This window comes from Nipponia nippon, unplaced genomic scaffold, assembly GCF_047370975.1.
Source record: "Nipponia nippon isolate SJK-2023a ecotype South Korea unplaced genomic scaffold, ASM4737097v1 scaffold_1, whole genome shotgun sequence".
In the NCBI taxonomy this organism is placed as follows: domain Eukaryota; kingdom Metazoa; phylum Chordata; class Aves; order Pelecaniformes; family Threskiornithidae; genus Nipponia; species Nipponia nippon.
In genome coordinates, this window is record NW_028262290.1 from 84,870,163 (window position 1) to 86,023,595 (window position 1,153,433).

The 1,153,433-nt window shown below is 38.4% G+C and overlaps 1 protein-coding gene and 2 long non-coding RNA genes across 8 annotated transcripts in view; all 3 read right to left on the minus strand.

The window, feature by feature from the left end:
- Nucleotides 1-140,851: 140,851 nt before the first annotated feature.
- LOC104015341 (cadherin-12) lies at nucleotides 140,852-730,598 on the minus strand. 6 transcript variants are annotated; one of them, XM_087761238.1, is made up of 14 exons: nucleotides 730,483-730,598; nucleotides 547,114-547,215; nucleotides 387,035-387,177; nucleotides 311,061-311,476; nucleotides 274,568-274,862; nucleotides 218,181-218,300; nucleotides 212,286-212,453; nucleotides 193,808-193,995; nucleotides 184,348-184,601; nucleotides 163,179-163,315; nucleotides 155,690-155,811; nucleotides 154,020-154,137; nucleotides 148,774-149,025; nucleotides 140,852-143,888 (listed from the first exon to the last, which is right to left on the minus strand). In XM_087761238.1, the coding sequence occupies exons 4-14, from the start codon at nucleotides 311,289-311,291 to the stop codon at nucleotides 143,389-143,391; spliced, it is 2,385 nt and encodes a 794-aa protein (XP_087617364.1). In that variant the 5' UTR covers nucleotides 311,292-311,476; nucleotides 387,035-387,177; nucleotides 547,114-547,215; nucleotides 730,483-730,598; the 3' UTR covers nucleotides 140,852-143,388. The 6 variants fall into 6 exon arrangements, with proteins under 6 accessions (XP_087617364.1, XP_087617358.1, XP_087617373.1 ...); XM_087761232.1 differs by lacking the exon at nucleotides 730,483-730,598 and adding an exon at nucleotides 620,090-620,150; XM_087761247.1 differs by lacking the exon at nucleotides 730,483-730,598 and adding an exon at nucleotides 618,392-618,448.
- A 92,902-nt stretch (nucleotides 730,599-823,500) lies between these two features.
- On the minus strand, nucleotides 823,501-845,894 carry LOC148057447 (uncharacterized). The gene is made up of 4 exons (XR_015702845.1): nucleotides 845,864-845,894; nucleotides 829,279-829,370; nucleotides 827,983-828,078; nucleotides 823,501-823,629 (listed from the first exon to the last, which is right to left on the minus strand). It is a non-coding gene; the product is annotated as an uncharacterized LOC148057447 (long non-coding RNA).
- A 296,036-nt stretch (nucleotides 845,895-1,141,930) lies between these two features.
- LOC148057448 (uncharacterized) overlaps nucleotides 1,141,931-1,153,433 on the minus strand; it is a 15,844-nt gene continuing 4,341 nt past the window's right edge. The window contains exon 3 of the long non-coding RNA XR_015707165.1: nucleotides 1,141,931-1,141,992. This is a non-coding gene — a long non-coding RNA (uncharacterized LOC148057448). The remainder of the gene's footprint in view (nucleotides 1,141,993-1,153,433) is intronic.

Genomic DNA, 1,153,433 nt, shown 5'->3' on the forward strand with positions numbered 1-1,153,433 from the left:
ATTCTGTGTAAATTTGTGCCACAACTGGCAAAAACTTCACATTTAGAAAAGCAGTACAGCCTACATGGATGAATTATTAACTTTGTTTTTAAATATTTCTGAATGGAAGTGCTAGAATAGGTGAGATGAATTTACTTCTTTTATATCCTATTCAATGAACTTTTACTGGCATGACGAGTTTTAAGATGTGGCAGACTGGGTGTAATATGTAATATGACTCTCCTTTGAATGGAATTTTTAATCATGCTTAGAGTTATCCTCAAGGGTAACAGAAGCAACTTGCCATATAATTAATAGTAGCTCATCTGTAGCATGTATCTTCAGTATTTTTGATTCATGTTTTAATGACTAGACCAGATCTCTATTCAGTATGCAACAATGATTTTGCCTCAGTCTTCACTGGCAGCCTCTCTTCCTACACCTCTTGAGTGGATGGACTGCAAGACAGGGATTGGGGGAGCAAAGTCCCTCCTACTGTAAGAGAAGATCAGGTTCATGACCACCTGAGGAACCTGAACATACATAAGCCTATGGGACCTGATGAGATGTATCCCAGAGTCATGAGGGAATTATCTGATGTAGTTGCCAAGCCAGACTCCCCATGACATTTGAAAAGTCATGGCAGTCAGGTGAAGTCCTCGGTGACTAAAAATGGGTGCAATGTATCCCTTTTTCCAAAAAGGGTAAAAAGGAGGGCCCTGGGAACTACCGACCTGTCAGCCTCACCTCTGTGTCTGGGAAGATCATGGAACAGATCCTTCTGGAATCTATGCTAAGGCACATGGAGGACAGGGAGGTGATTCGGGGCAGTCAGCACGGCTTCACCAAGGGCAAGTCCTGCCTGACCAACCTAGTGGTCTTCTGTGATGGAGTGACTACATCAGTGGATAAGGGAAGAGCTACGGATGTCATCTATCTGGACTTCTGTAAGGCCTTTGACACAGTCCCCCACAACACCCTTCTCTCTAAATTGGAAGGATATGGGTTTGATGGATGGACTGTTCAGTGGATGAGGAATTGGCTGGATGGTCACATCCAGAGAGTGGTGGTCAATGGCTCAATGTCCAGATAAGATCGGTGACAAGTGGTGTCCCTCAGGGGTCCATTCTGGGGCCAGTGCTGTTTAATGTCTTCATCAATGACATAGACAGTGTGATTGAGTGCACCCTCAGCAAGTTTGCAGATGACACCAAGCTGAGTGGTGCAGTTAACATGCCTGAGGGATGGGATGCCATCCAGAGGGACCTGGACAAACTGGAGTAGTGGGCCTGTGAGAACCTCATGAGGTTCAACAAGGCCAAGTGCAAGGTCCTGCAATCCCTGGTATCAGTACAGGCTGTGGGATGAAGGGATGGAGAGCAGCCCTGCAGAGAAGGACGTGGAGGTACTGGTGGATGAAAAGCTGGACATGAGCCAGCAATATGCTCTCACAGCCCAGAAAGCCAACCGTATCCTGGGCTGCATCAAGAGAAGCGTGGCCAGCAGGTCGAGGGAGGTGATTCTGCCCCTCTACTCTGCTCTGGTGAGACCGCACCTGGAGTACTGTGTCCAGCTCTGGAGTCCTCAGCACAGGAAGGACATGGACCTGTTGGACTGGGTCCAGAGGAGGGCTACCAAAATAATCAGAGGGATAGAACACCTCTCCTATGAGGACAGGCTGAGAGAGTTCGGGCTATTCAGCCTGGAGAAGAAAAGACTCTGGGGAGACCTTATTGCGGCCTTTCAATACTTCAAGGGGGCTTATAAGAAAGACGGGGACAAACGTTTTAGCAGGGCCTGTTTCAATAGGACAAGGGGTAATGGCTTTAAACTAAAGGAGGGTAGATTCAGACTAGATAAAAGGAAGAAATTTTTTACGATGAGGGTGGTGAGACACTGGAACAGGTTGCCCAGAGAGGTGGTAGATGTCCCATCCCTGGAAACATTCAAGGTCAGGTTGGATGGGGCTCTGAGCAACCTGATCTAGTTGAATATGTCCCTGCTCATTACAGGGGTGTTGGACTAGATGACCTTTAAAGGTCCCTTCCAACACAAACTAGTCCATAATTCTATAGGCCAATCCAGCTTTCCCCTCCCCCGCCCCCTTCTTTTTTTTCTTCAGTGGAAACTGCTCTTAGAGCAGCTTTGATCTGCCAGCCTGTGGAGGCTTTCACCCAGTGGCAAATCCTGGCACTCAGATATGTCATTGACTGTAGGCTGAATGCTTTGCAAGTGTGTGGCATTTAAAAGGAAAATCAGGAAAGCAGACATTCAGTAAAAGATGTGTAGCACAGTTACTATAGCTATAGGAAACATTCTGCATTTCCTGACTATATATTTTCTGCTGAAACCATGAACTGGATTATCAGGGCAATTTTATATAACTCTAACAAACCTCAACACACAAAGCATTTGATTTTGGCCTCCCTCACAGGATTCCTTGGGAAAAAAAAAAAACCAACCAAACAAACCTTCTGTCATAAATGTAGATAAAAAAAGCTTTTGTTGTCAGAGAATCAGGTTTTCACTGCATAGCATTAGGTGCTGAGGCCCCACTCACCCTTATGGTGTAATGCATGTTAAATGACTCTTCCCCTTCATCCTCTAAATTTTTATGTGTGTTGAACACTGTTAATAGCTCTCCAAAGAAAGCATGTCAGGCTAATCATGGACCTCATTCCCAGAGACTATTGAGGTCACTGAAAAGATGTTCACTTACCTCTGCAGGCATTAGGCTGGGCCCAGTAGGTACTTTCTTGAGCCCGTAATGGGTATGTCAGATCTTTGTGAGGAAATAATTTTCCACTGAAGTGTCCTCAAAGTATTCTAGTTTTTACTATTGAGAACTGTGATATCTGTGAAATGCCTGTCATCAGGGAATGACATCCTCAGTATCAACTGGAGGGAGAAAACTGTTTTCACTTCAGAAACATTTCAAGTCAACAGAAAGCCTAGATTACACAAAAGCAGATAGAAGATAATCGTCACATTTGTGTATCACACAAAAGGCGAATAAGATACATCAATGAACACTCCTCTTAAATAAATTTGTTGCAGTGTTTCAGCTACAGTGAACCAGTAATGCAAAACAGTAGGAAATACAATCATATGTGTTGCTGTGAATATATGCTTTATTATCGGCCTTACGTTACACCCTTGGGCTTATTTTATGTTCAGAAGTTTTCAATAAAGGTATTACTTAAATTTCAACTCTTAAGCTATACTGTCACTTACCTTCTATTCAATAAATCTGAGTTAATCATGGGATGAATCTGCATCTCTTGCCTGGGATTACTAATAATAGATCTTCCTTAAAGTGATGCTGGAGTGGTTAAAGAATCTAAGGTGATTGAATTATTCTGCACATGAACTGCTGCAAGAATGGAAGTTGCTGTTTTTCAAGCATTTGTGTTCTCAAACAGATAATGGGATAGCTTCTCGAAACTAGGGATTACAAAGCACAGAAGAGTCAGCAATCATTAACTGGTAGTGAGTTTATTTTCTCCAACTGAAGAAAATTAAAACAGGTACTCTCTCTCGCTTATGCATCATGAAATTGACCTCTAGGGGGCGTATGGCACTGGTGGATATTTTTTGAAGTGTTCTTGTTGTAAACGAAACTTGTTCTAGCATACATATTATTGGTCTATATCTCTCTTTGCCTCTTATGATTTCTATTTTTCTATCCCTTTGATATGGGAATATTTTGCTGTAATGTAGGTTGCAGTAGTGAGGAGACAAAGAAAGGAAGTTTGGTGAAGAAGAGTTCCTAAGAAAATTAAGTCATTATCTTTACAAGTAATCCATGTGCAAGAACATAAAGAATCATACAAATGTTTTAAATAGTGATTTTTTTTTTTTTTGAAAGGAAACCATTTTAAGATTTCTATTTGGATTAATCTTTATGACATGAGGATAAGGGCAAGCAGTAAAGTAATTCTGGAGAGAAAGTAAAGTAAAAAGGGAATGAAAGAAGTGTATTTGAATGCCACAGCTCAGAACTCAATCATCATAGTTTTTTTCACTGATTTTAGGGGATTTTTTTAGGTTAGGGAGGTTTAGTCAGGCATTCTAGTGTAAATTGGTATCAATATTCCCTTGCTAAATCTATCATCTCATATTCTGACTGTGAGGGTGGTTGAACACTGGCATAGGATTCCCAGAGGGTTGTGGAGTCTCCATCATTGGAGGTATTCAAAACCTGACTGGACATGGTCCTGCGAAAACTCCTCTAGCTGCGCATGCTTGAGCAGTTCAGTTGGAGTAGATGATCTCAAGAGGTCCCTTCTGATCTCAACTATTCTGTAATTCTGCAACTTTAAAACAGACTAGTGTTGCCACTATTAAAGTGGTTAGGGGCTGTTGATGAATATGGAACATCCACAGATTCAATTGAATGCTTGTGAATGGGTGGATGAGCTGTATGAAGTGAAATAAACGTGTCAAATGAGCATTATGGCAGATAGGGTCCTTTTTGGTTTTTGTTTATGGTGTCTCCCCCTGCTCAATTCCCTTCCCCTGCTGCTAACCATGTGATTTGTTTAAACCTGTCATGGGGCAAAAGGGAGTTTTCCTATTTCCTACAGTGTCCAAGGTCAGGTAGAACCCTTTGGAGGAAAGGGGAAATGCAGCCACCTTGGGAGGCCCATTCAGTCCAAGGATGCTTCTGTTAGCTTCCTGCCCTGCCGTGGAAGGACACAATAAGCAGTGGAGAGTGTTGTTTCTACATCTTTTGTTTTTAATCTGTCCCAGCAGATTTGAGTTTTTCCCTCTGGAAAACTAATCTTGTTCTAATAGCATTTTAATGTTGTGCTGCTTTAACAGCTGGAAATCCTCCTGGTTTGCCTGTCTTAAGGAAAAGCTGGAGATAATTTCACCTTCATAATCTTTCTGACTGAGATTTCCTCCACAAGGATAGTGAGTAGGGATGCCAAAAGAGAGCCCAGGTCCTAAAACAAAGAGGATATATTTTCCTTTAATATCTCACACTAGTAGGAGAAACTATTTATTACTTCTCTGTGAAATATGTTACCACATGAAGAGGAACAATATGCTGGTGTTCTCAACTAATCTGGCCTTGTTGGGATTTTAACGAACAAGATCTACTAGTGTTCAGTCCGTAAGATTAATTTAGACTAAATCATAACGCTCAAGGAACTTTGATTTCTTAAGTGATGCATAATTGACTTTTATGATGATTACTCTTAAATGGATGCATTTATGCCAATTTTCTCTCTAATTTTGAGGTTGACTGAGTTGTTGCAACATCTGGATTCTGTGATAAATGAAGGAAATTTTCATTTGTTATGATAATGTGCAATTATGTCAAGGAGCTCCCACATGGCATCATTTGTTTTTTTTTTTTCTTGTATTTCTTTATTGCCATCTGTGTGTAATTTTTTCCTATATTCCTTTCATATACCTCTGAGTAGCTTATCCTTGTCAAACATAAGTCCCTAGCACTATCTGTGTGCTCTTTGATTGAAGCAAAGTTTCATAGAATAGAATCACAGAATCATAGAATTGTTTAGGTTGGAAAAGACCTTTAAGATCATCAAGTCCAACCGTTAATCTAGCACTGCCAAGTCCACCACTAAACCATGTCCTTAAGCACCACATCTACCCGTCTTTTAAATACCTCCAGGAATGAGGACTCAACCACTTCCCTGGGGTGCCTGTTCCAATGCCTGACTACCCTTTCAGTGAAGAAAATTCTCCTAATATCCAGCCTAAACCTCCTCTGGCTCAACGTGAGGCCATTTCCTCTCATCCTATCGCTCGCTACTTGCGAGAAGAGACCGACCCCCACCTCGCTACAACCTCCTTTCAGGTAGTTGTAGAGAGCAATAAGGTCTCCCCTCAGCCTCCTCTTCTCCAGCCTAAACAACCCCAGCTCCCTCAGCTGCTCCTCATAAGACTTGTGCTCTAGACCCTTCACCAACTTCATTGCCCTTCTTTGGACACGCTCCAGCACCTCAATGTCTTTCTTGAAGTGAGGGGCCCAAAACTGAACACAGGATTTGAGGTGCAGCCTCACCAGTGCCGAGTACAGGGGGATGATCACTTCCCTAGTCCTGCTGGCCACACTATTCCTGATACAAGCCAGGATGCTATTGGCCTCCTTGGCCACCTGGGCACACTGCTGGCTCATATTTAGCTGGCTGTTAACCAACACCCCCAGGTTGTTTTCCACCAGGCAGCTCTCCAGTCACTCTTCCCCAAGCCTGCAGTGTTGCATGGGGTTGTTGTGACCCAAGTGCAGGACCCGGCACTTAGCCTTGTTGAACCTCATACAATTGGCCTCAGCCCATGGGTCCAGCCTGTCCAGGTCCCTCTATAGGGCCTTCCTACCCTCCAGCAGATCAACACTTCCACCCAACTTGGTGTCGCCTGCAAACTTACTCAGGGTGGACATGATCCCCTTGTCCAGATCATTGACAAAATTATTAAACAGAACTGGCCCCAAGACTGAGCCCTGGGGAACAGCACTTGAGACTGGCTGCCAACTGGATTTAACTCCATTCACCACAGCTCTTTGGGCCTTGTCATCCAGCTGGTTTTTTACCCAGTGAACAGTATACCCGTCCAAGCCATGAGCAGCCAGTTTCTCCAGGAGAATGAAATGAGACAGGACATTTTCATTTCAAAAATCCACTGAAGTTCCCCAAGTTGAAGTATTTGAATTTAGGAATTGAGAAGGAAGTTGCACAAAATGCATGGAGAATACATAGAGTACTGTAAAAGTTTTCATGTTGTTTCAGATGACAGAAACATTAATTGTTCTTTTAAATGTAACATCATCAGTGTCCCACTTGACCACCAATTAGTTACATTAATAAATTGAGGTAAAAATGAGATTTTTTTCTTGCTTATCCTGTGATATAGGACATAAAAACTTACTCACTTTAGATGTTGATATTGTGTTACCATTTCAGCCATATCTTCAACACTTTCCAAAATCTTGTTAACAAACTCTCGTTCCTGCCATGCACACCTTAGTCTCATTACATTATCTGCCTTCTAAATCTTCCATTTTTTTCCATATACATTTGCCTCTGCAGTCCCTCAGAACACAGGATACACAACAAAAACCTTCCTATATATTTGTTACTTAATTTATTGGGAATCATTTTCTTCTGTTTTCTAAACTCCAGTTTTAAGACAGAGTGGAAAATGCAAGTCATATTAGTTATCAGTCCTTGGTAGGAATAAGGAGACAAATAGGGGTTTGTTTTGTTTTGTTTTTCCTACCTCATAGAAAGGTTACGAAGAATGGCATAAAAAACTGAATCACAGAGTCACAGAAGGGCTGAGCCAGTCATCCGGTCCAAACCTCCTGCTTGAACAGGATCACCTACAGCCAGTTGCCCAAGACCATGTCCAGATGGTTTTTGAATACCCCTCTGGGCAACCTGTGTGAGTGCTCGGTCACCCTCACAGTGAAAAAGTTTTTCCTGATGTTCAGGCGGAATCTCCTCTGTTGCAGTTTGTGCCCATTGCCTCTGGTCCTGTCATTGTGCACCACTGAAAAGATCCTGGCTCCATCCTCTTTACTTCCTCCTGTCAGATATTTATAGACATTCATAAGATCCATACCCAGCATTCTCTTCTGTAAGCTAAAGTGTCCCAGCTGTTTAAACCTCTCCTCATGGGAAAGATGCTCTAGAACTGGACCCAGTTCTCTAGATGTGGCCTCACCAGTGCTGAGCAGAGAGGAAAGATCACCAACTTTGACCTGGTGGCAATACTCTTTCTAATGAAGCAAAGGATACTGTTGGCCTTTTTTGCTGTGAGGGTGCACTGCTGGCTCGTGTTCAACTTGGTGTCCAACAGGACCACCAAGTCCTTTTCTGCACATCTGCTTTCCAGCCAGTCAGCCTGTAGTGTACACTGGTGCATGGGATTATTTTTTTCCCAAGTGCAGGACTTAGCTTTTCCCCTTTCTGAACTTCACAAGGTTCCTGTCAGCCCATTTCTTCAGCTTCAAGGTCCCCCTGGATGGCAGCACAACCCTCTGGTGTATCAGCCATTCCTCCCAGTTTTGTGTCATCTGCAAACTTGCTGAGTGTACTCTCTGTCCCATCATCTAGATCATGAATGAAGGTGTTGAACAGAATTGGACCCAGTATTTACCCCTGGGGTACACCTCTAGCTTCTGGTGACTTACAAATGTGTGATTCTTGCTGTCTGTTGTGATGTTATTCCAGGTTTATGCAGCCAGTTTGCGTGTGGCAAGTAAAATGAACTGCTTGGTACTTCCATATTCAGATGGACAAATTTCACCTAGATCCCTTGTACCAAGACTGCTTGTTCCAAGATGTCTCAAACAGTGTCTCTACTGCCACCTTCGTAGCAACAGGAGCTGGCTGAATTATGTGATACCACCCTTGGACTAACACTTGCACTTTAATAAGAAGATACCTCTCACCATGAGTGGCTTTCATGTTGGTCACAACATGTTAAAGGCTGTTCCAACACACAAATTTTATGTGTTGTGGAAATATTTCACTAAGTGTATGCATCTCCTTAAGATTACATAACATACCAATAATACAGAAAACAGATTTGGTTACTTATTTACACATTTTCTAAATGACTTCTCTATTCACCTTTTGTAAGTCATGAGTCTTTGCAGTATTAAAGAGTTAGCTTTATCAGTTTACTGTGGTAGATTGATTTTACTGCCTGTAGGAGTAAATCATTTAGTATGAACCAGGTCCTCTTTCGCCTAGTCTCTGAAGGCTTTTGACCATGCAAAAAGTGCTAGCTTTTAACTATAATTTTGATAGCAGTTACTGATAACTCCTAAGTGCTCATTATACATGTTTTTCAGTTGATATTTTGGCAGGCCTTGGAGAGAAATTCTCAGAGAAGACAGTCGCCTTTTTTATGCTCCACCTGAACTCCAGTTCTTTAATATTCAAACTTGCTGTTAAGATGTCTGTTTCTGTGGATGGCCAAATGTGATAAAATGTGCAGACATGTGGCTAGAATATATATACTTCATGAATAACTAGAGAAAAACAAGAATCATTTAGCAGTCTGTCTTTGATACATGTTACCATTTAGTTACTCTGCATATGTCACAGATTTGGTTAAAAGTGTACTATCATAGCAGTATTCTGACAAAAAGTCATGTTCCCACTGAAGTGAAAACACTTTGAAAACATGTCAGTTTTGATTACATATTGTTATCAACCCATATATTGCTAATCTAAAATATACTTTTAAAATGGAATGTTTATTTGACTTTTGATATGAGAACAATAACATTCAAAAGCTGAGAATGAATTTATTTTATTTAATCGCAGTGACTGTTCAAAAACTGAGAAATTTCATTTTTAAATTATATGTTAGAATAGGGTAGAACCTGTAGAAATTCTTAAGCTGTTAGATTTTGTTCTCATCTACCTCTAGTAAACAAGGTTTTTTTATACTTTTGGAACTCTCTGTGCATGCTAACATTGCCTTGTGATTAGGTTTATTGCCTTAGGGAAAATGATTGAGTATTGGGTTCAGTAGCTGTAATCAAATGTGTTCTCTTTTTTTTTTTTTTTCGTGTGATAAAGTTGGTTAGTGTATGGACCTAGGGAGAATAATTTCAGGTTTTGTGCATTGTAACATTTCCTTCCTTTTAATTCCAACTCCCTTGAAGTCTGCTGAAAAGTGCTGCTGCAGGAATTTCAAGTGACAAAAAATAAGGATTTTTTTTCCCAAAAACTAGTAGTATATTTATCAAATTAAAGGAGATTACCATTTATGCAAGTGACAAGGTACTAAATGCTAAGCTAAGAAAACACCTTCTTCTCCAGAGCTTTTCAATAAAGAAAATCTATACTCCCCTACTTCCCCCTCCCAAATTAGTCTGTAACCATTACCTATTACAAAATGTTGTACCTTGTCTTAATCTCCGAGTAGAAAAAATAATGTAATTCTTAATGCAGAAGTGTCTGGTACACTGAAGCAAGATTTTGTCAAAATATATATGCCCTTGAGTAAAATCCTGGCAGTCACTCCAATAAAGATAAACTCTGTTTTTTCATCAACCATGTCAGGCTGGAGTATAACCTTTCATGAGGCTATGGAATTCATTCACTAAATGACATTTTACATTGAGAGGAACCTGAGGGATCGAATGGATTATGCAGTTGTAAGGGATTTTCTTTTTATTCTAGATTAGTGCTAAGCAGACTGCTTCAAAAATGTGGAGTACCTCCAAACTGCGGGTATTTGGAAACCCACTAGAGACTTGGAGGGATGCTGGCTACTCTTGGGCTGCTTGAACTTACATTATTGGCCCAGGCTGCTGGAAGTGTACAAGCTATATAAGAGTTGCACAGAAAGAATTCTACTTTTTTTTTAAAATGAAAACAGCCCATTTGCCTGCTCTTACTTCTGCATTAGCTGCTTTTGTATTGCAATTTCTTCATTAATTCTAAGTGGTATCTGTTCATTTTGACTGTAAGAAGGCAATTTGTAGCCTTAACCATTGAAGTTCTGGCCACAAAAAGACAAAGAAGCTTCTGCTTATCTGGTCCTTACTACAGCAGAGCGTCCAAAGGATTTACAAATAGAAAAACATATGGTTATATTTTTTTTTCCTTCCTGTAGGAAGAAAGGGCAACTTAGCTTACATGCCTATGCCTTCTAGTGTTACAAGGAAAAGCTGACCAAAGTGCAGTTGGGCATTGAACCTGTCTCATTCTCTAGGTTTAATAAACATTTGTGCTCTTGGTATCTTCATGTTGAGGATAGCTTTTCCATACCCTGCATTTTCTATTTATACCTTTAAAGAATGGGATATTAATTAATTTCAGAAATAGCTTAAGTTCAACCACACACTGTTCTTCCCATTCTTTTGTTGTTGTTGTTGTTAAGTACTTGACTTTTCTGTAAAGGCAGTAATGTGTTCTGCTTAAATTCTACTACAAGTCCTAGAACAAGCCCTTTTTTGTAAGTGCAAAAGCTATTGCTTTCTTTTTGTAAAGGGACGAGTTCTCTTCAGCACATACATTTTATAGGCATGAAAGGAGACAAGTAGAGCAATGACTGTTGGCTTTATGAATACTTTTTCAGAACAGTGGTTCCATTAAACTATTACCAGAGCAGGGGAGAATGATTTTTTTTTAATTTTTTTTCCACTGCAGCTCTTAAATTAATTTGCTAAATCCTACATAAAACACAAAGAACTTCCGTAATCTTCAGTGTGAAGTTCTTCAGAGGTATGGTAATAGCTTACTCACTAGAGCATTCACGTAAGATATGAAAGCCCAACATCATGTCCTTGGTTTGCTTGACCTGCATCAAAATTTAGCTTAGTCTTTGTACATGCCTAGTGGTTAGACAAGCCTCTCTGTATTGGTTCTTCTATACTTTATTGTGCTTGGAGGCCTTGATAGGTATTTTTAAATCTTATACTGGTGCATTTGGACATGTCTGGCTACATTACAGTCCCTCCTCCCTTTTTATGTTTGTTACACTTACCAGTTGGTGAGTGAATTTTGATATACTTCTTCACTGTCCTTGGAGAAAGATATTGGATGTGTCTCAGTCTGGTTGTATTTAATTTAGATATGTGGCCTCCTAAATAGTCAACATTAATCTTGTCAGCATGGTGAAAGTCTTCCCTGCTATATGATATAACTGACAGATCTTCAGCCCCACACATTCTCATCTAGCATGTGTCATCTTTTTTCAGAACATTGGAATGTGCTAAGCATCATATAGGACAACAACAACAACAAAGTGTCATTTATTTTTTTCCAAATGGCAAGTATTTGCTTACTCCGTGTTTTCTCTAATCTTGGAACAGTATGTTAACAAATTTTTATTTCTGTGAGTCACTTCAAAAGTCCTAGCAAAAGTCAGGAAGTTTAAGACACTCATCATTATAACTTTATAAATCATTAAATTTAATTTTATCCAGTGGAATTACAGATTTGCATGTACTGAAGGTCTTTGCCCGACATTATATATAATAATGTTCCTCTGTATACTTTCCTCTTCTTCCAGATTTTATAATTTAGACAACTGCAAATCCTTAAGAGGAAAAAATTACATTTACTAGAGATGAGTCACTGGGAGATCAACGAATTTAAGTAATTTGCTCATAACTACACAGTGTAATGAAAACTTATTTAGAGTACTTCTTCCTCGACTCATTGTCAGTCTCTAATCACTGTGAGAACTTCCAGTGGAAATCAAAGGGCTTGGCTTTTGTAATACATGAGAACATTGATTTTTAACATTAGTATTAATCATGTCAGCAAAGGTTACAGACAGAATACATGATGTAAAAGAATAAACAAGGCAAGGGAATTTTGGAATATACATCCTGACATAACTTAGAAGGATGTCAGTGTGAAACAGCTTTCCGTTCTATTAACAACTAACAAAGTTAATCCCAACTGTGTATTTCCAGCTGCCTGTTCACCCTATGCCAGCTATTTTAATAGATCAGCTATGTAGTAAGGGTGTCGTGGTTTAACCCCAGCCAGCAACTAAGCACCACACAGCCGCTTGCTCACTCCCCCCTGGTGGGATGGGGGAGAGAATCGGAAGAGTAAAAGTGAGAAAACTCATGGGTTGAGATAAAGACAGTTTAATAGGTAAAGCAAAAGCCACGCGCACAAGCAAAGCAAAGCAAGGAATTCATTCACCACCTCCCATCGGCAGGCAGGTGTTCAGCCATCCCCAGGAAAGCAGGGCTCCATCACGCGTAACGGTTACTTGGGAAGACAAATGCCATCACTCCAACCGTCCCCCCCTTCCTTCTTCTTCCCCCAGTTTATATACTGAGCATGACGTCATACGGTATGGAATAGCCCTTTGGCCAGGCTGGGTCAGCCCCCCTGGCTGTGCTCCCTCCCAGCTTCTTGTGCACCTGGCAGAGCACAAGAAGCTGAAAAGTCCTTGACTAGTGTAAACTCTGCTCAGCAAGAACCAAAACATCAGTGTGTTATCAACATTATTCTCATCCTAAATCCAAAATCCAAAACACAGCACTCTACCAGCTACTAAGAAGAAAATTAATCAATGATTGATTTCAGAGCTTTCAGATTGCTCTTTCCTATTCTTTTGTGTATGCAGTATTGTGTCCTCATGCTAATGAGACTAGGAAAAAAACTCATGGTTATAAGAAGTGCATTTTTATGCACCAAAGCTGGAAGAGGCCTGCTGAGAATAATTAATAAATATACAAATACCTTGTTTACAAAGAAAACAAATGTGTATTTCCATTTGTGGATTTCCACGGAAACTGCCTGGAAAATCATCATTATTATACCCAGAATCAGAAACAGCTCTTTTAGAAAAAAGAAATCTGTACCAGTTTTTCAGACTCATTAATGCAGTCATGACCCTTTCTATGTCAGGCTGATATGCACCTAAATATAATCAGTTTTACATGTTTCAGTCTGATGTTGGAATGCTTTATGACCGTTGAAATGTCTTTGTGACATGCAGAATGCATCCAACTGTGAGATAAGTGCCATAATAAAGAGCCAGTCAAGGGACATAAACGCTTGCTTCTTTCCTAGAAGACCAAACTGCCATTGATAAAAGATGCTAGTAAGCAGGGTTGGCTTTTTTTGTGTATTGTTGTTGTGGGTTTTTTTTAATTTTCTTGTTTAGTTATAGTTCAGGTATAGTGTTGGCCTTGGGAATACAATCAGAAATAGTTTAATCTTTCTAAAATATATTCTGTAATGTAATACAGCTCAGTTACACTTTCCTGAATGATAAATTAAAACCACAGTGGAGTTCTACACATACTGAAAGCTCCCCCTGCTGTTGAAGATCCATTAAGAGATGAGTCATCCCTTTGGATTTTGTGTTTAAAAGAAAAGCCACGATCAAATGCTTGTAAACGAGCTAATGGTCAAAACTTGTTTATTTCAGTGATGACATTTTCAGCTGATTAAAGAAAGAAGCTAATATGTTTGCATTAGGGTCGAATTACTGTAAGAATCATGACATCAGAGAATCCATGGTAAGAAAGAAGCTATTTCAGTTAAACCAAACGAGGAAAAAAAGTTAACCATAAAATCCCTTTTTTAAACTGCACCACTATTTTACACGGGGAGGAATATTAAAGGTATTTATTTGAGTGATATATGGTTAAGGTTATAAATTTATTCTGTTTAAGATCAATTAGCAACCTCTCAAGCTTGAACTTTTGAGAATTTCAGGTAGTTTATTGTAGCAATGCTGTATTGTGTAAGTAAGGTACAGTGAAATTGCTTAAATTGAAATGATGCTTGGACATAGCCTGAGTTAAGGTAACTGTCTTCACTATTGTATTGAAGAAAAACACATATATACAGGATAGATGCCTTTATACCATTCTGCATATGAACAATGTGCTCCTGTTATCCATAAAAAGCAAAAATCAGTTGATTGGAGGGATACATGCAACTAAATAACATACTTTGGGGGATTGAATTAAGGAGAATATAAAGAAATATATTATGCAAAGAGCACACTGTGCTCAGATCAGATTGCAAGTTACACTAGTGCAATAGGACATGAACCAGTGAAATTACATTAATGGGAATGAAAGGAAAGCATCTGAACAGCATCCAGATAGAAAAAACAAACTGGATCTTTAATTATTTTATTTTTTCATTTTCTGTATTGGGCTTCTGCTGTCTTTGACAGGGGGAGGAGCATCACAATTCTCACTTTTCTTGTGTTTTATTCTCCTTGGAGTGCTGGTCACCCATCAGTGTCTTGATGTATATCAGCCAAACATGTAACAAGATATTCAGGCCTACTTTGTTCTCAAATTTCATAATCTGTGTTTGCCTTTGTGGTGGGCTGATGATGGCCAGCCGCCACCCGGCCGCTCCCTCACTCCCCCTCCTCAACAGAACAGGGGGAGAAAACAAGATGGAAAAGCTCATGGGTCAAGACAAAGACAGGCAGATCGCTGACTAGTTACTGTCACAGGCAAAACAGATGACTTCGGCAAAATTAATTTAATTTATTGCCCATTAAAAACATAGTAGGATGGTGAGAAACAATGACAAAATAACGAAATCACCTTCCCTTCATCCCCCCTTCTTCCCAGGCTCAGCTTCACCCTTTGAACCCCCAACTCCTGTGCGTCCTTCCCCCCCAAGCAGCGCAAGAGCACGGGGAACTGGGGGCTGCGGTCAGTCCACAGCAGCTCCTCCCTGCCGCTCCTTCCTCCTCACACTTTCCCCTGCCCCAGCCCGGGGCCTGCCCAGGGGCTGCAGGGAAACACCTGCCCCAGCGGGGTCCCTCCCGGGGCCGCAGGGGAATCTCTGCCGGGGCGCCTGGAGCCCCTCCTCCCCTCCTCCCGCTCCCCCCTCGGGGCTCGCAGGGCTGTTTCTCACCCTGCTGCCCTCAGCCCCGGCTGCCGGGCAGCGTTTCGCCCTTCCTCACCCAGGCTTTCCCCGAGGCGCCCGCCCGTGGCTGAGGGGCTCAGCTGGGCCCTGCGCTGGGGCCGCTGGAGCCGGCTGGAACCGGCTGTGTCCGGCGCGGGGCAGAGCCTGACATTGCGTTGTGTGGACCACTGCTTTGGTCAGCCGGAGTCAGGCATCAGGGGGTCTCCCCTCCCAGCCTCCTGTACACCCCCGGCCTACTTGCTTTGAGCAGGTAGGGAAGAGGGAGAGAAAGCCTTGGCGCTGTGCAAACACTGCTCAGCAATAGCCGAAACACTGCTGTGTTATCAGCACGGTTTTAGCCACAAATGCAGAGCACAGCACCATGCAGGGGCTGCTTTGAGGAAAGCTAGCTCCGTAACTCCATCCCAGCCAGGCCCAGTCTTACTTATGGTGAGACCTCTCAAGCTCCAAGTGTTTGGTTGCTTATTTTCCTCTCTTGATTCTGGATTATGAAATCTTACCTATTGTGACACTTTATCAGATTTCACGGGAAAAGTGTGAAAGGTTTAGAGTTTCTAATACCTGTCTCTAGTTTTCCTGTATTTAGAAATTTTTTTTTTTTTTAGTCCTGATCTGACGTTCCATTCCCAGGCTTCATCTACATTGTGACAGAAATCTTGTTTAATTAAATGTCAGGATTATTTTAAATAGGTCTTTGGTTTTCAGTTCCCTTTTTTGTAACTGTCTCCTGTTACAAAGTCAAGGCGTTGTCAAGTGCTTACCTCTCCTCGCCTTGATCCTGAGTGTTCACCGTGTCAGAGGTGCTGCCCAGTACCTTTCGTAGCATTGAATAATAAATTGGTAACACCTTGCTAATGCAAGAAAAGTACTTATAAGTCCCCGTTCGGCACGTTGCATTTGATTTCAACATTTTATTTGGTGACAGCTGTCACCTTAATACATTATTTTAATGTATGTAGAGTAAAATGTCTTTTTAAAATTTTGCTGCTTGTACTAAAAATATTCTCCATTGTTTTGAGAAGGTAAAATATTTCTAAATGAGTCATCCTAGAAATCATCACTTTGGAATCTTGCATGCAACAAAATTTAATTGAGCTCAGTTGACTTAGCTAATAAAGCTGTTTCATTTTTATGCTTGTCTAATACTCAAAACAAGATTCAGTGATGAATAATATAGCCCAACCCTTTGTCTCCCTGAGGCACAGTCCTTTCTTGAGAATGTTTTGGTACAATGCTTTTCTAGTTTTTCTCTAGTCCAAAGGAGCCAGTTGCAGTGAAAACAGATACAGAATTTCAAGTTACTGTTTTTCCTCTGCTGCCTGAGATCTCTGCTTATGCTCCTTAACTGTAGTCTGTGGTTGCGTAGTATGGCAGGTCTATATTAAGGGGTTTTACTGCTGCTGCTATGTATAACAGTGTTGGGTAAAAGGTTTATTTTACATGAGGATTTATGAAAATGTGTTAGCAAGTATGCATTATCCCAAATATAGGCTGTACAATCCATCCCCTTTATTTATGTATTAACATTACCCTCATCATCAGTGCATCTGACCACTTCATGCTTATCACATTACTGTATTTTAACAAAAATTACAAAGAGGGCAACTGTTACCATGAAATTATTATAGGGAGGAATGGAGTCATGTTTCAGGGAGAAGTTTTCAAGGGAATAATTGAAAATATAGTCATATATATAATGAATGGAGATAAGCAGCTCATTATTGTTTCAGAAGGTCATGAGAAGACACCTTTTGATTTGGTTCTGTTTCTATATGAACACTGGCTAGTGGGTTGTTCTTTCTCCCTTCTGCCTATGAGGACTTTCTATTTGTCTCAAGCAAAAATCAGCTGAAAACATTTAAAAATATATATCTAAGCTAAAACTGATAGCTTTTACCTGGAGCCAGTTAGGAAGTGTTCTTAGAAGCTGACACTGTATGGTACTAGCTGGATTAAGAGCGAGCCATCGACAGGTGACTTAACAGGAAAACTGATTGAGCCAAGACTGAGATCTATCTGCCAGCTCAGGATATGGAAAAATAAGAACATGTTAGTATAGCTAAAAATTGAATTATGCAGATATCAAATTGTTAGTTATTTTCATTTAAAAATTATTGCTGTCAGAATACAAGCCCTATACATTCTCTGACGAAACCTCATAAAATATTATTTTCAGTAGGACTTCTGCAAGAGCTTAGCCGAACATACAGTTCTGTTCCATATACAGTAGAAGATAGAGGAGAAGAGAAATTATTTCTGGTTCTCATTTATTTTTAACACAATTTTAGGTTAGATTCACCGTGGCAACTTAAACCTTTAATCAGTTTGGGTTTTTTTCTGTCATCAGCTAACCTTTTTATTCTCGCAGTTTTTGAAGTTATATGTGAACAAAGATGAACAAAGGGAAAATTATGGGTAGCTTTTTGACGGATATGCAAGGGAAGAAGAAGGAAACACTCTACCTTCCATCTTAAACCAGGAGCAAGTGTAGCCCTTTTTCTTCTCCACAGAGTTTCTTTTTAGTCCCTCATTCCAGACCTACAAGGAGTAGAGGGAAAGAACATGACCACCCATTTCATAGGAGGAAGCATATTCTTTAGCACCTGAATAAAAGTTTCAGCAGGCATTTTTTCCCACATGGTAATCTTTCACATCTGAGTGGTGTAGAGTTGAATAACCCTCATTATATGACCATAGATGAAAAGCTTCTAGATCTCCTAGAAATGCAAATAAGTGGTTTCAGATCAGTATTATGTGGAAACTGAATATCATGTAATGAATTAGCTTTGAATTACCAAAGGCAAAATCAGTAAGGAAGGATTCAAATAGTTAGACAATATAGAGAAATATAAAATTACATCAAATGGTAACAAAGTGACATGACAAATACTTCACATACAAATTATTTAAATATACCATTTAAAGCTGCATGCACAGTGCTCCTGTCTTTGACTTGTTGATCAAAATGGTGAGGTACAAAAAAAATCAATCATCACATTACCATTAGTTCTGTTTCAGAACTAATCAGTGCTTAGTGTACCATCTTAAAGGTAAACAGGACAAATACTGACTAGTAGGCAGCTCATAAAAATCGTTTAATGCCTATGGACTTCACAAAATCCATGAGGAACTGTCAAGAAAATGATGCAAATGTCTCAGGTTTCAGCTGATGAAAATCAACATTCAGTCTAACTGACTATATGAAGATATCTCAAGTTTCAGTGTTTGGGGGTGAATACCTACAAACATGAGAAAATAATCATTGTTTAATAAGGGTTGCCCAGTGTAATTTCAGACATAGCAGATCAAACCCTTTTTTTTTTTTTTTTAAATATCCTTTTCCTGATTTCTATAGCTTAATTTGAATTAGGCATTAGGCTTTTGGGGAAGGTCTGGCTCTGTTTGTATTTGTGCATAAAAATGGAACACGCACTGTGCAACAACATTGTTAGAGATGCAACTTGGTCTGAAGGGTGATAAAATAACAGTGTTTTAGAATCTATCTGCCACTGAATTACTTTGGATGATTTTTTTGCTAAGAGTGTGGACAATGTCACTATGTCACTGTCATAATTGACATTACATTAGAAAAATACTTGTTTCCTTTTTCAGAATATTAAACTGCTATGCACCATTTCAACACATAATGAGAATCAGTATGTTCCTATTGATAACATATTATGTTAGGATTCAGGAGGCCTAGGTTTTATTGCTGACTGCTGGTGGTTTTACAGAGTATAATTCAATGTTCTAGTTTCTGGGGTGTTAGTAAACATTATAAATAATGAAGTATTACTATAATTCTGTTTCCGTGGATTAAAACTGAGTTGCTTGCTCAGTCATTACTTTTCTTGTTCCATTTTTAAATGCTTAAAGTGTGCCTGTACAAGTCTTTGTACTAATTCCCCGAAGTATCCTTAAGTGATTCTAAAAACCCCTGATATGGCAGTATGTCCTTGGAAATAAAAAAAATAACTTTTTTTAGGGCTTCTGAACTCATAACAATAGCAAACTTTTGAATGGTTCCAGTGACCCTCATATTTCAGGATGTTTTCACTTATCTTTTCTGGATATATTGGAAGATGGAGAAAAACACCCTTAACTAGAAGATTTATTGGCAATGTCTGGATATGGACAGAAGGGCTGTGGGCTATGACAGAAGTGATTATTAAGACAGTGTCTGTGTTAATAAAAACAATACTTTCTCAGAGGAAGAGATACAATTAATGACTGTATTTTCTAAATTGTTTATTACTAGAGTGAGGATCATTGATATAGTACTGCTGGAGGAATTTTTACCATCATTCACTGATGTGGAACTGCAGTATTTCCCAAGGCCCTAGGTGAGCTCCCCACTAACTCAGTGCATGCAAAAATGTTTTTTCTAGTAATCAGTGGCAGTCGAAAGGTATCTTCCTCCTTTTCTGGCCCCTGTGACATCAACTCTTAATCTAGCTGACATATATCTTCTAAGGAAGCGTACCCTGTTAATTACACTTTAGATACGTTGAAATAATATGATAGGGAATACCTGTGTTTATTGAAGCTTTTCAGTGGTCAGTATTTAGATGTGGTGGGTTGGTGTGGGACGCTAGGTGCCCACCAAGCCACTTTATCACTTCCCCTCCTCAACTGGACAGGGGGAGAAGAATATGATGAAAGGCTCATGGGTCGAGGTAAGGACAGGGAGATCACTCAGCAGTTACCATCACAGGCAAAACAGACTCAACTTGGGGAAAATGAATTTAATTTGTTTTATTTATTTAGAATTCACCCACAGTCTAGGTGAGTGAGCTTAGCAGGAATTGGTTGTATCACTAATGAAGATTTGAAGAGAAAGTATTTTTTTTAACACTTTTTTACAGTCCCAAACTGCACTTCCTAATCAGCTTTATTTAGGCTTTGGAAGGCTGAATGTTTTAGCTGTGATTGAGTGTTTCGCATTCCCCTTCCTCCCCAAGGTTCTTTCATTACCACTTTTATAGTATACATTAATTAACACATTCCCATCTTCAAGATTCTCATAACAATTAGAGCAATCTGAAGATAAACTTGGAGATAAATACTTAGTTCAGTCTCTTTTTCCTATCTTAATAAATGGTCTTTGGTTACAAAAAGGCTGAATATAATACCATGGATAGTGGCTCTGGGAATAGGTACTTGATTTGAGAAATGGCATTAGCATTTCTCCCCTGCATTCTTGATTTTACTGGGTCTCTTCTGGGATTACCCATCACGGCATTCTTGAAAGCTGGGGCAGGGGAAGCCGGCTAAATCTTTCATTATATTGTCATTTGTTACTGTGCTGCTGCATAACTGAATTGTATAACCTTTAAGGCTTTGATTTAAAGCTAAATATACAGTTAAACTCTAAACAATAGAATTGTTGGTTAATGTTCAGTATGTTCATAAGCTTATAAGGAACAGGGCCTGCTTGTTTTATTCTGGTGTATCTCAATGACACAAGTTCTGTGGACGCAAGCAATGTCTACATACGAGTACAGACACACACGGACTAAGTACAATTCCTTTGAACCTGTCTATATTCAGGCTACCCTTCTTGTAAGCTGAAGTTTTAGCTCTAAATAACAACCCTGTTTTAGTAAACAGCTGTAATTATCCTCCACCAGGGAGTAAACATTCAAATGAAGATCGTGAAGTCTACATGTGTGTACTTGAAGTTTTTCAAGTTGTTGCCTGCTTTGAACTCTTAGTATTTTAAGGGCGATAAAATCTTCATTTCTATTTACATTAGCTTCTCAGGGCTACAAAAAGCTGCATTTTGGATGCAGCAAAATTTATCAGCTTTGGAAACCAAGCAGAAGATAACTGCAGTCTTGCAACACGGAGACCGTGAATTTTTAAATATGTCTGTTCTTCTAAATTTATATCAAATTTATATCATAAATTTATATCACCATAGACATTTGTTTTCATCATCTTGCTAGTGCAATCCTAGTGCAAAAAAGAGGTATTTTGCTGAAAGACCTATCTGATTATATGAAAAATCTATAAGAAACACAGGTTCTATATGAAATTAGTTGGTCAATTTTCTTTGCCAACATCTAAACCAAAATATTGTTTTGACTAAAATTAACATTTCTAGAAATTTTCATCCATGTTGGAAACATAGTTTTTCCTCCTTCTTTCTACTTTTATTTTTCTATACTTCAAATATTTTTTCTTCAGTGCAAAGTTCTGGCAGTGATCAAATTGCTGTTTGCCCAGTCAGCCTTTGGGAAACTTTCTCTTAAAACTGGGACATTCTCCACAGATTCCCATCTGTTAAAAGTCGATGGAGAAATGGATAACTGGGCATCTCTAGAGTTTTATCTGCATGGTGTGGAACTTGATCTTTTCCAGTGTAAGTTTGAGTCTGTGCCATATGTTAGGAATGGCAACTGAGTGTGATGGCTATTTGGTTGAATGCTTTCTTTAGATCTGATAGTTTATTCAGATATAACATGTTGTGTTCAGTTAACTGCATGTTCTGATATGGATGAGTGGGACTGATAGCCTGTATAGCTCTGCTAATTTTTCATGGTTGTGTTTTAGGGAGAGGTAGTGAATAACAGTCTTCTAACACACAAAATCAGTTCAATAATCATTGCTTTTAGATATGTATATAAAATCACTTGGAGAGCTGGCAGTGAGATTCATAAGATCAAAGTACCTAAAACTAATTCACCTAAAGCTTATTTATGTCTCGCTACTGACTTGCTGCTTTTTCAAAAAAGCAGTGAAGTAGTGAAACATTCAAAGCTCTATGTGGGTTGTAGATATTTGTGTGAAGGTGGAAAAGAGTTTAAAGCATATGCGCATGCATTGGAGGACTCAGAGTTTCTCAGATGGATTCATTAAAGTTTAATGGTTTGGTGGGATGTGAGCAGGAAAAAAGAAAAGGGTCATTCAGGCCCTAGAATTAAATACAGAAGGTTGTGTTTTAGCAGTGGTCAAGGATAGCTATGTTAATCACTGAAATATTTAGAGCATGAAACCTCTTACTCCATCTTTTATTCACCTTCCTAATAAGTGATCCTTGTTCTTCATCTTTAGGCTGTCCTAACAGTTATGCACTTTTTATTGCAGCCACGTTCCAAAAGTGTTCTTGGCTTTTAGCAAGCACTCATGAGAAGATATTTTATTTGATAAAATACCTGTGGTAGCTGGGAAAAAAACACTCACTGCAACTGCAGCTGTGGAACTGATAATGCACTTCCATAATACAGTACCTAATTTATTTTATACACGGAGCTTTCAGGATAGCGTCTATGAGTCCTTGCATTAGTCACCTGAAACTCCATCAACTGTTTGTGTCTTAAAGACCAATACTATGCTGGAGTTTTTTTTCTAAATACTCCATCTTTGCACTCACCTTAGTTGCAAAGCTGGGGTATGTAGCTTCTCTTATACTTAATGAACATATTGATTTCTTGTTCTTGCCTTCCTTCTGGCTTCACGAGACAAGCAAGAAGTGACATGATTTTTCTCTTTCCATGATCATATAACTTGCTCCTCTGACGCAACATTTCCATTATGGTGAACTGCTGTCTCTAATAATGTGTTTTCATTTCTTGAGTGATAGCAGAGATGTTATGCTGTGTAGTGGAATGATAACACTTCTCTTACAAAATTTTACCATTAAGCTTTGTAGCTTTTATGATTTTTTAAATGTAACAGAGGGATTGTTTATGATGCTAAACTATGGATTTGTATATTTATTCTAGGAATAATTGAATATTGCCTAATGAAGTCAAGAACTGTTGCTGTTGCTTGCATGATCTGAATTTGGTTCTGGATGATATAAATGAGCTTATTTCTGCAACAGAGTCTGTTCAATGAAAATGTGTAGCTAGAAATTCTGTAAGCTAGGGCACTGTAATGAAAAGTCTTCACAGTTCCAAAATACTGGATTTTAATTTTTTGAATGTGCCAGCAGCTCTGAATAAGCATACACAAAATTAAAACATGCACAGCTTAGCTCATTATTTTTTAAAATCTAGTTCTTTTGCCTGTAGCTTACCTGTTTACATCTATGTAAATTCTACATGTACTGAAATTCTTTGTCAATTTCTATACACATTGCACAGTGTTGCAATGCAAACCTCCACATTCAGTGATGAATTAAAAGAATTTGGTGTTGATAGCATTAGCATAATTTAGGAATTATTCAAGAGAGAGAGATTAATGTTCTGTAAGATATAGGGGAAACAGTTAACTTGGTTTTGTGCTGTAGAGTGAGTATCTGTCCTGGTTTTGGCTGGGATAGAGTTAATTTTCTTCCTAGTATCTGGTATAGTGCTGTGTGTTGGATTTAGGATGAGAATAAATGTTGATAACACACTGATGTTTTGGTTCTTGCTGAGTGGTGCTTACACTAGTCAAGGACTTTTTCAGCTTCCCGTGCTCTACCTACTGAGAAGGCTGGAGATACACAAGAAGCTGGGAGGAAGCACAGCCAGGACAGCTGACCCAAACTGGCCAAAGGAATGTTCCATACCATATGACGTCATGCTCAGTACATAACTAGGGGAAAGCTGGCTGGGGGGCTGCTGCTTGGGAACTGGCTGGGCATTGGTTGGCGGGCGGTGAGCAATTGCATTGTGCATCACTTGCTTTGTATGTTCTATTATTATTATTATATTATTTTATTTCAATTATTAAACTGTTTTTATCTCAACCCATGAGTTTTCTCACTTTTACTCTTCCAATTCTCTCCCCCTCCCCACCGGGAGGGGGGAGTGAGCAAGCGGCTGTGTGGTGCTCAGTTGCTAGCTGGGGTTAAACCATGACAATATCATATGTACAATGGCATTGAAATTGCTGTATGTCAATAGCTGGTGGGTCACTGTGAATAAGGTATATGCCACTGCTAATTTTTGGAAAAAACAACTGCAGTTTTTCTTAAACATGTAAATTTAGCATCGATTTGCAATTTCCTGCAGTACATTTTATTTAAATGTATTTTCTACCTCTGTGGCTTGTTTTGCATTTTGGAAGCTTTTTGTTTGTGTCCCCTGTTAGAAGAAAATGGTCACCTCATCATCTTTTGTTTGTTGTCTGCTTTTCCAGTGGCTCTCCTGCCAAGATCATGCTTTGCGTTTTGTACCTCATCTGTATTAGACTGACGCTTGTGTTGTGCAGCTCATTTTAAAATCCAGGTATTGCAGTCATCCAGATTGACATTTGCAGGGCAGGGCCATGGCATTGAAAGCTTATTCTTGAGATTGGAGATGATGCATATTTGGTTTGAGATTTGGCACTGCTTATCTGTTTAGGCATCTAGTGCTAGCATTTGCAAAAGTAGGGAACAGTTAAACTATTGAAAGCAAATGTTCAAGCCCAAGGTGTATTTTAACCATATATCATTTTCTGTTTCCTTGAAATGATGTTGTGAGACAAAACTCGTAGGCCTTTGCCATTTACCTTGAACACTGAGCAGTTTGACCACTCACCAAGAATTTCCTTCTTTGCCTGAGAGGAGTTGAACTCAACTCTAGAGCTGTGATGGTTGCATCAGAACATAGGTCTTAACATCCATGAAGTTTTATAACAGGAAAGTTGAACACAAAAGTCAGACTGAATGTGATCTCAGTTTGTAGGAAGCTTAAGGAGATTGAAATGCTGCATTTGGCCCAACTGTATTGTATTCATGGACTGAGCTGTGGTTATCTGAACTAATCATACTGGAAGGAAATATCTGGGAGGAGAGCAAAGCTGAATTTGTGTTGCACAACTCAATTAAATTGAGCAAAAATGAAAAATAGCTACTTTGAGCTTCATGAACAACTGGGAAAAGAGGAAGAGGTTCTTAAAAATGCATTGATTTGAAAGGTGCTTACAAACAGACTAATATTTATAGGAAAAGTCACTTTGAAAGAGAATTTTAATATGCTTATTGGATTTTTTTCTAACTATTTTTCATATGTAGAAGGAAAAGTAGATGCTGAGCAAACAAAAAGTCCATTCTGGAATTTGAGATATTTTCTTTGATCTTATGTTTTGCTGATTACCATCTGTTCCACTTTATTTCTGTGCTCTGCTTCCTCAACTTTCATGAAGGTGTAAGCCCAAATTATGCACCTGCTCATCTGAGTTCATAATCTTACAATTGTTCATATTTTCTTCATGACAGATGTGGTCTTACAATTTCTAGACAAATACTTTCCCATGTGAAGTAAAGTAATCTTTCATGAAGTTTGGACAGTTAACTAAAAAAAGAAAAAGGAAAAGGAAAAAAAAGAATTTACCATGTATTTGCCTTTTCCTTCCTGAAATAATGGACTTACTTTCCATAATGGACTACTAAAACATATATTCTGACATCTTTTATAAGTCTCTTATAGCCAGAAGTGGGTCAAAATAATGCAATAATATTCTTGGGAATGATACTTCTGATCTTACATTGAGCAGCTCTGTCTGTACTGTACAGTTCAGTGACATCAGCAACCACCCCCTTACTTCATTTATGACTTTTTAAAGAGAAAAATCTACTTGATTTTATTTCCTTCAAGGGAAGCATGGAGAAACTAGGGGAAAAAGACATTTTTTTTTTTTTCTTCAAATGAGTTTTGAGGGCTATGAACCATTTATCATTCAAAGAAGCGGTAGTAATGGAATTTGCCACAGCATTTGGAATATTAGAAATAGAATGGAGAAGAACAATACCATGGTGTCAGTGAGACATAATGTTGGTCATTACACCTGAAGTCATGCTCCTGCATTTACTGTCTTAGTTAACATAATATTATTTAAAGAAGAGACATAAGGAACCCAGAATTGATGAAAAGGTGCAAAAGTTGTATATTTAATGATATGCAACCTAAAACAGTCTGTACAATGCAGGTAAATATCTTAATTTCTCTCAATGACATACATATCAATAAGGTTATTATGAAATATTTTGTCATTATTAGGATTTTAATGGCTTCCCATTCATTCTTTTCAAACACGTAATGAATTTGAAAGCAGAAAGAACTTTTTTGGTGGTATTCTCCCTAAATAAAGCTCACATAAAATCTCTTTCAACATTTATAAAAAGAGATCTGGTTTCTTGCAGACCAGTGATTCATACAATGAAAATGCTTAATTTTGCTGGCTTTCACTAAATCAAACTATCCTATCCTGTGTTCTAGAGTGCAGTCTTCTAGAGAATCAAAAAAGAAAGCAGGAGTGTTTGTTTGTAGCTGTAATGTGAGCTCCTAACACCACTCATTTTATTAGCTAGCTGACTCTAGCTAATAAATAATAATAAGTTCTGTGGAAGACAATCTTCTTGTAATCGTTTTAGATTGAGGTTCAAGGATGACACAAAACAGATCAAATTAAATCTATGCAGAAACTAGTATCGCCATTTTGATGAACTGGTGGTGGTCTATCTGAAAGCAAATACAATATATACTTAATTACATTTATATCATAGCTACAGCCATAAAACCACAGCATTTTTCCCCCTTTCTAAAATAAATTGGGATGTTATAGATTGAATATTTCTGTGTATTTAAACATAGGCTATTCTTTCTATTTTAATTATCCTATATTTTAGACTTCATTGTTGACAATATTTATTTCTTCTGGAATACAGAAACCCCATTTATTTTCTATTAGCAGAATGAATTTCATAATAAGCAATATATCAAATAAACATTAACATAATGTCTGGGTTGTTTTTTAATAGCTGGTTAATATTTTTTTCATTCTTGTCTGAGTTTAAAAGTATCTAAGTATTAAACCAGAACCTTTATTAAGTACAGCTGATATTTTACTAACTTGTAAGAAATCATAAGCCCACAAGCACTCAGCTTACACTAGCAATATGGTTTGGGTTTTTTTTCAAGTTATTTTTGTTTGGAAATCAAACTAAAGATACTTTCATACTAGTTCTAGCTATGAAGAGCACTTACTTAAAGTAGTATCCATATCAACACTTACTACTATTTTTTTTTTCCTTAAAATATTCTAGAATTATATATGTACTTCTCTTCTGCCTTCCTCTGCAGGCATCCTTATGGACCTGTGTGATTTCCAAACATGCGATAAAAAAGACCCTGTGAAAGAACATTCTTAACCTTAATAATCTTGTGTTCTAGAAAAACAGAATATTATACATCATTTGAACCATCCATTTGATATAAGTAACAACAACTTGAAGACTGCATTAATTTATGCTCAAAAGATTATGAAAGCTGTAGACAAATAGTTAACATTTATTTAGTCAGAACAAATGTAGATAGTGATACATTAACCCCTATAACACTGGCATCCTTTGGAAATAATTTGAATGACCCATTTTCCATATCAAAACATGAAGCAGTGTATGAATTTATCATTGTGAAGACCATTTCCTTTTAATAGCAGCTAAAGCATGTTATCTGAAGGGATTTTTATAATGGGGAACCTATGAATGTTTCTGAGAAGTCAAATCCTTTTAAATAAGCAGCATGATTCGGGGGGGGGACGACCACTAAGAAGGGGAAGAATGTTTTAGAAAATTATTTCTTCTTTTATTTTCCCCAGGAGAATTTGTTTCAGAGGACGTTGGTCTTCTTTTTCTTTTTTTTTTTCTTTTTTTTAATTCCCCAGAGAAATTGAAATTCAAAACACTGAACTAGAGGAGTCTTGCCAAAACATTATTGGGCCTTAAATATATGTAACATAAATACTGATTTATCATTTTGGTGAAACAATCATAAGACATTGCAAACTTTTAAAGCTTCTATAGATCATTAAAAAAACACCCGATATGTCTCTCTTATGGGAAAGTCTAATATATCTTTACAAATAAAAGCCTTCTTTAGAAGTATTTTACATTGGGCCAACTGGAAATGAAGTTTATAGCTGTGCACAATAATGTGTTAAATGTGAAATGCCACACTTCCTTAAAGTCTGAGCTGTAAAAACCTGAATTGTTTTAATGGCTAAGAAAGCTGACATATATACTATGAGGTTTTTATTGTGTTAAAATGAGACATTATTTTGGCAGTAGATTTCCCCTTGATATCTGTTTCCAAACCCAAGCATATGTTTGTCTCAACTAAGCTGTGGATAGCAATTATGAGCTGAAAACTGGTCTGATATTCATAAAAAAGTTCTGAAAAGAGTTGGCTATTTCACTGAAGCTGTATATAGGCTTTATATTTTTATACTAGAATTTCAGTGAAAATACTAGTCATTTTTCTTTCATGAATAGTTCCTTGATCTTTTGTCTTCCTTGTGTCATTTGGCACTTTATGTTAATTTTTCTCTATGTTCTGAGAAAACTTAATTTCGCCAAGAGCGCCTATGTCACATATACAGCATGGCAGTTAGTACTTATAGCTGCCTCTCTACATCCTTTTGAAAGTGTGAAATTTAACTACTTTGATTTTGATCAATCAAAAAAGCATCTTCTTAACTCTAAGTATATAGATGCTATCATGAAACATCCTTAGGCCTGAAGCAAAGCTGGTGTTTTAAATGCCATTCTGGGTCAAGATTAGAGAGATCAACTTGAGGGATTAAAATAATGCTCTCTCAACATTTTATTTAAACAGAAACAGCCAAAAAAACCCTCATCCCAAATGCTAGAATCTTCTTTTCAATTATGCTGTGAACTCTAGTCTCAAGTAGAGTTAGATACCAAATTCAGTTAATTGGGCTAAGGAAGGCTTTTCACAGGGTTGTACTGCTTTGAACAGAATTTAACCTAAGAGAGATTCCTGGGATTCAAAGGAGAATAGTTAATTAGAACCACAAAAGACAAAAAGCCCTTTTGTAGGATAGTCAAGGAATAGTTAAGTACTAAAGTGTATACTTCAGATACTTAATATTTAAGTTTAAGTCCTTGTTCTGGTATTTTATCATTACCTTACCATTAGGTTCTTCAGCCATCTCTGTCGTCTCTGTTGGATTCAGTGAATAATTTTAATATAAAGTAGACACATATCTGGGAGAGACTAAGCTAATAATCTAGAAATTCCAGTTGGGCATTCAGGTAGGCATGAGAGCTTGCATTTCAAAGCCTGGCTTTCTGTGTGACAGAATAGTTGTATAAGTTAATGGGCCTTTTAGATGAGCATTCTAACTACTGGACCATCAATTTTCGGAGTGTGAGAAAATGTATAAATGCTTTCTTTTATTTTTTTTTTCCTCTCTGCAAAGTTGAAAAACCTTTGTCCGAGTGTATGTTGACATCTCAGTTATATAGAGAAGGTGCAAAAATGCTGGGGGGAGAGAAAAACCGTGAAATGCCAAAAGGCCCAAACCACTGTTGAGAGTATAATTTTCTGGAAAGCTTCAGTTCTGCAGTTGGATCATTCTAAGGGATGCGATTCTACTATTTGTCTTTCTCCTTTCTTTCAGGGCTTTAAGTTCTTTGTCACTGCTGTTGACATTTGCTACTGGCTTTCACATCTTTGACCAGTTCTTCTTCTTTTGGGATTATCCAGTCCAGAAGAGTATCTCCTGTCCTTGGTTTATAGATCACATATGCTGAGAAACTGTCTTCAGGACACTCCATGTATCTCCTGCATGTATGTGCCCAACCCCTGCCCTCGTTGAACATCCTGGCTCTGTGTGACTCATGGATAACACGATCTGTTTCAAAAAACTTTCATAGAAATCAATTAAGGTTTCCCACAATTCTCTCTTTGCAGCTATTAGATATCTATTAGGCTATCAAAGGACATTTTTCTACTCCTTCTCTTTAATAGATACATAGTCTAGTAACTGTGGTCTAAATGATCTTTGACCACAATTAATATCCTGCATAAAGGAACTAATGATAGCTGTTTAATTATTCATTCAGTTTGGTTTATTAAGAATCATTCTAAAATCTTAGCAAGACCTGCAAACTTTCAACTGAATGAATGCTAACTGGTTATAACTGTCAGACCATTGAGTTTAAACAACAAACATTATAAAAGATAAATAGTAATTATTTGATCTTTTAGCTATTTTGAGTCTGAGCGACCTATACTTTTTTCAGTATAGGTTTCCATCTGCTAATTTAAAAAAAAATAATTGTGGATCAAATGACAAAGAAAACTAAGGTTTTCTTTGGTTTATGTCAGGTTATTTGATCGTTTGGATTGAGTTTTCTATGACATTCTGTTGTACAACTTTTAAGATCAGAAGAAACTATATGTATTTCTACTTTGATAATCCATAGGAGGTGGTCCCCAATAAAAAAGTAATTTTGCATCACATCTGTAACTTCCAAAAAGCATTGTTTCATTTTGGCAATAATTTAAAGTGATGCAGACACTATCAAAATATTTCAGCGATAAGATGTTTTTGTCCCTGTTTCTAGTCTGGAAATGAGCTGATTTCAAATTTTCGTGTGGGTCTCATATTTAGTCTGTCTTTAAAATATATATTATCTTTCTGAAGACTCATCCTTGGTTAGGTACTACTATTAGCTCTTTTCTTAACCTTTGCTTGGATGAACTAAACTGATTGAATTGTTTAGCTCTCTGACTGCAGTGTCAGCTAGATTGCAAATCAGTTTTGCACCTCTTCTGTAAAGGAATCAATACTCTACATCTGCACTTTGTACATTTTATTCACTGTTTTCATGGGAAATTTTTTAAAAAGTCCCGAGAAGTGTGTTATCATCAACTGCAGAAACAACAAGCAGTACAAGTGAAGTATGTTCCATATTGTAAGAGGTTATATTCACATGCATTTCAACTGTTTAGGGCTCAATGTTTTCAACAATTCTTCTGCTGTAGGTAAAAAAGATAATCTAATTTATGTACAGGATTAAAGACTAGATAAACAAAATTAGGCTGTAAAGTACTGTATTCAGTAACAAACCGAGCTTATTTGCAGGTAAGTTTCACCATGTATTCAACATACCCCAGTATTCTCTGGAGAGAGTTAGGTGATATATGAGAAATGTCTACTGTGAACGAAGACTCAGCTCCCACCTTAAAGCTTGTTGTTGTTTGTGATATATTATTCCACTATCACATAAGTAGTAATTGCATTTACTAACTTACGGCATCATGGGGAATCTCTTATGAGCTCTTATACTGAAATTACTATCTGTGTTCATACAACAGGTTTGTTTTCAGCTTAACCATTTGTCAGACACATATACCTGTTTGCCTGCCTTCTATTGCTTTCTGCTTTGAGTGATGAGGAAGCATAAGCAAATTAAGTGACTTCTTAAGTCACACACTTACGAAGTAGTCAAAAGATAAGCTTTCTGTTTTTACATGTACATGTACTGATACATACATACATACATACATACGTGTGTGTGTTTGTTACCCACTAAATTTGATCAATTTTCTGACTGAAGTGATAATTTATAAAGTGTTCTTTGGCTTGTTAGAAGTGAGTTGTAGCCATAGCTGGGAATTTTCTCCTTTGGTACTTTTGAAATTTAGCTCTCAGCCATGCCAGTTCTTAAATAAACATACTTAAGTTGACTCCAAGTTACTCCAGTTATACCTGCAGTGTAACAAAGTCAGTGGCTGGGTTATACCACACTACTACTTTATGCTAAAGAATCTCTGAGAGATTACAGGGGGTCTGTTTTAGATTGATACCATTGTAGTTTGGAAATTTTTTCAGGTTTTAATTTTTATTATGGTTTATTATTTTATGGAAAAGATTACATAAGCTATGAAATAATCATTATATCTATGACTTATGAAGAGTACTGAACTACTTTGTACGACAGATATGAAGTCAAAATATTCCTAATATTTTTCAGGGTTGTAATTTAATTTACTCATGTTACCTAACTTGAAATCTCTACCTTCAGTTCTTCCAGTCAATCTTTATATCATATTCACATTCATAATTACAGCCACTGTACAGGGGTAGTACAGGGGTTGATGAACCATCATATAATCTGAAGGGTGGGGAAAAAAATCAATGATCTGTTTCATCATTTCTGATCAGAGCAAAATTAAACTATATGTTAAATTTATGCCCGTTCTTTAGTAGATGAAAGGAAGTAGCAGTCACACACAAGAATATGCATTATTTTACTCAATTATAACAAACTCAGTAAAGCATGGCATACTGCAAATCATATTGTCATATATTAATGACCTTTTTGTGAAAAAGTACCATAACTGTAACTTAAGGTACTTGAGTATTGAAATATTTCTCTTGTTCCTAGAAAAATCACAGAATCATAGAAAAAAAATCATCTTTTCCTTTGATCTTTCTAAAGCTGCCATTAAAAAGACTTTTATAATAGATATATATCTGGAAAGAGCATGCTTAGACCTATTGTCTGCTTCAAAATTCTAGAAATCAATATATTATTTAACATCAATAATATTCTGTCCTTTTCATGCAAGCATAAGAGAGATGTGAACAGCAGTGCATTATTCCCCACATAATGCACTTCATCAGGGAGACAGTAAAGACATAATTTACTAAGAACAGCATGAGCAAACCCATGGCAGAGCTGGAAACAAAGCTTACACCTCTGCATGCTCTGCGTGCATGGTTCTACAAACCTGTGGAAGTTCTGCTGTTGATTTCTATAATTCCCGAGTCAGGAACGTCACCTCTAAAATCCCAGGCCTGTATTTAGTAATAAAATATTTTACCCCTTCATACTGTAATGTATGGTGAGGATCCTGTTCTATACTCAGTACTTCTCCTTTCATATGGTCCAAACACATTTTATTTATACCAGAAATGTCTTTAAGAATTGTGGAGTAATCAGTATGCAGGAATCTTTCTACAGTGACCTGTAACATCAGTGAAGGTAGCATCAGTGCAGAGATGCATAGCTGTACCATGCTATTCTTTGCTAGTGTGCTTTCACTGTTTTTTCCTACCTTATACTTATACTCTCCCATGTCAGCTGAAAGGACTCTTCAGGGTTTTTCCACAATTCTTATGCTATAGTGACACTACTACGGACCTGGAATCTGGTGTTATATCTTAGTTGAGCAGGATGCTAATTCAGTATTTTGTGCATATAAAACAGTCTTCCAATAAATGTAGTTAATAACAGGTAGAATCTGACTGATTCAGTGTTTCATGAGCAACAGAAAACATCTAAAGCAATTAGACACCCCCAAAAGCAGTAATGCTCAAAAAATGTCTTTGCACAAATTCCTTTATTTCTCCAGCATATAATGGTTAGCCTTTGGTCCTTTGGTCATGTGGTGCAATGCAGCCAAGTTTATGTGGGTTATCTGCTATGATAAAATACATTGTTGTTGTTGCTTTTATAATAGAACTACAGATTCTTACAGTCAGCATTGACAGATCAGTATTACAATATTAACAACTTACTGATATGCATTAGTAACTTAGTGCAATCTGGACAGTGGATTTACTGTGTAATCACAGTCATGTAAAACCAAAGCTAACTCCAAAATGCATGCTGTATAACAACACAAAAACTATCAACCCTTAGAGGAAGTATATCTAAAGTGCTGGTGTAGTAGAAGTTTTGTCTTGGTGGATACTATAAGGTATGACCCTTGGAAGTCTTTTTTTTTAAAAAAAATTAACAAGATTGCTCCATCTACTTCTGTAGTATTTGGGGCTAAAACTGTTGCCAGTCCTGTACTGCCATACAAGGGCAAAAATAATTTCTTACTACCATTTATGCTACATGTGGAAGGGAAGAAGGCTCCTTGCGCTCATTCTATCTTTTCTAGGCTAGTAGGAGGAAGATGAACTGAGGCCAGACTGGAATAGAGTCTTCCAGTGAGTAATATGTGGCTCACTGCAGGCAATAAATTAGAACAAAATACACTTTGCATTCTCCTTTTTGAAGCAGATGTGACTGAGGTGTGACGCTCTTTGTGTAAAATACAGTAAAAAGAGTGCAGTCCTGTGAATTCATGAAAGGAGGTTATCTATTCGTAGTGATTACAACATAAAATGTTCATATTTCCTTTGTTTGGCAGAAGTAAAACTATTTTCTTTATAATTGGTTCAAATTGCTTTACAGAGATTTCTGTCTGTATGCTGGTTGTTATCTATCAAAAATGGTGACAGGTTGGTTTTCTGCCATCTTTTATATTGAAAGATTTTCATGGAAATTTAGATTCAATGCCTTTTCCTGAAGACAGAGAAGCGTGTGAATTGAGTGATCTATCCAAGGTATACAAGTTTACCCATGAGTTTAATCCTGGAAAAGATGCTGTTTTGGCAGTGTGTTGTATAGGAGTTTCCTTTCAGCTCTAGGCTATAAAATGCAGTCTGCTGCTCTTGTGGAAAGCAGTTACATACCAATTCACAAATTTATCAATCTGCTTCTTACAAATTCCCTCCCAGTCCTCACCCCATAATTCCATGGGGAGAATCTTTTGGAATCTCTCACTTTGGATTTCTGAGCTAAATATGTATATTGAGAGTTTGTATGCATTGTGCCTGTGCCACCCCTACCACTTTTTGTCCCATCATTTATGTATTCACAAGAGATGGACAAGGTTTCCAGGGAGAAGGAATGGCTTTTACTAGACCAGTTGAGGTATTGGAATAAAAAATAGGAAAATTCTGTGTATGCATTCATTCTTCAGGTTTTCAGAGGATTATATTTACTCTGTAAACAGATACCTGGCAGTTCTGTATCCTTAGTCATCCATATCCAGGACTTGGCTGAAATATATTGTGGCATTCTTCCGGCCATGTGCTTTTTCCCTTCCTCTTAAAACCAGAGAAGAAAGAGAGACAGAGTGGTATATGCCAATGTATGATTTGCAGATTGAGTCAGGGTGCAGCTGAGAGGTGGTGGTTGTTTTTGTTAAGCCCAGTTGGCAGCTAAGTACCACACAGCCACTCACTCACTCTCTCCCCTACTGCCTGCTGGGTCAGGGGAAAGAATAAGAAAAGCAAAAGCAAGACAACTCGTGGATCAAGATAAAGGTAGTTTAATAAGCAAAGGAAAGAGGAAGAAGAAAGACACACACACCCCCCAAACCCCACAAAAAAAGCAATGCAAAGGCAATGACTCACCACCTCCCACAAGCAGACCAATGTCTCTGAGCAATGGCCACCTTCCAAAAAAAAACATCCTCTCTGTTTTTATTGCTGAACATGACATTATATGGTACGGAATATCCCTTTCGTCAGTTGGGGTCAGCTGTCCAGGTTGTAACCCCTCCCAACCTCCTTCCCACCATGTGGTGGTGCATTCCCCCCTCCCCCCTTTTCTTCTTGTGCACCTGGCAGAGCATGGGAAGCGAAGCTGCTTTACAATCTCAGTAACTCCCACCAAAACTTGGCCTTTGTGTAATGAGTTTGGCGGTCAAGCATCCCTTGACTGTATCAAAACCCTTACGTGGCTGAGGTGGGAACAGCACTGTCTGTACTAGGGAGGCAGCCCTGACAACCTTGAAACTATATTTTTCATCTGTACTAGTCACCTCCTGACAGCCTTGGGGCCTATCTTATCTAGGCTGTAACTCAGGAGGATCTGTAACTTTGGTAATCTTCAACACGGGCTGTGAAAGGAGAAGGGAAATTTACTGATGCCTAAAGTCAATCATCTCATGACCCTATAAAGAGCGGTGCCAAGTTGAAACCCTATGAGCTCTCCTGGACCGCAGCGGGCTGCACCAGAATCTCCCTCTGAGTGTGACGCCTCTCAGAGCAGCAAACTCAAGCTGATCTCTGGCGCTCCTTGCTCCTTGAGATTCAACCCTCACCTGTTGAGACAGTCATTTAAAGTGAGTATTTTGCTAAACCTGGGGGAATTTTTATTGGTACCTTTAACTGCACATATAATGAGTACTTAGGCCTATCATGTGTGTTTGATGTAAGTATTGTAGTAAACCTCATTTAATCACTTTGTAGATGCTAGATTAATTAATGATTAGTTATTGCTAAATTTTTGTGATTCTCTCCTTGCTGCAAACGGACCTTAAATTGCTGCTAGATATATAATCATAGAATCACAGAATCATAGAATACCAGGTTGGAAGGGACCTCAAGGATCATCTGGTCCAACCTTTCTAGCACAATCTAGACGAGAAGGCCCAGCACCATGTCCAGCTGAGTCTTAAACATGTCCATTGTAGCGGAGTCAACCACTTCCCTGGGGAGATTATTCCAATGGTTGACTGTTCTCATTGTGAAAAATTTACCTCTCGTGTCCAATTGGAATCTCCCTGGGAGTAACTTGTACCCGTTACCCCTTGTCCTCACCATGTGACTCCTTGTAAAAAGGGAGTGTCCATGTTCTTTGTAGCTCCCCTTTAAGTACTGGTACATGGTGATGAGATCACCTCTAAGCCTCCTTTTCTCAAGCCTGAGCAAACCCAGCTCTCTCAGCCTATCCTCATACGGCAGGCTTCCCAGACCTTTGATCATTTTGGTGGCCCTTCTCGGGACCCCCTCCAGCCTGTCCGCATCTTTTTTGTATAATGGGGACCAGAACTGTACACGGTATTCCAGGTGTGGCCTGACAAGCGCTTAGTAGAGTGGCATAATGACTTCTTTATCTCTGATGATGATGCCCTTTTGGATGCAACCCAGCATCCTATTGGCCTTCTTGGCCGCAGCAGCACACTGTTCACTCATGTTGAGTTTCCTGTCCGCCAGGACCCCCAGGTCCCTTTCCACGGAGCTGCTCTCTAGCCAGGTGGATCCCAGTCTGTGCTGCACTCCTGGATTACGTTTTCCCAGGTGCAAGACCTTACACTTGTCCTTGTTAAACTTCATAAGGTTTATGTCCTTAGACATAAACCTTTGACCAAGTCTGAGACTGGGATTGGATCCAGCTGTGCCTAGGCTCCTCTCTGAGAAGGAGTTTAGAAAGCAAGGGGGTCCATTCTGAACCTCGTGACTCAATGGGAGGGTTCCCCTTTTCCTCCGTGTATCTTCTTCAGGCTCAATTTCCTTTCTTTCTCTTTATATGTATATATAAATTCCATTCATTTAATAAGTAATAAAGTGAACCTTGCCATCGAACTCTGTTAAATCACACTTTTATACATCTCTATTAAAATCACTATTTGCAAATATCTTTGACAGTGATTTTTTTTAAGCAGCTTAACCACTCATCCGTGACACGGCACCAGCCTACTCACTTGAGAGGCAGAGCTGGAAAAAGAGAAAGCTGTGACTCTGGGCAAGCACTGCTCAGCAATAGCCAGAACACTGGTGTGTTATCAACACCATTTTAGTCACAAATCCAAACCCAAACACAATACGGGCTGTTATGAAGAAAGTTAACTCCATCCCAACCAGACCCAGGACAGAGGTATAGTGGACATAATAGCTGGTGACGGTCTTGGGCCCTTTAATATTTCTTTCTGTCTCCATTGTGAAATGCATATCCCAGCTGGGCCTTCATTTTGCTCTTCTGTTCTCTTGCCTCAGTAAAGGCTTTGCACTGAGATATCTAAATGGCTCTTCACTCCACTGGTCTAGTTGGGATTCTTTTATTTTCACCATGAGTGCCAGAGCAATTTAGATGAGGTGTCGCTAGCGTCTTTTTAAAATAATGCTATCACCTATCTTTCTGTACTGTAAAAGTATTGATTCATACATCTTAGAGATCAAGTTGCCTTTTTTCACATGTCCATTTCAGTGGCAATTGTCTGTCACTTAGTGTCCTTTCCCTCAGTATTTCTGAATAGAATCATAGAATGACAGAATTGTTTAGGTTGGAAAAGACCTTTAAGATCATCAAGTCCAATTGTTAACCTGGCACTGCCAAGTCCACCACTAAACCATGTCCCTAAGCACCACATCTATCTGCCATTTAAATACCTCAAGGGATGGTGACTCAATTGCTTCCCTGGGCAGCCTGTTCCAGTGCTTCACAACCCTTTCAGTGAAGAAATTTTTCCTAATGTCCAGTCTAAACCTCCTCTGGTATAACTTGAGGCCATTTCCTCTCATCCTGTCACTTGTTACTTGACAGAAGAGACTGACCCCCACGTCACTACAACCTCCTTTCTGGCCAACCTTGTTGACACATCCAACCTAGATGAACCATCCTCGTAATTGTTCGGTTCCACTTGCAGAGCCTCATACCTGTTATGCAAAGGCACCTGGGAAGGTGGGGTAGCCATGGAGGAGACATGCCTGCTGCACTGGGCAGGAACTTGTTGCTGTTGCCCCCTATCCATTAAGTCACCACATTCAGCCAGGTGGAGAGAGGATAGCGAATCCTCCGTATCGTGTCCTGTCTGCCCCTGGGGCCTGTCCCAGGGAAGGTAGGGTGCAATTCCAGTAGTCTCTCTCTCTTGCACTCCCTGATACTCCTCAACCTACTCACCTCCTCTCAGAGCTCTGTCACTAAGCAGAGGAGCTCCTCTACCTGGGTGCACCTCCCACAGGTGTGCTCACTGCTGCCATCCAGTACTGGCGTAAGAGTAGGGCACACCCTGCAGCCTGACACCTGGGTGGCAACGTGTTCCTACTGGAGTTCTGTCTGCAAAGCTGCGTCAGTCACGGCGGGTGCAGAGTTTAGCGAGGTCATTGCTTTTTGCTGGGTGGAAACCTTTGCTCCCTGGTCGAGCTGGCAGAGCTACAACGCCCTTCCTGCACGCCCTTCTGAGCCAACTGACGCACCATGCCCTATTTGCCCACCCCAGTTGCTAGCACTCCCAGGGTCTTCTTTTATATGTGTGGGGGCTTGGCTGCCATTGCTTCTGGCCCCGTCCAAGTCTCATCAGCCACGTCACATGAGCTGCAGGCTTCTGGCGACTCTCTCTGCTCCCCCTGAGGTTCTCCTGGTTTGGGAAACCCCCCTGTGCACCGTGCTGGAGCGCTCTGCTGTGCATTGTGTCGGCACTGGAGCTGCTCACCTTGGCAACTACTCAAGTTCCCAGTGAAGGGTCAGTATTCACATTAGTCCTTAATCTATTTCTCCTGTTACACATCTCATTTCTGAGACATACCAGTCTGCCAGTGTTTTTCAGTGTTACAGTCCTTTTCTGCACTTCTGATGCTTCACAACTTTATGGGGTCCTATTCAGGTATCAGGATATTTGGGCTTTTGTTAGTAAGACATGCTTTCATGTAAAGCCAGGATGCTAACAGGTCATACAGGTACTGGTGTATGAACGGTTGGTTCTCTTTGGTCTTTCTGGTATCACAGTTACTTTCTCTGTGCTGAAAAGAGAAAATATAATGTTTACGCAGCATTACAAAGATGCCGTGTCTACATGGTGCTGAGCCTGAACTAATTACTCTTGAGACAGACTAAATATCCCAGGCCCCATGCCAGGCTAATGTGTATGTTCTGTATTCTGGGTTCAAAGCAGTATTGTGATCTTTTGTGCTATGTGAATATACTAGCTCTCTGGGATGCAACTTCAGGCTTCTTGTGGTATGCTTCAGTGGTCCACATAGACAGGGGTCCATAGTCAATCTTGAGGAGACATGATCTGGAAATAAATATGGAGATAATTCTGGTTATTGAACAGTCCTAAAATATGTATTATATCTTAAGTGTCATAAGATAAATGAAGCCACTTCCTGACACCAGCATTGCTTGCATTTCTAGAAGCAGTACATCTGTGAACAGTCTGAGATTAAACTAAAGAGGGGCAAAGACAGCACAGTGGTAAAACCAACATTTTTGAGAGGCTGTCAGGTTATTTTCCTCTCTGGGAGTATGTAGTCTACATCAATTTATGCTAGAACCTGCTACTTTTTTGTCAGTGTTTTACAGCACAGGTTTCATTTCATTGATACTAGGTTGCTCATGTTCTCTTAGAAACAGCTATCTAGATGACAGTATGATACTGGCCTACACAGTTGTGTTTTTTTTTTTTTTTTTTTAAGTTTCTAACTTAAATAGCACAGTTTTCCAACTTAAAGTAGCATATTTCTAATCATACTTACATAGTTATGTAAGCATGTGTTTACTCCCAAATGGAAACTTAGGAATTCTTTGTCATTCAGAGTGGATACATGCATTGTGATTTTTGTTTTAGCTTGCAAACTTCTTTCTGTTGCTAGAATTTAGCTGACCAGGGAGTTTTTGTGTGAATATATTTTTTTTTTTCCTCAAGTGTCCAAGCCAGATCAGAAAAGACAGAGAACAAATTAGAAATGGCAAAATCACATTAAAATACATATTACTTTGTATATTTTGTTTTTCATTTTCTGATGATTGAAAGTTGCTGTTCAAGTTAACGTTTTGGCAGTGTTTGTTTGTTTGTTTGTTCCTCTGTTTCTTTCAGAATTTCAACTATCTTTTTATTCCAAAACTATGTATCAGACAGATCTGTGGTGTAAATCCATTGACTTCAACAGTTATTCTGCAGGGCAGTGTTTGGAGGAAAATGCAGACGGCTATTTGTAACTATTCTAACTGGTTGTGCAGTGAATTAGAAAGTGAATTACATGCATTTTAGATCTTGGTAAATTCTTTCATTAACAGGTACAATTTCATTTTTTTATTTCCTTGCACACACAGCAACACACCCGCTCTCAGGGAGGAAAAAAAAAAAGAAACAACAAAAACCCAACAGATCTGGGAATGCTCTAACCTTTTTTTGTTCTCTCAGAATACAGAGAAAGCCTTATAGAGAATCACAGTTGACTATGTTCCTCCTTCATCTATTTTGATAAACCAAATGTACTGCACGAAGAAAAGAATTATCTTGGATTTACTCTAAAATGCCAGAGAATAGAATTTAATTGAAGCTGATACTTAGAAATGAAATGGAATGTTGATCCATTTCATATGAGATAAATATAGTCAATGTTCATCAAACAAATGCCTTCTAATCACTTAAATAAGGTGTTCTAACAACTCTATAGCAGTCCAAATAGAATTTTTTCAGTTATTTGAATAGCTCTCCTTGAGAATAATTGCTAAATTATTCACCATATATTGTCTTTCAATTATTCAATAAAATCTAATGATCAGGAAACCACTGGAAACTGTTCTTATTTTTTTTCCTTAATCAGAGAGGAAATGAGAGCTTTAAAAATTAGAGTTTTTACTTTTTGTGTATGAGGGGGCTACTGTTTAGCCTTTTATCATTATTAGGCTTCCATCTTTTCTTCCTTTTAGCATTGGAGAAGTTCTGAAACACAGTAGAAAATATTAGCAGCACAGAAAAACAATAGTTTTGTTGCTTTCTCTTGAAAATATGGGGAGCCTAGTATGAAGAGTACAACAAAAAGTAAAAATCCAAAAGTTAATTTTGAGGCATTCGAAACTGGAGAGGAAAAAAGATGACACCCTGAATTCCCTAACAGGTTTCTTTCATTTCATTTCATTTTTCCACCAGCTTTCCTGGGTCTAATCAGTTTCTTGGCATAAACACTCTTTCTGTTTTAATGTCATAAGTATAGCAGAAGCAAAATCTGAGGGAAAAATTAGAGATACCTTATCTGGCTTTTTTTTTTTATGTCTGTTCTTACTTAACTCTCTTGTGCTGTGGACAGACACAGATAGGATTAAAACCCTTTCAGATTTTTAGCAAGGAATTAGGGACAGACATGTTAGAATGTAATATCTTTTCTTACCTGTATTACAGTAGAGAGTTTGAACAATTATTGCTCACCTTTTGCAGTACTTTGTCCTTCTGCATTACAGTAAGAACCAATTCCTACCTTAGATGCAGTATAAAGACATAAGATTGGATAAAACATGGGAACAGTGAAATTCCAGAGATCTGAAAAGTACGAAAACAACTTCACAGAAATTAAGACTTTGATCTAAAAACTGAGCATAATTCATTCTCTACAGAAGTCAGAAGACCTCATGATCAATCTGTCAATGCGCTTAAGCTTATACAGGGAATTTGTTCCAGTACCAGGCACTGAGAGTTGATCTTCTGTCCTCGTCCAACAGTTGCAAGAAAAACAATTCATCCTGGAGCCTAAATGATGGAGATTATTAGGAGTCAATATGATTCACAACATCAGTAATACTTGTGGGAGACAGAACATTTTGGTCTTTCTCTTCTCTCCTTTCCCTTTTCTACCAGCTACAGCTGGCCAACTCTCCGCTGCTTTTCAAAGCAATAGTGAGCATTCCTTTCTTATTCTTCTTTCCAGTATCTCCACATTTTCCTATCTTTTAAAAAGAAAGTTTCCACATGAAATTAAGATGATGTAGTCATGTCAGAAATTTCATTTAAGAGCTCTGATATACTGTGTAGGATTGGGATGAGCATAATTATTTTTTCTTCAAAACATTAGTTATTTGCTGCTGGCCCGTGCCAGCAATCTGTTGCCCCAGTCTTTTTCACTGTTGGTTGTACTGTGGGGATGTATTTTGAAGAGATGAAACCAAATCTATATGAGGTATTTTAGCATTCAGCTTTTCTCAGGAGGCCCTTGTAAAACCTTTGTATGAGACTTGGTAGTCCGTTCTTATGTATAAGAGTCTAGGAGGTTTCGAGATATTAATGCAAACAGAGCTTTATTCAAAGAGGTAATGGCATATTGGCATTTGCCTGTTCTTGCATATGCAAATTATCCATGCAAAGCAAAGTCTTTTATGGTTCATAACACCAATGTATGGTTTCCCTGAGGAAAAAAATATAAAACAAAACATCCTGCTGTCCACTCAGTAATTTTTTAAGTACTCATTTCCCACTTAACCCAATCAATTTCTTAAAAAGTATAAAAAAAAAAAAAAAGTGTCAAAGGAGAACTGGTTTTTTTTTTTCTTTAAATTGAAACATTTTTACTTTGATGAAAGGAAATCAGAAGATAAGGACACATGAATAATTGCATTGCTCTTTAAAAGAAACATTGAGTCTAATATCCTGCTAAGACTTCCTTATACTTTGTTCTTTGTAAAACCTTGTTAAGAGGTGCTGGAAGGGAAATAAAAAGTGGGAAAGGTCTAATGCCTCCTTTGATGTGGGTAGTTAAAAATAAGAAGCTGTTTCAGTGGTTTTAAAAGGTCATATTTTACAACTGTTACTAAAACATAGTTATTTATGCTAAAGTGATTCTTATGGAGACCCCCAGAGTGATAATTTTGGACACAAGAATAAAGACATTTAAGTTCCTCTAACACCTTTAATCCTTTAATTTGATTTGCAACTATTAAACTTTCAAAGTCTCTTTAAGCCTCACTGTTGCAGGATCATATTGTTGATTTCTACTTTCTGTTCAGTGGGCAAATCATTGTAACTCGATGAAGTGTTAAGATTTCCACGACTCCTAGGCTTGAAAGTAACTATATAGCAATTTGTTGCCTCTCCTTAGAGAAACAAATGTGATGACACTGGAGTGGCAAATTTCAGTCATTTACTTTTTGAAGATTTTAAGGTTAGGATTTTAAGATTTACATTAACTTTGCTCAGGCAACAGTAGTTTTCGAAGGTATAATCAGTGTGGTCCTGAGCTGTACTGCAGTTTTGCTCCACATGTATTTTTCTTCGGATTTTAATTACAGAGACATGTTATTAAGTTCATTGCCCTAGTGATTGGTGTAGCATACTATTTAAATTATTGTTAACAGTTTGGTAATGCAGTCATGGGAAGAATACAGTCTGACAGGAAAAAAAAATCCTTAAACTTATCATGATGATGTGGTTAGAAAAAGTTCATGGAGAAATGGAGAGAATAACTGAAAGCAGCTAAGGTACAAAGGTACATGCTTCATTGTCTAGGACTCTGAACTACTTGATTAATTAGTAGGTTTTATTTTACATTTTGTGTTTTATGTCTTTAATTGGTGGGTATAGATTAGCATGGCATTGGTATCTTCCAGGACTTACAGATTTTCTGTATAAATTGCATCATTCTTTTCAATATTATTTCAATATATCTTTTTCGATATTATTGCATACACACCAACAGTTCATTGCTGACAAGTAGCAGAAGTCTCTGATAGACTAGGCAAAGCCAGTGTAGTCAGGGGGATTAGATTTACCTGCTTCCCAGTATCCTTGGTGACTATTCATTGCTTGTTGAAACATACATATATATATCAAAATACTGACCTATTCATATTATATTGATGAATTGGCAACCAGCTGGACTACCTGATACTCACTTGTAGCTTCTCTTGGAAACTGAGGAATTTTCTTGTTTGAGTGGGAGGAATTTGCTGAGGCTATTTTGGGGTTTAACACATTCTGGTATTGCACCATGGATCAACTCAATTACAATTTGTATGAATTGAAGAATGAAAGCCAAATTTATATAATGATAAACTCTGCTAATAAGGCACTTGGAAAATTAAGGTACCTTCTCATCAAACTTTGTGATCCTTATAATTTTTAAGGGAATTGCTACACTCAGCATTTGGAGAAGGTTCATTAATGCTGACATTTCCTCTGAAGATTTTTTAAATCAGTTTGTAAATATTAATATTCTTTAAAATTAATTTGGAGCCAGCAGTTTTAAATGTATAAAAGATATCCACATTAGGTTGCAGACTTATCAGAAGCTCTAAAAATGGGGCAGCAGGGTCTGCTCCCATGCAAGCAGTGTAGAGCCTTAGCTGCCACTTGAAATGCCCACACAAATCATGACTTGACCCTTACAAATCACATTCACGCCTTCCTTTTCATAACCATAATTGCCATTTTGTAGTTAACTTCACACTTAACCTCTGGTATTTCCTGTCACTTCTTTTGCTGGGAAGGTGGAATGCAAATTTTGAAATATGAATCAGCATAATGGAAAGTTGCTCAAAGTATTGCATTTATACTCTGCAATTGCATTCTGAAAGGAGAGTTTTACTGACCTTGGGGAATGCAAGTGAAAAATCATTTCCACAGAAATAGAACTTGTATTTTCTAGGAAACTTTAAACCTTATGAGCCTTTGAGAAGTTATTAGATGGGCACAGCTTTCTCATTTTTGAGCTTTAGCATCTAGCTGAAGCATTTTGAAGTAGTCCTACAGATTTGTGTGTCAGGGAAAAGTCAATTACAGTCTTGAATTATTAGCAGTTAGAAACCGATACATTGTCAGATAAATTCAGAGACCTCCAAATTAGTAACTCTTGCAGAGCCAGAAATGCTAGGCAAATACATGTGTCTATACCATTAGAAGCTCACATTGGTTTTTACATGATTATGTCCAAGTTATGAAGATTGAAAAATAGATATTAATTAAACACAGCTCAAATATACATTGTAGTAGGAAAACTACTCAGTTTTCCATAAGTAGCTGAATATACTTTTAATATCTTGGTAAGCGTATGCTGGAGAACTGATAAACTGATTTGGACAGAGTCCTGGGACATACTTGCATGGTACACTGACGCTCAACCTAGCTTCAGACAAGATGTTATGTCTGCACAAAACAGTGCAGTGCAGTTCTGCACAGATCTATTGCTTTGGATTGCAGAGTCCCAGCAGACCAAAGGTCTAATAGTGTCTCCTTGCTTCATTGGACCTGACATAAAGCTGAAAATTGTATGGCACTACTGCTTTGAGTCCCAGAGCAAGCTTAGCTGCAAACAAGGTTGATTTTCTTTCTAAAATGGGGTACATGGTGAGGTGGACACTGCTCTGTTCTGCCCTATCATGTGATCAGGAGCAAGCCCTTTAGTGGAGGATACTTCATCTTCCTTAGCATGCCTGTAAATTGATATAATACAGTTAATGCACCTTTCTTGATTAGAAGGGTTTTGCATCTCCTGCTTTTTGTAAGAAGTTACTTTTGTTGGCATATTCTTAGTGTTGTTACTACTAAGAGAGAACAAATAATCTTGTGATCGATCATTATAGAAGATGTTTCTTCTGAAAGTTAATCATGAACCACATTTCTAGCCAGAGTGAATTACTATAGCTTTATTCAGAGGAACTGCATCCCTACAAGTTAAAATAGAATACAGAAATAAATGCTCAGGAAACCACCAAATTACAGAATTATAGAATCATAGAATCATTTAGGTTGCAAAAGACCTTTAAGATCATCAAGTCCAACTGTAAACCTAACACTGCCAAGTCCACCACTAAACCATGTCCCTAAGCACCACGTCTACCTGTCTTTTAAGTACCTCCAGGGATGGTGACTCAAATTAGGTACCATAGTTGTTGCGGTAGTATAAAGCTTTTTCACTTTCCAAAAAGCTTAAGCAATTTGAAATGGTTCATGTGAAAATTCAGTTTTGTAGTTGTATTTTCTAAATTAGGAGTCATTCCATTTATTTCTCTGAGTTGCTCAAGATTATACATGGAACAAGCAGGAAAAATTTTGACTCATATTTTATGCTGGGTTGAACATTGCTGTATGCCTTCAAGTAATTTACTTTTAATTTAAGATTATAACTACATATTTATGTAAATTTATAAAAAAAATATTATAGGGTACTTGAAAACTAGTTCCCATCAGACATCCATGGGAATAAAGATGGGCTTCGGTATGCATTTCTTCTGAGATTCAGCCAGAATTTCTTTTCACAAGAGGAAAGTCTGACTTTCAGAAATATAGCTATATCAAATCATGCTTTATCTCCATTCTTTTTTCATTTTCCTACAGATTTTATCCTTACAGTTCTTCCCACAAATTTAAAAGTTCTTAATTCTGAAATGGCAGTATGCATTTTGTAATGATATAGCAATGCCATTTCAAACGCATTTTGTCATGGTTTAACCCCAGCCAGCAGCTGAGCACCACACAGCCACTCACTCACTCCTGCCCGGTGGGATGTGGGAGAGAATCGGAAGAATAAAATTGAGAAAACTCACAGGTTGAGGTAAAGACAATTCAATAGGTAAAGCAAAAGCCACACATGCAAGCAAAGCAAAGCATTCACTACTTCCCATCGGCAGGCAGGTGTTCAGCCATCCCCAGGAAAGCAGGGCTCCATCACGTGTAATGGTTACTTGGGAAGACAAACGCCATCACTCTGAATGTCCCCCCCTTCCTTCTTCTTCCCCCAGCTTTATTAGCAGAGCATGATGTCATATGGTACGGAATATCCCTTTGGTCAGTTGGGGTCAGCTGTGCCAGCTGTGTCCCCTACCAACTTCTTGTGCACCCCCAGCCTACTCGCTGGTGGGGCGGTGAGAAGAGCAGAAAAGGCCTTGACTCTGTGTAAGCACTGCTCAGCAATAGCTAAAACATCCCTGTATTATCAACACTGTTTCCAGCACAAATCCAAAACATAGCCCCATACTAGCTACTGTGAAGAAAATTAACTCTATCCCAGCCAAACCCAGCACAGCAGTGTATTTTATGTCACGCAATACTTGAAAATTTGTGTTTATTCCTGTCCCTTCATGTGATGGAGAGTGTCACATATACACAGGATGAACTATACCAGCATCCATTATTATGCTGTATTGCTTGGAGAGCTGTTACACTTGGCTGGACCAATGAGAATTTTGGTTTTGCTGGTCACTGCATAAATAATATGTCAGAGCCAGTCTCTGCCCTGAAAAGTCCACAGCCCACATAACAGTATACAACAAGAATAACAGGGTCCTATTATGTAGCCATATACTTAACAATGAGTAAACTTTGCATCATCTTGTAATCAAATGTGTGAACATATTAAAAAAAAAATTAGTAGTAATTTCTGAATTTATATTTTTTCTTGTTGAGAATGAAAAGAAGTTAGGTCCCATAAAAGCTGGCTTCTGGTGCATTTATAAAGTTTTGTCTTTGTGCTCCAAAAACAGTCAGTGTCAGTCAAAGGTATGGATCTAGCTTCATAGCTGTGGAGCCTGTATGAAGGATGGTGTCAGCTGAATCACAGCAGCCTCTTCTAGGTACAGCAGTGTCAGCACTTCTCTCCACTCCATTTCTAGCCCTGTCTCCTGCACGGGCCTTGGATGTTCGCTGTACATTGCCCTCTGCAGGCCCCTCTCCTGCGGGACCCTGGCTCTGACTTATCCTCTTATCCACCTGGGACTGTCACAGGCCCTGTCACCGTCCCTAGCCCAGCCCTGCGTGTGTGCTGTAGGGCTGCACACTGGCGGTGATGGCCTTGCTCATCCTCCCTTGTGGAGCAGCCCCGCCCTTGCTGCTCCCTAGCACAGCCCAGTGGGGCTGATTTACTGTTACTGGGTAATGTCCCTTTTCCTCCTGGTGTCTGCCAGGTGATGGGCATACACATACCCTGTTTAGAGTGCACTTGCTCTTCCAGCGTGTAGTTGAACTTCATGTTTGCTTCCTTTTCTCTGTTTTTCATTCTGTCAGAGAATCAAGTATCACTTCTGATACTTTCTATCAGAGGTTTCCTCAAATACCACTTCTGAGATGTGTGTCATCATTGTTTGCCACTGGAAAGAGCCACTTTCTGATGGTGGCTAGTCCCCTAATTTTGTGAATATACGTGGTGCATCAGAGGTAGCACTGAGACACCACAGAGTTGTCAGTCTCCGTAAGTAGGAAGCCTGAACCTTCAGAGAATACATTAGTCTGTAATCTTGCACTGTACTGCTGGCAGTAGGGCAGTCCTTCCCTAGCTAGCTGCAACAAGTTATAAGGGGAAAGAGATGACTTGCAATGCCTGAAGCTTGTGTAGGGCCTTCCCTACCTTTGGTTATATTTATAAGCTATAGCTTTGGAGCTCGCCCTTATATTTTCTAAGAAAAAAAGCTTTGCATATCAGGGACTTTTGGCCCTTAAAAAAAATAATCCAACCTTCATATCCTGTTTTACTGCCGTTTATCTAGTGAAAGGCGCAATGTTTTTCTCTTACAAAACCCATGCCTAAACATTTTTTTCAAAAAAATCATTCCCGTAATGAGTCTGCAAGGCCCCTGTGTCCCTTTTCTTAACTGCACATACAAACCATACACTCCTCTTCCACCCGTCAGCCACAAAGCCACCTATTCTAGTTGACAGGGATGATTTACGTAAGCCTTTAAGGGATCAAGTTCTCTTTCCCATGCCGTCCTCAAAAAACACCAGTCTCATTGCCCTCAGTGCTTTTCTTTATGGGAAATGACAGAAGAAAATTCTAATGAGAAAAGTGGAGAACTGAAGGTTTGGACATTTGTCAGCTTTTCATTTTACCCTTTTCTAAGACAAGAAAAAGAAGTGGTTGTGGAAGACACTGAAGAATTATCTTTATCTGATAAAGAGAATCTTTTATCAGATGCTGTGAAACTATGGAAGAAAAAAAATCATGTATGTGGTATGAACAGAACCAGGGTAATGATCTAAGAAAACAGTATTTATAGTAGTGTTTAGTGCAGAGAGAGTTAAAAGTTCTCCATGTGAGATTTTTAGCTATATGAAGAGCATAAAGCCAATGTAAAATATTTAGAGGAATATTTTAGCTTTACAGCCATGTGAAGTAATTAGCAGTAATGTACCCAATTTGCTGTCCAGTTTTTAGTGAAGGGGAGTGTGTGCATTTACATGTATGTGCATGTGTCTGTATAGGAGGAATATTTTCCTTTTCATGCTAAATTTCTGGCTAGGAAAATTCTACCTGCATTTGCAGAGGCAATTCTGTGCTGTGCTCTGTGTCACTCACGGGGAGAAGCTTTGTGGTAGCAGAGAGGTACACTCACCTACCACATCCAAGATACTTCTTCCTTTCACTCTTACTGCCTAAATTCTGAGACAAGAGGAAATAAAATATTTTTGTAACTGTACAGTAAAATCTTATGCTGAGAAATGAGATGTTATGTCTTTCTTAATTTGCTATGCCTAGTTACAAATACCAACGTTCCAAAAAAAAAAAAGGGGGGTGGGGAGGGGCATGGTAGTTTTTGGAAAGTCCAAATAAAGGGTTTCTAGTGGAACCTTTTCTGAACTTTGACCAGACTTTAAAATGTGGTTTTGCAACAGAATGTCAATTCAACTTTGAATTTGTAAGTATATTGAAATTATACTCCTCTGAATAATATAAAAAACCTGCTGTATTGACAATACTGTACTTCTTTCATCAGGAGACTCCTTATGTCATCAGTTAAAGGGTGGAGACAAGTTCAGTTTTATAGCCGGCTTGTTCTCATTTGCTTTTGAAGTCTCAAGTTGCTAATAAGCAGTGCACAGCATGCTTCCGTATACAGCAACTGAGACAAGGACCTCCCCATCCACAAAAGAGAATCTGTATTTTATATTCCTTCTCCACTGAAACTATTTACACTTTATTTCATGTTACTGAGCATGAAAGATTAATTAGTTTTTAAAAAAATTTTCTAAATTGTACCTTCCATTATGATTCATTATCTTCCCAAGGAAATAAACGCAAACAATAATTTCCACTCAATAATTTCACAGAGTGAGAAAATGGTGGCTTCTTCAGAGTTAGGGAAATATTCTATTTAAGTTAAGGCTGGTACACGTTTAAATGCAGGATGAATAATATGAGGTAGCTCTTCATAGGTGGAGAAGTACAATGAAGTTTAAAACAAACAGAACCCAACCTTATGGTATATTACAGTGCCAGATTCTGCTGTGGAATAAGAAGGTGTAAATGCAGAACAACTCCAGCTGTTTAAACAGGTAAATTTCAGATTTACTCTGTCAATACTGTCAGCTGGATCTGACTCTAGGTTCCTTCATAATAATGAATGTGTCCTTGGTGACAAGATTTTCTAAAACGCTCTGGTAAGAGCCTTTGGCTCAGCATGTACTGTGCATGTTTAAGGAACGTATAATTACATTTCTAAAAATGCAGTCTTCACAATTCAGTACTATGATGTCTGTTTCTTCAGTGAATTTCACCTGGCAGCTTTCTGGCAAAAATGAAAAATAAGAAATCACATTTGAGATATAACTGAAGAGAACCAGATTCTGTAGTGGATTAACATTTGTAGTATATATAAATGTAAATTATTTTTTAAATGGTCAACACTTTCATAATCTTCATGCTTAAATGGTGGAAGGAGCATTAACTGGTTCAAGTCCTTTCCACTCATGGTTTATGAACATTTCCAGGTAGGATACAGCAGAAATGTCTCCTGACACGTCCTAGAATCCCCTTAGAGAGTCACATCTCCTGGTTGTGATCCACAACTCATCCATCATAACCTCAAAAATTTTGCTCTTTTAAATTTTTTTTATTATGTTAACAATGCTAGCAACCTGCATAGCAACTATAAACAACCTAGCAAAAGCTATAAAAGCTGTCTTCCTTTCACACTTTAACCCACAGGACTATATTCACAGAAAAATCCCAGCTAGAATCAGAGGCCTCAGAAAAAAATAACCAGAGAGCAATCAGAGACGCAGCATCCTTCTTACCAGTTGTTACTGTAGACCAAAGGAGCGGAAAGAGAAATCATAAACCCAGAAACAAATGAAGGCATATGGATGAGAGGACAAGTGTGAGTTTAGTGTTGTAGTTAAAAGCATTCAAGGATTCTTGCTGTATTAGCTATGAGAAAATAGTGTGGAAAATAGCGGGATGGAACATCTGGAGAGCTCAGTTGTTAATGTAAGGCTCTGCAACATCAGCACTTTCTTTCAAAGTAGTTCATCAAAGGTTATAGCCATTACACCAGATTAAAACTTTATTTGATACCCCTACACTGCACAAGATAAGCACATTTTTTTTCCTTGAAAAAGACTACCTGATGAAAGGGAATGTCACTGGCCACAATTGCACTGGAAGACATCCCTTTACTAGTAAATTACTGAAAAACTTGCTTGCATCATTTCCTCCTTCTGTGCCTTACAAAGAATGGGTAAGTTTGTAATGGCTTTTCTTAATACTGGAAGCATTGCCTCTTGATCTTCTTTTTGTGTGCTTCAGAAGGCAGAAGAGAATCATGAGACTTAGGTTGCATGTCAGCATATTATCCTCTTCCTGCCTCTTTTCCTTTTTTCTTTCTTACGGAAGGTTGGCAAAGCTGTGCAGTATTGTTTCCATTGACTCTCATGTTTTCAGTAGGCAAGAATTCAAATTTAAACAAAAGGAAGCACAAAGTAAATGGAAAATCACTTATAATACCTTGATGAGAAAGCACTGAGTGCCTTTATACCATGCCATAACAATTACCTGACAGAACAGCAGCTGTAGCATTCAGAATTACTAGCTTAGACATTTGAAATGGTTACACTTGTTTAAAGATATCAATTGTACAGCTGCCTGCACTACAGAATGCAACTTATGTGTCAGCCTCTTTTGATTTCATTGTTCGATTCTTCTGCAGAATCTAGCAATAATAAAAATGAACAATAATAAATCAGTAAGTAAAAATGTGTTGTTTAATGGAAGAAACAAAGGGTTGGAAGAGAGAAAATGCATTATTATAGAAAATTAGATAAAGAGGGAATTTACTACTCAGGGGTAGCTTTCACAAGCTGCATGCCCTCAGGAGCAACCTCTCTTCAGGAAGTTTGTATGTGAAGAATTTCAGTGATGGATAGAGTTTGTCCTGACCTACAAGAAAAATATAAAATTGTCATGAGCGCAATTAGAGTTCCAATGGTTTCCATGAGTGCAATGAAAGCTACAATGGTTTCCTCCCCACCTTCCACCCCCATTTTCTGTGTATTTTTACAAATAATGCAGTAGGAAATACTGTAAAAATTATATTTATACTGTTCAGTCACAATTTGCTTATGGTGTGGCTGGATTCTTTCAAACTGTTTGAGAATTTTTTGCAGCATATATAAACCAATGTAGACTACAAGTGTGTTACTGATATTCATTGATGGTAGAAACATTATGTTTTTGTGGATACTGATGGTGGAACAAAGTTAAATAAAGATTGTTACGTATGTTGAGTCTGGGAAGGCAGCAAGAAAACAAGATGTACATAGCTGGGTATCAGAAATAGGTCAAAGTGACAGATATCACTGGATCCTGTTGCCCAGGGTGGTTGTGGAGTCTCTGTCTGTGGAGATATTAAAAACCTGACTGGACACAAACCTGGACAACCTGCTAGCTGACCCTGCTTGAGTAGCAGGGTTTGACTAGATTACCTCAAGAAGTCCCTTCCACTCTAAATGGTTCTGTGATATTTTGTAAATAAACACAGAATACAAATATGTATTAATTAATTTTATACATTTGTTATATGAAGTACGGCATTGATTTGTACTGTAAGAACTGTAAGCAGTCCTTTAAAAAATAAATAGAAAAAAAATTGCTACCAGGAATAATTGAAAGATATTAAATCATTTGACTCAACTACCTGCAGCAAAAGTATTCCAAAAAGATGTTTTTTTCCGTCTCTAACAGTGTGCTACTAGATTTTTCTTATTAGAAATTTGTAACTATATAATCTTTTATTGTCATTTGCATAGTTTACTTCAGTCTATTCTGTGGAGCAAGACCTTTCTATGGTGTTGCCAATCAATCTTTGCCCACAGTCACACATGATCAATAGGACTGTGATATTTCCCATCATCAGCTCTGCTTATGTATTTTTCCTGCAGGGTCTTATGCTCTGGTGTTATTCAGTTTTGGTAACATTGACCTTTTTTTCTCCTGATAGTTGCATACTTGGATGCTCATTGTATAGCTGGGCATTTGCTACTGTCTAGAAAAATGAAGTCGTTCACTAAAAAAAAAACCTGTAGTTTTCCTCCGGAAGTCTTCCTTCTGTGGCATGCTTGAACATACTATCTATATTATTTAGTAAGAAACTATGTTGACAATTCTATCCTTGCAATGGCACACACTTATTTTTTCTTTTTCTTTTACAGTACTGATTTTCCTGCTAGGACAAATAAAGGGAAATGGATACTGGGAAAGATTAATCTATAAATATTGCTTGCTGCATTCTGACTCCACTACCACAGAAAATAAGCTGAATCACAAGTACAGTGTACACTGCAGGAAAAGAACATACATGTTTTATACTTTAGTTTTATTGTATTATAATTTGGAAGTGGTAAGGTTTTTTCATATTACAAATATATTTTTATTAAGATAAATCTTACAAAGACAGTCTCTAGCTGCACGAGCAGAAGACTACTAAAAGAAACTTCTTTTATATAGCTTGTATTTACTTCTGAGCAAATGCAGACAATGCATTTCAGGCAACGAGTAATTCCAGGTGCAATTCTATAAAGTTAATTCAAGGAAACTTCATTCTCGAACAACAAATTTTGGATGCCTGGTTGCTGGCAGGATTACGTTTATGTGATGACTGACAAGAAAAAGATGGGAGTTGAATTCCTGTCAAGAAGCAAATGCAGGTTGCAAACATTTAATAGGGTATTTTTAATGATCGGAGTGAGGAGGATATGTAGAAGTGAATTCCTGCCTGCGCAAATCCTGTATGGTGCCAGACAGAACAACTGTCCTCATGGCAGGACTGAACTAGAACATTTATTATGCGGGATGACATAATCAAAGATTGTATTTTGTATGAGAAAACAAAGGTAAAGATTGATAACTGTCATTTGTAAGTACAAGAGGATTTATTGTTTTTAATATAAGCTAACATTACATGAAAAAAGAAGGGAGAAACTGTGTAGTCTGAATTATGATGTTAAACAGGTGTAATGTAATTTCAAAGTTGTGTGCTTATTGTAAATAGCATCATATTTTTATTGTGATAGGATAATTTGGCTTTACATAGCTAAGAGGTAAAGGATTTCAGTGCTTTTCACCCCATTAGTAGTCTCCATTCCTTTTATTTTTATTTCTGTTACTGAGAGCTGTTTTCATGTGGAGTGAAACTACTGTTGTCATGAAACAACATTGTACTTTTAATAACAGTCATTTAGACAGATTCATACTTCTTGCTGTGCGCAAATGGCTCAGCAGTGTCACTTCAGGACAGTGTATACTAAGGGCTGTGTGGAATCACATCATTCCTTATGGAGCAGAAAAGACTTTATGGCTGCAAGCATCTACTACGCTGTAGGGATTAGTTTAGTGTCATTACTCAATTCACAGAGAGGAGGTAGAGCCTGGTCCCAGTATCCTGCTGGTACATAATTTTGGAATTACTGGGAAAACTGAAAAAGGATTATTTGTGCAATGGTGTCATTTATTGAAAATAAGGCTGGGAGAGATTCTTTTCAGGCCAGTTTGGGAGATAAGCACAATTTAGTCTAAAGAAGGGGTTTTTGATGACCTGAAGAAAGAAACAATGATTCTGAGCAGAGAATTTGGCCAGGTGATCAGGTCAGTATTAAAGTGTGCTCTAAGATCCTATCTAGCCATGCATTTCACCCACATCATGTTCGCAAGGGCTAAGCTGAGGATGGTGCCTATCCATTTAAATCAGAGGTTCAAATCCTAAGACAATGGGAGAGGCTGAAACTAGATTTCTCAGCTATCAGTATAGAAGTGAAAGCTAAAGTAAAGAGAAAAAGTCAAATGTCTAAAACACTTGTATGAGGAATAAGTATATCGTTAGTTTAAAGGACTGTGGTTTGATTGTCTTTCAAAGACGCATTGAATTAATAACAAAAATATTCAACTAAGATTCCTTATGAAACTCATTACAGCCATTCTCCAGATCAGAGTGTATCACTGTTTTTCAAAACAGCGTGTCTAGAAATGCATGCAAGTTTTTAACGTTTTGAATCTGGGGGCCTCTTTGGACTGCTTTCATACTGTGAGATGGAGCAAAATGTACATGTGCAAAACCTCTAGTTCTTCTGAAAAAATGCTGCCTGCAGTTTTCACCAGATGTATCAAACCGAGCACTGTGCTACAGGACAATGCTAAAACACCTTTACTCAGAGATACAGGATGGCAAACATAAATAACATTAGATGATAGTATGCAGTATTGAATAACTCAGTGACAATTTTAAACACAGAAGAAATGTTAAAGTATATTAGACGAAGTTCACCCAGATGGACTTTCCACTTTTGCCACTCACAGTATTCCTTCACTTCTGTCTGGCTGAGTTTCTAATGATTTAAGTAGATTTATTTTAGTGTTTATCTTCCTGAAGTAGTTTGATCCTTATCAGGTGCACTTTGTGAAAAGCCGATGGAATTGGAAAAGTTCATGGCAAAGCAAAACAAGTTGTTTTGTTTCTGCTCAAAATTTAGAAATTAAATTTGCAAGGAACTTATAAGTGTCCTGACAGGAAATTCTCTTCTCAGTGATTTATGGAAAAGACTCACAAGGCAATAAGCTCTCGCTGCAATGTGCAGTAACGAGGAAAGATGACTGAAGACATATTTGGTTAACCAAAATAGAGAAAACAAATATGTTGTGTGCCCAGAAGGCTTGAGAGAGAACACTTACAGAAAAAAAAATAAAATAACCCCACAACATTTAAAGATTCAAAGCGGCAGTGGCTTTAATGTCACAGCTGTAAAACAAAGGGTAAAAACAAATGGTCATGTTGGGGAAGAAGCCTCTTTTGCTTTGTCCTCTGTGTTGTTTGACCCGACTTAGAGCTGTGGGTTAAGTTCTGCCTTGCTTCTAGTACAGACAGAGGTACGCAGTTTCCCCCACACTTGTCTGCTACAGTTTGAAAGAAAGACATGATGTGCAGGGAATCACAGGTGCTACTTTTTGTTGCTTCCTGGAAGGGCAAAGTGTATGGAATATGCAAAGCACAAGAAGAGCCTGAGCTGTCTGACTTCCTGGATAGCAAGTCTTACGTTACACTTTAGAAGTCAGCACTGCAAATGAAACTACTGCAAATATTGGTGTATGTTATACAAGACAAAGTGCTAAGACCTCCAGAATGTTTCTTGCTGGGGTGTGATTTCTACACTGCCCTTTATCTTATGCTTTAAACATATACACAGCAAGATGAGTGTTTCATTGCAGCACAGGCAAAAGTAGCCATCTACATTTGACCTTGGTGTCATAGCCAATTATGTGAACAGGGTTCAGGATTCAGCACAGGCCAGTAGCTAGAGTACGAATACATTAGGGACTTTTTAAAGTACAATTTTTGATAACTTAATAGGAAAGACTCTAGATAATGCTTATCACCCCTTCAGTTCTCAGTACTTGGTTTAGTCCAATGATAACAATACCTTTAAGTATTTCCAAGCCATGTTCTCCTTTTGCTCTGTATACTTTATAGAAAAACTTTAATGATCCAACAGTTGTTAATGTCGCATTCCTAGTGTGCAACAAACATTAATGCCTATATTAAACTCTTGTACTCAGAGCACTTAAATTGTTACACACTCAAATGTGCCTTGGGGAAAGGAAACAAGGGTTGAGAGCTGATGGAAGAAAACAGAGGAAGTTATAAACTGGCTGCATTTGAAACAGAATCTATATGGCATAATTTCACAAAGTAACGTTCATCTAGAATTTTGCTTCCCTACTCTTATTTTACGAGTAAATTCTTTTTTCTCTTCTTTTTCTTCCAAAATCCTTTGTCTTTTGGCCTTTGCATTGTCATACACATACTATATACAGACCTTCTTCTTCATTGTCTTTCTGGTTGTGGATTTTGTGCACTGATAGAACAATGACTTTTCAGAAAGCTTCCTTTAACAGGATGACTGAGGAAGGGTGAGCTGCACTGACTGCTGTGGTACAAATTTATGTGGCAATTTTAATGGGAATGATTGTGGAGTAACATACCAGTGCTCAGCCTGAAAAAAGATGAAGACTGTGGACTTATTTGTTTTACTTGCCTTTATAGCCTGAGAATTTGATCTGGGACAAAGCTCACCCCTTGAGTTCTGGCCAGGTTCATTGCACAGTCTGTGGTGAGGAGTGGGAGAAGGGTGGGAAAGAGGCTGAGAACGTGGTATGTGTGTGTCGGGAAGAAAACCCAAAATGCTTCATTTTGACATTTCAACTTGCTGCTTCAAAATGAAGACTCGACCCCAAATTTGGTTAAATTAAAAAAAAAAACCAAACACAAACCAAAACCCAAAACAAAACAGCCAACAACATGAAGACAAAACAAAGAAATTTTAATTTTTTAGTTCCAGTAGAGAATGTTTACTTTGACTAAGAATTATGTTTTGAGGGCATAGAGAGAATGCCATTTCTGTAAGTAAACAGAAATTCTTTATTTTTGTATCTGCCCTAAATACTAATATTTTTTCATTGTTTTTTGGTGCAGCAGACAGATCAACACAATCAGTTATTTGCACAGCTCTACCTGCAAATTAATTTTGTAATCCTAATGCTAAAAACCTGTTTCTTCCCTAAATAACACAGTTTAGTTATTCTTAGTAAATTGAATAATTTACTGTAAATGTAAATTGATGTAGCTACATTGCTTAGTCTTGCAGAAATTTATTGCAATTAAAGGTATCATCTGGTGAAAGTGTCTTGAGTACTGTGGCCTTCAGATGAGATGCAGAGTGTGAAGTGCAAAGGTCCTGGCTTTTGGTCAGAAGCAGCATTTTATTACATTATCCTTAATAAGACTGTAGAAAACAAAACTGGTCTGGGTAGAAAAGTTAAAAATAAAAGGTGGTGTCTGGAATTTAGCTTGATCAAGTCCTTTATATGATTAAGGATACAGAGTATTCTTTGGCTTGGTTATGAAGTACAGGACAAAGCTAACCAGCTAGCTATATTTATCATTGTTCTGGTGACAAAATTAATTGAGAATGAGGGTGTGCCATAAACTCTTTCCTGCTAAATTATCTATAAAACAGTATTAAACATGATTTTTTTGTAGTGCCAGAACAGTAGTTTTTATAGCAAGTTATGTCTACATAAATGAACTATTCAGCTTGAAGTCTGAGGCACAAGGGAAAGCCTTGCTTGGCTTCAGGCTCTCACCACTGTAATTGTTGAAACTACAGATTTCTATGAAAATGTATAAATTCTTATGGACATAAACCCTAGGCATTTTGAGCTGGCAGTTTTACCCGCCTGAGAAATGCTATTGAAGATTGTTGCCTTAAGACAATTTCTTCATGGAGTCACCTCATCATGCCAACTCCTACTGCTTTAATGTTTTTGGATGGGGATAGAAAAAAAAAAAATCATTTTCACAGAGGGAATCTAGAAAGCAGCTTATACCATTGATAGTTGATGTGACTGCATAGTTCATTCATTGGACCATTGCTAGGAATACAGTCTAATGCTGAATTAGCAGTAGTGGGGAACAACTGGCTCTGATTTTCCCAAGCTGGCTGCCTCTGGACCTTTCCAAGTATCCAGGGGCAGCCTGCCTACTGCTGCCTCCCCATACATGCTCTCTCAAGAAATTAGGATAATGCCCCAAAGGGAATGAGGCAGTGACCCAGCCCTTCCCTTTCTCCTGTACTTGATGTTGTGTCCTGGGAGAACAGGGAAGAACCAGTTTCTTTCTTGCACTTTTCTAATTCTAAATACCCTTTTCCAGACACCGTCTGTCTCCACAACAAAATGATGACAGGACCCCTAATGTGACACATGCTGCACCGAAGTATTGTCAAAACTGAGTTTTTGTTTTGTGGTTTTTAGTTGCATTAAAACAGGTACTGTGATTAGTTGTCACAAGGTGTCTTGTGAATTTTCTAGTTAAGGAGAAGATTTCCTGCAAAGGAGAGTAGAAAACAGAATGTCCTGTTCTATCCAGTCATCGTACAGTCTTTTTCATTTCCCTGGTTTACCAAAGGAAATGAATGCAGGGTGTCATTTCCCACAGTAGCTGGTGCAAGACCCACCACTTACTGTGGAACTCCTGTTGAGATGGTTGTTCTCCTCCACAATTCCCACACTGTCTTGAAGAAGCAATTTGCTATGCAGCTAAGTTCCTATTCCACAATGTTTTAGATAACTTTGGCGTTTTTATCTGTTTAATAACTCCCAGTTGGATCTATTTGAGGTATTGTGGGAGAGGGTCCCTCTGCCCTCCACCACCAACATGCCTGTAATTGTTTTGGTTTTCTTGGAAATATATCTGCTGAAACAAAATTGTTGAGCAAAATTGCCAGTTCAGGTTTTTTTATTGGAAACAGGTGTTTTCATATGTTGCCTTTTGACATTTTTAAAAAAAGAAAAAATTTGTTGGAAACAAATTCTTGTTTAGAAAACGTAATTTATCTGTAATATCTTGTTGAAACTAATGTCAGTAATCTAAACAAAACATAGGAAACTTTTCAGGTTTCTTTACTGAATTAATTAATGTTGACATCAAGGAGCACTTGGAAAATTTTTTAACTTCTCCCACCAATTTAAGATGAGAATAATTTCAGAATTGTCACAGAATGGAGAAATATTCTTTCCTTTTTTTTTTTTACACTCCATTAAAAATCAGTGCCAAGTTCTGTCTTTGGAATAAATCATGTGAAATGATGAAAACTAAACCAAATAGTAAATGCTAAGATAACTACCTTGTAAAAAAATTCTTCCCTTTTTAAATTAATTGTTGTTTAGATTAACATTCTGTAAGTGTGAAAGTCATGTTGAGTTTATGTTTTTCTCTCTCCAGATTTGCTGAATGTTTTGATTTCATCTTCATTATTCAGCAATTTTTCAAGTGGAGTTGACCAGGTTAATGCTGGGACAAGGCTGTTTAATCCCTGAAGCAACAACACAGTGCATCACAGCAGTCAAATCAATAACTACAGACTGAAGATAAGTTGGTAAATGGGATTAGGTCTTCTGTTACGAGGATGTAGAACTACATACCTCTAAGATGTTAGTTTTCTCAGCATCTTTACCTTAGAAAGCCTATTCATTTTAGCAGAGGTGAATGAGTCCTGCTTGTTCTATCAAGAATAATTGAGTGCTACATTCTTAACTTTAAGTATGTGGCCCTAGGATATTAGTTAAGCAAACATCCAATTATGTTCATCTAAAGTGTTAATAGCAAAATGAACAATGATTGGTTTAAATGTAGACTAGAATTGAATGAAAACTTTGTGGATAGAAGCTTCCATCTACACAAAGCAAATACCAATATTTTTATCTTCTGCTTTGTCAAATAACTACAGATCTTCCTTAAAGGTCAATTCTTTGAAATACTGGGTTCCTTTACATGGAACTATCACCTCTCATAGTGTTTTATTAGAAGCAGGACACTATATTCACTTCGGAGGTTATACCATTGTATGATATCATGCTTCCCTCAACGGTATGTTTGAAAAACAATAACAGGAACCTGGGGGACAGAGAGAAAAAAATGGCTGTAATTCCTGAGGCTTAACTTCAAGTGACACAGTCCCTATTCTAAGTTAGAAAAAAAGAAAAGAAGAACGAAGAAGGAAGAACGAAGAAAGAAAATAAAGTTAGCAATAGAAGTAGTTTAGGATCTCAAAAAGATTTTTGCAAGCTCCTGAGGGACACAGTAAGCAAACCACTAAATGATTCTTCCAAACCAACAGCTCCAGGGACACTGGCGCTGCAAAAGGCACGCCAAGGGGAGCACAGCACTGCACCAACAGTGCTCCCTCCACACCTTTACCATCCACGCCCACCATGCACCTGCGGACCGCAGCCGAAAATCTAAGCACCCATTAGAATTAGGGTTATGGTTCAGAGAGCCACAAAGCCTATAGCTGCAGGGACACTGGCGCTGCAAAAGGCATGCCATGGGGAGCACGGCACTGCACCAACAGTGCTCCCTCCACGCATTTCTCATCCGCCTCACCAAAGCACATGAGGACCTCAGCCAAAAAACTAAGCTCCCCTTACAATTAGGGTTAGGGTTATGGTTCAGAGAGCCACAAAGCCTACAGCTGCAGGGACACTGGCGCTGCAAAAGGCACGCCAAGCGGAGCAAGGCGCTGCAAAAACATGGATACATCCACACATTTCTCATCCATGACACCCAGGTACGTGAAGACCTCAGCCAAAAATCTAAGCTCCCATTACCATTAGGGTTAGGGATATGGATCAAAAAGCCACAAAGCCTACAGCTGCAGGGACACCGGCGCTGCAAAAGGCACGCCAAAGGGAGCACAGCGCTGCACCTGCAGTGCTCCCTACACACCTTTCTCAACTACGACACCCAGGTACGTGAGGACCTCACCGAAAAAATAAGCTCCCATTACAATTAGGCTTATGGTTCAAAAAGCCACAAAGCCTACAGCTGCAGGGACACTGGCGCTGCAAAAGGCACGCCATGGGGAGCACGGCACTGCATCAACAGTGCTCCCTCCACACCTTTCCCATCCACACCCAGCATGCACCTGTGGACGTCAGCCAAAAACCTAAGCTCACATTAGGGTTAGGGTTAGGGTAAGGTTTCAGAGAGCCACAAAGCCTACAGCTGCAGGGACACTGGCGCTACAAAATACACACCAAGGGGAGCACGGCACTGCACCAACAGTGCTCCCTCGACTCATCTCTCATCCGCGCCACCAATGCACATGAGGACCTCAGCCAAAAATCTAAGCTCCCATTAGAATTAGGGTTAGGGTTAGGGTTCAGAGAGCCACAAAGCCTACAGCTGCAGGGACACTGGCGCTGCAAAAGGCACGCGAAGGGGAGCACGGCACTGCACCACCAGTGCTCCCTCCACACCTTTCCCATCCTCTCCAACCTTGCACCTGCGGACCTCAGCCAAAAATCTAAGCTCCCATTAGAATTAGGGTTAGGGTTAGGGTTCAGAGAGCCACAAAGCTGACAGCTGCAGGGACACTGGCGCTGCAAAAGGCACGCCATGGGGAGCACGGCACTGCACCAACCGTGCTCCCTCCACACATTTCTCATGCGCGCCACCAATGCACATGAGGACCTCACCGAAAATCTAAGCTCCCATTAGAATTAGGGTTAGGGTTATGGTTCAGAGAGCCACAAAGCCTACAGCTGCAGGGACACTGGCGCTGCAAAAGGCATGCCATGGGGAGCACGGCAGTGCACCAACAGTGCTCCCACCACACCTTTCCCATCCATGTCACCAATGCACATGAGGACCTCAGCCAAAAATCTAAGCTCCCCTTACAATTAGGGTTAGGGTTAGGGTTCAGAGAGCCACAAAGCCTACAGCTGCAGGGACACTGGCGCTGCAAAAGGCACGCGAAGGGGAGCACGGCACTGCACCAACAGTGCTCCCTCCACACCTGTCCCATCCTCTCCAACCTTGCATATGAGGACCTCAGCCAAAAATCTAAGCTCCCATTAGAATTAGGGTTAGGGTTAGGGTTCAGAGAGCCACAAAGCCTACAGCTGCAGGGACACTGGCGCTGCAAAAGGCACGCGAAGGGGAGCACGGCACTGCACCAACAGTGCTCCCTCCACACCTTTCCCATCCTCTCCAACCTTGCACATGCGGACTTCAGCCAAAAATCTAAGCTCCCCTTACAATTAGGGTTAGGGTTCGGGTTCAGAGAGCCACAAAGCCTACAGCTGCAGGGACACTGGCGCTGCAAAAGGCATGCCATGGGGAGCACGGCACTGCACCAACAGTGCTCCCTCCATACCTGTCCCATCCTCTCCAACCTTGCATATGAGGACCTCAGCCAAAAATCTAAGCTCCCATTAGAATTAGGGTTAGGGTTAGGGTTCAGAGAGCCACAAAGCCTAAAGCTGCAGGGACACTGGCGCTGCAAAAGGCACGCCAAGGGGAGCACGGCACTGCACCAACAGTGCTCCCTCCACACCTTTCCCATCCTCTCCAACCTTGCATATGAGGACCTCAGCCAAAAATCTAAGCTCCCCTTACAATTAGGGTTAGGGTTAGGGTTCAGAGAGCCACAAAGCCGACAGCTGCAGGAACACTGGCGCTGCAAAAGGCACGCGAAGGGGAGCACGGCACTGCACCAACAGTGCTCCCTCCACACCTGTCCCATCTACACCCAGCATGCACCTGTGGATTTCAGCCAAAAATCTAAGCTCCCCTTACAATTAGGGTTAGGGTTCGGGTTCAGAGAGCCACAAAGCCTACAGCTGCAGGGACACTGGCGCTACAAAATACACGCCAAGGGGAGCACGGCACTGCACCAACAGTGCTCCCTCCAAACTTTTCTCATGCGCGCCACCAATGCACCTGCGGACCTCAGCCAAAAATCTAAGCTCCCCTTACAATTAGGGTTAGGGTTAGGGTTCAGAGAGCCACAAAGCCGACAGCTGCAGGGACACTGGCGCTGCAAAAGGCATGCCATGGGGAGCACGGCATTGCACCAACAGTGCTCCCTCCAAACATTTCTCATGCGCGCCACCAATGCACATGAGAACCTCACCGAAAATCTAAGCTCCCATTACAATTAGGGTTAGGGTTCGGGTTCAGAGAGCCACAAAGCCGACAGCTGCAGGGACACTGGCGCTGCAAAAGGCATGCCATGGGTAGCACGGCGCTACACCAACAGTGATCCCACCACACCTTTCCCATCCACACCTAGCATGCACCTGCGGACCTCAGCGAATATCTAAGCTCCCATTAGAATTAGGGTTAGGGTTAGGGTTCAGAGAGCCACAAAGCCGACAGCTGCAGGGACACTGGCGCTACAAAATACACACCAAGGGGAGCACGGCACTGCACCAACAGTGCTCCCTCCACACCTGTCCCATCCTCTCCAACCTTGCACATGCGGACTTCAGCCAAAAATCTAAGCTCCCATTACAATTAGGGTTAGGATTAGGGTTCAGAGAGCCACAAAGGCGACAGCTGCAGGGACACTGGTGCTGCAAAAGGCACGCGAAGGGGAGCACGGCACTGCACCAACAGTGCTCCCTCCACATTTTTCCCATCCTCTCCAACCTTGCACCTGCGGACCCCAGCCAAAAATCTGAGCTCCCCTTACAATTAGGATTAGGGTTCGGGTTCAGAGAGCCACAAAGCCGACAGCTGCAGGGACACTGGTGCTGCAAAAGGCACGCGAAGGGGAGCACGGCACTGCACCAACAGTGGTCCCACCACACCTTTCCCATCCGCGCCACCAATGCACATGAGGACCTCAGCCAAAAATCTAAGCTCCCATTAGAATTAGGGTTAGGGTTAGTGTTCAGAGAGCCACAAAGCCTACAGCTGCAGGGACACTGGCGCTGCAAAAGGCACGCGAAGGGGAGCACGGCACTGCACCACCAGTGCTCCCTCCACACCTTTCCCATCCTCTCCAACCTTGCATATGAGGACCTCATCCAAAAATCTAAGCTCCCCTTACAATTAGGGTTAGGGTTAGCGTTCAGTGAGCCACAAAGCCTACAGCTGCAGGGACACTGGCGCTGCAAAAGGCATGCCATGGGGAGCACGGCACTGCACCAACAGTGCTCCCTCCACAACTTTCCCGTCCGCGCCACCAATGCACATGAGGACCTCAGGCAAAAATCTAAGCTCCCCTTACAATTAGGGTTAGGGTTAGGGTTCAGAGAGCCACAAAGCTGACAGCTGCAGGGACACTGGTGCTGCAAAAGGCACGCCATGGGGAGCACGGCACTGCACCAACCGTGCTCCCTCCACACATTTCTCATGCACGCCACCAATGCACATGAGGACCTCACCTAAAATCTAAGCTCCCCTTACAATTAGGGTTAGGGTTAGGGTTCAGAGAGCCACAAAGCCTACAGCTGCAGGGACACTGGTGCTGCAAAAGGCACGCGAAGGGGAGCACGGCACTGCACCAACAGTGGTCCCACCACACCTTTCCCATCCGCGCCACCAATGCACATGAGGACCTCAGCCAAAAATCTAAGCTCCCATTAGAATTAGGGTTAGGGTTAGTGTTCAGAGAGCCACAAAGCCTACAGCTGCAGGGACACTGGCGCTGCAAAAGGCACGCGAAGGGGAGCACGGCACTGCACCACCAGTGCTCCCTGCACACCTTTCCCATCCTCTCCAACCTTGCATATGAGGACCTCATCCAAAAATCTAAGCTCCCCTTACAATTAGGGTTAGGGTCAGCGTTCAGTGAGCCACTAAGCCTACAGCTGCAGGGACACTGGCGCTGCAAAAGGCATGCCATGGGGAGCACGGCACTGCACCAACAGTGCTCCCTCCACAACTTTCCCGTCCGCGCCACCAATGCACATGAGGACCTCAGGCAAAAATCTAAGCTCCCCTTACAATTAGGGTTAGGGTTAGGGTTCAGAGAGCCACAAAGCCGACAGCTGCAGGGACACTGGCGCTGCAAAAGGCATGCCATGGGGAGCACGGCACTGCACCAACCGTGCTCCCTCCACACCTTTCTCATGCGCGCCACCAATGTACCTGCGGACCTCAGCGAAAAATCTAAGCTCCCATTACTATTAGGGTTAGGGTTAGGGTTCAGAGAGCCACAAAGCCTACAGCTGCAGGGACACTGGCACTGCAAAAGGCACGCCATGGGGAGCACGGCACTGCACCAACAGTGCTCCCTCCATACCTGTCCCATCCTCTCCAACCTTGCATATGAGGACCTCAGCCAAAAATCTAAGCTCCCATTAGAATTAGGGTTAGGGTTAGGGTTCAGAGAGCCACAAAGCCTACAGCTGCAGGGACACTGGCGCTGCAAAAGGCACGCCAAGGGGAGCACGGCACTGCACCAACAGTGCTCCCTCCACACCTTTCCCATCCTCTCCAACCTTGCATATGAGGACCTCAGCCAAAAATCTAAGCTCCCATTACAATTAGGGTTAGGGTTAGGGTTCAGAGAGCCACAAAGCCGACAGCTGCAGGAACACTGGCGCTGCAAAAGGCACGCGAAGGGGAGCACGGCACTGCACCAACAGTGCTCCCTCCACACCTGTCCCATCTACACCCAGCATGCACCTGTGGATTTCAGCCAAAAATCTAAGCTCCCCTTACAATTAGGGTTAGGGTTCGGGTTCAGAGAGCCACAAAGCCTACAGCTGCAGGGACACTGGCGCTACAAAATACACGCGAAGGGGAGCACGGCACTGCACCACCAGTGCTCCCTCCACACCTGTCCCATCCTCTCCAACCTTGCATATGAGGACCTCATCCAAAAATCTAAGCTCCCCTTACAATTAGGGTTAGGGTTAGCGTTCAGTGAGCCACAAAGCCTACAGCTGCAGGGACACTGGCGCTGCAAAATACATGCGAAGGGGAGCACGGCACTGCACCAACAGTGCTCCCTCCACAACTTTCCCGTCCGCGCCGCCAATGCACATGAGGACCTCACCGAAAATCTAAGCTCCCCTTACAATTAGGGTTAGGGTTCGGGTTCAGAGATCCACAAAGCCTACAGCTGCAGGGACACTGGCGCTGCAAAAGGCACGCGAAGGGGAGCACAGCACTGCACCAACCGTGCTCCCACCACACCTTTCCCATCCTCTCCAACCTTGCACCTGCGGACCTCAGCCAAAAATCTAAGCTCCCCTTACAATTAGGGTTAGGGTTAGCGTTCAGTGAGCCACAAAGCCTACAGCTGCAGGGACACTGGCGCTGCAAAAGGCATGCCATGGGGAGCACGGCACTGCACCAACAGTGCTCCCTCCACAACTTTCCCGTCCGCGCCACCAATGCACATGAGGACCTCACCGAAAATCTAAGCTCCCCTTACAATTAGGGTTAGGGTTCGGGTTCAGAGATCCACAAAGCCTACAGCTGCAGGGACACTGGCGCTGCAAAAGGCACGCGAAGGGGAGCACAGCACTGCACCAACCGTGCTCCCACCACACCTTTCCCATCCTCTCCAACCTTGCACCTGCGGACCTCAGCCAAAAATCTAAGCTCCCCTTACAATTAGGGTTAGGGTTCGGGTTCAGAGATCCACAAAGCCGACAGCTGCAGGGACACTGGTGCTGCAAAAGGCACGCGAAGGGGAGCACGGCACTGCACCAACAGTGCTCCCTCCACAACTTTCCCGTCCGCGCCACCAATGCACATGAGGACACCAGCCAAAAATCTAAGCTCCCATTAGAATTAGGGTTAGGGTTAGGGTTCAGAGAGCCACAAAGCCGACAGCTGCAGGTACACTGGCGCTGCAAAAGGCACGCGAAGGGGAGCACGGCAGTGCACCAACAGTGCTCCCTCCACACCTGTCCCATCCTCTCCAACCTTGCACATGCGGACTTCAGCCAAAAATCTGAGCTCCCCTTACAATTAGGGTTAGGGTTAGGGTTCAGAGAGCCACAAAGCCTACAGCTGCAGGGACACTGGCGCTGCAAAAGGCACGAGAAGGGGAGCACGGCACTGCACCAACAGTGCTCCCACCACACCTTTCCCATCCTCTCCAAACTTGCACATGCGGACCTCAGCGAAAAATCTAAGCTCCCATTAGAATTAGGGTTAGGGTTAGGGTTCAGAGAGCCACAAAGCCGACAGCTGCAGGGACACTGGCGCTGCAAAAGGCATGCCATGGGGAGCACGGCACTGCACCAACAGTGCTCCCTCCAAACATTTCTCATGCGCGCCACCAATGCACATGCGGACCTCACGGAAAATCTAAGCTCCCATTAGAATTAGGGTTAGGGTTCAGAGAGCCACAAAGCCTACAGCTGCAGGGACACTGGCGCTGCAAAAGGCATGCCATGGGGAGCACGGCACTGCACCAACAGTGCTCCCTCCCAGCATTTCTCATGCGCGCCATCAATGCACATGCGGACCTCACCGAAAATCTAAGCTCCCATTTGAATTAGGGTTAGGGTTCAGAGAGCCACAAAGCCTACAGCTGCAGGGACACTGGCGCTGCAAAAGGCACGCCATGGGGAGCACGGCACTGTACCAACAGTGCTCCCTCCACACCTGTCCCATCCTCTCTAACCTTGCACCTGCGGACCTCAGCCAAAAATCTAAGCTCCCTTTAGAATTAGGGTTAGCGTTAGGATTCAGAGAGCAACAAAGCCTAAAGCTGCAGGGACACTGGCGCTGCAAAAGGCACGCCATGGGGAGCACGGCACTGCACCAACCGTGCTCCCTCCACACATTTCTCATGCGCGCCACCAATGCACATGAGGACCTCAGCCAAAAATCTAAGCTCCCATTACAATTAGGGTTAGGGTTAGGGTTCAGAGAGCCACAAAGCCGACAGCTGCAGGGACACTGGCGCTGCAAAAGGCATGCGAAGGGGAGCACGGCACTGCACCAACAGTGCTCCCACCACACCTGTCCCATCCTCTCCAACCTTGCACATGCGGACTTCAGCCAAAAATCTAAGCTCCCCTTACAATTAGGGTTAGGGTTCGGGTTCAGAGATCCACAAAGCCTACAGCTGCAGGGACACTGGCGCTGCAAAAGGCACGCGAAGGGGAGCACGGCACTGCACCAACAGTGCTCCCTCCACACCTTTCCCATCCTCTCCAACCTTGCACCTGCGGACCTCATCCAAAAATCTAAGCTCCCATTAGAATTAGGGTTAGGGTTAGGGTTCAGAGAGCCACAAAGCCTACAGCTGCAGGGACACTGGCGCTACAAAATACACGCCATGGGGAGCACGGCACTGCACCAACAGTGCTCCCACCACACCTGTCCCATCCTCTCTAACCTTGCACCTGCGGACACCAGCCACAAATCTAAGCTCCCCTACAATTAAGGTTAGGGTTAGGGTTCAGAGAGCCACAAAGCCTACAGCTGCAGGGACACTGGCGCTGCAAAAGGCACGCCAAGGGGAGAACGGCACTGCACCAACAGTGCTCCCTCCACACCTTTCCCATCCACGTCACCAATGCACATGAGGACCTCAGCCAAAAATCTAAGCTCCCATTAGAATTAGGGTTAGGGTTCAGAGAGCCACAAAGCCGACAGCTGCGGGGACACTGGCGCTGCAAAAGGCACGCGAAGGGGAGCACGGCACTGCACCAACAGTGCTCCCACCACACCTTTCCCATCCTCTCCAACTTTGCACCTGCGGACCTCAGCCAAAAATCTAAGCTCCCATTAGAATTAGGGTTAGGGTTAGGGTTCAGAGAGCCACAAAGCCTAAAGCTGCAGGGATACTGGCACTGCAAAAGGCATGCCATGGGGAGCACGGCACTGCACCAACAGTGCTCCCTCCACACCTGTCCCATCCTCTCCAACCTTGCATATGAGGACCTAAGCGAAAAATCTAAGCTCCCCTTACAATTAGGGTTAGGGTTAGGGTTCAGAGAGCCACAAAGCCTACAGCTGCAGGGACACTGGCGCTGCAAAAGGCACACCATGGGGAGCACGGCACTGCACCAACAGTGCTCCCTCCACACCTTTCCCATCCTCTCCAACCTTGCACCTGCGGACACCAGCCAAAAATCTAAGCTCCCATTAGAATTAGGGTTAGGGTTAGGGTTCAGAGAGCCACAAAGCCTAAAGCTGCAGGGACACTGGCACTGCAAAAGGCATGCCATGGGGAGCACGGCACTGCACCAACAGTGCTCCCTCCACACCTTTCCCATCCACGTCACCAATGCGCATGAGGACCTCAGCCAAAAATCTAAGCTCCCATTAGAATTAGGGTTAGGGTTAGGGTTCAGAGAGCCACAAAGCCGACAGCTGCAGGGACACTGGCGCTGCAAAAGGCACGCGAAGGGGAGCACGGCACTGCACCAACAGTGCTCCCTCCACACCTGTCCCATCCTCTCCAACCTTGCACATGCGGACTTCAGCCAAAAATCTAAGCTCCCCTTACAATTAAGGTTAGGGTTAGGGTTCAGAGAGCCACAAAGCCGACAGCTGCAGGGACACTGGCGCTGCAAAAGGCATGCCATGGGGAGCACGGCACTGCACCAACAGTGCTCCCTCCACACCTTTCCCATCCTCTCCAACCTTGCACATGCGGACTTCAGCCAAAAATCTAAGCTCCCCTTACAATTAGGGTTAGGGTTAGGGTACAGAGAGCCACAAAGCCGACAGCTGCAGGGACACTGGCGCTGCAAAAGGCATGCCATGGGGAGCACGGCACTGCACCAACAGTGCTCCCTCCCAGCATTTCTCATGCGCGCCATCAATGCACATGCGGACCTCACCGAAAATCTAAGCTCCCATTAGAATTAGGGTTAGGGTTAGGTTACAGAAAGCCACAAAGCCTACAGCTGCAGGGACACTGGCGCTGCAAAAGGCACGCAAAGGGGAGCACGGCACTGCACCAACAGTGCTCCCTCCACACCTTTCCCATCCTCTCCAACCTTGCACCTGCGGACACCAGCCAAAAATCTAAGCTCCCCTTACGATTAGGGTTAGGGTTCGGGTTCAGAGATCCACAAAGTCTACAGCTGCAGGGACACTGGCGCTGCAAAAGGCATGCCATGGGGAGCACGGCACTGCACCAACAGTGCTCCCTCCACACCTTTCCCATCCACGTCACCAATGCGCATGAGGACCTCACCGAAAATCTAAGCTCCCCTTACAATTAGGGTTAGGGTTCGGGTTCAGAGATCCACAAAGCCTACAGCTGCAGGGACACTGGCGCTGCAAAAGGCACGCGAAGGGGAGCACAGCACTGCACCAACCGTGCTCCCACCACACCTTTCCCATCCTCTCCAACCTTGCACCTGCGGACCTCAGCCAAAAATCTAAGCTCCCCTTACAATTAGGGTTAGGGTTAGGGTTCAGAGAGCCACAAAGCCGACAGCTGCAGGGACACTGGCGCTGCAAAAGGCACGCGAAGGGGAGCACGGCACTGCACCAACAGTGCTCCCTCCACAACTTTCCCGTCCGCGCCACCAATGCACATGAGGACACCAGCCAAAAATCTAAGCTCCCATTAGAATTAGGGTTAGGGTTAGGGTTCAGAGAGCCACAAAGCCGACAGCTGCAGGTACACTGGCGCTGCAAAAGGCACGCGAAGGGGAGCACGGCAGTGCACCAACAGTGCTCCCTCCACACCTGTCCCATCCTCTCCAACCTTGCACATGCGGACTTCAGCCAAAAATCTGAGCTCCCCTTACAATTAGGGTTGGGGTTAGGGTTCAGAGAGCCACAAAGCCGACAGCTGCAGGGACACTGGCGCTGCAAAAGGCACGAGAAGGGGAGCACGGCACTGCACCAACAGTGCTCCCACCACACCTTTCCCATCCTCTCCAAACTTGCACATGCGGACCTCAGCGAAAAATCTAAGCTCCCATTAGAATTAGGGTTAGGGTTCGGGTTCAGAGAGCCACAAAGCCGACAGCTGCAGGGACACTGGCGCTGCAAAAGGCATGCCATGGGGAGCACGGCACTGCACCAACAGTGCTCCCTCCAAACATTTCTCATGCGCGCCACCAATGCACATGCGGACCTCACGGAAAATCTAAGCTCCCATTAGAATTAGGGTTAGGGTTAGGGTTCAGAGAGCCACAAAGCCTACAGCTGCAGGGACACTGGCGCTGCAAAAGGCATGCCATGGGGAGCACGGCACTGCACCAACAGTGCTCCCTCCCAGCATTTCTCATGCGCGCCATCAATGCACATGCGGACCTCACCGAAAATCTAAGCTCCCATTTGAATTAGGGTTAGGGTTCAGAGAGCCACAAAGCCTACAGCTGCAGGGACACTGGCGCTGCAAAAGGCACGCCATGGGGAGCACGGCACTGTACCAACAGTGCTCCCTCCACACCTGTCCCATCCTCTCTAACCTTGCACCTGCGGACCTCAGCCAAAAATCTAAGCTCCCTTTAGAATTAGGGTTAGCGTTAGGATTCAGAGAGCAACAAAGCCTAAAGCTGCAGGGACACTGGCGCTGCAAAAGGCATGCCATGGGGAGTACGGCACTGCACCAACAGTGCTCCCTCCACACCTGTCCCATCCTCTCCAACCTTGCACATGCGGACTTCAGCCAAAAATCTAAGCTCCCATTACAATTAGGGTTAGGGTTAGGGTTCAGAGAGCCACAAAGCCGACAGCTGCAGGGACACTGGCGCTGCAAAATACACGCGAAGGGGAGCACGGCACTGCACCAACAGTGCTCCCTCCACACCTTTCCCATCCTCTCCAACCTTGCACCTGCGGACGTCAGCCAAAAATCTAAGCTCCCCTTACAATTAGGGTTAGGGTTCGGGTTCAGAGAGCCACAAAGCCTACAGCTGCAGGGACACGGGCGCTGCAAAAGGCACGCGAAGGGGAGCACGGCACTGCACCAACAGTGCTCCCACCACACCTTTCCCATCCTCTCCAACCTTGCACCTGCGGACCTCATCCAAAAATCTAAGCTCCCATTAGAATTAGGGTTAGGGTTAGGGTTCAGAGAGCCACAAAGCCTACAGCTGCAGGGACACTGGCGCTACAAAATACACGCCATGGGGAGCACGGCACTGCACCAACAGTGCTCCCACCACACCTGTCCCATCCTCTCTAACCTTGCACCTGCGGACACCAGCCACAAATCTAAGCTCCCCTACAATTAAGGTTAGGGTTAGGGTTCAGAGAGCCACAAAGCCTACAGCTGCAGGGACACTGGCGCTGCAAAAGGCACGCCAAGGGGAGAACGGCACTGCACCAACAGTGCTCCCTCCACACCTTTCCCATCCACGTCACCAATGCACATGAGGACCTCAGCCAAAAATCTAAGCTCCCATTAGAATTAGGGTTAGGGTTCAGAGAGCCACAAAGCCGACAGCTGCGGGGACACTGGCGCTGCAAAAGGCACGCGAAGGGGAGCACGGCACTGCACCAACAGTGCTCCCACCACACCTTTCCCATCCTCTCCAACTTTGCACCTGCGGACCTCAGCCAAAAATCTAAGCTCCCATTAGAATTAGGGTTAGGGTTAGGGTTCAGAGAGCCACAAAGCCGACAGCTGCAGGGACACTGGCACTGCAAAAGGCATGCCATGGGGAGCACGGCACTGCACCAACAGTGCTCCCTCCACACCTGTCCCATCCTCTCCAACCTTGCATATGAGGACCTCAGCCAAAAATCTAAGCTCCCTTTAGAATTAGGGTTAGGGTTAGGGTTCAGAGATCCACAAAGCCTAAAGCTGCAGGGACACTGGCGCTGCAAAATACACGTGAAGGGGAGCACGGCACTGCACCAACCGTGCTCCCTCCACACATTTCTCATGCGCGCCACCAATGCACATGCGGACCTAAGCGAAAAATCTAAGCTCCCCTTACAATTAGGGTTAGGGTTAGGGTTCAGAGAGCCACAAAGCCTACAGCTGCAGGGACACTGGCGCTGCAAAAGGCACACCATGGGGAGCACGGCACTGCACCAACAGTGCTCCCTCCACACCTTTCCCATCCTCTCCAACCTTGCACCTGCGGACACCAGCCAAAAATCTAAGCTCCCATTAGAATTAGGGTTAGGGTTAGGGTTCAGAGAGCCACAAAGCCTAAAGCTGCAGGGACACTGGCACTGCAAAAGGCATGCCATGGGGAGCACGGCACTGCACCAACAGTGCTCCCTCCACACCTTTCCCATCCACGTCACCAATGCGCATGAGGACCTCAGCCAAAAATCTCAGCTCCCATTAAAATTAGGGTTAGGGTTAGGGTTCAGAGAGCCACAAAGGCGACAGCTGCAGGGACACTGGCGCTGCAAAAGGCACGCGAAGGGGAGCACGGCACTGCACCACCAGTGCTCCCTCCACACCTGTCCCATCCTCTCCAACCTTGCACATGCGGACTTCAGCCAAAAATCTAAGCTCCCCTTACAATTAGAGTTAGGGTTAGGGTTCAGAGAGCCACAAAGCCGACAGCTGCAGGGACACTGGCGCTGCAAAAGGCATGCCATGGGGAGCACGGCACTGCACCAACAGTGCTCCCTCCACACCTTTCCCATCCTCTCCAACCTTGCACATGCGGACTTCAGCCAAAAATCTAAGCTCCCCTTACAATTAGGGTTAGGGTTAGGGTTCAGAGAGCCACAAAGCCGACAGCTGCAGGGACACTGGCGCTGCAAAAGGCATGCCATGGGGAGCACGGCACTGCACCAACAGTGCTCCCTCCCAACATTTCTCATGCGCGCCATCAATGCACATGCGGACCTCACCGAAAATCTAAGCTCCCATTAGAATTAGGGTTAGGGTTAGGTTACAGAAAGCCACAAAGCCTACAGCTGCAGGGACACTGGCGCTGCAAAAGGCACGCGAAGGGGAGCACGGCACTGCACCAACAGTGCTCCCTCCACACCTTTCCCATCCTCTCCAACCTTGCACCTGCGGACACCAGCCAAAAATCTAAGCTCCCCTTACGATTAGGGTTAGGGTTCGGGTTCAGAGATCCACAAAGTCTACAGCTGCAGGGACACTGGCGCTGCAAAAGGCATGCCATGGGGAGCACGGCACTGCACCAACAGTGCTCCCTCCACACCTTTCCCATCCACGTCACCAATGCGCATGAGGACCTCAGCCAAAAATCTCAGCTCCCATTAGAATTAGGGTTAGGGTTAGGGTTCAGAGAGCCACAAAGCCTACAGCTGCAGGGACACTGGCGCTGCAAAAGGCACGCGAAGGGGAGCACGGCACTGCACCAACAGTGCTCCCTCCACACCTTTCCCATCCTCTCCAACCTTGCACCTGCGGACACCAGCCAAAAATCTAAGCTCCCATTAGAATTATGGTTAGGGTTAGGGTTCAGAGAGCCACAAAGCCTAAAGCTGCAGGGACACTGGCACTGCAAAAGGCATGCCATGGGGAGCACGGCACTGCACCAACAGTGCTCCCTCCACACCTTTCCCATCCACGTCACCAATGCGCATGAGGACCTCAGCCAAAAATCTCAGCTCCCATTAAAATTAGGGTTAGGGTTAGGGTTCAGAGAGCCACAAAGGCGACAACTGCAGGGACACTGGCGCTGCAAAAGGCACGCGAAGGGGAGCACGGCACTGCACCACCAGTGCTCCCTCCACACCTGTCCCATCCTCTCCAACCTTGCACATGCGGACTTCAGCCAAAAATCTAAGCTCCCATTACAATTAGGGTTAGGGTTAGGGTTCAGAGAGCCACAAAGCCGACAGCTGCAGGGACACTGGCGCTGCAAAATACACGCGAAGGGGAGCACGGCACTGCACCAACAGTGCTCCCTCCACACCTTTCCCATCCTCTCCAACCTTGCACCTGCGGACGTCAGCCAAAAATCTAAGCTCCCCTTACAATTAGGGTTAGGGTTCGGGTTCAGAGAGCCACAAAGCCTACAGCTGCAGGGACACGGGCGCTGCAAAAGGCACGCGAAGGGGAGCACGGCACTGCACCACCAGTGCTCCCACCACACCTTTCCCATCCTCTCCAACCTTGCACCTGCGGACCTCATCCAAAAATCTAAGCTCCCATTAGAATTAGGGTTAGGGTTAGGGTTCAGAGAGCCACAAAGCCTACAGCTGCAGGGACACTGGCGCTACAAAATACACGCGATGGGGAGCACGGCACTGCACCAACAGTGCTCCCACCACACCTGTCCCATCCTCTCTAACCTTGCACCTGCGGACACCAGCCACAAATCTAAGCTCCCCTACAATTAAGGTTAGGGTTAGGGTTCAGAGAGCCACAAAGCCTACAGCTGCAGGGACACTGGCGCTGCAAAAGGCACGCCAAGGGGAGAACGGCACTGCACCAACAGTGCTCCCTCCACACCTTTCCCATCCACGTCACCAATGCACATGAGGACCTCAGCCAAAAATCTAAGCTCCCATTAGAATTAGGGTTAGGGTTCAGAGAGCCACAAAGCCGACAGCTGCGGGGACACTGGCGCTGCAAAAGGCACGCGAAGGGGAGCACGGCACTGCACCAACAGTGCTCCCACCACACCTTTCCCATCCTCTCCAACTTTGCACCTGCGGACCTCAGCCAAAAATCTAAGCTCCCATTAGAATTAGGGTTAGGGTTAGGGTTCAGAGAGCCACAAAGCCTAAAGCTGCAGGGATACTGGCACTGCAAAAGGCATGCCATGGGGAGCACGGCACTGCACCAACAGTGCTCCCTCCACACCTGTCCCATCCTCTCCAACCTTGCATATGAGGACCTCAGCCAAAAATCTAAGCTCCCTTTAGAATTAGGGTTAGGGTTAGGGTTCAGAGATCCACAAAGCCTAAAGCTGCAGGGACACTGGCGCTGCAAAATACACGTGAAGGGGAGCACGGCACTGCACCAACCGTGCTCCCTCCACACATTTCTCATGCGCGCCACCAATGCACATGCGGACCTAAGCGAAAAATCTAAGCTCCCCTTACAATTAGGGTTAGGGTTAGGGTTCAGAGAGCCACAAAGCCTACAGCTGCAGGGACACTGGCGCTGCAAAAGGCACACCATGGGGAGCACGGCACTGCACCAACAGTGCTCCCTCCACACCTTTCCCATCCTCTCCAACCTTGCACCTGCGGACACCAGCCAAAAATCTAAGCTCCCATTAGAATTAGGGTTAGGGTTAGGGTTCAGAGAGCCACAAAGCCTAAAGCTGCAGGGACACTGGCACTGCAAAAGGCATGCCATGGGGAGCACGGCACTGCACCAACAGTGCTCCCTCCACACCTTTCCCATCCACGTCACCAATGCGCATGAGGACCTCAGCCAAAAATCTCAGCTCCCATTAAAATTAGGGTTAGGGTTAGGGTTCAGAGAGCCACAAAGGCGACAGCTGCAGGGACACTGGCGCTGCAAAAGGCACGCGAAGGGGAGCACGGCACTGCACCACCAGTGCTCCCTCCACACCTGTCCCATCCTCTCCAACCTTGCACATGCGGACTTCAGCCAAAAATCTAAGCTCCCCTTACAATTAAGGTTAGGGTTAGGGTTCAGAGAGCCACAAAGCCGACAGCTGCAGGGACACTGGCGCTGCAAAAGGCATGCCATGGGGAGCACGGCACTGCACCAACAGTGCTCCCTCCACACCTTTCCCATCCTCTCCAACCTTGCACATGCGGACTTCAGCCAAAAATCTAAGCTCCCCTTACAATTAGGGTTAGGGTTAGGGTACAGAGAGCCACAAAGCCGACAGCTGCAGGGACACTGGCGCTGCAAAAGGCATGCCATGGGGAGCACGGCACTGCACCAACAGTGCTCCCTCCCAACATTTCTCATGCGCGCCATCAATGCACATGCGGACCTCACCGAAAATCTAAGCTCCCATTAGAATTAGGGTTAGGGTTAGGTTACAGAAAGCCACAAAGCCTACAGCTGCAGGGACACTGGCGCTGCAAAAGGCACGCGAAGGGGAGCACGGCACTGCACCAACAGTGCTCCCTCCACACCTTTCCCATCCTCTCCAACCTTGCACCTGCGGACACCAGCCAAAAATCTAAGCTCCCCTTACGATTAGGGTTAGGGTTCGGGTTCAGAGATCCACAAAGTCTACAGCTGCAGGGACACTGGCGCTGCAAAAGGCATGCCATGGGGAGCACGGCACTGCACCAACAGTGCTCCCTCCACACCTTTCCCATCCACGTCACCAATGCGCATGAGGACCTCAGCCAAAAATCTCAGCTCCCATTAGAATTAGGGTTAGGGTTAGGGTTCAGAGAGCCACAAAGCCTACAGCTGCAGGGACACTGGCGCTGCAAAAGGCACGCGAAGGGGAGCACGGCACTGCACCAACAGTGCTCCCTCCACACCTTTCCCATCCTCTCCAACCTTGCACCTGCGGACACCAGCCAAAAATCTAAGCTCCCATTAGAATTATGGTTAGGGTTAGGGTTCAGAGAGCCACAAAGCCTAAAGCTGCAGGGACACTGGCACTGCAAAAGGCATGCCATGGGGAGCACGGCACTGCACCAACAGTGCTCCCTCCACACCTTTCCCATCCACGTCACCAATGCGCATGAGGACCTCAGCCAAAAATCTCAGCTCCCATTAAAATTAGGGTTAGGGTTAGGGTTCAGAGAGCCACAAAGGCGACAGCTGCAGGGACACTGGCGCTGCAAAAGGCACGCGAAGGGGAGCACGGCACTGCACCACCAGTGCTCCCTCCACACCTGTCCCATCCTCTCCAACCTTGCACCTGCGGACCTCATCCAAAAATCTAAGCTCCCATTAGAATTAGGGTTAGGGTTAGGGTTCAGAGAGCCACAAAGCCTACAGCTGCAGGGACACTGGCGCTACAAAATACACGCCATGGGGAGCACGGCACTGCACCAACAGTGCTCCCACCACACCTGTCCCATCCTCTCTAACCTTGCACCTGCGGACACCAGCCACAAATCTAAGCTCCCCTACAATTAAGGTTAGGGTTAGGGTTCAGAGAGCCACAAAGCCTACAGCTGCAGGGACACTGGCGCTGCAAAAGGCACGCCAAGGGGAGAACGGCACTGCACCAACAGTGCTCCCTCCACACCTTTCCCATCCACGTCACCAATGCACATGAGGACCTCAGCCAAAAATCTAAGCTCCCATTAGAATTAGGGTTAGGGTTCAGAGAGCCACAAAGCCGACAGCTGCGGGGACACTGGCGCTGCAAAAGGCACGCGAAGGGGAGCACGGCACTGCACCAACAGTGCTCCCACCACACCTTTCCCATCCTCTCCAACTTTGCACCTGCGGACCTCAGCCAAAAATCTAAGCTCCCATTAGAATTAGGGTTAGGGTTAGGGTTCAGAGAGCCACAAAGCCTAAAGCTGCAGGGACACTGGCACTGCAAAAGGCATGCCATGGGGAGCACGGCACTGCACCAACAGTGCTCCCTCCACACCTGTCCCATCCTCTCCAACCTTGCATATGAGGACCTCAGCCAAAAATCTAAGCTCCCTTTAGAATTAGGGTTAGGGTTAGGGTTCAGAGATCCACAAAGCCTAAAGCTGCAGGGACACTGGCGCTGCAAAATACACGTGAAGGGGAGCACGGCACTGCACCAACCGTGCTCCCTCCACACATTTCTCATGCGCGCCACCAATGCACATGCGGACCTAAGCGAAAAATCTAAGCTCCCCTTACAATTAGGGTTAGGGTTAGGGTTCAGAGAGCCACAAAGCCTACAGCTGCAGGGACACTGGCGCTGCAAAAGGCACACCATGGGGAGCACGGCACTGCACCAACAGTGCTCCCTCCACACCTTTCCCATCCTCTCCAACCTTGCACCTGCGGACACCAGCCAAAAATCTAAGCTCCCATTAGAATTAGGGTTAGGGTTAGGGTTCAGAGAGCCACAAAGCCTAAAGCTGCAGGGACACTGGCACTGCAAAAGGCATGCCATGGGGAGCACGGCACTGCACCAACAGTGCTCCCTCCACACCTTTCCCATCCACGTCACCAATGCGCATGAGGACCTCAGCCAAAAATCTCAGCTCCCATTAAAATTAGGGTTAGGGTTAGGGTTCAGAGAGCCACAAAGGCGACAGCTGCAGGGACACTGGCGCTGCAAAAGGCACGCGAAGGGGAGCACGGCACTGCACCACCAGTGCTCCCTCCACACCTGTCCCATCCTCTCCAACCTTGCACATGCGGACTTCAGCCAAAAATCTAAGCTCCCCTTACAATTAAGGTTAGGGTTAGGGTTCAGAGAGCCACAAAGCCGACAGCTGCAGGGACACTGGCGCTGCAAAAGGCATGCCATGGGGAGCACGGCACTGCACCAACAGTGCTCCCTCCACACCTTTCCCATCCTCTCCAACCTTGCACATGCGGACTTCAGCCAAAAATCTAAGCTCCCCTTACAATTAGGGTTAGGGTTAGGGTTCAGAGAGCCACAAAGCCGACAGCTGCAGGGACACTGGCGCTGCAAAAGGCATGCCATGGGGAGCACGGCACTGCACCAACAGTGCTCCCTCCCAACATTTCTCATGCGCGCCATCAATGCACATGCGGACCTCACCGAAAATCTAAGCTCCCATTAGAATTAGGGTTAGGGTTAGGTTACAGAAAGCCACAAAGCCTACAGCTGCAGGGACACTGGCGCTGCAAAAGGCACGCGAAGGGGAGCACGGCACTGCACCAACAGTGCTCCCTCCACACCTTTCCCATCCTCTCCAACCTTGCACCTGCGGACACCAGCCAAAAATCTAAGCTCCCCTTACGATTAGGGTTAGGGTTCGGGTTCAGAGATCCACAAAGTCTACAGCTGCAGGGACACTGGCGCTGCAAAAGGCATGCCATGGGGAGCACGGCACTGCACCAACAGTGCTCCCTCCACACCTTTCCCATCCACGTCACCAATGCGCATGAGGACCTCAGCCAAAAATCTCAGCTCCCATTAGAATTAGGGTTAGGGTTAGGGTTCAGAGAGCCACAAAGCCTACAGCTGCAGGGACACTGGCGCTGCAAAAGGCACGCGAAGGGGAGCACGGCACTGCACCAACAGTGCTCCCTCCACACCTTTCCCATCCTCTCCAACCTTGCACATGCGGACTTCAGCCAAAAATCTAAGCTCCCCTTACAATTAGGGTTAGGGTTAGGGTTCAGAGAGCCACAAAGGCGACAGCTGCAGGGACACTGGCGCTGCAAAAGGCACGCGAAGGGGAGCACGGCACTGCACCAACAGTGCTCCCACCACACCTTTCCCATCCTCTCCAACCTTGCACCTGCGGACCTCAGCGAAAAATCTAAGCTCCCATTAGAATTAGGGTTAGGGTTAGGGTTCAGAGATCCACAAAGCCGACAGCTGCAGGGACACTGGCGCTGCAAAAGGCATGCCATGGGGAGCACGGCAGTGCACCAACAGTGCTCCCTCCAAACATTTCTCATGCGCACCACCAATGCACATGCGGACCTCAGCGAAAATCTAAGCTCCCATTAGAATTAGGGTTAGGGTTAGGGTTCAGAGAGCCACAAAGCCTACAGCTGCAGGGACACTGGCGCTGCAAAAGGCACGCCAAGGGGAGCACGGCACTGCACCAACAGTGCTCCCACCACACCTGTCCCATCCTCTCCAACCTTGCACATGCGGACTTCAGCCAAAAATCTAAGCTCCCCTTACAATTAGGGTTAGGGTTCGGGTTCAGAGATCCACAAAGCCTACAGCTGCAGGGACACTGGCGCTGCAAAAGGCACGCGAAGGGGAGCACGGCACTGCACAAACCGTGCTCCCTCCACACATTTCTCATGCGCGCCACCAATGCACATGCGGACCTCAGCGAAAAATCTAAGCTCCCATTAGAATTAGGGTTAGGGTTAGGGTTCAGAGAGCCACAAAGCCTACAGCTGCAGGGACACTGGCGCTGCAAAAGGCACACCATGGGGAGCACGGCACTGCACCAACAGTGCTCCCTCCACAACTTTCCCGTCCGCGCCACCAATGCACATGAGGACCTCAGCCAAAAATCTAAGCTCCCATTAGAATTAGGGTTAGGGTTAGGGTTCAGAGAGCCACAAAGCCGACAGCTGCAGGGACACTGGCGCTGCAAAAGGCACGCGAAGGGGAGCACGGCACTGCACCAACAGTGCTCCCTCCACACCTGTCCCATCCTCTCCAACCTTGCACCTGCGGACCTCAGCCAAAAATCTCAGCTCCCATTAGAATTAGGGTTAGGGTTAGGGTTCAGAGAGCCACAAAGGCGACAGCTGCAGGGACACTGGTGCTGCAAAAGGCATGCGAAGGGGAGCACGGCAGTGCACCAACAGTGCTCCCTCCAAACATTTCTCATGCGCGCCACCAATGCACATGCGGACCTCACGGAAAATCTAAGCTCCCATTAGGGTTAGGGTTCGGGTTCAGAGAGCCACAAAGCCTACAGCTGCAGGGACACTGGCGCTGCAAAAGGCATGCCATGGGGAGCACGGCACTGCACCAACAGTGCTCCCTCCCAACTTTTCTCATGCGCGCCACCAATGCACATGCGGACCTCACCGAAAATCTAAGCTCCCATTAGAATTAGGGTTAGGGTTAGGGTTCAGAGAGCCACAAAGCCTACAGCTGCAGGGACACTGGCGCTGCAAAAGGCACGCAAAGGGGAGCACGGCACTGCACCAACAGTGCTCCCGCCACACCTTTCCCATCCACGTCACCAATGCGCATGAGGACCTCATCCAAAAATCTAAGCTCCCATTAGAATTAGGGTTAGGGTTCAGAGAGCCACAAAGCCGACAGCTGCAGGGACACTGGCGCTGCAAAAGGCACGCGAAGGGGAGCACGGCACTTCACCACCAGTGCTCCCTCCACACCTGTCCCATCCTCTCCAACCTTGCACTTGCGGACTTCAGCCAAAAATCTAAGCTCCCCTTACAATTAGAGTTAGGGTTAGGGTTCAGAGAGCCACAAAGCCTACAGCTGCAGGGACACTGGCGCTGCAAAAGGCATGCCATGGGGAGCACGGCACTGCACCAACAGTGCTCCCTCCACACCTTTCCCATCCTCTCCAACCTTGCACCTGCGGACACCAGCCAAAAATCTAAGCTCCCATTAGAATTAGGGTTAGGGTTAGGGTTCAGAGAGCCACAAAGCCTACAGCTGCAGGGACACTGGCACTGCAAAAGGCATGCCATGGGGAACACGGCACTGCACCAACAGTGCTCCCTCCACACCTTTCCCATCCACGTCACCAATGCGCATGAGGACCTCAGCCAAAAATCTAAGCTCCCATTAGAATTAGGGTTAGGGTTAGGGTTCAGAGAGCCACAAAGCCGACAGCTGCAGGGACACTGGCGCTGCAAAAGGCATGCCATGGGGAGCACGGCACTGCACCAACAGTGCTCCCTCCCAACATTTCTCATGCGCGCCATCAATGCACATGCGGACCTCAGCGAAAATCTAAGCTCCCATTAGAATTAGGGTTAGGGTTAGGTTACAGAAAGCCACAAAGCCTACAGCTGCAGGGACACTGGCGCTGCAAAAGGCACGCGAAGGGGAGCACGGCACTGCACCAACAGTGCTCCCACGAAACATTTCTCATGAGCGCCACCAATGCACATGCGGACCTCACCGAAAATCTAAGCTCCCATTAGAATTAGGGTTAGGGTTAGGGTTCAGAGAGCCACAAAGCCGACAGCTGCAGGGACACTGGCGCTGCAAAAGGCACGCAAAGGGGAGCACGGCACTGCACCAACAGTGCTCCCACCACACCTTTCCCATCCTCTCTAACCTTGCACCTGCGGACACCAGCCAAAAATCTAAGCTCCCCTACAATTAAGGTTAGGGTTAGGGTTCAGAGATCCACAAAGCCGACAGCTGCAGGGACACTGGCGCTGCAAAAGGCACGCCAAGGGGAGCACGGCAGTGCACCAACAGTGCTCCCTCCACACCTGTCCCATCCTCTCCAACCTTGCACCTGCGGACCTCAGCCAAAAATCTAAGCTCCCCTTACAATTAGGGTTAGGGTTCGGGTTCAGAGATCCACAAAGTCTACAGCTGCAGGGACACTGGCGCTGCAAAAGGCACGCGAAGGGGAGTACGGCACTGCACCAACAGTGCTCCCACGAAACATTTCTCATGAGCGCCACCAATGCACATGCGGACCTCACCGAAAATCTAAGCTCCCCTTACAATTAGGGTTAGGGTTAGGGTTCAGAGAGCCACAAAGGCGACAGCTGCAGGGACACTGGCGCTGCAAAAGGCACGCGAAGGGGAGCACGGCACTGCACCAACAGTGCTCCCACCACACCTTTCCCATCCTCTCCAACCTTGCACCTGCGGACCTCAGCCAAATATCTAAGCTCCCATTAAAATTAGGGTTAGGGTTAGGGTTCAGAGATCCACAAAGCCGACAGCTGCAGGGACACTGGCGCTGCAAAAGGCATGCCATGGGGAGCACGGCAGTGCACCAACAGTGCTCCCTCCAAACATTTCTCATGCGCACCACCAATGCACCTGCGGACCTCAGCGAAAATCTAAGCTCCCATTAGAATTAGGGTTAGGGTTAGGGTTCAGAGAGCCACAAAGCCTACAGCTGCAGGGACACTGGCGCTGCAAAAGGCACGCGAAGGGGAGCACGGCACTGCACCACCAGTGCTCCCTCCACACCTTTCCCATCCTCTCCAACCTTGCACATGCGGACTTCAGCCAAAAATCTAAGCTCCCATTAGAATTAGGGTTAGGGTTTGGGTTCAGAGAGCCACAAAGCCTACAGCTGCAGGGACACTGGCGCTGCAAAATACATGCGAAGGGGAGCACGGCACTGCACCAACAGTGCTCCCACCACACCTTTCCCATCCTCTCCAACCTTGCACCTGCGGACCTCAGCCAAAAATCTAAGCTCCCCTTACAATTAGGGTTAGGGTTCGGGTTCAGAGATCCACAAAGCCTACAGCTGCAGGGACACTGGCGCTGCAAAAGGCACGCGAAGGGGAGCACGGCACTGCACAAACCGTGCTCCCTCCACACATTTCTCATGCGCGCCACCAATGCACATGCGGACCTCAGCGAAAAATCTAAGCTCCCCTTACAATTAGGGTTAGGGTTCGGGTTCAGAGAGCCACAAAGCCGACAGCTGCAGGGACACTGGCGCTGCAAAAGGCACGCGAAGGGGAGCACGGCACTGCACCAACAGTGCTCCCACCACACCTTTCCCATCCTCTCCAACCTTGCACCTGCGGACCTCAGCCAAAAATCTAAGCTCCCATTAGAATTAGGGTTAGGGTTAGGGTTCAGAGAGCCACAAAGCCGACAGCTGCAGGGACACTGGCGCTGCAAAAGGCATGCGAAGGGGAGCACGGCACTGCACCAACAGTGCTCCCACCACACCTGTCCCATCCTCTCCAACCTTGCACATGCGGACTTCAGCCAAAAATCTAAGCTCCCCTTACAATTAGGGTTAGGGTTCGGGTTCAGAGATCCACAAAGCCTACAGCTGCAGGGACACTGGCGCTGCAAAAGGCACGCGAAGGGGAGCACGGCACTGCACAAACCGTGCTCCCTCCACACATTTCTCATGCGCGCCACCAATGCACATGCGGACCTCAGCGAAAAATCTAAGCTCCCATTAGAATTAGGGTTAGGGTTAGGGTTCAGAGAGCCACAAAGCCTACAGCTGCAGGGACACTGGCGCTGCAAAAGGCATGCCATGGGGAGCACGGCACTGCACCAACAGTGCTCCCTCCACAACTTTCCCGTCCGCGCCACCAATGCACATGAGGACCTCAGCCAAAAATCTAAGCTCCCATTAGAATTAGGGTTAGGGTTAGGGTTCAGAGAGCCACAAAGCCGACAGCTGCAGGGACACTGGCGCTGCAAAAGGCACGCGAAGGGGAGCACGGCACTGCACCAACAGTGCTCCCTCCACACCTGTCCCATCCTCTCCAACCTTGCACCTGCGGACCTCAGCCAAAAATCTCAGCTCCCATTAGAATTAGGGTTAGGGTTAGGGTTCAGAGAGCCACAAAGGCGACAGCTGCAGGGACACTGGTGCTGCAAAAGGCATGCGAAGGGGAGCACGGCAGTGCACCAACAGTGCTCCCTCCAAACATTTCTCATGCGCGCCACCAATGCACATGCGGACCTCACGGAAAATCTAAGCTCCCATTAGGGTTAGGGTTAGGGTTCAGAGAGCCACAAAGCCGACAGCTGCAGGGACACTGGCGCTGCAAAAGGCACGCGAAGGGGAGCACGGCACTGCACCAACAGTGCTCCCTCCACACCTGTCCCATCCTCTCCAACCTTGCACCTGCGGACCTCAGCCAAAAATCTCAGCTCCCATTAGAATTAGGGTTAGGGTTAGGGTTCAGAGAGCCACAAAGGCGACAGCTGCAGGGACACTGGTGCTGCAAAAGGCATGCGAAGGGGAGCACGGCAGTGCACCAACAGTGCTCCCTCCAAACATTTCTCATGCGCGCCACCAATGCACATGCGGACCTCACGGAAAATCTAAGCTCCCATTAGGGTTAGGGTTCGGGTTCAGAGAGCCACAAAGCCTACAGCTGCAGGGACACTGGCGCTGCAAAAGGCATGCCATGGGGAGCACGGCACTGCACCAACAGTGCTCCCTCCCAACTTTTCTCATGCGCGCCACCAATGCACATGCGGACCTCACCGAAAATCTAAGCTCCCATTAGAATTAGGGTTAGGGTTAGGGTTCAGAGAGCCACAAAGCCTACAGCTGCAGGGACACTGGCGCTGCAAAAGGCACGCAAAGGGGAGCACGGCACTGCACCAACAATGCTCCCTCCACACCTTTCCCATCCTCTCTAACCTTGCACCTGCGGACCTCAGCCAAAAATCTAAGCTCCCTTTAGAATTAGGGTTAGGGTTAGGGTTCAGAGAGCCACAAAGCCGACAGCTGCAGGGACACTGGCGCTGCAAAAGGCATGCCATGGGGAGCACGGCACTGCACCAACAGTGCTCCCTCCAAACATTTCTCATGCGCGCCACCAATGCACATGCGGACCTCACGGAAAATCTAAGCTCCCATTAGAATTAGGGTTAGGGTTAGGGTTCAGAGAGCGACAAAGCCTACAGCTGCATGGACACTGGCACTGCAAAAGGCACGCGAAGGGGAGCACGGCACTGCACCAACAATGCTCCCTCCAAACTTTTCTCATGCGCGCCACCAATGCACATGAGGACCTCACCGAAAATCTAAGCTCCCATTAGAATTAGGGTTAGGGTTAGGGTTCAGAGAGCCACAAAGCCTACAGCTGCAGGGACACTGGCGCTACAAAATACACGCGAAGGGGAGCACGGCACTGTAACAATAGTGCTCCCTCCACACCTTTCCCATCCACGTCACCAATGCGCATGAGGACCTCAGCCAAAAATCTAAGCTCCCATTAGAATTAGGGTTAGGGTTAGGGTTCAGAGAGCCACAAAGCCGACAGCTGCAGGGACACTGGCACTGCAAAAGGCATGCCATGGGGAGCACGGCACTGCACCAACAGTGCTCCCTCCCAACATTTCTCATGCGCGCCATCAATGCACATGCGGACCTCACCGAAAATCTAAGCTCCCATTTGAATTAGGGTTAGGGTTCAGAGAGCCACAAAGCCGACAGCTGCAGGGACACTGGCGCTGCAAAATACACGCGAAGGGGAGCACGGCACTGCACCAACAGTGCTCCCTCCAAACATTTCTCATGCGCGCCACCAATGCACCTGCGGACCCCAGCCAAAAATCTAAGCTCCCCTTACAATTAGGGTTAGGGTTCGGGTTCAGAGATCCACAAAGCCTACAGCTGCAGGGACACTGGCGCTGCAAAAGGCACGCCATGGGGAGCACGGCACTGCACCAACAGTGCTCCCTCCACACCTTTCCCATCCTCTCCAACCTTGCACCTGCGGACACCAGCCAAAAATCTAAGCTCCCATTAGAATTAGGGTTAGGGTTAGGGTTCAGAGAGCCACAAAGCCTACAGCTGCAGGGACACTGGCGCTGCAAAATACATGCGAAGGGGAGCACGGCACTGCACCAACAGTGCTCCCTCCAAACATTTCCCATCCGCGCCATCAATGCACATGCGGACCTCACGGAAAATCTAAGCTCCCATTAGGGTTAGGGTTCGGGTTCAGAGAGCCACAAAGCCTACAGCTGCAGGGACACGGGCGCTGCAAAATGCATGCCATGGGGAGCACGGCACTGCACCAACAGTGCTCCCTCCCAACATTTCTCATGCGCGCCACCAATGCACATGCGGACCTCACCGAAAATCTAAGCTCCCATTAGAATTAGGGTTAGGGTTAGGGTTCAGAGAGCCACAAAGCCTACAGCTGCAGGGACACTGGCGCTGCAAAAGGCACGCAAAGGGGAGCACGGCACTGCACCAACAGTGCTCCCTCCACACCTTTCCCATCCTCTCTAACCTTGCACCTGCGGACCTCAGCCAAAAATCTAAGCTCCCTTTAGAATTAGGGTTAGGGTTAGGGTTCAGAGAGCCACAAAGCCTAAAGCTGCAGGGACACTGGCGCTGCAAAATACATGCGAAGGGGAGCACGGCACTGCACCAACAGTGCTCCCTCCAAACATTTCTCATGCGCGCCACCAATGCACATGCGGACCTCACGGAAAATCTAAGCTCCCATTAGAATTAGGGTTAGGGTTAGGGTTCAGAGAGCGACAAAGCCTACAGCTGCATGGACACTGGCACTGCAAAAGGCACGCGAAGGGGAGCACGGCACTGCACCAACAATGCTCCCTCCAAACTTTTCTCATGCGCGCCACCAATGCACATGAGGACCTCACCAAAAATCTAAGCTGCCCTTACAATTAGGGTTAGGGTTCGGGTTCAGAGAGCCACAAAGCCTACAGCTGCAGGGACACTGGCGCTACAAAATACACGCCATGGGGAGCACGGCACTGCAACAACAGTGCTCCCTCCACACATTTCTCATGCGCGCCACCAATGCACCTGCGGACCTCAGCGAAAAATCTAAGCTCCCCTTACAATTAGGGTTAGGGTTCGGGTTCAGAGAGCCACAAAGCCGACAGCTGCAGGGACACTGGCGCTGCAAAAGGCACGCGAAGGGGAGCACGGCACTGTACCAATAGTGCTCCCTCCACACCTTTCCCATCCACGTCACCAATGCGCATGAGGACCTCAGCCAAAAATCTCAGCTCCCATTAGAATTAGGGTTAGGGTTAGGGTACAGAGAGCCACAAAGCCGACAGCTGCAGGGACACTGGCACTGCAAAAGGCATGCCATGGGGAGCACGGCACTGCACCAACAGTGCTCCCTCCCAACATTTCTCATGCGCGCCATCAATGCACATGCGGACCTCACCGAAAATCTAAGCTCCCATTTGAATTAGGGTTAGGGTTCAGAGAGCCACAAAGCCGACAGCTGCAGGGACACTGGCGCTGCAAAATACATGCGAAGGGGAGCACGGCACTGCACCAACAGTGCTCCCACCACACCTTTCCCATCATCTCCAACCTTGCACCTGCGGACCTCAGCCAAAAATCTAAGCTCCCCTTACAATTATGGTTAGGGTTCGGGTTCAGAGAGCCACAAAGCTTACAGCTGCAGGGGCACTGGCGCTGCAAAAGGCATGCCATGGGGAGCACGGCACTGCACCAACAGTGCTCCCTCCACAACTTTCCCATCCGCGCCACCAATGCACATGAGGACCTCAGCCAAAAATCTAAGCTCCCATTAGAATTAGGGTTAGGGTTAGGGTTCAGAGAGCCACAAAGCCTACAGCTGCAGGGACACTGGCGCTGCAAAATACACGCGAGGGGGAGCACGGCACTGCACCAACCGTGCTCCCTCCACACATTTCTCATGCGCGCCACCAATGCACATGCGGACCTCAGCGAAAAATCTAAGCTCCCCTTACAATTAGGGTTAGGGTTAGGGTTCAGAGAGCCACAAAGCCTACAGCTGCAGGGACACTGGCGCTGCAAAAGGCATGCCATGGGGAGCACGGCACTGCACCAACAGTGCTCCCTCCACAACTTTCCCGTCCGCGCCACCAATGGACATGAGGACCTCAGCCAAAAATCTAAGCTCCCATTAGAATTAGGGTTAGGGTTATGGTTCAGAGAGCCACAAAGCCGACAGCTGCAGGGACACTGGCGCTGCAAAAGGCACGCGAAGGGGAGCACGGCACTGCACCAACAGTGCTCCCTCCACACCTGTCCCATCCTCTCCAACCTTGCACATGCGGACTTCAGCCAAAAATCTAAGCTCCCCTTACAATTAGGGTTAGGGTTAGGGTTCAGAGAGCCACAAAGCCTACAGCTGCATGGACACTGGCGCTACAAAATACACGCCATGGGGAGCACGGCACTGCACCAACAGTGCTCCCTCCACACATTTCTCATGCGCGCCACCAATGCACCTGCGGACCTCAGCGAAAAATCTAAGCTCCCATTAGAATTAGGGTTAGGGTTCGGGTTCAGAGAGCCACAAAGCCGACAGCTGCAGGGACACTGGCGCTGCAAAAGGCACGCGAAGGGGAGCACGGCACTGCACCAACAGTGCTCCCTCCACACCTGTCCCATCCTCTCCAACCTTGCACCTGCGGACCTCAGCCAAAAATCTCAGCTCCCATTAGAATTAGGGTTAGGGTTAGGGTTCAGAGAGCCACAAAGCCGACAGCTGCAGGGACACTGGCGCTGCAAAAGGCATGCCATGGGGAGCACGGCACTGCACCAATAGTGCTCCCTCCACACCTTTCCCATCCACGTCACCAATGCGCATGAGGACCTCAGCCAAAAATCTAAGCTCCCATTAGAATTAGGGTTAGGGTTAGGGTTCAGAGAGCCACAAAGCCGACAGCTGCAGGTACACTGGCACTGCAAAAGGCATGCCATGGGGAGCACGGCACTGCACCAACAGTGCTCCCTCCCAACATTTCTCATGCGCGCCATCAATGCACATGCGGACCTCACCGAAAATCTAAGCTCCCATTTGAATTAGGGTTCGGGTTCAGAGAGCCACAAAGCCGACAGCTGCAGGGACACTGGCGCTGCAAAAGGCACGCCATGGGGAGCACGGCACTGCACCAACAGTGCTCCCTCCAAACATTTCTCATGCGCACCACCAATGCACCTGCGGACCTCAGCGAATATCTAAGCTCCCATTAGAATTAGGGTTAGGGTTAGGGTTCAGAGAGCCACAAAGCCTACAGCTGCAGGGACACTGGCGCTGCAAAATACATGCGAAGGGGAGCACGGCACTGCACCAACAGTGCTCCCTCCACACCTTTCCCATCCTCTCCAACCTTGCACCTGCGGACCTCAGCCAAAAATCTAAGCTCCCCTTACAATTAGGGTTAGGGTTCGGGTTCAGAGATCCACAAAGCCTACAGCTGCAGGGACACTGGCGCTGCAAAAGGCACGCGAAGGGGAGCACGGCACTGCACAAACCGTGCTCCCTCCACACATTTCTCATGCGCGCCACCAATGCACATGCGGACCTCAGCGAAAAATCTAAGCTCCCATTAGAATTAGGGTTAGGGTTAGGGTTCAGAGAGCCACAAAGCCTACAGCTGCAGGGACACTGGCGCTGCAAAAGGCATGCCATGGGGAGTACGGCACTGCACCAACAGTGCTCCCTCCACACCTGTCCCATCCTCTCCAACCTTGCACCTGCGGACACCAGCCAAAAATCTAAGCTCCCATTACAATTAGGGTTAGGGTTCGGGTTCAGAGAGCCACAAAGCCTACAGCTGCAGGGACACTGGCGCTGCAAAATACACGCGAAGTGGAGCACGGCACTGCACCAACAGTGCTCCCACCACACCTTTCCCATCCTCTCTAACCTTGCACCTGCGGACACCATCCAAAAATCTAAGCTCCCATTAGAATTAGGGTTAGGGTTAGGGTTCAGAGAGCCACAAAGCCGACAGCTGCAGGGACACTGGCGCTGCAAAAGGCACGCGAAGGGGAGCACGGCACTGCACCAACAGTGCTCCCACCACACATTTCTCATGCGCGCCACCAATGCACATGCGGACCTCAGCGAAAAATCTAAGCTCCCCTTACAATTAGGGTTAGGGTTAGGGTTCAGAGAGCCACAAAGCCTACAGCTGCAGGGACACTGGCGCTGCAAAAGGCACGCGAAGGGGAGCACGGCACTGCACCAACAGTGCTCCCTCCACACCTTTCCCATCCTCTCTAACCTTGCACCTGCGGACACCAGCCAAAAATCTAAGCTCCCATTACAATTAGGGTTAGGGTTAGGGTTCAGTGAGCCACAAAGCCTACAGCTGCAGGGACACTGGCGCGGCAAAAGGCATGCCATGGGGAGCACGGCACTGCACCAACAGTGCTCCCTCCACACCTTTCCCATCCACGTCACCAATGCGCATGAGGACCTCATCCAAAAATCTAAGCTCCCATTAGAATTAGGGTTAGGGTTCAGAGAGCCACAAAGCCGACAGCTGCAGGGACACTGGCGCTGCAAAAGGCACGCGAAGGGGAGCACGGCACTTCACCACCAGTGCTCCCTCCACACCTGTCCCATCCTCTCCAACCTTGCACATGCGGACTTCAGCCAAAAATCTAAGCTCCCCTTACAATTAGAGTTAGGGTTAGGGTTCAGAGAGCCACAAAGGCGACAGCTGCAGGGACACTGGCGCTGCAAAAGGCACGCGAAGGGGAGCACGGCACTGCACCAACAGTGCTCCCACCACACCTTTCCCATCCTCTCCAACCTTGCACCTGCGGACACCAGCCAAAAATCTAAGCTCCCATTAGAATTAGGGTTAGGGTTCGGGTTCAGAGAGCCACAAAGCCTACAGCTGCAGGGACACTGGCGCTGCAAAAGGCATGCCATGGGTAGCACGGCACTGCACCAACAGTGCTCCCTCCACACATTTCTCATGCGCACCACCAATGCACCTGCGGACCTCAGCGAAAATCTAAGCTCCCATTAGAATTAGGGTTAGGGTTAGGGTTCAGAGAGCCACAAAGCCTACAGCTGCAGGGACACTGGCGCTGCAAAAGGCACGCGAAGGGGAGCACGGCACTGCACCAACAGTGCTCCCTCCACACCTTTCCCATCCTCTCCAACCTTGCACCTGCGGACCTCAGCCAAAAATCTAAGCTCCCATTACAATTAGGGTTAGGGTTAGGGTTCAGAGAGCCACAAAGCCTACAGCTGCAGGGACACTGGCGCGGCAAAAGGCATGCCATGGGGAGCACGGCAGTGCACCAACAGTGCTCCCTCCAAACATTTCCCATCCGCGCCATCAATGCACATGCGGACCTCACGGAAAATCTAAGCTCCCATTAGGGTTAGGGTTCGGGTTCAGAGAGCCACAAAGCCGACAGCTGCAGGGACACTGGTGCTGCAAAAGGCATGCCATGGAGAGCACGGCACTGCACCAACAGTGCTCCCTCCACACCTGTCCCATCCTCTCCAACCTTGCACATGCGGACTTCAGCCAAAAATCTAAGCTCCCATTAGAATTAGGGTTAGGGTTCGGGTTCAGAGAGCCACAAAGGCGACAGCTGCAGGGACACTGGCGCTGCAAAATACATGCGAAGGGGAGCACGGCACTGCACCAACAGTGCTCCCACCACACCTTTCCCATCCTCTCCAACCTTGCACCTGCGGACGTCAGCCAAAAATCTAAGCTCCCCTTACAATTAGGGTTAGGGTTCGGGTTCAGAGATCCACAAAGCCTACAGCTGCAGGGACACTGGCGCTGCAAAAGGCACGCGAAGGGGAGCACGGCACTGCACAAACCGTGCTCCCTCCACACATTTCTCATGCGCGCCACCAATGCACATGCGGACCTCAGCGAAAAATCTAAGCTCCCATTAGAATTAGGGTTAGGGTTAGGGTTCAGAGAGCCACAAAGCCGACAGCTGCAGGGACACTGGCACTGCAAAAGGCATGCCATGGGGAGCACGGCACTGCACCAACAGTGCTCCCTCCACAACTTTCCCGTCCGCGCCACCAATGGACATGAGGACCTCAGCCAAAAATCTAAGCTCCCATTAGAATTAGGGTTAGGGTTATGGTTCAGAGAGCCACAAAGCCGACAGCTGCAGGGACACTGGCGCTGCAAAAGGCACGCGAAGGGGAGCACGGCACTGCACCAACAGTGCTCCCTCCACACCTGTCCCATCCTCTCCAACCTTGCACATGCGGACTTCAGCCAAAAATCTAAGCTCCCCTTACAATTAGGGTTAGGGTTAGGGTTCAGAGAGCCACAAAGCCTACAGCTGCATGGACACTGGCGCTACAAAATACACGCCATGGGGAGCACGGCACTGCACCAACAGTGCTCCCTCCACACATTTCTCATGCGCGCCACCAATGCACCTGCGGACCTCAGCGAAAAATCTAAGCTCCCATTAGAATTAGGGTTAGGGTTCGGGTTCAGAGAGCCACAAAGCCGACAGCTGCAGGGACACTGGCGCTGCAAAAGGCACGCGAAGGGGAGCACGGCACTGCACCAACAGTGCTCTCTCCACACCTGTCCCATCCGCGCCACCAATGCACCTGCGGACCTCAGCGAAAAATCTAAGCTCCCATTAGAATTAGGGTTAGGGTTAGGGTTCAGAGAGCCACAAAGCCGACAGCTGCAGGGACACTGGCGCTGCAAAAGGCATGCCATGGGGAGCACGGCACTGCACCAATAGTGCTCCCTCCACACCTTTCCCATCCACGTCACCAATGCGCATGAGGACCTCAGCCAAAAATCTAAGCTCCCATTAGAATTAGGGTTAGGGTTAGGGTTCAGAGAGCCACAAAGCCGACAGCTGCAGGTACACTGGCACTGCAAAAGGCATGCCATGGGGAGCACGGCACTGCACCAACAGTGCTCCCTCCCAACATTTCTCATGCGCGCAATCAATGCACATGCGGACCTCACCGAAAATCTAAGCTCCCATTTGAATTAGGGTTCGGGTTCAGAGAGCCACAAAGCCGACAGCTGCAGGGACACTGGCGCTGCAAAAGGCACGCCATGGGGAGCACGGCACTGCACCAACAGTGCTCCCTCCAAACATTTCTCATGCGCACCACCAATGCACCTGCGGACCTCAGCGAATATCTAAGCTCCCATTAGAATTAGGGTTAGGGTTAGGGTTCAGAGAGCCACAAAGCCTACAGCTGCAGGGACACTGGCGCTGCAAAATACATGCGAAGGGGAGCACGGCACTGCACCAACAGTGCTCCCACCACACCTTTCCCATCCTCTCCAACCTTGCACCTGCGGACCTCAGCCAAAAATCTAAGCTCCCCTTACAATTAGGGTTAGGGTTCGGGTTCAGAGATCCACAAAGCCTACAGCTGCAGGGACACTGGCGCTGCAAAAGGCACGCGAAGGGGAGCACGGCACTGCACAAACCGTGCTCCCTCCACACATTTCTCATGCGCGCCACCAATGCACATGCGGACCTCAGCGAAAAATCTAAGCTCCCATTAGAATTAGGGTTAGGGTTAGGGTTCAGAGAGCCACAAAGCCTACAGCTGCAGGGACACTGGCGCTGCAAAAGGCATGCCATGGGGAGTACGGCACTGCACCAACAGTGCTCCCTCCACACCTGTCCCATCCTCTCCAACCTTGCACCTGCGGACACCAGCCAAAAATCTAAGCTCCCATTACAATTAGGGTTAGGGTTCGGGTTCAGAGAGCCACAAAGCCTACAGCTGCAGGGACACTGGCGCTGCAAAATACACGCGAAGTGGAGCACGGCACTGCACCAACAGTGCTCCCACCACACCTTTCCCATCCTCTCTAACCTTGCACCTGCGGACACCATCCAAAAATCTAAGCTCCCATTAGAATTAGGGTTAGGGTTAGGGTTCAGAGAGCCACAAAGCCGACAGCTGCAGGGACACTGGCGCTGCAAAAGGCACGCGAAGGGGAGCACGGCACTGCACCAACAGTGCTCCCACCACACATTTCTCATGCGCGCCACCAATGCACATGCGGACCTCAGCGAAAAATCTAAGCTCCCCTTACAATTAGGGTTAGGGTTAGGGTTCAGAGAGCCACAAAGCCTACAGCTGCAGGGACACTGGCGCTGCAAAAGGCACGCGAAGGGGAGCACGGCACTGCACCAACAGTGCTCCCTCCACACCTTTCCCATCCTCTCCAACCTTGCACCTGCGGACACCAGCCAAAAATCTAAGCTCCCATTACAATTAGGGTTAGGGTTAGGGTTCAGTGAGCCACAAAGCCTACAGCTGCAGGGACACTGGCGCGGCAAAAGGCATGCCATGGGGAGCACGGCACTGCACCAACAGTGCTCCCTCCAAACATTTCTCATGCGCACCACCAATGCACCTGCGGACCTCAGCGAAAATCTAAGCTCCCATTAGAATTAGGGTTAGGGTTAGGGTTCAGAGAGCCACAAAGCCTACAGCTGCAGGGACACTGGCGCTGCAAAAGGCACGCGAAGGGGAGCACGGCACTGCACCAACAGTGCTCCCTCCACACCTTTCCCATCCTCTCCAACCTTGCACCTGCGGACCTCAGCCAAAAATCTAAGCTCCCATTACAATTAGGGTTAGGGTTAGGGTTCAGAGAGCCACAAAGCCTACAGCTGCAGGGACACTGGCGCGGCAAAAGGCATGCCATGGGGAGCACGGCACTGCACCAACAGTGCTCCCTCCAAACATTTCCCATCCGCGCCATCAATGCACATGCGGACCTCACGGAAAATCTAAGCTCCCATTAGGGTTAGGGTTCGGGTTCAGAGAGCCACAAAGCCGACAGCTGCAGGGACACTGGTGCTGCAAAAGGCATGCCATGGAGAGCACGGCACTGCACCAACAGTGCTCCCTCCACACCTGTCCCATCCTCTCCAACCTTGCACATGCGGACTTCAGCCAAAAATCTAAGCTCCCATTAGAATTAGGGTTAGGGTTCGGGTTCAGAGAGCCACAAAGGCGACAGCTGCAGGGACACTGGCGCTGCAAAATACATGCGAAGGGGAGCACGGCACTGCACCAACAGTGCTCCCACCACACCTTTCCCATCCTCTCCAACCTTGCACCTGCGGACGTCAGCCAAAAATCTAAGCTCCCCTTACAATTAGGGTTAGGGTTCGGGTTCAGAGATCCACAAAGCCTACAGCTGCAGGGACACTGGCGCTGCAAAAGGCACGCGAAGGGGAGCACGGCACTGCACAAACCGTGCTCCCTCCACACATTTCTCATGCGCGCCACCAATGCACATGCGGACCTCAGCGAAAAATCTAAGCTCCCATTAGAATTAGGGTTAGGGTTAGGGTTCAGAGAGCCACAAAGCCGACAGCTGCAGGGACACTGGCACTGCAAAAGGCATGCCATGGGGAGCACGGCACTGCACCAACAGTGCTCCCTCCACAACTTTCCCGTCCGCGCCACCAATGGACATGAGGACCTCAGCCAAAAATCTAAGCTCCCATTAGAATTAGGGTTAGGGTTAGGGTTCAGAGAGCCACAAAGCCGACAGCTGCAGGGACACTGGCGCTGCAAAAGGCACGCGAAGGGGAGCACGGCACTGCACCAACAGTGCTCCCTCCACACCTGTCCCATCCTCTCCAACCTTGCACATGCGGACTTCAGCCAAAAATCTAAGCTCCCCTTACAATTAGGGTTAGGGTTAGGGTTCAGAGAGCCACAAAGCCTACAGCTGCATGGACACTGGCGCTACAAAATACACGCCATGGGGAGCACGGCACTGCACCAACAGTGCTCCCTCCACACATTTCTCATGCGCGCCACCAATGCACCTGCGGACCTCAGCGAAAAATCTAAGCTCCCATTAGAATTAGGGTTAGGGTTCGGGTTCAGAGAGCCACAAAGCCGACAGCTGCAGGGACACTGGCGCTGCAAAAGGCACGCGAAGGGGAGCACGGCACTGCACCAACAGTGCTCCCTCCACACCTGTCCCATCCTCTCCAACCTTGCACCTGCGGACCTCAGCCAAAAATCTCAGCTCCCATTAGAATTAGGGTTAGGGTTAGGGTTCAGAGAGCCACAAAGCCGACAGCTGCAGGGACACTGGCGCTGCAAAAGGCATGCCATGGGGAGCACGGCACTGCACCAATAGTGCTCCCTCCACACCTTTCCCATCCACGTCACCAATGCGCATGAGGACCTCAGCCAAAAATCTAAGCTCCCATTAGAATTAGGGTTAGGGTTAGGGTTCAGAGAGCCACAAAGCCGACAGCTGCAGGTACACTGGCACTGCAAAAGGCATGCCATGGGGAGCACGGCACTGCACCAACAGTGCTCCCTCCCAACATTTCTCATGCGCGCCATCAATGCACATGCGGACCTCACCGAAAATCTAAGCTCCCATTTGAATTAGGGTTCGGGTTCAGAGAGCCACAAAGCCGACAGCTGCAGGGACACTGGCGCTGCAAAAGGCACGCCATGGGGAGCACGGCACTGCACCAACAGTGCTCCCTCCAAACATTTCTCATGCGCACCACCAATGCACCTGCGGACCTCAGCGAATATCTAAGCTCCCATTAGAATTAGGGTTAGGGTTAGGGTTCAGAGAGCCACAAAGCCTACAGCTGCAGGGACACTGGCGCTGCAAAATACATGCGAAGGGGAGCACGGCACTGCACCAACAGTGCTCCCTCCACACCTTTCCCATCCTCTCCAACCTTGCACCTGCGGACCTCAGCCAAAAATCTAAGCTCCCCTTACAATTAGGGTTAGGGTTCGGGTTCAGAGATCCACAAAGCCTACAGCTGCAGGGACACTGGCGCTGCAAAAGGCACGCGAAGGGGAGCACGGCACTGCACAAACCGTGCTCCCTCCACACATTTCTCATGCGCGCCACCAATGCACATGCGGACCTCAGCGAAAAATCTAAGCTCCCATTAGAATTAGGGTTAGGGTTAGGGTTCAGAGAGCCACAAAGCCTACAGCTGCAGGGACACTGGCGCTGCAAAAGGCATGCCATGGGGAGTACGGCACTGCACCAACAGTGCTCCCTCCACACCTGTCCCATCCTCTCCAACCTTGCACCTGCGGACACCAGCCAAAAATCTAAGCTCCCATTACAATTAGGGTTAGGGTTCGGGTTCAGAGAGCCACAAAGCCTACAGCTGCAGGGACACTGGCGCTGCAAAATACACGCGAAGTGGAGCACGGCACTGCACCAACAGTGCTCCCACCACACCTTTCCCATCCTCTCCAACCTTGCACCTGCGGACACCATCCAAAAATCTAAGCTCCCATTAGAATTAGGGTTAGGGTTAGGGTTCAGAGAGCCACAAAGCCGACAGCTGCAGGGACACTGGCGCTGCAAAAGGCACGCGAAGGGGAGCACGGCACTGCACCAACAGTGCTCCCACCACACATTTCTCATGCGCGCCACCAATGCACATGCGGACCTCAGCGAAAAATCTAAGCTCCCCTTACAATTAGGGTTAGGGTTAGGGTTCAGAGAGCCACAAAGCCTACAGCTGCAGGGACACTGGCGCTGCAAAAGGCACGCGAAGGGGAGCACGGCACTGCACCAACAGTGCTCCCTCCACACCTTTCCCATCCTCTCTAACCTTGCACCTGCGGACACCAGCCAAAAATCTAAGCTCCCATTACAATTAGGGTTAGGGTTAGGGTTCAGTGAGCCACAAAGCCTACAGCTGCAGGGACACTGGCGCGGCAAAAGGCATGCCATGGGGAGCACGGCACTGCACCAACAGTGCTCCCTCCACACCTTTCCCATCCACGTCACCAATGCGCATGAGGACCTCATCCAAAAATCTAAGCTCCCATTAGAATTAGGGTTAGGGTTCAGAGAGCCACAAAGCCGACAGCTGCAGGGACACTGGCGCTGCAAAAGGCACGCGAAGGGGAGCACGGCACTTCACCACCAGTGCTCCCTCCACACCTGTCCCATCCTCTCCAACCTTGCACATGCGGACTTCAGCCAAAAATCTAAGCTCCCCTTACAATTAGAGTTAGGGTTAGGGTTCAGAGAGCCACAAAGGCGACAGCTGCAGGGACACTGGCGCTGCAAAAGGCACGCGAAGGGGAGCACGGCACTGCACCAACAGTGCTCCCACCACACCTTTCCCATCCTCTCCAACCTTGCACCTGCGGACACCAGCCAAAAATCTAAGCTCCCATTAGAATTAGGGTTAGGGTTCGGGTTCAGAGAGCCACAAAGCCTACAGCTGCAGGGACACTGGCGCTGCAAAAGGCATGCCATGGGTAGCACGGCACTGCACCAACAGTGCTCCCTCCACACATTTCTCATGCGCACCACCAATGCACCTGCGGACCTCAGCGAAAATCTAAGCTCCCATTAGAATTAGGGTTAGGGTTAGGGTTCAGAGAGCCACAAAGCCTACAGCTGCAGGGACACTGGCGCTGCAAAAGGCACGCGAAGGGGAGCACGGCACTGCACCAACAGTGCTCCCTCCACACCTTTCCCATCCTCTCCAACCTTGCACCTGCGGACCTCAGCCAAAAATCTAAGCTCCCATTACAATTAGGGTTAGGGTTAGGGTTCAGAGAGCCACAAAGCCTACAGCTGCAGGGACACTGGCGCGGCAAAAGGCATGCCATGGGGAGCACGGCAGTGCACCAACAGTGCTCCCTCCAAACATTTCCCATCCGCGCCATCAATGCACATGCGGACCTCACGGAAAATCTAAGCTCCCATTAGGGTTAGGGTTCGGGTTCAGAGAGCCACAAAGCCGACAGCTGCAGGGACACTGGTGCTGCAAAAGGCATGCCATGGAGAGCACGGCACTGCACCAACAGTGCTCCCTCCACACCTGTCCCATCCTCTCCAACCTTGCACATGCGGACTTCAGCCAAAAATCTAAGCTCCCATTAGAATTAGGGTTAGGGTTCGGGTTCAGAGAGCCACAAAGGCGACAGCTGCAGGGACACTGGCGCTGCAAAATACATGCGAAGGGGAGCACGGCACTGCACCAACAGTGCTCCCACCACACCTTTCCCATCCTCTCCAACCTTGCACCTGCGGACGTCAGCCAAAAATCTAAGCTCCCCTTACAATTAGGGTTAGGGTTCGGGTTCAGAGATCCACAAAGCCTACAGCTGCAGGGACACTGGCGCTGCAAAAGGCACGCGAAGGGGAGCACGGCACTGCACAAACCGTGCTCCCTCCACACATTTCTCATGCGCGCCACCAATGCACATGCGGACCTCAGCGAAAAATCTAAGCTCCCATTAGAATTAGGGTTAGGGTTAGGGTTCAGAGAGCCACAAAGCCGACAGCTGCAGGGACACTGGCACTGCAAAAGGCATGCCATGGGGAGCACGGCACTGCACCAACAGTGCTCCCTCCACAACTTTCCCGTCCGCGCCACCAATGGACATGAGGACCTCAGCCAAAAATCTAAGCTCCCATTAGAATTAGGGTTAGGGTTATGGTTCAGAGAGCCACAAAGCCGACAGCTGCAGGGACACTGGCGCTGCAAAAGGCACGCGAAGGGGAGCACGGCACTGCACCAACAGTGCTCCCTCCACACCTGTCCCATCCTCTCCAACCTTGCACATGCGGACTTCAGCCAAAAATCTAAGCTCCCCTTACAATTAGGGTTAGGGTTAGGGTTCAGAGAGCCACAAAGCCTACAGCTGCATGGACACTGGCGCTACAAAATACACGCCATGGGGAGCACGGCACTGCACCAACAGTGCTCCCTCCACACATTTCTCATGCGCGCCACCAATGCACCTGCGGACCTCAGCGAAAAATCTAAGCTCCCATTAGAATTAGGGTTAGGGTTCGGGTTCAGAGAGCCACAAAGCCGACAGCTGCAGGGACACTGGCGCTGCAAAAGGCACGCGAAGGGGAGCACGGCACTGCACCAACAGTGCTCTCTCCACACCTGTCCCATCCGCGCCACCAATGCACCTGCGGACCTCAGCGAAAAATCTAAGCTCCCATTAGAATTAGGGTTAGGGTTAGGGTTCAGAGAGCCACAAAGCCGACAGCTGCAGGGACACTGGCGCTGCAAAAGGCATGCCATGGGGAGCACGGCACTGCACCAATAGTGCTCCCTCCACACCTTTCCCATCCACGTCACCAATGCGCATGAGGACCTCAGCCAAAAATCTAAGCTCCCATTAGAATTAGGGTTAGGGTTAGGGTTCAGAGAGCCACAAAGCCGACAGCTGCAGGTACACTGGCACTGCAAAAGGCATGCCATGGGGAGCACGGCACTGCACCAACAGTGCTCCCTCCCAACATTTCTCATGCGCGCAATCAATGCACATGCGGACCTCACCGAAAATCTAAGCTCCCATTTGAATTAGGGTTCGGGTTCAGAGAGCCACAAAGCCGACAGCTGCAGGGACACTGGCGCTGCAAAAGGCACGCCATGGGGAGCACGGCACTGCACCAACAGTGCTCCCTCCAAACATTTCTCATGCGCACCACCAATGCACCTGCGGACCTCAGCGAATATCTAAGCTCCCATTAGAATTAGGGTTAGGGTTAGGGTTCAGAGAGCCACAAAGCCTACAGCTGCAGGGACACTGGCGCTGCAAAATACATGCGAAGGGGAGCACGGCACTGCACCAACAGTGCTCCCACCACACCTTTCCCATCCTCTCCAACCTTGCACCTGCGGACCTCAGCCAAAAATCTAAGCTCCCCTTACAATTAGGGTTAGGGTTCGGGTTCAGAGATCCACAAAGCCTACAGCTGCAGGGACACTGGCGCTGCAAAAGGCACGCGAAGGGGAGCACGGCACTGCACAAACCGTGCTCCCTCCACACATTTCTCATGCGCGCCACCAATGCACATGCGGACCTCAGCGAAAAATCTAAGCTCCCATTAGAATTAGGGTTAGGGTTAGGGTTCAGAGAGCCACAAAGCCTACAGCTGCAGGGACACTGGCGCTGCAAAAGGCATGCCATGGGGAGTACGGCACTGCACCAACAGTGCTCCCTCCACACCTGTCCCATCCTCTCCAACCTTGCACCTGCGGACACCAGCCAAAAATCTAAGCTCCCATTACAATTAGGGTTAGGGTTCGGGTTCAGAGAGCCACAAAGCCTACAGCTGCAGGGACACTGGCGCTGCAAAATACACGCGAAGTGGAGCACGGCACTGCACCAACAGTGCTCCCACCACACCTTTCCCATCCTCTCTAACCTTGCACCTGCGGACACCATCCAAAAATCTAAGCTCCCATTAGAATTAGGGTTAGGGTTAGGGTTCAGAGAGCCACAAAGCCGACAGCTGCAGGGACACTGGCGCTGCAAAAGGCACGCGAAGGGGAGCACGGCACTGCACCAACAGTGCTCCCACCACACATTTCTCATGCGCGCCACCAATGCACATGCGGACCTCAGCGAAAAATCTAAGCTCCCCTTACAATTAGGGTTAGGGTTAGGGTTCAGAGAGCCACAAAGCCTACAGCTGCAGGGACACTGGCGCTGCAAAAGGCACGCGAAGGGGAGCACGGCACTGCACCAACAGTGCTCCCTCCACACCTTTCCCATCCTCTCCAACCTTGCACCTGCGGACACCAGCCAAAAATCTAAGCTCCCATTACAATTAGGGTTAGGGTTAGGGTTCAGTGAGCCACAAAGCCTACAGCTGCAGGGACACTGGCGCGGCAAAAGGCATGCCATGGGGAGCACGGCACTGCACCAACAGTGCTCCCTCCAAACATTTCTCATGCGCACCACCAATGCACCTGCGGACCTCAGCGAAAATCTAAGCTCCCATTAGAATTAGGGTTAGGGTTAGGGTTCAGAGAGCCACAAAGCCTACAGCTGCAGGGACACTGGCGCTGCAAAAGGCACGCGAAGGGGAGCACGGCACTGCACCAACAGTGCTCCCTCCACACCTTTCCCATCCTCTCCAACCTTGCACCTGCGGACCTCAGCCAAAAATCTAAGCTCCCATTACAATTAGGGTTAGGGTTAGGGTTCAGAGAGCCACAAAGCCTACAGCTGCAGGGACACTGGCGCGGCAAAAGGCATGCCATGGGGAGCACGGCACTGCACCAACAGTGCTCCCTCCAAACATTTCCCATCCGCGCCATCAATGCACATGCGGACCTCACGGAAAATCTAAGCTCCCATTAGGGTTAGGGTTCGGGTTCAGAGAGCCACAAAGCCGACAGCTGCAGGGACACTGGTGCTGCAAAAGGCATGCCATGGAGAGCACGGCACTGCACCAACAGTGCTCCCTCCACACCTGTCCCATCCTCTCCAACCTTGCACATGCGGACTTCAGCCAAAAATCTAAGCTCCCATTAGAATTAGGGTTAGGGTTCGGGTTCAGAGAGCCACAAAGGCGACAGCTGCAGGGACACTGGCGCTGCAAAATACATGCGAAGGGGAGCACGGCACTGCACCAACAGTGCTCCCACCACACCTTTCCCATCCTCTCCAACCTTGCACCTGCGGACGTCAGCCAAAAATCTAAGCTCCCCTTACAATTAGGGTTAGGGTTCGGGTTCAGAGATCCACAAAGCCTACAGCTGCAGGGACACTGGCGCTGCAAAAGGCACGCGAAGGGGAGCACGGCACTGCACAAACCGTGCTCCCTCCACACATTTCTCATGCGCGCCACCAATGCACATGCGGACCTCAGCGAAAAATCTAAGCTCCCATTAGAATTAGGGTTAGGGTTAGGGTTCAGAGAGCCACAAAGCCGACAGCTGCAGGGACACTGGCACTGCAAAAGGCATGCCATGGGGAGCACGGCACTGCACCAACAGTGCTCCCTCCACAACTTTCCCGTCCGCGCCACCAATGGACATGAGGACCTCAGCCAAAAATCTAAGCTCCCATTAGAATTAGGGTTAGGGTTATGGTTCAGAGAGCCACAAAGCCGACAGCTGCAGGGACACTGGCGCTGCAAAAGGCACGCGAAGGGGAGCACGGCACTGCACCAACAGTGCTCCCTCCACACCTGTCCCATCCTCTCCAACCTTGCACATGCGGACTTCAGCCAAAAATCTAAGCTCCCCTTACAATTAGGGTTAGGGTTAGGGTTCAGAGAGCCACAAAGCCTACAGCTGCATGGACACTGGCGCTACAAAATACACGCCATGGGGAGCACGGCACTGCACCAACAGTGCTCCCTCCACACATTTCTCATGCGCGCCACCAATGCACCTGCGGACCTCAGCGAAAAATCTAAGCTCCCATTAGAATTAGGGTTAGGGTTCGGGTTCAGAGAGCCACAAAGCCGACAGCTGCAGGGACACTGGCGCTGCAAAAGGCACGCGAAGGGGAGCACGGCACTGCACCAACAGTGCTCTCTCCACACCTGTCCCATCCGCGCCACCAATGCACCTGCGGACCTCAGCGAAAAATCTAAGCTCCCATTAGAATTAGGGTTAGGGTTAGGGTTCAGAGAGCCACAAAGCCGACAGCTGCAGGGACACTGGCGCTGCAAAAGGCATGCCATGGGGAGCACGGCACTGCACCAATAGTGCTCCCTCCACACCTTTCCCATCCACGTCACCAATGCGCATGAGGACCTCAGCCAAAAATCTAAGCTCCCATTAGAATTAGGGTTAGGGTTAGGGTTCAGAGAGCCACAAAGCCGACAGCTGCAGGTACACTGGCACTGCAAAAGGCATGCCATGGGGAGCACGGCACTGCACCAACAGTGCTCCCTCCCAACATTTCTCATGCGCGCCATCAATGCACATGCGGACCTCACCGAAAATCTAAGCTCCCATTTGAATTAGGGTTCGGGTTCAGAGAGCCACAAAGCCGACAGCTGCAGGGACACTGGCGCTGCAAAAGGCACGCCATGGGGAGCACGGCACTGCACCAACAGTGCTCCCTCCAAACATTTCTCATGCGCACCACCAATGCACCTGCGGACCTCAGCGAATATCTAAGCTCCCATTAGAATTAGGGTTAGGGTTAGGGTTCAGAGAGCCACAAAGCCTACAGCTGCAGGGACACTGGCGCTGCAAAATACATGCGAAGGGGAGCACGGCACTGCACCAACAGTGCTCCCACCACACCTTTCCCATCCTCTCCAACCTTGCACCTGCGGACCTCAGCCAAAAATCTAAGCTCCCCTTACAATTAGGGTTAGGGTTCGGGTTCAGAGATCCACAAAGCCTACAGCTGCAGGGACACTGGCGCTGCAAAAGGCACGCGAAGGGGAGCACGGCACTGCACAAACCGTGCTCCCTCCACACATTTCTCATGCGCGCCACCAATGCACATGCGGACCTCAGCGAAAAATCTAAGCTCCCATTAGAATTAGGGTTAGGGTTAGGGTTCAGAGAGCCACAAAGCCTACAGCTGCAGGGACACTGGCGCTGCAAAAGGCATGCCATGGGGAGTACGGCACTGCACCAACAGTGCTCCCTCCACACCTGTCCCATCCTCTCCAACCTTGCACCTGCGGACACCAGCCAAAAATCTAAGCTCCCATTACAATTAGGGTTAGGGTTCGGGTTCAGAGAGCCACAAAGCCTACAGCTGCAGGGACACTGGCGCTGCAAAATACACGCGAAGTGGAGCACGGCACTGCACCAACAGTGCTCCCACCACACCTTTCCCATCCTCTCTAACCTTGCACCTGCGGACACCATCCAAAAATCTAAGCTCCCATTAGAATTAGGGTTAGGGTTAGGGTTCAGAGAGCCACAAAGCCGACAGCTGCAGGGACACTGGCGCTGCAAAAGGCACGCGAAGGGGAGCACGGCACTGCACCAACAGTGCTCCCACCACACCTTTCCCATCCTCTCCAACTTTGCACCTGCGGACCTCAGCGAAAAATCTAAGCTCCCATTAGAATTAGGGTTAGGGTTAGGGTTCAGAGAGCCACAAAGCCGACAGCTGCAGGGACACTGGCACTGCAAAAGGCATGCCATGGGGAGCACGGCACTGCACCAACAGTGCTCCCACCACACCTTTCCCATCCTCTCCAACCTTGCACCTGCGGACACCAGCCAAAAATCTAAGCTCCCCTACAATTAAGGTTAGGGTTAGGGTTCAGAGAGCCACAAAGCCGACAGCTGCAGGGACACTGGCGCTGCAAAAGGCATGCCATGGGGAGCACGGCACTGCACCAACAGTGCTCCCTCCACACCTTTCCCATCCACGTCACCAATGCGCAGGAGGACCTCAGCAAAAATCTAAGCTCCCTTTAGAATTAGGGTTAGGGTTCAGAGAGCCACAAAGCCGACAGCTGCAGGGACACTGGCAGTGCAAAAGGCATGCCATGGGGAGCACGGCACTGCACCAACAGTGCTCCCTCCACACCTTTCCCATCCTCTCCAACCTTGCATATGAGGACCTCAGCCAAAAATCTAAGCTCCCATTAGAATTAGGGTTAGGGTTAGGGTTCAGAGAGCCACAAAGCCTACAGCTGCAGGGACACTGGCGCTGCAAAAGGCATGCCATGGGGAGCACGGCACTGCACCAACAGTGCTCCCTCCAAACATTTCTGATGCGCACCACTAATGCACCTGCGGACCTCAGCGAGAAATCTCAGCTCCCATTAAAATTAGGGTTACGGTTAGGGTTCAGAGAGCCACAAAGCCTACAGCTGCATGGACACTGGCGCTGCAAAAGGCATGCCATGGGGAGCACAGCACTGCACCAACAGTGCTCCCTCCACACCTTTCCCATCCACGTCACCAATGCCCATGAGGTCCTCAGCCAAAAATCTAAGCTCCCATTAGAATTAGGGTTAGGGTTAGGGTTCAGAGAGCCACAAAGCCTACAGCTGCAAGGACACTGGCTCTACAAAATACACGCCAAGGGGAGCACGGCACTGCACCAACAGTGCTCCCTCCACACCTGTCCCATCCTCTCCAACCTTGCACCTGCGGACCTCAGCCAAAAATCTAAGCTCCCCTTACAATTAGGGTTAGGGTTAGGGTTCAGAGAGCCACAAAGCCTACAGCTGCAGGGACACTGGCGCTGCAAAAGGCATGCGAAGGGGAGCACGGCACTGCACCAACAGTGCTCCCTCCACACCTTCCCCATCCTCTCCAACCTTGCACCTGCGGACCTCAGCCAAAAATCTAAGCTCCCCTTACAATTAGGGTTAGGGTTCGGGTTCAGAGATCCACAAAGCCTACAGCTGCAGGGACACTGGCGCTGCAAAAGGCACGCGAAGGGGAGTACGGCACTGCACCAACAGTGCTCCCACGAAACATTTCTCATGCGCGCCATCAATGCACATGCGGACCTCACGGAAAATCTGAGCTCCCATTAGAATTAGAGTTAGGGTTAGGGTTCAGAGAGCCACAAAGCCGACAGCTGCAGGGACACTGGCGCTACAAAATACACGCCATGGGGAGCACGGCACTGCACCAACAGTGCTCCCACCACACCTGTCCCATCCTCTCCAACTTTGCACCTGCGGACACCAGCCAAAAATCTAAGCTCCCCTACAATTAAGGTTAGGGTTAGGGTTCAGAGATCCACAAAGCTGACAGCTGCAGGGACACTGGCGCTGCAAAAGGCACGCCAAGGGGAGCACGGCACTGCACCAACAGTGCTCCCACCACACCTTTCCCATCCTCTCCAACTTTGCACCTGCGGACCTCAGCCAAAAATCTAAGCTCCCATTAGAATTAGGGTTAGGGTTAGGGTTCAGAGAGCCACAAAGCCTAAAGGTGCAGGGATACTGGCACTGCAAAAGGCATGCCATGGGGAGCACGGCACTGCACCAACAGTGCTCCCTCCACACCTGTCCCATCCTCTCCAACCTTGCATATGCGGAATTCAGCCAAAAATCTAAGCTCCCATTAGAATTAGGGTTAGGGTTCAGAGATCCACAAAGCCTACAGCTGCAGGGACACTGGCACTGCAAAATAAACGCGAAGGGGAGCACGGCACTGCAACAACAGTGCTCCCTCCACACATTTCTCATGCGCGCCACCAATGCACATGCGGACCTCAGCGAAAAATCTAAGCTCCCATTAGAATTAGGGTTAGGGTTAGGGTTCAGAGAGCCACAAAGCCTACAGCTGCAGGGACACTGGCGCTGCAAAAGGCACGCCATGGGGAGCACGGCACTGCACCAACAGTGCTCCCTCCACACCTTTCCCATCCTCTCCAACCTTGCACCTGCGGACACCAGCCAAAAATCTAAGCTCCCATTAGAATTATGGTTAGGGTTAGGGTTCAGAGAGCCACAAAGCCTACAGCTGCAGGGACACTGGCACTGCAAAAGGCATGCCATGGGGAGCACGGCACTGCACCAACAGTGCTCCCTCCACACATTTATCATGCGCACCACCAATGCACCTGTGGACCTCAGCGAAAAATCTCAGCTCCCATTAAAATTAGGGTTAGGGTTAGGGTTCAGAGAGCCACAAAGCCGACAGCTGCAGGGACACTGGCGCTGCAAAAGGCACGCGAAGGGGAGCACGGCACTGCACCACCAGTGCTCCCTCCACACCTGTCCCATCCTCTCCAACCTTGCACATGCGGACTTCAGCCAAAAATCTAAGCTCCCCTTACAATTAAGGTTAGGGTTAGGGTTCAGAGAGCCACAAAGCCGACAGCTGCAGGGACACTGGCGCTGCAAAAGGCATGCCATGGGGAGCACGGCACTGCACCAACAGTGCTCCCTCCACACCTTTCCCATCCACGTCACCAATGCGCAGGAGGACCTCAGCAAAAATCTAAGCTCCCTTTAGAATTAGGGTTAGGGTTCAGAGAGCCACAAAGCCGACAGCTGCAGGGACACTGGCGCTGCAAAAGGCACGCGAAGGGGAGCACGGCACTGCACCAACAGTGCTCCCTCCACACCTTTCCCATCCTCTCCAACTTTGCACCTGCGGACCTCAGCCAAAAATCTAAGCTCCCATTAGAATTAGGGTTAGGGTTAGGGTTCAGAGAGCCACAAAGCCTAAAGCTGCAGGGATACTGGCACTGCAAAAGGCATGCCATGGGGAGCACGGCACTGCACCAACAGTGCTCCCTCCACACCTTTCCCATCCTCTCCAACCTTGCATATGAGGACCTCAGCCAAAAATCTAAGCTCCCATTAGAATTAGGGTTAGGGTTAGGGTTCAGAGAGCCACAAAGCCTACAGCTGCAGGGACACTGGCGCTGCAAAAGGCACGCGAAGGGGAGTACGGCACTGCACCAACAGTGCTCCCACGAAACATTTCTCATGCGCGCCATCAATGCACATGCGGACCTCACGGAAAATCTGAGCTCCCATTAGAATTAGAGTTAGGGTTAGGGTTCAGAGAGCCACAAAGCCGACAGCTGCAGGGACACTGGCGCTACAAAATACACGCCATGGGGAGCACGGCACTGCACCAACAGTGCTCCCACCACACCTGTCCCATCCTCTCCAACTTTGCACCTGCGGACACCAGCCAAAAATCTAAGCTCCCCTACAATTAAGGTTAGGGTTAGGGTTCAGAGATCCACAAAGCCGACAGCTGCAGGGACACTGGCGCTGCAAAAGGCACGCCAAGGGGAGCACGGCACTGCACCAACAGTGCTCCCACCACACCTTTCCCATCCTCTCCAACTTTGCACCTGCGGACCTCAGCCAAAAATCTAAGCTCCCATTAGAATTAGGGTTAGGGTTCGGGTTCAGAGAGCCACAAAGCCTAAAGGTGCAGGGATACTGGCACTGCAAAAGGCATGCCATGGGGAGCACGGCACTGCACCAACAGTGCTCCCTCCACACCTGTCCCATCCTCTCCAACCTTGCATATGCGGAATTCAGCCAAAAATCTAAGCTCCCATTAGAATTAGGGTTAGGGTTCAGAGATCCACAAAGCCTACAGCTGCAGGGACACTGGCACTGCAAAATACACGCGAAGGGGAGCACGGCACTGCAACAACAGTGCTCCCTCCACACATTTCTCATGCACGCCACCAATGCACATGCGGACCTCAGCGAAAAATCTAAGCTCCCATTAGAATTAGGGTTAGGGTTAGGGTTCAGAGAGCCACAAAGCCTACAGCTGCAGGGACACTGGCGCTGCAAAAGGCACGCCATGGGGAGCACGGCACTGCACCAACAGTGCTCCCTCCACACCTTTCCCATCCTCTCCAACCTTGCACCTGCGGACCTCAGCCAAAAATCTAAGCTCCCATTAGAATTATGGTTAGGGTTAGGGTTCAGAGAGCCACAAAGCCTACAGCTGCAGGGACACTGGCACTGCAAAAGGCATGCCATGGGGAGCACGGCACTGCACCAACAGTGCTCCCTCCACACATTTATCATGCGCACCACCAATGCACCTGTGGACCTCAGCGAAAAATCTCAGCTCCCATTAAAATTAGGGTTAGGGTTAGGGTTCAGAGAGCCACAAAGCCGACAGCTGCAGGGACACTGGCGCTGCAAAAGGCACGCGAAGGGGAGCACGGCACTGCACCACCAGTGCTCCCTCCACACCTGTCCCATCCTCTCCAACCTTGCACATGCGGACTTCAGCCAAAAATCTAAGCTCCCCTTACAATTAAGGTTAGGGTTAGGGTTCAGAGAGCCACAAAGCCGACAGCTGCAGGGACACTGGCGCTGCAAAAGGCACGCGAAGGGGAGCACGGCACTGCACCAACAGTGCTCCCTCCACACCTTTCCCATCCTCTCCAACTTTGCACCTGCGGACCTCAGCCAAAAATCTAAGCTCCCATTAGAATTAGGGTTAGGGTTAGGGTTCAGAGAGCCACAAAGCCTAAAGCTGCAGGGATACTGGCACTGCAAAAGGCATGCCATGGGGAGCACGGCACTGCACCAACAGTGCTCCCTCCACACCTTTCCCATCCTCTCCAACCTTGCATATGAGGACCTCAGCCAAAAATCTAAGCTCCCATTAGAATTAGGGTTAGGGTTAGGGTTCAGAGATCCACAAAGCCTACAGCTGCAGGGACACTGGCGCTGCAAAAGGCACGCGAAGGGGAGTACGGCACTGCACCAACAGTGCTCCCACGAAACATTTCTCATGCGCGCCATCAATGCACATGCGGACCTCACGGAAAATCTGAGCTCCCATTAGAATTAGAGTTAGGGTTAGGGTTCAGAGAGCCACAAAGCCGACAGCTGCAGGGACACTGGCGCTACAAAATACACGCCATGGGGAGCACGGCACTGCACCAACAGTGCTCCCACCACACCTGTCCCATCCTCTCCAACTTTGCACCTGCGGACACCAGCCAAAAATCTAAGCTCCCCTACAATTAAGGTTAGGGTTAGGGTTCAGAGATCCACAAAGCCGACAGCTGCAGGGACACTGGCGCTGCAAAAGGCACGCCAAGGGGAGCACGGCACTGCACCAACAGTGCTCCCACCACACCTTTCCCATCCTCTCCAACTTTGCACCTGCGGACCTCAGCCAAAAATCTAAGCTCCCATTAGAATTAGGGTTAGGGTTCGGGTTCAGAGAGCCACAAAGCCTAAAGGTGCAGGGATACTGGCACTGCAAAAGGCATGCCATGGGGAGCACGGCACTGCACCAACAGTGCTCCCTCCACACCTGTCCCATCCTCTCCAACCTTGCATATGCGGAATTCAGCCAAAAATCTAAGCTCCCATTAGAATTAGGGTTAGGGTTCAGAGATCCACAAAGCCTACAGCTGCAGGGACACTGGCACTGCAAAATACACGCGAAGGGGAGCACGGCACTGCAACAACAGTGCTCCCTCCACACATTTCTCATGCGCGCCACCAATGCACATGCGGACCTCAGCGAAAAATCTAAGCTCCCCTTACAATTAGGGTTAGGGTTAGGGTTCAGAGAGCCACAAAGCCTACAGCTGCAGGGACACTGGCGCTGCAAAAGGCACACCATGGGGAGCACGGCACTGCACCAACAGTGCTCCCTCCACACCTTTCCCATCCTCTCCAACCTTGCACCTGCGGACACCAGCCAAAAATCTAAGCTCCCATTAGAATTATGGTTAGGGTTAGGGTTCAGAGAGCCACAAAGCCTACAGCTGCAGGGACACTGGCACTGCAAAAGGCATGCCATGGGGAGCACGGCACTGCACCAACAGTGCTCCCTCCACACATTTATCATGCGCACCACCAATGCACCTGTGGACCTCAGCGAAAAATCTCAGCTCCCCTTACAATTAGGGTTAGGGTTAGGGTTCAGAGAGCCACAAAGCCGACAGCTGCAGGGACACTGGCGCTGCAAAAGGCACGCGAAGGGGAGCACGGCACTGCACCACCAGTGCTCCCTCCACACCTGTCCCATCCTCTCCAACCTTGCACATGCGGACTTCAGCCAAAAATCTAAGCTCCCCTTACAATTAAGGTTAGGGTTAGGGTTCAGAGAGCCACAAAGCCGACAGCTGCAGGGACACTGGCGCTGCAAAAGGCATGCCATGGGGAGCACGGCACTGCACCAACAGTGCTCCCTCCACACCTTTCCCATCCACGTCACCAATGCGCAGGAGGACCTCAGCAAAAATCTAAGCTCCCTTTAGAATTAGGGTTATGGTTCAGAGAGCCACAAAGCCGACAGCTGCAGGGACACTGGCGCTGCAAAAGGCACGCGAAGGGGAGCACGGCACTGCACCAACAGTGCTCCCTCCACACCTTTCCCATCCTCTCCAACTTTGCACCTGCGGACCTCAGCCAAAAATCTAAGCTCCCTTTAGAATTAGGGTTAGGGTTAGGGTTCAGAGAGCCACAAAGCCTAAAGCTGCAGGGACACTGGCGCTGCAAAAGGCATGCCATGGGGAGCACGGCACTGCACCAACAGTGCTCCCTCCACACCTTTCCCATCCTCTCCAACCTTGCATATGAGGACCTCAGCCAAAAATCTAAGCTCCCATTAGAATTAGGGTTAGGGTTAGGGTTCAGAGAGCCACAAAGCCTACAGCTGCAGGGACACTGGCGCTGCAAAAGGCATGCCATGGGGAGCACGGCACTGCACCAACAGTGCTCCCTCCAAACATTTCTGATGCGCACCACCAATGCACCTGCGGACCTCAGCGAGAAATCTCAGCTCCCATTAAAATTAGGGTTACGGTTAGGGTTCAGAGAGCCACAAAGCCTACAGCTGCATGGACACTGGCGCTGCAAAAGGCATGCCATGGGGAGCACAGCACTGCACCAACAGTGCTCCCTCCACACCTTTCCCATCCACGTCACCAATGCCCATGAGGTCCTCAGCCAAAAATCTAAGCTCCCATTAGAATTAGGGTTAGGGTTAGGGTTCAGAGAGCCACAAAGCCTACAGCTGCAAGGACACTGGCTCTACAAAATACACGCCAAGGGGAGCACGGCACTGCACCAACACTGCTCCCTCCACACCTTTCCCATCCTCTCCAACCTTGCACCTGCGGACGTCAGCCAAAAATCTAAGCTCCCCTTACAATTAGGGTTAGGGTTAGGGTTCAGAGAGCCACAAAGCCTACAGCTGCAGGGACACTGGCGCTGCAAAAGGCATGCGAAGGGGAGCACGGCACTGCACCAACAGTGCTCCCTCCACACCTTCCCCATCCTCTCCAACCTTGCACCTGCGGACCTCAGCCAAAAATCTAAGCTCCCCTTACAATTAGGGTTAGGGTTCGGGTTCAGAGATCCACAAAGCCTACAGCTGCAGGGACACTGGCGCTGCAAAAGGCACGCGAAGGGGAGTACGGCACTGCACCAACAGTGCTCCCACGAAACATTTCTCATGCGCGCCATCAATGCACATGCGGACCTCACGGAAAATCTGAGCTCCCATTAGAATTAGAGTTAGGGTTAGGGTTCAGAGAGCCACAAAGCCGACAGCTGCAGGGACACTGGCGCTACAAAATACACGCCATGGGGAGCACGGCACTGCACCAACAGTGCTCCCACCACACCTGTCCCATCCTCTCCAACTTTGCACCTGCGGACACCAGCCAAAAATCTAAGCTCCCCTACAATTAAGGTTAGGGTTAGGGTTCAGAGATCCACAAAGCTGACAGCTGCAGGGACACTGGCGCTGCAAAAGGCACGCCAAGGGGAGCACGGCACTGCACCAACAGTGCTCCCACCACACCTTTCCCATCCTCTCCAACTTTGCACCTGCGGACCTCAGCCAAAAATCTAAGCTCCCATTAGAATTAGGGTTAGGGTTAGGGTTCAGAGAGCCACAAAGCCTAAAGGTGCAGGGATACTGGCACTGCAAAAGGCATGCCATGGGGAGCACGGCACTGCACCAACAGTGCTCCCTCCACACCTGTCCCATCCTCTCCAACCTTGCATATGCGGAATTCAGCCAAAAATCTAAGCTCCCATTAGAATTAGGGTTAGGGTTCAGAGATCCACAAAGCCTACAGCTGCAGGGACACTGGCACTGCAAAATACACGCGAAGGGGAGCACGGCACTGCAACAACAGTGCTCCCTCCACACATTTCTCATGCGCGCCACCAATGCACATGCGGACCTCAGCGAAAAATCTAAGCTCCCCTTACAATTAGGGTTAGGGTTAGGGTTCAGAGAGCCACAAAGCCTACAGCTGCAGGGACACTGGCGCTGCAAAAGGCACGCCATGGGGAGCACGGCACTGCACCAACAGTGCTCCCTCCACACCTTTCCCATCCTCTCCAACCTTGCACCTGCGGACACCAGCCAAAAATCTAAGCTCCCATTAGAATTATGGTTAGGGTTAGGGTTCAGAGAGCCACAAAGCCTACAGCTGCAGGGACACTGGCACTGCAAAAGGCATGCCATGGGGAGCACGGCACTGCACCAACAGTGCTCCCTCCACACATTTATCATGCGCACCACCAATGCACCTGTGGACCTCAGCGAAAAATCTCAGCTCCCATTAAAATTAGGGTTAGGGTTAGGGTTCAGAGAGCCACAAAGCCGACAGCTGCAGGGACACTGGCGCTGCAAAAGGCACGCGAAGGGGAGCACGGCACTGCACCACCAGTGCTCCCTCCACACCTGTCCCATCCTCTCCAACCTTGCACATGCGGACTTCAGCCAAAAATCTAAGCTCCCCTTACAATTAAGGTTAGGGTTCGGGTTCAGAGAGCCACAAAGGCGACAGCTGCAGGGACACTGGCGCTGCAAAAGGCATGCCATGGGGAGCACGGCACTGCAACAACAGTGCTCCCTCCACACATTTCTCATGCGCGCCAACAATGCACATGCGGACCTCAGCCAAAAATCTCAGCTCCCATTAGAATTAGGGTTAGGGTTCGGGTTCAGAGAGCCACAAAGCCTACAGCTGCAGGGACACTGGCGCTGCAAAAGGCATGCCATGGGGAGCACGGCACTGCACCAACAGTGCTCCCTCCACACCTTTCCCATCCTCTCCAACCTTGCACCTGCGGACACCAGCCAAAAATCTAAGCTCCCTTTAGAATTAGGGTTAGGGTTAGGGTTCAGAGAGCCACAAAGCCGACAGCTGCAGGGACACTGGCGCTGCAAAAGGCATGCCATGGGGAGCACGGCAGTGCACCAACAGTGCTCCCTCCACACCTGTCCCATCCACTCCAACCTTGCACATGCGGACTTCAGCCAAAAATCTAAGCTCCCATTAGAATTAGGGTTAGGGTTAGGGTTCAGAGAGCCACAAAGCCTACAGCTGCAGGGACACTGGCGCTGCAAAAGGCACGCCAAGGGGAGCACGGCACTGCACCAACAGTGCTCCCTCCACAACTTTCTCATGCGCGCCACCAATGCACCTGCGGACCTCAGCGAAAAATCTAAGCTCCCATTAAAATTAGGGTTAGGGTTCGGGTTCAGAGAGCCACAAAGCCTACAGCTGCAGGGACACTGGCGCTGCAAAAGGCATGCCATGGGGAGTACGGCACTGCACCAACAGTGCTCCCTCCACACCTGTCCCATCCTCTCCAACCTTGCATATGAGGAGTTCAGCCAAAAATCTAAGCTCCCATTACAATTAGTGTTAGGGTTAGGGTTCAGAGAGCCACAAAGCCTACAGCTGCAGGGACACTGGCGCTGCAAAAGGCATGCCATGGGGAGCACGGCACTGCACCAACAGTGCTCTCTCCATACCTTTCCATCCGCGCCACCAATGCACATGAGGACCTCAGCCAAAAATCTAAGCTCCCATTAGAATTAGGGTTAGGGTTAGGGTTCAGAGAGCCACAAAGCCTAGAGCTGCAGGGACACTGGCGCTACAAAATACACGCGAAGGGGAGCACGGCACTGCACCAACCGTGCTCCCTCCACACATTTCTCATGCGCGCCACCAATGTACATGCGGACCTCACCGAAAATCTAAGCTCCCATTACAATTAGGGTTAGGGTTCAGAGAGCCACAAAGCCTGCAGCTGCAGGGACACTGGCGCTGCAAAAGGCATGCCATGGGGAGCACGGCACTGCACCAACAGTGCTCCCTCCACACCTTTCCCATTCGCGCCCAGCATGCACCTGTGGACCTCACCCAAAAATCTAAGCTCCCATTACAATTAGGGTTAGGGTTAGGGTTCAGAGAGCCACAAAGCCGACAGCTGCAGGGACACTGGTGCTGCAAAACGTACGCCATGGGGAGAACGGTACTGCAACAACAGTGCTCCCTCCAAACATTTCTCATCCGCGTCTCCAATGCACATGAGGACCCCAGCCAAAAATCTAAGCTCCCCTTACAATTAGGGTTAGGGTTAGGGTTCAGAGAGCCACAAAGCCTACAGCTGCAGGGACACTGGCACTGCCAAAGCATGCCAAGGGGATCACGGCACTGCACCAACAGTGCTCCCTGCACATGTTTCCCATCCTCTCCAACCTTGCACCTGCAGACCCCAGCCAAAAATCTAAGCTCCCATTACAATGAGGGTTAGGGTTAGGGTTCAGAGAGCCACAAAGCCTACAGCTGCAGGGACACTGGTGCTGCAAAAGGCACGCGAAGGGGAGCACGGCACTGCACCAACAGTACTTCCTCTGTATCTTTCTCATCGGCGTCCTCCATTCACGTGCGGACGTCAGCTGAAAACCTAAGGTCCCAGTACTATTATGGCTAGGGTTAGGGTTCAGAGAGCCACAAAGCTTACAGCTGCAGGGACACTTGCGCTGCAAAATGTACGCCAAGGGGCACTGCACCAACAGTGCTCCCTCCACAGCTTTCTCATCGGCGCCACCCATGCACCTGCGGACCTTAGCCGAAAATTAAGCTCCCACTACATTTAGGGTTAGGGTTTAGAAAGCCGCAAAGCCTGCAGCTCTAGGGACACTGGCGCTGCAAAAGGCACACCAAGGTGAGCATGGTTTCAGGACTGCTGATTTTTGCAATTATTTTGATTATGATGATTATTTCATTACATCATCAAAGAGTTAACATTGCTCCTACTGTGTATATGCTATACAACAATATGTGGGAGAAATTAATTTGACCCCTTCTGACGTTTCATAGCTGTGCATTAGCTAAGGATGAGATTATGTTTCCACCTTGCATCTTGTTGGCCCATAACTATCAGCCTTCTGATTGCTAGACACTTATTAATTTTATTTTCAGCACGATTTTCAAGTATTGTGGTTTCCAAATAAGTATTTCATAGTTATTAGTGGCTGCTATTAATTGGACTTATTTACCTCTTTTGCTTTTAAGACTTAACATGCTAGGAGAAAGAGCACAATTTAAAAGAGAACAAAACCATCCAGAAAATTACTTTGTGCATGCATCTGCATATAGGCAATTATTTGTGTTGAGCTCATAAACCACACCTGTCTCCCCATAGAGATCTAGTATTGACAAAGGTTTTAATAGAGGATTGCATCCAGAATCTCCTCCTGGGCATGTTGTCTAGCCAACTTTTTCACTTTGCCTGTTAGGAAAGCACCACATAATATCAAAACAAACAGTCTCCCGCAAAAAAACAACCAACAACCCATACAGAATGAAATCTAATTATACTGTGGGCAGAGAGATTTTACACTCTGAAGACTGTGTTATTGCATCTATAACGTACGTGTAATAGTAATGCTAACTGGGGAAGAAGAGGACTAATAAATATATACCTGCTTAAATGTGGTAGGTACATTGATGGAATTTCTTGAATTAAAAAAATATTTACAACCCTGCCTTATGAAAATGCATTTTTAAAAAATTATGACACACGATGCTTTATTTAAGACCTGTTATCACTGAGGTCAGAAACTGAAATACAGGATGGGATTTAGAATCACCATATAAGAGTTTAGGGACCTAAAGTGGCAATATTAACATTTTCTGAAAAGTTGGTTCTTAATGCCTACCTAACTGAGGTCTGCATGATTAGTGAGCTTTCGAAGCAGTATTACATCTTTGACATTATTACTTCAGTTTGCAAGAACTAATACCATTAACAGTGCCTGAAATAGATCCTTTCTTTTTCAGTTAGCAAAATAGAAAATGAAATTATCTTCTGCAACCATTGAAAAAGAAATAACTCTTCAAAAATTGATGCAGTTCTAATGTTCTGTATGTTAATGTTAATGTAGGTATGGATTTAAAATAAAGTAAATCATGTCAAACCATTCTTTAAATGAAGACACTTCATATGCATGTATGAGAAAAGAACATGAGCCACAATTTTAAATGTGATAGCTTTCTCTAACTTGAAAAAAGAAAAATAGTCATTGCTGTAATATATGTTTATGTACCTCTGGGCATTTTTAATAAGTTCTTCTGTCTGATCGTTCCTTTCATGTTTGAAAGAACCCACTATAGTGATTTAGGTCTGATTCCACAGAACATGGCACCTTTTGAAGACTGTTGGAGTTAATTTTGCTAAATGGAAATCAGTTCAAGCAAGGAAAAAAGTTGATATTTACTGAACTGTCTGTTTAGTTTTATAGCAACTTAATCATGGAATTTCATTTTAGTATTCATCGTGGTGGTCAGATATATCTAAAGGTGTGCTACACCATGGGAATTGATTACCCAACTGCACCCATAAATATTATTATTTGTCATATGTGCAAGTTTTCAAGTACAAAACTAGATAATGAAAATAGAGACAGAATGCCTCTTTCAAAGTGTATGGTAGTTTTTTGTAAATTTCTATTAGTATTGAACATAAACCAGTTCATAAAAAAGTACTACATCTTTTGGCAGCCTAAAACTGATATAGTAAACTATAACAAAATAGTCAAAGCGTGAGAGGATAGGTGTGAGAGTGGGGACAAAGAAATAACCAGTGTATAGGAGCTGAATATTATAGTGGGACTTGGCACTGAGAGTAGACCAAGCCACCTAAAGAAAAGGTATAGAAGAAATGAGATATGGTATTTTAAACTTATCACTTTTACAAATAACAGTATAACAGTAAGATAATATAATACCAGTAGTATACTACAGTATAATAGTGACAGAATGGAGAAGGAAGACTGAAAGTGATGAGAGATATAAAGAAAGATAAGTGAGAAGAGTATCATGAAACCTTGAGTGAATAAGATACCAAAGATGAGAGACTGATTACTTTTTCTCAGAGGCTGGTTATTTTCCAGTGAATGTATCTTATTAACTAAGAAAATTTTCTGTAAAAAAAGGGAAAATATTAAGTAAACATCCATCTACTTTGTTTTCTAACTCACAAGCAGAGAGTGGTGTTGTAGTTTATTTTGTGTACCCCCTCAACACCCCACCCCAACACTACTGCTGATTACATACCTTTTTAAAAGTTATTGAGTTGTTTTTGTCAAAATGGAAGAAATTCTTAATGATCCTAAAAGATAATTTGACACAGGGACAAAAATGACATTTTTCACACAGCTAAAGGGAACAAGAACTAAAGCAAAAAAGAGCATGAGTGTATTGCCTTTAACTAGTTTGGTGAATAAATCTATTAGTGTTGAGTAAAAGAGATGGGATAGCAGTTTGAGAAAAAAACATGGATAAAATGTCACTTGAAGACAGAAAAAATAGAATATGCTAGACTTCGAAATGGAGAGCAAACACTTAAGGGGAAAGGGATGAATAAAAAGGGGAGGCATGGGACATAAGTCGTTTGATAGATACGAAGATAAATTGAAAGACATAGTAGTTAGAATACAAGGAAAGCCTTTGTCAGGCAGGCTCTATTTGTGGAGTATAATTCTGTCAGTGTAGAAACTCTGGACTCTTACGTTTGGTGCACAGAATTTCATGTAAATGTATCCATTACTTTGTTACGTTTTATCTAACAGCTTGGAAAATTTTGTTCCCTGAGTAGTGGATATGTGTTCAGGTCATTGAAGATAACTGTGTGTGTGAATCCTTGGGTTAGATAGCTGAATGGTCCATATGAGTAATGCATAAAGATTATTTCATTTATTCTGAGTGTTACTGATTTGCTTGATTAAGACTATGGTTCTACATTATTAAAATTGCATGGATACTTACCACTGATGTCAGTATGTGTGGCTTCAAGTTCCTGAGGTAGACTCATCAGTATTGGCTGTGCAGAAATATAAGTACCTAAATGAAACTGTACTATAAAATGTACGTAGGCCAGTCTTCACCACTTGCAGGAAGAAACGGTTTTATATCTAAAATATACAGGGAATTTCCATATACAGCTTGAACTAACAAATAATCCTTAAACTCAGTTAAAGGAACTATTTGCCTTCCACATATACCTTAAACATTTCTCCTCAAAGATATCGTGTCTGTGAGGACCCGCTGCTGAATAGTTTCTGAAATGTGAAATATTTTCACCTTGGACTCTATTGGCCTTCACACTTTAAATTCATAAACCTTGTTAAAAGCATGTTAAAGGAGTTGACAATAATGCAGATGCAAGATTTTGCTATCTATTTCTCACTGCTAACATTTTCCTATTAAAGATGTACACATTTAAGTGAGTCATGGTATAGACAAAAACGATTGAATTAACACTTAGTGAAGAGAAAACAAATTTGTCTAATTAAAGAGCTTAGAAAAATTAAATGCAAACTGCAACCAGAGCCATGTGCTCTTTCTCATTCTTTTAGAAATAATAAAAGCCAAAGTGTTCTTTCTTAGAGAAACTGCAGGGTAAGAAGAACACTTTGTAATTGTGGCCTTGTGTCTTTCTTCAGGAGAACATTTAAAATCACTTTGTAAACTGTTTTTAAAAATGTTTAAGTTTTTTGGCAGTAGGCTGAAATCTGAGATTTTGAAAGTTGTTCTAGACTGATGTATTTTGGTATAGCCACACACTAACTTATGCCAGACGAGACTAAACCCGTAAAACTTGTGTGATATTGCTTCCTGGATTCATCAAAAGAAGTATTGTATGGTTTTTGCATGTGTGTCTACACATGTACATTTTGCTTTCATGCAGAGATAAATAGGCTGTGTATGTTGTAGGAACCCTACTTTAAAAATATAAGTATTTCAGTTGCTTTAAAATGGAATTTTGTGCTTGTTTGCCTAAAAGTTTTATCTGAAAATTCTTAAAAAAGAAAAGCTTGTTTATATGAATCATGGGAGTGGGTGGGAAAGGCAGAGACTAATTACATTTTTAATTGAACAATTCCTAATGAATAATTTGAAAAATTGTAGTATTCCTCTGAAACTGGACAAGACCTGTTTTCAGTTAAATTTTTTTCTGTGTTTGCAGAATTGAATCTATAATTCACAGTAAATATAAGGATTGCTGATCAGGAAAAACTAAAGACAAATAGATTTGAAAAGTATACTTCCACTGATGAGTAGCGCAGTTTCATTTTGTTTATGTTCTTTTATATTCTCACTCACTTCAGAAGTTAAGTGCTTCCTAAAAATTAATACATTTTCCCTCCTTCCTCTGAGGTAGGAAGGTATTATTTTTCTCAGCTTGAAATGGGAATCAGTCTCAGAGAGATTTGTGTTATTCGACAACTAACAAAGGAAGGGATTGTCTGAATTTCATGGTTATTGCTGTAGGGCCAAGGCTGGCAGATTGATACGTACAATAGGGGGCACTATGGATACTCATAGTCAAATTTAAAAATAAATAAATAAATAAAGAAAGAAAGAAAGAAAGAAAACAAATGGAGAAAACTGAGAGGCAAAATAATAGTGGGATTATTTGTGTTATACTGATGGGGGAATTGCAACAGATAGAGAATTTTAAGAGGGATTAAGGCAGTTGGGCATTTCTTTTGGGTGGTGTTAAGCAGCAGCTAATGAACCTTTGAAAATATCCCCAGAAATCTAGAATTATTCTGTTTAACTTTAAACACTGAACTGTGACACCTAACCTAGCTGCCTACTTGCTCCAGATTCTGTCTATAATCAATGAAGACAGCTGGCCTAAGATGAGGCTGCATTACTCACTGGAGGATCCTGTCTTATTTCAGAGTAGAGAAGGAGGCTGAATCATCCTGAGAAACTGGAACCAAAGGGGAAAGCAATATGTGTAATTAAATACCCTTTTTTTAAAAAAACAAACAAACAAACAAACAGCTTCTCTTATATACTTTTAAAGTCTGCAGGTCATTATTCTTTTAGACACTCATTTTGGCATATTGATGAGCTTGTTTTCCACTGAGAAACAGCTTTCTCAGAGGTTCATTAATTTTTGAGGTAGAGAATGAAAGTGTTGTTGCTAAAGAAGGAAAAAAAGATAGAAATACTTATATGAATATAGTTTTATAACATATCCATAACAGTTCTATTATAATTTTGAAGTATGTAGTAGTGCAGCAAATAAAATAGTCTTGTTTCGTCACACACAGTCATATCTGATGCAGAAGATATAGACTCATTTATAATCGCATGTACAATGGTGGTAACTCCAGTTGGTTTATGTAACTGGATTCTTTCTTCCTAGAGCGCTCAAAAAAATCTTTGTATTTCAATTCAGGCTGTTAATCCTTATAGGTCCCTGTCCTTCATGTTAAATCAGGCAGCAGGAGAAATTTTCTAACATACTAAAACATGTCAAAAGCTTGTCTTCCTCATATGTAACCAGTGATTGTCGGTCCATTGTGCATAGTCTCACAGTAGCCAGTGAGACTTCTAAAATGGAGTAGTTTCATGGCCCAACTTATTAGTAGGGTAAATGGAAAACAGTTAAGTTTTGTGAGAGTGTGAGAAAGCTCATTCTCATCCGGTGTTTGCCATCCATTCATGGCCTCAGTTCCATATGAACAAATTCCTACCTGTTAGCAACATGATTTTGACCTGGAAAATTGAAGAGATTATGGATATGCCCAAATGTTCATGTGAAAGCACTTTACAAAATCAAGCCAAAATGAAAGTTTTGCAAAAGCTTTTCTTCTTTGTTCTTACAAATTATTATTTACAGATACTATTATAGTAGTGGGGACCAGCAACAGCCGTCTCTGCCTTTGTCACTGCAGGCTATTGATACATATTATTAGCAGCTACATAAAACAACCCTGCTGGAAATCAGAGCTGGAGAAGGATATGCCTGCTTAGTAACCTGAGCTCCTTTTAGAAAGTACGTAAAACCTGTGCACTGATACCTGCACTGATTTCTCATTGGTTTCCAGATAAATTCTTAGACAACATTTTTAAGCTCAGATCCATAATGAGCCAAAACAAATTACATTCTCGTGGCTTTTGGCCAGTGCAGAGAACACTCAAACCAACTTCATGCACATCTACAAAATCCCATATGTACAGCTGATGCCATGTTGATGTGATTTGTTACATTTACAAAAATTGTTGGGTAATAATTGTGGGGTTTTATTTTAGACAGTTTAAAATGCATCAAAACTGCTTTGGCTAGATCCTTCTTTTGTTCACAGCAATAAAAATTTCAGGGCAAGTTACAGGAGTTATCATCCTGACTTTCAAAATCTGAAATGAGTACTCTGCAGTTACTTTTGCCAAATGAGGGTTCCAGAGAATGAATGGGGTTTTTTTAATGTCTAGCATAGAAAATAAGTTACATAGTAACTAACCTTCAAGGACTGTGTGGTTGAACTTAGCAAATGTGTAACTAGCATGTTTGCACCTGGTGGGATTTCTCAGAAAGTTTTATGGGAATAGGTTTTGTCTCTTAGTGTGGTGTTTCCTTGAGCTCTGTTTTACTTAGCTGTTTTTGTTTATTTTCCTGTATTTCCTAATGGATAGCACAGAACTAAAAAAAAAAAGAAAAACATTTTAAAAAGACAGGAATGGAATTACTTAGTCCTTTTGCATGCTTGACAATTACATAGTATGAATGAGAATGAAGCAGGTTAAGAAAACCACATGAAAATCGTAATTGAGATTAAGGAAATTCTGGAGTTAAATGTATTTTGAGTTATTCACCAAAAAACCCCATTTATCTCTTAGTATTAATAATAGTGAAGATAAAGTGCGGTGCTGAGGATCTTTGAAAGGTCATAGGTAAAATTTAAATTGCATCCATAATGTAAAATTTAACATATTGATTGCTGAAATTTTGGCATAAATGTCTTCAGAACAGATGGGTCTACAATATCAGCCTTAAATTAAAAGGAAAAAGTACATTTGCACTGCTTCAGTAGTATTTGCCATGTAATTGCTCACCGATATGAAAAACGGCTTACCGATTTTGCCATAATTCTTTGAATATTCACCGGCCAGCCATAGTAAATCAGTTCAAAATCCAGATTTGTGTAACTTCTGAGATCCAGATAGGAACAAAAATCATCTATCTAAACAACATCCTGACAATGGGTTCTGAACCCTATGGCCTTTTCTTCAGTTCACCAGGTTCCTAGCAAAACCTCTCTATCCACTGAAACTACTGAAAACCTCAGCCCATCTCGCTTTTCCATATATTTGTGAAAAAGATAAATGATATAGTTTCAGTGGCTTTGCAATGAATTTTGAAAGTAGTTGTCAGCATTCTCTGTATTAAAATTTCTGCTTATAGTAAAAATCAATGGACAGCTTTTCCTTGTTGCTTTTGAAGCAACAGTGAAAAAATATTCTGCAGTGACACACTGCTGTTCAGATTCTTTTATAAAATACAAAGCTTTAAGATGCAAGTTAAATGACATAAAGTTGCTCATTAAAAAAATTATTATCATATACTGGCAATATTACTAATGTAAGTATTTTAATTATTTCTCTTGGAACATCTTCATATTTCTTTAGTAGGAGTTATGATGCAATTCAGTTTTCCTGTGTTAACGCACTAAAGAACACACAGAGTTTTAACAGTATCTATGTCCATTCCACAGAACTCAATAAATGCCATTATTTCAGCGTAACAAAATAATGATTTAAGGACATTTTAAATGCCTTCACATATTGATTCATTAATCTTATGAAATATTCTTGAGGAAACTGCCACCAGAAAACCCCCTCAAAACAACAAAAATGTGAAAGAGGGGGTAGGGGGAGAGAGAGAGGCTGTGTTTGGATTTGCTGTATAGAGGATATATCTGTAAAATACCCTCTTGCTCTTTTTTTTCCCCCTTCCAAGAAAATCAAATGTTTTACCCTTTTCCAAATTAATAAAAGTTTCCCTTAGGACTCCTAATATAACCCTGGAAAGCTCCTTCTACTCAGAATAAAGTATTATGAGGGCTGTCCATCAATTGCATTATAGTTTATAACTAAAAGTCTCTGTTCTTGATGTCTGAATAGGAAATCTATTCTAACTCAAAGTGCTCTTGTCATTGGAACTCTAAATTAGATCATGTGTCATGAGTAGTAAAAGCAAAAAAATTAGACACATAAACAATTGTATTTTCTATCATTGTTAAATAATAATGAATCATGTTTAATTAAAAATTCATAAAAAACCCTAAAAATATTTCTGTGCATTATTACTGGAATAAACTGATGTCAGAGAGGGTTGTCTCAACATTTTGAAAAGCAGTTTTGGTGTAAAGAAGTGCTAGTCAAAGCTTACAGTTTCTGTTCTGTGAGAAATGTTTATATTTGAACGTCTGGTTTCATTTTATGAAACAAATTTATGCAACTATTCTGAAAACATCATGGTGTGCTCTGTTTCCAAAAATGAATATGTACCCAAGGATACCAGAAACTCCTAAATTCCTGGATCTTTTGGGCTGCCTAATTCCAACCATATTGGGATCTAGGTGCAGCAAGTTCTTGTCCAGAGGCTGTCAAGTGGGAAGTGAGAAGAGCTGCTATTAGAAGTTGAAGTGCTTCTTGCCCGCTTCATGTATGTGCACAATTGCATAAGACTCTTCTAAGAGACTGGTCCCACTGTGCACATTAAGTTTTACCCTAACAAGAAATCAGTACTAGAGGCAAGTTTGGAAACTCGACACTTCTGTAAAACGATGTGCAAGTGTTGCCTGATGTACAACAGGCTTGCAGGATCCATACCCTGCCTCCTGCATTGCTATAGAGGATTCTTCTTTTATCATGATTAAGAAATTTCTTCCTTGTTGAGGCCTCTCTGATAATCGTACAGTTAAATTCAGCTCTTAAGTAAGCTGTCACAACTCTTGCTGACTTGGAGGGATCAGCATGTTTGTCATAGCTGAATTCAGTCCATTGCTCTAAATAAAGTTGTGAGCACTTAGCAGGAGAAGCATACAGGATATGATAAATACAGGAACTATGGAGAGCCATTGTCGGGTGCTTGCTATTAATTTATGTTTGTGAAGTGCACAGAGCCCTCCATAGTGTTAATGTGCATTGCACAGTGTTGTTTAGTAGGACTCAAGCCTCTCTTTGCAGTCAGTGATACTGCTGAAAAGAGCTCTGAGCCTGTTGATTTCTCGTTAGCTAGTATTTGATTGCCAAACCATTCTACTCTCGTTTCTGTCAAGTTCTGGCCAGGCTGAAGGGACTTTATTACAGAAAGAATCATTATCTCTGATGCTAGTATATCACTATAGATTATACAACTAGGCTAAACCCCATACACCTTGATATCATGCTTTTTATCATAGCCCTTCCTCATAACAGTATTTGAAAAGCTCAAGGCAAGTAAGTAAATGACTGCTTACAACAAGAACTAATGCTGCCAAACCTTTGCTTTGTTGAGAAGAACACAGGGAACAACTGGTGTGAGTCAGTGGATTGTTGTTGCAGGCTGTATAGCAAGTACTTGATGAAATATGAGTGGGCTGCAGAATTAACAGGTTAAGAAATTGTACTTATATGGAATTTAGCATTGGCTGTATTCATTCTTTCTAAATTTCAGTCTGAATTAAAATGACAACTTGACTCTTCTAGAGTTCATGGGAATTTCACTGTTGACAGTAAGATAATCTGGATTTCAGCCTTTGTTTCTGTGATCTATTAACAGATTAAAAAAAAAAAAGAAATATGGTTATAGTTACAGTCCCATTTTTAGATCTCATTTCTTAATATACATAAGGCATTTTTGTTACTGGTAGTAGCAATTAACCTTACTACTTCTGGATTAATTTACAACATCCAAGATTATTTCTATGACACATGAAAAAATAAGCAAGCATGCATATTATATCAAGGAAATAGTTATCTTAAAAAATAGAAATTAGAAGTCAAATAGAAATCCCTAATACTACCTGCTATGATTTGTTTCTTAAGGAGTACTTACTGTTTCAAAGTATAATTAAACTCTATCTGACACTGTGAAGTTTGAATGTACTGTAACAACAGTATACCTGTCCAGTGTTTGAACACACCAAGGCCCCTTTTCTACCTTGAGAGGACTCTTTTCTACGAGCCACATGAGGGCAGCAAAGACCCAATCTCTAAGAGAGGGTGGCATGTGCCATTGACAAAACTAAACATGCCAGAGTGACTTTTTAATGCTTCCATTTCTCTTTTCCTTTTCCCAGATAAATTTTAGGAAGGTCATATCAGTGATGGTGGAAAGTCTGTCACCGCAGTCTTTTAGAAATAACTGGACAAGCCTCTGATGGTACATACTTGATGGCACTCTATTGCCATGAGGAAGGTTAAATGGCTTTCAATAGGCATTTCCAACATTAATTTGTAATCCCAAAACAGATTGGTAAAGCCTGTTTTCTCCACACTATGGATGAGAGGAACTGAATCATAGCGTAAAAAACAAAACTTTTCTCCTTTGTTCCTGAGATGCAGAATATGGAAAGTTTTCCTGTGGTGCACTGCTTTAGTAGTATTTCTTCTTTTGAGTAGTACACTTTGCTGTTCACATTCACACCTGCTTTTTCTGTCACATTGATTGCAAAGCATCTGAATACTATGATCTTTATTATTAAGTTTCAATTCTTTATAAATTCCACAAATGGAAACTTTATGTAATCTGAGCCAAGAGAACCCCCAGCTATCTAATGCCTTTTCAATAGAAACTTGTCTTAAATGGCAAGAGTATACATTTCAGGTTTCTATACCTTTACTTTCTAGTGTTCATACTTGTCAGAGAATAAACTTAAAAAGAAATAGAAATGCATAAAATTTAGATGAATATGCATGAATGACCTGCAGCCCTCTTGGCTTGTACTAAACAGAAAATTTCACAATTAAACACAGTGAAATGAGTGAAAATTTATGTCCAAATTGAGTCAAGTTCCTCTGAAATGTAAAGCATTTGTTGTAAATCAAAATTCTAAAATCTGCAAGCTGTATGGTGATTGATGAAATTCCCGTGCTTCTTCAGTCAGGAGTTGTCAACCAGTATAGTGCCATTTTCTGAAACCTTATTATTGACAAATATGAACATTAGCTGAGCCATTAAATATTTGTAGTAGGGGAATCTGAGCTTTTCCAGAAATGAAACTTGGTCATATATCACATAGAACAAGAAACTGATCGTGGTGGTCACCTTCTTAATCTTCCATTGTTGTTCTGGTAGACATAAGAAATTGGGCATTGTTACTTTTATTATTCTTATTAATGCTGATATAAACTTTTTTACCAAGTGACTGTAATGCTGATGCTCAAATAGAGCAAATAAAGTTGAATGGTAGACATCTCTCTTCCATAGTACCCTTGCCCTACCCATTAACTCCCAGTCCCCATTAATCATAACCAGAACTCAGTCTGTCAAGTAGATAGCAATGTGGGTTTTTGCTTACACTAGTGTTGCCTTGCAAATGCTGGGAGACTATGAGTTCTCCTTAGCTGCTCTTTTGAGGGAGGATATCAAGTCCTTGCAGCAAAAAACTCCTTTTGTGTTTACTATATGTAAGGGCCATATACCATCTCCCAAACTGCATTCCACACTTTTTTTGTATGGGAAAGGACTGCATTCCTATCATACCTCATTTGAGGCATAAGCATATGTGACCTGTCTCAAAGACAAAAGATAGATTGCTTATCAGCAGCTGGTGTTTTTCAGATGTGTAGTCAGTGTGTTCTGCTAGCCTTTCTTCCCTCTAGCAAAGTCATCTTCAGCTGTTTCTCAGAACAAATGAAATAGCTACAAACATTCTTCCTCTAATATAGAGCATATCAAGCAAGAGGAGGGAGGCAAGAGCTAGACCGTACCTGGTACAGTTAGAGCAAAAGAGGATCTCAATGCCTGTGAGTAGTAGCGTAAGTGTACTACACCACAAAAGAGATATGATAAGGAGCATGTCAATTGTGCATCAAGATTTGTAATGTTTGCAGGTCTATTGTGAGTGCTTCAGCAGACTGTTGCAAAAATGTGAGTTAGTGGACATACAAGAAATTAATTGCATGTTTTGGGGTACAGAGGCTATATACGAGACAGAATGATTTCATGATCCCCTTAAAGTGATCAAGAGTACCAGCACATAAGTAATCCTACTTACGCTTCAGAACAGACCAATCTAATAGTAATTCAAGATACTAGTGGGCATCTCCTATAGAAATGATGACATATCACTGCCCATAGATCAAAAGAAGCCTTGGTACTTAAATTATCCATTGTCTGAATTGCTGTAATAGTGGAATTTATTCTAGAGAGGACATTTTAAACACGTTAGTGAAATAGACTGAACCTTAGGTCTGGAAGGTGAAACTAACTCTAGCTATACATTAGTCCTGGATTTGTATTTAATTTCCAATCCATTTGCATGCCATTACCATAATTTCTTAGTGGTATAACATTTTTCAGTCAGTCATGCTGACTCAGCCAGTCATGCATTGTAGGCTGTAAAAGCCTGACTTGTGTGAAAATACATGGTGATAGATTTCTTTGTGGTGCTAACAGAGGCTTTAAACCAGCAAAGGCTTTGAAGTCTTTCCAAATTCTTTCTTATTCCTTTTCACCTCATTTTCACAGGGCAGCATAGTTATGCTTTGGACAGAGGTTGTCTCCACCACAGAATCGTTGATTCTGCACCATTTTAGCAAACTAAGCAATGTCAATCTGACTCTTTATACTGGAATGTTTCATCCTAATAAAATTGTCAGATTAATGATGAAATAATTTCCTTAAGATCTTTTAGATGCGTAGTATTTCAATGTATTGAAATGTATTGATAAGTTAAAAAAATCACTTCAGCCAATTTTTAATATATATTCAAAATGCTCAACATTTGGTTTTAAAACTTAATAATTTAGAATTAAAACGTTACCAAATTTTATTAAATACATTTTTAATACATTTGATGACTGGGGGAAAGAAAAATCAACAGTTTAAATACAATGTGATAAAGGAAATTAGACACCCCTACATCCATATGAGTACAGTTATTTCCCGTGTATTCCTAAACCAAAGCATCATAGAATCATAGAATCATTAAGGTTGGATAAGACCCTTAAGATCATTGAGTCCAATCATTAACCTAGCACTGCCAAGTCCACCAATAAACCACGTCCTCAAGCACCACATCTACCTGTCTTTTAAATACCTCCAGGAATGGAGACTCAACCACTTCCCTGGGCAGCCTGTTCCAATGCCTGACTACCCTTTCGGTGAAGAAGTTTTTCCTAATATCCAACCTAAACTTCCCCTGGCGCAGCTTGAGGCTGTTTCCTCTCGTCCTATCGCTTGTTACTAGGGAGAAGAGACTGATCCCCACCTTGCTACAACCTCCTTTCAGGTAGCTGTAGAGAGCAATAAGGTCTCCCCTCAGCCTCCTCTTCTCCAGGCTAAACAACCCCAGCTCCCTCAGGCACTCCTCGTAAGACTTGTTCTCTAGACCCTTCACCAACTTCGTTGCCCTTCTTTTGACACTCTCCAGCACCAGCCTGACTGCAAAGTGAAAAAACCCTAGCTTTAATGTAAGAAACCTGGGGTTAGAAGAAGAGATTTTACTGTCTAGGTGGGCAATATTCTTTAAAATTTTCATTAGCTTTTTCTGTTTTTAATGGGATTTAATTTGAAAGATGTTGAGTGGTACTAAAAAAAATTACTGTCAGTTTTTCCTAGTACGCTGTACCTCAGTTATTTCAGTGGCTTCTCTTTACTTCTGTTTGTGAATCATGTGTATCATACTAAAACTTTCTGAAATGCTTTAAAGCCATGCTTGAGTAAGTTAATGTATTTGTTTTAAACACATTTCCTGTTGAAAGTATATTTCCTGTTCCAGTGCCTAGAGATGCCAGACTGCTGTACTTTTGTATCATTTGTAAATGAAATCTCATAAATAATAATTAACAACATAAAATATGCATGTTTTCAGTGAAAACTTGTTCTGTACCCCCAGAACAGACTTTGCAACTCAAAATAACTATTATTTGCATATACAAGGTTTGTGTCAGTGTAAATCACAGGTGTCTCTACTAGAGTTCATGGTGTTACATTACTGTAAACATGTATGACATCCATAGTCAAGCATTCAAAAAACATCATATGAGAAAATGATGTAAGTAAAAAAAAAAAGATTGTTAAGTTTTACTGTTCAAAAATATTTGTATCTGTTAACTAGTTAACTAGCATATCCAGATGCCCTGTCACACACACGTAAAACAGTGTTCTGATACCTCAATAAAAATTGCTTACTGTTTTCCCATGGATTTTTCATAAAGATATTTTTTTTTCTCCTAAATTTTATTTCTCAGGCCCTTGGTGTCTAAGCATTGCAGGAGGAACACAGAAAACAGACAACTCTGCATATTTTTGAAAATTATTACCTGCAGTAGGCTCTTTTACAAGTGCTTTTCATGCTATAAATAGAAAATAGGACAAATTCTTCAGTTATGTTAAATGTTGCTGATTCAGCATGTGCAAGCACAGACAAAATGAACAGCTGTTGAGCACTTAGAAAAAAGCTTTTTGACTTTCTTTTATTGGATGGTTACAGAAACTAATGTTAGGCCAGAAAAAAGTCAAAATGGTACTTCAAGGTTAGCTGTTGGACTAGTTATCTGGGTTTTCTCTATGCTTCAGAAAGGTGAGTCACAGCAGCCAATTTATTAACCAAACACTGAGAGGGAATCAGAATCTACCTGACTAGATCTAGTTGGAGCATCTTCAGTCCCAGTCTTAAGAAGCATTTAAAGACCAGCCTGCATTGATTCTTGATTGGTACATCTTGTAAAATAGGTCTTTCAGTCTTGCTGTTGAAGGAAGAGAAGTTCCTGGAAGAAATACATGAACAAAGGTTCATTCTTCCTTAAGGCAGAGAGGAGGAGTTTGGTAGGGACTTCTTAGAACCTGTAAAAGGCACAGGATTAGCAGTGGGAGAAGAACCAAGATAACAGAGTGCCTTGCTTGCAAGCCTAACCTTTCCTATGGAGGGTGTTGATTATGTTTTCTGGGTTTGGCTTAATAAATCATGTACTCTTTTGCACACAATTTTTACACAGCTTCAGCAGGTGGTGTGAGGACCACAATAGTGGCATCAATATGCTCCTGGAAGAAGCAAGATCCTTGTTTACTGTAACCTTTGGAGGGCATTAAAACTGGGGCTTTTGAATTCAGACAAATCCCTGTCTCTGTATCTGCCGTTGAACATCCCTGGTCAGCAGATAGTTTCATTAAATTGCTTTTTGAGTTTACTTACCATGCTCTCTTGACTACATATGGTATTAGGTACTTTCAGTCACATCATCTGGATCAAACTCAACAACTAAAGTATGTGATCTGAAATAATTTGATTTAAGTCACTACCATTGCAATTATAAAAATTAGCCCTAGAAAGTAAAGTAAAGGACTTACCAATTGTGGAACAGCATTACTAAGAGCAATAATCATTCATTGGTGAGGTAAATTCAGCAAACCTGAGAAAATATAAACTGAATTTCTGTCCTCAAATTTCTCCTTTTAAGAATTGAAGAGTAATATCCCACTGTACTCCATTTGAAACATTTGTATGTATTTCATTTGTCATTGCCAAATGTCCTTAGTTTCATAGTATATATTTTTCATAATTTAAGACTAAGAAATAAAATCGAGCTAAGAAATGTTAGATTGCTATTTATATATGCAAAGGAATGCTAAATAAAAATAGCAGAAAAAAGACGGCATAACAACTCCAGGATCCTTCACCCCCTTCTCTTTATATCTCCTTCCCTTCATAGAAAGTAGGTATGTGAGTTACATACTGTAGAAGAATGGGTGAAAATATACTAAAAGTTCTGATATTGTGATTAGTTTTTTCCTTATTAAGTTCATAGTCTGATTTCTGCTGATGTCAGTTTGCAGAACATTAAGTTGATGTTTGTTCATTCTGAAACATCTTATGCAAACCCAAACTACAATTCTGCACCTGTACTGCTGTGTCATGAACTTTTTGGTCAGATGTTTCTACCATGAAAGTTCAGCTGTAATCACATATGCAGCAAGACCCATAAGTGGAAGAGTAATGAATGCACAGGGGGATAAAGATCAAACTTCAAAGTAATCTGAAGAGGCTAAAGCAGCAGGGGGTGAAGGCAACAGGAACATTCTGAATAATATTGAATGTATTGCCCTGACTTCACTGACTACAGATAGAAAATGAAATCCAAGGACAAAATTAAAAATTTAAGTATTTACTGTAGGCATGTGACCAAATAATATAAGACATTCTGTTAAGGAATATTTATTTTTGATCTCTCCTAATATGATTCCATTTCCTCCCCATACACCTTGATAGCTTCAGAGAAAAATGTGATTAATTTGTGCTTCTTGAATTATCCTTTCTGACAGAGGCATACAGTAGAAAAGCATGCATTTGACTAGTAAATGCACAATATTCAACATGTGAGAACAATAAATCACCTCTAACGTTACAACACATAGCAGGAGAGCAGTAGGCTGCGCTCCTGAATACTGGACTAACACTGGCCACTCATCCAGCCAGTCACTACATTCCCCCTTCTCTTTTTTCATGTGTTCTCAGGACACAGGAAAGTAACCAGGACAGCTAAGGAAGTGAAATGCATGCAAAACATTACATGTATTGTAGAGGTTATCATCTTTCTGCAGTAATGAAATAATTTTTTTTAAATATAGACTAAACCAAACTGTGTTATCATCACTGACAGCAATCAGTGTTAGTGTCCCTGTTAAAATGCATAAGTACTATATAAGGGTATGCAGAATTGAAGGAAATATGGTAATTACAATAGTTAAAATCTGAGGGAAATCATTAAAAAAATCATAAAACAAGGAGGGGCTGGTGGGGAATGTAAAGCTCAAGGGCAGCTTTGGCTGCAGTGACCATGAAATGGTGGAGTTCAAAATCCTTAGGGCGCTCAGGAGGGGACACAGCAAGCTCGCTACTCTGGACTTCAGGAGAGCAGACTTTGACCTCTTCAGAGATCTGCTCAGTAGAGTACCATGGGATAAAGCCCTGGAGGGAAGAGGGACCCAAGAAAGCTGGTTAATATTCAAGGATCACCTCCTCCAAGCTCAGGAGCAATGCATCCCAACAAAGAGGAAGTCAGACAAAAACACCAGGAGGCCTGCATGGATGAAAAAGGAGCTCCTGGACAAACTCAGACTCAGAAAGGAAGCCTACAGAGGGTGGAAGCAAGGACAGGTAGCCCGGGAGGAATATAAAGAAATTGTCTGAGCAGCCAGGGATCAAGTTAGGAAAGCTAAAGCCCTGATCGAATTAAATCTGGCCAGGGATGTCAAGGGCAATAAAAAGAAGGTTCTGTAGGTACATCAGTGATAAAAGGAAGACTAGGGAAAATGTGGTCCCTCTCCAGAAGGAAATGGGAGACCTGGTTACCTGGGATATGGAGAAGGCTGAGGTAGTCAATGACTTTTTTGCCTCAGTCTTCACCCTCAAGTGCTCACGCCACACCGCCCAAGTCGCAGAAGGCAAAGGCAGGGACTAGGAGAATGAAGAACTAACCACTGTAGCAGAAGATCAGGTTTGAGACCATCTAAGGAAGCTGAAGGTGCACAAGTCCATGGGACCTGATGAGATGCATCCATGGGTCCTGAGGGAATTGGTGGATGAAGTTGCTAAGCCACTACCCATCATATTTGAGAAGTCGTGGCAGTCCAGTGGAGTTCCCGCTGACTGGAAAAGGGGAAACATAACCCCTATTTTTAAAGAGGGAAAAAAGGAAGACCTGGGGAACTACGGGCCAGTCAGTCTTACCTCTGTGCCCGTCAAGATCATGGAGCACACACTCCTGGAAACTATGCTATGGTGCATGAAAAATAAGGAGGTGATTGGTGACAGCCAACATGGCTTCACTAAGGGCAAATCGTGCCTGGTAAATTTGATGGCCTTCTATCATGGGATTACAGCATTGGTGGATAAAGGAAGAGCAACTGATGTCGTCTACCTGGACTTGTGCAAAGCATTTGACACTGTCGTGCATGACATCCTTGTCTCTACATTGGAGAGACGTGGATTTGACAAATGGACCACTTGGTTGATAAAGAATTGGCTGGATGGTCACACCCAAAGCGTTGCGGTCAACAGGTCGATGTCCAAGTGGAGATCAGTGATGAGTGGCATTCCTCAGGGATCAGATTTGGGGCCAGCACTGTTTAACATCTTTGTCAGCGACACGGACAGCAGGATTGAGTGCACCCTCAGCAAGTTTGCTGATGACACCAAGCTGTGTGGTGTGGTTGATACTCTAGCGGAAAGGGATGCCATCCAGAGGGACCTGGACAGGCTTGAGAGATGGGCCCATGCAAACTTCATAAAGTTCAACAAGGCCAAGTGCAAGGTCCTGCACCTGGGTCAGGGCAATCACAAACATGGATACAGGCTGGGTAATGAGCAGATTGAGAGCAGCCCTGAGGAGAAGGACTTTGGGGTGTGGGTTGATGAGAAGATCAACATGGCCTGGCAATGCACGCTTGCAGCCCAGAAAGCCAACCGTATCCTGGGCTGCATCAAAAGAAGCATAGCCAGCAGGTCGAGGGAGGTGATTCTGCCCCTCTGCTCTGCTCTAATGAGAGTACTGCGTTCTGTACCTGGAGTACTGTGTTCTACTCCGGGGCCCCCAAAGTAAGAAGGACATGGAGCTGTTGGAGTGAGTCCAGAGGAGGGCTACAAAGATGATCAGAGGGCTGGAGCACCTCTCCTATGAGGACAGGCTGAGACGGTTGGGGTTGTTCAGCCTGGAGAAGAGAAGGCTCCAGGGACACAATATAGCAGCCTTCCAGTACTTAAAGGGGGCCTACAGGAAAGACAGGGAGGGACTCTTTATCAGGGAGTATAGTGATAGGACAAGGGGTAATGGTTTTAAACTGAAAGAGGGTAGATTTAGATTAGATATAAGTAAGAAATTCTTTACTGTGAGGGTGGTGAGACACTGGAACAGGTTGCCCAGAGAAGCTGTGGATGCCCCATTACTGGAAGTATTCAAGGCCAGGTTGGATGGGGCTTTGAGCAACCTGGTCTAGTGGAAGGTGTCCCTGCCCATGGCAGGGGTTTGGAACCAGATGATCTTTAAGGTCCCTTCCAACTCAAAGCATTCTATGATTCTATGATTCTATGAAAATATGCATGCACATATGCATGTGATATGTAATAAAAAAGGATGAACTGGCTTTATCTATGCTATTTGGAAAATTAGAATTGAGGGAATGGTGATTTGAGGATCAATTAAAATTACAATAAAATCATAATAAGAAAATAAAATTGGTCAAACTGGGGTAGTAACCTTTTCCAGCATCGGCATAAGCTGATATCCTAGCAAAACCTATAGGAACAGACCAGGTTATGTGACTCCCCCAGATGCTAATCAAGCAGTATTCAGGGACTCCTTGAGCCAGATGTGATTCCTCTGTATTAAGCAGCCCACAAATTATTAGGTTTTCATTAATTTGTCCAACCTCTTTTTCAACCTGTGTAAACTCTGAGCCTCCATGCCTATCTCAGCTACCCATTGTATGAAGAACCACCTCTGGTTTTGTACTTTCATCCTCACTCCTGCTAGTTTCATGTGATGCCCCTTACTTATTGTACTGAAAGTGACAGTAAATCATAGAATCATACAATCATAGAATCATAGAATCATTAAGGTTGGATAAGACCCTTAAGATCATTGAGTCCAACCGTTAACATAGCACTGCCAAGTCCACCAATAAACCATGTCCCTAAGCACCACGTCTACCCTTCTTTTAAATACCTCCAGGGATGGAGACTCAACCACTTCCCTGGGCAGCCTGTTCCAATGCCTGACTACCCTTTCAGTGCAGAAGTTTTTCCTAATATCCAACCTAAACTTCCCCTGGCGCAGCTTGAGGCTGTTTCCTCTCGTCCTATCGCTTGTTACTAGGGAGAAGAGACTGATCCCCACCTTGCTACAACCTCCTTTCAGGTAGTTGTAGAGAGCAATAAGGTCTCCCCTCAGCCTCCTCTTCTTCAGACTAAACAACCCCAGCTCCCTCAGGCGCTCCTCGTAAGACTTGTTCTCTAGACCCTTCACCAACTTCGTTGCCCTTCCTTCGACACGCTCCAGCACCTCGTTAAATAATTTATCCCTCTCCAGTATCCACATTGCCAGTAATTTTATAGATTAATATCCTATTCCCCCACTCCTACCTGAGCTGTCTCTCTGAAACAAGTCATAGTTACTATGCATATGTAGTTAGGTCTCTAATGCCACTGAGTTTACTAGAGGTTAGGAGCCGAAGTACACAGGATGGTTTTAATATAAGTCAGAGAATAGATGAGGTTGGAAGGCACCTCTGAAGATCATCTAGTCCAACCTCCCTGCTTACAGCAGAGTCAGTTAAAGCAAGTTGCGCAGGGACAAATCCAGTTGAGTTTTGAATATGTCTAAGGATGGACACAACACAACTTCTCTGGGCAACATGATCCAATGCTTGACCATTCTGACAGTCAAGAAGCTTTTGCCTTACGTTTTAATGGAATTTCCTGCATTTCAATATGTGCCCATTGCCTCTTGTCCTGTCACTGGGCAGCACTGAGAAAAGCCTGGCTCCATCTTCTTTAGTTCCATCCATCAGGTATTTATACACGTTGATAAGATCCCCTTGAGCCCTGGGAATTATTTTGACTGGGACCACAGTGATGAAAGTAAGATAGAAAAAAATCATCTGGGGATTTTAGTTGCAAACTAAAGTTGAATAAAGGAAGTTTATCAATTAAATTAAGAGAACATAAAAAAAACCCAAACAAACAGGAACTTACCTTACTTTTGCTCAAAAGAGCAACTGTTTCTCATGTTCTGATAACTTATCTGGCTCTTGATTTAAATAAGAAGAGAAAAGGAATCAGGTTAGTATAGATTTGCCATTAAGAGAAGGTTGTGAAGGGGTGTAATATAAACTTTGATTTTCATTTACACTTAAATGTCACCTCAGTAGGGTTATTATTAGGGGTCATTTCATTATTTTTTTTCATGAAGGTTTATAAAGTTCAAAAATATTCCTGTACACACAGGATTTGAATCTCTGTGTTAATAATAGTTATAAAACTAATAAAATAACTGCAAAGAATTTACAACCCCAAATCTCAGCAAGTAAAATCCAGTCACTACTCTCATATGAAATGCCCGTAGCCCAGAGGATTATTATATTTTCTTCCTGTATTCATTTAATAAAGATTTGTTATTTCATAGCAACACAGTATTAAGAACTCTTTCATAACAATAATGGAGGTAAATCTAAAATGAATATAGCATCTGCAGAACCACATTTTTTACTAGTGTGAAGGATCAGTTGTGTTTATGTGGATTTGGACATCTTATTCTTAAGGCAAGAATATTTTCAAGTCTCTAGAATAATATTGTCAGTAATCTGTTGAGTCATTTACTGCTCTTTGCTCCATAATGAACTCTGCTTCCATAACCTAGAGTAATTCCTTAGTAACTGTGATTTTATTTTGAACCACAAAATTTAAAGAAAATTTAGAAAATAAATAAAAATCAAGAAAGTATAAAATATTCAAACATATCTTTGTGCAAGAGACATCATCTACTGACATTGCTTTCCAAATTTTTGCTATTTGATTCACTGACAATATTGCAAATCTGCATTTCAAGAATAACAGCCTTTTCAGATTTGTGTGGTAGCATTCTTAAATCCAAATATTAGCAGTTTTTTATGTACTGATCCCACAGAGAAATTGTCTGAACTTTCCTAAATAGTGGCATTTTCAGCTTTCTTGGGAGGGCAGGGAAGACTTTTTCCTTCTTCCCTGAAATTCCTTTCAAATATTCTGTCACATATTTCTCTTCAGTTCTGTATGTCCACAATGGAAGCTTATCAGCTAGATTTCCTTAGATACGTCCCTTGTTAGCTGAATGCTTTACATTTAGACTTTTATTTCAGGACCACTAGTCCATGTCATAACTACTTAACTTAAAACATGGATTTTTTTGTGCCAGTGAAGTGTTTCAGTGCCCTCATGTGCAGAAGGCATTTTATGGAATGTCTTGTGATTGGCAGGGGGGGCACTGTCAAGACATTTAAGATTATGCTAGATGTTTGTGCACCAGTATCTTACGTTTGGAAATTTAAACAAAAGTAGTTCTCTCAATTCTATCCCTTCTGTGCCTTTCAAGCATTATCTTAGCTTCCTGTCACTCTGATAGAATTGGAGGTTTATGGCTCTTTCCATTGTCGAAAGACAGACATCCACTTTAATATCTTGATTGTGCAAGGGTTTGTAGAGGTTTTTTTTAAGATGTAGTGCTTAAAAACTGAAGTAGTTATCCGATACAATTTACAAATGCACTGAGGTTCCTTAATCCCATTGGCTTCATGTCATCTGTGATGCCTTGACATATTTTAAATCTTGTAAATTTCATATTTGTCTAATTATCTTTTAAAAAATAACGTGTTAAAAACCTGACAAGCATCTTTTAAAAAAAGAGTGAGACAACATGGAATTAAACACAAATTTCCTGGATCCCAGGTTATGTATAAATGAAAAGCAATTCTTTTCATTAGTTCTATAGAGCTGTTTACAAAAAATACCCATGTCAATTTAAAATTGTTTAATCACTCTTTAAAAAAGGTCTTAAAAGATTTTAATTATGATTTTATTGGACAATTGCATTAGTAATTACATACCAATTTTTTTTTTTTCAAATCTTCCTGGAGGTTTATTAATTATGTGATAGAAACTCAGTTACAAACCTCTTAAATGTCAAAAATATGCATTTCGTATTCAACTTGGTATTAATTTAACATACAACAACTCACTCTCAAATATGGATTGTATGTAGCAGCATGTTTAAGACCACATTTTCTGTCTACCCATTTTGGAAGTCAGGCTTTCATACAGATTGTCCTGCTTAGAGCAAATGCCAACCTATCTGAGAGACCTAATGTTCACCCAGTATCCACTGCAAATATAACTTTCCCAGGAGCAAGCATGCCACGTGATGTCAAAAAGTCAAACACTGCTCTCACTTCTGTTGACTTTACTAGTGAAATGTAAAGGACTAATACAGTTACTAAGAGCAGAGTTTGGCTACAGGATTGCAGATCTGTAAATGAGCAGTGTCAGACGCTTATTTTACCTGTTGCAGCAGAGTAGGAAGCATTGCTATGCATATGTTACATGAGGAAGCGTTGCTAATTACCTCCATAAGTGTGAATTTTGTAAGAATCAAACCTGTGTTGTAACTAGTAGCAATTTTTTTTCTTTTTCTTTTTAGAGCTCTGGTTTAGGCCCATTCTGCAGTTATCAAGTTGCCTTTGCTATGCTGTCAAGATGTGTGAAAATTAAAAACATCACCTTCCACAATAAAATTGCTACACTGGCAAATGGGCCCCACCACTCCATCTGCTTCTCTGTCCTGTGAGAAGAGAGCTTTTGTTGGCTTAGTTTGTCTTTCAGGGAACATAGGATACCTTTGCTGATAATGAAAAAATCCGCCAACTTTTCTTGTTACCATATGCTGTGTCTCTTCCTCAGCACTCTGCTGGTAGAAGCTACGCCAATCATGCTTTTAATGCAGCCCTGTCCAATTGTACTGAACAATTCAAAACTCGTTTAAACTATGCCCCTTTTTAAGTCTCTTTGGGAGTTTAATTTATACAACTTTGAAATACCTTTACATTTCCCCAAGAGAGTAAAGGGAACTTTGTGTATGTAAATATCAGATTTGTCAGATAACTATATCTGATAGCTAATTCTTCAGCAGTACAAGAAGTAAGCTGTAGACCTGAGGTGAACAGAAGACTTCTAACTCATGAAAGACTCTGGCTGACCTTGCCAGTGCCATTAATCATGAGTAGAGCTCAAGCAAATTGTATAGCACTGCAGAGATTTTAGAAGGAGAATATAAGGATATATGCACTTAGGGGGCCATAAACCATTGTCTTACAAAATGTCTGTGCCTTAGATCATCAGAAAAAGTCAGATGAAATAGTTTTACAGATCTTCCGTGGCATAATGCCTTGCGCATATCTGTACTTCTGTTACCTGCACAGCTACGTTTATGCATGACTATGTACATAAAGTGTGGGCAAACATACTGTTTTATATTTTTATTCTGCCTCTGTTAACATCTTGGCAAGAACAAAATTAATAAGGTTTCCATCCTGAAAAGGCTTTCTAAAATGTTTGATGTGGGTCTGACAGTGAAATACAATGATATGCTGAACTATAGCAGATGGTCAGTTGAAAAATAACTACTTCTATAATATGTATGCCTATAGTACCTACAGAGTAACAATCTAATTGCAAAGAAAAGTGATGTGGAGTTCTTTACATATACTTCTTTAGTGACACTTACAAGGGAAAAAATGTCTTGGTACTAAAAATACAATAACACTCCTAAAAAACCCTCTCCATTTAATATTTTACTAATAGTATAATTTTGAAAGAAGCGGGGGAGCCAAGGGAAATTTCCTTCACATAAAGGAATAGCTGCTTTCATCTTTTTATTATTTTGGAAAAATGTAATATTTGCATGAACATTTTAAATATTCATTGATGTATGCTAAGATCTTTTCCTTTTTAATTTGGGCTTTACATCTTCGGAGTGAGCAACAGCATTTTAAATTTAAATTTTAAGTGAAATTTTGGAAGAAGAAATATGATGTCTTGACATACTGTTTTCTTCTTTTAAGAAAACAAACATAACCCCCAAACACAACATACATCCCCCTTAGTTTTAGATATACTCCAGGAAGTGATCTCCATCCTTGTTCTAAAAGAAGTCAGCATGTTGCTATTGCTTCTTGTCTTAAAGTTCTTGTCCAATTTACCATTCAGTTTTGTAACACCATCACAGCAGACTCTTTACCACTTAAATGATAAAAGTTTCAATAGGCACTTTAGTGGAATTACGAAAAAGCTACCACTCTTCCACTGTGATGCCAGAAAGCTATCTTCTTTCTAAGTTGGGTCAGTAAACTGTACCTTGTAGGCCTGAGCTTGTCTCAGTGTAATTCCAGAGTAACAAAATGACAACAACAAAAAACTGTGTATATTACAGGATTTATCTTTCCTTCGCAGATCAAACCAAAACTGACAGTATGATAAATGTAGTAACTTGCTGGAAACAGTTGCTGTCTTTTATAATCAAAGGAATCCTGTCCTATTATAAAGCTTAGGTTTATCTTTTAAATTTGTTGTGGGTTTACTTTTCTTTTTATTTCACGGTTGTAGTTGTACTTAAGTGACTTTGTCAGGGTTATAACTTTCTTCTTCTCCAAACATGTCTGCCAAGATCTTAAAGCGAGGTCCCCAGTCACTCAGATAGTCATAATCCTGGTCTGCCTCTGTAGTAAGGGAGTCTATAGAGCTGAGAGACTCTGCAACAGATCCATTTCCTTCATAAGCATAGGTTGCCAAGGAATCGTAAGGGGGTGCAGTTGGATCTACATCATTTTCCTGCAGCCTTTGATTAATGAAATCTCTTATGTCTGTGTTATCTTCCACTGGTGGTCTCTGACGTGGAAAACGCAAGGTGTCTGGTTTTATGTCCCTGCGTATTTTGTTATCTTCAATCACTTTAGGATTCCTCAGGGCACCTATGTCGAAAGCCTGGGTGTCCTCTTCTCCGCCTCCTTCATCATCATAATGGATTACATTATCTCTGATGTCTTCTTTAGAGGTCATCAGGGTGTCTTTTTTCTTCTGCCTCCGAAGTGCTACATACAGTACCACAATGACTGTAACAAGAGAAAACTGAAGTTAAGACATGCACAGAAATAATTTGGTACTCTGATGATATATCATTATATCTTCCTTTGAAAGCTGCAAGCAATCAAAGGGACTTTTTCCTTAGAAGATATGCTCCTACTATTCTTTTAAAAATAGCAGTGCTCTAGCCAAAAGTCATTTGTTGTCTGATGTATGAGTCTAACTCCTTAGTGCTTGCTGTGCTGCTGAAGGAAGTAACAAATAATTTTCCTATTGGCTTACTTTGTGAACAAATAGAATTGGACAGGACTTCAGCTTTTTAGTTCAGAGAGACAGACAGATGGGATTTTTTTAAAATGTCTTCCATAGCAAAATAGAGAACAATTTCCAAATTTCTACATTGCAGATAAAAAACCCCACAGTATTAAAGAGGGAAAAAAAAAAAAAAAAAAAGGAATCTTTAAGATGGAGAAAAAATAATCCTACTTCAGCTTTTTATATAGTACACTTCGGCCTTCTGGGATCTGCTTTGAAAAATCTTCAGGTATCTGCTTTGAAAAATCCCATGTGATATGGTTCTGGAGAGAAAAGGGGTACAAGAGAGCTGGTTGATTTTCAAGCATCACTTCCTCCAGGGTCAACAGTGGTCCATCCTGATGAGCAGGAAATCAAGCAAAAGCAGCAGGAGGCCTGCATGGATGAATAAGGATCTCCTGACTAAACTCAGAGATAAAAAGAGAGGCATATAAGAGATGAAAACAGACAGGTGAGCCAGGAGGAATATACAGTGACTGTCTGAATATGCAGGGATGCGGTTAGGAAAGTCAAAGGCCATCTGGCGTTGAATCTCATGACGGACATGAATGGCAACAAGAAGGGCTTGTACAAGTATGACAGCAGCAAAAGAAGAAGTAGGAAAAATGTGGGCCCACTGCTGAATGGGACAGGGGACCTGTTGACAAAGGACACAGAAAAGGCCAGCCTACTCAATGGCTTCTTTGCCTCTGTCTTTATTGGTAAGGTTGTCCTTCAGGAATCCCAAGTCCCTGAGACCAGCGGGAAAGTCTGGAACAAGAAAGACTTATCCTTGGTGGAAGAGGGTCAGGTTAGAGAACACTTGAACAAATTGGACACACGCAAGGACATGGGATCTGAGGGGATGCACAGATGAGTGGTGAGGGAGATGACTGATGTCATTGTGAGGCCATTTGTGATAATTTTTGAAAGGTCATGGGGACTGGAAGAAGTTTCTGAGGACTGGAGCAAATGTCACCCCTATCTTCAAGAAAGGCAAGAATAAGCTAGGGAACCTACAAGCCAGTCAGCCTCACTTTGATCCTGAGGAAAGTGATGGAGCAAATAATTCTGGAAACCATTTTCAAACCTATGAAGAACTGGAAGGGGATCAGGAGTAGCCAGCATGGATTCATGAAGGTGAAATTTTGCTTAACCCACATGATAGCCTTCCCCAATGAGGTGACTGGTGGATGAAGGGAGAAAAGTGCATTATTTTCATCCTAACTTTAGCAAAAACTTTCGATGCTGTCTCCCATAACAACCTTCTCAGAAAAACTGAGAAAGACTAGACAAGTAGATAGTGAGGTGAATTGCAAAGCTAGCAAAACTGCCAGGCTGTAAGGGTTGTGATCAACAGCCCAAAGACCAGATGGAGGCCAGTCACTAATGATGTAATCCAGGGGTCAATACTGGGACCAGTTTTGTTTAACATCTTCATAAATGACCTGGATCATGGGACTGAGTGCATCTTCAGCAAGTTGGCAGGTGATACAAAACAGAGGTTGTGCCACCAGTCAAAGGGACCTCACCAGGCTGGGGGAATGGGCCAACAGGAACCCCATGAAGTTCAACAAAGGGAAATGCCAAGTTCTGCACAAAGAGAGGAATAACCGCATACTGTAGGTGCTGTTGGCTGACTGCCTGGAAAGCAGCTTGACAGAGAAGGATCTAGGGTCCTGGTGGACAACTAGTTCACCATGACTCAGCAGTGTGCCCTTGTGGTAAAGAAGGCCAACAGCATCTGGGGCTGCATTAGGAAGAGCATTGTCAGCAGGTCTAGGGAGGTGATCATTCCCCTCTGTTCAGCCCTGGTCAGACACACTTGGAGTTCTGGGTCCAGTTCTGGGCTCCTCAGTACAGACATGGACTTCCTGAATTGAGTTCAGTGCAGAGCTACAAAGATGATTAAGGGATTGGAACATCTGCCATATGAGGAGAGGCTGAGAGAGCTGGGACTGTTCACCCTGGAGAAGAGAAGTCTCAGGGGGATCTTATCAACGTGTATAAATACCTGATGGATGGAACTAAAGAAGATGGAGCCAGGCTTTTCTCAGTGCTGCCCAGTGACAGGACAAGAGGCAATGGGCACATATTGAAATGCAGGAAATTCCATTAAAACGTAAGGCAAAAGCTTCTTGACTGTCAGAATGGTCAAGCATTGGATCATGTTGCCCAGAGAAGTTGTGTTGTGTCCATCCTTAGACATATTCAAAACTCAACTGGATTTGTCCCTGCGCAACTTGCTTTAACTGACTCTGCTGTAAGCAGGGAGGTTGGACTAGATGATCTTCAGAGGTGCCTTCCAACTGTGATTTTGTGATTCTATATAATATAAAATGTGACAAACTGTTTTTATTCCAAATGACAACTCAATGGCAATCAGATTGTGGGGGGGGAGGTTTCAATAGTTTGTCTTTGGAGATATATTTCATTGAATGCAAAATCTGCTCGTAGTAAACTGGCCTTTTTGTTATTTCTAATTCCCTAACTGCCTTTGGTAGAAATGACAGTGTTCTAAGTGCTGTTGTTGAAGTTACACAATAATGAATACAGGAGTTGCAATGGTTATAAATTCATGGTCAGGCTTGTGTGGCCTAAAATAACTCCTGATTCTGGTAACATGTTGACTGTCTTTTGTGTAGAAATGAGTTCTACAAGAATGACTTCAACTAAAATTTTAATGACTCTGTGTCAGGCCAGGTTCACAGCAAGAAATGAAAATCCAAAAGCAGTTTTTGAATTGATCATTGCTATAGTAAGGAGAAAGTCTGGATATAAGATAAATGCCATTCTCTTAGGTTACACACAGCACTGGAGATCTCATTATTTATATATTAGTTTTTCTGGGTAATATTGCCAGTCTGATTGGAACAAAAGGAGTTATTAAAGGACCAAAACCTCTTTTCCAAACATAATCTGAGTAATTCTATCTAGCATTCTGTACAAGGCAGGAATTAAAATATCTTCATTAGTTTTGTATATGCTAAGAGCATCAATCAGCAGCAGACAGCAGCAGATCTGGTAAAGAGTTCTTTGACATAATTATTTTTGATTGAATATGCTGGGTTTTTTTAAATAAAAATTGTATTCATTTCAACAAACCATTAGGAAACATAAACACAGTTCTGTTTAAGGCCTCCATGATCACCTAGCAAATCTGGGGGAAATTCAGACTTCAGGTACTCCTGCTTCCCCAGATACTCTGCCATTGTAAATGATCTCTGTACCAAGAGCACCAAGCTCTCTGCTGCATAGTTCACACTATCCAGATTACTGGACACAAAGGTGGCAACTTGAAAGGCTTTGCTACAGCTATGTGTTTAGGGCTTCTAGGCACTTTGCTCTGTAACAGAGAGGTTAGATATCCTGGGAATCCTGCCTTAAGACAGAACACTAATTGACTTATCTCTTTGTGTGAAAATAAGTTAAAGCTTTTTTCATAATGGAATTTCTTTGATGCTGAGGCTCACCCCTGACTGCTTTTAACCAGGAAACCCCTAAATGTAAAAAAGTAGTCCCAAGAAATTGTGGTAAAGGAGACAGCATTCTTCTTGCTTTCGAAAATCTGACCTAACGTTGTTTTGTTTTGTTTTTAAATTCTTCAGAATGGGTGTATTTGTTATTAATTCCTATTCCATTTGCCATTCTCATTCTGATTTGAAACAACATTTTTCTCACAACATGAAATTTTTACACAGGGCAGATATCCTGACTTTTAACCACTGCTACTCAGAAGTTATTTAGGTAACCCTGAGCCTGTAGTAAGTTACTTAAGTGGTAAATTACTATAATATCCAAATGCAAAGAGGTATCCATATCTTATATTCTGTGTCTGCAGCTATTTTTGCCTATGCAGTAGACCTACATAAGCGTGAGATCTAGGAAACCCACTAGTATCAAAAAGAGACATAGGCTAGCATCTGTAAGAATCTGCTTTCTGCAGTCCATATTGTGCCTGTGTAAGATACAAAGTTGTTTTTCTTTCATTGTCAGTTCATTAAGGCTATATTATAAGTAGGATGCACATGAGTATTGACTACTTTGGGCATGCCATAAATAAGGCAATATTTAAATATAATGTAGATCAAATGATGATGCCACCTTATGGAATCAATGCCTGCCTGAAATTAAAATATTCCTGTAAAGGTTTAGATAGATCAAGCCAGTCAGAGTCTACATTACAATTATTTTCTCCTCTCTCATTTCTTTGTTCTCCTTTTGCTCAAATTGCCATGAAGAATTAAATAAAGGCCCTTACTAAGTCCTTACTGCTGTTACTATCAGTAGGACTTGTCTACGTTAGTAATAATCTAAAACTATTAATTTTTCAAGAAAAGTACTTAAACAAAATTTTTTCAGAGAAAATATTATGTTTTGGATTCCACTGAAACTGGTTCTCTTCATGCAATAAGAAATATGTAGGTGTTAGCAGAGTCACGGTCATGGTCAGTGCTTTGGGATGCTTTTCTAGAAACGTAGAAGCATAAAAGTTCTCATAAACAGCCACACATTTTCAATGGCTTTTGTTAAACAGTAGATGAAGCTAATAGCAATGTAAATTAATTCACAGGTGAATAAGCAGAGTAATGTACTTCACATGGTTTCATGAGAACTAACCTAGAAGTATAACAATACACAACAAGATTGCAATCAGCGCTCCTGTGCTGAGGCCTACTGGTAAGAAGATTGCTTCCACGTTGCAGGACAGTATGGTACCATCAGAATCACATCTGCAAACACGGATAGTCATTGTGTTTGTGCTGCTCTGGACAGGGTAACTGCTATCTTCTATTACTACTGGAAGAAAGTACAGCTCTTGTTGCCTTCTGCTGTAACCATTTCTCCTGGTTTCAATCCCAGCAGTGTTGTCTGTAAAACATGACACAGTCATTACAGGATTTTTATTTTGTGCTTCAGTTCACTGTTGTAGTTTGTATCACCTTTAGTAATAGGCAGCTATTCCATTTTTGAAACTCAGTGAATGACATCCTTCATGTAATTGCCTTGGTTTATCATTACAGAAGGTATTGTATTCTGACTGGTACAGCTATTTTTTGCAGAGCATTAAATAATATTCCATTTATTGTAAACTGGTTAGCTTGACAGCTAAAATTTCAAAGAAGGCATAAATAATAATTTAAAAAAGCATTACAGGTATTAGATCAGGAAGGCTTTTCAGTTTTTCTTTTCTCCTTATCTCCTTATATTCCAAGCCTGTGGTCCAAAGGACTTTGATTGCCCATGGATTTAGAATCAAGTCTCTATTAATTAATTAATTTCCCTTAAAACTGAAAGTAATATACCTAGACAAAATGCAAAACCCCTTCAACTTTCCTGCCCCATTAAAAATAAATACAGAAATGAACTGAGTACTTTATAATCAGTACATTTCCCATCAATTAATCATGAATGTGTTCAGAAGCCCTAGAAGTTACATTTTGTAATTTCTTGCCAGTAGATATCCAGTAATCACTGCTTTTCTTGAATCAAACAGAGTAGCAAGGAAATGATGTGCAATTTAAAAGAATTACATTGAAAGCAGAACCAAAATGAAATTAGCAGGGAATTAATTAGCTGACAGATCTGAAGGAAGGTAGCCTGCAGCAGTCACCCTTTTGCCATCTCACCCATGTGCTTTACTATATCTTTAGAAGAGGTCACTTGCTGTCTATGTTATGACTTTCATCCCTTCCTGGAGTTTTGTCACTAGGTAGGATTAAGGGCTCTGAATTCAACACTCAGATACTTGTGTGCAGCTCTTATTAAAGACAATAAGAAGGAACCCTAAATATCAAAAAACAGATATGTTATGATCAAACACCATTGAGAAAGATCTTGACTGACAAAATGTTTATTTCAGAAGCCCCCTTTTTATCAAACTCAAACGTGGCATATGGACATGTCAAGTTCAGTGACATTTAGTTTTGAAAAAGAAAAATGTCTCAAAATTGTTTGAATCAAACCGACCCATATTCAGCTTGTTCTTTCTATGATTAATCATCTGCACTGTATAAAGAGTTTTAGATCTGATTTGGAGTCATCCAGCTTATTCTTATTTCTATTCTTATTTCTATTTCTATTAATAGAATTATTTCTATTCTTTTAATTTTCTTCTAATTGCAATGTTGAAGATTACATTACTACATGTTACAATGCCACCAAATGACTTTCCATTCTCCTTTGAGAAAAATCAAACAGATCAAGCTCTTAAGTCTTTGACTTTGAACAATTTTTGTTGCTCTTCTATGACGCCTTTCAATTGGTCAGGGTCCTTTTGAAAATATGGACACAGGCATGTGTTTGAACTCTACACAGAGCAGCCTGGAGCTGCAGTCTGAAGCTGAGACAGCTTCTGGTTCTTCAGTCTGTTGACAATAGATTCATTTTCAGGATGTGTGTGACAGTCTGGAGAGAAGGAAAATTCTCTCCCTTACATGAGCCAACTGAGTGTGCTTGGCAGGGAAGCAGCCTGCTAGGGAGCAGAGTGAGGCCAGCAAAGTGGAAAGAGGAAGGTGGGCAGTTCAGCTGGAAGCACACCAGCTCTGTCAGGGCCTCTCACTTCTATTCACAGCTGGTGGATTGTCTCAGCGCTGCTGAAGGCATAGTCTAGAAACATAACATTTCCCTGTGTTTATATATATAAAGACTCCAAATGGCCACCTTGAGCTTCCATCTTGCTTCTGTCCTCATTAAGTTATATTCTAAGGAAGTATGGAACCTAGAAAAGTTTGTTCTCTTGGGTGCTCTACAAACATGTTAAACCTGCTGTAATATCACACCACCCATGACTTTTAGCTGTATAGAATAGCACTGGTTATTGGGCTTCTTGATGTGTTTGAAAACGTTAAATGACACCTTTACTGGTAAAAGCGTTAATTGTACGACAGTGAACAAGATTTTTTCCTAAAAAAAAAATCAAAATTCCTTCCACAAAGTACCTTTCGGTACTAACATAATTGCTAACTCAAAGGATAATAGTATTTATGTTTTTTAAACGTTTCTGTAGTGAAAATAAGGTTGTGTTATTATAACTCTAAATTGTGCACAGAGCAGACCTTCCACCTTTTTGGCAAACAAAAGGCAGAAGATATTAAAAATATTGCATGGAGTTCCTGTTTGGACAGATTTTTCTAATAGCTCTGTAAAATCATCAAAAGTTAAAAGGATTTTTATGGTTGGAAAATATTCCGCAAAACCTTTTTTTCTGTCTTCCTTATGTTTCAATAAACAGTGTACTTCTTTCTTCTTTTTTAGTGACTATTTAGAAATGCTTTTAAGAGTGTATATATAGGTACATATATACATAAACATTTATCCATGAAAAATTGTGTGTCTTGGTGGTTTCTAATCCCATTTTTTATGGGAATATTGCATTTGTTTTTATACAGTAGAGAAAGTTTGTTAACAGACTACTGAGATCCAAAGTCATCTTGGTGTCAACATTACTGGTTTAAAAAGGGAAATTTAATTATCTAATAATATTTGAGAAATTTTCTCACCGAACTTATAGGCTAAGCACACTTCACAAAAGCTGTAAATGAGCAAGGTCATTGAGTTTATTTAACTGTATAGCCTTTCTAAGTTTAAAGATTCTTTTGAGAAATTAAATACATTAAAATGACCAGAGAAGAATTGAAAGACTTATATTTAAAACAATACTTTGAAATTATTTGAAAAAAAATAAATCTTGGTGAAATTAAAGGGTATTTTAGTAAATGGGCAGAAAGAAAGAAATAAAAGCTCTTACTTTAAAGAAATCTTGACCAAAAGAGAAAAGGTATTTAGAAATACACAGTATTCATGTTATAAGACTACATAACTATGAAGATACTACCCACATGGTCCTTCAAATGTGTTAAGTGAAAAGATGAAAGTAATTCATGTAAAATATGAGGAAGATCTAAAGAGGTATATTTTCCTTCTTCTGTTAAGATATAGAGAAGTTTTTGTTTTCTTTTTAATTGTAATCACTAGCAAAGTTCATCATGCTGAGATTTCCAAGGAAATGCTACCAACAGCTAAGTAGGGAACAGAAAATAACAGAAACTACAGTGCAGAATTAAGGGGAAGCAAACTCAAGCATTATCCAAAATTTTAAGTCCAGTGGGACACAGCTGAAAATCATTTAAATCTTGCCTGGCATAATTCTAGTTAGATATTGAAATGCCACAAGATTTTTAAATACTAGTAGCTTTTAAAACCAAACTGTTTAAACTAAGCACTTCTGGAGAACAGTGATGACCTAATCTTCCAAGAATAGAAGTAAGGTGACTTGAATCCATTATAAGGTTGTCCTTCATATTCATTGAGCTGTCTGTCTCAAGAAAACTATTTGAATGGCCTCTGATATAATGCTGATCTGCATATTTTTTGTTTCATAAGTTACTATTATTCATGTCTGCAATACTATGAATTATTATGGTTTCATTATATACTGTATTTACAAATAATTAAGTGAAATTCTTTGCTCATCTATAAAATGTTTTTAGCTATCTATAATCTACTAAGATAAAAGTCACTAATAAGTTTGGGAGCAAACCATTTTTGTCTTGTCATCTTCACAGAGAAGCTATATAAAATGAGATAATAAGAATAGTTTATTTTTCTGCAGTTTAAAATTTATTTCTTCCTGAACTTTCTTAATGATAAAGGTCTTCATGATCAATAGTTGTGCTTATTTTGCTGGCTTTAATTTTGTATCACCTAACATTGACAAAAGTGTATGGCTTCAAAAATAATGTAAGTCATATACGTAAATGGTTGTAAAAAAGGCTAAATAAGTAGCCTCTGCAATTTTTTTCATTCTGTGTATTATCCATGTCTAACACTTTTTAAGCTTTGGGTTACTTAATTCTCAAGAAAGGAACCTTTATATCATACTCAGTATCATCTCAAATTTAAATTAAAATAATAATAAATATAATTAATAAATTTTTTAAAAATTAAGAATTACATCCTTTTTCTTAAAAGTAATACTTATAACCTACATAGTTTAATAGGCGAAGGAATGTTACTGAACTTTATTGGATGGCTTTAGGTGTTCTTTCTTTGCAGAGTAATGTAAATCCTTTTTTATGAAAAGCTTATCATATCACAATTCTTTAAAGATCACCTAATAGCTGATAAACTCATTGTTAATTTTTTTTCCTTATTTGATCAAAGTAATTAGTGGTGAAAATTTACTACAGTTTATTATGATGTTTTAGCTGTGTCTGTTCACAAGACTACATGCTTGAAGATGTTTATGATAGGAAAAAAGATCAATTTTTTCATCTTGGGTTGTCCTTTGCCATTTATCAAACGCATTCAAGTGAAAATGAAAAAAAGACGATCGGCTATGACAAAAATTGAGGGAAAAATCGGAGATGTTAATTATATAAGTCTAGAAATTATTGAGTGTTGTGGAATGTTATACTACAGCAGCACTGTCCATATTTAGAACTAATTCTTCTGCAGAACTATGCATCCTCCAGAAAGCACAATAGCTGAGTACTTTGAGAACAGTTAGCAAAGTAATAGTATTTAAACAAGGCAGCAATAGTACCTTGTTTAAAGGTATACCTGCATTGGCATGTGTTCTTCCTGAGATACTGAATGATAAAAGGAAGAAAATAAAACAGGTAGCAGTGCTTTTGCAGGCCTGTAGGGAAATCTCAGCCTTTGATGTTCTGACAATTCCTGTCCCCTAAAAATGAGAAAAGGTGCAAGACCTGAATTTATATTAATGTATGTCCTAGATAGTTCAACAGTTAGAAATGTCAAATAAAAAAGTCTGTAGACACGACTGTAATACAAAGTAATCATATTTGTCATTATAATCACAGCCTGCTGCTCTGAAAGAGAGATATGGGTAAGCAACTTACTTCTGTAGTCATGGACTGTGAAATTTGGTTTGTTGGAAGCCTCAGCTGACAGTCTGAAGGAAAACCTTTGCCCAGCTGGTGACAAATCTCTGTCTGCTGCAGTGACAGTCTGTATCACCTGAAACCAGATTAAGATTAATTCTGAAGTCAGTTCACTCTTCTAAAAGAGGCAGTTTTGTAGGAGTGCAAAGCGAACATCAAATGAAACAATGAAAGTGAAATCCTGCTGGATTACTCTCATTCCCCTAATATATTGGACAGTAGAGGCAGGAAGACTGAATACTATAGCCTCCAGATGACTCATGGTGTCTCCAAAGGTCTCACTTTGACATATCTGAAGGAAATCAGAAAGATTTACCCTATATTCATAGCAGAAGTATTTACTGTTTGGTTTTTCTATCAAAATACTAGTGACTATTTTCAGGTGAGTGATTACTTAAAGACAGTTCACTTTATCTACTACTACTACTATCACTGTTACAACTGGTACCTGTTGTAGTACTTCTACAACAAAAGCTGCACCCTAATTTTACAGCTTGAAATGAAGCAGAGAGGGTTGAAAGGTCTGCACCATATAGGCGTGAAGGAACTTTTGGGTCCCAGAGTCCTATCAACTAGATTTCAGGTAAGCATAGAGCAGTTAAAATGTTTCATAGTAGGATTGCCACTGATCTTTTAAAAGGAAGGCGGTTTTTTTATGTAACAAAGGTCTAAATATTTATATTTTTTGACAGCTCAGTGCTTATCTCAGCCTTCCCTGTAGAAGGTTCCCCTTTCTATTGTTAGTGCCTGGATAAGGTACTAGCTAAAGGTATCTGACAAACTAGAGGTTAAATTAGGTTGTATGGTAGTTAGTTGAAACATATAAAAAAAAAAAAAAGAAAAGATGAGGTACAAATATCATGTGAGGTCATGGACAAATCTGTAATAAAGGCAATAAAAATCACATGGACTGATTACATATTACATACATATAAAGAGAAGTCACTGATTACACAGCAGGCTGAATATGTTCCTTCCATGGTTGGCAACTCTCAAAGCTGAACAGCTGAAGTTACAAGTCTTGTCTTGGAAACAGTATTAGCTGTTAATATGTATGACAGTTGGCCTTGGTGCTTTGCAGCACTGTATTTAATTGCACAAATTTTGTGCAGAAGGAGCACATGCCAACAGCTTCTGGGGCCAGCTCTATTAATACTGGCATCACTTATGGTATAAGGTGATATTCTGAATCTGAAATAGGTTTTGCAGTATATATTTGAAACTGCTTATAAAACCAACCTTTCAGGGGGATTGTCTTTGGGGTTGTGGATTCTTTTTCTCAGAAGAGGACACAGAAATGCGTGTAATCCATCCTACTCCATTTATTCACTGCAGTTTTACCCTTATCTTTAAGTGGTTTTAAGGAAGGGATTCTTTCTCCTGTCCTAGCTATTAAATGCGCAGTAAAGGGTGGCTCAGGCCCATATAATCAGGGACAATAAAAAAAAATAGACCATAAATAGACCATAAAGGTCAACAAACAGAATTTCAAAAGGTATTTCCAACACAGACATTTTATTTGTAAAAGAATTCTAACCATGATGTCATTTTCAAACCCCAAAATTTCTATTGCTGTAAATAATAAGGAAAGAAAAAGCAAAATAGCAAGCATTACAAATTTGAAATACCTGTCCTGGTTTGGCATTTTCGCATACAGATGTCTCATATGGAACTGAAATTTCAGGAGGAAACTCGTTGACATCCAGGACATTTATTATAACGTTGACTTTGCTGGTTAATAGTGGGTTACCTATAAATGATTTTGAGGAGAAAAGCATTAAGGAATACTATTTATGTTTGTTGTCATCACTAGTACCCATGAGTTGTCATAAACTGTTTTGATCCCAGTACTGTGACTTCTAAAAGCCCTTGACTTTCATTTATTTCTGATTTGTACTAAGGAAAAATTGGAACAAACTTCTTATCGTCTTGTACCAGACTTTGATCCATTACTCTTCATGGAATAAGGAATCAATCAACATGATTACGTTTATCAGAGTATAAATTAAAGAATTTGAAGTTGTACCTGTAATTAAAGATGCAAACTTTTCTCAGGTCACTTTTCATGGAGTCTGTGGAAAATGCTTCCAATGATTAAAACTGAATTCTGTTTTCCACAATGGAATGCAGAAAATCAGTATTTATTACTTAGCCACCGTTTACATCTTCAAGATGTTAAGGAGGTAAGTAAGTGGAGCATACCCATTTAGAAGATGGAGAAAAGTAAGAGAGAAACATATAAAGAAAAATATTGCGGAAAGCCAGGGTCAGTGGAAAATTTAGCAGCGAAACATATAGAGCTAGCATTCAACTTGTGGTTAAACCATTAGGCTACGTTGTAACAGTTATTTCTTTAACTGCATAAGTATTTTCAAGCAGCAAATACTTTTGTGCAAAAGCAATGGTAAAAAACAGTATACGTTATGCTTCTTTTCATTGTCCTGCCAATGCAGACGATCTTCATCAGTCACTAGACACATTTTATAAACAAGTTTACCTATAAATGCAATGTCTGACAGAAAGGAGACACAAATTCAATACAAAGCAGACAATATTCTCTTTTACTTTATGCTGAGACCCCTTGCAAGATAGCAGATACATAAAAACAATTTAGCTGGTAAGTCAAAAGGATAATTGTTTTATCCTTTTGCATTTAAGAAGAGTGGCAGCCACTATACAGACACAGTCAACTATTCAAGAAATCTATGCTATGAATCAGGGTGGTGTAGGAGTGACAGCATGGGGTCATGGTTAAGTACAGGAACAGTTTTCCTGAATCTTCAGACATAAATGGACCCTCCCAGTTATTTGCATTAGCTGCTTTGTTCATAGTTTGTATAAACCTTTGCATTTCTGTTGTTTATAACTAACACAGCAAAGGGCAAAGTCTTTTCATGGTGGCACTGTAGAAATTTTACATTATTTCTTTCTTTTTCTTAGGAACTACTAAATGAAGTGTTTTCAAGAGGCCTCTGTCAAAGCCAAAAGTTATTCCTCAATGATTTCCTAGTTAAGTAGGACCAGCTGCAAGTAGAAGTGTGCTTTATCTGTTTACGAGTAGTGGATAAACTGACCAGCCTACAAACTCAGCTTGGAATCTAATAAAAACCCCCACAAAAAAACACTATCCAAATCACACAATATTTGTAGTTCCTTCTTCTGAACATATTTAATAGTGACCATATCTAATAATATCTTTTTTAATCCTCATTCATTTCCAGTTCAGCATCATCCTTACATTCTGTAAGGATGTCTCTGTGGAGAAAGGCATTGTGCAGTATGAAAGAAGACAGTTTGGTCTAGCAGCAGGGAATTAGGCAGTGGTTCTTTAGATGCCCAAAGAACCAGACGAAATCTAGATCGCTTGTCACAGTTGAATTAGTTCCTTTGTATAATAGGAAACAAAAAAGTACTAAGAAGTTATTTTAATCTGTAGAGGACAGGACACCAACTCTGAATATATACAGAGATCAGAAAAGCCCTGAGTAGGTCAAGTTCACACAGTTACTGGCAGAAGCAACCTAACTTAAAACTTCCCTTCTAGTGGGACCTGCTGCAAAGAATACAGCAACTCACACAGTGTAACTCAGGTTTTACTTTAGTTTCTGTGTCTTTATTTTAAGGTACTGAACAATACTGAACAACAGGAGTTCAGGGTACGGTCTTCAAACACATTAGAGTTTAATGCATTGCCATGAAAGTACAGGCATAGATGTTAGTTCATTTCCTCTTAGAAATATGTTAACAATGTCTTTCCAGTAAAAGAATGAATGTATTCAAAATTTATGCATCATGTACATGGGAGATATTAGCTAACTGTGATAATTTCTATTAAACTTATCAGTTTGTATAAGAAGTCTTTTTAGGCTATATTTTTTGAAGTATTTTACGTAAATTATTTTTTCAGCTTATTGGAACAGTGTACTTAATATGGGACTGTATATTTTTGAAATGAACAAAGGGATTTGACATTTTGCCTTTCCCTAAAATCACAATAGGGTAGCATGTTTTGGAAATATACATGAATATGAGCATACTTCTTACATTTATTTCTCACTGATGGCCTGTGATTTATTTTCTACGATTCTTTGAAAGATATATTAGAGGCCAAAATCTTTTATTGCTAAGTATTTTAGCAAGGTAGAATTTTACCTTGCATGAATGGTCAGCAACAATCAAACATGAAAGTAAACAGAATTACTACAGCACAAGGTGAACCTACTTCTGGGTTTCACTATCTATGTGATTAATTTTCTTTCTGGTTTGCACTGATATCAGTTTGACTACTCATGTATATAAAAGAAGACTGCAAGAAGATTGTGTACAGTTTTGAATTCATATATAATTGCAAAGACCTGTAATACTTGATCTGAACAAGGCTGAAGAATTGCATTTCAAATACCACTTTGCAGACTTGACCTTCATTTTCTCTGTTTTTGTTTTGTTTGCTGTTTGTCTCAGAATCAAATGTTTTTGAGCCCTGTGAGCACACCAGTGACATGTATGCTGGTATCAGTGAGTGAGTCACTGAAAACATCTGCTCATGCCTTTTAGACCCAGATTACACAGATGAGAAGACAAGTTGGTGAAATCATTAGCCTAGCAATTAAGAAACAGATTTCAGGTTTCAATTCTGTCTGTAAGATACAGGCAAGTAATTAGCCTCTTCCTTCCTCAGTTTTCCTGTCTGTAAGACACTGACAACCCTGCTTCCTTCTTTGGCTTGAGTACCATCACCTGTTAACATCTTTATGGTTCAAGGATATTACAGGAGTAGAAAATATGTAGAATACTTTGACTAATGAACTTGTGAAAATCCAAGATATCTGAGAAAATAGATACTGACCATTGAGAAGTGGCGATTCCTTAATCCCAGTTATGGTATGGAGGAGAAGATAAACCCCATCTTGAGATTTAAGCTGAGGTTTCTTTAGCATTCATAAAATTGGGGCCTAGAGTTAGAGGAGTTGGGAAGATGGTTTGGACAGGAAGGATTGTGGTTACTTTACATCGATTTTCAACCTTAACTAGCACCTTGAGGACAGGAAAGCCGAAATAAGATCTTATGCATCTTATCTATTTCCCCTTTTGTAAATCTATTTCCTCTTTTGTAAGATGCAAAAACCATTTCCATACTAGGTAAATGAGCAGTACACTGGGCAACTTTTTGAGCACTGGACTGTGATTTTTTATACCGTTATGTTATAACAGGACCCCTTGGCACAGTTTTGGCCTGGGGCAACTAGTGGTCTTGCAGACAATTCACATGCATGTTCTGGGAGTTAGTATGGGTAAGGGACCACTCTCAAAACATCAATTTACATGTGGGCAACCTGTTTGGAAGGTAAGATTGTTTAATGTCATAGAAATAGGCTACTCAGTACCAGCTGGCCTTTGTGCTTGAAACAAATGCAAGCCATGTTTAATTTATTAGTTTGGACAGAGTCTGTGGGATCAAAAATGTTCAGAAACAGCAAGCATGAAGGCTACTAGGGTGTTTACTCTAAGAAGAAAAAAAAACCTAAAATGAAATATAGTCAGGGAGCGAAAAGAAGTACGGAGAAATTGGGAAGTTAAATGGGGGAAAAATGTGAGTCTGAAATATCCCCTCCCTGTTCATGCACTTTGTTCTATACAAAGGTTGATTTTTTTATTTCTACGGATGCGTAAGGGACCTTCTGCCTTCAGCTGCCTTCAGTTCTGTGTCATCATCTGTGTGTCAGCAGAACAATCATCCATCTCCCACTTAAAAACATTTCTACTTTGGGACAGGCTTCGTTAACAAGAGTGAGAATAAAGTTATGGTGTCTTGTGTTAAACATGACAGTAGGCTATCCATCAGTCCACACTGGGTACAGCTCTGAGATGTTCTCAAGAGTCAGTTGCACTGCTATTTGGAGACAGATTCCCAGACAGTGTTTAGATCAGATGTTTGGAATTTTTTCAGGGTTAGAAATAAACATCAGAGTATAATGATACATGGTCAGAGCTTGTCATTGCATAACTTGGGTAGAATAACTTCCCTTATCCCAGTTCCCTATGTGGAACCAGCAGCTACTGCCCATATGCAAGATATACTGTGTTATTCCTGGGTAACCAGGACTTCCCTGGCTGTGAGTGTTCAAGTTGACACAAGCAAGCCTAGGACAAGCAGATTTCATAATTAACTGTTTGCTAAGGGTCCAAGTTCTACCTCTCTTTAAGCTGCCAACCTGAACCATGACTGGTGTAGGCAGGGATGAAGGGGCAGGATCTGGAGTTTAGGGAAGAATAATCTCGGTACGTATATAAATATGAATAATATGTCATATAAATGCAGAATGAGGGCACTGGACATGAAAACGTTTACAAATTCCCAAACAACCAGGCTTTTGAACAAGACTTTTTTTTTTCTCCACAACAGGCGATATCAGCAAAGGTTACTTTAATAAACACAAGGTAATTCTCTTCTGCCTTATTTTTTAAATGTATTCCTTTAAAAATTGTAACTTCTGGTGCTTTAGTGCTAATAATAGACTTATCAGCTTGTAAGAAAAGTCTAAATGGTACATCCATATCTACATTTACATTTATCAATTGCCTGCTGCTATGTTTAGATATCTAAACTGCATGCCATTTGTGCCATTGTTTGAAAGGTAATGCGATTGCTCAAAAGTCATAATATTACTTTAAGGCTTTACTGGCTGTGAGAAAAAATGTAACACAAACATCATCTGTGATTTGTACAGGGTTTCATTTTGAGGCTACAGAAGAACAAAGGGGAACAATCACTTAGAAGGCCCCAGGGCTAAGGCACAGGCAGGGAGTCCATGCAAGCCTGCTCATGACCTTGGCATCATTTTCCACATATAGGGGAATGATGTCAAAGCCAGTTTAATTTATTTTTCTCTCTGACTTGATGGGGATAGAGCTGGTGGTCTTTGTTTATAATTGGCCTGTTCAAGAAAAGATAATTTGCAGAATGACCATTAGGATGTGTCTAAAAGGTGGGATTTTTTTTGTTGTTTTTCTCTCACAGTGAGAAGGCAAAAATTTTAGCAATAAAGTATTTTAAGTAACAGAACTTAATATGCCTATTACTAGTTTGGAGTCTGTTTATTTTAAAGAGACAAGGTCATGGAGAACTGAAAATACTTAGGTAGCAATAGTGTCCATTCCTGAGGCAAGTTTATGCAACTGATTGCAATACCGGATCACTTTCTTTAGGTAATCATGTCAAGGCACTGTTCAGTGCACTTTTTCACTAATAAGAGATGGCAGTTTCAGTGTTTCTACGTCAGCACTGAATGAGTGGCAATTTTTTGATAGCAGAAATTCTTCAATTATAGTAATTTTTTTCCCCCTCGTTTTCTTCTCTTCTCTCTAACCTTTTTTGGTTATGTGCAGTGTGTCATCCCTCAAACCTCAGCCTTTATTTCTGTGCTAGCTCTTAGTCAGACAACTGCATATAAAGTTTTGACAGTTAGTATACCTCAAATCCTCCAAAATATTGCCAATTACTGGTGTAGTACTGGTATGACAATTGTTTTTAATGCTATGGATAATGGTCAATGTATAAATATTTTGACGTATACTGAAATGAATCATAAATATGTCTTAGGTGTAGATTCTTATCTAAGCAGTTGTTAAAATTGGGAATTCCATAATATAGCCTACATGATACAGCTCTACATAAACATGATATTACTATATATGTGCCAGGAAGGTGCACAGACAAGTAGACTTGAAGGTTTTTGCTAGCTTTAATTACTCTTGGGAATAATAAACAGATTCACACCAAGTTTACTAAAACTGCCTTACTGCAGAAAAAATTTACAAATCTCAAATGTTCTTTGTCCACCAATAAATCTAAATAATTAAGCTTTACTGAAACATAGACCATTATGAGACCTCCCCTTTGCATCTACCTGCCTTTCAGTTTCTCTGGAAACAAATTACAGTTCTGCTGGACTTTCTGTCAATATACACATGCACATGTGTCTCCATATATTCAGTTACTTGTGATAGATTAATTTCCTCTGTTAGTGTATTCCTTTTCCAAGCTACGGATAAAATTCAAGTTTTGATTTGGCTGGTGTCCTCATTATATTTTCAGGCTCCAGGGAGTGAGCTTATGGTTCTTTTTGAGATAACTAGAACTGAGAATTTATTTTTTCATTTTAAATAATGTCCACCTTCTCTGCTTCCAAAATCTCCCTCTTCCTGTTAGTAGCATGTATTATTTTTTGAAGACTCACTGCCAAGCAATACATTGAGAAAAACATGTCCTTTGCTTTAGAAACTTGCATTTCTGGACACGTAAACAGTACAGAATGAATAGGAAATATAGCAGGGTTCCTCTTCTACAGTCTGTTGATGTCCACAGAAAGACTTCTGTGGCCTTTACCCAACTGCTAACTGACCAAAAGACTTGTATTCAAAGGTTGGTATACACTATGAGAGTTTCAGTTTGACAGGATCACGAAGGAGGAACACTACACAGACGGATGACAATGAAGAAAGCTGCAGCTACATAATACAGTGGAAGAAGGGAGTTCTTATTAAAAAAAAAGCTATGTAGGAGAAGACACAAAAACAAGAAACAAAAAAAAACCCCACCACAAATCATATAGAAAAAGAAAACAAGTGGTTAGGCATAAAGTCTCGCGCAGAGAGAAAACACAAGAGCAAAGATGCAGCACACTGGTTCATTTAGGGCCTTAAAGCTTGACTCAATTTTAGTGTACTTTTTGTCTGAGAATCAAATGAGTCTTTAAATTTTTCTACCTTCAAAAAGCAGATTGACAGACCTGTTATTTCATTAACCTAATTTCATATGGAGTGAATTGCAAAATCAGAAATAAGATTGGAAAGTCTCCATACAGCTCCTCGTACTCTTCATGCTGATGGAATGTTTTTCAGCTTCTGAGGGAGCTGTGCCTACATGAGGGCTACTAGAAAAACCTTGTTATACAGGGCTGTTTGAACATCATACAGCCTCACAGTGTCTGGCAAAATGATATCTATTGGGCCTTCTTAATCTCTTGGCAATACTCTTCACAGCATATTTATGCCTGAGCACTATATTCTGAAAAAAATACCACATTAGCATATTAATTCAGTTTGTGCCATACTTACTAACTTTACTTGCAATTATAGAGAAATTGTACTGTGCTGTGCTTTCTCTGTCCAGTAATTCATTAGTAGCAATGGTTCCTTCAGTAGCATCTATTGTAAAGTAGCTGTCCACATCATTCTTCCAATCGATGAAATATCTGTATGTGAAAAATATTAAACAAAGTAGACACAAGTGTGCAAAGATTACTCATTTATAACAACAGCAGTCTAGCTAGCTCAAGTTTTGTTATTTTTCTCTTCCCAGTTATTACCACCCTTGCAGGAAGAAGACAATAAAGAATGATTTGTTTATTTATTTCTTGCAGAGTTGGAATGCTCAGGGGAAAATGGGATATAATAAAACATTCAGTACTTCTGTTGTTCAGATTATTTTAAATCTTTTAGCTCCTATGAAGTTGATGCACAGCTTCTGTGACCCTGATCACTTATACCAGTCCCTTTGGAACACACTAGACAGGCTTAGAGGGAAAAAGAGAAGAGGTATGTGAAATAGTGCTTAAGGTATGAATAGCGATGAAGAGTGCATCAGATCTAGTCTCTTTACATCCATTTGTAGCTGCAATAGGCTGGAAGTAGCCTCACTGGGCTTGCAGAGAGGTGTCCTAGTGGATGTATACAGGCTGTTGGCACAGTCTGCTCAAAGATCCCTCACCTAAGGGATGTTGGAAGAGTCACAGTATGGGACATGGAGAAGAGGGTGGTTATTCCCCCACATACATAGGAGCAATAAAAGACTCTGCCTTTGGGAAGGATAGGCAACTTCCACTTTCACTGGAGCTGTGAGGAACAGGGGAATACCATTGTTTTTTTATTCTGCTGAGCCTTTGTTTGTAAAAAGCTATGAATGTAGAAGAGATTCAAACGTATACTTATTTGTTATTTTTCCCTAGCAAGGACTTAATAGAAAGCAGAGATGTGCTTGTAAACATAGCTGCTTAAAAGCAATCTGATAATTATTCCAAACCCATTTCCCTTAAATGTTAATTAACTTGAAAGTCTATTTTCACATTTGATGCTACTGTTTGTAATCATAACAGAATAATAATTTTTCTGATGCAGTGCTGCCAGCTACTAATTTCCTTTTCATTGTTAGTCTCTTCATAACTTGATGATATTTCTCAAAAGCTAGGCAGGATGAAATTGAGAAAACCATTGGTGAGCAGTAGGCAATAAGAACAAAATGGCACTCAACATCAAGTACATTTAGAAGATCATAAAGTCCAGAGGACTGTGCCTACGACACCTTATTGCATGTAAACCAGTGAGAATAAGGATAAAAGCTAGTATTTTCTTCTCTGATTAGTGTGATTTATGGAAAGGATATATAAGAAATATAATGATAAACACTATGTTTACTGCTGTAGAAATAAACAATTGTAGAAAGGGGTATATGGCATATTCCTGAAGAAAACATCTCCGATTGGGACTCAAGAATGCCAATAGCTCAGGAAGACTTGAATAGTAAAAAAAATTGCAAATAAGGTACCGTGCTTCTTTGGAGACATTTTATTTACTCACAATCACAAGAAAATCCTATCTGTAGGTGAAATAGGTTATTTCATCAATTGACAGGCACCATTACCAGTTCACCGCTTTATTTGAAAAGCCTCAGAAATTATTTGCTAAAGACAGCATGTATCCTTTTACACAGCTGAGCAGGCACATTTTCTTCAATATGATAATATTGTCTACTCACATTTGTAATTTTAATATCATTGTTCAAAATTTGGTTGACATAAAAATTATGAAAAATATATAAGCCATGTATTAGGAATATCATTACAGTGAGATACTCTTTCAGGAACAGTAAATTTACTTTTTCAGGTTTTGCATGTTTAATAATTATAATTTCTTCCAAAATTCAATATGCAACCACACACAAATAAATGGGATTGAAGCATGAGAAAGTAACTTTGCTTATCTTTCCCCTTAGGAAGCTGAACTTTGTCTAAGGACCCTACACACCACAGTAGGAGCCAGTGAAGAAAGTAGAGGACCTAATTCAAAGCACAGTGTAGGTGATAGCCTCCTTCACCAGGAGGCTTTGAAACTACAGAAAACGTATTCAGTTTGAACACTGTTATGCTTGAAGTAGAGTTCAAGCATGAATATTTGTAGGATCAGAATCTAATAGTCTATCTACAAGCATTCACAGAGGTGATTAACTTCATGCACAAGCCCAGTATGCCTACTCCTAAACATACGCATCAGCAGAATCGAAGTCCACAATAAGCCTGGCAAGATTAGCACTACTGCTGCTGAAACTAACGGCAGAATTCCTCTTGGCTTCAGTGGAAGTAGGATCTGTGGGAATTGAACAGTTTGGTAAAAACACAACTGTAACAGTTCTTCAAAATTCATTGTCTTTGCCTGTGTTGACACTGTGGAAACTATTATGCCAGCATTGTTAGCATTGTGAGTCTTCTTTGTTTGTTTGTTTGTTTTTTATTTTGGCATTATCTGTACAGACATCCCTTCCTTCTCTCTCCGTGTACTGCACATATGGTAAAATTAGAGGTGGAACAGCCAGTCATTTCAGTTCCTCTCATCCTAAGAATCTATATATTCAATTAGACTACAGAGAGGAGTAAGAGGAAATATTGGAGATGTATTGTCTAAAATAGATATATTTACAGGAAAAACTGCAAAAAAGCAGCCATTCTTCCTCCTTTCATTGGTTGTCCATACACAGCACCCCTGAAAACATATCTGGCAGAAGATCCTCTTACAGACAGCTCCTCTGGACATAGTACTACCTCCAGATGCTTCAGTAGGCCTGTAAGGCTTAGTAAAAGAGTGAATGGGACCCCATTTGACTGCCTTTCAAATGGGAATTTTTGGAACATCCCAAAGAGAGGTCAGTTTTGGGGGATGCCCTTAAAGAATTGTAGGTTCCTTTCACAGCTCAAAAGCACTCTTTCATACATTCTGACACTCAGTGAGTGTGAGATTCTTTGTAAGCTGCACAGCAGGAGTTAGTCTTTTTCTAAGGACAACAGTATTGCCTGAGCTCTGTCTTTTACTTGGAAAAAATGCTTTCAAGAAGAGAAGAAATGAGAAAAGGGTCTCCAATGAGAAAAATCAATAACTTTCCAGAGATAAACCCGGGTATCTGGGACATAAAGCCTGACATTTGATATTAGATTGTGACACAAAGAGGAACAGTGTTGAAATACTGGTACTAGGACAGCTGTCTAGATCTTCTAGTCATGGTCTAGCAGTTTGAAGCAACTGAAGATGGTTTGTTTGACTGCTCAGACTCCCTGCAAGACAGATCATGGATAACTGCACTAATCCCAAGAGGCATCTCTTTCCTTGAAAAGTTAGGGAGAACTGGTACAGCCTTACTTGTTGACATAGGACACAGCAGCATTCTTTTTCAAAAGCACCTGAACAGGCCTGCCTGGCAGCTCTGAGTACCAGGACATGGATATGTTGTTCATATTCACTGTCAGGGAAGAAACTTTGAACTATATTTCTTTCTGAATATACTTCCCAGCAGAGGACTGTATTCTAGATTATATTATTGAAGTGTGGGGAGGATAAGTGTGGAAGGATACGCCTTTGCTAACATTGTTTGGGTCTTCACAAGAATAGCTATATTTGTACATCAAGTAGGATAGAGACAGAATGGAAATATTTGGTTTATAAAATAATGAGTCAAGTCTGAAGGACTCTCATCCAGGGTGTTCACAAAGACACACACTGTCCTCTTAGAAGCTCCAAGAAAAATTTGCATTCATCTTGGCTAAATGGTGAGGCTGTGTGTAGCTCATGGGGTCTGGCAGAGCACTCCCCCGAAGGAGGGCTCATCTTCTTTTGAGGAGTGGACAATGGGGAAGACTGTGTCGACTCTAGCTGCAGCACAGAAGATAGCAGAGTGCTTGATGGAGCGCTGTTGAATGCATGAGTGACAGCAGATCACCCTTGTGAGTATAACAGGAACTCTGATCTGTCAAGACGACAACTGTACTCGCCTCAGACTGTTATACCATGAATAAAAGAACTGGACAGCTGTCCTGCTGCTGCTATGGAAACATGTGTGAAAACATGCTCATGAGGGATGGGAGGTGGCAGGAGGCTAAGGAGGCTGTGAAGCTCAGGACTTGGGTTGCGTTTTTTGGTCTTAAAAGTGTGGAGGGGAAGACTCCACCTGCCTAGCAGGGATGGCCTTGGGAACAATGGGGTCCATCCTCACCCAAAGTTTGTAAACCTTGCCAAAGTCTGTCTTTGTTGTCCTGTCTTGATAGTGACAGCAGTGGTGACACAGTGCAACAGAGGAATCATATAACAAGTTACAGCGTGCAACAACTTACAACATATTACTATCTGTTTTCTTTTTTTTTTTTTAATTGATGCTTAAACATAATACAGAGCATGTATTTGTATGCCCATGAATTGGTCCTTAGTGGGGATTTCACCAGCTGTTCCCAAATTTTCAGAGGAAAGCATATTGTGGATTGGACTAAGCTCAAAAAGAGGAGCTTAGGAGAAAGTTACAAGGTCCCTTACAAGGTAATCATTTTTTTCTGTTTTCCAAAGTTCAGCTGAGTATTCTAGTCTTGCTACTATTACCTATGAACAACCTATACTGTTACAGTTTCATACTCAAATCTCCCTTGCATTCCATATACACACAGATACATATAAAATTTTCTGTTGATATTTCCACCAGCTAAAAAATATTACAGCCACCCTCGGTGCTCAGTATCATTTTGTCTTCTCAGCTCTCTTTTGACAGGGATTTATTGCCTCCAAAGAAGGACAGTTGCAAAGTACTGGCCTAAGTATTTTGTTCTAGGCTTTTCAGGAACGTAGGGATTCCTTCTTACGAGGTGGTTGTGGTTGCTGGGATTGTTCTAGTGATGGAAGTACTCTTGGGTCTTCTTTTGAAGAGGATGTCATAAATGTAGAGAAAGTAAAAGTAACAGAGAATCAAGAAGTGCCAGAAAAATTTACCAGGTGCACAATGATGAAAGTTGGGTCATATCAAGGTCTAAGTGCTCTCTCGTGCATTCCTAGCCCAGAGGCACCCCAATGTATTTATCCTTGCTTGTGTTCACGTGTAGCTGACAGCTACATCCATCCATACTGAAAAGCAGCATCCAGGTCTCAGACAAGCTGCTTTGACATAATTTTAGACTGGAAGGTCTCAGAGACTAATTAAAGCAGCAGACTTGCAATACCTTGCCCATATACACCCATACCTCCTAAAAAGTAAGAGCATAAGCAGGAACAGTCTTGTGTAGCTCTGCCATATCACTGCCTATGAGATGCATGAGGGGACTTATAGAATCATAGAATCATTAAGGTTGGAAAAGACCCTTAAGATCATCAAGTCCAACCGTTAACCTAACACTGCCAAGTTCACCACTAAATCATGTCCCTAAAGTGTTTGTTTCCAGGAGCTTTTCTTTCTGATACTGGATCTGAAAGATGAATAGATGGAGCACTTGGTAACATGGCTAAACTCTGACTGTCTGAAACAGAATATGCAGTTCTTAAAACTTGTTCATTATATTACAGACATACAATTCAAGCCGGGAAAAGAGCAAGGTAAGACATGTAAGTGGGTGTATTTTAGATGAAGAGAAGATTGCTTTAAAGCTAGACTAGGAAGATTAAGGCCAAATGCCACAGAAGTAAAACTTTAAAGGAGTTTTAGTTAAAGAGTGATAAACCACAGACAATAGGTATGGTGCAGTGACAGTGAATGTGAGGAGAACAGCTCTGACCTGCCCAAGCTGCTGAAAGGAACAGTGAAGAAAAGATGCTGTATACACCCTTTTTCACTGTTTGTATAGTAAGCAGGGGAGGGAAGCATGGATCATGCTCCTAGAGATGCTGTTAAGCTGAAGGCACTCGGACCAAACTTGCTCCTGCTGCAACAGCATGCATACAGAAAATCATCTGAAGGAGTAAAATGCATTATTCAATTGGAATTGGCATGAAAATGGAAAGGAGTCATCCAATTCAGTGAGCAGTAACGCATTTAACATTTAATTACTGGCTTTGTCCTTTATTTTACTGTTCCATAAGTAGGGTACAGTAATTGCAACCAGCCTTCTAAAAGAAGAAAAAGAAAAAAAAAAGGTGAGGGGGGACATTCCTTTAATTTTTATGTTTGATGCAGAGCTGTCCTTCATCATCTGTGCCACTCATCAGCATAAATATTCTTGTCTGCATTTCAGTTTCTATTGTGAAATTGTACCTTAAGCAGATCTAGATGGTTAATCAAAGAAAACTCAAACCACAAATTTTCTGTGTATGCTGTGAATAATTTGCCTGCCAACCCCAGTTTAGAAAGCATCTTATTACTCCAACTACAGCTTGTCAAACCCAAGCACTGGAATGAAGTATTTTAGATGTAAGAAAATTCCTGATGCCATGGGATAAAAAGAAGTATCATTTCTAAGAGAAACTACGCTTTCAACTATGCTTTTCCAACCCTCAATTTTTTCCAACTTCAAGTATGTACTTAATGCCTTTCCCTGTAACTGAACCATATTAGAAAGAGGAAAGAACCTTCTTTTCACTTTCTGTAGTTTCTTGACTTGCTGGGCTCTTTTTAAGTTTAATTTCACTGAAGGTGCTCTTCTGTTGGGTCACCAGTCCCTTCTGACCTTCCCCAAGCACTGCATCCTTGCCCAGCCACTCTGGAAAGCCCCTATGGCTGGTCAGTGGTGGGAGGAGGAGGTGCCTGCAGCAATCAGATGGACTAAGGCACCTCTGAGAGTGCTTGTCTCACCCTGCAGACACCTGTGGAGCTGGTTTTGATGCAGGTCTTGATTTAGGCAGCTCAGTCAACTGAGGTAAAGGCGACTTTCTCAGTCTAGGCTGAATCGGTGTATATTTCACTGCTTGAAACTGGTTTGTTTAGTATTACCCACTTGAGAGGTTTCAGTTTGACCACTTTAAGAGAATTGTTACTGGAAGTAGTTCTGTTGATAAGGAGCAAATGAGCAATATGTATGAAATGTTAGTATATGGAAATTAGCTACTCTGGACTACGAATCTTAAATGATTAAGGAAATGAAAGAATTTACAGAAACACAGACTTTTCCTTCTTTGAGGGAGAAAGATCATGAGAAGAAATGGGAACAACAAAAACAATAAGACAAAGTTAACGCTGATCTTCAAAGGGGTAAAGGATAACTGTCCTGGTATTTTCTCTCCTGTAACTGAAGGCTACCTTTTGTATCAGTAAAATACCAGATCTGTAGGCCAAGATCCTCAGAGGTAGCTAAGTGACTGACTTCAGAAGACAGTGACTTCAGTGATTCCTCTTTTTCTTATTAAGTTACTTGGTGCCTCATTGCAAGGAGTATCCTCAAGTTAAAAAAGGCAGTAGCAATATGAGCTCAACACAACTGGAAATTAGGCACTTGAAGGTTAATGGCTTCTGATCATTGTGCCTTAGTGCAGAATAGACATTTCTTCAAAAATTCCTGTTGATTTTTTTTTAGTTTGAGAGAGACAAATAACCTGGTTGACAGAGGTGCTTTATAAAAATATCTCAACTTGTCTCAATAACACTTCGCTGATGCAAAGCACATTCCTTACTCTGGTACCTAGTGAGACAGAACACAGATTTTTGGGAGAAAAATGTTGCAAAGAAAGGTGAGGGATGAAATAACAATTTGCTGTAATGTGACAGATCACTATATGTGTATGTGACCTTAAATTGTTTAACCTGTGTTCACTTTAAGTTTTATTTAAATATTGAACTGCAGGTAAATGAAATTCAGAATTTATGCCAACTTGGGACAGTTAAATACCACCCATCATATAAGAAATAATAGAAGGGAACCTAAAAAAATTAGAAACATAAATGAAAGTTAATAAGATTCATTTGGGAATTGTTATCAGTTAGGGATTTTTGTAATTCCAATACATATATAATTAAATAGATGAAAGAAACATGTAAAGTTGGAGTGGCAAAAGGGGTGAGGGACTAGAACAATACAAATGAGACTTTAGGTGTGATTTGACTACCTGAAAGTCCAAAGGAATTTTCATGAGTAGAATAATCATGTGCTGTGGCTGGAAATTGATAGATTACTGCATATAACCAGGTGTTGAAAAAATGACACCTCTAATACAGAATTTTGTCCTGGTCATCACTTCACTAAATAGATATCAACAAATCAGAGGGAGTTCACAGAAGAACAAGGAAAACTGTCTTGGTCTAGCATTGTGAGTTACAAGGAAAGATTAAAAGAACCAAAATATGTTTAGCTTGGGTAAGAGATGACAAAAGGGAAACATGATAATGGTCTACAGATAGCTGAAGGGCTTAAACACTGAGAAAGGAAAGGTATTATTTTGTTCAGCGTAGAGATGCAGAGGGGCAAAATTAAGAAAGGGAAAATTTATGTTATATACAAAATCTTTCTGGAAGTGATGTATATTATGCTGCACACAAGAGGAATGATACGAGTTCTGTCACTTGGTACTGCAAAGCTAAGCTGGGTAAAGTAACGGAGACTGTGCAGTAAGGGAAATTTCTAGAAAGATGGACAGAATAATCCTATTAGTCCCTGTAATGCTGAACTCTGATACATAACAGGAAACAGTATCTTCATGCTAATCGTACTCCGTTACAAATCTGCTCTAAGGTGCAGTTTCAAATATTTTAAAATACAACCATATTTTTTTTAAGATGGCAGTTATTAAAAAGTAGAGAAACAGAAAAATCACTACTACAATGAGAAACAGGAAATTCAGTCTTCAAGTAAGCCTGAAAGAGATTAATATGTTAGAGAATGTAATGTGTTGAAGCATGCAAACCACTTTGTGTCCTCCAAAATTCCATCCTGCCACTGAAATTTCCTTCCTGCAATTCCTAAGATGATCCATTCCCTGAGTTATCATTGTGTAAAACTCAAAAAAATCATATCACCATATGTACACACATACATATTTGAAACACTAAAACAGTTCTTTATTGCTCTTCTCAAATGTAAGTGCTGAACTCCAGCTAATTACTGGAAGTATCTTCCATTCCAGTTAAGACTGAGGAGTGATTGCCATGATTTTGCTAAAGGTGCAATCAAGAATTTTTAAAGCAAGTCCTTTGTGGACTATGCATCCTTAGAAAACCCATGAAGGTCAAACAAGTATGATTAGATGTAACATAACATATTATTTTCTTCTGCTAAATGACACAGACATCTGAGTTATCTGCTTTTAGGACTAAATAGGATACTTAGATTTCCAAAGTCTTCCCTGGGGCCGTGGCACTTGAATCAGTATTAAGTTACCTTAGTTTCTTTTTCATACCTTTGATTTAAAGATTACCCTTGATTCTGAGTCTTGTGGTTTTCTATTAACTTAAAAATGCTGTCTCATGAGATTTTACAAGAGCAGCAATGGTAAATATATTTTTTTTCTCTTCTGTGCAGCATAATACAAAATAGGTGTAATGCACTACTTCCCAATAAATTTCTTAATATAATGAAAAGAAATAGGACCTCTCTTGTGCAGAACTCCTGGTTTTAATACCCTGGGTTTAATACTGTGATATTCTGCTTAGAGGAATTAAATCCAGTCAAACTTATCTACTGTCACATAAAAACATAATCTGATATATTCATAATAAGAGTTATTAGAAAAATCTAATGCTAATAACAGCAAAATAACATTTTAAGTTTTGCTGTAAAATTTTCCTGTCATTAACCAAAAAATGTAAGGGACATGGTAATGTTCCAAAGAGGCAGATGCTGTTCTGCTAGGTTGCCTTTTTTTGTTTATATGTTTAAATAATTTATTAAGCCATCTCCCTTAACAGGAGCAGAAGCTTTCTGTACCTTTGCTGAATATCTTCAGAACACTGCTGAGGCGTTAGAGGTCAAACCAAAGGAAACCTTGACTGGTTTGCTGTCACATCTTATCCTTTGGGTAATCCCATGGATACCAGCTGGATCCCAGAAGAGCCCTACCCATGCAGTTACATAATCATCTCAGTGCTTAATTTTTATTTTTTTTTTCCAGGGGCAGTACTAGGCATGAAGAAAAAAACTGCAACAAACAAACAAACAAACAAACAAACAAAAATCCCCAACAAACAAAAAACACACCCCAGCTGAAATGTGAAAAGGAACCAGCAGTACCATTCAGTACTATATAACTATTGCCATTAAATCTTAACATAACATCTCTTCTACCTGCCCAGTCAGACATAATCACAGAAGCGCTTCTGCTGCTGTTCCAGGTTAAGTGGTTATCTCCTGCCCTCACCTTGCTCCCTGCTTCCAGTCAGTATTAGTCCTACAGTTCTCCCAAACGCGATTTCCTTTTAAAATGAAATGGCCCAGTTTGTAAAGAAGTAGTTTGGTTTCAGCTTGTTTCTAACCTAACCTGTTTCACAAATTGGGTTAATGGGCAGTTGCACTTGCAGAACTGATGCTGATAATCCTCTCATGGGTGATGCTCTGAAATGAGCATCTCAAGGTTGCATATTCAGATGCAACCAAAAAATGAGCGGCCAATGTAGTTGGTCTAACTTGCTCTAAGTGCCTTTACTGCCATATAATAACAGAAAAACAATGAGGTGAGCATAGGTAGAAAGGTCTTAGTGGCATTGCTTTGCTCACAGGTAGCAAAAACTAGAGATGTCTGTGTGGGTGATGCTACATAAGTGGCAGAATTGTCTTTTATATTATACCACATCACACCTGCCATGCTTAAAAATAAATACACCCCCTAGTTTACTGATATATTAAAATATTTCTGACAGTTTTACCATGACTTTTCTTTGATTGTTCCACTCAAAATGCCATATTTCTTTATGATTTTGTAGGTATTTTTGAAGGTGCTTAGCACTGATGTAAAGCTATTATAATCATCCAAGCTGAGTGTGATTGAACATCCCACTGAAGTAATGTACCTAGTCTTTTAGTGCAAGGATAGCTTTGTATTTGTTAAAATATTTTGGCTTAAAAATCAGAGAATTTTTGGATTATTTTGATAGAAGCCCAAATAAATTGGGCTTACACTGGACTCCAAAGGAGTTCAGCAGTGTAATTTCTCAGACTGATAGTCTGTGAGGTATACTCCAGCCTTCCCAGAATGAATCTTGTCTATACTGCTCATCAGGTAGCGATGCTTTAGAAAAGGACAGACGGAATTGCTACACTTTGGGAGAAGGAGCAAACAATTCTTGTCAGAATGTCCAGTGCCTATCATCTTCACGCCTTTCATATAGAACATGATCTTCCACATAAAAAAAATAACACAGTTTGAGTTTTCTGCATACTACATGACTGGGTTCACAGTCCTTCATACATGGCTGTGTAATTCTGCATTTTTAATCAGGAGGGTGAAGGATTAGTGATTTTAGCAGGCAGTAGCTTAGCTCATCTGGAATGAGTAATATCAGTGCAAACAAATTAGACTTTGCTCCTTTGGAGAAAATTGACCGTTATGCAGAATTAATTGATAGGGAAGCAGTGGCTGCAGACAGCCAGACTCTAACGATGGGTCAGAGTCAAGTGAGGGAAGCTGTTAAACTTTTCATAAGCCTAATAAATCTTACATAAGAATTTTAGTAAAACACGCTAGGCAATATAAGAAATAAAATGTGCTGCAGTTCAGTTATCAGCCCTTCCAAACTGCCAGTTCTGCCTGTCTACAAATTCTTGTGCTTCCTCCCCCCCTCTCCCTTTAAAGGTTTTGTTCATTTACTTATCAAACCCTTCAGTCAGTAGACGCTCTGCATTTCTCATTACCAGCTGAGTATCTTATCAAAAGCCGTTGTCATTTGGAAAATGCATTGTTTTTATTCAGTTTTAACATCATTTTTCCTGCCTCATTGAGCAGGCAGAACTGCAAGACAGCCAGGCAGAGGGAAAGCCTTGTCCTGTAGTTTAATTAAGTCTCAGTTGTTTGGACTGTGAGCAGCAGAAGGCGGCATGTTGGACTTAACCGCCTCACTCCAGGCTTAGCAGTAAATGTTCCTATGGTGGGAAAGCAGTAGAGCACTTTCTCTACCAGCACCACAAATTATAGGTCCTGAACACCATTTCACCCCGATTTTGAAAGGTGCACATTTGCCCTCTGCGCTGCTGCCCATGGTCTGTTCTTTCCACCTTCCTCCTGCCCTTAGCATGAAGGACCTGCCACCTGCATTCACCGAGGCACCCAGGCACTGGAGGGTGCATCTCACATTTGGTGAAGAGGAGAGCAGAGTTCCTGCTTTGCTGGGTTTAGGTGAGGAAAGGGTATGCTGGATGTGTATCAGTATCTCTATCATGGGCAGAGTGAGTATAGAAAGACAGGGAGCAAATGAGTCTGAGTGGAACCCCCCAGCCCTTAAGAAAGCTGAGAGGGGGAAAACAGATGCGATGACTCCATTGGATATTCAGCCTCAGTAAAAGTTGAAACTTTATTTTGTACTTGGGTGCATGTGACCTAAACACCATGGGAAAAGACAGAGATGCTTCCTGGGCCTCTCTTCCCATGCCTGGCCTGAAATGCTTTGTCTTGTGATAAAGTGCTAAGGCAATAAGTAGCATAGCTGCTATAAAGGAGAGCAGGCCTACTGGCATAAATTCAACAGGAATAATCTTTGATTGCTTTGCTTTTGCATCATGTAAATATTAGCTCTGTTCTATATATTTGGATACTAAAATCTGAACAAATCTCTCATATTTTTCCCCAGAAAAAAGCTGAAGTAAAATGCTGATGCCGAGACAATCAAAGAAAAAGCAAATAACAGCAATCATGCTGCCTCTAGAGAAAGCCGCTGCACAGAGTAGAGGATTTATAGCTTGCTTAGATCCTCAGCTGGGACTCACTTGGATTGTCAGCTGGATCTGCAAGAGGAAACACTCAGTGAAGTCAGGAATTGGAGGCTGCATTGTTGCTTTGAAGCTGGACAGGTGAAGCGCTCATAAAGTAAGAGATTATTCAGGACAGCTCTGACACTGCAGGAGCTGCTGCATTTTCCTTTTTCATTTCTCCTCCCCAATCCTCTGCATGTATAACGGAACCCAGAATCTGCAGAGATCAATATAAGTACGGAGTCACCTTGTCAAAGGTTTTATGAATTTCATGAGGGCCCCAGGCAAAAGTTGCTTGATAAGCACCTTACTCCCTCTGACCTGAGGCAAGTCAGGTCCCATCATTTGCCTCTAAAATCGTTTTTTTCCTCCTCCTGCCTGAGCTGGAATTTCTGTGCTGTGTTTCCTTCACATTGTTTTCAGATTTACTGCCTAAATTAATGTTGTTATAAATCTGTAGACTTATTATTTACATGAATGCTGACAGCAGTCCTTTTAATTATTTTCTTTAGTGTTTGCATATACTGACCCTCAGCATTGTATTTAGATTATCTTTGCTCCTTTTTCACATCCAGCCATCTTAGATGATCCTGTGCCTGTGTCACAGAAGGGTTGAGGTTGGAAGGGACCTCTAGAGGTCATCTGGTCCAAACTCCCTGCTCAAGCAGGGCCACTTAGACCCAGTTGCCCAGGACCATGTCTAGACGTTTTTTTAATATCTCCATGGAGGGAGACTCTACCACCTCCCTGGGCAACCTGTGCCAGTCCTCAGTCCCCCTCACATTTAACACAGGGTTTTCTGATGTTCAGAGGGAACCTCCTATGTTTCAGTTTGTGCCCATTGCCTCTAGTCCTGCCACTGGGCGCCACTGGGCACCACTGAAAAGAGCCTGGCTCTGTCCTCTTTGCACCCTCCCTTCAGGTATTTATATGCATTGTTAAGACCCCTCTGAACCTTCCCTTCTCTAGGCTGAACAGTCCCAGCTCTCTCAGCCTTTCCTCATAGAAGAGATACTCCAGTCCTTTCGTCATGTTCCTGGCCCTTTGCTGGACTCTCTCTAGTATGTCCATGTCTCTCTTGTACTGAGGAGCCTGGAACTGGACACAGTAACAGTAGAAGTATCTGAGATCTGTCTGAATCTACAGTCAGGATGTGACTGAAACGTCCAAACACATAGATACCAAAAAGTGTATAACTCTCAAAACCCCTGTTGTTTAAACTTCATTAACAAGCATGCAAGCAAAAGAAAATTACCAAATATATAAGAAACTCTATGCAATAATTATTTAAACATAATAATAAACTTGAGCATTTTAGGACAGGAAAGTAAAGTCAATGTTTACAAACACATCTAAAGGAGAAACTCAGATTGAAAGGAGTTGGAATCTGACTAGGTTGTGATGATTAAAATAGTTATTCTTCTGGAAAGGGACATACTATCTTTAATTAAAAATGTTGGGAAGCTCAATTTTATACTAGGAAGATGGTTTCAGGTTTGACTTTGTGTACCACTGTGCAGAATAACTGACTAACATGCTTCCCTGTAGGCACATAAATTTTTCTTAGGTGTTGATTTAAGTCCTGACCCTTCATAATTCTCTTAGTATCAAGCCCTGAGAAGTTCACAGCTTGAGGTCCTATGGCTGCAGCCATTAAACCTCTGTTTTAATCTCACAATTGCTTTCTAGAATGCTTGAGAAATCCATTGCTGGAGAAATTTGGAATAAGAGGCCTTGATCAAAAATCAGGGAGACTATTGTTTGAGCTAAAGTAAAATTAATGTTTGCCTCTGGAATGCGAACTAGCTTTGTAAAATCACATCACCAGGCGGGACAAGTGCTGTGAAATAAACCAGAGCTATTATTGTCATATTATTCCTTTCCCCTCACTTTGGCTTCTTAGCTATTCTCAATTAATTTAAAAGCTTTCCCTGCCAAGTTGTTCTTTTCTGCCTTGGAGCTGAATGCACACTTCTTGATTTTCAGCATCCACTTCCCTCACAAACAGGTCATTCACTGAAAGCAGTAGCCCATAAACTTCTTGGATCTACACATACTTTTAGTTCTAAACTCCTGACTGACATTTTATAGCTTAATATGATTGCATATGCCAACTGAAGATCATTTGCTCTTTTTCACAAGCTTCAGTAAGTTGATTAATTACTGACTGTAAATAAAGGTTACTGGCTTCTCTCAGTTTTAAATTTTGTTTTCAGTTGCTTTTGACTTGCTGGACTTAAGAAAAAATATTTCGTGCTGCAAGTGCTTCCAGGAGTTGATTTAGGAAAATTTATGCATGTTAAATGAATCCTAGTAATCTTTTATTTGCGAATGTCTGACTTTCCTCTAGTGCAGGCTTTCTGGCTTGTGCCAGAAAGTACTCACCTTTGCTCCATGTTCCTGCCAGTTCTGTGAAAACCCACACAGATCAAAAAGTCAGTCTGCATGTGCTCCAAAATGGGAAAGAAGAGTTTTCAGCTGAAGTCCCTGGCTGTTCCCAGTGAACATGCTGCAGCATCACAGAGGGCTAATGAGTGACAGTACATTTACCTTCCCCACCAAAGAATGGTGTGTGATCCTTTCAGCCTTAAGTCTATGGATTTAAGACTAAGTTTAAAACAAATCTGCACTTTTTTTTGTAGTGGCTACTTTTAATAGCTCCAAGCTGATCACTGGAACTGAGGTACCAGAGTCCCTGAATTAATACAACTGAGTCACTTGTCAACTGAGCTGTGGTAACTGTCTGCTTGTGTGCACCTAATCCATTGTGAATGTGAAATAAAACATACTAATTTAACTACTGTGAAGGGGATTACCATAACAATTTGTTATACACATCTTGCTTCACAGTAAAGGTAAAGCAGAGAGATACAGTCAGTTGTGACTCTGCTAAAGGGCAGGAATTCATTAAGCTGCAAGAAAACAGTTCCTTTTGAGAGACAGTTTATACCGAGAAGAGGAAGATTTTTCTGCCTTGTGTTTGAAGAGAAGTCACCTTTCTGTGCAGTCCCTTAAAATGACCCAGTTGCTGAGGAGGAAGCCAGCTCATTCAAACCTAGAGAACGGCAGAGTGGTACATGGGATCATATGGGGAGGAACTTACAGGAAAAGGACGATGAAGTGGAGGATGTAGTTGCCTGAGGTCATGAAGACAAAGTCTAGGAGCCAGAGAAAAAAACAGAGGAAGAGTCAGAAAGTCAGGGAGAAAGAGGAGGAGGAAGTAGGAGTTTGTTGCCCTATATAATTCCTGGCGTTGCTGGAAGGCAGGTAGATGGGGATGTTGTTGCATATACAGTAGCTGAGTGCTCACTGAACCAAATCAGATTGGAAATTAGTAAGACTGGTGGGGAAAGAGCAGATGTGTCGGCCAAATATACCTCTTGGGATTCAGAGAAAATGTTGGGATAGAAACCCAGTTTCTGTAGTTCTAGAAAGAAGATCAAAGTAACTGGAACAAAGAGAAAAAAATACATCAAGCCACTGAGATCAAAAAGACGTCTGTCATCAGCAGACAAAAGGAAGGCAGTAGAGCAGGACACCAATGAAGATAATGGGATGTGGTTCAGGATGAAAAAGGCAGAAACCAGCTGTGGGAGAAAGAAAGATGGACTGTGAAACAGGAGACTGGTATTAGATTGCCAGAGCATAGGAGATCTAAGAAAACAGTGGGCTAGTAGGAGGACTGAAAAAGATAGCAAGGGATCTGTAGCAGGAACTGAGAGGTACTGATGCAGGGATTTGAATTGGTTAGCCTGGATAAATTAGAACTTGGAACAGAGGTCTTAAAAGTGGTTGGGGAGACTGGGTCTTCAGTAAAAGGCAAGGGATGGAGTAGAGCTAAAATTGTGACAGAAAGAGACAGGAGGTAACAGAGCAAGAAGTGTGCAAAACTCACGGGAGCAGCTAAAAAGGAACCAAAATTCCTGAGTCTGACCATCTTTTATCTGTGCAAAACCAACTGGCAAAGCATCTTGTTCCCCTCCAGCATGATACCATGCACAGAAAAATAGCTAGCACTTAATCTGTTATTAAATGAAAAGGCTTGAGGTGCTGGAACTAGATGTCCCAGTCTTTCTATGTATGTATGCAATTATAAGATACATTTTAATGTCACAGTATGGGATTTCCATTTTTGAAGAAAAAGCAAATTCAAAAAGTGTACGCACAAAAAAAGTCAAGAGAATTATGGGATTGGAAGGTCAAGCACTTTCCTGTTAAATATGTAACTTTAATTCATCTTATTTGTGCTTGTACATTAAGATAAAGTGTTTAAGGATTCAGGAAGGAACCTACTATTTGTATTTTCTTGATCTTTACACGATAAAGTATTGCAAGGGGAAAACAGAACCTATCCATAAAAGTTTCTGGACTACTGTGAACTAGTTCAGAAAATAAATATGGCTTTTCCTTTGGAAGCACATGCAGTGAGTACAATCTTGTCCCCAGGATACTGAGGGCAGGATTGACCTGTGACTAGTACACATGACTTTGTTCTTTCTTTAATATCACAGTTTCATGACTCTGGATTTGGCCAGGAAAATGCACAGTCCCCACAGCTTTCCTGCTTTGAGTGGTTTTTGTGGTTCATAAGGCAAAACTCCTCAGTCAAGCAGAGAAGAACTGAAGGGCAGTGTTGTGGCATGGAATATGGAACTCATTGGAATTGGAGTGATATCTGGGGTTCACATCAGGGGCAAAAATCCTTTCATGCTTTATGCCAGAAGATCATCTCCAAGGAAATCTGACAGCTTCAAAGGTGTCAGTGCAAAGTTGTTGAACTTCACACACACTGTTAGATAAAGCTCACTATTCTAGAAAGTATTGCAGATAACTCAGTCTTGCCATCCATTTGCACTTTCTTGTTATTTAGACAGCTCTGTCTATAACATTCACGCTGTATGGACACATATAAAAGTAATTTTTAGAAAGTCCTAAAATTCCTTGTACTAGAAGTACAAGGATCTTTACTAAAAGCATTTGCATATTTACAAAACACATACATTGTCATACGCTACAACACAAGTGCCTTTTTTTTTTTTTTCCCCCCAGACAGCTTGTAATGATTGTAAACTAGAGTAGTCTGAGAAGAACATGAGGTTATTGCTCTTTGCCGAAGTGCTCTGGGATTTTTAATGGCCAGAAAGTACATGTTCATCTTAACATTTATGCTGAGCATTTCTTGCAGCACTATGGATAAAATGGGAATAGACAAAATAGGTCTCCTGAGACATGTAAACTCCAGATTTAACACAGTCTGAAAATCAGGTGCACTGGGGTAATGTTCCAAAACAGCTTCAAAGCCAGTCACCCTTGCAGGTGTTGAATGCTTGCAGCTCCTTTTCTCCTTGTGCTTAATTTCCTGTTTCTTACTGAATGTGCACTCTGTGCCATTTCATTTCAACATCTCTAACAAATATTATCCCACAAAACAACCTTTTAAATCTCCTGACTTGTCCAAAAACTTGATTCCAGTAACAAGAGAAAAAAGAAAAATAGTATAGACCTCAACATTTTCAGTGGCTTCCAGCAAAATATTTTTCTTTTTCTACCAGCCAAATCCAGTCTTCATTCTTAGCTGTTATCTCCCCCTTCCTGATGTGTCTAGCATAACAGAGCTAAAGTTTTTGTCTGATAACATGGATTTAGTTGCTGTGACTAGTGCTGCTTCCATTCATGTGAGCAGTTCTAGCCTGCTTTGTTCTCCAGAGTTTTGCCTTCTGTTGCATACAGTGCAGATTGGTCTTTTATCCCAGTCTCTATTGTTTGGCAGATTGTTGATATTGTTGTTGTTGTAATGGGCATCTTAATAGCCAAACTGCTCTAGGAAAACCTTTCAGAGGAAATGAATGAATTTGTAGAGAAACTGTGCCACCCAGCAAATTGTAGGGGTTGTTGCCTCAAAGAACATTACTTGCTTTTCCATGTTTGTTCAGAGAGCACATTTACTCATAAGACGCTCGGACTCCTTCTCTAAAATGTGATGAAGTTGATGGAACCATTCTTTACATCTGTGAGACAATCTAGATTTTAAACAACTGAAAGAGCATAATTGGTTAAGATACATTAGGAAGTTGTAATCACATGTGACTCTTCTAAACTACTGGTCATGTACTTTTTTTTTTCAGTTAGAGGATATAAAACTTATGGAATATTGAACACTAATACATCAGTAACTAACAATTGCATATAATTTCTTTTTCTGCTTGGACTAGTTAGCATCTGGATACAGGTAGGTTCTTCCAGAGCATAAGACCATGGTCAGGTTGCCGATAAATTAGTAAGAATCTTATCATTAAATTAAAAGAGCTGGAGATCAAGCTGAATACAGAGAATCAAATATATCCTCAGGTAAATGAGAGTTAAGGAAGAGATTTCAGGACTGAAACATTAAAACTGATAGAAATAAGTGATCTTACAATGCCATAAGAGAGCTGTGCGGAGAGGTTTCCAGCTTAATCTTCTCAGCATGTCAACTGGCTTACTGGAACACATCCATCTCCTTAAAGCAAAGTATCTCTCCCCAAAGTCTACCAAATTCAATGTGTGGCTTACTTCTGGGTAGGAACAGGTGCCTCTGAGAAATTGGTAATCCTGGGACATAGTTCATGGTTTTCCCTGGGCATGGACCAGCTGAATCGGTTCATAAAAAGTGACCCTGGAAGCACTTCCGTAGTTTATTGGTGTAAGTGGTCAGCAAGTAGAGCAGTGAGACTAAAATGCAAGGGTATTTTACAATATTCCTGATTTTTTAAGTGTAGATGGGCATTTGGACACACAAGTAATGATTTCAGGGTTAAAAAGGTAGACTTGGACACTTTAAAATGACTTAGGATTCAATATTACAGTGAGCGCAGTGCATGGAGAAACAATCATGAGGCGATGATTTTTCCTGTGTAGTTGCAAATGTAGGATCAGTAACTAAAGCACTTGAGTCTCCTAGGAGGGTTTGTAAAATAAAAAACTTTCACTGAGGAGTGGTTATACATTCAAATGATTCTGCTGTCATATGAAAAAGTGCTCAACAATATGATTAAAGCCTTGCCATCTGGTTGCAAGAGAATATGGTTTTCAACAGAATATTGACTTCAGTGGGGCTATTTTCATAGGCTACCACCAGGGAAAAAGGTTCCCATGTCAGTCTTTGTTAGTGAAGGTATTGATCCTTTGTCAGGGAAGGAATGTATCACAGGTTCATGAACAAATTAATTTCTATATTAGAAAAGAATGAAGAATGTATTTAAAAAAAAGTAGTGAAACAAACAACATCAGTAATAGTTTTAAGAATTAATTAACTGAATTGACAAAGCAAGAGTTAGACAGTCACTGTTGCATGATAAATTTTTGCATATGATTACAACATATCATCTAGCATGTTTATTGTACATTTTGAGAATATAAGCATTGAGTCAAAATACACAGTTAATAAACATGGATTAAAAAGCCCAAATTAAATTTGTAGTCAAATATGCATGAATGTGTATGCACTTGGTAGACACTAGTGACATTTCCCTGTTCCATCATAGTCCCATTTGGTAAACATTAATATTTAAAGACTGATGACTTCCATTATGTCTGCAATATTGCTCATGAAAGTCTGGGAATAAAAATATTTCCTGAAGTCAGGTAGGTCCAGCATGAATTGGTATTGGAAGTACGTGTAATGACTGCCCACATCTGAGACCATGTCTGCACAGGAGCTTCCTTATTGATACATGAGCCTGGTTCACTTCATGGTTTCTAATGTGGCTGGAAATACATCAGCCAAATTGATCTATTACCTTTAACAGCTCCCCTCTCTCTTTTATTTCAGGAAATTAAGCTGTATCAGTAAATGAGAGCTTTTGCTGGCAGGGGTTTACTTGTGGTGAAGTCTTCCATGTTGGTCAGCAATCACGTCCCCACAGCCTTAGCCAAGACAGATGTAGCAATTATTTATCAAAGCATTTGTTCTTTGCCAGATGTAGAGAGCCAGTGGTTCTTGTGAAAGGGGAGGTGCTCACTGTCACCCGTTGAGGTATAATACAGATGTAGCATGTACAACCTCCTTTTTCACTACTGTACTTCAGAGCCACTGAGGAAGCCCCAGACACCAGGCAAAACAATGTTTTTATTTCCTTAGTCTGAGCACACCATCTCTGAAGTCATGTCAGTGCATGGTAACTTATATGATCTGTATGATAAGAAGCTGTCAGCACTTAAGGTATTTTTCCAGATAGCCCACGCAAACTAGCATCTCTTTTCAATATTTTTCAGAGCAGCAGTTATCTGTTACAGTGACAGACTTGGAACATTTTGTATCTTCTTACTAAGCTCTTTGCCACTGAGTCTGACTGTCAGCAACACTTTGGGTTGTCTGAGAGTTATTGAAGGAGGAAAAGCTTTCTTACCTAACCGAGCTGCTGCCAGCATCGAGGTCTTGTGCTGTCACTGCACCTATAATGGTCCCCACAGGCGTATCCTCATAAACCTCCATTGTGTACATAGGCTTGCTGAAAACTGGAGGTTCATCCATGTCCAACACATTTATCTTCACAGTGGCAGTATCTTTGAATGGACCCACCGAGTGAAATCGATGGTCAAGATGGAGATTGGAGGCCTCAACTTTAAAGGTGTATGCCTTTTTTGTTTCAAAGTCTAATGGCTGTAGAAAGAACAAAAGCAAAACATCAGATTTGACTAAAAATTAAACACTGAAAAATCACTTTGGTAGGATTAATCTAATATAACTTAAGATGCCTTCAGTGTAAACTTCAGCTCCTGAGCTGATCGTCTAAGCTTGTTTTGCCTTTCATCTCATGCTGAGGTGGTTTCTGAAATAGGCTAGATGAATCATACCAAGGAAATGACTGTTTCTCCACATCAAAAAAATCAGGATGACTGGCATGGATGTAAACAGTTACACTGTAGATGCCTGAAGTTAAATGAAGGAGATTCATCTCTTGCAAATGAGTTGTGTGCAGATTAGCCAGAGATTTGTATTCACAACTCCCATGCACAGGCAATCAGCTGTCTCTAGCTGATCCAGTTACTTAAACAGAAGATTTCCATTTCTTTTAGTAGGGAAAGCTCTCAGAGGACCATGACAATAATGGAAATGAGCCCAAATGAAAACTCTGATATATACCAATGGGTCAAACCAAACGTCAGGTATGGCTTGGAATGTGAATTCAAACTTGATTTGAACCAAGTTTTTCCTGTAAAATGTCTATCTTAGCAGTGAACTGTTATTCACGCCGTATATTTGAGCTGCATGTATCTTGAAAAATGTAGACTTTGACTCTGCCCTATGATCCTAGGTGTAATCCATAAGGTCTTGAAGGCAGCATAGCAGCTTTTGTATACCTATCGGGGTTTTTGATGGAAATGCATCCTGCAGTCAGATTGTTTTGGTGTGGGTTTCTGTCAATGTACATCAATTTAGCGCCTTTGGTTTTAGAAAAGTAATCATCTCAAAAACCTTAATGCAGTCTTATTTAGTTGAAAAGACACAGAAGCTTTATTTTCAGTTAAATGGTTTAGCTGTATCGGCGTTCATGTTGTTTTTATTACTGACAGTGTCTTTTCCTGATGTCTGGATAACACTGGCACCTAGTGGTTTCTACCTGTAACTGTCAAGTTGGAAATTCTCTACAAGAAAGGATATGCTATCTGGAAAAGAGAGCAGGACCACAAGTGCATGAGCAAGAATATTTCAATGTCTGTCATTTTTTTTCCCCAGTCATCATTACCGCAGTGTTTCCAGTCATTTGTCACAGCTAGGATAGATTTAAATTCTGCCATTTTCTGTCCTTATCACAACAGGACATAATTAGCCAGATGACTGGCTGGTGTAAATTGAAGTAGCTTCATTAAAATCAATTGAGTTACCTTGACTTACATTAGCTGAAGAGCGAGTATAATGATTTTAAATCCTTATGAAAGACTTTATAATTTTAATAGACCAGATGGTCAGTCTTTTCCGAGCTGGGCACTTAAAATTAGCCATCCAAAACTATATACCATAGAAATAATCAGGCTTGAAAGCCAAGTACTACTAACGAATCCACTACCACATGCAACCATCTTCCTACATACAAAATTCCCAGTAAAAGCCCATATGAGTTGCACCTTCGTGACTGGACTGACAGAAAGAAGAAGAAACTAAGGCTAAGAAGAAACAGACAAAATTAAGTGTGGAAGATCTTGTGCCCTAGTGGTGAAACCCTAAGCTGTTGCCTTCACTACAAATGGACATGCTGCTTCATTATCCAAACTGTTGTCACACTGTCTTTTCAGTTTCTCTGCTACTTATGTTCACTGTTATGCATTGACAAAAAAAAATCCCCCCCCAACAAACACCCCCCCCCCCCAAATCTTCTCCAGCTGATTGTATAAATTGTAAACACGTTTTCAAAAAATATATTAAGGGGAGAAAACCTGGAGTTTAAAGAACCAGTCTGGACTGGAAAAAGTCTAAGTATGAAGGGTTAAGCTAGAGATAAATTATGAGTATATTTGCAGATAGATGTGCTAATGGAAAAAGCTGTAATCCATGCAGTCCTTGCAGGCTGTTTTTCACTGAGTTACTCTTCAAGGCAGCAGTACCAGATTACAGTCCTTGGCCAGTGCCCAGACACAAGGGGGAACAGAGTCCTTGTTTGGGGATGGACAGAAAGAAATAAGATTTCAAGTAATTCTGTGTATTGGTGTGCCCAGGCTGGCATATTTTACTGCCCAGCTACCCAGAAGCTGGATAAAGTGGCAGCATTACTTCTCTCCCCCCAGCATTATGGGGCAATGCTATGGTATATTTTTTAAAAAGACAGTTTAACCCCAAAAAAGGAAATTGTTTTCCCACTGTAACCTCAGAGTAACCCTTTCTGTCTTTCTGTCCTTCTATGGGTCTGATAAATATAGTTAGAGGTTAAACAATATGTGTCCAATTCAAAGCACAGATGACACTCAAAATAAGAAAAGACAGGCTGAAAATGCTGAGCCATTGTCAGATAAAGAAATTAGTGACAGACTCCCACAAAATAGCAGAATTTAGCCTTTTAGTATAAGTGAGGCTAAACTGCAGCTGAAACATCTGTGGGAAGATGGGAAATGTTGCAAATGGCAAACCTAGGATTTAATTTGAAAAATAAAAAGATTTTATAAAACATATATCATGCAGCAAAAGAGTATGGTTTCAATGTATTGTGTTTATGAGGAGTCCATGCTACAATCTCCTGATCAGTTCTGGTTTCCCAGTTTTGAACAGTTGTGCCATATAGATAGCTATTGACATTTTTTTTTTTTTTGCATTTTTGCATTTTTGCATTTGTTTGGTATGGCTGGAGTCTGCCTGAAAACAGAAGAATTGAATGTTTGCCTAGCTCTCAGGCAACACCTTTTGGATTTTCAGTTTTAAAGATGTTAAAATAACATTTCTTTGTATTTCTTTTTTAGTAGATACCACTAAAATTTGTGAAGGACTTGAGTGGTCCACACAACATTTTTTTTTTTTAACATATTTTGCTGTTACATAATAAACATCTGACAGTGCTCAGTCCTATTTTCATTTAAAATCTGAAATGCTGGTAAAGGTACAAACATAGCAGAATATTTGAATTTTACAGAAAAAAAATGTAAGATTATTGAAACATCTTTCAATTAATCAGATTTTAATGGAATGACTTCATAGAGGCAGGGTTTTTTTAAATAACCGATAGAAATATTTATTCCTTCTGTAAAACTAATTATATTCAGAAAGCTAGGTTTGAATAAGACTTTTATTTTACAGAAGTTACTAGTTTTTCCACAGTAAAAACTGTGGAAATAGTTTTTGCTATTATTAGTTTGCTATTATTTGCTATTACAGTTTTTGCTAATATTAAGGCAATGTCTTGTTAACTATGAACTATTCAACAATTGGAGGAGTATTTCTAATTGATATTCTAAGCACCAGTGACAGAATAGATGTATTTGCCCCCCCTGCTAGTTCTTACCTGCGTTTTCCTATGTTGTGGTTACAAGCTGTTCTATATAGTTGCATAGTAAAGCACTATCAGCATATACACAGCTGTGTGCAGCAAAGGCGTTCTACAAATCCCCAAATCAAATAACAAATACTGACAAATCACTTTATCTTGCAACTCCGGAAGTACCATGACTGGACTTATTTGGTATGACTAGGAAAGCACATAAACAGCTCTGTGTTAGAAATAAATATATTTTGAAATATTACTGTTTACCGTATTCAAGGTAGAAGCTAAGAAATGCTACTATATAGATGTATCTGTATCTAGATGTATATATTAGATAGATAGATGGATAGATGCAGAGAATTAAAGAACTGAAAGAAAAAAAATGGGTTGAAAGATATAATGAATTCTGATGAGAAGCACGGCGAGGGTGGGAAAAGAGCTATCCTACCAGTTTACTCTGCTTCACAAAGAGGCAGAACCAGAAATTCCAGAAAATTCTGCTTTTTATCCACACATAAGAGATACAACAGCATTGTTTGTGATACAGGCTTTCATGATCCACACCTACAATGATGGAAAAGCCATATTTTGGGATGAAACTGTGAGTACAAGGACATATGGATAGTACAGACAGCAGCACTGGCTTGACATGAAGCTCATATTAACTTAGGTTTGTCTTCATACTAGTGTTGTGCAATTGTAGAACAACTCTGTGTCATGAGTGCCTGTCTCAAAACCTGACAATACTTTTCCCTTGAAGATGGACTGAACATCTGTATATTTTGTGAAAGACTGCCATCAGCCTATTTGCTGTGCATTGACATGTTTCAGTAATTGCACTTCTACACTGGATTTTAAATAGCATGAGGAAATAATTGGTATTATAGAGCAGGTTGGTTTATTAAAGCAAGCTTCAGATCAACCAGGAACATTCATTAATTACAGAGATGAGAATGCACAGTAAAAAATGAGATCTGTAGGCCAAACCTACAGCAAGTGCTGTAGATTTGACCAAATCTGAAGTGAGTGTTTCAAGATTTGATAGGAAGTGGGCAAAATATATGCATGTTCTGTATCTGGAGAAGGGAATAAGCTGACCAATGTCAGGGGTTCAGTTGTTTGCTGCTCTCAAACATTTTACCCATTTCTGCAGGTGCCTTTCACTATTCCAGGAAAAAGCAAACCCAACAGCTGTATCATCTGCAAACTGGAGAGACTTAACATCTCCCCTTCCTCATCCTCCTGTCATTCTTCTCTGTGGCTGCCACGGTCTTTATGATTGTGTCTGCACCTGGGTCACCACTTTCTGCCTGTATTGAAGAACTTATTATCACTTGCTCTTCCTCCCCAAAATGTAAAACCACAATTCCCACTTACACAAGTTCATGAGTTATGATTATAGGCAGACAGTGCCTATGCACACACATGCAGAGAGTATTCCCTGCCTCTGGAGAACGAAGGGGTGGGGTGGGGTGAGCAGTCTGTACAGTCTTGCTACTAAAGCAAGTAATATCAGTAATGCAATTCTGGCTGAGGAATGTCAGGAGTCTGCCTTATGCTCACCATTATGGTGTACAGATGCTATCAGACTGCTCTTACATTATATAAATGATGTCCTAGCACTACATACATTGGCTGTCCCACGAGCAAGGCAACTCAGCTTAGTCAACAGTCAAACTTCTACTTGCTGCCTCCAATGAAAGGCTTTTTAAAAGTGACCCCTGAGGCTACAAGGAACCATACACTCTAAACACCTCCTTGCAGCTACAGGGTCTGTTCATCGTCCTCCCAGTTTCTGTTATTTTATCATCACTAAAGATACTGTTTCTTATCATGCAGTGCTATGTCCTCCCTGACATGCTGTGATTTCATGGATATAGCTTTGTCACCTGATCAGTTAGCAGGGGTACATGGCTTACAAAAACTAAGATGAGGATGTTCCCTGAGCTTCCACTGACCCACATGGAGAAGCCCACCCAGTAGAGCGCAGCAGTGTAGGATCATACCAGGTGAAGTCTAGAAACAGCTTTTTCCTGGGTTTTAATGACACTCTGCACAAGTTAGTAAAGCAATGTCTGAGCCAGACTCAGTGCTTGAACCCTGCTCAATTTCTGGATTAGCTCATGTGGAGCCAATTAAGAGACTTCTGCACACAATGGACTTATCCTATAAACTCACACTTAGTTTAATAAATTTAGTGCCAACTGTTCAGTGAAGCTTGGATCCTTCTGTTTTCCTTTACTGTTGGGTGTGGTCATTAAAGATGACTTATCGGTTTCAATAAAATTAGGAGCTTGCCTGGGACTGATACATTTTCCCTCCATACCTGGGAGCACTACTTCGTGCCTCACCTGAGGTCACCACCCTCCAGTATGAAGGAGATGGTGCCTTCTGTCACCCTGCTTCTTGTAACTTACACTCACTGTAGTTTGCTGAAGCATTCAGGTAGGATGAGAGATACTACATAAATATAAACCCCAGTACGTATTAAATAGCACCAGACAAGGGAAGAAATTAGTCATTCTATTCCTAATATAGTAATATTTCTTACTTTCATAGACAAGAGTATGCAGCACTATCCTAAATCCAGACATTTCCCCCTCTTTTTACTGATACTATTTTCCCTTTTTCTTGAGAGAGGAAGCTATTACAGTTCTAACCACACAGTGGCGCTAAATGGCATTTCGATCATTTCTTTAGCAGAATATAAGAAAAGCTATTCCATTTTTAATATATGTAAATAGCACATGAGTAGTAGTAATCAAGCTTATATTGGATCATAGCATGAAAATAAATTAGGAGCCAAAACAGATTATTTAAGATGTGCACCTTTTCCAGCTGTAGCTCTTTATGTGCATTTATCGTCCGAGAAGCAGAGAATGACCTTTTGCTTCTGCTAATGTACGTAGCATGCTGAAAAGAACAATTTAGCTTGTGCAATTTTTTATCATCAAATATATTTTCCACCAAAAATAAATGTAGTCCAGGAAGGCTTCATTTTTCTCAATTTTGATATAGAAATGTGTCCATTTTTTTTTGCATAACAACAGAACAAAAAGCATCTATGCAGTGACTGACAGTTTCTGCCTGCAAGAAATTTTTCAGGAAAAATAAGGCAAACTTTATAAATGGTTTTGAAATGCCTCAGCACTGAATTACTGCAGCACTTACAGCATCAGAATATGCTATGATACAGAAAAAAGTGCAAACCTGTTTTTAAAGCACATGGCACTTTTTATTAGTGGCTTTGTTTATTATTTATATTTCATAATTGAAAGTGTTGGTCTTATTCATTCACTAGCTTTGATTTAAAGAAGGATTTAAATACATACCTAACTTAAATATTTCTGTAAACCCACAAGGTCAAATCAGTGTTTTGAACACCATGCAATGTGAAATTGCTTCTCTGCAGGCAAACGAATAGTGCTGTTGCAGGCTTGTACAGTATGGGTAGCATGCATTTTAATAGGTGTCTACAGAATTGTGTATGTCCAGCACTTCTGAAAATCTGAAAACAGCAACCCATGAAAACACATTTGTATTATTACAAGTGCAGAGGATATGAAAAGACAACTGAGTTAACAGTATCTTTAAGAATCCAGATTGTTCCTTTTTAACCTGGGATCGAGCAAGGAACTTAAGTGGATAGATATGGATAATTCCAAAACATCTTAAAACACTTGAATCATTTAAAGCTCAGTGAATGGGACATTTTTCCTGAGAAAATGTTTGTGAAGGGCAATGTGTAGGGTCTGTATAAAGGCATTCTTTGCTGGAGGACCTGCATGTTGGGTTTATCTTCTTTCCACACTCTTGCATAGAACAAAGCTGGCATTCCCTGACCTTCATAGCCTGTCACTGTCCCCAGGCTCACTGCAATGAAGAAGATTAAGAAGGAATTAGGATTATATTTTTCCCCTCCTGCTCAGTGACAGAGATCTATCATTTACATTAAGCAACACCAACCAATGTTCTGCTGTTGTAAAAGTGCCCTAAAATTTCAGATATGCCTTATCTTGTTACTGGAAAGACTAAATAAATGCAGCCAAATACAATGACCAGTTCTAAAGTATCTGGATATAGAATTAGTTGTGCCAAATTTTTTTTTTTTTAAATTAGTGGTTCAATTAGATATTCTATAATTCCCCATATAGGAGTCTCAAAAGTGGCCAGGCATTTTGTTTGTGCTGGTTCTAAGATAATTGTATCAGGCAAATTCATATGTGGATGCTCTTCATCAGTAACAAATATTATATGCACTCTGTTTGAATCTGCATTGCCAATTTGAATGTTTTGCCTATACAATCTATATATATATATATACACTTAACTGTAAGTACGGAAAAATTCCATTGCTGTGTATAAAAACAAGCAGCACAGCTGCTTAGGACTAATCCAGGAAGAACTGAATCCTATCAAAAATCTATTCTTGATGCTCAAACATTCATTTTTCAATGGTTCCCACTCAATGCCATTTCCGACTGCCAGTGCATGTGGAGGGGCATGCAGCTGCTCAGCCTGACAGTTCCAGATGGAGCTAATTTTGAGTCATCTGCATAGAGGGAAAAAGGTGAACAGAACATTTTTAAAGATGAAACAAAGTTTACAAATTCACATAAGGAGGAAGCAGTACATTCAAACTTTTAGTCAGAAAAGAAGGAGGTGTGTGAAGAGTGCAAAGAGATTGTGTCTCCTTGACAAATTACTTCCTGTGGGTATCAGAGATTCTATTTTGTGTCACTAAAACTAGCAGAAGAGTAAGTGACTTGACATCATCTGGTCCTTTAATGCACTCATGGATAATCTGCTGTTTCCTGGGTCAAGAGGCTGAAGCCAGGAATTTCATTGTTAGAGTAAGTATAATGCAAATATAGATCCATGGTCAGAGCTGGGGGGAATTTAAGCACCTAAATTCTAAATTTTACTGGAACTAAAGCTTCTCTTTTCCTAAAGCTTGTCTTAATAGACATGTCCAGAAGTCTTTCCTTCCCAGACCCTTGTGAAGTGTTCAGCTCACAGATGTGTATACTTTACAAAAATTACACCTACAAGCATGAGCTGTCTATAAAACATAACCTGGCCTTTCAAAATGAGCTGGTGGTTCAGATTTCTTTCTACTAAACAAGCTGATCATTGGTGTACATGTACATGCCTGGAATCAGAAGACAACCATTGGTTAAAAAGTGTCTGTCCCTGTTTTGGATCTCTCCTACAGAGTGCTTTAATCACTAAATTCTAAATAACACCTATCCTTTCCATCTTTGAAATTCATAAATTCAGTAATCTTGAACTTTTTCTAGTACACTAAAGCAACATCAACAGCTGAGATGCAGTGTGCTCTCTTGCATGAATATCTAATAACCAGATATTTTGGACACTATTAGGAGACTAGAAGTAGGATATGTCAATCTGCAACCATTTGGTACTCCTCCACCCTGAGTAAAAACTCTGTTCACCACAGCAATGTACAACAGTTTCATTATTAAAATAACAAACATAAAATCAAAGTTTTCAAAATAAAATGTTTACAAGTGAAAATGAAATACACTATCTCAAACATAAAATATAGCTCTTTCATTCCATGCTCTGAACTGGAGCATTTTTCATATGGTTTTAGGTGGAAAACTTCCCATAAAAGAGAAATTATACCTCCTAGAAAGAGACAAGAATTACTTTGCTGCCATTAAAATTGACATTATTTGTGAAATTCATACCTGATTTTACATGAAATGAAACACTAAACTCCAATTTCTTTTAAGACTAAGATCACAACCACAGATTCTAATAAAGATACACACTACTGTGTGTTACTTCTGAGGTATAATTGCACAACATTTAATTCTCTTACCTAGTTTCTTGCTTGAGCCATAGGTACATACACTCCATCAGTGCCACATACCTTTTTCAATTTGATGACTCCTTCTTGGGTATTCTCATCTGTTGTGATGTCAAACAAGTTTCCTCCATCTCCTGGAACTATGTTGTACTCAATTTCTGCATTTTTCCCAAAATCAGGGTCCACAGCTCTGATCCTCCCAATAGCAGAACCGACGTGAGAGGACTCAGGAACTTTTAAATGGAAGATACCTGTGACAAAGTGGTAAACAGTCATTCTTGGGATTTCTTGATAATTAACATAGTATGTCTGATTAAAACCATGGAGCTTGTGCAAAATAAACAGATTTAAATCATCCAATTAAAATGATGATATCAAAACAACAAAGGATTAGAAAAAGATATGCATGTTTTAGCTACTGAACATGTTAATTTCCCCTAGTTTCTAGATTTTGTCCAGTGCAACTGTAAGGGCCTTAACATCTCTCTCTCTTGAGATATCTATCTATATTTCAATCTTTAATTTTGCCCATATGGTTGACTCTTTTGAATTAAATTCTACTCATAGACAGTACATGTTTATAAGCATTTTCCTCCTTCTATGTTTAACAGTTTTTAGTATCTGAATTATTATTGTGTTTGAGAAAATATATCTATGCATTTCACAGCAGTTGAAAGGAAAACTTCAGTGGAAAAAGGATGTCCACCCATTTCTGTAATATTCAGTATTATAATTACATGTACGAGTCCTTGTGGGGAGGAAGATATAAAGAGTATTGTTTATACATTAGCCACGAGAGGATGTTCTTACTAAAATTTCAGTGCTAAACATAATTTTTTAGCTGGTTATAAGAGTAAAAAAAAAAAAATACAAAAATTACACACATTTAAAATAAGCATTACTACTGATATGTGAAGACAAAATGGTTTCACTCAGGGAAACAGCTATGTTGAAAAAAATGTCAGAAATAATAGTTAAAATAGCTAAAAGAAAAGGTCCAAAATACTTTGCTACAGCCTTTACTTTAACGACATCAGTAGCAGCAGGCCTTATTTTATACCACTGTGCCCTGGTTTATTACACCGCTGCTGAAGCGCCTGACTTTCCTGTCCAGCTGCAGCTCTCGCTGGAGTTGTTATTTTGCACAGCTGGTAGTGAACATCACCATGATGAGTATTTCTAGTGGGCAGGTAGCGCTCGCCTTTCTTCACACAGCAGCCTTCGCTGTCAAAACGGCCAGCAGCTTTTGGAGCTGATTTCAGTGGGCCCGAGTTGTTTGATTCGCTTCATCCTGGCTCTCAACAAAGCTGGCATTTGCTTGCCCCATCAGCTGCACATTTCATTTTCCTGAGTCATCCTCCAACAGCCCTCACAGAGCAGTTGCTTCAGCACAGGAAAACATTGGCAATGGCCATCTCTGTTCCTCTACATATGAATACATAGGAGGAAATTTACACCTCTTTTTCAATAATATAGCAGAACAGGCATCTGTGAATAGTGGGAGGCATATTAGGGGGATGTCTGGGAGATTTTCTCCTGGTACTGGTTCAGTCACACTTCACAAAATAAGGCTCTGAGAATTTGTATATCATATAACAGCAGGATAGACGACTTTCGCATCCAGTCACTGAATTAAACAGCAGACGCTGCTCCCTGTCGCTATCTCCTTACAATGCATGCTGTGTCAGCTTTTTCAGCTTTACAATACTTCCAGGTGAGGAAAAAAATTACATTAGCACTGCTAGATTTGGAGTAAACCTACACTTTTGTGAGCTAATAGTTTGGGCTATGGTACCTATAGAATTGTCTACTTGATTGCCTCTGAAAAAACGAGCTTTGTCTGCTTCCTCCCTTTGTCCATCCGTATGCAAAGTATATCTGAAGGCAAAATTTGCTTCATTTGTTTGAGAGAATCCCTGTAAGGAAAGTCCACTTGTGTCAGCATCCACATTTGGACATTACCATGTGTGGCTCTTGTAGTACTTATTGACTGAGCTACTAAGGTTTGTGCAATTATCATTTCATTATTTTTCCCAAGGGAACATACTAAAGGAACCTTTCCTTCTTCTTTCTCCAAGGGAATGTACTGAAGGAAGCTTTACTTTTTCTTCTTCTCCTTCTTGTTTTAACAGCTGGAAAGAAGCACTACAATGGAAAATGTTATCAAGACAGAGGAGGCTCAGCTATTTCTTAGTTGTACTTCAATGACTGAGTAAAGGATAACATTTTAACATGGTATGCAGGAGACAATCACAAATCCTCCTGTTATCTAACGTCACTTACAAATATGCCTATTACTGAGTCTCTGCTATGCAAGTTGTTCAGAAGAGATGGAAGAAAAGAGAGCTAAAAGGGCTCTGCCTATACTTGAATTTTATGTTACATTTCCACAACATAGTTCTAGCCATCATGCCTAGTTCTTTTACGAACACTTACATTGTGCCACAGAAATAATTGCTGCAGTGTTTGCTCTTTACAGCCACAGTTCTGGTGAACATAAAATGTAAGAGCATATGTTAACAGATTTTTCCTTCTTTGCCGAGTTGATCTATTAGTGAACTGAAGAGCACTCAGACTCATTAAATCAAACATTTCTCTATAAAATACTGTACCTGGCTGTAAAGCATATGGGACTGAGATTAAGTCAAAGAAACACTACATTACTCATTTCAAAATGTTTAGGCTTTTATCAGTTATTTTCAACGACTTGGCATTTCATCACTTCCAGAAATTCAACAGCAATAAAGATGGGGTCATTCAGATTAATTTGAAACTCTGAAGTAATCTTCAACTCTGTCAGAGTCAGATCTCTGAAGATGTAGTATGTAATTACACTGCCATCGTCCTCCTGTAATAGTATCTTCACAGCATATGGACGCTGTTAATGGTGCTACTGTGACAACATACTTTCAGAATAAAATAAATGAAAACAAATAATGTATATTGTTGCCAGCTCATGGAAAAAACTTCAGGAGAATATAATGTATAGCATGAAAACCCTTTTTTTCCCCCCAAGAAAATAGTCTTTGTATAGAGGACATTTGAAATGATCAATACATATTGCACGTGAAATGTAACAGAAAGACAGTTTTGTAGATTTTTATTTTTCTGTTTCTAGGAGACATTACTTCTTGCTGTGGACTTGCTGTGACAGTTTGGCGTTATTCAATTTTTATTGTCCATTTTGCCTGTATACACTACTACCTCCATTTGCTATAGAGGTATATTGAAATAGGCCTAAGTAATAACCTTTTACCCCCAAAGGTCCTGAAAACCTTGTTCTCTGCAGCTTCTAGGAATGATGGAACAAGCAGCTCAGGCAAACTTATGCAGCAGCTGGTTACGCTGCTCAAACAGTTCTATCAAATTTTGTAGATTGTCTCATGTGACTACTCTGCCTACAAAAATCTTTCCTTCTACTTGCATAAATCTCTTTCAAACATATTTTCTAAGTTTGCTGCTGGCTTTTATAAAGGATGAGTGATATGGGATGCACCAAAGGATCAAGCCCTTACTTCCGTCAGACTGCACTATGAAACTGGACTTTGCAACTAGCTACCCTTTTGCTGATTTCAGTCGTGTATATTGCATGCATGTCGGAGTATTTTCACATATAGGAAAGCTAGTAGCAATGTATATTGCCCGATCAAGATTTTTCATTCTGTTGTAAATGGAATTTTAAGAAAAAAAAAAGTTAACTGTTATTTTTAAGGCCAAAAGTCATGTGCCAGATGACATGCTTAACTTATGCAACACTTCGCACTTAAATTACACTTAAACTTCAGCCCAGAATCCAAAACTAGGGAAAGCCCAATGATTATGTAGCTTAACATAAGCATTCAGGCATTCCCTTATAAAGCCTGTGTAGTGTCTGTGTGACTGAAGGTATGAAACTTCCTCAGAGTTTCAGGTTAAGCAGCATCAATAAAGATGATAAAAATAAATGAGTGATGATCCTGTTTAAGGTTTTAGGCTGAAATGACTGATAGGGCTTATTACTCAGCCCCAAAAACATTCAGGAAACCGAGGTGGAGGTAAGCTAACAACTCATACATGCTGCCTCCAAGTTTCTAAAACAAAGATGGTTCCAAAGCATATAGCAGGAAGAAATCAGAGCTGAGTAAGTGACAGGTAATCAGTCATACTGACTGAAATTCAGCACGCTTTTACAGTTATTTTGACATGATTAGATTAGTTTTACTTTTTAAGGCTCAAAAGCTGTTCTGGGGTTTGATTTTTATTTACAAAGGGTTTTTTTGTTTTGTTTTGTTTCTCCACACCTGCAGTTTATAGGTACACCATCATTTACCAAAAAGGTTTTCAATTCTGATGAGAATAAGAAATGAAAACTATCATTACATCTCATCAGCAAAACAACCATTAAGAAATAACCCAGGTTAGCATCTAAGGACTTAAGCTAAATGCATAATGGCCTTCAACCAAACAGCTATAAATCCTGTTAGAGCTTTTTTCTAATCTGTCACCATACATGTACTGTGTGGATGCAAGTTTATCCTCTCCTGCTTTTTCTTTGTCTATATTTTTTTCATTTCTCTTTGGCAGCTGCCAAAGTATTGTATTGCAGTTAATCATGATAGCATGAATGTTACAGGTAACAACACTGAAATAAAATAATTTATTTCCCTTTGATCTAAATCTTTAATGCTTTCTCATTAAAAAAAAACAAACAGATTATGTGTATTATAATATTCTTGTTAGCTTAAATTACCAAGGCATTTCATTTTTTATCTTGGCCAGGTTATAAGGGCACTGATTTCTGTCTGTTTAGGAAGAATCCAAAGACAACGGTTCATATTTACTTGCTGGTGTTTTAACAATAGTGCAATAGCAAAAGAAAGGATACTGTAAATACAAGCAGATAGTCAGTATTCTAAACCTGTTACATCAGCTACAGCTAATCAGCCTAATAATTAGCAGCATCTGATATACATGTTCCTAAAACTGGGAAGATGTGATTTAGCACAGCAGTGAGATATATTCATGCCTCTCCTAGCTGCAGCTCTGTGCCCCGCAGGGGGCTGGGACTCTCTGTAGGGAAGAGAAGGGACGGGCTTTGTCACCCTGTGCTCTGAAGCAGGTCACACATGACCTGGTATAGGCTGGTAGAACTTTGGTTATAGCAAGGCTTCTTCCATCCTCAAACCCACTGCTCTGAGTTAGGGTTTATGGCCTCATTAGATATAGCATAACCATTCTTAAAAATTCCTGGTTCTCTGCTGTGGATCCCAAAGTCCACACCGAGCAAGAGCTACATCTCCCCAGACTGCAGAGATCCTGGATGTCCAAAGGTCCCCAGTTCTTCAAGGGAAAATGAGTAGAGACAAAACCCCTTTTGAGTTTGATCCTGCTGAAGTTTAGGGTAATCCACATGATGGAGCTCCCCCAGAGCTGGCAGCTGCTGAGCCAGGACTCTATCAGCCCCTCAGGTGAGCTAGCAGACTGAGTTTTTGAGGCTGTCCCCTTTCTTCCTTCCCTTAAGGAAAAAAAAATTCATCATACCTGGTATAATTTTTGTATAATGAAAAATTTCAGTTTAACCATTTGCTGTTTTTTCCACTGATAAGATGTTGTCAGAAGGCTTTGTAAAAATAAACCTCCCCATTGCATGTCAGGGTCTAATTCCACAGAGCATAATATCCCCCTTGTTGGAGCAAGTGTTCAGGAAATGGGAAATGCCAGTTCATTTTCTCAGCTAAAGATATTCAGACCCACAGCTTCTGTCTCCAAAGAGTCCTGGGTGTAGCAAAGACAACAGAGAATATTCTGTTTAACAGCATAATGTAGAAATAATTCTAGAAGAAGTTGTTTGGAGCCACAGACACTAAGAAGTGTGTGTCCTAATACCTAGGCAAGAATAGTACTTCATCTTCTTTGAAGAATCTTAAATTTTCTTTTGTATGGTGGCACAGTTTTACTAGGAGGGGAAGAAAATGCTCATTTCTAGAACTTCCTCACATTTATAGTTAAGAGTTTCTCCTAGATGATATGGAGTTGAACTCTAACAAGCTGAGGAAACCAAATCAAGTTCCCGAGCAACTGCTTTAATCATGCTGTTATTACTGTATAGGAAAGATCCCACCATTATCACTTCCCCTTCCATTGGTCTTGCTATACAGAAAAGTGGTGGCTAAATGGTCATCTGTGCAAAGTCTGACTTTGTCAATGTGTTCATGCGTTAGACAACATGCTTCCTGGATGCCTGAGGGTTTATGTGGAAAACCAGTTGTAGATGATCAGCTTCATTAAGTATCATGACCAATAAAGAGCTGTTCTGCTAATATCTAGTCTACTGATTAAGAAATTATTACCAAACCAAAAAAGTCACTAAAAAAAGTCCAAAATACAATGAGAAAAATAATTTTTGGAGAGTATAGTCTAAAAGCTTGAATCAAGTGTTTCTATGTAAGTTATATAGTGGTTATGAAGAATTATCAAGGTGTAGCATGCCTTACGAATAGAAAAAGGATAGTTTTCAGGAGAAAATGTCTTTCCTTTTTCAGAATCTCAGGCAGCATGTAATTGGCATTTATCAGGTAGGTCTATTGGTAATATTCTGGTGATCACACTGTCACCATGAAATAAATCAATACACTTATTCCCTCTATAAAATTTAAATTGCATGATAAATATGAAATGTTAACATGATAAAAAGTATATTGCCAAGGATGGGACATAAAGTTTGTAATGCTCTGCTTAACATCTCTGCTTCTTAAATATCTTGCAGGAGCTTTTTCATATTTTCTTTATTACTCTGGCACAAAATATGATAACACAATTTTACTACAATTCATTCACTCTTAAGAATGTGGTCAAACTATTTACATTAGGATCTAAGCCAAATGCTCTAAATCATCTGTATTGGAAGAATCATTTTTCTCTCCATCAACTAAGGAAATTAGGTCCCTGCCTTTAGTCCTCCAAGTCACACCTGAGTTGCATGCCTAAAATCACCTAACCAAAACAAGCTCGACATATGTAGTACTCAGAAGACTACCTGTGAAGCTTTGATTTTCACATGCTTATTGGGTACATTTTACGTAAATGGTTTTCTGTAAAATATACATTACTTTTCTTTACCATGTTGGCACAGTCTGAAGCAAAAATTATTATTTTTAAAGATAAAAATGTGAAATCATCAAGTACAAGTGCATAATAGTTTACTGTTTTTTGTTTTAAGTATTGGTTTACTGTATGCAGTTTCCTTAAATACTTGCGATTTAGTGTGTGATATAGATCAAAAAATAATGATACAGTAGGATGGCAATTGGCCTCACATTTGTAGTCTCTTATACTTTACAGCAAGTATAATCAACTTATCAAAAGTGATGTTTATGTCTTCCAATTTAAGTGTTTAAAGGTGAGACCTCTATATAAATATCGCTCCTTTTGCAATGAAATCTGTTGGTAGTGAGTGCTTAATTATAGATCCTTCTCTTGAGACCATTGGCAATCACATTTATAAGATCGACAAATTTGCTGTGGAAGCCACTGAGAAAAAAATAATTATCATGAATTCGAGAGAAAACTTGAAAGAGTTCCTCTAGAATGTGTCTGTTATTTTGTTTTTATTTTTATAACTTACTTTATGTAAAAATTCAACTAAACACATATTTTGGACTCAGAGAAGACAGTTTCAAAACTGCTTGTTATCTGCAGTTCCTATTACTGTCAGTAGGAATCTTTGGATTGTTGCAAGCACTTTTTGGGCATCCCATTTAATGTTTTTACAAGGAGTGGAGCACTCCTGAAAATCTGACTACAATTGTGGTTGTTAGGTATTTCTGAAAATCATGAGCCTAAACTGTTGTGATTATAATTAGAAAATTATATATGGTCTGTTTCACTTCATGTTGCACTGTAGCCTCTAAATTTTCAGAAAGTAAGCCCACCACAGTCAGAAGCAGAAAGGCTGTGTTGATTTCTTACTTGGACAGAATGCCTCGGGGAAAAAGGCAGATGTTGCCAGAAATTGTAGTGATGCAGTAAGTGACACTGTAGTCTGTGAGTCACTTTGCAACCAGTTCTCAAGGCATTGCAAGGCAACCCCATGCTGTTAAATCTGTAGCTCTACCTACTCTTCAGTATCAGAGAGTAGGTGAAGATGCATGGTGCTTTTAAGCCATCCCAAGGTTACTGTGGATAATTTCATCCATCCAATATAAATACTCTCTGTGTTTTGAATGAATAATTTCTTCACCTCTCCCCACAGAAAACACATTGGGGTGGAATGAATGTCATGATTCCTGCCAAGGGCTGCTGAATTTCTATGAACCGTACTTGTTTACACCTTCTATACAGAAGGTAGCAGATGTAAAATACAATTATTAATTATAATAATCTACTGTGATGATAATGATGTGTTTAAAAATAATTGACCTATAAATCTTGCTCTTAATGATCAGTTACCACTTAAACCTAATAATAGGGGGAAAATGAATTGGATAAGTGCAGACTAACAACAGGAATTTATGACCAATAGATAATATTTAACTTCTAACCACTATTGTGCTCATTTGTACTTCTTGGACTATTGCTTACTGTGCAATCAGAACATTACATTTTACCTAGTGACAAATTACCTATCTTTTTTGTTGGTTATGGTATAGTACCAAGAAATAGCTATATTTGTTTTCATGCTCTGCTTTGCAGCTGTAGGTTCAGTCTCTCTCAGTTTAGAGCTTTAAAGAGGTGGGTTTTTTTTATTCAATCAGTACCCCAAACAGTTCTCTAAGAATAGCCTTTGCTAGTTATGCATTCTTGAGAAAGTTAAAAAACAATATAAGTGTAGCAGACATAAAATTTACGAAACATTTAGTGTTTTGGGAATCTATGGTAGATGAATATTTCTCCCTCCAGTTTATTTCTTTTTTTTTTTTCTTTTTTCAATATTATGCTTTAGTTGGGTTTTGTGTCATTGTTCAGTCTGAAGCAAATGTTTCACTCTTCAAGATGCTTTATGATCAAGATCATGCAACAGTCACAGCTACCAAAAAGAAAAAGAAGTTCTAGGGAGCTTTTACTAAGACTGCATCCACTTTTGGGGGCAAATCAGCTCCTGCTGAAAGTGCTTGAAGAATTCTGATATGGAAAAGAATAAGGAAAAAGTAAGAGAAATTTGGCATAAGTGTAAACAGAAATCTGTATAGATGTGGAATTTTATGTTAACTCCTTTATGTATGTTGCACACACACCAATAGTAAATGAAGCCTACTTAACTGTAAGGTGCTGTGACCCAAGGTGGGCTGCATGGCCTGGATTGCAAAGCATAGGCTCAAAAGAGCTACAACTCTACAAAGACGTTTCATGTACCGGCTGTACTCTGCAGTCCGGAAGCTAGCCAGTATCGAATGGCCTATTTCCATGTTATTAAATTCTTTTACCCACACCAAAATAGGTCAGCTTCATGGAAAGCGACTGCAGAGAGTAGCTCCTGATCTGTACTAATTTCCCCAAATGCCTTGAATTTGTCTGAGAAAGCTTTACTTGGTGTTGGTCAAAACTGTGTCCAGTGACTCTGCTAAGGCTAACAGTACGGATGATTTAAATGTCCAGGAACTTTCCCTGACACTCTCATGTCCTTCTTTAAGTCTTCAAAGCAAAATGAAATAAGCCTTTGTATGCATTCTTTCAGTCTGTGTAAAAATGTCTATAATCACACTGATTAAGTGGTAATGTAGGAAAAAAAAAAGTACAGAGGCTTTTTTATGACTAGCTGTCAAACGTGTAGCTAACTCAGGTGGGTCAAACAGAAACAATAGGCAAGGGTCACTGAGCTGACAGTGTAGTGGCCAAACCAACAAAGATGGAGATGTAAAAAGCTTATCTGGGGTGGTGAAGACTCATGATCTCAGTATAGCAAAATGTGGAGAGACTCAGAGCTGGAAGTGAACCAACAAACGATAAATTATTTTAACGGTGTTATTACTGGGGAGAAAAAAAAACACTTGGGGAGGAGAAGAAGGAGATGGCCACACTTTCATAAGATGAAAATGAGATCAAGAATAAATTTGTGTCTCCTTTAGGAGAAGGGAGACAAGAGTGCATGTTGAATGTAAGGATAGACAGGGTGAGGAGGAAAGAGAAGGCCAGAGGAGGGGGAGGCAGAGATGCAGAGAGTATAGAGGTATGAGACTTGGAAGGAACCTGGATTGAAGAGGAGTTACCCTAAGTCCTCCTCTGATTCCTGTAAGCGCACTGTGCAAATACTGGTCTGCCGGTATTTATTCACATATTGATTTGACTATTGTTTTTCTGGTGTTAAAGCTGTAGTTAAGTAAGTGAGTCACTGGTATTATAATTATATTATAATTATGGCTGCTGGTTTCATGCTTGGCTTACAATTGCATGGGCCCGTTTCTGGAGTCTTTGAATTCCTGTCTTCCATCACTCCTTCAAATGGTTGGTTAAAATATATGTTCAACTCAAAATACAGTTTTAATTTACTCAGAACCCACTGGTGAATGGAAATCAGACTTGCTTAAGATTTTCTGACATTAAAAGATATAAGCTTGATTTACAAAACCAAGCTGGTACTTTTTTCCCTTTATGTCTTATGGCATAATGGTTAGAAAATTAACAAAGACAGAGTAGACCAGGATTCAACCTTCCCTTCCTTTCTCATTCCAAGCAAGCTCTGACTTGGTCTCCCACCTAACCACTGCCTGCAGGCTAGCCTGCAATGAATCTGTCCACCTGTCCTATGCAAGTATCTCCCATTTGGTATAAAATAAGTAATCAGTTGCTGGAACTGAGTTAGAGCATCTTGTCTGCCAGGCAAATTCTTTAATCAATGAAAGATAGTCTCATTTTGATTCTGAGAGCCAATGAAGATACAACTGCTGTATACAAAGCACAGCAACTTTTAACAGGAGTATCAAGAGAAAGCCATACTTCCCTATCTAAATTGCAGTAGAATAGCTTCCCAGAAAGTAGGGCAGACTTGTTAAAATACTTAATTAGGCAGATCGGAGCTCTGAACCTTAATCCCAAGTAAGTTTTCTAGCAAATTGTCCAAGTAGGGAGGGAACGAATCTTCCTTGTTTTTTTAATAATCAAAACCTCTGCTTTCATTATTTTAATTTTTTAGGTTAGTGAACAGAATAATTTCTTAATCATGCAGTCCTTTTCTGTAAATGTCTAATTTACTACTGGGTAGGATCTGCGTTGTATTCTTCTGCAATTTTTAAAAGCAGATACCATTATCTGAGGAACTTCTCTCTCATAGGTCACTCATCCAAAGCAGTGGGTTAAAAGATTTTTCCTTCTATTGCATGTAGACTGGAAGACCTTTTACTTGCATTCTGCAGCTGAACCCAATTGTGCAATAAAATCTGAGCAAGACCGGTTCAAAGCCACATGAATGGAATCAGCCACATTTAGTTTACTGAGTGAACAAAATTGACCTGCTTTTAGTGTGTGTGCAATTTCTGTGATGTACTAAGCTTCCCAGAATATATAACTAAATAACTATGATAAGAGTTTTCAATCCACAGAATGTGTATGCATATGTATGTATAAGCAGGCTATTCCAAGTTCAGCACTTGATTGTCATTTCTTTCAAAATATTTCTACAGATTTCAGTACTTGAAAGTAAATATATTAAAATATGCTATGAATCAATAAATAACCACTGAAAATAGATGCTCTCTAAAGGGTAATAATATGCAAACTTGATTCCTAATATCATAATTGTGAAATAGATAATAGATCTATATAATACATCATCCAGATAATAGATCTTTCAAGTAGCATGCAAAGGTTATATAATTAAGAGAAAAAAAAAGGCTAGCTCTCTTTTATAAAGGTCTTTTTTACATGCACTGAAATTACTGAAATTGTATCAAAGAAAGATATTTTTTCCAGTTTCTGAATCGTCCGTTTTGTTGACTTTTCTATTTAAGATTGCTGTTTCCTCTGCTATTTCCAATGAAGGATTTAATACAGTCTTTGAAATACATTGTACTGGCTACTCTTGAAATGCAAATCCAATTAGCTGCAAACTTCTGCAGTATGGACAGGCAGATAATATGCAAGGTCCTAGGAATGATCCTTCAATCTTGCCTTATTTAAGGTGTCATTACCAGAAAGATGAATAGTTGCCTTTCTGTTTCCAAGCATGTTAGCATTTCAGTAAATTTGCCATGCTCTTTTATGCAAAATAACTTCATGGCTTTCACTGGGATGCTTCTGGAAAGACCAGCTTCTGGAATGACAGCAAAAAACTGGCCCTTGTGATGTCTAGGCATTGCTCTACAGCCATCTGAACATTTGAAGTGTGGCTATGAGACAGCCCTGAGATAATGGTTTCTGACCATCGGAGAGCTGCTTTACTTGAAGCCAAGACGTGCACAAGTAGACAAAATTCAATTATTGGGTCCAAACCTTAATTCATTTTTCTTCTATTAAAAACAGTTTTCAATCATTCCCCTACACTATTGACTATTCCTGTGAGTTGGAAATGATATGATAAAACATAGCTTTAGCCAAATAGTTCTTTTGAATAAAAAAAAGCAGATTAAGGGAGTGTCATCTTAAAAATACACGCCTTAAAAATAAATCCAACTTATTGCTGACTTCATAAGACAATTGAGAATGGTCTTTTATTTGCTAATATCAGAATAAAAACTATAAATTTTAAAATTAAATTGCGCTTCCTCTATCTCAGGGCCTTATCCTCTAAAAGTATATTAATGTCATATTAAAATAAAAAGACATACTATTTCTTTGACTAAAATGATTCACATGTGCTTTCATTGCTCAGCATATAAGGGTTTATTTCTCTAAATTGCTTTCACAGTCACTTTGTCATCAGTGAACAAGAGAAAGAGACAGGAAAACTGAAGCACAATAACCTTACAAAATATGAATCAACCACTTCACTTAATTGGTTTGATTCCATAAAGTATAATTTATACCAACTAATTATACAGTTTTTGTCATTTAAATGTTGAAGTAGATACAACCCATCCATCCTCTCTTGAAGCTTATTTTAAGAGTTGGAAACAAGCCACAGCTGTCCTCGCAGCTAGCTCAGACTGGTCTAATGCCTGATGCATTAAGGGTTAGCCCATTATCTTCTAGGAAGGATGTACTGAACTGTCTTTTTATTTAATCAGCTGTCATGTACGTGAGTAGCTGAGAGAGAAAGGCCATGAGTTCCCTTCTGGACCAGGATGCATGCCTACAGATAAACAGCTTTTATCCACTCTTCTGTGTTCAAAGGCAATGCTGTGTTATACCAAAATTTGATTTAATTGCTTGAACATCGTTGCTATGATAGGAAAAGTACTTTCCGTTTCAGTCTTTGCCTTATTTTTTTCTGGTTTTGGCAAGAATCAAAATTTGCTATGAAACATTTATTTTAATATTTACCAAAAATTTCCGTCTTTAACAATGAAACATGCAGAGTAATGCAGAAAGTCAATGTACCAAGGAAGAGTCAGGCAAGACATATATAAAAAACTTCTGGAAATAAATTTCTACTAATAAAATCATTCAGATTCATTTTTCCTTCTAGTTATAAAGAAAATAACAGTTTTCTGAAGTGTCTCAGTTTTCTGAAATGTGGGCCAATAGATACCTGCAGGTCAAACAACTCTGACAGAAATATAAAATGTTTAGAGGTTTCCCCTTTGTTACACTCCTCATTACTGTGAGACATACAAGGTGGAAGTTCCCTACTGAATATGTTCAAAAGCACGGGTTCTAAATAAAAAATTCCATGTTCAGCAGGGCAGTCAGTGGTTTTTCATCACTGGATACTGATATCCCATCCGAACCCGTTGGTCTCCTTAAAGGACCCTCGATGAGATGAAGGTGTTCTGTGATACTTTTTTTTGGGAAGCTTGTAATGTATTATTTATCAATGTAGCTTCTTCCAAGTATTAATAATATATGTTCTCCCACTTCTACTGTGAAATATATTTTTTTTTCAGCTTAACTGAGTTCAGAAAATAAATTTAAACTTTATTCTGTGATAATTAATATCTTCTTATTTGATAAGGTAATCTATAGCATGACATCTTTGGTATAAGCCCTTTGGGAAACTGTCGTCATGATTATGTGATGTAAAAACATTTACCCTGCAGCAGTTAGTGTTAAAGGACCTTCAGTCCCTTTTCTCAGTCTATACTTGCGCTTCCTGGCTTTGTTGACCAATGATAAGTAATGTGATACTGGAGCTCTCAACTCCCAGCAACAGTGAGGGTTCTTTGGGTCTTGCCAGACCTGAACTTGGGACCCACCTGGACCTGATTTTGAAGGCTTATTTTTCACAGATAAACTAATATTCCGCACAAGTATCCTTTTAGCTATGGTAGACAAGCAAATCACAGACTCCATTTCCTGGCAGGTAGTTACTCTGAATCAATGCAACATTTTCAAAGAGCAAAACTGAAAAATACAGTTATTATACTAGAAATAAAATTCATACTCAACTTTTTTTTCTATCAATTATTTTTGTTTAGCTGTAATTAGGCTTGTGAATTTCAGGAACACTAGACATCATCTCACATACCAGTTAAGCAAGTGGGACTGGTTAAGTAAATCCCCATTAATCAGGATTTTTGTGTTGACTATTTTGATTAAGCAGAAGTCCTTAGTTTATGAGAATATAAATATGTTGCCTGTAACACATCCCAAAAGAAAAGAATGTTTCAGGTAACTGCCTGCCTTGATCAAGCTTGTTCCAATACACTGGAGTCCACATACTGACAATTTGTCCTGTAAGCCATGCTAAAAATTTATTATTTTCAATATCAACACAAACCTCCAATATTATTCTCTTCTGTTTTGTTGAGAGTCACTGCTATAATTCGGCTTCTGCAACATTTGATAAAATAGAAAGAAAAGGTTTTCAACCCTATTAGCATGCAAAGCACAGGGCAAGGTTGATCTCTTGTGATTTTTTTTGCTCCTTCATAGCAACAATTGGGCAAAGACATCATAACTACAGTGCATGCATTAAATGAGTCCTCAAGGCTATATCTTCTTCAAAGAGATGATATATTCCCTGATTTCTGTGTGTCATGAAAACTGTCTGACATTAGGTGAGACTTGAATATTTTTTGCAACACCATAGTAAATGAAGGCATACAATAAAACAGAAAATTACTAAGGTCCCTAATAGCAAAGAGAGTAAAATATACAACTGAAAATCAGACACGGGAAAGAGCATTGGGCCCAAGGAACTTGCCAATGCACTGAGTTTTTCACTTTCCAAGCAGGCACATTATTTCCTCTTGCACCTGTGGTACCCTTCCAGCAGCAGGGGTTCCAGCTGAAAGGAAGGAAAAGACTGCAGTGGTGGGCAGTTTACAAAGAATTGAGGATGCGAACAGTGGGAATGTTGGTTCAAATAGACCCTCTGGGATGATTTGCTTGTTGACCAGACTTGGAGCATCTCACAAGTGTTTTGACAGGATGTCAGGAAACACAAGGAGGCGCCAGTGACTGCAGTTCATGTGAGCTCTGAAAAAATAAGGTAAGATTGGATGGAGGTCTTAGGGGTGGAATTTAGGCTGGTAAGCAAAAGCTGAAGTTAAGGACATTCATAGTAGCGTAGTCTGAAATTGTCTCACTATACACAATCGGGGAGAGAAAGATGGGAAGGCAAAGCTTTAAATGCCTGGCTGAGAAAAAGGTGTAAGGAGAAGGGATTCACATTATTGGAAAGCAGAGGCACTTGCTAAAGAATGGGTGCCCAGAGAGAAGATGCAAAATTCATTTTGTCCATAGGAAAAACAGACTTCAGAAAGTTTAAAAACTTTCGTATGACCATTGTGATTCTAGCTGAAAAGTTCAGGAAAATTTGCAGGTGTTAGAAAGCACACAATTCAAAAAATAAGAAAGTACACAGTTCAGATAAAGGGTGCAGTCACCAGAATTCTGCATTCTTCACTGAAGAATACTACAAAAAGTGATGGCAGTCCAGTAGGAAATGCAGAAATGGTAGATCACACAGAATCAAACTAGGGTCCAATAAAGAGAAGAAAGCAAGCCATAATATAAAGTCAAGGGTTAAAATGGGAACTAGTATGGGTAGCTTTAATGCCTAATGCTAAACAACAATATCAGCATAACAGGCATGTTCAAAATCTGCAGGAAAGAAGAAAATCAGTCAGGCAGTGCACTGCCAAGGAGCAAAATACACAGGAAAGGCAAAGTAGACCTTATCAGTGGAGGAATAATGATGGTTGTTAAAGGAAGCTCTAAGTGAAATAACACTTAAAGAAAAGAACATTGTTAACACTAGCTAGTCAGGAAAACTTCTTTAGTTCTTCTAAATTTTACAGCAACTATAAGGAGTTTAAATGCAATATCCGTGCAGGAGCAATAAGAGACAAAATTACATGATGGTTGTACTCAGCTAAATAAAAAAAAAAAAAAGTGGAAATAAATAAAACTGAGGGATATTCCTATAAAAAATCTGAATGGGATAGCTGAGACAGTTACATCACTGTGGGTGGTGTGGATGCTATCTAGGGACACCATTTTGAAGACGCACAGCAAATGCACAGCACCCATTAAAAAGCAAGTCAGTAAGGGTAAACAACATAGCTAATAAAAACAAGAACATATCTTTCAAAGAAATGAAGTTGTGTCTCAGGGAGGACAATAGAAAGAACCATAAAATCTGCTTTATCTATAAAACCACGATAAAGATGACAAAAACCAAGTTTGAATAAATCTCTGGCAAACAAGCTACTAATAATTGTCTTTTAAAGACTTGTGGAGGCAAAAGCCTGAGAGGAACTGTGTAAAGACAACCCAAAACTGAGATACAGAAATGCTCAGAGAAGATAAGATCACAAATATAAAACTTAATACATTTTTGTTTCTTTGTGTTCAGCGTAGAATACCTGGGGAATTTTTCTATCCTGGAACCTTTCTTTATGAGGGGACTCATGAGAAGGTTAAATCAGCTATAGAAGCAGTGGTGGAACGAACAGACACCACAGTAACAAATCATTGGGATTAGCTGTTGCATGCCCAAGAGCCTGAAGGATGAAATAAGTGAACTATTACGATGTGTAATATTTTGCTTCAAACCACTGTGGCACATGAAGGCTTGGAGGTGCTAATATAACACTGATTTTTTTCCCCAAGGATTTCCAGGGAGTTCAGGGGAGCTAAGGTTGGATATGACCAACATGCACAGGGCAAAACCGTAGGAGCTGGATTAATGGACTCATGGAGAATATCCCATGCTGAAAAAAATTCAACACAGCTTTTCTAAATAAAGGTTATATTTTGGAACACTTTCTGAATTCTTTAAAGAGGTCAATATGCAGGTAAATATGTAGGGATGGATTCAAAACAAATGAGGGGTAGCTGTTTGCTGTGCGATATATGGTTAATCTGTGCACCTCAATAACACAGGATGTTGCAATCTCTGAAATTTTACATAACGTTTCAAAGCAATGGGGCAACTTGCTGTAAGAAAAATACATTGAGAGTTGTTAAATAGAAAGACACCATCTGGGCTAATAATCATTCAAAACTGAGGAAATGTTCTGGAGTATTGTTTGGCCTGTTCTTATGTATACCCTCTGGATGTCAGTGTAAGAGACAGAAGGCAGGGACAAATGGATCTTTGTCTTAACATGGTCATTCTTACATGCCTGCAGCAATGCAGTATATTTTCATACTGAGGAAAAGAAGAAGAATACTTATATGAAAGAAAACTGTGAAGTTTCAGGTGTGGTTTAGTACCTAAGGAGCATTTATAATACATAAATTGGGATTACAATTCATGTGCAAGAAAAGAGATACAAAGTAAAAAGCTGCCATGATCACATGAATGTTCTAATATGAATTTGCCTTATTAACAATGTTTAACAGCTGATTCTTTTGTCATAGTTATCAAGTTTTATGCTTGATTAGTGTCTGCATTTCAAAGGTATGGAACATACAAAACTTCAGTAAATTTGAGGAGAGCAGTAAGTGACAATCCTGCTAATCATACACAGACTATGAAACACTTTACATTAGCATACTTCTGAAAAGCCTCATTTAAACTAATTGATATGAAATGTTATAAATTGTCAGTGGATGATCACTATTTTGAGGCTCTAAGTGTTTTCAAGGACAGATATAATCTTCTGGGCCAAGACGTGTAAAAAAATATGTTCCTGATTATCATAACAACAATACTTAGCATGAGCCAGCTTTGTCTTTGGCACCTGGAAGTCTCAGGTTATAACCTTCTGTAATTTGAAGGGGATCATCCAGTTTCCCTTGACAAAATAGTATTTTCCAAATAATTTTTAAAGTGTAAATGAAATGAACTCTCAGGCTCAGGCTGGTCCTTTGGAATGATGATATATTTCCACTTAAACATTCAAAAGTCATACTTTCAAATTGAGCTTTATATTATTTAAAAAAACAACAGTATATTCTAATTTTTTTCATAATATACTGTATTTCTTCCTGAATCTCAATTCTTTATCTAAAGAATTTTTCACATCAATACTTTCAGCCATGCCTGTTTGAAAATTAGTGCATTTGGAATACAACATACTCTTAGGAAATCTGGGTGGGTTGTCATTGACATCCGTGAGAGTGATGTTTACGGTGGTAGTACCAGCTAGTCCTCCCAGCTGTCCGCCCATGTCCTTGGCTTGGATTAGAACTTGATATTGTTCTTTCACTTCTCTGTCCATATTTGGCAAAGCTGTTCTTATTACACCTATGAGAAGAAATGGGAAAGAGAAAGAATAAGTAAACAAAGGGCTGTGATTGTCTCCTATTACATTTTAATACTGGATCTCTTGGACCAGGAATGGAACTCTTCCTAAAGGACTGATAAGAGAGGAGTTCACACAGAAACATGCAAATCACTCGGGCTTTTCAAAAGTGTGCTCATCAGCTATTCAACCATTCAAAATGACTGCTGTGTCTTTTCAATCAGGATATGAATGGCTGAAAGGGAATGGTGCATTTTCACTAGGGATGTGAATGGCGTGAGCACAGGTTTGCCACATCAGGACTGAAGAACACTGCATTGTGCTGAGTAGGGCAATGTAGGAAGAGGTGGCAATGCATTTCAGAGACTGCATCTTCAATTGTTTCCAATCAGTCACTTGCCGTCACAGGTAAGCTACTGTAGGCCAAGACAATATTCTTTTTGTACAAAAGGAGGTTTTTATTAGAAGACCTTCCTTTACTTGAGAAAGTTTTCTTATATAGCACATAAATGCAGTGAAAACTTTAGAAGTTTCCTTAAAGAAATGTAATTAAAATATCATGGTAAGACATTACACAAATGACTCTTAATCGTCAGTGATTTTGGATAGATGACATCTAAATAGGTATGCCATAATGTCCCTTCTGATATGCTAAGAATATATATGATAAAAGGAAGACTTGGAGAGAGAGAGAGGTACTACTGATCAAAGGATTAGCTGATGAGGTTGTAAAAAGCTATAAGGTTTTGGGCACTCAAGCCTTTCGCTTGAAACAAAATGTATAGGAGAAAATGCATTTGTTAACATTTTACAAGTGCATATTACATTGCAAAATACTATATATTCAGCAATAGTTTTCAGAAAATGGTTAGGTGCAGATTGGTGCAGGTAGCACGCACAATTGAAAAATAAACCAACTGGAAGCATGCTTCTCCTATAAGCTATTATTGTTTTATAAAATATTGTTTTCTAGTACTAAACCATTTGGGTTTAAAAGTAGTCTTTTTCCCTTCATCTTATAATGGGTCTGGAATGATAAGAAACAAACTTTAAGGGTCATTTTTACCTTTATAGCAACTAACCGCTGCTGTGTTAAGAAGTAGAAATAGGAACTGTTATCTTACTGTACTTGTTCAGAGTCTAGAAATAACTTTGACCTAAATCTGCTATTTCTGGAACCTATTAAAAATTCCTGTTGAACTGAATTGTATAACAAATTCCTTTCTCTCCACTTATAAAACTGATGATGATAATGACAACATTAATAATAACTATTTTCCACCGCAGCATGGCATATAATGTACTGCATAGATCTGGAATATGACTAGCAAATACTTAAGAACATTTAGATACTGCAACACTACCCTTTTGAGCTTTTGGAAATGATCATTGTTCAATGTTTTGTTTGTTTCAGACAGAAATCTTGAATTGTAAAACTGTAAAAATTTGTTCATATTCATGTGGTATTCATGAAAAAAAATCTTTTTGTAAACAAGATGAACATTACTAGGTTTTCTCTTGAAGCTCTTAATCCATATTTTTGCATTTGGAGACTATATGTTCCACAGTATTTTACAATATCCTTGGTATGCTTATTCTGGGGAGAAAAGAGTTATGAGAATTAAAGACTTCCCTTGTTATACTAGCAAAACAAAATAACAGTAAGTAGAAAAAACTGAAAATGGGCAGATAGTAGGTTGTGAGCAGGAGATGCAGTTTATCTGATTGTTATACCTCTTTTAGGTACAATTGAGTGGCTTTCTCGGTTAGATATATTCCAGATGGTCTGCAGAAAATGAAGAATTGGCTCTCACTCTTGTAGTAAAGTTCCAAGTCACACACTGTTTATTCCTATTTGGAAGTATAAGGGCATTCTATATATTTTTCTGTAAAAAACCTTTGTCTCCAGCAAAAATAAATCAGTGAGAATAATTTTCATGTCTAGCAGTTCATAGGCAATTTTCCCTTTTCTACCTACTCTATTTCAAAAGCATAGAAAAAAACCCTGAAAAATACTATTTCTACCAAAATCATCAGTTCATATGGACAGGATAAAGGTGATGTAAAGTAATCTAACCATCAAAATAGAAAAATAAAATGGAGGTAAAAATCCATGGGAAAGAAAGAACTACAAATTTTCATATTCTAGCTTCAGCTCCACAAAGAATATCCAAACTTTAAATCAAACGCTTATTATGATGTAGAGGCCTTCCGTGCATGTAAAGGTGGTCTGAGCATTTTTAAATCCTTCTGACTTAAGATTTTACAATAAAGATTGTTCAGCTCCAGAACTGAATAACTGATTTTTTTTTCTTTGCAACTGTCAATATCGAATGTGCAGAAAACTATGGTCTCAATGAGGCTACCGAAAATTGAAAATAGCATGTATGGGACCTGGACCAGAAGATATACTCTGCAAAGTTATTGAGCCATAATTCAAGAGGAGATGATCCACTTATGTGGAAGAAAAAATCGGGTGCCATGAAAAACCTTCTGAATAAATATTAACATCAATACTCCTGCTAACACCAATTTTCATTTCAAGAACATAACTGAGATCAGAATATGGACTAGAATACCGAGTCTAAGAAAAAATTGGAGACATCTAGCCATAAATAAGAATACTGACATCATAAACACATCAGAAAATTGGGTAGAAAGAAGTTTGTCAAAAGGTCATTTTAGTAACAGAACAGAATGTACGGAGAAAAGATAAGGGAGGTTATCTTTCTGAAGAGAAGTGCTCTATGTTAAAGAAAATTCACATTAAAATCAGAAGAGCAATTTCATAGCATCAAAAAGTAACCCCCACATATAAGATCTGAGGTCTTAAAATGTGCCAGTCCAACAGCTGCTTTCCAGCAGGGACTGTAATGCATTTAACCTTCCTGCAAGAGCAATAAAGGCTAACTCTCCTGTTTCCACATAGTTTGCTTACCTCCAGCAAAGCACTGCAAAAAATTAGGTCAGTAAAGAAGACGAGTAAAGGGGCAGCTGTGACATTCAACCCATAAGGGTTAAAAACTATTTAAGTGTACTAGACTCATATCAGAGTAAATGTTTTTCACCTTTCAGGAATGATTTGAGAAAAGAGTATGTGTAAAATCATGTGCATGGCAAACACAATCCTTATTTCACATATAAAGTTACTCTTAGTCGTTTCATCATTACCGCTTTGCGATGGGATCTTGAGGTAGTAATACAAATTTCCACAAACATATCAGCTTTTGTGTGGTAGAAGCTAAAAAGTAAACAGAATGTTTGGAACTGTTTGGAAAGGAATAAAGAAGTGTTATGATTAAATAATTTTATACATCCATATGAGCTGCCTTCTTGAATACTGTGTGCACTTTCTCGTCCTGAGAAGGAGGAGAAGGATGATCAGTGCTATGGAATGGCTTCTCTTTAAAGAAGTCTTCAATTTAGAAAAGAGGCAACTGAGGGAGAATATGGGTCTCTAAGCTCATGGGGAACTAATAAATAGGAATTAACTGTTCACTGTCTCATGCGATGTAAATGTGAGGTATGAAATAAGTTAAGAGGCGTTGCATATCAAAGAAGCAAGAGGAGCTGGTTCTTCACCCAAAAAAAACTTTTGCTGTGGAATTTCTAGTCACTGGGTGTGCAGATACTGTGCTCCTGGACAAGTCAACTCTGCTGGGAAGTGGACAAGTTACGGTGGAGAAATTCTTTCAGAGTTTTAGTTACATGAACACTGCTCATCACTCAGGAAGTTTGTAAGAAACTGTTGTTGAAGACTAGAAGAGTATTCCGGGGTGCATCATTAAACACGTCTTTTATCCTTCACTAGAGCTGAGCAGGCCATCACTTCTGGAAACATGATACAGGGCAGCATGGACTTTTGGTCTGGCCTAGTATGGATGTTCTTAAGTTCTTAAAATAACTACAAGAGAGTGTCTCAAAATTGTTACTAGAATGCAAGAGATGGCCAAAAAAGCCAAAAACAGCAATCCAAAAAATGCTTATCCATCTGCCAGCAGTTCTGAGTTTGTCTGTCATTTTGTACCCAAATGGCTTTCTTCCCCTTTCCTGTCAAAAACACTCAAGATGTGTCTGGCAGTAAAACTCTTCAGTGAAAAACCACTCTATCATCTCCTCAGTTATAAAATAAAGAACTGGAAATGCCAGAAGATCTGTAGTCCCGCCCAAGACCTGGATTTTAGAGAAAAACATTAAGCAGCATCCTGTGCATTATTATTCACATACTGTTTGTCTCTACAGTCATCGTTAGACCCACAGGTAACTCTCATATTGTGACCTTTCTCGTGTAAGACAGGTTACAGCCGATTATTGTTGCTCATAGAAGCATGAATCTATATGCTTTTTTCTGGTATAGGATTTTAAGCTATGCTGGGCTAGCTGTTTCATGAATCTTCCTTTACAGCTGTGTCCTTTCTTTTACCACCAAGGTCCACCTGAGTAACTCATTAAAGATATTAATAGACAGATGTGGAAACACTGGTTTGTATTATTTTCCAGGGTTAGCAGGATGCAGGCCATCACCTATGGTCCACTCAATACTCACTACTGAGTAATAGACGAGTGCATATGACACAGCAATTCAAAGTGCCATGGGAAAAAAATTTGTTCTTCAAGTACTAATAACTATTAATATTTTCTTGGGAAACTTGTACTAGAACTCAAATCATAGCTTCAGTAAAGTTTTTTCTTGCCATTGAATTCCTCCTCATTCTCTACAAGACTGAAATAATAATTAAAAAAAAGTATAAAGGTAAACACTTTTTTCCCCCCAGCCACTTGAAGAAGTCCCGTTTCAATTTGAAAAGTAAAGTTGCTCACTGCAAATTGCAATACATCTCCTGCTCAGTGGAGCATGTGACAAAGGAATGTGCCCATTGGTGATAGTGCACTAACAGCCCTATGAGGCTCTCACCACCAAACTAATGATTGATCAGGGATAAAGGCTCTTTAACACACAGTCTGACTTTCAAGTACAGCTTCACTGGAAGGAGAAACTATTTGCTGAAAGGGGCATATGGACAACTATACCTGTAACATTCAGAGTAACACAATGCATGGCATTCACCATGTAGGTTATTGTCTGCTTAACTGAATTACTAAATATAGAAATAAGAATGACATTTAGAAATATAGGACAAGATACCTAATTAACATGTCTACCAACTTCCAAATACTTCAGTCTCTTTAAACATATTATGCTTTTCTGCTCACACATCCAGGAACCCCAGACGAACATACTGTGCCCCAGGAAAAGAGGAAGGCAGGAGATGATTAGCTGTTCCACAGTCTCAAATTAGCTCTATATAGCAAAACAATCATTGCTAGAGAATTTCTGACCATAAGTTCAGCAAATAAAAATGTTGAGAAAAAAGAATGTAGACCCAAGATATGAAACTGAATCATCAGGAAAAAACAAAAAATAGAAAGCATGTAAGCAGATAAAGCTTTAGCTATAGAGAAATTGTAAAGCATGAAAAAAAAAAAAATTGTTCAATGTATACATATTTTAGCTATTCCAGGACTGACTGGAAGAGCATGTTTCTTTTGTTTCTACAACAGATTGTAATTCATTCAAAAACTAGTCAATACTCAAAACTGAATCATGTGCAAAGTTACTCTATTGGCTTTTGGCCATATCAGCCCAGTCCATATTTATTCATTGATAACGCCCACATGAATCAAAATCCAAAGTTTAAATCTTCCACTGTTGCAGATAAACTATTTACCCGTCTTCGGATCAATGGAGAAATATGGTTGCCCCTGAAGAATGCTGTAAACCACTCTAGCACTGTTTCCGTAAGTGGGATCATCAGCATCTGTCGCCTTTACTTGAAGCACATATGCACCTGCAAAGAAACACAGGTAATCACATTTTCAGTATAGAGCAGTGATCAGGCATATTTCAGACACATTAGTTCTGTTGCTAGTGGATTCTGTTGTAATTCTTGTTCTACTGGAAACAAGGTGAGAATAAAACAGTCAATTCTTCAACTCCATGCTAGCAATCATCTAGGTAAGAGCTGAGGCATAATGGGAAGCAGCCCACCATCAGAAGATATTTATAAACACTTTATGATGAATGCATTATTTACAAAAACTTTTTACCCCACACATATAGGATGGAGGCCTGGGGAAGTGCAATACTGGATTTTGAAAAAGGAGTATGTCCTATAGTTTTGTGAAAAGGTTGACAACTGTGGAAGTAAAATATGTGAGTTGCCTTCAAAACAAGTGTTTGGTCAAGCAGCTCCTGAATCTGCCAGTGAACCAATCTCTAACTACCTTAAAAAACTATACCACAGTCTCCTGAAGATGGAATTCACATTCCCATTGTAGAATGAAATTAGGTGTTTCGTTCAGCCAGTTGTCTTCAAAATCCAGACTTGAGTCTTCTTCCCTTTCCAATACAGTGCAGTAGGAAACAAAAGTACCATGGAGGAAGAACCTCCCCTTGATATTCTGTTTTCAGCCATGGTTATAGACCAGACCTAGTGCAGTTTGCTTTATATTCTGACTTAAAGGGGACCCACGCCATGGAGCAGAAGAAATGCACAAGAAGACAGAAAACTCACTGTAAATGGCAATAGTCTTGCAGAAATGTCTTGTTCCTCCTGCTGGTCACTAAGCAATTTACCTGCATTTCCCCACTGCCCCATAATGAAAATAATGTTCAAACTATAGTCTTCAGCAAAACAGACGGCCACATATTTAGGCTTTCCCATCAGCTTTGAATAGTTAATAGTTTCCTATGATCTTCTGTGGAAAGGAGTGTTGGGATTTGCAATGTTGATTTGGAGTCAGTGAGCCTATATGAGAAACAGCACAGGGAGGAGGGTTATCCCCCTGTTTTTGTTTTAAGAAATGTTCTGCATTTGGAGGTCATCTGACATTTTTTCAAGAATATCTACTGCAAGTGCTTCAAGACTGCTACTTTACTGTAATGAAAACTGGCAAGTTTCAAAGGATGTTCACAATCTAAAATTAACCTTAATGGACTTGTCGAAGTTTATTTCTGGGAGTGCCTCACTGAGAGATGGTCCACGTGAAAGGTCCCATGACTTAGACAGGAAAGTAACTCATTGCAAAGGTAGCTGTTTGGAGGATTTTTTTTTCAGTCCCCACCATCCCCCCATCTCTCCGTATGAGGACTGACAGTGGTGCTGAAGCGTTTGGAATTAACATTGTAAAAATACTTGCTGCATGATGGCTGGTCATACAAGACTGCTCCTGTTACAGTTGTTTATCAAACAATAGAGAATGAAAAGCTATTCCAAGAGATATTCTTTCTATCTCCTGAAGAAGACACAGATATATGTTATTTGACTAATAATCACTTTTTAAAGTCAATAGGTTGATTATGTTTTTAAGCTGAGGGCAAGTTTCATTAAAATCAACTTCTAAAAGAAATAAAAGATTAGCAATGAATAAGTGAATGAAAATAAACTATTGAGATGGATTCAGTTAACTAAAAGCCTGAGGTTACTCTCTTGATTTTCTGGATGTGAAAGGTGAGGAATGATACGTGTTAGAGAAGACCAAAGTCCAGGTTCAGTATAACAACTGTGGAAGCAGTGCCTACCCAAACTCTTGCACCTTTCTTTACATAACACATTACCATAACCGACTATACATTAAATAGCTTAGACAAGCCCAGCTGGAGGAATACATTTTCCTACTGGAATGACAGACAGAAGCAATCTAATATCTGTACAGCATTTAATGGTTTTCATCTGTTCCTGGCCACAAGGAGTATCTTTGTAATAGGATCTCCCACTTTCAGCCCTGTCTTCTGGTCCAGAAATTCAGGGAGCCACAGCAATAACTTAGTTCTACTCCAGTGACCAAGATGGAGAAGGAAATTGTAGCTTTCAAATTTTTTCTCCTCTTCCCTTGAAAAACAGAAGTTCACTGTACGTGTCACTTTTGGACGCTTACTGTTGTGGAAGAAAAAGGGAGATCTGTTCCTTCTGGAGCAACTACACTGACAAAACATGTCATGTTCACTCACTGTACAGTACAAATTCCCTTCCTGGTATACACACAACTGTCTGCCTTCATTGCTACAGTATCTTACTACCTTTCCAACCTAAAAAATTCAGTCTACTTTTTCCACTGAAAAGTAATGTTAGCTTTTAACATACTTGCCGCCTTCTTTCCTCCCTACCAAAATGTTCAGTCTTTCACTGTGTTCTGACCTTAGGCTGGTGAGTTTTGCTTCCCTCTGAAGATTCTGAGATGCGTAGGTCTGAGCTGGAACTGGGTGACTGAGCACTCTGGCTGACAAGTGTGTTGCTTCAGGACTGGTTTAAGACAATAGCCTGCACTTCTACCAAAAAAAAGCAATGCTGTCACACATTCCCAAGTCTCCCCTTGGGGCAGGACTCATGTTTCTGATGCCACACTGGTTGCTACTTCAGGGAGCTGATTATAGTTTGTCTTCTGAGTATGAATTGACAAAATTTTGTCATCATGTTACTCAGACCTTTGCTTTGCACCTTGAAGGGAGCAACATTCTCCATAAGAGGGCAGGACAGGCAAGACCATGATTTACAAACGCAAAAGCAGAAAGTAAAGTTTCTTTGTATGTGCACATATTTTCTGAAGTGCTGAGCACTGAGAAGACCTACCAAAGGTCAGGATTTAAAAATCTGATGTTTCTGGAAAGCTAGCCACAACACCCGCCTTTCTCACAGATTATCAACAGAGAACTTGCAAACACCATAATGAAGATCGCTCCAACACTTGAGTCTATCTATCTGATAGAAACAGCAGACCTGTCACACAGAGCACTGGCCGTCACCTCAAGAGGGCGAATCACTTATTTTACTACTGGGTGTTCACATCGACTAACTTTGGACAACAAATGTAGACAGTTAAAAGGCTCCTAAAGTCAGGCAGTGAGGAAAATCTCATGTTACCTAATCAATACTTTTGCAGCACTTTTGGACTTCAGAATATATCATCTTTATGAATTTTGCTTCACTGCATCTCACTTGCAAATTGAAAACAACACATAAGTCTATATGCCAGCTCTTTTAAAAAAGAATTCTTAAACCTAATATTGTACTGATCTTGAGATTTGAAATCAATATTAACTGATACATTGAAGCTACAATGAGATAAAATAAATCATAAATGTGATTCGATTTTAAGAAAATTATTTAAAAAGAAAGCATTGCTCCTCTTAAGTACTTAAGCTGTTAGTTAAATAGTAATGTTTATTTTCTATCCATTTCAGTTACAATTCTGCACCTGTATTTATCACTGTCAGAGCTTTTCCTTTAATCCTTAGAAGCTCAGTTCAGGAAAAAATAATTACAGTGTACTTTGAAGAGGACTGTAAGATATGCTAGTTTTCTATGCTAGTTTGCTATGCTAGGTCATATTCAGAAGGCAGATCTAGCTCTGGTAAAGTTTGTGCAAAAAATGCTGCAGTCCTATGGAAAACTTTAAGAACTTTTTACCTTCATATGAACAGTGTGATTTATTCATTTATTTGTATAATCATAGATAAAATAACAACTCATTTATTTACTATTTTACTCTATCAAATCAATACTTAGAATAAATCTGATTTTGTCTCCTTATGGTTAAATGACATTTCATTATTATTATAAAAGAGATCAAGAAGGAAAGATGATCTGTATTTAATAGATAAAAAACTATTTATGTTTTATCTCATTATGCCTACTTTTTTGTGCACATGGTAGAGTATTTAAGTTCTATTCAGATCTGCAATAAAAGATAACCCACAACAAAAAGTCATATGCAATGAATAAGATATATCAGCATGACACTGAATTAGTGGAATTCATAAATGTATTTCGGCCAGGTGAAATAAAACAGAAAAAAAATCCCAAATCCAACAATTGTAATTGATTTTGATACTGTCCCGCAAAACATCCTTATCTCTAAAATGCAGAGACATGGATTTGACATGGCCCACTCGATGGATAAGGAATTGGCTGGATGGTCACACTAAAGTAGTTGCAGTCAGTCCCGGTGGAGACCAGCGACGAGTGGTGCCCTCAGGGGTCTGTATTGGGACCAGTATTATTTAACATCTTTGTCAGGGACATGGACAGGGGGATTGAGCGCACCCTCAGCAAGTCTGCAGATGACACCAAGCTGAGTGGCATGGCTGATACTCTAGTGGAAAGGGATGCCATCCAGAGGGACCTGGACAGGCTTGTGAGGTGAGCCCATTCGAATCTCATGAAGTTCAACAAGGCCAAGTGCAAGGTCCTGCACCTGGGTCAGGGCAATCCCAAACACAGATACAGGCTGGGTAATGAGTGGATTGAGAGCAGCCCTGAGGAGAAGGACTTTGAGGTATTGGTGGATGAAAAACTGAATATGAGCTGGCAATCTGCGCTCGCAGCCCAGAGAGTCAATTGCATCCTGGGCTGCATCAAAAGAAGTGTGGCTAGCAGGTCGAGGGAGGTGATTCTTCCCTTCTACTCCACTCTCGTGAGAGCCCACGTGGAGTACTGTGTTCAGCTCTGGGGCCCCCAGCATAAGAAAGACATGGACCTGTTGGAGCAGGTCCAGAGAAGGGCCACAAACATGATCAGGGAGCTGGAGCACCTCCCATATTAAGACAGGCTGAGAGTTGGGGTTGTTTAGCCCAGAGAAGAGAAGGTTCCAGAGTGACCTTCCAGTGACCTTCCAGTACATAAAGGGGGCCTACAGGAAAGATGGGGAGGGCCTCTTTATCAGGGAGTGTAGCGATAGGACAAGGGGTAATGGTTTTAAACTGAAAGAGGGTAGATTTAAATTAGATATAAGTAAGAAATTCTTTACTGTGAGGGTGGTGAGACACTGGAACAGGTTGCCCAGAGAAGTTGTGGATGTCTCTTCCCTGGAAATGTTCAAGGTCAGGTTGGATGGGGCTTTGAGCAACCTGATCTAGTGGAAGATGTCCCTGTCCATGGCAGGAGTGTTGGAACCAGATGATTTTTAACATCCCTTCCAACCCAAACCATTCTATGATTCACAACTGAATGCATGGATTGGTAACACTTCAGAATAAGAGAAACTTTACAAAGTATACTAAATTAACACAAATCAAGAACTACTGACTCTCTATATTCATCAGCTTCTCTTAAGTTCTAACAGGTTTAGGTAAGAAATGCTCAATTAAGATATTCAAGCAACATTAATTTTCCTTATTATGATGTAAGTAATCACACATGTTTAAGATGTTGGTATGTGAGGTATTGAATGTGTTAGTGGGGGGGATTTTTAATAAGCAAAGTTGGTCATTTTTCATAAATGTAATCCATACAGTGTCTCAGGAGACTGAAACAACAGATACAGCAGTAAACATGTTTATGTCTTTTTGCATATTCAAAGCAAAGTTACTGTGGCTGAGAATGGATTTTGGAGCTCACCCCCTATTTCATCATTTGTTTCCTAAGCCCTAGCAACAGCAGCTTAAAACTAATCCATATCCTTTTTACAAAGCAGTTACCATTTCCCTTTCTTTTCAAAACCGCTATGACCAGCAAGTGGCTTCTGCTATATACCACCAGCAGCAGCTTCCTCCAAACCAGAAATTATTTACCAAAACAAAGATTTGCTGAAAGAGTGTGAGCCAGAATGAGTGTTTTCATGGCGATACTTACAGTGGAGTTCATGTCACCTATTATTAGACTTCTACCGTGTAGGCGTCTACACTCAGGCCAAGCACCTGCAGCTCACTTTGCAGCCAGGGGCTGGGTGCAGGGAGCCTGGTAGCACTGGTCTGCACGTGCCAGTGATGCACAGGTAGGCATGTAAAACACTACAGCTGAATCCATGTCTATGTCTAAGTTCTCATGCAAAAATGTGACGTTTCAGAGTCAAGGAAGCAGACAGCAGCCATCAGCATGCCTGAAAATTCTGCCATCGACTTAGGTGCCTGACAATTCCTGCACAGACTAATTCTTAGCTGTCTAAAAATATTAGTTTAGATATTCTTAGGTACATGCTCCAGGTAATTCAACCTTATTACACAAAAGAAAGAAGAAATGTTGATTTATAAACTAAGTTTTATTAAGGCAGACATTCAAAGTCATATTTTAGCCTGATAAATAGCAGGCACTGAATATGAAAAATAATCCATTTCACAGTGATAGCAGTTTCAACTGTATTAATTCATTTGTCAGATCTTTTACAACAAACAGATAATATGTAAAGCTTATATTTTTATGAGAGGTCAGGCATGTTTTTTAATGTGCCTCCAGTCATTTACTAACTTAAATATATACCTAATGTTCTGAACAGGTTTTCTGAAATTGGTTTCTCATCCTCTCAGTATTATCAAGCATTGCCCATTGTATCTAACAAGCTTTTTATTTTATTGCAAAGCATAAAACCAATATACATTTAAAAGTAAAGACTAAAATGTAATTATTTTTTTCCAGGCAATAATACAGTACACTACAGCTGTAAATCTTTAATGCACAAAGGTAGTGATGGAGGATCATATTTACTATAGCTCCTGACATTTTAATTAAAATACATACTTACATTACTACATAAAGTAACCAAATGAACAAAAAATACAATATTTTTGTTGTTTGAAAATACCTTATATGATAGATAGCATTTTAAAAGGCTTATATTTTTTATTTTTGATGTGCAATCATCAAATATTTGATGTAAGGCATTATAAAATGCAGAGGAATGGAATGATGTGCTTACGTAGTTATTTATGTTTTAGAAAGAAAAGAAAAATAATGCTAAACCATTCACATGGCTCAAGGAAATTGTATGGAATTTTAATGAAGATTATATTTTCATTAAAATAATACAGACAATATTGAGGACTAACATGTTGTAAATATTTGTTTTAATCACAGCAAGCATACTGGCCTGAATTTTAATCTGGCTAAAGTCCAAAGACAATCCAGCAATAACTGCAAATAGAATGGGGCCCAAGATCTCTAACTCATTGGCCAAACTGACTAAAATAGCACTAAAAAAGCCTTGTAGTTCATATTAGAATGACTGGAGGGAACTATAGGAAGCCTGAGTTTATACCATAATGAGAATGTTTATGAAATAAGGATTTGACTTCTAGAACTATTACCATTTTTTCTGACAGTCTTTCATGAGTAAAAATGCTACTTTGCCAAAATCAAAAGAATCTCTGAAAGAAAAGCAGTATTGATTAAATATTTTCCCATCCTAAATGGACAGGAGGAAAGAGCGGCATACCTGCTGGCATAGAAACTCACTACTTTGCACAATATTCTTCCTCAACAATTCCCAGAATACCACCATGGCAGTCCAAACAACATCCATCCTCTTCAGAATTCAAGTTAAAACCTAATCAATATATACTTTTTTATGTTTTCTTTTTTTGGGGGGGGGCGGGGGGGGGAAAGGAAAAGTGAACTGATGACTCATTGCAGCACTACATTGCAATTCAGATCAGGAGATCCCCTGTCTCAATAAATATTCCCCTGACCTGCCACTGGCAGTTTTAACAAAGCTCTAGTACTGGGAGAACATGTGCATCTGTAAAGAGAGATGCTGACATTGCTCTTTTGGGGATTATCTTTTATAGAAGAAATTACCAATAATGTGTTTTGAAGATATATACCTGAAGCTGACTTCCACTAAAGTAATGTGAGGAAGGCATATTTTACTTGGAAAAGCTGGTTTCCAGTTTATGTATTCATGGCTGTGCAGCCCTGATAATAGCACAAGCTTGCTGGCTCCATCAATATCTTGAACACTAGACACAATCATGGAAGCACACTTTTCTCCTGTTTTGCATTCCAGACATCACACTGAATATATATATTTTTTTCTCTCAGCTGTCAGAAGCAGCCATGTCCCCAAAAGCAATGCTGCCATTCCCTGTTGTAATTGATGAAGAATGGCAGCTTTTTGCTAATACTTTTGCTGTGCTGTTAGCTAAAAGCAGTGGTTGCAAGTCTCAGCATTCAGTGCGTAATCAAACATATTTCTAGTATCTCCAGAATAACATTTGATTTACAGTGTCAGCAATCCAGGAAGTATGGAAGCTGGCTTTGCTAAGCTGAACCACATACACTGATTTCACCTGGAAAACAGTACTTTAAGTGTTGAGGTTTTTTCCTGGCAAACTGGAAGACATGGCATTGTGAAGAACAAATATTTTTTTTGTTTCTTCTTCCTTATGTCATTAATGGTTTTATAAAAAGCAAAGTAGAACTAAGGTTTTAGAAAGAGTCAGCACATTTTATTGCCCACAATGTTTTTGTCTCAAAGTCTTTCTTGCTAATTAATTAATAAGTCCCTTTCTCCTGGCTATCCCTGTCTCCCTCATGGACGATGAGGGTAAACAGGGGAAACCTACAGCTGTAGGTTTTTTAGATAATTATTTAGCTTGGAAAACAGCAAAGTAATTATTTTCTTTCCCCTTTTTTTTCCTACCCTCATCTGTTGAGGTCAGCCAGAGTTAAGTCACTAAGGGCACACAATCTGGCTAAGCTAATAATGACTCTGTTAGCAGTGAATGTTTATTTAATTTATTTATTTTTATTAATTTAGGCTATTTATTTATTTATAAAGACATCCAGCTGTTTACACAGTCCCAAGGCTGTGATAATATTTACAGAGGTTGCACTTCTGAAGAAAACAAGGAGCTTGAAATAGCAGCTAATAGTCTATACCCAATACGCACATAAACAAGTAGCCTAGTAAAGTAACTGCTGGAAATAATGTGCAAGGAGAGCAGCACAAGAACCAATTAGCAAATACTAAGCTTAATATCCATCTGTTTGAGAAATACATTTCTTGAGAGTAATTTTTCCTTTCTGCTTTCAAGTCTGTGGATTGTTTTCCTCTTACCAATGTGACACAAGATCCTCTCACATATATGAAATTTAGCAAATAGAAAGACTTAGCTTTGACTTTTGCTCTTGTAATCTTGACAACTTGATAACTTTTTAGGCAATGGCTCAACAGGGACTTAATTTTGCCAGTATACCCATCATGGCTACCATGTGGGAGATGAGAATAAAAAAAAACAGTATACCCTTTAATCATGATAGTTGTGCTGGCAAAATCCCTACTGTAGATGTCTCTGTGCTGATAAAAGCATGCTTTTATTGGTTTAGTTCATGTTTTGCAGGGCGGTGCTGTAAGCCATATTAGAAGAAAGAACCTTTCTGATATCAAATGCTATGTCTGAACTAGAGGACTTTGCCAAAAACACTGTATGAAATTAGATGTGCCCTGGAAAATAAATATGTTTTTCAATGGAATTGTGAAATAATAGATGTTAGCCATACCTGATGCACTGAAATCTTAAGGGTTTGAAGAAAAAAGAATCAACTCCAGAATAATAGCACAAAGAGTTGATATTCATTTATTAATCCATAAAGTGTTTCAGTGTGATCAAAATATTTTTCAGATGCAAATGTTCGAAGAAAAGGCTAAGTATTAAGCTCAATTTGAGTGAGGAAAGTGATATACTGGAATGGATTCCTAGCTTTTGAATGCTAATGCAACTTGATGGTTGTCACGATGTTTAGCTGTTCAGCACTTGTTAAAATCAGCTGCATGCCTTTCAACACCATACCATCCTTCTAGTGCCAGATGAAGGAGTACCAGGAAAAGAAGTATTTTTAAGCAATCCAGGAAACTACATTCACTTTTCTCATGGAAAAGCTCCTGGAGATTCTTAAGATGAGGCAAAAGTCTTGAAACTATGACTTTCCACACACACACACCACACACACCCCCAAAAATGTATGCCAAAAATGGTGGACGTTACACAAAGAATTCAGGAGAAAGCACGTCATAGTGTACTTCCATTATTTACTCTTTGAAGCTTTCATGAGCTGGAGTTTCACACATCAGTTCTTCAAATGTCAAATGATTTATTCAGAATGTAGTAATAAGAAAACTTGAGCTTTACACAGGACACAAGAAAAAATTTGTGTGAAATAAATGTCATTCATACTGAATGTCAGTTAAAGGGACTTCGGTTTGATTCTCAGTAGGTGTTCGGATGGTATATGGAGGCTGGTTTGTTTCATTTATTTTTACCAGATGTTGGACCTGGTTAGAAATAATTTAATTCTATGCTCACCCACCTGAATAAAGTTCATTTCTACACCAGAATTTGGTGAAAAAATATTTTAGTTTTGAATGACAGAAAGAAGTTTATCATGACCTTTTGGCCAGTTATATTTTAATAGCGGCATGCACTTAGGATCAAATTTTAGTAACCAAATTTCATATTAATCTGATGACATTGCAAGGAAAAGAGACTTGGAGAAGCTGATGATTGAGCACTTTTAAAGTTTGTTTTGACTGCATCACATCTCCTTCTACCTACTTGAAGTGTTGTGGCTAAATCTCTCAAGAAGGATGCAGAGCAGTCTTCATGAACATTTTTTTCCTTCATGTTTCTTTGTATTTACCTTTAGACCTTTTCTCCTACTTAAAATTGACAAATCTCCTAAGGGAAAACTTGGATTAGGCAGAGGCACGATAACATGCAAAAGTAACCTCAGAACACAACAGTGACTTCTACACGATCTAGTATGCAATGTGATATTCTGTGAAAGGTGCAGATTTTTCTTTAATTATTTAATCAGAATATTGCTTTGAAGACATTCCTACTACTTCAGGATCAAAGCACTGAAGAATCCATCAAATTTTCCTCTATACATTTGCATTAAAATTTAAAATGTCATCTGATCCATTCAGTGACTTAATTCATAATTTCTATACTATTCTACATAGCTTCCTACATCAACATCCAACTACACTAACCTTCAGCAGTGATAGGGGACAGTAACCCCACATACCCATGATAGGGGTCTGACTATAGGGGCTTCACAACTTAGAATGGCATGGATGTCCTCAGGTCCCACAAAAGGTTTCCCTCATGTAAACTCATTTGCAAGAATAAGAAAAATGGTAAAAGAGGCATTGCTACTCCAAGTGACATCAGACTCAGCCTCCGTCACAAACAGTATTTCAGAAAAAAAGGTGGAAGAAATCCATAATTTGAAAACATTAGGATAACACGGTCCTATGTAAGTCCTGGTCTGATTCCTAGCAGTGGTTGGTTTAAACCCTGAAACACAAGCCATCATATCTCTTCCAAACATCTCTTACCTTTTACCACAATAGTTGGACCTTCCTCAAACAAAGCTAATGAACTAATTTCCCTTTCTACAAGAACAGGGTAAGGAGTAATGAACTGAACATACAGCAAAACAGACAGAGGGTTTTGATGGATGAACAAACACACTTTGCACAGGGCTGACTGTGGTGACTCTTCTCCTCATCTGGGCATTTTATTCCCTCTCAGAAACCCCATCCCTGTTGTAGGAATGACCCAGCCACTTGTAAAGGTACAAACCGAGGTCAACTTCAGATTTCCTTGATAATTCATAGCAGTTTAGTGGACTTTGTACAAGCAGCTGAATCATCCTTGCAGCAGAAACTCCTGAGAGAGAGGTGGAACAAACAGCTGGCAACAGAAAACAGTGCAGGCATTCAGGTTAAGAGTAGTCAGTCTTCAAACAGAGCTCTAATTTTATATATTAGTATTATATATTAGTATTTATATACTGAGGCCCCGCCCCCCCTTTTTTTTGACTAGAGTAATTATAGTGTCACCACCTTTGGAAGTTCTTGAGAACAGATTAGACATTCATTAGGAATGACATATATGTGATTGATCCTCATGGAAATGCAGTAAGTAAATATGAGATCCCTTCTCCCTGGGGTTGTTCAGCCTGGAGAAGGCTGCAGGGAGACCTTATTGCAGCCTTTCAATACTCAAAGGGGGCTTATGAAAAAGATGGGGACAAAGTTTTTAGTATGGCCTGTTGCAATAGGACAAAGGGTAATCATTTTAAACAAAAAGAGGGCAGACTCAGACTAGATATAAGGAAGAAATTTTTCACAATGAGGGTGGTGAAACACTGGAACAGGTTGCCTAGACAGGTGGTAGATGCCCCATCCTTGGAAACATTCAAGGACAGGCTAGATAGGGCTCTAAGCAACCTGATCTAGTTGAAGATGCCCCTGCCCATTGCAAGGGGGTTGGACTAGATGACCTTTAAAGGTCCCTTCCATCCCAAAGCATTCTATGATTCTAACCCTAGCTTTGTGATTCTGTGCACTGTATAAACAGACATCCGTCCCCTCAGGGTATTATTATGTCCTTTCCCTTGTAGCTACAATAGAAATGCCCCTGCATTAGCATTTTCATTTGGTTCAGGACTGCACTTTTGAAGCAAATCTTTCAATTGTCTCCACTTACTATGCTCTGGTTAATATGTGAAACAGTCTTTAAGTGTGCAAACTGGATTATTTTGGAGTGAAGCTAAGATGGAAGATATGTTGTAGGTATGCACCTGATGCAAGGCAGCTGTTAATAGGTAGGTGTTCAGTCCAAGGGGCCAGATGAGAGTTTATTTGAAACCATGAGAGGAGATATACTCTGGATGCCAAGTTCTCAGCATTCACTGTTTCATCACACAAATCTGTTTCTGTTGCATCATATAGCTGTCTAGTATGATGTAGGTAGCCCTCTTTCTTTTGTACAGTATCAGGAGTAACACTTCTCCAATCCTTTTCAGAGCCTTTAGATACTACCATAACAATGCATAGGTATAATTATTATTTCACATACAGGACATTTGCAAATTGATTAGTAAAAATCTATAAAGTTTTAACTGAAGAGAGAAAATGTTATAGTAACACTACTATGCATATTTAGCCAATTTAGCACTGAAAATATAATAATTTAGTGATTAGGAGAGAGAAGAAATTCAAGCTACAAGGTCATATTAAACATATGGAAGGTTAAATATACTCATTTAAAATAATCTGTAAGCATGACTTTCCTGTCTCAAGTATCTTATATTAGTGTGATAATTCCCTTCTTTTCATGTGGCTGCATACTGCTTTTTTTCTAAAATCATGTTACAACTCTCTAGTGTACCAGTCTGATTTGTTATTGATCTGAACAGTAAATCCAATTTTGTATGTACTTCATAATTTGGATCAGTATAATGCCTTGACAATACAGTATTATTGAACAAAACCTCAAGAATCCTTCGCAGCAGGCAAATTTCTGGACTGTGTGCTGCAAGACTAGGGACTTAAAACCAGTTTTCTTAAGAAAAGCCCAGCGAACCAAAGAAAATGTCAGCGTTTCACTGGAGGAACGCACGTCCCAGGCATAACTAGGAGGATGTTCTTTGCCAAAAGGTCACAGAAACATGCTTTTCACTCTTTTCTGTCTTACTAAGCATGTCTCTGTTTCAAGATACTGCAGGCAGAATTTTTCTCAGCATCAGGAAAGACAGTGACTGGAACAGGGAGATCTTGTCCTGTACTTAACTTCTATACCAGACTGTTGGTCAACAAAGTATTTCACTATTTCTTAGATTCTTCACGATAAAATGGAACCATGAGCCTTCACACTCACACTGGTAGGTATTGTTCTAAGACAGTTCAATGCACGGTAATTTTTGGTGCTCTAATGTGGTGATAATAGAGAGGTCTTCTATTATATCACTGGTCATGTGTCGTGGTTTAACCCCAGCCACCAACTAAGCACCACACAGCCACTCGCTCACTCCCCCGCAGTGGGATGGGGGAGAGAATCAGAAGAGTAAAAGTGAGACAACTCGTGGGTTGAGATAACAACAGTTTAATAACTGAAATAAAATATAATAATAATAATAATAATAATAATAATAATAATAATAATAATGACGACAACAGCCACAATAAAAATAATAATAAATTGTAATGAAAAGGAAAAAAAAAACAAACAAAAAAGAGAGAAACAAAAGACAAGTGATGCAAATGAAAAACAATTGCTCACCACCAACCGACCAATGCCCAGCCTGCCCCCGAGCAGTGGCCCCCGCAGCCAGCTTTCCCCTAGTTTATATACTGAGCATGATGTCATATGGTATGGAATATTCCTTTGGCCAGTTTGGGTCAGCTGTCCTGGCTGTGCCCCCTCCCAGCTTCTTGTGTATCTCCAGCCTTCTCAGTCGGTAGAGCATAAGAAGCTGAAAAGTCCTTGACTGGTGTAAGCACTACTTAGCAACAACTAAAACATGGGTGTGTTATCAACATTATTATCGTCCTAAATCCAAAACACAGCACTATACCAGCTACTAGGAAGAATATTAACCCTATCCCAGCTGAAACCAGTACCTCATGCCATAATAATATATATAATTTGGAAATGCAGCATTAGGCAGAACACCAGACTATCCCAATCTGAGACACACAAAGCAGTATATCACATTCTTCAAATTCCTTAAAGTCATGCCTTTGAAAGAATTATGGACTACAGTCAAGAAGCAGTCAAACAACAATCTCAAGAGCCGACAGAATTACAAAATATTGCTTATTTGGGACAATATGATATTTTAGAAGGCATCTTGTAACTTAAGGCTGTGCAAATACCTGGGTTTTTTTTTGTTTGTTTGTCATGTTAAAAACTGAAAGATAAAGTGTGGCTTTTGGAATAAAGAAAAAAAAACCTCGAGCAAAACTATGATTTTAAGTTAATTTCAAGCATTCCAATACCTGCAAAACATTTCAGTTTTGAGCATGGTAAACAGGCAACAGCAAGAAAGCTTTTGTTTCCAGGATGGCATGAGGAGTGGAAGAGACACTCACGTATGCTGTGGGAGTTCACAATTCAGACGCCTTTTTTTGCCTGAGGAAGTTTAGATTCATACTGCCCACATTTCTGGAAAATTTCGTACATGTGACTGCTTATAAACTTTTACATTTCATTTATTTAATTATTCACAAAGTTACATGCTTTTTTTCTAAGACAGCTTCCTGACTCTCATGCAATGTCACTCCTTCTTTCATTTTCTCCTTCTCAGTTTCTTCTGTATGAGCACTCCTGATCAATGAAAATCTAAGTCTTTTCAGCAACATGAAATCATATTAACACCTTTTACCTAAAATAGGTGGAATAAGACCACTGCTAGCAGTGAAACAGAAAGAAGGTGGGTCTTCTACATAAATTGGACTATTGTTGTGTTAAAACCTTTCCTAAAATGTTTTTGTGTGTATAATCAGCTAACTCGCAAACAGTGAATGAACTTTTCACTAACATAAAAAAGCCTTCAGTAACACTCCTGTCCTTTGTGATTCAGTTTTAATCTCTTAAGAGAGATCCAAGGCAGTGCTGTGATTCCAGCATAAACTAATACCATAGCAAGTAAGAAATGTGATGGAGCACATGCGGGGAGGGGGGTTTGAAGTACTGGACAAAACCCCCCTCCTCTGCTTAGAGAAGACTATTATTCTAAGATTACTCTATTTTAAAATTAGTATTGTTTTCATCAGTGTGTCCTAATTGTGGGTGCTGAAGTTTCACAATTCAGCTTCAGGCACTCAAGATTTCAAGCTCAATACTCTAAAAGTTAATGTACCTGCCCACCCCAAAATGCAGATAGTGTTCATTTATCAACTAAATCTTCATTTATCCTGTATCTAAAAATAAATGCCTGAATCCTCATGGGCAGTCTGTGTTATTGACTGAGCGGGTTGTGGGTGCAAAACTTCAAACTGGAATTACACCAGATCTGGTGCTGTTAGCCATTGGGCCTGGGGTCATTCTGGGTGATACTAAAGGCTGTATTCACGTATGTGCCACTCTTCCCTCTGTGTCAAAGGTAAATTAAAAGCCCAGACCACCACTCTCAAAAATCCTTCTTTTAGCCATGACTGGTAAACAAAGCTGTTCTCATAGCTAGTTGAAGAGTGTATCTTCTGGCAAAATGTAATTATACTCCTTATCTTTTCCCAATTAAGAATATTTCAGCTGATGTTATTCAGCACTTCCCATTGTAAAGCCCTGTTTGGGAAGGGTGAGATCCTGTTCATCCTAAAATTAGCAATAAAGTTCTCATTACCTTAGATAGTGAAGGACCATACATTTAGATATCACCCTAGATAAAACCCGGTGTTTCCTGACATGTTGATACTTATTCAGAGAAATTGGATTAAAATTAAAATTTTCAAACTTGATTTCATGAGCTATTGACTGATTTTGAGAAGCCTTTCTTGTGGAAATATTGACTCAAAACATTGCTTGCATGATTCTGCAACCATTCTTTTCTTCAAATCATTAACTATGCAGACAATGCATTCTGTGTCCAAAACACATGATTGAACTCTCCAGGAACTCTTAAAATATCAAACCTCCTGTCATCGATAAATCTCATTATTAATGCATACAAGAAATCCAATTTCAAAATATTTTGGTCCCTTTTGCAAAGTGGTATGCCTTTCAGAAGTAACATTAAACTTTAAACATCTTATTAAAAAAACCTGTTTAGATTCTGAAGCATTTAAGAGGATTTTATGTGTGTTTTCTTTTTACAGGAATCATTTCTCTAACTTACTAGATCAGCTTGTACATTTTTAGCACTTCCAAAAACATGATAGTCAGGGTTCTTTTACTAAATTCAGTTGAAACACACTCAGACCACTATTAAATGTTTTTAGAAATGTACCCCAACCTGTAAGAGTATCACAGATGCTAGAGGAGACAAAAAAATAACCCCTTTAATAAATTATTATTTATGTCCTAAATCTAAACATTTTTAACATCATTTTCTTCCCCAAGAGCCACAATCACATTTGTCAACTTAACTGGTCCCTGAAATGAGATCCAAATTATTCAACAGTGTGATAAAATTAGTAACAACCCTCAGGCATAAGACAGCAGTTGTTTTTAGCATTCATTTTTGTTTTATTAACTATTAGAGACCTATAGCAAATGAGATCATTCTGTATATTACATAAGATCATACTATAGTTCAGGGGAACAGTCCCTTATTCCTGCAGCAGAATAACTTTTTTGTTTGTTTGTTTTTTAACAACTCTGTAACCCTTTAGATGAAGTAGAGCACGTGCATTTCCAAGTACACATTGCAGCTGTGGGAAATGATGTTAAAACTTCCAGTATCTGAATGCAGTAAGTTCTCAATTTTCCTCAAACTTATTAAGGCTTCTGGTCATAGGACAAAGTACCAAAAGCAAAACCAAACCCAAAACAATAAAAATGCCAAGTCAACAGTGATACCTTACCTAGACTGATTGCAGGTCGTCTTGGCTGCTGAGAAGACTCATACCTTTTGCAATTTCCAGAAGCCGAAATCTTCAACTGCCATATTCCCATTCCCATAGACTCCAGCTCATGAGTCACATCATAGAGAAAAGTGGGTTTGTGCTCCAAATTCAGCCAATTTAATCTGCACTCTCCCATGTTTACTTACTACATTCTTTTATCCTCCTCCTTTCTCCTGCCACGTGCTCTACTGTGCCTGTTCTTCTGCAACCATTTCCCTTTTCCACCTGCCTCTTTTTCCTCTGGGACTTCCACTCTCAAACCTTGCCCAAGCCCTGCTTGATAAAATGCCCTGAAGCAGCTCTTGCTTTCTCTAGACTTGTCTCTACAGAAAAAAAGCTCTTTTCTAGTCTGTCTCCTTCCCAGAAAGCAATGTTTCTGGATGCAGCTGACATTCAGCTGCTCAGTCATTTTTCATCCTATGACTCTAATCAGCCTACTTCTCTTGTTTTCATCTTCTTTTTATTTTTATTTTATAGTGAAATTAGAAATAACCCTTTTTGAGACATTTCAATCTTCTTAATCAATTATGGGATGAATAAAAGTGAGATTGTGTTTTCTGGAAATGCATTACATATCAAATAATTGACACTGCTCCACAACTAGTTTTTTTCCTGGTCCGATTGCATCTAGTGCCAACAACAGGCTTCATGTCAAGAGGCTGGCAAAAGTGAGTGTATGTCACAACTAACGAACAATATGGAATTTTAATAAAAAATCTAAGCAGTGTCAGGCCACTTCTAATTGTCTGGGTTTTAATTTATTCATTTCACTTTCTCTGTGGGCCTCTATGCTTTTTTTTTTATCATCGATAGTAAAAAAAAAAAGGAAATTAATAGTAATTCATGTGAATGGGGTGTAGCTGAGGACAAATTTACAGGAGGACAGTGGAGAAAACAGGCTTATTCATTTCTTTGTTATTGCAGCTAAATATAATGCAGAATACAGTCTGGCTTTCTTAAAATTCAGTAGGCATGTGAAGGCTACATTGAATGAGGGAATGCACTCTTTGACCATTATGTAAAAATGTCTAATTAATTTTCCTTTGTTGCTTTCAATGTGTTTCTATTACTTGCTTGGGACTATTGGGGTTCCCACCAGTGACTGAATTTTGCAGCTGCAAATTGCTGTCCTTAAGGAATTCTAAGTATTTTCTCACTTAAAACTCATAAGGACACATCAGTTGCTAGTTGTGGTCACACAAACAAAAAACTGCTTGGCTATACTTATTCTTTTACATTGCCTACAATACCGTTTGTTTATTTAGGATAAACACAAATTCTTTTAAAAATTTTCTGGAATATTTTCCTCTACAGTATTGTGCAGATGATATGAATGTTAATTTTCATAAAGTAATGGTTCCTCAAATTTCTTCTCATGGACTACCATGCAGTAGCAAGGTATCATATGGACTTCATGTTGTCTAGGCAGAAATGAGCTCTGGGAATATATCCAATTCATCCAGTTACCTGACAAGTTACAGGTACTGCAATGTAGCAGGGCAAGTATGATGGGCAGAAGGTGCCAGAATATGCTGATTTCAAAGACCACCGTGGATATGGTCACCTGTGTTATCTGCAAGGGAGCTACTGACTGATTACTTGAGACTTCCAGGACACTGGTAACCTACAGAATGCATTTAACAATGACTGTCATCACATTTGAAAATCAAAAATGACTACTACAGAATTCCCAAGATCAACTGGGCTGTGCTGTAATGAAACAGCAAATGAGGGCACTTGTATAAAAAAAAAATTCAAATTTGTCTTGGTTTTGGCTGGGACAGAGTTAGTTTTCTTCCTAGTAGCTGGTATAGTGCTGTGTTTTGGATTTAGGATGATAATAATGTTGATAACACACCCATGTTTTAGTTGTTGCTAAGTAGTGCTTACGCTAGTCAAGGACTTTTCAGCTTCTCATGCCCTGCCAACGAGAAGCTGGGAGGGGGCACAGCCAGGACAGCTGACCCAAACTGGCCAAAGGGCTATGCCATACTGTATGACATCATGCTCAGTATATGAACTCGGGGGAGTTGGCCAGGGGTCAGCGACCACTGCTTGGGAAGTGGCTGGGCATCAGTCAGCATGTGGTGAGCAATGGCATTGTGCGTCAATTATTTTGCATATTCTTTATTATTATTATTATTATTATTATTATTATTATTATTATTATTATTACTATTACTATTACTATTACTATTATTATTGCTATTATTATTATCATCATCATCATCATCATCATTATTATACCTTCCTTTTCTGTCCTATGAAACTCTCTTTAACTCAATCCAGGAATTTTACTTTTTTTTTCTCCTGATTCTTTCCCCCATCCCACTGCAGGGGGGAGTGAGTGAATGGTTGTGTGGTGTTTAGCTGTCTGCCGGGTTAAACCACAACAGTCCTTTTGGTGCTCAGCATGGGGCACGAAGGGCTACGATAAGATAGGTCTGACCAGAGCATGTTAAGGCAAATTTGTTATAAGCATTCATTATATTGATTTAATCATCATCGGTCACAATGTTAATTTATTTTCTCTCAAAGTTGTCATGCTTGCTCTCAAAGTTGTGTTATGTAATACCTTACTTGCAGTATATGTTCCCTGTTGTGCTGTTTATCACTGCTGGGAGCTGGGTCAAGGTTATCATTTTGCTGCACTGTGTAACATTGGCTTATGGGTATGATAAAGTTATTGGTCATGACACCAATCTGGTATTTGTACTTGGCATTGCCGTCATCTGTGTACCTCGGGAGACACCTCTCAGAAACTACTTAATAATTATACTCTTTACCTTTTCTCCTTGGAGAACCAATCTATGGGGGAGTCAGGGGGGGACATTTTCACCCACTCCTTCACCTTCCCTTTCTCCTTCAGGCTAGTTACAACAGCTCTTGAGAATTTTGAATAACCTTGGGATGTTCAAACCAGCATGGTCCTATTGCTATGTCTCCTGAATGTGGTTCAGGTCTTGCTTAGGGTTAAATAACTATTTAAGGATACCATCCAGAGATCTACCCCTGTGACGGGCACTGCGGTTACTCAAATCTCGGCAACAGGCACTGTGCTACTCAAACCCCTGCGACAGGCACTGTGGCTGAACCAGAGAACCAACCCATTCTGGTATCAGTCACCCCTATACACAGAAAGAAATATTGGAAGCAGAAGTCGGCTTGTTTAGAAAGGGATGAAGAAGCTCCTCCTAAGAGTGAGCAGGAGGAAGAAGCATACTGTCTGGCTAGCAAGGAAGCAGACTACTCTACAGCATGGCCATCATGAGAACAGGAGAAGGAAGAGGAAGAATTCCATGCTTCCCCCAAGGAAGAACTCGGTGGGAGAGTTTATCCTCTTCCTTGGAGGGAGAGGAAGAACTCATAAACGAGATGGAAACCACCCAATCCCTATCCCTGAGTGAGCTGTGAGATATGCGAAAAGATTTCAGTCATCATCCAGGCAAGCACATTGTCACCTGGCTGCTCCAATGCTGGGATAATGTGGCCAGTAGCCTGGAATTAGAGGGTAGGGAAGCCAAGCAGCTGGGATCTGTTTCCAGGGAAGGGGGCATTGACAAAGAGATTGGAAAAGGGGCACAAGCCCTCAGCCTCTGGAGGCGACTCCTGTCAAGCGTGAAGGAAAGGTATCCCTTCAAAGAAGATGTTATATGTCACCTAGGCAAGTGGACCACCATGGAGAGAGGTATCCAGTACCTGAGGGAATTAGCCCTGCTGGAAGTGATTTATAATGACCTGGACAATGAGCCATTATCCAAAGATCCAGATGAAGTCAGGTGCACGCCACCCATGTGGCAGAAGTTTGTACAGAGCACACCATTGTCATATGCCAAGTCATTGGCAGTAATGACCTGGAAGGATGGAGAGGGACAAACAGTGGATGAATTGGCTGGCCAACTCTGGCAATATGAAAAAAGCCTCTCTTCCTCCCTCATCTCAGCAATGGAGAAACTGATCCAGCAACTCAAAGAGGATATGTCCTACTCCCCACCTGTACGGACCAGTACCTCAGCCATTAGGAGTAAGCGTTCCTTTGCTCAAGAGAGAGGATATAGTGGGTACACACCACAGGCCATCCTGTGGTTTTACGTGCATGACCATGGAGAGGACATGAGGAAGTGGGATGGAAAATCTACCTTGACCCTAGAGGCACGGGTATGTGAGTTGCAAGGAAAAACAATCGCACAAGGGCGTTCTTCTAGGAAAATTGCTGCTCCAGTTTGCAGTGAGCAGTTCCCCAGACAGAGTAGAAGGGCTGATCTTACTGTTGATTTTAATGAAAGAACTCCTGACCCATGTTTACAAGAAGTGAGTAATGAATACTATGACCAGGACTAGAGGGGCCCTGCCTCCAGCCAGGTGGAGGAAGGGGACAACCGGGTTTACTGGACTGTGTGGATTCAGTGGCCTGGCACATCAGACCCACAGGAGTATAAGGCTCTAGTGGACACTGGTGCACAGCATACCCTAATGCCATCAAGCTATAAAGGGTCAGAACCCCTTTGTATTTCTGGAGTGACAGGGAGATCCCAACAGCTGTGACTGTATTGGAGGCTGAAGTGAGCCTAATGGGAAATGAGTGGCAGAAGCACCCCATTGTGATTGGGGACTCCATGCATCCTTGGGATAGGCTACCTCGGGAAAGGATTTTTCAAGGACCCAAAAGGGTACTGGTGAGCTTTTGGTAGAGCTGCCTTGGAGAGGGAGGAAATTAAACAGCTGTCCACCTTGCCCGGTCTCTCGGAGGTCCCTTCTGTTGTGGGGTTGCTGAGGGTCAAAGAACAACAGGTACAGATTGCTACCACAATGGTGCACCAGCGGCAATATCGCACCAGCAGAGACTCCCTGATTCCCATGCATAAGTTGATTTGTTGACTGGAGAGCCAAGGAGTGATCAGCAAGACTCACTCACCCTTTAACAGCCCATATTGCCAGTGCGAAAGTCTAATGGAGAGTGGAGACTAACAGTAGAGTATCGCGTCCTGAATGAAGTCATGCCGCCACTGAGCGCTGACGTGCCAGACATGCTAGAAGTTCAATGCGAATTGGAGTCAAAGGCAGCCAAGTGGTATGCCACAATTGATGACACTAATGCATTTTTCTCAATCGCTTTGGCAGCAGAGTGCAGGCCACAGTTTGCTTTCACTTGGAGGGGCATCCAGTATGCCTGGAATCGACTGCCCCAGGGATGGAAACAAAGTCCCACCATTTGCTGTGCACTGATCCAGACTGGAATGGGGTGAAGCTCCAGAACACCTGCAATACATTGATGGCATCGTTATATGGGGCAACACAGCAGAAGAAGTTTTTAACATAGTCCAAATCCTTCTGAAGACTGGTTTTGCCATAAAACAAAGAAAGGTCAAGGGGCCTGCACAGGAGATCCAGTTTTTAAGAATGAAATGCCAAGATGGATGTCATCAGATCCCAACGAATGTGATCAACAAGATAGCAGCTATGTCCCTACCAACTACCAAAAAGGAAACAGAAGCTTTCTTAGGCATTGTAGGTTTTTGGAGAGTGCATATTCCAAATTACAGTCTGACTGCAAGGCTTCTCTATCAAGTGACCCAGAAAAAGAACGATTTCAAATGGGGCCCTGAGCAACGACAAGCCTTTGAACAAATTAAACAGGAAACAGTTCATGCAGTAGCCCTTGGGCCAGGGCAGGCAGGACAAGATGTAAGAAATGTGCTTTACACCACAGCTGGGGACAATGGCCCTACCTGGAGCCTCTGGCAGAAAGCACCAGGGGAGACTCGAGGTCGACCCCTAGGGTTTTGGAGTCAGGGATACAGAGGATGAGAGGCCTGCTATATTCCAACTGAAAAAGAGATACTGGCAGCATATGAAGGGGTTCAAGCCGCTTCAGAAGTGATTGGTACTGAAGCACAGCTCCTCCTGGCACCCCGACTGATGGTGCTGGGCTGGATGTTCAAAGGGAGGATCCCCTGTACACATCATGCAACTGATGCTACATGGAGTAAGTGGGTCGCACTGATCACACAATGGGCTCCAACAGGAAACCCCAGTCACCCAGGAATCTTGGAAGTGATCACGGGCTGGCCAGAAGGCAAAGATTTTGGAATATCGCCAGAGGAGGAGGTGACATGTGCTGAAGAGGCCCTACTGTATAATAAATTACCGGAAAATGAGAGGCAATATGCCCTTTTCACTGATGGGTCCTGTTGTCTTGTGGGAAAGCATCGGAGGTGGAAGGCTGCTGTATGGAGCCCTACACAACAAGTCACAGAAACTGCTGAAGGAGATGGGGAATCAAGTCAGTTTGCAGAGGTGAAAGCCATCCAGCTAGCTTTAGATACTGCTGAACGAGAAAAGTGGCCAGTACTTAATCTCTATACTGACTCATGGATGGTGGCAGATGCCTTGTGGGGGTGGTTGTAGCAATGGAAGCAGAGCAACTGGCAGCACAGAGGTAAACCCATCTGGGCTGCTGAATTATGGCAAGATATTGCTGCTCGAGTAGAGAACCTGGCTGTAAAAGTTTGTCACATAGATGCTCATGTACCCAAGATTTGGGCCACTGAAGAACATCAAAACAACCAGCAGGTGGATCAGGCTGCTAAGATTGAAGTGGCTCAGGTGGACTGGCAACATAAAGGTAAATTATTTCTAGCTTGGTAGGCCCATGACACCTCTGGCCTTCATGGAAGAGATGCAACATATAGATGGGCTCGTGATTGAGGGGTGGACTTGGCCATGGACACTATTGCACAGGTTATCCATGAATGTGAAATATGTGCTGCAATCAAACAAGCCAAGCGGTTCAAGCCTCTCTGGTATGGAGGGCAATGGCTGAAATATAAATATGGGGAGGCCTGGCAGATGGATTATATCACACTCCTACAAACCCACCAAGGCAAGTGCCCTGTACTTACAATGGTGGAAGCAACCACCGGCTGGCTGGAAATATCCCGTGCCCCATGCCACCACCCGGAACACTATCCTGGGCCTTGAAAAACAAGTCTTATGGTGACACGGCATCCCAGAAAGAATTGAGTCAGACAATGGGACTCATTTCCAAAACAACCTCATAGACACCTGGGCCAAAAAGCATGGCATTGAGTGGTATATGACATCCCCTGTCATGCACCAGCCTCTGGGAAAATCAAACGATACAATGGACTGTTAAAGACTACACTGTGAGCAATGGGTGCTGGGACGTTCAAACATTGGGCTACACATTTTGCAAAAGCCAAAAAGATCAAATCAAAGAGATATTCCATACCATATGACATCATGCTCAGTATATAAACTCAGGGGAGCTGGCCAGGGGGTGGCGACTGCTGCTCGGGAACTGGGTGGGCATCGGTCAGCGTGTGGTGAGCAATTGCATTGTGCATCACTTATTTTGTATATTCTTTATTATTATTATTATTATTATTATTATTATTATTATTATTATTATTATTATTATTATTATTATTATTTTATTATTATTATTATCCCTTCCTTTTCTGTCCTATGAAACTGTCTTAATTTCAGTGCAGGAATTTTAATTTTTTTCTCGATTCTCTCCCCCATCCCACTGCAGGGGGGAGTGAGCAAATGGCTGTGTGGTGTTTAGCTGCCTGCTGGGTTAAACCACAACATACATTATTTTGATTTCCTGTACTCCATTACTGTGTTCAGAAAACTTTATTTCATAGGATTATAGAATCATTTCTTTACTAAGTGCTCAGAGCTCTGAACAGATAGTTCAAGTAAACACTTAATAAGCTGTTTTATTTTCTGAGTAATTTTCTTTGTTCTCTTAAATATTCACATGGCATTTATTGTGCAAGAAATAAGTGTAAGCTTCCACAATAGACAATTGTGACAATTATATTGTTAGTCACTATTACCTTTTTTCTCCTCTTATTTAATTTTTAGTACTTCTTAAAAAATATTCAGTTTTGTGGTAGAAGAACAGCCTCTAAATTATGATTGCAATTTCCATTAGAAATTTTCCAAAGAGAAGATCCACCAGATGGTGCCATTCTCCTAGCAGGAAACAGAATTTGGTCCATGAAACCTTTCAAATTCTTATTCATGCATATTGTTTAATAACTGATATCTTCTTGTTCACCATTTTATCTATGTCCTATGCATTTATGAATGCTATATTGACTTTTATTTAAAGACCTAAACTTTTCAGAGCATCTCTTTCTCAAGGAAGGGTAGATGGGCAGAGATGACCCAGGATGTTGCTCAGTAGTACAGTTGTCTGCTGTCATCATTTGCTCATAACTTCCTCCCTTTTATTTGCTGAGGAAAATGTTCTGTTGTAAAACCTGCATGCAATCAAGCAAAAAAGGTAAAAAGAAAAGCAAAACCTTATACCTCAGTCCCCTACTTTTTCCCTTGGTATCACTACCTAAGTTTGTCTTACATAATTGCTCAGAATGTCTTATGCTAATATATGCTAATGTATTTCTATTTCTTTTTTTTTTAAATTCTGATCTTAGATTGACACAAGCTTGGGCTGGATCTATCCACTAAATAAAAAAAAATCACAGGCTTATTCTGATTTACTTTAAATGATCATTTCAAATTAGTTATACTTCTTTTCAGAAAAGAGTCATTTTACATCTACTGTTCCATTATCAGTCCCTTAGGACTAAAATAGCAAATACAAGTCCAGATTCTCATTTTAGCAAGAACTTTACTCTCTTTTTATCTTCATACAATATCTTAATGTGACTTCAAGTAGTATCCACAGTTTTGCCTGATCCTTCTTTTGAATACACCAGAAGACCATTGCACAGGGTCCTACACCCTTACCTGCTCTTGGTTTAATGCAAGCACATGATTTCATTCCTCAGCCTTAATGTGGCATTTGTCAGAGAGGGAGGTCTTCATCTGCCTCTATTCCCCAGAAGAGAATCCCACAACCCATCTGCCACAGGCCATGTGTCCTTACCATTCCCAGCCCACGAGTGTCAGTAGACGAAATGTACCTGGAGTTGACAGCAAAAAAGTCTGAGGTGCCTGAAGAGCAAGGCACAACATAGGCATAAACACTGCACTTACCGAGAAAGCACAGGCAAAACAGATTAAACAGAAAACTCAGACTAAATGGTTTGGTGCTAATTCTGGACACTCTCCTATATGGCTATGAGCCATCACAGGGCTGAAAGCCACATAGGCATTATAGTGCTAATCTATCCACCTGAGATACAGGACATGTTAGTCTCTGCACAAACGTGTGCTAATGAGCACAAACAGCCTTTGGAGCAAAGCTGCCTCTCAAGCTACGTGCACAGGGAAAGGTGGCGACTTTGCACTACTACTACATGCACACAGTCTCTGAGTAGATCCAAACCAAATGTTTCTCTACTTAATGCAATAAATATATATACTGAGACAAAAAATAAAGCATCTTTATATAATGCCTGGTTTCAGTTTCTTCACAACCCTGGAACATTCTGTAAGCAGAGTCCTCCAATGAACTGAACTCCTTTCTCAGAATGACTTTCCCGTTTAAACTTGGAGTCTCTCACACTTCACTCAGGACAACGCTAATGGATTTTGGCAGGACTCTCATCTTTGTAAGAGTGCTTTCTGCTTGATGTATTCTCAGAACACCTTAGCTTTTACTTTCTCACAACCAGTTCTCAGTTTATTTGGTTTTCTCCAGATTTTTCTGTAAACTAAATATCCTTTCTACAGATAAATGTAGTCAAACTTGTTTCCAGACTTAGATATCCTACTTTTGCAGATATAAACGCATACAAATTGGGTTTGTGTCATGAATATAGTATATATGTGTGTGTGTGTATACATATATCTGTCATCTGTTACTGACCTGAGAAAGTTAAATCTTGTCACATTTATAATTTGTAGGATTTTATACCATATCAAGTTTCTTGGGGTTTTGGGGTTTGTTTTTTTTTTTAAACTGATGGTGGTAGTAATGGGCTTTCATATGCAAACTACACAGTGTCAAGATGGTATATGATTAATTACACAATTGCTAGAAAAGCATTCTGTAACAGTTTCTCAGCTTTTTTAAGCTAATGATTCCCTAGTCAGAAAATGGAATTTGATCATCACTTTAAATTTTAAATTTTAAATTTTAAAAAGTAAAACTAGTAAGAAATAGAAGTCATGCTAGTTCTTAGGTATATGGGGATCAAGCCAAATCTGCTGAACCTGACTAATTTTTTTTCAGCCCATTACTGGTTTCTACAATGTATTAGTCTAGAGCAACTCTTGTCTTCTGAAATCGAACTAAAATGACAGGAGCCACAACGATGTTAAAAAATTGATATAGGTATTATGGCACTAATGCAAAATTTGACAGAATCTGATTTCTACCTCCAACATGTTTGTTCTTATTGACTGTGGTTCTTTTCCATATCTCAGATTGTCAGAAGTATGAATGCATTCAAACCCTTTTTTTTTTTTTTTTTCATTTGCCTTCAATGGAATTAGTTGCTGCTCCTAGACTGTGATGCAAAGGCTGACTTATGCATTCCGTATTCCTCCTTTTCACTGGGGAAACACATTTAATTAAAGAACAGTGGCAGTGCAAGAAAGGTTAAGCAGGAGCACCCTTGAAGTAAGTCCTTTATCAACACAGAAGGAATAAAAGATGTCAGATAGCTTGACTTAAAACATTACGGTCATTATGATATTCTGAACCAAGATACTCTGTAACTTTGGGAAATCCTTTGTTTTATGTATACTGATGCCCTTGTGTCAAGATAACTGCCTCTTTCAGAGTTCCTTAAACAAACAAAAGAAAATTCTGTGGTATAGATCAAATTAAAGCCATTAAAGTTACCTATTTTTGCCTTTTTTCAACTGTGTGACTGTTATCAGCTATGATTAATGAGTGAGGTTTATAAGGATCGTGGCACAAATGACAGCAAGCCATGCACACTAAGGACTCCACACAGACGTTACTGATGATCTGGGGCAGGACTCACTTAAAGGGATACATCCTTCAGCGATATTGCAAGTAGATATCTGAAATTGCATGTTTATTTAAACTCTTTTTTTTCCAGTATTTATACGCTTTATGTTCTTACTTGGCTTCAACAATGCATGGCCATTAGAACGACATCATTCTAATGATGTCTCATTTTTCATCCCTTTCACTTCCTGATTATAATGCACTAAAAGAAGCATTTGTATTCCCATCATTACAAGGAAATACTGAAACAAATATGGAATAATTTCTCCTTTTTGTTCTCTCATATCCTTGTAATACGAAATTTGTGCCCTCCTGTATAAGAAGCTATAGAATAGATTAAATTATCCCTTTTTTGGTATAGCAAGCAAGAAAGCTAAGTCACAGTAGGACAGACTTCCTTATGTGCAAGATCATAAAAGGAAAAAACTGAAAATTATAGGTGTGTTCTCGTTATTACTATGTAAGTCATATGCTAGCTGGAAAAACAGTTCTAATCAGAACTGAGCCTTAGTTTGAAAACAGAAGCATGAAATGATGAGCTTTCAAAATCCCTGGTCCCTTATATATGAAACATAGGAACTGAACACACTGTACTGCTATTTATTAAACCACATAAGGCTGTTCACCATTAGTTTTTTGCAAGATAAAAAATTACAAATATCACTGCTCAGAGGCAGCAGCACTAAGGAAACAAGTTCTTGCTCCGACATAAATCCTGTAAAGCACACTGTCACCTTTATAAATGCTGTGCACTTCATCCATATTTGCACAGAGGTAATTTAATTGTATGTTGGTAAAACAAGTAACTTAAATATTTCTTCCTTTTGATACAATGAAGTTTTTTCTACAGAAGCAATCCTTCTTCACCCAATATGAAGTCAGAGGTTCTGTTCTAGTTAATTTATTGTGGTTTCTCTGGGCTTAGGGTTTGGTAAAGCCAAAGCTCATGCAGTTGTCTTCACGCTTGATTGTTGGCACACTTGCTTTATTTTGCTTGGTGCACAGAAGACAAAAATATTGGTTTATCTTTGGCAAACTACAGGTATGCCACCGTATGGCATATGAGAAAGACTTACCAAATCACACCTTCATGTAAGTATATTTAACAACACACTTCCAATTCTTTTTGCCACAGGAAGAAGAAAAGCCTCTGTAAGAAATATCAGGACTGCAGAAAGGCTGGGAAGCCTTTTGACCTTCCTTTTCAGTATGTACCTAGATCTAATTCCCAATTACTCCCATTCACTTCCCAGGGATAAAGCTTTGGGACTGCTGACAGGTCAGCACCTTATTACGGAGCCACTCTGGGAACAGAAAAATAGGCAGCTGCTCAGGACAACAGAGCACAAGGAGTGACAAATAGTCATAGCTTGCAACTTGCTGCACCTGCTGCCCATTTGGTCTGTTTCTGTGTGTGCTTTATTGGGTGACACCTGCACTGGCCTTCCAGGCAATACAGGAATTCAACTTGCAGGACGTATAAAGCAACTGTTTACCTGCAAAACAGCTAACTAAATAAAGCCTCCTCAGATGTTATCCAGGAACTAAATGGGCAGGTCTTTTCTTCCTTCCCAGCCCTCTGCAGTCATTAACCAATAAAATAAGTACTGTACAACTTAAACGTTGCATTAAAAATAGTTATATGATGAATATGTTTTAAGGTTTAATTTAAAGAGAACAAAGCAATCATAGGAGTCTGAGTCTAATTTTATATTAAGTTTAAAGATACTTCACTCCTGCACTTGACTTTGTTTTTATTTTCTCATTAATCTATTCATATCTGAATTTTATCAAATTAAAAGTAAATATGAAAGGACAATCTACAAAACGTGACATGTGTTTACTTCATGTGCTGAGAAAGAATTTTGTTCCAGAAAGCTTGCTTTCAATTCCTTACATTTTGAGGTCATTATATTAAAACCCACACACCACTTCAGTTTCCTTTTATTATTACACATTTGATTTTAAAAATTCTTTAGGCAAAATTCTGTTCTCAGATACACACATGCAGCCCCACTGAAGTCACTAATTACCATTTAATCAGATAAATAGCTTATTCTTAGGGAAAGAAGATAAGAATGAGAGCAAGGGTAGGAAAAGAAAGGACTCAGAGCACAAAATAATAGGCAGACTAGCAGAGATAATTTAATAATATAGACATAACTGAGGCTGAATGTGAACATTCTCTTCTCCCTCTGATTTTGTGAGTTAACATTCATTTAAGATCAGTGACATGTACATGTTTTGTCAGTTTCATTTAAATGACAAAGGGAAAATTATGTTTAGTTATAATTACATTTATAAAGACCATACTGGTTGTTAAGTTTTCACTATTGTTATTTGTGGAAAGTACTAAATACTCTCAGAGCAGAGGGATGGAAGGTCAGTCAAAACACTAAAAAGGCCAAAACCCCAAACCCTAGGAGTATAATCCCCACCAACAGTAGAAGTAACAGTGGAAGCAGTGATGCAGACAGGTTACATGCATTGCTACCATGACCTCCTCTATCCCTGAACTAAGCTATCTAAAATTACCTATTTAGGTCTACACAGCTTAACATCATGCTGCGTTGAGATGAACGAGAGCTTGGTTAGGTTGTAAAAGCAATACCAACATAAACTACCTCAGGCAGAGAGCACGCTGCTTTGGTTAAAACTACTTTTAATGTCCATACTAGTTTCTTAATGTTGTCTTATACCAGCCAAACAACCACTGCAGCACCCTGCAGCCGTTTGCTAGCAGGGTTAACAGCAGGTACAACATGAACAGCATAGGCTGCACAGCTGCATATCTACTCTTGCACCCTGTAATCAAGAGATGTAGCACCTTTATCTGCTCCCACCCGTGTACTTCCATACTCACATTTATCACCTTCTCTAGGTCAGACCTTGCACAGCCGAGTTGCCAGAACATTGGCTGGGAGCTCTCTGCACCTGAACCCAGTACAATGTTCTCCAGCCTAGCTTGAACAGCCTTCAGCAGCAGCAGCTCAAGCCAAGACAGATGATTTGCCCCTAAAACAGATGAGGAGTGTTCATGTGATTCTTTCTGCTTGCTCAAATGTGGGCGTGGTACTTGTGAGGCATAGTAACATTTTAAATCACGGTATTTATTTTTGCAGCAATTGCCTGATTATGGCCTTAAAACAAACATTAAAAAATGCTGTCAGAAGCACAACTGCATTGGCTGACCAGAATATATTAAAACACTGACAATTTACACAAAGTTTACTAAGCCGTATTTTCAGTGGTTAGCATCATGCGCCTGATTTCAGTGTACATTAAGATTAAAAATTTTAAAAGCTTTTTGCCATTTTCACTAGTCATGGGTGAATATCGAGAATTTCAGAGTTCTCATTTCAATCAGACAAAGACTTGGGAGTCTGAAAGGTAATCACAATTTTTTTCTAGATCTGTTGAGTCTGTAAAATTGAATTTGAAAACCCATGAGAGGAGACTCTTTCAAGTAGGTTTCTGATACTCTGCATGCAATTGGCCAGGAAAAACTGCAAAACACTTTTGCTTATGATTTCTCAGACTTTTTGCCACCACTCTCCATTAGAAAATGAGGTGAAGATACATATGAAAATGATCAAATAATGGGAAATAAAGATTAATTGCAGAGCATCTTGGAATTTTCAAAGTTGGATTGATTATAGAAATATTTTAGAAGAATGCTTATTTTTCACTGAATAGGTCTGTCCTAATCTAATTTTAAAGTATATCTAAATACAACATAGTTATTAATAAAATTGCTTTTAAGGTGGCTGCATGTATCTTGTCAAATGGGCTCAACAACTCCATAATGGTAAAATGATGAAAAAGTAGAAAAGGTTCTCCTGGTTTAGCTTCTAAAATCTAATACTTGCAAATGATTTTGTGGTTTGGGGATTTTTTTTCGTTGGTTGTTTTTTTCTTCTTTCTTCTTTAAAACATGAGATATAAATAGCATTTCACTGCCATATTTCCTTGCTTTTCAGCTGGCTGCAGCATGAGTAAGCAGCAGCTTAGTGGGCATGCTACATATTCACCAGTTAACAATCAGTGTAATTCTCTCTCATACAAGATATTAAAAGATAATACAGTCTGAAAGACTTCTTTCCAGGGAATGCCAAAGCAGAGAGCAATGTACTGGAAGCAACACAGTCAGCCTCACATGGATTGTGAAAATTATTATTCAAGCATCACACAAATAATGACTTAATCATGTTTTAGTTATGTTTCTTGACAGTTAGGTTGTAAAGCTATGTTCAAAAATGCCTCAAAAAAAGCATTCTGATTCATAAAAGCTGCCTCCAGGGTTTCAAGTTTATCTTCAGTTCCCAAGTTATATACTTTACAAATTCTTACATCATACACAACTAAGTTTGGTGCGTAGCCATTTTGTGAACACTGCCTTCAAATAAATTAAATCATTGTATTCAAAAAATGACAATACAGTGGAAATATGATACCTGAAGATCAACTTTGTTAAAACTGTTGAAACATAGGTGGTTACAGGACACTGTACTGCAAATCCAAGAGGTTTCACATGAGCTGTGATTATATTTTTTTTATTCTTTGTGAGATCAGGCTTAGAAAGGTGGAGAAATAATACAGGAACTTTTTAATTAAAATCATCATTGTCTCAAATGCTGTGAGAAATACATCAACATTTATAGAAAATGAAGCATGCAACACAGTACTGTGAACATGATGGTCGAATTGCTGGGTACATAAGTATTCTGCCTCGAAATCTTTTCAATGTCAGATGTAGCAAAACACTTAAAGTATGGTTCTACTGTGAAAAGAATGTGTCAGAAAATAAGTGTTTCTCACTCTGGAGATCTGCTTCTTATGTTTACTCATGTGACTGAAAACATCAGACTCTATTCCAGCTAGTTACATTCATTTGATCTGCAAGCCTGGCTACATAGACATGATTGAGTGTGCTTACTTATGTCTCTGGCAGCATGAACATAATTGTTAATTAGTTTCCAAGAACAAAATCTTAATTGCTGATAAAGATTCTGTATCAAAGCACAAGTGAGCAGTTCTGTACATGACAGTATTTGTGTAACATGAGTTCAATGTGTCTAGGCTTCTCACTATACCAGGCACTATGAATGTTTAGTACCTTAGATTAGAGCTGCAATAAAAATTAGAGTGCTTGAGTTTGCATCATATTTTACAAATTGTGAAAAAACATTTCAAAAGCTCACTGTGAAGAAAAATCGAGAAGAACCATTAGAAAGACAAACTATGGGGAGCCAAAAGAAAACTTTCTTCCATATCCACCCCAAGCTGGCAGTACATCTGCTCAGTGCCCACCATCTGGGTGTGTCTAATTAGAGACTACCTGCAAAAGGCTCTCTGAGAGCTATTACAGAAACAGCTCCGCAGCAGATGCAGCTTCAGTCCCTAAGGGCTGAAAGATAAGGCTGCAAGAACAAGGGGACCACTGAGCAATGGGAATATCGTATTGCCTCATGTGGTAGTTCCGTACAGCAAAACGCTTCCAGAAGAGCTAAGTATTGCTGCACTTGGAATTTACATGAAACCCAACAGGGAGTGATGATTACACAGACCAGCAAGTACAAAGACAGTGAAACAACACACTGAGACGTAATAAACACATGCAGTCCCATACTGATATTTCTGATGCATCACAGTTTAGACTGATGTGCTATGGATTTCTTGCCTGTTCTTTTCTTTTTTCTTTTTCTGGAGGAGGGCTTTTTTTTTGCATTTTTAAACTATTATTTTCAGGTTTTAATATCACCTCCATTTCAAATCATATTCAGCTGAAATTTAACACAGAACTTATCTGTTTAGTTTCCCACACTGGCCAAAAAATCCTCTTAAAGATAATCTTCAGAAGTTAAACAAATTACAGCACAGCATCAGGGGGAAAAAATGTTATTTTTCTCTTTTTCTAGCTTTTTTTTCCCGCAAAATTATCACACTTGCCTAGCACAGCACTTAGTGGTTTCCACAGACTGAAAGACAACACTCAGCATCTTTAGATAACTTATACTGGTGAAAACCAGATGCAACTTCAGTTTTATTGGAGATGAAGTGATGTAAAACCGCTGTATGTCAGAGAGCTCAATTTCTTTTTTACCTGTTGATAGTGATCATAAAACTCCTTCACTTTGCAAGAAGGAAGAGCTGGGGTCTGGTGGAGCCCCATTTGGGCCAGCCATGTACATAGCATGGGTTGGCTCACGGCTCATGCACAGCGCCAACTGCAGAGCTGTTTCATTACCTTCACTGCTGTCCTCAAAGAGCCACCTCAGCCCTGCCATCTTGTTAAAATACAGCCATGCCTTTAAAAACGCAAACCGCTACAGGTATAACATATTATCACAAAGTTTACACCTTCTCTCTGAGCTATTTTGGTTATGTTTTGCTTTCAAAATACCTGCCATTGCTTGGGTCTTTCAGGTTATGTCATGTGTCTCAGGTTCCTCACTCCAGCTTGCCTCCAGTTTGCACAGCAAAGGGAACAACGCCTGAAGGGAGCTGACTGTGAGGTGCTTCACAGCCTGGCTCCTAAACACTCCTGCTCTTCGGCCTCCACAACAGCCTGTCTAGTGCCTGGAGCCTGCTGTGAACAGACAGTTCCATATACTCACCTTTTGGGCTGATGCCAGATGTGGACAGCTAAACAGGTCCACTGTAAATATCTGGAGGAGCTGTGGCCAATTCAGCCCCCTTGGCCAGGGAATCGCTCACTTCATTTTACTTGAATCTTCTGCATTCGAGCATTATAATTTTCCTGCGCAAGAGCTGATCCGAACACAGTGTAATATAATCCATTATGGAATGTAAATATTAATGATGTTTTTACCTACAGCAGTGGCAATATTAACTATATTCTTAGGAAGAAAAATACATTCCTCCTTCAGGTTAGGCTAATTTCAATTAGAATTCAATGTAGCTTCTCAGTATTATCACCTGCCTTTTACAGGCTCAGTGGGGTTTTCAGGCATGGAAAGGTGATTTGTCAGGTTCTTACTGGTAGCTTAATAAAACTGTGAATTACTGAAAGCCACAGTAGTGAGTAAATTTGAAGACAGTTGGACATCAGTAGCCTCAGCTTTGACCATACAGTGCATCCATCCAATGTCATGAAGGGGATCAGAGCTCAGCAATCTAGTGACAAACATGGGAACGCATTAAGCTGGTTGGGACCAGAGACACATAGATGAAATAGTGAGTGGCTTGCAAACAACTTAGTTATGCTTGTACCTTTAAAATACTCAAGGCACATGGGAAAAAGGGTGCAATTCTATGCCTCTTCCAGAGGAAAAGAAACCCTGTTTTCTCTGATAATTGTCATGTGAGAGAGGCTAAAAATACTGGGAAATGTCTATTAAAAAAAACCCAAATCCTAGAAATATTTAATATTTACAAACATTTTAGCTATGTTTATAGATCTGCAATTACATACCTCTTGCACACTGACATCTGGGATAAAAGGTTGTTTACACTTCTGCTGGGAACTCTACTGTTAAAAGAAGTTTGCAATAGCCATGTCACAAAAAAGAATCTATCTTCAGCTAAGATTGTTATTATAAACATTTCAAATGTTAAAAAGTCTTTAAAAGGCTTTGCAATGGGTTTTGGCCTTGGGAACACAATCCTAAACACTATTTGAATTTTGGAGAGCAGACAAATCACTGAACAAATGGAGGTTCACCTTAATCAAAGATATTTCAAAATTTGCACTGAATAGCTTCACCACAAACTTCTCTGAAATAATACTTAGAAAGGTGAAATAATTTTGTTTTGAAACTTTCATGCTTTGATTCCAAAACGAATAATTTTTTTAGGTCACCCTGATGTTCCAGATCAGTGAACTAAGAAAAAACAGTTGCTTGTGCAGACATATTTGTATGTCATAACTCTTTTTATTTGCATGGTACAAAAAGAAATATTGAAAGGAAGGTAAATAGTTTTTACATACATCTCTCACTCCCCAATAAGATTAAGTCCTGATGACTCTTCAGAGCATCAGCATACATTTTTCAAAATATGAGAATTGTGAAACAAGAAAATACAATGTCAGAGTGTGGTCCCCAGATGAAAAATGGACAAGACAGGAAAATGAAATTTCTGCTCACAAGTTAAAGATCTGCTTTAGGAAAGGGACCAGTGGGAAAAGCAAATATATTGTATGTTACCAAGGTGTGACATGCCATTTCTTATTGTACAAATGTAAAGAAAGGCACAGTGAGCATCTTCTTAAAAAAATAAAATCGTTAAAGGTCATTAGTCTTTCATATGGCCTGTGGCCAAAAAAAAAAGAACAACACTAAATGTTGTATGTCACCATATAGCGTAATTTAAAATTGCATTGTACTAAAATACAGGTGAGAAAATATCCCTTAAGACAAAGAGCTCTGACAGCAAATGTCTGAAATGCTTATATTATTTCCCTCTTATCTTAAATACTAGTAGCAGAATTTTCCTCAGTATTCTTAGTTTAATAAGCATGTAATCAGTATGGATCATCTGCTATTCTACATATAGTATGGATATTTAGACAAGCAGTAGTTTAAAATTAAAAGCTGCATGCCTTAAATTTGTTTTAAAAAAGTATTTCAATATGCTTGAAATTAATGCTAAGATTTAATGATACATTGCTTGGAGGAATTGGGGCGTAAGATCTGTAGGAATACTCGGGAATTTGCTGAAATGTAGAACTAATTTACAAAGACAGTGGAAAAATGTTCAGAACTGATGTGAACATCTGTAACAATAAAAGTTCATGGGAATTCATCAGCCTAAGGAAAGATACGATGATATGATCTTGGTAACTTTTCCAACTGTACTTTCAGAATATACTGCTACATGCAGTACTCTTCTTGGTTTTACAACTAGTCTCACAAAATTCGCTGGATTGGAAGAAACCTGTTCCTTCTAAAAATATGGTGAGCTTTTTTGGAAAATGGGATTTTTTTTTTCCCGTAGGTAAACAACAAAAAAAAGTATATTTACACAGATAAGATCATATTTCTCACATGGAATTGGAGAAACAAAATATGGGACAGCAAACAAAATAAATAAACAAAATTAATATGGGCCTGGGAGTTCTGGCTAGACTCCATTTCTCATATTGCAGTACTACTTCATTGTCAGAAGGGAGTCCCTAAATACAGATGGGAGATTAGGGAGAAAAACAGCCAAGGAGAAGAATGAGGTTCTGAGTTGCCCAGATTCATAAATCTATCCAAGAGCTTGAGTTTATCTATTTCTGCATGTGGCAATACGGTTGCATTTCTGTAATTCTGACATTGTTTTACCTTAAAACTGAAATCCTGTCAGATTCTGTTTTGAATGAAAAATTTGAAAATTGCCATGGAAAATATTAGTTCATCACAGCAGACTTTCAGTAGATAATATCTGGTGTTCTGCAAATTGGAATACAGTGTCAGACCCTTTATCTGCTAAGCTGTAAAAATACAGCGTAACTCAGGTACCTATGAAAAAGTAAAAAAAAAAATCGAACAACTGGGACCCCTGTTTTTTTTCCCCAGGTGTTAGAAAGCAAACACATATCCAGGTATCAAACAGTTGAGATTAAATATTGGTACCAAGAGAAATAATTCAATATGGTATTTTATTTGTCTAGTTTGGATGAGACAGAGTACAGTATAGATGAATATACACAACAGATCAGATTTTAAAGGCTGTGGTTTATCTTCCTGATGATAAAAATGAAGGTATTTCTAACAGTGAAAACAGTATTTGTTATTTTCTATCAGATAAATTTTATGACAGGGATTAAGTATTTGCTAGCACAATGTGTGAAGGGAAAAAACGAGTGTGCGTGACCTGTGAAACTTATGCTAGTCACCAAGGAGGGCTGCCATGCTCCTGTACGTACATCAGCCTGTTACCAGTTGAGGTAGCTGAAATGTGCCAAGACAGATGTGTTTGCAATATCAGAAACATAGAGGCACATCAGCTGTAGGTTATGCGAAAGAAAACACTCAAATTTGTGAATTTCTGCCTATTATCTGCGTATTTAAAAGCTAATGTTGAAAAATACCTCTCAGAAGCCTACGTGATATTCTCACCTCACATCTACATGGTTCTCATGAGTGCAGTATCCCAGCCATTCAAGTATAGAAATGATATATATCCAAAACATCTCATTTCCCCAGATGTTTTCTCAGAGGACTTCTGAGTAGTTTCAGTAGGAGCTCTGCACTGAATCTCACCTGCATGAGGGCTTCAGGGTGTCTTTTTTTGGGACTTCCTTCCATCTTCTTCCTCTGTCCTGAGTTCCTCCTGCCACCCAGTGTGGCTTTCCCTCCTCCCTTTCCTGCTGCTCAAGTGCTGTCAAAAGCTTACACTGATCAAACAGCAGCAGTAGAAGTTATACCCTCTTCATGGAGGGTTATCTCAGGGTAAAATGATGAACAACAGGCCAGGTCAGCATTGCCACTCATGGATTCTATTACATTGCTCCACGGTCCAAATATTTTGGGTAAGCACCACCTTGGAGCCATCTCAACTATGAATGAAAGCCTGGCTTCAAGAAAAACCTTTAAGAACATAACTATTCAGCAAATCACTTAGGCATATGGTTAATTTAAAGAACCCTTTTAAAAGTACTGAAGCCAATGAGACCAAATTATACACAAAAAAGGGTAACTGGGATTTATTATTGGAGTGACTGAAGGATATATGGTAATATAGTAGGTAGTTTCATTCCCTTAATGCATGGTCATTCCTTCATCATGCTCTTCTGTTCCTTATCTGTAGTCAAAAATTTAGGGGCATAATTGGTAGCCAGAAAGCTCTGAGGAAAAATCTAAGATGTAACACAGTAACTTTCCTTACCTGCTCATTTTTCCAGCTGCAATGTAAATGTAAATGTAAACAGAAAACATTTATTTGCCTTCCCCTGATATCACTGCACTATGGACACACAAATCTTTATTGCAACATTTAAAACAATTCTTTGTTGAGAAGAATTTCTCTTAGTTGAGAATTCTGTGGCATCATTCCACTTAGTAAGTTAACACCTTGCAAACACCAGTGATTACAATATAGCCTTCTCCTGATGTCAGTCAAGGCGTACGTGGCTATATACATACATTTTCCAAATATTTCACTTGTAATCTGGTTTTTAAAAAGAAACACATTGAAAAATGATTATTTCCTTATTTCAAATACCTGAACTTTGAAAAAAAAGAGTGAAATCAGACACTGATTCAAATTCAGTTGCTTTAAAAATCTAAACAAATAAGCCACTGCTGCCTCAGTGTGCTCTTTCTTTCTCTAGCAAGGCTGCAGCATTCTTTTTTAATTTTAATTTTAAGCTCTTGTAGCTTATTTGAGGGCTTCTTTAATATCTCTTTTTTTTTTTTTTTTGCAATGCACTATGTTCTTTAAACAAAACAGAAGACAAAAAAAGACCAGTACAACATGCAAATGAATTGTGACCACACATACATGCATAACTACAGGCATTTCAGTATTTGTATGGCACAGCTATGATACAGAAAATTCTAGTCAAGGATGATACAAAATGCCTAACTGTATACTTCATGCTGTTGAAATGACCAAGGTAGAAACTCCACAATTCTTACCAGATCAGAGTTTGAATCATTTACTTGATAGAGTTATTCTCAGCCTGCTCTGGGATTTTTTTTTCCCCTGATTTGCATTTCTCTCTCTATTTTGCTGATCAAAATCACTTGTCTCTGGAGACCAGATAAAAAGCAATGCCTAAGCTGACATCACTGGCCAAAACAAAAAAAAAAAAAACAAAAAAAAAAGAAAAAAGAAAAAAGGAAAAAGGAGAACAAGAAACAGACTAAGGGAAGATAAAATTCAAATGGTAAAGACAGACCATATTTGACTGTTGTCCAGGCTGAAGTGCAGTTACACCCTTCTTCGACTGTAATGAGGATTCTGTTCTAGAAATTTGGCTTTCTATGACAGCCCCCCCAACTTCTTTATATTTATTCATAAATTCTAAAACCTGTGAGATAAGCAAGCCTTGATATACATAAAATTCTGAACTTGTGAAAAATCAAAGCTAAAATTAAATGCACCTAAATATGGCCTAGATATCTTGCAACTTATTGCTTAGCTCATAAAAAAAGGAGTTTTACATTTCTTAGGAAAATATTTGCTTAACATTTGTTGTGTTATTGTTTTACAGATGAATCTATGTCTGTTAAAAACCAAATCCAGGCCTACATATCAACTGTGTAAAATCTGAATGTATTCAGTATTCAGGGATTCTTGTCTTCCCCCTGAAATTTCTAAATAATTTACAAGCCAAGATATTGATTTTGCTCAAAGATCAAGAGTGGTAAGATCTGCAAAAAAAATTTCTATCCTAATCCCAAATAAAATAAAATAAATAAAAAAAGGAAAAAAAAAGAAAGATGCGGGTTATAAATTCATTATCAGACAGCTGGACCTTCCTTTTAACCGCTGAAATGAACTAGAGTATTTTTAGAGCTGGAAGTTGAATCACACCACTAGAATTCTACCTTTAGTTGCTCAAACTATTCCATTTTCAACCCCATTTCAAAATTAAAATAAAACAAAATACTGGAATATATTATGTTGTTGACTTTCTATAACTTGATTATTTCCTGACTGGTTGCTCAGAACAAAGTTACAGGAAACAAGTATGTCATTCTTCCTGCAAAATGTCAATAAGAAAATATTGCTACTACTAATAAATATGAACATAATAAAAACCCAGGCCCTAAATGGCACTTCTTTTGACACCCATACACACACTTAACAGTAGGAGGAGATTTTCCAACTATCACAGCCCATCAGTCTTTCAGTACTACCTCAGTTGGAGGCTGGATACAGATCACTACTTACAGGATGAAAATGAGGCACTTTTCAGCCATTGGAATTTAGGTCTGAGAGTCAGACAGTGAATAACCACACAACTACGAAGGTTTGTTGAAAAAGCTATCAAGTGGATTTTCATAATCCACACATGTTCCTTCCCACATACATAAAGACAGATGACATGGTTATCATCTTAACTCACTAATCATGCTCGGATTTTTTAATGAGCATTAAACTCATCCTGTTATTCACCTATGAGCTACTTTCTATATTTTTATTCCATATTTTTTCTATTCCTCAACTTATATTTTTTCCTGACTCCTTCACAAACATATTAAAAAAGACATACTATTTTTTAAGGTGAATTTCCCCCAGTTCCCTTGCACATACACCCTTGTCTATGGTTTATTAGTTCTGGTAACATATATACATTAAGAAAAAAGCTCTGCAAGGAATATTCCTTCTCAGTTTTCACCATCTTCAAGACTACACATATAAAACAGAGAAGCAACATTACACAGTGCTTTTATACACAACAACTACAGTACAGAGATACTGAGGGCATGAATCATAAAAAGAGCCACTGCAAAATGCAATAAGCCCAGATGCAGTTTTTTTTCTACCTGGTGTTATTTAGATGACTAACAATAAGATCCATACAAGTGAGCTTATTAGTGAAAAGGTGCTGTAGCCTGTAAGAAACACCAATGAGAAAAGTTGCATCCTAAATACCTTCTTTCTCAGAAATTATTTACTGGGCAAAAGCAATTTTGAACCCCTTTCTGTGTTAACAGCTTAAACAAACCTTATTCTGACAAAATGTGGAAGCAGATGATGGTGCCTCCTGAATGCCCAGTGGATGCATGAGGTACAGATTAAGTCAATCTTCTGTTATATGGTGGTTGAATGCTTATCTCCTACCCATCACTCTCTTGAAGTGGGAGGAAGGTGATCTGTTTTATATAGGATCATTAAATATTCATCAGGCCAAAAAAAGGGAGCAGGGAGAAAGACTAAGAAAGGCTCTCTGGCCTTGTGGTTAAAACACGAGAAGAGGATTTTCAAAAAAGGAAAGGATTAAAGCTGCATCTGCAGCATCTTGTGTGAGTTTTCTACCTGCATCGCTGCAAAATCAAAACCATGTAACCTCTCTTCCAGCCACATTTTGCATGGCATGTAACTCTGATCTCTGAAAATGTCACTGACTGTCTTCTGAAAAAGAATTAAGTCTATCTACTTTATGATTTCTGACAGTGCTTAGGCATTAATTGGCATCTAGCTGCTCAGCAGTGTAAAGTTCAGATGCTTCTGTGTGCCAGCAGATTGGGGACAGGCTTAGGTGACATTTTAGGCACCCATGAAACAACTTTATAGAAATTTACTTTTTTCCAGGTTCAGGCAGGTACTAAGATACTTCGTTTGGAATTATACATATAAATCCATGTGGACATCTAACCCTGCATGGCATACCCCAAATCACCTACTGTAGTAGTGCTGAATTTGATCTGTGTCTGATCTGGTTGGGATCTGGAGATATTGCTTGGACCACCTGGCCAAATTTCCAGAACATTTTGGTTCACTTTTATAATGTATGCCAGCAAAATTTAGGTGCCTATACATTAGGGATGCTCAGCATTGCTTCAGGAACTTGGTGGTACAACTCAAGCTATTAAATGCTATTTGGGAGTCTAAAGACTGACCAGGGTTTTCAAAACCATTTATGTGCCCTGCACTTAGTTATATCAAGAAAAAAACCAAACCCACAAGATGCCTATAAAACTCTTTCAGTGCCAAGTTACCTTTACAAACCTGGCATGAGAATGTGCTGATGAAAAGCATTGACTAACAAGATCTTACTAACAAGTCTAAAACCTCTGCTGTTGATGACAGCAGTACTGACATGATGCACACTGTGTCCACAAGTAAGTCAACACTCAAATCATAAAACACATATGCAACATGGGCAGGGAGGTTCATGTGGGCTTTAATATAACCAGTCTGGGTAACAGTAGCACTGGAAATGAACCATTAGGACATCCCTGCAAGGTAGCTGGTGAGTTAGTATACCAAAGTCTCTTGCACTATGCTGCCATAAAACCTATCCTGTCGTCACTGTTACTGTCCCCTTGTGCTACCCAAAGCAAATTGATAAAGGTGGTTAAAATATAAAGCATCCAATTGCAGCATAGGTATTACTGAACTGCCACAACTTCAGCTCCACAGTAAATCAATAGGATGTGCTGGTTCAGTTCTTATCCCATATCTTTCCTTTAAATCAGCAGTTCAGAGATCTCTTATTGCTGTGCAGTGGCCCAAAGAAAGGATTCCTTCTTTACAACTTGCCAGTTCAATTATCAGCTTCACATGGATTTTGGAATTTAAGGAGCTGATGCCTTGCTGCCATCTTTTGATTCAGGCAGGCAGTCTGACATCTTGGCACTTTTCAAACCATTTATGAAAGATTTTCTTCAGAAGGAAAGGGTAGAATTTGATTTTCTGTATTTGTTACAAAGAAAAGTTGATGTAGGAAGTGATTATCCCTTATTTTTATGTTGGAGCAATTCCTAGTACACCAGTGTTTGAATCTGGGTTGTGGCAAATAAAAGCAGCGATTTACATGTGTTCAGCCACTGCCTCCCCTCCACAAATGTTAACAGTTCCTTTCCTTATTCTCTCACCAGTACTGCAAATAAAATTATCAAATACAGTTCTTTAATGTATCATAGTAAAGCTATTTTTTCTACTCAACCAGGGGAAGATTCCCCCCCACCCTGCTGTTTTAGCAACTGGATGATCTTTCGAAGGCACATGGGATCATTTGCTGTTTGAACAGCAAGGTGCTATGTCTCACTGGATTATGCTCAGTGATTAATATTGGTTTAGGACTTAAAATCTGTGAACAGAGGATTCATTCAGAATCACATGCAAGAGCCATGAAAGAATCCCAGGACTATCAAACATCTGCTGAAAACTGCGTGACGGGATTTGGTTTGTGTTCAGGCATGAGGTGATATGGAGTGAAAGCAACAAGAAAAAGTGGGTGAATTTGGAGCTACTGAACCAGAGAAGTAGCAAGTGGGGCTGATAATTTGAGCATCTGTGTCTGTATCATCTCTTGCAAGACCATAAATTGCAGGCTTGAGCACCTGAACCTGCCCTTCAAGCATCTTTCTCATCTGAATTCTCTCAAGACTGTTGAAAATACTGATTACCATTGCTAAAAGGACAGCAAAAATAAAGGGGGCTTAGATGCAAGCAGTGAAAGTGATTGAGACACGAAAAGTTTTCCACATAGAACTTTAAAGATTTCGTCTGTTGATGAATACATAGAGATGTATGTATACATAGAGATGTATACAGTAGTTAGGACTATACCAAAGCCAAGTTATTTGTTCCCATTCATCTTTTATCTTCCAGACTGACAGTCAAAAAATGTTAAAAATAGGAAAAGGAAATGCTTTATAGAATGACATGATCAGTTTAGAGAATGTACAGTCTCTAGACCTAACAAAATAGGGATTAGAGAAGTATTTGACATAGTTGTGAACAACAGAGTTAAAAAATAAATAAGTAAGGTGTGCTTGGATAAAACCTACCCCCAAATAGACTGTGACATGATAATCTACCTAAATGTGTGTTTAACCTTCTCCTAGCCTCTGCTTCTGGCCACTTACAGAGACAGGAGGATATATAGGCTTCTAAGGTGATGCTCCTACAACACGGGAAACCTAGCTACGTAATTATCTTATATCTCAAATAAGTTAGGATACTCCTTTAGATCAGAACAAACAGTAAAATTGATGTTTGCTGTACTAACAGCAATAAACACAGATGGAAAACAAAGGATATGATTGAGGAGATACTCTCTGGCTGTGGATATCCAGACCTAGTTATTACTGGATTGGCTGTTGGGTTTCACATTATCCTTTACCAGTTAGAATCTCTATCCCCAAAACATTATGCCAGCCTCAGTGGGATGACTAGCAGTCAACCAGTTATTTCCAATGAAAATCATCAGTTGCAAACAATTGTGTAGCAAGATGCAAATGGCTAGTTGAAATTATACCTCTGAGGGCATCTGCAACATTCTCCATCGATGACTGGTGCAGACTGGTGCGTCAGGCAGTCCTTGCTGGAAGACCCTTTCCTGCTTCATGCTGTTTCCCTGTTCCCTCAAGACTGCTCCATAGTCTCACTCACACCTTGAGTGTCATTTATTTATGAATTAATATCCTTTAAGCTTCTTATGAAAATAAAAGGATGGTTTTAAGGTCGGTTAACAGAAACCATAGAAGTGTCTGTAGGAGTGCCAGTCTGAATCAAGTCCAAGGCAGTATTAAAAAAGTTACATTTCTCTCCAGTAGCTCCTGAAATGAAATCTGTACAGTTTGTAAAGCTTTTCCTCTTCCTCTGCTATCATTCTTTACTTTCACACCTGCCTGAAAACAGCACCCATCTCTATTTCTAGTCTTCTCTCTAACCCTCAATGATTTCACTTTTACTGCTGGCTTCTGCACAAAAGGTCCCCAGACATAACTGGCAAGTAAGGATGTCTGGACAGTGGAATACTGCTTTACTGGGATATTTCAGATCATTTTGGCCTTTCACTTCATTCTGCTTCACTCCAGAAAATTACTTGCGCACTCCATAAAACAATATCGGCACTGCTGAGTTTTTAGCAGAGGACAGTTTGTTTCATTTCCATTGATCTTCCTACATAGTTATGACCTGTTCAGCTTGCAGGCTGACTAGCTTGTTTGGGAAGCATGGCAACCTGCCTTGTCGTCAACTGTGCGGCAGAGAAATCAGGGAACAGACAAATCAGCCAGGTTCCCAGCTCCAGAGAAGACTGCCTGGCCTATGGGTTCCCAGCCAGCTAGTGCTTGGCTTTTCAGGTTTATATAAAGAATGCTTCTCTACTAATTTGGGAACGACCTGTTTAATTTGCCAGTCACCAGCTAACCTGGCGGATGACTCACCAGGCAGCCATCTGGTTTTTCATAAAAAGTTTTGACAGAATTACATGTTTGCATCTTTCAGTTCTACAGAAACTTAGCAAAAATGGCTCTTGCAGAAAGGTTTCAACCAGCTCTGCCAGGACCCTTGTTGATCACAGGCTGGAAGGACATCAGGCTCATGTTCCCATAAGATCTTCAATTGTTTCTTAGTTAGGAAATATCTGCTGTGTATGGGATAGACATTGGGCTGGATTGACCATCTATGCTGTTCTTTACTACAAAGAAGGAGAAACATTAAGTATCTAGGATTCATTAAATCCAAGGTCGACAGACAGATACACTTATAATTGGTTGACATGCCACTTGAAGATACTTTAGTACGTGCTGTTCCTCATTCTGCAGGTATTTTTAGACTTCTGTTTTACATATTTTTTTTTCCTAAGGTATTATTTTTATGTGCAGTGTCTTTGCTGTAGACTTTAAGCCTTATGGGCTTCTCTAAACAGAGAATTATTTGTCCTTAACAGAATATTTGTGATCAGTGATGTTTTTTCTCTTAGCTTTTGTTAAGCCAGATTCTCACGGATGCTTTTCTTATCACTTCAGGCCTTCCTAGGATTACAGCTAATTTGCCACATGGAGTTATTTCTGCACACAGAATTAAAGCCCTTAATCATATTTGGTTTAGTGACTCCCATTTGCTTAGCAATCTTGAGACTATTTTGCCGTCTGTTTTGTCCTCCTCTAGGGCTGACGATGACTTGATTGACTCACACAATCCATCAGTGACTGATTTCTTAGACCAGTTATGTTAGTAAAAAATATCACTCATGTCTGCTTTTATTAGTTTGGTTTACTGCAGAGTTATACACAAAAAGTGGAGGAGAAGAACACTAGATATGTACAAACTGTCCATGCAAAATATCCATAAAAATCCATTTTAATTTTGGCCTGTTCTCATCACCTGCAGTGTCTTTATGAAGAGCCTCCTTGTACCAGTGAAACTTTGCATTTTTTTCTTCTGTGAAAAATTATAAATAGAACGGAGCTTATAAGAAAAAAGTAGCCCAGTGGCTGGAAAGCAACTTTAAAGAAAAATGATGTTCATAGCCATGCAGGCAGTGGCTTGAAAAGCAGCTTTTATAAAACATATTTAATGTTTACAGTCACTCAGTGGCTGAGAACAGTAATACTTTTAAAATATGTTTAAGGTTTAAAACCGCTTGGTGGCCAAAAGAACAGCTCTTGCTGAAAAGATATTTAATGTTCAGAGTCATTTTGTGGTAAGAAAAAAGCAACTTCTTGTTAATTTTTAACATTTATAGCTGATCAGTGACTACTAAAATAAGTATCAATACATGTTTTATGTTTAGAGATGCTATGTGCCTGTATAAAAACAACCCCTACATCTCTCAATACTACACTAAAACATGCCAATACCTTTCCCTCAGCAATAGTATCATTGACAAAAAAATAACACGTAATCCAAACAACTCTAATACAACATATCTTGAACCTAAAGATGATTATACAAACCACAAGACAGTACCAATAATTACAAAGCTTCTCCTTTTATACTAAAAGAATTAATACTCAGCACCATTAAAATGACCAAAATATAAATTTAGGGGAAAACCAAATAGCTTAATTTTAATAATGAAAGCATTGGTTGGTTAACGTAACAGAGGGGTCTGCATCAAGAGACTTGGGTGTGATGAAATATAAAATGTTACTTAATTTGTGCTACTGAGTTGGAGTAAAGTCAGTGTAACATCAGTGTGTGGATAGGAACATAATGGCTTTACTTGCTGTGACATGAGTTGCCCACTTCCAGTTAAACATAACAAAGTAGGCTTAGATATACATGAAGAAAGACTCAAATGCTTTGCATGAATTTGGCACTGACACTGACATTTTGGGACTGTGAAACCAGCTAGCAGAAAACATTTATCCAGTGTCTCACCTTTTTAATAGCAAAAGCTTCTCAGACATTTTGCTGTGTGCATGTTTATAGGGTCCTGTCTGTCACAGCTTTCATTTTACATAGATTCTCCTAGCTAACAGTATTTGCCAAATTTCCTTGTTTTCCTGACAATTTCCAACAGCCAGGGTGTATGAAATGAAACTTGCAGTGAGTATGACAATAGCCACAATCCTTTAACGAAGCAAGCCTTGATTCTCTGCATTGTTTTCTTCCTCCCTTTTGATCTAAAAGGGTTTTGTCAGTAAGGTTTTTCACAGTAGTTGAAACTGCCTAGGTTGCCTAGTGATCTATCATAATGTCAAGAAACACTTTTTTTCCAAAAACATTTACTGCCTACTTGTAATTTTCTCTCAACATCTCAGTGGTGTTCTTTTATTTTTATTTCGTTTTGTTTTGTATTTTTGTGCAATGCCCCTTATACAGGGGGAAAAAATTTTTGACAAAAGGCTAAGCAGCCAAAACCTGCCTTTCCTTTTGCTCCTTCCTTAAAACTCACCTTTCTCTAGTGGTTATAAAACTTAGTCTGATGATCTGTGCAGTAGTGATGGGACATGAATTTTTCTGAAAGTGGTCTGTATGACCTAGGGCACCAGGTCTGACCTAGGCGATGGACAAATTTGTACATTCTGTAATAGAGTACCAAATTAGAGGACATGTGGATGTGACCCTGTAAGGGGAGAGTCAGTACAGTTTTGTGAAGGGAAGCGGCTCTTCACAAAACCTGTTAAAACTATTGGGTGAATCAGTGAGTATAGAGCTCTAGGTTACTTGCATAGATAAACAGTATCTAAATTTCCAAAAATCTTTCAGCAAGGTTCCTAAGCAAAGGCTTTTTTTTTAAAAAAAAAAGATAGATTAAGAGAGAACAGCCTTTTCTAAGATAACAGATAAATAAAAGTAGAAATCAAATGGTTGGAAGAAGTTGCCAGTCTTTATATGAGAGGTGGGTTGCCACTGGCATCTCACTTGGATCTGAACTCACAGGTTGCCAGTAAAAGCGAATATATAAGCAGATGACAGCTTGACAAAATGAAAGCTTGACTGCAAAGTGTTACAGGGGAATCTTAACATAACAAGTAACTGGGGATAGGGGATTTCACACTGAGAAATACAAAGGAAAAAAATACCCTATCAGTACTTTCACAGAGGCGGGCTGTAGCTCAGTTACCCGTTAACTCTTGATCCTGAGATCACTATGGAAAATCCTCCAAAGTTTTCATCTCAATCATCAACAGAGGACAAAAAAGGGAAAATGATTGATGGGAATTATTAGATAAGGGAAAGAGAATAAACAAGAGAATAAACAAGAGAATAAACAAGAATATCCAAGATATTTGTATCTTGAATATGACATCCAATTCCCATCATTGTCTCTAAGGACTCCATAACATGAGAAAAAAGCCTGGACACCAGGGTAGAGATGGAGGGGCTGCAGACAGGGGCTGACAGATATATTGCCAGTTATCTCTCCATGAGTGTATGTAATACCATCCAAAAATCTCTCTGGCCTCTACAGATTCCCAAAGTAATATCTTCCGCAACAGCCTGGGTATGCTTTTGGAAGTCCTTAAAAGATATCGCCAGAAGCTAGGAATCTATATGAAGGAAAGGATTGCTTAGTATTTGCTCCAATGCTTTATAGTCCTTCCTTCCCCAGCCTCTGCTCAGTGTAAGCTTCAGGCTAAACTCAGGCACACGGTACTAAGCTATGCCCAACCAGAATGCAGGTCCCTACCCACCAGTTCATCAGGTTAGTTTTCTGCACATCGTAATCCTTTCACATGAAACTACATAGATGGATACGTCAGCCTCACCAGTCAGCCTCACCTCCATCCCTGGAAAGGTGATGGAACAGCTCATTCTGGATGTCATCTCTAAGCATGTGGAGGAGAAGAAGGTTATCAGGAGTAGTCAACATGGATTCACCAAGGAGAAATCATGCTTGAGCAATCTGATAGCCTTCTATGATGGCATTACTGGCATGACTGGCTGGGTAGATGAGGGGAGAGCAGTGGATGTTGTCTACCTTGACTTCAGCAAGGCTTTTGACACTGTCTCCCATAACACCCTCATAGGTAAGCTCAGGACGTGTGGGTTAGATGAGTGAACAGTGAGATGGATTGAGAAATGGCTGAATGGCAGAGCTCAGAGGGTTGTGATCAGCAGCACAGAGTCTAGTTGGAGGCCTGTAGCTAGCGGTGTTCCCCAGGCATCAGTACTAGGTACGGTCTCGTTCAACTTATTCATCAGTGACCTGGATGAAGGGACAGAGTGTACCCTCAGCAAGTTTGCTGATGATACAAAACTGGGAGGAGCGGCTGATACACCAGAAGGCTGTGCTGCCATTCAGTGAGACCTGGACAGGCTACAGAGTTGGGTGGAGAGGAACCTAATGAGGTTCCACAAAGGCAAGTGTGGGGTCCTGCCCCTAGGGAGAAATAACCCCATGCACCACTACAGGTTAGGGGTTGACCTGCTGGAAAGCAGCTCTGTGGAGAAGGACCTGGGAGTCCTGGTGGACAACAGGTTAACCATGAGCCAGCAATGTGGCCTTGCAGCCAAGAAGGCCAATGGTATCCTGGGGTGCATTAGGAAGAGTGTGGCCAGCAGGTCGAGGGAGGTTATCGTCCCCCTCTACTCTGCCCTGGTGAGGCCACATCTGGAGTGATGTGTCCTGTTCTGCGCTCCCCAGTTCAAGAAAGACAAGGAACTACTGGAGAGAGTCCAGCGGAGGGCTACAAAGTTGATTAGGGGACGGAGGCATCTCTCTTATGAGGAAAGGCTGAGAGAGCTGGGTCTGTTTAGCCTGGAGAAGAGGAAACTGAGAGGGGATCTTATCCATGCTTACAAATATCTTAAGGGTGTGTGTCAGGAGGATGAGGCCAGACACTTCTCAGTGGTGGCCAGCGACAGGATAAGGAGCAACGGGCACAAACTGAAAGACAGGAAGTTCCATCTGAATATGAGGAAAAACTTCTTTACTTTGAGGGTGACAGAGCACTGGAACAGGCTGCCCAGGGAGGTTGTAGCTTCTTTTTCTCTGGAGATATTCAAAACCCGCCTGGATGCAATCCTATGCAACCTGCTCTAGGTGAACCTGCTTTAGCAGAGGGCTTGGACTAGATGATCTCCAGAGGTTCCTTCCAACACCAACCATTCTGTGACTCTGTGGTTCTGTGATTCTGTCATGTATTAGATGTATGTTCCATTTGTGAATGTACATATAAGCCTTTGTCAATGTTTAAATATAAGCCAATGTTTAAATATAAGCCAATTAAGTATTCACTTCAGAAGGAAAACTGCCAGAAAACTTATAGAGACTATTTTTAGGCTGCCAGTACCATGGGAAGCAAATCCATACCACTCTTCAAGCAGCTGCCTTGCACTAGGGAGGATATGCAGTAAAAATAACCTGATGTCTACTTTCTAGTATCATTGACCATTTCAGTGTTACAACATAGTGTTATAATTGAGGCAGTTTCAAATAGAATATTGAAGTCTAATCAGTAATACAGCTATTTACTGTGAACATATTCCATTACTTATTAATAAATAACCAAAAAGGCAGAATAATTGCCAAGGTGATCTGGAGTTTGTAGAGCCCCCCTAAGCAATAAAGAGTTAATCTAGTGGAAAGGTATGAAATGAAATTGCCTAGGAAAGAACATATGGAATCTATATGTTATGGAATTGATAGGTTTAGTACAGCCCTAGCTGGTCTGTGTATAAGCATAGAGGAATAATGGAAATACCTTAGAAAACAATTAGTAGACTGTGACAGTAGAAGTTATAAATTTGTCACATGTGATAGATATGATCAATTAAAATCAGCATAGTCAGTGAAAGAAATGCATGAGAAATGCAGATGTATTTCTGTGCACATTTTTATGTATAAATGTATAAAAATATATCTTCCCTTGAATGTGTGTTTAATGCTGGTATGCTCCTATTCGCAGTCATCTGGACTGATAGTTTTAATAAGGGGATAACCTTGGTTTAAACTCACCATATATTTGCATGCTTACGTGAGCTATATTGCAACAAAAACTGGCACAGCTGCCAGAAGCAACAACACAGTTGATTAAATTATACTTAAGGACAACATATTTTGCTAATACTAACTTACAAATGGGGAAATTACAGCCCCCTTTTCAGTCTTTATGCATAAATTTCCATTTCTGGTTTGTTCTACATTTTGGAACTCTTATTAAATCATGAAAATATTTTCAAATAAAGATATTGATAAAACTAATCCAATATAAAAAAAAAAATATTAGGAGTCTAGCCCTTAAGCTTTTATAAGTCACTTATCAGGCATAGGATAACAGCATAGCAATCTCTGTTCTTAAAATATTAGTTCTGCGTTGTAATCTGACTCCATCTGCTGAGTTTCTCTGCAGAGAATTTCATGTCATTGTCTTTTCCAAAAGAAATTCTTCACTATAAAGTATTCTGCACCCAATTTATTATGTGAGCCATACACTGTCAGCTTTGGAGGTATCAATATCCTTCCACAACAATACGGAAACTATGCACACTTAGAAAGTATCAGAAATAATGGAAGTCATAGATGGGTACAGTAGCCTGCATGTTACACTCGTCGGTAAGCAAGGGGCTTTTCAAGAGAACATCTTTTCTGTTTGAATCTGTGATTGACTATCCTGTCCATCATACATGAGCAGATTACAGTGCATATGTGGAAGGAGCGAGGCTAGCTGGCTATTCAAGCCTCTGGCATGAAACAGGTAGGTGTCTTAGTTTGTAGTGGGCTTAAATTAGAGTTTTAGAACACACTAAACATCCTGCTAACATTTTTTTCTTAGTAAAAGGCATATGAAGGAATCTGGCTACCAGTAAAGAACGCACCACCAAGTAAAAATGGCAAACCTAAAATTATCTCTTCTTTAGTAAAAGCTAAAAGGTATGCATTACCATAATCTTTTTTAAGGAGTGGTATTGATGAGAGGGAAAAACAAATAAACTCCCATGTACAGAAACTGCAGAATAAATTTTAATAGGTTCTCAAAGTGAATTTGAAGGGAAAAAATAAATTTCCACCTAAAACATGCATGGAAAATAACACAACAAAGTTCTTACAAAATCTACCATGAAAAACTTGGATATGACAGATATGTCTAAATCATATCTATGTGCAGAAAACCAGATATTGAGGATCCTACGAATTTCCATCTTTTTGTACCTTTTCCAGTAAAAAATCACCAAGGTCCAACTTTATCATTGACATGCAATTTTATTCTAACTCTGTGACTGGAACTCTGAATCAGGGGATGAATACTACAACATCTTCTCAGCCATGAAAGCTTCAGTGACAGCAATTAGTACGAAGGTCAGAGATGTCACAAAACTGAGAACAGTGCGGCCATGAAAATTTCTAAAATGTGTGCAAGGGGTCGGAAGGAAATTTTTCTTCCCGAGACTTCCCACCCCCATGCAATCCTCTCCTATGGCTTACTTCTCTACCCCTCTATTCCCCTTTCAACATGAACTCTGGCATCCATATTTTTCTCCTTATTATCAATAACCTTAGGATAAACTACCAAACTGGGTAAACCTTTGCATGTGTATGTCATGCGACAATAAAAGACATCAAGTCTTTAGTCACAAAAGCTTGTCAGGCTCATAGACATGACTAGTAAGGAGGAAAAAAGTCATGTTGTAGTGCATTTCCTACAATGGAAACAGTGTCCATGAGTACAGTTCGTAATAAATGCTGTTGCAAAAATATAATAAGTGAAGTTTAGGACATTTGGGAATTGAAAACTGGCAACTAGAAAATGAAAGTGTAAAAAAAATAGATAAGAGGAAGAGTTTATCAGGGTTTTTGCCTAAGCCAAGGCAACCATATGCTGCACCAGCTAAAAAATCAAAGTGATTTTCAATGTCAGCCTCAGGCAGTGAGTGGTAGGTCTAGGCAACTCTATAGGTGCAACTAAATGGTACTGATGATAGGGAGCAGCAGTTTTAGATCCTCTGAGAAATTATGCTTGCATAACGTAGCAAAAGCATGGGTAAGACAGAGCAAGAGAGTAGGAGACGTACATCAGAGAAGGCACAATCTCCTGGCATATCACAGGTGACAGAAGGCATTTCTGGGTATTTTTGCTGCAAGATAACCCAATAGCAAAAATTGTTATCTGTTTTAGTAACCACTAATCGGAGTTAGGCCTCCATTTGGGCACTACTTCCTTGCCTTGTCTTTTCTGATCAATTTTCCTCCATCTTTTATTTTTCTTATAGAGGAAAATAAAAACTGTTACGAATAAATCTTCTAGAAGTATTGAATGTGACTGAATAAAGTGAAGATCAAGAGCATGCATTTTTGCCATGGCATCAATTACTGTTTTTCCAAAGGAGAATAAATTGAAAAGCATTTCTTTTAAACTGCTGTATGCATGACATAGCATACTCAGTTGCATCTCATTTAGTCATGCAACTCCCAGTCAATGTAAAAGCCACAATGCATTGCATGCCTTGAAGAGTTTCCCATGAAATAAAACCACTGTTAGCATTTTGTCTGCTACTGCACACATATATTTATGAAAATAAGAAAGGAAGATGGAGGGAGAGCAACAGAGGAGGGAAAGAATGCATGCACTGCATTCCAATATTTTACATATTTCTCTCTGATCAAGTATTAAAACCAATTTAACAACTAACCATACATTCACTGGTGAAAAAATTTTATTCTGAACTTGCCACAGAAATAGACTTGAAAATATAACAAATGTTTTCCATCTATAAGTAATATAACCGTAAGTAATATTACTAGGCATCTCAATAGGGGCAACAGCAATAGTGCATCTGTATAATGAATCTATAGATGTGCCTCTATGGGTGAGTATAGTGAACTCGTCTCTACACGTGTATGACATCAACATGATCATCTCTACATGTCTACTCATATCACATTTTATCACATTCTACCACTCTTTATCACAAAATTTAAAATACTACCTCATTAATTCCATATAGTACCTTGTGTAGATAGCTAGTTGCCTCCTGGATTGTCTTTCAAAACATCACCATCTGAGCTGCATTGCTGAAAGAGCAACAGGGTGCCTCTGCACATTTCAGAGTCACAAAACTTCCAAAACTGTTAGCAACTACAGCAAGTATTAAATGACTAGTACTGGCTTCTGAAGTACTGGGAAAAGACAGCTTAGGAGAGAAAATGGCAATAAGCTGAAACTAGCACTGGGAAGTTAAAGGCCTCCCAGCCCAGAACGAATTAATTTCTGGTGCCCACAGGGAAGCCCAAATTGCCATCTGGCAGCAGGACACAAGGAGTGTGCTTGTGTTGCAAACACATTGCTCAGGACCACTGCAGAATTAGCCATCAGGCAGAGACCCGAAGGGACCATTTAGTCTATTCTCCTGCTCCAAAGAAGGATCAATGCTTTTTATGTCTTTCCCGGCAAATGTCTATCGTGTTGTGAAAATTCTTCAAACAAAAACCTATTCCAGTACTTCAGTATCCTTACTACAGTCCACCTTTCTTTGGAGAGAAAATTATTCTCTCCCCTGTACACTAGCTTTTTGAAAACTTACGATGTTTTCAGTCACTCCCCTATTTTTTTTGACTTAAGAATCCAATGCACTCAATATTTTCTTGGACATTAGGTTTTTGAGACATTGAGCCAGTCTTGCTGAGCCTCTCTGACTCCCATTCTTGCATTGTGGAGAGCCAGGTGATGGCAATCATTACTTTCAGCACCCACAGTGTAGCAGGACTTCAATAAAGAATTGTCCCCTAATTCATAATTAGGGGATCGTGCAAATGCTGTAGGAGTTTAACAGCCACAGACACAAGAGCGGTAAATGGTAAGATGCCATACAGAATTAGATACCATCTAATTCTAAATTCATCTACTAAATTCATCTACTAAATTAGATACCATCTAATTCTGTACAGCAAACAGTCAATGTAAATTAGGAAGAGAGGTGAACGCACTTAATCATGTGAAATAACAGGTTTGGGGGTACACAGAACCCCTGGACCTGCCTTGAATATCTTTTTTTTTTCCTCCTCTTGTCCTCAGAGACTTAAAGTCACAAGCACTCATTTTGCAGGAGAATGAGTTTCTAATTAAGCAAATAAAGCTAAAACAAAACTGTAATTTGTATATTTCTACACACAGAGCGAGACATTTCTAGTAATAAGTTTTAGAAGTTATATTTTCATTTCAGTCTTCTCTTTCTTTCCTCAGCAGGAAATGCACATTGAGACAATTAAGTAATACACAATTAGTTATCAAGTGTTTAAGGCTTCTTACTCACCCACTGGAGACATTTCTGGGACACTGGCGACATAAGGCCCATCCAGGAACTTTGGTTCATTATCATTAATGTCCTGCACTTTGATGATGAACTCTGATTCAGGCTCTAGCGGTTTCTTGGTGTCAACATCCACAGCCTGAGCCCGGAGTGTGTAGAAAGGTTTTTCTTCTCGATCTAGGCTCCTTATGGCATGAATGTCTCCTGTGGTCTCATCAATGGTAAAAACTGTGCCAGCACCATCTCCTGAAAGTGTATATTTAACAGTGCCCACTCCCTTGTCCAAGTCAGAATGAAGCTTGAGAATAAAAAGGAAAAAAAAAAAAGAGGAAAAGAACATTAATAGCTTTTTCTAGTCTGGAAGGCAATTATTGATTTTATTTTTTTCTTTTATGTAATAAAAGGCATTAGAGGAACCAATTTCATAAGTCCTTAACTGCCTCTAACTGCATGGAAAAAATGTACGTAGCATGTTATCCAATATTTTTACCCCCATCTAGTACCCAGCACAGAGAGCATTTCAGAATTCTATCTGCTTTCTCCCATGAATACTGTTCACTACTAAAACTGCTATGAAGCAGGGCTTAGGTTTTGTTATAAACTGAAATTTAAGGCCAAGGATGGAAAACCACCAATAACCACATCAAACAAACATGAGATGACACGAGAGAGTGTCAAAAGCTTTCACAGGGATTTGGCTTCCAGAGAAGTAGAAGGGAACTATTTAATTTTCATTTCACACACAAGAGCTTGATGGAATCCTAAACTCAAACTCAAAGTCAAACCTGGTTTAAAAAAGATGATACACACCTCTTAATTACAGTAAATGCTAAACAGAACTAAAAATACTACCTTTTTTACACAAATATTTGGCCATTTGTTTCTGTCCTTTCTGAGATAGTCACATTGTGGATAGTGTGAATGTCGTGGTTTAACCTGAGCTGGCAACCAAGCACCACACAGTCGCTCGCTTACCCACCTCCCTGGTGGGATGGGGGAGAGCATTGGAAGGGCAAAAGTGAGAAAACTCATGGATTGAGGTAAGAACAGTTTAATAATTGAAATAAAATAAAATATTGACAATAATGATAATAATGATAATAATAATAGTGAAAAGGAAAAAAAAACAAACACACAAACCAAACCAAAACCCAGGAAAAAAAAAGTGATACAATTGCTCACCATCTGCCAACCAACGCCCAGCTCATGCCTGAGCAGTGATTACCACCCCCAGCCAACTCCCCCAAGCTTATATACTGAGCATGACATCCTATGGTATGGCATAGCCCTTTGGCCAGTCTGGGACAGCTGTCCTGGCTGTGCCCCCTCCCAGCTTCTTGTGCACCTGGCAGAGCATGGGAAGCTGAAAAGCCCTTGACCAGTGTAAGCACTACTTAGCAACAACTAAAACATCAGTGTTATCAGAATTTTTCTCATCCTAAATCCAAAACACAGCACTACACCAGCTACTAGGAAGAAAATTAACTCTATCCCAGCCAAAACCAGGACAGAGAAGCTAGGAGTCCTCTTGCTCATTGGAAGAATACAGAACTCAATCATTCCTGCCTTAACTCAATTATTTCTGCCTTAAATACCAATATACACATTTTCCAGGCTGTTAGTATGTTAAATCTCTATTTCTAATTTGAAAAATACTTGAGTACAAGTTCTTGGACATTTTTGTCCATTTGATCAGTGTCTATACTTCTATAATATGGCCTTAAAAACTATTTCAAATGCCAAAATTTTTGAAATCAAAATACAGTATGATGAACTTCTTTCTCAAATGCCTTTATTTATTTCATGCTCATTCTTTAAATACATCTAAAAGTTTTAAATAGACACTCAAGGTTACATCACTGATGCTGAAATATCTTTTAAAATATTCTCCCGCTTGTCCCATCTAATGAGGACTAAAAAGATCTACTACAATGGACACAGGTTGGAATGAAGTTTTCAAGAGTGAATTCCCTTAAGCAGTATAGTAAAGCGATTATGGATATAAGCTTTATTTACATGATGTACTGCCCAAGGTGAAACACAATAGAGGGAACATGGGACATGAAAGGAGATTATGTAGAAAATGAATTACTGAGAAACTAAATGGTTTTGGTAATGGGGCAAGAAGCTAAGCTACAGAGAAAGAGGTAAAGGCAATTATTAACATTTATAGCTATTGCCTTGAAATTGAAAATAGGTCCTTGTGACTGTGGAAGAGGTCATGGTTTGTGGGACAGAGCGAACATGAACATATTCTCTTCTTTATCTACTTTTTCACCTCATCATTTCTGCTCAGTGAATATACTAGATTCTGATCTTTCATCTAGATGCTCCCTGCATGTGATTTAAAATTATCTCTCCAGTCCAAAGTAAAGCATTTTGCTTCTTGAGCACTGGTTCACTGTGGAAAGATTCAAAGGAAGTTAATTCTTTTCCTCCTGGGGTGTTAAATATTTCCTTGCTTGCAAAATGAAAAGATAATGCAGCCTAAGATAATTAATGTCTATTTCTTCCTCATCATTTTAATTTAAGTAAGTGGCTCGCAAGCTTCCTGCTGTTCCATTATACCTTGCTCAGTTAAAACCTAGTATTCTACTTCCATTATCATATAGAGGCTTATAGACACACATGGAGTGAAAAAAAAAATCAAAATTATGATGAGAAAGCTCAAAGAAAAATGTTATAACTTTACAGAGGGAACCACACTATTTTATTACTTGTGTGCCTGTATTAAATAAAATATATTTGGGCTTTATTATGAAGTCTACCTTGTTCCATACTCCTGGAAGCAAGAATATCGCAGAGCAAAAGAATGTGGTTTCGAAGCAGTGATTTGTAAACAGGGAACCGTGCCAAGAATATTGTCTGTACTCCCATCTCCTGTCATCAGATTTGGCACTAAAGTTGAGATGGTTGAGTGTCTTTCTGATCACCAGCTGAAGGGTTTATGTTCAACTATTAACAAATCAGCCTGCATTGCATGAGCTATCTGAGCACTTGGATTATACTAGAGAGAAATAATTATAGTTGCTTCCCCTAGCTGGGGAAAAAGTTAAAAAATACAACAAGAAAAAAGCAAAAGAAAGGAAGAGTGAAATACAAAGACAGGCATAAGCATAGCTTTTTTCAAATGTACTGGAGCAAAAAAAAAGCTTTATAACTGGCAGCATTAGCAATTCTACAGCTATAGATGTGTTTACTGTGCTTCACAAATATCACTCAGCTAGTATAACCTAGGAACCATTCTATTGATTTAAGCAGAGTTGTATTGCTTCGCATTAGCTGGGATCTGTCACGTTGTATTTATTCATCAAATCATGCTAATCTGCTGATTTTGATATAGGCTTCTTAAATGTCATCGGTGGACAATGGGCAAATGCATGCTTAGTTGTAACCCACATTGAGCTATACAATTTGTGGGGCAATTCAACATTACAAAGTGTCTAATTAATGTAGGGAAATAGCTGATTGATTTAGTTTAAAATGAACTAAATTCTCCAACAATAAAAGGCACGCAATACTGAGATTCAGATGCAAGGACAGAGAGAGAGGAACTAGCATTGGTTGGACTTGCACAACCCTAGAAAATAATCCTGACTTTCAATGCCTGAAATTTTCCAGAAAGCAGTTTAAGCTAAAGTGCTTGCTAGTGTGTCTCTGATTTATATGTTACAAGCTGTATTTCACTGGAAGAAAATACATTTATTTTTTTGTGCTGAAAAACATACAGAAGATTTGTGAGAGACTAGTTTTTCTGACACTGTATCCAGCAGTAGTTTTGGTTTTGTATCCCGTTTCTCCTTTTTGCTTGCACTTATTTTCTAATTCTTGCTCTTCTGCTATTTGAGCAAAACTACAGGGCACGAGAACAAGTGCTCAAATCTTACCTGAATTCCTCCAGTATGTTTACATTTGAGAATTACTTGAGTTTACTGCAACAGGGTGGTACAAATGATTGTATTCACATGGATTTTTCTTACTGTTGTTTTTTCTGTAAATCCTGAATATTAAAAATGCCACAAAGGTTTGGAAATGTTTGGGATTCATTTCTACTTTTGCTCAAATCTGTGCTGTTATTCTCACTAGCTAAGTAACAGCGAGTTTACTGTCAGATCTTTGGGCAAATCTATCCCAAGTGTAAAATTAATGATTTCTTGCAGCAAACTCTGTTAGTGCAGAAAATCATGAATATTTTTCTGTGATGGCAGATAAAGACACATCATCGTGTAATTCTTGCTAATGTGTGCAAACAATAACACATATGGCAGAGGAAATGACTGATAAAAAAATCAAATATGAATAACAAGATGGAGACTATTGTGAAATACATTGCGTAAATCTATGCAGAAACTTTAACAGTGTTCTTGAATCATATCCAATACCAGATGCCAGACAGAGTCAGTCTACAAGTCCATGTGATCTAGCAATCTGCTTCAGCTTGTAACTAGCTGAAAGCTAGTTTGCTTCAGAGAGGATGAAAAAGTTGACAACAACTCACTACAAGCACATCTGGGAGAAATTATTTATTCAGTTCGATAGGCAGTTATGTCCCATTCCTAACAAGCAGTATGATAATTCATATTTTAGCAATAAATTAAGACCTTACTGCTTCAGTAACTCAGTGTTATTAACTCCGTGACACTTCAAGAATTCATACACTTGCACAAATTATGTGATATTACATATGAAACCACATGAAAGATCAAGAAATGCATTAGCTCATGTACTGCAAGAACTGCTGTATACTCCTAGCTAAATTCAACATGGCAGTATGGATCAGAAGTATTTGTTCCTTGGTGCTGATTTGCTCCTCAGTATCCTATGCATCTGAGCCTCAACTGTACATCTTCTCTTTTCTTAAAACACTTCAATAGCTTGCATTAATGAACTTACAATGATTTGGAAAGTTATATTTGTAAATTCACAGACATAGGTAAAGAAATCAGAAGCAAAAGAAGCTTAACAAATTGCAAGATAGTCTAGCCTTAAAATGAAGTAATTGCTATCTCCTCACAGAGCATGCAAGAACAAGGGCTATCCATTCACTAGGACTGCTGTGATCTTAATTTCACAGCAATACAGACATTGAAAAGTTGTTTTCTGAAGTGACTGGTTCCCTTTCTTAATTTCCCATCCATATACAATAAAAAAAAAGGTAGAGAAAGAAAAGAGAAGGAAGTAAAAAAGTTTTAAATGTCAAGGAATGTTTAACATCCCTAAATTGATATATTCACCCTGTGATATACTTTGAGATTCTAAGTCTTATTCCATAGTCAATTTCACAGGCTGAAAAAAATTTACTGTTCAATTTATTTATTGCTAGTAGATCAATTTAAATGCTATATTGCAGTGCATATCTGGACGGAAAACATTGCTAAATGTTCCAAGATAGTAACCCTTCCTTGCATGCACAACGGTATAGTTATCCATCCTATATCTTTATCTTCACATAATTTTTCATTATGCAATATATTTTAGGACCTTGTTTCATTATTTCCTCTGCCTGTATCTACTTCTAATTATCTCCATTTGCTCTGTAGCCACCAGCTCCTCCCCCAGCTCTTTCTTGGGTAAGATGTGCAATGAAAACTGTTCAAGAAGTCAAAATAGCTGGTAAACTCCAGTATTACCTAAGACTGTAAACATGGAATGACGTCCTAAACTGAGGAAAGGAAAAAAGGTCATTGCTGTTTGGAAAAGATAGATGCAAGCAGAGCTATTTTGGCAATCCTCTACTGCAAAAGTCTGTGTGTTGGAACAGGGATGCCCACTACAGAAAGGAGGGTGTAAATGAGCCTGGAGAAACCTTTGATACTAACCATCTAAGAAGACTTTCTACTTGGAACATTGCCCTTTTAAAATATACTTATTCTACACCTATTTTCTATTGGCAAGAACTCTATACTCTACACAGATTGCATAGTCCCTTTTAAAAACCAATCACTAGATTCTAATGTACTTTTATACAAATGCATTTCTTTCTTCCCTCTAAAAATACATAGAAGTTGAAAATTTTCCTGAGATAAAAGGGGGAGGGTGGTGTCAGAGACTTTAATTTAGGAAATTGAGTAATAAAAACAAGAATGCAATTGATGGTGATCAAATCCAATCAAATATTTTTTCTTTCCTCCCCTCTCCATCTCACACGCACACACACACCCAGACACCCCATGCATACCCCCACACCCCCCCTCCAGAGGACATTTAAGGACAAGGCAAAACCTGCACACAACATAGTGCAAATGTTTCTTGATCCTAAAAATTTTGATTACCTAGGGCATCTTCTGAATACTCAGTTAACATGCATGAATCAGGCAAGACTGCAGACTAAAGCTTGTGTTGGGAGGGAGTTAGAACACTACTACAGAATGGGTCAGATGAACAACAATCTGCAAAACAGGCCTATGGAAAGAAGTAGCAACTAAAATCACAGAATCATAGAATCATGCAGGTTGTAAAAGACCTTTAAGGTCATTGAGTCCAACCACAAAATGATGAGGTAAAAGACATGATCAACAAAAAAAGAAAAGAATGATGTTTTTTAAAGGTCATTTGGAAAAGATGGTTTTGTTGCCTTTTAAGACTCAATATTATTTGTAATAGGAAGAGGTGTCTTTGTACTAGCTTTGTACAGGGCTTTTACAAGAGATCCCCATCCATGACTAGGCTTAGTTAGTGCTATGAAAATTTTAAACAATAATTAAAAATATCAATTAAAGGATGTATATAAATATATGCAAAAATATTTATAAAAAATATACCAAGGATAACAAAATAATTATTTGAATTAGCAAGCTGTTCATATCATATCACCATGACTAATTTTCCAAGGGATGTATTGCTACGGCTTCTTTTCCTATCTTTAGTAAAATATCTACTTCCAAGAATTGGCATTCTTCTGTCTAATTTTTTAAAAATGGTAATAGACAATGGTTCTGCATTTTGAAGTATCTTTTGTACACTATCCAAATTAGATTAGAATACTTTCTTATTCAAGAGGAATTAAATAAAAAGGTTTTCTACTCTTTTTCTAATGATTTCTGTTTGGCAAATAAAGCTGAGCTTTATCTAAATTAAAACACCAACTATCCAATTAAATGAAACATTATCTCCTTCTGTCATGAGGATTTAGCTTAAGCATACCAAGTCAGATCAGACTTTTCCAATAATGACTATGGTTGCCAGATAGTAATATGATGGCAAATAAGTTATTAGCTAGGAATAAAGACAGTACCTGACCTGGTCAGTTCAAATGAATCCTCATCCCTGTCAAGATCACTGATTTGAGGGGTTCGGAATTGTTATTTTTCTAATTCTGCTGTACAAGAATATTTTTCTTGCATTATGCAGAATTCAAGAATAACATTTGCAAAAGTACATTCCAAAATAATATTTTTTTCTTTCATGAAATGCAATTGTCCATAGACAGAAAAAAATATTGCTAAATGAAAAAAATTATGCACTCATAAAATATTGAAAGAATAAAAATCTATCAGTAATATCTCATTATAACTTGATTATACAAATAATTATGTATGTAAATTAAAAGTTGCATATATTTCTGACAATGACTGTTACATCACCATTTCAACTGGAGTGATGCACACAGAAACAGTGTGTCCTGGTCCTTTCTCTTAAACTTTAATTTAAGAATCAATATAATTTGAAGTCTTTTTTTTTATTAAATTTTTCTTAGTGAACTCATATAACTCCATGTTACAATGTGTTCTGTATATGAATGTTGATAGGTTTAAGCCCACAGTTATGTTGAATTCCATTTGAGAGAAATGTTCTGCAGCATGGTGACAGCTGATGGGACCATGAATCTGCTGAGGCCTCTAGGTATTACCACGGTAAAATAACAACAAAATCACAGGTTCCAACAACAAATTCCAGTATTGGCCATTAGACAGCAATAGAAGACAAAATTTGAGGAAACTTATCAACTTCTAATTTCTTCTTTCTCCAGTGCTGGTCTACTGGGGGCTGATGGGGTGCATCTGTCAGAAAAGGGGAAGAGCATCTTTGGTCATAGGCTTGCCAAGCTGGTGAAGAGGGCTTTAAACTAAAGTTGTTGGCGGAGGGGAACCTCAATCTATCCCACTCCTACCAGTTTGACGCCAGTGCCAGCAATAGATGCACAGAGCCTGGAGAAGGATCACAGGCCAGCAGGAGAACACCTGAAAAGCAGCACAAAGGAATTCAAGACACTCCAGCCAGTAAGACAGCTTCATTGGGGGCCCAACTTAAATGCCTCTATGCAAACACACATAGCATGGGGAATAAACAAGAGGAGTTAGCGATGTGCGCACGCCTGCAGGGCTATGATCTTATTGGCATCACAGAGGTGTGATGGGATGGCTCCTATGACTGGAGTGTTGGAATGGAAGGATACAGGCTCTTTAGGAAAGACAGGCAGGGGAGACGAGGATGGGGTGTCGCCCTCTATGTAAATAACCAGATGGAGTGCATGGAGGTCCATCTGAGAATGGATGAAGAGCTGACCATAAGCTTATGCATCAGGATTAAAGGGAGGGCAAAGGACAGGTGACATTATAGTGGGGTTCTGCTACAGGCCACCTGACCAGGAAGACCGAGTGGATGAGGCCCTCTATAGACATATAGGAGCAGCCTCACATTCACAAGCCCTGGTCCTCATGGGGCACTTCAACCAGCCTCATATCTGTTGGAGAAACAACACAGCAGGGCATAAGCAATCCAGGAGGTTCCTGAAGTACACTGAAGATAACTTCTTTCTCCAAGAGATAGAGGAGCCAATGAGGAGAGATGCTATACTGGACCTCGTTCTCACCAACAAGGAGGGGCTGGTGGGGAATGTGAAGGTCAAGAGCAGCCTTGGCTGCGGTGACCATGACATGCTGGAGTTCAAGATCTTTAGGGCACTGAGGAGGCTGCACAGCACACTCACTACCCTGGACTTCAGGAGAGCAGACGTTGACCTCTTCAGAGATCTGCTTGGTAGATTACTGTGGGATAAAGCCCTGGAGGGAAGAGGGACCCAAGAAAGCTGGTTAATATTCAAGGATCACCTCCTCCAAGCTCAGGAGCAATGCATCCTAACAAAGAGGAAGTCAGGCAAAAACACCAGGAGGCCTGCATGGATGAAAAAGGAGCTCCTGGACAAACTCAGACTCAGAAAGGAAGCCTACAGAGGGTGGAAGCAAGGACAGGTAGCCTGGGAGGAATACAGAGAAATTGTTCAAGCAGCCAGGGATCAGGTTAGGAAAGCTAAAGCCCCGATAGAATTAAATCTGGCCAGGGATGTCAAGGGCAACAAGAAAAGCTTCTATAGCTACATCGGTGATAAAAGGAAGACTAGGCAAGTTGTGGTCCCTCTCCGGAAGGAAATGGGAGACCTGGTTACCTGGGATATTGAGAAGGCTGAGGTACTCAATGACTTTTTTTCCTTAATGTTCACCAGCAAGTGCTCAAGCCACACCACCCAAGTCGCAGAAGGCAAAGGCAGGGACTGGGAGAATGAAGAACTAACCACTGTAGCAGAAGATCAGGTTTGAGACCATCTAAGGAAGCTGAAGGTGCACAAGTCCATGGGACCTGATGAGATGCATCCATGGGTCCTGAGGAAATTGGTGGATGAAGTTGCTAAGCCACTACCCATCATATTTGAGAAGTCGTGGCAGTCCAGTGAAGTTCCCACTGACTGGAAAAGGGGAAACATAACCCCTATTTTTAAAGAGGGAAAAAAGGAAGACCTGGGGAACTACGGGCCAGTCAGTCTTACCTCTGTGCCCGTCAAGATCATGGAGCACACACTCCTGGAAACTATGCTAAGGCGCATGGAAAATAAGGTGATTGGTGACAGCCACCATGGCTTCACTAAGGGCAAATCGTGCCTGCAGATTTGGTGGCCTTCTATGATGGGATTACAGTGTTGGTGGATAAGGGAAGAGCAACTGATGTCATCTACGTGGACTCGTGCAAAGCATTTGACACTGTCCTGCATGACATCCTTGTCTCTACATTGGAGAGACATGGATTTGATGGATGGACCACTCGGTAGATAGGGAATTGGCTGGATGGTCGCACTCAAAGCATTGTGGTCAATGGCTCGATATTAAAGGGGAGATCAGTGACGAGCGGCATTCCTCAGGGGTCAGTATTGGGACTGGCGCTGTTTTAACACCTTTGTCGGCGACACGGACAGTGAGATTGAGTGCACCCTCAGCAAGTTTGTGGATGACACCAAGCTGTGTGGTGTGGCCGACACACTGGAGGAAAGGGAAGCCATCCAGAGGGACCTGGACAGGCTTGAGAGGTGGGCCCATGCGAACTTCATAAAGTTCAACAAGGCCAAGTGCAAGGTCCTGCACCTGGGTCGGGGCAATCCCAAGCACAAATACAGACTGGGCGGAGAATGGATTGAGAGCAGACTTGAGGAGAAGGACTTGAGGGTGTGGATTGATAAGCTCAACATGACCCAGCAATGTGCATTTGCAGCCCAGAAAGCCAACCGTATCCTGGGCTGCATCAGAAGAAGCATGGCCAGCAGGTTGAGGGAGGTGATTCTTCCCCTCTACTCCACTCTCATGAGACCCCACCTGGAGTACTGCGTTCAGCTCTGGGGCCCCCAACATATGAAGGACATGGACCTGTTGGAGCGAGTCCAGAGGAGGGCCACGAAGATGATCAGAAGGCTGGAGCACCTCTCCTATGAAGAAAGGCTGACAGAGCTGGGGTTTAGCCCAGAGAAGAGAAGGCTGCGGGGAGACCTTCTAGGAGCCTTCCAGTACTTGAAGGGGGCCTACAAGAAAGCTGGAGAGGGACTTTTTACAAGGCCATGTAGTGATAGGGCAAGGGGTAATGGCTTTAACTGAAAGAGGGTAGATGTAGATTAGATACAAGGAAGAAATTCTTCACTGTGAGGGTGGTGAGACACTGGAACAGGTTGCCCAGAGAAGTTGTGGATGCCCCATCCCTGGAAGTTTTCAAGGCCAGGTTGGATGGGGCTTTGAGCAACCTGGTCTGGTGGAAGGTGTCCCTGCCCATGGCAGGGGGATTGGAACTAGATGGTCTTTAAGGTCCCTCCAGCCCAAACCATTCTGATTCTATGAATGCAATTTTATACATCCTGCTGAAGTAATATCAGCTACAATGAAGCATGTAGCTGCTGATGACAGCTCCGTGGAAAATGTTTTCATCATCTCATTAAATTTTTATAATTTCAGAGTTATTCAAAGTATTTAAGAGGAACAGAACGGGGGATTGAATCTGAAACCCTCGCAGTCCAAAGACCTTAATGAATCAGATGGGAAAGGTGAGGTTGTGCCATATATCCTCACGCATAGATTTGGCATTTACCTTTCTTTTCACTACTGTGCACTTGAAATCTGTGATAAAGTCTTCTGGTTCAAAGGAGTCTGTGAAAGACATCACTTGTTAACAAATGAACTCATTTCAGTTGGCACCTGTGTAGCTGGTTTGATTTACACCTGTGAAAGCACTGGCGCTTCCTCTGTACCAGTGCCTGGCTGGAGTTTCAGTGGCTAAGTGGGAGCATAATGCTGATGTCTGAAACAGAGAAATGAGGGAAGGGATTGAGGCACAAACAGGGGTCTGGGGAAAAATTATCACAGCTTTCAGCAGCAGATACTTGTATTCCTTTTCAAGGCAATACTTATTTTTTAATTCTGAAAACGAAATGAAGAGATAACATTACAATGAAATTCTACATTCTTGCTATTTAATTGTGCAAGATCTGCAAAACACCCAATGGCATCGCTATAATTAATGAAAATTGTAATTGTAGAAGGGTGGTGCTCTTTTTAGGCAATATATAAGATTGTAGTATTTCCTTTTAGAAACAGGAATCACTGTAAGAATATCAAAAGACCTGCATATCTCTGGATGCCACACACTGACAGTAATATATTATTTTGCATTATGTTCCCTGCTGTATTCTTTCTACAACATATATAAAAGATCAATGCATGAAAATATGAATTATGCTGTATGAATAAATAGAACAAAAATAGATACTAGAGACTTAGGAAGCCTTTACATGAAACATGCTATATCTATATGAAATTTGTAAGACACCTATTAGAGGAGAGTTCATAATTTCTAATGACTGCTAATTATATTTATGAAGATAGTCTCTCTGAAGATCACCAGATAACCACTGTTCAAAAAGTTGAGAACAAACAGGAACTTTATATTGCAAAGTATCACTGAAATTAAGCCGTTGGCAAAGTTAGATATTTTCAGTCCAAAATGAGGTGTTTATGCTTGTGAGGTGACAAAATCTATTTTCTTTCAAGGGTGTGTGAATGTGATCCATTTGCTGTAGAATTATACTCTAGAGACATCTTAAGCTACAAGGTATAAAATCATATTTTATTTTCCTTATTCCTTATATATTAACTATTTGGGCTTCACACAGAAAATACCATTAGTGTCAGAGGATACATGCTTGAATACCAAATCCAACATGATCCATATATGAGATTCCTCATCTCATCTTATAATGGTTCATGACATTATGGACATTTTTTTTCTTGAGATTTAATTTCCCATGGAAGCTATAGCTACAGCTGCTCAGTTGCATGATTTTTTTTTTTTTTTCTCTCATAGGAATTGCCCTACTGATGCCAGTGGGAATACCTTTGTGTAGGCTGTAGGATTAGCTATGAATATGTCATAGGGAAGACAGTGTACTGTATGCCATTCTGCTTCTGAAGTGACAGACAAAAATACAGCTGCCTGCTGACGGCCACCATGGCAAATAGTGGCTATGGAATGACATCCACTGCTGGAAGAGATCATGGCTCTGAGCAGCTTCCCACTCCTTCCCTTGGTGGCATTCACTTCTCCCCCCCCAAATATCTGCAGGTAATTGAATTCCCTTGAACTTCTTTATATCACGCTGTTCCATTTAGTTAAGGAAGTTGAATAGCTGGCCTTTGTAAGCCTGGCTCATCTGAAATTAATTATGGAAAACTCAAACTTCCTGCTGGAGCTGCTCTTCTTAGGAGGCAGCAACCTGTATGAGGGACAATAGCTGTGGAGCAGCATACATTTTCACACTACAACTGCAACTAGAGAAGAAATAGATCTCCAGTTATGTAGTCATGAACATCTAAAGGCATAGTAGTCATGAAGCCAGTTATCTTCTACTGCTAATCAGTCTCTAACACAGAGAACTGGGTTAGGGGTTAGCTGACCTCCACAGTCTTAGAAATGGTGCACCTGACCACACACAAAGTGAACCCCAAGCCTGACTCTGCCTCCCTGACTCAGCTCTGCAAAATATCCAGAGATAGCTTCTCCAGAAAGTCAAAGGCTCAGTATAGGTCCTAGAAGCATACCCTCCATAACTCCCTAAACTATGTTTATCCTATTTTAGGAAGCCACAATTCTCTGACATGCAGAGACATGAAAGGATACAGATCACCATACAGGCTCCTGTTGTGTTAACCAGTGGTCTACCTAGGCTGAAATCTTTTCTGTGTGTATATCCCAAAGATGATTCATTATTATTATTATTATTATTATTATTATTATTATTATTATTATTATTATTATTATTATTATAAAAGATCACTGATAAATACACAAATTTTAAGTACTTTTAATGGGAGCTCTGTCATAAATCAAAAAGAACAGGTTCCTGTAGTTAGAACATGAAAAGAAAGACTGGAGCTTTAGGGTCTCCTCCTTTTTGAGTAAACACATTGCTAGAAACATATGCTGAAAGAGTATCAGTTTAAGTCCATTGCATTTGGAGAGGTCAAAGATTTTAAACCGATTATAAAAGCTTATGCTTAATTTGACATTGATTGGAACTTTAAGCAGCAAATAAATCTTCGGCTGTTTCATTTTTTATTTATATCAGTATGCTCTTCAATTGCAGTCTGACCTTGGGCGGTTTTAGAGCAAAGGCCTATTAAATTCTGTTGGTGCTGATTAAACTTTCTTCTTTTTGATCTTTCCCTTAGTACATTTTTTTTGTTATTTCAAATATTTTTCTTCACTGACTGTACTGCAAATGAATATAAAAACTCTCTTCCTCATGTATTTAAATTTAATGTTATGTTAAATACAAAAAACTTGTTCTGTAAATCACACTTGCTGTAAAGCACTGTCAGTTAAGGTGTCTCTTTTTGTTTGATAATGACACACTAGAACAGGTAGGGAATGACAGAGTAGAAAGATTCTGCCTCAACCTGTCTATCACTGTGACAAGGCATGCTATTATAAACTATTTGACCACTTCTCTTTTCTAAGTAGAAAAAACCAAAATTCTTATTTTTTATCACAGAACTGAAAAATATTAATTTTAACCCATATGTTAGAGGGATAATTTTAAGGCACTTACAGGCACAGAATTTTATGAGTGAAGATATTCATCTTCTGAATTTTTAATCCTTGTCTTAACTTAAGTTGGCCCCAAAATTCCAGGCAAACAAGCACACAACAACACAAAAAATGCAAAATAATCCATCAGTCATGAATCAATAATGCTTAATGTGTATGAGGTATAGGAATGGAAGGTACAGCAGAGAAGCTGAAAGACTTCTTCTGTGTCCAAATTTCTCAGTTCCAAGAAAGAGTAATCACGTGAATCATGCTCCAGTTGCAAGATTTCCTCAGAACAATATTTTTAAAGGCTGCATTAATGAAATCACCTTTTCACATACAACTGTTGATTTTCCTCAGGTTTCAGAAGCAGCATAGGAAAGGATTATGTTGTACATTTGTCTTTCATTTTGCTAAAACATTCAAAATGGTTTCAGGTTAAATATTCTTTGGGCATGAAACTGTAACTTGCTGTGCATTTGCTACAGTGTTGAGGCAAACTTCCTGCAACACTGATTGAGATCTAGGTATAATTCAAACAATAATGCAATGAACAGCAGTCCCTCCGCTTTTTAAACCTACTTGTTGAAGCTCGTTTCTGGTCTGATCAACTTATGTTCTTTGTCTCATGGACCAATGAGAAACTGGTAAAATACAAGCAGTGATTACGTAACAGCAGAGTAGCACTTATGAAATTTTGTGGCCTCAATGTAAGTACGTTCTACAAATTAAAAGGAGAATGAGACTAATGAAGAGCTACTACAGAAAAAGGAGCAGAAACATGTTTTTGAGGTGGCTGAGTTAATGTGGTCACTCTTGAGGAAGAGGAATGAAAGTGCTTAAGGAGCATATGCCTTGCAGGCCTGCTTGCACGTCACCTCCTGCATCATGATGTCCATACTGCAACATGACACCATTTCATATTCAGAATGACAACTAAAATCAGTGGTGAAAGCCAGGGCATACTGGCAGAGGGAGAAGGCCTAATTGAGAAAAAGATTGTATTACTTTCAAGCTCACTTAGAAACAGAAAAACTTTATAGATATAGCTGGCAGGGATATGAACTTTATTTCCAATTTCAGAGTTTTAAAAATAATAACAGAGGGGTCATATCTACAATTTTTTACTCAATTGAATATAGTTAGGGTCTTCAGGAATAGTACCAGTCATTCAATAGAATGTATACGAGGTGGTATTCATGATATTAAAACTTAATAAATTAGAGAATAGAATAAATAAAACAAGTAAATTTGTACAATACAGGTAAGTGACACACTGCATACTTTGCATTTTATTCTAGCTTGACTTAAAGAAATTTTTTTTGGCAGTTTTGCAAACATAAGAAAATTTCTCTTTCAGTGAGGTCTTTTAATTAATCGACCTTTGGATGGAATAAAAGTAGGTTCTTAAGTTACAGGTTAAGTGTCAGATAGAATTTGTTCTTCAGGCTTCGATTATTTAAAACAAGCAGCATTTATATGACACTATGCAGAACTGAATCAAATAACAGAAATCCTGTATATATTGCAAGTTATGGATACATTCATATTTCACATATCATTAAGCTGCACTGTGTAAAAATATTGGTATGCCTTCATTTTAATAAAAATGTCACACCTATGTACTAACAAGCAAAAGAAAAATATCTTCCACAGCTCAAGCCTAAATCATTTCTGCTCAAATGGAGCAGTTTAATTATAAATCTGAACAGTGATTGTCTCTGCTGGATTGTCCCAATGCAATTTTTTTAAAAATGTGTTGTGTTTACATGAAGTTATATTCTTGCTACGGCATTTAATTGCAAGATTTACTCATGGTTTTAATGGACAAAGAAAAAGGTTCCAAGAATCAGCAGAGAATACAGTATAATAGATACATTAAAGAGCTTTATAATTTGGAACAGAAGTGATTGTATGGCTGTGGTAATATCTTTGTTTTCTACAGCTGTAGCTGTACTTATGTTTTATGCTGACGAGATGAAAGAACAGCCACCTCTGCTGCTGCTATTGGGAACAGAGAAGGAAGTGAAGAGCATAGAGTCATTTTACCCAAGAGACAGAGGGTGGCAAGGTTATTGCTACAGAGACCTTGGAAGAAGGAATAAGCAGGAAGTGAAGTAGAAGAGCTGTGTCTGGGTGAGCTTATATTCCATCCCTTTTCTGATAGAGCTGATCAATGAAACAACAGAGGTGTTAATTTGTTCCTAATCCTTCTGCATATGGTTCTTCCAGAAGTCCTGGGGAAAATAATTTACAAGGGCAAAATCTCTCCAGGCTCCAGGGAAGCCTAATTGTGTCCATAAAGCTTAAAACTTGGCCTTGAGAAAGTCAATGGCAAAACTCCCATTGTCTCCAATTTTATTCAATAATAATTAGGGCCTTGCAAATACTAGCAGAGTACTCTCCTGCAGAGTGACAGTAAACATTTTCTTTTGTTTCAATTCACACACTTAAGTAAATTTTCTTTCCAGTTGTAAGTTCTAACAAACCGAAGATCTCAAAATGGAAACAACAAAAGTATTTCCTTTTCTTGTGTAGAAATCATTCATGATCTCTCTCTCTCCCTCCCTCTGATTTTCCAGAGTCTCAAATAATACTATTCGATTGCTTCAAGATCCAAGAGATGGGACAAACTTGATCAAATAATGCTTTTTGCAATTTTAAGAATAAACCTTCAGTTAGACAGAAATTACTGTGAAATCCTTCCACTGGTGCAGAAGTTACTTGTTATGTGACAGGGGTTTTATCTGTTTAATAATGTTCACAGAAATAAGGCTTCTTTCACTGACAAATGTTGCAACTATTGATAGCTAAATTCACCTGGATTTGCAGTAGCTGCTAATTATGATCAAGGAAGTAATATTCACAAAAGGAAGCGTTTTTTAGGAAGTTTCCTAAAAAATATTCCTTTGGTGTGATTGATGATTTGTACATGCCCTTTTTGAATGTAAGAATAGACTTATCTATTAAATAATAATAAATTAATTGGCTGGAGACCTTCTAAGTGTCAAACATCATCTATTTCATTTGCTGTCTGCCTTTAAGTTTTCATGGATTTGCAACATAGTTCTCAGGTTCATCATCTTATGACACTTGCTCCAAATATAGAAACCAGGATTGAGAAACATGTTTATGCCTCTCTAAAAAGACAATGGAAACACAACTTATGATAAACAACAAATTTCTACTTTGTTCTGACAAATATTTTTACTCACTGAATAATAGAGAATCTCTACTGTGAATAAGGCACTTTAAGAAAACATACGATCTAGTGACAGATTAATTTTAACTATACCTGAAAGACATATGTATAGAAACTACATATTTGTTATGAGATCACAGAACACTGGTACCTATTTAGAATTAGACCAGTTAATCCTAAACTAATTAGCATCTGTTTGTTAATGAAACTCTTACTCTAGCAATATTTGCACCATAAATTGAACTGAATTTAACAATAAAGGGTAGTCTAATTTACATAGGACAATATGTCAATTACTGCAAGAATCCAATTAATTCAGGAAGGTAAGAGTGCTTTTGCTTAAAGCAAATCAAAGAATTAACAGGTAATTACACTTATTGACTAATGAGTTTGCCAAAAATGAGTAAGCCAGAAAACAGTAGTTTTTTCTGTAGCTCATCTTTTTTGAGGGGAAAATAGATATACAAATTATTGAATCTGTGGAAAGCTAGTGTTTCTAATTCTATTAACAAATTGATTATTAAAATATTTCTTTTTGGTGCAAAGTTATTTGTTAGAAAATCTCATTTCTTTCAAGGATATCTGATGGTGATTTATCTTCTGCAGAATTTTATTGTACAGATTCAATGCCATGAAAACTGCCTTAAAAGAGTATTCTCTTGTAAGTATCGCTTACAGTAATTTAAGAATATTGCTCTCTAGCATTGAAGCAAGCTATATTTTCCTATCTCATTCAGGAGGCAAGATCTACCTCCTGGACAATGATCATAGTGTGTGACTATATGAACAGAGAAGGTGCAGCCTCTGAAAACACAGTGTGCAAGCTACCCGTGGAAAGATATGCAAGGCTGTACTTTGTCGTATTGCACTTTATTTACATATATGGGATAACATGTAGCTGCGAAAACCACAGCAGGGCACAGGTCTATTTGCACCAGCCATGTGCCCCATAGAGATTCTTCTATTAAAGAAACAATGGGGAGTTTGACTCAATAAGAACAGAAAAAGAAAAAGGCTTTACACACAGAGCTTCCCACTCCTGCCCTCACCTTCCACACTTGCCCGGGGAAACAGCAATTTCTGTTCAGCTGCTATGAGATCCAATTTAGAGCTATATCCTTTACTCTAAAACTAAGTTTTTTGAGAGGTTGGCTTAAGGGTATGAAAAGAATACAGCATTCACTTATAGTGAGCCATTTTAAGCTTTCAGAATAGATTCATCCCTCGCTGGCATCCAGCTGGCCTTGTTTTGAGTGCTGCAAAATATGCTTTGAAAAATCATCTAGCATAGGCAAAAGAAAATATTTAAGCAAAAACAAGCTTTTGATTTACTATATGTGTGCCCTAAAAGTGCATATTTTTCATTTTAATGATACATTTACAGGAAGCATGAATTGGTGTTGTGGGATGCCAAACACCTGTCACAATGAAATTTCATGCTATGAAATCATGAATAAACTATGTCCCAGCACACTTACAGCCTTATCAGGATGATGTTCTTGTGTAAGGATTCAACTGAATACTACATTTTCTATAAATATTCTTTTAAAATTGATAAAATTAGTGAGACAACCCTGCTAAAGATTTTGAAATTCATAAATGCATTAAAATTTCTTTTCTAATTTGTTCATTAACTTAATGACCTAGTTAGACTAGGCTTAGCCGGCATGATTAACAAGCCATTATAACACTGATCTCCCATAAGATAATCTTAAAATTAGTTTGTTTTAAACAGTACTTCTAAGTAGTGGAGTTTCCATTACTGGAACAGCTGTTACCTGAAGCAACAGTAATTTACTTTCTTCCTAATTTGATATACCAGCTGCAGCTAGTAGCAGTGTAGCATTTCTGACCTCCTGAAGCATCTATTTTGTAGTCAGCTGCGTTAGTACTGTGGACCCCTGGTGACAATTTTGGGGCTTGTGTGACTCCTTTATTATCAGCACCATGGAACTGACCATGGAATAAAGGATTCCCTGGGATTTTTCTTTTTCAGTAAAAACTCTAATATTTACCCTTGTAAAGGTAAACCTACACAAATTCATTCTTAAGTGTGAGATGAATGTGAAATGGAATCTGTATTTTAGAAGAGAAAACAATGGGAGAATCTGAAGACCTCTCTTCATTCCACAAATAAAAAATTGTTTTGTTTATACACATGAAAGAACCTCCGAAATGCTGATTAACTTGCCCCTCAGAAAAGTTCTGATACAAGCCCTCTCTGCTGAGGCAAGTTTGCCCTCGAAAGGCACGGTTTTAATTTTTAAGAAAGAGCAACAAGAAACATTTTCAGAAGACAAAAAAATTATATAGAGTGGCTCTCCAACTTGCCCGTGATCTGTGAATGTCATTACTTTGATCAGCAGATGAACAGATGTTTCAGCCAGGCTGAGCTGTACAAAGCACAGCTAAGAAGAGATACATGTCCATCTATAAAGAGGTTATAAAGGAGCGGTTACATATCTCAGCTGGAGGATATTTCTCCCCATGGCCGCAGTGCAGCATTCTAACACACATCCCTCTTCAGCACAGCAACACAGACGCACCAGAACCACTGAGGGAAGGTTGTAAGGCGCTTCCAGATGACTTCGCAAAAGTGCAAATAGACCTTTGTTCTCCTACTATTACTGACTATGTTTTGTGGGCTGATCCTGCTGCTACAGCTACCTCTCTCCCACAGGAGAAGTATCTGTACAGTGCTACACCAGGGTAGCAGATACCAGCTCTTTCTCTATTTTGTCCACAAGAACTCCTACGTTTCCTTGCTGAGCAGTACTGCCTGCTGTGAAAAGGATGGAAAAGCACTTTTCCCTGTGGATGGGCAAAGTAATAAACTAGTCATGTCAACAGCAAATTAGCAGCACATATCAGCACTGCAGGGTGTATATAGGATTTGAGTAGCAACGGACTGTCAAAGTCCTGGAGGTATTGTGGACTTTGACACACGGAAGTTAATGATGTTCAGGTTCTACAACCCATTTTCATATAAAAGCTACAGATGATAACTGTACATCAATTTACAGAGGGCATTATCAACACAACTCAGAGGAAGGGAAACAGACAAAGAAATAACAGGATACAAAGTAGCTCAATCGTACAATTTGTAAACAGAATGCACTGAAAATGTAGTGACTTTAATGGCAGTACTCTATCTTTTAGCTGCCTTCCAGCACAATAGCAGCTGTAGATGAGCATTAAGTTTGCTTTTCATTCAAGCCACAGAACCCCAAACGAAGATCAGAGAAGTGAAGGAAAATAATCTAACTTCATACAACTTCAGCTGGGAACACATAAGAAATGATCAATCCCAGTAACTCCAGCTGATTCTGAAGAAGAGCAGAGATGATGATCTCGACAGAGAACACCAATTAAAGCAAACTTGTCCTCCTTCCATATGAAACTGGGTCAGTTCAATGAATGGTAAAGGATGGAAACACTAAAGGTCAAGACAGTGGAACCTGAGGGCCTATGAGAAGAAAACTTGCATCATTTATCAGCACAAAAGTAAATCATCAAATGAAGTTTCCCAAGCTGCTGGTTTTACACAAAGAAACTTACACCCACATGTTTTCCATATGCTTGTTTTAGAATAGTTCTTCTCCTGGTAAGTCATGGAAGAGAAAAAAGAAAAAAGAGAAAAGAAGAAAAAAGGAAAAGAATACAATCAAACATGTGTACATCTTATACATTGCTAATGGATGTTGCAAAACAGCTAGCAAATGTTTCCAAAAGAAAGGGCAAATGAATTTTACATAGCCAAGTATTTTAAAAATACACATTAAATGAGAAACTTAAAGGAAAATACAGATGACTTTTTAGACTGCATTCTACATACAAGATTTCTCTATCACAGATTGTGAATAATGTATGCATCCTTTCTCATCTCTTTCATATATAAAAAAGTTTTGAAATATTAATTTTTGTAGTTTAGAAAAAACTACAGTGAATATTTTCTTGAGCATGTATTCAGGAGAAAGTACTGGCCTTCACAGGAATAAAGGTACTGACAAGAGCATAAACCAATATTCAGAAAATGACTTCTGTTCTTCATAACTCTTTTTACCCTTTTTTCACAACAAAATTTTTCTCTTGAAAAATTCACTTTTGAGTTGGACTATTCTAATTTTCTTTCTATTTTTTAAAAAATTAACTAGACTTCATGCTATCTTTCATATTGCAGTGAAAAAATATATTTAAATAGACCATATTTCCTAAACTAAATACATCAACAAATTTTTAATTTTTAATTTCTCTGTCATGATTCTTACAACTTTGCATTGCCTGTTTCATGCTTTGTCTTATCAATCAATTAGGATCAAGTCAGAATTTATTAAAATGGAAATCTCTCAGTGACTTCAACATAAATTTGATCTGTCTCATCATTTTTATTGTTCTTTGTATGTTTTTTTTTTTTCACATTGCAAAAAGTAATAGCCAAAAAGTAACCAAAAAAGAAGGCGCATGAGCAAATGCAACTTTTAGTGAGGCTTTATTTTGTACTTGTAGTCCACCTGTAGACCCCACATGCAGATCATAGAGATTTTTGTAAATATATACATGTATACATACATATGCGTGCACGCGCACACACACACTCTACACTCCATGAATATAATTGGGAGTTATTTGCTTAAAAAGTGATTCAACAGCACAGCAGGATATATACATGAGGAAGCAATGGAAATTTTTTTTCCTCTTGCCTCTCTTGCCTCTGTACCTTGGAAGTTCATTTCTTCTAACTCAATAGCCTGTATCTGCTCTGATTTTGTGCAAACCACGTAAAGACTTCTTTTCTAGTACCTAGACTTTTTTCAAGCATTGTAGACTATGAGAGGTGTATATTACAAGCATAAAAATATGACATATTTATGCATATAAATGGTATAAATAGAAATCTTAATACAAATATCCCAAAGAGCTACTACAAAACCGAGATCATATTCTTCTACTTTATACCAGTATTCTGCAAAATTTCTTCCTCGCCTTCGGACACTTGACTGTATAAATCACTTCTGCTCAGCAGCTCTTCCTAAAAGGACTGGAAAATTTAACTAAAATTTAGGGAAAGAGGGCTGACTAAACATGCCAGCACTCATCTAGCCTTGGGTAGTTTCTCCATATCTATTTTTTATTAGACACAAGCTGTACCTATGTTAGCAAGTAACGTGAACCAGTAAGAGTGGATCTGTAGAATGAAGCAGCTGATGCTGAGGAATGATGCCTACAATAAATGTACCTCAAGTTTTTTTCACTGCGGACAAGATCTCATCTGATTCAATGGACTAAGTGCCAATTCATGTAGTGCATTGTCTTGGCTTATTTTTATCCAGAAGTGATCTAGTTTGTACCCTCCAAGACCTCTCCTGATGTGAACAAAAGTACAATAAGTCTGAACGATCAAGAGGTTTGCCTCAAAAGTGCACTTTAGATTGGAATGAAAATGCTCATGGAGATTTGCCAGCTATCAGGTAATGCACAACAAATGCCACAATTCTGAAACGCAGTCAGGACTTCAGTATTTAAAAAGGATAACATCCACTTCTTTATTTTGAGAGAATGAAAAAGAATTTTTTAGGAAAGGTCCAGTTTAGGTTTTGGATGCAGCTCAACATGGAAGTGGGCTTTAGTTTGTGTTTATATTGTAAACAAAGGCAATTTCTCTTGAAGTAAAGATATACAGCTCTCATCAGCTGCTTATAAAATTAGAGGTGGCATAATGTGAATTGAACTGGAATTTAACAGGAAAAAATGAAAATTTACTTTAAAATCCCTGAATCTGTAGATCAATTTTCTGAAAAGGATTTGTGTTAATAAAGTCTGTCAAAATATGTGGGGTATTGGCAGCATTTAGACAAATGCCACCACTATCTTTCTTTGTAGGCATTGTTTTAGGCCCTTGTTTGTCTTGTCCTTTAGTTTATAACACCCATGAATATTAAGATTATAAATGACTTTCAGCTATTTAAATACATGATCATGATACAATGTCAATGGCTTTGCAAAGTCCTTGCATAATTTTACCCATATTTACCTTTCTGACTTACTTTTTTCCTGCAGTTTGAGCTACGTTACTGGTAACACTGGAGATAAGCTACTGCAGCAAATAACTTCTGCATGTTTATGTAACTCATAGCATGCCAACAGTCCATCATTAACAAACATGGCAATAGAAGCCACGCAAACACACAGAACGAAAGAATATTTGGTTCCTGTCTTGTGGATATTGGGCAGAGGGGTTGCAGCCTTTTTTTCCCCCAAATAATACCATTTTATATTTTCCCCAACAATGCAAAATTATCTGTATATTGTATAAAATGTGATCAAATTCAGTACACATTTCTTATTATCTTGTACGGCCTATAGGAAAAGTAATGCCAACAGGCTAATTACTTATACCATTATTTTTTACAAATTTTTAACTACTGATACTTGGAGATAATTAAAGAAAATGAGCAGCCTGCCAGAATTATTTAATACACTGAGGAAGCCATTACTTCAGAATCAGTCTCTGGGGCTGGGCTCGCCAAAAAAACAAGTTAACAATCTATTCCAAGGAATACAAGTGAAGAAGCATAAAGCATAATACAGATAGATTATTAGGAGTTTAACAGCACAATATTTTTGATTGCCTGTTTTCTCTGTTATTTTAATAATTTTGATGTCTGATGATCCATGAGTACAGTAGGCTAGTGAGGAATTGACAGCATCGCCCTTTTCCCCCCTTCCCTCTTTCCCTGAGCTTACTTCACCCTGAAGTTATAAATTTGACATTATTAATGTCAAGACTAGGAATGGACTTGGAAGCTAACTATTTAATCTAAAGAGCATTGCAGTGGTTGGATGTAGAGAAATTTAATCAGTAATCCTTTATTTCATTTCCAGGTAGGCAGATCTGCCCAGCTCTCTCAGTTATGGTGTTGTTCAGCATAGACAGAACTCCCTACTTATCAATTCAGAAAATATCAAACAGTCGACCATTATTTATATAAAAAACCCCACATGTAAAAATAATTAAAAAAATCAGAAGGATGAACTTTCTAGTCTCTAGGGCTTCAATATAATTTTGATAATTACTCTGACAAGTAATTCAGTCTTTCCTGTGCTTCAACTCCCTACTTATGGAAGAGAGATAATACTTTCCTGCCTCACAGAGCCACTGCAAGGATAATCATTGCAATGTACAAATGCCTTAGTGATGAGGCCCATAAAAGCACCTCTCTGAATCACAGTACTTTAAAGAGATGGTAATAAGTGTAGAGGACAGAACAATTCATTTTGTGTAGGATCAATTACAAATTCTTAAAAAAAAAAAGTTTCACCAAACCAAAAGAATAGATTACACATTAATTTATTTTTTAATTGACAATATATCTAATTTTACTACCCTGGGTAATAAAAGTATGCTATAGTTGTTACCAAGCTCATCTGGCAGAATTTTACACTCAGCTTGCCGAAGAAGGAATGATGCAGTAAGTGCAATTCAGAACCAGGCTTTACAATAGCTTTCAGACATGGCAAATGAAGCATTGCAATGAACGTGTCAAAATGGTAAATAAAATAAACCAATCTTGTTTGGATCCCACATGAAAGAAGAACTTATTTTTGGTTCTGTCTTTTTTTATACAAAAAAGCCAGAATTATTGTTTCTAATGTAGATAAGTGTGTTATTGCCCTTTAACTTTTTGTTAATGCCAAATTAGTCTATCAGCATAGAAATTACTCAAAAGAAGTAAATACTGTACTTTTTAAAAATGCCACAGTAACACATACCTTTACTGAAAAGAAATTCTCAGTAAAACTGGTCAGTGTTCAAGTTTTCAGCATCTTTATTACAGTTCTTAAACTGCACAAATGTTGTCTGCCAGAGTTCATTAGGCTTACGTGGGAATCTCCTGATTCTGCAAACACTCATCGATTTTTTTTCTTGGACTCTACTATTGGCATCAATTAGGGTTAAACTAGAAGCGGTTACCTGCTGTTGGGCTGATACGGCTAGATTTGACAAACAGGAGCTATTAACTGGCTTATATGATAGTGCTGAAAAAGTGCTCTCAGATTCTAGAAGATATACGTTGCATTAATAACTTCAATGAGATTTTTTTTTCTTGGCTTGCTCTTTGACAGTTTATGCTTAATTTCTCACAATAAGAAAAAACATATTGTTAGAGCATTTGTGGTGTTCTGCATTTTAATTGTAAGCCTTAATTCACATAAGCCATAATACATAAATGTCTAGAGACTGATATTGTTTGACACAATAACTCTTGTTAACCAAATCTGTATTTTGACACACCAAAGGAAATGTCTTTTGTTTCTCTGTTACGAAAGACCAAAAAACTGTACTCTCTTCAACAGAGTAATTCTACATCAACACCAAGACACAAGAAGAAAATAAAGACTCATAATCAGCTGTGATCAATGGCTTACTCAGACATCATTGCTGAAAAGCAACGACATCAGAAAAAAGTGAATAGAACAATCTCTGCTGAATGGCACAGTGTCATCACCAGGGACTATGGTTTACTCACTTCCATAGTCACAGGGAGAAGAGGTTTTACTAATTAAAACAGATTTATTGACATTATTCTCTAACATATTGGAACAGAAAACTCTTTCTCATCTTGTTTCACCTTAAGCTTCTTTAAAGGGCAAGTGGAACTGAGTGCCAGAAAACCACTTTCAAAGACCCAGAGAAGTAAAGGAAAATCAAAAGACTGGTGTACACACTCCTGACAGGCCTAAATTCTTATTCAACCTGCACAAAAAACATTTACTCCCCTTCAATTTATGTGGTATTCATTTTGTATATAAAGACTGTATGCAAACACATAAAGAAATCGGGAGGTTTTTCAGTTTGCAAGACAAGCAAGGACTTCTTCCACAGAAGTAAAGCAGAAGGTATAACAAAAGCTTCCTTTCATTTATTTTTTGTTTTTCAGCTTATCAGGCAGTCAGACTAACATGACATGATTTCAACTTTTATCTACTTTAACAGGTCACTTTAGTTTCATGAAGCAGATTGCAAAGTATTATTTGAATGACCTATTGCATTTTCTAAGAATGGCATAAGTTTTGTGCAAAAAGATAAAAACATCACAGCAAGAAGACATATGGAAATATTTGTGCTTCATATCTGTCTTTTGCAGCTGTGTTTGAGTTTGGGCTTGCAGGTACCACTGCAGTTAAAGGGTTGTCACATTTGTGTTACATGTAGATGACAAGCTCACTTGGGTGGTTTCATTGCACCTTATCGAGTCCCCTCCCATGCTCGAGTTGGCCTGAGCACAGATTGAGCTGGTTCTCTCTCACCTGAAGGCAGAGAGAGAATCACACAGGCAGCATGGAAAACTGGGTGTGCCGGCTGCAACACAAGCTCAGTCCCTCAGCTAACAGGACAGTAAGTACAGTCGCAGCCACGCATAGCGTCGGCATTCAGTGCTTAGGCCAACTTCAGAGTTAAGGGATCCTCTGAGGGGCTTGTAGGGAGCCTGAGCAGACTCAGCTCTTTTTAAGGATCTTTTAAAGGAAGATCCTCTGCCAGCCACATGGACTAGAAAACTAATGAAATAATGTGAAATGGTAGGTAGTCAGAGAGCTTGCAAGGCGTGAATATTTGCAACAATATCACACAACTCTTGCTAACTGGATGTTTTTCTCAACATCCCATTAGGATGCTGATCTGCACTGCAGTCTTAAAGCTTTCTAAACTAATATTACTAATACAGCCACATTCACCAAAGAATTAGTACATTGCTCCATGAAGTACTGCAGATATTTGCGTTTTACATATAAGCAGTAACGTTTTTATTTTCACTAGAAAAAATAATATTTAAGTAAATATATTTTTTTACTTAGAACTGAATTGTTTGATCATATTCCTGCCCATCAAACTGTCCAAATTACTTTCAATAAAGTTAAATGAGTCACTTTTGGGGACAAGACCAAAATAAACACTTCTCACTTATGGTCTCTCATTTACATTTTTTCCCAGGTGGAGGAGAGTGTCTGTTATTACCAATGATCCCCACAGAAGAACATGCTGCGCTGTGTGCAAGTGGCCTCCAAGCCAGAACTCTGTCTCTGGCAAAGGCCAAAAATGGATACCTGGCGAAAAGCATAAGGTTAGAGAAAGCACAGTTCACCACATAATTTCCAAGCCTCTAGTAATTTGTGAAGACATTAGTGCTGACTCTGTAGTTATTAGCCTTCAGCAGATTGATTTTTCATTAACTTCCTTATGCTCTTCTCACACACATGAAAAATTTTAATATCCACTGCACCCTGTGGCAGGGAGCTACCTATTTTGGATTTATACATTTTGTGAAGAATCACTTCCTTTTCTTTACTTTGAATGTGCCACCTGTTGGCTTCACTTGATGCCCCCCATCTTGCATTGGAGAAGGAGGGATTCCTCCCCCTTTAGCCTCACTGCTTGGTTCTAGACGTTATGGAGACCTATCACATCTCCTCCTCTTTGTCTTTTTTCCAGGCTAAAGAATCCCGTCTTACTCAGTAGTTCCTTACTGAGGAGTCAGACCAAAGGTACTGATTCCCTTTGTATCCTTCACTGCAATTTTCAGAGTTCTTTGGAACACACATCCTCTTTGAGACCAGAGATAAATAATTCACACAGTGTTGAAGACACGGGCTCTCCAGAAATTTAGATACAAATCTGTATTAATGACATTTATTTTCTTCTTCTGCTGCTAATCATTTTTAACACCACATTTGCTTTTTTGGCACTCACCGCACGCTGAGCAAAATGTGCATACAACTATAATAAAACAAGATCTCATTTGAGAGAGGTTATGGTTGCCTCAGAGCACAACATTTTATTAATGAAGTTAGAATCATTCCCTCCTCCCCCCAGTATGTACCACTTCATATAAAATTTTGTCCATTATTTTAATCCTGTTTCATAAGGTCCTTTTCCCATTCTTCCCATTCAGCCTTTGTCTTTACTAACTCAGATAGCTTTATATGAACAGTAAACACTGTCACCTGGATACTCACACCCTTTCCCAGATCATTTATGATCATGTTAAACAACATAGGCCCCAGCCTAAATCCTTACTGATACTGAAGACAGTACAGGAGTGTCCAGGATGAAACACACTAATATTTTTTTCAGTTATCAGTTAACTGTTTTCATGACAGTAGGAGTGAATAATCCATCTGTCAATGAAAATCTATTTTTTTTTCCAAGCAGTAGCAAGGTCATAATGGCACTGGTTCAACAGTATCTATAATAACTCTAGCTTACATGTTCAGGGACTGACAGTTAAAATAAATACAATGTACACAAGAAAATAATATCTGTAATTAAAGGTGGTGCTAGAAGACAGGAGTTTTTTTCCAAGTTTGGCTTTGTTCTCTACACACACTTTTTTCTCTTGTTGTAAATACAAGAACAACTACTGCAAACAGCTGTTCAGAGAAAACCTATTTTACTTCTGAAGCATTTTTTACTATTTAAGCTAAGACTGCCATGGATCAATCCATAACATTTTGGCTACCATCACTGGAGCCAATAATTTCAGAATACAATGAGGTACAGGTATGTGAACCTAGAGGAAGAAAAATGTCATTGTTTAACTAGCTGATGGAAAATGTTAGTGCAGTGAGAGAACAGCTTGTGTACTGTGATGTCATGCACGGGGCGTCCTTTGCAATCCAGCTTTCCTGCTACAGCAGCAGGAGTCCTGCCAGCTCTAAAAGGACCAAGATCTCAACTGCCTCCATTACTGTCTATCTACATCCTTATTGCCACAACTTCTGAATTCGTATAAAATTGCTCTCTCTTGCCATCTTACTTCTTGAGTATTTCTTTAAATCTTATTTCATCTATTACATTTTAAACTGTTTTTCTTCTACCCTTTTTATATTTTTGTCATGCAGCAAGAATCAACAGGGTGGATTTTTTTCTCACCTGTATTTATGAAACAAAACCTTCCCCAGAAGAAAATTAAATTTAAGCTAGTAAGTAGTAATTAAAACTATATTAGGTTTACTTTCAGCCTTTGTCAATGCTGGTGGATGTTTTCTTCACTCATTGTTATGTCTTTCAGCTTTTCTCCTCCCTTTGTAACCCTCCTTGAGATATCAGCCCCCAGGCTGGGTGGGGGAGGGAAATGCCATCCAGCAGTGTCAACTTAAGTGCCTTTCCTCTCTTGCCTATATAGCACTATAGGGCTTTTCCTTAGCAGTTTAATTTCTACAATATCATTTGTATTTCTCCATCTGTGTTGACAACATAAACTTCAGACACATTCTAGCACCATTAGCAGCATCCACTCAGCTGTGTTCACAGTTCTTGTGAGAGCTGGTGACTTCATACTAACAAGACTATCTCTGCAGGCTTTCAGTCTCCTACATTAGTCACTGAATTCTCGGCCAATGCAGCCTGCTGAGTTTTAGAGTTTTAACTATTTCTATTTGTGACCTCCTTAACAGTCCAGAACAATGACCACAACCTTTTACATTCCCTAAAATGTGGGTTACAGTTCAAGAAGTTGATCCTTCCTTTTTATTTTGATCTCTCTTAGTCCTGAACTCACTCTTTCTCCCCTCTCAAGCAATTAATGAAAACATAGTTCTCATCTTTGTTTCATCTCCAAATACCTCATATAATTTTCATGAATGCAAGGACCACAGGCAAAAGGTGTTGCTACTATCAGTATTTTGCTTCTAATTTTCCCACTATGAGCTACCTAAGTAAATCAATAAATAAGTGAAGCCACTAGATCGATGAGAAATGTTCTGTTGTCTACCACACGTGACAGTAAAACTAGCTCTTTATGCATCTTGTAAAAAGATAAGCTTGCAAAAGTAAACATTAAATGCAAGTCCAACTTGCTCATGGGAGTTTTGTGTTTCCATGGTTCTACTTCCTTCTCATGCTTTCACGTGCAGCTGTCAAAATTGCTTTGGGTCTCACATACTTTATGCAATATACAGGATGCAAAGCTTTTAAAGTCATCACTTTTTTCACCAGCCAGAAATAAGTGAGAGAGACAAAGGTCTCAGCTCAACACAGCAAGATGAGAAGTCCAGAGTTCTGGACCCCATTCTGATTCCTCTTACACTTATTTTACTGTTTCATTTCTCCTCATCAATTTTCTTATCTGTAATAAATTGTGATGATGCTTTTACTTGAAAATGTGCATGTTATAAACTCAGTCAGTCAGTTTAGTAAGCCAGGCTAATGTGATCATTCCTGATCATGCTTTAAATTGTTATTAAGGACCACTAAGGCCCAACAAGAATTTCACTGTGATGTCTGCAGACAGAGGTGGGTATATGAATTCACGTGGGTTAAAGATGAACTGAACAAGCTCATTCTTATAAATACTATTTGGAAGATCTTTCATATTAAAATAATCCAGAAATGAGTAACTGTGATGTCCTGCATCATGGGATTCAATTAACACATTACTAGCAGCGGTCCCTGAAACAACTCTCATCTCCTTGAAGATGGCACTGTGCACATGTCTAATGCAAATAACATACAGGTCTCTCTCTAGTTTTGTTACTTCGGTTGTGGGCACAGAGTCTGATAAGCTAGGAAAAACCCTTATGATGGCTTTAAATGAAATATTACTGTGACCATCTTAGCAGAAATCTAGTAGAAATATAATTTTTTAAAAAAAGCAGATTAATCAGGGTACAGTTATCAACAGAGGCTTAAGGTTTTTTTTTTTTTTTCTTCAAAGGGCAGTAGCTTTCAAATTCACTGCATGTATTTCTTTTCCTTTAATTCTATTTTTCTTTCAACTTAACTCAGTGCTTGTGAATAACACCAAACTGATAGCTACGGCACTGTAAATTTGTTTGTCAGAGAACAGATTCTGCACAAGCAGTGCAAAATTTCCTTCACAGACTGCCCTGTCATCGAGACGCTCACTGCAAGAGGGAAAATAACTGTAAAATCTTAGTGTCCATTCAGAAAGAGGCGTTGATTTCAGGAAGGTGGTCAACATGAATTTCATTACATTAAAAACTATCAACTATAAAATGCATAAATGAGTTCTATGCTCATATTTCAGATGCAGAGGATAAATTATTAGATTTCAGAAAAACACTTTGTTCTGGTCACAGATATAGAGCTCTGCTTCCTCCAAATCAGCACTGTTTCTGCCTTGATATATGGTGAAACCTCTGAAGATGATGAGGCTTTCTCAGGACTGAGTCAGATGAAAAATACCGTATTGTTACGTGCACCCTGTACTGCCATAGGCAGTCGTGACTATTACATTTTTCAGTTGGTGGGGATCATAACAAAAAAAAAAAATCTGTAGTAGTTTGTACGTGAGCATATATAATGTAATGGAGGTTTAAAGAACAACATGTTGCAAAACATATAGGTTATTCATTAGCAAGATAGTATCTGGTAAGTTGAGAATATTTGGTTGTTGCACACTGGAAAACAGAAGAAAAATGACCATTACCTCGAAGAGGACTTCACAATCTTTTGCTATGCACCCAGTCTGTGTTCAGTACAAGTTGCCACATGCCTGTCCCTGCAAGCTTGAGGACAGCCAGCAAAAATCCTTACTAAGAACAACTATGCAGGTATACAACATGAGAAAGATGTAATGCATTTCCACACTAGGAACACAAAGACATATATAGATGGAAGCATGAGACATGTATAACAACTAAAATCTTTTGTTAGTATTATCTTGATAATGAAGAACCTATACTGTTCTTGTCTATTTTGAACTTTCATTTTATTATGCTGCCTCTGCATGTCACTATTGAAACACAACAATAAAGAAAGGTTACAGCAAGATTTATAATATTCTGGTGCGGCTGCAGCCCCTTGAGCTACCCCTTCATAAGTGCAATTAAAACTGCTGCCTTCTTCGTGGTTAGAAACTGTGTTGGGACATGGCCATGCTTGAGGATCTGATACTCTGATGATTTCTGTCACCATTCAGTGAGGACTGAGCTTTGCCACAAAAAAAAAGAATAATTAATTTTTATCTTAATCCACACATGTGATGTTTTGCATGGCCTTCTGGAGCTTTATAGTACCAGGAAACCACATAAAGCACAGCAAAGAAAGCACCTGAGCAAGCCTTTTTTTACAGGAAGCCTTCCAGCATCCCTTTAATTTTTATGGGTCACATGGCAACACCATATTCCAATTTTGCTTTTTAGCCTGGGTTTGCTTACATAGATTCATAGAATGATGGAATTATAGAATCATAGAATGCTTTGGGATGGAAGGGACCTTTAAAGGTCATCTAGCCCAACTCCTCTGTAATGAGCAGGGGCCTCTTCAACTAGATCAGGTTGCTCAGAGTCCTGTCCAACCTCACCTCGAATGTTTCCATGGATGGGGCATCTACCACCTCTCTGGGCAACCTGTTCCAGTGTTTCACCACTCTCATCATAAAAAATTTCTCCCTTATATCTAGTCTGAATCTACTCTCCTTTAGTTTAAAACCATTACCCCTTGTCCTATTGAAACAGGCCCTGCTAAAATGTCTGTCGCCATCTTTCTTATAAGCCCCCTTTAAGTTTTGAAAGGCCACAATAAGGTCTCCCCACAGCTTTCGGTTCTCCAGGCTGAACAAGCCCAGTTCTTTCAGCCTTTCCTCATAGCAGAGGTGTTCCATCCCTCTGATCATTTTTGCGGCCCTCCTCTGGACCCACTCCAACAGGTCCATGTCCTTCCTGTGTTGAGGACTCCAGAGCTGGATGCAGTACTCCAGGTGGGGTCTCACCAGAGCAGAACAAAGGGGCAGAGTCACCTCCCTCGACCTGCTGGCCATGCTTCTTTTGATGCAGCCCAGGATACGGTTGGCTTTCTGGGCTGCAAGCACACATTGCTGGCTCATGACCAGCTTTTCATCCACCAGTACCCACAAGTTCTTCTCCACAGGGCTGCTCTCAATCCACTCATCCCACTTATCTCTGCTAAAGGGGGATATCTTTTGTTTGATAATTTGATGGATTTTTATGGCTTTTCTGTACTATGCAAGCAGACTAATTTCCAAACTTTGATTTAATATTCAGGTTAAATGGCTTTTAATGTGTCAACATGAAGCACTATTTCAAGATCTCTAACTATGAGCTAGACTAATCCCCATCAGTTTCTAAACTATATTTTGATTTGCAACCTGACACTTCTTGAGATAGTCTTCTAAAAACAGACATAAAAGGAATTAAGTGCGTTGGCTGATAACAGCTGACATTATTGCTGTAAATCTGTATTCTCTTACAGGTGGCTTCCAAAATTAACTAGTAACCCCTAACTCTTTAGTGAAATCATCAGCTGATTTAATAGACACATTGAATTCTTACTTATAAATTACTGTGACATTATTAGTGCAACAGTTCTATAATAAGTAATATAAACGCCAATGCACATATCACTATATTGTGTCTGGCTATGATGGCTGGAAGAAGAAGATAAAAACACTGTGTTTTCAGGTCACGTGAAATATCCTGCATTTTATCATATACTTATTATCACTTTAAAATATAGCACAGTAGTATTATAAAAATAGATTACTTTGAAAATATATGATTTTGGAATAAAGCTAAGTTATAGTAAATACAAACAAAATTTATTTCTGCAATCAATCAAGAATTCAATTGCAGTTCATACTTTAAAAATTTTCTTTGATTTTAAAACATTACATAAGATCTAAAGATATTGATTAGCCACTGTTGAGTGTATTTCAGTATGTTGACAATGGTTTGAACTTATACTAAGCACGGCTTTCACTATCTGGATTTAAAAGCACAATTTCTCTAAAGAATTTCTCCCATTCTGTGCTCTATCTTCTTTGAGAGCTTTGTGGAAAACAAAGAAAAAACACTAACATCTCCATCTTGTTGTTTGGGTTTTTTTGGTTTTTATTTTTTTAAAGAGATTAGGCAAAGACGACTTATGCAAACACTGGCAGGTTGTTTTTTCAGGTATATTGAAGCAAATAGTTAATATAGATTAAATAAGTTATAATAAACATCAAAAGGATCCTTGCGAGGTAATAAACATTGTTGAAAAAAATTATCATCTGGAATGAATTGCATTATTCTGGAAGCAGATTTTTTGACTTATTGTTACTGATGTACTAATTAAACATTCTAATTTGTTTTGTGTTTCACCATCAAGATCCTTCCATATTTTATTTTATTTATTAGGTAACAGTGGTATATGATATCCTGTCAAGAAACATCACTATTGTGTGGGCTAAACTGCAATTAGATCTTTCCTCATATTTGAAAAGACTTTTCCGCAACCTGTAAGAGTTCAAAAAAATCTTGAGTTAAAAACATGACAGATAAATCTGTGATGTGATAAGTCTTACTCTTAATGAAAATATTCCATTAGTTTTGAAGCTGCTTATAAGCTCAAATTCAAATGTATTGATACTAGTAAATTTTGTGCAAAATTAATATTATTTTGGCAGCTAAGAACTGACCCTAACTGACTACCCAGACTATCGTACATAAAGGAATAAAGACTAATGAATTACAGTGGTGCAGCAATAATATCTCTGTCTTCTGAGGTAAAAAGCACTGCAATCATGCTGCCTGTACTACAGCACAGAATGTGATTAGAGTCCTCGTTTGCATTTTTAGCAAGTGGCTAGAACAAAGATATGTGTTAGAGAAACTGTATTTTTTATCAGCCAGACATCACAAAGATGGAGTTTTTCATTATGTGATCCCCCTATCTTCAGACTGTAAAACAAACTGATTATATTGTCTTTGTGATATAAACATACTGCTTTGTAAATTGTTTTGACTAACATGTTTTAGTGCTTTCACTAATGCCTACATGCGTAATGTCCAAGTACATTTTTGGCTGGTTTGTCAAATCATCTAGTGAACCACATGTAGTCTTTTGCTGTTTTATTTATACATCCTCTACTCAGAATAGTTTCCTGGAAGGGTAGAAGGGAAAATTAATTTTCTGTGAATTTTATTTATATTTAGAACCCCCAGACACATTCCCAGCTTTTACATTAAAAAAAGTTAAAATACGGTATTAAAGTAAAAACTGAAGCATGATCCCTCATTTTTATGGTAGGTGAATTTGAATCTCACTGTCTAGAGATCTGGCATTTGAGGATGCAGGAAATTAATCCTTGACCTCTTATTTTCATTGACTAAGGGCCTTTACTTAAACTGAAAATTACACATAGTATGCAATTATATACTGTGCTACTATTTTTTTCAGGTCTTGTTTTCAGCTTTCCTTTCTGAAAACTCTGTTATCTAAATTCACCCCCGACCCCCCTCGAACAGTTGGCTATTAAATTACTTATGCCCTATTACAGAAACAGTGGTCATATAATGAGAGAGAGAATTGCATAAATTCTCTGCATGTGTGTGTGTATGTCTGCATACAGAGTATAAAAGCTATAATGCAAGAGTTTGAATTATGAAGCAATAAAACACATTGAAATACTTGAAAACAATCTGAACAATCAGAAATAAAAGCAAATGATACTGAGGCATAAGATAACAGCAAAAAGCAGGTATCTTCATTAGCTGAAAACTGGCTTGGAGTAATCATATAATCATAGAAATGACTGTGCATTCTGGGCTAGAGATTTCTGGTTTAAATCTTATCTCTGATATCAGTCTGACATTTATTGCTAAAAATCAAGTATGCCATGACAATAGATTCAATTAAAGTTAATTGTGCACCAAAACTTAGCTCAGAACGCCCATTTTTTGTTTTATTCCAAAACCAATGATAAGGAATTAAGACAAACATATGAAGGTAGAAAGTAAATGTTATAAACTTGTGCACTAAAAATAATAATAATGTCTATAGTGGCTATATTAAAGGCTGAATGCTGAAGGGGATGAACAGAAGGAACTACTGTCAGTTGAAGAGGATTTGCCCCACCAGAAACAGGCACACATTTATAGCACATTTTACTATTTATCTGTGTCATTTCAACTTTTAAAGAAAGAGTAAAAAATTACCTTTCCCACATACTGAGGTTCAGAGCCCATGTACTCCTCCAGCACAAAAAATTGATTCCACACCCAGCCTCGTTTGACTCGCTGGGCAGATGACCTCCTCCCTGGCACTGGGACAACATTTTCTCTTGGCTCTGCTTCTAAAGTCTGCTGTGGTTGTGGATGCAGTGGCGTTAGGAGACCTCCATCAAACAGGACCCAGAGAAGCAGGGATAAGCAGTTCCTTGTAAGCATTGGCAATGGCTTCCCTACAGCAAGTAATAAAAACTCCAGCACTTAATGCAGAGCAGAGGAATCCAGGTTTGAGGTGTCTGTGGCCTCCACCATTTAGCTTCTGATTTTATTGCGGAAATGCTAATGCAGGCATTAATCCTTCTGATGACAAGGTTTTTGCCGCATTAAATTCCATCTAAAGGGACCTATAAAAGAGATTTACATGGCAACATCAAATTACATAAAATTACATTGAAGCGTTCATCAAAATTCTCACACCTAGTTAGTTTCTAGAGACAGAGAAAAAGATTAGGAATCACAGTTTTAAAAGAGATTGCTATTTTGATTATAGCACTGAGCTGCTCTAGAACATTGTACAGTTATTACAGGAATAGCTCATTCTTGCTCTGCTTAGCTTTACCCTTGCATCTGTCTGAGGACAGGCCCGTAGCCTTTGCTTTATGACCCAGTTATCAGACAAAACTGTTATCCATCAGTGATGTCGAAAATATTTACTCTGGATTTACACAGAAAATACTGGGGAAGAGGGGACTCTCTCTTCCATCCTACTGTCCAGAGCAGGAATGCTTTGCTTGTTGTCTCTGCCAGAAAAGCATCTTGGAAGCATCCCCTTCTGTCTGTGGGTGGATTTGGACAAAGTTTATGCTGAACCTTGGACTCCTGAGGATAGATTTGTATGAATTCCATAGGAAATAAAAAATGGGAAATAGTGCCCATACTACTAAATACCACAAAGCTGCCAACACAATATGAAGTCTATGACTGGCATTCTCTTCTCACAACAAGCCTTGTATCAAAATGATAGCTGTGTTGTTCTTCAGGACTACTGTAAAGTACATTAAAAAATGTAGTCCTGATATATGGAGAAAATGATAGAACTGCAGTCAGTGTAGAAAATGAAACAACACAGAAGCCAGTAAGATAAGACAGTGATACTCATTTATACTGACAAATGCCAGGTACACAGATTAAAAATAAATCAGTACTAACTAACTACAGGGCTGAGACAGAACTATCACATCAAGGTGACAATTAAAACTGTGGTGATCCTTGTAGCAGCCAAATGCCATCAGCAAAGAAGAAAAAAAAACCAAACAATATTGAAGGAATTGTTATGCTCTCACATTGCTCTGTTTATAGCAGCACAGACCATTTTAACAGAAAGACAGACAGGAAAATATACTGTGTTTTCTAGCCACAGTATAATTAACAGAGGTGCTTTCTTTCTATATTTATGAAATGTTCTGTTTCATTAACCGCAGTTAATAAAATGACAGTGCTAAAGGATGTAAATGTTTAAATATTAGGGATATAAATATTTAAATATTATGGAGTATGAAACAAGTTCAATAAAATGTAGCTCTAGCTGCCATTTGCAACTTTGCACCCAATTCAGCAGCAACAAAAACTGGTGAAAATGAGCACTCACACCATCTAAAAATGCTGTGACCCAGGCCCCAAAAAAGACATGGTGAAGATTGCTAAATCTATGGAATCCATGCTGAAACAAATTGAGCTATTCTAGAATTTAGAATTACGCAATAAACAATAACACAACATCTACATTCATTTTCATGTGGTCAGCAGTAAGTACTGAGGCAACATGAAGACTTTAGTGTTTATTTTTCCCCACTCTTCCAAGGTATTGATCTTTCTTTTAATAGAGTTAATGGCTTAATAGCTTTCTGGAAGCTATCCTTGCCTGTGCTGGCCCCAATACAGGTGTTAAAACTGAACCCTCACACTTTCATAAGGCCCAGGACATCTGTTAAACAAATACACTGTCCCTTCCATGGCTAATCTTCATTAGGGGTGGATGATTGGCAGGCTGCATGCTGCACTAACTTGAATAGAAGGGGATCGAAGCTGTTTTCTGACAACTAACATTTCCATAAAACACAGTTCTATGCTAACAAATTTTAAGTCCCACTGTGGATTGAAGACTTAAGAATAAATTAATAATCCTGTCTCATTAAGACCTACAACCTAGGAATGAAGTGCCAGCCTACTCTGCGGTCTGCTGGTTGTCAGGTACAAGAAATACTGCTTGTAGGATTTAAGATGGATGCATTTTACATTTTAAAATCAAAAATAAAATTTATATCACTATGGAATTCACCACTTTGTTAGGGCCATATTGCGTCATTGATTTTTAAGCAGAAGTTTCTACCAAATCAATAAAGAGTTCTGCTTAAAAATCAATGACACAATATGGACCTCAGAAAAGAAGAAACAGTAAAGTACCTAACCATATATATTTTTCATTTTCAAACACTGTGAAAGGTTATATTTTTCTTATGAATAATATTATTACTATCCATAACAATGAATAACATAGCAATTCTTATTTGTTAGGTACATGCTGAAGTATGTAAATAGAAAGGATTTATAATTGGGAGCCTAGAAAACCTAACAAGTTTTGAAGAAGAAAAAAAGCATCCTAGAAAATAGCTGCACTTCCTATTCTAAATTTAGGACAAGATTTCCTGTTCTGATTAGAAAGGCTATGGTTTAGGTTTTAATAAAAAAGAAAGCAAAAAATGTGCTGAAAAGGTACCTAGTGCAAGGAGTGTTTTAATTCTACCTTCAGAAAGGATTAAAAATGAGGGAAGAACTCCTATCTACTCATGATCCTTTAAAAAAAAAAAAAAAGTTTTTCTAAGTTGTGCTCAAGACATTTCAATGTCTTTAATTTGGAGCAAAATATTCTTAGGTACAATGGGTACAAACTTCCCACTTGCATTATCATTTGTATTCTATGAATTTTATTCCAGCAAAGAAACTTTAAGACAGGACACTACCACACTAGAGACCTGCACTCAATATTAATTTATTTGGTATGTATTTCTATTAGCAGCTTTTTTTATTTAACAGTTCACATGACTTTTTGTGCTTCTCTCTTCAGTGCATTCAATGGTATATAACATCAGGTTCAGACTGTGTTCATCCATAATTCAGTTTCAAGACTTCCAAACTCCTGTGCCTCTCTTGATCCATGGTTGCAGGGTGCATGCCTAGTTTTTATGGCAAAATCATAGTAACCATGAAACATAGCAAAAAAAATAAAACCAAACAAAGAACTCAAAATATCCTTTTGAATTGCCCAGCCATAGATGGGAGCTGGAAATAACATAAAAAAAGTGGTGGGATAGTCTGAACTGCTTCACAAACCCCCAAATCACACTGTATTCAATTTAACTGCTATACCACTGCTCTTTGCTGAGGAGGCTCTGTACATTACAGTTCTCCCAGCAGAGCTCTGCCCCCGGCCATGTCTGTCAGTCAGGGAGCTTTTAAAGTGTTATACAGCACCAAAAGTAATGCAAAGAGATTGAAGGACTTCAATGAAAGGAGAACAATTCCCCCTTGGCTGGAAGGTTAGTAACCAAGTGCAAAACACGGAGCACTTTAACCCTTTCTCTGTCGGTCTCCTGGACTGCCTTCCAGAACGCGTGCTGCAAAGTCAGGAAAGAGCAATGCCAGCACTTGCTTCATTTCCTACAGCTTCAAAAAGCTGACGAATGGGATGGTCAGAGAAAAATGGATGGCCAATAGGTGTTGCAGTACAGGACTGCACCACAGATGCCCTCATCAGCTGCAAAAGAGTTCACCATGAAGAATTTTCTTTTTTTTTTTTTTAATTTAAAGCTCAGCTGTTAGAAGGCCAATAATTGAGAATCCAGTACTTTGGCACTCAAGAGAACCACTCCAGATTGCTGCTGTGTAACACCTGAGCAGTAGGAAACTGAGGCAGAGGGTCTCCCCCTGCTGCTGCTTCTTCCCCAGCATTTCATTTCTGGCTTTGGAGGAAACCTGGTGGAAGTGACCTGATAGAATATATTTAAGAACACAGCTGGAACTTGTACAGCAATTCAGCAATTTAGTCTGTGTTTACTGTTTTGCATTTTCTTTTTAAGCTGTGTGTTAGTCTTCCAGCGAGGATGCCTAAACCTGTCTTGGTGCTTTTATGTTGTCATATGCTCATTAGACATTTAAATCTAGCACCCTCATATACCTATGCCCAGAAAACTGCTATGAGAGCTAGGAGATAAGGATTTAGAAATCCAATCAGAACATTTAGCCATAAGGAAGGTACCATATCTCCTAAATTTTTTAAGGAACTATTTCCTCTGATGCTCATAAAGAGATACTTCTCTAGTAAGAGAGTTGTGCACAGACATGCACTCTCAATGCATCTCTTCCCCATACAATATGAAAGTACAGAAGGCCAGATCTTTCTTATATCATGCTTTTTTCCAAGATTAGCTGTTGCTAGTAATTTCTTCAGACTATCTTATATGGATTTAAGTACCATTATGCATGACTTAATTAACTCATAAAGAGAGCTACAGAGGGAGAGCCTGCATGAACTTACCCCCACACATGCTTTTATACACTGGGATTACCTTTATTCATTTCCCCAGTTTGAAATAGTGACGTGACCCAGCCACAAGCATGGACAATCTATTAAAACATGATAATTAAGAAATCTTGATCCTATTTGTCCCCAAAACTGCAGGCTCATGAAATACAAATTAAATATCACTGCTAAGATTATTTATTGAGAACAACAAAATACAGTATAAATGGTGCTCCTGCAAGACTTTTGATACTGACCTGGATTATACTGTCATTAATCTAAACGTCCTGAGCAAAGGAATGTTTTCGGAATAGCAAAACTGATGCATGCCATTACTGCTGCAATAACCCTTAATCAAAGAGACCCATGGCACTGCAGACACAAATCACCTCATCAAGCTTGGCAAAGGTTATCCCTTCTAGAGAGGACAGCCATACATCCTCTGCAGTCACTAGTATGCACATAAGGCCTGATTTAGAGAAGTCTTTGAAAGGAAACACAAAATGATCTTTTAATATCTTGTGGTTTAATCCCAGCAGGCAGCTCAGCCCCACCAGAATCAGAAGGGTAAAAGTGAGAAAACTCGTGGGTTGAGATAAAGACAATTTAATAGGCAAAGCAAAAGCCATGCAGGCAAGCAAAGCAAAACAAGGAATTCATTCACTACTTCCCATGGGCAGGCAGGCGTTCAGCCATCTCCAGGAAAGCAGGGCTCCATCACGCGTAACGGTTACTTGGGAAGACAAACGCCACAACTCCAAACATTCCTCCTTTCCTCCTTCTTTCCCCAGAGTTTTATTGCTGAGCATGACATCATATGGTATGTGATAACCCTTTGGTCAGCTGGGGTCAGCTGTCCCAGCTGTGTCCCCTCCCAACTTCTTGTGCACCCCCAGCCTACTCACTGGTGGGGCGGTGTGAGGAGCAGAAAAGGCCTTAACGCTGTGGAAGCACTGCTCAGCAATAACTAAAACATTCTTGTGTTATCAACACTGTTTCCAGCACAAATCCAAAACACAGCACCATACAAGCTACTATGAAGAAAATTAACTCTATCCCAGACAAAACCAGTGCAGATCTGTATGAAGTATCTACTTGGATCAGACCACAGATGCACTACTATCAGATGCACACAAGCAAGAAACACTAAAGCTCCATGAAGCACTCAAAACTGTCTTCAGTCCAGCAAAGCTGATAATTGCTGTGGGAATAAATGAGATAGTGTTTTACTTTGACGAGATGCAGCTGTGCCCTTGAGGCTTGTTACAAACAGGTTCACAGGAATGCAGCTGTGGCCTTGAGGCTTGTTACAAACAAGTTTGTGAAACTTAGAGGCAGAAAAATAAGCATGAGATGAGATACATCCCTGAAAGAGGAATTCGCGTGCACCAACTTGAAGAACCAATGGGTAATGCTGAGGGGACGCGTGGACACGACAGTAGCCAATGAGATGGGTTTTGCTTGCTAGTGAACACTAGATCATATTATAAAAGGGATAGATTGTAAAAATAAAGTGTCATTATCGTCGTCATCTTCGCTTGTCTTCACTTGTCTTCTTCGCTTGTCTTCGCCTGGACTCATACGCGGAGTCCATGATTAATTGCCACAAATTGCACCTCTGTGAATGGAGGCAAATTGTTTACTGACAAAGGATCCATTACGCACTGATGGTGGGAACATTTCTGCAGCCACCTTAATCATAAATCTATCAGCACAGAGAATGCTTTTGCCTATGTGAAACAACAGCTAATGTAGAGCAACGATCTTCCTACCTGTAAAGAGGTTTGAAAAAACTTGGCAGTACTGTAAAAGGGTTGATCCATGCCAGATGAAAGCCAGCTAAGATCTATAACTGTGGATATGCTGTAATAGCTGACCATCTAACCTCGCTTCCCTGCAATATCTTGAAAAAAGAAAATACAACAGAAAGAAAAAAGTCTGTGCTGTCAGTGTCTATTAAAATGAACTGCTAAAGCATTTGAGATGATATATCTTGTGGTTAAAGGAACAGTAAAAAAATATGGAAAACCTCAGTTCATCTCTCACCTTGATAATCGTTTTCTTTTTCTGACCTTAGGCACATCAGCTAGGCTGATATTCTGAAAGGTATTTAGTTAAAGAATTCCCATTTGATTAGACTCTAGATGTCCATATATCTTTGTGAGTTTGACTTTCTTGAGCTTTGCAACCTATCTGGACACCTTGGAAATAACAGTAATTCTTCCTTTTTTCCACATTTTTTCCACCTTGCCTGTTTTAGTTAGGGTAGGAACTACTTGGTAACATCAAAATGGCAGTTAGGAGGGAGATTAGAAGCGAACAGATTAGAAACCTCAAACTACCAAGGACAGTAATTCTCAATCTCTCCATCCTACAAGTCAGAAGGGTTTCAACAGAGTGATTGAGCAAGTCCCACCTCTGCAGCCACAAAATCCATTTGGCAAGTCTAACATCTGGAATCCCTGCCAGGTAACTCTCATGGAGTGGAAAAAAAAAAATCAGTGTTTCTACCTGCTAAGAAAACATCTGAGTTACTGGGGTCTTAACATGATCCAAACCAGTTACTCCTTTATCTTCTTTTGTGTGGGACACAATAAGCTGTAGAAACCTAGAATGGCTCTCCAGCTATATAGATTGACCCCTCATGAAGCTGAACACCTGAATCTCATTCCCTACTTCAGTAGTTGTTTATATGAAGATGATGATGAACAGGAGGAAAGAAAGCCAAAACCCTATGCCAACCCCAAATATTCTGTAGCTTAGTGATGAGAGCACTCTGACAAAATGTGAGAAATACAGGTAGAAAATACCCAAATGGAAAATGAATCTTGGTATTTCTGGAAGATACATGTCATCATCTGGAGGAGAACTGTACTGATCGAACTACTGAACAACAAGCAGATGACGGCCTTTCTCCTGCAATAAGGTGGCTTTAGCTCTCCTTTTGTTAAATTCTATTATGAACCCCCCCAAATCCTAATATTTCATGTCAATTGTTTTGCTTGATATAAAATTACTAATTATTCAACCTGGTAAGAAAAATATGAGTTTGATTAGGGCTATGATTTTTGGATTTGACTACCAAATTTGACCACCCCCTCTCTCTATTCAATGCTTATTTGCAGAGTTGTATTTTCTATACTGAATTAAGAGTTCAATTCTAACGTCAGTTATGCCTATAGATATCAGGAGTGATACTAATATGAATCTGGAATACTCTATTGAGTTTTTACTGGCATAAAACCAAAGTGAGATGAGAATGATGTCCCTGATCTTCAAGTATGACTGTCCTTGTAGCACATTCATAGGAAGGTTGCCACAAAGATATATTAGAGCACAAAAAACATGTGATATACTACACCAGTATCCAATAAATGTATTTATGAAGTGCCTAACATTGGAGAGGAGTCTCATTATGTTTGGCATTTCTAAGCACTACAATAATAAAAGTATTATAGCTCCACTGACATGCTTTAATAATTGGCCTTCTGGCGTATAAAAAAGTGATTACTTAAGAGAGTTTGGTAACATAACAAAATCAGATGATACATACTTCCAAAAAAACTGTAGCTGTACAATGCTGAGGGTTATAGAAAATGTAGTGAAAAAAGCAATATAAAAATATTCCATATGAGTGCAAAACAATAATCTGATTCTATATACAACTATTTATAAATATTGTGTCAGCTTTGTCATCATTAGCAATACTTACAGGAGATCATTTATGACTTAAATATAAGCCACTGAGCCATCATCCTCTACATGGGAAATTATAATGTCTATCACAAACATACATAAGAATATCAGGGAGATAATTGTTAAAAAAGACTGAAACTTTCAATATAGAAATGAAAATACATCAGTGAATGCACAAGGCTCCACAGCTCATTGAACTCTTGTTAACTCAGGTAAAATGAAATTTCCAGTGCTGGTTAAAAATGAACGTTTATTTCAGTGAGATTCAAATCCAGGCCAGCACTACTCTGTAAATATATAATGCAGCTCTACAGTTTAGTCACCAGTTAAAATTAAGAAACAAAATGCCTCAGAATAGCACAAAGTTTTCTTTATTTTAGGAAGATGGTCAGATGATGAAGTAACATCATCAATATTATTTTTATTCTGCCATGTATCATGTTATGTTGGTCTTGTCTCAGAAAAGTACTATTGTGAATCTATGCCTACTTCATCAATGATCCAGAATCTTTATTTTTGATAAATTGTAAACATTTTCATTTCTGATAGGAATCTGTGAATGTCAAAGCATGGACAATCAGGAAACCATCCTTCATTCTACTGTCCTATGTTTTTTGAATGAATACATGAGATGAGGGAAAGGAGAGAAAAGCAAACAAATCAAAATCTTTCAACACATTAGCAATATATGTAAGGGAAGGACTGATAAATCTCAGGCTGCAACTCAAATATATTTATAATTTTCTAGGTAACATGGGATACTGAAATGAATGTGAGCATATTTTAATGTGCTCTGTCACATACCATTTTGTTATTCCTTAGGGTATTTCTGTTTTTCCCAACCTGTCAATAATTCTACCAATTACTTCAGATTGCAAACGTACTTTAGTTAAGATCCCATTATTAAAAGACTTTCTGCTGTTGGTCAGACTCTGATTATAATGAATTTGATACAATCCACTATATTTTCTTGTGTTAGAAGGACTACACAAATATACTAAATTACATAACTAAAGTATAGATATTTTAAAATGAGTCCTTGCAGGCATTTGTTTGTGTATTGTGTATATAATGGCACAATTATTGCTTAATACAAACTTGGTATATAACCTTAGACACTTAAAATTGAAAGTATGGGTCTCCTATTGTCAATTATTGAAATTTGGATAAAATAGACTTAAATGTGTCTGTCTCCCTCACCATAGTATTAAGAAGTATTTAATCCTTAATATTCCTTTCCATAATAGATTATGGAAATCCATAGCTTGACTTGTACTTTCAGCCCAACTCTTACATTTTTGGTCTTCTGAAAGGTTGACAGATTTGTGCTAACAGTACTGAATGATGAAATTTCAGAGCATGGTACCCTCCTCAGGAAAAAATGACAGACAGCAGTTTTGCCTAACAAGTTTCAAGCCAATAATCTTGTGAATATTAACAGGTAGTCCCAGAGACAACAGGACTGAGAGACAACCCATCAATTTTCTTAACTGTGAGAACATTCAACTCAGGCCACTCAATATGCTGGAACCACCTAGTTTATGCTGGACTTACTCCAATGCTCAATAATAAATAACTTATACTTAGTAATTTATCTCTTCACAACTCATTTTGACTTGTTCTCACCCTACCTACATATGCTCTCTAGGACTGGCAGTTGTAATGAGCCTATGACTCTTTTCTGATCGTTGATGAACTAACAAAAAGGTCCTTCATGAGCTTTAAAACATCAGAAATTGTAACTCTAGGGCTTCTTTTTCTATTCTTTAAAACAGTTTTCTATGTTTTGCCCACCATTACAGCATGGGAATATAAGGTCATCACAGCACCTGAGGCAGGCTCTGGTTAGACTGACAACAGCTAGTCTAACTAGATTGTACAGTCATCTATAAATAACTTCAGCCAAAGTAACACTCATTTGGTTTTTGTTGTTCAGAACCAGATGTGTTTCATGAAAACTCACCAAATATCAGAGCTGTCTGTGAATAGCTAGTCTCTCCTCAAGAAACCTTTCACTCAAGAAAAACCTTCCACTCTCCAGTCAGTGTGGAAGTGTTCCCAACACTTTAAACTCGGATGTTAAAAGCAACCACGAGGCATTTTGTGTACAGACTTGAGAAAAGATAAAACAATATTCTTGCCTGACTTTCATCTTTATAAATCCTCATGTCTCTCATGTGCGACTGTTCATTTCCCAAATTCAAGTCTAATGAATTGAGTAATTTTATAAGAGATGCCTGCTGTGAATTTCAGCAATTAAGGCCGAACACAGACAACAGATGAGGTGGTGCAGGAGAAAATAGAGGGCTTGTTTTGGTGACACTTACTACTGCAGCTTTATCTGTCTGGTCCAGAGAAACAAATGCAAATCTTATTTATGAAAATAATTTTACTTTCAAATTCTTTCCTACCCTTCTGAAACTTAAATTAAAAGGACAAGAAAATAATACATTAGAAGAGAGACAGGTCTTGTCATCTGTATAACCCTCACACTCAGTAACATAAATTATTGGAGGCTTCATCTCACTGACCCCTTTTTTCCCCACAGGGTATATAAGTGGACCTCTATTAACTGGTGTGGATATATTTTCATAATTTCAGTCACACAAGTATCTATTTTAATTTAATAAATTAAAGGCAAGTATTCTTTTGTCTCTATTTTGTTGTTCATACATACATGCCCATCTCCCAGCATTACAAAAAATACAGGAAATAGACAACTTTAAATGTGAAATGCAAAATCTTATCAATCTCTGGAAGCTTATTTACCATTTTAAAAAAACTTCTTTTGGAAACAAAAGTGTCCATAAAGAGTCACAAGCCATTTTCATTTAGCACTGATTTAATTTAGAATAGAAACCATGTCATCTTATTACGCTTTTCCCCTAACATTCTGCTTTGAATTATTTTAATAGTTAGAAAAAACAGTATTAATTAAAAGAAAGCACATACATAATTTCAAAAGCTATTACACCCTATATCCTCAGTCTTCATAAAAGGCAGTGGTTTGTTTTTATTTTGTGTTTGCAATTTAAGCAAAGCTTTTCCCTTACTTTTGTCTGAGCTCCCTCCATGCTACAGTAAAAATGCAAAGGTACAGTGGATAGGTGGTTTATGATTTATATAACTTAGTTCAAGACATGTAAAGAGCAGCTTGTTTATTGCATATATTTCTTTTATTTTTTATAAGCATAAATTTTTCTAGTTACTGCAGTTTGCAAAACTGTGGTTTACACAGGAAATCAATAATGCCTTTTTAAGATTAAGCTCAGTGAAACAAAGTGCTGAAATAGTCCCTGATGAAATTGCACCTCAGCTGAACTCACAAAGAACAGCATTATGGAAAGAGGATAATGTCATACCTGCAGTATTATAGATTGCAGCCAATCAATCAATCAGATATATTATAATCTCTAAGGGCACAGTCCTATTGTACTAAAAAAATACCTTCAGACCTCAAGGAAGAAAGATTGACACATTTATTCTGGAGCAACCTAAATCAAATACTTCCCTAAAATGAGTGAATTAACCTTACTAGAGGACACAGCCCAAAGAGATACACACATTTTGTCCAGGTAGAAATGGAGTACTGGGCCAAAGACTAAGCTAGAAGAAAGGCTAATACTCTGCACTGAAAAATCAGAGAGGTAGCTATTGCTTCAGTGGAAATAAACATGTATTTCCTCCAATGTAACTTCTGATGTGTGGTCAAGTGTGACCCACTGTGTGGTTCTGCTCATCACAGAATCACAGAAACACAGAATGGTTGAAGTTGGAAGGGACTTCTTGAGTCCATCTAGTCCAGCCCCCCCAGCTCAATCAGGGTCAGCTACACCAGGTTGCCCAGGACCATGTCCAGTCGGGTTTTGAATTTCTCCACAGACAGAGACTCTACAACCTCTCTGGGCAATCTATTCCAGTGGCCTGGCCATTCTGCAAGTTTTTGATCTACCTCACTGCTTATCTAGTCAGTACTTCAACAGCTTCTCTATGAGTATGTTTGCCACAGAGTGTGAAAAGCCATTTTAAAGTCAAGGTAAACAACATCCACCACTCTCCCCTCATCCACCAAGCTAGTCACCTCATTACAGAAGGTTACCAGGTTGGTTAAGCATGATCTCTCCTTTGTAAATCCACACTAACTACTCTCAGCCACTTTCTTGTCCTTCATGTGTTTGGAAATGGTTTCCAAGTTTCCAGGGCTCCATTACTTTCCCAGGGACTTAGGTGAGACTGACTGGCCTGTAGTTCCCCAGATCTTCCTTCTTGCCTTTCTTGAAGATACAGGTAACATTTGCTGTCTTCCAGCCCTCGGGAACCTCTCCTGATTGTCATGACCTTTCAAAGACAACTGAGAGTGGCCTTGCAATGACATCAGCCAGCTCCCACAACATTCATAGATGCAACCCATCAGGCTCCGTGGACTTATGTATGTCCATATTGTTAAAGTGCTCCCAACCTGGTCCTCCTCCACTGAGGGTAAATCTTCCTTGCTCTATTTATTAGCAGCAGGTACTTCCTGGTTTTCTGGAGTTTCAAAGCCTCACCCACAAGCACTATGACCAAGTCTCTTCATGAAGATAGCTTTTGTTGTTCACACCAAGCCAGTAGGTGAGCCAAAGCAAACTCTCTCATTTGTCAAGCCCTCTTCTCTTCTTCCTAGGAAAGGAGTCTTTGAAAGTCCCAAGGAATTCTAGAGATGTTTATAGTTTGCTTTTCAATTAATATTCCAACTTCTTCTTTATAAATGTATTAGCCTCTATTTATTATTACTAGTAACTGCATTTGCTAACATGGGAAACCAAAATATAGGTGTATGTTCTATGCTTCTGAATAAAAGTAGTTTGATTTTTCAGAGCCACTACGGCCTTCAAGTTCCTGGTGAAATCCTTAGAATGCTTTCAAGGAACAAGATATGCTCTGTACTCTAAAGACTTACAAATTAATAGCAATAAACATGCAGATACTTAACAGATATTAAATGCACCAAATAAATACTGTTTGGAAGACAGCATTTTAATCTAGTGAACAAAAAGATTAGCTCACCTATGATACCTAAAATATTTACATGAAAAATATTTTTTTTCATATGAAGATCTAAATTTTAATGCTTTTGCGCCATACTTTATCATAAACGTAATAATCAAACTTTGTTTGGTGACACAATTGTTATCTGGGTAATCTTCATATGTAAGTAAAGAAAGCTCAGTTTGCACACTGAGCTTTACAAAATATACCTGTAAATTAATACATTTATATCTCTAATATTCTTTAAAAAGGCACTCAGCTTCCTACCTTTCTCTAACAGACAGTAAAATTATTTCTCATCATTTTATGACAGATTATTCAGAAATATAAAGTGAACAATTAATTCACCATAAAATCAAGTATTTCCTCTGCTAAGTGTTAGTAAGGTGTTAAAAGCAATTGATGATATGAAAGACAGTAAAGGCTTATCGCTTAGAGAAATTCCAGCTGAACTGCTTTTATGACTTCACCTCACTTTAGCTAAAATTTTCTCTGATGTTAGAGCTTTTGAAATTCCTGGGAGGGTTTTATCCCCAGGAAGAATCTTATTTTCCATTTCAAAAAGAACTAAAACAATTCTTTGTTTTTACCCCTTTTGATTCACATACACATTTTTATATGGTTTGTGTCATTAAAGAGCTTTAAAACCCAAACCTTGCAACTTAGAAATTGAATAAAGTTTTACTTTTGAGATGATGTCGACCATTATTGGCTTTACTACTCCTTTGGTTTTGCAGACAAAACATAATGCAACAAACTCATGTAATCAACAAGAATTTTTCATTGATTCACCACTTGCAACCCTGTACACCTCAGCATCTGCTAAACTGTCAGATGAGTTTCCACCTATTTACCTGCTAGCTTCATTCAGAGACAGAAAGGAATTTCTGGTGAAGACCAAAGGAAGAGAGATACCGGACAGGAGCCCAGCAGACACACATTTTCCCTGACATGTGTGAAACAGAATCCATCTTGAGCAGTTCAAAACCTGATGAAGGTCACCCACTTGAGAGACCTAATTATATTTTGATAATACTGGGGAAGGAGGCTATCCCTATTGTTTCCTGTCTGTTTTGCCAAACATTTGGAAAGTCCCGTTTTCCACCTCAGAATGACTGAAATCTCATATGTTTATGTATAAGTATTTAACATGTTTCTGCTATACTTGTTTGCATAATGATGAAAAGTTCAGAAGAAAATCTATTGTCACCAAAGGAAACAAAAAGAAAAAACAAGGTGCCAAGATTTGGGTTTGCCATTAGTATGGAATAAGCAATTCATCCTCTAGGATGCTTACCTCCCAAATACAGAAAGTACTATGCCTTCTAAAGGCCCTTCCCAGCTCAGTAAAAAAGGCTCTACTTCTCTGTTACCTGTGTTAGCCATCGTTATGGTATTCAAGCATCACTAATGATAATTAAATATTTAACTAGTTAGCATTTGGGGCAATAGTTGGCAGCCTGGCTGGGCAGTAGCTCTGGTGAGCAGCAGACAATCAGAGCAGAAAGAATTATTGTGATTATTTCTTAATGAGGTGACTAAAATGGCTCTCAGCTAATCAATGAAAAAGACTTACCTGCTCAGCCCTTGTTCAGAAACAACCTGAATAATAGTTACGCAAATAAGAGCTTTCAGCCAGATTACAGAGACTTTCATATTTTACTGTTACTGAGAAATAACCAAACCACAATTATGTAAGTGAACCTGCAGACAAGGTGCAGGGAATTGCTAATTGCCCCATAAATACACAGATGAGTGCCAGCAACTGTGCAGCATCCCAGTTGTCTAACTGGCTCAAGCTACATAAATTAAGAACAAAATACAGCACCAACATTCCAGCTTGTCAATACATTGATCAGCTCACCCTTTTACTACTTATTTAATTGCCTTCCCTATCTCCCTTTCTTATCTGCTGTGGCAAATTTTAGAACTGGTATTTAGAAGAGGGCAAAGGGAAGAAAGAGGGAATGGGACGGTCTTATATCTTTTCATGATCAGTTTGTATAGCAGGCTGGAGTATATGTCATGTTAAAACTTAGGGTTTGTTTACTTGTGCGAGTACTGGAAAAATTTACACTATCCTCAATGATGCTTTAGTTCACATGCTTGCTGTCTGAAGGGATCATTGAAATATAGAAACTAAACTGTGACCAATCTGATTCTGAAGAACACTAGAGTCTTTTTGAGTATTTGCAGCAAAACTAAGACTTTTTTTTCTTAATTGACTTTCAGAGTTGATGTCCCTTTCAGCCTAAGGGAGGTAGGAAAGTTTCACCTCCTAGATGTCCCTTTTGTTCTGCAAAGATTAAGCATTCCATCTCCCAAAGAAAAAAAAAAAAAAAAGAAAATGTTTATTTTTCTCAGAGCAAAGCCAAAACCAAGTATTACAAATTCTCCTACCAAGCTCTTATTGATATTATTTTTTTTTTTATATACTTCTAGGAAATCAAGGCAAACCCCTCCAGATGCTAATTTTCTTCACCTTATTTCAAAAATCAAGTAATTCTCAGTCATTCCTATGATACAATCTCCTCATTAAGCAGAACAAAGTTTTCATGACAACTACATTTGCTTTGGTCTTTAGGCCAGAAATTTCAGGACAACAAATTTTCCTTTATTTTATGTTGTTTCTATGTGTATATTTATACATAAATACTAACACATACACATATATACACAAACATTTGTATATATGCCTCATAAGAAAAATGAAAGTGTATTCCTTACAGGCATGCCTGAAAGTGGTAAATCGTCAGAAAACCCACCAAATATTTTGACTGCTGACTAACATAAATTAACCTTCCCAATACAGTGTACAAATCCTGTCCAATTCCAAATTGATATAAAAAGTAAGCATTTCTGAAGGACACCACCGATGATATGGCTTCCTCAGATTTTTTTAAGGTACAAGTTTCCCTTTCCATACCATATATACTCCAAAAAAGACTCTCAACAATAGAGCTGCTGTTCTCCCGTGCGAAAAAACCCAAAGTAGCCACTTAGTACATCTTCCACTTTCCACAAAGTGCAGTGGTCCAGTGCCTAGATGTGGAAATAAGAAAATGAAGTGTATTTTTCCACTGAAAAAAACCCTGGATATAATGCTTTATCCTAAAGAGTAAAATCTCCCTGTACAAAACTCACGTGCACTTTCTATTATCTTGAATGTGTGCCAGTAACATTTATATTGAAATTTAAAGGACTTACTGTAGCACTTTCACATTCATAGAATCATAGAATCGTTAAGGTTGGAAAAGACCTTTAAGATCATTGAGTCCAACCATTAACATAGCACTGCCAAGTCCACCAATAAACCATGTCTTCAAGCACCATGTCTACCCATCTTTTAAATACCTCCAAGGATGAGGACTCAACCACCTCCCTGGGCAGCCTGTTCCAATGCTTGACCACCCTTTCGGTGAAGAAGTTTCTCCTAATATCCAACCTAAACTTCCCCTGGCACAGCTTGAGGCTGTTTCCTCTCCTCCTATGGCTTGTTACTAGGGAGAAGAGACTGACCCCCACCTCGCTACAACCTCCTTTCAGGTAGTTGTAGAGAGCAATAAGGTCTCCCCTCAGCCTCCTCTTCTCCAGACTAAACAACCCCAGCTCCCTCAGCCGCTCCTCATAAGACTTGTGCTCTAGACGCTTCACCAGCTTCGTTGCCCTTCTTTGGACATGCTCTAGTACCTCAATGTCCTTCCTGTAGTAAGGGGCCCAAAAATGAACAGAGTATTTGAGGTCCAGCCTCACCAGTGCCGAGTACAGGGGCACTATCACCTCCCTGGTTCTGCTGGCCACACTATTCCTGATACAAGCCAGGATGCCATTGGCCCTCTTGGCCACCTGAGCACACTGCTGGCTCATGTTCAGGTGGCTGTCAACCAACACCCCCAGGTCCTTTTCAGCCAGGCAGCTCTCCAGCCACTCCTCCCCCAGCCTGTAGTGTCGCATGGGGTTGTTGTGACCGAAGTGCAGGACCCAGCACTTAGCCTTGTTGAATCTCATACAGTTGAATCTCATACAGTATTCCATGCTTCATTTTTATATTTTCTCTTGTCAAAACTAGAACTATAAATTTAATTTTGACACAGAAAAGAAATAAAGTGAATCGTAATGTGGACCAGAAGATTCTTGAGGTTATAGAGGGTGGTGCAGGAGGAATAACATGACAAAAATTTAAGACTGAATGGATAAATGGCAAACATTCACAATAGATGCTAATACACATTTTGCATTCTTGCAAAGTAAGCTATTAATGGAAGAAATAGTCCTTGCTTATGAAATTCTTACTGCAGTACTCAATAAGCACAGCACAACTAAGAAGGTCAGAAAAATTTAAAGCTGTGAAAAACAGAATTGGATGCTTACTGAGATTTAAAGAAGATGAGAAATTTCAAAAGAAAATATGACAGAAGTAGAAAAGAAGAGTAACAATTTTAAATGGCCAATCTTTTCATATGCTCTTCCATGATATTTTCTCTTTTCTTCTGATACTGCTTTAGTAAGTTTATTTTATTACTCCAATGAGAAATAAAATAAAAAATCTACCATTTTTAAAGGCATGCATGGTATATCTCCTTCATTCTACAGGAACAAGATGAAATTTGTCTTTTAACACCCCAGCGGTGATGTAGCATTCAGTGGTGAGGCAGTAGACAATATTACTTTTGTTAGCCATATGGATGTGTTAGATAGTTGCTGCTGCTGCATTCAAGGAGATGCATGTCTGCTGTTTCCACAAACAAGAAGTGGCTGGAAAGCCCAAGAGCTGTAACAAGCTCAGGCATTGGAACAGGCTGCTCAGGGAAGTGGCTGAGTCCTCATCCCTGGAGATATTTAAAAGAAGGGTAGACATGGTGCTTGAGGACATGGTTTATTGGTGGACTTGGCAGTGCTAGGTTAACGGTTGGACTTGATGATCTTAAGGGTCTTTTCCAACCTTAATGATTCTATGATTCTATGATTCTAAGCTGATGTGCCTCCTGGAGTCAGAAACTTCCTACCCATAAAAAAATCTCAGCCCTGAAAACAACCCATCAGCAGCTATGGTGGTGTCAGCCTGGATTTCTGAAGACAGTTATTCCCAGGGAAATTTTAGCAGTAGAATTACTGCTTTGATTTTTGGTCACAGCAGAGAAGCTTAAGGCTAACCACTGTGATGGACTCTCAATTAACACAATGGAAGTCCTCTTACATGTAAAATTTAATCACTAACATCAGATTTTCGGGCGTGGGGTGGGGTGGAATGTAGCTCCCACATGACACTGCATCTTTTTGATAGTGTAAGGTGGAGAGGCTATGTCCATACTGTGGGATTCCGGGACTCACTGGAACAATTAATCTAACAAGTCTTCACAGGAAAATCCCCAAATGTAACTTTTTAAAGTTCTTCCTTTTTGGTTTGTAGAAAATAGAGGCAAAGAAAGGAGGCATGCATACAGTAGCAAAAATAATGAAATTAGATTTAATGTAAAATATACTCTACTAAGATTATATGAAGTAGGAAACTTCGTAAGGTGGAAAGCTCTCTCTTTTTGACCTTCTAGAACTGAACTGTCCTTCAATTGTTTGTTGAAAAGTTAATATGACTGACAATTTACGTGAAGCTTCCTATCAGAACTAATACTATTGGTTAAACTAAGTTAAACTACATAAAACTAAAGAAAAATTGTTTTAGAAACAAAATGAGAAAGTATTTTTAAAAATGCCATTCCCTTTCAGAGTTTTTCAAAATAGATTTTTTTTCAGATATAAAATACCTTTTAAAACCAAAACATTTTGAAATTAAAATAGTCAACATTGAAAAAATGTCTATTGACTTCAAAACTCAAAAACTAAAAAAAAAAAAATTACATTTTCTTTTCATATAGTATTTTGAAACTTCATCGTTTTTTGTAAATTGTGCTTTATTCCTAAAAAAAAGAAAAATTCCTTCACTTCTAGCATTATCAGCTTTTTAGATTAACCCTAAGTTGAAATCAAGAACATTTGTAAAACAAGGTTTGTTTCCAAAGAGATTTTTAAACAGAAAAGAGAAAAAAAACCCTATTTTTTAATACAATAAAGCATTCTAGGATAAGGTGTCTCATAAAAATACGATGCAGTGTTATGTAATGATTGTTTTCCATTCTCTTAATAGCTGAAACTCTGAAAACCTTTATGAACAAAAACACCAGCAAAAAAAAAGAAATAAAACCAAGTACACCAGTAGCCCTGTATCCTGGTGTCACTGCTATCATAAATTAAATGGAGTATAGTCCAATTGGAGTTATTAGTTGTGGGAGGTAAAAGCAAAAGAGGAAGAGAGAATATTATGAGATGCAACAAAGCAAAGACAAAAAATGATAAAAGTAATTTGCAATATAGAACACAAGCCAGAAGTCTGCCCAGATGGTTTAACATGTCATATTAGCAGAGAGGTAAAATCTGTGTCCCCATGACGGGCAATGGCCTTATGAGTTGGAGACTCCAGAAATTCAGCAGCTACATGCATAAATGTCTCAGCAGCAGAAGGAGTTACGCAAAGGAGCCTACAGCATTCCTGGAACCCGGCAGGAAGAGCAAGGACTTGGAGGGAAAGATTTTGAAGCCAGCCTGTAGTTATGTTCACATGATTCAACACTATAACACAGCAGCTCTAAATATTTCTCTGCGTAAAATGACAGTTTAATTTTATAAAATCAGCATAATTTTCATGTACAAAACGCTGAGTTGTGACATAAACACTTATTTGCATGAATTTCCATCATGCTGTCAACACAAAGTTTTTTGGCAAACCTGTACGCTCGCACCTGCTCTAGCTATCGAGGCTAACAAATCAGCCTTCATGGGGCCCATAAGCTTAGGTTTGCTTTCTTCATCCCCTTTTGCTACTTGTGTTCTCCTCTCATCTTTCCCCATTAAATACAGTAACAGAAAGTCCTTGCTTTGAATCAAAGGCCACTAAATCAATTAAGATTTCTGTCTTACAGAATCACTGCCACCCAAAACCTGGTGCTTCTGATTTAAGAAAGGGAAACAATAAAGATAATTGGGTTAAACAGATTACACTTCATCCCATACTAAAAAATAGTGAAAAATGCTTAACAGAATTTAATCTTTATTGCATTTGACCTTGTTTGTTTGAAAAATAAGTATTTTACCCATATGCTTTATTTTTTTCCATTGTCTGAATTAGGAATATCATTCTATATTTCATTCTTTTTCCACCAATGTAATAAGTGATTATATTAATTAAAAAATGTAAAGAGCTGAAAAGTGTCATTTCCAATGTCAGTTTTGTGATGCAAGAAAAATCAGCCATGTTATTCTGCATTTAATATAGCCTTAGTGGAGATGAGAAACCGGCTCTATATTCTTATTCTATATTTTAATTATATTCTGTAGTCATTCACAAAACTTTTGAAATCTAAATAATACCTCCACGGTCCCACAGCTACTAACCAACAACTCTGAAGAATAATGAATAAAGTACCAACTTCATATACCGAAACTATTGAGTTCAAGTACTTGTGGAGTTGTACAAAATGACTTTGTCTTTTTATAATGTTAAATGAACTCTGAATTTGGCCCCAAATGTTTATTTACCAACTATCAATTTGATAATGAACTAGATCCTTGTGAAGAAAACTATTAATAGTTATGAAAGAAAAAGCGAAGAGAGATTTTGTATATAAATTATCAACTCAGATGGCTGAAAAGATTTTAAAGTCCATTCATATGCCTATTCATGTAATTTTGTAATTGTTCTTTACAATATGGTGATGCAGTCAAGTTTTAAATATTAACTGAGATAGCAGATTGCTTTCCACTTCCATCAAGAGACAATCCACAAGTTCACAGAACCCATTATATCCCTTAATTTTCCTTTTTATTCAATTAAACAATATCTGTTTGCAGATATGGTATCTCTTAAGGATCTGGTTGCCTATTTCAGACTTAAAGGTTTTACATTGGAATGGATAAAAGAGACTGTTGCAGAACACAGTACATGCACATAGTATAGGGATGATTTTGATCCTAAACTTCATTTTTTGTTCCTGACAGACTTACATGACCAAATAATTGTGGTGGAGGGTTTTTTTGTAGTTTGTTTTTTTTAAAAACAAAAAATAAATAAATCACAGAAGTAGTAACATCCCTATAAGTAGATTCAGTGTTTCAGGGCTGCATAAATTACAGATTCCTTAGCAAGGTCTGCTCTTGGCCTCACTCAGATTCCACAAACTGAAGCTTCACAGGATACTTGCACATCATCTTTATTCAATAGAGAAAGACAGGCTTACTGAGAACTGTCTAGGATGAAAAGCATGATCACTTACCCTGCAGTTGCTTACACGCCACTCATTCCTATTGTAACAATAGAGCAGATTTACCCTGTTGAATAGAAACTGCTGAAATAAGTTCTTCCCTCTACTTCAGTCTCACTTATCCAATGGTGTCTAAAGTTAAAGCTGTGATTTGACATTATTGTATTGAGACTAATAATTTTTTGCTGTCTACATAAACATGCATGAGAATTATGGTACCTATTCATGCCTTCAAGTACTCATACATAAACATTTTATCAATTTAATATAAAATAAGTATTGCTCTGTAATACTGCTGGTACTCTGAATCATTTAAGTCAGTCAGAAAAGTATTAAAAAGTAATTTTTTCACCATGTGTCATCCATGCTTTATTTCATTCTGAGAGAATCCTTTTGCATCTGTATGCCTACTGGGATTCAGAAATCTTCTGTAAGATCATTTTACTACAAAAAAGGCTCACTTGGATATAAACAGCCTGCCACCGAGCTGACAGCAGGCTTTTCATCAGTCACAATTCTCTCTACCTCTATCTCCAACTTTTTCAGAAGTGAAAATTCAACTATTTAATGGGTTGTGTGAGAACAAGCTCTACATTATTATTTTGAGACTCCATATGAGATAGCCAGCCCTTTCCCTTAGGAGGAATGGTACCTGCGATTATCATGTGTCACTCCAGAGAGCTGGTCTGAAAGGGCTGACCTTGTGCCTCTTTCCGATTCCGTGAGCAGAAGCCTGACAGGACACTTACCCATCACCATTAATAATCACAGAAGGCTGGGCTCCTGGAGCACTGGCTTGGATGAAGAACAAGATTAAAGATGGTTACAGAGTTCCACATGAGTTATTAGCTGTTAGCCTGATGTAAACATGACTAACAGATAATGGAATTAGTTTGGCTGAGCAGAAATCACTTGGAGGAGCCTAACACTTCTCTTCCATCATGAAATATTTCATAGAGCAGGGAGAAGGGTAAGGAGTCTTGCATGTCACTTTGAGAGCCTGGGTGGGTTATGACATTGCTTGAAACAGAATCCTCTCAAGGAAGCAGATGTGCTTTTTGTCACTGCACGGACACTTTGGAGCTCAGAGGAAAATAAAATGAACGTGGGGAATGGGAAAAACTGATAGAAAATGTTTCTGATCTCAAATCACTTTCTTATAGTCCCACCTTCTTCAGTAAATATATTTCAGTAAACTACTGAGTATTTTTGTCATTATGGAATTTTTTCTCTGAATTTATGTATTTATTTTGTTACTAAATTTGTAGCCATTTAAAAGTCAATAATGTGGGGTTTTTTGTTTTGCTGGGGTTTTTTTCTTCCTTTTTTTTCTTTTTTTTTTTTTTTCATAACATCATTTATCTCAATAAACAGCAACAGACCTGACACTTCATTGTTAAGCAGACACTAAGCAAACTGAATTTGGGATCTAGCAAACTTTCCTGCAGGGGTCAACAAGCGATTTTCTCCTGAGCAATCAGTGATCAGACCTTAAAAATAAAAGATACAAGATTTTCTGGATTTCAGGTACACAGATAGATATCTAGACAAGCACAAAGGACAAACAAGTTATTGTTACAGCTTTTTATCAATGTAACTGACACAAAAATCTGCTTAGGCTTATTAAAGAGACTAGAAACACACAGTTGAAAGGTATAGCATTCACACAGCCTGCAACAACAACAGGAAAAAAAGAGAAAAAAAAAAAAAAGAAAGAAAGAAGAAGAATCACAGGCTAAACTGTAACCTCACCTTCCACCCCCATTTTTCCTTATGAAGAGCAAAGAAAGAGGATGGGCAAGCATCAGGAAAAAGAAGCACAGGGAGGACTGGGTGCTAGTGAAAAATCTTAATTTTTTTTGCATCCACATAATTCATGAAGTCAGTGGCATGCCAGTCATTTATAATTCGTCTCTGCAAGTTCATTAGCTCTCTTTTGTCTTGCTAAAGTTAATCAGGAAAAAAGAAAAGGAGAAGAGAGGGGAAACACTTGTGAAAATGATGCTGAAAAAAGCTCAACAAATAATTTACCCCTTTTCTTACCACTTTTGTCAAATGCATTTTAGAGCAATGATATGAATGACAAAACAAACCTTTGTGATCACAGGATCTGGAGACATTTTTAAAATGGCAGTTCAGAAGAAGAAAAAGTAGCTTGCCGGGAAAAAAAAAAAAGAATCAGTATACACCAGTTTCACCTGAAATAAACTCCTCAAGTCCCTAATATCCTGAAAAACTGATACTTGAGTTTTCTTATACTTATACTAGAAAGATTGAAAAACATTATACGCACTCAGTGCTGCAATTTTCAGTAACCTAATCAAGGATTTTGGACAAGTTTGCTTCAAGGATGTAGTACAACTGCAATTCTGTGAATGTTTCTTATAAAGCCTATACATTTCCCACGGCTCCTTTTTCTGCATATGGTCACTGCAGATAACACGTTCTAGGACATCCACTACTACTTCTATTCAGAACAGCTGCAAAGCACGGTGGGATGTGAGTATGCAGTGCCCTGAGTAAACAACATGACATTCCTTTGGTCACTACAGACCATTTTTCCTGATGGTGCTTTTGGTTCTGCTCATTTCTCTGTTCAAAAGCATGTGCTCGCTCATTCCACAAACTTGTTTCTCAGCTCCGAAGCTGAAACACTGGAAACAGTCTCTTCCAGAGTTAACCAGGGGAAAAGACAAATAAAAATGGGAAGAGAAGAAAAAAAAACGTAAAAATATTCTTCTTTTAAAAAATCTGTAAATCACAAGGCAACTACAACTTCATTCTTTGACCTTCATACTATAGTCTTTTGCATCCACTACAAATAGTAATACATTAAAGGAGAATTTTTCTGCTACCTTTTCAGTGGAGGAAACAAAAATGGATAATACTCCATTCAGTTCTGCACTGGAAGAAGATGTAAATAGATTTTTTTCATGTTCCATGTACGAAGGTAGTTAAAATTTCTTTTCTGTGTGGGAAAAAAAATCTGACACAGCATGGTAACTGTAATGCAGGCAAACCAAGAAATTGTACATTACAACAAAACAAAAAATGGTTTTCAGTTTTTTCTGTCCTGTTTAGGAAGCAAAAAATAGCCAATCCCACAAACAATAACAAACATTTTTGTGGAAGTAATAACTAACATAAAGAAAACACAAATGAAAGAGGTTTATAATATAGCAGTATAGTTATTTACAGCACAGTTTGATGGTGGTGAACATGAAGCACATCAAACTTTTTAAAGATTAAAGAAAATATATATTTACTACATAAAAAGTTGCTTTCAAAATCTTCCAAAGACCAAAAAACTACATAGTGATACAAATAATACTAAGCAGTGTATATAGTAGGACTGTTCATTTATATGCCCATATAGACCATATTAATAAACGCTTCAGAGTGTAGCACACATGACTTTCTAAGCATTAATGAATAAAACATCTTGACAGATCCTCACAGAATATGAATAACAGCAACTATATTTCACAAAGAGAAAGTCGAAGGTAGAGAAAAATGATCTGAAAAAATCCATCGGGGCAAGCAACAGAATATACCAGAGCTAGGATTGGAACTAAATCCAACCCTGTATCTTCAACATTTACTTGGTCCTTCTTGGCTTTAAGTGATAGATTAAAAAACCACAAGGTTCATATCTAAAACGTTATGCCATTTTTAAAAACTGCATCCCAAGAATACAAAATTGGATTAATAGTTGACAGTGTTACTTAAAAACTACATGGCACAGCAAGTGCTTTAGTCAGGTTCTGAGATTTCACTTCTAAGTTTGTCTTGTTGATGTCTTCATGTTGCAGGAAGTCACATGCACAGAGCATGCAACATGCATTTGGTTTTATGATCTATCATGCATGTAACCTTGAAACTTAATCAAAAAGAAAGCATCTGAAAGACCACCAGTTTCTTTAATAGCTTAGAAACTCCATGAGAGCACAAACCAATTAGTTCTTGGTGAAGGAAAGCCATCCAGAGGAAAAAAAAAGAAAAAAAAAAAGCAAAAAAAAGCAAAGCTATACTTTATTTCAATTTTCCAGGCCGATTTATAGAAATTGCACAGCAATTTATTTGTTAAGTTATAATTTGTGGCTATTCTAAATGGCGTACTGTGTTCAAGAGGAAGTTATTTTGTGTAGAAAAGAAGAAGAAACTTGATTATTCAGGTGCACTATGTGATGGATACTATTGAACTCTTCTTCCCCCTAAAGAGCGGATGATTATCCTCTATAAAACCTCTGTTTATAACAATTAGATTTTAATGGCACTGTGTGTAACTGCTGCTTTTGTTTAATATATGGGTCTCTTTTGTATCCTACAGAAGCTTGCTGAAATGCAGCGTTATTTTCAAGATGAATTGGTTATATTTTTTTAGTATTACTTATTCATGATAGTACAGCATTATCTTGAATTTGATTTCTACACATTGATCAAAAATTGGTGTTCTTATTCAATTCACAAACTATCTACCCCTTTAAGGTGCTTAAGCTAATCTTAAACTCTGCATATTTTAACTACTGATAACATGATAATCACTAGGAAGTATATACAGCTGAAAGAACAAACAAATGGTTTCGCAGCATCAAAGTAAATTTCTCGTATAAGTTCACACTTGATGAAAAAACCCCTCTGATTAAACATCATCTAATTTGTTCCATGCTTCTCTTACACAATAAGCTCTTCTTATTGAACAGGCCTTACTTGACCTTTTTACCCTGACGAGTGAAAGTAGCTGTTTCCCATCCTCTTTCTGTTTGTTCCCACTCCAGCTTCCTGCTTAGAAAACTAGCTGATTATGTCTGACCATCACTTCCTCCCTTCCCCCAACTCATGGAGCAAAAAGATTTCATTCTCCTTTAATAAAACACAGAAACAAAAATGTTTCTGTAGTCCAAACAATCAAAGCTGCTTGTATCGCACAGAAGCAGAAAAACAGAAACAAGTTTGGGATTTTCTGGGATGGAGGAGTTGTCTAGGCAGCCAACCCCCTCCATCACAACCACTCATGTTAAGAAAAAAAGAAGGGTAGTTGTGATAGGTGACTCTCTTCTGAGGGGAACAGAGGGTCCCATATGCCGACGAAACCCAACCCACAGGGAAGTCTGCTGCCTCCCTGGGGCCAGGATAAGAGATATCACTAGAAAAGTCCCTAGTCTGGTAAGGTCCTTAGACTATTACGTGCTCTTAGTTCTTCATGTCGGCAGCAAAGCGATAACAAAGAGAAGTCCTAAGTCAATCAAAAGGGATTTCAGAGCCTTGGGGCAGCTGATTGAAGGATCAGGTGTTCAGGTGGTGTTCTCTTCGATCCTTTCAGTAACAGGGAAGAATATTGAAAGGAACAGGCAGACGCAGCTGATCAACACGTGGCTCTGAGGCTGGTGTCACTGGTGGAACTTTGGGTTTTTCGATCATGGGATGGTCTATTCATCACCAGGTCTACTGACGTCTGATGGGATGTACCTTTCTCAGAAGGGGAAATGAGTTTTTGCTCAGGAGCTAGCAGGGCTGATTGATAGAGCTTTAAACTAGATTGGAAGGGGGAAAGGGACAATACCTGGCTAGTTAGCAATAAGCAACGGGATGGCATGCCAAAGTTTGAGAAGCCGCATGCTAGTGAGATTCCTCAGGCTGCTCCATGAGGCAACGGGCACAGTGAACCACACTTGAAGTGTTTCTACATAAATGTGCGCAGCATGAGGAACAAGCAAGCGGAGCTAGATGCCTTGGCCTAATCCCAGAGATATGACATCATAGGCACAAGTGAAACCTGGTGGGAAGAGTCCTGTGACTGGTGTGCCATGACGGATGGTTACAGGCTCTTCAGCAGGGTTGGGCAGGGCAGGTGAGGCGCGGGGGTGGCATTGTATGTAGTGGAGGGGCTGGAATGCATGGAGCTAGCAGTTGGCGATGGCACAGTTGAGAGCCTCTGGGTAAGGATTAAGGGACAGACAAATAACACGGATGTCATTGTGGGAGTCTACTATAGGCCACCCAGCCAGGATGACGACACGGATGAGTTACTCTTTAAGGAACTAAGGGATGCTTCCAAGTCCTCTGCCCTTGTCCTTATGGGGGACTTCAACTTGCCAGATGTCAACTGGGAATACCACACGGCTGGTACAAGCAGGTCCAGAAGATTCCTAAACCATCTGCATGATAAATTCTCGGTACAAATACTAAGAGAACCAACCAGGAAAGGCACCTTCCTCGACTTGCTGCTTATTAACAGAGAGGGTCTCATGGGTGAAGTGCTGATTGGTGGCTGCCTTGGCCACAGCGACCATGAAGCAGTCAAGTTTAAAATCTATGGTAACAGGAGGAAAACTGCCAGCAAGACCTCAGCTCTGGATATGAGGAGAGCTGAATTCAGGCTGCTCAGGAAACTACTTAGTAAGGTCCCCTGGGAAAAAGCTTTTGAAGGTGCTGGGGTCCATCAGTGCTGGTCACTTTTTAAGCACCACCTCCTAAGAGCACAGGAGCAGGCAATTCCAAAATGTCGGAAGTCAAGCAGGCGAGGTAGAAGGCCGGCTTGGCTGGGTAGGGATCTTATGCTAGAACTAAGATGAAAAAAGAAAATGTATGGCCAGTGAAAGCAAGGTCAGGCGACATGGGAGGACTACAGAGATGGTGTTCGCCACTGTAGGGAGGAAATAGGCACGGCCAAAGCTCAGCGAGAGCTGAAGCTGGCCAGTACTGTGAAGGACAATAAAAAGGGCTTTTTTAGATACATAAATAGCAAAAGGCAGGCAAGAAATAACATTAGCCCATTACTTGACAAGCATGGTCACCTCACAAACAGGGACACAGACAAAGCAGAGACGTTTAATGCTTTCTTCACTTTGGTCTTCAATACTGCTGATGGGCTCTGGGACCCCCAGAGCGCTGGGGGAGGTTTAGGTTGGATATTAGGAAAAGGTTCTTCACCCAGAGGGTGGTGAAGCACTGGAACAGGTTCCCCAAGGAGGCAGTCATGATGCCAAGCCTGACAACATTCAAGAAGCGTTTAGACAACACCCTCAGACATACGGTGTGAATTTTGGGGTTGTCCTATGCAGGGACAGGAGTTGGACTTGATGATCCTTGTGTGTCCCTTCCAACTCAGGATATTCTATGATTGTATGATTCTAAGTGGTTACCTGAATTGTAGGTGATTTATTACTTTGGTTCATTTATAGACGATGTGGATTCATTTTCTCCTAGAGGTGGTGACATGCATTTACAAAAGACCATAGTAGGACTCTGAATAACTTGGATGGAATTTTTTAGCTTTTGCAAGCCCAAAATTCCACTGAATTTTAAAAGCAGCAAATATCTCATTAACTATTTTACATCTTTCTTCATCAAACATACTTGAAGAAAAACAAATGGATTCAGGGAATCTCAATTTCCCTAAAGCAGGTAAAGGAAACTAACAGTAAAATCACATAGGAACCAAAGTCCACTGGTGAGTGGGAACATATTACATTGTTCGCACTCCAAACCCTGTGATATTTCTGTCTTTCTGTGCTGCAAATTCAGGTTCTCTTTTTAAGTGACCAAAGAGTATTTAAAGAGTGATCACAAACAGATACATTTTTTAAAATTCAGTACATTTGCACCTTTCTCTACCCTTTCAGTTTTCAATTGTCCTTATAACCAAAGAGGTGACTGTATTAATCTTTGCAGAGTGTAACTGTTGTGCTCATGTCAGAGCTCAAAGGCTTAGATGGGATCAAGAACAAAGGGCCAGAATTTTATTTCAGCTCTCCTGACCTGTAGCTCAAGAAGCCATTGCACAAACTACCTCCTGGAACTCTCAAAGAGAAAACCAGCTCTTAAGGTATTTATCATTCTGAAAACCTGCACTGGCTTGCAGAAGATGAGAAAACTTCCACATATTCATACAAAGTCTACTCATCCAAACCAACCTCCCAAATTGGATGTTAATGGTTTCACGTAAGATGATGAAGGCTTATTTGTCAAGGTTTCCGCTGTCAAGTATTTTGGTATGATGTGTTGTTTGATTTATAAAATATGAACATGTAAAATAGTATGTCATACTTCACAATTAATCTCATAACTAGTGTATTTAAAGCCTGTTTCATCCTAGAGGAATCATAAGTGGTCTTCTATGAGATATAAATGTCTGCTTTTGACAGCTGATTAAGAAGAAACAAAAATGAGTTAATGAAGCTTTCTGTATGGCACATGTTAGGGGACTAAAAAATTGAAACTGTCATAAAACAGTGATTTCAAGCAATGTCTTATACAGCATATTTCTATTCCCCTTTGGACAGTAATTTCTAGAAACATTATTGACATTGATTAAATGAACTCACTGATTGGTTTTGGTAATCTGAAAAAGTATGTAGCAATTTAAGGAATTGTTATTTTGTAATAACTACACTGTTATTAAAATAAGGATGATTTTTTTTTTTTAATATATACAATTTCCACAGTTCAGATAAGAACCTACATTGACTATGAAAATCTATCATCTGCCCTACCACTCAGTCACTTATACTTAGTTGCATCACACTCCATGGGGACCCCTGCAGTTCATATACTTATTCTAAAACCTCAAGGCTTATCAGAGAGACTATCTGTTACTACCAGACCATTCAGCCTCTTTTTACCCAAGTGATGCCAACTCTCCAAAAATGACTTCTGCTTTAGTACTTGTATTTTCACTTTCCCTAATTTATATTTCTTGAACAAACAGAACAAAACGAAACCCATAACACTGCATGTGCCTGGTATGATGGATAAACCATTATTTAGTTCATAGGAGAACAGACACAAATCCTATTTACTTTGCAAAAATGACATGCTCCCTGAGAATCCTCAGCATTCACACATGCATCCCAGTAGTGTGTTACGTACAGTGTGTTGCAGGCTACCATGAATAACTGGAAAACCTTTCTGACTCTTCTGATCTTTATGGTGCCTGATCTATGCAGAGGAAATGGGAACTTGCTCTATTATCTTTTGGATGCCCCAAACACTGTGTTGGACAGGTGTTTATAGAATCATAGAATCACATAAATCTAAATCTACCCTCTTTCAGTTTAAAGCCATTACCCCTTGTCCTATCACTACATGGCCTTGTAAAAAGTCCCTCTCCAGCTTTCTTGTAGGCCCCCTTCAAGTACTGGAAGGCTCCTAGAAGGTCTCCCCGCAGCCTTCTCTTCTCCAGGCTGAACAGCCCCAACTCTCTCAGCCTGTCTTCATAGGAGAGGTGTTCCAGCCTTCTGATCATCTTCGTGGCCCTCCTCTGGACTCGCTCCAACAGGTCCATGTCCTTCTTATGTTGGGGGCCCCAGAGCTGAACGCAGTACTCCAGGTGGGGTCTCATGAGAGTGGAGTAGAGGGGAAGAATCACCTCCCTCGACCTGCTGGCCATGCTTCTTTTGATGCAGCCCAGGATACGGTTGGCTTTCTGGGCTGCAAATGCACATTGCCAGGTCATGCTGAGCTTCTCATCAACCCACACCCCCAAGTCCTCCTCAGGTCTGCTCTCAATCCATTCTCCGCCCAGTCTGTATTTGTGCTTGGGATTGCCCCAGCCCAGGTGCAGGACCTTGCAACTTGGCCTTGTTGAACTTCATGAGGTTCGCACGAGCCCACCTCTCAAGTGTGTCAAGGTCCCTCCAGATGGCATCCTTTCCCTCCAGTGTGTCAACCACACCATACAGTGGTTTAAGTTCATCCCATCCTTATGTTCATATTATCTTAGTGGTAAGCACTTACCAACACATTTAAAAATCACTTTAGCGGAATCCAAGTTAAAGTAAAATGCATATTTCCCCCCAGCTTTCAAAATAACACTTTTTTTTTCCTCCATCTCTACTACTTATAAATGTGTTTGAAAGAGAGACTTGGTCTAGTCAGCTAAGGTTAAACGAGAATGTTCTTTCTCCCCCTCAAAAACGAGATATAGCTGCTATCCTCTCACAGGGAAGATGACAGTAAGGCATTCACAATCTTTTCCTTACTTTATACCCCAGACAGTGCTCTTGGAGAGAACCTCTGCTTTACTGCCTCCATCAAAAATCATTACCTTTTGGTGAAATGTTTCATTCCTATAGCCATGCTCCCCCATCAAGTCTCCCAAAACACCCAAGCAGATTCAGTCTTGCTCCTGGAAAATTACTATATTTCCTACCTATACAGGAAATCAGCTGACCGTGCTTTTTGAATAAAATAAGTACTTTTCTGCTTCCTTAGATATGTGTGTTTTATATCCTGTGCTTGACTGACCAGTTAACAACTTTTTACTCGGTCAGAGAGAAATTTCATCTCCTCTCTTCCTTTGGTAAACCAATGGTACATTTCATTTAGATACACAATCAATAAACACTACTGATTTTGTATCTTTTTTCTTCTATATTAACAAACATACCTGACAAATATTTCAATGTTATACAGATATGTAGCTCATTATTATTAAGATAAAATATGGTAGCAATTCTCAGGTGACTGATCTTCAATGTCTTTTTCTAAGCCACTGTCAACTTCTTCTCATGACTCAACCTTGCTTTTACCTTTACAATGATAAGCAGACCTGGATCTTTTGCCTTCATTAGTGCATGCTGAAGATCACTGCCACTTTATTTTTTGCTTGAATTATGCAGATTACCAACTCCCACAGAAGTCTACTGACAATTTTTACTTTTTTACACAAGGCCTTCAGTACTTTACCGCATGAAATATCAAACTGAAGTGTCAAAATAATTTTGTCATTCCTGTATTAATAAATGGAAAAAAACATAGCAATATAGGAGCATTAGAGTAATTTTTTTGGATGAAGGTGGTGGTGATTAAAATCCTACATTTTCAGCATTACTTTTCTTATCTGCTTTCCATCGGCCTTTCAAAGGACTTAGGTTTGTATAATGTATTCTTAGCTAAGCGGGCATGCCCAGCACAGATGCTAAATTAAGGTCACATCATCATAAAATGTAACTAGCTAGCTTTTTTTTTCTTAATTAGGAGTCAGCTAGCTACACATTTTCCATTACCAGCAGAAGACACAGCCCAACAAATGGATTACATCTTTCCTCATATTGCTCATGCTGTCCTAGAATGTGATTATTTCAGTTTTATTGGCAATCTGTCATTTTGCTAATTCAGTATGACAGTACAGGACAGCAGCTGAAAACTATGCATGACTCTCCTTCCTTGCAGGTTGCTGGATTTCTTTTTACACCTCTGTGATTCCCTGCTTGTGAATGGGATAAAGCAAAAAAAATGTATCTTGTCTTTTATGAGATCTCATTTCAGAGTTATTCTTCTGTACTCTGAATGAAAGTGAAAAGGTCTCTAGCAAGCTGGCAAGAAAAGTTTTTTAGAAATTTAAGACAGTCACTGTTCCTTTGGAAGCAAGGAGTGTTACAATTGCTGAGTAAGAGGTACTATCTGGTTTACTAACCACCAGTTTAGGCTCTGTAATCTACAGCTTGCACTTTTGGCCTATGCAACGGGCTTTCACAGCTTGTTCTATTTCCTTGTGCACCTGAGGTTCATATAAATAGGTCAAACTTTTTTTATTTTTTTTGTGATTCAAATAACCTTCATGCACTGTTACAAAAATATGTTTTTCCGCAGTGACACAGAGTCAGAAGTCTGCTGTCTTTGTTTAAAATCCTAGTTTGTAGTAACAGCAACATATGGGGTAAATTTGAAAGGGAATATATATAAAGTCCGAAGCTCTAATGACTTAACTACAACCTGCATTATCTCATGCTCAGTTTCTGCTGGACAGCATTGTACTGAATGACAGGTCTGTAATCAAGCTCCTGTCTTTGCTCCATGAGCATCTAAAATGTAAAGAGTGGTCTCTATGATTTGTGCAAAATCTCACACTCTGAAAGATCTTTTCACCAAGCTGCTAGTGGAAAGATCAATAAAAATCAGCTTCACCAATCCTTAATATCCTTTCATAAAAAAAATATATTTATTTATACATTCTCATGGACCATGGCTGAAATCCCTTTCTCATTTTGAACAGTTTCTTTTCAGCTTTTGTTGACATTTTAATTACCAAAGCAGAGGTTTCTCTTTGATGTTATCACTGCAAAATACCAGACACAATATCTATGACAATATCCTACGTGGAAGAATCAGCAGACAACCTGAATGTTTGCTTCCCATAAAATATTTCAGAACTTGACTCCTCTGATAGAAACTCCTTCAGTCAAAATCCTTACTGAAATTTACATTTTATGTCCCATGTATCTTCCAGAATAAAAAAAAAAAAAAGTTTTTTTCCCTGCATTTACCAATCCATGGATGTGTTGTACCCATATATTGCTAAAGCAGGTATTCCAGAGATGGACTTAAATATCTTGACATATATTTGTACATTTTGTTTTATTTTCTATTTTCATTATTACTTTTCCCTCTACTTTCACTACTTACTATTTCCCTGTTTATTATTTTCCCTATTTTCCCTGTTTGTGTTTCATATGGTCTAAATTTTTAGCTCTTCCCAGTGCTGTTCAGAATCTCTGGTCATTCTCCTCCATTTGTTCCTTCCCCTCAGATTAAACGTCCAATATGTTCTCTATTATATTAAAAAAGTGTATTTTTCCCAGAAGATATCCTAGATGCCAAAGGCAGCCCAAAAAGTAATCTGAGGATTTTCTTTTTAAATAAAAGCATTGAAAAAACATGTCTCCTAGAATTTCTTCTTTCTTAGTAGCAAAAAATCTTCCGTTTTCACATTTCTTTAATTATGTGGCTCTACATATATGGAAATAATTCCATCATAATTTTGTTTTGGAGGTACAGGTGATTTGGTGGTTGGTTTTGTTTGTTGTTTGTTTGTTTGTTTTTTTCCCTATAACAGGTTAAAAATATATACTTACTACATGTCATCTGCTCATTATTCAAAAATCTTAATTATGGAATCTCACTTTTCCCCAAGGAAAGGGGAACCTCCTAGTTACATGAATCATGGGTAGGGTTGGAGTCTTGCTTTGACTCTGGACTCTGAAGTACTTCTCATCTCCTAAAATGTAATAAAAACAGTCTCTTGACAATTCCAGGTCTTCTACCAAGACATTATTACAAGCTGTCACTCTTTCTCCAGTTTATTAACTTACACATGTAGTTCAGATACTTTAATAATATGGGTAAAATTGCCACTATATACGATTAATTTTACCTTCTTACTCCCTTGTCACCTGCTTGGTAATTATTTCTGTCTTTCTGATGTAGAAGTGCCTAATCTGAAATTAATGTGTTTTCCCTATGCAGACAATCTATTCTTTTTAGCTGTAATATTGATCAGTTGCAGCTCAGGAGAATTTTTCTCTTGTTGAAGTATTCCCCTTTTTCCAGCCTCTAAACACCATTACCCCTTGCAAAGGAGCAGTCTTTTACAATGCTTCCATCTTTTTCCAGATAGACTTGTATTTGCTCATATCTGTAGACCAAATGCTAGGGTTTTATGGTTTCCAGTTCTCAACTATGTGTGCACTTCTGCCTCAAGTATTTTCTCTGGGGTTGTTGGTAGTGTTCTGAATTCTGTTTGCTGGTTTCCTAGACAGCATTTTCACCTTTTGAGAAAAATATAACAAATCTCATGGCCAGGTGCATATAACGTGATTATGTGCAAAATAGCCTGTAGGAACAAGCAAGGAACAAGTGATAGGAATGTTTTTGAAATCCAAGCAGAGCACTCTGGCACATGTATGTAATAAGTCTAGATAGTGTCTCAAAGTGTCTTGCTTTTTCTTTTGTGCCTTTTCCATACACTTATGGATTCATTTAAATTGGCATTAATCCTTCCCAACCCCTTAGGCCTTGAAGTCATATGCCTGAGGACAGAACTAAACATGGCATTTTTCAAGTTCTGCAGTAGATCTGGTCACATCTGACCAACACAAGGACACTTAAAAGCAACTTCAGGTAAGAGTGCTTTTCTACCTCAGAAAAGCTCAGGCCATTAATGCTTCTAGCTACGTTTAGTGTATCGAGATGCAGCAATGACACAGATTCAAAGAATTGATCATAGGTAGTTTCTACTTTTTATTCTGTTTTAAATTTCTAGTTAAAGCTACCAGCCCAAAGTCAGATGCAGATGGAGCAGAATACAGATTTCCACATGTTCCTTTTTTTATCTCATTTCTCAGTAGTAAGAATCTACTTTGTGGTTTTTGAGCAGTCAGTATCATAAAGCGACATCTCTCTCAAACTCTATTCTTTCGGTTTTGCATGCAATACTATACATATTGAAAAGTGACCTAGTTTTGTATCAGTCCATAAAGTCACAGATCATAAATCAGATGATTTATAACTAGCTAGACTGTGCCTGAAAATGTTTGTGAGTGCACATTGATAGGAAGGTGGCATTAAAACAAAAAGAAGCAGCTCTGGATTTAACTACACATGGATGAAATAAGAAGGTTGAAATTTCAATTCAAGGTGTATGATTTCTTTGATATACACTACTGAACTATACAGTCATGAGCTGGTTATTCTTTCAGACATTTTTTTAATGTCTTCTGATGTTTTCCCCATCATCCATGTTAGATTCATCTGCAAAATTCCTCATACACAGACTTTTATATGGCTCAGGAAGCCACACAGCCCCTTATGCTAATATTCAAGGAAATATTTCCTGACCTTTCACTTGACCAGAAGACTAGCTTCATAAGACCAAAAATCAGGTTGCTCTGTCCCTCACGTGATGGATATACAGATGATGTGTATTCTTATGTGACTGGATGCACAGAATTGCACAATACGACACGATGTAATTACATCTATCACCTGATGCCATCGCACAACTGAACGTGATCCTGCCATGACAGACATGCTGCTAGTCATATGAGAGGCAAGAGGCAAAAGAAGGCAAAAGAAGGCAAAAGAAGAAATGGGAGAAAAGGCCATAAGGAGCAGACCACCATGACAATGAAATCAACGCTGCTCGTGTCTAAGGGGCCATTGAATAAAGAGGGCCACAGACAACACCTGTTGGACAGGTATTATTGCTTTGCTTTATAGCTTTAATAAATATATGGGATAATAAATATATGGGACTTCCCATTATATATGATAATGTAGAGAAAAGCTAGCAAGAAGGAGAGGTAAGCATAAAGCAGAAACACCTCAGAATCCATTGGTTGAAAAAAAAATGTTATGTTATGACTTACATTTTGTGGAGTATGTAAGTGGTAAGGACATTAAAATATATATGTGAATGAGAGTCTTAACATCAGAAGTAGCTAGGAAGTGGTCTGTATGTTTTTCCAGAGATTTGTAGTTAAATTTTGAAGGTTAACCGATAGTTAAGGAAAACAACTGGGGCTGTAGGCTGTAAATTCTAAACTGTGCCCAGTATTACACAAAAAGATAACTGCCAACAACTGGTGTACATCAACAGCTCAGTCTTGACTGTTTCCTCTCATGCTCACAAAAGGATTTAAAATCTGTTCTAACAAATAATCTCTTTTGACAGCAATGTTAAATGAATGTACATATGCATGTACAGCACAGTTGTCCTATTAAGACACTAAAGATAAAACTCTAGCAGTCCACCTCTGATATCACCAAGTCACAGTAGGTAGCTAATTTCTAGTGAATTAAATATGCAACAAGTAGCTAATACAGTGCATAAAACTCTTATCCTCTTTGAACTGCACACCTCCTTAAGACCTGAAATTTCCCTCTAAAGCGAATACAACAAAAAGGAAACATTGAAAAGGGATGAGAAGGACAGAAAGCTACTGAATAGCTGAGCCTGGACCTACGTATTTTTTTATATATTCATGGTGTTTTATTCCTTTTACCTTCAGAGACAGATCTTATTAAATTAAATCTAAAAATGTGCAATACTTCATTTAGTCAGCGTTACTACATTTCCAGTGTTCTGTTAATCAGTCATCACAGTGCTATGCATCTCCAGCCTTCTACACTTTGCACCCTGGCTGTGTGATGGAAACTGAGCTCAGATTAGGAAGAATATGAAAATTAGTTAAATATCCATTTAAAATGTTTGTGAATCTGTGTTTATTTTACAAGATTTCATAAAAACACCATTGAAATCTCCATCCCTGGAGGTATTTAAAAGAAGGGTAGATGTGGTGCTCGAGGACATGGTTTAGTGATGGACTTGGCAGTGATAGGTTAACGGTTGAACTCAGTGATCTTAAGGGTCTTTTCCAACCTTAACGATTCTATGATTCTATGATTCTATGAAGTGAAAATAAGAATCTTCTAGGATTTTTTGCTTACTCAGCTGTAATTACCAGAATCGTGCTATTTCATGTTTTAATTTTTCGAAAGGAGTACTAGCGGCTTCTGATGTTCTCTCAACACATCCCTTTTGCTGATAAATGAAATAGACAATAGAAAATAACCAAACTATGTGACCGAACATTTTAGTGACTGAGAAGGGAATCACAGTTTACACACAACTTTCTTCACCTCTTCTGTAAGAAGCTTCAAAAATTTACGTTTAGCTCTTGAAATATAGTGAGTTTCCATCAAACTCGTTGCATTTTGGAGGGGCAGTGTGGGGGCACATTCAGAGCACTTCAAAGCAGCCTGGATCTGCTGCACTATAACTGCTCTGCTTCACAGATATGGGGTACCTTATTTTGCAATGCTGTCAAGTTCATCTGAACCACAATCTAAACCTCATTTTGAAGACTGTGTACATATTTAATGATGTAGACATATATATGTATTGTTATGTTATATAAATACATTCAATAATAATGAAAACCAAATGCACCTAAGATATGTAGCCTAATGGTTAGCTTCACTCAGGTGAGACCTGTAACTTCAAAAGAAGCAAAGAGAAAATGTCCTGGTGGAGTTGAATTGTTGACAGCAGTGTCTTTAATTAGGCTTCACTCTGGTTCATGTCATCACTACTGCGCTTTTTGGCTGTACACAGCTCTCTCAGAAGAACTATAGAGAACTGTCTGGCCAGTCTTAAAACCTAAAGTCAACTGTCATTCATTCTTCCCAGAGCCATGGATCTCTGGATTGCATCTGACATATATTTCTCTATCGAGGCTGTCATTATTGATAAGAAAAGTGCTGATAACTTCTTCTTTCATAAGAAAATGCTACCCTGGTGGAACACCCACTCTTCAGCATATCATAAAAGAACATTCTGAGAAAGAGAAAAGACTTCATTATCAGAGACTGAAAAAGACTCAACACACAAAACAATTCATCCAGCACTAACCAATGGAGCAATATGGAAATTAGTATTAAGAATTCAAATTTATCACCCTAGCATCAATAAAAATTGATCTAAACTCATGAGACTGCCTATTCACCTTCAAATCATGCATACTACAACAGTCTCTCCCTGAAAAAGTGCAAAAGTATTTTGATAATTTTCTGATTTTTTTTTTCCTGCTCTATGGTGGGTTTTTTTTTCCTTTACAGCTGATTTTCTTTGCACATTGTTGTATCAAACAAACCTCAATCCCTTCTGTAGTTATATGTTTTATAACTGTTGTTAACTTGATATTTTCATGATATTTTAACTTTCATGATTAATTTTATTGTGCACATTGGAGTAGTCCAACACTATTATCTAGGGCTAATTAAAAACCAATGCTCATTTTAAAAGGTTTCAGGAAACTAGGATTTATTTTTTCTGTAACAGAATGTACCGTTCAAATACTCTACCTCCCCTTGTTACTAAGCTTTGATGGCAAAACAGACCTTGATTTTAACCAAACGTTTGTGTGCTTTTTCTATTGTTTCTTTTAAAAAAAAAAAATCTTCTGTCTTAAACTTCTGAAATCTAAATGAATTAAAAACAACAACAACAACAAAAACTTTTCCAGGGATTAGATTTGTGCTCTTGTATTATGCAATCATTTGACTGTATGAAAGTTGGAACAGTCTAACTTGAAATCCTACTGGAGTATTTGGAGTTGAAAACAGAGCCATAAGTCATTCAAAATTTAATTTCCCCTAGATTTACAGTGAAAGCTCAGCTTTGATCTATGATATCTATGTCCCAACAAACTGGCCATTCTTAATGTTATCACGCTTCAGACACATGCTTCCATCACTGAAATATAAAGTATAAGGGATATTTGGACCACTGGTACAGGACTACAATAATGAAATAATAAACCGAAAGTGACAGAGAATGCTTTAAAGAATGCACGTATGATGAACAGACATCAATCAGCGTTCTAAGCCTCTGATTCAGCATAGTGCTTCTGTCCCAGCCCTAACTTCAAGTATGCGAGCAGTCCCATTGATCTGAGCCAGCTTCAGACCTGGCACAGTAGGGTGCACTGGGGCAGCAGAGCGCTGCTCCAAAAGTACAAGCCTGCCACAGCTTTGTTGCCATTATGGACAAGTCAGACTTGTGTGGTGGCAGTAGCAGCAGCAGATGACCAGGGCACAGCTGGCCTGGAGAGTGGGGGCTTGCATGGGGGCAATCACTGAGTTTCCTGATGCTTTCAAACCCACAAAGACCTTGCCCTTGTGAACATCCTATGGAACCAAATGGCCACCCTCTGCCACCACCCTTCCTTATTCAAATCTCACAGGGTTTTGTTTGGTTGGTTTTGTTGTTGTTGTTGTTTTTGCTGTGCCCATAAAAGGCAACTGTAGAAATGCACAGGTACATTGATGAATCCATCATGTGCATAACCAACACATCTGCTGCTCAGCTAACAGTTGCTCTTATATTAAATCCTACAAAGACTATGAAATCTCCCTGTCCTGAACAAGTTGCTAGGGTAGCTGGAGTTATAAAACAGAAAACAAAGAAACAAAAGTTTTATGTGGCAATATCTAATTCTGGGGCATTGAAATCAAGGTTCCTGTATTTTAGATATACCAAAATTAGGAAAGATGCAGCAAAAAAAGGAATCAAAATTAAGCCTCAGCATATGAATAAGGGAGTGGGGTACAGGGAATTATGTTACAAAACCAGAAAAAAAGTAGGAGAAAGAGGGGGAAAAAGAGGAAGAGAGCAAAAGAGAGAGAGGGAAAGAAGGGAGAAAGGAAAGGAAGGAAAGATCCCCCCCAGAAGCAATGGAGTTTGAAGCTCCCATCAGAATGGGAAATGCCATTTTGTGTCATGGTTGGCAAGACCATATCTATAAAGAAGACTGAACTTAGAGTTTCTACTGCCCTGACTACAAGCCCGGTCTTGGACCAGGAGTTGTGACAAGACAGGGCTTTTGCCAGGGCTTTTTCTTCCAGTCCAAAGGGTGGCACTTAGCTTACCAACGAAACCACTCACTTCAGGCAAATTCCAGCTATCTCCCTCAACTAAGGCCTGCAGCAAAAATTTGAGAGAATTTTATGTACTCCTAGTCCTTCAAAAACGCCCCATGAAGTCTTCACCAAAATTACTAGACTTCCACTGCTTCCAACCCAATATTATTTTAGAATAAAGCAGCCTGCTTTAATTTACTTTTATTTTCTTTTCAAATGTCTGGTCTCCATCCCTGCCTGATATATGTAAGACCATAACTCACTAAACCACTGGAAGACTCCTGACTTCTCCTACAACAAAAAAATTTAGCTTAGCCCATGAAGAATCATAAAAAAAAAATCTTTCAAGCATCACGGTACTTCAAATAAGTCATAAAATCTATTAAATCAAAACAACGCCAATAAATTTGAAAAGCTAAAGTGTAAGTTTTTTCTTTTACTCAGAAACCAAAGCAATCCAAAAGAACAGTTGGTAAGAACTAAAAACATTTCTCTTATTTTCTCTCTCTTTCTGAAACCAGGGAAAACACTCAAGAAAATTCCCATATAAGTAGAAATTTTCAGACATTGACACCAATTGCTCAATTTTTCTGATCACCCATCTTAGCAAGTGAAATCAGTGCAAGAATTTAGCCTTTTGAACCACAGAGTCAATTATAAGCCTAGTTTCAAGTTAAGAAATTACTCATATTATTGTGAAGGTTCTGTATTACCTCTTTCATAAATTCGTGTTCATTGTATCCTAATATAGGTTTGAACTCTGTCTAAAGACTTCACATTTCCTTTCAAACTTTATATAACTTTGTGGTATACAAAAGTTGTCTTGTCCACCTTTTTCAAATGGCATACCAAAGAATAAAATTATTAAGTACCTCATTTATAAACACTTAAGTACCTAAATGTAGGCAGTCCAAATTATATCACTCAAAGAGAACTGGGTATTAAAAATGACATCCTCACAATGAAGTACTTTTTTGACTGAAGAAGAGAAAGATATATTGGCTCCCAGATTGTGTGCCAATCACAGGCTGAATTATCCTGTTCAGTGTTATTTTTATTGAATTTTTTTAATATATAAAGAGCTAAAGGAATAATGATGAATGAAAAATAGCACTACCATTTAAAAAGCTCGCCCTATTGCCATCACTGAAACAGCAGGAAATTCAGCTGCTAATGAACACCTCTAACCTTAACTACATCTATGAAAAAATTTGCTTTGCCTGACTAAGTATAACTGAGAGGAAAAAGCAGGCTTGCAGTGTAAGAAAAATGACGTCTTCAAAAATACTATACCAAATGATCTAATTCCACAAAATAAGTTTGTATTAACATAGTTTTTGTACTACCTATAAGAAGACTGAAGCTTATCTGCTTCTATGTGAGCAGAAGGGATTCATGGATCTGCTTGCAGAATGGTAATTAAAGCATTAGTGTAAGACTAGGAAATGATAAAATTTCCATTGAATCTAAACCAGTATATACTATATACTCCAGGAAAAAAAAAATTCCAAAAACCCTCTCTCCTGGCTTTCTAAGGGCTTACTCTTATTTGAAAGTATAACCAATTATTAAACCTGTCACAAGTTTTCATATTGATCTAAATATCCATCTTCATTTTAACACAACCAACCATAAATGTTGTATTCTTGAATTTTTCATATTCTTCGATGACATCTCAAATTACTATGGACGCATAAGAATGACTACAAAACATTCTGCAACTGATCTTGTTAGCATGTTCCTCTTGTACCAGCACAAATACTCAAATGAGCCAGCACTGAACAGAAATACAACCCTCATATTCTATCTCAAAAAAAATCAATTTACAATCTCCCACATGAACGTCTATCATTCTGTTTTTATTTGTCCTTGTTTTCTCTTTATTAAAGGAAAATTGCAAAAGCTACATTTTTGCCACTGATTTATTTTGGTCAATTAATGAAGCATGAATATTTGTTTTAAGAGATAAGACTAAAGGATGTAGTTTTAATAAATTATATGACTAGCTGGCTAGGAATTGTATTTCTCTAGAATCTACAGCATGTTCATAGCTTTGACTGACTTAAATTCCTGGAAGAAGACAGGTTTCCACAGTATGTAGACTATTGTTTGAGAAGAGAATTAGAATATGAGAAACAGACTATATAATCAAAAGGAAAAATAAAACGTTGTACTCTAAATACATGGAGAGTGGTTTTGTTTTCGTTTGGGGTTGGTTTTTTTTTCAGCAAGGCAGCAGAAAAAGGACTTGTGTCTTTACACTCTAGCTTAGCTTTAACTCTCTTCTGCCCTGTAATCCCCAGACAAAACCATGTCCACCATAGCCTTTCTGTAATCACAAATGGAAATCTGCAGAAGCTGGCTACAGGCAGCCTTCAGGAATACAATAGCACAGAGTTGGAACTACTTAAAACCAGTCCAAAAGTAGGAAGTGTGGGAAGATGGTGGCATCCCACCAGCCCAGCATGTATATTTAATCACAGGAAATGCTCCTGAGATGTCCTTGAGGCATATCCCATGCCTGGGGGTTCAGCAGCACAGAACATGTCTCATTCACAAAGCAAATGGAAGTATATGTCTTCTTCATCTTATATAATTCCTCTTCTTTTTAATTGTGATGTCTTAATTACTTTGGCAACCTCCTTCCTCTGCTCCAAAAGCCAGGGACTGGCTGACCTTGTATTTATACAATGAAACTCTGTCACTCCTCTTTCTCTGTGTTATTCTAGTTCTTGGTAAACTTGAATTGCTTTAAAGATCTATGCTCTAACCCACAACCAGGTCTGACACTTTTGCAGGAAATGCACACTACAAAACCTGCAATTCCAGTCAGTGTATTTTTCTAACTAAAGACAAATTCCCCAACATGGTATTCACATCCCATCATGTGAGCACTTTCCAAAACACTGAACTTCTTAAGGAGCTCCACTTTTCTTACGTTTGTACATACAGAGTTGTCTTCTAATACACCACTAGAAGTAACTGGCTAAAAGCTTTTTTATTCATTTTAGTTAGCCAGTAGAATATTTTCTGTTACGTGTGTGTTTAAATAAAAATTATTCAAATGAAAAGTAATTTCTGTATGGGACTTATTTGTCAATATTTATTGTTGAATGTCATTTGCATAGTGTGATACCATGTTAACTTTTCTGATGCTTTACTACATAGGTTTGATTAAAAAAAAAAAAGGAAACACTTGCTTATGCCACACATCTCTTCTGCTTGTACTTTTACAAATGTAAAAAAAGCCCTTGTCTTCTTCTATTTTAAGCCTGTTTTATACAAGGGTTCCATTTTTTTATCTTTTGTTTGGCAGAATATATTCTACATTGCTGTAGAAAAGTAACTGATTCATTTTTGGGCCATGCACTATCGAAGCAATTACTGACTATGTTTCAAATCCATAACATTCACCTCTTACTGCACAAAGGTGTTAACTTCATTTTTTAAAGTGATTAAGATTGACAGGGACCTCCTCGAGTGATCATGAAGCGCTGTACAGACCAGAACTCTGTTTCAAAGGCTCCGTTGCCACTCAAAAACATTGTTATTACTTTTGTTAATTTGTGGGAGTTGGTACCTTTTGTATACTAATGCAAGACAAACAAAATAACTCTGTCCTTAACCTTCACTCTAATGAGGAACTCAAGATCGCAAACCTTTCAAAAATTGTCTAGATGACTCTGGTGATGCTGTATAACAAATTATATCTTTTCAAGTTACAAGCTGGGCTAAGTTAAAAGAAGCAGGGATCTGAAGAAGCATTGCTGCATCGTACATCTTTCTAATCAGAAACACATGAAAGGCCTCACTCCCTCACTGGCAAGTTCAGAGTATGTTCCCAAGTATGGTAATTGCCAAAGGGTAAAGCCTACCTGAAAGCACCAGTAAAGTAATTGAGACCTTGACTGCATTTGCACAGTGCCCAGCCTGAACTTTTACAGGACTGTGGTAAGTGCTATGAAAACAAACCAAGCACAGATAATTGTTATGTAGGGTCTTACCCAAAAACTCTGCCCTACACCTGACCTGCTCTAATGATGAGTTATGCACAGAAAAGAAACAGAGAAGCACAGATGAACTTTTAACAACTTTTTCCCAGGTAACACATTTGGAGCAGGAAGCCAGCAGGCAATAGTAACCCAGGTAACAATAGCCAGATGGCTTCAACTATGGAGAAAGTAGAAGAGATTGGCCTGGGGTAATGGTATAAGACACCAACAAAGCCATTGGTGGCTTATACAAACCAGCTGTGTTAGAAAGCAATAAACAGCAAAAACAATAACCCCTCATGGAAAACATCCTTGCACAGAGATCCCATCCTACTTATATATACATTTTACAGTATATGCCATTGATCAGTGTGGTTCTGTCCTTGTGACTACCTCACCCATGACAACTAATCTAAAATAGTCAACTCTGTAAGCCCCCATCATATCCTGTGGTTTAATTTTCCACTAGGATCCTAGGCTTAGGTGGCCAGGAGCATACCCAGAGATCCCTCACGTTGTGCCTAGGAGAACAAAAATGCACATGGTCATGTTTTGCAGCCTTCCACCAAGGAACATCCAGCCCAGAACAGACCCTGAGCTTTCCAAGATTTCCCCTGTACCTAGAGCAGCCACCTAGGTATCAGCATTGCCAAAAATCTGTGATTGGTGTGTCTCAGTACTCATGAATGAATCAATTCTTACTTTGCAATTCCTACAATTCAAACAATCCAGACCAGCTTCTCCCACTGTGGCTTGGTTTAAAGACCTTGTACCTGGAGAACAAACTCCCTTGAGGCATCAGCCCTTGTACTGTGCACCTCTTTCCCTATTCCAGTGTAGCTCAGGCTGTTAAGAATGCTAATTAAGCTCCTACTGTCTGATAACATATGCACAACACAATTTTTACAGTATTATACAAATATTTAAAATGTTTTGACAGGCTATGTTCTGAGAACACTTAACTGAATATCAAATGACTAAATCACAGGAGTTCTTTAGATGACACTAAAGCTGATATGCTGTATGTAGCACAGGCACATGCTCAAATACAGTAAATGGTATTTATAGTTTTTAAAATTATGAAGATGGCATTAAGAGATTCAATATAAATCAATGTTTCACTGTTTTGGAAGGATGAAACTCTGTAGCATTATTGCTTTTGGTATTTTCCTTATTTCTGTCTGAAAACAGAAGCATATAAATCTGAATTTGTTAGTAGATACTATAAAAAGCCAGTAGCAGGTAAAAAATACTACTTGCCTCCCAGCTTACAAGAGATAGGATATATTGTTTTATCTATTTACCACAGTGAGGTACAAGAAAAGGTACATTATTGAGCTTTCTCCCCTTTGATCTTTCTCTAAATTATTGAAACACTTAACACTGAATGTTTTGTTGCCATTGTAGAAAATAAACCAAACTGAAACTGAACAGTCAGCCTCAGAGGTCTGTTCTCCCATCCATGTATGCACATACCCTCTATTAGCATTAATGAGAATTATCCATGCATATGGATGAGAGATCAGACCCCTTAATTTGTTTAGATGAGACCAATTTTAATCAGTGTGAGCTAATGCATAATTTTGTAGCATGCTTGTGTGGTTGGTGAGGCAACACGTTTGAGGTTTTCACTTTACACTCCAGGAGTGCCCGTGTAGGCTGAGAATTTTGAAACAGAAGAATGTCAAAATATTAGTCAGGAATATCATTCTCAGAGTACTTGTTCCCTGGTGAGGAGAAGAGTAGCCATAGTGACACTGAGGGACCTTGCAAAAGCAAACCAGGACAGAGAGCAACTGTTGACTGCCAGAAGCATGGTTTTGCATTGAATCCCTATCATTAAAAAAAGTCCTACAGCCATCACTGAGGTCTGTTGTAGTAAATCGTTGCTCTTGTTTATTAAACACAGGTCAGTAAACCTATATTCCTAGTGATGCTTCAAAATTTTCATTACCTCCTAACCTCACAGCAACCTTACACTAAGCTCAGTAAACATGTTTATTCAAACAAAACAAGCATCAAGAAAAATTCTTTAAATACATTACACAAATAACACCAAAACACACCGTATAAGATGAGACCAAAGACCTGCTCAGGGAAAAACTTATGTTACTCTAACCTCCATTTAAAAATGAGTTTCAGTCTCGAAAACAAAACCTCACTTTTATGTCAGATATACTATCTTTGCACTGCTTCATTTTTTACTGGTAATCATTTTCCTAACTCACTTCCATCAATCCCGCCCCATAGACATCAGACTTGTTTTTGAGATGCATAACTGTGAAGACATTGCCTGTTTCCACAAATAAAAAGAATGTGTAAACAGATAGATGTAGAAACCTTTTTCTTCAGAGGAAATACTCAAGACATCTCCCAAAATTAAAGACACGTATCTGTGGGTAAAGGACGAGAATTTGCATCAATAACACCAGTAATGCAGACTCATTTCGAAGATGATGATCCATAGCTGCTATTAGGCCTTTTTCTTAATCTTTCTTTCAAGATTTCACATTATTGGATGTTCAAAACACCTATTTGACAAATGTAACTTTTAGTTTTTAAAACAGCTTTCAGCTATTCTCTTGTGCTTTCCAAAGTTCTGCGTGAAGCCATGAGTAAGTTGTACGGATCATCTTAAATAAAGATCTGTGTAACCTTGTATGACAGCTGACAATTAGCCAGTCTGAAACATAACACACGCAACTAACAATGTATTAAAAGTTTAGAGAGTTCTAAAAATACCTTCGTCTTACAGTTTTTCTGCCTTGTTCCCACAAGGCACAGAGAGCTTTTCCTACTGAATTCTCCACGAGGCCAGCAGGATCTAACCAGTAACTGGCACAGATAAACAATGCTTCAGTTTCAAGAGATGATATTTTTAGCCCATTGAGTGATGCAAAAATGAGCTGTCCACCCAGAAAGCTGGATTCTTCCATTCCACTGTGTTGCATCATTCTCAGTATCTCAGTGGGGAAGGCGAGAGAAATGGTATAAACACACACGTAAGCATACACTCTATGCTGTGTATGTATAAAATGTTACACACTTGGAGATTTGCAATTTAAGATGCATTCTTAGGAGAATTTATGAAAGGAATCATGAGCATGTGAAAAAAGGCACATTTTAAAGGCAGTTTATCACACGGATTTCACAGAAGGGTGCATTTTCTTCTCATATACACACACCTTTATTTATTTATTCCACATGTACTATTCCATTAAAATCATAATAAGTGAGATGAGAAAAAGAGGTACAGTATTGAGGTGTCTTTTTCACCCTCGTACAGACTGAATGTTTTTTTAAGGCAGACAAAACATTGCACTGCTAATTTCTTCACGTGAAAATATTGTACATAAAGTCAATACTGAGATTCACTTTAAAGCTTAAATACAAGTAATAAGAGAAATGTGTCTGAGATATCTGTTTGGGCTAACGTGTTTAAAAATATATTGCAGAGTGTGGATAGAGAACAACTGGATAGTGGAGTTAAGTATTTGCACCAGAGATGGCACTTGGTAAATTATTACCACATTATTATTATTACAGATGTTTTCCACAATTTACAAAAGTATTAAAATAAAAGATTGTTATAGGAGTTTCATAAGTGAATCATATTTTACTGCTACCTAAATTAATGTAATATTCATAAGATAAGAACGTATTTACATGAGTCTGAGAGACAAACAAGCTGTAGTGTGTAGTTACTAAAAGGATTCCATAGCTTATCTTAACTGGAGATAAGGAACTCAGATTGTCAAATCTTAACAAACTGATCCCAGCTGGATATCATGTTATATATTTGGGAAGTTAAATAAACTCTACCTCTGATAATCACCAAATAAAATCTATGCACAAATAAATTAATCTCATGATCTCAAAGTAATTTCTAATACAGTATTATTTCCTTCCAAAGGCCAGTCTGTGTTCCAGATCCAGTCCAGCACATCTGTGCATTATTGCAGCAACCTTCCCGACCTAGAAGTGTAGTATCCAAGATACACTGTTGTATCCAAGCTGTATCTTCAAATTGTATCTATTTACATAGTACCTCTAGACTCAACGAGAGGAATCTCATCATGTTCAGTTCTCTGGACAACTAAAACAGAGCTTCAATAAAACATATAAAGATTAAACTTCTTTGGAGTGAAAAGCTCACTACCAGCAACAGCTCCTAAATTAAATAACCTAATCTTTCTAGTACGTCAGTAATTCACAGGGCTGGACTTCATCATCTTTTAGTTAAGTTACTGGAGGATTTAGCACTACTGAAAGGTAAAAACTAAGTTCCCATTCTGTTCTGTAGAATTAGAGGCAGAGAAAAACAACCAAAAGAACTTTCAATATTTACTGACCACGTGTCTAAGCGCAGACCTATTAAGCAGAAAATTCTACACATAGATCTGTGTATTATATTTCCAGTGTACTCCTGTATTATGTAGAACTGTTAAGAGAGACGTCTCTAAAACTCCCTTCCCCAGCATTGTATATTTGCTACAGAATAAATCTAAAAGATGGTGCTCTATTGTAAAGAGGGCAATTCAAATGGAGTCCAATAGTTATTGCTACCAAAACCAAAACAAAACAAAATTATCTGTTTCTGAACAAGTTGGTTTGGATTGTACTCTATTGCTTCAAACAAAGCACAAAGTATTATTCCTTTTTATACCTTTAAAAAGTTACTGTCAAGGTGGTCTTCATCTGGTTAGTAAATTATTTTTTCTAAATCTTTAAGAAACTTTTCAGGGTGCATTCACTTTTTAGTGAATTCCTATTGTTGCAAAGACTTTAAAAAATATTTTTATAAAAATACCCGTTGGTAATAATTCATGGAATTTTACTTATAATTTTGTTTCCATGTTTTCTTTACACTACTCCGTAAATGATTTAGGGTTGTGACCATCCCTCTGCACTTTAATTTAGCCATAATTGCATAAAAATTATTAAGACAATAAAAGTAGCAGAGTTACCTGATGAAAATAAAAATAAAAAAAAAAAAATCAAAAAAGTGAAAAAAGTTATTTTGGTTACAATCCGAGTGTACAGATACATCTAAAAACTAACAAACAATCCAATGGCAGAAATTTAATAAGACAAAAATATTCACTGAGCGGAAAACATAAAACACCAAAAAAGATCATAAACATTGCAGCCTCTCCACAGAGAATTCACATCAGGGCAAAACTAATGATTACACTTTTGTAAATTTTGTGAAGAGACTTACTCCTTTCCCATCAATTTCTATAAATGCCTTAATCGCCATGGCTTGACTAGATCAATTAAATATTCTCACACACAGAAGCAATCAACTGAGCAGCTTTCATACTTGATGCAAAGGAAACGTCCCACACAACTAACTTTCTTTCTTTCTTCTTTCTTTTCTTTTCTTTTCTTTTCTTTTCTTTTCTTTTCTTTTCTTTTCTTTTCTTTTCTTTTCTTTTCTTTTCTTTTCTTTTCTTTTCTTTTCTTTTCTTTTCTTTTTTCTTTTCTTTTCTTTCTCTTTCTTTCTTTCTTTCCATCTATGTATCTATCTATCTATCACCATTTGAAAAACTTTATCTGTACTTGAAAACTAAGTTAAAATTAAGGACTTTACCTTCAGGAAGCTGGAAGCACCTCTACAAAATCAACATCTAATAAAGGAGGACATGAGGGCCTGGGAAAGACTTTGGGGTCACAGAGCAGTTATCACATAGCATAGAGCCACAACAGCACCTGTCAATGCTAATAGAAAAAAAGAGGTTAAAACCTTCTGAGTTCTGGATCCTTTTCCACCCTCTCCAGAAACCTATTACCAAGTAACTAATATGCCCCTAAAAAAATTATAGATATATGAATTCATGCCCCAAGTGTACAGTGAAGATCAGAATTGCTCACACAGACTAGAAATGCAACTAGGTACATAGATTTACAGTGGTGTTAAGTAAATTGAGTTAAATTCAGTCAGACTGGCAAAAAACAACTGTCTGAATTCTTAGCCAAAATTTTGCCTCGATATTCTGCATATTCGTTGTCTTTTCCAGCTGCTCTTTTCTATAACAAATAATGTAAAATATCAGAAATGAGAGAGCCCTCTAATTTTACAACTTTGGTCATTTTTGTCTTGAATTTTACAGCTATTTTATACAGGCTTATTTCTTTATAACTTTTGTGAAGAAAAAGACAAAAACAGCCAATAAAGTGCTGATGCAAAGAGGCATTTATTGGTTAGAGTTATGAAACAGACTTTAGAGAAAGGTGAAGCTGCTCACCACCTGTTGGAATCACACTGTGATGGCACAAGACGTAAAAAGGTTTAGACCTTTTCTTTCTCTTTCAACAGAGGACATGCTTTTTTGAGAGCTGCTTCAATTTGAAATATTGAACCAGAAAACTATCCAGTTCCATACTCTTCTGTGACTTCTTACTAGCAACTAACTTATGTGTGGCTTTAAATTATGCATAGCAGTAGTCTTACTGAACTCATCACGATTAGTCACATGCTTAAATATGTTTGGAAATTGTTTTGGTTAAAGATCTTAACTATCTCACACCAACAGCAAAAGTAGTTTATGAACAATTATATAGCTATTAACCATGAAGCTGTGGAATGTACCTGCTAATCTATACACCACTAGATCTTCTGAATTGTATTTGCTATTCAAGCACAGTTGCACACACACAATCATACCCGCACAAAGACCTGTTGGTATTAATTGAAAAAAAAATCAGAATCTTCCATCACAACATAATAAAGCCTGGTAGTGAACTGTAACTTAATTGCTACAAATACCTATCACATGTCTGATAGAAACTGCTGATTGCCAGGAAACGGCTTAGCATGGCTCTTGATTAACTCTGCATGAATGCGTAGAATTTGTAGGGTTATGACCTTTGGAAGAAGGCGCAGGCAACTCAGGAGGACTATAAAGATGTTGTGAGGTTATGCAGGGAGAAAATTAGAAGGGCCAAAGACCAACTAGAATTTAATCTGGCTACTACTGTAAAATGCAATTAAAAATGTTCCTATAAATACATTAGCAACAAAAGGAGGGCTAAGGAGAATCTCCATCCTTTATTGGATGTGGGGGAAACATAGTGATAGAGGACAAGGAAAAGGCTGAGGCACTTAATGCCTTCTTTGCCTCAGTCTTTAATAGTCAGATCAATTGTTCTCTGGGTATCAAGTCCCCTGAGCTAGAAGAGAGGGATAGGGAGCAGAACGAAGTCCCCATAATCCAAGGGGAAATGGTTAGCGACCTGCTACACTACTCAGGCATACACAGGTCTATGGGGCCAGATGGGATCCACCCAAGGGTACTGAGGGAGCTGGCAGAAGTGCTCACCAAGCCACTTTCTGTTATTTATCAGCAGTCCTGCCTGACTGGGATGATCCCAGTTGACTGGAGGTTAGCACATGTGACACCCATCTACAAGAAGGGCAAGAAGAAGGATCTGGAGAACTACAGGCCTGTCAGCCTGACCGCGGTGCCAGGCAAGGTTATGGAGCAGATCATCCTGAGTGCCATCACACGGCACGTACAGGACAACCAGGGGATCAGGCCCAGTCAGCATGGGTTTATGAAAGGCCGGTCCTGCTTGATTAACCTGATCTCACAGAATCATAGAATCATAGAATCGTTAAGGTTAGAAAGGACCTCCGAGATCATTGACTCCAACCTGTTAACCTAACTGCCTGGTCCCGCTAAACCATGTCCGTAAGCACCACATCCACATGTTTTTTGAATACTTCCAGGGACTGTGGTTGTACCATTTCCCTGGGCAGTTTGTTCCAATGCCTAACCACTCTCTCCATGAAGAAATTTTTCCTAATATCTAATCTAAATCTCCCCTGGCACAACTTGAGGCCACTTCCTCTCGTCCTATCACTTGTTACTTGGGAGAACAGACTGACTCCCACCTCGCTACAACCTCCTTTCAGGTAGTTGGAGAGAGCAATAAGGTCTCCCCTCAGTCTCCTCTTCTCCAGACTAAACAACCCCAGCTTTCTCAGCCACTCCTCAAAAGACTTGTGCTCTAGACCCTTCACCAGCTTCATTGCCTTTCTTTGGACACACTCCAGCACCTCGATGTCTTTCTTCTAATGAGGAGCCCAAAACTGAACACAGTATTCGAGGTGCAGTCTCACCAGTGCCGAAATCTCCTTCTATAACAAGGTGACCTGCTTGGTGGATGAGGGAAAGGCAGTGGATTCTTTTTACCTGGACTTTAGTAAAGCCTTTGACACTGTTTCCCACAGCATTCTCCTGGAGAAGCTGGCTGCACACGGCTTGGATGGGCATACTCTTTGCTGGGTAAAAAACCGGTTGGATGGCCAGGCCCAAAGAGTTGTGGTGAATGGAGTTAAATCCAGTTGGCAGGCAGTCACAAGTGGTGTTCCCCAGGGCTCAGTATTGGGGTGAGTTCTGTTTAGTGTCTTTATCAATGATCTGGATGAGGGGATTGAGTGCACCCTCAGTAAGTTTGCAGACGACACCAAGTTGGGTGGGAGTATTGATCTACAGGAGGGTAGGGAGGCTCTACAGAGGGACCTGGAGAAGCTGGATCGATGGGCTGAGGCCAACTGCATGAGATTCAACAAGGCTAAGTGTCAGGTCCTGCACTTTGGGTCACAACAACCCCATGCAATGCTACAGGCTTGGGGAAGAGTGGCTGGAAAGCTGCCTGGCTGAAAAGGACCTGGGGGTGTTGGTTGACAGCCACCTGAACATGAGCCAGCAGTGTGCTCAGGTGGCCAAAAAGGCCCATAGCACCCTGGTTTGTATTGGGAATAGTGTGGTTAGCAGGACGAGGGAAGTGATTGTCCCTTTGTACTTGGCACTGGTGAGGCCGCACCTCGAGTACTGTGTTCAGTTTTGGGCCCCTCACTACAAGAAGGACATCGAGGTGCTGGAGCATGTCCAAAGAAGAGCAACGAAACTGGTGAAAGGTCTAGAGAACATGTCTTACGAGGAGTGGCTGAGGGAACTGGGGTTGTTTAGCCTGGAGAAGAGGAGGCTGAGGGGACACCTTATTGCTCTCTACAACTACCTGAAAGGAGGTTGTAGCGAGGTGGGGGTCGGTCTCTTCTCCCTAGTAACAAGTGATAGGACGAGAGGAAACGGCCTCAAGTTGCACTGGGGAGCTTTAGATTGGATATTAGGAAAAACTTCTTCACCGAAAGGGTAGTCAGGCATTGGAACAGACTGCCCAGGGAAATGGTTGAGTCTCCATCCCTGGAAGTATTCAAAAAACATGTGGATGTGGTGCTTAGGGAAATGGTTTAGTGGTGAACTTGGTGGTGTTCACGGTTGTACTCGATGATCTTAAAGGTCTTTTCCAACCTAAATGATTCTATGATTCTATGATTCTATGATTTCCAGTGGCTTCGGTTCTTGTTGCCTACCAGATGATGGATAGCATCAGAGTTCTGCTACTTATTTTCACCACAGTTTTGGAAAAAATCTCCTTAGGAGTCTCAATTCTATAGTTTTCACCATGATAGTTTAATGTTTTTAAAGCCTGAAATGCAATTAAGTGCAAAATGAAACTCAGAGGAAATATTTTATTCAAACTGAAATTAAATAATTGTTGGTCTTTTTTATGAATGCTTTCATTCAACATTTTGTCTACTCAATTATATTTTGTTCCTTGACATAAATCTTTGGACACAATGCCTTGGACAATCATAATTTTAAAATTATGTTAGAGTTGATGATGTGCAGACAATCCATAGATATTCAAAAGCTCACAAAACTAATTGTAATAGCAGCAATCTTTTTGTTCGTTAGTTGTGTCAACTTATTTCAGAAAGCCCTGTATTTTGTGAATTTCCTTGCATGCTTCAAAGAAGAAAAATGAATCTCATTTAGGGTACATATGCAAATGTTGTTCCTTTTCTTACAAGCTCATGCGTTTTGTCTTGCTTTGAAAAGGCATGGGTATGTTCTTGGCTAGCTCTTTTATGCTGCTTCAGTTCTATAAAAAAAAAAATTTCCAAATTCAGGAATCAGAAAAGTCAAACATAAAATTCTGAAACATTTGGCCAGCCTAAAAATTTGGCTTCTATTTAGAGTTGGTCTCAGAGACCCTGCTTGGACTCCAAGTGCTTAACATTATTATCAGGGAGAGGCAGCAGTGCAGTCCCTACTTTTCACAGCAGCACATCCTCTCTTGACATCTCAGCTGTCCTGCCTTTCCCATTTTGAGATATCTCTAGCAGAAACTCCCTATTAAGCTCTGGAAAGCTCTAAGTTCCTGAATTCTCAATCCAAAAGGCAGTTGGAAGAAATAATATGGCATTTCTCATGCAGAACAAACTTTTTCTTTCCTTTCTAGTCTCTTTTTCAGATGAAGTGTTCCAAAACTATATGGGCAATTGGTACAACAGGTTTCAGAAAGAGCCCTAATTTTGTCTCTGAAACTAAAAGAGGGTAGATTCAGACTAGATAGAAGGAAGAAATTTTTTACAATGAGGGTGGTGAAACACTGGAACAGGTTGCCCAGAGAGGCAGTAGATGCCCCATCCCTGGAAATATTCAAGGTCAGGTTGGACGGGGCTCTGAGCAACCTGATCTAGTTGAAGAAGTCCCTGCTCATTGCAGGGGGCTTGTACTAGGTGACCTTTAGAGGTCCCTTCCAACCCAAACTGTTCTATGATTCTATGATTCTACTGCTAAAAACAACAACCGGCCTATTATCCTACTCTTTCAATTTTTTTCTTTTCAACTACATATTTCTCACAGGATTCTGCTCTTGTGGTTAAGTGGGAATAATTTTCTGGCTATCTGCAAGACAGAGTGTGAGCAGTATGCATGGAAGTGACATATACCGTCATTTCATTAAGAACCTTACTAGTCTCTTTCTCTCCTTCTCAGTCCCATCAAGGAGAAAGAATGTCAGTACTGACAGGAATTATTAGGATGACAGAAAGTTTCTGTAACATCAAAATAAGGGAACATTGTGGGATTTCAAGTTTAGCAGGTCTAAAATTCAGAAAAAGACTTAAAGGTGGGTAGTATAAAGGAGAATGGATTTGTGTCTTGATTACTTCAATTTATCTATTATGATGACTGGTAATTTCATTTATAGAATTTCATATAAAATTAGCGGAGGAATAATGCTAGATTATTTGCCAGTTTTATTCCTACAAAATCTGTTTCTTTTTGTTATGAAAGGGGGAACTATGAGCTGCAATTACTATCTTCTCCCTCTTCGATGATACATTTTCAGTTACTCCCACTCTGTGTTGTTTAAGTGGTTAATAACTGAGCTATGCTTCAGTTCTTCCTAGTTGCAGCATTAGCAGTTAGAGAATCAGAGTTAGAAGGACTGCCTAAGGGCTCAAACCACCTCACAGGTAAGTCAATAATAAAACTCTGATTAATATCACTGGGACTTGAATTAGTTCTAAATACATAGAAGAAAACCCAGCTGGTAGTATGGTTCCTATGTTCAGCTTACAATTCAAACAGAATCCTTATGAGCATGGGCAAGTTAGAACTAGCAATAGGAATTCTCTGAAATTTATTCTGAAGTTAAAGTTACTCTAAGCAAGTAGGAGGAGAAGCCAGAAACTGAAAGGATACTATGAATAATGAGGACTTTTATTAATAACAACACAGAGAAAGTTATGGCCAGCTATTACCACAAGCATTACATACACCATTTGAGTTGCAATATCAGTCAATTATTTCTTTAAATTAAGTTACAAAAATGAATGTTTATAGGAACTGTCGGATAAACAGATTTATGTCCAGTATGTTATTTGTATAAGAGCCCTTGAAAGAAGGTAAAAAAGGTCTCTTGCAATAACAGCTTCACATAATGAAATCAAATCAAGTTACTAAAGTTAGTGCAGATATAGTAGTGCAGGTAGGAGGAAGAGTCCTCACTTCATGTATAGAAAGTTATAGGAGTATAAAAAGAACCATCAGTATCCCTCATACTATCTTCAGAACAACTGTTCTCCTTGATTTTTGTACTGGCAAGAATAGTGCCTACTTCCTCCTGTCTTCTGGAATATAATGTGTCTCAGAGAGAATAAGCACCGTAATTTTCTTCCTCTGTGAAACTGAATTGATACTATCTCACGTCTGGCTTGTTCCTGTCCTGAAGGAGACTAGAGAAAAAATTCAACTCACCAAAGCAAAACTCCAAAGAGAAGTTGGTGGAGTATGGCATACAGGGTGACTGGTCTGCACTGTCTTCATCCTAGCCTACTGAGTAAATTACTACCTGACCTCTCCTCTAAGTTTTCTGTTCACCTTCTATGTTTCAATACAAATTACATAAGAATTACATGGCTACTGAACTTTAGTGCAGGACACTACAAAATCAATTCCTTCTTAGTGATCACACATTGTAGAAGTTGAAGTTAATTGACATAAAAGAGTCTACACTGATTAACATGCCAGCATATTGCTCTGCCATGGCTAGCATCATTTTTTTTTTCCCTGGAAAATGATATTTTACATTAAAAGCTTCATGCTGTCTTTAACACTCTATGCTTTCTGCATCAGTGTGCTGATGACTCAAGGTCATTAGTGGAAAAATTCAACTACAGAGCAATACAAGACAATTGTCATAAACAAAGAGCACACACAGCCTCCTGATACCTTTACATTTTCAAGAATCCATAGCTGTTTTCTTATGATTGCTTTTGCTTCAAAGGAGTGATTGTGACATCGATAAACATAATATTGAGTGAGATGCTGTCAAGATACACTACAAAGACAGCTCCTCCTCTGTTTTTAAGATTTGGTGCTGTTTTCTTTCCCTTTTGAAAAACAGAGTATCAGATCTTGATCCAGTACCACTGAAATCAGAATGACAGATGTTTCACTGGATCAAGATCTGATATTCTTTTTTTCGGTATAATGTAAAATTGAATAGTTGCTCTAAAGTCAGTACAGTTGATAAAACTTATTTAAGGACTTGTCCCAGCAAGTGTGTCATTGACCTCAGCGTGAACAGCTTTTAGTGATGAGATATAAACAACAGTGTGTCTAGACACTTACGCATATGACTTTTTATAATTTCGTTCATTTACATGACAACAGCAATTCAACCTGAAGTAGCAGAAAATGCCGATGTCATTCTATCAGACAGATACTGCCAGTATCTGATCTTATGGAAACTAATAACATGCTGGAATAATCTCACTGAAGTCACTTGATTTAGTTGGTATGTTTGAGACATGATATACTGTACTAACTTGAAAGAAGAGTTTACATACTGCATGCAGTTTCAAGGTGCACCTTCAAACTGCAACTGCTAATGTGACCTAGGTGGTCTTCATAGCGAAAGTCTTGGAAGAAATGACAACTTAAACATAACACAGTAAAATGATGAGAGAGCAATCCTTTGGTTTTGGAACAAACGATTTAAAGGAATACCATCTTACTTACATGAGGTAGTCAGATTAAATGCTCTGCCTACTCTATTTTACCTCATTAGTTTTAGGTGAACATCAGTCTTTTAGTGCAAAGAAAAATGTAAAATAGTTGATACACATTGATCATAAGGTGTTTGATTTTGAGACAAGCTCTAACTTGGCACGATTTTTACCCACAAATGTGGTAGTGTTATTTATGTAAAGGTATATGTCACAGGAAGTTGTACAGGATGGGAGGTTAGATAAAGAGTTATTCTAGCCTGGTTTGCATGCGTCTGAGGCTTTACCATTGTTCTAGCATGTAGGATGGAACAGCAGCAAAGGAAACATTATCTCCCTTTCTGATCAGGGGAGCACAGGTTTTCTTCTTTCAGGCCCCAAGAGAGCTTCAAAAAAGATGAACTAGTCTTACAGACACTCTAGAGCCAGTCATCTGCATGATTATGGATTAGGCATTTTAAAAATTCGTTCTTATCATAGGCAAATGTCAAGCCATCTTCAAAAAAATCATTGCTACTCACCTTAATCGTGTTTCCTGCATTAGCAAAGGATAGGATGGGAAAAGAAGAAAAAAATTGTCTTTTTTCTAGAGCTAATTGCCTGAATACTTCTACTATTTTAAAGGTGTCTGCAGACCCAATAAATGAGAATCAATTCTCAGACATAACTTATAATCATTATTCTACCATCACGGCAACAGCTTCCACTCTCCTTTAATTCCATGCAGTCAAGGGAGTTAAACAAAAGAGCGGGGAAGTATTTCCTTTACTTACTGATAGACTGAAATATTTACTTTCAAAATCATTCATAACAAGTCCCTAGTAAAGATTTGCAGTCTGATCATCTGATGTTCAGTCACTGTTTGCCTTTATGGGGTGACAGTGAAGACCATTTATCACGTGCTGTTTCCCTGCATTCAGGAGTCCATTTTGACCCCAAAAGCATTAACCCAGCCAGCTTGCATTTCTTCCTGTACTGTCATGTAAGATGTACTCTGCACAAAATAAGGAACATCGACCTTGAAAGGAAAGGAGGGGGGAGAAATAATAAATCCCACAACCAAACCCATTCAACAGCCCAGACCAAGATCTAAGCTCTGTCAAAATGATTTCTTATTCCATTTTACTGAAGCAGTGCCATGCTTTATCACTTCTGAGTTCATGTCTTACAGCTGAGGCAGCCCACTTGAATTGGTAAGTTGTTTAGTTAAAGTATACACGTGCTATTCACATTGTCAGTATGATTTAAAAGGAAAGAACATTTTGCAGGTGAAATACAGCCGCAGCTGTGACAGGAAGCTGAAATCCAAAACACTAAAGCACATATAACTAATTGCTGTATGTCTCACTATGCTCCTTCTCTTCCCCATTTACAGAAATACTATAGTCAGACTTGTGACACTGGTGGAGGTGGCAGCTTTAGATTTTCCAGGAGCTTTTGCTGAAGTCTCCCAATCATAAGTAAAATTGGTCAGATAATCTTAGCTAAACCTCATGTACTACTACTGTCTGCATCATTACATCACTGCACACACATTTATACACAAACTGCAATATAATGTTGAGAAATGCTGCATTTCCCTTGTGAGTATGAAATGTGCAGATGTTGAAACATCTAGATAAATTGTGACTATAAAAAAGGTGCTTTCCGAGTCACCAAAGTCCTCAGTTTACAACCATTGAAGTTTACACATCATTACACATGCTCAGAAGTAGCTGTGTTTATTTATAGATATTTTTATAGAGGTGGGTTGAGTTGCTTAGCTTCTTCAGTCCAGTCAGAGTGCTGCTTTAATAGTAGCTTTAATAGATCAAGTCCTGCCATACAGGCATAGGCATATGTTTTTTTAAAACAAAAGGCTCTGTGTTGAAGTGCAAACTATACCTAAAAAGGGCTGTTTGCTCAAACAACAAGGAAATCAAAGGCTTTCTTCTTCTAATTTACAAATAAGGAAACCCAGATCCAGAATGCTACAAGTGCCCTGCAACTCTATTTAATTATATTTTAATGTAAATGAAAAATCTTGTGAAGGCAGTGTTGAAAGTTGAGCTCATTTTCTATTACACTGCAGTATGGTACCAAACTCTATGCATTTCATCTCAATTAACATTATCAGACTACAATGAATCTAAACACTCCTTCATCTGTACTTTGTGAAATGTGAATAAATAAAAACTTGAAAGTAATGTAAATGAAGTCACTGAGAAAAGATCCATAAAATTCAGAACTAGGTCAAAAGTGAATGCATTAGTGTTCAATATAATTCCGTCTTAGGTTTTAATGTTCACCTTCTTCTTTTGTTCTTGCTGCCAATTGATTATCTTTCAGTAAAGTTTACACGTTACCATTAAATGTTAATAATGCATAAATATTAAACACACCATTGTAAAGTCAGCAACACTATTAATATCCTCAATCTCTGTAGGCGATACTAGAAATTACTAAGATCAATATCAATAGTCAGAATCATAAAAATCCTGTCTTTCTGGAATTAATAGCAATAAACAGTGAACAAGGTACAACTGATATTTAATACAGCCATGTCTCCCTACAGACCTGTAGAGAATGGGGAAACTGGTGTTAGGAAAGGAAAGCCAACACTTTTTAAATAAGACATTTCTTTTAATACTTCACTATTTTCTATCCTTTTGTCTGTATGTAATACTTATAAAATACTGTAACCAGCTTAAGACATTGCATATTCTGAACAGCTTAGTAATACTTTGTTCTCTAACTTGCTCAAGAAAAAAATCCTAAATCAACACTCTGCAGCACTGACGGGCAGAAACGTCACCGCCAGGTTCCCCACTGCAGATGCCTGTCAGGCAGGGCATTGTCAAAAAAGCAGGTAAAGACTTAAATGTGCATAGTTGCTCTAGATTTCAGTCCCACTAGGTGACAACAGCTAGCTAAAGTACACATATGCAATAAGCTTTACACTCTCCCAAGTGTGCTAAATCATTGTGTTGGCTCAAATTTGTTTTTTAAGAGCTTTGTTGACTTCACAGCTGGTGAGTTGACACTTTCCATCACTCCACCACTTGGCAACAGATGCCTCTTACTTATGCACAGATGCTGAGTATCCACCCAACCCTAACATTAGCCTTGTGTTTTGAACTAATTGGGCCAACACAGTTGTAATTAAGATTTGAATAATTAGAAAACTAACATGATTACTTTCACAATTAATCCTTGTATTGTACCATTACATTATCTTTTGGACTATGCTGCATAGCTCTCGCATTTCCTTGGATCCTGTAAATGCATCAGCCTTCTAAACAGTGGAATAAAAACATTTTGCAGATAATATTAATGACATTTTAAAGGGCCAGTTTCACTCTGATTTTAAAGAGTTAATACGTATGATTGGACTGATATTTCCTTTCATTCCATTTGCCCATTATGCGGATCCCTTTACAACAACCACACAGGAAGAAAAACTGTACACAAGAACAAAGATTTTTAAAACCAGTATATGAATATATGTGGATCCAGTGTAATATAAAAGAACTTTAAGATAAGCTGATCTGACACATCCTGTTTTATTCCCTTGACCTGGTGTCTGTTTTAAAATGATGGGTGCTGGGAAGTAACTGTTAAGCAAAGGAATATAGCTGAGGGGAAAGGAAGAGTCTCTTTTAAGTGGGGAGTCTGTCCTGGGGAAATGGCAACTGTAGTACTTGCAAAGAATAGCAGACAGTCTGATTTTAGAGAGGACATAATTAAGAGAAGAAATAGTAGGAAATAAACAATTAAAAATTGAATGTGATTGATTAGGAAATGTCCTTTCAAAGCATGAGGAGTGTATCGCTTTCATCATCCAAAGTATGTAAGGACTGGATGAATATGTAAACATCTCATGCTTTGGGTATTAAACTAATTTTAAACAATGCTCAAGATTTATCTGCCAGTAATATGCAAAATTAAGTTGTTCATGTATGTGTATGCTCACAGAAATGCCACTTTTTTTCTCAGATGCATTTCCTAATATATACACACAAAACTTCTTCACTGAAAGGGTAGTCAAGCATTGGAACAGGCTGCCTAGGGAAATGGCTGAGTCTCCATCCCTGGAGGTATTTAAATGGCATGTAGATGTGGTGCTTAGGGACATGGTTTGGGGGTGGACTTGGCAGTGCTAGGTTAACGGTTGGACTCGATGATCTTAAGGGTCTTTTCCAACCTTAATGATTCTATGATTCTATAATAGGAACTCTCTTAAAATCACAACTAGTTAAATTTTCATTCTTTGGCATTAGAGATACTGAAAACAATAGAGAAGAAACATTATAGCTGCATAGGAATATTCATAAGAAGCATAATTTAGAAAATGTATATTCTGTTTATAGAAAGCAAAAGCTAAATCTTTTTTTCTTTGGTATTCTAGATAATCTACCCAGTTCTTGGCACAGTGCAGGAAGCCTGGTATTTTCAGTTAAAGAGATCACTCTTAAAGGTAAAAATATTGTTTCATATGACATATTTAAGAAATAGACAGCTGTAATCTCAATTGTGTGTTAGAAAAAAAAAACACGGAAAAAATTAAATACATACTATCTGCAATTGTAATAAGTGCATCCAATTATGGGGAGGAGGGGGAATTTGTTGCAGACAGACTCTCTTGAACTAAAGATTTATGTTTGCTAGTCTCCTCCAGGTGTTTAAACCATATTATTTGCACAGATATCTAAACTTGGTTGAAAGGGCATTTCAGAAACATATTTACCAGGGAAAGCAAAGAAACAGGAACAGGGAATGAGAAGTGGTTCACAAGCAGGTTCAAAGGAGAATGGTAACTGCTAAATGGCAGCAGCTAGCAGCAACTCAGCCTCCCCTGAGATAGCAGCAGTTCAGTTCCCCTGAGGCAGGAGAAGGAGAAAAAGCTGTAATTACTGGCTGCCATTGTTAGTGAAAATAAATACACTGCTTCCATATTCAAGAAGAAATATAGCTTCAATCCCTCTGCCCTCACCAATTCCTTAATTCAAACTACAAATGCTTCTGCTTATGGCTATTATAATCCCTGGGGTTAATATCTGACATTAGGGCAATTTGTGATCACAAGCCAATCTCTTGTAAAAATTCGAATTAGGTGTTGTCGAGACAGTGACTCATTACTTCCTTAGGCACAGAAAAGGGAACACGATGATAAGAAGCTGGGAAACATGACTCCCAGAAATCAGTTATACTAGCCTGCTACCCTTGGTCTGCTAAGTGGGGACAAAATGAAAGAAGGAAAATGTTGCTGGGTCATCTTGTCTAGGCCATGCTTTTGCCAAGAAAGGCTGGACCAGATGATCCTTGAGGTCCCTTCCAACCTGGTATTCTATGATTCTATGTTTCTCTTGACCTTTATGTTGGGCAGATAGAGCACTTTTCAAATGTTGGGAAGAGAAGCCTCTCTGTGGCTTCTCTTGGAAAGGAAAAGGGGGGAAAAGGAGACAAACCAAGTTAGGTATTAAATGGCAAAGGAATATCAGCAGAGAACAAAAATTATTTCAGTACTGATAAACTTCAATTTGTCCGAGAAAAAAGGCTCAACAAGTGCTGATGGCATCACACAAGTAATCACATCCGCACCCAGTCTCAAATGGTCAGAGCTGCTGTACTGGCCAGGACATGGCACTTTTTTGGCCTAATGACCACTCAAAGAAGGAACTTGTAGATTACTCAACATCCTGGCCACTGAATGACACTTCAACTCCAGACATAACAGTATGGTAGAAATCAAGATGTAATAGCTGTGAGACTTTGACTTTGTTTAGACAGTCTGTGAAACTTCAAAGCTCTCATGAGTGCTTATCAAACCTACCTGCTCAGTTAGATTCTATCAGTCATATCCAGTGTACCTCACAGCCATACCCTGATCCAGCTCCTGTTGAAGTCAGAGAAGGTTAAACTGATTCTTCATTCAGGTTTGACTGATCTGAATTATTTTTTGCCCTTTCTGTAAAACAGATTTTGCCAGTTACTTCTGTTGCTGTAGGTTTTTTTAACTATGAGACAATATACTGAGCAGACTCCACAACTTCTTTCCATTGTGTGGTTGGTAAACATGAAATCTATTTTAATGAAATTAAAGCTAGGTTAATGCTTTACTGCAGTATGGATGTTTTCACAATACCTTCCATAAAACATAGTGTATTGTCTCAAAGAGGGATGAATAAGATTATCTGATTATAAGCCTCTTGTCAATGGTTATCAAATAACATTTGGTTTCACAGAGGGCTTGAGAATTTTTACAATTTTAGAATATCAAATTCCAACATACATGTAATGATATTCTCATAAAGAATTATAAAGTCATACTTCAAATGATTACTTAGAATTAGTTGCCCTTCCAGTGGCTCTGTTTTGCTTCAGTATCCGAGCTATACATTTTTGCATAATAAAGAAAATAAGTATTAATATTTTCATTTGTATTTCTAATTATTTTCAGAATAAAAATAAAGATTTAACAATGTTTTAAAAGTAATTACAGGGAAAAAAACTTAGTATTGGAAAAGCCCAGTGCCTCTTTCTTGCAAAGAAACTCATAACTAGAACAATAATTTTGATTACTAATACTTTCTTTTTTGACAGGAGATATTTCTCTGTTTCCTTGTATTATGTTTTGCCTTATATCCTACTCACAAAATTTATCTTGGTGTTATGGCACTCTCTGCCTTTTCAAATGTTTGTCTTCAGGGGTACTGATGTTACTAAAGAACATTATATTTGGTAGATCTGCATTAAAAATAATTTCTTTTTCCTGACAAGCTATTTAAAACATCACATTTATGCCTCATGAATTGCACTTTTAAAATATACCTATATATCCCATGAAGCCTAGACCCATCTGACCCAAGTTTGTTTCTTTGCAAGAAGTGCAATTTCTATTTGGGGACATTATTGCTAAAGGGGTATGAAGGAAATATTTTCCAATACAAATACTATTGTCTACTTTTACTGGGGAGGGGAAAAACATCCTATCTGAAAATTTAGAAGAAGGACTCCTAAAAGGGCTAGTTTAACTATGGACACCAGCAATATCAGACCATTATTCTTCAAAAGTGAAATCTGAAAACAAGAAGGGCAGGAAAACCGTATAACACCAATAGATGCAACCTTCAGCACCTGCATGATTCATAGTTTTAGATGGGACAAGACCTCTAGTTCTGTTTCCTTAATGAACCATTTTTGCACTAGACATACAGATATGAAGTCAGAGAGTCAAAGAATCATATCTGCTAAAGTATACTTTGAAATGATAATAAACTATTTCTCTACCATGGTATCAGTCCAAAGAAAACCTAAAGAACAGCTGGTAGAAAGAGAAATGCCTGATGCATCTAAATGTTACATTCAAAATTTTTTAGCTAGATCAGTTTGTGTTTTGCCTGCACTGACAGAAACAACTGAGGTAGCCAGTTCCACCTGTTCTTTATCAAATAAGTAAGATTATATCAAGTTAGATTTATTAAATCTGAGCTCTTAGTTAAAATCATCATCTATCACTACGTATTTGAACAACATGAACCCAGTCCTTACCTAGACTAGGCACAAGACATGCATATATTTAGAAATAGTTGTGAGAAATTCCATTCAAGAAAAAATTAAAACATAGCATCCTGCCATTTTTACCTGTACTAGCATCCCTAGGCATGTAATCACAGAGAGGGCTGTATAGACACCAGACAATAAAAAATGAATTGTAATTCTGGATGTTCAGCATCCCCCTTCCAACCCCTTCACAGAACTGTAACAGCAACATTTAGAAAGATAGTTAAATGTGTGAGTTTTCTATTTAAAATATTCATGCTCATTGATCGCAAATAGGGAAAAAATATCATACAGTTATTACAGAAAAAGTGAGTTGATTAGAAAAGAGTGACCTTTAGAAAACATCTGCAAAAAATGCCTGTTGTTTATTGGAAGATAATGTCCCAGGGAGTTCCATGCAGAGTCAAAAAAATTCTAATCAAATAAACAAACCCACCCAGTTTAAATAACAAGCTTAGAGAAAAATACTTCTACAGGATTTTTTTTTTAACTTTACCTATTAAAAATGTCCAGATGCTTGCTCCATTCTGCCATACATAGTATCTCCTCTACACTCAGCCTAGGATTACTCATGTTCTTGGGTGATGGAACTCAAATATGTCCTTGACTGATGCATTTTGGCTCTCAGGGTGAGCAAGAGTGACAGGTAATTGCTATGTGCTACATCTGATGGGTGATTCAGAGTGGGATTGAAGTCCATTGATGGACCTGAATTTAGTTGCTTACATGTTCTGTGCACAAGACAAAGGACATTTCCATTCTAAATAATAATAAAAGAGGAGAGGGAAGGGAAGGAGATGAGGAGGCATGAGGACAAATGCAAAAGAAAGTGATGGTGCCTGAAAATTTCAATTGATTTATATGCAGTGAGGACCAAAAAATGGGATAGAAGTCTTTGCATTGAATCACAAAACCATCAGAGAGAAGTGATACTCTTCAAAAAGCATTTTAATTAGCAAGTTCATTTGAGTGTTTTACTTATCAGTACTTAGCTTCTCAACATCACTTCATAATCTCTGTATTTATTCTGACATATGCACCCTTTCAAGCAGGAGCCAGGTATGTCACATTTTATCTCTTTATTTGTTTTGACATATGTGCTCCTTCAAGTAGTAGTTTAGAGGTAGAAGGGCCAAATTACCAAAAAATCTGTTTTATAGAAAACCTGAGTCCCACTGTCTAGGAGGTCAGATTAAAAAAAAATATTTAAAGATGAGAATATGAAACACAGTTGTATCCTGAGAGGATTGCTCGTCACATAGTGACAGAAAAGAGGGGATCTTTATTGAAAGGCATGAGGCTTTTTTTTTCTTCTTTATCTTCTACCAGTGTAAATCAGGACGTCTGTAACATTTAGTTAGTCTCACAATCCCTAGCCGTTGTTCACGTGAGGGACTTCAACTTGCCAGATGTCTGCTGGAAATACAACACAGCAGAGAGGAAGCAGTCTAGGAGGTTCCTGGAGTGTGTGGGAGATAACTTCCTGATGCAGCTGGTAAGCAAGCCAACCAGGGGAGGTGCCCTGCTGGACCTGCTGTTTACGAACAGAGAAGACCTGGTGGGCGATGTGGTGGTTGGAGGCTGTCTTGGGCTCAGCGACCATGAAATGATAGAGTTTTCAATTCTAGGAGAGGTAGAGGAAGGGGGTCAGCAAGACCGCTACCCTAAACTTTAGAAGGGCGGACTTTGGGCTCTTCAGGAGTCTGGTTAACAGAGTCCCTTGGGAGGTAGTCCTGAAGGGCAAAGGAGTCCAGGAAGGCTGGACGTTATTCAAGGAGGAAATCTTAAAGGCGCAGGAGCAGGCTGTCCCCATGTGCCGCAAGTCGAGCAGGCGGGGGAGAAGACCGGCATGGCTGGACGGAGAGTTTTGGCTAGAACTCAGGAAAAAAAAGACAGCCTACTGCCTTTGGAAGAAGGGGCAGGCGACTCAGGGGGATTACAAGGATGTTGTGAGGATATGCAGGCAGAAGATCAGAAAGGCGAAGGCGCAGCTGGAACTTAAACTGGCCACCGCCTTTAAAGACAACAAAAAAAGTTTTTATAAATATGTTAGTGACAAAAGGAGGGCCAGGGAGAATCTCCCTCCTTTGGTGGATACAGAAGGTAACCTGGCCACGAAGGATGAGGAGAAGGCTGAGGTACTTATATGCCTTCTTTGCCTCAGTCTTTAATAGTCAAGCTAGTCATCCTCGGGTTTTTCAGGCCCCTGAGCTGGGAGATGGAGATAGGATGCAGAGTGAAGTCCCAGTTGTCGAAGAGGTGGCAGTCACTGACCTGCTCCTCCACCTGACAGCCCACAAGTCCATGGGCCCAGATGGGATCCACCCGAGGATACTGAGGGAGCTGGCAGAGGAGCTGGCCAGGCCACTCTCCATTATTTATCAGCAGTCCTGGTCAACCGGGGAGGTCCCAGATGACTGGAAGCTAGCAAATGTGACACCCATCTACAAGAAGGGTCGGAAGGAGGATCCCGGGAACTACAGGCCTGTCAGACTGACCTCGGTGCCAAGGAAGGTCATGGAGCAGGTCATCTTGAGTGCCATTATGCAGCAAGTGCGGGACAATCGAGGGGTCAGGCCCAGCCAGCATGGGTTTATGAAAGGGAGATCCTGTTTCACTAACCTGGTCTCCTTCTATGATAAGGTGACCCACTTAGTGGATGAGGGGAAGGCTGTGGATGTTGTCTACTTGGACTTTAGTAAGACCTTTGACACAGTCTCCCACAGCATTCTCCTGGAGAAGCTGGCTGCACACAGCTTGGATGGGTGCACTCTACGCTGGGTAAAAAACTGGCTGGACGGCCGAGCCCAGAGAGTGGTGGTGAATGGAGTTAAATCCAGTTGGCGGCCGGTCACGAGTGGTGTTCCCCAGGGCTCAGTGTTGGGGCCAGTCCTGTTCAATATCTTCACTGATGATCTGGATGAGGGGATCGAGTGCACCCTCAGTAAGTTTGCTGATGACACCAAGTTGGGTGGCAGTGTCGATCTGCTGGAGGATAGGAAGGCCCTGCAGAGGGACCTGGACAGGCTGGACCAATGGGCCGGGGCCAACTGCATGAGATTCAACAAGGCTAAGCGCCGGGTCCTGCACTTTGGTCACAACAACCCCATGCAATGCTACAGGCTGGGGGAGGAGTGGCTGGAGAGCTGTCTGGTGGAAAAGGACCTGGGGGTGTTGGTTGACAGCCACCTGAACATGAGCCAGCAGTGTGCTCAGGTGGCCAAAAAGGCCCATAGCACCCTGGTTTGTATTGGGAATAGTGTGGTTAGCAGGACGAGGGAAGTGATTGTCCCTTTGTACTTGGCACTGGTGAGGCCGCACCTCGAGTACTGTGTTCAGTTTTGGGCCCCTCACTACAAGAAGGACATCGAGGTGCTGGAGCATGTCCAAAGAAGAGCAACGAAACTGGTGAAAGGTCTAGAGAACATGTCTTACGAGGAGTGGCTGAGGGAACTGGGGTTGTTTAGCCTGGAGAAGAGGAGGCTGAGGGGACACCTTATTGCTCTCTACAACTACCTGAAAGGAGGTTGTAGCGAGGTGGGGGTCGGTCTCTTCTCCCTAGTAACAAGTGATAGGATGAGAGGAAACGGCCTCAAGTTGCACTGGGGAGCTTTAGATTGGATATTAGGAAAAACTTCTTCACTGAAAGGGTAGTCAGGCATTGGAACAGACTGCCCAGGGAAATGGTTGAGTCTCCATCCCTGGAGGTATTTAAAGAATGGATAGATACGGTGCTTGAAGACACGGTATAGATGAACTTGGCAGTGATAGGCTGACGGTTGGACTTGATGATCTTAAGAGTCTTTTCCAACCTTGACGATTCTATGATTCTATGATTTGTTTAGAGTTACAGCGAGGTAGATCTACACTAGATAGGTTTAGTCCCAGCTCTAAATTATTACTATTTTACCCAGAAAAGGAATAAGAAGTGTTACTTGTGACAGGGAATGCAATGAATTTATATTCCATTTACCATTTTCAAGAGATATAGTTAAATATTTAAAATTATGGTAAACAAGTACCAAGATTATTATTAATATTTTAGGGATAAATGAAATGACTGTTAACAAGCAAAGATACAAGTTTCCTAAATGGAAATGAAATAGCTTTTCATTTTGTTGTATAATTAATACTCCACTTTAATGACTGAAATATTACTTGAACTTGAAGAGTTTTTAGAGAAAGCTTGTTGCAACTAAATTTGAGTGAATTCAGATTCAGCAGAATGGCTTCATCATCAAATCTCTAGCAAAAGTATTGAGTAAAAGTCTGTTCAGACTGTTCGAGACAATGGAAACCTGGTAAAGAAATACTAGTTTTTAGCTTCATGCTACAAGTATTCTTAGAAATCTGTCATTAAATTGTACTATCTGGTATATTTGTTCCATTTAACAATACTGTTTTTATTTGCTGTATTTTCTTAAATAGGAAAAATGAACCATGGGATGGAGCCTTTTTTTTTTTTTTTTTTTCCATTTTAGATTATATATGGAACTAAATATAAAACAGATATATGAAAGTGTCTAACATGCACCCACAGAGTCAGTATGCCTGAGGACAGAATGCCAAGAAGGTTATTCTTAATAAATGTACTTTGTGATCTTCATATAGGCTTCTAGGAGAATTGCTTAAACTGCCATCTAAACTCCATATACAGAAACATATATATATGTAGATATATATAAAGGGTCTAAGGGGACTGAAGAACATAAAGGAGTGGTAAGAGAATTCAGAACCTAGCTCACCGGTTTGAACCAAGCCCTGTGGGTAGTGGTTGAACTGCATAAATAAACAGAAACCTTTGTGACATTAATAAATGGACACAGACAACTGTTTAGCAAATATGTGTCTGCATTTACAATTACATTTAGCACTTGCTGGCAGCCTTCACAGAAGAGCAGCCAAGAACCTACCTAGTGCTTATAGACTCTAAATGACCTAGGTCAAAAAGCTGGATTTTGGGATGAGTGCTGGACCAGACTGTTGATCAAGAAAGGTCAAAAGTCTCATCTGTTTTCTGGAAAAGGAGTGGGTTTGCATCCTATTTACCTTCACTGGAAAAAAAAAGAATTTCAAATGTTTTTCTAACCAAGTCAGTCACAACTGTATTATGTAAATATATTTGGTGTGCTGGACATAGTATTAATGCGGTCAGTGAGTAAATGCATGCATGAAAACAATAATAAATCTGATCTAAATTTGGAAACAAAAATTCCTCATCCAAGTTGTTTAACTGAGTATTTATCATCTGCTTTAGAGACTGTTCTGAATATACTGTACTCTGGAAGTTGAAGGACAACATAATTCTGGTACCTAAACATACAACTTTTAAACTTAAGTGGGAGACAACACTTTATTGTGAGTTAGATGCTTTGATACTTTCTTATTTTGAATCTCAGACCTATACCTTTCTTATGAATGTCTCCATAAAGGTTTCCAGTCTGAGCTGTGATTACAGGTCTGGGCCATTCAGCGCAATAGCTCAGAGATGGACTTCAGCACTCACAGACCCCAAATCACACTCTGCTGGGACACAGGGCAGTAAACATAGCTTACATCATACATATGTCAGCCAATGCAGTCATTGCCTTAAAAAATATTGACAGCTGAGACATCTGCACAAGAAAGATGCCCCTCCATCCCCAGAACTGTCTGGTGTACATCAACGAGTCTGATCTTTACAGGAAGACTCTCTTCACCCTCAAAACTGAAGTGATACATTTGACAGAAACTGAACCACAGATGCTCCTAAAGTAATCTGACCAAGTCTCACAATGCAATATCTTAGCTCCCATCTGGCTGGGAGAAAAAGAAGCCTCTTTAAATGATCCATTGCAAAATTAGTGTTGTAAAACATATGTCTTTGACTTCTGCTAAATACCAAGTCCGGTAATAAGCATGGTGATATAGGCTTGCATTTTGCTTTAATATAGAAATTACCTATGTGAAAGACTTTTTTCCCCCTCAAACTACCAGGCATGAAGGTTCAACAAGAAAGCAGACTGAAGCTTTCTTCCTCTGAAAACACCACTGAAGCTTCAAAGTTTTGCTACAAAATTACTGCCTCAACAAATATTCATCCAGTGACACATGCCAAACTCAATGTCTTCAATGAGTTACATCTCTTCAAAACAAGTGGACCTTAGTGAAAGTTTCTATTAATACAAATGAAAATAAGGTTTGAAACTCATTTTTTAATATGGTGCATTTATGACAATGAGCAATAAAAACAGAAGCCAGGAAAAAGTAGTAGCAAACACTACATTTGCCTCTAAATCAGCTAATTATGAGTCTGAGAAGTCATTCAGAAGGTGCAACTTTCACAGTAACTTGAAAATAACAACCCCTGAAAATATGCTGAGAACTTACATATCAGCAAGCATATATATAAATATACACACTGCAGTATATGTTTCTTTTTAACTGTAAGGTATGCTTTTGCAAGAACAATGACATCCTGAGGTATCTGAGTTAAACCTTGCAGAGCTTTGTTTCCATGAACCAGTTAAGAGCATGCAATTTCTGCAGCGTAGACACCCACATAGACTTCAAAGCTGGAAACAGAACTGCCTCTTACTGTGGTAGCTACTTACTGTACACTGAGATACAGCTTCTGTCACAAAGAGCGTACAACCTAAACCAATTAAAAATACAGGAAAAGGGGATAAAGAGATGGTAGAGTGTTGGAGCACATATATCCTATTCATGTGAGTACTGGAGTGTTTTCAGAGGGGTTTTCTGTTTCAGTTAAAAACAAAAAATTACACAGGTGGACCAAGTGAGAAAAGCGATGTCCTTGCAGCATCATAGGAAGGAAGGGAATGGATGTGAAAGTGATGAAGCATTAAATCATGGCAGATGAAGAAAAGGAAAGGAAAGAAAGAGGGAGAATGCTAAGAGAAACAGAATGAAAGGAAACACAAATCATTTGGAAAAAAAAGAAGCTGTATGAAGAGGAAGGTGCTACCCAGAGGTGCAAGAATTAGCGCCCAGGAAACAAGACTACGAAAATAACAGAAGGAGCAGGGATAACAAGAGTCTGGTGGAACACAATGGTCTCGCTAGGAAAGCTGATGTTAGGTCTCCAACGCATGTTAATAACACAGGGCTTGAAAAGCCTCCCTTTCTGGTAAAGCAAATTCCCATATATCTTTGAGAAAGGAAACTGGGGAAACTCATTAACCCCTGAAGCGTATCCTATCTCACTCTCACCCTAGCCTCTTGAAATGACATAATATAACTCTTTACCCTACATTATCTGGATTATTAACTATAATCCTTAACAGTTGTTTTCTTTTTCATATATCACTGTCACTGTTTTAGCAGGACTGTTCCTTGCTGCTCTATGGTTGGTTTTATGTCAGCTTTCGGAGATCCTCCTTTGTTTTACCCCTTTCCAAACCTCAATTTAATACATTTCCTTAAAATGCTCCTAAAACATTAAAGCATTAGCATCAAATGCTAATTTTCAATGGACTCAGGCCAGATAGCAATTGTACTATTCTGTCAGTAATAAGGAGACGTAGCTTAAGGCAAAAAAAATTAACTTTGGCCTCATTCAAAGAGCTTTAAATATCTGAAATAAAGCTGAACTCTGCATACAGCTAGATACTTAATATTATTTGATATAGCCTTAGAGTAAAAAAGAAAGGTCCAAGAGAGGGAACTAGGCTATACTGACATGTCTTCCACTGCCTTCCTGTGTAACATGTGTTCCTATGTTTACCAAGTCTGAAAAGCTTCAGTGAATCATATACCCCAAATTATTTGTTTAATGAGGAATGATATTTCCCATATTGATAAGGTCACTTTTGGACCGTCACTACATATGAACAAGCCCACAACCCAACAATGGAAAAGATCAGAAAATAATTATAGCATTATTGTCTATTTTTATTAAAACATGAGGAAAACCAGCATTTCCCCGTGTTTGGTGAACTGTCATCTCATACAGCCTCTGAGGCTAGCATACCGGAAAGTAAGTGCTCTTCACTTAGAAGCAGATAAAACATCTGATATTGTAAAATAATAATAGAGATGTAGAGTGCATCTGTAAGACTTGTTTAGAGACCCACAGACACACTGCCATGAAAGTGTGATTTATTTATTTCTTACTTACAGCAACAGCTTTGTGAGACAAAAGGGGAACAGAGCCATCATGTCAAACAATGTTTGTAGTCAGTCCTTGTGAAAGACTGGAACAGAAGTTCCTGCTATTTGTATGTAACCTGGATGTCGGTGACTGCATAGGAATTGTTTACACTAGAAATTTTTCCATGCAGCACACTAAATTATTGTCCTTCGATTTTTTTAATGAATGCTCTGATGTATATTAATGAATACTAATTATGCTAAGAAAGCATTGATTAGTCACGACAGAAAAAAAGTGAAGGCAGGTATAATGGAAGCTGATTTGTGCATTGAAATATTTCTACCCTGGTCAAGACTTGCATCTCTGGGTGGAAGAAGCACAAAACTTAGTAAATGTCATATTAACGTAACATGAAAAAAGAAGTGAGTCATATGCTACACCAAAATGAGGATCAGTGCTTGTAACTACTTCCAAAACCAACTTCCTTTCCAAAAAAACAGTGGACATATTGAGTCACCGTTATAAAAAACATTACTTTCAGAAATCATTTTTAAGAAGGAGAGCACACTGATAGACAGTTAGAACTGTCAGTATTCTTAGTATATTCCACCAAGACCTCAGGTCATTTTCCCATATGCTTATGTTTATGTGAGAAAGAGAACTTGGTATTCCTCACTGAAAAAGCTAATGGAATAAATAACAAACCTGCATGTCCTTGAATTGTGCTTTTTTTTTTTTTTTTTTTGGTGGGGGTGAAGGGGAAGAGTGGAGTGGGGCAGGGGCTTGGGAGGTATTTTTGGATGAAAAAATATATCGCCATATTGAGTACCTGAGCTTATAATGCAAGATATAGTGCTATGAATTGTATTACCAACACTGGATGATAACCAATGATACAGATATTTAATGGCAGTAAACAGTATTGGCTGAAAAAAGCAGTGCAATTAATTCACACTTTTATAAACTACCTAGGAGTTATACATCTGTTTAAGACAGCAAGATTTGAAATCAATTAACTTTCCATTGATCTTTTCTCCCTATTATGACGGATTTTTAAACACAGTGTGTTAATTTTGTGGTCAACATAAAGGTCATGGACATGTTTAATAGAACAGATCTTAATTTGGTCCCTTAAAGTATTAAAAAGTTTGGGCTGTTTACTAGCTCCTTAATTATATCCCCTGACAGCATAGCTATTAATTGTGGACTTGAACGAGACTATCAAATTCAGTTCACTTTAGACATTTTAGGATGAATATGCCGTAGGTACACTAGGTCATCTAACTAACTCCAGGCTGCATAAGCATCTCTGACTTTTTCTTATTAATCGTTTAATCTTTCAAGACAGCCTCCCTCATATACTCTGTGTTTTTTCTTTTCCAGATAAAGATCTTCAATCACCAGTCCATTTCTTTTGATATGCCATATTTTCTATCACCCCATAAAAAATACATCCTCCCCCTCTTCAAACACTACTCCCTCCCCCCGTTTAATTTTCTGGCCACTCGTATTGAACCAGCACCCCCACTCACCCTTATCCCCCCACAGAACTGCTAATCCTGCAAAAGTAGCTATGCAAACCCCACCAGCCTCCGAGTATAACACTACACACACCAGTCACAGCCCTCAGTCTGACAGTAACCTGGAAAGCTGCATGCATGTTCTTGACTCACATTTCAAAAATCCCTTTCTGTCTCGTTTAAATGCCATGGGACTTTGAAGCCTTACATCTACGAGTTTCTGCTTGTGAAGGAACGACGTACCTTATTCAGAATGAAGTTTTACCATAATGTACTTCTGCTTTCCTGCTGTTGTGTTTCCCCAAACAAATGTACTAAGCACAAAGGGGGAAAGTGCACTTGCCGTTCCTCCTCCCTTCTCACACCCCTGCACGTTTCTAACATCTTTTTTTCAAGCTTCAGAGAACCACCAAATCGGAAATAACTGCAGCCATTCATGAGAAGCTGCTTAAAACCTGAATTCCTCCAGAGAGGAGTTCCAGGCTGGGACACTTGCCACTGCCCCCAGCCCTCTCCTGACACGGCACCGGCTCCCTTGCTGCAGTGCAGGCTGTCAGTTTACTCAGTTTGAACTTTCAATGCAGAAATTCGGCATGATGCAGTCAGCCAGATAAAGCAGCACTTACCTTAATTGAAATCTTTTCTCTGGTAAAGCTGGAGCATCAGTCAAATCAACAGTGATTTGGGGGTAATCTAAGTTTCAATCAACACCCTCCGGGTAGCTGCATACTGCTCTGTCTTTTTTTGTTGATGTTGAACTCTTCACTGTCTAAAGGAGAGAGAGAGAAAGATAAGCTGAAATCCTCAGAGGCTCCTAGGGAGTGAGAGAAGAGGCACCAAAGCAATGTTTCTTAACATGAGATTCTCAGCAAGCGTGCTCAGGTCTGGAAGATCGTGTAACTGCTGTGATAGGCTCCTGTCATGTCCCCTGAGCCGTGAGATGATCATTGACCTGATTAGCTCTGAACACTCCCTACATGCAGAGAAAGCACTGAGAGGATTGGTGGGTCACAAGGGAATTGGGAAAGGCACCAGGGCCGCTTGGGAATCTTCATTCTTCCAGACTAATGGATGTGCTGCAGCTGAGGCTGTAATTTGTGAGGAGGTTATGCACAATGTTAACCATCTGAGGACTTAAACAAATGTACTTTTGCATGCTGTTTCTCAAGGTGCACCAGCATTCAACGCAGGGTAGAGCTGAGTAATTAGAGGCTGATGTAGCCGTTTCGTAATACAAGGCTCACTGTATGAAATGTTCTGTAAGCTGAGAGATAAAGTGGATTCATACATTTGTCTCTGACCCTGGAGACAATAGCAGTTAATGGGTAGAATAAGTGAAATCAGCATGGTGGGCTCATGTTAGCCCCCAGATGGCAATCAATCACCATGGAACGAAAAAGCAAAGAACAACAAAACCCAAACAGACTAGAATTATTTAACAAGTCTATGTGGCAATTTAAATAAAATGTAGAGAAAGAATGCCAAATTAGTACAGAAAGGACTCTTCAACATAGAGATAAAATCAGTAGCAAAGCACAATAATACAAGTTCTCTTCTACACTTGCAGTAGAGGGAAAAAACCAACAAGGAATGCATTTAAAGGACCTAATTTGCCTTTCACTTATACTGATACAAATAAATCTATTAAAGATGACAGTTTAAATTTAGATGGAAAAAAAAAAAAGCAGAGTGAAAGAAGAAACAGGTCTGTATTTGTTACCTGTGTTTGGTTCTAGGGTATTACAGAAAGCAGATTTTTGTGTACCAAGTATTCAGGCTTATGTGGTCAAATGAGTTCAGCCAAAGTATATCAACTTTTATGACTATTCTTATCTGCTATTTTCCTGCTTCTTGGATGACAATTATGGCACTAGTCAGTTGACTCAATTTTCCATTCAGATTTATCCATGGAAATAGCTGTTTGTGACTAAGAGAGGAGTTCACAGAACAACATGTTTAGTAATGGTGGTCTGATGCACCAATATAAAATGGATACAATTTTATTTTGATAGCAACTAAATAGAAGATTTGGAACCCATAGTAGCAATGTTAGTTCATATGTAGCTATCGTAAGTTACTCTATGAATGCTGAAACAAAGATAATCATAAACACATAAAGAAATTCTTAATCACATGTATTTACTTTGGATCTGTTTTTATCCATTTTCAGGTAAATTAGTATAATTGTATTTTAGTAGGATAAGCAGTCTAGAAAGCAATTTTTAAGTTGTTAAGCAAATGGCAGAGGAAATGGATTACATATTTACTTTCTGCAGGCATTCACATCAGAAATCTTATTATTACAGAGAAAACAGTATCGCATGACTTACGTCACTCAGCAGTAACCAGAAAAGTTTGAATCTCCAATCTGTTTAGCAAGACACAGAAGACAATGATTTCTCACCTTAACTGCAGTCACCCTAAATGTAATGCCTGAGAAACAGGCAATAAACCCCATGTTCCCACTACACAGACAGCATGAAGAGACCGACTTTTCTACCCTAACAGTGGTAGCTATATAATTTTCATGATCCTCCTCTGGAAGTGCCTCTCTCTTCCCACCAATCAAAAGCTCCTCCATGTACAAACTCTGGATTATAAGACTGTCTTTGGCAATATTTCATATTCAAATATCAATTTTTTTAGAACATAGGTTATCTTTTAATATGATTTACAGAAGGCCTATTACCCAGGGATTCCCACTCCACCTGGGACTAACAGTAACAAAATAATAATTAATTAAATAAGAAGGCTTTTACATGCATTCATACGAAACGTAAACATATTCTTGAGCTTGACTAAATGGGTTTCATGTGTCAAGACTAAGGTGATTTGCTGCTACAGCCCTCACTGAAAAAGAGGTTGCTTTCCTTACCCATAAATTTGTATCACAGAATGGGCAGCAAGTCATCCCAACATTTATGATCTTATCTGTTCTGACACGGCATCCCTCATGAAACAGGTAATTCACAGACACACACTGCATTATTTATGATTTCAAATACAATGAAAAAAATTAAATATAAAAAAGACCTTATTAAGACAATTTCTTTGTTATTCCTGAAAGCTTCCAGTTTCAGGTTTCTTGCTGTTTTGTTTAGTCGAGTCCTAACTCTCACCAGACCTGCAATTTTCAACACTTCTCTTAAACTATTGTTCCATAGCCTAAGAGATCTCCATATCAGGAATACTTTTCCTGTAACTAGCCCCTTTTCAAATCTTTTTTCAGTAGTTTTATACTAAAAATTCCACTCTTATAATATAATTGTAATCCTTCTCAATTAATGTTACGATTGTTTTTTTAGAGTTTAAAAGTCAACATTCATCAGAAGCCCATAGTACAAAACTGAATTATTTTAATTGTTTCTTACCACAAGTAAAGGTCCAAAAAAGAAAACATTGGGTCCAGAAAAGGGACTGAAGCATGAAGTGACAAAATTTGATGTGACAACATGATTTAAGTTTGTGCAGAAATAATTGGGACTTAATGTTGACTTGGACAACTGGGTAAGAAACTGTTATTTTAAAATCAGTGTTAACAAAAGGAAACAATAAGTTGAATCGCTCATAAATCTTGCTGCAGTCTAAATAACAAAAGCAAAGCTAGTTGTCTCAGGCCCTATTCCCAATCCTAAATATAACTTAAAATTTTGAATTCAGTTCCTATCAGTCATCTAAATAAATGGACAGAGGTAGTTCAGAGCAAGGAGATCAGAAAAGTAATATGTCTTCAATAAGAGATAATATAATCACTTATATACATAAAAAAATTTCTAAAATTCTAAAAAACCCTCTTTCATTCCTATACAAAGGGGACAGTACATTAAACCAGTAAAAAAAAAAAAAAAAAAGAAAAAGGGAAGAAAAAGGAATAGTTTTCCACGCAAGCCATAATTAACCTTTTCAATTCACTGCCACAAGCCATGACTGGCAAAAAACTAAAATATACCTATGTGAGAAAATTTTAAAATCACGATAGGATTTAAAATATATACACAAGAAAATCTTCCTTGTTCCAGGACTGTTCCTCAATGAGAAATAAAAATATTACCACATGGGCAAGGCAAGATACTAATCATGGGAAAAAATCCTCTACCACCTAATATCATTTAGTAATAAAATTTAGAAGACCTTTACAGTATCATCGCATAAGCCATGGTATTTTTACTGTCAAAGGTCATTAGATTCTCATGCTTCATTAAAAGAATAATGTAGTTGGTTTGGAGTATATTTTAACAGATGAATAACATTTTTTAAAAGAGTTGTATTTCCCAAATTGGTCATTGAATAGACTGAATGCCAAAATAAATACAGAAAACTATACTAGTGTCAGTTTTTTAATATTCATGTAAAGATCTTCAGTTCAGAGACACGAACTACCATGCATCAATGTAAATTCAGTACAGAACAAAAGGCCATAGAAGATCAGTAAGAAAAGAGATGGAATCACCTATATGCTAATATATTCAAAACTTTTCTGCTGGCCCATATCACACATACAGTCAGTTGCCTCAGCTCTGCTGATGCCCAGGAACTCAATGAACTAGAAGTGAATCGTGTCTATACCCATAGCTTCAACATACTGAATTATGCTTTTTCTACAGTTCAAAAGATCCTTTGCTATGAAAAAGATATGCTATACATCATATATTGAGTGTCAATTTGCTCGGTATTTTCTTATTTTTTAATAAGTAATTAACAAAAAGAGTTATTGTCTGCTTCATTTTGGTTGGAAAAACAGTAACTAGAAATCAAGTGTGGGAATACTCTAGGATAGCAGCGAAATCAGCAGAACAAAAGACTTTATAGAAAAGACTGAGTAAAACCATCCTTATCCTTCATCTCTCCAGAGAAATACATATGAATAATAAACCACTTAAACACATTAAAAATGCTTTGAAGAAAAAGAAAACCATTTGAACTTTCACAACCATTAGATTTTCTGCATTTTGGCATCCTTTTTACCCCACGGCAGCCAGGGACAACCAGACTAGATAACTCTCGGTAATACCTGGCAATTGCCATGCATTTTAGCACTGAAATTTTACTCTCATCCTCATTAATTTCAAAAGCACAAGCTGAGCAGATTCAACTCCAAATTCTCATCTGGCTTACATCAGCATAGCTGCATCAATTTAAGTGGAACTGTACAGCAGATTTATAAATTAGTGAGATCTCATGTAAAAGCAATACAATTTGTCATCAATGAATATTATACCAGATTTCAAAGATCAACCTTCCTGCACCATCATCCAATATGTTATTTTTGATATGGATCATTTTTTTCCAAACTTTCTGACCACAGTGAGTACAGACAACACAGGAAACTTGTTTGCATCTAACAAAAAGTGTAATCTTGAACATTCAGCACTGTAGTTCAACAGGTTCTTCATGTTAAGGTAAAGATGTGATATGGATGGAAGGAAACAGCTGAATCCTAGCCATACTCAGTGGAAAACCGCTCACTTCATCAGGCTTCTCCTTCTGGTAGCTCTACGGGCTCAGAAAAATCCAAAGTGCTCTTGCTCTTATCTGACCACTGTTCTCACTCCCAGTTTAGCAATAATAATCAGTACCATTCTTTTTACTTAGGCCAAACTTCCAAAGATAAGAAAAGTAGTACAGCATATTGCTTTAAGACATTTCTGATTATGTTATGCAATGTACGGTTAGAGTGTTGTCATACACTTTTATTAAGCTAGAGTGGTAGACTGAAACATTTCAATGTTAGTGCTTTCTGTTTCCTTGGAGGCATCCCCACAATGTTGGAGATATTTAAGAGACACAGGTAACACTGGATTTAAGCGAAGGTCCACAAAATGCATAAAGAAACGAATGCAAGTTTTGGAGCATTGTAATACCACAGTAGAACAGTACCAAAAGTGTAGTGACAGTGGGAAGGCTGGTGGTGACTATGTACTCCACGATTCAGTTCTGGAAGATATTAAAGGAACATTGTTCTTCACAGGAGTAGGGAATTGACGGGTAGAGAGGGTAGAGAGCCCTGTGAGTGAAAGGAAACATGGGAGGACAATGTTTTTAAGGATGTATTCATATCTGGTAAAGAAAAAGGGGAAATAAAGGTAGAAAGAAGAATTTAAATGGAAACAGGCCACCACTGTTTTGATTATGCCTCTTCAGTTTTACTACTCTCTGAGAAAAATATACTTTGTATCACAGAGGAATACAGTTCATGTTCAAGCACCAAATAAATTATGGTTGTCCATAATTATAAATAAAGAAACAGAATGGACAATTATTTGAATATATGTGTCTGCAATACTATGTATTTACAGATAAGTATTCTAAAGGCAGTTTTGTTAAAACATAGAATCCAAATTCTGTTCAGTCTGTTTGGTATGTCTTTCTGCATGAATTGAGAACCTCAGAACTACTAGAATGTACTCTACAGGACAGAGGAAATTTTATACCTGAAGTTAGTTTATCTCTGCTGAAAATTTCTGTCAGCAATACACCTATACTGTTAAACTGAAAGCAAGTTACACAGCTGTAACCAAGGGCATGGTTTTGTAGCAAAGTGTGACATGTAATTTCTGGTTTGGGTCTCCTTTTTGCTGGGGGCTATAGACATCTTTTAGGCATAACAGAAAAAACGGGAGCACCCTGCAAGTTGCACCACAGGAGCAGCGTGGGAGACAGAATGACTCAGGGACATCCTTTCTAAAGTACAATTCCTCCCCCACATCCTTCTTGTTCAGGTGAAGGGAACAGTGTGATTTGTGGTATGACCTGTCTCAGCAGCAATTTACAACAACTTCCCAGTAAAATCTGTCTGCTCACTCCCTTTCTCCATCCACTTGCTTTAACATGCAGGGATAGGGGAGAGAGGACAGTGCAGAAAGTAGTGCGCAGGGATGCAATATACTGCTTGTAACCACATAAATATCTTATACCTATCCATTAGCCTCCATGTTCCCATCTGTCTGAATAAGGAGGGGTTGCTTGTGTCCCCTTGAAGGGGACAAAACTGAACTGCAATTCAGTCTTGGGATTCTCCCTGGCATTTTTATAGCTGAAGCCTGCTCTGCTAGTTACTCAGACTAATACTATAAATCTAACACACTTTAAGGGCCACATTTTTGGCATCATAAACCATCATATCTGTCCATTTTTCAGGGGAACCACAGGGCTTTTATAATACCTAGAGAAAATCAGGTCTTAGGAGGTGACAACATCTCTGCCTGAGATTGTACAGATATTACTGGTTTCTGAAAAAGCTCAGAAAAATATAGTAACAAATATAAACATTAATTAAACCAAACTTTCCAGCAATCCTAATTTGCATGTATCTGACTAGTTTTTAGTCTTCTAACTTTGGGGAATTTGGTTTTGTTTCTTTTTTTGTTTGTTCTGTTTTGTTGTTTATTTTTAATTTTACCCTTGACCGTTTTTCCTTACGTGATGCTCCGCTGCTCTTTTTCAGTTTGTCCATTTCAGAGTCATCTTTTAATCTGTTTTTTAAATTCTTAAAAAAAAATCTGCTTTTTTTCTTCAAGTTATTTTAATGTGCATGTTCTCTAGGCATATGAAACATCCTGTTTCTTACCATAATCTGCTCTCTTTCCATACACTCATTCCTTATTAATGTTTCTTCCTACACAATTCCAGTACCACAAGCACTTCCTGTCTTTCTTCTCTGAGGATTATTTTCCCCATCTCTCTCAACTTTCCTCCTTCCTTGTATTTTTGCTCTCTTTTTTGGCAGTCTTAGAAGGAAAGGTATCCTTCTGCCTTTTCTGGCAGTGTTAGAATGGATAGGTATAGAAGAAAATAGAGGGAGAATAACAGCTGCATTTTTTCCATATACACGTAAAAAAATCTTATGTAGGAAAAGGAATGAAGTGCTGACAAAATCACTTTTAGCATCACATTCCCTCAACTACTGTTCAGGAGGAGTTGGAAATGCTATAAAGGAGCATGACTGGAAAGTTGTTAATTCCTAGTTCTCTCTCATTCTTCATGGTCTGAAGCAAGTTTTCTCTCAGATAACAGACACCAGTCCCTTGGCTGTAAAGGATGACTCCCTTTTCTACAGCAAACAGGGAAGAAGGCTGGATTATACTATAGAGAGTACCTGTAACATTATTTTGATGTCAAGCTCTGAAAGAATAGGCTCATGGGGACAGTGGCCAGTAAGACAAGCTCTCATTTGGGGTCAGCACTCTCCCTTCATGTGTGACCATGCTGGTTAGCACTTAGGCTAGATTCTGCTGTGGGAATACTCAAGCTACACCATGCCAAGCTGATGGTGGACAGGAGGGTAAGGTAGTCCCTCATCCCAGTCTTCTGAGCAGAGCAGAACTTTTGGAACCTTTCAGGAATGTAAGTAATTTAGTTCCTTCCATGTGCCTACTGCAAGACCATTACTCCCGAAAGCATTGTACTGCATCCAAGTGTCTAATAAGTTAAGTGGCTTTCATGACGTAAAGAAGCTAAACTGCATAATGTATATAGATCTTATTTTTGGATACCAAGGAACAGGAAGATTTCAACCTAGTACACAGACACTGACAACGATTAGCAGGGCCTAACCCTGTCGCGTTTTCTTCTTGTTTGTACCACTCACATCATTAACCCTTCCAATGCCCTCCTATTACAGACAGCACACTACGTATTACTATCCCATTAGTTTGCTTATCTATAGTCTATAACAAAATTCTGAACAAAATTATTGCTTCCTTCTGCAGAGCTGCATGTTATTCCTCATCCACCTGTTTTTGATTCTATCCCGCACTTCAAAAACATCAGTCTCATGGGCCTTTGTGATTATCAGGCTTCCTAAGATTTTCCTTAGATGATCAGCAGAGACAGAAGAATGAAAAAGCAATAATATACAAAACTGTCTTCTTAATTGTTCCATCCTGTAGTCATTATTTCCAATGGGATCTATTAATGCCAATATTTTAAAAGCTCAGAAGACACAGAATCAGACCACAATACAAAATGTGACGCTCAGTTCTAGCCAGCAGGAAACTGAAGGAGACAGGAGGAGAACGGAGCAAAAAACCAGCCTCCTTAGCTCAGGCAGCCCAAGCAAAAGCCATGTCTCAGCTGCAGCCCCTTCACTCAGGGAAGCAGAGGCAATAGTCCAGCAACATAAACTTGGGCATCATACCCCACAGAGGGAATAAAGAAGTAGCATCTTAAACTCTTCTTCACTGCAGCTTGCTGCTACAAACCAGTACAGAGCATGCTGGAACAGAGTTTCTTTAATATGGTCTTGCTGTGGAAACGTTGGAAGAGAACATGCTTCCACAAAGCACAGTCACCCTTTATCTCTTTTTAAGACGACATGGTTTGAGACAGTTCGTTAAGTAATACAATTTGGCCTCCAGCAGTTAAACTGAATAGGATTCTCTAGCCACAGAAGACGGATGAATCATATGATACATTAAAAAAATTGTTCAGGTTAGTAATTATATCTTTTACGGACAGGAAGTATCATTATGTGATCATACTCATTTTGGGCCATTAGCCTCTCTTTCCCCTTTTTCTGAATATGGAGGAATGAAAGATGGCTTAATTATAGCACTAGGAAATTACCTCCCTTTTGGAGGGGGAGTGGAGAAGATGGTCTTATAATCACAATACAAAGTTGAAACTGTAGAATATTACTTTAAAATATTTATTCTCAGTTACTCTCTCAGTTCCATTTGCATCTGTAATAAGTAGCATGTTTAAAAGACACTCACATACATGGAATGAGAGTAGAAGAATTTGGAAGGTGGAAGGTACAGGACTCGCTTCCGAACTTCACAGAGTTGCATTTTCTCTCATGGTTGCAAGTTGTGATTCATGATTGATGTGAAAATGTGTAATATTAACATTGTCTGTCAAAAATTGTGGTAAGAAATGCAAATGCTACATGTTCATTCATGTCAATTTGTCTCTTTACAAGCATAGCCAACTAGCCTGTGTTCAGCTATCTCCAGAACCATCTATACTGATTATTAATCGGAGTTTGCAGAAACTCTGTATCTTTTTTTTTCCCTATTCATGAAGGCACTTCTGAGAATAATAATTACACTACTTAGCCTTTATCTAGTGCTTCTCATCTTTCAAGTGCTTCACAAATATTCATTCACTAATTAATCTTCTCAACAACTCAGATTATTCCCATTTTACAGATGGAGAAGCATTAGCAGAGAGGGCAAGTGACCTGCCTGAGGCCATGGAAAGTAGAGAAAGGGGAGAGGAGTAAGGGGAAAGATGTTTATAACCAGAAAGAAATGGAGGCAGATGGGACAATTATGGTGATGGTTCAGCAAATAATCGTAAGATTCCAGTGAAGAATTTAACATACCACCGGAGGGCAGGCAGTGCTAGCCCTACCATGTATTATACAGTCACTCAGTATGCCAAAGAACCCACAAATAAAAAAATGGAACTGACAAACAAAACATATTGTGCACTTTCACATTTTTTTTTAAACAAAACACAGCCTGTTCTTTGATACTGGCAAAATCGTAAAAGTAATCATGAGCAAAAAACTAAGGTCAGGAAACTAGAAAATTCTGATTTATTGGGCATCTCATTTGACATAGGGCTATCTGTACTCAAAATTGGATCAACTAAATGCAAAGACTGCCTAATCCTCGTGGCATAAATTCAGGTAGGATTTTTATGGCTGGTTCATTTTGCATCTAGGGAGGCTGAGAGAAAGCATATGGTCTATAAGACTAGATCTAGATCTCAGATTCACTTCAAACTATATGTAACAAAATAGACTTGCCTCTTAAACCTTGCCTTTCTGCTTTCCAAATAACCTCTGTTCAATCCTCTAAGTTTCCCACTAACTTTTTTTTTTTTAGTTTTACAATAAAAACTTCCTTTTAATCCAGATCTCCCAAATGATTGCAGGAAAACAGATGCTTTTACATTAGGACTACAGGAGAACATGGGTTCATATTATTGTATGGTACTGCTGGCAGGAAGACTATTTCATTAAGGCTGTAAGAGATATATCATTGCCCGGAGTTTGGGACAGCAACTGGGGATGCGAGATATCCAAGCTAAATCCATGAACTGAATGACTGAGTGATCTAAGAGCAAAAACTGGTTTCTATGTCACAGCTGATAGGAACTTGGGGATTGGTTTTGGACTGCAGTAGAATCCTAACAAGTATACTACACATACCTACCCAAATCAAAAAGCTCCAAATGATTACAAAAATATTCAAAGTACTTTATGCTCCATGCACACTGGGAACAATCTAAACAAAATTGAGACCTGTACAAAATCTACCAGATGTACAAACAATCGGGTTGAGTCAAGATCACTGTTGCCCCTCTTTGAGAAGTTTTGCTTTCTGCTCCATTGATATGGTAAATGTTTGTTTCAGTTGCACTTCATGCAGACATTGACATTTTGTATATAATACTGTATTGTGTTGATCAGTGACAATAGAAGCAAGGTGGTGAACAATCTATATACTCTCATATTCAAAACTCTCACACTACACTAATATCCAAGAGTATGAAAAGCCCCAAAAAGAATGAAGAGGAGAGAAGAGGAATGCAAAAAAGCCCCTGTTAATTTCAACCACTACAGTAAGATACGTGCTGCAAGGTTCAGTGGTAAAAGGGGAGCTCCCACTCCTGTACCCTGTACATTTCTCTCTCAAGTTACGCCCTTGTCTGGAGATAGAATAAAATATATTTACCTATATAATAGATACATCTATTCTGTGTCTTGGAAAATTATCTGCTTCCCAAGCTCTAAGAACCTGAAAGAAAACTGTTATTCCAAAAAAGAATAATCAAAATATATCTTTCTTTGCTTCTGTACGATTTAGAAAGTAAAGATCAGAGTTTTCTCTCTTTCTGAGTTCTACATCTTCTTAAAAATAATTTTCCCTATAAAATGTATTTAGGACATACATTCAGGAATTTTTCCCTGTAAATGACAAGGTGGAATAAAGCCTTTATCTGCACTATTATGATGTTACTAACACAACATTATCATGGCTTCAGCATTTTTAAGCTTTGCAGCCACTACACATGCTTACCAATCCAATCACTGACAACAGCAAGAAACTTACCACTTATGATCTCAAATTTTGTAGCCGTGAGAGATAAATTGACTGGGAAGAGCTTCTGCAGCATGCTGTAATCAGGATGACACTATTAAATGTGTGATTTCATGCAGTGATTAAATTTTTATTTAGCTCCTGTGATACAATGTTTTTTATGTTATTACAAAAAAGTAATGATCACAAAACTTCATAACAGATCACAGGTACAGAACTGTTGAGAAGGATGTTCAGTAATGACACGAGGATATCACGCCAGAAACAAATACTGCATTTTGTCTGTGAAGTTTAGTTAGGCCAACCTGCTGGAGGTCTGAGTAAGGCCACAGATCACTCTTGCTGAAATCTGGAGCACTGCAGAAAGGACTTTAGCAGACAGGAAAAGTGGCAAAGAAAACAAAGAGCCTGGCTCAGCTGTGATGTGGCTCAGCATAAAGGAAAAAAAAACTTGTTTATGCAAGAGACATAAAAATGGCAAGGACATGGACCAGAAGCCCTGAGTTTCTTCCCAGGTCAGTGTTATAACTGCCAGGTTATGAATAAGCTGCTGAAGCTTCATCTTGTGTTTACTTTCTTCAACATACTTCAGCTCTAAAAGGAAGATACTGATTTTATCTATGTGTCTCCAGAATTATATGTGGAGGCTGCTCAGCAAGGACGGAGCTCAGAAGTGCTGGTTATAGAAACTTAATTACTGTTTTAGGAATCAAGTTCTTTTAAACAATGATTGTTATTTATTTATTTTACCTAAATCTGTGTCAAAAACTAGGCAGTGCTATGCAGTTCAATGCTGTAAGTTAAATGACTAGTTATCAAGGTAAGGCATATACTGGTTCTTAGATGTTGGGACCTACAAGTAAACTAGCTTTACGTATCAGCTCATCTTTAATTAAAATTTGTTAATACCATCTGAATGTTGCTGATGCTAATATTTTGAAGTACTTAAGGTTATCCTAGGCTAAGCAGGAAAGTGTTAGGTTTTTTTTTTTTTTTTTCTAACACTCTTTATGTTTGCATAGGCTTTAGCTTTGTATTCTTCAACCAGGAAATGGTATGTAATTATTTTGGATGTCTTCTTTTATTGCTTAATTAAAACTATAGGAAATGGCATAAAGTAAACTCTCTCTATCACACTGACATTTGCACAGCAGCACATTTGCAATCAACCGAAAGCATATTTGTCCTATGTCATTAATGATATAAAAGATACAAATTATTTATTTATGATTATATTAATAATAAAATATTAATTTTTTGAAGAAAACACTGTATTAATAATAAATAATCCTGATCTCCATGAACATGATACCAGAATGAAATTGCTTTAATTTGGTTTAGAAAATAATTAAATACAGACTTACACTCATAGAATAGAACTCTACTGCCTTGTAAACAGTGGTAAAATACATGTCTTGGAAAAAACCTCTAAGTAAGCACCTGCATAAGAAGTGTGTTGTAATAATGGATTAATCTACTGTGCTGTATCATTGAGCATTAATTCTGAAAGTACTATTTTTTCAGAGAAAAAGTTTTGTATTAATGAAAGACATGCAAAGTCTAGAATTCAAAACCAACACCTGAAAACAAAATAGAAGAAGGCTTCTACACTTCATGTCATTTATTTTCTGATTCGGGACAATATATGTGTGAGATTAATGTTAAATCCACACACATGACTTCTTCAAAACCCTAAATCTTCAAAACAGGGAAACAAAGAATGATAAAATAATGGCTAGGACGGGTCAGAAAAAAATCCTCAATCTGAGTATAACTATGGATCTAACACAACAGAAATTCATAGACAATGTCTGCTGCAATCTCTAAAAGTAAGTATATGTTGTTGTTCTTCCAACGGGTTTTTACAGTGTTTCAGTCAGTCTCCCAATAATTAAAATACTTACAAAAGTGGCCTTTCTAAGTAGCTGTGCTGCTTTTCAAGTATTTGGGGCTTTCACATTGTTTATGTCTACCTTCCCCTCAACTTTTCATCCTTTATATCTAAATGTGCTCAGATGGTAAATTATCTTCCTTTTTGTGTGCATCTTTTTCCAGACTGTTTTTTGACGAATACAGGAAAGATATGGCAACAGTAATGACATTGTACTCTTTAATTTGCAGCACAATGTTGTCTGTTTCTATGCCTCATTCTCACTACTAAAAGGCATATTTCCAGCCACTTCACTTCCACTTGGTATTATGTACATTAGCAATCTTTTCATGCAGGTCCCACACCACAAAGCTCAAAAGTACCACATTTTGTAAAACATCAGGTACAAATATTCATGTTCCAGAACTTAGGCGTGATTTAATCCTCAATGGCAAGCAGACTGGGAATGGTTGCAACTCACACAGACATATCTGAGTTAGTCTAATTAGCTCCAATACAGGTAACAGCATCGCAAGGCACAAAGAGCTAACTGCAAGCTAGCTGCCTAAATACACTCTTTACAATATCACACCCAGCAAACAGTAAGTTTGAGACCAAAGGAACAATGCAGAACATATCCCTCACATCCCATCAAAAAAATCCACCCTATGCTTCAACTTGTTTCACTACAGTCTCAAAGAAACTTTTTCCAGTTAGTTAAGTGAGATTATTTACATGAAATTGTAGGCCAATAGATTGTGGGCCAGACCTTGCATACATTTCTTCAAGAGACTATCCTTATCTGTGCAGATAAGAGCCAAAAAATTCAACGTACTTATTAAATTGATTCTTAACGTTTCCAAAACTGACTTCTAATGTCATAATCATGTTCATAACCATAGTTTACTTAAATTATTTATGAATCACAACTCTTGAACAAGCAAAAAAGGCATTGGTTATATATATATATACACACATGTAATTAAAATGAGAAACTTCTTAATAACTCATTGCTAAAATATATGATATACAAATGTACACATAGATGGAATTATTCATAAGAAGAAAAGGTGGTAAACAACATCCTAACCAAAACCATTCAGAAGTTTTTAGCAGGTCTGCTTTGGTGCAAATGCATTAATTTTCACAACTAAGTCCCATTGTAAAGAATGCTGCAACATTCCTGTATGCCTTGCAATGTCATTAAAACTGTACAAGGCTCTCAAGAGTGATTTATTACATTAAGTTTGCACCATCATAATTAATCATCTAATTTAAGCTAGTCATTTAGGCTACTGATAGTCCATTATCAGAGAAGAATGTCAGTAAGTTTTCTTCCACCTGAACACAGACTTCTTTCTCAAAATGAGATTTATCATTCTTGGCTGGCATCTAGCTCTTCCCCCTTCGATTTTGAAAAGATCATAGACAATTTGCAAAGATCAAATGCCAAAATTTTAGACAGTTAATATTAGGTGAGCAGAATCCCATCATTACTTGCCACAAGTTTCCTTTAGTAGAAGTGTAGAGAAAAAAAAAAAATTAAAAAGATACATTCTGGTCAAGTGCTTTGTCTTTCGTCTTTCCCTGTCAAGCTTGCACAGCTACATTCCCTACCTTATTGAACAGACATTCCCACAGAGTCTTATGAGCTAATATTATGCCATGTCAATTTACTACAATAAAGATCAGGTAATATATCTACAGTACAAACTAACTTCAACTAAGCAAAAAAATACCTGGTAAATAAATTTTAAAAAATGCAAAGCTTAAGTGTTCTTCTTTAAGATCCTAAATGCACATTGCAAACTATCAACATACTCAGAGCACACCATTTAGTTAGACAGATATAAATCTTTTATAGAGTGGAACTTCAGCATTAAGTTTCTTAACTTAGTCAAGGCTATCTAAGTACATGGTCAAACTTATAACTAAATGGTCTCCTTCTACTATTTACTCTCTAAAGATTTTTTTTTGTTTTTATCAAAGCAGCCTTACCCAGATTTTGATCATTTTGTAAATACTTTTCCTCTATGATCCAGGCTGGGGGAAGGAGTAGAGGAAGATGAAGAATAAAATTGCTTAAATTTACTTTCATATCTGAGATATGTTATCTTACTAGTCATTAAGCCTTTTCTCATAGGTATGCTTTTGCTACAGGGTACATTTTCAATGTAAGAAATTATCCATCCAGTCCCTACTATTTCTGCCTCTAAATACCCATTAAGTCCTGCTATGCATGAGGTAAACCGAAAGGCAGGACTGATATCAGTGAGAAGAGAACAGACACAGCCTGGGTGAGTTGCTGTGTTCCTTAACAAAAAGAGGCTTATGCTGCAATACCATCACAGGATAAATCTATCATTTCATAAATGAGAGAAGAGCTGTGAAAGATAGCTATTGTAATTCCACAGCCAAAAGTTCACATCAGTCAGACGTAGATGTATGATAGCTGTTCCTGTAAACAATATGGGTATTCTATGTTCATTTTTTAAATGACACTGTAAACGCCTTATTCTCAATTCAGTATACAGTGCAACTCCCATAATTTATCATTTAACACGGCTGTTATGCAACAAGCAATTTCCTTCCGAGATCATGGTATTCACGTATTCCACTTTTAAGGAAATACCGGTAAATGTTCAATCACATTCTCTTACCGACAAAACAAAGAAACCAGACCTTTCCACTGAACACAGTGTCTTTTCCTGCTGAAAAAATTGAGATCTATTCTCTATCACAATAGCAGCTACGACTTAGTGAAGCACAGAGGCCTACAAAGCAAATACTTCCAATAACTACACCACCTTTGCACTTGGGAATTATTTTCCAAATAGCAGTGAATCACCAATTAAAAATTGAAAGGTATCTTCACGACAATACACACAGACACACATGTCCGCATTCATACATTGTACACTTTCCATAACTAATACACTCTCCACAGCTAGCTTTGACTTTATGCATAGTTCCCTATCAATGTACAAGGAGACTGCTTCCAAAAGATATTATGGGGGAATCTGTGAACAGAACACTTCCCTTAGAGAACAGTGCAGAAAGTTATGTACTGTGATATGAACCTTCGATATTGCACCTTGCATGCAAAGGTGTAATTCTGTTGAAAACTAAAATTGTAAGTAGTTAAAATTTAATTATTTTTTCCTTCAGACAAAACTGAAAAAATGCCTTGAAAATTCTGAAATAAATAAGTTTAAAATGTTTTTTTTTTTTTTATTTTTTCCAGATAGATCACAAACTGATGCAAAAATGAGACATTTTCAGGTTGAAACAGAACCTCATTTTGAAATCTTGAAACCTTGAAATAAAACTGAATTTGTCTTGCACGCCAATGTACTGCCAATTAAAATAAATAAATAGTTCCCCACAATTTCATTGTCAAATAAATATCGAGTAGCTACCTAAATGAAAATTATTTGATACACAGTGTTTCTGAGCATCTATAAATTGATCTAAAACATAGAATGGTAATCTGAATTGAAACCACTTTTAGGTGTAGACTATGGACCTTAACTTTATACAGTCAGAAGGAAAAAATCTGGTCTATAACTTCATTATTTTCTGTTGCCAATACAGGATATATAAATAGGGGAAAGAAATATCACAGTTTTGATATTTTTTTTTGTTTTTAAAAGGCAAGTAACTCCTCTAGAATACTTCAACAAACCCTCAGCAAAGAACCAATGCAGAGCCTCTGTGTGAAATAACTGAGGCACATGGCATATTTCTTCATTACTCGAGTTGAGAAAGATGGGCAAGGCAAGGCAGCAAAGCCAGGGGAAGAGTTGTTTATACAATATCTTGTCAATATCTTATTTTCTGAGCAAATTATCCATGCCAGCTATGTGAAAAAGCACCTACAGAAAATAAGTGGCATGATTGCTTGTCATTATGTCAGCTGTTACCTTTTCTGAAACTAACATAATTTTATTTTTATTGCATTTCATAAAGTAAACATTGTCATCCAGGGAATTCAGTTTACATGAAAATTTTTAAAAAGTACATTAGTAAGAGCTTTTCTGTCAGCAAACATATGACTAAATTAAAATGCTTTGAAATTTCATTTTCTTATAATTCATTCTGACAAGTTAAAAGTGCACCTGAAACTCCAATATTTCCATCTTAATATTCTTTTTTTTTAATATATTTGATGTTTTGTTCCGTATTGTATTTTAATTGCAATTATAAACAATTTAAGAAACTAAAATCAAAATAAAGTAGGTTTAGGGTTTGGGTTTTTTTGGAGTTTGTTTTAAAAACAATTTCAAAGTTTGGCTGATCAATTCATTCCTAAGTAGGCATAATACAAATTCAAAACAGTTTTCAGCTTGATTTCAGTTAAGATTTTTCCCTTTGTATCTGCATTGTCTTGAAATAACAGAAGCAATTTTAACTACAAAGACACCCATAGCTAAATTCCCATTCACGTAAATAAGGTCAGACTTTCACCTTCTGATGCTTATACTATCTTTCTATGCCCTTCACTGTAAGCACTAGCCACTAGGCAAATGAAGTCAGTGGAATTAAACAGAGATGAAATTGACATTAGCATGGTTTGCTATTGTTTCCTCCATGAATACAGTATGGTTATGTGGAAATACAAAGGTTATAATGAGAGCAGAGTATGGAACAACACGGATTTGTTCTCATAACACTGATTGTAATGTTAATGGGACATTGTGCAAACACTACCCACCTCATTACAATGTAAGGAATTTAATCGTATGTTCATTTCCAGTTGCAATTTGCGTTTCTTCTTACTGTAGTAAATAAATTCACATATTATGTGTAAATTAAAAACAAAGGGAACACACCTATACTGATCACTATCTCTAATCTCCCCATCTGTCACTGTACAATGTGTGACGCAACAGATATATACTATCACCTCTGTATACAACCTCAGTTCAATAACAATAACTCCATTTCCAATTCCTGATGTTCCATTTCCAGGCACATGAAGGACAAGAAGGTGATCAGGATCAGTCAGCAGGGATTCAACAAGGGGAAGTCATGCTTGATCAACATGATAAATGTCTGTGATGAAATGACTGGCTTGACAGATTAGAGGAGAGCAGTAGATATTGTCTACCTTGACTTCAGTAAAGATCCCATAAGATCCTCATAGAGAAGCTGTCGAAACATGGGCTGGATGAGCAGTGAGGTGGATCAAAAACTTGCAGAACAGCCAGGCCCAAAGGGTGGTGATCAGTGGCACGAAGTCTAGCTGGAGGCCAGTAACTAGTGGTGCACCCCAAGGGTCAGTACTGGGTCCAATCCTGATCAACACCTTCATTCATGATCTGGATGACTGGGCAGAGGGTACTCTCAGCAAGTTTACTGATGACACAAGTGCTGTCATCCAGAGGGACCTCAACAGGCAGAAGAAATGGGTAGGCAGGAACATTGCAAAGTTCAATGAAGGGAAGTGCAAGTTCTGCACCTGGGGAGGAACAACCCCATGCACCAGTATATGTATATGGTATATGACCATATGTATATGACCAACCAGCTTTGCAGAAAGGACAGCTGGGGAAAGCACCTTTGCAGAAAAGGACCTGGGGGTCCTGGTGGACACCATGTGAAACATGAGCCAGCAATGTGTCTTTTGCAGCCAAGACAAATAATGGTATCCTGGGATGCATTAGACAAAGTATTGCTAGCAGGTAGAGGGAGGTGATCCTTCACCTCTACTTAGCACTGGTAAGGCCACACCTGGAGTGCTATGTCCAGTTCTGGGCTCCCTGGCACAGAAGAAATATGGAGCTATTGGAGAGAGTTCAGTGAAGGGCCACAAAGCTGGGTAAGGGACTGGAGCATCTTTCATATGAAGGGAGGTTAAGAGAACTGGGACTGAAGGCTCAGAGGGATCTTAACAATGTTTATCAATACCTGAAGGGAGGGTGTAAATAAGATGGAGCCAGGCTCTTTTCAGTGCTGCCGAGTGGCAGGACCAGAGGCAATAGGCACAAACTGAAACACAGGAGGTTCCCTCTGAGTATCAGAAAAAACTGTTTTACTGTGAGGGTGACAGCACTGGCACAGGTTGCACAGAGAGGCTGTGGAGTCCCCATACGTGGAGATATTCAAAAGCCATCTGGACATATCCTGGACAACCAGCTCTAGATGGCCCTGCTTCAGCAGGTGATTGGACCAGATGACCTCCAGAGGTTCCTTCCAACCTCAACCATTCTACAGTTCTATGAATTTTAGGTATTGATGACAATCTCTCCATAGGTGTGACCTAGGAAAACTGAGGATGAGAATGCCAAAGTGCTTCCATTTTGCTGACGCACACCAAAAAAATTACATTCAGTTTGCTTCATTTAATGTTGATTTTGGCAGTATGAATGACCTCAGGTTTTGGTCGTATAAAGACTGAGATTTAACGAGAGCATTTCATACCAATACGGTCAGTTCCAACAAAGGGATACAGCAATTACCAAAAATAATACTGCAAGGACGATTGCCAAAAAGCACCTAGTAAATGTACATTTATAAATACTGTCATACGTAATACTATATAACCAAAGAATTTGTTTATATATCCATAAAGCAGGGATATCTTAAAGCAGGGATTTCTTACAGGGTTGAAATACAGCAGGGTTAAAATACTGGGAGCTGGATGAAGAAGATTAATCTAAATTCAAATATCCTCCCAGTTGTGGCACAGGAACAATACCTGAATTACATCATTCACTTTTGTGACTTTCTGCACCAGCAAGAGATGACAACATGACATTTTTTAATAACACTGCAAAAGTGGCAAGCATAAAGCATTCAAATACAGGAATGGTTTAGGTCTTGAGGCAGCAGCATAACTAAAAACAAGGACAAGATGCTGTTTGAACACATATTCAGTGTACTCCAAAGCCACTATTTCTTAAAGCAAATAGGATGTCTGTGCCAGTCCTCCTGCAGTTTTACTGTGTTGTTTTGTTATTTGATGTTTCAAAAAATTGTTGTGCAGTAATCAATACCCCAAAACATGTATGTATCCTACAAACTCTATCCCTGTATAATAAAAAGATATTTGATTATATACAGTCTTTATTTGCTACAATACTCAATAATCTGTCACATAATCAGCATTAAGACTTTCTTTTGCTTTTTGGACTTTCTTAAGAGAAATTCACAGGGTGGCTAAAGAGGGGAGCTGGCCAAACTGAGCTCTGTAGTTCTGCAGTTACATCACTATCAGCAGCCCAGCCAGCGAGTTCAGAGCCAGCTTGGATTTGTTAAGAGATGCAGTCACATCTCTGAGCTGAAGAGGTGCTATGGCTCAGCTTTCCATACAATGACATGCATCATTTTCTATATCCCACTCAGATGCCCTCAGGAGCAAGCAGTAGCTTTTCTTTACTAGGCGTCATTGTCTTACACTTCACCTTCGGTGGATCCAACTGACTTGATACCACTCATAGTGTTAACATCACAGTTGGTTTCAATCTGGCATCTTTAAGCTACTTCTAGATGAGGGGACAGGTGAGCACTCCATCATATTAAACCTGAAGCTGGGGTCCACTGATGATCCAGACAGGGAAGTGTCTTGACACTCTTTTCCAATCTGTGCATTAAATAGAATCCTATAATTTAAAAATATAGTAAGCACTTGAAAATAACTTCAAACCTTTCAGCAGCCTCGAAAGGTATGCCTATGCTATTAAATTAACCAGTGTCTGTGAATGTTCCTGGGCACTGGGCTTAATCATTCATTTCATACCGCAAAATGATTAGAATAGTTTCTGGCACACTTGCAGCCTCAATGTCTTCTTGCAAGCTATTCCTGCGCAAGGTTTAGGAGGTAGCAAAGAACAACAGGGAGTTTGCATTGTTTTGGAAGCTAAGAGAGTTTACTTACATTGCTGTTCTCTGTTCTCTGCTTTTTAGCCTCAGTGCCAGAGAATCATAGAATCATAGAATGGTTTGGATTGGAAGGGACCTTTAAAGGTCATCTAGTCCAACCCCCTGGTAATGAGCAGGGACGTCTTCAACTAGATCAGGTTGCTCAGAGCCCCGTCCAACCTGACCTTGAATGTTTCCAGGGATGGGGCATCTACTACCTCTCTGGGCAACCTGTTCCAGTGTTTCACCACCCTCATAATAATGCTCCTGATGTGTTTCATTAGTTAGAATCATACAATGTTGGAAGGGACCCACAAGGATGATCGAGTCCAACTCCTGTCCCTGCAGAGGACAACCCCAAAATTCACACCATATGTCTGAGGGCGTTGTCCAAATGCTTCTTGAATGTTGTCAGGCTTGGTGCTGTGACTACCTCCTGGGGGAGCTTGTTCCAGTGCTCCACCACCCTCTAGATGAAGAACCTTTTCCTAATCTCTAACCTAAACCTCCCCTAGCATATTTTCCTGCCATTGCCTCAGGTCCTATCATTGGTCATCAGGGAGAAGAGATCAGTGCCTACCCCTCCTCCTTCCCTTGTGAAAAAGCTGTAGACTGCGATGAGGTCTCCCCTCAGTCCCCTCTTCTCCAGGATGAACACACCGAGTGACTTCAGCTGCTCCTCATACAGCTTCCCCTCTAAACCCTTCACCATCTTCCTGGCTCTCCTCTGGACACTCTCTAGTAGCTTTGTATCCTTTTTGTACTGTGGCGCCCAAAACTGCACACAGTACTCAACGATACAGACAAAGCCAAAGTTACCACGATGTGGTGGTTGTCAGTCCTGTACAGGGACTGTCAGTCAGGTACATATCTAAAGCTCTAGTGTTACTCATGAAGACAGAGAGACACAATCAAATGAAATTGTCAGCAATCCCCAACATATAAGCAATCACAACTAGACACAGATGCAAGATATGATGATTGAAAAACTAATCCTTGTAGCAAGTAGCAAATTTGCATGCTGTTTAACATAAGAAATCCACTAGACAATGGAAGACTGACATTTAAAATACAAAGGAGAAACAAGTGGTTTGTGACATTCACACCATATGTCTCACATGTATTCTCAGGCTGCTGAAGAGCACTTTACACTCTTCAGGCACTTTTTGCATTAATGATCTCCAGTTCTGACTGGTTTTTCTGGAAGTAGATGTCCTTACAATATGATGGCTCAGGGCTGCCAAATCCTGCATTTGCCTCCCATATAGACAAGCGCTGAAGTACCATTTAGTCTTAAGTTCAGTTCCCAGAATAGCTCATTTCCACAGTGGAATGAGTGGTGTAGGGGGGGGTGTGTGTGTGTTGTTTTCTTTTTCTCCTGATTCTCCAAAAATCTATTTTATAGATGGCAAGCCCTATGTCTGTTAGTCATTTAGGGGAAAATGACTAAAAAGATCAATTCTCTCTCTGGTTTTGTTGTTGTTGTTGTTTGTTTTGACATCTTCAAAGAATGTTACTTACTTGCTAACTGCTATTATGACTGATTTCTATCCCATCAGTCAAGAGAGATGCCATGTCTCATAATGAAACAGAGAAAAGCACAAAGTGCTGCGACTGTTTAGTGTTTCAGTGTGGCAGACAGTATTATGGAAAATGATATAACATTTTTAGATGAGTACAAGCCAGATCCAACTCCCCTTAACATAGATCAGAAAACTGCCATTGATAGCAATTGATTTTGGATCTGATCCAAAACAAGTAAAAATACAATGGAGTGTCAACAGCCAAGCTGTATTCACTGTTTGCTAACTACTCTAAGATGGGAAATAACCAGATGCATCACTGAAACATAGCTATGAATAGCTATCACAGAACTTTTCATTAACTTCTGGTTTGCACTAAAAAGAGTTCCAATGCTACTTGCACAGCTTAATTATTAGGGAACATCACTTTCTGTAAAAAAGACATTACTTACAGTTTGTTGATTACAGCCATGTCCTTGACATCAGTAAGTATGTAACTAAGTACTAGATTAATGCTGGAAAATTGCTGGTAAAACTGATATTTTCCGTAATATATGTTGAAAACTTTTCAATGCCCAACGATTAGAGGGACTCATATTTCAGGATGAAAATGTTTTTTAATACACACTTTCACCTCACTCTAGAACTTGCTTGGGCCTTCATGGTGGGATAAATACTTATTCCTTTCACAAAAGCCTTTTTACTGCTAGAGTAATCGACATCCTAGAATTAAAGTTATGCAAACCTAATTATTTCTGTTGCATAGGAAATATGACATTTCAACATTTATATTTTCTACCAAGACAGAGAAAGAAATTGAAAGGTCCATTTTGTGAAACATTAAAAAAAATTTCCATATGTAACAAAGAATATGTAACAATATTCTGAAGTTCCTTAAATTGAAAAACTTCAGTCTGATTCAAGTATACCCAAATACTTCATTTTCAATCCGTTCATTAGTAAAGTTAATCTCCGTTGGTACTATATTCTTTTCCTACAGGAAATAAAGTTTGGGAGTTTAATGCTCTTACTTTTTAAAAATGTAACTGAGATCAAATGACCAGGAGCACATATAAAGAGAGAGAACAGAATTAAATAATCTTGTTTAAATGAGCTGCTTAGTATGCAATATTTCATTTAGATTTTTCTGATATATGCTTGTGTCAAAATGAAAAGCAGTATGTATGTGGAAAACCTTCTGTGACAAATTTATTCAAACAGAAAATCTGCTCTGCAAAAAGTGAATTGTTTTTTAATTCCTTACTGTGATGCTAAACTATACAATATATTTTTCAGAACTAGACTTCTAGAACGAGATGCTGGAAAGTCAGATTCTATTCCTGGAGCTCCCATTGGCTTCTTAAATAATTTGGATGAGCTATTTATTTATTTTTTTTATTTCTGACTCAATTTCTTTATCACAACGAATATTTTGTATAAGAATTACATGTAATTTTAAAAGTAAAATAATTGTGTTAAAATCAAGGTGGTCTTATCTAGTTAGGTCTATGTGATATGTAGAAATAGTTTTGGTTTATGGTCTTTTATTAATTTTTACATCTTATTAATAATACATTGTTGCTCGTGAATATTAAAAAAATACATTTACTTCAGTCAGTTTTGTTTAACATTTGACAAGAATCTTCCAACTAACAGAAAAGCTTGCTTAAAAAAAAAGAAATACTAGTATGAGTGACTGCTATCACCCTTTGGATTCTATACTCAAAGTATCATCCTCCCTACCAGTCTAAAAGTAACATCTCTAACTGCAGACTGCTGCTTTGGCGTCAGGCTGCACTTTGAACAGCTGACTCCCTGTTCAGGTTCACTGCCTACCAAAATAGCCAATCTTCTGTGGGAAACACTATCAACAGCCTGTTGATTATTTTCAGGAACTTCATGAGAGCATCACACTAACAGTTTATAGAAAAAAATTCCTCCTTGTATGCCCCTGGGGATATATGTATAGAGTAGTAGTTTCACAGCAACAGCTTTATTTCCAAACCACAACATCCCCATCATGTCAAGCAAATTGGTCCACTAGCTTTCTGAAATCCTTTTCTTTGACGATATTCCCCTCCCAACTGATAACTTAGTTTAAAATATTTATCAAGACACAGAAAAAAAAAAAACCAACACAGCATTTCTAGCATAAAAGAAATAATAGAAGGATCATATAAAATGTGAATTTTAAAAATATGTTGCCCTCAGTTAAATGATTATGACTTTATTCTACTTTATGCTAGCTAAATCTCAATGGCCAATGTCACAAATTTTCCTGCAACACCATTTTCAACTGCACACCTCCATAGAATCAACTATTACACACAATACAAAAATAATAAAACTGCAAAAAACTATATGTAAATATAAAACCACTTAGATATATATTTCTTGAATTAACATATCTTAAATGGAGCAGATGTGGAAAAAGGTTAAATGAAAGAAGAATGTTTCCAATCTATACCGGCGCATACCTTATTCAGAAAAAGATTTCTAACCAAAGTCTGTTCCACAAGTTTTTAAAATTAATTTATACTGTATCTGCCTTGAAGCAAGACAAGGAGACTCCAGAGCTGATGTGGAGACATGAGGACTCTGGCAATTCTGAGTGCTACCAGCTACAGATTTCTCAAGCCCTTTCTGCTCTGAAAGGAAAGGTAAAAATAAAATTTAGAAACTAAACAAGGAACATACAGTGTAAATTTCTCCTCATGGATATTTCTTATCCTTCTGTTCTTGGCAAAACTCTGTCTTGAAATGAATGTGAACACTGAATTTTACTCATAATTTGTGCATTCACTACTCCAGATAGAAGCAATACATTTCTGTTCTACCTCAGAGACTTACAGGCCTATGATCAGGAGAGGACTGAACTACATGTTTAGGTTTTCTCTTGTCCTGGATGCAATGAGCCAAAAAGCATTTTTGAATTAAATATTTGTCAATCAAAATCAAATATTTGCCTCTGAAAATCTTAATAAAAACCCAGATAAATTAATACCTTGATGGTAATCTTTCAAATAAAAGTAGACCTAGAAGCATCATAAACCAGTAGTAAGTAATGATTTTAGGCAACCAACCAGAGTTCTTACAGTGACCAAAATTTCCCTCAAAGGGTAGAATTGTGTTCTGGAATGTAGTGCTCCTAAAAGCACCCAGAATTAGAAAAAGAAAAAAGACCCAAAACAACCATAAACAGCGAAGCCTTAAAAATGTCCATGTGTATAAAAACTTCCCCTTTGGAATGCAACTACAAGTCTGAGTGTCACACTGAAAACAAAACTAATCCAATAAGAGGAAGCAGATTATTTCATTTTATCCCAGATGTCAGTCAGTCTGACTATTCATATTATGAAAATTATGGGACCATGTTAACCTCCTCAGTGAAGTACAGTCTTCTTTTTACTCTTATTGTAAATTCATAAAAGTTTCAAAGTAACTGTTCGAAATCTTACTCATCACACCTTTGAAACAAACCTACAACAGTACAAGGAAAGCATTACAAGGACGTTGGTATGGAGAGATGAAAGTATTAGGACTATGATCAACTGGATTTGACAAAACACAAGATGTAGGATTATCATTGATAGTTCAGAGCATCTTAAAAAGATTCAACAGAAAGACATACTAAGCCAACAGAGCTATGGAAAAGCAGAGGATAAAAGCAAAACCCTAAGTAAATACAGTAGCTCCTTTTGCTTTTATAGGCTTTTATCCTAAAAATATTTGCAAAGTCTAGACCATCAAGTACATAGTCACTGTACTCAAGCACTGATGAGAAGAAAATGTGCAGATCTGAAGACTGAGTAGTAAGGATACCAGCCCTTGAGCAATCTCACCTCTAAATACTAAGTTAAAGGTGTGCAGCCCTAAAAAGGCTACAGTCCTGGATTTTTGCTGTAGACAAAAATCAAATGAAAACTATTTCAAACCCTCAAGAAGGAAAAATAGGTAGGTATACAAACAGTCCAAGTTCAAATAGCAAACTGGGATATTCAAAGACAATTCTTGACATGCAGATAATGTATTCAGCTGTGGGTTTTTTTTTGAGATTCAAGTCTGATAACAGAAGAAATGAGTCCATACATCCTGTGCAAGTATCTCTGTCCCTTCCTGGTCTTGCAGCATGCTCACTGACTCGTATTACCTCTTTTTATCTTTTAAATAAACTCTCTACCTGCCCATGAGAGAGCTCACTCAAAAGTCTAGTTGTGAAATATGGAGTGTGGATATCTAACAAAAGTGAACTCATTATACACAAAGTTTATGGAATTCAATGTATTATATTATGTATCTGGATAAAAGGAGAATACAACTGCATTCAATGCAGGACAGTGATTGAAGAGATGGATCCATCCATGATAAGAAAACAGCAAAATTCAGAGATTTGTAGAAATTCAAACAGATGTAAAGTTCACATAAGTTGCACTCTTTGCTTTCCCCCAACTCACAGACTGTATCAGAGTAACATTAACAGAGCTCCAACTAAGGGAATACTCTGAAACCAAACACAGATCACATTGATCATACAATACAAGATGTATGCCAACCCGCAAGTGCAGGCAGGCCAAGTAAAGCTACATTAGCTCTCTAGTAAATCCATCCAAGCCTATATGTGCTTTAGATTTAACCTGTGTCTGCACATCATCACGCTATGCATTCCTCTAGGAGATCACGAAAAAACAATTAACTGAAAGATACAAAGAAGTATTATCATAAAATATTATATTTAATGTATTTTTTATATTCTCTTCTACCTCCTCATTTTGTTATTTGCATCAACTTTGACACCTTAACATTTAATTTCAGGTAGGCAAACAGTTCTGAAAAACTCAATGAATATAAGGGAGTGTAAGAGAGCACAATTTTCAGTTTACACATCTCTGAGTTTTGTAGATGATGTACTGTATTGAGCATGTATTTGGTAGTTAAAGGAAGTTTCCTTGTAACATTAAAATCTCCTTGAACTCAGAGGTATAAGTTCAAATGAGAATAAAGGGATTATTTACTAGGCTCCACAATCCAATCCAGTGTCTTAGAAAAAGTGTCATTGTATTCTCCTCTGTGCAATTAATTGTGAAGGAGCAAGGGTGGAGGGGAGGCATTTCCTGCTAGTCCAAATGTATGGAGCATTTCAACCTGGAATGTCCAGAAAATGCCATTCAGGAGGGAAGTAAATGGATTGGACTCCTTGAGTTCTGAAATCTAAGTAGCCCACAAAGGGACACACCAAGTTTCTGCATATAACTAACTTAGACATGGATCAGATTATCAGCTGAATACAGGCAAAGTGAAAATACGATCTACTTTGCTTTCAGACTGATTTGTGCTGTCCAGCACTAACAGTCTGATTGTAATCTAGGTAAAATTATCTCTACAGACAGAGATGATGGAGCTCAAGGCATTCATCACTGGGTTGTTATATTCAAAGTAGTGTTATGGGAAAAAGAACAAACTATATATAGGGAGCCTAACAAATAGATATTAGTCTAGTTGCAGTAACAGTAACACTTCTAATCCAAATTAATACAGAAAAAAACACTTTACACTGTGCCCATGTTCTGTCTTTACTTAGGTGCATATTTTTCTTATGTTTTTACCTTCAGCCATGGCAATTGACCTCAAGAGAAAAGTATCCTAGCTTTTGTTTTTCCCATTCTGAGATATGGCAATAAAAAACCAAAACAAACCAAAATCCAAACAGAGCAAAGCTATGCATTATACAGCTACCAATACCCATAGGACTGAAATAGATTGTTGATCCTTCTGTTCTACTTATGGAAAAAAAACCACAAAAAACCTGCAGCCAAGAGTACTATGAATAGCTATCTTTGTCAACCCAACCAAAGCATCTCTTTCTGGAGGAGTTTCTGGTGATATTCCAGCTAATTAGCAGCATTGTTGCTTTCTCAGTACATTTTGCAGTATCTTTTATGAATGACTTTACTATTAGGTAAGAATATTTTACTTGGCGTGCTTAAGCAACTGTTCAGTGATCCAATAGCCTTGTTTCTTACCCCTGAGTTTCATCTCTTTTAGAACAAACACATGAAACTTGATATTTTAACTGAAAAAAATCAAGCACTTGCACCTAAATTTTTACCTCTCTCTTTTTCTTCTTTCCTTTCAAACTAAATGTCTATTTGAATTCATCAATTATAATCTTCCTTTACAGGTTTGCATTCTGACTTGTGCTCTACCTCACTTCAGTGAGAGCTACTTAAGTACAGAGAGCACTTAGTCAATGATCCTGTGTTTTAAAGCTTTTTTCCTCCTTTTTACTGTGCTATACTCCTCTCTCCCCTTTGGATGCCACTTTTCCCAGAGGACGCTCTGGAGAGTGACACTGCAGGAACCCCTGTGCCAGAAGCCCAGCCCCAAGGCTTTGGTTGCCAATGTATAACCCCTTTACTCAGTTCAGCCCTAAGACCTCATGTAGCAGCAGAGCGGGCATCTAGCATGGGGTCAGTAGAGTGGGGGAATTTGCTCTTCTCTTTCTTGTCTCCCGTACAGGTATGCCTGGCCTCCTGCTCTTTCCCACAGTTCACAGAAAAACCTACCAAAAAGACCAAACACCTGGATTCAACCAGGTCACAAAAAAAGAACAGAAAACAGAGACCTCTGATCAACTCAGACTACGACCAGAGACTGAAATCACATTGCAGCAACCCTGAGTTTTTAATCTGGGTCCCACCTCTTCTCAGACTGCTTCACGGGCTGCCTCTTTCCTTTCTCCCTCTCAGGTTTTGCAGTAACAGTGTGAGCCACCAGCACCCCTGCTGGCTCCTCTCCATACCAAAGTTTGCCCAGCTGGAGTTGCAGCCTGACAGCAAGAACAAGGCAAACCCCTCTCTCTTCCCTTTCCTCAGGTTTTTGGTGAGCCTCCATCACCCAAACTGCTTATAAAATCTAATCAAATCAAATCACACAATCAGCTGGCAGACTTGACACAAGCTCTGCCTTCCTAGTCTTCCGCTATCACCCATGGCCATCTGCAGAGACGCATTCATAGAGGGTAGCTCACCATGTCACTGTGCCTGGGAACACTGAGGGGTTTGCCCACTTTTACCACCTCTGGTTATCCTCAAAAGCCTGTCATGGGCAAAAGGGACCTTGTCACGCCTGTGGTACTAACAAAGTGCTGCTGGTGCAGCTGATGTGCTTGCAAATTTTACAGTCCACATTCTCAAATACAAAAAACCCTCGATAACCGTGCAGTTGAAATTATTGTAAAAATCACACCCTTCCTACCCCGTACTATTCTTCACCCTCAGCTCTAGGTTATGTCCACCCTTCCAGGGCTCCTGGGGGCCTGAACATGGGCTGGGTCCGGCTTCCTCCAGAGGACTGACGTGTGTGCACACAGAAGGGCAGGTGGGGACAGCAGGGGGACTTGCAGCAAAATTGCCATGCTCAGCCCTTCATCAGGGAGTATGCCATGCCTATGAAGAGAGTTTCTTCCTCCTCAGTCTTGGACCCACTTAAGTTTATTTCCGTACATTCCCTCATCACGGCCCACACCACTGATGGTACCATGCAGCCCTGGCTCACCCTGGGGAAGGGGAGAGTCACTCACCCACAGGCAGCTGGCCGGTCAGTGCCACCCAGGCCAGCACAAGGTCCCGTGAAGTTTCTGCTAGTAATGGCAAAATCACATTTACTGGGTTTCAGGGTCTCTCTCTCTCTCTGTGTGTGCTAGCTGGCAGTAAGGTGCAGAGAGGTGAAAGAGAGAGGATGAGGGTAATTGTAGGGTTGGAGTACAAAGAATGAATTAAAGAAAAAACTTTGCTAAATGCCAGCAGGTGCATTTTTCTTATTGTAACACCACTGTCCTTCCCTGGATACATTAATACACTGAAAATTTAGTAATGTATTATGAAATTCATTGGAACTGGTAATTGCTATATTGTGTTATCGTTCCAGCATTCTCCATCTCAGAATGTTTTTAATGACAACAAACCATTGCAGCATTTTGCGATGGAAATCCTGTGGAGAGACAGTCCCATCATGTGAAAGGCGGCCCATGTCCTAGAGTCCTTATTTCTCTAACTTTCCTACCCATTTTTTTGGAAAAGATGGGGACAGATGGAATTTTTTTTTTTCTCCTCTGCTGTACCAACAGAAGTGTAAAGCTTTCATTTCCTTCTCAGCATTGTGGAAACATAGTATGTTGTATCTGGAAACTTAATACTGCACAAAATACAGGAATGTTTTCTCCTGAAGTCTGCCTGATGGTCAGTGTACGTAAAGAGTAAAGACCTAGCAAGAGACTGATTAACCCCCAGGTCAACATGGAGAAAGAGGAATCTTAAGCTTCTACCATTCATTTGTATTTTATATCTTTTTATCCTCTTCAAGGAGGAGGACCAAAGAACTGAAATAGGAGCCAGGTCCTACATAAGAAGCTAAAGATAATTTATTTAATAAATAGATATCTGTCCATGACATGGAATCTTGCTGTGGCCTCAGTCATTTGTCTTTTCTGAGGTTAAATTATTTCCCCCTGACTCTTAGAAATATAGACTGTCTACATCCATCTCTTGATCAGTTTTTAATCACTTGTTGCTTCTGATCCACGTTAATTTCTGTCACAATGAACATTTAAAAAGCTCCCTCTTTTTTTTAAAAGCTGTTTTAAAAGTTCTCATTCTGAGAACTAGCAGCACAAATGAAATTTCAAAGAATATATCTATTTCCTCAGTCTCAATTTATTTTTACAATATTCAAACAACAATAAATAATTCTGTTCTACCTTTTCCTAGATTAAAAAGAATCAAACATTTTAATTATCTGAGAAGGAACTTTAATGATGAATGAAATAGTACAATTATTAGTGCTTTGTTTTTCCTCTGAATTTCTGACTCTCTTGGTCACTTCAAGGAATCCTATTTAGCAAGAAGATCAAGAAATACGATATTACAGAAGTTGAACAAGGACATCAGAATCCAGTTTTAGTTTAGCAACAGGCCAGACTATGTGTGTCCACATCCTCGAATTTTGCTGCTGTTAGATAGCTCAAGTTTGATTAATGAATTATGAATATTTTAATATGCTATGCAAGAGCAACCCAAATTCTCTCAGTTAAAGCCAAAACTACCTCAGACATATCACAGAACTATCATTTCACACAAAACCCCTTTAATAGATTAATGAAAGAAACTGAGCTGAAAATCTACCTTTGTACTGAAACTTTATTTTTCACATGGACCTTAATGTTCATCAAAGCACTTCAAAGAAAAAAACTATCAATAGAAAATAGGAAGGAAAAAAGTCAATGGAAGATTTCAAGTTTTTGCTGAACTGACCCCAAGTTTAAAAAACAAACTGATAATGTGCATGGGTTTTTTTGTTGTTGTTTTTTAATGATATAAATTAATCTAACTCAAGTGTACATAAAAAAAAGGATCTCTCTTTTTTTTGTGAGAAAATAGACCAGTTTAAAGCAGAAAGGCTATCATTTGTATAGCAAATTATTTTACTGTATGGTATTGAATGATTTCTATTTTAGAATAATTTTTTAACTCAGCTAACTTTTTTGTTTCTGGACTCGGGCAAGAAGGCATGTTCAAATGCTTCAAGTTAATATACAGCTTTCTTAAAAAAAAATGAAACTCATTTCAAATCAGAAATACAATTACCCCTGTTCCAAAGTCAATGAATTAGGCCATTAGGACATGCAATGCCATTATTTTAGTTTACTTTTTACAGAAAATAGTACTGTGAAGAACTGTCAGTTGAGTAAGACTTAGTGTGATCAGAAACAAACTATGTATGGAAATAATCCCTGAAAAATTAGTTAGAAAGTTAAATAAAATAAAAAGCCATCAATCACTACAATCTGCTGTAGTGCTTTACACGACCTTGGTAATTGGCACATAAAGAATACAGCGTATTAAAGCCTGATCAGACTGACTACATCAGATGCTGCTGATACTGGTTAAGTGGTTACTATCCCACTGCTTGGTACTACTGTTTCAGTTCTGCTGGTTTTATTATTTACCTGGCCACTTTCCATCTCACTTCATGAAATGATCTAAGATAAGGACAAAAAGCAAAGCAAAAACCAGAAGCACCCTTTGTGCTGAGTGCAATACAAATGTGTGCCAATAATACAAATCTGTTTTAGTTAACAAGGTAAATAGAGTCTATTCAAAACTATCATAAAAACAACCCTTTTAGAATCAATCAATTTTCTGACCATAACTGCCCCTTAGGATTCAAAGAGAGTTTCAAAGGTTTTTTCTTTTTTCTTTTTTGCTTTTGGTTAATCAATAAACATATATTACTAAGAAGAAAATGTATCTTTGAGAGGTTTGCACATAGCTTCTGGCTTAAATGGAAAAATACCATTTTTTAATGACATCAACTCAAAGCGTAAATTTATGTTTATAAACTAATATATTTAATAAATTGTTTACAGAATGCCTAATCTGTGTGTCAAGATTAAATCAAATTCACTATTTTTAAATTTCATACACGCTGCTGACTATCATGTATTCTTCTCCGTACCTTTTTAAATACGAATATAGCCTGAGGAACTAATCGTCCTCTAAGCCTTTCAAATAAGGCTGTTCGTGTGGATGATTTGCTTTGAAAGGGAATTTTTTCTGCACTTTGGTGTGTGCTGGTTAGTGTTAGATGGGTGGAAAAAAGCTGAGTTGCAGAGCAAAACAGCATGATATGTAAATAGAATTTATTTCACCAGGGAAATGGGTAGCTGCTATTATTCACATGTCAGTCTTGCAAGATAAATTACATTATTTGTACGCTTCAAACAAGATTTATCTCTTTACTACTATATTTAAAAAGCCTAGTTCAATTGTTCATTTTTTAATTCTTCATGTTTCATTCCAGCACCATACACCAACCAGATGGATATAAAATGTAATTCATTCTATAGCCAGTCAGGCTCCTTCAACCAGAAATATCAAATTTAAAGTACTTATGAACCATGAATTCTTTTGTAATAATATGTAAACATCCTATCATCTACTCTGGCAACTTCCAGAAAATGCTTCACATTAAACTGAAACATAAAACTGATGCTAAAATGGGCTTTCTTAGAAATCTGGTAAGAAATAGGCTTTGAATGATGTAGTTAAATCAGCTTTTATTTTTTTCTGATACTTTTATATTTTTGTTCAAACACAATATCATATTTGATTCATATCCTTTTTTTGAACAGCCTTAATTTTAATTATTTTCTATCAAATTAACTGCTGGAATCTTTATCAGTGCCAATGTCATACTACTCTTTGCATGTAGGTGTGACTTTTGCTTTCTCCATTCTCTGAAAATCGTATCCTAGTAAGGTCTGCATTTCTGAGCAGCACAGTCAGAAAGTAAGGAATAATCTGTGCATTCACACACACAAACAAACTACATTCCTAGCAGAACCTCAGACCCTCCTGATTTCCACAGAATCTTACTGTCTCTTCCACAGGATTTTCACTGCAGATTGTTCCCAAGACATGCAGCACAGGCATCCATACGACATCATAGAATCACATAATCATTTAGGTTGGAAAAGACCTTTAAGATCATTGAGTCTAAGCATAAACCTAACAACGCTGCCAAGTCCACCACTAAACCATGTCCCTAAGCACCATGTCTACACATCTTTCAAATACCTCCAGGGATGGTGACTCAACCACTTCCCTGGGCAGCTTGTTGCAGTGCCTGACTACCCTTTCGGTGAAGAAATTTTTCCTAATATCCAACCTAAACCTCCCCTGGTGCAATTTGAGGCTGTTTCCTCTCGTCTTATCGTCCTCTTGTCAATTCAAGCAGAACTCATTTACCAGTGAGAGATTAGGCTAGATGGGTATTAAGTCCAGATACACATAGCACCCAATTATCAGACGCTTTCTTAGACTGCTCCTAAGAAAGTTCAAGAATCAATAAAAGGGCTGAACTGCTTCCTGTCCTTTCTTATAGATCAACCCATCTCTAAACATAATTTATCTGTGAACAACCAAGATAGTGCCTTAACTCATCAGACAATGACCTAGCCAAGCTGTGTCATACAGCAGAGAAACAAAATGTAGATGACCCTGGTCTCATATAAATATGATCTGCCATGGATTGCCACGCATTGACCGAAGAACTAAAACACAGTTCAGACAATTGTTCAATTTCCTTTCTCACGACAAGGTAAATTTTAGTCTTTGTCCTTGTTTGACTCACAAGCAGCTTCCTTTGAGAGATAAAGTTTTACCAGAATTCAGTTCGTATATTTACATATAACTTTGGAGACTGAACAGATGAGAAATGAAAGATGTACCTAATTTCTAAATGCATTCTGTAAAATGTATTTAATATCTACTAACATTAATGTTTTGAATTACATTTAAAGATGGTGTTTCATTTTAAAGTGCCTCAAATCTTTCTTTGTAACACTACTCTTCCTGAGGTATCAAGAATAGGAAATATTTGCTGAAATGAAACCAAAAGCCTTTTATATGACTTTCTGGAAAAAGAAAAATACAGAGAGAGAGAAAAGAATGAAACAGAGAGTCAGAGGGATTTTCACCACAGACGAGGTGAGAATACTCAGCTTCATGTTCCTTAATCTATTGGTCTTTCACATCCTAAGTGAGAGCTCCCTTACAGCCACTCTGGAATATTTCAGGATCTCTCAGTTGCCCTCACTGAAGCTGTTCAGATAATTCTATTCATAGAGCAAACCATTTTTGAGTCATTTAAAATTTGATGAATCATTATAAAACTGGCTCTTTTTAAAAGCAAATAATTATATTTAATAACAGTTGAAAAGAATCTGATCTTGCATCACTATGTTTAATAACAATTGAAAAGAGAATCTGATCTTGCATCTCCCACATAATAGAGGAGTGAAGCTGTTTCTCTTTTTGATCAAAACAATACAACCTGGATTTCAGAAAAATTCTCAAAATAGGTATGCTGGCATGAGAAGGATTTTGCTTTGATGAAAAGCACATTTTTCAAGAAGAAAAAGCATGCAAAACTCACAAATGTATATTTGTGAAACAAGAAGGAAAAAAAAAAGAGGGAGAGACCAGCTGTTTAACTGATTCAATGAATACTTATAAACTGCTGTTACATGTTTCAACACATAAAATTAGGAACCCATGCTTCATAAACAGAGTTACAGTGTTTGATATTGTCTTAAAAATTGCCCATACTTCAGATCACACAATTGAATGTGACAGATAAACATAGTAGTAGTATTTTAATGGAACGTGTCGCAAAAGCATTCACTCTGAACTGCTGTGTGTCTATCCATCTCCTTCTTCATGATTTCCAGAGTAGACCCTTTTAAAATAATTTACCATAGGTAAGGAAAAATAAACACCTTCATAAAATAAAGTCCACTTCAGCAAGTATTAAACTAGATAAACAGCACAGACTTGTCCTCTACATTGAAAAAAACTTCCATTTCTACAGGCTTCTGATGTCATTTAACATACTATGATCTGTGGTGAAATTTTTGAGATGATTTCTGAAATATCACAGTGGCAAAGAACATGCATTAACTAAAATCTTCTAACTGAGAAGTAGCACTGTAATAAATGTTTATAATCATTTTGCAATGAAAGAAGTGATTACAATCCAATCTTATTTTACCAGTGCAATGTTTGTATAAGAACTGGCTTTTAAAGAAGGTTGGTTCAGATTTACTTAAACATTTAAACCCTTCCTGTATTTAGATATCAGACTCGGATACACAAGGGGATCTTTTTCATAGTATATCGCATGTGATTTCAATTACTTTGGGGAGAATCTTTTGTACCAACACAATTAGTGCAGAGCATCTACACAAGTAGTAACAACTGAACTTGAGAGTTAAAACTGAATTCCAGGTTTCTAAATTAAAGATGTATAGTCTATAATGGAGGATGGGGGAGAAGGAGAACACTACTGTGTTCTGGGATGTAGCGTTTGCTGTCCACTTGGGACACTGAGCTAAAAATAAGGAATCTGGAATTACATTCCTAGTGAGAGTTCCTATTGAAGTGAAAGAAGGCACCTTGATGCATTCTAGATTGGAGAATAACCTTCCCTTTGACTCAAATGGAAACAAAATTTGTTTGGCTGGAACTCAGCAAAAAATGGAAAAAAAGGAGAGTTTATGAACTTTGGAAGAAGGGGCAGGCAACTCAGGAGGACTATAAAGATGTTATAGTGAGGTTATGCAGGGAGAAAATTAGAAGGGCCAAAGGCCAACTAGAACTTAATCTGGCTACTGCCATAAAAAACAACAAAACATTTCTATAAATACATTAGCAACAAAAGGAGGGCTAAGGAGAATCTCCATCCTTTATTGGATGTGGGGGAAACATAGTGATAGAGGACAAGGAGAAGGCTGAGGACATAATGCCTTCTTTGCCTCAGTCTTTAATAGTCAGATCAATTGTTCTCTGGGTACCAAGTCCCCTGAGCTAGAAGAGAGGGATAGGGAGCAGAACGAAGTCCCCATAATCCAAGGGGAAATGGTTAGCGACCTGCTACAACACTTAAACACACACAGGTCTATGGGGCCAGATGGGATCCACCCAAGGGTACTGAGGGAGCTGGCAGAAGTGCTCACCAAGCCACTTTCTGTTATTTATCAGCAGTCCTGCCTGACTGGGATGATCCCAGTTGACTGGAGGTTAGCACATGTGACACCCATCTACAAGAAGGGCAAGAAGAAGGATCTGGAGAACTACAGGCCTGTCAGCCTGACCGCGGTGCCAGGCAAGGTTATGGAGCAGATCATCCTGAGTGCCATCACACGGCACGTACAGGACAACCAGGGGATCAGGCCCAGTCAGCATGGGTTTATGAAAGGCCGGTCCTGCTTGACTAACCTGATCTCCTTCTATGACCAGGTGACTTGCTTAGTGGATGAGGGAAAGGCTGTGGATGTTGTCTACCTAGACTTTAGTAAGGCCTTTGACACTGTTTCCCACAGCATTCTCCTGGAGAAGCTGACTCCTCATGGCTTGGACGGGCATACTCTTTGCTGGGTAAAAAACTGGCTGAATTGCCAGGCCCAAAGAGTTGTGGTGAATGGAGTTAAATCCAGTTGGCGGCCAGTCACAAGTGGTGTTCCCCAGGGCTCAGTATTGGGGCCAGTTCTGTTGAATATCTTTATCAATGATCTGGATGAGGGGATCGAGCACACCCTCAGTAAGTTTGCAGATGACACCAAGTTGGGCGGGAGTGTTGATCTGCAGGGGGGTAGAAAGGCTCTACAGAGGGACCTAGACAGGCTGAATTGATGGGCCAAGGCCACTTCATGAGCTTTAACAAGGCTAAGTGCCAGGTCCTGCACTTGGGTCACAAAAACCCCATGCAACGCTACAGGCTTGGGGAGGAGTGGCTGGAGAGCTGCCTGGCAGAAAAGGACCTGGGGGTGTTGGTCAACAGCCGCCTGAACATGAGCCAGCAGTGTGCCCAGGTGGCCAAGAAGGTCAACAGCATCCTGGTTGTATGAGAAATAGTGTGGCTAGCAGGACTAGAGAAGTTATCACCCCCCCTATACTGAGCACTGGTGAGGCCGCACCTTGAATACTATGTCCAGTTTTGGGCCCCTCACTATAAGAAAGGCATTGAGGTGCTGGAGCATGTCCAAAGAAGGGCAATGAACCTGGTGAAGGGTCTCGCCAGGTTTGTCCCTCAAACCATTTTTCAGTAAAATCTATTTCTTCACTTTATACTCCTGTGAAAATGACAGGAAATAAAAATTCCAAGTTTTCTAAGTGTTTATATACATGCAACTTAAGGTCCTGCAGAAAAGAGGGACAGTCTGCTAAACAGAATGAATGATTCCACTGCGGCATCACAGGGACAATATTTTGACAGAATTTCTAAGTGCACTAGGTAGTAGAAAGACATAAAAAGCATCTTCACGCTTAGCAAGGCCTTTTTTTGTCCTGTAATATTGGGTTCCCTAAAGTAGGCACTTCTTAGTGAATTGACTGAGATACTGGGAGAAACCTAAGCTGGAGCGCTTTCCTCAGCATTCTAGGGAGCTGCTCGGAGTCAAAGTAGGGTGAACAAGCCCCTGAGTGCTCTTGAGTTTGCTGTCATTAATCCCCATTAGAGTTGCACTGAAGAGCAAGTCAAACAATATGCTGCTGAGCTGACAGAACATATCGAAGTGCCTCAAGCAGAGAATTCAGTGGAGCTAATGGTACTATAAGATTGTACTTAAACCTTGTAGGATGTTCACGTCTCAGACCAATGGAACCTTAAAGCTGTGATTTAAAAGATTTGTTAACTCGCTCTGTATCAACACAGGGTGTTAGGAAGTAAGAACAGTTCTCTTTATAACATTCAGTGGTCACTAAGGACAGAAAAAGCTCAAGAATTCCCCTTGTGTTCTGCGGTACGAGGTCAATAGCAAGGCCAGAAGACCATGGAAACAGGAAAAAAATAAAGGAAATGATTAAAGATAAAGAAGGCATGCTGATGAAATGGTGTCAGGGAGGCCACGAAAACAGTTTTGCTGAGTTGCTATTATACACCACAAAAAGAAGGGCAAGATGTTAGAGTAGAATTTTATATGGTCTAAAGGCTGAACAGGCCAGAATTTGCTGAAGCATGTGCAGAAATACAAATACAGAGAGATTCTCACCATGGCAAACCTTCCAGTTTCACTCCTGACTATCATCAAGAAAGTGCAGATAAAGGGAAAGAGCAGAAACCCAGCAATTATAGGATGTCTTGTAAATGTTAGCTTCTTGTGGCTATTCACAGAACAGTTCATCCAGTATGGTTCTTGTTTATATACCCCCTCAGAAGTCCATATACGTCAAATGTGCAGAGATGCCAGACCACTAACTGGATTTAGATATAAAAGCTAACCCACTTTGGATAGATGGTTTAGAAAAAAACCCAGACCCAGGCTGAAACACAAACAAGTTTTACCAAATTTTCATATTAATTACTGTATTTCTGGAAAAAATATGGACCCTGTCCTCAAGACCAGCCTGTGATTACACATTAAATAAGGGTGTGGCTAATACAGAAAGCTGTCACCACAGCCACATCTGTTGTTTGTCCCTTATCCTTCATAATCTTCTCGTACTTTTGAAGAGGTGAAAAATAAAAATCACAAAATATTTTAATTTACTTGGTCTTAGATTTCCAGTGATAGAAAATTAGCCTCTAAAATGTTGTCCTTCTATTTTCAGGTAACAAATATCATTCAATAAATCATGATCTTGGAATGCTTACCAACCTAAGTATCTGACATTAATAAAGAGAACAATCTCAATGCAGATACTTGTTTCTTTCCTAGATTTTTAAAGAATCTCATCCTTTCATATTTCATTTAAAATGTAGGCCCAGTGAAATAAGATATAATTTAACTGGGTTCTTTTTATGTGAACATAAGATCTTACGAACATCAGCTCTTATGAATGTTTGTGGAGAATTTATCTGATTATCACAAATGTACATCTTCATTAAGTAATTATGTGCACTTGCTAGGAACTTTAGCCTAAATTATTTTTTATTAATTAAGTGTAAAAGGAAAGAAAGTTATTGAATAAAAACATGAATGCAACACAAATCTCAGCTGTTCCCAGTGTTTTTAAATATGAACTAAATGACATCCAATAAAATCTGTGAATCTTAAGAGAGTGCACTACAGGTGAAAACAAGTATTTGTCCTAAGCAAATAATTCAGGATCAGACATCTCTGTATCTTTATGCTACATGGGATAACCAGCACTTCATATGTTTCCTCCAAAAAAGGCAGAATCCTTTTTTTTCAAGCACAGATACAGTGTAGTACATAGTAAAATTGCACTCAAATTCTATTTTGTCAGGTGGCAGCCACAATAATTGCTTTTATTGTCTTCTATAATCTTATATGTTACAAAATTAGCGTGCTGTTGTATTCTCTTAACAAAAGTGAGTCTTGAAACACACCGTAAATAAAACATATACCCCATAAACGTCCACATATGATTATCTCCACATATACTCTTAACAATTTCAGCTGTCCAAATAATTTTCATCCTGGGTCATTCCTATAGTACTTTTTTGCCTTTTTATTAATTCTTTATATCAATTACTTACTGTTCTTTGCCACTGCAATTTTTTATTTGGCTTCTCTGTTCAACATCTACTATTTGAGAAATAGTAGTTAACAGCTAATAATACACATACCTACTGTTTAACAAAATTATAGCCACACCATTATAGTTAAAGCTATGTCAATATTTCTGCAATAAAAACTGCTTTTCTGAGATTCATAATTCAAATATAAAGAAAAAGTACTTCTGGGATGAAACTCATCGTCATAGCCCACAACAAATTTGTTTTACCAATTTTCAAACAAATTGATTCTGCCATTTTGAGTGCTGCAAGTGTAAATCAAAACAGAGATTTACCTTTTTACAGCTAAACACTGTTGGCCATATACTCATCTGCGGCAGCATCAAGATTTCTATAGCCTTTCATTAGGAACAGACTTAACCTTCAACCTAAATTGCAGATTACTGATTTTATATACAAGTATAGATACATATACATATATATATATATTCACATGCATAATAGAGGGCTTTGTGATCTCTACAGCTGACATCTCCCTTTGAACACTAATTCCATTATAGAACATCTCCACTGATGCACGCTGGCTTACGTGAATTACAGACATGACCCATATTTTATGTCTGTCCTGCTGTGAAGGTGCAATTTTCCAAAGGAAGCTTAAGCACAAAATGCTCCACCACCTTTGTTCCAATCACACAGCTGTGGCCAGCTGTGGCCAGTCTGCCCCTGAGTGTCAGCATGCTACCTGGCTGAAAATCTCTGGGCTTGCTGGGCTCTGTATGCTCAAGAAACTATAAATGGGCTCATCCTCCATGCTGTACTTGCAGACTCCGCGTGCACAGCAGGCTCATTAAGATCTGCACGAGGACTCCTACTTATCTTGAACACATTTAAAAAAGTAAAAGCATATATTTATAATCAGTCTAGTTTACTTCTGTCAACACACAGCATTAAGTTGTACAAATGTAAATGTCAAATAAACGCTTGTTCCAAATATAATTTTCTCATATTCTAAACTGATACATATTAATATTCCGTAAGTGCTGAGAAGATGAGCCCTTGTACTACTGCAATGGGTTTAATAATATCCTTGACCTAATTCAGCACTTGCCACTGACAGCAAGGCTAACTCAGTTTCTTATCTTTATTTCAACTGAGAAAATTCTTGTCTTGAACCAGAGTTGACCCATATTACTAATTTCTAGTATTGAAGGAAGATTTGTCAAGAGTCCTTCAAGGGGTCAACTTCCCTTCTAGCAGAAATTTGCATAGGATGGCTTGCCAGTAACTGCATGCCTTTGGAGAAATTTGTGCATCAGACTGAGAATGAAATGGCATCTTAAGCTCCTAAGACAGTGCAACCTTCTTCTTCTACAATACCATTTAAGAAGTAAAAATCACCTCTGTGTTACCTCAGAGACATAATTATGGAGTCAAGTCACCAGACATGAAGTGCACCAGTCCAGCTGAAAATGTAACCTGTGTACTAAGTAATGTGGTCTGGAAATGTGTTTTTCAAGTCATACTCTGTCTTGAAAGCAAGATGAGTGTTATGGTCTATTTTACTACAATATTTTTTTCAGTCAATAGTTGCATATAGTTACTTTCATCTCCAAACTACCTTCCACTTATCCATCTGAAATTAAGTTACTCCCCAATCTCTTTTTACATTCATAATTTTTGAGACAACATACTTGCGATGTCATCTGGTTTGGAGAAGTTTTATTTGGTTTGGAAAATATTTATTTCCTCCCTCTTCTCCTATTTTTTAAAACCTTTATTTCATTTCTTCTTTTAAAACTTGCTTGGAAACTAATCTCACTGGGTTAAAGAAAGATCAGTGGACTTAATCCAGTAGAAACAGCACATTTCCCCTCATCACAACTCAAAAAAAATGAACGATTCTGGCTGATAAGGTGGCTGAATTATTACCTATCTTGGTCTCTGTCAGTTTGTTGAATTGTAAAGCTACTATATTGTGATGAAAACCGTGATCAAGAGAGGAAAAAACACACAAACTTTTATCTCACATTAGAGATTCTAACCTTGATTCTCGCTTTTCATCATTTTACTAACTTCTAGGTTTTCCCGATTAGCATTACCTTGACAGTATTTCCCCCCTTGCTCTCCTTCTAATTTTATTTTTCTCTATCCTGCTCTTCAGCCAGTTCTTTGCATTTTTTTCTCTCTATGCAGCAGTGTATTGAAGCATTTAATCAACTACTGAAACAGTTTAGCAGAACTGCTGATCTCGTGATATTCTGGAAGACTGGCAGATAAACCTACGAGAAGTCAACAGTGGAACGATATGTATATGATGGTCTTGAATGATAGGATGGGTGAACGTATTTGTACTCATTGGAATTCACTGATTTTCAGCTTTTGAGCCTTTACATTCATTTCTTTCATCTTCTGTCTTCATTTGTCTAATCCTTTTTAGATCACCATTCTTCGCTTAGAGAAAGGGTTGAGCTTTGCTTTCTGTATATTTTTATTTGTCATTTATAACCATTGTAAGTAATGATAACAAAAATATTTAACTTTGGTATGCCCAGAGAGCCAAAGGAAGTTTCAAATCAAGTTGAGAACACTTTCTAATGTCCTGGTCCTTCCTTCTCTTCTCCAGTGTAGAGATATTAGTTCTGTTCCTGTAGTCTGTAACTGGCTTACTGAATAACCTGTTTGAATATCTTTTCTGCCTCAATTTACTTACATGAAAAATGTGTTTACCATGTTTATTAAGTACACGGGATGTAATAACATTAGAAGCAGCATTATTATTTTTATAGTAAGCAAGCAGACGGACTACATATCTAATCAGCACTGGGAAACTATTTACAGAAGTTTAGATGCTTTTACAAAAGCATCAAAAATGATAGGTCAACAGGAATTGGGTTTTGCCCAGCCTTCTAAGCTGCTACATCCTTTTTAATATAAGAATCCCAAATGCTGCAGCAATTGCACGTTAATTGTTCAACAGGCTGTTTTATTCCAAAACACTATGCTATAGTATCGTTCTCAGTAAGAGGCAACACACTCCAGAAATGGGGATGCAGTCCTGGAAGTTTGCCTATGATCTCTGTTTTTATTGTATTCTAGGCAGAAGGTGCAGACTCAGTGTAAAACTTTTACTGACTATTGAGAGGTCTGAAAAATTAATGAATTTTATAATTAATCATTAATTAAATATATAAGGACACATTTATTGAAAATTGTAAAGACAATTAAGAAACTGAAATCTTGTGGACTCTCCTTTGCAAGAGCAGGGCAAAAACTTAAATGAAGTCTTTCTTTCTGGAACTGCATTTTCTATTATTTCAGAAAACTGTGTATTGTTTGCAGAACTGTTTAAACAGTCATTTGGGGTAAGATCGGTAAATACTATGGAGACAGCAAAGGCAGCAACTATATCTGAAAGCAGTGAACACTGCTCTCATGCAGGTTGGTAAAATGTGTGTTTCTACTGGAAAAACTAGTTTTTAAAACTAGCAAAACATTAAGACACTCTTTCGAGTGAAAATAGGGCCTACATAAATGAAATATTTGAGAGAATAGAAGACTACATGAAGGAAAAAAAAAAAAAAAGTTAAGCACTACCAGAGTAGGAAAATAATTTGAGTTATGCCTTTCAACTAAAATAAGATCTGACAGACTCAATCTTGTCTTCAGTGTACTTAAAATCAAATGGAAATACTTCAAATTCAACAGTATGGCACTTGGGCTCAATAGGGTCTCATGGACATAGGAGGGTTGAATGGAACTCAGTTTTGTTCTGATAACCATGCTTAGAGAACAATTTTCCAGATTCATGTAAAGATTTCAAGATGCCATAAATATTATATATTTCAGGAAATTAGTATCTAATCTGATATAGATATAAGAGTTGTCATTATACTTTTATTAAACTTCGGAGTAGATGGTTGCTTGACATACTGCTGCTGAACTTGCAAAGGTTTAAGAAAGGATACAAAGGAGCCTGTCTATTTGTTTATAAGAAACAGATGATGTTCTGCATCCCTTTTGTTTTTCTTTTTTTTTTCCCTTCTTCTTTTTTCCACAAAATGAAATCCACCGTGTAAGGTGCAGGGAACACCCTGAAAAGCCACAAGGCCACACATCCAGTTAATTAAAAAACAAAGAGAGCACTCTTCTACAAAAAGTATCTGCTTGCGAAGCTAGAGTAACCACAGCGATAAATACTGCTTCCACTTCTATAAACTAGAGTAACTCTAGTAAAATCAACCATACAAACAAAGCTTTAAAAAAAACCTTACATGTAAATGCATACAAAATTGCAGGGAGAGCCTCATAGTGCCATTGCACTTAAGAATTCTGACTCTGCCCTTAGTGATCCTAGTATAATTCCTTAAAGCATATGAAATTTGTTAACCCCATGTCAAGGCAAGCAAGAGAAAAATTCAGCCTACTAGAGCAGGGAGGGGTGTTAAAACATTAGTTTATTATCAAATGCTGATTCATATATCTACTGTGTCTGTACTGAATATAGCCCCAGTCAGGAAGTGAAACAAATGTCAGACACTAATAACTGTAGTCAGAAGCTAATGCAAAAAGAGAACAGATTGAAAACCTTCCCCTCCTCTCCAGGGACAGAAAAGGCTGTTGTTCCCAGGAAGTAGAAAGTGAGGAAGAGAGAGTGCAGGTGGTTGACATCATCCCATCCAGCATTAAGCAGGAATGATTGCCTAATTGAATAACCTTCTGTTGGCAGAATGACATTGTTCAGAAATGGGTGATCCCACCCTCTTGCCCTTGCAGCAGGTGGCATTCAGTCAGACGGACAAATACAAACATCAATGTAAAGAGCAGGACAGACACCAGCTGTAACTTCCATCTATCCAGACACCTGGGGAGCGAATTTTGACAATGCTGCTTGAGGGAACAGAAAATGAGATGTTTTTTAATAGCCTAAAGACTGAATTTGGATTTTAACATTTAGCTCCCATGAGCAGAGCCATTCCAGATTTTCCAATTACAGGAAATCTGACAAAGGATGTCAAAAACAAGTCTCTTCTTTCTAACAGGGACTTGTATCTTTTAGCTGACTGTTAATTAAAGAAAAAGAAACATACTGGTTTTTAGGGACGTGATAGCAGTGGAGGGAAAATGAATGGATGGTTGGGGGCTGAAGGTTGTGAAGGCGAGGGGTCATTTCTATTGTTATGTATGCTTCCTTTGTCATTTGTCAAGGTTGCTAAAATTCTTTGAATGGCACTTTCCCAATAATACAGTACATATAATACTATTTTTCCTCCTGCTTTTTATTTTTTCTATCTATTAGAGATACCCAGAGTGGGGCAGAAACTCTTTTCTTCTGTTTAGAAGCAGTTAGCCCAATCAAACCACAATCGCTTTGGGTTTTCAAAGTATTATACTATTATTATTACTATTACTAACTGAAGTCCTCTACCAGAAGCCAAGTCTGTACTTTAAAAATCAAAATATTAATTCACCAAAGTACTTGAAAAAATCCTTAACCTTAATGCATTCTTAAATGAATGAAATTCAGGCATGTGCTTAAAGGTTTGGCTGAATGGTGGGACAGCTCAAATGCTTCTCTAAATTGCAGCAGAAGTCTGACAAAATACTCACATACCTGGAAACATAACGATCCATTTCCCTACAAACTTTTAACGAACTCGTAAAACAAGTATTAACAGAGGAAAAAAGAAAAAGAAAGGCTTTAATTACAAATGCCAAGCACAGATGTGTATTGATATTACAATATAGTGTAGGCAGAGACTCGTTTCAGATGAACGATGGGAAAAATAAGCAAGAATCCTTAAAAGTGTTAACTAGTATGCTTGCTTCCTCAACTCCAAGGCCAAAACACTCAATCACCAGGTCCCAATTCTTCCTTCATGGACTGATAGTTTTGCATGAGTTCGCAACTATAGTAAATGGGTCTGACATGGAATGATTTGGGGTGAATTATAAGCGCTCTGCTGAAAGTTAAGTCCAGAGTGAATATCCAGACTGAATTTTGAAAGTCATGAAGAGGGTATTCCCAAAGATATGGTTCAGATGCCAAATGACATAATTCATAAAGCTGCTCCTGGGAAACAATCCATAGTAATCTACTCCTGCAGGCCAAATGCCAGCTTTACTGCTGGGAATTATGCCCAGGCAGTAGACTTGTCTACTGGCAGTATATTCCCCAGGAGTAGTCAGTCTGCACAGGACAGGATTAATGACATAAAGAGGCTACTACTTTTTAAATGCCTAGATTTAAACAAACCAAAAAAGGACCATGTGCCTGAAAACTAAAGATGTTGCAGCTTCCAGGATAGTAACTGGGGTTTATTATATCCTTCTGGAATTACAGAGAGTGATGAGGTAAATTAATGATCTAGCTATACCATTTGCTAGCTCTTTCCCTCTTCTAATACCTTTTAGGTCCCTTTGCAAGAAAAACAGGGGCAAAAAACAACCATCAAACAACATCTCCCCTAAGGGAACTTCTGGCAAGTTTCTGGATCTAGAATCCCTGACACAATAGAAAGATGTTAAAGTACACAAATAACAGAGAAAAGAGCGACAGAGGCAAACTTGCAAGAGAGGAACTCCTGTCCCCCAAGAACTGGTAGACCCCAAGGGATGTATAAAGAAACAAATCAATCCTATAAAAGTGGTCACAAATGCAGGAGTTCATAATAGTTTCTCTTTGGAAGCAAACTTCTTGATTGTTTTAACACAATCCAAACCTTACTGATGCCCTTGCTGACTTGCTCTTGATCTTGAAGCTAAATTTAGGTACATTGAAAACAAAATATTTGTAAGAGTTATCGAGCTGATCTGATGACGACACTTCTGTTTCCAACAGATAATTAAAAATCCTAATCCCTTCAGCCTATTAACACCAAAATACGCTGGGGTAATCCACAGTTTGTCACAGCTGCCTTTTATCAATGCAGGATCTATGCACATAAGGTGGAGGCTGAAGTATACCTTGGACTATGTTCATAACTAAAAGTTCTGACAAAAAAAACAAAGCAAAGCATGCATTTTTTCAAAATTTAGGGTTAATCTTTGAATAAACTCTAAGTCAGAAGTACTTTCAGTATGTTTCAATACAACTAATTGAATATCAACCCTCCTCTCTATGCCCACTTGCAATACATCAAATCCTACAGAAACACTTAACTTTACCTTCCAAATAACAATGCCAATTTTTGGCCCAGATCCCCAAACTAGAGTTACAAGGATGTTCCAAAACAGCTGCCATCAATCTGTTTGCATCAGTTAAAATAAACATATTATTTTATAACTGAAATTGCACTGTCACTACAGCATATGAGATTTTTATGAATAGCTTATAGAGACGGATAGTTTCCTCACTAATCACCAAATTAGTTATATTTGGGGAAAACATGGTGTTTGCAACAGTCACGACCACTTATTTTATGGCATTATCAGGACAGACAATCTGGACATTCTTTTTTCTTTTTAGATAAGAAAAATGCAATGAATTACCTAGTCTAGGCCGTAGCTAGCAGAGCAAGCCACTCTTCAGCAGGTTACCCCTTTCCTCTCTTATAAGAAATGCCAAGGAGTCTTTTAGGACCACAAGTGCTCAAGGCCTAATTTCACATCTCAGAGTAGAGCTAAAAAATCTCAGTAAGGCTGCAGCATATTGCTATGCAGATCATAGACAGTATAATAACTGAGAGGAGAAATCAATTCTGAAGAATACAAGATAATCATTCTTCAAAATAAGTAAGCAGTGTGTCAAAATAAAATCCTCTGATGTACTAGAATATCTATACTGACACTTCCCTCCTTAGTTTACCCTTAGGTTTTAGTGCCTGCAAGAATTATCCCTATTTATAATATCACATAGGCAACAGTACCTGGGTCACACACTATAGCTGCTCTGTTTGTGACTGGGGAAATATCAATACAAGTCTACAACCCAAGAGATAACATTTCAATAGTTTTCTTGGGCTTTTCCATAGGCGTAGGAGGAAATATTTATAGACTCACATGAACTATCTGTGTACTTAATCCCTGAGCTCTTGAGTCTTTATGTTCTGTACTTATGGTCTAGATTCTTGCAACACACTGCAATATGACAACAAAGGTCATTAAAGAAACTGATCTTTTCACACTCCATAGTCTAGTAGATAGTATTACTATCCACTATATTAGTATTATTCAAATATGTGTATGATTAAATCAATAATATGACATTCCATTTTGAATGCATATTATATATTTATTACATATAAACTACATATCACATTCTGTTCAATCTTAGGATGTTTTCAGTGAGGAATAGGTGGCAGTGTCTTCAAGAGACTCAAGTTCCTCTGAAATGTCAGATTTCACACTACAGGATGTAAGGGCATAAAAGAAAGCCAATTTCTAAAATATCATGCTTTGAAACTTCGAGCCTATTAATCAGGAAAAAAAAAATCATTGACAAGATGACAACATCCTGCATGACAACAGTCAGCTTGATGTGGTGTGCAATAATCTATTAAAAATCAGAATTTATGATGCAGCAATTGAACCTGTTCAATTGTGGTGACATGAATTGTCCTGAGTGAATACCATACTATATTAATATTTTAGTTCACATTCCTGGACTGTATGGTTGATTAATAAGCTGCAGCTCAGGTTGAGAATATATGGCTGTTCAATATAACTGGGTTATGAATAATCCTGTTTATTACAGAAAAAGCAGTCTCCTCTGAGATTCAGAGCAGACATGTCAATGGAGCGGAGGGAGTTGCATTATTAATCCTCCCATGTCCAAATGTATGTCAGCAACCAACAGAGGTCAGTACATATTCAAAAACATTATGCAAATGCATGCATTATTAAGACTTTTTACTACTTGAACACTTAATATTAATCACAACGTTAAGCAAAATAAGCTACTGGTATATATTAACAATGCCTAAAAAAAGTTGTAAAAAATAAAAATCTTTCATTACTTTATATCTGGATTAAGGACTGACATCAGGAAGAAACAGAAGTGGCTCTTGAAAATAAAAAGTTAACACTAATGATATTATTTCATGGGAATCAGTGTTTGATTAGCCAAACAAAAATGACTACCTATGGAGTTATATAAAAGGTTTGAGATGAAAAAATATGTTGAGAGGACTCTTATATTCTGTCCCTTGTTTGCTTGCCTGACTACCCAAGGTTTTAAACTGCTGATATGCACTATTACAGTGAACCAAATGATTGCTTCATGTCCAGTTTTTACTTAAGTCTTACTACACTTAGAAGTGCTCTGGCACACTGGATCTTCCTGGGAATGACTGGTATTTCAAGTCTTTGAAAATGAAAGTAATTTTCACTTGAAGAACTGTAAAGGAATACAGTTTTTGAAAAACTCTGCATGTCACTAACAGGCAATTGTTTCTGTATTAAAAAAAAAAAAAAAGAAAATGACTGTTTTGATCCCCACTCTTTTCTTATGTTTCGTGGTGAGAAGTGTGTAGGCTTTAATGAAATCAATGACCATCTAGAGAAAAGCAGCTGTAATAGAACTGTTCATCAGCCCTCATTCAAATTCCAGTATAATAAGTTCAGTAGTTTTAGGAAATGGTCGCACTTAAATGTCTTAGTCCCCAAATCCTGACAGTGAAGATTATCCACAACTATGGCTACATCTCTAAGCAAACAGTTTTGGTGCATTCTTTAATGCAAGAAAAGTGTACAATTATATAGTAGTGTGACCAGAAATATTTCCAGAAACAGAACTGCAAGGGACTAATCATTTGCAAGGAAAAAATACTATTATAGTTTTCAGACAGCACTGTGGTTATAAGCAGAGAGAACACAAATTCAAGAAGCAGATCTAATGCTGCTAACAAGGAGAAACACAAATAATTGCCTCTCTAAATTTATTTTGGTTACAATAAGATTTAATACAATGAAGTATAGTTAAAGCAATAGCACACTAATCACCTAAAACAGATACTGAAGTGACAAATGTTATGCCTATACAAAGCACACACAAGCTCTCTCCTTCATGCCTGAAGCATTTGATATGAAATAACAAAGTTATGGAGTTATAGTATTAATACAGCACTGCATGACCTAATAGGGATTACTATTTCCAGACCACTTCTGCCCTGTGACCCAATAGCTCGGAAACTTGCTCAGGATTGTCAAAATCTATCTGAGTAGACACGCCAGAATATACTGGTGTAGAAGCACTGTGTTGAGCTGTTGGAAAAATATTGCATTTAAATAGCATGTTTAGTGCATTCTCCTACATATGTATCTCTTTATCACCCTGGCTGCAGTCTCAAACATGTACAGTGAAGCAGCCACTGATCTCCCTCCATTTCCTTGGCAAGTCCAAATACTGACAGTATTCAGGATATGTTCTGTGGCCATCTGGACATCATAAAACAGTAACTAAGGAAATTAAATTGGAGATAACTTGCCAACTAATTTGATCAGCTCAAAGCTAAGAGTAGCACTGCAGTTTTTCCAAGAGGTGACACAGATCTGCGTTACAATTTGTACTTTCTAGTACCGTACTGTGGCATTGGGTTAAACCCATATTTTGCAACAAAACAGTGGATAGTGCCTAAACTCCTATGGTTACAACCGTAGTACTTGCTTTTGAGCAGCTCCCTAATAAGTACTGTGATGTTTACATTGGCTTCACTTTACTCTAAAATACCACCACATGTAAATATACTATCAAACTTCATTTTCATTCTGTATTTTTAATAGGTGAATCTGGTATTATTCTTCAAAAAAAAGTCATGCAGATTCAGCAGTACCAAAACGTGTCACCACTTTTAATTATTCTGAGTATGTTTTGTCCTGGAAAAAAAAAATCGACTCAGATAGTAATAAAAAGCCTTTTCTCAATAAGATCTTTATTTTTTTAATACAAAAAGATTTTCCTATGTTCTAAAAAGAATAGATGAACTCTAGAGAAAATATTTGGATTTGATTAAAAAGACATTTTATTTGACATATAGTTATTTGACATTTCAATTTATGAAGAATCTTGACTTCTTTATACTATCTAGGTTTCTTTATATTTTTTCCAGTGTTGAGAAGACAATAAAATTCAGAAGATCAGTTATTTGTACAGCTTTCACTGGTCGTATTTAGATAAGTGTCCCAGATAGAATCTTTTGGTCATATTCTTTATCAAGGTTTCCTATGCCATATCACTTCTGTTCATACAAAAGACTATCCTTGGCAGACTTTGTTAGATTTTACTTCTTTAATTTGCTTACCTGTTCATAACCTCACCAAAATAAACTGTAATTCAGCAAGCATCTAATAATATTACCTCTGTATTGTCTCATCTCCATACCTCTTAACTAAACTTGAGATGACGAAAACCTGATATTTGACCTCAGATTTCGATTCTGGATGCAAAGTTCATTCACGCTTAGAAATAGACTTACCTGCATACAAAAGACAAGACATAAGATAGCTATTGCTTATGATAAATGATATGTAAATTAATGTGTAGCACTTTCAGCTTTCATTTCTTTTAAAAATTACAAAATATCTAAAAAGTTGTGGAGTCTTCTTGCTTGCTAGGCTGGGAAAATCCTTATTAAAGGATTATGTTAATAATAATAATAATAATAATAATAATAATAATAATAATAATAATAATAATAATAATAAAAAATAAAAAAAATAATAAAAGAATTTTTTAAAAAAATCTTTCTCCCGTACTACCAAGATGATGAACTTGATTCACAGAATGAAGAGGAAAAGTCTAAAAATCATACATGATGTACTTTCATTTTGGATAAAATAAGATGACAGATATTCAGACTCCTAACCTGTGTAATAAAATGAGTGAGCTAACTTTGCACAGACTGGCAAATGGCTGAAAAGAGCCGTATAGTTTAAGATCTGAAATCATAACTTTGTACTGAATTTTCAATGCTGCAATGTTTATTACATCCCCCATTCCATTTATCTAGATACTGTAGACAATCATTATCCATGTAACTACAGGATTTAAAACTTTAGATGAGACTGAAAAGCAATTAAGTTTGAACATTTGGTATAGCATTCAGTGCACATTTTTACTGATCAAGCTACCTCCAGTGAGTACCTGCTCCAAAAGAATACTTTATTCACATGCCACTTACTATTCTTTTAGATATTGTTTCAGTAATCATTACCAGGGCAAATTTACTCATTTGGCTAAAGGAGAGAATGACTTTTTCTCCACATTATACTTCCATAAACATTTCACACAGTGACAAGTCCTTCCCAGGCCTGAGAAGCAGTGCCCATGCAACTGAGCAATGCCCCTATCCACAGTACACCTGACGTGACCCCTAGACTCTGCTATGGGAACATTTCCTTGATATGTAGTATGGTACAAGTCAAGTATCTGCTTTTCTGCTTAGACATAATCAAAGCCAAACTCTAGACATGGTGACTGAAATCCCTGAATTTGTATTACTACAGAACTATAATTTCCCCCCCTCCCCGTTTTCTTCCTCCTTAGCTTTCAAACAGAATGTATTATTATGAAGACCTTCCTTTCTTCCCTTAGGTGAATAGTAAATATTAGAGATCAAAAGTAATTATATCAATAGTGTGTAGAGCAGTGACTGAAAAGGTATAAAAATCAATCACAAAAGAATTTACAACAGCCTAAAGTTTTGGGCAGCTGACTAAGTTTTCACTCATGTTACATTAGGATGTGGTGCTTGTATTTTAATCAGAATCTTCTCACCACCATATCACAGAGTTTCAGAATCACAGAAGGGTTGAGGCTGGAAGGTACCTCTGGAGGTCATCTGTCCCTGCTCAAGCAGGGACATCTAGAGCCGGTTGCCCAGGACCATGTCTAGATGGCTTTTGAATATCTCCAAGGATGGAGACTCCACAACCTCTCTGGGCAGCTTGTGCTAGTGCTTGGTCACCACCACAGTAAAAAAGTGTTTTCTGATGTTCAGATAGAACCTCCTGTGTTTCAGTTTGTGCCCATTGCCTCTGGTCCTGTCACTGGGCTCCACTGTGTCACTATCTTAAACCACAGACATCAACAGATTTACCATTTACACTCCTACCTGGAACACAGACACAAAAACTTTCTATGATGACACTGTAGCTCTGCAGTAGAGAAGAGGCTGCTAAGAGGGGCGTGAGAAGAAATTGAAGTATACCTCAAACACACATGCACACACATTAAACACATGATACACAAATAATACAAAGATGGCAGAGAGGGGACAGAGGAAAACACTTTGATGAACATATTTGGATACTTACTCAGTACCCTGCTACACTTGAAGGGGCAGACCTATAATCTAATCCGACCTACCACAGTGATCTAAACAGACATGGTATGAGACGTGAGGGAAAGGGTCTGATCATCAGACCTCATGTTCAAACAGCTAGAAAACTTGCCCTATAAGGACACGTGGAAGGAGCTAAGTCTTTTCTCCCAGGAGAAGAGAAGGCTTGAGGGGACCTCATCACAGTATTCCGTACATATAGGACATCTACAAAGAGGACAGAAGCTCTTGCTTCACAAGGAGCCACATTGCTCCTTGCCACACTGCAAAACCAGAAAAGGTTTTGTCTCGACATAAGAAAGAAATTTTTTATAATAAGAACAATCATTCACTGGAACAACCTCCCCAGGGACATGGTAGATGCCCCATCACTGGAGGTTTTCAAGATGTGATTGGACAGGGTGCTAGATGATCTCAATGCAGACATGAGTTCTGCTGTGCCTGGACCGGTACAAGAACTCATATACTTTCCTCATTTAATATAAGATTTGAGATTGCAAAAAGTGTTTCTTTGTAGAGTTTCAGATGTTCTATGTTCTTTTTTTCAGTATATAAATGTCATTTTCAGGGAACTTCTGATCCTCCACTTCTTTTGAAAAAGGATCATATTGAATAACTAGGCTGCCCTTAGTTACTTGCTAGGATAGAGCAACATATCTAAGCTAGTTTTAAATTAGCTAGTCAGAATACTATAAGCAAAGCAGGCAACATAGAAATCAAAACGAGGAATCAGATCTGCCTGAAACACTTAAAAATTTTCTTTTGTTTATCCCACTGTCTGCCTGTGCAACCAGTACACAAGCTAATTTAAATATACTTACTTAATCTAATTTTATACTATAGCATAGCCAGAACAGTGACTGCAGGACAGAAATGCATACTATAGCACTTAGAGTTATAAGAAAATTGAATAGCATCCTTTAATGGTTTTACTCTATAACAGTTATCATTAAAAAAGCAACACTGTATACTTAAGAACAGAAATACCTCAGATAGTCTTTCAACATAATAAATAATAATAATAATAATAAAACAGAAAACACAAGATATGTCTATCACTTGAACAGAAAGCATCTGAAACTAAGTGCAGATTTTATCTGAACTTAGAATTTTACTTAAGTAGCATTCCTTAAAAAATTCAGTCATGCCTGAAAATCTCTAACGCAAACAATACAAATTATTTGTTTCAACTTCACATGTGAAATCAATTTCAGGTCTAATAATTAGTGGGGTTTTGATAGAATTTCTGTAACTGATACAGCTCCTGTGAGGTAAATCTTTACAACATGGCCATTAAGCTTATTTTGGATAAACAGATGAACTTGTTTTAATATTTGCCTAAACCCACCAAAAAGAAACAGTACATACAATATCAGAAATTAATAAAAGTAGTAGATTTCTTAAAAACATTCTTTTATGGATTCTATATTTCAGAGCCTTGAAAATAACACTGATTAAATACACACACACAAAAAAATATGAATGTACCGACAAATTAATTTTAGAAGGACTACACGCTCTACTGAAAGAATAGTCTTTATTTTTAGTGTGTGGGGGTGGGTTGGTTGTTTATTACGCAGTTAAATTCACAAAACAGATCCATAATTTATTAAAAAAAGTTAGAAGGCTGAGGAAAAACATTTTCTCAGAACATTATTTTCTAATAATGCTTCATTTGCTCCACCTGTTTTTTGAAAGTCAAGCCCTTGCCAGTCTAGAGGGTAAGAGAAACACACAGTCAATGGAGACAGGAAGGTAACATTTAACGAACAATTATGTGCCTTAGCTAGACACACTGTAATAGCAGATTTTTCTAGACCTTAATCCTATTGGGATTAAAGTCGAATACACAAACGTAACTCTAGCATATATTGGTTGGAAATGAAACCAAGGACATTAACTAGTCTTGGCTTTACATTCTTCTTTTGTTATGAAGGTAACAGGAAAAAGTAGGTGCTTTCAGACCTGGTTCAAGAATTTTCACCAGTTTAAGCAAAATTGATTTTTACAGCATCCACTACACACAAAGGAAAAAAAAAAAAAAAAAGCAAGCAGTAGAGTCACATTAAAGAGGAAGTCACTCAGCACAAAAAGAATCTTATGGAGTCAATTTTGGGCCCGTGAAGCTGCAGAGGCCAGGGAGAGCCCTAGCTGGAATGACCATCTGACTGCCCCAGCCCTCCTCTTCTCTCTATAGCAGGGATGGGAATAATGGCTTTCTGCAACTCTAGCATGAGCAAATTGGCCAGTGCTGCCATGGCCTAGAATCAGCATCCGGTATTTTTATCATCCCAGACAAATGCCAGCTTAGCTTACACCTACCAACAGCCCTGAAGAGTTTGTCTATAGGATTTCCTTGTGTCTGGATCTTGTATAGATGTGTAGTCTTATAAGGAGACAAAACCCCTATCCTTTTTTCACTCTAAATATTTTTAAATTATTATTTTAAAGGAAGTGAAATCTCTTTCCACTCACTACTCAGTCTCAGATAGGTGGAATGAGGAATGGATGGGACATTAAATACAGATGTGAAATCCAGCCCTGCTCAGAATATGACAAAGGCAGGCTCCTGTCTTCTGGTCCTATAGGGATTGAAGAAACACTTTAAATTGTGACCTAGCACTCCTTTGCATTCAACATGATGACTTTTTTCTTTCACTTACTACTACCGCTGTAAATTGGCAACAAGAGGACTCCAAGACAGAGGTACGCTCTGTCCATCTCTCCCCTTACAGAATTTTGCCTGATACCGTACCATAGATACATTTTTAAAGTTTCAGCAGAGGTGTGAAGACCATTTCCACACAATCCTGATGCTAGAAAGGACTCTCACATTTTTGCTTAGTTTGTTTTCTTTAAATATTTCTCTGCATTGTTTGGATTACACAGCTGAAGTTATACAAAGAGAAAACTAACAGAGCCAGGATATCAGAACAAAGCCTCAGAGATCAGTCCACAGTCCCTGAGAATTTAACTCTGTTAATATGTCATGGTAAATGCAGTTTGTCTTTGGAGAAGTTAAAATAAAGAGGATAATATGTAACAGGATAATCTGCCTTTCTAGACTAGTCATTTTTGCAGGACCTCAAGGCTCAATCCCGAAGTGCTCCATATAAGAAAACTTCAGAGCACACTGAGTACTAGCCTTCCCTTCCTCTCTCAATCACCTAATATTTTTATTAGGAATGCAGAGGGAAAGATAACTACTCCTGTGCTTAATACATTTTGCTGCTGACACTGAATTAAGAAAAGATAGTGAAGAACATCGCAGTAACCCTTATCAGCATACAACCTTGTATTTTCTCTGCCAATACAATACAGTCATCATGGTGCTGTAAATGCTTTTAGCAGTTTGATTACATGTAATCATTTGCAAAGGTAAGGACTGTCACAGTGACCACAGTAGCATTTTGATAGTATTTTTCATCTTCAAAGGATGTGACAGGCATCAGCTAATTAATTCTCATAGCCCTTTAATTCTGTTTAGAAGGCCATGGAGAGACAAATTCAATCCTGATTGTAAATGAGCTCAATGGTCCCAGCTTTACCCCTAGAGCTAGAGCAGGCTAGTTAACATGTTACTGTCCAATGTCATAAAGATTATTTTTGCTGACATGAACAGCAAGTTGATTTTATATGGCACATCTGAAAAACAAGGGATAGTTAAGTCTTGCAGAGCAATGAACCCTTGGTTTTCAATCCAGTAAATCTCATTAGTAGTCTAATTTTTCAAGTGATCCTACTGACTTCAGCTTAGAAGCTTAAGTACAACCACAGATGCTTTACAGGTCTGGGAATGCAACAACAAATGTTTTCAGGATGAGGTTGACTGTGAATACATAGCTGAGGATGAAGACACAGATTGTTCTGGCATCTAATTCTTAACTTGTTTTAGACCGTGCTCTCTCTGTTAGCCACCCAAAAGACAGCTTGCCCGTTCATTACCTTCCCTTTCTCCTCTCTATTTTACTGTGCATAAAGGCAGCACGTGCACAGAACCATAGCTGTACACTTTATTTTACACACTACATGCACCAAGAACTATTAAAACCTGATGGTGCTGAAAGGCTGTGACCATTATATGTCTAGTAATGCACTCATCACTGCAGTGCTGTCTGAGTGGTTGGCTGCTATATACTCACTCATTCCAGAAGAAACATAGAGGACTCCTGCTTCAAACCTGCTGTTTTTCTATGTGAACTGGAACAAAGAATCAGCCCAGTGAATCAATATGCAAGTGAATCTGTTCTTAGAATGCTTCTTAGAAAGCTTCTTTGAATAAGATGGGAAAAATTTATAAATTAATATACAATGATCCTCAGACACAGATACACATATAAAATAGGACATTTCAAGGAAGACTTACCATCACTATAAGACTGATACTTGCTTCATCTTAATCACCATGCAAGTGCACTATGTATCTTGTCCCCCTTTGCAGCTTTTCATTTCCCATATCCTACATTTCATTGTTCTCGGCATTTCTTCCGTGAGTTCAGCCCTTTTGTTTTAAAATTCCTCCTTGAAATTAATGTCTTTTCTGACTTATTTACTTTTCTTCCAAAACAAAGTATAGATGGCTAAGAGTTTTCCCTCAGCTTAACTCAAGCTCATAATTCTGCCCAGTTCCCATGCCTGTCTCTTCCTGCTGCATTACAGCTGTAGGAATACACATAAGCCAGACTGGCAGTTGTGTTTAAGGAGTGACAGATCTGCTTACCTCCATTGAACCTGAGTTGGGAATACTTGCCCTGGCGTTTTTAGATTGATAATGTAGTGATGGAGGACTATTTAATAAAAAAAGTGCCTAGGGTTCATTTCCTCAGATGTTTACCACAGCCTTTAGTGAGAACCCCTAGCTGACCACTCTCTTTACTAGACAGGCTCCAGGCAGTAGCCCTTCTGCTCATAGACTGCAACTAGGAACTATAGGACAGAAGTGTTGAACCCTCTAGACTTCCCAAGAAGCCAAGCACACCTCAGAGCTCCATCCAGACAATAATCTAATTTACAGTTTAACCTGCTGTTAAACATGTAAAATGTGAATCATGTTAAAGCTGAAGCCAGTAAATCAAAAGCAATGCAGATTCATATTTTATCTTTATTCTTCATAGATTTTATAAATTAGACTCTTATACAGAATTACAGTACAAGGAAGCTTTATGGAAAAGCTAGAGCACTCATTAAAGGAAAATAAAGAATATGATTACTTGAACTCTAATTCAGAAATCCCCACATGAGGAAATACTAGAGGTGACAAATCTGCTAGGGAGAATTGCTTGAATAAATAAATAATATTTTTTCTCCGGGTGTGATACATCCCTGGTACGGATTCAATTTTGCAAGTTTCAGTGCAATTTTCAGTCCTTAATACATTGCAGGTCTAGTAAAGAAGTCTTCTATGCCTAAAATAACACTGGTTATTTTAAAATAATCAATGCATCAGGCAGATAGAGCAACCACAGCACGTTGGGCCTTGAAGAAAGAGGTTAGCCTAATATTCTACAGCCCAAGGGAAGGACAGATGATATTTATATTACTCCTGAATATGAATAAGAACACTAAAGGTTATAGGGTTATTCCATTAACTGGATCCATCACCGGACAGCATGAAAATTGTATTATGTTTCCGGACAAGGTCTTGGGAGAATTGTAACAGGTCCATTGATGTTATTTTTGATTCTGCCTAAATTAAGTGAAGGCTTTACATTTAAAAGATTTTTATTTGGCCATAGATCAATATTCAATTGCACGTTTCAATTTATCCTGTCCTGTGTACTGTAAAAATTTTCTTGCTGTGATTTATGGGAAGATTTAATTAGCAAATGCTATATAAGTAACTGTTTGTCTTACAAAATGTTTGTCTTATAAAAAACAGCTGCAAGTCATGTACAACTTCTGATTGAAAATTTTAATTTCAAGATACATTAGTTTGGGAAGTTATCCTCTGAAAAATACAAAGATGCTCACAGTCTTTGTCCTCCGGCCTCCTCCCATCCAAAACCAACACAAGGTATGACCCTGACAGTTATATGACATAGAGAAGAACTGGGAAGACAGTGGTGATACAGTTGTGTTATGATCTGGCTTGGATTAAATGTCAGTCCATGGCCCCTGGAGATTCATCATTCCATCCACAGAAAGCTTAACTGCTCAACTGTCAGCTTTAACTAGCAAGAATAAGACGACACAGTCTGTCCATGAAAATGTTCCAGTCAGGTTTTCTGGAGACCAAAGTGAAGGTGGAAATCTCCCTCTCTAGCTGTTTGCTTACTTGTGGAGTACCGGATGTTTTGTTCTGAAGCTAACTCTCCTATTCTCCCACAAAATCTGTGCAAGTCTACACTTGCGTACAGGCAAGGGGGGTCTGAAACCACACTTCTCAGAAGGAGATAAATGGGAAAGCCATTCTGGCAGGTTTGTGATGGAAAATTTAGGCAGGAGGGAGTATGTTGCTTCTAGGTGATGACAGCAGTAACTCTCATTACTGCTCATTAGTGGTAGTGGAAAGCCTTACTCCTCCTCCTTCCCTCAGCAGTAACTGTCCTCCATCCTTTCTATTCCAAACCCATCCTCCAGCAGGAGCAACACTCCAAACTTCCACATCACTTGAAAAGCACATTCTTTTAGGAGATGGATGGCCAGAGTAGGCAGCATGGCCACCGCTACTAGGGCAGTTCTATTGCCTCACATAGTCCACTCACCTGAAAACTGTGTATGCAAAAAAAAAAAAATAATTTAGAAAAGGCAAGTTCTAATCCATAAAAACAGGACTAAATAAAAAAAAAAAACCAACCTTATGCCCTGCAACCAGAAACAATCTATCTTATCATATGGGTTCAATAGTTACAGGAAATCTGTTAATTCTTTAAAGTATTTGAAAGATCCTCAATTCTAACAATAGCCAGGCACCCACAAGTGAAGTACCATGCACAGATTCACACCTATTATCCATGGAGAAGTAGAATTACACTCAGAGTATGACATGTAACACGTACATGCTTTGTGGGGCAGACAAGCTCATTCTGAAATTATCACAAGGAACGAACATATAGGAGGTGGGATATGAAGCATTCATCCATAGTAGCCTTATCTCCCCTGTGAGGAGAAAAGTGTTGCTTGCTTTGCAACTAAACTAGGTAAAATCCTAGTGAAGAGAAGGCAGTTTTGTAGTTGGTGTGTGTGTGTTAACATTTTTTTATTATTATTTTAATGCATGAAACTAGCTGTTAATGCTATATAGTCTGAATGTCAGATCTGCTGCAGTCTGTTTCATATGGGACCCTAATACTCACAACTATCCGAAAGGATTCAGGAAGAAATATATAACATTTATAAGAAATTTATGGATGACCTAAGATACCTACTGAGAATTTCCTGAAGGAAAATAACCTTAAGATAGAGCAGTCATCTCTGTTTCATCTGACCCTTTCTGTACCCCTAGCCCAGGAACACTTGGTGGAACAGCAAAAATGAGAGGCTGTTGTCTTCTTGGATAATATTAAATTCTGCCATTTACCATTTGGCTTCGAAGAACCAAATCAATTTGGAAGATGAAAAAAGCCCAAATTATGCTTTCTTTGCTTTCTGATAGGTGGGAAAAATACTGCTTTACCATACCTGGTCACACAGTTTTTAAACCGTTCACTACTTCATCAATTTAACTATCCATGTTTAATACTGACTCTCTTCCTTGTTGTCCCTTGGAACCCATTCCCCAATCTCCCTGTACACCTCCACCACTTTTCAAAATATCAATGCTCCAGTCTTCTTAAATTTAGAAAATATATGATGTCATATCTGTAAATTTCATAATCTTTTGCTGCTGAATGTCAAATTCACAGCGTACTGGCATGTAAATTACACTTAATAAATATTCTATTTTTTAAAAAAGTTTTCCTATATCCAATAAATCAGATATTCAATGGAGCAGAAATAAACATGTGTTTTCCTAGGCAGGCCATCCATTTAGTTTGGTGTCAAGACTAGACAAAACACATTTAAAGAGATTAAAAGAGGAAAAAGTACACAGTGAAACCCCACAATCAAAGATGATGGGTAAGTGTCAAAATAAGCAAGGCTCTTAGATACAGTCTGCAAAATCCTTCAGAATTTCAACTTAAATTTTATTATATTAATTGTGATTTAGGGGGAATTCATAAGTTCTAAGTTACAATTTAAGGATAGTCATGCCAAGTCCTTTGGAGCATGGAGCTGAAACTTGTATTTTGTCTTCCTTCTTCACCTTCAGCAACATCTGAAATAAATGCAGTTTTGTATACTGTCAACCATTTTTCTAAATTAAGGTAAGACATAGAAGTCTGGAAAATAACTTCAAATTACAGACAGGCTAAACACTGTATATTACGCAAGAGAAATTTTATCTCTGTGCAATTTTTTATTCCGAATGGCAGGAAAATTTCAGAGCTTTCTTGTGTATAGGTATATTTTAACAGGTAGACATAAGAATTTAGAAGACCTAAATATAGGTTTATTTTACATGTAACAATGACAAAAATAATGTACCATAGTATACCATATTTCAATCACCTTATTTTATAGACAGGTCATGAGGCGGTAGTATTTTATCTAAGATTGCCATCTCACAGTGCAGATTATATCAGATTATCTGAAAGTATGGTTGATAGCAGATCAGTAGCAACCTAATCTTCTGTTGTCAAAACACTATCATAGCAGAAGATGACTGAATTGTGTAGGGTTCTACTGTCTTAGACTACATTTGTGCAACAGTATGAATGAAGAACACACAGAATAATACATTACTAGAATTACTACTGAAACATCAAGAATTATCTGTAGGACATCTGATGTATTATAAACATTTTAGGTATTTTATGGGCTCTTTCACACTACAGTAACTAAGAACTTGGTCTCATTTACTCCTCTGTGGATAAGGAGTACAAAATTATCAGAGTACTTACACTCACTATTATGCCTTAGGTAAAGGCTTGAAACGCTCTAAGAAAACTGAAAGTATGAAGAGCCAATTTTGTTATGGTCAGACTACACCACAGCTGCACAAATAGGAGGCTACATAATGGACTATTAATTTTACTGCATTTCAGACACCTGAATTAGCTGGCTAAGTTAACTAGCTAATCTCCTATTGAAGTTAGGTATAAAAGCCTTCAGGATTTATTGGAGAGTAATTCAGAGTACCTCCTTTTCTCTATCCATCAGTTTTAGGAATCTGCTAAGCTAGACCCACTTGGCTTCTTAAAACAGATTTTTAAATCTAGGAACTATACATGCACATTATACCATTGATCTGTATTACGATCTCAACCTTTCCTACAGCTAAAATATTGAACTAGTGGTGGAAATTATTTATAATCATAGGTCATCTGGAATGTTAAGCTAACAGAGAAACATAATTACCTTCATTTCAAGAGAAAACACTCCAAGCCAATGAGCTAACTCATATATGAAGGGTGAACAAGTCAATGCCTTCTTTCAGAACAGTACCTACCCGGGTAGGGTCTTTTGTGAATATGTCACCTTCTTTTAGGCAATGAGAAGTATTAGTAAGATTATTTCAAATAAAAGAGTATTACTTTTTTATTTCCCAATTTTTTCTCATATGTTTTCCAGCACTAAAAGTTATCATTTTAGGCTGAAGGTTTAAAGTCATTGCTGCATTTCCATAACCTGCAAAGTACTTCACATTTTAATCTGTTGGCTTCATAAATTCCATATCCCTACATTAAATAACAAATGTAGTTGAAGACCAGTTATTATAACTAATGAGACATTTGACACTCTGGTTTCTATACATTTTTTGTGATGCCTCAAGCAGTTCTGCATGTCGTACATCACAATACGTATGTGATCATTAAAACGTTCAGTGTGATCAATGGTTAATAAAAGCTTCTTATAGTAACCAACAGTCTGGATGTCCTTTCTTTTCTAATTATACCAACCCTGTTCTCTTTTTACAAAAGTTATCAGGTTCCACTAAATGAGTACCTGTATTTTTATGACATGCAAATAGAGCTAATACTGTGCTGATGGATCCACTGAGCTTTACTTTGCTGTGGATGTTTACAAATGGTTTCATAAAACCTTTTTAAGAAGAGGTTGTTTAGTGCCTGTCTAAACTCATTGTGTGCTGATTAAGTTAAGAAGTGTAACAATACAAATAACATTATGGTCTATTAATCTGTGGCTAGGAAGGGAGTTTGCTTTAAGGATTTTAAGGATTTCAACAGACTATATTTTTAAAAAATGTACTTGAAGCATATTTATCTGCTGAATGTACTGTTTTAGTAAGTTATCTCTTCCTAAGTTAGCAGCATAACTTTAGCCTGTAAAGACAAATCCTTTGGTTAATTATCATCATAATAATTCTTTCTCTATGCTCTTTTTATTTTATTGTTCCCTTGTTCCAAGCAACCAAGAAAAACATTTAAGCCTGTGCTGAGTCCTTGAGATCAGTTCAAAATATATCACTGGATTTAGAAGCATCTTATATCCATACCTAAAGTCAAGCAAGTGTTTCATTGTTAATAAGTAGAGAAGATTTCCATAAACTTCACTATACTTCTCTTGGACTTTGGCTTTAAAAAAAATTAGTCATGAAAGTCAGGTTAAAAACAAATTCATGGAAAGCACTTTGGCTTCTTCTGAGCAACTGTTCCTTTGATTTCCCTTCATTTAGACATTCCTACTTATTTTAAAGGTTAGTTGTTGAACTGAGTTTGGTCTTTGTCTATGAGAGATTCTCTGAACAACAACATTCATCCGAAGTGTGGGATCATTTAAAAACTAAAAGAAAATACGGTGTCAGAAGGGACAGGAACATTACCGACATTACAGTGAACTTGTGAACTGTTTCCTATATTAAGGATGTTCATGCACATGTTGTCAGTTAAGATCAACACAATAAATAGCCATAAACAATGTCCCTTAAATGTACTAAATATCTGCCACCTTCTTGAATGCAGTGTTTCTTTCTAGAGCCGAAAAAAAAGTAAAGAAAACGCAAAAGCACACTTAGCAGTGGATGTACAAAAGTGGAATGGACAAAGGCTGCTCAACAGTTTGGAGAATGCTTTCCACTCTAACTGACCCATTCCAGCTACTTCTGAAACAAAAGGACTTTGTTCAGCTTTTGCTTTACCTACCTGTCAACTTAGGAGCAAGATTGTCTTCTACTGTGTTAAAAAGACTGAGTCCTTTACCGGTTGCATTGTAAAGGCTTCCTTAAAAATAACAATTTGTTGTTGTCTTCTTTTGCCATAATTTTGTCAAATGTGCAGTTAGCTCACATTCTGACAAAAGAATTCCTAGCTCATGGAATTTGTTCCAACAATTTTAAATTGCTAAACTCTTGGTCAAAATTACACATACAACTACAAAACACACTCTAGGCTCAAACTCTTCTTGCTCTATGCAGTCAGCAAATCTATGCAGTCAGCAAAAGTACTTGTAGAACCATTAACAACTACTATTTTAATGGTAATCTTACTGCTACAAATTCAACTTAAACTGCATTTATTGACCCAGGTCTTCAACCAATATAAAAGACTTTAAACCCCAGTGAAATTAACTGAGTTATGGCAATCTCTAAGCAAAATGAAAAACTTGTCTGGTATTTTACCTATAATATTTTTGCTATCGAATCACCTCTCTGTCATGAGGGCAGAGTGCCATTTTTTTTTTTCCCGAGCCTAATGAAAATGACATCTTCAAAATGAGGGAATAATAATTAAGCTTACAGATAGATTATGCATAACTGATTTTATATTACTTCATTTGTATATAGATCTGGTTTAAATCTAACAAAGCCACAAACACACACACAGGCAAAATCACTTGTTTGATTTTGGGCTCGTCTTTGGTACACCAAGGCTAGTTTCTTTGGATGATCGCGCAATACAGGCCATGTCATAGAATCGCCTAGTTGGCAATTCAGAGAGGTAAAACAGGATCCGGCTCTGAATCTATCTCTAGAAGAGAAATAGTGCCTGCATCAACTCACAAACCTATTGGGAGTTCTTTAAAATATATAGGTAGTCCAGAAAATACACTCTGCTTCGATTTCACCATGCTACTGTATAAATCCATGGTCCATCTGCATGTTCAATAATATGTGCAGTTCTGGCCCTCCCCTCCTACATGTCAAGGGCTTGGAGATAAGCAAAGAGATGGAATGTATTCCCTAATGATGCCTGATTAAGTTCAACCTCTGCAGCCTGGAAAAGAAAAGCTGAGAGTTGTGGTAAAATTTTATAAAATTAAGTAACAAGGACAAAGAGGTGGATAGGGTTGAATTCAGCACTCTCTTTCAAAACAAGCACTAGGGGTAATAAACTAAGCTAGGAGGAGCCAGGCTCAAAACAGATGGTTGAATTGTGGAATTTCGTGCCAAAGCATATTAGATTGCCTATGTTTCATAGGGGGTCCAGGGGACACTTGAAAAGTTCATGGAAGATGAATCCACCGATGGATGCTAAATACCTAGGTAAAATGTTCATATCGAGAGTCCCTGACCTGAAAAAAGTTGAAGGCTGGAAAGTTATATAGGAATATAAGAATACCATAGAATCATTTAGGTTGGAAAAGACCTTTAAGATCATCACGTCCAACCGTTAACCTAGCACTGCCAAGTCCACCAATAAACCATGTCTTCAAGCACCACGTCTACCCGTCTTTTAAATACCTCCAGGGATGGGGACTCAACCACTTCCCTGGGCTGCCTGGGGACAACCTTTTCGGTGAAGAAATTTTTCCTAATATCCAACCTAAACCTCCCCTAGTGCAACTCGAGGCTACTTCCTCTAGTCCTATCACTCATTACTAGGGAGAAGAGACTGACCCCCACCTCACTACAACCTCCTTTCAGGTAGTTGTAGAGAGCAATAAGGACTCCCCTGAGCTTCTTTTTCTCCAGGCTAAACAACCCCAGTTCCCTCAGCCACTCCGCGTAAGACTTGTTCTCTGGACCCTTCACCAGCTTTGTTGCCCTTCTTGGATGCACTCCAGCACCTCAATGTCTTTCTTGTAGTGAGGGGCCCAAAACTGAACATAGTATTCAAGGTGCAGCCTCACCAGTGCCAAATACAAATGGACAATCACTTCCTATACTCTTTTCTAGGCCTTCACATTTGATGACCATCTGAGACAGAATATTGGGTTACATGGATGTGAGATCTGACTCAATATAGCCATCCTTACGCTTTACTGCAAGTGTGCATGAACCTAAACTAGCAATTCACTACTTTTCATCTGTTCCAAATACCGCATGGGAAGAAGAAACATGAAAAAGTGCTAACTTTCACTGCATTTAATTAATTGTTCTTATTTTTTTTGTTATGGGGTAATTTCAATCTACGAAGAAAGCATTGCACTAACTGCCTCATTTTCATGTTTGACTTCAAATAGAACAAGTAGATTAAATCTATAGTGCACTTACTCCTCTTATAACTTTTATTTAATACAGCTCTGATTTTTCTTTTGAATTCATAAATAATCATCTAAGAAAAAGACCCAGAAAGGTATTTCTACCTCCGCCCCCCATCTTTCTAAACAATTCTACAGCCAAACAGTTGTGATAAATGTCAATAGTATACATCTACAATTGTTCTGTCCTTTATGGGTTAGTTGTGGGATGGAATGATGCTAAGATGTAGATCAATGCTGCATCTCTTTCCATTTGTTCTGTCCTATTCTGGAGTGAATTAAAAAAATTCCCACTGGTCTCCTTTTTCATTTATTCATTTAATCTTCTTAACACTTCTCAAGCCTGTTGCTAAGAGATAATCTAGAGAAGAAAAAACTACGTATAGAAACTAAGTAAAAGTCCTTACTTTGGGAGAAAAAGCTTCCAGAGTGCCTAGCAATCATTCCAGCTGGCTTGAGATGTAATGTATAGTATACAGCAACCCAGCTCTGTCCTTTACACCAGAGAGAGATTAGTTGCTCCATGCAGACTATAAACTACAACTGGCAACCTTATACAACAAGAACGGGCAGCCGCAATCCACTGAAACTGATTCGGTGCCAAATGCCTCCAACCAGCCTTATGGCCAAGAGACCAAACCATAATTCTTCACATAAATACATTCCACTAAATGAGTCCTTTCATTTCAGGCAAATAAGAATGGGAGCAAACAAGAGCACAAGAGACAAAAACTGGAACATAGCAGCAGCAGCACAGCAATAGCAGCCCACATCCAATGTAATTAACAGTCGTTCTGGAAAATGCTAAGAAAGTCAGACCAAGCACTTTGCAATTTGAATTAATACCCAAAGCTACATCATGGCAGGGGTCCAGAAGAACAGAACAAGGAGTATGAAGGGTGGAAAAGCACGGGCTATGTGAATGCTGCTTTCTATCCATGCAGTTGGTTAGACTCTAGGAAGACTTGCCTAGAAAACTTTGTTCAGTCTTGCCTCCCAGAGACCAGTGAACACATCTCAAATGGCAGCAAAAATAGTAGCCACCTGCTACTAACCCTCCTTTCAAGGTTATTGCTCTCTACTTAAGACATTTGCGTAGGCACTGTGTACATTTACACCTGAGCAACATGAACCAAACATCATTTATTGGCCAAACACCATTAAATACCATTTAGAAATCATGAAGGCAGACAATTTTTTCTATCAGTAAGACATAGGCAGCAACATAAATTATGTAACTTCACAAAATGACCAGTCTGTAATTGAAAAACATTTAGTTTGCCTCCCTATCCCTATCCATTTATGTTACAATACAAACAGGTTTCTGAGCAAACTTGTTTCTTGCAAACCTGTTTCTGAGCACCTCTGGGCTTTGATTTCAGAAGGTGCCAAGAGCGGAATCTGCTTAATTTAGTCACAGTGAACTACAGTGCTCCATTTCTTTAAAGGCCCAGATCTGGGCAGGAGAAGGATGGGTGTTGCTTTGTGTCTTGGATCAGGAGGAGCCTTGGGAGGACGGGGAGACTACTCCTTCCTGCAAGCAGCAAGGGTGCCTAGGTGCCAGAGAGGTTCTCTGGTGTGCAGGTGAGTGAGGGGCTCATGGGACAGTAAAAATGCTGGGGGAGGACACAGTAGGGAAGAAAAGGGGATTTTCAAACATCCAGGCCTCCAAAATGGGAGTTAGTCTCTTTCTAGTGAACAAGATTCATTTGCACTAATCCAATCTCAGAACTTGGACTAATAGCAAGCCTGGAGGACGAGAGAACTCCACAAAGACAAAGAAGGCTAGAGAAATTCCTGTTTGCAAACCCTCTTAGCTTTCTGTCACGTTCTGAGCTCTCTACTTTAAAAAGTTCATGCTTCTAGTTTCTGTTCTAATAAAACCAGCATTAGAGATTCAAAACATATTCAGTGTTTAGGGGATGATAAATTCAAGACTGACTCCAGTCCCATCAAACAGGCACTAAATGATATTTCAAAATATGGCCCAGAGTCTCCTGCTTTCAAACTGGCACTAAAAATGGAAGTCTAGAAATCCTGTGAGCAGTGCTACCTCTGGGAGACTCAGTTAGGGTTGAAACAGGCACTGCAATGAGAACATTATAAAGACAAAGTTTTTGCAACAGATATTCCTGAGACACAGTTAGAGTTGCTTTGCTGAAAGAAAGAGTACTGACTAGTTTAAGTCGCATTTTTTTTTTCTTTTTAAATCTATAGGTTAGTAAACAAAAATTTTTAAAAGTGGTTTTTTTTTAAAAGGAGGAACAACCCGTTAAACACATGCACACACACACACAAATGCATATACACACAAGCCTCCTCCTGCCAGCCAGCTACCAGGTGATAATTTCTCACCTGCTAGAAAACATTTTTTCCATCCCTCTGTATATTTCACCAGTTAGCACCATAAAAGACACAAAAGGGTAATGAAAATGTGGACTTGGGGGGGATCTTCTGGAAAGAAGAGAGACTCCTCCCTGCCTGGAAGCAGCTTTAAAAAAATTACTTTGTCACAATATTTCATGCTACATGTTTTCTGTGGTACACTTTCCCAACATGCCTGTCATAGAGTTCAGCACTGAGCATGACTAATACAGTAAGTAGAAACAGGATCTAAAAAGTAAGTAGAAATAGAAACAGTTGAGAACAGGAAATGGGTTTGTATGTTTGTTTTCCTTAAAAAGCAGAGGTGTATATTTTCTCCTTAAAGTTTTATTCCAAAACCATTAGGATATGAATTTTTATTTTCTAAAATTTCCCCTATACATTTACATCTGCTAGGACTCCCAAAATAAGAGAACTAAAGGTATTTAACCTTTTAGAAACCTGAGATTTGACTCTCTGAACAATTACTCGAATAGTAGGATTTTTAGGAACTTTACAGAGTCATGGTGATAACGTTATTTATTTTTACAAATACCAATGTAAACATCAGGGAATAAAAGGATAGAAGATAGCGTGAGGAAGGATAAATGAAGGATTTTTGCAATTACAGGTACTGCTATGTCTTTATCATCACTGGTACATTAAATATTATGAGTTGTACATTTTGTCCAATAATAGTGTCCAAAGCAGTATTTAAGATAATTAGGATTCTATGGTGCTAAGTTAATTTGATATAAAATTAATTTATTGTGAATGTTGGAAGACATACTGTTAATATCCTGTTCATGGAGAACCTGTATTCCTATAAGCAACGTTAAGAACCATATTTTCATCCAGTCCAAAAACATGTACATGTTGTGTTTGACTATACAGTTTCCTATGAAAAGTATGTGGAATTTTTTTAATATTACTGGAACTGGTGATGGAAAGGCTGACTCTGTAGTCATTACCTTGAATGATTGTAAACAAATGGAAGTAGAAAACCCAAGGAGAGCTATCACCTCTTTAGTTCCCAAACAAAAAATAACTAGGAGATCATAAATGATGATGACGTATTCATTAATATTAATCTAAAATGCATAAATTACAAAAAAAGTCCCAGATATACAGAAACCAAGTAATAATTCACAAAGATTCTTAATATAATGAGGCAAAACACACAAGGAATTAGTCTCTTTAAAAGTCCGAATATTAAATCTGCATTGGCAACCCTATACTATTAGGCTGCAATAAGAAAAATCTGCAAGAAAAAAATAAACTATGTCTAGCAAATAGAAGATCAGAAGTAAATTTCTGGCCAAACTAAATCACCCCCCTCCCTGTTCAACATATCCCATTCTGCTGAGAGTTCCCTTACTATTCAAAAACAGATATGAAGAAATACAAGCTTCCTTTCAGTGCCTGTTCTACTACAAAGGTAGCACCATTTAATTACGTGCACCATTTAATAAACTGCTATTCTCTCTTGAACGGTGAATTTATAACTTGTAGTAAAGTATGCAATACCGGAAGTTTACTTAAGGTCAACAAATTTTGGCCCTAAATTTTCCAAGTTTAGGATGAAAAGTGATTTAAAAAAGGAGATAATGAATTCATTGCTAAATAACAAACACAAAGAAAAGCCACAGTGCTATTTGTGTACTCACTTTTCATTAATCATAGTATCTACTCAAGCATTGAAACCTCCAGACACCATATTCCACTTATGAAAATCATGTATATTTTGCAATATTTTGTGACACATAGGAATCCTTCCAAGAAAACTGTTCATTTTTTATGAAGCATATACTATTCAACATATTATATTTAGTAAAATGACTTGCTTACAGTTACTTTGGCCAACAGGGTACATGCACAGTGCCTAAGAGGAGAAACAGAATCACAATGCTTATAAATAAATGCTGTATTTCATTGCTATCAAGGCTAGGACACAGCCGGAAAGATTTCGTGCAGCAAGACCACAAACACAGTAACGTTTCTTCATGTCACCATCCCAGTACAAGTAATACCATTAAGAGGGGAAGTTTCCTGCATACCTTTTTATGGGACTAAGTTCCTGATCATAAAACTAGTCATGAAAGGATCTATTCTGTGTTCTCAAGCAACCAAATCTACCAGCACTGGAAACTCAATTATATCATGCACTAATATTTCATAAATTAAACTTCATAAAATATACTTGGGTGAACAAAGTAACTAAATTAAAAATTAATTTATATTTTAAAACTTATCAATCATTTCAAGAACATTAGCACTACCCCCATTATATATTTGCTACTCTAGTCTCTCCAGAAATTGTAGCGCAACTTGTCAGGCAGTATTAGTCATCAGTTCGGTGCAGTAGACAATGTTTATAGCAATGCAGAGAGCATTTAGAACGAATCGGCAATGGCATGATTTATTACATTAACGATATGTGTGCTACACTAGAAAACTACAAATACATGGAGAAGCATTTAATTTCAGAATTATAGAGATCTCAAATTTTAAATAGGTCTGTATTCTAGTAAACAGAAAGAGAGAGACATTTAGAGAAAAAAATAAGAAACATTTTATAATAGCATCTGTATGCTTACTAATCCATTAGGTCAAAATGGGCCTGACTGAAAGCACCCTGAAGTCATTAGGAGTCTTTCCACAAGCTTAAGAAGTAGAAAAGTGGGGTGATTTTGAATTATAAAACATTATTTCTCTTACAAAGTTCACAATACTGATACATTAGGCTGATATATTTATAGATTCCTCATTTGGTATGGCTATGCTGTTAAACTTCAGATGATGTCACAGCATTTATGAACAGATTATCCATACTACAGAGAAGAATTACTTTCCTTTTCTGTCAATACTCCTTTAGGAGTTAGTCATTTATAGATGGAGTATGGTATGTTTAATTAAGCAAAACTTTTAGTAAATTTGCAGATAAGCTGAAAAGTTAGCTATCTGTCAAAGTGATTTATTGGATCAAAGTCAAAGTTCACAACACCTTATCCATATAATTTCATATAGATAAATATACCCAACTTTATCAAAAAGTATCAGACTATACTCTTAGATCAAGCACTTCTTCGCCAACAAGATTCCTAAATAGAAAGCACTCCTGTAAGATGCAGGTTCATTAAATTCTGCTTCTGGTAGAAGGGTCAGCGACATTAAACATTAACATCTAACTTAATTAAAACTCTGCCTCTTTCACAATGTAAAACTTGAAGAATTTTGATTAACAAACTCAAGTATTTTGCAAAATATATTCATAAACTTATGAATGTAACAGACTGCTAATAGACTAAAAAAGCCATGAAGACCAAAGTCCTAAGCCTTTTTTCCTGTTTGTTTACTGTTTTGAGCTCATTGAGAGAAAGATAGAAATCAAACATATCTCCATTCAAAAATATTTACATCAGTAATTCCTTAACGCATTAGTCCTGTGAAAACTTGAGAGGTGCCTGTTGAATGGTTTTACTCAGCAGTTCCTACCCAGCCTCTTGCACAGGTTGTCTCTTAGCAACTACTCTGTTGCTTATCCATAATTGTTTCATGTTTTTTGTGACATAATTAGAAAGCTGTGGGTTGTAGCAGTAGTAGAGGACTCCAGGCCTTCAAGCGTATGACATAAAGGTGCAAGTCCCATATGCTCATTTATATAAAGGCACTGAAGTCTGCTAAACAAAAATATTTTCTGGTATTGCAGCTAGGGGTAGAAAGAAAACAGTCACTGATTTTCAGAGTCTGCGTTACCTTATTAATGCAGATCCTTAAGTTGCTAAGTTGCTTAAGTGCAGAAGGACAGTAGAAACATGAGAGCACTGTCCGGTAGATACATCTGTCTGTCTCCTTCCACAATGACTTCTCAATGTGCTCATCTTCACATCAACCATGTATGGCACTTCACATGTGCCATTATTTTTAAATTAGAACAATAATACTATTTCCCCATTATATTACAATAGAACATGAGACCAAAGTTCAATATATCCTTCTTGAATAAAAATGTGTATGATCACTTCCAGCGAGTATAGGGTATTTCACTGTCTTGGTGCTTTTGAGAATCACAGGCACATTATCTAGTTCTACCAATAGATATTTATCTGTCCATTCCTCCTTTTCTCATAGCATTGAAATGCCTTGTAATCTGGAGGGAATTAATGTTCTCAGTATCTTTGTGAGGCAAGAAATAAAATTCCCCTTTCACACATAGGATATAGAATAACTTAGTGTTTCTGGTGGATCGGAGAGTTGAACACACACATTTTTAATTTAAGTCTTGTCTCTGCTTAAGTAGTTATTAAAATAGCTGAAAAATTGAGAGGTGCTTTCATCTGAACCCACCAGAGTAACCCAACCGTATCTTATGAACACATATCACGTAGGGCAATTTGCTGCAAAAAATCTAAAACAAAAAGCAAGCTTCTGATTGCAATGACAATAATAAGCAAACAGGCATACCTTGGTATTTGTGCTGGGATTAATTGGTATAAGATTGGTATAGGATGGCAAAGGACAAAAGAAAAAATAAAAATAAATAAATAAATAAAGCCCAAAAATTCATCTGTTTGGCTGCAGGAATAAGAAACAAGAGCATGACTGAGTCCCACAGTCAGAATTTTAATTTGGACATTGACAGCGAGTAAAAATGGCTATAGCTAATGCTTTCATTTGGATTTGTCTTGGTCTGAAGAGGGAAAAATTCAGACTCCACGTGTAAGGAGTATTAAAGGATGTTAACTAGAAAACAAAAAAAGTAAAGGGAAATCCTTAAATAAGATTATGCTTTTCAGTGAAGAAACATTCACTAGTATGGTCTTATAGGATACAAAACATTTCTAAACCTTAGAGATTTGGAAGAGCACTGGAGAAAAAAGTGGGTATTTAAATTAATACTATTCTGTAGGCCAATTAAAATGAAATTTAATCTAGTGAATAGGAATAAACATTTCTAAAATCCAAATGCATACAAATATGACATTTTTAATGTTAATAGGCAGCAGTTATTTTTTTATTTCAAATGGATTTTAACAAAAGATTTAACGCTTTAAAATTTTTATTTCTAGACTTTCCATTATAGTTAAGGTCCCTGGCAGTGAAATTATAAACAGTCCATCCTGATATTGTCTTTATATTCGTAAGATTTTTTTTTTTTTCACATTACAAAATAGTGATTTTTCCAACTATGGATGCTTAGTCTAAACTCTGGAATCCAACTGGCTTTCTACCATTCATGTATTCATTAATAAAATATTCTGCAAGTCATGTCAGTCCCTCAAGTAGACATGCCTAAACCACTATTAACAGTTATTCCATCCAGAGAAACAGTTTAAAATAAACCAGCGGTGTCACCTTATTTCCCCCATTGAAAATGCAATGGATTTAACACCATCTAAATATTTCAAAGGAATGCATCAGTTTCTATTTTTCCTCCCCCAGAGGAAGCACCAATTTGAGAAGTTTATTCAATTTGAGAAGTTTCTTTCAGTTTCTCATGTCACTGTATTTTAGGTAGTTCTAAGATGTTATAGAACCTTAAATTTTAAACATTATACATTTTTTGTTTCTTGTCTTAGACTTTCTTTTCATTAACAGCTAACAAATAAAAAAGTAAATTTGAAGAAATTTCCTGTAGGAAATTTCCCCCTCTAATTCACAAACTACTATAAGTTAAAATAAAACTAATCTGAAATCAGAAAATACTTCTACTGATATTACAATATTTGAGTCCAGCTCATTTTTGTTGCAGTTACCTTGGATATCCAGACAAAAAGGTAGTAAAAAGCAATTTCAGAAACAAATTATCACTAATAATTAAACACTCTGGATATATACAAAGAAACAGACTTTGGACAATGGTGAATTTTATTTTTATCTATTCTTTCAGAATGTCTCTGGAGAAGTAATACCCTAAGATACTATTAGGGAGTCTTTTTTATTATTATTTTTAGCATTATTCCCTGTATTTTTTATGTGCTAATCTAGGGTTGCAACAGTATCGCAAAAGAAAAATAAAAATGAACTGTTCAGTAATATTAAAGTAATGCTTAGAAAAGATGTACAATTCTTAAACTGAAAGGCTGAAAAAGGTATTTTAAATAAGCTGATGTCTCAAAATTGTTTCATTTTAAATCCTTTATGTCATAAATAATAAGTATATATTTGCTAAACCTTCAAGGAATAAGGGTATCTTAAACAAAGAAGTTGCTTGACAAAGAATTTACTAATCAGGAAAATGGTTAGTACATGAAGACTGCGTTACATCCAGTCAATTTGTTTTGTCACTACACATACATTGGAGATGGTAGTGGTCAGTGTAATATTTCTTGAACTCTTGACATGTTAACGAGTGTCATATCAACATGGTGCATCAAGAATAGATTCCTGTTCTGCCCAATTAAAACAAAAGTTGTATTACTTTGTGCCTGACAGATTTTTTAAAAAAAGTCTTTATTGTTCAAATCACAACTGATAGTGTACCACTGTATTGAATTAGAGCAACCTCTTCCTCATCTCGCCTATGAAATACAGCAGAAGGAGAAGAGTTAATATTCACATTTTTGTACAGAGCTAATAAGAACATTTTGTCCATTCCTAGGCATACAGGTGTCATCATCTGTACATTTAAAGCCCTTATGAAGGGAAAGGGAAGGACACTAATTCCCTCCAAAGATCATGCACATGCTGTCTTAAGGATATTTGCTGCTAAAAACTTCAAGCCAAGACATACAGTAGGCAGGGTATTCTCCTTAGGGAGACTAAACAGTTCATCTTAATTGTATGTTTTCTCCACTGCACGTGATAGAAGGTTTCCCATATGGTATAGGGCTGTTTTAAGTTACACACCAGGGTGCTGAGTACCTCTGGTTATTAGCAAGCATATCTCAGTTTTGACTAGACTCCAGTGCTTGCCTGAAAAATCCTGAATAATACACTTTGCACACCTGGTGCATTAAAAAAAATAAAATCTCATTATATCCCATTATTGTAATATGCAATAGAATGCCAGGAACATATTAACTACAGTACCAATAATGAATATAATGCATAATGTAGTGGAGTAGTTTGCATTTCAACTGCTTTCCATAATTCTATGCACCATTAATCAAGACTAAACCCTTCTTAAGTATGCAAATGTTTGGATCCCCTTCTCTTCATGTTTTGAAGAAGTCTTAAAACCCACAGAGTTTGGAATAGAAGAACAGACTACTTAGAACTCCCAGAAAGAGTTTCCTATCTGAAAAATAAGAGTACTAACTGTTCCTCAAGAGAAATCTGAATGTATTTCAATGTTTTTCCTAATTCCATATAGCAAGTAATGTTTTTTAAGACTCTGTCAAATGGGAAGTAAACATTGCTAGAAAATAAAGAGGGGTCAATGGTCATGTCAATCATTAGAGTGGTACATCTTTTTATGTTGCAAAGGTTGACTTGAGTGCAGTCCAAGCATTATAACTGTCATACCCAATATACAAACCTGAACTCTACCAGTAGAATGAAGTCATTGTGACTCTCTTTACACAAATGCAAAAGCTCTCTGAGTATATCATAAAATTCTGTATTCAGCTACCTTAACAGTGGATTTTTATTTCAATGATCTGTAATGAAGGAATGATTTTGTTCATTTTGCAAATCTACCTTAGTCTACACACTATTGATTTCAGTCACCTGATCTGTGAAGCATGGGTAGTGAAGTGTGTGCACCTAAAACAATCCTCCTTAGAGAAGTACAGGATTGAAAAAAACAAACCTTACACATCTGTATTACAGGAATCTGGTTTACCACCTGGCAAATCAAGTCTAGTTTTGGTGACTGTGAGAAACTAAGAGTAGGCAAGTTCTGTCATATAACATTCATGATATTCATTAGATGGTGAATGCTAACACAAATTCTTGCTTGGGAAGATGAATTAGTCATTTGAAAGAGATCACCTTCTGAATTTCCTTTCTGTCCTCAGCTGTGTAACTTTAAAATGGCTGCCTTTCATATATCAGTTAAAGGCAATTTTTCATAGCTTGATGTAGCCCTCTAAACAACATTTACTAGCAAACAGCCAGTAGCTATGTGGACAGCTGTGCATTATGTAATGCAAACTCTACTATATATTCAAGAGGGAAAAGTGAGATACCCATTTATTTTTCCAATACATGACTTTAAATTTGAAGTATTTATCAGATTCAGCCTGCCAAGTTCAATATACTAGTTTAATCTGGTAGAGAAACATAAAAGAATACTTGATATCTCAGTGCAAAGTAATCTTTCTTTTGTACCTCATTTTCATCTGGTATTGATCAAGAAAACTGAAGCAATCTCATTTGGTGCCAGCAGATAAACTGGCTAGGAGTTTGCTTCTTCCTAGTATATCAATAAAGAGGGAAGTACTGGATTCTGGACTTTTCTTCTTCCTCCTTTCGTCCTTCACCCAATCGACATTATATTTGCAGTGATGTGGTAGATAACAACACTGTTTATATTATTTTACAAGTTAAACTCTTTAAAGGTTTCTATTTCTTACCCCTTTCTTTTCTAAAACATTCCTATTTTCTTACTACAATTTACTTCATTCTTCTGATCTTACCCTCTATTGTGTTTTCCTTCAGTAGTAGTATCATTTTCATACTGCCACTACTGTTGCTATTGCTAGAGTTCAATGTAGTACACGAAGAGCTACTCACATTTATTTCCTAAGTGTTTTACAGTTACAGCCTCTTTTATAGGTATACGGCAATGTGTCTTGCAAACCTCTTTCTTCACAAGTTTGAAATTTTTAGTATGCTTTGTTTCCTTATTTTGGAGTATGAGTCATTTCACATTAGGGCCAGATGACTCCTGCCAGTACTGAGCTCTGCTGTATTACAATGCTGCATTTATACTTGACAGCATACAGTAAGTTGTAGGAACTTAAATGTGCTTCTCTTTTCTAATATGTTCTTTCCTGGTTCTTATTATCCACAATGTATTTTACTCCCCACAGTTCACATTAATCTAGAATTTATCTATTCTCAGCTCAACTTTGAATGTCTGTTGTCTGAATATCCTAACTCTATGTGCTCAGCTTTTTGCCTTTTTCAGATGTTATGTTATTATGCATATAATGTGTTAAGGCAGTTACCTGGTTCAGGGGTCTTAAATTCCTATACCTCCTAAAGCTAGGATATTCAGTATGTTCAAAAGTGATGAATTTCCATACTATCATTCCATGGAGTATGATGAACATAGAGAAAAGAGCTTCCTAATGGCACTGAGAGCAGAGACATTTACTGAAGAGAACACCGACACTTGCACAGAACTAGAGGGATACAGCAGTCCTTTGTTTTGTTTTTACATGCAAAAGTTCCTTTTCTGAGTTATAAGAAGTTTCTCCCCAAATTCTGCTTGATTCTTCCCACAGGTGATGCTGTAAGATGTGTTTTGGACCAAGAACTCCACTATTTTGTCCTCAGCTTCAGCAAGCTTAGAAAAGAATGAGAAATAGATCCAAAATGTAGGGTAGTATTCCTTCTCACCTTTCAACAGCAAGTGGCACAGGGATTATCAGATTCAGAGGCTGCATTCAAAGTATTGCATTTAATCATAGCACTAATAACGGACATCATGGGAACCATTCTCCATGAAATTGCCTTTTCCCTTCTAAATCACTGTACGATTTTAGTTTTATCATTTGCCTGATAATTTCACTACAGGTCTTTTTTTTTGTTCAATGAAAAGTATCAAATAATCAGTTTACTTATCTTCTCTATTTAGATGAAATAACACATAAAGCATAAAAACAAGCTTTTAGCATGAGCCGGACAGAGCATATTGAAAAAGTTTAGAACATAAACAATCTGTTCTCACATAAAGCACGGGCAGAATTACTTTTTTTAAAGATTAGTAGTTGACAAAGATATTTATATCCTCGACTATTTGACCAAAGTCACCATGCCTGCTGGGCAATATGTTATAATCAGAGGTAATATCAAATTCTTAACCAATTATTGCATACATAAATAAAACTGTAAACTAAAATCCTTATAAGGTGAGTACCATTTTTAAGAAAAAATGTTATGGTTGCACAAGCTAATTTCTTTGTATCAAACTCTTCTGAACAGAGTTTTGCAAGTTATCTATTTTATGCTCAGCAGTTTCTCCTATTTCTCTTATTTACTGAGAGAAAGAATTTACCAGCGTGATATTGCATCAGTATTTTAAATATAGATTTTCAAAATACAAATAAGGAAAGAGTTAACAGCTGTTTTCTATTTATGATGAAAAGTGCCAAGAGCTTGAAAAAAATGGCATAAAGGCAAAAAACATAATTCCTGATCAAGAAAACAAACATGCTCAGTGAAAAATGGCCAAAGCAGCAGTAAGAATGAAGAAGAGAAGGGATATCACTAAGCCAGGGTAATTTTTTAAATTAATTCTACCTAACTACACTGACAGTGTAGCACATAAGAAGAAGCAAATCCCACTTAAAGGAATATTACTGCTTCATATAAAATAATTTCTTTTTCCTCCATACAAAATTCCTCCCATCCCCAATCAAAAGCTTCTTAAAGTTTGGCTTATAAAGTCAACATAGGTCTTGTTCTTTCATCACTGTAAGGATGTTTATTGAACTCTCGAGTCCAAATCTTGCATGCTATCAGGTTTCTAGTCGCTCCGCAACCAATCCGTCATCTTTACTCCAGTTATAAAAAGTTTTATAACCTTTCCGTCTTTAACTAAGGTTTTCTATCCTTTCACTACGCTTCTGTGCTGGGAAATAAAGCAGGAGCTGCAGGAAACCCCTACACAACCCTCCAGCTTAAAACACTTAGAACTTGTATAGCAAGTACTTTATGCCCAGCACAGCTGCTGGCAGAGAAATTGGCTCCGATCTTACCTCCCACGTCTCCTGTAGCTCAACCGCTTCCGCTGGGTAGTTGTTTATTTCTCTTTTCCTTTCATATCCCTGACCTTTTTTCTAATGTGTTGAGCTGAGTTTGGAGTCACAGTGATGAATGAGATGTGATGATGAGAATCATAGTGAGGGTGCAGCGTGCAGGGCTGTTTCTCGGGCAGCATAGTAGCAAACGGAGGAGGGGGGAAGTGGAAATCTGACAGGTTTAGCTTGCTGACAGCCCATGTTTATAGGCTCTGTAAAGAATACAGATGAGACAGAGGAAAGGCAGAGACGACAATGACATAATAAATCTTAGCCACAGTGTTTTCAGCCCGAAAAAGTGAAGAAATAAAATCAAGTTTGGGATGCCATTAATGGTTAGGCTGTCACAGAACTGAACCTCTTCACTGTCTGCTTCTCTGGATGAGATTAATAGATACACTAGACTCCTCTGTACAGTACTTCTGCTATCTGCACAGAAAACTGCAGCCCTCTCTCCCCTTTGACCAAAAAATACTTTAGGCAATAAATGAGCTAGGCATTCTAGTTCCAATACATGGGGTGATATATATGCATACTTCTCACCAATACACTCCAAAATACCTAAAGGAGAAACTTTACTTAATGCTTGGAAATGCTTTGAAGATTAAAAAAAACTAAATTAAAAAAAAATTAAAAGAGAGAAGTGGTAAGAATAAGGACCAGCCTCCATTCTGAAAGCAGCAATCATCTTCCCAGCTTCTTCAAACACCGTCTCTGTTTTCAGTGGAGCTATGACAGTTTATATCAGGTGAGGTTCTTGCCTCTAGTTTTTATTGGAGGAAAAATTCCAAGTAAACTTTGAGTAAATTCTAAACCACTAAATAAAGACTTCAAGATTTTAGCTAATATCCAATTTCAAAATGTTTAGATTTTTTCCCCCCTCCAAGTCCCAGATACAGTAAAAGTTTCCTTCACTCTTTTGAATATATCCAGCATGAGCATGACTTTTGTGATGCAAGCTGATCATCCACCCTACCTCCAACAGGCTGCATCTTGCAGACGAGAATTTTTCAGAGCTGCTCTCATTTCTCAAGTTCCACTTAATCCTACAAGAGCTACAACTTTTCACAATTCCCACTTATGAAAAAATAAGACCAGGAATGTAAACTATCTCTGCAGAACCAGTTATCATTACCATCACCAAGCAAGAAAAGACAGTCAAAGTAAGAGCAGCCTTCTACCTCGTTACTGGCAAGGATAATGCAAAGTTCCTTCCTTGTCAGAAGCTGTAAATTTTGTATCCATTTTCATTCATCTGAGTCCAGTGCTACGGATAGGATATATAATATTCATCTTCCTGCCCTTTGCAGATTACCTTATAGTTGAATGTAGTAAAGAGAAGGCGGCCATTATACCCAACTGAACTACCAGAAGAGATCAAAGAACACATCCTGCACTATAATTCAGACAAAAGAAACACACTGAAACATGCGTTTTCCCCACTGTCTTCCAATAGTAACATCTACTTTCAGACCAGCTTTCGTGCTTTTAATAGTTTATTTGTTAATTGGAGGCTGGTTTCGCCTCCAAAATTATGCATGCCATCCTACAGGTCTAATTCAAACAAGGTTGGCTGACCCATCCATCAGCATGCAAAAGTGTAAACAGTGCAACCTTAGTTTTACAGTGTGTGAAAGGCAGAAGCATAGGGGACAAACAGTGTTGTTTCCTGTACCCAACTACTAGACCAATGCACCCTTGTTGAGTCAGGAACATATGCTACATTTATACAAAGTAATATTCTTAGAAAGTGCAAGTTTTCATGAAAACCAGACCTCTTTATGGCATGTAAAAAAAGAGCACAAGAATAATCACTAACTATTTTTGAGAGAATGATTCTCTTCCTAAACTTTTTTGGGGGGGAAGACTTTCATTTTAAGATCGCAAATAATTAGAGTTCTCAACAGTCAGTAAACCAGCAAAGTATTGTTTTGATAACATATGTTAACAGAGTGTGTTAACTTGCAGAATTAACCAAGTTTAAGTGATTTGTCCAATACCTCCTAGAAAGAGAAGAATCACAGCATAGAAACTCTGATTTCCAATCTTCTGATCTAATTCTGAAATGATGCTGCATTACACATGCCTGCTACTTTATAACTGCTTGTCCTGAACCACTAAGTGCTGTATTAAATGGTGTATATTTATCAGCTCCATTATATTTATGCAGAATAATGTTATTTCTTCTAGTCTTTCTAGATAAACAATGGCAACACAACAAAAAGGAAATTATCTACAAGAAATTACATTTCTTGTAATTATTTCCTTTGGCACACTTTTAAAATGCTATCAGCTCTTCTCCCACAAAAATAAGGAGGATATGAAAAACAAAATAGTAAACAAAAACTTAATATTTATATAAATAGAAATAATAATACAAATGTATGAAGTAAAAAAAAAAACAAAAACAAAAAACCAAACAAACCAACGAACACCCAGGAATAATCAATGCACGTATCTGATACTCACCAGAGAACCAACCTTGTACATGTTCCCTTGAAACTAGTGCCAATTAACACCGATTTTTCATGGTAGTCATAGTTGAATTTTTCATGTACATCTGCAGCTGAAAATTGTCAAATTGACAAGCTAAGCCCCAAGCTTTTACTGCCTGTACTGATCCTTATAAACAGATTAGAATAAGGAAGACTGATTCTGTGATTAGTTTAGGTAAAGGGGAAAGAACACAGCAAAGTTTTTACAATTACTCCTCTGTGGTCTTAATTCTAGCTCTTCTGATCTGTTAACTTGTGACAACAGTGGCCTTTAATGCCCATGCCTGACCTTGCCCTGCTCTCCATTAGTCTCATATTTCTCTGAAATATACAGCACCTCAAAACAAAAAAGCTAGCTCACATGCAGAGATGAGAAGTGCATGTTTTCTACCAACTGGTAATTATTTTTGCAAGCGTATGCATCTTCCTAGCATTTTCATGAGAGCGTAAAAACAAACCTAACCTCTATAGTCAAAAATCCTTATGTTTTGTTCTTTGCTTTTCAAAAATTTCTCTCTGGGGGTGTAGCTGAACAGTGAGAAAAAAATTGTGGTAGAAACATAAAGTGTCTGCCCACCCAAAGTCAAGCTGTCATCTCAGCTGGGGATGCTGACATTCCACGTTATATTCAGCTAAAGACAGAATGACTGCTGCCTAATAGGACTATCGTCAGTGGAACTGTTTCATCCCAGACCTGGGGAATACTTCTATTCTTCTTCTGAAAATAAAGTTTTCACTCTTTCCAGACTTTTGCCTAAACAAACCTTTCTTAGTCACTTCTTGTTTTTTTTATCTATTCTATTTATCTATCATACCTTAGTTACTTGCAACTGCTTCTTCATTTTGTTTGTGTTAATTCCCACCTTACTAAGTAGGATTTTAAATTCTAACACTATAAGCATTATTTATAAAATCAGGGACTCAGGATGGCTCTGTTTGAGGTTTAGAGTACCTGGTCATTCCACTTCAAACTGGAGGACAGCAAAGAAGCCTACTTGAGTGAAGTTAGCTAAACTAACATGTTATTTTCTTAACAGAGGGTTAGACCTAGCACAAGCTAACTTCAGGGAACTCCCCAGACTGTGCAAACCTTCCTCTGCTTTGACAACTGCTTCAGAGAAGAAATTATTGAATTCAGGCAGAGATTGGATTGGACTCTTTGTCACTAACTTCTAATGGAAAGTCTATCAAACTTCAGTAGCTAATTAAAACCTAAAAAATATTCCTTTTCTTGGTAGCATGCTGTAGGGGCTCAGTGTGTGTCAAAGATAAAATGTAAGATTGATGCTAACACCAAGCTCAGAGTGGAATCAATGGAAATTATATCTGTGTCATGGAGGACCTCATTCCAGTATTTAAGAAGAATCAAAGGGTTGGTTTTCCCATAAATTGGCTTTTTTACACTACTCATTTGGTGTGGAGGGAGTAGCAATTGAATCTCGGAACCTAAATGTTCTCGGATATACTATACAACTAGCAAATTCAGCTCCTCTCCTACCTCCTGCACAGATGTCTCAGGCCTGTAACAGTACCATATTTCACAGAGATATCTTCATATTTGAAAAAGAAAAGTGCCAGTCAATTGTCTTCTGGTGATGCTTCTGTAGCATCACTAGAATCCTCCTCTTGAGCAGTACAAGAGGCCTCTTGGATGGACAGCCTGGGGAAAGATCTCTTGCCAGTTGGGGGTGTGACTGGATCCTCTTCTCCAGCTTTCTATTGCTAGATACACAGGTAATTTCTGATTTGTACCAGGGAGTTAGGCTGCAGATGCCAATAAAAGAGTGGAACTTTGTCAGCCTCCCTGAGGTCTTCCTCTTTTCACTACCAAACAACACAGGATACATCTGGCTCCAAGGGTGGACATAATTATCTAATCAAAGAGGCTTTGTGTCAGTAATTATTTTTTTAGAATATCACTTTAACTCTGTTCAATTAAGTTAAACACACAGCTTTTCTGCCTGCATTAACAAGCAGGTGAAGTTTACTAAATAAGCAGCACAGCTGTTACCAGATCATGCGTGGTTCTGTAGAAATATCTAGTCTCCAAACAGGGACTCAAAAAAGGTTTCCCAGCTAACTGAACATCATCTAAACAATTCAGTGAGATCTCAAGACAAAGCTAAAACCATCAAGCACAAATCACACTCCTTTTGCACAATGTCCTAATCTTTGATAACACTGCAGAGCTAACGCAGCCAGCTTTCCTGTGAAAAATCTCTTAGCAGTGTCATGGAAAGGAACAGCCTGACCCCTAAAAAACACACTGAGAGAGGAATAGTACAGAAGGGTGGCTCAGGCTGTGTATATAAGATGTGCAAGTGAATAAAGACATCCTCCAAAGGGGTTCAGAATTAAATAGTTAATCAAAAGGTTGTGCAGTAAGGATGTCCTCATCCTACTGGGAGGGCACATCAGGGAAGAGCAGGAAGTGCATATAAAAATGTGCATCGACTTCCTGAGGCGTTTCACAGTCTGGTGAGAGAACAGACCTCGCTGCTTCTTTTTAAATCCCATATGATGCATGATTCACCCAGGGAATAAGATTTAGTTATGGAAGAAGAAATGCTAGGAGTTATCATCACACATAAAACTTCGGCAAATTTTATTTGCATGAGACTGTAGCTCCTTTTGGTTTCAGCGAATATTTTTTTTTCTAAATTCCTTAGGAGCAAGGCACTATATCTCTGGACTAGTTGTAGTTTGGAAGAAAAGAAATCTTAGTCTTCCAACTTCATTTTAAGAGAGTAGACTAAATTCTCTCATGTTTTTTCCATACCTCTTAACAGTTTGACTGGTAGAATATAGGTATATAAAAAGCTATAAGAAATCTACCAGCTTCTGAAAGGTCATGCAAAGGGGAGGTTGTTGGAGAGCTTTCATCCAGGCTGCTAAGACCTGAGCTGATATTCCTCTTACTGCAATATTTGATATTGTTATGACCAAAAAGAAAAACTGGGGTATGAAATTTATTTACAGTGCTTTGTTACACACATTACCAGCTCTCACAGATGAAACAGAATCTGAACTCAAGTCTTGGCATGAAAAATAGTGTTGGAGCTCATTAAATCAGCTTGAATAATATAGCAAGATAGCATCCCTGTTGGAAAATCTGAATTTGGTGTCATCATCTTTCTCAAAATAAAGTGTTAATGATTCCTCTTATGAACTTCTAGCATATGAAACAAACTTAGACAATCTGTTTTCTCAAGAACTGAAGAAAATAATTTCAAATATGTAAAAAGGGATAAAACTTAGACAGCAACCTTAACATTTTTCTCATTCCATCATTTAGTCACTGACTTTTACATTTTTTAAAGAATCTTAAGAAATTACAATATTTGTCTAAATGCATATGACAATCTTCAGAGTAGTCTCAATACTGACCCCACTCAGTAAAATTTTGCTTGAGTGAGGAACTGATGATTTGTCCCAGTATGAATAGTAATGCATCTTCAGGCTAAGAATGAAAACTATGTTAATATCTATGTATGTGTATAGGTGTATATATACATGAAAAATATAAACAGTACCTATCCCTATATTATATATACAAGCACATATAAAATATATAGTACATATATATATACACACACATATATACAAGTTTGAAGCGGAATAGAATACCTACAAGTTAATGTATTACCATTATACATAATACAAAATCACAGGTATGTTAGCAAAAGACATGCATAAGCCCATTACTAATCCAGACCTGTGTTATTGTGGCAACTGTCTCACATAAGCTTAAAACACAGTATGTAACAGCACAAACCATAGATATGTAATAATTTTGTAGCACAACTAGCTTCCATGCTATTTTAGAGTCTAGAGCAAGAAGTGAATACAAAGGTAAAGAAGAATTTGTCAGAAATTCCTTCCCATTGGAGTTTAGATTCCATATACTATATAGAAACGATGTTTGTTACAAGGTTTTTTCCTCCTGAAACTGAGTGATTATAAAATACCTATGTTTACATCACTGAATCTCACTCTATTTTTGAATATATTTTCTTTACCTACCTAAAGTGGATGGCCTTAAGGGCTGGGCCAAATCAGGGAGCTTAAAAACGAGAGAAGTGGAAACAGATCTTTAAACATATATTTATTTATATATTCAAACTTTTTCACTCTATTCATAGGCCATGCTGGCAGTTTGGAAAATCAGCAAAATCCTTTAGCTGTAATAAATCATCGCTTTTCTTTCTGTCAATTATTTCTTCTTCTCTTTCATGTATACAAACGGAAAAACCACAGTGTACAGCAATTTAATAAGAACCAATACTATATTAATAATCCTACTATCTGAGTTTCCAGTTGTGAGCCAGCTCCACATTACAGAGATTCAATTCACTCCTGAGCCACTTGCTGAAGGATCAGGACTGCTGAAACTGCCTGTCCTGGCCCCTTCTCCAGTTGTAAATACACATGAAATATGCTTCGATTATGATTTATTGTATCATGAAGTTCACTATTTAACCACTCCAGTCCTGTGTGATTTTTAGTACATAACATTTAACTCGGTGCACTTACATTCAATAAGCTGCTATTGAAAACAACACTAAAATTCAAGACAAAGTACGTTTATACGCAGGAAAGGAAGACTATGAAGGGCCAATTTTCCCATATCCGACAGGCATATATTTGAACTTGCAGAGAATCGGCAAACTTATTACAGCTTGCTTATTCCATTAAAAAAAAATAAATATATATATATATCTGCTGTATTGTTTGCCTCCATTAATGATAAATGTCATGAACGCAAACATTAACTCACTAAGCAGTGTAAGTAACTGGTAGAGCAGACAGAAATAACTAAAGTAGTTTCTTAAGTAAAGCTATGTTTTTGTGCAGCTGGAAAAAGTTTCCTACATTGTAGGAATAATTAAATGTCTAAATTATAGTTTTGTTTTATGTTGGGTACTCATCATTTTAGCCATTTTTTACTTATCAGTTTAAGAGTTTTCTGTGTAAATGGCTGATGTTTATGCATATGTCATCCTTTGAATATCTGGAGAGGAAGACATGATTGGACTGTTCTCCAGAAAGTAGCTATGAAAAGCCATGATATAATGAGTACTTCTTATCTATTCCTATTTGAATCTGTCTCTTGTACCAATTTCCAAAACTCCTATTATATCACCCCGTCTGTATGGATACAGAGCAAAATTTAAACTTGAATATCACTTGAATTTGTTCATACTTCCATTATCTGGTTTCTTTTATGACAAAGTCAGTCTCCTGACAGTCTAGATGAAAGAAATGACAGTCTATAGTCCCCTCACTTATTGCCCACATGCCTGTTATCAATTCTGAGGCATCTCATGGGGGAAACAAGTTCTAGAAACCTCCAGAAAGACCTTTACAGATTACACTAATATAAACAGAGAATTTTACACAAAATGCCTTTTCCAATCATAATTGATAGCATACAAGGAAATCCTTGATATTAAAAAAAAAAAATCAAATCATTAATTTATTCTGTATGATTTTTCATCCTTCATTGATGGTGTTACTGAAAGCACAGCATTTTTGGCTGAATGCTCTGAAACAGAAAACAAAATGTCTTTTTTGCCTACATTTTTTATCACCTGGAAGTATTTGTCACTACATTGCTTCCTATTTGATCACGGAGCACAAAGCAGCTTTCATTCTCTTTCCTCCTTGAAGTTAAGAAAAAAGAAGGAATGTTTACATGTCTTGAAGCCAAGGTGAGACAAAACCCAAGAAGCTGAAAAAATAAAATATTTGGGAGATTTGTGTGTGTTAAAACCAGAAACCTTTCAAAAAAAGAACTAGAAATGAAATTTCCTGGTGCAGGGACCAAAGGACATAGCTGCAAGTTGCCATGACCGCTTTATGAACTCCCGAATTAGCGCTATGAGGAATAAGTGGAAAATGGAAACATTGCTCAGATTGCTGGTCAAACTTTTGGCAATAATTAGGCAGAGTCAGGCTGCCTTAGCTCTACCCTGTGCCAGAGTCTAAAATCTTGTCCTTATTCTGCAACCGTCTAGCTGTAAAACCTATGCTCCTAACCCATGTAATCAAGCCTTGAGAAAAGGTATGTCTCGTTACTCAAGTACTTCCCTCCCTAAACAGTATTTATGCTTCATGTACCTCATACACAGCTAAAACCAGTATTCTTGGATGTATAGATCATGTGTTTCTAACTTAGAGAATGACTTTACATATTTGAGCAGGATGTACATTTCTGGGTACGTATAGGACATTAGAGGATCAAATACTTGACTGTAAATCCATCTGGAAAGACAACTAAAAGAAAATAAAAACACAGGGTGTTCTGGCACTTACTTAGAGGTCAGTGAATCAGTGAACCTCAAATCAATTAAAATTTGGTGAGCTGTAATGTTCAAACCATCAGCACTTAAACATTCAGGAAAGCGTCTGCATTACAGGAAAGTTATTATTCAACCACCACTTGTCAAGTCTGATAAATGGCCATCCCTTTTGGCTTACTAAAATGCGTTACCACAGACTACAGCTAATAGTACCAGACTAAAACTGGTAAAGGCTATGACCTGTGCAGAAGAAAAAGGTAACATGCATTTCTTTGTATAAAGTAACAAAATAAGAAGTAGCAATCATTCAAATACTTTGCACATCATGTACAGAGACAAACATATCAAGATTTCTTAACTGTATAAATAATTATCATTAAGTAAATGAGCAATGTTTTTAGAAGTCTATGTATACTGTTGTAACAGTTCGTTATGACTTCACTGTCTCGCACATCTAGTTTTATGATATGTGAAAAATGATGTAGCTGCATCTTATTAAATTAAATTAGACACCACATGCAGCTTAAGCAATTGCTGTAATTACTCTGTAATTTCTAAAATACGTATAATAGGAATACACAAATGATATAAAGTTCATTTTTATGTAAACAGAGTAATTAATACAGAAATCTCAAACTCTCCTGACTGTCAAAAACAATATGCTTGCAAACTTTAAGAAGGGCTGGCACAGTGCTTTCAAAGACTTTAGAAGAAATTGGGTAATCAGCTTTCAGCATAATAAATATACGTATAAAGCATGCAAATGAAATTCAGTAAGTATTACATAACAAACACTCTAGGATATGAAGCTATGATTCACCATTTGTTTTTTCTCTGGATAATAAAGACTAATTGTGACTCATTTGAATTGGAAAAAAGCCATCCATCTCATTACTAGAATGCAAAATGTGGGAGGTAGCTCCTACCACATCTATCCTTGTTGTATTTTGATGGCCTGTTCTTCCTTCACACTCCTACCACACACAGTTCAAGCTGGACAAAAGTTTGAAGTAAAACTGCTAAAACTAGGAGTTTGAGTCACTACTGAGTTCTTCCATTTTCTCAGAGGAAACACCACCATTGGTTTCACCAGTGTTACACCAACTTACAACTGTCTAATGCAATAGGAAGTCAGACCCTGAGTGTATATTAGAAGGCAAATGACAGTCATTTAAAAGGAAATTTATATACTAAGGCCAAAGAAACTGAAGATGATGAAGGATACAAAAGGAGCAATATGCAAACCTCTTCTGCATTTTATATTAAGTATGGGGTGCATACCAAATGTTGTACATGTTCATTTGCATAAACACTGTGCTAGCTATTGCAAGTGAAACTCCACTTGTCGTTACTTAATCAACCATATTACTGAGATATGGAGATTATCCTGCATCTGTATTTTTTTTCTTCACTGTTAGTTTTAAGCATGCCTTTCCCAGGAATCCAGCACACAGGAATGTACAATTCTGTCTTTTCCTAGCCATTGGAGCACTTGGAGAGAAAGAACAACAATTTGGATTAATTTCATACTGATTCTCTTCATCTTGGCCCAGAAAATATTCATAGTGCTCATTTATACTGATCTAAGACTACATTAGGGCCAGCAGCAAAGACTCAGGGGCAATTGTTTTTGAAATTTCTTTAGTAACAGCCTAAAGGATATTCACAACAGGAATTATTTATGTTTGTTCTACAAGCAATTCTTGGTTTTCCATGTAAATTGTTCAAGAATTCATGGTTATGGGGAAATTTTCCTTGAGCAAAATGCACAGAAACCTCAAATTAGTTATAGAACAGCCTCATATTCTACGTTTCTACAACATCCTAATTAGTGACAGATAAGTTGTATAGGTGAAACACAAGATGTGAAACTTTCCACAAAAATCTCTCTAAAGAGGAAAAGCTTTCCGAAACCTGTAAAATATATTCTGTGGTTTATTGCTGTTATGACTGCTCTTTTGAGGGAGAAGTCCTTTACAATCACCCCTGCCTTATGATCTGGTGGAAACCAGGTTCCTAAAATCTCATTATTATTTTCACTTGCACTATTTCAATTCAGAAGAGTGTCCTTCACAAGCACATCTCTTATTTACAAGCACTGCATGCTGCACTGAATGGGTTGTAATCCAAACAGAAAAAATAATCATCTTTATCCTGATTTTACAGATGTAAAATGTGTAATGCAGGCAAAGATTAACCAAACAACTTGTCAAAACTCATACAGAATGTCTCCAGTAGAGCCAAAACCAAGCCAACCAAGTTACAAGCCAGTGCCTTAAACATAATATGAAAGAGAACTTTCAAAAGTCTCATTGTTAGTGTTCCAGCTCTAATGCACATGATCTCTACTGTATACATGCTGATCATCATTGCCTTCTTACTTGATTTCCAAATTCAACAAGATTTTGTCAGGGAAAAGAAAGACAGAGAAATCAAAGCAATCATCTGCTTATATCTGCAATCATTCTATCTACCCACTTTATTAAAATTTGAGATAAAATGCTATGACAGTTTCCAAAAAATACCCAGACTTTGTAATATGGTACATGTAACGTAACACTATTTTCAAGAAGGCCTAAGGTTAAAATCTAAAAATAACACTAAACAACTATATAGCACTTTCTATTTACGGATCTCAAAAAAGGAAGTGTAATTATATCTGTAATTCAGAATAATGATGAAGTGACTTGTCCAAAGCCCAGGAGAAAGTCAACAAGAGAGTATCCCACTCTAATGCCCTATTCAACGAACAGAGGCACCTCTGTGTAAAAACAGGGAAAGATTTGTTCTGATGGACAAGTGATAATTATCTGAATGGGAACAATCTACTTTTCCCTGAAATCTCTAGTGCTTTTGTTCTTCTTTATTGATATGCCATCAGACTTACTGTCAATTGAAATCACTTCTGATTTGCTTCTAGCAGAGGACAAAAGTGCAGAAAGTTGTTAGAGAAAGAAAAAAAAAGGAAGATAATACATGAAAGCATCAAAATTGAAAAGACTTTTCTGTCTGGATGGTCCTTGTTAATTCAGTTCTACCTGACTACTAAACAACAGTTAAAACCTAAGGAAGACGCTTGTCAACACTTGCAGGCTACTTGAGGGTTATACAAGGGTTATACTAGAGTATTTATATGAGCACACAAGTCAAATCCCTCAATCTGCGTTCTACAGTATTTTTTCGCCTTTTTTCCAGGAGACTATGATGATAGACTATTTGAGATTCCTTGTATCCTGCAATATAACAAAAAAACAGTTAGAACATCTTAATTCAAGCTTATTCTGGATACCTAAACAACTTTAGAAACCTGTCTCAGAGCATGGAGAAGCAGGACAGACTGGCAGAAATTCATGTTAGAGACTGACATTAGCATTTCAAGTTTTGTTACTTTTCGCAAAGGTTCTGTGTAGTTATTTATTAGCCTTCCTTTAAAAAAACACACTGGTAACTGTTTAATGTAAATTGGTCAATAATGAACAATGTAGAAGCACGGTTGACTTGCTATGAAAATCTATAGCCAGTAGGCTTAAATTCACCTTGCATACCATACCCAGAGTATGTACACAGAACACAGTACCACAGCTGGATTTTAAACAAATGGCAATCTATTAAAGTGCTTTTTTTCCCAAAACACTACAAACTTCTCTTCTCATAGATTTCAGACAGCCTGAGGGCAGACAAGGTTGCCTGTCAATTTATAGCCAAGTTTATACCTGTAAAGGCCCCATGAGGCTCTGAGACTCAAACGAATGTCCATTTCCTTTATACTGCACTTGGGCTTTTGAGACCCATGTCCTCCAGGTGCATTAACATTGTCTGACACTCATTAATATGGCAAGACAGAAATTGTAAGTGATGGGCTGTGAGATGTTACTCTCATTTGGGGATTTTAAGAGGCAGTTTCACTAAAGGTCTCTGTGCCATTAATTCTGTGGTACTCTTAGTATAAAACAATATAGTACAGACAAACTGATGTTGAGCAGCGAGGGCAATTCCAAGCATAACAGTAAAGAAGAATCATCTAACTAAGGCAAGAACAAGTTTAGCATTAACATTTTCAGGTGGCTTTCCAGCTATTCACATTCATTTGGTACTATTCTCTTGTGCCTGTATCCTACAGTTACATTTCAAATGCTTCTTATTATTATTTTCAAAAGAAAATACGGTTCACGTTCTTTTTCCTCCTCCAAAATATAGGCAATTTTGAATCTCATTTGTCAGTACATTTCTTACTCTGTTTCATTAGGCCTGTCACTGCCGTAAAAACATCTAGAGAGAACAGGATTCATTTGTGGAACAGAAACAATTAGTCAACAGAACAGGTACTGTTTCAAGAAACTGAACACCCTCTGCAGGATTCCAGGTTTCCTTTTCCTTTCTAACCAGTTGAAGAGAGCAGAAGCAGTAGGAATCATGAGACTCCTGAAGGAATTCATACAGAGGCAGACAATATATTAAAATTCCAGCAAAACATTTACTGACTGGAGTCCAGGTTAGCTGAATGACTCCCACCAACTTCAATGGATTTTAAATGTGGCCTCGAAATATCCTCTTACTTTATGCAAAATCTGGAATCCTGTCAAGACTTACATGCTTACTCACGTCTTCAGAAGTCTTGCAGATTTAGGTTTTGGAAGAAAATATTCACTTGAGGATTCAAAGAGTTAAATATCAGTCTGCCCATTAGGGAACTTACAGCAGGGAGGTTACTAATATTGTTTAAGGACAGAAGAGATGTATTGAAAGACAAAGGCAGATAGAGCAAAAGGAACTTTTTACTTCCTGGTGTAAACCATCATAAATACATAAATATGGTCCTCATAATTCAGGCTTTTCCACAGAAAAATATGGGTTGGAAGAGAAGCCATCTGTCCAACTTACTGCTAAAGCACAACTAAGTTCAAAGAGGAATAAAGTTGCTCAGGCCCTTGTATTTTCTACCAATTTCTTGATAAACATCCCTATACCGTGACATGCATGATAACATCTCTTTTTCCCGTCAAAAAATTATTTAATAATGCAGTACATGGTCTTGGTGGATTCCTTGTGTGAACTACCAAAAGCTTTTTTTGTACAAACAAAATCTGAAGAAGACCATAGCAACAATAAAATTAATGATAGTGTAGTTGAGAGAGAATCATAATTAAAAGTAAAGAATGTTTTAAAATGAAAACTGAAAGAGAAGGAGGAAATAAACACAAAACATATGAAAAAAACCAGATGTTTTTCATTTTTTTGACTTTCCATTTATTTTGTTCCCCTTCTCTTTTCCTGCCTAATGACTTTTATGCAATAAATAAATAAATAAATAAAAATCTATGGATATTTCTGTAATGCTTTTGATCTTATTAACAGGACATCTTCCACTGCCTAAGAAAAGCCAGAACACAAATAGTATTAATCACATGTTGAGTCTAATTCCTTGTTTAGTGTTCTCACAGCCACTTTCTTCTAAGACAGTATTGTCAGTATGTGAGCTATGGATACAGACTCATTACCTACTCATGATTTTCCCCTTGGCAACAACACTCTCAGCTACTGAGATTGTGACCAATGCCTTTGTATTATACCAAAGATGCAGAAGGGATGCCATGGATCAAACAGCTCTTTCCACATAACTACTGATCATTTTCAAAACTGTCCTTGAAGGATGAGTTTATTTTCATAGTAAGAGAGGTTAAAATTTGTCAATTTCAAATTTGGCAAGACAATTTACAGGCTAAAGACTCTCTCTTATGTTGACTCAGGGGTCTCAGGGTGTTTGTTCTCCATTCATCCTGTGTCTGGAAATTGCACTTCTCTCAGCCCAGAGCTCCGTCCCTGCACAAGACACATGCAAGAAAAGTGCTACTCAGAGAAAAGAATTTCATCTGCTGAAAAGATGCTCTTATATCATAGAATCATAGAATAGTTTGGGTTGGAAGGGACCTTTAAAGGTCATCTGCAATGAGCAGGGATGTCTTCAACTAGATCAGGTTGCTCAAAGCCCCATCCAACCTGACCACGAATGTTTCCAGGGATGGGGCATCTACCACCTCTCTGGGCAACCTGTTCCAGTGTTTCATCACCCTCATTGTAAAAAATGTCTTCCTTATATCTAGCCTAAATCTACCCTCTGTTAGTTTAAAACTATTACTTCTTGTTCTGTCGTATCTTGTCCATCTAAAAAGTTTGTCCCCATCTTTCTTATAAGCCCCCTCTAAGTACTGAAAGGCCGCAATAAGGTCTCCCTGCAGCCTTCTCCTGTCCAGGCTGAACAATCCCAACTCTCTCAGCCTTTCCTCATAGGAGAGGTGTTCCAGCCCTCTGATCATTTTTGTGGGCCTCCTCTGGACCCACTCCAACAGGTCCATGTCTTTCCTGTACTGCGTGTGCCCTATCAGAGACTTCTACCACTTGCTGAGGAAAACTAATCACATTTTTGTTCAACTGACTATCACGCCCACCATGGTTAAAGAGACCGCTCAAGAACACAGACAAATTGCCACAGGATAACATTACTGTATTAAAAAAATGAACTTTTTAACTTTTAATTTTTTTAAACTCTTGTTTAAAATCTGCTCTTGATTCACACTGCTGTAGCAACCACACTGTTCACAACCAGCAAAATGAATCTCATGTATCAAGGTAATGACCAAACCCTTAGGTTGATATATAATATGCTTGAGAAATAGTATCTTGAGAAATGAGTAACACATCGCTGTGCAAAAAATACACATGTAGCAGGCAGAAGCTTGCATGCATAAAATACAAGAAACTTAGTTTTGAAGCTGTATATGTGGGAAATTTTCTCCAGATAAGAAAACAGAACACTGACAAATTTATGTTAATAACTAGATATCTCTTCCTTTAAAATTAAAAAATCAACCAACAGACTTTCCTCCTATTTCTTCTACAAATTAATATGCTATTTTGCCAAGACTTGTTTATGAAGCATTCCTATATTCTCAAATGTCATCATACTGGTAAAGAAATTAAAAATTCCTTTAAATAAGGATATTTTTTGTATGTTAATATTACCTATCAGAGAAAGGTCTTTGTTTGGAGTTTATAGATATCGTCACAACCAGTTTCTCTTCAATTTCTGCTATTTTCTCTTCTCATATGTGTTCAGCTGCAGAACCAATCAACCACTTGCAGGGCAAACTGTTTTCTCCACTTTGAGTGTGCTCACACAAAAGTAGGGCAGGCAGCATGATCCATACTTGCCCTGAGTAGGAGGGAGAAAAGGGGGCAACAGGCAATGATGAAAGGGGAAAGAAAATGTGTGAAAATATAGACCATGTCAGGAAGCATGAAGCCCTGGCAGCCAGTCACTAGATGCAGCCAGGAGAAGGGAGCAGCCAAGTTCAGGGCTCGTGTCAATATTTTCAAATCTAATTTTATTTCTTTTTTTTTGTTTAAGTATTCTGTCTAAGAAGTAAAAAGTTAGAAACTTGGAAACACAAAAAATGTACTCATGCTACATTATAGATGTACATAAATAAAAAAGAAGCATAATATAAAAGTATAACTTTACATCTATCTTGGAGAATATGCTCAGATATCAAAAACGTTCCTTGGAGTCTCTTCTGATCTTTATAATGTTGTTCCCTTATGAAGAAAACTGAATGGCTTGTTTTACAGGAGATCTGAAAGCAAAGGAATCTCTGAGGCTGTTCGTATAAATTGCTATCTGACACCAGATATTTGACCAAGAAAGTACACAAAAGGAGAAATTATGTTTAATGTAGGCACTTTTTTATGGATAAATCTGACTACTTTGTCCATTGGAAAGCCTTTATATAGCTCAGTAAACAATTAGGGAGAAATTTTATTGTGCCTGAATCAATAGACATTAATGCAGTGCATTTCTGCCTCTTATACAATCATCTTGGCTGGAGTAACTTCCATTCAGAACTTCTTTCTCTCTTTCCTTTCATTTCTGGTTTATACTAATTTCTTCTCTCTTTTCTTGTTTAAATGTTTACATTCAATTAAGGATTTTATCCTATATTCATCATCAGTGTTTGATCTAAATTACAAGAAGAACCAATATATAGTCCTAGGTCAGTCAAAAAGTCTCATTAGCTTGTTGATTACCCTCAGCATTTTTGAGAGAAGGTTTCATTACCATGCAAATAGAAATAGCTTCTTTATTCAGATAGACTAATGTTTACTGTTCTATGAATTATGTCATGCAACAATTAAACTCATCAAAAGGTACACAGCAAATGAAATTCATATTGTACAGACTAGTTATTATTGCCACAAAGGATAAGGGGGAAAAAAAATGTTTACTGTCATCTCTAAGTTGCCACTGTTTTTAGTATAATAGCTTAAAAGTTCAAATTCAGGCCACACAACATGAAGACAGCACATAACTATTCATTTGGAATCACCTGTTTGCATGCATGCCATTCTCTGGAAGAATTCATGTCACATTTTGTTAACAGTAACACACAAGGCATTCACTACTGATGTTTCTAGAAGATTGGACCACAATTTATTTTGGCCCTTGAGGAATAAAGGTCAGGCCTAAGCTAGAAAAACACAGAAATGAATTGTCAATCCATTGAGAATGTACCAGAACAGAGGAAATATCAGCTGACAAGTTGACACAGTCAACTCCTAGACTGGTATGATATTTACACAACCTACTTTATGCAGATGTTAACTGGGCTTTTCATTTATGTGCTCTGGAATGCTGTGTCAACTCCTTTATTATCCTTGAGCATTTAGGGACCATAGTCTTTTAATTTATGTGCTTGGATTGTAGATCTTCCTCTTCCCTCTCTACTTTTAAAGCATAAAAAACTCTGACTGACTAGCAGAACAGAAGAAAAATAAAAGGGAAACCTTTCCCACTGTGCCACAGCAGTGTAAGTTCTCACCCCCAGCCTTACCTTCATTTCAGAAATGCAGTGGTTTTCCTGGGCTGCAGCTATCTATGCACAGTCTGTCTGTGTTCCTAAGAAAATTTTCTCATTTTGTCCCACCGGGAACCTGGCTCCACCTTTGCTGCCTGTTTTTAGCAGCCTTCCTGTGCCTCCTGTGCTGTGTGTTCACTGCTTGACTTGGCTCTTACCCCAATGCTCTCCATAGCTGCTGCCTGTGGCCCCAGAAGACTTGAACCTTTGCTCATTCGAGCATGCTCCCTGGGCTACCTCCATCAGCCCAGCCCTCAGGAGCATTTATCCAACCTTGTCATTCTCTTTTTGTATGAATTTCACACAGAAATGTACAATACCATATAATAGTATATAAATCATTCTGTTCACGGGAAAAAAACAGGGGTGAAACCTTCTTTAAAATACAATGAGCAATAGGGGTTCACAGCTTGAATGTGAACAAAGTAAAAAAATACCCATTTTCTTCTCGTAGGTAAGTGTGAATGTATGACAATTTCCAGTTGACATAGAGCTGCGGCTTTTTGGGCATAAAACCTTTTTAGGCCCTGGATTACTTTAAACAATCAATGCTAATATACCATATTGAGTACAATGGACAGCTAGCCAAGCAGTTTAGTCAGTCATTCAGTTCTGCACTTATTTGATTACCAGAAGGATGCAGAGCAATCTCCCAGACACACAACATTAACCTTCAATCAATAACCACTTTAATGGTAGATGGACTCCTTTCTTCAGGCCTCTTCCAGCTGCATTACTGTGGAATTGCTATTTGGATAATGATTAATATGCTCAATACATCAAAGATTAATTCCTGTTTACACTGGAGGATGCTGCATTACATATTTCCATACCATAGTCTCTGTCCTCTAGTCATGGACCTTGACAATGACAGGTTTTTGATTACTTTCAGAATAGTCTCCATGATGAACAGGGATTTTATACTTGTGGTAATCACTAAGACAGAAAAAGTTTAAAATGTTGTAATTTGAAAGGACTTATCTACTCTCTGAACTCTCAGTTGCTAGAAACAGTGGTAGGGGCTGAGCAGATGGATAAAAGAAATGCAGATACTAAGCCTTTTCCCCTGTATTTTTTCTTCTGTTCCTAATGTAGCCAAGATTAAGAAGGTAATTTATAAAAGTGTGCTGTTTGGGTAGAAATATAACTTTGTTCTTAGCTCATCTTTGTTGAAATACAACGGAAACGCATAGTCAGATAACAACTATTTGAATTATTTAGTAAATAAATGTCCAGTTCTTAGAAATACACCAGATTCAGAAATACCAGTTGAGATGTGTACATTTTAATGACATTATAATACAAATAATGTATGATTAAGTTATGTTACCAAATTTAAGATATCACAGGGACAGTGGAACTCCTTCCCAGTAAGAGTTTGTAGGGTTAGGATCATCGCTTGACGTTTTCTCTAAAACCTCACTTACCCTCATTGTTAGAAAAAAAATACAAACCAGGGTTAGCAATAGTTTTTCTTATGTTTAACTAAAATGTTGTTAAGCAATCTTACTCATTAGACACATAATTAGAAGACTATAAGTATTAGACAAGGTATTTAGAAGACCATAATGTTTCTCCATTGATAAATCAACAAATAACTCATTTGAAAATCACTCCCCCCCCCTTTTTTTTTTTAATTTTTTTAAGGAAATCCTTGCTAAAGCATATATCTAATAATAGATTTTAGGCTCATGTACTAATTATCTGTCTAAGGCATCAAGGGCTATACTCTTAATTGCCAAATTGACCCGATTGATGCTTAGTTCTTCTCTCAGTGACCTTACTCCTTTCAGTCCAGCCCTGTCTCACAGATGAAGAGAGATGGATTGTTTTGAAATTTATTTTGAAAATCAACAGACTCAAATCCCTTTGAGCTGAGGAAAAAAAAGAAGTTCCACAGCCAAGAACCACCCTTCAAAAGAGTCCCACTTTCCTCCCTCACTAAACCCAGGGGTTATAACTCCTGCGAGAGCGTCTTGATCCAGGTGCTCCACTCATTGAGACAAACAGAGCGGAGAGGCCAGCTGTAAATAGCACGGGACCAGACTGATGGGAATATGCCTACACTGCATGCTGAGCTCAGCTCTAAATCTGCCTGCAAGACCATATTTGCAGGCCACACACAGAGATGATTTCTACTCAGTGCTTGAGTTCACCCAGACAGGCTATTTTTAATTTATATGTGATATAGTAATGGCCATTCCAGGGACAGGACTGTCAGAGATACAAGCAGGCAGTAACCTGAGGGTCCTTCCTTCTAGTGAAAGAGGATGAACACAACCAAGGCACAAATCATTAAAACTCTTAACTGTCCATACTGACACTTAGAGTTGCACTAAGAGATAAGCTGGAAACCAGGTTAGATACTGATACACAGGTTTTAGGTCAGTGCTTTGCTGAGCCATTAGGAATTTTCCTCCCAGTACAAAGCTTCCAAGAGGTGGACCATGCTGCCAGCAGTACCACCACCCAAAGCTCAGAATGCATAAATTCTACTCCAGCAAAGTTAAAGATAGGAAGTCATAAATATCACTGTTTATTGTAGTTTAAGAGCTGTTCATCCTTACTGAAGTTAAGAGTAATTTGCTTTTGACATCACTGATGCCAAGATTTATTCCTGAACAATTTACATGTAGCACAGTCTTATGAGTTCCACTGCAAAATAAGTAGTTTCTACCTTCTAGTCTAATAAAGAAATAGAAATGAAAATTAAACTTTTCTTTTCCACTAATTGCTCATCAAATACACACCACCAAAATTTGGAGCTTGGATGAATTGTTTTACCATGAACTTTTTCACCTGAGCTTTGTATTAAAAAAAAAGTACATAGGGAACATGGAGGAGGGAAAATGAAAAAATTACCTCTTCTCTCTATTTCCAAACACTGTTGTACAATAAGAGGAAATCACGGTCATCATTCTTTTGTAAGGAAATTCAGGAAGTAGTCCACAGTGGGCAGAAAACTACAGTTAATGGCATGATCACTCTTAGAGGCTTATGGAAGAAGGTCCTCTTCTCATTCTGGCTTATTTAGGATCAGAAAACAGCATTTATGCTTAGCTTTTAAAAACAGCTTCTTTGGGCTAAGAGGATGGACTATATGCCAGATCTATCTGATTTTTCAAGGGATTTCACATACCAAAACCAGATCAAATGTTGCTGTTCTCACATGAAGGAAGATATGAACATGACTGAATAATGACTATGACCTGGCTCAAGTTTAATGACAAAATATCATACTTTTCCACCCTAAGTGTTCCCCACTAAGTCTTCCTATTTCTTCCTACTCTTTGACTCGGATATGCTAATACCTTTACATGTCACTGTTACTGTGCTCATTATAACTGTTGTCATGTATCATTCAATGTTTCAGTGGTGGAGGTAATATGCACTTACGATTTTAAAACAATTGAGTTATTACAGTAAAAAACAGTATATTCATTAAGAATATTATATATTAATGCTTATTATTAACTCCAAACTTGAAATAAATCCGCACTCTTTCATGTTTGTTGACTTGGAAAGAGCTTTGCTTGCTTAAAGCTCAATTGAAATTGCATAAAAAGGTAATTAAGTGATTACTTTTTGTTAATATTTGTCAGATAATAAATAACCAGGCTGCTTTTTCATCTTTCTATATCACAGACACCACTCCAGTAGATCAAATCCTGGCAGCTTCAGCAAGCAATAGTAGATGATTTATATGACCATTTGTATGGCTTAATTGTTCAATATTTTTGTCATGCCTTATGCTAAGTGGAAGAGAGTCAAAGAAAACAGGTGAGCTAGATCAGAAGCAAAGGCGAGCAACAATTCAGATAAGGACTACAAGAAAGGGCAGACCAACAGAGGGGAAAAAAAGGAACACTGGCAGAAAATCAGTTTTGTATTTTGCCCCAATAAATAAGGAACTATGAAGATTGGACTTTACAGCATTATTCAATGTGGAAACAGGAAAAAAGATCTGTATTTCACGCTCTTGGCATATACTAGATGTTGACAACCCTTCCTGTCTTTGTAGACGTAATGCTTCAACATTTTTTTTGACATGTATCATACTTATCTGAAGTTCTTTATATATGCCTAACCTCTAATGAAATGAAAGTCTTATTTGCATTATGACAGTAAAAGTGATTTATTTACGTGAAGCAGTGGAGCAAAATGGTTAGTTTGGTCTGATTAATAAGCCTGCAGTCTGGAAGTATTTGAGTCTTTTATTTGCTGAACTATACATTCAAAATACTTTCCTAGGAAATGACTGCTTATTTTCCATTCAACACTTTTGCCTTAATTGCCCAATTGTGTGCCTCACAAGGCTTATACAGGAATGAAAACCTGCATTTGTTAACAGATTTGTGGGCAAGAGGCCAAAGTTTGTGAAACTGTGACTGACAATTGAGTATTAATTGAAAAGTCTTTCCTGGTTGTTATTACGTGAAGAAATATCCGACTTATTGAAAACCAGCTATTCCTAAATAACTGTCTATTCCAAGTACACGTAAATTCTCGCTGAGTTTAAATATATTTTCAAGCAACAGTTGTTACAAATAGAAGATGGCAAATTGCAATTTGTCTTTTTTTTCACCTGCATTCATCATTGGAACTTGCAATACTCACAGTGTATTTTGATCCTTTCTGTGATCCATTTACCTCCATCAGGGAAGGTTCACTGCTAATGTCAGAGCATGATAGTCCAGTGAGAGCCCGCTATCAAAGAGCTAGTGATGCTGGTTGTAAAGGAATCAAACTGCAGTGTAGCATTCTTCCCCTATGCTTAGCTTGCAGGCAGTACCTTAATGAAATGAAGAGAACTGACAGAGACAGATGAGAACTCAGTGTGACAACTGCTTTTAGAGGCAGGCTGAGCCAAAACAAGCAATATTATGATCAATAAGACCTCCTAGGCTTGCATATTCCATTATGTAGAAGTCTGTGTGGCTCTTTTTTTTTTTTTTTCCTTCCTCCTTCTTCTTTTCTTTTTTTTGCAATTAAAAATGTTTCAGACTAGTGGCAGTGAACAATTTTTACTGGATTTGTTTTTGGAAGAAAACTGCCAGTGCTACCCTTGTGCATCTTTTGTGCATGCTCTGTAAACATTAACAGTAAAGGAAGATATTTAAGGTGTGCTCATTTGCAAGGCATGTTAGGTAGTCCAGTTCACTAAAGGCTATTAGGACAGTGGAAAAGATAATGAAATCTCCTGGATACTTCTGTGAATGAATAGGCACAGTAAAAGTATTAAAAAAAAAAAAAAAAAGAAGTTTTGTGTAGTGCTCTGAGGCTAAGCAAAGTCACTGGATCAAACTGTAGCTGAGGTAAACTGAATCAATTATATCAGCATCTATCAAAGTAAGTAGAAAGTGTTACGCATGTCACATTGCACAATGCAAACTCTTACCTATTTGACAACCATCCCCACAGAATACATTTCTTTTCAATATCACTGTTTTAGCATAGCACCTTTTTATCAAATGTCAGCTTAAACATAGTGCTGCTTATTATATTTTGGGTACATCAGCAGTTTTTTAGTAAAGTCGAAACAATTCAGGAAAATGATACAATTCTGGCAAATCTAGAGACACACACCCTATTTTTGGACAGAGTCAACTGTTTACCACATTGGAGTATATAATTTTAAATTTCGTATTCACTGAAATATAAAAAAAAGATATTTCAAATTAAAATTTTCTTATTTAAGGAAATGGTCAAATGCTTACACTTTCTTAAAAATCTTGCCCTATGTCCACTGGAAGAACATCTTGTTGACAGTGAGATGCATTTGACAAATATGTCAGTGTTGTACCATCTACACAGCTGACCAAATAACTTCAAGTCATAGAAAGAGATAGACGTATAGACTCTGTACTTCATTTCTCCTTTATGTTTCTTTAGATCAATAATTAACCTGTTTATGTTTGACCTGCATATATCAACTGATAAAGGTATAGCAAAGCAAAGCAACCTTTTACAGTTCTAGTGCTGAAGGGGAAGCAGCAAAAATTCATACATCTAAAAATGGCACAGATTAGAGATTTTTTTCTGGGTTTACAAGTCTTTGTAAGGACAAAAGAAATCATTACTTTTTTAATCTTAGAACTGCATTTTAAATGGCAACCAGCAATCAATGAAATTGTTCATGCTGAGCCCATGCCAGGCAAGAAACTTGCATTCTAATGCAGATTATAAGATCCTTAAAACAGAGACATTGTCATAGCTCTAGTCTGAAAATAACATCCACAACAGCTGACCTATAGGTCAGAATCAATTATAATCTCTCTATCCAAGTTTCTTTGCCGATCTTCATCAACAATTATTTTATCTTAAAAATAAAGAAACTTGATAGCTCTTCTCTCAATTCCCTGATGGGTAAAGGCAAGCTTACTTACTTTATTTTAATTATTAAGGGATAGTTCATATGAGTATTAGTACAATTCTGATAAATGCAACAGCAGCCTGTCTATGGCATCTTTTGTTTTTGTCTCTTAAATTTCCTGGTTGCAGGATATGTAGATTGCTGATGTCTTCATTCTTTAATGGACAGGAAAATATAAACCAACTTTTCCTCTTTTCAGCTTCCCTGAAGCATCTAGAGCCATTTGTGTTAAATACCAAAATAAAAATAATAGCATTGGCAGTGTTTACTGTCTCTGCGCTATTTTAACCTATGACAACATTGATATGTTCTCAATGATAGACCTCAAAATGTATTTGTAAAGGAGGAATAATAGACTTGAAATATTTTAATATGGTGCTGCAGAAAAAAAAACAACCAACAGTATTCTGTACATACAAGTTCATATTTATATGAGCTATCTAGAAAAAAAGAATTTTTGATAACTGCAGACAACACGAAGTCAGTGACATTAATTCTAATGGAAGAACGTTTTACAAAGAAAGATTGTTTCGTAAACATTTAAGACACACACAAATATCATTTGGTATATCTCATACATATAAATCAAGAATACATATCATATTAGTGACGAAAAAGCGTGCTTTAAAGCTGACTGGGAAGGATTTAAGGGTGGACAACCAGATGTAACTTTCTTACAGCATAACAAAGCAATTAAAAAACCATCTTGATCTCAGATGTACATGAGTAAAGGGAAGATCTGCTAAAATTCCAGAGGAAATATGACCTGTATAAAGCTATTTGCAACATCACTTACACAACAGTACAGTAATTTCTGCAGCTGCACCTTATAAGGTGCTGAAGCACTAGAAATAGGCCAAGAAAGGCCCATGGGGATGATCTGAGGTATGGGAAACTTGTTACATAGTGAAATACTAAGAAAACTCCTTCTACTTCCTCTAATGAGAAAGTCAGAGAGATTTTGATTCACAGGTACATGGTTTGGGATAACTATTACTGAAAAAAAGGTCCTTTAAACCAGGTGATAAGTTCATAAGGGTAAATAAGTACAAGCTGAAAATGGGAAAACTGGAGCCAAAAATGATGTCATTCTTATTTTGACATAGATAATTTCAGCCCCTTTTGACTTCAGCATCAGTGGGCTTTGATGTCCATTTGATTGATTTCTTCCAAAATCTCTGAGAAGTGTTAGGTTTCTCCTCACTTTTTTTCCTATTCATTATTTGTTACTTGAAAAAATTATAACTACTTACACAGTTATGCATCCAATCAGATACTATACGGGATTGTTTCTGTCACAGAATGTAATTTAGATTTTAATAATTAATATTTTTCTCATCTAGCATACTTTGGATAAGTTAAGCATCATTAGATTGTAAATTCTGTGATTACGCATCTCTCTTACTTTTTCCTTCATTGACTGATATCACATTTATCGCCTAGGCTGTAAAGAGCAGCTTGTCCTGCAGAAAATGCCAGGCCCTTCAAGAAATAGCCACAAATGTCAGACTTGAAATTTGGATCTCAGTATGAACTTTTCTGCAGCTCAGAATTGTTTGCAAGATGATGTGGTTTAATTCATCATTAGCAAAAATATCACTCTGGAACTAGCAAATTATCAATAAAGATGACAGAAGATGGCTGCGGTATGGGACATAAAGTATTCTGGAAGAGGTAAAATGCTATTTATGTACAACAATACAAACTTTAGAAAGGGTCTGGTCTCATAACAAGGATAAACATGGTTTAGTACAGTTCTTCCTTTTCTCACCAAAGCAGTCAGCCCATGATCAAAACTGATAAAATTCTGAAACACAGAATGGAGTCCTTTTGCAGTGGGTAGGGTTGGAGAGCACAGCAGCCAACATCCTACCACAGTCATCTCGGGTTCTCATTGACTACAAACAGCTATCTGGAGAATTTACAGCTCTTAATTCCCAATAGGACAGAAAGCTGAGTGAGTAAATGGCAAAGATATAAATGCATAATTCTCCCAGGAGTCATCACGAAGTCTGACCCTAATGGATCATTTATGAAACAGTTAATATTAAATACTCTCCAGTGGTGTCTGTCAAGCATGTAACATATACCTAAACTAAACATTGATTTCCAAACAGAAAGGATTTGAAATTTTACATGTCTTATCATTTTGTGGAACTCCACGTTGGCAACAACCACAGATAGACAGTTACTCCCATCCAAACGCACAACTATGTAGAATACAATACAGTGTCTTTAAACATAACTACTTTTTGTTAAAAAAAGCGATGGCTATGTTTGACTTTCTTCTCTGATGATCAGGATTGATTTCTGATGCAACCTGTTGAATGAATTGATGTCTCGCCACAGAGTAGCGACAGTAGGATGGGCTTTATTATTAGGTTCATAGTATGAACAACACTAATATGAACAACAGTTTACTGTGCACTATTTCAACAGTAAAATTTGAAAGATAGTCATTTTTCTAGTAAGATTTGTAACGGCCTGGAATGACTTTTTGTGTGGTCCATAAAAACTGCGAAGAAAGAATGCAATGTTTTAAGTTAACAATAAAGCAGTCTACGTGGATATGCCTTCCTAAGTAATTTCCCCTGCAAAATAAAAAAAAAAAAACCACAACAAAACCAAAACCACAACCTTGCTGGGGAAATGGGGAAAGTAAATGAGTCTTTCATTTGAAAGTGAAAACGTCTACAGGATGGTAGAGCATGCAGTGTTGTAATGCAGCTCTGTCACATAGTAATTTCCTTCATATTCATTTTGAACAAGATTATCTAGCTGCTTAATATAACTGTTTCAAAGATTTGGAAGTAAAAATAACAGAGCAATGTTTGGGCAGCAAGTCCTTGACCTATCTCCACCTGTATCACTGTGATATTTACTTATGCTACTCCATCACTATATGTCTCCAGAACTGATAGTAAATTTCAGAAAGAGGTATAGCACTTGAAGGCAGAGAAAAATGGCAGAACGATGCTGGTTTTACTTATCTTAACACTCTTCTTGCTGTTGCATCTAGGGAAAAAAAAAAACAAAAACAAAAAACAAAACCTTTTTTTACGGTGTACTCTAAATCCCTTCCCTATTTCTCAGGCCGTTTCTAATATAAGTACTGTCACCTCTACGCTTCTAGAACTCAGGAATAAAAATTTTGCAGATCATGAGCTATGCCTTGAAATCATGACGTTAAAATATTTTTTTTTCCTTTTTTTTCTTAAATGTAATGCTAAAGAACTACAAATGTGGCTAAATCATTGCTATTTCCTAATGTGGCTAATAAGAAATTATGTATTTGGGAGGACTTTTTTCATATCCTTTTGTTCACGTGCCAAGAAAGAACAAAAAGGTTTCTCCTAAATTATTTTGCTGATGTTAGTTTATTTGTTATTTAAGCTTTACTTGAAATCTCTACCTTTTGCACTGCTCTAACCAGTGAAAATTTGGTAAGTCCTTACTTAAAAAAAAGTATCACATTTCCTAATGTAACACATTTTAAAGCTTGACAAACGTGCAGAAGTGCACCTTAATTATATATTTCGCACTAATTCTCTATTTTCATTAGTATTATTTCTTTTTATGATTGCTATTACTGCTTCTCCATTTTATGATGCATGATGCCAGTACATAGGTCACAATTCCTTTCCTGATCAAATCTGAATTCTGCAAATCCTGTCTCATGGTGAAAAGGTTCACCAGTCTAATTTATAAGATAATAGCACTTCAAAATCCTCCCTATGGGACAACTTAGTTCTCATTAACTTCCCAGTACAGAGGTTGCTTTAGGAGTTATTGAAAGGTTAGTTCCCAAGTGATAATATACTGGTGCTTGAGCCTTGTTGATTTTGTTTTAATTTTAGTTAATAACTGGTAATATCTATGACAAAAAGAAGTTACTGAAAGAAGAATTTATTCTTTGCCATGCTGAGTTCTTCTTTCATTCCATGGCAAAGAGTTAAAAGTGCCTGTTGTGCAGATTTCTTGAGAAATTGCTGGGAAAACTTGAAGACAGACAGGCAGAGATGTGTGAAGAAACCAATGATGAATGTATTACCAGAAATGAGACAAGTTTACCTTTAAGTAACTTGGAAATAAAACTTGCTGTGGTACAGAAAAGAGCAGCCTTTCACATCAGTGTGAGCTCTGACATTTTGTTGAGGGTAGTGCCTTTAAAGGTATGAACTAGACAGGTCTCAGACTGCAGTTTGTAGGCGATTTGCTGTTGCATATGCAGAAAAGGGTTCAAGATTTCCTTATTTCTGTCATATCTCACAAAAAAAAACCCAACAAAACAAAATCAACCTGCTACAACTGTGTAAGTACATTTTAAATATTATTTTTCCATGTAAGAGATTGTAATAGCTCCCACAGAACCACTATGGAACTGCAAAGGGGAAAACAGGTTTGTCCTATGAAACAAAATCATGTTACACAGCATGCAGAGAAGTTGAAGACCTGGTAGATGAGTTATACATAATATGCCGCTTGAAGAATTTATCTTTAAATAAAGACAGCATGCATACATAAACCAGTGATTGAGTACCAAAATTTTCATTAGGTCTCAGTTTCCTTTGAATTTTAAACAGGAAAAACCCCAACAACTCACTGAGAACACAGCTAGAAACGAATTATGGGGCGATACCACTGATCATGAAAAATAACCACTTGGTATTTTTTGTGAAAACAAAAGAAAAAAACATTGATAGCAGGAATTAATAAAATAGATAAAGGAAACATGTGATACATTGGTGAGAACAAGAAGAAGTCCAATCACATTTATTTTTGAAAAAGAAACAAACATTAATTTGTCTCTTGCATTTAGATGGCTATAGCACATGAGTTTTTGCCACTCATGCTAGCTAAACAAGAATGTCAGCTGTTTGAAGAGGAGTCATCTTTTTCTAGGAATTAAGTGATTGTGTTTTTTTAAACCTCTAATGACATTTTATCACACACTGATTTGGCAGAGGCTCTAGCTTATCAGTATTTGTATGGTGGAAGCGCTACATCTGAACTGTAGCTACTAAACAGCACTCCCAAATAATTCTCCAAACTGTTTAATTTTTGTGCTATGGTACTATTTCTGAGCCAGATCTCTTGGTCTGAGAGAAAGCATTGCTTTGGTGACTGTTTTCCCAAGATTGTCTTTTAATTAACTCACTGTTGCCATCTTCACCTCCTCCCTGCACCCCTGCTAGGTCTGCTACCTCACAGTGTCTCCCCACTTGCCTCCTAGGTTTGGGGAGGGAAACTGCCTCTTCCTGCCAGCTCAGGCATGGTGCTATCAATTTATTGTCTTCTATCCTATCATTAGCATTGGTGTGTCTTGCTAGAAAGACACGTGACTGACTCCCAAGTCAGTGGTCTATCTTCAACGATAGTCTCACCATGATCTACCCATCCTGTTCGTTAACAAAACAAACTACCCAGAAAGCACTGAGTTTCATTTTCCTTTTTGTTCTTAGGTATTTGCTGGAAACACAATAGCTTTTATAGTTGAGTTGGCCAAGTAGATACAGAATATATTCAAGCAGTGTTTGTTGTGTTCTTTCCTTCAAAGACTTGGAATTTGCTGATTCATTTACACAGCTTGGGCTACATAAGCGGTCAGATTATGCACACAGCATTATTTCTGACCCTTCATTTCCCTTTAATCCTAAAATCCAATTTGTTTTATGAGTGCCCTGCTAGATGGTGGAGGAGAAAAGAAAACACTTCAGAGGGAACAAGGGGTACCTGGACAATTTAAAAACACATTTTATTTTCTGTCCTCTTGTTCATGTGAAAAACCCCATAGCTTTAAAGATAATCAAACATTTAGAGACGTAAAAGTTGTTTCAGAAAAGGAAGACAACAAGTATTAATCATCTATTTAACATACTTTGTATTGATCTTCTCCTTACTTATACATACGGGAGAATGTTTCACACCAAAGTGTGAACGGTCAGCTATTTTTATCTCTCTTTTCAGCAGCTGCAAAGAGCAAGAGAACTTACCTTTCCCATCTTTATATATAAAACTCTAGGCTAGATTTTTAGTAGATATCAATAGGCGCAAATGCCCTAAATTTTAATGCAGAGGACAGCATTTCTGGACCTGAACCACTATTTTTTTGCATTAGCCCTGCCCATGAACTGATCCTTAAAACTTAATTTTCCATAGGGTTTTGGCAAGTCCAAAGCACTCTATTGGGTCTTGATTATGTATTCCTTTTCCTTCAAAAATACTTATGCATATTTAGGAATTTTCCTTGAGAAAATTGGAAGTAAAAAAATCCTTTTTGTTTTTCTTTCACTGAACACTGACAAACATATAAAAGGATAAGCTATTATGGCACAAATGTTCTCTTTTTAATGCTAATAAATGGATTTGAGATAGAAATCATTCTATTGTAGAAAGTCTTTCCCAAAGAATGAACAAGTATATCTTAAATATAGTTACAAACAAGTACATGCACACAAGAAGCACATGCACAACTTTTTCAGTTGATCAAGAAGGACATCTATGACACTAATGCTATTTCTTAATAATGATATTATAGTCAAATTTCATTTTATTTGGCACTGTACAAATATGGAGAAAATGACAGATCCCAACACAAAAATTTAATAGTTAAAAATACAGTATTATAGGTTAAGGGGTTTAAGTTATTCAAGATTCTTCCTGACTTTTAAAAGATGTTATCGATCTTTGGATTACCATGGAACTTTGTTTTTAGCTTTACTTATTTTTTTTATTAGAAACATCAGCTAGTCTTGAAAGTGATATGTTCATGCAGTAAAGGTCAGTGAACTCACTCTGTTTACAGCTCATTTACAACTGCCATGTATTTACACAAAACATTGAAATAAAGTAAGCATTCACGAGCTTCTTTCTTTGGATATGATGCTCAGTTGGTATAACTACAGAAACGTATATATGCTTAATACAGTAAGAATATGCTTAAGTATTGTCCATATATTTTTTTCCTACTTTCCAACCTTATTCTTTAACTCTGGGATTACTACATGTATCCAATTTTAAAAATCCAAACATATATATGTACATATATATACATGGATATATAGGGTAAAAGTCATAGCAGTTTTGTGCTCTGAAAAGGTTTTTCATGAAAAAATAAGCACTGCTTCAAGGCATTTAGCAGCTCTAACTTTGCCTTTATGTTATTTACACCCAGTATGTTGTTTCTTCCAGAGCTGTCACCTGCAACAGTTTTACATCAATTGTTATATAATATGTCAAACTTGGCCTTCAGGATTACTGAGAGATTTACCTATTCACTCTCTACTTTGCAAAATGGAGTACTTTGAACCTGAAATCAACTACCAGATTTAAACATTCTGTGCTAAATGAGTGAAAGCCTACCTCTGAAGTGAATCCTAACAAACCGATTCTTAAAGTCATGGAATACAATCACAAAGTTGTAATTCAGAACAAATATACATGATTGTAAGTCATCCAGCACCCTATGAAATTTTTATATTTCTAAACAGGGCTTTTTTAGAAAAACATGACCAGTGAGGAAATTCATTTTCTAACTCACTAGTGAGGCAAAGTAGGAAGTTTATTATTGGCTAGTCAGTGTTGCAAACTTGCTTTCATTTACCGTAAATCAAAACTTACATTTTCTTCCCCTCCCACAATTATTTCTATGAACAAAACCAAGACATTTTGTATTTTTGTATTTTGCAAATTAATGTTTTAGTTAAATAGTGCATAAACTAGATTTTCCTCACTTTTTTCATTGTGATCTGGATTTCACTTGAAGCTTTTCATGCTTTGTTACACAAACTACAACTAAAACACTGAATTCATCTTTATGAGACTGTGAAGACAATCCACGTACAATAAGACAGAGCAATTTCATTTCTCTTTTACATTTAAATGCAGAATGTGTTGGATCCAATACTACCATTTCACTTAATTCTCTACTTCTCATCTCTTTAACTAAAAAAATTTATATGTATTTCTTTCTGTGTGAGTGTGTGTATAAAGAAACATGTTCACTGCCTAAATTACACCTGAAGGCAGAAAATTACACCAGAATACAATAAATGACTCCTTCAAAGAAAGGACTAATGCACAGAAGTGAACTTATCCCCACACGTCAACACAGGCTCTCTTAGCTATAGCTAGACCCTCAAACTAGTTTTCTGCTGTATCAATTTGTACGTCATTAAAAATAACTTAAAGTATCTATTATACATATTGAAGAGCTACAATAGTAACATGAGTGAGGAGGATTTTATCATATTTTTTTCTCTCCATAGGTTTGGGTATCTGTGTGTGTATGAGGGGTGTCTTTACTTTTTCCCCACACCGTTCTCTACTTCCCTGAGTGGGTATAACAGCCCTGGAATCCCATACAATGCTGTATAAGCTAGAAAGGATCTGGGTCCTTAGCCTATAGGTAAATGGATGTAACATATATATGTTGGCCTTTTAAAGGAATGTAATACTAACATTTACTAACATATAATACTCACATAATAACCATACTGTCAGAATCAGATGATATTCACTTAAGAGTGTAACAAGAACTCAAGGAAAGAAAAAAGTGAATACTAATGATGGTGTATAACCTCTCACTGAAAATCACTTGATACCTGTGGACTGAAAGGAGGCAAATGTGGATGTCAGTTTTACAAAAAGGTTCCAAAAGAATTTAAGAAACTTCAGACTTGTTCATAGGTATTAAAAAGGATAAACAAAAAAGAAAAAAGAAGACAAAAGAAAAAAAAGAATTGTGGACATCCAGGTAAATACAGTCTACTTGGGAAGAGACAACGGTCCTTCCTTTTACAGAAGCCAACGTTGCAAGACTTTTGGAGTCACCTGACTTTTCAGCAGATTTGGATAAGAATGAGCAAGTTCTTGTGCCTTCCCTGGATTTCCAAAAGACTTTTGATGAAGTTCCTCACCTCAGGCTTTTAAGAAAATTAAGCAGCTGCTGCATGGACCATTTAAAAAAATGAATTAAGACTGCAGGAGTAAAGAGCTATTTCACCCAATGGAAGGCAGACACCAATGGAATTCCTCCAGAGCCTGTGGTCGAACCAGTTCTGGCACCTGTGTTGTCGGATATACTCATAAATAACCTGGACAAGAGGCAACCAGTGAGGTGAGCTGGTTTGCTGATGAAGTTATTTAAGAAAGTAAGGACTACTGCAAAGAACTGTTGAAGAATCTCAGGGCCCAAATACCGGAATGGCAAAATTAGATGTGAAAGTCATTATAGATTAATATAAAGTTGCATATGGGGAAAAATAAATCTACTTCCACAAATAAAACAATGAACCCTAATTTATCATCAGATGGAATAGGTCTGTGTTAGAATAGTTTCATTAGAAGACATACAGGTGTTTGGTAGCAAAAAAGCAAATCACTGCTAGGAACTGGGAGCCAAAGAATAGAAGAAAAAACTAAGAGAACATCATCCTGCTGTCGTGGTTTAACCCCAGTCAGCAACCAACACCACATGGCTGCTTGCTCACTCTCCCCTGCCCCTGGTGGGATGGGGGAGAGAATCGGAACAGCAAAGTAAGGAAACTCATGGGTTGAGATAAGAACAGTTTAATAATTGAAATAATAATAACTGAAATAATAGTAATAATAATAGTAATAGTAATGAAAACGAGAGAGAGAGAGAGAGAGAGAGAAACAAAACCCAGGAAAACCAAATGATACAACCACTCACCATCTGCTGACCAATGCCCAGCCCGTCCCTGAGCAGCGATCGCTGCCCCCTGGACAACTTCCCCCAGGTTATATACTGAGCATGATGTCGTATGATATGGAATAGCCCTTTGGCCAGTTTGGGTCAGCTGTCCTGGCTGTGCTCCCTCTCAGCTTCTTGTGCACCTGGCAGAGCATGGGAAGCTGAAAAGTCCTTGACTAGTGTAAGCACTACTTAGCAACAACTGAAACATCCCTGTGTTATCAACATTATTCTCATCCTAAATCCAAAACACAGCCCACTACTAGGAACAAAATTAACTCCCTCCCAGCCAAAACCAGGACACCTGCCATGGTATAAATCTTTATTCTCCCACATCTTATGGACCAAAAAAAAAAAAAAAAAAAAAGACTAGTGGTCATCAGTAAAGGTAGTCAGAGCCAGGCTCAAAGCAAACAATAACAAGTCATTCTTCAATAACATTCCTTGCCAAAGATAACTGTGAATAGAAAAAGGTGTGTGTGTATATATATATATATATATATTTTCAAAGGTTACTGGGCAGGCAAATCACTTAACAACATCTCCTGGTGTCCAAAAATATTTGGAGAATGGAAAAGTACCCACTTTCCTTCTTCTCACAGTTCCCTTACTATCTGCTTAGATCCACTGTTAAAGTCATAGTATGGAGTTAGACAGACCCTTAACTGAGGCACTACAGCTTATGTAAACCACATCATCTGAGCATTGTTCCTGTATTTACTCTCTGCCTTTTTCCCATTTGTTGAGACTTGTGGTATCTGGGACACAGACACAGGAGAGTAAAAATTAAACTAACATTGCAAATGTTGAGAATAAACAGAAGTAGTTTGTCGCTAGGATAGATTTCATTTATAATCTTTTTAAAAATTGTAACATAGGAGATTTGTTGTATACCAGCCCAGACTTTTTTTTTTTTACTATAATATGGGATATAAACAACCAGCATGACACATAATTTATCATGTATCTTCTTTCAATCTTGAAATAAATTGCAAGGAAGTTATAAAACAATTTAATAGCCTCATTTTGAAATGGGTTGTTGCATCAAAAAGAAACTTTTAGAATATTATTTGGTATTATGATTTGGCTTAGAGAATACTCTTTCATGCATTTCCATATTTCCTGAGATTTTCATAGTCAAACTCTGCATAGAGTATGTGAAGGTAATAACTATGAATGCTTTGCAGTGAAACTAGTTCCGAGTTCACTTTTTCCATTCCGGAAAAAAATTATACCTAAAAGACATAATATTTCAATTCTGAATGCAAAGCACAAGTAAGCTCAAATATAAGTCTCTGGATGAAGAGCACTTAAAAAACATTAGAATCCATAACAAGAGAATAAAAGAAAGCAAGGCTTTGAAAGGCTGGATGGCCGAGGCCAGAGAGTGGTGGTAAATGGAGTCAAATCCAGTTGGAGTGCACCCTCAGTAAGTTTGCAGATGACACCAAGTTGGGTGGAAGTGTTGATCTGCTGGAGGATAGGAAGGCCCTGCAGAGGGGCCTGGACAGGCTGGATCATTGGGCCAACTGTATGAGATTCAACAAGGCTAAGTGTCAGGTCCTGCATTTGGGTCACAACAACCCCATGCAACGCTACAGGCTTGAGGAGGAGTGGCTGGAGAGCTGCCTGGCAGAAAAGGACCTGGGGGTGTTGGTTGACAGCCGCCTGAACATGAGCCAGCAGTGTGCTCAGGTGGCCAAGAGGGCCAATGGCATCCTGGCTTGTATCAGGAATAGTGTGGCCAGCAGGAACAGGGAGGTGATGGCTCCCCTGTACTCGGCATTGGTGAGGCCGCACCTCGAGTACTGTGTTCATTTTTGGGCCCCTCACTACAAGAAGGACATTGAGGTGCTGTAGTGTGTCCAAAAAAGGGCAATGAAGCTGGTGAAGGGTCTAGAGCACAAGTCTTATGAGGAGCGGCTGAGGGAGCTGGGGTTGTTTAGTCTGGAGAAGAGGAGGCTGAGGGGAGACCTTACTGCTCTCTACAACTACCTGAAAGGAGGTTGTAGTGAGGTGGGGGTCAGTCTCTTCTCCCTAGTAACGAGTGATAGGATGAGAGGAAACGGCCTCAAGCTGCGCCAGGAGAGGTTTAGGTTAGATATTAGGAAAAACTTCTTCACCAAGAGGGTGATGAAGCATTGGAACAGGCTGCCCAGGGAAGTGGTTGAGTCTCCATCCCTGGAGGTATTTAAAGAACAGATAGATACGGTGCTTGAAGACATGGTATAGATGGACTTGGCAGTGATAGGTTAATGGTTGGACTCAATGCTCTTAAGGGTCCTTTCCAACCTTGACGATTCTATGATTCTATGAAATTATTGAGTTATTACTGATTGGGTTCTACACTTCTCTGAATTAATTTTCAACGGATTTTCATGAAGAGTATGTGCAGGATATTTTGAGTTTGTTTCTTGCTTTAGCATCAGCCACATAGCTAGCCTGCAAATATATTCTGGTAACTTCTGATTTATACAGGCTTATTTCAAACACATTCTATCTCTCTTTACCTTTGTGCTTCTAGTGCAGCATCTTCACTCAGACTAGAGCTGGTGAAATATTTTTGAGGATTTCATCCTACTGTTTTTCCAATTTTTTGTGTAGATTTTTTGTATGCTCAGGGATGAAAAATAGTTGTTTTTGTGGAACGTTTTTTTAAAAATGCCTCACTTCAGTTTCAAAAAAGAAAAATAAAAGAAAAATCAGGCTTTGGAAAATTTCAAATGTCTGGAGTTGCGGAAGAGAAACTGGGTAAGACGATTCTATCATGGAATACTGAAAGTGGGGCTGGAGGATAACGGAAGGGAGAAAAATGAGCTTTACTCTGAAGAGTAAACAGATTGATGTTGCCAGTAGACAAAGACATCAGAGGTAAGAAAGTAGTGGAACAACTCTGCTTGAGATTATTAACTTAATCTATCTTGGACATGTGCAATTGTGGAAAGGAGACTGAGGAGAAGGAAAGGTTAGTGAATGAGTGTGTCTCTGTAAATAACAGCAACTGCAGAAATAAAGCAAAGTATTTGCAAAAGCACTAGACTTAAGACCTCTGTGTGAATTCAGAGCTCATTGGGAGCTAGGAGGAAAGTAGATGCTTTTGCCGCCATCTTTCCTCTCCATTCAGCAATGCCAGACATATAACCACATTATACAGCACTATTGTGGCTGTTTAGAGCTGAACTGCCTCTGATTTGATGAACCAGCTATTCAGATGTAACAGGTGTGGCAACATAACCACCTCTTAAAACCACCAGGTGGTGCATAAGCACCTTTAATGCACAGGAAATAATTTCTCCTGTCTGGGGTCTTTATTCTAATGTCAGGGTTCTTCAAACAAAAGAAAGTGTACATTTGACATTTAGTGCACTGAGGTTAATTAGTTCTGGGGATTTTTAACACAATAGAAAGGAAAAAAAACCACCCAAGACTAAACATATATTTAGTGTTAATATGATTTCAGTAAAATACATTATGAATAATCTCCTTTTGTCTCTCTATCTGGTATTTTATTGATTATACTTTCAACCTTGGCTATAAACTATGCTTCAAAGCATGAATGTCTTTGCATCACTGTATTACAAATCCTGTAACAGTATCACCTGCTATAAATGCAGCCTGGCAAAATTCCTACCAGAATTATGGTAGGAAATTGCAATTCTTTAAAACACAGAACAACAACCTTTTGTTTTTTACCTTAATATATTGTTGAATCATGAATGTCAAACATTATCGCTACATGTTAATAAGATATACAATTGCTCTGCACAATGCACTTTGATTTAGAGACCATGCAAAGTAACCATCTAGCTTGTATCTAACAACAGTGACAATGTTTCTGCTAAATGGTTTCTAGACAGAATTTTTTTTCCCCCATGAAGCTCTTTGAATGCCAATATTTGTGAGACATTACTTGGTTTTCATTAAAATAAAATAAAACTTTTTTTTTTCTTCAAAAAAATATTAAGATTTTTTTTTTCTGTGAAAACAAAACATTTCCTGATTACTTCTATAAACAGCAATAGTTTTCAGGCAGTTAACAGATTAATGGGGCAGTACTTGGTAAGCTAAGATGAGAAGAATTCAATCCAGTGAACCTACCTATAAAATAAAAAAAAAAGACGTGCATGAAATACTGATACTGTGCTAAGAGTCTGCAAGTGAAAAAATGTGTGATGTGTCTACAAAGATTGATGCTATTTTTAATGAAAATGTTGAATTACTCTTTCCTCCAGACAAATTTTCTAGTAAGTTTTGCACTTACTAATTTACTGTTTCTAAGCTTCCTGCATTTTCTATGCTAGCCATCATCATCACTATTATTATTACTGTATTGCTTAAGTGCCCTAGTTATGGATCAGCACCATTTTGTTAATTAGATGCTGAACAAACACAGAAAACTGGTATACCACCATTTAACATGTTCTCCTTCTGAATCATTGAATGTGGCCTTTTTTCTGGTTGCACGTCACTGCACACAAGGCTGAGCTATGACCCGTACCTTATTTTCAGCGTAAATATTTCTAGGTCTGAGGCTTTATCCAATAACAACAGTGGGTAGGAGTGAGCCTTGGATGTCTGCTGGCAGGTCTATTCAATTCATGAATTAAGAAGACAAAAGGAAAAATTTGTCTTATCTGTAATATGCAGATTTATAGATTAGACTCTTGATTTGTACAAAGGAGCAATTTTCAAGAGATCAGCAGGTCAAGAGGCTGTTTTAATTTCTTACTGTAGCTCTAGCTTTACTGCTAGGGACTTGGTTTTTCTTAAAATGTATGTGCACTTAACTGTCACACTAGACAGCACTAATTTTGATTAAAATGTCGTAATTATGCAGTAATGCATAATGCATTAATTATGTTCTTAATTATAAAAAGCATGGAATATAATATTGAATAACTTACTGGTTATCCCTCTAGTATTTGGGAAGGTTTATTTCTTCAGAAAGAAAACAGCTATTGACTTGAATAGATACACAGTATTTAAATATTTGAAAGCTCATCAGTAATAACTTGGAAGATTCTTTGCAGAGTTTTTAGTGATATACTATAAGAAGCAGCACAAATGTGCGAACTATCCAGTATGAACAAGTGCCTATATAATTTCTCTGTTCTTTCCATAATTTTGTGGTTTCTGTTCCCCAACACCTACAACCATGTTGGAATTGTATATACAACTAACTTACTGCTTGTTCAACAACATATTCAACAACAGAGCTGATGGAAGACAAAATGAGTATTTAATTTGAAGGTGCCTCAACTACAACACAGCTTTTCTCAACAAGACTGCCCTCAGCTGTCAAATAGTTCAAGTATCACCATGAAAAGCATTATCCAAAGTTATAGATCTCTATAACATAGTCATTCTATATGGGTCTTAATTCTGCTGTGACACCTCAAGCTTTCCTCAAAATGCTACATTCTGTTGTATTTCCTTGAACATAGAGACAACCAGAAGATTTAAATGTATTGTAAATGAAAATTATAGTACTTTATAGTTTCATTCTGTTGTCTCTATTTTAAATATCAGAACACAGCACACCTATATTTACCAAACCATATCACACCTAATTTACCATACTATTTTCAGTGTTGAAGGAGAAGATCATAGAATCATAGAATCGTCAAGGGTGGAAAAGACACTTAAGATCATTGAGTCCAACCATTAACCTAACACTGCCAAGTCCATCTATACCATGTCTTCAAGCACCGTATCTATCTGTTCTTTAAATACCTCCAGGGATGGAGACTCAACCACTTCCCTGGGCAGCCTCTTCCAGTGCTTGACAACCCTTTCGGTGAAGAAGTTTTTCCTAATATCTAACCTAAACCTCTCCTGGCGCAGCTTGAGGCCGTTTCCTCTCATCCTATCACTCGTTACTAGGGAGAAGAGACTGACCCCCACCTCACTACAACCTCCTTTCAGGTAGTTGTAGAGAGCAGTAAGGTCTCCCCTCAGCCTCCTCTTCTCCAGACTAAACAACCCCAGCTCCCTCAGCCGCTCCTCATAAGACTTGTGCTCTAGACCCTTCACCAGCTTCATTGCCCTTTTTTGGACACACTACAGCACCTCAATGTCCTTCTTGTAGTGAGGGGCCCAAAAATGAACACAGCATTCGAGGTGCGGCCTCACCAATGCCGAGTACAGGGGAGCTATCACCTCCCTGTTCCTGCTGGCCACACTATTCCTGATACAAGCCAGGATGCCATTGGCCCTCTTGGCGACCTGAGCACACTGCTGGCTCATGTTCAGGCGGCTGTCAACCAATACTGATACTGAGCAGAAAATATATGACCTAGAATCATCACTTAAAGCATGTATATTAAGTGTACTATTGAAATCAGACTTTTAAAATGATCCTTTTAAAACATTTGTCAGGTTGATATTTATATTCCCATTACTGGTTTTCATTACCTAGGCATGGTGAGTTGACTTTGGCCGGCTGCCAGATGCCCAGCCAGCCAAACTCTCACTCCCCCTCCTCAACAGGACAGGTAGAAGAAAATAAGATGGAAGAGCGCATGGGTCAAGATAAAGACAGGGAGATCCCTTACCAGTTATCATCATGTGGAAAACAGTCCTGACTTGGGGAAAATTAATTTAATTTATTGCCCATTAAAACAGAGTTGGATGGTGAGAAAAAAAGACAAAAGCTAAAATACCTTCCCCCACCCCAACTTCTCCCCAGGCTCACCTTCACTCCTTCATCCACAACTTCTCTACCTACTCCCTAACGAACAGTGCAGGGGGATGAGGAATGGGGGGCTGTGGTCAGTGCATAACAGCTCCTCTCTGCTGCTCCTTACTCCTCACACTTTTCCCTACTCCAGCATGGGGCCTTCCCTTGGAACCAACGGTCCCCAGCATGGGGCAGCCCCAGCCTCTCCTCACAGAGGCTGCCCCTGCAGCCCCCACTGCTCTTGCTGCCAGCACCTGGGCACCTGCACACGGCACAACAGGATAATTATATCCTATACATATATAAATATACACACACACATAACCTATATATATCCTATATATAGACATAGATGTATCACATGCAGATATATACAGGTAAGTATAATGGTTTGTTGAACCTTTGTTCAACAAATCTGTTGCATGCTTTCTTCTGTCTGTATCTGGTGAAGAGAGCAGCTTTGGCTTGAAAAAGCGTAAGTAAAGGAGGCCATGGAACTTGGCTGGCTCTGCTGGTACCGCCTGTCTTGGAAAGACATTTCCAAAAAGCAAGTCTCCTGAAATTAACATGCCTATGCCATAATAATCCTTCAGACAATTAAAAAACATCTAGCACCAAAAATTATCACCTTTAGGATTCTGTATAGAAAATGTCAAATTCCCCTGAGCTCCACACACCCAATAGCACCTCAGATTCAGCCATATTCTCTCATTTATCTTAGAAAATCACCATTAGGAATAAAAGCATTAGTCTTTAATATATACACTGAGAGGACATAGAATGTATGTCATGTATCTGGCATTTATGGCTATTATGTTAATTCTAGTCTTAATATAATGGAGAATGTAATTAAAAAAATCTTACGGAAAAAATATATAAGCTTTCAATAGAAATCTAGGCATGGCTTTGCTAAAAATATTTTTTTTTTCTTCTTCAATTCTTAAGACCAAATGTCTTCCTTCTGTCTTTTTTTTATTATGTTATTTGCAGGTGAAGACACTGATTTGCTCCTCAAATTTTCACTTTAGAAGGAATAGGCTTCAAGCCACAGCACCGAATAAAATTTTAAGATTACAGTGGGTTTTGTTCCACTTCTGCCCAGCTGTTTACCCTTGACCAGATCACTTCAACTTTCTGCTTCTTCTCATCACGCCTGGTGCCTCTGTTTATACAGGATCAATTCAGAAGGAACAGTTTAACAGACATAGTGTATATTTATTTTAGTAGGATTTGAACAAGGATGATGATAGTTTACCTGTACAAAGATGCTTTACTGAACTGAGAGCCTATAGCAGAAACTCACTTGGACAGAAATTTTTTTACTATACATAACATAAATATATGAGGTAGCAATGACAATTGTTTAGTTTTATTTTCGATCTCATGAAATGCAGAACATTTTTTCTTACTACAATGAAATGGTTGCATAAGAATATTGCTTGAAGAAGAGTATTAAGGTATCTCATGACTTTTGTCAACAAATTTTTGTTACGTTTTTTTGAGCAGTTTCTGAAGAAGTAATTGAAAAAAATGTTTGGAAATCTATTTCCAAAACCTAAGGCTAATCTCTAAAATGTGTAACATTTAATAATGTAAACCTATAAAATATATATATGCATGTGTAATGTCTATTTAATTAATTCTACTTTCTGTCTTATGATTTTTAATTTAATCTTATGCCTTTCTAAGCCAGATTCACAGTTCTGAGAACTTGATTTTGGCAGTAGCATATTGAGGTAGGTAGGATTCTGGTCTTTTTTATCCATACAGAAATTACAGTATTCCAAATTACTTTTTATGCCTCAAAAAATCACATCCAAAAGTTTTGCTGTGTGTTAGGACAGGCATTTCTCATGAACCTCAACATCCATCTTTTAATATTAAAGACAACTAAATAACGTATTATTTCATATGCTTGTATATATCAGCATCAATAATCCTTGAACATAGCTTGAGAACCTCTGGAAGTTCCTGAAGATAAGAATCAGTTAACAAAAAAAAAAATGTAAAAAAAAATTGCAGAGGTATTAATATGGCCAGAATTACTCTCCGGTTCTGGATAAACCACAGTTTTTAACAGAGAGCAAGTTCTAAAATAAAGATAATCAAATTAAGACACTATTTTTGAAAACCTGTCGTAACTCAACTCTATTTTTTTTCCCAGAATAGGACTGAGACAGGTATTTGTGAGGATAATTAGCCTGAAATTACATGTATAAAGGAAAAACATTATTGTCCACGTAACTTTGTTTTTATGGTCAAAAGAGAATTCTTATACTAAAAATCTAAGTTTATCTTCAGTGCTTCCTCTTTCTCTCTACCAGAGACAAGCTTAAGGAAATTCCATTACCGCATATCTGATGTATCCAGGTAATAGTCAGCAGTGTTTTACAGTATCTAGGCCTACACAAAATGAGATCATTAACTTCACTGCCATAATTATTACCTGTATTATTAACTGCACCCTTAGCAGTAGAATTAAATTCTGATCTGTTCCAGGTACCGCATCTGAGAAAGTGGAAGGTCCCCGATGGAAAATAGTTCTGTCACTAAAGGCTGAAGTGTTCCCTGTGATTTAGATCCTTTTCCTGACTTATCTTCTCAATAGTGTAAAATCACTTTTTAGCAATGAGACTATGCCACTTTGTAAAGGCACTGAGAAAGTCCATACAAGGTACCCTTCCCAGCCTGCACCAGGCAGACTCTTACCGGGCAGCTCCAGGAGAATGCCACTCCCTTTATGTCATACAGCAGAAGTGATTCAGTAAAATTTGAAATGGCAGTCTGAAACAACAAATACCATGTTGGCTTTGCTGTATTGAGATTTTCTTGAGAATTTGCTTTACATTAGGGTTGCTCATTGTTTGATGTCCCTATCATTATCAGAACAGAACACGCTAGGTACTTCATTTCACCAAACTACGTTGAGGCTGATATGTTGAAATGCTGCTGAGTTTGTTTTGTTTTGTTTTTTTCTCCTTAAAAAAAGCCCCACACTTTCTAATTATTTTCATACAGCTTTTCTGAAAAAAACCCAAACCTCTGCTCAGCATGCTGGTATATACCACGGAGTTTTACATTCAGAATATCCTGCTAATAAGAACACAGAAACTTTTTGAATCACACCCATATTTCCCATATAACTTCCACCCCTTTTATTTTTCCAACAAATGCCATGTGGACACGAAACTCAAACCACAGTGAAATCAGAAGAGCTATGCTACTTAACAGTGGCTAACGGACCACTGTTCCAAAAAGTTCTCCTCTTGTTATTTCCAATTTTTAGAAGGCATGAAGACATTGATTATAAGTGAACCTATAATAAACAACACTACAAGACTTACGCAGAAATCATGTAGACAATACAGTGAAAAACTAGGACTGGTGGCTGTTGGATCTATACATAATCCGAGATAGATCATGTGAGGAAAATTACATTTTGCCCCAGAAATAAATGTACAAGTCACAGAAAGGTAGTTCTGTGACTTTACTCTAAATTTTGTTTACTAAGCACAGCCAAAATTATAAAGTACAATATAGTCATGAACATTGGTATTTTTTGAAGCGTCAAATATGCATAGCTTTGACTGGCATAAGAAGGTGCATTGTAATTCAAAGACAGTTTTTAAGGAAGTCTGGTTTTCATGACCTGGTTTTGATCTTCTTCAGAGACAAGATGTTAGATTCATTTATATTAAATGTCTTCCTAATTAACTAAAAAAAGGAATCTAGTAATTCCCCAAAACTAACAAGTTAATGCAGGTTCTGAAGGCATCAAGTATAGAATAACAAATTTTTCTAATCAGTGGTTTTATACCATTATAACATTAAGTATGAAATATTCAAGAATGTTTTAGTCTTACAAAGCCTACATGCTAATAGGACACTTCAAAGACATACCTACTTTCCTCCTCAAAATATTTAAGTTTATCATTGTTTATTAAGCCAGCTAGCTTCTATCTTTTGATGTATTGTCAAAAGATGACATAGTTTCTTTACTTTTCCTAAAAAACCTTTCACTTTTATGATGACCAGTGACTTGTTTGCATAGATACTAATTCAGCTGCAGTAAGAGAGAAAGAATTAGGCCCTCAACCTTTTTCAGACTGCTTCTGAGACAGAGACTATTCATATTAGCTGTACCAGAGGGGATGTGATAGTGGACCTGTTGGTAACCAATGCAAGTGGGCGAATTGGTGACGTCAAGATTAGAGGCAGCCTAGGCTGCAGTAATAATGCACTGGTGGAGTTCACAGTCCTGAGGGATATGCGTCAGGCGAAGAATAAAGTCAGGACCCTGAATTTTAGGAAAGCAAACTTCCAGCTGTTCAAGGAGTTAGTCAACAGGACACCTTGGGTAATTGCCCTCAGGGACAAGGGAACAAAACAGATCTGGCAGATCTTTGAGGATGCTTTCCATAGGACACAAGAGCTCTCAATCCCCAGGTGTAAGAAATCAGGCAAGAATGGCAAGAGACCAGCATGGATGAGTCAAGACCTGCTGATCAAACTAAAGGGCAAGAAAGAAATGCACAGGCAGCAGAAGCAGAGACAGGTATGCTGGGAAGAGCATAGGGACACTGCCCAGTTGTGTAGGGATAGGCTCAGGAAGGCCAAGGTGCAGCTGGAGCTGAACTTGCAAGGGACACAAAGAATAATAAGAAGGGCTTCTATAGGTATGTCAGCCAGAAAAGGAAGGTCAAAGAAACTATACCCCACCTGATGAATGTGACTGGCAAACTGGTAACAACAGATGAGGAGAAGGCTGAGGTACTCAACAACTTCTTTGCCTCAGTGTTCACTGGCAACCTCTCTTCCCACACCTCTCAAGTGGATGGACCACAAGACAGGGACTGGGGAAGCAAAGTTCCTCCCACTGTATGAGAAGATCAGGTTTGCGACCACCTGAGGAACCTGAACATACATAAGCCTATGGGACCTGATGAGATGCATCCCAGAGTCCTGAGGGAATTATCTGATGTAGTTGCCAAGCCACTCTCCATGACATTTGAAAAGTCATGGCAGTCAGGTGAAGTCCCTGGGGACTAGAAAAAGGGAAACATTGCACCCATTTTTAAAAAGGGTAAAAAGGAGGACCCTGGGAACTACCGACCTGTCAGCCTCCCCTCTGTGCCTGGGAAGATCATGGAACACATCCTCCTAGAAGCTATGCTAAGGCACCTAGTGGCCTTCTATGATGGAGTGACTACATCAGCGGACAAGGGAAGAGCTACAGATGATGTCCATCTGGACTTTGTAAGGCTTTCAGACACGGTCCCCCACAATATCCTTCTCTCTAAATTGGAAGGATATGGATTTGATGGGCGGACTGTTCGGTGGATGAGGAATTGGTTGGATGGTCACATCCAGAGAGTAGGGGTCAATGGCTCAATGTCCAGATGGAGATCAGTGATGAGTGGTGTCCCTCAGGGGTCTGTACTGGGACCAGTGCTGTTAAATATCTTCATCAATGACAGACACAGCGGGATGGAGTGCACTCTCAGCAAGTTTGCTGATGACACCAAGCTGAGTGGTGCAGTTAACATGCCTGAGGGACGGGATGCCATCCAGAAGGACCTGGACAAGCTCAAGAAATGGGCCCATGCAAACCTCATGAGGTTCAACAAGGCCAAGTGCAAGGTCCTGCACCTGGGTCGGGGCAATCCCCAGTATCAATACAGGCTGGGGGATGAAGGGACTGAGAGCAGCCCTGAGGAGAAGGACTTGGGAGGTATTGATAGATGAAATGCTGGACATGAGCCAACAATGTGCACTCACAGCCCAGAAAGCCAACCGTATCCTGGGCTGCATCAAAAGAAGCATGGCCAGCAGGTCGAGGGAGGTGATTCTGCCCCTCTACTCTGCTCTGGTGAGACCCCACCTGGAGTACTGCTTCCAGCTCTGGAGTCCTCAGCACAGGAAAGACATGGACCTGTTGGAGAGGGTCCAGAGGGGGGCCACAAAAATGATCAGAGGGATGGAACATGTCTCTTATGAAGAAAAGCTGAGAGAGCCGGGGTTGTTCAGCCTGGAGAAGAGAAGGCCGCGGGAAGACCTTATTGCAGCCTTTCAGTACTTAAAGGGAGCTTATGAGAAAGATGGGGACAAACTTTTTAGCAGGGTTTGTTGTGATAGGATAAGGGTTAATAATTTTAAACCAAAAGAGGGTAGATTCAGACTAGATATAAGGAAGAAATTTTTTATGATGAGGGTGGTGAAACACTGTAATGGGTTGCCGAGAAAGGTGGTAGATGCCCCATCCCTGGAAACATTCAGGGTCAGGTCGGACAGGGCTTTGAGCAATCTGATCTAGTTGTAGATGTCCCTGCCAATTGCAGGGGTCTTGGACTAGATGACCTTTAAAGGTCCCTTCCATCCCAAACTATTCTATGAATCTATGATAAAAGGGCTACTCACTTTCTGTGTTGGGCCATACGCTTTAGTTGTATGGAAGATGACAATCCAATGTTTGTTATAGATAGAATGGAATAGAATATTTCAGTTGGAAGGGACCTGCAATGATCATCTAGTCCCACTGCCTGACCAATTCAGGGCTGACCAAAAGTCAAAACATGTTATTAGGGGCATGGCCCAAATGTCTCTTCAACACTGACAGGCATGGGGCATCAACCACCTCTCTATGGAACCTGTTCCAGTGTTTGACCACCCTCTCGGTAAAGAAATGCTTCCTAATGCCCAATCTATACCTCCCCTGGCACAACCTGGAACCATTCCCACGCGTCCTATCACTGGATACCAGGGAGAAGAGATCAGCACCTCCTTCTCCACTTCCCCTCCTCAGGAAGCTGTAGAGAGCAACAAGGTTGCCCCTCAGCCTCCTTTTCTCCAAACCACACAAGCCCAAAGTCCTTAGCCACTCCTCATAAGACATTCCTTCCAGCCCTTTCACCAGCTTTGCTGCCCTCCTCTGGACATGCTCAAGGACCTTAACATCCTTCTTAAATTGTGGGGCCCAGAACTGCACACAGTACTCTAGGTGAGGCCTCAACAATGCTAAATGCAGCAGGATAAACATCTCTCTTAACTGGCTGGTTATCCTGTGTTTAATGCACCCCAGGATGCGGTTTGCCCTCTTGGCAGCCAGGGCACACTGCTGACTCATATTGAGCCTGCTGTCGACCAGCACTCCCAGATCCCTTTCTACAGGGCTGCTCTCCAGCCACTCCTCTCCCAATTTATACTTGTGCCCAGTGTTACTCCATCCTAGGTGCCAAGTCCAGCATTTGGACTTGTTAAGTTTCATCCCATTAATCATAACCCAATACTCCAATCTATCTAGATCCCTCTGCAAGGCGCCTTATCCCTCAAGAGTCAACAGCGCCTCCCAGTTTGGTATCATCAGCAAACTTGCTAATGGTGCATTCAACTCCAGATCCTTGATAAATATATTGAACAGAACTGGCCCTAGAATTGAAGCCTGCGGAACACCGCTGGTGACTGCTCGCCAGCCAGATGTAGCCCCACTCACTACAACCCTTCAGCTCCGCCCTTCAGCCAGTTCTTCACCCAGTACACTGTGAACCCGCTCATCCCACAGCTGGACAACTTGTCCAGAAGGATGCTGTGAGGGTCAGTATCAAAAGCCTTACTAAAATCCAGAAAAACTACATCCGCCACCTTCCCTTCATCCACTAGGTGGGTGACCCTATCATAGAAAGATAACAAATTAGTTAAACAGTACTTTCCCTTTGTGAGCCCATGTTGACTGTGCCTGATGATTGCATTATTCTTTAAATACCTTTCAATAGTACCCAGTATAATCTTCTCCATAAGTTTTCCAGGAACTGAGGTTAGTCTAACAGGTCTGTAGTTTCCTGGGTCTTCCCTCCTGCCCTTTTTGTAGATTGGAATAACACTGGCTAGCTTCCAGTCAGCAGGGACCTCCCCAGACTCCCAAGACCTTTGGTAGATGATTGAGAGGGGGTGCTGCCATAACATCTGCTAGCTCCTTCAGAACTCTAGCATGAATCCCATCAGGCCCTATGCACTTGTGAACATTCAGCTGATACAGCTGGTCCCTTACAATTTCAGTGTCCACAAGTGGAAAGCCACTGTTCCCACACTCGTGCTCCTTCGTCTCAGGGGACCGGTCAGCCCGAGGTCCATCAGTATTATTAAAGACTGAGGCAAAAAAAAAGCATTGAATGCCTCCACTTTTTCTTCATCCCTATTAGTCAGATGACCATCTTCAACAAGTATCGGTCCAATGTTTTCTTTAAACCTCCTCTTGCTATTAATATACTTAAAATACTCCTTCTTGGTGTCTGACACAACACTGGCCAGTTTCAGCTCTAATTGAGCTTTGCCCTTTTGCGTCTTCTCCCTGCATATATGTTATAAAACTGCTGTAGTAGCCTGAAAAGGTTTCCTAGTAGCCAATGTAGATTTCTGTTCTAATACAGGGAGTATATTCAGTTCCCAAAACATTCCATAACCCTTCATTCTGGATACAGTAATGGCAAGGGTATGTTGGAGAACTGATGGTTGTCTGTCTTGTTTGTTGCAGAAGACTGCCTGCAAGAATACTCCTAACTGCGGTATGACAAGCAGTCATATAGAGGGTGTCTGGCATGACCACAACAGGTTTTAGTTACTCAGGCATAGCTCATGGATTAGCACACTTCACAGGCAGGTCTGTTTGAAAGTAGTTTGTGGGTCTGTTCAGAAATTCATATTGATAGGAGACAGAACAATCAGATGTGGATTTATTGTCAGGCAAGAACCAGAATAAATAGATTGCAATATTGCAATTTAGGTGCTTCAAGATGGTGTGCATATGTCCCATCATTTATTGAAGACAGATCCTGCCCCAGAAGACCATATGGTTATTCTGGACTTTAGTCTTCCTAAGAAATATTGACATAGGTAAAAGTACCCATAATTAAAACTTTCCAGAAACCCATACTTGTTTCTGTTCATGTGTAAGAATACCTGACCTTAAAGGTTCCTTCTGGTTCTACATCCACAAATTAAACTGCTGCAGGAAGACAAGAATAATTTCATGAACTTTAGGTATGTGACCAGAAAGAGATCTGTACAACTGTACACTCAGAGAAGTTGTGCCCTATATGTATTCATTCAGTACAAAAAATACCTTGCATGTGTATAAGCTCATTTCCATTATATGGCTTCATTTTCAGTTTCAGAACAATTTCTGAGACAGAGAATATCACTTAGCATTCTCTCTAACATTCAACATATCCAACTAAGTATTCAGTGAAATGTCAACATGGGCATTCAACCTATTGAAACAAGTGATCATTTTACCAGACCACAAACTTAAAGGTGAATATTTTGAATGTTAGCCCAAACTGTGACATTAAAGCACTCTAAAACATCCTAAGGAGAAGTTTGCAACAGAATCAAGTGCCAGGTAACAGAATCCTTCCTCATGTGTGATACTTCATGTAAAGATAATACCCTGTGTTCACTACAATATCATTTTAAGTGGCATAGCTTGTTTTCACAACTACAGCTGGCCAGCTAGATGTTAATCAAAGAGAAAATTGAGCAAGACTGTAGTCTTTGCTATGACTCCCTTTTTACAGGTTGCTTATGAATAGGAAGTAACTCAGACAGCAATCCCTTGCTCAGCTCTAAGTTGCATTATGCGCTCCTCTTATTTATGATTCCTTTGATTATGACCCAGGAAACTGATGTGTTTGCTTGCATTAGCATAAATTTTTTAGATTTACAAAGCACTTAATCCACACAGAAGTATCATTATAAAATGGCTGATTTGTTGCAAAACCATGGCTGCTGTCACTACATGTAGTTATACTATTACACCGTATTTTATTTCATATAGGTCATGCAATTGATTGTAAAGAACAAACAGTTTCCTATGACAGAAACAAACCCTACTTCCAGTGTCATCTGAAACTGCTTAAAAAAACAAAGGAAGAAAAAGTTTGTTCATGGAATTTAATTAGTTTTTGGCTCTACCATGTTTTACTACAAATCTGTGTTGGCCTGAAAGAAACAGAAGCTGTTAGCAAGGTTAAAGGGCTATGAGAGCTTATCAGCCAGGAATAACAAAGCTTTTTCTCACTCTTATGTCAGTGAACTGAAACCTGAAAATCTTGCATATTTCAACCTATTGAGCTACTAAAGAATGAACTATTTTTAATTGGGACTCAGTGCTTTTCTTTTTCACCATTCTTATCTCGATTTATTCCTCCTCAGGTATAATCAGATGCATCTAAACTTCAGCTTCTGAGTAAGGTCAAAGAATTCTCCTACCTAGGCGCCATAAAGAGTCCTTACTGTGAATTTTCAGATATAAATTTCTTACCCCTGAAATGGAGCCCATGTATTTTGAATTTGAATTCTGAATCATTCCTCAAAGTGACTCATATCTGACATGAGTAAGCTGAGCTAGGCTAAGAACCACCAGAAACTGGAGTAGAAAAACTGCCAAGGATCTTACTTCAATCAGTAGGAATACACAACACTTACTAATAATGCCTACTTTAATGCCTCTGGTAGAGGTAGCTCAGTCACAAGATTGTTTAAAGGACATTAAAGATCACAGTTGCTTCCTTTTCCCAGTTACACGAGACTTGGAACAAAACTGCTTTGCTAAATAATTGTCTGTATATGTGGCTTGAAGGAAAGAGAAGTATTTAGTTCTTCCAGTAGTAACTCTATCAGTGTTCAGGCACAGGACAAGTTACTAAGGGAAGAGTCACAGCTGAGCTGTGCCCAAACTCATTCTTAATTGAAAACCAAACAACAGTTCCCCAAACACTACAATCTTTGCCTATCACAATATAAGTTTCTGCATTATTTGACTCTTTAGATCATTTTTATTTACTCTCTCATGAATTTCTTTCCTCCAGAGTCTTGACATGAGAAAAAGAGAATGCTTGTATGGGTCTGGAAGAGCTCTGTCTTCTTGTCTCCTTTGCCAAACCTCACCTGCTGAAAGCACCAAAAGGCAGTTTGGCACCCCCTCCTTCGATCCTTCATTATAGCATCAGATATTCCTTATAACAGCAGCAGACCTTCCTCCTGAAGGTCTTCCTCTGCCTGCCATTTTCATGCTTTATTTCTTTTTCTATTATCTGATCTGAAAGGACAGCTGGAATCTGATATCTAGAGCAAAAGAAACGTTAGGCAGGAAGAGGGAAACAATTCAGAACTTGTCAAAGAGATGACTCTTATTCTGTAGAAACCTGAACTCTGTCTTTGAGAATGTGAACCCTTCTTACCTTTATTCTGCCGTTCCCCAATCCCTGAGAGACAGTGCTATCATAAGATATAATATACCTAAAAATAACCAGGTAACTACAGGTTAGTGGAAAATTCAGCTACTCCTTAACAGCTTCAAATTTTGTTGTTCACAGCTATTTACGATATACTCGCTCAGAAGCTCAAAAAAGATTTTGCTTTCCTAGAGTTTTCATCTTCATATTAGGTCACCATTATTGATTTTTCTTCTCATGTTTCTTATAAAGACAGTCAACAAGACTTTACTTCATTTACATTCTTATTACTGTTTCAATGTCACTAATTACAGGCTTCGGTTTTGTGTTCAATGTGTATGTTACACTAACAGATCAACATTATCTTATGGTCTTTAGATACTACCTTCTTTCATTTTTATGCAATGGATATACACAGATACAGGTACACATATAGATAAACACTACACATTTATGCATATTAACATATAATAAGGAAAAAAACCCCAGAAAATATAGCCATAGACAGAAACAGCCATGCAATTTAGGGGCATAGCTTATGATGCATTTGTTCTTCAACTACTTCTTCAATTCAGCTATAAACATGTTTCATCAGAAAGTTTCTGGGTGTCTTTACGTGTGCAAGCATGCAAAAGTACTCCTAAAGACCCACTTAATCTAAAAAGATCTATTTTAAGAAGAGTTGGTAGCATTAGGACTACGTTACTAAATCTAACAGAGTAGAAAAATAATATTTTATATTTCAGAATATTTGCCAGCTTCATTGGCAGGTTTTTGATGTCTTAAAAGCACTACACAATATGAAGTGTGTATGCTTAGCTGAGCCCTAGAAAGCAGAAGTTAAAATGGCATCATGGGCATCTATGTTGATCACTTTAACAGTGAGTTTCACCAAGTGAACCTGAATTTAGTCAAAAATCCTGCTAATGATCCCTCCTACTTTCCCAAATTTGTGCGTTGGCACTTCAGTGCTAAGAGGCAAGCCACAAAAACAAAAAGTTCAGTCGGCAAAGTAATCAAACTGGTTCTCCATATACATAAATCTACTGAGCAAGACAAAGCCATTTTACATCGGTGCTTTTCTTGATTGTATTGCACAACATAAGCAGCCTCTGGGGAGCTGCTTCTATTTCAGTGAGCAATTTCATTTTCAGCATAATTTGTCATATAATTGTGTCTTTAAATTTAGTCAATCCATTCATTTGTTCAGGTAATTAATACTTTATATTTATTTTCAAGCTCTCATCTTGCAGCTCTTTCATTCTTTTATTCTTTGCTTGTAACTTGCTGAAGATTACATTAGATTTTCAGATCCTTTGGAAATTGTCTAAATCCTACACACTGAACATTAGAAGTGAAAAGGTTTTCGTTTGTTTGTTTGTTCTTTTATTATTATTTCAATGAAGCAATAAGCCACAATTTTCATTTAAGGCTGTGTTAAGAACAATGTTGTAAAGGAATTCCAGACTGTTATTTACCTTGTAAAAAGCCTAATCTCTTTCATGACTATGGCTTGTACGTACATTTTATGGAAAACACAAGGAAAAATATAAAATCCATATTACATAACTAACACTGGGGTTTTTAGATTTGTATGCAGTAAAGATGCACAAGGTAGATTAGCCTTACAATGAATTTAATGATACCTGTATCCTACACCAGCATGTCGCTTACAGTTCAGCTGGACACACGTGAACTGCTCTTGCTATCCTTCATTTTAGTGCTCCTGACAACAGAATCTTTACCCTAACAAGACCAGAGAGGGATAACCCTTCGGTTGATTTGTTCTTATGTACAGGACTGATTGAAGCTTTGGCCAGGTTTCTGTAGCAAGAACACTATAAACCATAAAGAGGGTTACTCATATTTCAACTTTTCCTCTTTCTCCAATGTGTAGATGGAGCAATGGCTCCATCTTTTATTGTTGTAATAAACCACCCATTTATTATTTTTACAGAATCACAGAATTTCTCATGTTCAGATGGATTTTCACATTTTCAAATTTGCATCCATTGCCTCTTCTCCTGTCACTAGGTACCACTGACAAGAGCCTGTCTCCTTCTCCTTCATTCCCTCCTATAAGGTATTTATACAAATTGATAAGATCCCCCTGAGCCTCCTCTGCTTCATGCTGAACAGTCCCATCTCTCTCAGCCTCTCCTTGCATGTCAGATGCTCTAGTTGCTTATACATCTTTGTGGCCCTCCAACAGACTCATTCCAGTTAAGTCCGTATCTTTCTTGTACTGGGGAGTCCAGAACTGGACCCAGCACTCCCAGAGTGGTCTGACCAGTGCTGAGCAGAAGGGGAAGGACCACCTCCCTCTATCTGTTGGCAACACAAGAGTGCTTGTGCTCACATACAGTCTTCGAAGCTGCTAGCTGCTTTTGCCACAAGGGCACGCTGGCTGGCTCGTGGTCAACTTGGTGTCCACCAAGATCCCCAGGTTATTCTCTGCAGATCTGCTTTCAAGCTGGTCAGCCCTAGTGTGTACTGATGCCTGGGGTTACTCCTCCCCAGATGCAGGACTTGGAATTTTGCTTTGTTGAATTTCATGAGATTCCTCTCTTCCCATTTCTTCAGCCCATCAAAGTCCCTCTGAATAGCAGTACACCCATCTGGTATATCAGCCACTCCTCATAGTTTTATATTGTCTGCAAACTTGCTGAGCACACATTGTGCCCCATCATCCAGCTCATTAATCAAGATGTTAAACAGTATTGGCTCCACTCTTGATTCCAGGGTACTTCGCTAGTGCCTTGCCTCTAACTGGATTTTGTGCCACTGATTACCATCCCCTGGGCCTGGCCATTCAGTCAGTTTTCAATCCACCTCACTGTTCACTTATCTAATCTGTACTTTTTTAGTTTTTCCAAGGATGTTACGGGAAATAGCGTCAAAGATTTTACTAAAGTTGAGGTAAAAAACATCTACAGCTCTCCCTTTGTCCACCAAGCTAGTCACCTCATTGTAGAAAGTTATCAGGGTGGTTAAGCATGATTTCTCATTCATAAGTCAATGCTGACTCCTCCTGAGTGCCTGCTTCTCTGTCATGTTTAGAAATGGTTTCGAAGATTAGTTGCTTCATTGCCCTCCCAGGGACTAAGGTGAGGCTGATCTGTAGTTCCCACATCTTTCTTCTTGGCCTTCTTGAAGAGTGGCATTTGCTCTCTTCCAGTCTTCAGGAACCTCTCTTGATCACCATGACCTTTCAAAGATTACTGAGTGGCCTCACAATGACATCAGCCAGCTCCCTCAGCACTTCTGGGTTCAACCCATCAAGCCTCATGGACTTATATAAGCTTAGTTCATTAAAGTGCTCCCTAGGTTGGTTCTCCTCCATTGAGGCCAAGTCTTCCTTGCTCCAGACTTTGTCTCTAGTTTCAGGTGCCTGGGGTTCCTGAAGGCTGATCTCACCAGCAAAGACTGAAGGAAAAAGGCATTAAGTACGTTTGCCTTCGACAAATCCTTTGCCAGCAGCTTCCCAGATGCATTCAGCAGCAGGCTCGTGCTTTCCTCCTTTTGCTGTTTACGTACTTGTAAAATCCATTCTTGTTTCCCTTTACTTCCCCTGCGAAATTCAACTCCAGGTGGGCTTTGGCTTTCCCATATTATTAGCTACATATGGCATCTAGTATGGAATCCAATATGGAATCATTTGGATCCCTTGCTGCTATTAATAGGCAAAAATTGACCAAGCAGTTGCAATCAGTGCTCATTATATGTTTACTATTTCTTGGATCTACAGAGAAAACGAAAATGCCTTAGGAGATAAAATCTTGCTTTTTCATTACAGGCCTGTAACAAGAAGTGCATAGGATGGACCTTTGTGTTGGTTTCCAGAGGAGGTGTGGGTGACATTTTTCATTCAAAAATGTTTGCTCAAGGGATAAGCACAGTTTGAAAGACCACCTCTGGATGTATCTGAATTCTGTAGCTGGGACTGGAAATTAACTGCCACAATACAAGTCAGCTCAGGCTGAAGAACAGTTTCTAGGCAGTTTCTAGAAAGGACCTTCAACTGTGTATTAAAACTCTCTGAACCCTATGCTGTCCCAGCTCTGCTGGTGTATGGCACAGGCTACGAAGCTTTCTTCCTTTCGTATTCCAAGTTTTGACTGTTGTCAAACTTTATTTGTGCATAAAATTTTATTTTAAATTTTTGAGAGAAGAAGGTTGTTTTGGGTGGGTTTTTTTTCCTCATTTCCCCCAAGCTTTTCAGGAAACTACAAGCTTACAACTCTCTGTAGTAGTATGATGCTCCCTTGAACAAATTTCAAAGAACACAATGCTGAATGTATTTTGTAGTGTACTATGGAAATTCAAATGAATTAAGTATATGAAAAGTCATGGGAAAGAGGAATACAGGTCTGAATAGAATATTTTGAATATGAACAATATTTGACTAAAGACATCATGATTATAATTTTTCTGATAAAGATAGCAAATGGATTTTGCCTGCTACTATAATATTTTTGAAATTATGCACTCTTGCTTAGCTTATCTCCTTATACTAACACTATGCCTGAGGAATTAAAATTACACTTTTGCACCAGGGTTTTCTTTGTTGTTTGTTTGGGAGGGTTTTTTGTTTTGTGTTGTTTTGTTGCTATTGTTTAGATTTGTAGTGCTACCTGAGAGGATTGTTTATGGAACTGCTCCTAATTCTGTTTCCTGTCAATAAAAATATTTAAAGACAAGGTGGAAAACAACTGATTTCTATGAAATTCCAGAAACAGAGAACAACAAAAGCATATATTTATTCATGCTAAAATACATCCTTTCAAAAATATAAAAAATGAAAACTTTTTCTTTCTAAAGAATTGTTTGGTGATAGATATAAACCAGAGGTAGTAATAATAAAATGAGGGCTAAACATTTCTAACAAAAAGAACTCAAGAGATTAGTTACAATGACAAAGATAAGGAAACTTTTACATTTACTAGAAATGCAGTATGACTATGTGTTCACACACAGTGAAATCATTAGAAATATAAGAGAAAATTTGTCTCTTTAATGCTCATTTATGGACCAGAAGTAAGTGGAATCAGGTCCAATTCACAGTCTAATATACAATTCCAGTGTGTATGTTTATCAGTTGTTATTTGAATAAATTTGTTCCCTGATCTGATATCTCAATGTGGGCTCTGTGACTTCACAACTGTTTTTGCAGTAAATCACAATAATACTCTAAGTTTTATGTTTTCTAGAGGAAGGCAGTGGCTTGGGAAGCAAACAGCTTCAATAATTGCAAAAGAAGCAGAAAAATATCTAAAACGCGTACACTGAACTTAACTCTTCTAAAATGTGTTTTCTCTAATGTTACAGTTAAAAATTGAAAAAATGCCATCATCAGCATGTAAGGATCAGTTAATCTAACATTTTAATTCTTTCGCTCTGTGGTCTTTTCTAAAACAAACAACAACAAAAAATGCAAACAAAACCCCAACAAATAAAACCCATGTTTCCTACATTAAAAGAGAGCCCTAATATAGAAAACTTAAAAAAAACTACTTGCTTTTGAAGTCATATAAGGGACACCCACACCCATCCCTATTTCCACCCAAAGAATCAAGACTGTTATTCAAGCACCTACAAATAAAGGAAAGAGATGGAAAACGTCTTTTTACTTCCCCTATATTTGTTTGGGGTTTCTACCTGGAATAAGAACTTCATGGTATCAAGTCATGGAGAAAAAAAAAATTCTCTTTACCAATAATTAAAAGTCCCTGAGTCACAGATTGCAACAGGATAATGATCACATCCAGTAAATTCCATTTACAGCATTTATTAAGGTGTGATTTCATGCTGGAGATAAGTTGAGTAGAATGTTTCCAACATGAGAGTCAAAACTAATGCTTTGGTAAGTGTTGGGTGTCCTTTCCTTCCTCTGTGAGCTTTCCTCGTCCATGCCCACCCCCCAAATAAGTCTAATGCTTTCATTGTTCATTCCATCTTTATCTTCACTTCCCCTTTTGGTCCTGACACTTCCCTTGCTTCTGTTTTACCTTACTTTCTCTTTCTTTCTTTGTCTAACATATCTTATGCATACTTCTTCCTTTGAGAGGATAATAAAAGCCAGCTACACTAGACAAAACAAATGGGTGTCATGCAAATACTTACATCCTTATAGCAAGATAGAAAGCGGGCTCCAAGGACAGCTTAAAATCATATTTGAATGAGTACAGCATCCTAGCTAACAAATAAGCAGCTGAGAACCGTGTCAGTAAGCAAAAGCACCTTGGAACTGAATAAGAAAAAAAAATATGTAAAATACAGGATGTGTCAGTGGCAGATACTAAACTAAACCCCATGTGAAGTGACTGACAAAGTTAATAAAAGTGCTTCTTACAGCCACATACTCAAGTTTTGATTTCCCTTTACAAACGTCAGTTCTATGAACCTTAACTGCATAGACTCATTGTAGTGATATGAGAAATGCTACCGTCTCCCTTTTAGAAATACAGAACTAACAACATGATTCACAAAAAAACGTTAGAAACAAGACAGCATTTAGAAAGAATTCTCAAGTTAAGCAGTCTTATCCTCAAATCCAAGCATAAAGTCCATAAATAGCCAAAGTCAGGAACCAGGTACGTTTTTTAACAGTTACGTTTCCTGAGTGCCTCTGCACTCGTATAGAATTGCCTCAGCTGCTCTGGACCACTTAGTGTATACCTTCACCCAAAGATTCCTTGAGATGAGGAGATATACTCACATTTAGAGAATGAGCTCCACACAAGTATAGCAATGATGCCAACTTTCATTTAGACTCATTGTCACAAGAACAGTAGTGCTGCCTCTTTTATATATCATGCTAATAGTAAAGAATTTGCATGAAACATGAGAAAGATGGATTTAATATTTTTTGCCGGAGAGGTTTCAGTCCAGCAGAATGTCTCATACTCAGGCTGTACAATATACTATAAGAAGAGCTTTCAAGTATTGTTGAATTTTATATTCCACAAAATAACATAATTTTATTTATCCATTAACAGAGTAATATAGAACAAGCAAGACCTAGCAAAGCACTTCCAGTAACGGAGATCTGTCTTCTAAACCCTACTCTAAGGATTATGTGGTAAGCAATGTAAAATATTTGGTAAAATAACTGGACTTGAGCACGGAATGGAACTTATACCTACTCTGTATTTCTCTAAGCTTCTGTAAGAATTAGCAAAAAAAACTCAGAAAGGAAAAAAAAAAATCAGTTTGTGCAATTGTAGATAGCAAGCAGTACCAGTTGTCTACTTTTTAAATATCTTTTCTGAAAATACTTTCATGCAAAGACTATACCAAATAAAAATTCAATTTAAAATTCTATTACCAATTACTTGCACATAATTTTACGACCAGACATTCACAATTCAGTGACTCAAGTCTCTCTATGCCTAGGCTTGCTCAGTGAGCTGCAGAATTATTTTCTTTGATACCAGATTCTGACAACCAAAAAGCTAGTCTCATAAAAGGTAGCAATATACACATAGCAGACCTCCCCCCTTTAACAGCCACTCCACATCTTCCACTTAAGCTTTTGCTAAATGGCACTGACCTTTTGCCAATTTTTTTTTAATTATTATTATTGTATAACATGACATACAGATTTCAAAAGTGGAGACAGACTTTCATATTTCCCTTTTACTCCCCTAGCTTTTCTCCTCTCCAGCATATGTGCACTTACAATTTGATAAGTCTCTAATCATTTAACAGTGGGACTTCTTTCATCTCAATCCAGAACACATAACCAGGTCATGCTCCATACTGAACTTCAGAATGAAATAAAGCGATAGTGACAAACATTTCTTCTATTATCAACATATAGGGCTTATATAGTCCCCTTCCCTCCAAAACCACCTTTTGCACTCCCCCTTTATGCCCACATTAAAATAAATGAAAAAAGAATTTCTTTCTCCCCAAAGGCTTTCACTGCAATGACTTCTTAATGAACTGACTGTCAAATTATGGCTTGAGAATCAGTTTTTTACATCTATTCCTCTCTTCCTTCTGCTTATAAGATACAGCTCCCCGCAGTGTTGTGGGGAGGACCCCAAAACTCTAAGAAAGTCTCATAATTCTCATCATTTCCATAATATGGAAAAAAGTGAAGTACTACTGAACAACACAAAGCAGTATAACTGCTAGTTAAACTTTTATTTGGTGTAGAACAGCTGAAGAAATGTAGTAATCATTAAAAAAACACAAAACAAAGCAGGACAACAGATTTGTCCAAGACTGCACTAAAATAAACACAAAATATGAGATTATATTTATGATTTTATCCTTCCTGTACACTCTAGATGCCTGTTTTGTAATTGTAACCCACATACGGAAAGTGGCATAAGAAAAACATTTAGATTGACAGAAAATGCTTGTTGTACAAAGGCAACAGTATATTTTTATGAAAAGATTTGATGAGTATTATGTGCAGATCATGGCTTTGAAACACATAGCAACCAAGTTCCTTCTGGTAGAGTCTAGAAGTTCATGCATGGAAGTATTACCAGACCTTTCTTGAAATTTTCATCTGGGCTCAGTGAGCACTAGGTAAAGCAGGATTTCCACTCTTGCTTTTTCTGTGCTGTGCTGCTTGGTGGTTTTTAAGCTACTGAGGAAACTGTAGAGGGTATTTTCAGAATCATGTAATGGAAGAGGAAAAAGAAAAGGTTTCCTTTGGAACTCATTATAGGATGAAGGTATATAGGAGAAAAGCACATCATCCAGAAAATAATATGGGGGTCTCATTTGGATATTACAGAAAATACTACTTGTAATCTAAAGAATGTGGTCAGAACAAGGAAGAAAAAGAAAAAAAAAAAACAGAAATCACTGACAGAATTTAAGTCAGTTTTGCTGAACAGTTTCATTTTTCTGAGCCACCTTTATTTTCTGAGTTTAGACACTTGAATGTACTTGCAACCTGAGTAGAATGGGACGTATTCTACAGACTAACACTTGGCTGGATGGCTGGTGCTGCTTTTAGGGTTTCATTCCTTATGAAAAGCACAGGATCTTCCTCAAGGAGCAAGGACTGCCAGGGAGAGATGGAAGCCACATATTGGAAAGAATCAAAAGCATCTTTGCCAGAAAGCTTACTAATCATGATGGAATTTTTTATCTAGCTTCATCAGGAGATGCCGACTAAAGCCTGCAGGTAAATTGACATATGGAGGTAAGGGCATATGTGGCAACAAAAGTGGCTCTCACACTACCCATGAAAACACAGGTTAATCTGGAGTGACTGTTGAAAGTGCCCATCTGAAGTAACTGTAGACTAATTTGCACAACCTATGAAACAAACAGGAGAAACTGGAAGTAGTTGCAGAGCTATGCCCTCACTGAAGTTACAACTCATACTGTGAGACAGCCCACACAACTGTAAAGACTTGATGGATGGAGAAAGGCTCTTAGGAAAGACAGGCAGGAAGGAAGAGAGGGCTGCACTCTGCTTGGAGGTGGGGGTGGAGGGAGGCAGCAGAAAAAAAAAAATAATAATAATGTACAGGACCCTGCTATTGGGGAGGTGGCAGGTCCAGGGAGCCCTAGTGTGCCAGGATCAGAAGGAAGGGCCAACGAAGGAGACACTGTGGTGGGTACATGCTTCAGTCAGTCTGATTAAGAGGAGCTGGTGGACAAAGCCTTCCTTAGACAACTGAAAGAAACCTCACAATTGTAGATCCTAGGGGATTTTGATCACTGACATCTGCTGAGAGTGCAGTGTGACATGCCCCAGACAATCAAAGAGGTTTCTGGAGAGTGTTGAGGACCATGGTTTACGGAGGTGCTGGACGGGACAGCTGGGAGAGACAGTCTGTCAGACCCATTATTCACAAGTAAGGACTGGGTACAGATGTGAAAGTCATTGAAGACTTGACAGCAGCAACCATGAGATGGAGGAGGTTTAGATCCTGAGACAAATGAGCAAGGTAAATGTAGAAACACAGCCTGGCACTTCAGAAGAGGAAACTTCAGCTTGGTTAGGAAACTGATAAGCAGAATCCAAATGGAGACCACTCTGAAGGGTGGAGAAACACAGAAGAGCCGATTACTTTTCAAGGATATCCTCCTCAAAGCACAAGAACATGCAAGAAAATGAGCAGGCATGACAAGAAGTCAGCTTGCCTGAACTCCTGGCCAAATTTAAAGCACAAAAGGAAGCATACACTAAGCGGAAGCAGAGATAGACAACTGAGGAGGAATAACAAAGTATTGCCTGGGCATACTGAGTACGTATTAAGCGAGTCAAAACTTGCTTGCGTTGAAAATGGCAAGGAATAGAAAAAGCAACAAGACGGACTTCTACAGGTGCATCAGTAGAAAAGACAAGGAAACTGTGGACCTTCTGCAGAATGGGACAGATGATCCTGTGAGGAAGGACATAAAAAAAGGATGAGGTGCCTTCTTTGCCTCAAAGTTCGGTGTGTCTTGTAGATCCCCATGTCCGATGGTAGAGTCTTGGGGGAGAGAATTATTGTCCTCAGCAGAGAAGGATCAAGTTAGAAACTACTTACCTAAATTGGACATAGATAAATTCCTGGGACTGGATGTGTGAGAGATTTTCAAGAGCACTGAGGAAGGAAGCCCATGTCATAGCAAGGCTGCACTCTACATATCCTTAAAAAGTTGTCATAAACACAGGAGCTCCCCAATGACTGAAGAAAGGTGAACATCATGCCCAACTTCAGAAAAAGCATGAGGAATTATCTTAGGAGCTTTGGGCTTCTTGGGCTCCCCTCAGTCTCTTTGGAAAATTAAGAAGTAATGGGCCGGGAAACTACTTCCAGAAATCATAGAATTGTTAAGGTTGGAAAAGACCTTTAAGATCATTGAGTCCAACCATTAACCTAACACTGCCAAGTCCACCAATAAACCATGTCCTCAAGCACCACGTCTACCCGTCTTTTAAATACCTCCAGGGATGGAGACTCAACCACTTCCCCGGGCAGCCTGTTCCAATGCCTGACTACCCTTTCGGTGAAGAAGTTTTTCCTAATATCCAACCTAAACTTCCCCTGGCGCAGCTTGAGGCCATTTCTTCTCGTCCTATCACTTGTTACTAGGGAGAAGAGACCAACCTCCACCTCTCTACAACCTCCTTTCAGGTAGTTGTAGAGAGCAATAAGGTCTCCCCTGAGCCTTCTCTTCTCCAGGCTAAACAACCCCAGCTCCCTCAGCCACTCCTTGTAAGACTTGTGCTCTAGACCCTTCAACCAACTTCGTTGCCCTTCTCTGGACACACTCTGAATGTGAATCCATACTGGGTAGTATCAAGGTGAATTGTGCTTGACCAAGGTAATTGCCTTTCACAATTAAAATACTAGCTTTGCAGAGGATAAGGAAAGTAGTGATATCATTTGCCTTGACTTTAACAAGGTTTACGATATAGACTGTGATAGCATCGTTTGGAGTTATCCCTGTTTTAAGCATGAGGTTGGACTAGTGACCTCCTAGTTTGATCTTTTTACGAGTCTATGATGTCAAACAAAAGTAAATTTACATTTTACGCAGATGTAAATTAAAACCACGTGATATCACATGTATTTACATACTTCAGCTGTTACTTAAATACAAAAGGGAAATCTTAACTGTACTTCCAAGGTTCCTTATGGAAGCACTTTCTTTAGTCAGCCTTATGGCATTTAATTCTACCTATATGTCAAGATGACTTTATCCTATAATTTTAGCAGGTGCTAAATACTGACTACATATTCTGGAACCTATTGTCGTCACATACTAAGAAAAAACACAGGGATCATGATCTAAGTATTACTCATGCAATTTTAGTACATCAGCTTCTCTTCTTACGTAGGTAACGACAATAACCATGATGGTAACAAAGCCATTGAAAAGAAAAAGAATTTTGCACTTTATAGGTTGACTAGAGATTATTTTGCATTGTTTAGCAGTAATTGTGACAAGGCTTATCATGCTTGGTGTTGTAGTAGCTTTTCAACTCCTCATAGTGGACTGACAAGTGTAAACAGTCACGTAAACACAACAGATCATACAAAAACTTCCACCATAGCTTTAAGAAACGCTTGAAAATTTTTATTATTAAAATGTGCAACTATAGAAAACAAGCTTGTTGCTACAAAAAAATCTGTGAAAGCACAGCATAATAATATACTAATATCTGCAGTTAAGTACATAGATCATTACTTAATTTTCTGTCATCAATGCTTCAAGGTTGAACAAAAAAATATGGGATGCATAGTCAATATATGTGATCTTGAAACTTGTGCAAGACTTTTCAACTCTTTATAACCGACTGTCAAAAGATACCTCTGAATTAGAGGAAATAGTTTGTCAGTCTTGAATATATATATTAAAATGTTGGCCCTGCCCTGACACACCCCCACCCGCCCACATTCACCCCTGGCACCCAGGCAGCCACAGGCCCCTTCAGTGCCCTTACATATGAAAAGACAAATGTCAATGATTTATGTATCAAAGTCTTAAAAGCAGAACAACATTACCAAATACATGGGAAAATTTGGCATCATACTTCTATGAAGGACCAACATTAACAAAGAATTGATAAACTGATCAGAAATGCTACTTGTCTGAAATACATCACAGCAAAAAAACATGAGACAGGAAAGAGATTTCACACAGTGGCCCCATAAGCTGTCACCTCTGTACCTCATGTTTTGTTTTCAAGGAACAAGATTATCTTAACTTGATTAATAACCTTATAAAAAGCGTTCAAAGAAACCAGAGACTGTCTTTAAAGCTTGAAAATTCATACAAGGGTTTTATACAGATCATTTGTAAAAGGACTGTGAGAGATTCAGCGAAATGCACGTTTCAGAAGTCCAGTGTTATGAAGGCACGTGACACCTATCCTCAACTGCTAGCCATCTCAATTTCTTAAAACTTGTGCAAATTTATTATCTCCATTACCATGACAAATGAATCAGTAATAAAAATACTTTCTTTCCATAAACAGAGTTAAACACCCAACAAAAATTTTATAAAATGTAATAAATTTATGAAAAAATATATTGAAATACATCAACATTTATCATCAACTCAACTGCAAGCGATACATTGAAGTACCTTATAATTGATCTCTACACGTATGGGGGAGACAGCAGGAATGCACATTAGAGAGAAAAATACATAATACTATAAAAGGAGTCTTCCTTCTCTAAAGCTTACAATAAAACATTGCTATTGCGGGCTATCTTATTGTCTTGCTTTCATGTGTGCGATATCCCAATTTTCATACACAGAGGCCTATTGCTCTTACTCATACCAACAGCTGATCATGTAAGTAGGCACAACTTTTTTTAAAGCTTGCATGTTTGTTCCCAAAACATTTTAAGCTTCTTTCCAATCCACTTGGTAGGATTCAAAAATAGACAGAGTTGGCATCTATTGTATGTTCATTTAATATGTGCTTTTTTCATTTAGATTTCTGCATAGAACTTCCTTGTCAGAGTATTAGCACTTTCACATAATTCAATATTTACCTTTTCTAGCTCACTCCTTGCCTCAGTCACAGAACTCTTTCACATCTCATACAAAATGACTGTAGCAGAAAGGTGCTTTATATCTTACTTGTTCTTAGTGCCTCACTAGTCCATTCCTTGTTTCCAGCTAAGGAAGTGCTGAGATAATTGAACGTTGTTGTAGCACATCACACTTCTACATTCTACTTTCCAATTTCATCCTCTTTCCTTTATTTCATAATCAGTCATTCTATGCTGACATTGTATGAGTGTCCCTGAAAGATCATGGCACTGTGGAAGAACATATGACTTAATACAGACTCCAAAAAGATTAATTTTCTACTGTGACAATTTTGATTTACTGAAGATTTCCCCTCCCAGTCTGATCTGCAATCCTGAAATTTTATATGACTTCTGAATCTAAACAACATTTCACTCCTCTCCCAAACTCAAGATATGAATTCTAAGTTGACATTTTGTACAAAGTGTTTTCACCTAAGGTATTACAGAGTTTCAGTATTCCTTTTCTGTCTTTCTCTTACTTTTTTAAAGTAAGGAATAAAAAGCTTTTGGTCAGTCTGTTTGAGCTTTCCATTTGAAATGAGAGGTAGAGCCAAGGGGAAGTATCAGAGAATTCTTCTTGCTAGCAATACCCCAAAACCTTACTGAGAGATTACTCTTCATTTCTCTCACAGATCTGCAGCAGTTGCAAGCACACACTTTGCTCAGTATGATACATGTATTTCAGCTTTCAGAAAGAAACAACACACCCTCAGGACTGAAAAAAAAGCAAACAATATGAGGAAACATTTACTACAAAAGTAAGTGCCAAGTTCAGCATAGAAGAGCTTATGCAAATCACCATATGCCAGGTGAAGCTAAGTGAGCTTCAGCTAATAATATTTCATTGTACTCCACTTGTCTACCTCATAAAGTTAACAAGCCCATCTGATCTTGATATTATAAGTTAGAGGATGCAAAATGAACTGCAGTTTTCAATGTTCTTGGTAGGTGAGATTGTAACCAGAATCAATCTAAACTAGCACCGTCTCGTTAATCTTTTCAAATTCCTGCAAGACACTTGTTACCACAGTATCAATTACCTTAGTTGCAAAGTTCACAAACTGCATAATATCATAACATGGTATTTTATATAATAACATATAACACAGGTAAATTTACAGAGCCACTACCATGTTTATTAATAGAAATAAATCAATGTAAAATGCTACTTAAATCAAATGAGTGATAAAAATGTCTAACTGTGATTTGTAGCACAAACTCAACATCCAACAATACAAGCTGGACAAGAGAATACAAGAGACTTCAGTAAAAAACAGAAATTCCCTAGTTTGGTCTCCTAAGGATGTCCTTCATGGCAATTAGATCAGGCAATTAGAATAGAAAGGGTCCGTGAAGTCGTATGAGCCAGAGCTTTAAATACAATCATTGACACTTTGAAGAATAAGCAAGTCAATCAAAACACATATCTCTTCTACTGTCATCAGACATTACACACAGGCAACATCGCAATGCATAGGTATAAGAAAAGTGGCAGCTATCCATTAGCATGGAAATATTCAAGTGGTTTCTTAGTACAAACTTGTATTTTCAAAAAGAAACCGCCTCAGACATCTTGTTTCAGGCACACATCCGTTACACTTGATAACAGTCATCTAATGGAAGATTAAAACAAACTAAACTAAAATAGTATTTTAGTCCCTTTATGACCTGATCAAATGAGTGAAATATCACTGTAACTCACATAGCCTACAATTAAAAAGAGTTTTTATTGCTTCTAATTGGTTCACAATGGGGTCTGTGAGGGTCAATGGGGTCTGACTGAAAGCAAAAGATACAACAGGACTGTGGAGCAAAATAGCACACTAAAAAAACCAGAGTGTACCGGGCATATTGTAATAAAATTCCATTTTTTTCCATTATTTATCCTGCTCTAAAATTACTTGGTTCACATGATTCAGTCCACACATAAGATGACACGTCTGAGTCAGGGACCACTCAGACTAAAACTGAGGTTCGACCTGTAGAGTAGTTATCAACCTTGACAATATAGGAGAGAGATTATTCCCTTTATAATTCATTTCACTTAAAGACTTTAATCTTGCAAGAATTAGAGCCCTCAGCCTCATCTCCATATAGGCTGACTAGCACCCTATCCTAAATCTCATCTCTCTAGCTTGTCTGCATTCCAGCAAAAAACAGAGTCAAAAGGGGCTGAAAAAGAAGCATCAGAAATCTCTGGTTCAGCCAATTCTGTGTTACCCTACCTGCATGGAGCAAACTGAATGGTTATGACTCTGAAACACGTGAAATGAACAGACCACCTATTCCTGGGTCAGTCATGAGTTGACTTCTCAGTCCACACAAAGGAGTAGACTCACAGTTTCTGTATTAAATTCTCAGTGTAAAACAAGGTTGTCCAGAGAAAGAACAATACATGTTACACTACTACTTTTCCTAAAGCACAAACAAATTACAAAGAAAAAGGTATGGTTTTGTCTCAGGAAACCTTGCTCTCAGTGTACCAGGCAGCACAGCAGAGAAGACAAGGGAGCATGCTGCATCAGGAGGGACGTCTGATGCAGCATGTGGAGAGAAGAGACCACATTCCTTATGCTGACTCTGTTCCTCAGGCTGTAAATACATATACTTCAGAGTAGACTATTGCCACTTTCACACATAGGTAACAGAAAAATTTCCTCTTTATGCAAGAAAACAGGGGGTGAACTCTCTTACAGCTACAGCTGTTATTTCTATTTCAGATGACCAAACTTAGAAAAATGGTAATGGCATTGTGCATCACTTGTTTTCTATGTTCTTTTATCATTATTATTATTATTATTTTTCTTTCTCTGCTGTCCTATTAAACTCTCTTTATCTCAGCCCATGGGTTTTACCCCCCCCCCGCCCCCAATTCTCTCCCCCATCCCATTGGTGGGGGGAGGGGGAGCGAGCAGCTGTGTGGTGCTTAGTTGCCGACTGGCGTTAAACCACAACGCCACCCATCTGGAGTGTAATGTTCAACACTAACAGTGCTGAAAGCCTTATTAAAGTCAAGGTAAATAATACCTATTGCTTTCCCCAGGTTCACAAATCCAGTCATTTCATCAGAGAAAGCAACCAGGTTGGTCAGGCATTAATTCCTCTTAGTAAATCCATGCTGACTGTTCCCAGTCACTACCTTCTCCTTCATGGGCCCAGACGTGGGCTTTCGGAGGATTTCATGCCTCCCCTAGAAGCTAACGTGGGGTGATCATACTGTAGTTCCCTGTATTGTCTTTTTGGCCTTTTTTGAAGATACGTGCAAAATTTGCCTTTCTCTAGTCATCAAATCATGTCCCAAATTTTGCACCCTCCATCCTGACAAGATGTTACAGAGTCATCTTCAGTTTGTAATCCCTCCTCCCCTCCCCCGCTCCCCTGAGTAGTTACCTAACCCGTTGTTCTTCAGTCTGTATTTTTTCTCTGGTGATTTCTGCACAAGGATGTTTCATTTGTCTAAGTTTCACTACACCTTTTGGTGATTACTTCTCCATTTTTCAACGTTATTTTGAATGCTGAGTCTAGCCTCTGAACGCTCTTAATTCTCATCAGTTTTGTAGATGGCATATTTATCTACAAAATTGATAAGTAATATATATTTCTATTTCATCACCCATCAGGTTAATGACAATATTGAATAAAGCCAGGTCTAAGACCATAGCAAAATCCTTATGACACACGCTTTGACTCTGAATGTAAGCCATTTTTTCATTATGCAGAGCAGTTCTGCAACCAGCTTTATGCTTTCTCTTTGTTGATCCATCTAGATCAAATGCAGATTAAAATACCATGTGAAACAGTACCAAAATCCTTACTTAATCAGGATTTATGACACCTACTGTTTCTCCTCTATCCATAAGACTATATGATTAGAGAGCTTTGACATAATTTATTCATTATCTGTGCATTTCTACCACACAATTTTTTACCTCTCATTTTTAATTTTTAAAACTCAAAATGTTATAAGTTCATTCACTCATCAGCAAACTAGAAGCATTATGTGTTAATATTACAACTACGTAACAGATCACATTGATTCCATCTATATCTTTTACAACAGCAGTCTTAACACAAAGATTTTTGGGGTGGTCAGGTGAATGAAGGATATAAGAAAGGAACTGGGGATTTTTTGTTTTATTTTACATTATTAGTGAATTTAGATTGCCTGGATTTTGACATGGTCATTGTGAAACAACTTCAATAAGCCTGTGTTGCAACAGCAGCCAACTGAACGCTCTTTTTGAGATATGGGTGACAGCATGATGTCCCAAGATGGGCAGCCAAAAATAGAGACACACTAATTATTTACAAGTAACTTGTCTGCAACATTTACTTCAATTTTGCATTTTTTTAAAAACAAAATATACTTGATATAAAAAAGAATAACATTTTGAGTCATTCCGTTATATGGTTAAATATTTTAATCTAAAAAAGTCTGAAATTGTTTAAAGCAACTCAACCACACTTTGGCTAGATTTTTATATTCAAATGCCTTATTTTTGTGCTTTACCTTCAGCTAAACCTCAGATTTACATCAGAAAAATACACTTCCCCCAGGTTTAGTGAAAGTAAAAAATCCTACACTGTTGCCATTGATTTTTAATCAACATTGATCAAAATTCCTTGATTTTAGGAATAGTCATGAATAGTGTATTAAATGGTTATAGTCTTTATATGCTTAATTTCCCCCCGTATAGTGAAAGATATTTTAAATAGACTGTACTTCATATCAGAGGTGACAGATATTCCCAATCTTGTACAATAAGCACTTCTATTTTACAGTTTTGTAACAGATCTAGTTTTCCTCCATGAAGTTTGACTGAAATTTTTATAGCATGTTGTATGTACCCAGTGTACTGTAACAATCTGAATTTCTGTAATATTCCATTCTAGTAATAAATATATAAGTAATTCTTAAAAGGATATAATACGTTATAATTGAAAACCTGAGCTCCATTCCTTGCAAAGCTCATACTTGTCTGAGTAATACCACTAAGCACTGCAAGATCAGTGCCAGGCTTACCAATGCAAATAAAGGTCTGCAGAATCTAGCTCTGTAGAGGCTTCTATATGCTTATTGCTGACGTCCATATCAGATAAATAAATGCAGCCTTGGCACCCATGACCAAACATAGTCCCCTAGGTAAGAAATAGTTCGCAGCAAAAAAATTCTGGAAACACCTTTCAACACCTTTATAGGTTCCTATACACCCAAAATAACAGGATATTGAAATATCCATATTACCCTTGTAAACCCTACAGGCGTTGTATAGAAAATACAGAACTCTCTACAGCCCTTCATGGACACGTAGGTTCTGAACCTACAAGCTGACAGCGCAGAAGAGTAGGAGGAAATACTTAAACCAATCTTGGTTGCCTTCCATGATTTAATATCAATTCCATGTTCAGAACATATGCAACCAGCATAGCAAAGCAACTTTACCAGACACATTATTCCTTTGCCACCTGGCAAACAAGGACAACATTTCAACAGCAAGGATGAGGACAAGTGTATCAGCACAGCTTCTGATTAATGACGGTTTCCTTGGAGAGGCAAAAATTGTGTGAAATGTACATTGAACTCCTATTTAATTCTTGATAGCATTCATCTAAATATGGGATTAAGACCGGGAAGAACCTGTGCTAATTTTGACTGCACCAAGCATTGAGTAAAGCATGTTGGAAACATTAGAATTTTTCTAAGTGAATTCCACTGACTCTTTGAACACCTTCTCAAGATAGTGAGCTTGATATTTTGGCTCTTATCGCTGTACAGATCTTATATTTTGTTCCTGTAAATCTCACTGTTCTTTCACACTCCCTTGTTTCTGAAGGCATGCTTACTGCAGTGAGTGGAATGCAAGCAGATGCTCACATAATACAGTACAGTACCATATAAGGACACTCAGTAAGAGGCTGAAGATGAATTGTTATGACAGCCCAGTGCTACCCCATTGCTAATCAGTCTTTTTCATCAAAAGTAATTAGTTTTGGCATGGTGCTGTCCTGGTAAGATAGTAGTATAAATTGCTTTCAAGTGCAGCACCCCATGACTCTCCAATACCGTAAACCACTTTCTGAAATAGTTGAGCCTTAGAACGATTTTAAGTTTCTAGTCCTACTTCTACCTAAATCAATAGATTTTGGTTTTTTGCTCGGCTCCACTAATTCATCCTGGGCTTTAAATACACCAGCACTTTTCAAACGTATTCAAAATACCAAGATTCAGTAGTAGTATTAATACTTTCATGCAATTCTTCATTGCTAAAAACAAAAACCAAACAAATAAAAAACACAAAAAACAAACAAAAAACCCCCACCACCCTCTTTTTTGTAACTTAAGCTTCACTCCTGAAAAAAACTAACAGCTCTAGAACATTCTATTTTCCTTGTAAACTTTTGTAAGCAATTTCTTTAAGCAGCTATTTCTGAGGCATTGCAACAACAATTTGCCATTTTCTATTATTTGTTTCAGGTGAATAAAAATATTGCATACATGTAAGTCTTTCATTTCAACCATTTGAAGCAAATTTGGAATTTCCTTAAGAACTTGATTACCTTGGATTAGTTTTAGACTCCATTTTTGGAAGTCACAATTCAGTCAGGTATAGTCTTTGAAACTTGAATATCCCTTGTTAAAAAGGGTAAAAACTGACTCATGCTGAGAAAATTTTCTTTTTAAATTATCTCAAGTTGGCACTAAAAATCTGAAGAATTCCAAATCAATAACTAGTTTTGAAAGGTACATGTGTTTGTGCATGAGATTACAAAAATCTCTGTCTTTGCTATGGAGTTGTAACTGGCACTTGATCATCCTGCTTTCTTAAAATAGCATGTTCTATGTCCATCATAAATAGTATAATTTATAGAAGGCTTTACTAAAAATAATAAAAAGACATTTGCATTAGGCCAAATTATCACTCCTAACTAAAGAACACTTTTTGCCAGTACACTGAATAGCCAGCTGTTTCCTTCACTGTTTTACTTTAATGGTTTTCATGAATCATAGACCCTTAACCAGTGATTCATTCTAGGATTCACGAATTCCAGTATTCATGAATGCAATATGATGTGTGTTATCAGGATGAAAAACTGTGCATGCAGCTCACATTTATGGTATGAAAAAAGAATATTGATGGGAAAGAAATGACCTTCGAGTTTACATGAAATCATAGAAAGAAAAAAGTCTATGTACAAACAGTATCCAATCCCAGTATTCAGTTTCATAGCAACTGCATCATTCTTGCCTAGCATGGTAGATGTATAAAGCAAATTCTGTCTCCCTGAATCCTCTGTTTTATCAGCTGGATTTCTAGAGTAATCAACATTCCAATGGAATATTAGACATTAAATGAACTTTCACATATTCAAACTAAGGAAAAAAAAAAAAAAACAGAGAAAGAAAAATAGTCAAATTAGAAGAAAAATCACCACAGAAAAACTGCCCAGGAAGACACTTCCAGCACCATCTTCATGAGATAATCAGAGGATACAGCTATCCTGAAGAGATGACAGAAAGTCTTGCCTGAGGCCTGTAAAATTTTACAGCACTGTTTATAAGCAGCTATCAAATGGTCTGGCCTGAAGCAGTTGAGAAACTAATATTCTTGTGATTGTCATCTCTGTCAGTACTCAGGAAGCCCTCTCTAGAAAAGACTCTCTGTAAATAATGACTGAATATAAAGATGATAGCGTGATGTCTGTCTGGGTCTGCAGACAATTCAAAGGTTTGAATTACCCAGAGGCCTCAAACTACACACACATATCTTCCATCTTAAAGATTTAAAATTTTAAGACAGAAACATGGCAATCACGATGTGGGCCATCTCTATCTTTCACTTAAAGATGCTGTATGACAGTTGTATTCTGTATGATAGCAATGATTACATGCCTAAAGAACATACAATGTCAAAACATATTTTGAAGGACATCTCTCTCTGGAACATCATTCTTCAACATTAGAGCATTTCTATTCAGAGACGCATTAATTTTAAAGCTGATTAGTAAATATTAAGCTATTTTATGGATTGATTTTTTAGCAGTAAATAGAGGACTAGAAGAGCAGCATCTCCAAACTCATAATAGAAGAGCTGTTTCAGCAGCACAGTCCTTTTCAGGACTGTGGCCTTTTCATCCACTTACCCGATGTAATTTGACAAAATGTTTCTAATGACAAAGACACACACAATGAAGAAAATACGAATGAAATAAGTACAGCATTAATGCAACAGAACATATTAGAGATCTGAAAATAAATTCAGTAAACAAATCAACAATTAAAAAAGGGGAATGAAAATTCCTACTAAATTAATCATGCTAACTACCAAACAAAAGGTCAGTATTTATATTCCGACTCTCAGAGCTGTCTTCAAACCTACCTATTTTGTCATACATACCTACTTCTGCTTTTTTAAAAATGCGATAGATACAAAATCTCATCATTTTCAAAAGCTTGACTACTTTGAGGTGCTGAAGCCAGATATTCAAAGCACTGAACCATATCAAAATACCATTGAAGACTATGAAGCTAGACCACAGATTAATTTGCTTTGCAGTGCTGATCAATGCAGTGGATTGAAATTTTAGATGTTTTAATTTTTTAACTTTTTTTCTTTTCTTAAACAAGAAAATTGAAATAAGGTTTTTCATAACTGTTTTCAAATCTTTAGTACACTTGCTTTCAAAATAGTCTTGCTTTCTTTAAAGTTATTACTCATGGGTCCCAAAGGAATAATGCTTAGACACCCCTTTCCAATTCCATCATTAAAAAAATAGATGATTCAAATCTTGCAGTTACAGCGCAGACTTCAGGAGGATTTGAATTAATGCAAAGGTCTTTAAGCAGCTGTATTCTGGAATAATAATAATAATGGAATGGACTTGTAAATAAATAATTAGTTTTCTAAGTTAACTTAATATTGCATACATACATATCTGACTTTCCCAAAATATATGTCAGAGCCTGGAAATAACTGACAGAATAAATATTTGGAATTGAGGGAATGAAAGAGACAACTCCAAAGACTACAGGTTTATTAAAGGTTTTCTTAAAAACGTCCAAAAGGGAATAAGAAGGACCAATGGTCACAAAATGTATCAGTTATTTGTAGCTGAGAGGACAGCTCATAAGGACACTTAGAAGAAAAGCTGAAGCCTACAGAAATGTAGGCATGCTAAGGATAATGATAGCATAACTTGGTCTAAAGGAAATAAAGAAACTGAAAAGGTACCAGCAGATGATGTTACACTCTGTCCCTTAAGCCTACTAGCCAAATATCATATAAAAATTTAGTAATCATACTTCTTATTGTACTAACAAGCAAGTTACTGAGAATTGGTACTCAAAAAAAAATCCTTTCAGACTGCTCAGGATTGATAACTGCTCTCCATGTGTAGTTTTCCTACGGCTTTTGCATATGCTCTGTATAGTTTTGTTTAGATCATATTATGTGAGATCTTACGAGAAATCTTACTAACCGTATGGTAGATGATATCTACTATTTTACTATAGACACAAGTCCAATTATCTTGGAAGGACACAGTTTGTTCCTGGCAAATTCATATTTAATGTTACTCTTTTATACTGCCTAGGTTACAAACAGTTTGTTTTTTCCCAGGAATTACTGTTAAGATGATTTATTTATAATTCTCAATCTCCTCTTTCTGCATCCTGTACTTAATATATTTATTACTCAATCTTCTGGTACTTCATCCATCTTGCTCATGTTCTGTGAAACATCTCTGAGGTGCATTTGAGATAATAAGTCTAAGAAAGATTCAGTTGGCTCTGTACGTAACCTGGGAGAAGTTTCATCATATTCTAACAACATGAAAATAAATAACTTAACCAAGTGATCTATATAATCTGAGATCTCATACCATTGTCACTGGTATTAACTGATGCCCACCTAATCACAGATGAAGAAAAAGTCTGAAAAAAATAAAACCACTGACCAGTAAACACTGGTTTACACTGACAGGTTTTCTCCTCCTCAATACTTTCTTCTTACTATTAAAAACGTTTATTCAAAGAACTACCAACTCTTCTAACTCCTTAGATTTACACTCCTTAGGATCTTATCTGAATTGACTGAAAACTGCTTCCAGGAAGTACATAATTTTAATTTTGCTGTTTTCCTTCTGCTCTTGAACTCTATTGCTTTATAAACAGCCTCACTCTCTATTTCCATGTTCTCCTCCAGTTTCTCTCTATAAGTTTGGATCAAACCTACAAGAACCTTATACCCTTTTGCTTTCTTTGCAGTACACATGGAAAGCTGATCATCATCATTGTTACTGATGCTGAACAGTATTTTCCTGTATTCCTTTCCCCAATTGAAATGTCTAGGATATGGAGTCACATAGCTTAATAAAATAAATAAATAAATAAACACACAAAAAACAAACAAAAACTACAAACAACAACAAAAAAACCCCAGAAATTCTTGCTTCCCTGATTTTCTTTGTTTGCTGGACAATAAAAGGAACTCCTCATGACACTGCCCACATTCTTTTCCCTTTCAAATATTTTCAGTCCCTCTACACTCTGGCATTCTGAGTATGGAAGTAAAATATTTTTAATACATTGGTGGGTAAGTTAGAACTTATTTATAGGTATACGGGCAACATTTCCAAAACAGACAGATAAATTCAGGCTTTGCACTGCTTATTTAGCAGACTGAATACATGCTATGATTTTTCATTATGAGGTTATTCTTTAATCACAATGAGTAGTTGAGTCAAATATTCATCATACTTGAAAAAGTAGCTGAAATCAAGGCAAAGGGTTGTTCAGGACTCCACCATTTTACAATGGGAAAAGTAAGTGACTTTTTTGTGTTGTGTCTATTACGCCAAGTTTTAAAACATATTCATAAATACTAACATTAAAAATAGTTCAGGGTTTAGAAACAAACTATTGTTTGTCTTAGAAATCTGGTTTTTTTCCTTCTTTTGTGGGAAATGTTAAGCATTCCTTCAAAAGTATAAATTCTTTTAAAATCAGTTTTAAAATGGCTTTTTTGCCCCTTCTCAAAAAATAGGTGCTACTGTTAATAGAGAGAAGTTTTTTTAAGAAGTTGACACCCTTTATCCCTGAACAAAGATTACATGCACAGTAAGTTGTAATCCTTGGCTTTGCAATATTGCTTTACGAGGTTAAGAAGATGAATGTTCATTGCTTTTAATCCTTACCGTGATTTACGAGTCTCTGTGTATCCTTTCCCCAGAGTATCTACAACTGTGCGGTTGTTTTGCCTGCTGCTTAAATTACAGAGACATCTGCAAAGTAAATTATGGATTGTTGTCCCACAACCAAGCTGCCTCTTCATCTCTCCTGTAGTATTTCTTCAGTAACAACAAAAGGATTTTTTTCCCTTGTTTATCACTCTTGTTTTGCCAGACTGGGTGATATTATGATGACCTGGATTACTGCCTGCCATGCACACTTTCAAACAACATGTTCAGCTGTAAAAACCCACAGTGAAAAGGAGGGGAGGGAATGGGCTGTGAGGGACAGAGCAGACAGCTACACGATGCTTGTTTTTTTGTGTTAAGCCTTCAAAGTTCAGAAATCTAGAGCTTATTTTCCTCATCTTAACAGAAATTTATGGAGCTAAAAAAAACATTTGAGCACTTAAACCCATTCTGAATGAGATGAATATACAGCTTTCTATTGCTCTAATACCTCTCTATTACATGTTCGTTAATATGCCGATTTCCACATCTCTGCTTATATGCACGTACTCCAATATAAACATATCAAACTCATATAGGTTTATCTGACCCATACGAAAAGCTAAGTTCCTATGCAGTATAGATGTACATTTGTGCACCTAAAATACTGTAATTTGTGGAGCTTATACCGTAAACACTGAGAATTGGATCACTTACCCTGTTTAAAATTTTAAGCCGAATTTTTATCTATGTGCCTAATTTTATTATCTTGTGCTTTAAAACTTTATTTCATAATATATGCAGTGAGACTATAACTTCATTATCAATATCAAGTCACAGTTTAAGGCAACTGGTCCAAGATTTTGAATCTCCAGGAGAAAAAAAACAAAAACAAAACCAAAAACACACACACAACAAAAACCCAAACCAGCCATCCAAGGCTTTTCAAAGTACAGATGCAGCTACCTTTTTACCGTAGTATGTATTTCTCTCTCAGTCTCTCCTCTCTATCCCATTCATCCTCTGTGCTTGTCCACCTTTGTGGACTTTGAATCACTGTTCTCACCACAGCGAAGCATGCCAAGGTTCATCTTTGCATACAGGTGTTCTCAGAAAGTATTCTACTAAGCACTGATCTCGTCAAGTTTCAGATAAAATTCAATAAAATCATTCCACATTACTTGCTCTCTATTATCCTTCTTATTACATTTTCATACTGCCTACTCGAATGCCCTGAAACAATATGCAATTTCGATTACAATCCAGGTGTCAAAAAAAACCCCAACATTTTAAAGGCAAAGCGCATGACAATATATCATCCAAAAACCATTTTACAAAGCAGAAGTAATAGTTGCATCCCAAGCTCCTCTGGCACAATTCCAGTGAGCCTAGTCAAGATAACAAGTGCTGATAGCATTGACATTAGAGAAGCTCTTTTTATATATTTGGCAGAGTCACTGAGATATAATCTCAATTTCCTAATTGCTTTTCACTATGTCAGAAGCCCAGAGTTTGGTAAGAGAAGATATATAACTGAAAACTGTATTGTTCTATTTATCCCAAAGAACAAGCAGTAAGGACAGGCCTGAGCAAAAAAACTAGGATCCAGACTCTTCCAATTTTGTATCTGAAGTTTTCACCAGAATTTTATGGAAAAAAATACACCCTTATATTTTTAAGTATTTACATAATATATATATCATACAATTACCAAAATGAAGCCACAAGTAAAAAAAAAAAAACAAAAAAAAAATACTGTCTTTAGTATCAGCCACACAACCATACTAGGCAGCATAAAAAGTATGTTATCCATTGAAATAAAGGATTGCATAAAATGGAATTTGAGCAGAACAATGTCTTACTATAAAGAAAATACCATTTTTTTTAATAAAATCAAAGCTTGTATATACTGTACTTATTTCCCACTGAAATTAAACCACAGCCAGCCTTAAGCTACTCTTCACAGCTTTTGCTTTTTCTGTATGACTTCATCAGAGGACAATCAGCATCCAGATCTTCCTCACTCTGTATCTGCCTGCAAATGAGTGCTCATAGCAAGCATTCAAGAAAGCTGTGATACAGAGAGTATTACTGAATTTAACCATTCCATATCAGGTGTAGATTTTTCTCCAGTGTACAATGCATTATAGACCAAGTTGCTAAAAAACAAACAAGCAAAAAACCCAAACCACAAAACAAAATAAAAAAAAAAAAAACCCACACACTAACCTTTGCCATCTTTTGGAGACTGCTTCAAATTCATTTAGGCTTTTACCTCAAGATACATTATAATTAACTTCAAATTTATAAATTTCACACCTGCCTCTAACTGTTGTGGTTTTTTGTCATCCCTAGCATTAGATTTTTCCCAAGAATAGTAAATAGTAAAACCAGGTTTTAGTGGATTCCATAAGTAACAACTGAAGTAGACAATGGCATAGTAATAAACATGAGGAAGCCTATGATATTGTTTTTTTCCCGCTGCAAAAGAGGTTCTGCTAAGGTATGCCTTTGAAATGAGACAAATACCATTTGACAAAAATAACACCCTGCAATTACAACAACAAAAAAAAAAGCATCGTAAAAGTAAAGCTCAGAAAGAGAAAATCAGTTTCTGTCCTTTAAGAGGTACGGAACAGACTGTAAAGGTACTGTTATTTTCTCCAATCTGCACGTAAATTGAAATAGCCTTGAAAAATTAACATACAGCACAGGCCTTTAAGTAGTTAATTGGTCAGTAGTAGTGCAATCTCTGGATTGCATCAAGTATTTTTGTTGAGATATGCAGCAAAGATACTAGATTCCTGCATTTGTCCAGCTCAGTTTCATGGGCCTAAAACTAATTTGTGTTTAATACATCAATAACAAAATAGAAAAATAAATAACTGAAAGGTAAGAACTGAATTCATTAGGTTTAACACAAGGAGCTGACCACAATTATTACAAGTTTCTTGGAGATGGTAGAGACATCTATAGAGTTTTTAAAGAGTCTACCTGTGAACGCGATACCACATCTTCCAAGATCTTACAGAAGTGAAGTTCAGACCTTAGCTGGTCTTGTTCACCACAGTCGTCAACTGATTGGGTCACTACAGTCTGTAAAAACATACAAAAGTTAAATTTTCATTGTCAACAGTTCTTTCTCATGAGACTTGACAAAGTTAACAGCAAAAAACAAGGAAGTGTGTTATCAGGCAACTCAATCTAGCGAAAAAAAAATTAATAGCACCACACAGCACTTTTTCTGTGCCTCATTTGTGAATATGGCAAGGTGAGGAGCAGGACACAGATACACCTCAAAGCAGATGGACCCCACTGAGAATTAAACTGCTCACGTTCCTTATAGCTGTCTAAAACTTGTGGGATTTTTACTGCCAGTAGGCATTACTGCAGAACATCATATTATGGCTCTGATTTGTATGCATTGCCTTGGCTGGGTTTCCATTGTGTCAGCTATCATTCATCACAGTGTGAAAATAAACATACAAAGACTTCTTTGAGAAGGATGGAGGAGTGATAATATGAGCTAGGGACATCGCATATAATGTTTTGGTTTTTGTTTTGCAGCCAATTTTGTCACTACCATTATGGTATAAATCAGTATCATATATGGTGGGATTGTAATTTCTCTTGTAAGTGCGAAGTCTGTAACTCACAGAAGCAACTTCCATAACCAGCCCATCCTGAACTAATTCATATTACAGTTCTAAGACACATTCATTATTTAAACCTTGATCTAATGTTTAGATCATTAGGAAACCAAAAACAAACAAACAAAAAATGCTACAAAGAGTTTTCTATTACTTCAATAGGACTGAAACTTGGAGGGTTCTCTGGTGCTTTTATTTTTTGTTCAGTTGTTTGTATACTGGAATTTCTGAATTGCAGATGAACAGAAAGAGAAATGAATGGGAGGAAAGAGAAAAAGGAAATTAAAAAACAAGGGAGTCCAAACCTATGGCTAAAGGGATATTAAAAGAGAGATGGCATCCAGATATAAAAATATAAAAGCAGAGAAAACTCAAGGGAAGACAAACAGCTAAGCTGGTGAGTATCTATTTGCATTCTTTCACACCCCAGGCAGTGTTCTTATCCAAGATAAGCGGCTACTAAAGAGAGACATAATACCCACTTTGTGCCAAAACATTAGATTATATTAAATTAAGGCTTTTAGAAATTTATAAACACAGAAGTTCCAGATGAATTATGCACGCAAAGGGGAATAAGCCATTTATATAGACATTAATAACCCAAATCTCAATACTTCAAGTAAACATTAAAACAAAAGCTAATAGTATACTACAACATAAATTGTATATTTATAAACGCGTAACTTGTTTTGCAGCACTTCCACTCTCCCGCCTCCACTGAGTTAATACCTAACCACTTTCAGCACCTTAGAAAGCTACAATATCTTATTCAGTGGGGGAGAAAAAAAAAAAAAAATCACAGCGTTTCCTTTAACTTCAGTGGAAGGAGTATTTATTCAATAATTATTTGTATTTAATTTCGCAATTATTACTACCATTCAACCACAAATTTTTTGTGCCCAAGTCACTTTATTCACTGAGAGTAGATTTACTATAGGAGTAATTTACTCCAATTTCAATAGCTGGTACTATTCAAATACGCAGACCAGATGGACATGGTGATCTCTTCTACACTTTAAATTCATCGTATTTTGGAGGGAGGCAGCACCAGAACCAGACCTGCCCACTTAACAAGAGAACTCCCTGTAAGGAATTCTTAGTAAGGCAAGCAGGATTTGAATTGCATGTGATTAAAGCATGTTTTACTCCAAGCTTACCAAATCAACCATTTTCACTTTACTTTTTAAGAATTTACTTGTGCCTCTTACATTAAAAAGTTAGTATACCTACTGAAAAACAAATTAACAAACAAACAAAAAAAAAACAGTCCAAGGAGAAAAGAATCCCAGCACTGTATAAGGTTTCTGTGTCTTGGAAGCCACTTTTGAATAGAAAATGAAAAATTAAAACCAAAACAACCTGTTTCTTCTCTGCATTAGTTCTTCATGTTATTGAATTGGATTTGATAGCAACAATATTAACTTCATGGATCAATAACACTTGATATCAGTTAAAAACAGCAGCTGAAGCACACATCTAAAACTACACACATTGCAGGAGTCTGCTGATGTAAAAATGAAGTACAAAGTTTGGAAAGCCAAGAAAAAAAAAAAAAAAGAATCCAGCTTTTTGGTATTAGCACTCCACGTTCCTGTTTCCTTAAAAATATTGTTAACATGCAGTGGACAGCCCTAGTTATTTATTGCTTGGTACTTCTTACCAAAAACAGTGGCAACAAGAAAGAGATCACAATGACTTCTATTGCAAATAAGGACTGGAGTGGTTCTGTAAACCTTATTGATTTTTTCTCAGTTGCATTGATTAAATTTGAAAAATCTTTTCTGCAAATACCCTGTTTACTTAGCTAGAGGAAAAGTACAACATGAGAACTATAATATTCAGTTTGGATTAATCATTTAGCCTGAGGAGACTGACTGGGAACTATGGTGCCATTTGAGTTCACTGGAATATACTCACATTCACAGAGAACTTTTTGAACACGTTTACAAAACAAAGTTTCCAGGACTGAAGCTGCAGGAAGCACCAAGCGATACAGAACCTGCACATTTGGTGAAATACCATACAGTTTGATTTATGGAAAGTAGAACCTTTAACTGGTAGTTGTCTAACTTGTACTGCACAAAATTATGTTTCCTTTTTCCCTTTTGGTTTTGTACAGGGACTAAATTTCATGGCACTTTTTTGTCTGTGCTCCCTTGCCTCCTGCCATGGGGGAGGTGGAACACAAGTGTGGATGCAGGTGACAGTTCCCATTGTCAAGCCATTTGTGAAGCTAGCACCCAGGCCTGCTTTTCGTTTCACATTCCTTTTACACCAACATTTATTCTTCTTGAACAAAAGGTTTTCACGCAAGATACAAATTTGGGCCTGTCACACACATGCAAGGTCATTTAGAAAGAACTTGATCATAGATTGAAAGGTTTTTCTACCCCTCACTTCTCCCGTACTTTTCAATATTACCATTTTTACATTTTACTGCATTAGGGTGTTTACAGAAATTTGGCAGTCAAACACACACTGGAAAAAACAAGAATGCCATGTAATTTTTAACCTCTCTTCAAAACCACAATAGCCAATTTTGTAAAGAAGAACATTTCCATCTGGGCTTATTTGATAAATATGCTCTCAAACACAAATATGCAACGAGGCACAGCTAATAATGCTTTCATGTTTACTCATTCACAAATCAATATTAAAACAAGCAGCAGTAACTCCTTTGCTGAAGCCTGAGATTCCTGTGATAGAATTCAGAAATAAAGCTTCCATGGACTACAGCACTGCAGGGTAAGTCTTTGCATCCACCCCTGCGTTTTCCTATTGCTTCTGTCTGCAGTAGATGGAGGCTGTTCCCTGTCATTGCTGGCAGTTTAAGGGAGCTGCACCAGCTACACTAAAACAACCAACAGTGTATGTCATAGAACGATCATATTTCTTCACCCTTTTAGCACTTTGTATTTTACAAAGACACATGTGAAAGGATTCAAAAAGACCCTATACAAATCCAATGGGTTTCTAAAGCAGCTTTCTCCCCATGGAGAAAACAATGCAGCAACCTTTGAATCAGTGTCTTTTTAGCATGAGAAAACTTCTAATAATATGAACATTATTTGAGTTTTAAATGGTCCAATGCTACTTTTGTTCTCTCCGAAGTTTTGTCTACCATAGGACTAAAAAGAACACAAAAAACTCTACGAGTGAACTCGACTAGCTATATAGTAAAATGAGACAGAGGTTACACTTTAAATACTGGGGATTTTTTGGGGGGTGGGGGGGTTCAGGTGAGTGAGAATGGGAACCTAATACCCTACAGTGACAATACATAGCAGTCAAACTCTAAATGTAAAGTTATTTAAAAGAAAGGAAGAAAGTGAAATAGGCAAGAATAGATAAAATATTATTATTTTAAGCATAAACCATACAAAAGACATAGCAATATGAGCAGGCTGAAGCAACCGAACGTCCTCCTGGTTTGCAGAGGACTCAGAAAACAAATTGAACAAACAAGCAAACTAAAAAGAAAAAAAGGTCAGGAAGCATGCTTGCGTGAGCAACATAGCCATATTCTTCACAGGTAAAAAGAACAAAGGAAATGGATGGTGAAAGAGATGGTAAATGCAACCAAGTTTTATTCGAAGATTAAGAGGAGGACAAATGTAATCCTCCATCATTTTAATACGACTCTTTGTGGTTCTTGAGATTGCCAGCAAGCTAAATGATTTCTTACGGGATTAAATTATATTGGTTTCAGGTGGCATTAATTATTAACATCAGGTCATCCAATTAAGGAGGGAAAGAACACAATGTGACATAGACAAGCAGTTGTAAATCTTTAGTAGCTCAATTCAGGTACGAATCATCCATTGACTCAAAACAGGTCAAGCACAATTCCAAGGTCAAATAGATTCATATAAACTACTTGCTTAACAGTTTTCTGTGAACTGCAAATTGCCAAAAAAATTAAATAAGTCTCTATTGCCATGCATTTTTTACTACTGAAAATAGTGAAAATAATCCAATTTATTATAAATGAGAAATATCATTATAAAGGTGTTTAGAGTTGTGTTACATATAAAACTTGAACTTTTATTAGTGTCAAGGAGATGTGTCACATGGACAAGAGAGGAATCCACAGTTTTTAATTCCTTAACAGGACCCTGATGGTAGCTGTGATGCTTTCGATGTGCCAGTGGACGGCAGCTTCTCCTCTCACCAAAATACTTCTGAGGGTGAGAAAGTAACTAAGTTTACTTGTCCTTTCCTTCCCTAAACCCCTGACAATGGGAATAGCTATTTTTTCAATGAGACTACCAGTTCACTAGGAACTGGAATGAAACCAATCACCCATTTCACATGGCAATTGCACTGCTATCAGAGAGTAATGATTTTCAGTCACTACTGACTTGGCTTGAATCTGAACTACTGGCTCAAAGGTCAAAAGCTTTCTAACCAATTATCAATCTCCTGGTCCATTCAGCCCCCTCTATTATCTTGATTTCCTTTTGAAGATTAATGTTGTTGCCACAGTTTAATCAAATAAGCTTTTGGCTCTAACATTTACTTCCATTCTACAGCTGCTTCTTCACAGAGATGAGGCAAGAAAACCATAATAAAATTACTACTATAAATATTACTTAAAAATTAAATATTGACTGTTCAAGATTTATTTAGGAATTAAGACAAAGAACTCTGTCACTACACTGAGTGTTATTTTATGGTCTCTTAAGCATCTAAATTTTGTCTGAATTTTCAGATGGGAATTCATGTGGTTTCAAACATCCAGAGCCCAATATGGAATATAAAAATGTTTAGTCTTATTGATTAGACATTCAATATTTTCAAAGAATCATTGGAATACCTATAAAGAATCTGTAGCTGGCCTTCTGACTATCATCTTCTGGACTCCAGTCTGCCTGCATTAATATCTCTCCCCTATAAAGATGTCATTTAGTACAAGAATAAGGATGACAGGATTACCTAGGATCGTTCTGGAGTGGTTGTGATACTAGCCAGAAGTTTATTGCTATCTCCAGATCCAGAATATCATTATTTCCTTAGATGGTTTTTGGTCCTCCTCATCACCTTTCATATCACATATATGCCTCATGTGAAATGAGAAGTTCCTTTTAAAGTTCTACTAAAAAAAAAAAAAAAAAGCAAAGAAGAATTTTAAGATTATTTCTAAAGATATCTAGCTTACTTCTCAGAATAAATCATCACGGTCTCTCAAAATATTTTGAAGTATTTTGCTTTTGGAATAGCTTACAGAACACTTGTGCTGAGTGCATTTTTCAGGAACAACAGGGAACTGATGAAGAATTTACTATACCTAAATTCCTCTGTGAAATGATGCCATATGTCTACTCGGTTAATGGCTGTAGGAACATAATTTGTCTAAGTGGAAAAACAAATGGATATTTCCTTAGTCTCTCACCATTCCCTCTGTACACACACACTCATAAGTGCACATACACATATCTAATTTCCTTCTACTAGATAACAGAGTTTTATTACATGCTTTCTTTTAAATTTAGCATATTTATCATTGCTATTTTTTCTTTCCTTGCCTTTTAGTAATTCTAATTGATTTACTTGATAAAAATATTAAAACTCTGAAAGAAAGTGAAAAAGGAATATTGCCTCTGCTTTCACTCTAACAGCATTTCCATTGAGTACATGGGCTATGTAATGATTGAACAGCATTAAAAGAAATGTAATATACTGAAGCCATATGTTCTCATTTGATATAGGACATTACTATGCTTTTGCTAGTCCTATTATTGTAATATAAGGGGTTCAAACTGAATTCATAAGGTGGCCATTATCTAGCACATTCAAAACCTTTCCAGCCCAAAATTTATTTTTACGTTAACAGTAGCAAACACCATTTTGAAAACAGGATAACAATGAAATTCTGTACTATCCCCAGAAGTTTGAATGAAGAAGCAAACAGTCTGCTTCAGTTTCAGTGGGGCAGCTGAAACCATAATACTGTATTTGCACTCATGTAGAGGAACAAGCTCTCTGAACAGACGTTAACCACCACCTTTACAACGGCAACTTTATGTTGTATTTTGCAAACCTCTCGGGATTTGAGATCATTTTTATTATCGCTCTCTAGCTTCATATAACCAAAATTGCTTGCTTTCTTCTGAAAAAAATCTGCCATAGTAGGTTTTTTCAGTGCATTGCATTTCATTGTTATTTCTCAGAAACCACAGCATTTCATTGACATTATCAGAACCCAGGGGTTTTCCCCAGCAGTGCACTTGAACCTTTCCAAATGTTCCACAGTGTGCATATAGTCTGTCCGCATACAGGTCTTGGATTAGACCCCAGTGCTGAAAATTAAGTTAGCAGTGCAACATGCTAAAAAGCTGTACCCATGGGTAGTGGTACCAAAGAACAACCTGGGCTCCTAATTTTTTTTTATTTGTATTTTACTTTTTTTTTTTTTTTTTTACAAAAAGCGATCATGTTGATCATAGCTATAGTAAGTTGCTGTTGCTATGATACTAACAGATCGAGGTAGGTAGCTAACGTAAAAAATGCAAATATAATCCTTGAAATTAATCAGATGTAAACTGTTGCATATGGCTGTAAATACTTGGTACGTGCCCAGGGACAGAATGAAGCCAAGTATGATACAGTGTTGACACAGCGTTCATCAGGAAAAATCATCATTCATTAACTTCGCAACATTTTTGCCCTATCCTAAAAATAAGACACTCTTCCAATAGCATGATGGCTCCTATGCAATGGCTTTGTACAACTGCAAATAATACCAGATATTTTCATTTTTTTTATAACATTATGTAATAACTTTTCAAACTCTACAATTTAATTTGTCAATGACACGTATGTGTAATTAAATACTTTGGTATTATTTGGACACAAAAATGCCAGAAAATTTATTTTAAAATTGAAAAAATAAAATGAAATCACTGTTCAAATATTTGGTTGCCAGTTATGTCTTATAACTAGGTTAAAATTTTTTTCTTTCACCTCTGTGGTGAGAACTGTTCTAACACTTCTATTAAACATAATGACAGTGTAAATAATGTTTTATTCCGCCATTACATGCACAGCTTCTTTGGCTATGACTGTTCCTGAGGGTGCTAGGCCTCATTTATTGTTCTGTAAGGCTTTCCACAACAGACATTCCCAGCTTAAAATTTTTATGTGGTTGCTTTTGGCAAGTAGAATTTCAAACAGAGTAACATGTTTTGGTAAGTTTATTTCTGGAGATGCTATAACAGAGTGACCAGAAACCAGCTGGTGACTTTCTGGTGTTCTTATCTGGATATTGACTGCAGTGTTCCTTGGTAATTATATTGTGCTGGTACCTCTGATCAAAAGATGATTAGTACATGGTTTTAATGATTTCTAGTCTACATACAGTTTTTCAGAATTATACTGTAGCTAAAGCTCAAATTTTCCAGTAAAACAGCTATAGATTCTCAAAGGAATCAATCTACTGCTTGGTTGGAGCAGCTCAGGAAAAGCAGGTTTTCTAACATGGTAACAAAAAAGTATGGAGAAACTACTGTGCTCACCAACCACAGCAGGTAAACAATTGCAGGCATAAATACCTAGTGACTGTAATTTGCAATTTTAAAAGACAAAATTTTCTGCTAAAGAATTATGAAACCATAAATATAAGAAAGGGTATCTCGAAAGATTTTATGTTTTGACAACTGATATTGGCAGTTCTAGAGTCTTGAAATTTCATTGCTTAAAACAAAAAAAAAAGCATCACTAACTTGCATAGCTTAAAATCCCACATTCACAAGCAAAATACATTTTGTTGAGTATCAGCAGTTCAGAACGTGGTCTATGAGATTCAGCTCTTACATGATTTCATCACTAGCTGCTTCGCAGGTATGGATTGTAGTAATTTAAAGTAAAATGTTGTGGTCTGCAAATAAAAGCTAAGCCCAAGATACCTACACAATACACATTTTTTACATATAGTATCATGTGCAAGTATGAGGAGATCTTATTTTGAAGAGGCTGTGCACTGAAGTTCTGTGGTTAAGCCTAAATCCTTCCAAAAGCTGGTAGACATAAGGAAGGAAGGAACCAAAACTCTGCAGACTCAATACCTAAATCTGGTCTCAAAAATGCAAGCTCTTTTTAACCTTGAGGGCAGGAATGGCAACTACAGGAAGGACAGTAGTTCACTAATTAACAACGTTTCCATACTCCATTCTTGGCAGATTGTGGATGAATATGTACACTTGTAAGAAAAAAGAAACAACGAGAGAAAACACTGATTCTTCCCTCCTCCCATCAGAAAAATGCATATCACTAGAAAGTGTTTCCCCCTCTCCAAGATATCTATATGATAAACAATCTCTTATGATTAATTTCCTTAAGAAATTTAAAAAAATGCAGGATTTGTACACGTGATGTGGTGAACATGGAATTTGAATACCTAAAAACCAGGTTCACTGTATCACTTGCAGTATTAGTTATGAATATAAAGAAAAACCCTAACAAGCCTCTCAAATCATCCAGTGCCTAAGCAGACTAATAGAAATCAAGCAAAAAAAGTACACCCCAAAACCTGCTCATTTCTTGCAAATTAGTTTCTTCTGTTCTAGATTTTATTAAATACGACATCCCTAAAAAAAAAAAAACCACCTGTGAAGATAAATTCCTATGCAACTATTCCTACAAGATAATGGGATTCAGAAGTCATTGAACACTGGCATGAAACAGAGTAGCCCAAATGTTCTCTCGAGGATCTGAAAAAGTGGCAGCAGAAGTCCATTTAACTGTGATGCCAAAAGCCACAACTACAAAGATGTAGCAGAGAGGGAATAGGTACACTCATAAATGCAACCCAAGATTCCTTTTGTCTTCCTTCCCCCTCCAACTGTATTAAAAATGTAGTGGCAATGAAGAGCTTTCTGCTGCTTATCTTCTGCATAAGGTGAATTTCACCCTTGATGACTATTTTGCTTTGAAACATATTAACAAAGATAACGGCATTCAAAGTTGTTTGGTTGGCATGTCTTGAAAAAAACCCACATGTATGTGAATTTTCCATAAGGCAGAAAAGTTCTGTTTTTCATTTTTTCCATTCTTACAAATACAGTAGAATTCAAGTGTTCCAATTATGGGCTATTATGATTTACACTGACACAGAAATAACTAAAGCAGCCAGAAACTATGTTCAACAATATAAAAGATTTGCTTAGAATTTTATAGAATATTTTTATTAATCTGAACTATAAAACATCTTATTACTTGCTTGAAATTTACCATTTTAATCCATAAAGTTAATGGGGAGCTTTATACATCATCTATATTTCTACAATGATCTTAAGGGTCTTTTCCAACCTTAATGATTCTATGCTTTATATGTTTTCACATGAAATTCCTAACATGTAAAACAATGTAAATGTTGGAAAACAGTTAGGAAGAGGTATCTCTGTTAACTCCTTCCTATGAAACAATTTTCCTAGACAGTGAGATTATAAAATACAGTAAAGGTATAACAGTAGAACACCACCTTGTTATTGTCAATTCAAGGGCACACCTGGAGATTCAGATAGTTGGGAAAAAGTCCACAGCTGTGGTAAGTGCTGTGTCCTATTACAATTTCATGACAAGCATAGTAGTAGTTTTACATATGAATATACCCACTGCAGAGCATGAAAGCTTTATGATTCACTTAAGTACCAAACATTGGAGGAACACACTATGCATAAGGGGAAAAAGAGAGACACTGGAGCAGAGGTAATGTTCTTGTTTCTCACCAGAGTAAGAACCACAGTCCTTTTATGTCTGCAGCAAGTCACTGAGAAGAGAAAAATTTAGCTTAATCCAGCTGGAACAGTAGAACAAACAAAGCAAATCACACTCTTCTCTGTGTTTTCCTAGTTCACTGAAGCAAGCATCGCTGCCAGTAACAGCATTGTCTGAAGCTAGAAAGTCAAACTGAAGTGTTTAATAAGACATTAGGCATGTCTTGCAGTTCTATTAAAGTGTAGCTACCGACCCAAGTTTTCTCTTGGTTCTGAGCGATGCACCCATTAGCAATGCTCACAGCACCCTTGGTAGGGGGAGGAGGTGATGGTCCTTTAATGCTTTTATCTTCAGGAGTATGGATCTGAGACAGAACAAAGAACTGGAGAATAACCCTATTTCTGATTCCTTTCTCTTCGATGTGCAATGATCTGTTTTGTTCTGTCAAATCAAACTTCTCACCCAGATTAGGAGCAACAGCAATGCACCTTTGACACTGAGACTGGCAACTAACTCCATCATTCACTAACGATGGAGAACACATCATAAGCCAGGAACAGATGCATTTTGGCCAACCATAGGTAAGCAATTGTTAATTAGCTGGGAACTCCATTTAAGTTTCTAGCTATTTTTACCAGGAGCTAGGTGTGACCCTAACTTTCACATCAAAGGGACGCATAAAAGAACACATACAAACCCTACACAATTTATGCTACAAGTAACCAAATGCCTGGCCTGTAGGGCAGCTGCTTCATCATTGGTGACTGGGAATCCTCAAGCACTTGACCTGCAGGCTCCTTCTTGATGCATTCAGGTGATTTCAAAGATATTACCTTGTACTTCTTTACTAATAACTTTTATTGCAGAGTGACCATAAGTTTTGTTTTTCTTCAGTTAAGCTACCTGTCAGTCTTTTAATCTTGTTCTTAGTGTATGAATAGTCAACTTCTATAGTAATCTAACTGCGGAACATGCTCATACACCCTTCTGCTTCACATGCTAACAGAAAAAGCAACACCTGCTCATTTTATTTATGTGTATTTCACTATAAACCTTCTCAGCATTAGAGATTAACAGGCAGGATAGACCCATCAGTATGACCAAAGTTTGGTCCTAAGTAGCCAAATTTACACACTCTTGTCATCCTGAGGCAGTTGCCCAACAAGTCTGCTTATTCTATGGAGCATCCTGTTGATAAACTACAAGTCCTAGAGCTCCTGATGTCTGCTAAATACAAATTTCAGCCACTTCACAATCAGAAAGAAGAAAAACTAGTGGGCTGGATTTCAACCTAAACATGGTAATTTTGTCTCAGCGTATTGTTAGTCTATAATAATTTCCTCTTATGAGTGATGGGAAGAGATGGAAAGTCACTCATGTCTATGACACATGCTATATCAGCTTTGGGTAAAAGAAAGAAAACCAACAAACCCTATCTTTATTTTATCATCACTTGAAGGAATGAAAGCCTACTCTAAAATCTATAAAACTTCTAGAAGAAATCACCTCAATTTTTTTTTTTTTTTAAATCCTTTCAGTCTTATTTACGGAAAGGATTTTTAGAAGTGCATTATGGAATTGCCACGTTATACAATGAGTTTTTCTTGGCATTTTTACTAAGCTCACATTCAATAAGAAAGTGATAACCAGTGCTTCATCTGCTAGAAAACTATTTTACATTAGCAAGGATTTAATTTGGCTACAATAAATCTCTTCCATCTAACTGATTATTTTTAACCCATTTCTTCTCCTATTTTAGTTCAGAGTCAGGATGCTAGTAAAAACCTGACACTGGTTGAAGCCTCTGCCATTATGTTGAAGGAAACCGATACACCGGAGTGGCCACTGAAAGCCACAACTGGTGGGAGAGGATGGTGCTTCCACCATCCTCCTGTCATGCCTGGCCAGCAGCATTCCAGCACTACAGGAGGGCTTCTCAGTCACTGGACAGTTCCTAGGGCAATTCCTAGTGCTGGGCACCAGGGAAAGGGAAGGGCAAAAGACTTCTGCACTCCATAATCCTGTGCTAACACTGACCTGAGCTATTTTGTCTGTACAGCAACAAGGGCATCATAAATTAATGAAAACTGAAATATTAACATAAATTTTGTCAGCACACTGACAATTCTTGAGAGAACTCACTCGTTTTATCCATTATCGCTTTGAAAAGGTAGTTGAGAAAATTCAGTAAAAACCAAAAATATTGTATTTGACAGGCATTTCCTTGGATACAAATGAAGGTGGTAAATCAGATTGTCCTACTGATTACTAAACATTTCATCTTCAAAATCCTCTATTTACATACAACATAGAGTTCAGGTACACATTAGATTAAGATGAAATGCTACTATCTGTAGAAATTTGGTTGGTATTTCTTAATATTTACCTTTTACTATTTAAGTTGGATTTAGCCCCTATCTGTAAGATGACATGCAAAAGACCCCCTGCAAAAATCCCCAGTTGCCTAGGACTACACTGATATTTTCTGACAGTGACTATCCAGGAGAGCGATGAGTTACAGAAACTCACACAAACAAAAGGACACACAAACAGAAGGGATGAAAAATGAAGATTTGAAATGTTCCTAATCTCATAATTTAAAAAAAAAAAAAAAAAAAAAAATAGAGGTGGAGGGCTGCAATAAGACTTGTTGGAAAACTGCCAAAGATTTGTTCATCTGCACTGCCAGGTGGAGCGTTATGTTGTATGACAGGGGAAACTGTCAATCTAACGCTTAATACCATTGTGAAGAGAAATTTTGGAAAAGTTAACAAGTAAGTTAGCAGTAATTAATCCTTGTGTCAGGAAAAGCTTTAGCTGGAAAATTTGTTAGTGACTGGTAAAAACACTTTCTTGGAGTCTGTAAAAAAAGGCAAGCAACTACCTAATTCCTGAAAGACTGATGAGGATGGATAATGGCTGTGTTTTTCTTTCACATTCTCTTGGCAAACACCAAGTAATTTTGGGAGCCATTGCAAAAAGTGCATAAAAAATGATTATGAAATATATTTAAATAACCACCTAGCAATTTGACATGCATTTGTTATGAAAGTGATCAGTATAACAAGATTTAGTTTACTGAACTTCTCTTTGATCGGGTTTTTATCTTTGAGTGTAGAAAACATCTTAAATCAAAACATTGATTTATGTTGCACCACATCTTAGGTTCTGAATTTTTTCTTTTTCAAGTAAGTGTATTTTAGATCCCCAATAAAAAAGTTTCTGGGTATAGAGGTGTTTCTTTTTTGGTATTATTTGACTAGACAAGTTATGAACTAATTTCATTGTTCTAGCAAGCATCATGGAAGAAATTAAAATTATTAGATGCTACTATATTGTTTCATTTTTGTGAAACTGAGGTTTATAACTGCTAATGCACAGATCACCTGACTGTCTTTTCTTATTTTAATTGCAATTTTGTTATAAATTTAAGGCAAATACAAATTATGCGGAAAACCTATTATAGTCAATTCTGTAACTGTTTTTTATTTAAAAGCAAAAGTAACAAGGAAACAAAGTTGAAGGTTAGGATCTGTTAATGTGGTTCTTAGACTACCTGGAGGTAGTTTCTTCTTACTTAAAGAGCTACGTTGCTTACCACAAAAAGGAAAAAAAAAAGGAGGGAAAAAAGGAGGGAAAAAAGGAGGGAAAAAAGGAGGGAAAAAAGGAGGGAAAAAAGGAGGGAAAAAAGGAGGGAAAAAAGGAGGGAAAAAAGGAGGGAAAAAAGGAGGGAAAAAAGGAGGGAAAAAAGGAAAAAAGGAAAAAAGGAAAAAAGGAAAAAAAGGAAAAAAAGGAAAAAAAGGAAAAAAAGGAAAAAAAGGAAAAAAAGGAAAAAAAGGAAAAAAAGGAAAAAAAGGGGAAAAAAAGGGGAAAAAAAAGGGGAAAAAAAAGGGGAAAAAAAAGGGGAAAAAAAGGGGAAAAAAAAGGGGAAAAAAAAGGGGAAAAAAAGGGGAAAAAAAAGGGGAAAAAAAAGGGGAAAAAAAGGGGAAAAAAAGGGGAAAAAAAAGGGGAAAAAAAAGGGGAAAAAAAGGGGAAAAAAAGGGGAAAAAAAAGGGGAAAAAAAAGGGGAAAAAAAAGGGGAAAAAAAAAGGGGAAAAAAAAGGGGAAAAAAAAGGCATTGCATTCATTTCTAAAACTTATCATACTCAGAACCTCCCCCCGCCATGTTTTGTAATTATTAAAGGAGGAGTAATCCAAGTTAAAACATACATAACATTTCAGATATGCTTGTCTAAGGAACTATCACTTGACATTCAGATGCAAGTAAAGAAAAGAAAGGAAAATGTAGCAGGAGCAGCTGCCATTGCCACAGTGGTTGCTTGCATTCGTATTCTGAAGGAAAGCATTACTGACACAGTGTTACAGGAACTATCATAGTTACAGGCCAAGGGAGTAAATTAAAAACAGTATGATAGCTGTCTTCACATTTTTACAAGAGAAGCAACATGATACTTGAGATTGGGTTCTGTTTTGGCAACACATTTTTACAAGCCTGAAGCTGTGATTAAACCGAGTAGTCCTCATGCCTTTGCTACTCAAGGAGGGCAGCACAAATCGCATATACAGCTTCACCTCTGAAGCGACCTATCTGATAAAAAGTTTCTGCAGAAAGGTTTAAAGACTAGCTCCATGATAGCTCCTCAGTGACCTTCTTCCATTTATTTTCTCACATAATGACTCGTTTCCTTACAACTAGATTAGCTCTCTTTCCTTATCAAAAATGATGATATATAGCTACCATATCTAAACATCTCTTGGCATGAAGAATGAGATGTATTAATATACCCAGAGACAAAGAAGCTTCTGAAGCAAGTAGACCTGCAGAGTGTAAATACAGTGTAAATACGATGCATTTACATTGTAGAGACACGCTAATGTAAAAACATGCTGGTTTTTTTTCCAGTGTATTTTGTTAGAGACTCTCAAGTTTTATTAGTTACATACTACTAAGAGAAGAATTATTTTTTTCTTATTTTAGTAATCAGAGAAATACAGATAATTATACGAATAACAGATACATATGAAATCAGTAAACAGCCGATATGCCTTGACTGTGTATCTGCAATAAGACACTACAGCCTTTTTCTGTTCCTTGTAATTAATGTGTTGTGTCTGTGCTCACCTCCACATAAAATAAAAATTATAACCCAATTCTTCCCTGTGTACTTCCTTGTGTTTTAGTAGAAAACTAAATACTTTAGTTTTGTCAGGGAAACTAGTAAGAAAGACAATGAGAAAAAGTAAGTATTCAACATGTAGACATTTCGCTATGAGAGATCAAATGACAGTAAAAGTGGCAGTGAAAGCCTCCCCACCATTCTTAAAATCTCAAATCAGCATCACATGTGACTTACACATGGATGAAACTTCATGTTTTGCTCTGATTAAGGACAGCAGTTTGTTATGTGCTAAAAAGGAATACATTCCTGCTATCATACAAAACAGGAACTGTAACCTGAAAATTGTAGTAGTAAGTTTCACAGCATAGTAAAGAAAGTGAAAAGCTAAATGATTTTAAAATAAATTACCAAGTGATCTGTAAAAAAGATGTAGAATGGAGAGTTAAGATAAAACTTCTGATTCCTCATGAAAGACAATTATCTTCTTAGACAAAAAAAAAAACCATTTGTTTACTTTATGATCCTAGTATACGGCAACATGAGAGAGAGGATTACCTGCCACTGATCCCAAGGGACTTACTGACAAGTCCCTTATGAATATAGACAGAAAATATTTTGGTTTTCTCTCTACAGTCTATCACAGAATCCAACGAGTAAGAAACAAGTAGCAGAAGAGCATAAAAAGAAAACTAACAGAGACACAGGCACCTAATTAAGATAAAATTTTGAGATGCATACGCATAAAGGAGTGGGGGCACTTTAATGATCTGGACTAAATTTGAATTACAATCCTTGAAATGAATCAAACATAAAAGAACTCCGATAAGAAAAGGATTATACAAATTCCTTGTGTACTTGTGCCACCTACTGGATATTGCTGAAAGATGACAGAAAGTAGAAATTCTGTTTCGTGGCGGAATTCCAGCAGAAATCAGTCTCTACACACTCCCTGATAAATTAAAAACTGGTATGCAATAATACAGCTGGGTGTTCAAGTCCCCAGAAACTGCTACACCTACAAGCATAGCTCTTCCTGTGCTTCAAGACATGCAAGAAAACTTATCAAGCTGCCTTGAACAACTTCTCCATTCTACCTGGATCAGATTCTTGTGAAGACTTTTGCTGAAATAGGTAAACTGAAGAATCCAACTTGTACTGGGCATATGCAAAGAATCCCCCACATCTGTAGAGCAGCAGTAGTAAGATTTAAGATACTGAGTATCTATTTTGTGGTTAAAACACATGAATGAAAAAGTTTTTTGTCGAGTCCCCTGTCTGGAGAAACACCCTTCAATTAAAAGAATGCCTGGATGTTTCCTCAGAACTATTAAAAAAGTTTACCAGAATCAAAGGTGGCAGTCAAAAACTTAAATGTGAAAAAAAAAACCGAAACAAAACAAAACAAAACAAAGCAAAACAAAAAACAACAACCAAACAAAAAAAAAAACCCAAACCACATATATTTTAAAATTTGAGTTTTAGAAATTGTAAATTAAAGTTGAGGTTTATCAGAGGGATTTAGAAGACTGTAGTCAAACAGTAAAACATATGTGCTCTGGGTCACGTGCCAAGGCAGAAGACACAGGGCTGTACATGTTCCCATTCACTTCATTCAGCCTTGAAATCTACATCAGCAACAAATAGACCTCTTAACTGCTTAAAAAAAAAAAAAAAAAAAAAAAAAAAAAGAGAAGTTCTTTCTTCGTGGACTTGTTCTTTCTACAAGGTTAAGCTAACAATTGCAATACCCAGGAGGAATCACAAGGAAGATGCATCTGAACAGAGATAAGCACTGTAAACGACCATATGATCTGTCTCCAGATTCAAAGGAGCATAGCAAAATTATGTCCAAGCTAACTGTGTTTGCCTGCCTGGGAAATCTTGAAGTAAATTGTATCCTCAGAAAATTTGGCAGAAGCCACTTGGCTTGTTAACACTAGAGGATCTGCTAACTGATCTGGCCCTGCCCAAACACAGCCCTATGGATTCTGTAAAAAAGATATGGTCTCTGTAGCCCACATATAGAACGAACTGGGTTGTTAGTGGGTTGCTCCTCCCTCTGGAAAAGACAAACACATTCATGGAATCGCTTTCGCTGCAGGACCTGGGTGCACTTGGTGTGCAATGCAGGAGGATGAAGAAATCTAACATGTACCTCAAGGAGATTTAACCTAAGGGGAAAATAACCCTTGATTTGAAGTGTGTGTTATAGGACCTACTATAGCAGGAACCACCTGACCCAACCAAGGGTGGGTCTCAGGAAAAACTGGGCAAGCACAGTAGTGACCCAGCCTGAGCTGACTTTGGCACCCAACAACTCTGTCTTGAACACTACAGTTAAGCAAGACTGAAAGCATAGAGACAGAAATTCATCTACAGAAAAAACATGGAAGTGAAAAAAAACCAAAACAAAACAACAAAAAACACCCAAGACAAAAAAAAAAAAAACACACACACACACACACACCACAAACAGGGAAGAATGCCAACAACTCCATACTTATATTGCCTGTAACAATGAGAATAACATAGTTCATTATTCCAGAAGACTCTTGACTTCCATGTCCAACACATAGGCAGAAGTGTCACACTGAACTTAAGTGTAAAACTTCACGCTCTTCTGCCATAATCCAGTCTTAAAATGATATTCCAATGTCACAGAAATAGAAGTATTTGAAAGATTTTGATAATCAAATACCTCAATGTAAATTTATACTACCATTCTGGGAAGTTTTTTTGAAGATCAGTGGGACCTGAACATCAGCCTCCACTTGTCTCAACTATTCTCACCCAAAAGTAGACACTCTCTTTAAAATTGAATTCATGCCCCTCCCCCAATAAAAAAAAATCTCAGTTTTTTTTTTTAAAGCCTGAGAAACAAAAACATACTGTACAGTTTTTAGAAAGCAAAAGAAATTATTTTGAGAGTGTTTTTGTACATTTGAATAATATTTTTTATACATTAACTCCTTATTAAACTGAAGTACAACATGCAAATTTGTCTGTTACTAAAACATGGGGCTGTATATTAGCTGCATGGTACTTTAAATAAAATCATGACCCTATAAATTTTTAGCATTCATCCAAACTAAAGATTGCATTAATTATATTGAGTAACTCAGAAGTTGTGACAACGAAGGAATCGTTGAAAATAAAAATTTGCTAATTTTCTGTCACTGAACCCTAAAATAAAAATAATCCATGGCTGGAGTTCCTCAAGGGTGGACAGCCATAATAGGTATACCACACATTTACAGCCAGAGGCTTGCAGAGTGTGGCTTGAATTTCATGCCTCTGTACACTATCCTGTTACAGTAGTGTAAAATATCAGGGTTTAACATAGTCTTGGAATATTTTTGCTTTTCTAAACTGGATTTGACACTGCAAATTAAGATTGAATAATAGGACAGAGTAAAAGACATTACCTCATCTCAGAATTTAAGAACACCAAGCTTTTAATCTCTATTCTGCAAGATCTTACTGTTCACAATGCAACAAAGTCTATATACGCATCCAATTGGTGGTACTTCTTTAATGCCATATTGCTGTGCTGATTCTGTTCTGCTCCTGACAATATTTATCAGCAATTCTTTATGTAATTTGACTAGGGGCATCCCAAAGGGTGGGATTACCATAGTAGCGAGACCCAGTTAACTCTCCAGTTACAATTCCTATCTTCAAGAAGAAAAAAGAATTACTTGCAAAAGAAGTTCTTTACTTATCAAGGGAATTTAGTTTCACGTCTTTGAAACTCAAGAAACCCACATTCTGTCATGGCCTAAGAAAGGTCTTAATCAGCTCTGTATAGCTTGACATTCAGACCCTCAATTATATGTACACCTACATAGTTAATTTATTATACAGTCTCCATGCAATAATCACAGTCAGGACATCTGAGAATGCAAGTACTTTAGTATAACTCTAGCTGGCCATCTAGAAAGTAGAAACACAAAATATTAACGCATAATAGAATTTTGCACAAATTAAATCTCCAATTATGCACTCATTTTTCTCATGCAATCGCATGCCTGACTGGATTTCCAAGTTCTTATCTTCTCTGCATGCATTTTTGCAAATAACTCTAAACATTACAAACAATATGCAGCAGCAGCACTTTAAAGCTTATTTAATACAATCACATTTCACCAAAGTTTTTATTCAGTCTACTGGATTTGGAGCTGAGCTAAGCATTAAAAAACTGCATCTAAAGGTTTATGTCGTTAACCTCAAAAAAACATAAACCAAATCACCTATATCAATAAAGACTAATTACCTTTCAGGTTTGGGGTGGGTTTTTTTGTTTGTTTGGGTTTTGGGTTTTTTTTTTTTTTTTGCATTCCTGTAGTAACTCTTATATTAACAACTATGAGCAAAGTATACCTGTTCCTACCTTGGATCTTTGGATCTTTGACCTCATCAAACCTGCTAAATTTAAGCAGCGCTTAGAATATGAGTATGGGGATAGGACACCTCTTAGAAAGAAAGTTTTGCTTTAGTGCTGGTCACTGGAGAGTCACCAGTTTGCATGTGGTATCCTGGGTCTTTGTCTCACTGGCTGGGTCAGTCTGTTTAAGCAAATATCTCATTTTTGCTTTGCTAATGTTGCAATGGCAGTAGCAAAATCAGAGCATTCATATGGATAGTAGCGTTTGTTATATGACCACACTAACTAGCTTTGCTTATAGTAATGCCCCTAGATAAGAAGTAGGTTAATCTCCTATGGCCCAGCTGTACTGCTGCTCAATGGCAGTTTTACAATTGGCAAAGAAAGTGCTAGGGCAGCTGGAGATACCCTGCACAACTCTGTCCTCACTGCCTTTCCAACACCGCCTTCCACCCCAGCTAATTAGCAAAGGTCTAAACCTTACTAATGGAAAGGCCTAGGTTGTCCTGGGGACCACATTTGTCTCAAATACATACAAGATACACAGTATCTAATGCATCTTAGGTTGAGAGCCTAACAACTTGTAAATATATTTTCCCTGTTCCAACATGCAGGTGGGATATAAGGAAATTCAGAAACAAACAAGAAACTTTAATAGAGACAGACTAGAAAATCTTGCCAGTTACCATATTCTCTTCTGAAGGAAAGGACTGAACTCTGATCATGGCCTAAAATCATAACTTTATTTTCACAGAACATGGAGGTTTTTACAATGAAACTATTGTTAAAACATGTTCTACCTTGAATATTTATATTCTGTGTAGCATGGTTTCAGCGAGTTATGACACCACACTTAATCTGCAGTGAAAAGAAAATGGCAGGCCATAAAACATCAGAATACAGACTGTACTTATTGTTAAAATTGAGCACAACAAAAACATGCACATGTATTTTCATATGTTTGTCAGACATTTGCCAATGCCTGCCAGCAGGCATAATTAACCCTATTCCCAAGTGTTCTTTATATATATATTTTTATATATATATAAATAAATGGAGGATGTACTTATATCAGTAAAATTAGTTTTGTAGAACAAAATATATGCAGTGTCCTATGAGGCCAAAGCATTTACCATCTTCATTTCGGGGAAGAAAAACTGCAAGAAAGCTGGTCTATCTAATAAACACTTAGAAAAATGTTAACCTAAACACTTTCTCCTATAACAGTATTGCCTGATGTTTCCCTCAGCATTTCATCTTGTCCAAAAGGATGTTGGTGTGCAATATAACTCCACACTTCCTGCATGACAGACTTGCCAGAAAGGGCAAGCAATGCCAAATCACTTAAAGGTAAAGTTGTTACAATGTAAACTGATAGAAAACACTTCAGGAGCTTCTGGGAGTGATGATGAACAAGTCTTTGGATTTGCTTGTCTGTTGTCTATGTGGCATGTTGCGGAGAGTAGCTTTTTTTCTGGTTGTTCATAATCTAGTGCACATTCAGTTTTGTTTGAAAGGATGCATGTGCACAAGAATTGCTGAGCTTATGTGTTGTGTTAGGAGGGACCTGCTGGATGGGCAGAGAGGTGGCCTTGAGAGCAAGTGAGGATGCTCAACTGGGGAAAGCTTTCTGGAGTGCAAGATAAGACAGGCAGAAACAGCGACACAACACAGAAGGAACTTGCAGAAAGGGCGCATGCTGGGAGACTCCTGAGAAGATACAGCGAGCAGATGTACCGCCAAGTTTTCAGAGGTGGCAAAGTGATTCTCCTAAGGATCTAGAGGTGGATGTGTGAAGTTTGCTGCAACTGAGACTGTAATGGGAAATCACTTGGAGAGCAAGGCCATGGGGGAAAAAAAACCCTGCTCCACAAGGGCAGGATGAGTAGGGAGACACTGATTCCAGTTCCTTTTGTTTCCAGCTGTCACAAGTTGAATTTTGATTTGGTTGAAAAGCTACACCTTGCTCTAGTTGTTGTTTTATTAAACCTCAGTTGGAAGCCTTTTGGTATTTTCAGTGAATTTATTTTAAAGAAAAGGTGCAGGCAGATATACTCCAAGATTTTGACTGATTTGGACCTTGTCAAAAATATATATGTAGAGTAGCAATTAACATTTGATAAAAGTCATGGGCATGGAAAAGTGAACTTTTCATTTGTATCCTACAACAGCGTGGCACAATCCAACTCCACAGATACTGCTACTAATGCAGGAGTTGCAGGGTAAATTCATCTGGTCTTCATTAGTATTAAAAACAGACATTTAAAGCTGGCATAGAATTACTTAAAAACACAGATATATAAAGCGCTAGTATTCATTGCTAATAAAAAAGGAAATACTTAGGCATATTTTGAAAGGTAGGTTTGTTTTCAATATTTTAATACAATTGCAGTCCTAAGATGAAAGGAAATACACAAATGCAGAAAGCTAATACTTTCCAAGTATGAAGACATTTCACCCACTAGTTATATAAAAGGGATAGCAGCAGTATAAGCTTCCGCAGATAGCACAGTAAGGAAATCCCAAACCAGGAATGTTGTACAGCCTCCTTGGTCAGAGACCACGTTTTTCAGAAAGGGGAGGAGTGAAGGCTTTTTCTTCTCAGACTGTCTTTACAGTTCTACCAGCACAGAACATATTTTCAAACTTTTCTCCTCAACTACAGTCATCAGAAGAATGCTCTTTTCAAATGAAACCTAAGATTTGTCTGATCCTTTATTTGAGAAGCCAGGGGTTTAGAAAAAAGCTAGATTTACAGTGTATGGCAAACCTTACAATTAAAATCATCAGGTGTGATGACCTCTGCAATACCTAAGGCCCAAAGAAGCTACTTTAAAGTGTAAAACACCTCTCTCTGTGTCCTACTTTCAAATTTTCAATGGACTACCACCAACAGGACTAAAGAGGACAGTCTTAATTTGAAGAATAAACATGAGAGGGAAAGGAAGAAACAAAAAAAGAGAAAAGCTGTTTCCTTCTTTGAATAACCTTTTCAGAGTTCTTATAACTCAAGTGTTTAGACTCACTAAAACAGCATTAAGAGACTCAGAGCTGGTTCAAGTTTAAAGTGAAATTTCCCAGAAATTTCATAATTATGAAAACTCTTTTCAAACTCCTAATTAAGATGTTATACAATGATTTGAGAGTTCATTTTCACTCTTCTACAACTAGTAAAACATACGAACTTTTTATCTCATAAATAAGAGCCAATATTGGCCCTAAATGTGAAAGCTTGGTTTTGTAAGGCCAACCCCAAATAATTAGTTTCAACAAACATACTCCCTGTCAGCAAGTATGACAGGAACAAGTGCTCAACAACCACATAAGCTTTTAAAGACTAGGGAATATACGCACAACCCGCAAGTGCCGCAGGCGTTACCATCTCACAGTCCTTCCAGACTTTTTAAATGCTTTTCCTTTCACATGGATGCTTAGACCCAGAAGTTTTCAAAACGGATCATTCAGAAACCTTTCAGGAGATTCAAATGTCATCCCTCCATTATAAATATAACCCCTCACAGACCCTCAGACTGAGGAATAAGTGGCTCTCACCACCAGCATCAAACCTTTCCCAGGTGCTGATGATGTGCTGCAGTACCTCACCACCACTCTGCTCCAGCAAGCCTGAAACTCTCAATGTCAGGGCACAGAGGGACATGGGAAGAGCGGGCATAACACCAAGGAACAGGCATATGTGTTAGTAAGTTCTTGTGTAACCATTTCAAAGGTAGTATTAATGAGGCTTTTCTGTATTATTTTGGACTACAAGTATTATTATTGCAAATAGAGTAATAATAATTGGGGTTTGTATGTAGGTTTGATTACAATTGTAATTAGGCTAGTAGTAAAAATTCTCAGCTGTAAGTGTATCTGTGGTATATTCCCTTTTGCCCATATATTTTGAATGCAAGGGTGAGGCACCCAGAGCGCTTTCACTGTCCTGTAAAAAAGGGCTGTGAACTCTTAAGCAAGTCAAACACCAATTCCACTATTGCACTTCCAAGGATCAAAGCAGAACTGTGAAAGAACCTTTCAGCTCTCAGGTTTTGATGTTTAACCTTTTTACACTTGTACCTACACATATTATCAGCAACCAAGTTTTCAAGTTTTGTTAATATAATCCACAGCTCCTAAAATCAGGCATTGTGACTAACAATAAATAAGCTTGATCTTCACATTGGCAGAATTTAACATTTCAATTTCCTTTCTGCTATTGTGAATTATCAATATTACTAAAATTTACTCAAATTTTCCTATTTAAGTTCTCAAAAAAAAAAAAGCGATAAACACTATGAATGTGGAAGACTGCAATTGTCACTCCTCTCAGGGGGGCTCTTGGCTAGTGGATCATTGCTGAGGTCAGTTAATACTGAGCTAAACAAATTATTAGCTTCAGTTCTAATGAGAACCCCACTGTTAAGTACCATATTACTCTTTCTGGGTTCATAGCTCTAATAATGAACTTTATAATAAGTTTTGCATATCATGGTTGACTAGCTGCCTTGTGAACTCAGTAACTTACTGATTTTCTACCAACTACAGTGCAAGAAACACTGTACTAAATTAATAGAATATTGTTCTGCCATTCATATTCTTCAACTACAGTACACTTCCTTTTCACTTAGTGGTAAGTTACATCACACATTGATTAAAACATGGAAACAAGAAAAAACAGTAAAATATAAAGCAGTACAAATTAGAGAACAAAGTACCAAGAATATATCCAAGACCATAATTGAAGCAACTAGGAAATATAAAGCTCATTGTGTCATTCACCCAACAGTTAAATGAATTTATAAGTGAACTATGGATGTGTCTTCTGAGGAGGGAGACAAATGGTTATAGAACTGAATGAGAATGTATGGGAGAACAAAAGGCATGAGGAACACTGGGGAAAATATCACATTCAGTTAAAAGCATCAAATCAAATACAGCCTAGGCAAGCGGCAACAAACAATCATTACTTGAGAGGATTAGCTTGGAGTTACATGAAAGAATGAGATACTCTTATTTAAGTTTTCAGTGTTTTCTGTCTGTATGACAATGCTGATCATCATATACCAGAAAGGCCAGGTACTCATTAGGAATGGTCTGGGTTATGTCATAGAAAGAGCTATTCTGTCTGGATTATATGGGTGGCACTATTTTGTGATAAAGTTAAGGAGCTCAAATCTTTCTTAGTAGTGTCACATTATCTGCCAGTTACTGAGTGATGTGAAATCCAGAGAGGCCTGTCTCTAGTATTTCTTCAGAAATTCCCCAATTCCAGCTGATGTTGCATGAAGAGAGAGTAGCAATGATCTGTCACAACTTCCTAGATTTTCTGGTTTTCCTTTGTTTACTGACAATATACTATAAAATTGCTGAAGGACTAACAAGTAGCTATTTTGTAATACTTTCATTTTAATTTATCCAAATCAAGAAGTAGACAAGTGAAGTCAGACAATTTTTCCCCGTGCAAAGTTAAAATTACAGAAATATCTGGAACATTTAGCAGCATTGCTGGTCTCCTCTAACATTAATCAATTTTCTGTTCTTTCTCAGGAATTAATGAGTGTTGACAACAAGGATGATGACTTACAGGGAAAGTTTATGTTCGTGCCTGCTTGTGAACAAGAGAAGGGATCAGTCTCCTACCGATTCATAGTAACTGCCGTCTACAGCTATGTTTTCCTGATTCTTTATTTCTAGACAGGCAGACCTCCTACCCCACCCGTGCAGTAAGTCAGACTTCCAGTTCACATGTATTCGCATGCAGTAGTTAAGCAGAGGAGTGAGATGATGTTTTTTTGTACAGATGCTTGATATTACAACCGCTCAATATAAAAAAAAAAAATTAGAAGAAACTTAAAATTGCTTGGTTCAATGAGAGCCTGAGTGTCTCCCTGAGCCTAAGCACAGGCTACTCCAGCTAGCTGGACTGAAAACCAGGTGAAACTCAGCCCAAGGAGGCTACGACTCATATTTTCTGGAACAGAAGAGAACAAGTGTAATGTTAAGGCATGTGGGCAGGTAACTGGGCCCTGAAGTGAGGTTAAGCTAACTGAGGAGGGTGAGAGAAACTCCTGAACAACACATGAGAATCTGCTGGACACAAGAAAGGCCAGAGCAAGAAATTAATAAAAATTACATGTAATGCCGTGAAGAACAGCTGGGTTTCACAAACAGTTCAAGGGGGAGTTATGGGAAAAATAGACACGCTTCATGGACAGCTGAACAGGGAGCACTGGAAATCTTTTTGGGAGCAGAGTCTTACTAAGCCAACAGAACTTTGGTAAACATCTCAAGACCACAACGCGTTTGAGATTACTTTAGGTAACACCAGAAATGCCAAAATGAGGAATGAATATAGCAACATTGGCCCTAAAGGGAAAAAAATTGGGGGCAGGTTGTTTATTTGAGAGGAGATAAGGATGAAAAAGAGAGGGATCAAGGTGGATCAGAAGTAGCGTGCACAGCAAAAAGGAGAGAAGGGGGGATGAAAGCAGCCGGTTGCATGCAAGCAGGTGCAAGCCCAGCACCTGACCACGGCAGTTCATCCTATCTTCTTATTAAACTCTGTTCCAAACTTTCTTTCTTCATGAGTTTGTTGTCTACTCTATGTGTGCATCCACACGTGAGACACTAGCAAATTTCAAGCCTGACTAGCCAGCAAGGAAATGAAGACTGGAGAGATTATAGGTCTGCAACTGGATACGGGTATGAACATAGGTCAAGGGAGAGCTACCAGAGAGACCTCTACATGTGAGTTTGAGCCTGTTTAGCCAGTAAGAACAGGATTGGGCCATGTACAGCTCATGCTTACATGAGTGCTGTTCGTCAGTATGTGGTGCCTGAACAGCTAGAGGTGATGTTCGCCTGTGTATATTGATCTGCTTATGGCCTGCCATGCCTGCAGTGTGTGTGTGTTGGGGGGTGGGTGGGAGGGGTGTATATACACTAGCGTATTAGGAATTATGGGAACAGAGAAAGCAGCATCCTGGCATTTAGCAGGGATGGGGGGACCCTTTCTGACTCTTAGCAGAGCAGGGAGAAGAACTCACACCAGTCCAAAAGTCCACTGGTCTTCTCATAACATGCACAAGCAGTGAAACACAATTCTGATCTGTATGGGGTATTTATCCTCTCCTGTCAATTTATGCTCACATCATAACCTACAGTATTTAGCTTCACTTAAATACTTTTTGCATTTGAGTGTCTCACAGATGTGTAACTTGCCCTGTTCAATATTTACTATTTATCAAACAGACAATAAAAACTCCAAAGAGAGCAGTTATTGAAGGTGTTCATACAACAAGGACTTGATTTTTTTTTTCTTTAAACTAATTATCCAGCTTTTAAAGTGATTGCAATAAGTTTGCCTTTTATAGATTATTGACCTGGTTTACTTTCATTTCATTGATAACCCCTTATCATACATCACGGTAAGATAATTGCTGATCACACACAATTCAGGCAGAACACTGCCACCTCTAGCCTGCAGATAAACAAATGGATGCAGGGAGCCTTGTGAATGCTTTTCACTTATGAATAATAGCTACTCAGAAGTGTAAATTGAAAGACCAAGTTACTGACCTGGCCAACACACAACACTCCCAAGGGCATCTGTACAAACTCTCCAGCTTCAGATACCTGCAGGAAATCCATTTTATCCTGCCACAGCTCCAACTGGTGATACACGTGGCAAAGGGAACTCACACCACCTTTCATGGACTTCATGATGGCATTTTAGCCATTAAACTGATGACTAACACTAGTATCTACTATAATTTTGGCAGCTTTAAAACAAAATGTATCTATTCTGTTTCAAATAGCTCTTCTCAATTGTGGACCATATCCACAATTTCTATTAAAATAAAGCTGATTTTTCAACAGTTCAGTAATTAATTGCTTTTTTCAGAGTGATACTAAGTTTTCAGGGTGCTTTTGTTTTCCAAGAACTTGAATTTCAAGTTCATTTAGAATTGTTTCTCCACACAGTTTTTGATCATCACATTTATGCCTTCAAGAACTATACACAGGCTTTTATATCTCTGCTCATTTCCTTAAGTAATATAGCAACAAAAACATCAATAGGGAAATTAAGTTTTTCCTCCCCCCTATGAACAGAGAAAGATACAACATGTACATTTTAATTAAAAATTTGGACTACTTTCTAACAACTGCTATTTTTACACTGAACAAAATAAAAGAATTGGTCCTGTATTGCATGTGTGGAAAATGCATTTTTTAGAGAATAATGGCAATAAGCATTAAAGAATTTTATTACTGAACAATATTGGTGCATGATCCATTTCTGGCTGTACATGCACTTGGTTTTGTGGTGGTGTCGGAGACTTAACTGGTTACATATCGGGTGGAAAAAAATTAGATTTAAGTCTACCTTAATGAGTACAAGTTGTAAATTTAAAGAGCTGTGGTAAAAGAACACAAGAATTAGAAAAGAAATATCTAATAATAGTTTTTGACATTTGCAAATCATATGAACCTATAGTATTCTTCATCAATATGCTCCATCCCATATATCCATATTCATCCAACTTGCATCAGAAAAGAACAAACAAAACTGCAGAGCTGTGAACTCTTCATAGTCGTTTGAATCAGCCTCATCCTTATACTACAAGTCTCACTACCAACAACCACATAAATAATAACAATTAGAATAATATTCTCTAACCTCCCCCTTTACCTTTAGTGAACAGCACTATACTATGTAGAAAAGTAACAAGGCACTCTACATCCCCATTACACAAATTAAGAAGCAAATTGAAAGCTCTTTACACAGTCTAAGTAAATTTACTTGTCCAGTTCCTAGTTATAGTTTCCACTAATTTTTCATTACTATTTTTGCAGTTTTGCATGAAGGAATCCTATTAATCTTACTCTTATCTCATGCACCTAAAAAAAGAGCTAACATATCCAATATTTTATCTGCCACACAGAAGGCAAAACACAGACCCATTTCGGAAACGTGAAACCAATTTGCTACCTGCTGCAAATGGAAATTCGCCAGGACCAAAATTACTGCTAAAGCAATATATTATAAATAATCACATTTTATTAAAAAATAATATCCTAGAACTATTAAATTGATAAATCTCATCCCTAGAAGTCAAAATATAGGAAGTATTGATCAGTCTTTTATAGCAGAAATTACAACAGATGATGCCCATGTTTATGAATGTTTTGCTACATTTCCCTTTCCTTACAAGAAAATCATACACAATTTATTATTTAAAAATGTATTTTGATACAGTGAATGCCTATTTTATATCATAATTCTACTCCTAAAAGAATTCTCTTCTAGATAATTTTAATTCATCATTTTGATCCTATGAATGCTACTGGGGGTGAGGCATGGGGAGGGAGAATAGAGAATATGAGCAAAGATTTTCCAAAATGATCAAGCAATTTTAAGATATCTCAAGTTAGGCATCAATACACATCCAGCATGGAGGGAACTGATACTTAGTATCATTTAATTTTAGTAGCCCAATAAATATTTAAAATCAATTGAAAAGTCCAGATACGTGCCAGTATTTGCAGTGCAGATTGGTTTCCAAATTATAGTTAGAAGCTTTGTTTTTCTGATATTATTTGGCCGTCATTCAGGTTAGACTTAATGATAGGTTATGTGATAAAAAGAGACCATCTCCACAGACCCACAAAGGAGCTCAGAGCAACAATGGCAGGAGCAGAAGCCCAAATAATACCCTGCCCAAGCTGCTCACAGGCCCAGCACATGGGCCACCAGACCAAAGGCCCATCTCTCCACAAGCCCAGAGGAACACAGGGCTGTGCAAATGCAGGTGGGAACCCAAACCAAGGACTCCCAAGGAACAAACACCCTGTCTGGGCCCCTCCCAGGGCTGTCCCAGCAGAGCCTCAGCCTCATTGCCCACACGTGAAACCTATCACCCTGCATCAACACAGCAGCTCTGAAGATCACCTTTTGGATGGAAGCATTGACCACGGGTGTGGGACACATTATGGGACACAGGGGAAGAACATTTTGGGATTCCATGACACAACTTATGGGATGGACAGGGGGATGAAAGGGGCTGGTCATGTGTAAACATGTGGCTAGTCAGTACGCTTGTCTGGCCATGCTCTGGCTCTGATCAGCACAGTCTGTCCCCCTCTTCTTATTAGACTCTATTTCTAACTTTTTCCTGGGTGAGGGACTCTGTGTGCACTGGAGGTGGGGGGGAGTGCACCAACTGGAGTGGGAAGAGAGGTCAGAGACCCACATGCCCATGGTGCCAGAAACCAGACCTAGTGCAGCTGTGCAAATGAGCGTGTGAGCAGCTGCAACGATCAAGGCAGACCAGCCAGGGAGTAGGTGAAGTGGCCTGGGGGCAGGGCAGGGGGAGTAGGCATGTATGTGTGCATGACTAAGAGTGAAGGTATCAGGGACTCCAGAGCAGTCCTGGACAGCTGCTAGACAGACCGTGGAGTTTGGGGGTCTCTAGGCATGAGACCCATTTGTGCATGTGTGCCCACATTTGTGTAGACATGCATGTATTTGCATACATGTACATCTATGTGTATGTTTCTGTCTCTTGGTTACGGCACCTGAGAAGAGCAAGCATCCAGGAGCAGCTACTGACCTGTGTGTACAAGGCTGGATGTTGCAGGGACCCACAAGGAGTACATGTGTGTATGCATGCCGGTATGTGCAAAGGGGTCCATACATGCTGCTGGCACCCAGGCTCACATGTCCAGGTGCCAGCAACTGGGAAGATTGGGATCCAGGGGCACCTACTGGGCAGACTGAGCCCAGCTGCCGGAGGGAAACATATTGTGCACATGCAAATATATTCCCAGTAATGGGTCTCCATCCTGCTCAGCCAGATAACGGAACAAGACAAAGCTGGATTTAGGCCCTCCAACACTTGGGTTTCCATGCAAAAATAGAATTGTGGAAGCTTACAAATAACATGCAGACTACGCACGGGGCTGTAAGAAGCAAGATATAAACAAACTGCAAACCAATGAAGTGAAATAACAAGTGAGTTCTGAATTTGCATCTAATTTGCAAGCCTTGGGGACTGCAGTCAAAAAATGCTCTTTCCAGGCTTCAGCTAAGAGATCTTAAACTGAGAGATGTTACTGTTGGACCTATGGCAACAGTGCTATCTCCCCTCCCTCCCCAATCCCAGCACAATTATTAGATGCACAAAACATACAAAGTGCATAGGTATTTCAACTTTTATGTATACAGTCCAGAGAACAGAACAGGAAGAGTCCAAAGTTTCAACCTTGCATTTGATTAAGCACATTGATTCATTCAGCATTGCTGAAACTTGCACACTAAACAGATCAAAGTTTAAAGATTAAATCTCACAAATATCCCACTAAAAAAAAAAAACAAAAATAAACCAAAAAACAACACCACAAAAAAAAAATCACGCAGAGCACTGTAGCTTGAGTTTACCATCATGTTTTTCCCCCAGAAACAGGGCACCATAAAATAGCCTAACCTAACATCTTAGTTCTAGCAGTAATGAAGTATTTTGTCTGTCTTGCAGAAGTGATTAGTAGTATGGATTTCAGCTAAAATGAGACCTATTTGCTAGTACAGAGGATTTACAAAACCTTTTTCCAGTCAAGCTTCTAGAAACCAGGAGAGTCTCAACCAACGAACCAGACTGAACTCTGTAGTAAATGACAACTTAAGCAATGTATAACTTTGTAAATGTAGTAGGAAATGATAGAGCCATATGAATTCACTGGGCTTCCATCTTCAAAGCAGCTCATGAATTAAACACTGAAGTTAATTCATGAAGATATTTAAGTGAACCTGCCTTATGTGTTTGAAGACACGATTAACTGAGCCCAGAGTTTCCTACTGCTCCCTGCTAGCTGTCTTTCAGCAGGGTGTCACCCCTCTCCTCATGAGAGGGGACAAGAAATATCAAGTTGGAGAAGAGGGCATTAGGACGGGGGGGGGGGGCGCAGAGACTAGCTGGCTGCCTGTGTTAATTATCTCAACCCATTTTCATGAAATGTCAGCAAGTACTGTGAGAGCAATAAGCTTCAAAACCCAAGCGCAATTAAAGCACATTTTACACAGATGTTGCTACTAGCAACACAGTAACACTGTCATTGTAACCTCTCCTGTCAAGGTTAGTACTGCCAGTCTTTCAAAATACAGCATATTATCTATTCTTTGAACATATAAATTATTTTTAAATATACAAATCATATGCAAATTTTGTACTTACTGTGCAATCAGGAAACAGAAAGTAACTTTTCTGCAAATGGATTTCTTTTTCTATGCAATTCCTTTTCTCTGGACATTAATTTTATGACGAGCAAATAGACTCAAAAAAATCTTTTATGAGTTCTATTAAGCAGTATTTAATAACACTGATTTTTTTTAGTGGGATTAACATATTGTTGCACTGCTTTTCATGCTCTCAACTGGTCTGAGTGCTTTAATATACATGGCTATTTTTCAGACTGCCTCCAGCACCTGTAGTTCACATTTCACATATACTTCCTAGAGCTGTTGAAGAAAGGACAGACAGATGCTTTTTACCCTGTAGGATATTCAAATGAGTAGTTGAAGAGGTCAGAAGCAGGGCAGGTCTAAATGCCTTACCCATTTATCTCCTAGAGCTACAACAGGTAAAACAACATTTTTGTGTACCATACTGTCAGCAGTCATCTATCTTCTACAAATTTCTTTCCCTTAAGCAACCAATTCAAATTTTTACAAATGAACCCCCAGAAATACATTTTTTTTTTTTTTATGAATTTGTATTAGAAAGAGTGGACATCAGATGTACACAGCTCAAGATTGGGCATACGATCTCTGTACACAATTAGTGGTAGAGCTTCCTGACTTCTCTATATGCAACAGTAGATCAACAGTAAGCACGTTTTTAAGTCATCTTTCAAAATTGTGGGCTTGCAGTGGACATTTCAGTAAGCATGGTCCTTTGTCCATGAACTAATGAAGCTTCATTTGCTACAAGCACATGCCTCACTTCCCCTCATCCTCTTTCCCACAGTATTCATATTTTTCTCCTTTTCCTCTGTGCCATCTGAAGCTTCTCATTTTCCTTCCTCCCAACTCCTACCTTCCCTTTTTGGATAGACAGCCTGATACAGGAGCCATATTCACACCCAAGCCCCAGCAGATACTAACTGCCTGCCCGGTACACCCACGGGCACACCCAGTTGCATTTTCTCCAGTGGTGAGAAGGCAGGCTGCACTCTGCCTGCCTTCCCTCCATGTAGAGAGGTACACTCCTCTCCTACTACTGAATGTCAGAGGACTTGCAGGAACTCCTTCATTGCCTTCAGGCTTCTACTGCCTGACAAACCTAGGAGGAATTGGCCAATAGATTAAAAAGCTATCACAGATAACGGACAGTCATAGACTCTGTGACTGTATCAGGAAGCCAGTAAATTATTTAAAATCATGCTGAAACAGAATTTCCTTATATACACACACACACACCAGAATCCTCTTAAACTGGATTTCCATTAGTTACAGAAATGGCAAGATTGGTTATTTCTTTGTTTTTTGTCAACTTGTAGTTTTAAATATCCACAGCCCACAAAGATCGTTTACCTCTGACAAGATTTTCTTTCCGAGTGCAGTGTGTCACTGATTATAGTCTAGCTCATGTACAATCAGAGTTCCATTATTTTGTCCTGTACTGTAATTAAGGTTATGTGGATCAATTACTAAATTAATTCCAGGGTTATAATGTTATCATTAGTCAGAGATCGATTCAGGGAATTAACAGATACTGGGTAGGTAACACTTCAGCCAAAATTGCCTTGACTGCTTTTCTCCCAACCTCAGTGCAATGAGTGCACCCTGAGTTTTCTTAAAACCAGTTTAACAAATTTAGTGGTGTCAGAAATAACAGTCCCACTCTGGCTTCAGGGTTTGGCTAAACAACCACACAAATATAATTATTTTCATACTGGTTCAGTCCATCTACTGTGTTCCAACTGCTGTTCCCTTGTGTTCAGATAACAACAGAATTATAGGTCATTTCATTGGCTGGTAATGCCTCTGCAAAATACACATTTAAACATGCTGATGTAATTATAACACAAAAATATAGAAGTGCTAGCCTGGCTCACTATACAAAGTTTATATATTTTGTCATTTCCCGTTCTCTTTTTCGAATTGTAACTTCTTATGGAGTGGACAGATTTACTAGTAGAAAACAACTCGGGGCAAGATGCACTTATCAAAAGCAGTAAACTCAAAACATTAAAAAATAAACCTAGTTAACAGAGTTTTAATTTGAAAAATAATTTAGAGGCAATATTAAAATGTAGACAAACAAAACAAAGGAAAATAAATCTTCAGAAAGAATGAACTAATTACTTAGGAAATACTCTCCATTTGATGTTAACCTATGCTAACAATTTTTCTTTTTTCCCTGATTAGAAGCATGTCAAGTACTTCTCCAACTTCTTTTTACAGTACTACAATTGACATAAGGATAATCTCCCCATTTTGCATGTATTCTACTTAGAAGGATAAATGACTCTGTATTCTAAGAGTTGTTTACCACACAATCAGAAGAAATCTCCAAACTCCATCTCCCAAAATACAATTATGTCTCTCATTCGAACACAAACTTTTTTTTCTATACAGTCTTAATTTTGCCTTTAGAGCCAATTACAGTAATCTAATGATAGAATAATCTTTATTTAATGATAGAATAAGTTATTTTTTCATCTTGGAGAGGTGTCCAATGTAATCACCAATACTAAGATTACTCTAAGAGTTTTCAAAAGGTTATCACCCAGCGTTTCTTGGCTCAAAGAAGTCGTATGTGTTGCTTGGGATTAAGAAGCATACAGCATTTCCATTTTGTGATTGGGATACTATAGATTCAACTTTTTTAATTAGTCTTATTTAGCCAATTTGTGATTACCTGAATTACTACTAATTTCCTAGACTGAAAGGCTGCATATGCAGGAGATTTCAGCAGGAATACATAGCATCTTCAGAAAATTAAAGCCATTTAGTCATTTTAATTTTTCGTAAGTTTCTTTTGTCAGAGCCTCTATTAGTTTCATGAAATCTTATCACTCGTTATAAACCTCTAGTTTACAGCAAAGCAGAGTCAATAATCAACTGCAGCAGGAGAAATTAAAAAAAATAACGGACACAATCACCACTTTGGCTTGGGCCGAGACAGACAGTACAAACTAAAAGAAACACAGAAGTCAGGAAAGATCACGACACTAATCATTAATTCTTTGCTAGTTTTGTGTCTAATGCTACAAGGCAGAGACAAATAATATCCTCTGAAGAAATGTCTGGGACTGAAGAAAGCTGTTCATGGAGTACAAGAAAGACAGCATCACTTAAGAACATTTTTTCCTTGCATCCTTCTCACCCCTAGACCCTGGTCTTGCTAACTGCTCCAAAACAACAGATCAAAGCACCTATGACTAAATGATGAAATGTGGGGCAATCCAAATATCCCACAGCATAAAAATGCCAATACCACTATTACAACAAATGACGCTACATGGGTATTGTGGCAACCATAGTTCTGTGCTGCTGTCAGTGCAAGCATGCCTTTCTTACCCTTCTACTACCAACAAGCACAAGAAGAACAGAGCTGGTTACAGTCACCCAAGCTACATGACACCCTGTTCAAATGGTATAGTTCTGTACTATAGCCACAGTATAACCAACCACTCTGAACTACTAGCTATATATTATGCATATATTTAATAACATTCATATGCTAAATGTATGAAGATAGAGACCAGACCTTTTTTCATGAATCAAGAAACTGGTGGGCTAGGTCCTATATGAAGTCAGAGATTTTTGATGAAAGATGATCTTTGGGATCTTTTCTATTGAAGCATTGCATAGAAATATATAGAAAAGTGCTTATCGGAAAAACAAGTGTAATAAATGAGCGGTGAAGGTTGTCGTCCTTACTATTATGGGCACAAATGTGATAGCCATATACTTTAATATATCCTAGTTCTATTAATATACTATAGGTATATTAGGTATATGCCTTCATATTAAGTATGTCAAAGACAGGCTTTGGATGGACCTTGTTATATTTCATCTGTGAGCAGAAGTGATGTAATCTGTGGGTGGGTTTTTTTTTTGTATTATAAGTCTGACTATGAATTGTAGGCCAGGTTCATGCTACAAATACCAGCACCAAGGAGCTTTTTTCCACTTATGAGGTGCATATAGCTACTGTATCACAGTATCTTTCAGCATTCTGTAATCATCTATTAGGACCTTCCTGTGAACTATTGAAAAAAAAAAAATTAGTTTAATATCTGGTTTCCACACAGTAGAAAATGACTTACCAAAGGTACTTCCTACCATAAGTTTAAGAGAAATGATGGAAATTAAAGTGATGAAAGAAAACTAAGGTGATGCTTTTACACTAGTGTTCATTGGCAGTTTTGAGCATAAATCCACATATGTTCTTAGGAAGCCATTCACAGGAAAAAACCTGGTATTTTCAGTAAAAAAAAAATCTTAAGGGTCTGCTCTGCGTAACATTAAAAAAAATTAACTAAGTGTATTGGATGAACATTGATCACATGATTTTGAAGATCAGTAGTTACTTCTAGCTTGATTTCTGCCAAGCCTGCGAACACGTCAACACAACTTACTCTGAAACATTTTCCTCACTAACAGGTCTGAAAAATTCCACCCACTCTAAAGCAATCTTTCTAAATGATAAGACAGGGCAGAATTTGTTTTCTTCGTATTCATAACCATGCTAAATAGCTGATGATAAAATTTTGTTCTTGAGCTGTATATTTCACAACAATTTTGCAAGGTTGTCATGAAGCATGTACGCACACACTGAAAACAAAGAATGTGATTTTTCCTTCCGAAATGAAACATATGGCATTTAATTTTACCTAGTGCACATCTTGAAACAAGCGTATAAATTCTTTGGTATATGTGCACATTATAATACAAGTATAAAGATACTATTTTTAGTACGGTTTATGTTCTTGTGCATATTACCAGCACTTGTAGGTGGATAAGCCTAGCATGGTGATGACCATGCAAATTAGCAGAATTTCCTTTCTACATTAAAATTAATCTTAATTCCTATTATTATGCAGGAACAGGAGTATTTAGATTCTGTCTACAAAAAGATTTATTATTTTCCAGTTATTTGTGTTCATTTCAGCAGCTATCAGTTTACCCCATGTTTACTGCTACTCGATTACTTCATGAACAGGAAATTCAATACATTTATATCAATTATTACTGTGATGATGAAATATTACTTATTCTTACTATTACACTTCACAAGGCAATGTTTTTGGCTCTTTATAATTATTAGCAGTTTAACAATAATTACATAACTTCAGTGAACAGTGAAGAAGTCATTTTAATTCCTTTATTTTCTCTTTTTTTTTTACAGATGAGAGATTTCCATGTCTTGAACTATGACCTGCATAGTTCAAGATGTAATATTGCCTACAGAAGCAACTAAATATGCTGAAAGATTCCCCTAATTTTATCCATTATATAAAGTTTCCCACACTAGACATCAACTATATTAATTAGTATACAGATTAAGAGAACAAATGACTTACAAAAACAACAAAAAATATTTACTCACCTGTTTGGCCTACTGATTTTTTTTTCTTAAACTTCACATAGGATTTTCAAAACTTTTCCTTACATGAAAAGCAAAAATAAATGAAAATACTGTAGCTTCCTCAAGTACAAAATACATGAAGCAATCTAATACTACACAGTTTCTGGAATCATACTATGCAGAAGTTTCTGGATTTCAATTCACTCTCAAAGTTTATTTTAAAACTTTACCATGTAATCATAGCAAGAATGTGTTATTTTGGTAGTTTAATATTAGGGAAAGAAAATATCTTGCCAACTCACTAATTATTTACAACTGTGAGTAAGCAGCGCACTAGCAAAGAGAGAGGTAGTGCTGGTCAGAATGTTGTAGCATTCATCACCAAATCCAATAGGGATAAGCCTCAAAACTGCATGTAGTTGTTTCAATCATTTTAGTCAGCTGTCAGTGACATTTGACCAGACTGGGGCCCTAACAATAGCAACCACCACCATAAGGCTGAATATAAAGCAGCTTTTGACAAGGGCATATGCAAGAAAAACATATGCAGCCTAGGATTATGAGCAGAAGACATATATAGCTGCAGATAAAAGAGCAGACATTAGTTATATAAAAAAATAAGTGATAGAAATATAAGACTATGAGCACCTGGCATAGCCCTGACATGGTATTTCTAGTTGTAATGTCATCATTAGACACTGTTCCTGGACTTCGGCGAACCTTCTGAATTAGAATTTGGCTGTATTTGAACTACCATCAGCTGTGTTTTGGAGTCACATAAAAACACCTTATGTGCTTTACAAATATACTCCATAAAGCAGTCATCAAGTGCTGAATTTTTTTTTTTTTGCTTTTAATTTAATTAGTGACCATAAGGAATATGAATGGTACTTGAATGGTTAGCTTAAAAACTAACATTAAGCATTGAATAAAACTTAGCACTTTGCAAGGAAACATGATGCAGCGCGACTGCCAGTGGCAAGAATATCTCAAACAAAAAAATAAGCTCACAAACAAAACTGAAGAGTTTCCTGCTCTCTTGTTGGGGGGGGGGGGGGGGGAAAAAACCCAACAACAAAACAAACAAACAAACAAAAACCCAACACTGAAAGCCTCCCAAAATCCAAACCCTTGAATAGTTTCTAAAGCTTTAAAACCTAGAAAGTAGCATAAGTTGTTGGACTAACTTTGTTTCAATATCAATATTCCTAAACTAGCCCCATAATTTTGAGTATTAGCTTCCCCTCTGCTCCACTTCTGCTCCACTTAAGTTTGAACATTACCATCATGCTTTACATACTTCGGTGTTTTCTTGCACAGATCAGTGTTTCTAATTAGTAGTTGCATCTTTATTAAAGTTGCAGAGTATTTCAATATTATTTTATGTGAGCAGCAAGCAAAGCTGGGGGTGGGGGGGAGAGAATCAGATACAATGAACAGGGTTCCTTTATATGAGAGCATGATTACACACAGAAATTCAATCATTTATCCTATGTTTTATTTCCCTCTTTACAACAGCTGAAGGTAGACAGATACACTGGAGGAAACCAAGCCCTAAGTATAAAAGTCTTGACAGAGTGAGACAGAAAAATTCTAACAACATCCATCTCATTTAGCCCAAAAAGAAGAAAACTTAGTAGTTAAAGATTCAAGGTAAATTACCAAAATCTGTTGGGAATGTTTTTTGGCTCTTTCAGAAGTCCAAGGTAGGCAAGATCCATCATTTAAACGTGGTTATGTAAAAATCAGTTGGCTCCCTGACAAAAGGATAGCAATTTTACAAGTAATTTTTCCACCACTTAATGATTTATAATTACTGGTGGGAAGAAGAGAAGAACCATCAGAAGTTAAAAATGAATTATAATTAGCATGAAGAATAACGCACACTAGCATAAATACAACTGTCAAAAGAAATAAAAAGTCAATATAAATGTAGAGATTTATGAAGAGAAGTTGAAACAAAAATAGTTTTACAAATAGATTTATCAAATGATGATTTTATCACTGATAAAAATCATGAATAGAATATGTGGCTTAAAAACCACTAACAAACTGCAATTCAGATTAACAGTTGTTTTGCATATGACACTTTATTCTTTAGCCAATTACTAGAGTAGAGTAATAAACTGTCCTTTTAATTTCAAAGATAATCTTTTATAAATTCCACGTTATGATTGCCCTTATCATTTTGGGTTCAAGAAGTTTCAGAGATTAATTCTATTGACATATTTGTTGGCTGACCTGATAAGACAAAAACCCAAAACTATATATAAAAGTCTTCTTCCTAAACAATTATTTCTGCGTTTGGCTGAGTTCCTGTTATGGTAACAGATGAAACATATTACAAGTAGCAACCTGAAAGGGGCCAAGCAGCCTCAAAAGTAGCAAAGAGCTCTCTTATTCATTATATCTATTAGGAACAAGGTCTTTAAATAGCACTTTGTTTTTACCATATTCTACAGAATGTTACTGAAGAGTATTGTTCTATATTCTTTAGCTGAGCAATTAAAGAAATTGTCAGGAATAATCTCATTTTCTGTTACATTCCTAAAGCAGAGAACTGTAATTTACATTTGATTAAATCTTAGAGACTTTTCCATGAGCTTGAAAAAATTTCAAATAAATAAATATTTCCAAGTATGAATATAACTTCAAAAGCAGATGCATCATATCCCTGAAGACATAATTCAACCCAAATAGTTAGATACTTCCCAAGTGCTTCCCCCCCGCCCTTGAAACAAAACAAAACAAACAAACAAAAAAAAACCACCCTCGGGATATATTCTTACTGTATTTAACATCTGAGGTACAACAGAAGTGCAAAGTATTTTTTTTGGTAGTGATGAAAAAAGTCAAATATTCAATTTATGTAAATCAGAATCATTTTGTCCTTGGTAAAGTAACTGTGAAAGTCAATGATAACATTTATATAGCCAAAAAGAGCTTTTTTCTTTTTAGAACAATGTACAGATTAGCCAAAACATCCATGCATCGGGCAGCAAATTGATTAGAGAATTTACTGTGCTCCAATTTAGAGCATCATGGCTCTTCCTACTTTCACCTGAAATACTACATACTGGTTCATTCCAAAGAAAGGATTCTGACCTTACTGTCTGAGCCAGCATGGCAAACTTTATATTCCCAAGAGACTAAAAAGGAAGCATGTTTATACTTCAGCCTGAGTCAGCAGTGTGACCTGGCAGCAAGGAATGCCGGCAGCATCATGGCCTGTGTGAACAGGACCACAGCCAGGACGGTGAGGGGAGGGATTAGTCCCTCCTACTCAGCACTAGTGAGACAATATTTAGAATACCATGTCCAGTTTTGAACCCCCAGTACAAGGCAGATGTTGAACAACTGGGTCAAGTTAAGTGGGAGGAGACTAAGCCAAGCTCTTGCCCTGTGGGAAGCAGCTCATTGCAGAGGTAGACAGCTGAAAGATGAGAGACAATGAACATGAATTGAAACAAAAAAAAGATTGTGATTTGATATAAGGGGTGGGGAGGAGAAAATCACTGTGGGGATAATTAAGCAGTGGAATGGGTTTCCCAAAGACGTTGTGCAGTTTCCATCCTTGTAGGTTTTCAAGACCTGGTCTCAGTTCTCTGTTGATCTGCTTTGAGCAAGAAGTTGGACTAGGTGACCTCCTGAGGCCCCTTTGAACCTGAATTATTCTATGATTTAACATGGAATTATACACATGTATTTTGGCAGAAATAGAGCCTTTGATTTTGGTGGTTATCTAAACATTCATTTTAGCAGACAGAGAGGCATATGTACAGCCTCCCGTTACAAACGGCCTCCATTCAAGAAGTGCAGAGAACAGAAGAAAAATTTCAGGGCAAACAGCACATGTGACTGGAATCTCAACTGACACCCAGTGCAGCGCTGCTAAACTACAATGGGATTTTGTTGATTTCTTAGTTTAGCTGTTTCCTCTAGAGCTGAAGGCTCTACAGAAGGACCTGGACAGGCTGGATCGATGGCCCGGGGCCAACTGTATGAGGTTCAACAAGGCTAAGTGTTGGATCCTGCACTTGGGTCACAACAACCCCATGCAATGCTACAGGCTGGGGGAGGAGTGGCTGGAGAGCTGCCTGGCACAAAAGGACCTGGGGGTGTTGGTTGACAGCTGCTGGAACATGAGCCAGCAGTGTGCTCAGGTGGCCAAGAGGGCCAATGGCATCCTGGCTTGTATCAGGAATAGTGTGGCCAGCAGGAGCACGGAGGTGATAGTGCCCCCGTACTCGGCACTGGTGAGGCCGCACCTCGAGTACTGTGTTCAGTTTTGGGCTCCTCACCACAAGAAGGACATCGAGGTGCTGGAGTGTGTCCAAAGAAGGGCAATGAAGTTGGTGAAGGGTCTAGAGCACAAGTCTTACGAGGAACAGCTGAGGGCTCTGGGGTTGTTTAGCCTGGAGAAGAGGAGGCTGAGGGGAGACCTTATTGCTCTCTACAACTACCTGAAAGGAGGTTGTAGCGAGGTGGGGGTCAGTCTCTTCTCCCAAGTAACAAGTGATAGGACAAGAGGAAACAGCCTCAAGCTGTGCCAGGCAAGATTTAGATTAGATATTAGGAAAAATTTCTTCACAGAGTGGTTAGGCATTGGAACAGACTGCCCAGGGAAGTGGTACAACCACAGTCCCTGGAAGTATTCAAAAAAACGTGTGGATGTGGTGCTTAGGGACATGGTTTAAAGGTAGACCAGGCAGTTATGTTAACAGTTGGACTCAATGATCTCAGAGGTCCTTTCCAACATTAATGATTCTATGATTATTTCTTCATTACTGAACGCGATCAACATGTTGATGAACCAGTCAGTTCATCAGGCTGTTTACAATAGTGTCATTAAAGCAAGTTAGTGAGTTAAGTTCATATAAAAAGGGGCAATACTCAGCCTGGAAGTTCAGGCCTAGGATGCCGAGTCAATCCATCATAAAAATGGATGGCAATTTCAATTTGGATCAACGATTCAATCTTCACTCTATTCCAGTTCCAAATTTCAGAGTGTGCTGTGAACCTGAGACACACACACACTTTTCCCAAAATTACACATAATTTGCACATCATAACAAAGCATAAATACGAATTTAGGTGTTCATTTTCAACTCTGGAATTCTATGGAATTCGTTCTATGGAATCACTTATGTTGAGTTATAATTTCACATAAGCATCCTTACCAATAACAAGGATGGGACCCTCTCAGCAGGCAAACAAGAAAGTTTGGCATCCTGGTTGTGAAGCAGTAAGTTATGTGCTACAAAAGCTCTGAAGTTAAATAAACCAAACCCAGAAGGTAACTGTGGGAAACAGTCGTTATTACAGAGAAGGTCTATAAGGAGGACACTGAAGAAGTAAAGTTGTCTAATTGTGCATGCTTCATTGATAAGAGAGACAATTACTATCAGATGAAAGACATCGACATTCTATTGTTTCATTTTACCGCATAAGATTTTTCTGCAGTATGAGAGATCAGTGCCAGATTTACCTAAGTCTGTTGACATAAGAAACCCCAAATCTGATTTCTTTCATTTTCTACTGCATGGGTTGAAATTGAGAAGGAGTTACTTTATTCTCATTTGCAGTCAAAATAAAATATTAGGAGCAAGTTATATGTCAAGAAAGCAGCTGACAGTAAATCTCCCTAAAGCTGTAGCTAGCACCTCATTCTGATGCTAACTAGACAGAGATGTCATAGATTTCAGCAACTAAACAACAAAATAGATTTGTGAGAAGAAGCACTGATTTGTCAGGAAGTCAAACTCATCTATCCTGCCTCACTACTGACTATAGCAAAGTAAAAATCCAAAATAATACTTTAAAAGAAAAAATGAAAAAAATCTTAATGTTACATCAGGCAGAATGCAAGTGCAAGTGCATCTTTCTTTAAAAGATGCTTTCTCTTTTTTTTAGCATAAGACTCGGCTTTGTGCCCTGTCTTCAGTTTAGTTCTGTACTTTTCTGCGTACGTATTCACTATTTATAGTGCTTATAATCCTCATTTATTTCCATGGAACTCCCTCTGCTTCTCACCTCACATAGTTTATCATATATGCTTGGAATAGGTACTTCATTATCATATGCCTACTTCTTTCCCTTTGACAAGCAAGAGTTTTTTTCTGAGTTGCATACAATTATTATTCTAGTCAACTCTTCAGCTTGGAAACTTATGTTTCTTAAATGCACTGTTACAACTATGCTTATGGAAAACACAGGAATAAAGTTTGGACTCCTAGCAATTTCTTCATTTCCTCTTTCCAGGTAGGGCTGTTTCAGAGCCTATCACACACTAGTTTCATTCATTTGCCATTCATTATGTTTACAGACCATAGACTGTTGCACAGAAACACAAAGAAAGTGAGAGGCAAAAAAAAAAAAAAAAAAATCCCATTTTCCATAAAAGGTTGTCATTTCAGGATTAGCATCTAGCTTTAAGAAAGCAGACATATCATTAGCAAAACAGAAAACTGATTCTTATGTGATTTATTTCTGATAAAAGCATTACAAGAACTTGCAAAACAAAAGCAATCCTAAGAACAAGCCACTTGAAAAATCATGGTTTGCTGTTGCATGCCATAATAACTGGCTTGTTGGAAGAATTCATTGACTACGTAATGGTTCCCAGGAATTTGGTATCAATTTTCTGGACTATTGAGCTACTTTTTAAAAGTACCATAAGTGCAATACACACAGAAAGTGATTAGACCATTATATTAATATTAATGGTGCAGCTTGAAGACCACCACTATAAACAGATTTATGCAACATATGTGAAAATTAACTTACCCTAATGCTTCACTTCGGAAAATTTCTAGCAGCCCATTATGAGAATTGCTGGTTCTTCATTGTACCTCCTGATTCCTATTGGACAAGTAGTAACTTATGTACTAGGCAATCAACAGTATCAATGCACTTCCCCAAACCTAAGTTTTTACTGAAAATTCTGTAAAGTTTTAGAGGAAAACTATGTAAGAAACAGGTAGCTGCTTAAATCTCCTGCAAGGCTGAGACCACAAAAGACAGAAGCACTGTGTTTTTGTTGAAGAGTTCTTAGGAAAACAATTGTTGCCTGAACAGCAGTAGAAAGAACTTCCAATTTTTAGCCCAGTACCTTAAGGAAAACATCATTTCTCCTGCTGGCATCCTCCACAACCTTGGAATAGATTAATGTTCCTGAAGGAACTGTGCACAAGAAATCCCCATTTTAACTATGTGTGTGTTATTTTAATACACTTGTCTGGTTTCTAAATCCAAGCCAAGGTCATAAGAACTTGTATAAATTTGTACTTTGTGCCACTTAAACACCAACCTTCTCAGCAGATGAGCTTCTATTGTTTACCAATTAATTTTGTATCATGATTAGGTTATTTATCTATTTTCCAAATCATTAAAAAAAACATCATTAATATAGTTTAATTCAGAAAGATTCTGTGCTGCTGGGAAACACTTTAACGAAACAGGAAAAAAAGGCTCTTCTCTTTCACAATGCAGTACATATACATGTGTCCAAATAATAAAGGTATTCTTTGAGATCCATTAATTGACTCTCCTGATAACTTAGATAATAATGAAGTGTAGTTATAGTTTTGTTATACATTCAATGCAATAATTTGGCAATTCTTCATTAACTGTCTCCTAATACATAACATATCTGTAAATCTAATAATGGTCAGAGGGCTGGAACCCCTCCCCTACAAAGAAAGGCTGGGAGAGTTGGCAGTGTTCAGCCTGGACAAGAGAAGGCTCCGGGGAGACCTTATTGTGGCCTACCAGTGTATAAAGGGTGCTTAAATGACAGTCTGAAAGAGACTTTTTACCAAGGCCTATAGTAACAGGACAAGGGGCAACAGTTTTAAACTGAAAGAGGGGAGATTCAGACTGGATATAAGGAAGAAATTTTTGTTTGTTTGTTTGGGGGTTGTGGGTCTTCTTTTTTTATTATTTTGGGGCTTTTTTTTTGTTTGTTTTACATGGTAAGGGTGGTGAGACACTGGAACAGGGTGCCCAGAGAAGTTGTGGATGCCCCATCATTGGAAGCGTTCAAGGTTGGGTTGGACAGGGCTTTGAGCAATCCAATCTAGTGAAAGGTGTACCTGCCTATGGCAGAGGGGTTTGACTACATGATCTTTAAAGGTACCTTCTAACCCAAACCATTCTATGATTCTAATTTAACTCCTTTTTCTTTATTCAGCTCTTACCAATATTTCTGTAGAGTACTCTACAGTGTGAGCCTGAAGTATTTCCTGACCTTCTTCAGTTAATGGTGATAGCATATTCATTCTACAGCTAGAAAATGAGACCGGTACACCCATAATCCAGTTTATTAGTCAAAAAAAGCCTTCCAAAATAAGTTTCTGGTTTCACAGACCAAAGAAAAATGCAATAGGCATGTCCTAAATGGGCTAATCCATTATGACATGTGACTGATGACATAGTTATGAGAAAAAGAATAACTTTGTCCTTAATCTGAATATCATTTGCCACTCATCAACATATCTGATGGCATGACCAGCTGCATCTTATCTACATAGAACTGTTCCTTTGGCAAAAATAATGACGTAAGACTAAACCAGCCAAGTCTAACTAGATACGCTATGTGGAGGGGAAAAAAAAAAAAAAATCTCCAAGTGGTATTCATTCTTGTCTCAGGCACGAGAAAAATAATTGCATAGGAATAGGTTTTTTGTTTTCATGTTATGGAATAAAAACATTTTTTAAACAAAATGCATCAATTGTGATGGTGGGGGAAAATTTATCTGTATAATTACAGCTGTGACAGGCTGAACAATTCACAAGACATGATCCTGTACATTTGTTAGCACTGAAGCAGATTTATGTATCTGACATACTTCAATTTTGCTAACCTTAATACAAGAGTTTTTCCATGGACTGATAATGTGAATCTTATTACGTGAAGAGGACTGCCTTGTATGACTGCTTCATATCCAAACACAATATTGTTTTGCCAGTCTTTTTGTTTACCTCTGGGAAGGCAAGAATATTTCTGTGTCCCCAGCACTCATTGTAAGTAGCAAACAGTGGTACAGCTGCAGCTGTCCCTCATAGTCAGAGCATAGCTTATTTCTGAAAACAAGTGCTAGTGCTGGAAACGTGAGCTATGTTACATTACAAGCCACTCGGTGCATAAAATATGGGGCGGGGGGGGTGGGGGGGGGAAGGTAACAGTGAGAAATGTTTCAACATTTAAGACTCAAAGTTAAAAACTCATTTTTACAGGATAAAAGCTCATACCCAAGGGAAGGCAAGGAGTAAAGAATTAGAAAGCTCCATACCACGTATGGGATGTGCTCTCTCATCAGAGAGAGAGAGAAAAGAATCTCTGGAGACCATTTAATTCGTTACGACCTCCATACAAGAATCAAAGCAGAAAACAACCTAAAGTACATAAGTGTTTTTATAAACTATCATTAAAGCTTGTGATTACATTTGTACTACATGCTTTTCTATGCTGTTATCTTTGAAGTATATTAACACTAACTATTGGAATTCAGATTAGCTGTGTACTACAGTACACAAGATTTCAACTGAAAAAAAAAATATATCTGCTGCAAGTGGCTGTTTGAATATCCAAGTGCAATGCATCTCAGATTTGAATGACTGAGCAGAGATTGACAATATGACATTTTGAGATCTCTTCATGACAACTCTTCCTACAGTACTCACTTCCTTTTCATTATAGGTATGATATCATCTTATATGTTTCTGAAAATGTTTTCAAAATATTTAATGAGATATGAGGGGAAAAAAAAGGAAGGTCTTTTAAAGGGTTATAATACTAAGTTGCAGAAAGTGTCTTGTGATTTAAACAATTTCCAGAAAATTCTAACAAACCATCTAAATATTATTATAATCGTCTCTGTAAAAATTAAGTGCTGTAAGAATTTTACAACTTCCAATTTCTATAAAACTACTAGTGGCTGGAATATGTTCAGAAGGCACCATTTCAGCCTTTCTAACCCATGTTCTCAAAGATGGAATTTCTTCTTATTCATTTAATACTTGAAGATGGCAGCACTGCCTTCTTATATGCCGAGTTCCTGAAAATGTTGCATCTGTACATGAAACTACTAAAAGCAGTTATATATCTATAGCCATAGATACATCTATTATATCTAATAGATAGCAAAATTTTGTCAGTTCTGTTTTTAGTACAGTAACTCACTCAAACATAGGAAATGTTTTCTGTTGGGTGGATTAGTTCTCTGGTCATAGAAACAACTTTTTAACCCACTGAAAGATGCTTCGGTGAAACTAAACTCACTTAATTAAACCTAACTTCAAAAGACAAATCTGACTACTTTTTAGAAAGAAGCAACAGAAATATAACCATAAAGTTGAGGAAAAATAACTGCCTGTATACCGTATGGGTAGTCACAGATTGCCTATTTACGAGCTAAAATGCTAACAAGACAACCTATAAAGGTGCTGGAATAATGTCTAATTTGCAGTCAGTTAAGCTTGGAGGAGATACATTTTGCTTCCATAAAGTTGTAGAAAAAGAAACGGCCATAAAAATCCTTTGATCTGAACATTGAGCTCTGCTCATATTCTCATTTTGCAACACTCATCACTACCTCTCATCCCTGCTTGTCGACAAATCGTTATAAGACAGTTAAGAAGAAACCCATTCATAAGCAGCTACCAGAACATATGAATATTAAAATTACACCAAGACTCCAACTTTTTGTTGACATGAAACTGTAAAACATTGAAAAGGTACTAAATTTTATCATCTGTGAGAATTTAAATAGGATAACAAGTAGCTATTCTAACAACTCTTTGTCCTCCCTCTGTAAAAATGCCAGAATACCTCCTAGACGAGGAGACCTGGGAAACACAATTATAAGGGGATTTAATTCAGATACCGGCTGGTTCTCCTCAAGACTTTCACTGTGGCTTCTCACACCAATGGCGAGACGTAGATGAAGTCTGAACAGAGGCAGTTCCATGCATCCTCAAAGCTACTGAAACACATATCACAGAGACCTGGCAGCCACCAGTGAAAGCTTCACATCTCTACTTCCCCCCAACCAGCTAAATCCAATTACTCAAGCTCAGCAGATAAAGGGCTTCCAGCAAGTACTTTTAAGTACTTCATTTGGCTTACACCTACTTTCTTATAAAGTTATGTGCTTCCTTATAAGTACCCAGCAAGGAACCAACCATTCACCAACCCATAGGTAAATTCTTATGCCCATCCCAAACAGACAAGAGAAAATGAGAAGACCGTTCAATGATTACAGTTAAAATAATGTGATAAGCACACCAGCTGACTGTTTTCGCTTTTCTGAATCTAGAAGCATTGTTTTTTAAAATGCTGCATTAGCCAAAAAAGCATTTAACTAATGAGCTCCTTTTCCCGTGACTATCACACTGTCACTGACCTCAGAGACCAAATACAACACAGCCAGACAAGTTCCCTCTCTGCAGGACATACATCCTAACGCTACATTTCCCCAATCGCTTGACACCTTTCAGAAAGGTCTAAATTCCCTGATAAAGAGCATCTATCCCTCTCTCATGGCCTATTCAGCTTCATCTTGCTAAGACAGTGACAGGCAGTTTTGTGCACTAGGGACTGATCCCTTCTAAGCTCTGAATCACAGGGCTGTCTAAACTCGTTTTCCTGCTGACATTATCCCAGGCAAAACTTCTCCATAAAACAATACTGTCATGCCAGAATAACTCAACAATTAGGGAAACACGGCATGACCTTGTAAAGAACCAACATGACAGATAGCTAGGGAAGAATAAAGAGAACAAAGTAAATTTAATTCCTCTTTTTCATACTCATCTGTGAAAGACAAGAACATGGCAGCTCTTTCATAGGAGGCTGCTACAGTTTGAGTCTTCCGAAGAATGATCCTTAAAAACAGAAATCAAAAGGATTGCTTAGGAAGAGTACTTTAAGAACAAAGCAAAAGCAAACAACATAATATTCTCAGCAAAACAATCTAAAAGTAACTTACAATTATTTCAACTCAGAACATCTTCCTCTCTGGGGACTTGCACATATTGCAATTGGATAACAGTAATTCTACATTATAACTAAGAACTAGTAAACACAGCCTACTATTCGTAAGACATTATACTGCATTCATTATTGCTAGGTTATGTGATAAACCTCATCCACAGACCCACAAAGGAGCTCAGAGCAACAATGGCAGGAGCAGAAGCCCAAATAATACCCTGCCCAAGCTGCTCACAGGCCCAGCACATGGGCCACCAGACCATCAAAGGCCCATCTCTCCACAAGCCCAGAGGAACACAGGGCTGTGCAAATGCAGGTGGGAACCCAAACCAAGGACTCCCAAGGAACAAACACCCTGTCTGGGCCCCTCCCAGGGCTGTCCCAGCAGAGCCTCAGCCTCATTGCCCACACATGAAACCCATCACGAGGAGTTCTCAGGAGCAGATCTGGAGATCACCTTTCAGACTAAGGTGGCTGCTGCCCAGGGGACACGCTGTAGGATGCAGGGTAAAAGCAGTTCAGGGTCCCAGGACTTATTATGGGATGTTTAGAGGAAGAACTAATGGTAGGAAAAAGGAGGACTTTAGCCGATTTGGGTAGGAACAAGAATGGGAAAATAGAAAGGTAAGGGGATGTAAAGGACCAGCCACATATAAATAGTTGGCTGGTCAGGACACTCATCTGACCATGCCCTGTGCCTGATCAGCACAGCCTGTCCTGTCTTCTTATTAAACTGCTTTCTACCTCTTTCCTGGGTGAGGAAACTCTATGCTGTGGATGTGTGTGGGGGTGGAAGTGCAACAGCTGGGGTTGGAGAGCCCACGTGTGCATGATGCCAGTGACTGGAGCAAGTATGGGTATGCAAGTGAGCATGTGATCATTAACAAAGATCAACCCGGATGATCTAGTGAGTGGTTGAAGTGACCTGGGAGCAAGGAGGTGAGGTTAGCTCTGGGTATGAGAGCACCTGTGTGTCTCTAGGAGCAAGTGCAACGGGGCGTCAACTGTGGGACCAGGGGAATCCTGGCCAGCTCAGGGTGGCAGGGGGGGAAGGTGGTGTGTGCACACGTGTACACACATCCACAGTATGTACCAGCAACTGGAATAGGGCTGCAGCCTTAGGGGACTTGTATGTCCAGGTGCCAGCAACTGGAAAGACTGGGATCCAGGGACCACTACTGGAAAAACTGAGGGAGCCCAGCTGCTGGAGGGATCCACCTTGTACATATACATATATGTATGTTGTCACCAATGGACTTCCATCCTGTCCAGCAAGAGAGGGAAGCAGGAAGAGACCATTGGTGCTCTGAGTGTCAGTCTGATCTGTGTAGCTGGCCGTGGATATGTAATGCGTGCCCTGTGTGTGCGTCCCTGTGAGAATACATATTCAGCCTTGCTACTAGGCCAGGCCACTACTTGCTGGCCAGGGCTTCCCTGGTCCCCTGAACCTGGGGACATGGAGCTACAGGAGCCTCACCTCACCTCTCAGGTTCAGTTGCTCTCTTTAGGATTACTACATACCTCATTAACTTAATGATAAAAGTTAGGGTGCTTTGCCGAAGTCCATCATATCTAGAAATTGGAAGGAAAATACTCCAAGTATATCACTGTACAGCACTTGTGTCAAAGTCCAGGGATTGTCAAATGACGTGATCCCACCACCAAAAGGAACACACTGCAGTCATTCTTCCTTGAAGAACTTTTCTGAAAAAACAGTGTTCATTACAGGTCATACTGAAGGTGTAAGTTTAGCTGTTAACATGTTAAGTTCATTTTGGTTTACTCTTTTTTTTTTTTTTTCAGCTACTGTAGACCACAGATGTCATTTCTTTAACAACAAAATAGGCTACCCACAAATTCCAATACTTGCAAAACTAGAGTATACAGACACCTGTTTCCAGTTAGTCTGAAGATCACTTACAGCTCAGTTTAAAGGTAAGAGTACGTAACACCCTTAACAAGATAATAGGCAATGTCAACTTGATTGCCTAGTTTTTGTGTATATGTTCTCATTTGGGAAAGCAGAACAGTGGGTAGCTCAGTAGACAAGGGCTTAAAAGAAGGACCTTCTAACCTTAATTCAGTTTTCATTTGCCAATTAAAACCAAAAGTTCTACATAATAGCAACCTTTTTCTGTGTACATGGAACACCACCATCTGGCATGAAGAAAGTGAGATGCTGGTTGTGGCTCAAAGACTTTATTGTAGTTCTAACAACACTAATAGTCTCGAAGATCTGAAGTTTCAGCTATCTATTGCTACTTCCAACTCTTCTAATTTGATTTCCAAAATTATTTTACCCTAACTGAAAATATTTAGATTTTTTCAGGGACCATTCTGCACCTTTCAAATTAAAATAACAACATTTAGCAAATAATGTATAAAGCTTTCTACCCATGAATCAAGGACTAAGCTACTCTGAAAGTGTTAAATTCTTTGCCGCGCATCATAACATAGGCATTTGTGAACAGGTCCTGTATTAGCTATTGAACATACTATAGATGTTAAGAATTCTTTATGCTTACTGATACAGATGCTCATGTCAGCAGAAATGCCATAGACAATTAGAGCTACAGGGAAGGAGCAAAGTGCCCCTAGCAATTTCTAGTACCAGGTACAAGAGATTAAAGATTTAAGCTGTAGAGCAGTACCTAGGGCACCTTTTCTTCCATCTCTGTTCAATAGTATGGGGAATAAGGAATTATATCTATAATAGATTTAAGTAGACCTGGGAATATTCTTCACAGTTCTTAAGCATCTAATAAGTGGTACATGTCCTTCCCAATAACAATTTTTTTAGACTTCATAACAGGATAGTGATGGAAGACTGCTTATCTGATATCTTAAAATGGACCCTGAAACATTCTTGTTGCCAAACCGTGAACAAGAATTGTTTAGGGGAACACCAGTGAGAACAGGCTCAAAGCCTAGCGGATTGTTTGGGGTTTATTTCCCCCTCACAATAGAGGTAATTTTGTTCCAGAACTGAGGAAATTTCTCAGGCACTGTTATAAGCTACTAGCATAGACATCATCTCAGTGTCAAGCTAAACAGCAACCAACAGGGAACGATTAAGACTGTCTCCAACTGCTTTCTAGGTTGCAGTAACAGCAGGTATTTCTTTGGGGTGACTTTTAGGGTGAAAAATACATAGCTGTCTTCAGGATAGGAAAGCTACAGGAAAAAAAATGGGATTCCTGCCCAGCTCTAGGGACATCCAGATCCTAGGTAGTAAGAATTCAAAACCTTGGAAGATGGTGAGTACTCTCCCCATCCCTTACCCTTCCAGAAGGGTTCCTAGCACTTAACTATTAATAGATACATATACAGATGGATGGGTGAAAGTGCTCTAACCAGAGACGAAATACAATACAGGTATCAAGTAGAACATTAATCTCAATAAGTCTAGCAATAAAGCAGAAGAAAAAAAACTATAAAAATTTTAAAAAAACAAATTTATAGATGCATAAGATAATGTCTGTACACACAGATGGCCTTCTAATAGTCAGAGATAACTATCTACACATTAAGTAGCAATATATTTCCCTGCTCCTATTGGCCTATTTTAGAATGAAGTCCTGCCCTTAAAAAAAGTTGCACACCTTGTTATCAGTGAGCAGCAGCAGCAGAGGCTGTCTATACATGAGACGCTTGGATTTTCTGCTGTGTTCAACGTACAGATTCCTGCTGACACTGCTTCCAGTGTTACCAGGCATGACAATCTCCTATTTTTATAGTAGGTAATTACAGTCCAGCCCAGTGATTCTGAAACATAGTTAACCGAACCTTGGCATTTGCTGTAGTTCAGTCATAACCCCTGCTGCCAGTGTGCACCACTGGAATGGGATTCATCCAATAAAACATTTATCTAAAAGGTTTCAGATGTGCCCATAACACTTTCTAAAAAAACAGGGCCTTTTTTTTTTTTTATATACAGTCCTTAAGAGACATGTCTTGAAGCATGGGGGCTTCTTACCAGTTCTTTTCCCACTAGTTCGCTCTCAATTAAATTGCTTGTTCTACTGAGCTGCTTTGTCTGTTTCGATAGAGAAGCATTTGCTCGTTGCAGATTTTTCAAACAATTTTATCTATATGCTGGCAGGAATGTATCTTGAGAAACGCAGGAGAGAGAAAAATCCCATTCCCTCATAAACAGTTTTTTTACTTATGCTCTAATAAATGAAGCAATAATCGTCCCTTTTCCACATTAAAAAACCAAATACACTTCCAGCAGAAAACATCCCCGTGGACAGACTTTTTAGTACGGCCTGTTATGACAGGACAAGAGATAATAGTTTTAAATAGCGGTAATGTTTTTAAACTAAAAGAGGGTAGAGATTCAGACAAGATACAAGGAAGAAATTGTTCACCGTGAGGGTGGTGAGGCACTGGAACAGGTTGCCCAGAGAGGTGGTAGATGCCCCATCCCTGGAAACATTCAAGGTCAGGTTGGACAGGGCTCTGAGCAACCTGATCTAGTTGAAAAGTGTCTCTACTCGTGGCAGGGGGGTTTGACTACATGACCTTTAAAGGTCCCTTCCAACCCAACCTATTCTATGATTCTATGACTTGCAATATAGCAACTTGATTTGAGCAGTTTCCTATTATTTCACTTCCATAGTTTTAAGAAAATTTTCTTTGCCCTCCACGACAAAGTACATGCTCATATCTAAAATCACCATTTGTGAAGAGCAGAAGGCAATACTATGATCAACAGAAAAAAGTCCAGTGTGTTTTTTTCTTAAACCCAAAGCTTACTCTATTGGTGCTGCAAGAGTCCTGCAATAAATATGAAGTTAGTATAAGTCTCTGTACATCTCAGATACGCTCCAGGACAAGGCTATTATGTTGTCCTCATTTGCCACACTGGGAGCCACAACTGCTTCTTTCCACATCCATCTCTAGCATATAGATCCATCCCATACTTCCTAAGCATTTCAGAATCCATTATAAACTTATTTCCACAGCGATAGTGAGTATTCTCTCACAATGTGAAGAATAATATACTCTCCATTAAATAGATTGGAAATTGAGATACATGAAAGCTAAACAACTTACCCAGGACCACTTGGGAAATTTGTGGCAGAGCAAGGAATTGAGTCTAGGTGCTTAACCTGCATTCTCAGCTAATATGGTATGTAATGAATATTAATGAAGTACACAAGACCCCAAATGGTACAAGTTTAAACGGATGAACTATTTTGAAAAATCTGATGTTTGGGTGTTTTAAATAACAAGAGCTAACATTTTAACAGAAGTGGGTCAGAAAGTTAACATTATCACACTACAAAAAAGAGCTAGTTACTGTGTCTGAAGTCTAAGGTTTTTCTGCAATAGACAAGGATGCTAGAAGTATTGGTAGGTCCTTCACTCTGGTCACCCTAAAGGAAAATGCTGTGATGACTTCAAACACATTCATTCTTTTAAACTTTGAACTAGATCTCAAGAGAAAAAAAGTGTCAGTGTAAACATTTGCATGCTTTAATCTTTCTCTGTAAAATTTTTTCCACAAGCCTAGCACATATTTCCAAGCTTTACATTGGGGTCAATGTCTCCTACTTTTATCACACCAGAGAATACAGACTTTCAGCACATAGTAGAAGAATAAATATCTTGAAAAGAACACCATGATTTATTACACAGAAATCGTTACTGCAGTAAGAGACAAAAATATATTAAAGGTTAAAAAAAAAAAAAAAAAAAAAAGAAAAAAATCTATAATTTCCAGAGCAGGAAGGTTGCTATTTCTGTGAGAAAAAAAGCCACATATATAAGAATTACAATTTAAGAATATTTTCTGCCTCTACAGAAACTATCATGTTCCAGACATGTTACTGACAACACATGCAGACTGTATGCTCCTATACTGGTTTAATACATATTTGTATCTTTGTCCAAGATTTAAAACCAAAGCTTTATACGAAGATTTAAAAAATGTAGTTATAGATATTCTGCAAGAGAAAATTGTAAAAACATACTTTTGTATTAACAGCATACTCCCAAAATCCCTGAAAGGTAACAAACACAAGCTATTACAAGCACCTTTGAACCAGAATTATGACCACTGCAATCTCAGTATCTGTTATGACACAGAGTATCAGGGAGAAATAATAGCTATGGGAGGAGGACTCATTGCTCAAGAGTGAGTGGAGCCTTTGCAAGTTACAAACTAATCAGAATAATTCCCAGACAACATGCTGTGATATTTGCATTGTCAGCTGGTTATTATGATTTATTGGAAAAGTGGGACATGGACATAACAGTACAATGAAATCACACTGTGATAGCTGTAGTAATCTCATTACAGAGCTTTCGCTTTTTCAGCCCAAACTCTGCACAACCATTGTTTTCCTTTTCTGAAAGCACATAGGGCAGAAGAAAAAGAAAAAAAAATCCCAGGTGTTTAAATCCATAGCTTTGTGTATTTGCTGCTTTTTGTGTTTTCTTCCTCTTTTTGTTTTTCAGAAGAGGAGTGCTTCAGCAAATCCACCATGTAAGTACTCCCCTAGAAGCAGTCATGATAATGAAATCATTAATAAAGCTAGAATATTAGGCATTTTTCCTATTGCAACTTCCACATTCTCTCTAACCACAGTCAATGCATCAGAGCACTACTTTTGACTCAACATACAGGATAACTGCTCATGTCTCACCATCTACGTAGGCTGTCATTAACGAAAATGAGTGATCCACCTTTGAAAGGCTAAGCTTTATTTGACTTTATCTCATCATCACAAAATAAAAGTGTCCTTCACAGGTTTTCTGGTAGCCTGATATCAGATATTCTTAGAGGTGGAGGTGTTTTGTTTTGTTTTTTTAAAATCAACTAGAATTAGAAGGATTCTACAATAACAAACAGCAGCCAGGAGACTATAGTACTATATATATGAAATAATAATTTATACAGCAGTAGTACCTGCAGACTCTCAGTCATGTTCAGAGTTTTGCTTATACCAGTCATTGAAGAGTCATAAAAAAGGGCTTTATACCAAGAGAACTTAAAAATAACAGAAATGATGGAAAATATTTTAAAGAGACTAATGTGAATTTTATTAATTTTTTTATGTTTCTAACTCATTACCATCATAACCATTACATTCCATAAATCTGAACACACATTCTTAGAGATGTGAACACCACATGGTACAGAATTGGTCCCAAGCAAGTTTTGGAAGCTATTAATTCCAGCAGCAGTCTGCTGTCAGGAATAGTCCTGGAAGATGCTTCCACCTCAAACCCTGTAGAACAGCTTCCATAGAAAATGCTGAACCAAAGGAGATAAACCCCTTTTCCTTTCCCTTCCCTCTATAACGAACAAGGTGTTGACCACATGCAGATTGGTGCTTTGCCTATCCTTGTGCAATCACCATGCCTCTGGATATCAATAAATACCATCAAAAATAGGTGCTACCAACAGATGACACTTGCACCCTTCCACTGGAAGAATGTAACCAACCATTTACACAACATACATACTGAAGCCTGTAAGAGCAACTGCAAAAACCGAACCCATGACATACTTTATGGTGACACTGTAACTCAGCTGAAAAAGTTTGAATTTAAATTACCAGTTAAGTTCTGACAACAATGTTTTGTTTGTAAGTTTCAGTTTGTGACTTTGATGTGGAAGGGAGAGTTTATAGGCTTCACACCTTATGCATTTTACTGAAGTGCCACAAACAGCTAAGTCCTTCAGGTAGGAAAGGAGCTGGCCATCTATTGACTGCTTTCGGGGCTTTAAATGAACAGTGCTAGTCATCAATAATAGCTATATCATCATGGTTGCAGAGAAAAGTACTGAATAAAAAAAGAAAAACTGTAGTCAGAACAGAGGATGTCTATCAGGGATGAGGCTACCGTTCATGGCTGGGACAGTATAAGATGCTATACTCTGCTTCACACATACATATAGCTTTTCCTTGTGGGAATGGGATGCCACTCCTTCCATTCATAAGTACACAAACATTGTAGACTTGAAAACTATTTCCATTTATGAAAAAAAATGGCCGCAACACTTCAGAACCTGTAGTTTCAAAGGCATATTCATGCACTGCAGCAGTAGATAGGCATTTGGTGTGGGGTGTTGCTTTTCAATTTTTTTGAGACAGGCAGTCACAGCTTTTAGATCACTCCCTAGAAAAACCAGCTTTCAGATAGAAGTATGAAGATTTCCTGAAAAGGAAAGAGCTTACAAAACGTACCTTGCAGTAATCCTATCTCTAACCGCATCCACAGCCCCTCATATGTTTCTGGGCGTCAGCAGTAGAAAGCACGCATTCTCCATTCACTCAATTTGGGATGAACACTTTAAAAAAAGACTTCTGAATACAGCAGACTCCAGATGTTTCAGATTGCTGCCTGGGCACAGAGTAAGGCTATTCAGTTTCACAGCAAGAAAATAAAATACAGTAAATTACCTTGCCAGGACATCAAAGTGGCATAGATTACTGCTCTTCTTCCATAATCATCAGATGATTAAAGAGCATTTTCCTCATTAAAACCTCTTACAAAAGATCACCATTATCCAACTCTTCATTTACTCATTAAGCTACATCTAGGTTTTTACTTCTCTAATTGCAATTTGATACAAGCTCTTTAGTCCTAAAATGTGTTGTGTTTTTTTTTTTTTTTTTTAAAAGGAAAAGGGCTTTATCACCTACTGCGTAAAAATATTGTTTTCATTGAGGAGACCTTGAATTTAAAGCTGCATAATTGCAACGCGAGTTGTTTTTAAAACAGACCAACAATTCATAAAAAAAAAAAAGCTGATCAAAACAAACCAACCAAGATTAAAAAAAACTCACAAGGGGCAGAAGGTAGGCACAGCAACCCAAAATCCCTTTAGTTGCTTGCAACCAGCAGAAGCCGTGTCAGAAAGTGCTAATGCAGGTGAAGATTTCAACTGCTTTCTCCCTCACTAAAGTAAAAGATCTCCAGAATAATATAAAGATAACCAAATCTCTGAAGGAAGGAAATGTTATTTTCCCTACCGAAGAAAAGTATTAAGGCACATGACTCAGGTTACAAAAAGTACATAGCACAAGGAACAATATAAACTGGTGTATTAGCGTTGGCAGGGTGGGCTGCAGAGGCGGCCCCTGTGAGGAGCGGCCGGGGCTGCCCCGCGCCGGACACAGCCGGTTCCAGCCGGCTCCAGCGGCCCCAGCGCAGGGCCCAGCTGAGCCCCTCAGCCACGGGCGGGCGCCTCGGGGAAAGCCTGGGTGAGGAAGGGCGAAACGCTGCCCGGCAGCCGGGGCTGAGGGCAGCAGGGTGAGAAACAGCCCTGCGAGCCCCGAGGGGGGAGCGGGAGGAGGGGAGGAGGGGCTCCAGGCGCCCCGGCAGAGATTCCCCTGCGGCCCCGGGAGGGACCCCGCTGGGGCAGGTGTTTCCCTGCAGCCCCTGGGCAGGCCCCGGGCTGGGGCAGGGGAAAGTGTGAGGAGGAAGGAGCGGCAGGGAGGAGCTGCTGTGGGCTGACCACAATCCCCCACACTCTCCCACAGTGCCACCTGGGGAAGGGTAGAACAGCCTGGAGTGAAGTTGAGTCTGGGGAAAGGGCAGGGAAGGAAAAGTGGGTTTTTTAAGTTTGTCTTTGTTTCTCACTACTCAAATCTATTTTAATTGTCAATGCATTAATTGTAGCCAAGTGAAGTCTGTTTTGCCATGATGGTAATTGATAAGGGATCCCCCTCTTTATCTCAGCCCATGACCTTTTCCATCTTACTGCCTCTTCCTGGAGGGGGCATGAGAGAGCAGCTGGGTGGGCATTTGGCAGCCAGCCAATATTTACCCACCACCACAGGACATTCAGATGCAGCTCACTGTTACAATCCAAAACTACTCTTTTTTTTTTTTCCCCTCAGAAGTGTAGGACAGAATCAGATACTCTCATTTAGCATCATGCCTTGGGCATAGCCAGGAATCCTAAAATTCAAGAGTTCTGGTCAGTATAAAGGTAAAACAAGTAATCCCCCCCCATAAATTATTTGCCTGTGGTGGCAGTTAATTTCCTTTTTCACACTATTCATATACTGAATACCAACATGGTGTTAATACATTTATCTGCATGTATGAAAATCAGATTAAATATTGAGACAAAATGTAAGAACTGAAACAAAACCATTAAGTTAAAATGTACTTATTTCCAGCAAAAGACTGCATATATTATAGGTGTGTTAACTTTTTAAATGCAAGTGCCAGTGAAACGATACTTGTGGTAGAGCCACGTGAAACATTTCAGTTGAAACCAAGCTGAAATACCAACTCTACCGAAACACATGCCCATGTGTTTTTCTTTTTTTTTTTTAATATTGCTTCAAGATCAATTTGCCAAAATTACTTTGCAAATAAAATTTTAATAAGTAGCTAGTGTGGAAGTGCTTTTGAGTCAATGTGAAATAATTTTTTTCTACGATGCACATAAATGAGGATACATATGACTAAAGTTAAGTAAATCAGATCATTTACGTTACTCCTTTTGTATTAAAAAGTTAACATTTTGGCCTTGCACTTAATTACCCTCCATTTCATCTTTATTTTACTATATTCACATTGCATTTAGTTTTCCAAATGGGTGTGTGCTCTAAGTGTACAATTACCTGTAAAGTGCAAAGACCAGAAAAGGAGAGAAATTGCTCAAGACAGTTATTTTCAAGACTCCAGAGTGGGGGCTCATCGTGTTTCTACAATAGAACGTTGTACTGGCTTTGTGTGGCAAGCTTTTGGTAGGAGGGGGGCTACATGGGTGGCTTCTGTAAGAAGCTGCTAGAAGCTTCCCCTGAGTCCAACAGAGCCAATTCCAGCCAGCTCCAACACGGACCCGCTGCTGGCCAAGGCCAAGCCCATCAGTGACAGTGGTAGCACCTCTGTGATAATGTATTTAAGAAGGGGAAAAAACCTACTGCACAACAGTAGACAGAAGAGAGGAGTAACATATGCGAGAGAAACAACCCTGCAGACACCAAGGTCAGTGAACAAGGAGGGGGAGGAGGTGCTCCAGGCGCCGGAGCAGAGATTCCCCTGGTGAAGACCATGGTGATGCAGGTTGTCCCCCTGCAGCCCATGGAAGTTAACAGTGGAGCAGATATCCACCTGCAGCCCGTGGAGGACCCCACGCTGGAGCAGGTGGATGCCCAAAAGAGGCTGTGACCCCGAGGGAAGCCCATGCTGGAGCAGGCTCCCTGGCAGGACCTGTGGACCCATGGAGAGGAGCCCACACTACAGCAGGTTTACCGGCAGGACTTGTTTCCCCATGGAGAGAGGAGCCCATGGTGGAGCAGTCTGTTCCTAAAAGACTGCACCCCATGGAAAGGACCCACTCTGGAGCAGTTTGTGAAGAACTGCAGCCTGTGGAGAGGACCCATGCTGGAAAAGTTTGTGGAGGACTGTCTCTTGTGGGAGGGACCCCAGACTGGAGCAGTGGAAGAGTGTGAGGAGGAAGGACCAGCAGAGACAGCGTGTGGTGAACTGACCACAACACCCCTTCCCCATCCCTCTGTGCCACTTGGGGGGGGGGGGAGGTAGAGAAAATCAGGAGTCAAGTTGAGAATGGGAAGAACCTGAGGGGTGGTGGGAAGGTGTTTCAAGATTTGGGGTTTTTTTCATTACCATAGTCTGATTTGATTGGTAATAAATTAAGCTCATTTCCCCAAGTTGAGTCTCTTTTCACTGTGACAGTGATTGCTGAGTGATCTCCCTACCTTTATCTCAACCCACGAGCCTTTTGTTCATATTTTTCTCCCTTTGTCCAGCTGAGGAGGGGGAGTAATAGAGCAGCTTGGTGGGCACCTGGTGTTTAGCCAAGGTCAACCCACCACAAACACTAACACATCCACTGTGAATTTCAGATGCTGGCCAATAAGACTACTTTTCTTAAGCATCCCTTATTGACATGTGTGGTAGTCTTCAAATCACTAGTTTAAAAGCAATTACTTGATATCAGACAAAAAAGTTTGATCTACATCACGAGAGGCTTAAGGAATGGGTGACACTCAGAAAAAGGCTGAGAATGAATCGCAGTATCAAAGAAAAAATAAAAAGACTGCTGAAAATAAATCTGCAGAATAACCTTATAGAAACACTCAAATTGTTGGTGAATAGTCGGGAAAATAAAAATGCAGTATGTATTTTTAAATAATGCTGCTAAAAAAGAACCTAGAATTTACAGCCTGGTGAGATTTGTCCCATTACTGAGTAAACTGATAGAGAATCTAATTAAAGATAGGATGGCAGAACAGTTGGATAAATATAACTTGATAGGCTCAAGCCAGCATGGCTCCAGTAAGGGGAGGAGGGGGGCGGGGAAAGAAATCTCTCTCCTTTAACCCAACAATTACTTGTTGCAAAAACATACAAACAGGGGAGGGGGAGTAGATGAAGGTGGGCTTAATTAACTTCAGTTTTCAAAAATAATATAATTAGATCTTTCCTAAAGGAGTATTAATTTTTTAATTACACATAAGGATATTAATTATTAAGCTTTATGTCACCAGCTGTGTACTAGGTAGTTTTCTAAGGGGCGAATATCTTGATTTAGAAACTAATTAAGCAATCGGAAATAAAGTTTAAAAGTTATTCCTCAAAACAACCACAGATATTTTTAAGTAGAAAAGTCTCATGGGTCTATGCAGTTAATGATTTGGAAAAGGAAATACCTAGCAAATGGATGACATTTCCCAGTGACACCGCACTGTTTCTGTTATAAAACATTATAGTGATCTGGGAGAAACCCAAGATAAAATCACGTTTATACCTGAGGACTAGGCAACATGATGGCAGATAAAATGTAACTTGTCTATTAAAGTGAAGATGTGCACAGTGAACAGAGGATTAGAAACCCCCAGACTCATTTTTGAATTCTTCACAAGAGGATTTTTTTTTTTTTTTTTTTTTTTTGTGAGACTTGGGGTTCACCATAGAGAAGATGATGAGGTTTGTTACTGGATATCAGGAATGCAAACAGAATGCTTGGGTACATTGAAAAGGTTAGTTCTACCCAGAGTCAACCTAGAAAAAATAGGCAAACATAAGCAAAAGAAAGTCTCGGAACAACTGTCTGATGTTTTCAAAATCATAAATGAAATTTAAGATAACCATTCTTATTGAATATATCAAAACTATGGAAACCAGGCATCTAAAGAACTTAGCAGCCTCCATGTTGATATTTCACCTCTTCCACATAATAACTGGAAATTATCTCAACTTTCCTCCTTCCTATATTGACATCTAAGGCATTTTAGAACACAGCCAGAAATACAGCATATTGGAGGACACAGCAGAACGGTTTACCATTGCTAGCTCTTGACAATTTCCTAAACTTTAATCTAGCTCAGATATGTCTAAACCACTGTTATTATTACAAAGAAGAGGCCTGGAAGAAAGAGAAAGCCATTTGTTGGTCTTAAAAATGTTTCTTTCCCAGAAATAATAAACATTTTAACTGCATATATGGCTACATTTTAAACCTAAAGCTCGCACCCAGTGACGCAGGAACAAAGTATTCTTCCAAAACTTCCATTTTACCTCACCAATCTCTACAAAGAGGAGAAAACTACTGGGTAAAGGCTCCAAATAATCTGGAGATGTTACCACTGTGAACCAAGTAGTTTGGGTATCAGAGTAATTCCTCTTCTCTACCTCCACCAAAGAAAGCAGGAAAGCAACAGAGACTCTGGCCGATCAGTTCTCAGGGGTAGTGAGGAAGCAGGAAGGGTAACCCTTCAAAAGAGCCCCAGGGCTAACTGAATTTGGAGAAATAACCAGCCAACAGGTAGAAACATCAGCTAAGGTTAGGCAGAATATCCTTACGGCCAGAGGAGCATGGGGGGAAACCACAAACGCATTCAACAGATAAGGATTCCCAGTGTCTCCCACCAAACGTAAGTGACACCTTGCAAACAGCCTGGCAGCGTTGAGCAGCCAGCAGCTCAGAGGGTCAGGCTTGGCTCTTGTACCCTGCTGCACTCAAGCAGTGGGTGCAAGCACATTTGCAGTGCTCTTTGAATGTCACATCCATATAGACACTTTGCACAGCATTCACTGGGATGCTGCCCTTCTTTCAGACTGCAGCAACATCCCCTTTCACAACGCATAAGCTTCCACTCCCCAAGACCTTATCAAGTCACAGGAACTCCTCCTCAAACCCCTCCCCAGCTCTGGCCTAGACAGTCACAGGGAGCCTAAGCAAAAGGAAGGTGGGCTGGAGTCTGCTCCTGTTCTCAGATCCCTGGGGCAGCATCTCTCTGGATACCTTTGGGATCACAGGGTACTGCTGGTGAACCTCTGCTTATTCCCCTTTCAGTCTACTTACTCCCAAGTTTCTGGTGTTTTGAGACTCGTGCCCACCCTTGTTTGTCCCTCAATTTTTTTTTTTTTCTCCAATTTATTTAAAAGGAAGGTCTCTGATCAAGGGGGATAGAGGCTCATGCCACCTGGAAAGCCAGAAAAGCACTAGCCACAAACATACATAGGGATGAGCAAGTACAGGGCAAGTAAATGGTGAAAAATCTAAGAAAAAAGAGAAAGATGGCATATCTAGCTCCAAAAAAAGGACTTGCTCCACAAGGCACATAGAATCATGATGAAATGAAGACAAAAAAAAACCCAAAAAAAACAGGATAACCAAGTTCCCAGGAAAGCTAAACTAGCCCATGCTGGAAATGAAACAATGCTGTATGTTCAAACAAGCTTGGAAGTGAATTAAGAATAAACAAACTCTCTGTGTCAACAATTAGCACTAAGAACACACATAAAAATTCAATAACAAAATAGAATAATTAGGGAATTGGGTCTTCATTACTAATTGCCTGAAGGTTGTGAGGGAGTTCCCAAATATTCACAGATCCACTTTTCCCTGCATGTTCATGCCTCTGGGCAGAGCATATTGGCTTCTTGGATGCCTTCAGCAAATACTGGAGGTTTTCAGGTCTGGCTTTTTTGTTCCCCTACCTGGTTACCTCAGTCAGAGTTTTGTTTCATTTTTTTTTAAAGCTTTGACACACTCTTCTCTATCACCCCTCACCCCCCTTTTTACTCCATGTTTGTCTTCTGTAATATTTGCAGAAATATTTGTGGAAACATGGTGGGATGACTCGCACAACCGGACTGCTGCAATGGATGGCTATAAACTCTTCATTAGGGATAGGAAAGGAAGGAGAGGCGGTGGAGTAGCCTTGTACATTAGGGACTGTTTTGATTGTCTAGAGCTTAACAATGGTGACAATAGGGTTCAGTGTTTCTGAATAAGAATCAGGGGAAAGGCCAACAAGGCAGATATCATGGTGGGATTCTGTTACAGACCACCAAACCAGGATGAAGAAGCAGATGAAATATTCTATAAGCAGCTGGGAGAAGTCTCACAATCGCTAGCCCTTGTTCTCGTGGGGGACTTCAACTTCCCACGTGTCTGCTGGAAATACAATACAGCGGAGAGGAAACAGTCTAGGAGGTTCCTGGAGTGTGCAGAAGAGAACTTCCTGACACAGCTGGTGAGGGAGCCAACTAGGGAAGGCGCCCCGCTGGACCTGTTGTTTGCGAACAGAGAAGGACTTGTGGGTGGTGTGATGGTTGGAGGCCATCTTGGGCATAGCAATCATGAAGCGATAGAGTTTTTGATTCCTGGAGAAGTAAGGAGGGGGTCAGCAGAATTGCTACCTTGGACTTTTGGAGGGCAGACTTTGGATTGTTTAGGAGCCCAATTGACAGAGTCCCTTGGGAGGCAGCCCTGAAGGGCAAAGGAGTCCAGGAAGGCTGGACATTCTTCAAGAAGGAAGTCTTAAAGGTGCAAGAGCCTTAAATCTTAAAGGCACAGGAGCCACGTCTGTGTGCCAAAAAACAAGTAAGTGGAGTAAGTGGGGAAGAAGACTGGCCTGGCTGAACAAAGAGCTTTGACTGGAACTCAGGAGAGGGGAGAGAAGAGAAGAAAAAAAAAAAAAAAAAAAAAAAAAGAGTTTATAACCTCCACTCAGGAGGACTACAAAGATGCTGTCAGGCTATTCAGGGAGAAAATTGGAAGGGCCAATGACCAGCTGGAAATTAATCTGGCTACTGCCATAAAAGACAACAAAAAACATTTCTATAAATACATTAGCAGCAAAAGGAGGGCTAAGGAGAATCTCCATCCTTTACTGGATGTGGAAAGAAACACAGTGACAGAGGACAAGGAGAAGGCTGAGGCACTTAATGCCTTCTTTGCCTCAGTCTTTAGTAGTCAGACCAGTTGTTCTCTGGGTACCAAGTCCCCTGAGCTAGAAGAGAGGGATAGGGAGCAGAACGAAGTCCCCATAATCCAAGGGGAAATGGTTAGCAACCTGCTACACTACTCAGGCATACACAGGTCTATGGGGCCAGATGGGATCCACCCAAGGGTACTGAGGGAGCTGGCAGAAGTGCTCACCAAGCCACTTTCTGTTATTTATCAGCAGTCCTGCCTGACTGGGATGATCCCAGTTGACTGGAGGTTAGCACATGTGACACCCATCTACAAGAAGGGCCAAAAAGAAGCTCCAGGGAACTGCAGGCCTGTCAGCCTGACCTCAGTGCCAGGGTAGGTTGTGAAGCAGATCATCTGGAGTGCCATCACACGGCACATACAGGACAACCAGGGGATCAGGTCCAGTCAGCATTGGTTTATGACAGGCAGGTCCTGCTTGACTCAGCTGATCTCCTTCTATGACAAGGTGACCCACTTAGTGGACGAGGGGAAGGCTGTGGATGTTGTCTACCTAGACTTTAGTAAGGCCTTTGACACTGTTTTCCACAGCATTCTCCTGGAGAAGCTGACTCCTCATGGCTTGGACAGGCATACTCTTTGCTGGCTAAAAAACTGGCTGGATGATCGGGCCCAAAGAGTTGCGGTGAATGGAGTTAAATCCTGTTGGCAGCCAGTCACAAGTGGTGTTCCCCAGGGCTCAGTATTGGGGCCAGTTCTGTTTAGTGTCTTTTTCAATGATCTGGATGAGGGGATCAAGTACACCCTCAGTAAGTTTGCAGATGACACCAAGTTGGGTGGGAGTGTTGATCTGCTGGAGGGTAGGAAAGCTCTACAGAGGGACCTGGACAGGCTGGACCCATGGGCTGAGGCCAATTGTATGAGGTTCAACAAGGCTAAGTGCTGGGTCCTGCACTTGGGTCACAACAACCCCATGCAACGTACAGGCTTGAGGAAGAGTGGCTGGAGAGCTGCCCTGCAGAAAAGGATGTGGAGGTGTTAGTCAACAGCTGGCTGAGTATGAGCCAGCAGTGTGCTTAGGTGGCCAAGAAGGCCAATGGCATCCTGGCTTGCATCAGGAATAGTGTGGCCAGCAGGACTAGAGAAGTGATCACCCCCCCTATACTGAGCACTGGTGAGGCCGCACCTTGAATACTTTGTTCAGTTTTGGGCCCCTCACTACAAGAAGGGCATCAAGGTGCTGGAGTGCATCCAGAGAAGGTCAACAAAGCTGGTGAAGGGCCTAGAGCACAAGTCTTATGAGGAGTGGCTGAGGGAGCTGGGATTGTTTAGTCTGGAGAAGAGAAGGCTGAGGGGAGACCATATTGCTCTCTACAACTACCTGAAAGGAGGTTGTAGTGAGGTGGGTGTCAGTCACCCAAGCAACAGGACAAAAGGAAATGGCCTCAAGTTACACTAGGGGAGGTTTAGATTGGATACTAGGAAAAATTTCCTAGGGTAGTGAGGCACTGGAACAGGCTGCCCAGGGAAGTGGTTGAGTCTTCATCCCTGGAGGTATTTAAAAGACTGGTAGATGTGGTGCTTAGGGACATGGTTTAGTGGTGGACTTGGCACTGCTAGATTAATGGTTGGAGTCAATGATCTTAAATGTCTCTTCCAACTTAAAGGACTCTTTGATTCTATATTTGTTTCCTGGGTTTCTGTAATCTCAGAGTGAATTTTCATTTTTTTTACCTAGTAGGATCCATCTGGTCTGACTGAGCAACCCAGGAGTAACAGCAGAGTACTATGTGCTCAAGAAAACAGACTTGGAAACACACCTTTCTGAGATATATTAACCTCCAGTTTCTGGACCTTTTAAACTACAGTTAGTGTCAGCATCGTGGTGTTTGATAGCTCTTGAAGAACTTATTTTATGAATTTGTCTAATTGTTCTGTGCAGTTATACTTTGCTCTTCCACAATGACTCCTGGCAAGTAGATCCCACAGTTGAATTCTACTTTTCATGACAGATACTTGTTTGTTCTATACCTGCCATTTGTTTGTTTGGGGTTTTTTGGTGGTGTTTTTTTTGTTGTTTTTTTTTTTTTTTATATCCTTCATTCTTGTATCATGAGACATGAAAAATGAATATAAAGTGATTAATGCATGGTCATTCATCATTTTATAAGCCATGAGCACATTTGTCTTTTCCCCAAGTTAAAGATTTAGTTACTTAATCTTTCCTCATACTGAAGTCATTGAAAAATCTCCAATTATCCTTGCTGTTGCTATCAATAGCTAGAGGATTGAATGATGAACTTCAGTGGTAAACATCAGCTTCCTATTTCTTTTGCTTGAAGGAGGGAGAAAAGTAGGTTTAAACTCTAGTTAGGCACAAGTCAACATTCTCAACCAAATAGCTAACTCAAATTAGCCAACACAAGTTAACAGCATGTTATTTAGCAGTACAGACATGTTCCAGGAAGCAAATTCTTCTGAAAACTTTTTAGAGAGTTCCCTTTTAAAGAATCTCTGTTTAAAAAAATTAATTATAATTACTGTGATGAGAATACTAATGTTTCCCAAAACCTATTTTTTAAACAATGTCACTGAGTAAACCCACTTTAACTATGATTATAATGATCATGCTTTACACATAAACAGTATAATTTCAAACAATCTGCAGTTTACCATATAGATTAGATAACTTCCAGATAGAAACTCCTGTTAGTAATAAGATTTGTTAACAGACTAATGAAAGATGAACTGAATTGGCCTATACCACAACAAACCTCAGCTGAGCTGAAACCAGTAGTCAGCTCTCATATTTCCCACTCTTTCCTCAATTTCATATAAGTCAATTAAAAAGGTTAGCATTTGTTCTTTTTTTTTTTTTTTTTTCCTTTCGTGTATGTGACCAGATTCTTCTTTTTCTTATAAAACCACACTGATTTGTCTGGGAAATAATATGTATCATTTAGTAACGTTTGCATTTTTTGTATAAACTAGTGAACTGAATTCAATTAAATGATGCAAAACATCTGCAGTATCAGACCATAATACACTTCTAACAGTCAGAAACCTATTTTGCTTTACTTAATATTGAAATATGATTTTTTTTTTTTTTTTAATGGAATAGTCAATTCCACATTTCCAAAGGCCTGTTACTCTATTCCATTTCAAATGCAAGACTGACTGGGAGGTGTGCCTTCGTGCCCTCTGAGGGTACAGAAACCCAAGAAACATTTCCTGTAGAAGACAAATTGGGAGGAAGAAGATGAGGGGAGAGAGAGGAGTGCATCAAAAGTTTACAAAACTCTGAATGAGGTAACCAGATAGGGGAACTTAAAAGAATAAACATAAAAACCTCCCACACTTGCTGAAGGTGTCCAAGAACGATGCCTTCAGATCCCCCAGAACCTGAAGGGTTGAATACAACTGTCTCTTTCCTGTCTCCTTCCAAATTATGAAGGTGCTTCACTTTTTAAATCACTAAATAATTCTGGAAAAAAGATAAGTCAGTATAAGAAGAGTAAAGTTTAATCCCCTCCCCCCAACACAACGCCATCATATCACAGCAGTAATCTAACAGAAGCTAAATGGACAAGGTCAGGGGAGGGGAACCTTCCTTCTCTTAGGGTGGGAATCCCAGTTTGACAGAGGTGAGGAGAATACCTGTCATTAACATGACACAGTCATTGCTAGACTGATCCTGAAGGTTTCTACAAGGTTGGCAGCATCACCCAAACCTTTGGCTGAATAGAAATGGAGAGAGGACTGCTTTCTTGGAAACTTTCATTCCCCTAGTTAGCCTCCTCTGATCCTGAGCAGAGTAAATAAGCATGCTAAAAAAAATTGTGTTTTGTCACTTTTGATACATTCTACATCCTCTTCAAAATTGTTCTTATTCATGGTGATAGAACAGAAGCTCGATAAATTTTCTTTGTTTGATGCAGTGCTTATTACTTCATATATGCAACCAGTTAAAGCCAACACTGAATGGAAGGAAGATTCAAGTGTTTTTAATGGGGCTGCAGAATCTGTAGAAAGCACGTCTGCAGTACTCCCTGGAGTGGAATGCAGAATATTGAATGCAGTCATTCAGCAGCAACCATAATGAAAGGCTTATAGCTGTAGCAGCATCATATTCTGATTATGCAACATCACACAGTACAAGAACAGTAGTTAAGGGTGCAGCTGATCTAACTACATGCTGGGACACTGAAAATATGAGAGCATCAGCAGGATTTAATATCTCTTATTTTGGAAGGGTTACAATTCTATCACAGCATGCTATGCATCAAAACCATCCCAAGGAATTCGATTACAGGTGCAATATGGAAAAAAATAGTTATTGCCCCCCCCTTGCATTTCTCTGGCATATATTCAATAGAAAAGATTAAATCATTTGAAAGCCTTAAGAAGCAAAAATATAATAACACATGCTACCTTCTCAGGCTGTGGTGTTATCAAAAACTTGAGACAGACAACAAACTTTAAACAACTGAATTGTCTAGAAATATAAGCCAAACACTGTGTATTTTAAATCAGACAAGCCTGTGAAAAATTACGTATGCTCTAAACTTATAGCTTCCTGTAACGTTCAAGTGCAGCAGATTAACATTGGAGCATGTATTGGAATTGCACTACAAGGCACTCAGGAGAACCTCTTAATGGCTCTCCTTCTGAAACAGCCAGGTCTTGAACATAAAAGTCAATCAGCAGGAAATGCCATAAAGCTTATGGATAATGTAGATAGATAGATGTAGTCTCAATTGCAGATTAGCCAGCTAGGTGGCCAGATTAAGTATTAATTAATGACTTACATACATGTGTCTGCTTCCCTCTACATTTGCAAGCATGACTTGGTACCTATTTAAAACTACATTTCTCAGTTCCACAAAACACAAAAAAGTTCTGTATTTATCCTCTGCAGTTTTTTCTTTTACATACAAACAGGGTGTGTGTTTGTTTAGAAGACAAAAACTTAAGATATCTAATGAAATTATGTCTCTTATCCTTCCTAATTACCTCTTTATGATTATTCTTTTACAGGTATTACTCAGCAGGGATGGAATATACTAAAGATTTAAGAAAACATTTATCCTTCTCTGTTTATGGACAATTCTAAAGCTTGATTCCTATTGCATACTAATTCAGAGGTCTGTATCAAAGCCCAGCTGACTGTATAATTGGATCAGACACTCCAAAGATAATATAAATTAAGTAACAAAACTAAATCCTAGCATAAGAGCTTAAAAAATTTATTGGGCACAGGCAAAAAAAAATCTTGCACTACTAATAATCAATAATTACCTAGAAAAGATGTTGCTTCTGAAAGACAAAGAACAGAAAAAGAAGGAGGGGGCAGAGGAGGGAAACACACACACACCCCCACAATGATCAGAAGAAACCCAGTCATATTTGACAATATCTGCCTTGACAATTGTTTGGAAACAAAGAAAACAATCATCTTAGATCCTTTCTGGTAGTTAAAATATTTTTTCCAAGATGTTCATATTTGCCAATACTTTCCCTTCTTTTCTTCCCAAAGGCCAGACAGAAAGCAATAATGATGATGATTACCACCTGAATTCCTAAAACTTTTAATATAGCTTTAGCATCTCAGACATTTCATACATGGCCACTTAATTTTGATTTCAAAAGTACTTACGATAGGTTACATCTTTTAGATTTTGTTTATCCTACAAATTCTTATCTACAGCTCAAGTCCTCAGCTGGAAAAAAAAAATAAAAATCCAGTTACATCAAAGACTCTCTCATGTGAGCAAAGCTCAGAGAGTCCCTGCAAAACTAAGCTGTCATTAAAGATATTTAACACACTTGTGAGAGGGCCTGTTCTCTTCCAGCAGCATTCCAGATTGATATAATTTGGTTACATGACCAGCAACAGAAAGTGGACTGTTTTGTTCATGACTGTATAACATGAAACAGAATTAACAAAACCAAATAATTAGTTAACAGGAGTTGCACATGATACCAACACAAAGCAAAGTCATTTCAGTTTCTTTAATTACCACCCAAGTCTTTAAGAAGTTTTAAAACAGTAGTCTTTTGACCCGAGATGAAATTCTGGCAGTTTCACAATGTGGATGAAAAAAAGCTCCAAGATGTGCCAGTATTAGTATAAGTTGGATATGCATGTATGAATTCAGTAATATGTAAACATGAGAGAAGCAATAAAAAATGAGAACAGAGTAACTTGGCTGCATTTTTGCTTATCAATTGCAATTAATATAAATATACTAGGTTCTCAATTTTTAGTTTATGTCCAACATTATGGTTTTGAATATTTTTTAACACAAAGTAAAAAAAAAAAAAATTTCAAAATATTACTGGTTTTTGATATATTCTTGCATGTACTGAAGGCACACCAGAAAAAACAAATGTGAAATGACTTAAAAGAATCCCTAATGCATTTCTCACTCAGCATACCAAAGTTTTAGAACACCAGTTTTTCTTTGTGAACCACCTTTTTGGAATCAGAGAAGTCTAAAACTATGCATATTACAGAAGCTTGAATTTTCAGAAGGGACTAAAGTTTTTTCCAGAATATCCACTAAGCTGATATGAAAACTTTTCCTAGAATCAAACCAAAGAAGCCCAAGAATGTGAGTGAATACTTCATGCATGCAAGAAGCTATTCTTAGGGATACAGACAGCCACACAGGTACATACTTGATTTTCAAAGTACCACCCTATTAATGATGTCAAACTAGTAACATTACACAGATTTTCTTTTTTAAGAAAAGCTTTAGTAATCAAGCTACTTTGGCATATGTTTACTTTTGAAATCAATAGGGTTTAATCACATATTTAAATATTTGGTTGAATTATTATTCCTTCATAAAAAGAATTCCACACAGCCTCTTTAGAAACAGAGAAATCAAAGTACTTGCATTAAACCTGGAGGGTTTGATCAGTATTTTGTTAGAAGTAAAGATTTTATTATGTTGTTGTTTTTTTTTTTTTTTAAACATGGTGTTTAAAAAAAGTCAAACATCAAACAACTACTTAATGTCATAAACACAACTAACAACCACCTCATATGAACTAAACAGAAGTTTTCCAAAACCTCTTTGGTCATAGCCTTCCACCAGAAGCTTAAAGGTACAAATTCTCACAGAAATCCTTCCTAAGCTCTCCTGCAAGCCTGCCAACAAAACTAGCTATATTCAAGCTGTTCAGTAATAATGTTTTGGCTGCTCTGAGGTAGTTCTCCATTAAGAAACCCTCACACCAAAACCTCAGACACACAGAAACCAAGTGACCCCAACTTCTCCTGGCAGCTCAACTGCTCCCACTACACAAGACAAACAAAAGGCTTTAGAAATAATTCCATAGAGCTTACCTCTACCACCCCAGAAGTGCTCAGCAACATGCAGAAAATCCCAGGAGAGTCCACACGTGTCTCCACCAACTCAAAACCTCCCCTAAACCACCTGCCTGCCATTTCCTCATGTAGTATTACCACTCATATTGCTCCCAGCTGTTTCCTGCTCTGCAGGTTAAAAGAACAGACAAGAAGTAATTGCTTTTTGCTCATCTAGCACATCAGGTGTCCTGCTTTAATTCATTAGTCTCCACAGTGAAAGCTTTCTGCTATGCTTACTCTTATCTGATTTTCAGTAAAATGAAAGTATCCAAGAAAGAGTTACACTTTAAATTGTCCCTGGCAGTATGACTGTTTGCCCTTGTTCTCTATCATGTTGTCTGTTTACAAGAATTCTAGTTAAGATGAAACAATAGTGAAGAAATATTTGGAAATTAAAAGTAAGCTTTGGGGGGGAAGGGGTGAAGGGACATGAGGAACAAAAACTTGGTCAAAAGGGAAAATTGCCCTAATTAGACTGTTAGAAAAAGCTCCTTTCAATCCCTCCCCCCCCCAAAGAAAAAAATCAGAGAAAGCTTAAATAAACAATATCTAATGTCACTATGATGTGTGTATGAATGAAGTTATAACACTTAATAAAATATAATACTCATGCTTTCTATGGGTTATAGCTACACCACATGTATAATGAATACATAGAGTAAAATGGGATAACAGGGGTATGAAAGAAAAGCTATCACTCAAGATCTCTTTGCATCTTTATTGTTCATCAACTGTTGTGCTTGAGTTGTGGATATAATACCTACCACTGTTAAAATAGACTTTGATTCTTCTAATAAAGATAGTAACCTTATAATAACCTTAGTATTCATATATATGTGTGCAGAAAGACAGTATTACATTTTAAATACAGTCATATATTACAGTAAAGACCTATCAAGTCTGTTTTACTTAAAGGTACTCCATTATAATATTTCTAACTTTATTTGTGCCATTTAAGGGGATGAACCAAGAGAATAAATCAAGAAACAAAGAGTTGGCTTGGCAGTTACAGCAGAATTCGTTGATAGTTTGAGTTTCCTCCTTGATAGTTTGAGTTTCCTCCTTCATACCAACCAAAAGAATAGTTGTTTTCTACAGAACGATATACTTATTAGGTATCATCCTAATCAGTGCCAATTAAGATATTGTTGGCATTGGACTACTGATTCCATGTGCATTTTATGGCCTTGTGAATTCCCGTGAGGCTGGCAGTTCTTTCTGATGAAGTACTTCAACCTGCCCTAGAATCACCCCTAAGAAAAGGTCCTAAGTAGTCCTATGTAGTAGGACATCTGATCTATAAGCAAATTGGCACCATAAGCAGCTCAGTGTTCCTGTTTCAATTAATGATAAATATTTCAGGTGATTCCTTTCCAGATACAGACGAAAATACATCAGTTCTTCTTACAACAGCTGAAAATGTCCTTTGACAATGGTCCATCTCCATGAGGGCTTTCATATGGATGTGGGTGTGATTTTCACATCCTATGTCCTCCAAATATTCACCTCTCATAATCTTCTCTCTTCTCTGTGCCAATGCAAAGTCACACCAAATAATTTTGGTTCCCAAAAAATAAATTTGATGGAATGGATTGGTTGGGTAATAGAAAGCCTATAACAGCACCCTGCCCACCCTGTCTCAAAGTTTACAGTCTACAGGTAATTCTCACTGAATGAGGGGTAAGCAGCATTTTTACTCTGACCGTTAGCAAATGAGCAGAAAGGCTGCTTGGGGCCATTGACAACTTTGTGTAAATTGAGTGAGTCCTGAAGCCATCACAGAGGCCCTCAGAGCACTTATGCAGCTTATGTGTGGCAAATGCCACCATACACAAAGAGGTATTTTATCTGACTTCTGTATGGCTAATAGGCTCACCAGTAATTTACCAATGAAAATATTTTTTTGTACTTGAATAAAAAATGTAGAACATAAAATTTAGACTTATTGTACCTTAACAAGTGATATCATCTTCTCTGGTTTGTAATACAAATGAAAGAATGTCACAACTAATAAAAGAAGAAAATGCAATAAAGGAATTATAGGAAGGTGGTGTAATTTGCAAATAGATGACCATATCAAAGTCAGTGAGACAGAAAATACATAGCTATATGCTTAGTCATATTTTTCATGCTCTTGACATCGACAAATTGTCTACCTGGTGTTGTGGTGGTTGGACCTCTTATTAGGATGCTTAATACTAATTAAAATTTTAAAAGGTCTCTCTGCTTTATGATGTGCTATACTAATTCCTGGCCAAGCAATCAGAATATGCCATAATGAGCAATTGGTTGTTTTAAAAGAAAATTCTTTGTGATTTTTCTCAAGGACTAAATCCAATGAAAGTGGAACTAGGTTTGACCACTTACATATCTTATTCAGATGTTCATTTAAAAAAGCAGATATTGGTCTTGGTTTCTTTCAGGCAGTCAAGCAATAGCCATAGTCAAATCAAAGAAAAAAATAGTTTTCTTTTCATATGTACTTAAAATGGAACTACTTGCTTGTTAATAAATTCTCTTGCATCCATTCATATATTTAAGCAAATGACCATCCCCCAAAAATACTTCTTCATTGTTTGCCTTGTGTGTGAACCTTTTTTTCTGTTCTAATATTGGTGATCTACTGTTCCCTGTTTTATCTTCTGTTCCTTACTTAAGAAGAAACAAACCCCAAACAACTTGTACTATGGTAACTGCTTATTTCCAATATATTTCCCCTCTTCTTTTCCTTTATCAAAAAAGATGTTATATTTCTAATTTCTTGTCACATTCTCAAAGCATATCAATATGTATAAAGTAATTGCAGCATTAGCTGCAAAGACAGCAAACCCCCCAAAGGCTTGTAACTAGACTGCAGTCTGAAAACTGTAAATAGAATGTTGTGGGTTTTTTTCACTGCCCTTGACATGTTTGTATAATTAATATATTTTTATTTCCTATTTTATGTCTTGCTTGGTTGTTGTAGTGTTTTAAAAAAAAATGTATTTGAGGTACCAAAATCACTGAAAAATACAATTTCAAAATGGCACCAGAAAATGATACTTCTAACCTTCTATTTATTGAGGAAAGATCATCCTCAGACAGCCTGGGGGGATCCTGGACCAAGTCCACCCTTCCCAGAGCTCTGAAATGAGAGCATTACTTGGAGCAGATTCAGGTAGGGCTGGGATATGGATCATGGCACAGAATGGAATTAAAAACCCTCACTAGAGTCCACCTTAACAGAAGAAATGCTCTACTTCTGCCAAAATGCAAAGGGATATTAACTAAATAGTGGGACAGAAAAAAGATTTTCAAGTCTGACTTTCGAGAGAAGGAGTACACATTTCAGAGAAAGGTATTTAAATCTTAGAGCACATAACAAAACCAGCCAGCACCTTTAAAGAGGAATATTCACCTTTACAGGCACATTTTTGTAGACTGATCTCGAGTATAACTCACCCATCTTGAAAGGCAGGAACCCTGCTGGTTACTGACAGTGATAGATCAAGGGAGGATTTCATAACTGCCAGATTCAGACGTTTGAAGCTTAACCTTCAGTACAGGACCACACAGTGTAATTCGGATTAGCTCCTGGCAATAGTCGAGCTAGTATGCTAAATCCAACTAAATCTAAAATATGTATAGAAAGTGGCTGAGCTCCAAAGCAGAGTCATCAGGTGATCCTGAATTGCTCAGGTTTTGTGATCATTGGTAAGTTAAAGAAAACATACATTCATCACCTAAAATAAATGAAAGAAAAAAGAGAAAGCACATAGAAAGAAAACATACAAACCACTTATGATTCCTTTTGTGACATCTAAGGCTGCAGCTGCAGTGTGGTGAGTATATAAAAAATACTAAATTCTTTATGTCAGTTTTGTTTGCTCTTGGCAGAGGAGGGGGATTGAGGATTCTGTTGATTTTCCTGAAATGTTTTAAGTGAATGTCCAGTGAGCAATGCGGCTGGAAGGAAGAGCTATGGGTAAAGGCAGGAGTGCTGCAGCCAGCACTTAGTTTGGCTTGGGTTGATGTGGAAGATCATCCACATGCTTGAAGTTTGTGACATATGAATACACATCTGTAACGTCTACAACCAATAGTTTTATTTCCTCTCCTATTCTCTTTTTTTTTTTTTTTTGCTATTTACGAAACATGAAGAATGTGGTCAGCACTGCACAAGGCACTCAATGAGATTAACTTTGGGTTCTTAATTAAGATGCCTAACATAGGATTGTAATCACTGTGGGTCCTGTCTGTAGTCAATGGACAGAAAAAGATACTTCTAGAGAAGCATTCAGGTCTCAGTGAGCTAAATCCATGCCTGTGTCTCTCGGGGCCCGTAACTACTTGGTTTTCCTGTTTGGTGGAGAAAATAATGAAATGAATGACAGTTCCCATTGGCTGAAACAGTTCAGGTAGGAAGTCTATTCTCATATCAACCCCTTGAAGAGGAATCAGTGTCTTTAGTGTATTTCCAAAGGATTAAAAGGATGAAAAATGCTGAAATGGTTGAGATGATGGTTTTCACCTGAGGACAGAGAGATGAATCCTAACCTAAGGACTAGTAAACATGAGAATGGATTGTAACTTATCGGTCTAACAAAGTTGAATAAACGAATGCATGTGTGAACTCTGTTATTTTTATAATAGCAAACATCTTGAAACATTTTTGTTTTGAAAGTTTTAAATATTAATTTTGAATTCTTCTAAATATTTTTATTGTTCTGAAGTGCTTTCTCAAGGTCTTTTGAAACACCGTGCTTGTGACAGTAATGTAGGACTGTTCTAAAACATTAAATTACAGCTCCTGATCATGGAACTGGAGGTAGTCAGTTGAAAACAGAACTTTTATTTTGGGACTCATGTTCATGCCTATACCTGTTTCATATGCAGATTTCATTAGAGCCATCTGAAGGTTTTCTGTAAGTTTTTTATAGAGCAAAAAGGTTGCTTTTGAGAGAATGAACATTTCTAGAGAGAAAAAAAAAATACTGTAAATTTGAAAACCATCCTAACTATTTTTAAGTAAAAAGTAGTAATAACAAACCTGCCATCCTTTAGTTTTCAGTAGATGAAGAATAAATCACTGTTTCAGAAGATGTGGATGAAGATACCCGTGGTTTATTCTCATTTTTGGTAAGCTGTACTTTATTTCATATCTTTACTAGTGATCTTTAAGCAGGAATAAATGACTGTTAGAATGTGAAAGTATGGAAATTATTTTTCAGTTTCACCTTTAGCAATGCTCATCTAAAACTTATGGAACATACTCCCTCTCTAGCAAAATGAGAATGAATATTGAATTTGATTTATACAAAGAACTGCTACAGAAATCTACAGAAACAAATTTTTATAGGGCCTGCTGATGAAATGCTGAAAAAAGTGGCTGCATAGTGTTCAGACTGGCAGCTAATTAGTATCATTTGTAGGAGGGAGAGGAAAGGATGAGGAGATTCCAGATATTTGAAGGAAAGAGCAGATTAGTGTTCTGTATATCTGGAACTATCTTTTAGATTATGCTACCAAGCTGAGGAAAGCAGAATCCTTTGCGTTCACCTTGTGGACGGCATAGAAAGTGAACATGACAGTTTTCCTACTCAGTTTTGCCAATGCGTCTTAAATCAGGGTAAGTGTGCAATAAGCTATCAAATTCAGTTTGTAGTCTCCTAGGTAGTTGACTGAGGTGGCAATTCTGATGCATATACCGTGAGATGAGATCAGTAGCTTTGGAATCTAAGGCTTCAGGTCCTATGAGTTGTAACTGATCTTTTTAAACTTTTTCTAACTTTCTGCACAGAATTATATAGATTTCTGAAGACAAATTCTATTTGTGATGGGGATATGAGATTCAACATTAACATATGTTAAAGTTCAGGGATAGTAAAAATCACCTTTTCTCATACGGAACTGTTTTGGATCAAATGCAATGGAAGCCTATAAAACAATTCTTTGATACCAAAAAGCTTGTTTTCTTTAGTTTTTAAAGGGGGGCAGGCAGAGAGGATTTCTTTTCTCCCTCTTTTTGTTTCTCTTTTTCTACCTTTCTCAATAAAGTTAGGGCCAGGAGAAAAGAGGAAAGCCATAAAAATATGCAATTTTCAAAATAATGCTCAATATATTATAAGGACCATATCTTGCCAAATGTTTCCAATACGTTATTTTACAGTGTATTCTTCTCAGACCATAATCATTCATCCTGTGCTAGCTATGGGTGACTCAGTAAAGAAGATACCAAGACTCATCCGTACTTGAGTATTTATAACCACTTTTCTTGAAATGCATGGATTCAACAGAATAGCTACTCCCGTAAAAAGTACCTAACTAAGGTCAGTCAATACAATTCAGGTAGAAAAAGCATACCAATAAAAGAAATAAAATACAATTTTCCTGAAGTAGGTTAGGGAGTCAAATATTTGCAATCTATACGTTTTCATGAATTCCAGGTTTCACACTTAGCGATAACTATGATTTTGCTAAAATAATATATGCTATACATTATGCATTTCTGAATTATAGTTATCTGCTACCACATTTGTGATAATATGCATTTCTATGATTGTACAGGTTTATTATTTTGTGTTTAAAATATGGTGAGACTTATGGTGTAATTATTCTTGTTCCTGGATGGGACAGTATGACAGATGGAAATGTAAATGCAGTTTTGATGATTTAAGCCAAAATCTCCAGACTGGAGTCTCACATAAACATTTTAAAGCTGAAGGATTACTCCTAACATAATAGGGCTATTAAACTATACAAGAATTAATCTGAGCATAAGTTGTCCAAAGAATAATTCTGATTTGACCACATATAAAAAGAAAGCAGCATTTCTTGAAGTGTTGTGATAGTCTCTTCCAGTTCATTGCCTAGTTTGAAAGTGTGACAGTACACAAAGGAAAAGAGAACACTCAAGTTTTTTTTTATATCTCAGAAAGCTTAGTTTCAGTGGAACTGGGAAGCCTATTCCTTTTTGAACAAAATGAATTCAATTCTGTAATGCAGACTGCAGAGTTTAGTGATCTGGGCCCAAACTGCTCTTAACGTAGTATTTATAACTCTGCCATAAAAGCTTAAATCCAGACATCACAGCTTTTATTTATTCTGTATTTGACAATATGGCTTTAATTTTTTTTTTCGAAGTGAAAAAAACAGGAAAAACCTTCAAATGTATACATTCTTGAGAGATATAAATCAAATCAGAAATCTACAGGATTAAAAGATACTAATCTCTTTACTGTTATAATGGAACCACAAAGAATTCCATAAATCAAGGTTCGAGTGAACCTGGAGAACAATCCTCAGAATACATGATGGGATATAGGTAATAATGAAAAAAAAAAAGTTTAAATGTCAATACGATAGAGAGAAAGAGAAGAAGCTCTTGAACTCACTAACTTTGAATGCATCAGATTTACCTTCAAAACCAGGTTGTCTACAGAAAAAATTATGCCTGAGTAAAATGGGATTTGAATTTAAAATAGATTATGTATTATTGAACAAGTATCCTTACAGATATTTTTGCTACAGAACAACCAGTGATTTTTTTTTTTTTTTTTTTTTTAGCTTTCTCATTCCAAAGTAGAGTGAGATAAATCAGAATGGTCAGTCTTGTTCTAGAATGACAGTATGGGAGCTCATCTACAATGGCTTTTTCCATGCTGACCTACCTTGGATCCCTGTCTGGAAACACATTTTGTGCCACAATTTTTGCCAGTCTCTTTATGTGCAGGGAAGCAGATGCCTGCCTCTGCTGAGGCAGCAAATCTGACTATTTATCAAGCTGTTCTTTAGAGGAAGAAGAGACACACTGTCTCTGTTGCCATTTCTGGTCTCATCCAAGGCAAAGATTGAAGCCATGTGACGGCTGGTTGAAGTTATTTAACTTGATTCCATAATATGTACTCTTATCAGCTTTCCTCAGGCCTAGGTCCCAGGAACTTTGTCAACTTTTTCTGACCGTGTGAAGGAACTGAATTGATGATTAAAATGGCAAGACATAATGCAGCACTTGTAACTGAAGTTACAGTAGTAACATCTAGTAGCTAAGTATTTTGATCTTCACTTTAGAAAAGCATCTTTGCCCCTCTTTCCTTGAAATCTAGCATGTTTGTTTCTCCCATTCCTACTTTCTCCCCCAAACCTCACAAGCAAGCAAGCATAGAGTAGAGAAAATTAATACATTACACTGAGTCATTGCTGGAACACCTCTGCAGTTATCGAGTTTTTCAAAATTTCTAGTAACTCATTTCAAACAATAACATTGATCAGAGCTGTACTGAATATTTCAAAGCCACCATGTGGTGTAAAAGGTTCGTATTGCTTCCCCAGAATGCCATTATGAGGACTTGAAACATTTTTGAGCATAGACTTTCTGACTTGAAAAGTTTTAAATTGATGAATATCAGCACAGAGGTACAAGAAGGAAAAAAAAAAAAAACACAAAAATTTTTTTAGCTGTAGCTGATTCTCAAAGAAAACTCCATGTTGTGGTGTGTAGTGGCTCTGTGCAGACTAATCAAACCCTTTCATATCCAAGCTTAAGGATGTACATAGAAATCCAGACCCTCAGCTATGGTAAACTGGTGTAACTCCATCAAAATCAATGTGCTATGCTTACTCAAACTAAATAATTCAGACACAGCATAACTTCCTTTCTTCTTGCTTTATATATATACCCTAAAACAGAGGTGAGCACGTTCCAGAAATGACTGTTGAAAAGAAAGCTGGCGTTTGCATAATCAGGCCTTATTTACAGGTAAAACGTTTCCTTGCTTCCTGATTCAGGGAAAGGTTTAGCAAACAGAATAAACGAGACTTTTTTCCACAAAACTCTAACTAGGTAAGTTCTAGGGACTTTTTGTTTCAATTTGGAGACTGTAATGAATTTTTTATTATCTTTTTTTAATTCCATGTAGGTTTGTTCTTGCTGATAACATGATCTATTGTTCTCTGAGCTGTGGTGAGATTGCCATCCCTTAAACAGACAGCACTTATTGGAAATTAAACCTCTACTAATGTATTATAATTATTACTTCAGAGTAATTTGCTTCTCCAGCAGGGAGTCAGAGCTAATCTGATGGTAACGTTCCTTCCGTGGAGCCGTTAATATTTCTTCTATGCTGAATATCCACATAATGGATCTAGCCTGAGGCTGATTAATGATCTTGGTGCTGGAACAGTGATTTGTAGCTAAATGAGCCCTCACTGGAAGAGATTCAGCGTTACTTCAGTCAATACTGTTAAATAAGTGTAAACAGTGACTTTGGTTAGCACAAAGGTAATCTAGTAAGGTGTGAGAGAGGCAATAAACTGAAGTAAATAAGGGAACTTCTGCCATTTGTGCATTTCATTTGTACATGGTACAAATCACAAAAACAAACAAGTGGAAAAAAAAGCCCCAACATTCCAATGTTCACTGCACAAAAATCAAAACCTGTGGTACTACTTCACTGAATTGACATTTCCTAAAAAATGTAAAAAAGGAAATTGAGCAGTATGGGTAAAAGAAATTGATATTTCTTCTTCCTTTATGGACATAAACATGAAGCTGAAGATTAAGTTCAGTAAGGGGTTAAAATCTAAGCAAAATCAAAGTGGAACATTGATGTTTTGAGCCCACTGCATCACCCTTTTTCCTTGTAAATTCTCCATGTTTCAGAATACAAATGTTTATAATACTATATCATGACGTGAATTAACTATAGTTAGATCCCATGGATTTAAATATAAAAGGAAAAGAAATGATGGTCACCTCCAACCACAAGTTTTTGAAGAGATTCTTTTCATTTATAGTTCAATATGTCTGAATGTAATACAACTTCTTGAAAAACATTTTTTTCTACAAAAAGAGAAAAATAATTTCAAAGCTTGAAATACGTTGATTACGTTTGTTTAGTTACTGCCTATAATAACCTTAAAATTAATATTTTGTACTCTGAATTAAAATAAAAAGGTGCATTTTACTGGAACTATCATCACTTTCTTCTTAGGAGACCTAAATATTTCAGATTGTAATTTTGGATTATTAGTTTATTTTCCAGTAGTTTTCATTTTCAGTCTATTTTTTTTTAGAGAGCTGACAAAGAAGAAGAATGAGAAGGAAAGGTGAAGTGTGGCTCCCTTCCACAGCATTCTAGCTTCCATCTGTTGGAAGATAATAGATGTATAAAAAATATTATTAATTTCAGACAATGTTACAGAAAATTGAAAATGTGTCTGAACACAAATGCTCTCAGATTCTTTTTAAAATATACATTTCTATTTTTTTCCATTCTTACTTCTAGTCTGCAGGAAAATTTTCTGATCACCATTTAAGCACATTTCCTTATAGACTGATATTACCATAACGAGATGGGTAACAGGCAATAAGGTGTCAGTCCATCAGGGCAGACACCACTGCAACAGATAAAATCTCACTCTTAATCTGATGAAAGCTCCAACTGATTTCTCTGAGGAATACCTCCCTGCATTATTTTCTTTTTCTGCTTATGCCTAGGTGCCAGGGGAGCCCCTGCCCAGTCCCAGGGCAGTGGGGAGCCCAGACCTGCTGAGCACCCAAGAAACCACCTGCCACTCTGTCTAATTCCCTTTTTGACTTCTCCCTTCACACCCAGTCCTACACCTCAGCCTCCAGTCTGGCCTATAGCTGCCATACATTTTTTCTGAAGGTTTCTCGACTTTACCAAGTGAGCCTGTTTTAAAATAGGAGATAAAATTGCCTTTTCCTATTTTCTCAAACCCTCCTCTCAAGCAAGAGAACAGCAGCAGTTATTGCGGGCAACTCTGTGCAGTTCATCCATATGAAAAATTAATTTGGATCATTTCAGTACCTAAGCAATAATATTGGCAAAAAATTTCAGGTTTCATTAAGGCAGAGTATTGTTATAAATGAAAATCTTCAATTAGACAGTTGCACCAAAGCACAGAGACACTGCAGAGGCAGTGAAGCGTTTGTGGAAAGTCTTATTTGGTACACAACTGTCCTGGTTTCAGCTGGGATAGAGTTAATTTTCTTCCTAGGAGCTGGTATAGTGCTGTGTTTTGGGCTTAGCATGAGAATAATGTGATAACACACTGATGTTTTAGTTGTTGCTAAGCAGTGTTTATATTAAGTCAAAGACTTTTCAGTTTCCCATACTCTGCCAGCGAGGAAGTGCACAAGAAGCTGGGAGAGAGCATAGCCAGGACAGCTGACTCAAACTGGCCAAAGGGATATTCCATACCATATGATGTTATACTCAGTATATAAACTGGGAAGAGTTGGCTGAGGGGGCAGCAATCACTGCTTGGGGACTGGCTGGGTGTCAGTCGGCAGAGAGTGAGTGGTTGCATCACATTTTTTTCCTGGGTTTTGTTCCTCTCTCTCTTGTTGTTTTCCTTTTCATTACAATTATTATTATTATTATTGTATTTCAATTATTAAACTGTTCTTCTCTCAACCCACAAGTTTTCTTACTTTTGCCCTTCCGATTCTCTCCCCATCCCACCGGGGCAGGGCAGGGAGGGTGAGCAAGTGGCTGTGTGGTGCTTGGTTGCTGACTGGGGTTAAACCACGACAACAACTCCAACAACTCACCTGTAAAATGATCAGCTCCAAACCTTGTAGCCTTTAAGGGTCACCAATTGTCACACAGTGAGTAACTTTTAATATATAAATACTTCACTGGGAAGAACACTTTATGGGATCTGAGGGACAGATACTATCAGCAGTAGCAAAGAGCTGTATTTTCTTTGCTGTCTGAGACAACCTTTCTTACCTTAAAGCTTGGTTCCCGTCCTTTAGATTCACTGAAAGCTACAGTTTTATTCTTAAAGATCTAAAGATAGAGACAGTCCTTGGCTCTCTAAAGACAGATTCAGTTCTTGGCTCAAATTCTGGCTTTTATTTTGAAGCTATTTTGTTAGAATTTTTTTAACTTGCTCGCATTTCTTAGAAACCTAAATAATTTTACTTTTGAAATACGAATATAGTGTACCAAATCAATCAGCTTGTAAGACCACAAAACACTGTTACAATAACACATAAATCTTCTAGTCTCTATTGTAATAAATCATCTTTGCTTGCCAAGTAACACTTTCTGTATATGGAAGTGTCTTATACTTCCATATACAGAGACTTGCCAGACATGTCTCAACCAGTGAGTTATTAGCTGCTCTCTACTACTCCCGAGTACACAAGAAAGGTGACAAGACAAAAGAAAACAAGATGAGCAGAGTCAGGAGCAGAGGACACTCCCCTTTTTGGGAGCGGGACAATTGCATGAAAACATATGATGAACTCTCAAGCTTGACCACCTGGACCTTGGTGACAAAGACCCACCAAGGACCACAGACATCAATGCTCACTACACTGACATCAATGCTCACTACACTGCATCAGCTCAAACTATCAAATGCTTACAGCTAATTTAGTATATAAGTGTTAATAGTACTGTATATGTAATGATAATTAATAATGAGTATGAATTAACCATTAGCAAGTCTGCTGCTAATGAAAGAACTTGGTAAAGTTTATTTTTAGGGTTTAATATTAGCCCATGATGTCAGTCTTCTAGATATCCCCATCACAGTGATCTCTGATTCCCTAGTTGATAACTATATACATACATTCATGTTTAACACGAGTAAATAAAATAAGCGGTTGTTTCTATAAGAACAAACTGTGAACCTTCTATGCATAATACTAGCCTGACTGATAATAGTGGTTTCTCTTCAGTGTGATTAAGAAGGCTTCAATACAGATGATAATATTTATACAAAGCTATGAAGTTTTAAAAATAATTACTAGTTAAGCAGAAATAAGATCACATATAGATGAGAAAGTATAGGTGAAAGAAAATATTTTCAAGCAACATTTGAAAGAAAATAGAAAACTGATGAAACAATACAATACAAATATTTTTTCTAAGATTATGGACTATTCCATTCTTATGAAATATATCATTTAATACTAAAAGATCTTTAAATAATGGGGGTGAGATAGTGAAGAAGAATGAAGAGAGGAAGGTATCAGCGGAAAAAGGTTTTTTACCAGTTTGTAATGTGTTTCAGAAACAAAGAAGGCAACTCTGTAATTGGATCTTGATTGAATAGGAAAGCCCTAGAATTATCTCAGTAATGTTGTTGCAGACAACTGAGGAGAAGTCCTGAAGGACAATATAAATGTGTCACAAAAAAATAAAGTCCTCTGTCCTTCAGTTCTTTACTGGACACTGTCCTACAGTGTTTAATATGTTGAAATATGTTTTAAAAATTTATTTATTAAAAAACATTTCAACAAAACCAGTTGAATAATATATTGTAATCTGATTTATATCTTCCCCTTCCACTATCTCTGTAACAAATTACTTTCAGCTGGAAGCTGCCAACTATTGGATAGCTTTTATGGGCATAGCATTAGAAAGGTGGTATGAAAACTGAGCTGATTGATATCTTCTCTTGACTTATCTGAAAAGCAACCTCAGAAGAGCATGTGCCTTAAAGAAAGACCATCTCTTCCTCAGAGACTGCCACACTGTGTTGAGCTTTTTGCCTTTTTTATTTGTTTGTTTTTCTTTCTCCTGGTGATGGCACACAAATTTTTCCACATCATGCATCAGCCTTTACTTCAGTCCAGCACAGGAAGGAACAATGCTAGCAATTCCACCTCTACTCATCCTCCTTGCAAGTGGTTGTTCCCAAAAAACTAAGAAGGGATAATTTCACAGCCTAGGAAAACTAATGAGCTGCAATTTGTCTGACACTTCTATGGTTTATTCTCAATATCAATGTAGGGTCAGGTCCCTGACTCATATCTGCATAAACTCAAATTAACAAGATCAGAGCTAATACCTTATGTTATCCCTGAATTGCTTCCTAGGTAATTGGTGAATTCAGTAATGGAGGGAGTTTAAACTGGCATAGCACTTTGGAGAGAATATTACTACTGGGTAAACATTACAGTGAAGCCTGTCACGAAGTGATACATTTTTGTATGGCACTCCTTTCCACACGAAACTGAAAAGCAGATTACATTAAATTGTCAGGAAGAAAAGATTCAAGGTGACATAATGTAAATGGACTAAGTGCATACTGTTTCTGGTTGATTTAAAGCTAGAGACAGATTTTGTAAATGTAGAGAAAGCAAGTTTCTGATAGAAAACAAGTTTTGACTGCTACATTAGGTGGCAACGCTCCTTTGAAATTAAAGTATCACTATGCTTATCTAGTAGCACAGTCTCAATACATGTTTACTAATATGAATTTCTAGGCTAAGAGGCACTGGGTTTCATTTCTGTTTGCTTAAATAAATGAGATACATACAAAAATGTTCTGTTATTTGGCTGCAGAATTTGAAAGCCTTCATTTCCAATACTAAAACTGATCCGACCAGAAGAATGAAGCAACAAGGGGTAGCTCTATCATACTAATAATTTTTAAAGTTTTAATTTAGATATGAGAGAATGGAGGGGTAGCAGATTAAATATAGGCACTTTAGTATCTCTTACTTAGCTTGTCATTTCTAGAAAAAACTTTCTGCAAATTATATGTCCTCGAGAATATTGTTTCATGCATGCCTTTCACCACTGTCGGACAGATGGTAGTTGGCTGATGACAGTGGGGAAAAAGTCACAAGAATTTCTAACATAGAAATGTTTTTCTCAGTAAACAAAAACTCCTGTTTTTATAGCCAGATGTGCTCTCTCCACCCAGGAGGAGAGACCAGAGAGAAAAACAAGATGACAGCAAAGCAGCAATAAAAATGACCTGTGATGTGTGGCTAGTGATGGCCTCTGTTGTTTGTGTTTGTTTTTTCTTTGATATGCTCTTCTCATTGAGAGAGTGTTGGGTATTCTGCTGGAGAAATATATGAGATGTGCATTGAAGTGAAAGATAATAGAGTGAATTGACTTGCGAAGTAGTGATGCGGATATGAATGAGGTGTGAGCACCTGAATCTCCCCTTGTTGAAAAGAAACCAAAATGGAAAGCAAAGGAAAAAGAAGGTTTGAATGTGGTTATTAAGAACCTTTCTTTCAATGCTGAGACAATGGACCAAGCCTCCCTTACACAATCCAGATACCAGTTTCTTAAACTGGCATTAGGTTTTCCCCATTATTTGATTAAAGAATGAAATCTTTACTAAAAACAGTGAAATACAGCCTCAAATAATTTTTTAAAATAACAAATATTCCTGACTTACTTCAAAATAATATTAAGACTGAAAAATTAAGAAATATTAAGAGCAGAACTGTTCCACTTACTGTTTTCTGCTTTGCACACACTATGACACTCTCACATACAGCTGTTTTCCACAAAGTCCCTGTCTCATCCAATGAATGGGGTACTTACTCCATAAGTCTTTTTCTTACTGTTTCTTCAAAGTTTCACAAGATAATGAAACACTGATATCAACATTTCTGTAATGCGACATGAAAATAGTTTTACTTTACAACTGTGAAAATAAGGACAAGATTGTCAGGAATATCTAGTAACTACTATCAACTGTATGATTTTTCAGAACACTTCTCATAATAACCTTAAAGGTTTAAAACACAGCTCTGGTTAACTTCAGGTTTTATGTGTCAGGGCTTCTGCAAATCAGTCATTTTAAGTATTCAGAAATTAATGATACCCAGTTGTTAAAAGTCCTATTCAACTGAGTTTTTCAGAATTATACAAGAAATCAGTGACTGAGACAGAGAGAAAATACAATTGTTATGATAGCCTGTAGGTCCTTAACAATTCATCTTTCACCATCTCAGGCAAGTATACTGAAGTGCCACAATAAACTCCTTAACCTGTTCTGTGAATCTGACTAAAGAAGACTGTAAAATTAATTGCAAAATAAAAAATATTCCAATAATAAGGAATATTAAAACTTAACCTGAAGTAAATGCACAAAACAAACTCAGAAGCAACTAAGCAACTGCATTTCCATAATATTTTCCAAGAAGTTAAAAATTTATGATGACTGAATTTTCCATAGTTTGTATTCACAGAATGATTCAGGCTGGAAGGGATGTCAGAACAGAGTCAGATATGGGGTCAGATCAGGTTGCTCAGGGATTTATCCAGTTGTGTCTTGAAAACCTCCAAGGACAGAGCCTGAACAACATCTCTGGGAAATGTGCTCTGCTGCTGGAGTGTCCTCAGGGTGATTCCCCCCCAGCCCCTTATAGCCAGTCTGATCCTCTCTTGTTTCACCTTATGTGTGTTGACTCTTGTCCTCCCACCAGGCACTGCTGTGAACAGCCCAGCTTCATCCTCTCAGTAATCCCCTCACAGGTGTTGGGGGGACGAGGGGACGGGTGCTGCTGATAAGTTCCCCTGAAGGCATCCCTCTAGGCTGAACAAGCCCTGGTCTCTCAGCCTCTCGTCACAGGGCAAGGGCTTCAGACCCCAGACAGCACAGGGGGCCCTCTGCTGAAATCACTCCAGTTTATCAGTGTCGTCCCTGTGTTGAGAGCCTAAAACTGGACTCAGTATCCAGATGTGTTCTCATGAGTAATGAGTTACAGCCACAAACCTGTCATTTTATCAAAAAAACAATGAGGCTGGCAAGGCATTAAACTTGGTAAATATCACTCTTGGTAAATACTGGTTTAATATAGATTTTTCTAAACTTTGAGTGAGTAAAATAATTGGGCCTGCTCTTTGCATAACAAAATAATCAGATTGATCTACTTATTCAATGTACCTCATTAATGTCCCAAGTAAGAAAAACATTTCAGATTTATAGATTTTGTGGGATGTAAGGAGATCTATTAATACTCCATTAAACAAGTATATATTTTTAAGTGAGTTGAGCACCTGATACCCTGAGTTTAGTTGGTGTTACCCTGGACAAGGAACAAGGACAGTCAGTGTAAGTAGCATGTATGGCTACCAAAATTAAGCAGCTGTTTTACAAAGAGATTAATGTTTAATAGCATACTGCACTGAATTTACATTTATTGACAAATACCCACTTCACATTATAATGACTTACATTAATAGAAGTAAAAAAATTGTTTTTGAAAAATTCTATTCCAGATTCTGATCTGAGTTAAACAAAGAAATGTACTAGTGGGATGGGATGGGATGTACACAAGTATAGTTAACAGATCAATTTGACAATCCAAGTAATTTCAGGGTGCTTGACTTCTAGAATTATACAACTAGAATCTCCTCTCAAGACAATTTCATCTCATTGAAAGCAATCATAATTTGAAAGGTGCAAGAAGTGAGAACATTTAAGCTTTACTAAACATTATTTACAAATTCAGGTTTTAGAAGTTCCTATTAAAATTTAAGAATTTAGGAATAAGAAGTTAATTCAGTGGTCAAGTGTAGAAATGCCATATATGGAGAATTTAGAAGACCATGTCTTCAGAGTCCAAAAATATAAACATTTGATGGGAAAGAGACAAAGCAATATATGAAGAGAAAGGGCACTTTGGATGACTTAAAATAAGAGCAAGATGCACTGCCTTGTACACTTACATAGATGTTGCACACAAGGAATGAATAAATTGTTCTTAACATCCACTGGGGATAGAACATGAAGTAAGAGGCTTAAACTGAAGCCTTAAGTTTGATTAGACATTAGTAAAACCTTTAACTGTAAAGACAGTTAAGCACTAAATTAGATTGAGGCTGTGAGATTGCCATCATTGGAGGTATTTACCAGGATTTTAAATAACTCTGTCAGGAACAGTTGGGGCAAGAGGATGAAAAAGATGGTCCCTTTTGGAATTATTCTTTCATATTTGCCATATAATGTAAGATTATTTTTTTCTTTGATGCATCTTAGGGAAGTAATTACTTTACATGTTGCATGCTGTGAAATCTATGTTATTCTACTAGCAAAGAAATCCCAGTCAATGTCCTGAGAATAATTTTTCTAGATGTGGTAGAAATAAGAAACAGCCATGTCCCAAAGATTTCCCCAAATAAAAAGGGAAAATAAGCAGGATACATAATGGTATTTGAGTAGAATGTTAAGATGGAGATGGCTAGTACAAAAATGTGAGTGTTAGAAGCACAGGGTTACCTGTATTAGCTAACTTTGATGAATTCAAAGGTTTTTATTAAGTGGAAAGTTATTCATGAATTCATGTACAGGCCGCCTGCCTCACTATTATTAGCAAGCTAATTTGCAGTCTTGTAAGCAATTTCATGAGAGAAGCTAAAGACTAAATAGGCCTGGGGAATTGTCCCTCAAGGTTGTTCATATTTGGGGGGGCTGGGAAAAAACAGGTTCACTGCTCCTTGTGCCATACTTCACTTAATTTAAATAAAGAATTTACAGAGTTGTCATTGTGCAACCCTTTATGAAGAAGGTTACATTACTGATGATTCTGAACTATCTAAGCTATTGGGCTGCTTTTTAAAGCTATCTTTAATAAGAAAAATATGGGGAAATGTTATGGACAATTAGGAAGTAATGAAGACCATGTCATTACACCTGATGACAAAAGATATTGAAGGGCATTGCAATATATTGAGTCTGGATGTTAATCTGCTAGACTACTGCATTTTCAGAGGTTGGATTTATTTTTTGTAACAACTTCATTAATAATCTAAGACAAGGCATAAACAGCACATTTGTTATAGGAGGTGTTCCCATCACTGAAGTGAACAGACACATTATGAAAAAGAATCTAGAGAGGAGAGGGATCAAGAGAGGAAATACAGTGAGATTCACAGAGAAAATATATAGTCCTAGAAATGTGTATGGGGGAAGCATTCCTTTCTCTCCACAGTGGAAGGCATCACACTTTTTGAAGAGATGGGACAACCCTCACAAGTGCCACTTCAGTGTTACACTTATGTCAGCAGTCACTGAAGTTAGTCTGAGGATCAACCCAAAAGCATACTGGCAGGAATCATTCCTTGTACCAATCTGCCAGCCAAGAGTCAGTTCAAGTGAAAAGCACACTTGCCCGAAAATGCATCTCTCCAACCATTCCAAGTCCCATATACGCTCCTCAGACTAAAGGGAATGTAAGGGTTAGTAAGTGGCATGAACCAGGCATTACCTGGCATGAGGGCCTGTAGTTCATGGCTGCTCTCAACCAACATGCTCAGAACAAAGATGTAAGACAGAGATACAGCATCTCTTTGTATCTGACACTCATCTGTGCACTTAACTGTAGTCACGCTCCTACAGAGTCACAATCTTTTGAAAAAGCAAAATGGTTCTAAGATCAGAATCAAGACTGCCATCCATTGCCAAAGCATACTATCATGAATTATGCATTGTGTATCTCATTTGCTTCAGAAAGATATTGTGTAAATCAAAGCTTTTTTGTGTACCCAGTACATAGACATAAAGCACTAACCAAGTATTATGCTACCAGATGGTTTAGGTTTGCTTTTTAAAAATTACTCCACATGTAAGTACAGCACAGAAATCTGAAAAGAATAATGCTACAGAAAAACTCAAATTTGCTCACTCTCTCTGTATGTATCTTTTGATTGCATTTATTTCAAGTTTTGAAAGGACTTGCTTTAAAGGATCTAGAACTTTATTCTTTAGAAGTGTTTAAATACAACTTTTTTTGTAGAACTGAATTTGAGAGCCTAGAAAGCAGATTTAGCAGTAGGAAGAAAACACAGCAGAATTTTACTGAAGAACTCTCAAAATGCAGCAAATTACCATATTAACTTTCAATTGTAAGGGAAAGACATTAAAATAAACCTGTTTAATATCAACAAAATAGGATTGAACGCTTGAACACTAACTACAATGCAGCAGTAGCCCCTGCAGCCTATATCTCAAAGTACTACTCAGCTGAGCATGATGAGAACAAACTGAGGATGACTGTCAGAAACAAGATTTACCCTTCTGTTTGATACATGTATGTGTTTCTTCTGCTTACTTCCTAATAACATCTGCAGTTGACTGACTACAGAGAGAGGATGTTACAAGCCTGTTGTGTCAAGTTTTTACAGAATAACTGTAGAAACCCCTGGGAAGCAAAGATTAGGTCACAACAAAAGAATTTTCTTAGGAAAAAAATGTCTTGTGAAGATCTGCCTAGCCGCAGAACTGGAATAACATGCTGTAGCAGGCAGACACATACCATAATCATTCCCATATAGGAACCAAGTGGCAAGACAAAACTAGTTTAGTCTTGGGCCTCATTACTGTCATATGGAAGGTGGTTTCAAAACCTTCATGACTTTAACAGAAATCTACTCATTCCAGGCTGAATTTACTCAAAGTCTATATATATACTTATGTGCTGTTGGGCCAGTAATGCTTTTTACTTTTCCTCCTTATGTTCACTCCCATCACATGACATAAGTAGAGAGAGTGACTGTGTTCTTCTCTCAGGCCTTATTTTCTTTTGGGGAGGTATGTTCCCTGTTGTTCACCGTTTCACAGATTCATTCAGGCTGGAAGGGACCCCAGGAGGTCTCTAGTCTAACCTCCTGCTCAGAGCAAGGTCAGCTGTGAGGTCAGACCAGGTTGCTCAGGGCTTTATCTGGTCACGTCTTGAAAAGTCTCCAAGGACAGAGATTGCAGAGCCTTTCTGGGCAGCCTCTTCCATGAGTTACGTGTCCCCACAGTGATTTTTTTCCCCTTATTAAAAGTCAGAATCTCTTGTTTCAATCTATGACCATTGCCTCTTCTCCTCTGGCTGTGCACTTCTGTAAAGAGCCTGTCTGTCTCCTCAGTAACCCCCCACAGGTACAGGGAGGCTGCTCTTAGGTCCCCCTGAAGCCATTTATTCTTGAGGCTGCACAAGCCCTAGTCCCTCAGCCTCTCCTTCTTCAGAATTGATTTTTTTATTATCCATCCACCCACCACCACCTTGAACTCATTTATCTATTTTTGGTTGTGCCTTATGTCTCCATTTTTGCCTTTCTTCTCTCTGCCTTACAGGCCATTTTGGTTTGGTTCCGTGCTCTCCATTATTATCTTTACTGAAAATCAAGGCAAACAAGGATTTTCTTTAATTTCCACCTAATTACCATTACGTAGCGGTCCCACTACTTCTTTCATTTTTTTCTTATTTTATGCATATAGCTGGAGAAACCGTGCTTTTAATTTTAATTCCTCTGCAAACTTGGCTTTTGGCAGTTCCTACTTTATTCATTACTGAGCTATAAAACATGCCCTTCATTTCCTTTTTCCTTTTCTATTCAGTCCCTTTTTCCACTGCCTGCTTAATCCTAATATCCTTCGAGAGAGCTTTTCATCTGAAATTGCCTATATGTTTGTTCCCTTGTAATGAAAGCAAGCCCTGGATTAAACCAAACCAGATCAAACCAAAATACGACTCAAGTAAACATAACAACAATGAACTAAATTGTGCCGAACTAAGCTAAACTAAAGAAAAGAATTTCAAAATGTATGCATGTCAACAGCAGGGATATTGGATGTGAACCTAGCTGAAATACACTGGTGTACCTCCAGCTGGAAAATCTACACAGAATATGTTGCTATATTGTCAGGATTATTATCTACTTGTTAACAGGAGTAAGAAAGAGATATCAAGTGAAAGACAAAAAAGATTACTTGTTTATTTTTCAATGTTTGTATTTTTAAAGGGTTTTGTTATTCATTATTCACTAGCTCAAACAGACTATCTAATGTTAAGAAGTGCAACACGCATGACTATTCTTCCAACTTGACTTTCAAATCTGTGGGAGGTATCTATTTGTTAGCAAATGAGCTAAACCAAGAATCACAGAGCAATATTATGACATACTTTGGTTGTTTCTGATTAAATGGCCACTATCAGTTTAGAAGGCAGCATTCGTTATGGAAGAACAAAATACTTCAGTCAGTGTAAAACCTCTGTATATTGGAATTTATTCTGAATCAGTTTGAAGTGCACATCAACATGTGCATCTTAATTCAGTCAGTAAAGCATTTACTTTTCTGAAAAAAAAATTAGTGTCACATTGTTCTCACTGGAAATATATGACAATGCTTTTGTTGGAATAGATGGAAGCAAGAACAGGAAATACTATAAGTGTGAATTGAGGTTGTAAAGGAAAGCATGAAGAAAGGTAGTATCATTTGGAAAATATCTGACAGGAAAAGCAGTAAAGATATAGGGACTACAGGTAAGCAGAGTCAAACCTATGTGGTATGGTGGTTTGTTCCCTTTCGTGATGCCTTGTATAAGCTCAGAAACACTTCTCATTTTTGGTTTTAGAAATTAAAGGCTATGCCTATTGCTAATGACCCAAGCAAGAGTATGGTGTTGCCATGGCTTTAGCAGGAGGAAAGGTATTTAAAGGGATTAATAAAATATATACCTCAACATGGGAAGACAGCACAACATTACAGGTCATCTATTTGTAAATTTGTGACATTCAAAGCCAAAAAGTTCAGTACCTTATTTAGCTATCCTAGATTTGGAATGTTTTACTTAATTATCTTGAAGGCTCTAAAATCTGAAAAGCTGAGTAACACATATCATAAACAATAAACTTTCTGGGGCAAATCTGTTTTATTATATGACTGGGCAATATTTAGCAATACAGGGTTCATAAAGTAAATGTGACTAGCAAGAAAGCTAATAATAAAAGGCAATTTTGTGATATTTCAGCAGTAAGCACCTCCTGACTATCTGTGAGGCTACAAAGGAAAACCTTTCCAGACACTGTTTACATTTAAGTCCATCTGATAAATAAGTATTGACAATAACTAGATGTTGGCCTGTTACAATGTGGTTTTTTTCTCAGTACTCCCAATGTTGTGACGCAGGCACCAGGGAGCCAGATGTGGATGCAGAACTCTAGTAAGAAATGTAAATGCAATACTACAGAATAAAGATGAAGAAAGGAGGGAGTTAGAGATTTGGGTAGCAAAAGATTAAATAAAGAGTCAGGGGAAAGGGCAAGAAATAGCATATATAATCAACAGCACATACTTTCTTGCAGAAATCCATAAAGCCTAAGAGTCTGTAATCCTAAACTGCAAAAACTATTAGCTAAATTCCCTCTTGGCTACCTGATAGCTGACCTATTCAGAGGTCAGTTTACGTAACAGCCTAGAGTGATGAAAGCAGGAAGGAAAGCTTATTTTGTACATCTGATGGTCTGAACCCTTTGGTGACTCTAAATGTGAATCATCTTAAATCTCTGAAAGAATTACTGATTGCTTAGTGTTTTGCATATTCTTTTGCTTGTTTGTTTTCTGTATATGAACTAATGTACAACAATACACTAGGACTTCAAAGGTTTTTAAATTTGGCATAGAGAAGGCAGGGAATCCCAGAAGTAAGATGCTCTGTGCAGGCTGAATTCAGCCATCTTGTGCATAAACAGAGTGAAACAGTCTGTGGGAAACAAATGTGCCTGCTTTTGAAAGCCAAATTTGCATTGGAAATCTCAAGCAATTATGAGGCATGAAGGAGAAAGTATAGAGTAGCAATTATAAAAAGTTGACTAACCCTTCGTTGTTGGGAACTTTTGAGTGCGTTCTTCTGCTGCTTGCACACATTTTTCATGCACATATATAGTTCTTTATAAAGAGGTCTGAGAGGAGGATGTTCCCTGGCAGCTACATGCTGATACCTTTTCCTTTTATTGATACTCCTCCACTCATCAAATGGATAGTGTCCATTTATCATTTTGAACAACAACAAATAAGTGACTAATAAAATCCCAGGTTTCTTATCTTTTATTATGCTGAATGGAGATACAAGCAGCATGTGCCCTTCTCTGAGAATAAATGCGATAACCAATATTACTAATTATAGATACCATCACTACCTCTGGAGAGACTTTATTCTTTTTCCAAAGCTTTTTTCTGTTTTGTTCTCTTTACACTTGCTTGCTGTAATTTAAAGCCCGCATAAACCCAGTCTGGCTCCTGCTGGCTTTGCTTTTAAATGAACCTCTAAATTTTCAGTAACACAGGACAGGATAGGGGATATAGACCACTCAATCACATTGTTTTGTTTACAGTTTAATAACAAGGTATCACCTCTCCTAAATGAGGCCTTCTATTGTTAATAAAAATGGAAGTCTAGTCTTTCATTTCAAGTCATCCAGACAGACTCGATGATCTATTAAAAGAATGCAAAGGATACAACTGAAGTACAGAAATATGAAAATACCAGTCTTAAGATTGTTTCTGCAGCCTTGTCCCTTTGTATATGGATTATTCCTTCTTGTCTGGTATCATGCTGGTAGCTCAGGAAGAGAGCCAAGGATGGATCTTTGCCTTTGGCACAAAACAGAGTGCTATTCACAGAAAAATACTTTTTGTCCCATATCAACCCTTCACATATTTCCGTGATTCAACATACTGTTCTCCTCATACACATCTTCTGCCACCCAACAGCCTTTTTAGGTAGCCTATGCAGATCTCCATCATTTGAATTAATACTGTATGGTAGCAACACTATACTGAAAAGCTGACAGCCAGCCAATAGATGAGACATGCCAAACCTTTTAGTCTAGTATAAATAACTGCTTGCAATATGGCCAGAGAACCTCTGATCCTCAGAACTTCCAAATAATTTTCCTGTCCTTTGAAAGCACGACCTAGAGTTATTGACACTGCAGACGTATTTATAGACTTATCACACAACAGTGAAAAACTTTGTCACTGAATAAATTAGACTTCAGTCAGGCTAATTAGAACTTGAAGTGGTGGGGGTGTGCAAGAAATGATCTGTACAACTCCAACATCTGAAAAACTGAAATGATAATCAATATCATCAAGTGAAATAATACTCAGAGCTTCCTAAACTCAGAACTCAAAAGCATCTAATTTATACAGAACTTTCTACATCCAACAGTCAGTGGAGGAATCTGCACTAAAACATATAGTCTCCTTAATGTATTTCTTCATACACAGTTTTGCTGGACTAACAAAGCCTAACAAACTACTAGACCACTCAGCATTTAACTCCTGCTAGAAATCTTAACTGCACCCTACTGTATATGGGATACAACTGGGACCCACAACCTATTTAGCACACGGTTTTAGAAATGTATTTCCTTATCACAGACTTGATAATAATAAAAATATTAAAATTATTATTTTCAAAGAGAACTATTATCTTTTGGACAAAAAGATTGTGGTCCTGATGGACCTTCATGTTGAAAGACACTGGAACTTGGCCTGGTTTAAAAATCACTTGCCAACACCCAGAAGCAATGGAATTTTGGGGAATAAATAATACTCAGATTTTTTTTCTTAGTGTATTAGTAAAACTTTTGCCTTGAAGTTTGTTTCACAAAAAGTAAGCCTGAAGCAGATAGCAAACATGGAGTATATTATCCCCACTAGTTAAATTTTGACAACACTAAACAGAAATGAAAGTAAAGACTTATGATAGAAAAGATAATACAGAATTAAATATTGACACTCCTGTTATTACCATGATTTATGAACCAGCTAGTACTATGACAGAAAACATAAATAAGTTGTGTTCATGGTTTGACATCACAGTTAAGAATATAATTAATTAAAAACAGATACAACATGGGAAGTAAATGAGCAGAGATACTTCAACCTTGGTTTCAGTGGCAGCCTTGTCCACTGATTTGTATTTTGTTCATAAATCAGTTTGAGAAGCAAAAGCCCCCTTTTTACTTTTTAGAAATTAAAAAGACATGGAGAATGAAGGTGGCTAACCTTTCTAATTCATTAGTGAAGTATTAGTAGGATAGAGCTGTATTTTCAAACCAGAATAAGCCAGAGTGCTATTTTCTGTCTTCTGTCACGTATCTCTCTTGGCAAAAGACAGATTTTTCTTACCAGTGCTTTTGGTTAGGGAAGGCCATCATTTTACAGATCTTGATCTGGTAAGATACTGACCAGTTCCTCAGAGGTACAGGTTGCCCTTTATTCCATGAAAACTCCAAGCAGCTTGCAGGTTTGATCCCATAAATGGCATTTGAAAGTAGTTTTTATTGTTCCTTTATATTCATTATATTACTTTATGTCCTGCCATTTGTGTGCAACTCTCGTTTCAAGCATGCATTTTCAATGCAGAAGATTCTGTCAGCAGCAGCAGATGTGAAAGTAATGACAGGCTGAGAAGTGATCTGCAGGCTGATTTTGGAAAGTACTTTATTTGGCTCAGAACAAATTTGGTGGTTTAGAAGACCTGCATCATAATCATATTCATTTTCAACTTCTGGGAAAGGATGTCATGGTTTAACCCCAGCTGGCAACTAAGCACCACACAGCCACTCACTCACTCCCCTCCGCCCCCAGTAGGATGGGGGAGAGAATCAGAGGAGTAAAAGTAAGAAAACTCATGGGTTCAGATGAAAACAGTTTAATAATTGAAATAAAATTAATAATAATAATAATAATAATAATAATAATAATAATAATAATAAACCAAAGCAAGTGATGCATGATGCAATTGCTCACCACCTGCCAACCAATGTCCAACCAGTCCCCAAGCAGTGGTCCCCGCCTCCTGGCCAACTCCCCCCAGCTTATATACTGAGCATGGTGTCATATGGTATGGAATAGCCCTTTGGCCAGTTTGGGTCAGCCCCCCTGGCTGTGCTCCCTTCCAATGTCTTGTGCCCCTGGCAGAGTATGGGAAACTGAAAAGTCCTTGACTGGTGTAAGCACTACTTAGCAACAACTAAAACATCAGTGTGTTATCAACACTAATCTCATACTAAATCCAAAACACAGCACTATACCAGCTACTAGGAAGAAAATTAACTCTATTTCAGCCAAAACCAGGACAGTATTCACCCCTTTGTCTATACCATCTATGTCATGCCCAGGTATTACACTTTCCAATACATTCCAATTAATCACCACCACTTTTCCAGGCTTTTGATATATATACACACAGATATCATTTCCTTAGTCTATGGGCCATTCCTCTAAAATGTTCGTTGAGTTCATTTAGTCCATGACATTGGGCTCCATCTGTCATAACAGTCTTTCAGGGCAGGAGAGATGGTGTGCGCTGTTGGATTGTTGCATGCTGAAGCCAGTTCTGATTCTATCACCGCTGCACTTTGCTCGGTTTCATCACATTAAAGTCATTAATCTGGGTGATTCTTACTGTAATACCATTGATATTGCATATAGCAACCATAGAAGTGATAACATACAGTATTATATAGCAATTAACATCATACCATTCAGTTCATTGGCTATTTTCACCCAAAATCAAATCCCCTTGAGGTACACATCAGAATTCCCCATCCTCCTGCATCACCCACCAAGTGCACCCAGGTCCTTGAACAAAAGCAACCCCATGGATGGATTTGCTTTTGCCTCAGGCAGGAATAACCCAGACTGTCTTCCCCAGCGTATTTTTTATGTGCACTACAGGGACTTTATCCCCCTCTACAGTACGTAAAAGTTTTGATTGGGCAGGGCTAGCTCGATTGGCAGATCCCCTAGTGTTGACTAACCAGGTGGCCTTTGCTAAATGTGTATCCCAATGTTTGAACGTCGCAGCACCCATCATTCACAGTGTAGTCTTTAACAGTCCACTGTATCGTTTGATTTTCCCAGGGGCTGGTGAATGACAGGGGATGTGGTAGTAGTATAGTAGTAGTAGTAGTAGTGTAGTATTTACTCCATGTAGCATCAGTTGCATGATGTGTACACGGGATCCTCCCTTTGAACATCCAGCCCAGCACCATCAGTCGGGGTGCCAGGAGGAGCTGTGCTTCAGTACCAATCACTTCTGAAGCGGCTTGAACCCCTTCATATGCTGCCAGTATCTCTTTTTCAGTTGGAATATAGCAGGCCTCTCATCCTCTGTATCCCTGACTCCAAAACCCTAGGGGTCGACCTTGAGTCTCCCCTGGTGCTTTCTGCCAGAGGCTCCAGGTAGGGCCATTGTCCCCAGCTGTGGTGTAAAGCACATTTCTTACATCTCGTCCTGCCTGCCCTGGCCCAAGGGCTACTGCATGAACTGTTTCCTGTTTAATTTGTTCAAAGGCTTGTCGTTGCTCAGGGCCCCATTTGAAATCGTTCTTTTTCTGGGTCACTTGATAGAGAAGCCTTGCAGTCAGACTGTAATTTGGAATATGCACTCTCCAAAAATCCACAACGCCTAAAAAAACTTGTGTTTCCTTTTTGGTAGTTGGTAGGGACATAGCTGCTATCTTGTTGATCACATTCGTTGGGATCTGATGACATCCATCTTGCCATTTTATTCCTAAAAACTGGATCTCCTGTGCAGGCCCCTTGACCTCACTTTGTTTTATGGCAAAGCCGGCCTCCAGAAGGATTTGGACTATTTTCTTCCCTTTCTCAAAAACTTCTTCTGTTGTATTACTCCACACAATGATGTCATCAATGTATTGCAGGTGTTCCAGAGCCCCACCCTGTTCCAGTGCAGTCTGGATCAGTGCACAGCAAATGGTGGGACTTTGTTTCCATCCCTGGGGCAGTTGATTCAAGGCGTACTGGACGCCCCTCCAAGTGAAAGCAAACTGTGGCCTGCACTCTGCCACCAAAGGGATTGAGAAAAACGCATTACTGATATCAGTTGTGGCATACCCCTTGGCTGCCTTAGACTCCAATTCATACTGAAGTTCTAGCACATCTGGCACGGCAGTGCTCAGTGGTGGCGTGACTTCATTCAGGCCGCAATAGTCTACTGTTAGTCTCCACTCTCCATTAGACTTTCGCACTGGCCATATGGGACTATTAAAGAGTGAAGCGAGTCTTGCTGATCACTTCTTAGCTCTCCAGTCGATGTCGACGAATCAACTTATGAATGTGAATCAGGGAGTCTCTGCTGGTACGATACTGCCACCGGTGCACCATTGTGGTAGCAATCCATACCTGTTGTTGTTTGACCCTCAGCAACCCCACAACAGAAGGGTCCTTTGAGAGACTGGGCACAGTAGACAGCTGTTTAATTTCGTCCATCTCCAAGGCAGCTCTACCAAAAGCTCACCAGTACCCTTTTGGGTCCTTGAAATACCCTCTCCTGAGGTAGCCTATGCCAAGGATGCATGGAGCTCTGGGCCAGTCACAATGAGGTGCTTCTGCCACTCATTCCCCATTAGGCTCACTTCAGCCTCCAATACAGTCACAGCTGTTGGGATCCCCCTGTCACTCCAGAAATACAGAGGGGTTCTGTCCCTTTATAGCTTGATGGCATTAGGGTACGCTGTGCACCCATGTCTGCTAGCGCCTTATACTCCTGTGGGTCTGACGTGCCAGGCCATTGAATCCACACAGTCCAGTAAACCTGGTTGTCCCCTTCCTCCACCTGGCTGGAGGCAGGGCCCCCCTAGTTCTGGTCATAGTATTCATTACTCACTTCGTGTAAATGCAAATCAAAAGTCCCTTCATTACAATCAGGAGTAAGATCAGACCTTCCACTCTGTCTGGGGAACTGCTCACTGCAAACTGGCGCAGCAATTTTCCTGGAAGAACGCCCTTGTGTGATTGTTTTTCCTTGCAACTCACGTACCCGTGCCTCTAGGGTCGAGGTAGATTTTCCATCCCACTTCCTCATGTCCTCTCCGTGGTCACGCAGGCAAAACCACAGGGTTCCCTGTGGTGTGTATCCACTATATCTTCTCTCTTGAGCAGAGGGATGCTTACTTCTAATGGCTGAGATGCTGGTCCATACGTGTGGGGAGTAGGACATATCCTCTTCGAATTGCTTCGAACTCCCGGGACAGTTTTTCATATGTTTTATCCACAGCTGAGACGCAGGCCCATAGGGAGGAAGAGAGACTTTCTTTGTATTACCAGAGTTGGCCAGCCAATTCATCCACCATCTGTTCCTCTCCGTCTTTCCATGTCATTACTGCCAATGAGTTTGCATGTGATGATGCTGCGCTCCGTATAAACTTCCACCACATGGGTCGCATGCACCATCTGGATCTTTTGATAGCTGCTTGTTGTCCAGGTCATCATAAATCACCTCCAGCAGGGCTAATTCCCTCAGGTACTGGATACCTCTCTCCATGGTGGTCCACTTGCCTGGGTGACATATAACATCTTCCTTGAAGGGATACCTTTCCGTTATGCCTGACAGGAGTCACCTCCAGAGGCTGAAGACTTGTGCCCCTTTTCCAATCTCTTTGTCAATCCTTCCTTCCCTAGAAAGGGATCCCAGTTGCTTGGCTTCCTTACCCTCTAATTCCAGGCTACTGGCCTCGTTATCCCAGCATCGGAGCAGCCAGGTGACGATGTGCTGACCCGGACGACAACTGATATCTTTTGCATATCTTGCAGCTCACTCAGGGACAGGGATCAGGCGGTTACCATCTCATTTATGGGTTCTGCCTCTTCCTCCTCCTGTTCTCGTGATGGCCCTGGTTCATCTTCATCCCTTACTAAATGAGCTGATTTTCTTATGTAGCTTTTCTTTTGTATAGGGGCAACTGATATGGGCATGGGTTAGTTCTCTGGTTCAGCTGCAGTAACTGTTGCGGGGGTTGGAGTATCCACAGTGCCTGTCATCAGGGCTGGATTAGCCACAGTGCCCGTCATTTTGTCATCAGATCTAGAGACCTTCTCTTCCCCTTGATGGTTCTGAATGGTGTTGAATTGGGCTCAGTAGGCATGTGCCAGGCCCCAACAAGTTGCAGTGATTTGTGTCTCTCTGGAGTTGCCAGGGTGACAACGTACTTTTTCCAACTACTTTACTAGTTTTTCAGGATTCTACACTTGTTCAGGGGTGACGTTCTAAAACACTGGAGGTGCCCACTGTCCTAGGTAGTTGCCCATACTATCCCACATACCCTGCCACTCATAACTATCCAGCCCTGGGCCAGATCTCTGGATGATATTCTTAAACTGCTTATTAACCTTAGACAAAACCGAAACAATATTCCCAAGACATGCCAATACAACTATCTTAACTACCCAAGGATGTTCAAGATACTGAAAAGTTGTCATTTTGTATTTCCTCCATAAAAAACCTCTCAGAGGAAGAGGTATAATTGCTAATTGTCTTCATGAAGTGGTACCCGAAGTACAGTAAAGGCTTCAGTACAAAACCCAAATACCAGATAATGCTCAAGGCCAATGTTTTAACAACAAAGCTCCCAGGCAAAACATCACTAATCACTGCAGAGCACAGCAAACTGCAAAAACTAGCGCCTATCTTTAAAAGGTATAGGAAGAAAAAGAGCATGATGCAGATCGGATAAACTAAGATTGAGAACAGATGAATCAATATCGTGACTGGCAACTGTTAACAGATATAAATTCCTTAATACACTCTGGTTAATCTGTTATTATCTCAAACCCTCCATGCCCCACATTGGGCGCCAAAAAGGACTGTCGTGGTTTAACCCCAGCTGGCAACTAAGCACCACACAGCCGCTCACTCACTCCCCTCTGTCCCCGGTGGGATGGGGGAGAGAATCGGAGGAGTAAAAGTAAGAAAACTCATGGGTTCAGATGAAAACAGTTTAATAATTGAAATAAAATAAAATATAATAATAATAACAACAACAACAATAAACAAAGCAAGTGATGCATGATGCAATTGCTCACCACCCGTTGACCAATGCCCAGCCAGTCCCCGAGCAACAGTCCCCATCTCCCAGCCAACTCCCCCAGTTTATATACTGAGCATGACATCCTATGGTACGGCATAGCCCTTTGGCCATTTTGTGTCAGCTGTCCCGGCTGTGCCCCCTCCCAGCTTCTTGTGCACCTGGCAGAGCATGGGAAGCTGAAAAGTACTTGACCGGTGTAAGCACTACTTCACAACACCTAAACATCAGTGTGTTATCAACATTATTCTCATACTAAATCCAAAACACAGTACTATACCAGCTACTAGGAAGAAAATTAACTCTATCCCAGCTGAAACTGGGACAAAAGAAAACAAAACAAAACAAAACAAAACAAAACAAAAATTTTGCCAACAAACTGATTACATGTCTAAACTAAACCCTCTAGGTCACTGTAATATAAAATATATAAGAAAAAGGAGATCTAAGAATATGCTAGTAAAAAGACAAAAGGATCCAGAGGCAGTAGAGGTAAATCAAAATAAGAAAGGAAAACATAAGGGGAGAAAAGGAATAGAAAATAAACCATAATAATCAAGACATAAGGGGTACTAAATTTCTTTAATTTATAAAAGGAGATACTGTGAGAGAGGATAGAGGACAGCAGTCCTGTGTATACATTCACTTCCCTCATAGCCCTAGCACGAATCTTAATTTTCAGAGAGAAGGGAACACTGACCGTGACCCTCTTCCACGAGATACCAACCATGAAAAACTTTCCCAGAAGTCTCTGACATTTATGAAAGTTTTGCATCTCTTCCCACTGCAGACTGTCATTTCCCCTCACCCCCACCCCAGAGCTCTTCATTCTGTCTTCTATCCTAACCCTTTCTTCTATCTCCACCTCCAGCCAAAACTTGTCTAATTGAGTAACTTCTTATGCTTGTCCTGGTTTGAATTTCAGAAGCCTGGACACAATCTACGTTTCCCAAAAATCCATCTGTAGGGGATTCAGATGACAAGAAAGAGAAAATTAAAGGGGAACAACAACTTTCTCCCCAAAACTGAACTAAGGTCATGCAGCTGTGCCATTCCAAAACTAGGCTGGGGATCACAGACAGCTGAACCTCTAGGCCATGGGTTACTTCAGCTAATAGCACTCACATTTGAAAGGCAAACTGTTCCCACACAGAAAAATAATCTGAGAACTTAATGGAGAATGATCTTGCTATAGGGTTTTTAAACTGACTACATTTTGTAACTTCATATTATAGTCTAAAGATGGTTTAAAACTTTAAAGGAATTATTACAGTCCTTCATTAAATCCCATAGGTTTTGAATGTATTACTACAGGATCCTAGTTAACTTGCATAGACCATTTTATGTAATCCTTATTAAATTCTATAAAAAGATGTTACACAAGGACTTACCTGCTTTACATGCAGAATATATGCATGAGTAATTCTGTGTGTGTCTGTGTGGGCTTATTTCCTTAATTTGTTTACACATACTCTACATCTTGGAAATAAAAGCAATCATGACCAAAATTCATTAAAAACAACTTCTGGTCATGGAAATTCGAATATTGCCGAAGATTTTGTTTGAAAAACTGACAATTTAAAATAAAGAAATGTTAGGCTTGGGAAGCAGAATAGAGAAAGCAACATGGAATTTAGTAGAAAACAAAAAGTCCTACCCCCTCGGCACTCAAATGATTACTAATCCCCTCAGAAATGACTCATATAAGAAAACTTGTTATATTCTTTTGTTTTAATTACTGTTTGTTGAAAAAGAAAAATGTGACACTTCCTGGCCTCCAGAACTCTTTCAAGGTTCATAAACAGAAACACAGAAAACAATATAATTCTTTTCTGTAAAGGTTGCAGATTAATTTCTCCGTGTGTACATATTTCCCATCATATGAGAGCTAAGATAACTTATCAAGGACAAGTACAACCTGTTAAATCAGAAAAAAATAGTCTTGTACTTCACAAATTTGTTTAGTGTCTTGTCTCAGGCTTTGCTGATCATACAGAGAATCTCAGGAATTCAGAACCTTTTCTTATATTTTATGTTGTCCAGGCGTTGCACTTTCTGCTTCAGTCAGCCTCAGCTCTTCGACTGGTTGCTAGTCTGCTAATGGCTGCCTTTTGTCCCTGCACCCTGTCCCAATGCAGAGCTGAAATCAGAAAGCTCTGAAATGACTGAGACTGTTCTGTCCCAAGACGGTGCCTGTGATACCAAAGGTCTACTGAGCCTAACCAAACCTGAAAATACTGCAGTATTTTAGCAGCTCCTGCGACTCAGTTCCACTAAGCTAGCATCTTTGGACACCCTTGTTATAATTCCCACATGATCTACAGCTACACAGGCTTTTCATGGCTTAACGCCAAACTGAAGGAGATGATAATGTGCGCAATCGAAAGCACTTTCAGGACATCTAATACCGTGCTAAAGCTGAAAATAGGCAAGAATGCAACTGCACCCTCCACTTGCTAGGAGAAAAGGCTAAGAGGCAAGAAAGAAATGAGACTCATTGGGAAGGAAGACGCTGAATCTAACTGCGGGAAAGGAAGTTACAGATGTTCAGGCTCTAATGGAGTTCCTAAGTAGTGGAAAAGAGCTAAATGAAATCAGGCAGAGAGCAGAGCTGGAGTAATGTGAACATAAAAATGGCTGTAATGGCCCATATGAAAGGTCTGTGTAGCCTGAAATCCTGAGAAGGGTGACAGACATTGTGAGAAGGAGCATAAGAAACAGCATAGAAAATTCTAATTCTTTGAGAGAAGTAATTAAATATTTAAGAATATGCCTGAAAATGAGATTGTGCCTGGGTGACATTTTTTACTGGTCACTGCTGTATGGCTGCTAAACATACTTATAGCCTTGATAATATTCTGGGGCAATCAGAGCTACTTTTAATCTCACACCTTTAAAAAAAGCAACCTGTATTGTTTTCTTTAAACCTGCCTAAAACTGTCATTGCATGGTCCCTTATTCTTGCATGGTGGAAAACATTGAAAAGCTGTTTCATCCTCCACTTCTTTATACCATTGTGTTATGGTATTTATGGACATATAAATATTTTACTGAAATATTTCAAGAAGATCTTCCAAATAGCTGTGTTTCTTTTTTTTTTTTTTTAATTATAGAAGGACAGGCATTGTAAATAGAGAAAGAAGTTCTAGATCTTTCAGAAGGATATTTCCCTAAGGTTAATTGGTCAGAAGGACAGTTTAGTAGAGAAGAGCAAGTTCTTTTTCTAATAATGGATCTAGGGTATTTATTTTGGACTCATTGTACCCTGTCACTGACTGTTAATTTGTTAGTGGACTTGCACAAAGATCAGAGACAAGACCAAGATTATTACCATCACTCATTTGTGCAGTGTCTTATTGTAATTTTTTGTCTTTCAGCAGGTAAATATGCTTACTTTTCAGAAATAGCTCTATTAGTTTCCTGTAATTACTCACCATATGTACTTAATTTCTGTTTCTGCCAGCTAAAATGACTGGGAGATAATGCTTGTAATAAAAGAAATACTGTGTTTTAATATTAACTTTCTAGAAAAGTTAATTTCTGAAGGACTTCTGGATTGTTTCAGAATATACAGTCTCTGCCAAGCTGGGTATTTTTCATCGATTTTCCCTAATTTTTTACTTAGGCTTTCTTAAAAATCTTGAAAGATAGAATCATTCTTTTACAGAACAATTTTAAATGGGAGAACTTGGATATCTAATATAACTAAAAAATGGCTGATCTTTAAATGCCTAAAGTACATTCAACAACTGGATCTTATATGTGGATGAGGTACATGCAGAGTTGTGTTATAAGTTCTCTTTCATGCTTTCAGCTTTTATTTTTAAAGGTTTTATCTCATTGTAAAAGCTGTAGCTAAAACAATATAATCATGTCACGCAATGATGTTTCTGTATTAAATTTTCTCTTTGAGAAGATTGTTTGTTGTAACAGGTGGAGCTGTGGCAAGTATGTAAAGTATTTAAATGTCAACAAATTCTTTCATACCTGTTTTACTATACTTCTTGTTAGATATTGGAAAAATATCTTCAGGGCAACTCTTTCTTTAGAAGCTAAAGATATAAATAATTACATATAGAAATGGCATGGGGGGGAGGGAGTAATTCCTGCTGCCAAATAAAAGCCCTTGCTAATAGATTGTGCCCTGGTAATCAAACAAAAGATTAAAGCACATCTAATGTGTTAGAGAAAATTCTGAACTGCTTCTTGCCAGGAAGAATGTAAAGCACTGCTAGTTGAGGAATGTCCTGTATTTCCTGAAATACATCCACCATAATCTGAATTTCCACTTTCCATGAAATCTACAGAATTTGAATACAAATATACATTTATTTGTGTAGGTAGTTCTGCTTTCTGCAAGAACAAATAAAATATCTGTATTCAACCTTTACTCAGAATTCCTAGATATTTCAGTAGGTTTTTCCCTGAGTAATGTCTGACTAGGAATTTTTCGACTGAATCCATGGGCTGAAAAAATATGCCACTTAAAAGAGAAAACATCAGGAATATGAATAAATGAATTATTGACTTGTCCAGGAATTATTCCCAAGGGTTTACTAATTATAAGTAGCCATACTTTTTATCGACTCAGGGTACAAAAGCACAGAGGTCTTAACATTTAGTTTAATATTAAGTTTAAGAAATCTTGGTTTTATTTTGCATAATTCTTTAGGCCAAAATTAATTAACTGATTTTTAAAAGAAAATTTAGAATTTAAAATATATGTGGATGTTCAAAACTGATCATCTTGACAGGGAAGACTATATTTTTAATTACATTCATCCTAGTTAAAGGTTAATCCATGAATCTTATTTGCATGTAAAACCCTACAGGCAGAAACTGAAGAAACACATAGTAAATTTGAGACATAGTAAATTGAGACCACTCATAGAAATATTCAGAAAAGCATGTCAGTTAGCCTGTTTGTTGTACAGTAAAAGTAGACGTTATCCAGAACTCACGTCCATTTGACAAGCTGAAACTGTGTGATAGCCGTGTAAAACAGGAACTGGTTATGATGAGCCCACATGGATGGTACCCTCTATGTTCACAGGAGGCATTATTGTAACTGCTTCTAATTTAACTGCCCAAAGAACAGAAACTGAATATTGTTTGATGTATGTGCATTCAAGTCCGTGTACAGTCACTGCTGCTGGGCTTTGTAAGCTCATGCTTCCACTTCTGACTTGGATGAAATAATTCCATCGGTTTAATGACACATATGTCAATGAACAAAATGGTTTACCCAGTTCTATGTATTAATTTTACCCAAATAGAGTAATGAACTGATAATGATACAATCATTCTAGCTAACTAAGCATTCAGAAACAAAATAACTACTTAGTTTTACCAGTTACAGTCAAGATAAATAGAGCCAGGCTAATGTATATTTATAAACAAACTTACATGAGGTAGACAGAATCAGTCTAATGTAAATTGCAAACCACTCAGAACCATTAACTTCAGCAAGTAGAGTTTTCTTTTATATGGGCTCATCACTGCTTTAATCTCTACCTCATTTTGGTATGATAAGAAAATAAGAGTTAAGCAACAAATTAAATAGAAAGCCAGGAAAATGTATTATTTTGTTATTGCTTATAAGATCTTAAGAAGAAATACCAGTTTGTTTCTCTAGAGATATCACCACAAATTAAGACTCGAGATTCTCACCTGCAGAAAATATTTAAAATATATGCAAACATCAATTGCCTTTGCTGGAAAAATTACCTTATTATTATTATTATTATTGCTCTTCTAAATATCTAAACTTTAATTTCTTAGAGATGTGCTAAACAAAAACAAAACAAAGGAAAGGAAAAAAAGGGCAAGGATGTACTCTTTTCTCATTAGAATGAAGTTTTTAGATTTTCCATGTGGTACAGTTTTAAAGTCATTTTTATAATTTGGGACTATTTTTTTAAGAATAACTGAAATTTATTCTTTAGAAAATCCCCGTTGGTTTTTAAAATTCTTCTGTTTGTCAGAAGGCAGAGATAACAATATTATGAAATGTTTGTACAACTGTTCACCTTTATTGTAAATATGGCTACTTAACACTTCCGTTGTACTAGAACCAAAAGATTAAGACCACATCCTACTGCAAAAGGTAAACTTACGATAAATGATGATTTAGACTGAAAAGTTATATTTTTTGGTCTTTCTGAGGCTGGAAAGCTAATTTTGATTTAGATATTTATTAGCTTAAATCATTGGGCCTATTTTCTGTTGTAGTCACTTTCAGCATACTATATAAGCCAATATTGGTAAAAACTACTGCCATTTCTTACAGGCATTCCTGAATAGTTTGGAACTTGGGTTTCACTGAAAATCAGGAGAATTTGGTGGTTCCAGGCTATGTTTTCTATCTATGTTAACTTAGGTCTTGAATTTGGCCTCACCCACCCCACACCTTGTGGTGCTGCAGGTTGCTTTGAACTGTGGCTCTCGTCTGGCTTTTGCTGACAAATCAGCTGAATACTAATGCAGGGAAGCTCGGCACAGAGGAGACTGATAAAGATGTATTTCACTAGATCACAAGATACCTCTTTTCATACATGACCATCTGCCATTTCCTCAAAATCTTGTACCATTTTCTTACAATGAAGATGTCCTCTGGTTTCATAGTTTTTGAGAAAATGGTTTCTTGATATCCCGAAAGCCTAAAGAAACATACAAACTGGAACGTAAAGAGCATGAAGACTGAATGGAGTTGAAAGCTCACAGAGGCTTTATGTTTTTTTCCAGTAGTTTCATCCTGAGTTAAAAGGAATATCAGTGCTATGGGAACTGCATGATTCAGAGTAGGATTTTTTACCAGTACAGTGAGATGATCATTGGGTAATAATGCAATATATCTTAATTTCCATTCAGAAATTTTCTTGAGGTCTGTAAAGAGGAAGGGAGCACGATACACACATGACAACCTTGGATTGCTTTATTTAAGTTTGAGGCTTCTGTCTCCTTCAATTTAAAAAGATAACTATGTGTTATTGTGCCCCTAAATCTCTGCATGTTTGATGAATGGTTGTGCAATATGATACACAGATTTTTTTTTTTAAGTTATTACTGGTTTTAGCAACCTGTATTGCTGCAGTTGGGAGACCATATGCCCTCACTGCAGTCTCTTTCGTGCTTTGATTGTGTGTAATACAGCTGATCATTAAAATCCACCCCAGGAAAAATTCTTTGAATTTTCTTGTATTTAAAGTTATAATTCTGCACATCTAAATTGCACCTTTAATTTTTAAATATCTTTACATAAATCCATGATATATTTTAAATGGTGGTAGTGATGATATTTTGAAAAGGATCAGATCAAAGAATGCAGTGCTAAAAAGGTGTGTTATTTCATGGGGCTTTTCATTAAACAAGTCTGCGGAAGCAGATAGCCCTAACTTATCAAAATAAGACATAGTCATTCTTTAATCTACTAAAAATGCCTCCGGCATTGTCCTTCCTATACTCCTGAATGCCAGTTCAGTGTCACAGGTAGTAGTCACTGTGCCACATACTGTAGCTAAACATAAAGATTCTTTTATATTTCTGAGGAATAATTCTTTCTAAATTGTTCATACCAAGAACCATTTATTAATGATTAATCACTCCCAACAAAAGATTGATAAAAATTGTTTCAAATTATCTCAAAGACAGAAAAGCACACTAAAAGTTACCAAATAAGAACAACTTCCTTCTATATTAATTTTCTACTGCTTGAGTCAATCAGCAGGTCTTAAAGTGAGAGCTGTAGGGCACTACTTGTAACTATATTATGCTTTCACCACAAGATCCTTCCAGGTAGAAGACTCCTTTTTCGTGGAAAAGTTGGAAAGTTAACAAGAAAACAGTATTACAGCAGGACCACAATAGTTAAAACTTCCTTACATTTTGCTATTCTAATCCTGTGTTTTCATTCTTATAGTGACTGAACCTTTGATCTGTCTGGATTATATTGTTCAAATGATGCCTTGCTTAAGTGTAGTCATTCACATATATAGAAGTATATAAAAAATATTCAAGCTATGTATTAATTTACGTGATTTGGTTTTTAAACTGTTCTAACAGCTGTAAGACTGGAACAGAAAACAAGTAACTTTTGTAGAAGGAAATATCTTTATAGTTTTCATCTATAATATCATAACCATACAACTGTTATTTCTTTAGCACTCTTTAGAGCTGGCCAAAGAAGAAGTATTTTGTGTTTCACAAGATTATTGAGCAGGTTTGATTCCAGAATTCAAATTAATAAAAACAAACAGTAAATGAGGAACTCCCAGGGAATTGACCAATTTACTACATTTTACAAGAACAGTCAGCTTTAGTCATTTGCTCAGACATTATAGTGACTGGGTATTTCTATTAAAAAATCACTCATATCATTAATACTTTAATGTCATGGCAGTATTTTTTTTTTTATTAAAGGATTCATAACCATTAATAGATAAAGACTTTTTTATACAGTCTTCAGGCACTGCTGCAAACAATGGGAAAAGTAGTAACTGAGGACTCATATGAACAGGATTTCTCTCTGATTCTGCAGAAGCTTCATCTCTTGCTGCTGACTTGTTCCAAGGGCAGATTTCACGCTGGGGCTGCCCGACCTGCACAGAGCAGCCAGCGACTCTGAGACAGGGACCTGCTCGTCCCTGCCTTCACCTCCTTCGCCAAGCAGGGACAGGAGGTGTGACACAGACACTCTGTGGGAAGATCTCAAGTTTTGTTAGCTGGTACAGAGCAGTATAAATAAAAAGATTCCTGCACCACCTTTCCTTTCAGCACAGGGGTACACCAGAGGCACCTGGTACATACACAAGCCAAATACTTGCAGAAGATTAGAAAATTTTCTTACCGTCACAGGACATATGTTAAGTATACTTCATACCAGATTTACAGAATCATAACATTTGGCTCTTTACCCTCCACCTGAGATAACTGGACATTAGACAACATTAACACTTGAGATTTATGTTTTCACTTCCTCCGATTTCCTTTATCTATGCCAAGAAACTGGAAGTGTTTCTCTGGTTCCACTGTTCTCTTTTCTACTGATAACAAATAATCTGCATTTAACCTTAACTGGTTAATTTTCTTGAAGCTCACGACTGGCTCTTTCAGAAGGTGCTGAGCAAAGACTGTGCTGCTAGACTTTTGTTTTATGCTTAGAAGTGCTGTGAAACTGCCTTTAGGTCTTGCTTTAGAAGAACTGGATCTGTGAGAGAATGTACCTGTGCTACAAGCTATTTGTATTGTTTATTTTAAAGCTGCTCTCTTGGTGAGGGAAATACCTCTGCATTCAGTGGCTCTTTTAGCGGAGCACTCCAAGTGGCAATATTTTCTCTTTTGTTTAAACTGGCTAGGTGCAGAGATTGAAGTCTGGAGCTGACTTTGGGATATGACAAGTTCTGGAGAGAGGATTTAAAACTCAGTTTGCATGATACATATCTTTAGTCTGAATATGAGTTGAATGAAGCACATAAAATTTCTTGAAGCAATACAGTAATGTTAAAGATTCAATATTCATACTTGAAAGGACCTTATAATAGCGTAGTTTAGACAAATGCTTTTAGAAAAATGCCAACGCAAAGGCAATGACAACTGCTGCCAGAAATGGAAAACTTTTTTAGCATTTCAGGTTTTAGAAATTCTTCTTCATGTGCAGCATCCGTCACAGAATACCCAGATAACCGCTACTTGTGGTCATATGTCACTGTGCCAATCTCTCATCTTTGTCTTTAGAACGACGTCCTGCTTGGCAGGCCAGGTGATTTCTATGGTAGACGTGGTGGCATAGTAATAGAGGAAAACTACTTCTTCCAATGCTGGAAACCTAGCTGTTCCACAGATATGGGTGTACAAAATGAAGACACACTTTAAGCATATACTAAAAAAGTAACTATATTTTCTTTCCAGAAACATCCAAATCCAAAATGGAAAACATCCACTAAAAAGTCCCTGTTCTCAAGGAGGCTGAGAAAGATTGATCTCTACAGATATTTTAAGGTTTGCAGTCTTTAAACTATGAAGGAACACATATTTTATTACTTCTAGGGAAAAAAGGGCTTGTATTTAAACAGATTAACAATTATGTTTGCAATTAAATGCCTTTTACCTTTATTAGTTTCTTTCCCTATTATTTCATTGAACCACATTATAATAACCGTACAAATAATTCTAATCAATCGAAGTAACATAGCAGGATGTGGTCACACTTGGACCACATTTCTAAAGGGTCTATTATTGTCATTACTAATGTTGCCGCTGTGCAAAAAGCCCAACATTGCATTAGTCTTTCAGCTGCTTTTTCCTGATGTGCTCATGGAAATGTAGCTGTCCCCTGTGATGACAGTGAGCCTTGTTCTTTCCAGTGTTACTGCCTTCCAGCTGACAATGAGCATGCTGGTTTGTTTTCCTCAGTTAGTTATATTAACTGCTTCTCTCCCCAGGATGACTTTCATCTTGTTTTTGTCCATGTTTGAATACTCTTCCATTTCATTCCTCTTTTTTGACTAATGCTGACAATTCCACCCTAGTAAGTTTAATATGCAGATTTCATTGATAAACTGTTTTGTGTCTCTTCCAGATAGTCTATAAAGGTATTTCTGCAGAGCATTGCTGGTATTTTTATGTTTCTTGAATATCTTCCTTTTTTTAGGTATTTCTGCAGAAAGTGGTCTTCTTTTTCCACATGATTCTGCATTTGGTCAACATTTTTTCAGGTAAGATATGAAGTAGTCTAACTTTGTTTATTCTAATATGTGATATGAGCATTGGATATTTGTTTACATCATCTAAACTACTGAAAAGATTCAGCTTTAACTGGCTGATCATGAAGACTGTCAGTTCCTCAGTTTTAAGACGATAGCTTTCCCTTGACTTTTTGCTTGTTTACAAGAACACTCAAGGGGAAACAAGGTTGTCCCACATAACTTGAAGATCACCTGGAAATGACGTTCTTCTGTTGATCTCAGCTACTGTATGGGAAGACAAATGGTTCTTAGAGTGGAAACTGAACACACTTGGACATTTATCTGGAAATCGGTATTTTGAAAATAAACTACGTTCTTCAAGAACTGATGCAATGTATCTATAGGAAATCAGACATTAGCATTTGGGTTTATTACGATCTTCTATTTATCTTTTAGTATAGTACCATTTAAAACATATTACACTGATTGGTTAAAAGATGACAATTGAATAAATTGTTGCCATGAGGTCTGCCTACAAAGAAGAAGTTCAAGCTTCTACCTCAATCAATGGAAAAGCAAGCAAGAGAAAAACAATTATGTCCACATGCCACCAGTGCTCCTAAAAATCTGATCTGATTCTACCATTGTCCATTGAAAATACTCTCTTCTCAAGGGAAGTGGATAAAATGTAAAACGCTTTCACTCGCTGCTTTGACTTTTACTTACAATTGAGTTTCCATATTCAATAAACATCAGAAATAATTTTCAAAAGTCAGTGTTTGCAAAGATTATGCCTGATTTATTTGTTTTTCTCTCTGTTATTTGTTTGTTTATCTTCTTGGAACATATTTTAAAACTGCCTGGATGACATTTTAAGTTAGTATATTTTCTCTCTACAGTTATTAGTAATTCCTCAGTTACTAATACTGCTTTTTGTTATGGAGGTTTCTTTATTTTAAGTAAAGAAAAACAGCAATATTCACACAGCCCAATTCCAAAAGCCAATACCACTTTCAGGTTCCAATCCTGCAAAAATTTATGCAGGTCTAGAGAAACACATATTAAACAGAAATGAATAGGATAAACCTCTATGCTCAAAAGCGTTATGCACTTTGAGTCAAAAAGCTGTGTGATGCTTTAAAAAACTTAACCTTTGAAAAATTGGGCTCTTTACCACAATGAAGTTCACACTGTAGAAGTCATTTTACTTAAGCCAGCATTGCTCCTGTTAACTGCACAGTTTCATGGCTATAGGAAAAATAAATACACTTAATAGGTATACATGGAGGGGTTTCCTTTAATATCATCTGTTGCTTAATGTAAAAAGGCATTTACAGTGATTCACATTCTGAAAGGTAAATGAAGTTAAAGATCAAGTGAAAAACTGCAGCAAATTCTGTTTGGTTGTTTTGGGGCTTTTTTTTTTTTTTCCATTAAACTGTAATGGTTCTAAAGATAAAGCTAAAAGAAAGCATTTATTAAGTTCAAAATACTTCCACAGAAGAGGATGAACTGGAAGGCTCAATTATTATTTTGTTTTTTGAATATCCAGGATATTGACAGAATTAAGAAAACTATGCTAATGCTGGTTTTGCTGAATACAGACTGTTGAAAAAAGCTTTACACTTAAAAATATAATTAAAAGACAAATTTTCTGAAAAATAGCAGTTTTAATTAGTGAACTCATGGTTCCAATTCTACTTCAATGAATTCTGTGCATAGCTCCAATGGAGCTGAACTGCTCTAAAATATGACTAGGAAATCAGAATTCACAAAAGGGGTGCTTAGTAAGGATTAAATAAAAGCTCAGCAGAAAACAGTAAGAACATCATGATTTGGCCAATATTTGCTTTTCCTATACTTTTAAGTGGGCAAAAGTCTGCTTGGTAGTTACAGATGAAGTTGCAGCAAGCTTTATAAATAATGACCTGATCAGTTCTCATCCAGATGCATACAGATAGCTCTTATTAGTGTCAAGAGGTACTGAGAATTTGTTGGATGAAAAGAATAGACCTCCGGCAGATTATATACATTTATTTGCAAGACTCTGTTTTAGAAAGCAGAAGCAGTTATCTAATTGTCCTGTTGTTACTTATTCTTGTAATTAACAATACAGACAAATGTTTACTAGTTACCACGGAATTGCATTGATACAGCATACACTTCATAGTACAAAGATTTATTAAAAAAATAGAAAAACTAGCAATATTCAAGCTATGCATCTAGAGATTTGAAAGTTTAAAATAGTCTAATACACTTTAAGCAATATACTTCAGCTTTTCTTTTTTTCCCCTATAAAAATTGTCTACAATATTGCCACTTTTCTCTTCCCTCGTATACTGCATGGTGTTTTGGTTGCTTAAAAGAAAGTCTCCCTGTCCTTCATATTAGGATTAATAAGATTCAACTGTAGCAGGGATACCTTTGGGAATTGGTTATTTATTCAACAGAAAAGTGCTTTTTTGAGAAAAGAGCTGTTGGAATCTAGGAGAATAAATAATTCAAGATAGTTCTCTTCCTTTTTGTTTCAATACTCAGGTGTATATGTCTCATCCATAAGAAATTCCACACATTTCTTCAACCAACTGCACATACACACTGCTGTATTTAACCCTTTCATCTTTATTCTGTGAGGCAAACCAAGGAGATTCTGCAGTCAAATAGAATAAGCATTTCTAAGACTGCTAGCTTATTTGAGAAGGCAGAAAGAAGGAATGCTCACTGAAGAGATAAACTTGAAAGTCAAAGAATACTAAAGATAACATGAACCAAAAGATTAGTGTTGATGTTACTAGAAAGCAAGTTTTTAATATTTATCTTATGCATTTTATGTCAATATAAAACAGATAATTTCCTTTAGCGTGGTTTGAAAAACTTAAAGCACATCTTTTTTCTCTATTAAATTATGCAGGAAGAGAAGGAAAGTTTTTCAGTATTTTTTAACCTAACAAGACAGACTTTTTCAACTGTAGGGATTCTGCAACAAGTACAAATCAATGCCCAAGAACTTAATCTTTGCTCTTGAGGTTATGGTGAATACACTGAGGAATAGGTAATAATAAGTATTAAGGAAAACCCCTTGGAACATTTCAACTGTAATGTATCTGTACAATGCAACACCTCGCTGAGAAGCACAGTGTCACATGTAATTATACAGAGCCCAGAGACAACACAAAAGACCATCTGTAAGCTTTGAACAGATGTAGCCTTTGAATACTTGAGCTTATCTTGGTCTTAACGTTTTTAAAGCTCAAAACAAGTACAGCTTCAAAAACAGTACTGGAGTGGGAACAAATTCATGACTGGGATATTCAGATACCTCTGAAGTTGATATTTTGCTCACTGTTATTTAAAAGCATGTATATGCACCATTACCTTGTGTTTTAAGGGAAAAGGTTTTTGTATACATAATTAATTGCCCGCCAATATTTTTTTGCAAATGAAATGCCCTACAAATGTAAAACCTGACTGAGATAGACTAGACTAGACTAGACTATTTCAGTTGGAAAGGACCTATAATGATCATCTAGTCCCACTGCCTGACCAATTCAGGGCTGACCAAAAGTCAAAACATGTTATTAGGGGCATGGCCCAAATGTCTCTTCAACACTGACAGGCATGGGGCATCAACCACCTCTCTATGGAACCTGTTCCAGTGTTTGACCACCCTCTCGGTAAAGAAATGCTTCCTAATGCCCAATCTATACCTCCCCTGGCACAACCTGGAACCATTCCCACGCGTCCTATCACTGGATACCAGGGAGAAGAGATCAGCACCTCCTTCTCCACTTCCCCTCCTCAGGAAGCTGTAGAGAGCAACAAGGTTGCCCCTCAGCCTCCTTTTCTCCAAACCACACAAGCCCAAAGTCCTTAGCCACTCCTCATAAGACATTCCTTCCAGCCCTTTCACCAGCTTTGCTGCCCTCCTCTGGACATGCTCAAGGACCTTAACATCCTTCTTAAATTGTGGGGCCCAGAACTGCACACAGTACTCTAGGTGAGACCTCAACAATGCTAAATGCAGCAGGATAAACATCTCTCTTAACTGGCTGGTTATCCTGTGTTTAATGCACCCCAGGATGCGGTTTGCCCTCTTGGCAGCCAGGGCACACTGCTGACTCATATTGAGCCTGCTGTCGACCAGCACTCCCAGATCGCTTTCTACAGGGCTGCTCTCCAGCCACTCCTCTCCCAATTTATACTTGTGCCCAGTGTTACTCCATCCTAGGTGCCAAGTCCAGCATTTGGACTTGTTAAGTTTCATCCCATTAATCATTGCTCAATGCTCCAGTCTATCTAGATCCTTCTGCAAGGCACCTTGTCCCTCAAGAGAGTCAACAGCACCTCCCAGTTTGGTATCATCAGCAAAATTGCTGATGGTGCATTCAACTCCAGATCCTTGATAAATATATTGAACAGAACTGGCCGGTCACCAGCTAAATGTAGCCCCATTCATTACAACCCTTTGAGCCCTGCCCTTCAGCCAGTTCTTCACCCAGTACACAGTAAACCCGCTCATCCCACAGCTGGACAACTTGTCCAGAAGGATGCTGTGAGGGTCAGTATCAAAAGCCTTACTAAAATCCAGAAAAACTATATCCACCACCTTCCCTTCATCCACTAGGTAGGTGACCTTGTCATAGGATATCAAATTAGTTAAACAGTACTTTCCCTTTGTGAGCCTATGTTGACTGTGCCTGATGATTGCGTTATTCTTTAAATGCTTTTCATCTAATCTTCTCTATAATTTTTCCAGGAACTGAGGTTAGACTAACAGGTCTGTAGTTCCCTGGGCCCTCCCTCATGCTCTTTTTGTAGATAGGAATAACATTGGCTAGCAGATGGATTTTATTTCATTAAGGTAGCAGGGAATGGTGCAAAGTTCCATGTAGGATGGCGTTTGGTTTAGGGGGGAAAGGGAAGGGGAAGGGGAAGGAAAAGGGGAAGGGCGGAAAGAGAAAGGAGGAAGTGAGAAAGAAAGACAGAAAGGGAAAGGCAAAAAGAAGATAAAACCCTATAAAACCATACCAACCATGCACTACAGAGCTAGAACTTCACATACCCTGAACTAGCTTTAAGTATGGTTATACACTCTCTGTCCCAAAGGTATCATACACCTAAATGGAGCTGGAATTTTACTGAATAGGGCTAATGAAAAGCATGGATTTAATGATCCTGTACTTATACCTGGATAAACAAAGGATATCAGTCTAGAGTGCTGTCAGCTTGGTGTGCTTTCTGAGCAATAAAATTATAACCCAGCTATTAATAAAAGCTGACTTCTTCAGTTCAATAATCACTTGCTATGAAGAGTGAAGACCTAAATGGAAAGTAAAATGCATATTTCTTGGTTTCTCACATGCCGATAAATCCCCCAAATCATAAGTCTATGAAAGATAAAAACCAAGATTAGAAGTAAATTCGTAAAAAGCAGATAACAGACTTACATGTGAACAAAGTTATCTCTACAGACTAATTGAGACAATATACAAACACTATTTGAAAGACAAAACTTAAAAGTTTCTACCCATTTACAGGTTCCTTATTTAAGAATACGGAAGGGAAAAAAAATAGAAATTCAACCACAACAAGACCCATACATTTACATAGATGTAAGAGCAAAGTAAACTTTTCCAAATAAGTGAAAAGTTTATTCACTTGGGATGAGATATTAAAGTTGCTAGGTTAACTTGTAAAGCCATGTGCTGAAAAAAAAAAAAACTTTTTTGATAAGGGGGGAATAATTATAGGTTTTACAGTGTACCTGAAGTTTCTGAAGACAATGAACCAACCTCATTCACTTCCAAATACATCCCATTTTCCTAACTTCAGGCATAATTCTATGGTGCTGTTTGCTTGGTGAGCCTTCCATTTATCTCTAGATGGTCAAACATTCACCCACAGTTTATGTGTTGCTATACTGCAAAAGGATCCTGACATCCTTCATCTGGTATTCCTCTTTCCCTTGTGAACTGTGAATTAGCTTAGAAAAGGCCTGCTTGGGAGCCGAGGGACCTAACGTATACCCGACAAAATACAAACAGAATGATATAGTCACTTTAGTCAATCTTTTAGATTTTTTTTTTTTAGATCACCTACAAATAATAAACAGTGTCCATGTTCAGCAGAGACAATGTGGAAGTATCAATTCCATGGCATTGAATAGTCCAACCTTCAAGAGAAAAAAAAATCTAGACTCTCAGTTCACTTTGTCCATCTTACAAAGATGGAGAGTGGAGTCTTCAGTCCTGTTCTCTTTTATGTTTTATTTTTATCTGACAAAATCTCACTAGAGTCTTGTGTGCACACTGAAAAGTTCTCACAAGAAAGACCTTGGAAGACAAGTACCTCAAGGAAGATACCTAGGAAGTATCAAAATGATGAGTATTTCTTAGAACTAGAGTCCAGAGATTTCATTTTGTAAAACAGAATTCTCAAGCAAGGTCAATTAAACCGCATGTAAGAGCAGCCTATTTATTGCCAAATTTTACTGTGAGATATATTTCAACTATTTAGAAGGGCTTTACATTTGTCGTTACATATAGACAATTTTTCAGATTGATTTTATGTTAAAACTTGGTAAAACAGAATTCATGCCTGCCTAGACATGTTAAGGTATCTAATTCTCCACTGTGTTAAAGTTAGTGTATTTTTTTAATTCTTTTGCACAGTAAAATAGTAACAAGTAATAACAAAAAGAACAAGATGAACAAATATGAATATAAAACTGAGACCCCAACTTTGATCCACCAAGAAAAGAATGGTTCTATTACATGTAGTATTTCAGTATTTAAAAATCAGTATAAAATTAGCTATTTCAAAATTTTCCATGAACAGGAGCAGAATCTTACTTCTAGATAGCATTACAGATGCAAAGCAGATCCATTTTTGGATACACAAATTTAGGCATTAAAATCTTTGCATACAATTTAGATGTGGAAACTTTCATTGGCCAAAAAAGACATAATCAATGAAGTCAGTGGATTTCAGAGAGCACACCTAAGTTTGGTCAGCTGAATAACTCCCAAAGTTTATGGCTGTTTTAACTAGGAGCTTGACTGAGTTGTCTATCTATTGATGTCTGAAACATGTATATATGAAATCCCCAAGAGGCTGATATGGGTGACAGAAGTTTAATTTAACACTTCAGTGTTGCTATTTTTTAATTTTTTTTTTCACAAATTTCAGGAGAAATAAAATCTTAATTTCTAAGAATGTGGGGTCTTTTTAAAGTATGTGAATTTTTTAACTTCAATTGATATTTTATGGAACAAAAAATTTTATTATAGATTTTTGGAGTGTCACTTAACTGTTATTATTAATAAATGTGTATCACTGAAGCTATCTGTAGTCAAGATAATATAAAAACTTTTTTATATATTAATATGAGAAATTCATTTCAGATCATATTAATACTTGATATTAGGGGGAAAAAAACAAACAATAGATGGATTTTAAATGAAAAGGCTTTGCCTTCATCATTTATGTTCTTAGACTACAAATATAGGTTTAAGCAGACTAGTAACATTTCTGTAATCTATAAATAAAGCAAATGTATAACTGTGAGTGTTCTTTGTTTTCTTTCAAGTGAGTTCATTATTTAGATGATGTACATTGCATAGAAATATGGAAAAAAGTTAATATAATGACCCATTGAAATATTGTATCCTGTGCAAAATGCAAACGCATACACAAATTGCCCAATCCTTATTCTATTAAAAAAAAATGAGAAAAGTAAGTAATTGAGTAATACTTAAAAACATTGTCAATGTGTGCTAGGCACCTAATAATTTGTTTCTTTCATCCTTTTTCTATGATTTTAGATGTGAGTTTGTTTTTTGCAAATACCGAGCACTTATAATTTCTATTATTATTTTTACTAGACTTACGGGTGATTATTATTTCAGAAACTTGTGCTTCTATTTAGAGCCAGGAAAAAAAAAGATGAGATACCTAAATTTATCTAGCCATGAGTGAAAAACTGACTCAGGATAAAGTATGCCTGAGAGACATATTAATTTCCTTTTTTACTGTTATTATTATTTTATTTTATTTTATTTTATTTTATTTTATTTTATTTTATTTTATATTGATATTTTGGGGGAAGAAACAAGTAAATGATGGAAATTCTGGTACATTTTTTAATACTTGAAAGATTTAAGATAATGTGTAGGTTGACTGCATTTTCTTAAATTCCAACTTATTTTATTAGTTAACCAAAATTTGCAGATACTTCTGTAATTTGAAAGAGAACGTTTACATGGCAATCTATACTATGTTGATTTGATTCTTGAGTTTCTATTTTTGGAAAATTATGTTTTAAAGATACAACTCTAGGACATGATGAGTTAGGATAAAAGTATTGAATTCCATTATATGTATCCTGACCACTGAATTCTTATTAATACTTATTAATTATTACTATTCTCTAATCCCTAACTACATTGGCAGCCCAGCTATAGTAACAACAGGATCTCACCAGAAATCATCACCTTCCCTACAGTCAGAATTAGTACATTGCAGTCCTAACTGAATAAAATTGAGCTGTTAATGCTTGTCAACAGAATACATTTAACATTTAAAACAAAAAATAGAAGGGAGTTCCTGAAAAGATATCACATAAATGTGTCCTTAAACTTCCATTCCACTAATAAAACTGTGCCCTACTAATTCAGACAGAGAAAAGCAAAAGGTCAGAAAGATTTAAAAGTCATTAAAATGTATTAATTGCCAGAGCATTAGGCCATCTGTCATGAAGCAAGAGTCTTTGTCCTCAGCAGTGGACTCAGCTATATCAATAGTGTAACTGCTGTTCCATAGTTATGTATTAGTTTAGCTCCTCCTGGAGTAGACATTTAATTGAAACTCAGACTGGCAGAGTACATGGCTCCCTGTTGTTAATTGGTCTTTAGAGACTGTTAAGAAGTATGCCAATTATCTCTAGCCTCAGTCCCAACACAACAAAAAATTTTAAAAAGAGAGAAAATAATAAGGTCACCTTGTCTTTTCATTAATAAGCACCAATAAAAAAGTGTCAGTTTTTTAAAAAAAAGTAAGTCTATGTGGCACTGTCTTTGGACACAGACTTGAACAGAAGTACGGCACAGCAGTTGTTCATGTGTTACTAAGTCAGGTGGCCTAGAGATTGTCTGATCAAAAACAAAAGTCAATTTTTTCCCTCTTTAGTGAAAAATATTCTTTCTAGGATCAGGTTAAGAGCCTCAATTTAGGGTGTGTGAAAAATAATGCACTGTAAAATGTCAAGATGCCTGAAGAAGATGGATGAGAGAAATAAAGCAACAAGTGATCTGTGAGAGAGTCCTAACCCCCTTCAGAGAATATTACTTTAAGAGCTAATTAGAAATACTTTTCAGTAAAAGCAATCAGCTGTATTTTCTGCCACAAATTATTTAAACTTGGAAAAGGGAAATGGAAATGTTTAGCAATCACTTCAAAATAGAAGACACAAGAATCAAAAATCTTTATAATGCAGTAATACATTTTACCTTTTAAAATACCACTTGTGAACTAAGAGTCGCTGTTCATTAAACACTAAATCTTTCCTTAGATCACAGAAAAAGACCTTAAATAACACACTCACTCTGACATGGTTTTACATTTTTAAAAAGTAGCAAAAATTGTTAAAATATTTATTTTAAGAAAAAGGTAAAGGAAAAAGGAAGAAATCCAGAATCAATATACATAGTCAATAGGAATTCTTTCAAAATGAAATGTGTTTGCATAAAGATTTTAATTTCCATCTCTCCAGAACAAAAGTGACATTAATAATACAATCTCATATACAGTTCCCCTTGTATTTACAATAAGGATACTTAATATCAATATCCAGGAATTTAAGCCTATGACTAGCTTTGTCTTAAAAGTCAAGCTGTTTTTATAAATTTTCCTTGTTATTGTTGGAAAAAATAGATTTTTAAAAAATAAATTTTTACCAGGAGAATATTCAGGGAATACAATTAATGGATGATTTCTCTCTTCTAACCAACCTACTCTCTATTCATTGATGCAAGAGTCTGGTGAGTAGCAAGAATGCTATTCTGCAAACTCCTAAGCATGCAAGGTATGTGAAGACACTGTGTAATAACAGTTCCTCAGTAGAATGCTGCTAGGAACAGCAGAGGTACCTCACATTTAGCTGGACAGTCAAACCATTTTACATATTTGATGAAATGGATAAGGACAGAAAGACAGACTACTGATGTAAGCAGTGCTGCTTAGGGTAGGTTTTTTTTTTCCCCTTTAAATGATTAAACATCATAATGTATGTCTGTGTTACGCAACGAATCAATCTGCAGAATATGCAAAGAGTTAAATGCAGAGCAATAAGCAGAATAACCATGTTAACTACCATGAGAGGTGTAGCTAATGCATATTGGGACAGCACCACATCAGTGCAGTGGTAACACTTTTGGGACTTCACGTTATGTCTTTGAAGAGCACTGCATTCACCAGCTACATGAGGACTTCAGCAGTTCTGTGTTTAAACCTTAGTGTGAATGACCAACGGTCTGAATGAGTATTTTAGATGGACTTCAGGCAGGAGACTCTCAGAAGCTCATGGCAAATCTCCTTGGATAAAGGTGAACAGGGACTGAAGAATCCACACTTCATTTCTGTGGATCTTAATTCCCATGAGACAATTTGATTGTGGGACTCTGAATCTGCTTCAAGGTGTGAACTAACAGACCTGGTCATGTAGCTCAGACAAAAGCTTGTAAAAAGAGGTCCTGAGTGTAAGTTACCATCAGATGACTATTTACATCATTATGCTTTATATATTCAGCAACAGGAATTAACTGAAACTGCCTGAATGTAAAAGTACAAGTATCTACCCTACTGCCCAGTATTATTATAACACAAAAAAATCTGCAAAAGAGGGTATTTATCAGCACAGGTCTGACATCAAAGCCTGCAGCAGGGCAATTTGGTGTCATTTGGTGAAATAAACTTCAATATAGAGAAAAATATGATATTAGATATTGTAAAATTGCCTTTACCTTTACTGATTTGTAGGAGATAGATATACTTAGTCCCTCAGACATGATGCTGGAAGAACATAACAACTCACATGTTCATGTCTTTGCTTGCTCATTTTATTAAATAAAGAGTTCAGGCTAATTAAATAAGCCTCTGCTTTAAGGCAAATCTCAGTTCTCCTTCAATAAATACAAGCATGAAAAGCTTCCAGGTAAATACCCCTTGCTGGGTCGTAAACTTGCACATATCACCCTGAGGTCCATTGCCTGGACTTGGAAGTTCAGCTTTTAGATTTCTATACTGCTTTAATGGTTCATATATTTTTATTTGATGTTACAAAAGTGTATCCAAAAGTTAAGTTAGTTTTTGTGGGGTTTGGGTTTCTTTTTTTTTTTATTGCACAGAACTATAATTGTGAACTGTGCTTCAGCCCATTGCCTTTTGCAATTTCGGGTATTGTCTGTCTAAAAGAAACAAAGCTACAGGAGTATATTCTCAAAGAGGAGGAAGACCAATATAGGAAAAGAACATGATACATTTTTCAAATCCATGAAAAAATACTTGGTTTGCATATTTCTTGCAGTCCTTTTTCCAAGTGACTCAGGTTGCTCACCGTCAATAATCTTTTTATCATTAATGATTCTCTCAATATTTGCACTAGTTGAAAACTTTGTTAACATACCAGCATCAACATTAATAAATGATAATTTGTCAGCATTATTGATAACTCAGGAATCATTAACCTTCTACTTTGGCACATTTTACGCATAAGGGACCACAAACTGCCATGACTAAGTAGAGGATGTAAGTAAAAGCATTGCCAAAGACTAAGCTTGAATTTTTCCTGTAAGAAATCTGAAAGCCGTTGTATTTACCATTTAACAGCTTCTTCTGTTAAGCATCAGGTTGTTATGACTATACATTCATGAAGAGGTGTTATAAACTCAAACTTGGTTAGCTACAAGAAATAATGTGATTTATTCTGGAATGCAGAAAGCCTAATACTTTATTATTATTATTATTATTATTATTATTATTATTATTATTATTATTATTATTATTATTTTGTTGTTATTGTTAAAGATAGCTCTTTAAAGTTAATTGATGGATTTTTGAATTAGTTTTCACAGGATGTAGTTAAGGTAAAGTAGCTGTATTGTAAGGTAACATAGAGGACTAAATAGGATTCCCTAGTCCCTTTAATCCTTAAAAGTAACTCTCCTGATAATTTTTAAATATTCTTCGGCATTTCAGAGAATCACACAGTCACAGAATGCTGTAAGTTGGAAGGGACCTCTGGAGGTCATCTTGTCCAGAAGATGTACTATAAATGTACATATAATACCTTCATTTAGCTGTTGACATATGGAATAATATACCTCATATTTACTTAACCTAAGTATGTCCCAGTCACAATTCTAACCCCAGTTAAAAGCTATTCATATAAAGATGTGATGAAGAAATTTCAGCGTGGAACAGTTGCTCACTGCTTGATTGTGCCTTGTTTTTTCTTTCTTTCTCTATTAAGAAAAAACTATTATTTAAAGAAATGATTGTTATTTGGTTTCCACTTTGATGCCATTAGTGCAGAGCAAGAAGAACTGTAAGTGATTAAAATTGAAGGGAGTAAAATGCCTGGAATGTCATTAGAAATGACAACAACTAGGATTATATTTGTCTTTTCTTGTTTGTCTATAACAAATATATATTAAAAAGATGTATTTGTTTAAAAAAAATAGATGTGTAAATTTAGCCAAGACTATTTGGCTTTAAAGCTGCTTTCTTCATCTTAGATTCCCTGTTCCTAGAGAGAGGGCTGTCAAGATCATTTCACATGCTCACCTGAGGATCACTTTGAAGCATCAAAGGTCTCTGTTCTCCAGCAATTATTTCATATTGCAGCAATTGCAAATCCCTGTTTACATGTGAACCATTGTCATTTTTTGTCAGAGATAACCCATGTTCAAAAAAGATGAATGTGAATGAACAAGAGAAGCAAGGACAGAAAGGAAAACCGAAGCATGTATGGTAGAACTGATTTCTCCAAAGCCACTCAGTAGAGTTGGATTCAGTTTCTAGCACTGCTAGGGAATCAAAAAACTCCAGTATAGTTTCTCATACTTGAAAGTCTAAGGACACCATTCCTTTCCTGTTTGATTCTTAACTTTTTCCTAAGTGTCAGCAAAGACATACAGTACAAGTTTCCCAAAACTAATCTTGTCAATTCTGGTTGAAAAACTGCCGCTAATCTGGCATCTATGTACATACTATATATTTAATAAGGACATTTCAGTGGTATTTTTCAAAAAATAAAGAAACCCTAATTCTCAGCTGATGTAAGTCAGTGTAACTTCACTGATTTTAAAGGGTCAATACCAATTTATATCATCTGAAAAATCTGGTTGGTGTTGTTTGTAGTACTCTATTACTGTGTAGATAGTACAGCTTTCATTTTCTAACTTAATCCCTTCTCTTTGAGTAGCTTGCAGCTTCTTGTTGAGATAATTAAAAATACCATTTCTTTTTCACTATTTTAATCTTGTATCTGCTTGCTCTAACTCAAAAGAGAAATAATTAAAGGACTGCTCAGAAACCTGGAAATCACCTTTGCCTGAAAACACTTCATGTATTAGATACAAGTAATGCAGAGCAACGCCTACACACTAGTAGGCTTGCTGTGAAATGTCTTTTTCTCATCTCTATTTAAACAACCACATTCTTCCCTGCTTAAGAAAATATTTTAAATCATTGATATAGAAATATTTTAAACAAATAAAGAAGTTCAAGACAATCAATTTAAATAGCTCTGTAGTTTAAAGTTATTCACCATCAAGATATTTACATCTGCTGAGTTTTACCTTAATATCAATTAAGTTATACAGTTAGGAGGTTTGTTATAATTCCTTCTGTCACTGGAAGATGGTTGATGAAAATAAAAATCCTTTCTTCTTATATGATCTGAATGAAATGAGATGTTGGCATTTAATCATCTCAGTACTGTCATTGGCTAAGTTTTCAGAAATTGGAGCTTCTGTACAGGCAATCTACTACAAATGTAATGATGCTTTGTTTTCTTCTCAGCTTGTGTATAAGGTAAGAAGTGCTTCTATCTTCTTTTGAGGTTGAATTCATTCTTCCATTCAGTTAACTGTTTCTGGTTTCTTTATGGTTTCATTGGACTTTAGCAGGAATTGAAATTTTGTTTCAGACACCTTCAGACACTTATCTACACTACTGAAAGATTTTTTTTCAGTTTCAAAAAAGACTTTTTAAACTTAATTCTTGAAGAAAGTTTATAAACCTTGAGGAAATTTTGAAAATACTTAAAAATCATCAGAGACTGGCTAAGTTCAGTTAAAAAGTTACTTTGGCAATACAAGATAACTTCTAAGCTCCTCATTTATTATTATTAAACACTATTATTTTCTTGGATTACCAATAAAGTTCATGGATTTTTCAGACTAAAAGTTGCCTTAAACAATCTTGATACACTGTACATAGCACCTTTTACTTAAAAAGAGTAATAGAAAACTACTGTGTTAAGATACTAATTCAAGGGAAAGCAGTGGATGTTGTTTATCTAGACCTCAGTAATGCTTTCAACACTGTCTCTGGTCTCATCCTCATAGACAAACTGATGAAGTACAGACCAGATAAATGGACAGTGAAGTGGAGTAAAAGCTGGCTGAACTGCCAGGCTCGAAGGATTGTGATCCGTGGCACAAAGTGTGATCGGCCTCCAGTTGGAGGCCAGTCACTAGTGGAGTACCCTGAGGGTCAACACTGGGGCCCATACTGTTCAACATCTTCGTTAATGACCTGAATGATGGGGCAGAGTGTACCCTCAGCAAGTTTGCTGATGATACAAAACTGTGGGGAGTGGCTGATATGCCAGAGCGTTGTGCTGGAAAAAATGTGCTGACAGGAGCCTCATGAAGTTCAGTAACAGAAATTGCCAAGTCCTGCACCCGGGGAGGAATAACCCCATGCACCAGCACATGCTAGGGACCAATTGGCTGTAAAACAGCTTGGCAGAAAAAGACCTGGGGGTTCTGGTAGACAATGAGTTGACAATGAGTCAGCAACGTGCCCTTGCAACAATGAGGGCTAAGAACGTACTGGGCTGCATAGGAAAAAATTGTTGCTAGCAGGTCAAGAGAGGTGATCTTTCCCCTCTGCTCAGCTGTGGTGAGATATATCTGGAGTGCTGTGTCCCCTCCAGTAAAAGACAGACATGGGCTTACTGGAGCAAATCCAGCAAAGGGCTACAAAGAAGATTAAAGGACTGAAGCATCTGTCATATGAGGAGAGGCTGAGAAGGACGGGACTGTTCAGCTTGGAGAAGAAAAGGCTCGGGAGATCAATGTGTGTATGCACCTGATGGGAGGGAGTCAAGAAGAAGGAGCCAGACTTCTCAGTGGTATCTGGTGACAGAACAACGGGCAGTGGACACAAATTGAAATATCGGAGAACTGAAATATCTTGTTGATATTCAAACCCTGACTACACACAGTCCTTGGCAACTTGCTTTAGCTGACCCTGCTCTGAGTACTGGGATCAGACTAGACGATTTCCAGAGATTCCTTTCAACCTCATCCAGTCTATTAAAAGAACATCATTAAATTTATTATATTATCAACTTTTCGTTTCATAAAAATTTTGCCATACATCTAAACTATTGCTAGTACCTATTATCCTGAAAGGAAACATCTTGTTAGAAGCATCAGCATCTTCTCCACATCATTTTGTCAGTCATCAATGCTTTTTATAAAATGCAAAGACTTAGACTTCAAAGTACATAGTTATTCATTTTTGTAAAGAACTGGTAAAAAAAACAAATTAAAGTGCAATTACCAACAAGAGCTTACCACATATCTGTTCTGTTTTTGAATTAAGCATTTTTTTAACATCCAAAGCACACGCTTGAGTTTTTTTCTAAAAATGTATGCTGAAAACTTTGTCTTCTCAAGACAAAAATTATCTCTATATACCAAACCATTTTATTTTATAAGAAAATAGCTTTCTATTCTTTGAGGACATGCTTCTGAAACAATGATTTGTACCTTCTTTGACCGCTGAGTTCTGTCTTATCAAGGAAGAAAATTCACATAAACATTTAATAAATAAGCAACAAGAAACATAAAAGTAGTTAGGAATATGGGTTGCTAACACTGGATCATTATGCACAGAGAGGTAGTTCAGTCTTCATTGCTGGAGATAATTCAACTTGTTTATCTTCACAGTTGGTTCAGCTTTGAGCAAGAAATTGGATAAGATGAACTTCTGAGGTCACTTTCAGCCTAAATTTTTCTATGATTCTGAGGTTAGATTAGAGCATACCTGACCAGAACCTCACACAGCAATTTCTGCACCAAGGCTATAATTTCTATTTGAGCTGTAATATCATGAGGAAGAACATCTAGGTTCAACTGAAGTGAGAAAGATACCACCATCACTCTGAGCAAATGGATGCAATAGAAAATTAACTTCACTTTAGTACTTTACACCTTAATTTAAGTCTAATTTGATTTTTAAAAGTTGTATTCCAGCTACTAATATACATTCTGACTTTTCTCAATAGAAACAAAGCAAAACCATATTTCAAATACTTCTTTCCTATGTTTAGATAGTCATACAGTGAGGGAAAGTTGTACATGACCTCTTCTTGGAAAAAAGACTAAATAAATGAGGGGTTTTATTTCCCCATCTGACACATTACCCAGAATGCAAATGATTTCTGCAGCTCTTGACTATCTTTGTAAATTGCTTATACATCTTCTAAAGAAATATATTACAGAAAAGCTGGGAATCATTCCTGTTATTATTATGGGAACAGATACAAGTAGTAAAGCATATTGTCATGCATTCTGTGAGCTGGGAGCAAATTTGGGTCTGAAATGAGAGTGACATTTCAGAAGTACTCTCGGGAGATTATGTTTAAACTATTTTTTTTTTTACGTGATATCTGAAAGGTTTTCTATTTTCAAATTGTTCATGGATACAACTGAAAAAAAAAAAGAGGAAAGTGAAATTGTCAGATAAGTTGTAAGACATATTGAGAGACAGCAAAAAAATGAAATGAACATAAAATATCTTTGGAGTAGCTGTAAGCACTTTTTTCATGAGGATTTTGATCAGGACTTCGGGGTTTTTTGCAATCAGAGTTATTTTGTCAAGAAAAGCAGCAAGTTTGACAGAGGGAAAAAGAAAAGATGGAGACATTATGTAAATGACTAGACACCAGATTAACTACTAGAAAGCAGAGTTTTGTTTTTAACTATTACTATTCATTACATTCTCCTTCTGCACATCTGCTGAAGACAAAGATCCAGAACAGGACAAAGCCAAGTTTACTAGGTTCAAAAACATATCACGTGTTTGTTGGCTAAAACCCAAAATACCTCAGGATAAGATTTGTAATACATCTCCTATAGCAAATAATGATCCATATTTATCACACTTTTTCTCATTTCAGAATTATTTTCCTACTTTAGAGATAGCGAAACTGAGTTTGAGTGAATTATCAAACAATAAGTATTGAGTTTACAGTACAATATAATTTCAGTGTTATTAAAAAATGTTTATAGTAGAACACTATTAGTTAGGTCTAACTCTTGTTCTGTCCCATCATAGTTTTATTAGAGCCAAACACTGACTGCATGGATTCAATGCACTAGAGTGTTTTCCACTGAGAGCTTCTGTAATAAATGTATTAAATTCTGGGGCAGAATAACTAGGAAAACGTTGCTAAGTATATTTGGAAAATAGAAATAAAATCATACAGTAGCACAATTCCACTTTCTGTGTTCATATAATTTACTACATATATTCTTTTACTATTTAGGAAAATTTGTTATTTTAATAAACATTTATTTCTTAAGCCAAGTGAGATGTTTTTATTGCTTTGCACCTTGTATATTCATACTTGAAACATACAAATGGATATAAAATAATAACATTCTAATTTGTTTTGTATCTTCATGAATTCTTATAGTCCTCTGAGTGGATGAAACTCAGAGAAGAATCAGGCCCAATATGCTTCAATTATTATTTCTATTTCCATATTTAAGTCTAACAAATATGCCATTTCCATTGAAATCAAAGCTATTTAAGATTTCCCTCATGTTGAATTGCATTTATAGAAATTATGCTGGGAAAAAGGGCAGGGGGAGAAAACTGTTATTAAAATAAGGAAAAGAGGCAGCCACAATAGTGAATAAAGTGGTAAGAAGCTGGATAGCAAGTTCACTATGCAAATATATCCAATACATCATTGTCAAGGTGAGTATTTTGCCTGATGTATTTCTTTTGCCACCTCATATTTCAGCTGTTACCGACTCATTTTTTGACTGTTGTGGGCACCTTAAATACATTTTTCAACTTCTGATTCAGTAAGGAGTTGCTGCATGAAAGCAATTTTTTGCTTAAAATACTCTATCCAAATTTTCACATTAAATACAAATTATAATCCTTCTTCAAAGTTAGATCAAAATATCTTTCTGAGTAGCAAATTCAGTACCAGAAACCCAGGCAAATCTTTCTGAAGTTAAAAACATCCAGGAAAGGATTAAAAAAAAAATCTACTAAAAGTAGCAAGTCCTGCTCGATGACCCCCTCATTAATAAACAAACTTTAGTTCTTATTTTAAATACATATTTCTTTTTTTTTTTACATAACTGGAAAAAGGTGTTTAATATAAGGAGAAATTTGTTTCTACAGATTATGCCTTTATCATAGCCGTATCTCATCTTGACAAATAGTACCTTCACACACATAAATCACAGTTTAAAAAATTGACTGCAAAGCATATACCAAATCTAAAACATTTAAACATATGGATTTTTCAAAAAGCAAGTTCTTGAAAATTCAGCCTGAACTGACTTGATTTAAATACTTAAAAATTATTAATTCTGGCCACATATGCCCATTATTTGCCAGTATAAGAGGCAAATTTCTATAACTGTTGTTTTCTTCAAGGTTATTTATAACACTCAATGTTTTGAGTTTTACAAATACGAGAAGAATCCTACATAAAATTTGACCTGGATAAAGGAGCTCAGGAATTCTTGAGTAGTATTCCTTGCTAATAAAGCTCATACATAGGAAATAAATTCACTGTTCACATTGGGATTTCTCTGTATAATCTTGAAGTATTTCCATTCTTGCACTACTCTTACACCACCATTTTCTATCCTATCTGTAACGAAGGTTTACAGCCCTATATCTTTGGACATATTAAATCAAAGTACACCCTCAGGTGCAAAATTATGACCTTGAGGTTTGGGTTTTAGTCCTCTTATGAACCCGGAAAGGTGGAAGAAAGAGGTATTCCCTCTGGATGGTACTCAAATGAACTAAATTTTGATGTCTTCTCATCCTGTGAATTACCTATCATGGCAGACAAATCCCATTCATTCACCATAATTAATACTCCAAGGTGAGGTGACTGACTACCTGTTTCATGTATTACTACAGCATGAATTAGAGAGAGGAGGGGAAAGAAAATTCTCCCAGCAGAGCTCAACATGACAGGCTGCACAAATCAATTTTAATTAATTCTGTCTCTTTAAATCTGCCTGCTCTTTTGGAAAGATTGCTATCTGCGTCAGGCACTATGGCAAGATAATTAACAAAAGCACTGCAGGGCACTGATAGTGCTAGCAGCCAATTTACTTGGCAACATCTTGGTTTTATGAGAGTGCCAGGTTAGAAGGTCCATTGTATTAGGAGTGGGATTTGTGTTCTATCTTCATGTAAAAAATACTCATTTTTTACCAAGGAACACCTTGTGAGTTTTTAATTATATGGCTTCAAGCAAGAATTAATGAGAGAGAACTTCTGAAAAACAACTTTAGTGTTACGAGGCAGAGACCGTTTCAGCGTAAGATTACTGACAATGAAAACTGAGTGTGTCAGTGCTATAAAGTTCATCCTGGGAAGCATAAACTTACGAAGCATTGTTTTGTTCTGGTTTGTTTTTCATGCTACTTGGCACACATTTCAAGCTCCCTACTGTAGAGTACTGACTTTTCAGAAACAATATCTCTGTTACATTACATCGCTTCATTTCCTAGTAAGGCACTTAATGGAGTGGTACAATACACTACACCAATAATAAAATGTTGACATTACTAACAGTAAACTGATCTAACTGAGTATTTTTTAGGGCAAACATCTCAAACTAGTGTCCGTCCTTCAGAAATGGTAAAGCAATCAAAAGCAAAATTATGAACAAGAACTTAAAAATATTGTTTAAAAGTGTCATTAAAATCAGATTATCAGTCTGGTATATATATAAAGTCTATCTTTTTCAGTAGCATTTCATGATAATTGAGAGATAAACTGGCACATAGCTTCTGGAAGAATCAGGATAGTAGTTTTGTATGATTTAGATTTGGGTTAAAATAAAAAATGTGGATCATATCATACAAAGCATTTATTTGGTACAAATTCAATCTGTTATTTAAATAATTTTGAAAAAAAAAATTATCAAAGCAGGCATCATCTGTCTTCTACAGTTTTCAGACATGAAAGGCTGAATGAAATAAAAATTGAAACCTGTATTCTGGTTAATTCAAGAGAAATATGATTGGATGTTCATGGATAATCCAGGTCAAATCTCTACTGATAGATCTCTGTGTGCACAGTTAGTGGTCATACAAACACGGTGTTGGAACACAAACTCTTTGCAACAATGATGGCAGTGTTATTTCCACTTAAATAACAATAAAATATTACATTTAATTTCAAGTGGCTTCATTCACATCTCTTGCACAATGCTACAAGTACTTTTGACATATAAGTAGTGCCATTTAGACTGATAATATGTGTTACTTTGCTAAATCAGGGTCTCTTTATGTACAGAGCATAGGTGTCAAGGTTCTGGTAGTGGGGGTTTGGCAGGGGTGGCTCCTGTGGGAAGACACTGGGGCTGCCCTGTGCTGGAAACAGCTGGTCCCAGGCTGCTGGAGTAGATTTATCCAGAAAGACTGCAGCCTGTGGAGAGAACCCACTATGGAGCAGGGGAAAAGTGTGAGAACAAAGGAGAAACAGAGAGAAAACAGCTATGTACTGACCGTGACACTCGTCCCTCCCCCACCCCTCCCAGTGCTGCAAAGGAAGGGGATTGAGCTAGCAGCTGGGTGGGCATTTGGCTGTTAGCCAAGGCTAAACCACCACACTTTTACAAGAACTGGATAAAATTCATATGTATCTCCCTACATTTATCTTTACAGCTGCATCTGACACAAAAGCCAGCTCTACTCTTTTCATTTCCTTTTTCTTACGCACTGGTGAGACAGTAACATTTTAATTTGATGAATCCTATTTTTTTTAACAAACTACTGTGTTGCTAGGTCATTCAGCTCTTTCATTTGAACTGTTAACTCCAGTGAGTGAAAATATGAATTCAGAATCTTTTCAGTTCCCCAGGAAATTCTACAGTTCTGCTTACAGGGACGATGTACAGAAAAACTTGAAGACTCTGCCACAAGAAGCTACTCCTATATCAGCAATTACCTCAGTGAACCATGTGTATGTCCGTAAGAGAAGTCATCAGCCAAAACTCTCTGTCATGAAACACTGCATACAAAACCTAAACACTGGAAGAAAACGAAGTACAATATTTGACTCATGCTGTTGTCAAATAATCAGACTTACAGAACATTTTGTTTTCTTCTTTTGTCTAGGTTCCTTTACCTACAACACTGGTATATTTAGAATTAAAACAAAAACAAAACGAAACACACCCAAACAATAAAATACAATCTAAAAAAAAAAAAGCTGAGAAGTTTCCTGTCAGAAAATCTAGTTGCATTCTTTTGCTATACAAGATTTCAGAGTCATTCTGAGGCCAAACAATGCAGCTTCTGTCTGTCCTACACATAACAAGTAAAATTCAAAAGCACCTAGGCTAAGATCAAAACATTTGTGTAAATTAGGATTAGTACAATTACATAAAAACAAAGAAAACCTTTATTTACTTTGGAAGACATTAGGCACGTCTATTCTACTGAACTAAACAATGCCAAGGAGCATTCCCATGTGTTTAATTATCTATCCTGCTGAATCATTATAATGGTTCCCATCCAAGTTTTGGCATAGACTAAGCAACACTTTCTCAAGCAATTCCTTGGGATGGAACAGAAGACATGGAACAGAACTTAACACAGACTAAGGACCATTACCAATAGCAGTTTGCCTGTGGCCACTCTATTTTGGTGGCTAAGAAAACTTAACAGCATGGATGTGGGCTGTTCCATGTAGTGGAATAGAACAGTCCTGTGTTTTTTTCATTTTACTGGCATAGATGCACACATTCCAATTATCATCTTCACATTTGCAATCAACGTGATTGCAGTCTTTTTTACTGTTGGAATTTCATGAAGTGCCCTCAAATCCAGAAGACCCATATAAGCCTTTGAAGAGCACAGGGGCTCTTGATGACAGTGGATTCTGTCAAAACAACCTGAACCACCCAGGTAGGAAAAGAGGAACAAGAATAACAGACATTAAAGGGATGCTTAACTAATAATGTTGGAGATATTTTATTGCAAAAATAGGACATGGCTATAAGTCTCTCCTCATCAATGTAGAACACAATCAAAACAATAAACAGCACAGCAAAAAGAAACTCTCTAGGATATTATTTGGAACCAAATTAGTTATATTTTTTTTCAGTATTTGAAATGTGCTGCTATTGTTTTGGTTTTATATCATATTAATCTTGAAAGAAGCAGTGGGACTTGAGGTTGCACCATTCTTCATCTTCATTTGCAATTGTATATATCAGTATTTTAGATTTCTCTCCAGACCTATTGTCAACGAGAGTTTCCTATTGATGTTCCTAAGTGCTACAGCAAGTACTAAAATTTCAAGTTACTCCTAACAGACCTCCATGAAGTTAATTGAAAATGGTCAATTGTGAAAGATTTTATGTAATTTCACAGCTCATCTACTCTATACAAAACCCTTAAATATTTCAAGGATGTAAGTCTGTTCCTTGTGAGTGTAGATTATAATTGCTTAATCATGAGAGAAAAATGTTCTAAAGATAATTCATGAGGTCTTGAAGACACTAGTGCTCTCTCCATCATCACAATTGGCATTCATTCTTCTGAATTTCAGGATATTATTAACGGGTAAGAAAGACACCCATGCATGCAAAGGAAAAGCGTGAAGCTTATGAGCACCACTTAAGCTTTGCCTAAATGGACATGTTCCAGCTAGCTGTATTAATGACAAACTCCTCTTTCTCCAATTGCAGTGGTATATGGTATTGGGGTTGCTTGGTGTGAATCAGACAAGCTGCAGTTATGACAGTTTTACTGCTTCATGGAAACCAGCTGAAAAGAAAGGTGATATTATAGTTGACACAAAACTGAATATAATCCAACAGTGTTCTCTCATCACAGATAAAGCAACTGGCATATTAAATTACATTACGAGGACTATGGCCAGCAGACCATTTATCCCACTGTACTCAGTGATAATGAAGCCACACCTGGAATATTGTGACCAGTTTTGGGCCTCACAGTTGAAAAAGGTGGAGGGTTACCAAGATGGTCAGCGCATGACCTCCAAGAGAGGCTGAGGGAGCTGGGTTTATTTAATCTGAAGAAGTCAAGGTAAAGGGGCAATCTAAGAGTGAACAATACCTGAAGGAAGTTACAAAGATGACAGCCTAACTCTTCTCAGCAATGGCAGACAACCAAGTTAAAGGGGAAGCGGCTACAATTAGCAGCCTGAGAGGTTCAGATTAGATATATGGAAATAAAAAATAGAAATAAAAAAAAAAGGAGGATACTGAAGCTCTAGAACAGGTCACCAAGGGAGGCAGCACAGTCTGCATCATTGGCAACTTCCAAGACTTTGTTAGACAAAGCCACAGCTGACGTGATCTATGGTGGTAGTTCTGCTTAGAGCAGGAGTTTGGATGGCCTCCAGAGGTGCTTCTAACCACCATTTCTATTACAAACTCCAAAATGGTAAGGAGTAAAACATGTAAAAGTTAGACCAGATGCCCAGCCATTGGATTTTGGGGTTTCTTTGGTAGGGGGTTGGTCCCTCATGTCACTAAAATGGAAAGCTAGTAAGGAAAATCACCATCTTGATCTTTTCTCTCTTTCTTACCCATTCTTTGAACTTCTTTTAAGAATGCTGTAAATTATATAGTTAAAAGTCTCTAGAAGCTCTTCCTAATCACTATTCAGCTTATCCTATCACAGAGAAACTAATCTGAAACTTCTATTTAATATGCATACAGAAATATTGTTTAAAAGAATGTTTTTTTCCCCCCACTACACAAAGAGCAGCTGTGTCTCATATGCTACTAAATACAACATCTAAAAGGAAGAGAAACAATATTTCTCTTTGAAGTTCAGTTCCTTAAGAAAGAAGTGCTAGTGGCCAAATTTCAAAGAGAAATTGCCCTTCCTACCTGGCTGTAGCACTTCAGAGAGAGCTAATTTATCTCTCTGGTGAAAGGCAGGTCTCTCAACAGCTGAGCTGCCTAAGAAATGATGTAGCTGGTGGACTCTGGAATTAGGTGACAATTTTCTTTGAAGTTTGGCTGCTCATCTCATTAGAATTTCAGACATGTTGAAATGATTTACTTTCCATTTTGATTTCATGTAGAAAGCTAAATGGAAGTTCCCAACTTAGCCCTTAAATTTGTAGCTTGACTTCAAAAGGCTTTAAAATTCTTAGATAGCATCATTAAGTTTATTGACGTGCATGGTAGAGGCACTCAGTTTTTGCATTTCTGCAATACCTGGATTGCCATCTGCAAGTGACGACATCAATATCAGTCTAACAGAAGTGGACAGAAACTATTTGTAAAAAGTGGAGTGTCTTAATCCTGATAACACTGATTCAACAGAGATGATGAAAAAATCCAATGCTTCTTTGAAGTATATAAGGATTAAAATTTTCCCAGTGTCATTACTTTGTTTAAAGTAGCTGGCAGTTTGCACTTAATTATATCTGTATGGTGACATCTACACAACTAAGGAAAAGGTCAGACATGCTAGAATTCTGCTGCATAACAATTTCCTAAGTGGAATATTTTTCCTAGATACATTATACATTTTTACAATTGACTTTCACAGAATTTAAAGGGCACAGCTCATATGGTCTGCAGGGGCTTGAAATGACCAGCATATCTATTCAACTTATGAGGGGTCTGGCGACCCACAAGTAAAAAGTTGTCTATATAGGATTCAGTGCTGAGTTTTCATCTTTCTATAACTACCATTTTCATTTAGGGCATTTTTATGAAGTGTCTCTCAAACAAGCCCTACAGGTTCTAGAAAGCTTAAGATAGCTTTTAAAGGACATCTTTAAGAAAAGAGCTCTGGAGAATTAAGTGAAGTGTTCAGAAATTTAATGAAGGAATGACTAGCTTGGACATCTCATCTTCCTGACTGAGACTTCCATCCCTCAAATTATCAGAACTGTGATCTTACAAACTAAGTGCTTGACACAAGATACATGTCCATATCACACATACACACCGACTTCAATCTACCTCTTACAAATATTTGCAAGGATGGAGTTTAGAGAAAAAAGAAAAAAAGAAAAAAAAAGAAAAATATTGAAAACCCAGCCATCAAAGCAATTCAGTGGCTTAAAAATATAGGGATAACTGCGGTTGCTGGTAAAAAATCAAAGCAGGGAAAATTGTGCATCAGATAGAGAACTTTTTCTTTAATGTGAACGAAGAAAAATATGCGAAGAGCTGGAAAAGCAATGAAAGGAGAAAACAGAGCTAAGCTGCAAGGAAAGGAAAAAGAAAATAAGACTCAAATACAATACAGGACAGTGAATATAAATGAAAAGATTTTTAAAATAACATATAATGAATGAAAAAAATACTATGGCACTAAAATAATATTTTTCCTATTCTGTCCTTTTACCACTAAGACAATTTTCATGTTATGTAGTAAAAAGTAATCTTAAGAGAAAAATTGTTTTAAAAGATAGTTTAAATAAATTAATTGATACTTAAAGAGCCATATGGTAATAGTACTAAGACACTCCAGGGCATGTTTTATTAGTCTATTAATACAAAATTCAGGTGGTAAAAGCACTTGGCCATACAATGCACCTGAATCATGTATTAATTGACAAATAAAACACACTCTGCTGGGTTTCAGCGCTTTACTGTTGTTACAAGTACATGTAAGCTAAGTGTACAACAAGCACAATTTTATTTACAAAACACCTCTACAGCAGCATTGCTCAATGACAGACAAAATATTAGCTAAAAAACTATGTTTCCTCTTCCAGAAACAAGGATATGTAGGGTTTTTCATCTATCTCTGCTTCTCAGGAGCTAGGTCATTAAGACAGTAAAATCACTTCATACCTTATTTGGTCTCAAAGGCATGGGTAAGTGTAGCTTTTCAAAAGATTCTTTTTTTTTGTATACTGTTCAGATGATGGACTTAGAAGGTTCTGAGAAGAATTGCATTTCCTTAAAATAAGGAATGCAAGATCTAAAGATTGGATGGTAGGAACAGTGTGACTGCTCCTGACTGGTGGGACAGAAGTTTGCAGATGACACCAAGCTGAGTGATGCAGTTGACACGCCTGAGGGATGGGATGCCATCCAGAGGAACCTGGACAAGCTGGAGAAGTGGGCCTGTGTGAACCTCATGAGGTTCAACAAGGCCAAGTGCAAGGTCCTGCACATGGGTCAGGGTAATCCCCAGTATCAGTACAGGCTGGGGGATGAAGGGACTGAGAGCAGCCATGAGGAGAAGGACTTGGCGGTACTGATAGATGAAATGCTGGACATGAGCCGGCAATGTGCTCTTGCAGCCCAGAAAGCCAACCATACCCTGGGCTGCATCAAAAGAAGCATCGCCAGCAGGTCAAGGGAGGTGATTCTGCCCCTCTACTCTGCTCTGGTGAGACCCCACCTGGAGTACTGGGTCCAGCTCTGGAGTCCTCAGCACAGGAAAGACATGGACCTGTTGGAGAGGGTCCAGAGGAGGGCCACAAAAATGATCAGAGGGCTGGAACACCTCTGCTATGAGGAAAGGCTGAAAGAGCTGCAGTTGTTCAGCCTGGAGAAGAGAAGGCTGCGGGGAGACCTTATTGCGGCCTTTCAATACTTAAAGGGGGCTTATATGAAAGATGGGGACAGACTTTTTAGCAAGGCCTGCTACAACTGGACAAGGGGTAATGGTTTTAAACTAAAGGAGGGTAGATTTAGACTAAACACAAGGAAAAAAATTTTTACAATGAGGGTGGTGAAACACTGGAATGGGTTGCCCAGAGAGGTGGTAGATGCCCCATCCTTGGAAACATTCAAGGACAGGCTGGATGGGGCTCTGAGGAACCTGATTTAGTTTTAGATGTCCCTGCCCATTGCAGGGGGGTTGGACTAGATGACCTTTAAAGGTCCCTTCTATCCCAAAGCTTCTATGATTCTATGATTCTAAGGCTAAGGCCAGGTGAGAAGCTGAGTATCAGGAACTGCAGCTGAGTGAACAAGTACCCTCTGCCTTGAACCGATTAGTCTAGTGAGCAACCACAACATATCGGCCCTAGAGATAGGAAGTACCAGTGTGGTGCAGAGTGAGGGGGGGGGGACTAGAGTGAGAGGCAAGAGAACTGGAGTAGAAATCTGGGCAGAGGTAGAAATGTCTATATATATTAAAGTACATATAGGATTTTGGTTCATTCTTTCCAAAATATTAAATGAGCCATAAGTCTTGCCATTAATTTTCAAATACTTGTGAAAACAATAGTTATATCCTGCATTGGTTAGTCCACAGCCTATGTAGAAATACTGCTAACATAGCAGATGCCACACCTAAAAGGTGTTTATTATATATTATATAATTATATTATATATTTATTATATATTAAATATTATATTTTTTCTGGTTTCCAGAGACAATTTTCTTCAAAACTGGTGTATTAAAAATGTAAGTCTTATTTAAATTTGGTGCAATCATTTAAAAAAAGCTAACAATTAAACAGGACTCTCATGAACTGAAACAGTAGTTATTTATGACAGTATTTGTCAAATGATATCCCACAATATCCAAACTATCACATTTTCAGCTTATAAATAGAAACTATAATAAATTTACCAATGGACTATGTGATGTCTGTCACTGAATAAATTACAAAAATTCAGTAACCAAGTGGCTCTTAGAAAAAATAATGGGACTATCGGGCATTGAAAGCACCTTATTGACCCTCCTACGTTTTTGTGTTGACAAGTCTAAAATCCTGAGCATCACTGACATCTGGGCAAGTTAACTCTGTTAGTAAGTGCCTTGTTTAAAAGAGGTGAGGAAAAGTTCACGACAGAGAAGCTCATACATACAGAATTACTAAATTTATAGAAACCACATATGCCTCAGGAAGTCAGTGAGCTGAACCACAAGGATGGAATAGCATGTGCCCCAGGGTCTGATACCAGGATCAACACTGTCTATAATCTTCATCAGTGACCTGGGTGATGGATGCAAGTTTGGATGCAAGATAAAAAATGGGGAGGAGTGGTTGATACAACAGAGAGTCATGCTGCCATTCAGAGGGACCCTGACAGGCTGGAGACATGGGCTGACAGGAAGCTCCTGAAGTTTAATAATGGCAATTGCCAAGTCCTGCACCTGGGGGGAAAAAACCACCCTGCATCAGTACACACTGGAGGACAGTCTGGAAAACAGTGTTTTCTGGCAGACCTGGGGGTTCTGGTGGACAACCAGTTGACCATGAGCCAGCAGTTGTGTGCTTGAGGCAAAGACAATGAACAGCATCTGGACAGTATATGGAAGAGCACTGCCAGCAGGTCAAGGGAGGTGATCCTTCCCCTCTGCTCAGCCCTGCTGAGACACATCTAGAGTATTGTGTCCAGGTCTGGGCTCCCCAGTACAAGACAGATGTGGATTTTTCTGGAGCAAGTCCAGAAGAGAGCCACGAAAATTATTAAGGGACTGGGGCATCTGACATAGAAGGAGATGCTGAGGGAGCTGGGACTGTACACCCTGGAGAAGAGAAGGCTCAGGGGGATCTTATTACTGTATATACCTGATAGGGGGAGTCAAGAAGAAGGAGCCAGACTCTCCTCAGTAGTATCCAGTGATAGGACAAGAAGCAATGGGCATAAAGTATAGGAAATCCCATTCAAACATTAAAAAGAAAACAAAACACAAAAACAAAAAACCATGCTTTTACTGTGAGGGTGGTCAAACACTGGAACAGGTTGCCCAGAGAGGTTGTGGAGTCTTCATCCTTGGAGACATTCAAAACCCAATGAGACACAGTCCTGGGCAACTTGCTTTAGCTGACCCTGCTCTGAGCAGGAAGATTGCACTGTATGATCTCCAGAGGTGCCTTACCAACCTTATTCATCCTGTTGGATTCTATGTGTTTGCCTAGTTTACACTATTTTAGGCTTCAGCTTTTGGCCATTGTTAGAGATGACATGCCATGTTGGATTGATGTTAGTCTTCCCAGATATGGCTGCTCTGAAAAGAAGCTCTGTCTACAGATAATTCTTCCCCTTTAATCTATGTAACATTAGGTCAGAGGTGAACATCCAGTGGCTGTTGGCTGCGTGCAGCTCCAGCAGCTCAATTGTGTGCCAAGGCTACAACATCAGACAAGGAAGGTTGTGTACAGGCAAAAGGGAACTGGGTCATCCAGCTGTGAGAGAAATAATCCAGCAATGACTGCTTATAGCCAAACTGCCCATTGCCCTGGCTGTAGGCTAAACATTTGCACTTAATGTCTGGAGCAATCCAACAGTGTCTCATTCTTCAACAGGATAGAGTAAGCCCTGGGAAACCATAGTTACGTCCTTTCTCTGAAGTACTTCCATATTTCTTTTCTGCCTGTCTACATGGTATGAAGTATGCCTTGTCATTCTTGGTATTACAAAAACCTTGATATGCAGCTCATAGGGTCAGGAGAATTAACTAATCAGTTAAAACCCTATGAGCTCCCTAATCAGGGAGTAACAAAGCTGAAGGAACCCAAACTCTCTAACGCTTCCCTCTTACCTCCCAGCAGATAACAGAAGATCATCAAGATGGAAGGATTGTTTATAGTTCTAGAGAAGCAAAGAGATAACTGGGAAATCTGACATTCAAGCTTAGGTCAAGTAAATCTATGCATAAACTGAACTGAAAAGTTACCACTCTTGGCTATAAATTCTACCTAAGGTAGGAAACTGGCACATCACTGGGAAAAAAAGAACAGACATTTTTGCAAGTTTGGAATAATAAGGCTACCAGGAAGCTACTTTAATGTCTGAATGCCAATGCTTTGTAGAAAAATTCATAGCCATAATTGCTCATATTACTCATCTACAGTTACTACACTTAAAGATATATATATGTAATATATGTAAATACATCAATGCATATATATGTTCAAATTTGCACACTATACACAAATATGCATACTATACATACACATATATATATGTAAATTATGCCTACATGTATATGCGTACACACTTAGCTAAGACGTACCCTGATTAATACTATTTCTATCAGGCATTTTCATTTCTTTCATGCAGCCAGATAATAGTCTTGTGAAATATCTTCATTCTGAAAACAAATAAAATAAATGAACTACATCCAGTTCCTGAAACAGATCATAATAAACAAATGATAAGCATCAATACTAAAGCAAAATTATTTGTATATTCAATTTTTCAGAAATTGGTAAATAATAACTGCTATTCACTAATGCTGAATATACTCAGTATTGTCACTTAGTGTCCTAATAAAGTATATATTGAAATTACTTCTGTATCTCAGGTGTTGGTATTTTCACTGCATATGTATACCTACAGTCTTGAGTCTAAATCCAGCGCTTTCTGGATCTGTGCGTTTCAGCATTTCTTCTGTCTTGGCTTGCAGCCATATCCTTTTATACTAGTTGAATGATGAGGAAGTCCTGATGAGGAAATACTTGAATGAGGGAAGTATTCCTGGAACATCCAGCAAATTGTGCTGGCAATTCAGCCAAAAGAACATCTTGTAAACTGTACCATACTTCCCACAGCTGAGCGTGGGGAAGCACCATGCTGAAGCAAATAATATCCTTTATCTAAACTTTTACCAGTTCTATGCATAAAAGCTTGCAGGGCATTTTTCCTAATTGCATAAACCAGAATGCCCCAGACAAAATTCCACTTGGGATAATTATATTTCTCTTAATTTAAACCTCAATTCCCATTTATAGTTTTAAATAGGTAAATTATTTTTGATAGGCTATCTTAAGGGCTGGAAAATCATGTCATTTCCATGTAGACGGAGTTCATGTTAGTTGACTGAATGGGCTCATAGTGCAGTTTGTGAAACTCTAAGGTTCTTAGATTGGAAAGAAGAAAATTCAACATAAGATTATATTATCGTTGGTTCTGTTAAACAAGTTCATTTTTTTTTTGTATGCACAGAGATTTTAATCTCATTTAGAAACTAAATGTGCGGTGTTTTCCCCCACACCCATCCTTGCAAACCTTGAACTCCATTTCAAGACAAGTCCAAAATGCCAGAAATTTAAATCTCCTAAGCACAATAATTAACAAATTAATTTATGTCATTTAATTTTTATTGGCTGTTGTTTCCTGTTTGTAGTACTCTCTAGTATCCACTCAGTACATCTGCTTTATCCAAATAGATCATGTGAAGTATCTGGCATCTTTTTAAAGAATGAATACAGATATTCTGTAAAGCAATGATTTGAAATTCTTCTGTGAATCATGATGTAAGGATTTTCAGTGCACTTCTCCTGAATTCTTCAATGTGTCAGTAATATTGTATAACTGACTTTTTTATACAGGAACTGATGCAGCTCCTTTTATCTATATGAAGCTCTTATATTTTAAAGAAGTGAAAGTCTGTTTCCACCCCACCAAGTTGAGCTCCCCCCTCCCTGATAAGACAAGAGCCAAAACTCCTAGGTTAAATCTTGATTCAGATTTAACTAAGATTTTAGTGTGGAGTCAGAAACTCTTAATTGTGCTTTGAAATATTCCAGTTTGAGAAGCAGCAGGCTTCCAGCATTTTTTAAAAGATTAGTGGAGAATTCTACAGCTCCTTTTTGCCTACACTTTTGCTCCGCTTTAGGCAGAAAAGAAAAGCAGAGCTGTCAGATAAATATAAACTGTACTACTGGCCGTCATCTCCAATGCAGTGGAAGATCCAGAAAAATAAGAACATTTTACTCCAGGATCACCTACGAACCTTTTTTCTGTCAATTTATATCTCTTCCTAGTTAAAAGGGATCTGAAATATTGTGCAGTTCTTGAAGAGGGAATTTTAACACTATATTTACTTCCCATTCTTTGTTAAATTTTCTTGTTCTTCATTCCATCCACTCTTTTCAATGGGACAAAGATTTCACCTGTAAAATGATCACTCCTGTCTCAACTGAAAATCACATTATGTGTGGATATGTAAGAACACCCCTTTAAATGTCTCAGATTATATGTATGCAAACTTGCATTCAAATGTTTAGTGTATTTCTGAAGCAACTGTTGATGTGATCAAACACAGAGATACTATTCACTTATATGTAATTTAAGTAGAGGCTTATCAAGCCTATGACCCGAGCCTTGAGTTTGAAAGCTGGCACCAGGTTGCCAGCTGCAGCCAGAGCTCATCATAAATACTTCAACAATTCTGCACCACACAGGGACTGAGTTCAGATCCTTCTGGATCATCAGGCCTCATGGATTCTCAGTACAGGGCTAAACAAGTACAACTCTCGGCCGTGACTAACCGGGCAAATTTTCATCAGTCCAGCAATCAGCACTCTAAGATCCTGAAATTATAATACTATTGTATCCTTGAGAAAGGACAAAACATTAAATGGGTGAAATCTCAATAGAGATTAATCGCTGCTGTCTAACAGAGCAATGTTACCGTCCTGAACTGGTTTCATCATTCTCTGACCAATTTCCATTTTAAAGGTTATTCCATTTGCAGTCCGCTGGTATTTCAAATGTCTTGTTTTCAAAATCATTAAGAGACATTTGTAATTTGGAGTAATTTTATTATTAATTTACCTTTTTTATTATTATTATTTTTGCAATGTTTTCATCTTTATAGAATTTGCTTATATATATATTTTCTACCTATTTTAAATCTTTGCCACTGAATCCAACACCTTCATCTTAGCTTCCTGTTCCTTCTTCACAGTATCACATTTTACTATTTTAATTTGCTCTCATAAGTTTAGAGATCCCTTATTCTTTTTAGACTCTGTATTTTTATAGCTGTTCCCCACTCACTTTAATTTCCTTCTTTTCAGTGCCTTTTTCCTCCTTAGCCATTATTGTACTTTTTTTGTTGTTGTTGTTCATATTTAGACTCTCTTGCCCTGAAAGGGTACCTTCTTCTTTTCCCTGGTTGGGTTTTCTGTCCTCTGTGTCAAGTATTCTGATATAAATGTGGGTCTTCTCACCTTGGCTGTCTAAATAATTTATTTTGCCCTTGCCACAACATCTGCAAACACTGTGAACCAAGACCTTATGCAAATCTCATTTCTCAAAATTACATCTGGTAGTGTTCTTTCTCCGGTGCTCTTACATACATATAAGTTACAATTTTTTTTTTCAATTCTGAAAGCCCACAGTTCTGACAATTCTACAATGACACTAATGGTCCTACAGACATTAGCGGCTTATTGGTATTATTACCCTCCACAAAAATGATTCCTAATGGTAAAAATTGATTTTATAAAACTGGGAGGTGATTCTATGTAAGTCAAAGGCACTAGGTATGCTAGTCGTTTTACTCACCCTACTTTCTGAAGTCTAAATTCAGCAAAACTCTTAAGTGCTTGCTTTAAATTAGCAGATACTTAAATGCCCTAAGATAAGTGCTTTGCTGACATGAAGCAGATTTCTATGCTTGGTGGCAGTGGTTTTCCTCACCCCTATCTCTCTCTCTGTTTCTGGAATAACCATCTTCTCTGAATAGATTCAGTGTTGTTACCTGTAGCTATAATGTCTGTGGAGATAAATACATATGAACATGAAAAATAATGGCTTATTTCAGGTGAGATATATCCATCTGCTTTATTTACTAGTAGGTCATGCACCAGGCTGACCTCCAGCAGAGTTTGGGTTCTCATGCAGTGGCTTGAAAAAGGGCATACCATTGAAAATGTAAGAAGGAGAAACTACTTAACTATCAAAAATAACACCACAATGCTTCATTTATATTGATTCCACCAAATGCAAGGCAGTGAAATTGATAATGTTCTCTTTCCTAAACATACCAAATAAGCCCTTCATATTTCCTTCAACAACCCTGATAATTGTCTTTATATTGCATAAATACAGCCCTATGTAGCAAGAAAAAACATTCCTCATATAAAATTTAATTCATATAAAGGATAGACTAACCTCTAGGGGGAAACAGATATGCCTGGTTAAACTAATGATAGTTAGTTAAACATGTAAGTTGTGTAGGAATCTAATAGTTTCTTTGCATTATTTGATAATTTCAGAAGAGTTTTGGCTTAAATGCAAGGATTGGGCTGGAACATTCAAAATCTGATTTTGAGAATTCTCACACAAGTGCAGTAAGAGTCATAAAGAGAAACGGAATACTTTTGAACCCTTGTTATTACTGAAAATAAAAACGTGATCCTCAGGCTTAGTGGGGAATAGGCTATAGCTCATAAACTAGCCATGGCAACTTGCACGCTTTCCCTACAGCAGACACAGGACTCTCACCTCTCCCCATTTAGCCATGTAGCTCTCTAGCAATCATTTCACTCTGGGTTCTGCCTATATCAGACAGATATCCAGGTTTCCCTAAGGCACTTGGACTGCATTTCAGGGTGACAAATATTTTTTACCCTCTCTTATTCTTGCTGGAAATTTTATTAACTATAGTCAGAATGAAAGTCAGACGTTGCAAATCAAAATAAAAGTGGGTTCTTAGTACTGTGTAAGGATGAACCGAACATATAAAAAGATGCCTATAGTACAAATCCCCGTCTGAAAATTTTTCCCCAAAATAGACCTTTACTTAGTGTTAAGACTAATTAATTAAATTGCATTAATTAAAAACTAACCAGTTATAATTTAACTAAATAAGGCAATTATTAATTCTTTAATATATTACAAATGCTGGGTGTACATTTTGTTTTGTTTTCTTCAAAACAAGTCATATCAGAAACATAAGATTTGACATTCATTCTAATCCAACTTCAAATTTTCTTTGATTTTTTTTTCTTTACATCAAAGAGGACACATAAGGTGTGCTAAAGAATCAGATTCTCACAGCAGAAGTATTTTTAACACCACCTATATGTATATTTTTCCATTTGCACACTATTTTTAATGAAAAACTTTGTAATTCACCTTAATTCACTCTTAATAGGTAGAGTTAGGAAAACTAGAATGTGAAACTAAGGAGAAAATATAGACTTGCATTTTAGGAACTCAGCTGGGACTCAAAACACCTGGGTTTAGTGGGAGAGGTAATTTATTTTCAGTACCTCATCTTGTAACAGTTCTTTTCTTACAATAAAAAAAGAATACACTGGTAGTTGTGAATCCATACACAGCATTCCAGGTATGGATGCATAAAAAGGGAGAAAGACAAAGTCCCAAAGGTGACTTTTTGAAATTTGAATTATGACACCACACTCCTCCTATTTGATCTTGGGAAAGATACTTGCTTCCAGTTTTCTTACAGTATTTAAATGCCCAACTTTGCAAGGTCTAAGAGATTTAGTAAAACATCTCCTTGACAGTTTAAAATATCACATTAACAGTCACCTGTGTGTTGATAAGCAGAATTTCACTCAAATGCTAACATTTTTAATAGCTAGATATAAATTAAAAATGGAAATAGGGAAAAGAGAATCTGGCTAAGGTCCACTGCACCATTAAAGAGCCAAAAGATCTCAGTCCACCATTCTTGACAAAGGTCTAAAAATAAAAGAGGAGTCTATAAGGAAATACATCACCTGGAAAACTATTATTTAAAGTCAAAGCAGCTCAAGCCCTTGTACCGTTGTGCAGATACGAAGTTCTGTCTACTGATGACTCACGTTTCCTCCCAGGCAAGGAGTGACTATGGCAGATTGATGAGGAAAGAGCTGAACTAATTGGGACTGCAAGCTTTTATCAAACCAGCTGGGGCCACTAGCCACATCAGGTTTTGTGTTATTCAACTTCCTAGCCAGTCATTAAGGAACAACAGACCCAGAGAATTAGGAAGGTTTTATTTGAATCTTGACTTCAGAGATTTAAATGTTGGAAGTCACATAATGCAAGAGAAAAAAAAAAAAATCTTTCAAAATACATCACTTCTTTTGCAAGGCTTCAACACCCACCTATAAAATGTGAACAGCAGTACTTCCTCTGTACCTCAAAGGAATATTGTATGAATTCGTTAGAGAGTGTAAATAGATAAAACTATAATAACCAGGGCTGTATGAATATCAAAGCCTGAGAGAGAGAGGCTAAAGTGAATGCATTCTGTCCCTGGCTCATGTATGAGACCACTTGGATATGCCAGATGCTCTAGTTGCAAAGCAAAGCACTGTAAGTGAGGGCTTTATGAATCTAAGATTACAGAAAGCTTAGACAGGAAGACAGTACCACAGAGAGTTTACATGTGACTTCATAGTCAGAAAAATTATTCTGTAACTAATGGGGGAGATGGGGGAGGGAAGAGTAAAGGAATAATGTAACAACTCAAAGTACTGATGACCTATATGGGGAATGACTAATGTGCAGTTAAGTTCAACTTCAGAAAAGAACGTGAATTTTATATTTGGTAAAAGAAAAATAATGAAAAATTACATACATCTTTGTTGAAACTACCTAGTATACTGTTGCAGAAAATCTTTTAGAGCTAATGCATTCATAAAAGAGATTCAAAAACATTAATTTCATGGTTGACACAACATTTAATGGATTTGATTTTATAATATCCCTGATTTATGTAAGACTAAGTCACATCAGATAAGAAAACAAAACATTGCTAATATTTTACATGCTCTAAGAAAATTTTTGTGTAAGATGTAACTTCACAACCTGGTGGTTTCATTGTGTAAATTAAATGTTGTTTATATTCATAAGTATCAGCTAATATTAAGACATTCAAGCCTATGTTTCTGCAGAAGGGGCAGGAGAAAGCTATGCTACAAGTCTAAAGTTTCTCTCTTTGTTTATCTTCTTTTAAAATGTCATCTATACATGTTAATTTTAACTGATCTAGTCTATGGCAGTTAAGGGTAAGATGCAACTGAAATTATATGCCCTAAATCCGAAACAAAATCTGTTTTGGCTTTCCATTTTCTATTTGATTTTCAGTCATTTTACACAGTCATTTAACCCTTCTTTGTCCTTCTCATTGAAATATTTTAAACATTTAGCTTAATATTGGTGTATTTATAGCTGCAGTGTTAAAATGTGCATAGAATTAAAGAGATTCAGAGAGGAAATAATCTTAAACCAATGTTACTACACATGGTATTTGACGTTCTACTGAACCAGATTTTATTATTTTATTTACTGCCTTATTTTACTGTTGACTTGGGTCTCTGATATCATTGTAACTTTCCATTCTCCATTTGACGATACAAGAATATTTGTTCTAGCAGATAAATTTATTAAAAAGACAAAACAATGCCAACAAAAACAACCAATATCTGGAAGCTAATATTAGTTGAATGTAGCCTGCAAATGAAGCACACACTTAGTTTCATAATTTAATTAATTAATTAATGGCAGTAATTAGCCATTGGATCCATTGACCAAGCATTGCAGAGAACTATCCAAACCAGGAATTCATAAATCAAGAATGGTGTTTGATTGGAAATAGTAATTAATCTGAGGAGGTCCTTCACTCCAGGTTGCTTGTGAACTCAGATCAGACCAGCTGATTAGAATAGTTCCTTCTGTCCTTACTTCATGTCTAAAAAATCTAATCTCTATAATCATAAAGGGTTTCTTAGCCACCTCCCCACTGCCCCTAAGGCTGTGCCACAGCAGTGCTAGTATCAATAGCCATTGGAAGATTCCTCTTATTTTTGAGGCCAGCTTTTAAATTGGCTGTTGCAGCACTGTGGAGCAGGCTCCTTCTCAATACTTTCTGGGAATTCCTCTCTCTGCATCAGTGTATTAACAAGTATCAGGAAAGAAGAGATGGTGTTTGTTAACCCGCTGTCTCTAGGCTTTGCCCAGCCTGAGGCTGATTTTGATTTGTGGTGAAGTTTTCTCTCATTTTACCCTTTCTCATCAGGCTTTCTACTGAGTCTAAATTTTCAGCCAAGGCTTTCTGAAACTGTCAGCTGAGGCAGAAAGTCATCTTTCCTATGCTAAGGAGCCACTGGAATGCTCCTTCCTGTTGGGAGATCCAGTTGAATTTAGCATTAATTTGACTACGAAGCTCTTGTATGCACTGTATGAATGTACTTCTTCCTGGCAGACAGAGAGGTGAGCATATGCAAATGAAAATACATAAATGTTATCTTTGTTAATATTGGTGAAAGATATTATTGAAACCAGATATACTGTTTACGACTGGTATTTGATAAGAGTCAAGAAGTGGTAGCACAAAAATTAACTTGATGGTATATTTGGTATAAATAACTCAGAATAATTACTGAAAAGAAAAGATACTTAGGTGCCGTTTCTGGAGAATGTGGGGATTTGTAAAACATTTAAATGACTGAAAGAAACCAAGAAAGGTGACTAGAAAAATGCAAGCAACAGTCATCTCATTCCAGAAAGATGCTTGAGATTTTGTAAACCACTCAAAGGCAGATATTTTGGTGATTAACACAATAAGTGGGGTGGTAAGGATTCCTAAATTCTACTAGCTATTCTACCAGCAGCTCACATTCCATGTTTCTGTTGCAACCAGTATGCTGCTTGTTGTGCAAAAGAACAGGTCTCTCTCCATCTAGTTTTTGAAAGATGTCTTAACTGAAGCATTGCGAGAGAAAAGTCAAAATTGCAAACATTTTCTTAGGAATAATAAAATAATTTTCTATTCCTCTTCATGGCAGTATGAATTTCAAACAATTCTGATTTTAAAATATACATAATCAGTAGGCCAGGCAGAGAATGAGACTAATTCTATAGCTTTGTGGTTATTTAAGAGGTATGAGAGAACCTGCTTTCCTCACAGACTTATAGACCCAGAAATTTTTTCTAACAGAATTGATTCATAAATTCATCCTACCCAAGAATAAGCTGGCATAAATTAATCATTTTAACAAATCTGTGTTTTAAAGCTTCTATCAAAAGACTCAGCCTACTCTACGTGTGAAGACAAAAAAACTGTACATTAAGATGGAGAATGTCACCAGAGAAGACAGCTACTGAAAATTAAGAGATTAAAACAGAGAAGATAGGATAACCAGGAAGAGTTTTAGATGAGAAAAGAATATCTCTATGGCCTTCCAACATTGTTGTTTACAGCATATATTCTAGACAGAAAAGTGACCAAGAACATACAACCACAGTAAATGTTAGTGAAAAAAACAAGCCAGTGAAAAATACAGAGTTCTAACCAAGCAGTCCTAAGAAACCCAAGGAAGTTAATACAAGTTGGTGAATTTCTAGAATATCACTAAAACTATCTCTAAGTCCAATAATGGAAAAGGTATGCTGTTTCTCAGGACGTTTCATAAAAAATTATTATATCCTAAATCAAACTGTTAAATGTAGATCTAACGTAGAGAATGACTGTCCACATATTGGCTTTTCACAGTTCAGCTAGGAAAGAATTAGGAAGACAGCAAAATAGTTCTTCCACCCAACAGTTTTCATCCCAGAGGACAAAAAAAAAAAAAAAAAAAAAAACACAAACTTCTTTGATTCTCTTGATACCCACATAGCACTAATTTTTTGGTCATACCTTAATCTTTAATGAACATTTGAATCTAATAAGATGTCTTCTGAAAGCACTAAACAAATATTACTCCCAGGGATCTTATGATGCTTTTCCCAGAATCCTTGGGGAAAAGAAAGTGATAGAGTTTACAATTATTGTAAAGGACACAAATTCCACTTCTGTAACATGTAAATGTGCTAAAATGCAATACAACACAGTATAACAATATTAGTCCAGATAGTTCTGGTGGCTGAAGAGACCACCTTCACACAATTCTATCTTACTGCAATATACATATACATATATATACATATACACCAGACAAGATCTTAGAGAATTAACTCTCTGTATTTGTTTTTTTAAACCTAAATTTCAATCTAACATAACCTAGTTTTAAGTGTTAGGGGGTTAACAAATAGTTCAGTTACATGAATGGAAGAGGACAGCTTCATGACAGCCTGTTCTCTTGATTTTAAGAGGAAACATTTCTGTCCAGAGATGATTTTCAGCACTTTAATCAATGTTTCAGTTCAGGTATCACTGACCTTTCATGCCATATGCCCTGGTGCAACTACATGCTGTACAAGAACAAGCACAATTGGCACATTAATCACAGCATCCACTGCTAAGCTTGATCTTGTAAGGAAGAAGTTACAAGAGGAACTGGAATTTAAATTACAAAAGAGATAAATAATGTAAATAGTGTTTCACAAACTTAAGTCATGCAGAAAAGAGAAGACAAAGATAAAACAAAACAAAACAAAAAATCAGATAACATAGTGACATGTTATAAAACAAAGACAGACTATGAATCAGACAGATCTTTGTCTTGGAGGAAGTCATGCTGTTTATATCTTTGAAAACAAGGGTAAAATGGGGCTTATCTCCTCTTGTTAATCAAGAGTAAATTAGATCCACTTTACTGTGCTATAAAGAAATCCCTTCCTAACACACCTTGTTTAAGGTATAATATTTTATTACATCAGACATCTTTGATATTTCTTCATGTAGTCAATTGGAAACAGTTTTGTTTATGGATATATCAGCAGACATATACAAAACGTTACTTTCTAGCAGCGCTGCCAATGATATAGTTTTAAGCGAATAATTCAGCATATACTTCTTTTTCGGTCCTTTAATGGTTGGAAAGTTCACATTATGTATAATTTCTTTTGAGACTATTATAAACGTTCAGTGTGTAATCTAGTATTAAGGGGACCTCATTAGATTTTGTTTTCATTTTAATGTCAAAAAAGATAATGAAAAAAGTTACTGTTCCTCCCACTTTTTCCCTGTCTAGATGTCTATAAAGATCTTTGTTGGTCTTGAGTTCAACCCAATTGCAGAAAAACTTTCATTTATGACATCTACATTTTCAGTATAATCTACATTTGTTGCACTTTGCATGAAAAAGTCACTGCACTTGGGTCACAACAACCCCATGCAGTGCTGCAGGCTTGGGGAAGAGTTGCTGGAGAGCTGCCCAGCAGAAGAGGACCTGGGGGCGTTGGCTGACAGCTGGCTGAGTATGAGCCAGCAGAGTGCCCAGGTGGCCAAGAAGGCCAATAGCATCCGGGCTTGCATCAGAAATAGTGTGGCCAGCAGGACTAGGAAAGCGATTGTCTCCTTGTACTTGGCACTGGTAAGGCCGCACCTCCAGTACTGTGTTCAGTTTTGGGCCCCTCACTACAAGAAGGACACTGAGGTACTAGAGCGTGTCCAAAGAAGGGCAACGAAGCTGGTGAAGGGTCTAGAGCACAAGTCTTACGAGGAGCGGCTGAGGGCTCTGGGGTTGTTTAGCCTGGAGAAGAGGAGGCTGAGGGGAGACCTTATCGCTCTCTACAACTACCTGAAAGGAGGTTGTAGCAAGGTGGGGGTCGGTCTCTTCTCCCAAATAACAAGCGACAGGCCAAGAGGAAACGGCCTCAAGTTGCACCAAGGCAGGTTTAGGTTGGATATTAGGAAAAATTTCTTTGCTGAAAGGATAGTCAGACACCGGAATAGGCTGCCCAGGGAAGTGGTTGAGTCCTTATCCCTGGAGGTATTCAAAAGACGTGTAGTGCTTAGCGGCATGGTCTAGTGGTGGACTTGGCAGTGCTAGGTTAATGGTTGGACTCAATGATCTTAAAGGTCTTTTCCAACCTAAACAAGTCTATGATTCTAAGACCATACACGTTGCAGTATAATTTCATAACGTGCAGTCCCTCAAGTAAATGTCAAAATCTAAAAAAATGCTACTAGACTAAGAAAATACAGTGAATATTAAGACCACAGAACAAATGCTTCTTTCGTCCAGGTTTCAGGTCTTTCTGTAACAGGACATGCATACTTCATGTGCGGCTAGAACTAAAAATGTATATCTTACTAATGGTTTCTTTTTCTAGCTCAAAATAGTCCTATAACCCTATTACAGGGCACTGTACCTCAACCATGATCTGTGGAATACCTATGATCCAGATGTCATTAGAAGGAAGGGAGAGAGCAAAGGCACATACATTTGTAAGCAAGGAACCAAACAAAATTAAAGTAATAAATATTTGAAAGTTTAACTTATTTTTTGTTGTATTGCCAATGAAACCTATTGAGACAATCATGCACAAGTTAATCCTAACTTTAAAAATGTCTTTATTGGGTTTTAAAAGTCAAAATGTCCTTACTCTAATTAGAAAAAAATGAGTTTTATAGTATTTCTTTTCCGTTCTTCTACATTTTTCTTTCCTTCAGTGGCTGCGCTTAGTTTTGCCAACATTATTTTTATTTCAGTAGGACAGATTTGCAGCATTTGAAAAGGCGTAAACATACATTGCACAATGCATATCTAAGGATGAATTAGGAGTACAGTCAACTTATTACAAATCACATACTCTGAACTTCATTAACATTGAAACATTTCAGTGCTTTCCAATTCTGTTTAACTAGGTCACCAGTAGCAACAGTAAAATTTCTGATGTATTATTCCAAAATAAAAGAACTTAACAAACCTACTTCAAACAAATTATTTTGGTTAATTTATGATGTTGCATAGTGAAGAAATAGTCAATATAAAGATGAACACAGAGAAGCAGCAAACCTAACAAGGTAAAATACTTCCAAATCCTTCTTGTAGTAATCCTGATAAACATGCAACAGTTTGTTTTCCTGGGCGAATCTCTGTGAAATTCAGATATCTTCTGGAACTGAGATTTCAGCCTGTGAGTTGTATATCAGAGGTGAACATTTTGGTTCCTGTTTATCCACAGACATCCACACAGAGCCTGTACTGTGACACTCATAGGCTATCCTACAGCTGACAATGCTTCCTGGGGAACTCCTTGTTGAAATGTAGTAGTTTTGGGAAACAAAAAAAAATTAAAAAAAAAAACAAACCAGCATTTTCTGACTAGCCATATGCTCTTATTGCAAGCGTTTTCTGCCAAAAGAAAGATTCTGTTATGCAAGTACAGAAAAGAAGTGCTTCTTAAGCACAGAGGAAAAGCATTTTGGCCATGCCATTATATTGTTCTGAATAAAAAATACCTTCTCAGTTCAACCACTCTGCCAAAAGTTCTGATACTATTCACACTCTAAACATCCATAAAACAATTCAGCTCATTTTAATTACTTTCCATTCTAATAATTTTATTTGTGATTGTAACAGTTAACAGGAGATTAACGCTTTCCTGAGACTGCCTCTGCCTTGACATTTATAGGATTCTTTTTAAATGTCATTGCTTTTTCTTAATAAGATGACTCCTTTTAAACCAATATTTATATATGTGATTGGAGAGTTACTACATAAGGCAAACACCATCCTGCTAAAGAATTTTAATATTACGTCGACCTCAACTTTGCAATTCATTGTGGAGTTACAGCAAAGTCTTTGGGACAATTCACTGTCAAAGTGTACCCTTTTGTCTTGAATAACTCCAAGTGCAAGAACTTAGCACAGTTAAAAAGGCTTTGGCTAGAGCAGACCAAATCAGTGAGCAAGATTATTTATTTGAGCAGACCCGCTTCAGGATTTGATATCACCATCCCTTCTAACAAAGCATAAGTGTGTGTGTAGACACACACACGTACACACATACACACACACACACACACAATCCCAGCTGTCAAAGGTGCCATATATAATCTTTTACTTAAAGTTATACAAGAAAGGTAAATTTTTGAAAAAACAACATAAAAAAACCTGTCAACTTGATCCATTTGAAACAATTTCAAAATACATTTCTGGGGGGAAATTTTAATTTTGACGAATTAGAAATAGTTCGCTATATTTTTAAAATTTAAAGCTGAATTTATCTTTACTATAAAAGAAAAAAGATGTCTTTGATTGAAATTCTTGTATGTTGCATGAATTCTTCAAACATTTGCAATATGATTAAGCTGTGTGAACTACTATACACTCTAAGTTCTCCTCTGTTTCCCAAAATGCTCTGAATTCCTTCATGATACAGTAGCCTCAACATTGGCATACTTATTAAAGCTGAAAACACCCATTTTTACTGTTGCTGCTCTTAAAGGAAGAGATAATTATTATTAATTTTTATTAATTTTTAACGTAACAGTAACATTCAATAACATTATTGCTGTTTACCTGAAAATTAAGTTAGTACTGACTTTTATGCTGGTCCTTACTGTATCAGAAAATTATACAGTTTACAGTATAGCAGGAAAGAGAACGCTTTAGTTGCCTTTCAGCTAAAACCGAAATACATTCTCTGACGCTGAAAAACTGTGTCTGTTTTGTAATTTAGACTGCTCACGGTCAGATATTTCAGCTATAACTAGTGAACTGTCAGTTTATTACATTTCAAATCTGTGTACTTCTATCAAATTTATTGCAGCTTTCATTGAAATAAGAATGAATGCTTTTCTTACACAGAACAGTGCTTTTCAAATATCATACCTTCTAGCACTGTGAAATGTCTGAAATGTTGGAGATTTGAAGTAGTGTGATAATCTGTCTGTTGGTCTTCAAAACATATACAAATAATAGGTCCAGTTTCAAATCAGACTGCCTAAAATTAGGTACTTAAACATCTATTTCAGAGCTCTAGATTCTGAAGCACTTAGTAATGATCTGAACTCATTTTTGTTTGCTGATACCAGAGCATAATTTCACACCAGCTATAAATTCAGACACTTCATGCTGCTTGAAACTAGGACAGCTACTGCCAAGAATCTGTGACAGTGAAAACTTAGTGCAGTTGCCCCCAAACAGTCTTTAATAATTTCTTCAGTTGAGGAAACAATTTGTTCTGCTTTCCTTTCTCATTTTCTTACTCATTACTGGATAAGCCCTCCTTAGTTTCTCTTTCCCTGAGGTCTCCCAGGTCACTTGGTCCCTGTCCTATATAGGAATACATCTTGAACAATATATACCACACGAAAAATCAGGAAGCGCTGCTATGTGTGATGGAGAAACAGATAGATCTTTGGGAAAGGAGGGAAGAGATCGCTTATGTTAAAGAAAAAGCTGCGGAAAGATCTACTGAATAGGTCAAAAGGAGAAAACACAAGAAATTGAAAATACTACTGAACAATTAACATTTCTATTAATAGAGAGATATATTAATATTCATCTCAGAGTTTGGGTGTCACAAATGAGCAAAGTGAACACAGAAAAAAGTGCAATTCAGAGATGTGGATACGAAACCAGTAGCAGTTTCACTGCTGATTCCAAAGATGTTACACATTTAATAAGCCAAAGCCCAGCAGACTAAGATTGATCAGTGGACATACCATATACTATCTGCCACTTGAAATTCTTACGCATCTTAGTGATGGGCGTGCGAGTATCAGTGAATGTAGTGACTTGTATTGCCATATGACAAATTGTATGCCAACTGTTTTAGACAATTTAGTACGGTAATTATCCCTTTTCTTCAGTATCTTTCTAAAGAGAACCTAGGGAAGGAAGATGTGTAACTCTGACAGGGAGGAACATTCGGGTGTTTTAAGATCTTAACGAAAGTTTACACAGACATTGTGTCTTGCCTTTGTTATCTCTGTAGGAAAGACAGATTTAAACTGAGCTCAAAAAACTTTATATGCCCTCTTCTAAGAAAGTTTCCCTGCTTTGTGGATTCACTTATTTATTATGGGCCTTACTGCAGGGCTAGTGGATGACCTACAATAACAAGAGAGATAATTCCTTATGCAGGAAACTGCAATATAAAAGCACAGTAAAACACATCCCCATATGTTTGTCTGATGAAGATTTTTATTTTTCATTTTTTAAACCAATCATATTCAAAATAAGAATAGCCTCAAATTGGTTTTGTTGTCATTCACACTGCCCAAAATTGAAACCTTACTTTCTCAAGACCATCAGGTAACAGTACTGAAAAACTAATACAAATAAACACAGAATCAAACTCTGTATTTTCAGTCATCCAAAAGCTTTCAAAGCCATGACTTCTAATAAAGCCAAGCTTAAGTGGTCATTTAGCAGCAGTTATTTCAAGGTAACTGAAATTCAGGTAAGGTGATCAAATGGATTTAAAAATAACACTTAATGCTAAAAAAAAAGGGCTTTTAGACATAAATATTTTTTTCTGATTTTGTAATACTACAGAGCAGTGGTCACACTTATCTGCACAATGCAGTGCCAGATATATTTTCATTTTTCTCTTCCCAAGTAACAGTATAAAGTACATAGTAGCTCTATGGAAATTTGAGTACCAGTTCCATTACTTTAGCTTAGCAATCCACAAATACTAAACTCTGAAATGCTAAATAACAGGGTAAGCACATATCATCTGCTCAGAGCCAGACAAACAACTGGATATTTACCCTGCAAAGTAACTGCAATTTAAGCACTCCTAAATGGGTGAAAAAGACAATCTTAGACATGTAAATCCATACAACAAATTTAATCTGTTTGTGAAGATGTGTAGTAGCTAATTAAACAGTGTAAGAAAAGGATTTTATCTAATATATTTATGCCCAGTACATGAACAGCAGCTACCACTTTCTTTTATGTGGTTTGCTTTCTGACCTGATCATTTTTAGAAAGCATTGCTCCAGAAATGGGAGGAATTCTTAATAATTGTGTGGTAAATTGCCTTAAAATGTTTTTATTCTAATTGTTTTACTGTTATTTCTTGCTGAAACTGGTCGTTTTTACCAGATACAATATTGCACAAATGTATTGAGTGAATGTGTGCAGAGGTTACTGTTCAGAGCAGTAAAATGCATCTTAGTCCTCCTTATAACAAGTTCTATAATAACTGATAATTAAAATCCAAATAGTCAACACTGCAGCTAAAAAAACCTAGCAAGATAATTTAACCATTAGGATGGTTTGAACACAAATTAAAGATTGAGAACAATAATAAAATACTGACAATTTTCTCCACTTTCCATTTATTCTGCTCACTGAGGCTCGCAATCCCACGTGAGCTAAGGGAACAGGAACTTTTGCAGAAGTTACACTTTCGCTGTTGGTTCATTATCATCTCTGCCTGTCTTTATTCCACTACTGCCCTTTCAGGTGTAGAGCTTCAAGGGGCACACAGTCAAATACTGTTTTGAGTATAGCTGTGGTACAGTATTTGCTAACTGAGATATTATGCCTGCAGAAGCACCCTCCCAGTTACTCTCTAGCTGCAATACCATCTGCTCTGTTTCATTGCTACCTGTCTTTTTCCCAGCACTTGGCCCCCCATAGAAGAAGGATATTACACCAAATACGATAACAAGTACCAAAGATAGAATTTCAGTTTGCCTGCTGCTAATAAAAAGCATACCAAGAAAGTTATTTTAGCTACCCGCACATTTGCATGGCAACACACACTGAATTATCCATAAAAGCCTTATTCTGTTGCACAGGGGGTGACTCTGTCACCTATAAAATGAACAAGTCAAGTAGGATGGATTAAGGAAGGTGACCTTAAGTGTATTCCTTACATAAAAAATGGTTAATGCTTTTTTAGGAGTTAGGAAGATGTAATTAAATTCAACATGTAATGAATTAAGTCAATGTAAAATGAAAACAGAAATATGTTAGTATGGAAAAAGTGGTTTTGTGCGAATTAAATGCTCTAGTAACCAAGAGAAGGTGGAAATAACTATGATAATTATAGGTACAGAAAGGTATAAGGAAATATCACAGTACCTCTTCTGTGTTTTTTCTTGGATTTGGGAATTTACAAAAGTTTGATGCTCAATGGATTTGGCATTGTGACTGATTTATGAGTTCCCTTTCTAGTACCTAACAACCACTGTGGCATATTCCCATTACTTTTTTGAGCCTTCCCTGTGACCTAACACACTTTTGCTTGGCCCCGTACCCAGACAAGCAGGAAACAGCTTGAACTGTGGTTGCCTCAGACTCAGTGTAAACTGAGCAGTCAGCTGGCTGCTCTCAGCTTTTGGACAAACCAAAAAGAACAAGCTCCTAGCTGTTGGAAGGCCCAGTGACTGGACTGCATGCTGCCTCTAAATCAATTTTTTTTTCCCATTGTAAGATTTTTTTTTTTTTTTAAATTTCTACCGCTCTGTTTAAATCATGTTAAAGGTGCTAGATAATCTCAAACATAATAGGGAAATACATAGATGGATACACAAAGACAAAATGGATGCATAAATCTCATTTTCTAAGGAATCCAAGCATAGCTTTCTAAGGAACAACACTGGTTTCATGTTGGGAATTTGAATTCATTAGAGAAGGAGGTAAAGGCATAAAAATTACATTGAGTTTGTAATTGAGAGCCAGCATATTACTGTTGCTTAAATTCTTAAAATCATTAATGTCTCAGTTATTTCAACAGTAAAAAGATTACTGGATGGTTAGTTTTGTACTGCAGAGAGCACATTATATTTCCTTTTCATACACCAAACTTATTTCCAAACCAAATCTTTTGCTTCATAGGACAGCATGTTCTCGAAACTTCGAAGAAGTCACTAAGTTAGGTCTCCCTAGAGGTGGTGGAAGACATTAACTTCTGAAAGCATACTTAGAGCAACACAATATTTGGGTCTCAGAAAACAAAAACATCGCTCTTTCAATTTATCAAGACCAGATAGAGATGCCGTGGAGGTATCTGAAAGATTGTGATGCATTTTTTTACTGTTCAGACAGTGGGCTGAACTGAAGTTGCATTAAAAGCTTAGGCTAACAGGGAAATTATTTGGGGAACTAGAAAGGGGGAATTGTTTGAGGCTACTTCTCTACATGTCCAATTTACTATTAACACATTCTTTAGCTTTTGGGACATTGTGAGGCCTATGTGGCACCTCTTCTTTCTCTTCACATAAGTCTGTAGTCTTCTCTTGGACCTCCTATCTAGGTGGCATTAATAGTTTTCACCTGCGCACAGATGCACAGGGAATTAGATAAAAGGACTAATCTAACACATCTGTAGACAAGGCCTGTGATCTTTGTCATTTCCGTCTTACATAAGGCACCAAATTAAGCAAAACATAATTTAAGGGACATTGGATATTTGGACATGAACAAATAATCGTATAAAACACACTACAGACCATACTTTAAGTTAGGGCATCCATAAAGCAGCTAAAACAATGGGCAAAGAGTCAGAAACAAGACATCTTGAAACAATAAATTTGCTGTATTTCCAGAAGCACAGACTATGTAACGGGAAATGATAAAATAGACTTATCTGCTTGCTCTACTTAGGGCAGGATAATTCTCTATTAATGAAAAGTAATGAAAGAGTCCTCTGAGACTACATTCCTCCTTCCTAGGTTCCACATAGGCTCTCACCTGCAGGTACACAGATGTAGTGAATCCTGATTTAGGATTCTGCTGACTACACCAATTGTCAGAAAGAACATAATCTAGGAAACACATATATATTACATAACATATAATCCCCAGTAAGCAAGCCATTTGCTAATGTTATCAGTGCTATGGGTTTCTATCCTTTTAGCTTTATATTATATATACTCTGTAAGTAATATCATCTTGATCCATCCATATTCATGACATCTTGTCTGTATTGCTTTCCTCTTTACTTCTCCCTGCATTGCCTAGATTTTAAGATAAGATTTTCAATAAAATCAAGCCACATAAAGAACATGGAGGACCTACTTTCTGTGACACTATGCACATCTATATGGCCCCATGATCCTGCCCTGCCCCTTTATTGTCCCTAACTGCTTACATGTCTTGGGCTTCTGCCTCAGGCTATGGCGCAGCATTTTCAAAATAACCCCGTGTATAGGAAGACATGGTAAGTGGCAGCTGGCTCAACTGGATATTTTTTGTTTGGTGTCACAGGACCATTATGGAAGAACTCAGAGACACAAGGAAGTTAATCAGCTGCAGTCTTCCGATCAAACTGAAACTGGACAAAATCTAATTTTCAGCATATGGAAAAATAGTAAGAGTACTTATGGTAAGAGTAATTATGCCAGATGGAACTACTAGATGCAGTTTTACACATTTCATCTAATTCAATATAGAGTCAAATATATTTTGGAAAATATTTTCCAGCTTTTTTTAAGATACCATCAATAAAAGCATGCTCTTTCTTTCTCTGACTGAATAATGCCTTACGTTTGAAGGTACTGTCAACAGGTTGTATCCATATAAGCAAATGAAATATTATACCAGTCAAAATACAAACATATTCCATATAATGATCAAGCCACATTCAGAAAACTGGGATCTGGGGAAAAATAGAGTGAGGATAGTTTTCCTCAGGGAGAAACTTTCATTGAAGTGCCTGCCGGAACATTCAACGAGCAATTTTAAACTTGCCAACTTATTTCTGCGCAGCCTCCATTCACATAGCGAAGTGTTCAAAACTAGATTCTCCTTCTCCATCTTCCCTATTTAAAGCCTCCTTGCCCCATCCCATTTAGCAATACGGGGAACAGCACTTATTAGTTCGCCTATACAAAGCCTCCCTAAACTAAGAAACAATTAAATGGTCAACCAACTGGAACCATTTGTTAGATACACACTATTTGGTCCAGATTAACCTGGCGGAGAAGGCCACAAACCTCCTTGGAATCCACTTGCTGTGACAGTCACAGTCTCAGTAACGTGACATAGGAGATCCTGTGTGGCTCTGTAGCCCCAGTTACAGCCAGGGTTTTCACAGTATTAGGGGTACAATTGCAGCTAATATTGTCGGCACTGAAAGAGTTAATCCTCTTCCAAGGCTACTGGGTTTCAGTTAACATATTTCAAAGGATGCAGGCAGATGGCATCGCTTGCAAAGCTATTGTTTTAGTTTGTCATGAGACAGAGCAGCACCTGGAGAGCATTCAAAAGTTACCATCAAACAGAATAAATGCAGAGCCTGTATGTTTGACAGACATAAGTTAAATACTTCAACAAATAACATATCACACATTTTTTAAAGATTGCTGAGATGTCTGAATCCATGTGGAAATTTCAAACACATGAGTTTTCCTTAAAAACATTTTGTAAAAGCCCTTGTTGCAAGTCTTGCCAAGGTCAGACAGGAGGTGCCTGAAGTAAAGAAATGTAATAAAAATAATTCCGTACATTTTAAAAACCACATGAAGAGTCTAGATCACAGGCTGTCTTATTTCACCTATTCTGATTGCTTAATTTTTGAAGTGCCTCTACAACAACAACAACAACAAAAATTCTTAGTGAAGTATTGCTTATGTAGGGAAGGAGACATCATAATATGTAATGCTTTAATAGTCATCTGAACTAAGATTCAGCTTTGCAAAATAAAATCCAATCAGGACCTTTGCAGAAATCCAGCTATATTGATTACATATATCTAGGAATTTCCACCTTGCTCCTTTAAATAATTTTCTCATAGATCAGACGATACTATATGAAGATTTTCTTGTATTTACAGACAAAGATGCAGAGATATTGGATGTGTCTTCACATCCTCAATTCCATGGTGCACTGTGTATTTCTACGAAGTAGAGAGGTAAAAACAGAGGTGCAATCAAATAGCAGAGACTACTAAGTTACAAATATGATGCAAATGCAGATCACTACAAAAATATTCCAGCTCTTTTTGTGCTGCATAAAGCCTGAGGCTTCTTTCTCTGTATCTGATGCATTTGAGAACTATTGCTTGCTGCAGATGTGACCCAGCTTTCTTGGAACGAAGCAGAAGGCTCTAAATCTAACACGGTAGCATTACTGAGCTACATTACCTCTTTTGAATGAGAGAAGGGAAGATACAGGAAGACCAAAAGAAGTAGAAATTATTAGAAGAAAAAAAAATATGCAAAAGAAAGAAAAAGCACAATTAAAAAAAAATAATCAAAAGCTTAGAAGAAAAAAGAAGGGATAATAAGGACACTATCAGGATGCTGGGACCACACACATGCACATGCACATACAAAAGATGCCCTGCACATCATGGACAAGCTCTGCCTAGAAAAGAACATAAGAAACAATCTTACTGCAGAAATAAACAGAGGAAAGTACACAGTTTTCTGCCATTTCCAGTGATTCCTTGCAGATGATAGATTGTTGGTCATGAATGAATTGGTCATTTTTTATGCGCTATTTGAAGCAGTGAGAACCAAAGTTGGCTGTACATGACTCAGTCTTACACATTGCGCCTGCTTAATTACGAGCCATAGAATCAAAGGAAATAAAAATGACTCTGCGGCTTGTTGCTTGAGCCCTCAGCAAGGTGCATAAGCTGCTCTTGTGTGCAGCTGTATTACAAGGAGATAAGAACTTTTCAATAAATTACTTATTTTTAGCCATAACCTCAAGAGTTTTTGCACTGTGAGACAGATTCAAGATTACAGATCTTTCTTCATAGATACCTGTTTCTCACTGTCTGCCTTTTTTCTTGAACCATTTTGGGTCTACACTAATAAGGAGGAAATAAATGCAGACAAAACATATCCCCTAGATTAGAGCTTAAAAAAAAAAAAAAAAAAAAAAAAGTTGCATGAAGAGGTGGTTAAAATATACCTGGTGTCCATCACACTGTTTCAGACTTCAAGTGTTCCCACTCCTCACAGACAGTACTGAAAATACTGAATCATCTGTAAAGAGTCTGAAGATAAATTTTAGACCAGCTACTATTGTTGAAGGTAACTCATCGAAGATTTAGGGAGACCAAGGTTTAAAGTCCCTGCTTAGCCCAATTCAGAACAGAAACCTAACCTGCCTCTGAAAGCATGGGTAAGTATTCTGCCCACTGTGCTACTGAGTCATTTAGAATTCCTGTCTCTACCAGCGATATTTTAATTTTTTATAAAAATTTAACTAACTTCCTTGGAGAGACTCAGGCTATAACAGTATGGAGGTGAAGCTACTTATTCACTTACTTAAAATGAGAGCTGGGTTGAAGCCAAGGCAAATAGGGATTTAAACTTTATTTTCTTACATCCCAACAGTATTCCTTAACCACTGTGATAACTTCTGCTTTGACATCTTTCTTCCTATCTCTCTTTTCCTTTATCCTGTGCATGCAAAATGTCTTGAAGCAATGACAGTACGTCAGAAGAGCTAACTTTGACTAATCAGAATTTTCCACCCCCTCCACCACACGCACCTGTCCTGTTTGCCTGCATAGTTATCAGATTCCCATAAACAAATAAATATACTCTTTTCATATGTGCATTAACGTATCATAGGGATGTAAGTAAACTTGATGTCACCCTTGCAAGAAAATAGCATGTATGAGTACATAATAAGGAAAGTTTACTTTCTCTCTCTGTCCTGTCTTCCTCCCCTAATATACATGCATTAAAACATAGACCAGCAATGCAGGTAGTAGAAGCACACAACAGTCATCACAGCATAACCAGACTGGTAAAATATAATTGACTTAGGAAAAAAAAAAAAAACACCTAAATTAAATTTTGTACTCCACATTTAGACTCGGCAATGAAGCTATAACAGCCTCAGAGCTGTGTTATTATCACCATCCATTTGGCCCATTTGACGTGTTTTGATGTTAAGCAAAGTATGCAGAATACATTTACACAAGCCAAAACCAAAATAAATGCATTGGTCTCAGGTGCAGTATTGATCTACTCTGGTACTCAGAAATAGAATATACATAAATATTGCATATTGAAAAAATGTACTCTGTCATTTCACAAGAGAAGCATTTCATTTCTTGTAATAAATTACTAATCTGACAGATTGTAGACAGAGTAATGTTTACAATATTTTAAGGTTCATCTTGTTTCCTTGTTCTTTTGTGCTGTTTTGGCAGTGAGAGATAATTCATGCTTTCCTTTTTATCCGACTAACAGCAGTGCAGTAAATTATATCTGAGGTTATTTTAGCCAATCAGAAACCCTGATTAGTTGTAGTCTAATTAAGGAATAATGAGTGGGGAAGTGGCAAATTTCCTCTTCCTCATTTATTTTTGTAATTAAATTGCATACTGCGCATCAATCAAATAATCTACATTATTAGAATTTGCAAACTTTTTTTGGAACCCATGTGTTGCTTTGTTGGCAGGAGCATTTATCAGGTTTTATGGCCAGCTGTCAAGAAATCATAAGGTACCAACATTAAGCTATCTATCTGATAAATGTCCTCAAGGAAAGATGGAAAATAATCAGCCGTAGCTGTTACAAGAATGCCGGAACAGCATGCAGTGCTTCTACTAAGTGTAGAAGAGGGTCAGAGCTTGGTGTTAAGATAATTATTTAGGTTGTCAGACAACAACTAACCCGTAATAATTCTCCCAAGCTCTTAAGCTTCTACAATTTAGTCTGCGGTGTCATTTGTCCTTCTCTAAGTCTTGATCTGGAGTGAAGAAGTGATAGAATAAACTGAGTGCTGAATAAATTAGAGGTGAAAACCTCTATAAAGAAGATGGATAAACACAGCTTTCCACATTATTAAGTTCACAAGCAACAGATAAAACATACTTTGGGGGGCTTAAATCTTATGCACAAAATGTGGAGTTAGGAAGTAGTAAATAAAACAATTTAGGAATGTTCAAAATATAAGGATGATATTAGAAATAAAAGAAAAAAGGGCCCAAAATACAAAACAGAATTTTAGCCAAAATGCTCAGTTGGAATATTTCTTGATGTCATACAACAGGGGGAATTCAAGATTTATAGAGTCTTCCTCTTGTTTTAGTGGGACTTCTATCTGCTCCTATTTACTGTATTCCCCATGCTGTTACACAGACCGACACTTTCCTTAGTGAATGAGGCTGTCAAGGTCATGAAGCATTATGTGGGGGGAAATGCAAACAGTGTTTCTGTCTTTCAGTGAGAAGGAGCACATGAAGCAACAACAACTTCAATATCATGCAATCTTTCTGACTTAAATGCTTTCTATTTTCGTGCATTTGTCTGGAGAATATTCTATTTCAACTATGTGTTTATTTATTTTAAATTTCCCTTCACGAAAGCAAATTCTGATGTTTTCTTCAGCTGAAAATGAAATTCTCACTAGAACAATATTTCCATCAGGAAGGTTCTGACCAGGGCTTCTACAGCTCATCCCGAGGCTGACAAAACCGACCCATTCTCAGTAATCCACAGCACCTCTCTTTTCAGTTCCCCATCTATGAAAGGCTGACAATCACATCTGTACATTTACTTAGTATTAGTAGGTAACATTCAAACTTCCTGGTTTTATTATTTAATTTTTAATTTTTTTTTAATTTTTCTTTTTTTAATAAGTATCTCATCATGCCAATAGTTATTGCTACAGTTGGGTAACTTAACTTTAACAGGGGGACAAAAAATAACAATAAAAATTTCAAATGTAGAAATTGTCACGTATACATGGATGCACAGGGCATCAGGACTAGCTGCCTAGTGTCAAAAATAAGCTGATCCACATAAATTAATTTATATTACCTACAGCATTAGATGCTGGCTAGCCTCCCATATTACATAAATAAATAAGTAAATTGAAGTGAAATGATATAGTGACAGCAGTCATCAGAAAACCACTACTGTTACTGAAACAAGGCCAATTTTTTCTCTCTTATCTATTCCCTTTACTAAGATACCATGGTACCAAGTTTTTCTTGGAATTGCTAAATTATATCTGAGGCAGAAATAAACACTGCCCTTGTACTTTGAAATGAATTGGACAATAAAACCCCATGTTATAATTCTAAACTAAGTTCACAGAAGTTTGAAAAGTGTTTTCTTCATAGAGGAAAACGTACATGCTATAAAGCAAACTGCAGAAGAAGCTGTGAGAGGAAGATTTTTTTTTTTTTCTGTCAGGTGTTCTGTCTTACAGTAGATCTAATGAGCTTCTTAACACTCATCACAGAGGTAAGTTTACAAGTCTACAGGTATTTAGGTAAGACATAGGCAAGAGAGATTGGATAGCGACCAAAGAAAAAGCTTTGCACTTGACACAAAAAACATCATTTCTTTCTTTGCATTACTTCTCATCCAGGTTCAGCCTCTATATAAGGGTTTAACTTAAATCCTGAGGAAATCTGAGCACTTAGCTCCTATTTGAGAATTAGAATGCAACAGAAGGAATTTATGCCCCTAAATTCCTCTGAGGATCTTTTTTTTCCATTTAAAATATCAAGACATGAACAAGAACCCTAATCTATCCTCTCAAAGTTGATAAAAAGAATAATGACTTAAGTATGAATTCTCATCATATATTTTCACATAGCAAATAAATAAAATAGTCCACAAATTCCTATGTAGATATTTTGTCATGGTGACATTTACGATTTCTTCTTTCTGGGAATGTATGCCACTAGTCTATATGAAAAATAACAATAGAACCAAATATTTCTTTCAGGCCATCTTTTTCACTGCACTGTTTTCAATGCAAAGAAAATAAGGACATAGTGATACAGATATGCCACATTATATTTACGTATTGAAGATAAAGATAAAAATAAAAACAAAATGGAAAAATCCCATACTTTTGCATTATACCTGGCAGACAACTTAATCTACAATTATTAGCATTAACACAAACTTTGAAATCTTGAAATGTTAAGCCTTTATGTTTCATTACAAAAATTACTCTGTTGCAAAATTACTAAGTAATAGTTACAATTATGGTTATGGTTTGAATGACAATCTTTGCTTTGCTTGCAAAAAATGCCCATAGTTCACATGTTCCCTGGTATTAGTCTGCAAAGTTTGAAAGATGGGTCATTGTATTCAGAATATGAAGCAATTCTGAATGTTTCTTAGATATGGTCAGAACACCAGAATTTTTGTATATATTTATCACTAGAAATGGGAGCCGGGAAGGAGGAATCCAAGACCTTAGATTTTGGTCTTTGCAAATGGTGAGTTTGAGTATCCTTTCAAATTTCAGTAAGCCCTATATGCCTAAGGAGGAAAAACACTTGAGAGAAATAAGATTGTATGACTTTAAGCTTCCAAACACGGGAATATAATATTGATCCTCAAAAATCATTATACTGTTAAGGCAAGGCAAGGGAAAAGAAAAAAACCTCTTTTTATTAATGCTTCAAGCAACTATCACAAGGGACTTATCAGTCCTAAATTTGCTGCAACTCTCTGCAAATTAAAATATGCAAAACTTTTCAGACTTTTAATGTAGTAAACATTTCAAAAGCCATTTTTCACTATTTCACTGTGAATATATACCACTAAGCAGCTGGGAAATCTAATTTAGATTTGAAATCTGCTTACAGTTTTGAGATCCTTGGCACTATTTCTGGGGAGGTCCTTGTATAATGCTTTTAGAGCAGAATAAAGATGTTATATAATGAAAGCCATATCTATTGTAAGGTAATGAAATGACTTTACTCATTGATTGTAAGTGCCCATCTTTTTCCCTTATTCTATGCCCAGCACGTCAACACAACAATATTATTTTAATCACATATAATTCTATTTCTAATGTCTGATTTAAGCAAGCAGTCCCCTCTGTAGTACTTGAACAATTTAGGAAATGTAGTTTTTATGTGTAGGTGGGTGAGAAAAGAAGTAGAAGGGGTTAAAGAAAGCATATTTTAAAGTATTTCATTGCTACTTGACACTGTTGACTGTAGTTGTATTTGTCACTGTCTAGAAGCAGAGAAAGTGGAAAAAACAATGTGAACAGGTGCTTTCTATTTGGGTTTTTCACTACCAGTGGCTTTCCTTAGAAAAGTGTTCTTGAACCATGTACAACTATTCTCTCTCCCTAGTGACAGAAGCTGTTGGAGAATCTTTAAATTCAGCTATAACAAAACTAATTCACTTGAAGAACAGCATTATTTCTTACACCAATTTCTTCTTTATCTAGGTTGTATGTGCAGTTGGTAGCAAGCAAAGTTAATTTTTCCTGTTTCCCTAGGTCTTATATATTTGTATAAGAAAATATAAGGAAACTATTCCCCTGCCCATTCATGTTTTAGCTGTAGTATATATTAACTAGAAGTGTTTTATGTTTTGGAAGGTTTAGTGCTAGTGAGGTTTATGACAGTTTTATTGGAAGCATTTAACAAGATTCAGTGTTTGTCAGCAGCTGGACCAGTGAGCAGCCTGATGGTCACTGAGTATAAATGCAGTGGTAGGCAAGAAAAGCCAGATCATCCCCAAAAATGAGAAGTAAAAAAAAAAACCCAAACCTTAAGAGCATTTTACAAGGATTTACAAGCACATTCAAAATTTCGCTTCTTATCCTATCACTTAGAATGTTTTGAATTGCTGTGCCTAAGTGAGGACAATCCTTCAGAGTAAATGACAGTGTGACAGCACTGGAAAAAGAAATTATTATGTTGGTACTTGCAGTGTATTCACAACTAGAAAACATATACTTTTTTTCCCTTTTCAATGTGCTACCAGCCCGAGTCTCTCCTGTGTGATATCTACAGTCAGTACAAAAGTATTGATATGTTTTCTTCCTGTTGGAAATTGCTCCATCTTCATGTTAGATACTCAAGCTGAGAGGAAAAAAAAAAAAGATCACAAGGCACTCGACTTGCAAATAATCTCTCACAGCAGGTCAGGGTCAGCTAACTTTCCTCATCAAAAAAGAAAAAAGCAAGTAGCAAAAGACAGAGAGAGGCAGATCTGATTTCTGCTAATGTCCAGCCCGTCTGCTCAGCCAGATGGCCAATTGAATCACAAGAGGAAGGTGTCACAGCCACAGAGAAACCTGAGCCTTTCCTGCTTTATCACACTCTAGCCAAAAATAATAATTCAACAGCAGCCAACAGAACCCTAAAGGCTTTGTACACTAGTATGCCGAGCTTTCCTGTAATCACTGCAATATCTCCAGGAACAAGGGGTGGCATGAATCATTATTTGGATGTGATAACATGACCCATACAAACATTAGGGGATAATGGGCAAGTCTGCACACTGCAAATCGAATCACACCATGATCCATCATTAACCTAAGTGAGCTATTGCTTTATTGAAGTAGCCCTCTAAATGAATAGGTCACAGTCTATTTAAAAGCTGAGAGATTTGTTAATGCTCCAAAGACTTATATTCTATTAGAACATACAGCCTGAGTGTAACCAAGATTGTAAGTATGCTCTTAAAGGGTAGGTAGGAAAGAAGGGAGAATCTAAGATTTAGACAAAGATCATTTTAGAACATTCCACTGAAACATATACTTATATATAGAAAGGTATTGTTGTATGTGTCTCAATTTAAGTTTTATCTTGAAGAAGGAAGAAAATAATCACTAACTTCAACATGTTTTATTCCTCACAAACTTCTATAGCGCAAGGAATTAAGACTTTGGGACTGTGTGAAAATTAATGCACTTCCAGTTAATATGAATCGGCATTACATGAAAAGAGCTTCAGAATTTCACATAGGAGGTTTTCAACACTAAGCCATTGAACTGCTACTTTAGCAACTCTGGATTTTGCATAGACATAAGTCCAGGTGTTAATACCAGTTCTTCACTGTTCAGTTTAGATAACAGCACTGAGCTTCAGAACCAGTTAAAACAAAACTTTCAAAGATTCTCCCCCTCCCCCCTTTACTGTATCCTAGCAGCTTTATTTAATTGTGAGTGCAACAAGGAATTATGGACACCATCCTTTGAGACTGCTGAAACATAAATGAAGAAGGAATTATTTTCCTCCTAAATTTTCCTGAAATAAAGTTTAAATCAAGAATTATTTATTTCTTTGCTAAAAAAAAACAACTGTTTTCTTTTTATCTTTACAGATATAAAGCTTATAGCAATTCTTTGCAAAAAGGGGAGTAAATAAATGAGTCTGTTAAGCAAATTATTTTATGCTAGCAAACCAGTTTTGCGTGACAAAGGTAGTAATGGGCTTAGCAGTTGAGAGAAGACATCTTCTTCAGGAAGTGCATGGGTAATTTGGGAGGAGCATATGCAACAGAACTTGCTAAATAGTGGAGAAATCGGCAATCCTAACACCTGAAAGCACTTTTATTTGCTTCTAGGAAGGACAGATGATTTACTTACACTTTCTTCACTTTCACCTTGAAAAATTAAAAAATATCTATGACTACTTCCCCTATGACTCTGTTATATAGCTGCTCTGAGTATACTTAAGGTGTTTTAAGGGAGTCCGTCTTGCACTTTTTGTGAATTCCAGGGCATCCACACAGAATAACTTTGATTACATTTCTAAAGGTGTACCAAAATAAGTTACTGAATATTACTATACATGCTATTTTGCCAATTTCTTTGTTGGGGCATACTTCGCTTTTGATATACCCAAATTATATAATCATCTCCTTCATACTTCTTCAAGACCCTCTGAGACTTTTACCTGTTGGACTGAAATTCACTACGGCATACTGCTTTTACCGACCAGAGCCTGAGTATAAGGATAGTCAATTTATTTTTTTCTCCAGTCACTGCTTCAAGATGGACATTCATATTCATGTTTAAACAACTGAGTTCACTCTACAGCCTTGGGAACCAAATCCAGTGAAATACCTTTCCTGTGCATAATAACGAAGTCCCCATGAAGCATATACAGCTTTTGCTGAATGTTAGACACGTGAGTAAACTACTGTATCAGATGCTTCTCTAATATTGAAGTCTGTCTTACACTTGTATTTCCAGAACCTACCTGATGATCTGATATGATTTTCTATAAAATTTAAATAGCATACCAACTTTTATAGGTAGAAGTTGTTTACCCTTAAAAATAGTTAGGATTGTATGCAGGCCACTGATGAGTCCTTCCTCCTGATTTTTATTTGATCTAGTAATTGAATAAAAATGCATTTTCTCAGTGTAAGGGGGCAACTGATACACTAGAGAAGAGCATATAGAAATTGCTTATGACAAAACTTAGAAATACAGGACAAAAAAGCTGCAATTTATTCTTTGATCACCTTCTCTCTGTCACAGCCAAGCAAATGACACTGATAATTTGTTCTTCTTTTGAGTAGAAACTGTAGAAATAATAGTGACATTGACATGAAAACTTCATTCTTGTCTCCTGGACTATCTGGATGAGTTCTCAGAATCCAACATTAAAAAAATTTTGTTTGTTTGTTTTCTCTGTTACTGATACTAGTTTTTAAATGGATAGAATTAGCTCTGCTCCTATCACTGAGAACAGATGCCATGCTATCATAAAAAATAGAGAATGAATAGCAATATTTTTTATATATTTTCTATAGACCTCACTCCTGTTTATATACATCCATTTACATAGACCAGAAATCCATCTGTATGTACAGTCAAGAGCAGCCTTTGATCAACTTTGTGGCTGATGAGTGTACCTAGTTTTCCTGTGTTAGCAGAGTTCAACTAGTTCAATAAGTAAAAACCTAAGTTTCAGGACACAAAGACACAATCTGAAAGACTTTTGAAGTTTCACATAGTAAAATGCATCCTCATTAAGTGGTATGTGGTCAAATGTGCCTGTCTTTTAACACAGAAAGATCCTTGACATACCTTCCAGAAACAGCTATTGGAAAAATATAGACATCTCCTACCTATTTCTTTCTGCCTACTTTAGGTGGCTATTGTAGGTCTTACGCACTGGAGTGAAAGATCCCTTTCCATAACCATATGTATTAAATGAAGTGCTTGAAACATCATACGCTTTTGAGTCACACAGTGGCCTTCTTTAGATGCGGTCACAGACTTGCTTTCTCATTCACCTGTATGCTTGTGTGTGAAAATTATTCTTCCGACAGTGGGCCAAACACACATCTTTACGCCTGAAGCAGGGTACCTAATCTTTATGAGTTGTTAGAGACAGAAAATACATGATGGGAAGGTCAAGTCTGTGACCTAAAATATAGCTTATAAATTAAGAAAAGGGACGGACAGGTGGTAAGACTGGTATGAAACAAATCACCAAAGGCCATGCCTTACACTTCGAAGGTGAATCTTCGTTAAGTTTACATGTTACTACTAATTAGTGCTTAATTAATTCCTCATTTTCCTATATCAGCCCAACCAAGTGCAGACGTCAGACAGCAAAAATTTCATAGGAGATTTCTGTTCTGACAGTCTGCCACCTGAAGAAAGAGGATTAGACCTAGGGCATTCTGCTGGCTCTTGGTCCTTTTCCAAGGAAATCCACAGTGCATTTTCATGGCTTCCCTAAATCCTACTAACTGCAGCTCCCAAAAGGAGCTTTACCAGCAGGTATGTAATGAGCAGGGCAGCAACATGGTAGCCATAATCTCTGCCTGGCCAAATGCCTGCTATTTGCCAATAACAGAACAGTACTATCTTTGCAACTGAGTCTCCAACCAAGGTTAAGCCAGCTTTATTCCTGCTCTGTGTTACCAAATAGGCTAGGATCAACCAAAACTAAAGCCAATTGCTACAGGAATAAATAATTACTGCTGGAATGTAACCTGAAAGATGCTGATGAATCAAGCCTCTCACGCCTGTTCATTGAGCTGTCTCTTCAGTGAATCGTACAGCTTTATTTCTCTGACAAAGACCAGAACCAAGGTTATTTCCATCAATGCCAGGAAAGTTGAAGCAAAGAGGTTTCATTTAACTTTAGCTAGGTTTAATTTCTCTTTTTCTAGCTAAGTATTTTAAACCAATAATGGATTTCAGTACTATCATTTCTCTACCATCATTATTTTTTAATATGCGGTTGAATCCATCAGATCATTAACACATTCTCCGTGAGACTCATTTTGTTATTTTGAAGCGTTTTCCTTTAGCTGAAGTCATTTTCAAGGTGCATCTCCAATTCCACACAAGTCCCATCGTATTTCATGCTGTTTTCAAAGTTTTCAGTGGTTTAAAAGACATAACATACAAAACAGAACTGAAAAACAGACTACTTCTGTGGGTGAAGGCATTGCATGGTCTGCCACCTCTCACTCCTGTTTGGAGAAAATCTGTCATTTGGTAAGTGACAATGGGAACTAAAAGACAATAAGTGCAACAGGAGCATCTAGTTTGAAGCTGCGGTCACGGCATCTCAAAATTCAGTTTATAACTAAATTTTGCTGTAGATAATAAGAATCTATGTACTAAGACAAAGCAGATAAGAAACATAATGCAAAGCAAATAATGAAGCAAAACATTTGTTACAAGATTTCAAAAAAGTATATAGCTATAACAAGCTATGACAAAGTTCACTCGATCTGCCAGGGAAATATAACCCCTTTCTGCTGTTTAGCAAAGCAGCAGTTTCAGAGTGCCTCACAACAACTTTCACCAGATTAAAGAAAACAAATCAGTCAAGGTAAAACAATAAAGAACAATGAAATTAGGAAAGAGGATCCAATAAAACAAAGTGTCCAAGACAGTATGTTATACTCTTGTTTTATTCAATAAAAATGTAGGTTCTTCAGTAATGAGATTATTAACATCTTGTAGTACACCCCAGGGAAAAAGAGTACTTTCTTTAGCAGAGAGCGTCTTAGAACCATGCTGGCCTATATGGAAATCATCTCTTAATATTAGGCAGACTCCTAAGTGGCATCCTATACAGAGACAGACTTAACCGTCTTTCTTAAACTGAGGTCTCTGAACAGCAACTTGTATTAATGAGGGACGACAGAATCTGTACTCCTTAACCCTAGTTTTTACCTTAAGAAATCTGCTGTCAGGTTTACTCTGTTGGATCTGATAGTATCACAGTACAAAATAATGGACATGTGAAAATACACCCCAACATTACTTCCACTACTATGACACAACCACTTATAAATATCATACAGCTCCTAACTGTAGGCCAGTAGGAGTGAATACACTGAGACAAATTAATGTACCACAGCAGAGCCTAGCGCTCCCTCCCCATCAAAGACTTTTAGGAAAGTGAAATTGAAAGTGGAAAAAAAGAGGGGCCATCTTTCATATAAGATGTTATATTCCAGTCCCTTTAATGAATAGTCAGTTGCCTAAGAAAAAGCAAAAAATCACGTTATTTTTCATGACACAGTGTTATAACACATAACACTTCAGACAACATCCCTTCTTAGTAGCATTTGTCTATTAAGTCTGTTGCCACCACGCACCATAATTCATTCCTTTGTGATACCTTAAACTCGATAAGTGCTATATAAACTCAAAATCTGTTCACCTTTTAAAAAGTCTCATAAAAATGTCTACGTTTAAAGGGTATGTATAAACACACCCAAACTTGTGTATACATAGAAATGCTTTAAGTGGAGGCATTTTTATGAGTCATTTAAAAGCAGAATAGTATTTGGCTTCATATAACAATTTTCACATTCAAGATCCCTCGAAGTGCTTTGCAAATGAATAGCCTGGAAACGAACCAATACACTGATGCTGCAGGTAAATATATATGATTTGAAGTGGAGCAGATAAATGCAGAGGTATTACAGTTTATTCTCTTAACACATGAATAGGAAAGCCATGGTTAAATTAAGAAAAATCAAAGACATTATGGAATCGGCATTATTTTTTTCTTGTTCTGTGTTTCTCACCTGTCTCTCTTTATTAACATTCTCTAATTTACAGGTTCAAACATATCAGCTGTCAGAAATGAATGACAACATGGAAATGAGATTAAAATGTGGCCATTTTACTCAGCAGCATGCTGAAAAAATATCTGTATATTTTATTGTTTAAAACAACATAATTTAGATCTTGTAGAAATATTTTTCTTTATGTATTTACACTATAATTTAACTGACCGTGTTTCCTTTCTAGATTTTCACAAGATGATGACACTTCTGCTGGAGTTATTCAACAATTTGTTTATCTTTGCTCCTCTATTTATAGTTTGTAGTTCAGTACATACACACACATATATCACTGTTTGTCAATATTATGAAAAATACTCAGAAAACAGTTTGGTATTCCTAAAAGAAGGAAATAGAATTGCTTAATAGAAATACATATAGAGTGATTATTTTTCAGAACTTGATGACTGTGAATTGGACAACTGTGGTAACTTAATCAAAATGCAAGTTGTTGTCACAAAATTATTTCATACTATACTCACATCTATACTATTAACTATGGTGTGTGGTATTAAAGTGTAAGCAACAAAGGCAAAAGTTTTATCAAACCTTGAATATTGTTATATAAAAATTTAAATATATTGTTAGAATCAGAAGCAGAATGCATGACCAAAATACAGCTTTTAAAGTAAATATATCCAAACTTAAAATACATTCTGTTTCTTTGTTGTAACAGTTTCAGATAATTATATCTAGAAAATAAGAATACAAATATAAAGATCACATGCACTACCTTATGATCTTTAAAAGCATAAAAATAAGCATAAGCGATATATTCAAGAGCAAAAGGTATGGGCGCATGGTAAGAAAAGCTCCACTCTACCAATGAGATGGCTGCACATACTTCTGTGGCTGTATGTACAGCAGGTACAAGTCTGTGTACCCACCCCCTTGCCTGTGTGCTTCGTTACATGAAGACAGTGCAAGTTTTTACCCTGACTTGATCATCTCTGTTTTACTGTAACATTCTACATTGTATGTGCATGTCTGAATAGTTTAGAGAGGTTAATATGGGACTAATAGATCCTAGGAGCATGTTAAAGAGAGTTTACCTAAGCTCTGGATGATTATAAGAATATTTGAAAAAAATTATATTGATGCTTTGCACAGTTATATGTAACTTGCCCACTTCTCTAATTCTGTGATAGCCATTTAAATACTTACTTAAACACAACTACTTAACCTTTTATAAAGCATTTGTAACAATACCTTTAAGAAAGTGTGATAGTAGTATCCAGATAAAAGCAATAAAGACAGAAACATCATGCGATTTTCATATTACACAGGTGTCAACAATTTCTAAAAATTCTTATGCAGGAAAGTATTTAAAATAATTTGAATACTAAAAAAGCTGTCAGCCTAAAAATTACTTAAGGAAAAGCAATTTAGGAATTTGCTAGCCTATAAAATTTTTAAATCATCTCAAGCACTACTATTGAACTAATGGGTTATTTAAGGTTGAAAGAAAGCAAAATAAGCATTTGCTTTCCTTCTGAATACTGATTACTAGTCATCTTTTTCTTCAGAAGAACAAAACTCCAACTGATGGATACAAAATGAGAAACTGCATATAGCAAGACAAATGTAACATTTATTTTTACCATTCTGTTTTCTGTTCTATATTGTACATTACTACAACTGAAATAGTATTTCTTCTTATATATTTGGAAAAAAAATACAAAGTATCAAAAATTTTGAGGGAATTCTGTCTACATATTGTGAATAGAAAGGAAATTGTGGTAGATCATATTCTCTCTCTCTCTCTGGTATACCATTCAACACAGTAGGTAAACAAATACCATAGACCTGACATTCAGAACAGTTGGGGGGGGGGGGGGGCAGCAAATTAGTCCAAATAAAGTAAACTTGAGGAAAAATGTCATATATGTGATACATTTGAGAAAGGCAAATAAATAACTTTTTCAAGAAGTCTTTTCAAACTAAAGCCTTTTTTCTTGCTTCCCAAAAAGAGAATCTCTTTTCCCTCCCATCTCTAACAGGCACCCCAATCTCAGCAAAGAGCAACATCAGGTAACGAGTTTGATCAGCCGAGATGGAAGCCTTTGGTCTGCGTGCTGATATGTTCTGGAGCACTCAAATCAGTTCAGCAATTAACTGCTTATGACTTCTGCAATGTAACCATCTGGCTTTCAGATCTGGGGAAATATTTTGTAAGAAGCCTGGAAACCTCTTAAAAACACACTGTGATCAATGAAAGGTCTCACAAGATGTTCAGAGGACTGAAATAAAGACCTCCTGACCAATTTGTGAATTTCCTAAAAGCATGGTTTCATAGAAACATTTTAATCCCGATTTGTTTTGTATCTGAAATGCAATCACATACACAGCAAAAGGTACATTATCATAAGACCTACTTAGTATTCCTGAATTGTTAGGCTTTTTGTGATTTATATTTGAACTTGAAAATAGGGAAAAAATTACCAATTACCTCAACTGTTCATTGATGCTATCCAGCAAGAAAATAGCTTGCCTTCCTATTTAGCTCTGTATAGATATTTGCAGATACAGAAAAAAAGACTATTAACCATTGCTCCGTACACACAGAAATTAACACAAAGTCCATCACTACCAGTGTGCTTTGAAAGGAATATTTAAAATACAAGAAACATGCATCCTTCTTAATCCAGACTAAATATCTAGAATTGAAATACCAAAGCCACAAAGCCATTCACACTATAAAATTACGTGAAATATTTATCAGGATAAGTACCTTCACACATCTCTGTTATAGGCACACTTGCAGCATGGTTTATAATTCAGGGCTAAACTCACCATTAAAATGTTTGTATAAAGATTATGTGTGCTCTACTGCTTATCGCATGACTAATTTGTAGAAGAACAATTTGAAACATTACAATAAATCATGGCTTGCATTTGAAAATCTTGGATATCAGGGCTAAATTTTATTTCTCACCATTAAATTATTTCTGCAGTGCTTTTTTTTTTTTTTTTTTTTTAAAGGGAGGAGGCTGCTCAGGTGTTTTCAAAGTTGCTTCAAGTCGAATTTGCAATCCTTACCTTCTTTCTTTTAATTGAACCTTACCACTTTAAAGGTCAATGCTGCAAAAATTCTCCCCCCCCCCCCTTATTCCTGCCTTCCTTCACACACACACACAAGACTGAATGCTTTAAAAAAAAAAAAAAAAAAAAAAAGACATAAAAATATGGCAAATACATTGTCAGTCCCACAAGCTTCACACCATCGCTTATTTATTTTCCCTCTCAGCTGAAACAAGTCCCCAATTCGGCACGACGTATTTTCCTTTTTATCAGCGCTGATCTTCCTATCCATCACAACCAAATGAGTTGCACCCATACCTATGTATTTCAGAGCCGCTGCCCGACCTGGTGGAGGGCTGGACGCCTGCAAAGGGGGAAGGGGAAGGTGCAGCTCCTTCCTCTCTCTCCACTGCCCCCTCTCCCTTTAGGCACTGCGGACTTGCACACTTTGTTTAGAACTTATTGAAGTTTTGCGATTCCAAACCGGGATGAGCAGGAAATACAGCCTGCTAATCCACACGGCCACATTCCTCACGTGTGCCCCTGCAGCTCCTCCGTGCAGCCAGCGTCCTTTTGTGCAGTGTTTCGGGGGCCCCCCACGCCACAGCCCCAGCCACCGCGATGCAATCCCAACCTCTCCTCCCCCTCCCCAGAAAAAGCAGCCTTACCTGCTACATGAAGCTGCAGCAGCACCAGCAAGATCAGCAGCAGCAGCATGCACAGCAGCAGCAACACCTCTTTCTCTGAATCACTGTAGCAACAAACTGCCCTTTCCCGTGTTCCCCTTCATTCACAAAGGGTCTCGCAGGCACGAAAGACAGGTAGAAACCACTTTCTTACTGGAAGAGGTTGGCTCCCTTCTCAGAAACGACTGAATCCCTCTCTGTGGTTCCCTACACATTTACCCTTCAGATCAATACTGCTCTTCAGCAGCAGCTTGAGCTCAACTGCAGCTGATAGAGACTAGCCAATTGGTATTGAGGATTCCCTTTCTGTAACCCCCTCCCACAAAAATACACAGTGTGCATTTGAAATTTTATTAGTTGTGAAAAGTAGTTTTAACCCCTTGCTTCAAAACTACCCTATGCTTTTGGAGCTCCAGATAACCTCTCATTTTCTTTTTGCATTCAGAAAAGCTCTGACTGATATCAAGATATCCCCACCTGGACTCTTTAAAGCTGGGTAACATTCAATGAGAAAACTAAAATATGTCAAACTGCAATCAACTGACTGAGAGGACAATGTGCTTGCAATCTAGTAGATATAGCACATGACAGAACCAAACAAAAAAATGCAAAGAAACTACATTGCAATCTATCATCCAGATAGCATCATCATTTTTTTTCCCCACAGCCTTCCTATATTTCTGACCACAAAACATGTCTGAACTACAATCAAACAGGAAAGAAGAACTTAAATTGTGGCATACACAGTCACAAAAACATGCCTAGAGAAAAGAGATTTTTCTTCTGGGTAGTGCTGAAATTTATTTAATGGATAAGTCTTTTTCATTTCATCAAGGATGTTGAATGTTCTACATTTGAAGAAATAACTTTACTCTTAGACCCTCAAAGTAAATATGGTGCCTTCTTGTTTGTTTCTTGGCATTTATTTGCAGGCAAGAACTGCAGTAAAATACATTAAATCTGAGAGCCTGTTTTTCTAACGTAAAAACAAAAAGTATGCTACATAGATTACTGTAAAATAAAACATTTAAAAAGGACTTACATGAAATTTTTAATTTAAAAAAATGGATAAAATATACAAACACAGAGGTAAATCAGCCATGTAACCTTAACTCTACCTCCTCTACCTAGACAATGCAATCTTAATAACATTTCAATATCCTAAAGTGTGTACTTGCAAATTAGATAGCCTGCCTAGTAAAAACACACTTAGGTTTCCTCTATTTAGCTGATAAAAGCACAGTGCTATATATACATAATACTCAGTTGACAAAGACAGGCAAATGAATTACAGATACATGCATGGATTTTAAAGTGGCAGGCAGCAACTTCACTAAGTTTAGTCAAATAAAGAAACAGGGCTAACTGCATTATGAAACATAAAACAGCTGTCACACAGTAGATGAGGCCTTCCTCTCAGTCCACTCATCTTTCCACGACCAAAGCTGAAAATAAGTACCTCCTTCTGCATTATAAAGACAGAGTTCAGAAAGGTTTGGCTTCTGGCTCATGGACCATTTGCAGCCTATTATATATATGACCTGGAGGCTCAGTTTCAGTAGCCCTCTTTTCCAAAAGTAACTTGGGGAAGAGGGTACAGGGTACTGAGCTGTTCTGGTAGTGTCGGCAAGACAGTTTTGAGTTCTCTAACCCTCAGGAAATTGTATCCTCAATGTGATGCCAGTTCTGAACAAGGTGCCTCCAGCAGAAAAATCTGCATGGTCCAAACTTTATTATTGGAGAAGCCCGGAAAAGTCTGTATCAGCCTGCTCACGTGTGGTGCTCAGATCAAGTCAGAGAACATGCTGCAGAAAGCAGTAAGTATGCAGGATACATGCTGCGAGAAGTAAAAAGTATGCAGGATATCTGAAGCATACCAACATCATAAAGTCCAGAAGCACAAGACCCATTGCCAGATTGATTATTCTACACATATATATATATATACACACATATACACACACATGACTGGCTGTATTGCAGAAAAGACCTTATATTGCTGTCCAGTTGCAGGAGATGTGTAGGCTTTCTAGCATGCCAGAACGTCAAAGAACCACAGGTGTTAGGTTAAGCTACGACAAACTGAGATTATCTTTGCCCATGCTAGACGCTATTTTACAACTGGAGTCACACTGCATGTAGCTCTGATACTTGCCAACTTTACATTTAAGTACACCCAAATTTCTAGGATGACATGAAAAGAGGGCATCCGTTCTCCCAGAGAGAAGCTCTGGGAGCTATCACGTAGCTAAAGGAGTCTGATAAATGCAAAACCTTCTCCCAGTGAACAGCAAGCCCATCAAGAAGAAAGACTAACATCAGTGATAGGGGAATGATCTTCTCCACAGTTGGTCAGCCTTCTCAGTCCAGCCACAGTCCTGTCCTGTCGCTCTTTCTCATCCCTTACAGATACATACACTAAAAGAAGACAATGTGTGCTCAAAACTAATATGTGAGCTATTCATCAAAGTCCAGCTTCCTCAAAAAAGTCAGTTACGGTGTTGTATGTGAAAATGCTGGTAGTTAACCAGAAAAAAAACACATACCCTAAGAGCTGTTTATACAGATTACCAAAGCCACTATGTTCTCCTCTTACAGTGTTCTTCAGAAAGACAACTAATAGAGTCCTATCTCAGATGTGGAGGAAGTTGTGAGTGTCATGACAGATTCAAATATCTCTTAGGGACTCAACAAATCAAACAATTTCTTTTCCTGTCCATCATGTGAATAAGCCATGAAAGTGTCCTCAAGTCATTGTACTTTAGAAGTGTAGTGACTGAGGAAGAGTTTACGTTATTCCATACTTTAAACTAGGAGATCATCAGCAAGTATCATTTTCATTGTAGTCAATCTTATTAACTGGTGACAAGGAAAACTTTGTTATTGCATTTCCTTTTATGATAACATAGAGGTCGCTTTAAAAAATTCATTCATTCTAGGTATTTCCTTAAAATGGAAAATACCAATAATAAAGCTCATACTATCTGCAAAACCACTGCAACATTTAAAAGTTTGCTTTAAATGATCTCTTTTTAGTTTTACAGTTTTATTTAAAGTTTGGCAATTGAAAGTTCAAAAGAAATCCTAAAAAATAGACCAGTATCATTTACACAGAAACATATGTCTTTGCAAAGCCACAAAGTTAAATTGCTAATTTTACTGTCCAATTTTGCTCTATTTATCTGTCATAAAGAAGTATGTATGTGCTTTAAAATTCCATTTGTTTAAAAAAAAAAAAAAACTGAAGTATGAACAGCTTGTTTCTTAGCCTCACCCTGAAGTGAAGGTAGGGCTACTTACTTATAAAAGAATACCTGAAAAGTTGAAAAGTTGAAAATGGTCCACAATATGTAGGATGGAGGAGAATGCACCCAGAGGAACTGGAATTCCTCCTTTTTGAAAAGGTCCTTGCATGCCAGTAGAAGTAAACATGAATGAATCCTGCCCCTAAAGCCCATGCAAATTGTTTGAATATTTGTCCAGATAACTTAAGCCTATTGCTTTCTCTGGCTAGATGCTCAGAGTCCTCCTAGGATCCTTCAAAGATCTGTGTTAAGAAGATGCAGGCTGGACAAATACCCATTATGGAATCTAAAAGAAAGATTTCCTACTCTAGCCAGAACAAAGTCTGAGTCTTTCAGCCTTGCAGCCTCATGGAAGCACATTTATGTCAATAACCGAATTTTTTATGCAGATACTTATTCACCTGACTTGTAGGTGGTAGATATTAAGGTTTAGGAATTTCTATGGAGAATTCACTTATCTACAGTGTCAAAGTAGGATTTTAGCCTGAGTGCTGCGTGTCATAGGTAAAAGAGATTTGAGATTTCACTGGTGAACCTTCTAAATCAATAAATATTTCCATGAATGTATAAACAAAATCAGGCAAGCAGTCTTTACCTGAGAGTTTCCTTTTGTTTGGGCAACCATATTCTAGACAATATTCACAGAGAAAGCTTAATTTTACTGGTACACTCACTAGCAACCTGTCATGACTTGTATAATTTCTGAAACTTCTGCAGTTAGACCTACTTAAAATTAAACAAGTACATTATATTAATAAAACAGTTGCCTACCTCTTAAGTGGTGCCCTACCTTGTTCATCAGTTATCCATGTAGCCATCAGACTTTTCTGCTTTTACTGGAGTTATTATTACACATTGTTATGGTGACACCTAGAGAAACCAACCAGAGATCCAGCATTATCATAGGAAGAGCTGGATAGTATCTGAAGTCCCTCCCTAAGATGTCAGGCAAAGTCAGCAACAGAGGTGTAACTCCCAGCTGATGTCTAATCTGTCCCTAGAAACTGAGGATGGAGAATTCAGAGTCTCTCAACTAGGCCCCCCCCCCCCCCCCCGCCTCATTTTAGCTAGGTTTACAAGTGAAAGATTTTCCAGGTGTTTAACTTAAAACTGTCTGGTTGAAATTTAACTCCTCTGGGTTTTGCTCTACATATACTATGGTTTAGTATAATGTGGATTATTCTCTTCCTTTTTGCTATGATATTTCATATCATGCAGATATGAAATACAGATATATCACCTCTAACAGTCCCCATTCCTTCCATGTCTCTTTACAGGACTTTTTGCTTCCTAGATTCTGATCATTCTTTTTTGCTCCGCTCTCTTCTCTATTCAACAGATTTCCCATTTCCTAAAATTAAATGCCTAATACTGGATACAATACGGCTGCTGTGCTCAGTGCTGGTAAGGCACATCCTGAGGATTATTAGAAATATAATGCCTTCAAATCTGAGTGCTGTCTTTATGCAGGGTCAATGCCATTCTTCTCTCTGTCGTGCTATTATATTAATAATCAGCCCCTTCTCCAAAGAACTTGCATTTTAAATAAAAAATGAGAGAGAACTCTCAGATGCAATCAGCACAGCAGCACACTATGAACGTAACAGTCCAGGCATGACTGACTATTTAATAGTCATCGGTGACACAGGAAATGAGAGACAAAACAGGATGCAATAGTGTTTGCACAAGGCATTTTGAACTTCTGATATTTCTTATTACATCCTTCTTCAAAGCTTTCAGTTTGCCAATGTCACTGCCACTACCTTCATCTAATCCAAACTGCCTACTTCCCATAATGTCTATATGTCCACAAATTGTAGGGTTTTTTATCCATCTACCCATTGGAAGATTAATCTTTAAGACACAAAACCTAACCTGCACAACAATTAATTTGTAAACTATTTAATTTAAAATATCTATTTACCTGTTTTCTTCAGCTTTGCAATCTGTACCATTTCTTGGAATGTGTTCTGTGGATTTGTTGATTTTTTTCTCTTCTATTTTAGACAATGACATAAGTACTGGTAAGAAAGAGAGAGTAGATTTCACCAGTTGAATAGTTTTCTTTGCTGGTGATTCCAGCACTGAGTCCCACTTTGCCTGGCCTACTGCTGAAAACATGAAACAAAGCATCAGGACATTCTTCTTGAATCCATCTATTGAGGCTTATCTCCATTTAACATCTGTCTACTAATTCAGTTAGTTTTGCTCCCTACCACCATCATCAACACACACAAACAACTATTCATCTCACTTTCCAGTATAACAGTCACGTTTTGATACATTCATGGAAGCAATAAGCCAGACACAATCATATAGCTAAATCATACAGTTATGATGTCTGTCAAATTGATGTCAGCTAAAGTCCATCCATCAAAACAGGCTGTGTATGAACTTAATTAGCATCACCAGCACCAAATGGATTATCAACATGAGAGGGACTGCAAGGCTGTTGTAGTTTTTAAGAAATACCAACAAAGTCAGTAGCACAGATGAGAATTGTGTAGCTGTCACAGAATGGAAATCAGCCCTAAGGTACATAGGCAGTATTTCATAAAATAGTTAATAATTTTTAATATCTATACAAATTTGCTTTTAAATAATGTATTATATTCACTTACACTTCCTAAATGGTAAGTTTTCTACATTATGTATTTTGATAGTATCATGGAAACTGTTGTGCTCTAGCAAGTTATCACTGTTTTCTTCTGGGGATAAGTACATCTCTGTAAATTGTTATCACTAACCTTAGAATCTTGCAAGCTTTTTCACAGGAGTGCAATTATAAATACATACATATTAATGTAATCCATTTTTAGTCATTTCTTATTTTACTGTATCTCTAACAAGACACTGAATTTATTTCACTGAGAGGTAAATTTATTTTCCTACAACTCAGAAACTCTTTGTAAATCCCAATACAACACCTTCTCTAAAGAACAGACATCTTTAAAACAATGTTACATTTTGTTGTTGTTTTAATTTCTAAGGCAACTATTGAAAAGATCTTGCCATGGATTTTATATACTTATCTAGATGATATATACAAGCAAAGATACTGACATCTAGTTTTCTCTCAAGAAACACAATAAGCTTAACTGTTTCCAAATAAACAGCAGTTCTTTACACTTGTTAAAAGTATGAGTCTGCTTAGGCTAAGATTGTAATTACGTACTTAAGAGCCCTCATCTCCATCATATGTTTAATACTAGTACTTCACACTTGAATAACAATTTTATACACACAGATCTCAAATTAGTTTTCATAGCAGTAGCAGCACTGTTATCACAAGGAACTAACAGAGAGAAAAAAGAAAATTGAGGAAATGCTTATTTTCTATAGACAAACTATAGATAAGTGTTAAAGCACTGAAGCAGAACAGTGAGGCAGAGAATCAACCCTCAGATTTATCACTAACTATGTAGATCTCCTTAAAAAAGTCATATCACATACTTGTTTGCAAGTCTTCTAAAAAAGAGCAGCATAAATTTCATATGTACCTATTTAAAGTGTTTTAATATCTACTGACGAAACTGAATGCAATTATTATGACCTCAAAAATTAACACGCTGTTTTTCAAGTTTCTTGCAACTTTTAACAAGTCCTCTCATTTGCGTATCTCAGTACAACAACGTGTGGAATGTGAATACAGATCAAGATAGAAGCTATTCTGAGAGAAGATTAGATATGTTTCATATTTAAGTATTAGGTACTGGGGCACTGAAAGGTGACACATAATTCCCAACCAATGAAAGTTTTTTCCTGGTAGTCAACTTAGTAAAAATCTGTTGAGCCTGAGCATATGTACACCGGGCTGAAGTGCTGCCTCAGTGGGTATCCTGACATTCTCTTCTAGGGACAGCAATTTCAACTGAGCTCCTGCTTCCTCTAGTCTATTCACATCCAGTTTGTGCTCTAGCATCAGTCAGCCTGAACAAGAGAGTGCCCTTCCTTTTCTTCCATGGTATACCTCTACATCACCCTGAAATTCATTACCCTCTCCTCCTAAGGCTTTTGGAGGTGGCAAGATTTATCAGCTACTGGATAAGTGAATACGGTATATAGCACAGTAGTATTTCATTCAGTATTCTCCACAAAGATGCCTGAGAAGCATCAAGGGACCTCCAATCCCTATGTTCACAAAACATATGTCTGCAGTCCACAAAACATCTATTAGTTGGAAATTATTTCTGTGATTCTGTACCTTGTTTACTGCTGATGTACATAGGCTAGTGCATCCATCTATCTTGCTGAAAATAGGCTACTACTGCTAGATCAAAAAAAGTAGTAGGTTGGAAATAAAAGCAAAATTCACAAGTGATCTTTCACAGTCCCTGCCAAAAATAAATAACAAACATTTATAAGGCTTAGAACAGACCCAAATTATTATTACAGAAAACAGGAAAGGAAACAATTATCTATTTTTCAGCTTAAAATGTTTGCTTATAGTATCTTAGCATGTACAAATTGTTATCTCTAAACTTATATATTTACATTTTTAAAATGCTATATGGAATTTGTTTCAACAACCTTCCAGTACTGTCCACACAAATTTTGTGTATTTACACAGACTGCTCACTCCAGCTTCCAAGTGCATTAGAAGAAAGAGCACTGAAAAATAAGATAGAACAAAAATTCTGCCAGTGGCTTATACAGACATGGTCTAGATGAATGTTGCAGCATAAAAAAGGCAGCTGTCTGGAGAAGATCATTAAAAGTACCATTAGTAGCTACAGACAGGAAACGACTACACATTCTGTTAATTTTACATATAACTAAGAAATCAAAGAAACGTGGGATTTTTGTTTGTTCCTACAATGCTGCATGCTGTTCTTCTCTCCACTGCTCTTTCTTTCTCCACACACCCTACAGAAACAGAAGAAACAAGCTGACTGTTACCTATCTCAAACATTAGAAAATGGTTAATTTTCTCATTCCATTTTTTAATTGAAAGTATCCTTGAACAATTTGCTTTTTCAAGAGAATACTGAAAAAATGGTCTAAAATTTAGGTTAAAAAGTCTTGAAATATTTGTCATTTCTTCCATCACTGTACTTTCAAAAGAACTTTGAGGCAAGTAACATGTAGTACTGCTGCTACTGAAAGAAGTTGTCCCTGCTTGGGACAGAGTGGATCCTAACCACTCCTTCCTTTTATGTCAAGAACACAAATAATGAGGACCACAGGAAAAAACCTTATGTTGTTTTTAAGTTAATAAGTCAAGAACATGAACACAGAGTTTTGAAGCAGGCAGATTTTTTTTTTCACTGACACACCCTCACCCCCCAGTTTTCTTTTTCCTGAGGTCTAATGCTATGCATATCCCCACTTCCAAGGAGACGTGAAATTGTTGCATGATGTAAAAACAACAAAGAGAATTTTAAATTATTAAGAAATGCAGGTTTGTCATTCTGCTTCAGAACATTGAACGTATATAACAAAGTTACGGCAGACTTCTTTTATCATGACAGAAATGACAAGAACTTAGAGACAACAAGTCATATGAGGAGTGGTTGAGGGAGCTGAGGTTGTTTGGCCTGGAGAAGAGGAGGCTGAGGGGAGACCTTATTGCTCTCTACAACCGCCTGAAAGGAGGTTGTAGCGAGGTGGGGGTTGGTCTCTTCTCCCAAGTAACAAGCAATAGGACGAGAGGAAACGGCCTCAAGTTGCGCCAGGGCACGTTTAGATTGGATATTAGGAAAAATTTCTTCACTGAAAGGGTAGTCAGGCACTGTAACAGGCTGCCCAGGGAAGTGGTTGAGTCTCCATCCCTGGAGGTATTTAAAAGACAGGTAGATGTGGTGCTTAGGGACATGGTTTAGTGGTGGACTTGGCAGTGCCACGTTAATGGTTGGACTCAATGATCTTAAAGGTCTTTTCCAACCTAGACGATTCTCTGATTCTATGATTCTATGACAAGGTAGTAAAGGATGTGGTGATATTATTGTATAATCCTATGAAAACTGTAGAAGTAAAAAAAGACTGCTCAAAGTCTGGTACCTGCTGCCAGGAATGGCTAATGATGGATGCTACAAACATGAGGGCAAATGTATGTGCAACTCATTTTCTAATCCCACTTACATATCGACATTGCTCCATGACTTCTCAAGTGAGAGCTGAGACCTCATAGTATTTGATTGGGCTGAACAGTATCTTGGTGGGTAGCAATCCACATTTTCTTTTTACAAGGAACTGCTACTACATGTGCTTATTTCTGGGAGGGTTGTTACTATACAGAGAAAATCACAGAATATGTGATTTGTGAATATGTGAACCATTTGTTTTCCTTCTTTCCCCAACTAGACAGATAGACTACCTCAGTGTTTGTCTGTTCCCTTCTACTCCCCTTTTGGTTTATGCTACTTTTCTTCAAAACATAGCCTTTAAGCAATGAGAACAAGTGAGCAGATGATAGAGAAAGATGCGACTATAAAGTATTAATTTACTAGTGCTAGATAATGATAATATTGCATAAGTAATACCTGAAAAACTAAAACCAGCAGGTAACTAAGAAGCATGGATGGAGTTTGGAAATTTGCTTAGGTGAAAAAGACAATATTTTATTCAGAATTTCTCATATGTTTTAGCACTTTACCCAAATGAATTTTTACTAATGAGACTGTATTGAGGACAAAAAATGAACCACCAGGGCAAAGAAAATAAAAAGAAAATAAAAGAAATGGAAAGCAATACCATTTAAAATACAGGAATATTTATCAGTTCTGTTTCATTTTGAAAGCTTTGATTTTGATTGCACTGCAACTGCAAAACATTCAGAATAACTCAACTAAGTCAAGTGTATAGAGCTGAAAAGAGTACACTCTGATTTGATCTTTTAAAGGCAATTTACCTTAAATCATATTTTATATATATCCATGAGCCCAACTACAATATACCATAGCACATAAGTGACACTTTGTAATGAACTCCTTTTCTTAAAACAGTTTGGAAGTTGCTGTTGCATCCAAAGCACAATTTCCTGTCTCCAAGCCTGACCTTGCAATTTTCATGTTCCCTACTTCTTCTAAATAAGTATGTGAGAAAAAAATTTTGATTAAATTAGATGTCTAAGATAAAATTCTACTGTCATGATGTTCTTAGTGTTTTAATGAAGTTTGAAGCTGAGAAAAATCTGGAGAAAATCGTTGTCAGTAATTCTTAGCTATATCCTCCTAGTAAAATATGTGTTTAATCATTGAAATGATGCTGATTTGGGGAGCTCACGATATACTTCACTGAATCTGGAGAGAAACAGAGTAAAGCACAAAAGCCTACTAAGATTTGGATGACCAACACCATCTCCATAAAGGCAAATAATTTTTTTCAAAAATACACTGATGATAATGGAAGATGTCCTTCTTGCCAGCAGCAGTTAAAGAAGCAAGACTTATGTCTCTCTACAGAAAGGTTAGATTCTGCTAAACTTGTAGTCCAAGATGCGTGTAAAGGCTCACTAGGGACTATATATCAATCAGCTATCCTTTATTTCTAAGACAGAGGAAATACAGTCGCTCTTGAGCAGCTTTTTGGTTTTATTACTCTCAGTAGAAATATATCTTTAACTTTGGAAAATGGAAGCATAAAGAAGCTATTATGGATACAAATAAGCCAGCCACACCACTGCAAGCATTTAGTAAGCAGGTATAAATAGATATACAAACAGTAAAATTAAACATAAATCTAATGGAGGAGGATTTCAAAAGCTTTTTATTTGGGTAAGCATCAGTGCCTCTTCAAACCATCAAAACTATCCATTGCCAGAAAAATACTCAGCTCCTAACAAAATCTCTTCCTCTGTACTCACTGCCACTTTCTTAGGAATGTGAAAAGATACCTGTTTCTCAGAAAGAAAGAATAAAAGGGGGTATTCTGGCACTGAGCTTTTCCATCCTAGAAATGGCAGAAATATTTTAGAAATCTCATGCTGCCATTGCTGGCTACAGATGTGAGGCAGACATATTCCAACAATATTTGACTGAATCTAAAGAAAACCTATGGAGTGAAAAAACCAGTAGATTTAGTAGGCCTGACCATCAACGAATAAAACAGGACTAACTTAAGTTCGATAGAATGTATGTCCGTTGGTATTCCACTGAAATTACTGCAGAAGAGTACTCTTGCATCAGACCATTAACCTCCATAGGAATTTGTTTCAGAACTGAATCCTCACTAAAATAATACATTTGATTTCTTCTATTGTGACAATAAATAATGATGGGATTTCCTGTTCCTCTTAGGCTCCAGAGTTAATTTCAGCTGATTAGGCAACTGGAAGTGATATGCTAATTCATCTATTTAACTTTTACCATATAACAACACCAGCTCTAAAATTAAAACTGTGAAAGCTATGCTCAGATTTTAGGGAAGATCCAGACAGAAAGATAGAAAATGTACATAGTTCAGTATATTTGCATAGCTTCAAAGAATTTAAAAAACGAACAAAAAGGAGAAGTTCATTAATTCTGCTCTGATTTTAAAGATCAACTTGAATCAGTAAAAATGCTGTAACACAGCCTTGTGGGAATATCAGATATTTTCTTCTTTACTGGTCTGACATCATATTTATGGATCTCAAGATGATAATTTTATGTGCCGGCCAAAACAAAAATCTGACAACAAAGTTGCATTTCTCTTCTGCTTCCTATATTACTACCACATGATCTTGCCTTTATAAAGATCTTTAATAACACATAAGGCAGAAAACTTTGTACTTTCTATAGCATATTGGTCCTATATAAACTTTTTTCAAAAAAACAGAAAGCACATATATCGCCAACAGCTACTGTTGCTACCTGCTCTGTGCTATATATACAAACACATTTTAACTTAGGTGGAGATTTTTCCTCTTTTTTCTCTCCCTTACTGGTCACTGAGACAATAGTAAATACAGCTGTAGTGGTTTAACACCAGACAGCAACTAAGCACCACACAGCCGCTCACTCACTCCCCCCTGGTGGGATGGGGGAGAGAATCGGAAGACTAAAAGTGAGAAAACTCATGGGTTGAGATAAAGACAGTTTAATAATTGAAATAAAATAAAGTGAAATAGGACGATGACTACTACTAATACTACTACTACTATACAAAGCAAGCAACGCACAACGCAGTTGCTCACCACCCACTGACTGATGCCCAGCCACTTCCTGAGCAGCAGTCCCCCTGCTCCTGGCCAACTCCCCCCAGTTTATATGCTGGGCATGATGTTATATGGTATGGCATAGCCCTTTGGCCAGTCTGGGTCAGCTGTCCTGGCTGTGCCCCCTCCCAGCTTCTTGTGCACCTGGCAGAGCACGGGAAGCTGAAAAGTCCTTGACCAGTGTAAGCACTACTTAGCAACAACTGAAACATCAGTGTGTTATCAACATTATTCTCATCTTAAACCCAAAACACAGCACTATACCAGCTACTAGGAAGAAAATTAACTCTATCCCAGCTGAAACCAGGACAACAGTCTATGTCAAAATGAAAAGATAATTTTTTCAATTTCTCTGCAGTTATTTACTCTTTCTCCACTTGAACTCAAACATTTGAATTCAAATACTTGTCCCTTGTTGCCCCAGTAGTATGATCTCATATCTTTAACTTTCAAAAAGCACACTTCAAATTTTTCAGTGGTTCTTCAGAAACCTTTCATGAGATATTGCTTTAGACTGCTCTTGAAGCACATTTCTAATAAGAATCTGGAAACTGTCTGCAAGCTAAATTTCCACAGGCTTGTTTGCTGCTTTTCTTTGTGATTACATGTACAATAAAAATAATAACCTTCCTGAAGGAGGGTTTCCGCAACCTGGGAGCCTGGTAGTGAACTTTCTGATCTAGGCACTCAGTAACCCAGTTCGCTTGTAACTCAGCTTGGTTATGAGAAGAGGCTACAATCTGATAGTGCTTTGGTAAATAGAGTGCAATGTCTTTTCAGAGATGAGATCAGAGATGTTAGCTTTCTGAAAGAAAATTAATCTTTTTAATAAAAAAATAAAATATTTGACAAATAATATCTGTCCTAAAGATATTTTTAGTCTTTAACAAATATCCTTGATTAGAAGTAGCATAAAGCAACATCTGCAGTCACTCCAGGAGTTTAATTTCTTTTAAAATAGGAAATTAGCTTTCCACAGAAGGTGTATGTCAAACACTGAATAATTTTATCCTCTTGTCTTAGCCAAATCTCATTCCTGACTACAAGTGACATAAAATAGTGATGTGTCCTATGAAAACCTGAAAAATGTGTAAACTCTGGGATTCCGTGAAAAAAGATACCGTATTAAGAACACAGAATGATTACAAAAGGCATCACTGATGTAGAAAAGCTGTATGAAATTATAGTGAAGGCAAATATCTAAGGAAATTGTGATGCATAATTGATAATACCACTCATTAAGTAATAGTGTCCAAGGAAGCTAGAGCTCTGGAGCTAGAAATCCACACTCTGAACATGTCTAAACATGTATTTAAAATTAAGCACAGTAACACAGAAGTTGTTACTTTGAAGACAAAACAAAAATAATCAGCTTCTCCCTTGCGGTTTCCTCACAGCTGCTATTTTTCATATTCTTCTATTAAAACAGTTTAGCATAATTAAATTAAAAATAATTCAAAATAGTTTTCTAAATTTTGCAGCCAGTGTCACCGCTTGTAGCCTTCAAGGGCTGGCAGATGTAGGAGCACAATTTCTCTTTCATTTGTGGCATGTTGCCTACAATTATTACTGCTTAAGAAGAAATTTTGCATGTTAGTTGTTTACGTCAGAAAGTGACAGTCTCCACAGCACAGGGATAAAATCATCCTTTTCAGTGCTCAGCTTGATAAGCCTGGGGGCAACAGCTGCTGCCATTTCAGCTGTTTGTCTTTAAACGTGTACTTTTTGGTACCTCAAGATGCCATTTCTTCTTCAAGCGGAGCCCAAAGCTCACAAAGTCATCCTCCAATGTAAAGAATATAAATTCTTAACTGGTACTAAACTAAATAACCACCAGCATGTTTCATCTGGAGGTAGACGTTAATGTGTCGAATCTAAACTGCAGTCAGTCACTTTCTATGTTTTAGGGTGCTGCAGTGTTATCTTGCACTCTCTGTTTCTAGTGAAAAAAGGGAAAAAAAAAAATTGGAAAAAAAGTTTAAAATACACAAAGCTTCTGATTATCTTTTCTACCAGAAGCAGAAAATCTCTTTTATGTGTTGTATTTGAATACACAGATCACTCCCTTATTTCATGTCCAAGCAATTGCTTTCATATTCCTGAAGGCTGTGAGAAAGGATACAGTTTTAACCATCCGGCTCTCATCACTGCTAATAATCAGTTCATTTGAACTGAATCTCCCCTGAGGAGCATCTAGAATTAATTAGAACTGATCGAACAGCACAAACTGTAATTTGTTGATGCTTTAGCAAATATATCTTATCAGTTAGCTCCATAATAGTAGTAGGGCTTGTTATTTGTTTGTAAATACTTGGACAGCTACCATTTTATTTATAAAAAATGCTGATGACTGCTGAAGGGCTTGTGAATTTCTGCATAAATTTTGATTAATTTCCATATCAATGATGCATTATATATTATTCCTCATTCATTATTCCTCAACAGTTATTTTCTTCTAAGAATTTAGGCCGTCTAATGACTGAGCAAATACAATGCCATGTGATTTAAGGGAGAAATCGCATACAGGAATATTGAAGAACAGACAATTAAACACATAACTGCATCAAAATTTTGCAAAGAAACTTCTGGATGGTATTTTCACATTGCACAGCCAAGATAAATTAATGTTGCAGGTAACACACCATCAGGAACAACTGAGGATGTTCAGAAAACTCCAAGTATTGTTCATTCCTGTTACATGCAACAACATTTATCAGTCTATCATGTAACGCATTGTGCATATAAACACACATACAGAGGCTTTGGCTTTTGGGGGGCATAAGTTTTGGGACAACTAGTGTAACCATGCATAATGCTGTGCAGGAGTGCACAGTCTGACCTACAGCAGATAAATAAATAGCTAGTAATAGTGATAATGATAAGTAGGCAGCTAGTAAAGGCATGCAGAGAAGATGGTGTTGTTGTCACTATAATAATAAGCTCTTCTGTGAAATTCAGAACCTATTCATAAGAAATGCTTGGCAGCCTTTAGACTAGCATAGATGTTCACAAATATTAAATATTAATATTTTAGATGTGTTGTTAGAGTTGTTCTCTGTCTTTTCCACAAGACAATAAGGATGACAGAAAGCTGCTCATGAAGGTTTTTTTGTTGCATTCAAGCTGTATAGCTATTCAAAACACGAGGGGTCGGTAACTGCCTACAGACAAGCCCCTGGCTGTAGCTACAGCAGAAAGATCTTGCAGCATTATTCATTTAAATAGACTTTTGCTTTCCCCGGTTGCAGCCCCAGTGGACACAGTGTGAGGGAGTGCCCAAATAATGATCTCCTCCCTCCTCCCCTCCCCTCAACTTGCTTGCTCCCTATCTCCCATGGATCACGACAACCAGTGGGTTCTAAAAGCAACCACGCCGATTCCGCTTGCTAAATACTGAAATAATAAATTTGGGGACTTATATAAATTACAGTATCTGCTGGCTGGAACTAACAGACCAGGAAAGGAGGGAGGTATCAATACTCTGACAGACCATAGTGTAATGTCATTGTGTTGTTTAAACTTCATCTGTTCTATGTGCTTCAGAGGTTAAAAAAAATGCAAGCTAAGACAGTAATATCATCTTACTGTGTTAAAGACACCTATTAGTCATGTCCCAGGCAAATAGGGATTTATGACTCAGACATAATTCTTCCAAATATGCCTGCTGTTCATAAAAGGCAGAGATATATGACTCAAAAATAACATTGAGACAGGAATAATTTTACACTTCACTTTGCAACATTGACTTTCCTCCAGAACTTATAGCAAAATCTCCACGTTTTATGAATAGGTTTCTGCCAATGTTATAGATTTATTGCTACAGCTTCCAAATCAGGTGAATTTCTCAGTCAAACAGAAGAGGAATAACTTCAGATAGAGAAGAAAGATACATATAGATCTTTGTTTTCTAAACAACTGTACACTGAGGACAAATTAAATTATATGTCACGTAGCCTGTGTAATGACCTCATTTAAAATCTCCATTTTGTTGAAAAAACTTGCTACTACATTTCAAGTACATTCCCAGGACTTTTCCCTAATGAGTCTCCCAAATTCCAGTTCTGGCTTTGTTCTCCCGAAGGAGTGTGCATTTTAAGAGTGAAATGAAAAAAGTAGATGTAGGGAGAGATACACAGCTGTTGACTAGGTATGCAATGTAACAAAATGTGGATAAACTTTCTTTCACCAAGCTGGTGTAGTCAGGCCCCAGTTCCTGCAATGTGATCCCCGTGGCAGCTCTTGGCCATTGGAGACCTGGGCAGACTGCTGGCAGTGCGGGAGGACATCCTATACCTGCTACATCAGCTCTGGTCTGCTTCTCATGCCCTAGTGCACACACATACACATACACTCATTCACAGGCACCATTATTATTTTCTTAGTAGATCATTACTATGGCAACAAAATAAGTCTCTTCTGAAGTTCACTTCCATTTAATTCAGCTCACACCTTATGAGGGGCTTTACCCCTTTTTATAAATGACAAGTTTTCAATGGCTTCACCTTCTGATAAAGACAACTATCTTTTGGTTTCAGATGCCAGATATGATGAAGTTCATAGATCTGCTCCTTCCTCAAGAACACTTTTCAGTCCCTCTTTTTAATGAGCACCAACCACCCACAAGGGATAATCCCTGAGACATGACCACACAACTGTGCCCAGCTGACTTCTTGGGTGTACAGTACACCTGATGGATGTGGATAACTGCTATTCTGAGAATTAAAAATATTACTATCTGATAAAATTTTGGGAAATTTTAATATTATGTACATAAATCAAGACTGTGTTATTCTTTATTTCTCCCTTTTAAACAGCTGTTCTCCTTAAAGAATATCACTTGTCTGGTTAAGAAGCAGAAAGACCATCTAAGTGATAAACCACAGACCTGAGGAGAAAACAGATAAAGTAATACCCAGAGAGATCTAATGATGTGGCTTAGGGGCTAAATTTTGGTTTTATGTACTTACATATTTCCTAGTCAAGATCTTTGATTGACGTACATTAGCACAGCTCTTACAGATTAAATAGAGTTAAGTGAATACCTGTGCTAGCAAAAAGCCTATCCAGTGCATTGTTTTATGTAAGGTGTTCTGGAGAAGCTAGCTGTTTCAGTGATCTAACACCAAAAATAATCCTCATCTATGACAGTATTTCACAGGTATATACCAGTTTTAGCCCACAATGAAGGCTAAAAATTGGTGAAAGGGCAGAGATCTGCCTTACAATCCAAATGAAAGATGAGTTCACCATCACTGTGCTGATTGCCCACACTGCCACAAGGTACTCAAGTTGCTCAACCTGCCATCAGGTGCACAACTAAATGCAATATACAGTCAAAGTTGAAGCCTGATGAAGAGCAATGCCACTGCCGCACTGGTTTTCTTCTACTGAAATCTGCCACCATAATTTGTGCCCAATGCTAATGGCAATGCTCTTTCACAACCTCTTGTATAATACTTCACACTTGGACTGGATGAAAACGTATTTATACCTAGAAAATGGCAGAGTTTTAACAAGAGTTTATGTGAGGTAAAAATCTACCAAAAGCCACCCGGCTTGCCCTACTGCATGCCGTGGAGGTTGATATGGGCTATGTGATGGGAGAAGCGCATTGACCTTCACTTTGAAGGTCCCTGTCAGCAGCCTCGTTGGTGTCTGGCAGCCTGCACTGCCCCCTCGGCCCAGCCCAGCCAGGCGCTGGGTGAGAGGGAGCCAGGACAGGCCTTGGTGGGGGCCTCCCTCCACATTTGGGAGCTGTCCTGGAGTCCCAGCCCTCAGCACTGGCCACAGACCTCCCTGCCCCAACCGCCTGTCTCATCCCGGCACCCACCTCTTAGTCGCCACCACTGCATCACCTGGACATCACCAGGCAATGGTGTCTGGGCCACAGCCCCACTCGGCTCACTGAGGCGTGGTGGGACTGTGCCCGCTGGAAAGAGGAGAGGAGGGCATGGCCCTGCTGCCTGTGGTCACCCACTGGCCCATGGCCCGTGCTAGCCCTTGAGCAATTTTCTTTTGCTCCTGGAGCAATTTTCCCCATTAAGTTTGTATCTAGTTTACTACTTAACACAAGTTAAAAACATCACGTTTCACAGCAAAGATACAGTATGTGGTGAATCTTCTGTGAGCCCATTGTGATGCTGGTATCTCTGCAGTTTACTGACTAGTGCCCATTCAAACCAATCCTTGGCAAAGCCAAAGGTTCAGCAAGCACAGCTGAGCTGGGTATGACTGTGTGACCTCTCATCATTTTGTAGGTACAAATCTCTCCTGTCTGTCATCTGAGCCTCCTGGCTGTGGCTAGCACAGAGTCCAACATAAAAAATCAAGAATCAAATTTTAAATTCCCTCGTCCACAATCAGACAAAATAACGTGACGCGCTGCTTGAATTTTTCTCTTTGCTAATGTAGTCATGTATTTGTTATCACAGCATTAGCAATCAGAAGTATTCAGTATCACCTTTCCTCCCAAAATCTCAAGACTGTCTTAAAAGTAATGAAAAAAAACCACGGCTTTGGGGTTCTGCAGATTTCTTTCTTAAAATGAAAAAAACTCCAACAAACCCAAATGAAAACTCAGGATACATTTTAGTTATATTTTCAATTGATCATCTGACACTTCAGGGCCTAAAAGTAATTTAAAATCTAGGAACATATTTTCCCAGAAAATAACCAATCTGAAAACCTGAAAATTTCCTAGAATCATGATGCCAGGAGGGTGGGTGCGGTTTAAAGAAAATATCAAAAGAGTAACAATAGTACCTTGGAAATATATCAATGCTATTTTTTGCAACTTTTGCAATCTTTTTGTCTAGAATCACCTTTTACAGTCAATAATGGAAGTTACAGAAATCTCCTGGTCAACCATTCATGTGAAGAAGCATACGAGGACACTCAAATTTTGCATAGTTCTACTGAAGTAGCTCAGAGTCCTTACGCCGTTCTTTGAGCAATATGAACTTAAAATGTTGTCTCACTGCAACAAACTAAGTATTTGCAACTGCGCTACACGTTCCAAGTTTATGATGAACTGTAAACATTTATTTAAAACCTCTTCTGGGCCTTGCTTTGTAAGAAACCACAGTAGAATATTGTGGTCTATAAATTCTACAAACTCTCTAACTAGCAATTACAGAAGATAAAATGGAGTGCCTTCATCCATACCATTTAGGCACCCAGTTGCTGAATGCTTTTTTCCTTCATACATCCTATTTGTTACTCTTTAAAGCCACTATTTACATCCACAGGACTATATTCATACCCTACAAATAAAAGTTTAACTAAATCCATTAATATGACAGATTTTAGCAAATAATCAGGATCAAATATTACATGATTTGGCTGTCCTTCTAAACATTCTTTATTTTTTACTACTCAACATTTTTTTCTGTAAGTCCACAGGACCCCTGAAACCTTGTGCTGCACTTCCTCTGACCATCTCCACCTCGACAGGAATCTTCCAGTTCTCTCAGTCTATCTGGTGAAACTACTGTGTAATACTATAAAGTGATATGAGCTATTAACCACTCAATTAACCATACAAAGCTATTCAGCCTTCTATCTTCTCTCTAACACTATCTGCCTCCATCTGTTTCTCCTTCCATGCTTTTTGTAGGTATTTATGATGGTGCAAATTGGGATAAAGATAATTTTTAAAAATTAGTGAGAGGAGAAGGGAGAAAGAAGAAGATTTCTAGAAAAATCCCACACTGGGTATACAAATGGAAAAAAAAGTTTGCCTGTTGCCTGCCTGAAAGGCTTTTATCCAACTAATTTTCTCACTGCAGGGGGAAAGTGAAATTGGCACGCACTTCTCTGGCAAGTTGTTGGAGCCTGAGTGCCCTAACTGTCAGCCCCTTCTCTTCCTCCTCCAGGCTGACTGCCAGCTGGTCTCTGCCTGTTCTGGGGAAGCTGGGAATACAGAGAACTTGGGGAGAGGGTTGAGACTGAGACCTCCCATTCACCTTTTACCTGCGAGTTAAAAAAACAAATAAAAAAAATTAGGAGTTTTATTAAGATTAGCAAGAGAAGAAGGGGTCTGGTAGAAGAAAATCTAATTGGTTTTAAGCTGTCTAAGGCTCATTAATGATTTCAGAGAAAAATGGTATGTAGATTTACTTCCTTAGAAAAAGGAAATTATATTTGTTAAGGTAAATCAAAAGATATTTAATGATATTTTTATATGGATTCAAATTAACATGATTAATTAACCAAGTGTATTATCCTGAACTTACTGCCAGGTCCCATATATTATATACAGAGAAGTAATAAACATGAACATCTTCTGATTTGGAACAATGATTTTTTTTTTTTAACTGTTCCCTAAAGCTATATCTTAATACTTCCTCATTTTGTGCCTATCATCTCAGGGCTGTAACCATTAATTTGTCTGAACTTTCATTTATTTTAGTAATAAAGATAGCTATCATGCATATGGCTTGCTTTCCCTTCTGCGAATGTGACTCCCTAAAGTAACTTTTAGGAGGCTGTTCTGAATGACTTAATGAATTTAACAAATGTACAAAAAACAAATGGAAACTTTAGGAGATTGTTACTCGCTGACCAAGTTTTGCTTACTCTTCTGATTTACAATCAGCGAGATGTGGAAAAGTCCCTAGAGGCAGAGTGGATCGAGTGTAAAGAAATACAGCGTCTGACATGGCAAATGTGGAAAGGTTAGTAGTTTTTCAATTAAGAATGGATTAAAGAAAGTGTTGGCAGTCAGTACCTTAAGTCACCGCTGGGATGAAGGAAGAAACCAGTCATTTAGCCCTCAGATAAAATCTGGAAAGTAGCAGCTCCACCTAGGTCATCCCACTGCGCTGTCCCCTGTTTGATTTTTCAGGTCATGAACAGTTTCCATATATTGGACTTCTGATATTGACTATGAAAATGGACAATGAACGTGAGCACAGGCACCAGTAACATGTGCAGTATGTTATGTTTTCAAATGCCTTTTTCCTGCCATTGTCTTCAGGTTGAGAGGCTGCCTTAGTGGGGTTGAATACACGCATGCTTTGTATTAAGCTTCCTCCAGTTAATGCATGTCACTATTCAATCTTTGATCCTCCAGTTAGAGCTGAGTGGCAGAGATGGCTCGGTGAGATTGCTGCTGCTCTGAGCTCCTTATGATTGTTCTTACTTGCTTATCCTCATAGCTCCTATGCAATACTGCTTGGCATGACACCACAGTCTGTGTGTGTGCTGACTTCAGGGAACCTTTCCAGGTTCACCACTGGCTGCATGCGATCTGCTCTGTCCAGTTTTTACTTCCCATTGAGGTTATGTTGGCACATTGTGGAAACAGCTGTTCAAATTGCTATCTTTCACTCTTTTCCCCTGAGGTTTCTATCAAGCTTATGCCAACACTTATAGACTATGTTGCTTAAACCTTCCTTGCTTGATTCCTGAGGTTTGTCCTTATACTCTGATGCTCCCAATATCTGCTGTACCCTTTTATCAATTATAATAATAACTCCTAAGTAGAATTTCTCTTTTGAAGCTGTTTTAAACAGAGTTCAGCTAAAACTCACAAATGTCAACATGTTGACAGTCATATATTGAGTACATTATACCAGAAATCTGTTAAAACCTCTTGAGATTTTAACCTATGCAACTTTACATGATTTGTGGCGTAGCTCCCAGGGAACTGATAATGAATCAAATTACTGTGGCTTATCAAGCACCATCTGAGCTACCTTTCATATACACTGTATGTTCTTAGCTTGCAGCAAATGTGAAGTAACATGATTTATCTGAACTCTTTTACTATGGGTTAAGCTATACTATATATGAAATAAGTGTGCAGTGAACTCCCTTAGTTCAGTTCATGACATATTTTGACTGCAAGTGTGAACATCTAACAAATATTTGCCAACACATTAGTGAAGGGGAAGGGGAGGGAATACTTGAGCAAGAGCTCCCTTGCCCTGAGAAAGAGAAAGCCATCAGCCAACTCTGCTATGTTTCTTGGTAACTGCTGGACAGAACTGAGTGTTAGGGGTTTGCCTGTCTCTTTGCTTACCATGTTTCAAAGTTTGTTTAGGATGACTGAAATTCCCTGGAGGGAGAGGGAGACCTCTCTATAAAGGAACTGAGCCTTTTGGTCTACACTGGGGAAGCAAGTACAAGGAGTACATTGGGAAAGAGCCACATCACAGTTCTTGTCAGCCTGCAGCACAACCACAAATGTTGCTGAGTGTACTGGAGCCCCGATTTACAGCTCTATCCTGAAGCTTATTTTTTCTGCCAGGAATGGCACACAATGAGAGATGGAAGAATACTATTGTTATTCCTTCTGTAAGGATATTTCCTTCTATGTATATATTTTTATTATTGGGGTTCCATGAGCCATATGCTATATTATTGCAGAGTACACAACACATAAAATGTATATTCATTTAAAATATGTAAACTAGTCATGACTACATAAAATATAATCTAGAATGAGGATTTTAAGCTCTCCTGACTGGTCACTGCAGTCTTGGCTTATGTAAGTACTTGTGATTTCATATAGTTTGCTCAAGGCCAATGCAGGAAGAATTTCTTCTCCATTCATCTGCTGTCTAGACAGGCATACTTTTAAAGCTGTACAAGCTGTTTCTGGGTTTCCCTGCTAATGACTGTATCAACTTTGTTCCAAAAGAACTGCAGTGAACTTCAGTGACATTTATTGCAAGCATGACATCATTCCAAACATTTTCTGAAATTTTAATAAAATAATATTTTATTGATCGTCTGTAAGATTGATCATCTGTAAGATGATCAATAAAACATCAGCACCAAAGAGGCAGTTAGGTAAATGTTTAATTTTAAACAGGGTCTACCATATGATGAAAAGAACATTACTAAAAGGAGGCAAAACAAAGCTTGCATATTACGTTGCTGGTTTTTTTTGTTTTTTTTTTTTTAATTAGTCTTTTGCAGATTTATGAACTTAGCACCAGCAAACCCAGAAGGTTTCCTTCTAGTATACGTATTTCTATAGTAACACACACTTTGTAACTAACATAATGCATATTCAGATAATATCCACTATAAAAAAAGAAGTATTTTTTATCCAAAGATTAAGTAACAATTTAAATACATGTAAATCTATGTATGCTTAAGAGAAGCCTTGTAAAAGCAATTAAAACCTTTATGAGATTCTAACCCATGCTCATCTGTTAGTACCTACCATATAGGCACAGGATGATAAACACTAGGGTCTTAATCTACTCGTATAAAAACGTCAAATTAAATCTCAGCTATGTGCAGCAAGGCAAAAAAAAAAAAAAGTTGTCTTTATTTTTGTTTCTCCTAATTTTTAACCCTACCTAAAAAAAAAAAAAAAATCATTAGCAGCAGTCTTGAAAACACTTATAAAATGAAAATAGTTTTATAACTAACATATATTAGAAAGATACAGAAATATTAAGAACTCTCATCTATTTTCTTCAACTATGTTAAAAAGTAAGTTGTTTTATAAGTCTGTAATTAATATGCATTTCTTTTCTTCTAATTACAAAACAATAATCATGCATTACACAATTTAAGCCCAATATATAACAACTGCTTCTTTTTATGGAAAGAATTCCTCATTCTTTGTCTCTCTATCAATAAAATTGAAAGCTCTCTAAATTTCCAGAATAAGTGTATCACACATGCAGCTCCCAGTGATTGGCAATTGTTTTAGGTACCATCAGATTCTAAGAATAACCTCATTTTTTCTTATGAAATAGAAAAGGAGTCTCCATAGATGTAGTCAATGCAATGGTAGTGATATTTTTGTAGTGCTCAGCTTGGCACAGAATCACTTAAGGCAGATTTGAATTAGCAGGTACATTTTTTGAACAAAATACCATTCTCTGACTCATCATTCATAATAATATACAACCAGAAAATTCATAGATTTAGTTACTCACTATGTTTTAACCCAATAGGTCACAGAATTCACCTATTAAGTCTCATAAATAGACTTTTCACACATGACATTTTTCGTATACTGAATGTAGACTTTTTTTTCCATATATGATATTCTATTTGGACCTCTTGTTTGCCAATGGAGTTATACCTATACAGAAAAGAAACTTCATAATAGAAATTATTATGAAGGGAGCATTCTTAAAAGCTTTGTAACATTCTGTGCCTTTGATTAGCATGACTGTTAGCCCTTCCTTTAGATAGGTTAAATGAATTTTTTCATAATCATAAGATTCACTGTTCACTGGGATATCTTCACAAGATCCTCTAGGAATGTGATCATTTGTTGCAATTACTACTTACTCAGACTGCTCCTGTCAGAGACATTAAAATTCAGCTTCAGCTCTACATACAGAGTTCTCACCACCATCTACAGAGATACCTGTATCAGGGAGGAGACTGAGAAGGGCTATCCCATAATTAAACCGTACAACTGGAGCATGGGTTGAACTCATTTGAGTAGGGAAGCCTAAAATCTTCCCAGGAAAATCACATAACAGCTCTGTGCTTTACTGCCCCTTCAGTAGAGCTGACATTAAAAAAAGGAAAAACAAAACCAAGAAAACCCAAACACACACCTGTGTTCAAGGCACTTAAATGCAACAGAATGATGACCAAAGAAAAACCTGTCATAGGTGTGAGTTGTAGGTAGCTCTACATACCTTATCTACCTCAGGCTTCAAAGCATAGCAGAAATAACCATAAGGTTTCTCCTCCAGAAGAGGAGTGTCATATTTGAGAAGACTAATTCTGACTGTAGCAAGTAATACACACCAACCCTCTGACTGCTAGCACTGTAAAGCCTCACAAAGACAAGAGGACAACTGTCACAAGAAATCTTAAACCAGAAATAGCATATACCATATATATATATACACATACACATATTTATATGAATCCATCTAAAAAAATAAAAATATGGTTCAAGCTTCATCTGCCTTCATACCAATTCAAGCTTGAACCATATTTTTATATCCATGGAAATGTTGGAGGGTAGCTGCAGTTTGCCTTTAATTTAAAGGTACAGCACCACCTGCTGTTAGCATATATCATTATATGTAAGCACTGCTTTCATGTATTCTAGTTCATTTCAGTTGATCTTTCTTGGACGCTAGTACTGTCTACAGGTATTTTGATAGCATCACTAAGGTTAGGATGACATGTATAAATTGAGCCAGAATAGGTTTTTCCAAATAAAATTCATTATTTTGATTTGGATAGGACAGAAATGAAGGCAGTGAATGAACTCTTGTTAGTACGTGTATGAGATTTTATTTGATCTTGAGAATGATTAGCAATACGGTAATTTGAATGCAAAAAAACAGTTCCAAGCTTAGAAAAGATCTCACCAAAAGGAGAACTTTCAAGATGCTTTAATATGGAAAGTAACTGAATGTTTCTAGAGAAGTTTTTCTTATGTTCTCTTAAAGATAATGTTTGTAAATATTTACTTCTTAAATTGATAACTGTGACATCTTACTATAACACAATTCCGTCACTTCAAAATTATACCACTTTATTAAAATTATTATTTAAAATTATTAGTTTCTGATGCAAATCATATTCATATACATTTCTTCATGCTTAAATACCTGTTATGTAATGGGAATAAAATTTCACTGGTATACTTTAAGTTAGCATTGTTGAAATGTCAGGCTATTATTTGGGTTGTGAGCTCTACACAACAGGGATTATCATTTTATTATATGTTTGCTTAGTGACTTTTATAATGAGACCCTGGCCTGTCTCAGTTTCACACCAGCAAAGAAAAGTAAAACCAATAATAATTAAAAAGTGTTCAGTTCTATTAATCAAACTTTCCTAAAACTTCTAAATCCAGTCTATAGATCAGCTTCAGAAACCCTGATGAGTAAACGTAAAGAAAATGCAACCTTCCTGCCCCCACTAAGTGTACTGGAATATCACTTAACTTTTCAAACCTGCTAGAAAGATGGCAATTCAATACCCTGATAAACCAGAAGCTAGTCAAATAACATCTCTGAATTAACATCAGTTTTTGTTATTTTGTTTTTTTAAGCTTCTATCTAAAATTTCAGGTAGGTAAAATCAGTTAATTTTGACAGGTTCCCACAGGAAGAAAGCGCTGATGGAGTACCTGATAACCCAAATGCTTCCAAGGGCTTTTTGCTGGACTCCTGAAAATTTCCACTTAAGGGTGCATTTATTTTGTTGATTATCAATATGTTTTAGCTATATCTTTTTTAGTGCCCTCTTGTTTTGCTAGTCACTTAAGATTACTACCATCATCACTTAACAGCAAATGTAATAAAACCCACTGGATTTGCAAGTACTGTCGTCTTAGTGCGTGTGCTCGGTGTGAGAAAGTATTGGCAGGATACGAGCTGACCTGTGCCAACACCATTAGTAATTCTTCAGGTACTGTTAGTAGCTTCAGGCTACAGAAAAATAATTTACTTAGAAAAGCAGTAGGGACTTTTATAAAACCTTACAAGGTGAACAGCCATTTTTAGCTCTAAATACAGACAGACAGTAGCTTCCAGGGAATAAAGCACATAAATCTCATAGGAGCAATTTATTACCTAGTGCTTTGTTAGAGTATATTTTGTGGAATGATATTTATTACTATGCATATTTTAAAAACTGCTTCTTAGGAAACTGCTAATTTTTATTGCCTGCTGTGCTAAGCATCCAGATGTTGTCCTCCCTGGAAACTGAGGGTTGCACTAGAGAACTTCCTAAACTTTGCAACCAAATAGAACTGTAGAACCTGTGGAGATACCAGCCATACAACAGTTTTAAATTTGAACCTTTTCTCATAATTTAGAAATAAGACAGCTATGAATTGGACATGCAAATAAAACGAAACAACAACTAAGTCAGAATTAATCATAGGGAAACGCAGAATTCAGCAAATTTTTTTGGATGAGTAAAATGGGGATAAATATATTATAATAATATAAAATATTATTGTTTCAGATATTCAGAACAAAATCATTCAGATTTCAACTCAAAAAGTTTGCTTTTCCAAATAATTATTGTGTGGGTTTTTTTTTTTTTTTTTAGGTAACTTCGTAATGAAACACAGCATCTTGTTTCATATTGAAAATAACTGATACTTATATCAATCCCAAATATCTTTGGATTTCCGTAGTTCAGATACCAAACCAAATTATATTATTCATACAGATCTGGTCAAAACCAGAATTCTCTAGATACAGGTATTCAAAATGTCTGTTTCACTATTGTCACTCTCTTGTAGGATTATGCTAGTAAGTTTAATTCAGTGTAAATACACATAGTTGATGACAGTCTGGAAGATACAGGCTGGCCAAGAAGTTAGACTCTGTGGGAATACAGACAAGAAAAATATGCAGCTTCAGTGAGGCACTATAAAATCTAAGGTATTTGGAGATTAATATTGAAAAACAGTGTTCTGCTTCTGGTCAACAAGTCAGACCAAAATGTGATTTAAGCAGACATGCTAATGGTTAATCAAGATTTTTACCTATATCTGGGTTTAAATTATTAACTACAGCCATGGACAGTTTCTCTGAGGAGATGAGCTGACTAATAGGGCTGGAGTCATCAGGTTACCAGCAAAATGCATAAAAGACATATTTTTTTCTAGAGCACATGATGAGGGAACAAACACATGAGTCTTCACCTTTCTCCTGTACAGAATCTTCCCCATCTGAACAGCAGCTCTGTTGAGCCCTGAACGTGGCTGCTGCCGTGAACTGCACACAAAATTGGATCATTGTCACATTCAAAAGGTAGGTCTGAACAATATTTAATGGATATGAAGAGTTCTGAACCTTTTTTCTTTTGTTAATTTTGTATGGCTGTGTTTTAATTCAGCTTGTTTTTTCTGTGTACCTGGTTCTAGCAATGTAAGAACAGTAGGTGATAACAAAGAGACCAAACCAGGTAATTTGGGTATAAAATAGTGTAACCTGTAAGCACTCAGAACTCAGTTGGACATTGACTTCACGGATGGAAATCTGCTGAAATCTCAGATTCTCAAGAACTTCAGTCTATGTCCTAGAAATATCAGATACTCAGCACTTGCTTGTCTTAGGGAACAACTTAGAAAACTGTATTGCACGGTAGCAGTAGGTCTAAGAGATAAACTTGATCTTTATGACTAAAGAATTTGATGACTAATGACCGATCTTTAATTCAGTTTCATATCTACAGACAATCAATGTAGTAGGTTAAGAAGGTATTTGAGCTACAAATGAGCTTTGTATGTGTTTAAAATCATGTGCATTTCAGAAATGTAGTGAAGGCTAAGAATTTTGATTAGCTTTACTGATCAAAATATAAAATACAAAGCAGTCAACCAATAATTTATTTTTCCTTGATCAAGTAGTATACTATAGTCCAATAAAAAGGAAATGTTTTCATAATAAACATCACCTAGCATTACAAAAGGAAAAGAAACATATTTCTGGAAGATCTGAATGTCAGGATATGTGTTAAAAAATAAGGAAGATGATTTATTTGTGGTTTTACACTGGATGAACTTTCATGTTTTCTGTTTTCCTTGGGTCTATACATAGAGAGAGATCAGTATGTGTTACTATTTTTCAAATATCAAAGAGCCATGACATGGACAGAAAAAGAGAGAGAGAGTGAGTGACTGAGTGAGAGTGTGAGACAGTGTGTGTGTGTGTCTCACATGTTTTCTTAAGGTTTTTAGCTTATTTTCCAGGGAAAAGTAGGCTGAAATAATTTGAAAAGCCCTCTAAAATTTGCATGGCAATCCAAAATAAAATTCACCTCCAAACTTTCCAGGAATAATTTTCAGTATTTTGGCTACTGTTTGAAAACAAACAAGAAAAGCAAAACCACTTTCTGTATATAAACAAGAACCTTTTTAAAAGATGCAGGTCAGGATTCAGCCTCCGTAGTTAACTCCCTGTTCCTGTATAATTGGTTCTTCTCCCAGTACTGAGTTGCTAATTAAATCTCAGTAGTAACCAGCTCTTCAGTGTGGACTCTTAGTATAGATGCTTTCATTTACCAAATTCTATTTGTGCTTGTTTGCCTGTTGCAACTCTGGAGGTTCCCCCACTTTTGATTTTGTTTTCTTTTTTTCTTTTACTATCTGATAGATGAGAAAAAACATCTAGATATCCCATCCTTCATACTACATAATGATTCTTAGAACTAGCTCTTTCTTACATAAAAATACTATCTTTTTTATGGTCACTGTTGCTTTTAGCACACAAGATTAACCCTGTAACCACCTTTGTGCTAATGACAATTTCAGTTTCTGTATCCATGCAAAAAAAACCCCAAAAACATAAAAAAGGTTTGTGCACTAGAGAAACAGCAATTGAGCTTCTATTGGATAAGGTCATCTTCAAACTTTTCTGCCATTATTTCTTCTTCTTTTTAGTTTTTTTTCAGATTTGCATCTATGAACAGACAACCATAACTCTAAAATATCAGCTACTTCACAACTAAGGCAACTCTTTCATGAAAATCATCTACAGCATTGGTTTGCAACGTCCATAAAAGAAATGGTGCCAGAGTCTTACAACAGACACTTCCTGAACTATCAAATCTAGTTGTGCACTTTCATACATACTAAGTATTCCTCAAGAAATCCTTCTGATCCTATGTATTATTGAAAGGTAGAAGTGGGAGGGAGATACCCTGTCTTCTGAAAAAATACACAGAAATGAAAAACTGTAAATTGCAACACAATTTTAAAGTAAATATTTTTAAATTCTAAAGCAATTCATAAGAGACAGGACTCTTTTTACAAATTTCAAAAGTATTATCACCTCAAGTACGAGAAGAGACAAGAGCATGGAACAAATGGCTATGATTTATTACCTAGGAAGAAATAAAAGAAGCAGAAACCTGATTATGTCAGGTGTATAGTTAAAAATCTTGTATACTTTTCTGGGTAGCTTTGTTATCTCTAATCAAGTCTTTGCTGGTGTTCTGGTAAGTGCAATTTGGGGTTTTTTTCAAAAGACACATTCTTTCCTCAGGACTTTGAACATATATACACCAGACCAGAATAAAAATAAATTGCACTAGGAACGACGCTTTAAAAACAGGACCTTCAAAACAGCAAGAGAAATAAGTGACAGTGACTTGTTGGCAAATATATTTCAAAGCATACAACTGGACTGCAAGAGTTCACGTAAACTTTTCAAAAATACATTAATTTTTTCTGTCTTAAACTCAGCAATTTTACCAGACTTCAGACATTAACAACTGCTCACAGAGAAACTGCATTTTATTAATCACATTTTTTGCTGGGTAAGCAAACTTCTAAGAACTATTGTTCTTGGTGGCTGCTTATTGGTTTGATTCACCTTAACTTCGGAGCAAGGATATACACATTGACTAGGAATGTTTCTTCAAGAGTTAACTTTTACTCCGTTTTTGTTTGGTGTTTGTTTGTGGTTTTGTTTTTTTTTTTTTTAAATTGATAGGAGAAGTGTGATATGTCTAAGAAATGAAGTAAGATATTTTTTGCTCTGCTATGGGAAAAACAGTCTATGCTGATGACCTACTGGTCCTCACTATGCTAATTTAAGGGTTCTAATCTGGTCCCAAGGAACGAATCCCTGCTTGTGGATAGAGCACCTTAGGCATGTTTCCAAGATCTATCTTCTGTCTCTTTCACATGAAAAGGCATGGGTTCACAAGAGGCTGCCCTAGCGTATAAACAAAAGCCCAGTAAAGTGGGGACCATTAGAAGTTTCACTGCAGATGTACACTCTGGGTCCAAGTGAAAACAGTAATAGGGCAACACCTAAAGTCTACTGTAGAACAACAATCAGAATGACAGTGAATAAAAACAGCTTGCACCTAGCTTTGCCCACCATATTTGGGCTAGTATTTTTGCTTACTACATTTCAGATTTCCAATTTCCTAAAAGAAAGTTATTTTGCAGTTTGCTTTTCATTTTAGTTACATAATATAGACCTATACAGTAAACACATAATTCACTTCTACATAATAAGTATAGATGAAATATATATATCTTACAAATATATATCTTATACCTTACAAATATATATCTTACAAAATTTATCTGTGTGAAAAGATGGAAAATATTAAAACAATATCATGCACCACAAGAAAAATAAGGGAAAAGAACATAGTAGCTACTGTACCTAATACGTGATTTTTCTTTTTTTTTCTTTTTTTTGCAAGGATAGAATGCACACAAATTGTGGGAATTAGATTTGCACACTTGCCACTTGTGGATATTTTAATCTCCTGTTCTGCTTTAAATCATGTTTTTTCACTATCTGTAATGAATCAGATTCTTAAAGATGTAGCTCCTGCAGTCAAATAGTTATGTTAGTCAAACAGTAGTTTACCAATTCCTGCAATTATAAAATGGAAAAAGAACTTATGCTAGAAACACAAAATAGTAAGGTTAACAAATTATGTTATATGTCTAATCTCATGAGTTTTAGGTCAATTCATACGTTCTTTGGAAACTAACAATTTTTATTTAGAACTGACAATGGTACAATGTTAAAAATATATCTTACTATCAAGCCATCCTTTTGTGGCTTGTGGAAAAAAAACACTGGTTATATCAGTGTGATTCCTAGCAGATTTCTGTGTTTATCACAACAGTACAAACAAAATTGATGCAAAGAAAAATCTTGCCTTCTGGTCATTTCAGAAAAGAGGTCAAGCCACACAATAATCTCTAATAAATGATGCCTTCAGATTAGAGCTCATGCTTTATTTTGCCACAGTACTAAGAAATCTAGTGTTTTGATATTAGTTATTGAGTAAATCCTTCAGAGAAAGAACAAGTTTTCTCTTATGGCTTACCTATAAACAACTTGCCTATCTTTTGACAAGTCTTGCTTATGCCTTTATTTCCCACCTAAATAACTGTGTATGCTTAATTTATTCAATTCTTTGAAATTCCTTAAAATCTTGAAACAGCATCTCTGTTTGTGAATAATGCAACAAAAAGGAACCTAAACTATTGTAGATGAATCCAGATACTACTGTAATGTTGCAATAATATTCCTCTTTTGTAGACTTCCCTCGCACAAATTCCTTCAAAAAAACTTCTATGTCATTTTGTTTAATAACAAATTGCAGATGAACTCATGTAACCATGTTTGATGTAATTTATTTGTAATTTCTAATTGGCATTTAGGCTATCTCAAGTAGGGTCTGGGTTTTTTCTTTTTTGTTTGGTTAGTTGGATTATTTCCTCCATATTTGAACATAGCAAATATCTGTAAATGAATAATGCAAAAAAAATAAATTTGTGCAACCATCTAAATTTTCAAGAAACATTACATGAAATATTTTTTCATGCAAATAAAATGCATTTTACGGAGTTCTGTTTAAAATTCCTTCTTAATATGAACCTTTAGAGAATGTTTAAAAATGTGTTTTCAGAGATTCTTCTGTCCTCTGTTGACTCTTAAACAAAGTAAATATTTAATCAAGATACCAGGGGAGAAAGCCACCTGGGCAACATAGGCTATTACATTTCATAGAATGTTAACTGGAAATATTTAAGTAGGGGAAAAAAGTTTTATTTCTACCATGGGATATTAACACTTTCTATCTTTCTTACATTTAGACAGGTTTCCAGCCTACACTTGCTCTTCAAAAACCTGAATATCATGGCACTAGAAAGTTAAGCAGCACTGTGACATTGATTCAATCAGTGAATTATCAAATGCATTAAAGACCTATTAATTCTTATCAGTTCAGCCTCAATATCAGCTATCATCCACTAAGGGTCTTTTCCAACCTTAATGATTCTATGATTCTATGATTCTATAAATAAAGAAGATAATAGCAATATGGATTAGATGTCAGGTTGCAAAATTCTGAAGTCAGCTTAGTGCTAGAGAGTTGGGGTGTTTTAGAAAGTAGATACTGACTGATAAACTATGGACTTTAAGGAAATAGTTTCATTGACTCTACTTTTCAAACAAAGAAATCAGGATAAAAAAAAAATCTTTGACACTCCTGGCAGCCACTAAATGTCCTCCCTAAGCTATAAAATGTTTGGGATGGAGTAACACTAGATGGACTTCTAAGTCATTAAAGGAATCTGTGTATGTAATCTGAATGTCTGCATGCCTCAAAGTAAGACTCGGAGGAAGACACAATGAATACTGAGAAAATCTACCCAGTACTGAACTTTCCAGTCTCCAAAATATTTAATACTTTTTCTGACCAACATTAAGTGGTTGTGCCATTAATAATTTTATTCCTATTTCTTTTGAGACAAACTGAAGTTCTGAAAAATGTTACAGGCACTTGCCACCGCCTTCTTGCTATCATCTTTCCAGAACATTGAATTACTGGATTTGTATACTCCAACTTTTTTTCCACTATTGAATTTTCCATTATAGGTGCTTTGAAAGTGACTGCATACATAACAAAGACATTAATCTATGTAATTAGGCTAAAATTGTGTTGCCATTTAGACCTAAGGTAGATAAGTTCTTCTGTAAGTCTTTTATGGAAGTGAAAAATAAACTTAAAATCATTTAATAATATTGTGACATTTAAAATGACACATTAAAATCAATGTATAACAGCTGGCAAACTTATTTGTTAAAGACAGTGTTCTTGCCACTCTTTCAGAAATATTGCAGTACTATCTAGGCATAGAGTCTAAATTCTCAACTATTATCCTTTTAAAACATATCTAAGAGAATAAAATAACTCCTTAAGTTGCTACCAAAAGCTCTGCTCTGAAATTAATTTAAATATAGGGTTATTTTCAATCTATTTTAGCTAAAATTATTATTCTAATATGTACCTCATCTAACAACACTAATATCAATGAGTTTTTCCATCAATTTACTGTTTTCACCAACATATATTGGTTATATATGTTATTTATAGCATATATATTAATATTGATTTAACAAAACTGTATCATATAAACATTGAGTGCCAAACCAACATTTTAAAATTGTTTCTTTTAAACAAAGAAAAAACTAAGTCCTTTTATATAGCAATTATGGAGGTATACATTTAACTTTGTCTCACTTAGTAGGACTGTAATGACAGAACTTGAGGAAAACAAAAACTAATGCACGTGAAAAAAGTATACAACCGCTGTGCGCATCTACTTGAAATGGGGAAAGACAAAAATCACAGTGAAACAGAAAAATTCTTAAAAAAAAAAAATATGCTGAAGGAAAAAAAAAGACTCAAAAAGACTGGAGCATTCATGAAACAGATTACAAGGATCTTTTATGCTCACAAATGAGCAGTCTGAAAAATAAGCAAATAGGTAGAGTCTGAGTGGGAACAAGTTAAAATGTTCATTCAATTGAGAATATTAAAAACAACTGAAGCAAGTACTTCAGGCAACTTTCACACTAGAACTTACAAACCTTACTCATGACACAATATATGATACCACGACATTGCTATCTTTATGATAATTTTTGCAATGAGATAGCATAACAGTTGCAACTTGGAGAAATGCTAAACTAAAATTGGGGCAGCGATAACCTGATGGTACACTTGCAGGGGGGAGGAACACAGGTGAAGCTTGTGCCTGTGCCCTGAGAACCATTAATTTTTTCTCTAAGAACTTTGATCTTCCTCTCAACTCACTTCTTAATATTTAGCTGGCATTTTTTGAATTTGGCAAAATTTAAGAAATCAGGCTCAGTATTCTAATGTATTAGTGAAAGACAAATTTTCAACTCATTAAAATGCTGATGATCTTCTGAGACCCCTGAATTGTCTTTTCAATTGCTGCAACAACAAACATGACAGTTCCTGTTCTGAGTATAAAGGTAATTCTTCAAAAATTACTTGTTTTCAAAAATCAAATACCTGTCTACCCTGCTGGAGGTGGGTAGGTGATAAAAGAAAATGCCTATATATATTTTCATATAAAATTATGGGTTTTATGTCTGCTACAGACTGAAACATTATTATATGTCTGTCTGTAACTGGAACATGGTATTCAAAGAAAGTATAACTTCTCAGCTTTATTCTTAGTCCAAGTTCTGTCAACATCTACCATTTAGAGAATTTTATTACAAGAAATGTTCTTCATTTCTTTTGCCACGCAGCTTTTTAATTAGATCTCAAGTTAGTAAACATACTTAATCTCTCAGCATTCCTCAGGCTGATAATGGCCATGTTATACTGAGATTAAAATGCCTCAAAAGTTTTTTGTTTTGTTTTGTTTTGTTTTTTTTTAACAGTCTTCAGGCTGGAAACCCTTTGGCAGTGCCTTTAGAAACATGAACTGCTTCCTGATTCTATTTTCTTTTTTCTTTTATTTATTTTTCGTCAGTTTATAAAATATGCAAACTAACTACATTCCCTCAGTACATGAGCAATGAAAACAATACAGTTGTTAATAGCAGTTTTTGAATGCTGACACAAAGCCAATTTGCAGGACTTGACTAACAAAAATAGATATTCCAAACAACAATTACTTCAAACGTCCCTTCCTCACTTGCTCAGACACCACACTGTGAAATAATATATGGTGCTTATAAGCAATCCAGAATGGCAGAAGAACCAGGCTCTACCAAACTAAGCAGGAATGAATTGCACATTGAATGGTTTCTTATTTTAAAAGTTTTCCCTACTTCTGATTTCCATCGAAATCTGTGTGCTGTTTTTGCATACAAAAACACTAAGTAGGGATAAGAAAAAAGAGGTTCTCAGATGAATTATGGATGATGGCTTTAACTTAAATCCATCTTTATTATTTTCTTTATTAATCTCTAATAAAAATCTGTAGTAAACATTATTCATTTTTATAACAAAAGCTGCCTTTTATTCTGTTTATAAATCCATTAATTTTAAAACTGTCTAAAGCTTTTAACGATTAGTCACAGCTAGTTGAATAGGAAAAAAAACAACCACCACCACCCTTCAGTTGTGAATCATGTGGGTTTTCACTTATCAGTAAACTATCAGGATATCACACAGTCCCATTCAGAGACCACTACGCCATTGAGCCTGATGCTGTACAGAGATTGAAAATGGTCTTAAAAGAAATTTCAAATTGAGTAACTCATGGAATGTGATATTCAAGGAAGCAATGAAACTACAGGACCTGTTGTGGTGGGCAAAAGCACATGACAGCCATTTATACAATTGGCAACTTCGTGTAGGCAACACATGACAAGAAAAACTTAAGGAGATATTTGAAGGGAAACAATTTAAAAACTGCTCAAATATTTGTAGGTAGGCTGATGAGCAGTAGTAGAAGAAGCCTGGTTGTGTTTACCTGAGGAGCATGATGGAAGCTGTCAGCATAGGCTGGTGGTCTGCAGCAATATTCTTGATACTGAACTCCAAATGACAGGAAGGGTAGAAGATGGACTATCTGGCCTCAGAGCGAAGGTGAGAGGCTTGTACTACTTTATCGTAAAAAGAAAGGGAGCCAATGAATGGATGGACAGAGAAAAGTAATGGGATGAAATTTAAATGCTTGTAAAACTATGTAGTGTCAGCACTCAATGGATACATATGAAGCAACGTTATATTTGCCTAGGTGAGAGACAAACTTGTAAAAGCGATCAATACATAAGCTAACATCCTGCTATATTATGCTCAGTCTCATTTTCTCTATAAACAACGAATAACCATCACATTTCCAAACTTTCTGTATTGGGTATGGCTGGGATGGAGTGAACTTTCACCATAGCAGCCCTCAGTACTGTGCTTTGTATTTTTTAGCTAGAATGGTGTTGATAACGCACCAACGTTCTGGTACTGCTGAGCAGTGCTCACACAGCATCACGATTGCCTCTCCAACCCCTCCTCAGAGGCCAGTAGGCTAGGGATAGGCAAGAGGCTGAGACAGGACATAGCCAGGACAACTGACCCAAACTGACCGAAGGGATATTCCATAGCATATGATGTCATGCTCAGCAATAAAAGCTAAGAGAAAGGAGGGAGGGGGTGGGGGGGCATTTGTCTTCCAAAACAACCGTTATGCATACTGGAGCCCTGTTTCCCAGGAAGTGGCTGCACATTGCCTGCTGCTGGGAAATAGAGAATAAATCCTTTTGCTCTGCTTTGCTTCATTTCACTTCCATGTGCAGCCTTTGCTGTCCTTCATTAGACTGCCTTTATCTTGATCCATGAGTCTTTCATCTTATTTTCTACTCCCATCCCACTGAGGAGGGGGAGTGAGAGAGCAGCTGAGTGGGCACCTGGCAGCCAGCTGAAGTCAACCCACCACATCTTCATTGCTCTGTTTTCGCATTCAATTATTATTTTTGGAGAAAAAACTGTCTTACATCAACAATGATAGGTTTAAGAATCTGTCTTCTAAATTCCTCTCATCTCTGACATTTTTTGTAGGAATGTCTCAGTTTTCCTCACTAGCATCTTCACAAGCAACATAATTCTCCTTCTTGGATCACTTAATGGGATCATTCTAGAATGATGATTCTTTGAAGACCAAATTTTAAGAGAAGAGGAAATGCTACTGTAGCTGTGCCACTGCAAGTGATTAGAAAGCCCTGTAGCAGAACAGAACAATGCAGAGCTCTTTCACCAAAAGCTATCCAAGGAATTGGTTGGCCTACTTGGCTAGACATTCTTAAATTAGAAAATGGAATATCTGCTGAGTCAACAGGTCCCAAAGATGACCCAAACATGACTAGGAATGAGCCAGATCTCCCAAGCTCCACCAGGTAAGTGGACACAAGATTGTAGGAAACAGAGTTCACTGAATTCAAGTCTAAATGCTGAAATTTCAGCTGGAAAACACAGAACATAAATTAGAAGAGAAAACCTTTCATGAATAAGAATGTATACATAATTCTGTCCTTTGCTGTCTTTTAATCTTTATCATTATGAATCATTTGAAAGTTAGCAGAAGAAATGACAGAGGACGACTGCTAGTTTCACAAAAATTTCCAAGAGAAAAAGAGAATGTTGGAAGTTGAAAAATCAGAGGAAAGTTTTTCCTGCTTTTAAGCTGCAGTTTTGCCATAGTAAGGTAATAAAAAATATCATAGAATAGTAAATTCATGTTAGAATATATACATAGGGTAGATTTTCTAGTCTGTTTCATACAAAAGGAATTAATTTCAAAAATACAAAAATAAAAACTGGTTATACCAAGCTTCTTAGAACATGGCATATCTTGTATTGTGCATGTCAAATAGGAGTACAGTACATACTACAAATATATCAGGGCAACTCAATGAATTGTTGTGTTATAGGGCCCACAATAATCTCATTGAAGCTACACTTAAAAGCAAAGTACATAATTTCATTGTGGAAAATACAACTGGCAAAGATTAGATTACACTGGTGAATCATCATAAAAAGATAAATTTTCTCATCTATTCCTTATAAAAGTATATATGCAAGTTTAACAGAATCAGAACTGTGAGACAGTATACAAGACTGTATAACACAAATTATCATTCTTTAAACCTATCCAAGACAAATCTTAGAACACTACATGGTAATAATCCTTCACTGCTTAGTAAGTTACCTGGGTTATTTGATAGAACGAGTTTGTGCCTTGATTTAAGAAAAAAAATCCTTAAAGTCCTACATAGAGGGATGCCAGTCTTTTATTATGCCCATACTTGATTCTTGGATAGAAGAGCTATTTAAACCTTCATACATGTAAGATCTGGTTGCATGCATTATTAAGTTATCCAGAGAAGATATTAGACAATTTCTTCCTCTCTCTGAAAATCTTTGTCATTCTGACTGGAGGTTGTCTGTGCCTAATACAAGTATTTGGTTCTTCTTAAGCCTACAACTGCAATTATATTCCAGGACAGAAATTTAAATATCTGAAACTAGATATGCAAACCACCAATTGATTATACACAATGTGTATTTAAGGAAGTATCAGTAATTTATAGTCTTGACAATTTTTAATAACTTTATTCACACAAAAAATTTTCATAGGTTCTCACATCTCAAGTTTTCAGAAAGTGGAAAGCCAGACTACTGCTCACAAAACTTCAATCAGTGGAAAGGTTACAGAGCCAATCATTCTTATATTACTAGAAGCATTATCTTTTAAACATAAAAGCTAGTTTCTATGAAAGTGCTATAAATCTATCAGCACAACACTTACAATGGCATTAAAGTTTTTATCAATAAAGTCCTTAAAATACTGTATATTCAAGAATTCATTAGAAGTGGTACATAATCTGTGTGTAAGGATATAAATATGCATTCTTTTCAGAAAAAAAACAAATACTGTATCTACTGTAACTATGAACTTAAGAACTGCAGTTGACTGGGGACAGTCGATCAAGAATTAAGCAAGCAACATCCATTACAATTCTTTCTGCAGATATGCATGCGAGGACAAACATTTCTACATATGCGAGATGCTTGGATACTGTAATCATGCACATTATATAAGAGGAAAAATATTGAAATTATTTCTTTAAAGGCTATTTGTTGTTTTCAGAGAAGCTACTTCCAATTCCATTATTTTTTCAGGCTTTATTTTGATTCATATTAGTCTGACTTGATCTGCTAGCTTCAGGATTTAATGTATAGCATTATCTTCTACTGCCATAGTAGCCGTTATAATAGAAACCCAATATTTGAAAAGTATGCTGTTAAAACAAAGACAATTTTGGAAATGCACTTTTAATATGTTTTATGTAGGAAGTCTAATAACCTTACAGCATAAAAAAACAAGGAAACAACTGTTTATAACAAAATAAAAGTAGTATTTCTGAAGCCTTATGTTTCTTTTAGGAATATATGCATTAACACAAGTAATGATTGACAACTGATATGTTGTATGTGGTTCTGAGGCTTGAATTAGAAGCGAAGACTTGTTTTGCCCTACAGAAATTATGTCAGAGTGGATAACTTGCCTTGCCTTTTTTTTTCTTTTTTTATATTGCACATCTTTATGTCATGTCATAACACATCACAAGCTATGGCTCACAAATAAGATAAAATACTGTGCCAGTAGAGCAGCCACAGAACACCTTAACCCGAGAGCATCAATTGCAATGTAAATGTACTGCAATGACAAGCACAATTACAATGAAAACATCTAGGATGCAGCAAATAAGTGATATTATTTCCTTAGCTACTTTGATAATAATCAAGAAATTTGGTAAACATATCTACTATTATCCTTTTGTATATTTTAATGGTTTTGTATTTCCCCTTGTGATCTAAATACTGGCATCTGCTACACAGATTAGACAATTTGGATGCAAAATTCTACAATGTTCTCTTTCTCACCTTCTTTTCATATACTGGAGTATTCTATTTAGTCTGGAGTTTGATTTTTTTCCATAGAATCATTGATGTGTAAGACTTATATGTTGAAAACTACTAGTGAAGGTCATCTAGACCAGCCTCCTTCTCTAAGCAGGTCCAGTTAGACCAGGTTGCTTAGGGCCTTGTCCTGTTCTGTTCTGAACATCTCCATGATAGAGATCCAACAACCTCTATGGGCAATCTGTGCCAGTGTCAGACCACACTCAGGGTGATTTTTTTTTTTTCCTTAATATCTAACCAAACTTTACTAAACTCCAACTTGGTTTTGTTGCCCCTTGTCCTACCGCTGTGCATCTTCTAGAGGAGTCTGGCTCTGTTTTTTCTGTACCCTCCCATCAGGTACCTCCATACAGCAATAAGGTCTCCCCTCAGCCTTCCCTTCTTTAGACTAAACAAATCCTACTCTTTCTGCCTCTCCTATTGTGCTTCAGCCCTCTTATCACGGTGGCCCTCTCTGACAGCATGTCATTGACTATCTTGTATTGTGGAGTTGAAAAGCAGACATGGTACTCCACATATGGCCTAAGGGGAAGGATTGCTTCCCTTGACTTCCTAAATACTTGCTAGTACAGCCCAATGTGCAGTTGCATTTCTTTACTGCAAGGGTATACTGGTGAGGTTTGTTTTGTTTTGAGGGTTTTTTTTAATATGTAGACTATGTTGTTGCGTGCTTATGTTAGAGAAAGCACAACCAAAGAGGTGCCCACATCTCTAAATCATCTTATCTGTTTAGATGAAAGAGATAATGTTTACAATAGTCTTTAATTCCTGTGGGAGTACATTCCTCTCCCAGAGCAGCTCTTCCTTCTACACAAAGAAGTGTTAGCATGGCTATTCTACGCTGGTAATACTCTTATCCCATCTAGATTCAGACCATTCATACAGCAAGGTAAAACCTGCTATAAAAGCACCACAATGAGGTCAACAATAAATGACACACAAGTTTCACAGCTAGTGAGTATTTACAACAAAACAGCAAAAAAAATTTTGTTCTCTTTAAGATTCTGCCCTGTTACTCATCACTGTAATGCACTTCTCTCAGCATATAGTGTATCCACTTGTAAAATAGATTGTGCAAAATGGGCATTGGTGACTTATCCAAATGAAAGCATAGCTTGGGTCAAAGCTCTGTGATAGCAGGATGATAACTACGTAGATAAACCACTGCTGAGATGTCATGATAACAGAAGGTGACTGAGGGAGCCATGAACGATACAGACGTTCTTGGGCTGGTTTTGTGTCACTAGTTTGTGTCGCTATAGGAAAGCAGCTGGTAAATTACTGATCATACGATGGTGAATATTGAAAAACATAGGAATGAGAAAGTATGACCTGTGAGTTTCTCTCAGGGTATCACAGAACAGTCTACAGATAAAGATGAGGTAAAGGAAACCTTATTGCATTGAAAAGGAATCAGAAAATAGTCCCAATGTTACTGCTACGCTGAGAGTTGCTAAGGGAAGGCTCTAGCTGTTGTATATCCCTGTTTCACCAAATGTCACTGAGGGAAATGAGAAGACAGGATCCACGTGCGTATTCTAAGATGAAAGCTCTGCCAAAGCAGGAAGCAATGATTTTATAAGATGTAGGAAGAACCACAATTCTGTGGCTGTTTGCTTACAAACTCTCCTCCCTCACACTTTTCCCACTGCTGCTTCACACCCTCCTACTCTTTTGTCATGTTCCTTACCTTACCATCTTCATCTTCCAACTAAAAGTAAATAAAAAACCATAGCAATAGAATAATTGCAGTATCTGCTGTGACTCTGCTATCTCACTTTACATCCGACTGACTGACTTAAAGTGTAAGGTTGGGGTTTTTTCCATATTTTTTGTTTTGTGTGGTTTTGTGTTTGTTTTTTGTTTGTTTTTGTTTTTTTTTTTAAGGAAGGAACCTCATCTGGCAAAAGAATAATTATCTTCCACTAAATACTTCTAAAATTTCCGTTTTAGTTTATTTTGGAAAGGGGAAAATCTTATATAAAGGTTATTAATTTTTTACTGCACTGGCTGGAAGTATTACATTCTGTTTGCAATATGGGCTATGTGATACATGTTTTGTGGAACGAATTTGATTAATTACTATAGTTTATGTAGTTTTTACTTCAAGAATGAAAAATAAATCCTTTTGTTTCATCAGTAGTTTTTTTCTCAGTAATTGTGGAAGTTCTAAAGCATGCATTTCTAAATAAGCAGAAAGGACAAAGCCATGGTTATGCTTTTAGCTTTAAAAATAAAATACTATTTTTGTGAATATTTATGCCTCTAAGTGACAACTCAGCATCCTCTCATCCATGCACCCTTTCTCTGAAATATGGTTTCTACTCTGAGGTGACAAGTTCACTATCTGCAAAGATTACAGAATACCTGTTTAAGTATTCCCCACTGATTCCTCTCAAAATCATGTTCTAGGATTTTGCTGTATTCACTTGTCATGTAAGACACCTGACAGTCAAGATTCTGAGAATAACAGTACTTAGGAATGATTTTCTATATATATCTGCATGATTATTTAGAAATTCTATATCTAGAAAAAGTTCATTTAAAATAATATTATGAAGCTTAAATTAGAAAAGATATTAAAAAGGAGTATGCTAAATTGAAACTTCCAAAATGATGATAGAAATTTCTACTAGGTATCCACAACCATTCACAGTATATTTCAACAAGCCAATTTAAATTTTAAATAATCACAAGTGACACTGCAAGTTGCATCTCTGTTATGCCTGTCAGATGCTCTTCAATGTGATCAAGAGGGCAATTCAAATTTATAGAAGACACTTTTTACCAGATTCTTCAGAAACTGTATCTTATTTTAACTTCCTGACAGTACAAAGGAGAACAAAACCTTCCTAACTTGGGCATGGTCTGATTGTGGCACCCAGTGGCCAGCATAATAATAATTTCCATAGTTAATAGGCTACTTCTCTGAGATGATGATTTTTACACAACTTTCACAGATGGATATTGATATGATCAATAAGTTAGCTATTACTTAATCAGATAATAATCCATTGCATTGCTTCTAGGCAATACCAAGTCAAAGTAATGTGTGTGCATTTTTGCTACTTGTTGGAAATGTCTTAATTCAATTGCATGGAAAATTAACAGTTGAAAAACAAGGAAATCTCTTGTAGTCACACAATCAAGAACCATGTTCCCCATCCCACCCTGATGAATTTCTAGAGAAAATCCATTGCAATCACTCTACCTAGGTTATTAATCTGATTTGGGGAAGGAAAATGTTACATAGTGATTTCAACTGTTGTCAAATCATACCAAATTTCAGAAGACAAATACTATGATTAGAAGATGAAATAAGACAACTCTGGTTTAGGAGGTCTGACACTACTCAGTGTGGGAGAAATGAGAAGTCAGTGAATGTTGTTCTATTGCACAAATACATGTGTATGCTGCTAGAGTGCTGGAGAATACTGTTCTACAATTTGTGATCACTGGCCATTTCATTCAAAATGTTGAGATTATCTCTGGCACATATGGATAAGCAATATCTTATGTGGTCTATGGGGTAAAAATCATGTATTTTTATCAGTTCTTTGAAATTCCTACCAATTCAAAGAGTAAGCCATGTAAAATTATAATAATCTCTGAGCACTGATGGGTACAAAATTTCAACAATTTTTTTCTGTTGTTAGCCAAAAAACCCCAACTGACCATGCAATGAATACTAGTATCTAAATAGGACGGCCATCACAGTTCAACGTAATCTCAGAGTTTTTAAAAGAGACATAATGAAGACAACCTAGTAGCTCTGTGTACTAAGGGCTTTTGTTAATAAGAGCTGAATCAGTTGCTGTGTCTACAGTAGGCCTATTTCTTCTTTTTTTACAGCCTTTTCATACTGTTCCAGGCAAGTTTTACATCTGTTGACAGTGATGGCCAAAGATGTTCTTATGTAGAGCTATTAATATGGTAGGGTTGATCTTTATTTAGCTCAACAAACACCTAGAAGAAGGCAAAGTTTCATTTCATAGAAATCCTCTTAACAGTCATATCCTCACACTATAAACAGAACTAAACCTTTAGTGAAAAATGGCCAAATTGCCACTGATGAACCAAACTTCAAGGTTTCAGGTCCTTCTCCAGGAACTCTCCCTCACTGGGTGATGTTCAGAACACGACAGCATGAGATACTCTAACAAAGTTTCATGCTAGTGAACTGAGATAATTGCACATGTGGGCATACAGCATACACAATTAAAGGCTTCTGTGACATGCTGTGACATTGTTAAAAAAAAAAGTTGAACAACTGTTAAACTAGCCTAGCATTTCTGAAACTCTTGTTCATAATGATGCAACTCAGAAGAGAATTCTGCCTATTATTTCCTTAATGCCTTCTAGTCCTTCTAGACTTCCATGAGTGTAGGTTAACAATAGAGTACTTTGTCCATAATAAACAAGTTTTTGTATTAGAAATCAGAAACTAAGAGAGTTGTGAATGCTTCAGATAACTAGTAATTTAATCATTCAAGGTCTCCCAGGGAGAAATTCTGACTAATATCAAGATTAATCTTTTAAATATGTTTTCTGATGCACCATGAATATGATTATAACAACCATTCCCAAAGCAGTTCCAGGCATATACAGTGCTGGAGAGGTAGTGCATATATCATGCCATGCCCCAGAAGCAGCAACAGACTCCCACCATAATGTCACTTAGAATAACAATATACCTGGCAGCATTAGAAATGTATGAAAGGCAAAACTGAATAATGCTGAATTTCTCTATGTACTCTTTGTGAGGCCTTATGTAGTATAGTTTTATTTCGAAATAAAGTCATAAGAATTGCATCATAGATTCACTTGTAAGGTCAAAATAGTATCATGTGCCTTGATATTAAATAGATTATCCCAATATTCTTTCTTTTCTGGAAAAGATGTGGATACATCACTTTCTTTAATATTTAAGGTTCACCTTCATCTGCAGAATTTATGTATTTTCTCTGGATCATTGTTCAACTTACAATATAAGTATTAGCTCACCTGTACTTAATCCTGCACATCATTTTCCAATATTTGGATCCATTTTCAGATTATTATAATTTTGTTAAACTTCATACATGCAGGCTGAAACTTTCCTTGGTAGATATTTACCTCATTGTATTAATACTTCTTTCTTTTTTTAAAGTAACAACAAAAAGAAGCTATTGCCATAATTACAATAAAGAAATGCTTACACTTTTTTGTTGTTGTTGTTTTGCTTTTTCACAGTTGTTTTGTTGAAGCTCTAGTGGTTTGAAATTTAGCACAGTTGTCAGTTTGTCAGGGAAGTACCCTTTGCCATTCCTCTAGAAAACAGTACCCAAGCAGAGCATTTCTGCTGCAGACCCTTGCTAAGGCTCTGCCTCTGCAGACTGCCTACACAGAGCTTGTTTCACTCACCTTGCTTCTCTGCATGTACCAAAAAAAGAGATATGTTTCAGAAATTGCTGCTCTGGCAGCTGACAGCCTCGGTTGTGCCAGCCAGCATACAGGTACGAGGAAAGTGTGTGTTGTTATCGCATGGCAGCATGAGCCAAAGCTCAAAGGTCCTCATGTTCCCTCCCTCTCTCCCAGGCTCTGCTGTGTGCTCTTGCCTTCCTTCTCACACCAGCCCGGGTGCAGCACAGCCAGCCAAAAGCTTTTTAGCAGTGATTGTTTTCAGCAAACACACGAATATCTGTGCCAGCGCCAGCAGGAGTAGAAACTATATGAACACACATTCAGACACAGTGGGAAAGTGAGGAGGGTGCTGACTTGGAGCTGTCATGGGACTGCACTCTCTCTTCCCATGTTTCTTGCGCTTCTGCATCTTGAAAACAAACTAGACCAGGATGAAAGGGGGAAGCAAAAATGAATGTAAGACGTAGTGGAAACAGACTACAACAGATAACTGGCCATCATTTTGATGTTGCATTTCTTTAAATAAGCAAAATACAGAATTTGTTGACAGAGCTTGGTGAGTACCCGTGGCTATCACTAAAGTGGCTCAAAGTTATTAAATGCTATTCAAAATGGTAAATTACTTGAAAAAGTTAAGCTTTTGTCATTTCAGATTAAGATTCAAAATCACTAGATGTTTTGAATGATTTTTACCTTGTCTTGTGCCATTTCTCCATCTGTCAAATGGAGATAAGATTTCTTACCTCTCCTGGAGAGGAATTTTCAAGATGAATAAAGGTTTGTGAAGAAAAGCCCAGCTGTTATTCCATAGGCAGTTCAATATAGCGATGGTATAAAGTAAAATATGACATGGCAGTAGAGAATGAATGATGACATAAAATTAAATTGAGTTCCAATTACCTCTTAGAACATTGTTCTTTCTACTGATTCATGATTCCTGTAGAAAAAAATGGTACTGTAGATCCCTCTGCACATGCATTCCTATGGTAAAAGCCAAATCACCTGAAACAATTTCTGATCTGCTAAAACATCTGAATATTTGAATTATGTATGCTAATACTTGATAATTTATGTATGTATGAGCTTGTTAGAATTAAATGAAACACATACTCATCTGTGTTGGATGTTTTTTGTTTTTCTCCTTCCAGATATTATTCATTCCTCTTCCCAACAACTTTTATTGCTCTTTTCTGAAACTGAGTCTATTTTATGAATAACATTCTGGTAGGATACTGTAAAAAATTAAGGCAACAACCCAGTTGCAATAGAAGTTTTGAGGTTAAAAAAAGTTTTATTGCTTCTCTAATTCATAGCATTGGTGAAAGCAGCTAAAAATCACAATCTCCTTTTTTAGTACAGGCCATATTAAAATCCCTTGTCAATATGCTATCTGATTTCAACTTTATGCCCTTCAGTAGTATTTCTTTTTACACGTCTTCCCACCCTTGGGATTTTTTTTTTTTTTAACCAGCTGCACAATATTTCCACATGTTGAATATACTTTTAACTCCTAATTTTCTTTCCGTGTTTTTAATCTGGTACAGAAATGGATTTTGATTTTACAGGTAAGATATGTTATCAACTACACCTCTTAAAATGCTCCAAAACCACAGTAGTTAATCAATAGTTTAAAATGCTGCTTCCATTTTCAACAAGATCCATGAGTTTGGAAAAAGAGGAGAGTTAGATCTTGTCTGTCCCATCTGCCTGAAAACAAACCTTGTTGTGAGAATTGAAAAAGCAGCAGAAATTCGAGTTCTTTGCTGCTTAAAAAATCCCTGGTATTGGATGGGTTCATAGCTACCTGCAGCTGGAAAAAGGGGCAGATATTTTAATTCTGGAGCATTTCTTTGTATGTTTTATTTTCATTCATGCAAGAAGGAAAAGTCAGCAGCCCAATATTCAGTAACAGAGCAATGAAAAAGATGTCAGTTTATTGTCTCAAAACCAGCAGTCACTAAACAGTCACTGATTCTATGTTCTCTATGTATATATTGGCCTTAGAAAATAAAACATCAATCTTTAGCTCTTATCTGCAGAAGATTTAACGTGTCCATAATTTTTAGCATGTGCATACTGTAACTGCATTCAATCTGAGTACTCAACACATGTCCCCAAAAGCATCTGCAGGAACAGACGCCTACATAACTTTACAGAGTTCCTGCATGCAAAACACTGTATAAATTGTGTGAATTTCTTCAGAGAATCTGCTGAGAACATTAGCCAAGTTAACATAGCTATATGATTTGCAAATGTCAAAAAAGCTTTAAAAATGAACTTTCCTTTGCATTTTCTATATTTGTATAGACCTTATATATATAACGGGTATGTGTTCATATGTACACAATCATAGACTCACAAATAAACAAAAAAATCAAAATTATTTTTATATCCATATATTGGTTACAGTTTTCTCAGACAAGGATAAGGAGGAAATACTGCATTTAAAAAAATGCAATAAAACCAGTAAGTGTGATATCAGATAAAAAGAAATTGTCTGTTTCGTGCTGGGCTTCAGGAGAAGAAACTAATAAGTATGCATGCGTAAGCAAAACTGTTTATGCTACCAGCATCTGCAGTAGACTTTCAAAAGGGTTTCATTTTTAAGTTCCTTGTTCTGATCTACTTTTATTTTCCCCAAATATTCACTTTTGCAGTAAAAAACAGTATAGGTCATTCCTGAAACAACATTTTAAAGGTTAAAGCCCAACACTTTAATAAGATCATCCCTTTCCCTTATCTATGGAACAGTTCTAATGATCCTCCTTCCCAGAACACCAAAAATATTCAAAAATTACTCATTTTAAACTTCAAATGTAGTGCACAAATTGCTCCTACTATAAGATTGCAGCACTGAATTGTCTAATAAAAATGTTATTAGTTGCACATAAGCAAGCCAAATACAGCGATTAACCTGTTAATCCAGTGAAAGTGGGAGAACGTCTGAAGGCAAAAAATAATGAAGTCTAATTTTTTCTTCTCTCACTTCCACTGCAACAGGATTAGAAGAAAGTCAGGCTGAAAGAACAACATCAGGCTTGCAGAATTAGAGCCTGATTTACCCCTTCCTTTGCGGAATCATGTGCAGCTGTCCAGAAAGAGCTAAAAATGTCACTGTATGAGAGCAGTGACACGTAATACTGGTTCAGGTGTAAATAATAGTTCAAGACACAAGAAGGCAGCAAGTCTGTTCTAAACTAGAGGATAATTAGGAAATGATTCATTTCCCTGAGTCATTTCCAGCTGCGGCATATCTCCCACTGCCCTACATAAGCCTGGGCAAGAGTTTCCAGAGGAGCTCTCCTTCAGGCACAGTAGCACAAGGTGCAGGGTGGCCAGCTTGGAGCCGCCGCCGCGCACCGCGGTGCTGGCACACTCAGCCCCACGCACGTGGTCACAGCTGCTCGTGACAGAGTGTATGTCGAGTAGAAATCCTTCCTGTTCAGCATCCATCTAGTCCAAACAGGGGAGAAAACCAAAAACTTCCCACACAAAATCAAAAAAAGAAGTCTGTGGAAAAAAGCTTTCACCTGTTAAAAGTATGTCTTTTGATTTATGCAATGTAATATTGAAACAAAGTTTAAATAAAGACAGAGGGAACAATGTCATAGGACTGACCAACTGGCAAGCTGCCAGCTTTATGAATCTAAGCCTTTAAAAATTCTCTCTTTTCTGTCTACGATTCAATTCAACCTTTAAACAAAGTGCACCCGCCTGCTTAAAATCAACAACAACAAAAAGATTAACAGTAAAGATATCCTTTGTGAGGAGTATGAAAGGAGAAAGCACATTTAAAATAAAATAAAGAAGTAAATTGGAGGGTTAAGATGTCAATCAAGTTTACTAAAAATATGGAACTAAAATCCAAGGCATACAGAGAGCTGAGACTGAAAGATGAACGAATATGCTTGTCTGAAACAATAAATAACATCAGAATTATCACTAAAAAAGTATTTAACCTTAAAATTATTTTACCATCATTTAACTGTATTTAATTGACTATACAAAATTTGTCTCGATCTATGATATTGATCGCCTGTTTCTGGAAATGCTAACCATCTCTTCTGAGGAAGATAAAACTCCAAAGTAATGTCCTGTAATTCCTATTAGATGCTAAGCTGTTGAAGGCATAGCCATAAGGAAGCTAACTTTGGATACAGAGTTTATGATCAAGCCACTTGTATTCTTTCCAGGATGGATTTTTCTCTCCAGTAGAGTTGTACTGCCATACAATCAACCATATTATATGGACGGTTCTGTGCATAGCTCAGGTTTGCATGTTCTGTTCTCAGAAACCTTCAAGTCTGGTTTTAAGCAAAATGCAAGGAATAAACCTGAAATGCATTATTTTTATTTTCTATTCAGCCATTTATATGTTTGAACTTCTCCATTCAGCTCTTGTCTTAACATACCTTCACACAACATCATCAATTAATTTCCAGTAGAAAAAATTCAGGGGTTTTACACATTTCCACACATACTTCATAGTACAGTAACTGTTATGCAGTTATTGATAAATGAATTACCTACCCCTATACTGGAGAAAAAGGAGTTTGGAGGCTGTGTGCCTTTGTTATTAAAAGCTGAAAAAAGAGCTATGGTTATTTTGCTTATTTTTAAAGAAACGAGTTTTCTCCGATTCCACCTCTTCTCACATGAGTTACCAAAAGTAAATTTGAAAGTCTTACAACCTGCTTACATAAACAAATAGGTAATAGTTTACTTACCACAACAGTCAACTGAATGTGAAATATTGGTTTCTCTCATTGCCCTGTATCCTCCATTACCCTCCAAGCAACACTGTTTCCCTTATAAAACAGGAAACAAGTAGTTTACAGAAGTTTACCTTTGAAGGGTGTTTATAGTTTGTTAGTAGATTCAAAGAATGGACTGAAAAGCTGCCCCTGTATAGTTTGGCAGCAAGGCTTTGGAAACTGAACAGAAACCTGCTTGCTTTCCACACAGCAAATAGGCTTATTTGCAAATGGTGTTTACAAAGTATAACCTACTAACAGGTTTAGAAATTCAATCTTTTTTATATGTTTATAGTCTATTCAAAACAGTATTTCACAATTCAGCTAACTTAATAAATGCATTTTTTTAAGAATCCCCAAATACTTTAAAATACAGGGTACTTTATAGTTAGGGTGAATCCTACTGAAATATTTTAGAATTTACAACTGAGACAGGAGAAAAAGTAGAAAAGGACAGAATATTTAGAGCAATTTTCTATTCTAAAGCTTCTAAATCAGTGGCAGCATAAGCCAATTTTAACAGGATATGACTGCCACAGAAGGTCAGTGTCTGGTCTATACAGAACTAATAGGTGGTCCAGCTTTTCTAGATCAGGTGTACAGATCACAGTAACAGTTATATTTCTTCTAATATGAAAAGAACAGAACTTAATAATATAATAAATATATAAAAAATCTTCTGAAAAAGGTTTCTGAACAAAATGCTTGTGTGTGCATATAAAAACAGATCACTAAGCTATCTCTGCAATCTACAAGCATGCACAAGGTGTGGTACATCCTGTGAGTACAAGCCAAGCAGACCAGAGAGGACCACAGGGCATAGTACTGTAATCCCCCTTAGGGGGCTGAGGGGTGTCACTTTTGCTTGGGCAAATTTTCCCATGTGTGAAGAGACTCTGGGAGAACAGTAAACAACATCTAAAGAGTAGAAAGCAATCATTTGTTGGCTAATGCACATAAAAAGATAGCTAGCATTAACGATTTAGGCTAAGCATTAATACGGTGGCCTGCATTAATGATGTTGAGTCTTTGATGACTTCCTTTTATTTCTTTATTTATTTTAAACTTTTCTTATTTCACATGTCTTTAGCCCATGTGTTGACTCACACCTCAGTGAGCTTCTCATGACTTTCTGAGCTTAACCAAATGACCCTGCTGTACCAGGTGCTGAGGGTTACAAGGCTGTGCTCCAGTGTGCAGCAATTACACCAGCTTTACATGACATATAGATGAATCCCTATCCTGGTGCAGCAAGCACATATCCTTAGCAGAGTACATCACACTACACTCATCACTCCATACACAAAATGATGAGAAATCTTATAAAAGTAACATAATATGCACTTTTCAGTTTTTCAGTTAACATTTTAAAATATATTCTATCAGTTCAGGCACAGAGGTTGCTTTGTCAGTCTCCTAGTTAGTGCTACAGCTAGTGTGGGATCTGGAAATGCATCCTACCTGTGAGATAAAAGGAGGTATTAAGACAGTTCTATTTTGCTTTTTTAAAAAGAGCACAAATATTGAAAGGCTTCTGATGGCAACCTTCTCTTTACTGATATATTAGCTCCAAGAAAGCGAGCTTGTGCTCTGTGGCAAGAACAAGGCACCCTTAGGGAGACCTCCACATGTGTTTATTTTATATCTTCTAAATGATAACTGTCATCTCAGGATGACTGGACTACTGCCCAGTCCTACCAGTGGGTATGGTCTCCCTGATCAGCAGCTTCTGAGCAACAGAAAGGAGATGTCTGTTAGAGATGACCCAGACTGCTTCACTACTAAAATAGAGTGAGCGATGGGTCATCACATATATATCGTTTGTCTCTACGTGTGGTAGGCCTGGGGGTACCACTTCCTACAGGCTATACCCATCTTACAGCAGCTTGTCTAGCATCATCCTCAGGTTCCTCAACCTGAAACAGTGAGAATGTCTCTTCCATCAGGAACACGATTAATGAAAGCAGCTGGAACAGAGGTCACAGCAGAAGAAGGAGCAGAAAACAGTGGTATGTTGTCACAACTATCACATGAGTGGTAACAGATTACTGGTTACTACCTAGGGCTCAGCTCAATTTTAATGTATGATGTGTGCACAAACTAGAGAAATGTTGTACATGTTACATATGCTAGAAAGGTCTATGGGAGTGTAAGTACAAAGGTGTCTGAGATGTATTCCTCATCCAGAGTCATTCCACTAGTGCTATTCAGCATGGATTCAGCCAGTCTGCTTTAGAAACAGCCAGCTCTAGATGTTAGCTGCACAGGGCCAATTGGCCAAGGGGATGTAAAACTTGCATTAGACAGGATCACCAGAGCAACAGCATAATCTAATTGCCTTTTATAACACGTGGAAAAGACAAAGTGTTTACAAAGAGAATTTTAATAAGAAAACCATGTCACTTGACTGCTAGAAGTAGTAAATCAGAAAAACCTTCCTTTGGCACATACAGCTAGTTTAATATCTTATGTCATACATCTAAAATGAAGTTCAATTATAAGAGAGTCCTCACACTTTAAGACTATTCTCATCTCTAATTCCATTATGGAAAAGCCTTTTACCTGTCTTGGGCATCTATAGGAAACTTTACCTCAGCTGTTCCTTGCTACTGGCAATGCAAAAGTCTTTGTATTGTTCCCTTTGTTAAAGAATGGAAATACTATGCTTATCATCTAAGCAGTTTTGAAAGAGCTGCCATCTAAGGTGGGCTCTAGCTTACGAAGGCCTTTTTTTTGTTCGGTACAGCACACTCGCCCTGGGCAGAAGTTCACAAGCAATGGCCCATTAGTGCTGACTAATCAACACAGATGATCTGGCACAAGAAGCAACAGTGCAATCTAAGATACTGAGTTCTTAGTTGTGGGGTGTTTTTCACTTAGTCTTCAGTGCCAGATCAGGTCTGATGTAACTACTATTTTTTCTGACAAAATCTGCGTCTGAAGTCACTTTATGCCACATTATCATATTTTGATATAGTAACTGCCTATCAATGTTTCACTTCATGGTGCTTTATATCATCTGAAAATAGTTAAGTTATAGACATTTATCCTGAGAATACTAAGGACACAAGAAAACAGTGACCTTATGCATGATCTAATGACCTTATGCATTACAGATCATGAAATTTTTCACTTACATGTGCAGATATGAAATATTTTTTTTCTAATTAAAAGCAAGAAATGTAAGGAGTTTCAGGTAGTAAAAAATGTAGAAAACATTCCGTCTTGATCATTAAATGAATAGAAAACTATACAAAAGTGAATATATAATGCAAAATTACATAAACCAACGTGTCATCATTGGTGTTTCACCAAATATCACTAACTGTATCTTTAAAGTTAGCTTTCAATATTGTCTATCGAAATGATATTTTATTCTTTTTCATCCACACAGTCACCTGCCAATACACTACAGTTTCCTGAGTTATGACAAGTCATTTGTCACTCCACAGGGCAAAATGTTATTTGAAATAAATGACAATACTCAGATGAATTTGAAAAAGATAATTTTCCCATTCTGGAAACGGAAAGCTGTTCAGTCTTGAAAAAGGTTCTTCATAATTTTCCAATACAGAACAGGAAAAAGAAAAACCTCTACAAGCAGCCTTCCAAGAAGAATACAAAAAAAATCAGCAAGTTGCTTCTTGGGAAGATGCATGAATTTATAATACCCCAACAGACCTTGGTCACCCTGGCCACACAGCCTCTTTTGAACAAACATGCACATACACGACACCCCTGTCCCAATTCAGTGCCTGTGAACACAGTTTCCTACCAAAGTAAGTATTGAGGTAAACCAAAACCGCAAGTAAAACAGCGGAGGTTGCTGCAGCGTGCACCTTTCTAGTTGGCGAGCTAGAATATAAATATATTCAGAATATATCCCATATACTGAATATGTCGATACACTGATCAGGTAATAAGATAAAGCACTGCTGGCGCTCTGTTTCTCTTTTATGAGGTCTGGCAGCGTAAGATGCCCGAGTGTCTCCTAGCTTTTTTTCCTCAAGGGAAATAACAAGAGGCAGAGGATTTTTTGGAAGGTGTGAGTTTCTATTTCAGTGCCATTGAGAACAATGAGATGCAGCAGCCATTTTGGAAGGCTGTTGTTGCATGTTTCTTGGAAAAGAAACTTCAGGTAACTCCTCTAAAGATAGATAAAGTTGCAAATGTCTAGCAGGCCAATACAACCATATAAGTAAAAATATTTCTTTTCAGTAATTCTCCATTGCACCCAACTCTACTGAACATTTTTTTTCACCCAGATAGTCTAACACTTAGAAATACTGCCAAGTATGCATGCATACAACTTGTGCATATGACAGTGTGCACATAGAAAGAAATAGGGCTTGGCTACTTCACTCCCGGCATTATATCATTTTGTCACTGGGTTCCTGTAGTAGTTTGGCACCTTCAGTTCCAGAAAAATTATTTCCTTGACCCTCCTCCCTCACGTGTCCAGGCCAGCATTGACTCTCTCCGTGCACACCAGTGCACATCTGCAGCCATTAAAGACCTTTAGCCCTTCCAAGTACTTGGGAGGGTGACTTCAAAACGTGTTTTCTTCTTTCTTTCTCAGGACTGCAGTTAGAGTGTTAAATAAGAACAGATGAGCTAAAGGAAAAGGACAAAGATAGTAACTTATATGATAACAATAAAGAAAAGGAATGTGCAGTGTCTTTGTCTTTGTGAGGGATGTTGTGGTTGTGGAAGAAAAATGAGGGACTGACAGGAAAGAGGTAGAGAGATATTGGAAAATGTACTTCAGCTACTTTAATACTATTCTGGCAAAACAAAATAGCTGTGAATGCAGTTTAGCTGATGACTATAATTTACTCAACCTGTGCCATTTAGTATTGTAAAGCAGAACAAAGTTGATGCTGGATCTACCATAAAGTTGGCACACAAGTTAATAATTTAGGATTAGGATTTAGTGGATTAGGTTTCTGCTGCCTTCAAGTAAACTACACTGTGGCTCAGTAAGTCTTGTGGTTTGAGGAGGACAGAATGTCAGGAATTGCTAAACACCTGAACAACAATTAAACTCATGTTTCTATTAACAAGTCTTGTCTTTGATATTGCTTACTTTTCTTTTACAGGCATCTCCTAGTTACTCTTCTAGGGATAGACTTTTCCAAAATCTAAAATTACCTCCGTATGCATTTCTCAAGAATGGTGTAATACAGTTCAGGAAAAAAACAAAAACTATTTTCTGTATTCCAATAGCATCTAAAAGCTCCCACGAAGTAGTTTGTGACATTAGGGAACAAAGGAGTGGAATAGAAATCAAAATCTTCTGATTACTAGCATACTTCCTTAACCAAAACCCAAGGCTGCTCCCCCCAAAAACAAATTTTTGGTTTCTTCATGTAAAAGAAATTAGTACCCAAGGCTGTATCTTTATTGCATAAATTATAAAAACATAAATAATGAATTATTTAATGTATTATAAATACTTTTTCACTGTTTATGCCCTTTAACATCCTACTTCTATAATGATTAGCTTTCATTAATTTTAACACATGCAAATATAATCACATGAAATGCATAACATTGGAAGAAAATGTATAGAAACAAATTCTATATTACCAATTATTTATTCATAGATTCTCTTGGAATCAGAACAGATGTTTTAATTAAGAATAACTATGAAACGAATTAAAATGTAATTTTAATACATGTTTCTAGTGATAGAAACTGAGCTATATTTATCCATCCAGTCTCACCATGTATTTCTCAAATTCTTCATATATAGGTCTTTCTACTATGTGGTCGTTCTCTTCCAGGAAAAGGTCTTAGAAGAAAAAAAATATTTTCTTACAAGAAAAAATTTCTTTTGCTCAGTAATGGATTTCCTCCAGTCATTGCTCTTTCACTAACTCTGTGATTGTTTCCTTTATCACACATTCATTTCCACAGCCAATAAATATTCAATTATCTTTTTCTTAAGAAAACAAACACCACCAATGCTGCCCATTAGAGTCCATATATGTTAAGAGGAGCATCTGTTTAATTCGATCATAGTTTTCCTTTTACTGAGAAGAAACTTTTTCAGACTTTTACAGAGGAATCTAAACAGAGTTTTCAATGTTTTGTTGTTTGATTTAGTTCACTAGGATTATACTGGCGGTGGGCATGTCAGACATTTTGGCAGCTCCTACTACAAAGGGGTTTTCCCTTTGAGCAATATCTCTCAGAGGTCTGTCTGCTTGAATTTATTTCTTTGTGGGATGGGGATTCCTGTCATATGTAATGATCCTTACGATTGCTTCATATAGTATTTCTCTGCAGAATTACCGTGTGACCTTTATATTTCATTTAAAGTGCTGCAATAGAACGCAAAATGACAAGAAAGGCAACTAAAATTTTCCTCACTGACAAAAAGCCAACAAAATTTCCATTTACCAATGGAAGAAAACAAATCAATGGAAGATTAAAACTTCAAATGGAGGTGTTATGCACAAATGAAACCCAAAATGTTTGTTGATGCATGGAGTTTGCTTGCTCTCTCTTCCTTTGATTGGGAAAAGATCTATATCTTGTGGGAAAGCTGGGTCACAGAACTATGAAGAGAAAGCGCTAAAAACATTCAACATCCATGGTTTGACTTATTAGCTGCTACAGCACAGAAAGTGGTGTAATTGCCAAGACAAGCAATGCATTATTGGGAACTGCAGGGCTACACAAGAGATCTAAAATTCCTGCATCTGCCAACATTTGCTGTTTATTTTACTGTTATTACAATTATAAGTCCTGTTTATGGAAAAAAGTCCATTTAAACAATTTTCAGACTGGCAGTGGAGACATGATATTTTGTAGGACAGGTTGTCCATTTTGATGACTTCTAAAATAATTTCTTCACAATAAAAGCTTCTCAACCTGTGGATTACTGTCTGGTTATTACTCTCTTTGCCAGGATTTGAAAAGTGCTTTGCTTATGTTCTGTCTTCTCATCCTTCTATTAAATCAGTGCATTAATCCCATCAGCTTCAGCTACTTAATGTTTCTTAAACATGGGATTTTCTGATCACTTCTGCTACTAAGAATTTGATTCATCTGATGACAAATTCTTCTTTGCATGATTATTGCACATTTATTGCCATTTTAGGGCAAGATAGCCCTATTTTATAATGCTGGTTGTGCCTGGCCACAAATTTATTTTCTGGGGGACAGAAAAAGAGGACCTACAGCACTTAAAAGACGACACATTGTTTTACTCATGTAGGAAAATGATGTATGAGATATGCTAGATCTTGTCTTATGAAAAAATACGTTAATTGTGCTAATGGACCACCCCAGCTACCTACTACATTTGATGGAATATGTCATTCCATTTCTTTCCCAGTTTAATCGCCATGGCTAATGGTGGTGGCTCCATCAGTTTCATAGCTCCTCAGCTGTGGCATTTTTTTCCCTTCACTACTCCAGCGCAAGTGCCTATGAGAGATGACATCTAGAAGGCATCTCAATAATTAGGAGGGATTCACCCTGTCCTTCCTTTTTGACATCTGCAGCTCCCTTCTGTTGCTGTCTATTCACTGCAGGGGGATGCTATCCACTTCCTGCATCTGGATTTCATCCCACGGCTTCTTGGAAACAGTGATTTGGACACCGCACATTTTTCATTCTCCTTCACAAATTATTCTTCTTGGGATAATTTAGGACTGGACACTTGAAACTGGCTGAGTACTTAGTCCTCCAGTATTCTTACTTTGTTTCCAAGCAATTTGATGTTATGCTCAACTAGACATAGAAACATAGGCAAATTGCAAGACATTCTCAATAATTCTTTAGTACTACAGAAAGTCTGGATTAGCCCCACCACTTGGAATTTTACTTTCCCCATTATATTCTATTAGGATCTGATAAATTGTTTTTCTGCCTGGTTCAAAGACATATGCTGTGAAAATTGGCTTTCCATCTGCTTCCTAATGATTTTCATATCAGACTTCTAGGTTTAGGAGAGCATTTAAAAAACTGTTAATAAGGTCCTGCATGATTTTTCATCACAGATACCAGAGCTTTTCATAGGTACCAAAATCTATTATATTGAGTCATTAAATTCCTAAATCTGAGTTTTAAAAGTCAAGCTGAAGACGGAAAATTTTTGCCTTAAAGACCTAATATTAACCTCTCGTACTAGTTTTTATATGTGTTTAAATAGGTCCATGAAAATCAAAGATAATTGGAGATAAGTTAATGTAAATCACGTGGTACCTGAAATGTGGATTACTGCATGAAATAGAGCCTCAACTAATGTAAAGTATTTCTGGATTTTAGTAGAACCAGCAAGTTTACTCAACAGAACAAATCTACTTCTTAAATTGTAGGATAAGAACTATTTCCTTTCACTGGATCAAGAGAGAGGACTCAGTAGATGCACGTTCTATTTCCACTCTACTATGGGCTTGACAAGGTACCAAGAATATCCAATTATTCTTCTCTGTACCTCAGTTTTCCAATACATAAAATAAAAATTCTGTTGACTTCTTGGCATAATGCTGTGAGGTCTCCTGGCTAAAAAGAGAGCTAACAGAGTTGGGTAAAATCATGATGAGATTCTACAGTTTCAAAATTCTCATCCACATTGCTGACACATCAGCTGACTCACCTGCAGACTATTTTCCTCAATAATTATATTAAATGCATTTATTTTATTTCAGTCCTCATTTATTTTTGGCAATGGAAAAATGTTTTATTACTTACACTTTTCTATAACTACTCTTAATCTATTGATTTTTGTTAGTGAATGTTGCAATTCATGAAGAGCTATAAATAGCATAAATACAAACCCTAATATTTTCCCTATGTCTTAAAAATGAACCAGTGTGTTGTAATGGAATATGAATCAGTTAACCAGAGTAATGTTTTATTTGCACTCAATCATCTATTCCTAAGTTTTTATAGTATCTAAAGTACATCTAGAAATGCTGATATATTTTTTCTAGCAAAATGCAATCATTTCATAACATGCTATTGGTCCTTTAGTCACTTACAGAATTTTTAGCTAGGAAGTTTTTCATATTCGTCTATTTGAGACAATAGTAATCTACTCTTACACATACTGGGAATTATCAGGTTTCTGGTAATGAAGCTTTGGAAAGGAAACATTCGCCTTTTCAGGGGTGGTGTTTGAGAAGAGTATAAAAGGAATTATTAGGTAGGGATAGGTAGGAGAAGGGTTCTTCCTCAAAGACAAACAAGAAGGAAATACCTGTGAAAAGTCACATATTTAAGATTTTATTTGAAATAGAGTCTTTGAGGAAAGACTTTAATCTAAATGGAGTGAAGTGGCTTTAAAAATGCCTTAGTTCAATTACCTTAATTAGTGGAGTTAGTGGCCCATATAGTAAATCAAGAAATAAATGGTTTCTATGTACTTTTTTGTATTTTATGACAATAAGCAACAAAAAAATGTATCACTAAAAACTAAAATATAGTTTTCTAAAACAGGTTAGAATGAAATAAAACTCTGTGATGAAAGGTCACACCTTAATAGGTCAAAGGACTGAATCATTTAGTCACTAAAGATGAAGGTTTTTTTCTATGTCACTGTTTTCTTTCTTACATCTCACTGATGGCTAACATCTATCAGTTTCCCTCCTCCTCCTTATACACAGTAGCTCAATGCTTGCAAAGGTTTAACAGCTAAACATACAGCTGTTTAGAAATAAGAAGCTAAGATGATAATAAACAATTTCTTAATATTTCCATTGCTTACCTACGCTATTCCCCTTCAATGTTGGAAGTAATTTCCCTTGAGGAAAGTAAGTGTTGTTAGTATAAAGTAAAAAATGCCACTGCTACCTCTAAGTTCACTTGTTTGAACAAGGTGCCTTCTTTCCCAAAAGAAAAAAACCTGAAAATTCACAATACTTCCTTTTTTGGGGAGGATTAAATTGTCAGTGAGATACAGAGTATCTCAGTCAAAGTGAGAATATAGTAGGAACTTACAATAGCAACAGGCTTTCTCAGAAAATCGGTCTGGTTGATACAAAAATGGCGAATCACCATTAGGATGTACGTCTGTGCAGAAAGAGATATGATTCAAATCACATTAGATTTCTGACCTTTACAGTTACAGAGTGTTTTTCACTCTGCTTTGGAAAACATAGATGTAGACTCAAGAAAAGTTAAATAGTGTATGTGTTCCAGATAGAATCTTTGTGTCCCAGTCTCCTCTGGGTGGGCAATTTTTGTCTTGAAAGTTAAGTTTCCAAGACAGTTTGCTAAGTGACTTATAGAAACACAAATAATTTGCATGGAGCCTGTGCTGGTAGGACTTTTTATCAGCCTACTATCAAAATACAATAGGTAAAAATCTTCAGATATTTTAATTTATATTGTCTAACTGATGCTAAGAAACCACGAGTAATACATAAGTATAAAAGTTCTACATTCTCTCATCGGTGTAAAACTTTCCTTCTTATGTCAAGGAGGAAAACTAGGTGTAAGAAGTATGTTAGTGCATGAACACTCAAAATGAGTCTTTTTTTTTTTAACTCAGCTGCTTTCAACAAATAAACCAAAAGCAGCTTCCATATTGTTACCAGTAAATTCTGTTTACTACGAAAATTAGAATTTCTCAGCTGTAACTCAGCTATAAGCCTCTGAATCTCACAAGCCAAACATGATAAAAAATGGACAAGCAATGAAATGTATGAATCGGACTTTTAAAAATGGTGGTGTTCTCTGAGAAGGAGGTAAGATTTTATTCAGTTACGACAGTCAAAGCTAAAAACCTCAGCTAACACAGGTATGACAAACAGATTACACAGAACTTCTTAAGACTGATTGTACTAAATACCACAGCAATGGCATGAAACTGGCCTTTTTTGTTGTTAGGATGACTATCAGAGTGACACGAATGCTCGATTTCACTATATTCATTTGAAAACTGAACAGCTGTTCAATTTTTATCTCTATGAAGGCAGTATTAGAGCAGCATAAAGGTATCAAGACAGACATCTGTTCAACTGCACATACATCTATCTTGGAGATTTGCTAATTTTTGTGTTTCTAAATAAATCTTCATTTAAGGATGCCAAATACTTTAAAAAATGTAAATTGACCATAAAAAACTCTATAAGGTATACAAGTATGGCATGCATTTCCTAGAGAAAAACAGAGACAAGAACAAGTGGTTTGCCCAGGCTCAAAGAATATATTAAAAGCAGAGCCCAGGTGAGAAGTTTATAGCCCTCCTGCTCAAGTCAAGACACGAGCCACAGGGAAGTCCATGGCTGCTTTCTGACCACATCCCCAGGGAGGGAACTTCACACAGAATCATTTGCCCCAACCACTAGAGAAAACACTGCCTCTATCTGCTCACTTCACAGTTTAATTCTAGAAAAAATTAGAAGACAATATTAAAGTACAGCTGCTATATGAGAACACCTTGAAAGAAAGTAAACAGGAGGACACTAGGTTAACTAATCTTCCTTAAACCCCTGCATTTTAGAAATATATAAAATTTATATAGTTTATACAAACATACTTGTATAAATATACCAATATAGTTGAGGGAAAGTGAGGCTTTTCAGACAAACATTTCCATCTTTCATTTGTTGAATACAAAGATTATAACCTAGGGTAGGTAGGCACAGAAATTACAAGACCATATTAGTTAAAAATTGGAACTACCTAAACATGACTTACAGAACCGTGTAATTTCCCTTATAGCAAACGTATTTTTAAAAAAGATTCAGATTTGAATAGAAATCTTATAGTAAAATAATCCCCAAATAATCTTCAAACAAAAACAGTTAATTTGTTCATTACAAATGTCAGTCACATAGTGAAGTGAAAAAAGCAATTGACTAAATAAGCTTAACCTTTATAAGTGTAATTAAAAATAGACATACTAGTATTAGGGCTTCCTGATTTTTAAACCAGATGTTTATTTTTAGAGAAATAATGGATATCACATGGCACATTTAAACATTTAAATTAATGTTAGATAGTAAACCAATTGTAACACAGGCCTAAAAAGTCCAGATTTTTTCATTCAGTTTGAGATGCAAAGTAGGAGACTGCCTGAATAGTTCGAATTTAACTATTTAAGCCTGCCACATAAAGAGGCTTATGCCTCTTAAAAATAATTAGAATTGGCATCAGCAATATTTTCATCACTGCTCTTGAATTACTTTGTTCTTGACAAAGATTCGTGTTGCAGATCACAATTTAGACTTGGTTAAAGAGAATCCTCTAAGCCTGACAAAATAAAGTTGTGTTTACTGTGTTTAAGGAAATTGTACCAACTTCTTTGACGTCCTGGATGAAGCTTTGGACAGGCTACCCTTAACCCAATAAAAGCATGGTTGACTTCCATGTATGATACTTGGAATATAAATGTATATTTACATATTTAAAAGTTGGACAGTGCTATTATATCTCAGAATATTTAAATTCTTTAGAAAAAGTGCTGCAGTCCCCATCTTGTAACAAGTGACATTTATTAACATTTTTTCTTGAGATCCTATCAACCAGGTGTAATTGTGATTTATTAGTTTACTGTAAATATTCAGCTATGCTACTAATTCAGGGTTACATTTAAGATTTGGGAGATATCTGCACAACTTTATTCTACTCCTGTTTCTGACCTTAAAGCTGTACTTATATCAGGAAGAGCAGATAGGAAACATTCTGTGCTATGAAGACATTTTAAATCTTTTATTTAGCATAGCTAACATTACTGTTGACATCTTGGGTAGCAATAACAGCTGATCAAACTGAAGAAAGAAGTATTTTGGAAGGGGAAGTCTACCTCTGAGGAAAACAGCTGAATTCAGACCAAAGATCTGGTTATTTCAAGTACCCTCTTCTGCCATTTTCTGCCTCTCAGTATCAAGGGGCAACGATGCAACTGTACTTTGATCATTTCCTCTACAATCACATATCATCTTTTGCAGGCAAGACACAGACCACAGATAGATAATGAAAGGCATGCTGAAACACAAGCTACAGCAACATAGATACAAAACAGCCATTAGCTGCATTTTGCTGGCTGCTTTTTCATGCAAGAGAAAAAAGAGAAAAGAGAAGAGCCACGTGGTTTATGAAGCAATTTCTGAAACAGAGGCATTAAAAAAGCAAACAAGAAAAAATGCCTATGGCTTTTGATGGAAAAAAAAAATCACTTAGACTGATGTGGGAGTGGAAGGAATACATTTAAAGAAATGCAGCAGATGGAGAGCAGAATAACATATTGAGTTAATTTATTTTTGAAGTACACAATGAGTTTTAGGATATAATTGAATTAAAGAGTCAGAGGATGAAATAACCTTTTTCTTGTTCTGCATATTGTTCTCACAAGAACAAGCATAGCAAGGTGTCTGAGATTTTTAGAAAAATCAGCCTATATTTTCAATTTTTTTACTTAATGGATATAATACAAACCTGCTGGTTGATGAATGTGTCTAAGTGTAACAGCAAAATGGCCAGTCACCAGGTGCCTGGACTGGCTTCATTATTTAAGCATCACCAGAATACAATGCTTGTCATGCAGGTGTACCAGTTGTGTCATGCAGATACAGTTGCAAGTGAAAAGTTTCTTCCGTTTTAAGATACGTGCTTTAGCAGCTTTCCTCTTCAAGACATACATTAATAAATGCCTATGCTACAGTGGCCTCTAAGAGCTACAGTCTCCCATACCTAGACTGGTTTCAGTATTAATTCCACGTTCTTAAAATTACTATGCATGTGTAAGCAAAACATGACATTTTTCATCTCTGGACGCACATACAAAAATAATCTGTTCTATTAATGCAGTGGCTAACTTCTATTGCTTCATGGAAAATGTCAAGACTATCAATTAAAGAAATTCATCCACCCTCTCAGAGCTGTTTTCCTTTACTTATCATGCAAGTAGGTGGGTTACTCACCAGATCATGGTGCATACACACTCCGCACGGCCCCAAATCATATGTAGCTAAAGAAAAACTTCTAGACAATGTGTGAAAGTTAAATTATTGCAGATTTTAAAAAATAAAATAATGCATCTCCTTCAATCATCTTCAACTTTGTTGCTTTTCAAATTGATATTTCAGGAAAAAGGATAATCTCAGTGCTTTTTTTGGATCAATATTCGTACCAATCATATTCCTATCACTCATTCATACCTTTAGTGTGAAATTTTGCAGTGATAACTGAGAAGTACTCTATGTACAGGACAGTCTTTAGTGCTCTGCTGCAATGTCCTTAACATTCAAGAAATTGTGGTCCCAGAACATTTTTTCCCCTATTTCTAAGCCCTTCTGTTTTATGAAACATCTTACTTTAAGTAAGGCAGTAATGGAAAAGAAGGAAACAGTTATGAATTCCAACATTAAACAGGTTTAACACCCAAACAATCATAGAATCATAGAATCATTAAGGTTGGAAAAGACCTCTGAGACCATCGAGTCCAACCGCCAACCTAACTGCCAGGTCTACCTTTAAACCATGTCCCTAAGCACCACATCCACGTGTTTTTTGAACACTACCAGGGACTGCAATTGCACCACTTCCCTGGGCAATCTGTTCCAATGCCTAACCACTCTCTCCGTGAAGAAATTTTTCCTAATATCTAATCTAAATCTCTCCTGGCACAGCTTGAGGCCATTTACCTCTCATCATGTTGCTTGTTACTTGGAAGAAGAGACTAGCTCCTTCCTTGCTACAATCTCCTTTCAGGTAGCTGTAGAGACCAATAAGGTCTCCCTTCAGTCTCCTCTTCTCCAGGCTAAACAACCCCAGCTCCCTCAGCCACTCCTCATAAGACTTGTGCTCTAGACCCTTCACCAGCTTCATTGCCCTTCTTTGGACATGCTCCAGCATCTCAATGTTTTTCCTGTAGTGAGGGGCCCAAAACTGAACACAGTATTTGACATGCACCCTCACCAGTGCTGAGTACAGGGGGATGATCACCTCCCTAGTCCTGCTAGCCACACTATTCCTGATACAAGCCAGGATGTCATTGGCCTTCTTGGCCTTCTGGGCACACTGCTGGCTCATATTCAGCCAGCTGTCAACCAACACCCCCTGGTCCTTTTCCAATGGGCAGCTCTCCAGCTTCTCTTCCCCAAGCCTGTAGTGTTGCATGGGGTTGTTGTGACCCAAGTGCAGGACCCAGCACTTAGCCTTGTCAAATGTCATTCAGCTGGCCTCAGCCCATGGATCCAGCCTGTCCAGATGCCTCTGTAGAGCCTTCCTACCCTCCAGCAGATCGACACTTCCACCCAACTTGGTGTCGTCTGCAGACTTGGAATGAAGAAAAGACAAAATGGATAGTCTTTAAACACTCAAAGCATACTTCAGGCAGAGAAAGGTAAGAATATTACTTCTATATTCTATGAATTATGCAAGTGCTGGTAGGAAGGACCACCCTGCCTCTATCAGGCAGATCTCAAAAGAGAACAGATTTTTCTCACATTTGCTTTTATTATGAATTGGACTTTTCAAGTATAAGACACATCCTTTATGGATTTTGAATTGGCCTATTTAACATAATACGTTACTGAGGGCTAGAACAACCCAGGTTGTTCTGAGACTGATGAAGTGTTTGACAAGGTTTGTTACAACATAACTCTTTCAAAACATCTAAACAGCTGGCATTCTGACAGTGCACAACTAACATTTTATATGGCATCTGTGTAACAGCTATATCTACTCAGTGACAGGTAGGAGATCAGGTACACTAAGATAATGTTTTAGTTAAGACACTGAATTATACTCAAGTTCTTCCTTTTATTTTTGATGAAAATTCACTATGGGAAAAATTTAGAGCTGAGATATGCAAAGATATATCTGGAAAGATAGTTTAATTTTATTGAACTTAAATTGGAGCTTTTAAAATCCATTAACAGATTTTGTCCTTCTCTACAGTGAGGATAAAAAAAAATATCTATCCCAAAAGGCTCTTGTAAAACTGCTAATACCAATACCTGTACGAGGTCCCCCCAGTTTTTTTACTTGGATTTTTAGTCTACTCCCACTCAGGTCTAATCTACCTTACTGAAAGGCGGCTCTCGCAAACACCCACCCCAACTCACCATCCAGTTACTATTATTCTTTTTCCTTCTGGTGAAGACCACTTCTGATCTCCTGAGCTGATATATACAATGACCTCTCTGGACCAATTCCCTCTCCTCACTTCCATGACAGAGTACACAGTAAAATTTACAATACAAAGGCTGAGTCATGGGATTTCCACAGAGATTGTGTACTGGCAACACTTCACACACTTCTAGCTACTAGTAAGATTGAATTTCATTGTTTCTTGAGAAGAATAGGTGCAGTATAGCCATACATTCTTTTCAGTGACAAAAATGGTAATGATCTGTAAACTTATATACATAACTGATAATAGTTGTCACATGTTGTTCATGTGAAACTTTTCTTTTCTGTGCAAATCATAATTTTAATCTACTTAGAGGTGATATACAGTCCAGTAAAGTGCACTGTAGCAAGGGGATCTCGTTAAGTATTCCTCCTTATAAGAAGAAAAAATAATTTTACTTCTGTCAGTTCTTTAACGCATTTGCATATTCAGCTATCAATTATAATAAGTGAATTATATACTCCAGGCCAGATCATCCAAGAGAATAAAAATCTGCATACAGCCTTGGCATCCTAGAACTGAAACAAAACTGAATATGGAAAAGGAGTGTATCTACCATCTCTGCCAGTTATTGTTTGATATCCTCTCTGAAAAGGTCTGGCTAAGAAGCCACTGAAGAGTTCATTGTTTTGTAAGCTGTTACAGCACACTAAGTGATGACTTGGCATCTTCAAGGGCAGAAGGTTACCGGAACTAAGCTAGCTCTTTCACACACACACCCCTTTTTTTTTTTTTTTTTTTTTTTTTGCAAGAGTTATTTTGTGGTATCAGGTGTGCAGTAGAATCTATCATTTCCTATTCAGCATATCTTCTGATGACAGGTAACTTGTCACTACATGCTTCACTTTCCTTCCCTTGCTACAGACTGGCAGCTTCTGCACACTTTTCATTGCGCAGGTGCTTTCTTTTGGCAGACTTGTTCAGATAATAGAGCAATCCAATCAAAACATCACTGGGAACCCTTGACAGAACATTTGCTGCTTTAGAAACATTTGCGCTCACCATATGCCAAGGGCAGCTTAGGCTATGAAACTGCGATAATTTTGGGTTTTACTCAGTGAGGGCATCTGAGATTTATGATGGCCAAAATTCATTAAGTGTTGACAAAGCCATCCAAACGTTTAAAGCAATTTTGTAGGATAGTTCCAGAGCTGAGTAAAGGAGAGGCATTTCGTTGCCATTTACACAAGGACATATCTATTTCAACAACCATTCTGTACCTTACAACCACCAACCCATATTAAAGTGAAGCAGCAGCTTTCTATAGCAATAGAACAAAATATAACAGCTTGTAATACTAGTCATATTGTTTGCATTTTTTATTCAGAATTTTCAGTAATGTACTTACCAGAACATGAAAAAGAATGATAACATGACAGGCGTGATAATCAGATTGCTTCTTTCACATTTTAAAGGCACTAGAGTTCTTAAATTCTTGGAGAAGTAAGGAAGGGGGTCAGCAAAACCACTACCCTGAACTTTAGAAGGGCAGACTTTGGATTGTATAGGAGTCTGGTTGAGAGAGTCCCTTGGGAAGCAGTCCTGAAGGGCAAAGGAGTCCAGGAAGGCTGGATGTTACTCAAGAAGGAAGTCTCAAAGGCACAGGAGCAGGCCATCCCCATGTGCCATAAGTCAAGCAGGTGGGGGAGAAGACCGGCCTGGCTGAACAGAGAGCTTTGGCTGGAACTCAGGAAAAAAAGGAGAGCCTACCACCTTTGGAAGAAAGGGCAGGTGACTTAGGAGGACTACAAGGATATTGTGAGGTTATGCAGGGAGAAGACTAGAGAGGCGAAGGCCCAGCTGGAACTTAAACTGGCCACTGCCGTTAAAGATAACAAAAAATGTTTTTACAAATATATCAGTGACAAAAGAAGGGCCAGGGAGAATCTCCCTCCTTTATCGGATGTGGAGGGAAACATTGCCACAAAGGATGAGGAGAAGGCTGAGGTACTTATATGCCTTCTTTGCCTCAGTCTTTAATAGTCACACTGGTCATCCTTGGGGTGTTCAGGCCCCTGAGCTGGGAGATGGAGATAGGATGCAGAATGAAGCCCCAGCTGTCGAAGAGGTGGCAGTCAGCAACCTGCTCCTCCACCTGATAGCCCACAAGCCCAGGGGGCCAGACAGGATCCACCCGAGGATACTGAGGGAGCTGGCAGAGGAGCTGGCCAAGCCACTTTCCATCGTTTATCAGCAGTCCTGGTGAAGCGGGGAGGTCCCAGATGACTGGAAGCTGGCAAACGTGACACCCATCTACAAGAAAGGTCAGAAGGAGGATCCGGGGAACTACAGGCCTGTCAGCCTGACCTTGGTACCAGGAAAGGTCATGGAGCAGATCATCTTGAGTGCCATTACGTGGCACATGCGGGACAACGGGAGGATCAGCCTCAGCCAGCATGGGTTTACGAAAGGGAGGTCCTGCTTCACTAACCTGGTCTCCTTCTATGATAAGGTGACCCACTTAGTGGATGAGGAGAAGGCTGTGGATGTTGTCTACTTGGATTTCAGTAAGGCCTTTGGCACTGCCTCCCACAGCATTCTCCTGGAGAAGCTGGCTGCACACGGCTTGGATGGGTGCACTCTGCACTGGGTTAAAAACTGGCTGGACAGCTGAGCCCAGAGAGTGATGGTGAACGAAGTCAAATCCGGTTGGCGGCGAGTCACGAGTGGTGTTCCCCAGGGCTCAGTACTGGGGCCAGTCCTGTTCAACATCTTCACTGATGATCTGGATGAGGGGATTGAGTGCACCCTCAGTAAGTCTGCAGACAGCACCAAGTTGGGTGGGAGTATTGATCTACAGGAGGGTAGGGAGGCTCTACAGAGGGACCTGGAGAAGCTGGATCGATGGGCTGAGGCCAACTGCATGAGATTCAACAAGGCTAAGTGTCAGGTCCTGCACTTTGGGTCACAACAACCCCATGCAATGCTACAGGCTTGGGGAAGAGTGGCTGGAAAGCTGCCTGGCTGAAAAGGACCTGGGGGTGTTGGTTGACAGCCACCTGAACATGAGCCAGCAGTGTGCTCAGGTGGCCAAAAAGGCCCATAGCACCCTGGTTTGTATTGGGAATAGTGTGGTTAGCAGGACGAGGGAAGTGATTGTCCCTTTGTACTTGGCACTGGTGAGGCCGCACCTCGAGTACTGTGTTCAGTTTTGGGCCCCTCACTACAAGAAGGACATCGAGGTGCTGGAGCGTGTCCAGAGAAAGGCAACAAAGGGGTCTAGAGCACAAGTCTTATGAGGAGCGGCTGAGGGAGCTGGGGTTGTTTAGTCTGGAGAAGAGGAGGCTGAGGGGAGACCTTATTGCTCTCTACAACTACCTGAAAGGAGGTTGTAGCGAGGTAGGGGTTAGTCTCTTCTCCCAAATAACAAGCAATAGGACAAGAGGAAACGGCCTCAAGCTGCGCCAGGGGAAGTTTAGGTTGGATATTAGGAAAAACTTCTTCACCAAAAGGGTAGTCAGGCATTGGAACAGGCTGCCCAGGGAAGTGGTTGAGTCCTCATCCCTGGAGGTATTTAAAAGACGGGTAGACATGGTGCTCCGAGGACATTTAGTGGTGGACGTGGCAGTGCTAGGTTAACGGTTGGACTCTGATCTTAAGGGTCTTTTCCAACCTTAATGATTCTATAATTCTAAATATACCACACACTTTAATTTACTTTAAAAATAGAAGAGGCTAATTTGTGTTTATTGTAGTTTTTAGAATTGGAATACATTCTATGTTCCCTGACATAGAAAATACAGATAATGCTTATCTTACATCATTCAATGCCATTATTAAAATATCTCACTATAAATAGTTGCAAAATATACACTAGCATAAATTATCAAGAACCAATTAAAAACCCTCACAGATTATTGCTTGTTTGTTTATCTATATACCAGATTCCATGGCAATAGCATTTTTACATGATCATCTTTCAATGGCAACAGCAACTTTTATTCCTGTTCGCTCTTCAGCCAAAGGAGCTTCTGAAAAACACTTTTAGCCCTCTTGTGTAGATACCAGGTTAGTCACTAGCCAGGTGTTCAATACAATAAATATGTTTTTTTAATTTCAGTGGAAGAAACTCCATTAACAGAAAGAAAATGATCCCATATAATGATGAAAAACATAACATAAAGGCAAACACCCTTTATTTCCAGTTTATTGTTGGGGAAAAAAAAAAAGGAAAAAAGTGAAGCAGCTGTTCATGATCACGCAAGCAGTGTAGCAGTAAGTTATACACATCCCACACACAAGATTAGTGGTCTGTCCCTTTCATGCTTTCTTCTTACGACTGTTTATTTTTGTATTACAAAGTTAATAGATTATACATTAATTATTCCCTTTTACTTGTTGTGTTTTAAGATTTATATTATTCCATACACTGGTGTGTAAATTAAACATTTCCTGTTGGTGACTGCTTCACCTTCCTCAGCATTGGTTCCAATAATTAATTTGATGTCAGAAGACTAATTATCATAACAAAGCAGACCAGAGTTTCTTAATTTAAAAACAATTTTGTGAGATCTCATTTATTTTAATAAGTAAAAGAGAAAACCCATGTTACATATGCTCATGTTTCCCAAGAGATCTAAAGACTAAAGCTTACCTACTTGAGAGACTACTCCAAAAGATGATGGACTCCAGAGACCATCTTTTCTTCCTCTACTGACTTGAGTAATATTTGAACCACTTAGTTTCTTCCTAGCCCATACCATAACATCAAAAGTTTATGGCATTAGAAATAAGCAGGGTGCCCTGTTCCAGAAGATTCTATAAACTGAAAGGAAAAGTGGATCGAACATGGGAGGTCTGGGAACATGGAGTGGGAGTAATGCCTGTTTTGTCTGATCTCTCAGCCAACAGCAGGGCAACTATCAGGTTCTAAAAAAAAAAAAGAAAAAACAAAAAAAACACAAACAGAAAAAAACAAATGCCAAACCATTGGATGTCTGTCTTTCTTTAGCAGGCCGGATGAACAGCAAACCTACAGCCTAGAACAGAAGCTAGTTTTACTGGCATTTAAAACTTCAATTATCTTTTCCCCATTGCCAAAGAAAAAGTCAAAATTACAGGCAACTAAAAAAATCCCTTCCTACCACTTGTGCTGGGCTCTCTGCACAATGCCTAGTAACATTGCTGAAAGACTTTGGGCAATTGTATTGCAAAGAGCATGATCCTGGGGGCAAGTGCCATACTGGTATGTTGTTTAGTGTATTTAGATGACAAAAGTCTCAATCTAGGAATCAGGGAAGGGAAATACTATAGCAATAGACTACAGGTTGCATTTTCATGAACTGCAGCCCAGCTCCACAGCGCTGAGACAAAGGGTTACAACAATGTAGTCATCAACTTAGGCCATGTAGCTTTCTGTGAACCAACTCTATGAGATGCTCAGATGACATGTAGAATAAGATAGTGAAAGGTGGGTTGTTTCTACTGGGAAAGAATCCTTATATAGCCCTACTGTCTTCCTTCCTCATTAAAAAAAAAAAGTCTTCTAATGTTATCAGCATTTTATGAACTACTGAGAGTTTTTACTTGCTAGACAATTAAGTCTGTGAAAAAAAACAAATTAAGAACAGCCCATAACACTAAAAAAGCCACGTTCTATTTATATATCTACTGGGGAACATTTCATAGATTTTATCTACACAAACTATTACAAAACAGTACTTGCAAGTTCTACAGTGTTATTTTTAAAAATTCTTTTTCTAGATATTCTGCAATGCAAACGTGTCCACAAGAGCTTTTCATCTTTTCATGGGAAAAAATTTTACAGCAGTGTATACAAGCAGAGTTTGAGAGATTACTTTGTTATACAAATTATTTGCTGTTTACTTTCGAATACACATTTATTCAAATGGTTGGAGACAAATATTTCTTAACATATTGCTAAATTACCTGAACACATCTAAATACTCCAGCACTTGCAGGTCAAGTTAGCTATTCAATATTTATTTCCATGTAATAGTATGACAATATAGAAGTAATTTTCAAAAAAAAAAAAAAAAAAAAAAAAAGAAAAAACCCCAGATTCTTAAAGACAAAATGTACTATACTTTCAAAGCAGCTACTTAAAAGAGAGGGGATACACTGTCTAGTCAAATAACCTTTCTCATTCCATATTCTATATACAAGTTATCTTACTTTGTATTTTAAATATTGTTACCCTATTTTATTGTATATTAGGAAGAAATCTTTTGTTTAAAATGAGGTTTTAAAGGACTCTGGTTTTGCAAAATGAAATTTCCAAATGGAGAAAATCCCCAACACACCCACTTCCACATGAAATCTTGTTCACATGTTAAGATAACTTTTTCAGCTATTTGTTCCCATACTATTTTCCCAGAGTAGCTGGACTTATTCACAGCAGCCTTCACGTGTACTTTTGATTATTACTATTACCATTCAATGTATCAGATCCATGTGATATTTAGACATGTAGTAAAAACAGTAAAAAATAAAATTATTCACATTTTCATGACTTTTCTTTTAGTTCTGTTGTAAGTGTATCTTAAGTGTCATGTTTTGAAGATAATTTAATGCTTGAAATACTCAGCTGACTTAGAATTCTACATCCAGTCATCTTCCAATGATCTCAAACATAAACAAATAGATTTTTTAGATTCTGAAGTGACTTCTAGGTACCCAAGGTACCTAGCAGCCTTGGTATAAGCAGGTAGAAGTGCTGTAATTGAATGTATATGTTCTTTTGGACTACTGTAGCTGTAAGAGAAAGCGTGTGAATTAAGTGCTTTGCTTAAGAGGACCATTAATTCCTTACAGTGCTTTGAATGACCTACACTAACACAGTGCACTTCGAAGAAAGTGTGGTCATGCATAACGCAGGAAAGATTAATGTCTACAGAGGACATGAAGGTTCTGTGTTTTCCCCAGGGAAGGGATCATTTCATTACAGTCACAGCTTAAGTTATACGATCAACATACAGAATATAAACTCAGAATTTAACATATTTTGGAAAGAAAGGATACGCACAGTCAGCTTTAAACACGTGAAATAAGGGAGAGAAAAATTTAAGCTGCTCCATAGCATTACACAGGTGCCCTGCCTGTGTGAGATTCCTTCTCCAAATCATCCATCCATTTGAAGGGCTTTTCACTAACTATTCATTTTAGAAAGGGCATAGGTGTCTTGCTTAAAGTTTCCAAAGTTAGATTGTTAAAAGTTGATGAGTGAACACTCCCACAGTCTCTGACATCAAAATCAACTTCTCAAGTTTAAGGATATTAATATTTATTAACTTTTTTCACCTCCATTAACTGTATTCAAGTGGAAGAAAATATTCCCATGGCTTACCTTCCTCTCTCTCCTTCATCTTCCCCTTATTAAAGAGGATGTCCTTTTGTTCAGTCCTGCAATCTGCAGAATTTTATCTGAACAGATAATTCTGTACATTAGAGGAATCCACAGCCACCTCCACAATCCACTTTTAAATGTAGATGATTTTACAAAGCCCCAGTCATTATGGCACTCTGGAGTCCAAGCACTATTGAAATTAAATGGAAATTAGGTGTTTAACTTATTTGTAATCTCTATTCCTGAGTATTTGCAAGCTAATGTTATGCTGTGCTAGGTTTAACCTTCATAATTCTGTCTAAACATTAGGAAGCACTCCAGCATATAGATCAAGCCTTGTTTATGCTGCTTCTGAGGGTAATGCATTTGTTTTGCTAAGGAACACAAAGAAATTGAGCTGCCTAATGGGCTGACCTTTGGATGTATCTAGATCAAATGGAAGTCTAGCAGATCTAACTAAATACACAGGCCAGGTTTACTCTGATGCATCCAAACCCTGATGGACATAGCTGCACACATAGATTTCAGTAGTCATTTATAGCAGAAGCAATAAACATTCACAGACTTATTTTAAAAACAAACCTTTATCCCATTACTGAAAACAGATATCACTGCAAAACTGCAATACAAGAAGGAACTATATGAAAGTCTCATTTAGATCTCCTACAACCACTTTGAGTGTTTATGATTAAAAGCCACAGCAATCAAAAGATATCCAAAAGCTCCAGTTCGATCAAAATCACAGTTGCAAGGAAAAGATATGCAGATAGAATAATTGCTATAAGGAAGTGAGGGCAGACTGAAAGATAAACAAGTCATGACTTTCTCATAAAAGCCATCTCAAGTATGTTGTGTCAGGTTTGTTATTTTTCACATTTTAGCAGTAGACTAGAAGCTTAGGGGATTTTTGGGGGGGACATTTTAGAAGCAATTCCTGTCTGATCATGAACATTCTACAAAGGTAGAAATAGCTTTAAGTTGCTGCTGTGTGGGCATGGGTCCTTCCCCCTCCTTAAGATATGCCTATTGGTCTCTGCCCAGATCCTGGCTAAATGCTACGCCTACAAGAACCAAAGTATAACATTACATGTATACTCAGTTTCACACTGAAAGCGTTTGAAGAAAACATGACAAACTCTTGAAAGTAGAAAAATGGCAAGAGTGAAATAAATCTACTCATGGCACAGACAGTATGCTTTTCCAGTAGTATGATAATATTATGCAATTTCTTGCTTTTATTCAAGTTCTCCTCCAAAAGAATTCTGAAATATTTTTAGACCTTCTATTAATTATTCTATGTTCTTGAGACAGGAATCAACTTAATACTGACACAGAAAATCTGAGCTGAATTATTAAGCCCAGTTATTAAGTCCTGGTTTCTTAATGTGTAAACAGGTGCATACCCAATTTATGACTGCAAGAACAAAAGTGTTTAATCCAAAAGTTTTATTATGTATATACCGACCTCAAAATATAATGGATGCTTTGTGTGGTTTTCTATACCATAGTGATCTTTCCCATTGTGCAAGAAGAATTATCCAGAAGAAAGTGCCAAAAGAGACATTTTCTTGGAGAAAGCAGTGTCAATATTTGAGATGTAGATGACTGGGCCATGATGTTTGTTTTTAATTTGAATTGAAAATTTGGTCTCCAACTGTTTACAGGGGATCTGTACGCTTAAAGGATGTAGTTTATTACAATGCCAGAGCTGTGTTGTCTCAGCTGCTTTTAAATTGATTAGCTATGCTGTCATGAGATGTCAGGCGTCTCTTGAATTGTGATTGTACTTTGCATGCACTTCTTCCACCTATTAGAAGTGAATTAAAACAAAAAGCCTTTAATATACTTGCTATATCAATAAGGTTTGAGAGATGTGTGTGTGGCTGACAAGGCAAAGAAAAAGTGTTATGAAATACTGTCAAGTTTACTCCCTTGATCACGTGGATTGTCAAGTTATGTATTGGTTTTATTAACTCTCACCATAAGAATAAAGTGAATGGGAATATTCCAAGGAAAGACTAGAATGCAAGTCAAAATCTGAATCCTGTTCTCAGCTCTTGGTCAAACCATCCATATGTGAATTACAAAATACTCCTTTCCCCTCTTGCAATTATCTCTTTGAATACTAAGATACTTGTAGTGGGATATACACATATTCCACATTTAGCACATATACTAGCCTAGGTCAATTCTGAAAACTACCAAATAAAGGCAGACTGCAGAATTCTTCATGCAGTGCGAAGTGTTCAAGAAATGCCTGCAATCAACTTTAGAATACATCTGTATTTAGCTTCATTCCATATTGTAATGTTTCAATGAAGCAGCACTGAATTGTTTGCCTGAATCTTCAAATTAAGTAGGAATAGAAGTTTGGAAATCTTTGTTATCAAGAAAGTAGAGTGATCCACAAAATCCTTCCATACAGTTTGTTGTGATTTGAAGTCACAGTGTAGTTTTTTTCCTGTTAATCATAAACAGAATTTCCAATAAACAAGCAGCTGAGGAGGGGAAACATTGAAAGATGGTTAGTTTCTGCCTTCATGAAAACCAAAGTAATGTTTTTCTAGCCTTTCTTCACCATCCAGGAATAAATTCCTTATCACAGTTTATTTATAGTAGTTTACAGTTATTTTTTAAACATCCTGATCCTTCTCTTAGTCTTTTAAGTGTTTTATTAAAAACAATATGTTCTACAACTATAAATCCAGCACGATGAATATTAATAGTTGGAAAGATGAACCAATTTTCAAAGCTAAGCACATGCGATTCGTTAATATGAGTGGGTCACCATAAGGGTCTGCTAGACTGAAGTTTAGAGTTAAAAGGCCTTTTTTAAAAAAAATTATCTTTATACAGATCAAAAATGTCACTTGGTGCCTTGATGAGTTCATACTAATTACCAGTGCCATAACCAATGTTCTTTTAGACCTACTGCTTTCTCCATCTTTGCTCCAGCTTGACAAGTTAATAGGTAGATCATCCACGTATAAACTTCCAGCTTTATATTGTTACTTAGTTGGGCATACAAGATGCTTTCCTTCATTGTGTTCCCCAGTCCTCACCCTCCCCTCCCCAACAGTCTATACTGTTTTTTATGCCTATAAATTAGATATAAGCAGGCCTCTAAAACTATCTTGGTTTTAGCTAATTTCAGATTACAGTATGAATCATCTAAACCTAACCTAAACTTCTTTGGGTTAAGTAACTATGCAAGAAAACAAAGCTTTTAGGCATGATCCCCCTCAGACAGCAAACAGTCCGACTATCTGGATCACATGATACCTGCCTCAAGTACAGTAGATGGTGGCTTTGTTTTTGACGTAGAAGATAAGTAAATGTGTTAAGCTTAATTATATTAGAAAAAGTGAACCATGAAGTGCCACTAAAAAACGGTTTAAAAAAGCCAGTTGTGAAAAGTCCTGAATTGAACTTCAATTTGCAACTATGTATGTAGATGAGAAAAAACCTGCTTTGATAGAATTACCTCCAATAGTTACCTTTCTTTGTGCTAAACCTGAGGATTCTTAGGACAATACCTAGGATTTTAGGCATTTCAACTCTTGTAACCCATGTTTCTTACTTAATTTTCCCCTAAACCTTTGATTCAAGTGATTAAGTATTCCTTTTTTCATTACAAAGAAGCATTAAGCCTTCAATATAAGGAACAAGAAAGTTATAGAAGTGTAAAATCTCAACAGTTCATGACATAATAAAGCACGAAATACTATAAATATTAAGAGCAAATCAAACATAACTGCAGCTTACTTTTATCCTCCATTGCTACACCTATATTCCTCTTCCTCTTTGAGATAAAGCATGTTCCATTAGTTTAGTATGAAGACATATACTCTGGGAAGAGTTTCGGCTAAATTTTTGCATTTATGAAAATGCAGATTGGGACACAATTACTATCACATATTCTTATACTGATATTCTAGAGCTCTTACCATCCACGCTCGAGATATTTGCCTTTTATCCTAGCAATGAGAAACAGAGAAAAACAGCTATTTTTAATGCATGCATTTACTATTTTACCCTAATTTTGAAATAGAGCTTATGCTACACATTTTACAGTAAATTTGATGTTAAAAGTTACCCTGTCACTCTCAAACGTCCAAGTACATATCCATGTTCGTCAAAATGCAAAGCTACCCAAGTTCTGTGATCTCATGAACTACCCACTTGCCTTGTCCATGTTTGTGAGTGGGAAGGGGCTTCCAAGCAACAACTGGTTTTTATTCATAAATATTCATAACACTATCTTCATGCATAAATACCAACCAAAAAAAATCTGAACTAAAGATTTTTTTTTCCTATACAAGTAATATGTTATTGTAGTAAAAGTTAACAAAAAGAATACATATATGACTGTTTGAAGAGCAGGTTAGTCTTCTTCTACCAAGTAATAACAGGACATTTTACTCAGAAAAAAAATACTGCCCTTAGAGTTCTAGATGCATGATAGGATTTTTTTTTTTTTAATTATAACTTTGTTTTGATTTCTGTTTAAATTGTTCTTGTGGGTTTAGTGACCCTCCCAAAATCTCCACCATGCAATTCCTAGTAGAAAGACAGTTTATTTAGGTACAGAAGCCTGAGGATCTCATCCTCTTTTATATTTCATGAATGCCATAAAATGGAAAAGCCATGTAACTAGGTTAATTTCTCTAACTGAAGAGCTATTCATGCTACTATATGTTTAAATGAATGGCTTTTTAAGCTGCAGAAATATTACAGCTCATAAAAATAGCCTGATTAGAAATGTCTAATGTTGTCACATTTATTGTTGCAGATTGTCCTATCATCTTTTCCCCCTCCAAATCTGATAGCGGTACCAGAAACTTACTCAAAGAGTTTGGGAAGTTGGCAGCTATACTGTGATATTGGATTAGTCAGGTGAGATCAAATTATGAGATACCAGATTAAAGTGCTGAAGCATTCCCTGAAGCAGCTTTCATTTAAGATATTAAATGTCATCATTTTCCTACTTCATTAACTGTATAATTCAACAGGGAATAACTTCTTTCACTGCACCAGGTTTCCAGTATCATTTTTTGTGTCTTGATGAGATCTTGTTTACCTCAGAAATTAAACTTAAGTAATAATCTTATTTTATGAAGGAGTACTAAATATAGTAATAAAAACATAAATATTTGTCTCTTATACCTCAAAAGCTGTAAATTCCAATATTTAAACTTTGTTCAGTCACAATTAATTAGTCAATTAGGAAAGCCATTTATTCAGCCAAATCACTTCTGAACACTAAAAAAATTGAAATAATTAATACTACAGTAGTTCAAAAACAAAGATAAGGCTGACACTGGGGAAAATTTTCATTAAAATGAGATTAAATCATGTCCTACCTTCATAGTTTACTTAAGCTGTTACAGTTAGCTAAGTGATTATTTAAATCTGAATTTCTAATATCTGCATCCAAGTAAACACTAGATATTGACGATAGAAAACTTCCTGTCCCTATCAAGTCCTAGTGCAGTCAAAATCTTTGAGTCTCAGACCTTTAAACATTCTTCAGAAATCAAATATTATATCAATGAAATCTGGCTGTGTAACTCTTTTGAAGCCTCTATCATAACTTCCAACCAAAATTGACTATGCTGAGGACTACAATGTTACTGAAGTGACTTATTACAAAGAACACATTTGCTGTTTCCCTGACTTTTAAAAACGGGATAGAGATTGTGCTTATCTATATCCATTCCACCAGCCTTTTTCAGGATAATTATAACAGGGGGATATTATGATAAAAAATATTCTGAAGCTGTCATAGGTATATTCTTATGTTCTTCTCCAAGAGACTTCTGGAATATAAGTTTACATGTCTGAGAACTGTATAGCTTGGCATCAAATAATCCACAACAACTGTAGGAACTTGCAGGAAAGAAAAGTGGCTAGGTGACAGAGTAATACTAACTTTTTCCTTACATGCAGTAGTGTAACATTCTGCAAGCCCTGTTCAAAACTGCAATCCCAGTATGCTGGGCATAGTATGTTCCTTCCTCTTTACATCTGTAAGAGAACTTAAATCATTAGACAATCTGGGCCAAAACTAGAAAGAAGTCCTCAAGTGCAGAACATCCATGGGTCTCCCAACCAACGGGTTATCTTTCCCATGTTCCCTTCAAAGGAGCTGCAACTATTGGGGATATTTATGCCACTCACTATTAAGTAAAGGCATAGCCAGTCAAACCAGGAATGTATTTTGCTGACTAGTCTCCTACACTCCTGCCACAGAGAGAGAAGGACAATGGAAAGACTCCCCTGAATAATTCAAAACAGTCTGCTAGGACTACAAAGGAAACACAGGGAGAAATTAACTATATTAACCAACGGAATTTGGTGCCAAATTTAAGTGCTCTGCATTTACCACTTTATTACTTACTATTGTTTGACTGTTACTACATTAACTAAAACATGAGAAGTTAAAAATCTGAACTACTTCTCCCTCCAATTCTTCTTTCTGCTAAGTTCTAGAGAAAAGAACAAAAAGTCTTTCAGATAGAGGAAGTCCTCTGCTTAGTAGCAGAGTGACAGAGCTCCAGGAGGAGGCGAGTAGGTTGAGGAGTATCGGGGAGTCCGAGAGAGAGACTACTGGAACCACACCCTACCTTCCCTGGGACAGGAACCACAGGCAGACAGGACACAAGATACGGAGTATTCCCTATCCTCTCTCCATCCTGCAGAATGCAGCGACTTAAGGGATAGGGGGGAATGGTGACAAGTTCCTGCCTAGCGCAGTAGGTGCCCTTGCATAATAGGTATGAGGCTCTGCAAGTGGAACCAAACAATGACGATGATGATGGCTCATCTAGGTTGGAGGTGTCACCAAGGTTAGAGTCGGCCTACGCCCTATGTCAAAACCACTTCCATAAAGAAAAAAGACACGTAATTGTCGTAGGAGAATCTCTCCGGAGGAGAACAGAAGGCCCAATATGCAGACTGGACCCACTTCTTAGGGAAGTCTGCTGCCTCCCTGGGGCCCAGATTAGAGATATGAAGACAAAACTTCCTACCCCGGTACGGCCCTCGGATTACTACCCATTATTGATTTTTCATGTAGGCAGCGATGAAGTTACAACAAGAAGTCTGAAGGCAATCAGGAGAGACTTCAGGGCCTTGGGATGACTGGTTAAGGGATGCGGAGCACAATTACTGTTCTCCTCTATCCTTCCAGTTGCAGCAAATAATGATGGAAGAAACAGGCAGACTCAGCTGATTAATACCTAGCTCCGTGACTTGTGTCACTGGCAGAATTTGGGGTTTTTTGATCACAGGTCACTCTATGCGACATCAGGCCTGCTGGCGACAGATGGGGTATACCTGTCTCAAATAGGGAAAAAGATCCTAGCACAGGAATCAGCAAGGCTCATTGAAAGAGCTTTAAACTATATTTGAAGGGGGAAAGTGATAAAAATAGGCTCACTAGAGATAAGCCCGGGGTCAGCATGCCAATGTTTGAGGGACGGTGTGCTAGCAAGGTCCTTTGGTCTGCCATCTCAGTGGAGGCAGCATATGGAGATCCATGTGACAGCAAAGTCACAAGGATTATTGATGTGTTAGAAACCATAGAAGTGCCTGAGAAGAGTCACACAGGAATTAGTTTCTCCCCCCAGAAAGGTGGTGGGATCAGTAACCCAACTGAAGTTCATCTACACCAATGCACGCAGCATGGGCAACAAACAAGAGGAACTGAAAGCCATTGTGCAGCAGGAAAACTATGATACAATTGCAATCAAAGAAACATGGTGGGGTGACTTGCACAACTGGAGTGCTGCAATGGATGGCTATAGACTCTTCAGAAGGGATAGGCAAGGGAAGAGAGGCAGTTGGGTAGCCCTGTGTGTTAGGGGGTGTTTTGACTGTCTAGAGCTTGAAGATAGTGATGAAAGCATCAAGTGTTTACGGGTAAGTGTGCTGGTTTTGGCTGGGATAGAGTTAAACTTCTTCATAGTAGCTAGCATGGAGCTATGTTTTGGATTTGTGCTGGAAACAGTGTTGATAACACAGGGATGTTTTTGTTATTGCTGAGCAGTGGTTACACAGAGTCAAGGCCTTTTCTGTTTCTCACACCACCCCACCAGCGAGTAGGCTGGAGGTGCACAAGAAGTTGGGTGGGAACACAGCTGGGACAGATGACCCCAACTGCCCAAAGGGATACTCCAGACCATATGACAACATGCTCAGCAATGTAAAGCTGGGGGAAGAAGGAAGGGAGGGGATATTCAGACTTATGGCATTTTGTCTTCCCAAGTAACTGTTACACATGATGGAGCTCTGCTTTCCTGGAGGCAGCTGAACATCGGCCTGACGATGGGAAGTGTGAATGCATTCCTTGCTTTGCTTACATGCACAGCTTTTTCTTTCCCTATTAAACGTCTTTATCTCAACCCGTGAGTTTTCTCACTTTTACTTTTCCAATTCTCTCCCCCATCCCATGGCAGGGGGGAGTGAGCAAGCGGCTGTGTGTGGTTTAGTTGCCAGCTGGCATGAAGCCACAGGGGAAAGGCCAACAAGGCAGATATCATGGTGGGATTCTGTTACAGACCACCAAACCAGGATGAAGAAGCAGATGAAATATTCTATAAGCAGCTGGGAGAAGTCTCACAATCGCTAGCCCTTGTTCTCGTGGGGGACTTCAACTTCCCACGTGTCTGCTGGAAATACAATACAGCGGAGAGGAAACAGTCTAGGAGGTTCCTGGAGTGTGCAGAAGAGAACTTCCTGACACAGCTGGTGAGGGAGCCAACTAGGGAAGGCGCCCTGCTGGACCTGTTGTTTGCGAACAGAGAAGGACTTGTGGGTGGTGTGATGGTTGGAGGCCATCTTGGGCATAGCAATCATGAAGCGATAGAGTTTTTGATTCCTGGAGAAGTAAGGAGGGGGTCAGCAGAATTGCTACCTTGGACTTTTGGAGGGCAGACTTTGGATTGTTTAGGAGCCCAATTGACAGAGTCCCTTGGGAGGCAGCCCTGAAGGGCAAAGGAGTCCAGGAAGGCTGGACATTCTTCAAGAAGGAAATCTTACAGGTGCAGGAGCAGGCAATCTATACACGCCAAAAGATGAGTTGGCAGGGAAGATGACCGTCCTGGCTGAACAGAGAGCTTCAGCTAGAATTCAGGAATAAAAAGAGATTATGACCTTTGGAAGAAGGGGTAAGCAACTCAGGAGGACTACAAAGATGTCCTGGGGTTATGCAGGGAGAAAATTAGAAGGGCCAAACACCAACTAGAACTTAATCTGGCTACTGCTGTAAAAAACAACAAAAAATAAATACGTTAGCAACAAAAGGAGGGCTAAGGAGAATCTCCATCCTTTATTGGATGTGGAAAGAAACACAGTGTCAGAGGACAAGGAGAAGGCTGAGGCACTTAATGCCTTCTTTGCCTCAGTCTTTAGTAGTCAGACCAGTTGTTCTCAGGGTACCCAGCCCCCTGAGCTGGAAGACAGGGATGGGGAGCAGAATGAACGCACATAATCCAAGGGGAAGTGGTTAGTGACCTGCTACAACACTTAAACACACACAAGTCTATGGGGTCAAATGGGATCCACCCAAGGGTACTGAGGGAGCTGGCAGAAGTGCTCACCAAGCCACTTTCTGTTATTTATCAGCAGTCCTGGCTAACCAAGGAGATCCCAGTTGACTGGAGGTTAGCACATGTGACACCCATCTACAAGAAGGGCCAGAAAAAGGATCTGGGGAACTACAGGCCTGTCAGCCTGACCTCAGTGCCAGGCAAGGTCACAGAGCAGATCATCCTGAATGCCATCACACAGCATGTACAGGACAACCAGGGGATCAGGTCCAGTCAGCACGGGTTTATGAAAGGCAGGTCCTGCTTGACTCAGCTGATCTCCTTCTATGACAAGGTGACCCACTTAGTGGACGAGGGGAAGGCTGTGGATGTTATCTACCTAGACTTTAGTAAGGCCTTTGGCACGGTTTCCCACAGCATTCTCCTGGAGAAACTGACTGCTCATGGCTTGGATAAGTGCACTCTCCACTGGGTTAAAAACTGGCTGGATGGCCAGGCCCAAAGAGTTGCGGTGAATGGAGTCAAATCCAGTTGGCAGCCAGTCACAAGTGGTGTTCCCCAGGGCTCAGTATTGGGGCCAGTTCTGTTTAGTGTCTTTTTCAATGATCTGGATGAGGGGATCAAGTACACCCTCAGTAAGTTTGCAGACGACACCAAGTTGGGTGGGAGTGTTGATCTGCTGGAGTGTAGGAAGACTCTACAGAGGGACCTGGACAGGCTGGACCCATGGGCTGAGGCCAATTGTATGAGGTTCAACAAGGCTAAGTGCTGGGTCCTGCACTTGGGTCACAACAACCCCATGCAACGTACAGGCTTGGGGAAGAGCAGCTGGAAAGCCATCTGGCAGAAAAGGATCTGCAGTTGTTGTTTGACAGCTGGCTGAATATGAGCCCACAGTGTGCCCAGATGGCCAAGGCAGCCAATGACATCCTGGCTTGTATATGAAATAGTGTGGCCAGCAGGACTAGGGAAGTGATCATCCCCCTGTACTCAGCACTGGTGAGGGTGCATGTCAAATACTGTGTTCATTTTTGGGCCCCTCACTACAAGAAGGACATTGAGGTGCTGGAGCATGTCCAAAGAAGGGCAACGAAGTTGAAGGGCCTAGAGCACAGGTCTTCTGAGGAACGGCTGAGGGAGCTGAGGTTGTTTAGTTTGGAGAAGAGGAGGCTGAGGGGAGACCTTATTGCTCTCTACAGCTACCTGAAAGGAGGTTGTAGTGAGGCAGGTATCAGTCTCCTTTCACCAAAAGCATGGTCAGGTATTGGAACAGGCCATCCAGGGAAGTGGTTGAGTCCCTGTCCCTAGAGGTATTTAAAAGACTGGTAGATGTGGTGCTTAGGGACCTGGTTTAGTGGTGGACTTGGCAGTGCTAGGTTAACAGTTGGACTTGATGATCTTAAGGGTCTTTTCCAACCTAAACGATTCTATGGTTCTAAGAGTGACACATGTAAATAATGGGGTTTTTTCCATTTTTTCCACAATCCCAGAAATTAATATCTCACTGAAGTTTTACTCATATTCAAGTCAGAATGGCTAGGAAAAAAAAAATTTGATTTCTCCATTGTCACTGTGCAAGTCTAAAACTAGAGGTAGGCTGTTATCAGTAGCAATTTTCCTAACAGCAAAGTGCTGTGATGTAGTGCACTCAATATCAAAATGAGCTTTAGAGTTTCCTACGAACAACACTATCTGTTCACCCTTACCATACACTGTTTTATATAAACCTAAAATTGTTTCAACTCTCCAGAGCCTGGCAAAGGTCAGCTATATATGATAATCAGTGCTATAACCGCATATGCTTGGAAATAAACTAAAAGTTATTAGCAGAACTCGATTTCAGAGTGAACTATTAGTGTAATGTCTTTACAATACTCATGTAAAGCAGCAAATAAAACTGATGCTACACACTGAAACCAATAAAATACTTCAATTCCTGCTTCTGGTAGTTGTATTCCATAGATGTGTGGCATTTATTTTATTTGTATTTCAGATCCTTGCCAAGTTATTTGGTAATGGGGAAGAAAAGAGTTTAATGTATTATTATCTGTTTGAAGCTTAAATAGGATAGTAAATTGTGGGACAATGCATTCAAAAGCACATAGCTGGGTAGATCCAGCTGCCATTAGTTAGGTTTGGAGATGAGTTGTGTTTAAAATAAATACAAAGTGATCATTTAATTTGTCTGATAAAATAGTAACTAGTGACATATTTTAAAAGATCTGGCATAGCCTAATATGTGGCATGGAAAGTGTTTTTAAACTCACATGAGGTAGTTAATAATTTTAAAAAGTAATTAACAGCAGAAATTAAATTTTGAAGTGGGACTAGCCTGAAGATTATCAGCCATCTGAGGTTAATCAGCAGGCATCAGCACCTACCATTTCTTAAATCACCTCTCAAGAATTGATCAGGACCTTAGCATATATTAATCTTCCAATTAATTAAGCAATGGAGATTCAACTTTCAGCCTTGTTACAGAAGTCACATCTTGCTGCAGATTGATAATAACAGTGTTCTCTAATGTCAGGAAGCAAATAAATCTCCACAGGAACATATAATCCTGTATTGTACTGACTGCACTGTGCAAGCTGCACAGCATCTGCAATCAGCAACATTTTCATTGATTTCAGCATATTCATAGCATCAGGTCCTATAATCAGTGAAAGCTCATGAAAAAGTAACTGTGTCATACTCCCAAGGCTTCCCCAGCCAGCTGAAGAGAGAGATATAAACCTTTCAAAACTTGATCCTACTGTTTAAATTATACAGTGTGGATGTTATAATTTCTCAGAAAAGGAAGGATTATGAATACTCTTGCTTTTTCTTGGCAACAACAGGAACTTATCTATGTCTACTAACTGTTGCCCTTTATTGGTTCTAGGCATGATTCCTTATTTAAGCAGACTTTCTAAAACAAAGCTCATTCTGGCATCAGATGACAGTAAGCGTTAAGGGCATCCTATAAGCTTATTAAAAGAAAAAAGGATAACTGTTCAATTGTCCAGCTAGTTTAAAAAACTGTTTAACAAATTTCAAAAACATAGAAGAAATAGAATGCTCTGAGATAGTCCACTAGTAATATGGTTCTCAAAAGACTAGGTTTGGGGTTTGTTTGTTGGTTTGGGTTTTTTTTTTTGTTTGGTTTTGTTTGGTTTTTTTTAAACCAATAGAATACGTGCATGAGTAGTATAGCAATGGTAGAAGTTCTGGTAGTACAAGAACTTCTGTATCCTTCAAGAGCAAGGGCTGGCAAATTTACAAGTGGCTGCATTGTTCTGTTTCCTCCTGTGCAATGTACCACCACCTTATTGCACATTGTCACAAGATGGTAGAATAAAGCCATGATTGTCACAGAACTCCAAAAAAGTGAATAAATATTGAAAAAGGACAAAGTACTCTTATTAATTCAAAGCATATTAGAGGAGCTGTTGTATCTGATGATCCAAGCTTCATTCAGCACGTCCTATTAATTGCTATTACAAGCTCTTTTGTCCTTTGTTGAGTATTACTGAAGTCAGTCACCAGCAAATGAACCCCAAGTTCAGTTCAGAGATGCGATTCTTGTATTTTTATGCATTTTGGATACGATCGCACTAGACTTCACTAAGACAAAAGAAAAATGATTGTCAGGAAAAAGGGAAAAGGTCCACTTATGAAAATGAAAAACTAAGATAGGATTGTATTGATTGTATTTTAAAATATAGTCCACACTAAATCTTATATTATGCACTTCATTAAAAATAAATATATATAGACAAGTGATTAGTAAATTAATAGTTCAAGTTGGTGTTTTTTATTTTAATTAATCGGTTAGAGTGTGATATTGTCCTTGTGACTTTGAGGTTCAAGTACATAGCCCAATATTTCACTGCATGACAAAGCCTTTAGTGTTACTATAAGTCAATACTAACCTTGCCCCTCAGATCCTTTTGAGCCAGCCCTCCATCAGGCTCCTACCACTCAAATAGGGACCTCTTTACTATTTGGATACAATGTGGGGTGGGGTGTGTGCTAGTGACATGTGGTACTTCACAAAATGTTTGATGATCATAATTTATAAATTCACCACACCCTTACATCAGAAGTGTCTTGTTTTTTCACGTAACTTTAAAAATTAAATTCAGCTTAATCTGAAGTAAGAAAAATGCAAATAAAAGCAGTTGTTTAACAAGAAACAGAAAACAATTATAAAAACTTATAAAAGACAAGTAAGTGTCTATACATAGCATCCTTGTACAACAAGTCATTAAACATCCTCACTCCTGTCCCTTTTACCTTCACTATCCAATTTGCACTATCAGAATTAGGACTGTGAGCTTTGGGCTTACTTTACACTACAGGTGATATTTATTTAGGAGCCTATGTATGCCAACAAAGCAATTAGCTGCTTTTAGAGACCTTAAAGATATTTACACAGGGGAAGTGCAAAGGAGCTCACTTCTCAGATGTCTTGGGTGGGGGTGGCAACAGCAGCAATGTTAGTTCTAGAGCTGGGCTTTCCCTTTAATTCCTTTACCTAGGGCTCTTTGCAGATTAAATCTTTCGCCTGAAAACATTTTTCCTTCCTCCTGCAACATAGTCTGCTGCACCTCTTAATTAAAAAGAAAGAGGGCTTTAGTTATGAAAAAGGTTTTGTAGGGTTGGCCAACCCCTCTTGGATTAAACTAGCAAATCCTTACTTTAAAGGAAGATAAAACTCTCCTCCTTTTGGTGGTTGCTTGAACACTTTAGAGGGAATGCATGTTTCACTGGAACTTATACTCTGTATCAATCGGGGTATTAAAAATGATACAAGCATCTTAGGTAATTATTAGTTCATTATCAGTAAAAACTAGGTGGTGTGCAAATGAATTTGGGGCAACTGATCCTCAGCTTTTGTTTTAGGCATAGAATATCAGTAAGTTATTTTCTTCTACTAAACAACATGGACAACTAATTTTGTCATAGATTACATGTTAAGTAGGAGTTGAACTAGAAAACAGTAAATTTATTTGCTACAGTAAGTGTAATAGTGTTTATACGTTGGGTTTATTTCAAGATACAAGCAGCATGCATCAAAACCTTTATTACTACCACTTAAACGTTTCCACTCTTAAAATTCCTTTTACAGGCTGAGCAAGTTTCTCAAACCTAATTGAAAATATTCTTTGCTGGAAGGTCATTTCTTAAAGCTCCATCAAAAGGCTAACAAAAACAATGCATGTTTGAAGTTATATCTCTGTTCACAATCCTTTTAGAACAAACACTAGGACTTCTAACTGAAAAGGATGCCTACTGATGCAAAACCATACTTAGCCCTAGAAATAGCATCTGTTTCAAAATTGCTAGTAATCAGTAGGTGCTCATCCCTGCTTCAGACCAAGAGCTAGTCTTATGGAAGGATAATAAAAAAATAAGTTATATCAGTAATCTTACCTTTGATAGTGCTTAGTATGAAGAATTCAATTTCATAAGATTTAATTATTTTAACTATCTTTTATCATATAAAAAAATTAGGAGACTTACTGGATAGCCTCTATTTTATGACCTATACTTTTGCAATATAGCACAAAATATAGAGCACACAACACTGAACATTCAAGGAATTTATCCATGTCACATGAAAGTTGAATTACTGAGATGACAATTTCATGCTTGGCATTACATTTAATTCTGTGGTACTGAGGACTTCATCTCAAGATAAGTTTCCATTGAAAAGCCATTTGTTGAAAAAGGATGTGATACAGTCTTTTGATCTGAAATATGTAGCTAATAGATAATGAAAAGGTTAACAATGACTCATACTTCCATAGTTTTCACACTGTCTTGCAAGTCATTGACACACAGCCACTACATTGGTAAGTGTAGAGCAAGGCAGCAGCTTCTGTCTAATAAGGGTTAGTGTCACCATTGGCTTTATTTACAGAGATCAGAGCTTCCTATCAGGTGCTTAATAAAGCATCTCAGACACATAGCTAGGGTTTCTACATATGCATACTTGGCATTATACATCTAGCCAGAGGGCAGTGCTAACAAGTGATAATTTCTCACCTGCAATTGTTACTTCTTTGCATTTTTAACATTCCCAAAGAAACACTGGTTTAATATACACTGATAAGATAATAAAATATAACCCTTTAAGTGTATTATTTTTATGCTTTCCTTTTCCAAAGTTATTTTCCAACTAGCCAGACATTAAAGGTAAACTTTTCAGAACACAGACTTTGTTAACCCCTGCAATAAATGCCAAGTTCCCAGCTTCAACCTTCCATCAAATCACTCATGGATAATGATGAATTTGTGTGTCAGTTTGGAAAAAATCTTACCATTTGTATTTGAATTTTTGGGTGCAGTTTAATGAATTCAACAGTAAAAGGAGAGAAATGTCTGATTCTCTGAAGATCTTGGTTTAAATGCCTACCCTGCCAGTCACTGCTGTGTATGAATATGTACACTTGTATCTTGTGCTTCAATCCTCCAGTTCATAGTGAACACCCCTCTTTCCTCCTAAACTTTTGTTTATTAATTACAAACCCTTTAGGGATGCAACTAATCCTAACCACATTTCTGGAATTTCACAAGCTGATTTTTATCCCTGTTGGCATATTTACAGTACAAATGAAAGTGAAGTCAGTAGGGAAGAGAAAAAAAAGCAAAACAAAAGAACCTCTCCCACATTTTAAATATTCTGACAAGTAGAACCACAAGCAAAAAAATGAGAAACAGCTGCCAATTAGTTTACAGGGACATGACTTGCATGTTATATACAGAACAAGAAGGCAGGTAGGATATACATATCCCATATTTAAGAATAAAGTAACAGCAAATGAAAAACAACAGAAAAGTTGAAGTGAACCAATGATTTTATTTCATACAATCCTCCTTATGAAACATCCAGATGTGAGACAGTATTGCATTCAAGCACTTGCATAATTTCAGAAGTGGAAATGGGGAGAGAGAAGGAAGAGGAGACAACTGAAACACTTCCAGAGAAGTAGGATTATGTCCTTCCTTTGCTGTTCCAGGTAAATAAATTGTGTAATCTTTAATTTCCTCTTCCTTGACTAAGAAATTAGTTTCAAAATATCAAGAATCCCAGAAACACCACCAGAAATGAACAGGAATATTTATAAATGAGATTTAATACATGTAATTTTATAAATGAAGCTGAAATCACTATCTATAGTACAGGTTTTCTGACACTTTTGGGGTTACAAAGAAAAAAAGTTAGTTTTGACAGTGACTTCCCCTAACCCAAGACCCTCAGTGTGTTTGAACTATCAAACAATAAAAGCAGAACCACGATTCTGAAGCCCTACACCAGTAAGAAGAATATGACTTACTGTTAAATTGTGATTTCATGCATTCCCTTGAGAAGCTCTAGATATTAAACGCTTTTGGAGTAAAGCTGCAGAAGCTTGTCCATAGAAAGGAGTCACTTCTTGTCAGTGTGATTTCTTTTCCGCTTCGTAAGAAAACAAAACAATTTTCCAAAAACTACCACCTCCCAACGCTCTCCAACAGCGTGCAAGGCTAGCAAAGTTCTCCAAGCACTATGTCAACAAAGATCCTCACTGGTTCTCTAGAGTATTTTTTTTTTTTTTTTTGCAGCTGCACACTGGCAAGAAGCAGGATGATGACACTTAGTTTGTCCCCTGCTGCTGTCCTTCCTGAAGGAGGAAGGAAAGATGAGCTTGTAGCCTGGGGATCATTGCTATGGCAAAGTTAATGTAGCAGAGCAAAAGATGAAAGAACAAAATGGGATCTGAAACTGACCTTCGAATGCCACTTCAGTGAACTAGGGCTGACAAAGACTAGAACACCCAGAAGTACTTTTCCTGTCACACTTCATTGTCTACAAGTCACTAATAAGGCTATTCAGGAAACAGCCTACCCATGCCTCCTTCGTAAATGGAAAGTCACTTTTAACTGTCTTAGTCTGTCAATTTGCAGACCAGGAATGAATGGTGAATCTAAGAATATTTTTAAAAATGGGTTTAGGCAGAAACATGGTTCCATTTTAGTAACAGCATAAAGTTGGTATTTTTCAGTCCATGTATTACCCTATGCTCACAGTCTCAAGAAGATTATCTATTTCTTACAGTACAAAATTATAAATGTATTTTAACTTTTGGCCATCTGCAAAGTTTCCATGGAAAGGCAGGAAATACAGATTCTAAAGCAAAGTTAGTACATCTGTCTTTGAAGCTTGGTGTGTGTAGGTATGTTGTATACATAATTTCTACACAGAAAAAAGTCAGTAAGAGGCCATGAAAAAACATCCAGATAACAGTTATTTTCACAGTACAAATAATCTAACTATTAAAATGCACATCACAATTAACAATTATGACATACATTTTGTTTAAATGTAACTAGATTACACAAATATCTTGGAATAGAAGCACCTGAAGTTAGAAGCAAAACCAGCCCACATCTATGAAATGCTCAGGTTGTCTTTTTCATAGAATTATGTATTTACCAAGGTGTTTTATCATATGTTATTTAAAAAACAATTCAGGAGATTGACCTTTACTAGAATATCTTTGTTGCCTGCAAAAAACAAGTGCTCTTCCTTCAAACAGAGTAGCTCAATGAAAAGAGTGAGATTAATTCTGTTACAACCAGCTTATAATTAGTTTTTGTTTAATATGATTCTGAAGCTGGAGGATAAGTTAATTAGAACCATTTCCAAGTAATGACAAGTGCCACACATTGCCTGGAATACAAGTGTTACTGCTGCAAATAAGGATGTTGGACTTACAAGCTGAAGTTTTACAAAAGTAGGGGAAGACAACAGGACATAAAATTCACAGAAGCCAAGATTCTCCTAAGAACCAAAGGAACTGTGAGAAAGTCAGCAGAAGTACTTGCACAATAAGGCACCATTCAAAACCTATCAGTGGCAGAATCAGAGCCTTTGTCATTTAAAGACAGCAGAGGTTGTAACTGGTAGATATATGAGCTATCAGATCAGATCCTTAGGAAGTATAACATTTGTTTCCTTCACCTCAAATTGCATATATATTTTTAACCTTTAATGGACTACAGATCTTAGGAAGACTTATGTGTTTCTGGTATACAACACAGGGGTACAGTTCAAAGTAGTGCTAAATTAAAAGAACAAATGTGGAAATACCTATGTCAAGTGAAGAGTAACTGAACCTGGTCAACACAATCAGTTTTCTTGAAGAGCAAGAGATCAATTAGATCACCTGGACTGATAACACCATATACCTTATGACAAACACTATCTTCTGCTTTAGAAACTAATTTTTCTTCTACACATTCCAGCTAAACTTCTCAAATCAGCAGGATGGACACTCTGTATTACTGGCAGAGAACAATTTCCAGATAAGATGAAGGCTTGGAGTTGAAGGCCACAAGAATCCTTAATCCCTGTCACAGAAACATTGTACAGTGTGTGAAGGATAGAGATCAGTTAACCAAATGAATTGTATTATATATGAATGTTCATCCTAATTTCATGGTCAAGGACGGAAAAAGTATCAGGTGGAAAAGCAAACAAGAACCCAACAAAAAGCTCAACAACCTTGCCTTCACCAGTAGGGAATTTCCAAGGGAAATTCTCTACTGTGACAGCAAGGGATAGCCTCTCTAATGGCTGCACCCCAAGATGAAAAGCATGAGCAAGACTGAAGTATCATGACCATTACCTTGTTACAGACAAGGAATATAGAAGCTTGAGGCTGAAGTAACAGCCAGAGAAGGTTATAAGCACCTAGCAAATGAGAGAAAAGGAAAGGTATAGGATTTAATACCCTTGATACGAGTGTGGGAGGAAGATAAGTGAAGGCTTTTTATTATTTAAAGCTAAAGGTCTGACATACTTATTCCTCATTTACCATGGAGTTACAGGGTTTAAAGACATGTATGATCATTTAACTCTATTCCCTTACCTTAAGGCATCATTTTATCTGCATCATTTCTGAGACCTGCTTATCTACTTCTCCTTCACTGTTAGAAGCTACATCCAAGCAATTTATTCCAGGGCTTTCCTACTTCAGTATTTTGCAAAGTTTTAAAATATCTGACCTTAATCTTCCTTACCATTTCATGGATTCATTATCTTTTATCTTATCATGGACATAGCAAAGAATTATTCCAGCCCTCTTTGCAATAGTGTTTTATATATTTGAGACTCTCTTCTTAATCAGGATAACATGAATTAAATCATATATTTCTTGTAAGCCATGTTTAGTAGACCTATGATCTTTATTATCCCCTCTGAGCTTTCTCCAATTGTGCAGTGCAAAGCTCAGAACTGGACAGAAGCCAATATCTTGCTAGTACTCAGTAGAGAAGGATTACCTCAAAAGGCCTTAGAGACTGTAAGCTCACTTATACCAGCATATAGTATTTATTTTTTTCCAGAACAGCAGGATTTCCCTGGGTTGAAGCTCAGCTAGAGATCCATTATTGAGCTTGTTAGAATAGCTGCCACCTGAACATTTGTTTGACATCTTATACTTGTGCAAGTTTTTAATTCCTGCTTTAATATGTTTCCTCCCAAATTTTGCATCCTACTTTTTTTAAATTAACTGCAATTTTAACATTTTCAATTCCGAAGTGTATAGTCTCTCAGTTCAATGATATTACATTTTATTCTGTATTCCAGCACCCAAATCACTTGAAGTATTGAAGAAAGAACTGAAGAATTAAAAGCATCAGAGAATTAAAAATTGAATAAGTGGTCACACCTTAATGTTTAAACATTCTAGACTACAGTTCTGAACAGGCTCAATGACACCTCTAAGTTATCAAAATACCTATTTTTTTTCCTCTCTTTTGGTAATATTAAGCTGTCATGCATTATTAATTTGATCTTTCAGTGTTATCCTGACAATGACAACCTAAGATTGTCAGGTTAAGACTTTACATGCTGATTTTCTTGTTGTTGTTGATTTTGATTTGTGGTTTTGTTTGTTTGTTTTGTTGAGAGACAATGTTCATGGTCTCATTACACCGTGCTCTTCAGTGGCTCCAATCTCAGCAACAATGCAAATATGCAGTTTTCATTCTGCCACTTCACCTTTTGCCAAATCAACAAGATTTTCTATGGAGAAAGTGGAGTGAAGCTAACAGCTTAAAAACAAGTCTACTAGTCAACACAATAAATTACCTCTCTCATGTTAAATATATGCATTTCTGTTGAAATAAATTTGAGCTAGCACTCCTTTTTCAGAACATAAGCTAAGTTACCTTGGGTAGTCTTGCAACTATGTTGTCATAGCATGTGCACAGGTAGTTTTAACAACTGAGCTAACTGTCACCTCACAACAGTTTACTTGTGTGCCTGATCTCATCTAAAGATTTCCATAAGCAGAAATAGTGAAACACGTAAATAAGTAATTCTCACTGAAGCCTACAGTATTATTTATTCCCCCTGATAAATTATCTTAGACAATACTACTATATGTCTTATAGGAATAAGTGATCTATAAAGCATAATTGCTGAGAGCCAGCATAAAGACATGGGCACAGTTAAATGGTGTCTGATGAACAGTTAAGACCTGAACTAGAAAATATCTTGGGATTGCTTAAAAGTGTGTTGAATGAGCATCAACCAAGCATCATGAGTATAGCAAACTAATTTAGTGTCACTAGTGCTATCAGTATTCAGACATTGCATGTAAGTCACTGTCCTGGACAGGACTGTTAACTACTTGCATCTGACTGAGTGCATTTGACTAAATTCCACATCTCTCCTCACTCATATGGCATGTCAGAGATATTCAGCTGCTTACTGCTGATACACTGACTGGAAAAGTTGAGTGTTAGATGCTCATATTTTGAGCATGCTGCAAATTCAAGATGCTGTCAAAAGATAGAAGGACAGTAAATACTGCATTATTTTTTAATAATAATGTTCCTAGGAGATAGTAGGTAGCACACAAAGCTGACCGTCTACCTCACCTAATCTTGCTGTTCTACATGAGTGTCTTGTGTGGGAGGGGAGCGTGTTGTTGTTTTATTTGTTTGGTTTTGTTGTGGTTTTTTGTTTTGTTTTCCATTTCTTTGGGTTTTTTTTTTTTTAAACACAAATTACTTTCCCCCATTACCCAAATAATTACTTCTCTTTTCTCCCTTTCAAAGCCCATTAAGCTTAGCTTTCACTGTGGTCTTGCGCCTTTTTTTTAAAACTATTTTACTCACTTCTTATTATGCCTGAACTGTACATCAAACAAATTATCTTCAACCTTAATACATAGCCAAATGAAATCACGATGCATGACATGAAGTCAGTGACCACTGGGCAGGAACTCTTTCTTCTTTAATCATTTCCCTTCTATACTACCATGTTTTCTTTCTTACTCAGATCAACAGGACTCCATTTTCCCTCTCTTCACTGCGGAGAACATGACAACTTTGGAAGCTAATTGAACTTACCAGCTGGAAAGGTCAATTGGTAATTTCAAAAGTTAAGAAATTCTTCCAACAAAACATGAAGAGAAATGTTTCCTTTCCTATTCAATATGCATTGTTTTCCTCTCTTCCTTTTCTTCCTCCAAGACTATAGATTAAGTACTATTTCTTAGACTTAACAATATGAAGCAGTGACCTGGTTATCTATTTGAGAACCATTATCTCCAGTGTGCATACTCAAGTAGCTTTTGTTGCTATAATGCCTAAATACTTAATAACTTCACCTTCATCTCAGGATATGGAAGATTTGTTGAGCTACAAGTATCAAGTAGGCAAAAACCTAAATTCTTGTATTTAGTAAATAGAATAACTAGTAATTTATAAGAGTAATCAGGAGGCTTAAAGCTATTCAAATGAACACAGGAAGTGATGTTTTAGTCACTACCTACCTGAAATGAAGGGCTAGAACTCATTTTCACAAGCTTCTATTACAATTGAAATACTTTAAAGTAAAGTTACTTCTGTCACAAGGCATTACAGAATACTTGTACTACAAGGAACAGTCCATTGTCAAATACTTTAATTTCACCATCTTATCTGGTAATGAGGGCACTGTTCATGCATTACATAACCAAGCCACAAAAATCCGCTGTAGTTATGTGTTTGTGATAGTAGAAATATGTATCCTGTGGTAAATAATTTCTCAAAAGTTTTCCATGAAGAAACCTATAATTTCACTGCAAGTATAGGACATTCAAAATGCTGCACCACACAATCAGTTTTCAATTAAATGACACAAGGATTGTTTTCCTACTGGATACCAATACCAGCTTATTTTCAGAGACAAAATCTCAAACTTCAGCATCTTAAAACTGCAGTGTCAAAATGAGATGAGAGTGCTGTTTTGAGCATGTTCCTTTCCCTCAGTGATTGGAATGACAAGAGGTGTAAAAGGCATCACCTTTCCTAGTGATAAGAGCATCTGAACATTTCCAAAACTTAGTCCAAATGCACTTAATCTCCTATAATCTTTTTTTCAGGCACTGCTTGTGTCCATAATGCCTGAGTGTGGCTGTGGCACTACTTCTGGCTTGTAACAGATGTCTAGTTAATCTAATAAAGAAAAATCTGAAGTGGATTTGAGAAGGCAGCCAGCCCGCCCCCCCCCCCCCCCCCCCCAGATGCCTGGAGAATATTTCTCTAGAGTTTAAGTTCCCAGAAAACAAGGAGACAGTTGCATAACCCATGGACTCCCACAGGAGTGGGGTACAATGAGATCCCAACTACAGACTGAACCAGGTACATGAAGTCAAAGAACTCATGACAAGGAGCAACTAAAGGAAATAAGTTTAGAAAAATGCTGACCTGTGTCATATTGGTCCTCAGTAGATTATTCCCAAGTTATTGCTGTAATTTAGCCACGTTCATTGAACTTTTCTTCCTGTATGCAGAAGAACTTCCCTGGAGATGTATAGTAAGACCAAACGTATGAGACACACACACCTTCCATATCATCACTATTTTTCAAAGAAAATTGTTATGAAGACCTTCAGGAAAAATGACTTGAATTGGAACAATGAAGTTTTATATGCATGAGAATGCTAAATTCAGAGGCACTACCCACTAAGAAAAACAATGTTTAAGTGTAGCAGCATAACTCTCCCTGTTCCTATTATTCTAATTAATACTTTTGGCTCTTGATTTGTCTGTCTTCCCCCCTTTGTAACACAATAAACATTCTCAGAGTTCTGCTTGATGCATTGTAGGTAGCTAATAACTGTTCTTGTATCTCATTTGCAGAAGATTTTTCTGAGGCTTTCCAATTTTCCTCAGTTCTTAGTTTTCCTTTAGGTTTTTTTGTTTGTTTTTTGTTTTGTCATTGTTGTTTAAGTCAAAACTAGCATTCTCCTGACCCCAGCCTCTATTTCCATAAAAACAAAGTTACCAAAGGAAGACCTAGTAGACTGGTCAGCATCAGGCAAATTCAGTTAGAAACAGTACCTTCCTGCAAAGGTTACATTTAAACAAGATGTGAAGAACAAGTATCAAATCTAGAGTCAAATTCAATCATCCTGTGACTAGGAGTAGGGGAGGGATGTGTATAATGCACGAGCAACTTTGTCGCGTGTCCAGGACAGCCATATCATACCAGGAAAAGCAGACAGCATTGAGGTACTTTAGTATTTTACATGATTTGGTATTTTACTCCCTTCAGTTTCTCCTGTTCCCCTTTTGTTGTGGTAAATTCACATCTACATTCAGTTTAAAGAGGTAAAAGCTGTTCCATAAAAAAAAAAAAATCACCAGTACAGTTTCCCAGCAATTATAAAGTCAGTGTATTACACACAATTTTACAAAGCTACTATTGTTTTCTCCAGTTAGTTAACTATTCCAGGACTTTTAAAAATTGATCCCAGGAGACATACGAGTGCACCTCTTCCTTGATGATCTTAAATCAAGTGTATGATTGCCTTTGTACATCAGAGGCCTCCGTGCTTGTCTCAAGTGCCAGCTAGCATATTTTATTTTCCTATTAATTTGTTTAAACCTATTTGGATCACCTTATCAGACTGGTACCACCACATGCTTTGACACTGACTTTTGCTTTTTGTCCTATATCAGCTTTACTGGATAGGAATGGGAAAGACATGCAAGACTTACCAGAAACAAAATGAGTTTACTTCCAAGCATATTTTGATGAAAATAACAGAAAAGGTCCAAGTCATCTTCAGTAGACCTGCAGACATCAGAACCTAGCCAAAACACCAACATAACACCATGATTTTAGTTAAGCATTCTGCAGAATCTGAATGTGCAAGGAACACAAACCAGAAATTTGAATAAGTAAACCTTCGGGATTTTTATTCTCTTAGTGTCTCAGAGCTAACTTTCAGATGGGCTAATTGCACAGGAAGTTCAGCTATGTTTTCATTGTATGCCACCAAAAATGTACTGAAATAAGATTCCCTTCACCTCAAGCTGTTTAACTGAAATAGTTTAGTGGAAGCTTATAAAGACCATATTAACTAGGCAATTACCAAAATCTGTTATTCACAGAAAGTAGGAGACATAAGAAGTGGAAGGAGACTGAGGAAAAAACACCAGATTTCAAGGTTTGAGAACTCTAGTTGCTGCTGCTCTTCCTGCTTTGAAATACTGCATAATTAGAACTGAGCATATGAATCTCATATGGGCAAAATGCTCAGTACTGCTACTTATCACATGGAATGGCAATGTAAGTATCATTCTTGTTATACATGGAAATATACCTTTCATATTATTTAAACTGCAGAACTTTAGAAAGACAGATTGCACATTTACTGGACACAACAGAACATATTCCTGTATGTGCAGACTTCATGCTAATTCTGTCCTAAGGAAGATTTCCACTCCCGCCTTAAGGGCTAAGATAACTCCCTGATAGATATTATGACATAGGCCAATCTGGCTAAGGACATCATTCTGTGCTAGGTAATAATTTCAGAAGTGTTGAGCCAATTCAATTACTGCTGGCTTCGCAGCTTAACACGTCAAACCATATGTACGCAGGTGTTTCCTGTTCCACAATGGTGGTCTGAATAGAAGTTAAATTGACATACGTGACAAATCTTACAACCTGCAGATTGCAGTGTATTTAGATTTTTTTTTTGTTTAAAACAAAAAAAGTAAAGTAAAAAGCTGCTAGGGCTGCAAACTGTCTCCTTTATCCACATCAAAGGAGACAGCAACCAGCTGTTCTAGTAAGGAATAATGCTTGAAAAAGCCAGTTCCTGGCTTTGCAGCCCCCTCCTCCTGCTGTCGAGTTGGCAATTAAATGTACGGGCTGGTAACTGTAATAAGAATTAGTGAAGGCTTCTCAAAGGCAGGCTTCCTGCATTCTCTCCAGCCTCTGATAACAGCCAGTTTGCTTTTTCTCCACGTCCCCACTCCAAACCCCAAGTTACAAGCATTCAGTAATACCAGTAGGAATTTAACTCCCACTGGGTTGTATAGAATACAGGACTAATTATTTTGAAAAATGCAATTTGCTCTCCTAATGTTACAGGTAAAGAAAAGAACATAACTTCTCTGCTGCAAGGAGAAATTCATGAACTAACTGCATCTATCATGGGAGAACTCTTCAAAAAAAGCAAACAGCAAGCTAGAATGACTTTGAATTGCTTTTGTACACTTTCTGAATACTGTGAATAACTTCAATTCTTTAAGAACACATGATCCTTCAAGTGTAGAGTAAGTTTCTTTATTGTCAGGTTTTGGGTGGCATTGGTTGTCATGCTTGTAGCATGACTTGTAGCACTTGCAGTTACAATGTAATATTGTAACATGAGGGAAAGGCCAAGATGTTTTAAGCTAAAAGAGATGTTCTTCTGTCACACTTCCTTTTTGCTTCACTTCTTTACCCCTTAGACATCCTTATTGTTTGAGCCTCCACAGCAAGCACAATTTCCTCCATGATCATTTCTTACTGCAGAGGGGAAAAACTGACAAGTCTGGGATGCAAGAAAAAATTTACTGTTGGGGCTTCAAAGACAAGGCACTTTTTTCCTCTTGCAAGAGCTGTTGTAACTGGCAAGACATATTCACTGTTTACCCTCTGCCCCCTGAGAAAGAGCACAGGTTCTCTGCTCTTAATAGAACCAGAAACTGCTGCAGGTATAGCAGCATAACATACAATAATCTAACCACATAAGAGTCTTAAGTTGGGATCAAGTATTATATTGACTTCAGTCAAACACTTTCTGTATGACAGTGTCTCCAACTCCCCACCCACCCTACTCCATGTCCCATGGAGGACATGTCCAGGAGAAAAAAAAAAAAAGCTGAAGGAGAGCTGATGCATTTTAACTGGCTGGATGTATACAGAAGACTATTCAGTGTTCTCTTCTATTCCTTAACATAGCCCCAAATTGTAATGAAACAAATGAGCACCTGTAAATTTATGTTATTTAAGTAACACCCTAATGATGCTTCATTACTAAAAAATGATGTGTGAAAGACTTCTCAGTTATTTCCAATCGATGGTAAAATAGTCTACAGAATTTATCTGACCTATTTCACATAGGTTTGTTAGATAATGGGTCTCTAGGGAAAAACCATCACACCTTCCTATAATAAGAATAAGTCTGAGTCACCCTAAAGCTAGCCATTACAAATCAAAGACTTAGCAATTATCACATTTCCATTAAGTCACACTCTCATACAGAAAGAATTCACATTATAATTCAAGACATCATCCTTCATTCCTCTGACACAGGAGTATTTCATTTGAGCATCATTTATCCTGTTGGGCTTTCAGTCTATTTATCCCCATCTACTGGCTGCTGGAATAAGAAATAACGATACCTGAAAAAACAGTATATGAATAAGCCACTAACGAATAGTCTTAAAAACAGCTCTCACTTAACCAACCTCCACCATTAAAAATATGATTTTATAGTTTAGTATACCTAATACACCTGGAAGGGGGAAAAATGAAAATGGGTTACTTTGCACAAAATGTCAGATCCTCAGGAAGGACCTGCAAGATAATATATTAATATAAGTTAACAAATTTCCTACCATGACAAAGAGAATTATTGAAGTGATCCTAAGATCAGTGATGCTGAATGCCACTACTCCTTAAATCATTATGTTATGTTCTGATAAAAGGAAGGCCTCATATGAAGTGCTGAATATCTTGCTGACAAGTCTGACTAGGAAACTGCCAACACATTTTAAACAGGATATGCAGTAATAAACTGTGATACTACTTGCTGATATGTAACAACTTTATTTTAATACTGCACGCATTTTAAAGTTTCAATACAACAATGCTGCAAAATACCATTTCCTTTGTCATCTCTTTTCTGCTTCTTGAATTTGAAGCATCCTAATGACAGTCAAATTCTACTGACTAAAAACTCACCGCCTGTAAAATAAGTAGGTATTTATCCCCTGTAGTTGCATATAAGCTATTTTAAATGCAGAAATCCTGAAGTAATTTCTCTGGGCTGTTCCTGTACCTCTCCACAGGATGTTAATGCAACACTAAGATTCCTTTGAGGGGATAGGTTAAAAAGCTATTGCTCCAGACCCTTGCTCTATCTCCTTGAATACTCTGTCCAGCCAGTCCCTGATGTAGCTTTCATGTAGTAGTAAACTGTGAATCCTGGGTGTGAAACAGAGCTGCTTGTTATCTAAGAATGCCCTCCCTTCCCTCACCTTTCTGTCAGTGTCTGGGGAGACCAGCTGTGGTTAGGTGATTTCTATGCATTGTCTATGCATTTGCAATGCAGAAGGCAAGAATCCTGGGGTCAAGGCATCCAGGGTAAGTTTAAAAAGATTTTGACAGCAAGTAGGGAAGTGCTGATACATGACAAGTGCATACATAAGTCTATAATAGAAAGCTATTGCAGATACATGGATTGATCTGTACATGCGAAATAACTAAGTACCTGAGGGTTTTTTGTTTTTCTTTGCTTTATAAAAAAAGCACTCTGCAGCAGCCTGTTTCTGGCAGATTCCATGTTTTTCAAAGCAATGCCAAAAAAGTGCAGTTTCACAAACCAATTGGGATTGCTGTTAGAAACAGAGGCCCCACCTTCCTCCTCAAGCTCACTGTTGGTGTCATTTTTCCAATCTCCTTGCTTATACAAAGGGGGTTCATAATACTATCCCTTGTACAGTTGATTTTGGTCAAGAGGAACAGCTCAAGCTTTGTTAATCTTACACAGCTAGCTTTCAGACAGATCAAGGAGTCCTGGTGCTGACACTAGAGATGTGATTGACTGCCTTTTGTAACAGCATATTTAAATCATTCATAAAACCATACCCAAATCTTTCCTTTCTCTCCTGCTTTTGTTAAATAGCTCTCTCCTGATTTTGTTAAATAGCTCTCTCCTGATTTTGTTAAATAGCTCTCCCCCAAATGGTTCTTTATCATTTCAGAAATCCTTTGTTAGAAAACAATATTGGTGGCTGAGGTTTTCATTGCATTGTAAATCTACCCTCCCTCAAAACAGTCTGCTTCTCGCAGTTGATGATCCACTGAAGAGCTAACTGAAAGGCACACATTTATCAGCCCACTTTGCTTTTAGACCATTCTTGTTTATACACTCTTCACAGAAATTTTGGGTCTAAGGCATATCAAATATTCAGAAGAATTCAACAGAACAATCTCACATTATCGCCTTGAAAAGAGAAAACTGAATGCCAGTATAATATGCAGGGAAGAGATGACAAACTTCTGTGATACAAACTGGTGAAGACAGCAAAAAGTCCCACAGTGAGTATAATATTTTCCAGTTTTCCACAAAGTCTGTACACTACCAGTATGAGTTACACCAGCTCTCCTTCTCTATAATCTCATAGTACAGCAAAGTTTTTACTACAGCTCTTTTCCTAGACTATTTGCTATAAAATTTTTGCTATAATTGCACCATTAAGTGCTCAAGAAACAATGATGAACATTTAAAGATGAATATGAACGCATGCTATATAAAAACTTGGATTTTTTACAGAAGTAGGGAAGCATGTTTGATCATTGCTTTCAAGAGGACATGTGTCATCAGATGTAAGTAGCTGAAAGCCAGAATCTCTGATTTCAGTTCCTGCTCCTAATGAAGATGCTCAAAAGACCTACAGCCTGCACAAAGGAGGTGAGATGGATTAATAGGAAGATAACATCTGCAATACCATCTCCACTTGTTAAACCTGAGTCTAGAGCTACTTTTCTTCAGCTCTTAGTCTAGCACTCTGATGTTTGAAACAGTCTCATCCAGCAGCAAAGGCAATGAAACAGAATATTAACAGAAAACAGATAAAAGACAAATGAAAACAAAGGAAACATGCTATTTTATAAAATCATTAGTTAGCTTGCAACAGAAGAGTTGCTGAACTGTTCAAGGCTGTGTCAATTGATTATGCTTTTTACAGTCTAAGGCAAATTCATTACTTTTTTTCCCTTTTAAAGAAATGTTTGTGTGTGGCCCTAAGTGCCAATTTTTAAGTTAACTGACAAATTGAAATTTAGTGTTATTAACAAAACAAAAACTTTCTAGCTTATTACTTTGGCTAGCCCTATACTATTTAATTAGAAAGTGCTAGGAAGTGTTCCACAGCACTGGAATTCAGTTATTTGTCCTTTTAATTGTTACAGCAGCCCTGCCTGGCATAGTTTTTGGCCTGGATTGGCCTGGAACAACTGGTACTCTCCCAAACTATTCCTGGGCACGATTCAGGAGCTAGCAACATTCTGAAACTACTCCCAAAAGCCAATTTGGACAGCAATTTTATTTTTAAAGGCTAGGAGTTTAATGTTCTGGCATTAAGGCTAGCTGACACAGTATGGCCGTATTCATGAGGTAGTCTTCAACATGTTTAATTTACCAATACAGGCATAAGCACAACATCCCAAGGCACAGCCAAAACAATACACCTCAAAGCACAAATACCACAAAACTCAGATGCCAACAAAGTTTGGCATCACTCAGATGATTCAAATCCTTTATATAATCTAAGAATCAGGAATTTGACAAGTTAAGGTTATTCATAAAAAGATTACGCAATGAAGCAGAGGCCAGAATTGCAGACCTGTTCTACTGCATAAACAGAATCTCAATTTTAGATTTCTTCTTATTTTTCATCTGCAGCACAGGAAAAAAAAAGCTATAAGTACTTGGAAAAGTCATATTTCATCCTACCTAGCAAAAAGGCGCCTTCTTACAACTGTGTAAGATAAATATTGATTAATCCTAAAGAATGACAGCACAGTCATCTTAAGACAGATGGTAGAAGTAGACTGAATAAGAGAAAGCCACTTTCCTAAACAATAAATTTTAAAGGAACCAAACTGCTTAAGGACACTCTTGCATAAAGACTTTTTTAAAGAAGTAGAGAAATCTACCTAAACATTAAAAATCCCAGACCCTAAAGCATCTTCAAATATTGACTACTCCATAACACTAACTTTCAGAAAAAGAGTACGTAAATAACATATGTCAACCAGCCTACAGACTAATAGTAAGTGTCTCCCCTTTTTGGAGTAACTTGAAGCTCTATTACTCCCCTTGTGGTGTAATACAGCAGAGAACTCTTGGAAATAAGCCTCCTGAAAGTAGAGCCAAGAAACAATTTTGTATTAGTTTCAGTGCTTTTTTAATCATAGAATCATTTACATTGGAAAAGACCTTTAAGATCATCAAGTCTAACCATTAACCTATCACTGCCAAGTCTAACACTAAACCACATCCCTAAGCACCGTATCTGCATGTCTCTTAAATACCTCCGGGGATGGGGACTTAACCACTTCCCTGGGCAGCCTGTTCCAATGCCTAACCACTCTCTAGATTAGATATCGGGAAAAATTTCTTCACTTAAATCTCCCCTGGCATAATTTGAGGCCATTTCCTCTAGTCCTATCACTTATTATTAGGGAGAAGAGACCGACCCCCACCTCGCTACAACCGCCTTTCAAGCGGTTGTAGAGAGCAATAAGGTCTCCCCTCAGCCTCCTCTTCTCCAGGCTAAACAACCCCAGCTCCCTCAGCCGCTCCTTTAACACTTGTGCTCTAGACCCTTCACCAGCTTCATTGCCCTTCTTTGACACACTCTAGCATTTCAGCGTTTTTCCTGTAGTGAGGGGCCCAAAACTGAACACAGTATTTGAGGTACAGCCTCACCACTGCTGAGTACAGGGGGACGATCACTTCTCTCGTCCTACTGGCCACACTATTCCTGATACAACCCAGGATGCCATTGGCCTTTTTGGCCACCTGGGCACACTGCTGGCTCATATTCAACCAGCTGTTGACCAAGACTCCTAGATGCTTTTCCGCCAGGCAGCTTTCCAAGCCTGCAGCGTTGCATGGGGTTATTGTGACCCAAGTGCAGGACCTGGCACTTAGCCTTGTTGAACCACATACAATTGGCCTCAGCCCATTGATCCAGCCTGTCCAGGTCCCTCTGTAGAGCCTTCCTACCCTCAATGCTCCATTTGAAAAATATTTACAACTTCATCTAACATCTTCCAGTTGAAGCAGTGTAGTGTATTAACCTAGGTGTTATAAATAATCTTTTAAAGTAGCATTCCTCTCCCCCCACTGACTGGGAGGTAAAAACAATAAAATTTCTTGATGTCAAAACAGTCATGATAAGAACTAATTTTATGTCCTTTTAGGTATCTGCCTCCATCCTCCAATCCTGACTAACAATCGTGTAATGCATGATGTCTCCCTTCAGCAGACATGGTTTGCTCCAGTTTCAGGTGAATATTTAGTAAGAAGAGTTTCAAGTAAAAATCACTGTAAGGGGAGGGAAACTACTTGGTAGAATGGGATGTATAGGAAAATACTATACATTTAATACATTTCAATAGCACCCAACTACAGGTGTATGTTCTATTACTTGCATGTGAATTGTGGAACCCCCTAGTTCTGACTCCCTTTATCTGATGGGAAGCATAAGAAAACAAGTGCTAATGAAGATATCAATAGTCTGTCAATAAAACAAGACTATTACCACTACTGTAGGGCTGTTTCCACAGATGTTTATGGCACGGTGTCCGATACAAGCTTCTACGTATTGGTACCAGTTTTCAAGCAATTTTAAAAGTTTAATGAAGATATTCTTTCCTGAAAGGCCTACAACCTCCTATGCTTTACATACTAAGTGTTTAGATATGTGACACTCTACAGATCATGGAAGCTGTCTTTCTGATATCCCTTTTAAACTGCCCATATTTCTTCCAGAGCTCAACCTTGAAGTCACAAGTCTACCTAAAAAAATATATCTGCCAGCTGTTTTTTCAATTGAAGAGCACAACCCATAATTCAAACTTCTGTGCTTCATTTTCCTCTGATACTCCCCCAACAAACCATTATTTCCCTGAAGACATACAAGGCAATGAATTTGGGTAATCCCTATGTCTAAATAGTTTTTACTGCTTTGTTTTTGTTTGTCCATGTGATCAGCATTTTTGGTGACATTAAAGTTATTTTTTTAACCTGTAATAAGTATTATATTTAGCTTTGTGCCTTACAAAGTGTCAAAAATAAGAGTATAAGCACACGTATGTTAAAGGAACAAGCAATCAACTAGGAGAAAACCACCCATTTAAATAAACCTGAGAAAAGGCACATAAATACAAGGTCAAAAAGCCCAAGAAACAAATTCAGTATGTTTTACAGAAAACACCCTCAATGAAAGTTAAGACCAGCTGTGCACCTGGTTAGGATTTCACTACCTTTCCCAGTTTGCATACACCATTACTTTCTTTGCAGTTCCATCACTATTGCCTTGCTACCCTTATTGCTTCTAGAAGATCATACACTGCACTAAGGAATCACTTCAGAGAAAAAGCTGTTGCCTAAAGCAGATGAAAACTGATGAATTTTGCAAGTGTCACAAGATTTCATATTTGTCAAAAAATAGTGCCAGAATTGCAAAATAACACAAGTTCACAAAAAACCTACACTGACTCTAGTTACAGAACTTAAAAAGCATATTTTGAACCAAGTTCCATTTAAATACATCTTCCACATTTGAGCCTTTCAGCATTCACATTTTTAAGTTTTCTTCCAGAGAAACAGAGATACAGTTTTACCTGTAGCTGTACATCACTTCTTAGCATGGGGCAAGGAACTAGACCTTCAATAAGTACAATAACCGTTCAGCTTCTGATGTTAGGAATTGCCAAATCTGACAGCCCAAAAGAAGGAAGGCTGCTGCAGCTCCCTGACCCCCAGTCCCACCCATAGCAAGGGCTCACACACACAAACATGTATACAACATATACACATGGCTGGCCACACAAATAAACACTCAACTCTCATGCACCAGTGATCTCATCTGTTCCCTTCTCTGTCTGATCAGGACAAGAGTCCAGTAGTGGATACATACACACACACAGAGAGTAAATCCCTCCAGAGCTGGGCTTAGACACCAAGTCTATCCAGTAGCTGCCCCATCTGCTGGCACCCAGACATATGAGCTTCTGAGGCCCCCAGCACCCCTCCAGCTGCAGATACAGAGCCTGCCCCTTACACACACCAATACACACAGTGGATCCTTCCAGTAACTGGCCTTGGACACTGCCTACCTAGTAGCAACTCTGTGGAGCCTCTTGTCTCCAGGTGTCTCATACAGAGACACTCAGGCAGAGGTCTATCAAACCCCAGGCCTTATTATCTCTCTAGCAGATAGCCTGAAGATCCTGGTCCCTCTGGTAGTTAATTCTTACTGTTGTAGGACACATACATGCCCAGCCCAGACTTGCAACTGCTTTGATACATGGCTCCCAAGACACTTGACCTACTCACTAGCTAGTCCAGCTTGACAGAGCAATCAAACATTGACATGTACACCCTCACTCGCTCCAGCTGCTGGCACCACAAGCACATGAGCCCCTATGACCCACAGTCCCACTTCAGTTGCTGGTACTCAGGCCTGCAGACACAAACGTGTACAGAGAACCCCCTTACTCAGGGAAGTAATTGAAATAGAGTTTATAAATACAGGATTCATTGTGCTGATCTGGTGTGTGGCCAGACAAGCATACTGACCAGCAGCCTGCTTACAGTCAATGGACCGCTCATTCCCTTATCCCTCTTTTCCCATGCTTGTCCCCCCAAAAACCACCTTAAGCCTTCCCTTTCCCCCACCTTTTGTCCTTCCCCTAAACATTTCATAGTAAGTCCTGTGCAATCCCAAAACACTGTATGCTACCATGAGTCCCATACTCCTGTGTCTGAAAGGTGACAAGGGCAACCATTCCATTGACTCATCTTGATGTGTTTCAGGCCCCAGACCATGTGGCTTATGGCCCTCCAGTGACAGCCCTTGGATGAGTCAGGCAGGGGCTCCCTTTCTCCATTTGGGTTATTGGGTTTACCCTGCCTTGCACTGGGTCTCTGTGTTCTTTTGTGTGTGGAAACAAGCATTTTATCAGATAACTTAGCACTTGGTAAGGCTTACAAATGTTTTCAAATCTAGGTCAGCAATAATTGATTTTGGACGGCAGCCTAGTTTTAAGAAGTATTGAAACTCTTCCAATAAAGATGACACGGGTCACATAAGTAATCAGAGTAATTTGGTTATATACCTCATTACAGACTTCAGTGAGAAAAGCCTGTTCTAAATATGGAACTCTTCCTTGAATTTGTTACTCACAAACAGGCTTGCAATACTGTTAAAAGAATACTGAAGTAAAAACATCTTGAAAATTTTAATTTTTTTTTTAAGGAAGTGTAGTAACATTTACTGAGATTTATTTGTTGAGAAGGACTCAAGGCTGAAAAAAGATGTTACATTTATATTGCACTCCAGATATAACTGTGATTAGACTATAATATATGCTTCATCCAGTCAGCTGAAAAATGACTGTTCCACCCTATTGTTCTGGTTTCAGCTGGGATAGAGTTAATTTTCTTCCTAGTAGCTGGTATAGTGCTGTGTTTTGGGTTTAGGATGAGAATAATGTTGATAGCAACAACTGAAACATCAGTGTGTTAAGTAGTGCTTACACTGGTCAAGGACTTTTCAGCTTCCTGTGCTCTGCCAGGTACACAAGAAGCTGGGAGGGGGGACAGCCAGGACAGCTGACCCAGACTGGCCAAAGGGCTATGCCGTACCATATAACATCATGCGCAGTATATAAACTCAGTGAGTTGGCCAGTGGGCAGTGATCACTGCTCAGGAAGGGGCTGGGCATTGGTCAGCAGGTGGTGAGCAATTGTATCATGTATTACTTGCTTTGTATATTATTGTATTATTATTTTATTATCATTATCATTACTACTACTATTACTACTATTTTTTTTATTTTACTTCAATTATTAAACTCTTATCTCAAACCATGAGTTTTCTCACTTTTACCCTTCCAATTCTCTCCCCCATCCCACCAGGGCAGGGGCAGGGGAATGAGCAAGCAGCTGTGTGGTACTTAGTTGCTGGCTGGGGTTAAACCACAACACCTGTGAGATAGTTTAACTCTACAGACAGCCTGTAGCACATTTGTGAGTGATCCACAACCTGACCCTGAAGCAGCTGCTGTGCAGGGGAAGTACGACATCATGACCAAGACAGCATTTCTTCCATATCTGTGCAATAGCAAACCCCACATTCAGTGAGGCCATGGCTTGTGGAAACTCATTGCAGCAGCATGGTGGTGTAGCAATGCCAATTCAATGCAAAGTCACATGAGAACTCATGGAAATTTTAACCTGCAGACAGAACAGCCACATGAATTTTCCCTTCCTGCACACCCCCTCCCCCCCCTTTTATTTCCTTCAAGTAAAAAAAAATCTTAGTGCTTGGCTGGCTTGCTGTACCAGTAAAAGATTTAATTTGTGATTGCCCCCCCCCCCCCCCCTTTCCTGGAATAGAACATTTTTCTTATCCATTAAATATTTAGAACATTAAACATTTCTATGCAGAGGCAGAGAAGGGCCTTAGTTGTTAAACCTCTGCATGTACTTTGACAGGATGCATTAAGCCTAGCACATTGAATTTCTCATTTTTATTTGAAGTGAAAAGTAGATTCTGTGACAAATTCAGGAATCTCTGACTTAAATGCGTGTGGAAAATTGCAAGCTCAGAAAAGACACAGCTAAATAGGTCTCCTCTTCCCCCCGAAAAGGGATCATCTTTCCCTTGTAAGGGTCACTAGAGAGAAGGCTTATAAATTTCACCAAGCAAGTGTGATGCACGTTAATTAGAATGTGTTGTGGTTTTTTTTTTTTGGTAAGCAAATAACTAATTGACCAAGATTTTAGGATTTCAGGACATCTGAAGTTGTCCAGACATTGACAGAGATAATGGCTTTTAAATGCTTCCATAACTACTTAAGAAGGAAGTCGCAGCAGTGAGAACAAGGAAACAGTTAATTCTTAGCTTATTCTGACTGCACCTGAATTCACACCCACTGCCTCAAGTGAGAGTACACTAAGAATTAGATTCTAATAATGAAAAAAGGATTATTTTTCACCATGCTTTTCCAAAGCATTATTATTTCTTGAGGATCTGTGCAAACTCCCTACTGGCTGCCCCTGCTTAATGATGTTATTAGCTCTGATTGGAGCATGCTGACCAGGTCCAAATATTGCACATTAATCTATGCATACAGGCACTTAATATTATGCAATGATAGGTTATTTAAAGGACTATCTAACTTCATTGTGCACTAAGTAGTATAAACTCAAAGCTACAAAATAAGAAAAAGGAGTAAAGAGGAGAAAGAGATCAATCTGATATCATCAGCAGTCACTTGCCTTATGAACCTGCCACAACAGTATTATCAGGGTTTGTAGGTGCAGAGCACAAGACCAACAATCTGAAAACAACATGAGAAAAATGAAAGAAAGATACTGCCACAGAGGCCCTGGAAAACACTACCTCAACAGCTTCAGTGAAAGGCTGCAGTGCTGCAAAGAGCCTCAGCCTTATTAATATCGAGGGATCTGCTATGTCTAAAATCATATTTTCTTGAAATAAGAAGGGATCTCCCCCCACCTCCCAAACAAACAGTGTGTCATTGTAGTTACCACTGTGTAAGAGTAGTCAGGCTTTTGCATTAAAAACAGCTGGAAAGCTTTGTCAATACTGAGAAAGTACAAGTTTCCACAGGTACCACATATACTTCTTGCTAGAAATTAAATCACTGACTTCAAATGAATCTTGATAGCCATATCAGCCATATAGAGGAAAAAACACTTGGAGTGCTTTCCTTTTCTGCTATTTTTGATGTGTTGATATGACTGCCTTGGAAGTGATGTGTTTCCCCCTGCTTCAAAAGCCACTTGAAACAGATAAAAAGAACTCTCAAGAAAAACCCTAATGCAGTATTTTAAAAGGAAAAAAAATATTTTGACCCAAACCAAATTAAAGCAGTGATGAAGGCAGCCAAAGCTGCAGATGAAATTGCTAGAGCCATGTTTTCTGAAAGGTTCAGTATTACTATCAAGGCATATTTTCAAAAGAGCTCAGCCCTAAAAAAAAAATCTAGAATTTGCAGCTTGCTAATTAGGCTGCATAGTGTAGCCAGTAGTATCACACCACCTTTCACAAACCAGTATTTACTGAAATAAGTAAATGGGAACTGAAGTCTTAAAGGAACAACTCCATATGTAAATGACTTCTTTTAAAAGGTGGATCAAATTTCTTCAGAAAAAGTAAGTTATTTCTGCATTTCTAGCACTTACACCACAAAATAAAAGGTTTCTTGGAGCTTTCGCAACAGCTTTAGAGAGTATCCACAATACCGTATTTAAATCTAAATCATAAGTATTGATAACACTGCTCCGGAAAGTCAAATATTAAGCTCATTCAATTCCACCTGCAATGTTACTTAAGACAGAATCTAGAGCATCTCCAGTTATCTTCAATAAGCAGTTATGACTGAGAAAAGAGTTCAAGTTTAATTACAGGATGCTAAATCCTAATATGCTTTTGTCCATGTTTCAGCAGCTGAAAAGCGTCAAAAAAATTTCAATGCCTTCCCTTTAGTTTGTAGGCCTCTATTGTGTAAGCCGGTCTTCCCAAGAGTTGCTTATACTCTGTATAGGCCTAACAGATAGGGAAAAACCCCACATTATGTAGTCACATTAACACTTTTTGAAAATAAACCATGTGTTTACCTAGCAAGAGGGAATACAATCCAGACAGTCTAGGCTGTATTCCAGATTTAACAGTAAAAATTTTGGAGTTGCTAAAAATACCGTAAAAGCTGCATTCCAAAAAATTCTGTTCTGAAAGCTGTTCAGTCTAGCTATGCTTACGACAAAGCATTCATGTTTCCTTTCAACTGAATTTTCAGTCAAATGTCTCGTAAGTGTCTGGTCTCCTTACTTATTGTTATTTCTGTACATAAGCAAGAACATTACTATTCAACCACCAAAATCACTGTAAAATCCCCTCTGTTGAGAATGCCAGCCACTTAATAGTGAAGAAACATCATTACATTAAGGTAACTAGTTGCCTGCCCCAGAAAACAGTAATCTGACCAAGAATACAGACTTGTTAAGCTCCTGTAAGTACTAAATGAATATGCAAAAAGTTGATTAACAAGCAGAAAGAAAATTTTAGACACATTCTTCTAATAAGCATGCCAAGCAGTTCATTTAAGGAACACACAAAAAATTACACACAAAATTTTTTCCAGTATGACCCTGTGAAACAGTAAAACATTATCAGTTAAAAAAGGCTAAGACACACACTCTGTTAAATAATACTTGTGTCCTATCATTCTATAATGAAGTTTCTAGACAGGTTTCTATAGCAAAGGAGAAGTCTTCCTCATTAGAAGTCACATAAGTACAAATCAACTGGAAGATCACAAGCCTCCTCCTCCATATAGAAGCATAACAGTTGAAAACTGTCATTTGCAAACAATATACACAATGTTGACTTTTTAAGAAGCAAAGATACACCATTGGTGACCAACAGCACAAGGATTCTTCCTGCCTCAGCGTCTCCCTTGTTCCCCACCTTGCCCTCCGAACAGCTACAAATGCATCTTCCTGCCTTTTCTGCTTCAAGGGAGGAAAAGCACAAAGCATAAACATCTTGAAGCACAGGAAGAAAGTGAACAATAACACTTCTTTCTTTATAAAAAATATAATGGAAAATAACTATTACAGATAATACAAGTCAAAGGCAGAAATAATGTATTTCTACAAGGATACTGTAAATGCACAGAAACTAAGTGTACAGTTATTAGCATTTACTCACACAGTGCTGAAACATACACAGAAAGCACAAATACAACAGATATTACATACTTAAAGCACTAACATATTCCAGTTTTCCCGAGTACGCACATGATTGAACTAGTGTCAGATATAATCCACATTTTCTGATGTTACCTGGGTATAATGGCGTTTCCAGGCAACAGCTATATTTAAGCTAGTTATTACTCTACAGTTAATGGAGTCCACACCAACATAAGAACACACCTCATGCACCTCCAGAAGAAGATCGAGTACAAAAAAAAGGACACAGCTCTTACATTATGCTATAGAACTGAGGTGTAATTTCAAACACATTTACTAAAGAAAATGGCTACAGCTATATATAAGCAATCTTCCCTGCTGTTTGGGCCCCTGCTTTATCTCATTTTACCAATGAGGTTAACCTCCTCAGCACACAGAAAGAGCTAAAAAAAAAGATTCCAGCAGTTGTACATACAAGCAAGGCCTATAGAGATACTAAAAAGCATCTAAAAGCTTAATTCCATGTAGATATCCAGATATGTTAAAAAGCTAGTTTTTAGATATCTAAATACCTTAGCAAAAAATGTCTGTAAGCCAGTCAGTATAATCTAAATGCATTAACCATGCCACCCTTTCCCTTAGAAACTCTAGCATGCCCTTCGTAGAATTTAATACAGAGAGCATCAGCTAACTGAAAACACTACACAGAGGAGTGAAAGAAAATAACTCACATGTCTGGATATTTCTCTCATCTGCCTTTGCTTCTTCTAAGTTTTCAGGAATTTAGCTGTATAGGTCACCAGACATTTCTTCCACATTCAGTACTTCAGTCTCATTATTTATACTAATACTGTGCAGTGTCAGAAGCAATATCAAACAAGTTTTCTTAACTGTCATATAGCTAAGTTTCAATCAAAAGGTCTTCAGCTCTTAAACACGACAACTAAACATATTAGAAGCCACGTCCTGTTTTATACAACCATTTCTTGCTAGATTAGGCTTTACAGCAAGTTAAGGTTGGTAGTTCTTAAAAGTAAATTTGGACATCCATTGTCTTGTCTTTCAGGAGATCAAGTACACCCAACACAGAGGTACAAATTCAACTTTGTACAAAAAACTCTAGTTTCCATCTCTGCTTCACTAGATCTTATAGCTAAGGTCTTTGATACTTTTGACTATAAAACATCTTTTTTTCATCTGTTTTCTAGCTCTCTAAAGCAAGCAATTGTCTTCTTACCAAGAGATATCCTTTCTTCACCAGGAAAGCTATTTGGGCTACATAACAACACTCAGTTATTCACCTATCAGACTACAAACAAATTTTAAGGACTTCATAGCCAAATAATCATTATAAGCTTGCTTTGCTGAAGAACACAAAAAAACCCCACCACAAGCATGCATTGTCTTTCACTGCTTTCTGCAATAGAACCAAATTTTAAATTGAAAATAAAAATACAGATTGCCTTATTGAGACAGCCGGACAATAAATATCATCAAACAACAACAAAAAAATACAATGTCACCAAACAAATACTAAAAAGGAAAAAAAGCCATCAACTTACTAGGTGGGAGAAAGACTCCTCCTTCCTCAAGCACAAATATTTCACTCTCCTATAAATTTCCTAGGAGGACATTTTATGGAGTTGCCTGATTTTCCTAAGCATGTCTGACTGGGCACAGCTGTGCATCATTACCTTGCCCTGTACAGCTGTGTGAAAGCTGAGGCAATAATTGGTGCCCTGACTGCTGATATTTGCTAGTCTTTATATGCTGCTACAGAAATGGGAGAGGATTTGGGGGAGTAAGAGGTATGGTTTCATAACAAAATAGAGGTAATAGGCTGATGTTTGAAGTGTTATTTTATTCCAGAAATATGTTAATCTGTTGGTAATATGCAGGGATGGATTAGCTAATAAACACAACAGAATGGAGTTGGCCTAGTTCTCTGCTGCATACCTCTGGACTAGCAGAAAACCCTTCTTTGGCCTATTCTTCACCTACCTTCCATCTCACTGCAAAATTACATGCATGTGTTTTGCTGTGTTTTAACAGGGATGCAGCAACTGAAGCCTCAGTCCTCTAACAAAACTCTTCTTTCCATTGAAATAAAACCTGTACACCACTAGAGCCACAGCCATAGAGCAAATTCCCACAGCAGTCTAATGAGAAAGCACACTTGCCTCTGCTCTGAGCATGTGTTGAAAGTTATCTTCAGTTGATTCACGTCCAGCAGGGTACCCAATTATTAGACTGGAGTACGTAAGGCTAGTGGATATAAATCTGGCTATGCTGCTTCTCACTTTTACTGCCTACAAAAACAGGTGTGCCTTAAAAACAGTAGACAAAGAATATCTAGGATTAGACATAGCTGTAGCCTTCATTTCTGACATGTGCAAGTATCAACCCACTCCATAATCAACATTCAGATCTAAAAGACAGCTAAGTTAATAGAGGATTTAAAAGAAACACAGAGGAAAAGGGTGGAGACGAGTGGTGGTGTAAGAGAAACTCCCAGAATGAAACAGAGTAAAGAATCCAGGAGATGCTTTTGAAGAGAAATAAAGTACTTATACCATTTCTACAGACACTGACTGTAAAAGAATGGGGCAAGAGTACCAGATTCAAACAAAAAGGATAAAGAAAATATGCACATAAAGCATTTTAATAATGTTTTAATGTTTTAATGATGGACACATTGTCATAACAAAATAATCTGAAGCGGTAGGTGAAAATCAGGATTAATATATGATTTTAAAAGTTAATGTTAGAGTTCAGTACTCTACAAAAATCTAGTAATCACATCCATTAGTTTGCTATTTATTTGAGTGAACACTATTAAGGTAAAGCTTATTCAGGATTGTTATAATACCATTAATGACTCTATGCAAGGACCATTGCTTGGGGCTTTGGGGACTATGCTAACACTTTTATTAGGTCTCTGAGCATGTTCTGCTTTCCCACAGGCCATGGCATGTTTTGACCTAGCCGTCTGTACTGTTTGATGAAAATTTGTATATATTATTACTTTTAATATATATAAAGTGTACCCAAATATGTATATTCTTTGTTTCTTTGACTCAGACCTTCAAGTTTATAATCATAGTGACTTTTAAGGAAGCTTAGTTCTTTAAGCAGGAGTCCTCACTCAAATATTAGATGACCAGATTTCATTTGCTTGAAATGCGAAAGCTGCATTTGCCTCAAAAAACTAACTGGCTTCAGAAACATTCAGTTTCCAATATATCTCAGGCACATGGTCTTTTTTGTCTCAAATTCTTTTAGTTGCAATTCACTGAATTCTTCCTGTTTAACAGTATCTTCTGCACTCACTTTCCCCTTCCAAATACATCTCTTTTCCTTGTAGGAGCTGAGACTCAATCCTTCCAATTCTGGCAACCTTGTTATGGCTTTAAGAAGCATGAGAGTGAAACTTTGGGTGGCTAGAATGCTTGGGGTGTGGGTGCAGAAAAACAGGTTGGATCCCCCACAATACCGACTGGCTGTGATATGCCGTGATCCACCTTTCACTGATGCCAGGATTAATCGTTGTCAGGGATTTTTGGCTGCATCAGGTCACAGCTACTTGGCCAAATCTAATGTTTGTATGTCTTTTTGTTAGTCTCTACCACTCCAAATTAGGATTCACAGATCTTTGCTCTGATGGTATACAGGTGGTTGTATATTTAATATAAAGATGACTAAATGGAATGGATTGATGACAGCTTTGATTTTCTTAATTACTACTCACCATATCAGCCACCATTCATAATTCTTTCAACAATTACTATTTCATAATCTGCTACAGTTTGTTAATGCTTTGGTTCTGGTCTTGTCTATCCAACAACTTTCCCTGCATGATGACTCAAATGCCACCCCTTTCCTTCACTCGTGACTTAGCAGGAGTACACAAGGCCACAAAAGCAATAGAGTCTCCGTGACGCTGAATCTCAAGATGTGTAACAGAGGAGCCGTGCAGATACCTAATGCCCCATGTTATGTGGCACTTCTCAGCTTGGGTGGGTGGGTGTGAGATGACACAGCATGGGTAAGCGGAGGAGAGTTCTTATTGAATCAGCACTCCTAAGTTTCCAACATCTTTAAGAACAACACGGGAATCCCATTTACCACAGCAGGTGTAGTAGTGAAAGAAACAGAATTTGTTCTCCAAGGAATATCACGGTTTTCATGCTATCTAGTTTTAAACAGTGCAGCATTCACAGTAATTTTCTTGTTTTTATCACGTTTGCATTCTGCAACCCTATTTGAGTAAAATCGATTTGCTACAGCTCCTTAGACAAGATCCACATTTCCTAGATGATACTTCAGTATTTTTCCTGAAATCAACATAACTATTTTTATGTGCATTCTTTTTATTACTCATTACTGCCTGAGTCCCACAGCAACTTGAAAAGTCATTAGCTTTCCCTGTTATACTGAAGTGTTGCAGTGAGTTTTGACTCACTGATGTGAGTCAATGCAAAGTGCATACAGTTTACCTAATACACAAATCTTCCAGGCAACAAAGTGAAAACATTGGCCAGACATAGGCTTCACTTTCAGGTAGGACAAGCTATGTTCCACTTTGATATTAGATTTTATATAAATGAATTTATCTAAGTAATACCTAGTAAACTTATCCAGAAACCTGAATGCCGTCTTTGACAGCAACAAACTTGCTTTTATCACATACTTTTGCTTTTATCACATTATGTAGCTTTAATTTCTTTCATATTTCATGATTTCTTCAATAATTTTCAACTTCTGCCATAGAAACTACTGACAGTGTACTTATGCTTGTATATTTGGTCTACCACAGTAGAGATTTTTAGGCAATATTCTGTTAAATTTGCTTCCATTGCACTTACTAATTTGTGTAAGAGCTCCAGAATCATACCTACACTCTTGACATGGCACTTCAGGAGAAGGCCCTTCAGACTTCAGGGAATTTCTTAAGATGAGACAATATGCCACAAAATTATACTTTTCCATTCCCTATTCATACAAGAATTGACAGATTAATCTAAAAATGTGTCTTTTTTGAATTTTTCGTTTAATTCATGTAAAGTTGTTTGATACTGAATTTGTGAAGCTATAGTTATTAACAATAAAATAATAAATTATGATTAATAATGCATTAAGCAATGCTAATTGTTATACTTTCCTTTTTGCTTTTATTCTCCATTGTATCAAATATATTCTGCTACTTATCAATAGAATACAACTCTGTTAGACATTAACATTTATGGTATGTAACTAGCTTTTGTCATGTAGAAACACACAAAAAATAGCAGCATGACTGCACCTCTGTTTCAACATGCTATGAATTTTTTTCAAGTATAATATTCTGAAATACATTTTTCACTTGAAACACTAGTTTCAAAGCTTAAAAATGTGTTTTAATGCCCAAGCATTTATCATATCCTTTAATAATCATTCAGCATTTTTAAAACATCTCATTTATACATATAGCAAAAATGTTGCTCTCCTGATTAGGCATCTCGTCTCTTGGATTTTTCATATCTGTAGATCATCTCCTGAGGCCATAGGCACAAAGCCTGTATGGATTGTCTGATCTAAATTTCATGTCCTTCGAGGAGAAAAGACAACAAGCTAAAAAGCTTAGCTGTGGTTAAAGCAGATTTTTCAGTGACTGCTATATATAACATTTACGATACTGAATAATGCTTTTTTATGTCCTGACACAGAATAAGTTCACTGTCATATCCAGACAATTGCTCCTCAGGGCATGGATTGTCTTCCACTTTTTGTCTGGCACAATGATGCCTTGATCACTAATTGATTATTTAAGTATTACTGTGATACAAAGGACAAGGTTGTTTGGGAGGCAAGTATCTTTTAGAGAGCCACATTGATATAGTTGGGGAAAAAAAAGCACAAGATTTCAAGCACAAAAGCCTTTCTACAGTCCATCCTCAGAGAACTGACAAATAAGTAACAGGTAGAGTTTGGGGACAGCACCATTTTAAAGAACTTCATCGACTGTAAGGAAATTAACTGCACACATACATTTCATTACCTGGTGTCATCCAATCTTTTGGTCAGACTGGACAGCCTTAAATCTATGTCACCTTTTCTTTTAGAAGGACTGTAATTCCACACTATATTCCCAGAAATCAAGTGCAGATTTCTTTGTTATCTTATGCTCCCTCATCTTCAGATGACAGTTTGATGTATCTTATGAGCTTACACATCTCTTCTGTATCTTTTCTAAAAAACAGTTGATTTTTAGTGTTGTACATAGATTCAGCATTTGTGAGTCTGGAAGCCTAGCCTAATAAGGGCCCTCAAGGAAAGCTTTTCAGATTTCTGGGTAGGAATTTGTGCCAGAAACATCTCTTAATTGCTTAAAGAAGCCCTTACGCATTTGAACCTTTTTGCTGCTGACACCACTTGGCAGAATATAGTTTAGGGTACTGGGCAAGGCACAGGCGTTTTGCAAAATTGCTGGCTATACATGCTTAACTTGTGCTGAAATGAAAGCACAGTTCTCTTTGAAGTTACTGGCTCAGAAAGTTGCATCCCAGTTGGCATTCTTGTCAGTGGTCTCAGCAGACAGAACCACCTTCTCTCTTGAATAGCTCTTTCCTCTTGGTTGAAGCCCAACAGATAAGTACAGCTGCTGCCAGGGTTGAACTAATTCAGTGGACAGATAAAGGGATTTCATTCTCCAGCTTTTCCAAAGCTGCTCCTTTTGACATAGTAAATTCAACGGACAGAAAACAAAATGTATAAGCCTTCCTAAGATAACTCACACAATTATCAAACTAAATCTAAGTATTATGTAAATGCATCTGGGTATTTGACTTGATGTATTTCACGATATTGCCTATAAGCAAAGTCGTACTTCCTCCCGCATCTTCAAAGCTCGGGGAATCTGACTACGTTATGTGGGACAGGCTTTTAGGCTAAAGGGGTTTTTGGCTAATGGTTAATTACTGGGTTAATGTAGACAGTTAACTGAAATTTGCTTACTTTGGCTAACAGGGTTAAGGCCTACTACAGTTTATGTATTCTTATGGGATCATGATAAACATATAACAAAACACTAACATGGGAAGCTCTACTGACTTAAATGGTGCCCCAACTGGTGTTCAGCACTCCTGTGGTAGTACACAGGCTCATGGGGTCAGCTAACATTGAGGCCAGTTTATGCTAATTACCCAACACCGGGGTATGCCTGTAACGCTCTGTGTATGTGACAATTTTAGAGGAATTAAGTATGGAAGTGTGTTCAGAAATTTGTAGGTCTTTTTAAATGTCTCATAAACATTTACTATTTTGGTCTATCTGTTGTATTGCTGACACTGATCCTGAAGCTGTAGTTCACTCATTACCTATTAATTACTTATTGCTAATAAATGCTTCAACCCTGATTTAGCTTAAATCATGTGAACTGAGCAGTTTTTCCCTGTGACAGTGGTAATATTGAGTTTTATGACATGTATCATGCAACTCCTTGGAGATCAGCAGAGGTCCTGGGGAGAGAAAAATATTTAGGAAACCTTTGTAAGTAACTGCTGGGATAATGAAGCCACTTACAATGGAAGGATAAAGAGGAGTGACACCTAGGATACCTGGCAATGCTGGAACAAGAACAAGGGAGAGAAAGTTCCTCAGAAGCCAACAATAAAATCTGGACCTCAGGGAAATGCTTATATCACATGTCCATATAAAAAGAATTAAGGATAAATTTTGACCTGGAATGCAATCACCAAGCCATATTTTATTGTGAGCAGTGCACACAGGAATAATAAAGTCCAAAGACACAAATACCATTATCATTCTGAAAATGAGATCTCTCTTAAAAGTCATCATTTTTTTTATCAACTTCAGATTCTAAAAACAGACTCTAAGGAAGCTACACAGGCACTATGTTTTGTGAAGAAAGTATTTTGTGTTAAGTTAACCATAAATTTTCCTATTTATGTGTAATATGAATAATAAAGTATAACTGGGTAAACTGTGCTTTTTTGCCAAATGAAACATCCATGATGTGCTGATACACACAGGTATTTTTAAGGTTATTCTCCTCCTGTCTAAAGAGGATAAACAGCATTTAGGTCAGCCTGAGGAACTGATTTATATTGTCACAGGAACAATGTGTTTTATAATGTTTTCTGACTCTGCCTATCTATTTATAATTTCTGGACCAGCTCAATCCCAGGCAATCACCCTGTCATGCCTTTTCTTCTCTTAATGTGCTCAAGATGATGACTTTGAGCTGTCTTTCCTCTTTCACTTCCAGCTGGGAGATCAGAATTACACTACTTTCTAAGTAAATATATTTGAGTACTGTAAAACTAGGTACCATTCAAATTAATTTGCTTCACAGTTTGATCAGTGCCCTAGATGTTACAGGTTTCATAGCACTTTATGAGATACATTTCATAGCATTGTATCAGCACTGTATGAGTTATATTCCACAGCTTTTTATCATAGCTTTTTATAAGATATATTTGATAGCATTTTATGTAGCCACTTCACCAGATAGCATGAATAGCATTTTAGCAGTAAACTTTTAGGGCACATTTCATGGCATACAGTTGCCTACAAATATAAATGCACAGAAGCAGACATAGAAGAGGTGGAGAACAATGTTAACTCTTGTTATTCTGAAGAAAATAACTGCAAAACTCAACTTACTGTACAGTATATCTTTCATACAAGGAAATGTAACATGGGATTTCAGGCATAGAGTTCTTCTGCTTTGGTTCTTATGTGATAGAGCTGCCTTCTCGCAGGTGTCTTTCCAGTCCAGTAGTACTTGTAACATAATATTGCTGTACATCCTACTAATGTATTCTCACTCTTTTCTGGTATATTTTCTGCTTTCTGTTCTCACAAATCAGTTCCAAGTCCTCTGACATAAGACACTCCTGCAGAAGCACAGTCCCTATCCTGACTCACCTTGTCTCTCTGCTGTCAGTGCACTCCTGCAACATTCAAAGATTCTCTGCAGCCAAGCTCTCCAGGCAAAGTCCACAAAATTAATTCAAGCATTAGACAAACAAGTAGGGTACCAAAATACAGAAGAAGTAAAAGGAGTAACATACATACATTTTCCCTAGTAGTGGGAAGAAGCCATAAGGAAGGAAACACAAAATTGATTTTTTTTTTTCATTTGCTGCCATGGAAACTAAACAAAAACCCCAATAATTTCTGCATTTTTCTGTACTTACAGGCCCAGCATATTTGCCAGGGTGACCATGAAGAATAGAATCATTATCAGTCTTCCAACACCTGCCAAACATGAAGAGGAAATAGGGAAGACAAAGAGGTTATGTTTGGAGAATTTAAAGTGAGGCTAGGAAGAGTTGGAAGGGGTTTCTTTGGTCTGAAAAGGAGAAGGGCAGAGAAATGACATGATCTGCAGCTTGTGACTGAACAAAATCTTGGTATGACTTGGTAGGAAAAATGACTTAAAAACCCAACTAGGCAAATCTTTTACAGCACAAAGAAGCCACTAAAGACAGCTCGTTTACAATTACCATTGGATAACAAAGCATACTGGAAGTAGCATAACATCACAGTGCTGAAAAAAACAACATTATTTTCCCCTACATACCAGGGCAGTGATCTGTGAGAGCAACTATTTCTAGAAGTCAGCATCAAACTCCCAAACAGAGTCTTTCTAAACTGGCATATCAATCTACACATTAAAAGAGTAACCATGCAGAAAGCCACACTTACATATTTATAAAAGCAAAAAGACAAAACTTTTGGAGGCAAGCCAAGTTTCAAGCAAAATTTGTTTAGTTTATGCTGTAACCTGTTTTTCCCCAAGTTCTGTTTTAAAAATACAATATTTGAAGTCATTGACATTTTTTCCTGTAAGATGCACTTAAATTTTTATTGCATTCATTAAAATGTAAAAGAATTATGATTAATAAAAGTTCATTTAAAGTTATACAAAGTCAAACCACCTACATGTAAAATACCATACCTTGCAAGTTCAATAAGATGTAAGATAAAAATATCAACAGTAGACCCCATCTTGAAAGCAGAAATACTAGCACCCATAACTTGAGCCAGTAAGATCTCAAAGGTGATAACCAGCTGCTTATCCTGAAGTTCTGCATACGGAGAACTTCAGAGAGACCTCAGATTTCTCCCAGACTCTTTCGTCTTGAGGGTAGTGAGGAAAACATAATATTCAACTATAATTCAGGGTAGAGACTGCACAGAAAATGCTGGCTTGGTACATGCCAATGCCACTATGTTTTCCATCTTCCAAAAATATGCTTTCAGGTTCTATCATGCAATACGTAGGTGCCAATTAAATAACTATTTGCAGCAATGCTTAGTGCTCAGGGAAAGACTTTGTCAGCCAAAGCTGCAGAGGGTATATTGATCTCCCAAAACAAGAAGAGCACCAACACCATTAATGTTTACAGGACTAAACAAAGGAACAAATAAATGTAAAGATTTGAGTTCCACAACATATCCTTAATGAGAGAAAGCACTGTTTATAAACAGCGCCAAAGCAAAGGGTGAAAAACAGGAATCAGGTTTCCTCCTTTCTGTATAGTTGGGAAGCCTGCGTGAGCAAAGTAATGCTCAACTTGAGCATGGCAAATTATGTAATCTGTTCCACGGCATTTTTTAAGAAGTGATGATTCTCTCATCATAATAGGCCCATTAATCTGTATCGTAAAGTCAAATCACGATGTTTCTGTATGGTAGCAATCAGGGGCAATAGAAATTTTCATATTGGTTTGCTGGTGATGCATCAGATAAATTCTCAAATAAACTGACTGTCATCCTGACGCTCCACAGCGATTGCCAGATAACCAAAGTCTGCAGCAGAGTCTTCTCACAGCAACAGCACTGAATCTAAACAAATATGACCCAAGAAGAGCAAGAAGACCCTTCACATCCTCCTACTAGTGATACTAGCAGGTCAGTTACTAGAACATTTACTGAAAGTGCTGTAAAAATTGTTTGATAGCACAATGGTAATTTGCAATGTGAAGCCAACTGAAGATGACATAATTAATATGTCTTCTTGAACTGCTTCACATCGTGACCATTTAGTGGCATAGAATACTTTTCTTCAGGTTAGATATAGTCATAATTTGCAAGTAGCACCTTCTACCTGCTGAACTGTTGATGAAGTAGGTGACTGAAAAGTCACGTAACTGTCTGGCTCCCATTGTGCTTCCCATGGCGCATCACAAGAAAGAAAATGACAAAATCTCAAATTTTGTCAGACTGCCAAAGTATCTAATATAATTCTGAAATCAAATAGCTATGTTGCTCCAATATCTGTTGAAGGGGCAACACAGCAGGGCACAAGCCATACGTGAGATTCCTGCATGCACTGATGATAACTTTCTGACATAGGTGACTGAGAAGCTGATAAGCGAAGATGCTCTGCTGGACCTTATGCTTACAAACAAGAAAGAACTGGCTGGGGATGTGAAGCCAGGGACAGCCTTGACAGCAGTAACAGAGATGGTGGAGTTTAAGATCCTAAGAGAAGGGAACAAGACAAAAAACAGGATCGCAGTCCTAGATTTCATGAAAGCAGACTTTGGCCTGTTCAGGGATCTGCTGAAGAATTTCATGGAATATGGTTCAAGAGAGCTGGCTGATTTTCAATTTAACATATAAGCAAATGTGACTTGACAAAGTCCCCCCTGCTGGAGAAAACATTTTCATGTTCAATGGCTTTTCAAGGATTTCCCTGGGAAGACACAAATTATTTTTAATTTGGTTTTCATTCCTGTTCCAAAGCAAACTTTAAAATGAACAACTTTGTCACTTGCCAAAAGATTAATATGTTCTCCTCCCCTCCAAAATTTCTCATTTAACAATATCAGATTTCAATGAGGGAAAAAAAAACACTAAAGAAGGAACTCTCTCTTACACAGATGACAAATAACATGTACCATAAAAAATGGTGATCATAAAATATCCTTCTGGCACCCAAATTGAAATTTAATGCAAATAAGAAGAAAAGTAGTAAAAGCTGATTACATTCTGATCCATTTCCTATGAATGTATGTTTAAATATTAGGTAATATTCTACTTGCATCTTTTTTTCCAAGAAAGGTTCTTTCTTTTTCTTTCTTTTTTATTCATGAACAGAAGAAAACATTAAACTCTACATTTCCCATTCAACATTGAAGTAACATCTGGCTTGCTTTTATTATTTCCCTTTCTTTGTCTTGTAATGTTGTTCACCTTGACTGAATTGTCAACAAATACAGAGAATAAAGCAATTTAAACTCAATGTGTGAGTGCATGTACACATATACAAGGCCTGATTTTGCAGCTCCCCTTACACAACTAAAGTTAATCACATAACAAAGAATCTATGGGCTCAGGCCATTGAGAAGAAGGGAGAAAACAACATTGTAAACTGCCTAAAGGAAAGATAAAAGCTGTAATTTTAGTTCTGTAGGGGTCACTGAAAGGGTTACAATAGTGGTGTCTGTTCATATGGAATCTTAGCTGCAATCACAGACCGACTACAGAGACAGAGTAAGACCCATATTTCAAAAGTTTCAAGATGAGGAAATAATAAGTAAATGAAAAGGCACAAACAGGGGGGCAGAAAGACAAACACTTTAAGCTACATTAATTATCATAAGTTTTCTGTCATGACATAAAGATTTCAACAAATATATGGGTAAAACTAAACTCTGCCTGATGGACTTCTAAAATAAATTCCTTACCTGTTACGAATAACAGCAAATGGAAACAAAAGAATAGCAACACTCTAGGACCTCCAGAAAGGTCAAACCTTGAAGGCTGTTAAAACTCAGTAACAGGAGAAGAATAAATTGTGCAGCTTTCTGTTCTTACTATGTTAAAAAAGATGGACTGTAGCATTGGAAACGTTTTTAGCACATAAACATTCTCTTAGTCTAGCCCGGAAGTGAAAAAAAAGAAGTTGAACAACTGTCCACGTTTTATATTTTTATTAGTGCAAATTAGTAACTACAAACAACTAGCAAAACAAGTCGCTGATGAGCAGGCAGCATTTCACCAGAAGCCAAGGATAAAAATAAACTTCCTTTCTCATATATCAGCAATAGTGTGTGTACCCCAGCTGATATTTGGTCTTGCATAGAATACTATTCATTAACAACAGTTAAAGGGAATTACCAAAAATAATTTGTATTACTCTCAAGCCCAGAAGACATTGGAATAATTTAATATATAAACAATACTACATTCAGCTAGTAAGAAACCCTTGCAGGCAATGAAAGTTCTATACTAATTTTAACACCAGTAAAAACATCAGCTCATATTTCAAACAGATACTGCCAAAATGGGATGTCACATGAACTGAACAAAATCTGAGCCAGAGTGACATTCTCTTTGTTTCTGTGGTAGACTATCAGAGAACATATTTGTAAGGCGAAGATTCTCAGGGCCTAATTTTATCATGGTGTAGGTTAACTATCACACAGGGAAGCCAACAGGAATTGTATATGCTTTGACACAAGCCAGGATATGCTTCTTGTTGTTGGACCCAAATTGCCAGAAGTTTGAGTGTCTCTGTCCAGACCTCTTCAAGAAGATCAAAAGGATTTCTAAACACAAAAAGCTTGTGGTTTGTTTTTTTTTTTTAAATGTAAACTCAAATGATTTATTAAAAATTCCGGGTAAGACAGAATAGCCATAAATAGGAAAAATGGAAATGGAGAAAAGAGGACTTAAGAAAAAATGTTCTCACCTTAAATTTTTGCTTCCAGGGTTAGTTTGAGTCAAGATAATGGCTTTCTGGTTTGCAATAAACTCTTCAGTTCTCATTGGTCCACAGAAATTTTCTCTTTCCACCACCATACAGTCCTGAAAACGTGGCTGCTCCCTGCTGCTCTCTGCAATTTCTTGGTTTCCTATCATTCTCCATGCTCTTTTCTTCTGCCTAAGTCAACTAGCAATCTGAAAGCTTTTCTCTCCTGAGCATGCTCAAATACATGCAAGGAAAGATATAATCTCTCCTCTCTGTGACTTGGTCAATTAGGGTTTTTTTAAGGAATATAATATTGTTGAGAACAAACATACAAAACAGACGCCATCCACCACACCTCTCAAACCAGTTACAACTGCCCATTAGCAGCCCAGTGGTAAATATCTCCAGCTTTTATAGAACTCCTAAGTCCTTTTTTCCTTTCATCTTCACAGGTCCTCAGCAACTGATGTTACAGCTCCTTTTAGACATTTCTTAATTTAGGTGGACCAAAGACAGACCAGACATGATGCTAGATCCATCCCTCCTCACTGTTTTTCGGCTTAGCTTTGATGAGGACATTCAAAGGATGTGCAGTACACTTTGTTCTTAGCTTTCCAAGCAATGGAGTTACAAAAAGGTCTTTTACTCTGTCTGATCCTCTTTATGAGCATATGACCTAAGAATAGATTATGAACCTATTTTGAATATATCTTAATCTCATAAACTTATATCTTAAACTCATAAATCTTATGAGTTTCACTTAGGATCTAACTGTGTTCAATTTCACTAGTATTTATAGTTTATGGCAACTGTAAATGGAGCTATGGAATTTAAGTTATAAATGAGTCACAAGCATTAAAAACAAATTCGTTCTGTGATCCTAATATGCATAGCAGGGTATCAGGGCTGTGCTTGTGTGTATGCCCAGTGGATTTAAGTCATTAATTTCCTGGGTGATGCTGCTAATCTTCAGCTTAGAGAAGATAATGGACTCCTTTGAAACAATGAACTGACCTGAAAGTAGGTGATCAACTGAACTCCAAGCCACATTCACAAAGTAGAAGTATTTGACTGACAATTACAGAAGCACTTCATGAGGAATTTTGGATGGTTCTGGAGATTTCTTTAGGAAACTCCTGCTGTGCCTAGTCCAACTTGTATGCCTAATTGTTGATTAACATCCTGTGCAGTGTGACCCAGAGATTCCCAGGCAGTACCTGCTGGTGAAGTGATCAAATTTTACATAGATAAGACACTTGTAAATAGTCTCTTTGTGTTTTGCATATAGTTAAGATAATCAATATCAATGGATTATGCACATGCTAGAGTGTTCACTGTGGATTAACAGAACTGAGCAGAACAGCAGTTTGGAGAAACTCATCCGATCCAGCTGACAACACTTGTGCATGGACACTTACAACAGGTTACCATCCAGACAACAACTGACCATGGTATTCAAGAGATATGACTTCCTGTATGATCATTACCTTATGCCAAGAACCCAATAAATTATTACAGCAAACCAAACCAAACCAGAACACTCTTTCCATGAGTGTCTGTGCAAAAAGGCATATTAATATAAGGAAAAAAAATTCATGTGAGTATTCGTAAGCAATTGAAAGAAATAGATGTTTCTATACAACAGTAATGGGATCTATCCACATGAAAGTAGACTACCTTTGTGTACAGTTAAAGAGTTTAAATACTTCCAAAACACCCTTTTCCTGCAGAGGAATGATGAGAGGAAGTTAAATGACATACTGAAGTAAATGCAGCTCTTCACCTTTGCGGAATTAGGACCCTTAATTTTAAGTGCATTTTTACCGCAATTCTATCTGAAGTAAAATTTTGGCAGAGCACTCCTCTGAAAATGCTTGTAGGATTTTTATCTACAGCAGCAGCCCAAACTAACAGCTAGCATCCTCTGAGAATGAAACGATGAGTTCTAAAATAGCAACAGCAGTGCTAAACTTGAGTTTATTTGCTACACAGAAGATACGCTGCAGAAACTCTACGGCTTTATAAGTGATTAAGTCATTTATGGCTAATAAAATGGCATGCAAACTTCAGAATAAAATATTGTATGATCAGGAAAATATTCAGTCAAGACAGTCCTCTGAAATGATAACCAAGGAAGAAATTGTCAAACTCATTAGGAAGATGGAGACAAATCTGGTCAGTCCTAATTCAGTCTTAAAGTATTATGAAGCAGAGACAGTATCCTAATGAAATACAGGATATGTTTCTATTAACAGAATTCTCAGCATGCTTCATATTAGTTAGTACAAACCTCAGACTGTTTCCTGTTTTCACATTACTCAAGATGATAATTCTTCTTGTCTAGTTTGGAGAAAAGGAGGCTGAGGGGCAACCTCATTGCTCTCTACAGCTTCCTGAGGAAGGGAAGTGGAGAGGGAGGTGCTGATCTCTTCTGCCCGGTATCCAGTAACAGGACACATGGGAATGGTTCAAAGCTGTGCCAGGGGACGTATAGATTGGGCATCAGAAAGCATTTCTTTACCAAGAGGGTGGTCAAACACTGGAACAGGCTTCCTAGAGAGGTGGTCAATACCCCAAGCCTGCCAGTGTTTAAGAGGCATTTGGACAATGCTCTTAACAACGTTTTGACTTTTGGTCAGCCCTGAATTGGTCAGGCAGTTGGACTAGATGATTGTTGTAGGTCCCTTCCAACTGAAATCTTCTATTCTATTCTAAAAGATTATATACCAAAAAATTATATGTCCAAAGAAGGGCAACGAAGCTGGTGAAAGGTCTAGAGCACAAGTCTTACAAGGAGTGGCTGAGGGAACTGGAGTTTTTTAGCCTGCAGAAAAGGAGGCTGAGGGGAGACCTTATCAGTCTCTACAACTACCTGAAAGGAGGTTGTAGCGAGGTGGGGGTCAGTCTCTTCTCCCAAGTAACAAGCGATAGGACGAGAGGAAACGGCCTCAAGTTGTGCCAGGGGAGGTTTAGATTGGATACTAGGAAAAATTTCTTTACTGAAAGGGTAGTCAAGCATTGGAACAGTCTGCCCAGGGAAGTGGTTGAGTCTCCATCCCTGGAGGTATTTAAAAGACGGGTAGACATGGTGCTTGAGGACATGGTTTAGTGGTGGACTTGGCAGTGCTAGGCTAATGGTTGGACTCAATGATCTTAAGGGTCTTTTCCATCTAAATGATTCTACGATTCTATAATTCTATTCTATGCTCACTGTTTTGCATTGATTATATCTTGAGTTGAAGTAGCATAACTAGAAAAACAACTATAAAAATGGAGAAATTTTTTTCCTCTTTTCTTGATAAGGTTTGTTTTCAGTTCTTTTTAGACACATCTGTAAGTTATTATATGGTTCTCAGAAATTCAAACCCAGAGGAAAATGAAGTTGTCTACAGGTCCCACCACAGACCTAACCCAAGTTCTTTACAGCAACAGCTTTTTATCTTTCTTTATAGTACAAGCCTTAAATCACTTGTAAATAAAGACTGAAGATAAAATAATAAAATAAAATAAAATAAAATAAAATAAAATAAAATAAAATAAAATAAAATAAAATAAAATAAAATAAAATAAAATAAAATAAAATAGCAAAAGTTCCAGCTACTGAAGAAAAGGGAATGTCAAGCATCTAAAGAAAGATGATGACAGATGCAGATGAGGTAGCAGATGAACAGGTACGATGGAGGAAGGATCAACTGCACAAAAACCAGAATGGAATTGCTGGGTAATGATCACAGAAACCACTGAAGAAGGGTGTATAAACCGCTCCCTGAGACCCCAATTTGAGTACTCCTGAGGAACAGCTGGCCCATGTCTTGGTGATGTCCCCTTACTTGGGATGCCAGGTAAGGATACTTTCCTGGGAATTGAGTGATACCTAATCATAGATTATAAGGAATTTGGAATAGAAGCAGAAGAGCTCCGACTCGCAGAGTGGTGTAATTTTTATCTACTTAATAAGTGCCTTATCCTAATAAACCTCATTTTGGGCCTTGGACTGGGAACTTCATTCCTTTAAGGGGTAGATAGAGGCAGAGGGTCTGACCATGGCAGATATTATCAGAAAGGAATTAAATAAAATTAGCAAATTGATGGGTTTATGAAAAATAGATCTTTTGGTACAAAATGGGTATTATATACTGCACTTAAGAGTCTTAGCTGAAAAAGATAGCTATGGATTTGTGTTCTGTGAAACTTAACTCTCCATCCAAGATCTCCATTTTCCGACTCTCATACCACACAACTGGGAATTCACATATTCCCATACCAGTGCCATAACTTCTTTGTAGCACCTCAGAAATCCCTGTGAACTTACACAGATTCAGAAAAAAAGTTGTAGCTCCAGTGTAGCTGAGTTGAAGATAAGCAGTATTTCCAGAGTCCTGCATTTAGGTATTATGATGTGTCCTGAGGTGGGACTATGAATGTCATATAACCTGGTTTGAATGAGAGGGATCAGCATGCTTACATGTGAGAATGTCAATCCATGGATAAAGATAACTATGTTAAAATAATAAACCTAAACCTGTAAAATCAAGATGGCTGTGGCTTTGTCTTGATGAGCCTTGAAGCTCATCCACCACATCCAGGATGAGCGTTATCCTCCCTGGGTAACTTGCCCTACTTCCTACTGAAAATAATTTTCCTAATGGCCAGAAGCACCAGCCAAGTTGCAACTGGAGACATTTATTCTTTGCTGTATCGTCTTTCAGTACCAAGAAAAGTTTGGTTCTGTCATTCAATACAGAAAATTGCCTGCATCTCCTCTTGACCCATGAGATGAGCATTCATGGTCTATTTGCAACATTTCTATGTATTTGTAACTTTTTCTCCATAGCCATATTCCATACATATAATCAGGATTTTGTATGTTTGGATGGAGAGTGGTATATTAAAATTATTTGTTGGCTATTTATGAGCTTTATTATTTCTATATACATATGCGTGCATGAATGAGACAAGATGTTGCAATCCAAAACTAAAAAAACCCAAACCCTAACTATACGTATTTTTACCAATATTAAAATCTAAAATTGCATAAAAGTTGTCAATGCTACATATATCTACTAATGATCAGCACATGAGACAGTTGACTGGTTTTTCACAAGAAATACATCAACATGTTTTTCTTGCTAACCTGGTTTTAATCATCCTTATTTTTAAGCAAGAGTCAGTACGAGAAAAAATAAAGGAAACTGAGAGAAAACTTGCAGCTAACTCAGAAACAAGCAAGGGTTATTTTATTTCTTGCTTTTATGTACTGGTACATCCTTTGAATTTTCTTCTTATTGCTTTTACGTGCAACTTTTTCTTCTACATTTTCCTTTATCCACTCCATAGCACAATGAAGCTGCTGAATACTGAAATTTTTATACGCAGAAAGGAATACAATGATCTCAAGTGAGGGGTGACAGTCCAGGCAGGTAGGCACTATTTAATACCTTCTACAAAAAAAGCCACAAGGATTCATACATCACTTGAATCTTATACATTGAAAAAAAAAAGAATGGTTTCATTATCATTATTCTTAATTGTCTTAATGTGATCACTTTTTCTCAGCTCTCTTAAGCTTTCCAGCAATTGTGTTAACACCAAAGACTGGAACATATTGATTGAAATACAAATATCCTTCTTCCTTCCAGCACACAGTTATATTAATATGGTAAAAAAGTGAAATGATTCCTCAATGTTCTAAAGAAACAATAGCTGTGACAGTTAAAGACTATTAATGACATCTCATAATCTTGTGACATTGCCATAATTACTTCTGTCATCACTATATCTTATTAGCAGCCACATTTACTATCTTTTTACTTCTTATTCCAGTTTCTTATATAGCAAGTGGCCAATGTGTTGAGACATTAAATTTAGGAAAAACTGTTTTATTCTTCTTCAAAGCAATTAACTCCTATATACATGATTAGACACTGCTATATCTCAGATTTCTTTAAGTTTCAGACTATACTTAAAATTTAAAATATAGAATTACATCTCCCTTTTAATAAATCATTGCACACTTGGCTGGGATATGAATATGTTACACCAGGAAATTTGTTACTAATCTAGTACCAGTAATTAGGCTGATATTCTACTGCAGAAAGAAATTGTATAGATAGTAAAAAAGTAGTATTAGAAACAGTAATTCAAACCTAATGAAGCAACATTAGCACTTTTATGTTGTACTTTCTAATTAGGAAGTCTGTTAATGAAATTGGGGCATTTACTTAATTGCTGTGAACAATTATTTTCAAATTAAGCCTAGCAATTAAATAGCATGATTAAACTCATGGTACAGGCTTTTTAGTAGAGATATGGCAAGTATCTTGCCTGCTGTATTATGCATGGTAGTCAAAACTGCAAAAATCTTCTGATTAGCCAATATAAATTAAGAGCAATGCCGTTTCATTGAGAACATGAATGAATATGCAAAGAGGGAAAAAAAACCCACCTCTATTATGGAGGCCAAATAAAAGCCAGAAAAAACTGTTGCAAAAACTAATTATAGTGGTAATATTTTTTCCTGTTTTCTTCTATACAAGAGAGGTCAAGGAGATGAATGCAAATTCATTGTATTTTTTCAATGTTAAGCAAACTAGCTAAGGGACATATTAAAAATACATTATGATTGCAGTATTACAATCACAGGGAGAAAGAAATATTAATAGCAAGAAAAATTAAGATAGTGCTCTTTTTTTTTTCAAGTAATGTTTAGGTGCAACCTTTTTTTTTTTTCCAAAAAGAGCACACAAAAAACACACTAAATTTAAATAATAAATATTCCATCCTTTTCAGAAAAACTTTGGAAAGTGATTAAAAATAATCTACCTCACAGCTTTTGTTTTCAGATAGAAATTGATCCTAGAAAATTGTTAAATCTCACTTCATTGCAATAGTTCAGCACGTGTTTAGCTATTATTCTTAAGTCCTTAAGGAAACATATATAGAATGTATTGGGATCTAAACATTAAGGACATTCTTAAGTGGTTTGATCAAGCACTTACAAAATGAAGATCATAAAATATCTACTGTGAAAGTATGTGTCTAAAACATTTTAAACAATTAAATTGAAAAGTTTGTACAGATTTGGTCTATGACTTGAATTCATTTTTTCCAACTCAGAGTCTCTTTTAACACGGTAAGTTGTCTTCTATTCAGATGTCACTCAATATGAAACAAAATGTGAAAAGCAAGAAATAAAAATAGGATAAAGAGCAAGGTGAAGAAGAATTAATACACAATCTCTTTCACATTAAAAAGCTAAATATTGGTTATATTTTGCTTATCATTTGAAAGTGTCCAGTTGAAGACATAAGACATTCATTCTTTGAACTCCTATGTTTTTTTACAGCAATCACCCCAATCACCTACCTATCTATTAAAAATTTCTGGTTAATGGCAAAAGTTGCTTCTGTGCTTCCTTTGGAAAAATAAGACTAACACTGGGAGATGGTTTTCTCTTTAATAATTAAATGAAAAGAAATACAATCACTGTAGTACTTTATCATTTCATATATCATAAGGATTCACACGACATAACAGTTGTTACAGAAGTAAACACATTTTTCAGGTTTGAAATGAACATGAAAAAAGGAAGTAACCTATGATTAAGTGCTATGAAAAAACTGTAGTAGTTAATTATTGTTGGGAGATAAAAAGTTTACACAGCTTAATGTTCAAAATTGCCTGCCACCAAGGTAAACATCTTACATCAAAATCAGGATCTCTGCAAACACTTTTGTCATGTGAATTTATTTTACACATTTCTCTCCTCACAACTGATCATTGTTTATCCTCTCTCAGCTAACTGACAGAGCCCCGAGTGCACCAGAGGGCCCTGCAAGCTCAGCGTATGTTGGGTCCTGCACCTCGAGGCCTGCGCCCCGTGCTACCCCCAGCCCAGCTGGGTGCCGCAGCGGGACCCGGGCTGCAGCTGTAGGGCAGGCACCAAGTGAGAGGGAGCCAGAAGAGATCTTGGCGGGGGCCTCCCTCCACACTCAGAAGCCACCTCAGAGCCCCAGCCCTCGGCCCCAGCTCTGCTTTGGCCATGGGCTCCCCTGACCTGGCCCACTCTGGCACCGCCCTGTCCTTGCCTGGCCCCCCCAGGGGCCTTCCCAATAAAAGTTACTTGGCCATCATGTCCCAGTTCTCATGGATAGCCCTCATGGAGCCAGTCCTGCAAGTGCTCCCATGCTCCAGACCTCCATGCTCTCTTCATTGCCCTGGAGCTGCTCTTTGGGAGCTGCAGCCTATATGGCTGCCTTCCTGGGCTGGCTCTGGCCCACAGAGAGGGGATGTCCAGAGCTGGCCTGCACAGGAGTGTAGGGCGGCTGTCAGACATGCCTGCCAGAGCATCGGGAGAGTGTACCCAAACCCGTGAATGAGCGGGTACCACTTAGGTAGGGGCTGCTCTTCGTCCCACCTGGAGATCAAGTGCACAGGCATAGGGAGTGAATGTGTTTTTATTCTGGTATAAATGGCCATCACACGGCCACTTGCCCCAACAAACCCTGCTGTGACTGCTGGGAAGGGGCACAGCTGGAGGTGTGGGCACTAGAACTGTGCCTCACAGTACACCTTCCTTCATCATCCCAGATGAGCGCACCATGTAAACCATTGCTCTGCTGGTTGTGGTGGTGTCCCATAGTTTTGTGGCCTTTTGGTTTGCCCAGAGAGCCAGGAGTTCCACCCAGCCCCAGCCCACACCCTAACCACAGCGATTGCCATAGATGGGAGAAGAACCACAGAGGGCCCATCACCTGTGAGACCATTCCCCTTAAAGTAACTATGGCACCCAGACACTGAGATTATTTGCCCTTCCCCATCCTGCATGACCCATCTTTCCAGTCATCCTCACCCTGCCCTGGCTGTGGATACCCAACGCTATCACTGACTTCCTGCAGGGAGGGGATGCCCAGAGCCTGAGGGCAAAAGCCAGGGTCTCGCAGGAGTGCTTTTCCCCACCACAGCACCTTGCATCAGCTGAGCAGTTGTCTGGCCACACAACTGCCATGGCTACTGTCACTAAACCTTTTATGTGGGACTGTTCTTTCAGCAAGGCCACTGCCCTGCCTGTCCTGTTGTCAGCCTTAACCCCCTGCTTGCCTCCTCTTGCAGAGCAGAACCATCTTTCTTCTTTGAGACACTAATACACCAGTATTTACCTACAGAAATAATGTTTCGGGATACTTGGAACAGTCTTTCTTGTTAGAAGACAGTCAAAGAAGAATAAATACAATCCCTAATGGGCATTGTTAGTAGGTGGTAAAACATTAGATAAATGTAGCATAAATTTCTACAAACATCCTACTTCAATATATTTCCATAGAATATACCGGGAGGGAAAACACACTAGTAAAATTACTGATGTCACAATTAAAAAAAAAAATACTACTTTATCTTCTTTTCAGTATGGAAGTAATTAGACCACAGATACCTAATTCAGAATAGAAACAATGCATAAATATCTTCAAAGTAGGATAAGACATATATACACATATGTTTTCTGTTTTAAAGCCTAATTATATAGGCATTGTCATGGATACATTAAAAACAAGGTCAATATACTTTGTAGCATGCTCTACTAGATGACAATACAGTAGACTAATTACAATTATCTATAAAAAAGCAGACTCTTTAAAGTATCTTCAGCTTGAGCTTTGTTACCCTGAAGCCCTGTAATACATAGTATTGCCATCAGTAATAACAGGCCACAGGTTTTCTACTGACTTTGCAAGGCCTCAAAACTTGTCAGGCTTGCTCTGTCTGAAATTTTCTTAACCTGCCTGCAGCTTTGTTTTGCTTGGTTTAGCTGTAACTATCCTCTTTCCAATTGATCAGGTAGCTATGGCTAATTTGTTAACTTTTGTGTATGTTTGTATGGTGTGATCATAGCTTTATATGGATGACAGTAACAAGCAGTTATTCTAGAATGAGGTACTTATGACTTTAACATAATGTTGCAGTATAGAGAAATATAGGCCTGGTATGACAGCAGAGAGCTCATTACCTGGAGTGTCCTCATACCAGAAGATATAGGATGCAGCACAAGGGAATACTGGTATGGGATGAGAAGAGATGGGACACAGGCTGAACACTGGAGACCTCACAGCTATAAATAACTCTCCAGTGGTCAGGTAAATCCATTCAGACTGGAGCTTGACCAAACTGGCTGTAGGGGTAACAAAGAGAATACAGAAATAATATCTAACATCCATAAAAGGCACCTTATATCGTAAATTCAGATCTAATTCAACACAAGATTCCTCCCTGCAAATAACTCTAGATGCTGATGGCTCCCTGTAACATCCCACCACCACCACCAGAATGAAGCCACCTACAGTTAGGCCTAAGAGGGGCAGTAGAAGGATAAGCATAACACCAGGAAAAGGGGTAAAGATCAAGAAGCATGGGTATTACTGTTTTTACTGAATTGTTGGTGGCAGGTCTTCTGCCCACAAATATCCTTTTTTTTCCTCTGTAATAAATAGATCTGGACCAATAATGAGTCTTGTGGTAGCCAGTTAAGATTTTTGACTACATTATAATAAATTATTTGCTTTCTGTGAAAGGTGTGTTACCTCTTTGGCCATAAATAAGATATTGAACATTACTAATTGGTAGAGAATGGGGACAGCCCTTCTCTGTCTACCTTTATACTACTCTGGGGGCACTCCCTATGTATAAACTTTTGTGGGTGAAAGCCTATGGTAAACACAGAAGACAAGGAATGCAATTAATGTGTGTTCCTATGGTCCTGAGAAGTATCTTACTTAGAATAAACAACTGATTAATATGGAATATAAGCAGACCTTTCTAAGGACTTGCTAAAAATCTAAGAAAAAAGTAAATGAAAAGCTTTCAGACAGAGTAACCCAGAAGTATTGTGTTCTCTGCCTGTGTCCTGGGGGATGAAGCATTTCACATTTAGAGATGGGAGGAAATCCATGCCAGAGTTGAATTTATAGAAAGGCCAATATGTCTTGGAGGAGCTAAAAACCTCTTTATCTTTTTATAAGAGGAGATAAAATCCCAACTAGCTCTATCTCTGTGGCCAAATTTATACAGGACCTCTGGAAAACTCTCCCTGCTTCCTCCTCCCTCCCTCCCCCCCTGGCTGTTTGCTTTCTAATTTTGGGACACATTTTTTAGAAAGAACAGAAAGCCAGACACACTTATAAGACAACCAAGAAAGTAAAATCAAAGCAAAACAAAACACTGCAATTAAGAGTACAATTGTATCATACTAATCCCAGAATAAACAGCTCCCCCTAACACACAGCCTCTTTTCAGCAGAAATTACAGAGTTGAGAAACTTGGTTTTCCAGTGGGGACCAAACCTTTGGGATCTGAAGTCTTGTAAAAGTATCAAGCAAGCTGAGTAAGAGCTTGCAAAATTTAAGAAAACCACCAAGTTTCAATTATTTCTCCCAAAATGCCATAAACTGTGCAGGAGTGTGGGTAGGGTGCTTAGCAGCAAATAGATGAAGAGGAAAATCAGAATCCACAGGCAAAAGATGAAAAACTAGAAACTGAAACAAAGCAAATCAAACTAGAGTAGGAGAGGGAATAATTCCAGAAGGATTTGCAGCTCTACAACAAGTTAGAAAGGTTATGCAATATCAAGAAGCGGGTAGATGAAATGGGGCATATATGACTGAAAATCAAGAATTAAAAGCCAAACTTAACTGCTAATACTGGAGTTGCTGAGGAGACCTGAGCAGCAGTCCAGGCAATGGTGTGGGACTCCCAGGTCCTGCAGAAGCAGGGTGCAGACCCAAGCCCACAAACTGAGGCTGAAAAAGCTGAAGATGGTGGAGCCATGGGTGAAGCCCAGCCCTGCTTCAGGGCACACTGAGACCCCTCCCTTATGAAAGCTGGCTCAGTGAAGGTGAGCCCTTCCCAGGAGAATGTGAAGCTGCAGGCCACTGGGCTCCAGGGGCTGAGGAACTGGACACATTTAAAACAACTTCTGTAGCACCAATTACTACTTGGTCTCTGTAAAAACAAAAGGGGAAAGGATGAGGGGGTCAGACCCAGGCTTTGTACTGTTTGCAAGTCCTCAGGACTTGTCAGGCTTGCTCTGTCTGAAATTTTCTTAACCTGCCTGCAGCTTTGTTTTACTTAGTTTAGCTGTAACCATCATCTTTCTAATTGACAAAGTAGCTATGGTTAAGTTGTTTTACTTTATCTTCATATGGAATGACAATAGTTTTATATAGATGACAGTAACAAGCAGTTACTCTAGAATTAGGTATTTATGACTAGCATAATGATGCAGTATAGAGAAATAAAGGCCTGCTATGAGACCAGAGAGCTTGATAAGTGGAGACACAGGATGGAGCCCAGGGGAATACACGCATAGGATGGGAAGAGATGGGACACAGGCTGGACACTGGAGACCTTACGGCTATAAGCAACTCTCCACATGTCAGTTAAAGAAATGCAGACTGGAGCTAGACAAAACTGCTTTGGTTTCAGGAGGAACAAAGAGAACTCAGATATCTAACAGCATCTAACATCCACAAAAGGCACCATATATATTAAATTCAGATGTAATGAGGAGCTGCAGACCAACGAAGGAAGCAAAGTTTAAAAAGCATGTTAGAAAACATACAAGAATGGACCCAGACGAATCTAAGGCATGTAAGAAAAAAGGAGGAAGAAGCAAGGAAGAAGTAGAAGAAAGCATCAGCTTTAGATTCCTCCCCATGAGGACCCCAGGCGCTGATGACTTGCTGTAACAGACCACCACCAACACCGGAATGAAGCCATCGATCTTAAACCCAGAAGGGTCATGGAAGGGTGAGCATACAATGAAGAAAAGGGATACAAACCAGGAAGTATATGTATAACAATTCTTACTGAACTATTATTATTATTAAACATTTTTCTGCATACAGGTATTCTTTTTCTTTCCAAAATAATCAGACCTTGACTAACAACAAGTCTTAGATTAGAATGTTAAGATTTCTATTACGCTAACAATAAATTATTGGTTTTATACATAATGTGTTTCCTCTTTGTCCACATGAAAAGACTTTGAGCATTAACAGCTTTTAATCTGACTAATTTAGAAAGCTTCTTTAACTTCTTGAACTGGTTCAAAGTGCACCTCTCAAATCAAAGCTTAATACCATGAGGTTAAATCCAACATATTTTCAGTGTCACACTGCTGATACTTTGTTGTAAAATAATCTGTATAATTTCTCTATTCTAATGGTCTGTTTCAAGGGAAAAAATAAAGAAGGACTGATATAATATATAGTTAATGATCAATATGGGACCCCTTCTCCAGTATTATGGATCTCTTGACAGAAATTATATGATCTTGGACTTAGATTAGCACTTAACAACACAATCTTTCTGCATCTTCCAGGCACTGGTATCCTGTTCTCAAGAATCTAAGGTTGGTTTTGGGGTTTTTTTGGTTTGTTTTGGTTTGGTTTGGTTTGGGTTTTTTTGTTAAACTACTTCACATTAGTTATGGTTCAGAAAACTGATGGAGAAATGTCTCTGCAAATATGCAGTAAGTCTTAAATAAAGCTTGTATTAGCTGCCCTGTTCATTTCACTGATTCATATACTCAGATGCTTAGTAACATATACTGAAATACGTATTAACTATGGGTACAAAGGGAGAGGAAGCAGAATTTATTTGCAGCACTGCTTTTCATATTGAAGCCACAAGTATGTAGCTTCCAGGAAGCCATTCCCAATCCAAAAGGAACTACATCTGAGGACCTGCAAGCGTCCTCAGTTGCTGATAAAAGGAATTCATCTAAAGAAAATAAATGCACTTCAGGTTATGTTTGTAATTATACTACTTTGAACACGTAAACAACTTACTAAGGAGGACATCTTTTTGAAGCATTAATGTTGTGAGCTAGGTCTGAGAGTGAATCACTAACTTTGCTTTCCTAATCTGAATTTTATATTCACTGCATTCACTACTATTGTTCTTTTCCTATTGCTTGAAATGAAGAAATAAATTGAGGAGAAAATAAGTCATTGTTATTAGTACACAAAGCGTAGGATTTTTTTAGCCTTGGAGGCTATGTTTTTATCATGGAACTCCATCTACTATGAAGAAGTAATCCTTGTAAGCCATTTTTCATAGATGTTTTTCCTTAATAAAACTTCCTCAGTATTTATGAATGGAGGGAAAAATATTTCAGAGTTCGAAATTATAAAAGAATTCAAAGGTTTCTCATATATCAGATACATGGCGAGAAGAGGGATTTGAGAATTAGGAAAAACCACACTAGTCACACTCAGGTACATATGGGGCAAAAAAAGACTTAGAAGGTGTAATGTTCAATAGAAATAGCAGAAATAAAAACTAAATTATGGTTCCTGAAAATCTTTTATAGATATGCCAAGCAAGTAAGGTATTATGACCTTAACATAGTAAAAATATTAAATGAATAAAAACTGTGCCGTCAAAAGAAGAACAATTGTACTGACAAGTATTAAATCAACTGTCTCAGCTGACTCCTTACCCCTTCAAATTAACACAGTCTTTTAGTTCTGCAATGATTTAATAATTCCAGTGCAACAAAGGAAAAATGAACCTATCCATGTCTGGTACTTCAGCTTTCCTTTTGTGTGTGCATGTGTGCGCATATACGTGCGAACAGAATAACTAGGTGTTTGTAATTCATTATCTAATGATCCTTATATTCTGGAATTTGAAGTATGGAAAAAATATACTGAATTTCTACCTGAATATTTTTCTTTAATATATATGCCATAATATATATTTTCTAAATGGGGTATTATGATTTTTTAAAAAAATATTAATTGATCTACCTGAGAAACAAAAAAAGGATAGTCATAAAATATCATAGCGTGGGCTTTTGAGTTTAATTTAACTTAGATTAATTTCTTTGCTGCAGTTATTTCAGTAAGATAGAAAGAAGAGCTTCCAAGAGACAGAGCATGTTTGGCAACATGGTATATCCCAGATTAGAATATTTGACTAAGGTGGCAAAGGCCAGACTCCAGGAGCCTTCCTTTCCTTAAAATGATTAGAACTGTTAGTGTTTTAAAAGTTGCATATAGAAGCCCTACCTATAAGCCAAACTCTTACACAGTTCAAAAGAATCTTTATGCTAAAGCTGTTACAATTAAAGCATAAGACAATAGACAATGGACAGACACTAACAAATTGAAACATACAATGAAACAACCAATATTATTAACCACAAAAGACTGATTCACAACCTTTTAAAAAAATATTAAGGATGGATAGTGCACAATAGGAATACAATAGGTTTATTTCTGCATGTTTGACAACTACAACACAAAAACTAGCAGGCATTTTAGTATTTTTTTAAAAAGGAAAATTACTTTTCCTAGTGTAAAATGTTGACAGCTAATTCCCTCTTTCCTTTGCTTTTGCAGATAGGCTTACCAACTAGTTTAATTTACATTAAGTCCACAGGCACTCTAGCTACCAGCATCCATGTTTAGTATAATCTCTTAGAACAAACTGTAAGTAAAGCTGGAGATTATAGAATGACTCCATTGCTGGTGTGTGATCCACTGAAATTCTATTTTGCTATCCAAGTACAGTATTAATTGTCCATAGGCTTCATGCTGGTTCTCAGGAGTGAAGGTGAGTCTAAGTGAAGTCTGAAATATTCACATAGGCCAATTTGAGATTGGGTAACAGTAACGGTGTGCGGTCACTGCCCAGGGCTTTGGTGTTGTGTTTTTTCGGTAGGGTGGCTGGCATTTTTTTGAGGAATTTCTAGGCATGATAACTTCTGGACAATCTCCACAAAAAGGGAAAAACTGTGCTCTTTTTTCTCATTGCCTTTGAAGAACAATGGAGACCAACTGTGCCCTTTTCTTATGATTTCTTGTAAACTGCCTTGCACATTGAGAACACTACAGAATTAATACATTGACCTCAGTGATAACACAAAAAAGTAGTTGCTTTTTTGTACTAGGGTGAGAGCCCCCCAAAGTTTTCCTTCTCTTTAGATAAGCAGTTGCTTGTCTCTGAATTATTGGTCAATTAAATCTTTTAGAAAGGTGCGTTTGTTGGGGTTTTTTTGGTGGTGTGTTTTTTTCAAAATCATTTAAAAGATCATATCTTTGGAGAAACAGATGCCACTTGGAAGCGTTCTACTGCAAAACTTGGACATAAGTATTAGATGTATCACTTCTGACCTCCAATACAGTTGATGATGTCAATTTTTAAACAATTTGTGACATAATGCTAAGCTTTGTAGCATGCAAAGGAAGTACTGGAGCAAATAAAATTAAGGGGTGATTATACATATATATTTGTACACTTTAAAAATAATAATTTTAAAAAATCTACATCTGAGTATTATGTAACTGGCTTTTTCCTCAATTCAGTTTGCATAATTAGTGCAAAATATTTAGACAAACAAATTTATTTATGTGCCATTTTGAGCTATCACTTTTTGTCTAAATTATTGTCTTGCAGCATTTGTAGTATTTTATGTTTATGGAAAGCAATAGGTACCTTAACAAATCAGAACATTGTTCTCACTGGTGTCACTCTTTATGGCAAGAGCTGCATTGCACAGTAGATATGACTATGCCCATATCTATACTAGTGTCAATACCACGGATATTCAAATCTTTAGTATTATCACAGATGAGAAGTAGTTAAATTATAGACAACAGACAGCAATGAGAAGTTTTAGGTAATCAGTGCCTCTGAAAAAAAGGTCACGTTAGGGGTTACTTTCCAGGGGTTATTTATGAAGAAGGTATGACTTGCAACGACTAATATTTTCATTAGACAGGGCAATCTAGTATAACACGGAGTTCTTTATTTGTCCTTTTTGAAGAGCCCCTAGAGACAGTTACTTATCCAACAGAAATGTTGCATGTGTTTGTACAGCACCGACAGACCTTCAGAAGCATATATTAAGCTAGAACGATTAACATCATAGAAATAAATGCAATTTAAGAAGCCTTACACAAAGGGAAACCACAAGAACCAAAAATTTTTATGAGCGTATGGAACAAACTCTAAGTTGGTGACTGTTAGGAAATAATCTAGAGTTGAACAACTCAAAATGTGTAGTGAGTAAACAAAACTTACAGTAAAGGCTGAAGGGCATGTAACTCTTCATGTAATCACACTCATATTATACTTGATAAAAAAAGTAAATTATGTACATCTAGTAAAGTATTGGACTTTACTTCATCCTTATAATACAATGAGTTGCTCTAGAAAACTGAAGTAAACAAGGTTTTCTTGAATAGTCTCCAGTTAAGAGAATGCAGGGGCAATGTTACATGAGCAGTGATTAAGAGGTTTATTCCAAACAGAAAGAACTTAAGTGCATCTGTATTTCTGTGATGGCCTTAGAGTATTCTGCAATACCTTTAACTGTTATTTTTCTCTGTTGAACTTGGCTCTTTGAAAAACTAGTAAAAAACCCACACAAACAAACTTGAATTAAAACATAAGAAAGGTTGTTCAAAGCCAGTGAAGTATTTGGTTTCCTTATTTCCACTGACATTAACAGATGCTATATGGTGAACCTTCCGTAAGGTTTAGAAATCTGTAAGTTGCTGGTATGTATGGTGGTTTACAAATTTAATGTTTTTCCTGTGGTATAACTGAGAGGCCTCCTGTGCTACCACGTAACCTGCCACACAACGGCAGTAAGCAAAACCCAATGATTCTAGAAAGGAGAAGTTAGAGCATGAGAGGCCAAATGGCTGGGGGGGGGGGGGGGGGCGCGGGGAGTGTGGAGGAGAGATTGATTACTTCAGCAGAAATACATAATACTAAGCTTTGCAACATGCAAAGGAAATGATGGAGTAAAATAAAATTAAGAGGTGATTACTTCAGTAGATATATCTTAAACCAAGCCTTAAAAAGAAGTTACAAGGGCATCTAGCAACTGTAATAAGGAGTGAATTCCAGCAAGATTACAGTAACATAGTTTAAGGTTACAGTGGTATGAATATGGAGATGGCTTGTGTATACTGCATTTCCCATTCAGCATCATTATTTGAGTGGGCCAGGCTCTTTCATCTACCTGAGGTATTAAAGCATATGGGAACCTTTGTTATTCTTTTGACAAAGAATTATGCAGCTTTAGTAAGTACCTTCCTGAGACTACCATCTTAGTTATGACTTAGCAGTGGTTTCTAGAAAATCGTTAAATCAGACATTGACACACATTCGTGTCATAATCCCAGTCATCCCAGAGGACTGCCTATGACTATCGTGTTGTTGAGCACAGTCAAGCCTATAGGAAGACTGTAAAGAGGTTCACTCTGGAGCTTTGCATGTATCCCATCCAGCCATTTGTTTCAGTATTCAGATGACGTATCACAAAGGATGTGCTGCTGGCAAATGAGGTCCTAGAAGCCACAGTATCTTACTAACATCCCAAACTGTCTCAAGAGCTGTTACAGTCTGCTTGCTTTCTCTGTGCCATTTAAGGACTAGTGTGTTCTGAAGACCATTATTACTTCTTCCACTTGTTCAACTCCCTTCTCTCTTCTTTCCCAAGATATCTCTTTTTACATGTGCTTGCCCCTACTTTATAATACTGTGAATCCTAAAAAAAAAAAAAAAAAAAAATTGTCAGAGTAAGAGGACATACGACTTTTTTGCATAACAGGCAGTCCTTATTTTAGCCCTTCTGCCTGCTGGCCATTCTATTTTTCCCTGGGGAATAGTATTTACCTGAACTTTTCTGTCAGTTCTTTTCTTTACGACAAATAATTCTGCTATCCACTGAGTGAATGCTGTTTGCCAGACAATACTGAGACCCTTCCTACAGCATTTCTTAGACCATAATTTCCACCTGAAAAGGTAGGAATCTTTCAAAAAACGTTCAACACCATACCTCTGCAATTCAGCACAAATAGCAGGTGTCATCAGAGGCACATAATTAATCTGTGGTTGTGAGAGACTGGACTGTTAAGACAATTGTCTCAAAGCTTGCTTGGTAAAGCTTGCATGAGCCTGCGGTGGTAGCGGGAGGTTCTGATACCTGTCGGACACCAACAGAGTGGTCGCAGAGACACCTGGACCTGGCTGGCAACTTGTCACATGGGGAGGGGGGTCGCGTGAAAGATGAGACCCAAGGCGCGTGGACAGCACATGAAAGGTGCATGCATGTGCCGGACGGTGAGTACGTGCCAAACGTGCCAGAGCCCAGGTACCGACTCCCACCAACAGAACACCGCTCCCGCCCCCTTCCGACCCTCTATAAAAGGAGTGTGAAGCCAAACCATGGTGCGTGTGTGCGCGCATCCACCACCACAGACATGACTACGGACCAACGGGACACCGCTGGATCCATGGTGGTGACTATCCTCTGCTTATCTCTCCGAATGTTTGCTTAGTTTCCTCCTAATATTTCCTGCCTTTCCTATCGCTCTTTTTCCACTTACACACGTTCAATAAAGTGACCAAAGGTGGCGGCATTTGACCTCGTTTGTGTCTTAATCTCACTCTTGGGATCATGACAAACCTTCCCCGAGCCCAAAATCGGACAGGTACAGTGGTGAAATTCATCACTGGTCTGGATTCCTGTCCCTCCCCGGAACACCAACCTGCTCTACTCCCTAGATCTTCCCTTGAGCAAAGCATTCTTGGATCCCTTCCCACACCTGCATATCTACCTTGAATGTCCTTGACGCGGTCCCTATCATAACAATTTATTTCTCCTCTAAGATCTTCCCTCCCAATTCTCAGACCTAATTACGCAATCTCTAAAATAAACTGTTGGGTCCCACAAAACTCTTAGTCCACAACTCTTTGTTCCTGTTCTTTTTTTCCTAACTTATCCCCAGCCCTTACCTGTACAAGACATCATTTGAAGAGGGAAGACTTCCTAGACCCTACTCAGGACGCAGGGTGAAGGAGAGAGGTAGAGGTAAGATGCCAGCTAGATCATTCCATTTGGAATGGTCAGCAAGAGGCTGGAGAGAGCTGCTAAACACACAGTATGAATTACTAATGGAAAATGAAGACAGTAGTGGCTATCCAGGTTTCCACTACTGTGACTATCAGTCGCTGTACGTAACAGGATGGCCCTTACACTCTTTCAGGCGGTAGATTTCAACCTGCAATACTCTGTCATTTCCAAGTCTACATGTTCTCTTCCCTCATTTGCCTGTGCTGCTATTTAGACACTCATTCACAGGAAGGCTGTCAAAATCTCAGTTCAACAAAAGAATATAGTGGTAGCTACCAAGAAAATGTTCAAAATGCTGAATTTCACAGAAAAAGAAGTATTTTCAAATGCAATTCACGGTTTATATATGGTGTGAGATGTCTTGCATCTTACAAATTTTCAGAGTGCTGTGCTGAGCAAAAATAGTACAGCTTCCCTCCAAGAAGGTTTGCACAGCTCCCCTGCAATGACATGGGGGGAAAGCATTTCTTTAGTTACACTGTCAAATCTCCACAGTTCCCAGAATTCCTGACAGCTGCTGCCCCTCAGCTGCATCACAGCAATAGTACTAAACTCAAAGAAAACAACCATTAGAGTCACTATTTATGCTGAGATTATTAATGGAAAAATTTACATCATGTCATTATACTTCCTTACCTCATATAGTCTCATGCTGATGGGTAATCTATACTTACTAATTTTAAATGTAAGGAATTGGGGGGCGGGAATGACAGTTAACCTTGAAATCATGTTGCATTTTGGAAACACCTGTGAGCCTTGACAAAAAATCATTGCAATTTTATTTTGCTTGCCTTATGAGAAGATTGTAACTTGTTCATACTGTTTACAACACCCAAAATCATATGAAGAAAAAGTCCCTCTGACCAGCAGGTATGCATAATACATATTGTGCTGAACTAAGGCAGAAAAGTAATGGATAATGAAAACTGATAGAGTTTTCAAGCACTTATTGCTTGTGATCTTTAATATTAACTTCAATACAAATGTTTCATCATCTTTTTATAACTCACAATTTTACCATTTGCTTAAAAGGAATAGCAATAAAATAACTAAGATATATTTTACCAAGTCAATACCTATAAAACCTACAAGCTAAACTCCAGAACTGGAAGCAATTCTGCCAGATCCTTGCACTTGTAAGTGTCTCTAAAATCAGTAGGACTCCCTGGGGGCCACTTCCATAGTGTGTATCTATACATTTTCTCTGTCTGGGTAAACTTTTGGTAAATTGCCTATGCTGCAAAGAGCTGCAAAAAAGCTTTTCATCCTTTTCATCCACACATTTATTGGTAGGAATTTAAGTAGTGAGATAATACTTAAGGGACAGGTAAATATTGCTCAAAAATTTTTCAAATTCCTTTTGGGTTTGGCAGTTGCAGATTATTATAAAGATCTTTCTCTAGTGTGCCTACAAAAGCACTGAAGAGAGTATCAAATCAAGTATGTTATTTTAAAATAATATTTTGATCTTAAATTCTGATCAACTAAACCTGATTTACCATGATAGTCATCTCTGTTTCATATTCCTTCTGTAAGTAGCATTATTGTAGTATAGATGGAGTATGTTAATTTTAAATTTTATTAACAATATTGCTTTTATATATATATGCAACAAAAATGTATACCCCTGAAAAAAAAGCAAATTAAACAACAGCAAACCAGAGCATATGGAGTCATTTTAAAAGGAATATAATTCCTGGGCAGATGCAGCCCAGGATCCAACTTGTCTTTGTTGCTGCAGCAGGGCACTGCTGACTCATGTTTACCTTGTTGTCCACCGGGACCTCCAGGTACATTTCAGCGAGGCTGCTCCTCAGCCACACACATCTAGCCTGCAGTGGTCTTTTTGGTTATTTTGTCCCAGGTGCAGGACTTTGCACTTGTCTTTGTTAAACTCCATACTGTTCTTACCAGCTCACTCTTCCAGCCTGCCCAGGTCTCTCTGTAAGATGGCTCGCCCTTCTCATGTACCCACCTCACCACCCAGTTTGGTATCATCAGCAAATTTGGTGAGGGTGCTTTCAATCCCACCATCCAGATCATTTATGAAGATGCTGAACAGTGTGGGGGCCAGTATTGATCCCTGGGGGACTCCACTTGTGACAGGTTGCCAACTTGAGTAAAAACCATTGATTATCACCCTCTGGGTGTGACCTGTTAGCCAATTTCCTACACACCTCATAGACCATCAATCCAATCTGTATCTTTCCAGTTTGTTCAGGGAAGGCTGTGGGAAACAGTGCTGAACACTTTGCAGAAGTCCAGGTAAACAGGTTAAGTAAGGAGGTATTTTTACGCCAATGCAATATCAGTAAAGGTAATTTTGGCTATTATTTTGTTGCTTACTCTTCCAACTGAAATGACAGAAAACTGAGAAGGTATCAGATAAAGGTTTAAAACACATTTTCTGGGTTGGCAAGAAATATTTTGTATAGGAAAGTATAGTGTAAGCAAACTCAGTACATGTGGCTTATTACAAAATAAAAATAGATAAAAATTGAGAAATAATTAGATTACAGTGTATAACTGCCTTCACAGAGAAAGACAAGCTGGACACTGTAAGTCTCTGGAGTCTAGTAGCCAAAGGCGAAAGAAAAAAATCATCAAGAGAAATTAAAATCAGAACTAAGGATGAATACATACCGTTCTATTTGTAGTTGAAGTTTGAAACTCAACTAGTTTTAATTTAAAAGACACTATATTATTTTCAACAGATCATGACCAAAGGACATGGTCAGAAATCTATATTCTTTGTCTCTTGATGTCCTTAAATGAACTTAAGGTTTTTCTAATTTAACTCTTTGGTAAATTAAGCATTAGGTAAATTAAGTTCTGTTCTACAGTTAGCAAACATTTGTGTAGCTTATCAATAAAGAAAAACACTTTCTTATCCAACTCAAAGATATTATTCAAATTTAGCTTTAGAATTTAGAGGGAGAGGATCAGAGCTGCATTGAACAATCTTTTCTCTTTTGAACTAGGATGTCATGGCAACCCTGTGTTTGAGTTCAAAGGAGCTGCACTGCCACAGGAGGTCCTATTCATACTGAGCCTCAAATAGGCACTCAAATGATAATTATCTGATCCCAGAAAGGCATTTGTTAAATATCTGTAGCACTGAGGTTGTCAAAACCTTGCAGATACTATATTTGCAGAAAGGTTTTAGGATGTATGAGAGGTAGAAGGTGAGCATCAGCTTTGAACCTATCATCCAAGAATAAAACATGTCTCTTCTTATATCTATTAATGCATTCTGCTCAGTCATCACAACCTCCTTTTTTTCTTTTCTCTTCTGTGGTACCACCATGGCCTCTCCATCCTTTCTTATTGCTTCTCCTCTTCTAGTATTAAAGTCTGAGCCTTTTTCTATATTTGAAGCTCTCTCACCTCCTCCTGATCCAGTACCCTATCTGCCTCTATGCTATACCAGATGTTGAGCAGTCTTTAGAGCAGAAGTCTCTGAAAACCCAGACATTTCATATACTCAGATCCTGTAAGGCAAGAGAAACAACAAACAATACCTTGTCATTGCAGATATCATGCTGTTTTGGTTTGTTTCTTTATTCATTTTGTTATTGGAAAGACCGGAGGGAAGTGAAGAAGATCAGTATGCTGAATATCACTTCACAGCACGAGCAGGTGTAACAGGAGTTAAGGATGTAGAAATGAGGGAACAGAAATATTATTTAGTCCAAGCTTGTGGTGCGTTTGTTCGTTTGCAAACACCCTTTATCCGAAGAATGTACAAAATAAATATTCTGCAATGAAAAAAAGCCAAAACCCCAAAACCCAAGAAATTATATTTTTGCAAAAATAGAGGGGAATCATGAAAGATACACAGTGCTGCCGAGCCAGTGGTTTTTCCTTACTATGAGCTGCAGTGGAAGAGCAAAACTACCAATTCGGGAACCCAAAGGGGAAGCAGGCCAGCTTGCAACGCATGGGTTGCACTGGAACACTATCTGTTTTTAAAATGCCATTTATTGCTGATCAGGTCAATTTTCAAGTATTTTGAGCAGTGACTCCTTTTGTGTTTGGTGATTTGCCCTTTCAGATGTGCCCGCTGCTTCTACTTTGATAGCACTGCTGTACAGCTCAGAGTAAATTTAGAAATTGATAAGGGATTTACAGTTTTTAACATCCTTTAAAAGTTATGCTGATATTAAAACCTTTCTATGATTAATATTGACATAAAGCCTTTCCAGGATGTGTTTATATAAAAAGCTTTACAAATATTTTATTGCAAAGAAAGGCCAGGAGGATATTTTATTGATGAGGCTGTAAAAACCCCAAACTTCCACTGACTTCATATATTCATTCACCACATTAGTAAACCTCAGTGTGCCCTTTGGAGCATGACTACCGAATTCTCAGTTTACAATAAATAGATTTTTGTTCTAAGATACCTTCCTCTCCCCTTTCCCCTTTTCTACTTTTTTTCTTCCAAATGGTTAAGGGCTGAGCATATAGAAAGGAAGGAAGATAACAAGGGGAAGAGACAGGGTAAATACTTAAACAGTAAGCAGAGTGTCGAACACATATCAAATTAATAGCATTTTACCTTAACCAAAAGGATAGGACAGACTATAGAAAGCACAGGTATTGGTAGTTGATGGCAGTGGTCACCATTTTATGCATGTGACATTAGGTTGTCAAGCAGGGAATGAAGAAATAAATTTTAAAAACCCCAAATGCTACGTGTAAACTTTTCAAGAACCAATTATCCCTTACAACAAGGGTTAGCACTGACATGTTTGCCATTCCCTCAGCTGTGCTACTGGCAACCCAAATGCCAAAGTGCAACAGTTACATGTCGGGGTCATACTATGTGAAATCTCAGTAATGTTGCCATGAAGTAAACATCTTCTGGCTGTTGCTTACCTCCACTTGAAGGAATAATCAACCCAACTGTCTTTACAGTCCCCTGCATTATACTGTCTGGTATGAAATTAAGGGGTTTTGCTGGCTTCATATACCATAAGCTAGTCTAACTCTCCATAGTATATATACAAATGGGTAGAGTATTTCAAGATGTGTTGTAAGGATCTCTAATATTTTCACAGGGAGTCTTCAGGTTCTTACACTTTATGTAGAAGTATCTAGTACTCTCTGTGAGATCTGTGCAACACATAAGACCAGCAGGTGTGATACCAATATAGGAACTCTAGAGTGGAGTTTTTCATCTTGTTCTGTTTATGGCTTCCTAAGCATTTCTCAAAACATTTTTTTAAAAAACTTTACATGAATAAATTTATGTATAGCTAAATATAATTAGAATCATAGACATTTAGGTTGCAAAAGACCTTTAAGATCAATGAGTCCAATCATTAACCTAGCACTGCTAAGTCCACCAATAAATCATGTCCCTAAGCACCACATCTACATTTTTTTTAAATACCTTCAGCGATGGGGACTCAACCACTTCCCTGGGCAGCCTGTCCCAATGCTTGATAACCCTTTCAGTGAAGAAGTTTTTCCTAATATTCAACCTAAATCTCCTCTGGTACAACTTGAGACTGTTTCCTCTCGTCCTATCACTCGTTACTAGGGAGAAGAGACCGACCCCCACCTCGCTACAACCTCCTTTCAGGTAGTTATAGAGAGCAATAAGGTCTCCCCTCAGCCTCATTTTCTCCAGGCTAAACAGCCCCAGCTCCCTCAGCCGCTCCTCATAAGACTTGTGCTCCAGACCCTTCACCAGCTTCGTTGCCCTTCTTTGGACATGCTCCAGCACCTCGATGTCCTTCTTGTAGTGAGGGGCCCAAAACTGAACACAGTATTCAAGGTGCAGCCTCACCAGTGCCAGGTACAGGGGGACGATCACTTCCCTAGTCCTGCTGGCCACACTATTCCTGATACAAGCCAGGGTGCTATTGGCCCTCTTGGCCATCTGGGCACATTGCTGGCTCACATTCATTTGGCTGTCGACCAGCATCCCTAGGTCCTTTTCCACAGGCAGCTTTCTGGACACTCTTCCCCAAGCCTGTAGCGTTGCATGGAGTTGTTGTGACCCAAGTGCAGGACCCAGCACTCAGCCTTGTTGAATCTCACACAATTGGCCTCAGCCCATGGATCCAGCCTGTCCAGGTCCCTCTGTAGAGCCTTCCTACCCTCCAGCAGATCAACACTTCCACCCAACTTGGTGTCTTCTGCAACCTTACTGAGGGTGCACTCGACCCCCTCATCCAGATCACTGATAAAGATATTAAACAGAACTGGCCCCCATACTGAGCCCTGGGGAACACCACTTGTGACTGGCCACCAACTGGATTTAACTCCATTCACCACAACTCTTTGGGCCTGGCCCTCCAGCCAGTTTTTTACTGAGGAAAGAGTACGCCCATCCAAGCCAGTTTCTCCAGGAGAATGCTGTGGGAAATGGTGTCAAAGGCTTTAATAAAGTCCAAGTAAACAACACCAACAGCCTATCCCTCATCCACTAAGCAGGTCACCTTGTCATAGAAGGAGATCAGGTTAGTCAAGCAGGACCTGCCTTTCATAAACTCATGCTGACTGGGCCTGATTCCCTGGTTGTCCTGTACGTGCCGTGTGATGGCACTCCAGATGATCTGCTCCATGACCTTCCCTGGCACCGAGGTCATGCTAACAGGCCTGTAGTTCCCCGGGTCGTCCTGGCACTCCAAAGAAGAGCAACAAAGCTGGTGAAGGGTCCAGAGAACAAGTCTTATGAGGAGTGGCTGAGGAAACTGGGGCTTTTTAGCCTGCAGAGGAGGAGCCTGAAGGGAGACCTTATTGCTCTCTACAGCTACCTGAAAGGAGGTTGTAGCAAGGTGGGGGTTGGTCTCTTCTCCCAAGTAATAAGCAATAGGATGAGAGGAAATGGCCTCAGGTTGTGCCAGGGGAGGTTTAGGTTGGATATTAGGAAATATTTCTTCACCAAAAGGGTTATCAAGCATTGGAACAGGCTGCCCGGGGAAGTGGTTGAGTCCCCATCCCTGGAGGTATTTAAAAGACAGGTAGATGTGGTGCTTAGGGACATGATTTATTGGTGGACTTAGCAGTGCTAGGTTAATGGTTGGACTCGATGATCTTAAGGGTCTTTTCCAACCTAAGCGATTCTATGATTCTATGATTTGCTAAGCTCCAGTTAACTGGGACCTCCCCAGTTACCCAGGACTGCTGATAAATGATTGGTGGTGGGCTGGTGAGCACTTCCGTCTGCTCCCTCATTACCCTTCCCTGGATCCCATCGAGCCCCATAGACTTGTGTATGTCTTGAGTGGTGGAACAGGTCACTAACCATTTCACCTTGGATTATGATTATTAGCATTATTTTTCTTAATAATTTTTCATGAATCTTTAGAAGTGGTCCAGGTCAGATTAAAAAAAACAAACAAACAACTATTTCTCTAGAATTTTCAGTTTCAATAATGCAGAATTTGGTTAGTTGTCAATATTTATTTGGGATGGCATCCAGTATTTCTGTGATCCCCAGAGTAGTAAAGATTGAATTGAAAGTGCTTCATTTAGGAAAAATGAAAAGCAGTCCTGGATGGAAGATAGGAGGCCACCAGAATATTTTGTGGTAGAAAAGCACATGTGCATACCTAGGCAGGAAATGTAACACTGATTTTGTATAAAAAATGTCCCTTCATAAACAAGTGGAGGTAACTCTCAGCTTGTTAGTATTTCCCATAACACTTACAGCAGAAGCATTAGCAGAATATCCTCCAACCTTAAGGATGTCAGGCAAAGTGATTTTCAATCTGTTTTGTCTACTACTTCAATTAAAACTATAGCTAAGAAAATTGTTATAAAAATCCAACTTGATTCAACATACATTTAAGATTGCATGACCTATGCTCTTGACCCACTTGACTGGTATAATGCTAGCACATAAACTAGATTTAGCAGGGTTTTCTATTCAGTCACAGTTAGAGGAAGTTAAAATTTTTTTTTTAGTGAAACATATTCCATTAGAAAATCCTGCTTCATTGAAATGACATGTTACATGGATGTATTTCAATTCCAACAAAACTCTGAACAGATAATCTTCTAAAGAATTCAGAACAGGGAAAAGTATTTTTTTTTCTTTCTTATAATATGCTGTAAGACATGAATTACAAATACATTTGCATTAAACTTTTCACTCTATATTTAACATTGCCAACTTTATTTCAAATAAATGTGCTGAGGGAGCTTTTCCTTTAAGAGATATTGACCAGAACATGCTGTGTACAAAGCCCTTGATATACAGGAGACATAGTAAGATGGTGTTGAAACAATCAGTGCTGGGACAGCAGAGTGTAACAGAAGACAGATGTCAAACAATATGACAGTGCGAAATAAAGGGAACAGGGGAAAGTGGAAAGCCAGAGCATGAAGTCTTTAATGAGATGTAGAATAGGAATTGTCCTTCTTTTCAGTACATAAAGAGAAGGGCAGTAATTTGGGAGAGTGAGAGGCATGTTTACAGTCAAGAGTGTACGGTAGCTCTAGGTCTGGATATGAATCTATCAAATTTGTCCAAGCCTGTTTTACGGTATTTCAGCATTTCCAATTCAAGCTGTAAAGCAGGAATGAAATAAACACTGTCAGAGCCTAAAAAGAGCTTAATATGAAGTTAGATTCTAACATGAACACAATTTTAAAGGTCTATCCTTGCTTTCTTTGTGAACTGATTCATCAAAAAATCTTACAAAATGAAATGAAAGCAAAATAGCTCCTTATAAATGCTGTTTACAGAGAGTGCTTATACCCACAAAAGGAAAGACAATCAAAATGAATATTCTGTCTCTTTTCTCTTTGTTGTCTGTTGTGCCAAATACTGCAGGTGCCACCAGAAAAACCTGGTGAAAAGAAGCATGCACTGCAATACCTTACACAATAGGGCCACTGCAGATGGAGATAACAATTTTCTCTTGAAGTTAATGCTACGCAGATACCTCTGAGTACAAAAAGAATCAGTTCTATATAAATTCAGTGTGATGAGAATTCAATATGAAGAAGACTCAATATGAACATTAGATATATTGCGTTGAATTCCTGCTTAGAGAGAGAGAAAAAAATAAACAGTGTCTATTTATTTCATTTTACACTGGCTAAAAACAACTCATTGGATGGATTTACAGAATCCATGTCTGCACTGATCCTGAAAGAATCAAAACAATGACAAGAAAATGATAAAAGTAAAAGAATGAGAGTCAGATACACATCAAACACTTTACATTCAGGAAATGGCAGGACAAGGCATGTTGGCTGTCTTCCAGCTTCAGTATCTGTTTTCATTCTAAATTATTTTGATTCCCTCTTTCTATAATTAAATATTTTGTAAGTGGTGTGCTAGATACACATTGCCTCTGCAGTAAAGTAGAGTAATTCCCCTGTCAATGGAAACATAAGATGGAAAGAAGTGGAATGAAGCTTAGGCTTAGTCCTGCCTAAACTAGTACATCAGTGAGACACATTAATTTCATTTGTGTCTCTTTCTCTCCCCCAAATTTCCACTTAACATTTCTCTTTCTGATTTTGTTTTAGGAAAAACAGTGGCTACTTCTACTAGCCTGAAACAGCAACATCTGAGCTAGAAACTTAGGAAAAAAAACCCACATTTCTGAATTTAGTTTTAATTTGTAAACCAAACAAATTCTAATGAAATAAATTCTTAGTCTTTTCCAGCTTTGGGGGCTTATATGAAGCATTGCTTTACACATCCAAGTACCTCACTCATCTCCTTAATGAGATAGGCTGACTGCTATTCCCATCTTCTGAAACTTTGGTACCAGGAGCCCAAAGAAGTAAAAATCCATACATCCTCACTCCATAGTGTCATTTCCTCTCTTTCTTGTCAGCATTGGCTAATGACATGGAACTTGCATGGAAGAGCAGAGGTTGCTAGAGAGTGAAACTGAGTGAATATACAGTTCTGCTTGTAATAGCCACATTTTGGTAAGAAATGCTCTGAAAAGAAAAAAGGAAAGGGAAAGGGAAAGGGAAAGGGAAAGGGAAAGGGAAAGGGAAAGGGAAAGGGAAAGGGAAAGGGAAAGGGAAAGGGAAAGGGAAAGGGAAAGGGAAAGGGAAAGGGAAAGGGAAAGGGAAAGGGAAAGGGAAAGGGAAAGGGAAGGGAAGGGAAGGGAAGGGAAGGGAAGGAAGGGAAGGGAAGGAAGGAAGGAAGGGAAGGGAAGGGAAGGAAGGGAAGGGAAGGAAGGGAAGGGAAGGAAGGGAAGGGAAGGGAAGGGAAGGGAAGGGAAGGGAAGGAAGGAAGGGAAGGGAAGGGGAAGAGAAGAAGAGAAGAGAAGAGAAGAGAAGCGAAGAGAAGAGAAGAGAAGAGAAGAGAAGCGAAGAGAAGAGAAGAGAAGAGAAGAGAAGAGAACAAAAGAGAAGAAAAGAGAGAAAAAAAAAGAAAAGAAAAGAAAAGAAAAGAAAAGAAAAGAAAAGAAAAGAAAAGAAAAAAAAAGAAAAGAAAAGAAAAGAAAAGAAAAGAAAAGAAAAGAAAAGAAAAGAAAAGAAAAGAAAAGAAAAGAAAAGAAAAGAAAAGAAAAGAAAAAAGAAAAGAAAAGAAAAGAAAAGGAAAAGGGAAAAGAAAAATCCTAGGTTGGTGTAGTTATTAACCAGAACGCAATGTATGAAACACAGTATTGACAGCCATGAATAATGAGATCTACTAAAAGAAAAAAATAGTTAAAAGTCGAACTACACAGCATTTAGGAACTCAAGTCTAGAGAAGAGAACGACTCAGACTAGAGTGTAAACCAGATTTCAAAAGTAAGAAATAAAGGAAAAGAAAACCTTGTAAATGGTACAAAGAAATTAAACAAAGAGTTAAGCTTGAAGATAACTTGATGCAGGTAGAGTCTTTTCTATTTCACTGAAGAAGCAATGAGAAGTGAGTAAGACTGATGCTAGAAATAAGCCTGAAAAACATACTTACAGCTGGTAAAGGTGTTTAATGAGTGATATAACTCTCAAGAGAATAAGATGCAGTTTTTCACTTGAAACCAAGAAGCAAAAGGTGAAATAGACTAGTTAAAGCTGACCTTCATATAGAACTTCTGGAATGGTACAGCTTCCTTAATTAGAGACAGGCTCTTAATATCAGCTAACAGAAGTGATGGCTCTGAGAAAGAGATCTAACAGAAGTTCGATGCAACAAGCAAACTTCCTCCAAAAAACAAAGTTCAACTGAATGATCCAAGATCAAAAAAATAGATGCAGTAAAGTTTCTTTTAAGTGAGAGACATAGCAGTAAAGACACCACAACATAAAGCTCAATGCACTCTTGAAAAATGCATGAGAATCTAGATAACTGCTCAGGCCTGTATAACCTCTATCCTATTCAGCTTCACTGCTGGCAAGTTTAATGATAGTTCAAATGTATCTGCACTACACAACTGCCTAAGCATAAGTATTTGTAGCTACTAGTATAAAGTTAAGGTCAAACTTAAAGAATATGGGAAGCAGGATGGATAGCCCAGTCAAGAACACAGAAAGAAACACAAAATATAAAAGGAAGAATGCCCAGCAACTGAGCAAGACAGGAGGGAAAAAAAAAAAAAAAAAAAAAAGCTACATCTAGAGTAAATAGAGACTACACACCTGCAGCAGAGGAGAGCATCTGCAGTTGGACTCTAGCAGACACAGACATCTCCAATATGTACACTACACAATAAAAAAGCTGCCAACCATCCAGCTGCCATATTTACAGTCATGCTATTGCATCAACGACCCATTTCTCTTCAGCTGCATTGTAAAGCCAGCAGCAATGTAATCCCAACGATATGAAGCTGTAACAGCCTGGAAGATTGTGACCAAAGGTTAGGGGATGTACAATAAAACCTTTCTGTGGTGGGTGGATAACTGCAGGCTGTCAGTAAAAAATGCACAGAACAAGACATGTTACGGCATTGAGTTTATACCAGCTGACACACAGAGGTGCTGGAAGAGGGAGGACATCACTGTGGTTTCTGACCAGCTTTCTAACAGAATATAGAGAGAATATATCCTCTCAGTAAATTCAAATGGAGGGCAAGCTGCATTGTGTACATCAATAAAAATGCAAAGATAAAGCCGGTGAAGAAAAGTTAGTAAGCTTGTAAGGAAGAAGCACATTTCATCCCTTGAGACTAGCGCAGAACTCATCAGTGGACTTGTAATAGCAAGATGATCTTTAAGTAAACTGAGACTCTACATTGAGACATACTTCCTGCTCTATCCACGGCAACATCATTCACAGTGCTTGTGATGCTAAATGTGTTCTGATATTTTACACATGATGTGTCGATTTTTCTTGTGTCTTCTTAGTAGGTATTGCAGGACATGATTCCACTTGTAAAGTTACTCTAAGAAAACACAAGAATCTCAGATAGTCAAGATTATAGCTGATCATCTTATCCTGTAACGGAAAGAAATATCAAAGAAAAGGCCATCCAGGACTATGGACAACCATAAGATATCCACATTACAACCACTCTTAAATGGCTGCCAACATTTGAATAACGTCCTAGAAGAAGAGAGGCTGAAACTGATACAAGAACATAAAAGCAAGAATATTGAGTCAAAACAAAGGGACATCTAGACCTTTTTTGGGTTTTTTTTTTCCCTTTTTTTTTCCTCTTTTTTTTAAATCTGTAAAGATATTGTTTGGAAAAGCTGTGTGATGCTTCATTGTAGAAAGAAGGGAGTGACAATCCAGGGAAAGGGAAAGTTGCAGTTGGTCCATAAATTGCAGCACTTGTAGTTGGCTGCCTGAAATAATGAGGAGTTGAACGTGCTCCTCACACAGGTCATTACTGCATAGGCTGGAGCTGTGCCTAACATTCAGGCTGGATTCCTTGAGAAGTAACTAACGAAAGACTTGTATGCTTAGTTATTGGTATATAAATGAATTACTCCTGTTCCCAAACAGATTTTTTGGCCTGCAACAATTTATAGGTGAGGAACATCCCATCAAAGCTGGTATCTCTATATCTGATAGCCCTCAATGGATGTCAGTGGGTTATTCAATCACCTTTTGAACTGAAGTGAACTTTTATGATTTTCACAGCCTTAACATACTTTATGTAAAGAGCCCAAAAGGGACAGTTGTTGACTTCAGAGAGATTCCAGCCAGAGAAACCGAGAACCACTAAAGAAGGGCTAAGTAGAAAAGGTTTGAAGAAAGTCCATTCACTGAGGGGAACAGCCAGCTATTTTTCTAGATTGTATGTGTATATATTAGAATCCTTTGAACCCTTCAAAAAGCTAAAACCCAAAGTACAACTTAAGAATACTTATACACAGTAGGAAAAAAACTTTTAAAGAGGCACTCTTACTGGTACTGTGTGCCAATAAAACAGCTGGAGTTAAAGTGTACTATCTTAAAGTATTAAAATTTGGGCAAGCTTGCATTTGTGAAACTTCCCCCAGATGCCTTGAATACTTTCACAAAGCTGTTTTAAGTACTTGCTCAAAGTCATGCAGCAAGTTTGTATAGTAGTGGGGTACTAAATTAGGGTTTCTTAGATGCTAGCTAGTGTTTTAACCATCGTCTCTTACTCTGAATGGGCACAATTATAAGCAGATATAATTGGGGTAAAACCATTATCGCAAAATTTTCAGAGAATCTAATATCCATAACAAAAATCTGCTCAATCTTAATACTGCTTTTTCCTTAAATAATATTTTAAAATCTCCTCTATGGTACAGTTATTATGGAGATACTTCCACAGACTTTAAAGTAAGATTTACTAGGGATGGGCTGAAGAGAAAACCAAGGCATTCATAGTAACATCTTTAACTTCAAACTGAAGAGCAGCAAACCTTTGCCACTCTTATAGTATTGCAACTGAGATAAAACATGTTCAGGGTTTACAGTGACAAAAAATACATTATGACTGTGGCTGTTGCAGGTAGTTTGATAAGTCCCGGCAAACTAAAAATGACAAGAAATATTGGTTCTCTATTAACTATTAAGTACATATCCAGAAACTTCACTGAATCTAAAAATTATCGATGTGGATAATATTTACCAACTAAGGTATGTGACCTTTACTGAATAACGACCCGTATAATAAAATTGTTGCTGAACTGGATCATGGAATGAGGTGCTTTGTAATAAAAATCATGTTATTGCAACATTATACTTTGGGGGCAGGAAGCAGATAGGTCAAAACTGTGATGATTGTCTATTTAATCAATATATTCCTTAATAACCATAATGATTGCACCTACATCAAACTAACAGTGAATGCTTTTCTTTGTTTAAAATAAACTGTTTCTATGAAGATCAAGCAGTAGAATAGGTGAATATAACAGCGACAGTATTCTCAGGAGGCATAGGGTACTTTTACTCCCCCCTTGTTTTTCACTTGATGCTCTGCACCTTGCCAGTCTTAGAATAAAAATAAAAACTATCTATCTGGCCTAACTGCTTAAAGTGACAACCCTTATCAACTGGTACTATTCTGTCACGGTAGTTACACTATGCAGTAGAGAGCAGATCTTTTCATTCTGAGTGACAGAATCAAAAAAAAGTCATTGGAATATTTCCACTACTGATTTCTGAGCTACTGAGATCCAAAAATCTTAGTGCTTGCTACTCATGAGCATGTTGACAGCAAAGCACTAGGCAGCACATTTCAAAAAGCTCTTTTAACATGAATAAATACATAATATAAGCAAAAAACTCCTCTAGACATCAACAACCTAGCTGTGCCATCTTCTTTACACTCATCCACTATTAGACCAGGCTACATATTTGAGGATGATTTGAGCACAAATTACGGCTTTTTATTGTTTGTTTTTCTAAGAAAGAAAAATAATGGAGACTGCATTAAGGGCCTAATCCCATCCTCTCTCATATCTAAATGTACACTTCTGAATATGAGAAGGTGTTCAAAAATATTGTTCACAGATCGAGCCAAATGAGCGGAGGCAGCTGGAAAAAAAAACTTACAGTTGTAAAAAGGATATTCAGGTTATAGATTTTCATGTTCCCAGGTTTTATGGAAAGAGAACGTACGTCAACAGTTTAAAAGGAAATGAAAACTTGTACTGATTGGGAAAGGGGCCTAGTAAAATAGTTCAGTGATCCACTGTTCCTGCCTACTAAACACAGTTACACAAGTAAGAAAAATATAACTTAAAGCTAATATTGTTGTGTGCAATATCAAAAGAATATAGGTTGCACACAGGTTTGAATTTACTGACTTATTCAGAAACTAACCATATTAATGGATCATGTAGCTGTAGAAACACATTGAGGTTGTGACCCTTTACCGGCACTAAGTAATATTACAGAAGCTATGTTAAACAGCAGTGAATGAGTGATATTAGAATGTAGTTTGCAACATCTCAAAAGGCATAAAGACAATTTACAATATTTTTTTCTGTTGTTTCAAAAAAATTTTCTCATTAAAGTAAAATTATTCTTGCTAGGATGTCTCCCTGTGTTTAAACTTCTTACTTCAGGGGTCATTCTTCAAAGGAAAAATACAAGTGCTAGACATAAATTTTCTTACTAGACATAAATATGTTCCATGTATACATTGAAAGGATACCTAGAATGACTTTTGTGCATGTGATTTAAAACTGTGTATTGGTTCATGGTTTAACATTTATCATTTTTTTTCAGAGAGTAACATTGTTTGTTTTTTCCAACACGTATAGTTTCTATTTGTTGGGTTTCTTATAAAACTGTCCAATTGTTCCCAATTGCTTTATTCTGTTTCCATGTATTTATTTTTTAGTTTCTTTGCAAATTTATTAGTTTGAGTATGCAAAGTCATATCATATGTGAAAATATACTCAAGAAGCATGGTTATTATCTGAAAAGTGTCAAAATGTATATTTTTGCAGCTACAAAGCTCAAGCTATAAATACATGGCTGGAGTTAATTTATGAAGTGAATGATATGTTCATAAGAGTAATTAATATTTTCTGTACTTACTGTCATTCTCTTTATCCATAAAAATGAATGTTCATATTTCTGAGTTTTATAAGGCAATTTTCCTGTCCCTTAGACTTTTAATGTCTCTGGAATCACATTAGTGGCAGTTTTTAGTGCTCTTTTTTTCTCAGCAGTCAGCTTCTCTGTTACAACTCAGTGGTTAGTGATTTTTACCCTGCTTGAAAAACCTTTATTGTAACACACTGCTGGTCAGCCAACAGACAGATCAAAAGTGCCACCCACTGAATGAGTAGTTGCCAACAAAGAGGGAATTACTCATAGGAAACCAATATGTTTTTAAATAGTCATTCCCCAGAAAATACTTAGATGCCCTGAAATGTCACGGCATCCTGCTCTCAAGGATTACTGTTTAAATTGTATTTTTCCCAACTAATAAATCTATGCATACTATGCTGCCTTCAAAATAATTTTTAGTGTAAATCTTTGCAATTCTTTTCAGAGTTTGTAATTGACTAAAATTGGGTTTATTTGACAGCTTATTTTGGGTTCATATTAGTGACTCAGAGCTGAAAAAAGCAGTCGCCTACTATCTCCAGTCATTGAACATCACTTGGACTCTTTCCCCTACCTGAAAAACATAATCTAACCTAGCTTAGCATGATGCTCTAACAAATGTTACCTGTTTGGACTTGGACTTCTATAGCTGAAGGCTTAAATGTGACTTCTGGCTATATATAAACTATATATAGCCAGAATATATATAACTATAATATAATAATATATATAATATATAATATATAATATATATATATATTATATATAATATATATAATATATATAACTATATAACTATATAAATAATCAAAGGAGAAAAAGAAAAGTAAAAACCAAAAAAGAAAATCTGTAAAGAAAATACAAAATCCTGCCACTTCTAGTACCATGTTTTCCATTACAATTCTCTTATCCAAAAATCTGAATACCAAAAATCTGAGTGAAGGTAAAAAAGTCCATTTTAAGGAGTACTGAAAAGATTGCACATTGCATCGGTACAGCTTCTGCAAACCTTTATGTAACCTGATAATGGACTGAATGGGTTAGTCTTGTGACTCATGGTGTAGATTGGTTCAAAGCCAGTTAAAAAGTTCCTATACCCAGTCCATCATTTCTACACCTCATCTGCACCCTCCTCTGTGCCACTACAGGCATTATTGAGGCCACAGTGTAAAACAAAAAATGGAACTTGTAACAATTAAAATAACCCACCTTTCGGGTTATATTTATGGTAGACCCTTTTGGTCATACGGTGTGTAACACAGTCTATAAACTAACATCAACGCAGCTGTTATGGCAGTGACGTGTCCAGAGGAGGAGCAGGAGCTTCTCAAGATGGCTTTGCCATCAAATCCAAGACCTGTATAAATACCTACCTTCCTGGTCCTGCCTTGAAGGCTGACAGCAGAAGATACAAGTGGGGAGAGGAAGACAGGGTCCATTTTTTCAGAAACTTCATTGACTGGGCAGGCAGGGAGTGCAAAAATGTAAGTCATATGTACCTCGAGGACTGTAGCTATTCTTTTTACTATTGAGCATATAGCCTGTATTTTGGCACTGAAAGTAAGTAGAAATGAATCCAAAGTGATGGTTCCACATCTGATTGCATTCAGACTACTAGAAATGTTTGAAAGGAAAATCTAAAATGCAAATCTTTTGGCTTAAATAATTTCTACATTCTGCAATAAGCAATGATAGAAACTGTCTCAAGCTATATTTACTTCACTTAAAATGTGTGAAATGTTATATAAAACAAAATGCAAGTAGAGAGGGCATTGGCAAACTGAATGTCAGTATAAATGTAACTAAGCTTAAATAGATGTTAGTTTTGTCTCTAATGATCTTTGTTATTTGTTGTATTCAACGTTACAGTGTACAAACATATTTTCAAAAGTTTTTTATTGCATACCATGCATTTGATTTGCCTCTGAGTTTCATCACAGTAATTACTGTAGGAATTTGAACAAACATTGTAAATCATCAGTTAATGAAAAATGGGTTTGTATGTTTCACTCAAAAAATTCATTGGATTATCCTCATCTAAAAAAATTACGAGCAATTTTAAACTTAAAGAGATAAGAAAATACATCTCATAAATAGGCATGAGTATGTGCTAAATCAGAATAATTTATTCCTCTGATTATTTAAAGCTATAAGATATGAAACGGCTCTATAATGGGACCACTATCAGCCAGTATTCAGAGAATAGTAAACGTAGAGTGAAAGCATCCAGAAAAGTTCTTTTGTATTTTACTTTTTATTTTTGTCCAGAGACATAGCGTAAATAAACATTCAGCTGAAGGGAATTAAAGATTTTCATTTTGCTCAGAACCAAAGACTTGTGCTTTTCAGCACTCTGAAATACATAATTGGCTTAGTTGTATTTTTCCACATTAAAATCTTTACAGAGCGATGAGAAGATAGGTAAACACATATAAACTCATTTTGAGGAAGGCACAGGTAATTTCATTCAATGCACTTTCTCTGGGAGCTTATTTGATGAAACATACATTGGTTATCTTACTGATGCTTCGTTTTGTTTCTAGTTCACAAATACCCTATGCAGGTTATCCAAGAGAGCTATGGGGATGGGGTCCATGCGCTAGGCATTTGTGGACTCCAGAAGCAGTTTGGTTTCCAAATTTTTAAAGCTCTCCACACTCCTTCCCTTCTCATCACAATGTCTCTCAGTCTATGGAGAAGACAAACCATAAGAATTAAGATTATAGAATGGTTTGGGTTGGAAGGGACCTCTAAAGATCACCTAAGTCCACTCCCTTGGCATAGACAGGGATATCTATCACTATCTATCAGGTTGCTCAAAGCCCCAACCAACCTGACTTTGAACATTTCCAGTGATGGGGCATCCACAACTCTGGACCACCTTTTCCAGTGCTTCACCACCCGCATCATAAAAAAAAGTCTTCCTTATATCCAATCTAAATCCACCCTCTTTCAGTGTAAAACTGTTGTCCCTTGTCCTGTCACTACAGGCCTTGGTAAAAAGTAAAACTATGTCAGTGGGATGTCTGTATTCAAGCCTCTGATTCCAAACCCAGTATTACAACTGTGCAGCAATACAGGAAAATATAACAGTCGCATGCTTTTAATATAGGAAATGGTATTACTGATTTATACAGGAAATCTTATATGGGTAAATCGCAGCAGCAGCAGCATTTATTTGGGCTCTATTAGACTATGTATGAATAGAAAACTTCCTTCCCTCATTATCCAATTCTCCACACATGTATGCATACAAATATGCTCAAGGAAGCAAGTATGCTTTAGTCAGAGCACTCTTTCTTCTTTCCCTTCTCAATCAGATACAACACAGCTCCTACAATGGCAGGTCCATGCACACAGGCAAGAAATATCTCTCTTCCCTCCTTTCTTTCCTGAAATCAAATTCTGTGAGAGAAACAGCAGCTTTGGGCTTTCAGCCAGGCATGCAAAGGCAGGTGCAGCTTCAACAGCCATTCTGTCCTTCCAAGAAAAAGTATCTGCAGCTTATCATGATGTTCCCCGTGACTTTGAGCACATATAAGTTAAGCTCACTGAGGCTCCATAACGGCTCTCAGAAGATAGCAAAAGTATTGATTTTTTTTTTCTTCAAAAGACAAAAAAACAAAATGAGCCCTAAATTTTGGCAGAATTCAAACCTGAGGAATTTTACCTGAAGAGATGAAAGCTTTGGAGGCTGCAAGAAAGCACTCTGAAAACTCTGCCTAGAGGATCTCACAAGCTGTTTTCTCCTAAAGCAGACATATGGAAGATATAAACAAATTTTGCCCCTAACAGAAATTCTTGGTGAAAAATGTAAAGCTATCCTATTAATCAGATAAATAGGACGTTTTTTACATTTGTTCTTTATATTATAGGTGTGTGTGGTGGGAAAGACAGAAGCCTACACAAAACATATGTACAAGCACACATTAACACTGCAAATGTAGTATCTGCCCTAAATTACATACATGCTTGCATTAAAAAAAAAAAAAAAAAAAAAAAAAAGAAAAAATCCAGTGAAAAGATGCATTGTGGGAACCCAACTATGCTCTTGCAGTTTTTAAGTTATCACACTAAAAACATTCGTGGTATATTGCCTATTCCTCTTCCCATTAGCATATGAGAAAATGGAAATTTTTGCTTCAGGGAAAAAAAGAGGATAAAATGAAGAAGCCTTTCCCTTTCTGCTTGTGTATTGCCAGCACTGACTCCCCTCCCCCATCACACAGCCTCTTTTGGTGCTTTGGCAAGTTGTTTTGCTGTCTCTGAATGAAATCTTTGCTCTTTCTGCTCCATTAACATTACAGGTAGAAATTGTATCTACTCAAAGTGGCTTTAATGTACATAATCTGCCTCTTTCTGTCTCTCCTTGTTATATGGCTATGTAGGCGGCCTTTAGTTAGGCATACTGCTATCATTTCAAGGGCAACGGCATATGCAAGTAAGTACCTGTGTCCCTTGCTGGGATTTTAAATGCATTAAATTAAATGGCTTTTCAGTTTCAGCAAGGGAGTTTGGGAACCACTTGGAAGTTTCAGTATTGGATGAGTCACCATGTTTTGTTACCACAGAATGACAGACATCTGACAAATGATAACCCACCTAGAAATGAGGATACTACTAAAATAAACATTCCAATCACCCTGGAGAAGCAGCATTTCTGCAACATAGATTCTCTTAACTACGTTCACAACTGAATAATGGAAAAGGCTAAGGAGACGTTAATCTGCTCAATTTTATATAGAAAAGAAAATGATTGGGGACTCTGAAGCTCTAATGGCAATTTGTGCACTTTATCTGATGTCTGTTGCAATGTAATAAAATAGTATGAGAAATTATTGCATTGTTATGATATAAAAAGTATTTTCAGGCAATTATAATAAACAGGAAGCACGAAACACATTTATTACATTTTATTGCTGTGGCTTCTTTTATAGTTAAAAATAAAAATCATGAGAGACATTCAGAAAGATGACTTATGCAGGAGGCATTGTGACTCAGGCCTTACAAAACAGATGGGACTTTTTATTAGGGTTGGGCAAATCAAGTAACAAGCATGCTGAATAGCATACTTATCAGATATATCGATGACAGGAATAGGACTTTAGTCTCTCTACGGCTTTAGTAATTTCACAGTAATGCAAATTCATTCACTTCAGTGGGACAATGCCGCAGGTAGATGCTAAGAAAGATTTATCTCATTGCTACATATAAAGAGCTATATGTCACAAAGTTCTCCTGATCCCATTATTTCTTACATTTTTCATAAACATCCATAAATAACTTCAACCATTTCAGCCCTTTTCTCCATCTTCTTATATGATTGCCTGTTATTGTAGAACAAAATCATACAAATATTTAAACACATGGGCATTTTGTTCAGATTAGTAGTATAATTGAAGTTAACTGGGTTGTTCACATGCTGAAGGGAACAAATACTTAAGTATATTCCAAATCGTATCCACAGTGAGTCAGTTGTTCTTGTTTCTGTTCTGTGGGTCATCCCATGATGAACACAAAATTCTGTGAATATCCTACCATGCTAGTAGCACTCTGGATAGTAACCTTACACATTTGAATATCACTGGTTTTGTATAAATTTAATTCTACTAAAGGGATAACATTTTCAAAAATGCTTAACAAGCTTACACACCTGTTCCTATTGTCAGAACTTAGTTTAAGCACTTAAGCATTTTTATTTGGAACCATCAATTTTCACTGAGACTTAACACGTCACATTAGAAAGCAGAACTCAGACATTTTAAAAGTGTGTCCCAAATTCTCATTTGTGTAGTATGGAATTAATCAGTATTTTTTTAAAAATATCATTAAAGCCACAATTATTTGAAAAAATAACATTGGTATTGGATGGATTTTCATATCATTCATTTTAAAAAAATAACGTTCCTATTCTTCCTTTCCTGACTCCTAAGTATTTTCTCTCCTTGTTCCTCTCTCAGTACAATATTGGAAATCTTACATACTGGATAAGGCTGCTGTGTTCTGCCATTCTCCATAAAAACAATGTTCAGAAATTGAATAGAATAGAAATAGAAATAGAACATGAAATTTCCAAGCAGGACAAACAGAAAAGAGCTGTAATGATTCTGTAGGCATCAGATTTCCTTGGGCAGAAGATATGCACACCTAAACTTATTAAATTTAGGTACAAATCTCTGGGAAAAAAGTCACTAGTTTCAGCTGATGCCAGTGGGAATTTGATTATAAGATGATATGTAATATTTTTTTTTTTATTGTCAGAAATAGATTGGTAGGCAGAAATAATAACACCTAAGGCTGAGAAGCAGAGGAAGCTTACCACTGTCATTTTCTTTACTGTCTATATTACACAACTAAGTTTCACAGAGAAGTGCTTGGAAGATGGTAAATATCATATCTTCCTCTTTTAGAATGGGTAACATAAATATGAAGAAACCTCCACTGACTTTGAAGCTGAGCACACCAAGTTATGCATTTGTCTGTGCTACTTATGAACAATGGAGCAAAGCTGAATGGTCTAACAGATGTTGTTGTACTGGATATAAGCACAGTTTCTCCCTCTCCAGCACAAGGAATAACAAAGTTGGGATCATACTTCCCAGAATGTCTTGCTTGTCTCATGACTGTGAGATTGTTTGCTCAGAGGGGCATCACATCCTCTTCATGCCTTTTGCTCACTCTAAGAATAACAACCTGATACTGACACTAGTTTTGTTCAAGTCAGAGAACGATGCTTGAAGATTTTGAGCTTCAAATCCACACACAGATTGGAACATATGCAGGTAGATTTTCAGGTTTTAGGGTTTTTTGTGGGTTTGTTTGTTTTTTTTTTTAAATAACTCTGAAAAAGCATTTTTCTTGTCAATGAATATAGATGTACTCATCATACTAATTTTCTACTATAGTTGCTGTGAATTCACTGGAGTTGTAATAGGGCTTGAGCCAATATCACAGAAGATTCCACATCTAATCCTGTCTCTCAGTAAGATGAACAGCCTCGCACTTATAGAACATCTCCTACGTCTTAGGAAAGACAGCATAAATGGGAAAATTATTCGAATCTTTCTGTAGAAAATAAAGAATTCATGCCATGGAAAGCATGATAATGATAGTTGTACTATATAGAAGGGATTCTTGTATTTTGGAACTCAATGGATCCGATTTCTTATTTCTGGCTTTATCACAGTTTTCTTCTAAAAACCTAAATCAGTCACTTTATCGATGTCACAAATTCCAGTTTTTCCAGACCAGTATAATATTTCCGTCCCTTTAACCCTTTTATCTCTTTAGACTTTCATCTCTCCAGAGAAACAACAATGTAAGTGGACACTGAAGACAAGGAGTATGGCACTCCTCAACAACGAGGACAGAAGAATCAATTTGAACTCATTCTCTGCGAAGAGCAGACAGACAAAATTAGTTTTCATATATTAAGCTTTGTAAAGGTCCTCTCTTCAGAAATCTTAACCATTGCAGACCTCATACTTTATGTGACATTTCAATGTACTGTGGTAGCCCAAATAATAAGTATAGGAATAAAAGAGCATCAACATGTACGTTACATTAAAAGATGTTGTAAATCAAATTAAGTTTAACAATTAAAGCAAATTTATTTCCATCACTTTGTGACTATATTATATTGTGAAATATTCCCAGATTTTGTTCTATTTTTTCCCTCGTGGTATCTGCTGCTTCATTGAACTAGTTTCCTTCAAAAAAATGCAAGTAGCTGTTTACAGTAAGATTTGTACTTCATATGTTGTAGATACTGGAAAGTTTATAATGAATGAGGCAGAAGATTTCAGAAAAAGCACATTAAGGAAGTTGAATATGATCCGGAATAAGCAGATTTTCCCTCTCTCCCTTTCATAATGCCCAGAGTATATACAAGATCTATTACTTATGCTAGATCCTCAAAAGTAAAAACCTGAGTTCTAGTCAGAAGCCTAATTCTCACTGATTTCTCATTGATGGGATTTAAACATCTAAATAGCTATAGGGGTCTAAGTCATAAACAAGACATTTTCAGGAAGTCAATAATTGTATGTTCCTCATTAATTTGCCCATCATATAGAATACTATATGTGCTTGTAATTGCAACTGTGGCCAATATAAATATTCCTCAAACTGATGTAACATCTAATTGTTTTAAAAGTATAGGGAGAATTTTGAAAAACTAGATACTGATGTATCAAATTTGTTATCTCAAGGTCACAAGTATTTCTGACAACTTTTTATCATAATATCTGTTTCTGGAATCTCCAATGGTTACCTGGAATACTACTAATAAAAATTGATCTTCCAAATATCCACGAAAATTCACAAGTTATTAGGTGGAAAGGAGAGAAAAATCTTTGTTGATAGTTTGTGTAGTATATTCACTGCAATAATAATTTTGTTATTGGTGTAAGGCTGGATGAGATCAACTAAATAAGGCCTATATATAATGATAATAGTATAACATATAAAGAAAAGTTTAGGAGATAAAGTGAATAGATTCTCTATAAGAATAAAACCAGTATACATCCATGCAATTAATAAATTTACATCACGGTAAATAAAGGTTAATGAGTAAATTTTAATTCTTATATTTCCCAAGTTTTAGGTTTTGATTTTCCAACCTTAATTTGTTTAAAGGTATTGCAGATAATAGAAAAGTAAAATGGTTTATAAGCATATCATTGCAAATAATAGTCTTTGCTTTCCAAAAAACGGCAAAAGAAGGAATGCATATGCTCATAGGTGACCAGATTGGGGAACATTTCCTGTTTAAGTATTACATCACCATCATGGCCCAGCAACTTAATGCTCTACCCACTTAACCATCTGTCCTATCCCACATCTAACATTTTAGCTATTTAACTTCAGAAATGAAAATTCTAACCAGCAATGTTTCTCATTAATGTAACATGTGTAATTATTACTTCTGCATAAAAAGATAAAGATCATCATCCATTTTAGGTACATGAATTAGCTCTGATGCTATAAAAACTATAATTCTTACAATGAAGCAAAATAATTAGAGGAACTGATGATAAGAAAGAACAGTAACTACACTTTCTCCCCATTTACAGTCACACCTGCTTAGAGATTGAATTGCATTTTTATGCTACATTAAAACAGCATTGTCTAGAGGAATGCATTATGTTTCTGAAAGGCAATTGCAAATGCCTTTGTGAACTCAGCATTATTTTGTGTTCTGCAGCAAGCATTTGTGTTTAGCGTCAATTAATCTGTAATTCCATTTCTGAGAGAGGAAAAAAAAAAAAAGAGAAGAATGTCACTCAGAGCACCACACATATACTCCTACTCTATGTGAACTTTGCTGTGAGTTTTATCATCCTTTGCAAGCTACTGAATCAGGCAGATAAAAGTTTAATGTAATGTTTGATCTGAATGCAACCTCCTACCATTGTCACTCTCAGCTGATTTTCAGTCTGGGAATTTATATTTTTACCTAGGCACTCCAATATCCCAGCCGCTATAACAACTATGCCAGTTTTGATCATCACATTTGATTACATAATTAATACAAATTATTTTATTTTGAAGATAAGCTTGCCATAATTTTTTATGGCAAAATAATCTTCAGGAAACCACTGGTCATTATTTCTGTCAAACCCTCTCTACCACTTCGCTGAATCTCCTTTCATCTAGCTGCCTTTCAAGAAATTACAAATGCAACCAGGTATTACCAGGCTGTTCTTTCTCCTAGCATCTCAACGTGCAACCGGGTGAAAAGAATTGCAGAGCGTGTAGTTACTACGTTTACTATGAGATCTCATAGAGAAACAGAATACGCTGTTAAACGTCTCCTAAAATCAAAAGAAACAGCAGGAGAATATCTGTTCTACAACTCTGAAGCATGGGAAAAGAGATTATAAAGCTATTCTATCTGGCTAGAGTAGTTTCAATAATTATAAAAGGACATGGGTTTACCTGGTCATTCTTCATTTTGTCAGGTATGGTTGAAGAGAAGAGACAACAATTCAGTATGTAAAGTTCAAGCAAAAAAAGCCCAGTTGTTCTAACAGCTCAGAGTGTACTAGATACATGACAAAGCCAAACCCAAAATCACTGTTCTCATCAATGAGTGCCACCAGCCAGGTAATCATACTCATAGGTGGATTAATTTGACTGTTTAACAATTATTTGTCGGTAGATGCGGTGATCCAATGCTTTGGAAGATCCCTATTGGCACCAGAGATGTGCCAAGAAAGATTTGCTTTGCAAGGATAAATAGGCTCTCTCTCACATCCACAATCATAATAACACTACCTTTGTTCTTACAATAGCTGCTTTTATGCACACTGTACAGAGTTCATATTATGACTTTTAAGTCTGGCTGATTACTTTCATTGATTCTAAGTATTAAGTACTAAGTATTTCAAATAGATTAATGATACTGTAAATAAAAAAAAAATATTGTATGATGCTCTAAAACTGTCAGCAATAAAATCTAATCTTAATAAGTGACTAACCTTCAGAAGTATGATAATAAAAAAAGATTAAAACAGTTTTCAGGAATCAGTATAAGAGCTTTAATCAAGGAATCCTTTTAATGTATCTCTCTGGCTTATTTCCTACTAGGTATTTGTATTTGTTTGCAATTACTGAAGCCATTCAATTCTTTATCTGATGGCAGATAACGAATTCTGTAACTAATTTAGAAAATTATCATTCAATAGATAAGAACTTTGAAAGGAGTACACTCAACTGCTCAGCTGGACGAATACTAAGAAGCCTACAGTTTACCCAGCAAATCAATAAATATAAGAGACATAGTGAATTTGAATTATTTGATACCTAGTTCTATTTACACATATAATGGGAAAACATTACATATAGCAAGGCCCTGAGCAACCAGATCATGTTTCACTTTGAGCAGAAGGTAGGACTACATGACCTCCAGAAAATCATTGCAACCTGAAATTTCTATAACTTCCCATGTAAGTTCACATGAATAATTAGTATTATACAGTCTATATTTACAAATATGAATTTAAAAAAAAAAAAGTATAGAACACTGGTAGATCATTGCAATTTGACAGTTTAGTTAAAAGATCAGGATGGAACTTCCCTTCCCCCAAATCCTATTAATGACTTCATTGAAGGACCAAGCCAGCACAGTGCAGAGGTACTTCTAGGAAACCCTTTTAAACATTACTGAAGATATAAGTCACTTGCAAGAGGGTTTGCACTGCATAGCACTAACCCTCATTACATCTCATTATACAAGAACAATTGGTTTAACGTGGATTTCATTTTCTCAAATATTTTTGACAGGCTGTTTTGTTAAATATGGCAGTGAATTAAAACTTCGTAATTTTTTTTAAAGTGTGACTTAATGTTTAGTATGTTAGTCATCTGTAAAAAAATTTCTCAGTGAACAGCATTACTGTGAATATAGGAAAAGTTCTGAAATAGAGGAATGAACTGGGCTGGAATAGTTCCTAACAGCACCGAGAAAGTATCTTTTGGCTCAGTTGTCTATGAAGAACAAAGGCTAAAGCTGCTAAATTGTTGAGATCCGCATCTTATTTTATAGTTGCTTAGTACCACAGGATCCAACATGGAAATCCAGATAACAATACAAAGCTCCCACAAGACTGCCATGCAATACAGTGACACAGGAAAGAAACGTTATAATAACAGACATTTACTTAATTTTGGGGGAGTGATTCTACATATTGTAATATCCATATATAACATAGATAGTAGCCTAGCTGTTGTTTTACACGTACGATTTACAATTTTATTAGTGTCAGATGAATGTCTGTGATCCAAGAACCACAGCTATTTCCTTCTGTATTTGAAGATTAAGGTAATTTAGGCCACAAGGTCTATCTTAAAAAGTATGAGGCATAAAAACACACTGAAAGCATAAAGGGGAAAGGTTTGATTTTATATAGGTGGTTCCAACTAAACTTCCCCTTTTATAGTTTCAGGAAAATAAAAACTACTAAACACAGAAAACTGAAAAACAAAACCATCTCCAGATATTTCCCCTTTATTTGCCTTCAAAATCAGTTAATGGTGCAAAGGACAGCATACAGATTTTGAGTAGTGTAGATAGAAAGGAATCTCTAAAATACTTGTATTTTCAAGTGACCATTGCTTTAAATACAAATCTGAAAACCAGTCTAAACCACCATACCTAGTAGAAATGCACTGTAAAAAAACTTACATATAGTTCCTTGTGTACTAATCCACTTCTGTGGGAAAAAAGATAATTAATCTGATTTTCAAAGCATTCTTAACTGATCCTCTCTTTATGCAAGACAAGGCTACAAAATATCCTAGTTTTCCACCAACAACTCTTCTCTTTCCTACAATTCTGGCCTGAAAGGAGGGGGAAAAAAATAAAAAAAGGATTTTAGATATTTTCCTGAAATGTGTGGATGACATACAGCTTGACAGAAAACAGTTTCTGTGATTAGGCTGAAGGACATATGGAACTCCCACACATGTCCATCACAAATGAAGTACATCTATGAAGAAGATTTCCAAAGTGTTCCAGGTGCCTCAGACTGAATGCACCTTTAGTTCATAAGAAATTACTGACAGAAATATTGAACACTATGTAAGCAGAATTTGGTGCAATTTTAGGGCACTTTTGCATATACACTAGATAAGGAGAACTTAAATAGATATCAGACAAGGAAATTGTTTTCTCACTATTAGTTCTATCATCTCCACATACAACTAGTTAAAAAGAATCACCTGCACATGTAAACACTTGTGACTGGTGGTTCTGTGCAAGATCTTCAAGTTCAGAGGCTTATCTCACTCAGTGCATCCGTAAGAATGCAGAACTGAAGGAAGCAACCCTCCGACAGATTCTTTGGTGCTGAATGACCTCTGAACAACTCAGGGAGACAGAAATAACAGAAGCTCTTCTGAGTCAAAGAACAAGGAACTAAAAACCTCACTGAACATAAAGGGAGTAAGGGAACTGTTAAGGATCTAACAGTGCTTCGCTACGATTCAAATTTTATGGCCAGTTTCACATGCACAGATCATTATAATTTAAGTACCTCAGCTGTATTTCCTAATCAAAAATTAACAAAGTTTTTGTGTTCTTGCAAATCCTAAGTGTATAGAAATTGAGTAAAACCTCCCAAGAGTCATAACAGTAGCTTAAAAAAAAAAAAAATTAAAGAAGTCTCCAAAACTTACAGATAGGCCATGTTTTGACTTTAACATTCAGGAGGTTTACCGTGTTTTTAAAAGATACTAACTGCTAGACTCTGCAGCATAAAATCTCATAAAATTTAATATAACAAGACTTATGATAAAACTGAAAGATAAAACCATTATATTTGTCCTGGTTAATAACAGCAGCACAAGGGTCAGAGTGAGAAACCATAGAAAGCAATGAAACTTTTGTGTGTATGCAGTGCATGTGTGTAAACTTAAGAAGCACCATTATCTTTTATATTATTTTTCTTTCTCTGCTGCCAAAGAATTACTATCCTTTTTCTGTAAAGTGTTTTGTTTGTTTGTATTCTATTTATTTTAAGAAAGTGCTATCAATGAATCCATTAAGCAGCGTATCTATGAAAGTACCACACATTGTTTAAAATTTTCTCCTACTGCTGTTTTGTTTATGAATTATTCTAGCTGAAAAAGAGCTCATCTTGAATTCCGCAAGCAATTTACATTCCTCGACTGAAGCTTTTGCTGCCTGGTTCTTCAACTTGACACCAGCTTGAATAATCTTGTATCAATTGTCCTCCCCAGTCTCTTCACTGCATAGCTGGGTAAAGTCTCTTCTTAATCTTCTCTTTCTAAAGAATTTGAACCTTGATTTTCTAACCTTCTGAATAACTAAAATCCTTGAGTCTCAATTCTGTATGCCCTTTCCTGCCCTTTCCTACCCTTTCCTTTGCTGCCTCATTTCCTTAATACCTCTATTATTACGAGCTGATTAGAACTGCTTACTGTATTTCAAATGTGGTCTCGATCACTGCTGCTTTCTACAGTGCCAAAATAATATCTTCTTATATTTAGTTCACATGTAACAGTCCTACTCCATTTTAGAATCAAAGATATTACCTATGCTTTTTAAATTAGTTATTTTTTTTTCTCAGTGAGGTCTGGATTCTGATATTTTTATTCATGCTGAATGTAACTTCTTCCCTCAAATACTATCTCTGATTTAAAATGGGAGGCTAACAGAGAAAGAATTTGTGGTAGAACATGTTTTTGAGAATTATATGATATGTAGTCCAATGAGGATATAAAGTTTCAAATTTTCTAAATTTCTAGGTCACCAGATTTCTGCCAGCATAGTAACTGGTTTATGCTAGAGCAGATGTATTCGCATGTAGGATTATTGTAATCCCTAAAGCTGATCCTCTTGATCTTAACTTCCACTCCCTGGGGGTCATGCTGTATATTTGACTCTAAAGTGTGATATCCTAACAACAGAAAATCTTCTGAAGGATTATTGTAGAGAACTGCAATAGAAATAGTAAGATCAGTATGAATGGAGAATGAATGGGAATGTCTGCATGTGAAAAAAACAGAGGGAACAAACTAGAGAGGAAGATCTAGAAGAATGGCATGTATTGATAGCACCTAGATGGACACATGATCAACATCCCAGAGCACCTTGGGACACCCAGGTTGGGAAATGTAAGACAAATTAAAACAAGGAAAAGCCAACACTCATGTTAAACAAAAGATTAAGCTGTAAGAGATGACAAAAGGAAGTTAAAGAACAGAATAGGGGACACAGGACATCCAAATAGGGAGACAAAGGGCAACGAGTCCTGATGAATCAGAAACGGGACAAACTATACAACCAAAAGTCTGCAATCATTGTCAGCTTCTAGGTGGGACTAAAAGGCAAGCCAAAAACCAGCATACACTGCCTTATCTTCCTAGCTCCTACTCCTACCTGTGCACATATCTTGGCTCTTCCCTTCCTCCCGCAATTCTTTCCAGCTTCTATTTCTGTTCTGTCAGCAATGGCAGCAGCTGCAGCTACAACCAGATAGGTTTGGGCATATATTCCCCAATTTGGTAACCTTCCATTTTATACATCTGTTTGAGTACTCTGCATGAGAGAAACTTCCAATCTAAACTTCTCTCATGTTTTTTTTCCAAAATGTTTCCTTCCATCAGTACACAACAAAGACAGCTCCAAAGTCAAAAGTAACAGTGTTAGTTTAAAGTGGCAGTGGTTCCTGATATTTATAATGCAGTGCTGCATGAACTAAATAAAAAAATATTTAGAAGATGCCTGTATTGGTTGTGAGGACAAGGCAGAGACCAATCAGCCTGTGTCTAGAACAAAACCCTCTGGGACTCCTTTTGTGTGCTCATTGTTTCTCCCTGCTGAGTCTTCTCCCTCTCCCCAGATCTAATATTAATTTTGCAATTCTTGTATTAAAGACATCATGACGACATCCTGGGAACACTTTAAAGGGTTTTCTTCCCATGTTTTCTGATTTGCTTATTGTCTGAGAAGACACATTTATCTAGAGAGTTGATATAATATTAAACATTCATCTTCCTGGGCTGGATAGTGGACTTCTTCAATAGACATCAGTTTAATGCTGCTTTAATTCCCACCCACTTAAATGTTTTCTGAGAGAATTTTTCCCATCTCTTTCTGTCCTAAATTTAAAGACTCTTGACCTGTATTTATATGATTTCAATATTTATATATGGATTTCTGAAAGAAAATGCTTGATCTGTCTCAAAAGGTAGTACCTGCAAATCCAATTCCTAAGCAGTTTGATTTCGAGTGGGTGGTGTACCCCATGCTTTCTTCGGTTTTGGAAAAAAAGTTCTCTTGCTGCTTCAAGATGAGACTGGTATTTCTAATAGCCTGTCCTCTTCTGAAAATCAGCATATTGTGTGCTTTCTGCTTTGATGATCCTTTAAATCTTTCCTTGAATACAGAATTTGCAAATGTCTACCAGCTCCTTCACAGTCTGACAGTGCACAATAGATTTCTGAATAATTAGCTATGCAGGCTAAAAAGCTTCTCTGAAAGCCAATAGCTTAAATAAGCAGCATTTGAACTGATGTACATCCAAAACTGATTATGGATTAGTGTGATCAGTAGGCACAACATACCCATCAGATCGGTATTAGACTGTTTAAACTGATGCCTGCTTTTGACTGTATTAAAACAGTTATTTTCACCCTGTGCATGTCTCTTCAAAGAGCACTGTCATACAAGGGTATCCAACTTTGCCATTTCTTAGCAATCATCTCATTGTTATGGTGTATCAAAACCCATTTTCAGAAATATCAAAACAACCATCTTCAATAGCACTACTCAGTTCCATACAGAGGGCATGTAAGGCGCATGTTCTGAGAAGAAAGCAGGAGTGTACAAGCAACGTTCAAGAACTGTTTTGGATACATAAATAGCTTTTTTTGTCTCTCTCTTTTTACAGGGAAACAAAAATGAACGAAGAACAAACACAGAAAATACAGCATAAATATGTAGACTTTAGCTCTTACTGAAGAGTATTTCCACATCAGTTCCCTACTGTCATATCCTTCACCAGATTTCCTATCAGACTGTAAAGTCAGCCAGAATAACTATGAATTTTACATTAACCCAGTGTCCTCTAGGATGACATTTTATTAGATCACAACCAAATCTGATCAAAAAGTGGCATTCTTTTCTAAAAATGAGGACCAATCTTGTTTTATACTTTTTCACCCTGGACTTACATATGGATTACAGGGTCCAAACTGAGTGGATATATGAGGAAAGGTTCTAAGCATGTTACTGCTGCTTCTGTTCACTGCCACTAGAGATGAAAGCAGTACTTACTAGTTTTCATTCCCTCTTTCTATGGGGTGAATACCATCTGCTCAACAATATATTTACAATATTGATAAACAACATCAGGGGGGGGGGGAAATTAAAAATTACATTTTGCATGATCTTTTCATGTCCTTTCCATTTTCATTGTAATGTACCCCTCTAGATATTTACAGTTTAAAGGATCACAGACCACACTGTGACTGACAGACAACACTTATAACAACAATAGCCTACATGGCACTGAATGGTATAAATAAAATGATCCTATAATCTATGTCAGGAAGACACATTCCTAAGTGAAATGCTGAAAAGGGGAAAACTCGTTCTACTTCTTTTCTTGTTTTGCATTCAGTTGTGCTTTTTCTCAAACCTTACAGGAGTGCACCCTAGGATTAATTAGACTGTAAAAAGTTGAGTTACTCCTCAGTTCCCTTCTATTGGATTTTTGGAGGATCTGTTTGAGGAGCTTATGGACTAAAGGACTGTCATCTGCATCACAGTGGTTTAAACTGCAGTTTCCCTACAAAGCATGTCATTACCAGACAGAGAAAAAGTTGAACTCTTCTGTTTGCCCTTAGTCCAAAATAAGCCGACTAGACCAGTATGAAAGCAGTAATAAATTTAGATGAGGTTTTTCATAAGAGAATTGGACTCAATTAAAAGCCCAACTAAGCTTTACAGTGAAGAAAGGTCTGGCAGCTGAAGACATTTACACACTTCAGGACAGAACATAAGGGCACAAGTATCACATTAAATGATCAGCATGGATTTCAGTAGGAAATGTCTATTTTAAGATATTCTGCAACTTGAACACCTGACTGCCTATTTTTCCCAATTCATTTTATATGCAGTAAGTAATTGACGGGAGAGAGTGCAAAATCCAACAGCCTTTTAAAACAAAAGGAGCTTTCCATTGGTATCAATGAACTTGAATTAGGCCCTTAAGAAAAAAAAACAAACCAGCACCAACAATGAAAAGCCCTAATTCAGCAGATTTACAAGAAACTCCATATAATTTATATAAAATTCTTCTGTACATGGAACAAATTGCTCTTGATCTGAATGCAAACTACATAATATGTTAATTATTGCTATTCTACTTAGATTATATTAACAATTCAAATATTCAACAATTTAACAGTTTATATATGAAGTTGTGGCTTGTTTGTGTTTTTTTTTACCTGTATGTAATTTTTTATTTAAATTGGCTTACTTATAACCTTCATAGTCATTAAGAAAAGTAGAAGTAGAAAGGTACAAGAATTTTGAGATTTATATTCCTTTGGAATGTGAAATATTCATGGTTTTGTTTTCATCTTAAATTGGAATAGAATGTCAAAATATTGAAAATTTGTGATTTAAAATAAATCAAATTTTAAAAGATGGAAACATCCTCATTTCTTTTCAAAATATTTGAACATTCTATATAATTGTATTTCTGCAATTTTTTTTTTCTTTTGAACTACGTTAACACTAATGTTAGTGGTGGTTCATACAAGACATCATTCAGATATTTTCTCATGCATAACACAAAACAAAGAACGTTATTGTATTAAAGATATAAATTCTGTATTTCTTATATACCTAAAAAGAATGCCATGGCTACACAGCATCACTAATTCAGCAACCTATTTTTACTTTATTTGCAAGAGATTATACGAGACTCAGAGCTCTTTATCGTGTCCAGTGAAGATAATAGACTCCCATTGATGGCAATGGTCTTTGGATGAAATTTTAACTATTGTTCTCACCAGTGACTTGGAGAGGAGAGGACATGAGTTCTCAGATGTCTTTCTGAAATCTCTCCCATAAAGAAGAAGCTGCTTGAGATCATCTTATGAATTATAGCAGTTCCAATAATAAGTGCTGGCCCTGCTTCAAAAGACAAAATTTTGGAAGACAATCTGTCTCTCACAATGTGCTTAAACTCAGTTTTCAGTAGCTGGTGCCAACCAATCTATTCCACATAAATTGAATTGAAGTTCTCCAAGGAGATTTTCTGTTCAGGTTCCCTAGAGATTTCATAGTTGCCAGCACAGTCCATGCCAAATTTACAGAGAAGGGAAAGACAGTCAAGTATGAACCTAGCTCTTCTTCTTAGAAACATATTAGGGGAAAAAAAAGTTTTTCATTCAAGTTCCTTGTGACAATTCAGGCTCAGAATTATGAAAATTCAGCATGGGGATGTGAGAGACGGAAGTTTAAGACAGTCCTAAATCCTTGCGAACTCTGTTTCACCATCGCAAATTCCCTGTCTTCTTATCCCTCAGTAAATTGGTTCTCTCTATCCTCTCAATTCTCTGCACCTTTAGTAGACGTAAGACCTTTCCCCCACTGCACCTTGCTCTTCTTTATTCCATTTCAGTCTTACAGTATATATTGCATGCTTTCAAACAGGAGTAGAATTCTCATCTCTGTATCCATTCAAATTCTTTGCTGACAGAAGGACAAATTTGTTAATTTCTTATGATTAATTAGCTAATGCTTGCATTACACTTAAAACATAAATAACTGTCCTTCAGGTGCCAAGTGGTCCACTTCTGCAATTATTTATGCAGAGTGCCCCTGAATTTTCTCAGAAAAGGCACAAAGCGTTTCTTTGTGCAGCCCATCTAGACAACATTACCAACTGTTCAAAGACATTTTTATGCTTTGTTCCTTGTTGGAACCAGTCCGTATATGGAAGCACAGCACTATAAGAAGTTCAGAGGCAGCTTACACTTTCTCCCAGTCTATGTATCTATCTAAAAGCTTTAGAGAGCGCAAGGACTGATCCTTCTTCAGTCCTCTGGAAAGCAGACTCTCCTAAAATAAAATATAAAGTACTAAACCTGCATCTTGGCTGTACTTTTCACTGGGCCTGTCAGCTGATCAGTCATAATAATTTTTTGTGTCAACTTCCCCATGTTTGATGTATAATGTCTCTTGAAAAAATTTGTAAATCAGTATAATACCTCCATGCCAGCATGATATAACTACTCATGACGTGACTGCACAGGTACTTTATGAAACTACTAATAACAACATTATTGTCAATTCTTGATGCTGACAAAATACATTCTTTAAATTGATTTAAAATGTGCTAACCAAATATAAGCTCTAATCCAGCAAATGGTTCTATGCAGATAAACCCTGATTTCTGCAAAACCTGGGAAGGAAGTCAGAACCTCTGAGTTTAGGGAAGCTGGCAAAATCAAGAGACAATGTACCTATCTCTGATAACATTTTGGTACACCACCTTGTTACTTCTATGCACACAGGCTAAAGTATACAAGTTTTGGTAACTTTAATAATTATTGGTCAATGCTGCACTCAGGACAATGCATACCAATACAGAGAGATACATATGACCAGGCTGTTAGCACTTAAGACTGACCAAGTGTATATGAACTTCACTGGAGAAGCCAGGTAGCTGCCCTTCGCTAGGGTAATCAGCTCGGACACACTGCCATGTGAATCCTGCAAACCGGCAAACACAGTACTATGACTGCTAATAACCAGGTCATAGGCTTTGTGCTAGGCTAACAAGGGCTTTGGGATTTATGCTTTGTCTTGTTTTGGCTTGCCTGGAACTTTGTTCAGCTTGTTTAGCTGCGGCAGCAACCACCTAATGACCAGGTCACTATCACCTGATTTGTTTTAGTTTTGCTCAGCTTTGTATAATTGTGTGGTGCAATGTCTACTGTTAAGAATTTTGACACAGATTTGAATAACAAGTAGATATGCTCTGTACAATGAACTGTCTATGACCACAGAATAATGATGAAGCATAAAGGAGTACAGGCAACAGGTGACAGCAAAGGCCCTGAAGGCGAGAACAGAGAGTGGTCCCAGAGGTCCCTAGGGTATCAAAAACTCACCAGAGGCTGGTTACTGATAGTAATGCAGACTTAGGAACTGGGAACATGCAATTCCAGCAAAGGAAGATGAACTCTTCTATCCTGAACAGCTTCTCAGTGAATATCTCGGGATGCTCACAGCTCATCTTAACATTGCACCCCACCCCACACACTGAAACCACTGACCTTAGAACCCAGAGGAGCAGTGAAGTGGCAAGCATAACGCCAGAGAAAAGGGAGAGTTCATCAGAAGGGGTGATTTGTATGGCAACCTTTAGCTTTAATATTGTTAAAGGACATTTAGTTTATATTAAGTAGATGACTTGGGCTTCATTAGTATCCACTGAATGTTACAATGTAACTGACTAATAATAATAATAATAATGGTTCATAGTATTTTAGCTACCGTTAAAACTTTTGGTTATACCAACAATGAATTCCTGGCTTCACTGTAAGGTGCCTCCCTCTTTGAGAGTAACACCACATAGTCACCTGGGCTGGAAAATGGGCCTGGTGAATGTGTGGCTATCTGCAACCATCCATTTACATCCTACAACAAATGCTCATCTATATTTAACTGCAAATTTAATAACTTTGCCTCATGCCTCTCTGTTCACTAACTGCCTTCTCTGTCCAAGGAATGATATACTGATATATGCCAGCACAGTTCCTCAATCAGTGGGGCCCACATCCACAGACATCAGTGCATTCACATACAAACACAGAACCAACTCACTAGAGTGCACTTAAAGAAACCAGTGCCATTCCTCTCCATCTGCAAAGGTGTCCTGTAGGAATAATCAGAAATTTAAACTTTCAGTATTAGTATATTTTCAAAAAACTATATGATGCTGATGAAACTGTATTTGCGGATGGAAAGCTCTTTGAGCCAAGAGAGAGTGAACAGCCCTCATATTAAGCTGGTGGGGAGAAGGAAAAATAAAATAATTTAGAAGAACAGAAAACAAGTAGATGCTTTTTCTGTTGTGCCACATAGATTGTTTCAGGGACCAAAGAAAAGATTTACAGTTCTCTTACTGTCAGGGGCCAAATACAGGGTCTCTCGTCACCTCTCCCATCAGCCGTGGTAAGGCAACAGGATACCTCCTGCCTTTTGGCACTGAGCCCTGCACGGACACAGTGGGCACTGTGCCTCCACTTTCACCGTTAAACATCACTTAAATGTTGACAGCAGCAGTTCTAAAGCATTAGCAAAAGATATATAAAATTTCCCTGCAGGTGGGCTGCCATTGGTTTGACTGTCTTGACTTATGCACATACATAGTGCAGTTAGTGCTATGTATGCACCTCATGTACGTGTATCTCAGCTAAATTTAAACTAGGTAAGATGCTGTTGCCAGCGTAGCTGCAGCAACAGAGGATTTGGCACAGGCTGCAACAACTCACTAGCAACACCATCAGGAGCTTCGCGCTACCATGCCCAAGGTGTCAGCAGTTTGAAAGGGGTTTAAATACGGCTTCCCTTTAGCCTATACATTATCTCCCACAGCTGTAGTCACTTCAGAGACAAGAAGAAAGAAGCCCTCGGAATCTATTTATAGTGTGTAAAGGTTTTGCCTAAGGATAGGGATCTCCAGTGAACCTGCAATAAAACACACATTGATTTAACAATTTAGTGCAGGCCACTTGTAGGTCACTGTTGGGGTGGGGAGAAGTTCCTGACCTACTATCTGATAAGACTAAGACCATCTGTAGCTGGAGAATTGAGGTTGTGATAGTTCAGCTATCTTATTTGCATATTTACAGAAATAAAAGGTTAGCTATTAAAATGTTAAATATATTAAAATTTATTTAGCTACTGCATATGCATAACTAAAAGCATTATTCTTTGATAGATATCAAATACCCTGTTACATACAAGGTAACCTAATTTCACCAAGACAATTATAAAGGGTAACCTAATTTCACCAAGACAATTATAAAGGATCTGGTGAGGACCATGGAAGCATGGCTTTACCTGCTTCAGCTACTTAAATTGGTTTTGCTTTTATCTTTGACAGTTATCGTAGATATTTACTTCTTATGAAAAAGTATGATAATCTACATCAGTATCTGGTTATCAAGTTAAGGAGGTTTCTTGTTTATAAGCAAGAAAGATGGTAATGTTTCAGAGTTCAGACAGCCTTTCAAGAGAAGTGGCCTAAGTCTCACCCCATCTGAAACAGTTCTCCTGGAACCTAGGACACTGAGTCTCATCTTTTTGCCCTAGTACAATACGTCAGAGGGGTTACTCCAAATTCACAGTATTTTAAATAATTTAAAAATGAGATAACAATCAAGTTATCAGATGTACGAGAGGCTTTTGCTTTATTTTTAGTAAGTAACCTTGCTCTTACTGATTTAAGAAACATCATAATTATATTTGTTCACAGTAATCACGTGGTATTATTTACCAATATTATTCTTAACACTGTAACTTAAATATAAACTGTTGTCACAGTATTCAGAACTGGAACAATAATGGTGAGCTGCAGAATATGTTATTTAGTTCTACAATTGGATAAGGGCGTGACAGTTTCTTGTGTGAAGTTTTTGACACGTAAGTATAAAGCCAGAGTTCTGCAAACTATTAAATATCATGCAGGTAGATCTCAATGCTGCTGGAAAAAATCAGGGACAGACAGAAGTAAATATATTTAGAATACAAATACAATAATTGCTTTTTTCTTTTTCCTCATTTTACTCTTCACTGACCTCAACCTGAAGGGTAAAGATCTCTGAAAATATTTGATTGCATTTTTCAAGAAAGTCCAGTGATGTTTTTTAATAGTTGAGATCTTTAGAAGTTATGAAAATTGAGGTAGAAACCCCAAGAAAAGTTAATAGAGGAGTCACTAGCCATAAAACTTAATTGTTTAAAAAGAAGCCTCACTTAAAAATAAAATAGGTGCCCCAATGAACTCAAATATCTCCCGTATTCCTTGCACTTTTAATGTTTTATTGAAAAAAACCCTACGAAAACTTAGAAGCATCTAAACTGAAATTCAATGACTATCCACTAGGGAGACCAAAGGTTAATCTTCAAATTACAAAGGGGAGACCACCTCAGCTAACACTAGATGTCTACAATTAGACACGTCCAACTCTGCTAGTCATCCTATACTCCCTTTGTAGTCAGCAGAGAGAAACAGGCTTATGGATGTAATTTTCCTTTTTCCACTTGTTCTCTTAATCTTCTTCAACGAAATTTCTCTGAAGGGGTATTTTATTTCTCTACTAATTCCAGCATAGCAGTCTCTAATTAAATTAGTAGCTCTTGGGCAACAAGGACTTAAAGTGTCAGCATTAAGTTTAAAGTTGTCATGCATCCTTTATGAAGTGTTATGTTTCCAGGAAAGTTTCACATTAAGTAAAAAATATGAAGAAAAAGGAAGATAGCTGGGTCCACAGAAGCACCAGAGCTGAGGTAAACAGAAATATGTCTTGTTCATTAGCTGAATGCAATTATTCTGAGACCCGTCCCACTCATTATGAAAACAATGCAGGGCTGAAATATGAACAGCCCTTCCAAACAGTCTCCCTCACTTGTCTGATGGGGGAGACATATATTCTATGCTGTGGTTTATTACAGTTGAACAAACATTTGTATCCTGAAGGAAATGACTGTGTTTCAAAATTTGTTGTTCTCTAATAAGGGTGAAAACTCAAAGTAGTCTCACAGGTCTCCGGTTGTGTTTACATTCCAAACTGTACTTTGAACTAATAGTTTCTTGGGAATACACTATGAATGGCGAAAATTGCTTTTGATCTTTTTAGTTAAAAGCTATGACACATTTAAAATGGATTTTTTCATACAAAAGACTTATTTTGGACAAAATTTATCTGTTCAGAAATAAATTTGAAAATACAGGCAGTTCTGTTTTTTTTGGCTCAAAGCAACTTCTTGTTTTTAAATACAAATGTTTTATTAAAGGTAATCACAGGAAGCAAAATGTTGAAAATGAGAAAGAAAAGGTAGAAATTATTTTCTACCTACTTTTCATGATTTGTTACTACCATTGACTATTATTTCTATTATCTCAGAGGATCAGAACAGCTAGTACTTCACTACAATCATTCTTCATTCAAAAGTGACATTTTTGTTTAATTTGTACTCTTCCAGTTTAGCAATAGCCTGGATAAATGGATATTAGATCTAGATAGTATTCCTGAGGCTCTAAATCAAGTAGAAGTGCTTTACTTTTGGAAATACTGACTAACTTATGGAAGGCAGGTGTACCTCCAGATAAGTTTAGTCCACCTCTGTCCTGAGTGTTCAGCTAACCCTGTTGCATGGAAATAGCTGGCAACTGATTTATTTGGAACGCTTCTCAGATTTTACTGCTTTCTACTAAGCAGCCCTTTCTAACTTGCGTTGATCCAGTAGTCAGCATGTTTTACTGATTCCTGCTACATCAGGCACATAGACTGAAGCTGTTTTTTGATTTTTCCATTAGCTGCTAATAGATCTAAAAGCATTCCTCATTATTTTCTTTACCACTCAATTTAGACAGTTATTTAGCTTCACTGAATTTGCAATGTTGTTTAATGTCACTTTGGCAGAGCTTATACTAAGTTTATTCGGTCACAAAGCTTCCTATACTAGTTGCTTTGGCACCTGTGTTTACAAATCAAATTCCAGGAATTAGTTAAAAGTTTGTAATGTGCTTTACAAGTTTATTAAGATAAAACTAGTAATATTTTATACTGTAATGCACATGAGAAAAAAGAAACTAAACAGTACTTGGGTTGCACAATTTTTCCATTTTATGAGAGACTTGATATGATCCTTAAATTTGGGTTCAGTTAGTAGATCAAAGCAGCGAAGGACAATGACTATTTAGTGCGTGTTTTAACCTGTGCATAACTCTCTTCAACACACGCTAGAACTCAAGTGCAATTGCAAAGTGGAAATTATCCATTTACTTTCCCGATAATCTGTCCAATTAATCAGGCACAGGTGGTCATTCAGCGTTAAACAGACAGTGCTACACTTTGTGAAAAATCTTTTGTAGCATTCATTCACTTGGTGTTAGCAGATCCCCTGTAGTTACCCAGAATTCATTAAGTCAGTGGTAGAGAAAACAGCTTTATAGACCTGAGCAGTACAGTTTATTTCACGTACCATAAGCAGGGATAAGACTTTTGCGGTTGATACCATATTATGCTAGAAGATGCAGTTTTCACCATTTCTTTATTTTCTCTTTTTCATTATGTTGCTTAAAAAGCCACAAGACAGATCACCTTAAGTTTAGGAAACAGAAATAAAAAAGTAAAAAATTTAGATTCCACTTCTAAAAAGATAACCAAACAACCCAAAAAAGAACCATAAAGCTCATGATCAAGGATCATATTTTTTCTTCATTCTCAGCTCTTGTACTGACCAAGTCAAACCACAGACTGTCATATTTACTTTTGTTTTAAGTGTTGAGAGTATGTATGTCTGTTGTCAAAACCAAGTTGGGCTTTCTTACTAGGAAAAGCTTCACAAAGCCAAGCTAGAGTCAAACCATAAGTTATGCCACCTGAGTATATAGCGTAATTCATTCAGACCTCTAAGTCTGACCCTGCTCAGTTTATTGCTGTGTGTAGAGTCTAGTTATGTGAACATAAAACTTTCCTTCATTAAGGATTCCTACTCCAGTAAGGATGAACTGATCACATTCCATCTATCTACATACACATACCTGCACCAGAAGCAGTATCTTCTTTGTTCTCTATATCAACCTTATTAATATTCTTATAAAAATTAATTTGAATGTTTTAAACCTGATATATGTAATCTCTTTACATACACATGCATCTAAGTATAAAAGAATAGTTAGGACTTTAAAAATCCCAGTGAAATTTCTTAGGATTTTGGATCAACGTGACAAAACTTTTACGGTATCTATCAAGAACTTTTCTTCAAAATCACTTTCAGATGCTTAGAAACAGAATACTAGTCAAATGGAAAACTACATGGTAAAAATAATTTTCAGGATATAACGTCATCACTTTTTTGTAATTTAATTTAATCTAATGATGAAACTTTTTTCAGTCAACAGTATTGTCTAAAGATACTTCCTATGTATTGGAGAAAAGTTTATACTTGCAGAGATAATTTATGGAATCACCAGAGTTAACCTTTCTTCAGTAATAAAGGCGTATTTTAAAAAGCAAACTGTTGTGTGGGCTGCTAAAAACTTTGTACGTGATGGTTTTGTGACAAAGCTGAAGCCTTGAAACAGCTTTGAAGTAGAAGTTTGGCAGTGCTTCAAAGCTGAGAAAGATGTTACAGCATAAAGGACTTTTCCCCCTTTTCCCCACATTGAAAATAAAAGGATTGAGGCAGAAGGATGTGCTTAAATGGAGGAAAGACTAAAACTGGTTTTGCCATGCAGGGAAAAACATAAAAATAAAAGGTATGAGTTTCCTTGGTTTAAACACAAAAAAGAGGTAGAACATGTCTAAACAACTTTGAAAGAAGAGAACGGTTGACTGGATTGTCCAAGTTTAAAGGTAAGAATTACATAAATCGTTTTGAAATAGAGGTAAATTTATAGTGTTTTGAAGAGAGATTTCCTCGTATTTATATACCATTTCTTCTTTTTCAGAAAATTTGAACTGTGTGATTTTTCTCAGTGGATCTTTTCTAAAGAAATCAAACAATTAACACTTCCTTCATCGACTGTTCTTCATTAAGGGATATTCAAATTTGCCTTTAATGATAGAAAAAGAAGCAATTAAATGAAAAAGGAAGAAAGCCCTTCCAGATGTGCTGTCAGAAATGAAAACAACTCCAAAGAGACCTACACATGATGTAAAGTAACTAAATGATGAAGAATTTTTGCAATAGGTTAAACAAACACCTGTCAAACAGTTTATGTACAGCAGTTGAAATTTTGGGGCAAAGAAATGGACTACATGACTTCTCTTTACAATTTGGTTCTTTTGGGGTTATAACAGACAGAAATGCAGATTTTACATACATATTCAGGTTACCATAAATTGTTTTCACTATGCTAAAGGAGTACACACATTAGAAAATGTTGCAGGAATCTAATCTGCATTTCAAACTTCAAAGGCATGGATTTTTTTTTTCCATTTAGGGCCAAGGAAAAGCTAACAGAAAATAGACAAAATAGTCTGTACACAGTTTAATCCTAATAGCTAAATTGCGTAGGAAGCCAGAGGGCTGTGATTTGCACAGAACACAATCTAGGGAGGAATACATTTCATTCATCAAGGCAGGAGATGATATAGACACAATCATGGGCATCAAGGTAGGGAGACAGAATTCTAGTCCTAAACTTGTGTTCATTCAGCACCGAATTTATAAGCTCTGTGGAACAAGACAATATTCTGAAGCAATGGAAAATGATAGTCCAGTAAAGGGCCACTCTGCCCAAATGTGATTTAGTACAATTACAGGTTTTGTTTCCATGCCTTAGTAGGTTTGCAGCACCGTTACAGCTTGCCTAACAGTACTGCAATAGAGCACAAGTCTTATGAGGAGCAGCTGAGGGAGCTGGGGTTGTTTAGCCTGGAGAAGAGGAGGCTGAGGGGAGACCTTATTGCTCTCTACAAGTACCTGAAAGGAGGTTGTAGTGAGGTGGGGGTCGGTCTCTTCTCCCTAGTAACAAGCGATAGGATGAGAGGAAATGGCCTCAGGTTGTGCATGGGGAGATTTAGATTAGATATCGGGAAAAATTTCTTCACGGAGAGAGTGGTTAGGCATTGGAACAGACTGCCCAGGGAAGTGGTACAATCACAGTCCCTGAAAGTATTCAAAAAAACATGTGGATGCAGTGCTTAGGGACATGGTTTAGAGGCAGACCAGGCAGTTAGGTTAACAGGTTGGACTTGATGATCTCAGAGGTCCTTTCCAACCTTAACAATTCTATGATTCTATGATCACTCACATTAACAATGCAGAAGCCTGTGTCATCATAGCACTCTTCCTTAAGATTGCCTAGAGCTCCTGCTCATGATGATCCAAACCCCTCAGGTCGAGGAGGGGGGCATCATCCAAATGCCTGTACCCAAAGTAAAAGACATACCTTCAGTGATTATGTTTTTAAAAGCAGTCTATTCTTTAGAGCTTGTCTACATCACAGAAAGCCCTATTGTCTGCTGGCATCTTTACAGATGAAGTTCTTCATTCCAAGTCTGTGATATTCAAAATCAAGAAAACCACTCTGATAACTAGATTTTTCTAAGCAAATGACACAAACAAATAAAGAAATAACACTCATGGCAATAAAAATATTAAATAAAAAAGGGAAAAAAAACCATAACACTGTTAGGGAATATAAACTCATCTTTCTGCAATAGCCAAGAGAAGGAGAAACCCCCCAAAACAACAGAAGTTCCAGATTTTGCTATTTTAACCAAATCTTGTTTATGAACGTATAAAGATAATCATAAAAATTCAATGACCTTCTGTTATTACCTAATAAAATATACTCCGAGCTATTTTTACTCTCTTCTTTCCAAAGAAAACTGCACTATTGTAACCCCCTCCTAATTAGCCAGGACTTCATACTGTGCTGATATTTCTCTACAGCTTTGGCTCCAGGAGTCAGCATGTTTCCAAGCATAATATTTCTTGTATCATATCAAAGGAGTATGACTTATCATATGGAAAATGTTACATTAGGATATTGCACTCTTTTCTACTTGACTAAACTGAGTACAGCCCACACAAGGAACACTCAGAAATCTTTGATTCTTCCCTACAAACAATTTATATGCTACCTTTTCACCCCTCTTGATTTCAAGGACCAGCTGCTTTTCTCCCCTTTTACTTTTCAGTAATCATAAAAGTCAATAGGGCTCTGCCCATAGTTGCTTATAGAATACATCAAAACTGCACAACTGAGCAGATGCAACATTTAATTTTTTTTACATAGTGACAACCATACAGAGAAATACTAAGCAAAGGTCTCCCAAGCTCAACTGTTTGTTTCGTCTGCTGATCATCAGATTACCAGTTTTTTAAATGCACTAATTATTTACTAAATTAAATGTAGTAAACTAAATTTACTAATTGTTTACTAAAGTCACTAATTATACCATGAATTTCATATTATAAGGTAGCTAGAACAATGGGTCGATATACGAGATCGACAGATATTAATCGGTATCCCTCCTGTTATGGAAAGCTAGTATATATAATATTGCTTAAAGGAACTAGCTGTGTTTAAAACCGCTATCCATAACTCTGGAGACTACATAACCGCAAAATATTTGCATGTCTTAAGTAAATAATGCAAAAAATGAGTGAATACTTGTCTTCCATCAGTGAATTTCCTGAATAGGTCTGAGTGAGAATACAATTGTATTTCTTTGCAAGCGGAAGATTATCAGAAACTTGAAAGGCAGCTTGAAAAATCTTTTGTAGATTTTGGGAGGAAAAGAAGAACAGAAATAGTCTTTCAGTGAAAGAGACACATGATTATTTTATATTATTTATTCCTCATGTAAGGATATTTTACATGTTTTCCATGCTTTGTCCCCACCCCCGTCCCATCAACATAGCATCCTTCAAGAACAGACTAACCAAAAGGACTAAGTAGCAGCTTTTTCTGACAGGTTTGGAATGATCTGTCTCTGTACTAATTAGGAGGATCCTTGGGTGTTGCTCTTACAGCATGTACTGAAGCTTGCTCTCAGAATTAACACTATAAAACCCTCACCATTAGAATTATCACGCTCATGTTTTTTACACTATGATCTCCTCTACAGTTGAGGATTAATGTGTTTAGCTTGTCAAAATGTCAACAATCAACTTTTCTAAATCTAAGATGTTATATAACTTGTAAAAAGTATTTCCTGGCAGTACGAAAATGTTACCAAAAGAAAATACTATGTGAGTCCATTAGTACCTGAAGGGTATTATCAGCTACATCCACAAATATTCTCACTTAAAAATGTATTTGTTTTTTCTTTAGAAGTGATAGCAGTTGTCCTTAAGTAGGTTCTACTTTATATACAGGCTTACATTCATGCAAGGGAGTTCAACAATTACTATGGTGAATGTCATCATCTACTTCTTTCCTACCAGCCCATGCAAACATAAAAGTCAGTGCTTCTTAGTGATCTGCCATCCTCAGGCATAGCAGGTGTCAGTTCTTCATTTCTTCTTCTCACGTGGATGTGATATTTTCCAGCTTTAAATATGTGGTTGTTTGCAGACACAATAGGAAACAGTTTTGCTTCTCACACTGCTACAACCGCAATGGGTCAGAAGGCATCACCTCTATGGACCAGATATCATTGAAGGAATAAAAGCTGGACTATCCTGAAGTATGGCTCCTGTGCCTGCAGAAAGATGAGCACAATGTACTACTTTGAATTAAGAACTTTGCTTTAAGAACTATGCTTTTAGAAATCTTGCACGTACCAAATAGTATCTTGCAGTGATGAAACAACTGCATCCTAGGCTGTATCAGCAAAAGTGCAGCCAGCAGGTCAAGGGGAGTGACACTTTCCCTCTGTTTGAGACCACATCTGTTTGACTCCACATCTGGAGTACCATGTCCAGTTTTGGGCTCAATAGTATTAAAAAAAAAAAAAAAAAGAATTGAAAAAACGGTGTGACAACAGAGGGCTAGCAACGTGGTAAGGGGACTGGAGGACATGAGGTAAGGCAGAGAGAGCTGGGTTTGTTCAGCCAAGAAAAGAAGGCTAAGGGAGAGATCTTATCACTGTCTTCAGATGCATAACAGGTAATTACAGAGGATGAAAGCAGATTTTTCTTAGAGGTGTATCACAAAAAAGAAGCAATGTTCAAAAATTGTAGCAAAGGAGTTTCTGGTTAGATGATAAAACTTTTCACGTTGAGGTTGGTCAAACACTGGGAAAGATTGTTCAGTGAGGTTGTGGTATCTCCACCCTTAAACATACTAAAATTTGATGGCAACACCCTAAGCTATCCAATTTCACTTTTAAGTTAGTCTTGCTTTGAGTAGAGGTTGATACAGATGACCCTGAGAGATCAGATGAACATCTATAAAGAATTCAAATGGGTATGGAAAGTAACACTGACTCTATACTTTTGTTGATCCACATACAGAGGGCATGGTCAAAGTAATTTTGTTCAGAACAAAATTGGTATCTCCCTTATAGCTACTTAAGAGATTCTATGTCAAATTCTTCTATTAACCACAACTGTTATCTTTAAATGATATTTCTCAGTCAAAAGTGAGTAATGTACTTATCCCATATGAGAGAAGAGATCATATTTTGTTTGTATAGAAAAAAAAAAAATAAAAGAATTGCTGTAGCGCTCTAAGAGGTATTTTCTCCATCACCAGCTAGCAAGATAAAAATTTCAGCAAAACTTGTCATGTACTCTTTTCTTCCAAGTAACTGATACTTTCACAATACAAATATTTTACTTAAATTCACTTACCTTCTCATCTAAACTATTCTTAATGGCATTTTTTGTACAGAGCTACCATAGTGCCTTTTTGTATATTTTCTTTTCTTGTGGGAGAATGAGGTAAATAATCAGCTGCAACTCTTTCACAGGAAAACTTGTGACTAGCTCCTTGTTCCTGTTTTACAAATTCAAATGGATGTGCCAATACCCAGTAAAGATCAGTTTCACTTTCAGAGTGGCATGATTCTTTTATCTCACTGCCGACGTCATTTTCACAACTTTCCAGCATCACATGCTACCATCAATCTCTTGTTTTATGAAAATAATTCTTTCTAGTTATGTATGTGGAGTGACAGTGACTGAGCCACTACTACTTTACCCCATAAGTAGTTAGAGAAGAATACTACAGTGGCTATATCTCCTTATATCACGCAAAGAAAGCCTTCAATACCACACTAATCTCATCTACAAAAAGAGGAAAAATTATCATTTTATAGAGCTAAACAGATGATTCATCTTTAGAACTGAACTGAATGACCCACTCCCCTACCCCCCCCAAATGTATTCATGCACATATGCATTATTTTCCCCCAAGCCATAAAAATGAAGTCTAGCTTAAATAAATGCTAAATCTGATTCCATGTTCCCTGGCAGCACAATGAGATTTTTTTTTTATGTTATTATGAATACAGTATTAACAAAATGTACCGCATACAAATAGCACTTAAATGGGTAAGGACTTAGACATTGATTTGTATTTTCCAGAACTCTTCATTACCTTTAGTTACTTTCAGAACACATCAGAATTATTCCCTTCATATCTCTTACAGAACTACCAACAAAACAAGTAAGAAAACATGAAATATGGTATTAACATCTTTATCTATTTGATTTAAAATATACACACCAAATGAAATATAAAGCCAAGGGGATATTAAGAATGCAATGGAGTAACATCACAAAAATATCCCTTCATACTTTGGTACATTTCACTATCTGAACAAGTTTATTTTAAACTTTTAAGAATTAATGGTATTCATCACTTTTTCAATTAATTTTAAATGCATATGATAGAACAAATGCAAAAGATGGCAGCACAGAAAAAAATAATTAGGGTTCAAATATTTCTGCATAAAGATCCAAATCCTCCATGGATATAAATCAGTTCAGAAACTTGGAAATAAATAATATATGCAAATTTATGCTCCAAAATCCAAATCAGAAAAATTATGTGAGTTGTAGACTACAGATGTTCACATATTATTCAGTGAATCAGGTGCACTACTTTTTTAGATGAAACTGCAAGAATAAGATTTGTTACAAACATAGCTACACAAAATGTGAATGAAAATGCTCAAATAAGATCTTTTGTTTGGGATTGCATGGCTATGAAATGTACAAGTGGAAATTATCTCAGTTAAAATAATTTTGCTTCTTTCTTCCCCCTTCAGAAGTCTGCTGCTATTGGTGAAACTTGGCCTACTCAATAGAAATAACAAGAAAATAAGAAAGAAATATCTATATTTAGTACTCTTTCTGTGCCACTTTAAATAATGGTAAAGAGAAGAGTAAAATACAGGAAAGCATTGCTTTGTTTTTCTCTCCATGTACCTCATGTTTACCGCAGCTAAACGAACTAAACCTGTTTCATTCCCATCAAAGTCATGCCCCTTCCAGTAACTGCAAATAACAGAAAAACTAGTAAAAGTACATGACAAATTATTGATTTCTGAAATCTCACAAATTCTTGTGAACATTCTTGTGCCATCTTTCATGCCATAAATACAAAGCAACAGGTTCTGATACCTCTGACATCTTTTGAATGCCACTAATAAGATTTTACTGATTGCTACAGATATTAAAATTTGATGGGTCTGAATATAAATACCCTTCATATTTTCTTCTCCACACAAGCTATTTTATTTAATACAGAATCAGTTGTTGAAGCAACAGGCTGGCTACCTTGGTGAGGCAGGCTTTAAACTGAGGGACTTGGGGGGTGGGGTCCAAAACAGAAATGCTCATGCCACCACATCCACTAGGGAGTAAGTCAGGCCAACCAGAGTGGCAACAAATGTTCCTTAGCTGTCTCCCAAGATGCGAACCAGAAAAGCAACCACCTCAAGTGTATGTATACAAATGCACACAGTCTGGGAAACAAACAGAAGGAACTGGAGCTCATGCCCTGTCAGAAGGTTATGATATCATAGGAGTAACTGAAACATGGTGGGACAACTCACATGACTGGGGGATTGCGATGGACGGTTATCGGCTGTTTCGCAAAGACAGGCAGGCAAGAAGAAGTGGAGGAGTCACGCTCTATATTAAGGAAAACCTTGAATGTATCAAAGTCAACTATGGTGATTGTCAGTGCTCTATTGAATGCCTCTGGGTTAAAATCAGAGGGGTCGTCTCCAAGCAGGACCTTACAGGGAGCATCTGCTACCGACCCCCAAACCACGATGATAAAGCCAATGAAGCAATATTTGGGACACTAAAGTAAGCTTCTGGTCAACAGAACCTGGTTCTCATGGGTGACTTCAACTACCCAGACATCTGCTGGAAGACCAATACAGCAGCTCGCATGTCATCCATCAAGTTCCTGGAATGCGTAGAGGAGCGTTTGCTCTTGTAAATGTTAAATGTGCCAACCAGGAAGGAGCTACTGCTGGACCTGCTATTCACAAACCAAGAAAACCTGCTTTGTAATATCTCGGTCAGCAACAACCTTGGCTGCAGTGATCACAATATTGTGGAGTTTGGGATCCGGCTGAGCATGCTGAAGGTTAGCACCAAGACAAGGGTTCTAGATTTTAGAAGAGCAAACTTCAGCTTGCTCAGAGCTCAGCCGGGAAGGATTCCATAGAAAGCTTCCATGGAGGATAAAGGATCCAGTGAGTGCTGGGAGTTCTTCAAGAATGCTCTCTTGGAAGCACAAAACCAGTTTATCCCCTATAAAAGAAAGGGAAGTAAGCGGAGCAAGAGGCCCCCTTGGCGCAACCACGAGCTCCTGGGTCTGCTTAAAACCAAAAGAAATGCATACCAGAGATGGAGAAGTGGAAGATTATCCATTGAAAACTACAAGGGCATTGCCAGAGTGTGCAGAGGCGCAGGTGGAAAAGTGAAAGCTCAGCTTGAATTGGAACTGGCCAGAGATGTCAAAAATAACAAGGAAAGGTTCTTCTGGTATGTAAGTTGCAAGCAGAAATAGAAGGAAAACATAGGCCCACTGTTAAACAGTAGAGGTGAATCAGTCACCAACAATGCTGAAAAGGCAGAGGTTCTCGACACCTTCTTCACCTCTGTCTTTACCAACACTGTTGGGTCCCAGGCGTTGGGAACAAAAATCCAGGAGGATCCAAACATAGACCCACCATCAGTGAAGAAGGAGTTAGTACGTGAATTACTACAGGAGCTTGACCCCTACAAATCAATGGGCCCTGACACCATCCACCCGAGGGTGTTGAGAGAGCTGGCTGATGTCATTGTGGGGCCACTCTCCATAACCTTCGAGAAGTCGTGGAGATCGGGGGATGTCCCAGAGGACTGGAGGAAGGCAAATGTTACCCCTATCTACAAGAAGGGCTCAAGGGAGGATCCCGGTAATTAGAGGCCCATGAGTCTTACTTCAATCCCCAGGAAAGTCATGGAACGGATCCTCCTGGGGGCCATCACGAGTCAAATGAAGCATGTGATTGGGAAAAGCCACCAAGCTTCACCAAGGGCAGATCGTGCCTGACAAATCTGGTGGCCTTCTATGATAAAGTGACCTGCTTGGTTGACATGGGGCAAGCGGTCAACATTGTCTACCTGGACTTCTCCAAGGCTTTCAATATGGTTCCCCACGGCCTCCTCCTGGAGAATCTGATGCGTTATGGCCTGGACAAGTGTTCTGTGCAGTGGGTGAGGAATTGGCTGACGGGCCGCACCCAAAGGGTGGTGGTAAATAGCTCCTTTTCAAACTGGCAACCCATCACAAGTGGGGTCCCCCAGGGATCGATATTGGGCCCAACGCTATTCAATATCTTCATAAGCGATCTGGATTACGGGATCAAGCGTAGCCTGATGAAGTTTGCAGATGACACCAAGTCGAGTGGGGAAGTAGACACTCTGGAAGGGAGAGCCACCCTGCAGGAAGATCTGGATAGGCTGGAAGAGTGGGCTAACAAGAACCTTATGAAGTTTAACAAGGACAAGTGTAAGGTCTTGCACCTGGGAAAACATAATCCAGGAGTGCAGCACAGACTGGGATCCACCTGGCTAGAGAGCAGCTCCGTGGAAAGGGACCTGGGGGGTCCTGGTGGACAAGAAGCTCAATATGAGTGAACAGTGTGCTGCTGCAGCCAAGAAGGCCAATAGGATGCTGGGTTGCATCAAAAAGGGCATCACCAGCAGAGATAAAGAAGTCATTATCCCTCTCTACTCAGTGCTTGTCAGGCCACACCTGGAATACTGTGTACAGTTCTGGTCTCCGTTATACAAAAAAGATGTGGACAGGCTGGAGGGGGTCCCAAGAAGGGCCACCAAGATGATCAAGGGTCTGGGAAGCCTGCTGTATGAGGATAGGCTGAGAGAGCTGGGTTTGTTCAGGCTTGAGAAAAGGAGGCTTACAGGTGATCTCATCACCATGTACCAGTACTTACAGGGGAGCTACAAAGAAGATGGAGACTCCCTTTTTACAAGGAGTCACATGGTGAGGACAAGGTGTAATGGGTACAAGTTCCTCCCAGGGAGATTCCAATTGGACACGAGAGGTAAATTTTTCACAATGAGAACAGTCAATCATTGGAATAATCTCCCCAGGGAAGTGGTTGACTCCGCTACACTGGACACTCTTAAGACTCAGCTGGACATGGTACTGGGCCATCTCATCTATACTGTGCTCTTGCCTAGAAAGGTTGGACCAGATGATCCTTGAGGTGCCTTCCAATCTGGTATTCTATGATTCTGTGAAGCTCATTCTCCTTCTAACTTTGCTAATGATTTCAGGGTATGCAAGAGAATTCTCTCTACTACTGTTGAGTATCCTCAGGAATCACAAGTGCTCAGCAAAATCTGTGGTTAAGGCTTAGCCTGTTGAGATAGATTCTTGATCAATAATGAAATGTTCTTAATCAAAAAGTTTTAACTTCTGCTCATGGGATATTGAAAGAAACAAAAAAGTATAAGGATTGCTTTGTAGGACATAACTTTCTCTTTATCCATGTGTTGTAAGAACAAATACCTATGCAGTCAATAAATAGCAGCTCATCAAGACAAAGCATCAGGTTGCATTTCAGGGTTCCATCCTGCTAGCAGAAGTGGAAATCTATATGAGGACGCCTGGGACATGAGAAGAGCACAAAATTGCTCTGAGCCACTGCGGTCACTGATAAATGGCACACTAAGAAAAAGACATTACTTTCCTCCCTCACAAGTAGTACTAATGGAAATCCATAATAAGTTATTTTCAAGATCATGTTTCTTATTATTTAAATTCACCCTCAACATATACACCAACTCTGATATGTACAAATCTTAAGAAACACACAGAAACCCAAGTTGTATCCTGGGACACAGAAGGTTTTCATAATATACAACTGACAATACACAAAAGGAGGATGGTATAACAGTTACTACAGCCTAGGACACAAGAGGATTATGTTTGGTTTTCTGATCCTCCTCATACTAATACTCCCTCTAAAAGTTAGGCCTTGGTCTTTCAGCTAAGCTAAGCCAGGGGCACAACAGTACAGCTGTATTCCCTGTCTGAGTACACAACTGACTTGTTTTCTACACTATATTGCAATGAAATCCATCTCTCCTCTCCCACACATTTATTTTAAAGTAGGAAATCCATGTCTGAGGTAGGAGAGTAGCCAGCAGTCCCAGAGTTCACAAAGGGGCTAGGTCTGCAGATCATACGCAGCACACACCTCCTTTATAGCACGTCCGCTATCCTTTAAAAAGAGAATGTTATTACAACAGCTAAATCTCATGAATTATAAACACTACAGACTTTGAATCCCTACAGACAGAGTTTCAAAGCTAGTTGGAGCCCACCTCTCACTGAAGTTAACTGCATTTAGGATATTGATCCTAGACATTACAAATTAAAAGGAACTATGTAAGCACCCAAAAAAAACCTCTGAAAGAGTTAGTTCAGACTACACGTTATTCTATTTAGTTTATAACTGGCCAGAAGGAGCTATTTTGGTACTGCTATGAATAAAAAATGCCTACAGTACAGCAGCCTAGCCTAATGGGAGACAAGAGGAACAGTATGCCAAGCCTTAGTCTGTCTATGGCTTGCAAAGAGATCAGGAATAACCCACCCTTGGATAAGCCTCATTAATTCCCTCCCTGTCCCATACTAAAACTTCCTGCATTTCATGACCTTTTAACACTGCGCTGGCTGAATACCTATATATTGTAAACACTGCCAAATAGGAGTTAGAGTGACCTCCCTATCCCAGTGATGGATTATCATTTGGACACAGTACATCTTTAAGCAAACAGTAACACAGAGTACTTATTACAGAAACAAAACATACATTGAACTGCAAGACTTAAAGACTGCTTGTGTGAAATGCTTTCAGGATAAGTGATTTAGAAGTGTCTACCTTACGTACATCATTACAATCGTTGGTCTTTCTGAACATAAAACACAAGGACACACACGGTTTCTGGGTAGCTACTGTTGGTTATCCAGAAAGGCAACTCATGGCTGCCCACAAAATCAAGTGTCACTGGTTTCTAAAACAGCAAATCAAGTAAATTAAAGGCTATTATAATTTGGAAATGATATTGCAAGGAGATGGCAAGTTCCTTCAGAGACATCTTACCATTACTATATTTGTCTAGATAAACATGTGAACAAATCTAAAAATTACTTCTTTAATACATAGGTAGAGAATTTCAGAATACACAAATCAGTATGAATTTGGCTAGGATTCACAAAATCTAAAACAGTGAAAGAAACCAATATAGACAGTTTTATCCAAACTTATTTTTGTTCACATGCTTTTATTCACTTTTTCCTTTAAGATATTTTTGCATAAAACCAAAATACTAGAATTCCACTAATCCAATCATACAGGGTTCAAAAGCAGACATAAAACATTTATAAGTGACTTCAAATAACTTTATCTGTATATGTCTAGCTTATAAAATCAAGACAATAATGTCCAAAACCACAGAAACTTTCAAGTACTATGGTTGGGGTTTTTTTACCTTTTTTTGGGAAACAAGTTTAACGGCTGGAAAAAAGATGGAAATTTCATTTTTATCTCTCTCATACATACAAGCACACACATCTATCAGATTTTAGAGCTTTATTCCATCTTGAATGAGCGTAACAATATAAGATTTCAAATATTTTCACAGAATCAAAGCTGAAGAAAAAAAATTTACTTCAAACACAGTGGAGTTGATCAGACAATAAGCTGGAGCTACTGGTTCTTAAAATGTGATACTGAAACATGTATCACGAGTTTCTAAAATGAAGTCACTTTTCACAATACCATTTAGGAAAAAAAAAAAGCCAGTAGAGAACTGTTGTGTATCCAGGCAGGGCACCATGACAGACTTCCCAGGAATCTTTAAAGAAAATGGGGAAAAAAGAACTCTGGATCAAGTGGAGAAATTCAAAATGGAAAAAATAAAATGCATCTACGCTTTGGGAAATTTCATAAATGCTAAAAAAAATCCCCAAAACCTCACCTTGAAAAAGACCTACAAAAAGAAAAAGACCTGGCCATATCCACAAAATCACATCACTTGTAAAAGAAAAAAAAATATAATTTGCCTAAGTATTTTTAAATCAGCTCCTGTTCCAATATGTCCTCCCCTATTAAATGACATTCACTTGTAATAATTGTGAGGTAACACATTTGAAATTGGTACTCCAGACAGACTTGTGGCTTTGAGCTTTTCCAGAAGCAATTCTGCAGTGAAAAGAAACCAGGGGTGAAAGATGGAAGTATATTTTATTATTAGAAACAGTTGGTGTTTCAGACTTATTGGGATGTGAAGGGGTGTTAATAAACTCAGGGAGATTAATTTAGCAAGCAAAGCTAATTGGTCCCATTTCTTAAGAAGTGGATTATTGTGCTTATTCTTATACCTACAAAAGCACACCTGAACCAGTACATGGCTAACTACACCAGAAAAGAAAACCACTTAGAAATGTAAAATAGTTTCAAAAAATATATGTAACAGATTTTAATAGAAGAAAGAGTTATATGGCCCATCGTGAACTGGGGAAACTGATTTTCAGTAGCCCATTTCCTGTGCTGAGAATTAATGTATGTTAGAATTGTGAGGACATCTTCATGTATACCAAAGTTGTTAATGTTCAACAGCCCAGGTTAGCTCATTATGTACTTCTAGCAAAGTTACTGTAGGGAGAGCAGGAGAAAAGTTTTTTTTGGCAGATTGAACTTTAAAGGAAGTAAGGCGTTTCAAGCTGCTGAGGAATCTGGATTGTAAAAATAAATCCCTGAGAGATGGATTAGTGGGCAGGTAATGGCAAAAGGCATCTGATAAATTGCAGAGTTATGTGGTAAATTTATTTATTACATGCCCATGCCATTTGTCACAGGGCTGTCTCATTTATCACCTCCCCATGTGAGATGCATATATTAATATTGCACACTGCTATCATTGCCTGACAGCTTATGATCCTGTTTTTCAAATTCATACATCACTTTTCCCTGCTCTCTCCTATCACAAGAAATTCCATACAGTTATATTTCTAGATAAATGGTTAGAAAGAATTCCTGATCCACCTGGTGTCATGCCTTATGTTCTTCCCAAATTAAATTAATCATATAGAAAATACATTATGTATTTTCATATACATACTGTAGGGTCAGTCACTGCCGTCCTGTTGCTCACGGATTTATTGTATCGTGACACGTCATTGTTCAACCAGTAAAAGCAACCTGATATCTTCACCCAGCTGAAATGGATCTTGTCAACACTGTTCTGCTAGAATACCTTTTTAACACGAAGGGCTGATTCATGAAAACACTTCTTGCTGTTGCTTTTTGTGGGTCCGTGTTAGGTCTTAGCAAGAGCCAAACATTACTTTTCACTGAAATACCTACAACAAAAGGCTACAACTGTACGGTCTTAGACTTCATTTTGTCTACACTGAATCATAATAGCAGATACCTGTGAGTCAGCTAAAGCTGCCATATGACTACTGAGTCCTGTATGCATCAGGGTAAAATGCAAGTCATGGAAAATTTCTGGTATAGTAATTTTGGTTATTAAACCAGTTCTGTCAGCACCTAATGAGAGACACATAGTTCTTGCTCCCTTTCTGTTTCTCAAACTCTTTAAAGCTTGCTGGTTTTATGAGATAAAAAGTTCATAGCAGTTATGAGCTCCAACAAAACTCCCTATTAAAAACCATCTAGGAACATACTTCTTGTACCTGCAAGACACTAGAAGTTCATGTGGAAAAAGAACAGTGCTTCATGAAATAGAAGGATCAAAATTGTGGGTAACAGAATTGAAGAGTAACACTCAGTTACAACTGAAGTTCTCAAGACACACAACAGGTGACTAAAAAAAGATATAAGCGAGTGTTGAATCTGTTCATCTTGATATCTGGAGCCACTAAAAAGTAAACTGAGCAAGAAGCCATCACTAGGGAAAAAATGCATAATTGGTTTTCTGGCACAGCTTCAACAGTCTAAAATTAAATGTCTCAAGCAAAGAACCTTTTTTTAAAATTCTTTTTTTTTTATTTCAGCTTTTAAAACTTTTTTTTTTTAACTTTTTTTTTTTTTGGTCCAGATTTTCTAAGAAAACTCTGTCAGGCTCCCTCATTTGGAAACACAATACCTTATTCTCTCCTCCTTACTTCTTCCTGAATAAGGCAGTAAAAGTCAAGTTAAAATTTTTGACACAGTTTTCAGGCTGTCCTATGGAGATGTGAAGAACAAATTAAACTTGATATATACTATTTTGTATGTCATTTTGAACGGGAGAAAAACTTCACAGCTATTTATATGAGCATTTAGATCCGCTAATGACAGAGAAGACAACTGCCAGAAGATTTTAAATGAGGTAAAGAAGCTAGAAATTTAAAAGTTGCAGAGCCCTGTTACATCATATTACAAGTTTGGATAGGAAGACAATAAAATGTCAATTGGTATCAGATAGAAATACAAAGATACCTAGTAATACACGGGGCAAAGGAAACTCATGAACACTTCCACAGAGTCTTCATAACGCAGACAAACTATGTTTGCAGGGGAAAAAGCACATAACATAGACTTTAACAGACTTGAGCAGTTTTCTGCCTTGGAAATAGGGCCATAGTTTGCAAAGGTTAAAACAATTTTGCAAGAGCACATAGAAAAGCACTGAAAGAGACGAAAAAGAAACATGGCATACAAACAGCACACAGTGTACAATCAGAAAAACATTCAACAGAGATCTTCAAGAGAGAGGTACATTCTTAATATATTCACCATAACTGATCTCTGGGTAATTGTAAACTAGACACTACAAGTCAATATGATAGCAGAAGATCCATTACAGGATTTGCCCCAAAACACACAGGAAAGATTTAGCTCACTGGTGGGTATCTTTCCTACTACAGCGTATGTGAGAGATGCAATGGTGAAGCTAAAACTTAAAATGCTGACATCTGTAATTTTTGCAGGAAATGGTTTGCTTACAGTGGGTCAAAAACACGTCAAATATTAAATCTGATTCTGGGACCATTCATGTAGAAAGGCAGTGAAATGTTAAAGATTGATGCTGAGATGTCTATACTAGCACAGGGAAGCTGTCAACAGAATATAAAATGAAGTTGACACAATTCAATTGTCCTGTCAGAGAGGTATCCAGAAAATGTTGGCAATAAAAATCATAATGACAAATTAGGTTGATTAAACAGGATACAAAAAAAGAAAATGAAAGAAACTACAGAACCGATTAATCTCTCTTATAATTTTAAAAGTGGAATTACTCATACAGCTCCTATTGCACTAAAAAAGTATGAGAATAAAACATTTTGACATACCCACCACTTCAGTCGAGGTGGGTTCAAGGTAGTCAGACTGGCCCTTCCTAAAAATTTAAAGCAAGGGTTGGTGAAGCAGATGCATTAGAGCACTTATGATACCAAGAACTACATTCTATTCACTTCAGCAGAAAGTTTATAATAGAGAGAAGATCAGAGAATGTGAAACGACAAAATTGAGATACAAACAGCCTGCAGTGGTAGTCACAGGAGTTTTGACTCCCTGGATCAAACAGTTATTGGAAAATATACATTAATTCCTAATTATTACAGCTGCTATCCAGAAATAGCACTGCTAGAGCATAGAAGCTGCAGTCCTGAGAGACAGTGGATCATAATTAGATTGTCAGAAGCTCAAATGTTTTCTGAAATGTATGATTTAAACACATCACTGTCGGTCCAGTGCTTGATTAAATAACCATAACATTTAAAACAGGGCTATTTTAAGTCCCTCCTATTTAAACAAACAAACAAACAAACAAACAAAAAAACCCACAAAAATCCCCAAACCCAACAACCCCCAAAAACCCTATGATCATCAAAAGATCAAAACCATTTGTAGCCATAAGACAGTGTTCACAGGTATAATTGGAAAACAGGCACCCAAGATAGATATTTCTTGTGAGGTACATTTCAGGAGTGATAACTAAGGAGCAAGCCTTCAGCCTTCCACTTATTCTAGAAAAAAAAAAAAAGTAGAACAATAGGTTCATACTTTAAGTTCCAGAAACTGAAAAGGCTGAGCTGATCAGTGGAAAAGAATGTGCAAAACAATATTGAAACTAATCCACAAAAGGCTTCAGAGATATATGAAGTAAAGGAAGCCAGTTCAAAGATTGACTGCACACATCTACACTTCTAAATTAAGAAGTCCAAAGAATGAGACCAAGCACAGGACTCCTTAATTAACAGCTTGCTCCCTAGCTCTGTTCTGAATCTCACCAATAGATATTGTCTGGGCATGATTCAATAAGCAGAATGAATGAGACTATGTAAGTTTTGACTTCTTTCAACCCGTACAGTTCTCCAGCGCTCCCAAGTTTGTGCCTTCAAACCCTCTGCATGTCTTCATAGCACATCTTAGGTTTATAGCACAACACCAATGTGTTTTGCAGAAAGCACCATGGTGGGCAGTAACCCAAGTCTCACGTTCATTCAGACATAAAACAGAAAAAAACATACCAAAATAATAGTTACATCTTAGGGCCACAGGAGAACTGCCTGACACCCCTGTGCTGCGCAGTGTAGACATGGCCAGTCTATTCTAGGGACAGCAAGCCCCAAGCAGCATGGATGTGAAAGTCTGGGCTACTCAACTCCAGAATCAGGGACCACTTCTTGTTCTTTTGATAATCAGGATTTAGACAGACAAGCACTGTAAATTCATGATATACAATAATACTGTGGTTAACTTCATATTTTTCCACTTGAAAATGAAAGACATAAGAATAACTCTTTTCAAGTCTTGACCTGAAATATGGCATCCTCAGAATGTTCTGGTTTACCAGAGTCATGTAACGTCAGTAAGTCAAGAGTGAGTCATGTGAATCAAGGAAACGGCTATATGCAAAGAAATTACTGAGAAATATGCAACTTCTCTCTCTTTGCTCCTCCACCTTTTTTATCTAAAGCTTTAAGATTACTTATTATTCTACTAAGGATTCATTCACAAAATTTGGCAAACACTTCTCTCTATGCATTACCTAAGAATGCTACGTGCATGACAATCCATATGCAATGCAACATTAATAATGGCAATAAGATTATGGAAACCTTATATGCTGTAAATGCGAGAGTTGTATTCTGTGCCTTCACAAGTTATCTAGTCACAATGATATACCATTTGGTTAAAAGTAGCATGGTTTGTCATATACTCTAAGTTTCTTCTGAGTAGAAGAATTCTTCTGCAGAGAGTTGTAATATGGGTGAGATGGCACAATGTAAAATTCACCTATGAAATTTAAGTAAGCTTTTCATTCACGTACTGTGTATTCTCATCATATTAAATGTGTGGCAACGTGCAGCACATTTGTTCTCTGTAAAGAAAGCCAATTGCTGCATATTTTTGCCTCCATTTCAAAATCACCTAGCCACCAAAATACAAATATTACAAAAAGCAGCAAATGTATTTTTTAAAATAAATAGAGACATTTCCAGGGCAAGTCACAGACATTTTCAGCCACAAATGATAACCCATTTTAACAGCTTAACAGATATCATGGCACACTTGCAAAAGTATGGTATGTAGAGATAAGACTGTGGATCTAGTTAACCTGGTCAGTCTTAGTTGTGCCAAAAGTGTTTCCAAGATGACTTTTTTTGTTTAGGACAGCAGAATTAATCTCACAGATATTTATTCCTCTGGCTCTATTTGGTACTTTTTTATTTAAGTGTTACATACTCCTGTCCAAATAACATTCCTGAGAAATCACATACCCTTAACCCTCATTCAACCTTCAACCTCATTATAACAGCTTTCTCAAACTATGTGCTTTTATCAGTGCAAAACTACCAACCTTTATCGTCATGCTTTACAAAGTTTTCTTTGGACCATTAATTATCAAAAGCAACCAAGGATGATTTAATCTCGGACTTGCCAGCACTCTCTCTCACTCTGGGGTGCCATGACAGCAGGTAACTGTCCAATTACACCTTCTGGGAGGAACACCTTGAGCCTTCATGAAGCAAAATTAAACTCAAGGTTTCCATGAACTAATATTCTTTGTCTTTTCTTCCTGCCTTAAATTCTTTTTTTATTTTGTCTTTAGGCAATTTAAATATTTTATCAGTATAAACAACAACAACATCAAACTGCATGATTCTATTTCTTCAGCTGCCAACTCGTTAACACACAGACCCAGGAGATTAAAAGTGTGCAATCAAGGTAAGATAAAGACACATTGACCAAAAATTATCACTAGTCTCTAAACTTTTTAACAGTTAACAATACAACTCACTGTATCTCAATCTTATTTTTATTCTGCCTTTAATTAGACTCGTCCAGAGCAAACTTAAATCTATCAAGTCCCGCTTTTTGTCACAAAAACTTAAAATTCTCTAAAACACACCTCATTCCCTTTTCCAATCCATATCTGTGTATGTCGTACAACGGAGAGGTAATACAGCACAAAGTTGAGGAAGAAAAAAGAATAGCTGTTGGATTCAGTCTTGATTTCATGCTTCATGCATGAAGGTTTTACCTTCCCAGGTGCTGACAGCAGCAGCAGTAGCAGTGGGGGCTGCAGGGGCGGCCCCTGTGAGGAGCGGCCGGGGCTGCCCCGCGCCGGACACAGCCGGTTCCAGCCGGCTCCAGCGGCCCCAGCGCAGGGCCCAGCTGAGCCCCGCAGCCACGGGCGGGCGCCTCGGGGAAAGCCTGGGTGAGGAAGGGCGAAACGCTGCCCGGCAGCCGGGGCTGAGGGCAGCAGGGTGAGAAACAGCCCTGCGAGCCCCGAGGGGGGAGCGGGAGGAGGGGCTCCAGGCGCCCCGGCAGAGATTCCCCTGCGGCCCCGGGAGGGACCCCGCTGGGGCAGGTGTTTCCTTATTTTATAAATATGTTAGTGACAAAAGGAGGGCCAGGGAGAATCTTCCTCCTTTGGTGGATGCAGAAGGTAACTTGGCCACGAAGGATGAGGAGAAGGCAGAGGTACTTATATGCCTTCTTTGCCTCAGTCTTTAATAGTCAAGCTAGTCATCCTCAGGTTTTTCAGGCCCCTGAGCTGGGAGATGGAGATAGGATGCAGAGTGAAGTCCCAGTTGTCGAAGAGGTGGCAGTCAGCAACCTGCTCCTCCACCTGGATGCGCACAAGTCCATGGGCCCAGATGGGATCCACCCGAGGATACTGAGGGAGCTGGCAGAGGAGCTGGCCAGGCCACTCTCCATTATTTATCAGTAGTCCTGGTCAACCGGGGAGGTCCCGGATGACTGGAAGCTGGCAAACGTGACGCCCCTCTACAAGAAGGGTCAGAAGGAGGATCTCGGGAACTACAGGCCTGTCAGTCTGACCTCGGTGCTGGGGAAGGTCATGGAGCAGATCATCTTGAGTGCCATTATGCAGCAAGTGCGGGACAACCGAGGGATCAGGCCCAGCCAGGATGGCTTTATAAAAGGCAGGTCCTGCTTCACTAACCTGGTCTCCTTCTATGACAAGGTGACCCACTTAGTGGATGAGGGGAAGGCTGTGGATGTTGTCTACTTGGACTTTAGTAAGGCCTTTGACACAGTCTCCCACAGCATTCTCCTGGAGAAGCTGGCTGCACACAGCTTGGATGGGTGCACTCTACGCTGGGTTAAAAACTGGCTGGATGGCCGAGCCCAGAGAGTGGTGGTGAATGGAGTCAAATCCAGTTGGCGGCCGGTCACGAGTGGTGTTCCCCAGGGCTCAGTGTTGGGGCTGGTCCTGTTCAATATCTTCATTGATGATCTGGATGAGGGGATTGAGTGCACCCTCAGTAAGTTTGCTGATGACACCAAGTTGGGTGGAAGTGTCGATCTGCTGGAGGGCAGGAAGGCCCTACAGAGGGACCTGGACAGGCTGGACCGATGGGCCGGGGCCAACTGCATGAGATTCAACAAGGCTAAGCGCCGGGTCCTGCACTTCGGTCACAACAACCCTATGCAACACCCCAGGCTTGGGGAGGAGTGGCTGGAGAGCTGCCTGGTGGAAAAGGACCTGGGGGTGTCAATTGACAGCCACCTGAACATGAGCCAGCAGTGTTCCCAGATGGCCCAGAGGGCCAATGGCATCCTGGCCTGTATCAAGAATAGTGTGGTCAGCAGGACCAGGGAAGTGATAGTGCCCCTGTACTTGGCACTGATGAGGCCGTACCTCGAGTACTGTGTTCAGTTTTGGGCCCCTCACCACAAGAAGGACATTGAGGTGCTGGAGTATGTCCATAGAAGGGCAACGAAGTTGGTGAAGGGTCTGGAGCACAAGTCTTATGAGGAGCAGCTGAGGGAGCTGGGGCTGTTTAGCCTGGAGAAAATGAGGCTGAGGGGAGACCTTATTGCTCTCTATAACTACCTGAAAGGAGATTGTAGTGAGGTGGGGGTCAGTCTCTTCTCCCAAGTAACAAGTGATAGAACGAGAGGAAACAGCCTCAAGCTGCGCCAGGGGAAGTTTAGGTTGGATATTAGGAAAAACTTCTTCACCGAAAGGGTGGTCAAACATTGCAACAGGCTGCCCAGGGAAGTGGTTGAGTCTCCATCCCTGGAGGTATTTAAAGAACGGATAGATATGGTGCTTGAAGACATAGTATAGACGGACTTGGCAGTGATAGGTTGATGGTTGGACTCGATGATCTTAAGGGTCTTTTCCAACCTTGACAATTCTATGATTCCCTGCAGCCCCTGGGAAGGCCCCGGGCTAGAGCACAGGAAAGTGTGGCGAGGAAGGAGCGGCAGGGAGGAGCTGCTGTGGACTGACCACAGCCCCCCATTCCCCATCCCCCTGCGCTGCTTAGAGGGGAGGAAGTAGAGGAGTCGGGCATGAAGGAGTGAAGTTGAGACTGGGACGAAGGGGAGGGGGGGGATTTTCATATTTGCCTTTGTTTCTCACCCTGCAACTGTCTTTTAACTGGCAATAAATGAATTTTCCCCAAGTGGAATCTGTTTTGCCTGTGATGGTAATTAGTTAATGATGTCCCTGTCCTTACCTTGACCGTCTTATTTCCCCCCCATCCTGTTGAGGCGGGCAAGTGAGAGAGCAGCTGGGTAGGTGTCTGGCAGACAGTCAATGTCAACCCACCACACCCTCATAATACTTAAGAAAAAACATTGCCTAATACTCCAACAGTCCAGTAAACTTACAGAACAACCTAAAATGAGATTTGATTCTTTGTAAATCTGTAAAGTAGTGATAAGGGCCCATAACATGACATGCAGAGAAATAATATGAGCAGTTTGTACATGAGAGAACTGGGAAGAGAAATTAAGATATAATTCAGGCTGTGGCCTGAAGCTGTTCCACGCACAGATCTCATGTTGATGCTAACCATGAAGCAGCTGCAAGCTGTAGTCCTGGAAAATAAATATCTCTGAAAAAATGGTTTCTCAATTTTATAGAGTTGAAAAAAAAATGGGAAGAAATCCCTACAATGAGATGAGTTTGCATAAAATAGGTACAAACTTTAAACTATTTATTTTGTTTTTTCTTTTAGTGGAGACGCTTAATTAGAAGAAAGGACAAGTGGATGGAAACATATAAGACACTGGAGTGGCTGAACATCTGCTGCTTGTTTGGACAACTACAAAAGTAGAATAAATATTTTACTAAAAAACCAAGATATTTGAATACATTCATTTCAAACAACATTCTGTGTCCAAGCGGCATCTTGATTTTGATGAAGAGATGCAAAGGATGCATATGTGCATCATAGAAAACATCGCTTTAGGACCTGGTCACTCAAAGAATCAAGAACTCAACGAGCTTGTTCTCATTTCTTATGGAATTAAAGCTCTCAATGTCAGGCAGAAAAGTTTTGAGGCTGAACCTCATCAACAATATTTTAACTACCAATTACATTTTATATTCAACCATTGTCATCATAGAGTGAGGGATATAAGGAGATCAATCTACTTATCTTATCAAAGACGTGAAAGGTTAATAGAAGCACTGATCACAGTCTGTAAACACGGATAAAAAAAGATAATGAATTTTAGAGGGACCTTCTATCTGTTTAGCCAGCATATAATAGCAGAAGTGGATCAGAAACACATTTTTAAGATGAGTTGACCGAAGGAAAAGAATTGCTATGGAATATTGTGGCTTTACTATCATTTTACATTTTTAAGTTGAGACTGGATATATTTATAAAGTTATAAAAGTTATATGACCACAAATGGCTGGATGTAATAAAAGAAGTTCCAAGTATATAATTTAGACTAGACTGGCGTTTGTTCATTCTAGCCCTAAAATGCATGCTTCTATCAACTGGTGATTGCAAAAAAGCCTGGCAAATTTGATAAACCTAAGATATTATCTTGCGTAAAAGTTGTCATTTTATTCACTAATTTTTAGTTTCAAGTGCTGTATTTAATCTTTTCTTAGTTCATTTCTCTATACATAGTAAGAAGTAAACAGGAAATACTTGGATGACATACCAAAGAGATGTACTGGAATGAATTCTTGCTAAGCAGCGAGATGTTACCTGTTATCCAATTCACCTGGAACTTCACGATAAGCAATTTTTTCTTTATAGTGTGTTTTGTATTGCAACTTTTTAATGACAACTGTTAATTCTCATGTATTTATTTTTAAAGTTTGGAGTTATTTCTGTTGTCTTACTGGGTAATGTTTTCTGTTTAATGAACTGAGTTTGTGAGAGATTTGGTCCCAGTTTAATAGGGGAAATTCATGGGCTTTGCTCGGCTCTACATTTTGTTTTCTAGGTACGTCAGATTCTGCTGAGAAACCTAACATTTGTTGGCACCATTCATGCCTGGACATCATAAAACATTTCAAACTGCTCTCGATATACAGCCAGTCACTACAGCCTGCACGTAGCATTTTTCAGCAAAGCAATATTTTGTGTTATATGATATTTTGAAGCAGTGTCCTTGTAAAGAATCCCATCATATGCAGCAATTTCATCTCTGTAGTCACAATATAATTTTATACTTGGGAGAATCTGTGCTGCTTCTTTTTGCCATCCATGAAGAATTACTTTCAATCTGTTGTAAGGCTGGATCATTTTATCTGTTTGTTTCAGCCTCACATATTTTGCTGAAGAGGTGGACAGTACCAACATCATTTACTCTGGATATTTCTTCATGCAACTCCCTTCCTAATTTATAGGTTACTCTGAAAGCATAAACTTCATTTAATAAATATTCTTCAATTTAATGCTAATTGTTTGACGCTGCTATGACATTTCAAAAATTGTTTCCACAAGATGTGTCTGTCAGAATTTACCTCAAATGATTTCAAGCCCAAATAGTTGATGAAATCACTGACAATTAGAACATATGTTCTTGCTTTTTTCTCAATATAAACATATTGTGACTCAACTGGAAATCTTAATGACAACGTAACTATTCCAGCCTAAGAAGAACTAATGGACAGAAGAAATTTTTTTTATTGCTGTATTTACTATAAATACTTGTACATATGCAATCTTCATCAGACAGTACCCAGTGCAATGTAGTTTTATGGTGTTCTTTATATATCTTTTAAATATTTTTTCTGTCATTTGGGTAGCTTGTGTCTTTTTCCTAATCACACTCACATACCATGACCCTAAAAGTGTTCAGATGTTCAGTGAATCTTGCTGAAAATATTCAAAGCAGCTCACCGGGAAATGTTGATTCTGTTTCTGTGGAAAACAATTACCATCAAAGCTTACCGAGAGGTTAGCTTTCATTGAAAGGCCCCAAACTTGAAATTTTAATTTTCCTTCATTTTTTGTACAATTTTTCAGCTTTTGGTGCCAAGTCTCTCTTCCCATCCTTTAATTTAAAAAAAAATTTTTTTTTGAAATTTTACTACTTACTAAGAGGCCAATTTAATTTAAAAAGTATTTAATAAAAATATTTTCAAGCAACTGTAGTTCTCAAGGTTTTTATGGTTTTGGAACCTTTATAAGTTTGTTAGATCATCTAAATTATACTCCCCAAGCGTGCCATTTAGATATTTTTTTCTCTTTTGCCATTTGCCAGTGTGTTAAGTTATTACATCTTGGGCGAACGTGATCATGCTCAAATTTCTGTTCTTTCACAGTGAAACAAAAAAGTTAAATTAAAAAAAAAAATCTCTGTTAATAAAACTGAACTTAAAGTGACTGAAGACAACCTAATTTATTTCATGTTGTAGCGAATTAGAACTATGTGTACTGTCAATTACCACATTTCAGCTGAAAGTAATTTTCAGTTAAGATGATGCTTCTGGCATACCTACATAAGAGTCATTCTATACTATTCCATTTATGTTTTCACATCAATGTGGGGTTTTTTACCTACGTTTGAAATGAATACAGCTTTGGCCTTTCAAGCCTGGAAAGATAGTTGCAAAGCAGCAAGAGCCACCATTCCTGAATTGTGCTGGGATGTCCCTATTCATAAAAGAATTTTAGATCTGGTAATGTCAGGAGTGAAAGAAGATGTTTGCTATTACATCTCATGCCCTCTGAAAAAGGGATGTATTCTTTACTCAGCATTTTTGCCATTATGAAGTCAAAAGATCTTTGGAATTTTGTTCATAGAACTCTAAAAGTTAGAATATTTTGCATGTTTGCTTTAAGTAACATGTAAATGTATATTTTATCTTTCAGCAATAAAAAGGTGCATTGAACTGGTAATAGCATTATTGGGTCTGGACACTGTATGTGGTGGAGGGTGCATAGATGCACTTGCATGCACACCTGTGCCTAAGAAATGGTACTCTAGAACCCGCTACGCAAGAAGTTGCAGCAGTATCAGGCAGAGAGCTTGAGGCTCACAGCTGAGAACATTGTGAGTTTATGCTTACTATGCAAATCTCACTGCTTGGAGCACACACACACACACATCCAATCAGAAAGAGTACATGCATCCTACTCTCTACTTATGATAAAGCAAGGAAGAAATACACATCATTGTCCTTTAAATCTCCAAATAACAACATCTCAGGCCACACAGAACCACACCTTTGAACTTTTGCTGTTACTTAAAATCTTCAGTTTGAAAACTGCAACCTTTTACATGAGGAGGATAGGAGGAAATATCCACAATGTCCCAAATTCTTTTACTCCAACCTGCAAGGAAGAGTAGGTGGGGAACGGGAAGCTTCATGAAGAAGCTGTTCCACAGCTGTAGTATAGTCAGCCCACTACAACAGTGCAAACCAGAAGTTATTTTTGGATAAAACAGACACAGAATGACTGACTTTTTATTACATTCACATGTATTTAGAACGGTAGCCTTGCGAGTCTAGGAGATGTGATATTGCTGCTGCTAGTAATATGCCACAGGCTCTGTACTAATTACAGTACAAGGCCTCAGGACTTGTCAGGCTGTATCTTCACCTGTGCTTGTTTTAGCTGTAACAGCATATTGCCTGGTGGTGCAGTGAGTGTAACTTAACTTGCTTTAGGTTAGCTTTCTGAAATTGCATGGGTTTACTTCTAAAAGAAATTAAACTGCATGTGGTAGAGGTATAATGAAACTAAGCAACCATTGCATAATTAAACTTGTGGACCGGTAAGAAAAGAAGTGTTGGCAATGAATTGAAATCATATAAAAGCAACCCCAAGTAGAGCAAGCCTGAGGAGGAAGAAAACTTCCCAGCATCAGTATTCTCCTCCTTCCAGAAAATGAACTCGGATGCTCACAACTTGTCGTAAGAACACTCTGGAAGGGTGAGCATAATGCCCAGTGTGTAGAAACAAGATATCTTGTTTACAGCAGTATGAAGTGGATCATTATTGGGAATGAGCTGTAATATTATATGTTAGTATCATTTTATTCAGAATAATGATAACTGTAGTACTTTGATTAGAGTGGCAAGACATTGATTAGACTCCCAATAAATACGAAGTGTTCTTTAGCCCACACATTGCAGAAGGTGCAATGCAGAACATTCTTGCATTAGACTGATTTCTACAAAATGGTATGTTTCTTAATTGCATTAATAATAGCCTTTAAAAATTGTCTGCTTTTAAAGCAAAGCAGAGGTAAAAGTATTCTTTCATGCATGAAAAAATTAAACATGCTCTTAATTCTTTAATATAGGTACCCATCCGGAAGTCTTTAAACTATTTTGACAAGCTAAAGTATTTCCTGCACAGATTAATGATTACTATTATAAAATGAAACAGGTGATGCTACTGATTTTCCACAAATCGCAATGAGCAGCAAATCACTAAGAGACAACATTAGAAATTAGAAAAATACTTTAGATTGAGACTGAATTACCATGTATTGATAACAGCAATAATTCTTTTGGGACAAGGTTTGGGAATGCCAATAGGACATGGAATGGGAAATTTTTCATTGCACCTCTTGTGTTTGCTTCCTAAGCTGTTTTTCATAGTATTTCTGCTATTCGATAAGCTCTACCATTCCAAAAGTCACCCAGCATTGATCTACTAAGAGAATACCAAAGCACAGCTCACATAGATCAGTTCATCACCAGTCTAATCAGTTAAAAGTAGTACTGTATATTTTGTGGTATTATATTACCATCTCGGCAGTTCAGTAGCGTACCATGTAAGTATGTCAGCACACATGTGACTACAGTACAACTGTATGTTAAAAGGTAAATAAAATATTTTAGAGAAGCAAAGTCTCCCCCATTGTTGTAACAATTTTTCCAGCCAAATTCACTGAAGTGGAAAGAAAGGAAGAGGTGAAAGTTCTGTCTGTGAACTAGTGAGTAACAGTTCGCCAGCTGCCCAAATTATTCTCAAGTACTTTGGCACATCTCTAGATAAAAATTATTATGGTTCAGAGGATTTGATGTAGACAGGAACATTTGTCAAACTATAACCAAACTTTTTCAATTTACATTAGTGAAGTTATGAAGCTGAACTATGGCAGCCACTTCCACTAATCTATTAGTTAAAGAAAAAAGCCACAAAGCATGACATGCCTTCAAATCTATCTATATCTGTAAGCAGATGTGTATATTCAGGAATGCATTTTAAGCATCATTAATACTGATACAGAAAGATACTGAAGTCATCTTTCATAACCATAGGTTTCACAGATGCAGTCTGCCTGAACAACCTTCTTCAGCTCAGAGTGTTCATCTGTCTTGTAGAAATGGTTCAGCATTTTCATTCATCATTTGAATGAGGTGTGGTAAAACTTCTATTTTTTTTTTTTTTCTCCAAGCTGAACTAGTGTATTTTCATGGACTGTGCTTTCTGAGCCCATTAAAAGTAATGATGTTATATGGTTCACTCTAGTCCTTTCCATGGGCTGCTGCGCACATCAGAGCAAGTAATAAAGAGGCAAAGCCCTCCTGTATGGAAACGCATGGCTTCACTGGAGTGGGGTGAGTGGAGAGCAGTTAAAACCTTCAACTAATAGAATCCGCTATTTTGCCCAAAGAAACAAGTAAGCAAGCACAAAGAGAAGAGGGAGCCATCAGAAATAGAAATTAAGTCTAGTATTTTCTTACCCATTTTTAATAGAATTTCGTGCTCGTACACATTAGTGGGAGTAAACAATGAGGTCTTTCGTATGGCCTATCCAGGATATTATTTTGGACTGCCTATTCATTGCATTCTGCTAGGTATGTGAATAAAAGTGAAAGTTCACAGCCCTCCTTGTGCCTTAGGAAGCTATCAGCTGTGCCAAATTACCACCAGGTTCTGAGCTATGCTGCATCCATCATCTCCCTAATCTCAAGTGATTTTACAGCATCCAGAATCATCACGATCACTATGCTTTGAAGTGGTCTTCACATTTTGTGCTTGTGTGGAGAAAGGGATTAAACAATTTATCTGGAAATTACTCAGCTTCCTTCCTCTACTCCTAGAGCTGAGATACTGACATCCATATCTCCTCCACCTTTTCCCTTCAAAGGTCAGTTTTCCAAAAACATTTTGGGGCTGCTAAATATTTTTCTTCCAGAGGATTCTAAACTTTGTCTTTATGATACTGGTCTAAGCTGGAAGTCACAGCACAGAAAACATAACTCAGGGGAGATCAAACTGATAGTCTCAATTCAGGACTGCTATGACGTAGAATGAGTAAGACAATTAAGGTTGTCAACTATAGCAGTGCTGCACACTCCACTGAATTATCTGCTTCTTGAGTGCCTACACCATCTGAACATAATATCATAATGTCATAACAGAAAAAGTATCTTTTTCTACTGTGAACTTAACTATAAAATACAGAATAACTACCGATAACAAAAAACACAGGTGAAAACAACCATCACATTTCTTTGCCCACCCCAAGTAAGATGTGAAAGCAATAGGTTCAAATGACATTGCAAAGTGTGCTACAAAAAACAAAAACAAAACAAAAACCAAAACAACAACAAAAAAAACCATCCCTGAAACCAAACCCTCTAGGCATTCTCTACAAAGATCCACAAAGCAATTGAAGAAAAAAAAAAAAAAAACAACACACACACATCAATTTGCCTGCTAAACGCAATGAAGAGAACAATGGAAATATTCTGGATATGCTCTTCAGATGTTGACAATTAGTTTCTTTCAGAAGAAGCTAAGCAGGGGAATGGAGGGCCCCTCAAAACCATAAGGAACACTCTTAGACAACAGAACATAATGGTCACTCAGCACTGTACAGAAGAACAGCAACAGACAGACAGGCATGGAAAGGACCCATTTTCACTTTCTCAACAGCAGTATGGAGAGGACAAAAAAAATCAGCATCATTCTTTTTTGGTTTAATTTTATAATTATTCCCACTTTCATCTGTTCACTTACTTTCACACCATGGACATATCTTTCCTTTGTTCAGAGAACACAGACATTTTTCGGCTAGACCAGTCATAAAAGACTACAAACCAGCAATGAAGCCTGCAGATACCTAGATGACATTAATTAGAAGCCATGTTTGACTTAAGAAAGCTATGGCTATTGTCTCAGTGACCAAATGAATTAAAATTGAGACTGTTTTTGAAAGGGATGGCATTATGAATAACCTCCACATACATGTCTTTTAAATGCAAAGTGGTCCTGAAGCTTAAGTACCAAATCTCTCTTTGAAGATGAAAGAAAAAGTGACGCCATCTCTGTTTTAAGAATGTAATCTTAATGTCTGGTCTACAGAATCATAACAACCAAATTGTTCAATATTCACAAACCTTAATGGGTGGGGCTTTCAGAGCAGCCACCATAGATACTACAGAACTTGCAAATATACACTTTATAAAAGAAGCTGAACGGGAACTAAGAAAGCCTGGTCTTCTAAGAAAGTATGTTAATTTAACAGATGGTTTAAAGGACTAAAATGTTTGTGCCCAGAGGATGATGAAGAAAGCATCAGCAAAAACATAAGCAGTAACTAAAACTGAAATATTGCTGCATAGCAGGATATGTTTAACTCCCTTTTGCAAAGCTGAACAGATACTGAGAGGACTTTTACAGTGAAGAAATTGTAGAATGACTCCCAGGCCTTTGATCCAATCATGGTGTAAACCTGCTTTGGCAGGTCCATTTAATATGAATCCCATGCTCCCGTGTCTGACAGAGCCGCACAATCAGAGAGTTGATCAGCAAGATGTATAATGTAGAGAGGTCAGAATCAATAAGGATTTGCTTCTGACACTATAGCGCTGAACGCTGCACTTCATGCAGCAGTTCTTTTAACTAAAAATACCTTCCTGATTGCAGGCCACCTCTTATTTTAGCACCAGTCACTGAGATTAAGAAAGCACTCACTGCCAAATGTACCATTTATTTATTAGGATTCCAAGTGGGGGACAGCAGCGAAGCGATTTCTTTCCTGTGGATTTCAGCAGAATGCAAACGACATTATGACAAAATGCCAGTTTTGTTAGAATTAAGGTTAAGTCCTTACTGTTTAAAGCTCAGCTGTTCTTTAAAATCCACATGCTTAGTAAGACCTACTGTACTGGATCAGAACAAAGGCCCATTTAGCCCAGTGTTCTATCTATAAGAGCAGACAAAAGTGAATGCCCAAAAAAAGGGTATAAAAATATATATAAATATTCTTAATATATAAAAAAAATAATAATCATATAGCAATATCTTCCTATTATAGCCTCCCTAATTCCAAAGATCTGACTCAGGAAATTTGTGAATCAGAGATGGTAATTTTGGAAGTCTATACACCTTCACAGATTATCCTTCCATTAACTTCACCAGGATAAACCACTTCTAATGAAACAAAACTAATGGAATAGCAGACACTCAGCCAAACTTCTGATTATCTAGATTCCACTGGTAACTCCAAGTAGTTAGAAATTTGCTGTGTAGGTTGGAGAACTAAATATGAATCTTTTGAACAAAGGGTTCCCCTAATATAACCTCTATAAAAAATCACATTATAAAATCTAAATATGCTTCCCTCGTATGTGGATGTAGCTGGGTGTCTCATCATACTTTCCAGAATTATTAGTTCCAATAAACTAACCAGTGCTAATGCTCTCATTCATCAGTTTCCAGAAAGCAAACACAAGCTAATTAAAAGTGTCCAATGTTCATATGATCCTACTTGCTTGTATGGATACACCTTTGTTATTCAACTTGTCCTCTTAGTCAAAATCTTTCCCAATATTCTAAGAATGAGCTATAGGCATACTACTAATACCACAAATGACTGAAGCGTTTGCTTTTGTTTTCTTTTAGGATAACAGAGGAAAAAGAAGCATCATGGTTTCACTCGGAAAACGTGGACTGTTTTTAAAAATAGTTTTATAGTGTAGGCTAACTTTCAAGAAGAATGGACACATTATGCAAGAAAACAGGAAGAGATTATAGCAGGAGGAAGAAAAGACTGCATGGGACTGTTAACCCAGTTGACTCTCCAGTTATATGAACTCCAGTGTGAGTTAAACCAGGGTTTGAAGAAAGGCCATTAAAAATCCCTGAAAACTCAGGAAAACAAAGAATTAAGGTATATATCAATCCACTACGTGCTTGTGTGAGGGAAGGAGGTTGGTGAAGTTCAGATGCAGCGGCAAGCAAGAACACTGATTGACCAGTCTGGCTAGCTGAGAGTCTGTGCATCTAGTTAAACACACAGCTTCGATTACATAACCAAGGAAGAGCACAAAACCAATTAAACAACATGATATATGCATACAGCCCACTCCCCCCACAAAAAAAAAAAAAAAAAAAAAGAAACCACACACACACCAAAAAACCCAGTGAGCCCAGAACAGCAAACCACATGAGAACCAACTTAACTCAAAACCCTAAGTCTTCAGCAAGATTATTGATTATTCATTGCTAGTCACTTTTAAAGGATTAATGGCTAAATAAAATACGGTAGGGAGAATTTGCCAGAGAGGCTAGAGAACTGCTAAAAAAAGGCACCTCATTTTACAGTTCTGTGCATCATTTTCACAACTCATTCCCTCCTATTTCCACAACACTGTTAAGCATGGTACATTCACTTATCTAGTATCCCACTTCATCACCTCTGCAGTAAGAACTTCACCTTTCCCTTCCTCCCATACACAGCAACTGAAATGAGGTACTGCTCAACAATATCTACTTTTCCTCTCTTTTATCAAAAGAAAAATGGGGATGGTTTGATACTCTGAAAGGGGCAAAAGGCTGTTAGAATTCTTCATGTCACAAAAGATCAGCCAAAATGCCTGGATCACATGTTTTCAGTCTCCCCTCTGTTAAATTCTTCTGGCTAATCCCCCTGCAATCAATATAGATGTGTCTAACATAATGAATGTTACCAGACTGTATGCAGGTAACTCCAGAGACCAATTTCTGCCTCTGGAAGGGACAGATTGCACGTTGTATTGCCTCGTGCCCTAATGCCACATTTGGTTTCAGAGGCTTGTGTTTTGCTGAAGTTGATCATCTGGAAGGGCACAAGGTATCTAGCAACATTAAATTCATAACATTCTGAGAATAAAAAGCAGCATAAAACAAATGAATGACCTCCTTAGATACTGAGCAGTAACTTTCCATGCCCTAAATTACAGACTTTTGAGATGACGTTTTTCAACTTTGAGGTCTCAGATAACTTCTAGCTTGGAGAAGGAGAGGCTGGACTAGGCAATCTCTAGATGTCCCAGCTGTCTGGTGATAATTAGTGAAAACGGTGGTCATCATGCTGAAAATAGCATCACAGTGGCATCCCAGTGCTTCGCTCGCTCTTTCTAATGCTACATTTAGTATCTTCCACTTACAGCCTATTTTCTTCCATTTTACTTCTTATTCTGAGCTTTTGATAAAGCTTTTGATTTTCTCCAAACTTTATGAAATTATATTATAGAGCACCATTAAATGTATCAAGAACTACACACCACAGTAAACTCTGTCATTCCTTTCTGCTGTGTTCTGTCATTAGAAACAAAACCATATGCAAAGTTACTAACAGTATTATACTTTCAATTAATACTAACAAATGGTACCTTCCTTTAAGGAAACATGAAGAAGTCAGCTTAACTTACAAACTAGCTGTACTTTTTAACTATAAGATGTACAAAAATACTGAAGTTCCCATAGGTATCATAATATATTTCTCATTGGAGATTTTTTTTAAATAGGCAATAAGTAAAAAATTTAAATTATGCATTGGTATATAGAAACTCCTTCCATGCAGAAGATTATTCTAAATTATCACAAAGACCTTCTCAGTCTTACAGCTCATGTTTCTTTCAAATGCTTATAAAAGCGGGATCTGGAAAAAATAATGCAAAGGTTGAAAAGATTGAATTCATGTACATTTATGCAGGGAACAAGGAGGAGGGAAACTGAATACACAAGACTTGCATTTAATGTAAAAATAAATGTAATAATATTTTATCTTCAACAGTTTACTCAGATACAATAGCTCCTTCCCCAGTACTCACGTACCTCCTAAAAATTCGAGGATGTTGCTTCTACAGAAATATAATTATATAATACTTAAGAAATAAGAATGCAAGCAATATTTGGTAGTTTTATAGTTTCAGACACCTAAACCCAAGATAAGAGATTATGCTAAGAAAAGAACCTTGGGAGTAATTTTTGTTGCCATAAGTTGCCACCTCACTTTAAAAAAAAGTAAAAACCAAAACAGGAAACAAATCAAATGTTTTGTGAGTTTCATTACTGAGTGCTTCATTACACAGATACAGAGATACAGTAGATACAGAGCTGTTGAATCAATGTGTGAATTTAGAGGAAGAACTGATTAGAAACAATCAGGATGAAATGACTTAACTGGTAAATAAGATATTAAGGTTGACACCTTCAGGGCTACCTAAGGAAACCAGATTTCTTGCCTTTTTAGGTAGTTTTGAAAGTATTAGGTCCCTAAAAGATTTCACCATCAATATATCTGCTACAGAATTAGGGTATTATTTCCTCTGAAAAACAGTACCTAAAGGAATGCACAGGGGTTTGTAAAACTCATGAGATCCTCCATGACTGAAGATCTCTAAAGCAGACTATCAAAGACCGTGCTCGCAGCCAAGAAATCATCCAGGTGCATGATGAGAGACCACAATGAGTGAAGAACCTAGTAATTCTCCCAAGTGCCTGCCATAATTGCTCATCACTTAAAAATGAACTAATGAAATGAGGAAAGTAGCATTAAAATTTTTCAAAGTGTAAGGTGCAAAACAAGTATCATAGTCACTGTTAATTGGAGCCAAATTACTCCCTTGTAGTTTGACAAGATTTATGTAAGAAAGCCCTGACTGGGTAAGAGTAGAAGTAGTAAAGCTGATTAACTGAGGGAGGGGGAAAAAAGAGAAGGCAGAGCTGCTTAATTGAGCGAGGGAAGAAACAGGGAGGAATGGTCTCTATTTCCTGGCTTTAAAAATGTCTGATCTCCACTAAAATTAGTAGTTGTAGACCAGTTTCTAGCTTCTTTGCAATGGGGAAACACAAATATTTCCACACAGAAAATCCAATTGCTTTATCAAGACAGTGATGAAGAACATCACATCAGTTTTTCAGTACTGTAAATCACTGGAGAGTAATTCTTAAACAGGTGTATGAGTTTAATCCAAGAATCCATTTGAGCGATAGTAATTTGTAATGACAGCTTGTGATTCCAAGCTCAGACTTGGAAATTGAAGACTTGGAAAGAACAGAGATGAGACAGTTACAGCTGTGTGAATACCCACCATTGGTGGAACAGAGAAGCACGCACTTACTACACTCTTGGTTTCCACTATGCAAAAGTGGACCACCCTGTTTGCTGGTACTTAACAAGAAAGTGAGTTTTCCAAGCCTCAACATAAACTTGTTTCCTTGTACAGACCTTTTTAGCTGAAAGATGCATGTAATCAGAAATAAAACTACAGGAAACTTTCACTACAACTATGATGTGAGAAATAGAGTTACCCTGCAAAAAAAACCTTTTAAATTTTTTTGAAAAGTCAGGGAAGAATTTGGCCAGAATCGGATGCTTTCTAAAACCCTTAAGTGTTTTTTGTTTGGTTGGTTTGTTGGTTTTTTAAACAGCGACCAAAAGGACAGAGGAAGTGGGAAAGATTATTTTGTCAATTCCTGAAAAATCAATGCTCACAATTACCTTTGACCATTCGTAATAGCAGCTAAGAATTTATCATGCATTCAGTCACCAAGGATGCAATTCAGGTGCGTACACATCAGCACTTGGTGTCATTTAAGAAACCCTAGCATATTGCTTCTGACTCCACCTGCTCTTCCATACAGTCTTCTATAAGCCCTAAGTCTCATCTGCTTGACTTAAGCAGAATTTCTAGGACATCCTATACAGCAGTAGATACAAATAGTAGCATGTTGGAAAATACTTGAGTTGCAACTGAATTTGAAACAACATGCTATCTACAAGAACCACCATTCTGGAAGTCATTTTAAGGTTATTGGCATAATTCTCTATGTCTCTATGGTAGAGGGTTAAGAATAGTATTAATTGGCTTACATGAACACAACAAACAATCTGAAGTAAATTTATGAATGCTTTATGTGTCTTACCAATGAAATGTACATACTGCGCTATGCCATTACAGATTTTTTTTTTTTCGGATGTGTACCAAAACCAAACCTTTTTCAGAAATGCGTAGTCCTGGTCTCACTTTGAAGTGCAACCAGATGCCTAGCTTATCAATATTGGGGTTATTTTTCTTTTTACTGTGGGACATCTATACAAAAGGCAGAATAAACCGCAAAGCTGTGTAATGAATCCAAACTATATTTTCCAGTAATAAGTCAGAAAATCAACTCTCGGGAACAGATACTCTTCTGTACCTTACTTTGAGTGACCAGCAATCCAACAAAAGAAAGCTATTTTTTGTTCACGGAGTTGACAAGACAGTAAATCATAAGTTTGTCTTTTCATAAGGATTAAAATAACCTTGTGTAGTAGGAGAAAATGTATAAACTATCCATTTGGAGGGTGAGGGAGAAGGCTTTTTTTTTTTTTTTTTTTTGGAGGTATTCATTAAACACCAAAGAAAAATAGCATGTCCTCAAGAAAGTCCTCAGATGTTGCTGGAAGGTTTGGAAAGTAAAATTCCAGTTCATTGGAGAAGTTCCAACAGATTGATTTCTATACACTTTATTTGAAACCAGTCAGGTTTGTTGGTCTTTTTCTCTGTTATCACATTTATAAATATTCAACCCTTCCTTTTCTACTAGAAATCTCATGATGAATGAAGGTGTTACTCTATCCTAGGTTGTACAAGTTTTTCTCCCCTCTGTCTAATGAGCCTTCATTTATTCTCTCCTTGACATTTGGTGGGTTTTTTTCCACTTTTCAATATGTGTTTGTTTCTGGCAAATAAACCACTTTAAAAAACAAAAGCAATGTTGTAAAACAAAAAAGAGCAAAGCACATTGTCTTTAAGGGCTAAGAATATGGGTATAAAACATAATTATCAAAAATATATTGTGAAAAATATTTTTGTAAGCTAAAAATAAATCCATATTTACCATGTACAGACACTCAGTATTGACAAATATTTCAAACAAAATATTTTTTAAAAAGGTTGGTCTCTCATTCAGTTTAATAAGAAAAAAATAAGCAGATGGCAGCACAGTATGTGCCTTTTGGATATTATAATAAGATATCCATTGCTGAAATGTAAAAATTACCTTGTGGCTACTTCATCAGTATAGAAAGCTATGCTGTTTGAAATGCAGAAACAAACATTTAGAATTATGACTTCACTCAGTGTGCAGGAGAGTTTTCAAAGGAAATTACAGTTCAAGTTCTGAATAGACTTTTTACTTGAACAATCTTTGTAATATTGCAGTTAAAAGATCCCCTTAAAGCAGCTATTAGTTAGGCTTCCTGCCTTAATACACCAATAATAAATATTATAGCTATAATAAACTACACAATACCTGAAAATTGCTGTATGGGATCTTCTGCAACTCGGAAGTTAATTAAGTGATGTTATACCAGTAAAATGTAGTATGTCATAGTATGTTCTGCAGCACTTAAACAGTCAGTTTAAAATGTATATCTGGAATGCATAGAAGCTTAAATATAGTTTGGAGTTTGACTGTTAATATGAATTTTTCAAGTTTTATATACTAAGGATACATTTTTTTCACCTGAATCCAAATGACTAGAGAAAAACAGTTACAGCATCAAACAAGAAAGGCAATGACAGATAAGAGTTCTTGAAGAAACAGCTGGAGTTATTTATCAACAGTATATTTATCAAAGAATACTCCCCTACCTGGCTCCAGACATTTTAAGAGCCACTTCCTTAGAGGGATAAGCCTCTAAGCACAAAGCTTCTACTACGTATTTGCAGCCCAATTTTAAAGAGGATTTAGGCAAAAGAAAGCTGACAGCTGTGGAAACAAACATGGATTGCAACTACGTGGTATTTTACAGACAGTTGCGACTAGCTTTCTCTGCACTCCAGGCTGGCTGGATCTAAGCCAGCAGCAGACCAGAAAATGCCAAGGTACAATTAACATGGCACTGAGTTTTAGCTAATAAGCCTTGCTGGGAGACAGGGCTTTCAGGCTCATGTGGCACTCAGGCTCAGCACCGTGCTAACACAGCTACATGGCTTCCAGTTTAGAGCTGGCTTGCATCCAGCTGGTTCAGGGAGCAAGGAAGGACAGCTGGTATTTGCTCTGAGCGTGGACAAGATTTACTAGTGACTGCCACTGCCTGCAGAAAATGCACACAGGAGAGACTGTGCTGTGAGCAGGACCTTCTGCTTCCGTTAGCTGGAAATACAGGATAGATGCTGAAGGTACTCACAAGGCAAGTTGAGGGTATAAGCAATGGGAGATCTGTATCCAAGGCACAATTTCTAAATATATTTCTTCTGTCAGTCTTCGACGACTAAATCAATTATGCTGTCCTTCTGTGACACTGCAAGCATAACTCTTAACAAGTGCTCTCAGATACATGGTTTAACTTTTAGGTTGTGGATTCCTGTGTGGAATCAGGAGACAGACTCAATGATCCTTGTAGGTCCCTTCTAACTCAGGATATTCTATGATTCTGTGATTCAACAAACAGTGTTAAAACAAGCTTTGGTGAACCAGCGTGAACATGTTTTTTAGATATGATAACCCTCTCCACAACTAACTATATTCTGAGTTAAGAGTGTACAGCAGCATGCTGTACATCACCAGGAAACTTCCCAGCCTGGTACAGCCCTCGGACTACTACCTGTTATTGATATTCCATGTAGGTGGAGAGGAAGCTGCAACCCGCAGTCCAAAAACTATCAAAAGAGACTTCAGGGCCTTGGGACGGTTGGTGAGGGAATCAGAAGCACAGGTTATTTTTTCCTCCCTCCTTCCAGTTGCAGGCAGGAACATTGAGAGGAACAGACAGATCCAGTCCATTAATACACGGCTCTGTGACTGGTGTCAACATCACAATTTTGGGTTTTTCAACAATGGGACGGCCTACATGGTACCAGACTTGCTGGCATCTGACAGCGTTCACCTTTCCCAAAGGGGGAAGAGGGTCTTTGCTCAGGAGTTTGCAGGGCTCATCGACAGGGCTTTAAACTAGATTTGAAGGGGGAGGGGGTCATTATCAGGTTTGCCCATGACAAGAGGTGGGATGGCACCCCATGGTTAGAGGGACAGGGTACTAGCAGAGGATGGGATGCTAGCAGGGGCCCTCAGCCTGTTGATCTGAGTCATGATGGAGACACTGCAGCACAAAGTCTTACAGGGATGAGCGTGGCGCTCTTGAGGTAATAGAGGCCAACGGGGAAATATCAGAGAAATTCCTCAAGGGAACCAAAGGGTGTTCCTCCAAGAAGGTCACATGGACAACAGACCAGCTGAAGTGCCTCTACACCAATGCATGCAGCATGGGCAACAAACAGGACAAGCTGGAAGCTACCATACTGCTAGAAAGTTATGACCTAGTTGCCATCACTGAAACTTGGTGGGATGAATCCCGTGACTGGAGTGCAGCTATCGAAGGCTACAGGCTGTTCAGAAGGGACAGGCAAGGGAAGAGGGGTAGAGAGGTTGCCCTCTACATCAAGAAATGGATAGAGTGTGAAGAACTGTCCCTGAAGAATAGCCACAAGCAGGTTGAAAGTTTATGGGTAAGAATCAGAGACCGAGGCAACAAAGGGAACCTCGCAGTTGGGGTCTACTACAGGCCACCTGATCAAAGGGAACCTATTGATGAAGCCTTTTTTCACCAACTACAGTAAGCTTCGCGCTCATGGGCTCTTGTCCTGATGGGGGATTTCAACCACCCCGATATCTGCTGGGAAAGTAACACGGCAGGCTGTAGGCAATCTAGGAGACTCCTGGAATGCATGGAGGACTATTTCCTAAGCCAAGTAATAGGCAGCCCTACCAGAGGGGATGCAGTACTGGACCTGGTGGTCCCCAATGTAAGTGAGCTCATCAGTGATGTCAGGATTGGAGGCAGCCACGGCTGCAGTGGTCACACACTGGTGGAGTCCTGAGAGATAAGGTTCAAGTGAAGAGTATAGTCAGGACCCTGAATGTTAGGAAAGCAAACTGCCAGCTCTTCACGGAGTTAATCAATCAACAGGATGTCCTGGGAAATGGCCCTCAGGGACAAGGGAGCAGAACAGAGCTGGCAGATCTTCAAGGATGCTTTCCATAGAGCACAAGAGCTCTCGATCCCCAGGTGCAAGAAATCAGGCAAGGAAGGGAAGAAGCCAGCATGGTTGAGCCATGACCTGTGGGTCAAACTAAAGGACAAGAAGAGATTGCACAGGCAGCGGAAGAAGGGAATGGTATCTTGGGAAGAGCACAGGGACGCTGCTGGTTGTGGAGGGATGCAAAGAATAATAAGAAAGGCTTCTACAGGTACATCAACCAGAAAAGAAAGGTTAAAGAAAGCATACCCCCTCTGATGAGCAAAACTGGCAAGCTGATAACAACAAACGAGGAGAAGGCTGAGGTACTCAACAACTTTTTTGCCTCAGTCTTCACTGGCAACCTCGCCTCACACCTCCTGAGTCAATGGGCCATTTGACAGGGATCAGGGGAGCAAAGTTCCTCCCACTGTAAGAGAAGATCAGGTTTGCGACCACCTGAGGAACCTGAACATACCTAAGTCTCAGGACTTATGGGTCCAGGACCCATATGGGTCCTGATGAGATGCATGCCAGCACCCTGAGGGAATTGGCTGATGTAGTTGCCAAGCCACTCTCCATGACATTTGAAAGTCATGGCCATCAGGTGAAGTCCCTGGGGACTGGAAAATGGGAAACATTGCACCCATTTTTAAAAAGGGTAAAAAGGAGGACCCTGGGAAGTACCGACCTGTCAGCCTCCCCTCTGTGCCTAGGAAGGTCATGGAACACATCCTCCTAGAACCCATGCTAAGGCACATGAAGGACAGGGAGGTGACTAGAGACAGCCAGCATGGCTTCACCAAGGGCAAGTCCTGCCTGACCAACCTAGTGGCCTTCTATGATGGAGTGACTACATCAGCGGACGAGGGAAGAGCTCTGGATGTCATCTATCTGGACTTCTGAAAGGCCTTTGACATGGTCCCCCACAATATCCTCCTCTCTAAATGGGAAGGATATGGATTTAATGGGTGGACTGTTCGGTGGATAAGGAATTGGTTGGATGGTCACATCCAGAGGGTAATGTTCAATGGCTCAATGTCCAGATGGAGATCAGTGACGAATGGTGTCCCTCAGGGGTCCATACGGGGGCCAGTGCTGTTAAATATCTTCATCAATGACAGAGACAGTGGGATCGAGTGCACCTCAGCAAGTTTGCAGATGACACCAAGCTGAGTGGTGCAGTTGACACACCTGAGGGATGGGATGCCATCCAGAGGGACCTGGATGGGCTTGAGAAGTGGGCCTGTGTGAACCTCATGAGGTTCAACAAGGCCAAGTGCAAGGTCCTGCACCTGGGTCGGGGCAATCCCCAGTATCAATACAGGCTGGGGGATGAAGGGATTAAGAGCAGCCCTGAGGAGACGACCTGGGGGGTACTGGTGGATGAAAAGCTGGACATGAGCCAGCAATGTGCACTCACAGCCCAGAGAGCCAACCGTATCCTGGGCTGCATCAAAAGAAGCATGGCCAGCAGGTCGAGGGAGGTGATTCTGCCCCTCTACTCTGCTCTGGTGAGACCCCACCTGGAATATTGCATCCAGCTCTGAGGTCCTCAGCTCAGGAAGGACATGGAACTGTTGGAGCAGGTCCAGAGGAGGTCCACTAAAATGATCAGAGGGCTGGAGCACCTCTGCTATGAGGAAAGGCTGAAAGAGCTGGGGTTGTTCAGCCTGGAGAAGAGAAGGCTGCAGGGAGACCTTATTGCGGCCTTTCAATACTTAAAGGGGGCTTCTAAGAAAGATGGGGACAGGCTTTTTAGCAGGGCCTGTTGAGATAGGACAAGGGGTAATGGTTTATAAGCTAAAGGAGGGTAGATTCAGACTAGATATAAGGAAGAAATTTTTATGATGTGGGTAGTGAGGCACTGGAACATGTTGCTGAGAGAGGTGGTAGATGCCCCATCCTTGGAAACATACAAGGACAGGCCGGATGGGGCTCTGAGCAACCTGATCTAGTTGTAGATGTCCCTGCCAATTGCAGGGGCATTGGACTAGATGACCTTTAAAGGTCTCTTCCATCCCAAAGCATTCTATGATTCTATGCAAAATCAGTCATTCTTAAACTTGGGGGGAGGAGGAAGAAAAACAAACTTGTAGACAGTATATAGAGTAACAATGAAGAAAAGAAACCTGACGAAGAAGTTGTGAATTAAATGGAAAATAAAAGTTATTAAGAAGGGGGAGTGAAAACAATTTTTAAAAGAAGCTTCTTTAAAAAAAAATGTTATTACATATAAGGATTTGAAGTGTAAAAACATCAGTTCTTTATATAGATCGAATATGAACAGCAGACGACTCTGAATGGGCATGCTTCAGGCAAAGTACAGAAGAGATGATGACTACTTCTCCAGGGGATACATCTATTTACCAAATGCAAGCAGCTTGTAAGACTGAAAGCTGAACTGCTGCAGTTTAAGACCAGTTCTGACCAAAGGAGACTGTGCAATAAGGAGGAAGGCAAGAGCATACGTGGGAAGGTGTAGAACAGATTTGCCTGAGAACTAGTTGCTGCTGGCGTAAGGTAGAGAAAGAGGTTCTTCCTGACAGGATGAAAAGAGATCGAGTGAGGAGCTGGTACTACTTGGAACATAACTTCTGAAGGATAATCCTTGAGAATTCTTTGCCAGCCAAGGAAATGAAGGTTACAAATGTAAGATGAGGGAAGCTAAGACCAGTGACTCCCTTACTGGAAAAAAACAGTAGTTAGATACAAACTACACCAAAGAACCACTTAGTAATTTAGCTTCACTATAGAGAAAGTGGTAGTTTTCACAAGGCAGATCTTCTACTGAGTATCTGATACCAAACTTAGTCATGAGAAATACTTTTTTTTTTTCTGAGCAAAACTTAGATTTCTAAAACTAAGGGTTATACTGAGGGTTTCTTTGATACCACTTTCATACCACTGTCCCAAATGCACTTCATTCTGTGTATGAAGTAGCAGGATTTAATTGTAACAGTAGCCATTTTGTTGCCAATTCTCCACTAACAGTCCATCAAACGGTTTCAGAGAACCATTGATCAAAGGTGTTTTATGATTGAGGTACATATTCCTACCCAATATACATGTTAAAACTGCCTTTCTACTGTCTTGAAATTTAAGACAAAGTTTACAACCTGAGGAAGAATTTCTATGGGTTGAAAGTAAATACTTTTCACTGTGTAATCAGGAATATGGACAGTTAAATCCATAGTTGAATACAAAGATACCTACAGTCAGTCATTCCCAGCCCTAAGAGCCATGCAGCAGGATCTTCATACTGAAGACACCCACAAGGTCTTCTACTTGTACCACACAGCACAGAATGCCAGGCAGAGGTAGAACTCTGAAACTGAGGATTTTTCCCCTGTGAGTAACAAGTCTTGGTTCTCCACTAGAGGCTGAGGTTCGTTGTGCATCTGGGTCTCCAAGCAAGGCCAGCCTTAGCAGCATCTACAGCCTTACTTCTTCCTACAGCCATGGGCTAAGAGTATTCAAAAGCCTTTGTGGATGCACAGCCACTCCATGGATCAAATGAGTAGCTGTGGCATTGGAATTGGACTTGAACTGCTTGCAAGTTGTCAGCAGCCAATGGACTGGATAATTCACTTACATCCATGCTTCTGAATTCAAGTTTCTCACAAAGCTGAGCATTTATTTTTATCACCTCCGATTACAACTCATGACAACACTTCTGCTATTTTTATCTTTTACACTATACTATTAGACTCTCTACTTGTAAATATGCAGTCTCTGAAACAGATCTTAAAGACAGCTCATGTCCCTGAATCTGGCAGTAAAAATATAGCTAAATCAGTGGTCTTGCTCCAGCAATAACTAGCATATATCCCCTCAGATGTTTTTATTCATGAATTGTGCCTTGCACCAATTACTAATTACATAGTTTCCTCTTATATTTATGCTTTTGAAATGATGAGACCTTCCATTCCCAGGGAAAGTCAGTGAATAAGGGTCCTGTACCACTCAGGCTTAACTATCGAACACTTTTACTGCTTTATTGTCTGAAAAAATTATATGAGAAAACAAAAAAAAAAAAGAAAAAGAAAGATACAGAATGGGGTTATATAATAGCAGTGAAGCTGCATTTCAGAATGAAGTAATTTATTTGAAGAAATAAGTGCCTTTTCAGTTCTTATAATACATAATTACTTGTCTCAAATCCAAACTCAAGTGCCTTTAAAGGTTGAGGTGCTTCTAAAATCTGAGGGATCATGATTTTGGGGGCCAATGTTTCAGAATCGCTTCTCAACCTGCCAGTGATCATGAAGCAAGATGTGAAAGGTCAAGCTTGTAGAAATGCCAAAGCATATAAGATCCGTGAGCCTCAACCACATCTTCTCAGTTCTGCATAAGTTTTGAGGTGATAAAGAGGTTTAATTTTAACCAAACTTGTATGAAATTTAAAACAAATCAAACTAAGACAAAAACCTCTAATGAAACAAAAATGAAAGCCAAAACTGAATCGAGTCAAATTGAAAGATGTATTTTTAAAATTTGTAAAGAGAACCATATTAGATCCCTCACTAGATCATACTACTGCAGTGGGTTTAATATAAAGCATAAACACCAAGAGCCTCTAACTTCTTGTTTAAGGGGTTGTATAAAGTATGGATCTTGACCTAGTTTAAGCTCCATTTCAAATTTCCTCTGCTGCTTTTCCCTTCTTTCTTTACCTGTACTTAACTTTTCTTCAAAACAGTTACAACAGCTTCACCTTTGAGATTCCCCCCCGCCCCCAAAAAAAGTAGATTTCCTTAACACTTAAGCAGCAGCTGCTTTCCCTCCAGTTTGTGTCTTGAGTCCTATTTAATACTGGCTCTAATTAGCAGATTTTGGAAATCCATCCATTTTCTAGTAATCATACAACCAACAATTGATTATTAAATTACACAGCTACATAAAAAACAAGCATCTCGGTATTACTTGGATTAAAGAAAGGATTCTATTGACCATTATAATTTCAGTATGTGCAGATAAAATTAAATAACCTTCATCCATCCTGTGAGCACTCGAGATCTGACAGCAAAGTCTTTGAAGCTGATATTCTCTTTGACATTACTCTGACTCTAGCAGAATAAAAATACTACTTAGCACTTACCTAGCACTTTTTATCTTCAAAGGACTTTGCAAACATTATAATTAATCCTGACAACAACCTGGTGAGGCTTGTAAGAGTCATCCTCCCCAGGTGATACATGGGAGAAACAGAAGTTGCTTATCTAAAAAGAGAGGTGAGGAATAAAGTTTGAAAGTTTCCAATTCCCTGTTCTGTGCTTTGATCACATGTATAGACAGCACTTTGAACTGTATTTCTTGTTGCTATTGCCCCATTATCATAGAATCATAGCATAGTTTGGGTTGGAAGGGATCTCTAAAGGTCACCTAGTACAACCCCCCTGCAATGAGCAGGGACTTCTTCAACTAGATCAGGTTGTTCAGAGCCCCATCCAACCTGACCTTGAATGTTTCCCGGGATGCGGCATCTACCAACTCTCTCAGCAGCCTGTTCCAGTACCTCACCACGCTCATAGTGAACAATTTCTTCCTTATATCCAGTCTCAATCTACCCTCTTTTAGTTTAAAACCATCACCCCTTGTCCTATTGCTACCAGCCCTGCTAAAAAGGCTGTCCCCGTCTTTCATATAAGCCCCCTTTAAGTATTGAAAGGCTGCAATAAGGTCTCCCCGCAGCCTTCTCTTCTCCAGGCTGAACAACCCCAACTCTTTCAGCCTGTCCTCATAGGAGAGGGCTTCCAGCCCTCGGACCACTTTTGCGGCCCTCCTCTGGACCCACTCCAACAGGTCCATGTCTTTCTTGGGCTATTTACCTGTAAAAGCCCTTATTATTCTTCACATCCCTTGCCAAATTCAACTCTAACTGTGCCTCAGCTTTTCTAATCCCATCCCTACACATCCAGGTGGTGTCCCTATATTCTCCCAGGATACATGTCTCTGGCTTCACTACCTGCGCAGAAAGGACAACCATAGCCAGAGGAAAAAGTAAACTTCAAAATTTACAAACATACTTTCCATGAATTCAATCCATGATACATTTCAGAACCTGAAATGAAGGTAAGCTATGTCTTTTAATGTATTCTTGCCAACAGCATTGGAATTACCCACGTCTATAAATCACAAAATGCATATGAATAAGTTAATATCTCAAATAATATCACTTTATATCCCAAACTGATATGATTTCAGACACATTATAAGTAACAGCTTCTTTCCTAGTTCCTTATACAAAATGCAGAGAAACAGGAATGCAATCTTCAAAAGCTGATGTGTAGAGAAATAACTACCAAAAGTAACACAAAGCATCCATGACAGAGCTTTTAAGCCTTCTGCCTTTCAAGAACAATTAGATACTTTATGCTGGTTGCCCTTCACTTGGGAGTCACAGCTCTGAATAATCACCTACAGTTCGGCACCTTTTAAAAAACATAAAAGGATTAGTCTTTCCTATCAAAGGACAGCCAAAGGAGGAGGCGATGCTGGCACAGTTTCATCTAACAGTACATGTGTAGTCACCCTGAATGCAATTCGTTTCTCCCACTCTGCGGTGGGTTGACCCTGGCTGGATGCCAGGTGCCCACCAAAGCTGCTTTATCACTCCCCCTCCTCAGTGGGACAGGGGAGAGAAAATATAACAAAAGGCTTCTGGGTCAAGATAAGGATAGGGAGAGATCACTCACTGATTACCATTATGGGCAAAACAGACTCAACTTGAGGAAGTTAGTTTAACTTATTACCAATCAAATCAGAGTAAGGTAATGAGAAATAAAAACTAAATCTTAAAACACCTTCCCCCCACCCCTCCCTTCTTCCCAGGCTTAACTTCACCTCTGATTTCTCTACTTCCTCCTACCGAGCAGCGCAAGGGGATGGGGAATGGGGGTTGCGGTCAGTTCATCACACATTGTTTCTGCCGCTCCTTCCTCCTCAGGGGGAGGACTCCTCACACTCTTCCCTGGCTCCAGCATGGGGTCCCTCCCATGGGAGACAGTCCTCCATGAACTTCTCCATCATGAGTCCTTCCCACAGGCTACAGTTCTTCATTAACTGCTCCAGCGTAGGTCCCTCAAGGGGTCACATGTCCTGCCAACGAACCTGCTCCAGCATGGGCTCCTCTGTCTCCATAGGTCCGCAGGTCCTTGCAGGAGCCTGCTCCAGCATGGGCTTCCCATGGGGTCACAGCCTCCTTTGGGCATCCACCTGCTCCAGCGTGGGGTCCTCCACAGGCTGCAGGTGGGTATCTGTTCCACCGTTAACCTCCATGGGCTGCAGGGGGACAGCCTGCCTCACCATGGTCTTCACCAGGGGAATCTCTGCTCCAGCACCTGGAGCACCTCCTCCCCCTTCTTCTCTATCCTCGGTGTCTGCAGAGTTGCTCCTCTCATGTATTCTCACTCATCTCTCTGGCTGCAATTGCACAGGTTTTTTTTCCCCCTTCTTAAATATGTTATCAGAGAGGCGCTACCACCATTGCTGATGGGCTCGGCCTTGGCCAGCAACTTGTCCGTCTTGGACCCAGGTGACATTTGCTCTATCGGACATAGGGGAAGCTTCTAGCAGCTTCTCACAGAAGCCACCCCTGTAGCCCCCCCTCCTACCAAAACCTTGCCATGCAAACCCAATACAGGCAATGAAGATTTGAAACACTCTTTTACCTGCCCTACAGTAATACCTTAGCCAACCAGCATAACACCTGCTATGGGAGATGGCATATGACCTCGTTGCTGCTGGTTTATCTTTTAAGATAATTAAGTATCATTGAGCCGCACAAAAGAATGGTGATAATGACTTCTGATGGCTAGATCACTTACCTGGGATGGGGAGTCCTACATTTTGGACTATGACATGACAAGTTCTTAATAAAAAATTGCAAAATATTGGTTATGTAAAGAATAGATTACTCTCTAACCAACATGTTCAGCTTGTTAAGTGCTGCAACCAGCCTAGGGTACAAATGCGGTAGTGGCATGCTTCCAGCCTCTTCTCAAGTCTAATTGTCTTAAATAAAGGACTACTCCAATGCAGGTACATATTTAGATATAGTATTAGACAACTATGTTTGATTAATGAGAGAAGGTAATGCAAAGGGTACCAGAAAATGTGATCAAGAAAAAAAAAACCACAAATTTTAATCCTGATTGTTTTGCCTTTTATTAACATATTATGGACTAGTAGGTGTTCACTATTAGCATATGTGAGACTACTCAAGTTTTATAGGTTAATATACCCCCTGATTTTGGTTTTTGTTGTTTGTTTGGCTGGGTTTTTTTGTTTTGTTGTTGTGTTTGGTTTTTTTTTTTTATTCCAATGTTTTGCAAACCCACTACCTAGAACTGAAACAAACCCAACCAAACAAAAACTAAAGTCTTGGACAAGCCTAGATAATGATTTGTTTCCTTTTCCTAAAGCACCCTGAACTAATCAAAGTTGAAATGCATTGTATTTCCCTGAATTAGATTCCTCTGGACCCAGTCACAGCCACTCCTCTGAAAAGCAATTATAAGAGGAGAACAATGTGAAGGTAGTTGTTTGGCTCCCGCAGCTAAGGATTACCTTACATAAAGCCTAACTCAAAGACAGTGATGCCAGGTATTTGCCCATTCTATATATTTTTGCCGTTATGTTTTTGTCTCCAAGCCTGATTTTAACCTTGTCTAGTGCTATAAGTGAAAACTGGAGTGCTTTTACTTCTCTGGAGATATTGAATCAAAAAAAGTAGTGGTAAATGCCTGAAATCCAAGGAAAATAAGGGGATTGTGGAAGCAGCTTTTGTTATTATAGCACCAGTGCCATGCATATAATATTACATAATTATGTAATGTATATAATACTGTATTATTATAGTTGCTAAAATGCACAGTATTGTGATATGGTAATAACATATATAATCAGTGTATTATATAACATTATACAACAGAATATTCATATCAAGTGTTTTGCATATTAGGACTTTGTGGAGGCTAAGATGAATTCTTTTTGGAAGTTGCCGGGGTGTTTTTTTTGTTAGTTTGTTTTTTTACTATAGCCAAAATATTTCTTCAAGGTACTGCATATTTGGTTACTTTTTTTGTATCAAGCATATATCAGGTGATTCCCTTTGCTTCATACATGTTACATAAATGCTGGATTTTTCAGATGGTGTGTGGATTTTGCACAAAAAACCCAAAGAAACTACATTTATGCTTCTGTAAATCCTTACAATCTCATAAACCCACCCCCACCCCCCTACTTAGATAGAAGCCCACAAACACAGAGGTGTACGCACTCGCATCATAATTGCAGGCACACAGACAAGTGAGGTAGAGGTAGACAAATGCAAGAGAAGCAGAATCATTTACACAGAAAGACGTAGACCCATTGTGTAGTGGAAAACTAGTAGTGGAGATCTATGTTTTAAGCAGTTGCATTTCAGTGCTCTTATTTCAACTATTTGCATGCAAAAGTAATACAGCGTTAGCATAACTACTCTGCAATATGGCATAATTGCTGAAGCAATATAAAACTCATACATTCCTAAAACATTTGTATACATAATTTCTGCAGTAACATCAAAGGAAAAAGAGAGCCAAACCAACAACAAAAGATCTAAAAGATTTTCTGAAGGAGGAGGGTTAAAATTTTGAGTTCAGCAAAGTTTTGATCTCTAGCTACCTCTTTTTTTCTTCAACCTACTATATGCACAGAAGAAACTGATAAAGAGCTGAATGCCATAAAAAAATTCAAAGTAGGTGCGTATATCATATTAACTACCATTATTTATCTACCTCAAAAACTATTCCACTAAATGCAGATGTTTTCTTGTGATTAAAAAAAAGGCAGTAACTTCTTCAAACTACCTAGCTATTTCTCCAGCACCAGGAGATACTAGCAAATATAAAGCCTTTGGGTCTATATTGTATTCCTTTTAGAACAGACAGCTGGGAGGAAAAAGAAGAGCCAAACTGCCATAATTCTTCAAAAATCCCTAGCTCCAGGTCTTTAAGGGAAAGTCAGATACAATTTAGAACTCTTGAGGTTACTTTCTAGAATATTGAAGGCAAACTAGTTGCTGGCCTGTGTCAAGCAAAGTAAAAATCAATTTTTGCTTTCCTAGTCTCCTTCAACATCAGAGAGCTGGAAACATTCACTTACATCTTTCTGCAATTGATATTTGCAAAGCAAAATTAAAGTTTACTGTCTCCTTTTTCTGTATTCAGGCATCTCATATCTCATTTTCAGAATATAGTGTTTTACCAACTGTTTCTACCAGTCTGTTTCTGGGAAGTTGTTTATTTCTGAAAACAAAATATTCATGAAGATTTTAAAGAAATAAATGTGATAGAGCACCCAGTGTAGTAGTGCAGTCTCCATTTCTAACCTAGATGTACAGTAAATGTTGCCAAGTTCTCTCCTAGATCTTTGTGGGTGAGCCTATTCCTTATAATTCTGCCAGTCTCCCAAAGCCCCTTCATCTTGCTGGCTATGGATGCTATTTCACATTTGAAGATGCCACCTTGTGAAATAGCACAACACTTGCAAGGATGAAGGAACTGTGCAGCATAGTTGGGAGTTGTTAACACCCCTTTACACCGAGCCTGCATCATACAGGCAAACAGGGAAGTTGACTGCACAGCTGAAGCATCAAGATAAAGAAGGTCTAGTCTGGTCCATCACTTTCTCCAGCAGGATACTATATATGTCAAAGGAGAAGTCTGCCTTCTTGCACCAAAATAACAGTCATATCAATAAGAACATCAAGGAAAAAACAAACAAGTAAAAAAACCCAAACCAATAAAAAGGCTATAAAAATTAACAATTTGTTCTGTTAAAAGCAGGAAATCTAAACCTACTTCAAACTGATGAAAGTCTGCATTTACTAGAGGCTGAACTTCCAGATAAAGAGCATAATAATACAATGAATCAACAAGATAGTGCTCATACATACTCATGTTGGATTGGATAATTCCATATAATCAGCAGTCCAGATGATACATAGTTTAAGGTGATGTAAATTAGACTGGCATAAAAATTAAGTGAGACACTGGTATAGCACTTGTTTAAATGGTCTATTCCATATGGTATTGAATGTGCCCTGCCTGTGCTTTGAGCTGGCAAGCAGCAATGGAGCTACACTAGCACAGTGCTGAGATAAAGTCAACCAGTTTAGCTGAAACACTGCAGCTAAATTATGAGTTTTCTTCTGGCATATGGGAAGGGCTAATGCTTCAAGGGGCAACGCCCATGCTGCCACAGTTTAACTATGGTGAATTAGTTTTATTTATACCACTGGTTCCAGGGACAGTCAACTCAGTATTAGATAAGAAATTGTAGAATTGTTTTACTGCACAGAAGCCGTTTCTGATTAGAAAGCATGCGAGGTACATTTAAAATGTGTTGGCCTTCATTTCTCCAGCACTACTGCAGTTGCAGTGCTACCTTCTGTGGACAGAGCCTTGCCTCATTTCTCTCACTGCAGGAGAGCAGCAATAAATCTGCTTTAGAAAAACAGAGAGAACGCATCCAGCCGTGCCTTTAAAAACACAGAAGGATCCAGGGCCTTAGGTATTTATCAGTTCTTCACCCATTTCTTATGTGTATATACTGAGCCATGTTTTAGCTGATACAAACAAGTAAAACTCCTTGTAAGTGCAGCTTACGTCTCATAGTAGCTGAGGAACTGCCTCTTTGTATCTCACTCACAGTCTTCGTTTCAGAAACTACATGCTTGTAGCAGCAGTTTGGAGGGCCGCCCACAGCACCAGGGCACCCCATTTGTACCAATGCAAAGTCTCCCCTAGTTCGTATTCCCTCCTGCCTGTTGTCACCGGGTCATTCTCCACCCCAGGACGGCCACAGCCCCTCTGCTCAGGGGCACACACAAGGCAAGACCACCGAGACCCCACAACCGTCAGATTTTATTCCTTTCCCTGGCTCTGCTCTCCTACCTTCCCAACAACTGCTTGGACGTTTCCACCATGTCTGGCCATCCCCCTGTGCCCTGTCACTGCCTGGACTGTGGGGGTGATGCTCCTTGCATGCCAGCCAGGGCATTCACAACTCCCCAACACACCAGTTGGGGCCGGGGAAGGCAGGGGAGGTTGGGGACTATTGCCGGGCGCAGCAGTGACAACCCCAGGCTCACCCAGCCCTGGGAGTGACAGCCTCTGGGCAGCCTGGAGGCGCCGGCCTCCAGCCATAGCCAAAGCCACCGGCACACGCCCCATGGCATAGACGTGCGGCCACAGCGCACCACCGCCCCCTCATCCAATGCTCCAGCAGCTGCTGCACCCCATGCCGCTCTCCAGAGGCGCTCCCTGACCCAAACACCGCCGGCAACGGGAAAAGGGCTCCGGCCCTGCAGCCTCCCCGGCCCCGCAGTGCCCACACAGAGTTTGCTAGGATAATCCAGCCTGCCTAGCAACCAGTAGCAGCAGAGCTTGCACGGAGGACAGCCAAGCACAGCCGCTTCGATGGAGCATGCCAGCAGCGCTGTTGGCAGACATTTTGTAACGACAGTATCTGGGCGAAAGGAGCAGCTCCTCAGGTCCCCTCGCTCCCTGGCCAAGGCCTGTCCAAGCAGCAGGCTATTTCTGAACCGGGCATAAGGCAGAAACTCCTCAGCACTCCAAGAGAAAAGCTGAGCGAACACGAGCAGTTAACTCTACACGTTCCCCACACAGCCAGGCTGTTCTTTACCTCACCTCCCCAAGGGAAAAGGCAGCCCCCAGCCCCAGGCAGCTGGTGCAGGCCTTGCCTACACTTAAGACCACAGTGCCAGCTATCCAATACAAGCCATCGGTTTTGAGGTGGCTGCAGCCACTCGGGAGCAAAACTTTAGGTTATGATAGCCTGCTCTGTGAAAACAGCAGCTTAGTCCTCAACATAGGTCAAAAAGTTACTCCAATGCCAGACACTACTGTGAACTATGCTACAGTATAAATCTATGATTTTCCCACATTTCAATACTAAGTGAACTCTGGTACTGTAATTTAAAAAAAAAAAAAGCCAAACAAAAAAAAAACCCACACACCAAAAAAAACCTCTCGCAAACCAAAACAAAAAAAACAAAACACAACCCATGACAAAACAGAACTGGAAAAATGTTCAGAGAAAGGCAAAGACAATTATGTGAAAAGGCTCTGTTCGAGAGACGAACAGTATGGGATGGGTTAGGCCTCACTGACTTGAAAAAAGACTGAGCTGGGAGGTCTACAAAATCATAAGTACAAAGGAAAGGTCTCATGGAGATGTAGCTCAGTTGTTCATCAGTTATTCCAATATGAGAATGATGTGCCAGCAAATGAAGCTGTTCAGAGCCAGTATCAAAATAAGCCAGGGTTTTTCACCCCAATACAGGACTTGTGAACTCTTTAAGAAATAATGTTGACAATGTTGCATGTTCAAAGGGAAATCAGATAAGTATTTGAAAGAGAATGCCTTTGAAAATTAAAGAAACCCTAACAAGCTCAGGACACGCTCAGATATGAAAAGAAGTTGGGAAATTGGGACTGTGTGCAGGGGAAATGTTAATATACTTTTCTTTTTATTTGTCCATTGACATCTGTTTATGGCCACTCTTGGTGAGAAGATACTCAGCTAGAAAGACTGATTTGAGCAAAGATGTTTCTGGATTTTCATTCCAGCTGGTTATCACACATCAGCACAGTTCAGAGTAGACTGAGTCATTCCAGGACGGCATGGTGGTTGTACAGGAGCAGAAGATACAACCTTGTCGCCAGATATGACATACACAGTTTGCAACCCTTGTTACCTTCCAGCATCTGCCTCTGAGAATATCTCTGTCTACTCTGCAATATGGTTGGAGGCAAAATGCTTGGCTGAATCCCTTCTAGTGATTTGGTAAACACCGCTTAAATCACTGCATCCATTGCCTGTTTCTGCAAAGCACTCATTTAGCTGCCTCTCTTTTGAGGATATTGAAATACTGCAGGCAATTCTGCGTACATGCCCTTCCCAGAAATGAACATGGTCTGTGTACGAGCATGATGATAGGGAGTTTGTCTCCCACAGAGGGTATGCTGCAAACAAATCTGCATCCCTGACATCTGCAGCGCATCAAAATTCTGTTGCTGTTATGGCTTTTACAATGCAAGGAAATTGAAATACCTAAAAAGCCGAAGTTAAGGTAGTGTTTTAATGTCACTGTTTTTGAAGCACTGTGTCAAACTCCCTGTCTCAGAACCCTGTAGATTCAACATCACTGCACTGTTACACTGTTAAGGCAAACACTTGTGTCCATGCATCACTGACTTGTGTCTTCCATCTGCATGACTAGAGGGAGCAGGAAATTTTTTGTCTTAAGAAATCTTCTTATCTCCAGAAGAAGCTGAACATTACATCCTTTCTCCCTTAACTCAGCTGAATTTAGGTAGCTTAGAGATGACTGATGGGGTGAGCCTCAAATATATCTAACAGAGGAGAAGTCCCAAACCTGCTTCAGGATGGCTTCAAGTCCCTATAGGGGACTAGGTGTCCGAATACTGGGCACACCTACTAATGTCCAGAAGATAAAACCAGCCTATTTTCTCTCCCATCTTGACTTGGAAGTTTGAATCTGTGCTTAGTGAGGAATCAGTGATGAAAGACTAGGCACAGCTTTTTGCAAGTATAGCTAATTTTTTTTTTCCTAGCAATAAACTAAACTGATATTGTCCAACAGAATCATATAGATAGCTGCACATTACAGTAAAATAAAGTTACTGTAAAGTCTTAACTGCTGACTGCCATAAATACTACAATAAGGTTACACTCATACAAGGTACTTTTAAAAAACTCAATGTTCAGTGTGGCTCCTACAACACACAAACTTTTCTGAGAACGCAAGTTATAAACGACTGCCGTGGTTTAACCCCCCAACCCCCTAGGAAGAAAAATTAACGCTATCCCAGCTGAAACCAGGACAATTACAAATCTATATTACCTCTATACTAGCATAGGGACAGGCCATTTCACTAATCCTGTCCATAAGAAACTCCCCAGGGTGCCCTTTGGAACAACCTCCAGGACCAATTTAGATATGGCCTTCATGCTTCAAGGTACTCCAGGCAAATATCCTTAACCACTTATTTGGATCTAGCAGTATCAGCTTTTAATGAATGACTGGTCCAGATAGTAGCACAATGCTCCCATAAAAATTTTGTCAGGTTATTTCTATGTGGGAAATGAACTCATGTATGAAGAACAGCAAGTGGTCACAAGCAATATACTTTTTTAAAAATATAAAAAAGTATGCCATACAACATTTTTCTGTAGTATGATTTTAAACAGCTTTGTATACTTGCAAATGTAAGACAGACATAGAAGACGGTATCAAATTCATCAATTTAATTGTAGCAATAAAAATTCTCCATAAAGACCAGAAAAAAAAACCTGGGTTTTTTTGACATTTTGGGTCTCATCATTTCAAAAAGCACAAAAGGAAGATATAATGATCTTAAAATAACATTTCCCGTACTTTCAAACATCTGCTCTAGTCTGCACTTATAATTCTCCTGTGTTTTCATAATTTCCTTCTGTCTTATCACATATTACTCAAAACAATATAAAAACAGAGGTTTTCTAAGTTTTCAAGGCAATGGGAAAGACGAAGAGACATACATCTATCTCCACACCCATCCATAGAAATTAAAACATGCTACAGATAGCATTGTTTACCACTTAGGCAGTTTCTTTATGGTATCTCTGCTCTCAGCCCAAAACCATTTCAGACCTTCCACTCCCTCCTGCTTAAGATCCTGCTGAGAACTCACATAAAAGTTAGACTTAAACAACAACAAAAGGAGCAACCAAAAAAAAAAAAACCAAAAATAAAAAGCACACCTTCAGGTGCTCATATGTTGTCATTGTGTTTTGGAGCACTTTTCTCTGACAAAATGTATTCAATTACCATAACAATATATTAGACTGACTATGGTGAGGGGAGGGAAGATGACTGTTTTTTAAAGGAATCTGGAAGACATTACCAGGCTCATTTTGGGATTATTTCTTCATAGGAAATTAATAGATGTTATGCACTAGTTTTGTCTGTAAGGTAGATGATTGGATTCTGCAACTGTGAAGATACTGGGTCTCCTTTATACATGAACAGTGTATAATCCAAAGCAGAAAATGTGACAAAGAAAAAAGGCATCCCAACAATTAGAGACAGTGCTATAAGCAAAATAACTAACTTGGAAAATCCTTTGATTTCAACTACACTATTCTACTTTATACAACTGTTGTTAAAGCTGTGGATCTAATTATACCCTAATATACAATGGCAAATCAGGAACTTAAGACAGCTACATTATTCCAGGCATGGTAAGAGAGAGGCGAAGTCATAGTGGTGTGTGCACTGTGATATCACTTAATAAAACAGATTTGGTGACATCTTTTAAGGCACACTCCCCACACACCCCCTAATATTGCTACACTTATTCAGGGTAATCCTCTTAAGGGTAATAATTTTTTAATTCAAGAAGGTTGATCATATAAATTTCCTACCCCTGTCAGCATACTGTTTGTATGAACTCATATACTTCCATTGCAGATGGTAGTTGTATACTGGTTTTATCATCTAAGAACCTGATTTCAAAGAAAGAAGCGGGTAGGATCACTGCAAGGGCAACAGACTTACCAAGTAACTAATACGGTACCAAGTGATAGTTTGTATCACAGCAAAGTGACAGCAACAATTTAATATGATCTTGACTTGAAACCTTTTTTTTCTTAAGATTAAAATATTGGAAATTAACATTTGAATAATTTAGTTAAAAATTAAAACTGAAATTTTACTTAAAACTTGACCAAAAATCTCCAAATTAATGTTACAGTATTTTTACCCAGGTTTCTTATTGCATTAACTACAAATTAAAAATTCTCATTGATATTTGTGTATGTGTGTGTTTACATGAGTGAAAATTTAAAACACCAGGATTGCTGAGATCACAGTCTAGGTACTGAGATCTGTTTTTTGGTAAACCCAGCCCATCCCACCAGCTACATCATGTGCCTTTAGTAGTTCAGGTTTTTTTAGGGAAAGGAATACCTCAGTCACTCACTCAGAACAAGTGAAAAACATTAATGATTTTTCTCACAAATTTTGCAGCAGCGTTATAAAACATTTATGTCAAAAACCTTGTTTCTTTATTCTAACAGAAAGGTAAACCCCAGTGTGACTTGTTTGACCAATCAAGACCAAGTGACAGTCAAAACAGAAGCAGATAAAAGGTAGCATTGACTATTAATCATGAAAGATAAACACTTGCTTGGACAATGAACTACTCAAAAAACAAAAAGGAGCCAATTTACTTTGAGATATTCCTAAGAGACAAAATAGAGGAATTTGTATGATAAATTATTCATCATAGCTTATTCACACAATTTTAATTATGATATTCTTCCTGTAACAGTCTAAACACAGAAAAGCTCAGGGGACTCAAAGGTTCAAGACCATTGATTGCAGCATACAGAGTTTTCACCTTTATATTGACAGTATGTATAGGGACTGGATTCGATGAGTAAAAGCTGGTATCACCTAGTGATCTTTATGGTTCATGGAAAAAGAGCAGGTGATGATGAAAAGGAATTAGCAAGCCAGGGATATCTCCCAAGAGCTGCTGAGTGAATTCAGAGGCAATTAAAAGTATTCAGCCTTTTACAGGGTATGGCCCCAAGGGCTATAACAGAAGCGATGACAAATGGCTGTTTCAGACAGCAGGACTGAGAAGATGAGGAGATGCATGGACTTCTGAATACTGCAGTGGTCCCTGCTGGTTAGAGAGTGAAACACGGGTGCAGTGGCTTCTCTGCGACACTGTCATGCTGTCCTCATTGTGAGGTGAAAAAGTTGACAGTTTCCAAGAGCCAAAGGGGCTGTGCTCTTCAGAGGGAATGAATGAGAGTCCTTGCCTTATTAAGAGCAGTATAACCTCAGCACCAGTCTAAAGCTTTCATAGTCTTGCATCAGTCACAACACACCTTGCAAGTTCTGGCTCAAAGCATTAGCCCTGACTGAATTAAAAATAATAATAAAAACATTGCAGTAAAAGTGAAAACTGCTGAAGCCATCATAACCAGGTCACTGTATCCCTTTTATACTTTTCTTAATGAGATTTTTCGCCCTTGCTTTAAGGAAGGATCCAAGATTTGCGCATGAGAGCAACTGACAGGAAGTGAGAAAACAGACAAGTTAAGCCCCAAAAGAGCACTGTCAAGATACTTTCTTCTTTCAGGCATCAGAACAAAGATGAAAAAAATGAAGGTTGTGAGAGCATATTCCGAGACCAACCATATGAAAAAACCGCCAACCCCCCATATTTTTAAGTGCTTGCTTTCCTTGTAGAAATTTTTCTTTCATTTTTAGTTAGTTGACTACTCTGGGAGTGAGACTATAGGACCAAAAAATAAAGATCTCCTGAACGAAAAAACACAAATTACAAAAGGAGCAGTATTTTTAAGTGTGATTTGCGTGTGTGCGCATGATTCACTTTGTTTCATTATATCTGACAAGAGTCTAGGAGAGTGAAAAATGTACCTATAAACATGGAAAACAAACAGGACTGTCTTTTCCAGCTGTTAGAGATACTAATTTGTTGTCCACATTTATATTACCCTGACTCTACCTGCAGCATACAGCTACCTTCAGTGAAAAGTTCACTTTTCCACATTACAGCAGAGGTTGAAGTAACAACATAGCCTCATCACTGAAATTCTCAGACAAGTTTCTTTTTCTTGTTCTGTACTTCAAAGGAGCCCCTCTTTCCCAGAGCACTGTCATAAAGTACTTATGTGGAACACAGATTAGACAGATTCAAATGTGGTGCAAATGGGAACAGAATAAACAAGAAATTATTGCAGAGACATCCGAGTCTTATAATTTCTGGAAGCTATAGGATACATGCCAAAGTCAAAGAGGGAGGAAGATTGATTTATCCAACCAATTATCATTTTCTTCTTAAATAAACTTTTCACAAATAATAGTTTTCCATTGATTAACCAGATGTTGGCAAGACAATAATGCTAACTCAGAAGCGGATAGGACATGACTCTCAGAAAGTACTTAAGAAAACAGATATCATGAAGTCTTCTCTGTCTTAAAGCTTTTCTGAGGAATCTCCTCCACCTGTATTCCATTTGCTTGAGGCCACTGGCACTAAGTGGCAGGAGAGGTCAAATAGTGCCATGGCCACATCCCATCCTGCCCCAAATGCTCTATTACCCAGTAACGTCTATATGTCAGAAAAGACATTAGACAGCTGTGTTGGGTGGTGCCTTGGTACCTCAGCCATAGCAATGCTAGGGGCCTGCTATTTGCAGCACTGCACTTTTCCACCCAAGCTGTGCTGGCAGTGCCTCCCAGAGCCCCCACAGCATTATTTTCCCTTACTGCAGCTGTTGTGGTGCTGCAGGTCTCACGCTTTGCATCTGCAAAGCCCAGTAGTGCTGTTGTGGCAGGTACAGACCCTGCTAGTACACCTTTGTGTATGTGAATCTACTTCAGCATCCTGCATTACACAGCTGTCAGACTACCAGAACAGTCTATGAAATCTCTAAACACTTGCAGGCATTTTAATGAAGCAGATTTTGTTTTCATACAATTCCTCCCCTCTTGCCCGCCCCCATCCCACCCAAAAAAGCTCCACCTTATAGTTTCCAAGCCATAATCTGTTGTTCAGCTCCTCTTTACCCACTATTAAATGCATAGCTTTTAAATGCATGGAATGAGGAAGGAGAGCTTCAGAAGGAATTGTAAATAATGTCAATCCCTTGGGATAAGATAGGACCAACCAGTACAAACCTCTTCCAGCGGTACATCCAGCACTTCATTGGCAAAACATGTTTTTTGTTTCAGATCTCCTGGAAGTACTCTATCAGATGAAAAAGTCTTTTTAACAGGAAATTCATCTCACCTCTCATCGTACTAAATTGCTGCCTTTCCAACTCACCTCCAGACAATTACACTACTATTACTCCAAGCACAGCATCTGTTAATTGGGTGCTTATATACAACCTGGAGCAAAGGCATGTTAACAACGTTCTCTGACTATCCTCTCTCTCCTCTAGTGAAACAGCAAAATTATGATTTGCATTTGGAGGTGACCTGCCTGGGTCACAGAATGCTGCAAACGTGCAGCCAATGCGTTGTTCCTGCACATGGCTCTTCTCTTGCCTCTGTAGCAAAGGTGCGCTTTGATTCCTGGAAGTCCAGCTGCATAAGCAGTATCCTGTTGATGTAGGCTCTCAAGTAAGATAGTGATGCTCCTGAAGGGGAAATATCTACCTCCTGCAGTCAAGGCAGCAGAATAACCATTTTCAGAGGTCTTTGTTAACTGTCTACTTCCTCCTCTCACAGGCACGTTATTCCCAGAGTACTGTACAATCAAGGTAGCTGTTGGGACAACTCTTTCCATTCTCCTGTGCACCTTAGAGTAACTGTCTCCTGCTGCATAAACTTCTGCCCTAGTGCTGATGAACAGGCCAGTGCATGTAGGAGCTGAAGACAAATAAGTCAGTTAGAAAACAGGTGGGAAAAATATCACAAACTGGCATTCACAGCACTGGAAAGCAGCATGAAGACAAATATTCCAAGACAAGTTCACAAAGACCCAAGCTATTTTCATGCAGAGCAAGTTGACAATCCAGGCTAGCACATAAATTATTTTATTTGGAAAATAAGGAACGTTAGAAATCCACACTATATGTTTGTAAGCAATGGTTTGTATAAATTATTTGGCAGATTCTAGGTTTGACTGGTCACACCACTTCAACTATGGTGGATTCTTTAATATTTCTCTGCTTCAATTAGCACAGCAGCAGAAGACTTAGAACCTTTATTTCCAGAGGAAAAATAACAGTAGGCTCTGACAACTATTGAGTGAAAGATACAGTCAGTAAAACACTTAGATTTTTGTCAATGGACTTCCCTAAGCCCATATCACTATGTGACACTTTTCCTCAAGACTTATTCTGATTTTTTATAGCATTTATTGCTTCCATTCACTTTTAATATATTTAATTAGGAAAAGGTGCAACCTTTTTAGAGAGCATGATACACTGGTTCTGCTGTTCCTAGTCAGTGGCAATCAGCCTCTGCTGCTGTATTACCTCATTTTAAACCTGCTTCTGCTCTTTCTCTTCAAACACATTGTCTGATCTCTGGATGCCTGAATACCCCAATCCCCTGCTTCTCCATACATTTCTCCTAAATCCCAGCAAGTCCTTTTTTCACCTGTTGTGCTACAAAGCGACACAGCAGTCTGCCGGAGTACCAAGAAAAGAGGTCTCCTTCTGTAAGCAAGAGACCTTGTGCTGTCAGACATGCTGGTATTTGGACAGCCGTAGCTGAACAGGATACTGCAAAGCCCTTGCAGGGGATGATCTGATTCAACTTCAACAGACCACCTTCCTCTGTAACTGCAAATAACTTCACTCCACTTCATGACAGTTTTGCTGAAGTCAGAACTGAACTTATTCAGCCTAGACTATATGTATACTATACTAGACTGAGTATAAGGTCACAAACTACCATGTATAAATCCACTTGGGTTAATACATCCAGAGACTGAACTGTACCTGGGTACTTCGCTGTTGCTGGGAAGGATACTCCCAATACTGAATAATGATTTTTATACTTAGGTACTTTATAACAGTTCTCTCAGTCTGTACCTTTGTGCTAAGCATCCATAACAAGTAGAAGAAAATCATAAACAAATTCAGATGAGGGGCTTTGATTGTTCAGAAGAACAGAATGACAACAAGTATATGCAGTTTCAAGTGCACCCAGATTGCAATATGCCATCAAACTACCACCAGCAGCACCGCAGGCATCAGGGCCCTGAACACACCCCCTCTCCTGGAGGTTTGGCTGCTGGGGCTCAGGGCCAGCGCAGCCATGTACTGTGCCCTTCCTGACAGGGCCCCCCCAGTCAGCGGTGCAGGAGAGGCCTCAAGCAGAACTGATCCCCCGCCCCCAAGAGCAGCTTTTAGAGGCCCCTGCTCTGCCAGCCCAGGTGTCCCCCGTGGCTCCTGGCACCCTGACAGCATGCTGGATTAAAACAATGAAATAAAGACACAGCATATTAAATGGTGAATTATGACTACTATGCCATCTACTATATAGATTTTGAATGGAAAATGAAAGTTCAAGAAGCTACTTCCTTGAGCAATACTCATTTCATAGCCAGTGATGCTTCTAACGCATACACTTGGACATAGGAATGTACCACTCCACTATGCATGCAATTCAAAAGCAGGCGTAGAGAAGCACAAAATAAAAAAAGGCTAGGCTATAATATCAGTGACATGCAGAAAAGCTAAGCTGCTTTTATATATACCCTGATATATTACATTACATTAGTGTACTCCCACTTCTTGAGAGGGACTTGTAGTACCAAGGAAGACGAATATGTGGCACGTTAAGATCTTAAAAGTCACTACAACATTAGGTTCTTATTTCTTTTAATTGTTTATTTCTCTTCTCTTTTTACCAGATCACTGACTTAACTGCCATACTAAAAAGTACTTTTGGTATAAATACAAAACTAAGCAGAAGACATTTGTTATAAATCTTAATTTCACTCTGATCTCAGCTGATGAAAACAAGGCTAGTGAATTTATGACATAAGTAATTAAATGAGTACTAACACCATGAATTGCCAAGTGTCTTTACTGAAGTGTGTGGAAGAGAGGAAGCACATCACTAATTTTAGAAACACAATTTGTCTTAAACTTCTTATGTTCTTATCACCAAGATTATACCCTTTCTGTTTCAAATGCTGTGTCAGATGTAGTGGTCTTCCATTGGCAAGTACTACATGACTGCATGCCTACACGGAAACAAATAATGTGTTTTCAGCCTTCCTGAGGAGAAACAAGTACTTCTGCAGAGTGAATTACATGAATGAAGTGATTACACAGACATCTGCTAAACTTGTTTACAAGAACTCCAGTCCTAAGTGACAACTCAAGCTTGAGACCAAACCCATCACTGCTTTTGAAAGCTGCTATTAAAGTCTATGCAGTTCAGTGCAGTCACATTAAAGCCTTTAAAGCATTACTAAAATCATTGAACTGACAGTAGACTAAGTCAAACTCATCTACTCTTAGGTTTACCAATGAGATGTGAGTAATTCCTGAAGCAAAAACATATCACTCACTAGGAAAATAAACCCAAACATTTCTTTAAATTTCAAGAGATTTCATATTCATTGCACATTTTGTACAAAGTTTCTTCTTCCATTTCCTCTCACTTTTTCCACATGGATAAGGCTAAAGAAAAATTTTAGATCCACAGGGTCTGGTGGACATCCTTTTTTCTCTTCCTCTTTAGTAATATTTACAAGGCAATAATAGACTGTGGGTTTTTATATGTAAGTGCATGCAGACAGACATTTCAACAGCGTACTGACAGTTATTTCATGGTGCAAGGCAAGGAGATGTTTCACAGTGACTGGGAAAGTTGGCTTATGGAGAAGGAGGAATGAAATAGGATCCCATGTCGGCATTATTAAGCTGTAAAGTCTTTCTGCCATGGGTATTTATAGATCTGTAGATGTGAACATAAAAAAAAAAAAAAAAAAAATCTGTTTTCAGGATTGGATTTTTTCCAGAAGTAACCTTTCCTTACAGAAAGCAAAAATTCTTTGTGAAAAAATAATCTATGTGAAAAACTTATTTTTCTGTCAGAAACAGTTCTCTTTAAATTGTGACAAGGCATCGCATACACAAAAATGCCTGTAAAGTTTAAAAACCTGTGACAAAGTAGCTCTCTCTACATAATAGCACTGAATAAGCTAGATGTATAATCATTTTAGACAGGAGAAATATTGTAAGAGTAAAGACCAATGTTGTACAGTAGTCTCAGATGACAATACTAACTGCTTGGCCAGTACTTTGAAGTTAAGGCTTACAGAACTTATCCTTGAGGTCACAATCAGATCATAGTTTTTGCATTAAATTAGGCCCATCATAATAAGAAAAAATACTGTTTCTAATTTATTTTTTCGTTCAGCTACTAACTCCGCATGGGTTTATGATCATTGCCTCTCACTCTCTTTTCTTCATCCATGAAACACAGCTAGTATTTCAGAAGTATTATTTCTTTCGTGTTTGTTATTTACACTAAGAGTTTTCTTTAAAAAAAGTAATTTTCAATTAAGCTCAGCAGTCATACATGTCCCTCCCAACTTTCGGACAATGCTTGGTCCAGTGAGTTCCCATTTAACCTTTAATTCCCAGTATCAGAAATCACTTCACAACTACGTAATCAGCCTTTCATAGTACCAATAAATCCCATCTTCTGTTGGTACTCCCATATAAATAAAAGTGTAGGGTATGCATAACAGCTAGAAAAGAAATTTGCCTTTTATCACTCAACAATTTCAAAGAAAGCAGGGCTGGAGATATTCCTCACTTGTTTGGATATACTGATTTTCCTTACCTCCATTTTTTAAAACGTTAACATACTGGCCCAACTTTTCACTCAGTGTGATGACAGTGGAGTTTCAGGTATGAAATTTGTTCATTACTTCAGACATGAATTTCAGTAACATTGAAAATACCACAGTATTATAAAGGCATGTTCAGAGCCGGTGTTCAGCAAAGGCAAGAAAGAGGCAGGAAGAGAGCTGCTCGGTGGGTTTCCCCCTCCTGTGGGTCCTCACAAAGATCAGTCATAGAATCATAGAACAGTTTGGGTTGGCAGGGACCTTTAAAGGCCATATAATCCAACCACCTTGCAATGAGCAGGGACATCTTCAACTAGATCAGGTTGTTCAGAGCCCTATCCAACCTGACCTCAAATGTTTCCAGGGATAGGGGATCCACAGCTTCCCTGGGCAATCTGTTCCAGTGTTTCACCACCCTCATCGTAAAAAATTTCTCCCTTATATCTAGTCTGAATCTACCCTCTTTTAGTTTAAAACCATTACCCCTTGTCCTATCACTATTGGCCCTACTAAAAAGTCTGTCCCCATCTTTCTTATAAGCCCCCTTTAAGTATTGAAAGGCCACAATAAGGTCTCCCCGCAGCCTTCTCTTCTCCAGGCTGAACAACCCCAGCTCTCTCAACCTTTCCTCATAGCAGAGGTGTTCCAGCCCTCTGATCATTTTTGTGGCCCTCCTCTGGACCCGCTCCAACAGGTCCATGTCCTTCCTGAGCTGAGGACTCCAGAGCTGGACGCAGTACTCTGGGTGGGGTCTCACCAGAGCAGAGTAGAGGGGCAGAATCACCTCCCTCGACCTGCTGGCCATGCTTCTTTTGATGCAGCCCAGGATACGGTTGGCTCTCTGGGCTGTGAGTGCACATTGCTGGCTCATGTCCAGCTTTTCATCCACCAGTACCCCCCAAGTCCTTCTCCTCATGGCTGCTCTCAATCTCTTCATCCCCCAGCCTGTATTGATACTGGGGATTGCCCCGACCCAGGTGCAGAACCTTGCACTTGGCCTTGTTCAGTCTCATGAGGTTCACATGGGCCCACTTCTCCAGCTTGTCCAGGTCCCTCTGGATGGCATCCCATCCCTCAGGTGTGTCAACTGCACCACTCAGCTTGGTGTCATCTGCAAACTTGCTAAGGTGCACTCAATCCCACTGTCTCTGTCATTGATGAAGATATTTAACAGTACTGGTCCCAATATAGACCCTTGAGGGACACCACTTGTGTGGTGTCAGATCTCCATCTGGATATTGAGCCATTGAACATTACCCTCTGGATGTGACCATCCAGCCAATTTCTTATGTCATGTTTCAGCTTCCCCTCCTCTCCCTCCTTAACCCAACCTTCTCATCATCCTCCCTTTCTCCAACTCATCCTCATGGTGTGGTTCACCAGTGTGTGCAACCACAATCCTAATTTCTGTACCCTAATACTGACCTGCTTTGTATTGCTTTTTAGATCCTATTAAGAACGGGGAGTTCTCACATTTGCTTAAAATAAATGTTGAACCTCTGAGTGAACAACTGTTTCTAGATCTCAGTGACAAGATAATCCAATCAGGAATTCCCAACAAACAGGTCTCAGAGCCCATCAAATTTAATTCCTTTGGAGGCTGTGAGGAACTGGAAAGTCCCTTAACCTCCACCAAGAACCACCGCAGACATCACTGATCTTTGCAAACTGATTCCCACCGAGATCTCCCAACCTATTGCACTAGGAAGCTACTAAGCAGCTATCAAACACCTGAATTTTGCAAAAATTATTTAAGTTAGTTTTCAAAATTCAAGGTCAGTCAACAATTGCCATCTATGGCTTAAGCCATCTCTGTGGTCTCTGTGTAGGAAATTTATTTACTTCACTTTTCAGAGGGCTTATAGAAGTACGATCTTAATGATTCAAAACCTCTGAACTGTTTCTCAAGTTTTGAGGTTACATTTAATTCCATAAAATCACTGAAAGTATTAATTATGTAACTATGATGTCAAATTGTAGTTTAGGTTAAGTTCCTATGGAATGCAATGAGTGTGAAGTCTCACTCAGGAGGAGCTTTGTACTTCACAAGATTGGGGTGCAATTTTTGAAAGGCATGAATAGAAGTCAGATGTGGATCTCTTGATTTACAATGTGATTTTAATACTTAATTTCCATTTCCTTTTCTCAGGATAGAGATTGAACAAAACCATTAAACTTTAGCAGTAGGACTAGTAGAAACCACATGATGACTTTCATCTCTGCCTGGAGAAGGTTTTGCAGATCGAAAGGCTCCGAGTCAGGAGAATACTTGGAAAATCCTAATATGTAAGGTTCACTACTGGTTATCTCGCTGCATCAAGGCACTAACATTAGAGTGGTTTTGCTTTTAGGGATGATAAATAGAAACTGAGAAAACTACTCATTTTGTATACAAAGAGAAAAAAAGCTGCTTATGCATATTCCTGACACATGAGTACAATTTGTTGCTATACAGAAAGCAGTAATGCTATGGTAATGCTTTTGTCATGGGAAAAGCAATTTGAAAAACAGGAAACTATCATTACCTGAAGCAGTATGGTTTTCTTTATAAAACCGCATACTCTTAGAAATACAAAGATTGATATTTAAAATGAGAGAGATATTAAGAAGAAATTTACAAATAATCATTTGGAGACAGTGATTTTTCAATTTATACTCAAACTCAAAACAGACATAGAAAAGATATTTTAAGAACAATTTAACAAGATGCATTAACATAGTGTATAAGGAACAAGAAACATGGTTTTAGTTATATTCATAAGCTCAATTATGGGTAAAATTTTGGAGGATTTTGTTTTGGTTGGTTGTTTTTATTTACTTATTTTTTTAAATCTGTACCTACCTACGTTACTTGATATCACATTAAAAGCATGTATGGTCTGTTGAAACTTCTTGAGGCCCTTTAAAATCATATATACTTGGGAAACTATCATGTTACTGTCCACTGAAAAATTTGTATGAATATGCACTGTTTAGCCGAGTGCCGCAATATTACAGATCAATTCAGACTTTTGGTAGTCTATGTAGAGCTGGAGTTTGGTTAGGTCCTATAACCAGTATCTCTAATCCAGCATTAAGTAACAGGAGATCTTTAATGATTCTAAGTACTAAGAGTCTCAGTTTCACATAGAAGCAACACTATCTTTTACACAAGATGAGAATTACAAAACCAGATTCTGTTCTTCCTGTGACAGTCACGGGACACCTTGAAAACTGTTGATTTGATAATGACTGGGACTGTGTAGGCAGCTTGACAGACAGTTATTATGAAATCAGTAACAGCTCACATGCAGCTCTGGATATTAGAAATGGATTTTCTCATGTCACAGTCCTGCTTCTATTGATCAGATTCCCAGAAGGAAAAAAAGAACAGAGAGAAGGCTGATTTTAAGCAGCAGGCCACAGTTTTCTTAACTCAGCAATGGGGAGAAGTACTGGCCACACACTTTGTCTTCTCAGATACCAGTCAATTTACTGAATTAAGAGGAACTACAGAGCTCTTGAAATGTAATCAATGCTGTGGGGCAGGTTTTCACTGGCTTATTCCACAAGAGTCAGATGAATTCTGTATGCTTTTGCAAAGTAGAGAGAGAACCGTAACAAAACAAAACAAACAAACAAAAAACCAAACCACCACCAAACATCTAAGTCTCCCTTTTTTGTTTTTCCTTGACAGATAAATAGTTCCCCAGCTCGGTCTCAGATACCTTCAGGACTGGCCTATTTGTCATGTACCTGGAGTGAATAAAGCACAGAAACCAACAGTAAGAGTATTCCTTTACTACAAAGTATTAACAATCCCGAAAATATCAATTAGGTTCCAACAGGGAAAAAAAAACAGCTTCCTGATCCACAAAATAGGAAGTCCATGAGATTCACAGGACCTTGGAAAGGTGCTTAATTGTATCAAGAGAGACAGGAGGGCATCAAAAGCATCAGGTCACCCGTATAGCACCTTGAAAGGTATGGGAGAATGAACCAGCTGTCTTGCCTTCATTCTGATTCCCATCATCAGGAAAAAACACCTACTCCTCTCTGTGGCATACCCCAAGTTGTCTGACCAGCTGAGGCCTGATGTTGGGATGACCCTTCTTTCGTATTATTCCTAGAAGCTATGTATCTCTAAAAATATCCCCTGCTATCTATTTCTCAGATGGGAAGGGAGATACTAACTAGTATGAGTTATGCCGCCAGAGATTTCAAGGGAGTGAGAGTGACACTTTAGGGAGGGTTTACTCTCTTTGAGTATGTTATGAGGCCAGACAAACTGCAGAAAACACAATGGAACAGTCACATCACAGCACTGACTTTTTAACAATAGTTGCAGGTCTTCAAGTCAAGTGCCATACACTCACTTGTGCTTTCCTATAGCTTTCTGCAATATTTTTACACAGTTTAGCAGATACAAAACAAGAGTAAAAGAGCTGAGGGATGGGAAGTGTTAAGGTGAAAATTTAACAATACCTAATATCAATTTAAAAAGTTGATTTCTAGGGCCTGACAAAAGTTAAATGCTTGTGGTATAGTCTACGGTATTTAATAGGAAATGCTAACTTCTTTGACCACTTAAGAGAAATAATATGCTGAATTCAGTCTGTCATTTTCTGTGATGACTGAAAATATATACAAAAAGGAATAATAAATCAATGGAGAATTCTTCAACCAAGTGTATGTCTCGAGAGAACATAAGCCGAAAAGGTTTGCATATCAGCTGTCCCTTTCCTCCATAGTATCCCTCCAGATAAAGAAACATGGGCCAGTGACTATACCAGATTTCTCAGAAACTTCCACTGTTGCCCTATAAAACAGTTCCAGGACCCGCTATGATACAGCAACATCTGATTGTACATCTTTAACTGCTTTAACCTGAAAACTCTTAGCCAAAAAATGCTGCTTGTAAGAAAATTTAGTGATGACCGTTTATTTACTTTTTCCGTCAATTCTTATCTTTGTAGGCAGTTTAATGTTCCAAATTCCAAATGCTACATTGTTCATTTGTGAAATACCTCACGGTGTATTTAAGATCCTTGCACATTTACCCGATCTTAAGCTTAGTAGTTTATAAGTACTTAGTACTTTCATTTCTTTCAGAGTGCTAAAAATTGATTGAAGTCACAAGAGTTCCTTACCAATTAATAGAATATTTATTTACCTAAAACCATTATGATGGGATTTCTTTCTTTTTAGGAGTATGCTGTAGTTTCACATTTTAAACATAGGTAGTTGTCTGAATGACTTATGATACATAAGTTTTGTTTCTCAGCTTGGAATAACTACGGTTACATATGCCACGGAATTCAATTTAATTAAACCACACCTATTATGCTCTGGCCAAATCTGTTAAAAGACTCTGCTACATTTAGCCGAAATATTTTTGTTATGTTTTCCCTTTTACAGTAGCCTTTTAGTCTAGAAATGTTGAAATTGTGTTGTATATTTTTAGTTAGAATATTACAATAACCCTCTCCCATGCTTTCGTTAAAATGCTTCTTGGTCACTGTAGTTTCCTCTTGGATGGTCTGCCAAATTCAGCTTTATAAAGATGACAGCAATGAATTCAGCTGCCAGATTTTTTTTTTTTTTTTCCACACAAGCAGTATGGTATTTATATATTGCTACATTCATACATTTTTTCATATAGGTTCAATGGCTGCCAAGCCTTATCAAACATTAAGGTAAATAAAAGATTATTTTTCTTTTCATTAATACTCGTTACCAGAATTCTATTATTTATTGAAAAAGTGGTAATTAGATCACCTTGTTTGTGTACAGTCATAATAGTCACAGAGCTGGGATATGCAGAGCCTTCCTGTAAGTCCTTCTGCAAGACAATAGTTTCATAGCGAAAAACACATTTAGGGGTGACACCCTCTCTGACAGCAACAGGTACTACTTCACATACTTTCTTGCCCTTGAATTATATTCATTTATCTGTACAGTGAGAGAAGAAATCACCATTATGCAATATGGTAACTAATCAACATTTAAACAGTATTTTTTTTTCTTTTAGCCTAGACTTGTTCCCTCATTCGGATCAAAATACAACTCCACAAACAGCTCTACTTTGGAAATGGAGGGGAGAGCACTGGGACAGGAATGAATGGCCAGAAAGGGAGGTTACTTAAATATCCACCAGCACTTTGTATAATGGAGGTATTGGCTTGCTCATGGGCAGTAACAGGTAAAATTGTCTTAGTTTTTAAAATGTTAAAATGCACAGCTAATTCTCCTTCTTCCTTCCAAAAGGGAGATGAAAGAAAGGGAAAACAGACCTTCTGTTAAAAATGGCAGCTATTTCACTTAGGATACTGTCTGAAAAGTTCAAACACTGTGACAGCAGCAGTACAAAACCCTAAAGAAAACGTTGCAAGCATTCAAGCCCTGTGCTGCTTATTAAGCAATCCACTTCCCCATATACTCAGAACTTCAAACATGTCTTTGCTCTTAACATTTACTTTCAAGATTTATAGGCATACTCTCTGTGCCTGACATAAATGCTTTTGCACACATTATATGCTTGCAACACCTCATAATGGGCATGCAAATTGATATTTATTCACTCAAAGACAGTAACTACACATAAATACTGCTTCTGCAGTTACACTGGTAGAATTCCATTGAAATCTTCATTCAAACTTTTTTCCAAGCAGTGTTCATCAGGGAACATGTATAGGGTTGGTTTGTGGTGTGGGTTTTTGTTTTTTGGGGTTTTTTGTTTGGTTTTTTGTTTTGTTTTTTGTTAAGCATGAGTAGATACAGCCACAAAAACAGAGGCTGTGCAGCAGTTAGTTCAGCACATCACTGGAACTGGTTGCCCTCTATTGGGAGGTGCTACACCAAGTGGAGCACAGAGAGCAGCAAACCTTCCTCCCAGTACCTTCAGCTGAACTGGTGGTTTGTATTGTCATTAAAACACAACTATGCACAGGTTACTTTCACATGCTCAAAATCAGATTCTAGAGACAATGAGATTATTGCCCTGACAACCATGGAAGCTGGATCAAGTGCTCTGCCTCATTCTCTCTACACCCACAAAACTGCCACAATAATTATCAGCAGGTTATGAAGATTGATTAATTTAAAATTGTGAAGCTCTGATTCATGAATTCTATAGCAAACACAAAATGCTTTTAACTGCCAGGCCTTTAGTCAAGAACAATAACAAAAGTCATTATTTCCTCCCACTACATTAAAAGAAAAAAAAATCCACCTTTTTCTGATGTTGTGACAGCTCTCATTCTGAATTCATTTTTTATAATACTGCATTTCTCCCATAAGAATAGCAGGTGCACTTTTGGTCTTTATAAAGAAGGCCATAAACACACCAATGATCTGTACTGTTATTAATAGGATGAAGAAAAACATTGTGAAATTAATTATATTACACTTTAGGACAGAAATCATAACTAGAGTTAATGTACAGAGGTTCTCTCTGCAGAGGACTGAAGGTACATTACCTTCTCATTCAGTTTCCCAACTTACATAAAGGTTAAATCACTGCTATTATTCTGCTAAAGAACTGTTAGAATAAGGTTTACAGTGCAATATAAAGAAAATGGATCAAATATTTTGTTAACTCCCCGGGATGTATTAAGAAAGGAGCTACTCAGTGTGTTAGTTTTGTGAAATGAAACTTCAGCTTTATTCTGCTTTGAACTACTTCCGTACTTCAGCAGATCAATCAGTTTAGATTGATCAAATATCTACTTATAATCAACATGATAAATTAATGTATTTGATTTCAATATAATGACTGTTCAGAAGCAAGACCCTACAATGTTTCCATCTATGATTTCACACGCTCCAATGACTAGCACTTGCTAATTCAAGGACAGAGCACTTCTCACTCCTATCATTCAGAACAAAAATTCTCTTACTTTCCACAGTACGTATTAATTTCAAATTGTACTATCAATGCATTAATACAATAGAACCCAAAATTTCTATTTGTTGCAGGGATTGGGAGACCCTCATGTTATAGAAAAGAGCTAGCTAGCTTATATTTAAGAGGTAAGGCATATTTGCTATTCTCTTGTTTAATTAAGAAATAACCAAAATTAATTTAAATTCAAGGTAAAAGGTATGTTATTAATTTGTATTACAGTTTAGGAAGATAAAAGGGCACCAACTAAAAGCTTCAGGGAGTGGTGGAAAACTGAAAAAGGAGATGTTGATATAGCATGTTTTATACTGTGCCATTAGTTTGTATTAAGCTAAGCCTAAGCCATAAAGGTCATTACTTACGTGAACTTTAAAGCTGGCATGACATTCTTACAGTATAAAATTACATACTCATCCTTATTTTAAAATTATTTGGGAATACCTGTGTCCCAGTTATTGTTCCAAAAATATCTATTTTTTTTCATTTAATTCTTTTTTAGACTTAATGATGAACACAGCTGAAACAGTGATGAGTGTTGACTGGTTTTCCTTGGTTCATATTCTGCTGACATTCTGCTACTGCTGTTACTCAGAATTTCCTTCCTTATTTAAGCTTTCATGGCTACCTCAGGAAACCTCAAGATGCATAAAAAAAGACCCCATTCTGAGTTAGCTTGTGTTCAATACAGCTTTCTTGGTTGGAAAAAAAGACACTGCTGCCATATTAGTGCCTCCACATAAGAAAATGACCAAGGCTTCCAGCTTTTGAATTTGCCGCATGATATTCTGCGCTATTCCCTGAGGCAAGCTTAAGTTTCAGACTGTATGCCTGTTTTCAAAGTGAAAATGCTGTGGCCCTAAGACAACTTTATTAGCTTTCTTTCCTTTTTTCTTCTCCTTTCATTTTTATACATAGATCATAAACATGGATTTCATCTTGCTTTGTTTACATAGAACAGATTTAGTTCCCTTATAAACCTGTAAAATGGAAATAAACACTTGTGATTGTTGTCATGTTTAAGCAGTTAGTCACAAGCCTCAGAAGACAAATTACTCTAAGCATAGTTTCAGGAAGAGCAGACATTGAAGACTGCTCATTGTAACTCATCTTTATTATGAAAAAGAAAACAACAGAAGTGGGCATTGCCAGTGATGTGCTATCCTTTTATCTGACCATTTAAGTAAGGTTTCATAGAAAAGAAAACTAATGCTTGAATTAAGGCTTTCATAGAAACTTTTTTTGTTCTGTAAGCAACAAGAAGTAAATATTTCTGTCCTTAGTTTTCCTACTCAATGCTTCAACTTCCCTCTGTACCTTGTAACTGAACCAAGTCCATTCTCCAGGACAACTCCAGCAGGCAAAAAGATGAACACTGTGAGTAGACCAAAACTATTCAGGTACTGATTAGCCTCTCCAGGTATATCAGGAACTCATTTCTGTTTGTTTTTCCTGTCAGCAAGAGGTCACTGATTTGCATCTCTGTTGCACTCAGCTAGCCCTTTCACAAAATACACAGGAATTTTTGATAATAGATCTTTGAAAGCTATACCCTTTTAAAAGCATGTCCAAAATTGATCAGCATGTTCAGAAGTTACTGGGGGGAAATGTGACTACCAGACAAAGGTGGTTAGTAAAACTGCATAGGTCTCATTCCATTCTAGAAGAGGGCTAGAACTTAGAAAAGCAGATTTCTGGGAATAGAATTACATTTAGAAGAAGGAGTTCGCAGTCTCTTGCTATTCAAAACTTAGAAACTCTGAACACTAGTAGAAGGATATAGATACAAAAATTAATTTAGAGAGGATTTAGACACAGCATGATTAATTTGTGACATCAGGGAATTAACCCAAAGACCTCTGGTACTTTTCTTGTCATGTCTTGTAACATCAGGCCATTTAGAAATTTGATTTATTCTGTAAAGGTCACAGTATTCTGATAACACAGAAAAATATAAAAAGGACAGACTATTAATCTTAGTTATCAGCAAATACATCATTAAAACTCTAGTTCTAGCAGTGCTAAATAACTACAGAATAGACCTCAAGCTATCTCCAAAGATACTTCCAATCATCATGGTTTCTGAGGCTTTCTGACTGCATTACTAACATGGTCATATTTGAAAGCAGAGAATTTTGACAAGCAAAAGGGCTACAATATTAAGTTACCCTAACACATCCTCAGTCACCTGACAGACTCACTGGTGATAATGTGTCCAGAGCGGCTCATCAAAATTTCTCATCAAGCATCATATCTATGAAACTAATCATTACATTAAGACTACCAGCAATTCCCATATCACATGCATTTGATTTTATTTTAATTCACAAATTTAGAAATATTTTGAACTACTTATGCAGTTTGGAGAGCACAGAAAAACTTATTACATTGTCTGATCAGTACATTTCACAACAAAATCATCCTTCATTTCTCTGTCTAGGTATTGAAGCTACGGTGTGGGTTTACTTCAAACATTTTGGAGTGCCGTCTTGTTAGAATGCAGAGGCTGTGTGATGAACAGTTAACATCAGTCTGGTTATTCTGTCCATGAACATCAGTTATAACCCTTCAAGTTTCATGTGTTTCCATATAACAGTCATGTTTGCTAAGTTATATTTTCTAGTGCAAGGTAAGAGAAAAGTAGAACAGGAATGGAAAAAACAGGCCTGCTGCTTTCCTAGCAAAGGTTAAGGGGATTGCCTATATCAAAACTACAGAAATGGAGGCATTTATCACAGACATTTTAGCTACTCTCTGATGACCATTCTCCACAGAAAAGGGAAAACTTAAAATGGCCATTCAGACCTTGCATAAGAAGCTATTGATTTCACTGGCTACAATCTATCTGATATCTCATTGTCTTTGGAAAAAATACTGGGTTGTTGGGGCACATCATTATTGCCAGCAGCATCAGACTTGTTCCAGTGTAAGATCACACTAACATATTAATGGTTTCATTGACAGCTCTGTGAGGAACAGGCGAGGGTCCTGCCTGTTTACCAGGAGATTCATAAGTGAGCTCTCGCACTACGGCTCATTCTGCAGATTCCCAATACAAAGGATTTATCATGATCATTGAGCAAAGTATGTGCAACGTTTAAGAACAGGTTGCCAAAGCCTAATAGAAATTCAAACATATTGTGGAACTGAGAGACAAAGTAAGACAGATTGTTATGCCTAACAGTTAAATCTGAATTTAGAGAAAAGCACACAATATATCTGTACTAAAAAGAATATCAGCTAAGTGTTTATTTCATTCAACTTTTGTCCATCTGCAATCTTCGAATTGTGACGTGCTTACTCAGCAAGCTATTGTACATATAAATAGAAAGCATTCTTGAATAACATCAAGTAGTTTTCTATTCCTTGATTGCTGTTTGAAGAGCTCTACGGATAATATGATGCCTGAAGATTTCATAAACTTCAGATTTGCTTTCTATTTTGTAAAGCAGGATTACTCCATACTCTGAACCACAAACCTGTGTTTGTTCCACTTACATTTTTCTTTAATCTTCCACCCTTGAATATTTTTAAACAAATAATTATGTTCTTTCCTGCCAGAAAGGTATTCGAAAAACTGTTTGCATCACTTGAAAAGATCTAAGTCCTAAGGTAAGGATTTCCCACAGAAAAGATTTGTTTTTCAGAAAAAAAACTGTCAAAGGAAGACTTTTTTTAGTAAAAGTAGAAATCATTAGTTACAACAGAAAAGTAAGCAAGATAAATTAATCAACAAAACATATTCTGCACGTGCACCAAAGCATTTAAGCATAAACTTAATTATAAGAGAGAGAGTAATCCCAGTGGCCTACATGACTGTTAAGAGGAGATCATATCACCAGGACATGTGAGATATTTTTCTCTTTCAGGGAATCATGGAACTTCTGGGATTCCAGGATACCTTTGGAAAGGTCACTCTGAACTTATTAATGAACTAAGAAAACAGATAGGCTGAATGACTCTATTATAGCTTTTATTGAGTTGTATAACATGCCATTTAAACAGAAGAAATTATGGACTAAATTATAACAAAATTGTAAGTCAACTCTGCAGACCAAACAACAAGCAAATAAAAAACTATAAAGAAAATAGCAGCAATAACTGTAGTCAAAGCACTTGTAGGAAAAGAATTTTCCATTACAGAGGACATTTGATTATTTACTACTTCATGCATGGAAGAAAGCTGTAAGTTCTATAAACCAGTATTATATGAAAATATCATGAGGCAGCTCCTAAAGTTGTTATAGGACTCTTCTACATGTTCCAAAACACCTGATAGGGCCAGCATGGGCCAGCGGGTGCCCACAGGCTGGTGGGGCTGTGCTGTCCCCAGCGAGGTGTTAGGGACAGGGCCTGGGGTACCAGAGCAGTCCAATAGGTCAGGGAGGCCCAGGGCTACGGTGGCTCCTGAGCATGGGGGAAGGCTCCTGAGCATGGGGGAAGGCTCCTGCCAGGGCCTCTCCCAGCTCCCTCTTGCTCACCACCTGCCTGGCAGCCGCAGCCCAGGTCCCACCACAACACCCAGCTGGGATGAGCTGAGCTGGGGGGAGCACAGGGCACAAGCCCCAGGCAGGTGCAGGCTGCAGGGTCTGCTGGTACTGACTGCACTTTTCGTAATGGCTCTAAGTTTGCAAGCATATCTCTGAATCATCTAGGAGGACAGAGTAACTCTAAGTAGGGCCTGCACCTCTTTTATAATCAATAGGAGAACAAAAAGGACCTAGCTAGGCACGGGCGGGACTCCATGGTGTCAGAGTGCTGACATAAATGGAAGAACTCAAATGCAGAGTGTGACTCTGTTGCATTATCCCACGTTACAGGTTAGGCAAGTTGCCTCCTCTGTTCTGTGCTAAACAATGCCCATTTCAGTCAACTACTGTAAACCATTAAGAGGAGTACCACTTTTTGTTTGTTTTTCAAAGAAAACTTTGAGTCAGACTGAATCATTCTGGAGCAGACTTTGATTACTTGTTTGTGTTGAAATGCCTTGGAAATGATTTAAACCAGCAGTATTTCAGAGCAATGAAGCTACTTCAAAATACTCTATTCTAGCTCTTCAAGAATACCCTTAAACATTAATGCATTATCTGCTTTTATTATGTAAGAACAGATACTCCCAAGTCATGAAGAATTAACTTCATACCAGGGGAATATCATACTGAGCTTTGTTAAATGTACCTTTATGTTTAAAGAGTATTTCCACTGTTAACACATCAAATCGCTTAATAAAGAATAGAACATTGTAGTTAGGAATGTAGAATAAGTACATCGTTTTAAAAAAGCAAATGGTATACTCTAAAAAGCAAGAGTAGATGGTAGTACCTCTTCCCTCCTACCAGTGTAAAGGAAGAGCAGTTTCTTTGATATTTTCAGTGTTACTCCACTTAAAAGTTAATATAACTGAAATAATATGACAGTTTTTAAATTGATATGAGAGGCCAAATTTACAAGTTGATCAGCATTTGGATTTAAATTCAGTAACATGAGTCAGACCCACGTTACCATTGGGACAGATTTGCTGTTTAGAGTCTCTGCACAGTTCAAGAGAACTATGTAATTCAGAAAGACAATCACAAAAGTACCCATTTTGGAGGATTTCAGTACAGTTGGATTTCAGCTTGGGGACTATTATCACTTCTGGTTAGGTGTAGGAAGTTACAGGGTATCACCAGAGTTTCAGTGCTTGATCAGTACATAGTAACAACACTGCAACTCCCAATACAACATAAAGCATCTTACAATAGTATTGTGTGATGAGCTGGATCATTATTCCTATCTACGAAGGGGACTGGGGATCTAAGAACCCAGTTCAATGACACTCTGATCTCAGCATCAGGCATTACTAGGATATGAACAGAAGAAAAATTGTAGGTATCTTGGTAAATTTAGGTACTGTCAAAATAAAGAAGATGAGAACATTTTGGATTGAATATTCAAATTTAGTGTTAGTGCTGACCCCTGCAAAGGATCAACAATACAGACCTTAACAAGGTCAATTATGTTTACAGTATTTTTCATTTCTGCAGTGAAAAATGTAATCTACAGAAGTTTACTGCTGTATTTGTCCAGTTCTTGAAGTACTACATCTAGAAGTACCATGAACAGGAATGGATTTTCTTAGTTGTTTCCTTATACTAATCAGAAAATCCCTGAAGAGACAAGTATCATAAAAGGAGATTACTTAATGTGCCAGGATTTGCTTTCACCAGCAATAATGTGATTAGTCTGCTATAATGTTATAGTCTGCTGTTCATGCTCTACTTTATGTATGAATACAGCAAAACTTAGAGGAAGTGTTGATAGCCTCTCATACAGCTGCCTTAAAACCACCACTTATTTCACTGTCAGTCCAAGGCTAGGCTTTTTTCCTCCTCTCTTTTTCCTCACCCTTTTAACTCATCTATTACCTTTCAGTTCATTGCCAGCCTATGTACGCAAGTCTGTGATGCCTCATATTTGAAAAAAATAAAAAGGAACTTTTTATAGCACAGCAGCGTATTCATTTTTTCCTCTAATTTGCATTGCCAATTTACTGTTATTGCAAGTAGTTTTGCACTGTATTCAAGTAATGAAATGCTCAAATGCTGACAGAAACAGCATGAAACTTGTTTTTTCTTTTGGAAACAGGAGGCAGCACATCCCACTCAAAGTAAGTTGGGTTCCTTATTTTCTGCATCTGCATTGTCCTATTTAATCCATAGCTGTCCTGTTCTTGTCTCACGACATATAAGTCCAAATGAATTTGTTGCCTCTCCATTTTTCTTAATACGGTATCATTCCAGCATGATTATTTTCTACCTTTCTCTTCAGCTTGACTTTTAAACTCTATAAAAAGGCCTTTTTTTTTTTTTATTTGGAAGCTTTACAAAGCTGTGCTTTTGGGGGGAATTTATTGCAAGTTAATTTGCCTTATCTTCTAGGAAAATACATTGCTGAGTGTCCCATTTCTTCTTGTCTATCACTCGTTTATAACTGCATACAATCTTTTTCCTGTTCACAATTGTATTTGCTGCTGTTAACACATTCCATTACTATGTTTTTATATTAATTTCCCTTTCTCAAAGAAAATATCTGGATTTCATAGGATTATTTAATTTTTCTTTCTTCATGTTAATGTTAGTTTTGCAGCCTTTATCCATATTGAAGAATCTGCATACATGAAAGCTTATGGACCTATTTACTCAGCTAAATAAAAGCTACAGAGTCTAAGCAAGAGCAGTCATTTTTTCTCCAGCTTTTCTTGTCTTCTGACAATTTATCATAATTTTTCCACTTGAATTTTTTGTAGGCTGCATTAGGCAAAAATTATTTTTCTCTAAAATTCAATATGGCTGCATGTAGTCCTATTTGATTATACATTATTGAAGCATATAGAGTACAACTCTATACACTGATGTAACCAATGTAAGAAAGCTAAGAACACAAACAATCTTGAAAGCAAAGTAAATAAATTCTATATTCAAGATTCTTTCAAGATGACTGCCACTAAGGAACAAAAAGGGAGCCATGCAACTCCAGCTAGGGAGTAATTGATCCAGTCTTTAGTCTTTGTCTCCAGTTATTTTTAACCATATTTTAAGCATGGACTTCAGCCTTTTTTTTTGTCTTCCCTCTATTGTATCAGAGCTCAGGTGATAGTAAACCTAAGTGCAGTTTGCTTTTTAGAAGCATCCAACCATTTTTTACCACTTGAGACTTGTTTCCAGGTGGGACTCAGCATTGGGTGGTCAGGACCAAGAGCTGCTGGGCATTATGAATCACCATGTTCCAGCACTAAAGGACCAGAGCCAAAGCTTTGACGGAAGAATCTTTGTGAGGATGTCTTTTGTCTCTCTGGCTACCAGGAGCACAGGTATTCTGATTAGACAGGAGAAATGGGGGCATTACTTAACTGTGTGTCCTTATCATATAATGTGGGACCACACTTGGATTATCCTAAAACAAGGAGAAAAAGATAAGGGAAAGGAAGGCTGACACTGCTATCAGCCCATACAGCTTTCCAACAAATCTAGCTTTTACTGCAGTCTGTGACCTAGCTACACTCTCATACAGTACTCAGGCTATGCTAACAGGAGCAGTTGGATACATCACCCTTACCTTTTTACTGCTCCTCCCTATAGCTGCCAGTAGAGATCTGTTTAAGAGCAGTTAATAGCTTCTCTGTAATCACCGCTTGGTTAGGCACATGTTCAGGTAGTAACACAGACGACTGTTCAGGCAAGACCCTCTTGTTCCCACCTTTGTTCCCCCTATGCCCTGGCAAACATGATCTTGAATTGCACTCATGCTGCACAGACTTTGCTTGAGGACACTGCTGGAAAGCTGGCTGCACCCTACAGAGCAGCCAGCTCCCCTACCACCATGTGAAAACAAAGATTTCCACCATAAAGGACAGGGACTCCCAAGATATCCTGTCAAATGGTCCACCAATACAGTTCTCCGTGCACAATTCAAAGCATTTAGACCTCAAGGTACCATTATGGTAATTTAGTTTCATTTCCTGCATAAAATGAGAGTTCGCAGGTTATATTTCACTGTTGCAGGTACTAGGGAGAAGGAAGCTAAAGATCATTATTATTTTTAACTGACCTTATTGTATTAAAATGAAAACCCCATAAAAGTTGAATTTTAGGAGCAAGGGATTATGTTATTCTTCTAAAGACAGTTCTATTTCTCTTTTTCATTTCTCATTTATATCTATGCACTTTATTTATAGTGCTAAATATACACATCAGCTAAGTCACCTCAATAAAAGACACATCGAGCTGATAAGATTTCATATCAAAAGTCCACCCTAATAGATGTACTTATTGAATCATTATCCCTGTCCTTTCAGACAGTTACTCAAGATTGAAATTCCACTTACAGTGATGTAATGGATTACATAAAATATAATTAGTTGTGATGTGGCACTCCTTCTCAAAAGGGAGCGGGTTTGGTGTTCTCATCCTCCTCCCTGCCATTAAAGTAGGGCAAATATAGATTTTAGTTAGGCTTCAGGTTAGCAGAATTAAACTTGTCTGTTACTGAAAGCTAGCACATTGTCTTTACACCACTTATGCACTACTGAAACATTTAAAAACATGGCTGTAGAGACCTCAGCAAAGGCTGAGATTTATTTTTAACATACAGATCCACCCCAGTAAGAAGCGAAAGTTTTTTTTTTTTAAATTCATAGTACATGTAAAAGTATCAAAAGGTGGGCTATCATTTGTTTTGATAGATATTTGTCAAGGTGATTGCTGAGAAGAGACTCAATTACTAGTATGATTGTGCATTTGGCTACTATGCAGTGGCACAAGTGTTAATGTATCAAAGCACTCTCTACTGTTTTAGTCCCAAAGCCCTACACATTACCAAGACAGAAGTCCAAACTAGTCTTCTGGGTTGCTATTTTACTAAACAACAGCTTCCCAGTATTAACTGTGGATAGACAGGACTTTGGAACATGAGGCAGTAGAAGAAAAATCCAGACTTACCACCACAATGTAAGATCTATGGATATTGGCAAGCTGAAAAGTATGGCATTTTGTTTGGTGACTTTATTTCCCTCCCCCCGCCTTGTGAGTTCACGTGAGGCATTACGTTTCTGTAGCATTCCTAATTGCTTCACAAGTAAAGGTCATGGAGGGGTTGATACATAATTGATGTGGAAGACTACTAGGGCAAAGAGTTCTGTGCCTAGAGGAAGACATACAGTTTCTAAGACAGGAATATTTTGTGTTCAAAACCTAGGCTGCTGTAGAATAAGGCCTTGGAAAACTGCTGGTGCAGTGGATTTTTAAGCAGTCCCTCAAGCACCGTTCTTCACCTGACAAAGCCTGTAGCCATCTGTAACTACTGATACATAAACTTTCAGCTATGAGGTCGAAGTTGATTTGAGTATTTGGTTTTTAAACCCATATTTCAAATGGGACCTATTCAGAATGTACACAAACTTGGCAAACAAGTTTACAGAGATCTGGGTTTGGTTTTTTTTCCCTTTTAAAAATATATTTTGTAGCAATGAAAGCACAGTCAACCAGGGACAAGTTTTAAGCAGTTTCAGAAAGGCTTCTTATCACAAGCTTGATAAGAAGCAAGAAGGAGCACCATGTGGATATTTTAAACACAAAGTAAACAATATAAGCCCCCCCCCCCCCCAAAAAAAAAAACAGGCCCTCACACTCCCCCCAGAAAAACCCTAGCCTACCATTAAATTCTTCAGCAAGACATTTTAGGTGATTTTAAGAAGAAACTTCATTAAAATGAAAATTTCGGAACAAGAAGAAAGTATGACAGAGCAAGAAAAACTGACACATCAGAAGTACTAGGAGATATCTGTATGAAGTCCTTTTTTCATGAGATAAGAAAAAAAAAGAGGAGTTTCATAAAGGTCTAGCATTACTTAAAAACACTGTGTGTGGAAGATTGATCATTGCTTGGACCACAGTATATGTAACAGCCAGAAACTCAAAGTCAAATGCAAACTGAGTATCATCAAAATTTGTTTTAAGACTGAAGTCTGTTAAATTGCTTAATAATTCTCACAGGAAGGTACAGAAACCCCATTACTTGAATTGGTTAAAGCTGGAGTGTACAAAACTAGCTTACGATATCCTGTTGGGAACAATCCTACACCTACAAGGTATTGGACAAGATGACCTCAGAGGTCTTTCCATCCCTAATTTCTTTGACTCCATGAATAAACATGAACCTAATCAGAATAGGTATACTGTTTATCTAAGCAATAACATGCAGCTAACTGGAGCACACAAGGGAATTGGCTGCTCTTATGCTGCTGATTAAACAAGATCAAAGAGCTTTAAAATAGGCTTTGGAGTTTTAATTTGCAGACCTTGGTATGCATTTGTATTGTAATAACCTGTTTATAACCTTGGACCTATGAAACAGAAACCTTTAGATGAAATTTTTTTTAAGAAAATGGTTTGTAAAACATGAAGCTTAATTCATTAAGATTACATGTACAATAATATGTTTTAAGTCTTAAGACACATGGGCTTCAAGAAAGTAATTTCACAGAGAAAGAAATAAAATAAGCCACAAACACTGTTTGCATATGATAAGAACAGCTTGGACTATATGATATTGCTGGATATTTTACAAGTTTGTATGTGTTGCATTCCTTCAGATAAATCTAATTTTCCTATTAACTTAGACCCAGATATCATTTGCATCACTATTTGTTTTGACCTTTTCTTACTTAAAAGTGGTTGTGACTCAGTGTCCCACATAGTTTCTTCTTGCCCACTCAATTACTCAAGCTTTGTAAACAAATCAAGCCATTTCAATGTGACTATGACGTTACCATTGTTAGTTCCTATATTTACAGTTTTACTAAGGCACATTCTTTTCCTAAAAATCTGTTCCAATACAAGCTAGCATACAGGAGTGCTTTTATAGCAAAGCAAACAGGAGGTCACAGATCTGGTCAGTCTGACTGTACTCCATATAAATGAATGCTTACTGGTATTGTTAGGTCTGTACCAAGTTTGACTTTAAAACCCTAGAGTAACTCCTTTTGAATTGTAGGTTTGTTTTTTTTTTGTTTTCTATGCATTCAAAAGAACATAACACTAGGTCTAGAGGTATAAGGTGAACTCTCTTCTTGAGCAAGAAAAAAGAAAAATGCCAACTGCTGATGGTGGATGAATGAGAAAGAACATAGTTGGATTTCCCAGTCTGTGTGTGAGCTTGCATAGCACATGGGGCAGGCGGAACAGCAAACCTTACCACAGGTCTCTTGGCTTGTAGAGAGTCATTGCCATAAAATGCTACCCTGCAATTCTAGTCTGTCATTCAGACATCTTTCAGATTATTATTGCATCTGATATCCAAATACACAGGCATTGCTTAACATTGTAAAACTTATCGCAGCCCTTATGACACCAATTCACCCTGTTCCACTTGAGACAGCTCTGTGGCTGGAATGGGACCATCCAGATGGGAGAACACTTTTTACAGCATGTATGGCATTATCATCTGGCCTTTGGAACTGAAGAGATTTCAGACAAGTTAATTTATACATGAAGCAACAGCTATTATCATTGCAGAAGGCATTTGGTTTGGGATCAGCAGATTCTCATCCATCAGATCACTTTTTTTAATCAAGCAGCATCATGTGTGTACTTTCACATATTTTTTTCCTTTGGACAAGTAAACTTTTTTTAGATATGTTCTTGATTTTTTTCCTTATTAGTTTATCCACTAAGTGAACTTTCAACCCAACTACTTTTTCCTACTTTATTCACTTTTCCATGTTATTATTAGTTTTCCATATCTTTCCTTTCCCCTTTCACCTGTCATCCAGATCTCCATTTTTCTTTACCATCTTATTTTTGTCCCACCCTTTTACTTTTTTTCCCCAAACAGAATATGTAACATCTATAATATTGGAGTAAAATTAATGTATAAAATTAAAACTGTTAGCAAAAGTGACTACAAAACAAACCAGAAAGAGTTGAAGATTGAAAGTTGAATAAAATTGTATTTTGAAGTGCAACACAATTTCACATTTGGAAAAAAAAAATCTTATATCAAGAGATTGGAAGAGACTGGAACTTCTACAAAATATTAAAAAAAAAACCCAAACATTGCAGTAAAGATTCTAGAAAATGAACGTGAAAATAGCCAACGCGGAGCCAAATAGGTTGCGGCAGAAGTCCCATCTTCCCTACATTTTCTGATACAAGATGATAGATACAAAGAAGAAATCTTTGAGAGTTTAGCCAAAAAGATGACATTATGCAGAAAAAAAAAAAAAGGTGAAAATGGCTTTTCAATAAAAATAAGTTTTCAGACACAGATTGGCTAATGCAGAGTAAAAAAAAAAAACCCAACACTTTCTCAACTGTTTCAAGTTGTCAACACATTGACAATTTAATGGTGCTAATACCACAAGCTGTTGCTGTTCCACTTGGATGCTTCCTGTACTTCCATGGAGTAAAACCCGACATTAAACTACTCAACATTTTGCAATTTAGTTTATCAATCACTTCTAGTGATACAGCAGATGATATATTCTGTATAAAAAGATATATACACACACACACACTATTCACAGCAGGCAATAAAGACTACTTTTCATGTATAATTATCCAAGAATATTTTCTTTAAAGTGTTCTATTTTATAGATATGGACTTAAACTGTGAGATTAGGAGAGCAATAGAAGTGTATGCTAATCTCAGTAGATCAGAGGATCCTAAGATAAAGTATCAGCTCTATTCTTAAATATCTGTTTCTCAACCACCATGAAACTATTGAAATGTTACTGTAAACATGTAATTCCAAAACAAAACAAAAAACCCTCTTCTGTACTTAAACTCATGTTGCTTCTGGTATGGATTTTGTAATACTTCCAGATGCTTTGCAAATAAAATGTCCTGCCGCTTAACAGGCCGGAGTGATTTCAGTATCTGAGGATAGCTCATAAAAAAATCTATTTTTTCTAGTACAGTCTAAGGACTACAAGATAACACATTATTCTAGCTATTGTGAAAACCCACGTGAATGTAAAATAAAAAGAATTCGTAAAAAGGGGAAGCGTAATTCTCAGGATTGGTTCACTGTAGAAGCAGGAACTTCTGACTTTTCAAATTAATCTCTTAAATAGATGTAAAAAGTCACTACTCAGTTTAAGCAACTTTAGAATTGTATTCTTGAATAAAAATAAACAATAGAGAAAGGAAAAATAAACAAAGTGCAAGGAATCAAGAATAATCATCACTACGTCAGTCATGCCTATTTTTTTTAGTGTGTTGTGCTGAACAGTTTCATAGAACAAACAACTGTGAAGTAAAATAAGGGATTACCCATACGCATTAAAATTGTCACAGTAATAGATATGCACAGTATTCCCCTACCTCCAGCTTAACCACTGACTGCAATTATCATTTTGCAGTGGTAAGGAAAGTTGCAGTATCAGCTTTAAGTATAGGGATATTTCATTAGCAGAGAAATAAAGAATATTTAGGGAATAAGCAGTGAAAATGAAGAGAGAACTTTGGAAATAAATGAATCTGCCATAATTACTGCAGAACATTCATTTTACCACTTCCAGTTTTCGGTTAGCTATTTACATCAATCAATTATGCATCATGAAGTCAATTCAACTTCTAATTTACTTAGTGAATTAATTGAACAATGATAGCTACACTGTTTCTTTTGAGTCTCTTCAAACAATTGGAATCTACCCAATGAACGAGTGAGATACTGCTATAACAAGTTATGGTTCTTTATTGAATTCAACCGTTGAGGGGGGGCAAAAGGAGGCACAATTAGGTCTCATTAGCATGATGTCCCGCTATTGATGATTAGTGTTCATATGATACTACAGCTCAAAAGACACTTGCAGTGGAGATTTATTTTTCCTTGAAACATATGCACATCCTGGGATGTTTCTGTACCAAACAGCCACATTTTAAAGGCATGAGTTGGACAAATGATAGGACATTAAAAACCTGTATCTTCCAGTGTTTATAGTATTTTATCGCTGTTGAGTTTGCCTGAGCATAACTATCTGTTCTTATTGCTGTTATATGGTCTATAAGTTTGTGGTAGCTGTCTCTCATGATCTCCACTCAAACTATGTGGCACTGAAAGCTTTTACTAATACGTTGATGGCATACTGAAATGTACAAAACGAAAACTTAAATTTGCATTAGGAGTCAAACCAAAATCTGAACTGTGGTGAAATGGTAGCAGTCACATATACCTAAATCTTCCTCTGACAGACAACCTCAACATCAGCTGCAGAACTTACTGGAGCACCCTATTGAGCAGTGTTTCAAAGCAAAACAAATCCCCCCCATCTGCCCATGACGTAGATGACTACTTTTAAACTCATTACTCTAAAATCCTTTTATAGACATTGGAGATCAATATGGCCTATCGTATCTAAGTCATAATTTCATCATAGATCAGATGTCTGAAACAGGACAGAAATGCCCCCTTGCGAGTTTTAGCTAAAAAGGTAGCCCAGAAAAATTAGCAGCTGTAGATACTTCTAGTTCAGTCAAATACACTGACAGTAATTTTTATCTTAAGAAACATCAGACTTATTTGCTTGCTTGTTTTTGCATCAGATTTAATCCCAGTCCCTTCAGTTACAATAGTCATTGTAATGAAAACACTGTAAACTACTTTTTCTAGTTCATAGACCCTGTTTTTCCCTTTCTTGTTTCTCCAAAGCAGCATGGAAGCACAGCAGCAGTGGTGCTTGGGGGTTTTTTTTGGTTTTTTTGTTTGTTTGTTTTTTGTTTTTTCTTCTTCTTCTTCTATCTAAATACATTCCTCCTTGGTTTTCCATGCATCAGTTGCACTTGCTCTCTTCATCAAGATTTGCACACAGGAAAAGGATTGCTCTGATAATTATTTTTGTATTTCCAGAAATTGCTGCCAAACAGGAAGGCCTCAGTTTTCACTTATACCCTTTAATTCATTAGATATAAAAAGTGATAAAATGAGTGGATATGTGGACAAGGGAGAACAGTGGATGCTAGTTACCTCAGCTTGAGCACAACTAAGCAGTCCTTCACAATGGTCTTGGAAAAAAATTAGGACATTATAGTCTAGACCAGTGAAAAAGTAGATGGGTAAAAACCTGTCTGAATTATGGGGTTCAGAGTGTAGTGATGAATGGGTCATACACCACTAACAAGCAGCCAATACTCAACAGGGTCCATCCTGGGACTGGTCCTGTTTAACAACTTTTTCAGAGGACTAGCTTGTCAAGTTTGCAGATGACAAGTTGGTGTGAGTGAGTCAATACACTTGAGGGCATGACTGTCATTCAGAAGGACCTAAATGGGCCGGAGGAGCAGGCCAACAGGAAACTCATGAAATTTAACAAGGACAAAGCCAAGTGCCGCCCCTGGGCAGGAATCACCAGTGCAAGGGCACAGGCTGGGCCTGTCCAGTTAAGGGTAGTTCTGCAGAAAGGAAGCTGGGGGCCTTGGCAGACACAACTGAGCATGAGCCAGCAGCATGCCCTACCTGCAGAGATGGTCAATAGTACCCTGGGCACTATTTACGGGGGCACAGCCAGGACATCAGTGGGGGGCACTAACGCCCTCTGCACTTGCAATTCATTCTAGATACTGCATCCAGTCTTGGGCTGCCCAGTACAGGAAGGATATCAATGAGCTGGAGTTCAGTGGAGGGCCCCCAAGCTGGCCTAGGGCTAGAGCACTTGCCTTATGAGCAAAGGGTGAGGGACCAGGGCTTGTTCAATCTGGAAAAGAGACTGCCTTTAGGGGACCTAACCAGGACTCTGTTCATACTTAAAAAAGGGTTATCGGGAAGAGAGAGGCAGGATCCATGCAGAGGTTCACAGTGACAAATTGAAACTGGGAGGTTCAGAGTGGATATAAGGAAGAAAATTCACCCTGATGACAGTGAAGCAGTGGAGCAGGCTGCCCAGAGAGGCTGTGCAGCCTCTGTCCTCAGAGATGTTCAAGACCAGACTGGGTAAGGCACTGACCAGCCTGGCCTGACCACACAGCTAACCCTGCTTTAAGCAGGAGGCTGGATTAGAGACCTCCTAATGTCCCTTCAAACCTGAAGGATCTTATATGACCCTATCCTATAATCTTGTAACTCTATTACCATATGTGCTTCCATTTTCCCATACCAAGCACTACCAAAAAAACCCCACATCCAAAACACCACAGTAACACAAGTAAAACCCAAATCACCTTCCAGAGGCATCAGACCCTAAAGTCTCATTTCTGCTGTGTTGGTGTTTCAATACCATCCTATTAAGATGTAAATGTCTTCCTAAAATAAGTTCTCCTCAATTTTTAAAACAGATAGAGTATATCACTAGCAACCTCATCCAGATATATATATATATTCCATTTCTGCAAAGGTCAGCAAACTATTGTAGATATCACCTGGCATTATTTTTACCCAGATACCTATTTCCAGATCCTGACTTGTATTCAGATTCTTGCAAAGAACTAAGGATGTCACAGCTTTGTGCTGCACCCACTCATCCATAAAATAAAGAAACCTTGGTTTATCCCTCCCCTTTTTTTTTTTTTGCAGTTAGTAACAAATTTACAAAGCTTAACTATTGCTAAGCATGAAATAATTCTAGTTTTATAATGCCAGAACTGACTTCCACAACATTTAGAACAACTAACCTCCTATGGGAATCTTGCTGTCTTTCACTCCTTGGGAAAAAAGAGATAGTTTGAAGGGAAAGGAGACTTGAGGAAGCCTAAGGTTAATTTAAACAGTAGTAGGTGTATGAAACATCTGAGGAATTTGTAATGTTAAATTTCTGGCAGGAATGGATTAATAGAGGAGCAAGTGGTGAAAGGAGTATGATTAATAGTTTCACATGACTAATTCATTACATTGCATATGATGCTGTTACATATTGCCTTGCAGGTTCTCTTGGAATATAGGCACATTTTTTATTCTGAAGAAAATGCTGTGCTATGCAGTTTTCTGCTGCAATTGCTGTGCATGCCAACTGTGACAAGTACTGCCTTGTACTTGAAAACTTCTACTTTGCCTCAGCCTCTTATAGTGATGATGCTGGAGATACAGTTACTTCCCAGGAACAGCTTATTCTATTAAAACTTCTGAACAAGAGTATTTTCACATACTATGTGCTAACATCTTTCACTCAAGAGCCAACACATATGTGCAATAGAGGAGCAGACACTAACAAAATACCAGCTAGGCAGCTTCCATTTTATTCCAAGTTCAACCACACAAAGCCTCTGAGGGTCTGTTTCCCTGTGGCCACAGTAGGGAGAAGGACATAGGGGCACAGCATATGTGTACATCTCACTGGGCAACCTTGTATGCTTAACTATTTGCAATTGTGAGGCAGAATTTTATGTTTTCTTAGTTGAAAATTTAGAAGCCAAACAGGAGTCTCTTTCAACCAAAATAATTCCTTCTCTGGATGACTCTGCAACTTTATATATACTTTGGAGATTTTGCATGAACTTAAACCCAGAAGGCCTAAATCCTGCAGAATTTGAGGGAAGCTTCCAACATTATTACTATTTCTACTTCAGGAGAAGAAACAATGAAAAATAAGTTAACATTTTTGTAGCCAGGTTCTTTCCCTTTTGGAAGAGCGATGCATTTATGTTTTACAAATACCTCATTCTTTATTTTCATTCACAAATTGAAAGACATAAACTATGTTCATGAATCTGGAGACAAACGGGTCCAATCAACTGATAAAGTATTAATGAAACTGAATAATAACTGGAAGTCATTTAACATTACTTGACTAGATGCTCTAGAAATCACAATTCTGACTGAAGAAGGTTTCATGGATTTAAGAGGAAATCGGTATGTTGCTCATGGGGAAAAAAGCACTCTAATACAATCCCAGAACACATTTGTAATGGCTGAGTGCAGTGAATATGAAAGAAGTTACAAATTGGGGGGGGAGGAACAACCAAACAGTAGAGGAAGCAAAGGACACTGTAGAAATAAATTATTATCAGAGTTAATAAATAGAATGGGGAGCATAGTTTCTCATGTTTATTTAATGAGTTAGAAATAAAAGTAATCAGCATAGTTTATGTGCCTTTCTAGATAGAAGTGATAGATGCATTTCAAGGAAGATAGATGCATTTTCTGGTGTTTTGCAAGTTGGAAAGAGAGGTGATATTGTCATATCACAGGATGAATATGCAACTGCAACTCAGATGTTGGGAAATTGCTCCCAGATTGCTTGCAGCCAAATAGCCTGCTTCCAGAGGGAGGCTGGAGCAGAAATGCTGAAATTCCACAGCACTTGCCATAGCAGCCAAGTTCCAAACCCAATGGAAAAGAGCTAAAATTTTGCCTATATATTAAAAGGTAAATGAGAAAATTTGTATAGTAACAGCTTGACAGCCTGATCCTGGGTGAAATACTGAATGGCTGACACAAGACTATTAATGAAGAATTAATAAAAGTGCTAAAGAATTAAAGGATTAAAATATAATTAATGCCAGTCAAGAGGAGAAAACTGCACCATTACTTTTGATAAATATATACCTGGCTAGTTCAACAGGACCTATTTCCTATTATTTATTTAGTGCCTTGCTTACCAACTTATTGTTGCATAATATCTCAATTAAAAGGACTCATGCAATAAAGAAAAAAAGAAAGTGACACATAGTAAGTAGATTAAAAAGCTGACAGGTATTTCCTTGAGCTTCCTGTAGTGAGGAATAATCAAAGAGGATGTGTTTCCAGCAGGATTTCAGAAGACAGTTCTAAATGCACTATTAACATTTTATCAAAGACCTGAAAGGAAATACAAGTTAATCCCTGATAACATTTATGAATGACACAAGAACTAGGGAAATTAACAAAGAGGACAGATCAGTAATCCAAAGTGATCTGGGCTGCTTGATAAATTGGGCATAAGCTAGCAAAATAAATGCCACAATACTAAGAGTAAGGTCATACAAATTACAGAGGTCAGGACTCTCTACAGCAGAGTCTTTCTGAAAAGGTTTTTGGGAACTGATGAATAATTATTACAATTAACGTTCTGTGTAGCATTCAAGAAGTGTTGTATTGCATGACACTTGAAGAGCATTTCTTTGATATTTACAATTAATCCACAGAAGAAATTCACCTTGCTGCTTTGAGTTAGCATATGTGAATTAGCTTTTACTTTCAATGCACTGGCTGCCTTGTATCCTATTGTCTGATGCTGTACAGAACAGTTGAATGGCCATAACTACAAGATTGCCAATTCTGCCTTGATGCAAGATTTACATTGGTGTAAAAATACCTTGTTCTCAAATACCAAGAGTAACAAAGTCATGGTGGCTGTTTACTGTCATTCTGAATGAACCATCCAATTAAAGCAGTTTGAAATATGAAGTATAAGAAACTGAGCAAATGCAAAGGACTTTAAATAGAAATCCAAAACATCTTACCGCTAGTCATGTTAGCTCTTAGGCACAAAGATCAGGTTGCAGTTCTAGATTGAACTCCACAGATGGAGTCCCATTACTTGAGCTCCATCTTTGCATTAATTTTCCACACTGCCAACTATAAAATCACACAGTTTGGTAGTGACAATTTCTCATACTGACAATCTCAAATGCCCATTTTTGCATACATGCACTGTAAAGGGCAGCTAGAAACAAGTCTGACTAGAGCTGGAATGCACAGAAGTATTGCTATCAGGATAGTCCCCTTCCCCAAGAACAGGACAAAAAAATAATCTTTTAGGAAATTTGCTTGGAATTCAGGTGATTATATTTGAAAGATACAGGCATATGCTAATATCAGATAAAACTTTCCAAATAACACTCAATACACTATTCAAATGCACTTCAGGAGCTACAATTTACATTTTACAAGTCATGGTAAATGTTTACTATATACTCTATATCTTTGCAGACCTATTTGTGTAAAACCAGCAGTCGTGTAGCTGCAATTACTGATTAGATTCCCCATACAAAATACCTTGCACAGTAGCTTATTTCTAACAGTCAGTATCAAACTATTTGCCAATTTCTGTAATCCATTTCCATAGCAATGTTTGTATAACTCCTCAGTTTTGTGGGTGACAGACCATTAGTTGTTATTGAGATTAATATGCAATCAGTTAGTTTACTTTGAATTACAAAGGCTAAATCACAAATAAGTTCCTCAAGGCCCACAAAGAAGTGATGATTTCTCACCTATTGTGCTTGCTACTATCTTGGAAATCAGACTTCTTTGGCATATTAAAATCAGATTAATGTAATGGCAGTGAAAGTTTCATACATTTGTTTTGTATGCCATCTGTACATCTATAACTTGTTTCTCATTCTAGAAAACATTCATCTTTTGCATGGGCTACAGTATAGACACAAGAAGCCACAATATTAACCAGCAGCAGACATCTGTTCTGACCAAATTAAAAAGTCCAGCTCAACACAAGACCCTTTTTCATCACCAGATTTCACCACAAAGAACATGACTGTAACAACTCTGATGAAATGTTTGTATAGTTCAACATTTTCCCTCTTAAAATGTCCAACAGGGATGGCTAGGAAACAATGAGAACAGCACACATGTTTAACGATAATTCCCAAGAATACTCTGTAGTTTCCAGTAATTTGTGGTTCAAACTTCAAGGAACAAAGGGGTATCCATGAGTTCCCTTTATTTTTCTAAACATTTTTTGAACCCCTGAGGCAGGAAGTTTCTCTTTATAAAGTTATATTCACTCTGGTATATTTTACTCATCAGTGTTTAAGTTTATTTTTTGGAAAAGTTTCCATTAATTAGCCCTGCACATAATCACTAGTCTGTAGTCACCTAGATCACCTTTGAAACCTTTAAAAAGAAATGGTACCACATCAAACAATTTCTGGCCTCTAATACGACTGTAGCTTTAAGTTGGAGATAGCTGAACTATGAATTGTGGTAAGAAATTTCATTTGAGTTATTTTAGAACTCTGATGAATAACATCTGGTCAGCACAATTTCTTCTTGTTCATTTTCTCTACGTGTTTCATAACCTTTTCTACCAAACAATTTAACAGATTCCCTGACAGACTAAAACCAGGATTTCAATGTGGGAAGTCCCTAAGCTCCTCGATGAACAGCAATGCAAAAAAACCCCCACATAATTCCTTTGCAGTGGTCTCACCCTCTAAGTTCTCTTTTTACACCTTCATCATCAATTAGCTTTACACACTCTTTGTCATCTCTCCTCAATCTGAGGTCTTTGGAAAAGATTTATGACTGAACTTTATGCTTTTTGAAAATTATGCCTTAAACAATTTGGGTTTTGCCTCAATATAGATTTTGCACATAGCATCCTAGAGTTTCTGATCCTTTCCGTTTCCCCTTTGCTTTGATTTGTATCAAAGTACAACAACTTACACATCAGACAAATTACAGAAGACAAATACAAAAGGCAAATTACACATCTGGACATAGTACTTCAAGTAACAATCTCAAACTCCTTAGTATTTCCTATTGCATGTTGACATTTTCTTAATACTATTCCCAAAGAGTTCATTTAGATTTTCCTTGAAAAATCTAAACATTTGAAATAAACAGAATTATATTTATTTTCCTTTAATGTGTATGCTGTTCAGTGAACTAAGTCAACAATTGTGGGCATTTTGTTATAAGAACATACTTAAGATAAATGAATAGATAATTAACTGTGATCAAAACTGGCAAGCAAGATACAACTGTTTGATGTGGGATGTTGTGTTTTTAAACAATCTTGGTTAGGCTTTTTCATGGATGAATGATCTTTCTTGGCTTTAAGAACAAATAATCCAGATATCAAAGCCTCACAGTTGCAGTTAGCTGAAGTATCTCTACAGGCAATGCAGAGTGAAGCTCTGCAACATAGACACTCCAGCACACATCGCCACTGCCTTCTTATTTGTACTGTGCAGTAACAGCATCACAGACCAATTGTATGTTCACATACCGTGCCCCCAGTATAAAACAATAAGCTCCCAATTGAAAACGCATTCAGATCATTCTGAAGATAGACAATACCTCTCGCCACAGGCAAGAGCTGACAGATCAGACTGCTAAAAGTCCCCTTTGTCTTGTGCTCAAGAGAAGTTATTGCATTTGCCAGTGCTGTTATATGTTAGCTATACAGTCAGCCCCAATCTGACTTTGGTAAAGAGGAAGCCATGCAGCTGCTTAACAGGATCACATCAGGCAATACCAGCAAGAAGGTTAGTGCCTCTTATTTACCTTCTTCCCAATTACACCATCCCTATGGGTTGACAAACACCAACATACCAAGAAAAGCAAAAAAAAAAAAAAAAAGGCAGGAGAAGGGAAGCATCTTCAGGGTAACACAGCTTCCTGGAAGCCAAGCACTGGTGAGAGAGCTGAGATTTGGGTAAGATATAGAACACTGAACATATACCTTATGTTGCAGGACTGCATTGTATACGTTATTCTACACAGAAAATACTTGAGATTGTACAGTATGGATTTGTCTTCCATTTGAAAACTTATCTAAAATGTCTTAAGGTAAGAATCTGCATTTGTCAGAGGATGAGTTAAAACAGTGCTGTTAATATAACATCATCATATTCAGAATTATATTTCTGATAAATTTTTTTAATTTAGTGGCCAAAAATATAAAAACAGCAAACTTCAATCTTGTTTATTATCTCTTCTTTAAATAAACAGATCATGTTTGTGAGCAGAGTATTTTAATTTGCCTAAAAGAACCATAATAAACTTTCAGTAAAAGCAGTAGAAATTAAAAAAAAAAAACTGTCATAGACAAGCCACAATAGATCCGTCAGCACCTCCAGACATACAACTCCTTGTACAGACATTCCAGCTTGGAAAGAGGAAGGGTTGTATCCTCTCTTCTGCGCACCTCAAGTATTTGACCTGGGGCTTATCATCCAGCAGGGGTATCCATGGTTCCGGGTCACTTAATAGTTGTGCATGACAGAGTAGAAACTTTAAGGTTTGTCTATTTTGTATATTTATTTCATTATTTTATGAGCCAGCAATAGAATTCTTTCAGCTTATTGGTTAGGACATTCTCCAGGGTATGAAGAATCAAGTGATATCTCACTGGTTCAAAGGAAGGGTAGGGAACTTCCCTGAAGAGAGAAATAAATTCAATTTCATGCCTTCGAAATTAAAAAAAGCATTTTGAATCAGTATTTCTGCTATTCTTTCCATCTATTTGACTACACTGTAGGAAGTCAAGTATTGACAGCATCCCTTTCCTTCATTTGGTAGTGTTTAATTTTTTACAAAAGTATAGACAGAAAACAAACACACCATAAAAAGAATGAAACGAGCCTTTTAAGAAAGTTGTGTTTCTTTTGTATATGTGCAGAAGTGTTTACTCCATCCCAGAATAATTCCAAGTTTACACTTTTGGCAAGAAGTCTATCATTATGTTTTGCTCCTGGAACTAGAGAAAAATAAATGCACAGCAGAAAGCAGCAGAGAATCCTGTCCTACACATTCAACTGCTCATCTCAAACATGTAACAAGATCAAACAAAAAATAGGAATCTCAATACAAACCACAGAAGAGGATCAATGATAAATCAATAGCAGCGTAACAGTGGTAAATCATCCATAATTATCATCTAACTAGTGTTCTAGACAATTTTGTTCTCCTGAAAAGTACTGCATACACTCTTGATGTGTGGGGATGTACCTAAGCATCATTTTCCCCCCCTTGTTTGAAGTTACACAACTTCAGTGTTCAGCAAAAATTCTTTTTTTATTATGTGGTCTGACTGCAGTCCAGGGATCCTGATGTTTAACTTCAGGCACATTACCAGCACTTAATGAGAACTATTTGTAGAGTTTCAAGAAAGTTAGAGATCAATTCTTCACAAGACAGCTTTATCAAATCATCATGTTCTGTGGTTCTAACCAGGACCTCACTAATTAGCTTGTAGCCTCAAATGAGTCTATCACCTCAGACTGTCTTTTATCACCATTAACATGCTATTTGAAAAATCTGTACAGTTAAGGTGTTTGAGTTTAGACTTTGCTCGTATGAATAGGTAAAATATCAAGCTAATTCTCTGTAGTTTAAGTGTTTTCAATGATGCATATACTAATTACATAATTGTACATACCTGAGATAAATATGTTTTAAATGAACAGTATATACCCAATAGTATTTTTAGCAATATAAGTAGAACTGCCACATTGTTATATGTATGATAATTCTCATTACAAAGATGTGAGATTACAACAGGTCACACCTGAAAAAACATTCTGGGAACACAAACATGTAAGAGAAAAAGCATAAATGTTAAAAGCGGAAGAATGCTTGGGAAGGGGTTCCCATTACAAGGGCATCCAATAAAGTGCACAAAAAAGATAGGACCTGTTACAGTTGTTACTTGTTTCTGAAGGACCTTTCACAAAAAGCATAGAAAGTATTAGAAAATACATAGCTCATTACTTGGTATACTAGGCAAACAACATACACCAGAAAGTCACAGTAAGAAGGTCTTCCACCTTGTTTAGAAAAATAGAGCTGTAACTCCTCAGTGGTTAATCAGCTTCCTTCCATCCCAAAGCTGAGGCTGGCCATAAGGATCTGGGTCCAGCCCAGCAGCTCTGATGTCAAGTATTAGCAACAGTGTCATCTGGAGAGGGACTGTTTGCAGTGGTTCAAGAAATGATGGTTATAGGAGGTAGCCCTTTGCAGATAGCTACATAATGATCATCAGGCTTTGTGAGTACCAGAGAACTCTCTTCACAAGATGCATGAAATCAATGCATGTTTTATCAGCTGCCATTGAAAAAAATAGTAAGTACAGGTAGTGATCAGAGCTCACCAGAATTTGCTAACTGATTATACCAAAATGAATAGGTGAACTTTTCTTAGGCAATATTTTCAAGTGGTTAACAACAGCCCGCAGCTCTGACACTCAATTTCAGAAACTCTGATAGTAAGATCCCATTTAATATTTGAATTATTCATCATTCAAGAAACTACATTTCCACTGTATTTTTAGTTGACACCTATAAAGGATCTATATTCTCACAGAGCTTCTGCACTGATCACCACAGTAGGTGTGCCACATTTACATTTAAATTGGCCTTCGGTCTTTGTAGTTTGAGTACTTTAGAGGCAGAAAATCCTAGTGATCTCATTAAATTCTCAGTGGTTTTTTTGCGGGAAGTATAAACACAATTCAAGCTTATCTTTGTGTTTTCCTGAAAGAAATTACCAACACCTTGTGTCCTCACCAAGGCACTTGTAAAGCCATATTATTCTTTAGCCAGCTAGGTACAATGGTAAGTCTATTGTCTGCCCAATTCTAAACCAGGGAAGAATCTTCTACCTGGGTTCTGGCAGAGAAAAGCAGCTAAGCCTCTCAAGTCATTCAAAACACTGTATTGTTCTGAGAAACATATGACCTAGTTCCCCTGGCTTGTAAACTGGAGGAGAAAGCTGTTTATAACCAGTAAAAAGATATTTTTAAAGAAGCCAACACACTCATTTTCTGTAAAAGATGGGATTCTGCCTATTTGTTGACATTAAATCTTCAGCAAAGCACACACAGTGAGACAGGCAATCTATATTCCAATACCTGTAGGAAAGCCACCAGATACCAATGAAATCCATGTTTTTATTTCTATAGTGCCTTTTCTTGCATTACAAGTCAGTCTAGATTTAAAACTTTCATCCCAGATAACTCTCAGGTATTATTCTCCTTCTACTTTTTTTTTTATGTTATCAAACAATGGACTATATTAATTAGGTACAACAAAATGCTTTAATGCTTCCACAACATTTACACATCATGTAACTATCTCTGGTCACATGCACTGTAATCCCCTTGTGAACAATTTCTTCCTTTCTATGCTTCTTGCCATGGTGTTCCTCTTCCAAGCAAAACACACAATCACAATAGCAACTCTCCAGGGGCAGTCGGGGCATGATGTTCTACACTTACGATTAATACAGTACTCATTTGTTCAAGAATTATCGGGGGAAGGGGTGTCTTAATAAGTATTAGCTGTAAGAGTAATGCATGCATCATTTCAGTACTTTAAAGGGGAGATGATTCACAACTGCTCTGACATGCAGATATTTCACTTCTGCTTCTGTCATGGTATGCTATGACTTCGATACATTGCTGTATTTAAAACAAACATGTCTACTGAAAATAGGGAACAATTTAAAGATGGTAGATGAATAAAATATTAGGGTTCAGAAGAGAAAATTCTCTAGGGAAAGTTGTTCCATAACTGCTTATTGCAGGATTAATTCCCACCTCTGTATTAACTGGTTATTTCTGATAACCAGATATGAGGCTTAAACATTTTCTGGCATGGGTTAGCTAGCTGCTTGATGTTGCCTTTAACAGAAGCCCAAACTTTGTTAGCACTATTTTGAGCTATAACAAAGCTTCCACAGTCTTTCCAAATATCTAGCTTTTGGAAGTCTTCCACTACTAATTGTCCCATTATTTCTACTGACATATAGGTACCTGTACTACCCAAGTGAAGAGCATATTCTCTGGCTGTAGTATTTGTCAGTTAATATAGTTTTACTTTCATACTAGACCTCAGTTTCACTACTTCTGGCATTAGGGATATATGCTAGGTAAGAATTACTGTATCAGCTCTTCACTGTTCCCTTAACTCCTTTTAAAAACATTTAGAGGAACTTTAATTAAAAAAGTCCACCTGGACAGAATACTGAAAAACATATTGTAGTATAACTGGGTAAACACAGAAATAAGAAAGCTTGAAAACTTGAGCCCAAAGGCTGAGAGGGTAGTAATGACAAAAAGTAAGACCATCTCTAGTGTTTGCCAATGATTTTGCCATTGAAATAGCACCCATAGCCACCATTTGGCGCTGGCAGGTTTGGCATGTATATGACAGTAACGGAGCCTAACTGTGCTGTATCTTGATGTTTTTAAGAGGCCCGTAGGTGTTTTTAGAAGAGCAGGGCAAATAATGAAGTTCACGACAACTGTTGATCTGTGTGCTCCAAGAGAAGCAATATATTTAGAAAAAGAAAACTGTGGACTTGCATAGCAGCAAGGCTGTAATAAGCTAATGCAAGTAATTATATTGGTATCTTACAGTGATTAGTATATTTATCCACAGCAAATCTCCCTTGTCTGATCAGCACATTGCTTAGTTTCATTATGAAATATGCCCTACCCACAATAGCATGAAAGTGCTATAAGGATGTATAAAGACAACTGCTTAAGAAGCTTGTAAAATGCTATTATAGAGGGTTCCTAAGGGACAATTTAAGGAGATGTATCATTAACGAGTTCAAATTCAATGATTTGGACACTTAATTACTGCTGGTCCTAAACACTGAAGTCCAGATAAATTAGAAGAGCTGAGAATCCAATGTGTTTTATAAGCATCAAAGGATACTGTCATGACCTGAAACTTCTCAGGTGGCAATACAGAAGTGGAAGAATTAAGACCTTGGCCCTGACTACTGGCCAGTATGGCAAGAAGAAAGTATTAGGAAATCCTTAACACTCCCTTTTGAATGACATCAAAATTCTAGTTCAAGATTAATACCGATTTATAATCAGCATATTAGCAGTTAGATTAAAAGTCTAGTTGCAGTTCCTCATTAAATAGAATTTTAAATACATTCCAAAACCAATGCATACAAGATATTCACTGTAATCTTGAAACTGAGTAGTTATGCAGTTGATCAAAGACTCTGCGTCAGTGCAGAGCAACACACTTCCCTTGGGTTTCTACACTTGACAGCCAGCATCCTTATCATGAGTATAGTTCTAGTGTCTGCTTGCTCTTCAGAATTTTTTTTCACCTGTGCCTATGAAGTATGATAGAAGACAGACTTTTAAAAAGCAATATGTAAAGTTGTGCTTCCTGCAAAGTGAATATCTCCATGTTACTGGATCACTAAAGAATTTGGAAGTGTACAACGAGACACCAGCCACTTTCAATTCTAGTTTTACAAATGGAAGATGCTTCAAAATTTTTAACACCACTATCAACTCTACAAGACTGTTTCATGCTCAGCTGAAACTCTGAGGTGGAAAATTGGCTTTTGATTTTGGAATTCAGTTTGCACAAACTAATGACTGCTCTGCTTTAAGAAGTTGATCATTAACAGCATCTTTAACTTTCCTTCACGAGTTCTGATTTTAGAAGAGTATTTTATTAGAGATGCTCAGTTATTTAATATCCATTTTTGCATGTGTTTTTAGTCCATCATCATTCCCTAGTTAAATGCATTTCCTCTCACTGATTATTACTCACTGTGTCTTGGTAAAGCTTAACTATCAAATTCTACATAACATTGGTTTAAGTAAATATGCATGCAAAACCAGTAGAATTGTAACTGTTTAAATAACTCTAATTTCTTTGTATCTCTTCACAAAGCTGCTGGAAAACACTGTAAAATTACTATGGTTTTTTTTTGTTGTTTCCCCTCATCCCCCAAAAACAACGTGTAAGCATCCAGAGATAAGAAACAAAACAATGTCTCAGACGTGACATGAAGGATGAATAGAATTTTTATGGATCTAATTAGTACAGATGATAAAGCTAAAAGCCTTGCAGCTTAAGGCAACTTCAGGACCAGCTGTTAAGTTCCAGTGGAATTCAACTTCAGACTTACTAAAGCTCCCATCCAAACAGTTACATGCTCAACTTACTATCTTAGAGCTACTGATACAGTCTTCAAGTCAGTTTTATATTGGCACCAGTTATTGTACTTTCTTCCTGTCTCTTCTTGTTTTGCAAGTACATATGAGACTGTTTTATACAAATGGTATCTACATAACAGATTTTCATACATCTTTGATGAATTATTCTGCTGTCTCACCACCCACATGCTATCCCTAGGACAACCCTGACATCTTGTTCTTGAAAGTAATGTCTCAGCAATAACATCCAAGAAGCAAGCAAAGAAGATGGACAAAACCTTTCACTAAATCATATTTCTTTACTTCACAAGCCAAGAGTTTATACAGCCTGTGGAGTGTTTCATTGTTGTTTTTTTTTGTGGTTTGTTTTTTTTTTTTTTAAATGTCAAAATACAATGTATTATCACCAAGACATACCGAGTAAACTTAGTTCCAATACATATCCCAAAGAAGAAAAGTAATCAACAGTAGTAATTATTTGTGCTACCAAAGAAATGCTTATCTTAGGACAGGACCCTGCTTTGCAGAGTCCTACAGAAACAGGATGTGAAAACCAGCACTTCTCTGAAGAGCTTCCAGATGCATTTTAAGGCAAGAGCCAGTGGATAGGTTCTGTTACAAACCCTCACTTCCCACAGCCTATAACTTTTCAACAATAGAGCAAACACTTTGGCTAGAAACACAAGAAATAGTTACCCAGACTGTTTTGTCACCAAGTATAGTTAAAACATATTATCCTATCTTACCTGACCACCAGAAAGCTCTGGGAAGGCCTTAGCAGCACAGAACAGATCCAGTCTCAGTTAGGGCTATCCTACCAACACCCCATACAGGTTTCTCATTTGTTCGCAAACTTCATCACCTCACCAGGCCACATAACCCAATAAATACTATTTTGCTATTTCTACTAAAAGGCTGCAAGCTTTGTAGCAACTTGACAGCACAGCATCTTCACACCTTACCTGAGTCTGTGGTAGCCTCAGGAGGTTTTATCTTGTTTTAGTTGTTAGACAATGATTAGCTAAGTGATTATTGCCTAATCCCTGTCACTTGAGCTCAGGGAACACCATATATAGTAAAAAGGTCCCACCACCCTATCAAGTCATTGCATAGCAAACAGCTGCCCTTTGTGAAGGAGCAGCAGGAGAGGGGCTACTCCATGACTGGGGGGGGTCCCATTGCTGGTACCACACTTGCAGCTGAGTGCAGTATGACAGGATCTTGGCAGGGTGGGCAGAGCTGTGTGCTGATGACAAGTGCCACCAACAGTCCCAGACGTGGCAAGGTGGTGAGTCAGGTCCAGGGTTCATCCACGGAGTCCAGTTCATTGCAACAGGAAACGGCCAGAGACAGGGCTTGGAGACACAGCTACAACATAGGTCGAAGTCTAAGATGGGGCTAAAGACAGGATTGAAAACAGATCACCTATAATGTATCTTAAGAAAGAAGCAGGTGTCTAGGCCTGATCTTAAATAGAGCTCCTGAAGCTACAGGGAGAGGATGTGGGTGAGGGTCTGTCCCAGATGAGGCTAGTCAGGATAATTAAGATCAATTAAGGCACTCAGGATCCTTACACCTTTTGTGTTAATGGGGGCTTAAGGAGGCTACTGTGTAACTTTCAAGCTTCAGCTGGGAACCATGACACAATTAAAAGAAAGCAGACTGGTAACAAACCAAAAAAAAGTAGCCCTAAGTGGCTCTCAAGAACAAAGAAGATAAACTTCTTTACCTTTTCCATTGCTAGCATTAAATGCTAGCTGATGAAGAATTTGGGACTGGTGATGGTAGTGTCTTATCATAACCTCTTACCTTTTCTGCCTGAGGATGACCAGTACTTTTGACCTCAAGACCCAAAAGGGTATTAGAAAGGGGGGCACAGTGCTAAAGAAAAGGCAAAAATACCAGGAATTTTATGCGTATTAATCTTACCTGTAATATCAATTAATGTTGTATCAGTTAACTGGACAAGTAGTAACTTCATGTTACATTTTGATTAGTCTAACAATAAAATCTTAGTTTCATGCATAAGGTGTACTCCTTTTTTTCTCTTAACAGGATTTCAAGTGTAATAATTAGTAATAGAATATTCTTTCTCAAAGTAGCTCTATTTAAATAACTTTGTCTTAGGGATTAATTTACATAAACCTAGCTGAAACAGGGGCTTCCTTTCCTGGCGAATTGTTTCCTATTAACTTTATATTTATCACTTTAGTATATTTTTGTAACCAGCAATATATCTTGCTGTTACACCAGCAAGTTTATTTCTGCATCTTTTTTCCCAATGGCAATTAAGGAGCTTAGATATAATTTACATAAGCGTATCCTAAGACTATCGGTAGGGATGATTAGAATATAAAGGTGCTAGGGTGCATGCAATGAGGGAGGGCACCCAGTAATTTCTGAAGACTTCAAATGATATTTCAAATGTGTACTCATTTAGAGGGAAGAATAAGTTGTAAACAACAGTGCGACATCTGCATCTTACAGCAAGAAATACTGGTGAGGCTTGTAAAAGGTTGTGCTTCTGGGGCCCCTGACAGTATGGACAAAAGAGGAAATACATTTTTAGATAATTCAGATTAGCGTCATAGATAATATTACGAATAAGTTAGCTAAGTTGCAAGGTCAGGGTGTCAATTTATTACAATTTAGTACATTATATAATAGCAACAATTGATCACATAGCTCTAATCCCACTGGCCATCAAGATAATCACAGCTCAGCACCAGACTGAAACAAATAGGTGGAATACTGCCTTCTCTGCAAAACTGCTCTGAATCTGCTTGCTACAAATACAAAGACATTCAGTACTAAAATCCATCAGTACACTAAGCAGTGTGCATTTTTCATCATGATGGCCTTAAGAGATTTTTCTCAGCACATAAACAAATTAAAAAGCCTGTTCCCAGAAACTAAGGCAGCTTCACAGTAAAATAACAGCTAAAGTGTCAAAAGAAAAGGTTTATCGAGGAAGCATTTTAATCTGAATTTGTTCATCTTTCCTACAGATTGGGCCTACTGTATGTATACCATGGAAGTCCTTAGTGACAGAGACTAGATATGAGACAACTGCAGTTCCAGAACCTGTGGCTAATGCCAGACCCTTGCATCCCTTTTCCTTCTGTGCAGTGAGCCATGTTTTCTGGAGATGGCATATGCCATTTTCAAGCAATTATCCAACTACTGTACCTCAACCAACGATGCAGGGCATCGCAACACACAGTGGCTCACAACGGGTTTTTGTCAAGTTGTTATTAGGTGACTTAAACAATGGCACCTGCTGTTGCTTTGGCAAGAACAGTAGTCACAGAAGATTTCCAATTCCAGTTGCAAGAAGATTTTTTTTTTTATAAGATCTATTCATCATTGTGTTTTCTGAGCTGCAAAACACTGAGTGAGGGGAGACTGAGACTGCACTGCAGGCCTTCAGTAGCTAAGTGATCTTGGAATTTCAGATTAATAAGGGTGCTTTCCTAAATGTCTGATGGAATTTACCCCAGAACACACTCACTACTTCAGTATAGATAGGTGACAATTACACTCTTCATTCAGAAATGTGGTCATCTCCATATGGAAGCTTGCCACCTCCAGATATCACTAACTAGACCAGTGCAGGTTGATCAGGTATCATATAGGGGTGTATCACCATTAAAAAGACTTTATACGTTATGAGACTTCTCAGTCCTCATGACATTTTAGTGGAAGGCTCTGTAACATACCTGTAACAGGCCTTTAAATATACCTGACACTTGATCACCAAATACAGTCATTACCAGTACTTGTGTATGATGACATTCTGCAAGCAGCGGCCTTTCTGACCTGCTAAATGCAGGAGAACTGCCTTTACAGAGAAATCCTTAATTTAGGAGTAAGAAAAACATACTTTATACTTCCAGTAGAAAAGTAAAATGAAAAATACCATAAAATTTAAATATGAGAAAGCTAAACAAAACAGAGCATGAGAAGGTAAACATGTAGAGTTTTATATTCAGATGAAATGCAAATATGTGGAAAAAAGATAGTTTTAATGTCTTCAGTGGATTTCTCTAATGGTCTGACCCTGCAGGGATGCTACCATTCCATCTTTACTACTTACTTGCATGTGTATGGCTGATCATTTAAAATAATTACTAGGTTTTCTCATGTCAAGATGCTATTTTTGGATGAAGATTTCTTCTATGTAGTACACAGTTTTCAACTCCTAATCTTATTGCAATTCACATGTTGTATGGACCTTAAGCTCCAGTTCCCCCAGCCATGTAACTAGAAGAAAATCTGTGCTTCATTTTAGAAGTTCCTAGCTCTCCCAGCTTTGGAGAAAGGAAGGACAAATGTAACTCAAATGTGCTCTAAAACTTCTGAGGCCAAATGACAAATAAAAATGAATACAATTTGTTTGAAAATCACTATATTTAAGTCACTTATTATTTTTGCCTGTGCCATGCCCAGTTTATGAGCTTTGCATGCTTGAGGTACTGGCTAGTACCTAAAAGACCAGGGCAATATTCAGCTACACAAGAAACCTTAATCTATGTCCTGGAGAGCTTTGAAATAGATACAGACTATGAACAGAAATATCCATACCTCAGAAAATCTGTTCAAACAATGTGCGCTCTTCTTGTACCTTCTACTCTTTTCTTTAAAAGAGCAATTACCTGATTATTAGGGATTGCAGTCTACAGCAAAATCAACACAAACCCACCCTCCTCCACAAAACTATTTTGTACTTCCCTCTTTTCAGTCATTTAGAATTTTAAAAGGAATATTAAATTTATGTTTTATATTTATGGTATGGAAACATTGCTGCTTTAATGATGTATGGAGTCTGAAAATACATACATACATATACATGTATACATGCACACATATAAACTACTTCTTTATTACCAAAGAGGGAATAAGTTTTGGTTTATAACCTCCTATTTCTGGGCATCCTGAAACCATAGACTATTTTTTACGTCAGAATTAAAAATAGACTTGACTTTGTTTTCTCTTCTCACCTTGAATGTGCTATTTTAGTTAAGGGAACAGTACATTTAAGAGAGACACAGCCTAATATGATTGCCCTTGACATAAGCTGTCTCATCAATGAAAAGCTGATTTTACACATCTAGCTTTAATGATAATGCTCACATAAATGAAGAAGAATCTTAATAAGAAGTTACTACCTTCTTTTTCACTGTTTTTTTTCCTAAAGACCACCTCTTTTGAGACACTTGCAAGTCTCTTTGGCAGAATGAATATATAGTAGAGTAGCTTTATTGGGTTTGTTCTCAATTGTTACTAGAGGTTATTATTTATTTTTTTTTATTTATTTTTATTTATTTATTCCATCCAACCCAAAGGAGCTTTGGATGTCTCTCTCATGCTGTGCCTAGCGTGGCAATTACAAACTCTAGCATTAGAGTTTGTCTTTCTCCTCCCTCATTTTTAGTGAAATGGATGTTGATCACCAGATTTTTGCTTGTAGCTTCACACCATGGGAGTGCTACCTATTTTCCATTATAACCAATTAACTGATTAACAGAATAATGGGGAAAGTTCTTTTCACAATAAAAACAGCCACCTTAGTAGATCTTTTGCCATTGCATAAAAATAAAAAAAAATAATTTATTTAAGTTTGATAGCTGAAATTTGGGGTCTGCTGCAGTGAATTGCATTATGAATATCTGTAACAGATCCTACTCTTGGGCAGCCTTGGCATCCGCCACTAATCCTCTGGTTTATTTTTATTGTTTCAGTTTTATCTTCCCTGACCTTGGTGCTGTGAGGGTTTCCACTGCACACTGAAGACACTTTTTTGAACTTACTCCAGTCTTTTTAGAGTAGGTAATTCTCTGCTAATAATTATTCTGCTGGTAATTCTCTGCTAATAATCCCAAAGGCTTCACTGTGGACACTGACATTGGGCATGTAGCCAAAGAAGAACAGCTGTTCTTGTAACTCAAAAATACAGAAATATTGATTGGATTCCAACTGAAAACTATGATTTTTAAACGAAAATGGTAGGAAATAAATCCAGACCATTTGCAGTAATTCCTCTCATTTGACTGCTGCTTTCAGAAGCTAGTTTTCAAGAAGATTGCCAAATCATTTTCTTAAAGACACTATTGTATGTGTAGATCTCAGTTTCCTAGCATATAATTAAAAGGGAAAGTTTAAGCTGGCAAATATAAACTTAGCCTTTTACATTGCAGTCTCATTTAGATGGACCTGCAAACCTTCCAGGCATCAGTGTTAATTATGGATCTAACACAAATGACGTAAAATCAGGCATGAACTTGAACCCTTACTACCGACATCTCATGTAGCTTACCTGCACTGACCTCAATCACACTTTCTTCCAGAGTCTTACTACTTGCACGCATTTTGGACATCACTGGAAAAGTCATTGGTACAAGGTTTAATTTATTCTGTCATCAGTCATGAGTTTGCTATTTTTCTTATTTCTGCTTAAGTGTGATTTTTCAAACTACAGTGAAAGTCTTCTTAACAACCCATTGAAAACTTCTGTGTTGTTTCACAGAAGTTTTTAACTTAACATTTTAAGCACTTGTCTGTATAGATCAATGCAAGCTAAGCCAGGTGGATATAAGTCAACATCTGAGCTAGCGAACATTGTTCCAAGTCCCATACATGAAGTCCTGCTGAAAGTTTATTAAATTAATCTCAAAAGCACACTAATGGTGATATTCACAGCCTGTAAATTGGAGCTGTCTCACATCAGGCCTGCTCAGTGCCCACAGAGAAGAAAGTTCTGTCTATCTTTGTTCATCAGGACTGCATATGGCAGCAAAGGAACAGCCCAATGCATTGAGAGCTATGATGCTCATATCATAACTATGAATGCCAGCTGCATTCACAAGATGAACTTAATTACTCTGACAGTTCTTCAGAGCAGCTAAATCTACAAATAGGTAATTCCTTTTGTTAGGGCATATTCTGAAAAATCTGCTAGACTGATCAAAGTCTGAAAAGCTTTGGTCTATTCACCTTATAGCCTAAGGGTGTAGAAAAAGGCATTGGACAGATCCAGACCCGATCAAGTTACAGATCAAAGTCCTAGACAGCAATCCAGATGACATATTCTTCATAATTTCCTAACTCTTTAAAGTATCTAAAACAAATAATTGCCTTCATGATCTGACAGAAATTCTCCATTCACCTAAATTTCCACGTCTCAGATCTTCCATTTCCTGAGTGCTCTAACTGCTAATGGATATGCAAAAGAATACCACCACTGCCATTGCTGCTGCATGCCCTGTTCTTTTCAATGCTTGTCATCCATCCAGGGGAAGGCAGAGCATGTTGAAGGCTGGGAAACAGGTGCAGAAGAAACAAGACAGGGTCTGGTGCTTAGATTTCCCTGTAGCATCCCACTCAGTACACAGGCTTTCTAAGCTGTTTTTTTTTGTATGATGTCTAGTCCTCCCCATTGACAGTAGACAATGGATGACTCGAGTCTTCATACTGAAATTAGGACTCCAATTTCAGCATGCTATTTCGATATTCTGGATTTGTCGCCATTATTCTTCATATGAGAAGATGGCATGGGGGGGAGGGGGAGAGTTAGCATATATGTCTTCTGTAGTCCCTGACAAAAGATTATGTTCCGTGTGTCCAAAAATACCTGTAGAGATTGACAAATTATAAATGGCCACACTGGAAATGTTTTTCAAGTTTACTTTGTTACTGTGGTGGGTTGACCACGGCCAACGGCCAAGCACACATACATAGAGTTTCTCCCCCTACCCCTGCCCAGAAGGACGGGAGAGAGAATAAGAAGCCCAAAAGTGGGAAAACCTGTGTGTAAAGATAAAGACAGTTTAATAGGTGAAGGAAAGTGGGGGGGGGGGGAAGCAAACCAATGCAAAGGAAATCACTCACCACCTCCCACAAACAAATCAATGTCCAGACATTATTCAAGCAACGGCCACCTTAGAAGCCAAAACCCCTCCTTTTTTTCTTCTTCTTCTACTGCATTTTTTATTACTGAGCATGGTGTTACATGGTATGGAATATATCCCTTTGGCCAACTCAGGTCACCTGTCCTGGCTGTGTCTCCTCTAAGTCTCTTGCCCACCCCAAACCTACTCACTGGGGGCACAGAGTGGGAAAAAGAGAGTGTCTTGATGCTGTGCAAGCACTGTTCAGCAACAGCTGAAACATTGGTGTGCTGTCAACACTGTTTTAGCCACAAATGCAAGCTCCAGGACTCTAGTTAACGCCATCCCAGCCAGACCCAGTACATTTATTAAGAATGTCCAATAAGTATATCTTGGGACTACTCATAGACTGGAATTCATTAGTTTTACTATAAGCACTTACATACTTGTGATTTTCTAGCATTCGTCATGCCATACAATCAACCTCAAAATTAAGAATTTAACAGACTGGGAATTTGTCTCTGCCCACGGCAGGGGGGTTGAAACCGGATGATCTTTAAGGTCCCTTCCAACACAAACCATTCTATGATTCTATGATAATTACATCATCAGCTCCTTATGGGTTGCACCCTAGGCAGTCTATGTGGCTTGATAGAAGCTAGCCACCATTTGTAGACTGCTTTTTGATTTTCATAGTATTCAAAATTAATCATATATAATATTTGAGTACAGTACAAAGAATAGTACAGTAGCTAATAGCTGACCTTGTCAGACAGAAAGCTAAAAAATAATTTTATTCCCATCTTCTGAAATGGGGGCTCAGATCAGTGTGCAGCTTCATATTTCAGAACTTACTGTCATGTCAGCAATTGGCAGAATTGTGAAACCAGGCACTAGACTTTTCAAAAAAAAACTGAATGGAAGCTGGAAGTAATGATTACTTACCACTGGATGGTGTTTGGCTTGGGCTTTGTTTGCTGTCATTTGTATTATTACGGAAGCAAAGGGAAAATTCAATAGTATATAATTACTAATGGAATGTTTCACTTGTTTTTAACTATTGTATTTCCAAAATGTTGTAAAGAATGCTTGGCTAAAATAGAGGGAATAGCTATTGAGAGAATGAATAGCAAGGCTTGCCATTTCTTGTTTCTTCTCTTTTAGTAAAATGAGCTGATGTTCTAAAATTTCCTCTTTCTGCTCTTCTCTATTCATACCCACTCTTACTATATCAGTATTTTTTTTCAGTCTTCTAATTACATACACATTTTTCCACAGGAATCTAAAGAGTAATATTATATGAAATTTTGTAGCCAAAAATACAGTAGCTCCACATGGAATTTTTGTTTGGTAAGATAGCCTCTATCTATTCAGTCCATAGGAAATCATGTTGGCAGAAATTCTCTTCGGATAGAGAATCATTTTTTGTTACTTATACTATGTCTTGTGCTTATTTTAATGGGCAATTATATCAAACACATAAATCCTGACTTATTAGTGTTCACAGTTCCTGTGTGATAAAAGTGTCCTAACTAAATTTTACACTTTTTTTTATAAAGAGTATTTCTCAGTTGGAGTATTTCAATTTGAAGCAAGTCTGCCTCTTGTACTTAATCTGCCATGGTCCTGAAAACTCTCTTGTTGCCATAATGTCATTTCCTATAAATCCACAATGGCAAACTAGTTATAGTAGACAAGATACTGCGTTACTTCTAGGATTTTTATTCTGCTAGCTTGTAAATTCTAAACTTTCAGATTACAGTCTAATAAAGAATAGAATTCCATTAAAAGTCTAGATTGGTAACTAAATCATGCAACAGAAACCAAGAAGGAGAAACTCTGGCTGGTTCAAAGAAGTAGAAACTGTAATTAAACTAGGTCTATTTTATAGATGTCACCAAAAAAATGCAGTGAAAACAAGATGAAAGGTTATAATAGTGAACACATCAACACAAAGAACAATCATCTGTTACAAGATTTAATTAGCTAATGTTAGTAAGTCACTGATCTCTTCCCAAATACTGGATGTTTTATCACAAATCAGATATCAAACAATTATTCTAATATGTCTTTAGTCACTTAAGGCTTGAAGATTTGTCTTCCTGGCTCACTATGGGCTTTGCTTTGTTACTAGAAATTTTCACAAAAGAATTTACAGACCTTTTGTCTGACTTTTGATACCCTACAATGGTATGTCATAGACGTCTACAGAGCAATCATTGCATCTAGCAGTAGATTCAATACAAATGTATATATTCCAGTTCAATCTGAAACATTAAAACCAAAGTAGTCATAGCTACTAGTTACCTAGGAAGCCCCCATTGTTTGTTCCTAATTCCTACTGCATGATGTAGGCTGGAAAATTTCTTAAAACTTAGAAACAGAACAAGCTAAAGGTACCTATAGCCTTGATACATTCACAATGACTTAACTAGAAAAATAACATAATTTAAAATACACATATTTTATATAACCAACACAAGCAAATACTCCAGACTACCTCTTCACTATCAGTCTTTCTTCATGGAGTCATTTCTTTTTTTTTTTTTTGGGGGGGGGAATATTTTATACTTAGTTTAATTCAAGTGCATACCTTCCAATTTTGTTAGTTTCAATTGGCACCCATCACTACTTGAGATGCAATTGCTGGTCAGGTAAATTTGTTTCTTACTTTATTTTCCTAAAGCAAAGCAAGTTGGGATATTGATGTAGGACTTCTGACTATTGCTTTTATTTAGAAAACACCTAAAACAGTGGCAAATAATATTGTATGGCCTCAACTCAAACATAACACGTTAGTGTACAGAAGAAACAGCAGACATATTTAAAGAAGAGTATTTTCATGTCAATATTTGTAATGTTGTTAATATTTTTTGAACAGTATGCCCATTAATGCAGGAACAGTACATCAAAGGCATCCATATTTTGAACCATCATTTGTATTGAAATGTTCCAGTTCTTATTGGAGGAAGAGGCAGGGATAGTTCTCATGGTTTGGTTCACCTTTAATGTCTGGGAGACAGGGAAAAGAGCATCATGACTTCCCATATCTCCCTTTATTGAATACCCCTGGGTAAGGAGATGAGTGAAGAACCTGATAAAAGCAAATTTTGTGTGGAGGCATGGAGGCAGGAAGTCATGATGCCTGGCATCTCCTGAATGTCAGCTCTTGGAAGAAGACTAAAGTTAAGATAGCTAAGAAGCTTTGCCAGGATGACCAAGTTACTAAAGTCTATCTAGAGAACTTAAGCCATTGTGTTTTAAATTCTAACCAGTGTTATGCAGTTAGGACTGCCTTAAGAAAGTACAAGTGCAATATTGAATATTCTACTAAAATCCATGTTCAACACCTTGTCTTTTTTTGTTATTATTTTGTTTATTATTTTATTATTCAATTTTTCTGTTATTTGGCATCTAGAGGAAAACTGCTCACTCTCTGCACATTAGTATGAAGAGATTACAAAGTTGGCCAGCTCAGTTTGAAACAAAACCTCACTTAAGAATATGAACATACAATGATTATCGAGTAGAGAATCACTTGCCTTCAAGATAATCGGCAATTGTTTTCAAGATCTTCAAGAAACCGTCAGCTGGGCAGATCTTTTATGTTGCTGCTTTGAAATTAAATTTTGTTTAGAGCCTACTTCCTGACATGAAGGATTTCAAGATCTTTTCACAGGCACTTTTGTAATTAGGGAGAGAGAGCAAAAGACAAAGTAATAAATAAATGAGATGCTGCCATGTGAAAAAGCAAAACAAGTAATGTTTACTTTATTCTTTGCTAAGGTTTACTCTGTGCTGTATGTGTATGTTTTCACTTAAACTTATTCAAGAAAAATATACCTCCATTTCCACAGACATAACAAATGTACAGGCACAAAAGAAGGGCTGTGTGTCATTCGTGGCTTGAGGTGTGTGCCTTTGGGGGTGTGTGTGTGCATTGTAATCTATTATAACTCAGTCTTTTTAGCGCCTGTTGTTTTGTCAAGACAGACATAAGCAATAGCTAAGAGGCAGTAGGTGCCCTTACTAAAATTGCAGTAGCTTAAATAAACAGCTTTTAACAAATATATGAACGGTTTAACTAACGTAGATTTATCTATAATAGCACATTTCCCTTGCTTAGCGTGGTCTGAGGGGTAAAACCCCTGTGCTTTAAATTCCTCAAGTAACACATCCAGTTATGTAATTAAGGTTTCGCTGCCCCAAGGGCCAGGATTCATGCTGCTAAGTTCTAGCATTGATGTGCAATATTAAATTACTATATTCATCATTATTTCATCAACTACGTCATCAACTACAAAAACATGACCAAAAAAATCAAGAAAAATTCTCATTATTTATGTATTTTACTAAAAATGTACTTTATATCACAGAATTGGTATCCTCTTTCTCAGTTCATCTCAAGACTTTATATTGACATACATCCTCGTATTACAATTAGAACTGCTATGCTAGTTCTAGTCACAGTTTAGCAGAAAACTTACTCTTGTTTCCTTTCAAGTGAAATAGCCATATTTTCCCATTATTCAGCAGAATGCACAGGCTTATTCCTAAAGCAAGATTTTATTGTGTTAGAAATAAAGTTATCAAGGAAGAGTATATTAAGTCTTCTCTATAGATTAACTTCATGCAGTTTAAATCTAAAGCATGAGAAAAAGTTGAAGTTAAGGTTTAGAAATAACTTCTTAGTCACTTCAATTTCCTCTATGTTTTGAAGTATGTTCAAGCAGTAAAAAAAAAAAAAAAAAGAAAAAGCCCTAAAGTAATAAATAAAATACTGGTCCCCTAAGATTATATTCCAAGCAAGCAGGTATAAAGAAATGTAGGAAATCTGTAGAAGTTATTTGCACTCTTACATGGTGCTATGGGCATGGTTTGTATTATAAAATACTCAACGCTGATATCTGGGGTTTCAACTTCAGACCCCATGCAGACTTAGCATCATTGAATTTCACCAAAGTGATGACAGATCTAGGTTTGAATCATGGCCTCTGTTACAATCTAGTTTTGCTGTAAGCATCTTTACTTTAACTTGTCACTATGGTAGCTTCATATTAAATTCAGTATTTAGTTTATTGGGAAATAAAAATGAAAAATGCAGTCTTTGCCCTTGAACTGATAAAATATTATTTACCTGAACTGCAAATACCAATATAACTTCAGTCTCTGAAAATACTTTTTCTGTTTCTTAGTGTCCTGGGGAGCGTTAGTATATTTTTCCCTGTTTTGCAAAGATTAAAATGCAAAATTTTCAGCGCCATTCCTGAAGCACACTTTCATGTGGGTGAAGGTAGCATGCTTTTATGAGTTACAGAGGTTTCCAGACACATAGTTACCTCTTATATTAAGTAAACCTATGCTAATAATAAGCATGCAGTATTTTGTAAATCTAGGAATGGCCTGCTACCTAGGCATTAGTAAACTTGTACTTTACATTAATAAACAATAACTGCAGTTGATTTCAATGATGATGAAATTATTGTATCTATCGCCAATGACCAGAGCATTATTTAAGGTTGTTTGTTATAGTAAAGTAGCACAGAACTGGAATACACACCCAGTAAATTTTTGAAATCAAAATACTGCCATAATAACTAAGCCCACTAGTTTTAGTTGAGCAGTACAACTGACATATTAAGAACAGTCTCTTCTACTGCAATAATTTTATGTCCTGGGTAGATCAGGAGTACTTGTCTAATCATGGAAAAATTATTTACCTGCGTAACATACAGATACTCCCTCTGTTTTCTTTTGGTTTTATCAAAGTTTTCATTTCACAGATAAAGTTTAATCTGTTCACTTCACTGAATACAGAAAATTCAAAACCTAATCCAAATATATTAAAATGGTATCGACAATGGGAAAGGTTTTAACTGCTCTGTCCTCAAAAACTTTCACAGCCTTGAAATAACTTAGAGCTTCATGTGTTCCCAACCTCCAAGCCACCTTGACTGGTCATAATTTATTCCAGCTACTGCAATTAATATTTTCTTTTGGCCTGCATTTTTTCTTTCATGTATCTCCTCTCTATCACATTAAAAAAAAAACCCCAAACATAAGTTAGAGAAAGAAACCATTGCATTATGGCCACTGACATCCCACAAGGAGAATACTGAAATGCTGAGAAGTCTCTGGATGCTTTAACATGCTGACTCAAAGATTCATCATTTGCTGATTAAGACAGTTTTACAAGACAAAGTAATCATTACAACATTCACATGGCAGGTAATCCTTTTCAAGTTTTATAACATGCATTGCATTGTTTTTATTCTAGAAAGTCAGTTGAACTTCTAACAAATTTATGACATCTTTGTTGATCTCAATTGCTCCTAGCTTAAGATTAATTTTGTGTTTGTGTAGCCTTTTGTAGTCTTAAAACCACATGAATATTGAACATTAAACCACTTGACATATACTGGTGGAACTCTATTTGCTTTCTCTTTTTTTGACTAGTTTTATCATGTGAGAAAACATTTGAGGCCATTTTGATATTTTGAGTTTTTAAAAGTGATTTAGAACCACATGTTCTTTTTGCCTCAAAATTATTTAATGACAAAAAATGGGCAATGTTATTTTCTTGGATCACAGAGCTATTCTAAAATATATAAGCACATGAACCTGTGGACCCTTATGGAATTTCATTAAGGTTCCACAGAATGTGGATGTCTTCCCATAGGCTTTCTGTAGGAAAGTTTCTATCACAGGTTTCAATAGAACTTACTGAACTGGGAAAAAGAAAGTTGGGTAAGACTTTGTATGAATTTTTAGATCTAGCAGAAAGCAATGGAAATGTTTATATAATTTTCAAATAGGTCCAGTTTCTCACTCTTAGTGCTACATGTTTATTTCAAATAAGATGTAATAAACACTGTTTATAACTAGTAATGAAGCACACCCTCCCCCAAAGGGAGCCTTTGGCCTTGAGCTAAAAAGCATGAAAGTAGTTTCCTATGGAGTTGCGATTAATTATTTCTTTCAGAAACCAGATATTTTACTTTTCTTCCTGAAAGAAAATCATAAGATTCCTGGTAAAAGCAATTATTATCATTACTATTAATTTGAATTATTATTGAATTCTCGGGCAAGCTGACTCATAAAACACAAATTTGATGGAGTTGAGCTTCTAAAACTAAGGTCTTCTCCCAATCAAAACTCAGCTTTACTGGCACTGATACTGAAAAGAGTGAATAAAGGGTCTCACTTATCCCTTCTGAATAAGCAAAAATATAATTTTTAAAAGGTGAAGTTATGCATATTATTTCTAAAGAAATGCTAGTAAATATTGCAACTCACCAGAACTGTCAACCTAAGTATAATGCCTGACATTGAAGGAATCAATCTTCTCCTAGTTCTAAAGATAGTAAGAAAAAATCAATAAGTTTGATGTCTTCTTCAAAACGTAATATTCAAAGGCTATTTACAGCTGTGGAAGAAAACACTGGCCCTTTCTATGTTATTCAAGATAGAAGTATTTTAATTCAGATTGAAAACAGATTGAAAAATCCCATTCCAGCTGAAGCCATGGAATATTTCTCCATAGAAATATTACATCAGAATCTTAAGCTTTCATATTTGGAAGATTTAGTCTTTCATGAAACGGGAACTGCTTCCTTTCCAAGCAATGCTCAGGACTGTCACAACATATGCACTCCCTCACTGGTCGCCATTCACATGACTTTTCTAAGGAAAGGTTTTTCCAGCTTTCCAACTGCCACAAAAACTCACCCTTGCCGAAGAGCAGAATTTCCAGTCCTAGGCAGACTTTTCTTTAAGCTATAACCATTTTGGGGTGAGAAAAGGGGAAAATGATTCAACAAAAGGAACAGTTACCCTACACCCAGTTGACTAGACAATGACTACTGGTGGAGTAAAAGCAGAATAATGCAGTAAAATCATTCAGAGGCCTGAGTTACATCTCATTCTACCACAGGTTGGCAGATAATCCATTGGAGGAGGGGAAGTATGTGAAGCGAGATTCCTTTTCTGTGATTTACTAGTGTTGATTGCTCTGAAGAACACATCTTTTAGGAGCAAATGGAGACACAACAGTCTAAAAGCTGAGATTAAAAAAAAATCAGTGGAACACACCAATGTGTATGAAAACCATCACATTTGTTATTTTGTATATTGTTAAGTCTCCATTTTACTCTCTCTGCAAACACACAGATGGCCTGGATATCATCAGAAAGAAAAGTCATCAGAACACAGAAATATCTTGCCGAAGCGAGCAGCTCCGGTGCCAGCACAATCCTCAGTGGAGTGCTCCAGCGTAGTACGCAGCGGGCCTCCTGAATCGGGGAAACCTCAGGGGAGTGGAGGGACCCGCCAGGAGCCCGCAGCTCATTCGACAGCAGCTGATGAGACCTGGGCAGGGCCAGCCCCCACACATGTATAAAAGCAGCCCTTAGGAAGTGCTAGCGAACAGGAGTGCCGTGATCAGGGCAGGCAAACAGGGTGTGGTGTGTCAGCAAGGGCGTGGCACAGCAGGTTGCACAAAAGTGCGTGCAGGAAGGCTGTAGCTCTGCAAGCTAGACCAGGGAGCAATGGTATCCACCTGGCAGAAAGCCATTGCCTTTCTAAGCACTGCACCTGCCATGACTGACACAGCTTCCCAGACAGAGCTCTGGTGGGAACACGCTGCACCCAGGTGTCAGGCTGCAGGGTGTGCCCTGCTCTTACACCAGTACCAGACAGCAGCAGTGAGCACACCTGTGGGAGGTGTGCCCAGGTAGAGGAGCTCCTCTGCTTAGAGCTCCGGGAGGAGGTGAGTAGGTTGAGGAGTATCAGGGAGTCTGAGAGAGAGAGAGACTACTGGAACCGCACCCTACCTTCCCTGGGACAGGACCCACAGGCAGACAGGACACATGATACGGAGGATTCCCTATCCTCTCTCCATCCCACAGAATGCGGTGACTTAAGGGATAGGGGGGGAATGGTGACACGTTTCTGCCTGGTGCAGCAGGCGTGTCTCCTCCCTGACTACCCCACCTTCCCAGGTGCCCTTGCATAATAGGTATGAGGGTCTGCAAGTGGAACCAAACAATGACGAGGATAATGGTTCATCTAGGTTGGAGGTGTCGCCGAGGTTAAGTCGGCCTATGCCCTACGTCAAAACCACTTCCATGAAGAAAAAAGACGGGTCATTGTCACAGGAGACTCTCTCCTGAGGGAAACAGAAGGCCTAATGTACAGACTGGACCCACTGCTTAGGGAAGTCTGCTGCCTCCCTGGGGCCCAGATTAGAGATATGAAGACAAAGCTTCCTACCCTGGTACGGCCCTCGGATTACTACCCATTATTGATTTTTCCTGTAGGCAGTGATGAAGTTGCAACAAGAAGTCCAAGGGCAATCAAGAGAGACTTCATCCCAAGAGGGCCTTGGGATGACTGGTTAAGGGATGAGGAGCACAAGTAGTGTGCTCCTCTATCTTTCCATTTGCAGGGAATGATGAGGGAAGAAACAGGGAGAGCGGCAGATCAATACCTGGCTCCGAGACTGGTGTCACCAGCAGAATTTTGGTGTTTTTGATCACAGGTTGGTCTACACACCACCAGGCCTTCTGGCAACAGATGGGGTACACCTGTCTGAAAGGCGGAAAACGATCTTTGTGCAAGAGTTAGCAGGGCTCATCGGAAGAGCTTTAAACTAGTTTTAAAGGGGGAAAGGGATAAAACCAGGCTCACTAGAGATAAGCCTGGGGGCGGCACGGCAGCATTTGAGGGACAGTGTGCTAGCGAGGTCCTTTGGTCTGCCATCTCAGTGGAAGTAGGGGATGGAGATCCACATGGCAGAAAAGACAGAAGGGTTACTGATGTGCTAGAAACCAAGGGCATGCCTGAGAACGGTCACATACTAATTAATTAGGGCTTCTCACCCAAAAAAGGTGGTGAGATCAGTAGACCAACTGTAGTGCATCTACATCAATGCACGCAGTATGGTCAACAAACAGGAGGAGCTGGATCAATCCTTATCAATGATCTGGATGAGGGGATTGAGTGCACCCTCAGTAAGTTTGCAGATGACACAAAGTTGGGTGGAAGTGTTGATCTGCTGGAGGGTAGGAAGGCCCTACAAAGAGACTTGGACAGGCTGGATCACTGGGCCAGGGCCAACTGTATGAGATTCAACAAGGCTAAGTGACAGGTCCTGCACTTGGGTCACAACAACCCCATGCAACGATACAGGCTGGGGGAAGGGTGGCTGGAGAGCTGCCTGGCAGAAAAGGACCTGGGAGTGTTGGTCGACAGTCGGCTGACTAGGAGCCAGCAATGTGCCCAGGTGGCCAAGAAGGCCAATAGCATCCAGGCTTGCATCAGAAATAGTGTGGTCAGCAGGACCAGGGAAGTGATTGTCCCTTTGTACTTGGCACTGGTGAGGCTGCACCTCGAGTACTGCGTTCAGTTCAAGAAGAATGTCGAGGTGCTGGAGCATGTACAAAGAAGGGCAACGAAGCTGGTGAAGGGTCTAGAGCACAAGTCTTATGAGGAGTGGCTGAAGGAACTGGGGTTGTTTAGCGTGGAGAAGAGGAGGCTGAGGGGAGACCTTATCACTCTCTACACTACCTGAAAGGAGGTTGTAGCGAAGTAGGTGTTGGTCTCTTCTCCCAAGTGACAAGTGATAGGACAAGAGAAAATGGGCTCAAGTTGTACCAGGGGAGGTTTAGATCGGATATAGGAAAAATTTCTTTACTGAAAGGGTTATCAAGCACTGGAACAGGATGATCAGTGAAGTGGTTGAGTCCACATCCACAGAGATATTTAGAAGACATGTAGACATGGTGCTTAGGGACATGGTTTAGAGGTGGACTTGGCAGTCTTAGGTTTACAGTTGGACTCGATGATCTTAAACATCTTTTCCAACCTAAATGATTCTATGATTCTATGATTCTATGATTCTATCTGCAAGGGCACAGCTTTGCTATATAAATGACTTCTTTTTAAACCACCTAATATCTACCATTAAAAAACAGCACTGCATTACCATCATGCCTTCAACCTCTTGTAAGAAAATAACTGCAGTGAGGGAAGATTTACCATTGGATCTTTTTTTTATGTTGAAGAGAGACACCATACCTTTAAAAACAATACCAAACAGCCAAGACCCAGGTAGAATAATCTTAAATGCCTTTCTTTCAAATATAATACAAATATGTTTGTGCACCGCAGTGCAAGATTTAAGGTCATTTAATGTTGTGGATTTATTTAAGCTGGCAATAGAAAAGAAGAAAAAAAAGAAAAAAAAGTGTTTTTTTCAGGAGCAGTATTTACACAGAAAAGATAAGCAAAAAAAGATAAAGAGAATATAGTCTCTGTAAGGAAAAAGATCTCAGAAGTTCTTGATAGAGTCCTCGACTACTCTACCTTGTCCTAATGAATTAAATGTGTAAGGAAAATAAATTGGCTAGAATTTAAGTAGACTAGACTATCCTAATTATCTGCTCCAAAAATGTGCCCTTTCACTAATGGCTTTGTATTTATTTTACCTGAGTGTATTTAGTCTTACCTCTGTCTAAAAAGGGAAGCAGCAGACCCATTATAAAGAAGAAAATCTTAAAAACACAAATGCATAGAAATGAGCAAATGTTAATGAAACCTCCTTCAGGGTTAACCTAAAGTACACATATAACACATGAAACCAGGCTCTACTTGTCTAATTAAATTTTTAAATTGACTACTCTTAATATACTGGGCAATCCCCTAAGATTTTAAAGTCACCATCTAAATCTAATGGTGAAGGATCATTTACTCTGCTTCTTTTCCTCTGTTTAGAGCATGATAAATTATTTACCTTATAGTCACAACTAAAACTCAGTAAAGGTGATTAAAATCTGGAAAACTAAAGACTCTGCAATGGAGTTGCAACGGAACGGATTACTTCTTTGGGATAAGAAGCAAGCGAACTGTTGCAATTGTCATTAAAACATAGAATAGTACCCCATTTAAAGGTTAGCCTGAAACAGAAAAGGTTTTTTCATAAAAAGTACACAGCTTGTAACTGACTTGCTAATTAAGGTGTTAAGAGCCCAATGTCACTGTAGTATGACATTTTTATATTTGACACACATTCTCTGTGATCAACGTGTCTGCTCATAGTCTGTGTGGGTTGCGATAGAAAGTTGAGGGAGCCGAGAAAAATGCTGTGAATATCTCAAAATCTAGAGGTTCAAAGAGAGTTTTAAATGATGTAGCTTTAATAAGAGGTTAACATAAGAAAAAAACCAAGTGTAATCAGATATCTGTTACACTTCATTAGATGGTCTTAAAACACCACTGAAAAAACAGAGCTGGCTAAGCACTTTTTGAAAGCTTAGACAGAACTGAATTTTGCCAGGCTTACAATCTAAGTCTTTATCCTTGCAATGATGTCAGAGAGTAGGTACAAAGAAAGGAAGGGCAGGGAGAGCTGGCTGCGATTAACAGGGTTTTAGTGGGCTGCAGCAGGTTTCAGTGAAGTGTGGGTATGCAACTGGAGACTCCATTTATTTATGATACCCTCCAGTCAGTCTAAATTCAGGAGGGAGGGTTTTATTTCTAAATCCCCTTCTTTTGCTTAGCTTTTTAATCTTTCTCTCCTAAGTTTTCTCCAAATGTTCCTTCTTCCACCCCTGTGCCCCCATACTCTCTGAGCTGTAAGAGCAGCTGTAGCTCCAGTCACAAGCCTTGTGTCTAACAACATCATGTGTCCTTTTGACCTTCTATTTTGGTGAAGGTATGGGGGAGACCTTGCTTTTATAGCTAGCTGCACCCAGTCCCAAGGGCTAGGACAGGGACAGGGACTATCTTATCTAATGCTGAAGGAATTACTACAAGGAGGACAGGAAGTTCCAGCCACATTTTAGGATGGAAGAGGGACCTCTTAACCACTAACTCTCTAACCACTCCTTAGGTACTGGCAAATCCTTTTTTTACGTACATGTCAAGGCATATCTTCTGAGGAAGCAAGTATACACAGAATGCAAAAAAGAGAACATCTTTACCAGCAAAAAATTGCACCTACTCTTTGGTTTCTCTACTTTTATGAGGCTGTCATCTGGGAAACCTGTATTTCTTCTAATAACTCCTCTTGGCTTTTTACTATGCCTGACATTTTTTTAATCTGCAGCCTTGCACACATTCTTTAAATAAATGGGATGCTCTCTCGCAGGGACTGAAATGCTCTGTTTACCTCTAGGATACATGGAGCAAAAAAGAGAACTTTTGGAGAAAACTAAAAGTTGGTTAATTACCCACATATTAAAAGGTTTAAGAAGAATGAAAAAGAGAAATCAGAAAGATCTGAAATACCAGACAAAAGAGTAAGACCTTTCTGTGGAGACTTTATCAGAAACTGTCTACAGAGAAATTGAAGGATATAATAGTAAGTGATCACAGATCTAGGGACTTTTGCTTATGAGGAAAGACTGAAAGAATTGGACTCATTTCTAGAGAAGGCACGATGAGAGAGATGGTAATTCATAAATATCTGCTGCTTCAAAGACAGGAAATTAACTGCTCTTGTCTCATCTCCAGTAACAGTATAAATTCTTCACACTTCTTTATCAATATGATTATTTGTAAAATTGTTTCTAAGGATAAGTAATCACTAGCATATGCTGCAACAGAGATCTGGAATATATATTATCAGAAGCTTTTAAGAATACTACAGATACACAGCATATAGCTGATCCTGCTTTGAGGTAACTGAACTTTTAACACCATTTCCAGCTGTTTTTCCTCCTGTACTATGCCTTCATCCATTCTAAATTTTACAGCATTCAAAGAAGCAGAAATGGGTTATCTGCTAGTGTAATTTGAAGGGTTATACCAGAATCTAATTTTCACCTTTGACAATGGATATTACAAATTGAGTACATTCTGGTCATAGCTGGAGATCAGGTTTAGTTTCACTTTACCATGATAACTAGCAAAACAGAAGCAGAACTATATCCTCCATCGACTTGGTCCCAGCAATGCTCTGCAATGTTAAAATAATCCTTTAAATCTGACAGTGCTAATTAATGTACTAATCAATTTATCAAGCAAGCAAACATAAGTAGAATGGAGAAAATAAAGTTTTTGTCAAGGGCAATGTGATCAAGCATTAAAAAAAAAGCCCTCATCTTCATGATGATTCTGCACACAGGTGCAGATAGAATACTTGAATTTATATCACTGCCCTGGAATATTTTAATACATGAGTCTTAAACAAAAAATGCAGATGGATGTTGCTGTTAAATGGTAATTATTTTTCCCAGAAATTAAAACACTACTTTTTCTTGTTAGGGTTTTCACTAACTTGGCATAGAAGTACTTAACGAGGAAAAAAAATGAAGAGAATTACTGTAGGGAAAAGAAAACTGCTGCAAGCTCTTAAGTATATTTATTACAACTATTACAACAGAAAAATTCTTCAAGAACAATCTCTCTCCTTAAAAGTACAATTTCTGTAATACTGCCAAGGACCTTGATATCAAGGATGATAAGTTTTGAAAGTGAAGTGATGGCCATGAAAGTTAATTCTTGACTGCAGAGAATAAAATTGGCAGAGGCCTCTAACATAATCAGTTCATTCATTTGAAAACAATTGCTTTCAACTGCAGCTAAATATTGGAATAGGCCTCTTCTCCATAAAGCCTTTTTTATCCCATCAGTCTAATAATAGAGGTGTTCTGGCAGATTCAAGGGATTCTTTTTCCTCATCAATCCACTGGAGATAGGAAGTGCACACATTTCATGGGCAATTATGTGCTTGTAGCTGCTTTTAACCCCAATGTGGTATTTCTTTCAATTTGCACTAACATGACAGCTGTGGTAGGTCAAACTGGATCATGTTCCATCATATGAGGAGCTGTTATCCCATATATCCTGCCACATTTGTTATAAAATGCCTTGTATTTCAAGCAATAGTTGAAGGAGTGCTCAGCCTGTGTCAAGGTTAAGAAAGCAAAAAGGTTTCTAGTATTGCCTAGAAGAGAGAAATAGAAGACAGAAAAAACTTAAGTTCAGGAACTCTAACATTTATATAAAGAATGCAGAGTTTTGGTATTTTGGTTATTTTTATTTTATAATCTTTAAATCTAGCATTTGGGAAAGAACGATTTCTTTACAGTAAGCAAAATAAAATGGTCTTTCCTTTGGAGTACATACAGCTGTATTACTACTTTCAGAGAAAGAGATCCCAAGTATTTGTGAGGAGACAAGGTTTATCATTAGATCCATGCACAATATTTCCATTGACCTAAATATCACATACACCTTAGTACAGAATTTAGCTATGAAGACTAACTTCGATTGTGTTAATGCAATGAAAAATAAAATAGCATAATTTAGCACATTACGGAGTTTCTCAGTGGTTTTTTTATTGCCATTCCTTTAGCATCAACTATCTTTTTTTTCCCGAGTGCTAGCAAAAGAAAACGTTTGAGACAAAATTTGACATACACAGAAATATGAGTTTGGTGATCAGAAGATAATGATTATGGACTGAAAACTATAAACCTGACACTGCTGTGCCTTAAATTATTATTTTCAAATTCAAATTTCCTTTTTTGACATATTTATCTTTCACTTTACATTATAAAATGGTATTTAGGAGTGCAAGTAGCTGGAAAATTGGACATCGTTGACTAAGCATCAGGCCACAGGCTGCTTTCTAGGACAGACACGGATTCAGCTAATGGTCACTGTAATCTACAAAATGACATTTTATACACTGTCTTCCTGAAATATATTTTTTTATGTTTCCATACTGCAGTATTTTAACTGTCATTGACTGGCATGCTAAAAAAAAATACATATACATGTAAATAGCTTTAGATTGATATGGAAAAGTTAGTTGTCATGGTGACCTTGTAACCTAACCTCACTAAATAATTCTCAGTTCAACACAATTAGTGCCAACACATAAAAACATAAAATTGTTTGAATTAAATCTTAATTTTTTCCTTTCTCAATTATGGAAAGTGCTCTTTAGCCAGAGAAGCATTCTGCACTTGTCTCCCTTTTTGGCATGCATTTTTCACTTATTTTGAAGAAGACAATTTCATAATCAGAAAAGTGTAATAATTGTAACAACCAAAAATTGTATGTTAATATATATACAACAGCCATTTTTGAACCCTTTTAATCCATCCAGTTTCCTTCCCAACTGGACTTTCTTGCTAGAATATGCATTCATACAGGATGTACCATAAACCCATCTCATTTGTGTCATATTTTCAATTAGAAATATGCAAGAAATAAGCAAGAGAAAATCATAGAATCATACAATCATAGAATCGTCAAAGCTGGAAAAGACCTTTAAGATCATCGAGTCCAACAGTTAACCTAGCACTACCAAGTCCACCACTAAACCATGTCCTCGAGCACCACGTCTACCCGTCTTTTAAATACCTCCAGGGATGGGGACTCAACCACTTCCCTGGGCAGCCTGTTCCAATGCTTGACTGCCCTTTTGGTGAAGAAGTTTTTCCTATTATCCAACCTAAACTTCCCCTGGCGCAGCTTGAGGCCGTTTCCTCTCGTCCCATCACTTGTTACTTGGGAAGAGAGACCGACCCCCACCTCGCTACAACCTCCTTTCAGGTAGTTGTAGAGAGCAATAAGGTCACCCCTCAGCCTCCTCTTCTCCAAACTAAACAACCCCAGCTCCCTCAGCCGCTCCTCATAAGACTTGTGCTCTAGACCCTTCACCAGCTTCGCTGCCCTTCTTTGGACATGCTCCAGCACCTCAATGTCCTTCTTGGAGTGAGGGGCCCAAAACTGAACACAGCATTCGAGGTGCGGCCTCACCAATGCCGAGTACTGGGGCACTATCACTTCCCTGGTTCTGCTGGCCACACTATTCCTGATACAAGCCAGGATGCCATTGGCCTTCTTGGCCACTTGAGCGCACTGCTGGCTCATGTTCAGCCGGCTGTCAATTGACACCCCCAGGTCCTTTTCCGCCAGACAGCTCTCCAGCCACTCCTCCCCCAGCCTGTACCATTGCATAGGGTTGTTGTGACCGAAGTGCAGGACCCGGCACTTAGCCTTGTTGAATCTCATACAGTTGGCTCCAGCCCAATGATCCAGCCTGTCCAGGTCCCTCTGTAGGGCATTCCTACCCTCCAGCAGATCAACACTTCCACCCAACTTGGTGTCATCTGCAAACTTACTGAGGGTACACTCGATCCCCTCATCCAAATCATCAATGTTGAACAGGACCAGCCCCAACACTGAGCCCTGGGGAACACCACTCGTGACTGGCCGCCAACTGGATTTGACTCCATTTACCACCACTCTCTGGGCTCGGCCGTCCAGCCAGCTTTTAACCCAGCGCAGAGTGCACTTATCCAAGCCGTGAGCAGCCAACTTCTCCAGGAGAATGCTTTAGAAGTTAACAGTTATATCTGGTCCAAGATTTATAAAGGTTCTTTCTCTTAAGACAAAATCACAAAAAAAATCAAAGTACATCAAAGGATGGATAACAGTTTAGGCATGAAGGTATCAAATCTGTGGTACTGAAAGACTGAAAGTATTCATATACTACAACAACCACCATGAGAACAATTAAATGGAACAAAAAATGGATAATGTTAACAAATCCTTGTCCCTGGTAAATTAGCCTAAGCAAGAAAGGTCCCTACACTGATATTTTAGCCAGATTTCCTAGGATGATTTTAGTAAATTTTTAAAAAATATAGATACAATCTCTTCAAAGCTTGGCTCAAATGTAGAAAGTAGCTATACACTTTCAAGATTGCTTTTTGTGTTAGGTACAGCACTACGTCTCCCTCAGCAGCAATTCAATCACCTTGTCATCAATGCACTCCAGAAACCTCCTGGGCAGCTTGTACTCTGCAGTGTTGCCCCTCCAGCAGATGTCAGGGTGGCTGAAGTCCCCCATGAGGACCAGGGCCTATGAACACGATGCTTCTTTTAGTCGTCTGAAGAAGGCCCCACCTACTTCTTCTTGATCAGTCTGTGACAGACATCTATCTGCATAACATTGCCTTGGCAGTCTTTCAACACCATCCTACATCAGACCCCCAAGCAAGCAGCAAACATCTCCAGATGATGGTTAGATTGACAGATGGCAGGCTCTGCTCTCTGCAGCAGAGGGTCTTCCTCTGCTATCACTCACTGTTTCCTCCTGATGCTCGTGCATGACTCAGGCTCAGCTAGCTCAGATGATTCAATGGACAGAGCTCCCAGCAGCTCGTCTCCTGGAAGGGCACTGAACCTCTTCTGCACCTGCAAATCTTCATTTGCCACCACAGGAATCTTCATTTCCCAACCTGATATGCACAGACTCGGCCTGCTCCTCCAGTTGGGACTTCATCCTCTTGAAACTGCAGGATCTCAGAGAAAATCTGGTGAAGCTCTTATCATCTCTGATGCTGCACAGTCTGCTGATCTCCTCCCACATCTCCTTCAGCTGGTGACACATATCCTTAACCTGTACACCTACTTCAGGCTAGGAGATAATCTCCTGCTGCCTTAGCCTCAGTGAGAGGTGCCAGGCACACCTGCAGTCCAAGAACTGCAGAGCCGCATCCTTCCTCAGGAGCTCACTGTTGTTCGAGGCCTTTGACGTTACAGGGAAAGTGATTTAAATCCTTGCTGGGGACCGTGGCCCATGGCACTTTGCTGAGGACTTACATGCTGTTCTGTGCACCTGCTGGCCCGTTCTGTGCACCCATCTGTGTGAACTGCCGCACAAACTGCTGCGTCTCTTGGTTACCTCTGTTTGCTGCCCCTAATACATAAAGGCACCTATGTTTGAAAATCTCTTGTTGAAAAGTAAACAGATTACCAGTTTCACCTGCAGTGAAAGCTTACCTCTGAACTATAACTTCAGGTAAAAACAAAACCCAAGCATGTAAAAGCTTTTGAGACCTAGAAAAGGATAGAAATGGAAGCAGAGAGGGTGATGGATTAGCGAAGTCCATAATGAATGCATATATCGCGTATTACAATACACTGATTTGGCTTTCATTTTCCAGGACAGATCTCATTCTAGCACCTGTGGTTACAAATTCAACTAAGTGCTTGGAAACTGTAGAATAAGTTTCAAGATACTCACTATTGAGCCTTTTTCCCTGAAGGTGCAATCCTATGATCTTAATTTGGGAAACAGTTTCACTGCGATCATTGTTCATACACTGTTTGATTACTGTTAATCAAGCTTAATTTACATAAATGTTTTTTTGCTAGGACTCAGCAAACATAACAGCCTTTCTGCTACTTACAATTTTATGGAGGGAAAAAAGGCGAAAAGAATATAGTAGTTAAATTTAAAAAAAAATAACAGCATAGTTATATGTTCTTAAAATCATACATCAGAGGGGCTGCTTGTTTTTTTAATCAATTTTTAAAGAACTAAACAGAAAAAGAGGGACATAACAAAGATACAAGGACAGGGAACTATTTTTCAAAATAAGAATGATCAAGAAGGCTCTTAAAGAAATAATCTGACAAAGATTATTAAATTCAAATACTGCCTCTGGTTCAACTTGACCTTGAGCTGCAGATTGCTGGAGGCTAGGACAGAATACCACAGAAGTATTTTTCACAATCTGCTAATAAGCATCACTGGAAACATCTTAATGGACTAGATGAACTTTTATATATAGTACAACTGTGCTTAAGTTAAGAAATGTGAGGATGCATTATGTGAGTGGACAAACATAGGATCCCTTAAATTGTATCTGAAAATTATAATTTTTGCTTAGGGACCCTTTTTGGTACAAATGTTCTCTTACAAAAAGCTTTTTTGCTTAAGGACCAGGTGACCTGGTTGCTTGCATCAGGTGACCTGTGTTTCAGCTTTATGTTTAGTGCAAAGAACTCAGCATAGTAGGCTAAACTGAGAATTATGGGATTGCTCCCACGGGTAAAGTGAATGAAGAGAGGGGTTTTGTTACTCTGAAGTTTTTCATTTGTTTTGGAAGAAAAGGATAATTTTGCCTTTTTAATGAGAAAAATGTGTCCTCGGAAAAGGAAAACTTCAAGAATTATCATTCACTAGTTTTAATGAACAAGTGTGGGCAGCCCCTTCCCTGGTGTGCAACTTCTATGTGACTCTAATATGATCTAAGAAGAAAGAAAAGTGTGTTCACAACTTACGGTTGCCCTAAAGAATCTCACTGAACACTGCAAATGTCATGTGTGTTTAATGAGAAGATTCTTGTGAACTATCAAATGCGATAGTGGAAATGGTTCTTATTTCTACGTTCATTTTTTTTGTGTAAGAAAGCAAAAGTGGGGGGAAGCTGAGGCATCTCAGCTGCTGAATACACCCATAAAAATGTATAAAATGATTGACACTTCCAAGCACAAATGTCAAGTGCTTGAGGATGTAAAAGACATAGCTGGATAGTCAACTCTAGAGATCAGATATGCCACCAGTGTGGAAAAATGGACTTATCCAGGAAACACTTAGAGGCAAAAGAAAATGCCTGCAGGGGAAATTAAAAAACAAACAAGCAAAGATGCACAATAGCATAGGTAAATAGGCATACAAGCTAACAATGCACAACAAAAAGGTTTGCATTACTTAGAGCAAGAGAACAGATGGTAACTAAGAAGAGGTGACCTTGTAGATCCTTACTACCTGAGATATTCGCATATATATGCATGTATATACAGCAAGCTTGCTGGAGTATGAATATCACTCTGTTGTGGTGGAACTAAATATAATCTCTGCAGAATGATCAATAATATCTCTGCACACCATTTAAAACTCTGGTTAGATTCCAGACATCTCTGAAGGTCTAACTAGTACTAAACCTGCTCCAATCCAGATTTTGAGAGGTTTGCCATTGTTATAGCTCTCTGTAAAACACAATTCAAATAACAGGCGCTGGTTCAAATATGGATTGCAAGTAAGTTTTGCCCAGCACACAGGAAGGTCCTAAAAGTATGTCTTCCACATTGGCAGAAGATACCATATTCTTTATCATTCTCCCAGTTTCCTAATGAACAGATGCAGTTCATCATCACCAGTCATAATCATGAAAGAAAAGTGAAGCATCTGACTTGCCTCTCAAAAAAAGAATCTACCAAATATTTCCTGCTGAGCAGATATTAATAAAAGTTGATTGACCAGCTGCATTCTCATAGCTTAAACTATAGACCAAATATGAAAAAAAGGCAAATAGGTAAGAAATGTAGATGCACATTAGGAGAAGCTGGATGTCTGTCCTGTGAAATTACAAGAACAAATGTGATTTCCCATCCACACAGATAATAACATCTAATCTTTGGACAATGGGATTAATTATGACAATTAGTACACAGTACCAGATATAAAGGCCATAAACCATTTCTTAAAACTTCACAGAATCACAGAATGGTTGAGGTTGGAAGGGACCTCTCGAGATCATCTGCTCCAACCCCTTGCTCGAGCAGGGAACTCAGGTTTTTATCTCACCCTGTTATAATTTACCACTAGAATAGCAATGGGAGAGAGGATAGCACTAGGACAGTTGAAGTTTTCCAGTCCAGTTAATATGCCCATGATAAGAAAGCGTTTTCCTGAATCAAAGCAAAAGTCAAAACTTCAAAGATAATTTTTGTCTTCTAACTTTGGGTTGAGTCAGTTGGGTCATTTTCTTTTTGATAAACCAGATTTTCTTCTGATTGTCTTGAAAAGGTTATTGCAGCAAACAGTAAAATGAAATGTCATTTGAAAAAATTCATCAAGTCTTTCAGCTTGAAATTGTTTAACTGCTTGTTTTTGTCAGTTCAACATCCTTAAAAATTAAAATAATGTTGACTCCAGAGATCAGTTAAAACAGATGCTATTTAGTAGTTTTGGTTTCAACTATTGCATTTTGGGGGTTAGGAATCAAACATTTCCTGCAGAATTTTAGTATCCATAAATGCTCCATTGCTCATCATGGTACAGTCCTGTGTCCACTCCAGAGTACTGCCATTGAAAAGTGAATTGAGACAGGTGAGTGTTACTAAAAACGTTGCAGGGCTAACAGTGTTACTAGCCACACAAGTTTATGCACTCTAATCCTGATTTACCAGAAACAAATGGCATAATTAATATGTTTATATGTTGGAGAAGGAGTCAGATCCTAGGTCACTTCAAGACAAATACTTTGGCTTTGCTTCAAGACCACCGAGGATAACAGCATGCGTTCCACAGACTGAATGAAAAGCATTTGGAATTATCTCCAGAATACACAGGTTTTCTCAGCATTTGCAAAGATGATGCTTTATGCTTTGGACAAATCTTTGTCCTTTCTTTCTGTTTAGTGTTCATATTGACCTATCATCTTTATCTGTCCACAGAATGCTTGAGATGCACAGCTACTGACAGGAGAAACTAACAAGTTGAAATAAACTGTACTACACGCAGACACAGCCAGAGCAGTAACCAAGTAGATTGCTTAATGAGTTCCTGGCAGTCCTCTATGAGTGTTTAATGAGGAAGAAGTCTAAATCTCATTCATCGTAATTTGACACAGACACGTTAGAATATGCCGAAATTGGTCCTGAAAATAAGATGTAGGGCCATGTGTCACTTAGAGCGTGCCACCACTACAAATTTACCTTCAGTTTTAACCTGGCTCTTAGCACAGCTTCATACATTTTTTGAAAAAGAAGTCTTAGTCTCATGCTTCCATGCTTTGAAACAACATGTGTTTGTTCACACCAAGAGAATTCAGTTTCCTTTCTTTCTTTTTTTTTTCCCTTCTCTTTTTTCTTTTCTTCTTTTTTTTTAAAGGCAGATTACTTTGAAGTGAGGATGTTTTAAAAGCTTATTTGAGTAGTTCATAAATTTTTATAATCCTCTTGCTTCATCCAGCTTTTCTAGATACTCATTTCTCACCTTCCACATAGTGGAAGCTGTTGTTTAGTATGCAACTCTTTCATTTAACCCTTTCTTCAACAGCCTGCTTCTGTGATACCAAACTTAGGCTCTTTAGCCAAAGAGCTCTAAAATATGTCATTTCAACATGAGTTAATAAGCAATAAAGAATGACTTCAGGTTCTGGTTATGCTCTCATGTATGACAGAGAGTATGGTTTTGGGAAAAGCATTTAAAGTCTATGGTAGTAGACCAACATCTGGCTAGCACAGATGTCCCAGTGAAAGGATGTAATTGTTCAAGAACTGAGTAGAAGTGGTTGGGTTTTTAGCTTTAGAAACTAAAGCTAAAGGAGGAGAGAGGGACATACGACTCAAAGAGAACCCTGAGAGAAAGGTGTGGAAGAACAGGACCAAATTGCAGAACAGAACAGTGCTAGAACTGACTGAGGTCAGATAGTGTGACAATATGAAACTGTCTTATGAATCTATATGCTCTTTTAGACATTGCCAACTTGGCCAAAAAATAAACAGCAGCATTGGAATGGAATGAAGAACTACTTTAATGAATGAAGCCTCTAGCATTGTTATTATAAGTAAAATTGCATCAGAAATATGAGTCATATCCCATGTCTGATGTCAACAAAAGTCTTGCTTTTGGAAACCTTACGTTTTGTTAGTGCAGTTCTATGTCTTAGATCACAACCTACTTTCATGAGGGTTCTTTCCCACCTTTGTTACTTGTGAAATGAAACAAACATAAGGGAGAAAAGAAATTTATCATATAACAGTGACATTGTTAGGCAGAAAAGAGTTTCAAAAACAATCCCTTTAGCATTCAAAACCTTTCTATTCCTTGAATATAAAGGAACAGAATATCAATCGTTCAGTGTATTATAAAAAGTCCTCTTACAAAAAAGTATGCAAATTTGCCTTAGAACTTGGCTGTTTTTTCCACACAGAGTTTTTTGATAAATCATGTAATTATAGGAAAGTTTTACATATGTTGATGTTATAAGAAATTTTGCTAACAAGTCTTTTTTTTTTTTCCTTTTCTCACTTTCTCCTCTTCATAATGACCTGTGGGAGAGGAGTTCTGTGGTTACTTTTTTGCATCTGAAATTCTTAAATCACTGAATCTGTACCTTTAACATGAAATAAATACTGAGCCAATACAAGTTTAAAAACATTAGTCATTATTCACTGCTTATTTAGACAATAATTCTATGTATTTATTTTTCAGCATTTTATATTTCTGTTGCACTGTCAGTGGATGGCCATTCATAGGGAGGGGAGTCATCATGAAAGCAAGGGAAGTCTGAGACATGGTTTGACAGAGCAGACATTGGATGACCAAAGGAGAATGGCCATGCTTAGAATATCATCAGAATAGGCCAAAGAAGCACATAGTATTTGGAAAGCTGAATTTAGGAACTCATCTTCATGCTGGTAGGTGATCTCTGCCCTTCCACAGTATCAGCAGCAGTGTACCGGGACTCCCACCCGTATTACTGTAACCACAGAAATGCCAATACTCGGTCAAACTGAAAGATCCGTCCCACTATATATGTAACAGTTTAAAAACAGGATGGTTAGAGAAAGGTATAATAAGGGGTCAAACAGTGTTAATGATTTTTTCTCAATATACTCTCCCAGCTTTCAAAAATCAACTAATTTCCTGAGCTACAGATTACATCTATGTTTAATATGCCTTCAGTAGGCAATCTCTTCCCACTTAGTTTTGGGGTTGACAAACTCAGCACAGCACTGTATTCTATAACAATATACCACTTCAGATTTTCTTAACATAGCAGAAAAAAATTTTCTTAGCACAGCAGGCTGGGTGGTTGGGCAGCAGATCAAGGCAGTGATGCCCATGGCTGGGGCAGGGGCTGATGGCCAGGGCTCCAAGGTGGCTCCTGAGTGCAGGGGGAGGCCCCCACTGTGGTGTCTCAAGGCCAAATAGCTGCAATATGGCCCTGAGCCCATGCATCCCAATACCAGGAGAGGCAGGAGAGGGAGAATCCACTCAGAGCTTTGACAGGAGCAAGAAACAGATGAATTTCCTTGGTTTCTACTGAGGAAAAGTCTCACTTACAGGCATTTTTCAGGGAAAACCTGCAGTGATAACATGGATGGCATTAGTCACTGACATCTAAATACTTGTGTAGGTGGCTTCTATCCTACTGTACAAAAACCTGTCAGCCCTGCCAGTGCAAACTTTGCAACTAAAATTTGTTCTGTGAGGTGCTTTAATTTCACATTTTGTCTCTATAGGTCAGAGCACTGGAGAGTAGGTCATAAAATAATGAAAATAATAAGATCATATCTTGTTCAGTCATTAAACCTCAGATCATTTCAGATGCATGGCACCAATCATATGGCAAAGATGCACTACTGTTGCACCAACACTTGACTTGAAGAAAGGTCAAGAAAATAATAGAAGTTGACTGTCTCCTTGAATTGAGCTTATGAGTTTGTGAGTGACCAATAGAGTCACTGTATCATTTTCAAGAAATTTCTGACTTCACACACACCAGCGTATCTACTTTGAATTAATAGCATCAATACTTGCCTCAAAGTCAATTCCTGTACCACTTTTCACCGACTTGTAAATATTTAATTTGTTAGGCAGGAACCTGCAGCACTGTGAAGTTGCAACCTCCCAGATCACAATTACAACTCGTTTCGGAACTAGCACAGTCCCTTTCCTGATGGGACCTGGTATGAGACTTTCTCTGATGCTTCATGTTCACCTCTGTAAAGATCTTCCTCAGATCCATACTCTAGCATCAGTGCTGAACATCTCATATTGCTACAATCATGTGGAACAACCCTATGCTAACTGTTCCTCACCTGAAACCTGAACCTAGAGGAGAAAGTGCAAATGTCAGTGTCTTGCACGTAAAAGCTGCTGCCCAGGAAGTCCTCCCACCTTCTCAGTGTGTAAACTGAGGCACTGCCAGCACTCAAGGCTGCCGAGATTACAAACATAAATAGCAAAAATGAATTCTCTTTTGCTGATATATGACATGTTATTGCACTAGGTGAAAAATCCCCTGTAAAACTGGGAAGCCTTGGTGTTGCTCTTAGAAAACTGGAACCTCAATAAACTCTGCAAATTAAACAAATCTCCAGGTGTTTTTGAAAGCATCCTGTCAGAATTCTGCTAATACAATTGCCTTAACATGTTTTTATTATATTGTCAAAATTGCTGTAAAAACAGTAATCGCTTAATCTATACTTCTGAGTATAATTAGACCAAATTCTATGGCCCTTCTAATTCTCCTTAGTAAAATGTTGAGTACGCCCTGATATATGAGCATATTTACTTATTTCCTACTCACTGTAATTGACAATGTTTCACCTTTTTTCACATTTATTCTCTTTCCTCTTTGTTTTCTTATTGCCCTGTTGTTCCTTATAACACTAACAGTTCAGTACTTTACAATGAAACAGATGTTTAATTCACTAAGTAAAAGGCACTGATATGTCTCTCAGTTTTTAGATTTTTGAAGAAAGAATGGGGAGCTTCTCTGATCTGTACAGAGTCAGGACATAGTTAATTTAACTTTTTTTTTTGTACAATTAAACACAAAAATCATAGTTCTACAAAACCTTCACACAAGTTTTTGCTAAGACTACCAAAGTATTAAACTTGATTGAGCTATTATATATTAGATTATTTTGCTTTAGAAGTCCCTAGCTGTGAGCATAATTTGCCAGATAAAATCTAATACGTTTAATCTACACTGCTAAATCAGTTTATCTTCAAATTACATAGTGTCATTTCAAATCTCAGTAGGTTTTTGTTATCTGTGATTCAATTTTTAAAGTTTGGTATTTTCAGAATACATTGGGCGAAATCTGTATTTCTACTGGCTAGTGTGAAACTTCTTTTTGTCTGCTGTCTTGATCATAACCACTACGCAGAAGAGAGAGTGAGCCCATTAAAAGTGCATGACAGAAGAAATGAAATTAATCTTGTTTTACTCAAACATTAAGGTAACATTTTCACACTGTCCAAAACAGGATTGCGGTCATGAATCTGCATTTTACATAGCTCCAAACTTCTTATACATATGTCTGAGGTTTGATGGGAGAACCATGTATGCATGGAAAGAAAAAAGGACTTTTCTTGCTTACCTCCTCAGTGCTTTCACATCTGATGTCCACACAGGAAGTTTCTGTGTCTCAATGAGTTTTGGGATAGGGAGTCACTACTGCATGAAACTCTGTCTGGGAGAACTGATATAAAGGCATGTCATGTAGGCTTGATGCAACAGAAACTGGAGAATCACTGAGGAGGGGATCAAGAGAAAAAGTGAGCTAACCTAGATGACAGCATATAAACATCAGCTCTGCAAAAGTACTCTCAAGTTATATGGATGGGGCAAGATGGCTTTTGCAAAGGCCTCTCTGCAGGATGAAGCTGTTGTTAAAGCATAAGATAATGAAACTTGCACTGGATTTTTCTTTGTTTCAAAATGAGGAAAGGTTCAAGACTGTATCATGAGAAAAAGGCCAGAGAATATTGAGGGAAAAGAACCAGAGAGAAGGAAAAGGACATGAGTGAAGTCAAAGGTGGAAGGGATGAAAGTAATGATGAGGAAGCTCAAGAGACCAGCAGATGTAAGATTCCAGAAGACCAGGTATAAAACATCTATGCCAATACTGAGGAAATTAAAAAATAGCATAGGAGAGGAGGGAAGGTTGAGGAAAGGTGTTGCTGCCATCATTCTTTGCTGCCTTTCAGAAAGGTCTGCCTGTGCCATTTCACTGTCTCAAAATTGGCTGCTGTTGTGACTCATCTTCAGAAGTCCATTTGACAATTTCTTCAGTTAGCAATGTCCAACATGTGGTATCATGTTGCATATATAGCTGTGCCATACTAAGCCTGCAATATTGTAGATATTTGAACTTTAAATTTTCAATTGCTTTCTTTTTTTCCCCTTCTTTAAAGCATGGACTTTGATTCGATCTACAAATGGATTATATATCCTTCCTTCTTCATGTTCTCACTCTCCCTGCTCACAGCTACTGAATTTCATCTTCAAACATTACCTCGTGCGTTGGAATTACAAATTGGATATATATATTAGGAGAGACAAATGGCAGTTTAAAAAAATAGTGAACATTTTAGAAAGCCTGAATTCAATCTTTGGCCATATACTCTTACACATCTCGGATGGATAATGCATTTCCTATCATTTATTACTAGGCTCTGTTGAAATGATAAGAAACATTTGGAATATATGATTTTGTAATTCAGTCTAAGGCACTAAATCCAGACACAGTGGTGGAAGAATTGAACACCACAGTAACAGCTTTATGTACCTGCAGTTTTTCATCATCTGCTCTCCTGGCACTTTCACGAAATCCACAATGTCGTTTTGGTGGTTACTTTGCCTGCTTCATTGCTGCATACTGGAAGATAAATCCCAGTGCCTGCTCTTTATTACTGGCTATTTTTAGCTAACTGTGTTGATTTAGCCCTAATTACTTCTTATAAGCAGTGTCAGATAAATCAAATATTTCCAGGTGTGTATTTCATTAAGGCTTTTTAATCAATTTTATTAAGGCAGTAACTCACCAAATCAACATGCTTAATTGGCCAAATAAGTTATACAGAGAGTAAGAATAGTGTCACAATCAAACTGAAGGCTTGGGTAAATCTAAGTCTATACTCATGATGGACTGCACACCATGAAAGATCTTGGACAAGTCATCTATACCTAAAACTTCACATTTAGATACAGATTTTAACTCCTTCCATTTTCTTATCAATACCTTCTGATGAACAGGAATAACACAGCAAACCATAACTAGAATATGAGTTGCTGGTTTTCCTTTTCTTCTCTGCCTTATCAAACAACTAGCCTCTGACTAATCCTTTTTCCAAGACTATATTCCTTCAAGCTGCAGGCCAAGTGTGGCACTAGCCTATAAAGGAGAATTGGGGGCCTCAGAGGTACCGTCAAAGAAACGGAAGTCCAATGTATCTCCTCTACTCCTATCATTTAGTCCAACCGGTTGCTTAAGTTTCGTATCAGCCCTTCTAATTTGACTTCTGCAGTATTTAAAGAATTCAACAGTCCCTTATTTGATGTCATGAGGGTTAGCCTACTATGCACAATGGAGAAACCTGGACAGTGTCTTAACTGACCTTTCTTGCCCTAGTTTGGTTGTCTTCGCACTCTGCTCTGGATTTTGAGGGGCCTTGTTGGCCTGAATTAACATGATTATGCACGGTACTTGACTTAAGTCTGAAGTGCTGCCTAAGTCACTGAGGAATACAGCGCAAGAAGGGCTCTGTGCAAAACCAGCTCAAGCGTCCCTGCCCTCCACTCCATGTTTTCTGTTGTGGGGCACAGCGCAGAGAGTTACAGACTAACTGTTCTTGGAATGAGCTTGCCTTTGCCTGCACTTTTTAGCTTAAACTGAATGCTGCTCGACTGTGACTATGGTTTCTCCTCACACAAACTACCCCTAAGGCAGTACTGCAGTAATTTTATGCCTGTGTTAATAAACTAGGTTATTGATACAGTGGTGGCACAATCAGAGGTTTGACAGTAAAAAACCTATGATAATCTGCACACTTGCCATCACTTTCATGTGCTTTGTCAAAATCTATTAAAATACAGGAAAGTACTGTGAGTTTCCAAATTAGGCTATTTTCCTATGAATGTAAACACTCTGGAAGTTTACAAATACTCTAAGAGCAAACTCTATTCAGTCCTTTATGTTTTCAGATTCCTCAAGCTCTCAAAGAGCATGTTTGTCCAGCACTAGAAGCCAGTTAACAAACATAATACCTACAAGCAAAAATATTGTTGCTTTTTCACATAACACTGTCGTACTATTTTAACACTTCCATCAAACAGCAGAAATCAGCGGAAGTCTTGCAGGCCACTTTACTGGTGAGTAAGAATGCAGAATGTATGCAGAGTTCATCTCCCCAGTGCAATTAGCTTTTCTCCATGTAGATGTTCACACCCCTCTAACAGGTTTCAGAACAATACTCTCCCTTGAGAGTATTTGCTCTTGCTCAGGGATGTCTCTGTCTCTAGAACAGAAGAATCATGTATTTTACAAAGTGGAGAAAGGTAATCTCCAGACTGTTGCACAGATCCATATTCTAGTGCCACTGCCTCTACTGAAACCTGGAATAGTAGCAGACATGCAGTAAATACTTCAAACACTGAATATTTGACTGCATGCCAAGAAAAATTCTGTTTATTGTGACAATACTGCCAAGCAGCAGCTAGCATTTATTTCAGGGTTTTGTTCCAGCTCCATCAGAGTTAACAGTTTTATACAAGTTCTATTTCACAGAATCTTATGGAAAAAAAGAACAGTAGCAGAAAAAAAAATTGTAGTAATGTAATTCCTGTAAAGATAGCCAAATAAATATGAAGAAGTTAATCCTTCCAAGAGACAAGAGCTAAGTATCCTGCTGAATTCAACAACTCTACAGTATACAAGGAATGGTTAACTGTATTAACAAGCAATACTTAAAATAAGCAAGGAAGGAAGAGGGGCTTTCTTGCTTCTGGGAGTGCACAGCACCATCTCTGGACACTGCTAAGCTATCCATGCCAACTGTGATTTTTCTTCTTGGCTTATGAAGCTACTTCTGAAAAGCTGAATGTTTGCCTTTGGAAAACAATAGGCTGACACAAATAGCGAGGTTTATCAAAGTATTACGAAAATAGTGCCAAGTGCTTTGAAAATTATTTTTTTGGTTATCTAAGCCTTTTTTAACTGCGGAGGTCTTAGTATCATCTACCTGTAGCACAGGACCTTTACTCATAAAAATATAGCAGTAATATTACACTTTTTGTCTATTACTCATTGATGTACAGAAGCATAGAGGGTTGGGCAGTAAACAAGCTTCAATTCATTCCACCATTTGTTTTTATTTATTTTTGCAGTCTATTTTAAATGGATTCTCTCTTGGGCTTGTTGCTTCTGCAAGCAGTAAATCAGGCAGTGGAGCGAAAGAACGCTTGAAAGGATTACCGCACCAGTTGGGCTTAAACAGCTCCATCGTATCAGGGCAAGAAGGTCAACTCCACTGGAATGAACCCAGTGTTTAGGAAGCTAGTGTCTTGTGCTTTTTCACGTAAATGTTGTTTTAATGTATGTGATGTTATTATTCCTAGTGTGATCAGACGGATGCAATTCTATACCTCTTAACAGCTAATAAAAAATACTTCAGAAGTAACCTGCAAGAGATGAAATATATAAAAATGTAAACATTCAAGTGGTAAAGAAAAGTTTCATCCTACATGTTTACATGTGTAATGATTGATCTGCTTTTCAGTGAATGTTGTCTTCTATTTCTGTGTCGTCTTATCGCAGTCAAGAGAAGAAGCTACATCTAGTTGCTGTCCAACCTATGCAGTTCATAAAATGCCTGACCTCTCTTGTAATTATGCTAAATCTAGAGGAAGGAATTAAAAACTCTAAGGAAATGAAGTTTAAAGTTCCCTAAGGACTTCTAATGAACATGCTGGATCGGGGAGCACAATAACGTAGAAAATCTATTTGGCATCCCTAGTTACAGGTTATCAGTAACACAGTACTTACAGTCTAATTAAGGGAATAGAGGCAATGGCCTATGTTGTACGTTTCCCTCTTCAACACAAACTGGCCATACTGTCACCAGGCCAGAGTTCACTGCTGTTGAAATAATAGGATGTAAAGTGTAGATAATGCTACAAATTAGGTTAAAGACATAATGATCACAGATGTGGAGGACATAATTTGAAAATGCAAAAGCAAATAGATTAAAATACTACCTCTGGTTGCAGTTTAACATTTGCTACTAGAATATTACAACCATATGTCTATCATGTGCAACTGGGGCACAAAGCCAGTCCCATTTACAGGAAAAGTAATACTAAAGTAATGGCTATACTGGGACATGTTAAAAACATCTCCACATTGTATTTTAGGTTAAAACTATCTACATTCATTTGAAAACCATAATTATGATGTAATTAGATATTGATCATTACACACAGTGCTTTCACACACAGGTGCCTAATTTTTTTTTTTTGGTTAAAGTTTCACTCTAGTAAACCTTTAGAGTCACATTTATCGTTATCATCTTTATTATTATTATCCCTTAATGACCTGACATCTGAATGCAGGAGATTAGAAAGGAGGCAAGAGGGAAAAAGAGTCACTAACATGAGTCTAAAACACCAAGCTATCAGTGAGTTCACAATTTCAGCTTCCAAAATATTGTAAGGAAGCCTGTTGACGGTGCCTTTTGGAAAAGCTTGTCAGAGACATGGTACCTGACTGGATGCACATTTACGCAGCTATTTTTGTGTGAGTTTATGACACTACTTTTTCATAAACTTTGTCATGAACTAAAAAAATGGAATGGGAGGAAGCAGGTAAGGAGGAAAAAATAATAATAAAAAAAACCAAACAGCATGAAAAATGCAAGCATGAAGCTATAGTGAAAAGTAGTGAAAAGACTGAGTGTAGAGGAAGGAGATGACAGAAGTCAATAAACCAGTCAGTTCAGGGCAGAGAAAATTCTGCCAGAGCTGTAAAATAACTAATCAGATACATAAGGCAGCAAGAGAAAGTTTCTGATGATCTAGTTTTTGGCCATCACTCATGCTGTTTGCTTTAAGTAAATTGAAAGCTCAATTATTATAATATATTCATTTTTGCATCTCAGTATGACTTTTGCTGTTTAATTTAAGAAGCAGACTTTGAATGAATGACAGTCTCATTAACATCTTACAATCAACTGGAAAGACAGGAGATTTTTCTATTTGAGAAATAGTATGCTTATAATTTAATAGAGATTGTATAAAAGAAATGTTAAATAACATGATAAGAAACATGAGGGCTAGCATCTACTTTCATTCAGATGAAAAATGTCCTGATTTATGCAAGTAACATAGAAAACAACCTGACGGGTACATTGTAGTAAGAAACCACATGTGATGTCTACCTACCACTGCTGGACAGTTAACATGTCACTATTATTTCACTAAATAATCACAGAAAAAGAGAGATTATCTAGTCCATGCCAACTTACTCCAGATATCCCTACTTTCAGTTTCTTCTGCAATGAGAATTCTAGTTTGGGGATCTTTCCTTAAAGGCTATTTAGAGGTGAATATGATGGCTTTTACATCCTATTAGCTGATCATACACTGTTGCAGAGCAAGTATTTCTTAGCTGGTTTACACATGGCACCCTACAGTCATTCTGAATCTCCCCTGGGGCTACATCAGTAAAAACCAGTGTGCCAGAAATCCGAATCTGGGCCATGGTCTAATAAAACTATCCTGCACATATAATCTATCAATAATGCCTCATGGTAGGCTTTTTCACTCGACCCTTGAGTATTTGAATACTTCTTCAGAGCAACTGATTTATGTGCTTATTCTTGACACGTTACTTAAAAAACTGTTTCACAAATTGATTCAGTGTCTCTTTTAAGCAGTTGAACTGAAGTTCTCTGAAGAGTTACAGAGCTTAAGCTTTGTAATTTATTAGTAAAAATAACAAAAACGAACAGTCACTGCCACACAAGAAAGATTTCTTACGTGCCTTGGTGTCTTCTGCTTCAGTTCTCTCCTGAGAATCAGGCATTGTTAAAATCAGACATTGACATTTCTCATTTTATGCTCCACTTCAGCATGATATAGTTAATGTTAGACTTTAAGACCACAAACTTTACAGCAACCTTTTATTGCTGCTCTGTGTCTTCCCGACTTCAGAATTCTCCTGAGCTTTAATTAGGGTCTCTACATCCCTTAGGTTTTCAACCTCTTTTAAAAAGCATCAGGTTCTTTCACCAAACACTGTCTCAGGATTTGTCTGACTATTTAACAGTTATTCACTTGACTAAATTCTTAGGTACAAAACACGCAATCAGAAGCACAATATGCACTAAGGAGACGCAGCTACTCTTCCTTCCACAACAGTAGTGAGACTGCCAGCCTTGGAACTTGGGCTGGGTAATAAAAAAAAAGCAGAACTGAAGAAGGACCGAGTCTGAATACTGAACAAAACTTTTCTTTCTTCCCAGCCAGAGGACTAGCAAGTGGCTGAGCTATGTGAGGACAGAGGAAGCATAGTTCCTTTGATTTTGTAAGGAAAAAGAGAAAAACATGAAAATTACAAAGGGGAGTATTAATGACAACAGTTCCCGAACACATGAAAGATCTGTCACGAGCTACTTTAATACAGTGGTAAAAGGCTGGTCTTATGCCATTGGGACTTGGGCACTAAATAAAACAGACCAGTGGCAGACTTCTTGGCTTTAAATGGTATTTTTTAAGGAACACATGTACCAGGAAAAAACTAGCAAAATACCTTGCATGGAAGAACTGGACAGCTAAAAGCATCATTGGAGCTGAAGCTCTCTGGAAATAGAGAAGAAAACTGCTCAGATTCTGAAACAGAAGTGCATCTGTACCTGTCAGTAGCAAGCATCAACAAAAAGGAAGACTTTCAGATGACAGCTTAATTTCCAACAGCACCCTTGAAAAGCTCCAGAACTTTCAATAGCTGTAACAAGTTTTCAGTAAGTAAGACTTGGGAAACAAACCGGGAAGCTGTATGGTAGAAATGAGAGCATGTATTTGAGCTTACGCAAGAAATGAAATGCAGGAGGGAGTAATTCTCAGGGAACAACAAAAAAACAACCAACAAACTAACAAAAAAAGAAGATTGAAGATTTTGACAGATGTAAAAGTGAAGAACCAACCCAGTCTTAAAAAAATTAAGGTCTGAAGGACAATGTTTGCAGGATGCTGGAATACACAGCGATCAGAAGTTGCTGCTCTTTGTACCTGTGTTTATAAAGCTGACCCAGCAGCTGTAATAAAGAATCTCAGATACAACAAAACTGAAGGCAGAAGGGTATGCCAACCAAGCCAGAGTCTAATTAAACAGAACTTGTAGCACCACAAATTCTAATAAACACTACTGGTTTTTTTTTTAGATAATTCCCAGCTTTGCCCAGCAAAAGAAGAGAAGCAAAAAAGGCAGTATCTGTTCTGCATGTAGGAACATGTACAGATATGATGAAAAGAGCACCAGGAGTCTCAATAGCTTTCCGTGGAAGCTTAACACCTACCAATTCTTATCACTCTGTTAAGGATTTGTCCTTAAACTATCCAGTCTGTCTATGAATGCAGGGTGGTGATATCTTCAGAAAAATGTGCCGACTCAATTTTGAAGCAGGGAGCTGGTTACAAATCTAAATAGTCACCTATCTTTAGTATCTGGTATGTATGTATCTAATACTTACATATTTTTGTACCTATGAAGGTGCTTAGGTAGGTAGTTTCCAAATAATCACTTCTTGATTTTGTTTTAGTCACCAGAATTTTGATGAAGATATAGAGTTGAAAGTACCTCTCCCATATGCTGTTTAGAACAACAACAACAAAATGAGAAATATCTAGCAAAATGTGAATATACAATTCAAAGTCATTTTCAGAAAAAAAAGCCTCAAAAACAATTGATCCAAGATAAACAGATTAAATAAAGGTGTGTTTTATTTCTTTTATCATACAATCTCCTTCAACATTTGTCCTGTTCAATCTGTCATTCTTGCAACTTTTTCATAAAGTCTACTGTGGATTTCTTACAACAGTTAACACTGTTTTGTGCTTTTAATTTTTTATGTCTTGTGATCTAATAGTATCATATTTTCAGTCATGCTAAACTAAGGCACATCACAAAAGAACATTGATTAATAAATACATGAGGGTTACTAGAGCAGGTCTTGTCATTCAGGAGATGAAAAAGAGACCACCATGTTAACCTGTATGCTAACTGTGTACAGTTAGCTGTATGCTAACTGTAACCACAGGCACTATCTTGATTCTGAAAAGAAACATGGGTTTTCAAAAGATCAAAAACCTATGAGTCATGAGTCACAAAAATCACAGTAAATTTAGAGATGTAAAATTTTCTGTTTCATACTACCCAAGATAAAATGACATATCAGATATATAATTACATATAGAGCCTGCTTCTTTAGGCATCTACACTACGTGTTTTGAACAAGCCTTGAATGGGTGCATTTTTTTCATTACGCAAAAGCTGCAGTGGTGAAATTTCTATGCAAATGGTTCTGTTCTCTGTGACTTCAGGGGGAGTAAGGACAATTTCCTTTACATTGTATTAAATTTTGCAGAATTCCAGTGAAAGGCTTACTGCTTACTTTCACTACTTAATAGCGCTTTGTACTTGACCTAGAGGCTGATGGTGTTAGCTATTAAATCATGTGGAAATTGCAAGTGTTAAATGCCTGGATGTCCCTTCACAGCCCATAGTACCAACTAACAGAGGAAAGGTGTCTGTCGTATCTTAAAACTGTAGTGATGGATCAGCAGAAGGGTCTACCGTCTTACTACGCTCATACATTTCTTCCAATAAAGCCCGAGTACACAAATGTCACAGAGGGACGGATGATTCATCTTTGACAGCAGCATAAACACTGCAGTAAAGGAATACAAGAGGAATTATTTCCCCTTGTATTTATCTAAATAAACATCCCCCTTATTTATCTAAATATATTCATTTCTTCTGCAGTTGCTGAGAATGACAGCTTCAGGGAAAGTAGAACAGGCTGGTACTGAAGTTTGATTACATCTGCGGAGTATTCAAGCAGCTACAGCTAATAATGTCTGAGCAGTTTCCTTCTCAGAAAGCTTTTCACTGTATCCCCTGTGCGGATAACTCCCATGGGCACTAACAGGAGACTCGTCTGTACAGTAGCCAGAGCAGAACAAAATATCAATATTCACCATTGAGGGACTTCTTATATTTTCTTTTTTTCCTGTAAGTCAAAAGACAAAAAAATATGCACTGGCCTAGGACTTTGTATGCAACTGGGAGTGGAAAATATTCCCTGAAGAAGAAAAGCACATCTTCAGGAAAGGGTTAGTTGCTTAACTACATCTTCAAAAAAACCACTCTAAAAATCAGATTACTTCCTTTCTGGCTCTTTCCAAATAGAAGTAAGAAGGCAAGCTAGTCTTTGGACAGCCTGAATACCTTTCTATTTATCTAGCTAAAAAATCTTCTAGAAATACTTGTTCTCATTAAAGCAAGATTTTTCACACAGTATGAATGAACCTCTATGTATGGTAATGAGCATTCACACCATCACTATAGAATTGTAATGTATTATGAAACTGTCCATTCTACATATATTTAAAATGTATGGTAATTACCTCAATAATGAAATAATTTTAGTATGTAAGTGCCTGACATACACATTTGCTGTACCAGGGATTGTATTACACTCTAGCATTAATGTCCCATAAAGTCGTTACTGCCATAAGAATATCAACAACATTTCTATGCATTCAATGAAACATGTAGAAGCAGATGATTAAAGTGAAGTGTCAGAGGAACTATACTAACAAATTCATGCTTGTTATTTGTTTCTGCCTAAAACATTGAAAGTTGTGATTCAATGAAATTTCAGCAGCAAGAAAACCAGTAGATGCGTTACCTGACTTCAAGCTCACATTGTGTGGTAAAAGGTGTCCATGGGAGTAATAACACTTACTACAGAAGAAACAGTAGTTGCCACTCTTTCATGAGGTAACAAAACATTCTAGCCCAAGAAAACACTGGCTGCTTCAGAAAAGGACTCAGGAGTATCTCCTAGTGCCTGGATTTGTTTGAACTGAATGTTGGAACTGGGCTAAGCTAGTGCAGTTCCTATCCCTTGGGAGAAAGAAGGTGCACAGGCAGGGAGGAAGCTATGGTGTTGTCCAGTGAATCTCACAGTTTGGAGGATCAGGACATGGATTGGGGCACACCTGACCTCTGGTATAGACAATGCCATTCCATACCAGTCCCATTTTCTACCTTTTTTTTTTTTTTTTTTTGAGTATAAGTTAAATTACATACTGCATGCCCAGAACAACATGATAAGCAGGAAAAAAAGTTGCAAACTTATTGTAAATGACAAACGTTATTTCTTTTACATTCATCCTTTCATTAAGCTGATAGTTATGTAAATGACATGGCAAGACTTGAATCAGTCTATTTCAGTTCAAATCATGCTTAACATTAGCTCTGTAGATGTGTTGACAGATCATGCTTTGTCATCAGAAATGGTGACGATTACAATAACATTTCAGTTTTAGTTTAAATTAGTAAAATTCTTTTAACAGTCTCTCCTGAGGAAGACAAATTCTCTCTCTTGCATCCAAACTCTCCATCAGCACTGTACTTTTTGAATATATACACAGGGAGGAGGAAAATAGAGTGCAATATATTCTTTCTATATATTGAATTGCCTGAAGATTACAATATGACTATGCTGCATTTAATACTCAAAGTACTTTCCTTGAGCTGTAAAACAGAAACAAATGTTGGCAGTTTCCCATTTAAAGAATTAGGGGTGATAGAAAAAATGACACACAACAAAACTCTTAAGTTTAATATGTCAACTTTGCAATAATTTATTGCTTCATCTGAACAACATTAAACAGTAGCTTGATGTTGTAAGAGGAGATTCTGTGCATCTTTTTACCATTTCCCTTAGGTTCTTTAGGTCCAGCAGGAATTAAAATTATACAATCAGAGATATTAAAGATGGAAAAAATTATTTTGTGCTTTGTTATTGGTATTTTTGTTAAAAGTCAGCTGTGTTGTGTTGACTTATAAACTACAGTTCTTCAGATCCTCTTTAGATCAGTTCATAATTGGGCTCTAATGATGTAGTTATTATCACATTTAATAAGCCTCTTTTTACCACCTACACTTCCTGTAAATGAAGAACACAAACAGAAGCTTAATTGTAGCTGCTTGCTGAATATTTACCTCTCAGCTCAATAAATCATGATGGTTCACCTCTTCTAAAGTCAGTAACTATTTAACATTCTATTAAGCTGATGGGAGTAAAAGAATAGTAAACCATGTTTCTGCTATAGCAATGTAATTAACTAAAACAGGGTGTTACCGGAAAGCGGCAAAATAATTCACTCTCTAAAACTGAATTTTGGAGTTTTAGAAAGCAGGCATTCTTTATTGTGGCACCAGGCAGCACTGGGGATAATTCCACCATAAGTGCTCCGCAGGCTTGATAGACCTTCAGTTATTATATACTATGAAAATATATATATTCATAGGATTTCCGAGAATTCGTCTACATAAACATGAGATTTCCTGGAACTTATTAACATATGTAAATGTCTGATCTGCATGCGCAATCATCTTCCATGGTGGTCTTCAGGTGGTCTTTAGGGGTCTTCAGATGAAGGCTCGTAGTATTCCTCACTGTGTTCGCTGACTGACCTTTACTTCTGTGCAAACTCAGTTCTGGGATCACGTATACTATGTCCTTCAAGGTCGGTTTGTTCTGGTCTAATGGTCATCTTGCAACTTTCTTATCCCCACAGCTCCGCATATCTGCTCTCCCAAGGCCTAGCTGTCTAAAGGGGGGTATTCAGGAGCTTCTTATCTTACAAGCATCTTACCTATTCACAAAGATTTGCTTTTGTTTGGTAAAGGGGAGTATTCAGGAGCTTCTATCTATATTCGCAGGTATCAAGGGAACAATTCCCCTTTCATTTAACATGGCAATAAAACATCCATTATTCAAGGAGCGTGATCACTACAAAGCTGTGTGGAAAGAAGTGAACCCTGTAAATTCGGACTTAATTCAGCTTTCCGAGTAGAAAGTTAAAAAACTGTAAAATTATAACTTTACTACTTTAGCGCCATACTGTTTCTGAAGAAATTCTTATGTGGAGTCTGCAGCTGATGATAGCTCACCTAACTGGATAAAGTCAGTGAGGAAATAATGTAGAGTTTTCATTTACAGATTAATAGTGAGTATGCTATCCTTCAAGACAACCAAATTCTAGATAACCTAAGCTCATTATCCATTAAAGCTTTGGAATCTCTTAATTTATAACAGTTGGATTGTTCCCATGGTACAGTAAGACAGATTTACTCTATCCTTCTTCCATTTAAAGATATTTGAGAAGACTGAGGGAAGGAATCAGTTCTTCAAAGAATGTGATTTCAAAGAAAATATCATGCCACTTATTCAGAAATAAAAAAAAAATACCATTTTCACGAAATCTGAATTTGGCTTCCTCCCTCCTTTTATCTCCAGGCACAGCACTGTGGAAGAGGGGAAGAAGGATAATAATGATCACTATTTTTTTTTTTTTTAATTTCACCTGCATTCTTCAGCTCCTTTCTCCATGACAGAGACAGCAAAGGGCCACAGCAGTCTGAACTAAACCCAAGCCATTTGCTCCTGTAGACTTTAGACAACTGAATTACAAACTAGCTGATTAGCTGCCGATTTTTACCTGCCTATGACCCTGCTCAGGTCTTATGCTTTTCTATTACTTTTCAACATGTTGGTCTCCTTACGAAGTCCACAGATTTTATTAGCATCTTTTCTACCAAAATACTCTATTGGAGGAAAATTCCGGAGCATGTAAACTGATAAATGGTTGAGTAGCACTTGCACAAGGTGCCCTACGGGTATAAATTAAATCTCACTCAAATTTAGTGAATTCCAGTACAGGAAGTATGCTAAAAACAAAACAAAACAAACACCAATATGTAAGTCCCTTGCAACTCAGTGCGGTGCTCGCAAGGATCTGAGCTCAATAGTATGATCAGGAGATCTACCTCAAATTTATGTCAAACACAGAGCTCTAATATCTCCTGCTTCTGACACAGACAAGGTGGGTGCTTTGGGGTTGTGTTTAATTGAATCATTGTGCAGACCTCTGGATGTGGCTTCAGGACACTAAGCTGATGTTGTCACTGTCCTGTTCCTTAAGTTTACATATCCCAGAAGAATCAGCTTTTGCTGGGGAAATCTGTAGTGGAACGGCCTTCTGAGCTGCTGGTAGTAAGTATCCTTATGAGATGATAGATCAGTGAAGTTAATCTGCATATAACCATACTGTGCATTTATACATTGGTATCAGTACAAAACGGATCAATTCTGCAGCCACTGAAAATACCAATAGAAACATATAAAATCAGGATTCAATTTCTCTAATATTCACTGACATACATATTCTTCGCTGCCAAAAAATAAAGATTCGATTAAAACACCACTGAAGTTCAGTTCCTTAGTCTCTGCGCAGACAGCTGTACCTCTTTTTTCTTTTTAACACATGTGGAACTACACAAGCTGACACCACCTGAAGATGTGGCATGCTGCATAGTTCTCAATAACAAGATGCAGATAATGAGCCTTTTTCTTTTTTAGTAAATAGTGGAAAATAAAAATGTGGAATTAGTTTTTTAGAGTTTCATAATGTGGTGGGTGGACCTTGGCTGGCTGCCACACCCCACCCAGGTGCAGAAAAAAAGACAGGGAGATTCCTTACCAATTACCATCACGGGCAAAAGAGACTCAACTTGGGGAAAATTAATTTAACTTATTGTCCATTAAAATGGAGTTTTGGTAAGAAAAAAGTGAAAAACCCAAAACACCTTCTCCCTCCCCCCCCCCCCCCCCCCTTATTCGCAGGCTTATCTTCACCCCTTCATTCCCAACAACTTGATCTCCTTCCCTACTGAGCAACGCATGGGGATGAGGAATGGGGGCCTGCAGTCAGTCCACGACAGCTCCTTTCTGCTACTCCTTCCTCCTCACACTTTCCCCTGCCCCAGCGGGGTCCCTCCCGGGGCCGCAGGGGAATCTCTGCCGGGGCGCCTGGAGCCCCTCCTCCCCTCCTCCCGCTCCCCCCTCGGGGCTCGCAGGGCTGTTTCTCACCCTGCTGCCCTCAGCCCCGGCTGCCGGGCAGCGTTTCGCCCTTCCTCACCCAGGCTTTCCCCGAGGCGCCCGCCCGTGGCTGAGGGGCTCAGCTGGGCCCTGCGCTGGGGCCGCTGGAGCCGGCTGGAACCGGCTGTGTCCGGCGCGGGGCAGCCCCGGCCGCTCCTCACAGGGGCCGCCCCTGCAGCCCCCACTGCTGCTGCTGCTGCTGCCAGCGCCTGGGCACCTGCACCCCGATGCACATAACTGTAATTTATATGATGAAGCTGGAGAATATAAAGGTGTTACATGACGATATTTACTTTTGAACTCTGTACGCAGTAATTTAATTTTTTTTCACTTTACATTTAGCCCCACCAGCAATAAGATTAACAAATATATACAGACAAGCTAAGCATGAAACATAGAATTAGTATTTTGGGAAATAACATGGTTGGACAAGGCTTTAGTTTTACAGTATGGTGGGAAGATGGACCTTAGGTTTTGTTATGCAAGCACAAGAATTTTTTGTGGATTCAAAGGCTAAATCTAGACTACTGTATGTTGTGAATGATATGTATATGTATTTCTAAACCATCTTTTAGAATATATTTCACATGCACAACCGTGATGGGCTGGGAAGCATGATAAGAGGCTAAAGCTGAAGCTGATTCATGGTGGGAAAATAGACGTGATACCTTTTCAGTATAGTAGCCTCTTATTTGCATCAGGATAAAAGCAGGTCCAGCATCTCTGGTTTATTTTAATAGAGAAGTATCCTGTATGGTCAGTCTTAAGTTACTTCTCTCATAATAATTCTGGAATCTATAAAGAAAAGGAAAAGTAAATGTTTTAGCCAACACACTGAGCAACAGAGTACTCTTGCCAATGCAGGTGTTATTGAAGTAATCAATAATTAAATGACAATAAAAGCACTGATTCCTAAAACAGGAAAATATAAAAGCTATGAAATTGTTAAAAGCTGGCTGGCTGACCGAGGGGTGACTTAGTGAAATGCTTTAATAGAATTATTATGAATTAACAATTAATAAAAATCACAGGTTAGCAGTATGATATTCCAAAGACTTACAGAGTGATAAAGGAGAGCTGACGAGTCACTGGGTGGCCGCTCGGTTCGAGCAGTGAGGGCAAGAGGCCAGAGCTGGAGACTGGGAGCAGATTAATAGGGAGACACCTGCGCCAGGCACCCAGGAGGAGACACTTGCGGCGCCGACCCGGCTTCCCAGCAGGTGGGCGCTGGGTGCTCTGAGGCAGGGGTAGGTGCTGCGCAGCCCGCGGGCACGCATTACTAAAATCACTTGAATCCCCTTAAGAGGAAATAGAAGCCGTGTAAATTGCAATTGTTGCCACTGTCTCTGGGTTGAAAACTATTCCCTGTGTGATTCAGCAGACCCAATTAAGGAGATTTAAGGACTTCCCAATTAAATACAGAAGATTTTCCAAGTACCTTTAAGAATCATGCTTTTTAGTGTACAACAATTTCATGGCAATCCCACTGGCAATAAAACTGGCAGAGTCAGTAATTAATTTTAACACCTCTGATTACTAAATTAATATTTTCTTATTAAAAATACATAACCTAATGAATTCCCAGTTAGTAATTCCACAGATGACTATAACTTTTACTGTTATTCTTCCCTTATTTTATTTACCCATGTATATTTAAGTTTTGACTGAGTTGCAACTTTGCATATAGGTCCTGATCTCAGCTAAGAAGCCATTTTAGAGAAATGTGTATTTGTTCAGTTGTTCTTGAACTGTTGGCATTTGTTACCTTTGTAAGAGACTTTTATTAATTCTGTTTGTCTTCCAGCTGCAAGCTGTTTGAAATTAAACCAGGTAGAAGGTGCTCTGACTTGCAGCAATACATTTATTCCCAATGGAAAGCCTGACCCTTTAAAGCCTCAGAAAGAAGAAAACTATTTTTCTCAGTTTAATTTTCATTGGACAGCCACACAGAATAGCTGGACTGGGTAAGCTTTGAAATGAGAAGGTTACGGTTTTAGCAGTCCAGTGGTATTATATAGCATCCACCGAAATGAAAGCAGGAACATCTGCTGTCTACCTGTGAGTAATGCATTCTCAGTGTGGGAGTCAACATACCCTGAACACCATAAAGATCCTATCTACAAAGGTGTATTGCCCTCTGAGCTCCTTCTGCATGTTGCAGACAAGCTCCCCTTTTTATGTACATACATATGTAAGCTCGTTGGTTTAGAGCAGCGCTGCCACTATTGCATGAAGTCAGAGTCCTGTACCATTTCTGCTCCGAGGTTAATTTAGAGCTCACAGGCAGCTGGCTGCTCTCTTTTATTTATCAGTTCTTCAAGAGTACTCATGGAAGCACCATTCCTGGTCCACCCGGTGGTTATAAGGTGCAGTCACCAAGGCACACTAAATCTGTCAGCAAATGCTGGCGTTTCTTCCTGGCTGTGCCTCTTTGTTTATCAAGTAATCATTTTCAGTAATAAGGGAGCAGAGTGTAAACATGCTCTTCACTAATTTGCTATGTTTGAACATCTGATTCTTTAACGTTGTGAATGGGAAGCACTGATGAGCTTTGTGACTGCACAGTTTGGTTCCAATTAAATTTTTAATGAAACAAAAGTCAAGCCCAACTGTGACTTGTGGTGGAGTTTTGATTTCAGCAGTGCCCTCTTACATCCTCTAATTTGGCCAGATCTCTCCCACTGAACATAAATATTGATAGTTGACAAGACAGAAAACACTGAGTGGGGCATGGAGTGTGCCAAGCTGTTTGCTTTACTGAGCTGTCACTTGATTTTATTTTTTGTATTATTTTTAGGGGCTGCTAACAGATTGGCAATCAAGCCTATCTTGAATTTTCAAGTTCATTCAAATCTATTTTCAGAATGGATATCCCAGGGTGATTATAAGGCAAAGGAAGCAAAGTGTGCTTGCACCATCGAGCACAGTGCTTTAAGCTGATAGAAAATGTTTGAAGCTATTTAACTTCTCTGTAGGAGCCCACGAAAGTCTGTTGCTTCGTTCCACTAAAATGCCATGGAAGCCAGTTGCTTTCAAAATTCCCAATAAAACCCACTGGTGTTGGTTTTAAAGGAACACAGCAGAAGGGAGGAAAACTAATTTAAGAAACATTTGCAACAGTGAAATAGTGCTCAAAGCTATGGTATTAATGACAGTAGTCAGTAGCAGCAGCTGACTGCTTGGATTTAAATGGCAATCTGCTTGGCAGTAGCGGGTCAAAAACAACACAGATATTGGACTGCACTGTCCTTTCTGTACACATACCCAACAGACTGGGTGATCCGACCCTTGGATACTGAACTCTGTAACCAATCAGGTTAGATAAAGGAAAAATAAATTGCTTTGGATCTGAGGCTTGCTTTATTTAGCATTCATTCAGTGACAGTTTTGCTACCAGGAAAAAAAAAAAAAAAGAAAAAAAAAGAAACACAAACAAGAAGAAAAAAAACAAGCTTTATACTAATGAAGAGCTGCCAAGAAATAGTTTCAGTAGTAGGGGACAGAGTCCCCAGCTGGTACACACTGGCTCAGCTCCAGTGACTACAGCAACATTGCACCACAGCTGTTGAGCTGTGGATGGGGCTGCACATGGGCTCCTAAATTCACACTAAATAAGTAACAATAAGATTATCAGAAGTACAGCATCTGCCTTTGGATCAAAGGACCTGATTGTTTTTTTCTTAAATTTTGGTGAGAAATAAAGGCCACTTATTCTTGATCCTTAAATACAGATTTAGGAGGATAACTTTAAGCATATAATCTGGAAAAAGTCTTGCCTGGAGTCCACAATTCAACATCTGGGTAAATTCCATAGAGTTGAAAAGATGATGGACCTTAAAGCTATCCTGCAATCCTGGGAAGTTAATTTCCTTATTTTAGAGAGGCACTTAAAATGCATCCTCCTACATGCCAAGAATGGAACTCCAGTAATCGAAGACCCACATTTCAGAGGAGGAAGGAAATAAAATCTCTATCTGTAAAAGCTCCATCTACTTTTTCATAGTAACTTTTACTCACCCTCCACAAACAAGAAAAAAACAGTCTGACCCTCATGGTTTTGATGAAGTGGCAGATGTAAATGATGAAATATGGTGGTCATCAGAAAGGATTTATTAGTATGCTTTTCCTATGGCTCCTCACTTGTTCTAATGCACCTGTATGCACCTGTATGATGTTACAATTGGAAAATATTTTAGATTACTAATTTCTGCAAATGTAGGTATGATTGCCAAGAGTATGTTTTTTTAGTGGTTTTAAGCTATTTTATTTGAAACCCCCAATCAATGCCTTTGAAGACTACTCCAACAATCCTACTGCTGTGACAATTATTCTCACAGCAATCTTGTATTTCCTCATTATTTGATTTAATTTTACCATGCCTACCTCTTTCTCCAAGTCTTACACTAAATAATTTTCCTTATTCCTTGGAGTTAACACTTTGTTGAAGACAATATGTCATGTTTTCTTTCAGCCATTACTTACTTAAACACAGTGTCCTCTTGCAAAATGTTCCCTCACAAGTCACTCCTCTAACAGTATTTTGAGGTTTTTCCTGACTTTAATCTTTCAACAGATTTAGGAAAATGTGATTTTCCTAAAGGCCTGTTGTATTATTGTGGAGTAAATTGTATTACTTCTCATTTAACTGTATCAGCTTGTACAAAGCCTAGGTGCTCTTTCATACACAGTCACTTTTAGGAAGATGAAATATAGACAAAGGCACTGAGCAATGTATATAAGGGTGACAGAATCAAGACAATGGAGTTTCATAATTCCCATAGAATATGTGATAGTTATGGATACTAGCTTTTAAATTAGCTTATTTTCTTTACTGTACCATACAAGAAAGTCGTATTTTGACTTTTACATGTATTCCTTCAACTGAGATTTTTTAGTCATTAGCATTTTCCAAGGGCTAGCTGTATTTAATTATATTTCAGGCCTCCTATATAGGAGGTTGTTAACGCTTTGAAGCAGGTACTTGAAAGAAACAAGTGAAAGATAACTGACTTTACCTCTCTGTGTTATTAAATGGTCAGCCAAATTTCAGCTGAGGTTGTTCATAGGAACATCTCTCTATTGCTCAGCCTGTGGTTCCAATCACTGTAATTCCAACCACTGTGATACCATGAATTACCTGGGGCATAATTCATGCTCTTTTTAACCACAGAGAGCTATGCTGTCCTAACCAACTCTATTTTAATTTCTATTTTTCTGGTCTTTCGGTTTGCATTATTTTTTTCATCATAGCCAGTATATTGGACATCCCTTTTTTAGTATTATAAAACTTACTTTTGTGCCATATATTTTCTCATCAAAATGCTTAAGAAAGATGTTAAATAAAACAGAACCTAACCCTGATTCCTCTTGAAGCGTGATGCTTTTGCTTGCTCAGTAGTATCTTTTAGCTTTCCTTCCACATGATAGTAGTGTTAGGCACAGCAGTACACAGATTTTTTAAGTAACACTTCAGTTATTACCCAATCAAATATTAAAATATGGACATTACATCTGCTGTGACAGCTTTAGCTGGAAGCTGGGGTCATCATCTCAAACAGAAAAATACTTTGTTTTGTTTATGCAGCCATACTCCCAGGCACTGGCATGATAGCCATTTTTACTGTGGCCGGCTCCCTTCTATAGAGGATAATAGGTTCAAAAAATTATTCTCAGTGGGTTTTTTAGAGAACTTTGAGCCCCATGAACCCACATAAAATGACTGTTTACTGTAAATCCTCCTACTGCCCATTTTTATTGGTCTCTTTCACTACATTTTAAGGCACACTCCTAAAATCTATTACCTTGGTACTGCTGTAAACATATATTTTAATATGCTAAGTATTCCAACTCAACAGTCTTTGCAGTTATCTCGTCAAGATGTGCATATTGTCCTTGTGTCTCCAATGCATTTCTGTAACTCTAAATGGCTCTAAGATCAATTTCTGCTTTGAGTCTTTTTTTCATTGGATCATTAAGGTGTCTTTAGGTTATTTAATCATAGGATCATGGAATCATTTAGGTTGGAAAAGACCTTTAAGATCATCCAGTCCAACCGTTCACCTAGCACTGCTAAGTCCACCAATAAACCACGTCCCTAAGCACCACGTCTACCCGTCTTTTAAATACCTCCAGGAGTGGTGACACTTCCCTGGGCAGCCTGTTCCAGTGCCTGACTAGCCTTTCAGTGAAGAAAGTTTTTCCTAATATCCAACCTAAACTTCCCCTGGCACAGCTTGAGGCCATTTTCTCTCGTCCTATCACTTGTTACTAGGGAGAAGAGACCGACCCCCACCTCGCTACAACCTCCTTTCAGGTAGTTGTAGAGAGCAATAAGGTCTCCCTTCAGCTGCTTCTTCTCCAGACTAAACAACCCCAGCTCCCTCAGCCGCTCCTCATAAGACTTGTGCTCTAGACCCTTCACCAGCTTCGCTGCCCTTCTTTGGACAGGCTCAAGTACCTCGATGTCCTTCTTGTAGTGAGGGGCCCAAAACTGAACACAGTATTTGAGGTGCAGCCTTACCAGTGCCAAGTACTATTAAGAATCCGTTTGCTTTGCAACATTTTTCTTTTTTTTAATTGTCATTAATGACGTACTCTGTAAAAAAAAGCCTTCATACCTGAATCCAAATCACTATATATGTGCTTGCCTGGTGTTATGAAAAGACTAGGAAAAACAAACAATAGAAGTGATATATGCTATAGCGTTCCAGTCATCAAAAGCAAGGAAAAGAGGAGACAGTTTGTTCTTTCAGCAGCCAGAAAGTATGTTCTACAATATGTTTTCCTTTAGCAGTAAGAGAAAAAGGAAATCTCTCTTCAGGAACAAGTGGGAAGAGATAATACAGATATCATGTCATGGTATGCTTTATTACATAAATATACTATGCCTTCAGGTAAAGCCACAATAGAAATCTCTGCTTAGGCAGACATATGAGAAGAGGTCAGGCCATTAACTCAATCATCGGACTCTACAGCACATAATTCAGTTGAGAATTGCACACACATTTTAGGTTGCATAGCATTGGCAGAACCCAGCATCTCCCTTTGTAATGACATTACTGTCTCATAGGGCTAGAGAGTCAGTCTATTTAATGATTATTCTCTTTCTGATCCCAAGAATCCTCTGTTCTTTTTTGCATACTGACAGTCTTCAGAAGGAGGGATGAGAGGACCAAAGGAAAAATTAGGCTGGAAGGGAATCTAGAAGTCATGTAGACCTATTTCCCCTTTTAAAACATAACTGCTGGGTTTAAATAATGTACTCTAAGGAAGCCAACACAATCTGTCCCGTTGAAGCCTGTGCAGCCAGCATACCTGCCCCTTTATAGAAGCAGGGTAGGGGAACAGAGTGATCCGTGTACTCCAAGTTCCATGGGCAAACATAGGTGCCACGTTGAGGGTATTCCGCACAGAAAGAGTCTGGCAAATGTCTGGTTTTCAAGATGACTCAGGAGGTGTTTTCTTGCAGGATCCACTTAAACCACACACGCAGTCTTCCAAATTAAGGTTCGTACCTAAAGGTTATTACTACTTCTGTCTGATTTTCTCATTGGGTGAGCATTGTCACAGCTGAAGCCGGGACACTTGATCAGCTCAGGGATAGGTTGCTAAACCTCAATGATCTTCAGCCTGACATATCAAGGCAAAACACATTATTTTCCTTTATTTTAATATACCTGGCTGAAAACTATGCTGCTTCAGGAACTGATCCAGTAGTAGAGGAGCTATGCCTGCCTTAATGGCAGGCACATTCATCATAGAAGCACAGTGGATGGTACCAACTCTAAAGCTGCAGCCACCTGATTGATTTTAGTCTACAATGCCAACTGTTACAAGTCCTTATACACAGAAAAAACAGAGTGAAAATGTGGAGTTTAAGTTCCTTTTTCTCTTTACATTCAAACTGTTCTGCTTTTACACTAAAGTTTTCAGGGAAGTCTAAGGAAAGCTTCTGAAAATTTTTGCCTGCCTTGCTGCCATGCATAGAAAGGGGTCAACATGATCAAAGATTATGTCCTCTCTTGGTAACTTCAGCAACAGCTGCTGAAAACTAAGAACACATCAGCTTCAGTGACTAGACCATGAGACTGAAAAATAATTTGCACTTGCCTCTAATCAAGGCTGATTGCAGTCTCAGTGACCTTGGGCAAGTTACTCAAGCTCTTTGTTCGTTTTCCTGCTCAGCTGTAAAATTAAGTCAAAGCAGGACTTCACTGGAAAACAGATGCTGCCTCAGACTTGAATTTTTCTGGTAAATAAATCATAGAAGAAAATATAATAATTAATTAATAACTAGCAGTCAGCAAATAGTAATTATGTGGCCATATCCAATATGACTGTACATAAACAAAATCAATTTTCATTAGGGGATATTAATGTTATCAAGCATTGCTAGAAAGTCTTTGGCAGTTACCAAAAAAGCTCTTTTTTTTTTTTCCTCCAATGAAGCACAGCTATTCTTTCATTCCTTAGTAATGTGTACTCTTACAAGCCAATCAAATCCTGATATAAAATCAATGTATACTGAAATTTAAGCCCCATTTGAAAATGCATGTAAGTACTGTTTCATATCTTTATGCATAGGAAAGTTTTCTCTTCATAAAAGGGTAAGTTTTACAAGCAATGAACATAGAGTCAGCTTCTGTTGCAGTTTAAACTGGTGTAAATATAGCTATCCTACTGTCCTGGTTTCAGCTGGGATAGTTATTTTTCTTCTTGGTAGCTGGTATAGTGCTGTGTTTTGGATTTAGGATGAGAATAATGTTGATAACACACCGATGTTTTGGTTCTTGCTAAGTAGTGCTAAGCTGTTGCTAAGTAGTTACTAAGTAGTGCTTACACTGGTCAAAAGACTTCTCAGCTTCCATGCTCTGCCAGATGCACAAGAAGCTGGGAGGGAGCACAGCCAGGACAGCTGACCCAGCCTGGCCAAAGGGCTATGCCATACCATATGACATCATGCTCAGCATATAAAGCTGGGGGAAGAAGAAGGAAGAGGGGATGGGATGTTGGGAGTGATGGCATTTGTCTTCCCAAGTAACCGTTACGCGTGATGGAGCCCTGCTTTCCTGGGGATGGCTGAACACCTGCCTGCCGATGAGAAGTAGTGAATGAATTCCTTGGTTTGCTTTGCTTGTGCGTGCAGCTTCTGCTTTACCTATTAAACTGTGTTTATCTCAACCCATGAGTTTTCTTACTTTTACTCTTCCGATTCTCTCCCCCATCCCACTGGTGGGGGGGAGTGAGCGAGCAGCTGTGTGGTGCTTAGCTGCTGGCTGGGGTTAAACCACGACACCTACCAAGACCAGTGAAGCTGGCTGTAGCATCAGGATAACTTCATTTAAATGCTAGTGCCTTTTAGGATATTAATTAATGCAGTGACTTTTTTTTTTTTTTTCTATTTTGAAGTGGAGAAGAATGTGAGGTGGGGTTCTCTTTTGTGAATGCTTCAGTGTAAATGAACATGATTTTCATGAACGTTTTCAAACAAGCATGACTGATGGAAATGCATTTTTCTGTGTTCTTAAGTACAACAATAGATCAAACAAAAAAGCTTTTCCTAATTCCGAAGTGCCTCTCCTGTTTTTATGGAGGCAGTGGGAAGAGGGCTAAAAAATTGCAAAGAGCCGTGGCATCTGTTGATATTATTTTTTAAGGGAATCTATATCGTCACGTATTGAATTGGTATTGTCACATTGTCCCGATCCAATGTCAGGGGAGGTTTCGATACAATCCCAAGGACGAGATTAAGATGCAAATGAGGTGAAATGCCGTACAAACTTTTGACTTTATTTTGGCGAACGAAGGGCTGAAGACCGGGTAGGAAGACGGGGGGGGGGGGGGGGGGGGGCGGAGAGAGAAAAGGAGAGAAGAAGAAAAAAAAAAGAGAGAGAAAGAAAGAGCGTGCTCAGGTGGGTGAGAAGCGAGCCATGTAGGGGAACTAGCTACCCCCACTCCGAGTCCAGCGTTGTCCCGTCGATCAAAGGTTCAGTCGGTCCAGCCTCTGTGTCGGCAGGAGCAGCTTCCAAGGAGTGCGCGGGGTAGGACGAGAAGAGAAAGAGAGAAGAGAGGGACCTCAAAAGGCGCACGCGGTCCTTTTATCGGGCCACGCACATCCGCAGAACTGCGTACCTGCAGTTTGCGCTTCTGCTCTACGCGCCCTGGTCTCTGCGCAGGCGTGCGTGCAGTTGATGGCCCCGCCTTTCACGTCGTGGTCTCTGCACGGGCGTCCTGTGGTGGTTTCGTCAGGGGCTGGATGTCAAAACCAGAAGATGGCGGTAGAACGGCAATGTCGAGACAATTCTGGTTCCGTAACAGTCCTCGACACTTGTATTTTGGAATTTGGCAATCTGTGGCAAAAAGGTACAGGAAGATTATTCAGACATTACTGTGATTGATATTTTAGAAATCCACAGAACAAGGAAATTAATAATCACTAACAATTAAACTTGAAAAAAATGATGTTCTATTAGATCATACTTCTTGTCCTCACATAGATGGGTTCAAAGTTAAAGTTCATCTTGCTAGTCAAAATACTTCAGAAACAGTCATGACCTCTGATATGTCAGTCTTTGCTAACGGAAGTTAAAGGAATCAGTTTTCAGTCTAGGTTTCAAGACAACTACATAGAAATTCTCTGTTCTATTTACCTGCAGAATGCAGCCAATATCATGTTTAAAAGCCATTGAACTGTACTAAGTTTCATTGTGCAAACCCTGCTCTTCAGTTTCCCTACTGTCTTTTGTTTCCCTAACAGGTTTTCTTCCTAAGACCGTGGATTGATTCTCTGTAGCTGTAATTCAATGGTTGTAGCTATAAAGCAGGGTGGAAAGCATATGATTACTAAGCAGCTAGACAAAACCATGGCCTTGCAGAGCTCAAATTGTAGGATTAGCTCTTGTTAATACTGCTTATTTATTTCATTGTAATTCTACAGTAGGATTGGACAAAAGAATGCAACAAGTCATCTGCTTCATCCTAAATCTAAAAACGGCACTAATTGAAAAGAAACAGAAGAGACTACACATTTGAAATGTGCACCATCAGCCTGTTATTCAACTTAATATTGAATTGGATATGGCAGATGTAGAGGCTTGCATTTGTCTACAATTTGTCAGTCATTTTACACCTTGCAATTGTTTCACCTTCCATGGAATCTGGGTGGAAGACAAGTACTAGAACTTTAACTGTGTTTAAAAATGAAATTTTAAAAAAATGGACTTTGGTGGTGCTAGAAATGCAATGTTGTGCCTATTGCATTTATTTCACACTGTGATCAATGAGAATTAAGTATCAAAATGATCTTGATAATCATATTAGTCACATAAGCCATATTTATATGGTACTGACAGATGAACAAATCTTAGTGCTAGGGCCTTTTTAACTCATTTTGCATCAGGAGACAAATTTGGAGGACTCTATATCTGGACCTGTACTGGATTCTTCAGTGGCTGTATTTACTGATAACATCTCAGGCACTTTAGAATTGAACAACTAATGGGACTAATTTCCTTCTCTTCCTCTTCAAATCTTCTGGTCTCCCCTTGCTTTGAGAGGCTCAGTCAGTTCTGATATAAAATAATTTGGGACTACGTCGTTACTGAACATGTCAGTAGGGGTCTGATTTTCACATAGAAACTTCACTGTCCTTCAGGTAGTGGTCTCCAAAATGCTGATGGTAATCATTCTTCTTATTTCTGCAGAAATATCTGTAGAAACCTTTCTCTCTTTAGAACTGAGAACTGTAGGCAAGGTTCCAGAAGGAAATACAGAACTATGTCCATGTTTAAACCACATTCATTGCCCAAGAAGCCCTCACAAAACCATGTTCTTTTAATGGTGTATTGTGTTGTAAGTTTAATTGTCCTATATGTTTTCATCCTTCAACATTTATTAATTCAAAAGTACAGATGTGATCTCTCAAAAAATGCATTCATCCGAAGCACATAAGTCAAAAAAAACAAACCAAAAAAATCCTTCTTAATACAAATTAAAAACTACTGATCAGAATGCAGCTTTATCTGATGCACTAGAGAGGAAAAATAACGAATGTGAGCATGGGTATGTATGCACAGGTGACTCAAAGAAGCAGATGAAACAGTATTAAAAAAGAAACTAATTAATGAATAAAATTTGGGTGTTATCTTTTGAAGTAAATGAGAATAGTTCCACCCAACTTCAAAATCTAGCTTTTCCTATCTTTACATAAAAATGAATAGTTGTAATTCATAGCACCAGGAAGAATCACCTAACTGGGCTGCTATAATTCCTAAGGGTGGATAGTTTAGAGCAAATCAAACATTTCAGGTTGGAGGGAGATTATGACAATCCAAGTGCTAACTCAGAATAACCAATCTGAATTTGTGTGAGCCCATAAAAAGTCCAAAAACTCCAGTAGTCTTTGAGTAACAACTCTGAGAAAAAAAAACCAACAAAATGACAAACCACTAACAAAAAAACAACACAGAAAAAGTGCAGATCTTCAGTAAAGTCAGACTTTTGCTAAGAACAACAGAATGGTAAGCATCTACATTTAGCTAGAACGATGAGCAGCCACACGGGGTCTAATCTGCAGCTGATGGTGAGCCAAAGTGCTGTGCAGACTGAATGTGAGCAATGCTGGCAGTCAGCTGCCTCTGAAAGTGATGAATTATAAAGAGGAATATGAACAGGATAACGGACTTGGGCCAAAAGTCCTGACTATCAGACAGTGAGCTAGTGACAGTGCAGAAAAGTAGGGAAGTGGAAGCAGCTCAAACTAGCCAGATTAAATAACATAGGGAGGGTTTGCTGGGTATAACTATCAAGATTCACGTACGATTTACTATATTATTGAGACATTCTACTAATCCCTTTATTAGAATAGGATTTTTAGACAGGAGATAATTTTCTTCTTTTAAAAATTTACCTTCCATCTTCAGATATACAAAAAGTATTTTCACAGGCACTTGGCATGCAGAAATTCCCAGGATTCAATGCATGTTTAGTATTCAATTCATTACACCAATGCCTCTAAATTTGGTATACAGGATAATACTCATTTCTTAAATGAGTCAGACTCCAGTGAAATTGAAAAGAGCTACATGCATGCATTTGCATCCAGAATGTAATGGATAATTTGAAGATGCAAGAACAGCTTTGCTGTGTTCAATATCACATAAAATTTGAAAGTTATTTTCCTTTTGCTATACTTTATGGTCAGCTACCATATTTTTCAGCAAAAAAAAAAAAATGGAAGAAATCTATGCCATCATATATAGAGATATTTATTTGTAAACGTCTAGCAAGAGATGTTTCGCAGGAATATAGGTCAGGGTCAGATTTAAGGAGTCACCAATACACAGATTAGATCCTCCATATCATGACAAAATTAAACTGAACTTTATTGCACTCAGAACTAATTCTCCCTACTCACAAACAAATTTTAGTAAAGGAAGAAAACATAAACAAGAAAGGGGATTAAGGGGCTAAGATTCAACTCCTAAATCATAGCTATTTTTTGGACTTCTACCTGATGATGAAACAGCTAGTATAGCTGGCTTTCCTGTTTTTTCAGTCTCTCCTTCACTTACTCCTTGAGATATTCAAGATTTAGTGGATAGGAAGGCACAGATCAAGTTGTATCTGATTATGGTTTATGCCACACTTAAAATATTTTTTTATTCCTGCTCTATTTCAATAGCTGGTCCAACAACAGTCCCACAGTAATCCCACTGTCTAACTACCCTAGCTGTTCCTCACCCCTCCTTGCTCTGTTAGTTTCTATTTTTACCTACCTTTGCTGGCTAAAAAAGTTGGCTGGATGGCCAGGCCCAAAGAGTTGTGGTGAATGGAGTTAAATCCAGTTGATGGCTGGTCACGAGTGGTGTTCCCCAGGGCTCAGTATGGGGGCCAGTTCTGTTTAGTGTCTTTATCAATGATCTGGATGAGAGGATTGAGTGCACCCTCAGTAAGGTTGCAGATGACACCAAGTTGGGTGGGACTGTTGATCTGCCTGCAGGTAGGAAGGCTCTACAGAAGGATCTGGACAGGCTGGATCAATGGGCTGAGGCCAACTGTATGAGATTCAACAAGGCTGAGTGCTGAGTCCTGCACTTGTGTCACAGCAACCCCATGCAATGCTACAGGCTTGGGGAGGAGTGGCTGGAGAGCTGTCTGGCGGAAAAGGACCTGGGGGTGCTGGTTGACAGGCGGCTGAATATAAGCCAGCAGTGTGCCCAGGTGGCCAAGAAGACCAACAGCATCCTGGCTTGCATCAGAAATAGTGTGGCCAGCAGGACTAGGGAAGTGATTGTCCCCCTGTAATTGGCACTGGTGAGGCCACACCTCGAGTACTGTGTTCAGTTTTGGGCCCCTCACTACAAGAAGGACATTGAGGTGCTGGAGCATGTCCAAAGAAGGGCAGCGAAGCTGGTGAAGGGTCTAGAGCACAAGTCTTATGAGGAGCGGCTGAGGGAGCTGGGGTTGTTTAGTCTGGAGAAAAGGAGGCTGAGGGGTGACCTTATTGGTCTCTACAGCTACCTGAAAGGAGGTTGTAGCGAGGTGGGAGTTGGTCTCTTTTCTCAAGTAACAAGTGACAGGATGAGAGGAAATGGCCTCAAGTTGCGCCAGGGAGGTTTAGGGTTGTCAGGCGTTGAAACAGGCTGCCCAGGGAAGTGTCACCATCTGTGGAGATATTTAAAAGACATGTAGACATGGTGCTTAGGGACACGGTTTAGTGCTGGACTTAGCACTGCTATGTTAACGGTTGGACTCGATGATCTTAAAGGTCTTTCCCACCTAAATGATTCTATGTTTCTACGATTCTATGATTTACTAATTAATTCAGTCTTTTTAATAGTTCCTATTATTCTAGTTATTTACAAAATATAGGTAGCACAGAGGAATTTCATATCCCTTTTATATACAGAAGGCTGTTAAACACATTCTTCCACCTCTCAGATCACAGGAAACCTTTTAACGACTGTTTCTTCTTTAATTTATGCACATTATTAAAGAAAGACCCCCAACACTCTTTTTTTTTTTTATTAACTTTTTCAATTTGTGATTGGTAAGGAGTGTCCTAGATAAGTGACTGGCCAGCCACAAAACTCTTAGACATAGTTAGCCATATACTGTTAAACTTCAAGCTTTTCACTGCATCCAGAACTCTTCTACTCCCTGTCTCTCCCCCCACCCCATCCCACCCTTTTTCTTTTTGCAAACCAGAATGTCTTTAAAAACAATGAAACAACCTACCCCACAACCAACCCCAAATACACACGTTCCTGACGTGCCAGCTCATTCCTCTTGCATCCCTCTCGCATCCCTCTCCTCCATCAGATATTGCCACTCACGGTGTCCTCACGCTGCCTGGCATCCTGAAGACCGGGGAGACATTTTTCGTACAGTTCAGGCTTCTGTCACCAGGCCTACATATAGGATAATGAAATTCAACAGCAAGGTATGTAATAGTGAAATTCATGAAATTCAAGGGAGAGAAGTTAAAATTTGACAGCAGTCAACAGGTTTTTCTTAGAACCAAAAGCTTTATGGTGCAAATATTCTAAATAATGAATTGCATGCAATTAAAACTAATACACAGACATTTCAATGATGAGCTACTTCATGTCAAACACACCTTTTGGACAGAGTTAGTTTCTAGTTTTGAAATTCACATTGTTACAGAAGTACCTCCAAACTCCAGTATGAGTACAAACTATAGCTACTTGGACAAATGGAAATCTTAGAGTAGCCTGAAGATTCATATATGTGTTTTTTTTCTTCTTTTCTCTGAAGAGGGGGAAGGGTCTAACTGTTGAAAACTGATCCTCAGAAATGGCCAACTCTGTTATCTGGTGGTTTAAAATGACTGGAAAAAGGGTCTTCACAGTTTTTTGTTTCAGTATCTTCTAGTTGTATTATATTAATTCAAAAGACAGACAAACAGACTTTTCTCTATAAAAGAGAAGACTTAAAAATGGATTACAGTTGTTTGAAAAGAATTTCTAGTTAGAAGCTGTTTTGGAAATAATTCCATTGTCTCTTTAATGACAGTCATATATATTAGAAATTCTGGCTTGGTGGAGTATGGCAGCCGAATAGTTTGTGATCTTTTATCAGTTTGTACTCTACTTTTGTCCATACAGCTGCTCCCAACACACAGCAGCACAAAATGGGTACATTATGTTTGTTTGTACCTATAATAAATAGAATCACTAAAATATTTCATCTCTAGCAAAAGAAGGACCTCTGAAACTCAAGGTCATTGCTTGTTGAGCTTGTAATGAAGAATGTCAGCTTTCGTAATTCATCAACCTGCCACAGACAATCAAATTGCTTTAAGATCAAATGCTTGAAATGGGTATCTGAAAGCATGAGATAATATTCAAGAAGAAATAATCAGTGTTATCATCTTATTTTTGGCTTGGAAAGTTTCTTTTTGTTGGGTTTCTTTATTCTTGTATCACCACAGCTCTAAACAAACATAAGTCACAGAAAGAAAACAGAGAAACTGAGGGGAAAAAATAGCAAAATGCACTAACCAGGGCAATAGTTTTTGTGCCAGCACATAGCTAAAACTTATTTAACATCAATTAAACTTTCCTATTGTATAATTTATTTTCACTTGTTTCCTGCTGCTAATCCTTACAGGCCTGACTTGGAGATAGGTACTGAACTGCCCTTGACTGTATTAGGAATTCAGCTGATACGGAGGAGCAGTTGTACTAGTGAGGAAAATTTTGTTCAGTCCTGATCTCTTCATTGTAAATTATCATTATCACAAATAATCCAGATTACAACTAGTCCTGCTCACATGTGTTGAAGAAACAAGAAGACTTTCTTATGCATGGAGAATTCAGTCAGCTTAATTAAAAAAACAAACAAACACGGGAATAATATTTAAAGTAAAACAGATAGAATAAGCTGTACTGTGTGAAGTATTGTTCTACTTAAAAATAGTGCAATTCAAAGAAGGGCATATTTTGCACTGATTTTATTAAAACATGCTTAGGACAGCAGTTTCATTGAGTTGCATAAAACTAACTGTAAGGATCCCCTCTGTTAATGGGGGAGTTACTTGCTCGTAACAATGTAACTAAACTTTCTCCTATAATAATTATTTTACTCCACTCCTTCTTATTGATTTATAAATTAATAAAGGTGTGTTCAATGTTAATTTCTGTTGTTGTTTCTTCTACTGCTGGAGTACTATGGATGTATTACATTCATTAAAGCTAAATAATCTTTTTTTAACTCATTGTGAGACTCCAGTATTTCATAAATGAAGATTTTTGAAGGACTTTTCCATCACCCCTTTCTTTGGCATTTCTCCTTTTGTCTAAGATTTATTCTTCTTCCTCTTCTCTCTTCCTTAAACGATGAGTGGTAAGTGTTCTCAAGTTATAAGTGGTGTATAAAATAAAATGTGAGTTTACAATTGTAGAGATAATGCATAAACAAAAACAATATATAAAGGAAAGCTATTATTTTGTAACTCATAATCGAGCATGTTTTATTGGCTGTATCACTACTAATGTTATAATTATGTCATATTTTAAAAATGTGTAGTTCCATTTTCAAGATGAATGCAATTGCAAGAGAACTCATATCACCTATAAAACTTAAGTGTTTTGTCTAAGCTATTCATCTAAGCTCCCCCTATAAACAGTAAAGAAAAACAGGCATTTACAGAGTATGTATCTACCTATTTCTAGTGATTACTGAGGAAATCTAGATGCCAAAGGTAGAGGAAAATAATCTCAGCTTAGAAGTCTAAAACTGAAAATAGACTTTTGTTTTCAATTACAGTGCGTGACATGTTTTAAAAATATGCTAAATTTACTAACACCTTATACCTCTAGGGTAGCTCAAATAACCAAAGGATATCAGAAATGTTTATCTCTTTAAATACACACACACATGTACACGCACACACACGAGAGACAAATAAATATATATATACATACAGGATGCCTACCTAGTGCATTTCAGGTGTTGAAGATGTGTTTAAGGAAGTTCATCAAAGTTTATTTTTAATGTACTGAGTAAGTCTGTATAATTATAAAAAATATGGGGGATTTTTATGTTTTATGATCCTTGAAAAAATCCCTAGGTTTAAGTTAGGCTGGGGAAAAGAAGATGTGATTAGGTTTTTGACCTTGAGCTGGTTTGGGGGGAAAAAAAAGATGAGAGATTAAAGAGCTTAATAAAACTATACCTCTGAAAATTCTTGCAGTTCTTAACTTAAGCATTGATAAAATGCCTACCTACATGTTTGATATCTGCCAGAAGAAAAAAAAAAAAGTCTTGAGACAAGAAAATTAGACACTTGCTTTCTCTCTCTTCTTTCAGAGAAGAGTCTGAGAAATAATTCATAAATCCTCCTCACTCCAGTTCTCCAGTTGTATTGATCTTCCTTGCCCTTAAGTCTTTCCTAGTGAGCAAACAACAGACACTTGACTTCCTGTCTCTCCTCTTTCCTACTATGAGCTTGTTCTGATTCCCTGAGGGACTCAGACCTCCTACTGACTTCAGACAGGAAATCTTCTTATAAATGACTACACAGCTGTCCCCTAAAAGAGCTTCTCCTGGGTATCTCTCTGCCACACCAATAACCTGTCTAATTACATGCCTTAGCCTCTCCTTCTACTGTCTGACAAGTGCACTGTCTACAAAAGCCAAAATAAAATTGCCCATAACCATTCTTTTGAATGGAGTATTCCCCTCTATCGTAGATTATCCTTCAAAAAACATTTTTATAGTGGAATCCCAAGTCTTTGCAACATGCAAATTCTTTTGTACATGTAGAGCAGTCCCTTTAGTGCCTCTTGATTCCTACACTGCCTAATGCAGAAGACACACCTGGGTCTGCCTGTTGCCATTATTTAGAAATTTTCTTTAAGAGAAATTGAGAGTTAACAGTTATGGTTACATTTTTCATATATGAGTACTTAAAAGGTTATGTGTTAGAAATTCCAGCATATACCACTTAGAAATAAATATACATCATCAACCTCAGCCTCAAGCTAGGCTACACAAATGGGTCAGCCTAGAGATCCATCTAGTCCAGTAAGCTGGCTCTGACACTCACCAATGGTAGTTGATTGTCAAAGAGCTATGAAAAATCAGGGCATGCATAGATGCAACTTAGTATCTTCCATTTGCTAATTCTGCACATATTTTGTTCAGTTACATTGGACTAGCACCCTTTTTATTCCTGCCTCTAGTCCTGAAATTCTAAGCCATCTACTTCTTCACATGTAATTCTCTGCTAACGACTCTGCCTTATTGTTGCTAATGAATAACAATCTATGAGCTTAGAATCCTGCTTTGAGGCTTGTCAATACATCCAGTTTCCTCCTTGATTTTCAGACTATGGAATTTTCCAAGGAGTGATTGTTTCCTTTTTTGGACTTTACCAATTATATGATCAGTGCTTACTACAGGAGTAATTGATAAATAAATCATGATGAGATTTTTGATGAGAAAACTCTTTCCTGTATCACCCTTCCAGGTTTGTTTTTAATTTATTGATCCACACCTTCTTCTAAAACAGCTAACTTGTGCTATACCATCAACATAATCACTTTGCAAAAGGCTGATCCCTATCATAGATCATGAAAAAAGTGTTTTATAACATCAGCTCCTTAATTAAACAGGGGTACTAGCAGAGAGCAAAACCAAACCCAATGAAATCAACTGTGCTTAAAACATTCTCTTTCAGCCTATTTTATCTAGAAAACTTTTGAAGTAACAAAAAGAATTGAAACATGATATAAAATTGAAGAAACACTTACAGGCAGGTGAACAAGCACATTAAAAAGTTGAGATACAGGAATATTTTTGCAGGAAAAATTACTTTGCAATTTTCTTTTTCCCTCCTTCTTTTCAGAAGTTTTATGGCCATTCTTAAGTAGTAGAGATGACAGCCAGAGCATGTAAACTAATACATGGAATGTAGAAAGCCATTTAGCTTCTTCTGTCACACTCCATTTTAGGTCAAAGATTTCTTGAAAGTAATATCTTTTACTTAGACAAACAGATTATTTTCCCAATATAGCGTAGGGATTATGGAATTGAGGCTTTCCTTAGAAGTTCCTGATCACACTTAAATTCTTTCATGTGATGAGATCACAGATGGCTACGGACCATCTTTGCACTGTCATCTTTATTTCTTTTCTTCTTTCAAATTCACAATCATTTTTAAATACTTCATGAGACAAGAGGGAAATTAAGTCACAGAACAGTGTTTCTGGGAAGTTTTGATAGACTCTCTGTGGAAAGTCTTATACAATTAGTCCAGCAGTTTTGGGAGTCTTTTTTCAGGAAGTGTTGAGATCAGATTACCTAGCAGGTAATTGCAGCTTCCTTTGAGGTGGATTGAAGCTTTCAATTTGAGGTCCAGGGAAGTGGGGCTTGAATGCAGAAAGTAATTTAAAGAAATTAGATTGGTGAAACACAAATTGGAAGGATGAACACTGCAAGTAAAGGGATAAATAGTAAAAAACACAGTATTGGCTTTCCTCTGATATTTATGGATGGAGATTTTCAATGCAAAGACATGATCTAAACAAAAATATTTCTCTAGTTTTTCTTTATCTATTCAGATATGAAAATTATTTTTAGATAATTTTCTACATTTCTTGTATTTATTAATTCAGCAAAAATAAATTAAACTATTTAGAAAAAAAACACGTAAATACACACCTTTAAGAAATCAAAGTGTAATTCAGAAAATGGGTAGAAAAAGGTTTGGGTGTAGGTTCACGGGTTCTGAATCAAAAAAAGAATCAAAAAGAAGGGGAAAGTGGCTACATTACTGATGAAACTCTGTGAACTGAACTAATTATATTCCAAAATGATAACAAAACTTTAAAACAGATTTTCTTAATATTTATGTTTCAGGGAAAGACCACGCATGATTCAAGACTTGATGAAGGCGATCCCTTGCCTTAGGGAAAATAAACACTTGAGTATATCACACTGTGATTTACTGTCAAGCAAAACAAACCTGCCCATGTGCTTGCTCACTCCTGACTCCGCCTGTGCCAAAATCCTGATGAACGAAGATTTGACTTGCTGCCAGAAGCAGCTTTTACTATTTGAACTTCTGTTACACCTCTATTCCAACTCCTATTCTTTCCTCAGCTTGGGAGAAGAGCACCTAGCTCATGCTACTGCTTAAACCCTGGTAAAATGAAAATCTCTGTTCTTCAGGACCTCAATCACCAGAGTAAAGCTAATAGCTCTGGTTCAAAATTTAGTCCAATGATTGTGAGTCAAATTAAAATATGGGAGCTTATTAGTGTCTACATTTTCTTTACATCATCACTGGCATGGACTACTTCCCCACACCCCCGCCCTGTGCCATTAAAGCAATGGCCACACAGAATTTGGTAAGAAAGATTCCATTTACCTTCTATTTCACAGATCTTTTGAAATATATCAACATGGAGATAAAGATTTCTCTTTATTTTTTGGACTCTTCCTCTCAATATATTATGCATTTGGGGCTTCAGTTTTATTCCCTTCACATATATATTCATAGACCGAAAATTTATACTTTGACTGTCACATCACACTATCATACAGCAAACAGTAATGGATACAGCCCCTACCTGAATGGAGGAAGTTATGTAGCCATGACCAAGGCACACAATGCAGGGTTACAGACTGGTCCACAAAGGTGAAGATGAAAAATCCCTTCCAGCAGCTTTGGTAAGTCCATGCCTAATGTAACTTTGAAAACATAAAAATAAGATAACAGAAGTTTGTGGAAAAATACTGAAGTGCAAGGATGTAACAGATTTGCTCTTGACACCATCTCTGCATTACTCTAGTTTTAGGCGGGGTTAACACAGTGGTGTTTCAAGCTTTTTCCTCCAACACCAGATGAACAGAGACAAAAATGGTGCTATAATATAAGGGAAGAAACAGATGCCAGCAGTTAGCTTAATACTTACTTCTTTTTAACTTTTTCACTATTTCCACTTTATTGGAATCTCTTTGACCTTGTCTGATTGTTCTCTATGGGTCACTTAGTAGTGTGGCATATGCATCTAAAGCATGTTATCTGGGATTAATCTGTTGCTCTACAGTACAAATAACTGTCATGTGATGCATTTCACTGGTTTTATGATGTTCCTCCCTGCAGGCTCAGAAATGGTACAAATTACCTTGATGTTTCTGAAAGGCATCTCAGTGCAGGACACCACTTTCTAAGAGTCTCTGCCATGGTACTCATTGGTCATTCTGAGAAAAATTGATCTCAGTTTATACACTGCTGTTTTTCTCTTACCCTAGTCTGAAAGAAGGAAAACCCCACAACCTATACATTACTAGCTTTAAAAAAAAAAAGAAAAAAGCTAATAAGAGAGTGAAATAAAAATACTATCTTTCTGAATTACACTCGAAGTTGTAAAAAGAGAAAAGAGAAGATGAGGAATATAATTTTGTAACCAGCACTTAGTTATACATACAAATAGTTTTGCACTGAGTTTAAAGACGCTTCCCATGAATTTACAGGTACACATGTCAGAGGCAGAAATGGATAGAGTTATAACATTATAACATATAATTTTAACTGCATTTGAACACAAAATGCTTTTCTGTTCTTAAACTATGTGTGGAAAAATGCGTATTTATACATAAACTGATACATTCCATTTTTTTCTGTGATAATGGCTAGAAGCTTTGTTCAGAATACCATTTAATGAATTTTTGTGCACACACACAACAAGCTTACATTCTAAACACTAATGTGATTGCCTTTGCATGTCAGCTTTGTGTCTAGGGAAGTAAGGGAAGCAAAAAGAGGATGAGAGAATGAAAAGCATACAAATTTTTAAATCAACAGTCTTCCCATTAACTCTGCCCATATGTAAATAGTACTTTTGGTAAGAATGAAGATACACAATGTGTGGTGTTTGTTTCTACATGTGTATACATACCTATATGTTTTTTGATGCTTCTATGAGACTCAATAGTGGTATGTAAATGCAGTAGTATATAAATGTAGTAAAATAGTGGTATAACCATCGTATAAATAGTATAAATAGTAGTATATATGGCTGTGTATTTCTCTAATACTATCTGATGTAGACAAATGTTAGTATTTCTACTTTAAAAACTGAAGGACAAATGACTAAATGCCATGCTCAAGATGAAACAGCAAGTCTTCTGCAAAGTTGGGAATGTAAAGACTCAAGCTAAAGTCCTAATCGCTGAACTGCTTTTCTCTTTATTTAACGGAAGGTACAATTAAATAAATCAGTCACTTTTCCACAGTTTTGTTTCTTCCTTTTTATCTAGATAACTAGTTTTAGTTGATCAGCTGTCTCTGCCACAGAGGAATGGAAGAAAATGTATCCAGCTGACAAAGACGTAACACCATCCATACAAAACAGACCTACATAAGCAGTTGAAAGAGCTGCTATTAAAATTTAATTAAATAACAAATTTCACTGCCACAACAATAAATCTGTATATCAATCTGAGAATACTTTAAAATATAGGCTCAGAACCAGAAAGCTTGGTCTAAGCTAACAGGAAAAAAGCCTCCAGCAGAATGTGTACAAACCCATGAATTGGAAAAGGCAAAAAAAGCAGGACTTAGTGCATGCAGTTTAGGTTCGCAATCAGTTTGTCAGCTATTGTGATAACATACTCTTTCAAACACTCCAGCTCTCTTAGTAGCATCTCGAGCTTCCTGCACGTGTGCATTTCATTCCTTTTGGCTCCAGTTTCTGAAGCTGCTATTTCCTAACCTAAAACTTCTCAATTCCCCCAAAAGCATAACAAACTACATGCTCTAGCTGAAATGAATCTGACTTTCCTGGGGAACAAAAAAAAAAAAAAAAATCAGTTTTGTGGGAGAAATGCAATAATCGGTCTAAAAGTCAACGTGATGATTATTTGGCTGCCTGTCCTTAAGGCATATGCCAAATTAACTTCCCACTCTCAAAGGTGAAATTGGAAAAAAAAAAAACCAAAACCAAAAAACTTCTCAAGGAAAACTGCTCTGAGGATGGAAAAATAAAATATTTTTTTTTCTTTCCTGTAAAGGAATTACCTCAAAAAAATCTGAAGCTTTCAGATTTTCATTAAGATTCACAGTCATTCCTCCTCTCCCATTCTTTCCTGACTCAAACAAATTTGTAATAAGCAATAAGAAAAAATAATTCCCACCTTAAGTCTAGAAATCATGAAGGTTTCAATACTATGAACAAACTCTCTTTAAACAAAATACAATGGGCAAGGTTGGCTATAGCAGCAAGCCAAGTTGTGCAGTAATATATTCTATAACATTAGGAAGAAAACTGCTCTGACTTGTGTATGCAATTCAGATTCAAAATTAATTGTATTTTTTTTTTTGTAGGCTGAGTCAACTTTGAATCCTTGGTTTTTAGTAGCTAGCTAGCATTCACAGAATGACTGACAGCAAACGTAGGATCAAATAGTGATTTTTTACCAAAAGATTTGTTGTTTGCAAAATACAAATTCTAAGGCTGAATACCACTTGTGGTACCTAAGAATGGTTCTGGATTTTGTTATGCCTTTCTAGTTTTAGAGCTGATTTACTAACAGTTTAAGTAGTAAACAGCACATGATTGTTATCAAACTTGTCAATCATTTTGATGTTTTTAAAAAAGACTTTTTCTTTTTGCACCAAGATTTTTTTTCTTTTTATTTTTTAACCCCAGCATGTAGCTAAATGATTAAGTAGTATGGATTAGTTGTGACCCCAGCAGACTAGGGTCACAGCAATCACATTCTGTGCTTCAGTTTCATTGACTGCAAAGTGAAGTTAATAACACTGACCTCTTTTGCAAAGTGCTTTGATGAGAAGTGCTGTTTATATGGAAACTAGTTATTAATCATCAATTAAAGAAAAGCATGAGTTAGGTATACTGAGGAGCAGAGACAGAATACAGAGTGCACTAAAATTACAACAATCCCTAGTTTGCAGCAACTTGAGCAAATTAGTATCAGAGAAGAAACTTAATCATACTCTTATGCCTGCATTTCTGTGCAGTTACTTAGATTGCAAGCATTTATTTGTTGACACTGGTGTTTTGCAACAACCACCAGCATCCTGAGGTCTTTGTCAAGAAGAATCTGCTGTTCGTGGTAGAAATTTCTTCTTTCTTAATACTGGGGTCTACTTGAATTTACTTTTTATGTGTTTCCTCAGCACACCCCACTGCCCTCTCCAGGCAGCCAGGGCGGTGTGGCCAGCACTCGCTGGCTGCCTCCCACCCCAGGGACACCCAGGGCTGGGGTCTGTTGCTCTGTAATGAGCATGGCTGCTCATGCCTTTAGGGCAGATGGTATCACACAACCCCAGCCCACCCCAGGGAGGTGAGAGTCACTCACACCCGGGAAGCCAGGGCGGCCAGCGGCACTCAGACCAGGACCAGGCTGGGCCCATAGGCTGCAGACCCTGTGCCCCCAGAGTACTGTGGGGTCAGGGGCTTTATCAATGAAAGACTGGCTCATTTTGCTTTTCATTCCTTCTTCAAGGTTGAAAGGGCAAAGGGAAGACTGTCAGTGTATGGCAATTCCACAAATAAAGACAATTAATTCTTTAGCCTTCCTGTTTGTACCTCTGCTTTCTCAGAGCTGAGTATCAGATGAAAGAGATATGCCATGCCTTCTTCACTGAACACCTCTTGTAGTCGGTTTTCCAATGATTACAGCCATCTGAGACCCTGGTACATCACCATAACTGTAAATAAATGCTCTAAACCCTGTCATGCTCATAAATGATACAGCTAGGGCACTGCCACGCGTTGGCAGTGTTCTAGTTATCCGCAGCGACGGGACCACTGTCATTCTGAATTCGCACGGTAGATGAGCTTTGCTAGAAATGCCTATGACTCTATTAAGCTAGGCTGTTAATCAGGGATGGAGATAGTGTTCCTATTACTTTAGTTAGTGTTAATAATGCCTGCAGTAGTCCAATAATATAATTCCAGCATTACCTCTTTACACATTTGGCTCTAGGTAATTTATGGATTGTACCAAGATATATCCCATAGCTATGAACTCAGTAACTACCTGTAGAAAGTTTCTTAGCAACGTATATGAAGCAATTTCATAGTAGACTGTGATTTAAGACAGAACCTTCATTAAAGTCTGCTACTTTACAACTAGAATCTTTTTTTGCAAGCAATACATTACCACCTAAAAGCAGCCTCACACAAGAGTCTGAGTTATTTATAACTTACTAGCTTTTTTCTGTCCCTGCTCAACAAAGTGTAAGAGTCACAGATATGTGGTCCAGTGGTCCAGAGTCTGATGCCCTTATGTACTCCCTTTTGCTCTGCACCACCCTTAGGATTGCCTGGGCCTGTCCCAGTTTACCTAGTCTCCTGGGAATGGTTTACTAGGCAAAGGCCTCCATAGAAGAGCTCTCTGACTTTTTTTGCCCCCGCCTCCCCTGAGCACTATTTGTCAGATTCAACCCCAATAAGCTACCCGTACCAGAGGGAGCAGGAGACTGTCATTAAGACTAAGCATAAGGAAGCCTTAGCTACCCAGCAAGGGTAATCTTATGGCCCCTTTGTGCTAAAATAAAAGTTCAAAAGAATTCTCTTGGGCTCTGACTGGCTTTTTTGTCTGCAGTTGAAAAACAGGGCTGGCACCACCTTACCTTGTAACCTTTATAACTCTCTCAGGTGCTACATTTATATCTGCACATGAGCTATTACCTCTTCTTTATACCCTGTGATGGAAATAGCCTATACAATTAATGTTTTATCATTACCAGAGATACTTAATTTAACCTAAAGACATTTACACAAAGTACCTATTTAGTTTGAGCTTTCCTCCGTTTCCCAGATGCTCCAAACACACCTTCTAGATGCAGAGGAGAGTTCACGTAAGCCTCAAGGAGACGTTGCTGTGACCTTAGCACCTATGTGAACTGCTCATTTAAGTGGCTACAGCGGACTGCGTGAAGTGCTCAGGCAGCAGTAGCGCACTTTGAGCTGCTGTCTTTCCCAAGCATTTCTCAGACCAAGCCACGCTGCAGCCTGCAGACCTTGCTGTGTAAATCCAGAAATGTGAGGAAGCAATCGGCTTACTGCACATATGGCAATTAAGTGATTAGTTGTAGGTCCCAGCATTTTACAGGAGAGGGCTGCGGTGCAAGTAGCATTGTGTTACTAGATAAGCTAAGATCTGCAAAGCTTTTTAGCTTTTAGATCAGTCAGTACCAGTTAAGCAAGGTCTTTTCTAACCTCATTTATATGTTTATTTGTCATGTAAATGTGCTTCAACATTAAAAGAAATGAAAGTTAAGAACCCGTGTAACCTTTGGAGTGAAATTAAAAATTCACAAGGCGTATAGGTATGTAAGAGAACATTGTAAGAGCTACTCTTGAGCACTGCAAAAATCGGGTCTTTCAGGATAGACTTTTTAAACCTCACTTCTTGGAAAAGCAAATGGATTTATCAGTTGCTGCAAAGAATGGCTCTAATTATTATACGAAATCATACAAGAAAAGAGTAGGTAAAGAAGCCTCCGAATTACTTTAATCCCAAATGTAATCATTTAAGTCTGTGGGGTTTTTTTTGGTCTGGGGAGTGGGGGGCGTTAGATGAGTCTAATAATGATTGCTAGGAAACACTAATCCTGATAGGGCCTATTCTGCCATATGGACAAAACTGGTGTTTGCCCAGGGCAGCAAACAATATGGGGGAAGAAAATCTTTAATGGCTTTTGCATGCATGACTGAGTGTGGGCTAGGTGGATCAGCAAAACATTTAAATATACCAATGGCAGCAAAAACCCCTGGACTAACAAAATACAGTATTTCTAAACTGAAACATATTGCTGCATTATGTCCATATCTAGCACTTCACTTTTTGCTGTCATGATGAGTTGGAGTATCAAAATGCCACATTAAAATGGGGTCTCAAATGTTCCAATTACACCAATCCCAAACATGACAACTACATGATATCAAGAGAGGATTAAAGAATATAAATTCCATGCGAATGCCATGCAGAAAAATATCAAGCATTATGTTTTATAATGCAGTGAGTATTCTTTGTCTATAGCAAAAATTATATTCCTTTTCAGGAAGATTGTTTAATGCATTTCCATAGTTGGCTAAACATGCAGTGATGCAATTTATTGACTCTGCAAAAATATTTTTAAGTCGTCTGGTTTTTTTCTGTTCTGTTTTTACAATGACATATATGTAGTAATGTTAGAAAATACCAATGCAGTATCACAACATGCTTTCTGCAGTGATGGAGGGCCTTTTTTAAACTTTTATATGTTTTATAACCAGTAGTATAGTAATGATACAGATTATAAGTTGCTGAGGCAAAATGTCTTATTAATCTTGCAGTGCCTTGGTGGAAAGCTGTCTTGACAATGGAGGTTTTCTGCAACGTGATTTGACTGTTTTATGTGGTAGGGTTGTGCCTTTATTTCTCAGTCAGTGATTGGAAAGAACAGCATCTTCAGCAACCTCAACCAAATGAAAAATGACTGAATTCCATGCATCTGAGTTCAGTACTTTTTGTAGCTTTGTGTCTCTTGTTCCTTTCCATCCTGTGTCTCCTGCCACCATCTGATCCTTATATTTTCTGACACATCCTGTTGAATCCAATACTTGTTTTCTATTCCTTCCAGCTCTATAATCCTCTCACAAGAATTATAGGCTGTTTGACGTTGTTTCTGAGTAGCCATCTCTGACCTACTCTTGACAACTTTGGTAGACTACCCTTTCCCACTTTTCCTTTCATTATTCATAGGGCTAACTGGATGTAACCTGTGTTCTTGCCTATACTAGTAGAGGTAATCTAAGAGTTAAGCTATTGGGGAACTGGATCACTTGCTTCATCTATCTGCTCTTTTAATAAAAAAGTTTATGTTCTCATTTCCACAACTAACTCATACATAATCGACTTGGCAATAAGAGGCAGATTTGGTACCAGCTAACTTTTGAAAAATAAGATTCCTTTAGAAGAGTACAAAGTTAATTCCATTGGAAAAGAAAGGCCTTCCATCATATAAAAATGGCTGGAGAAAAGCAGCTTCTCTCTTAATTAAACACTTCTAAAATAATTTAATACAGCTAAAATGAAATGAATAATGACACACAAGTAATTTCTTTCCATATATAGAGAAGCCTCATCTCCCAGTCAACAATCTCTCTATTAGTTATTTCCTGACCCAGAAAGTAATGTTATTTATTTCCTGTTGAAATGTGGCTCAGTATCCCTGAAAAAAAGAAAAATAAAATTCCATGTAGGTGCTAACAGTTGCCATTAAGAGCTCCTGTGCAGAAAAATAAAGATATTTTTTTTTTTTCAAAAATACTGTATGTCCCTTATAGTCACTTCTCTCCTGCACTTACAAAGGCTGCATGTATTTTATTTCAAAATAAATGGGAATGGACAAAAAGAAAATGTTCCCTCATTCTTATTTCTTTTCTGTCTCACAGAAATCTATCTACCCACTGAAATCTCATTCCTGCCTTGATTTAGATACCATTTGCCAACTTGTCGCAGAATTTCTCACTATTGTCTGTGAGCAGCAAATTTAGGATAATAGAATGAAAGGCGAAGCTGAATTTAAAACATTTTGTAAAGGATATTCCAGGGACACGGGAGGCAGGAAAGGGCAGTGATAAAAACACTGAGTCACCCCAGAAGTAAGATCATTTGTGAGTCAAGAAAACAATATAAAATAAAACATTTAGATCTCCTACTGAGATCCAGATGGGACTCACTGACTGTGGAGACTGGTGACAATGAAACTAGGTAGACAAAATTGACCTGCAAATGTGCTTTCAAAGGCAAATAGCTGCCTGAGTTTAAAAACAACAACAAAAAACCCCAAGCATACAACCAAACAGAAGCTTTTCCCACATACACATACTGCATCCAACTCAGCACAAATTAGACAATGCTTACCTGTGGAGCTGCCTCCTGCTTCTATCCTTTACCTGTTATTGGCTGGCTTAAGGACAGGCGTGATGATCAGTGGAATGATAATGCTGTATTTTCCATCTAGAAAACACTATGATGGCATGTCCAGAAGAGGAACATCACTTGTGAAGGGTTGAATATATCTGAACCAGACAAGATTGTTCCCATTTAATAATTTCTGACACACCACTAAGTTAATAATCAGGATTGTTAGATTAAACCAAAATGTTATCTTATGAGATCCAAACTTATTTTACAATCTAAGTCTTGGAATGTAGGATTAACATCATGCAGACAGTACAGGCAAGAGTTGCCAGCATCCCCATTTTAGCAATGAGTACTCCCTTTCTCTGCTTGGAAAAAAAGTATTTTAGAGTCTGCTTATATATTTTTCATTTAAGAGTTGCCATATAAGACACAGAGATAGCAGAGGACATGGTTTGTAATGCAGGACTCCTCTCTTCCAACACAGTCTCCATTCCCTACCCTGGAGAGTCAGGAGTCTTGGTTCTCTTCTCTCTTATTCTGAGAAATCCTGCACTCCTGACGCACACTGAAACACCTTGACTGTGTGAATGAAAAATGACCCCATTCAGTATCTCCAATTGCATGGCTAGAGCATCTCTTCCTCCACCACCCTGTATAGTCTGAGGTGTAAACGGCTACAACTGGTGGCCTGCCCACGGGGCACAATCCAATCCAAGCAGGTGAGCTGTGACATTAGCATTCCTGACTGTTACCAGAGGAAGAGGCAAAATTTAAGTAACTCTTCAGTCTCTCAATGGGGAGCAGGAGATAAGAATTTGTACCCTGGATTTTAAGAAAAAAAATAACCAGTCAGTGTACAACCCTCCTAACAATTCTGATATGTGGTTATTTTGTACAACCAGGTTGACTGGTTACTTTCCTCCAAAAGCCATGAGAATGTTCCTACTGAATGCCCTACCAGGTCCCATTGAACTGAAAGGGTGACTGGACCGAGTGTGTTATGTTAATCTATGACAGCAGTGTTCTGTCCTTCAAATATAAATTAATCTCAGGGTAGACACCTCCAGGTATACCAGAAATAAAATATCAGAATTACTTATAGAGCTCCAAGGAACAGTGTAGCAAAGTTAAAAAAAAGAAAAAGGGAAAAAAAAAAAAAAAGAACACAAAGAAAAGGGCCCTTTGCTTTATTTCTTCATCATATCAGAGAATGACTGCATCATATAACTTGGGTTGTGACAAATTTTATTTTGTGTCCTATTAATAGGTACAAGCTCCAACCAAAGACTAACATCATGCTCTGTCAATATTGCTCTGACAAGCAATATTCTTTCTTAAATAGCTAGGTCAGAGAAACTAGGTCATAGTTTTCTTTTCCCCAGCCTCCACCTTGTACCACTCTGAAAAGCCCCCTTCTCCTATTGGAGAGCTCTTTTACTTTTACTGGAGATTCAGCCTAGTGAGAAGTATCCCAGGGTTGAAAGAAAGTGGGAACATGACGAATCAGCCAAAAGGAACAGAACACGCACACAGGAAGAGGCCATGGAGGCAGGACCACAGGATGAAGAGGGCTGCACTGGGGCAAAAGAGAAAGGAGCCGTGCTCATCCTGCAGAAGGAATCCATGGCGGCGCAAGCTCCTGCCTTTTAGTGCAGGCTCCAGAAAGGGAGCAACACAGCAGAAAATAGCTAGAAGCAATTTATTCAGGACAGTGGTTTCTGGCAGTCATGGGCTCACCCTGCTTTGTAGTTTACATTCCCATTGACGCCACCTCTGTGTAGCCCAGTTCTGACCAGAACTCAAGACAGTGAGTATCATTTGCAAATTAGTTAATATGTCCACTGCTTCACCAATTGTCAAAATACAACTCAAGTACTATCCCACTTAAGAAATGTTCTATAAATTTTAACTTGCTAGTAAATAGCCATCATGTACCCAACTTTTGCCTGGCATGACTATGGTAAAGTTGATGATAAATAATACCTGACTGATTGCTTAGAAAGGCTGGCTTCGTTGTTTGTGGGGTTCGGAGCTACATCCCATCTTAGCATCTGCATCTGATAAATGCGGTTGTGATAACCTCTGCTTACTGCTATCATTTTTATAATTTACTGTTTATTCAAGAGTAATTGATTGTTTATTCTATTCATATCCCACTCTCCCTTCATAACTGCGAGTAATATTTGGAAAGATCCAAATAAATCAATGTGATATAAATGACTCATATTACTATTGGCTAAGCATGCCTGATTTCAGTTACTTCATAATTAACATTTCCATCTGACTGAGTCATAACAGTGCGTACTGGGAATATCTGAATTGCAGGTAATCAAGGGAGTTGCTGTTTAACCAGAAAGTCTCACCTATAGTTAAAATATGTACAAGAAGATTTAATGAGATATGGTATACACACAGTTCCTACTACTCAATATCACAGAGGCCAGACAGTAAATATTCGTCAGCCTTTAGACTGAATTTTTCTTTTTTTTTATAATACTGCATGTGTAAATTCAGTGTTTGAATCACTGTGAAAAAATTATAGAGAAGGTACTGAAAAATCAAGGTAGGAAATGGTTTCTCTCCATGTTTCTCTCCTTTTTTGAGGATTGGTGAATACTAAGTAAAGAGCAAGTAAGTCAAATGGAACAACAGTATATGTGTGTATATATATCTCAAAAGATTTCTGTTGAGAATCACATGTACGTAGAGTGTTTTGGTATAGTAGGAAATGGTAAGACAGAAATCATATGTTATAGGCTATTAACAGAAATAATTGTCAATATGAGTATCATGGTGAATAAGGTTTCTGTTTACACAAGAAACATGCTCAGATGAATGTGTAATTTCTGTGCTCTTCCTGAGATACTAGAGCACTTTTCAATTAATGTAATCAATACATGGCAGGAAATGGCAACACTTCAAAAATCATTATTCAGAGGTTAGATATACCAAATGAGCTTTACAAGAAATGGTACTCATCTAATATTTTCAATCCATCTGAAGCACTAATTCTAGAATATAGTGCTATCACTCACTTCATTACAACTACAGGAATCAATTAACATAATGTCATCACAGCTCATCCTTCCCTTCTTTAGTTGAAATTTCAAATTATTAATTGACTTATGTGCAGTAGATGGCACACATAATCCTCTGTAGACTGGAAGCACCATTTTCTCAAAGAGGAGCTGCACCCTAAGCTGCCTAATGGCCCTTGTCACTCTAGCAGGTAATTAAAAGGCTTCCCACTTTGGCAATTAGCCGGAAGAAAAGCAGAAGGAATGCTCCCCTTGTAAAATGAGGAATGAAGCTCATACTTGGAGGAAGGAATGATAGTATTTTGCAATTCCATAATGTATTTTCTTCAGGGATTTAAAATAAATTAATAAGCATTAATTAATAGGACCTTGTAAAGTCCCGGGGAAATACTTGTGCTACCCAGTATAAAAGAGGACAAAAAGGAACTAATTGCCTCAATTTCCACAGGATCATTCTTTTCGCATGCCTCAGCACTGGTGAATTTAGTCGGATTATTGTGTTGGGGAAACTGTTGAGCACTTCTGGTCCCACTAAAACAAAAAGAATTTTTCATGCTCAGCATCACTGCAAATCAGACTGTGGATGTATCTTCTGTGACAACCAGAATTCATGCACAGTACTAGCACCATTTAAGAGACAGAAACTTGAAAATGAAACTGGTGCCAGGCAAAACCTCGCTGCTGACGCAGATACATTAACAGATAAAGTTATTCTATTGTAATAATGCTAAACATAATGGTAAACATATCCAGTCATCCATTTTGGGACACTTAAAATTATCTTTGTACTCAAAACATTTTAAGAAAACGATATATTAATGTTTTGACTGGTCATCTGATCAAATGATGTGTTCCAGCTATTCAAAGGAATTCTGTGAGAATTTTCCTTTCTGCAACACTAGAATGAGCTTCAGCTATTAACAGAGATAACATCCATGACTATAAAACTGCAAACATGTTATAAGCACTCTGCAGTGGAGCTTTTATAAGTACTGTCATGGTTTAAATTCTTATTTTCTTAAGTTTTGCATTTGTTCTTTGGGTAAAACATCTAACAATTTTTTAACTGACCTATGTACATTACGAATATATAAAAACCAAAAGACTGTAAAGAGAGAAATTATTTTGTCAACACACTAGCAATCAGTATGTGCATATCCTTCAAGAATAAGGCTCCTTGAAGAAGAATATAATAAATGAAATTCAAAGCAGTTTAGCACAGATGTAATCTTTACAAAACAGCCACTGTAAGACAAATATGGTTTTAAAAAAGTTCATTAAAAGAGACAGTAAATCTCCTGAAAGGAGATTTTCTGTTCAGGAAGTATGCATTGCCAGAGTCATAAGCCATATCACTAAAAGGGCCTTTTTTTCCCACTGTGTCCCTTGCAAGGAGAGCAGCGAAATATGGCTAAGTTTTTCTAATACGAAGTATTTGGGCTTTTTTCTATAAACACTTATAAAAAAGCCTTCAAATTTTAATCAAAACACTTATAATTGAGGAAATTTTGGAAGATGTTTTCTGTCAAACACATGTCCAAGAGCATACTAGCAGCTATAAGAGAAGACAAACACCTTTTAAAGTGTGTGACTATAGATATCATATACCTTAATGCAAATATTTCTAACAATAATTACTTAGGTTAGTAAGTTATTAGAAAATGAAGTAGCTTCTATTTAATGCAGCAGGGTTAAATTTGATTACTACTAACAGGACAGATTTCAGCTTGGAAAATACTGCTACTAATTAAAGAAATTATTTATGTATCAATGCTTAATCAGTTTCCTTCACTAGCTCATAGAAAACAAAATAGTCAATTTGAAAAGTTCTTCAAAAGAAAAGAAAACATCTTATTTCTGTCATTTTAACTTTTTAGAAATCAAACAAGGAAAAAAAAATCAATACCCACACTATTTTTTAGATGGATTATTAAAGAAGTCTTTCTGGAATTACTTAGACAGGAGTTCCAATTCCTGTTAAGAAAAAGAAATCTCTCAGCAAACACACTAAATGAAAAAGCAAAATATTAGGAAAATTTAAGAAATTGGTACTGAAAATAGCAGATTGACTACAGATTGATAGCTGAAGTTAGCTATTTTGAAAAGGAACAGAGGTTTCTTCTTATGGCTGAAAACAAATTAACAGCTTGCTTCTGAAAGACAGAAGTCATATGTCCACTTACTGTATTCTTTTGCATGTTTGATGTTATCCTGATTTGAAGTTTATCTGATCAAGTCAGTAAAATGGCAGAAAACTAACCCAGGAAAAAGTACTTTTCCGTTTTAAGAAATGGGTATTTGTTTCTTTGCCAGTTTAGGGAATTTAATTTGCTACTGTAAGTTCAGATAAGCATCAGAATTGATACAGGACACAGACTAGGAAACAAATATCTGTGAGACAGAATTTGGGAATGAGATCTTTTGATGGAAGTAAGCTGTCCATTCAGCTGTAATAGGAAATAGCACCCTGAGAAAGCATACTTGTCTTTCTCATTAGTTTATGGAAGGAGGAATTATAAACCCCTCCTAACTGATTAAGTAAGTCACTCCCTCACATTCTTTTTGTTCCTGTTCTAAATTTACTTGTAGAGGCAAATTAGCTGTGATAAGTACTGGAAGAAGCAAGCAAGTTGCTAAGCGTCAGGGGAAGTAATCTTTTAGTATAAGTTTTACTCTCACCAGGAATTTAATGAGGACAGGCAACAAACAACTATTCCCACTACCATGGGACTATATTTAATTTGTTATTATTATTTTAGTGGGTAATGAACTGCCTTTTGAATTAAAGAGGTTAGCAATTTTTAAACAGGAAATTGTTTCAATTGTGCATATCTGGACTCATGGGCTAGTCTGTGGTGTAGAAGGTGAACAGAAGGCTTCAATTCACACTTAGAAGAATTTTTATTAATTGATGGGCCTATCTCAGAACAATTCCTTTAAAGGGTAATTGGTTTTAATGTTTGGGCATTTCGGGTATTTTTGTTTTGGATTTGTTGGTTTTAAGTTGGGTTTTTTATGACCTTATGCTTTTGATGAGAACTAATGAGATTTAACTGTATTATTCAAATTACCAAAATTATAATTTGTTTTACAGATCAGCGTAGCAGGTTCACTACAAATTTGCTATACTAAGTTTGGGGTCATTTCCAAGCCAGATCAACAAATAACTAGCATAATCTCTGTTACAGTTTACCACAAATAGGAATACGAAAAGAACATGAATGTTGATGGTGATGTTTGTTCTCCCACTGTTCTTCCCTTTCATGTTTCCTTTAGTGCCGTGGGTTTGGGATGCTTTTGCCAGCCTTGCTCAGGAAGCGCTCTGTGCAAGGAGCAGGTCTCTTCTCCCAGAAGTTTGACCATACTCTCCCCAGCCATCCATGCCTACGGCCTGGCTCCCCACAAGGCCTGCCAAGTACAGATGTCTCTGTAAATGGACTATAGATCTGTCCTCACTAGTTATGCATTCGTATTTTGGTAGGAGGAGCAGGAAAATGGTCTTCAGTTTAATTTCTGAAACTTAATCTTTGCCACTTCTTCATAACCTGTTCGATGTTAGGCTTTGAAGATTTGAACCTTTATATTTACAAAGGCATGTCTGAACACATTTCTGTTTGCAAACGCACCCACTAGAGGTTGCGTGGTTTTTTTAGCACCCAAAGTGATAAAGCTGCTTGTTGCATACTTGAAAAGCAGATGGGAAATGAGTGAATAAAGCATCCTCCTACTTCCCACCTTTGAAGCCCCACCTTTCACCGCCATGCCAACAAAATCGCGCCAAATGTCACTGCAAGAGTGCATCTATTGTGTCAGTGTTTTCTAACTGACATTGATCTAAGTGGCCATTTACTGTGTATTTTGTGTATTTACAGATGCTCACGTATAATATGAAAGCTAAACAGAAGTCTTTGTTGATTGTTAAAGACTGATGCTAGCGTAAAAGTGAAGTACTTTTGTAATTACCGATTTTGAGATAAGGTCTGAGACAGGTGTATTGACTCATTGTGAATTGTTGAAAAATGTAGGTCGTCTTCTGTGTGTGGTTGTTATTGGATTTTCTAAGACAGCAAATCTGACATTGCCATGTGGTACAATTTAGTTAGTGTGAAAGTTATTTGTAGATGGTTTTTTGAAAGTGGTCGTTTCATTTTACCTTCCGTGTGGACTTAAATGGCTTACAGCTCATTCATCTTTTGCTCTTACTCACATGGAATGAAAAGGACTTTGACAAGTCTGAAGTCTGTGAAAGCTTTAGCAATTTCTTATGTTTCACTAAAGCTTGTTCAAATGCAATCATTGCAGGAAAAATATGTGGCCATTAAAAACTTGCATTCACAAGGTGTATCTTTTTCAGTATTATTGTAGTATTCTGATAGGAGTTTATGAAATCAAGCAAAGAAAATTCATGATCTCTACTCAATAACATTTCAAATATTATACATATTAAATTGATATACATTAATGCTATTACTTACTTCTCAAACCATGAGGTCAGTTCTGTCTCTGACCAAAGGAGAAAAAAGCCAATAAAGCTGTAAAAAAAGAGAAGCTTAACAGTCATTATGCTTTCTTCTTATGATACATGAAAGTAACTGCTATACTACAGCATATTTCATATATTTTTAATGTTTTCTGAAAGTATGCGGTTTTCTGTGATCTTGAAATACAGATCTTCCTCTTCTTTGCTACTTCAAACTACTGAAGCCAGCAGTTAGCTGCTAACTTTTCCTCTTTCATTGATTGTTTTTGTTCCATAAAAGATCCATTCAGGAGCTCATATTGTGTGTGAGGTCTGATTTTTATAGCAAGGTTGGCCTCCATCTTGCAAGTCTTCTGAGTCACATAACATTGTAATGAAGGATGGTTTGAAAAGGGAGGGCAAAGGTTGCTGAACAGAACAATCACATATTTTCAAATATTTAGATCTTGCCAAAATTCTGAAGTGCTTCAAATGCTCATGCTTTTTAAGGATGATGTCATGTAAATCATTCTAATTTTGCACAGTAAAGTTTTTGGTGCACAATGAATTGGGGTGGAGATAGATGGTGGGTTTTTTTGCCTACTATTTGATAATTCATTTATATCAGAAATTAAGTTATTTTAAATTTAGGACTTATGTAGCAGGCCTGTACCCCAGGCGAAGTATTGCTCACCAATTTTGCAATCTGTGTGGCCTGCTAGCATCTTGGGCTGTCTGCATATGCACTGACGCACTGGGTTTGGCTGGGATAGAGTTAATTTTCTTCATAGTAGCTAGTATCAGGATATGTTTTGGATTGGTGATGAAAACAGTGTTGTTTTACAGGGATGTTTTAGTTATTCCTGAGAAATGCTTACACAGCATCAAGGCCTTTTCTGCTGCTCACGCTGCTCCACCAGTGAGTAGGCTGGGGGTGCAGAAGAAGTTGGGACAGTTGGGACATGGGTGGGACAGCTGACCCCAACTGACCAAAGGCATACTCCATACCATATGATGTCATGCTTTGTGATAAAAGCTGTGGGGAAGAAGGAGGAAGGGCGACATTCAGAGTGATGGTGTTTTGTCTTCCTAAGTAACCATTATGCGTGATGAAACCCTGCTTTACTACAGGGTTACAGGCTGCCATGCATAATCCATTCTGCAGTAACTGCTGAACACGTGTCAGTATATCATGATGATACCAAGGAAAAGGAGAAGTGAGCTGACCTTATAAAAGACCTGGGCACCAACTGGATAAGTATGTGTTTGTGCCTGGGGAGAGAGAGGGCTGGCTATCACAGGCATTTTCCCTGGCCAGGGACACTCTGTTGTCCCAAGGCAACCTCAGTGTCTGTATAAAGTCAAAACTTGTTAACAATTACATAATCACATGTGATGCCATGCTTTAGCTCCCTCTATGGCAGCTTCCTAGGTCAATCTATGGGGTTTGGATGATCATGGATTATAGTAATGATCATGTTGCTCTTACATGCCCTGCTGATATAGAACCACAGTTACTTCAGTCCAAAAGGCTGCTTTCAGCTGATGAAAATCGGAGTCGTACTGGTGCAAGGAATGGGGATAATCCTGTGTCAAGCCAGGCAGCTGTGCACACAGACATGATTTTGCCTTCGTGACCCTTTCTTCTCTATCCAATATATGATATAGGCCTCCCTTGGAAGGCCTCCCCTGTCCACAGTTATCATCCCTTCCTACAGGGTGAGAAAGGGAGGCTTGGGGTTACAAGGAACAGGACTTGAGATCGCTGGTACTTGCTTGTATTTTGGTCCCATATTGTACAGCTCAGTAATGTAATTACCACACAGCAGGGTGGACCCCATATAAAGAATAACCTGGAGATCATCTCTGGCACTCTTTCTTATAGCTTTGTCAGAAAAAGTAATTATTTACCATTTAAGTGCTATTTCTACCCTCCCCCCTGCCCTGTCACCTTTTTTCCTTCTCTGAGTCCCAGCCCATTGTTTAGTTTGAATATACCATAAATAAATGAACAAAGAAACAGAAATCATCAAACAAGAAAGCATTTACTCCCCAAGCTTGGGATGTTTTACTTTTGGTGCAATACCATAGTGAGCCTGTTGCCATCCTCTAAAATATTGCTAATGTTAAATGACTGTATAAAAAGTAGCATGGGATGAAATTGCCAAAATGGGATCGGGGTCTAGTCATAGATTTAGAGAAATTCAGCACAGAAAAAGGTTCTATAGTAAGTGGCATCACACTGGCTTCCTCTGGACCTCAGACTAAAAAGGGGAATAAACTGAGAAAGGATAAGCTTTTTTTTACAGTCTAAGTTACGTAGGAGCATCCATACAGAATTTTTTCTTACTGTTCAGGAAGCTCAGTGCTCCCCTGCACATTACTGAGCTGACACAAATAAGTTTTCAGTGACCACTTCCCAAGAGTCTTAGGCACTTGCTGGCATTGTTAACATTGGGGTCTGGATTATAGCAGTTTTACTGAAATTTGTGCAGAGTTTCTGTGCTGGTTTCAGCTGGGATAGAGTTAATTTTTGTCTTGGTAGCCAGTATGGGGCTATGTTTTGGGTTTAGGATGAGAACAATGTCGATGATATACACTGATGCTTTGGTTCTTGCTAAGTAGTGCTTAGTGTTGCTAAATAGGTGCTAAGTGGTGCTCACACTGGTCAAGGATTTTTCAGCTTCCCCTGCTCTGCCAGGTGCACAAGAAGCTGGGAGGGGGCACAGCCAGGGGGGCTGACCCAAACTGGCCAAAGGGCTATGCCGTACCATGTGACGTCATGCTCAGTATATAAGCTGGGGGAAGAAGAAGGGGGACATTGGGTATGATAGCGTTTGTCTTTCTAAGTAACCATTATGCGTGATGGAGCCCAGCTTTCCTGGGGATGGCTGAACACCTGCCTGCCGATGGGAAGTAGGGAATGAGTTCCTTGTTTTGCTTTGTTTGCGTGCACGGTTTTTGCTTTGCCTATTTAACTGTTCTAATTTATTTTACTTCAGTTATTAAACTGTTCTTATCTCAACTCACGAGTTTTCTCCCTTTTACCCTTCTGATTCTCTTCCCCCATCCCACTGGTGGGGAGTGAGAGAGCGGCTGCGTGGTGCTTAGTTGCTGGCTGGGGTTAAACCACGACAGTTTCTCTTTTGCTTTCAACCCAAATTCGAAGTAACTAAATTATTGAAGGGACTGCAAGTCAGTAGGAACAAGGTTGCAGAATGGTGAGAAGCAGCTGAGGGGATCCAGACACTTTTTTCCCCCTGGCTCAGCAGCAGATAAGCATTCCCTGTTGCTCTTGAGCCCCCTCCTTCTCCAAAGCAGCCTGTCCTCCTGTCACCATAGGAAACCTCGTGCCCCATCCCCATGGGTAGCCTGGACTCTGCCTCTCCATAGGCATGCTCTCTGCCCATATGGTCTCATCTCATCCTACCCCAGTCAGAGTGACCAGGGTGGAAGTAACCTCTGCTGGGGAGGAGGAAGCTCTTTTGAAGTAGGAGCCATGAGACCACCCAGTAACACGGGTCTGGGTCTGATGCAACTGGTGCAGATACCAGTGGCGTTATGTTCCAGGGGAAACGTGCTTAGTGGGGTTCCAACGAGGGTAGTTCTAAAATGGGTGGAAGCCACCTAAGACAAATGCCTGCCTTATAATCAGAGTTTAGGTGTCTAGCTGTGGGACTGCTTGCCTGCTGGCACACAGTATGCCTACCTTGCAATCAAAGATCAAATGAGAAGGGCACCTTTGCCTGGCCTCCTCTGGCTCCTGAGCAGCACAGTTTCCAAGAACTCAAGGACTGTTAAGCATTGTATAGTTGAAGAAATTGATATGAAGACCTAAGGAAAAATAGAGATGAGAAGACAGACTGGCATATGCAAGAAAAAGCTGAAGGAAAACACTGACAATGGAGATGGGTTGCGATAAAAGATGGAATGGCAAATATGCAAAATATATAAGAGAAAGAACATGATTTCATATTTATTTTCCTAATCTCCAAGCAGGGAACTTAACTGATATGTAAAATGTGGAATAGGCAACTGAATATACATAAAAAGAGAATGAGCAGCAGCCAAAGTATCATATGCATATCTACTTTGTGTGTGGACAGGTATTTTCTGCCTTTCTGGGTAAAGCACTATACCATCTAAAGGTTCTTTTGTCCAGGGATTAAAAGCTTTTTAAAAGTCATATGTGGGTTGGGAAGGGCTGGCCATTTGGCTTGATATTTAGCGAACTCCATTATTGTTCTGACAGACTTCTGTATCCTGTAAGTTTTCCCAGAACAGCTGTGATGTGTTAGGGCCTTTTCCTTCCTATCTGAAAAATGGTTTTATTAAATCTTCCCAGGTGTTATTTTGCCAATTAATACCATGCATTCCTTTAGACCAGTGACCACATTAAATGCTCATTTTTTTGTCTCTTATGTTTCAGTGTATGTGCAGAGTGTCGCTGTGCTCATTCCAGAGATGAGCTATATGGTATGTTCTTATTTACAAATACTTTCTACATAAATTTTTAATACAGACAAATACAGACACATAAGCAAATTCTGGTTAAAATAATGAAAAAGAAATCCTCCAGGGCAGCAAACAGAAATACTAGCATAATAAAATACAGAAGGCAAAATGAGCAGAGGAGTAAAGCATAATACCTAAGGGTGGTAGCAGTCTGCTAAATTTGATTACTTAAAATGAAATAAGGGTAGTGAGAAAGCGAACCTAAAAGCACAGAGATAATGAAAGTTTGAGCTTGTCAAATAGGAACAGCGTGCATTCAGCTTTTAGGAAAAAAGTTTACGTAGCCTTTTTTAGTAGCAAATAAGATTCAGCGATATCTTGTAAAAGTTTTCATCAGAAGTGTTAGGTCAACTATAGCTTCTTTAGTGGTAATCGGCAGAAAAGTTGTCTTCTAATACATCTGCAAAGAGCCAAGAACTCTATAAACACAGTAAAAACTGATGGTAAGAAATACAGCTAGATTTGTTTCTCCTAACTTTTTTATGCCTAGCAATGATCGCTTACATAGAAAAAAATTTAATGCTGGCACATGTGAATGGAAATGGATACAATAACTGGGTCATCTTCAAGACAGAACTTTAATGTTAAGGTAAAAGTCTTGCTCTGCAAGATTATACTCCAAACCTGCAAGCATTCACCTACATGAGTATGTATGCACATATTTTGACCAATTTTCTATTTTATCTATGGATTAAAAAGTATTTCTACTATTCAGTACGGAAAGAACTGAAGGACTTTTTCATATAATACCAGTGCACAGCACATAGGTTTGGTGACTTCCTAATATAGACCTGTTCTCAGATTATTTTGACTTTCTTCATTCTGCAAAGAGAATATACCCAGTCCCAAAACACATCTCTGTCATTCCTCAAAAGGTAGTTTATATGCGGTCATTATTGCTACAGCAGTGTGGTAAATTATTTTCCTGAATTCAAAACTACCCCAACATTCATAATGATAAAAACAATGCACTATTGTGTATTCAGAATGGAGGCCTCCATTATCTTGATTAGAAATCTACCATTGCAGGAACTGGCACACTCGCTTTTGGCATAAACTCCAGTAACATTATATATAAATGAAAAAAAACTTTCCCTCAGAAAATTCTGGTCACTTCTAGCTCTGACTTCGTATCTCAGAGAAGTAGTTCACTGTGGCAGGTACGCGTCATTTTGAATTAAAAATTTGGTGGTTCTCTTTGGCTAGTGGGAAAGCTAGTGAAAGACAATCTGAAGCTCTGCTTTGTGTAAGCCTCCTACATAACAGCATAATGTGTGGGGAAGGAGAAAAATGCTGTTGCTTTCTCCTGTCCTTTCACCCTCTCAGCAGGGTAAGGACAGGGAGTGAGAAGAGGGAAGGTGACTCTTAGTTTTTGTCTTTGTTTCTCACCATCCAACTCAATTTTTAATTGGCAATAATGAAAATAATTTTCCCCAAGTCGAGTCTGTTTTGCCTGTGACAGTAATTGGTAATTGATCTCCCTGTTTTTATCTTGACCCATGAGCTTTTCCATCTTATTTTCTGCCTTGTCCTGTTGAGGAGGGGGAGTGAGAGAGTGGCTGGGTGGGGATCTCGCACCTGGCCAGGGTCAACCCACCACTATTTGTTAGAATTTATGTCAGTATGAATACTGCATTAAAACATTTGCTGAATTATTTGATCATCTTTTACTTTATACAGCATCACAGTCAGGACTTCAAAGTGGCATCCGTAAGTCAAGAAATCTGAGACAATCTGAAGACTCTGATGAGAACTGTTTGGGCAATTTTTTATGATGAATCATAAGATTTATATTATGAGCTCACATTATGTTTTTATCATCAGATTTAGTAATACTGTCATGTAAAATTATATACTCTCTACTTTGGGGGATTCACTCATCTGTTCCCTTAAAGTACTTTAGTTGTAATTTAATTACTTTTTCCTGAGACCATTTCTCTAACTAGGGAGATTTTTGCTTCCCATATGGCTCACAGGGTTTAACCCAATTTACAACTTCATAGCCCCTTAATTTCCCTCAACAGGATAAACAGAAAATATTTACCTCGGGAAAAAAAAATTAAGGGATGATGAGAATTTTCCTGTGCTTTTATGAGAAGATGTCTTTGCTCTTCATTTTTTCCTCAAACAAGATAAAATACTTATAAAGGTCAAATGAACAAGTCATTCAAACATCACTTTTGGACTTGGTATTCAATTATCCTTTGGAACTGTCTGCTGAGCCAAAATAAGCTCTACCATCTACTAGAGTTATGAAATATACATCAAGTGTTTTCACTAGGGTCTTCATGTCCTATTTACCCCAATGCACTAAACTAATGCAAATTACATCTATTCACTGTTAGTTCAATATGGTATGTTCTAAGTAGACTCAAAACAAATGACCAAATGGGTTTAGCAAATAAAATCATTACTAAAAGCCTAGGATAAATTACACAGACATTCATTCTGTTAGGTAGACAGAGTGTTTACAGCTCCAGTAATGTTTGATAATGTTTGCTTATTCATTAAAAATAAAGGGAGAAAAAAAAAGGGGTTTTATTAATGAAATTAGCCTTTTTTGTCAAAAATTTCCAGGACATACTCAATGTCAACTTTCTTTCCCCGGATATTAACTAAGAAAAACTTTGAATGAGAAGATTATTTTAATAAAGCAACAAAATTCTGTAAGATTTAATGATAAACATAAATATTTTATAGCCATTTCAATTAACTATGCCTAACTGTTTACTAAATGCCAATGCTTTAAAGCCTTTTTTTTTGTCATATCCTCAAATCATGAGATGAAGAGTACTCAACAGCAAGGCTATGCCTATCTCAGTAACTACCGTGTACCAGTAAATTTATAAAGAAAAAGAGCTGACACTGAGGACCAACATCCACGCTGTATGAGAGGGCAGGGGTGCATAATACTGACTCTGGTTTGTTCCCATGGCCTGAATTGTCCATTAGTGGATGCAGTGTACTAGGTGTGCTCCTGAAGCATATCTGTGGTTTAGCATTATTCCAGAGAAATACTGTTCATGAACTCCAAGATCACTCCATTTTAAAATCAAAATAATGTAAGGGGGTGGGAATCAGGAGATTCACAGCAACAGATGACTCCTGATCCAAACCAAAATGCTAACGCAGATGCACTCAAAGTGGAAGGAATAAAAGCAGTATGGTTTTCAGACAAAGCGTGGTGAGTAGGAGTGTGAGTTTTCCTGCATTGCTCTGCTGAGGGATGCCTCCCCTTACTGGAAGGATCGCCTTGAAAGGAAAACATTTACATTCAGCTTCTGACTCTCATAAAGCCAAACTCAAAGATGTCTATAGGTGAAATGTTCCATATATCATTCCCAAAGTGGTAAGTTTTAATGAACCAAATGTAGCAGCTATTTTTAATATAGAGATGCATCTGCTTCTTAGCAGAGTGTCTTCTTTGGCTGCTCAAAGCATTCCTTATGCTTCTTCTATCCTAATGCATCAAAAGGCGCCACGGATGCGTCGTATAACAAAGCCTTCCATTATATATGATCGCAGTTTAAATTTCACATAGTAATACATTTTTTATGTAATTATCTTCTCTACTTATCCTAGCATTGTAGACCTTTTCTTCATCTCAGTTTTGATGACACTGTATTTCATCTAACACTTGAATAAAACTTATGCCAATATATACTTTCTCTCAGCCTTATAACCTTTTGAGCCTCTTATATTCCATTAAGCCTTCTACTAAATGTGACGTCTCAGCTTTATTTAGATCTCCTTCTCCCTGCAATATCTTTAATAGCTGTATTACACTTTTATTCCACAAAGGAACAAGAATTTTTATTACCTTTCAAGCAGATGTATTAAAAATATTTTTATTAGCTTCTCTTACAGCTGCATTCACCTCATTAGTATTAAAAAAGTCAGTCTCATCATTTGTATATATCTTTTTCAATTGCCTATAAACCTTCTTATTCAGTCCTAGGTGAAAATGTATGAAATTCTGTTTTAGAGAACAAGTTGTCTTTTTCTTCTCAACATGTCTAATGGAGGGAAGGAAAGCCCAGCAGAAATGCTCACAAGTATTTAACTAATGGTTCTGGCCAGTGCCTGGCTTTCGTGTATTGAGTCCTTGTATTTGAAAGAAGTATGAAGTATCACATAAGGCAACAAAGTAGCATTATGCTGTTAAATTGCTGCTTATATTCAGAGTACTTTTATACCTCTGCTCCAAGTGTAAGACATATAGCCAAAAGAATGTCATAACATGTGCTGCTTCTCAAAATCCTATGCCAGAAAACTGTTGCAAAATTCTGGACTCTGGCCATAATTCTTTCATGTACAAAGTCAGCCCTGAAAAAATATGTACAGATGGATGGAAATAAGGCTACTATAAACCCTTTGTCTACACTGCCCAGATCTTCAATAGACACAGTCTGGTTAAAGGGTGTTATCTCCTTGTATCACTGTCAGTGCTGTCTATAGTAGCCCATTAATTTGACAAAATCCCATTAGAAATTGTGCAGCGATAGTAACAAAAGAAGGAAAGTAAGACAAAGACTCTGGACACTTTTTCTTTATGTAGCTGAAGTGAATAAAGAAGAATTTCCCATGCTGGCTTCACAGCAGCTACCTGATTGCTAATTAAGAGCAAATAGTTGGAAAGAGCCGATATTGCTTCATGCAATCATAAAGATTCCTTTCCAAAACACAAATTTTGCTCTTAAAAAAAAAAAAAAACAAGCCATATTTCAAAACAGACTGATGATTAACAAAACAGTACTTCATATTTTTATTGCTTGTCAGAGAGAGTTTTTCTCTTCACCTTCCAATGGCCATTAATGAAGAAAAAGGTGCAAGAGAGAACAACTTTTAAAGATAAAGCTAGATGTCACTGAATATTGCTTTTCATCATATATATCCTTGAACTATTATTAAATACAAAGTTCAAGCTATGGAAGATGATTCATAAGCAAAGCTGTATCTAAAGAAATAATTACCTTAATATAAAATCTGTTTCCTCTAAATAATTACATCCTACACATGTCCAACAAACATTAAACAAGAAAACATCTTGTTTTCACACCGTACAATTAAGATGTCTCACCTGATTGCTATCGGAGTTTATCAGAGCTACTAGTTTAATTGCAGCTATCTAAGGAAGTCTTCTTGACAGCATATGGCACACACACACAAACAGGGAAAAGAAATCTGAGAAGTTATTAAAGTTTCAAAGAAATTCAAAGTAAAGCAAAGAAGCTTGACTGAAAAAAAAAAAAAAGTTTTTAAGGTAAGTGATATAATGTTTGATTCTATTTACCACAATTGTATTGCCAATTTTCTTGTAAAAGTTCATGCAAACATCCTTGTCCCAGATGAGAGTCAGTCTGTACTCGAGTGAAAATATTACTGCAGTGATCCCATTAATATGGAAACAGTACCATACAATTAATAAATACAGGTTGATATCACCTTATGTATGCAGGGAAGTTATCAACACCATTAATTTAAAATCAGAAACACAGAGGTACAGAGAGGGTGATTTACTTGTCCAAGCTCAGAGAGGGTATCTGTAGAAGAGGCTGTTCTCGACTGTGAGACCATTCTTGACTATGAGACCATCCTTTCTCTACGATGTTCAGCAGAAAAGCAGCGTGTGTTTAACATTCCCACTCTTGTACAGCACGTAAATACTAGTGCAGTACTCCCTAGATTTTTTTTGAACTTAAGAGATAGTATTCACATATGTGCATTGTCCTCAGGATTTTCATCAAGAAGGAAAAATTTAATATGATTAAATTGCAAATGCTGAAAAATACGTTATAGTTACATTCACAGAAAAGCTAATTTCACCCTATGTGAATCTCTACTCTCTCCTCAGAATTTTCCTGTCTGTTACAATAAGAGTTAACTTTATAAAAAGGTAGAAAATACTGAGGTAAATGCAAAAATCTTGTTAAGTTGCTATTAAAATTGTCCTTTTCTTTGATGCTCTCTAAAATATTCCCTGGTATAAAGATGACAAATTGTTTTTGTCAATAAGAACTGTGAAGAAACAATTGTTTTCTAAAGCCATCATTTTAAATTATCATTAAGCCATATTCGCAATGTCTTATTAATAATACAAAATTGTGTTTGTTAATAATTTACACAGAAACTTGACAGTTTTCCCCCAAGCAAATCAGTCATTATTGCTACCAAAACAATGTAACTCAGAACCGGTAGCGTTGCTCTTTTTTCCGTGTTTAGGGAGAAAGGAGGCAGTGATGTTCACTACAATTATACTGACATGAGCAGAGGAAAAACAAAGGCTGCTATTTGGTATTTGTCTACACACATGAAAGAAGAAATAATGGCATTATAAATGAAAAAGCTAGTCTATGACCAAGAAACATTTGTTCAACTGTATTTTCATTATCTGCCTCTATTAATGTGACTGCAGCACTCAAAAATCAGTTATATATTTTACAAATTTATATAAATTTCTAATTTCTATTGCACATATTTATTTAAAAAAGAACAAAACACACAAAACAGATTTTAAAATAACTTTATAGCTTAAAGAAAAAACAAAACAAAACAAAACCAAAATATAAACAAAACCAAAAGAATAGTGCAAATTTTCGAGAATGCCAACAGACTATATGCACCTCAAGTATAGGGCACTTACATACCAGCTTCCCTAGCCTTTCGTTACCCAGGCACAAAGGAGAGCAGAGACAAAAGTCTTCTTTTCCCATTGCCTTAAAGAATTTCCCATTGCCTTCAAGAATTTCCCTGTTTCCTTCAAGAACTTCCGTATTTCCTTCTGGTCTTTCCCTGTCACCAACACCTGGCTTATTTTGTCTGCAGATAAATAATTTGAGTAATAATCTACCAAAGTGTTAAATAAAGATGCAAAGATGCAGATTTCCCTTCAATAATTAAACTTAGATAAAATGGACAGGAGCTGCTCTCTCTATAATTAATTAATTAATTAAAAAAAAAAAAAAAGATATCTGATTATGCTATATATGTGGAATCTAGTAGAGACAAATATTAGTAGTAATAGATTAAGATATGCTGGCTCTTGAATTATATGCCCCAATGGAAAAAAATTGGTTCTGCATTTAATAAATATCTATACATAAATATATATGTATTATAGGTAGAACAGATAAAGTGCTTAATGAACAGTGACAGAAGTAGATATTGACACAAGTAACTAATATCATACTTCACCTACTTAACTGCAGAGAGGCTGTGAATCTTTAGCAAAATAGACAACATAATCCATCGGTGATGGTAGATTGGGCACTGGAGGTCCTCTCCTATTTCCATTTGTCCTCACCTCTCACTCACTGGCCCAATGCAAGAATGTAACTCCCTGTATCAGCTTCTTTCTTAATTTCACATAATGTTCATTTCCTTTATAAAGAACTGAAACTGAGTACTGAAAGAAAAGTTTAAACAATCTTTTCCTTAGCCAAGTCAAATACATTAAGATAAATACGTCAAAACCAAAAATATCGCTACTGTCCTTTAAGCCACCCATTATCCTTTCTTCCTTTCTGTTCCTCCTATAAAAGGTGCTAGGTACTGTATCCCAAATGTTTTTCTGTGGTTATTCTAGCTCTATGAGTAATACAGATTTTTCTCTTGTAAATAGCTGCACAAAGACAACTCTGTACATAAAAAATGAGTCCATAAAGGAAACACTTATTTTTGATGCATCAGCAGACTCTGCTAGGTGGTCATTACAGGTCACCAACAAAATTCTGTGTCTTTGAGAACTGGTACAGCAATAACTCCAATGGAAAACTGTAATAATTAAGAAAATAAGAAGCAAAAATGTTAGAAACATTTCATCTAATAAGAAATCCTCAAGAGATTTATGATCCCTTCTTCCAAAGGAAAGGTTTGACAAATATGCTATCAACAGGTAAAGGTAAGAAATAAATTAATATCTTCACTATATCTCATGTATACAATTCAAATAAAAGTAACAACATAAGCATGTAAGCATTATAGTGCAACTCAAAACTCCTAAATATTCCTAAAGCCAGATGTTATTATTAACATTAGATATGAATTTGTCCATAATTGTCTCCTAATTTACACTTTACTACTCAGAACTGGGTTTTGCTAGTTTTGAGGTCTGCTGGTAAGTCACTATCATAAGGGGTCCAGGTTTTGATTCTGGCAGCTGTTTTTTCCTTCGTAGCTGTGTATGGATTAAAGGATGAAGAAAGAAGTGTAAACAAAGGATATCTTACTTGCAGCTAGGTAAACAGTGATCTTTTTTTTAATAACCTGATTTTAACTGTGATCCTCATTTTGATCACTTTCCAGAATTATTCCAGTGAAGAAAGTTTACTGACAGGAATATCATTAAATATTTCTGTAAGACAAATTTCCAAGTCAAGACAGACATTTCTGACAGTAAGATAATCCATAGATTTATGTTTAGCCAGGAATAAAAAAGGTGCATATTATGATCAGATTTCTAATCTAAGTCACTCATAATTCACGATATGATCATTAGACTTACAAAGTTTGCAAGCAATCCAGAAAACTGTAATGCAGTTTCAAAGAATATATTTTTTCTTTTTTTGGGGTTGGACGGTTTCTTGTTTCGCTTTCTTTTCTTTTCCTTTTCTTTTTTCTCTTTTCTCTTTTCTCTTTTCTCTTTTCTCTTTTCTTTTCTTTTCTCTTTTCTTTTCCTTTTTCTTTTCTTTTCTTTTCTTTTCTTTTCTTTTCTTTTCTTTTCTTTTCTTTTCTTTTCTTTTCTTTTCTTTTCTTTTCTTTTCTTTTCTTTTCTTTTCTTTTCTTTTCTTTTCTTTTCTTTTCTTTTCTTTTCTCTTCTCTTCTTTTCTCTTCTTTTCTTTTCTTTTCTTTTCTTTTTTCTCTTTTTTCTTCCTTTCCTTTCCTTTCCTTTCCTTTCCTTTCCTTTCCTTTCCTTTCCTTTCCTTTCCTTTCCTTTCCTTTCCTTTCCTTTCCTTTCCTTTCCTTTCCTTTCCTTTCCTTTCCTTTCCTTTCCTTTCCTTTCCTTTCCTTTCCTTTCCTTTCCTTTCCTTTCCTTTCCTTTCCTTTCCTTTCCTTTCCTTTCCTTTCCCTTCCTTTCCCTTCCCTTCCCTTCCCTTCCCTTTCTTTCCCTTCCCTTCCCTTCCCTTCCCTTTCTTTCCCTTCCTTCCCTTCCCTTCCCTTCCCTTCCCTTCCCTTCCCTTCCCTTCCCTTCCCTTCCCTTCCCTTCCCTTCCCTTCCCTTCCCTTCCCTTCCCTTCCCTTCCCTTCCCTTCCCTTCCCTTCCCTTCCCTTCCTTCCCTTCCCTTCCCTTCCCTTCCCTTCCCTTCCCTTCCCTTCCCTTCCCTTCCCTTCCCTTCCCTTCCCTTCCCTTCCCTTCCCTTCCCTTCCCTTCCCTTCCCTTCCCTTCCCTTCCCTTCCCTTCCCTTCTCTCTTTTTTTCATGATGGATATTATGTAGGGAGGGAGAGTCTCTTTTATTTAAAGCTCCATTTCACAACTAAAGAAACTATCCAGCTTGTAAAACACCTATTAGTGTGCTTACATAATGGATCTAACAGCTTTTCATAAATATCAATGAGATATTTTGTTATTTAATCTATTTATTTAATCTACATTACCTTTTTATAAGCAAGTTGGTTTCACATTCTACTGTTGGCCAACAGATACCATGAAATGATCCAATTTCCAATTGCTTACAAATTCACCTCACTTCATTTTTTTTTGTCAGTGTAAGAGAAAGATTTGAATGCACAGATGATGAAAAACAGATCACAAGTCAGTGGACAAGTCTTCAGATAAAAATTGGTGCGGTAAAACTATGACCAAGAGTTATAGTAAAGGGTCTGAGCCTTTCTGGACAAGACTAGGTACCTAGAAGCAGGCTAGACATGGCAGTCTCAGAAGGGTTGTGAGAAATGGTGAAGGTAAAGAAAGCCAGTTGGCTACAGAAGATTTTGGGGTGAGAGAAAAGTGAAAGCTGAGAATTAAGAATAACCAAGTCCATTTGACAAATACTACTTTAATGTTTCTATTTTACTTTAAGCACTCATCCTAAAGATTAATTTGTGTCCATATAGAGAATACAGAAAAGATAAACATGAACAAAAAAATGGAAGACCAACTTCCAAAAGTTTGAAAAATAGTAAGAAATCTTTACAGTATAAGAGGAGCAAAAAGGGAAGTACTCATGTCAGAACACAAGTGGCCCATGGGAAGTTCTGTCTTAAATTAAAAACTTGCTAATAAAGGACATTGCGTGGAAGCTAGTGAGAACTGTAATAAACCATGAGGATCAGAAGATAGTCAGCAAAAACTCCCAAAGGACAAAATAACTGAAATACTGACTTCATATGAAATTTCTCTCAAAACTGCCTGGTGCTATTCTACTGAAAGACAGCTGATGGGTTCTCAATTATTAGAAAAGATTCTAGGCAGCTTTATGAGACTCTAAGCCATTAAGTCAAATGTCTGTACTAAGCACATCAGTAGGAATATTCTGCAACTATTAGAATTACTGCGATAATAATACCTGTTGACAGTACTGAATTCAAGGTAGGAACGATGTTACCCAAACACGACGAATGTGCAAAGGGATCTCATAATATGGAAAATTCTGTAATATAACGGCAAATCATTTTAGCATAGATAGATGAAAAGTCATGCCTCCAAAATGAGAACCCTGATTTTACGTAACAGAAGATTGGCTCTGAGCTGGTGAATGGCACTCAGAAAGAAAACCTTGCACAGAAGGTGAACGAATGTTAGACATCATCCAGGAAGGAACAGAGGACAAAAGAGAAAACAATGCCATCCTACAATTGTGCATCAACTTTCATCTTGAACACCTCTTGCAGTTTTGGTGCTTCCATTTCAAAAAGAGTATACTAAAACTGGGATATACTCAAAGAAAGTAACAATGATGATCACAGGTATGAAACAGCTGATGGTTGTGGAGTGGATAGGCTAGAGTGATGCCATTTAGAAAAATAAAGTGTGACTAAGGTAGGAAGAGACAGCAGTCTAGAAAAGTGTGAGAACTGTGGGTGACTTATTTTCCACCTCTAGTATACCAAGGGATATCACATGAATCTAAGAAGTGACATTCAAAACACACTGAAGGATGTGATTCTTCACACAGGATCTAATTAAGCCATGAAACTCCCTACCATGAGTTATTATGAATACTAAAGAACTGCAAAAGCAATTAGATAAATCCATATAATAATAAAAAAATAAAAATCAAGGATTATTTACATATAGATAGCAGCTCTGGCTCAAGAAGTTACTAAGCTGAAAATCACTGCTGGCTGGAAGAGCGTCATTATATAGTTTCTTTGTCCTAGTGCTCTTTCCTAAGTATCTATTTATTGTCCACTCTTGAAAATAGGATTCAGGGCTTGCTGGACATCTGCTCTTAACTGATATGATTACTCTTATGTGCTTATGTCCCAGTAAAGGTAGAATGCGCAACCTCCCTTTAATTCTTTTGTGCTTATTTATTACAAAAAGTATTACATACAATATTACAGTCTGTAATGAATCCTGTTCTTTCTATTTAACCTCTGTTTCATTCAGTAAGCTGGATGAATGCCCACAATTAAAGAAAAAATAGTATATGATCACGTAGTTTATCCCATAATTTGCCCTATTTCTGCACCTATCATGGCTGTAGATGGATAACAAGTTATGAGCTTTTGAGTTATTTTGATTATTAGCAAGAATTAGCTTTTGAATGTTTAATGTAATACTCTTCTAACAACAATATTTGTCATGCATAATTATAGAATACATAAATATCTCTATGAAGGAAAGAAAAAAAAGAAGGAAAAAGCAACAGTGAGAGGAAAGTGTTCTTACTTGGTATTATTCTCTTCAGACTGAAACATTAACTTGTAGCAAAAACGGCCTGTTATTTGGAAAGGAACTTTCTCTCGGCCAGCTGTGGTCTGGTAGATGTCAAACTACATTACCGTGGTGCCAAACCTGAGATGATAAACACTCCTCTTCAGCTTCGTTACTGTGCTAATTGGGCTAGATAGCTATAAGAACTGATGCTGTTCATAGACAGTTGGTTCATAGCATAGGAGTAAGAGTAGGACTACTTACACTCATTTGTTTAGGTACCTTTGTACATCACATGTTGGAACCCGAGACAATCAGGACGGTAATAAAATAGCCCCACAGCAGCCAAGACTTCTTACTTCACCTACAGCATGTTGAATTTGTATGTAATATGAAATGCTCAGTGAAATAATTTTTCTCAGAATAAATTGCTAGTAAAATACGAGTACGTTGACAGACTGGCAGAGGTAAATTCACTACATTTGATTAAAAATTCCACAATGACCTATTTTTTCAATTACCTCCCTTGCTATTGAGAGATTAAAGAAGGTCTGTACCTTATTAATAGTTGTCATGCTGATCTTTTTGTAGCATTTTTAGAAGCAAGTTTTTCTGCATGATACTCCAAAGTGCTATCTATTTCATTTGGAAAAAGAAGTGACATACATGTGATGGATTCTAACACCTGTCTATCAAAATAAAAGAATTTAAGGTAAAAAGAGCTTTTTTTCCCCATGAAATATTCTAACATTACTGAATTAATTTGCACATTGAAAAGATGTGAGAGAAATAGGTATAAATCCGCAGCACAACTGGCAACTGAGGTTAAGCGAAATATTTGAGGATAAGTAAATCAGAATTATATACTCAAAACCATATAGTATGAGTCAATATAGGAGTTGTGCTTATTTTAATAATCTTTGCGGAGTTCTGTAGTTTTCACTAATTAAAAAAAGAGGGAGACTTCAAAAACCTCAATCAGGTTTTGTGATTTAATTACTTCAAAGAAAAAAAAAACTTTGTTTTCATTTCCTCTTTTATTCTGTATTTTAAGGAAGGAGTTGTATTAGTGTAGAGATGAATGGGTTAGTTTAGAGGTAAAGTTCAGGTTCCTTTTTAAAGACAATTCTGTCAGAAATAGGCCAATACTCAGGTTTGAAAATAACTAGTGTTAATTTTATAAGTCTTTTTTAAAAAATGTAAATGAAATTACTCTCATTTTTATAAGTGCTACAAATTGCCCTAAGAAATCTGGTTCAACAAACTACATCCCTCTCAAATGACTGCTCCCAAACAGTAATTTTTAGCTCATACCAGAAACAGCGAAGGTATATTTTACGAAAAATGCATTTTTTCATCAAATAAAAGTTTTGAAAAAAATTCTGGTCAGCTTTCTGGTTAGCACCCTTTATAATATCTCTGAGTAAATTGTGTGGTAAACTATCAAATGCTGACTTATGAATAGAGACGGTCTCAGGCAATATTTCATGAACAAAGACTGCATATATACAGTGTAATAATTATTGCTTTTAAAAAGTGCCGTATTCATTACTTTAAAAAACAAACAGAATACAGATGATTAACTATAACTTGAATGTGCCACAGGGTTAACCTCTTTAGTAGAGTACCAAAGTAATTAATATTTTCAGAAAATTAGTTTCCATAGCTGTGTGTGAAACAAAGTAACAAACAGAATCCTGTTGCTTAGAAATCTCTACTTACAATGACCAGCCATTCAAAATGACAAAAAGTAAAGCTTTACTTCGATCTTAATAGCAGGACTTTTGGAGAGCATGGATACTACTTTCTATAAAGTTTTACTATGATGGGCAAAGACGAATCTTCTAAATAATTGTAATTTCCTCTTGCTATTTTTTACTACATGAATTTAAACCTAAATTTTACTTTGTAATATTAACTGGTATTCTGTTACAGTCGCCTACTGACAGCTCCAATTTATTCACCCACTTGCCTCATACAATAGTTATACTGTAACCCAGTCCCTCATACATTGTTTCTATTATGAGCTATTAACTTCCCTCTCATTAAAAGTCAGTTTTAGTCCTTTCTCTTATATGTCACACTTTTTCTCCCACTTATTCTCAATTCTTATTTTCAGCAATACTATCACTTTCATCTGAGTACCAATCTCAATGGGTATTCGGTTTATAATCTAATTAATTATTAGGTGAGATATTTTTTCTTGGAAGTTAGAATACATGAATGTTAATGTTTTCTTGATTTAATAATTCTACTTATATCTTGTAAGTCTGAAGTATGAACAAGTTAGTCATTCAAGGAAGAAAAACCTGTAAAATTGTCTTAGCCTTCTTTCATTGCTATTTCACCAATGAATAAGAGATCAATCTTAATACAGTTTTGTAACATTGAATACCTATATTCATGTTGTAAGGAACGAGCAAAGATCAGAAGAAAATGCATTCCATACATAGCTCTTTTTCTTCACTTGAATTATATCACGGGTTAATTTTGTCATGACATGTCTGAATGACATAGTATAGATTAAAGAATGCAAGCATAAGGGATGGAATTTTAATTCTGTTAGAGAAAGAAGGTGCTTTGCCTTAATTCTAGTCAAGCTAGGATTTTACCTTATAAGCTTATCAAATGATATAAACTACAGCAAATGCCAGACAATTTTCTTTCTTCATTGCCTCATTTTTACTTATCTCACTAATGCTCCTATGTAATCCTTTTCCTTTCAATCCTTTCTGGCATTCACATTTTGGTTGTCATGATTTCCATCTAAAGTATACTTACTTGTGTTTTTACTTTCTTAATTCTCCTTTGATTTACAGATCTACTTTTTTCTTGCATATAAATTTCTTATAAATGTAAGTGCATGTGTATAGACTAATGAGCCTAAAAATTACCCATACCACTACATGTAATTATGTTGGAATTAAACTGTCTAATAGAATTAATTTATTATTTTGATAACATTATTCGTTTTTCTTTACTCAGTCATTTTATTTTTGACTTTTTACTACACCTTGAATGTGCATTTGGTTAGACATAGGATATTACTTTGTTAGGTGGAGGCTGTTATTGCTTGCCATATCCCTAAATGAGCCTAGGTATTTCTCTGAACAACATTAAATTCATCTGCACTCAACCTAATATAACTGCAGTTTTGAGAAGAATAAACAGCTGTCCTATTAGTAATGGAACTTCAAAAATATTTAAGGAGTCAGAGATTAAGCAAGCAGGAATGTCAAACCTCATACTTATTAAAATAAAGGGCTTTTGAAGTGATGCTGTCCATAATAATTGCTTCTCAACGAATTGCTGGTGAAAAATATAAGTACAAACAATAGCTTCTCAATGTATCAAATATTTATTTTGCATATTTAAATTATTTTTAATTATTTAATTGTTTAATATTTTACCTTGACCAGATGACACAATTAATAATATTTATGTCCTTTACGTTATTTTTTTATGTGTCTGATAGAACCAGATATCTGTTAACTTAGAATTTTACTTAGTTTTAAACAACTGACAGATTCTTACAAGGAAATATGATTACTGAATAATTCTGGGATGCACCAATTACCAGGAAGAATATGTCAATATTTGTCCATTTTTTCTTCTGAAAAAGCCAGAATATACATCAGCTTCATTCCTTCAGAATGAGCTTGACATATACGATCAGATGCCTGGAGCACAAAAATTCCTTCTCTAGAACTGATGTAAACAGTACCACTGAAGAGGATGGATATTTAAGGGAAAAAAAATTTCCTACAATGATTTCTTGGAATACATTTTTACCTGTTATCAGTGTTCCTGTCATGTTTTACAAATAAATGAAAACAATCAATTAGATTTTTATTTTCTTTACATTATCATTACAGATATTAAAGCAGATACCAGCAGCAGTACTTATTGGTTTTTTCCAATTAGGAGTCAAATAATCAAAATCTGGACTTGAAGTATCTTTTGCTAGTATTTTCACACATGAGTTATATTCTTCTTGCTAATTCATGCCTAGATTCATGACAAAAATCACAGACCTAGACTTATAACCTGTAGCTAGCTCCCTGAGGCCATGTCTACAGCAGGAAACAGTCATGTTAGATCATGTGAACTGAGATCAGTTTAGTTAGTTTAAACAATTATATATGTTTAAAATTTTTAAATCAATAGCTTTTAAATTACAGTCTGTTCAAACAGTACTGAAAATAGTGCTTAAAATATTATTAGTACTTAGCACCATGTTAACTAGGACATTGAAGAGTTCGTGGCTTATATGTATATGTACCTATATCTATTCACAGATATATTTACATGCATATATATGTAAATACAAGTGTATATACACTTATATATATGTATTTGAACATAAACTGTGTTCAAAAGACGCACCCATTCTGTTGCCAGAATTTTACACTGGTTCTATATTCAATGCGAGTGGGCTTTTCTCCTAATATAAACATATACATATAACTTAAATTCATGAGTGCAAACTTAGTTTCTATTTTGAGTAAATCTATAAATGTTGATGAAATTATGATCTTCAAGTTCTGCCTGAAAGCACTTTCCAGTGAGTAACAGAAGTACAGTCCATAGTTTTGTGTATTCGTTGCAACAACACTATGATTATTTTTTCCATTTATTTTTAGAGAGTAACAGGGGTCTATGGTCAGGTTTTATGTCTTATTTCTTGAAACGCAAGTTTAAGCACGAATAAAACTATTCGTATGTGAATAAATTTACAAAATAAAATTGGAATTTACAGATTCAACACACCAAGAGAAATGTCACTAAAGGTTTTTAATTTTGTTTGGTTCATTTCGACCAGTCCTTACAGCTTTTTTAAGTCTGCCTTCTTATCTGAACTTACTTGGAAAGGTAATTATTCTTATCTACAAAGTTAATGTCCTTTTAGTTACAACACACATGGGATTTAGGTTATTAAACACTGTAAACGAAAACATTCCAACACTAAATACTCAACCTGGAATGTCAACTAGTTTGACATTTACCTAGGTATTATTGCATATGAAGCCAGGCTCACAGTAATAATATACATTGCTAAGGAATTCTCCAACTGGGAGTTTATAAATAATTTTCCACAAAAATTCTTTCTAAAAACAAACAAAAAAAAGAAACAAAATATTTCAAGCACTAATGTTTCTTTGTTCAAAATGTCAATTTTTAATCTGATTTTTTTACAAAAGCTTTTCAAAAACAGAAGACTGTTTTTCAGCAACAACAAAGAAAATGCCCATAGAGAATATCAGCATTACGTGTCTAAGAGCTGGGAGTTTTTCACCCAAGAATCATTCTCTGGGCTATGAGCTAGACATGACAAGAAATATTGACATGACAAGAAATATTGTTGTATGTTGTCTTCTACTCATCAACAAAGATTCATTACGTAAGCACCTGCTCAGGTTTGTTCTGTTCTGCTGCTCTCATTTATTTACTTCCAAGAGGTCAAGACCAAAACACTCTGTGACCACACTAGGTTGAGAGGCATAATTTTTTTCCTCAAAATATTTCAAGAAGGGTTGTGCTTGTCAGCTGCTCTTTTTTATTTACATTTGAATTTCTTCTCAGCTGTCAGTTTTCTCTTTTACAGTGTTCTTGTGAAACAGACCATATTATCTAAGACTGCAGAAGCAATTCAGTTTTACTTCTGGAATCTAATGCAAAAGGTTTTGACTGGATGCTTGGCTGCAAAGAGTGTCCCACTCTTTGGATGTGGGTACCTAAACATGAGAGAATTTATACAGTAATAACTTTTCCTGTATTTGTTTTGATATTTGGCTTCTGATCTCAATACAAAATGCAATGCTATATCTGATCTTACCCAATATGATAGGTTATTTAATGAAAGAAACATTTCAGCTAGCTCCTTTGATCCAAAACTGTGGTGAATTATTGCTTTGTAATCCAGTAAACATCACTGAAGTTTAAACTCAAGACAGATACACAGAACAATTTACAGAAGACAATAGAGTAAAAATGTGTAATAGTATCCAATTTTAAAAAGATAGGTCACATTCTTTAAATATTGCATAAATCATATGGGTGTATAGTTTTTTAAGAATTTTATGAAAATTACTTCTGTGTAACATTCTATTTTTTAACTAAACATTTAAAAACAAGTAACGTGAAAATATTCAGAAAGCAAGATCCTCAGCTACTCTTACCACAAGCTTTATGGAAAAGACTATTCAATAGCAGTTTAAAATTAGGTTCACAGATATCCAAACTTTCTCTTAGTAATTCTGTCTTTACATAATTCATAGTGCTGTAAAAGATTCATTGGTCTTTCCTTTAAAAGAGTTAGTTAACCATACCCCCCCATTCCCACTGTTACACGTCTAGTTCCATTTCAACTAAAATGCAAATTTACTCAAGTACAGGTTGTTCCCATACCACCACTCCACCTGGTCAAAAACCAAAACAAAACAGGAATGCTGTTCAATTGACTGAAATGATGAATAGGTTAACTCAAGTGCAAGTTAACAATGTAAGTTTATCACCAAGAGCTCTATGCAAAGGGCTACAAAAATAAGCCAATGTAGTGTGAAACAAAACAAATTCATCTGCTCTTTAATGAAAAAATCTGCAAACATAACTTGTAGAAGCACATAGGACAGATCCTTCCTGTTATGATATAATATTTTTTGCATTTGGAGGTCTTTCTTAATAGTCTAAAGTTGTCAAGGTGTTTGAAGTTTCATATTCTCCATGACATCTTTCCCTTGCTAGTTTCACTGACCCCACCTCAGCACCAAAAGAAACTCTCCCCTAACAAATTGTCAACATACAATCATACACACGCATATGTACATGTAATTGTATATACACATGCACACAAATCCAGAGTTGTCTTTTTTTCCCACTTTTATTACAGATGGCAGAGCTATGGTTATTTGGTTATAATCAAATTTTAGATCATTAGGATGTAAGTCACCAAGCTTATCAGAATGCTCAAGTTTGTCAGAGTTTTTGTCCACTTTCAGCACAAATGTGAGGTCAAAAGTCAGCTTTCAGAATTAGAAGCCTCAAAATTTCCTGGTGGACCTTTCTTCATGACAGTGGCAGAAGGACTGGTTCTGAAGTCTTCAGAGACTAAATTCTTCCATCTCAATCATTCTGCATCCTTTCTAGGAAGAAGGGAAATAAAGATTCAGACCCTGTACTAAACTCTTTGAGTAAACAAAGAAGAATTGATTCATGCTAGGGGTGTTCTGCTGGTAGCTTTCTAACTTTTAAACGAGATATAGTCCTTGTATTTCTGTAGGCTTAGGTAGCAAGTTGCAGCCTACTACCTTCATGTATTCATCAGTCTGTTTTCAGCTACTTCTATATACAAATCAAAGAAGGTGTACAAAGAGTAGAAATGTTCTACATATATGTTTCTAAAGGTTTTTTAAAAATAAAACATGACATGTTTAAGTAAACAAGTGAATGCTTGAGCTACAGTAGATGAAAGTGTTCTAGCATCAATTTAACATGGTCCCATCTAAAGTTGTGCTAAAAGAAAGTGATTAAAAAAAATCCTTGGTTGAACATTATATTAAAAGTACTTCAAAGAAATTACTTGAGGGAATCCAGTTGTATTGCTTTTCCTTTTGATAAAATTTGATAAGGTCATTTGGTGCCAAATTGCATATTACCCCGAAACAAAATTAAAGTTTTTGACACAGGGTGGCAGCTGAGAAATGAAAAGCTCTTTGAAAGGGTATCCAAACTTCTGTTCAGGAACACATGGAAAATTATTTTATAACTCAGGTTTCCTTTGCTGCCCTAGGGAGGTTATTTGCTCTACCTAAAGTAGCCTTCACTGAAATATTGCTAACACAGCAGTGTGTACCTGTGCTGAAATAGGCCCTGTCTATATTAAGGATTCAAACGATTAAACTGATTCACTGGAAAACATTGTGCTAACAGAACATAACTCTTAAGATCAGAGCTGGGCACTCTTTTTCACTAAAAAAAATATTCAAAGATAAATGTATATCTTGGCATTGCTGATTTTGAAAATAGATGTAAGGTTTGTTCAAAAAGTTCTATCTGGGCCAAAAAAAGGCAGGTATTATTAAAATCAAGAGCCAAAAGATAAGGAATCTATTGCAGGACAGCCAAATTCACTTTCCTCATCCACCTGGTGATATTTGAAGCCAAAGTCCTAGGACTGCCAGGCATTTTGGCTAAAGGAAATATTTTTGTAAAAAAATCTCGTATTAGTGAAGCTCCAGACTCCATCAATGAACAAACATTAACTGTAGCAGAGTCTAAAGTCCTGCTTTCCAGGGGAGTGTCTTAGGATAAAGATCGAGTGCACCCTCAGCAAGTTTGCAGATGACACCAAGCTGAGCAGTGCAGTTGACGCGCCTGAAGGACGGGATGCCATCCAGGGGGGCCTGGACAAGCTGGAGAGGTGGGCCTGTGTGAACCTCATGAGGTTCAACAAGGCCAAGTGCAAGGTCCTGCACCTGGGTTGGGGCAATCCCCAGTATCAATACAGGCTGGGGGATGAAGGGATTGAGAGCAGCCCTGAGGAGAAGGACTTGGGAGGTATTGATAGATGAAAAGCTGGACATGAGCCAACAATGTGCCCTCGCAGCCCAGAGAGCCAACCGTATCCTGGGCTGCATCAAAAGAAGCATGGCCAGCAGGTCGAGGGAGGTGATTCTGCCCCTCTACTCTGCTCTGGTGAGACCCCACCTGAAGCACTGCATCCAGCTCTGGGGTCCTCAGTACAAGAAGGACAGGGACCTGCTGGACTGGGTCCAGAGGAGGGCCACAAAAATGATCAGAGGGATGGAACACCTCTCCTACAAGGAAACGTTGAGAGAGCTGGGGTTGTTCGGCCTGGAGAAGAGAAGGCTGCAGGGAGACCTTATTGCAGCCTTTCAATACTTAAAGGGGGCTTCTAAGAAACATGGGGACAGACTTTTTAGCAGGGCCAGCAGCAATAGGACAAGGGGTAATGGTTTTAAACTAAAAGAGGGTAGATTCAGACTGGATATAAGGAAGAAATTTTTTACGATGAGGGCAGTGAAACACTGGAACAGGTTGCCCAGAGAGGTGGTAGATGCCCCATCCTTGGAAACATTGAAGGTCAGGCTGGATGGGGCTCTGAGCAACCTGATCTAGTTGGATGTCCCTGCCAATTGCAGAGGGCTTGGACTAGATGACCTTTAAAGGTCCCTTCCATCCCAAAGCATTCTATGATTCTCTTTTTTGCTGTGGGACTATCCTAACTATTTTACATAAATTGAAGGAGCAACCACGGAAGAGGAAGTGAAGTTTCCTACTGACCCAGAATATACAGGCATGAAGACATCAGATCCTGGATTTGTAAGATTCCAGCACAAGAAGAAATTGAATGTATCCATGATAATGAGTACCCCAGCCACTAAGTTACCAGAAAAAAGAGAACATCACAGACATCTCCTTCTATCATTTGTGAAATGAAAAAGTTTTTGAAATTTACTTTCCTCTTTTCAATATTCTTTCAAACATCCATCCCATCAAAGGACATAGTTGCATTTTTGAGTAAAATGGAAATTATTTTTTAATGGGAATCACAATTTCCACAAGAAGGAAGTGTATTTATTTATCTATTGGTCCTGGAACCACAATAAATAAAAACAGTTAGTTGACTAAGTAGGATGGGATTTTCAACAAGTATCAGTGCATGCAGTACTGTTCCTGTTGTAAAACTGATCAGCATGCTGCCACAGACTTCAAAGAAACAGAAAAGGATAGTGGCCGAGAGGGAGATCATACTAGATAGGGGTCAATATCCCTGTATGAATTGTGAACTGCAATTTCAAACTGGCTGTCTAGTGCTACTTTTTATCCTAAGTTTTTGAAACCTTTTTCTTGTGTGCAGTTTCCTTTCTCCCCTTCCCATTTCTACCTGTCATATATGAAATCTTTGATTAGTGCTTTAAAAAAAAAAAAAGGGAAAAATATTAGAAAGACTATGACTTCATAATTTATCACCCAAGTAGCTATAGTTCATTTAGCATAATATACTGGAGTATCACACAGAGCAGGGCATGAGAAAGTTCAAGTGGTTTCAGTGCTTACAAAGCACGAATTACAGCAGCATCAAAATCCCATTGCTTTTGCCCTGCCTATGATGAAAAATCTTCACAGGGACATTTCATAGGTCATTTGTATTGCAATTTAACTCGCAGAAGTGAGCCAGACTTCTCTTACATCTGATTGACTCATACTATCTATCCCAGAAAAGAAAAACATGTTGCTATATCTCTCGTGGGATTGTACATCTGATGACCACTCTCAATTATCCAGCACTATTTTTCTCCTCTGCAAACCATAGGCTACTTGTAAGGCTCTTTGCCTGATGTATGGGAGAAAAATCAGTGAGCTAAGTGTTTCTCATCTCCGAATTTTTAATTTGCAATCCGTCTCCATTGTCTCTCACAAAATGTGTGCGTGGAAGACTGCATTTTACTTATTCAATAAAAATAACCTCAGTCCAAATGCAGATGGAGATGCTTTGCAGAGAGAGAAAAATGTGCATGAAATAATGTTTCATGTGCTGAAAACAAAGGAAAAATCATTAGCTAAAGATGTATTAGCTTCTAACTCTTCTAATATCATCACTCCCTATAAAAATGAATCACCTATACTGCTTGTCTGCTACACACTCATTTAGCAAGTGGTCTACAAAGTGTTTTCTATTAGTTGCAAGATACTTCAACTTAAGGGAAGGCATAAAACATGGTTTAGCTGACTTTTATGGCAACCCTAATGAAACTTTCTGAACCTTTGTGGATAATATTTTACAGAAAATGGATAACAATGGCTGCATGTACAAAAACGTTGCAGGATATACAGGACACAGTAACAGTTTCAATTATGGAATATACAACAGTGTGTTCCAACATTTGCAGATTGTAAATTTCAACATTATTCTGCCTGGCCTGTACTGTCTGCAGGAGCTAAAGAGCTAAAGTAGACATCCAGAGCAAAGGGATGTGGCCAGACTCAGCTACACCCAGTAAAAGGGAACATAGTTTCGATGATAAAAATCAGAGTTGGGAATGAATATAATTTGTGAGCCTATTTTCTGTTTGTCTCTTTGAAAGTGTTTCATTTAGCCTTTGCTAACTTAAGGAAAGGAGGGCAAAGGAGTACAGAAGGGGACTTCTGTTATTTTAGTCTAGCCTAGAGTATACTTTAGAGTAGCCGAGTGTCTCTTACAAAAATTCACTGCCATTATCTCCCACTTTCCTAAGAGGCTGGGAATGAGCTTCCATTGGGAATTGTCTGGTAAAAAACCACACCTCATTTCACAATTGGGCTTGATGCCCAAGAGAATAATGAATATTAAGACTGAATTAGTTGTGGGGTATGTGAAGCAAATATATGATGGTGCATATACAGGGACTTTTATTTTTAAACTATTTCAATTGATTGTAACTTTCAGGAATGCACTTTAGCTAGGAGAAGCTGTTCTTTGTGTCACCTCATTGCAACATTAAGCTCAAATTGCAGTATGAAGTTGAAAAGTTTCCTGAAAGGAAATTCTTTAGATTGCCTGTGTCACGTCCCACCTGGGGAGGAGGGGGGAGGAGTGACTAATAGTCGCAGATCCTCTTGGTGTGAATTAAGGTGGGCCAAAACTCAAGGTCTGTACACAAACACCAGCTTTAACAGAAAGCCTCTAGAAAGACAAATACTGAGTACAAATATTCGATACCCGCCAACCCTCTCATGATTATATCTACCCCAGCTATGCGGCTTTATGGAAAGTCAAGGTAGGCTGTGCAGTACTTGACTACAATTTAACAACTTTAACAACTTAATCACCTGAGGAAAAGTGAAAGAGAGAGAGAGAGAGAAGGAAAAGAGAATCACCAGTCCTGGATCCAGCATCGGTCCTGCCAACAGGGGTATTCGGTGGGGAAAAAGGAGAAGAGCGAGGAGGAGAAGTAAATGTTCTTATAGAGATGTTGACTCTGCGCAGGGTGCTCGGTGATAATTCCACAAATCAAGCACACCACCATGCAACCTACAGCACATTTGTCAGGCTACATGATTAGTATAAACCCGCCTAAATTTACACTTATTGGTTAGTGATTAACGTTTCACACGCTATTGGTTTACTGTATTTAAATTAGCCTCGCTTGCTATGCAAGTTAGCATGCTCCTTTCAGGTGGGGGGGGCAAGTCTTTTCAGTCCTGAATTGAGTCGGTGGTCGTGATCTCCCCTCGCCGCATTTACCTTTCACCCAGTTTCTGCAGTTTTATCAAACTCCACGCTTCTCTGGCCACCATCCAGTCTTTGGTGCCAAGATGTTCCCTTTTATTGGCTTGTTAGCTCTTCTTCAAGGTTAGAGCCATTAGTTTTCCACAGTTCATTACTTAGAGCTCCCTCCCAAATTCCTTTCCCAAGGCACAAGTGGTTAGTAGTTTTGCTAATTGGAAAATTACATCAGAGACACCAGTCGAATTAGGAGGGGCGACCCGTCAAACCAAGAGGAGTGATACCAGGACCCTGCCCCAGGCAGTAGGTGGTGGTGGGGGAATGGGATGGGGCCAAGGCCAGGCTGGCCTGTCTCCACAGGGCTCCCTCCCTCCCCCTCACTCCAGGGAACCGTCAGGTCCTGGGTCCTAGTGACTGTGGCTCCGCATTCTGGTTTTAGCACCCAGGCTGTTTGAGACATCTCGTTGTTTTGCACTAGCAGTTCTCTACAGCCTGATAAGATTGGCTGACCAAGACATGGCTGAGGAGTGATTGTTGTTCAAACTGCTGTATGAACTGTCCTCGTATCTCCTCTTTTTTTGTTTTGTTTTGTTTTTTTTTTTAAGTTAAGTGCACATCCATTAGCTGGCACGTGGGTAACTGTACACCTACCAGGACCATGGGCTTGCTTCCTATAATAAAGATAATAATTTGATTGACTCACTGTTAACTTCATGTTACATTTAACCAAAAGCAGAGAGCATGACTGACTCTACTGTGTTCTTGCTGCTGCACGCTGGGTAAGGTACAACTATGAGGAGGTGGAAGGAGACTGCATCTTTCCTAGAGAGCAGTGGACCACACCAGACCCCGCCAGGCAGGGAGACCACTGCACATGAGAGACAGGAATTTCCTAAGGTGGCAGCAGAGCAGCTACGAGCCAAACTTTGGTGTGACAACAAAAAAACCCAGACTTTTCTAAAGACCCAATGATGACTGCATGAAGGCTTTACCAGCCTAGGATGCCCTTGACACTTGATAAATGAGATCAAGTTTGGAGGTGATAACTTGCCCAATTACAGTGTGCAGGGCTGAGGCAGAGGGAGGAAATAACTTCGAGAACCTGTGTCTACTAGCAAAACTGAATTTTCTTTAATTCAAAACTAATTTCAGTACAGACAATGTTGCAATATAACATCATTAAATATGAAATGCTTTCTGATGTCTCTTGGTGTCCTTACTTCAAGAAGAATACAAAGTTCTCCCTCAACACTCTGGCTGGTGTGGGATCTCACCTTAGAGCATACTAAATGCTCACACAGCAAATTCCTATAAAACCATGTGCCAAAGTGTACACAGGCTGAAATTACTGGATTTAAAATAGCAAATAAACTTATATTATACAGAACTAAATTACTGGATTTAAAATACCACATTTATATTATGGGGTTTTTATCGGTTCTTCTCATTTCCATCATGTCAGCACACATTACTGTACTAAAATGCCAGGGTAGCTAGGGCTGCCTATGCAGTCAGTCAGCCTGCAGCTGCAGATAACTTTCTTCTTCTTCTTCTACAGTGCAGATCATTTGACAGAATAGTGGCTGTCAAATCTCAGCTCTGCCCGCAAATGCTGTGCTCAGAGTGAAGCAGAGAAGTTTTTTTAATGAGCTTGGATATTGCATTTTTAATAATTTCTTAAGTGAGACTTTTTTAAACAATCTTTTCTGACACATTAGCATTATGCAACCTAGTAGATACTGAAAAGCATCGGCTGTGTATCATGAATTACTCTTGAATTTAGGGGGAAAATAATATTAAGGTACAATGTGGGGATAGTTCTGAAAATAATCACATCTTCCTTAACATGGCATTTCCTTAATGTGATACTTTCTGAGTTATACCCAGATAATATATCTTAGGGCATCTGAGATGCATACATTCTTTGTAATAATACCTACACAGTTTGATCTGTAGTTCAACGTCCAAGTTACAGAACAGAATCAAGAATAAGCTGTTCACCATACCACAAATGGAAATGTGAGAGACTGACATAAATAGAAGTGTGGGCTTTTTTAAAATTATTTTTGTGAACATTTTCAGAAGCACTGACTACAGGCATTCTAATAATTTGTACAAAAGAAAAAAACATCTTCCTTGCTAAATTAATATTTAATAGACTCAGCAATGACAACACAACATGCAAAATGAGTGGTTTGAGTATAGATAGTCTGCATGAATCACAGCATGTGGAAAAAAAAGATTTAATTAGTATCTCTCTCTGTGACACAAAATATCAGAGCAAATAAACGCATTTGTCAAATGTGGGAAACATTCCATATCTTCAGAAATTCTACCCATTTCTCATGTTCACTTCATGCAGTCATTCACACAGAGAAATCATTTCTGAAATTATGAAACTGATTTGGCATGACAGGCACGTAAGGCTTAATTTAATATTAGACAAAACCAAACACTATAGGAAGCAAGTATAAAGGCCAACGGTAATGAAAACAACATGTATAGTTTGGATGACAGAGAATACGCTAGTAAGAAAGGTGACTGCTGACAGAAAAACTACACAAACAAGAAATCCTTGGAATCATAAAGGAACAAGAATGCATCATATATTGACTACTTTTCATCCTAGTGCTGTCAGTCTATACGACTCTCTATGATGATATTTATACTCATTTCACATGTACAAACATACTGACCTGTTTTTTTTCTCTGTGAACTAAAAAAAGAATTTGTGTTTCTTTTGGAGGTGGGTGGCAGGAGAAGACCTCTATTTGTTAGAATAAATTATACTGTCAACTTGGATGATCTGCTTCATCTAAAACAAGGACTTGTCTTCCCTCCTTAACTGTCCAGAACAGAAAATGGAATTAGGAAAATGCATTCCTTCACAGGGGATGTCAGACCCTCATGTGTAATTCACTGGAGAATTATTTCCTTCTTCATACAAGGGAGGCATGTCTAGAAATCCCACAATGATTCTGCTACTGTGTAAAAGGGAAGGGAGACAAAGGTTTATAGCAGTCCTTTCCAAGTATCTGACACTACAGAAAAAAAGCTGAATGAGACTTTTTAAGAAGAATTAACATAACAGTGAAGCTAATAAAGCTGTAGCCAGCTAAACTTCATTTGTATAATCCTTTTTTCCTGAAAAATCTAGTGATTCAGCAGGACTAACCATACGCCTAAGTATATGGTTACATGATTTAGTGGTTCAGGAGAAAGTCCGATCTACCAACTTTGACTTTAAATGCAGTTTTTGCAAACCCTATGTCCTGGTTTCAGCTGGGATAGAGTTAATTTTCTTCCTAGTAGCTGGCATAGTGCTGTGTTTTGGATTTAGGATGAGAATAATGTTGATAACGCACTGATATTTCAGTTGTTGCTAAGTAGTGTTTATACTAGTCAAGGACCTTTCAGCTTCCCGTGCTCTACCTGGTGCACAAGAAGCTGGGAGGGAGCACAGCCAGGAGGGCTGACCCAGACTGGCCAAAGGGCTATGCCATACCATATGACGTCATGCTCAGTATATAAGCTGGGGGAAGAAGAAGGAAGGGGGGGACGTTCGGAGTGATGGTGTTTGTCTTCCCCAGTAGCCCTTATGCGTGATGGAGCCCTGTTTCCCTGGAGATGGCTGAATACCTGCCTGCCGATGGGAAGTAGTGAATTAATTCCTTGTTTTGCTTTGCTGGTGTGCGTGGCTTTTGCTTTACTTATTAAACTGTCTTTATCTCAACCCACTTCTCTTCCGATTCTCTCCCCCATCCTGTTGTGGGGGGAGTGAGCAAGCAGCTGTGTAGTGCTTAGTTGCTGGCTGCAGTTAAACCATGACACCCTACAAAGAAAACTAATTTAGTGGGCATTGGTTTTTTGTTTGTTTGTTTTTATAACACCCTTTAATTATAAAATTCATAGAATTTTCCATTTGGAAAACTTCTCAAAGAAAATAGTTTATATTTTCTTTCTAGGGATAAAATTCTGTTGACTTTCAAGTGATGAGAATGATTGATTCTTCATTCAGTGTGTATACGTTCTGCTAGTTATATCATTATTGTGTGGTATCACTGCAGGTTACCGTACATGCAAATATACTGATAAATAATTGCAATAATTGATTACTTATATGGCAGGACATTTAAATATTAGACTATCTGTACTAAGTGAAGCATTAATCGGTTCTCTGACCATCCTTACTATACTGATGAAGGTAAGAACACCATACTAAGGAAAAAAAAACAACACCTTTTTTGAATACCACTCTGTATTAAAAACTACCATTAAGCACCATTTAAATTTAACAAGATTATTTCAAGAGCTTGCAATATGTATGCAGAATACAGACTTCGGATTAATTTGAAACTTAATGTAAATTCTTGTTAAAATCTAATGAAACTAAAAGGATATCGCAAAGACTACACTAAATAAAAGGAAGAATTAAATGCTTTTTGCAAGTGTCACGACAGCTCCTCGTGATAGAGTGTGAATATAAAAATCAAAGACAAATAACTCAGTTCATACATATATAATTGCAGATTTCAAGTTCATGAGATCAAGTAGATGCAACAGCTATCCACAAAAGTGTTGAGTCAATGAAAAGTAATATCTGGTGGTATGTGAATCCAGTGAAGCCCCTGAAAAGAATGATTTTTTTCAGCTTTAATGAGACTATAAAAAAAATAGCACGTATTGCTCTTAATTTGAATATACTTGTTACATTCTCATGCTCTTGATCACCCACACAGTTCTGCTGTTAATCCGTTGACTATCTGTTCACCCATCGTATATTCAAGACACCACCAGTGTTTCCAGAAAACAATGGCAGAATGCCACATCTAAAAAGTCACAGCATATCATTGACAAGAATAATTTTTCTTTGCAGCATTACTTCTGAAAAATAGTAACACCAGAGACACCACAGTATATTTTTTATATTTGTGGAGGATTCCAATCTACAGAAACATAGTGAGAGACTAAACTAAAGTTGGTTTTTTTCTAATAACTGCTATAGCACTGAAAGGTTGCTTTAACACAACAGAGCATAAGCAACTTTTAACTGTTTCTAAAAGTTATGGTCTAAATACTGGACTTGGTGTTGAATAGATTGGACAATACTTTTGCCTGTACCATTGTATCACTGGTGATATAAGAGCTACAATGTTGCTTCTATTTCTTTATTAAATGACTTTTGTCATATCTGGATGCCATCCAGAGGGATAGAGGGATCTGGACAGGCTGGAGAGGTGGGCCTGTGTGAACCTCATGAGGCTCAACAAGGCCAAGTGCAAGGTCCTGCACCTGGGTTGGGGCAATCCCCAGTATCAATACAGGCTGGGGGATGAAGGGATTGAGAGCAGCCCTGAGGAGAAGGACTTGGGAGGTATTGATAGATGAAAAGCTGGACATGAGCCAACAATGTGCCCTCGCAGCCCAGAAAGCCAACCGTATCCTGGGCTGCATCAAAAGAAGCATGGCCAGCAGGTCGAGGGAGGTGATTCTGCCCCTCTACTCTGCTCTGGTGAGACCCCACCTGAAGCACTGCATCCAGCTCTGGGGTCCTCAGTACAAGAAGGACAGGGACCTGCTGGACTGGGTCCAGAGGAGGGCCACAAAAATGATCAGAGGGATGGAACACCTCTCCTACAAGGAAACGTTGAGAGAGCTGGGGTTGTTCGGCCTGGAGAAGAGAAGGCTGCAGGGAGACCTTATTGCAGCCTTTCAATACTTAAAGGGGGCTTCTAAGAAACATGGGGACAGACTTTTTAGCAGGGCCAGCAGCAATAGGACAAGGGGTAATGGTTTTAAACTAAAAGAGGGTAGATTCAGACTGGATATAAGGAAGAAATTTTTTACGATGAGGGCAGTGAAACACTGGAACAGGTTGCCCAGAGAGGTGGTAGATGCCCCATCCTTGGAAACATTGAAGGTCAGGCTGGATGGGGCTCTGAGCAACCTGTTCTAGTTGAAGATATCCTTGCCAATTGCAGAGGGCTTGGACTAGATGACCTTTAAAGGTCCCTTCCATCCCAAAGCATTCTATGATTCTATGATTCTCTGATTAAATTTTTTTGGTTGTGTTTTTTTCTGTTGGAAATTATTCCTTCAAATTCTCATGATAAATAATTATATTGAGTAAATAATTAATTTCTATTCAAAATACTTCTGAAAGAATTTAGTAAACCAGTTTCACTCTGAAGCATAAAAGTTCAATGATAGACTTGGTAGGAGAGCAGGGAGAAGAATACCATATTTGGATATTTTTATACAATTACAAAATTGTAACTTGACAAGAATTTGGCCAGCTTTGCTTAAATGAACACAGATAAGCAAGTAAAAGTTACAAATAAATAACTAAAACTTCTGTAACAAAACTTCTGTAACAAAACTATGTAAGTACTCTTTCCTGCATTTACACCAACCTAAAAAAAAGTGCAACGCTTATATCCACAATATCTATCAAATGTAAAACATAGGTGAATAAAAAAGTGATAATTATCAGCCTAGGAACCGATTGGAAAAATGTTAAATATTTAGAAACTGAATTTCCTATTTAAATAGCCACACTTAAGAACTACGTACAATAATAATATGTGATCCTGATGGGCTTGGTATCAGAAGCTGAATAAATCCTTCAATTTTTTTTGTATTAGGTTACAATAGTATCAAATATTTCTGTAAAAATTCTCTCTTGGCCTACTTTTTAAAAGCGTTTAGACCACTGTAACTTGGAAGATTTTTTCCTCTCATCCTTTATCTCCTTTTTGATCTGCATAAGCCATTCACTTAATGACTTACTAGGTTCCTCTTATTCAAAGATTTAAAGTTCACTTCTTCTGCTTATAATTTTTCTTCATATGACACTAGCATGTTTGAGTATTCGACATGATATTGATTTCTGAAATTCCAGTTGTATAACGAAAATCTCATTATGGAAAGAGCAGGGGAAAAAAACCTGGCCATTCTTTATAACATTTCTACAAATCCCACAAAGACTTTGCTAATGTTTCAATTGCTTTCATTTAGTAGCATAATTTTAAGAGTTGTGAGAAACCATCAATAAAAAAAGGTATTTGACACAAAAAAGGCAAGTATTGAAATGTCTATTTTGCTTGAAAACTGTTGGACCAGTCTGCCATTCATCATTTTGGATTTTGTGATTTATTATTACTATTAAAGTTGGTAAACTGACCAAGATTATTACAAAAATATAGAAGCAAAGCTATGAAATTAGTAGTGCCTTGAAATACAGCTGCATACCATATGATAATTTAAACACATACAAGAATCTGGATTCAATGGAAGAACGAATATTCTAATAGATGGAATAACACTGTACCCACACTATACATACAAATATATACTTACTTCCGGTAAGTTATCATATTAGCTAACAAATATTATACTACTACAAAGTCAGATCATGCTTAAAGCATACTCCAAGTCTTTCCTTAAGGAGCAAAGTTTCTTATTATAACTGAAATGGTAAAAAATATTGCATGTACATTCCAGATACTTGTACGCAAACGAACACCTAAGCCCACTCCTAGAAAAAGCTCTCTGTAAGCACAAAAGAGTCTGCTGTGGGTATCTGTGAACATTAGTGTACAGATCTAATCCATCACAAAGATATTACTGTGATGTCTGATATAGAACAAAAAAATCTGTGACAGACACACAGTTAATTACTGCTGCTTATCTAGGGTTTCCATAGGCATTTTGAACCATCCAGAGGAGCAATACTACAGCGATATGTCTCGTACCAAGCTCAACTGCAAAGTCCAAAGTAACATAACATAACACAAAATAAAAAGTCCTCTACAGGAAATACAGTAAGCTATTCAGTATTAAGTAAAACAAACAAACAAAAAAAATCCAGCGTTTTTCAGCAGAAGGCAGAAAGAGATGGAAAAAAGTGCTAGAAACAATGAACAAAGGAAGTCTCCATTATGACATTTTCTGATTCCAGCATTTCATTCTAGTCCATCTTTCTTTCCTTTGTAAACTCTTCTCAGAGAAGATCTTTAAACATTTATCTTTTTTTTTATTTAAAATAACTTAATTGATTGTTGTTACAGCTCCCAAAGGAGCTTTAAGTTTTAAGTCAAAAAACTCCCAAACTCTTTAAAGATAACTTAGAGCAAACATTACTAAAACTCATAGCAAGGTCATAGTTCAATGTTCTATTAGCCATTAGAGTACAGAAATACATTTTTTACTGCCAGCTGGCTATGGACTTAAGAGAATTTTATTTTAACTTACATTATACACTCTTTGACCACACAATGACAGCCAGATGATTTTAATTCCAGCAGAGAAGCATTTTAGATTCCTTTTGAAAGGCTATCTTGTTTCTCATCTTCATTTTAAAACTGGCTATGAAAATTCATGGAATTTCTGCATTTTTCATTACTTTGAGCAGTGGCAGCATATTTATCTCTCTGTTTCTGGATAACTCCAGAAGTATATTTCCTGTCTAAGGCTAAATCCTGACAGTGTACTTTGCTTTTAGGGTGGATGCAGAAACGCTTCATCCTAGTTTATTGATAACTGAGGCTGATCAGAGTGGTATGCCTTGCCATTATCTATGGGAAACTGTCTGAGGAAAACAAACATTGCTAGACAAAACAAAACCATAAAGAAACAACAAAGAAAAAATCCTAAAAGACTTAAACTAAGAGCAGTGCAGTGCTGGAATTGGTTTGAACATAATAGGGTCCATCAAATGTTTTTCTATAAAAGCATATGTTTAGAAACTACCATTGACCATTTAGTAAAAGATATATTAATCTAAAATGGGATTTAGACAGAATTAAGGCACCATACTAAAAATGCAGAAAGTATGTGACCACAGTTCAATATTCCGGAACAGCTAGCAATGATAGATTGCTGGTTAATCTGTTTTTTAAATGAGCTGGTTTTCATTCTCAGTCTTTTGAGAACTAATACTAGGTGTATTATTTCAGCCAGTTCATAATACTAGGAATACTTGTTTGAACTTTACAACATTCAACAAAGACAAAGTCAGTGCTGCCCTTGGACAGGAAGCATTGCTGCAAGGGCATAGGCTGGTGGAAGGGACCTGGGAGCCTTGGAAGACACCAGCTGAGCGTGAGCCAGCAGTGTGCCCTGTCTGCAGAGACGGCCAACAGCACCCTGGGAGGTATTCACAGGGGCACGACCAGGACATCAAGGGGAGGGACTATCCCCCTCTGCTCAGCACTCATGAGATGCCATCTGGATACTCTGTCCAAGTTTTGGGGCCCCAGCACAGGAAAGAGGGAGAGCCCTCAAGTTGACCAAGGTCTGGAACACTCGCCCTGTGAGGAGAGGCTGAGGAACCAGGGCTTGTTCAGCCTGGAGGAGAAACGGCCTCGGGGGGAACTAACAGCAACCTGCTGGTACCTATGAAGAGTTTATCGACAAGATGGGGTCGGACTCTTTGCAGGGGTGCACCCTGAGGAAACGAGAGACAACAAGCATACAGAGAAACAAGACTGGATGTAAGGAGAATCTTTTTCACCTTGAGAACAGCCAAGCAGTGGAACAGGCAGCCCAGAAAGGCCATGCAGTCTCCATTCTCAGACATTTTCAAGACTCAACTGGATAAAGCCCTGAGCAACCTCGTCTGAGCAATTTTCCTATGTTCCTATGATTTCAGAGTGAATGAAAACTAATGGCACATTTTTTCTACAGCTCTAAAATTGCCCAATGAACATCTAGATTTTCAAATGACAATGCTGTGGAATCTGAATGCCCTATTTATTTGAAACAAACCCAGTGCCTCTTTCTAGATTTTGTTTTTTCTAGTGAGGAGGTGCTAACCATTAAGACACTGTGGCACCTGAATTGTAGGTGCTTAAGTTCTTCATTAGATCTAGTCTCAGCCCTCATTGCGTGTAGGCTTTATGTCATTTGTGTAAAGGTTTTATGCAGAGGAAAAGAAAAATCTTATTTTTGCTGTCATTGGCAATTTAAAAAGCAGATTTGCAGAGTAACTTGTGCATTAATGCTACGCCTTAGGGATATTTATATGAACCCTTTAAATTAAACCCTTCAAATGAACTTGCTAATCCTATAGAATTGACAACCATGCATTCAGCTAAGTTTATTATTCATGTCATAATGATTTATGGACATTTTAAAAAGTTACAGCCCATGTGTTGTGTTGTCATGTCTTTTTGAAGACTGGTTATTTGGATTAGCTATGCAAGTGTATGGATATTTCTTATAAGATGCTTAGCAAAAGATATCCTTTAACTTCGGATTTTGTCCAGCTGTTTGATCAGAGACCATGTTTCTGCAGACAGCTGATTTCTAAACTGCAGCTTTTTCTTCAAAGTGAAGGGTTGTTCCTTACCCAGCTTACTTCTATTTTTTTATTATTATTATTCCTATAAACCTGTAAACATTACTTCAGCATTATAAATTCAAATACAAGCTATGTAATTTTAAACAAGATTTTCTCTAAGAAGATTTGTAATAAGTAGCTTGTTAAACTGTGCGGGAAGTTTAACTGACAAACCTAAGAGCTCTTGTTAGCAGTTAATTCTTTTGAAAGAAGTAAAATAAGGTATGGATTTGGGAAACAGACAAACAGAAGAAGACAGGCACAAAAAGAAAATGCTTAACAACGGCATGTTTAGGGACCAATCTAACTTTAAACTTCATAAACTGTGACAATGAAATTTGTCTTACAGTTAACACTAAATATGAGAGACGAATACTGCATTTGTTATCAGAATATCTAGACAGACTAAAAGTTCCAAGGTACCTAATGCAGATACAACAAAAAGGTTTATAAAAATTATCATTTTAGCTTTCACCTAGGTCTTCCACTTTTTTTTAAGATTCAAACTCGCAGCAGCCATTGTGCTAGAGGAAGTGTACTTAAAATTTCTGATATTTTATGTCATTTTGTAGACAAGGCATATTCACTAGCTAACGGACAAGTGAGCAGGACACACCTTCCTGTGATGGAAGAATTGCCCCTCTGACTCCTCCAGGGTCTGAGAGTCCCAGCCCAGCACAGCGACCTCCCTCACCCACTCTGCCCCTGCTTGTGAAATGCAGCCCTGACTCTGTGCTGCAACGAGGGGGAAGTGCCACTGTTCTTTAATGAATGTTGCTAGTTTGTATGTATATTTAATGATAGACAGAGAACTGAAAACAAGAAAATTCTGCCACTACTTATACAGTAGTTGCTTATGTTCAGTGACATTATACTACAGCAACTGTCCTTTCAAATGATTTCAAGAGCACACTGTACTTACTGAAGACATTGTCTTACAAACTTTTCCCTTGCCATTCACAATACTGCAGGCCCCATGGTGAAATAAAATTCTTTTCCTAACAGCAGGCACTGAAATAGAAAAGTGTTACAAAAATACTCTACATGTCCCATCAGCCTTTTAATGCAACAAGCATCAAACCAAAAGAACTGTCATATGGAAGGAGAAAGAACCAGAGAGCCTTCTAGCCTTCTGCACATCACCAGCTGTACTGGATCTGGCTTGAATGGAGTTAATTTTCTTCACAGCAGCCAGCATGGTGCTGTGCTTTGGATTTGACTAAACCAGTGCTGATAACACACCCGCATTTGGGCTGTTGCTGAACAGTGCTTGCACAGAGTCAAGGCTTTCTCTTTTTCCCTCTCAGCTCCCCCAGCATACTTGTTGGGGGTGAACAAGAGATCAGGAGGGGACACAGCTGGGACAGCTGACTGCAACTGATCAAAGGGATTTTCTGTGCCATATGATGTTGTGCCCAGCAATAAAAGCTCAAGGAAAGGAGACAGAAGTAGGGATGTTGATGTCTACAGCATTTTCTTCCCAAGTAATTGCTATGCATGCTTAGGCCCTACTTTCCAGGGAGTGTCTAAGCATCTGCCTGCCAACGGGAAGCTGTAAATAATTCCTTCTTTGCTTTGCTTGTACATGTAGCTTCTTTTCCACCTATTAAACTGTTTTTATCTCAATCCACAAATCTTAGAGCCTTTTTTTTTTTTTCTCCCCAACCCACGAGGGAGGGGAGTGAGAGAGTGGTTATGTGGGTGTTTGGCCATTAGGTGGGGTCAACCCACCAAACCAGCTGCCGAGTGGCCGCTCACCATTGATTGACCTCTGTTACTGAGATATGGATAGAAGCAGGCTCACAAGAGAAATGTCACCCACATAGAAAACATCCAAACTGAAGACTAGAAGTTTAAAATGAGCAGAGTTAAAAAACTGGATGTCTTTTCTACAAGTAAAATCTAAGGTCTTTTCACATATGCTTTAAAATGACATAGGCTTGCAGACATCCCTTACAGCACGATGGCTACTATACTAAATTGCATATTTGCTGAGATCATTGTTCCTTCATTGTGCACAGAAATAGTGACAGTAAATTGTCACATAATTTACATTATTAGTGCTAATGTAGTTACAAAACAACTTATGTGCTATGAATTTGATATAATCTGCCACAACTAAAAAAGGAAGACAACTGTAACTGAAGCCAAATATAACATCAGAGAAGTGCACCACACTCCAAAATGAACAATATCTGACTTTTTGCACTAAAACATTGAAGCTGTTGCCAGACTACGCAGCCAGAGGATTATGCGCTTTTGGTTCAATATCAACTTATTAGTCCCAAAGGAAAGATGATTAATGGCCAGTCATACCCTGAGAGGAGAGAAGAAACTGAAAGGTGTGAAAGTCAACTAGAACTGCCCTAGCAATCTGATTAATTCCATTTCCAGCTAGTGCAAATCACCTATGTTGTTATAGGTAAACTGAGCTAATTTGCCTGAGGCTGTGTGACAACGTGTCTACATAGTGCTCAGTAGGAAGGATGAAGGATACTCAAGAAAGGAAGACAGAGAAGTGCAGGAAGTGGGGACCCTGCTTTCTTCATTAGTCCAAAATGTGAAGTGGCATTTGAAGCAGAAAAGGTGAAGGAAGACAGAAGCTTCCTCTGTGTGTGTCTGGTCTACATCTCTCACTCAAGTATTTACTAGTTTACTCCAAGACTGGGATGTTTTGTTTAGGTATGCCCTATGTATTACAGTAATATCTTCTTTCTAAGTCCACCTTGTTGCTATTCAGTGATGGCATGCTATTCATTGCCTTTTTTTGACGGGGAGGGGAACTCTACTCTTCTGTGTTATAATTCTTCTATTCTTCTAAAAAGATTTTCACTGAAGAAGTAACTTTGAAAAGAAGGCATAAAAAGTGAAGCCCCTGAGAGGCTGACTTCCAAATAACATTATAGATTTCACCTGGACAAGAAAATACAGGAAGACTTTGATTTGATGCTGCATATAACATCTAGATAGAGAATAAACCAGAGGTAACTCTCTTCAACTTCTGCCTTTAACACAACATGCAGTTGGAGACTAAAATGAAAAGTAAAAATTCATAATGCACACATTTATTTTGTTAATGTACACCTAATAATTGAAATTCACAGCTATTAATACTATTAACTGAAGTTGTCTACACATTAATGAAGATGAAAAATTTGAAATGGTTTTTGACATAGCCATGAACACTTTAGGATCAGCTTTTAAACTCTGTAAAACTGCATTTTTCAAGAAGGGAAATACCAGTTATTTCACTGTTTAAAGTCATCTAATTTTTAGTCCTTTTCAACAGAGAGAAGTGAAAAGAGAAGTGACTACCACAGAAATTAGTAATTAATTCAGCCTACTTCTATTATTTACTATTGTAGCTATGAGTATTCATCACCATAGTATCTGAGCATCTTAGAAATATCAGTGAATTATGCCTCAGTCCACCAACCTGTAGGGAGTTTCTGTTATTCCTGTTTTACATTTCTGGAAGCCAATGCACACAGAGATCGATAGCCTGATTCTTCAGAGGCACTTAGCATCTGACTCTCCTACCCATTCATTTCATTTGGCACTGCAAAACACAGGTCATTATTTTTTCTCCTATAACTTAAGGACTTTGAAAGGGCCATTTATAAGAAACTTCCTGACTTGAGATAGATTTCCATATACATTTTGGAAGCTAACTTTGCTTAAGTATGACAATAGAAACCATTGAAAGTACCAGAGACTTATCTGTTGACTTCCAGCTGGTAGCTGATATCTTGATAGCTGTTGAAGCAGTCAGAAAGAGGGAATAAAAAATGAAAATATAATTAAGCCTTTGGATTGTTTCTTTCCTTTTTTTTTTTTTTTTTTTTTTTTAGTTTGGAAAAACATGGTTTCTTGCCTGTCCAAAAAGAAATGTTTCATATGGTATAGCAAGCAATGCTTATGGCTGAGGTATAGGGCTTAGGAATTAGTAAGAACGAATGAAACTAGGAAAACCCTGTAACTAAAGTATCAGTTACAGATGCCATTGTAAATGACCCTCATTCTCACTATATATTGCATTCACTTTCAACACCTTCATCACATAATCTGGTTCTTATTAGATAACTGATATTTCTGGATACTCCACTGATGCTCAGTCACCATAACATAGCTGATAAACGAGGCAAAGTTACACTTCTCCATTGTTTTTCATGAACTGAGATGATATGCAATCTAATGCAAAAGAAGGATAATGGGAGGAGCTAGAGGAGAAGAAAGCCAAGAATCTCTTTTCTATTCCTTTCACAAAATATTCAGTTCAAAGTTCAATATCTGGGCAGGAAAAGTATCAAAAAATCCTCTGCTCCCTTTTTCTAGATGTAAGTAATGTTGCAAAGCACACAAACATGATTCTTCAGGTTTTTGTCTTTTTTCCTTAAGTGCAATTCCAGTAAAACTGAAATTCTGCTTCCATAGTAGGATGCACTGGCAGTTCAAGATTGTGATTCTAAAATAAAATTACATTGCTGTTAAAGCACAAATCTGAAAATCTCATTTCTTCTGTTTTTTTCAGAATTAGATCCAGGAATATCTATATATGAGTAATACGTTGCTTTATACCATTGCTTCATAAAGCATGATGTCAGATTAGACTACAAGCAGCTCAGCAATTTCTCCTTTTGCTTTATTGATACTGCAACTACTGTATAAATACTTGGGTATTCAGATGGTTGAAATGAATACAAGTACATTGATTTCAAAGGAACTATAGCTAAGATAACGCACAGATTGAGGCTCTATCTTTTGTGAACGCAGGCTCGGACCACAATAGCACATAGCACTGAAGCATGTACAAATAACCACACACCATGCTGTGCACTGACTTCAGATTGTTTAAAACAAGAAAAACTGAAACAATCAGAAAACAACCCAGAGCTTATAAGTCTTTTCCAGAAAGCCTAATGTCTTCTGGTTTAAAATAGCCTGTATGTGATTTTATTTCCAGGCCTTATTAGTGAATTATATCTTACCTAAAAGCCTCATATATTTTTAAGATTGCATTTCCACAAGAAAAAAAACCCCAAACATAAATAATCCTTTGATTCTAGTTACAGCAATGAAAACATCTAGGAGGTAGAAGTGATTTCTATTTACAGGCCGAATTGCAGTCATTCGTATTAACCACCAAATATGTTAGGTGACATAGAAACACACAGAAAAATCTAAAGTTTGTTCAAAGTTTGATGCTGTCTTACATCCTTCAAGATGGAATTATTTACCTAAGTGGAAGTCAATTTAGAAGTCATAATGAAGATAAAATTAAGCAGAATAACTAAGTATATAATGTTTTATTCTTTCTACTTTTGCATATGGAAGGACTAGAGGTAAAAGGCAGAACTGAGATAAACTGTGCTCCTTGTTGCATAACTGAAAATTTAGCAGTAATACCCCATCATAGTGGATTAACACTTATACTTATTTAGCCTAACTTCAGAACAGACTCTGAGCAGGGAAGTTGCACAAAGTGTAAGTTATTGCAAAAACTGCTGTTACATGTAATTCTAACAAACAGATATGAGCCCCAGTCATCAAGTATTCAACTACTTTGAAGACTGCAGTCTTCAATATTGCAAAGCCACAGATTCTTACTTGTCATTAGCAATAGTTGACACTTTGAAAAGAATTGGTAAAATTTGATCAAAAAATTTCAACTGAAATGAATATTAGCTTTGAAAATGTATTGTACTTCCATTACGTACCTCTAGAAGG

Excerpts from the sequence above, each read along its gene's own strand:
- LOC104015341 (XM_087761238.1), bottom strand. The coding sequence starts at position 311,291 with ATGCTTACAAGGAACTGCTTATCCCTGCTTCTCTGGGTCCTGTTTGAT. Across the intron at positions 218,301-274,567 it reads CCCAGAAATGTCTCCAGTGG|GTGCATATGTGCTTCAAGTA; the intron begins GTGAGTAAGAAG and ends GTTTCTTTGCAG. Across the intron at positions 155,812-163,178 it reads TATAATTGCAAGTAAAGTTA|GTAACCCACTATTAACCAGC; the intron begins GTAAGTATGGCA and ends AATCATTTATAG.